Raw genomic sequence first — 1,153,433 nt, 5'->3', positions numbered from 1 at the left:
TATTAGACGTTTTTAAGAAATGATTATTTGCTTTAAAGATGAAGTAATGGAATGGTGTTTATGTTAAAAGAGTCTTTTTATTTTTGGCCATGCCACGTGGCTTGTGGGAATCTTAGTTCCCTGACCAGGAATCGAACCCGGCCCTCGGCAGTGAAAGTGTGGAGTCCTAACCACTGGACCACCAGGGAATTCCTGAGTGCTTTACTTAAAGATACATAATATCTGGAATTTACTTTAAAATAACCCAGGAGCAGAGGTTGGGGAGGAGACAGAGAGGAAGTGTGTGTGTGTGTGTGTGTGTGTGTGTGTGTGTGTGTGTGTGTTGAAGGGGAAAGTAAAGAGGAAACAAGATTAGCCACAATTGATAATTGGTTGCTGAATACTTGGGGGATGACTACACTATTCTCTTTGCTTTTAAGTATGACATCCTCCAGGGACTCCACTTTCTGGATCTCCTGCTAGTGCTTCCTGTTGGCTGAACCCAACTGGAAGTTAGAGGGCCAGGGCACTTGTGATGCAATGCATTTGGATCTGCTTCCGAGAAACAGAGCAAGGTGAAGTGTCAGAGATCCATCTGGGGAGGCAAATTGAAGGATATTCAGCAAAATTCCCTTGGGTAGCATTTTAGAAGTTTATAACGATGTTGAAACTGTGCATGGAATGTAACTTCGCACTTCTTTATACAAGGCAGGACTTCCCTGGGAAAAGAGGAGATGAGGGATCAATAACACCTGACCGACCCAGAGACCTTGCAGGCTCAGGTGCTGAGTTCCAGTAATCCTCCCAGTTGATTCAGTCCTGGAGTCACTTGGCTCATGGTTCGAAGTCCTGAAAAGAATGAGTCCTTCAATTGGACAGCCAAGCCTGGGCTGGTGAAGAATAGAAATCCTGACTTCAAGGCCCACATGGCAGACACAAAATCACGTGCTCACCAAACTGATTTGTTTTTCTCCTGGGCACACAGTAAAGAAAGCTATGCTTTCCAAGCCCCTGGCATCAAGATGTCTAATTCTGGCCAACCAAATGTGGGTAGACGTGATGTGTGCCTTTTCCAGGGCTGGCCCTTAAACTTCTCATGCAACCCTCCACGTTCCCCCATTACACATCAGCTGGCCTGATGCAGGAGAAGAGTTCAAGAGCCCTGGGCACCATTGAGTCACTGGATGCAGGGAGCCTGGCTCCCTGTCTGCTTGCAGGAAAGTCACCCACCCGGACACCTCTGGCATGAATCAGAAAGAGACCTTTGCTGGGTTGAGACTGAGTTTTGGAGGTTGTTTTTACAGTGGCTAGCATACCCAGACTATCACAGCCACCAAAACTGCACACAGTTAGAGAGAAGCAATTTTACAAAAGAAAACCAGGAAGCTATATATATATTTAAAAAGAGAGAAACGAAGTATTGGTCATGTCTTTTTTTTTGCGGTATGCGGGCCTCTCACTGTTGTGGCCTCTCCCGTTGCGGAGCACAGGCTCCGGACGCGCAGGCTCAGCGACCATGGCTCACGGGTCCAGCCGCTCCGTGGCATGTGGGATCTTCCCGGACCGGGGCACAAACCCACGTCCCCTACATCGGCAGGCGGACTCTCAACCACTGCGCCACCAGGGAAGCCCTGGTCATGTCTTTTACCATACAGTAGATAAAATGATCAATATTTCTTTTTCGCCTTCTGGATTTATTGACATGCTTAGCTACCAAGATTATAAAAATATTTTTCTATCTATTTTTAAGGAGTCTGTGTGGTAGACAGCCTCCAAAATGATCCCTGTGATCCCTGCCCCTAGTATTCACACCATGGCATAGTCCCTCCTTCAGTATATCCTAACTTATTCATAAGGAAACTGAGGCCCAGGGAGGGGCGTGGCATGTCCAAGGATACACCATGATAAAGTGTCACAGCCAGGACTAGGATGAAGGTCTTCCCGCATCTCCACTGCTCACTATGGCCAAAGTCAAAGACTGACTGTTCCCATGCATTTGGCAGGTGCAGCAGCTTTTGAGTTCCTGCCATATGCCATGCCAGCCCTGTGAGGATGCAATGGATTAGACCTGGTCCTTGTCTCCAGGCAGTGAAACTGACTGAGGAATAGTAGCACCAACTAAACAGGCACAACACTTGCACATACTTTACCTGTAAGGACTCATTTATTCCTTACAATCCAGCAGGGCCGGTACTATTATTATTCTCCATTTTGTAGATAAACAAACTGAAGCCAGTGAAATTATGTAACTTGCGTGTAGTCTCACAACAGATAATGGGCAAAGCGGGGATGTGAATCTAGGCTGAATAAGCTAGATTCCTGTGGTTGCATGCATACGAGGGGCAAAGGAAGAAGGTGGTGTCTGAGCTGAGCCTGGAAGTGCATTTTGGTAGAGTGGGAAGGGGGGAGGGACAGCAGGAAGGGAAGAACAACGTTAGCCTCAGGCAGATACAGCAACCTAGAGCTGAGTCTCTGTGCCCAAGGATCCCAAAGGCACTGGGCCTGCTTCTCTGACATTCCACCCCCATTTTAACCTTGGCTGTGGAGCGCTGGAGGGCCCTGCCGAGAAGGTGACCCATTGATCACCTTCAACTCCTGCAGTAACCGGCCTCCACCAGCAGGGGGTGGAGCGGAAGAGCCCTTGGCCGGCATCCTCAGTACAGCCAGACCGCCACTGGGTGGCGTTGCGGCTCCTCAAGAAAGGTAAAGGCCCGCCGGGATACTAGCCACAAAAAGAAATGGGAGCAATGCTGGGCCCTCCTGTGCTGGGCAGTGGGGTAACAAGAGGGACAAGAAATAGTTCCTGCCTTCCAGGAGCCCATGGTGAGACAGAGAGACACACGGATAACTAATTAACTGTTCTGACGAGTGGTTCCAACTGAAGGGCCCGAGGGAGGAGGAGGTGTTTGAATGCTGATACAGGATTCCTTGTAGGCCATGCTGGGACAGGATGGCTGTGATGGTGCTGGCTCCCACGGCACAGTGTGCAGACGTGGCGTGAGGGCAGAGGATTCTGCAGGGCGCTTAGGAGGGCAGCTGGTGGCGGGAGGCCTCCGTCAGCACCGGTGCGCCTCTGTGCACAGGAGCCTCAGTGCCACAACCCCGTACGCCCCTCCCCGCCGCGGGGTGCTCTTTACCTCCGTGAAGCACTTAATTCAGGGACATGGAGAGGCCCCTGGTGTTAGGACGACTAGAAAATGCTGGAAACCCCTGGAAGGGATGGAAGACTAGCGGCCTCCTGTCCTCTCGCTTCCTGGCCCTCCTGGAGCTCAGCCTCCAGTCCCAGCTCTGGTGCCACCTTGCTGCAGGACCTGGGCCCAGACGCTGCAGCTCTTGGGGCTCAGTGACTGCATCTGTAAAAGGGGTCTTTCATGTGCACAAATATGTTGAAAATGCAAAATGTTAGTCAGAAGCCACAGGGTGGGGGAAAATAAGTCAAATAGCAGCAGAACAACCCATGTGGTTTCCTGCTGACCTGAAGGTGCTCCCCTTCTTTTGGGAGGTGGGGCAGCTGGGGGCAGCAGACTCCCTGTGCTCACTTCAGGCCTGGCCAGGGCCCACTGGAAAACCAGAATATGTCTTTGTCTTTGGAGCACAATTCATCTCCACAGAGTCTGTAAAATTTGATAGGCCTAGCTTTGCAGCAGGGAAATAAATGGTTTAATATCTGCTAGATATATTTTCATCGTTTTTAAAGATGGAACAAAGATTCTCTGTTTTCAAATTTTCTATTCAGAAGTTAATGCATCATGATGTTGAAACCCACATTCCAAAGGCTGAACTAAAATCGACTTCCTAAAGAGAAACACAAGTGAAGATGGACTGGCAGAGGTTAGTGATTGGAGACTTCAAACCCGTGCATCGCAGGTGGTCAGCGCTGGGGTCGGCAGGCTCTTACCATGCACACCCATCACTTGAAGGGGCCGCCTGTTTTTGGCCCCAATCCTACCACAGGCACAGGAGGGACAGGGTGGGTCGGAGTCTGCAGGCCAGGACCCGGTGTATCATTTCGAGCAGATACTCTGTGCCTCTTTTTGTCATTTACAATTGACGCTGGTGAGAGGTGATAAGGGTGCTTGGAGGTGCCCAGGGTTTTCCAGGGAGGGGGCTCTTCCTCACACTCCTCTCCACCAGTTTCCAGCCCCAGAGCCAGACTTGCCCACCCCAGCTGGGAGCCCAGGTCACCTTTTAGAGACTCCAGAAGAGGCACGGGGGCTTTGCTGCAAGCAACATGTGCATAGGGCTGCACAACCTTTTCATTTAAATAGTGTATTACAGATCAATACAAATTGCAGTTTTCCAAAGTTGCTTTTAATTACACATTTCTGTTGTTCTGCAAAGCAACAGAAAATTTATATATTGTAACTATCTATTTGAGTAATGAGGGGAGGGGAGGAGGATGGCCTGAGGGGAGCTGATGGGGATTAAGGGAGATAAAGCCCTCTGGTCTTGCCCTCTCCTCTGCCTTTGCCTGTTTGCTCCTAAACGTTTACCTTTTAATGTTACAAAGAGTCATGCAGCAAGAAGGTCAAGAAATGCACTTGGCCCAGGCTTTGTGGTACCACACTCTGTAGTCAGATTGTATGTAATTTCATCCCCAAATTGATGAGGAGCTTTCAGGTCAGACCTGACTAGGTGCAGGAATGCTTCAGCACAGAAGCTGGCCTTGGAGGAGGGGCAACTGAGTTTCCAGAGGCATGATGCAACCCCCAGGCACAGATTTTGTTTTCTGCAACTGTGGGAGAGGATTTGGGGAAGCTGGGAATTTATCCTATTCCTCACCTCTTCTGCAGAATGCTTCTAATCCCTTTATGGGGTATCCTTGCACCACTGAGCTCTTTTTATAAATTTTAGATATGTAGATTTAAGCAAGTGATGTTGTGTCTGGTCATTTCATCAGTAAGAGCTTACTGTTGACTTTGTCAGTATCTTGGTGGTGTATTATCCTTAATACATAAAGAGCTCATATAAATCAAATAAAAAATGAGAACCCCAATTGAAACATGGGCAAAAGGGATGAAAAATACAATTCACAAAAGGTTAAAAATTCCCAGTTTTAGATGAAACTGGCCCTCATTTTCTATGACTAGGCGTGTAATTTTATACAGTCTTTCAATTGAGAATAGTTTAAAAATTGTTGAATGTGTATACTCTTTTTTTTTTAATCAGCTAATTTATTTATTTTTATTTTTGGCTGTGTTGGGTCTTCGTTGCTGCACGCAGGCTTTCTCTAGTTGTGGCGAGCGGGGCCTACTCTTCGTTGTGGCATGTGGGCTTCTCATTGTGGTGGCTTCTCTTGTCGCAGAGCACGGGCTCTAGGCACGTGGGTTTCAGTGGTTGTGACACGTGGGCTCAGTAGTTGTGGCTTGCAGGCTCTAGAGCACAGGCTCAGTAGTTGTGGTGCACGGGCTTAGTTGCTCCGCGGCATGTGGGATCTTCCCGGACCAGGGCTCGAACCCGTGTCCCCTGCATTGGCAGGCAGATTCTTAACCACTGTGCCACCAGTGAAGTCCCAATGTGTATACTCTTTGATCAAGCAGCTCCAATTCTAGAAATTCATCCTGTGGAAACCCCTGCCCAACTAAGCAGAGACAGATATACAAGGATTTTCCTTGTAGTACTATTTTCTTTATAGGCAAATTGGAAAAATCATAAAAGTCCATCAAGAGTAGATTGGTTAAAAAAATAAAAGAGTATATTGGTTAAACTATGGTATAAGCACACAATGGAATACCATATAACTATTAAAAAGGATACAGTAGATCCATACCTGTTTTTCTTTCTTTCTTTCTTTTTTTTTAAATTTTTGGCTGTGTTGGGTCTTTGTTGCTGCACACGGGCTTTCTCTTGTTGCGGCGAGCAGGGGCTACTCTTCATTGTGGTGTGCGGGCTTCTCATTGCAGTGGCTTCTCTTGTTGAGGAGCATAGGCTCTAGGCGCTGGCTTCAGTAGTTACAGCACACGGGCTCAGTAGTTGTGGTGCACGGGCTTAGTTGCTCCATGGCATGTGGGATCTTTCCAGACCAGGGCTCGAACCCATGTCCCCTGCATTGGCAGGCAGATTCTTAACTACTGTGCCACCAGGGAAGCCCAGATCCATACCTCTTAATGTATGCCAATAGATCTTCAATATATTGTCAAGTAAAAAAAAAAGCTGATTAAAAACTAGTATGTTCCTGTGAGTTCTTCTATGTAAAAATAGAAATCTATATATACATAGAAAATCTGGAAAGTTATAGAGCACATTAAACTTTTGCAAGTAGCTAGCTTTGGGAAGGATGTAAAATTTCCTATTTCTACTCTTTTGGATGAAAAAAAAAAACCTTTTGTAGTATTTCTTAGTATATGGTCAGTAAAAATAATAGAGTTTCCATCTGGGGAGAAAACAAATATTCCAACACTTTAATCCCTATATCTTTGGATGTTTCATGAGTTATCTGCCTGTTGTGAATGGGTTTGATATGATTTCAAACCCACTTGTTTATGACTGAAGTGAAGTTGTTTTAATCTACTTGTTTATGGCAAAGACCAAAAAAAAGTTGTTTTTAGAGGTAAAATTGTTTTGATATAAGAATGAAGTAGGGAGCCGGAGGAAGATGGCGGAAGAGTAAGACGCGGAGATCACCTTCCTCCCCACAGATACATCAGAAATTCATCTACACGTGGAACAACTCCAACAGAACACCTACTGAACGCTGACAGAAGACCTCAGACCCCCCAAAAGGCAAGAAACTCCCCACATACCTGGGTAGGTCAAAAGAAAAAAAGAATAAACAGAGACAATAGGATATGGACGGGACCTGCACCAGTGGGAGGGAGCCGTGAAGGAGGGAAGGTTTCTACACACTACAAGCCCCTTCGAGGGCGGAGACTGCAGGTGGCGGAGGGGGAAAGCTTCGGAGTAGCGGAGGAGAGCACAGCAACAGGGGTGCGGAGGGCAAAGCAGAGAGATTTTGGCACAGAGGATCGGTGCCCTCAGGCACACACCAGCCCGAGAGGCTTGTCTGCTCGGCCGCCGGGGCGGGCGGGGCTGGGAGCTGAGGCTCGGGTATCGGCTTTCAGTCGGAGCGCAGGGAGAGGTCTGGGGCTGGCCGCAGGAAGAGACCCTGAGGGGGTTAGTGCTAGCCCGGAGGGAGTCCGGGGAGGGGGTCTGGAGCTACCGGAGAGGCAAGAGACTTTTTTCCCTTTTGTTGCCTGGTGCGCGAGGAGAGGGCATTCCCCTCCCTCCCCTCTGCCTGAGTGAGCCAGAGCCCCCGAATCAGCGGCTCCTTTAAACCCGTCCTGTCTGAGTGAAGAACGGACGCCCTCCGGCGACCTACGCGCAGAGGCGGGGCCAGGTCCAAGGCTGAGACCCGGGAGCTGTGAGAGCAGAGACAGGGAAATCTCTCTGTGCAGCCTCCGAGGCAGCGGATTAAAGCTCCACGGTCCATTTGATGTGCCCTGCGTCTGTGGAGTGCATGAATGGACAGCGAATCATCCCAAATTGAGGAAGTGGACCTTGAGGACAAGATTTAAGACTTTCCCCCCCTTTTTTTTTCCTCTTTTTACAACGAATTATCTCAAATTAAGGAGGTGGACTTAGCAAGATTTCAGACTTTTCGCCCTTTTCCTCTTTTTACAACGAATTATCCCAAATCGAGGAGGTGGACTTGGAGAGCAAGATTTTTGATTTTTCCCCCTGCTCTCTTTTTGTGAATGTGTATGTGTAATCTTCTGTGTAAGATTCTCTCTGTATAGCTTTGCTTCCACCATATGTCCCAGGGTTCTTTCGGTCCGTGTTTTTTTTCAATAATTACTTTTTAATTTTAATAACGCTACTATATTTCATACTTTATTCTATTTTACTTTACCTGCTCTTTCTTTTTTTCCTCCCTTCCCTTCCTCCCTCCCTCCCTCCGCTCCTCCTTTCCTTCTTTCTTTTTCTTTCCACCATCCCTCCCTCCCTCCCACCCTTCTTCTTTCCACTTTCTTTTTCTTTCCTTCCTCCCTCCCTCCCTCCCTCCTGTCTTTCTTTCTTTCTTTCCTTCCTCCCTCCCTCCCTCTCTTCTTCCATTCACTCTTCCTTTTGCTTTCATTCCTCCCTCCCTCCCTCCTTTCTTTCCTTTCTTTCCATCCTTCCTCCCTCCCTCCTTTCTTTCTTTCTTCCTTCCTTCCTTCCTTCCTTCCCTTCTTCCTTTCTTTCAATCTCTCTTTCTTTCTTCTACTAATTATTTCTTTCTACTTTTTCTCACTGTTATTCTGAGCCGGGTGGATGAAAGGCTCTTGGTGCTGCAGCCAGGAGTTAGTGCTGTGCCTCTGAAGTGGGAGAGCCAACTTCAGGACACGGGTCCACAAGAGACCTCCCAGCTCCACATAATATCAAGCAGCGAAAATCTCCCAGGGATCTCCATCTCAACACCAGCACCCAGCTTCAGTCAACGACCAGCAAGCTACAGTGCTGGTCACCCTATGCCAAGCAACTAGCAAGGCAGGAACACAACCCCACCCATTAGCAGAGAGGATACCTAAAAACATAATAAGGCCACAGGCACCCCAAAACACACCACCAGACGTGGACCTGTCCACCAGAAAGACAAGATCGAGCTTCAACCACCAGAACACAGGCATTAGTCCCCCCCACCAGGAAGCCTACACAACCTACTGAAACAACCTTAGCCACGGGGGACAGACACCAAAAACAACGGGAACTACGAATCTGCAGCCTGCAAAAAGGAGACCCCAAACACAGTAACATAAGCAAAATGAGAAAGCAGAAAAACACACAGCAGGTGAAGGAGCAAGATAAAAACCTACCAGACCTAACAAATGAAGAGGTAATAGGCAGTCTACCTGAAAAAGAATTCAGAATAATGATAGTAAAGCTGATCCAAGATTCTATTTCCCAGATCCAAAATCTTGGAAATAGAATAGACAATATGCAAGAAACAGTTAACAAGGACCTAGAAGAACTAAAGATGAATCAAGCATCGATTAAAAACACAATAAATGAAATGAAAAATACTCTAGATGGGATCAATAGCAGAATAACTGAGGCAGAAGAACGGATAAGTGAGGTGGAAGATAAAATAGTGGAAATAACTGATGCAGAGAAAAATAAAGAAAAAAGAATGAAAAGAACAGAGGACAGTCTCAGAGACCTCTGGGACAACATTAAACGCACCAACATTCGAATTATAGGGGTTCCAGAAGAAGAAGAGAAAAAGAAAGGGACTGAGAAAATATTTGAAGAGATTATAGTTGAAAACTTCCCTAATATGGGAAAGGAAATAGTTAATCAAGTCCAGGAGGCACAGAGAGTCCCATACAGAATAAATCCAAGAAGAAATACGCCAAGACACATATTAATCAAACTGTCAAAAATTAAACACAAAGAAATCATATTAAAAGCAGCAAGGGAAAAACAACAAATAACACACAAGGGAATCCCCATCAGGTTAACAGCTGATCTCTCAGCAGAAACTCTACAAGCCAGAAGGGAGTGGCAGGACATAATTAAAGTGATGAAGGAGAGAAACCTGCAACCAAGATTACTCTACCCAGCAAGGATCTCATTCAGATTTGATGGAGAAATTAAAACCTTTACAGACAAGCAAAAGCTGAGAGAGTTCAGCACCACCAAACCAGCTTTACAACAAATGCTAAAGGAACTTCTCTAGGCAAGAAACACAACAGAAGGACTATACCTACAATAACGAACCCAAAGCCATTAAGGAAATGGGAATAGGAACATACATATCAATAATTACCTTAAATGTAAATGGACTAAATGCTCCCACCAAAAGACACAGAGTGGCTGAATGGATACAAAAACAAGACCCATATATATGCTGTCTACAAGAGACCCACTTCAGACCTAGAGACACATACAGATTGAAAGTAAGGGGATGGAAAAAGATATTCCATGCAAATGGAAATCAAAAGAAAGCTGGAGTAGCAATTCTTATATCAGACAAAATAGACTTTAAAATAAAGACTATTAGAAGAGACAAAGAAGGACACTACATAACGATAAAGGGATCGATCCAAGAAGAAGATATAACAATTGTAAATATTTATGCACCCAACATAGGAGCACCTCAATACATAAGGCAAATACTAACAGCCATAAAAGGGGAAATCGACAGTAACACAATCATAGTAGGGGACTTTAACACCCCACTTTCACCAATGGACAGATCATCCAAAATGAAAATAAATAAGGAAACACAAGCTTTAAATGATACATTAAACAAGATGGACTTAATTGATATTTATAGGACATTCCACCCAAAAACAACAGAATACACATTTTTCTCAAGTGCTCATGGAACATTCTCCAGGATAGATCATATCTTGGGTCACAAATCAAGCCTTGGTAAATTTAAGAAAATTGAAATTGTATCAAGTATCTTTTCCGACCACAATGCTATGAGACTAGACATCAATTACAGGAAAAGATCTGTAAAAAATACAAACACATGGAGGCTAAACAATACACTACTCAATAATGAAGTGATCACTGAAGAAATCAAAGAGGAAATTAAGAAATACTTAGAAACAAATGACAATGGAGACACGGCGACCCAAAACCTATGGGACGCAGCAAAAGCAGTTCTAAGGGGGAAGTTTATAGCAATACAATCCCACCTTAAGAAACAGGAAACATTTCGAGTAAACAACCTGACCCTGCACCTAAAGCAATTAGAGAAAGAAGAACAAAAAAACCCCAAAGTTAGCAGAAGGAAAGAAATCAGAAAGATCAGATCAGAAATAAATGAAAAAGAAATGAAGGAAACGATAGCAAAGATCAACCAAACTAAAAGCTGGTTCTTTGAGAAGATAAACAAAATTGACAAACCATTAGCCAGACTCATCAAGAAAAGAAGGGAGAAGACTCAAATCAGTAGAATTAGAAATGAAAAAGGAGAAGTAACAACTGACACTGCAGAAATACAAAAGATCATGAGAGATTACTATAAGCAACTCTATTCCAATAAAATGGACAACCTGGAAGAAATGGACAAATTCTTAGAAATGCACAACCTACCAAGACTGACTCAGGAAGAAATAGAAAATATGAATAGACCAATCACAAGCACTGAAATTGAAACTGTGATTAAAAATCTTCCATCAAACAAAAGCCCAGGACCAGATGGCTTCACAGGCGAATTCTATCAAACATTTAGAGAAGAGCTAACACCCATCCTTCTCAAACTCTTCCAAACAATTTCAGAGGAAGGAACACTCCCAAACTCATTCTACGAGGCCACCATCACCTTGATACCAAAACCAGGCAAGGATGTCACAAAGAAAGAAAACTACAGGCCAATATCACTGATGAACATAGATGCAAAAATCCTCAACAAAATACTAGCAAACAGAATCCAACAGCACATTAAAAGGATCATACACCATGATCAAGTGGGGTTTATTCCAGGAATGCAAGGATTCTTCAATATACGCAAATCAATCAACATGATACACCATATTAACAAGTTGAAGGAGAAAAACCATATGATCATCTCAATAGATGCAGAGAAAGCTTTCGACAAAATTCAACACCCATTTATGATAAAAACCCTGCAGAAAGTAGGCATAGAGGGAACTTTCCTCAACATAATAAAGGCCATATATGACAAACCCACAGCCAACATTGTCCTCAATGGTGAAAAACTGAAACCATTTCCACTAAGATCAGGAACAAGACAAGGCTGCCCACTCTCACCACTCTTATTCAACCTAGTTTTGGAAGTTTTAGCCACAGCAATCAGAGAAGAAAAGGAAATAAAAGGAATCCAAATTGGAAAAGAAGAAGTAAAGCTGTCACTGTTTGCAGATGACATGATACTATACATAGAGAATCCTAAAGATGCTACCGAAAAACTACTAGAGCTAATCAATGAATTTGGTAAAGTAGCAGGATACAAAATTAATGCACAGAAATCTCTGGCATTCCTGTACACTAATGATGAAAAATCTGAAAATGAAATCAAGAAAACACTCCCATTTACCATTGCAACAAAAAGAATAAAATATCTAGGAATAAACCTACCTAAGGAGACAAAAGACCTGTATGCAGAAAATTATAAGACACTGATGAAAGAAATTAAAGATGATATAAATAGATGGAGAGATATACCATGCTCCTGGATTGGAAGAATCAATATTGTGAAAATGACTCTACTACCCAAAGCAATCTACAGATTCAATGCAATCCCTATCAAACTACCACTGGCATTTTTCACAGAAGTAGAACAAAAAATTTCAAAATTTGTTTGGAAAAACAAAAGACCCCGAATAGCCAAAGCAATCTTGAGAACGAAAAACGGAGCTGGAGGAATCAGGCTGCCTGACTTCAGACTATACTACAAAGCTACAGTAATTAAGACAGTGTGGTACTGGCATAAAAACAGAAAGATAGATCAGTGGATCAGGATAGAAAGCCCAGAGATAAACCCACGCACATATGGCCAACTTATCTTTGATAAAGGAGGAAGGAATGTACAGTGGAGAAAGGACAGCCTCTTCAATAAGTGGTGCTGGGAAAACTGGACAGGGACATGTAAAAGTATGAGATTAGATCATTCCCTAACACCATACACAAAAATAAGCTCAAAATGGATTAAAGACCTAAATGTAAGGCCAGAAACTATCAAACTCTTAGAGGAAAACATAGGCAGAACACTCTATGACATAAATCACAGCAAGATCCTTTTGGACCCACCTCCTAGAGAAATGGAACTAAAAACAAAGATAAACAAATGGGACCTAATGAAACTTCAAAGCTTTTGCACAGCAAAGGAAACCATAAACAAGACCAAAAGACAACCCTCAGAATGGGAGAAAATATTTGCAAATGAAGCAACTGACAAAGGATTAATCTCCAAAATTTATAAACAGCTCATGCAGCTCAATAGCAAAAAAACAAACAACCCAATCCAAAAATGGGCAGAAGACTTAAATAGGCATTTCTCCAAAGAAGATATACAGACTGCCAACAAACACATGAAAGAATGCTCAACATCATTAATCATTAGAGAAATGCAAATCAAAACTACAATGAGATATCATCTCACACCAGTCAGAATGGCCATCATCAAGAAATCTAGAAACAATAAATGCTGGAGAGGGTGTGGAGAAAAGGGAACACTCTTGCACTGCTGGTGGGAATGTGAATTGGTACAGCCACTATGGAGAACAGTATGGAGGTTCCTTAAAAAACTAAAAATAGAACTACCATATGACCCAGCAATCCCACTACTAGGCATATACCCTGAGAAAACCATAATTCAAAAAGAGACATGTACCAAAATGTTCATTGCAGCTCTATTCACAATAGCCCGGAGCTGGAAACAACCTAAGTGTCCATCATCGGATGAATGGATAAAGAAGATGTGGCACATATATACAATGGAATATTACTCAGCCATAAAAAGAAACGAAACTGAGCTATTTGTAATGAGGTGGATAGACCTAGAGTCTGTCATACAGAGTGAAGTAAGTCAGAAAGAGAAAGACAAATACCGTATGCTAACACATATATATGGAATTAAAAAAAAAAATGTCATGAAGAACCTAGGGGTAAAACGGGAATAAAGACACAGACCTACTTGAGAATGGACTTGAGGATATGGGGAAGGGGAAGGGTAAGCTGTGACAAAGGGAAAGAGAGGCATGGACATATATACACTACCAAACGTAAGGTAGATAGATAGTGGGAAGCAGCCGCAGAGCACAGGGAGATCAGCTCGGTGCTTTGTGACCGCCTGGAGGGGTGGGATGGGGAGGGTGGGAGGGAGGGAGATGCATGAGGGAGGGGATGTGGGAACAGATGTATATGTATGACTGATTCACTTTGTTATAAAGCAGAAACTAATAAAAATAAAAAAAAAAAAAAGAATGAAGTAAGTAGTGTCAGGAAGTCATCATCTGGTCTGTTGTCACTGGTAAGCACTCAGCAGCTCAGCTGCTGAGGGACCCCACTGGGAGCTTATTGATAAGAACATGTGAAGAACTGACCCAGGCATACCCCAGAGATGATATTGCAGGTTCAGTTCCAGACCACTGCAATAAAGCGAGTCATACTTTTTTTTTTGGTTTCCCAGTGCATATGAAAGTTATGTTTACGCTAAACTGTAGTCTATTAAGTGTGCAATAGCATTATATCTTAAAAATGTACATACCTTAACTTAAAAATACTCTATTGCTAAAAAATTCTAATCATCATTTGACAACAAAAGGTTGCCACAAAACTTCAATTTGTGAAAAAATGCAATAAAGTAGAATGCAATAAAATGAGGTATGCCTGTAAATACGGAGTGTTTGTGGGGCTATCTGAGCGTCTGGGCAGGCAGCCCTTTGCTGAACTAAATAGTCTGGGGGACTGTTAGACATTAGCTCCTGTTAGATAAGGGTGAGTCTTTTACTGGCAGTAGGGAAAGCCTCTCAGCAGCTCCTCCAAGGAGGCCATCTTGCCCATCAACAACAGTGCCTTCGTTCCCTAGCAATGTGCTCTAGAAACAAGGGACTTTGACTTTTGTGCTGGCAGCTGGACATCAGCTAGTAGTTGGCTAAGGCGTCTGTCCCCTCCCAGCTTGTATAAAGGTTCACCTCATGCTGAATTTGGACTTTACTCCTTTCCTCTCCCCTTGCCTGGAACAATAGTGTGATTAACCTGTCAGTGGTTTGGGGTATGTTATTTCGTTATTGGCTTATTAAGAGACATTATCCTGTATGCTCTTAGCTTGTGAAATTCCCACAGTGAACCTGCGTTAAATAAATTGCTGTGCACAAATTTTGCCAAAACAAAACACTGCCCCTCACCAGGTCAGGGAGGAGGTCAGTCAGTTCACCTCAGTCTTACAGGTGGGCCCCTTGAACCCCCAGGAGTATAGGGAGCTTGGCCAGGATCACACAGTCAGAAGTGAGTGCTCACTTCTCTTCAACTAGATGTTTCACAAGGAACTTTTTGTTTTTCTTTTTCTGAGAGCCAGCCCCTTTGCCCTGAGGATCTTCCGGCAGTCACCTTGGTATTCTGTATTTTCCTGTAGCAGATGCTAACTTACCTGTACCCTCTTAACTTTATCATTTCATTGTATGCTGGCCTGACTTCTGAATGCTGGCATGTGCACCTAATTGCCTGAGACCATTCTCTAGAGCCCACTCTGCCTTCAAAAACAGTCCAGAAGTAACAGAGGGTTCGTCCCTCCTGGTGGCAGCCCTCTACTTAATCATAGGCAGGAGTTGGTGCATAAACACCCCAGTTCCCTCACTCCTCAGCTGGCAGAACACTGAGCCAGCTGTTCTACACTGACTTCCAGAGTTCCATACCAGACTGACTTCCTGTTGCCCACAACGGTAATTTGCTTGATAACATAGTATATTGATTTCCTTCCCTAACTTACTTTCCCACACCCTTAATGGGGTTTCCAGGGAGCCCTTCCCAAATAAATTACTTTCATTTAAATCCTTATGTCAGAATCTGCTCCTCGGTCTACTCAAACTAAGATGCTCCACTTTGTTAGCAAGTAGGAAATGGGAATCAGCCAGGATGGAGGAGCCAAGGGGTTTGAGGGCAATAATCACTCCTTGATGCCAAGTTAGGGCTCTGGAATAACCTAGAAAAAGGAGAATACCAAAATTCCCTCACAGATCCAGTGTGCTAGGACAGGGTTTGGCCAGCTTTTTCTGTAAAGGGCCAGTAATGAAATATTTTAGTCTTTGTGGACTATATGGTCTATGTTGCAGTTGCCCAGCCCTGCCACTGTGGTATGAAAGCAGTCATAAATTATACAGCAATAAATGAGTACGGCTGTGTTCCAATAACACTTTTTTTGCAAAAAGGCAACAGGCCAGATTTGGCCCACAGGCTGAGTTTCCTGACCCTTGCTCCAGGACAACAAAGAGAGGCTGGGCAATCAGCTGGCCAGAATAGGGCGCTGGGTGGGAGGTGAGACCTGTTCCTGCCTTGGACTCTATGAATCCAGCAGCAGGGCTCTCTGCCTGAGAGTCCCATGGCTATGCTGCCACGTCAGGAAACACTCCTACAGCTCTGTCGACAGTGGGGTACTCAGTGTCTTACTCTCCAAGCTCAGGATAAGCTTTCTGCTTCACTTTTATGCTAATAGGTCACTTTTCCTAATGGGAAGAGTCCTGCCCACTAGAAAAAAAACCCCAGCCCCCCCACCAGAAGGAAAAGCAGCTTAATATTTTAAAAGGCATATAAAATGGTAAATTCAACTGATGTTTCAAATAAGACAGGGAATACAAAACTTGGTTGCACATAATTTACGGAGCAAGAAATGGAGTCTTCTGTTGGAAGCTAAAGACATAATATTGATAGATGACTGTGAGAAAGGTCTTGTTTATGGTACTGAAAAGTACAGAACCAAGTTCACCAAAAGGGAGTTGATCCAAAGATGGGTGATGGCATTAATAAGAAAACTGTTCTAAATAATACAGGTCTCCTGCTCTGATGAATTACATTCTGGAAAACTTGCAAATAAGCTAACAAAACTAGTTGGTTACCATTTCCAGTTTCCAAAAAAGAATTCTCCATAGTGAACTTCCTGCAGACCCAAGATCATATTGTAGACTGAGTTTTTGGAGAGGTTGGTTTGTGAGCTGACCTAAAAGACAGTGAACCCCAGAATGAAGAAGAGACAGTATCAGGCTAACTTCATTTGCTCTTTTGATGGTGTTACTCTGCTGGTGTGTCAGAAAGTGCAGAAGACAGAGGATGTGGTAGAAACATATTTTGATATATTAATCTTTGTGCTTTTCCCTTTTTAATTCCTAGTGCCTTGTGGCCCTCCCCAGACCAATCAGCCAGGCCCGTCTTCCAATCCTGTCTCAATAGAGGTCAATTACTTCAAATGGGCATAGGTATCAAAGAACTCTTTGAGTTCTAAAATAGACTTTTAGAATTTGTGACAAAGACACCACTTTGATAGAAAGGGTTTTAGAATTCCCAAAGCTTTCCATTGCCTTGGATGTCAAAAATAAAGCCCAAAAGAACTCAGGGCATCTAACTTATGCCATAAATAACTGTTTTGGGGAACTGTAGGTAAAATGACAAATTAACCCCACTTCACATATCTGAGATAAAATTTCCACTTCCCTGGGGACAGGCAGGACAAATATGACCTGGCAAAGAGATTAGAAGTGTTCAAGTCAAGGTTACAGGGACATGAATTGCATGGAAAACAAGATTAGAATCAGCGTGAAGAAATGGCCTAGAATGCCTTCCTAGACTTGGAGCGGGGACATCCTTTTTAATTTCAAAGTTCTTCAAAATTCAGAAGTCATAGACTAAAATTCAGTCAATTCGATTACATAAAACCTAGACATTTCTGCATGGAAAAAAAATTAATAACAAAACGAAAACTCTAGAAACAAATTGTCAAAAAAAATGACAGGCTTTCACTTCAGGCTGTAATGGAATAAAAATGACTAGATTTAGCATTCTGCCAAAAGACAAATTAAACAAAAAACTGGACAGAATATGTGAAATTGATCTCAGACATCAAATAACAGGCAACACACACTGTGATACTATTTTTTTTTAATTTATCTATTTTATTTACTTATTTTTGGCTGCATTGGGTCTTCGTTGCTGTGCCCTGGCTTTCTCTAGTTGTGGTAAGTGGCAGCTACTCTTGTTGCAGTGCGTGGGTTTCTCATTGTGGTGGCTTCTCTTGTTGTGGAGCACAGGCTCTAGGCGTGCAGGCTTCAGTAGTTGTGGCACATGGGCTCAGTAGCTGTGGCTCGCAGGCTCTAGAGCACAGCCTCAATAATTGTGGCACATGGCTTAGTTGCTCTGTGGCATGTGAGATCCTCCTGGATCAGGGCTCGAACACGTGTCCCCTGCATTGACAAGCAGATTCTTAACCACTGCGCCACCAGAGATGTCCCACAACTGTGACACTTGAGAGAAAGGAAACAAATGAGTTGAGCCCTATGATCGCCACAGCTTTCTGCCTGGAGATGTATTTCAAACTATAGAGTAAGGAAGAGGAGTCCAAACATAGTCCAACAATCTTGCTTAGATGAAGAGCCAGAGTTCAGGATTATCTGAGGTGGCTGGAAATTGCAGGGCAGAGTTCAGAGAGGAGTGGATTATGTAGAAAAAGAATTCCAGAAATTTCCATAGATACTTCCATGAATCTTTGCTGAATACTAACATGTGAATGTATGGGATAAAACTTCATGAGGCTGGATGGAGACCAACTGGAAAGCTATGAGCTGAATGGTTCCCCAAACTCACAAAAAAATGGAACACATTTGAGTTCTGACCAGCCTGAATAGAGAGATCTAATTGATCACTTGGGGCCCTAAGTGGGCCATGCCTTAGTAAAAAGGCTCAACTATCCCTAGAATTTAGCCCTCTCTAAACACACTTTAATTACACTGTAGAGGAGCCTCAAAAGGATCAAGCTGTTCTCATTGACTATGAGAACAAAGCCCAATATCCCATAGAGGTAGAAAACAAAAATAAGACACACAACAATGTAAAACAATGGTTAAGGTCCAAATTTACTAGACATGGAAGAAGCCAGAAAATGTGATCTATAACTAGGAGAAAAGTCAGTCAATACAAATAGACTCAATGATAGATTTGATAGAACTAGCAAATAAGAATATTAAAACAGCTATTATAGCTATTTCATGTATTTAAAAAAAACATGAACATAATAAGGAGAGGAAGCATGAACACAATAAAGAAAGAGATGAAAGATAGGAAAAAAGGAACAAAATGAAACTCCAGAGGTGAAAAACAATACCTATAATGGGGCTTCCCTGGTGGCGCAGTGGTTGAGAGTCCGCCTGCCGATGCAGGGGACACGGGTTCGTGCCCCAGTCCGGGAAGATTCCACATGCCGCGGAGCGGCTGGGCCCATGAGCCATGGCCGCTGAGCCTGTGCTCCGCAACGGGAGAGGCCACAACAGTAAGAGGCCCGCGTACTGCAAAAAAAAAACAAACAAAAAACCAATACCTATGATAAAAAAAAAATCACTGGATGGGATTAAAAGCATGTTAAACAATGAAGAAAACAATCAGTAAACCTGAAGATACAGGAATAGATTCTATTCAGAATGAAACGACGAGAGAAAAAGAAAGACTTAAAAAAATGAACAGAGTCTAGTGACTTGTAGGACAGTATCCACTGGTCTAACATAGTTCTAATTGGAAACCCAGAAAGAAAGGAGAGATAATAATACAGAAAAAAATATTTGAAGAAATAGTGGTCAAAATGTTTTCCATAGATGATAAATACTATCCAAAAACATCAACAAACACGAAACAGGATGACTACACACACGCACATCACCACCAGCACCAGCACCAGAATCAAGACACGTTATAATCAAATAGCTGAAAGCCAAAATATTATTAACAGAAAATTTTGAAATTAGCCAGAGGAAAAAAGAAACAAAGGGATAAAGATAAAAATTAATGAAAACTTTTCAGAAACTATGTTAAGTCATAAGGCCATGGTACATTTTTAATGTGCTAAAAAAATGGAATACATATGTATCAAATATTGTTTACAAAAGAAGATAAAATAAAAATCTTTCAGACAACAATAACAAAAGCTGAGTAAATTTGTCACCAGTTGTCCTGTACCACAAGAAATATTAAAGGAAGTTCTTTGGATGTAAGGAAAATGAAACACATGGAAACCTTGATCTATAGACAGGAAGGAATGGCACCATAAATGGTTGGGGGTCATGACAAATGCAGAAGTAAAATGTGTGAAAGTGGGTGGAAGAAGGAAAATGGAAGTGTGCTGTTGTAAGATTCTTACAATTTACATTAGGTTATATAGTATTATTTGAAGGTAGACTGTGAAAAGTTAAAGGTGTATATTGTATGTGCTACAGCAACCACTAAAACTAATAAAACAAAGAGGTAGAGCTAGTAAGCCAATAGAAGATGTAAAATGGAAGCATAAAAAATTAATCAAGGGAATTCCCTGGCAGTCCAGTGGTTAGGACTCTGCACTTTCACTGCCAAGGGCCCGGGTTCAATCCCTGGTTTGGGAACTAAGATCCTGCAAGCCACGTGCATGGCAAAAGAAAAAGAAAATCCAAAATAAGCAGTAAAAAAAGAAAGAACAGTTGGCACAAGTAGAAAACAAATAGAAGATAGTAGACTTAAACCCAATCATAACAATAAGTACAATAAATGTACATAGTCTAATACTTTACAATGTGCTGTATACAAGAAACCCACTTTAAACATAAAGACACAGACAAAATAAAGTAAAAGAATGTAGAAAGATATACTATGGAGGCACCAATCATAAGAAAGCTAGAATGGCTAAATTAATATCACACAAAGAATATTACAAGGAATAAAGAGGGACATTACAAAGACATAAAAATACTAAATACGTACATACCCAATAACAAAGTTTCAAAATACATGAAAAAATAAACAGAAAAGCTAAAATAAATGAATAAATCGACAATTATATTTGGAAATACAAACATGCCTCTTTTGGTCATTGATTCAATAAATAGGAAGAAAATCAGTAAGAATGTAGAAAACCTAAAAACATTATCAACAGCTTAATTTAAATTCATAGAACACTCTACTCAATATATAATTTTCACGTGCACATTTATTAAAATATACCAAATGCCATAAAACAAGCCTCAATAATATTAAAAGGATTGAAATTACACAAATACAAAATGAAGCAAAATGAGCAAAAGAAAGACTGAAAAAAGTGAATAGCACTCAGTGAGCTATGTGACAATATCAAGTAGTCTAACATTTGTATGAATGAGATTAAATTAAGAATTAGTAGTTGAATTGAATTAAAAGAGAAATCAGTATTAGAAATGAATCTAGAAAAATCTCCAAATATTTGGAGGTTAAACAACACTTCTAAATAACCATTAATCAAAGAGAAAATCACAAAATACATTGAACTGATCGAAAATGAAGACACGTTTCAAAATTTGTGGGATGAAGCTAAAGCAGTGCTTACAGGGAATATTATAACTTCAAATGTTTATATTTAAAAAGAAGAAAGGGGGGCTTCCCTGGTGGCGCAGTGGTTGAGAGTCCGCCTGCCGATGCAGGGGACATGGGTTCGTGCCCCGGTCTGGGAAGATCCCACATGCCGCGGAGCGGCTAGGCCCGTGAGCCATGGCCGCTGAGCCTGCGCGTCCGGAGCCTGTGCTCCGCAACGGGAGAGGCCACAACAGTGAGAGGCCCGCGTACCGCAAAAAAAAAAAAAAAAAGAAGAAGAAAGGGGCTTCCCTGGTGTCACAGTGGTTAAGAATCCGCCTGCCAATGCAGGAGACATGGGTTCGAGCCCTGGTCTAGGAAGATCCCACATGCTGCAGAGCAACTAAGCCCATGCACAACAACTACTGAGCCTGCACTCTAGAGCCGGTGAACCACAACTACTGAGCCTGTGTGCCACAACTACTGAAGCCCGTGTGTTTAGAACCCTTGCTCCGCAACAAGAGAAGCCACCACAATGAGAAGCCCGTGCACCACAACGAAAAGTAGCCCCACTTGTCGCAACTAGAGAAGGCCTGCACACAGCAACAAAGACCCAACGCAGCCAATAAATAAATAAAGAAAGAAAGAAAGAAAGAAAGAAAGAAAGAAGAAAGGTCTAACATCAAAAATCCAATTTAGTACATTAAGAAGCTAGGAAAACAACAAATTAAACAACAAATTAAATCTAAAATAGGTACATGAAAGGAAAAAATAAAGATAAGGGGCTAATATCCAAAATATATAAAGAACTCATACAACTCAACAGCAAAAAAAAAAAAAGATTCAAACAATCCAATTACAAAATAGAGGAACAGAACAGATATGTTTCCAGAGAAGACATGCAAATGGCCAACAGGTACATGAAAAAGTGCTTGACATCAGCAACCATCAGGGAAATGCAAATCAAAACAATGAAAGGGACTACCCTGGCAGTCCAGTGGTTAAGACTCTGCGCTTCCAATGCAGGGGGCATAGGTTCAATCCCTGGTCAGGGAATTAAGATCCCACATGCCGCATGGTGCAGCCAAAAATAAAAAAATAAAAAACCACAATGAGATATTACTTCACACTTGGTAGAATGGCTGTCATCAAAAACACAAGAGATAGCAAGTGTTGGAGGATGTGGAGTAAAGGAAACACTTGTGCGCTGTTGATGGGAATATAAATTGGTACAGCCAAACAGTATGCTGGTTTCTCAAAATATTAAATATAGGACTACCATATGATTCAGCAATTCTACTTCTGGGTATATACCTAAAGGAAACGAAAACAGAATCTTGAAGAGATATCTGCATTCCCATGTTTATTGCAGCATTATTCACAATAGCCAAGATCCAAAAACAACCTAAGTGTCTGTCAATGGATGAATGGATAAAGAAGATGTGGCACATATGTACAATGGAATATTACTCAGCCATAAAAAGGAACGACATTGAGTTCTCTGTAGTGAGGTGGATGGACCTAGAGCCTGTCATACAGAGTAAAGTAAGTCAGAAAGAGAAAAACAAATACTGTATACTAACACATATATGTGGAATCCAAAAAAAAAAAAAAGGTTCTGAAGAACCTCAGGGCAGGACAGGAATAAAGATGCAGACATAGAGAATGGACTTGAGGACGTGGGGAGGGGGAAGGGTAAGCTGGAACAAAGTGAGAGAGTGGCCTTGACACATATACACTACCAAACGTAAAATAGATAGCTAGTGGGAAGCAGCCGCATAGCACAGGGAGATCAGCTTGGTGCTTTGTGACCACCTAGAGGGGTGGGATATGGAGGGTGGGAGGGAGACGTGAGAGGGAGGGGATATGGGGATATATGTATACGTATAGCTGATTCACTTTGTTATACAGCAGAAACTAACACAACATTGTAAAGCAATTATACTCCAACAAAGATGTTAAAAATAAAAGATGTGGTGTACATATATATATATATGTTTGTATATATATGTATGTACACACACACAATGGAATATTATTCAGCAATGAGAAAGAAGAAAATACTGCCATTTGCAACAATGTGGATAGAACCTGAGGGCATTGTGCTAAGTGAAATAAATCAGACAGTAAAAGACAAATAGTGTGTGATATCATTTATATGTAGGGTCTTAAAAAGCTGAACTCATAGAAACAGAGTAGAATGGTGGTTACCAGGGGCTCAGAGGTGGAAGAAATGTGGAGATGTTGTCAAAGGGTACAAACTTCCAGTTACAGTAAAAGATAAATAAGTTCTGGGGACCTAATGCACAGCATGTCTTGGGATTATAGTTAATAATACTCTGTTATATACTTGAAAGTTGCTAAGAGAGTAAATCTTAAGTGTTCTCACCACAAAAAAGAAATGGTCATTATGTGACATGATGGAGGTGTTAACTAAAGCTGTAGTGTTAATCATTTTGCAGTAGATAAGTGTATTAAATCAACACCTTGTACGTCTTAAACTTACACAATGTTATATGTCAATTATATCATAATACAGCTGGGAAAAAAAATAGGAAAAGAAGAGGAAACTAATCCCAAGGCAAGCAGAAGGAAGGAAATAATATAGATCAAAGCAGAAACTAATGAGATAGAGAATTTTTTTAAAAAATGGAGAGACTCAACAAAACCAAAAATTGGTTCTTTGAAAATATTATCAAAATTGACAAATCTTTAGGTAAAATGAACAAGAAATAGAGAAGACTAAAATTACTAAGATCAAGAATGAAGGAAGAGACATCACTACTAACCTTACAAAAATAAGAAGTATTTTAAGGGAATACTATAAACACTAATACACCTTTTTTCTTTTTTTTTCTGGCCTTGCCACGCAGCTTGCAGGATCTTAGTTTCCTGACCAGGGATTGAACCCGGCAGTGAAAGCACAGAGTCCTAACCACAGGACTGCTAGTGAATTCCCTAATACATATTTAATAGAATAAAGGACAAAACCACACACTCACATGAATAGATGCAGAAAAGCAGTTGACAAAATTGAATGCCCTTTTGTGACAAAAGCACTCAACAAATTAGGAATGGAAGGAGATTTCCTCAAGCTATAAAGGGCATTTATGAAAACCCCACAGGTAACAAACATATTTAATAGTGAAAGACTATTTTTCCCTAAGATCAGAAACAAGAATGTTCTCTCTCCCCACTTATATTCAACATTGTGTTGGAGGTTCTAGCCAGGGTAATTAGGTAACATAAAGAAATGAGTCATTCAGATTGGAAAGGAAGAAATTAAACTATATTTATGTGTAGATGACATGATCTTTTACATAGAAGATCCTAAAAATTGCACTAAAAATGGTAAATAATAAACAAGTTAAGCAAAGTTGCAGGATGTAAAGTCAATATACAAAAATCAATTGTATTTCTATACACTCCTAATGAATAATCTGAAAGGGAAATTAAGAAAATAATCCCGGGACTTCCCATGTGGCCCAGTGGTTAAGAATCTGCATGCCAATGCAGGGGACACAGGTTCGAGTCCTGGTCTGGGAACATCTCACATGCCGCAGAGCAACTAAACCTGTGTGCCACAACTACTGAAACCTGCATGCCTAGAGCCCACGCTCTGCAACAAGAGAAGCCACCGCAATGAGAAGCCTGGGCACTGCAACAAAGACCCAATGCGGCCATAAATAAATAAATAAATATAAATTTATAAAAAAGAAAGAAAGAAAAAGAAAATAATCCCATTTACAGTACCAGCAATAAGAATAAAATATCAGGAATAAATTTCACAGAAGTGCGTGGTTTGTACATGGAGAAGTACAAAACAGTAGTTTAAGGTAATTAATGAAGATCTAAATCAATGGAAAGACATTGCACCCTCATGGATTGGAAGACAATATTAAGATGGCAGTACTCTCCAAATTGTTCTAAAGATTCAAAACAATCTCTATCAAAGTCTCAGTTGCCCCCACTTTTTTGCAGTAATTTAGAAGATGATTCTAAAACTCATATGGAAATGAATGAGACTCAGAATAGCCAAAAAGTCCTGAAAAAGATGAACAAAGTTGGAAGACTTACACTTCTCAATTTTATTTATTTATTTATTTTTAAATAAATGTATTTATTTATGGCTGAGTTGGGTCTTTGTTGTTGCACACGGGCTTTCTCTAGTTGCAGTGAGCGGGGCTACTCTTCGTTGTGGTGCACAGGCTTCTCATTGCGGTGGCTTCTCTTGTTGTGGCTCTAGGCATGCGGGCTTCAGTAGTTGTGGCACACGGGCTCAGTAGTTGTGGCACACGGGCTTAGTTGCTCCGCGGCATGTGGGATCTTCCTGGACCAGGGCTCGAACCTGTGTCCCCTGCATTGGCAGGCGGATTCTTAACCACTGTGCCACCAGGGAAGCCCCACTTCTCAATTTTAAAACTCACTGTGCAGCTACAGGAATCAAGAGAGTGTAGTACTGGCATAAGAATAGCTAGAGAGATAAATAAAGTAGAACTGAGAGTCCAAGAATAAGCCCTTACATTTATGGTCAATTGAGAGACAAGATGCCAAGACAATTCAAAGGGAAAGAATAGTGTTTTCAACAAATGGTGCTGGGACAACTGGATATCCACATGCCATAGTGAACCAGCTCACATCATATGGAAAAAAACTAACTCAGAATGGATCGTATACCTAACTGTTGGAGCTAAAACTATAAACATTTAGAAGAAAACATAGAATGAAATCTTCATGACCTTAAGCTAGGTATGACCCCAGAAGCACAAGAAAACAAAGGGGGGGGGAATAAATTAGACATCATCAAAATTAAACACTTTGGGGATTCAAAGGACACCATCAAGAATGTGAAAAGACAACCATAGAATGGGAGAAGATAATTGCAAATTATATGTCTGATAAAGGACTGATTATATCCAGAATATATAAAGAACTCTTACAACTTAACAATTTTAAAAATCCAATTTAAACTTGAGCGCAATACATTTTTCCAAAAAAAAAAAAGATATACAAATGGCCAATAAGCACATGAAAAGATGCTGAACATTATTAGCCAGTAGGGAAATGCAAATCAAAACCACAGTGAGATACCACTTCGTATCTACTATGATGGGTTTAATTTTTTTTAATGGAAAATGACAAGTGTTGAAAAGAATGTAGAGAACCCTCATACATCACTGATGGAAATGTAAATGGTGCAGCCACTGTGGAAAACAGTTTGGCAGTTCCTCAGAAAGGTAAACACAGAGTTACCATTTGACGTAGCAATTCTACTCCTAAGTATATACTCAAAAGAACTGAAAACATGTTCATACAAAAGCTTGAACATGACTGTTTCATAGCATTGTTCATAACTGTCAAAGGTAGAAACACTCAAATGTCCATCAACTGATGAATGGATAAACAGGTGTCGTATATACCTACAATGGACTTTTTTTTTTTTTTTTTTTTTTTGCGACACCGAGCAGCTTACAGGATCTCAGTTCCCCAGCCAGAGACTGAACCCCAGCCCCAGCAGTGAAAGCCTGGAATCCTAAACACTAGGCTACCAGGGAACTCCCCCTACAACAGACTGTTATTCAGGAATAAAAAGGAGTGAAGTACTGATACATGTTGCAAAGTGGCTAAACATCAAAAACATGATGCTAGATTTTAAAAGCCAGCCACAAAAAGCCACATATTGTATAATTCCATTTATATGACTTTCCTGGAATAGGAAAATCTGAAATAGAGAAAGTAGGTTAGTGATGGCAGGACCTGGGGTGGGGGAATTGGGAGTAACTGGTATTTATTGGTAGCAACTGCATATGGAGTTTATTTTGAAGGATGATAAAAATGTTCAAAAATTTTATAGTATATTCTTTGAATATACTAAAATTACTGAATTGTACACTTAAAGGGTGACATTTATGGTATGTGAATTATATCTTGATAAAGCTATAATTAAAAAATGGGTCGTGGGCTTCCCTGGTGGCGCAGTGGTTGAGAGTCCGCCTGCCGATGCAGGGGACACGGGTTCGTGCCCCGGTCCGGGAAGATCCCACATGCCGTGGAGCGGCTGGGTCTGTGAGCCATGGCCGCTGAGCCTGCGCGTCCGGAGCCTGTGCTCCGCAACGGGAGAGGCCACAGCGGTGAGAGGCCCGCATACCGCAAAAAGAAAAAAAAAAAAAGGGTCGTAAACTAAATATAAAAAGCTAAAATTATGAAACATTTGGAGGAAAACATAAGAGAAAACCTTTGCAACCTTGGGGTAAACAAATACATTTTAGATAGGACACAAAGAGCACAAATCATAAAAGGAAAAATGATTAAATAAATTTCAAAAATGTAAAACTGCTGCTTGAAAGACATCATGAAGAAAATGAAAAAGCAAGCCACAGACTGGGGAAATATCTACAATACACAAAACTGACCAAGGACTTGTTTCCAATATATATAAAGAACTCCTTCAATTAAGGAAAAAGAGAAAAGCCTGGTGAAATAGGAACAAAAACTTCACCATATGAGTTGCCAAAAAACAGAAAAAGATGCTCATTGTCTGTAATCATCAGAGAAATTCATAGTAAAACCATGATCAGATACCACTACACACCCACTAGATCAACTAAAACTAAAAAGACTGGCAAGTATTTATGATTATAAAGATAAACTAGAACTCTCATATATTTCTGGTAGGAGTATGAAATGTTAAAACCAATTAGGAAAACAGTATGGTAGTTTTTTAAAAAAATGAAATGAAACATATTCTTACCATAAGATACAGCAATTGTACTCCCTAGAGAAAGGAAATATATATTTACATAAAGACTTGTACATGAATATTCATAGTAGCCTTATCCATAATAGCCAGAATCTGGAAACAGTATAAATGTCCATCAACAGGTAAATGGATAAAAATGATTGTATATCCATACAGTGGTATACTATGCAGGAAAAGGAAGAAAAAAAAAAGACTGAACTGTTGATACACACAACAACATGGTTAAGTCTCAGAAACAATCTGCTGAGCAAAAGCAGCCAGACAGAAAAGGGTACATACTCTACATTCCATTTATACAAAATATAGGAAAAACAAGTGTATAGTTAGAGAAAGAAGATAACGTTATTTTTTGGATCTGAGAGTGGTACATGTAGATCATCTGGGGATGGGCACAGGGAACATTTAGGGATGATAAAAATATTCTATATCTTGATTGTGGTACTGGTTACATGTTGTGTGTATGTTTTTCTAAGCTCATCAAATTGTACTCAAAATGGGAACATTTTATTATATGTAAATTATGCTTCAATTGAGCTGATTTTTTAAATTTCAAATTGGTTTTTAAAATATATGCAATTCAGGGACTTAAGAATCCGCCTGTCAATGCAGGGGACACAGGTTTGATCCGTGGTCCGGGAAGATCCCACATGCCATGAAGCAACTAAGCCCATGTGCCACAACTACTGAGCCTGCGCTCTAGAGCCCTCAGGCCACAACTACTGAGCCCATGCACCACAACTACTGAAGCCTGCGTGCTCTAGGGCCTGCGTGCTGCAACTACTGAAGCCTGCACGCCTAGAGCCCGTGCTCCGCAACAAGAGAAGCCACCGCATTGAGAAGCCTGCACACCGCAAAAAAGAGTAGCCCCTGCTCACTGCAACTAGAGGAAGCCTGCACGCAGCAACAAAGACCCAACGCAGTGAAAAAATATATGTGTGTGTGTGTGTGTGTGTGTGTGTGTGTGTGTATATATATATGCAATTCAGGGAGTTCCCTGGCAATCCAGTGATTAGGACTCATGCTTTCACTGCTGGGGGCCTGGGGTTTGATCCCTGGTTGGGGAACTAAGATCCTGCAAGCCTCGTAGTGTGGTTAAATATATATACATATATATATATATATATATATATATATGCAATTCAGATCACAAAGGCCAATCTCTCTAATAATAAAGAACTTCTAAAAATCAAGAAGTCAAGGACCAACAATTTATGCAGAACATTTATGTAGAAAAATGTAGAAAGGCATGAATATAGTTTTCAGAAAAAGCAATACAAATATGAAAAAAGGTGTTTAACTTCACTTATAAAAAGAGAATGCAAACATAAACCACAATGGGGTTGCATTCTCACCTATCAGATTGGCAAAAATTCAAAAGACTGACAACACACCCGCTGAGACTGTGGGAAAGCAGTCATGCATGAGACAGTCACATATGTATGCAGCTCATGCATAGCTGGTCCAGATGCAGAATGGCACCTTCCCCAAAGAAGGAAATTTGGCAATAACCACCAAATTACAAATGCACATACATTTTGACCCAGCAATCTCACTTTTGAGAATGTATCTGACAGATATTCCTACATATGGATAAAAAGATGTGTATACAAGTTTACTTACTTATAAGGTAGTTTTTAATAGTAAATATTGGAAACTCCTCAAGTGTCCCTCTGTGGGTTTTTGATTAAGTAAACCATGTTTCATCCATATAGTGGCAGGTGTTGTTAAAAAAGAATAAGTTCTGGGGCTTCCCTGGTGGCGCAGTGGTTGAGAGTCCGCCTGCCGATGCAGAGGACATGGGCTCGTGCCCCAGTCCGGGAGGATCCCACGTGCCGCAGAGCGGCTGGGCCCATGAGCCATGGCCACTGAGCCTGCGCGTCCGGAGCCTGTGCTCCACGACGGGAGAGGCCACAGCGGTGAGAGGCCCTCATACCGCAAAAAAAAAAAAAGAGTAAGTTCTTTATATACTGATATGGAAATTTCTCTAGAAAATATTGTTAAATGAAAAAGCAGGGCACAAAACAGTGTAAATAACGTACTACCTGTTTTTGTAAGAAAGAGAGAAAACTGTGTATAAATAAACTACTTTATTGAGGTGTGATTGACATACAAAAACTGTACATATTTAATGATACAACTTTATGAGTAATATACACTTACCTGTATTTTCTTTTATTTGCATAAATAAACACTGTAAGTATTCACAATAAATGAATAAATGTGGTTCTCTGCAGAAAGCAGATAGGGAGGTAATGGGGTGATGGGGATGTGAGTGCAAGCAACACTTCTAAGCATGAACATTTATGTACTGTTTTTGTATTTGAACCAGGTAAATGTATTACCAATATTTTTAAAAATTTAAGAAAAACCCAGTAAGAATGATATCAGCAAATCTAGGAAGAATGTAATAAAATTATTTTACACATATGCACACACAAGCTCCATCTGCATCCAAGCAAGCATCATTCATTGCCAGCATCAGAGATCATTTTTCAGTTGATTTTTTTTTTTTTTTTGGCCGCACCGCACAGCTTGTGGCATCTTAGTTCCCAGACCAGGGATCCAACCTGGCCCTCGGCAGTGAAGGCGCGGAGTCTTAACCACTGGACCGCCAGGGAATTCCCTGATTTTTCTTTAAATCTTCAGTAACTTTGCTCTGCACTACAGAGTAATATGATGTCTGGGCAGTGATTAGCACAGTGACACGGGAGGCTTGGAAAAATCTAGCTGAAGATGGGTAGAATGGAGCTTTGACTTTCTTTTAAAGCTGCCAAGCATGAACGTATCTATGTCTCTTGGTGGGAGGCAGAGATTATCATTTTCCACTATGGAAGCCATAAGGGCCAGATACCCACTTTTCCAGCTTCCTTTACAAACAGGGCATGGGCACGTACGACACAGGCTTAGTCAATCAGCTGCATCCTCCCTAGAGCCTGAAGTGAGAGCCAGTGGTGTGAAGAATCCTTTCTAGGGTCATCAGCTGCAACAAGGGTACCACCCAGGTCCTGGGACAGTGTAGGTATCCCAGAAACAATGGTAGTAGAGTCCAGGGCTGACAGTGGGTCCAGTGGTGATGTCCCAGATTCCATGTTAACAGACCAAGTAGATGCCGCAGTGGCCTCATTTTGTATCACTGGTTTCGTTTTACAGCATAATATTTGCTGTGGCTCTGACTACATAGCTTCCCTTGGACCTGTTCATTTTCCAGGCCTGGGTCTCCAAGTCTCCCCATATTCATTCTATACATTCCGTTTTCCTTAAATCTGTCAGAGTTGGCTTCTGTTGTTTGCAACTAGTAAACCTGATTCAGGCATCTGGATTTTGTCAGGGTTTCTCTAGATAGAAATCAGAGCAAATAAGGGAACCCACAACCTAACAGGGATCTCCAGGCCTGCACTGCTGGTGGAAAAGAAAAAGAGGCTACAGAAGTCCCCTCAATCTTAAAATTGTGTGTGTGTGTGTGTCTCATAGGACAGCAGTGGGGGTAGGAGTCAGACATGAGAACACAAGAGGCTTTCCTGAGAAGAGTCTGCTGGATCAGGGTCCTGGCTTAAGCTGGAAGGCAAGCTTTGACAGGTACACACGGGTGTTAATTTCAGCCAATTATCATTGGAAGTAAAAGCTTGAGGGTGGGGGTAGAACAGAGAATCTGTGAAAGTGAACTGTCACATAGTTACTGTTTAAGCGTGTATAATTTTTAATAACAACCATGAATTAATATATTGCTCTTGAAATTTAAAAGACAGATGGGGAAAAGGGATTAAGCCGTGAAGGTTTGTGTGATTGCTCCTCTGTATATATCCAACAACACTTCCGTTAGATCTGATTCATTTATTCATTTAATACATATTCACTGAGCAGATAAAAAAGTGAATTAAACATGTGCATCTAGGGCTTCCCTGGTGGCGCAGTGGTTGAGAGTCCGCCTGCTGATGCAGGGGACACGGGTTCGTGCCCCAGTCCGGGAAGATCCCACATGCCGCGGAGCGGCTAGGCCCGTGAGCCATGGCCGCTGAGCCTGCGCGTCCGGAGCCTGTGCTCCACAACGGGAGAGGCCACAACAGTGAGAGGCCTGTGTACCGCAAAAAAACAAAACAAACATGTGCATCTAATTTTATGACTCTGGAAACCCCGATAAAATGACGATAAAGGAATTTATAATTACTTTTTTCTTCCTTTGGATCTATCTTTTTTATTGTGGTAAAATACACATAATATAAATTTTATAATTTTAACTATTCTTACACATACAATTCAGTGGCATTAAGTACATTCCTAATGTTGTTCAACCATCAACACTATCCATTTCATCATTCGAAACAGAAACTCCACACCCATTACAGAGTAACTCCATGTTCTTTCCTCCCTCCAGCCCTGGTGTCTCTGTTCTGTTTTTGGCCTCTATGAATTTGCATATTCTATGTACCTCATAAAATGGCATCGTACAATGTTTGACCTTTTGTGTCTGGCTCATTTAACTTAGCATAATGTTTTCAAGGTTCAACCATGTTGTAGCGTGTGTCAGAATCTCCTTCCTTTTTAAGGCCAAATAATATTCCATTGTATAGATATACCACCTTTTGTTTACTCATTCATCTGTTGATGGACACTTGGGTGTTTCCACCTTTTGGCTGTTGTGAATAATGCTGCTATGAACGTTAGTGTACAGATATGTGTTCAAGTTCCTGCTCTAAGTTCTTTTGGGTATATGCCCAGAAGTGGGATGTCTGGATCATATGGTAATTCTACATTTCACTTTTTGAGGAACTGCCATGCTGTTTTCCACAGTGACTGCGTTGTTTTATATTTCTATCAGCAATGTATGAGGGTTCCAAGTTCTTCACATCCTTACCCACACTTATTTTTCATTTTTAAAAAATCACAGCCATCCCCAAGTGGTATCTCAGTGTGGTATATTGTTTTTTAATGCATAGCCTCACAAAGCCAGGGATGTACACCCAAGCATGCCTGACTGATCTTTCCATTACAAATCCTGGCCCTTCTGAGGCGCAAACACGTTTGTTTTAACAAAGCAGAAGGTTTCCCAACATTGCAGGACTTAGCTTAGACATGCAGTGTTTGGTGCTGATACTATGTATCTCATCTTTAGCCCCATACCCTGGAATCCTGTTTCAGGAACTGTGGGAAAATGAGCCTCAAGAAGGACTAACTTTGATGTATAAAAGTGTCCATGACATTATTCTCTTATAAAAGTAAAAAAAAAAAAACTAGAATAATATAAATGTACAACAGGTCAAATAAGTTACACTGTATCTTTTCAATGAATATTATGCAGTGATTAAAGAATGATAATTATGAAGTCTTTGTTGAACCATTGCACCACTGAAAAACACTTAAGTGGAGAAAATGGTCTATAGCTGTAGTAAAATAATATGAAGTTAAATGAACAAAGACCAGAAAACACACTCCAAAAAAAAGTTGCTATGTTAGGGTGTGGGATTATAGGTGATTTTCTTTTTTAAAAACATCACTCATGTCTTTTATTGCATTTCCAGTAAGAAAAGGGAAGGACAAAGTGAACCAGACACTTCACTGGGTTGGCTGATGAGTGACAACCGAATATCAGGTCTCACCTTCTAAAACTGAGATGCAATTGACATAAAACTTTGTGTAAGTTTAAGGTGTACAGTGTGTTGATTTGATACATTTATATTGCAATACAATTGCCATTTTAGCATTAGCTAACCGTTCATCATGTCACATAAGTATCATTTTTCAAAGTGATGGGAACAGTTAAAACTTTAGTATCAGCAAGTTTGATGTTTATAAAATGGTATTTTATTGTTGTCTATAATCACTGTACTCTGTACATGTTTACGCTATGATATTGTGGTCTATAAACACTGTACAAGTAAGTCTCCAGGACTTACTTATCTACTAGTTGTAAGTATGAACCCTTATATAATAACTCTTCCAATTCCTCTACCCACCAGCCCCTGGTAATCACCATTCCACTCTTTCTTCAAATTTGGTTTTTTAGATTCCACGTGTAAGAGATATCATACCATATTTGTCTTTCTCTGACTGACTTAGCATAATATCCTCAAGGTCCATCCATGTTGTAGCAAGTGACAGGATTTCCTTTTTTCTCATGGCACAATAGTATTCTAATATATATGTGTATATATATATATATATATATATACATATATATATAATACTAATACACATATACATGTATATGTATATATATTTACATATATTAGAATATTATAGAATAAAATATATTAGTATTCTACATATAATAGAATTATGTATATTATGTATTGTTATTACTTTTTATTATGTATTGTTATATATATGTATGCTATCTTCTTTATCCATTCATCCGCTGACAGACACTTAGGTGGTTTCTGTATCTTGGCTGTTGTGAATAATGCTGCAGTGAATGGGGGAGTGCAGATATCTCTTCAACATCAGTTTTCATTTTTGTCAGGCAGCCCATCTCACTATGATTTTGAAATTTATTCTGAATCATCTGCTGGCATTTTTTGCCTAGTTACATCCTTAGATGGGTTCCAAGAAAGGTGTGATTAAAAACATGGTGTCCAAATTCTAGGAGTCCTAGACAAATTTGTCACATTTGGATGCAAACCATCACTAAGGTTTATGGCAGTTGGTTTGACGGGAATATCCTGATCCTCACATTTCCCCATGTATTAAACAACCACTAGATGCTGCTATAGGCTGTGATATGCTTCCCAGACAGGCAGTGTTTGCCTTTCCTCTTTCCTGTGGGGAAATGACAAACATACATTTAAAAATGTTTTGTGTTAGGACACACCTGTATGCATTTTTATGCCAAGTAAAGACCTGCAAATTGGAAGCATAACTTTTTCTACATCTTTTGAGCAGTGAGTTGGAACTAAGGACTATTGAATGTCTTCTCTGGGCCGGGCAGGCACTCTTCATTCATGTTCCATTTAATATCTGCACCACAATACCCCCCATCCACTCCCCACCCCTCTCCACACACCCTGTGCCCCCAGAGGCTGAGCTGTTGAGACAGCATCAGCCAGCTCCTTCCTGTTCTGGCTTCTCCTTGGGTTTGGCCAATGGGGAGCACCCTCAGGACATGGCACACAGAGGAGAGAGCACCTGAGGTGTTTGTTCCCCAGTTTCCACTGGAGAACCCCTACTGGCTGGCTATGCCCAGCCACCAAGGGCCCCACCACCCATAGGGTAGCCCTCTGCACAGCCTCTCTGTCTCCAGTTTTTGTCCTTCAGGCCCACGGGAGATGACAGCCCTATTGTTCCTAGTCCCTAGTCTCTGCTCCCAGAGGACCACACTATCCCTGGTGGTTATTCTACACCTTATTCACACCTTTGTAAATAGTCCCTTTAGTAAACTCTCCTCAAATTACCCCACAGAGTGTGTCATCTGTTTTCTGCCAGGACCCTGACCAATATAATCCCTAAAGAGATAAGGAGTAACTCACCCAAGTTTAAGGGTTCGTAGGTGGCAGAACCACACTGGGAAACAGGTTGGTCTGCATCCTTTGCCAGGCCAGACTACACTCCCAGGAAGGAGCTGACTTGAGGAGTGGGCAAGTTGGGCACCAGGGATGAGGTCCAGCACTGGGCACGGGGAATGGACTCTTCTCCTCCTCCATGCCCTAGGCTGCTGCACGTCCTGAGCCCTTTCCCCCTCTGCATTTCCTGAAGTTGGTGTGTGCCCTCCTCATGATTCAAACACTGCATTGGCCCAGGAAGCCTTTGCTTACAGAGCCCAGAGCAATCTCCCTAATGGTTCCTGTGGTGGTTTTTAATACATGGCCATGAATTCTTGGAGATTCTCACCATCGGGAGTGGAGTCTAATTCCCCTTCCCTTGCATATGCGTTGTCCCTAGTAATTTGCTTCTAACAAATAGAATACAGAAGAAGTGATATGGTGTGACTTCCGAGGCTAGGTCATAAAAGTAGATCAGCTTCTGTCTGCTTGTGTCCTCTTGGGACACTCCTTCATGGCATCTTGCTGTGAGGAGACCTAGGCCACAGGGAAAGGCCACAGGCAGGTGATCCAGCTGAAACCCCAGCTGAGGTTCTAACCATGAGAAAGCCTTTAGGTCCCAGCCGTGGTTTGACTACTACAGGGGAGATACCATCGAGAACTGCTGAGCTGAGCTAGGCGGTGACCAAGAAAAATAAAATAAAATAAAATGATTGCCATTGTTTTAAGTCACTAAGCTTTGGGATGATGTGTGACATGGCAATAAAAAATTTAAAACTCCTTTCTGCATCGGTGTGGTGGAGTCACCAATATTGATTGGAGTGTCCAATGAATTCTGGAAGACTACTCTTCTCTAATCCTTTTAAAAAATCTCCAAATCTCTGATTTTTAGTTTCACTGTGATTGTCTTGGATAACTTCTTGGGGTTAAATGTAGCTGAGTTTTGTTCAGAACAAGTTCATGTTCTAGGACTTGCTTTTTCATCAAGAAATATATTACAGACAACTTCCCAAGTGAGTAATTATAGATATCATGCTTTTTAGAAAGTAGCTTCACAGTAATAAGCTTAGTTTTTAAAGAGTTTTCCCAAGCTAAATATGCCACCAGATAACATCCACCTACTACTGGAGAATTTATTAATTCATTCATTTATACATTCATTCTCTCACTAGCTTATTCAAAAAACCACAAAGTGTTCGCTATATACCTAATGGTAGTTTTGAGAATATCAAGAACTTTTTAGAACACTAACCCTAATTTTATAGAGACCATTTTTTAAAAACTTTTATTTATTTATTTATTTATTTATGGCTGCGTTGGGTCTTCGTTGCTGCGTGCGGGCTTTTCTCTAGTTGCAGCGAGCGGGGGCCACTCTTCCCTGCGGTGCGCGGGCTTCTCATGGCGGTGGCCTCTCCCCCATTGAGGAGCACGGGCTCCAGGCATGTGGGCTTCAGCAGCTGTGGCTCCCGGCCTCTAGAGTGCAGGCTCAGTAGCTATGGCACACGGGCCCGGCTGCTCAGCCACATGTGGGATCCTCCCGGACCAGGGCTCAAACCCGCATCCCCTGCACTGGCAGGCGGACTCCCAACCACTGTGCCACCGGGGAAGGCCTATAGAGACCATTTTTGCTTAAGCTAACCAGAGTTGGTTTTTTATTTTGCCATGAAGAACCCTTAATATAACAGCAATTCATATGAGGTGTGAGGTATAAGCAATAGACTCTCAGGGAAATGGAGAGAATCTGAGTCTGGTATCTTCCTTTATTGGGGTTAAGATAATTGTGGTAGGCAGTGTTTAAGATGGCTCCCAAATATCCCTGCCTCCTGCTAGTCATGCTATTTTGTAATCTGGACCTAGTGACTCGCTTGTAACAAATAGAGTGTGGCAAAATAATGGGATATCACTTCCGAGATCAGGTTACAAAAGACCATGATTTCCATCTTGCTCTATTGCCTTCTATGTTTGCATTCTTTTTTTTTTTAATTGAAATATAGTTGATTTACAGTGTTTCAAGTGTACAGCAAAATGATTCAGTTATACATATACATATATTCTTTTCCAGATTATTTTCCATTATAGCTTAAGATATTGAATATAGTTTCCTGTGCTATACAGTAAATCCTCATTTATTTTACATATAGTAGTGTATATATGTTAATCTCAAACTCATAATTTATGTCTTCACCCCTGCCTTGCTATCCCCTTGGGTTATAACTGTAAGTTTGTTTTCTATATGAGTTTTTTTCTGTTTTGTAAATTAGTTCATTTGTATCATTTTTTAAGATTCCACATATAAGTGATATCATATGATATTTGTCTTTCTCTTTCTGACTTACTTCACTTAGTATGATAGTCTCTAGGTCCACCCATGTTGCTGCAAATGGCATTATTTTATTCTTTTTATGGCTGAGTAATGTTCCATTTATATATATATATATACACCACATTTTCTTTTTCCATTCATCTGTCAGTGGACATTTAGGTTGCTTCCATATCTTAGCTATTGTAAATAGTGCTGCTATGAACATTGGGGTGCATGTACTTTTTTGAATTAAGTGTTTTCATCTTTTCCAGATATATGCCCAGGAGTGGGATTGCTGGATCATATGGTAACTCTATTTTTAGTTTTTTGAGGAGCCTACATACTGTTCTCCATAGTAGCTGCACCAATTTACATTCCTACCATATGTCTGCACTCTTTAGTGAAGCAAACTGACATGTTGGAGAGGTCCAAATGACAAGGAACTGGTGGGGATTTCTGACCAATAGTTCATGAGGAACTGAATCTTCTCAACAACCATGTGAGAGCACTTGGATATGGATCCTTCTCCATCAAGATGAGATCACAGCCTCAACTGATACGTTGATTGCCACCCTGTGAGAGATCTTGACATAGATGATGCATATAGACTGTGCCCAGATTCCTGACCCACACACACTGTGAAATAATAACTGTGTGTTATTTTAAGCCCCTAAATTGCAGAGTAATTTGTTATGTACCAGAGGTAATTAACAGTAATTATTTAGGGATGGGAACTTGCAAGTTATGGCATGTGGTGATGAAATAAGTAATTTAACTATTGCTTAGGGTTGCCTACAATGAAGTATCCATTGAGGCAAGGCTTTGGGGGACTGGATGGCTGACACCAAAAACCAGCATATAGGAAGCAAGAAATTTAAGGGCTATGGGTGATGCCATTGCTTTGAACTCTGCTGCACAATTTAAGGAAAGAGATTGATAAGCACAAGTTCATAAATTCTTGTTCCTCTTCTACTTCTTTTTACTTTTACTTTTCCCTTACCTTGCTGAAAAATTCAATCCTAAAGGCATTAGGTAGGACAGAACAAGGAGGCATTTGTGCCTGGAGTGGAAGGAACTGTGGAGGCACAGAGCGGGTATTGGTATCTGAATTGGTTAAGGAGAGCATTTATATAGGATGGCAGCCTGGCATAGAGAGTCAGAACTTGAGTTGGCTTTGGAGGGCACAGGAGGGTGGCCTAGCATAGGTGTTAGAGCCCAAGAAGGGTGAGTAGGACAGCCCTGCAAAGGAGATGCTCAGTGAGGGTGTCATAGCCTGAGCATGACACTGAAAGTATATTAATTACCTCTTGCTGCATAGGAAATTACCCCCACATTTAGTGCATTAGAACAATAAACTTATACTATCTCACAGTTTCCGTGGGTCAAGCACTGAGACAGGGCACAGCAGGAATGGCTTGTCTCTGTTCTATGACATCTGGAGCCCTGGCTGACAGACTTGACAGGCGGAGAGCTGAAATCATCTGAAGTCTTGGCTGAGGCTGGTGGGATCTGCTTCTAAGGTGGCTCACTTCAGACTTGGAAAGCCAGTGCTAAAGAGTTGGTTTCTCTCCATGTGGGCCTATCCAGATGTGGCGCCCTCCACAGGGCTGTTGAGTGTCTTCACAATACGGCAACTAGCTTCCCGGAGAGCCAGTGATCCCAGAGAGTGAGTCAGGAAGAAGTGATCCTTTTTAAGACCTAGCCTAAAAAGTCATATGGCATCATTTCCTTCATGTTTTATTCATTAGAAGTGAGTCGCTAAATCCAGCCCACAGCTAAGGAATTAGGTTCCACCTTTTGAAGGCAGGAGTATCAGAGAATTCACAGACATATTTTAAAACCACTATAGAAGCCATGGAGGGACAGCCTGGTATGGGGTCTCACAGTCTGAGCAGGGTGAGAAGGGCATACACACAAAGGGGAAGCTGGCCTGGGTTTCCAGAGCCCAAGCAGGGTGAAGAAGACATCCATGTGGAGAGACAGACTGGTGTGGGGAGTTAGAGCCCAACTGTATTTGAGGAAGTCATCTGTGTCTGTGTGGGGGTGGGAGCCGTGGTGGAAGATAGTTTGCATACAGGGGATTGAGCACGTGAGTAAGTGTATTAAGGATAACTGGAGTTTCTCACTGTCAGAAGACTGAGTTACAAATATAGAAAGGGAGAAAAATAACATAAATCCTGTGGTGCTGGAGGTATGAATGTTAACTCATGGTTTTCTAGAGAGATAGATAGATAGATAGATGTGTGTGTGTGTGTGTGTTTCCTATTGCTGTCTAGAAGCCTGGAAGAGGAGAATCCTGATAGCAATGAGCATACCTAGCAACCAGAAATACCATTTTTCCTAAAAAAGAACCAGTGTTCCTTAGAGAAATGGCAGATTCCAGGCTTAAAGCAGGAAATATACAAGATGAGTGCAAAACATCTTTTTGTACCAGAAGGCAAGGATTGCTCAAAGAATGTTGGAGACGTGTCAAAAGGACCTGTGAGCCAGCATGAAGGGGTTCCTGCTGGCCAAATCTGGGACAATTTGAGCCAGTCAAAAGAAATGACATTAAGAAATACAACTCATTAAAATAAAATAGGAAAGCATGAGTCTGTGTGTATTAATAAACAAATTAATTAATTACGAATGGGGTATTTACAGAGTTTCAAAATATCCACAAAATACTTGTTAATTTCAAGGAGAAAAAGGTGACTACAGTGGCAAGGCCCGGCAGACACTTTCTTACTTAAGTGGTCAAAATGACGGTCCAGCAGTTAAGGCTCTGAGCTTCCACTGCAGGGGGCACAGGTTTGAACCCTGGCTGGAGAACTAAGATGCCATGTGCCATGTGGTGAAGCCAAAAAAAAAAACCTGTTAAAAAAAAAAAAGTGGACATCACCAGCAATGTGACAAACCAAAATCATGCACCATCTGATTGGATGAAAATAGAAGGAAACAATATCACTTCAGTGATAACCCAAATCTAATCATGAGGAAATAGCAGACAAATCTAAATTGGGAGCTAAAAAAAATAACTGAACTGTAATCTCCCAAAATATCAAGGATATAAAGGTTAGGGAAAGACTGAAGAACTGTTCCAGAGTGAAGGAGATTAAAAAGACATGAAAACTAAAAGCAATGTACCAGAGGGCAGACAGCAGAAGCAAGAAGAACTACAATCCGGCAGCCTGTGGAACAAAAACCACATTCACAGAAAGATAGACAAGATGAAAAGGCAGAGGGCTATATACCAGATGAAGGAACAAGATAAAACCCCAGAAAAACAACTAAATGAACTGGAGATAGGCAACATTCCAGAAAATGAATTCAGAATAATGGTAGTGAAGATGATCCAGGACCTTGGAAAAAGAATGGAGGCAAAGATCGAGAAGGTGCAAGAAATGTTTAACAAAGACCTAGAAGAATTAAAGAACAAACAAACAGAGATGAACAATAAAATAACTGAAATGAAAACTACACTAGAAGGAATCAATAGCAGAATAACTGAGGCAGAAGAATGGATAAGTGACCTGGAAGACAGAATGGTGGAATTCACTGCTGTGGAACAGAATAAAGAAAAAAGAATGAAAAGAAATGAAGACAGCCTAAGGGACCTCTGGGACAACATTAAACGCAACAACATTCCCATTATAGGGGTCCGAGAAAGAGAAAGGACGAGAGAAAATATTTGAAGAGATTATAGTCGAAAATTTCCTTAACATGGGAAAGGAAATAGCCACCCAAGCCCAGGAAGCTCAGAGAGTCCCATACAGGATAAACCCAAGGAGAAACATGCTGAGACACATAGCAATCAAATTGGCAAAAATTAAAGACAAAGAAAAATTATTAAAAGCAGCAAGGGAAAAATGACAAATACTAGGGAACTCCCATAAGGTTAACAGCTAATTTCTCAGCAGAAACTGTACAAGGCAGAGGGGAGTGGCATGGTATACTTAAAGTGATGAAAAGGAAGAACCTACAATCAAGATTACTCTACCCAGCAAGGATCTCATTCAGATTCAATGGAGAAATCAAAAGTTCTACAGACAAGCAAAAGCTAAGAGAATTCAGCACCACCAAACCAGCTCTACAACAAATGCTAAAGGAACTTCTCTAAGTGGGAAACACAAGAGAAGAAAAGGACCTACAAAAACAAACCCAAAACAATTAAGAAAATGGTCATAGGAACATACATATTGATAATTACCTTAAACATGAATGGATTAAATGCTCCAACCAAAAGACACAGGCTTGCTGAATGGATACAAACACAAGACCCACATATATGCTGTCTACAAGAGACCCACATCAGACCTAGGGACACATTCAGACTGAAAGTGAGGGGATGGAAAAAGATATTCCATGCAAATGGAAATCAAAAGAAAGCTGGAGTAGCAAATACTCATATCAGATAAAATAGACTTTATAATAAAGAATGTTACAAGAGAGAAGGAAGGACACTACATAATGATCAGGGGCTCAATCCAAGAAGAAGATATAACAATTATAAATATATATGCACCCAACATAGGAGCACCTCAATACATAGGGCAACAGTTAACAGCTATAAAAGAGGAAATCAACACTAACACAATAATAGTAGGGGACTTAACACCTCACTTACACCAATGGACAGATCATCCAAACAGAAAATTAATGAGGAAACACAAACTTTAAATGATACAAGAGACCAGATAGATTTAATTGATATTTATAGGACGGTCCATCCAAAAACAGCAGATTACACTTTCTTCTCAAGTACGCATGGAACATTCTCCAGGATAGATCACATCTTGGGTCACAAATCAAGCCTCAGTAGATTTAAGAAAATTGAAATCATATCAAGCATCTTTTCTGACCACAATGCTATGAGATTAGAAATGTATTGCAGGGAAAAAAACATAAAAACCCCAAACACATGGAGGCTAAACAATACATTACTAAATAACCAAGAGATCACTGAAGAAATCAAAGAGGAAATCAAAAAATACCTAGAGACAAATGACAATGAAAACACGATGATCCAAAACCTATGGGATGCAGCAAAAGCAGTTCCAAGAGGGAAGTTTATAGCTATACAAGCCTATCTCAAGAAACAAGAAAAATCTCAGATAAACAATCTAACCTTACACCTAAAAGAAGTAGAGAAAGAAGAACAAACAAAACCCAAAGTTAGCAGAAGGAGAGAAATCATAAAGATCAGGGCAGAAATAAATGAAATGGAAACAAAGAAAACAATAGCAAAGATCAATAAAACTAAAAGCTGGTTCTTTGAGAAGATAAACAAAATTGATAAACCATTAGCCAGACTCATCAAGAAAAAGAGGGAGAGGACTCAAATCAAAAAAATTAGAAATGAAAAAGGAGAAGTTACAACAGACACTGCAGAAATACAAAGCATCCTAAGAGACTACTACAAGCAACTAACTGTATGCCAATAAAATGGACAACCTGGAAGAAATGGACAAATTCTTAGAAAGGTATAACCTTCCAAGACTGAACCAGGAAGAAATAGAAAATATGAACAGGCCAATCACAAGCAGTGAAATTGAAACTGTGATTAAAAATCTTCCAACAGGGCTTCCCTGGTGGCACAGTGGTTGAGAGTCTGCCTGCCGATGCAGGGGACACGGGTTCGTGCCCCGGTCTGGGAAGAACCCGCATGCCGCGGAGCAGCTAGGCCTGTGACCCATGGCCGCTGAGCCTGCGCGTCCAGAGCCTGTGCTCCGCAACAGGAGAGGCCACAACAGTGAGAGGCCTGCGTACCGCAAAAAAAAAAAAAAAAATCTTCCAACAAACAGAAGTCCAGGACCAGATGGCTTCACAGGTGAATTCTATCAAACATTTAGAGAAGAGATAACAACCATCCTTCCTTCTCAAACTCTTCCAAAAATTGCAGAGGAAGGGACACTCCCAAACTCATTCTATGAGGCCACCATCACCCTGATACCAAAACCAGACAAAGATACTACAAAAAAAGAAAATTACAGACCAATATCACTGATGAATATAGATGCAAAAATCCTCAACAAAATACTAGCAAACAGAATCCAACAACACATTAAAAGGATCATACACCATGACCAATTGGGATTTATCCCAGGGATGCAAGGATTCTTCAATATACACAAATCAATCAATATGATACACCATACTAACAAATAGTAGAATAAATAAAATAAGAAGTCCTAGCCACAGCAATCAGAGAAGAAAAAGAAATAAAAGGAATACAAATTGGAAAAGAAGAAGTAGACCTGTCACTGTTTGCAAATGACATGATACTATACATAGAGAATCCTAAAAATGCCACCAGAAAACTACTAGAGCTAATCAATGAATTTGGTAAAGTTGCAGGATACAAAATTAATGCACAGAAATCTCTTGCATTCCTATACACTAATGATGAAAAATCTGAAAGAGAAATTAAGGAAACACTCCCATTTACCACTGCAACAAAAAGAATAAAACACCTAGGAATAAACCTACCTAGGGAGACAAAAGACCTGTATGCAGAAAATTATAAGACACTGATGAAAGAAATTAAAGGTGATACCAACAGATGGAGAGATATACCATGTTCTTGGATTGGAAGAATCAATATTGTGAAAATGACTATGCTACCCAAAGCAATCTACAGATTCAATGCAATCCCTATCAAATTACCAATGGCATTTTTTACAGAGCTAGAACAAAAAAATCTTAAAATTTTTATGGAGACACAAAAGACCCCAAATAGCCAAAGCAGTCTTGAGGGAAAAAAACGGAGCTGGAGGAATCAGACTCCCTGACTTCAGACTATACTACAAAGCTACAGTAATCAAGACAATATGGTACTGGCACAAAAACAGAAACAGATCAATGGAACAAGATAGAAAGCCCAGAGATAAACCCACACACCTATGGTCAACTAATCTATGACAAAGGAGGCAAGGATATACAATGGAGAAAAGACAGTCTCTTCAATAAGTGGTGCTGGGAAAATTGGACAGCTACATGTAAAAGAATGAAATTAGAACACTCCCTAACACCGTACACAAAAATAAACTCAAAATGAAATAGAGACCTAAATGTAAAACCGGACACTATCAAACCCTTAGAGGAAAACATAGGAAGAACACTCTTTGATGTAAATCACAGCAAGATCTTCTTTGATCCACCTCCTAGAGTAATGGAAATAAAGCCAAAAATAAACAAATGGGACCTAGTGAAACTTCAAAGCTTTTGCACAGCAAAGGAAACCATAAACAAGATGAAAAGACAACCCTCAGAATGGGAGAAAATATTTTCAGACGAATCAATGGACAAAGGGTTAATCTCCAAAATATATAAATAGCTCATGCAGCCCAATATTAAAAAAAAAAAAACCCAATCCAAAAGTGGGCAGAAGACCTAAATAGACATTTCTCCAAAGAAGACATACAGATGGCAAAGAAGCACATGAAAAGCTGCTCAACATCACTAATGATTAGAGAAATGCAAATCAAAACTACAGTGAGGTATCACCTCACACCAGTTAGAATGGGCATCATCAGATAATCTACAAACAACAAATGCTGGAGAGGGTGTGGAGAAAAGGAACCCTCTTGCCCTGTTGGTGGGAATGTAAATTGATACAGCCACTATGGAGAACAGTGTGGAGGTTCCTTAAAAATCTAAAAATAGAATTACCATATGGTCCAGCAATCCCACTACTGGGCATATACCCAGAGGAAACTATAATTCAAAAAGACACATGCACCCCAATGTTCATTGCAGCACTATTTACAATAGCCAGGTCACGGAAGCAACCTAAATGCCCATCGACAGACGAATGGATAAAGAAGATGTGGTACATATATACAATGGAATATTACTCAGCCATAAAAAGGAATGAAATTGGGTCATTTGTTGAGATGTGGATGGATCTAGAGACTGTCATACAGAGTAAAGTAAGTCAGAAAGAGAAAAACAAATATCGTATATTAACGCATATATGTGGAACCTAGAAAAATCGTACAGATGAACCGGTTTGCAGGGCAGAAATTGAGACACAGATGTAGAGAACAAACGTATGGACACCAAGGGGGGAAAGCGGTGGGGGGATAGGGATGGTGCTGTGATGAATTGGGAGATTGGGATTGACCTACATACACTGATGTGTATAAAATGGATGATTAATAAGAACCTGCTGTATAAAAAAGTAAAAAATAAAATAAATGAAATACAAGCAGTGTACCAATCTTCAGTGGATCCTATTGTTCTAAAGGATTTTACTAAGACATTTGGCAAACCTTGAATGGGATCTGAGGATTAGATGGTAGTAATATTAATTTCCTGACTTTGATATAGGTTGCTTTTTCATAGGAAATACACCCTAACTTAGTGTTCTATGAAAGAAGTAAGCTCTAATATCCTAAGCACCCATAATGTAGTATGAATTAACTCTCTCCTGAGCATAATGATATGAATTATGTGCAATCCTTGAGAGAACTGGAATAAATAATCACTCAAATCATTTTCTCCTCTTCTGTCATTCAGTTGAGGAACCTTGGTTGAGAAACGCTGCACTTTAATATTATAGGTTGACCATGTCAGCAACTTATTCTCAAATGGTTCTGGGAAAAAAGAAAAGTAATTCTGAGATTGTTTCGAGGTTAAAGGAAAGAAAGAAAATGTCATAATTATTTTTTTGACATTAGACAAGATAAAAACCTTTATTTACAAATATTCTATTCCTTAAAAAATGTATACAGGAAAAGGATTTGGATTAAATATGATAAAATCACAGGAAACAAAGCGAAATTCTGATAAAATCGAGGAGAAATTGATGACAGCCGGAAAATCCAAACCAGTTATAACTGTTACAAGAGGGTCAGGGCAAATAGATTGAGGAAGAAACACCACATCAAATTTCCCTTGAACCCTCTGCCCACTGTTTTTGTTCCATAAGTTAATAGCTAGCTCAGAAATTTCAAGTTTTGTATGGTTTTACTTCTACTCACCTCACATAATGGTGAAGACATTTATTTAATAAAAACAAAGTCAGAGAAAGAGATTGCCTCCATTCAGAGAATACAGTAGGAAAACCACTTGCTCAAAGTGACTGAGAATTCTTTGAGGAATGAAATCATATAACCTGGGATTGTGCTAAAAGAATCTCTCACCTCTTGCAGCCACTGGCTGAGGTAGCCAAAAGTCAGACCCAAAGTTTAAGCAGTAATCTGATAAATTACATGATCAGTTGAATTCACAGCCTCACTGTTTTGTTTTTGTTTTAATTAATTTTATTTATTTATTTATTTTTGGCTGCATTGGGTCTTCGTTGCTGAGTGCGGGCTCTACTCTAGTTGTGGCAAGCAGGGGCTACTATTCGTTGCAGAGCACGGGCTCTAGGAGCATGGGCTTTAGTAGTTGTGGCACGTGGGCTCAGTAGTTGTGGCTCATGGGCTCTAGAGCGCAGGCTCAGTAGTTGTGGTACATGGACTTAGTTGCTCCCCGGCATGTGGGATCATCCCAGACCAGGGCTCGAATGTGTGTCCCTTGCATTGGCAGGCAGGCTCTTAACCACTGTGCCACCAGGGAAGCCCCAGCCTCACTGGTTTTTAGCTGAAAGTCAAGGCAGTGATGAGGATTCTCAAAAGTGCAATGAGGTTCACACTTCTAACCATACTCAGCCTCGTTTGTCTGAAGAGTCACCTTGCTTGAAGACCCGTTAGAGACTCTGGAGCGAGTTACCTGCAAGAAGGCCAATCCCACCTGGTGCTGTATCTAGACCTACTACGAGAACTATGGTTCTCAACCTTGGCTACACATTGGAATCACCTAGAGAGTCTTAGAAAACACTGTCTCTGGCTTTCATGCCTAGAAATTTTGATTTAATTTTTCTGGGGTCCAATTTAATTTGGGTTTTAGCAGCTCCCAGACCTTCTAACTTGCAGCCAAGACTGAGAACTACTGGACTATAGAGATCAGACCCAGCTTGTCCTGAGGTCAGATTGCAACATAAAACACAGGAGCAGCCTTTTATGAAAAAAAATTTCAAGATTTAACTAACTCACATCAGCAGCGTGCATTATTTGAAATTCTTGTGCATGGGAGATTTGTCTTTTCTTTCTCATTTATTTATTTATTCAATCATTTCTATCAGCATGGACTCATGGATATTTATTTTATATTTTGGGTTATCACCAATACTACTTTTATTGATCAAATTGCTCCAGCTTTAGCCATTGGGAGCTCTTTCAATTGACGTCTGTGTCCCCTTAACACTCCCAGAATTGTGAGGCTTTGTTTTTCAGCACTCCCTTACTTTCTGGCCCTATAAGATGCTCCAGGTTTTTCTTGTACATTTGTTACCCCAGTCCTAGAATGAGTCATATCTCCAAGGGACCCTGGTTCCTTTTATTGGAGAATGGTATTTGAAACCAAGAGCTGAGAGCTCTGTGTAATTTTTATATCCTGCTACACTAAAACAAACAAAAACCACAAATTAAACAAACAAACAAACAAAAACCCCTGAGTTCCCAGGGCCAACCTTGGAATCCCTTTCCTGGCTTCCTTTGAGAGTTGGGGTTGGAGGTCGTCCTGACCATCATCTGTTTGGTGACCTTCCTTCAGGTGGGCACCAGCCTGGCTCTGGTGGGCATTGATAAAACTAACAAATGATAGTGTAGTAAGTACTCAAAGAGAGGAAAGTAAAGGTGCATAGAAGGAGAAACTAATGCAGTGGGGTGGAGCTGGAAGAAATTTCAGGCCTTGAGAGTAGCTCAGGATGTGCTGCTTGAGTGCAGACACAGTAGCTGTCATCTTTTAGATCCCATGCTCTTGGTACCCCTAACCTGACCTGCTGCCTGGCCCACAGCAGTCCTCCATCAGCATCCTGCTGATGGTCCCACCCCACTGAGCTCAGAGTAGCCCACAGAGTATTAGCAGAGCCCTCAATGTGGGAAGCCCCAAAGTAGTTCTTCAGCCCTGCTGCTTGTCCTAGGTAGAAGAATCCTGCCAAGTTTCTGAATTTATTCTGTGTGCCGTTTGGGGATTTCTGAACCATCCTTGGTGACGTCTCCACTGAAAGCAGCATTTGGGAGGTTACCTCTAAGGGGAAGTTATCAAAGGGGTCCTCCAGTCAGCTCTGGACTAAGGTGGGTGGAGAGGGAACAGAGAAGAGTGAAGTAAAGGCCCTGTCCCAGGAGTGTGCCAGTCATGGGAACTGAGACAAACCCAATGAAGACAAAGGCTAGGAGGCAGCTGGCTCCAGGTCAGAAGGTTCAGTCAGTTGCTGTGGCAGTTCTGAGGTGATGACCCCTGGCTGCAGTGGAGGGTGGGAGGGGTGGGAGAGTTGCAAGGGGTGGCATTCCTGTAGGCAACTCACTGCTAACAGACACTGAAGCTGAACAGCCCAGGTACCTACTAGGGAATAACAAGTAAGCCATCTTGACAGGAGTAAGGGAATAAGCAGGGAAGTGGAGGCTGGGAAGGTTTTAGAATAGGATTCTTATACCTGGGCCCAGACAAATTTCATGGCCTGGAGACTGAAACTGGGTGCAAAGCTGAGAGATCACGTGCGTTTTTCAGGGCACAGGGCTAACAGAGCTCATAGCATTTTCTCAAAGGTTGAGAGCCACTGTTGCTTCTGGGCAGAGTGAGATAAAACTTGGAAGCTGCCTAGGATTGGACCTTACAGTTTATCAACCCTGCCTGAAGTACAGTGGCCTTAACTCAATGGGGCCTCCTAAAACCCTTTCTGCAGGGGGAAGGGGGACTGGTATTATTGTTTTCCTTTCACTGAAACCGACAACTCATTCCTTTTCTATAATCCCAGGGGTCCTCTTGGAGGTATCTCTGTGATTCCAGAGAAAAGGGTGCACAGCCTGGGGTGAGTACGGGAGACTCTGTGTGCAAACATTCATTCTCCAGGGGAGACAGAGGGAAGCCAAGGCCTGAGGAAGTCCAGGGCGCACACAACTAATTATGACTGCGACTACAACTTTGTGGAATACCTTCGGGGTGGCCCAGGGATTTGGGGGCGGATAAGAGGCCACGGGCTCGGAGGCCTCAGATTTGCTGTGTTGATCAGCTTCGGGAGGACCGAGGAAGCAATGCAGGTGTGAGCGCGGGGGAAAGGGGACAGCGGCAAAACGTGCAGGAACCGTGCATCCAGCAGCAGAGACCCCGGTAGCATGGTGCGTGGCCGGATGGGTACTGCGCGTGGCCTCCGGCGCCCAGGACCCGCTGCAGACCGCGGGTTCACTCCCACACTTCCCTCCTGAGCTGCACAGGCCACACCTCGATGGGACGCTGTGGGCTGGAGGCACGGAGGTGCCGGTGTCCACTTCAACCGGGCTGGCTCAGTGCCAGTCGTTTCTAAGCCCTTTTGGACTCAAAAGCGTCAGATAAGGAGGTCAAAGCCCAGTTGGGGGTGGACGAGAGAATCCTGCCGCCGATAGCCGGTCCCCAGCGTCTCCCGACCACTGTGCGGGTCAGTAGAGCCGGTGCGCTCGGGCGAAGGCTGCTGCCCCACGTTCTTCCGCTCGCGGGAGCCCAAGAACCCGCCTTCGTTCATCATCCCCCATCCGCCCCCCGGGCCACTGCCGAGTAGCCCCGCGTAAGCCGCCGGGCCATCGGTCAGTCCAGGAAGTGCCCGCGAGGTCATCGGTACAACAAAGGCGGCTCCAAGAGGCACCTTCTGTCTTGTAAATACCGGGACGGGTCCCCGGGCACAGTGGAGCCCCGGGAGAGAAACAGCCGGAGGAATCCCACCCCCACTCCGCACCCTTCCCCCACAATTACGGAGCGCATTCATTTGAAATGTTAATGTTTTGAAGCTTCCCTTAGGCCTGGATCTGTCTCCTTGAAAGCAGGCTGCAGCCTCTGGGATTAATAAACAAACCACCATTTGGCTTGGGTGGGAGCCGGGTAAACATTTGTTGGTCTCAAAGAGAGAGGCAGGTGTACTAGGACAAACGCGGGTAAATCATTACACAGTCCCGCCACTCGCTTTAAAAAGACTCCTTTGTGCACAGATTCCAGGAGAGAGAAGTTTTCCCAATCTACAGGCCCTTATTTGCACCCTCCGGGCTGAGGGCCCCAGCCCTGCTGACTTCTGTCCCCCAACCCGCACGGTGGAATCTGGGCCACAGGTAGAGGGCGGGGCGGCGCCGCGCTCGGGCGGAGCCAAGCCCAGGCCCCGCCCAGGTGCTGTCAGGCCAGATCCCCGCCCTCAGCTCCACCGCCAAGGGGCCGCTAGAAATCCGGATGTCTTGGGGTAAGCCCCGACCACCGCGAGGTTCTGTGTCTCTGCCGCAGGCCTGAGCCTAACGCGCCCGGCCTCCGCAGCGGGAGGACACAGAGGGTTGTCACAACGGGTGTTTTTAAAAGACTTGACCTGTGTTTCCCTGCTCACATTCCATAGTTGTCGGGTTATTGCCAAAATAGCATCCTGTCGGATTCTTTGCTCAGCCCAGCTGCTAGCGATGATAATAGTACCCACGAACACTTTGGTAGCGCTGACACTCTGCCAGTCACTGTTCGAATCCCTTCATATGGATTAATTTGTGATGAGATGATTCAAGTCATCGACGTGCTTCTTTCTAGAACAGGTACATCACTTACTCTCCACCCGTCCTCTCGGGATCAGAGCAAATCGGGATGCGCGCATAGGATATGGGGTTCCAGTTGCGCAGGTATGACTCCAAGGGCTCGGGGTTCATATGTGCTGGAGAGAGGCTGTGGAGGTCGCCAGGGCGCCATTGTGGTCCTGGAACGCTGCCAGGCCCCCACAATTCCCCAACTTCAACATTCTTTAATCCATTAAACCCTCCAAGCAGGCGCTGCCTGGCCTTCCAAAAGCTTTTTCCTCAAGCTGGGAAAACCCAACAGAGAAATGATCATTTTTCAACTATGAGAGCCAACAACACTCATACATAATGAAGCAAGTCACATAAAAGAAAGAATTCCTTCCCACTCTCCTGAGAGAGGTCCCTCAGCGCAGAGAATATTGAGTTGCCCAAACTATGGGCCAGGCTGGGGTATGTACAGATTAGGAGGGCTCTCACCCAAGAGCTGGAGTTTGTCACTGGAAGAAATCCCTGCCCAGGTTATTCATAAGCATTTCTTTGAAATCCCAATTCCTGTGTTTCCTCTGTCCCAAGTTGTGGATCCCCTGGGCCAGCTGAGGGACACAGAGAAGGGAGGAGGAACAGCTTAGAGTAGAGGAGCCCGCTCTCTATCTCAGTAATAGCATCTGGGTGCTGTCAGAGGACCCAATGGGCAAGGTGGGAAGAGATTGTATATCACCCGGGTAAGACTAGGCACTGTGGCCCCAAACTGTTGAATAAGCCTGGTCTTGTAGACACCTGTCTGCCCCTCTACCCTTGGTGTTCACAGATTACATATCTCCTAGGGTCTCCTAGATTTGTTTTATCTTGTTGCAAGGACTAGTCCATTCCTGACTCCAACCTGGCCTCTTCCTCTAAATACCCCCAAAGACTCAACCAGATTCTTACTTTTCCAGGCAGGCCTGAACCTCTGGCTTAAAAGGACAGCAAAACAATAGGGTTCCTCTACATGGCCTGATATTAAGGGCCCAGGATAGTACATGCTTCATGCCTGTGACCTTTGGAGAAAGACAGACACCTAAGTAGCTGGGTGATCTTGGGCAAATCATTTATCTTTGACAGCGTCCCTTAAGCTTCCCATCAGCAGAGTGGTTGGATAATAGAACCAAAATCCCTGAAAAGGAGATGTAGGGAAATCTGCATCGTAAACTCAGCACCTGGAAGCCTGCTCACCTGTTTTCTCACATGCTCTCCTGAGGCTCTACTACATGATAGTAGAGACGGTAATGTCACTACCGCACTGTCGTTTGCTCTGCAAGTGAAATACTTGAAACTGAATCACCCTGGCATCCTGGCTTGGGTGAGCAGCAGTCAGAGGGAGATTGGCTTTCAGAGCAGGTGACAACCCAGAGGCCTGCCTCCTGTCACTGTAGCCAGGCAGTCAGCTAACACCACCTCACTGTTGGGATGGATCTTGCTCCCAGCAGCGTATCCCACTGCCTCCTGCCTAGGAGGGGAGCCCAAGCAGATCTTCACTGACATTCAATAGCCTTGTTCTTCCACTGTTTCCATCTCAAGGATATTAATCTCTAGCCTGCCTGTGGCTATCAGAATTCTTTTTCAACACTTCCAATACATACACTCATCACAGCCATTTTCCAGACTTACTAGAAAGAGGCACAAAACTCCAATATGACCAAAACTCCATATGCCTGGTTTTCTGTATCTACTTTTAATTGAGAACTATGGAAACATGGAATAGAGGATGATTGATTTATGTGAGAGGGTATATGATTCATGGTAAGGTTCCACAAGTGAAGAGGGAGAAAGACTTTACAGGCAGAGGGGACTGAATGAGTCTTGCAGTGAAGGCTTGAGGCTCTTGAGTAGTCTGATACAGGTAGAGAGGAGAGGAAGCAGGATGGGAGGTGTGGTCAATGCCACTGCAAATGCCAGTGGATGTGAACTCATTTCTGGTAGACAGTGGGGAGCCACCAAAGATTTTTTTAAAAGAGGTAGATGGTTTGTTACATTCATGTTTTAGAATTATCATTCTGGTGGCTGTGTGTGAATTCATCTTTTTAAATAGACTTTTTATAGAACAGTTTTAGGTTCACAGAAAAATTGAGCATAGAATACAGAGAATTCCCATATACCTCCCTCCCCACCCACCCCCAGTTTACTGTCTTGCATTAGTGTGGTATATTTGTTACAATTAATGAACCAATATTGATACATTGTTAACTAAAGTCCTTAGTTTACATTAGTGTTCACTCTGTGTTTTATAGTTCCATGGGTTTTGACAAGTGCATACTATCATGCACACAGTTACAGTATCATACAGAATCGTTTCACCACCCTAAAAAAATCCCCTGTGCTTCACCTATTCATTACTCCTCCCTTCCTGTAAACCTCTTGGCAATCACTCTATCTCAACTCATCTTGCTTTTCCAAAACATCATATAGTTGGAATCATATGGTATGTGGACTTTTCAGACTGGCTTCTGTCTCTTAGTAATATGCATTTAAGGTTCTTCCATGTCTTTTTGTGGCTTGAGAGCTCATTTCTTTTGGCAAGTCTATTTCTTTTTGGTGGGGGGGCCCACACTGCACGGCTTGTGGTATATAAGTTCCCTGACCAGGGATTGAACCCAGGCCCTTGGCGGCGAAAGAGCCGAGTCCTAACCACTGGACCACCAGGGCATTCCCTGGTAAGTCTATTTTTTTACATTTTCCTTCAATAAATATTTACTGAACTTCTATAGATTCTGTCTATCCAACAGAGATATAATGCAAGGTCACAAATTTACTTTTTCTAGTAGCCACATTAAAAAAGGTAAAAAGGAGATGAAATTAACTTTAATAACATGTTCTACTTAACACAATGTATTCAAAATATTATTATTTCAACATTTTATCAGTATAAAAATTGAGATACTTTATATATATTTTTTTGTACTAAGCCTTGGAAACCCAGTGTTTTGTATTTCCAGAACATCTCAGGTTGGACTAGCCACATTTCCAGTTCTTGGTGGAAACACACAGCTGGACAGTGCAGTACCGTGCTGGATGCTGAGGATGAGCAGGTGGACAAGGTCTCTGACATCATACCGCTGACAGTCTAGTGTGGGAGACAGATAGTAAAGAAGTCAACAAATCATTTTGGAGAGTGATAAGCGTTATTGAGAAAATAATACACCCGTATTATACAGAGACTGGGAGGCAGATTTAGATTGCCTGGGTAGTCGGAAAAGCCTTTCTGAGGCTGAGACCCAAATGAGGAGGCATTAACCATCAATTATCTATTGCCACAATAATGCTGTATAACAAGCCACTTCAAAATTCACAGGCTTACTATAATAGCTAGTTATTATTGCTCATGAGTCTACAAGTCAGCTGGGCAGTTCTTCTGGTTCCAGGTGGGCTCACACATGCATCTGTGAGCAGCTGCAGGTCAGGTGGGTGGCTATGCTGATCCTGGCTGGGCTTGCCTGTTTGGGGTCTGCTGGCTGTTGACTGGTATAGGATGTCCTCAGCTCTTTTCCATGTAGCTTCTCATCCTCCAGCAGGCTAGCCCAGGCCTGTTCTCATGGTGGAGGCAGGGATCCAAGAGAGAATGTGGAAGCATTCAAGGTTTATGAAGGCTCAGGCTCAGAACCATTTATCACTTCTGCCACATTCTTTTGGCAGAAGCAAGTTACAAGGCCAGCCCATATTCTGGGAGGAGTTGCAAAGACACATTGCAAGAGGTGTGTGTACAGGGAGGGATGGAAAATTCAGGCGATTTTGGCAATTCATCTCCCATATTACTTAAAAAGCTTTCAACACCATCAGGAAGTTATAACAATGCTAAACTCGTATGTGCCCAATAAAATATCCTAAAAATATGAAAACAGAAATAGAATTGTAGGGAGAAATTGACAAAATTCCTCTTACAGTGGGAGGTTTCAATACACCTTTTGCAATTACTGGTAGTTCAAGCACACACACAAACAGTAAGTAAAGATATGGAAGAGTTCAACATAATTTATGAGGTATTTAGTTCACAAATATTTTCAGCATGCTTTCTGTGTGTGAGGCACTATTCTAGGTGTGCTGGGCATATAGCAGTGAAAAGTCAACAATGCCTGTCCTCATAGAGTTTATATTCTAGTGGAAGGAAACAAACAGACAAGTTAATATGTAAAACAAACATGATGACCACTATGGTGAAAGACAAGAGGGAAAGGATATGGAGTGTGGGGATAGCAGGGTGAGGGGTTTGACTTAAATAGCATGGTCAGGGTAGACCCTACTGAGGAGACACTGGAGTGAAGACCTGAGAGGTGAAGGCTTGAGTCCTGTGCTTACCTCTAGGACCAGTGGAGGGAACAGCAGTACAAAGACCCTGAGGCAATAGCTGGTTTGGCAGGTTCTAGTAGTAGACAGAGGCATGCTTGGCAAAGTGGGAAGGGATAGGAGTTGTCAGGGGCCAGATCATACAGGGCCTCATAGGCCATGGTAAGGATTTGGGATTTTAGTTCTGGTGATGGGAAGCCCCAGGAGGGTTTTTGTTGAGGGAGAGGGGTATCATAGAGCATTAGGGGTGAGGACCTTGGGGAGAAGAGGGCTATTTCCAGACAAGAGTCAGGTAGCCAGACCTTTAGAGATGACTGGGTACCAATCCTTGTCAGGCAGCCTGTCCCCAGGGAATTTCCCTTGCTGTGTCTTTCAATTACCTAGACAGCAGTTTATTCCCCAAAGGATGTCACTATCTACAGAGAACATGTTCCAATTATCCCAGAAAACAAGGTAATTGGGATTGTAGTAATATTCATTGCCTCAATTCTCAGAATGAAAACCTATCCAAAGCAAGAACAAAAGGTAGCTCCAGAAAGCACTCCCTCCCACTTGGGAAAACCCAGTCATTAACTTATGGAGCCACAGTTTATGTGAAACTGTTGTCAGTTTCAAGTCACTTTCTTTTTATGAATAATCTTACATTAAAAAAGGAAAGAAATGGGGCCATTTATTCAACAAATATTTACTGAGCACCTACTATGTGCCACACACTCTTTTAAGTGCAAGGGATACAGCAGAAAACAAGACCGGCAAAGATCTCTAACCTCATATGGAAGATAAACACGCAAAATATGTGATATGTTGGATGAGAGATAAATGCTCTGAAGAAAAATAAGGGGGGGAATAGTGAACATTTGAGAGTGGGTGTGTTACAACTTAAAATAGGCTAGTCAGGGGGACATTAGTTGAAAAAGTCCTATCAGCCCAATATTCCTCAGAACAGAGAGAAGGGTTGGGGAGTGTCAGAGGTCTAAAGGCAGGGCGGGGCCCACATCTTGTAATACAACCACTACAATGTTAAGGGTATGATTTATAATTTTATTCCACATTCCATGAAAAGGAAAAATTTCCTCTAGCCGATGTGGTAATTTCTGACCTCTAGTTCTTGGAACTGAATTATATAAGTTGTAGTACATTTTACTACACATTATCAGAAAAAGACTGCATAGCTCTTATTTAGCAACTCCAGTTCTGACAGTTCCCATGTCTGGGCTAAAACAAAGGCACAACAATGGCAGAATAGATTCTTCCATTAGTTTTCTTTGTGGGATTTTCTTTTTTCAGCTAGAGTCCATCTGAGTGGAACTCAAGGTAGTGGGGATGCTGTGCTCCTCTAGGCAGCATACAGGGACAGCCTGCAGCATCAAAGGGTACATGCTTGCCTCAGATCCTTTTCAGTTTCTGAAATACATAGGAAATTTAATGGAAAAAAATCAGACATCTGAGAGCTTTGCATAGATGCATTCTAGCAAAGAAAAAAGCACCTAGTGGGTGTGTATGTGCACAGATTCAAATGAAGTGAAGAGAACCAACCTAGGGGGTGGGAATGGGGAATGGGCGGGAGTATAAGCTGAGGGAACTAAGAAAACAAAAGCAATAAAATATAAAAAAAAAACCCAAAAAGCTGCTTGCCCATGTGTTATCCACACTGGAATCCAGTTCACTGACTCTGGTATGGAACTCTGGTATGGGCCATGGCAAGGCAATGGGGTGGAGCCTTCAGAGCACTTGTTAGCCTCAGTAGAACCAGGGAGTTAAAGGGTAAAGTGGTGGTACAGCTTGCAGATCCACAGTCTGAACTTCCTCTAGGAGGGTCCCTGGAGTGGGCAGCCTCTCCTGTCTTTAGTGTGGGACACATGAGGGTAGAGAGCCCTAGCACAGCTCTTTTCAGTATTCATACACCAAGCTTCCACAGATTTAACACACACACAGAATTTATTTTTCAAATCATGTACTGGATTCAAGAAGATCTGAAAGTAATAATGGGTCCTGAATGCTTAAGAAAAAGTTTGATTTCCTTATTAGTTACAACACCTCGAGCAAATGCCAACGTCTCCATTACCTCACTTGTAAAATAAGGATAACAGGTAAAGATGCAAATGAAGACTTCCTCAAGAGCCTGATATCATATCTGATGCATAGTAGGTTCTTAATGTTCTCCCCCATCCTAACAAAAAGAATTAGATTACTGTCAAATGCTATGGGTATACTTTAAAACAGTACTTGTTAACCTTTAACATGTGGACCAATCACCTGGGGGAATCCTGTTCAAGTGCAGATTCTGATTCAGGGGAGTTGGGGAGGAGACAAGGATTCTTGCATTACCCAACAAGCTTCCAGGTTCTGACTATGCTGGGGGTCACTCTTGGAGTAGCAAGAATTTAACATTAAGTTCCATTACTTAACACAACTACCACACAAAAAGCCCTCAAAAGGAGCTCCACGGACTAGCTATTTCTTTAAAAATTTTACTTTTCCACTTCAGCTTCATGCAGAGTCACTGACCCAGCTAAATGCCCAGCACCAGCCAGGCCAGGGCATAATGAGCTTTGTGAGGGCATCATTTGCTCCTGGAGGGTTCACAGCACCCTTTTACAGAAAGATCCTGCAACTGTCTCCCCACCACTTTCAGCTTTTTGACCTTAGCCTTTGCCTCTGATGATAATTACCCCTTAATTAGCACCCACCACCATGTCATCTAAATAATTATAGTAAGTGCAGCTTGCACCTCTGCTGGCAGTCTTCAAACAAACTGATAAAACAAGATCCTATGCCAATTTTTAAAAAGACAAAACTGACCCAAATAAAAGTCACATGCTGTGGAACACGCAGACTCATTACAACTTCCATTAGAATAAGCTACTTGAGTTGGTTTTGAAAAAAAAAAAAATTATATAGTGAAGCCCTAACCCCAATGTGAGGGCATTTGGAGGTAGGGCCTTTGGGAGGTTATTAGTTTATGAGGGTAGAACCACTATATGAAGAGACAAAAATGATCTCTCTCTACCATGTGAAGAAACAGCAAGAAGGCAGCCATCTGCAAGCCAGGAAGAGAGTCCTCACCAGGAAGAGAATCAACCTGCACCTTGATCTTGGACTTCCTAGCCTTCAGAATGTGAGAAATTTCTACTGTTTAAGCCAAAAAAAAAAAAAGAAAAAAAAGTTGGTTTTGATACAATCAAGTATTGATATATTTGGGAAATTGTAAATGTCGGAATGTAAATTTTGCAAGCAGTTGTGCAAAGGTAAAACAATTCAGCCAGACTAAAATCCACTTTAAATTCCTGTTGGGAAAGGCTACAGGATGTCTGAACTATTTTTTCTGTTTGTAGTTGCTCGAATATATTGGAGGAGTTTGGTAACTTCCGGGTGCATTCAAAGCAAATTACCTTTTGTGGAGGAAGAGGCGGGCTTTTCAAATAATGCAATTAGTAGTTTTCTAATTTCCCAAGTGGATCTCCACTCACCGCCCACCTAACAGCAGTGCCATCCGAGCCCAAAGAATCATGTACATCTCTTAGGAGGAACCAATTGTGCTACTCTTAACGTGGTTTTCCCTCCGCAGCCTTAAAAACAAAAAAGGAAAACTAAAACTTTCCGAGTTTCTGAAGAGGTAATACACTGACACGGAAAAAACTTCGAACAGCACAAAATGGTGTATAAAGAAAAATAAATGATCTCCCATCATCTGCCACCTCCCTGTCCTCCCCAGAGGCAATCACGGGTTCATTAAATTTTTTATTATGGAAAATTTCAGATATATAGGTAGAGATATTGGAATGAGCCCGTGTATAACACAGCATCAGCAATGAAAAACACCCCATTGGCTTGTTTTATTCTCCTTCCATCAGTTTTTGTAGGAGTTATTTTAAAATAAACCCCAGACACCGGATCATTTTATCTGTCAAAACTTTTAGTATTTCGTCTTTTTTTTTTTCCTTTCTCTCCTTCACATAACCACATTACTGTCAGCACACCCAACAAGGTTAACGATAATTCCTTAATACCATCCAATATTCTCAGGGGTCACTTTTAACGGGTTCGGGGCGGACAGAGGGAGAAAGAACTACGAAGGTAAGGACCGAGGGGATACAGGTGGCACAATAAAGAGCCGAGCTGACATCGCTCCAGGGCGCGGCCGTGGATCGGTTGCCCAGCTCCCCGGGCCTCCCAGTTCCCGCTGTCATTAACTGCGCAGGGCCAGCACCGGCCAGGACGGGTCGAGGGCCGCACGGAGCCGCGAGCTCCCAGCCTCCCGTCTCCCAGGCGGCGACCCCAGCAGGCCCGGCGCAGCTGTACAACCCACCGTCTCCAGACACCGGCGAGTCCCTGGAGGGGAAACGATTGACACAGCTGCCTGCACTGCGCCCCCGGCCCTCCCCCGTGGCACCTGCGTCTCCCGGCAGGGCCAGCAGCTGGAACTTGCTCCGGAGCCCGGGCCGCCCGGGTCCGCCACAACCTCTCCTCCGGCTGCCAGCTCCCGCGCCGAGCTCTCAGCACCGCGACCTCGCGGGCTCGGACTACAACTCCCGTCGGGCCCCGCGGTCGGCCCAATGGCGGGCGCCGGAGCATGCGGGGCGCGGCGCCTGCGCGGCGGTTTGAGTAAGCAGCCGCGCGATTGGCTGCGGGGTCGGGCGGCCGCGCGGGGCCTGTGGGAAGCGGAGTGACGGAGCGAGCCGCTGTTGGAGGAAGGAGGTGGGGGCCGGGAGCGCAAATGGCGTTGAGATGGTTCAGGGCCCTGTTCAAACTCTAGCGCTGACCATTCACCGACGGAAGCGGCGGCGCAGGAGGCGGCGGCGGCCCATCGGGGGCACGTACCGGGCTCTGGTACCAGCTCCGGCGGCGGCGGCGGCGGTGGCGGCGGCAGCCAGGGAGGCCTAGGCCCGGGCCCGGCCGGCGGCGCTCGAGGCGGGGAGGGAAGTTGCGGTGCCGCCGCTCCTCCCCCCCCTCCACCGGGTTTCCTATTTACCGAGAGCGGAGTCGCGGGTTCTGACGGTGGCGGAGCCCTTTGCCTCTCTTCGCTCACCAGCCGGCCCCGTTCTCCCGCGCGGGGCTCCGGCGCCCGCCCGTGGGCCGTTGGGAGCGGGAGAGGCGGAGGCGGCCCGAGGCTAAAGCACTCGCCAGGCGCCGAGGGTAAGTGAGGTCTCGGGTGGCTGCCTAGGCCCGGAGCTTGCCGAGGGTCGGGGAGGCAGGGGTCCGGGAGGGGGTGATGGAAGTCTCTGTATCTCACCCACCCGGCCTCTGAGGAAGTTGGGCAGGGGAACGATCTGAAGAACTCTTTTCCCCTTTATTCTGAGTTCTTTCTGGGCTACGGCTGATTTAGTTCCCTCCCCAGGCGCGGTCAAGTGCGTTGGTTTCAGGGCGGAATTTTTTTGCCGTCTTTCCTCCGCCCCTGGCCGCCACTGAGGCCTTCCACTGCCCTGGGGATTCGGTGGCAGAAGCTTCCGGGGCGTCGGAAGCAACATCCCTTTCCTGGGAGGTGGGGGTGGGGAGGAGAAAAGTTGCGTGAGCTTCCAGCGGGAGGGGGGCCGCCTCTCCCCGCCACCTCCTTGCGCACCGCCGCCCCCAGGTGAGGATTTCTGGGTGATGAGGTTTGGCTTTTCCGGCTTTCATTCCGTCGTGGAAGCCCCTAAGCCCTTGGAGATCTGAAAGACGCTGAATTTGGTTGGGGGTTAAGTGTGAGGACCTTTTATCCCAGCTTACTTCCCAGAAAATTCGACCTAGCTTTGGGCTGGGGCAAAGGCCCACCGACAGAAAAGACTTACTTGTGGATCATTCTTTCCTTTTTGGTTAGGGTAATCTTTGGAGTTTGAAGCCTGAGCAAGATAGCCTGTGTTCTTGAAGTATACTGAAAATATAATATCACATACGTCTACACACTTGTTTTTGAATTTCTGTGTACTTTACACTCAAGGCTTGGATAATGCCATCACAATAGTTTGTCTAGTGACTTAAAAAAAAAAAAAGACGTGGAAAACTGTAAAGACAGTCAAAGGTAGGGGATATTGTATAATGAACTCCCATGTATTCATCTTTCAGATTCAACAGTTATTAACTCTAAACCAAATTTTTCTCATCTATGCACTTTCCATTCCACACCCCTTAATGTTAGAGAATCACTGACATTATTGCATCAGTATTTCGGTATATATTTGTCAAAGACATGGGGTTTTAAAAAAAAACATAAGCATGATTTTCTTGTAACTTAAAATAATTCACTCCTTAATATCAAATATTCATCTACAGACTTTCAAGTTGTAACAGTGAATGTTTTATGGTTCTCGGACCACTTTTGCCATGAGTTTTTCTGGTATGGGCCTAAAGTAGCCCAAGTCTAGATTTTTGGTTTGGCCTTTAGTCAGCATTTTTAGGTAATTACCGTGTTAGTGTATCCAAAACATTCCAGCTTTGTTGGTGTATGTGTAAATGTAGATCTGTAGATCAGGGCTTTACATCCGAGGGGGAATGAAAAGAAATGACTTATTTTGTGTTTCTTGTAGCTGCCAAATACACTTAGTTTTTTTTAGCTATTCTTAACAAGAAAGACAAGATTTTTTAGTGTAAATCTACAGTAGAAGGGGAAGTAGATTTCCCAAAGGAAAAAGTTTTGTGACATGTTAAAAGGTCTTCAGACAAATTACAAATTATTTTCTCTTAAAGCAGATGTGTATGATGACTAAATTAAGTATTATTTTGTCCAATTAGAATTGGCTTCTAACCGAAATATTAGAGGGGAAATTCCTTTACTGAATATATATATGCACACACACATATATCAAACTGAGTTTATTGGGATTCCCTATAAATTGGGAGAATTTAAGTTGATAAAGGGAAACATAAACTACAGATTAAAACATAGGTCAAAATACCATTCTCATTGTTGTATTGTGTAAGAAATGGATAAGGATTGATAGTGTTTAAGAAGTACTTTAACTTGTTTTAAAAATGTTTGACTCTTGATTTACTGTCCTGAAATTTTTGTCCTAGTACTTAGTATGTAGATAAATCAGATGAATCAATTTATCCTACCTTCAAGCAAAGAGGAAAATAAAGTTACATGTTTCTATTGCTTCTTTTAATAATCCATGGACCAGTCATTGTAATATGCTGGAGTTCACTAGCTCCAGCAAATGAACACAGCACTATGGAGACAAGGAAGGTAGAAGAAATATGGTTTCTTGCACTAAGGGAGATGACCAAGTAAGGAATATTTTTCAAGTCATAGTTCGTATTACATTAGGCCAAAAATCAGGTTTTTAAGGATGGGTTAAAAGCTGCAGGTTCTAATATGTGGGAAAATAGCACCATTCTTCTGACTTTTTCCCCCTTATATGAGTAAGTGCTCTGAAATTTCAAAGAACTATATTTAGTCAATTATTTGACATCTCTAAAATCCTGAAAAAAATTAACATTTTGTGCTTAAGATTTTATATTAAGGGTAATTAGCCTCTTCAGATTATTTTTTATGGTAAAAGTGATATGAGAATAATAAGTAGATTAATTTGAAACTTTTAAAGAAATCAGTGTTCCACTATAAGTTGGTTTTGTGCATGCTGTCTTATAAGTTGGTTAGTTGTTGGCTTTCTTATTCTGAAAGTAGCATATGAATATGTACTCGTAAAAAAGATTAACAGAAGTATGTAGAGTAAAAATGAGCCCCTCTCTTTATACTCCCTCCCCTTATTTATTTAACTGTTTTTAAAGATTTGTACCTTGAATGTGGAAAAGCCATATGGGGAGAAAAGCCATATTTACTTGTTAAATATTGGGTGGTTATATATTTTCTTTTTTTTTTCACAGAGAATATGAAACAGGTGTCAAAATGACATCCAGATTTGGGAAAACATACAGTAGGAAAGGAGGAAATGGCAGTTCAAAGTTTGATGAAGTCTTTTCCAACAAACGGACCACCCTTAGCACAAAGTGGGGAGAGACCACATTTATGGCTAAATTAGGACAGAAGAGGCCTAATTTCAAACCGGATATCCAAGAAATTCCGAAGAAACCTAAGATGGAAGAAGAAGACACTGGAGATCCTTTTGGATTTGACAGTGATGATGAGTCTCTACCAGTTTCTTCAAAGAATTTAGCCCAGGGTAAAGGTTCCTCTTATTCAGAATCTAGTGAAGCTGCTCAGCTGGAAGACGTCACTTCTGTACTTGAAACTAATAGCAAAATTAGTCATGTGATGGGTGAAGACAGTGTTGTATCTGATAAATGCTTACGTTTGGAGGATACTTTGCTTGGGAAAGAAAAGAGCACAAACCGTGTCTTAGACGATGATGCAAGCAGAAGTAGCTGTGCTAAATTAATTACTTCAGGTAAGTTTTGATTTTCTTTATTCTGAGCCAGGAGAGCTTTGTGTAAGCCATTTAGTTAAATGATTTTGATTTAGATTCTGAAATATTACACCTTTTGGGGTTTTTTTCTGCATTAATAATTAATGGGGACCAAAGATAATTTTGTAGAAGAGATTTAAGAAATTAAAGAAACCAATTAGGAGTTGCAATTTTACTTAAGCAACTTGGAAATTAATGTTTCCAGACTGTATTCACGGTACATTTTGGGAGTGATCTTTCATTAATCCTTAACTCCAATTGCAGTAAGAAACATCTCTTTTCGTTGTGTTGGGATTGCACAGCATCTCATTTCTATTACTGTGGAGGATTTGGATGGTTACTGATAATGAAACTGAGATGAGCATTTACCATGAGGATTAAGTTTAGGAGTGTTAGACTTTCTTCCAAAACTAGGAAGATTATGGAAGTATGGAGTGGAAACAAAGAATTGAGCAGGGCTTCCCTGGTGGTGCAGTGGTTAAGAGTCCGCCTGCCGATGCAGGGGACGCGGGTTCGTGCCCCTGTCCGGGAGGATCCCACGTGCCGCGGAGTGGCTGGGCCCGTGAGCCATGGCCGCTGAGCCTGCGCGTCCGGAGCCTGTGCTCCGTGGCGGGAGAAGCCACAACAGTGAGAGGCCCACGTATTGCAAAAAAAAAAAAAAAAAAAGAAAATTGAAATTAGTTTGGAGTCTGGTGTCAGTAGCAACTTGTATTAATAGATTTTCATCCACAAAACCAGTTGTATTTTTAAAATGTTAATTTGTAAACCTGGCATCTAGTGTTTATTCTTAAAACAATGTATTTTATCAGTTGTACCCCTAACTCGTTTTTGTAAAGGATTTAAGACTTACAATAATAAATGATAAAATGCAATTAACTAGAAGACTGAAGAGCTTAGATTGGAGATGGCAAGGGAGACAGCCTGCGTGCCTTATCAGCAATAGGATAAGGATTGCACTGTGGTCTAAAACAAACCTTAGTTCTTGACTTCCTGGCAACATTTAGTAATAATAAAAGGTTACATAGGGACTTCCCTGGCAGTCCAGTGGTTAAGACTCCGTGCTTCCATTGCAGGGGCCTCGGGTTCGATCACTGGTCAGGGAACTAAGATCCCGCATGCTACGCGGCCTTAAAAAAAAAAAAAAAGTTACAGAGAGCTCATATTTTTAAAGGAGGTAAAGACAAAACTTTCCTATTTCTGAATTCTGGAGAGGAATTTGTCCTTTGGGGGCTTACTATAAGGCACCTCAAATACTTTGCCTTGCATAGTTTTACAAGAAATCCTGAACATTTTCCACTCTTTTTCTCACCCTTGGATGAGAGGGTGAGCCAGCTGTTACTGTCATTCCCGTGGTCCTCCTGGTTAATTCTGATTTGGCTCTTCTTAGCCTACATTTCTCTTGAAGCATTGTTCATAAATTAAGGTTAGGTTAAATTTTCATTAGAAAACAGAGCATAAAAGCTGTTTTCCAGATCAGCTCCTAAAAATGTATTCTAATCATAGAACCATTGAGCCAAAATGAACTTTAATTCAGCTTTCCTTGTTTTATAGATGAGACTCAAAAAGTAACAGTCCAAGTTTGGGTAGTGGCAGAATTGGAATGAGATTCATTTATTGATTTTTTTCAAAACGCGCACCTACTCTGTGTCCTCCACCATGCCAGGCTCTGGGAATGCTGTTCCAGTCAGTTATCCAGTGTTCTAGTCCTCAGTATGGGACAGATAGGCTGGAGGAGGGAAGATGAGGCTGGGGAAGTGGTGAAACTGGTCAAGGTGCGCAGACAAAAGCTTCCCCAAGTGCTGTCTTTGTGTGGGGGGGGCATCACTGGCAGGCAGAGGGTATCATCAATAGGATAAATGTTTAGGTACAGGGGGGACAGGAACTTGGAAGTGAAATATTCATAGGTAGCAATTGCTTATATAGTTTTGCTCATGTTACATCTATATATATCCAGAGTGCCATTTGAAGTTGTTCACTGGGAACTGGAAACATAATTTTCTGTAGAAATGAGGTATTAGCTTCCCAGTATAATGTAGCTAAATTGTAGTTCTGTTGCTGATACTGTGGACTGACTGGGAATCCAAACTCCATTATAATGGGTTTGTGAGGGGAAAATATATACTAATATAGAGAAAATAGATGTTCAAGAACATCTTGTTCCTCTTCCTTCTTTCTTCACAAGGCACCCTTAGTAGGAAGGGAATGGTGTAGCACTGTAAATATTTCTTACTTTCTCCTCTCCCTCGCCCATCCAGAGCTGCAGCAACCCTGGTAGCTTGCTGTAGGATAAGAAGGGAACTTTGAAGGAGTGCTTTTAATTCTCATGGTCTTATAATCCAGGTCTCCCTAAGATGTAAAAGTTATTGTTCTTATAAACCCTTTATAAGTTCATGTTTATAAGTGGGTTATAGTTCTGAGAATACTTCTAGACATTATCAACTTCCTTTTTTGCCCGTCTTCTCTAAAATTTGGGCATTTCTCTGTGCCTAGACTCTTTTCTTGCATTATGTCTGTCAGATTGTCATTGCCTTTGCTGTCATTCAGAAAACCTTCTGATTTTAGTTGAAGTTTAGAAATTCAAACCTAAGGTTTTGATAGAAGGAGTCTCTGTAAATCTAGAGTGGTTCCTAAAACCTTTTTTGAATTAGAGATATTTTGAGAATGATAAAATTTTGGACTTCAGATAAAAGTGCTGTACACCTATTTCGGTCTCAGAAATTCTTTGCAGGTCATGTACAGGAAATTTTATGATTATTCTGTTCAAAGTGCACAAGTCAGTTTCTTTGGTATCCTTCCAGAGGAATGTTCCTGCTCATTCATACCATTTTTGCTGCAGAATTATATCACATCAGTGAAAAGGACTTATCCAAGCTCAGACTTATTATATCATATCTTCTGGCATTAAGTTTTAAAGTAGATCTCTTTATGGGGGAGTATGTGGTTAATTTTTAGGTGCTATTAAAATTCTTTGTTTTAAATATTTCATACCAGATAGTGCTTTTTAAGATTGTGGCTTATTTGAAGAGGAAACCCAGAATGAGGTCATGGTAAAATATGATGGTTGCTGTTTTCCAAGTAGGTGCTTGGTGGGTAAGGGAACCAGAAGCAAGATTACAAACTGAATGAGAACTGCAGGGAAGGACTGAGTTGCTAAAACATCCTAACCTTGATTTAAGAAAAAAAACTTTTTAAGTGTGGAACTTTCAGACACACAAAAATAGAATGTTAAAAAGAATGTCATGTACCTGTTTTCTAGCTTCAACAGTTGTCAGTATATGGCAAATCTTGTTCCATCTATTGTACACACATACTCTCTCTGCCTCCTGGATTTCTTTTTTTAAATTTATTTTATTTTATTTATTTATTTTTGGCTACGTTGGGTCTTTGTTGCTGAGCACAGGCTTTCTCTAGTTGGGTGAGTGGGGGCTACTCTTCATTGCGGTGCGTGGGCTTCTCATTGCGGTGGCTTCTCTTGTTGTGGAGCATGGGCTCTAGGTGCGAGGGCTCAGTAGTTGTGGCGCATGGGCTTATTTGCTCCGCGGCATGTGGGATCTTCCCAGACAAGGGCTCCAACCTGTGTACCCTGCATTGGCAGGCAGATTCTTAGCCACTGTGCCACTAGGGAAGTCCCTCTCCTGGGTTATTTTAAAGCAGCTTCAGGATTTGTTATTTTATCTGTAGATACTTTAGTTGCAGTGATCATTAAAGCCAGTGAATCCTCAAACAAGTGTGACACTTAAAAATGACTTTTAGCAGGGCCTAAAACTTTGACCTTTTGAGAGATCTTGGAGTATTCTTATAAAGTTTGGAATCCAGGGCTATGTGCATTAGGGGTAAAAGAAAGCTTCTCTTGCCTTTTATATGCAGCTACTTCTATTTTCCATCTTTGTGCTTTCTGCTACAGGTTTTTAATCTGGGCTCCAGAATAAAGTGTGTAAAGACTTGTATTTCTATTTGGCACACTTTCCTTGCTAGCCAGCTGGGATTCAGTCTACATATCCTGCCAAATATTGAGATAACTATGGCATAGGCTCTTAATTTGCATGACTGTCTTTGTAGCCAATAAAATTTTTTCCATTTGCTTAAAGCTGTACTGAGTATTTGTATAAGTTAGAGGGCTGTTATTGTCAGGAAATTAGCAACTTTGATTTAGAACTGAAGATGGTTTTTAGAAAGGGAAATGAATTGTTCTAGTCCTGAAAGCTTAAAGTAGGCCAGAAACTTGTGACCTGAGAGGAGATTGTCATCTACTCATTGGATAAAGTACAGGTGATTAATAAGGATTACTAAAGAATTCTGCAAGTACAGCATCAGCAAGAGTTATCTGCCTTCATTTAGATATTGAATGTATTTGTCATATAGAATATACTTGTCGTACCTGAAATCAGCTTCTTTTAAGAGAAGAGGATAAGGGACTTCCCTGGTGGTCCAGTGGTTAAGACTCTGCACTTCCACTGCAGGGGGCACGGGTTCGATCCCTGGTTGGGAAACTAAGCTCCTGCAAGTTGCAAAGCTGGCCAAAAAAAGAAAAAAAAAAAAAAAGCAGAGGAGAAGATGCCTGTTGTTACTTTGTGCTAAGACCTTTATATATCAGTTGCTCTTTAATCACAACTATTTAAGGCAGGCTTTATTCCCATTTTAGAGGGGGTAAAGCATAGTTCAGAGAAGTTGAATAACTTGAACTATTAAGTGGAAGATCTGAGAAACGTCCAAAGTGTTCTTTTCGTACAGTGCTGCTGTATTCTGATGTGAGTGAACTTAATTTTATCATATTTAAAGCTTTATATTTAAAATAACAGACTGTCACTATACAATGAGTTTTCTCTTGATGTTGGAAATAACTTTGACAACAAATTACGGATTATTTCTTGCCTCTGTTTAAGTAATTTTCTTTTTAATGAGAATAGAGGCCAAACTACCTATAATACTTACTGAAGAAAGCTGACCTTATTTTTATAGTTAATAGGTATCTTCTGTTTGTTAATTTTTTGTTCTGTATGGAAATTTAACAATATGCAAATTCTGAGAGACACTGTAATTTCAAGTAAATACATTTTGTTTAAAAGTAGAGCTTTAGTTTCTTGTAAAGGAGTTTCTTTGTGAAAGGAGGTTCATTCTCAGGGTTTGAGCAGTAACACAAGTGCAGGTAATCACTAATAAGTTTCTTCTCAGATCCAGGTTGAATACCAGCCATGAGCTGGTACAAGAAAACCGTAAGCATAGTCTCTGTCCTCTAGGGTTGGAACTGTTGACTTCTGCTGGTTATGATAAATAAGTATTTCTAAAACAATGGCAACACATTTTTGTAATGCTTGTTGTTTTTCAGAGCATTTTCAACATGTATTCCATATTCTTAGAATTTAGAACAAGATGATGCACCGTATATTTTTATGGTTCAGCCCCTGACTCTTTAGGAAATAGTCCTCAACTTTTCCAGACCTCTGGTGGTAGAGGAGGATGAATTTTTCATAAGTAGTTGTGGGGATGCCTTCCTTCCAACCATCCAGCTATAATTTCAGTGTCTTCTGTATGCCGGATGTTGGGTGTTTGTCCATGAACAAGATCTTGCTCTTTCACATTCTAGTGGGCAAGATGGATTGAATAAAGAATAAGACAGATTGAATAAAGACAAACATTTTCTGCAGAAAATGACAGAAAAATATAGGATGCTGTGAAATATAGGCTAATTTACTTGGTCTGAGTGAGGCCTGGGGGCAAGACTGATATTTGACTTGAGACCTGCTGGTGCACTGGGAAAGGATAAAAGTGAACCTGCTTGGTGATGTGGGCTATAAGGAAGGAGACATCAAGAATGAATCCCAGGTATCTAATGTGAGCAACTGAGTACGTTGTAGTATCATTCATTGAGATAAGGGGACCTTTATGAGGGGAAGTTCGTGAGTTCAGTTTTGGATACATTGAGTTTAAGTTATTTGTGAGATATGTTCAAGAGGCAGCAGGATCTGATGGTATGGAACTTAGATAAGAAGTCTTGGTTAACGATGATAAATTTGTGACTCAGCATATAAATGTTATTTGAAAGTACAGGATTAGAAGTCATTACAGAGAATGTAAGGAAAAGTACTGAACTGTGAAGAACTTGCAATACTTAATGGATGGAGAGAAGAGGAAGAAAAACTAGATAAGGAAATTGAGTAGGAGAAGCTAGAGTACCTGAAGGAAAATCATGTGAGTGATATTTTATAGAACCCAACAGAAAAGTGTTTCATGAAGGATCTACTGAATTGGAATTCCTGCTGTAAAATCAGTGAAAATGAGGACTGCAAAGCAGGCATTGGATTTTACAGCTTGGATAGAAGTGGTCTGAGCAGTGAGTACACAGCTAGGAAATGGGGTTGGCAAGTGTACACAACTTGTTAAAGATGTTTGAAGGAGAGAAGAAAAGGGGCAGCTAGAGATAAATGAGGGGTTCTGGAAGGTTTGATTACACAAGGGAGCCTTGAAGCATAGGATCCAAAACCCAGGGGGAGAGTGGTCTTAGGAGAAGGGATGCTGCATTTCTTGGCTAGGAGGAAAGGTGGGTGAAAATGTGAGTTTAATGGGAAGATGGAAGATAAGGTAGTTTATGAACAAAAGCTTCTTTTTTTTTCTTTCTTTCCGTAAAGTGGCAAAAGAAGTCATCTCTGTAAGGGAGAAAGAAAAAAGGATGGGTATGTGGTGGTTGGAGGGGAGGAGCAAAGGGTTCAAATAGATGTTGCAGAAAGTGGAAAAGGAGGGAGCTATCTAGGGAGAAAGTAGAATTTCTGGACATTATTGATGCCTTAGTTGAAGTTTGTATCACTGAACACTCATGGTTGCTGATCTCCCCATTGAGTTATGTGTGTTTCCCCCTCATCTTTAGTAGGCCCTATTAGCCAGAACCTACACAAAATACAGAATATTGGATAGAATAATGAGAATTACCCTGGACTGGCATTTTGTCTGAGTAGATATGGAATGAACAGATAGAGAAGAAAGAATTTAGGTTATCAACCAGAGAGCGACTGAAATGATGGACTGTGCAGTTTAAAGTTTACTAACTGGACAGGGTGGGTGGGTAGGAGAAAGAGAAGAGAGGTCAGTATACTGAGAGTCTTATTAAGTAAAAGTCAAGAATAGGATTACTGGAACAAGCAAGTTGGATAGTTGGTAGTGACTAAAATGTGGGTTATCTGATTTTTTAATATTTGAAAGTTGAAGCATTTTAGGACATGACAAGTTCCTGGATGAAACTGTGAACTGGTGGCTCAGATGGAATGTAGAAGACTGTTGATGGGAGAAGATTAAGGAACTGGGAGGTCAGGGGGTTGGAATTTGGTGGAATTCAGGATGATAGCGAAAGTGGCATGGAAGGGTAGATTATAAATCTTCGTGTAAAATCCTTTAATGAAGAATAAGGTTGTTAGGTGACAGATATGAGGAATATTAGAGGGTAACTAGGTGACACAAGCCTCAAAGGAATGGGCTTTTATAAGAGTGGGGAGTAGTAATAGTTTTATAAAGGGCAAGCCATCCTTCTCTGAGATACTAGAGGGCACTGCAGGAGAAGTAGCGTCCTTAGTCAAGTTTCAGTTAGGGCAAGGAAGTGATAGAGGGCATGACCCCCAGGTGTGTGTGCGTTTGCTGGTCACTGAGGCCTGAATACTCTGGACTTAAAAGGTACGGGGAGGTGGGGGTAGTGGGTTGTTGGATTAGGAGATGGGAAAGAAGTACAGGTACATTTTGAGTGTTAGAGTACAGGAGGAGGTCGATGACAAGATGTGTTTGCCTTCTCATATATTTTTCAAGTTTTCATCTTGATTTATCAGTCAAGGTCGCACTTGGAAACATGGCATGCCCCAGTTAGCCTCAAACCAGGAGGGTTTTAGGCTATTTACAAAGGTGTGGGAGGAATGTTAGGGAAAGCCTAGCCTGGGTTAGCTGCAGTGAAGCTATTATCACCCAGTTTCACAGGGGCAAGGGATTAATTGAGCCGTTTAGAGGCCACCTTAAGAAAAGCAGTATCCTTCTTTTGAAGGGACCTCATAAAGAGGGTGCTTGAGGATAAAGTATTTGAACCTAACTCTGCTCCTTCCCTCCTCTGTCTTGAGGCTCCTCATAGATGGAACCCGATGGAAGCCTGAGGGTAAGGAAACTTTGTTACAGGTCAGCCTACCGGGGCTGAGATCAGGGTGGAGAGTAGATCTGGAAGGGCAAGTAGAAGATAACTGGTGCAGTATCTAAAAAAAAAAAAAAAAACTGGAAATGTACACAATTAGGTAATCATTATCAAGATAGAGACTACTTCCCTCTTGTCAAAAGCTCTTTCATGCTCCTTTATGGTGGGTCCCTTCTCCCACCACCAACGCTGGCATCTACTGATCTGTTTTCTGTCCCTGCAGCCTTGTTTTTTCCAAAATTTCATATACCTGAGGTCTAGAGTATGTAGCAGTTTCAATCTGGCTTTTTTCATTTAGCATAATGCTTTTAAGAGTATTCCACGTTGTTGCATTTATCAGGTTTTTTTTTTAACATCTTTATTGGAGTATAATTGCTTTACAATGGTGTGCTAGTTTCTGCTTTATAACAAAGTGAATCAGTTATACATATGTCCCCAGATCTCTTCCCTGTTGCATCTCCCTCCCTCCCACCCTCCCTATCCCACCCCTCTAGGTGGTCACAAAGCACCGAGCTGAGCTCCCTGTGCTATGCGGCTGCTTCCCACTAGCTATCTATTTTAGATTGGTAGTGTATACATGTCCATGCCAAAAATATGGAACGCTTCACGAATTTGTGTGTCATCCTTGTGCAGGGGCCATGCTAATCTTCTGTGTATCGTTCCAATTTTAGTATATGTGCTGCCAAAGCGAGCACTGTATCAGTATTTTTATTGTTGACTAGTATTCCATTGTACGCACCACAGTCCATTCACTAGTTGAAGGACATTTGGGTTTTCAGTTTTTGGCAATTATGAATGAAGTTGCTTACAATTCCATTTGGGTTTTTGTGTAGAGATATGTCCACATTCCTCTTGGGGCAAGTACCTAGGTGTGGATTGCTGGTCACGAAAATACTGAAATGCTTGCAAAGGATATACATTTTCTGCAAAATAATATAATTTCCTGTAAGTATTGGCATTTTAAAATAAAACTGACATGCAATAGGTATCATAGTGATTTCTTTAACTTTTTTATTGTAAAATAAAACACAGCTACAGAAAATCACACAATATAATAAAATATCTAGAAATACATGTTTTGCTTAGTGAATTATTATAAGAGCAACACTGTTGTAACCACCACCCACATCAAGGAACAGAAGAGTGCCAGCCACTCCAGAAGCTCTTCCTTGTGTCCCCTCCTTCACCTCGAAGTAATTGCTATCCTGTCTTTTATTGTAATCACCTTCTTGCTTACAAATACATAAGTATTTGCTGTTCACTTTCATACATTAAAAAAAAAAAAAAGAACAAGTTTTTCTTTAACAGCCAGAAGATTTACAGCACCCTTTATCCTTTTTGAAATTGTATTTCTATCCCACTTCCCCTTTAGAATTTGATCCTAATGAATATGTCTTTTTTTTTTTTGGCTGCTTTGGGTCTTTGTTGCTGCACACGGGCTTTCTCTAGTTGCGGCGAGCGGGGGCTACTCTTCGTTGCGGTGCACAGGCTTCTCCTTGCAGTGGCTTCTCTTGTTGCGGCACACAGGCCCTAGGGTGCACGGGCTTCAGTAGTTGTGGTATGTGGGCTCAGTGGTTGTGGCCGTGGGCTGTAGAGTGCAGGCTCAGTAGTTGTGGCGCACAGGCTTAGTTGCTCTGTGGCATGTGGGATCTTCCCGGACCAGGGCTCGAAGCCGTGTCCCCTGCATTGGCAGGCGGATTCTTAACCACTGCGCCACCAGGGAAGTCCCTGAATATGTTTTTTTTTTTTTTTCTTTTTGTGGTAAGCGGGCCTCTAACTGTTGCGGCCTCTCCTGTTGCGGAGCACAGGCTCCAGACACGCAGGCTCAGCGGCCATGGCTCACGGGCCCAGCCACTCCGCGGCATGTGGGATCTTCCTGGACCGGGGCACAAACCCGTGTCCCCTGCATCGGCAGGCGGACTCTCAACCACTGCACCACCAGGGAAGCCCCCTGAATATGTCTTTTAACGGTCATCTTTTCATAATTCTTTGTACAAAAATATGTGTATAAATTTAAATGTGAACTTTTAAGAATTTTCTGTGATTCTGATGCTTTAAGTATTTAAAAATTCTTCTAGATTAAGTTATTACCACAATTATTAGTGTATAATTGATCAAATGTGATTGCTGTGAGTCTTAAAGGCAAAGTTTATTGGAAATACACCTCTTAATGATATGCGTGGCACCTTTTTTCAATTAGCTCATGTATATGTGGATGAATACTATTGCTGGAATTACGAAGTCTTTGGCATCAACCTATTCCTATTTTTTAATACATGTAAATATTGAGATACCATATTGACAAAAATAAGAATGGAGAGAGTTTTGCTATGGTAGTTTCTATTTGGAAAGCAATAATTGGAACCACCTGACATGCAAAGGATTTGTTACCAAGACATTAGAGTTACTCAGTTATTAAGCACAGAAGCTAATAATGTATCACATTATTTCTTTATAGGTCATGCCAGAGTAGGAGCAGTGTATCATAGATTAGGGGTAGGTGAGGGATATGCCATTATTTGTAACGTGGGAGAAGAATGATTAATCCCAGATGGGTTGGTAGATCAGTTTTTGGACCAGAGTACATGAGGAAGATGGGGATTTAGAAACGAATGTCCCTAAAACTTAATTATGCCTGTATATGTTTTGGAAGGTCTTTGTGTAACTCCAGGGGTCTGTGTATCTAGTTTGAAGAGTTAATTGTCAGGGTGGCCTACTGTTTGAGGATTGGCTTGGGTATGTGGGTGTGGTTCCCTGTTCTTCTGCAAGGGTGGGCAGAGTTAGGCAGCTTGAGCAGGAGGCCACAGGAGCAGACAAGCTTCTTGGTGTGTGGGTGGGCAATGGCAGTGGGCAGTAAGGCTCTCCATGGGCTGTTGTTGATGGGGACTGAGGGGAAGTTGAGTTGACTTGGACTGCTTTGTGTAGTGGGCCCAGCTGAATGCTGCTTTTGAAGTTTTTTTTGGCTGTGCTGTGCAGCATGCAGGATGTTAAGTTCCCTGACTAGGGATCGAACCCATGCCTCCAGTGGTGGAAGTGCAGATTCTTAACCACTGGACCACCAGGGAAGTCCCTGAAGTTGTTTTATATTTACTGTTTTATCTTTAAAATTACATGTGGGCTTTGTGTTTGATAGGTATGCTTTATAAAATATAAAACATTTAAAATTACCACTTGAAATGCTTAACTTTTTAAGTACTTTTTACCTTCCAAATCTTTGAGTAAAACTGATCCACTGAGGATGATGTGCCATGTTTTTCCTGTGAGTTTTTAAGTGCCCTTGATAGATAGCCACATACCTTCATTGACAGTGAAAAATCAATTCCTTTTCACAGAGGCAAGTGCTGTTAACAATTTCTTACATAGACTTTCATAATCTTTAATATGCACAGCATGTAAATCTGTGTATCCTTAAAAACAAACACATAAATGGGAGCATGATATATATCTGTGTATACTGTGTGTGTATAGTGTATTGTGCCTTAAAAAACACAGAAAAATCTTTAAGATGTACACATCAGTATTTATAAATCTACCTTGTTCTTTTTTAGCAGCTTCATGGTTTTCCATTATATGGATGTACCATACTTTAGTCTCTTAGGGGTAGTTTGGCTGTTTCTAGTCATTTGCTATTACAAATAAATGCTACTTGGAACATCATTCTACTTATGTTTTTGAGAGTCATGTTGTCAGTATAGTGGCAGAAGATGTTTCTAGAAGTTGAAACATCTAGAATTGAAAGAGCATATACATTTAAATATTCAATTGGTATTGCCAAATTTCCCACTAACAGTGTGGCTTTTTTTTTCTAGCATATCATTCTGTCTGACTTTGGACTTTGTCTAGCTGAAAGTAGAAAAAAAATGTTTTGTTTATTTTGGGGGTTTAATTTTTTCTGCTTTAGAATATATACATCTTTATGTTTTAAAGTTTTAAATTTAAAAAATCTATCTGCACATGGTACAAAATGATAGTGGTTAAAAGCTTCCCAGCCCCTTTCTCCAGTTGTCCCAGCTCTTCTTGGAGGGATCGACCATTCATAATTTTGTTACCCTTTCTGACATATGCTGTGCACCTACAAGCAATACAAACAGTTACATATATGTGTGTGTATTTAGATCTACAAAATGATAACGTGCTGTTTTGTACCTTTTTCACTTAATATATCTTGGGAATAATTCTATGTCAGTATATGAAAGTTTTCTTTCTGGCCTCCCTCCCTTTTTTAGTTAAAAATACTGCTGCATGGTGTGTCAATTTCTCTATGTTTCATAATTTCATAACTAATTCCTTGTAGATATCAGACCTTTGGGTTGCTTCCAGTGTTTTTGTTTTCTTTAAAAAGTTGCTTTATTTTTCAGACAATAAACACCACTTAACTATGTGGCTGTCAACTGTCTACTAACTGAAATCTACCGTCCCTCATCTGCAGAATGGGATACAGCTTCACATTTCCTTATCTGAAACCTTTGGGGCCAGATTTGTCTTGAAATTGGGATTATTTTGGAATTTAGAAACTGTATGTATTTTACATTAACACCCGTCAGGGGCTAGGCAGCACTCTAATCAAGACAGCTGTTTCTTCAGAAAAAGAAAATACTATCAGTAGCCTCACTTAGGTGAGGTCAGGTTTTTCTTCAAAATGCATTATGAGAAAACTTTGTTTTCAGAGCTTTTTAGATGTTAGAATTGTGGATAAAGGCTTGTGAACTTGTAATAGTACCTACATCAGATGGTTGCTAAGAGATCAAATGAATTAATAGATGGAAAGTATTTAGGACAGTACTGGGCACATATTGAGGGCTTAGTAAGTATATAGTTCAATTGTTTTACTTTCTTTTTCCAGCTTTATTGAAGTATAATTATTATATAACATTGTGTACTCTGATTTTTAATTGTGAATGAAATTGAGTGTCTTTTCATAAGTTATTAATTCATTCTATTTCTTTTTCTATTGATTGCTTTTATGTGTCTCTACCTGCTTTTTCTGCTGGGACGTTCATTAGACTTATCGATGTGTAAGAATTCTTAGTATATTTTTTTTTCATAGAAATCTTTTAAATTAATTAATTAGTTTATTTTTCTCTGCGCTGGGTCATCATTGCTGCGCCCGGGCTTTCTCTAGTTGCGGCGAGAGGGGGCTACTCTTCATTGTGGTGCGTGGGCTTCTCATTGCGGTGACTTCTCTTGTTGCGGAGCACAGGCTCTAGGCATGCGGGCTTCAGTAGTGGCATGCAGGCTTCAGTAGTTGTGGCACACAGGCTCAGTAGTTGTGGCTCGCGGGCTCTAGAGCGCAGGCTCAGTAGTTGTGGTGCACGGGATTAGCTGCCCTGCAGCATGTGGGATCTTCCCGGACCCTCGAACCCTTGTCCCCTGCACTGGCAGGTGGATTCTTAATCACTGCACCACCAGGGAAGCCCTGAATTCTTAGTATATTAAGGAAATCAGCCTTTTGCGTTTCCTTCATGACTGATGATCATTTTTCATGTACTTATTTGGTAACAGTATAGTTTCTTTGGTGACGTCTGCTCACATTTTTTTGCTCAGTTTTAATTGGGTTGTTTATTTTCTCACTGAATTTTGAGAGTTCTTTATTCTGGGTACAAGTATTGTGTCAGACATATTTATTGCAGACATTTTCTCTGACTCTGTGGCTTGTCTTTGCATTGTCTTAACAGTGTTTTTTTGCAGAGCAGAAGTTACTGGTTTTGATGAAGTCCCATTTTATCAAATACTTCTTTTATGACAAGGGAGTACACTCTCCTCCCTAGGCATCCCCTTCATTGGACAGGTCTAGTTGATTTGTTAAAGAAAATATTTATTTATTTATTTATTTTTATTTATATTTTTCTATTTATTTAGCTGCACCGGGTCTTAGTTGTGGCACACAGGATCTACATTACAGCGTGTGGGATCTTTAGTTGCAGCATGCAGGATCTTTTAGTTGCGGCATGCAGGATCTTTTAGTTGTGGCCTGTGGGCTCTTAGTTGAGGCATGCGGGATCTAGTTCCCTGACCAAGGATTGAACCCGGTCCTCCTGCGTTGGGAGCGCAGAGTCTTAACCACTGGACCACCAGGGAAGTCCCTCTAATTGACCTTTAATGCTCATCAGTCCTTTTAGTTTCTATGAATTTGAATGATTTCTACACATTGAATAAGTTTGTTCTCTCTTTGCATGACAGCCACTCAGATTAGAGGCAGCTTGCCATGTAATGGTGGCACATCCCCCCCCACCACACACACACAAATTAAACTTTTCTCGGTACCTCACCTGTATTTCATGGGTCATGGTCTCCAAAGCCACTTCTCTATCATCTGTACAGTCGCCTTAGAAGTCAAAGGTTTTTGTTTAAATTTAGTATTTGGCACATCAGATGATACTCATTGCAATTTGCCCAACACATTAGATTTTAACCTCTTCATCTCATCTAGACCTCTTATATTAATGTGGGTTTAGATGGTTTATCTGCTTTAGTATTTCAATTTTCAGCAGCCACCACTAGAGGTAGTGTAATATGTATTAGAATTTGGTATGGTTCTTTTTATGAGATCTCTTGGTCATTGGTTTAATTGGCAGCCTTTGTCATCATTGGCCTCTCTGGGCTGACTTTTCTTTATCTATATAATGATGGGTTTAGTGAAAAGTGAAAGGAAATATCTTCACTTTCTTCTAAGAAGGGTGAAGGTAGTATATATGCTGTTTGTATATACAGACTAGCATACAGTTATACACGTGTGTGTGTGTATCCAGCTTCAATAAACATCAATTCATAGTCAGTCTTATTTCATTTTTATTACCACCTACTCCCTTTCAACAGTGGATTATTTTGAAGCAAATTCCAGACACTATTTCATACATAAATATAATTCTTTTTTTTTTTTTTTTGCGGTATGCGGGCCTCTCACTGTTGTGGCCTTTCCCGTTGTGGAGCATAAGCTCCGGACGCGCAGGCTCAGCAGCCATGGCTCATGGGCCCAGCCGCTCCGCGGCATGTGGGATCTTCTCGGACCAGGGCACGAATCCGTGTCCCCTGCATCGGCAGGCGGACTCTCAACCACTGCGCCACCAGGGAAGCCCATAAATATAATTCTTTAACAGCTCAGCACTCCAAAAAAAAGATAACTGTAGGATCACTGTTACAGTTTAAGGTACTTAATATGTACCTTTGTTAATTTTTACTTTTTGTTTTTGTTTTTTTGGTTAATTTTTACTTTTAAGGCTTTTGAATAGACTATTTATAGACAATATAAAATTCAAGAGGTATGGAAGACTTTCCCTTTATCCTTCTGTCATCCCTTTCCCTAAGGGCGGCCGTATCTGTAGACCTGCCTCATTCTTTTTAACAGCTATATATAGTATTCAGACATGTGGTTGTATGATAATTTAGTTATTTCTTTATTGATAGGTATTTGTATTGTTTATGAAAGCAGAAACCAGGAAACAATGTTGTAGTGAGTTTCCTTGTTGCTTATGTTATTCATACTCATGGAGAGTTATTTGTAGAGTAAATAAAACAGCTTGCTTCAGGGTTAGTCTGTTTCTTTCATATGTACATTTTTAATTTTAAAAAGTATTACCAAATTGCTCTCTGTAGTGATTGTACTAAGATACACTCCTACAGATATGTAGTTTTATTTATTTTTATTGCTCTGCAGTATTTCTTTGTATTAACAGACCACTATTGATTGTACTGTTAATGGATATTTATATTTCTTTGTTTTGGAATGACGTCATAAGTGTACTTCCCTTATGTTGAACCACGTGGAATTTCTAATACTTGATTATTTTAAAAGTGGAAGTTTCATATGGTTAAGTTTAATAAGTCGTTTAGTGCACATATGCATACATTTCTTTTAGGTAAGTACTTTGAAGTGGAATTTCTGGGTCATAGGATAACTGCTGCGTTTTTTAGCTTTTGTAGGTAATGCCAGAGTGGTTGTTCCCATTTCCATTCTGAGCAGTTGAAGTTGCTTTACCTCCTCCGCAGTACTTGGCATTGTGAATTTTAACTCTTTCGTTGGTTGTTTAGTAGCATCTCATTATGGTTTCAGTTGCTTCTTCCTAATAACCAATGAATGTCAGTGCCTTTTAATATATTTATATTTTATATGTTTATTGAATATCCTTTTTTATCAAGTGACTGGTCAAGTCTCTTGATCATTTTTCTATTTTAAATTTTTATTGGGTGTCTTATTGAGTTGGGGCCTTCTTTACATAGTTGTAATCAACCCCCCACCCTGCCCTGGCCACCCCCCCACACACACACAAACACACACACATACTCCCTCCCTCACTCACTCACTCACTCTCTTTCTCTCTCTTTCTGGTATGGTAGTTCTCTTAAATGGCATTTTTTGGTGTGTGTGTGTGTTTTGTTTTTTGGGTTTTTTTTTTTGCGGTACGCGGGCCTCTCACTGCTGTGGCCTCTCCCGTTGCGGAACACAGGCTCCGGACGCGTAGGCTCAGCAGCCATGGCTCACGGGCCCAGCCGCTCTGCGGCATGTGGGATCCTCCTGGACCGGGGCACGAACCCGTGTCCCCTGCATTGGCAGGCGGACTCTCAACCACTGCGCCACCAGGGAAGCCCTGTGTGTGTGTTTTAATCCTTTCTTTTTTTTCTTTCTGTTTTTTTTTTGGCTGCGCTGAAGCATGCGGGATCTTAGTTCCCTGACCAGGGATTGAATCTGTGTCCCCTGCAGTGGAAGTGTGGAGTCTTAACCACTGGACCTCCAGGGAATTCCCTAAATAGTGGTTTTCTAATGGACATTTAATTTTGATGAAATTTCTTTTGCTTTATGGTTAAAGATAAAAGATGTTCCAGTACATATTATTGAATAATCCTTCCCATAGAGATTTGAAATTCTGCAATTAACATACACTGATTTCCCACAGATATTTTGCTCCTTCTCTTGTCATTTACCAATTAAAAAATGTATTTTGGAGTGTTTGAAAACCTGCTAAAATTATAGATACTCTCCCTGAAAAATGTGTGCACAGGCATTTTTTTCACACAGTGTCACAAGATTTGCAGAACCCATGAAATCATTCATAAATCTCTGATCAAACCTCCCTTCCCACTTTTTAAATACTTCAGAGTTCACTTTACGCATGGAAGCCTTAAATTATCCCACCTGATTATTTTCCTGTATAAAACTATATATACTCATGTTATTGCAAGTACTGATGTGTTTTTATTTTTAAGGGAATCATCTATTTCCTTTCAAAATTAAGAATCTTAAGGGAATAATAGGCATTTAATTAATCTTTAATGTGAGGTTGCTTACTGTTTTTTAGATAAGCAGAATGAGGCTTAGAGAGGAAATTCGACTTGCCAAATTTTTACACATCTAGTTATTGTCTTAGCTGTGTGGTTCAATACCATGTTTCTCAAATTCCACATAGCCTTTATTATGCTAAATTCCCTCCCTTGTGTAATACCGAATATACAAGAGACTCAGTACCTAGCCAGTGATACTAAAATCTAGTGAGATTAAAAAGCATTTATTAAGAATCTTTGCAGATGACACTAGGCTAAGTCTTCTGCTGAAAACTTTCTACTTATCCAATCTTCACCCTTTAGGCTGAGGAAGAACAGTAGGCCTTAGAATGTAGTTTTGGATTCCTTGCTTGAAGCTGATAGACACAGGACCTAAGGGAATATTGATGAACATACAGGTTAAATTCCACTAAGAAATGTCTCACTAAAAGATTATTAAAAATATATTTTATATTGGGGCAGAGTTGTAACAGCTATGATAATTTGCATTTGTGTGATGTTCTGTAACCTGCATATATCCTTAGATACATTATCTTCTTTTATCTGTTCAGCTTGCCCTTGAGACAGATTTTATTAGTTCATTTTTTCAGATGAAGAAACTGTCCCAACTTCTTTTTTTTTTTAATGTTTATTTTATTTTATTTTTGGCTGCGTCAGGTCTTAGTTGCGGCTCGTGGGATCCTCCGTTCTGGCCTGTGGGCTCCTTGTTGTGGTGCATGGGCTCCAGAGTGCATGGGCTCTGTAGTTGTGGTGCGTGGGCTCTCTAGTTTTGGCCTGCGTGCTCAGTAGTTGCGGTGTGCAGGCTTAGTTGCCCCGCAGCATGTGGGATCCTAGTTCCCTGACCAGGGATTGAACCCGAATCCCCTGCATTGGAAGGCGGATTCTTAACCACTGGACCACCAGAGAAGTCCCTGTCCCAAGTTAAGGTGACTTGCCTAAGGTCATTTTAGCCACTAAGTGGCAGAGCTGGCACTCATCCGTTTAACTCCTAAACGGTTATCTTTGCTAGAAATACATTTCTGTTTATATAGCTGGTTTAGATTAAAACAGAGTAAATACTGATATTTATCTTCTCTGTTTAAAGAAAAGAAAAGGTGCGGGGGGCGTACCAGGTTGGACACTTGAGCAAAGATAGATGAGTATGCTTCCTTGCTAAGGTGGTGTGAGTGAGCCTTGTTGGCATACAGAAAAGAGTTTAGCCACCTAAGAACTGGAAATAAAGATTTCCAAGTAGAAATGTTGCAGAAGCCCTAAAAGTGTCTCAATAAAAGCCATTTTAAAAGAAAAAGGAAACAACTCATTTTTATTTCCCTTCCCCACCCTTGATGTTTTGAGATATAAAGTGAGTTTATCTGATAAGGAAGCTGGGATGTTTGAGGAAGGGAAGGAGGGCAGTTGAAAGTAATTGCTATTTTGCATTTTAGGACAAGATAGCCTTTCTTTCTCTTCTGAAGGTATAGTTAAGAATATTTCTTGAAGACCTAAATGATGAAGGACTATAGAAAGCATTTATTTTATTTATCAGAATACTGTTGTGGAAAACTTAGATCGCTTTTCTTGTGCAGAACTCTTTGTTGATTAAATTAGTTTTTATCTGTGCAGTGTATTTCTGAAGTTTAAAAATTATATAATATACTTTAATAATTCATCTGTAGGATTGTTTATGCTATATAATTGAATACATGAATAAATTGTATTTACTAATGACATAACTTTTAGTGACAATACTTCTTTCTCTAAGGCTCTTTATTACTCTTTGCACTTAAATTTATAAGGTATACTCACAACAGAGTTAGATTTACATATGAAAGGCAGCCCATGAGAATAGTAACTGTTAAAAACACAACACATATTCTCTGACTTTAGGGGAAATGGGAGTGGTAAGTAAAACTTGAAGTAGTAATTTTTAAAAACATGGATAATAAAGTTTACTGTGACATAACCTTTTTTTTTTAAGTCAGAAGGATGTTTATTACATAAAACAATTAGAAACAGCTTAAATAACTTTTGTGACATTAAGACAGTAGAATGCTATGTAACTATAAAAGTGGTGTGGTATAACATTTAGCGACATCTCATAGACGTCTGTGTAGCTAGGCATACAAAGCATTCCCATAGGCATTTCTTAGCAAATAATTCCTTTAATAATGCTGGAAAGTAGTATGGGTCAGTGGCTTCCCTTTTGAGCACAGAAGGAAATTGAAGCCCTCAGGAAAACGTCCAAAGTTAAGGGTCTTGCCTGAGCTCTATAGGGCTAGTTGGTTAGGGCAACACAAGTCTCCAAATTCAGCTACTAGTGCTCTTTCCACTTGTTATAAGAGCACTGGTATCATTTCTTCAGGTTTGGTTTTAAACTTGGCTTTGCTTCTGCCCCTTTAAGAAAGTATCAGATGTCAGAGTCAGCTTTTAATTCTTAGCTTTTCAGTATTGTATACTTACTGATTTGGTACTTCTGAGATTATGAACACTATAGTTCCTTGCCTTTGGCTGGGAAATATCCAAGAATAAAACAGGTATACCTATAAATTAGTTGCCTTGTAGAGGTAAGTAAATATAAATTACATTTACACCCATTGGGTAGCATTAAAAATTGTACAGTGAATTCATGTAAAGCATCCCTTTGCTTTTATTTGATGGTTTGTTAATTGAGATTTGTAAATGACTTTTCTTAAATGTAGGTTTTGTTTTGTTTTGTTTTTTGGTAATTTTATTATTTGGCATAAACATTTAACCCGACTTTTTCTACTAACAAGTGCTTGGAGAATTAATTGTAGTACCAGTTTGAATCACATTTCCATCTCATTTAGAAAAATTTAAAAAATATTTCTGATGATAAAATTAAAGACAACAAAAATGAATTCCCCAAGTACATAATTAGTAGGCAATTTAAGATTTACCACTGGCTGATATGGATAAATAGCCACTGTAGCCATGTAACTTAGGCACCAGAGCCACTGTTTAAAAAAAAAAAAAAAAAAGAGCCTTGAAGTTGTATGGCTTTTAGGATTAGAAAAAAGAATGGAAAGCAGAAATAAAGAAACCTGACCCTGGAACAGGTTTCTAGACAGAGCTGGCATGCCATATGGGCAACCCTACCCCAGAGAAATAGACACTGCCAGAATGTTTTCATTAATTGTGTTACATTGTTAAGGTTCTATTAAATAATTTTTAAACATTTTTTAAACATCTTTATTGGAGTATAATTGCTTTACAGTGATTAAACATTTTTATTTGAAAAATCCATAGTATGTCTTAGAAGGTTTGGCTGAGTTATTTATATGTCATTCAGAATTGATCCTGTTGTTTAACACTGCTGAAATCTCTTGAGTTTAGGGTAACAATTTTAAGGGACGTGGATGCCTAGGGAGAGGTCACTGGAAGACATGAGAGCTGTATACTGGAAGGGGAATTATCAGATATGTAAACATTTATTTTTTTCACAATTTAAAATTATTGCAATTATTTCATAATTAATTGTACTATTAATTAACCAAATGTCCCTTTTATTTGTTAACTTTTACATTGCTGTCACTCATATTTTTATCCTTTGACTTATTTTTCATTTTTATAGATAAAGTGGAGAACTTTAGTGAAGAACATGAAAAAAATAGTCACCATATTTACAAAAATGCTGAAGACAGTACTAAGAAACCCAATGCAGAAACTACAGTGGCTTCTGGATACAAAGCTGATGAAATCAAAGAAACAAATGATACTTGGAACTCCCAGCTTGGAAGAAGGTCAGAATCTCCATCAGAAACATCTTCAATCAAGGGATCTGTAAGAACTGGTTTGTATGAATGGGATAATGACTTTGAAGATAGCAGATCAGAAGATTGTATTTTAAGTTTGGATAGTGATCCTCTTTTGGAGATGAAGGATGAGGATTTTAAAAATCGGTTGGAAAATCTAAATGAAGCCATTGAGGAAGACATCATGCAAAGTGTTCTTAGGCCAAGCAACTGTAGGACGTATTGTAGGGCCAATAAAGCAAAATCCTCACAAGGAGCATCAAATTTTGATAAGCTAATGGACGGCACCAGTCAGGGCTTAGCCAAAGCAAACAGTGAATCAAGTAAAGATGGCCTGAATCAGGCAAAGAAAGGCAGTGTAAGTTGTGGGACCAGTTTTAGAGGGACGGTTGGACGGACTAGAGATTATACTGTTTTACATCCATCTTGCTTGTCAGTTTGTAATGTTACCATACAGGATACTATGGAACGCAGCATGGATGAGTTCACTGCATCAACTCCTGCAGATTTGGGAGAAGCTGGCCGGCTAAGAAAAAAAGCAGATATTGCAACGTCTAAGACCACTACTAGATTTCGACCTAGTAATACTAAATCTAAAAAAGATGTTAAACTTGAATTTTTTGGTTTTGAAGATCATGATGAGACAGGAGGTGATGAAGGAGGTTCTGGGAGTTCTAATTACAAAATTAAGTATTTTGGCTTTGATGATCTCAGTGAAAGTGAAGATGATGAAGATGATGACTGTCAAGTGGAAAGAAAGACAAACAAAAAAAGATCTAAAACGGCTCCATCACCCTCCTTGCAGCCTCCTCCAGAAAGCAGTGATAATTCCCAGGACAGTCAGTCTAGTACTAATAATGCAGGTAAGACTTTAAAAAAAACTACAAGTAAACGTGTTTTTCAGGCTTAAGTAACAGCTACTTAGTTTCCTCCTGGATACTCAGTTTTAGCTTGTTACTACATTTAATTTTAATAGGAGTACCTGTTTAGTGCCAAAGATTACCTTATCCAAAGATAACAGCATTTAAATGTTAATAAAGTCCTACCTTGTAAGGAACCAGTTTGTAAATTGGGGAGTCTTTTCATATTTGTATTTTAATTCTACCATTAACACTTGAGAATTTGTGTGTGTGTGTGTGTGTGTGTGTGTGTGTGTGTGTGTTTATAGGGACACTGAACATCTTGATGTTTCAGTTTTGAAAAACTAAATGCAATGGAGACATAAGGATAGATTTTGGTCATTTAGAACTATATTGATATTAGATGGTTGTAATGAGGAAAATATTAGAAAATTAAAGTAAAAAAGCCTAATCAATCAATAAATGTTAAAAAACATTCTAAAGAAATCTTAAATTTATGAAGTTAAGATTAAATCTTAAGAATCATCCTCGTAACTTGACTTAATAAAATTAAAAAGTGCTAGTTAAGTATTTATACACTCTTATCAGTGAAAAATTAATTTGTCCCTTAAGATAGTAGGACCAGTAATGACTTGAAGTCCTTGAGGAGTTGATAGTCTCCACTGAGAGACAAACAAAAGAAATAGGTTAGCTTTGCTATGAGTAAGTCACTGCTTGACAAGGGCTTTGTGAAGTGGATTGACTGTTGAGTGAGGAAGAGTATGTGAAAGCCTCTGGGATACAAGGGCTATATTTATTTGTATTTAACCAAATACAGTTTTCCTATATCAGTTTACTTGTTAAATAGAGCTTTTGTCCTTTTAGGGTCGTAGAACAAGAGTCATTATGGTGAATTAGAACTATCATAGTAGGGACTTCCCCTGGTGGTCCAGTTGGTTAAGAATCCGCCTGCTAATGCAGGGGACGAGCCCTGGTCCATGAAGATCCCACATGCTGTGGAGCAACTAAGCCCGTGTGCCACAACTACTGAGCCTGTGCTCTAGAGCCCGTGGGCCACAACCACTGAAGCCTGTGCGTGTAGAGCCTGTGGTCCGCAAGAAGAGAAACTACCACAGTGAGAAGCCCACGCACAGCAGTTAAGAGTAGCCCCTGCTTGCCGCAACTAGAGAAAGCCCGTGCACAGCAACAAAGACCCAATGCAGCCAAAAATAAATTAAAAAAAAAAAAAAAAAAGACTCCATGCTCCCAATGCAGGGGACCTGGGTTCTGATCCCTGGTCAGGGAACTAGATCCCTCATGCCGCAACTAAGAGCCCACAGGCTGCAACTAAAGATACCATAGTATTCTTACATATAGATTCTCTTATAGAGTGTCTCATACTTGAGGCTACCTACCATTTTGCTTCATTTGGCCTAAAAATAGGTTTGCTAGATTAGAATCGCTAAAACTAGAATTACACAGGAGTAGCCCCTAGGAGCCTGCCTTACTCCCCACTGCAAAAACATAAGAGTATTTTCAGAATTCAACATTGTGTTGAATTGCTTCTGAAGAACTGAAGTTTGCTGCAGCCTTGCTAGTCACTTGAGATATGACTGGGTAGACAGCTTTACATTTGCTTTCTCAGGAAGATGATTAATAATTATGTACTGAAACCTGAGCTCCAGTCCTGCTACAGCCTTCTTAGCTCTTATCCTAACCTTGAGAGCAAGTTATCCTAAATCATTAGGCTCCCTTTGAAAAACGTCATGTTGATACCAAATAATGTTTAAAAATTAGAGACTGTCTGATTGATATATCCAAAGTTGGAATCTGAGTCTTCATACAGTGTATGAAACAGCAAACATTTTTAAGGGTTGGGACAGAGAAAAGTCTTCCTTTTTTTTTGGTTTTTTTTGGTTTTTTTTTGCTGTACGCGGGCCTCTCACTGTTGTGGCCTCTCCTGTTGCGGAGCACAGGCTCCGACGCGCAGGCTCAGCGGCCATGGCTCACGGCATGTGGGATCTTCCCGGACCGGGGCACGAACCCGTGTCCCCTGCATCGGCAGGCGTACTCTCAACCACTGCGCCACCAGGGAAGCCCAAGTCTTCCTATTTTTTTTTTTTTAAATATTTATTTATTTATTTAGGCTGTGCCGGGTCTTAGTTGCCGTACACGGGAACCTCGTTGCCGCGTGCAGGCTCTTTAGTTGCAGCATGCGGGATCTTTAGCTGCGGCATGCAGAATCTTTAGTTGTGGCATGCGAACTCTTAGTTGTGGCATGCACATGGGATCTAGTTCCCTGACCAGGGATCGAACCTGGGCCCCTTGCACTGGGAGCGTGGAGTCTTAGCCATTGGACTACCAGGGAAGTCCCCTTCCTATTTTTTTCTTTTTTGTTTTCGTTTAGGCTAGAAAAGAATATAACCATTTGGAAATTAGTGTAATCCTTTGGTTAGTTTTGTGGGAGTACCACAGACCATGGAACTACATTGTACTAGGTCATTCTGTATCTTTTGCCAAGGATAGCTATACCCTTTTTTGGGTTTTTTAAAAAATGTGGCCTCTTCAGATATAAGCAGGCATTCTTTGAAGGCCAACATGATTCAGTGTACTTAAATTCAAGAAAAATGTTACAGGTACATATCACCTGATTGTGTGTGTGTGTGTGTGTGTGTGTGTGTGTGTTTAAACTAGACCATGCCAGTATTAATGTTGATAGATAACTAGCAGTTATATGAACTTCGAAGAACAAATTATTCTGGAAAAGAATTGATTTTGCCAGTAAAACTGGAGCACATACACAGCAACTAGGTTTCTGATTTTCTTTTAGAGTAGGGGACAAGCAGGGAGTGAGCATGGGAGAATGAGACTTAGTATCATTGGAGTATTTTGTCAACTCTGTGGTGCTTTTATTCCTTTTTTTTTTCTCCCCACAATATGCCTCTTTCTCCTCAAAGTGTTCATAGGTTGTCTGGTAGACAATTTGAAATAATAGAAAGCTAGCTAGTTTTGATTACCGTTTCAGAAAACTTGGATTTTACAGAGGATTTGCCTGGTGTGCCTGAAAGTGTGAAGAAGCCCCCAAATAAACAAGGAGATAAATCAAAGGAAAATACCAGAAAGATTTTTAGTGGCCCCAAACGGGTAAGTAAAGCACTATCAGTGATTTGTATTATTGTCGGAGGGCTCAACTCTTTTTTTATTTAAAAATTACTAACATCATGGCAATTAAATTTTGTCTTTCAAAGGATATATGTAAATTATTTTTTAAAAGCATTGTAACCATTTTTTGAAGTGTGGTAAAACATATATGGTAAAACATATTGCACTTTATTATATGCAAATGTACAATTCAGTGACATTAAATACATTCATAGTGTTGTATAACCGACACCGTTACCTATAACCAAAACTTTTTCATCATCTCTAACAAAAACACTGTACACATTAAACAATAACTCCACCTTGACCTGCCCAGCCTCTGGTAAACACAGTTTTACTTTCTGTCTCTATAAATTTGCCTATTCTAGGTGCCTCATATAAGTGGAGTCACGCAATGTGTGTCTATCTGTGCCTGGCTTATTTCACTAATCTATGTTGTCAAGGTCCCTACCTGTTGTAACATATATCAGAATGTTTCTTTTTTACGGCTGAATACCAAATTTTGTTTATCCATTCATCTGTAGATGGACACTTAGGTGGTTCTCACTTTCTGGCTATTTGAGTCCCTGCTTTCAATTGATTTGGATACTTAAGAGTGGAATTTTGGGGACATATGGTAGGTTTTTGTTTAACTGCCAAAGTGTTTTCCACCTTGACTGCATCATTTTTATATTCATATTAGCAATGCACAAGGTTTCCAATGTTTCTACATCCTCACCAACATTTATTTTCTGAGTTTTTTTTTTTTTGATAATAGCTATCCTAATGTGTGGGAAATGGTATCTCATTGTGGTTTGATTTACATTTTCCTAATTATTGATGTTGAGCATCTTTTCATGTACTTGCTGGACATTTGTATATCTTTTTTTGGAGAAATGTCTATTCAGTGCCCATTTTTGAATCAAGTTGTTTGGTTTTTTATTGTTGAGTTATAGGAGTTCTTTATATATGAATGTCTTATTAGATACATAATTTGCACATAGATGTTCCTATACTGTGAATTGTCTCTACTCTTTCTTGGTAGTATGCTTTAATATCAGTGAAGTCCAGTTTATCTTTTTCTTTTGTTACCTGTGCTTTTGGTGTCGTATCTAAGAAATCATTGTCAAATTGGATGTCATGTACCTTTTCCCTATGTTTTCTTCTAGGTTTTATAGTTTTAGGTTTTGCATTTAGGTCATTGATCCATTTTGAGTTAATTTCTGTATATAGTGTAAGTTAAGGGTGCAACTTCATTCTTATGCATTATATAAGTCATTTTAATATGGTCCAGCATAGGTATTGAGAATAATTTGCTTGACTTTACCTTTTTTTAAAAAGATTCCTTTACTTAAATAGCTTGTATAGTGTTAAACAGTTTTGTTATTGAAAATTGCAGTTAGAAGTTGTTGACATTTTTTGTAGATTGAACTACTTTTAAGCAACTAAAGAATGAGTGTGTCCATATTATCTGGCCTCGTTTTATTTTATTCTTTTACCTCTGTAAACAGCCAGTTAGGAATCTTTTCAGAGTGATTGTGTTATACTTTTGCAGCCCCAGGTGCTCACCCCCCACTGGAAAAAAAAATGCTAATGCTCATTTCAACAGAGCTAACTTGCTCTGGAGCCAGGGGCCAGGGTAGTGTGGTGTAATGGCTATAGCACTTAATGCTTAGGTGAGGTTTTGGTTTATAAAATTGTGTATGGCATGTGTTGATTTCTAGTGTAAAAGTTATACATTTTTTGGTTTCAGGACTACTTCACATTCTTAAAAATTTTATTAAGAATCCCAGAAAGCTTTTGATTATATATGTTATATTTATCAAATTGGAAGTGAAAACATATTTCAAAGATACTTATTGATAATTCACTTAACAGTAACCCTTTACATGTTAATATAACATTTTAGCGAGAATTATTTAAAAAAGTAGTGAGAAGAGTAGCATTGTTGTACATTTTTTGCAAATCTCTTTATAAAGTTTGGCTTAGTAAAAGACAGCTAGATTCTTTGGGATTACCAGATGCAAACTAGTATGTTTAGGATGGATAAACAACAGTATCCTACCATATAGCACAGGGAACTCTATTCAGTATCCTGTGATAAACCATAATGGAAAAGAATATGACAAAGAATATATATAACTGAGTCACTTTGCTGTACAGCAGAAATTAACCTAACATTGTAAATCAACTATACTTCAATAAAATTTTTTTAGAAAAGAGCTAGATTCTTATATCCTCTATATTCAGTATTTTTCATTATGTTGTTTTAGTTGAAAAATATGAAGAGAATCCAGCCTCACATAGATAAGTAGTTGTATTTTAAGTAGTTTTTTCAGATAATTATGGACATTCTTCATTGACATTACACCAAAATTGAAAAAAATGGGAGTTTCTTTCTTTTTAAAGTTTATTTATTTATTTATTTATTTATTTATTGCTGTGTTGGGTCTTAATTGCTGCGCACAGGCTTTCTCTAGTTGCGGCGAGTGGGGGCTGCTCTTTGTCGCGGTGCGTGGGCTTCTTACTGCGATGGCTTCTCTTGTTGCAGAGCATGGGCTCTAGGCGTGCAGGCTTCAGTAGTTGTGGCTTGTGGGCTCTAGAGCGCAGGCTCAGTAGTTGTGGCGCACGGGCTTAGTTGCTCCGCGGCATGTCGGATCTTCCCGGACCAGGGCTCGAACCCGTATCCCCTGCATTGGCAGGCAGATTCTTAACCACTGCGCCACCAGGGAAGCCCTGGGAGTTTTTCTTTTCTTTTTAAATATTTATTTATTTATTTATTTATTTGGTTGTGCTGGGTCTTAGTTGTGGCATGTGAGATCTAGTTCCCCAACCAGGGATCGAACCCAGGCACCCCCTGCATTGGGAGCGCAGAGTCTCACCCACTGGACCACGAGGAAAGTCCCTACCCCAGGAGCTTCTTAAAGATTAGTTGTAACTTGGAGTCTAAAACCATGCCAGTGAACCTTTCATAATGTTGCATTAAAATCTGTTGGTCTGTCTTGCCTTTGAATGGATCTTTTACACATGCATGCTTTGTAACATTATACATTGGTCATTTGGAAAATACTGGTTAGACTGATTTATCTAAAACTTAAAATGGTGACACACTTCATTATACAGTGTCAAAAATATCATTAATATCACTGCCAAACTCATCAGAAAAGTCTTTTAAGTATTGGGAAGCTATCAAGGTCACAGTTCTCCAGAATTTTAGTTTTTGCTTAAAAGTTGAAATTTTTTCATTGGCAGAAAATACTTCAGGGAAAATGACTGGCAATGACAGGCCTACTTTGTTCATTTTTGAGAAAATGTCTGCATAATACCCAAGCCTGTATAAGCATAGTTTGTCAGTCTTTTGAGTAAAGAATGGTGTTCAGAAAAAAAGTGGCTAGTTCAGCTTGAAACTTGAGCCAGTAGTGTTTTTTTGATACAACCACACTTTATATGCAACAGAAGTGTTTTAGGCACACTGGTTTTGTCACATAGACCATTAGTGCACTTAGGGTTACGATTTAATCAGTAATTTTCACTCCTTTATCAAGGGCTTTTTTCTTATGTGAAACTGGCATTTTATTTTTTAGCTATGAAGTATGTAGCAGTGAAGAATATGACTACTTATATACAGTTCACAGCCCCTACCTTGATTCATGCTAAGACACCAACAGCTTTACCCAGCATTGCTTTTGCACCATCCCTACAAATATCAACAAAGTGAAAAAGGCAAACAACATATTATTATTGTGAAAATGGTTTTGTCTTTGTAGACACCCTGGAAGAGTTTCCTGGGTCCTTTAAAGCATTCTACTTTATTTCTCCCACCTCAACTTTTTATTATAAAAAGTTAAAATATACAGAAAATGTAAAAAAGCAATGTGATGAATAACTATATTCCTCTATCTAGATTGATCCCCACCCCCCCACCAAATCATCATAATTACACACAGTCCCCTTCCTCTTCCCCTTTTTCTCTTCTCTTCATATATGTGTGTGTGTGTGTGTGTGTGTGTGTGTGTGTGTGTTATATAACATTTTTTCCTGTCGTATTTGAAAGTAAGTTGTTGAGATAGCATGCATTTCTTAAGAAAAAAGACAATCTCATACCTAACTGTGGTTATATGATTATAATACTTAAGAAAATTAGTAATTCTTTGATATAATCCTGTGTCCAGTCCATATTCAGTTTTCCTCAGCTGTCTCCAAAATGTCTTTTAGTGCTGTTTTTCTCCCCAAACTATAATCATTTACTTGTTATGACTCTTTAATCCTGAGCAGTCCCCTCATCTTTTTAAAATTCCCCATGGCACTAGTTTTTTGTTGTTGCTTTTTTTTGTTTTTTTTTTGTTTTTAAGAGCCCAGGATATCTGTCTTGTAGAATGTTTCACATTCAGATTTTATCTGATTGTTTCCTGATGATGTAAGTTGTTACTCCACTATATTAAAGTAGTATGGTGTCATAGAACACTGGAAGTAAGTCTCTATGTTTGATTAGGCTGAGGTTACACATATTTTGGCAAGAATGCCTCAAAATAATATTGTGTATGTTGCATCACATCGGAAGGTATGTAATACCTGGTTATTCCACTCAAAATTGTTTGACCACCTATTGAAGGTTGTGACCACTGGATCTCCCCAAAATAAAAGTATGTTTTTCCTTTTATAATTTAATTACTAAGCTTCTGGGTGTTACTCTGGCAGCACGTGAATATTCTGTTCCCCTTTATTGTTTTACCTCATCATTTTAGCATCCATTGTGGATCTTTGCCTGCATCAGTTATTACACTGACAGTTACAGAATGGTGAGTTTTCTAATTGCAATTTCTTCTACATTTAATAACTGGAATTTTGTAAAAAGGAGTTTTCTTTCTCCCCATCCCAACCCCGAACTCCTATCGCTATAGACTCAATAATTTTTACTTATTAAATGTATTTATAATAGATTTGGCCAGAGTAAATCATTTCAAGCCATTTCTTGTGTCCTTCTGATATAGACCCATCATCTTTGAGCTTTTCTTTTGCTTTCTGCACAAAAGATGACCCGGACTTATCTTGTGCTTTCAATCATGGACCCATCCAAGGATCCTTGGTTCTTTTTGTGGGGATTAGTACTTAGAAACCCAGAACTAAGTGCTGGGTGTGTTCGTTGCTTCTAGGCTCTTTCACTGGACAGAGCCGTGAAATACATTGAAAAATAAACTGAGTTCATACTGATAGTTTCATTTCAAATTTAACATTTCAGAATTTGGTACTTAGCTTTCTTGCTTTATTCTACAGCACACATTACTTATTAAATTATAACACCAATATTATTATGAACAGTAAATACACTAAGTGAAGTTAAAATTTCTTTCCAGTTCTTTTTGTCTTTAGATTATTTCACTAAGGATGAAGTCATAGTAATGTGTTCAAAAGTTTTGAAGTAATTTTTATCTTGTGTATGTTAATTCAGTATTCAAGTTCATTTGTACTTATTTATGTTCATTTTTTTAAACTTAGTTTTAAACTTAATATTGGATATATTTCTTTCCTACTAACATGACTTAGGAGGCAGCAGTGTACACGTACTTGACCCGATTACAAAGGAATCTCTCCGGCCTAAAGTAAATCAGGTCATGCAACCAAGTAGGCAGAAGACCTATTTACTGTTGATGGATAGTGTCAGAGGAAAATTAAGAAAATCATTATTAATTTATGAAACCGAAAGAGCTATGAGATTGAACTCATTTAAAAGATGTAATATAAGTAAAGCCTGCCTTAAAACAATAGTCCTGATTTAATCCCCAAAGAGGCTTCAGTAAATGTTTTAATTGCCTTTTTAACCTCCTATTGAAAGGTTTGCCCAAAACCCTCTTTAAGTGGAATTGTGTCAGAATTTTTTCACTTAGATACTACTACTATTTAGGTGGATCAGTAAGATTCAAAAATGAGACTTTGGGCTTCCCTGGTGGCGCAGTGGTTGGGAGTCCGCCTGCCGATGCAGGGGACGCGGGTTCGTGCCCCGGTCTGGGAGGATCCCACGTGCTGCGGAGCGGCTGGGCCTGTGGGCCATGGCTGCTGGGCCTGCGCGTCCGGAGCCTGTGCTCCGCAACGGGAGAGGCCGCGGCGGTGAGAGGCCCGCGTACAGCAAAAAAAAAAAAAAAAGAGACTTTGATCCAGAGTGTTATAAGTACTTTAGTAAAAAGTAATAAAAAATGCTTTAGATCCCATGGAAGTTATGTATCCTTATGAAAATATCTAGGTAAAGAATTTAGAAGCCTCCTTCAGGAAGAGAGCAGCAAGAAGTTAAGCAGTATAAAATCCCTAGCTCTTAAAATAAATAGGTCATCCATTTGTCTTCAAGACAGCTAAAAGACTACTTAAGAGTTGTTTAAAAGGAGAGAACCATTGAGAAACAGAAATAGTGGAAATTTAACCTATTGAGTTTTGATGAGTATAAAGGAATACAGGAAATAAATGGGATCAAAGTTTTAAGCATTTATAGATTAACAGAGTGGAAAGAATAGATTTGTTTCATATATGAGAAATTAGGATTCATGTTTTCGATGTAAAAAGGATAAGCTCAGTTCTCCAAGGAGTTTTATGTAGGTTATCCCCCAAATCTCCAGAGAAAAAGGAAAGGCAGGGGTCACTAGGTAGGTGGGCATAGGAAATGTACTCAGCAGTTGTTCCATTTCTCCATTATAATAGAAATACCCTCCTGTAGCTGATAGGTCAGTGGGAGTATCTGGGTCTTCTGCATTCTGATTAAAAGCACTAATGACCTCATTTCTGAGTGGTAGAGAGGTGGCCCACGTCTTGTAGTGGCAAATTTTCCTCCTTATCTATCAGGCTTTCTTAGCTCATGTTTTGGATCGAATAAAGCTGTTGTGGAGGGTAGCCCTGTACATTGGAGGATATTTAACAACATTGCTGACCTCTACCCACCAGATGCTAGTCCTGTTTTCCCCTGCTCCGTGCGCCTCCATTTCAACCAAAAATGTCTTGGACATTACTAAATGTCCTATGGGGGTCAAAATGGGCTCCCCTCTCATTGGGGTATGTGTGTGTATGTATGATTTGAGAGTAAGTTGTAGACTTAATGCTGATTACTCCCAAATACCTTAGTCTTTACTTTCTGAAAACAAGAGTACTCTACTCGATAGCTATAGTATACCCATCAAAACCAGGAAGCTAATAATAACATTGATACAATAATTCAGTCTAATCCACACATCCCATTCAGTTTTACCAATTGTCTCATTAATGGCCTTTATAGCAGAACAAATCACACATTATTCCCCCCTCCCCTGCATCTCCCAAAGAAAGAACCCATGATCCAATCCAGAATCACATGTTGTATTTAGTTGTCACAAGTCTCCACCCTCCTTCAGTCTGGAACATCTGTGTCTTTCCTAGTCTTTCCATGGCTTTGATATCTTTGAAGAGTTAAAATCAGTTATTTGTTGAATGTCCCTCAGTTTGTGCTTGTCTGATGTTTCCTCCCAATTAGATTTAGGTTTTGTGTATTTGGTGGAAATACCTCAGAAGAGGTGCTCTGTTCTTACTGCATCATACCGGGTGGCGCACAATGTCACTTTGTACCATCGCTATTGACGTTAACGATCGCTTGAGGTCTGTCAGGTTCCTCAACTCCTCATCAAACTTTTACCCACTAGTTTTAGCATTGATTTTTGCCTGAATCAATCTTTACTATGATGGTTGTTGAATTTCTTTTTTCTAATTACATCCTGCCTTCTCTAGTTGTTAGTAGTTGGCCTTCTACTGGTAAGGTAGATTTTTTTCCTCTCCTTCATGTATACAAAAGAATATATGTATTTATATATTCATTATGTAGTATATACATTATATATTCATTATATATTCATTTAAGTATTTATAAATTTCTTTATGTCAGTATGAACATGGATTTCTGTTTTATTCAGTCATTTGTTACTGTTATTTATTTAAATGATAGTACTATTATTATTTCGATACTCAGATTTTCTTAGACTTGGCCTGTTCGTGGTTTTTCAAACTGGCTTTTAACATGGCCCACCACTTTGCATTTCCTTACTAATGACACACAGAGATGTTCAAGGCTCATGATGCACATTCCCAGTTGTAGAATCAACCATTCCTCCAAGGACCCCTGTTTTCTTTGAGTGGAGAATAATCTTTAAAAATAAAATTTGGTCACAAAGTATAGTCATTTCTTCTGGGGTGTCATTGCTTCTAGGCCTTCTTTGAGTTAACAGAGCAAGGAAACACGTGAATATATGCATTTTCTTCCTCTCTCCTTCGCCCCCCCCGCCATCACACAGACACATACTTATTTCATATCTATGTATATTTAGAACCATGAGTTCACACTGATACCTCCAATTCTAGTTCAACACCACATGTTTTATTCTAGCCTTCCCACTTTGCACATTTTACTTCTCTTTGCTGACAGCGAGGAATCTGGTTCCCAGTATCCTCAATATATTTACGTATTTGCTCAGTCCTCTTGTATATAGCCAATTTCCTGACCACACAGGCCATCTCCTCAGCTTTAGTGCCACCAGCCAAGAGGTCCCTGTTCCCTCTCTCTATCTTCCCATGTTAGAAAACATTAACTTGGGAGTTCCCTGGTGGTCCAGTGGTTAGGACTCTGCACTTCCATGGCTGGGGTCCCAGGTCCGATCCCTGGTCAGGGAACTAAGATCTCACAAGCTGTGTGGTGCAGCCAAAAAAAAAAAAAAAACGTTAACTTTTTAAGCTTGCTGGCTGTGAGGATTTTCCCCAACACCTCACCAGGTATATAGAGATATAGAGAATTCTGTTCATAACAGAATTGAGGGCTGGCTGCGTGAACACATGTGGCAGAAAGAAGATGAGGTAAAGTAAACTTCTGGTAAGAACATATTTGAAATGATTACTCAGAAAAGTTGTCACTTGCAAGGGAGAAAAGTAAAGATAGAGTTTGAGGGATTAGGTTGAAACATACCTGGTTTTAAGTACCTGTTGTTTCTGTATGTGGTTTTATCATTTGATAATTTTTTTAAAAATAAATATTTATTTATGTTCGGCTGTGTCGGGTCTTCATTGCTGTGCGCGGGCTTTCTCTAGTTGCAGCCAGTGGGGGCTACTCTTTTTTTTTTTTTTTTTTGCGGTACGTGGGCCTCTCACTGTTGTGGCCTCTCCCGTTGCGGAGCACAGGCTCCAGACGCGCAGGCTCAGCGGCCATGGCTCACGGGCCCAGCTGCTCTGCGGCATGTGGGATCTTCCCGGACCGGGGCACGAACCCATGTCCCCTGCATCGGCAGGCAGACTCTCAACCACTGCGCCACCAGGGAAGCCCGGGGGCTACTCTTTGTTGCGGGGCGCGGGTTTCTCATTGTGGTGGCTTCACTTGTTGCAGAGCACAGGCTCTAGGCACACAGGCTTTAGTAGTTGTGGCTCGCGGGCTCTAGAGTGCAGGCTCAGTAGTTGTGGTGCACGGGCCCAGTTGCTCCGCGGTATGTGGGCTCTTCCTGGGCCAGGGCTCGAACTCGTGTCCCCGGCATTGGCAGGCGGATTTTCAACCACTGCGCCACCAGGGAAGTCCTGATCATTTGATAATTTTAATTTTTTTTTTCTTTCAGTGCCATCTTATTTCTGATCACTGGCTACAGTTTCTCTGAATCCCATTATTTGTAGTTGCTGTATATTGGGTTGGCTAAAATGTACGTTCAGTTTTTTTCCATAATGTGGCTCTAGTAGTGCTTAGTTGTCATTAACTTCATTTGAAACAATTTTGTTAGATTGTATGTGACAGCTGTCATATCAGCGTGCATTAAAAAAAAAAAAACACATCAGGGGCTTCCCTGGTGGCGCAGTGGTTGAGAGTCCGCCTGCTGATGCAGGGGACACGGGTTCATGCTCCGGTCTGGGAGGATCCCACATGCTGCAGAGCGGCTAGGCCCGTGAGCCATGGCCGCTGAGCCTGTGCTCCGCAACGGGAGAGGCCACAACAGTGAGAGGCCCACGTACCGCAAAAAAAAAAAAAAAAAAAATCAAAATTGGCGAATTTTTGTGGAGCCATTTTAATATTGAAGATGGAAGAAAACAACATTTTAGGCATATTATGCTTTATTATTTCAAGAAAGGTAAAAACGCAACTGAAGCGCACAAAAAGATTTGTGCAGTGTATGGAGAAGGTGCTGTGACTGATCGAAGGTGTCAAAAGTGGTTTGCAAAGTTTAGTGCTGGAGATTTCTCACTGGACGATGCTCCACGGTCGGGTAGACCAGTTGAAGTTGATAGTGATCAAATTGAGACAGTAATTGAGAACAATCAACGTTATACCACGTGGGAGATAGCCTACATACTCAAAATATCCAAATCAAGCGTTGAAAATAATTTTCACTAGCTTGGTTATGTAATTACTTTGATGTTTGGGTTCCACATAAGTTAACCAAAAAACCCTTCTTGACCATATTTCCACATGCGATTCTCTACTTATTGTAACGAAAACGTTCCATTTGTAAAACAAACTGTGATGGGTGATGAAAAGTGAATACTGTACAATAATGTGGAATGGAAGAGATTGTGGGACAAGCGAACCACCACCAACCACACCAAAGGCTGGTCTTCATCCAAAGAAGGTGATGTTGTGTATACAGTGGGATTGGAAGGGAGTCCTCTATTATGAGCTCCTGCTGGAAAACCAAACGATTAATTCCAACAAGTACTGCTCCCAGTTAGACCAGCTGAAAGCAGCACTGGACGAAAAGCATCCGGAATTAGTCAACAGAAAACGCATAATCTTCCATCAGGATAACACAAGACCGCATGTTTCTTTGATGACCAGACAAAAACTGTTAGAGCTTGGCTGGGAAGTTCTGATTCATCTGCCATATTCACCAGACATTGCACCTTCGGATTTCCATTTATTTTGGTCTTTACAAAATTCTCTTAATGGAAAAAATTTTCAATTCCCTGGAAGACTGTAAAAGGCACCTGGAACAGTTCTTTGCTCAGAAAGATAAAAAGTTTTGGGAAGATGGAATTATGAAATTGCCTGAAGAATGTCAGGAGGTAGTGGAACAAAACAGTGAATACGTTGTTCAATAAAGTTGTTGGGGAAAATGAAAAATGTGTCTTTTATTTTTACTTAAAAACTGAAGGAGCTTTTTGGCCAACCCCGTATGTGCTGATAAGCTTAGATCATTTTTTCTGCCTGCCCTGCTTTTTGTTTGATTTCTAGCTTTCCATTCAGCTGCTGCCAGTTTGTTCTCTTCCTAAGGGATTATCTGTATAATCATCCCAACTAACCTTCAGTGCTTGGAGGGTTATATTTTACTTTGGGCTTTGGCCATCTTATTTTGCCTGTTAAGACTATTTGCTGGGTCATTGATGAAACTAACCATAATGTCAATCTCAGTTTCAGTTCTCAAATATTTATACCTTCACTTTCATCATTTCCCTGTGGTTTAATGCTGGGCCCATTTGGTACTGCCTTTTGTTTGACTCTCAAAGGAACATTCTGGACATTTTTTTCCTCTTCCCTCCTGTCATTCAATATGACATAGGATAGTGGGTTTATGGGCAGTTGAATTAAAACTTGATTATCAGTATAAATCATGGTTATATATTTAGCTGTATTCAAAAGTTAAAATTTTATAAAGCTGCAGTTTTAAAGTTAAGTATAGTTTTTATAGTTTTGTACACTCATTTTTTTGTTGCTTTATAAAATGAGTTTATATATATAGGTTGTCAACTTAAAAACAGAATCTTACAATTGAAGAGATTTTAAAGGACAGGTAGTTCTACCTCTCACCCAAGAACAGATGTCCCTTTATAGTATCCTTCTCCAGCAATTAGAACTCACTCTGATGAAGCAGCTTATTTTTCTGTCAAATTGTTTTACCCATGGTTACCTTTGTTCTGTGTCTGGGGATTCATTGACCATCCTGGGATCCAGTCATCGAGATAGCAGTATGAGATTCACTGTAGTCTCATGGACTAGAAACCTGAGACATAGATAAACGTGAAGCCCGAAAAAAAGAGAGACTCTAGCTATTGGTCTGCTGATGAGGGATGCTGGCCAAAGTGTAAAAGTAAAAAACAGGTTGGTGAGTCAAAGAGTTGTTGAAGCTCAGCGTGTTCTGGCTGAGCCTGGGTATGGAAGAGGGTCAGTTTTAGTTGACTTTTCTTCATCATTGTTTTTACATAATACCTGCATTTCACGGTACTAGGTACTGGGGATATAAAAAGGAGAAAGATAAGTAAGTGTCTTAGAAAGTGAGGTAGAATGTTTTTCCCCCACGGAAACTTTTGAGTAGTCTTAGTATTTCATACTCATTGTGTTTGTTCCAAAGTAGGAGTATCTGTCTTCCTTTTACATAGATAGTATTTAACTTAAACATTGAACCAGGTACTTAAGTCATTGATCTGTATTCTATAAAGATTTAGGAAAGTGTAAGTTATTTTCTTTATGAGATCTAATTCTGGTGTTTTTTTTCTGTAATATTTTATTCTGGAAGGATTTTAATAAGGAATAAAAGCACCATTAATCTTAATTTTCTGTAGTTCAGGTTCCTTTAAAGTTTGAAAGTTCAAAATATTTCACTATAACTTATTTCCCAGAAAATGAAGTTTGAAATGAGAAAATGTAGCCATGGGTTAATCAAGAGCATGGGAACTCAAACAAACATTTGACAGAGGGAGGGAGGGAGGGAGAGAGAGGGAGTGTGTGTGTGTGTATTAGGTTGTTTATAGTTTGGAATTTGGTTTTCTAGTTTGTAGTACATTTTATTTAGAGTTCATTGGGATTCTGACATCCAGAAAACTCTTTGCTGAACTTTCTTTTATTGACAGTCTTATGACTTTATGCTAATGATCATAAATTAACATTAGATGTAAAATATTGGGAGTTTTTTGGGGATGGTGACCATATATTTTTTCACCTTTAAATTCTTAGTGTCTGAGATACAGAAGGTGTTCATAAATGTTTATTTCTAGGATTTTTGGAAGTATCTTTCAGCAAAGAATCTTTATATAGTACTAAATGTTTGGCTTTTTTATGTTTGAAAATTGGTAAACATCAAATTTGGGGAAATTTTAGCCAATATTCTTCAAATAGTTTTTGGCTCTCTGTCCCCCTCTGGGGACTCTTATTATACTTGTCTTGCTTGTATCAGCCTAAAATCAACACGTATAACCTGTAGCCTGACAGAATAAAGCTTATTGACTTATTGCAATAAAGGATACTGCACAGCAGAGAAACCAAGGGGCATCTTACCAAAGAAAAGTTTTTGTAGGATTTTGGGGGAACCTGGGGAGTTTGGGTAAAATTTAAATGAAACAGTGTTTGAGAGGTTCAGGGCAAAGTACTATCTGTGAAGGGAGTTAATTTTTACTTTCTCATACAGTTACTGGGCTGGGTGAACTTGTCCCAGTGTGTGCTGACATTCTTCCCATCTTTTAATTTTTTCAGTCTTGGTTTCATTTGGAGATAGGTTAGATAGTTTCTGTTAACCATTTTCAGGTTCTTCTACAGCATCTAAGCAGCTATTAATCCCATCTCTGAAAGTTTAGTTTGGGTCTATTTTATATCTTTCTTGTCTACTTAACGTACTCAGTTGTTTTCCCTACTTTCTTACATATGTGGAATATAGTTACAGTTATTTTCATTGTCTTTGTCTCCTAATTCTGTCATCTGCCTTGTTTCTGGGTCTGTTCTTACAGTGAACAGAGACAAATTTGGTAGAACCAGATTGAAGGTAAATGAGGAAACTGTGTTAAGAAAAAGTAAGGAATAGATGAGTTGAAGCCAAAATTCAAGCCTATTTGTCTTGATGGATTTCCTGGGGGCCTACCACAGATACAGCTTTGAGCTTCTTAGAAGCCAGGGCAAAGAAGATTATCAGTGGCCCTTTTGCTTTTTAGGAGGGGACATTAAAAACAGAAAACTCTTACTACCCTTGGACCAGGTATGGGTTATGTTCTCATCTTTTTCTGTGCCTCAGCTAAGAAGTATTGCTATTTCATTTGTTATTGATGGGCTATTTAATTAACATTTGATTTAAGAACATAAAAGTAGAATATCTTTATCCCTTCCCATTTTGTAGGATTGCCTGTATTAAACTTGAATTCGTCTTTTTATTACTCTGATTTCTTACTTTCTTTTACTGTTGTCTGAATTTGATTTAGTTGTTTCATGGAAATTAAAATATTAACTGATAGAATGATGATTTATACTTTTCTGAGAGAATTTTAAAAGATTTTTAATATTTTTTATCTGGAAATAATTAAAAAATAGTTTGTACTTGGAAATAATTTCAAAATTACAGAAGAGTTACAAAAATAAAATAGTACAACAAACATTCCTTATGAATATTATCTTAATATTCGCTTTTTCATTCTTTCTCTGTGTTTGTGTGTATATATATTCATACCTATGTATTTTTTCTGAATATTTAAGGGTAAGTTCATATATATTTTATATATATATGTATATTTATATATATATATATATATTTAGCCCTTTACCCTAAATACAGTGTGTACTTCCTAATCAATTACATGTCCACATCACAGTAATCATCTTTAGTAAATTTAATATTGTTCCAGTATTTTTACCTAATCTGTTTTGTCAGTTTTGTCAGTTGACACAGTAATGTCCTTTGTAGCATTTTCTCGTCTCTGCTACAGGATCCAGTCTAGGGTGAGGTATTTCATTTAGCTGTCATTCATTTAGCTGTTTAGCTGTGTCTTTAGTTTCTTTTAACCAGGAACATTTCTGTAGTCTTTCTTCGTCTTTTATGACATTGACATCCCCTGATCCTCCTTTAAAAAAAAAGCTTCTTATTTTGGTTTAATCGAAGTTTCTTCATGATTGTATTCAGGTTATTCATTCTAGGCTGGGATACTGTGTAAGTGATGATGTATTCTTTTCATCATGCCACCTCTGGAGAATGTTAATTATGATCACCCAGTTAAGGGGTTGTCTATTCCTCTGCTGTATAATTATTTTCTTCCCCATGAAACTAAAAAGCAGTCTTTGAAGAGACTATTCAAATACCTTGTTCTTCATACTCTTAGATTTAATATACATGATGATGCTTTCCTGATTCACTGTTTGCTGTGCCGCTTGCAAAATATTCGTTTAGTCAATTCTCCCCATTTATTTATTTATTTTATTTGGTTGTTTTATTTTTCTTTTATCAGTATGGACTCATGAATCCCTGCCTCTTTAATGGTTCAAAATTCATTATTTATTTTGGAGGTACATTTGTCCTGATTTGGCTAGTCTGGCTCTTCTGTCACTGTGACATACCCCCATCATTCTATGGGCATTTTCTTACTTATTGACATAACACAGTTTTCCAGATTCATATTGTACCTGCTCTGCTCCAGCCCTGGAATTAAGCCCATTCTCTGAGAAGTCTCCATTCCCTTTAGTGGAGAATGGTACTAGAGACCAAGATCTGGGCAGTAGATGTGGTCATCACTTCTTGGCCCTTTTAGTAGTAGATGGAGATAGGAAACATTCATGTATATGCATATGGATTCCTGCATATGCACATATCTGTTCTAGAAATCATGAGTTCACACTAACTTCAATATTAGTCCATCCCTACAGGGTTCTTTCTTGCCTTCTGTCTTAACCCTGACTCCCAGCAATATCAACACTTTTACTCAAACCTATAATACATCTAAAATAGTTTGAGAATTGCTTTGTCCATTCCACTACAATAAATAACTCTACTACTGTGTTTAGGATTTATTTGTAATCCTGCACTTGCCCTACCGTACACTGCCACTGACCCAAGGTATAAAGTCAAATACTGTGTTCATAAGTTATTTAGATGAGTTCTGTCTGACTGTCTTTTCTTCCTATCTTCCCTTCATTGTATTTGCTATTCATCTGAATTATGAGTAGGTTTATGTGTTCTGGTTTGCTTTCACTTTTAGGTTTTTTTCCGCTTTCATTCTCATTTATTTAATTTATTTGATTGCATATGCACAACATTAGCATGCTTCCAAAAGTCAGCACTATACAAAAAGGTAAGTTCAATGAATGGTCACTTCATTGAGTGATGTTCTAGCCCATCACTCACCCCTGGTAGGGACTTCTCTGCTTTATCCTTTCTGTATTTCTTTTTATAAAGATAAGCACAAATTTTCTTATTTTCCCCCTTTCTTATATAAAAGGTAGCATCTGTATGTGCACTTTTGTGCTTTGCTTTCTATTTAAATTTTTATTTAGTAATAACTCTTGTAATTGTACCATGTGAGTTCATAGATCTTCCTCAGAATATATATATTTACATTAAAAAAAAAGTTGGCTTTAGATTGTATTTTTCCTTGGTTTTTTCCTTCTTCTCTTAAATGTTCTTTATATCCTTCAAATTGTTTCTTTTAAGGTTATATGTGTGTAGGTTATGTATATACAAATACAGTGTTGGCAAAATCTTATATATTCAGCACATCCCTATCATTATTTAGTCCTAATTTCAATCGTAGCATTTGCCCCAACTACTGTAAAAGAAATCTCAAGTTCGTTTTTAATAGGTAGCTTATTTTTCTGTGGCGTATCAGACCTTGGCTGTTTATCTCTGGACTATTTTCAAGTTGCTGTATTGTCAGGGACCCCTTCCTCTGTGGGTGGTGTCCTACCATCTCTAGAGTATTGAAGAGTACAAATAGTAAGAACGGGAAGGGGAGGCAAAGAACCATCCCTAGAAGGCCAGGACCCAGAAGGTGTACCCTACTTTTGTTCATTCATTGACTAGAACCTAGTCACGTGCCCACACAAGTAGCAAGAGATGTTGGAAAATCAGGGCAAGCATATGTCCAGTTAAATATTCTTAAGAGGAAAACGAAGGGGAGAATGAACATTCTCTATCTACCCATAGGTGTCTCAAGATATTTTCAGCTTCTCTTTTCGTGTTTCTAAATTTGATAAAACATCTCCCTAATACAACTGTTCCATTCTATATTTAGTGATATTTTTAGTTGTAAAACTGATGCTTATTTCAGTTTGGTTTTTCATCATGGCTCATTCTGGTATCTTTTTATTTAACAATTGTTGTGTTGTAGGCTTGGTTGTATTAGTTTTCACAAAGGGCCAAGTATTGGATTTTATGCTTTGTTACCTGGACTTTTTTAGAGCTTATGTTCAGGTTATGCTGTTTCAAGGTGATATTCTGATGTGGCAGTGCTTGCTTTTATAAAGTTTTATAATATTGATATAAATACTTTTGAAGTTAAAACAACTGAGTAGTAGGTGTATTGTTCTTCTTGTGGATAGGAATTGACAGTTTCTTCATAAAAATAGCAGCTGTATCTTTGAAAGGTTTATCTGTAGCACTTAATTGAATCAGGCAGAAAAGAAAGATTTTCAGCTCTACTTCTCCCGTGTACCTTTGAATTATATTCTTTGCATAGTGCTCTATCTTAACGTATTCTAAATGTCGAGTTCTTAGCAGTCCAGACTTTCTTGGTTTTAGTTTAGGGATAGCTGCAGCTTTTCCTCAAATAATTTAATGCCCTGAATATTTAACAAATTATGAAAATTTACTTTAAAGCTTTTTTGGTCATAGTTTAAGACAATTTGAGATTGTCTTATGCTATGTTTGTCAATATGCTTAAAAGAAAGTTCTAAAGAGCTAAAAGGTACCCTAATCTTTGTAAAACTTTCTTCCTCAAATTCCCTCTGCTTCTACTGCCCATCTTTAGGGAAAAAAAAAAACCAATTTTTTTAAAAGACCAAATCCAGATTAATTTTCCCCCTTTTTGAATTGCCACTAAAGTACTGCGCGTGCGCACAAACACACGCAAGCACAGTGTTGCATTGTGGCACTTTGCTTTCTCAGAACTCATTTAGTTTTAGAACGTACTGATTGAATTACTGGTGGGGGTGCAATTCAGTTATGATACCCTTGTGTGGGTAAGGCTGGATTAATTCTAATCGGCTTACTATATTTGTTCTCCTTTAGTACACAGTATACACGGTACTCTTTAAAACTCAGAAATAAGTTTGGTACTGCTAAAAAATTCATATGGCTTAAGAGCGGTTATTCCAATTTTTTTCCCTTTTGAGAGCCAGCTCAATAAAGGATAACATAATACTGTAATTTCTTCTTAGCTTTTCATGAAGGAACTCTTCTTACCTCTGCTTTATAATTGTGCTTTAACAAGCCAATCTGTTAACCACAGCCTTGGCATTATAATTGTAAAAACCAGTTTTTATCCATTGTTTTTGTAGATACTGGATTCTCTGTCATGGATAAATGCTCTGTGGGTCTGTCACTGGCATATTTTTTCCTTAGCTGTAATACAGTGTTACATTTGAGGTTCTCCTTATTTGTCATGCCCCTGGAGAACTGAAAGAAAGGAATAGTATGTTTAAGATTACTAGGACTGAAATGTGCTACAATGATTGCAAATCTTTAGAATGTTAGAGGAGTCTTAAGAGCTTTCTGCTTTTTTTGTTCTAAGTATTCTTCCCATTACATTTCGGAGGAAACAGAATCCACAAATCTTTTAACACAGAAAAGTTAAGGAATCTGGTTAATATGGTGCATCTGCTTTTATTTATTTATTTATTTATTTTGCGGTACGCGGGCCTCTCACTGCTGTGGCCTCTCCCCCTGCGGAGCACAGGCTCCGGACGCGCAGGCCCAGCGGCCATGGCCCACGGGCCCAGCCGCTCCGCGGCATATGGGATCCTCCCGGACCGGGGCACGAACCCGTATCCCCTGCATCGGCAGGCGGACTCTCAACCACTGCGCCACCAGGGAGGCCCCTGCATCTGCTTTTTAAACCAGAAAAAAATTAACAAGAATTAAAGATAAGCCTGGTGGTGTAATCAGAATGACCCAGTTAAAACTTAGCTAGGTTGCTAAATGATAGGAGTGATTTTCATTTTCCATGAAAAGTTGATTGCTATCTGGTATATTTGCAGATATGTACACAGTCACTTTCACTGAGTGACATTATTATGGTGACATAGTAGTGTTGTATTGTTTCCATATACAATTCACTTAGGTGCATGTGGAATTGTTATACCACTTGGAATGATGTGAAGAGATCAGAGTCGGTCAGTGTTGTCATAACTTAATCTCTGCCACCACCACCCCGCCCCATGTGTATGTATTAGCCACATCCAGATGTTATTTTTTATTTTAATTTTTAGATAGTAGGGTGTATCTTCATCTCCTCCTGCTGCCGATAGTAAACTCTATATTAACCTTGTAAAACCTTGAAATAATTAATAGTCGAGGAACAGTTCTCATTAGATTCACTTTCTTTTAGATTAATCATTAGCATTAAAATGGCAAAACCTTGTCAAAACTTTTAAACTAATAGTATTTACTAAGCTGCCTCGTTCAACAGAGTAAACAAAATGTTCATTGAATGTGTCTTTTGAATATAACTTATGCAGTTATTCTGTATACTTTTAAGCTTCAAAGCCTTTTCAAGGTTTTTTTTTTTTTATTGTGGTAGAAAACACAACACGAAGTCTACCCTCTTAGGAACATTTTAAGTGTACAGTATTGTTAACTGTAAGCACAGTATTGTACCACAGATCTCTAGAATTTTTTCATCTTGCATGACTGAAACTCTATACCCATTGAACAGTAACTTACTTCAGTCTCCCTCCAGCCCCTGGCAACCACCATTTCTTTTTTATGAGTTTGACTAGATATCTCATCAGTGGAATCATGCAGTTTTAAAGTCTTTCTGTGACTGGCTTATTTCATTTAGGGTAACATCCTGAAGGTTCATGTTGTAGCATATGATAGGATTTCCTTCTCTTTTATGGCTGAATAATATTCTGTTGTATGGATATGTAACATTTTCTTTATTCATCTGTTGATGGATAGTTAGGTTGTTTCTACCTCTTGGCTGTTGTGAAAAATACTGCATTGAACATGAGAGTGCAAATATTTTTTTGAGATCCTGCTCTTAATTCTTTTGAATAAATACCTGAAAGTGGGATTGCAGGATCATGTGGTAGTTCTACTTTTAATTCTTTGAGGATCCTTCATACTGTTTTCCTAAATGGCTTCATTATTTAAATTCACACCAACACTGCATGAGGGTTCCAATTTCTCTGCATCCTTGCCAACACTTGTTATTTTCTGTTCTTTTGCTAGTGGCCATCCTAATGGGTGCGAGGTGATATTTCATTGTGATTTTGATTTGCATTTCTCTTATGATTAGTGATGTTGATCATCTTTTTGTATACCTATTGGCCATTTCTTCTTTGGGGAAATTTCTGTTCAAGTCCTTTGCCCGTTTTTTAGTCAGGGTTTTTTGTTGTTTTGTTTTTTGTTTTGTTTGTTTTTGCTATTGACTTACAGGAGTTCCTTATATATTTTGGATAATAATCCCTTATCAGATATATGGTTTGCAAATATTTTCTTCCATTCCATAGGTTGCATTTTTCACTCTTGATTGTTTCCTTTGCTGTGCAGAAGCTTTTTATGATGTAGTCCTACCTGTCTATACTTACTTTTCTTGCTTGTGCTTCTTGGCAAGAAGTCATTGCCAAGATGAGTATTATGTATTTTTTCTCCCATGTTTTCTTCTAGGAGTTTTTAGCTCAGGTCTTATGTTTAAGTCTTTAATACATTTTGAGTTGATTTTTGTGTATGGTATAAGATACGGGTCCAGTTTCATTCTTTTGCATGTGGATATGCAGTTTTCTGAGCACCATTTATTGAAGAGACTGTCTCCATTGGTGAAGATCATTTGACCATATATATGCGGATTTATTCCTAGGCGTTCTATTCTGTGCTGTTGGTCTATATATTTGTCTTTATGTCAGTACCCTACTGTTTTGATTACTGTAGCTTTGTAATGTTTTGAAATCAGCAACTGTGGGGCCTTTGGGTTATTTGTTCTTTCTCAAGATTGTTTTGGCTATTCAGGGTCCTTTGGGATTCCATATGAAGTTTAGTTTCATTCTGCCTATTTCTGTAAAAATTATTACTGGGATTTTGACAGGAACTGCATTGAATTTGTAGATCACTTTGGGTAGTATGACCATTTTAAGAGTATTAAGTCATCTAATCCATGAACAAAGGATGTCTTTCCATTTCTTTGTGCCTTTATTTTCAACATTTTGTAGTTGTCAGTGTACAAATCTTTTGCCTCCTTGGTTAAGTTTATTCCTAAGTATTTTATTCTTTTTTGATGTTACTGTGAATGGAATTTTCTTCATTTCCTCTTTTGATTGTTTTTTGTTGGTGTATAAAATGCAAATGAGTTTTGTATCATACAGCTTTTTTTTTTTTTTTTTTTTTTTTTTTTTTTTTGCGGTATGTGGGCCTCTCACTGTTGTGGCCTCTCCCGCCGCGGAGCACAGGCTCCGGACGCGCAGGCTCAGCGGCCATGGCTCACGGGCCCAGCCGCTCCGCGGCATGTGGGATCCTCCCGGACCGGAGCACGAACCTGTGTCCCCTGCATCGGCAGGCGGACTCTCAACCACTGCGCCACCAGGGAAGCCCCATACAGCTTTATTGAATACATTTATTTGTTCTCACAGGGTTTTTTTTTTTTTTGATGGAATCTTTATGGTTTTCTATATACAAGATTATATCTGTGAATAGAGAAAATTTTACTTCTTTCTTTCTGATTTGGATGCCTTTTATTTCTTTTTCTTGCCTAATTACTTTTGCTAGTACGTAGAATCAGTGAGCATCGGCATCCCTGCCTTGTTCCTGATCTTAGAGGAAAAGCTTTCAGTTTTTCACTGTTGAGTCTGATGTTAGCAGCAGGCTTTTAAAATATGACCTCTATGTTGTGGTAATTTCCTTCTGTTCCTGTTGTTGAGTGATTTTTCATGAAAGAGAGTTGAATTTTGTTAAACACTTTTTCTGCACCAATTGAGATGATTATGTGATTTTTGTCCTTTATTCTGTTAAGGCGGTGTATCACATTGGTTGGTTTTCATATGTTGAACCATCCTTACATCCCAGGGATACATCCTACATGGTTATGGTGTATGATCCTTTTAATGTGCTGTTGAATTTAGCTTTCTAGTGTTTTGTTGAGGATTTTTGCCTCTGTATTTATCAGGCATATCAATTACTTTTGAGATGAATTAGAACAGTATATCCCAGTCTACTTTTTATAATAATAATATTTGTTAACAGAGTGTGTTCATGTCAGTTATCCCTTTTATTGCAGTCCTCTGTTATGTGGGTAGACCATATACTCCAATTCTTTTTATGAAGATGCTGAACTCAGAATTGCACATCATCACATAACAATTATTATAACTTGAATTTAAAACTTGTATAGCACATATTGTTTCAGGTACTCTAATATGTGTTTTACATATATTCATTTAATCCTCACAACAACCCTTTAAGTTGGTACTGTTATTAACCCCATTTTACAGATGAGAAAGATGTTTAGTAATAAGCAGTAGTAGAGCTACTATTTGTCTGGACCATCTGGTTCCTGTGTCTCCTTTGTAACTGTTAGGTATATATTGCCACTCACAATTAACTGGAAGGGGGTCTGTTTACTTTATATATATTTTTTGGTATTAATCTTTTAAAAATTTTTATTGGAGTATAGTTGATTTACAGTGTTAGTTTCAAGTGTACAGCAAAGTGAATCAGTTATACATATACATATATCCACTCTTTTTCAGATTCTTTTCCCATATAGGCCATTACAGAGTATTGAGTAGAGTTCCCTGTGCTATCTAGTAGGTCCTTATTAGTTATCTGTTTTATATATAGTAGTGTGTATATGTCAGTCCCAATCTCCAGGGTCTGTTTAATTTAGAATGTTGACCTGACTGTGCTATTTTGTTACCTGTGGAACCAGATAACCTTTTTGTTATCCAAAAGATGGTTTGTTACCTCAAATCAATGCTTTTTAAAAATAAGTAAAGTGCTTAAGCCTTGAGGCACCTATTCCTTTCAAAAGTCTGTTATCTTCCTGAGCTTATGGCTGTGCTTTGGGGATTAGAGGTTGCTTAAATGAGGGATCTAACAGTTAGCAGGCATGTAGATTATATAGATAATGTTTGAGAGAAAAATAGTAAGGAATAGAGCTAGGTTTAAAAATTTATGTTCAGTCTGCTCTGTATGGTTGTGCCTTAGGGGGCCTGATCAAGTCATTGCATGAGTGCATAAACTGCTTTAGATTACTAATGCTGCATTACTTTATGCTAACCTGATATATAAGAATAATACGTTCATATACACAATACAAATGACACTTTCTGCTTTAAGTTTCACAGTAGATTCCTTTTAGCGTTAAAATTTTCTGACAAATTTAATATACGAGTCAGTTTAAACTTTATCTTTTGAAAAACCAGTTCTTTTGGAGCTTACACTGTTGTCTTTGTCACAGCATGGTTATTTTGAAGATAATATTTGTATAAAAAGATAGCTTTGTATGATGCTTAATTCCAATTATGTTACTTCACTGCAGCTAATAAGGGAAGATGTTTAATTTTTTAATGCAGATTTTTGGCCAGTCTTGAAGTATGTTTCTCTTGTACTCTTTATTTTTTTATGTAGTACTGAAAGTATGAAGATCATTAATTAATTACACTCTTAAAAACAAAATATTTCTAATGAGATTATTTATTTGAAGTTTAAAGGACATAATTTAACATCACTTTTGTAAAGGATGGAGAAAATGTCAGTCTGTTTAATCAGTCCCCTTTTGAAAGTGAGGATTTGTTCCTTTTATACAGATTTAATCCTATGGATTTGATCATGCAGGCTCACAGTTATTTATCCTCAATTCTGAAATTCAGAGTGTTAAAACTGAAAGTTTTTTTCGTTAAGTTTATAGTATATTGATTTGGCAGCAAACTAATCTGAACTGGGGTGGGGCAATTTACATCTTTATCCCACCCGGTGTGAATTTTTATACATTTGCATGTATTTTAGTATATAGTACTGCTTTAGATTCCAGTGTGTTATGTAATATGTTATACATACCATATTTACCTTTATAAAACCTGAAAACTTGAATAACAGCACTCATCTGGCCTCACCAGTTTCACTTAAATGAATAAGGACTTTTATCCCTTGTCATAACCTGTCTTATTTTCATTGTTGGAAGAATGTGGGGCATGAATCAGCAGTTATGAGGAATAAAGAACAGGTTGAACTTAACTATATTGATTAGTTAATATAATTATAAGTTAATATAAACCTGGCAAGAGGTTTAATTTCTTTTCTTGGTTGGTAATAATTGTCCAGAACACTGATTGTCGATTTTGTGTCAGAATAGCACTGTGACTCCATGTCTGCCATCGGCATGGGAGCGTGGTGGGAGTATAAGCCAGATATTGTTTATCCTGCTCTGTCTAGGATATATGTTTATGTATTTAAATTACTCTTTATAATTTTTAGTTTTAGTTTTAAAATGAGGTAATTTTATAAGGATGCAAAGTAAGATGGAAACAGTTGATCTTTCTCTCATTTCTCTAGTCTCCTACAAAAGCTGTATATAATGCCAGGCATTGGAATCATCCAGATTCAGAAGAACTACCTGGGCCACCAGTAGTAAAACCTCAGAGTGTCACAGTAAGTGAACTGTACTTTTTAATTTCATGTTTGTGTAATGAATTTTAAATTAAGCAGTTGCTATCTTCATTCATAATTTGAAAGTCTCTGGCTTTTCTGTTTAACAGTTTATTTTCAACTTCCTCACTAAAATTTAGCAGCTTTAGTTTAACTCATTGGAAAAGTAAGGATTGTGGACAGGATAACAGAAATTCTGGTGTTGCTCGGTTATAAATGAAAGGCTTAAAAAATATTGGACTACTTTTTCACTCCTGACATTTTATGGAATTACAGTATTTAGTGTTTAAGGGTAAATTATTTGAAGTTTGTATTAACTGTTAAGAGCTATATTATAAATTACATATTTCAAGTTTGTATTAATGATTAAGAGCTATATTATAAATTATATCCTACATTGATCTTAAAGTGTCTTTGAGTGATTAATTTGTTTTTCAGAGCAGAACTTTTTCCTGCATTCCAGTAATACCTTTCAATTCAAAACACACTTGAAAAAGATTATCAAATTATTTTTTTCAGAATAACTGGTAGGACCATGCATTAATACCTACAGATTAATGGTGACACCTCAGTCATCTGGAGCTATCAAGGAATGGGTTCTTTATAGACAACAACAAAAAATAGGGATAGAGATCATTCTCTAATGTAATGTACAGTTCCCTGTCTTCTTGATATATTAAACTTCTTTCACTAGTATTAAACCATTATTGTGTATATTAGTAATTAGATACCATGCTCTTATTATGGCTTTTTCCCCCTACCCAAAACTATGGACTCCTGTACTTTAAAAATTCTTTTGTCTATCTATTGTAGTTTTCCTGTCTATCCTGAGCTGCTTATCAGTGCTATTTATGTATGTAATGGTGGTTCTTTATTCCTTGTAATGGTCCTGGAGATGGATAACAAATTGTATGAAAAGTAAGGTTAAAAAGAACAGAATAAGTTCCTGAGTGGTTCTTTTGTGAATAAAACACATATGAGTCTTATCTTGTAGTGCATGGAATTTTAAAGTATCCCTTGTGACCTTTCAGAGGCCTCCTCCTTCCTTTGAGGGGGAGAATAGGGGTTTTATTACTCTTAAGCTAAATTTGCCAAGTAGATGAGATGTTACTACTTTTATATATTTATTTAGAACAACTAATTTAATACCTTTATTAATAGGTGAGGCTGTCTTCAAAGGAGCAAAATCAAAAAGATGATGGAGTTTTTAAGGCTCCTGCACCACCACCCAAAGTGATAAAAACTGTGACAATACCTACTCAGCCCTACCAAGATATAGTTACTGCACTGAAATGCAGAAAAGAAGACAAAGAAGTAAGCAGCCATATACAGTTTTACTGCACATGGATAGAATTTCGTATGTAATTTAGCCTTTTAATATCTTGAACACATATCAGTACACTGATACTCAGTTTTGAACCACAAACTTATCTTGTCCTACTACTACCCATGTTTTTAAAACATTTCTTTTGGTTGCCATCTAATAAACTATTTTATACACTTTTAAAAAAAGCATAGCAAGTGCTTTAAATATTTAAATATGCTACTTCATAGTTACAAAAGAGGTGGACATATTTTTTTCTTGGCAGTTGTATACTGTTGTTCAGCACGTGAAGCACTTCAATGATGTGGTGGAATTTGGTGAAAATCAAGAGTTCACTGATGACATTGAGTACTTGTTAAGTGGCTTAAAGAGCACTCAGCCTCTAAACACACGTTGCCTTAGGTAAGATCTTATTTTTATATTTGAAAATTGTGTGCATGCTTTCTCATTAAAATTTTCTAGCTCATTAGAGCCAAACATTTGTGATTTTTGTTATCATAGGTGTAGGTTATAGCCAGTGATGTTAAAATGTGATTGATTTCTTTTAAGGGACTTGATTCTACATGCACAAAGGAAAGTTGGATGATACAGCATTTTAGCACAGCATAGGCTTTAGTTTCCAGATGCTTAAAAGAGTGTTATGCCAAAGAATCTTTTAAGTACTTTTAGCCCCAGATTTTACACATGCAAGTGATAGATTTGATTTAATTTAAGCATGTTTTGATTTGGATCATCTTTTACATACTATAATGGATTGAATATCTTGGTTTGATTGAGTTATCCAGTCATTTGGAATATGTCCAATTAGATATTTATAATCTTTATGGATCAGAAGCATTATGAAAGGTAGCTGAGATTTTTTGCTTTTCATTTAATAGTAGTAGTAATGTAAGGAAAACACTGAAGATGATCATGGGTTATTCATATTTTTTATATAGCATACCTAATCATATCAGTAAATTTTTAATAACTTGTTTTGCCCGTGTTTTTAATATTGTGATCTGCATGGGCAATGCTTTGACACACATACACCCCCACCCCTGAGCGCCCTTTTGCTTATTTTGGTATTACGCAAATAAAAAAACTTCAGCCCCCTTAACCTAGTCTATTTTCTTCTAGTGTTATTAGCTTGGCTACTAAATGTGCCATGCCCAGTTTTCGAATGCACCTGAGAGCACATGGAATGGTAGCAATGGTCTTTAAAACCTTGGATGATTCCCAGCATCATCAGGTATTTAAGTTTCTGGGATTGAGAAGCATTATTTTAGAATTCTAGTTTATTTGGCTACTGAGAAATACTTTCGGGAATTCCCTGGTGGTCCAGTGCTTAGGATGCTGAGCTTCCAATGCCAGGGGCCTGGGTTTGATCCCTGGTCAGGGAACTAAGATCCCACAAGCTGTTTGGCATGACCAAAATAGGAAAAAAAAAAACAACCTTCACTGGATATTCATCTGTAAATATTTCTCATTATGGGTTGAGTTAGTTTTATGTGCTAAATATTTAGAGCTTAATGCCAGAATTTTTGCTTAATAAATCATTTAAGATTATCTTCTCATGACATTTTTCCTCCTTAACTTGTCAGTATATCTTATTAACTGTTGTATAACATACCATACCATACCATACTGGATATTATAGCTAACATACCATGCCATACTGGATATTTAATTCTGTAAGTACTGATTTCCTCAAATCAGAAAGTACTGGAAAAAAAATCTTTTACTAGTTTTTGATAATAATAGCATGAAAAAAAAGTTTTGATATTAATTTTTTTTTAGCATTTTGTCTGGATGTTGAATCCCACTGTGAAAAGGAATCATATCCTCATTTTCATTATGACTTTGACACTTAAAAAAGCATATTTACATATAAAAGTCAGGTTTAATGTTTTCAAAGTTAGAAAAAAATCATTATTAATCAATAGTGATATTTTGAGATGGCTTTATTATATTTTTGTTCAGGGAAATTATGTTCCAAGTGCAGATTAGGTGACATAATCTAATATTGAGTCTTCTGAAACTGAAAGCAGTATACTTAACCTCGAGTGAGGATAACTCCATTACCAAGTTGTAGCAGGTACAAAACAATGAGGGAGAAGAGAACTAAGAATTAATTTGCTTTCTTATGCAGTTATGAGAGGACCAAGGCATTAATGTGTGTTCTTAGGGGCAGTGGATCTCTTAAGGCCTGTACTGTGACATCCTTATTTCCAAAAATATTTTGCTCTGTAAGCATTTAATTAGTCACCTAGTCTGAATTTTGGGGATTCAAAGTTTAAATCTTTAGATAGTTAATTGTGTTTCTGTGCGTTGAAATAAGCATAAGATCAACTATACTTCAATAAAAATAAATACATATGTAGGGGGGAAAAAAGTAAATCTCAAATGTTGGAATATTCGAACATAGACCTCTTTTAATGCTTACCTATATCACCTTCAGTACTTGTAGATTTTATTATAAGCAGAGTGTGCTAACTACCAGATCTGAATGATTTTGAGAGCACATTATATTAATGGTTTTTTAAAAAATACTTGGTTCAACCAGACCTGATAGGTTTATTTTAAAGAAATGAGTCTAAATATGTTTATTTGAGCATCCTAGTTTTATGTATTGACACAAACCCAGCTGTGTAGCTAAGTTTCTGATACAGATTTTAAAACACATTTACATTATTGATTTTGTTTTTTTTATTTTTATTCTTTGGCTGTGTTGGGTCTTCGTTGCTGCGCTTGGGATTTCTCTCGTTGCGGCGAGCGGGGGCTACTCTTCATTGCGGCGCGCGGGCTTCTCATTTGTGGTGGCTTCTCTTGTTGTGGAGCATGGGCTCTAGGCGTGCGGGCTTCAGTAGTTATGCACAGGCTCAGTAGTTGTGGCACACGGGCTTAGTTGCTCTGCGACATGTGGGATCTTCCCAGACCAGGGCTCAAACCCGTGTGCCCCACACTGGCAGGCGGATTCTTAACCACTGCGCCACTAGTGAAGTCCCTACATTATTGATTTTAAATGGAAATTTGACTTTACTATATCATAAAGGACAAAGAGTGAAGTGTATTGTAAAATAGGATTATATAGCTGAAAGAATGTTTTGTAAACTCTTCATTTAGCACAGAATGGCCAAAAACATGTAATTCCACTTAAACGCTTCTAGCTCTGGGGCGTTCATATAAAGAAGGTCTGTAGAAAGGAAAATCTTAAGCAGTGGTGCTTTATTGATGTATTTATTTAATTCACATTTCCCTAGAATATTTTAAGAGGGAGGTTTTCACTGAATAAAACATTTTCAAGGTTTCCAACATGTGAACAAATGTCAAAATAGTCTTGTTTCCTGAAATTGTCACTAATTGCTTACATTAACTTTTTTTTTTTTTTTTTTTTGCGGGGGGTCCGTTGAAGAATCTGTCCCTTTGTACAGCTGCCCTCATGTACATACTGAGTAGAGATCGTTTGAACATGGATCTTGATAGAGCTAGCCTAGATCTAATGATTCGACTTCTAGAACTGGAACAAGATGCTTCTTCAGCTAAGCTGCTGAATGAAAAAGACATGAACAAAATAAAAGAAAAAATTCGAAGGCTCTGTGAAACTGTACACAACAAGCACCTTGATCTAGAAAATATAACGGTGGGTTCCTTCCTTCTATTGTAAAATGAAAATTACTTTCAGAAAGTTTTTAATTTGTCACAGCAGCTATGTGACTTTGGACAAATCATTTAACCTCTTGGTTTACAATTTGGCAAATTCTTCTCAGGTTTAGCTCTGAGCATAATTCTGTTCCCTGCCTGAAATTCCTAAACTTGGCCCATTGGTATTTAGATTTTTTTTCCCAGTAAGTTTTTTTTATTGTGTTTTGCCTAATCCTTTCCTTTTGAAAAAAATATTTTTCCAGTGTAGTTTCTACTACATTTAGGCTATTAGGAACTTGAATTTTTAACCCTCTGTGGGTTTCAGGAATAAAGATTTAAAGGATCTTCAGAAAGAGCCAGTTTCAATGAGCATTCATTTATTCCATAGTATCTTACGATGTCTGATTAACTGCTGCAAGGGACCAAGACTCGGAAGATTCCTGGGCACCTGCCCTTCCGTAGAGCAGTGTCCCTCATACTCAGGGTCATGGCCATGGCTACCCTTATGCTCAATACAACTCCCTAAGTTCAAGATGACTATGTTGCCTTCGGTTGATTTTAGTTCTACTTTCCTCTGGCTTTTTTTAACTTGCAGAATCCCCAAAGACTAGTAGGCCAGTAGAAGATGAATTGGCCTTGTCATTTTGAAAAAATAAGATTATTTATATATACCTGACTTTCAGATATTTCCAACATCCGAACTGTATAAACATTGATTTTTCTACTGCCCACTAAACTGATGACTGAAGACATTTGCCTCAGAAAATTACAGAATGCTTTGTGCTACCCACATATGAACTTAGGGTTATTGCCCTGTTTAGTTAAGGTAGAGTAGGGAATAGATTCAGGTAGAGTGGAGGGTTGAGGGGTAAAGCAAGTTAACATTAAAAAGCAGGATACAAAATTGACACGTATTCAGTACTTTCACTTATTAAAATTAGAAAATAGCTGTTATGCTCAAAGTGTGGCTAAACAATCTTTCTACCTCACCAAACTATTTGTATACTACTTTTAAAATATATTCATAATTTTTATTTACTTTTAACAATTTTACAACATATACTAATTTTTAATGCTATAAAATAAATTTGAGCCTATAATTTTTATTTGCATAATGGAATAAATACAGCTTTTAAAAATTATTATTATTATTTCATCTCCCATATTATTCAACATTTAAATTCTTTCCAGACATTCGCTCTTAAATAACAAGATGGGAAACTTGTTCATTGAGTTTTCTCCATCGTTTGTGGAATTTATTAGGATGGTAAATACCGATAATAACTTTGTTATATTGTGTTAAGTAGTTAACTCACATGATTAAAATCAGAACACACAGTTGCTAATATTAGGATGTCTGCCTCCCCCCACCCCAACCTCAGCTATTCTTGGATATTGTGTTTGTTTTAAATGTTAACAATAGACATTGTTTCATACAGTGACTATCTCCTACACATTAATTTTGTTTGTTTTGTTAATTGCTCAACCTCTTCCTTGAAATACATTGCTTCTCCTGATGTGCCATGGAAAGATACTTTAAAACATTATTATAATATTAAAATATAATTCAAATAACTGAGAGTTGGCAATTGCTGAATAGCATTCTGATTAGTGATTTGGTTGTGCTTTAACTCTTTGAGAACTATTCCAGTTTCAAATAAAATGTTTGAATTGTAGGCTATTTTAAAATACTAGCTTATTATATACTGAATATAGCCTAAAATATCAAACAGTCCTTTTTATGCCTATAGAAACAGTCAAGTCCCTTTTTTGCATAAAATCTTATGAGTCTTTGCTATATTAACATCAAATCTTCCTAAGCAAAGAAAGCCTCATTAAGTCTTCAGTTTCACTTCTGTGACTCATGTGCTAACCTACCTGTGCCGATCTCATTACATTACTCTTTCAGGGACTTAGAATGAGAATTGAGCAAAATTTAATCTGTTTTTGTAGTGTTGAATTCTAGTTATATATTTGTCACCTTGGATATCAACCTTGTTCTTTTTAAAGTATAGAGTAAAATCTATAAGGTACAGAATAAAATCTCTTATAAATCAGTAATAGGAAGATTTTCACTGATAAGGTCTGTTTTTTGCATTTCTGAATATCTAATTTATATTCAGTTCCAAATAGGCCAGGGAGACTTAATGTAAACTTGCATCTTTCAAAGGAAAAAGCTTTGGGAAGATACCCAGGTCTTTTCAGCCTTGTTAATTAAAGCATTTCTTTTGTTACACTAAAGTTCCTTTATTGCAACAGGAACCAAGTTGCCCATTGTTGGGGGGTGGTTTTGTGTTTTTTAAAAGAAATACAATAAAAAGTAAGATTAATAATTAAAGGCAAATAAAGAGAAGGAAAAACCTAAACTGGTTTATAAATATGGCTCTGACTGTTCTATGCTTCCTCTAGTGGTAGTCCTGAATCATTATTTATATATAATTTTGTCATGGTGGCCACATTATTTATATCTAAGCTGCTAACCCTGTAGTATAAAGTTTAAAACTGGTGAATCTGAAATCCTAAAAGTAACAAAGGATTTTTGTTCAGAATAGATAAGAAAATGTATAGAACAACAGGAAAAAGACAAGCAACTTTGCAAGAAAATAAGGAAAGAATATTTGACAGGGGACTTACAGTACAAGAAATACAGTTAACTGATAAATATATGAATACGAGCTCATTTGCTATAATTAGAAAAATGCAAAGCAAAGCAATAAGATACCAGTTTTTACCAACAGACAAAAATTTAGATACCCCCACACCTTGTTCCTAGAGTATTACTTTTTACAGCCTTTGTGGTAAATTAATCCAGTATATTGATTTGCAGTTAAAATACATGTACCCTTCGATTTGCCCTTGAGTCTTTATATGATGGTACCAGTATATATTTTATTGAACTGCCAAGTGATAGACTACTTTAAATAATGGATTTTCTCTGAAAACAACCCAATGGTTAAAAACATTTCTTCAGCTTAAGAATTTAAATTAGTTTAATTTTATTTAAAAAAGGAATTACTGTATTACTGTGGACTGGTAGCATGCAATATGCTTTTAAAAAAAAGCAGTCTCTAGAAGTGTTGCCTCAGAGTTATTGCTAAGAGTCAGTATTCATTAATGGTGCTTTTGATTTTCAGACTGGGCATTTAGCTATGGAGACATTACTGTCCCTTACTTCTAAACGAGCCGGAGACTGGTTTAAAGAAGAACTACGGCTTTTGGGTGGTCTGGATCATATTGTCGATAAAGGTATGATATACACACACGTATAACATTTTTATGTATTATTTGAAGCCTGTGGAAAATATTCTATTTAGATACTTCAAAGAATAATTGCATCAGTTTGAAAAGGTCTGTTCCTTTTAGTAGCATCTTGAAAATCTCTTAACTTTTAAAGGAAAGGCCATTAACAGTTTGATATTGGGGAATTATGGAAATAAAATAATTATAATAAATTAGATTCTCATAAATTGCAGCATCTCACAGTATAAAACTTAGAATAAACAGTGTTCGGAGAGGTTCCAGCATATTCATAGCATGTGTACAGATAGATGGCTTTTAATGTTAGTAAAGGGGGTAAGTATTGAAGTGGTGAGACATGCTAATTTATGTCCATTTCTTTTCTCCTAGTGAAAGAATGTGTGGATCATTTAAGTAAAGATGAGGATGAAGAGAAGCTAGTAGCCTCATTATGGGGAGCAGAGAGATGTTTACGAGTCTTAGAAAGTGTAAGTATGGACAAGTATTTGGAGAAAATTATTTAATCTTAAATGTGACTCTGTATGTGAGACTGTCATAGTTTATATTACATATCCTTAGAGTTTCACTTTTGTTAATCCAAATTGAAATTGTAACTGTAATGCAGTCTATTTGTTCTTTGACTTTTATGAATGACTTAACCCAGTTCAGTGTAGATTAGAATTTATTCTGCCGGTGAATTTAAGGATGCATAGACTGTGTGTGACCAGATTGGATTAGCTAGGTACTTTATGAAACATCTATGGGAAAATAATCTAGTGTGAATGAAAAACTCCTGGCACAGATGAAATTGAAATTGTTCCTTTTCTAGAGTGTCAGGTACATTTGATAAACAGATCTAATTTTTTAAAATTCTAAATGAATCTACTTAAGTAGTTTAAAATATTAGTTTGTTTATTAAGTTAGTGATTGCTCTTTTCTGACATTTAAAGTGCTTGGTAGTTCATTACAGTGAATGTATAGTACAGAATATATTAATTATGAGCAAGCAATTTTAACAGTGGTGTTTAGATTCTGTAATAAAGCTATAGCTCTATTATTTTAAATTTAGAACATGTGGGTTGTTATTCCCTTAGATGACAAGGGCTAATTATGCCTCATCTTTATGTCTTTTAGAGCACTGTGTGTTGTGTGTGAATGAATGAATGTTATGGATTGCCACAAAACTTCAAAATTTTCCCTTTTAGGTAACGGTGCATAATCCAGAGAATCAAAGCTACTTGATAGCATATAAAGATTCACAACTCATTGTTTCATCAGCTAAGTAAGTTTTTCTGAAATGTCATGCTATTTATTTAAAGCATTTGGATTGACTATAAAGGAAGTGCCATTGTATCACCTTCCTCCATAAAGTACTTCTTTCTGTCAAGTTCTGTGAACCAGAAGTGGTGCAGTATAGTACAAAAGTTAGAGGAGTACAGATTCTGAAGCCAGAATAACTTGAGTTTGGATCCCAGCTTCAGAGTTTCAGCCCTATAACCTTGGGCAAGAATACTTACAGGTTCCTCAGAAGGGGGGTAATAATTGTATCTACCTACCCAAGGTTGTTGTTGCAATAAAAAGAATTAGTATATGTTAATGTATCTTAAATTATATATGATATATATTTTAAATGTGTATTTTAAATAATATTTTAATTCTAAAAAATTTTTAAATATCTTTTGTATATTGTATATAATATATATTATATACAATATATATTAAGGAGTTTTTATATATATATAAAGTCTAGAACAATGCTTGGCATATAGTAAACACTAAGCATTAGTCCTTATTTTTATTGTAAATGAAGTTTACTAGCTGCCTTCTACTGTTTATTTATACCTGTTTCCCCAGATCTATATGTAGCTTCCTCCATTTCACACTCTCCACCCAACTTTCTTGACATTAGGCTAATGCTGTCACTCAGTGTGTGTAAAATTTCCAAGTATGTCTCCAGTCCTGGTTCTAGCTTATTACAGCAGCTTCTTCCTAATATGTCTATTTTAGTTTTTGATACCTCTGCCCTGGTACTCTGACCTCTAGCCTCTCCAACATAATACCACAGGGGGTTAACTTTCTGTTTTGTAAAAATAATCCCAAACTCCTAATCTCTGTGATCCCTTGTCTTTGGATGTATGTTCAAAGTCCTTAGTATAGTATCAGAGGTCCACTACAGCCTGACTCAAGTTTATCTGTTTTTTAACTTCTTATTTTGGAGAATTTCAAACAGAGACAAAAGTAGACAATAGTTTGATAAACCCCAATGTACACTTCATGCAGCTTGAATAATCATCAAACATTGGGCCAGTCTTGTTTCCATGTATAACCCTATCCATTCCCCCCTCTACGTTATTTTGGAGCAAATTACAGATTTCATGTAATTTCATCCATAAATACTTGAGCATATAATCTCTAAAAGAGGACTCTAAAAAATATAACCACAATACCATTTTCATCTCTTAAAAATTATTAATTGCGTAATATTATCATAAATCCAGTCAGTATTCAAATTTCCCATAGTCCTAAATTTCTAATAGTCTCTAGTTCCCAATATTGTTTTTTTTCTCTTTAAATTTTGTATCACAGTTAGTATCCTTAAGGCATGTGGTGTTGTTCTCTTACCATGTTTTACCCTCCCTCACCAGAGTATTCTTGCAAGTTAAATCTATTTCTTATTTTTAAAACGTCTCCTGTATACTTCATGACCCCTGACAAATGGACTTCTAAAAGGAGGTTAGGAACCTTTGCGATTAGGAACTTGTGTCAGATGTCTTAGAAGTGGCAGTAGACGTCAGAATTGGATGTTTGTGAAAGACTTTTTGAAACTTTCAGTAGAACCCTGATAAATGCAGGGATAGCATATTGAACGATTAAATGGTATACCCTTACTGTTCTCCCCTCACCTCCCAACAGATTTAGCTCAGTGCTACTTAAGGCAGTTAACAGTAACGGCATGGTAATTCTGGCGAACATCCCCAAACATCTAAACAAATTATTTTAGGTTAGACATGAACACCTTCCTAACTAGAGGATGTGTTTTAAGGAGCAGCTAGAGGGGGATTAGATATAGTACAGTTTTCTTTTAAGGGTTTTGTGTGGTATATAATACATGAAGAATCAACTGACAGAGTCAGCTTACCTCATTCTCTCATAGACTTTTTTAAGTTAATGGACTTAGTGATTTAAAGAGAGTCTTCAGAAATACTAGACCCACTTAAAAATTACATTTCCTTGTTATTTTGGGTAGCATCTTGAGAGTCCTTGGATGTATCTGGTACCCTTGTATGTCTGGAAGGAGACATGTCAGTTAAATGACCTCGTGTTAAAAAAAATGATTCGCTCTGATGTTTATGAAGTATTTAACATCCAGTTGTAGGTAGTATAGTCATAAACTTCTGCATTGACTTTATAATTTTAACTTTGCTTAGAAAAATTTATATTATCAGGTTTTCCCAAAATAAAATTGAGCACCTGGTGTGATATCAGACATGTTTGGTACATGACTGAATAGTTGATACAACTTTTGGGGTAGAAAAAAATTAATTTGGCAGCATTTATGACAGATTTATCTTTTTTCTTTGTGTGTTTTTTTTTTTTCACTCTTTTTTTTTTTTTTTTTTTTTGCGGTACGTGGGCCTCTCACTGTTGTGGCCTCTCCCGTTGCGGAGCACAGGCCCCTGACGCGCAGGCTCAGCGGCCACGGCTCACGGGCCCAGCCGCTCCGCGGCATGTGGGATCTTCCCGGACCGGGGCACGAGCCCATATCCCCTGCATCGGCAGGCGGACTCTCAACCACTGCGCCACCAGGGAAGCCCTCTTTGTGTGTTTTTAAAAATATTTATTTATTAGCTGCATCGGGTTATAGTACTGGCATGAAGGATCTTTAGTTGCAGCATGCATGCGGGATCTAGTTCCCCGACCAGGGATTGAACCTGGGCCCCCTGCATTGGGAGCGTGGAGTCTTACCCACTGGACCACCAGGGTAGTCCTTATGACAGATTTAAAACATTAAGGTCGAAGTAAGTAGAAATTCTTAGTGTAACTATTTTAGTTTAGCATAATAGTCTGTATTTTGTCTTCTCTTTAAGAGCATTACAGCATTGTGAAGAATTGATTAAGCAGTATAACCGTGCTGAGAACAGTATATGCTTACCTGACAGTAAGCCTCTGCCTCACCAGAATGTAACTAATCACGTGGGCAAAGCAGTGGAAGACTGCATGAGAGCCATCATTGGGGTGTTGCTCAATTTAACTAATGATAATGGTAAGTCATATTTTCTACATATATTCTCAATGATAGATTGTATTACATGTTAAAAAAAGTTAATCCCCTTGTTTTTTTACTCTTGTTTATTTATTTTGGCTGTGTTGTGTCTTCGTTGTTGTGCATGGGCTCTCTCTAGTTGCGGTGAGCACGGGCTACACTTGGTTGCAGTGTGTGGGCTTCTCATGTGGTGGCCTCTGTTGTTGTGGAACATGGGCTCCAGGTGCGCGGGCCTCAGTAGCTATGGTGTGTGGGCTCAGCAGTTGTGGCTCGCGGGCTCTAGAGCGCAGGCTCAGCAGTTGTGGCACATGGGCTTAGTTGCTCTGCGGCATGTGGGATCTTCCTGGACCAGGGCTCGAACCCGTGTCCTCTGCATTGGCGGGCAGATTCCCAACCACTGTGCCACCAGGGAAGCCCCTCCCTTGTTTCTTGTCTTGATATAGTGATTTTTAAATTGCCATCATGTAATTCATTTATTCATGTATAGATTTAACTGCTTTTAGGAGTTGATATTTTTAGAACCAGCTTGGTAGCTTGGCTCAGAAATATTATAGTCAACAATGTATTTTAATAAAGGAATAGCTATACTTTTTTTTCAAGATACATGTTTTTAACTTTTAATATTCATGTTAATAAGTATTGGTTGTCATAAAGAATCAGTAACAATTTTCATACTCTTTGCATTCTCCATTTTAGAATGGGGCAGCACCAAAACAGGAGAACAGGATGGCTTGATTGGCACAGCGATGAACTGTGTGCTTCAGGTTCCAAAGTACCTACCTCAGGAGCAGAGATTTGATATTCGAGTGCTGGTGGGTTGAAGTGTGACTGTTTCAGAAATAAGTACTTGATCTATTAAGATGATAAAAACTTCATCTCAGTTTTGGATTTAAGAACCAGTTGTTTAATATGTTGTGGGTTTCAATTGATTCCTTATGAATATACCTCTTATTGTACGAAAGAGAGCTATGAAGGGCCCTGTATAAAAATAAAAAGTATAAGAACTAACAGTGGTGACTTTTAAAAGTGGTGAAATCGTTGTTTGAGAAGATCATATACTGGTTTTTAACCACTTTTAGATGGCAGAGCACTGATTAGTTTTCTGTCTGCCAGTAAGAGTTATGTATATTGTGTTCATTTGCTTTTAATTCTCCCCTGTGGTAACATGCATGTTTTAATTTTTATAGGGTTTAGGTCTACTGATAAATCTAGTGGAGTATAGTGCTCGGAATCGGCACTGTCTTGTCAACATGGAAACATCGTGTTCTTTTGATTCTTCCTTCTGTAGTGGAGAAGGAGATGATAGTTTAAGGATAGCTGGACAAGTTCACGCAGTTCAGGCGTTAGTGCAGGTAAGCAACAATTTAAAACCTAACACTTTCTTCTCTCTCCCCCCTACCTCCCCTCCCCCTTTTTCTAACTCTCACCAGTTCTGTGAGAGGTACACTGGGTTAGAATGTATACCATTACTTCTCTGCTGACTCTTTTCAACTATAATCACTCGTTAGACATTGTTAGCAAAAAGCAGAAACAAGGCATATTTGTTTATGAATCAAAGGTAGATTATTAACAACAAATTAGGAATTAAGTTCTAGCGCTATCCTGGTTCAAGTCCTCTGGCATTTACTTACTGGTCTGATCTGTGCCCAGGACTGTGTGCAACTAAATATTGGGACATACTTTTCAAAGTATAATTTCCTGGCTTAGGAATTGTGTCAGAATATGTGTTTTAAAATTGATGTCTCCAACTCGCTCCACCCCAAAAACCAAACACTCCCTCTCCCCTCGATTTATACTCCCCCCCCCCAAACTGTATGTGGGTTTTTGTTTTTTGACAATGCTGGGCATTACAGTTTTTACTTTTTGCCAGTTCCTAGCTACCTTATTGTAATTTTCTTAAATGACAATTTGCACATGTTCGTAAGTAATAGTGAACCATTCTTTTCATTTTTTCTGAAGCCTTTGCTAACCTTTAATCCCTTTGGCCTTTTTGAAACTAGAAGTGCTTGAACTGTGTCTTGAGGTAATCTTCAACAACTTGGATCTTTTCCTGAGTCATAACTAGAAGCCCATCACTCTCTTTTCAAACATTTTGATCTCAGGACTTCTCTATACTCTTAACAATTATTGGGAACTCCAAAGAACTTCTGTTTACGTGTGCTTTATCTATTGATATTTACTAAATTAGAAATCAAAACAGAAAAGTGTAAAATACAGGCACTCATTCTATTAACCATTGGAGCAATAACATAATCACATAGCATGTAGATTCTGGAACACTCTACCATACAGTCATGAGAGAATGAAAGAAGTCAGTTGACCTTTTAATATTCTTATGAATGCAGTTTTGACTTCACCGACTCCCTGAAAGAATCTTGCGTTCCCCTAGGGATCCTTGAACCCAATTTTAAGAAATACTGCTTTATATAAAGCTTAAATTTTATTTTCTTAAGGGTATTAAAGTTTACATACCACTCTTGTATATACTCAGCAAGTTTTTGAGATCTACTTGGCATTTAGTTTTCAGGTAGTTGTCATCAGTAACTTGGGATTTTCTCCAAATCATATCAGCAAATATATGAAATGCTTTCTGTACATTCAACACTGTATCAGCACAGGGAAGTAAGTGAAGGCAAAAGATTTTAGTGTGTGTTCCCTTTTAGACTTTTCGGTGTATACTTCCATTGACAATTGTATTTCCATTGTTTGTTTTTAATTGAAATATAGTTGATTTAAAACGTTGTGTCAATTTCTGCTGTACAGCAGAGTGACTCAGTTACACATATACATTCTTTTTCATATTCTTTTCCATTATGGTTTATCCCAGAACATTGACTATAGTTCCCTGTCCTGTACAGTAGGACCTTGTTGTCCGTCCATTCTATATGTAATAGTTTGCATCTACTAACCGTAAACTCCCAGTCCATCCCTCCCCCACTCCCTCCCCCTTGGCAACAAGTCTGTTCGCTGTATCTGTGAGTCTGTTTCTGCTTTGTAAATAGGTTCATTTGTGTCATATTTTAGATTCCACATATAAGTGGTATCATATGGTATTTGTTTTTTTCTTTGTGACTTACTTCACTTAGTATGATAATCTCTAGTTGTAAAAAGTATGGAACACTTCACGAATTTGTGTGTCATCCTTGCACACGCGCCATGCTAATCTCTGTATTGTTCCAGTTTTAGTATATGTGCTGCTGAAGTGAGCACTGTACTTGTTTTTTTTTAACATCTTTATTGAAGTATAATTGCTTAACAATGGTGTGTTCGTTTCTGCTTCATAACAAAGTGAATCAGTTATACATATACATACGTTCCCATATCTCTTCCCTCTTGCGTCTCCCTCCTTCCCACCCTCCCTATCCCACCCCTCTAGGTGGTCACAAAGCACTGAGCTGATCTCCCTGTGCTATGCGGATGCTTCCCACTAGCTATCTATTTTACGTTTGGTAGTGTATATATGTCCATGCCACTCTCTCACTTTATCACAGCTTACCCTTCCCCCTCCCCATATCCTCAAGTCCATTCTCTAGTAGGTCTGTGTCTTTATTCCCATTTTGCCCCTAGGTTCTTCATGACATTTTTTTTTTCTTAAATTCCATATATATGTGTTAGTTAGCATACGGTATTTGTCTTTCTCTTTCTGACTTACTTCACTCTGTATGACAGACTGTAGGTCTATCCACCTCACTACAAATAACTCAATTTTGTTTCTTTTTATGGCTGAGTAATATTACATTATATATATGTGCCACATTTTCTTTATCCATTCATCTGTTGACGGACACTTAGGTTGCTTCCATGTCCTGGCTATTGTAAATAGAGCTGCACTGAACATTTTGGTACATGATTCTTTTTGAATTATGGTTTTCTCAGGGTATATGCCCAGTAGTGGGATTGCTGGGTCGTATGGTAGTTCTATGTGTAGTTTTTTAAGGAACCTCCATACTGTTCTCCATAGTGGCTGTATCAATTTACATTCCCACCAACAGTGCAATAGGGTTCCCTTTTCTCCACACCCTGTACTTTTATTGTTAATAATACTAGTTGAGATTCAGTTCTGAGTCTTTCTCTGAAAACTGGCCTTTTACTTTCACTGGTTCTTATTTATTTCTTTAAATTTCTTTTAAAGAAGCTATGTTGCTTTTCCCCAATACTATGTAGCTTTATTCAGTGTCCTTCCTTCCTTCCAGTTAATTTATCCAGGCTGCTTAGGTTTAAAGAATTTTTAACTCTTTTAATTTTAACCTTTAATTTGTAGTTTTTGCTTGAATTTCCTGTCAATATTATCTAAATTAAGGGAAGGAGTTGAGATTTTCATTCTTAAAAACAATGTATGCATCATCAGTAGATAATTCACTTGATTGAACCCCAGTGGCATTTATATTTTTGTTTTGCCTTCAGTTGGATGTAGAGTGAAGGCTTTTATTGATACTTACCCTTTTTACCAAACAACATGCTTCTTAGGGTTAGTGATGTTTAAAAGCAAATAGAGCCTTATATTTGGGTACATACACGTTGGTTGGTGATCCCTTTCAATGATCTTCAAAAATGATGTTTATCAGCTATTCCTTGAGCGAGAGCGAGCAGCACAGTTGGCAGAAAGTAAAACAGATGAATTGATCAAAGATGCTCCCACCACTCAGCATGATAAGAGTGGAGAGTGGCAAGAAACAAGCGGAGAAATACAGTGGGTATCAACTGAAAAGACTGATGGTACAGAAGAGAAACATAAGAAGGAGGAGGACGATGAAGAACTTGACCTCAATAAAGGTATATTTATTTTGACTGGTGTATTAAAAAAAGTAATGTGTTTTTTTTCCTGCAAGACTTTCTTTTAATTCATGTGTTGTCATAATCTTGCTATTTTATGGCCTCTCTAGTTCAGTGCAGACAAGCTTTGCTTTTTCATAGTTCTTCTTCATTGGCTTCCTAGCAGTGAGGAAGCTATATGTGCAGTGTGGGGGAGGTTTCCTTTCCTCCCTGGTTCGTTCTTTACTCATCTCTAAAGAGAAGCAGCCAAATAATATGACCTCTAAAGGTTTTTAGAGTTTTGAAATTTTCCCCTTATTTTAAATTGGGTTGTCTTTTTTGGTTGTTGTTGAGTTGTAAGAATTCTGTGTATTTTAGAGACTTGACTCTTATCAAGTACATGATTTGCAGATAAATTCTGTGAGTTGTCTTCACTTTTTTGATGGTGAAGCTTTAAATTTGATGAAGTCTAACTTAACCTGTTTTTTATGTTGTCACTTGTGGTTTTGGTGTTGTGTCTAAGAAACCATTTCCTAACCCAAGGTCACAAAGATTTAGTCCTGTGTTTTCTTCTGAAAGTTTTATGATTTTAGCTTTTAATTAAGGTCCCTCTTCCACTTGTGTTTTTTTTTGTTAATTTGTGTGGATATCCCATCTTTCTAGCACCATTTTTCGATGTTCAGCAGTTTTGAAGAAAAGATGACAGTTGTTGGTTTCCTGGGGGCGTTTGTTTGTTTTCTTGTGGGCTTTTTTTTGGATGTACTGTTATGGTTTTCTGTTTTAATACTTTCAGCCCTTCAGCATGCTGGCAAACACATGGAGGATTGCATTGTGGCCTCATACACAGCACTACTTCTCGGGTGTCTCTGCCAGGAGAGTCCAGTAAGTTCAGTGTTGTTTTATGTATCTTAAAAGGATTCCATTGTGACCACTTCACATCATTACCTAATTAACTTACTATTTATTTCCCCTCATGCTAAAAACATTTATATATTTGGTGAACTTTAGAAGGTGCATTTCAAAGTAAGAGTATATTGGGTTTGATGAGTAAGTTCCAGATTGATGGAGGAATCGATTTCACATGTCTTTGGTTGAAGTAAAAGAACATCATATAAAACCTGCACTCAACTGACTTAAGGTGGAAAAGTCTAGCCTCAGTGATTCCATCAAGGACTCATAATTTCTATTTTTAAACTCTGCTGTCCTCTGCATATTGTCTTATCTTTTGATAGCTCTCTTCATGGCCCTATGCTGACTCTGGCTATGTGTCTCATCTAGTTAAATAATGTCCAGCAGAAGAATGTGGCCTCTTTGTTTCTTTGTAAGAGCAATGGTTTCTTTTCTCTGGGACCTCTCCACACCCACTGCAAAAAGTAGACTTCCCTTTACCTTGGCCAACATTAGCTCACATGATTTTGTTTGATCTACTCACTGGCCGGGAAAATGGGATTACTATTTGAGATTTAGATCATCATGATTTAACTACGAGAAGCATGTGAGTGTCTACACAGTTGGGCTGGATCAGCACAAAAGTGGACAGTTCTGGCTATTCAGACAGTCTGCTTTAAAATCGGGGACATGTGGAATTTTTTTTTTTAACAGAAAGGCCCAGTAGAAGAGCCAGATTTTACAATAAAAGGGAGGTGTTTTTTTCCCTTACAAGCAGGGGCATTCAGGATGCAAGAAAGAGTGGAGGAGATGTGTTGTATAGTGGGATGGTTAGTTTCTCTTTTCTGAGACTGGAGGATTAGAAGAACATAATTATGATATGAAGGGCTTCTATCAGCCTACCCTTTATTTCCTTATTTTTGCCATTGAGTTTTCTGCATTGCCCTGTATCTGTCTGTCTTAAGTCCTGTGTATTTTTCTGAATCCTTCTTGTTCATCTCTTCCATATTTATATTGTAGACAAGCTCAGATCTAAATGCACAGTAGCCCACTTCGTTGTGGCCCTTGCTGGCACAGCTGCTTTCAGGATCAAGACCAAAGTTCTTACTGTGGCTCTGGAGGCCCTGCAAATCTTTATTCCCTTTCCTGAATCTCTTCAGCTCAGCTCTTTTCCTTATTTCCTTAAAATCCGGAGATTTAAGGACAAATGAGAAACACATACCAGCAAAGGGAAGGAGGAAGACTCCCCCCCCGCCCTCCCATGGGTCTGCTGTTTAAATTGAAAGAGGTTTAGGTATTGTATTTTGTATACACCTGGTTTCAATCATGTTCTTTCTTAAATAATCATTCTTAAAATTAACTTGAGTTATTATCAGATGTGATTTGATTTATTTAGGGCCATCTTTCCCATGTTAATAATTTCCTATTTGTCTATCTCTCTCCTGTCTCTAAAGAGATCATAAGATCCTTAGGTTGTAACAATATTGTGAATTCACAGAGCCCAGGATGTCTTTGTTGCCTTGGGAATCATTATGATTTAACCCCAAAGAGCTAGCTGATGCCACAAAATGTAAAAGAAACTGGTTTGCCCAATGTTTAGGTGGAGGAGAGACAAGAAAGCAGGTGGTTATATGCAGTTAAGTGCTGCTTTATGGTAAAGGACAACATGCTTAGGAAGCCCAGGAGACTCTGGTGTCATTTTTCCATTACCCACTATACATCTTGGTGCATTGCAGTGGTCAGTCTTCTCTCTGGTCTTTCCGTCCTTGCTGCTTTCTTGACACTCTCCATTCCTGAAATCCTGCACACTGCCACCATAGCTGACTTTCTTAAGAGCACATCTGATCATGTAACTCCTCTCTCATCAATCTTTCCTGACTCACCATCATTTAGGGAATGATGACTTTGTTTACTGCTGTAAGACTCCAAACTTAAATGCTTCTCCAATTTTTATTTCTTATTTTAAATTTTATTTTATTGAAGTATAGTTGATCCAATATTAAAATCTGTCATACCCTGTGGGTACTTTTTCTAAATAGGCCATGCCATTTCACACCTTTTCTTTTTATACCTGCTGCACACTATTTAAAAATAAATGCTCAGGGACTTCCCTGGTGGTCCAGTGGTAAAGAATCCGCCTTTCAATGCAGGGGATACAGGTTCGATCCCTGGTCAGGGAACTAAGATCCCACATGCCGTGCAGCACAGCCAAAAAAAATGCTCAGGCTCTCCTTCCTATGCCTCAGCTACTTATTATGTTGTATTCTGTAGTGTGTTGATAGAAAAGGATTTGATTTGGGTTGTTGAGGGCTTTCACTCAAAATCTAGGATCTAATCATTTATCCTGAATGATAGAAGTACACTTTTCTATTGAGCACTCTTCATAGACAACATAGCCACTATTCTTCCCACCCACCACTGTGCTATCATGTCCCTTTCCTAGAAACTGGTTAAAGATGTTATTAAACCCAGCGTTCCTTTACCTCGGCAGTTACCATAGCTATTGCCCTTATAACATACTCTCCACTTTTCCGTATATTGTAAAAATGTAAGTATTTTAAAGATTTTAGCCCCAAGATCTAACTCAGTAGCAGTGAAAGTGGGAAGGAGGGGATTGGTTGCAAATTTCCTAAGAGATAATATGTACTCTTTCCTCCCCTGCCTCCATCAACAAAAATCAAATCGGAAGCTTCCCACTTCCTCCCCATCTTGTGGCCCAAAACTCGGGACAACATTTTTTTTGTATGTGCTTTTTATTATAGGTGAGCCTCCTTAGAAGAGCTATGCTTAAAATGCTTAAAGCATTTTAAAAACATATTGAGATAAAACAGTTTTTTAAGCAGACCATCTATTTTTCTTACAACAAATTGGTTTATATATAGTTTGGCTGCTTCTTGGTAATAATGGAGGGAAACATTTTAATCTTCTCTCCTGGCATTGCGTACATTTTCCTTCTCATAGATATTACATTATCTTTGGAAAGATACAGTTAATTCCTAGCCTACATAGGAACACTAAGAATTTTCTTTGATCTTTTTCTTTGTATTCCTAAGCAGCTTTTTGGATACATTCTAAGTCTGTACTCCTTCCCTCTCCTTACATCTCCACCACCCCTCACCCCCACAACACACACATTCAACAGTGCATTTTGTTATTTCAGGCATCTTTCTGTGCATTTACAAAAGTAAATATGCACACGTTTCTTTGTAGCCTTTGTCAGCTTTACCTTTTTTCCTTTCTTTCTGAGAATGGGATAGAGTAGGGAATGGACACACACACACAGAATTAAGGAGTGTGGAAAAGGAAATCACATAGGTCCTTGAACTACTATCTACAGGGAGTTCAAGGACCTTGTAGAAGTTTGAAATACGGTGTGTGTGCCAAAACCACAACACAGTGCAAGGTTCAAGCTCATGTTTTCTGTCGCCTGATCAATGTTTCCATGTTTCCTCAGATCAATGTGACCACTGTGCGTGAGTATCTGCCAGAAGGGGACTTTTCAATAATGACAGAGATGCTCAAAAAATTCCTGAGCTTCATGAATCTTACTGTAAGTGGCTTCTATTGCAGCTTCTGTGGTTTTAAATATGATACATTAATGACAGTAGAAATACAAATATTTGGCCATAGTGAATAGAAGCAAAAAAATGATTCTCTTTTAATAATTGTGTTCTATTTCTTTAAGATAACTGAATTATTATGGCTAAATATATTGATACTGTATTATCAAAGCCACAATTTAATCTGTTTGTTTTGATTCATAGTGTTTGTTTGGTTTAGTAAAGCTAAAGAATTTAAGCTTTGATTCAATACTTTTGAAAATTTGATAACTATTAATTGTTACTTCCTCCCCCGCCACCCCACCCCTCCCGACCTCCAATCCTCCCCTTTTCAGTGTGCTGTTGGAACCACAGGCCAGAAATCTATCTCTAGAGTGATTGAATACTTGGAACATTGCTAGCTGCTTTACCTTTGCTTCAGGTGCTCGGTAATGCTGGAGCTATTCTTAGACAAAGAAAAGTCACGAAAGAAGTCCTTGAAGATATACCAAGAACATTCATCAGTATCATTCATATGTGGATTTTTAAGGCCACCTGATTTCTTCTTCGTCATGCATTCTGCATTTGCTAAATGACAGTTACTACATCAATCTGCAACTATCAAAAATGAGGGAAAAGGTTCAGGCTGTTAACAGTTCCACACAGTATTTAAACACACTTTGGCAGAATTTATACTCCCCCCTTGTTTTCTTGCTTTTATTCTGGGCAAGTTTTAAGGGGAAAATTTGTGCTGCTGTTAGTGCAACTGCTGTGTATGTTGAGCCACTGTTGTCATGCCAGCCAGGTGCAAAGGCAGCTTAGCTACTGAGGTATCGAATGTTCTGGGGACATTCTAGACAACAGCTTAGTTCCTTTTTCAGGCTCATTTGCTTTTGCTTTTTTGTTGAATGATTCCGATCGTAAATAAAGCTTTTAATAATTTTGTGAATTTTTTTTGTTGTTGTTCCCTGAACTACTGTCTATATTTAAAATTAGATGGAATCCAAAGACACAAGGGATTAATAGTATATTTTTTTATTCTTGATTTGGTTTGGGTTGTCAAAACTATTTTTCACCTTTGAGACCATGACCATATTCATTATCATATCATAATGAGTCATAGCTATAGATGCAAGAAAACAAATAACAGTTTGAGGGAATATAAGATGATGTGCCCTGTTAAAAGGATGAAGCAAAACAGACAAACCCAGGGTAGTTTACCCTTAATGTTAGGGGAGGCTCTTGAAACATGATTAAGTTTTGAGGGAGAACTCTCTAGATATATTTTCTAATGTTCAGTACAGTAAATATAAGTAAGCTAAAACACCAATGTAGAATTCATGTTTCCAGATAACATGTATATTCTTCTATAAGAGTGACAGGATCAAATGCATAAACGCAAAGCCTTAAATTGTTGGTTTAGAGAAGATCCTTTTTTTCATTCAGATTCTTTTAGTTCATAGAACAGTGTGTTGTTTGGAACACAAAACACATTTTATGTATTTAATTTCACAACACTGCAAATTTTTATTATATTATTGTTCAGACCACTGGTTAATACATTTTTTTTTCTTGATCAGGCCTGAATACAGGCTTTCCAGAGATTTTGTTTAATACATTAAAATACCTTTCAGTTCGTTATGTTTCTTCATTGGATTTGTAAAACTTGAAGCCATAAAAATATTAGTTTGGTGTGTATTGGGGAAAATAGCTGAAAGTCTAATTTTTACCCATTTAGACTTTGTTATTTCCTTGTATAAAGTGACAAAATGGGGCTCTTGGATCAGTGCCACCTGTAATGTTTTTTAATGCAGTGGCTGCCTTTTATTGTCTTCCTATTTTTGATAATGCAGATTGTTGGGAAATCTATAAGGAAGTAACTGATTCCAGTCAAATTGTTTTCTTCCTCCTACCCACCCCAAACCCCACCCATCACCTTTTAAGAGCATAGTATGCCAGTGTAACTTGGGAAAGATTGAGGTTGTATTTGCCCTGAGTATAAAAGCTAGCTTAGCAAACTATTTTAAAAGCTTATTGGTAAATGATATCCATAAAATTGAATTAGTTAAATTATTTTAAAATACACTGGTATTTATTACTCATTGGATTTAGGAAGAGATTTTTAGTGTTGATCAGACTGACTTGTGGCAGATGGTAAGAGGTATTATAAAACATTTGGATAAGAACAATCAGGGCGAACTACATTTTTCTGTTACACTGGTAATCATTTGAGAATTGATTTACCTCAGTGTTTAACAGTTTTTTTGTTTTGTTTTGTTTTTTAAATAATAACTAATTGTCAAGCACTGATAGAGATGCAGATTTTGGTGGGGAGTGGTGGGGGAGAAATCACCTCACCAACCGCAGTGCATTTGTGTGTTTTTAACCCTCAGAGAACTCTGCATTTTAGGGTACTTGAGGCTGACTTGCAAATTAACTAAAGTTTTAAAGTAACCTTTTTTTCCATTGTAAATATTTCTGTAAATACTGCCAATTGGAAATTAGAAGGTAGAGTACTTTTTTGAATCCAATCCTATTTTTATTTTATACAGTATTTCTCAGCTGTGATCTTTGGAGCAAAAGCCAACGGCAGGAAAAAAATAGTTTGTACCAGTTTCATGAAGTATGTCTTTGGGTTTTTGTAAATAATTTTAACTCAAATAAAATTGCTACTTTCAATACACATGTTGTCTTTAACATAAATCTATTGAACTATTTTGGAGGAAGTCTCACAAACTTGATATAGCCAACTAATGGGAAACATGATGTGTCACTTAAGTGAGTTTCACACTTTGAATATGCACATAAAAATTTTAACCAATTTTTGTTAAACACTATGTATCTCCCCATGTTTTTAATAATACTCATCTGAATGTAATGTCAACTGAGCAACTCACGTATTAGGGATGGTAGTTTTCTGGTTGAGTAGTCATGCCCTTGGTGTGTTTATTAAGTTGCTTAATCCTTTTGATCCTCAGAATATGACCCAAGACTTCTTTGCGTTTGAGTTTTTAGAGCTGCTTTTTAGTTTTTCAGTTTTCTTCTTAGTTGACAGCCTTTAAGTTTCCTGTATTTACTCAAGTGGGTTCCTCAACCTCTCCTCAGTGCTTTTAACTACAAACCTAGATGAAAGGATCTGTCCTGGAAGTTCCCATCTACTTTCCCCTCTTACCCACATAGAGATAGTATATAACCTGTTTAAGAGTGCAGGCTAAGGATATAGAAAAATCATTAAAAAAATGCATAAATTTTGAATATTAGTGATGTTTATGGGCTTTGAATAAATTCCTGAACTTTTATTCTGTTTACTCAACCAGAAATGGGGGATAGTACTTAACCTCAGTGTTGTGAAGATTAAGATGGTACATGTGAAGCATTCAGTGTTTCAAACAGGTCTTGGTAAACAGTAGCTTTTATCAATTTTGTTTTCACTCCATCAGGAAATCTAAAATGTTGTGAAGAACAATTTTAAACACCTGGGATAATACCTTTTCATATCACTGTGGGTACTAGGTTTGGGTTACTTTAAAGGCAAATGTCTAAAATTGTTGTTTCAAAACATATTATTAATATCTTGGTAGTGACTAATAAAGCAGGGGAAAAATGGAATAAACTTAATCATTAAAATGTTTCAAACAAGATTTTTCCATACATTAGAAGCAAGGACCAGAAGAAATTTACACAATTCACTGTCAGTTAATTGATATCCTGATACTGGATGCATAGATAAATAATTTCATACAGAAAGTCTTTAAACTGAAGAAAAAAATTAATAAATACTGTTGAGTGTTTTGGTCAAACCTCTATTTCCTTAGCTTCTGTTTGCAATTTGAATACTCCAAAGGCCGTGCACTGGCTCAAGGAGCAAAAATAGAAAACCATACCTGTACACCACCTAGATTAAAAGGACCTGTCTGCCAGAGTTGTATAACTGAGACTATGGGTAAATAGAACTATACTGTTACAAGGCTCAGAAATCTTAATGTAAAGTAGTGTAATACTTAGTAGATGGAAGTCAATTAAAGATGCCTGTTACAATGCATAAAGCATCCAGTAAAAAGTAATGCAAAAAGATAACAGCTCGAGCCCCTTACAAGAATCAAAGTCAAACACTGGACAATATTTGATTAACCAAAGGTAGGGAAAGAGTAGCAGTAACAAAAAGCTGATGAGAAAAATAGAAAACACACGTAAGTAAAAAGCAAAAACTGCTTTCCTCCTAAGACAGGAACAAGCCAAGGTTGTTCACTAGATCTAATGGTACCAGTAATTATTTTGAATTATTTTAACACTCCAATTAAATAGCAGAGATTGTCAAATTGAAAAATGAAGAGTCACACAATAAACACAAATATACAAATAATTTCAAAGAAAATGGATATACAAATAGTTTCAAAGAAGATGGATGGGAAAAGATACATTGTGCAAGAATCATAAGAAAATTGGAGTGATTAAAATCAGGCAAAGTAGACTTTTAAGACAAAGGAATATTAAGTCTAAAAAGCATTTCATAATGATTAGGGAAAGGGAAAAATCTGTATCAGTAAGAAATAACAATTATGGCTATGTACCTAGCAATACAACTTTAAAAATGCACAGAAAAAACTGAAAGGGAGTGTCTACTGAAGAAAAACAACCTAAAAGTTGTGAGTTAAGTTTTATTTGGGGACCTTACTGAGGACTATAGCCCGAGAGCTTCTCATATAGCTCTGAGGAACTCCAAAGAGGGTGGAGCCAGAATACATAGGAGTTTTTGCTGAAAAGAACATGTAGTCAAACACTGAAAGATTACTGCTGATCACAAAAACTTCAAGCTAATGGTTTTAGTGATTTTCTGTGTATGGGAAGATGCAAGAGTCGGCTCACTAATCATTCCTTAGATACGTGTCTTAACTACCTAGGGCCAGTATCCAGATCACAGAATCTTAACTGTTTTTCTCCATCCTGAATTCCCCTCAGGGTATGCCTTGGTGGTGGTGGGGAGAGGGAGTATGCAGTGGCTGAGGGCAGACAACATTCTTTTTCCACAGGAGAAATAGATAAAGTCACAGTAACAGTTTGATATTTTAACACCTCTCAGAAATTGATATATTTTACAAATCTGTAAGAAAAGAAGATCTGAATGACAATATCAACTACCTTGACCTAACTGACATTTGTGGGACATTTACACTGAACAGTTTTCCCAATGCATGTGAAACTTTTACCAAGACAGACCACACGATGGTGGTCTCAGTGAATTTCAGATGACTGAAGCCTTGACCACAAGGAATTATATCAGAAGGCAATATAGTACAATATCTAGAACATAATATTTGAAAATTAAATACACTTCTAAATAACAAATCACGAAAACTAGAAAAAAATTTGAACTAAATGACAAAATACAAAAATTTGTTGGATGCAGATAAAGCAGTGTTTAGAGGAAAATTAGCTTGAAGAAGCTAATTACTGGAAGAAGCTAGAAAAAGATGAGCAATTAAACCCAAGTAAGTTGTTGGAGGAAAGAAGTCAAAACAAGAGCAGGATTCAATAAAATAAAAAAGACAAGCAATGGAGAAATTTTACCAAAGCCAAAATTTTGTTTGAAAAGTTAATAGAATTGATAAACACTCAGCAAGACTAATAAAGAAAAAGGAAGTCACAAATTACCAATGCCAGGAATGAAAGATGGAATATCACTATAGATACTGCAGACCTTTAAAAGGATGATAAAGACTTACGAACAACTTAAGCCAGTAAGTTTTACAACTTAAGTGAAATGAGCAAATTCCTTGAAAAACAAAACCAAGGCTGACTCAAGAAATAGGAAACCTGATTTGCCCTCTATCTATAAAAATAATTTTTAAAATCTTCTTACAAATAAAAGTCCCAAGAGAACACTAGTGTACCATAACACATTTAAGGAACAGTATCAATCTTAAATAGACTTATTGAGAAAGCAGAGAATGGAATACTTCTCAAATCACTTTATGGGTCTTACCCATATATCCCTAATACTAAAGGCAGACAATGGAAAAAATAAACAGCAAAGGGAAAAAAAACCTACAGACCAAATTTTATGAATAAAGATGCAAAAGCTTTAACAAAATACTAGAAAATAAAATCCATTATTATATAAAAAGTATAATACATCACAAGTGGGGTTTATCAAAGGAGTACAAGGTTGTTTTAACATGAAAATCAAGATAATAAACCATATTAACAAAATAAAGGACTAAAATAATATGACCATCTCTTTAGATACAGAAAAAGTATTTGACCAAATGCACCCCCCATACATGATTTTAAAACCCCCCAACTCTTGGCAAACTAGAAGTAGATGGGAACCACCTTAATAAAAAGAGCATATAGGAAAAGTACAGTAATATAATGTATAATACTTTACTCCTAATATTGAGAAAAAGGCAGAGATGTCCAATGTCAATACATTTTTTTAAGAAGACTTGGCAAACCTAAAATTCACATGAAAATGCAAAGGACCTAAAGTAGTCAAAATAATCTTGAAGAATAACAAAGGATGTACACTACCAAGTTTCACTATAAAACTACATTAGTCAAAACCATGTGATATTAGCATAAGGGCAAATAGATCAGTATAGCAAAGAGAGCCTAGAAACAGAAGCACATATATTATCACCAACTGACCTGTGGCAGAGGCAGCAAAGCAATTTAATGCAGAAAGTACTTTTTAACAAATGGTTCTGAAACAACTAGATATCCATTTAAAACAAAATCTTGACTCCCCCCCACCTCATACAAACACAAAAATTAATTCTACATGGTTCCTAGATCCAAGTGTAAAAGCTAAAACTATAAAGCTGTGCAAAAGCTTTGAAGTTTCATTAGGTCCCATATGTTTTTGTTTTTATTTCCATTTTTCTAGGAGGTGTGTCAAAAAGGATCTTGCTGTGATTTATGTCATAAGAGTGTTCTGCCTATGTTTTCCTCTAACAGTTTGATAGTTTCTGGCCTTACACTAAGGTCTTTAATCCATTTTGAGCTTATTTTTGTGTATGGTGTTAGGGAGTGATCTAATCTCATACTTTTACATGTACCTGTCCAGTTTCCCCAGCACCACTTATTGAAGAGGCTGTCCTTTCTCCACTGTACATTCCTGTCTCCTTTATCAAAGATAAGGTGACCATATGTGCGTGGGTTTATCTCTGGGCTTTCTATCCTGTTCCATTGATCTATCTTTCTGTTTTTGTGCCAGTACCATACTGTCTTGATTACTGTAGCTTTGTAGTATAGTCTGAAGTCAGGGAGCCTGATTCCTCCAGCTCCATTTTTCGTTCTCAAGATTGCTTTGGCTATTCAGGGTCTTTTGTGTTTCCATACAAATTGTGAAATTTTTTGTTCTAGTTCTGTGAAAAATGCCATTGGTAGTTTGATAGGGATTGCACTGAATCCTGCATCTGTAGAATGAGACTTCAAAGCTTTTACACAGCAAAGGAAACCATAAAAAAGACCAAAAGACAACCCTCAGAATGGGTGAAAATATTTGCAAATGAAGCAACTGACAAAGGATTAATCTCCAAAATTTACAAGCAGCTCATGCAGCTCAATAACAAAAAAACAAACAACCCAATCCAAAAATGGGCAGAAGACCTAAATAGACATTTCTCCAAAGAAGATATACAGACTGCCAACACACACATGAAAGAATGCTCAACATCATTAATCATTAGAGAAATGCAAATCAAAACTACAATGAGATATTATCTCACACCAGTCAGAATGGCCATCATCAAAAAATCTAGAAACAATAAATGCTGGAGAGGGTGTGGAGAAAAGGGAACACTCTTGCACTGCTGGTGGGAATGTGAATTGGTACAGCCACTATGGAGAACGGTATGGAGGTTCCTTAAAAAACTACAAATAGAAGTACCATATGACCCAGCAATCCCACTACTGGGCATATACCCTGAGAAAACCATAATTCAAAAAGAGTCATGTACCAAAATGTTCAGTGCAGCTCTATTTCCAATAGCCAGGAGATGGAAACAACCTAAGTGTCCATCATCGGATGAATGGATAAAGAAGATGTGGCACATATATACAATGGAATATTACTCAGCCATAAAAAGAAACGAAATTGAGCTATTTGTAATGAGGTGGATAGACCTAGAGTCTGTCATACAGAGTGAAGTAAGTCAGAAAGAGAAAGACAAATACCATATGCTAACACATATATATGGAATTTAAGAAAAAAAAAGTCATGAAGAACCTAGGGGTAAGACAGGAATAAAGACACAGACCTACTAAAGAATGGACTTGAGGATATGGGGAGGGGGAAGGGTAAGCTGTGACAAAGTGAGAGAGTGGCATGGACATGTAAAATAGATAGGGGGAAGCTAGGGGGAAGCAGCCGCATAGAACAGGGAGATCAGCTCGGTGCTTTGTGACCACCTAGAAGGGTGGGATAGGGTGGGAGAGAGGGAGACGCAAGAGGGAAGAGATTTGGGAACATATGTATATGTATAACTGATTCACTTTGTTATAAAGCAGAAACTAACACACCATTGTAAAGCAATTATACGCCAATAAAGATGTAAGAAAAAAAAGTAAGACATATCTGTATTGATTAAACCAACAAGCTTAAGCTAGCTTTAATACCAGATATTGACTCAAAATTAAATATTTACTAGATCACATGACCCTAAAGTTCATTCTAGCCAGCTACCTTGATATTTAGAAATATTTAATTTGTAAGTGATTATTTCTAAGTCAAATACAGGTGTTTTTTTTTTAAATAAATAAAGATGTACCACCTACCTATAAAAAAAAAAACTATAAAGCTTTTAGAAGAAAGCATGAAAGAACATCATCATGATTTGGGGATTGGCAAGAATTTTTTTGACAAGATACAGAAATCAATAACCAAAAAATTGATTCATTAAATTTTATTAAAATCAAAAATGCCTGTTCATAAATGTACACCATTAAGAAAATGAAAAGGCAAGTTTTAGACTGGGAGAAAATATTCACAAATCACATGCTTGACGAAGGACTTGTATCCAGAATATAGAAAGAACTACAACTCAAAAAAAAAAAGCAAACAGTCCTATTTTTAAATGAACTTGAATAGGTACTTCACAAAGGATGACGTATGAATTAATAAACACATTTAAAAGCGCTCAACATCATTAGTAATCATGGAAAATGCACGTTTAAATTACGGGATACTACTCTATTCAACAGAACAGCCAAAATTCAACCAAATATAACACTAAATGTTGGCAGAAATGAGCAACTGGAACTTTGTTAATGTTGCTGGTGGGAATGTAAAGTCAACACCACTTCGGAAAAGTTTTGGGATGTGATTGTAAAATTAAAAATACATTTCTCTTTCAACTCTGCATTTCCATTTTGTCCAGGAGAAATGAAAACATTCAACAGAAAAGTTTGTGGAAAAATATTCATAGCCATTTTATTAACAATAGCCAAACACTGGAAACAACACAGACGTCCATCAACAGGCAATGGATAAACAAATTGTGATTTATTTATGCAACAGAATTTAGCAATAAAGAGGAATGACCTACTCTTTCAATCAACAATGTAGATAAACCTCATATTTATAATGCTGAGTGGAAGAAGCCTAACAAAGCTTACATATAGCATGAATCAATTGATACAAATTTGTAGAACTGGCAAAACAAGTCTAAGGTGAAAACATTCACAACAATTCGTTTGGAAGACAATAACAGAAAGTTAAATGAAAAATTCTTTAGAAAGTTTAAAACAAACCTCCTGATAACTTATAGGTTAGAGAAATTATGATGGAAATTTTTCAAAAATTAGAACTAAATGATGACAGAAATAAAATATCAAAAGTCATAAGATGCAGCAAAACAATACTAAGGATAAATGTTCAACCTTAAATGTTTACATTTGAAAAACAGAATGGCTGAAAACTCTAAAGGACAAACTTTCCACTTTAAAGATAGAACAGCAATAGAATAAACCTTTGACAAGTAGAAAGAAGTTAACAGGCACTAGGCTCTGCTGTGCTGCGCCCGGGAGACAGACCCCAGGGCGAAGCAGTTCCAGCTAGAGGAAGAGGATAGCGAGTCTTCACCTCCCCTTTTTTCCCCAACTGACAAAATGAGGCTAAAGGTGCCTGGCTTCCTGACCATGCTTGGGCTAAAGCGCTCCAAGATGGCGGAGGAGTAAGATGTGGAGATCACCTTCCTCCCCACAAATACATCAGAAGTACATCTACAAGTGGAACACCTCCTACAGAACACCTAATGAACGCTCGCAGAAGACCTCTGAACCAGCCTTAGCCACTGGGGGCAGACACCAAAAACAACAGGAACTACAAACCTGCAGCCTGTGAAAAGGAGACCCCAAACAAAGTAAATTAAGCAAAATAAGAAGACACAGAAACACACAGCAGATGAAGGAGCAAGGTAAAAACCCACCAGACCAAACAAATGAAGAGGAAATAGGCAGTCTACCTGAAAAGGAATTCAGAGTAATAACAGTAAAGATGATCCAAAATCTTGGAAGTAGAATGGAGAAAATACAAGAAACGTTTAACAAGGACAAAGAAGAACCAAAGAGCAAACAAACAATGCTGAACAACACAATAAATGAAATTTAAAATTCTCTAGAAAGAAACAATAGCAGAATAACTGAGGCAGAAGAACGGATAAGTGACCTGGAACATAAAATAGTGGAAATAACTACCACAGAGCAGAATAAAGATAAAAGAATGTAAAGGATTGAGGACAGTCTTAGAGACCTCTGGGGCAACATTAAATGCACCAACATTCGAATTATAGGGGTCCCAGAAGAAGAAGAGAGAACGGACTGAGAAAATATTTGAAGAGATTATAGTTGAAAACTTCCCTAATATGGGAAAGGAAATAGTCAATCAAGTCCAGGAAGCACAGAGACTCCCATACAGGATAAATCCAAGGAGAAACATGCCAAGACACATATTAATCAAACTATCAAAAATTAAATGCAAAGGAAAAATAGTAAAAGCAGCAAGGGAAAAGCAACAATTAATATACAAGGGAATCTCCATAAGGTTAACAGCTGATCTTTCAGCAGAAACTCTGCAAGCCAGAAGGGAGTGGCAAGACATATTTAAAGTAATGAAAGGGAAAAATCTACAACCAAGATTACTCTACGCAGCAAGGATCACATTCAGATTCGACAGAGAAATTAAAACTTTTACAGACAAGCAAAAGCTAGGAGAATTCAGCACCACCAAACCAGCTCTACAACAAATGCTAAAGGAACTTCTCTAGGCAGGAAACACAAGAGGAGGAAAACACAATAACAAAACCAAAACAATTAAGAAAGTGGTAATAGGAACATACATATTGATAACTACCTTAAGTGTAAATGGATTAAATGCTCCCACCAAAAGACACAGACTGGCTGAATGGATACAAAAACAAGACCTGTATATATGCTGTCTACAGGACACCTACTTCAGACCTAGGGACACATACAGACTGAAAGTGAGGGGATAGAAAAATATATTCCATGCAAATGGAAATCAAAAGAAAGCTGGAGTAGCAATTCTCATATCAGAAAACATAGACTTTAAAATAAAGACTATTACAAGAGACAAAGAAGGACACTACATAATGATCAAGGGATCAATCCAAGAAGATATAACAACTGTTAAGTATTTATGCACCCATCATAGCAGCACCTCAATACATAAGGCAAATGCTAACAGCCATAGAAAGGGGAATTGACAGTAACACAATCATAGTAGGGGACTTTAACACCCCACTTACACCAATGGACAGAACATCCAAAATGAAAATAAATAAGGAAACACAAGCTTTAAATGATACATTAAACAAGATGGACTTAATTGATATTTATAGGACATTCCATCCAAAAACAGCAGATTACGCTTTCTTCTCAAGTGCTCATGGAACATTCTCCAGGATACATCATATCTTGGGTCACAAATCAAGCCTCGGTAAATTTAAGAAAACTGAAAACATATCAAGTATCTTTTCGACCACAATGCTGTGAGACTAGATATCAATTATAGGACAAAATCTGTAAAAAATACAAACACATGGAGGCTAAACAATACACTACTAAATAACCAAGAGATCACTGAAGAAATCAAAGAGTAAATCAAAAAATACCTAGAAACAAATGACAATGAAAACACGACGACCCAAATCCTATGTGATGTAGCAAAAGCAGTTCTAAGAGGGAAGTTTATAGCAATACAATCCTAACTCAAGAAACAAGAAAGTCAGATAAACAACCTAACCTTACACCTAAAGCAATTAGAGAAAGAACAAAAAAACCTCCAAGTTAGCAGAAGGAAAGAAATCATAAAGATCAGATCAGAAATAAATGAAAAAAGAAACGAAGGGAACAATAGCAAAGATCAATAAAACTAAAAGCTGGTTCTTTGAGAAGATAAACAAAATTGATAAACCATTATCCAGACTCATCAGGAAGAAAAGGCAGAGGATGCAAATCAATAGAATTAGAAATGAAAAGGAGAAGTAACAACTGACACTGCAGAAATACAAAGGATCATGAGAGATTACTATAAGCAACTATATGCCAATAAGACAGACAACCTGGAAGTAACTGAAAAATTCTTAGAAAAGCACAACCTTCCAAGACTGAACCAGGAAAAAATAGAAAATATAAACAGATCAATCACAAGCACTGAAATTGAGACTGATTAAAAATCTTCCAACAAACAAAAGCCCAGGACCAGATGGCTTCACAGGCGAATTCTATCCAACATTTAGAGAAGAGCTAACACCTATCCTTCTCAAACTCTTCCAAAATAGAGCAGAGGGAGGAACACTCCCAAACTCATTCTACGAGGCCACCATCACCCTGATACCAAAACCAGGCAAAGATGTCAGAAAGAAAGAAAACTACAGGCCAGTATCACTGATGAACATAGATGCAAAAATCCTCAACAAAATACTAGCAAACAGAATCCAACAGCACGTTAAAAGGATCATACACCATGATCAAGTGGGGTTTATCTCAGGAATGCAAGGATTCCTCAATATATGCAAATCAATCAATGTGATAAACCATATTAACAAATTGAAGGAGATAAACCATATGATCATCTCAATAGATGGAGAAAAAGCTTTTGACAAAATTCAACTCCCATTTATGATAAAAACCCTGCAGAAAGTAGGCATAGAGGGAACTTACCTCAACATAATAAAGGCCATATATGAGAAACCCACAGCCAACATCCTTCTCAATGGTGAAAAACTGAAACCATTTCTCTAAGATCAGGACCAAGACAAGACTGTCCACTCTCACCACTAATATTCAACATAGTTTTGGAAGTTTAAGCCATAGCAATCAGAGAAGAAAAAGAAATAAAAGGAATCCAAATCGGAAAAGAAGTAAAGCTGTCACTGTTTGCGGATAATATGATACTATACATAGAGAATCCTAAAGATGCTACCAGAAAACTACTAGCACTAATCCATGAATTTGGTAAAAGTAGCAGGATACAAAATTAATGCACAAAATCTCTTTCATTCATATACAAGAATCTTTTACATGAATCTTTTCATGTGACTGTTGGCCATTTGCGTATCTTCATTGGAGAACTGTCTAATGAAATGCTTTGCCTATTTTTGAAACTGGGTTATTTGTTCTTTTTTGTTGTTGTGTTGTAACAGTTCTTTATATATTCTGGATACTAGACCCTAATTGGATATATGATTTGCAAATATTTTTTTTCCATTTTGTGGGCTTTTTACTTTCTTGATAGTTTCTTTTTTAATTTTAGGAAAACATGCATAAAATAAAAGTATCAGTTTAACTATTTTAAAGTGAAAAAAAAAAGTTAATAGAAAAAAATTTTTTAATTGGCCAAAAATAGATTCTTTGAAGAGGGTAACCTAACTTTGGGGATACTGACCAAGAAGGAAGAAATAAAGTACACATTTAAAAATTAAATATAAAAATACAAAAGTATAGAGACAGTGATTTAAAAGACATTAACTGAATGCTCTGAATATATTCTAATGAAATTGATAACTTGAGACATTATCAAATCAGAAAAATTAAGTGAACAAAACACACAAAAAGAAATGAAAAGCAGAAGAGTTTTATAACTTCTTTTTTTTTTTTTTTTTTTTTTTTTTTTTTGTGGTACACAGGCCTCTCACTGTTGTGGCCTCTCCCGTTGCAGAGCACAGGCTCCGGATGTGCAGGCTCAGCGGCCATGGCTCACGGGCCCAGCCGCTCCGCGGCATATGGGATCTTCCCGGACCAGGGCATGAACCCGTGTCCCCTGTATCGGCAGGTGGACTCTCAACCACTGCGCCACCAGGGAAGCCCCAGAGTTTTATAACTTCTAAAGATATCAACATTAAGAAAAAAATTCCATAACATATATAACAGAAAGTTCATGGTTTTGAAAGTTATTTCTGGGCTTCCCTGGTGGCACAGTGGTTGAGAGTCCGCCTGCCGATGCAGGGGACACAGGTTCATGCCCCGGTCCAGGAGGATCCCACATGCCGCAGAGCAGCTGGGCCCGTGAGCCATGGCTGCTGAGCCTGCACGTCCGGAGCCTGTGCTCCATAACGGGAGAGGCCACAACAGTGAGAGGCCCGCGTACCGCAAAAAGAAAAAGAAAAAGAAAGTTATTTCCACTAAATTTTCAAGCAATAAACAATTCTAATTTTACACACATTCTTCTAGAGCATTGAAAAAGAGGAAACTTGCCAAAATACTCGATGAAGTCCATATAACACTGATAACAAAATAAGACAAGGACAACAAGGATAAGGAATTTGCAGGCTTCTCCCACTCAAAACCATAGACACTAAATTCCTTTAAAACATGTTAGCAAATTGAGTCCAGCAATTTATTAAAAAAATACAGAACATGTCCAAGTTGGATCTATCACAGGAAAGCAATGCTAAATTAACATTAGGAAAATCAGTATCTGTAACTCATCACATTAATAAATGACAAAAACCGTGGGATCTTCTCAGTGGATGAACAAAAAGCATTTAATTAAATTCAAATAATATTCAAAGATAAATATTCAAAATAAAGTGAAAGACTAGCTGAAAGAATTATTTTATTTGAAGATTCAATATTAACAAAACAAATTCAAAAATATTCAAAGAAAAAAAGATCTTTTAGCAAGGTAGGAATAGAGGGGAAGTTCCCTGAAACAATCAAAGGTATCTAGTATAAATCTACAGAAATGTATCTAGAAGCATTTTCTTTAAAGTCGGTAACAAAATAAGGATTTCCAATGTCAGTACTTCTATTTAACAGTATTTAGAGGTCCTAGCTATTGTGACAAGTAATTACAGACATAGAAATTGAAAATAAAGCCTGAAACCACTTGCAGCTATGATTGTCTAAAGAAAATCCAAATAAATCCATAGAGAATTTGTTAGAAATAAAAAGATAGTTTAGCCATAGTAGATAAGAATTTAAAAACCCCGAAGAGTTCAAACCAACCATCCTGCTGAAGACAAATTAAAATGCTGGCAAAAAAATTCTTTTAAACCTTTTAAGAAAAGCATTGAAGAACTAACAGGCTAATGAAACACTACTTGGCTTAACAAAGAGTTGAGAAGGAAGAACCCAGCACTCACAATCACTTTTGCCCTGAGGGATTTGCTTGTCCACAGGTAATAACAGTGAAACTTTTTTTAACAATTTATTTTATTCTTGGCTGCGTTGGGTCTTCATTGCTGCACGCGGGGTTTCTCTAGTTGCGGCGAGTGGGGGCTACTCTTCATTGTGGTGCGCGGTCTTCTCATCAGGGTGGCTTTTCTTGTTGCGGAGCACAGGCTCTAAGCTCGTGGGCTTCAGTAGCTGTGGCTCACTGGCTCTAGCACACAGGCTCAGTAGTTGCGGCACACAGGCTTAGTTGCTCCACAGCATGTGGGATCTTCCCGGACCAGGGCTCCGACCTGTGTCCCCTGCATTGGCTGGTGGATTCTTAACCACTGCACCACTAGGGAAGCCCCAACAGTGAAACTTTAAAAAGGATTATGCGTCATAAACATTACATAGGCAAATCTCTGAAATACCATACATCTATGGAAAGAAAGAGATCATTCTTCTACTGACACGATCTCAAAGTCATATTATTAGGGGGATATTTAAGTTGCACAGTAATATGTACAGTGCATCATAATCAGTTAAAGTACGTATTTATATGATATCTAGATATGCTCATGAGTGCGTAGACAGAAAAATTCTGGAAGGCTACTTATCAAACTGATAACAATGATTTTTATGTTGGAAGATGAGGTGAGGGGAGATGTCAAGGTGAACTTTGTTTAATCAGTATCGATTTGGATTTCTTTTAAATAAGAACATATTTATTCATTTCATATGTATTTAAAATAAATTTGAAAGGCCAGAAAATCAAATGAACAGACATAAAGCTGGTATTTTTGCCACTGCTACCTAGTAGCTATCTGCAGAGGATTCTAAATATTGAGCCTAAAAGATGATCTGGTTACATTCAAGAGCATCCCAGCAAACCACCCTCAACTTAGTTAAAATAGTCCTAATAGCTCAGTGGAAACTTGACCTTTGTGGGGGCAAGTTATCATTATTTAGTGCCAGACATAGGCAGTAAATAGAATAAACATGTTACATGCAACTATGAGTCCTTGAGAGGTTAACAGGTACTGTATATTTCAACCAGCATCATATGAATAGCTTAATGCAAAACTGGGAATGATTTTTAGATCTTTTTAATGAATGTCTTGATCCTCTAAAATCTAAAATGTCTTGATCCCTGGAAAAAAGCAAATACTATTGAAAACAGAGTCGATTTCCAAATAATAGTCTGTTTAAGGTATTTAAAGTGTTTTAAAACATCAAGAGCAGAAGTAACTCAAAACAACTCTGTTCAAGGATGTGATGAGAATGGGACCACTATTTGCTGATAAACGATCAAGACTTTGGGAGGGAAAGCAGGCCTGTGAGCAGCAGAAACCTGACCCTCCGATGAAGAGCCAAGTTGAGGATGACACTATAGGGCAGTCGCACTTTTCAGCTTTCAAGTAATACTCCCTGATGGCTGATTTGAAACCTTATAATGCTCTTAAAATATGAAACATCAGAATTTTTACTGGGGCGATTTTTTTCACAACCACCGCCAGAATGTCTGACACACAAAACTTGAGTCGAGCTCTGAAATGGGGATGAACTGAAACAAAGGTTTTTACCTTCCAGTAAAATTGAGCTTTTTACTCCCCTAGTTACAAAACTGTAAAAGCCCGAAGTTTGTATGGTGGTTTTGGGGAGGATGATTGCAATATGAAATAAATGTTGGCACAAATCCTAAGGTAGGTGAAACTTGGATTTTATTTAGAGAGTTTTTTTGTGACTGCTATGGGTCCAACGTGGTACTAGGTGCTTTCACATGTCTCTTCTCTGATATAATCTCTCCGACATCCTGGAAGGGTGAGTGGTATCTGTATTTCATTGAGAAATAAATTGAGGCTCTGGGAGGTCAGGTTGGTTACCTGAGGTCCCACAGGGGGCAGAGTCAGGATTCAAACCCACAACTGCCTGATTCCAAAGGTAAGCACCCACGCTGTCCCACCTGGGGTGACCTCTCATTGTATCCCCTGCAAGGGTCTCTGCATCTTTCTGTTTCATGGGTTTCCCCATCCAGACTGAGTTTATTGAGGGCAGGAAGCACGACTTATTCATGTTTGAATGCTCAGGGTCCTGATGAAACTAGCTTAAAATAACTTTTTATTTTTCTCTCATCCAATTTCTAAAATAAATTCTGATTTCTTACAGCAAAGAAGAAACCAATTAAAGTCCTAAGGAAGAGAGTAATTAGAAGCAGTAGGACTCCAGGAGGGACATAGTTAAAAAAAAAAAACAAAACAGGTTGCTGGATACCTCATTAGTTTGAATGTGCTGAGAAGCAATTTATATGTCAGTTGGCAATTTGGGATGAATTAAAGACAGGTACTTAGAAAACTAAGCAAATTATTAACTTAGAGGTAACCAAAGTTGCACAAGAAAAGAAATGTAATCAAGGTATATTATATATAGCTCATCTGGAAGTAATATTTACACAATTGTTATTATGAATACTGAATATTGATTTCACCAAAACTTGTGATATAGATATGTTGGAAGGGTAAATATGGGGCAGGGGCCATAGGAGAGGGAATCTGAGTCTTCCAGGGTGGCTAGTTGATGAAAACACCAAGAAATAGCAGTACAAGCATATTGTTTAGAAGTAAGGAGGTATGACTTCCCTGGTGGTCCAGTGGCTAAGATTCTGCTCTCCCAATGCAGGGGGCCTGGGTTTGATCCCTGGTTGGGGAACTAGATCTCACATGTATGCCACAACTAAGAGTTCACATGCTGCAACTAAGACCTGGCACAGCCAAATAAATAAATAAATATATTTTTAAAAACTTAAAAAAAAAGAAGTAAGGAAGTAACAGGCAGAAGAAACAGCTGAAAGAGCAGGATGTGGGTACTTCTGGGGAACGGGGATGAGGGTGCGTTGGAGGAAAGCCAAGGGAACGGTTATATTTCATTGTAAGCATCTTCATGGTAAAACTTCTGACTTTTTAAGGTACATACATATATTACTTTGACAGAGATAAAACTTAAATTATAAAGTGAGGGGTAGCTGGGACTGTCTTCAGGGTGGAACCCACGTCCTGAGTTGAACCTTTAGACCATGGAACTGTTTCTGAAGTACTTGAGCGTGAATTCTTGCATGATTAGCCATGTGGAGCATCAAATAATTTTTGGTGACTAAACTGAAGAAACAAAAATAAACATTCAGGGTTTTAGTACTGTAGTTGTCAGTACTCTAGCCATACAGCACATCATGGAAAATAAAACAGTACAAATCGAACATTACTTAAGCACATACTGCTACTCCAACTTTTCTGTTTTCTGTTACTGTCATTCAAGGTGAAAACGTAAGCAGAGTTTTCATGAAAATAATTCACCTACACCGAACGTTCGCTATACCTATGCCAGATGCTGAATAAACCACTTCCTGCCTTTAACCTCTGCATCACTGAAGAGTGTCTGAAACGGTAAGCATGAATTACTGCACAATCTACCATGGCCAGCCAGAAATAGCTTAAGTGGGCTAATATTAAATACGGCATTTATTTTTAGGGTTTTAGGAGTGACAGAGCAAAACCACATTCAAGAGAAACTAAAATGGAATAAAGTAAACCATCTTTTTAAAGCACCTGTTAATTTTCCAATGACTACCTCACCCTGCCTCTCCAACCTAGGATGACATTTTGAGGAACGTTTTAATATAAACTGCTAACCTTTATTGAGCACCTAGGATGTGCCTGGCACAGCCTTCAATATTTAGATACTTCCAGAAGAGCTGATGTTTCAGTTATGGGGTTCTAAGTCTATGCTTGAAGACCTTCTAAAGTGTGAACAAGCTAACTCTTAATTTTCAAGGCAGTATGACTGTAAAAAGCAATGAAAGTTAACTTTAGGGCTTGCTTGGAAGTTAATGAGTTATTTATCATGCAGTGTGTAGATCTCTTACATGCTACATCAAATTAATACAATGATGTTTTAATCAAATCTTCTACATGGTAAAATGACCCGCCAGTGCTGGACCCACTAGGGGTGGGCCACAGGTGTATACAGCTTCATGTGGTAGGAAAATGAACAACTCCCTTGGAAGAGGCAGTGCCGAGTGGGGAGAGCCTACCAGGGCCTGGTTCCATGACAGTCGATAAAGTGGTTGGACATGGCCAGCTGTTTGCAGGGCTGGGCTGCTCCAGTAGTCCCAGTAAAAGCCAACATCTACTGCATATCTACAAGGTGCTACTTATGGTGCTAGGGTCTTGCTGTGCACTCCCTCAGTAATTGTCACACTGGCAGGAACTGCAGCCTGGAGAAGGCCAGGATCACAGTTAGCAGATAAGGGCTAACTCAGTGCTGTAACCCAATTCTCTAAGCCTGTCCTGTACCAGCAATGCTCCCTGTGTCTGCAAGCTCTGAAGGGCAGTTATGTCCTGCTGAGCTCCATGGATGTTTCCTGAAATAATCTGCTGGGTTAGAAGACTGACTGATGTATTTTATCTGTGCAGTATTTGACATTTATTTCTGTTTTGCTCCATCTACATTTTTTACTAATATTTTGGTTTTTTGAAGATGTAGCCTGAATGAGATATCCAGGAAGAAGCTGGGTGTAGTGGGCAACAGAGTCAAGAGAGGAGACTGACTTAATTGTCCACTCATGGGTTCACCCAAAGTAAAGTTTTCTTTTTTCTTTTGTGAAAGAAATAAAATAAAGAATCTTAGTCTCCTAATTACAGAATGGATAATACCTCTGTGTGTTTCCTTAACCAAGATTTCTTAGACACACAGTGGACACCTGATGCTGATGCAAAGCCTAAGGCCCTGGCTTAGCGTGATTTTATGTTTGTTTTAGGGATTGTGGCAGCCATTATGTGAAAGTTTCACAAGACCTCAATGGGAAAGGAGATGATGTATTAAAAGTAATGCCTAATGAGCAGGCATTGTTAAGAAGAGGGAAGCCCTAGTTGAGCCGTTCCAGATGACACCATGTGGAGAAGAAGCCATGCCCACTGAGCCCAGCTCAAATTTCTGACCCACAGAATCATAACTGACAAAAGGACTGTTGTTTTAAGCTACTAAGTTTGAGTGTACTTTGTGACACAGCTATAGCTGACTGAGACAGACCCTATTAGGAACAGCCTAAGTTGGAAAGATTCATAGCCCAAGGTTGAATCCAAGCAAGTTAAACTCAGGAGCATAAAAAGTACACAGAGAAGAGGGTGAAAAGGTGACAGAATGAGGCAGGTACAGAGGGAAACAAACTATGAGGGGGAAGATGAAGCTAGTTCTGTTGCTAAGGGATAAACAAGATGGCCTGATCCTTAGAGGAGAACTTCACACTATGTCTGCACATGGCAGAAGTTCAAAAAGTATTTGTTGAATAAACAAATGAATTCATGGGGCAGTCAGCTTTCCTGTCCTACTTATCGCCATTCCATCAACAAAATACATTCCTCTCAACTGTGTCAGCTGGTTTCTTGTTTATCTTGTGAGCCATATCGTGCCCCTAATAATACTCAGTTTCTTTGCTGTCTTTGCTCACTGTGATTCAAGTGGCTTTCCTCAGGCAAAATGTCAAAGGTTCCAAAATTCTTATACAGGCCATGCTGGGGAGGAGGAACCTGGTTGAAAGAGGACACTAGAAAAAAAAATTTTTAATGGTATGACCTATATAAAGTACACTACACAAATCTTAATTGTACAATGCTATAAAATGTGCATATGTATATACCATGTAACCACCATTCAGATCTAGAACATCCATCATCCCAGAGGTTCCCTCATGCATTTCCTAGGTACCACGAGGTAACCACTACTCTGACTTCTATCATCATAGATTAATTAATCTGTTCTTGAACTTCATACATATGGAAATACACAGCATGTGTGTCTTTGACTCCTTTTGCTCCACATAACATCGAAAATTCATCCATGTTGTATCAGTAATTTGTTTTTATTGTACAAATATACCAACATTTATATACCTTGTTGATGAACATGAAGGTCACTTCCAGTCTGGGGCTATTATGAATAAGGCTGTCATGAACATTTTCCTACATATTTGTGGACATATGCACTCATTTCTCTTGGGTAAATACCTAGGAGTGAAATTGCTGATTCATAGGGTTGAGCATATGTTTAGCTTTAGTAGATAATGTCCAACAGTTTTCTGAAGTGGATAAAATGATTTACTCTCCCTCTGAAAATGAAGCGTGCTCCATATCCTTGTTAGCACTTAATACTGTCAGACTTTTATATTTTAGCTGCCCTGTCTGGTATGTAGTGCTATCTCACTGAGGTTTTAATTTGCATTTTCCACATGAATGATGAGGTTGAGTACTTTTTCAAATGCTTATTGACCATCTGGATGCCTCTTTATGAAGTGTCTGTTCAAATCTTTTGCCCATTTTTTAATTGAGTTGTTTGTCCCTTTCTTATTGATATGTAGGTGTTCTTTTGTCAGATAGATGTGTTGTGAATCTATTCTCCCAGTTGCTGGCTTGCCTATTAGTGATATCTTTTGCTTAACCTAAGTATTTACTTTTAATGAACCAGGACTTATCTTTTTTAAAATATGATGAATATGTAAATTATAATAATAATAAAATGAATACCTGCAAACCCACCCCAAATTTCTGATCTAGAACATAATCCCTACTTTGGAGCAGCTTGCCCTTCAAGTCAACTATTCCCTCCCTGCTACTCCCTCAGAGATAACTCCTGCCTTGAATTTTGTATTTATCATTCACATACTTTTAAAAATAGTGTTACCTAATATGGATGTATCTCTAAACAACATGTTGCTCCACTTGTCTGTTTTTGAGATTTATAAATATAGTCTCTTAGACTGTGTTGTCTTCTTAGGCTTTCTTTTTTCTTCCTACTCACTTTATGTTTCCAAGATTCATCTTTATTTCTGCATGTAGTTGTAGATCATCCATTTTCACAGTTGGATAACATTCTACGTGATTTTTTTCCCCCACAATTTATTTATGCATTAGCCCAACCATGTTGTTCTCAGTATTTTTTTTTTATTTCAAAGAATGCTGTTAGTATCCATCTTGCAAATACCTTCTTGTGCACCTGTGCAAGAGTTTCTCTAGGGTATATACAAAGGAGTGGAATATACAGCTCATAGAATGTGGTCATACTCTGTTTTGCAAAATACTGTCGAATTGTTTTCCAAAGTGGTTGTACCAATTTATACTCCCACCTGCAGTTAAAGGTGCCCCCATTGCTCCATATTTCCCCCAACACTTTGAACTATCAGATTTAAAATTTTTTCTAATTTGGTGGATATAAAATGATATCTCATTGTCATCTTCTGCTTTCTTCATTACTAATAAGCTGGAGTATATTTATGGACCACTGGTCTTTTATCCATTTTTCTATTAGGTTATCATTTCCTTATTGATTGTTATAATTATTTAGTCTCAATGCTGTTCCTTTGTTGGTTATATATGTTGTGAATATTTTCTCCCAGTTTGTGGCTTGACTCTTCACTTTCTTTATAGTGTCTTTTAATAAAGAGAAGTTTTTGATTTTAATGTAGTTGCATTATTAATCTTTTCTTTCATGATTAGAAAAAAATTTTTTTTGGCTGTACCATGTGGCTTGCAGGATCTTAGTTCCCTGACCAGGGATTGAACCTGGGGCTATGGCAGTGAAAGTGCCCAGTCCTAACCACTGGACCACCAGGGGACTCCCAGAATTTTAAAATATTGTTTAGTAAACTATTCTCTACCCAAGTTGATAAAGACATTCATCTGTATTAACTTTTAAAAGTATTAAACATTGCTTTCACATTTAAGTGTTTGATTTGGAATTGATTTTTGTGTTACAAATATCAATTTCATTTTTTCCATATGAATAACAAATTGTTCTAGCTTGATATGTCTTCATTCTCTATTGGTCTTTGTGGTAGGGTGAATAATGGTACCCCAAAGGTGTCCACCTTCCTAATCCTTGGAACCTGAGAATGTGTTACCTTTTATGGCAATAGGGAATTTGCAGGTATTCATTAAGTTAAGGATCTTGAGAATGGGAGATTAACTTGGATTATGTGGGTGAACCCAGTGTAATCAGAAGGATCTTCATAAGAGGGAGGAGTAGACTTAGAGAAATACAAGGACAGAAGCAGAGGTCAGAGATGGAGTTATATATTCTGAAGACAGAGGAAGGGGTCACAAGCCAAGGAATGCAGGCGTCTTTAGAAATTGGAAATTCTTCTCTAGAGCTTCTTTCTAAAAGGAACAAAGCCCCGTGGACACATTTTAGAATTCTGACCTCCAGAATGATGTGATAATCAATCTGTGTTGCTTTAAGCCACGTAGTCTTTGGTAATTTGTTGCAGCAGCCACCGAAAACTAATATAGTCTCCATCATCACCTTTGTCATATATCAAGGTTTCATATTCTCCTGAGGCTTTCTAGGCTCTCTATTCTGCTCCATTAGTCTATTATTAATTACAGTAGCTTTATAATAACAATTGATCCTGGTAAAGCAGGTCCTTCATCCTCCTCCTCCCTATGTCTTGGCTAACTGACTCTTCTTAGGCTTTTGCTTTTCCAGATAAATTTCAGAATCTGCTTGTCAAGTTCCTCTTAAGACCCTATTGTGGCTTTGTTTAGAAATATATTGACTCTATGAATAGTCATTTTGGGAAAAATTAACCTCTTTCAATCTTGAGTTTTCCTAAGAACATAGTATACTCCTGTATTTACTTAGGTCTTTGATGTATTACAAGAGGCTTCAATTTTTTTTCATACTGGTGTTGTACATCTTGTGTAAGATTTTTCCATGGATATCTTGTGGGTTTTTTGTTCCTAATGAAAATACGTTATTTTTAAGATTTTATTCTAACTGCTGTTGAGGTATAGAAGTGTAACTGGTTTTTAGATAAGCTTTTATTAACATAATAGTTTGTCTATAGATTTCTCTGGTTTCTATTAGACAATGATATCACTTGTGTAATGACAGTTTTGTTTCTACCTTTCCATTTTTTATACACTTGCTTTTTCTTCTCTTACTACATTGGCTAGGATCACCAATGTAATATTGAATAGAGGTGGTGATTGTGGTCATTCTTTATATATTTCTAGTTTTAAAGGAACTTTAACATTTTCCCATTGACAATCTCTGATGTAGATTTTTTAAAAGTTATGACCTGGTGTTGAACTGCATCAAATGCTCCCTTTCATATTTTCCTTTCAGTGAGATGCAGCAACGTATTTCAATAAGAATAGACTGTCCCTGCTATTGCTTTTGATTGCTTCTCTTCAGCATTTCTACCAGACATGTCATTCAACTTCTGATCTAATCTGCTTTGCCAAAGCTCAAGAAGGGGCAGCCCTGGGTGACCTCACCCAAGAGTAGATACATGACCCAACACACATGTAGTTCAATGCTGGACAAGTATTCCCATGTCAAGATCCCAAACTGTTCATAACTGTGCAGCACTGGAACTTTCAGGTCACAGAGATAAGAGGTCAGAATTGGTGCCATGGCAACCCTGGGCCACTGCAGAATGAAGCCACAGGGAACAGAAACCTGGAACCGTGGAGAACAGGGTAGAGTCTCAGAAAGGAGAGACAAGGACCACACATAAAAAGAGGAGCCTCCTCTGATCTTAATGCTTCCCAGATCTAAGCCTTGTTCCCATGAGGCCTGGTTCTGCTTCATTTCTGCCCTTATAGAACACATCCCTTTCCCCACTACTTGCAGCCTGAATGGGCTTGTCCACATGATTAAATAAATAAGCCTAACCCATATCTCTTCCATATCAGTCTTTGTGATGCTGGCCTCCACAGCATCTGTCACACTGACCCCTTGCTTTTCCATCTCCACCACCTCATTCAGGTCCTTCTCATGTCCCACTAGGGCTCTTGTGCTGGTGCCAAACCAGTCTCTAGGCTCACCCTTAGGTAAATCATTTCCCCAGCTTCCAGATACATCAGTCTGCAACCTAGCTCTGAAACTGCCTTGCCCAACCTCGCAACTGGCCATGGCTGCCCATCCCCTCTGGAGTCTGAGCATCTCCCCAAGGCATTCAAGGACTCCCATGGTTTGTTTTCATCACCTCTCAAACTTCTCTCTCCTCTCAGCTACAAATGACCTGAACTGATCAGAACTGTACTAACTTTGGGTCTTGGTGTGCTCACACTTTGGTCCCCAGAAGCCTTTGCTCCTGTGCTTTACTCCATCTGCCCTGCCCATGCTCCTTAGGTCTTTGCAGGCTGCACAGAGCAAGGAACCTCTCAGGTCCCTTAGGGATGGACACACGGGGAACTCAGGACACATCTCAGTAGGGGTGACCAGCCCTCAGGAGCATGTGTGCATCAGTCCTCTGCCGGCTGTCCTATGATTCCCATGCCTCATGTGCCATCTGTCACTTCCCCTCCTATGGTTTCCCTGCTCCATCTACTGCCTTCCCTGTGTGTCCTTCCCTCCTGTCAGCACCCGAGGGCAGTGGAGCCGGGCTGACTTGCCCTTCTACCCCCAAGACCAGCTCAAAGCTGACCAGCAGCAGTAAGGAGGGCAGGAGATTGCCCTTGGCGGACTCCAAGTCCAGGGCTCCAGTCCCTGCGTGCATCTCTACACTGGCTAGATTGCAGAGGAAACTGTGTTGCTGACCCCAGCCAGCTGGATGTCCCCTCCACTTAGCTCTCTTCACCCAGGGGTGGAAGCAGAGGCCCCAGGAGGAGCAAGCCTCCCAAGGGCTACCTGGAGAGGAGGCTGATGCTGGCAGGTGCTGACAGCCATTTTAGGCCCCACGCCTGCCTAACCTTGTCCTTGTCTGACCTCTCCTGGGCTCTCGTCAGCACCCTGGGGCCAGCGGCACAGGGCCAGGATTCGCAGGTGTCACCGCGTGGGTAAGTAGGTAGGCAGAGTGACACATCCTGGTGTGGGCACCACCTTCCCAAACCTCGCCCTGCTCTGCTCCTTCCCCTGGGGGCCTTAGGAGGTGCTGGCACCTTGGCCCCCATTCAAACCCATGGCGTCATGCTCCCAGACTTCAGTCAAGGGAAGATCCACCTCTCCCACTCCCCACAGTCCCTAGGGGAGCCCATCAGCTCCAATTTTGACCTCCTCTGTCTCTGTGCCACCATTCTCTCTGGATCAACTGGCCCTTCCTCCAAGCCTGGAAGATGTGGGTGTGGGGGAACTTGGGGGGTGGCGAGGCTGACCCCAACCAGCGCAAACAGCTCCAGAGCCCAAGTCAGGCTGGAGGCTGCCTGAGCGGGTTGCAGGGGAAGTCCGAGAGGTTGGCAACTGCCATCGGCATCAGCCCAATCAAAGGAGCCACCGGGCCAAGAAGAGCTTGGCAGTCAGCCAGCCGCGGGGGGTGGGCCGCCTCCTCCTGGACCAGATTGTTGGCTGGGGCTCAGTGAACTGCACATTTCCACCCTCCTGTGCCTGGCTGCAGGCCAGTTCTCTGGGTGCTCAGGGCCATGTGCCCAGGCCTGCCTGTCCAACCCTGGGGCTTACGTCAACCAGCTGCGGGGCTCAGATCCCCAACGCCCTCCTCACTGTCTGCTCTCCAGTTCTGAGTTGGACTGGAGAGGCCTCTGGGCTTCCCAGGAGTCAGGTCAAAAAACTGCAGTCCTTTACTTGATTCCAGTGTGCCTGCAGCGCCCCCTGCAGTGAGTCTCCAGTACGGGTAGCAGGGAACCCATTTCCTGACTTTGCCTTAACTAGAGATCCCTGGAGCCTTCCTTTTTTCTACCTGACAGAGTCTGCCTCTGTGGGCTGTAGCCTTGGGTGTTGGAGTTAGAAGTTCTTAGTCTGTATCAAATATCCAATGTATAGAAAATGACACAAACAAATGGGAAGCCTAGTGAATTATTATGAAAAGAATAACCTTGTATGGTTCAATATCTTCAAATCAATGTGATATATACCACATTAACAAACTGAAGAATTAAAATCATATGTTCATTTCAATAGATTCAGAAAAAGCTTTTGACAAAATTCAACATCCACTTATGATAAAAACTCTCCAGAAAGTAGGCATAGAGGGAACATACCTAAACATAATAAAAGCCATATATGATAAGCCCACAGCTAATATCATACTCAACAGTAAAAAGCTGAAACCATTTCCTCTGAGATCAGTAACAAGACAAGGATGCCCACTCTTGCCACTTTTTTTCAACATAGTATTAGAAGTCCTAGCCATAGCAATCACACAAGAAAAAGAATTAAAGGAATCTAAAATGGAATGGAAGAAATAAACCTGTTACTGTTTGCAGATGACATGATACTATACATAGAATACCCTAAAGCTGCCACCAAAAAACTACTAGAGCTCATCAATCAATTCAGTAAACTTCCAAGATACAAAATTAATATACAGAAATCTGTTGCATTTCTGTACACTAAGAACAAACTATCAGAGAAATTAAGAGAACAATCCCATTTGCCATCATATCAAAAAGAATAAAATACCTAGGAATAAATATAAGGAGGGAAAAGACCTCTACTCAGAAAACTATAAGACACTGATAAAAAAAAATGAAGACCACAGAAACAGATGGAAAGATATACTGTGTTCTTGGATTGTAAGAATGTAGAATATTGTAAAAATGATCATACTACTCGAGTCAACCTACAGATTCAATCCAATCCCTATCAAAACATCAAAACAGAGAACTAGAACAAATACTTCTAAAATTTATGGAAACAAAGACCCCAAATATCCAAAGCAATCTCAAGAGAGAAGAACAGAAATGGAGGTATCATGCTCCCAGACTTTAGACTATACTACAAAACTATAGTAATCAAAACAGTATGGTACTGGCACAAAAACAGACACATAGATCAATGGAACAGAACAGACTGTCCAGAAATAAACTCATGAATATATGGTCAGTTAATCTACGACAAAAGAGGCAGTGGGAAAACTGGACAGCTACATGTAAAAGAATGATTGGAACGTTTTCCCATACCATATACAAAAATAAACTCAAAATGAATTAAAGACCTAACTGTAAGACTAGAGATCATAAAACTCCTAGAAGAAAGCAGGCAGAACACTCTTTGACATAAATTGTAGCAATTTTTAAAAATTTGTCTCCTAAGGCAAAGGAAACAAAAGCAAAAATAAATGGGAGCTAATTAAACTTAAAGCTTTTGCACAGCAAAGGAAACCATCTACAAAATAAAAAGACAGATTACTGAATTGGAGAAAATATTTGCAAATGATATGACCAATAAGGGGTTAATATCCAACATATATAAACACCTCATACAATTTAAGGTCAAGAAACCAAAAAACCCAATTAAAAAGTACATAGAAGATGTGAATAGACATTTTTCCAAAGAAGACATACAGGTGGTCAACAGGCACATGAAAAGATGTTCAACATTGTTAATCCTCAGAGAAATGCAAATCAAAACCACAGTGAGATCTTACTGCCCACCCGCCAAATGGCTATCATCAAAAGGACAATAAATAACAAATGTTGGCAAGGATATGTAGAAAAAGAAACTCTTGTAGAAAACAAAAACACCAATGTGAAAAGATATATGCATCCCAATGTTTATAGCAGCATTATTTACAATAGCTAAGATATGGAAGCAATCTAAGTGTCCAGCAAGAGATGAATGGGTAAAATATGTATGTAAAAATATAAATATAAATATATATGTAAGTATATATATAATGGAATGCTACTCAGCCATAAAAAAGAATGAAATTTTGCCATTTGCAACAGTATGGATACAGCTGGAAGATATTATGCTTAGTAAAATAAGTCAGACAGAGAAAGACAAATACCGTATGTTATCACTTGTATGTGGGATCTAAAAAAATGAAACAAACGAATGTATATAACAAAACACAAACAGACTCACTCATATAGAGAACAAACTAGCTGTTACTGGGGGGGACGGGGGAGGGACAAGATGGTGAAAAGGATTAAGAGACACAAACTACTATGTATAAAATAAACTATATGTTGTTAGGAATTTTTACATTTATGTTTTTCACTTAATCAAGACCCCAGTTTTGTTGTGGGGATTTGTATGGATGCCAGGGCTAGGGTAAAGCTACCTTTGTCAAATAATTGCAAACTTTCCAACAGCTCAAAATAATCAGCTTTCAGTCCATCTCTAGGTGAACTTGTGACCAACTTTTAAAATTCTTTTAAGAGGGATTCCCTGGTGGTGCAGTGGTTAAGAATACGCCTGCCGATGCAGGAGACATGGGTTCGTGCCCAGGTCCTGGAAGATCCCACATGCCACGGAGCGGCTGGGCCCATGAGCCATGGCAGCTGAGCCTGCACGTCCGGAGCCTGTGCTCCGCAACGGGAGAGGCCACAACAGTGAGAGGACTGTGTGCTGCAAAAAAAAAAAAAAAAAAAAAAAAAAAAAATTCTTTTAAGAAAGTGGTCTGTTTGATGTCTCAGTCCTTTCTAGATTAATTTTAGTCACTTTTGTTTTCCAGAAAATTATCCACATAGCATAACATGTCAGGTATACAGGTATGAAGTTGTTCATTACCTTATTTATAATTCTTTTTTTGGTAGAGTATTCTTTGTCTTATAATAAACTAATTTTTTATTGTCTTGACAGGGTTCATCTATGTCCAAATAGAAACAATACTTTACTTTGCCAAGAACCAGCATTTAGTTGTATCCATCAAGCATGAGGTTTGCTTTCCAATTGTTTTTTTTAGGTTTTCCATATTAAATTTCTCCTCCATTTCCAATGTTTAAAATTTTGCCTCAATTCTTAGGTTGAATGCATGCTTTGTGTAATTTCAATCTTGCTAAATAAAAAGTTCAAGTTTTTAATGAAAAAAAAAAAGAAACACAGCTGCCATAAAGGAAAAAAGAGACCAGAAACAAGGTTATAGTAAGTGATAGGTGGAAGAATATCTTTTACACATAGCTAAGACAAAGAGTTAAAATCAGTTACATACAAAGAATACCACAAATGAAGAAAAAAACAGGAAAACTGATAAACGGTAAAACGAAAAAGTCATATCTGAGGAACTGCAATGCTCACTGAATCTCAAAAGACGTCCCTGACCAAGTAATAAGAAAAAGAGCATTTTTAATGACTTCCAATCATATCACTACTTTTATATAAATATTAAAAAACTGTAACATGCTTTACCTAACATTAAATGTACCTCTTCTCCACAGAGACCAGCAAATACCCTTGAAGAAATGCTAAGCACAGACCTTCTTGTTTCTTTAATAGGAGATGAGCTCTTGATTGGATAATTGCAATAACATGGATTCTCATGGATAGTCATTGTACCCATCAGCTTAGCTTTCTCCCAATTAATCCAATGAGAGAAGAGGCTGGGGGGCTGGGAAAGTTCCTTCAAGGAGAAGCTGGAGAGAAACCCTTGTTATATGGGTGTTAATATCATGTACTTGTGTGAAACACTAGGAAGTCAAAGATCTGTGTTCCCCTGGCTGTTATTGGTAGTAGTTTCTTTTGGCTTCACCTGATGATGGTTTGGTCAAGATGAGGGAAACCTCCTTCTCAGTTACCACCCACTTCATACCAGTGTTTCTCCACTTGCCTAAGCATGAGAATTCCCGGGACCCTTGCTGAAAGCACAATTCTCCTGGTGCTTCATGGAGGACTCAGAAGTGGGACCAGAAGGATGGACTTTCCACAGCACCAGGGACTTCTTACTATCAGCAAAGACCAGGAAACACTGCTAATAATCATTCACTCTGTGCTGCTTTATTCACAGATTCACAGATGTACAAATGAGATACAAAAAACCGCACATATTTAAAGTGCACAGTTCAATGAGTTTTGACATAAATACCCAGAAAAGCATCAGCTTAAAGAAGAGAAAAAAATATACCCATCACCCCCGAAAATTTTCTCATGCCCCTCTGTAATTCACACCTCCCTCCCTCCCATCCCTAGGCAACCACTAATCTGCTTTTTTCCCACTAAAGATAACATTGCAGGGGGCGCCTTCAAGATGGCAGAGGAGTAAGATGTGGAGATCACCTTCCTCCCCACAAATATATCAAAACTACATCTACATGTGGAACAACTCCTACAGAACACCTACTGAATGCTGGCAGAAGACCTCAGACTTCCCAAAAGCCTCAGGAGCAGTAGATTAAAGCTCCACAATCAACTTGATGTACCCTGCATCTGTGGAATACCTGAGTAGCCAACGAATCATCCCAAAGTTGAGGTGGTGGACTTTGGGAGCAACTGTAGACTTGGGGTTTGCTTTCTGCATCTAACTTGTTTCTGGTTTTATGTTTATCTCAGTTTAGTATTTAGAGCTTATTATCATTGGTACATTTGTTTATTTATTTGGTTGCTCTCTTCCTTTTTTAAAAATATATATATATATATTTTTCCTTTTTCTCTTTTTGTGAGTGTGTATGTGTATGCTTCTTTGTGTGATTTTGTCCACATAGCTTTGCTTTTGCCATTTGTTCTAGGGTTCTAACAGTCTTTTTTTTTTTTTTTTAGTATACTTTTTAGTGCTTGTTATCATTCGTGGATTTGTTTTCCAGTTTGGTTGCTCTCTTGTTTTTTTATTTTATTTTTTTGACTACTTTTTAATATTTTTTTCTATTTTAATAACTTAATTTTATTATATTTATTTATATTTTCTTTCTTTCTTTTTTCCTCCCGTTTTTTCTGAGCTGTGTGGCTGACAGGGTCTTGGTGCTCTGGCTGGGTGTCAGGCCTGAGCCTCTGAGGTGGGAGAGCTGGGTTCAGGACACTGGTCCACCAGAGACCTCCCTGCCTCATGTAATATCAAATGGCGAAAGCTCTCCCAGACATCTCCATCTCAATGTTAAGACCCAGCTCCACTCAACAACCAGCAAGCTACAGTGCTGGACACCCTATGCCAAACAACTAGCAAGACAGGAACACAAACCCCACCCATTAGCAGGGAGGCTGCCTCAAATCATAACTTCACAGATACCCCAAAACACACCACCGGAACTGGTCCTGCCCACCAGAAAAACAAGATCCAGTCTCATCCACCAGAGCACAGGCACAAGTCCCCTCCACCAGGAAGCCTACACAACCCACTGAAACAATCTTACGCACTGGGAGCAGACACCAAAAACAAAGGGAACTACAAACCTGCAGCCTGTGAAAGGAGACCCCAAACAAAGTAAATTACGCAAAATGTGAAGACACAGAAACACACAGCAGATGAAGGAGCAAGGTAAAAACCCACCAGACCACACAAATGAAGAAGAAATAGGCAGTCTATCTGAAAAAGAATTCAGAGTAATGATAGTAAAGATGGTCCAAAATCTTGGAAATAGGAAGGACAAAATACAAGAAATGTTTAAAAAGGACCTGGAAGAACTAAAGAGCAAACAAACAATGCTGAACAACACAATAAATGAAAATTGAAATTCTCTAGAAGGAATCAATAGCAGAATAATTGAGGCAGAAGAATGGATAAGTGACCTGGAAGATAAAATAGTGGAAATAATTACCAAAGAGCAGAATAAAGATAACAGAATGAAAAGAATTGAGGACAATCTCAGAGACCTATGGGACAACATTAAACACACCAACATTCGAATTATAGTGGTCCAAAAGAAGAGAGAAAGAAAGGGACTGAGAAAATATTTGAAGAGATTATAGTTGAAAACTTCCCTAATATGGGAAAGGAAATAGTCAATCAAGTCCAGGAAGCACAGAGACTCCCATACAGGATAAATCCAAGGAGAAACACGCCAAGACACATATTAATCAAACTATCAAAAATTAAATACAAAGAAAAAATAGTAAAAGCAGCAAGGGAAAAGCAACAATTAATATACAAGGGAATCTCCATAAGGTTAACAGCTGATCTTTCAGCAGAAACTCTGCAAGCCAGAAGGGAGTGGCAGGACATATTTTAAAGTGATGAAAGGGAAAAACCTACAACCAAGATTACTCAACCCAGCAAGGATCTCATTCAGGTTTGACAGAGAAATTAAAACTTTTACAGGCAAGCAATAGCTAAGAGAATTCAGCACCACCAAACCAGCTCTACAACAAATGCTAAAGGAACTTCTCTAGGCAGGAAACACAAGAGAAGGAAAACACTTACAATAACAAACCCAAAACAATTAAGAAAATGGTAATAGGAACATACATATCGATAACTACCTTAAGTGTAAATGGATTAAATGCTCCAACCAAAGACATAGACTGGCTGAATGGACACAAAAACAAGACCTGTATATATGCTGTCTATAAGACACCCACTTCAGACCTAGGGACACATAGAGACTGAAAGTGAGGGAATAGAAAAAGATATTCCATGCAAATAGAAATCAAAAATAAGCTGGAGTAGCAATTCTCATATCAGAAAATATAGACTTTAAAATAAAGACTATTACAAGAGACAAACAAGGACACTACATAATGATCAAGGGATCAATCTAAGAAGAAGATATAACAATTGTAACTATTTATGCACCCATCATAGCAGCACCTCAATACGTAAGGCAAATGCTAACAGCCATAGAAAGGGAAATTGACAGTAACACAATCATACTAGGGGACTTTAACACCCCACTTTCACCAATGGACAGATCATCCAAAATGAAAATAAATAGGGAAACACAAGCTTTAAATGATACATTAAACAAGGTGGACTTAATTGATATTTATAGGACATTCCATCCAAAAACAGAAGATTACACTTTCTTCTCAAGTGCTCATGGAGCATTCTCCAGGATACATCATATCTTGGGTCACAAATCAAGCCTCGATAAATTTAAGAAAACTGGAATCATATCAAGTATCTTTTCCGACCACAATGCTGTGAGAGTAGATATCAATTACAGGACAAAATCTGTAAAAAATACAAACACATGGAGGCTAAACAATACACTACTAAATAACCAAGAGATCACTGAAGAAATCAAAGAGTAAATCAAAAAATACCTAGAAACAGATGAAAATGAAAACACGATGACCCAAAACCTATGGGATGCAGAAAAAGCATTTCTAAGAGGGAAGTTTATAGCAATACAGTCCTACCTCAACAAACAAGAAACATCTCAAATAAACAACCTAATCTTACACCTAAAGCAATTAGAGAAAGAAGAACAAAAAAACCCCAAAGTTAGCAGAAGGAAAGAAATCATAAAGACTGGATCAGAAATAAATGAAAAAGAAATGAAGGAAATGATAGCAAAGATCAATAAAACTAAAAGCTGGTTCTTTGAGGAGATAAACGAAACTGATAAACCATTAGCCAGACTCATCAAGAAAAAAAGGGAGAAGACTCAAATCAGTAGAATTAGAAATGAAAAAGGAGAAGTAACAACTGACACTGCAGAAATACAAAAGATTGTGAGAGATTACTACAAGCAACAATATGCCAATAAAATGGACAACCTGGAAAAAATGGACAAATTCTTAGAAAAGCACAAACTTCCGAGACTGAACCAGGAAGAAATAGAAAATATAAACAAACCAATCACAAGCACTGAAATTGAGACTCTGATTAAAAATCTTCCAACAAACAAAAGCCCAGGACCAGGGCTTCCCTGGTGGCGCAGTGGTTTAGAGTCAGCCTGCTGATGCAGGGGACACGGGTTCGTGCCCCGGTCTGGGAAGATCCCACATGCCGCAGAGTGGCTGGGCCCGTGAGCCATGGCCGCTGAGCCTGCGCGTCCAGAGCCTGTGCTCCGCAACGGGAGAGGCCACAACAGTGACAGGCCCGTGTACCACAAAATAAATAAATAAATAAATAATAAATACATAAATAAATGCATGCCGAGGACCAGATGGCTTCACAGGCGAATTCTATCAAACATTTAGAGAAGAGCTAACACCTATCCTTCTCAAACTCTTCCAAAATAGAGCAGAGGGAGGAACACTCCCAAACTCATTCTACAAGGCCACCATCACCCTGATACCAAAACCAGACAAAGATGTCAGAAAGAAAGAAAACTACAGGCCAATATCACTGATGAACATAGATGCAAAAATCCTCAACAAAATACTAGCAGACAGAATCCAACAGCCCATTAAAAGTATCATACACAATGATCAAGTGGCGTTTATCCCAGGAATGCAAGGATTCTTCAATATATGCAAATCAATCAATGTGATACACCATATTAACAAATTGAAGGAGATAAACCATATCATCTCAATAGATGGAGACAAAGCTTTTGCCAAAATTCAACACCCATTTATGATAAAAACCCTCCAGAAAGTAGGCACAGAGGGAACTTACCTCAACATCATAAAGGCCATATATGACAAACCCACAGGCAACATCGTTCTCAATGGTGAAAAACTGAAAACATTTCCACTAAGATCAGGAACAAGACAAGGCTGTCCACTCTCACCACTAGTATTCAACATAGTTTTGGAAGTTTAAGCCATAGCAATCAGAGAAGAAACAGAAATAAAAGGAATACAAATCAGAAAAGGAGTAAAGAAAGCTGTCATTGTTTGCAGATGACATGATACTATACATAGAAAATCCTAAAGATGCTACCAGAAAACTACTAGCACTAATCCATGAATTTGGTAAAGTTGCAGGATACAAAATTAATGCACAGAAATCTCTTGTATTCCTATACACTAATGATGAAAACTCTGAAAGAGAAATTAAGGAAACACTCCCATTTACCACTGCAACAAAAAGAATAAAATACCTAGGAATAAACCTACCTAAGGAGACCAAAGACCTGTATGTAGAAAACCATAAGACACTGATGAAAGAAATTAAAGATGATACAAACAGATGGAGAGATATACCATGTTCTTGGATTGGAAGAATCAACATTGTGAAAATGACTATACTACCCAATGCAAGCTACAAATTCAATGTAGTAGATATCAAACTACCAATGGCATTCTTCACAGAACTAGAACAAAAAATTTCACAATTTGTATGGAGACACAAAGGCCCCTGAATAGAGAAAGCAATCTTGAGAAAGAAAAACGGAGCTGGAGGAATCGGGATCCCTGATTTCAGACTACACTACAAAGCTACAGTAATCAAGACAGTATGGTACTAGGACACAAACAGAAATATAGATCAATGGAACATGATAGAAAGCCCAGAGATAAACCCATGCACATATGGTCACCTTATTTTTGATAAAGGAGGCAAGAATATACAATGGAGAAAAGGCAGCCTCTTCAATAAGTGGTGCTGGGAAAACTGGACAGCTACATGTAAAAGAATGAAATTTGAACACTCCCTAACACCATACACAAAAATAAACTCAAAATGGATTAAAGACCTAAATGTAAAGCCAGACACTATCAAACTCTTAGAGGAAAACATAGGCAGAACACAATGACATAAATCACAGCAAGATCCTTTTGACCCACCTCCTAGGGAAATGGAAATAAAAACAAAAATAAACAAAGGGGACTTAATGAAACTTAAAAACTTTTGCCCAGCAAAGGAAACCATAAGCAAGACGAAAAGACAACCCTCAGAATGGGATAAAATATTTTCAAATAAAGCAACTGACAAACGATTAATCTCCAAAATATACGAGCAGCTCATGCAGCTCAATATCAAAAAAGCAACCCAATCCAAAAATGGGCAGAAGACCTAACAGACATGACTCCAAAGAAGATATACAGATTGCCAACAAACACATGAAAGGATGCTCAACATCACTAATCATTAGAGAAATGCAAATCAAAACCACAGGGCTTCCCTGATGGCGCAGTGGTTGAGAATCTGCCTGCTAATGCAGGGGACACAGGTTCGAGCCCTGGTCTGGGAGGATCCCACATGCCGCGGAGCAACTAGGCCCGTGAGCCACAACTACTGAGCCTGCGCATCTAGAGCCTGTGCTCCACAACAAGAGAGGCCGCGATAGTGAGAGGCCCGTGCACCGCGATGAAGAGTGGCCCCTGCTTGCCACAACTAGAGAAAGCCCTCGCACAGAAAAGAAGACCCAACACAGCAAAAATAAATAAATAAATTAATAAACTCCTACCCCCAACATCATCTTTATTTATTTATTTTTTATTTTTTATTTTTTTTTTGCTTTATAACAAATTTAATCAGTTATACATATACGTATGTTCCCATATCCCCTCCCTTTTGCATCTCCCTCCCACCCTCCCTATCCCACCCCCCCAGGCGGTCACAAAGCACCGAGCTGATCTCCCTGTGCTATGCGGCTGCTTCCCACTAGCTATCTACCTTACGTTTGGTAGCGTATATATGTCCATGCCGCTCTTTCACTTTGTCACAGCTTACCCTTCCCCCTCCCCATATCCTCAAGTCCATTCTCTAGTAGGTCTGTGTCTTTATTCCTCTCTTACCCCTAGGTTCTTCATGACATTTTTTTTCTTAAATTCCATATATATGTGTCAGAATACAGTATTTGTCTTTCTCTTTCTGACTTACTTCACTCTGTATGACAGACTCTAGGTCCACCCACATCATTACAAATAGCTCAATTTCGTTTCTTTTTATGGCTGAGTAATATTCCATTGTATATATGTGCCACATCTTCTTTATCCATTCATCCGATGATGGACACTTAGGTTGTTTCCATCTCTGGGCTATTGTAAATAGGGCTGCTATGAACATTTTGGTACATGACTCTTTTTGAATTATGGTTTTCTCAGGGTATATGCCCAGTAGTGGGATTGCTGGGTCATATGGTAGTTCTATTTGTAGTTTTTTAAGGAACCTCCATACCGTTCTCCATAGTGGCTGTACCAATTCACATTCCCACCAGCAGTGCAAGAGTGTTCCCTTTTTTCCACACCCTCTCCAGCATTTGCTGTTTCTAGATTTTTTGATGATGGCCATTCTGACTGGTGTGAGATGATATCTCATTGTAGTTTTGATTTGCATTTCTCTAATGAGTAAAGATGTTGAGCATCCTTTCATGTGTTTGTTGGCAGTCTGTATATCTTCTGTGGAGAAATGTCTACTTAGGTCTTCTGCCCATTTTTGGATTGGGTTGTTTGTTTTTTTGGTATTGAGCTGCATGAGCTGCTTATAAATTTTGGAGATTAATCCTTTGTCAGTTGCTTCATTTGCAAATATTTTCTCCCATTCTGAGGGTTGTCTTTTGGTCTTGTTTATGGTTTCCTTTGCTGTGCAAAAGCTTTTAAGTTTCATTAGGTCCCATGTGTTTATTTTTGTCTTTATTTCCATTTTTCTAGGAGGTGGGTCAAAAAGGATCTTGCTGTGATTTATGTCATAGAGTGTTCTGCCTATGTTTTCCTCTAAGAGTTTGATAGTGTCTGGCCTTACATTTAGGTCTTTAGTCCATTTTGAGCTTATTTTTGTGTATGGTGTTAGGGAGTGAGCTAATCTCATACTTTTACATGTCCCTGTCTAGTTTTCCCAGCACCACTTATTGAAGAGACTGTCCTTTCTCCACTGTACATTCCTGCCTCCTTTATCAAAGATAAGGTGACCATATGTCCGTGGGTTTATCTCTGGGCTTTCTATCCTGTTCCATTGATCTATATTTCTGTTTTTGTGCCAGTACCATACTGTCTTGATTACTGTAGCTTTGTAGTATAGTCTGAAGTCAGGGAGCCTGATTCCTCCAGCTCCATTTTTCGTTCTCAAGATTGCTTTGGCTATTCGGGGTCTTTTGTGTTTCCATACAAATTGTGAAATTTTTTGTTCTAGTTCTGTGAAAAATGCCAGTGGTAGTTTGATAGGGATTGCATTGAATCTGTAGATTGCTTTGGGTAGTAGAGTCATTTTCACAATATTGATTTTTCAAATCCAGGAGCATGGTATATCTCTCCATCTATTTGTATCATCTTTAATTTCTTTCATCAGTGTCATATAATTTTCTGCATACAGGTCTTTTGTCTCCTTAGGTAGGTTTATTCCTAGATATTTTATTCTTTTTGTTGCAATGGTAAATGGGAGTGTTTTCTTGATTTCACTTTCAGATTTCTCATCATTAGTATATAGGAATGCCAGAGCTTTCTGTGCATTAATTTTGTATACAGCTACTTTACCAAATTCATTGATTAGCTCTAGTAGTTTTCTGGTAGCATCTTTAGGATTCTCTATGTATAGTATCATGTCATCTGCAAACAGTGACAGCTTTACTTCTTCTTTTCCAATTTGGATTCCTTTTATTTCCTTTTCTTCTCTGATTGCTGTGGCTAAAACTTCCAAAACTATGTTGAATAAGAGTGGTGAGAGTGGGCAACCTTGTCTTGTTCCTGATCTTAGTGGAAATGGTTTCAGTTTTTCACCATTGAGGACGATGCTGGCTGTGGGTTTGTCATATGTGGCCTTTATTATGTTGAGGAAAGTTCCCTCTATGCCTACTTTCTGCAGGGTTTTTATCATAAATGGGTGTTGAATTTTGTCGAAAGCTTTCTCTGCATCTATTGAGATGATCATATGGTTTTTCTCCTTCAATTTGTTAATATGGTGTATCACGTTGATTGATTTGCGTATATTGAAGAATCCTTGCATTCCTGGAATAAACCCCACTTGATCATGGTGTATGATCCTTTTAATGTGCTGTTGGATTCTGTTTGCTAGTATTTTGTTGAGGATTTTTGCATCTATGTTCATCAGTGATATTGGCCTGTAGTTTTCTTTCTTTGTGACATCCTTGCCTGGTTTTGGTATCAGGGTGATGGTGGCCTCGTAGAATGAGTTTGGGAGTGTTCCTCCCTCTGCTCTATTTTGGAAGAGTTTGAGAAGGATAGGTGTTAGCTCTTCTCTAAATGTTTGATAGAATTCGCCTGTGAAGCCATCTGGTCCTGGGCTTTTGTTTGTTGGAAGATTTTTAATCACCGTTTCAGTTTAAGTGCTTGTGATTGGTCTGTTCATATTTTCTATCTCTTCCTGATTCAGTCTTGGCAGGTTGTGCATTTCTAAGAATTTGTCCATTTCTTCCAGGTTGTCCATTTTATTGGCATAGAGTTGCTTGTAGTAATCTCTCATGATCTTTTGTATTTCTGCAGTGTCAATTGTTACTTCTCCTTTTTCATTTCTAATTCTATTGATTTGAGTCTTCTCCCTTTTTTTCTTGATGAGTCTGGATAATGGTTTATCAATTTTGTTTATCTTCTCAAAGAACCAGCTTTTAGTTTTATTGATCTTTGCTATTGTTTCCTTCATTTCTTTTTCATTTATTTCTGATCTGATTTTTATGATTTCTTTCCTTCTGCTAACTTTGGGGTGTTTTTGTTCTTCTTTCTCTAATTGCTTTACGTGCAAGGTTAGGTTGTTTATTCGAGATGTTTCTTGTTTCTTAAGGTAGGATTGTATTGCTATAAACTTCCCCCTTAGAACTGCTTTTGCTGCGTCCCATAGGTTTTGGGTCGTCGTGTCTCCATTGTCATTTGTTTCTAGGTATTTTTTAATTTCCTCTTTGATTTCTTCAGTGATCACTTCGTTATTAAGTAGAGTATTGTTTAGCGTCCATGTGTTTGTGTTTTTTACTGCTCTTTTCCTGTAATTGATATCTAGTCTCATAGCATTGTGGTCAGAAAAGATACTTGATACAATTTCAATTTTCTTGAATTTACCAAGGCTTGATTTGTGACCCAAGATATGATCTATCCTGGAGAATGTTCCATGAGCACTTGAGAAAAATGTGTATTCTGTTGTTTTTGGATGGAATGTCCTATAAATATCAATTAAGTCCATCTTGTTTAATGTATCATTTAAAGCTTGTGTTTCCTTATTTATTTTCATTTTGAATGATCTGTCCATTGGTGAAAGTGGGGTGTTAAAGTCCCCTACTATGATTGTGTTATTGTCGATTTCTCCTTTTATGGCTGTTAGTATTTGCCTTATGTATTGAGGTGCTCCTATGTTGGGTGCATAAATATTTACAATTGTTATATCTTCTTCTTGGATCGATCCCTTGATCATTATGTAGTGTCCTTCTTTGTCTCTTCTAGTAGTCTTTATTTTAAAGTCTATTTTGTCTGATATGAGAATTGCTACTCCAGCTTTCTTTTGGTTTCCATTTGCATGGAACATCTTTTTCCATCCCCTTACTTTCAGTCTGTATGTGTCTCTAGGTCTGAAGTGGGTCTCTTGTAGACAGCATATATATGGGTCTTGTTCTTGTATCCATTCAGCCAATCTGTGTCTTTTGGTGGGAGAATTTAGTCCATTTACATTTAAGGTAATTATTGATATGTATGTTCCTATTACCATTTTCTTAATTGTTTTGGGTTCGTTATTGTAGGTCTTTTCCTTCTGTTGTGTTTCTTGCCTAGAGAAGTTCCTTTAGCATTTGTTGTAAAGCTGGTTTGGTGGTGCTGAACTCTCTCAGCTTTTGCTTGTCTGTAAAGGTTTTAATTTCTCCATCAAATCTGAATGAGATCCTTGCTGGGTAGAGTAATCTTGGTTGCAGGTTTTCCTCCTTCATCACTTTAATTATGTCCTGCCACTCCCTTCTGTCTTGTAGAGTTTCTGCTGAGAGATCAGCTGTTATCCTGATGGGGATTCCCTTGTGTGTTATTTGTTGTTTTTCCCTTCCTGCTTTTAATATGATTTCTTTGTGTTTAGTTTTTGACAGTTTGATTAATATGTGTCTTGGCGTATTTCTCCTTGGATTTATTCTGTATGGGACTCTCTGTGCCTCCTGGACTTGATTAACTATTTCCTTTCCCATATTAGGGAAGTTTTCCACTATAATCTCTTCAAATATTTTCTCAGTCCCTTTCTTTTTCTCTTCTTCTTCTGGAACCCCTATAATTCAAATGTTGGTGCGTTTAATGTTGTCCCAGAGGTCTCTGAGACTGTCCTCTGTTCTTTTCATTCTTTTTTCTTTATTTTGCTCTGCAGCAGTTATTTCCACTATTTTATCTTCCACCTCACTTATCCGTTCTTCTGCCTCAGTTATTCTGCTATTGATCCCATCTAGAGTATTTTTCATTTCATTTATTGTGTTTTTAATTGATGCTTGGTTCATCTTTAGTTCTTCTAGGTCCTTGTTAAATGTTTCTTGCATTTTGTCTATTCTATTTCCAAGATTTTGGATCTTGGAAATAGAATCTTGGATCATCTTTACCATCATTATTCTGAATTCTTTTTCAGGTAGACTGCCTATTACCTCTTCATTTGTTAGGTCTGGTGGGTTTTTATCTTGCTCCTTCTCCTGCTGTGTGTTTTTCTGTCTTCTCATTTTGCTTATGTTACTGTGTTTGGGGTCTCCTTTTTGCAGGCTGCAGGTTCGTACTTCCCGTTGTTTTTGGTGTCTGTCCCCAGTGGCTAAGGTTGGTTTAGTGGGTTGTGTAGGCTTCCTGGTGGAGGGTACTAGTGCCTGTGTTCTGGTGGATGAGGCTGGATCTTGTCTTTCTGGTGGGCAGGTCCACGTCTGGTGGTGTGTTTTGGGGTGTCTGTGGACTTTTTATGATTTTAGGCAGCCTCTCTGCTAATGGGTGGCATTGTGTTCCTGTCTTGCTAGTTGTTTGGCATAGGGTGTCCAGCACTGTAGGTTGCTCATCGTTGAGTGAAGCTGGGTGCTGGTGTTGAGATGGAGATCTCTGGAAGATTTTCGCCGTTTGATATTATGTGGAGCTGGGAGGTCTCTTGTGGACCAGTGTCCTGAAGTTGGCTCTCCCACCTCAGAGGCACAGTACTGACTCCTGGTTCCTCAATTTGGGATGATTTGTTGTCTATTCATGTATTCCACAGATGCAGGGTACATCAAGTTGATTGTGGAGCTTTAATCCGCTGCTTCTGAGGCTGCTGGGAGAGATTTCCCTTTCTCTTCTGTTCTCACAGCTCCCGGGTCTCAGCTTTGGATTTGGCCCCGCCTCTGCGTGTAGGTCGCCTGAGGGCGCCTGTTCCTCGCTCAGACAGGACAGGGTTAAAGGAGCAGCCGCTTCAGGGACTCTGGCTCACTCAGGCCGGGGGGGAGGGAGGGGCACGGAGTGCGGGGCGAGCCTGCAGCGGCAGAGGCCGGTGTGACGTTGCACCAGCCCGAGGCGCGCCGTGCGTTCTCCCAGGGAAGCCTTCCCTGGATCCCGGGTCCCCGGCAGTGACGGGCTGCACAGGCTCCCGGAAGGGCAGTATGGACAGTGACCTGCGCTCGCACACAGGCTTCTTGGCGGCGGCGGCAGCAGCAGCCCCAGCGTCCCACGCCCATCTCTGGGCTCTGCGCCTTCAGCCGCGGCTTGCGCCCGTCTGTGGAGCTCCTTTAAGTAGTGCTCTTAGGCCCCTCTCCTCGTGCACCAGGAAACCAAGAGGGAAGAAAAAGTCTCTTGCCTCTTCGGCAGGTCCAGACTTTTCCCTGGACTCCGTCCCGGCTAGCTGTGGCGCATTAGCCCCCTTCAGGCTGAGTTCCCGCCGCCAGCCCCAGTCCTCTCCCTGTGCTCTGACCAAAGCCCGAGCCTCAGCTTCCAGCGCCGCCCGCCCCGGCGGGCAAGCAGACAAGCCTCTTGGGCTGGTGAGCGCCGGTCGGCACCGATCCTCTGTGCGGGAATCTCTCCACCCTGCCCTACCCAGGTACATGGGGAGTTTCTTGCCTTTTGGGAGGTCTGAGGTCTTCTGCCAGCGTTCAGTAGGTGTTCTGTAGGAGTTGTTCCACGTGTAGCTGTCAGGGTGTCTGTTTTTTTCTGAGATGTTAGCAGAGATGATGTTCAATGCTCACATCCATTAATCCACTTGGGGTGAAAAATGATGGTATTCTAATTACATCATGTCTTTCTCATATCAGCTGGATTAATTTTATAAAGACACACTTCCCTTCATTGACTATTTGGTCACCCAGTGGAACAGTTTATAGAGGAAAGGCAGGTTAGATGTTTCTTACTTTTCATGTATTTATCCATTATCAAAAGGATGAACTGCTACCCTGTCACTCTCCAAAAATGATATATTAATTTTTAAAAAACATGGTGAAGTTAAGAATTAAAATATATTTGATGGATTTCAATACATTGCAATTATATGCGTTTATGTTCAAACTGTCTCATCGGACTTCCCTGGTGGCACAGTGGTTAAGAATCCACCTGCCAATGCAGGGCCACTGGTTTGAGCCCTGCTCTGGGAAGATCCCACATGCCACGGAGCAACTAAGTCCGTGCGCCACAACTACTGAGCCTGCTCCCGAGAGCCCAGGAGCCACAACTACCGAAGCCTGTGTACCTAGACCCCATGCTCTGCAACAAGAGAAGCCACCGCAATAAGAAGCCAGCACACTGCAATGAAGAGCAGCCCCACTCACTGCAACTAGAGAAAGCCCCCACACAGCAGCCAAAAATAAATAAAATTTATATATATAATATATATATATATAAAGTGTCTCATCTTTCACCAGTTGGAACACCTTCAAGCTAACTCTTAAGTCATTTTGACATGACCCTAGTAGTCTGAATGCTTCTTGATATCTAGCTTAGCAAGATGTTTCAAGCTCATTTTGTATATTTCTTGCCCAGGACTAGAATCAGTCATTTATCTAAGAAGCCTTGGTCTTTTTTAGTAGGAAATAATATTGAATATTAAATACTGAACTTTAGAATGTTAGGAATCCTCCTACTTTCTGGTTTGATCATTGTTTCTAGGTCTTTTCAGTGGGAAGAGCTAGGTATTACATAGAGGAGAAAATACTTTGATAGTTTATACAGATACATCCAATTCAAACTGAGAACTTTAAGGTTTTACTTAACCTCTTCTGTGACATCTGTATCTCCTTTCTTCCACACTGGGAAATCTGGTTCTCAAGGACACAGGAATAACTGAATTAGAATATCTAATTAGTCATTTGTTTCATCTCAACTGATACACACACAAGTTCAGATTAACAATATCCATAATACCATATAAAACACTGATGAAAGAAATTGAAGAAGATAAAACTAAATGGGAAAATATTTTATCCTCATGAATTCGAAGAATTAGGTAAAATGTCCAAATTACCCAAAGCAATCTACAGAGTTAATGCAATCCTTATCAAAATTCCAATGGCATTTTTCACAGGAATAGAATGAACAATCCTAAAATTTGTGCAGAACCACAAAGGACACCCAACAGCCAAAACAAACCTTCTTTTTTAAAAATTAATTAATTAATTAATTAATTATTGGCTGTGTTGGGTCTTCATTGATACCCATGGGCTTTCTCTAGTTGCAGTGAGCAGGGGCTACTTGTTGTTGCAGTGCGCGGGCTTCTCATTGTGGTGGCTTCTCTTGCTGTGGGGCACAGCCTGTAGGGCACGCGCGGGCTATAGCAGTTGTGGCACATGGTCTCTAGAGCACAGGTTCAGTAGTTGTGGCACACGGGCTTAGGTGCTCCACAGCATGTGGGATCTTCCTGGACCAGGGCTCAAACCCGTGTCCCCTGCATTGGCAGGCACATTCTGAACCACTGCACCACCAGGGAAGCCCAGCCAAAGCAATCTTGAGTAGGAAGGACAAAGAGAGAGGCATGACCCTTCCTAACTTCAAACTATATTACAAAACTATAATCATCAAAACAGTATGGTATTGGCATGAAAACAAACACACTGGTGAATGGAACAGAATAGAAAGCCCAGAAATAAACCCATACATATGGTCAGTTAATTTACTACAAATGACTAAGAATATACAATGGGGAAGGACAATCTCTTCAGTAAATGATGATGGGGAAACTGGATAGCCATATATAAAAGGATGAAACTGTATCTTACACCATACACAAAAATTAACTCAAAATGGATTAAAGCCTTGCATGTAAGACCTGAAACTATAAAGCTCCTAGAAAAACACAGGCAGTAAGCTCCTTGACTTCAGTCTTGGTGATGGTTTTTTTTTTTTTGGATCTGACTCCAAAAGCAAAGGAAACAAAGGCAAAAATAAACAAGTGGGATGACATCAAACTAAAAAGCTTCTGCTGGGGCTTCCCTGGCGGCGCAGTGGTTGAGAATCTGCCTGCCAATGCAGGGAACACGGGTTCGAGCCCTGGTCTGGGAAGATCCCACATGCCGTGGAGCAACTGGGCCCGTGAGCCACAACTACTGAGCCTGTGCGTCTGGAGCCTATGCTCCGCAACAAGAGAGGCTGTGATAGTGAGAGGCCTGTGCACCGCGATGAAGAGTGGCCCCCACTCGCTGCAACTAGAGAAAGCCCTCGCACAGAAACGAAGACTGAACACAGCCAAAAATAAATAAATAAATTTATTTTTTTTTAAAAAAGCTTCTGCAAGCCATAGGAAACCATCAACAAAATGAAAAGGCACCCTCTGAATGGGAGAAAATATGTGTAAATCATGTATCTGATAAGCAATTAATATACAAAATATATAAAGAACTCATACACCTCAATAGCAAATAAATGAGCACTCTGATTAAAAAATGGGCAGAAGATCTGAATAAACATTTTTCCAAAGAAGATATACAAGTGGCCATTAGGTACACGAAAAGATGCCCAACGTCACTAATCATCAGGGAAATGCTAATCAAAACCATAATGAGATATCACCTCACACCTAACAGAATGGCTATTATCAAAAAAGACAAGAAATAACAAACGTTGGAGAGGATGTTGAGACAAGGGAACCCTTGTGCACTGTTGGTACGAATATAAATTGGTGCAGCCAGTATGGAAAACAGTATGGGGTTTACTCAAAAAATTAAAAATAGAACTACTACAAGACACAGCAATTACACTTCTGGTACTTATATGAAGAAAAGGAAAACACTAACTTGGAAAAGATATATGCACCCCCACGCTCACTGCAACATTATTTACAACAGCCAAGATATGGAAACAACCTAAGCGTACAATGAGGGATGAAAGGATAAAGAAATTATGGTATAGACAATGGAATATTATTTAGCCAAATGAAAGAATGAAATCTCGCCATATGACAATGTGGAAGGACCTTGAGGACATTATGCTAAGTGAAATAATTCAGGTAGAGAAAGGCAAATACTACAAGATCTCACTTATACGTGCAAAAAGAAATTTCAGGCTCACAGTTACAGAGAACAGATTAGAGTTGCCAGAGGCGGGAAGTGGGTGGGGTGAAATGGGTGGAGGTGAAAAGGTACTAAGTTCCAGTTGTAATAGTAAAAAGTCATGGAGATGTAAGAAAGAGCATGGCGACCATAGTTATTAATACTATACTGCATATTTGAAAGCTGCTAAGAGAGACCTTAAAAGTTCTCATCACAAGGGAAAAGTTTTTGTACCTATGCATGGTGACAGATCTAACCTAGACTTATTGTGGTGATTATTTCACAATATATACAAATAATGAAACACTACGTTGCACATCTGAAACTAACAATGTTATATGTTAACTGTACCTCAAAAAACCCCACTATGATATCCTAGGAAAAATATATCAGAACTAGTTGTGACTTCTGAAAAGAGGCACAACTTTTTTTGCATGCTATTTCAATTCTCTCCTCTCCCTTCCCCATTTTTTGTTTGTATCATATCCACATTCTCAGAACATAAAGCCATTATGAGATAGGCTGGGACCTGGGTCCCTCTACCTGAGCACTTACACTTGCACCTGGACAAACGTCTCCTTGAGCAAGAGAACACACACAAAAAACCTCTAAGGGACTAAAAAGAGTTGCATGCATGTGCAATTATGAACAGTAAGATACAAAAAGGCCACAAACCAACTGCCACTTCTGAAGTGCCAGGAGCAAAAGCAGGGAACTGTGCGTGATGCCTGCACACACCACCACCAAGCGGGTGGGCAGACCACCTAAGCCAGCCCTCTGGCCTGACCCACCAATCCGCGCCCACCATTATCCCATTTAAGGACCAGTCTGCCTTCCTCAGAGAGCAAACAAGGGCACCTGTTACTTGTTTTCGCTCCCTCGTGCTGCAGCATGAGCCTCAATAAAGCCTTGCCTAAATTCCTACTGTGGTGTCTTATCAATTTCTGTTGATTAATGAGTCCAAGGACCCAAATTTGTATCAATTACATACTATAATCTCTTTTTACCCTCCTTTAATCTTAATTTTACAAATAACTAAATATTTTCTGCTCACATGAATCCTTACTACAATGTTTCTAATAACCGTGGTTTCTGAATCTGGTTCTTTAGTAGACTCCTCAAGGAGGGCTCTGGAACACTCTACTGGAACACTGTAATAGAGACAGGATCAGTATTACTGATTTTTCCTTTTGCTTAAGGTTCCAGTATGGCTCAGCATCAGAATGTGAATGATTCTATCTTTAACTAAAAGTTAGGTATTTTGCTCATCAAGGATTTTTGGCATTACATTTTCTTTTTGAAAAAGTTTAGCATTAAACTCTCATTAACTTCCTAATAAATCAAGATTATATCTCATAATCTCTTGATTTAGGAGTTGTCTGGTGTTCCGCAAAATTTTGTACACGAGGCCAGTGCCCTTCCTGTTTCTCCTGGTTCTAGCCCTGAGTTGGAGCTTCTCTGTCTTCTGTTTTTAGGTTCCCATCCCACTTAATTTTGATTCCAGTTGATGTCCACTGTGGGGTCCAGTCCCAATGGGGTCCTGGAACCACAGTGTGAGAATTCAAAGAGTTTCATGTCTTGCCTTAGACCTCTGCCTCACTCGCTGGTGGAGGGAACCAGGTCCCTCCCTGGCTGCTTGGCCGCACGTCCGGGACTGGCTCCTGCACCGCACAACCTCTAGGCTCTGCTGTGGAGCCTCACTGGGTCCCTGCACTGCACATGCGGGGGCCCTCCTGGGAAGGGGGAGGTGCAGGCTCACTCTGCTCCTATACTGAGCATGCGCCAGGCCCTCAGGCGTCCAGCTGCACTGTTGCTTCCTTCAACTTTCCCCGCACTCGTGGTGACGCTGGGCAGGTCTCCTGGCTGTTGTCCACTCACTTGTATTTTGTGGTAACAGGGGGATACCTTGTCAGCTACTCTTGTGAATATTGCCCATGGGTTTTGGTTTTAATATCTTATTGCTCTGTCTGTGTTTACATGGGGATTCTGGTAGATAAGACTATGCTTCCATGAATACTTCCATCTTTCCAGAATTTTGAAATTTATTTTGTTTTAAAAAGGATACTTAAAAAAAATGGGGAAGCAGAATTATTTTTTATGTACAGAAAGCATTTAAGAAATACATTAAAAACAACAACAACAAGAGACTACTGTTTGTTCAAGGCCTAGGTATGTCCTCATTGCTAACAAGGAGGACTGTAACTGCCAGGGATGTGACAGCTCCTGGTCCAGGCAAGGTGTAGACCAGGCAATCCAAACACCCTTGTGCCACAAACACCCTGAAGTGTGATGACCTGGCCAAGATCAGAAGAGAGAACGGGAAAGGCCCTGGGAGTGAGGAGGGAGGCGAAAACCAGGTGCAAGTTTGTGATCCAGTGTTTCCAGCTGCCAGGGTGGGGGTCCTGCTATTGGTCCAGGCAATCACGTGAGTGACTGAGATTTACTGCCTTCTGATGTGAGAGGAGGCAGGGATCAGGGATGGAGACACACACACACACAGAGACACACACAGAGACACACAGACACACACAGAGACATACAGACACACACACACACACTTGCACGCACACAGACACACGCACACACACAAACACAGAAACACACAGACACACACAGTGACACATAAGCAGACACAGAGACACACACACACACAGACACACACACAGAGACAGACAGACAGATATACACACAGAGATATAGACACACACACAGAAACACAGACACTTGCACGCACAGACAGACGCACACAGACACACAAACACAGAGACACACAAACACACAGACACACACACACACTGACACATAAGCAGACACACACACACACACACACACACACAGAGCCAGGTCTGTTGGTGGACTGCCCCTAATAGAAGGTTGACTAGAAAACATTCAACTCATTGAGGAAGCTTTGCTGCCTGGGGCTGTGGGTGAGGAAGAAAGAGAATCCTTGGAGGGGATATTACTAGGCCTGTGCCATGGCCTGAATATTTATGTCCCTCATATTCATATGTTGACATCTTAACTCCTAAGGTGACAATACTAAGGTGAAGGTATTAGGAGGTGGGGCATACGGGAGGTGATTAGGTCAGAAGGCAGAGCCCTCATGAATGGGATGAATGTCCTTGTAAAAGAGGCCTGAGAGAGCCCCCCGCCTCTTCTGACATGTGAGGACACAGCAAAAATATGGCCACCTGTGAACCAGAAAGTGGGCCCTCACCAGACGGGGAATCTGCAGGCACCGTGATCTTGGACTTCCCAGTATCTAAAACTGTGAGAAATAAACTTCTGTTGTTTATATGCCACCCAGTCTATGGTACTTGTTATAGCCATCCAAACGGAATAAGACAGCCTGCGATTCTTGCAGCCAGTGTCTGATTATAAGTGCTGTGGATAGAAGTAAACAGAGGAAGGGGGTGGAGGTGAGGATTGGGGGACGTTTTGCTTCAACTGGGGTGATAAGTGAAGCCTTTCTGTGGGGAAGAAGAGGAAGGAAATGATATTTAAGAAGAATCCTATATGTTCGTCTCCAGAGGGCCTGAAAATGCGTTGGAGAAAACGCAGTATCCTTTTCTGATTAAACACCAAAATAACACTTAACAAAAATGGCCATAAGTAGAAATGTCCTGAACATGATAAAAAGACCATATACATACATTAAAACCCCCAAGCCAGCAAGGATCCACTATCACCAAAACATGCCCTGATCTCACCATGAACAAGAGGCAGCAGACACCACAAATGGGAGGATTAAAACCCCAAAACCTTCATGAAATAGAATAACTTGATTAAACAATTACAGAAATTTCTGTAAATTGGTTAAAGGCCTAAAAAATCGTATTGGAACCATAAGTAAGATACTATGAAAACATAACAGGAAAATTAGAAAAACAAAACAAGATAAAAAAATTTCTAAAACTTAAAACACAGTGCCATGGAAATTAGAACTCTACTGGGTGGATTAGACAGCAGATTAACCAGGGTTGAATAGAGAACCAGTGACCCAGAATGTTACAGGAAATAAAGTGATGGAAAAGAAAAAGAGAGCAAGTACAATGAGGCACATGAGGTATATAGAGAGAATCTAATGTACATGGAATTTTAGGATGAGAAATGGAACGAGTGGTGAAGAGACAGAATTTGAAGTTTTTAGAATTTTGGTAAAGATGGATCTCCAGATTCCAGTCCCGAGCAGGAAAAATAAAAGTAAACTCGAATTTGCCCTACAGTAAAGGACTGTAGAATATTAAAGACAATTGAAGAGATTATCACAGAGGAGGGAAGGCAGACAACAGTGAGACCAAACAGCAGACCAGTCAGCAGTCACAATTAAAGGTGAACACCAGGGAACGACATCTTCAGAGGCCAAGGGAAATGTCACAGAAACGTCTGTACAGATTTCATTCTAAACTAGCACTCAAGAATAAAGCAAAATAAGAACCTTTTCAGATAAAGAAGACTAAGAGAGTTTGCCTCTCTCGGGCTCTCACTGAGAGTGAGGAAGGTGTATTTAAGGAAGAAGTGAGTGAAATCCAGAAGGAAGGAGTGAAGTGTGAGAGACACAGAGGCAGGAGATGGGTGAGTGCAGGTCTAAGTCAGACAGTCATCGAGTGTGTGAAACAACAGTCATGCGTTAGTAAAAACAGTCATCAGGACCAATCAGAGTCATAAACCTCTGTGGTTCAGTGTTGTGTCGTAGCCATCGCCTGCCGCCCTTCCAGGGTTCAGGAAGCCTGAGCTGAGGCTGGGAGTGTGCATATATCTACTGACATGAATAATAATTTATATCTATTCATATAATAAGAACAAGTGCATTTATTCCTGGAATGCAAGAATGCTTCAACCTAGGAAATGCATTAGTGTAATGAACCACATTAATGGAAAGAAGGGAAAAACACAGGATCGCCTCAATTAATGAAGAAAAAGCAGTTGAAAATATTCAACACATTTTCATGATAAAAAACATTCAACAGGACTTCCCTGGTGGCACAGTGGTTGAGAATCCGCCTGCCAATGCAGGGGACATGGGTTTGAGCCCTGGTCTGGGAAGATCCCACATGCCATGGAGCAACAAAGCCCGTGCGCCACAACTGCTGAGCCTGTGCTCTAGAGCCTGCAAGCCACAACTACTGAGCCCAAGTGCCACAAGCCACAACTACTGAGCCCACGTGCCACAACTACTGAAGCCACACACTTCGAGCCTGTGCTCTGCAACAAAGAGAAGCCACTGCAATGAGAAGCCCACGCACCACAATGAAGGGTAGCCCCCGCTCATCGCAACTAGAGAAAGCCCACATGCAGCAGTGAAGACCCAACGTAGCCAAAAATAAATAAATAAATATAAATTTTTTTTTAAAAACCACTCAACACACTAGGTTTGAAGGTAATTACCATGATATAATTAATGCCACATATGTAATACCCACAGCCAACATCGTAGTCAATGGTGAAATTCTGAAAACTTTTCCTCTGACGTCAGGAAGCATGTAAGCATGCTGGGTTTTACCACTTCTAAGCAACATAAAAGTGGTAGTTTTAGCCAGAGCAGTTAGGAAAAACAGGTCAATAAGTACATGAATCAATGCACAGATCACTTACATTCAAATCTGAAAAGGTACTAGCATCATCTCTGTTCACATACGACACGATCTCATATTTAGAAATCCTAAGGATGCCACAAAAATAATGTTATAAATAATAAATAAATTCAGCAAAGTAACAGGATACAAAGTCAACACTGAATATCATCTGCATTTCTATACGCAAATATGAAAGGAAAAAAAAAGGAAATTAAGAAAACGATTCCAGTTATAATTGTGCCAGAAAAAATAAACTAGTTAGTAATTAACTTAACCAACGAGGTGAGGAGTTACACAACTTAACCAAGGAGGTGAAGAGTTACACGATGAAACTTGCCAAACTTTTGGAACGAGCATAAATGACACAAATCCCATTTTCATGGATTGGACAATTTACTGCTAAGATCTCAATATTACCCACTGCAATTTACAATTCCATGCAATCCCTTCAAAACCCAACCCTAAATCAAAAAGCCCCTCCTAAAATACTTTACACCTAATAGACCCCCAAAGAGTCCAACAATTTTGAGCAAGAAAAACAATGTGGGAAAAACAATGCACGCTCCCTGATTTCAAAACTTACTACAAAGCTACAATAATCAAAACAGTTTGGTACTTGGCATAAAGACAGAACTATCGAATCAATGGAATAGACTTCAGAGCCCAGAAACAAGCCCTAATGTATATGGTCAAATAATTTTTGACAAGAGTGGCAGATCATTTAATGGAGGAAAGACAGATTTTTCCACAAAATGTGCTGGGAGAACATGACATCCATGTGCAAGAGGAATGAGGCTGGACCCCTGCAAACACCATTTATAAAAGTTAACTCATAATAAGGTGAGACCTGAAAACACATAATCTATGTCTCTCCCACAATTATTATAAACACTGTTCATTATACTGGCCCTGATGCTCCTTCAGGATATATAGGATTTTAACAAAGTTCCCTGGGAGGAAAGCAGACTCAGTGCTTTGGGGTTAGGAGACAGTGTGGATCTGACCTTAGCTATGCTGAGCAGGAGATCTCCCACTTTGACCAACTCCCACTGAGACCTACTCCCCACTTTTACATTGTCTCCTAGGGCACCAGGGACATTCTCACTGTCTTATGAGCAGACCACTTGCCACCCAAAGATTCATATCACAAAGAAGAGGCAATATGACTGAAAACTCTAAGTTACATAGATTGTCAAAAGATGTTTTACACATATAGATGTTTATGATGGTTGGAGGGAGAAAGGAGGGGACAGGTGGATAGAGATGGGGGGTTGGACAGATAATTTTAAGTGCTTATAATGTGTCACAAGGGACAACTTCCAGTCAGTGGCTCTCATATTTATTACTTGTATTGGATTGTCACTAGTTTCCAAATGAGATTGGAGAATACAGGCGAGTAAATTAATTAAGAAATCCTCCAAGTTTAAAAAACATGTTCTGGCAACATAAATGTCCATCAACAGATGAATGGATAAAGAAGATGTGGCACATATACACAATGGGATATCACTCAGCCATAAAAATGAATGAAATTGAGTTATTTGTAGTGAGGTGGACGGACATAGAATCTGTCATACAGAGTGAAGTCAGAAAGAGAAAAACAAATACCGTATGCTAACGCATATATATGGAATTTAAAAAAGCGGTACTGATGAACCTAGTGGCAGGGCAGGAATTAAAGACACAGACGTAGAGATCGGACTTGAGGGCACAGGGCGGGAAGGGGAAGCTGGGATGAAGTGAGAGAGTAGCATTGACATATATGCACTACCAAATGTAAGATGGATGGCTAGTGGGAAGCAGCCGCATAGCACAGGGAGATCAGCTCGGTGCTCTGTGACCACCTAGAGGGGTGGGAAAGGGAAGGTGGGAGGGAGACGCAAGAGGGAGGGGATATGGGGATATATGTATACGTATAGCTGATTCACTTTGTTGTACAGCAGAAACTAACACAACATTGTAGAGCATTTACACTCCAATAAAGATGTGAAAAAAATAAATAAAACATGTTCTGATGAAGGCTAACTTGGAAAGGACAACTTTTGAATGGGAGCAGTGTGTTTGTCATAAGCAGCTACACACCGCCCTCTGGTGGCCTCATGAGATATGGCACGAGTAATTCAGGGCTCCATGGTTTTGTCAGCAAAAGCAGCCAACTCTCAAACTTACACACTTTCACCATCTTGCCATTAGAGCAAACCAAATTCTGTACGATTCAATGTTTTGGGGGAGCCTTCTAGTGAAAGTCATTGTCTTGACTACGACACAATAGGCCACTTCTCAGGTGCAGTATTTCAGAGAGTGTTGACTGAGCCTGTGTCAGGCCCAGGGACCACAGCAGAGAATAGAGAGGAGGTCGCTGCCTCATGGGACCTGCAGGGAGAAGGTGGGAACGTGCTGGCGTTCACTTGTCTGCATCCCAGCGCTGTGTGTCTGGTGAGGAGAAATTAGTCTATCCAACCAAAGAAGTTTATGGAACTTTTCTGTTTATGTTAACAATAAAACATTGTGGAAAATTGGAAAAGTGTCACTCAACATATTGTATAATTTCATCCAAATTTACATAGAGTTAAAAAAATGGGATTACCTCATATTACCGGTCACTTTTTCACTTAATATGAGTAACTGTTCTGCCCATTTAAAGTTTTAGAATTTATGAATTTAATGGCTGCATGATATTCCTTGTGATACCCTGTATTTAAAGGACCTGCATCTATAGCTCCTGGTATCTTGTTCTTCTCTGCAAGTGGAGTCCAAATTCTATCATCTCCAGGCAGCTTCCAAATCTAGAATCATTCCCTGAACTTCCAGAGCACATTCTCTTTATCCTTGTCTCCTAGGATGGCAGGCCTTCATTCCATGTCATCTCTCCTGTGGATTCAGAGCTTCTCCCAGACGAAGCTGTTGCTCAATTAATTCTCAGTCTGCTCTCCACACAGTGATTGGCGTAGGGCTAATACTCAATAAAGATTTGAAAACACAAGAGATCCAAATGAGTTACTCACTATTGCTGAAGTCATCCTAAAATTAGAAATAAATCTCGGAAAAGAATAGGGGTTATCTTGAGGCAAAAGACTGGTTTATTGTTGGCAAGGTTTGCAATCTGGGGATACGGAGCTTTTGCCAGTAACTGAAAGTAGGTTCCCCGGGGCGTGAATGGAGTGAAGCATTTTTAAAGGCAAAATCTGCGGAATGCACAGTTGGGAGACTTGTAAGGGGGTTGGATGGCCCTTTGCAGTGCAACCACAAGTCCTCGCAGCTGGACCACAGTTTGCGATGCCTGCCTGTCACTTTGACGCTTTTCCAGGTGGGACCCTTAGCAGAATCAGAAATCCTTTGGAGCTTTTGTTTGTGGTTTTCTAAGAACTCAGAGCATGTTACTGAAACCCAGGTCTGTCATGACTGCCTGGCTCTATTTTATTTTGGGTCCCTGTTAGCCACACCAGGTCCATTTTCTATGTTCTTTCCTTAGGCAATTTCTCTCTCTTTTTCTTTTTCTTTTTGCGGTACGCGGGCCTCTCACTGTTGTGGCCTCTCCCGTTGTGGAGCACAGGCTCCAGACGTGCAGGCTCAGAGGCCATGGCTCACGGGCCTAGCCGCTCCGCGGCATGTGGGATCTTCCCGGACTGGGGCACGAACCCGTGTCCCCTGCATCGGCAGGCGGACTCTCAACCACTGTGCCACCAGGGAAGCCCGATTTCTCTCATTTTTAATTTTCCTAAAGAGATATTATTTTACTGTAGCAGTGACAACATTAATCGCCCATGAAAATCCATTCCCCTCCTTGGGGTGCAAAACTGGAAGACTTTCCAGCCTCTTGTGCGGCCACAGGACCATGTCCTTGCCAATGGAGCAGGAGAGGAACTGATGTGTGTCCTTAGGGACGTGGCCCATTATCACCTCCCACATGCATTTCTCCACGTTCTTGCCCCTTCTGCTGATGGATGCAGATGGGGATGACGTCCTAGGGATGGAGGAGGTCCAGGATGGGAGAACTCTGAGCTCCTGATTGACCACATGAAGGAGTGCAGTCCCCCAAAGTGAACACCCACCCAGCACTGTGATATGGGAAATACAGAGGGATACGCTGCTGAAATTTAGGGAGTTTTTTGGTGATTCACCGTAAACTAAACTCCTGAATGTATATTTGAAGAAAACACAAATTTGAAAAGATACATGGCCCCTATGTTCACAGCTGCATTATTTACAATAGGCAAGATAAGATGCAATCAGTGTTCAGCAACAGATGAATGGATAAAATAGATATATTTCTATATAAAAGGGAATACTATTCAGCCATAATAAAGAATGAAATTCTGCCATTTGCAACAACATGGATGGACCTGATGGATACTATGCTTAGGGAAAGAAGTCAGAGAGAAAAAGACAAATGCGGTATGTTATCATTTATATGTGGAATCTAAAAAAATAAATGAATGTATATAACAAAACAGACTCACAGATATAGAGAATAAACTGGTTGTTTTTAGTGGAGAGAGGGAAGTGGGGGACAGGATGCAGTAAAGGATTAAGAGACAGAAACTACTATGTATAAAATGAATAAGCTACGTGTTGTTCGGAATTTTGCATGTTTTAAACTTATGTAAGGCCCTTGAACTGTCATGGGGGTTTTTATGGAGGCTGGGGCTAGGGTAAAGCTACCTTTGTCGAATAAAATAATTGCAACCTTTCCAACAGCTGCAGGGAATCAGCTTTCAGTCCATCTCTAGGTGAACGTGTGACTAACTTTTAAAATTCTTTTAAGAAAGTGGTCTGTTGGGAGTTTCTGTTCTTTCTAGATGGAACTTTGGTTACTTTTGTTTTCCAGAAAATTATGTATATAGTCTAACATGTCAAGTATATAGGTATGAAGTTGTTCATTATCTCTTTTAGAATTTTTTTTGTACACTATTTCTTGTCTTTTTCATAATGAGCTAATTTCTTATTGACTTGACAGAGTTCATTTATTTCCGAATAGAAGAACAATTCTTTTCCAAAAACCAGCCTTAAGTTGTATCCATTAAGCACAGCATTTGCTTTCCAACTGGCTGTTTTACATTATCCATATTAAATTCCTCCTCCATTTCCAATGTTTAAAAGTTTGCTTTCAGTTCCTAGGGTGAATGCATCTTTGTGTAATTTCAATATTGCTATGTAAAGAAAAAAGTTCAAGTTTTTACTGAAAAAAATGAAGCACAGCTGCCATAGAGGAAAAAAAGACACCAGAAATGAGGTTATAGTAAGTGATAAATGGAAGAATATATTTTCAACATAGATAAGAGAAAAAGAGTTAAAATCAATAACATACAGAGAATACCACAAATTAAGAAAAAGAACAGAAAAACTGACAAAGTGCATGACAGAAAACTCACATCTGAGGAACTGCAATGCTCAGTGAATCACAAAAGACATCCCTGACCTTACTGAGTCATAACAAAGAGAGCATTTTTAGTGAGTTCCAATCACACCACTACTTTCATATAAATATTAAAAAATGGTAGCGTGCTTAACCTAGCATTAAATGCATCTTTCACTACAGACAGCAGCAAATACCCTTCAAGATGAAATGCTAAGCACAGGTGTTCGTGTTTCTTTTATAGGAGACAGGATCTTGATTGGATAATTGCAATCACACGGATTCTCATGGAGGCGCCATTTCACCCATCAGCATGGATTTCTCCCAATTAATCCAATGATATAAGATGCTGGGGGCTGAGAGAGCTCCTTCAGGGAGACACTGGTGGCAAACCCTTGTTATACGGTAGATAACCATCAGGTACTTGTGTGAAACTAGGAAATCACAAACTTGTGTTCCCCTGGCTTGTTGTTGGTGGCAGCTTCATTTGGCTTCACCTGATGATGGTTTGGTCAAGATGAGGGAAACCTCCTTCTCAGCTACCACCCACTTCATACCAGTGTTTCCCCACTCCCCTGAGCACGAGAATTCCCGGGGCCCTTATTGAAAGCATAAATCACCTGGTGCTTCATGGAGGACTCAGAAGTGGGACCAGGAGGATGCACTTTCCACAGCACCGGGAGCTTCTTACTATCAACATAACTGGGAAACACTGCTCATAATCATTCGCTCTGTGCTGCTTTATTTACAGCTTCATGGATGTACAAATGAGGTACAAAAACCTGCACATATTTAAAGTGTACAGTTCAGTGAGCTTTGACAAATATATATACCCAGAAAAGCATCAGCCTAATTAAGGTAAAAAACATACCCATTACCCCAAAAGTTTCCTCATGCCCCTCTGTAATTCACACCTCCCTCCCTCCCATCCCCAGGCAACCACTAATCTGCTTTGTTTCCACTAAAGATAGCATTGCATTTTATATAAATGACATCTTTCTGTATCTGGCTGCTTTCAGTCAGCATAAAGATTTTGAGATTTATGTAACAGATAAATAAGTAAGCAAGCAAGCTACAAGGACATATTTTGCAAGACAGGGAATATAGCCAGCATTTTAAATGACTTTAAATGGAGTACAATCTGTAAAGTTTTAAATCACTATGGTTTACACAGGAAAATAGTATAATATTATAAATCAACTATACCTCAAAAAACAAAACAAAAAACCAACCCTTGTAACCACCATCCACGCCAAGAAACTGTAATTTTTCTTCCACTCCAGAATACCCTCCCTGTGCCCCTTCCCAATTTCAACCACCTTCCTACTTCCCAAAGTATTCTCTGTCCTGATTTTTATACTCATTACTCTCCTTGAGTTTCTTTATAGGTTTTATCACCAAAGTGTCCTCTTTAGACCGTGCAGATGAGGCTTGCTCATTTTGTTGATGTCTTTAAAATCTCTTTCAGTCTCTAAGTTCCTTCGGCATCCCTTTCTCTTTCTTACACTGTATCCATGGAAGAACCTGAGCCCTTCCCCCATGGAAGTTTCCAGTTTGTATTTTACAGACTGTGTTCTAGGATGCAGTTCAACACATCATTCTGTTCTCTACATTTCCTGCAGATTTTCAAGTGTATTCAGAGGATTGATCAGACTCAGGATCAAGATTTTGGATGAGACCCCCAGGTATTGATGTGCTCTTTCATCAAGGGACACATAATGTCAGGGTGTCTGTCTTTTTCTGAGATGTTAGCAGAGATGATGTTCAATGCTCACATCCATTAATCCACTTGGGCTGAAAAATGACGGTATTCTAATTACATCATCTCTTTCTCATTTATCAGCTGGATTAATTTTATAAAGACACACTTCCCTTCATCGACTATTTGGTCACCCAGTGAAACAGTTCATGGGGGAAAGGCAGTTTGATGCTTCTTTCTTTTCATGTATTTATCCATTATCAAGAGGATGAATTGCTACCCTGTCATCCTAGACTTATTGTGGTGATTATTTCACAATATATACAAATACTGAATCCTTAGGTTGTACATCTGAAACAAGCAATGTTATACATCAACTATACCTCAAAAAAAAACCCCTATGATATCCTAGGAAAAATATGAGAACCAGTTGTGACTTCTGAAAACAGGCAAAACTTCTTTTTTTGAGTGATATTTCAATTCTCTCCTCTCCCTTCCCCATTTTGTGTTTGTACCATATCCACATTCTCAGAACATAAAGCCATTATGAGATAGGCTGGGACCTGGGTCCCTCTACCTGAGCACTTGCACCTGGACAAACGTCTCCTTGAGCAAGAGAACACAAAAAACCCTCGAAGGGCCTAAAAGGAGCTGCATGCATGTGCAATTATGAACAGTAAGATACAAAAAGGCCACAAACCAACTGCCACTTCTGAGGTGCCAGGAGCAAAAGCAGGGAACTGCGCGTGATGCCTGCACACACCACCACCAAGCGGGTGGGCAGACCACCTAAGCCAGCCCTCTGGCCTGACCCACCGATCCGCGCCCACCATTATCCCATTTAAGGGACCAGCCTGCCTTCGTCAGAGAGCAAACAAGGGCACCTGTTACTTGTTTTCACTCCCTCAGCACAACTCCCAATAAAGTCGTGCCTCAATTCCTCTTGTGGGCGTCTTATCCATTTCTATTGATTAAAGAGGCCAAGGACCCAAAACCGTATCAATTACATAGTATAATCTCTTTATAACCCTCATTTAACCTTAATTCTACAAATAACTATATATTTACTGCACACACTAATCCTTATTGCAATGTCTCTTTAGTTATTTTGGTTTCTGAAGCTGCTTCTTTAGTAGATTCCTCAAGCAGGGCTCTGGAACACTCTACTGAAACAGTGTAATAAAGACAGGATCAGTAACTGATTTTTCCTTTTGCCTCAAGGCTCCAGGATGGTTCAGTGTCAGACTGTTACTAATTCTATCTTTATTTAAAATTTGATATTTTGCTCATCAAGGATTTTTGGCATTAAATTTGCTTTTTGAAAAATTATTGCATTAAAATCTCATTTATCTTGATTTCTGAGTTGTTTGGTGCCCCTGAAATTTTATGCCAAAGGCCAGTGCCCTTCCTGCCTCTAGCCCTGAGTTGGAGCTCCTCTGTCTTCTGTTTTTAGGTTCCCATCCCACTTAGTTTTTTGTGTTTTTTTTTTTTTGCGGTACGCGGGCCTCTCACTGTTGTGGCCTCTCCGGTTGCGGAGCACAGGCTCCGGACGCGCAGGCTCAGCAGCCATGGCTCACGGGCCCAGCCGCTCACGCGGCATGTGGGATCTTCCCGGATCGGGGCACGAACCCGTATCCCCTGCATCGGCAGGCGGACTCTCAACAACTGTGCCACCAGGGAAGCCCCCATTCCACTTAATTTTGATTCCAGTTGATGTCCACTGTGGGGTCCAGTCCCAATGGGGTCCTGGAACCTCAGTGTGAGAATTCAAAGAGTTTCATGTCTTACCTTAGACCTCTGCCTCACTCGCTGGTGGAGGGAACCAGGTCCCTCCCTGGCTGCTCGGCCGCACGTCCGGGACTGGCTCCTGCACCGCACAACCTCTAGGCTCTGCTGTGGAGCCTCACTGGGTCCCTGCACTGCACATGCGGGGGCCCTCCTGGGAAGGGGGAGGTGCAGGCTCACTCTGCTCCTATACTGAGCATGCGCCAGGCCCTCAGGCGTCCAGCTGCACTGTTGCTTCCTTCAACTTTCCCCGCACTCGTGGTGACGCTGGGCAGGTCTCCGGGCTGTTGTCCACCCACTTGTATTTTGTGGTAACAGGGGTATACCTTGTCAGCTACTCTTGTTGTGAATATTGCCCATGGGTTTTGGTTTTAATATCTTATTGCTCTGTCTGTGTTTACGTGGAGATTCTGGTAGATAAGACTATGCTTCCATGAATACTTCCATCTTTCCAGAATTCTGAAATTTATTTTCTTTTAAAAAGGATACTTAAAAAAAAAATGGGGAAGCAGAATTATTTTTTATGTACAGAAAGCATTTAAGAAATACATTAAAAACAACAACAACAAGAGACTACTGTTTGTTCAAGGCCTAGGTATGTCCTCATTGCTAACAAGGAGGACTGTAACTGCCAGGGATGTGACAGCTCCTGGTCCAGGCAAGGTGTAGACCAGGCAATCCAAACACCCTTGTGCCACAAACAGCCATACATGTGATGACCTGGCCAAGATCAGAAGAGAGAACGGGAAAGGCCCTGAGAGTGAGGAGGGAAGGGAAAACCAGGTGCAAGTTTGTGATCCAGCTGCCAGGGTGGGGGTCCTGCTACTGGTCCAGGCAATCACGTGAGTGACTGAGATTTACTGCCTTCTGATGTGAGAGGAGGTAGGGATCAGGGATGGAGACACACACACACAGAGACACATGCACACACACACACAGACACAGAGACACACACAGAGACGCACACACACAAACACAGACACACAGACACACACACAGAGACACAGACAGACATGCACAGACACACACAGAGACAGACAGACACACAGAGACACACTCACACAGACATGCACACACACAGACTTACACACACACACACACAGCCAGGTCTGTTGGTGGATTACCCCTAGTAGAAGTTGACTAGAAAACATTCAACTCATTGAGGAAGCTTTGTTGTCTGGGCTGTGGGTGAGGAAGAAAGAGAACCCCCGGAGGAGATACTACTAGGCCTGTGCTATGGACTGAATATTTATGTCCCCCAACTTCATATGTTGAAATCTTAACCCCTAAGGTGACGATATAAGGAGGTGGGTCCTTTGGGAGGTGATTGGGTCGGAAGGAAGAGCCCAGAGGCCTAAGAGAGCCCCCTCACCTCTTCTGACATGTGAGGACACAGCAAAAATATGGCCACCTGTGAACCAGAAAGTGGGCCCTCACCAGACGGGGAATCTGCAGGCACTTTGATCTTGGACTTCCCAGTATCTAAAACTGTGAGAAATAAACTTCTGTTGTTTATATGCCACCCAGTCTATGGTACTTGTTATAGCCATCCAAACGGAATAAGACAGCCTGCGATTCTTGCAGTCAGTGTCTGATTATAAGTGCTGTGGATAGAAGTAAACAGAGGAAGGGGGTGGAGGTGAGGATTGGGGGACGTTTTGCTTCAACTGGGGTGATAAGTGAAGCCTTTCTGTGGGGAAGAAGAGGAAGGAAATGATATTTAAGAAGAATTCTATATGTTCGTCTCCAGAGGGCCTGAAAATGCGTTGGAGAAAACACAGTATCCTTTTCTGATTAAACACCAAAATAACACTTAACAAAAATGGCCATAAGTAGAAATGTCCTGAACATGATAAAAAGACCATATACATACATTAAAACCCCCAAGCCAGCAAGGATCCACTATCACCAAAACATGCCCTGATCTCACCATGAACAAGAGGCAGCAGACACCACAAATGAGAAGATTAGAACCCCAAAACCTTCATGAAATAGAATAACTTGATTAAACAATTAAACAACAGAAATTTCTGTACATTGGTTAAAGGCCTAAAAAATCGTATTGGGACCATAAATGAATAAGATACTATGAAAACATAACAGGAAAATTAGAAAAACAAAACAAGATAAAAAAATTTCTAAAACTTAAAACACAGTGCCATGGAAATTAGAACTCTACTGGGTGGATTAGACAGCAGATTAACCAGGGTTGAAGAGAGAACCAGTGACCCAGCATGTTACAGGAGATAAAGTGATGGAAAAGAAAAAGAGAGCAAGTACAATGAGGCACATGAGGTATATAGAGAGAATCTAATGTACATGGAATTTTAGGATGAGAAATGGAACGAGTGGTGAAGAGACAGGATTTGAAGTTTTTAGAATTTTGGTAAAGATGGATCTCCAGATTCCAGTCCCGAGCAGGAAAAATAAAAATAAACTCGAACCTTGCCCTACAGTAATGGACTGTAGAATATTAAAGACAATTGAAGAGATTATCACAGAGGAGGGAAGGTAGACAACAGTGAGACCAAACAGCAGACCAGTCAGCAGTCACAATTAAGGGCGAACACAAGGGAACGACGTCTTCAGAGGCCAAGGGAAATGTCACAGAAACGTCTGTACAGATTTCATTCTAAACTAGCACTCAAGAATAAAGCAAAATAAGAACCTTTTCAGATAAAGAAGACTAAGAGAGTTTGCCTCTCTCGGGCTCTCACTGAGAGTGAGGAAGGTGTATTTAAGGAAGAAGTGAGTGAAATCCAGAAGGAAGGAGTGAAGTGTGAGAGACACAGAGGCAGGAGATGGGTGAGTGCAGGTCTAAGTCAGACAGTCATCGAGTGTGTGAAACAACAGTCATGCGTTAGTAAAAACAGTCATCAGGACCAATCAGAGTCATAAACCTCTGTGGTTCAGTGTTGTGTCGTAGCCATCGCCTGCCGCCCTTCCAGGGTTCAGGAAGCCTGAGCTGAGGCTGGGAGTGTGCATATATCTACTGACATGAATAATAATTTATATCTATTCATATAATAAGAACAAGTGCATTTATTCCTGGAATGCAAGAATGCTTCAACCTAGGAAATGCATTAGTGTAATGAACCACATTAATGGAAAGAAGGGAAAAACACAGGATCGCCTCAATTAATGAAGAAAAAGCAGTTGAAAATATTCAACACATTTTCATGATAAAAAACATTCAACAGGACTTCCCTGGTGGCACAGTGGTTGAGAATCCGCCTGCCAATGCAGGGGACATGGGTTTGAGCCCTGGTCTGGGAAGATCCCACATGCCATGGAGCAACAAAGCCCGTGCGCCACAACTGCTGAGCCTGTGCTCTAGAGCCTGCAAGCCACAACTACTGAGCCCAAGTGCCACAAGCCACAACTACTGAGCCCACGTGCCACAACTACTGAAGCCACACACTTCGAGCCTGTGCTCTGCAACAAAGAGAAGCCACTGCAATGAGAAGCCCACGCACCACAATGAAGGGTAGCCCCCGCTCATCGCAACTAGAGAAAGCCCACATGCAGCAGTGAAGACCCAACGTAGCCAAAAATAAATAAATAAATATAAATTTTTTTTTAAAAACCACTCAACACACTAGGTTTGAAGGTAATTACCATGATATAATTAATGCCACATATGTAATACCCACAGCCAACATCGTAGTCAATGGTGAAATTCTGAAAACTTTTCCTCTGACGTCAGGAAGCATGTAAGCATGCTGGGTTTTACCACTTCTAAGCAACATAAAAGTGGTAGTTTTAGCCAGAGCAGTTAGGAAAAACAGGTCAATAAGTACATGAATCAATGCACAGATCACTTACATTCAAATCTGAAAAGGTACTAGCATCATCTCTGTTCACATACGACACGATCTCATATTTAGAAATCCTAAGGATGCCACAAAAATAATGTTATAAATAATAAATAAATTCAGCAAAGTAACAGGATACAAAGTCAACACTGAATATCATCTGCATTTTTATACGCAAATATGAAAGGAAAAAAAAAGGAAATTAAGAAAACGATTCCAGTTATAATTGTGCCAGAAAAAATAAACTAGTTAGTAATTAACTTAACCAACGAGGTGAGGAGTTACACAACTTAACCAAGGAGGTGAAGAGTTACACGATGAAACTTGCCAAACTTTTGGAACGAGCATAAATGACACAAATCCCATTTTCATGGATTGGACAATTTACTGCTAAGATCTCAATATTACCCACTGCAATTTACAATTCCATGCAATCCCTTCAAAACCCAACCCTAAATCAAAAAGCCCCTCCTAAAATACTTTACACCTAATAGACCCCCAAAGAGTCCAACAATTTTGAGCAAGAAAAACAATGTGGGAAAAACAATGCACGCTCCCTGATTTCAAAACTTACTACAAAGCTACAATAATCAAAACAGTTTGGTACTTGGCATAAAGACAGAACTATCGAATCAATGGAATAGACTTCAGAGCCCAGAAACAAGCCCTAATGTATATGGTCAAATAATTTTTGACAAGAGTGGCAGATCATTTAATGGAGGAAAGACAGATTTTTCCACAAAATGTGCTGGGAGAACATGACATCCATGTGCAAGAGGAATGAGGCTGGACCCCTGCAAACACCATTTATAAAAGTTAACTCATAATAAGGTGAGACCTGAAAACACATAATCTATGTCTCTCCCACAATTATTATAAACACTGTTCATTATACTGGCCCTGATGCTCCTTCAGGATATATAGGATTTTAACAAAGTTCCCTGGGAGGAAAGCAGACTCAGTGCTTTGGGGTTAGGAGACAGTGTGGATCTGACCTTAGCTATGCTGAGCAGGAGATCTCCCACTTTGACCAACTCCCACTGAGACCTACTCCCCACTTTTACATTGTCTCCTAGGGCACCAGGGACATTCTCACTGTCTTATGAGCAGACCACTTGCCACCCAAAGATTCATATCACAAAGAAGAGGCAATATGACTGAAAACTCTAAGTTACATAGATTGTCAAAAGATGTTTTACACATATAGATGTTTATGATGGTTGGAGGGAGAAAGGAGGGGACAGGTGGATAGAGATGGGGGGTTGGACAGATAATTTTAAGTGCTTATAATGTGTCACAAGGGACAACTTCCAGTCAGTGGCTCTCATATTTATTACTTGTATTGGATTGTCACTAGTTTCCAAATGAGATTGGAGAATACAGGCGAGTAAATTAATTAAGAAATCCTCCAAGTTTAAAAAACATGTTCTGGCAACATAAATGTCCATCAACAGATGAATGGATAAAGAAGATGTGGCACATATACACAATGGGATATCACTCAGCCATAAAAATGAATGAAATTGAGTTATTTGTAGTGAGGTGGACGGACATAGAATCTGTCATACAGAGTGAAGTCAGAAAGAGAAAAACAAATACCGTATGCTAACGCATATATATGGAATTTAAAAAAGCGGTACTGATGAACCTAGTGGCAGGGCAGGAATTAAAGACACAGACGTAGAGATCGGACTTGAGGGCACAGGGCGGGAAGGGGAAGCTGGGATGAAGTGAGAGAGTAGCATTGACATATATGCACTACCAAATGTAAGATGGATGGCTAGTGGGAAGCAGCCGCATAGCACAGGGAGATCAGCTCGGTGCTCTGTGACCACCTAGAGGGGTGGGAAAGGGAAGGTGGGAGGGAGACGCAAGAGGGAGGGGATATGGGGATATATGTATACGTATAGCTGATTCACTTTGTTGTACAGCAGAAACTAACACAACATTGTAGAGCATTTACACTCCAATAAAGATGTGAAAAAAATAAATAAAACATGTTCTGATGAAGGCTAACTTGGAAAGGACAACTTTTGAATGGGAGCAGTGTGTTTGTCATAAGCAGCTACACACCGCCCTCTGGTGGCCTCATGAGATATGGCACGAGTAATTCAGGGCTCCATGGTTTTGTCAGCAAAAGCAGCCAACTCTCAAACTTACACACTTTCACCATCTTGCCATTAGAGCAAACCAAATTCTGTACGATTCAATGTTTTGGGGGAGCCTTCTAGTGAAAGTCATTGTCTTGACTACGACACAATAGGCCACTTCTCAGGTGCAGTATTTCAGAGAGTGTTGACTGAGCCTGTGTCAGGCCCAGGGACCACAGCAGAGAATAGAGAGGAGGTCGCTGCCTCATGGGACCTGCAGGGAGAAGGTGGGAACGTGCTGGCGTTCACTTGTCTGCATCCCAGCGCTGTGTGTCTGGTGAGGAGAAATTAGTCTATCCAACCAAAGAAGTTTATGGAACTTTTCTGTTTATGTTAACAATAAAACATTGTGGAAAATTGGAAAAGTGTCACTCAACATATTGTATAATTTCATCCAAATTTACATAGAGTTAAAAAAATGGGATTACCTCATATTACCGGTCACTTTTTCACTTAATATGAGTAACTGTTCTGCCCATTTAAAGTTTTAGAATTTATGAATTTAATGGCTGCATGATATTCCTTGTGATACCCTGTATTTAAAGGACCTGCATCTATAGCTCCTGGTATCTTGTTCTTCTCTGCAAGTGGAGTCCAAATTCTATCATCTCCAGGCAGCTTCCAAATCTAGAATCATTCCCTGAACTTCCAGAGCACATTCTCTTTATCCTTGTCTCCTAGGATGGCAGGCCTTCATTCCATGTCATCTCTCCTGTGGATTCAGAGCTTCTCCCAGACGAAGCTGTTGCTCAATTAATTCTCAGTCTGCTCTCCACACAGTGATTGGCGTAGGGCTAATACTCAATAAAGATTTGAAAACACAAGAGATCCAAATGAGTTACTCACTATTGCTGAAGTCATCCTAAAATTAGAAATAAATCTCGGAAAAGAATAGGGGTTATCTTGAGGCAAAAGACTGGTTTATTGTTGGCAAGGTTTGCAATCTGGGGATACGGAGCTTTTGCCAGTAACTGAAAGTAGGTTCCCCGGGGCGTGAATGGAGTGAAGCATTTTTAAAGGCAAAATCTGCGGAATGCACAGTTGGGAGACTTGTAAGGGGGTTGGATGGCCCTTTGCAGTGCAACCACAAGTCCTCGCAGCTGGACCACAGTTTGCGATGCCTGCCTGTCACTTTGACGCTTTTCCAGGTGGGACCCTTAGCAGAATCAGAAATCCTTTGGAGCTTTTGTTTGTGGTTTTCTAAGAACTCAGAGCATGTTACTGAAACCCAGGTCTGTCATGACTGCCTGGCTCTATTTTATTTTGGGTCCCTGTTAGCCACACCAGGTCCATTTTCTATGTTCTTTCCTTAGGCAATTTCTCTCTCTTTTTCTTTTTCTTTTTGCGGTACGCGGGCCTCTCACTGTTGTGGCCTCTCCCGTTGTGGAGCACAGGCTCCAGACGTGCAGGCTCAGAGGCCATGGCTCACGGGCCTAGCCGCTCCGCGGCATGTGGGATCTTCCCGGACTGGGGCACGAACCCGTGTCCCCTGCATCGGCAGGCGGACTCTCAACCACTGTGCCACCAGGGAAGCCCGATTTCTCTCATTTTTAATTTTCCTAAAGAGATATTATTTTACTGTAGCAGTGACAACATTAATCGCCCATGAAAATCCATTCCCCTCCTTGGGGTGCAAAACTGGAAGACTTTCCAGCCTCTTGTGCGGCCACAGGACCATGTCCTTGCCAATGGAGCAGGAGAGGAACTGATGTGTGTCCTTAGGGACGTGGCCCATTATCACCTCCCACATGCATTTCTCCACGTTCTTGCCCCTTCTGCTGATGGATGCAGATGGGGATGACGTCCTAGGGATGGAGGAGGTCCAGGATGGGAGAACTCTGAGCTCCTGATTGACCACATGAAGGAGTGCAGTCCCCCAAAGTGAACACCCACCCAGCACTGTGATATGGGAAATACAGAGGGATACGCTGCTGAAATTTAGGGAGTTTTTTGGTGATTCACCGTAAACTAAACTCCTGAATGTATATTTGAAGAAAACACAAATTTGAAAAGATACATGGCCCCTATGTTCACAGCTGCATTATTTACAATAGGCAAGATAAGATGCAATCAGTGTTCAGCAACAGATGAATGGATAAAATAGATATATTTCTATATAAAAGGGAATACTATTCAGCCATAATAAAGAATGAAATTCTGCCATTTGCAACAACATGGATGGACCTGATGGATACTATGCTTAGGGAAAGAAGTCAGAGAGAAAAAGACAAATGCGGTATGTTATCATTTATATGTGGAATCTAAAAAAATAAATGAATGTATATAACAAAACAGACTCACAGATATAGAGAATAAACTGGTTGTTTTTAGTGGAGAGAGGGAAGTGGGGGACAGGATGCAGTAAAGGATTAAGAGACAGAAACTACTATGTATAAAATGAATAAGCTACGTGTTGTTCGGAATTTTGCATGTTTTAAACTTATGTAAGGCCCTTGAACTGTCATGGGGGTTTTTATGGAGGCTGGGGCTAGGGTAAAGCTACCTTTGTCGAATAAAATAATTGCAACCTTTCCAACAGCTGCAGGGAATCAGCTTTCAGTCCATCTCTAGGTGAACGTGTGACTAACTTTTAAAATTCTTTTAAGAAAGTGGTCTGTTGGGAGTTTCTGTTCTTTCTAGATGGAACTTTGGTTACTTTTGTTTTCCAGAAAATTATGTATATAGTCTAACATGTCAAGTATATAGGTATGAAGTTGTTCATTATCTCTTTTAGAATTTTTTTTGTACACTATTTCTTGTCTTTTTCATAATGAGCTAATTTCTTATTGACTTGACAGAGTTCATTTATTTCCGAATAGAAGAACAATTCTTTTCCAAAAACCAGCCTTAAGTTGTATCCATTAAGCACAGCATTTGCTTTCCAACTGGCTGTTTTACATTATCCATATTAAATTCCTCCTCCATTTCCAATGTTTAAAAGTTTGCTTTCAGTTCCTAGGGTGAATGCATCTTTGTGTAATTTCAATATTGCTATGTAAAGAAAAAAGTTCAAGTTTTTACTGAAAAAAATGAAGCACAGCTGCCATAGAGGAAAAAAAGACACCAGAAATGAGGTTATAGTAAGTGATAAATGGAAGAATATATTTTCAACATAGATAAGAGAAAAAGAGTTAAAATCAATAACATACAGAGAATACCACAAATTAAGAAAAAGAACAGAAAAACTGACAAAGTGCATGACAGAAAACTCACATCTGAGGAACTGCAATGCTCAGTGAATCACAAAAGACATCCCTGACCTTACTGAGTCATAACAAAGAGAGCATTTTTAGTGAGTTCCAATCACACCACTACTTTCATATAAATATTAAAAAATGGTAGCGTGCTTAACCTAGCATTAAATGCATCTTTCACTACAGACAGCAGCAAATACCCTTCAAGATGAAATGCTAAGCACAGGTGTTCGTGTTTCTTTTATAGGAGACAGGATCTTGATTGGATAATTGCAATCACACGGATTCTCATGGAGGCGCCATTTCACCCATCAGCATGGATTTCTCCCAATTAATCCAATGATATAAGATGCTGGGGGCTGAGAGAGCTCCTTCAGGGAGACACTGGTGGCAAACCCTTGTTATACGGTAGATAACCATCAGGTACTTGTGTGAAACTAGGAAATCACAAACTTGTGTTCCCCTGGCTTGTTGTTGGTGGCAGCTTCATTTGGCTTCACCTGATGATGGTTTGGTCAAGATGAGGGAAACCTCCTTCTCAGCTACCACCCACTTCATACCAGTGTTTCCCCACTCCCCTGAGCACGAGAATTCCCGGGGCCCTTATTGAAAGCATAAATCACCTGGTGCTTCATGGAGGACTCAGAAGTGGGACCAGGAGGATGCACTTTCCACAGCACCGGGAGCTTCTTACTATCAACATAACTGGGAAACACTGCTCATAATCATTCGCTCTGTGCTGCTTTATTTACAGCTTCATGGATGTACAAATGAGGTACAAAAACCTGCACATATTTAAAGTGTACAGTTCAGTGAGCTTTGACAAATATATATACCCAGAAAAGCATCAGCCTAATTAAGGTAAAAAACATACCCATTACCCCAAAAGTTTCCTCATGCCCCTCTGTAATTCACACCTCCCTCCCTCCCATCCCCAGGCAACCACTAATCTGCTTTGTTTCCACTAAAGATAGCATTGCATTTTATATAAATGACATCTTTCTGTATCTGGCTGCTTTCAGTCAGCATAAAGATTTTGAGATTTATGTAACAGATAAATAAGTAAGCAAGCAAGCTACAAGGACATATTTTGCAAGACAGGGAATATAGCCAGCATTTTAAATGACTTTAAATGGAGTACAATCTGTAAAGTTTTAAATCACTATGGTTTACACAGGAAAATAGTATAATATTATAAATCAACTATACCTCAAAAAACAAAACAAAAAACCAACCCTTGTAACCACCATCCACGCCAAGAAACTGTAATTTTTCTTCCACTCCAGAATACCCTCCCTGTGCCCCTTCCCAATTTCAACCACCTTCCTACTTCCCAAAGTATTCTCTGTCCTGATTTTTATACTCATTACTCTCCTTGAGTTTCTTTATAGGTTTTATCACCAAAGTGTCCTCTTTAGACCGTGCAGATGAGGCTTGCTCATTTTGTTGATGTCTTTAAAATCTCTTTCAGTCTCTAAGTTCCTTCGGCATCCCTTTCTCTTTCTTACACTGTATCCATGGAAGAACCTGAGCCCTTCCCCCATGGAAGTTTCCAGTTTGTATTTTACAGACTGTGTTCTAGGATGCAGTTCAACACATCATTCTGTTCTCTACATTTCCTGCAGATTTTCAAGTGTATTCAGAGGATTGATCAGACTCAGGATCAAGATTTTGGATGAGACCCCCAGGTATTGATGTGCTCTTTCATCAAGGGACACATAATGTCAGGGTGTCTGTCTTTTTCTGAGATGTTAGCAGAGATGATGTTCAATGCTCACATCCATTAATCCACTTGGGCTGAAAAATGACGGTATTCTAATTACATCATCTCTTTCTCATTTATCAGCTGGATTAATTTTATAAAGACACACTTCCCTTCATCGACTATTTGGTCACCCAGTGAAACAGTTCATGGGGGAAAGGCAGTTTGATGCTTCTTTCTTTTCATGTATTTATCCATTATCAAGAGGATGAATTGCTACCCTGTCATCCTAGACTTATTGTGGTGATTATTTCACAATATATACAAATACTGAATCCTTAGGTTGTACATCTGAAACAAGCAATGTTATACATCAACTATACCTCAAAAAAAACCCCCTATGATATCCTAGGAAAAATATGAGAACCAGTTGTGACTTCTGAAAACAGGCAAAACTTCTTTTTTTGAGTGATATTTCAATTCTCTCCTCTCCCTTCCCCATTTTGTGTTTGTACCATATCCACATTCTCAGAACATAAAGCCATTATGAGATAGGCTGGGACCTGGGTCCCTCTACCTGAGCACTTGCACCTGGACAAACGTCTCCTTGAGCAAGAGAACACAAAAAACCCTCGAAGGGCCTAAAAGGAGCTGCATGCATGTGCAATTATGAACAGTAAGATACAAAAAGGCCACAAACCAACTGCCACTTCTGAGGTGCCAGGAGCAAAAGCAGGGAACTGCGCGTGATGCCTGCACACACCACCACCAAGCGGGTGGGCAGACCACCTAAGCCAGCCCTCTGGCCTGACCCACCGATCCGCGCCCACCATTATCCCATTTAAGGGACCAGCCTGCCTTCGTCAGAGAGCAAACAAGGGCACCTGTTACTTGTTTTCACTCCCTCAGCACAACTCCCAATAAAGTCGTGCCTCAATTCCTCTTGTGGGCGTCTTATCCATTTCTATTGATTAAAGAGGCCAAGGACCCAAAACCGTATCAATTACATAGTATAATCTCTTTATAACCCTCATTTAACCTTAATTCTACAAATAACTATATATTTACTGCACACACTAATCCTTATTGCAATGTCTCTTTAGTTATTTTGGTTTCTGAAGCTGCTTCTTTAGTAGATTCCTCAAGCAGGGCTCTGGAACACTCTACTGAAACAGTGTAATAAAGACAGGATCAGTAACTGATTTTTCCTTTTGCCTCAAGGCTCCAGGATGGTTCAGTGTCAGACTGTTACTAATTCTATCTTTATTTAAAATTTGATATTTTGCTCATCAAGGATTTTTGGCATTAAATTTGCTTTTTGAAAAATTATTGCATTAAAATCTCATTTATCTTGATTTCTGAGTTGTTTGGTGCCCCTGAAATTTTATGCCAAAGGCCAGTGCCCTTCCTGCCTCTAGCCCTGAGTTGGAGCTCCTCTGTCTTCTGTTTTTAGGTTCCCATCCCACTTAGTTTTTTGTGTTTTTTTTTTTTTGCGGTACGCGGGCCTCTCACTGTTGTGGCCTCTCCGGTTGCGGAGCACAGGCTCCGGACGCGCAGGCTCAGCAGCCATGGCTCACGGGCCCAGCCGCTCACGCGGCATGTGGGATCTTCCCGGATCGGGGCACGAACCCGTATCCCCTGCATCGGCAGGCGGACTCTCAACAACTGTGCCACCAGGGAAGCCCCCATTCCACTTAATTTTGATTCCAGTTGATGTCCACTGTGGGGTCCAGTCCCAATGGGGTCCTGGAACCTCAGTGTGAGAATTCAAAGAGTTTCATGTCTTACCTTAGACCTCTGCCTCACTCGCTGGTGGAGGGAACCAGGTCCCTCCCTGGCTGCTCGGCCGCACGTCCGGGACTGGCTCCTGCACCGCACAACCTCTAGGCTCTGCTGTGGAGCCTCACTGGGTCCCTGCACTGCACATGCGGGGGCCCTCCTGGGAAGGGGGAGGTGCAGGCTCACTCTGCTCCTATACTGAGCATGCGCCAGGCCCTCAGGCGTCCAGCTGCACTGTTGCTTCCTTCAACTTTCCCCGCACTCGTGGTGACGCTGGGCAGGTCTCCGGGCTGTTGTCCACCCACTTGTATTTTGTGGTAACAGGGGTATACCTTGTCAGCTACTCTTGTTGTGAATATTGCCCATGGGTTTTGGTTTTAATATCTTATTGCTCTGTCTGTGTTTACGTGGAGATTCTGGTAGATAAGACTATGCTTCCATGAATACTTCCATCTTTCCAGAATTCTGAAATTTATTTTCTTTTAAAAAGGATACTTAAAAAAAAAATGGGGAAGCAGAATTATTTTTTATGTACAGAAAGCATTTAAGAAATACATTAAAAACAACAACAACAAGAGACTACTGTTTGTTCAAGGCCTAGGTATGTCCTCATTGCTAACAAGGAGGACTGTAACTGCCAGGGATGTGACAGCTCCTGGTCCAGGCAAGGTGTAGACCAGGCAATCCAAACACCCTTGTGCCACAAACAGCCATACATGTGATGACCTGGCCAAGATCAGAAGAGAGAACGGGAAAGGCCCTGAGAGTGAGGAGGGAAGGGAAAACCAGGTGCAAGTTTGTGATCCAGCTGCCAGGGTGGGGGTCCTGCTACTGGTCCAGGCAATCACGTGAGTGACTGAGATTTACTGCCTTCTGATGTGAGAGGAGGTAGGGATCAGGGATGGAGACACACACACACAGAGACACATGCACACACACACACAGACACAGAGACACACACAGAGACGCACACACACAAACACAGACACACAGACACACACACAGAGACACAGACAGACATGCACAGACACACACAGAGACAGACAGACACACAGAGACACACTCACACAGACATGCACACACACAGACTTACACACACACACACACAGCCAGGTCTGTTGGTGGATTACCCCTAGTAGAAGTTGACTAGAAAACATTCAACTCATTGAGGAAGCTTTGTTGTCTGGGCTGTGGGTGAGGAAGAAAGAGAACCCCCGGAGGAGATACTACTAGGCCTGTGCTATGGACTGAATATTTATGTCCCCCAACTTCATATGTTGAAATCTTAACCCCTAAGGTGACGATATAAGGAGGTGGGTCCTTTGGGAGGTGATTGGGTCGGAAGGAAGAGCCCAGAGGCCTAAGAGAGCCCCCTCACCTCTTCTGACATGTGAGGACACAGCAAAAATATGGCCACCTGTGAACCAGAAAGTGGGCCCTCACCAGACGGGGAATCTGCAGGCACTTTGATCTTGGACTTCCCAGTATCTAAAACTGTGAGAAATAAACTTCTGTTGTTTATATGCCACCCAGTCTATGGTACTTGTTATAGCCATCCAAACGGAATAAGACAGCCTGCGATTCTTGCAGTCAGTGTCTGATTATAAGTGCTGTGGATAGAAGTAAACAGAGGAAGGGGGTGGAGGTGAGGATTGGGGGACGTTTTGCTTCAACTGGGGTGATAAGTGAAGCCTTTCTGTGGGGAAGAAGAGGAAGGAAATGATATTTAAGAAGAATTCTATATGTTCGTCTCCAGAGGGCCTGAAAATGCGTTGGAGAAAACACAGTATCCTTTTCTGATTAAACACCAAAATAACACTTAACAAAAATGGCCATAAGTAGAAATGTCCTGAACATGATAAAAAGACCATATACATACATTAAAACCCCCAAGCCAGCAAGGATCCACTATCACCAAAACATGCCCTGATCTCACCATGAACAAGAGGCAGCAGACACCACAAATGGGAAGATTAGAACCCCAAAACCTTCATGAAATAGAATAACTTGATTAAACAATTAAACAACAGAAATTTCTGTACATTGGTTAAAGGCCTAAAAAATCGTATTGGAACCATAAATGAATAAGATACTATGAAAACATAACAGGAAAATTAGAAAAACAAAACAAGATAAAAAAATTTCTAAAACTTAAAACACAGTGCCATGGAAATTAGAACTCTACTGGGTGGATTAGACAGCAGATTAACCAGGGTTGAAGAGAGAACCAGTGACCCAGCATGTTACAGGAGATAAAGTGATGGAAAAGAAAAAGAGAGCAAGTACAATGAGGCACATGAGGTATATAGAGAGAATCTAATGTACATGGAATTTTAGGATGAGAAATGGAACGAGTGGTGAAGAGACAGGATTTGAAGTTTTTAGAATTTTGGTAAAGATGGATCTCCAGATTCCAGTCCCGAGCAGGAAAAATAAAAATAAACTCGAACCTTGCCCTACAGTAATGGACTGTAGAATATTAAAGACAATTGAAGAGATTATCACAGAGGAGGGAAGGTAGACAACAGTGAGACCAAACAGCAGACCAGTCAGCAGTCACAATTAAGGGCGAACACAAGGGAACGACGTCTTCAGAGGCCAAGGGAAATGTCACAGAAACGTCTGTACAGATTTCATTCTAAACTAGCACTCAAGAATAAAGCAAAATAAGAACCTTTTCAGATAAAGAAGACTAAGAGAGTTTGCCTCTCTCGGGCTCTCACTGAGAGTGAGGAAGGTGTATTTAAGGAAGAAGTGAGTGAAATCCAGAAGGAAGGAGTGAAGTGTGAGAGACACAGAGGCAGGAGATGGGTGAGTGCAGGTCTAAGTCAGACAGTCATCGAGTGTGTGAAACAACAGTCATGCGTTAGTAAAAACAGTCATCAGGACCAATCAGAGTCATAAACCTCTGTGGTTCAGTGTTGTGTCGTAGCCATCGCCTGCCGCCCTTCCAGGGTTCAGGAAGCCTGAGCTGAGGCTGGGAGCACACATATATCTACTGACATGAATAATAATTTATATCTATTCATATAATAAGAACAAGTGCATTTATTCCTGGAATGCAAGAATGCTTCAACCTAGGAAATGCATTGGTGTAATGAACCACATTAATGGAAAGAAGGGAAAAAACAGCATCATCTGAATGCAGAAAAAGCAGCTGAAAAAATTCAACACACTTCCATGATAAAAAACACTCAACACACTAGGTTTGAAGATAATTACCACCACATAATCAGTGCCATATGTGTAAAACCTGCAGCTATCATAATACTCAATTGTGAAAAACTGAAAACTTTTCCTTTGGCATCAGGAAGCATGTAAGCATGCTGGATTTTCCCACAAAAGAAGCAACATAATAGGGGTAGTTTTAGCCACAGCAGTTAGGAAAGACAGATCAATAAATAAGTGAGTGAAGGAATTAATCACTGACATCCAAAGTTGAAAGGAGGAAGTAGTATTAGCCCTGTTCCCACAGAATGTGATCTCATATGTAGAAATCTTAAGGATGCCACAAAAATGATATTAGAACTAATAAGTGAATTCAGCAAAGTAACAGGATACAAAGTCAACATTAAAAATCATTTGCAATTCTGTATATTAATATGATCAACCTGAAAAGGAAATTAAGAAAACGATTTTATTTGCAATAAAATCAGAAAGAATAAATTACTTAATAATTTACCTGACCAAGGAGGCGAAGACTTTCACAATGAAACTTGCCAAACTTTTGGAAAGAGAGTAAATGACACAAATCCCATTTTCATGGATAGGAAGACTTATCACTGCTAAGATCTCAATATTACCCATTTCAATTTACAATTCCAATGCAACCCCTATCAAAACCCCATTCTAAGTCGAAAACCCCATCCTACACTGAAAACCCCATCCTAAAATTCACTTTACACCAAATAGACCCCTAAACAGTCAAACAATTTTGAGCAAGAAAAATAATGTGGAAGGACACAAACGTCCTAATTTCAAAATTTACTACAAAACTACAATAATCAAAAGAGCTTGGTACTGGCATAAAGACAGAATTATCAATCAATGGAATAGAATTCAGAGCCCAGAAGCAAACCCTCACATATATGGTCAAATGATTTTTGACAAGAGTGGCAAGATCATTCAAGGGGAAAAGACCGACTTTTCCACAAAAGGTGCTGGGAGAATGTGGCATCCATGTGTAGAGGAATGAGGCTGGACCTCTGCAAACACCATTTATAAAAGTTAACTCACAAATGAATCTGAGACATAAAGGTAAGAACTGAAAATACATAACCTTATCTCTCTCCCACATTATTATAACCATTTTTCATTATTCTGGCCATGATGCTTCTTCAGGATATACAGGATTTTAGCAAAGTTCCACAGGGGAAAGCTTACTCAGTGCTTTGGGGCTAGGAGACAGTGTGGAGCCGACCTTGGCTATGCTGAACAGATCTCCCACTTTACCGACTCCCACTGAGACCGACTTCCCACCTTCACATCATCTCCTAGGGATTCGGGGACATTTCCACTGTCTTATGAACAGACCGCTTGCCCCCCAAAGATTCATATCACAAAAAAGAGGCAACATGACTGAAAAATATCTCTAATACGTTACATAGATTGTCAAAAGATGTTTTACACAGATGGATGTTTATAGAGAATGGAGGGAGAGAGGAAGAAACAAAGGACAGAGATAGGGGGTTGGACACACAATTTTACATGTCTTCACGCGTGGTAAGGGACAACTCCCAGTCAGTTGGTCACCTTACATTTGTTATTTGCAGTGGATTTTCATTAACTTCAAAATGAGTTTAAAGAAGAAAAGAAAATGAATATACTTTAAAGAAATCCTGTAACTTTATAAAACATGTTCTGATGAAGGCTAACTTGGAAAGGACCCCTTTTGAATGGGAGCAGTGTGTTTGTCATAAGCACACTGCCCTCTGGTGGCCATATGAGATATGGCATGACTGCTGCAGGGCTCCAAGATTCCATCAGCAAAAGAAACCAACATACAACTTGCAAAATTCACAGTCTTGTTGTTAGAGCAAACCACATTCTGTAAGACTCAAAGTTTTGGGGGAGCCTTCTAGTGAAAGTCATTGTCTTGACTACGACACAATAGGCCACTTCCCAAGTGCAGTATTTCAGAGAGTGTTGACTGAGCCCCTGTGTCAGGCCCAGGGTCCACAGCAGAGAATAGAGAGGAGGTTGCTGCCTCATGGGACCTGCAGGGAGAAGGTGTGCTCCAGCAACCACTTTGTACCAAAAGACAGGCAGCCTTGAGGTTGGACACCAGCTAAAAATGCTGGGGCAGAAAAATATGGGCTGACTACTAAGGTGTGCAGTTGAGGGTCAGTATGAACAGTTTACATTTATGAGAAAGGAAGAAATCTCCCTCTTGCCTGTGCCTGTGGTATTCTGGTTTTTCTGTTATATTAGTGAAATATAGGCATCCAATGATAGTGGGCCCTCCTTGCTAAGGCAGACAACCTGCACTACCCTGAACTCTGTGGGACACCCCGTCCTCAACCCTTCTCCTTGCTCACGAGCTAGACAGCATCTCAAGCTTCCCCAGACTCCAGGTGATCAAGTGATATTTTGGGTTCTTTAGTGAAGATGTTCTCTGGAGGTGAATTTGGAGACTTTGATGGGATGATTCCCGGCCACTTCCTGCAAACCAACACAGAGCCTGTGCTCCTAACCATTATAGTAGAGCCTCAGCCCAGGCAGCCCTTCCCTTTGGTCCTCTGATCTTTGCTTCATCTACTCCAAGTTTAATCAGGGGCTTCAGTCTTTCCTCCTCAAAGGAGAGCTTAGAATTTCCTCCCTGTGAGGACTTTTGTTCTCTGCTTTAGGGGGGCCCCATTTCTGGGCAGAGAAAAGAAAGGTCGCTTACCATGGACTCACTCAATAACTCAGACCGTAGGACTCCCCCGACTTTACTTTTTTTTTAATGGGTACACTATTTTACTGACATTTAAATTTCACCAAAAATGAGCTCAGGTATATGCTGGCCATATGTTCAGATTTTTGAAAGATAAATGGATAATACAGCTTTAAGGGTGCAATGTATTTAACACTGTACAATATACTCAACAGTTAGACAATCTAAGGGGTGGTATAACTATACACTTAGGAGCACAGTTTTGGGACAAGCCCTGGAATTGGAGAAAAAACCTGCCATTCAGGACTGAACACAGGTCCTTGGTTGCTAACAGAATCTCTCCTTGACTTCCAACTTGAGACAAACCGAGGAGTCTGTCAGTATACAAAAACCACTGCATTCAGGACAAAGAGTAACAGGATACATTGGCCAGAGCCAATTCGGATTGTGAGGGGGGCCAGTCTGAAGTGAGTAGGGTTCAGCGTTGCAGCTGAAGTCTAGGGTCTGTAGATTAGAGCAGCCACCTTCTAAAAATCACTGTGGACTTCCCTGGTGGCACAGTGGTTAAGAATCCACCTGCCAATGCAGGGGACAGGGGTTTGAGCCCTCTTCTGGGAAGATCTCAAATGCCGCGGAGCAACTAAGCCTGCGAGTCACAACTACTGAGCCCGCGTGCCACAACTACTGAAGCCCGTGCGCCTAGAGCCTGTGCTCCACAACAAGAGAAGCCACCACAATGAGAAGCCCGAGCACCGCAACGAAGAGTAGCCCCTGCTCGCCATAACTAGAGAAAGCCCATGCGCAACAACGAAGACCCAACGCAAAGATCAATAAATTAATTAAAAAAGAAATTGCTTGTTTCCAAACAAGTTCCTAAGATGCTTTTCCCAAACAGGGCCCCTGACTTGACTTTGATGGACAAGGTGGCCCATAATGCCCCCACCCATTTGTGGTTTTGGGGAAAAGACAGAGCCCCTTCCTGTGCAGAAGCTGAATGGGAGGGATGCCAGCCCTGGGGGCTGGACCAGGGGTGGGCGGTGGATCACTGCTGGAGGAGCTTGAGGGGTGGGTGGGGCCTGTGCTCAGTCCTGAGCTCCCTGGACTGAGACTCTGACTTTCCTGAAGCTTCCTTGAGCACCTGCTGTGTTTTGTTAAAACCTTTTCTCTTCACACAAGCTCCACTCAGAAATTCCCCTGGATCAAACACATCCAAAGTCATGCCTCTTAACTCAGTGGCCACCTTAAAATTTTAACATTTTTTATGTAACCCAGAATCAAACTTTAATCAGTCTCCTCATACATACTTGGCCGGACACAACAGGCCACAAGTTACATGTTACTGATATGAAAAATCAGGGATTGGTAAATCCAGAGATATAAGGAATACTGGGACGCCCCAGCACTGAAGGTGAGGGGAATGAGGAGTGAGTAATACATACAGCATTTCCCTTCGATGAAATGTTCTGGAATAGACATTAGAGGGGGTTATGTAACATTGGGAATGTACTTAGTGCCACTTACATGTACAATTTAAAATAATCAAAGAATTAAATTTTAAGTGAACTTTATATCATAGAATAAACAATTTAGTATCTGTAATAAACCCCCCAAATATTAAAGAAAATGGAATTAGAGGGGAGGGGAAGGAAGGCTCCAGTGCTGCTGTAGGCACTGGGGCAGCTCCTAATTCAGCCCTGAAGGCTCTGCATGTGCTTGTGCTAGGGACTGAGCTGGCAGCAGCTCCAGGGACCTTAAGGGAGGAACTGGCCCTAGCACCTGAGTAACTAGAAGAACTGGGTCTGCTGTGGTCTCTAATCCAGAACTGGAGCTGGATACACCCCGGGGCCACAGCTGGTGCCAAAGCACGATGGGCTCCAGAGCCAGGGGCAGTGCCCTCACTGAGGTGGCTTCAGCTCTGGACTGAGGCTGTTGAGGAAACTGGCTGAAGTTGTAGAGGAAGCACTAGGACAGGTTTCTGTGATGATTCAGGCTCTGAAGATGGGAGGAGAGCTGTTGCTGGAAACTTCTCTGGATCAGGAATTGGAGCCTGTGTAGATGCTTTTTCTCCCTTTTGAGATTAAATGAGAGCTAGGGCATAAGCATGCCCTGGTTGTGGAATTGGAGCTGGCATACTCACGTGATCTTGTCTTTGAACTTAAATGAGGGCTGTGGCTTGAGTTTGCTCTGGCTCTGGAGCTGTAGCGGGCAGCAGAGGTGCAGGTGGCTCTAGGTCTCAAGGTGTTTCCAGGGCTTGTTTTGGAGCCTGTGCTGTAGCTCCAAGAAGAGAAAATATCATCAGTAGGATTGCTTTTCCACAGGCCTCCCAAAGACAAGAAACTTCTCATGGCCAATGAATGAAGTCTCAGTCCAACATGCCACCCCCAGGAAGTCTTCCAGGACTGCAGTCCAGGAGAGTAGTGATCTGAGCCTCCTCATTGCTCCTGGCCCAGTTCTAGCCTCTGAAGCCTCTATTTTGTGTGGCCCAGCCACTCCCCCTCCCCACTGGTTTCCATCACCCACCCTGAGTCCTCCTCACCATCACTCTCTACCTCAGTGGGCTCCGGGTGCTCCAGCTATGCCAGAAGGAGGTGGGCACGGTGCTCTATGTCTGAGCCAGGCATGCTGAGCTCTAGGTAAGCCAATAGCATCTTCAGGCAGGGAAATTCTGGGGGCTGGTGAAAATCCTCACGGTAATGGTGTAGCCAGGGGCCCAGGATGGAGGACACGGCCCTGGGAGTAGTCAGGTGGGCAGCAGAGTCAGAGGCCTGGCCTTTCCTTCCACCTTGCAATGTGTGGGATCCAGGGTTCTGCCAGCTCCTGCCCATCCAGAGACCCTACATCTCTCCGCAGCTCTTTGGGGAATGGAGTCCCTCCGTCTTGAATCAAAGCCCACTCACATTTTCAGTTGGTGCAGGTGTCCGCTGTCCTCATCAGAGTAAGGGGGGATGCATCGGTACCTAGAGGAGGCCAGGAAGGCGTCACATGGACTGTGCTGAGGACACCTGGATGTGATGGCCAGTGTGACAGTGTGACCCCAGGGAGAATGGAAGCTCTGGAGGGAAGGGCTGCTGTCTGCTCGATGCATTAAATGATAGTTGTTCCTAGAAAACTGCCTGCACCTAGTGGGCCTTCCTCTATATTTGAAGAATGAATGAGCTCAATCAGCCTCATCACACACATCTGAGTGTCCTGGGCCCCACTGCTCGCCCCCAGAGATCTCTGTTCTCACTCCAAATTGAATCACACATCAACATTCAAATGGGAAAACAGTTCAGCCAAGGCCACAGGCACAGTGGCAAATAAGGTAGAGGCTCCCTCATGGGGAGATCAATGACAACGTAGCACAACCACAGCCCCTCCGGCAGACCTTTCCATGGGGCCAGGTCCCCAGAAAGGACTTTCCATGAAGGACCCACTTAGTCTCTACAGTCACCCTAGGGGGCTGGTCCTCTCTTTACTCTAGTGTGCAGAGGGGCAAATGAAGCTCAGAGAGGTGTAGTGACATTCCCACATCTCACAGCTAGTAGGTGGCCGAGTCACCAATGTCCCAGGAGGGGCAGAAGGTCCAGCACCTGCTGGGTGGTTGCAAGGGCTCTGTAGGTGCCCAGAAAGACGGGGAGGTCGGAGGGGTTGCTGTCCAGGAAGGCAGGCACCAGGTTGCCCACCATCTTCTCCAGCCTGCCTGCCTGGACACTCCACACCGTGAGAGTCCCATTCCTGTCCCCTGTGGACACATTTCCCCTTGGGGTGGAACGGAGTAGAGACACGAGTCAGAGGAAGCACCACGGACCACCAGGAGGGCTGGGGCTGGAGCTGAGACCAAATCCCCAAGCCTCAGGGACTCGTGACAGGAGATGGGGCAGGAGTGCCCTCAGCAGAATAAAGGTTCTGCAGTCACCAGTAGAATTGGTCGTGGGCAATGATTAAATGTATTAGGATCTCAGGGCAGTTTGTAGCACAGTATTGAGAACTCCTTCCTGTATTAAGTGCATCATCCCTGTGATTGTTATAAAAATATGCCATTCTAGGGATGAGAACACAGAGGCTGATCCCAGGGTGGGAGGGATCAGGATTGTCAGGCAAACAGGGACACCTGGGGATGGAGTTAAAACAGGAAAATCTGTAGAAAAAGGCAGAAACGCCCTTGACTTAACATGAAGTAGATGCTATCAGTCTTTCTGAGATTCCTTCAAATATGTGGACAATGACTTTGCATCTGGACAAAGCAGGGACTGGGCAGTAGGGCACGTGGGAGAGGAGATGGGGTCCAGATTTCTCTGGGAGCAGGGCTCTAGGAGGGAGCCCAGGGGAGGACCAGGGTGGCTCTGGGACCCGGGGCTTCCTGGGTGTGGAGTCTCCTCTCTGGCACTTACCCTGAGCCTGCCCTGGGCTCTGTTGCTGGTGTGGGGCACCCGCCCCTCCTGCAGGGAGATGGAACAGGGGGCTCCATGGACCGGCTCCTGTCCAAGCTCCTGTGTGGAGCCCTGAGAAATCAGTGCCCAGCAGCCAGGCAGAAAGCCCCAGAGCCTTGTCCAGCTGTCTGTGCTGGTTCTCAGACCCACCAGACATCTGCACCCCATACACACACCTACCACTCTGCACAGACCTCCACCAAGGATAGAAAAAAAGCTGACAAGCTGAGGGCCTTGGACTCACATCGGCACCTCAGGAATCCTCTTTCCCCCATGCCAGCCCTGTCCTCGGGTGTGACCATGACAGGACCACCAAGTTACCAAGTGTACACCAACCAGTTCCTGCCCAGGGGGGACCCTCCCATCAAGTCCCCCTTCCTCCACATGGAGATGAAGGGATGTGGACCTGTTCAGGGTGGGCTCCCAGAGGTGGCTGGGCCTGGATTGGCCTGCTCTAGGCCACCTTATGTTACCTTAGGTGACCTCCTGGTAAATGACCAGAGGTGTTGGTTTTGAGGATTGAACCAACGTCTACAGCATCTGAAAAACCTCTCACTCCAGGGTTTCCTGAAGCAGAAGCCCCGGGAAGCCCACAGCAGGAGAACATCTTTCTCTATGAGCTGGGGCTGTCACTAGAAAGTAGGTGCCTGGTTAAAGGCTTCCGAGCTCTGTTGGAGTTTGTTGTCAAGGAAGTGACTTCACTCCCGGGGGCCCCCTTACTTGAGTCCCCTCCCCAGACAATAGCTCTCCACACAGCACTCTGGGTGGCGGAATGTTCACCCTCTTCTCCACACAAGCCCATATCTCACACAGTCACACCTGCAGCCCTCTCCACAGCCCCCGGGGGTGGGGGTCTATGGGCAGCTTTCAGGAGACAGACCTGGGCTCCAGACTCGTCTCCTCATTCGTACCTGTTCTCCATCCTGGATAAGGCATTGTGTCTCTCAAGGCCTATCTGTCTCCCATCTACACTGTGGGAATGATTCTAGCATGTTCTTCTCGAGATGTCCTCAAGTATAAGTGGGAAAAGAACTCAAAAATGTGGGAGTGGGGCTTCCCTGGTGGCGCAGTGGTCGAGAGTCTGCCTGCCGATGCAGGGGACACAGGTTCGTGCCCCGGTCCGGGAAGATCCCACATGCCACGGAGTGGCTGGGTCCGTGAGCCATGGCCGCTGAGCCTGCGCGTCCGGAGCCTGTGCTCCACAACGGGAGAGGCCACAGCAGTGAGAGGCCCGCGTACCGCAAAAAAAAAAAAAAAATGTGGGAGTGGTGTCACATGTAGGCCGTGCCCCCAATCCCTTTTTCCTCCTCTTGTTACCTCCCCCATGTCTGTTCCTCTTCTGATCCCACCCCCATAAGACCTTGTTTAATGTCACTGTGCACATCTATGTGTGTGTGTGTGTGTGCGTGCGCGTGTGCCAGTGCTCACTCTCTGGAGGCCAGAAGAATACTGCCCCCACATAGGGAGAGATGGGCAAGAACTTCCTAAGGTCTTAACGGTTTCTAAGTTCCAGAGTAGACCCGAGGAGAGGGGTTCCAGCCTTGGCCTGGGCCGTGGTAACACTGTGACACAAAGCCATACAGGGAGCAGGACCTGGAGCTGGGATGACAGACCCAGACAGTCTGGCTGCACTGTCCACACTCATCACCACAGTGCTGGCAGCAGAGAGACGGACACCTTCATGGGGCACACAGCTTGGCAGGCTCGGCTTCTCTGGCTGGACACGTAGTGGCCCAGGGACAGACTGGCAGATGAAGGGCTGCCATCACCAGGTAGACCTGACAATCTCATTTGCTGCTGCCTTTATGTTCCTGTCCTTGAATGCCTCTCTCCAAGACTGAGGCTGGCTGGAACATGATATCCAGGCCCAACCCCAGTATAAACAGTCCACTTCACTAGGAACAAGAGAATTTTTAGTTACCTGGAGTTAGAAGATGTTCAGCCTTGCTCAAAATCCCCAGGGAAGCAGTTTCTCCCAGTGATTTCATTAGGAAAGTAGATCAGAGTTGATCTAATCTTATAAGGGTCTAAGTGTTAATTGGCCCCAAACTGCCTTTTGGGACTCTCTTCCCACCCCCTCCCCCATGTCCATGCATCAGCAGCTCCATCTCCCCACCTGCTCAGACCAGAACCCTGGGGCTCTGTCTGCTCCCTCTTTCCTCCTCACCCCCACATGCAGTCAGCTCATCCCCTGTCCCTGGATCCCAACTCCAAAATGCATTATCCCCTCTCTGCATCTCCCTCCCTTCCCCTAGTCCAGGCCTCCGCTGACACTGTCCCTGATTCCTGTTCTTTGCTTCCATTTCCTACTTCCTCTGATTCAAGAGAGGGATCTTTAAAGACAAGTCTGCTCCTGTCATTCTGCTAACAAACAGGAAATCTCTCAGCGGCTATTTGGGGAAAAGCCCCAGTCCTCAGCCAGACCTCACGCCCCTCCTCCTGCCAGCAGCCCACCTTGGATTGTTCCGCTCAGTCCAGCCACACTGGCCTCTGTCTCTTCTTCCAAGAAACTCCTCCCCAGCCTTCAAAAGCCCCAGGCTGGGGCCCCACAGAGCTCTTTACCTGGGTGACTCCCCCTGCAGGTTTTACTTCACAGACTGGAGGTTGCTCCTCCCTGGGCCCTCAGTTCCTCCCCAGTGGTGCTTGCCTTGGTCCCCAGGAGTTGTCAGTCTAGCCTGCTGGGCCCCAGTACTCGCTAGGGGAAGTGGCAGGAGGCTGGGACCCCAGGCAACCTCAGGTGGTTAGCCTGGAGACTCCTACCACCAGCTTGCAGGTGAGCCCAGAGGTCTCTGTCACCCCACGGTGACCCCAGGGGAAGAGGCCCTGCGGAGTTCCCAGAGCCTCTCCCTTCTGGTTTTCCAAGTGGAATTTAGAGAAGGAGAAAGCAAGCCAGAGCCAGGGCGGGGCTTCCCCTTAAAGCCGACGCTGTCAGAGGCTTATCTACCTCCCCTCCCACTAACTCTGTCAGTACTGCAGCCCTGAGGATTGGTGTAGTCCCCAGGGCAGGAGTCGTTACTGGGTGCCAGTCCTGCGGATGTTCAATGCAGCTGGAGGAGTCTGACCTTTGCTTACCAGTCAGAGGGGCCAGAAGAGGATTTGTTTAATTTAATTAATTTTAATTTTAATCTTTAATTGTGATACAATACACATAACGTAAAATTTACCATCTTAACCATTTTTAAGTGAGTATATTTAATGGCATTAAATATACTCACACTGTTGTTCAACCATCCAGCTCCAGAGCTTTAAAAACACGTTGCTATTACTCACAAACGTAGAAAAAAAACTTATGGTTACCAAAGGGGATGGGGGGGTGGGAAGGATAAATTAGGAGTTTGGGATTAATTCATACACACTGCTATATATAAAATAGCTAATCAACAAGGACCTACCTTATAGCACAGGGACTCAATATCTTGTAATAACCTATAATGGAAAATAAACTGAAAAAGATATATATGTATATGTGTAACTGAATCACTGCTGCACACGTGAAACTAACACAACATTGTAAATCAACTATACTCCAATAAAATAAATAAATAAAGACAGAAAAAAGATGCATCTATTATGTTTATTAGTGGTAAGAAATATATAACTTAGCAGGATTTTTAGTTACCTATATATACTAGACTGAAATACTATTTAGATAATTCTATTATGTTTCATATTTATCTACATTAAACAGCATTTTATATGATTAAAAGTAAAAACGTTAAACAAAATTAATTTTTGAATAAATGTTGAGTAAAACAGACATCACAGAACTGTACATTTACCCAGAACTTTAAAATTTTTTGTTTTTGGCTGCACCATACAGCTTGCAGGATCTTAGTTCCCTGACGAGGGATTGAAGCTGGGCCCACAGCAGTGAATGTACTGAGTCTTAACCACTGGACCACCAGGGAATTCCTTACCCAGAACTTTAAAAATCTTCCCTAACTGAAACTCTGTACCTATCCTCCCTCCCCCAGCCCCTGGCAACCACCGTTCTACCTTCCATCCCTATGAATCCAACTACTTTAGGGACCTCATAGGAGAGGAGTCATAGAGTGTTTGTCTTTTTGGGGCTGTTTTATTCATACAGTTTATGCCCTCAGGATTCATCCATGTTGTAGCATATGTCAGAATTTCCTTCCTTTATAAGGCCGAATCATATTCCCTCGTATGTATACACCACATTTTATTTATCTGTTCACCTTTTTTTTTTTGCGGTACATGGGCCTCTCATTGCTGTGGCCTCTCCCATTGCGGAGCACAGGCTCCGGATGTGCAGGCTCAGCGGCCATGGCTCACGGGCCCAGCCGCTCCGCGGCATGTGGGATCCTCCCGGACTGGGGCACGAACCCGTGTCCCCTGCAACGGCAGGCAGACTCTCAACCACTGCGCCACTAGGGAAACCCTATCTGTTCACCTTTTGATGGACACTTGGGTAGCTTCCACCTTTTGGCTATTGCGAATGCTGTGAAGATGCCTATACTAATATCTCTTTAAGATCCTGCTTTCAATTATTTTGGGTATGTACCCGGAAGCAGAATTGCTAGACCACATGTAATTTTTTTAGTCCATATATTGCTAGTTTTTTTGTAAATTGAGGTAGAATTGACATATAACATTATATTAGTTTCAGGTGTACAACATAATGGTTTGATATTTGTGTATATTAAGAGATGATCACAACAATAAATCTAGTTAACACCCATCACCATACGGGTTAGAGAATTTATTTTTGCATGTGTGGTAATACTATTTTTAATTTTTTTGAGAATATGCTATACTGTTTTCCATAGTGGCTGTACCATTTTACGTCCCCACCAGTGGTACACAAAAGTTCCAATTTCTTCACATCTTCGCCAACACTTTTTTTTTTATAATATTTTGATCCTCGTAGGTGTGAGGTTGTACCTCATTATGATTTTGATTTGCATATCCCTAATAACTAAAGACGTTGAGCATCTATTTACATCTTTACTGGGCATTTGTATATCTTCTTTGAAGAAATATCTGTTTAAATCCTTTGCCCATTTTTTTTTTTTTTTAGTTTTTATTTTTATTTATTTATTTATTTTACATCTTTATTGGAGTATAATTGCTTAACAATGGTGTGTTAGTTTCTGCTTTATAACAAAGTGAATCAGTTATACATATACATATGTTCCCATATCCCTTCCCTCTTGCGTCTCCCTCCCTCCCACCCTCCCTATCCCACCCCTCCAGGTGGTCATAAAGCACCGAGCTGATCTCCCTGTGCTATGCGGCTGCTTCCCACTAGCTATCTACCTTAGGCTTGGTAGTGTATATATGTCCATGCCTCTCTTTCGCTTTGTCACAGCTTACCCTTCCCCCTCCCCATATCCTCAAGTTCATTCTCTAGTAGGTCTGTGTCTTTATTCCTGTCCCTTTGCCCATTTTTAAATCCAGTTGTTTGTTTTGTTGTTGTTGAGTTGTAGTAAAGCGTTTTAAGCAGGATGTCATAATTTGACATATGTTTGGGAGAGGACTGTGCTTGAAACTTTTGCAGTAAATCAGGGTGGGAATAGGAGGGCCAGAGCCGTCTGTGGCTGGGAGGACAGACACTGCACACAGGTGTTCTTCACAAAGGCCCACAGGGCTCTTTTCCATCTGGATCTTGGGTTACCTAGGACAAGGATGACACAGGTCATTCCCTTAGATTCTGGAGTCTTCTGAGATTCCAGCCTTTTACACTCCATGGGAAGGCTCAGAGAAGTCCCAGGCCCATGTGAAATCCAGGGCCTCAGTCCTTCCATGTGGCCCAAACAAAGAATGGTTCATAATTGGGTTACAGGACACCTGTCTGCTCTTCTGCAGCTGTGGCTGAGACATGCGGGTTAGCCTCTAGAAATTGCAGAAAGTGAGACCTTGTTGGGGCACTCTGCCACCTCCTAGTTGAGCAAGTTACATAACCTTCTACCTCAGTTTCCTCCTCTGTAAAATGGGGATAATTAGTGTACCTCCCCTATTAAGAAGTGAGTTAGGAGTAAATGAGTTAACAATGTATGCAAAGCATTAGAGCAGTACCTGGCTCATAGTAAATGATGGCCGTTATTGTTATTTTCACTGAGATCTGAATCTCTCTGGCTTCTGACTTCGCTACCGCCCAGCACAGCTTCCCCAACAATCCCCACCCAGGTCAAGGCAACCGTATAGCCCAGAGCCAGGTCCTGTCTCTTGGGGGCCTCATCGCAGTTGCAGCTGGGCCTGTTCCCTGGACGCCGGCAGGGGGCAGCATTGCACCATGGCTGCCCCCGCTCAGGACAGTAGGTCCAGCCTGGGAAGCTTGGCGCTGAGTCCCTGGGTCCATACCCTCTGGTCTGGCATGGTGGGCACGGGAGCAGGGAGGTGGCCCTCTCTCTGCCTGGCCCGGGGCTCCTCCTTCAGGAGGCTCCCAACCCTCGGGGCACTTGTGGCTCTTTCTCTATCCCTGTGCAGCCTGGAGGTACTAGACAATGCTCTTCAGTTGGTGCACAATCTCCGTATCTGTGAAATGGGGTAACAGTGCTGTGTTGCAGGGTTGCAGGGTAAGGGGCAGGAGATGTTTTAACAACCTCCATGATGGCCTTCCTTAAGGAGTAGGCTGGCCTGGGCTGTGGCCTGGCACTTTTCTGGGCTTGTGACCAACTGAGGGAGAGTGTGGCCATGAGGATATGCACGGGGGCGTCTCTGCTCCAGGCTGTGGCTAGCTATGTGGTCCTGAAGACAGGGCTGATCTGGGCATGAGCACACCTCATTCTTGAACCTGCTTGGTGCCTTTGCTTATGCTTCCTGGAATACCTACCCCTTTCTCCTTCTTCTAACTCTGCTTAGGCTTCTCAGAAGTCCTTAACTGCCTTCTAGGTCTCTCTAGGCCTGGCATCAGCTTACCTTGGCTCTTGCCAGCCCCCAAGTGCAGTCCTGTCCCCACCTGTGGCTTCCCAAGTTCCCACCATCAGGCTCTGGGTCTCACATCAGAACATGTGTCTTTCCCACCATGGCCCTTAGCAGGGGACCAGGGGAGTGGCCCAGCTTCCAGTAGAGAAAGGCCCCAGCTCCATGATTCCAGTCCTGGAATCTCAGGGACTCCAGGGGTCTAGCCTTTGGCTTTCCTCCGCCACAATTCCTGGAAGGCCTTGAACACTGGCCAAGGGTACCCCACCTTCACCGTCTGTGTTCACGTACCTCCAGTAGATGATGGCAGATGCAGGCTTCAAGGCCACCCCTCCACCCCCCCATCCCCCCCAGGAGCCTGGGGCCTGAAAAGACCTGCCAAAAAGCTTCAAGCTGGTGGAAGAACAATCTGTGACCCCAGTGATCAGGAATGAATATTAAAACAACTGCGAGACATAACTGGTCATGTACCAGAATGAAAAAACATTAGAAATGAATAATGCCTAATGTTGGTGGAGGTGTAGAGAAACACTGTCATAAATTTCTTGTGGAAATGTTAATTGGTTTTAAAAACTGCTTTGGAAGGCAATTTTGGAAATATGTACTAAGAGATTTAAATTATGCATAACCTTTTAAGGCATTTATCGTAAAAAATAATTGCATAAGTCCTGGAATGCTTGTAAGAGTATTTTTACAGTAGCATTAAAAAATGTCCACCAGCAAGTGACTGGTTAAGTAAAGTATGATAGATGCACGGGAGAGAGCTGTATTCAGCAAAAAATTCAAGGTTTCAGAAAACAATTTCATGGCCAGGGGAAGGGCTCACATTAAAATGTTCCTTCACTCATTAATGAATTCATTGACTTAACTAACATTTATTGAACATCTAGACATGCCAGACATTGTTCTGGATACAGGGAATAAAATCATAATGAGATTACTCTATCCTTCTTGTGGGGCTTATCTTCTATAGGGGGGAGACAGACAATAAACAAGCACTAAAAAATAAAATAATTTCAGGTATGATACTTGGTCTTCTTGTATGTAAAAATTATACCTGAATAGAGAAAAGGACACAAAGAAAAACATTATCATGTCAGCAGTTGTTATTTCAGGTTGGTGGTTATCAGTTAGGATTTGTGTTAAGAATAACTGAAAACTTTACTCCAGTAGTTTAACTAGTTGAGGGCTTAACTGTCTTGTGTGTCCAGGGTTGAAAAAGCCCACCACTGTCATCTGGCAGCTCTGCCATCCTGGGATGAGGCTGTCAGTCTCCTGCTTGGCTTCTCAAGGTCACAAGATGGCAGTCTGTCTTTTGGATCTGCTGTTTACATTCCAGGTCTGAAGGAAGAAAGGGGAAGGGGAAGAGTAATGTCTTTCTCCTTCTGAGGTGCTTGCCTTTTAATTATCCAGGAGCAAAGCTTCAGCCAATGTCATTTGTTCCTTCCCTGTGGTTGCCGTATCAGATGACCACAGATGAGGTGTCTTAAAACAACAGAAATTTATTGTCACGATTCTAGAGGCCAGGAGTCTGAAACCTGGTGGGGCCATGTTCCCTCCAGAGACACTAGAGGAGAACGTGTCCTTGCCTCTTTCACCTTCTGGTGGCTGCTGGCATTTCTTGGCTTGTGGCTGCATCACTCCAATCCCTATCTCCACGGTCACATTGCTTTCTGTCTCTGTGTCCACCTCTGCTTCTCTCTCATAAGGACACGTGATGGAATTCAGGGCTCACCCAGACAATCCAGGACAATCTCCTCATCCTGAGTCCTTAATTTAACCACATCTGAAAAAACATTTTTAAATAACAAGGTCACGGCACTTCCCTGGTGGCGCAGTGGATAAGAATCCGCCTGCCAATCAATGCAGGGGACACGGGTTCGAGCCCTGCTCCAGCTCCACATGCTGCGAAGCAACTAAGCCTGTGCACCACAACTACTGAGCCTGCACTCTTAGCCTGCGAGACAGAACTACTGAGCCCACGTGCCACAGCTACTGAAACCAGTGTGCCTAGAGCCCGTGCTCCACAACAAGAGAAGCCACCGCAATGAGAAGCCCGCGCGCCGCAATGAGGAGTAGCCCCTGCTGGCCGCAAGTAGAGAAAGCCCGCGTGCAGCAACGAAGACCCAATGCAGCCAAAAATAAATAAATGAATAAAATAAATAAATAAGATGCAAGGTTTACTAAAAAAAAAAAACAAGGTCACATTTACAGGTTCTGAGGATTGTGGCATCAATATCTTTGGGGGAACCACCTTTCAGCCTATCATACCCATTAACTGGCCAGGGATTTTGCTGTACTGAGCCTCAGTGATCTCACCTGTAGATTGGGGATGTGAACCCTATTCTAGAGGGTCTTGTACTGATTACCAACCATATGAGCAGGTGACGGGAGGACTGGGCCTCTCTGTGGCTGAGCCCTGCCCCTCCCTCTGATCTCTGAGGGCTGTTGCCATCTCCTAGGGCAGCTTCTCCCTCCAATCCCCTTTTATCATTAATCTCCCCTGGTTCTGGAGACAGTTACAGTGAACCTGGGAGGCAAGCAGACCTTTATCCCCATCTCCAACTGATTCTTTTTCTGGCATTGCTGCTTCTCTGCAGTGAGGTGTGTGCACGGCTGCTGTACCCAGGCCTGGCACTTGGCAAGTTCAGAACATGGGAGTTCCCTTCCTCTCCTGGGGTCTCCCCTCGGGGCTTCTGCTCTCTCCTACTCCCTGTCATGTTTCCCCCCACCAACACGCTGGGTCTCCCTCTCTATTTTCCAGATGAATGTCTGGGAATTTAGGGACCCTGTCCAAGGTTGCCCAGCATATCAGCGATGGATCCAAGGCCTGTGCCATCTCCCTGCCTCATCTGAAGGAGCACTGGGCAGTCCCTCCTCCAAGCCGAGTCCTCAGAAGCATCCCCAGGAGGTAGCACCTTCATCCTTTGGGGTTACAGGGTGCTAAATGCGCCATGACACCCAGACAAAGAAAATCAATCACAATTTCATTTCATCGCCACATAAAAGAAGAGGTTTACAGGCAAGAAAAATTGCTCATGGAAATGGGCGTGTCAATGAGCAGGGTGATCTGATTCGTTAGGGTTTGCTTCTAGCTGGAGGCTTGGGTCTGGGGAAGAGGTTATCTGCCAGATGAGCCAGGGCTCCAGGCAGATGTAGTTCCCCCAATCCCTGCCCCTTGGGCAAGGGGAAGCTTGTCTTTGAGAGGCTACAGGCCCACGCTGGTAAGAGCAGCAGGGCTATACCTGACTTGGGATGGGATGCAGTGGGTGGGTTGAGCCTCTCACATTCATTTCAGAGTGCCTGTGGTGTGCAGCTCCCAGCCCAGTGGGAGGGGTGACACTTGGGTGTCCCGTCACAGATGGAAGCAGGCCAAGTCTGGGGTCCAGTAAGCCTGGGGGCCCCACCTCACCTATGGACACCCGCAGCCCCATCCGGCATGAGTGCAGAGGACATAGGACTGGCACAGAGTGTTGTGTGCAGAGTCAGGATGGGTCAGCCTCCTGTGAGCTCCCTGGTGGCCAGGGACACAAGGGCTTCACCCCTCTGTCTTGACTGTCCATTGTGGATCAGTGGCCCTCTGGCTTCCCTAAGACGGCCACTGAGGACATGCATGTTGACATGTCTCTGGCTGCCCAGGGCCACCTCAGGCCCCTGCTCTGTAGAGAGAGACATGTCTGAAAAGTAGTGAGACTGGCCTCAGCATCTCCCACCAGGACTATTCTGGCAGCTTCCATCCTGGCCCCTCCACATCTTGCTGCTTTCCCCTCTGTGTTCCTTTACATGCATCTGCCTCCATACTTTTCCTCTTGATATTCTCTCTGCTTGGAAAGTGCATCATCTTCCTTAACTCAGCTCAGGGGTTCAACTCGGCCTGTGTAGAGCCCACTGAGGGACCCACTGCAGCAGATGGCAAGGGCAGAGGGGGACCATGTCTTGGGTCTGGAGCCTTGGCAGTGGCTGATGAGGGTGTGGAGGCCTGAGTTTTTCTTTGGAAAAAGGCAGGCTAGGTTTTGGTTCCCTGCTACTTGGTCCTTCCTGGGGAATCAGGAGTTTCCCCAAGTGAAAAAGGCAGAGGCCCAGGGGCTAGGGACAGAAAGGAGAAGCCTCCTCAGGCCTTGTAGTGGGGGACCAGGGATCCCAGCATGCAAACTGGGAAGGGCTTGGACCAGCCCTTGGGCTCAGGAGAGACTGTCAATGCTGAGGTTTTCAAACTTTAGACTCTCAGCAGGAGAACCCTTTCCTTGCACACAATGGACTCGGAGCACACAGGTCAAGCCTGAAGGAAGTGGGGTGGGCCTAGAGCCTTGGAAGCCAGAACTTTCTCTAAAGAACACCCTGGATTCAGGCTGGGGGACACACACCTGGAGAATCACTGCTTTAGGAGGAGGCTGGGACACAGGCTGCCCCGGGATGCCTGGGCCTGAGATGACTGCTCAGGGTCCTTCCTGGGAACCGGGCCATCCCCCCTCTTGCTGTCCTTTGGCGTTTAGTAATGCCTTTGTGCAAACTGCGGCCCGCCTCTTCTGCCCTTCAGAGGGACCTATGGAAGGGAGGGACCTTGCTGAACTCCAAGGGGCCAAGGGGAGTGCTGGACATCAGCATGAGAGCTCCAGATGGGCCTGAGCTGGTGTTTGGTCCTGCCACCCACACTGCCTGGAGAGCCTGGGTCCAGGGACCAGACCTCTGAGGTTCCAGCTTGTTTTTGTGAAGGAAGCAACTTTTCACACTGGTAACTTCTTGGACTATCTTGGTTCTAAGCAGACTGCACACTCCAAACTGGGCCCCAGTTTATGGAACATATAATGGTAAAAAAGAGGGGCCCCTGCCCTGCAAAAATGAGATGCTTCTCTCTAGGAAGGACATGCTGTGTGTGATTTCCTTCCTCCTCATTAGCCTGTGGGGTGTGGTTCCAGCAAACAGAAGCCTCCTCAACAGGGCTGCCAGATGTGGCACCTGCATGTGCCATTGGCAGTGCCCTGGAAAGGGTGTGAAGGCTGGGTGTGGGCAGGGGGCCGGGATGTACTAGTGGGTCCTGCCCTGGAAGCTCCTGCAAGGTGGGTGCAGGGAGGGCACCTTCAGTCTCAATTGCCCAACCCCCAACGTGGAGAAAGCTCAAGACTAAATGAATAGAAAGCCTCGAATAATGGAAAGAGCGATGCAAAAGACTGCTGCCCTGGGAAATTGAAAAGTAAAAACCCATGGGGCTAACCAGAGTAAAAATAAAATAAAAAACATAATAATATAAAAGAAGATCAAATAAAATAAATACAAGCTGAGAAACAGTAAAAATGAGATGAAAGATGTTGGCAAGAAGGGGTAAGGAAGACAAAGTAGAGATGGAAAATGAACATACAACAGAAGGCCAAATGCTGAGACTGAAGGGAAGGATGAAGTAACCAATACATGTTTTTTTTTTTTTCTTTTTTTTTTTTTTCTTAAAGAAAACCCCAGTGGGTTAATAGAGGAAAGTAGCAGTGGGATTTTTTGAGCTCTGATTCTGGCCAACTGTGGGTTCCTTGGAGCCCATGGGTAGGGAGGGCCCAGCCCAGAATTGAAGCTTCAGGGCATTAAGCCTGGCTCCTTCTAAGATGCTGGTTGACCTCTCCCTGGTGGCGGTGGGGGATCGACCCTGGGGCTTGGGTTGCCCTCTTCCTTGTGTTCTCAGGAGAGCTGGTCTTCTGTGCCATGGCCTGCAGAGAATCCTCCAAGTTGGGCCTTGGTGTGTCTTGCCAGTAGCAACCTTCATGCAGGTGTGGGCTGAATTATCTTAGAAATCCCAGGTGGGCCCTATGCTGGCGAGGGAGGAAGGCAATCTTCCATGGTACAGTATCTTGTTTAATCTGGGGGCTTGCTTAAAGGAACATGATTGGAGAGGGGGCATCTCTTCAGGGGCTGGGTAGTGGTAGTTCTACATGGAGTAGACAGCTCCCCACGGAATGTGCCAGGGCAACAGGCTCCTGTGAGGGTCAGGATTCCAGCTGGTGCTTCCTCAGTCCAGTTATTGACTGGGGTGAGAAACAAGATGACAGAGAAAGGAGAGGTCTGCTTTATGGAATGATGAAGCTGTAAGTGACGACAATCGTGACTTCCTAGTGGACCACCATATTCTCTTTGTCTTGACATTTCACCTGCAGGTTTGGTGGCAAACTACTGGCTTCCAGTAGTATTGTAGTTGAGAGTGCTGATGGGCCCAGTTTATCTCTTTGCACCCTCCTTTCCCAAGTGGAAAATGGGAATATCGTCTCCTAGTAAAATTTAGGGTGCTGAGTGCAGTGCCTGCAAATGGTAAATGCTAAATAAATATGGTTATAATTAGTATAACCAAAGATCTCTTTAGAAAAAGCAATCACCTGTGTTGGCTGAACTCTGTGCAAATGAAGGGTTTATTGACCCAGTTTTAATTTCTGTGAATGCATCTTTGTGTAGTGAGGAGCAAACCAAGAGGACTGAGTCTTGGGTGCAGCAACTCAACTGGGGCCTTGGGTAAGTTACTCCTTTCTCTGAGCCTCAGTTTTCCCCTCTGTAAAATGGGTTTGTATCATATGACCCAGAGATTGCTAATCTCTCTTCTCCAGCCAGGTTATTAGAGTCAGGGCGAACTTGTTCATCAAGTAGAGTTGCTTGCCCAGGAGCCTGGATTGGGGGAGGCAGCTTTTACAGCCCCAGAGTTTATCAGGGCCTAAAGGGACTGGGCTGGCTAGGATCAATAAGTAATTAAGGTTTTGATGAATCTGATAAAGCCCCAATAAGGCAATGTCCTTGGAAGCTGGTAATCCCAACTTCAGGTGGCAGAGAGGATTAAAATAGTCTTGCCTAGAGGTAAACAGGCATAGGGCCCCAGTGATCTCTGGGTTTGCCTCCCAGCTCTAGTAGAAATGGGACCTGTGCAGAGTATCCTTCCTGGCCAGCCAAGGTATATCTAGGCCATTCCAGTCTGGTAGGGAAAACTGGCTCGGCTTGGAAGTATAAGAGGATGAGCATTAAGAGATGAGCATCTTGGGATGGTGAAGGACCCCACACTGTCAAAATGGAGGGGAAGGTGGTACCCAGGAGAGGAGCTTCCAGGGGAATGCCAACCTGTGTCATAGCCCTCAGTGCCAAACTAGAGGGACCTCATCATCCAGATTAGAAACTGATAGAACTCTCCCTCAAACTATGTGTGTTTCTAGGTTGACTTAACATTTGGAAGGGGGAATTGAGACTTGTCTCACTGTAATCATGCTGCCACTACCTAGCGTAATAAATATCAAGAAAAACTTCTAACTGGGTTAGAAGTATCACACGTCTACTTTACTAACATACTACAGGGGTCCAAAGAAGTGTGTTTGGGGATCCCTGACCCTGTGGCTCTTGACCTCAGATTTGAGCCCTTACAGGGTGAACATACCACCATCCTTCCCAGGAGGAGACGGTCTCCATAGGAACCAAACTGTTACATAATAAAACCCATTCTTTATTTCCCTTCTTTCTACAACTTTTCAGCCAGTGAATGGTAGAATTTCCAGGGAGTGAGAATGGAGGCATGGGGGGTTTGTAGAGCCCGGGAGGGGTGTGTTTTACAATTCAAGGCCCCTAAGATGGATTTCTTGAGGAAGTGCCTTTGTGTGGGCACCACACCCAGCTGGACAGCCCAGCCTCCTTCAGGCGTGGTCATTCCTCTCCTCTTGCCTATGGTCCCTTCATCCTGGAAGTCACCTTGCCAGCCCATGTGGTTCCCTGCTGTTTCTCCAACCCAGGTTCTCCTCTCCCCTAGGTTCCCCCTGCGGCCCCACCAGCCACTGCAAGGGCTGCCTCACTGTTCTCCAAGCCTGCTCTGTCCCCCTCTGCACAGCCTCCTCCCACACCTTTCCAAACTAAAATTTGCCAGTGACTTCTGTGGCAGGCAGCTTGGGACACACACATACGCGTGCACGTGCGCACACTCACACACACACACACAAAATTCTTTTTTTTTTTTTTTTTTTTTTTGCAGTATGCGGGCCTCTCACTGTTGTGGCCTCTCCCGTTGCGGAGCACAGGCTCCGGACACACAGGCTCAGCGGCCATGGCTCACGGGCCCAGCCGCTCCGCGGCATATGGGATCCTCCCGGACCGGGGCACGAACCCGTATCCCCTGCATCGGCAGGCGGACTCTCAACCACTGCGCCACCAGGGAGGCCCCACAAAATTCTTTTTCTTCCTATCTTGGCTCGCTAACCAGCATTCAATGCCTTGAAGCCTCCCTTCCTTCTCCCTTGGTAACCTCCACTCAGCCTTTAGAACTGTCACCTCCTCCAGGAAACTATCCCCTGGCTCTTCCTCCCAGGCTGGGTCACAGCCCAGAACGCGCCTGTGCATACATAGCTTATTCAGGGTCCTTGCCACATCTTTTAATGATCTGTTTAGGTGTCTGCCTCTCCTCTGAGCGGGGAGTTCCAGGTAAGGTCTGTTGCTGAGTCTCTCTGAATCCCTCACGCCTTGCGCACGGCCCTGATCAAGGCAGGGGCCTTGGGGCGCGGGCCAACGACAGGGCCAAGGGGCGCTCCTGGGCTCGCGGAAGTGGCCCCTTGCACTAGACTCTGCCAGGCGCGCCCGGACCGAGCTTCCGCGGAATCCCGGTCCGGGAAGGCTCAGCTGTCTTCCTGAAATCTTGGGTGTGCCACGTGGAGCCCAGTCTGGAACTTGTTGGCGGGGGGCAGGGTGGCTACGCGTCAGGCCTGCCACTTCCACGCAGGATGCAGCCCAAACAGCTTAACGCTACATCTGGTGGTGGCCGGCCGGAGGCATTCCCGGAGCGGTGGAGAGAGCCCCGCTCTGCGCTGGCCGCGAGGAGCCGGCTCTTCGCCCTGGGCTCGCGCGTAAAGGCTCCGTGCAGAGTCGGAGTCTGAGCACGCCGTCCGCTTAGAAGGCTCCTCACGTCCAGGCGCCGCGGTCACGGATGCGCCGGTTTCCGGCCATGAATTGGGCTTCAGAGTGCGAGCCGCCTGCCCGACTCCCGGCTGAGCCCGGGGCCGCGGGGTGGGGGATGGGCGCCCGCCAATGTCGGTGGGGCCAGCTAGGGTTGGAGCCCGCGGCCGCGGTTCTGCTCCGCGACATTTGGCCGCGGCGGGTCCCTTTTGGCTCCCCTTGCGTCTCGGTGCCTGCTCCGCGACGTTTGGCCGCGGCGGGTCCCTTTTGGCTCCCCTTGCATCTCGGTGCCTGGCTCAGTGCCCCGCCCGGTCTCTCTCCCGGCTACCCCTGGCCCGGCTCCGCGAGGGGCTCTCTGCCCAGGGCGGGGGTCATGGCCCAAGACGCAAGGCGGCTGAGGTCGGCGGGCGCCAGGGGGCTCCGGGAACCCTCGAGGGCAGTCGGAGGCCGACCCTTCTCCATCCTCTGGTCCCTGGCGAACGGGGGGCACGAGGCCCAGGGCCGCCAAGTCTCTGCGCGCCGCAGCCCCGGCCGGTCCCCATCACCCTGCTAGCCTCCGAGCGTCCCTCGGGCTGGAAGCGCTGAGCACCCGGCGCCCCCTCCGAGCCGCGAGCGGGAGAGCGCCGCGCTGCGAGGCAGAGGCTCCGCAGTCACGTGGTCGAGAGGAGGGCGGAGGGGAGGGAGGCGGGCAGGGAGGGGAGGGGAGCGGAGTCGAGGGGGAGGAGGAGGGGAGGGGGCGTCCTCCGCAGTTCGGCTCCTCGCCGGGGCTCAGACACACAGCGAGCCCGGAGACGCCGCGCCGGCCCGGCTGCCGCCGCCTCCGCCGCCTCCGAAGCCTCCCGAGGCGCGGGGAGCGCCGCTGCCGCCGCCGCCGCCGCCGCGGGCCGCCCCCGCCGCGCCGGCCTGGGCTCGGGCCGCCAGCGCCGCCGCAGCCACCAGCGGAGCGGGAGCCCGACCGCGCTGGGCTGGGCTGGACTGAGGCGGGCGCAGGGCGCAGGGGCGGGCGCGCGGGGAAAGACGCACGGGCGGGCTTGGCTCTCCCGGGGAGCGGCCCGGGACTGCACCCGGACCGGCGCCTCCCCGCTCCGCGCTGCCCTCGGCCTCGCCCCGGGCCCGGGCGGATGAGCCGCGCGCCCGGGGGACATGGAAGCGCTGACGCTGTGGCTTCTCCCCTGGATATGCCAGTGCGTGTCGGTGCGGGCCGACTCCATCATCCACATCGGTGAGCGCGGCGGGTGCGGGGCCGAGGCTGGGCGGGGGCCCCAGCGGCGCGGGGGGTGCGCGGCGTCCAAACTTGGCTGTTCCCTGGGCCGAGGGGCTCGGCGGGCGGTGCTCCCCCGAAGGGCCGCTCCGCGCCGCCCCGCGGAGGAGATGTGCACGGGCCGCGCCGCGCTCCCGCGGGCTCCCGCTGCTCCCCGGGGCTCCAATCCCCGCCGCGGAGCCCCGCGGCCTCTGCCGACACTTAGGGCCGCGGCTGCGGGAAATCCGGGGCTAGGCGCAAGTCCAGACCCGCGCCCCTGGCGGGGCCGTCGGCGGGGTAGGGCCAGCCCTTAGGCGCAGTTTAGAGCAGCGGGGGCCGAAGGCGGGCAGGGCCCGGGGTCTCGCCAAGTTGGCAGGGCAGGATTGAAGAGGCCCGACCGGAACCGTGCATGAATGTGGGTGGGTGGGTGTTGTCAGCGTGTGTCTCTGTTTGCGCTTGTGGCTCCGTGTTGGTGTCACTGCGAGAGGACGGTGGGGTGTATGGGGCTATCGGAGCCTGTGTTGGTGCGTGCATGACTGTCAGCCTGTTAGAGTGGACACAGTGTCTGCCTGTTTCTCTGGTGTGTGTCTGTGTACTTGTCTGTATATGTGTGTGTGTGTGTGTGTGTGTGTGTATCTGGCTGTGGCGACAGCAGCCCAATCCTGGACAGTCCCAGAGTTTCCCTTGGCTCAAGTCTTGGGGGCCGGCACATGGTCTGGGTGGTGGGAATCAGGGAAGAAGCCTGGGCCGTGGTGTGGTGTGTGGGGGGGAGTGTGTGTGCGCGCGCTGAGCGGGAAGAGACCGATGGAGGGAGAGAACCGGCAGAGGAGAGAAGACGAGATAGAGAAGAGGAGGAGGGGGCTTGTCGAGTTGGTAGCAGCAGGGGAGAAATCCCAGGAAGTTGGTCCGGGCTGGGGGACTGACAGCGATTGTTTTTGGGGAGCCCGTCTGCAGTCGCTTTTCCGGAAGTTGGGAAAGACCAGCGAGCCCAGAGAGGCTGGGGGGTTGGGAGGTGTGAGAAGGCAGGGATGATGGGACAGGCGAGGCAGGGGTGTGATGGGTGGTCAGGGACTAGGCCTGGGCTTGGTGCGCTGCAGTCCCCCTGCAGGAGTCAGGGGCCGGGACCAAACCTGCTTCCCAATGGTGGTGGAGGTTGGGGGGGGGCGCTTGGGTCTCGTGGTCAGCATTGCGGCTCTGGGTGTAGCATGGAACGGGACCTCCCTCCTCCTGCCCAGCCCCCAGCTCGGGGGATCACTGGGCCCAGCCCTGGGACTGTGGTGACCCTCAGGGCCTGGTGAGGGGGGAGGACTCCGGTGTTGTCCAGGCTGCAGGGCCAGGTTCGGTGAGTCCCACCGATCTCGGCTTCAAGCGCTGAGAGTCGGCCACGGCGGTGCTAAGAGCGCAAAGGGCCAGCCGGTGGCCGCCCCAGAGGAGCTGTTCATGGTTCTAGAAAGCCCTTTCCAGAGCGGCTCCTTCTGGGCTCTTCAGCCCTGCTGGGTTAGAAGGCAAAAGGGTCTAGGGACATCCTCCTACCCCCCCCCCCCCCAACATACACGGCAGGAGAAAAAGTGGGGAGGGATGGAAAGCAGGAGGCAGAGCCCAGGGAGCTAGGCTGTGACTGAGCTGCCTGTTTGCCTGTCATCGGTTATCAAAGGTCCCTGCGTAAAGAAGCCCCCTGGCATAGGAGAGCCACTTTGGACCTGCTTGCTTAGCTCTTTGCAGAGAGTGGTGCGCAGGGCAGAAGGAAGTCATTGTTCCATTTTGGGATTGGGGCTGGGGACACTTGCCTGCAGGGGAACTTTGTGGCTCCTGGGATAGGACTCATGGGGCCATGTCAGGGCATTTAGGTGCTGCCTGAGGTCACAGCAGCTTGGCTCAGTCCATTATGTGGGGCATGTTTGATACATGAGGTGGTTTGGTTGTGAGACACTTGTGTGACCTGGTGGCAGCATGTGCCATGTGCATGTGTAACTCATGTCAACTGTGTTGGAATATTTGGGGGGCGTGTTTCTGTGTTGGGGGACTGAGAAGAGCCTTAAACTATCCTATCAGGCTGAAACTGCAGCCCAGAAGTCCTGCCACCTGGCAACCTGCAGTCCTGCCAGCACCATGACCAGAGGGCCAAGGCTGGGGTAGGGGTGGGGTGGGGAAGAGCCCTCCTCTAGGCCTATAGTCTTGACCCCTCCTCTCCTCCAGGTGCCATCTTCGAGGAGAACGCGGCCAAGGACGACAGGGTGTTCCAGCTGGCCGTATCCGACCTGAGCCTCAACGATGACATCCTGCAGAGTGAGAAGATCACCTACTCCATCAAGGTCATCGAGGCCAACAATCCTTTCCAGGCCGTGCAGGAAGGTGAGTGGCTGGCCGCCATGCCCAGGGCTAACAGGGCGGGGGCCTGCCAGCAGCGCTGGAGCCCTGCAGGGTCGAGAAGGGCTGGGCCACGCAGGGTTCCCTGTGTGCCTGGGCAGTCACGGTGCCGCGCACGGTGCGCGCTCCCTCCCCGGCCCACCAAGGCAGTGGTGCGGGAGTGCCTTGCGCTTCGGGGCTGGAGCGGAGAGCTTGTGAGCCGGGAGCTGGGCTCCTTGCGGGGCGTGTCTCAGGCTTGTGCGGCTCCTTTCCAGCTGGGTGGGCGCGTCTATGAGCCGCGCAGGCGTGTGTGGCTCAGGGCTGTCTGTGTTGTTTGAGTGTGGGTGGGTGTGTCTGCGAGCAGGGTACCTGTGTTGGTGCACCTCCCCTGACCTGGATGGGCCAGTGTCTTCTTCCCTATCAACCGAGGAGCGAGGAGCGTGTGGCGCCCAAGCCCGTGAATGCGCAGCATCTCTCGCCTCGAGGCCCCTCTGTGCCTCGGCTGGCGTTTCTCGGCCGGCCGCGCTCCTCCTCCGGGTTTGGAGGAGCCGTTCTCCCTCGCGGTCCCCGCCGTGGGCGGAGGCGTCCCCGCCCGGGCCGAAGGTGGGCGCTGTTTGACCAGAAAAGCAGCGGAGTTGGGCCAGGCCAGGCTGCAGGGAAATCCTAGCCAGCGCCTGGGCCGCCGTGGTCGGCAAACTCGGCCCGCAGGCAGAGGCAACAAGTGCGAGGCTAAGCGCAGAAGCCCCCCTCTGCTCTTCCCTCCTCTCTCATTCGCTCATCTCCCACTTGGCTTGAGCCTGGGCTCTGGGCCTCAGGTGTCTCTCCCACGATGCCTGCTTCCTCATCAGACTAAGGCTCTCACTTCCCCTGATATCTGCCTGGCCCAGGGCCCCTTTCCTCTCCTTTGCCCCCATATCCATGGTTTCTCCTAGTTCCATACATCCAAGGCTTTGACTCTGAGGCCCTCGCCCAGGAGTATTGAGGACAGAGGCCACAGCTGGTGGCCGGGATTCCTCCCAGGAGGAACAGACAGGACAGTGGGTCGGTGTAGGGAGGAGGTGGTCTGGCTGAGGGCTCCAGGCAAGTTACCCTCCCTCCGCCCCTGGGCCCAGAGCCCTCCTCCGGCTCTAGGTTATATGTTGGCTGCTGGTTTTCTTGTATCTCCAAGGATAGGGTGACTCAGTGAAGGCTCTGGTCAGGGTCCAGAAGGTCAGAACTGGTGCTGGGGAGAACTTGGTGCTGGAAGGAGGTTTTGAGGAGTCTGCTATTCCTGCAGAGGAGGGAGAAGGCCCAGCTCTGCAGCCTGAAAGTCCAAGGATGTCTTGAGGTAGTTGTGAAAACCTGGAGGTCTGGATGTGTTTTGGGGGGGGGGTGGTGAGTGGGGTGAGGCTGGTGTTGTCTGTCAGGGGAGCTGCCACTCCCAGCCCTGGCAGATGTCTGACGTTCATTGAGGTATGAGGGAAGGAATCCCCGTCCTTCTTTGCTCTCTGATCATGTCCTACCTGCAGTCCCTGCCCCCGCATGCCCTGCCCTTGGACTTTTTGTTTTCAGTGTGCCCTCATCACAACTGTTGCATGTGCTTGCGGTGGGCTCTAGCCAGGGGAGGGTGGGACCTCCTTAGGCAGGAATGACCCTAGCTGGGGTGGGGATCTGTGGTGACACAGGCTTTTCCAGTTACATGCCACACTTTTCATGATGCCTCATGCTCCCTTGACACTGTCCCCATACACTTGTCTCTGTGGACATTCATTCTTTGTGCTTGGGAGCTGAAGACACAGCTGGGTAGCACCTATTTCCTGCCCCAGGGAGCTCACAGTGTGATAGGGAAGCCGCCTGTGTTCGCCATGGCAGTTTGGCTCTTCCACCTTCTCTGTTGACATACCTTGTTTCCATCGACTTCCTCTCCACTGTGTTGAGTATTCCATGCTCATTCATTTTGCTCCAAATGATGCCCATTGCCCCCCGCCCCCCTCCAGCAGCAGGTCCCCAGAGACTGAAGGTAATGCTCTTGCCCAGGGTTACAGTCTCAGGCAGGTAACACACATGGGTAACTGGGCAGCTGGGCCTGGAAGAACCTGGAGTGTGGGGTCTGGAGAGGCCATCTCTGTCAAAAGGAGCAGCTGTTCCATAGCTTCAGCTGACTTTACCATTTGGGAATGAAAATCCTAGTGTTATAAATGGACTGATTTTTTTTTTTAAAGAGGAGCCCCAAATCTGGACTTTAATGTAAAACCTGATTTCTAACTGTTCTCGACTAATCAAACAATTTGAACAACACAGTACAAGCCAAATAAAACAGAGCTTTGGGCCATTCAGCCTTCAAGCCCTAATGCAACTGTGTTCTGGAGACACAGGGCTCTACCCAGGGGCCTTTTCTGGGTCTCAGTTTCTCTATTTTTATAATTGGAAGAATGTCTCAGGCTCCAAGCATGGAAGGCTGACACAGTCTTGGAAGGGTGTGAGTGAGTGTGTGCGTACATCCAGAACTAGAGAATTGGAAGCTGATGGCTGAGAGTTGTCCAGGTAGAGGAATACTGATCAGGAATACTGTATCTACCAGGTGGTAGATACAGCTCGGATGGGAAAGGAAAGGACTTCTTGGCTGGGGCGTGGCCAAGGATGAGGGCAAAGGCAGACTGGGGTTCAGTATCCATCATGGACTGGGCGAGCTCCCAATGACAATCCCCCCACCCCCGAGGTGGAACTGGGATTGAAGTGATGCTGCCCCATTTTGGCTTGAGAGGTAGCACCATGCAGGAATAAGAGCTTAGTTCTTGGAGCCCAAGAAACTGGGTTTAAATCTTGCTTGCCTCACGTGCAGTGTGATTTTTGGGAGGGGCCTGGCCCTGTTCTGAGCTTCTGTTCACATATCTGTTGAAAGGCAGTACCTGCCTCCTGGAATAATTGTGAGGATGAAATGAGATGAGACATGTATGAATTGTCTGCAGAAGGCCTGCAGTAGGTGTTCAGTAAACATGAATTCCCTCTCCATTTCTTGACCAACTGTGAATCCATCTCAGCTTCTCCTGAGGCTGTTATTTTCAGCTGTACCATTGCTTAAGCTAGTGAATTCCTTGAGAGCGGACCCTAACTGACCTTTTCATTTTCAGCTTTTTGCTTAACTTTTTCCCTCCTGATTATAAAAGAAATGCTTTGCTACAATGAGTATGAATTAATTTAAAAATGTGAAAAAGGAAAAGGGCAACGCATGCTCATTATATAAAATGTGGAAGGTACAGGAAAGCATCAAGAGACAGAACAAAACCGTTTGGATTCTACCACTGTTCTTTCCTTCTAGTCTTTTTTCGTGCACTGAATTCCATAAGTACTGAGAGTTCCTATTCTGTTCAGTTGTGTGTGTATATATATATATATTTTTTTTCATTTAACATATCATTGGCTTTTTTTGAAATCACTATGAACTATTTGTAAACATTACTGTTAATGGCTGCATATATTTTCAATATCCAAAACAACTTATTTTTAAAAATGCAAACATTTATGTTGAGATATGCTTAAGTATTTAATGAAGAAAACAAGAAACTCTACTTTGGCTTGTTGGTCCTAAGATTTATACCTGCAGTTTCTTCAGGCTGATTTTGTTCCATACAAGCTTCTTACAAGCTACCTTTTGAGGCAGTTGGTCAGTTTATGTAAAAAGATTGGATCACTTTTTAATAAAATATGCATTTGGTGAGGATTTAGCAAATGATAACACAGAAATGGTATTTAAATCTCTAAAAGGTTGTATCTTAGATTTAGTTGGCGAAGTCCATATTAACAATAAGTGTGAAAATTTGTCTTCTAGATAGTAGAAGAGATACTAATTTGTTAAATAAAAAAATTTCATATTGCTTTAAAGTGCCTGCTCAAGGAGAGGATTATATAAATGCATAAATGCATAAAAGAACTGCCTGAACATGAGTCTCTTCTGTTCACAGAATTATCTTTTACTGTAAGTAAAAGACTTGAGTTATTGGTTATGCTGTAGATATATCTGTCACGAGTGGAAAGATAACAATTTAGGGAAGAGGAAGAAAAAAGGAATATATGTGATGCATTATTCCTTTTAGTTACAATAAGCACAGAAGTGTTTTAGGAAGACAAGGTAAAAACCACCCAAGTATAGCTTGGTGTTCACAGAATACAACAATGAAACAATGAAATAAGAGGAAAATAAAGCACAGTGAGCTTGGTGGTGTCCATCTGATGGTCTTGCTCATATTATACTGGTCACTCCTAGGTGGTCACCCTGCCCCTTACACTCTATGACATCTGCTAGACGGTTTCCCTCCCTGAGCTTTGATGCCTCTGGTGTCTTCCTTGATTTCCCTTCAGAATTATAGGTCCCGCTGAGGCTGTATTTTTGCAGCCTCTGCTGGCAGACCCACTGTTCTCCCTGATAACGGCGTTATAGGTCCCTGCCTGGGAGATACTGTCAGCATTTCCCTGGGTGTGATGTTAGAGTCGTTAAAGATGCTTGCAGGCCCACACCATCATTCCCATCCACTCAGCTGCATAATTTTTCTCTTGGTGTTGAAACAAATTTTACCACAACTTTGCTGGTGAAAAATGGGAATGTAGGGAATTCCCTGGCGGTCCAGTGGTTAGGACTTGGCACTTTCACTGCTGAGGGCCCGGGTTCAATTCCTGGTTGGGGAACTAAGATCCCACAAGCTTGTGTGGTGCGACCAGAACAAACAACAAACAAACAACAGCAACAACAGCAAAACGGAAATGTATTATCTTACAGTTCTGCAGGTCAGAAGCCTGATGTGGGTCTCCCTGGGTTAAAATCAAAGTGTTGGCAGTGCTGATTCCTTCTGGAGGCTCTAGGAGAGAATCCATTTTCTTGCCTTTTCAGCTTCCAGAGGCTGCCTGCCTTCCTTAGCTCCTGGCCCCCTTCCTCCATCTTTAAAGCCAGCGATGGTGGGTGGGGTCCTTCTCACAGCAAGTCACTTCTGTCCTCACACCCACTCCTCTGATTCTTCTGTCTCCCTCCTCCCAGGACCCTTGTGATTACATTGGGCCCACTGGGATAAGCCAGGCCTATCTCCCTGTCTTCAAATCAGTTGATTAATCCCATTTGCAACCTTAATTCCATTGCAGCCTTGCTTCTCTTTTTGCCATGTAGCCTAGCATATTCACTGTTCCAGGAATTAGGATGTGCATGTGTTTGTGGGCCATTTTTCTGCTACCGTGTTGGCACACCTGGCAGGTGCCTGTTGTAGACAGTGCACATCGTGACCCTTCCCTTTCTTCCGCTTGGTTGGCTGCACTTTTGCTTGCTGGGTGGCATCCTCTTGTCACTTGGGGCATATGGCCATGTTTCCCTGTCTTTCAGACTCGCTCTGGAGGTGGCACACTGTAAGTCTGCGGGCCTCTACAGACTTCCCTGTTCTCTCCAATGACACACTGACTTCCTTCCTGGGGCCTGCAAGCTGCTTGTGCCTAAGGAGGTTCCTAGAGGAATCTGCTTTGTGAATAGCTAGACTGTAAGTCTGTGCCACCGTGCAGGTCCATGACCTCCATTTCTTCCAGGCCAGGTTCTTCAGACCCCCCTCCTCTCCCTGCCCTCCATCCCGCTCACCTAGAGCACAAGGTGAGGGTCCCTACAAAGGACCCTTTGTAGGTGGGGTCCCTACAAAGGTCAGTCTTTCTCAGCTGACACACAGGGTCTTCTGCCAGTGATGTTTCAAGCCAGAAGATGGCTGTGGCCATGGCTGCAGATGCTGATGGCCGCTCACTAAATTTGGGCTGGGGACAGGGAACCATCTAGTCCCCTCTCTGGATTTCTCACAAGCCTGTGTCTATGTAAAAGAATAAGTGCCATCTTCCCTCAGCTGGACTACCGGGCTTCAGAGCTGTCCTTCATTCTAGGGTCACTCTTGTGTGTCCAAACACACACACGCTCTCTCTTCATAGACTGTACTCCTGCCCTCCCCACATCCTCATATTTAATGGGTTCCAGAGGCTCCCTTTTAGTATCCCTATTGCCGTAGCCTTGCCCCCAGATTGGGAGGTTGGACTTAACTGGCAGTGAACGGATGGGCATCTCATGCCAGGCGTGTGGGTTGGAGGCCATGGGTCTAGTGAGACACTTTTCCTCCTGCTGCCTCCAAGCTGCTGCTATTCCCATTCCTGGTGACATGGGAACTTTAACAACCTTCCTGTCTAGAGCAGCACGTTGGGGCCATTTGGACAGGTTTCTCTTGGAGGATAGCTAAGGCTATCCCTTAACATTGAAAGCCACATCTTGTAAGGGCAGACAGACTCTTTCCAAACTCTTGTAGTTGCCAGGTCAAAAATCCCCTTGCCTTGGCCCCTGTATCAGCCATCTTCTCTCTTTACTTGGCCTTTTCACTACCCAGAGAATTCTGTCACCTAAAAACCTGGAACATCGAGTCTGTACTGCTTGTTTCCAAACCATTTCTAACCCAGTCTGATAACCTGGATATGAATCTTTTTAGACTTGGCCATGCAGGGAAGTGCCTATTTGTTCCTACCCTTTGGTTTTGTTCTGTGGTTCCCTTTGTATCAGTCAGGATAGACTAAGTTATGCCATCATAACAAACACTCTCCAAGTCTAGTGGCTTAACATAACGCAAACTTATCTCCTGCTCATGCTACATGTCAGCTTGGAGCTTGGCTCATCATGGTCACTCAGCTTGAATATTGCTAGTTGCTTGGCCCATCGTGGTCACTCAGCTTGAATATTGCTAGTTGCTGTGCCAGAGGGAAAGAGAGCTCTAGGGGTCTCCGCCTGGATGTGACACATGTCACTTCTACTTATAATTTATTGACCAGAACTAGTCATGTGGTTCCAGCCAGTTGTAAGGGATCCAGGAAGCACAGACATACTATGTGCCTGGAAAGAGAGAGAGAACTGGAAATAGTTGGTGAATGACACCAATATCTACTACTCAGGTCATGTCAAAACAACCCTCCCATTTCCTTGGTGACTCATTAAAACAACAACAAAAACAAAAGAAACAAACAAAAAAACCAAATAGAATTTTAGGTATTGGATCCTGGTTGGACCAAATCCATGGCTCCCATCAGTTCCCCTTTGCCCACTCATTTACTTGTCCCTCTGCTCCAGAAAGCTCCAGGCAGCCCTTTGGTGTAGGGGGACGTCAGGAAGCCTGGGTCTCCAGCCCCGCCAGGCTCTCAGAAGAGAGCCAATCTGTGTCTACCAACCTTGTCCTTTGTGAACTAGGGCCTGGATGGGCCCAGCTCTCCCAAGAAGACTTGGGCTCATTGCTTCCTAAGGAATGAGATGAAGATTGGCTATTGTGGCACCAGCATCAGCGGCCCCACAGCTGGCCTTAAGCAAGTCTGTGTTTCCTGTGGACTCAGCAGGACTCCCTGTGGCCCTGTTTCTTCTACAGACACCCCCTGCCTCCTCCCAGTGCCCTCCTCGCCCCTACCTTCCCCCACAGCAGCAGCTCTCTCTCTTTTGCTAAAGCATTGGGCTGGAGTGGAGACTCATCTCTGCCATGCGCTGGCCTGTGACAGCTCCATTCTCTGGAGTCTGGCCTCTCTGACAGGCATGGGGCCCAGGAAGGCATCTGGGTCTGTGTCCGATATCCCATCAGTTGGGTTCTCCTAAGACCTTCCTTCCAGCCTGTAAACAGCCAGCTTCCTGGCTGATGGCCACAGGTTGGGAGAGAAAGACCCAGGGTTCTCCCTTCCGGGCCTGAAGCACAGGCAGGGTAGCTGGGAGGTGGTTAGATGGCCCTCTTCTATCTGTTTCTGGCCCAGATCTGGGCAGGGCAGGCTCCCAGTGGGTGAAGCCAGGGGCTGTCAGTTGGGGCCCAGGGCAGTCCTTATTCCAGGCTGCACCTCCTCCTCGAGCCAGATCTGGAGTATGTGGCTCTGGCTAGTCCTGTCTGTTTAGTTTACTTCCCTTACATTAGTTCTTCGCCAGACCCACCAGAGGCAGCTAGACACTGTAGCTCCGTCTCTGCCTACCCTGTGCCTGTTCCCAGCCAGAGCTCAGCCTGGCCCTCCCATGCCTCTGCGTGAGATTAGACATGGTGCCTACAAGCTGAATTGGGGGCAGAAGGAGTCTTGTTGATCTCACGCACAGACTGGGGTTCCCATCCCTGCTCTGCTTTCCGAGCAGGCTACCTCAGTTTCCTTGACTGGAAGATGGGAATGACGACACAGAGGACACTGTGATGGTCAGTTGAGGAAATGTACTACAATGCCCAGCCAAGGGCCAAGCACAGAGGTTGGGATGGTTGTTATAGTACCAGCCTGAGTGGTCCCAAGGGGCTCTTGGCCTCCTTCCATTTTCTGACTTGGGCTGGGCGGGCTTTCCCAACCCCTGCCCTATTTAGGGTGGCTTGGAGTTGATCCTGGCCTTGCTGGTGTCCCAGGAGAGCAGGTAGGCAGGTTGCTATCGATGGCATGGTTTACGTGGAGGCTTCCTGGAGCCACCATTGTGGGCTGGGGCTCCGGGAACCTGCAGACCGTCGCTGCACGGAATTGCAATATTTTTTCTTTTCTTTTTTTTTTTTTTTGCGGTACGCGGGCCTCTCACTGCCGTGGCCTCTCCCGTTGCAGAGCATAGGCTCCGGACGCGCAGGCTCAGCGGCCATGGCTCACGGGCCCAGCCGCTCCGCGGCATATGGGATCTTCCTGGACCGGGACACGAACCCGTGTCCCCTGCATCGGCAGGCGGACTCTCAACCACTGCGCCACCAGGGAAGCCCCGGAATTGCAATCTTGCTGCAGCCTTGCTGTTCTGAGTGCACAGAGTGGCCCGAATCCAGCCATCCTGGCCCAGCCCCTGAGCAGCTGGCCATAGTACCCGTAACTTGCTCTTTTTGGTGGAAAGGGGTCAGGCGGGTACGGGTTCAAATCCCAGCTCTGTGACTGATTAGCTGTGTGGTCTTGAGAGGTCACTCATCTTCTCCAAGCCTCAGTTTTAATACCTGTGAAGTGGGCTACCTTGGGGTTGTGGTGATGGATCTAGAGACGTGACTTACACCTGGCAGGAAGGAGGCTGTTGGCATGCAGCAGCCCACTGGGGCACCCAGCAGAGGCACACTGAGGGTGTGGGTGGTGACACACAGTACACTAAGTAGGCATTAGTGTCCTGGCCACCATTTGCTCTGTTCGCCTGTTCACCTGCCAAGGGTACGTGACACCCCTTGGTCTCTGGGCCCTGCCTGGGTGCTACCAAACCCCAGGTCAGGGCAGAGACACGGTCCCTGCTGGCTGGACACCATCCCCACCCCCACCCCTTGGCTGGAGCTCTTGGCTCAGCCTGGCCATGTGCCCGCCCTGATGCGGCCTGAGGCCCTGCAGACTCGGCCTGGGCCTGGCCTGGCAGGCTATCTCCGTGCTCTCCCATTCCCACGCAGCCCCTCCTGCTTGGTACAAAGGCAGAGGCTTTGGGTCTTGCCCTGGCTCTGTTCCTGAACTGGGACTGGGGGCTTTCTTCCATCCTTCTGTCTGAGCACCCAGAGACCTGGGAGGGAGGGAGGGGCCACACTCTGGGCCCTGGTCTGGGCTCGGGGCTCAAAGCTCTGAGACCTGAACTGGGCACTGGGCGAGGCCCCTGCTGCTCGTCTCTGTGGTGTCCGTCTCAGGAGGTCGGGGCCGAGCACTGAGGAGGCCCTGACTTGGCTCGGCCCTTGGACCCTTGCTGCCTGCCCTGTCATGGCTGCAGACATCAGATGCTGCTCCTTCTCAGTCCTGGGTGGTTCCCAGGGCACCTGCTCTCACTCGCCTCTCCCTCCCTCCCTCCCGGGCTCTGGTAGCCCAAACAATCCAGTGGCCTGCCCCCAAGTCCTGTAGGCTGCCAGCCCAAGCCTAGAGCTCTGGGGGAGCATCTCTCCCTGTCACGGGGCCCCAGGCTGGAGCCTCAGCTCAGGGCTGGCTCAGGGCTTTGCCTACATCCTGGATAAAGGCTTCCGAGGGCTAAGGCATGACCCTGCGCGACCCACAGCGCAGAGCTGGGCTGCATAGGGCGCCTATGGCCAGTGTTCCTCAAGGGACAGGCAGGGGGTGGCCATGCCTCTGGGGGAGGGTGGTGTGTCGGGCAGTGCCGAGGAGGGGGGACTGTCCAGCAGCGGGGGTCGGGTCCTCTGGCATGCCCTGGAATCTGGGCCGAGCACCCCTGCCTGTGTGTGTGTGTGTGTGTGTGTGTGTGTGTGTATGTCCGTGTGTGCCAGTATGTGAGTGTGCAGGTGTGTGCATGGGTGTGCGTGTATGTGCACATACACATGTGTATATGAGGAGGCTGTTGCAGATGTCCACGCTGCCTGGGCACGTTTGGCAGAAAAAGCCGCAGTTCCAGCTGCCACTGGGATCCAGCCCAGGAACCTCACTGAGGGAAGGAATGCAGTGAGCTTGGCAGCTGTGGTCTGCTATAGGCTCCTGGTGATGGCCTGTTAAAAAGCAGAGGTGTCTGTCAATACCCAGTGTCTACTGACATGTGCCCAGGGCTGTATGAGCATCATCTCTGGACCACCCCAGGGAGCCCGGGGATTATAGAGAGAGCAGAACGAAGCAGAGGTTGCTTCAGAAATGCGAAGGATTGGTAGCTGAGCCAGCATTCCCCTTGTTCCTTGCCTGTCCTCCCACTATGCACATGACCCTCCCTTTATCTCAGCCTTTGTCCAGTTCTCTCCACCTCTACCACCATTTCCCCAGCCTCAGCCTGGATCCCTGTGCTCACTTACTCACTGTTACCTGCCTCTGCCCTCCTCCCTGCCAGGCCTCTGTCCGTGTAGCAGCCAGAGCTATCAGAAAAATCAATGCAGTCACCTCCTCCTTCTGCTGCAACCCTTCAGTGGCTCCCTGCAGTACTAAGAATACAATCCAGACTCCTTGCTAGAGCCTGCAAGCCCTCAAGTACAACAAGGGCTGAGCTCACTTGCTTCACTGCTGCCACTCCTCTTGACCTCTTTGCTTCAGCCACATTGACTTTCTTCCTGTGTCTCCAACAGTTGAAGCACGCTCCCACCCCAGGGCCTTTGCACATGCTGTTCCCTCCAGCAGGAAGGCTCTTTACATGATAGGCTCCTTCTCAGCCTCAGCTATTCCTCAGATCTCACCTCCTCAGAGAGGCTCTCCTTGGTTCCAAGTAGGGCCCCTCTTATTCTCTATCAAAGCCTTCTTTTCCTTCTTTGCATGCTTCCTTACCTACAATTGTGTTAGTAATTTGTGAGGAGCGTCAGGTCTGTGAGGGCAGGGAAGTGTCTGTCTCATCCATAGCTGAGTTCCCAGAGCCAGGCCTGGTGTGCAGCTGATCATGGGTGCTCAGTAAAAGCCTCTGGATGGATGACAGAACAGATGGACACATGAGACCTCTGCTCTTTGAGGCCCCCTCAAGCTTGTGGTCCTGGCTTCAGGCTCAGAGCCACTGGGAGTCCCATGTCATGTGGGGCCTGGAGGCTTGATGCATTTATAGCAGCCCTGTCCTGCGACCTGAGGCCCACTTATGCCAGCTGTTCCCTCCTGATCAGCTTCTAAATGTGAAGATCTTTCTCCTGGCAAGAAATGCTAGGAGCAAATACCACAGCCTCTCCCTGGCAGTGGCCACTTCCATGGGGGATTCCAAGGCCCAGCACAAAGGGTACAGTCACAGTGGAGGGGTTTCTCACGCTCATGGGCTGGAGCAGGAAATAGTTTTGGAGGACTCGTTTCTGGAAGGCGTTTCCCCGCCTGAGCTGCCCTGGCAGGGGCTCAGGGCCATTGGCCTGTCCATCCGCTCTGAGATGTGCCTGTGCAGATCGGTGTGGGTGGTGAGGGAAGGGAGGCTGCCCAGGGGAAGTAGACATTCCCTCTGGGCTCCAGGTGCTGGCCCTTGGGGGCTGTGTGGGCTGACTGCTGTCTGGGTGTTGGGCATGAGCCAGGACCTGGGTTTCCATCCTCGTCTCTCACCTGGGAATCCTCTGGTGGGCTTGGGAGCCGCACCCCATCATGTGGCCTCAGTCTCCACATGTATGAAATGGGGATGATGTTGTCCTAGCCACTGCCTCTTCCAAAATTGGGCAGGGAAAAGGGCTGGGAGAGGGCGGAGCAGCTGCAGGTGTGGGACCAGTGAGCCTGGCAGCTTGAGCTTGAAGGGGAGGGCACTGCCAACCCTCCCCCAGCACCTCTGCGGGAGCTGGTGAGCAGCGCTCATTTACGAGGATGTAGCCACCACCCCTGACACGTTGGCTTCGGAGGAAGCAGGAGTTAGAACCCTTCCAGTGAGCTGGGGCCGAAGGGGCTTTGAGGCTCTGTAGTTGTTAATGATGGAAACCTCATCAGGAGACGCCTGAGCGTGGCTCAGAGGACCGACTGTGTCAGGCTCCTTAGCTCCTGCCAAGAAAATGGACTTCATGAAAGGGAAGATGGCGGTTCTGTGATGGGTATCAGCACCCACTGATCAGTACTGGCGAGTGCTCCAGGGGAGCTTCTAGGTGGCGGGGTGCAGCTAGATGGGACTGCGTGTGCACTCTGCTCCGACCTGGCCTCTGGGATGCTCTTCAGGAGGCCTCCCCTGACTGCTGTGCTCCCTTAGCTGGGGCGAGGTCTTCTTTACATGCCATCCTGCATGTCTCCCCTTGTGTCTCAGGGGTTACCTGTGAGGCCTGTGAGCTCTGCATCTCAGAACTCCCAGCACATGCAGGGCTGGAGCAAGTGTTTGTTGAGTGGCTGTCTGACTGTACTGATGGCATGTACGCATGTGGGTCTGCAAACACACACGGGAGTGCATGCCTGTGTGTCCTGGCATGCTCCCAGACATACCCCTGCAGACGGACTGAACCCCTCCCTGGGGGAGCCTGTCAGGTGGCCTGCCGGGGGTGTGCCTTGAGGACCCCGCTGGGACTGTGACAAGGTGGCTGAGCCACAGCACTGTGGGGTACGTGGAGAGTTTCTGCCTCTCGTGGCCTGGGAGGAAGTTGTTGCCCCCGGGTGTGTTTGTGGGACTGCTGAGTTGGACCATCTGCAAATACCACCGCCTAGCAGCCTCACATCAGGGAATCCTGCCGAGTGTCTGAAATCATGCTCTGTATTAGTCAGGTGGGTGTCAGGAGTACTCGTACTGGCCTAAGCAAATAGGGATGTTTATCAGGCCGTGTAATGGAAAAGGCCTGATGTTGAGTAACTTCAGGCATGGCTGGATCCAGGGGCCCAAACGGTGTCCTCAGGACACTGCCTCCTTCTCCACACCCTGTCCCTGCCTTCCCCTGGGCAGGCTTCCTTTCCAGGCAGCCCCATCCACTCAGAGCCCCCAGGCTATTGTAGGCTGATGTCTAATCAGCCCAGCCTCCTGGTCCTTCCCCACGGGAAGAGGGGGACTGTTTTTTTTTTTTTGCGGTACGCGGGCCTCTCACTGTTGTGGCCTCTCCCGTTGCGGAGCACAGGCTCCGGACGGGCAGGCTCAGCGGCCATGGCTCACGGGCCCAGCCGCTCCGCGGCATGTGGGATCTTCCCAAACCAGGACACGAACCCGTGTTCCCTGCATCGGCTAGGCGGATTGTCAACCACTGTGCCGCCAGGGAAGCCCGAGGGGGACTGTTTAAGAAGAGTCTCACAGGTGTCCCAGGATTGCTGCTGTTTGGCCTGCCATGGGGACAGGCTCCTCCTGGAATCAGTCCTGGTGCCAGTGGAGCGGGGTGCCCTGATTGGCCAGGCCTGGGGCTGCCCCAGCCCCAAGCTGAGGGTGAAGGGTCAGAGCAGACCTGGGTGGGTGGTGTCGCCCGGAAGTGGGAACAGCTGCTCAGCGTGGGGCTTCTCTGCCCACAGGACACTCGGGACTGGAACTGGGCTGGAAGCCCTGGGGCCACACCTGGTGACAGGACGTTCCCACACAGTGGGCTCCAGGAGACCTCAGACCTGGCTTACTCGAAAGCTCTGTGGGGCGAGCAGTGCTAGGAGGGTGAGAACCAGGCTCGGAGCTCTGTGATGTGCCTGTGGGCGGCGGGAAGCAGACAGGATGGGGGCCAGGCAGGGCCGGAAGGCTTTCTGGGTGAGGGACACTTGTGCTAGCCCAAAGGCCAGGAGGCGCTGAGTGAGGGAAGCCTGTGTTTCAGGCATGGGGCAGGGTGAGCTGAGCTGTGGGTGGCATTTGGGGCAGTGAGGGAAGGGTGGGAGCCAGCCTGGTGGGACAGGGACTGGGGGATGGGAAGGGGGCAGAGGGGCCTGAGCCCTCTCCCCACTGGGTGTCCCGAGGGTTCCTGTGGGCGTGGTGTGACCTGGACCTTCCTTTGCACCCCCAAGTCCCGAAGGGAGGCAGGGCCTGGTCCCCAGGAGGTGGAGCTCACTGCCCTGTGGCCTCCTGCAGGTCCTGTGCGTGCTGTCAAACTCTATTTGCAGGAGGGGACAGGGCAGTGGGTCTTGGCCTTACACACTTGGCCCCCACTTTATATGTAGACACAACCTGTAGCCTTGGCCCCAGACTCAGCCTTTTCCACCCGGGGTGAGGAGGTCTTTCCTATCCCCCCACACACACCTGTTTTGGGCAGGGGTCTCTGTCCCCTTCTTCCACATGGCCCATTTGTGGCCACCCCTGGAGCTCACCCAGGTTCCAAGGGAGGGGAAGGGGTCCTGGGTTGGCAGCCAGAGACCTGGCTTGCCCCAGCAAAGCAGAGGGCCAGCTCTGCTCACCCTTCTGTCCGGTGGGGACACTGTCTCAGGCTACCGCAGACCCTGGGAGGCTGGGCCGGTCATGGCAGAACTAGGAGTGCCAGGAGGGGGCTGCCTTATCGGCAGAGGCTCCCGCATCCTCCTGGGCAGTATCTGCCCCACACTGAACGGCTAATTGAATAGAAACCCTCCACACGCTGTGCGGCAGAGCCCAGGCCCTACCTCATCTCGTTAAGAAGTCCCCTGACAGTCTCATTAGGTGGCTGGCTGCTCAGAGAGGTTTATCTCTGCCATGTGGTGGTCAGGCCCCCGGGGGCTGGACCTGGGATCAGGCCCCCTCCCAGCTGCCCTCCAAACAGGGGCTCAAGCAGAGGTGAGGCTGCTCGACTCTGCTGGCCACCAGCAGTCCTTACTTAATCGGTTATGGTTTGCTGGACTTAATTACTTTAAAATTATTGACTTCAGCCAGAGAAAGCAGACGGGGTGGGGGGTCGAGGAAGAAATGTGAGCCACCCAGACTCCTTCCTCCCTCCCAGTAGGTGAGCTAATGGAGGCGCTCATCACCATCGATTTCTTTCATTTCAGCTCTGGGCGTGCTCCTCCAGTTTAGACCGTGTTCAGAAATGCGCACTTCTGCTCCACTAGGAGGTGTTCCTGGCTGGGCCGTGAACTGTCATTTGGTCCATCCCCCTGTCCCAGGCCCCTTGGTTTTCCCTCCTCAGACACTGAGCTCTGGAGTTCAGTAGAGAGAGGACAAGGAGAGCCAGACGTCACTCACTCTGAGACTGGGGTCTCCAGAAAGAGCCCTCCCTCACATTGGCTGACATGGGGACCACTTCCTTTCCCAACTCGGGAAAGATGCTGCACACACCTAGCAGCTCTGAGCTGAAGTGAAGTAGGCTTATGTTCTCCATAAGGAATATTTCTCTGCAAGGAATATTTCATCTCATCAGTAATGTGAAGCAGTGGATTGGTGGTACGTGTGTGTTCTAGTTCACAGTTTTACAGTAATTTAAAAAAACTCAAGATGTTGGTTTTCTTTCCATTAGTGAGATGGTGGTAGGCAGTAAAGCCCACTGTCTTCTTATAATCAGATTTAAATTGTTTTAATTATACAGCCCATATTCTCCCAGTAACATACCATCTCTGTGAGTTAATGGGCTTTGAAATCTTCTTTTGTTCCATACACTGTAGATACAGATTTTTTTGTACAATGATTTATTTTATATATAGAAATTCAGAAAATTAGCTATGAGGTAGCTTCAGGTGAGTATTGCGTAGTTCTGTTATGTTAGAAGTAGGTAAATAAATGTCTACAGAAGACCCAACCCAAATTCCTGGATGGAATTCTGAGCATCTCCCTGTCTCTGGAACAAGATTTTCAGAGCACAAGTGATGTACAGGGCTATCAGTGGTGCTCTGACAGCAACAGAGAGAACATTCCTATGCTGTATAAATTTCTCTGTTGATTCTTCAGTCAGGATACTGGAAAGGAAATGTTCGTTCATTCATTCATTCATTCGTTCATTCATTCATGAGTGTCTACTGTGGGCTTGGCCCGAAACTTGGGGAAACACAGCAAGGAAGGCCATGATCTTTATCCTTAAAGAGCTGGTGCTTTCCAGAGAAACAAGCATTTATCTACATGACTCTCAAATAAGACCTTTTCAGTAGTCAGCGCTTCTGTGGTTGGCTGGCCAGGCAGGCCTCACAGCTTGCACGGCTCCCTCTCTGTCAATGATCTCTAAATGCTGAGGAGGTGCACAGGGGTCTGACTCAGGTTGCCCCTAGCAAGGGAGTACTGTGGCTCTCTAGGGCTTCCTGGAGGGTGGGCTGGGCCAGGCCAAATCTCCTGTTCTTCAGACCCAGGGCATCCCTCAGCCCTGCCCTCTTCACTCTGTCCTGGGGCCCTGGCCCTGTCTCAGGACCCCCTTGAGTAACTACTAAGGCCCAGTCTTAGGTCAGCCTACATCTCAACTGGGTGAGGCTGCCCTACTCAGGCCAGTGGAGTAGCCAGAAAAGACTCCTGGGTCCTGATGGCCATTGGCTGAGGATCCAGTCGGGAGGGGGGTGGTGGTGGTGTGTGTGTGTGTGTGTGTGCGCGCGCGTGTGCACGTGCGTGCACGTGCGCGTGCGTGCACTGGAGGCAATGGGATTCACCCTTCTTGGTTCCCCTGGCCTGGAGCTGACGCACTACTGGAATCAGCACCTGGGATCATCCGGAATACTGTGTGGCCTTCGTAAGTTGCTGCCCTCTCTGTTCCTGATGCTGGCTGCAGCAGGCAGAGTGTGCAGTGGTGCTCCTACCACAGTCTCAGGGAGATATGCCCTCCAGCGTGAGGGCAGTGAGATCCCTTCCTTCTCTAGCACTTTCTTCTTGTCCCTGCTCCTTGAGTCCACGGGCACTGTGTTTGGAGCCCCGTCAGCTAAGGGTCTCTTAACAGGGCCTTGGGAAAAGACCAGAATCCCCTCAAGGGTTCAGGAGTAAGCAGGATGAGCCAGCTCGGGAGGTCCAGCTGCCTCTCACCCAGCCCAGACCCTCCAAGCTAAGCTCCCCTGTTACAGAATCCCAGAACCATGCCTTCGAAGCCAGACCCAGCTCAGAACTTCAGCCCAGTGCCCCACTCTCTGGGTGGGCAGGGGTGGGGAAGAGTATCCTCCACTGCTGGAGGATCCAACTCCATGGGTGTAAATGCTGGACCCACTTGTTGTGAGATGTGAGTGAGATTTCGTGACACGTGGCTTCTTGCAGTGTGTCTGGTATTTACAGCTGGCGAGGAGTTCTGTACTTCTGGAAACTGTAAGAGAGGGGATGCCTGGGCTGAGGGTGGAATGGGGACTGGGAGCCCTACAGCAGAGAACTGCTCATCCTCACTGGCTTCAGTTTTACCCTGAGCAGGGAATAACGTGTTGGTAGGAGGGGTGCAGTGTGAGTGCCCAGAGTCCTGGCTGCGTGAGGGGATGCAGCTGACACGGGCCATCAGCCACAGGGTTGTCTGTGGTCCTTCTGGCTTGTTTAGTTGGGCAGTGGAGGCCCTGGGGGATCTGCCAGCATGTCGTATTGGGATCTCTGTGTCAGCAGTAGGATTTTCCCTCTGTCCCCAGATCACCTTGCTCCCTTTTTTTCTTGTGTTTGAAGGGCTCATGTTGAAAGATGGACCTGGGGGATCAGGGACAGTTGCTGCAGGAGGTGATGTCTTAAGTCAGGCCTGAAGGATAAGGAGGACTTTGCCAGGGAAGGGATGGGGAGCAGCATGTGCAAAGGCTAAGAGGCAAAAGTAGGGGTGCCCTGGGGGAAGTAAGGGCAGGAGTGTGAGGTGGGCAGTGGGAGCTTGCAGAGCCCGAGGAGCTCAAGAGCGTGGAAGCCCTCCAAGAGTTTACAGGATTGGAGGAGCTGGACTGGATTTGTCAGCTGTAGGGGCTGGATGGGAGAGGCCTGGAGGTGAGGGGAGTGTGGGGGGGTCCACCTATGGTCCTCAGATACGAGGGACCTGAACTAGGCGGGCAGAGAGCTCTGCCTTCCCCTTCCTTCGTGGGCATCCTCCATGCATTCCTCCAGGGCCACCTCCTCCAGGCAGCCCCTCTGGTCTCCAGTCCTCACCCCAGCAGCTCTGCTCTGATGCCCCTGCACGCTCTGGCTGCCTTGAAAGCTCCAGCAGGCAGGGAGTTCTTGGCCACTGTTTTTTCCCCTCCCTCCTCTCCCTCCCTAATTTTTATTTTCATCAAAATTATACATGCAGGGGCTTCCCTGGTGGCACAGTGGTGGAGAGTCTGCCTGCCGATGCAGGGGACACGGGTTCGTGCCCCAGTCCGGGAAGATCCCACATGCCGCGGAGCGGCTGGGCCCGTGAGCCACGGCCGCTGAGCCTGCGCGTCCGGAGCCTGTGCTCCGCAACGGGAGAGGCCACAGCAGTGAGAGGCCCGTGTACCGCAAAAAAAAAAAAAAAAATTATACATGCAGATAGTGGAAAGAGTTGATGACTTCCACAGGGTTAGAAAACCAGTAGCTCCTCCCCCCTGCATTCTTCCCCTCAGTGGCAACCCCTGTTCCCTCTTAGCAGATGTTGGGTGTTTACCTGCACATTTCCCGGGGCACCCTGGATTGCATCCCTTGACTTCTCAGTTTGGAGGCGGGGACTCTTGGGACCTTCCTGGCTCCATTCAGGTCCGACATTTGTGATCAGTAGGTGTGATGTTCATGTGACCACTGGATTCCTGCCTCTTTACTGGCTGGTGAGGCCCCACAGAAACCATGCTCAACAGAACTTCGGGAGGCCCCCCGAAAGGGTTTGCCCTGGGCCAGGACCAGACCAGGGCCCCGGACATCCCATCCCATATTATCTTCACAGTTCCCTGGGGAGGTCAGAGTCGGGAGGGGCCCTCCTGTCATCTTGGAGAAGTGACCATGGAAAGTGCAAGGAGCTGGGAGTCAGAAAGTTCCAGAAGGCTGGCCCAGCTCTCCTGCGTGTGCCTTTCACTTGGCATCTTTTCCTGAACTGCAGTTCCTAATTGTGTGTCAAGGGCTTGCCATGCGTTTGTCTCTGTGCTGGGTTCTGGGGATACAGCAGTGAATGGGAGAGACCTCATGAGTCTGTGTCTTTATTTCTAAGATGGGGACCGCTCGACTTTCCTGGGCTGTTGAGGAATGAGATATAGTAACAGCATGCTCCAAATTGAGTTCTGCACAACTAGTTCTACAAAATGTTGTGGGAGGCACAACATGTGACCCAGCTAGATGCTTCTCTTGGAGACATCACCATGCTCATTGGCATATTTAAGGCTCTGAGAAGTCCTGCAGTCAAGAAGCCCGTTCACTTTTGTGAACTCAGCATTTGCAGGCTCAGTTGAACACGGAACTTTCTTTGGCAGAGCACCCAATAGCATCTTGTGTAATCACTGCTTCGCAAAACCCGTTTTGGAAATGCCAAGGCAGCATATGCAAAGTACCCCACAGAGCGCCCTGCACCTGTGAGGCGTTCAAAAACTGTGAGTCTCTCCCTGCCTTGGTGTCCTGAAGGAGACGCAGGGACCAGGCAAGGCCCAGCTGCCCACAAATCAGTTTGATGGAGCTGACGGTAGCTCACAAACTTAGGTATTAATGGTTATAGTAACAAAAGTCAAAGTGAATTTAATCTTAAAAAGGCAAGGAGTGATTTTCCCCATGCTCTGCCAAAGCAGGACTTCATAAATATTGCAGTGGGGTGTGCTGGATGCTGGGCACTGCTCCTGGCTGGGAAAATCTCTGCCAAGCACCATCCAATGGCAAAGCCACACTCCTGTTCTTGTTAGCAAGACACTCCACTTGACAGATCTACCTAGCAGTGCCTCTGGCTAGCCTGCGGATGGCAGTGGATTTTGCAGGCCTGTGTTCTGGAGACAGCGTCCCTGCAGCCACTGATGTGGGGAGGGACTGAGGGCATGGGAGGCTCTGCAGACCCAGCACCTCCTCAGCCTCCTAGACATGACGTGGGATGAGGGAGCCTCAGTTTACTTCTCTGGAACATGGGGATCATGCTCAGCACTGTGGGTGCCTTGAAGTAGGGACTGCATCTTCCCCACTGTGTCCCCATAACTGAGCACACATGAAAATCAGAATTGGCTTTGGAAGGATGAATGGGAGTTTTTTATACATGTCGTAGGAGAAGGGCATTCTAGGCAGACAGCACTCCATGTACAAAGGCATGGAAGCCTGAAAAAGTCTGACCTGTGACATGAATCATACATCATGTGCAGGGAGTGTGTAAGGACCAAACAAGTGACAGAAAACCCTTCTCACTCGGGTTGGGTAGGGCAGCCTCGGGAATTTGCTTCCTACGCCAGAAGAGACACCAGGAAGGGAAGCATGGTATGTTCAGAGACAGGAGTGAACCCTGCCCCCACCCCGTTCTGGGGAACTGGTTGACTTCCTCCTGACAGCCAGCAGGAGCAATAAATGAGGGAGATGGAACATGTTATTTTAATTATATATTCTCACCGCCTAATTATAATTTTAATTGATATGTGAGCAGGTGCTGTGCTCTTCAGAGCAGTTTAAGGCAGGCGCATTCCCTGGAAAAGGAACACAGGTTGTTCTTTTCATTAGTCAAGCAGATGGATGGTCTAGAAGGGCCAGGAGGGGCCGGATGCCACGAGGCCAAGGGGTGGGGGAAGCAGCTTTTGCCCTGCGTGATGCAGGAGGTGAGGGTCCTGCCCTGGATGGGCTGAACACAACATGAGAAAAGAGGAGTGGAGGGGAGGGAAGGCAGGGGAGGGGAAAGGAGGAGGAGGTGGCTGGCATCCAATGCTATAGTGGATTTATTCATTTTTTTTGTTTTTTGCGGTACGCGGGCCTCTCACTGTTGTGGCCTCTCCCGTTGCGGAGCACAGGCTCTGGACGCGCAGGCTCAGTGGCCATGGCTCACGGGCCCAGCTGCTCCGCGGCATGTGGGATCTTCCCGGACTGGGGCACGAACCCATATCCCCTGCATCGGCAGGCGGACTCTCAACCACTGCGCCACCAGGGAAGCCCTGGATTTATTCATTTATTCCTTCAGTTATACTCTCAACAAACATCTATTGAGAGCTCCCTGCATGGCAGGCTCTGTGCTAGATGCAGGGGATTCTAGAATGACTCCAGTGCAGATTCTCCCCTCAACATGCTCCCAGTCTGGTGGGGGAGGGAGGTTATATGTGGAAACAAATAATTACAGTTCATGGAATAAATGGGAGGTTATCATAGAAGCAGCATAGACTAGGGGGAAAGTTTGCTCTCTAGTGAAGCCACGGAAGGTTTCTGGAGGACACTTTTGTCGGGGTTTTGCAGTGTGAATAGGAGTTGACCAGGTTGTCTAAGGTTAAGGATAGGAGATGTTAGTGGGGCATGGCATTCTAAGCAGAGGCAGGAAGCTGTACGGGATATACAGGGAGTGCCTAGTGGTTTGCTGATCACTGGCATGAGGGAAGATCTGGTAGGAGATGAGGCTGTTGATTTGAGTGGTGAGTGGGTCTCCCAAGGAGAGGAGCCAGAGTCTAGCCTGGTAACAGAGAGGAGATGAGGTGGGTGGTTTGAAGCTGGGGTGATGTAATGAGGTGGTTTGTGCTTCTGGGAGATCATCGTTGTGGAAGGTGTGCTGGAGACGCCAATGATGCAGCCAAGGGGAGAAGTGAGGAGGGATTTCATGAAAGCAAAGGCAGGAACATGGTGGTTGGATTCGGGATATTGGTGTGAGGGAAGGCGAGGATCAGGGTGAAGGCCAAGTCTGGCCTTAGGCCTTCAGGGGAGGCCACACTTGAGATGGACAGTCAGGGAGGAGCAGGGGAAGGCAGTGAGGTCAGTTTTGACCACAGAGTTTGGGGTGCCTGTGGATCCTTCTGGGTGAGACGTCCAGAGGAAAGGGCTGTGCTGGAGGCAGCACTTTGGGATTCAGTGTTGGAAGGCAGGGGAGGAAACCCCAGCAGGGATGAGGCAGGAGCCTGGGAAACAACTTTAAAAATTAAAAAAAATTTAAATCTTTATTTATTATGGTAAGAACACTTAGCATGGGATCTACCCTCAACAGATTTTTAAATGTACAATACAGTGTTGTTAACTACAGGCAAAATGGTGTACAGCAGATCTCTAGAGCTTATTCATCTTGCATAACTGAAACTTTATACCCCCGAACAGCAACTCCCCATTTTCCCTCCCTCCCAGCCCCTGGCAACCACCATTCTGTTCTCTGTTTCTATGAGTTTGCCTGTTTTAGATATTTTATATAAATTGAATTATGCCGTATTGGTCCTTCTGTGACTGGCTTATTTCACCTATCATAATGTCTTCAAGGTTCATCCATGTTGTCACATATTGCAGGATTTCCTTCTTCTTTAAGGCTGAATAGTATTCCATTGTGCAGTTATACCACATTTTATTTATCCATTCATCTATCCACTGATGGATATTTAGATTGCTTTTACATCTTGGCTGTTGTGAATAATGCTGCATTGAACATGGATTTGCTGATTTCTCTTCAAGATTTTGATTTCAGTTCTTTTGGGTAAATATCCAGAAGTGGAATTGCTGGATCATATGGTAGTTATATTTTTAATTGTTTGAGGAAGTGCTATATTGTTTTCTCTAGCAACTGTACCATTTTCATCCCCACTAAAAGTGTACATGGGTTCCTGTTTCTCCATATCCTCACCAACACTTGTCTGGTTTTTTTTTTCGTTTTTTTGCTTTTTTTTTCGATAAGGGCCATCCTGGAAGTTGTGCTATCTCATTGTAGTTTTGATTTGCATTTACCTGATAATTGATGATGCTGAGCATTTTTTCATGTACCTGTTGGCCATTTGTTTGCCTTCTTTGGAGAAATGTCTATTCAAGTCCTATCCTATTTTTGATTGGATTATTAGTGGGTTTTGTTTGTTTGTTTGTTTGCTATTGAGGCACACCGACCAGTGGAACAAAGTAGAGGGTCTAGAAATAAATCCACACATATACAATCAATTGATCTTTGACAGGGGTGCCAAGAATACAGAATGGAGAAAGGATAGTCTCTTCAACAAGTGGTGCTGGGAAAACTGGATACCACATGTAAGAGAATGAAATTGGACCAAGATCTTATGCAAGACACAAAAATCACCAGATCAACTCAAGATGTATTAAAGACTTAGATGAAAGACCTGGAACTATAAGACTCCTAGAAAAAAAATGTAGGGGAAAATCTTCCGACATAGGTCTTGACAACAATTTTATAGATATGACACCAAAAGCACAGGTAACAACAACAACAACAAAATAGACAAGTGGGAGGACATTGAACTAAAAATTTTCTGCACAGCAAAGGAAGCAATCAACACAGTGAAAAGTCACCCTATGGAATGGGAGAAAATATTTGCCAATCATATATCTGATCAGGGGTTAATTTCCAGAATATATACAGACTTTGACTTTTAGGTGGTTTATTAGCGGGAGCTCTTGGGACCCATACCTGGGGAAGGAAAGGATGGGGACAGAGTCAGGCCTGGGCAGGGGGACAAGACAAGGAGTGAGGTCATCCTTAAGGAAGGCCCTGCACATACCCTGGGAACTCTGAAGGTGAGATGCAATGACACTTCAGAGGAGTTTTGACATGGTGTCAGGGGGCTGGGCCCTTCACGCCCTGCGCTGCTCAGCCCCAGGGGGGACAGCTGCTCTAGGAACGGGATGTGACTTGGGAGCAGGGTTTCTCATCAGCTGGGGAAATCCACATCGGGAGCTGACGGCGAAGAGCATCTGAAAGCAGCATCCTAGGGGCCCTTCACTCCCAGAGAGGGGTTTGGGGCACATCCCATTGTCCTTCACATGTGGATTTGAAGGAGAACAGAAGAGGATCCCCAACCCAGCCTCCCAAGGCCCTCATCACCCCTGCTTCTTGTGTCTTCCTGGCCTCTGTTCATCTTGTTTTCTCTTCCTGGAAGGCCTCCCTCTCCTCTCCACGGGCTATTCTTACTCATCCTTCATCCCGGCAGCCTCCCCTCCTGGGGCAGGAAGTCGACCTTGATTCCAGACGGGTAGAGGAGGGCTGTGAAGGAGCCAGTTCAGCCGTGAGGATGGGGAAGGCCAGGGACAGCCAACTCCATGTCCCAGGCTGTCACTGGCTAGCTGTGTGACCTCAGGGAAGTCCCCTCCTCCTTGGGCTCTGGTTTTTCCATCTCTGAAGTGAATGATCTGGACCCAGCATGTTCTGACATTTGCAGGCAGCTCTGGTGTTGCAGGCCTGCCCTGAGCTCCCCCAGCCTCCATCTGATCTGTGCCCTGCAGTCAGTTTCTGTCCGACAAGATAGCCAGTGTCCTAGGCAGTGGACCTGTGTCTGATTCAGCTCTGCCCGCCACAGAGTACCAGTAAGATGCGACAGTGACAGTGGGCCTGATACCCTTCTCTCTGGAGAAGAGGTGGCAGCCTTGCTTTACCTATTTTGTGCCAGGTACATTACAAGCACTAGTGCATTTATTTCTCAGGACAACCTGTCTGCGAGGAAACTGAGACACAGAGGCTCTCAGTATCTGCCCCAGAGCTGGGATGGAAGTGACAGCTGAGTTGGGAACTCAGGTCTGCTGACCCCAAGTTCTGGGCTCTTTCTGTTCTACCTGCTCCCAGGGTCCTAAGGTAACACTGTGGGGAGACTAGAGGTCTCTGTTCCCCTCCAGCCCTGTCTGGCTGGGGCCGCTGGTGGGAATATCCAGCATGGGGTTGCCCTTGGCCTTGCAGCTTCAAATGGTGCTGTGGGCACTTTGCTCACCTCGCTGGGGGTGGGGGGCAGGGGGGCACTGCCACGGCAGCTGAGCTTTGGAGCCACCCACCCTGGCCATCCGTGGAACTGCTCAGGCTTGGATGTGTAGTGACCTACCTGGGAAGGAGGTTGTGTCTGGTGGCTCTAGGTGTGTGTTCCTGCCCCACTCAGGGGTGCCCAGCGTGGGAGCCAGAGGCCAGAATGCCTAGTGGAAATGTGGGGAGAGGTCCGGGCATGGGTTCCCTCTCGGAGGTTGGATTGAGTCCTGTGGCAGTGAGGATCCCCCAGTGATGCACCTGCTAAGCCATCATGTGGCCTGGTTTGCCTTGCAGGAGGCTCCTTCCAGCTTCTGCAGGAAGATCAAGGCCCCAGGTCCTTGCAGTTGAATCTTGAGTTGTCCAAAGTGTGGGCAGGGAGGAGGCTGGAATGCTCCCCTGTAGAGTCCCCAGCAGGGCTCTGTCCCCTAGGTCTCTGCAGCTGGCACCTCCTGGTTCTGCTAGATGGCTGGTCAGGGGTCAGTGGCGTAGTGTAGAGGATGGGCGCAGAAGGTGGCATATGGGTGTTGGAGGTCATTTGGGCCAGTCTCTGATTGCCGGAGGCGGGGGTTCACTCCCCCCTCCCCCTAGCCTGCTCCCATCCTCTGACACGAAGGCAGGGGGTCTCTTGCCCAAAGTCCTTCCCAGGGAAGGTGGCCCACAGGCTCTGTTTCTTCCCTCCTCCTGGTTTTCACTGTGACACGTTGAGGGTACTTGCCCTCCAGCCACGTGGGCTTGTTAGGGGCCGGTGGTCCTTTGAAACCACAGTATGTTCTCTTGCCTCAGAGGGTCCCGGAAGTCCTGACATGGTTGGGGCAGAGACATGGTGGGGGCAAGCCAGGCTCGGCAGCCCTGTGGGGTCTGCAGCGGGCGGTGGGCGCACCATAGACTGGCAGGGCTGGCGAGGGCAGGCAAGCCAGGCGGCCACCTTATCAGTTCCCTTCAGAGGGTGGGAAGGGATCCTGGCATCTGCCTGCACGTGTGGAAGAAGATGCCGGCAGATGTTTGCTGAGGACCTGTACCCCTGCTTCTTCCCCTCAGTTGGGGCTTCCTGGATTTGACCACCTATCCCAGGGAGGCAGGACTTCTGAAGAGGGGCGCTCAGTCCTCGTGGCCTGGAGGTCCCAAGTTTAGTCCCCGAATCCCAGGCCCTCGATGCATTCTCCTACAAGGACCTGGCAGTACAGGGAGGTTCTGGGCCCAACGACAGGTAGCGGGCTGGGGCCAAGGGATGACCTGGCGTCCTGGAGAGGGCTGTAAGCGGAACAAAAGTCCCCAGATCCAGTGATTCTTCGGCTTGCAGGAATGGTGAGTCTGCGGGGCTGGCATGGGCAGCAGGGGTCTTGCCAGGTGCACAGGGTTTGGGGCTCCCTCTTGACCCTGCACGGGTTCTCAGAATATGAGAGAATTATGGGGACTCTGCCCCAGTGGGAGCAGTGGGGCATCAGACATCTGTACATAAAAAGGTTTCCTGAAATTTCTGTTTGTAAAAGTATCACAGAAAAATTAGGACATCCTGAAAAGCACAAGAAAGTAGATAAATGTTGCTAGGAGTGCAACCATGCAGAGAACCATTGTTCACATCTTCCAGCCTCTAGTCTTGCAAACTTCACTCTTCACAAGGTTGAGCTCATACGACTTGCTTGTTTTGTCTTCAACCTCAACACTTCTGTTTCTTTAAAACATTATCCAAAAAAAAAATCTCTCATTATCAAAGATTTAAGAACTAATTATAAGAAAAACTAACTACTTTACTTCTCTGTACAGTAGAAACTAATACCACATTTTAAAACAGCTATACCCCAGTTAAAAAAAAAAAAAAAAGAAAAACTGACTATAGAAGTCCCATTTCCCTCTGTAGAAGGAAAACTGAAATCAGGTTGCTCTGTCCTTCCAGAACTTTCTGTGTTTACATTTATGAATACACAAAATGGAATACAGAGTTTTGCTTTGTGTGTTTTGATTATTGCTGACTGCATGTATTGTATCGCACCTGGCTTATTTTCAATCACCGATATGTCTTGGAGAGCTCGCTACGCTATTTCATATAAGTCCACCACATTTTAAACAGAATCTCACAACATGTTTTCCTGTTAGTAGATGTAGGGTACTTCTGATTTTTCACAATTGCAAACCATACTGTGATTGAAATTCTTATACATGTTTATGAGTATTTATCTAGGTAGATTCCAAGATTGCATGTGTGCTTGGCTGAAGAGCAGGCAGGTTAAAATCTTTTTATTATTATTATTTTTAAAATTTATTTTATTTACTTATTTTTGGCTGCATTGGGTCTTCGTTGCTGCACACGGGCTTTCTCTAGTTGCATCGAGCGGGGGCTACTCTTCATTGCGGTGTGCAGGCCTCACATTGTGGTGGCTTCTGTTGTTGCGGGGCACGGGCTCTATGCGTGGGCCTCAGTAATTGTGGCACGTGGGCTTAGTAGTTGTGGCTTGTGGGCTCTAGAGCACAGGCTCATTAGTTGTGGCGCATGGGCTTAGTTGCTCCGTGGCGTGTGGGACCTTTCCGGACCAGGGCTTGAACCCGTGTCCCCTGCATTGGCAGGTGGACTCCCAACCACTGCGCCACCAGGGAAGCCCAAGGTTAACTTTTTAAAATAGCTTCTGCCAAATTGCCTTCTAGAAAGCTGAATCAATTTGCACTCCCACCAAACAGTTTAAGAAGAGGACCTCCTTCCTCACGTTCCTGCCAACTTGATATTATCAGCCTTTTGATTTTTGCCAATCTGGTGGCTAATAGGCAGTCCCTTCATTGTTACTATAATTTGCATTTTCCTAGTTACTGTGAGTCTTTTTTTTTTTTTTTTTTTTTGCGGTAGGCGGGTCTCTCACTGTTGTGGCCTCTCCCCCTGCGGAGCACAGGCTCCGGAGCACAGGCTCAGCGGCCATGGCTCACGGGCCCAGCCGCTCCGCGGCATGTGGGATCCTCCCAGACCGGGGCACGAACCCGTGTCCCCTGCATCGGCAGGCGGACTCCCAACCACTGCGCCACCAGGGAAGCCCCCTACTGTGAGTCTTTTTATACCACCTACATGACATATGCCATTTTAGCAGATCTGAATTGTTAATAAAAATATTGTCATTTCAATTTATTTATCCAACTGCCTCATTGTAAATGCAATTAATAAAGGCACTCTCCTCTGATACAACACTTGATGAGCGCAATGATGAAACCTTTGAAAGAGCAGTATATGGTGCTCTGGGGCTCAGCACTGCTAATGATTGATTGCTTGGTGTCCACCAATGCGCGTGGCCATTGTTCTCATGTGGATTTGCTTCATGTGTAAGTTTTAAAGATGATTTTGCCAAAGGGTGGGGTCTCTTGCAGTGGACAAAGTAACTGGGTATAGATAACTAGTGTATAACCAGGGTTTCTGTGAGACCCTTGGAATCTCTGAGCACAGGGATTTTAGGCTGCCCTACCTCCATATCTAATTCAAAATAAAACCAGCCCAAACTATAACATAAATATAAGAATGTCCAATAATCATGTTAGTTTTCTCAGGATGACTAACTTTGAAATCAAATTCGTTAAAAAATGTGTTCTTATTTTGGGGCTACCACTCTGCTGGTTGCCTGTTGGGTAATCTGGCATGTGCTTCATTCTTGCCTGTAATTTAACCTGAAATGGCGCATACCTCCTATGTTATGTGCATCCATGGATCTTTCAGCTCACTGATTACTGGAGCCTAGGACTGCCATTTGCTTGGTCCGATAATGCTCCTTCACTGCTCTTCCAATGGTCAGTCATTCTTCTCTTTCTTTTATGCCATTGGGTGACTTTGTGGCCCTGGATTTTCATTTTACTCTCATGGTCTATTTGAACTGCCTTTCATTAATTTTTTCCTCTGATTTCTGAGTTTGCCCATATGGCTCAGACCATTTTACCCTTCTTAAAACTTTCAAACATTTGATTAATTAAATGAATACTTGGAAAATGAATGCAATTCTTATACACAGTCATTAGCTACTTGTCACATGCTGGTGTTAGCAGTTATAAATGAAAAGGTGTGTCTGTCATTGGATGCTTTGAATATATAGATTAACAAAGCGAGAGCTGTCCTCTTTATATACTGATAGTTACCATCCAGGAACATACTGTGTCTCTTCATTTATTCAGAGGCTTTTAATGCTTTTAGTAAAGTTTTACATTTTTCTTCATATAGGTCTTGCACATTTCTTATTAGGTTTATCCCCAGGGATTTTATAGATTTTTTTTTTTTCTAATATGAATGAGCTTTCTTTTGGTTTACATCTTCTAACTGGGAGTGCTGGTATACACAAAAGCTGTTGATTTTTGCATAGTGATCTTATATCCAGGAGTTTTGCTGAACTCTCCTATGAGTTCTAATAGTTTATGAGTTGATTCTCTTGGAGCTTATAGGTTGATTCTCATATTTTCTATAAATCATGCCAAGTTTGTCTCTTCCTTTTCAACATTTATGCTTATTTCTTTTTCAGGTGTTATCACATTGTCTAGAACAATGCTAAATATTGATAGTTATAGAATATCCTAAAATTTCATGATTAAGTATGACTTTTGCTGTAGGTTTCCAGGAGATGTCTTTTATCAGGTTATGGTAGTTCCTTTCAATCCCTAGTTTACTAAGAATTATGAAGGGTTTTTACCAAGAGTAATATTTTGGTCAAAGCTAACAGGTGCCCCAATTAGAATTCATTTCTAAATAGCTTGGAATTTCTGTTGTCATGTTCTCTTCAGCCACAAGTTATAAAAAAGAATATTTTGTTTTCTAAGTAGATAGATTGGGACACTTTCTTTGTATTGTTAATCCCTAATCTGATTGCATAAGACTCAGTTAAGATACAATAAATTTCTTTCTTCTTTTTTTAAATAAACTTATTTTATTTATTTATTTATTTTTGACTGCGTTGGGTCTTCGTTGCTGCAAGTGGGGTTTCTCTAGGTGCGGCGAGCTGGGGCTACTCTTCGTTGCGGTGTGCAGGCTTCTCATTGCGGTGGCTTCTTTTGTTGTAGAGCATGGGCTCTAGGTGCATGGGCTTCAGTAGTTGTGGTACATGGGCTCAGTGGTTGTGGCTCGCAGGCTCTAGAGCGCGGGCTCCCTAGTTGTGGCTCACAGGCTTAGTTGCTCTGAGGCATGTGGGATCTTCCCGGACCAGGGTTCAAACCCATGTCTCCTGCACCGGCAGGTGGATTCTTAACCACTGTGCCACCAGGGAAGTCCAGATACAATAAATTTCTGAATAATTTTCTCCTTTAGGATTTTACTGAGATTTCTACTATGGTGAGCTGGGTGTGCGTGGAAAGGACGGTGCTGTCTCTGTTGGGTACCATGAGAAGTGTGCAGAAGTGGGGATTGAGAGCCGACTCTGGGGCGAGTGCCTGGGCTTGAGTCTCAGCCTACCTCCTACTGGCTGCATAATGGTGGTGTGTCTTTCCAGATTTGTTTATTTTACTAATTTCCTGTATTCTCTCAGGTCTCTCTTTGGAACGCCTTTTAGATGGTGGTTGGAGTTTATCCTCCATTACCTTTACTTGACTTTTATCCTTTTGATCTCTGGGTTTTTGTGCCGCCATCTGGGAGAATTCCTGTCTCTGTTTCCAGGTTGCTAAATTTATCTTCATCAGTTCTGTGCTGCTCTTCAAACCCCTTTTTATACTTTAGCATGAAGTGTTTGGTTCCCAGATCTAGTTCATTCTTCTTTTACGGGTGCAGTAGCCTCTGAGACCCATCACTCTGAAGGTTCTTATTCTAAAGCGTCATTCTGTTTGTCCTAGTATCTCTATGTCCTCAGGTGTTAGTTCTTGTAGTTGATGAGTTTGGTGTGCCTCTTTCGATGCGTAGATCTTCTTAAATGTAGGGGAGTGATTCTGGGTTGTGTACTTATTTGTTTTTGTGTTTGAAATTTCCCGTTGGCATGTCTGTGAGGCCATACCCGTCCCCAGCAATGGCTGGGTCAGGTCCCTGGGCTGCTATGTTGGTGGCACCAGATTCTAGTGTTTGGGGGTGTGGGGTTCCACTTTCCTCTTGGGTGTTGGTGCCACTTTAGAGCTACCTGTCCTTGGGAATCAAGTACTCCTACTCCTTGCTCCTGTGGGCAGGTCACTGCTTGACGTTGTGGGGAAGGGGCACCTACCATCAGCCACCCTTACATTTGATCTGGGGCTTCTGCTGTGTCCTCATTTCCTCGGCTGCCTGCTTGAAGCTGCTGCCTTCATGGCAGCCCTCTCCTGGGCATATTTGGTGCTATTTCCAATCTGAATACATTAGCCTTCCACCATTCAGGGATTCCTCATGATTTCTGCCCTATGAAGAATTCCATTCTTGTTTTCTAGCACTGAAACAGATTTTTAAAAATTTTCATGTCATTTTAAGTGTTTTGTGTTGGGAAGGAGAGGCTGAACGTGTCCTTAGGACAACATTTTGATCCAATCTCTGTTCCTTTTTTGTGGATGACCTTGTTCCAGAAGGACCTTATAATGTTGCACACCTTTCCATATAATTACCATGATACGGTCATCATTTCCCGGTCATTGAAAGTCCCTTGTAATCATCATTTTAATGACTGCATGATATTTCTTCTAGTGGCTATACCTTAAATGACTCACCTATTTCCCTTTTCTTCCCAACATTTTACTATAATAAAAAATGCTGGGCTTCCCTGGTGGCGCAGTGGTTGAGAGTCCACCTGCCGATGCAGGGGACTTGGGTTTGTGCCCCGGTCCGGGAGGATCCCACATGCCGCGGAGCGGCTGGGCCCGTGAGCCATGGCCGCTGAGCCTTCGCGTCCGGAGCCTGTGCTCTGCAATGGTAGAGGCCACAAGAGTGAGAGGCCTGCGTACCGCAAAAAAAAAAAAAAAATGCAGCAATGAACCTCTTATACGTTGTCCACCGTTGGGATTATTTTTCTAAGGGAGAGTCCTAAGAGGATATGTGTGTGTATGTATGATCATGGTGGTGAAATGTACATAACAAGTTTTATCATTTCAACCATCTTTAAGTGTAAAGTTCAGTGGCGTTAAGTACACTCACAGTGTTGTACAACTCTCACCACCATCCATCTCCAGGACTTTTCTTACCATCTGAAACTGCAGCTCCCTACCAGATAAACAACTGCCCATCTCCCACCCCCCCAGCCCCTGGCAGCCACCATTCTACTTTCTGTCTCTATGAATCTGACTACTCTTGGTACCTCATATAAGTGGAGTCATATAAGTGTTTGTCCTTTTGTGGCTGGCTTGTTCACTTAGCATAATGTTTTCAAGCTTCATTCGGGTTGTCAGTGTGTGTTTTAAAATGCCTGTTCTGTCCCCCTTCCTCCCCTTGCCCCACCTCGGCCGCCCAAGTTCGGGAACCCACAGTGCTCTCTCAGGAGGTGGCCTGGGTGTCTCTCCTCTCTCTTCATTCCTGCGCAGAAGGGCTCTTCCCAGAGACTCTGCCATCCTCATTCGCTTAGTGATTCATGTCAGAGCCAGAGCCAAATGAAATGGAATTTCATTCCCAGCAGGGCTTGTCTGGAAGTTTGTGCTCATAAGCTTACTTTACAGTAATCTATACACTGAATTTTCACACTCTGCCTGCTGTGTTTCTCCCACGTCCGCCAGATGCGTTGTGTCAGTGGGCTGAGGGGCCCAGGCCTGAGGGGAGGCCCCAGGATGCTCTGTGCCTGCCGGGTGAGTGGCTAGGTGACAGCGAGGGGTGCAGATGACACATGGAATTGCATTTTTATTATTTCATTACTGCTGGTTCTGTCACCAAGGGAGTGAGGGGGCTGCTGGTACAGCTGCTTCTTATTGCAGTTCATGCTTTAATAGCTGACCCTAGGAGGGAGTTTGGTAGAGTACAAGGGTGCTTGGGGGATGGAGAGGGCCAGAACCTGTAGCACCCTGGGCACCAATCCCAGCAAGTCCTCCTGAGAGCTATCCGCAGCATCTTTGCCACTCTCACTGGTCCTTGTCAGCAAGTTCTGCAGACACCAAGACCCCTCACCTCCCAGATTCACTCAGGGGACCTCTGAGGGAGCTGTTACCATGGAGACACCAAGACCCCCCCCCCCCAGGTTATCTCAGGAGACCTCTGAGGGAGCTGTTACCCTGGCCTTTTTTTTTTTTTTTTTTTTTTTGTGGTACGCAGGCCTCTCACTATTGTGGCCTCTCCTGTTGCCGAGCACAGGCTCCGGACGCGCAAGCTCAGCGGCCACGGCTCACGGGCCCAGCCGCTCCGCGGCATGTGGGATCCTCCCGGACCGGGGCACGAACCCGTGTCCCCTGCATCGGCAGGCGGACTCTCAACCACTGCGCCACCAGGGAAGCCCACCCTGGCCATTTTATAGATGGGTAAATGGAGGCTCGTTGCCCAGTGTCACAGCTCAAGTTTGTTCCTTATGGCAGGTTGGGTGCCTTATCAGTGGGAGGAGGGGAGAGGTGAGGTCTGCTTCCAGAGGTCCACTGGGCCTGGAGAGAGTGGAGTGAATGATGCTGGGCAGGAGTATCCCAGCCACTCTTCCCACGCACTCCTGCTCCTCAGTCCCTGGGGCTGGCCCAGGCCTCCCCTCGGTCAGGCTCCTTATTCCCTCCTGCCCAGTGCAGGGGTTGCCCTGGGGAATGTGCGGGGCAAGCCGGCCAGTTGGTGGTACATGGAGTCTTTGCAGGGTCCTGGAGGCAACAAGCTGGAGCCACAGATTGGATTCCCAGCTCTGCAATCCTTGCTGAGTGACCTGGGATCTAACCTCTCTAAGCTTTGGCTTCTGTTGCTGTGTCACCCTGCGGGTTGTGGTGAGTTTTTGTAAGGCTGATATGTCAGTCTAGTGTCTGTGCCTGTATTCCTGGCATTGCTGTCAGGGTGAGCCTTATAAAACAAAGGCAGATCATGTCGCTCTTCTGCTTATAACCTGCCATGGCTCTCTGTTTCTCTTAGAGTTCAAGCCTATGGGGCCCCTCATGATGGGGGCCCCTCATGGTCGGGTCCCCTATTACCTCTTGGGCCTCATCTCCTCCCTCTCTCCCTGTGTTCCTTTTGCTCCGGCCACGCTGGCCTCCTCCCTGCTCCTTGAGCACCCCAGGCATGGTTCAGCCTCAGGGTCTTTGCACACCCTGAACCCTCTGCCTGGAGTGCTCTTTCTACACCCACATGGCTTCCCCTCCCGCCTTCTCTGAGTATTTGTTCACATGCCCCCTCGATGAGACCTACCCTAACCCCCTATTTTAAATTAAAGCCCATTGCCCAATCGTTCTTTCACTGCTTTTTCCATAGAACACTCATCACCTGTAACCCACTCTGTGTTCCTTATGTACATAACGTACTTGTTTATTTTTTAATACACTTTCTCCTGCTAGAATGCAAACTCCATGAGGATAGGGTTCTAAATCTCTTTGGTTCTCAGATGAATCCCATGTGCCTGGTACATAGTAGCTGCTCAGTTGAATGAATGAATGAGTGAGTGGATGAGAGTGTCCAGCACTTTGTCCTGTCTATGATAGGGTCTCAGGAAGAGCAGTGCTTTCCTCTCCCGCGTTCTCTCCTTCTGCCCATGACCTCAGGCCCGGCACCTTGGCTCAGGTGGGTCCCAGCAGGAGGTGGACAGGCAGGATGCTGGGCCTGGCCTGGTTGGGCTTTCTTGTCCTTCGGCCCCAGCACATCCCTAGGACACCGGAAGTGGGGTTTCCACAGCTGGAGCGGCAGCCACGTGAGGTTTGCCCACTCCGTCAACCTGTGCTGCGCGGCTATGGGCTGGCCCTGGCAGGTGGAGGCCAGAGGGCTGGGAGTAACCTCTGGATCAGAGCACAGAGCTTGACTGGGGACAGCAGGGGCATTTTCCAGCCTTGGCACAGCTGTTGCGTGGCAGCTGTGGTCGTGAGCATGTCTGAGTTCAATGCAGTATGTGGAATAAAAGCCAGAGTGAGACACGATTTCTGGGGTCAGCCTTGTTCCGTTACCAAGAGGGACTTTGGTGGAGAGCATGGGGGCTGGCTACCTAACTCCTGTGCATCCCTTGGGCCCAAAGCCCCTGCCCCCTGCCTCTCTCACCCTGAGGGTCCTACCTGTGCTTGGCTGTGCTGACTTTTAACATGGGGAGAACCAGCCCCCTACACTAGCTCAGGAATAATAGGAGCAGCTGGAAAGAGGGGTCAGAATCTATTAAAAGAATAGTGAAAGGCTGGGCCTCATGGTCTAAGAGAGAGGCCTGGGTCCCTTGCTGCAGGGGAGGCTGGAAGGAGGCTAAGACCACCAGAAAGGTCTGGTGAGTGTCTGTTCAGGGCTCCTCTGCCCTTGGGTTCTTCACCCTTCCCGAGTGGGCACTGGGGCCTACAGCAGTGGAGGCAGAGAGGCCACACTTGGTACCAGCACTCAGGTACTGAGTCATTGCTAGTACTTTCCTGCACTGAGGTGGGCCATGGCTCTTCTCATGCCTCTGAAGAGCAGGCCAGCGGTGGGGTGAGGTGCCACAAGCACCTGGGGCCTTTTCTTTCCACTTGGGTAGCCCAGGCTGGCTTTGCAGACTGTATGAGCCAAACTGACACAACTTGGGTGGTGTCCTTTGGCTTCCTGCTTCCTAAATCAGAGCCAGAGAAGGGGACCCACTTGCCCTCATGACCCAGCCAGGGTCACTGGCTGAGCTCCCCAGGCACAAGGTGCTTGTTGTTTGCAGCCCCCCGACCTCTCTCTCTTTTTTTTTTTTTTGGCGGTACGCGGGCCTCTCACTGTTGTGGCCTCTCCCGTTGCGGAGCACAGGCTCCGGACGGGCAGGCTCAGCGGCCATGGCTCACGGGCCCAGCCGCTCCGCGGCATGTGGGATCTTCCCGGACCGGGGCACGAACCTGTGTTCCCTGCATCGACAGGCGGACTCTCAACTACTGCGCCACCAGGGAAGCACCCCCCGACCTCTCTTTGCCATCCCAGCAGAGGCAGGCTGTGAGAATGCCAGGCGGGTGCTCCCGAGAAAAAACAGCAGCGTGGAGAATCCATTTTCAGAAGGTGAGATGTAATTGTGGGTAATTGAAAACACTGTCAAGATATTTGTCATCATTCTTACAAATGCTTTCGCTTTGGGTCATTCATAACACTTGCAGAAATTCACAGGCCCACAGAGCATTCACTCACTGTGTTCCTCCGCTCCATGGAGTCTGTCTTGTTCAGAGTGGATGTAGGGGTCTGGTGGGTGGGCTGGCCTAGCCAGCAGGAGCATGCAGGCCTGGGTGGGGAAGGTTCTGTGTTCAGGGGTCTGAGCACTGTGGGACAAGGCACCATCTGGTCCTAGCAGTGAGCTGCAAGCCCAGTGTTTAGAATCAGGGGATGAGGCAGAGAACAGAGGGGCAGCTATGCTTACGTGGGCTGAGCCCGGAGGCCCTGAGAAAGGGCCTAGGGTGGGCTGGTGGAAGGCGGGGGTCTGCCTTTTGCATGGAGGTGAGGGGCGGGGACTCCGTTCTCAGGGGATTTAGATGTGTCGTGTTTTTTCACGAGTGGCCCTGGGGCCACCTATATCGGAATCACCAAGGCTGGACTTGTGTACATCTTCCTGCCTCCACCACCCCTGCTGAGTCTCTTGGGGAAAGGCCTGGGGATTTGCATTTCATCATGGATAGTTCTAGTGACTCCTGTGCACTTTGTAGTTGAGAAGCACCGGCTGGGAATAGGTGGTTCCAAACTCCAGCCTGTCCCTGTCTCAGACAAAACTACACCAGACCAAGATGGGGACCTTATCTGGAAGCTGAATGCGTTGGTTTGGGGTTTTTACATTTGTGACTGATGCCCATAAAGATGACCTGGGAGCTGGGAGGGCTGGGGTCCAGGAGCACTCAGGTTTCATGCACTCACTGCAGGGTCCTTCTAGGCTGGGCTCCACATGCCTGTCTTCCACTGGGTCTGGCTCTGCCAAGCCTGGAGGTCTTGCCTAGGCTATTCCAACTTGGCTGGGGGCACTTTTGAAGGGCCTCTGGGTCCAGTGTTGGGGAAAGGCTCTTGCACTTGGTTTCGGGAGTGTGCAGAGCCTCCGAGGCCAAGTTGGGCCTGCCGCATGGGGCCACTGCAGCTCTAGAGACCCCGGAGGGCTGTGCCTTATGACTGGACTTGCTTGCAAAAGTCCAGGCTGCAAAGTCCCTGGCATGAAGCAGCTGGCAGTCCCAGCTTATAGGAGTGTGTGGTGGGGATGGAGAGTGAGTGAAGTGAGATCCTTCCAGAACATTCTGGGGGTACAGAGTCTGTCTGGGGCATCAGGGAAGACTTCCAAGAGTGCAGTGCCTGAAGGCTGTGGGAGGTGTTGGCTGAACAGAGGTTCGCAGTATGGACCAGAGTGGACGGGGTGCCACAGGCTGGGTCTGTGGCCAGTGCTAGCCCCCCATGTTGCATTCTGAGACACACTTGCTTAGTCTTAGGAGAAGAGCAGGGGAATGGAGTTTGGCTGGATGTGTAGATGGGTGGATAATCGTGGTTGGGTGGATGTATAAATGGGTAGATGCATGGGGGCTAGATGGATGAGTGGATGGAATTGATAGATAGGACTTAGAAAGATGGGTGGATGTATGTATGTATGTATGTATGTATGTATGAATGGTTGATTGAGTTTATGGCTGGCTGGGTAGTCAGTGGGAGGATGTGTAGATGGTGGATTGATGGGAATCAGAGTTGGATAAGCAGATGAGTGGATGGATCGGAAGATGGAGTTGGCTGGGTGGCTGGGTGGATTGATGGAGTGTAGATAGCAGTAGGTCGATGAATGGGTGGATGACTGGAGGGAGATAAATAGGGTGATGAAGGAAAAGATGGATAGCTGGGGGTATATGTATAGGTGAGTGGGAGGGTGGGTGGATGAGGGGTAGGGTGAATGGATGCATGGATCTACAGATGAATGGGTTAGTGGGAGTTGCTGGGTAGGAGGTAGATCAGATGGATGATGAGGCTAAGTAATATAATATTAAGCTGCAGCCAGATATGCAGAAATCCAGGTTCCTTGTGGGACTCAAAGAAGCTGAAGGGGTTCTGAGAGAAGCTACTCAGTCTCAGGCCCATTTGGGGAAGCATCCCTGTACTCTGCCCTGGGCCACCAGACCATGTTCCTGCCTTGAGAGTTGCTCTCTGCCCTGTGGCCCCAGCCATCCTTGCCTGGTGGGTGTGGTCATCTGGAATCTGGAGAGACCTGCCTGGGATGCGGCTGTGCCTGGCCTGGGTGACAAGGTGAGAGCTGTGACGTGGAGCCTGGAGGACAAAGGCTGAAGGGAGAGCACGATCTTTGTTTTATGGAATCCCAACCAGGCACTGTGCTAAACGCTGTGTTTACGTTTCCCATTTCATTCTTAGGATGGCTGAGGAGGTATGGGCCTCACAGAGGAGGAGATTGAAGCTGGAGGAGGGTGGGTGACTGGCCCAAGGTCATGCTGTTTGACAGGGGCAGAGCCTGGAGGTCCAGCAGAGGCTGGGGGCTCTGAACTGGAGACGTCACAGCGGGGTCTGGGGCAGAAGGCCAGTCCTGGGAAAGACAGATTGGGTGGAGGGTCCTGACTGTAGGCCCAAGCAGAGGGCAGGTCTCAGCGTTTCCTATGGGATAAATGAACACAAGGGGCTTGGTGACTCAGCAGTGGGGCCCTGGGTCCTCTCTCTGGGCTTCACACCCATGTGGCCTTTCTGTTAAAAAAATTTTTTTTTTAATTTAAAATTTTTTATTGGAGTATAGTTGATTTACAATGTTGTGTTGAGTTTCAGGTGTACAGCAAAGTGAATCAGTTATACATATACATATAACCACTCTTTTTTTTAAAGATTCTTTTCCCATATAGGCCATTACAGAGTATTGAGTAGAGTTCTCTGTGCTATACAGCAGGTTCTTATTAGTTATCTATTTTATATATAGTACTGTGTATATGTCAGTCCCAGTCTCCCAATTTATCTCTCCCCTACCTTATCCCCTGGTAACCATAAGTTTGTTTTCTACATCCGTGATTGTACTTCTGTTTTGTAAATAAGTTCATTTGTACCCTTTTTTTTTTTTTTTTTTTGTGGTATGCGGGCCTCTCACTGTTGTGGCCTCTCCCATTGCCGAGCACAGGCTCCGGATGCGCGCAGGCCCAGCGGCCATGGCTCACGGGCCCAGCCACTCCGCGGCATGTGGGATCTTCCCAGACCAGGGCACGAACCCGTGTCCCCTGCATTGGCAGGCAGACTCTCAACCACTGCGCCGCCAGGGAAGCTCCTGTACCCTTTTTTTAAGCTTATATAAGTGATATCATATGATATTTGTCTTTCTGTGTCTGACACAGTATGACAATCTCTAGGTCCATCTGTGTTGCTGCAAATGGCATTATTTTCTTTTTTATGGCTGAGTAATATTCCATTGTATATGTGTACTACATCTTTATCCATTCCTCTGTTGATTATGTGGCCTTTCTGATGCTCCTGCACGAGGTCTTAGGGGACGGGGCGTGGCTCTGGAATGGCAGCCCTGTATACTGGCTCAGCACAGAGAGTCAGACAGCTGACATACCTATGACAAGTGCTGGGAGAAGGGACTGCCCGAGAGCCAAAGTGGCTTCATAAGAGATAACGGTCTTCAGAGCTACTTCCTCAGGGGTCTTCCCCTGATAAGCTGAAGGTGCTCCCTGCAGCCCAATGACACTTTCATTCCAAGGGCCCTGTGTCATGATTTCCCAGGCCAGCAGGAAGCAACCCCAGAACTACTGAAGTTTCCTTGTCCCTGCCTCTGGGCCAGGTCATGGATTGCTCTGATATCTTCTAGGCAGAGCTGATCCCATCCTGAGGGCTTGGGAGAGCAGATGGCTGCTTGACACAGGAGCCTAAGGGGTGGGAGGAGCCCTGGTCTCAGGGATCTGAGCCACCTGCATGCCACTCACCCTCATCTGGAGCTTCTGACATTAGGACAGGACAACCTTAGCTTATTTTATGGTGGGTTTCAGGCTGGAGGAGTCAGCCCTCATCAGTTCAGACCCTGGGCACCAGTTGAAGCAGCCAACCCCACCTCTTGGTGAAAGAGTCCGGGGGAGGGACAGGGAATGGAGGCTCAGGAGTGAAGGGCAGGAAGCCCCCATGTTTAGGAGGAAGGAGAGAGGACGCTGGACCTGAGCTGGCCTGAGCAAAGAAAGATAACGCAGGAAAAACAGAAAAGTGATGTTAGTGCATTAGGCTAGAGATGGGAGAATGTTTACGGATCATTTAGTTTATGGTTGGTGATAGGTTAGTGGTTAGATTAGCAGGAAGCCAGTCAGCTCGAAAGGAGGGAATTAATTTATGAGATTGCAAAGGGGAAAACTGTTTGCGAGAAGTACAGGGGTTTTGTTGTAATAGCATCAAGTTTAGCAGAAACAACAAGCGTTGGCAGGCCTGGCTGTCCAGCAGGGAGCCAGCCACCAGGAGTGTGGGTCTGTGGGATGGGGATGCGGAGGCAGCAGATGCTCCAGTTGGGGGACATCCCAGCTCTCACCTTCTCCCCAGCCAGGGGATGGCTGTCCTGTCCTGTGAATTTCCTGGGCTTTGGCAGTAAAGTTCTGGAGCTTGGAAACTGGAGTGGGGGGTCAGGATTGGGGGAACCTTGGCTACTGGGCCGGAGGGGAGGGGTCAAGATCCAGGATGCCACCCAGTCCTGGGCCACCATTGCATGCTGTGCCAGGTCATGCTGCACTGCACCTCTAGAGGGGAGACCTCCTGCTATGGAGACCTGGGAAGGGAGGCTCCTGGGTGGCTTTTCCTGCTCCTGTGTCACACTGTGAGATTAGGAGACAGGGAACCTGAACAGGGGATCCCAGAGATTCTCCTCTGTTCATTACATAAACACCCCTTTGCTCAGCTCATGTGCTCAAGAGATGCGTAAGGCTCAAGGGATTGGCTTCCAGTTCCAGCCCCACCACCTACTGGCTGAGTGAGTGGGGCCAGCTGTGGAGCCTCTCAGAACCTCAGTACCCTCATCTGTCAATGTTACAAGGTTGTCCTGAGGATTAGCTGAGAAGATGTGTCTGAGGAGCCTGGCGTGGTGCCTGACTCATGCGTAGTGCTGGGTGATGGCAGCTGTCAGTATAATTCCTGTATTATTAATGGCAGGGGAGTTAAAGAGAGCCTGCCAAGCCCCAGGTTCTTGTGCCCTCACCTCACCGCCCACCCTCAGCCCTGGTCTTTTCCACAGGACATGCTCTTGTGGTAGCAAGGAAAGAGCCCCTGAGTTTGGCATCTTCTTTCCTGGTGTCCTGTCCTACAGAGCTGCTTTGAGGTCCCGTTGCTTCTCCAAATGGGATGCCAAAGTGGGTGGACCACTGTGGATATTATTACTGGGATTCATTTGCACACAGCCTCCTCCCACAGGGGGCGCAGCCCTGGGCACTGTTTGCTGCAGTCTAGGTGAATGGCACCCTGAGGGTGGGGCAGGCAGAAGCCCTGACAGCACGTAACCATTAATAAAGGGCTCAGTCTCCCTAGTCACCCTGTGAGATGTGACCAGTGGTGGCTTGCAGGTGAGGAAATGGGAGGGGAAGAAAGGTGAAGCATCTTGCCCAAGTTGCAGGGCTTGTAAGCGATGGAGCCAAGATATGGACCTTCCTCCCACCACCCTGTCTGTACCATCAGCTCTTCCCATCCTGCTGCCTCCAGGCCCAGCCTAGCCTCTGTGGTCGGAGGTCTAAGGCAGCTCCACCGCCATGGACTGTGGTGAGACTGGACCAAGGCCTCTGCATCCATTGCCAGAGGTAGAAGGAGAGAAATCCCCCTCTGGGGGAGCAGCTTGGAAGGAAAGGAAAGCAATCACTTTCCTTTTGCTGACTAATGAAGGGTAAGCTGCTTCTTGGGAGGTGACGAGTGGGCACTCTTGTCATCAGCTCCAGCAGAGAAAGGGACAGCGTGTTTAGGACGGGACATGGAACAAAAAGTGCATTTCCTCCATTCACTCCTCAGCACCGCCGTGGAAAGTCATTTTTCCAGGTTGGGGCAATTTCTGTTTTGAAAGTGAAATGACTCTGATGTCATCTGGGCTTCACGGAGCTAAACCACCTGGAAACATTAGGAGATAGCTTTGCTTTGTTTTCACCCACATTTAACTTAACAGTAGCCACGGTGGTCTGAACTTTACGAAAGTGTCCGTGTCAGCAGAAAGAGCCTGCACGGTGGCACTCAGCCAGGAGGCACTTTGCTCAGATTACAAGTGCTGGGAAGAAGCCAGCCCCAGGGGAGAAGCTAGGCTCCCCGCTTCTATCCATGTGGGACAGGCACCCTGGGCTGAGTCATTAGGGACCCTCGGAACTGTGGACCCAAGGGTTTCAAAACCAGCTAGTTTAAACAGACTGTGGTGCCGCCAGTGGGTTTTTGCTTTAGCTTCTGAACCCCGAGCTCCGGTTGGAGGGAAGGAGAGACAGGGAGAGAGAGAGAGAGGGAAGGATCATGATACATTTCTTCTCTCTGGTGGCCCAGTGTTCTTAGGAGCCAGGAAGCCCCTGACTCTTCTCTTCTGTTGGGTCGTAAAGATGTGGTCTGGGTATTTGCCTTCCCTGCCTGGGGGTGGGGGGATGGTCCTCTCGGGAACCAGTAACACTCTCAGGCTTCGATGGAGGGACGTTTTGTTATGGGTGTGGGTAGCACCCCATGCATGATATGGTAGAACGTTATGGGAACAAACATGTGGGTGACACTTATCTGCTGTGACTAGGTCTCCCAGCTGCCCCAGGTTTCCCCTATTGCCTGTTGGAAACTGCATGATGCAGTGGAGAGAGGATCTTTCACATCCGACAGTCTGAGTTTGCACTTACAGGCTGTGTGATTTAAAGGACACTTAAACTTTCTGAGCCTTGGTTTCCTCATTTGTAAAGACAGAATAACACTTGCCTAACAGGCTTGGTGGGGGATTGAACAAGATATCAATATGTGATGCCTTGGCTCCCAGGCTGGCACAGAGGAGGTGCTCGGAAAGCGTTAAGCTGTCCCTCCTAAGCCACTTCCTGCTCCTCGTCCTCCTCTGCCCTCACTTCCTCCTCTTCCCCACCTCCTCCGCTCATCTTGACGCATGAGGCTCTTTCAGGATGGATTGGCTGGAAATCTATCATGCTCACCTTCCTGTACCCTCTGCTGTCTGGGCTGGAGAGATCTGAGCTCAGAGATAACACGCTATTACTGTGCAGACCGCTGCACAGTGTTAGCAAAGCTGGCCAAGTTGTAAGTTCCTCCGACTTTGGCTTTTGGGAAGCTCCAAAAATAAATGTGGGGACATTTCAGGCCCCAGCAGACTGGAGTGCACGTGAGTCTCTGGGACAAGATGACAGAAGGGCTTCAGGTGTTTCTGGCTGGGTCTGAGTGGGATCAACTGCCTCTTCTAGGATTTCCAGCCTCTTTGCAGAAACCACAGACCAGGCAGGGGGATGCCTGGAGTCTGGACCTATATATGCCCTTCTCTCCAATGCTCAGACACCTGAGTCCCCTGCCGGAGCACTGCTGGGCTGATACATTAAACTGTGATTGGGGTCCTCAGGACTCAAGCCTCATTGGTGGGGTGGGGCACAGGCTGAGAGCTGATGGAGTCCTGTTCCTACCACTCTGCCCCGCCCGGGGCTAGGAAACACCTATTGCAAATGCTGGCCCTGGAGAGAGTGCTGGGGGATGGGGAGGCGCCAGGTCCAAGTGTATAAAGAACCCTTGTGGTTCTGTCCTGAGCAGAACCTTGGGGTTCAGTCCATTGAGACGTTCGGGGAAAGATTTGGGGCATTGGGCTATATCTGTTAAATCCACTAGTGGCTGTGGGCCTGATTAGAAGGATCTGGGTTTGGGGATGGGGGGAGGAGGGCGTGAGGACTGCCACTATATAGCTCTGGGACAGGGCAGATCCAGCAGGAGAGTAGGGTAGGGGATTTCCGGCTCAGGTGACGACAGGAGCAATCAGAAACCACACAGGTGGTGGAGCTGAGGCTGCTGACCATGGCAGGTGGCCTCAGGTCATCCAGCTTGGACCTGAGGGGCTGGTGATAAGCTTGAACAGACCTGGCTCTGAGTTCTGAGAAGATGGGGGTGGGGAGATAGAGTGGAGTTGGCTCGGTCCTGGATGTGTGCTCATTGCAGGGGTGGGATGGAGGGCAGGGTTTAGAGCTCCAGGGGCTGAACTCATTGAGGCACTGGCTTCCAGGATGCACTGGAGGGGATGGGCTCTCTCCCAGCAAGGGGTCTTTGTAGGAGGAGGAACTTAAGTGTAACCTTTGTGGGCACATTTCATAGCTGTGTTTAAGTACTGAAGCATATTGACTTCACTCCACTTACTGGACTTCCCTTGGGGTGGGGTTCTTTGATGACATTAACCATGGACGCCAGAGGCCGAGCTGCTAGTAATTCGCGACCCTCATAAGAGTGGCCAGGGAAACAAATGCTATCCCCTCCTCTCCAGGTTTCTTTCCAGGTAGAAGATGATGCAGTGTGGACTCCTCCAGTTCTTTACAGTTCTTTGAAACTGTGCCCTTAAGAGACACAACAGGCAGGTACCATTCCCAGAACTCTCCAGAACACAGGCTCAGTTGATTTCTTTTATGGATCAGTTTGGCCTTCACACTTATGGCCCTCCCCCACCTTTTTTTTGGCCACACCACGCTGCTTGCGGGATCTTAGTTCCTGGACCAGGGATTGAACCTGTGCTCCCTGCAGTGGAAGCGCAGAGTCCTAGCCCCTGGACCGCCAGGGAATTCCCTCTGCCCTCTTTCTTTGTCCTTTACTCAATCCCCCTAAAGTCCACCCCAATACCTCACCCAGGGTAGTTTTTACAGCACTAAATGTTGCTGGTTACTTCATTTACTATGACTTTGTTAATTATCATTCATTAGCATGAGGAGGGGGCTCCTTGATGGGTGACTGAGAATAGAGTCTACAGGCTTTAGTCTCAGCTGACCCTTTTTTCACTTTGTCAAATCTAGCTGTGTTTAGGACTCACCTCACTCTGTGGTCTCAAAGAAATGAATGCTCTGAAGCTTCCCCCTTTACCTCCCCTATGTCTTTATAAATCCTAAGTTCTAAGACAGGTTCTCCTAAATCCACTGATTTGCTATACGATCTTCCTATTAACATAAAGTATAGACTATTTCCAAAAATAAATAACCAAATAATTATATATTTAGAAACCCTCTAAGTTTATTTTATATACTTACTACTGAACCTAATACATTCTCCTTTTCCAGCACAGCAGATTTCTCTTTAATCAGTACCACCCTACAGGAGGGTTTATGACTTGTGAAGAGGGACACAAAGTCCCTTGGAGGCTGGGTGCTTTGTGTTCTTATTCCACCAATACATTTGGGCATAGACTCCCCAGCTTGTCAGAATGTACAGAGGCAATAGCCTGTTTGAATCAAATATCTGCATTTTCTGGAGGTGGCTCTGGGGATGCTCCCCAGTGTCAGGGCCTCACCCCAAAGTCTGGTGGGCCTTAGTTCAGGTCTGAGGGTGGAGGGACCCAGGTGGGCCCTTAGAGGTGGGCTCAGTTCATAGGTCCATGAAGCTAAAGATAAGGTGCTTCTAAGGCAAGGTCCAGCTGGAAAGTTAAGTGTCTTGGGAGAGTAGGCAAAGAAAGGTAGGGTGGCAGGAGGTGAGGGCAGAATTGGTACCTGAATTTTGGACAGTAGACTTCACATCAAGGTGGCAGCCAGGTGTGGGGTTAAAGAATGGTGGTTCTTTCCATCCTCGCTTTGATCACAGCACACTCCAGGTCAGGTCAGCACCTTGGACAGCTCCAGGGCAGTGTCATTATCTTAAGCAATTCCGAGGTAGAACTGTTCGACTCCACAGTCCAGTCTGCCATTGGTACCTTGCTGTCTCTCTGGAGCTTTTATTGTTTATTGCATGCTACATATCCTCAGGACTCTGGATCTCTGTGTCAGGGGGCCGCTTGTTTTCTAGCCTGGGAAGTACATCTAGACTAGTGTTTGACCAAACAGTTGGCCACCGTGACCTATCCAAGTTGACACATAAAATTAACCACCAGTTGGGGACAGTGTCATCTGGTGGCCTAGAAATGCTCCTCAAGCCCATGTTTACATCCAAGAGGCTCAGATCTGAGAACACACCACACCCTGACCATGAAAAAAAGGTGGCTTTTTCTTTTCTTCTTCACTGCTTTGTCTGTTGGCTTCTGGAAGCCAGACTCGTGGCAAGGGCAGGAGGGAGAGAATTGAGGGAATTGAGCCCAGACATAGGGGTTTTAACCACCTTAGAGACCCTGTGGTTTCTGAGCCCACGTCACCACAACTTTATATTTGAGAGTTTCCAGATAGCTCCTTTGTTTCTGCCTGGGATTTGGATGTCTCCTTGAAGCAGATAAGAGAGAGCCACATGTGACTAGGAACAGTTTTAAATCAGTGAGAGGAAGTGACTGGGGAAGGAAACCCATGGAAAGAGCCTTCTCCATTGGCCTTGGCTCAGGAGAGCCCTAGAGAAGCTACCAGGGCCCATTAACACTCACAACTCTTGTGGGAGCCAAGGCCAGAGCAGGGGCCAGCTGGGGTCTGGGGCTCTAGCAGGAGGGGGACCCAAGCTGGACCCGCTGGGGTGGAGGACTCATCCATTCTAGTTTTGGAGAAGAAGCTGGGAGCCCAGTTTGCCTAAAGATTTGCTTGAAGAGTCTTGGTGGGATGATCCCTGCAGGCAGTTTCTCGTCTCTGCATTCACATGTCAGGTGGAGTCAGCATTTTCCGTGGCTGGGAGACATCTGAGGAAGGGGAATTTCTAAATGTTGTCAGGTAAATTGGGGCACTGATCACCATATAAATGTCGGTGGGAGGATTTGGGCTGGAACACAAGAGCATGCACTTTTGAAGTCAGAACACTCATTTGTAACCCTGGCTTCCAACCATCTTGTTGCAAGGCCTTTGGAAAGAGGACTGTGACAACTTTTGAGCCTCAGGCTCCTCAACTGTAAATGGGGACAGTGTTGCTTACTTTATAGGATTATTGGGAAGATTAGAGACAAAGTATAGAAAGTGCTCAGTGGGAGTCTCAGCTCTTCCTTCTCAGAGGATCCAAGATGCTGTATGAGTCTCCTTTCTGAAGTCCCTGGGGGAGCCACAGTGGTCTGGCCCTGGGGAAGGACCTCCCTGGAATTCCCAATTCCCATTGTTTCTGGGAGCTGATACCTGGGACTAATGAAGACCTCACCCCCTGCTCTCTACACAGAGGGGCTGAACTGAGCAGCATCTCTGTGCAGAAGTGCTCCCAGCTATGGCAGCACTTCCCCTTCTGCTTCTGCTCTTACAGCCTGTGGAGCCTCTGCTGTGGATGTTAAATATTCTGTTGCTTCCTAGGACAGGAGGGAATTAGGGGTGGGGGATGAGGGCTGAGAATCACATGGTTATAAACTAACAGCTCTTTCTTTTGAGTTTTACACAGTCATAAAGCCGGGATCAATCCTTAGCCATGTTGCTTCCAGTCACTTTAAGAGAAATAAAGAAAGGTTTACAGGGCATATCTCAGGGCAGGCATAGGTCTGCTTCTCTGCTTGCCTCTCAGTACTCCTGACCAGTGACAGGATCTTGAGGAGGGCTTCTTCCAGGGAATGGTGTATTAGTCAGGGTTCTCCTGATAAACGGAACCAATAGGCATGCTTATTTCTCTCTCTCTCTCTCTCTCTCTCTCTGTCTCTCTCTCTCTCTCCCTCTCCACCATCCATCCATCCATCCATCCATCTATCCATCCAAAGCAAGAGCAAGAGTGAGAGAATTACTTATTTCTTTTAAGAAATTGACTCACATGGGGACAGTGTCATCTGTCCAAAATCTGCAGAGTAGGACAGCAGGCTAGAGACCCAGGGGAGAATGTTGCAGACTTGGATCTGAAGGTAGTCTGTAGGCAGAATTCCTTCTTCTTTGGGGGACCTCAGTCTTCCTCTTAAGACCTTCAACTGATTAGATGAGGCCCACCCACATTATGGAGGATAGTCTGCTTTACTCAAAGTCTACTGATTTAAATGTTAATCATTTCTAAAAACACCTTTACACAACATCTGGACTGGTGTGTTTGACAAAGCAGCTGGCTACCATAACGTAGCCATGTTGACACATAAAATTAACTATCACAGATGGGGACGATGCCATCCAGTGACTTTAAAATGCTCCTGTAGCCTATGTTTAAATCCGTGAGTTTCAGAGCTGAGAACACCTTACACCCTGGCCATTGACAAAGTGTGGCTTTTGAGTATACCAGTCTGGGTTCTGACCTCTGCTTCCCATGCTGTTGGCAATGACAGGATACTTTGTCCTTTGAGCCTTAATTTTCTCATCTGCAAAATGGAGACAATAGTTATGTAGTTTGCAGGATTGCTGGCGATTGGTTGAGATCATAGATATGGAAGAGTGTTAGTTTCCTCTCCATTTGTCCTCCTGCCTTTGGGAGCCTCTGTCTACAGCCTTAGCACCTGCCGTGCCTTCTGGACTGGGGGAAGCAGACAGAGGCACAGTTCAGTAGGGCTTAGCATGTGTTTCCTGGGTCCATGTCAGGGACCCATGAGCAAGTGGGATCCTCTTTGAGACCCCAGCTGCAGAGCTGGGGGTAGGGAAGGGCCAGACCTCATGGGGAGCCAAATGTGGCAGCTGAGGGTGAGACACATGGAGCATTTATTCAGGTGTAGGAGTGGAATCCTTTCTGCCGATGTCTTCCTCCTCTTAATCAGGTCCTTGCTCGTGCCCTCCCTTTGTCTTGGTGCATCTTAAACATGCAGCTTCTGGGCTCCCCAGGAAGATCATGTGGTATGACAAGGGGTAGAGTGCATTTTGAAGCTGGTTATGGAAGGGGCAGGTCAAGTAGGTCGTACAGAGAAGTGCAGTGGAGTGAGCTGGGGACTGGACCCTTGAGACCCTCTCAGCACCTCTTCTGAGTGAGGAAAGAGCAGAGAGGGTCACCACCCGGGTCAGGGGTCCCAACAGTCCGCTGAGGGAGAGTGGTGGAGAGACTTGACATTGTGTCTTCTCCTGGCCCAGCCAGTAGGTACACTGTGCGAGCATCCAGCTCGAGGGGGAGGAAGCGTTGGAGATGGGAAAGGGCAGTGTAATGAGAAGTAATGATCTGAGACTAAAAAGGGAAACTGTGTTGGGTCTTTAAAAGGTCAGCAGCTGTGAGGTCAGTTAGGGTGGAGATAACTTGCACAGGCAGGTCTAGGAGGGGGTGTCCAGAAAGGCACCGGTGTGGGTGGGAACAGCTCAGGATGAGCCTCATCCCCACTCCTGCCAGCTTTGGGGTGCCCAGAAGAGAGTTTAGGTGAGGCTCCTCAAATAGCTCCCTGTGGAACCAGATGGGCTGCTGGTGTGTTGGAGAGAACTGAGACTGTCACCGAAATCCACACCCCCGTCCTTACTTACCCAGCTGTGTGATGTGGGGTGATGTGCTGTCCATTAGGCAGCTTAGTTTCCTCATCTGTAAAATGGGGCAAATAAGACCAAACTCATGGGGTGATGTTAAGATAAATGAGGAAAACAAATAGCAACTACTCTTGTGCCCAGTAGGTAGTAGGTGTTGAAGCAATGTGTGTTCTCCCCTCGCCTATCCCTCCTCCACTCACTGCCTACCTGTAGAGCCTAATCCCTGCCAAGTGGAGAAATCACTTCAGCTGACTCCTACCTGAGGAGTACTCTACTTTTTGTTTAGAAAAACTCTTTCATGAAGTAAAAACTTCTTTCGTTTTTTTAAAAAATTTATTTATTTTATTTATTTATTTTTGGCTGCATTGGGTCTTTGTTGCTGTGCACGGGCTTTCTCTAGTTGTGGCGAGCAGGGGCTACTCTTTGTTGTGGTGCGCGGGCTTCTCATTGCAGTGGCTTCTCTTGTTGCGGAGCAGGGGCTCTAGGTGCGTGGGCTTCAGTAGTTGTGGCACATGGGCTCAGTAGTTGTGGCTCGCGGGCTCTAGAGCGCAGGCTCATTAGTTGTGGCGCACGGACTTAGTTGCTCCGCAGCATGTGGGATCTTCCCGGACCAGGGCTCGAACCCGTGTCCCCTGCATTGGCAGGTGGATTCTTAACCACTGCACCACCAGGGAAGCCCCTTCTTTCCTTTCATTTCTAATTTTTATTACACAAATTTTTCATACATACGGAAAAGTAGTAGAATAGTATAATGGCCACTCACATGTCCATCACCTAGATTTAAGTTATTAACATTTTGCTATATATCATCTTCATCTACAATTTTTTCGTGTTGAAATATTTTGAAGTAAATTATAGACATGACATTTCACTCCTAAATACTTAAGTACGTATCCCTAAAAATTTCAGGACATTTTCCTACACAATCACAACACCATTAGTGTGCCTGGCAGAATAATCATAATTTCTTATTATAATCTAACAGTCCATATTCAGATTTCCCTAGTTGTCCCCAAAATATCTCTTACAGCTGATAGGTTGAGGCCAGGATTCAATCGAGGACTGTGTATTGCCATCTGTTGTTATTTCTCCTAAGTTTCTTCTTAGACCATTGCTTGTCAGATTTTCATGTGTGCGCACAAATCACTTGGAGTTCTTGCTAAAATACAGGTTCTGATTTGGGAACTGGAGTGGACCCTGAACTTCTGCATTTCTAACAAACTCTTAAGTGATGCTACTGTTCTTGGTCCGTGGAATACACTCTGAGTAGCCGGGGTCTAGAACAATCCCCCTGTTTCTTTCTTGTGACATTGACTTGTTGTAGAGCATGGGCCATTTGTCCTGTAGAAGGTGTCCTCTACTGGATTTAGCTGGTTGCTTCCTCATAGTGTTATTTAACTTGTTCATCTGCCTCCTGTATTGCCTATAAACTGGATGTTAGGTTTGGAGGTGAGCGTGATCCATGTAAGACCTTGTGGTGAGAATACATTATCGGGGTGCTATATGCTTCATGTTGCATCATATCAAAAGGCACATAAAACATCTTTCAGTGCAATTCATGGTTGGGCATCAAAGGGTCCTTGACCCCTTGGGATTGTAGGTGGATGTTATTAGATGTGAGTGTACACATTTGGGGAGGTGGGTAAAGGTTTCATTAATTGCATCATATTCTCAAAGAAGCGTTAGAAGTTTTCACTCATGAGAGACAACCCACAGAGCTTCCCAAACCCTTGAGGACACGTCAGAACTGTCCCTGGTTCCTCTTTTTTCCCCATCTCCTCATCCGCAGAAATGCCTCTGCAGGGTGAAGATCATCACCTCTGGCTGCAGATGTGTGTCCCGAGGAGGTGTGTTTGTCCCTGTGAAGTGAGTCCCAGGGAGGAACTTGGTCACAGGCACTGCTTTTTGTGTCTGTGACCTGCCCGCTGGGCATGGTCCACACCAGATGCCAGGGCCAGGAGAGAAGTGCAAGGTCAAAGATATGCAGTTGTGCAGAGCGAGGTGGGGCCTTGAACAGAGAAACAAGTGCCGGGCCAGGAGCCAGAATGGTGGGAAGTGGAGTCAGGGCTGACAGGGTGAGTGACTCAGGAGAGAGGTGGTGAATGACGCCCTGAGTCAGCTCATTTCTGGGGGTGTGAGAACAGCCTTGATGGCTTAAGAGGCTCCTTCAGGTACAGAACAACCTAAGACTCCAGAATATATTCACTTGAATCAGAATAGCTGTTATCCAAAGGCTGTGAACAGTTGCTTTGTTTAATAGCACTGAGGCCTTAAGAAGGGGGAAGAGCCTGATGGTAGAAGGGGACCCTGGAGTCAGTTATCAGTGATGATTGTCATCCCTTGGGACCCGTGATGCTGATGGTTCAGGCAAACACAGCTCAGAGGCAAGGCAAGCGGCTGACGTGTTAGCGCTCCCCTTCTGAGGCCTCTTGGGTCCCTGCTGCCCCTTTCCTCAGAAGATTTGGGCTACAAAGTTGGAATGATACTCTGTGTCTGAAGGGCCATCTACTGGACCAGTGAGCCCCTTGAGAAATGGGTCTAAACTGGGTGAGATTTGTACCTACTTCTGTCCTTAAAGAGTCAGCAGAGCTGGAGAGAAAAACACATGTGCGCAGGCTCAGGGGAAAGATAATGCTGTATAATTTTATATCTTCTTTTATACTGTGGCTTAGCCACACATCATTAGCACAACAGGAAAGAAAATGAATGGAAATGAAGGGTGTCACTGGCAGAGATAGATAGATGGGGATGATTGATTTGGGGTTTTTCTTCAGTGCAACCTGAAGCAGAAAGTCGATGAGCCACCCTCAGCCAGAGTCGGCCAGGGCCCGGGCATCAGGGCCTAGCTGGGAGTCGTGGGTCATAGGCCCGTGTGCCTCTGGGCTTATCTGTGACCTGTGGCTTGGTCCCCATGGGGACCTGGCCCAGCTGTTTCTTTTCTGTTCCCGTGAGGGGTTAATTTTACTTTTCAAATAAGGATATATTTTCTTTGCCTTCCTTGGAGCGCGGAAGGAACTTGCAGGGCCTGCAGACATGTGTTAGCTCTGCAGAACGGACTATGCCATGCTCCCTACTCTCATAGGGTTGCTCTTTTTTTTTTTTTTTTTTTTGCGGTACGCGGGCTTCTCACTGCTGTGGCCTCTCCCGTTGCGGAGCAAGGCTCCGGATGCGCAGGCTCAGCGGCCATGGCTCACGGGCCCAGCCGCTCTGCGGCATGTGGGATCTTTCCGGACCGGGGCACGAACCCGCGTCCCCTGCATCGGCAGGCGGACTCTCAACGACTGCGCCACCAGGGAAGCCCAGGATTGCTCATTTTCAGCGACTTCATTAAGATCGCCCAGCTGGTAAATGCGGGAGGTGGAATTTGAACTCACTCTTCCAGCTTCCAAAGCTCCTGCTTTTCCTGCTGCTCCATGATGCTGTGGGTCTGTCTTGTCCTGTCCCTTCCTCCTGGCCCAGGCTTCTGGGGCCCCACTCTGGACTCTCAGCTCATTCTCCGGGTGGAGGTGGGGAGTGGCTGGCTCCACTGGGATGCAGCCCGGAGCCCCAGGGCCGCAGGGGCTCTGCCCCTCCTACCCCTTAGTTACTAGAGCTTCGTTCATATAAGTGTTTGATGGCTCTGGTGGGACCTTGAAGAGGCCAGTCTGTGTGACCCCAAGGGCAGGACCAGGCCAGAAGGTGGAGCCTCTAGAGAATTCCATGTGAGGAAAGGCTGTTTCCAGGTGGGCTTGGGAGGTGTCCCGTCCAGTTTCCTAGGGTTTCTGTATCAAATTACCACAAGCTGCATGGCTTAAAACACCAAAAATGTATTCTTCTTCCAGTTTTGGAGGCTAGAAGTCTGAAATCCAGCTGTGAGCAGGGCCATGCTCCCTCTGAAGGCTCTAGAGAAGAACTCTGCCTTGTCCCTTCCTAGCTTCTGGTGGCTTCCAGCAGTCCTTGGAATTCCATGACTTGTAGGCACATTTTTCCAGCCCCTGTCTCCATCTTCATGAGATCTTCTTCCCTTTGTGTGTCTCTGGGTGTCCCCTCATCTCCTTATAAGGACACCAGGTCTTGTAAGGATTTAGGGCCCACCCTAATCCAGTGGGACCTCATCCTAACTAATTACATTTTTCGATCATCTTATTTCCAATAACAGGTTGCATTCTCATGTTCCGTGGGCAAGATTTTTTGGGGGGGAAACTACCGAACCCACTACATATCCCATCTGAGTGGGTCCAGGCAGAGGCTTGGACAGCCCAGGCAGATGTGAGTTAGTGGTGCCAGCATTTCTCGCCCTCAAGACTGTCCAGCCCATGGCTCTGTCCCATGGTCCAGTTGGGGTGGCCATTGATGCTTGGAGAGTGTCAGAGAGAAGCAGTCTCTTTGAGGCAGGGAGTGTGGTTGGTGGCCTCTGACTGTGCATGGGCCTTGGTGTAAGGGGAAGGGATAAGCCTGGATATTCTGCTGGCTTTCTGCTAAGACCTCACAATCTGCTTTATTTAGCAAAGTGTTATTCTTATTGCTCATGTGGAAAGCCAGTCCCTGTCCTGCAGGGTCCCCTGTGGGACAGACAGGCTGAGTGAGGTTACAGGGCAAAGGCACAACCTTGGGATTTGTTTACATCCTGGGCATCTGTCAGGGCATCTGTAAAGTGGAGGTGATGAGAGTTCCCCCTTACAGGGCTGGATGAGGATGGAGTGGGATAAAGCACAGACACTACCCCACAGTGCCTCAGAAGTGTGAACTGCCCTTCCTTTCCAGCTAATCTGTGAGCTTCTAGAAGGCCAGATGCTGCTCCCTCCTCCTATGTACTTTTCCACGTACCCTGCCCCACCCACCCCACCAAGGTTCGGTAGAAAATGGGAGGCCAGTGATATGTGAAAGATGAGCAAGTCTTTATTGATGTCTGCTCTGTACCTGGTTGGAGCTCAGTGCTGGGACTACAAAGGCAAACTGCACAGAATCACCGCCCTCAAGAGAACCCCCAGGCTAAGCAGGAGCAGGACAAGGATACATTGGCAACTCTGTCCCGAAGGGTTGCGGGTGCTGTGAAGGTGGAGTTTATATGGGGTACTGGGGGGGAGCTGGGGAAGCCTCGTGGACATGTAAGCCATGGAATGAATCCTGAAAGATGTGATTTTTCCAGGGAGGTAAGTGGGGTGTTTCAGGCATCCCGGGAGAAGCACAGCACAAATCTGGGGCACCCACAGAGCCGGGGCAGGCCAGACCTGGGTGGGACCCCGAGAATGGCCAGGGGGCATCAGGACCTCTCAGCCCCAGCACAGGGTTTCTGGAGCTCAGGGGCAAGCGGCAGGTTAGGCTGACCACAGAGCCCAAGAGAGTCTTGTGTCTGAGTTTGAATGTAATATACAAGAATGCTATTATATTGGAATGGAAATAATAGAACCAAACCCCATGGTTCTATTTTCATTTTCTATATTCCCTTCTAGTCCCTGGTCCACAGGCATATTTTTAATCACAGCACAACTACAGTTTTGGTTACAGCTTCCTTCATTATACTGTAAACATTTTTCACTGTAGCTACAGAGTTTTCATAATTATCATTTCAATGGCTGCATAAATTGGCCATTAAGTTAATGTTCTTTAATTTGCTTAAACATCCCCCTTTGTTAGAGGTTGAGATTGTTTAGATTGTTTTCAGTTTTTGAATATTATAAATCATGGAATGTTGACCATCTTTTTTTTTTAACATCTTTATTGGAGTATAATTGCTTTACTAATGGTGTGTTATTAGTTTCTGCTTTATAACAAAGTGAATCAGTTATATACATATATCCCCATATCTCTTCCCTCTTGCATCTCCCTCCCTCCCACCCTCCCTTTGTGACCACCCTCCCTCTAGGTGGTCACAAAGCACCAAGCTGATCTCCCTGTGCTATGCGGCTGCTTCCCACTAGCTATCTATTTTACATTTTGACCATCTTCTTAAAGTAGGCTTTTCCATCTCATGAGTTATTTTCTCAGGGAAAAAAGTGAGATTATTGGATCAAAGAGTGTGTGCATTTTCATGGTACTTGCAGTGGTAATGCCAAGTTGTTTTCAAAAAAGGATCATTTCCCATCAATACGTGAGAAGATGAGTTTGACTATAACTCAAGAAGCATTTGGTGTTGCAGTGACAAACCTTTGTTCTTCTTTGTTGCTATTTTAATAGATGAGAAATGACTTCCCATTTGATTAACAGAAGGATGGAGCCTTTCTCTTCTTGTGTATTTACTAAAGATACCTCTTCGTATGTGGATTTCCTGTTCAGCCCATTCATCTGTTGGCATCTTGAAGTTTTCAGAACGATTTGTGTGAACTCTTTGTATTATAGAGTTATCAACACTCTGCCTGACACATTGCTACACATATTTTTCCTAGACTATTTCTATTTTAGTCATCTTGTTCCTTTCCCACAAAGCTTTTGTACTTTTATATTTTTGAATCTGTTGTTTTTTTTTTTCATTTGTACTTTCTTCTATTAGTATGAAACTAGAGAAATTATCACTCCCTCCAGAGAACAGTTAAATATATCTTGCTAAGTTGTTTTTTTTTTTTTCTTTTCATTTGACTTCTCCGTTTGATTCTCTAATCTCTCCAGAGTGTATTTTTTGGTGTGTGAGATAAAGTGTGTTTCTGAATTAATTACTTTTCCTCAAAATTACCAGTTATCACAGCATAGTTTATCAACCAAGAATTCCTTTCTCCATTGTTTGGTGAGCCCTACTTTGTAATACATTAAATCCTTCGTGCAATTAGGTCTGGATTTTTAAATTCAGATCCACATTTCTATATTTGTGCCAGCTCTATAGTATTTTAAATTATTTTGCTTGATAATATATTTTTATATTTAGTTTCCTCTCATTTTTCCCTTTACGGAATTGTATTTAATGTTCTCATCTGTTTATTTTCAAATGATTTTAGAATAATTTTATTTAATTCCTTGAAGGAATCCTTTTGAGATTTTGATTGGAATCAAATTAAATTTATAAATTAGCTTTGGGGAAAATTGACATCTTTATAACATAAAGTCTTCCCATCTGGGAGCAGTTATTTTCTCTATTTATTCAAGTCAACTTTTACAACTCACAATAAAGTTTGGTAGTTTTCTTAAGTGGGTCATGCATATCTCTAGTTAAATTTACTCCCAAGTAGTTATAACTCTTTGATGCTCCTATGAATGGGTTCTCCTTTTTAACTTTATTTTATATTTATGCCTGGCTAGAATACAGTGATAGAATAATCAATTTTATAAATTATGCTTCTTATTTATTGTATAACCAAGATGGCAATAAAAATTTCAGAATTCATAAAGAAAACAAGGGAGTAACCCACAGTCTCACCATTTTTTTTTTTTTTTTTTTTTTTTTTTGCGGTATGTGGGCCTCTCACTGTTGTGGCCTCTCCCGTTGCAGAGCACAGGCTCCGGACGCACAGGCCCAGCGGCCATGGCTCACGGGCCCAGCCGCTCCGCAGCATGTGGGATCTTCCCAGACCGGGGCACGAACCCGTTTCCCCTGCATTGGCAGGCAGACTCTCAACCACTGCGCCACCAGGGAAGCCCAGTCTCACCATTTTAACAAGCAAATGGTTTAAATTTTTCTGTGGCTCCTTCTAGAACTTATCCACAGACAGATGCTGTGCACAACTGTAACCACAGTGGTCATCTGTTTGGCATCCCGTGGCTTCTCTTATACTATATCATAAGCATTTTCCCTTCATGCTGCAGAGTTTTGCTAAAGATCCCCTTTAATGGTGAGCCATGGGCACTGAATGTTGGTTCTCAGATGTCCTGAGGGGTGTATGGGGGTGAGGGAGACGGCTGTGGCTGTGGCCATGGTGTGGAAGGTGCTGTGATTCACACGGAGCTGGTGGAACAGGCAGTACAGGGAGCTGCCTTGTTCCCAGCAGGGCTTACCAGGGCTAGGCTGATCCCAGCTCCATGAACCTCCATGGAAACAGCAGGAGCAAGGAATCAGAAGCACCCTCTGCAGGAGAAATGGGGAGATGAGTTTGGAATCAACTGATTGAAACGGTCCTCTATAGTCTGGATGAACAGGATACTTGCCAGATCTCTCTGGTTTTGGGGCCAGGTGGGCACAGTGTACATCTCATTGGTATGTCTCCTTCCCTCATCATTTCTCCTCTTAAACGTTTACTGAGTGCCGAGAGAATGCTGTTGGGTGCAAGAGATACAGATGAGCAAGACAAGCTCAGATGTGAGCTACAGTATCACCCCACCCTGCTGCTGCTTCTGATGGAGAAAAATGAACATCCATGCTGACCAGTCTCACTTTAAATCCATGGTGTAAGGGGACACTTACTCCATGTATTGCGTTTCTCCATTCCCTTTGCCTTCTTGTCTCTTTTCATATCACTAACACCTTCCCTCATCTGTGCTGCCCACCCTCCACTAGCAGAAGACTTGCTTCCTCTATATTTCATTGAGAAATAGAAGCCAGTGGAAGAGAACGCTCTCTTCCTCACCACCAAGTTAGCTTTACCACCAGTCTGCGCTCCAGACAATGCTCTGGGTCCCTCCGGACAAGTCCATGTCCTCACCTGAGGCAGCCGTCCCTTTGGGCTGTATGCTTGGTCCCCTCTTGCTCACTCAAGGCTGTCCCAGCAGATCTCCCTTCTCTCCTTTGTTGTTGAGTTTCCTCCTCTGTTGATCTTTTCCACCAGCTTATGCATAGACTGTGCTATCTCCTCCTGCCTTAAAAAATCCCTGGCTTGGCCGCACTCCCTCTCCATTACTGCCCCACTTCCCCGCCTCTTCACAGCACCATCTATGCTCTCTGCTCCAGTGCCTTCCCTCCATTCACTCCTGAATCCACTGCAGTCAGGAGCGAGCCCTCTAGACTCTATCAGAACTGCCCCTCTCAGAGTCCACGTTGCTCCGTCCAGGGATGCAGTCATCTCAGTTCCCCTCTTACCTGACCCATCAGTAGCCTTTGGAACACTGGACGCCACCCCTGCCCACTTTCCACAGGGCTGGAGAGCAGGGGTAGCGGGCTGTTTCCTCCCAGCTCTCTGGCCAGCCTTCCCGGTTCTGTTGCTGGGTCCTTCTCACCTCCCTGACCTCCACTCATTGCCGTGTCCCAGCCTCAGACTTTGAACCTCTTCTCTCTTCCAGTGACACTCCCTTCTCCGGTGATCTTCATCTTTCTCATACCTTTAAATGCCACGTACGTACCAATGACTCCCAAGTACAGCCAGCCACTTTTCTCCACTCCAGACTCATTTGTCCTCTTGGATGGTTTCTCCGATGAGCATGTCTGCAGCCAAGCTCAGTTCTTCAGCCCAAGCAGGCTCCCCGAGTCTTCTTCATCTGCCCATAATTCCAGGTGCTCAGGCCTACATCATGAGGTCCCCTCATTCTCCTCTGTTCCCCTTGCCTGAGCAGCCCATCCTTCCATCTTGCCCCACTTACCACCCTGATGGCTGCTGCTCTGGTCTCAGCCATCACCGTCTCTCACTCAAATTACTGGAACGGTCTCCCTGCCTCTGCCCTTGTTCCTTCAGTCTGTTCTTAATGGCAGCCAGCGTGATGCTGATACAAACAAGTAATATCACATCACTCCGCTGATCAAAACCCCCGATTGCTCCCCATACCACAGTGTAAAATCTCCCATTGTGACTGGGGCTGATGTTCGTGGGAGCTGATTGGTCTTGTCAGACAGTTTGAGGGTTGAGGGTGCTTTGGCCTTCGTGGACTGTGCTTCTCCAGTCAGCCTGGTGGGGTCCATTGGTCTGTCTGTTGACCTTGAGTGACATGGACTTATGAGTCCACCTGTCAAGCTTGTAGTTCTGATAGCAGTGGGCTCCTGGGCCCCAGTGTGATAAGAGCTATGGGGCAGAGCATATTTTTGTTCACCTCTAAGCTGGGGCAGACATAGTGACATGAGGTGTGTGTAAGACCAGTTCCTGCTGCTGAACAGGGGGGCGAGGTTTGCCACTCTCCTGCAGCCATCACCCTGGAGCTTGTCTGGGGCGTCCTGGCACCTGCACTGCCTGCCATTCATGAGGCCAGCATAGCCATCAGTGATGGCTCACGGAAGGACCCTGACAAAGTTATCTGGCGATTTGAGTGCTGCCACCTTGGGGCTTGTAGTGGTAATGGTTGCGGTGAAGCTTGAGAGTCTGATGACCGAGGCGCCATTTTGGGGAGGCTACCAACCAAGATGCTTTTCTCCTAGAATGTACCTGAAGGGCCGGTGTGGGTGTTCAGTAGGACTTCTGGGTCCTCATGAGGGTCTACCTTGTTTCCAATTTCTGACTCAATTCAGGAGCAAGTTTCCAGAGAGAACGGTGATCACGTTCTAGAAACACAGGGCCCCAGAAAAGCCTCCTTTGTGGGGATATGACCCAGGTCTTGGGCCGAACGTTGCTACAGGGAACCTTCCTGATCAAAAATGTACATGAGCACACGCTCTCCAAACGAAAGACACCATTACTGCCCTTAGAGGGTCCTGACTGGATACAATGGGCTGTCTCAAGCTCCTTGAGCATGTTCTCGGTGGGCTGTGCCTGCTCCTTCCAGCTGAGGGGCTTCTTGTCCAGGAGACATTGGGGTCTCTTGGTGTTTGCTGCTGCACTCAGCTCTGGCATAGCGAGCAGGTACATCAGTGGTGAGATTCTGACCTGTAGGGAAGGCAGCCCGTGATCAGAAGTGAGAGTCCTGTCCTCTTGCACACACTCAGGTTCTGCTGTGCACAGCTTGGCATCTGTCAGAGCATCTCTGGGCAGCTGAGAGCACTGCTGTGGGGGTCTTTTTCCCAGGAGGCAATGGTATGACTTAGCAGCCAGCACCTTTGGTGGAGGTAGAACGTAGAAGGGACTGAGGAGCTCTGGAGGGCGGCACTGGGCCTGCATGGAGCGCATGTCAGAGCTGGAAGATGCAACCCTGGCAGTTCTCAGCACGCCCCAGCCGAGGTACTGACCAAGGAGGAGTTCCCTGGAGTCTGCGTGCACATCCTCTATTGATCTGGATCCCAGCCACTTTCTGACTCGGGTGTCTAGGTAACCTCAGAAAATCCCAGGAAAATCCCAGGACAGTAGGAGTCCTGAGCTAAAAACACAGGGCTCAGAATTTAGGTTGATCGCATGAGATCTCATCCAAACTGGGAAACCTCTGAAAGTTGGTGCTATTAATAATTATGCTAAACAACAAGTGCATCGTAGCGGTGTAGGGCAAAGCAGGAGATGTGGTCACCCTGCTGGGGTGCACTTCGTGGAGGGGGATGGCCAGCTCTGTCCTGTGGTCTCTCTGGTGGCCCAGCTGATGGTCAGAGGTCTGCCTGAGTATCACATCCTCAGGATGAGCCTCCTCTCTGTTCTCTTGGGTCCTGGCACAGTGCAGACAGCCCATTTGAACCAGGGGGCTGGGCCGAACGGAAGTATAGTCCTTCATGTGCATTATTTCTCGTTGCAAAAGGCACTTGATAAACCAGTAGCAGGAGCTACCTTTAATTAATTGATAAATTAGTTGGGGCCCCGACACAGTGCTCTGGACTTTTCCTTAGTTATCTCTTGCTTTGAGGTGGGCACCTAATTTTCAGTTAGGGGTGAATTCGTGAACGCTCTGACCCACTCCTTCAGGGATACCTTGGAGAATTTGGTGGCCTTTACAATCCGAGCTTCTCATGTGGCATATCTGCTTCTGTCTGGCCTTGGTTCCTCTCCACCCTCACTGAGCCTCCTTCCCCACTGGGCCTCCTGTGCCCCAGGCATACTGGCTACTTCCATGCCTCCAGGCCTGTCTCGTGCACCTTTCTGCATCTCACCCTCTCATCCTTGAGGGTCCTGTCTATGGATCCTTCCAGTCTTCAGACAGAGTGGTCCCCCTGTCCTTCTCCCTAATTCCCCACTGCACCAGCAGGAGTCAGAGTCATATGTCATGTGTCTACCTCCCCCACCAGCCTGGGGCTCTCCCGAGAGCAGGAAGCATGATCTACAGAAACATGGTTTGACTCAGCAGACACACATGGCTGTTTGTGTCTGTGACCTAGGACCTGGGACCTTGTAGGTGGTAGCCCAAACCAGTGGGTTTCCTGCTGGGGGCAGGGGGGCAGGGTCCTGAGGGCCCTAATTTTTCCCCTGTGGTCCTCTGTGTGGGCACTGATGGCTTCTCACTGACAAGGGAGGGTAGGTAATACTGATGGAGCATTTGTGGGATGCCAGGCCCTGAGTGCAGAGCTTTGTTAATTCCGTCACATGGTGTAGGTACTGCTGTCATCCCTACTTCACAGATGAGGAAAAGAGGTTATAAGTCCGGTGACTCTGTCTTGGTCACGTATCTGGTGTCTGGCAGAGTGGTGATTTCATCCTGCGTCTGATCCGATTCCAGGATCTTAACCATATGCTGAGCTGCTGAGAAGCATTCCCTCCCTGCCCTTTGTGGAGGGCAGTCCTACTGCAAATTCCCACTCCCGATTCCTGTGGCCTCACTCGTGGGAGGGAGCTGGAGCCTTGTGGAGCCCACGGTAGTTTCTCCAAACCGGTGAAAAGGCAGGAGAGGGAAAGATAACCTGGGGAAAGCCGGGAATTTTTTCCCTGATGATAGAGTCTTGGTGGCTGCCTCCATCTCCATCCCTCGCCCATCCAGAGATGGGAGTACACAGGCTGCTCCCCAAGGCATTTTTCCTAGGTCCTTGATGATGGCCAGGTTCCCAGAGTCACTGCCCAGTGGTGGTCCAGGCTCTCCGCTATCCCTGTCTCCTCATCTGTAAAGTGGGGAGATTAAATATGTATTCCCTGGATTGTGGTGAGGATTGAGATTGAGCCTATATACATACATGTATACCTTTATATACCTCTGCCTCTATCTCTACCTGCATATATGTCTAATCTGTACCTATAGCTACACTTACATATATTAATATGTAATGTATATATTAACCTAGATCTACACACCTATACCTACAGCTACACCTACCTATCTCAGACCAGTGTTGGCAGGCAGTGAGTACTGTGCATGTGTTAGCTGACTTGTGATTACTCTTACTGAAGCCAAGTGCTGGGGCCCAGGGCTGGGTCTCTCTGAGGGTCAGGAAACACGCCCGCTTTACGCTGCCCACCCCACGCTGCCCTCTGTCTCCTCCTTGGCCTGCGCGGCCCCCAGGCCTGACCTGATTGTATGCTTCATGTTTCCTGTTTCGCTGACCTGTGCGTCAGGGACTCAGGGCCTGGGCATTTAAACAGCTTGTTTATTAGAAGCGGCCCCTTTCTTTCTGTGTCTGACGTCTCCCTGTGAATCTCCTTTGCGGATCATTAAGAATGTCACATTTGGTTTGGGCGAGTGTGTCACCACAGGGCTTCTCTGTGAGCATCACATACAGGGCGGTCCTGAAGGTGCCACCCAGGAACTCCCTCGCTGGCAGCCTGAGACTGAGTGGGAGATGGTGTCTGGCCCACGCGTCGTCCTGATGGTGGCAGTGCCCTGGCTCTGGGGACGCAGCACCTCACCGGGCTACTGAGTTTGACAGTGCTGGTGCTGGGGGTGGCGTTTGCAGGAGCGCCCTCAACCCTCCTCCGACCTGGGAGGGGCAGAGGCAAAGGTCTCTGACCAGCAGGACAGCCCCTTTCTCGCCTGTCCTCATGTCACCTCACTGTGGGGGGAGAACTGTTGACAGGTGGAGTGTGAGGCCAACGGGGCCCGCGTGGGGCTGGGTGCAGGTAGGGGTGTGCATTACTGTACACTCCAGTGACCCCACTGCTGTTGTCCCTGTTGTGTATCATGATAGTGAGGCCTGAGGGTGGCAAGGCTGTCCCAGGCCACCCTGCCGCTTGGGGCAGAGCCCACCTGAGTGACCACAGGTCCCCTTCGTTCTTCTGAAGCACAGTGCCCACCCAGCCCTGCTGTAGCACCTAACCCCACGCCCCTCTGCTGTGACTCTGCCCTTTCCTCGGACTCTGACCTGGGATGCCAGGAGCCCCCATGTTCTTTTCTCTGATATTTACTGTGGGAATCTGGTTGAGCCCTGGAGGCAAATCTCATAGGACTGTGGGATCGCTCCTATTACTGGATCCCCTGGAGTTTTAACTCTCAGAGTTGCCCACAATGAACCTCTAGTAATTCATCAGCTACAATCCCGATTTTCCTTCCCACCACTGGTTCCCACAGCAGTTTCCACTCACGAGTCTCTGCTCCAGTAAACGGCAGCTACCTATATTCACCTGTCTATCCAGTCTTGGGGGCAGTGATTTTGCCCTGTGTACTCTTCTCTCATGGATCCAGGAAGAGTTGTTAATTTTTCAGTCTGTTATGCTTTTTACTTGTTCTCTTTTTTTTTTGGACAAAGTGATGACTTCCAAGCTTCTTATTTACAGAACAGGAAACTGCAAGTCTCCTCTTTTTAAAACAAATTTTTAAATAGAATCTGAGGTCATTGAATTCACTCTTTTATAAATATATAATGTCCTTCATTGTCTCTTGTAACAGTTTTGACTTAAAGTCTATTTTTTCCTGGTATTAGGATAGTCATTCCAATTTTCCTTCGGTTACTATGTTCAGGGAATAAGTTTTTCCAAGCTTTCACTTCCAACCTACTTATATCTTTGGATTTAAAGTGAATTTTTAATAGACAGCATATAGTTGAATTAATATTTTTAAAAATCCATTCTTCCAGTCTCTACCTTTGATTGGAGAGCTCAACTCATTTATATTTAAAGTAATTATTGTTAAGGCTTGACTTATTCTGCCATTTTGCTATTTGTTTTCTGTATGTCTAATAGCTTTTCCCCCTTATTTCTTTATTACTGCTTTTTTGGGGTATATATTTGATTTTTTTTTTTGGTAGCAAGCCATTTGATTCCTCTTTCATTTCCTTTTGTGTATATTTCTTAGATAGTTCCTTTGTGGTTACCATGAGGATTACATTTAACCTCCTAAATTTATAGCAACGTAGTTTGAATTGATTCTAACTTAAGTTCAATAGCAATTGAAGAGCGCAACTAGGCTCCTGTACAACTACATCACCCTTTATATCATTATCACAAGTCACATCTTTATACATTGTGTGTCCATTAACATAGATATGTAATTTAAAAAATGCATTTGTCTTTTAAATCATTTAGGAAATTTAAAAAATGGACTTAGAATACAATAACAATGACTTCTACATTTGCCCATGTAGTTACCTTTACTGGAGATTATGATTTCTTCATACAGTTTTGAATCACTCTCTAGTGTCCTTTCATTTTAACCCGAAGGACTCCCTTTAGCATTTCTTTTAGGGAAGTTCTAGTGGTAACAATCTCCCTTATCTTTTGTTTATCTGGAAATGTCTTAATTTCACTTTCATTTTTTTATTGTGGTAATATATATATAACATAGAATTTATCGCTTTAACCATATTTAAATGTACATTACAGTGGCATTAAGTATATTCACCTTGTGCAATCACCACCCTCCATCTCCAGAACTTTTTTTTTTTTTTTTTGCGGTGCGCGGGCCTCTCACCGCTGTGGCCTCTCCCGTTGCGGAGCACCGGCTCCGGACGCACAGGCTCAGCGGCCATGGCTCACGGGCCCAGCCGCTGCGCGGCATGTGGGATCCTGCCGGACCCGGGCACGAACCCTCGTCCCCTGCATCAGCAGGTGGACTCTCAACCAGTGCGCCACCAGGGAAGCCCCAGAACTTTTTTTATCTTCCCAAACTGAATCTCTGTACCCACTGAGCAATAACTCCTTATTCTCCTAATCCCCTTCTCCTGGTGATAACCGTTCTGCTTCCCGCTTCTATGAATTTAACTATTCCACACACCTTATATAAGTAGAATCATATAGTATTTGTCCTTTGATGACTGGTTTATTTCATTTAGCATAATCTCTCTCTCTCTTTTTAAAAAATAAATTTATTTATTTATTTATTTTTGGCTGCATTGGGTCTTTGTTGCTGCACGTGGGCTTTTCTCTAGTTGCAGCGAGCGGGGGCTACTCTTCTTTGCGGTGTGCAGGCTTCTCATTGCAGTGGCTTCTCTTGTTGCAGAGCACAGGCTCTAGGCGCGTGGGCTTCAGTAGTTGTGGCTCACGGGCTCTAGAGCGCAGGCTCAGTACTTGTGGCTCATGGGCTTAGTTGCTCCACAGCATGTGGGGTCTTCCTGGACCAGGGCTCGAACCTGTGTCCCCAGCATTGATAGGTGGATTCTCAACCACTGCGCCACCAGGGAAGCCCTATCTCTCACTTTTGAAGGGAAGTTTTGCTGGATGTAGAATTTTTAGTTGAAAGCTTTTTTTTCCCCAGAACTTTAAACATGTCATCCTCACAGCCTTCTGGCCTCCTTCCTTTCTTTTTTTTTTTTTTTTTTTTTGCGGTACGCGGGCCTCTCACTGTTGTGGCCCCTCCCGTTGCGGAGCACAGGCTCCGGACGCGCAGGCTCAGTGGCCATGGCTCACGGGCCCAGCCGCTCCACGGCATGTGGGATCTTCCCAGACCGGGGCACAAACCCGTGTCCCCTGCATCGGCAGGCGGACTCTCAACCACTGCACCACAAGGGAAGCCCTGGCCTCCTTCCTTTCTGATGAGAAACTGGCTGTTAATCTTACTGAGTGTTATGGGTTGAATTGTCACCCACCCCCCCCCTCAAAATTCATATTAAAGGCCTAGCCCGTAGTATCTCAGAATGTGACCTTATTTGGAAGTAGGATCATTGCATGTGTAATTAGTTAAGATGAGATCATTAGGGTGGGCCTTAATCCAATATGACCTCTATTCTGATAAAGAGGAGAAATTGGAACACAGAACTAGACACACATACAGGGAAGACTATATGAAGAGACACAAGGAGAAGACAGCCATATACAAGCTAAGGAGAGAGGCCTGAAACAGATCCTTCCCTCACAGCGCTTGGAAGGGACCAACCTGGTGATAACCATAAATTTCTGTTTTGTAGATATGTTCATTTGTACCATTTTTTTTAGATTCCACATATAAGCAGTATCATATGATATTTGTCTTTCTCTCACTTTCTTCATTCAGTATGACAATCTCTAGGTCCATCCATGTTGCTGCAGATGACATTATTTTGTTCTTTTTTATGGCTGAGTAATATTCCATCGAATATATATACCACATCTTCTTTATCCATTCCTCTGTCGATGGACATTTTGGTTGCTTCCATGTCCTGGCTACTGGGGAAAGGCTGGGGGTAGGGATAAATTGGGAGATTGGGATTGACATATACTCACTACTATATATAAAATAGGTAACTAATAAGGACCTACTGTAAAGCACAGGGAATTCTACTCAATACTCTGTAACAACCTCTATGGGAAAGAATCTAAAAAAGAGTGGATACATGTATATGTATAACTGATTCACTTTGCTGTACAGCTGCAACTAACACAATATGGTAAATCAACTGTACTCCAATAAAAATTAAAAAAAAAAAAGAAAGGACCAGCCTCGATTTCAGACTTCTGTCCTCCAGAACTGTGAGACAATAAATGTCTGTTGTTTAAACCACTCAGTTTATGGTATTCTGTTAACAGCATCTACAGTAAACCAATATATTGGTGATCTCTTGGACATGATTAGTTGCTTCTGTTTTACTGCCTTTAAAATTCTCTCTTTGTCTTTCAGTGGTTCCCACAGATCACTGACTTAGTCAAATTGGGCTGCCATAACAAAATATCATAGACTTCAACAACAGAAATTATTTTCTCACAGTTCTGGAGGTTGGGGAAGTCCAAGATCAAGTTTCCAGCAGATCTGGTTCCTGGTGAGGACTCTCTTCCTAGGTTTCAGGAGGCTGCCTTCTCACTCTGTCCTCACACGGTAGAGAGATAGAGAAAGCTAGTTTTCTGATGTCTCTACTTATAAGGACACTAATTCTAGTGGATGAGGGGTCCACACATATGACCTAATTTAACCTTGCCTGATTTCCTTACTCCAAATACAGTCATACTGGGTGGAAGGGCTTCAACATATGAATTTCGGGGGGACATAATTCAGTCTGTAGTAGTCACTTAGGAGATCATTATTCATTCATAACAGTTTTGAGTTATTGTCTAGTGTCCTTTCATTTCAACCTGAAAGACCCCCTTTAGCATTTCTTATATGGAAGGTCTAGTAGTAACAAACTCCCTCAGCTTTTGTTTATCTAGGAGTGTCTTAATTTCACTTCAATTTTATTTTTTATTGTGGTAATGTGCCATGTTGGAGGGGGATGGGGGAAGGGCAAGTAAAAATGTTACAGTGCTTTTCTACTGGTTTCGAGTTGCCTTTTTTTGTGGTTAAGTGTTCTGTTGCTTGCTGTAAACCTTTGACTGTTTTGCAGATTTCTGACAAAGTTGGTTCTGGCAGTTTATGATGATGATGATGATGATGATGATGATAATGATGATGATAATGATGATGATGATTTTGATGTTTCTATAGAAAGATGAGAGCTTAGAGCTGTCAATTCTGCCATTTTTGTTCCACCTTCATTTTTTTCAAAAGCTAGTTTTGATGGGTATAAAAATCTAGGTTGATAGTTTTTCTTTTTCAGTACCTTAAAGATTTGCTCCACTGTCTTCTCTTTTCCATTGTTTCTGGTAAGAACTTTACTGTCATCTTTATTCTTGTTCCTCTGTACATAATATACCTTATTTCTTAGGCTGCTTTTAAGATTTTCTGTTTATCCTGGTTTTGAACATTATGATGTGTCTTGATGTAGTTTTCTTCTTCATGTTTCTTGTGCTTTGGGATTTCTTAAGTTCCTTGTAACTGTGTGATTATAGTTTTTATAAAATTTGGAAAATTTTCATGAACTATTTCTATAAATTTTTTTTCTTTTCTTATCGCTCTCCTCTCCTCTTCTCCTCTTCTCTCTCTTTTCTGCTCCTCTGGGACCCCAGTCACACATATATTAGACTGCTTGAAGTTGTCCCTCAGCTCAGTAATATTCTTTTCTTTCTTTCCCTTTCTTTTTTCTTTTTCTCTCCTTTCTCCTTCCTCCCTCCCTCCCTCCCTCCCTTCCTTCCTTCCTCCTTCCCTCCTTCCCTCTCTCTCTTCCTCCCTCCCTCCCTTCCCTGCTCCCCTTTCTCCCTCCATCTCTTCTTTTTTCTTTCCTCTTTTTTCTTTAGTTCCTTTTTTAGCTTCTTTTTAAGAAAATTTTTTTATTGAAATATAGTCAATTTACAATGTTGTGTTAGTTTTAGGGGTATAGCAAAGTGCTTCAGTTTATCTATCTATCTATCTATCTATCTATTATCTATCTATTCTTCTTTAGATTCTTTTCCATTATAGGTTATACTAAGATATTGAGTGTAGTTCCCTGTGTTATACAGTAGGTCCTTGTTGGTTACCTATTTTATATATAGTAGTGTGTATATTCTATTCCCAAACGCCTAATTAATCCCTCCTCCTCCCCTTCCCCTTTGGCAACCATAAGTTTGTTTTTGATGTCTGTGAGACTATTTCTGTTTTGTAAGTAAGTTCATTTGTATCATTTTTTTGATTCCACATATAAGTGATTTCATATGATATTTGTCTCTTTCTGACTGACTTACTTCACTTAGTATGATAATCTCTAGGTCCATCTGTGTTGTGGCAAATGGCATTATTTCATTATTTTTTATGGCTGAGTAATATTCCATTGTATACATGTACCACATTTTCTTTATCCATTCATCTGTCTATGGGCATTTAGGTTCCATGTCTTGGCTATTGTAAATAGTGCTGCTATGAACATTGGGGTGCATGTATCTTTTTGAATTATAGTTTTCCCCAGATATATGCCCAGGAGTGGGATTGCTGGGCCATATGGTAACTCTATTTTTAGTTTTTTAAGGAACCTCCATACTATTCTCCATAGTGGCTGCACCAATTTCCATTCCCACCAACAGTGTAGGAGGGTTCCTTTTTCTCCACACCCTCTCCAGCATTTATTTTTTGTAGAGTTTTTGATGATGGCCATTCTGAGCAGTATAAGATAAAACTCTATTTCATTTTCTATACTTTCTTTTACCATGTCTTTTTTTGTAATTTTTTTTAATTTTTGGCTGTGTTGGGTCTTCGTTTCTGTGCAAGGGCTTTCTCTAGTTGCGGCAAGCGGGGGCCACTCTTCATTGCGATGCGTGGACCGCTCACTATTGCGGCCTCTCTTGTTGCAGAGCAAGGCTCCAGACGTGCAGGCTCAGTAGTTGTGGCTCATGGGCCCAGTTGTTCTGCGGCACGTGGGATCTTCCCAGACCAGGGCTCGAGCCCGTGTCCCCTGCATTGGCAGGCATATTCTCAACCACTGCGCCACCAGGGAAGCCCTTTTACCATGTCTTTAAGTTCACTAATCTTTTTTTTCTACTATATCTAATCCAACATTAATGTAATTCATTAAAAACTTTTTTTAAAATTTTTGGCTATGTTGGGTCGTTGTTGCTGCATGTAGGCTTTTTCTAGTTGTGACAAGCGGGGGCTACTCTTTGTTGTAGTGCCTGGGCTTCTCATTGCGGTGGCTTCTCTTGTTGCAGAGCACGGGCTCTAGGTGTGTGGGCTTCGGTAGTTACAGCATGTGGGCTCAGTAATTGTGGCTTGCGGGCTGTAGAGTGCAGGCTCAGTAGTTGTGGCACATGGGCTTAGTTGCTCCACGGCATGTGGGATCTTCCCGGACCAGGGCTCGAGCCCATGTCCCCTGCATTGGCAGGAGGATTCTTAACCACTGTGCCACCAGGGAAGCCCTGTAATTCATTTTTTAATCTCATAAACTGTAGTTTTTCTCTCTAAAAGTCTAATTTGCATCTTATTTTAATTCTTTCATGTCTCTCCTTAACTTTTGAACATTCGGCATGTAAAAATGACTGTTTTAATATCTTTGTTTGCTAATTCTGACATCTGTACCAGTTCTGGTTTGGTTTTGACTGATTGATTTTCTCTGCATATGGTTTGCATTTTTCTGCTCCTTTACATACCTCATGAGTTTTGTTGGATTACATGCATTGTGATGGATATTTTTATGTTCCTAGAAGTATTCTTGAACTTTATTCTGGGGTGCAGTTAAGTTACTTGGAACCAGTTTGATCCTTTTGAGTCTTGCTTTTACATTTGTCAGGCAGGACTACAGCTATTACTGCTAAGGCAGAGCCTTTGTGTGTAATCTCCCCAGCATTTTGTGAATCATGAGGTTTTCTAGTCTGATTGGAAATAGGCACTGTTCTTAGCCCTGTGTAAATGTCAGGCACTAGTCCCTCAAATATTTTTGGATGGTTCTTTTCCTGGTGTTGGAAAATGGAAAAGATTTACTCTGCTAAATACTTAAGTGGGACCTTCTGAAGATTCTGATTTCTCTGTCTGTGTACATCTCTCTACTTTCTGGTACTCTGTCCTGTGAACTCCGGCTGTCTTTGTCTCCCTGAACTCTCAGCTTCAAATCCTTACTTCAGGGCATCTGCTGGACTCTTCTTGTGTGCCCAACCCCTATGTCACCCTGGAAACTCTCTTAGGACAGGAAGATGTCCACAGAGCTCACCTTACTTTAATCTCTCAGGGATCACTGTCCTTTGTTGTCTCATATCCAGTATCTTAAAAACCATTTTTTAATATATTTTACCCCCTTTTTTTGTTTGTTTCAGGAGTGGGGGTAAATCTGGTCCCTGTTCCTCCATCTTGGTCAGAAGCACAAGTCCAAATGTTATTATTTTTAATAGTGATAATTTGGTTTTATTTAATGATCGAGAGAATGGAATGGATAAAGATGTAAGGGATGGTGGAGCGGAGACAATTGTTGGAATGAGGTGGGAAGGGGTGATTTAATTATTTAACTTGCTACTGATCAATACTCTTTGCCAGGCTCCTGTGGGTATTGGGTGGAATAATTTACAGCCCCTGCCTTCTAGAAGCCCATGATCTGAAAAGGTGGGGGAAGTGGTTTATAGTTGTTTTAATCAGGAGATACAGTTGCTGAGACAAAGCAGGTGTTTCATGTTTCCAAACTATGAAGAATTAGGTTCATTTAAAACATGTTTCGTTGACTGCAATTATAAATGCTGTTCCAGGAAGGGCTACAAATCAGGGTAGGTTTGTTCAGCCCTTACAGGAAGAGGATGGTTAGTTTTGTGAAGAGGTTGTGGGAAGGAGCTTGAGATCTGGGGTTAGAAGACCTACATGTGAGCCCCAGGGTCCTCTCCCCTTAGGGAGTATTAGTGCCTGTATGCACAGTAAAATGCAATAATGGGAGGCATCTTGGAGGGTTTTCATGGGGTGCATATGTAAGGTACCCAACATGGAGCCTAGCATCTAGGAGGTGATCAGAAAATGTGGTTCCCGTGTCTTTGTGCAGAATGAGCTTTGCTTTGTGTCTTTGCACAGCGTGACTCTCTGCTGGGCATTTCCTCACGAGTCCCAAGTATCTAGGCATGCCAGAGTCAGACCCTCGCCAGAAAGGAGCTGGGGCGGGGGGCTTTGGTTTGTGGACTGCATTCTGAGAGGTGCAGTTTCTGGCTCTTATGGGACTCCTTGTTCATTAGGAGTCACCCCTGTTATGCCCCTAAATAAGACAAGTCTGAAGGCTTAGAGGGACAGCAGGAAGCAAACGGGAGGTGCCCCTGTCTCCAAGAAGCTGCTGTCCGCCTTCCTCAAAAGTGTCTTCTGTTTGGGACTAAAGGACAGAGAAATCTTCCTTAGATGGGGCCTGAGGAAAGGGCCGTCTGTGGCCAGGGAGGAAGAGAGGAAGGACAGAGGACCAGGAGGGACGTGAGGATGAGGACAAGAAGATACTTAATCAGCAAGGGGTCCGTGGAGGCCCGGGTTCAGGTGCCCCAGAGGAGCCAGAAATGGGACTTCTCAGAATGCTGCCATTTGTCTTTGTGTGTGGGAGGAGGCGTGGGGGGCATAACTTGGAGCATTAGCTGGTGACCTCAGCAAGCCCAGCACACCAGCAACCTGGGGCCACTCTCTGCTCCGTGTGAGTGACAGGTGGTGTTATCTCAGATACAGCCTGTCTCACGGTGGCTGGATGGTACCCGAGCCTTCCCATGCCAGGGCTTAGGGCTCAGCCTGGCTCATCCTGGTCCCTGCCTACCAGGCATCTTCGAGTCAATCAAAAGTACTGGCAGCTGTGAACAATGAAGGACTCCCAAAGTGCTAGGCACTTTACATGCAGTGTTTGTACTCTGGATCCTTTAAGAATGCCCTTGGGGGATAGGTATGGCTGCATCTATTTTATGATAAGGAAAATGGGGTTCACAGAGGTGAAGGGACTTCTCCAAGGTCACAGGTATGTCTTAACTTGGATTTGAACCCAAGTCTATCTGCCTCTAAACCGCAGTCTTTCTATCACGTCCTACAGTTTCTCTTCCTTTTTCGGATTGTCATGTGGTCCTCAAGGGCCTCTGAAACACAGTCGGAGTAGGCGTACCTCAAAAGCCATGCCATGTTAGTGGCGTCCTGCAGAGTCCTGACACCTGTACTTTCTTGGGCAGGTATGGGAAGCATTTGTTCCTTCTCTCCTTGCTTTGTCAGAAAGTGACAGTAACAAGCAGCCTGCCAATCTTGGCGACTTATTTCCTGCTCAGAGCACGTGTCCCTCATAGGCTGGCCCTGGGGCGCTGCTAGCCTGTTGTCAGCTTATTCACTCCAGGAACCAGGCTGGGCAAGAGCCACTTTCCAAACCACTGCTGGCGATATTGGTAGAGAAGCCAGACCAGCTCTGAAACTTCTGCCTGGAATGAACGCATATCACAACTGCTTGTGTTTCATTGGCCAGAGCAGGTCACCTGCCAGGCCTGGCTCAGTGGCACTGGGGAGTGACTGGGCGTTGGTGACAGCAACAGTCTACAGTGGATGCTCTGTGCTGTCCCACTGGGGAATGACGTTCAGGGTCCCCGTGATGCTTTCCTGAGCCGGGGGTGCTCAGGGGAGAAGGGTCCTGCTCCCTGCCTCCAGGAGCTCACTGTCTAGTGGCAAGACAGTCATTACCCCACGAAAGGGATGCCTCTGAGTGAGAGGAACTGTGTGAGACACAGGCGAGCACCGGGCTGTGGGGTACACGGGAGCGGTGATGTGTTCTGCTCAGGGAGAATCGCAGCGGGGGGAACATTTGAACCCTTGGTTCAAAGATAAGAAATCCCTAGCAAGGGGCAAAGAAGGAAGGGGCTCTGCAGTCTGAGGGACAGGGTAGCAAAGGCATGGAGAGAGCATGGGACTGGGTGAAGCCAGTGGCCTGTGTGTTTGGAGCCCAGGGTCCTATGGGGGTTTGGTGGAAAGGGGAAGAGGCTGGCGAGGCTGCAGGGGAGCAGGAATAAGGCTTTCATGGTTTTGCTGTCTCACTGCTGAGCTGTGGTTGTGGAGTTCCGGCTGGAGGGTGTGGTGGGCACTGGGAATGCCCGTCTGGTCCCCCTCCCCACTTGCATCAGCCTAGCCCAGGTTGCTCCAGGCTGTGACAGGGGTCTCAACGCTGCTCCCCTGCTGGCAGCCTCTGCTCTTCACCCTGGGGGGATGAATCGGCTCCATTCTTCAAGAACAAAAGCTCCTGGGTTGCCAGGGAGATGCAGGGGCTGCTGCCTGCACTTCCTGGAGCTGTGGTTTGGTGTCAGGAAGAGATGGGCACAGATCTCCGGAGGCCTGTTCTGAGCAGGGTCGGGCTGCAGCGAGTAGCCTGTCCCCATGTCATCCTTGTTGAATGGGACTCTCTGTGGGTTAGAGCTGAGCAGTGGCTCTGGAGTAGGACAGACCTGTGTTTGAGTATGGCTCTGCCAGTGGATGGCTATCCTCAAATTGTTTGGGGTAATATTACCCAGCTTGTCAGGTGGCTGAGATATTTCATGAGAGAACAGGTGGAAAGCCCTCCATCCATTTATTCAATAAATGCTTCTTGCTGTGCACTGTCCCAGAGTCGGAATCCATGCAGTGACATAAGGCTGACATGGACTGTGCTGGCCAGAGAGCCTGGCTGGCACCATGTAGGCACACGGGGACACTCACTAAGTGGTAGTTACTATTGTTCTTGAGGCCAGTAGCTCTGTGGGGCTAGGAGAGGAGTCCCCTCCAGGTTTGGAGCATTTCTGGGAATTGGGGGGAGGAAGACTACCACTCCCTGGTGTCACAGCCCTGCTAGAAAAGGGATGGGGCTCATGGGAAGGTTCTGTGGACTTCAGCTCTCTCCTGGTTGTGAGTCCCAGGGCACAGTGGGGAGAGGAGGTTTCCTGAGCCAGTGAAAGCTGCTGCAGTTGGCTTTGGAGCTCACCGTGGAGCCACAGTCCAGGGACGAGTGGGCCTTTCCCCATCTCTCTCAGCAGGCCACAAAGCTGGCTGTGGAGAGCTTGGCTGGAAGGCTCCGAGCTGAGCTGACACTCCATCAGAGACCTGGGATCGGGAGCGTGGGGCAAAGGCCCTTCCCTCAGAAAGGATCTGTCTTTCTGTCCCTGCTGCATTAATCCTGCCACCAACTCACACAGGGGCGGGGGAAGCCTTGGGCAAAATTCGGGCAGGACCAGGGGCAGGTGCAGAATCTGGAGTCTCCTCAGCTGCGTGGAAGTGCTGGGAATCTGGGAGGTGCCTTCGGGGACCTGATATGGTGATTTGGGTTGTTGATGGCACACAGGAGTGCCCTGTGTGTGGATTCCCCATGATGGGGTTCGGGGAGTGGGAGGGGTGTGCTTGAGGACCTTTCTGTTGGGGTCATTGGTGCTGTGCATTGCAGGCTTGATGGCAGGTCCTGGAGTCACAGGTGTGTTGGAGAGTGAGTAAGTGATGATGGGCCGACTGGGGAAGATTGTTGATGGTGTGGTGAGGGGTGGAGATCAGCGAGGATGGGGTGGGGACTGTTGGCTGGGGGGTCATCAGTGCCTGTTCCTGAGCTCTGAAGGATCTGTTTCTTGTCTGCGTACCCCAGGGGGCAGCTTGGGGCTTTCCTGGGTAGAGAGGCATCTCGGTGGGCTGGGTCTGGGGGACAAGCAGACGAGGGGCAGGCACAGAAGGGGAGGGGCTGAGCCAGGGCCGTGAGGAGCCAGGGGCTTGGGAGGCTGGGCTGCTGCTCAGCGACTTTGCAGACCCGAAGGGTCATTACTTGCCATTGTCACTGGGGAAAGTTGCAAAATGAAAATTAACTGTCGGAGAAGATTGATTTGTTTGAGGTCTAACCAGGAACAGCCTCTTATTGCTGTAAAATGTTGATTTCCTCTCTCTGCCAACGACAGGTAAGTCTTGGTGGCACTGAAGGAAGACAGACCCCTGATCAGAACCTTACAGAAAACATGGCCTATGGGGCCCAGCTCTCCTCCCTCCATCCTCCAAGGCTGCAGGAGTGGGACTCAGTGTCTGATTTCATTCACAGGGCAAGAACAGATCTGTGGGCCCTCCAGCCACGTGGCAGGGTTGGTGGTAACACTTGGGGCTCTGGATTCAGACACGTCTGGGTTTAAATCCAGGCTGGGCCTCTTAGAAGCTTTGTGCCCTGGGCAAGTCTCAGTGTCCTCATCTGTAGAATGGGAGGGGTGTACCTAATTACGTCTTAGGCTCTAAAGCTCTCAGCACAGTGCCTGGCACAGGTTATTAGGGGTTTGGCCTGGACCTTGCTGAAATGATCAGAAGCCAATGTGATCCAGGACACAGATCACTTTCCCAGTAGCAACATCGGTCAAGTGTGAGCATGAGACTCAGGGCAGGACACAGATCAAAAGGGGGAACAGTCAGGAAAGTAGAGTAGGAGGCTAATGAGGATAATTCTTGAAGATGAGATTGTCCTAGGTAGGAGTGTCAGGAGCTCACATCTACTGGGGGCTGGGCAGGTGAAGGCCCAGGCCAGGCTGGCCACCTGAAGCCCCATTCTGTCCCCATTGTGTGGCCAGGGAGCTTCTCCTTGCTCATGGCACTTTTCTTGCTTAAATGTGGCTTGGAAGACAGGGGCTGGGCAAGTGCAGGTCCTACCTGGTTGGTCCCAGGCCTTGATGGCAGATGGCAACGTTCAGGGGGCTTCCTGGCGGTTAGGAAATAGCCAATCCTCCCTTGGGAGCTTCTGGCTGGCAAAGTGCCGTTGAGCGTAGGTGGAGGGGCTTCCAAGTCTGTGGGCAGAGGAGGAAGGGGCAGTAGTGACCCGGCGGGCGAGCGTGTGGGAGGTCTCTGTGTCGGGCGTCTGTCTGCCCGCATGCCTGCCTCTCTGTTGCTCTGAAGGAGGCAGGGGCTGGGCCTGCAGCTGCCTGGGCAGAGCGGCTCCTGCGTGGGACACAGCTCTTCTCTCTGGTTACAGACTCACCGCTTCGCTCCCCGCCCACCTCGACAGTCAGCGTGGGGCATCGGGCCAAGCTCGCACGAGTGAGAAGATTGTGGAAGTCTCATTCTCCAGGCAGAGCAGCCAGCCCTCTGGGAGGTGTTCAGGGACTGGCCCTGGCGGGGGACAGCCCCTAGAGGGGTGTGGTGAGCTCAGGCTGGGTGTGAGCTTTGCAGCGATGCATCCAAGGAGCCTGTACCCGAAACTGCAGGGTGGTGGTGAGGGCAGTGAAGCTCAGCGGTCACCCAGCCGTGGGTTGGTCTCTAGCCGGTGAGGCAGGGTACAGACTCCAGCCCTGGGGGCAGGGGTGCAGCATTCTAAGGGGCAGACAAGATACAGAGAAGAGAGGCAGACGGTTTCAGAAAGTTTCCAGGCCAAGGAGATGCTGCAGAGACCCAGAGGACGAAAGGAAAGGACAAGAGAAGGACAAATGGGCAAGGGGTTGCCAGCCGCCAGAGTGGGGGAAGGTTGAAGTCTGAGGGTCCCGGGGGTTTATCTGCCGGTGCGGAGTTGGGGGGGAGACTGGCATTGCAGCTGCTGGGGTGGGAGAGGAGGGTGCCCAGCTGGTATCGTTTGTGGGTTAGCCTGACCTGGCATTAGGTAGAGAGGCTGGTGAGAACCTTACTGAAAGTGAGGTGAATGCATCCTGAAGTCACACGTTACAACCAAAAAAGGACCTGGGGGACAAAGGTCTGGATTCTGCTCCCAGCTCTGCCATGAACTTGCTGAGGGCCCTGGACAAGTCCTTTTCCCCCCCTGGCTTTCAGTTTGCTTCTCTTTAAAATGCAAGCCATGGCTTTAAAAAAAAAAAAAAGAAAGAAAAAAAGAAAGGCTTTCAAGCATTTTCAAGCAGTGGGACCCTTAGTTCAAATGAGATGTTCTCGGACCCTCTCTATCCTTAACTGAGTGATGTAGGTGGGGTGGGCGGGGTGGAGGAGCTGGGCGGTACTCTGCTCACCTTCTCTCTTCTTGCAGGACACATTTAGGACCCCGTGGTCTAGCCTATTTCTAAAGCCCTACTTACAAACACTTGCCCTAGATTTTCAAAATTATGTATATTTTAAACCAATTTTTACTGAGCACTTAATATGTGCCAGGCACTGTTCTAAACACTTTACAAATAGTAACTCACTTAATTCTCACAACGACCCTGGGAATGAGGTGGAGAAACTGAGGCACAGAGAGGTGAAGTGACATCTCAAGGTCACCCAGCCAGTGAGTGGCCCAGCCAGGATTCCAACCCAGGCAACGGGGCCCTAGGTTTTCCCACTGTTCCCTGCGGTCTATAGATGATAGTGAAAAGAGGTGGCTTATTCTGCTGGGAGAAAAGCCACCAGCATGTGACTCAGGGCCTGTGGCTGCACACTGGGGCCTCAGACAGACAGTCTCTGGAGAACAGGGGCCTGGATCTGGATGAGCTGGGAGAGGCTGGATCCTGGCTGCTGCCCTCTCCATTTCCCAGCTGGGATCGCCGAGGCCGCAGGGTGTCAAAGGCGAGTTTATAATGGCAGCGATGCGCACATTGGTACCTAAGAAATTGAATGCGGGAGTTTCTCCGCCAGGCACACACTCTAACCACCAAATTTATTTAAGCAGATAAAATGCAGGGGGTGTAATGTCAGATTAATGGATAAATAACTGCTCTGATTTTTGGCAGGATGGCAGGGAGCGGCAGTGAGAAGCCTCATTATGTGCCGCTCTGCCTCGAAGAACAAGCCTCGCGCTGCAACCCCAGCACCGGGGCCCGCGAACAGAGCATTAAATTGTTGGAAATGGCTCCCCTTCACTCGCAGAACAAAGATGTTTTCTCCAGAATAAAGTGACTCCCTCTCTGCGCACTGAGTCCCGGTTTCCCACAAATGCAGCCTATGCTGCTGCTCAGATCCCCACGGGAGGGCAGGAGGCATGGGCTTGGGAATGGGGATCTGGGAATGGGGCTCGTGGGGCGCTTCCTGCTGGGGTGAGGCCACTAGGCCCGGGGGTTTCTGGCCCTTGGGCTGTCTGTTGCCAGGTCTCTGTGGCTTTGGGCGAAAGGAGCCAACCCGCAGTTGTGTGGACAGTGCAGGAGTCTGGAGGAAGGGGGTTGGAAATGAGGGCTCGTAGAGAGGCAGTGTGTGTTGTGCTTATGGCTTTGTGTTTAACGAAGGTCCCTGGGTTTGCGTGTTGCTCACCAGCTGTGCAATCTTTAGGCAAGTTATTTAACCTCTCCGAGCTCTGTTGTTATTAGGGACACGGGGATAACAGCCCCTCCTATGCAAGATAACACACAATGAATGAAGGACCTCGGACAGCGCCAGCCACAGCCAACTTTTGAGGGCGGAGCCATGGGTGCAGTACCATCACGGCTCCGCCTCCTCTTTCTGCAAACTTGATGCCCAAGGGAGGGGGGCGGGGTGTGGGGACCCAGGAGGCTGCTGCGCTGCTGGGCCTTGGCCCTGTGGTATGGATCAGGGGCCTGGGCTGAAGGACCCAAGCTCCTTAGGGTGACTGATGGTACAAAGTCCCCTTCCGACTCCCCGGAGTCTGCCCAGTGCATGGCAGGACCCTGCCTGGGTGGGGCAAGAATCTCAGGAGAGACTTGGCTTTGCCCTGGGGCAAATTTAAATACAGAGATTTTGAGTTGCTGCCCTGGCTGCCCTGGGGTCAGTAGGAACAGGGCTCAGGGAGGCTGCTCAGGCGAAATTAACTGCTTTCTGCTCCAGAAGAGCCCTTTTCACCCTCTCTTTCCTCCTTCTGGATGCCACGTGGGGCAGTGGAAAGGGCACAGGCTTTGAGGCCAGACTCACTGCTGTCACCTCTTAGCTGTGTTACTCTGGGCACATTGCTTTCTCTCTGAGCCTCAGTTTTGCCACCTACGGAGACTGGAACTGTACTTCTAAAGGTTTGGAAAGCTGGTCATGAAACGTGAAGCTCCCAGAACAGTGCCTGGCACATAGTAGGCTCTTTGGGCAGTAATGTTCCGTAACAAATATTTATGAAATGTCTATTCTGTGCCAGGCCCTGGGCTGGTCTCCAGAGATGCAGTGATGAGCACAGCAGCCGTGTTGTGGCCTCTGGGGGTTGAACTGGGGAGCAGGGCTGATCTGATGCTGGTGGCTGCCTGGATGCATGTACGTCCCTATGTGCTACCTGTGTGAACCTGCCCCGGGCCTTCAAGGGTGGGTGGCCTGGAGTTCTGTTGAATCTGGGAGGATCTGGCCTTTCGGGCAGTGAGCTGCCTCTGTCTTGCTCTGCCTTCCCGCTCCTCCTTTGTGCCTTCCCCCTTATTCCCACCTGCTCCATCAGAGCTTTATTTCATCCAGCCCAGAGGTTGGAAAAGGAAAATTCAGAAAGTGCCCTGGCCTGGACATGGTCAGATGAAGCCTGATGCAGGTGCATGGGGCATGGACTCCTGAGGGTTGATGGAGCGTCTCCTGGCAGGTGTCATCAGGTACTCTTCAGGCACTAGGGTCCCAGGTGGGCAGAGTAGAAGTCCCTGTCCTCATGGAGCTTTCTGTCTTCTGAGAAATGACAATTACTGAGCACTTTCCTAATATCAGTTTCAGTGCTAGTGCTTTTCACATCTCATCCTCCCCGTGGAATGGACGGTCTGTGGCCAGCTTTGAACCCCACCCCTTTCCCAGGCAGGCAGATCCTGTGCGGCTTCCCTGTCTCCTAGGGTCCTGCTCGGCCTGTGGAGATAGAGCTCTGGGCTCCGGCGCGGCGGATGGGAACTTGACTCAGTCCTGTTAATTGCAAATCATATAACCTGTCTGAGCCTGATCCCTCATCATAAAAATTGGGATACCGCTCACATCACCTCCCGGGGTGTGAGGAGGAAGCCAGCAAGCACAGAGCTGTTGTGGGGCTTGTCCCACCCACGTGGCTGGGTGTTTCGTTCCCTGGGAAGTGGGCTCCAAGGTCCCAGGCCGTGTCCCAGGGCAGCAGCCACGTCCTCTGAAGCCCCAGCCCCTGCCTTTCCTCTGGTTTTGGAAACACGTGTTTGGGATGGAGCGGGCTGCCTAGGCAGCACTCCATCTCCCACCTGCTGGGTCTTTGTTTAGCTCCAAATTAAAGTGAAAGCAGAAAACAAAACATTTCCTGCATCTAGAGTGAAGGAACTGTCTGTCTTGTCAGCTCCAGAGCTGCCAGTGAGCACAGGCCCTTAATTGTGGAGTCTGGCTGTAGGGGCCTCCTCTGGGGGGCTCGCTTTCCATCCCTGTTCCTGTCTGTTATCATGGTTATCACATTCCCAAGCAGACGCTGGGGAAGCAGGACTTTCTGTTTTCTGGAGGTGTAGCTCCCACCTCTACTCACTCACTTATTCTACTGGCCCAGCTCTTTACAGCCCTTCCTGGCCCCCACCTTGAGCCTTCTGCCATGTCAGCTGGCATTCATGCAGTTCATTTCAGTGTGTCTGTCTGTGTCCCTGCTGAGACTGTGAACTCTGAAGACTTGGCTGGGGTCCAGGCAGAAGTGCACTGCAGGGACCATTAAAGAAGCTCTGTGGAGGAGGGCAGTGGGGCACTTGGCGGGGGAGTACAGGCCTCAGAGGCAGACTCGGCTTCTAAATCTAGGTCTGTCGCTTGCTGTGTGACCTTGGGAAAGTTACCCAACTTCTCTGAGCCTCACTTCCCTCATTTCTAAAATGAGGGTGATGGTGATACCTGTTGGCTGTAAGGATTGTTAAAAAGATTATCACAGGGCTTCCCTGGTGGCACAGTGGTTGGGAGTCTGCCTGCCGATGCAGGGGACGTGGGTTCGTGCCCCGGTCCGGGAGGGTCGCACGTGCCGCGGAGCGGCTGGGCCCGTGGGCCATGGCCGCTGGGCCTGCGCGTCCGGAGCCTGTGCTCCGCAACGGGAGAGGCCGCAGCAGTGAGGGGCCCGCGTACCACAAAAAAAAAAAAAAAAAAAAAAAAAAAGATTATCACAAAGTAATATCCACCGTGTATAGCTTAGTGCCTGGCACATAGTGTTTAGAAATGCTGGCTCTAAAGTGGCAAGAAGCCATGTGGGCACTGCCTGAATTTCCCTGGTGAAGGCAGAGCAGAGAACAAGGCCTAGGAAAGGAAGGGTGGTCGTTGCCCAGATGACAATTCCACCGGGTTCCCACGGGTGGGGGCAGGCTCCATGCCTGGGGCGGGGGCAGACTCATGGCTGTCTTAGGACCACGTGGAAACTGAGTCATACTAACCAAACTCAGGAGTGATTGATTTTGGCTGAATACATGCCAGCGAATTAAGTCACAGGGAGAAACCACTGGCTGGGCTCTCACGTGCTCCTCCAATGAGAAATCCCTGCAGGGAGTCCAGTTTCAGCGGGCTTCTCCGTGAGCCAGGTGATCGGGAGCTTCCCACATCCGTCTCCATGGGGGTGACCCTCCTGGGTGGGTCTCAGCAGGTGTCTTGGTCACCATTTGGAGCCTGCTCTGGAAAGAGGTCAGGACGCGGCCTCTCCCTGCCTCCTCTGCTTCCTGTGCTTTCCTTACTGGCCTCTTTCCATCCTCTCCTTCCTCTTACCTTTGCCCCCTTCTCTCTCTCTTCTTGTCCCCTCCCCCATATGTGCCTCCCTCCCTCCACAGATGTGCACTATTAGAGATGCAATTCCAGCTGGACTCCACGCTTGATTAAGTACGTTTGAAAAAATTAACTTTTTTTCCGCTTTGAAGCGTTCAGATTTTTTCCCTCTTGTTGGTGGTGCCCAAGTTTCCCCTGATTTTCTTTTAAATTAAAATTTTTATGTGTATACTTTTATACATAATTATAGATTTATGTGATTTTCATATTCTTTAATGATTCAGAGACATTTCGTTTTCTGCATGCAGATAGTTTACAGACACAGACGAGGAAGGATGGGCACTAGACTGTCCCCAGTGAACATGGGCACATGCGGATTTATGAGGGAGAAGGGAGAAAAAGACTGCAGAGGTCTGGGACCAGCCAGCCCTGTCTTTACACTTTGGGGATAAACGAGTGAGCTGACAGTTTGCAAAGAGGTCATCCTGGGCTATCTGCCCTGGGCAGGGGGCTGGGCTCATCAAAGGAAGCAAATCCACATCTTATGCATTCTCTTGAGGCTTTGAGGGCATAGCTGTGGAGCACCTGTGACAGACTTGCCCTCGTGGAGTCAGCCCCTGTCAGCACTCACCTGCATGAGACCACTGTGGCACCATTTCCTCATCAGAATATCCCACCCTCTTTTTCTTTGAAATTGACCGCGTAAAGTCATGAAACTTAACATTCCTTTCTGTGTGTAAACTTTTCCTTAGACAGGGTGTGTCTTTTTGATTTTAATCTCAGTTTTTGGTTCAGTTCCAGGAACTCTTTTGTTGGGCTTATGAAGATAGCTACGATCTGTTTCTTATGTCTTCTTTGGGAATCAGAGCTCTTGCCATTGGGTTCTTCCAGCATTTTCTCTTATATTTGTCATCTTCTCCACTTATTCACTCGGTATCCTGGTTATGTGTGGTAGACTGTTGTGTTGTTCAAAATCTCCACTGTGGGAGAATTTATGGGCTCCTCTGATGATGTCGTTCCTGGCCACCTGACTTGCTTGGGCCAATGAAATAGGGGTGAGCATGACATAAGCCTCTTTTGAACAGAAGCTCTAAGAGCCGTCACATGATTTTGGCATGTTTGTTGTTCCCTCTGCCATGAGAGATGGGGGCTGCTCCCTCAGCCTGGATCAAGATGTCACAGAAAGGAGCTGCAGTCAACCTGCAGTACACATGAGGTGTGAGGGGAAAATAACCTTTTGTCAATTTAAGCCACCGAGATTTTGGAGTCGCTTGTTATGACAGCGTATCTTAGCTTAAACTGACTTATACAATACTAATACTAAGATCCCTCCAATGTGTTTTTTGTTTTACTGGTACAATTTTTTGGCAGTACCGATTCTGTTTTTTACTGCTTCCAACAGTGGGTTTATTAGAATCATAGAAATATTACTTTTGTTTTGAACTCTATTATTCAGTTGATGTAATGTATTTTTTTTTCCTCTTTGAAAACAACTGGTAGCGTTTTTCTAAAATCTTCTTGTGCTCAATGTGTGAGTCTATTTTAGGGTTGGCCATGGCTCTGAAATTGTACTGCTTTCTTTTTTTAAAATTGGATCATAGAGATTTGATTTTATTTTTACCTATTTACTCATCTTTGTGTTTTTTCTGTTGTTCCTTCCTGTTTTGCTGAGGGATTTAGTAGACGCTTTCGGGTAGAAAGCTGGGTTGTAAGGCTGGAGGGGGACACCCACCCCAGCACCCTCGTTGGTGGTAGGAAGCGTGTGATTTGAGGCTGGGTCCGTTTTTTTGCTCAGGGCTGTTGGTGCTGCTGCTGTTCTTTTTTTGGTGATTGCAGATGATTTTAATTGGATCAGGTGGAGAAAGTCCTTGGCACTGCTCCCCTGTTCTTTATCTTCCCTGAGATAATCCCTTTAGCTGTCTGGAGCCGGCTCTCATGTCTCCTTCTCACCTGGCCTGCCTCTTCCCGGGCTCTCTCTGGTCCCCTCAGCCATGCCCTGTGGTGAGTTTCTGTGTCCTGTACACTTGGCCTGACTGTCCGCTTCCAAGCCTTCCCCACAGTACCACTGTCCCTAGTGAATTAGAGTCCAGGATGGAACTGAGCTCTCAGTTGACATCTGGCCTATTCCCTCCTTATCCTTGGTGTCGTACTGTTAATTCACCTATCACTAATGTGACGGCCACATTAGTCTGTTGACTTATATTCAGCTTAAAGGTGGCTGAACCCAAGCCTTTCTTCCATAAGCTTCTCACTGAGTTTTCACCTCTTCTTATGCATTTGGCCTTCTAAACTTCCAAGTCTCCATCTGTCTCTGTTTTGCTGAATACGGCCCATTGTTCCATGTGGCTGAGACCATTTTGGATCCCAAACACTTAGATTTGGTATACTAATTATCTCTTCAGTGGGATCAGTAGCAATCAATGTCCTCTGCCAAATCACTCATAAAAATGTTGAATAAAGAGATCTTAGGACAGAGCCCTGAGGCATATCACTAGAGACACTTTGCTGGTTGTTATGAATCATCCTACTTTGGATCTGGTTAATTCAGTCTCTGAATCCACTTGATTGTACTGGCACCCAGCCCACCTCAGAGGACTGTGCAATTTGCTGAAATCCAACCCTACATCAAAGCCTATAGGTATAGATTCTCCAGGTGAAGTCAGTGTCGGGCAAGAAACAGACTACATATTCCCAAGGGTCATTGAGCAGGTTAGATGAAGAGGAACCTAACAGGGATAGGGAAGCAATCAGGGACGAGAGGGGAGCTGCACCATCCCTGGGCCTGAAGGGTCAGGGGCAGGGGCAGGGTTACTGAGCCTGAGAGGAGGATGCAGCAGGCAGAGAGGGGCTGCCCGATGAGAGCTGTGTCCTAGATGTGGGAACACAGCCACTGCAAATCCGGGCCCAGCTCAACTCTCTGATCGCCTGCTGTTGCCTCCCAGCATGTAAAGCCAAGTAGAAACCAGGAAGCAAGGAAGCCCAGGAGTGGAGTCCCTGGAGGCCAGCCTCGCAGGGCACATGGGAAGGTGCATCAGGAGGTGCAAGTAGAATAAGCAGCTCACCAGGTCAGGCTGTGACCATGTACGCTTCTACAACAGTGCCATTTAACCTCCGTCTGGTGCTACTCGCAGTTACTTATTGAAGTCCCAAACAATCTCGTGAATTAAATATTTGTTCAGGGGCTGATCCCCTGGAATGGAGATTGGGCTTGTCTGTCATCACTTGTGGACTCTCTTTGCCAACAAGGTGAATTTAATTGCCGTCATGGGGAGGTGATGATACTTACATAACTTGGCAAATTAAATATTTATGGGAGGGCTTCCCTGGTGGCGCAGTGGTTGAGAGTCCGCTTGCCGGTACAGGGGACACGGGTTTGTGCCCCGGTCCAGGAGGATCCCATATGCCGTGGAGCGGCTGGGCCCGTGAGCCATGGCCGCTGAGCCTGCGCGTCCGGAGTCTGTGCTCTGCAACGGGAGAGGCCACAGCAGTGAGAGGCCCGCGTACAGCAAAAAAAAAAAAAAAAAAAAATCTATGGGAGCTAGCTGGGCCATTCCTGGTGGGAGTCGAGCCCCCCTGCCCTGGCCAGACACAGTGGTCTCAGGCTGCTGAGAAGGGGAAGGAGAGCTGGCAGAGCCCCCAGGGGTGGGAGGGGTTGGATGGGAGGTCATGGAGTTGTCCCTCTACCCAGGACTGTCCTAAGCAAGACAGACAGACACAATTCACACTGACACACTCATGGACTAGGGGAGCTTTGTCACCTTCTGAGGAGCTGGATGGTGTCTGTTCCACGCCTGCTTTTGAAGGAAACGCAGAGGCAGGTTGTGATCTGAATGATCCTTGTTTCCTCTCCGGGAGCTCTGGTTACTGGCTGTCCTGTGCATCCTGGTGGTGTGTAGGATGTAAGGAGCTGAGACTAAGTGTGTGCTGGGGTGGGCAGCCGAGGTGAGGCCCTCGGACTCCTCTCAGGTTGTCCATCCACTGCTGACCCAGCCCAGCACAGGTGAGTGGACACAGCCAGTTCTCTCCAGCTGTGATATCCAGGGCCTCTGCCTGACAGGACCAAACTGAACTCTTATAGGCACAGTGCTGAGGCTACCCCAGGATTCCTAGGGGCGGTCCGGGACCCCTCTGAGGCCCAAGGCTGGCACTGGGCAAGAAAGCTGGTGACAGCAGAAGGAGGGCCTCCTGAGCCATGGGTGCTCGGAGCCCGGCCAGGTGTGCACATGGGCTGCAAGGGAGCTTGGCCAAGGCATCCCAAGTGTGGAGAGGCCAAGGAAGGTGTCCCTGAAGGGGGCATTGACCTAAGCTGTGAGGTATGGAGACAATTTATTCTAATTATTAATTTTAAATTATTGGGAATTTCCTGGTGGTCCAGTGGTTAGGACTTGGTACCTTTCACAGCTGGGGCCCAGGTTCAGTCCCTGGTTGGGGAACTAAGATTCTGCAAGCCATGTAGCAGGGCCAAAAAAAACCCCAAAGTATAAATGCAGTATAATTATATGACAGAATCTTTGAAAAAGAAAGGAAAGAAAAAATATACCTTTACCACACACCCTAACCCAACCAGGGTTGCATTTTGGCTTGCTGTCTTCCAGGCCTTTCTCAAATAATTGCGATTCCTCAGGGAGTGGAGGGCAGGAGCCACAGTGGGGTGACACTCAGGTGAGTGGAGGGCCCACGGAGAGGGAGAGAACTTGGCTACCAAGGGCAGGCTTGGCCTGGGGCTTCGGGGCCAGGCTCGTGCAGGGCTTGTCCACAGTGCGTTCCTATGCGGCCCACCCTGTAAGCCAGATCCTCCCCTGGGCTTCCCATGTCCTTGAGGCTCTCCCCTGTCAACGCAGGTGTCTGTCAGTGAGGTCCTGAGCAGCACCTTGGCAGGCATGGCCAGTGTTAGTCTCTCTGCAGCCCAGGGATCCCTGGTTGGGTTGGTATAGCAGGCTTGGGTCTGGCCGGGACTGCTGCTAGCAACTCTGGTCCCCCTAGAGGGGGGCTGCTGGACATCAGACAGCTGATGGCCAGTCTCAGGTAGTGGGTGCCTCTGCCAGAAGCCCAACTGGGCCTTGTTGGGCTCTTCCAGAGAAGCATACAGGGCCAGAGCGTGACTCCCAGCCCCAGCTGCACGTTAGAATTACCTGGGAGCTTGGAAAATCAGTGACACCGGGGCTCCCGCGTTCTGGGGGTACCACCTGGGTATCAGGGTTTTTGCAGGCTCCCAAGGTGATTCTAAAGAACAGCCACCGTGGTTCTCAAATTTCATGTGCATCAGAATCACCTGGAAATCTTGCTAAAAAACACGAATTGCAGGGCCCGACTTCAAAAGTTTCTGATTCATTAGGTTTGGGTGGGGCCTGAGAATTTACAAGAAATTGAATTCTGACAAGTTTCCAAGGGAGTGCTGATGTTGTTGGTCTGGGGAGTGTGCTTTGAGAACCACTGGCTTAGAGGAAGATGACTGGGGAAAGTTCCGGTACTTCCAGGTGGTAAGGGCAGGTATCTGCTCTCCCAGGGGTGAGGGCAGGGGTTGGCTGCCACACGGAGGTGGTGAGAGAAGATGTTTGTCAAAGATGGTGAGGGAAGAGGTTGGCTGTCACAGGTGCTGAGGGCAAGTGCTGGTTTTTGCTGCCACACCCATAGGTGGTCCGGGAAGGTGATGGCTGCCACAGGTAGCGGAGGAGGGTATTGGCTGGTATCAGGTAGTGAGGAAAGCTCTTGGTTGTCGGTGTAGGTGGTGAAGGAAGGTGCTGGCTCTGACAGGTGGCAAAGGAAGGTATCCGTGTCAGTGAGCGATGAGGAAAGCTGGTGGCTTGCAGCAGAGCTGGTGAGGGAGGCCTTGCTTGTTGCAGGTGGAGAGGGAAGGTTCTGGGCCACCAGGTGGTGAGGAAAGCTGTTGGCGTCACGCACGTGAGATGAGGGAAGCATTGTCAGTTATAGGTGGAGACAGAGGTACTGGCCCTTCTGGTTGGCTGATAGGGGTATCAGCCCCATTTGCCACTGAGGCTGAAGTGGCTTCCATCTCTTAGGTTCCCTTGTCTGTCCTCCCATTCCTGCTTTCCTGTGCCCTTGGACCTGGCCTGTCTGTCCCCCATGCCACAGGGGTCCGAGAAGGCCAGTAGAGTCCGAGGCCTCTTTTAGGGTGGGCGTGTTTCTGGTCCTTGGAGGTGGGGCTGTGAAGGTTGGGCGGGACATGGCAGTGAGTGCAGGCCTCTGTGGTGGGTACGTGCTTTGCACAGAAGCACTCTGGCCATAAATAATGCATCCTCCACAGAAGGATGGTCCCAGGAAGCATAAGTTCCCGGCACACGTTCAGGAGGCACATTTCAATGCAGAAACCACAGGAAGAGCACGTCCTTATCTCTGTCGTTTATCATCATTTTCCGATCAAGAATCACAGCAGCCCATGTCCTGGGGCTCCAGCCTGGTGCCTGTGGGGACAACAGTTTTCCCAAGAGCAGGCTGCCGAGATGCAAGATTTGGAGTCCTGTCCCTGGAGATGTCAACATGCAGATGAGCCATCCTTGGGGGAAAAGACAGAGCTGTCAGCCCGGCAAAGTCTGACATCCCTTGTTTCTATAGCTACAGTAAATGTAATTACCAAAGAGTAACCCTTTGCGGATTTCATTGTAACCTCAGATAGCTAATGACATTTACTGGGTTTCTAGCAATCTGGGACAAAATGCTCATTTTAAATTTAACATGAGTAATGCCATTTTCCATTTTAGTTAAGTACTTTGTGTCATAAAAGAGTTATCTGTACAGAGCCCCCTGTCCTGTCAGTAAACATTATTACACATATTATCACTACTTATTTTCTGGATGGAAGATGTGGTGAAGGCCCAGAGAAACAGTCCTCCTTTACATTTATGACTCTGCTCAGAGACTTAGCAAATTCAGCATGAAACCGTCATGGAGGCACCAATAGTTCACACGTAGCCGGGGGCCCCCTGGAGACAGTAATGTTATCTCAGGGAGCACAAACTATGTAAATACGTCCTTCCGCCGTCTGGCCATGGTAGGTGTCAGATGGTGTCACTTGGCTACCAACACAGATGACGGATGCTTAGTGTCTTTGGTCTAGGAAAATGGAAGTCACCGAATGCCGCTTGTGAGCAGGGAGAAGTGTTTTCTCTTTGTTCCTGGAGATGTAAAGAATTTGCACACCAAATTAGAGTTGGTGCCAAACCACATATTCGTTTGTTCATCCATTTATTCATGCACCTTGTGGATCCATTCACCCAGCCCCATCAATAATCCTGTGTGTGCAGTGTGCTGGGCGTTTTGATGGAGGGGTACCAGGGGTGCTGGGGTGAGAGGAAGCATAGTGGGGGAGGCACCAGAACTGCCCAGCGGGTGTGGGTGTTCCAGGCAGGCCCTCGGGGAAGGTACCACTCAACCAGGGTCTGCGTAGATGTGGTGGAGTTGGGCAGCCTGAGGCTGAAGTAATGAAGCTCTTCTCTGCCAAGTCCGGTGTCTCTGGCTGGAGGGTAGACTGGCGTCTCCCTGCTTCCTCTTGGGCCCATCACTACTTTAGAGGCCTGTGGGATGGAGGGGAGAGCCCCTGTGGGCCTGGGGCTCAGCTGGACCCGGGCTCTACACCTGCTCTGCCACTCAGTAGCAGGGTCACCTCAGGTAAGGCCAGAGCCTCAGTCTCCCCATGTATAAAATGACACTCACATGTACCTCCTAGAGCAGTGGTGAAGAGACATGAAACAACATACCGAGATGCAGGTGCTGCTTCAGGTCTTGCTTGAGGCACCTCGTTTAGGTAAGGAGAGCACCCATCAGGATATTCCCCTGGGAAGTTTGTGTTCACAGAGTTTCCCAGGACAGCCCTTGGTCCAGCTGGACCTAGAGAAGGCCCCGCAGACGCCTGGCCCTGAGACGCCTCCCAGCTGCACAGGTGTGTGGGAGCCATGTGTGTCCGTGCCAGGTATCCATCTCCCTGATCCCTGGTGACACCTTGAGTGACCCTAGAGGCAGCTGGGTGATTGAGGGTGGTTTCACTCCAGCCGCCGGCCCATCCTCGCTCTGACTCTTACAGGCAGTGATTGGCAGACAAATTCCAAAGTGTGAGGCCTTTGGGGGAGGCACTCCTGCGTTGCCCTTCCTGGCAGTGGGTTGAGTAGATTGAGGTGGCGGTGCCCACCCTTGACTGCAGGCCTGAAGCCCACTCCGTCTGGGGCCTGACATTCTGGGGAATTGAGCAGAAGGGTGCAAATCTAGGATTTTCCAGGAACAGCTGGGTAGTGGCCCTGCAAGGCTTGGGGACACCAGCTCCTGGCAGAGGTGAGGGGCCTATGAGCCATAGGTGCAGGGATTGGTCACAGTTATGAGAATGGGTAATTTGACTTAATTTTGTCATATTGTATATAAAAATACACACAGTTTTTAAGGGCTCTTTTTTTTAAAAATTGATGTATAGTTGATTTACAATATTAGCTTCAGGTGTACAACATAGTGATTCAATATTTTTATAGATTATACTCCATTTCAAGTTATAAAATACTGGCTGTCTTCCCTGGGCTGTACAGTATAGCCTTGTCTCTTAGTTATTTTATACATAGTAGTTTCTGCCTCTTAATCCTCTTCTCCTGTCTTGACCCCTTCCCCTTCCCCCTCCCCGCTGGTAACCACTAGTTTGTTCTCTACATCTGTAAAATACATACAATTTTAACATACTTCTTAGGCAAGCCTGCTGAGTGTCGTGATGGGGACCCGAGATACAGCACGCTTGCACGAGGAGCTGGATCTGTAGGGAAAGTCGGAGGCTCGGCACCCTCCTGCCCACTGAGAGCATTGCCCATTGCCCAGAAGACACTCCAGTGCCGAGGCCTCCCCACACCACTCAGCTTCTGGAAGACTGTGCACTGAGAATGTAAGTGTGGAAACAAGGGGGCTGCTCAAAGGCAGCAGCAGGGGAAAGCTTAATGCTGAGGGGATGCTGAAGAGGTCAACTCATCTACCCCTTTGCCTCCGCGTAGGGCTGCCCCAAGTGCCCTGAACAGAGGGAAGTGTGCCATATTCACAGTCTGGTGGAGCCTCTTCTGCGTGGAGGGAATCTTGGCCCTTGGAGACAGTGTCCATACTGGCTCCTACCTTTGCATTTTCTTCATGTGGTGTTCTTGTTGGACCTCTTCATCCATCCATTCGTGCAGTCATTCATTCATCCATTCATCAAACACCAATGAGGCTCTCTATGAGCTGACCCCCGTCCAGTAACTGCAGATTGGAAGGGTCTGTTGTGGGGAGACACACGTATAAGTAAACATGCATAAGAAGACCTGGAGGCCCAGTAATTGGTAGCAGTTGGGGACTTTCTCAAGGAGCGGACGCCTGGGGTAAATCTGAATTTTAAAAAGGCATTAGCTCTGCAAAGCAGTGATTGAGGCATAGGAGTTCCAGGTAGAGGGGACTGCCTGGGCTAAAGCACTGAGGCTCGGAGCAGCTCTCTCCTCCTGGCCGGGGAGGGGTGGATCGGTGTTCAGGCAGTTTCGTCTGATGTCAGAGACTGGAGAGGGTGGGGCGGCATGAATGGGGGGGAGGATCTGAGTCAACTCCAGTGGGGGAGTGGAGGCCTTGAAGGTAGGGTCTGTGGTGACCCCAGCTGGCCCATGGTGGCCAAATGCTGGACCCTTTTCTGCCTCCCAGCCCTAACCCCAGTGCACAGGTCCTGCTGTCAGGAAGGGTCACCCCGGGAACCCCTACCTCCTAAAGAATAGGGGAAGCCTTAGTATGGGACCCTCTCTCCATGTGATGGCATCATGGCAGTCAGAAGAGGAAATATTTGCGGACAGGAGGGTTTCTTGGAGGCCCCTGTGGGCTGCCCTGCCCCAAAGTAAGTGCAGGCCTCAGCCCCCTAGAGGTTTTGGCCCCTCCTGTAGAGAGGGCAGGTGTCAGGGAGGCCATTCTCTCCTGGGAAAGTGAACGTTGGTATGGCTCCATTTCCCTGTGCCTGGAAAGTGCCTGGGCCCATGAGCTTTTGTGCTTTCTCTGACTCCTTCGATCCTGACGACAGCTGGAAGGTGGGGATTGTCACACCCAGAGACAATCTGATTGAGAAACTGATTTATCCCAGGTTATATGACCTGCACAGAAGGTAGAGCTTTCTTCCAAGTCTGCTAATTCCAAACAAAGCTCCTGGGTATTTTTGGTTGATTCATGTAATATTGTTCTTATTGTCTCAGCCACTCCAGGCAGCACCCCCTCCCCTGCCTTCCTCCTCCCAGTTTGGTTCTGCAGATCTGCCTGAATGTGGCCACCTGTCTGGGGTGAGGCCTCAGCACGCAGAGGGGGAGGGGGAGTGAAGGTGGGTGAAGGTGACCGGTCTCTGGCAGAAGCCATCTCATTAGACAGTGCCTTTGCATCTGAAACCACTCCTTCTGTGCTGTCTCCCTGCTTTGCTTGTGGGTCTTGGGGAAGGAGTTTAATAAGCTAGGATGGGGATTCTGTACATTCGGGGGATGTGGGGGGCAGTGGGAGGGGTGAGCACCCCCTCTTATTGGTGGTCCCTGGGTCCAAAGGTTCACTTCTTGGGGTCCAGGTTGAGGCCCAAGCCTCCTCAGCCTCCTGTTCTGCTCAGAGGAGGAGGTCAGCTCTTTCTGGGACCTGCCACCCCTGGCCAGGTTAGCACTGACCTCACCTGGGCTCTGGGCCAATGTCTGTCCACTGCCCAACCACGCCATAGCCTCCAGGGCAGGACTCATTGATTACCCATCTCTAGATTCTGGTGGAATTTGGCTGTCAGGGTGGTCAGAACCACATTCCAGGCCTGCTTGGAGGACCTGGTGACCGATAGACACAGCTACCAACTCACACTCAGTGTTCAGAGGGCTGGTGTGGGATCCACATTGATTCTTTCAGACTCTGCCAGGCCTCCTCGAGGGCGGAGTTCTGCCCCATGCCGTCTCTCCAGCTCATGGCTCGGTGCTCCCTGGGGCCTCTTGGGGCCCAGCTGGTGCTGGTCTCTGTTCTGCCTACTGCCGCTGGTTCCATCACCTCCCCTTGTCGACCTCAGACTCTACCTCCTGCCTCTTCCATCTTGGTTCCCTCCCCCGCTTTGGAGGGACCCCCCCAGGGGGCAGGCCTGGCTGTCGTGGCCCCTTATTGAAGCCCTAGGGCCTCTCTTCCTGGCCTGTTGAAGACAGTGTCCAGCCAGCCCTTTGGATTTGGGGGGCTGGGTGGGGTCTCTTTTTGATTGTTTTTGTTGTTTTTTGATTGTTTGTTTTTTTTGTTTTGATTGTGATTTTTTTTATTGTTTTTGTGATTGTCTTTGTGATTGTTTGAGAGCTTATCTGTTCATCCATCTGTCTGTTTGTCCATACCTGTATTCTTTTTTTTTTTTTTTTTTTAATGATACGCGGGCCTCTCACTGTTGTGGCCTCTCCCGTTGCGGAGCACAGGCTCCGGACATGCAGGCCCAGTGGCCATGGCTCACGGGCCCAGCCGCTCCGCGGCATGTGGGATCTTCCCGGACCGGGGCACGAACCCGCATCCCCTGCATCGGCAGGCGGACTGTCAACCACTGCACCACCAGGGAAGCCCCCATACCTGTATTCTTATACCCTTCTACCCATCCATCTATCCATCCATTCATGCATACATCCACCTACCCTCCCACCCACCGACTCCCTCACTCATCTTCCACTCACTCATCGGTCACTCACTCATCCATCTGTCTGTCTGTCTGTCCATCCGTCCCTCCATCTATGCAGTCATCTAGACAACAAGTATTTATTGACACTCACAGTGTTCTAGGCATAGTGCCAGGGACCCTAAAGTAGACAGGCCTGTCTGCATTGGAGAGGTGAGTCCTCATCTGTGCAGAGGGGCCATCAGTCACCCCCAGGGGCTGTTGTGAGGCCTTATTTAGTGACCCAAGGCTGTCATGGGCTTGGTGAGCTGGGAAAGGACTCTGAACAGGTGGACCCATCACACTGGCTACTGCTGGAGGCCGTGTGAGCTGGGTGTGCAGGGGCAGTCAGGAGCCAGGACTGGCTGGGGGAGGTCCTGGGTGGGGTGCAGCTTTGGTGTGGACCTCGGTGAGGTGGTCTTGGTGAGAACCCCAAGGCCTGGAATAAGCATTTGGGTGGTGTCAGGAAGCTGAGGGGGTGCCCTTGTGCAGGGTGCACGCGGTGGGCAGGGGCCCTAGGCAGTGGTGACCCAGCACCCCTGGGAGGCAGGACAGGCCTGGAGGAGGCAGGGGCAGTGGGCTGGAACGAGGGGTGCTGGGTGGCCGGAGGGAGAAGTCAGCAAAGGGGACTCTGAGCTCTGTGGCCTTGTGTGGCTGGGCAGACCCTCAGGCTCCTCCCAGGGTCACACGTCACTGCCCTGTGAGCTGGCCCACAGGTGGCCGGGTTTGGGGCACTGAGAGTCAGCTGGAGTCATCGTCAGGAACTCCCCTGGTCGTTTCTTCTGGAGGTGGCTGAAGCTCTGACAGGCCAGGGCTTTTCTTACTTTCCAAACACACCATCCCCGGCACCAGAGAGGCCCTGGGAGAGCGAGGAAAGGTGTCCCTACTGGGCCCTTAGGGAGCCCAGATGGGCACGTGGCTTCCCAGGGGTCTTTGGCTCTGCCTGAGTGGCCTTGGTCAGAGGGGGGTGGGAAGCGGCAGGGCCATGAGGAGAGGTGAGGGGAGAGGGTACTCCGCTCCCCCCTCCACCCAGGGCTGACCCTGAGCCAAAGCCAGAGAGGCCTAGGGGTGGGCTGGCTCTAGCTGGGCCTGGCCTCCAGATAGTGGTGCCTTAAGCATACATATTAGCTATGAGTAATGGAGTAAAGTTAATGATAACAGGAATCATGATAATAGTAATAATGAACCTTGGGGATAGTTGACTGTCGGAGGGGAGGGTGGGTGCTGGGATGGGAGCCCCTGCGTTGGCAGCATCCTGATCTCCCAGGACACTAGGCCATGTCGTGGGCTCCCTTGCCCTGAGGGATTTCTGTGCCAACCCCCGGACTGGCAGGTGGGTAACATCTCCCACTCCCTTCCTGGGTGGAGCCAGTCCCCAGGAGCCTGGGAGGGGAGCTTCCAGGTGTGGGGAGCTGGACGTAGGCCCGTTGGTCTGCCAGGATCCCCAGGCCTTGTGCCAGCCCAGGGTCCTAGTGCCTAAGGTACCTGCCATTGCCTTGGGAAGACAAAGGGAGAAATGAAAATGCAGAATCAATGAGACAGGGGTCTAATTCACGTGGGTAGCATCAAACCTCCAATTTTGGGCACCGGTGCTCCCTTTCATTTGGGGTGTTTAAATATTTACCTGAAACGGAGGGGAAAAAATCTTTTGCACTGCAAGGCTATTCTGGCAGCAATGCGCTGAGAAATTCATTAAACCACAGTTAATTAGGGGATGAAAGATATATATATATATAGCTCCTTAGTTTAACCCACATACTTTACATCTCTGAGGATATTCGAGTACTAGCTCAGCCCAGGCTCTGGGAAATGATGTCTTGAACACAGCCTTTCATTGTGGCTGCCTCTGGGCCTGTGGGACTAGGGAGGGGGCCATGGCTGCCCTCTGTCCGTCTGTCCATCCAGGAGTGGGAGAAGGTGCTGTGGGCCTTGCTGCCCTTCCTGTTTCCCTCTGGAGAGTGTGGTGGCCTGGCTGGCTGTGGTCCTGTTACCAGGGATGATAAACGAGGCAGCGCAGCCCCCTTGCAGCCACTCTGCTTAGCATAATGGTGCCGTGTCTGAGCAGATTTTAAGCTGCATCGAATCTCATTCCTACATCAGGGACATTATCCCCGATTTAATCGGTAGCAGTCAGAGAAATCAGGGCTGCAACATCAAATCCCCGTGTCTCTTTGCCAGATGATAGTTCTGGTTCTGGCGCCTGCCTAGGCCTCTGAGAGGCCGGAGGTTGGCTTGGCTCTGCTGAGCCTCGAGCCCGGCCTTGGACATGCAGCTGGCCCCTTGCAGAAGAGCCTGCTCCTCCTCTGGCCAATTTGATGGGATTACTGACTCTGCTGAGGCTTCCCACATAGCCACTGCCTCTTGTGGGGAGCCGGGAGAAGATGGCATTGGTAGAAAGTGGGGTTGGTTTAGAAAAATTCCCTGTCCTGACACCATCCAATGCTCAGCATGATTATGCCCCCAGTTTGGAAACAGAGACACGATGAGGAAGGGAGGAGCTGTGTGTATGTGTGCGCACATGCAGAGCGCTGGCAGTGAGGGAAGGTTGGACTACACATCCTAAAAGACATTGCGGCCCCTGTCCACCCTGGCATGCTAGGGACCATGAGTGAAAGAGTGGCCGTCATCAGGCTCCAGGGTGGGGATCCGACATCTGATAGTGACTAGATGTGGCACTTTCGTAGGCAACTTTCACTTCCACGCCTGGGTTTCCTCATCTGCAAACTGGCAGCAATAATCCCGCTACTTTTGAGAATTAAGGGAGATAATGCAATCGACGCTCTTTCTCCAGGGCCTGGCATAGAGCAATTGCTCAACAAGTGTTAGCTCTTTTCATTATTAGTTTTTGTTACTTTACTTCTCTGAGCCTCAGGTTCCTCATCTGTTAAATGGGGTTAACGTTGCCTGGCTCACAGGGTGGTGTGTAGAGCTGAGTGCCCTCTGGCACCTGGCACACAGTACCCAGCAGGCCCCATGGCATGGGGGCCATGTGGATGCGTGTGGAAGGGTGGGCAGAGGCTGGCAGCGTTCTGTTCCCTGGCCTGTGGTGGGGCTCTGGAGTATCGGAGCCCCTAAAGGGTCTGAGGACACCTGGCCCCATCCCGGCCTCCCCCAATGGAGACCTGCCCCACTGAGCTCTGGCCTGTCGAGCCAGACCTTCTCTTCTTCCTTGGGGGGTAGTGCCCGTTCCTGATGGCACCGCACCTGTGCCAGGTTATCTGCTCTGAACCACAACCTCCACCACAGCAGCAACGGCACGAGTGACAGGTGATGTACACTGTCCCTGGAATTGACATCCCCACCTTTGCTCTGGGAAGTCAGCACCCTTACGAGCTTCGTCATAGAGATGAGGCGCGGGGAGCATGAGCCTGTTCCAAGGCCGTGCCAGTGGCATGCGTGTGCGGGGCTGATGGAGAGGCCATGTCCATGTCCACCAGCTATCAGGGTCAGATCCCCACCCTGCCACTTATCACTGTGACTATGGGCAAGTCACCCGTCTGTTCCTGAGCTCGCTCATCTGTGACCTGGGGTGGCATCACTCGGAGAGGATGGGGTGTAAAGCACTTAAGTGTGTAAAGCACTTAGCCCTGTATTGGGCTTATGAAGAGCTCTGATTATTTATGGGAGGCGGGGCAGTGAGGAGATTTGATCCTGGAGAAGACGTCTTAGAGAGGGGGTCTGGAGCTGGTGCCGAGGTCTGGGGGCTGGCATGGGCCACTTCCGTTACTCGGGAGCCTCCCAGGCTCCAGCCCTGCACTGTGTCAGCTGTCTTACCCATATGGACTTGCAGAAGTGATCCAAGTGAGGCTGAGCCAGGGCCTATAGGGTGAGGCTTCCCATGAGGCACCCCTCCTCTGGCAGGCAGACAGCTCCAGAGTCTGCCATGCTGCCCCGCCCCACCCCTGCCCCCGTTCCCTCCTGGAAGTGGAAGGGTGTCAGGCCTCTGCTTGGCTGACCTGTGGCCTGGCTCCCCGAGGCTCTCAGTGACCATGTAGGGGTGGGGAGGAAGTCTCCTTGTCCCCTCGTGCCCTTCTCAGCATCATATGGAGCCCTTGCCCCGAACATTCCCTGTGTGATCTAAAAAGTAACTGCAGTTCCCTGGACCAGTGCCGTTGTCCTGTCTCCGGGTCCTTGTGCGTGCTGTTCCTTCTGCCTGGGATGCCTGACTCTATTCTTTACTGGTTGAACACAGCTCAGCCTTCAAAGCTTAGTTCCTGCTTTTAGAAACCCCCAACCCCTACCAGGTAGGATCATTGCCTCCATCAGACTCCACTGTGTCTCCAGAATCTGGCACAGGGCTTGGCACATAGTAGATGCTCAACAAAGATTTGTGTAATTGAATCAGTGCACATTATTTCTGCCTGTGTCATGCCTCTGTTGTCTCCATGTGAGCCCTTGACAACAGGGCCCTACCTGAGGGTGGGGGCTGCTTGTTCCCTGTGTCCAGGGGTCTAGCATGGGCATCAGCACCCAGGAAGCACTTCCTGAAGTTCTGTTCCTACCCTCCTGTGGGCTCTGGCCAGGTTGGGTCGGGTTGAGGTGTCTCCTGCACCTTCTCAGGCCCGGCTGGGCCATGTGCCCTGAAGCTCCCTACAGGACATCTGCCTGCTAGTGCTGGTCTCCCCGGGTCAGTGGCCGGGAGTTTGTCCCAGCAAGACTTTGAGTAGGAACTTGCACTTGAACACTCATAACTAATTAATTATATTGTGGAATTGAGATTCATTCCCATTACTCAGTGATGAAAAAATTAAAGATCTATTGATATTGTAATAATTAATTGAACAAAAAGTGGAAATAACTATGCAAACTTTATCTGGGGTTAAGTCAGTGCTATTAACTCCCCGATGGTCAGATAGTGATGAAGAGCCCTGCGTAAGGGGAGTGCGGGCTGGCCAAGGCCTGGGGGCCTTGGTTGTCCATCAGGGAGGGGGTGCAGGTTGATGGTGTTCTGTGTGGCCCTGTTGCCGGAACTTCAGCATCAAACTGGCTGCTGATGTGGATCTGTAAGATACAGTGTCCACTAAGGCTGCAGGACCTCAGGGGCCCGAGGGGCCTGACTTGGCCTGGGAAGTGGTGTTTGGGGGTGCTTAGTGGAAGGAAGAATACCTTCCCTGCCTTTCCCTGTGGTGGGATGCTGCTTTGCTTCTGGCCCTCCTGCCGCTCTGTGCTTTGGGCTCCTTGAGGCTGGTCTGGGGCTCCCATCTTCTCACCTCTGGAGGATGAAGGCCTGGGGAGGGTGAGCCACAGCTTGGTGGCATCCTTGATGCTGTGGCTGGGACGCCAGAATATTCTGGCTGCTGCCTTGCTGGTAGGGAATCCCAAGCGGGCACAGCCCCAGAGCTGGAGGGCGCCATGGAGATTCCCTCCTCGGCTTCTGGGTCTGTGTGCGGCCCCTTGTGGCTGCTCTGACTGTCCACCAGGGAGCACAACCCATAGGCAGGCAGTGGGTCTTTCCTCCTCTGGAGCTAACATCTGCTTCTCGTGGGTCCTGGCTCTGCCCCTGGGGCCCTAGAGCACAGCTGGCGGTCTCTCTGTGAGGAGCTAGGGCCCTGGGGCACATCTTCCCTCCATTCTCGCACACGCAGTCCCTGAGGTCTTGCTCAGAGCCTGCTTCCCATCTTCTCACAGATGTGCTGCCTTCTCTGTTTTTTCCGCTGGGTGCCTCCTGCTCCTCCAGTGTGGGGCTCGGTGCAGGGGGAGAGGGTGCTCAGCTCCCATCCCTCAGAGGGTCCCCAAGCCCCTCTGTGTGCCAGGCATGGTTCTGTGTCCTAGTTGGGGTATATGCTGGGGTGAGGTGGCAGGGGGACAGGATGGAAATCTAGGGATCTGAAGCCAGACAGCCTGGGCTTGCCTCTTCCCAGCTGTGGGCCTCAGGCACGGTGCCACCTCAATCTGAGCCTCAATCTCGTCTGGAAATGGGATATGCAGTTGACCCTTGAACAACACGGGGGTTAGGGGCATTGACCCTCCACACAGTCAGAAATCTGTGTATTATTTATCATCAGCCCTCTGTATCCACATATACAGAGGATTCCTCTGTATCCTCGGTTCTACATCCGCAAATTCAACCAACCCTGGGTCGTGTAGTATTGTAGTACGTATTTATTTGGAACAAACAAACAAACACGTATAAGTGGACCCATGCAGTTCAAACCCATGTCATTCAAGGGTCAACTGTATTAGTTTGCTAGGGCTGCTATAACGAAGTGCCAGAGACTGGGGGGCTTAAACAACAGAAATTTATTGTCTCAGAGTCCCGGGGGCTGGAAGACAGAGATCAAGGTGTCGGCAGGGATGGCTTCTCCTGAGGCCTGTCTCCTTGGCTTGTAGATGGATGTCCCCTTGCTGTGTCCTCACATGGTCTTCCCTCTGTTGTGTGTCTGTGTCCTAATCTCCCCTTCCTACAAGGACACTGATCGTATTGGATTACAGCCCACCCTAAGGATCTCATTGTAACTTAATTTAAAGGCCGTCTCTTCAGATACAATCACACTCTGAGATGCTGGGGGTTAGGACCTCAACCTATGGATTTGGGGGAAACAACTCAGCCCATAATATGGAGTAATGTCACCTCCTGACATGATTGTAGTGAGAGGATGACACAGTGTCCCGACACAGCCCCTGGCACAGAGGGTTTCCCTCTGGTTCTCCCTGGGCTATGGGCTTCTTCAGGGGCCAGGGGGAAGAGTGCAGAAGCAGAAGCAGTGGACTGTGCCATCCTGGCAACACTTGGAAGTAAACATTCTCATGAATGCATCTTGCCAGTCACCATGTCAGCAGAGATGCCCCAGGGGCTCTAGGGTGGCCTGACTCTCCAGAGCGCCATCCCCCCTCCTGCCCTCCCTGGTGACCCTGATAGCCAGGCTGGCCACATGCCCCTCATAGGGTGTGTAACTCTGTCTTGGGCTCCCAGAAAGTGACGTGCACTTTGTCGTTTTCTGTGCTGTGCTCATGCTGTCCCCTCTGCCAGGACTTCTTGTTGTTCTTCCCCAGCTAATATCCCATCACTAGCTCCCTTCCTGGTGCTCACATGGGGTCTTGCCCATTGCCCTGCACTTTGCAAGGACCAGGGCTGGTGCTGCTGAGGGTGGATGGGGTCCTGGAGGGAATATGCAAGGGGATGCCGGCATGGCTGGGCGCTCAAACTGACTGAGGTCCTCCTCTGCACTAGGCCCCTACTGGGCGCTTCAAGCCACAGGCAAAGACTGGACCTTGACATCCAGGGGCATTGGTGATGGTTCCAGTTATTGCAGGCCTAGTGTGTGGCAGGCCTCAGGCTGGGCACTTCATGCACATCACCGCTGCTCTTCACTGCAACATGGCAAGGTGTTATGGCAAAGTTCATTTTGCAGATGAAGACATTGAGAGGTTGAAATACTGCCTAAGAGGAAATACTTGCCAGTCACCTATCTGGTAATGGATTTGCATCCAGAATATATAAAGAACTCTCACCACTCAATAATAAGAAGACAAACCATGCTGGACACAATGGGCAAAAGATTTAAATAGATACCTCACCAAAGAAGGTGTACAGATTGCAAATAAACACACGAAAAGATGCTCATCATTAGTCCTTAAGGAAATATAAATCAAAACACAAGATACACTTCACAAAACACAAGACGGCTACTAGGATGGCTGTGATAAGGACAGACAGTAACAAGTGTTGGGAGGATGTGCAACTGGAACCCTCATATACTGCTGGTGGGAATGTAAAATGGTACAGCTGTTATGGAAAACAGTTTGACAGTTTCTTAAAAAGATGCACATATACTCAACTGTATTATTCAGCAATTCCACCTAGGAATTAGCACAAGTGAAAGCAGAAGTCCATGCAAAGGGCTTCCCTGGTGGCGCAGTGGTTGAGAGTCTGCCTGCCGATGCAGGGGACACAGGTTCGTGCCCCGGTCCGGGAAGATCCCACAGGCCGCGGGGCGTCTGGGCCCATGAACCATGGCCGCTGAGCCTGCGCGTCCAGAGCCTGTGCTCTGCAATGGGAGAGGCCACAACAGTGAGAGGCCCGCGTACCGCAAAAAAAAAAAAAAAAATGTCCATGCAAAAACTTGTACAGGAGCGGTCATAGCAGCATTATTTATGATAGCCCCAAACTGGAAACAGCCCAAATGTCCATCAGCTGGCGAACAGATAAACAAAACTGGGCATATCTATTTCAGTGGAATACAACTCGATAATAAAATGGAATGAAACACTGACACACTACAACATGGATGAACCTCAAAAACATTATTCTAAGTGAAAGAAACCAGGCACAAAAGGCTACATGTTATATGATTCCATTTATGTGAAATTTCTTGAAAAGGGCCAAACTATAGAAATAGAAAGCAGATTCATGGTTGCCTAGGGTTAGAGGTGGAAACAAGGGTTGACTGCAAACAGGCATGAGGGGACTTTCGGGGGTGATGGAAGTGTTCTAAAACTGGATAGTGGTGATGGTTGTACAACTGGTTGCGTTTGCTAAAACTCAAAGAACTGCATGCTTAAAATGGGTGAATAGCATGATATGTAAATTATAGCTTAGTTTAGCTGCTAAAAAGTCTTGCAGAAGACCATACAGCTTGCAAATGGCCATGATAGAATTCAAACCAAGGTCTGCCTTCTTCCGAGCCCCGGCCTCTGGCCCCCACCACCAGGTAGAGGCAGATCAGCCTGGGCAGGAGTTGAGAGCCCTCTGCCCTCAGCACGGTGGGAGCCCCAGGTGAGGTTACAATTACATTTGGCAGTGGGTGGAGAGCTGGGGATTTGGGAAGTGCCTTCTGGAAGGCCCAGATTTTTGGGAAGGGTATGTGTGTGCAAGTGCATGGGGTGGGTGCGGGTCTGGACTTAGGGATAGAAGGCTGAGAGGGCTGGCCCGGCAGCTCCAGGTCCTTTCTGAAAAGTCTATCTGGATGCATGTCCATCTGTGGAGCTGGTTTTCGTCTCCGCCACACCTCCTTCCCTTCGAGGTTTCTCTCCTTCTATTGATTGGGCTGGCCTCAGTGCAGCTGCAAGTAGCGAGCCAGATTTTCCCCGCAGCATGTCGGCTCATTAGGGAAGCCCGGAGCTCCCTGGGTCTCCAGAATGCCCGTTGTATTTTGCTGCTGGGCCAGGAGCGGCTCGACCACGGAGGCTGCTTTCTCATCCTCCCAGTCCCACCATGAGCATCCCAAAGTGGAAAACAGGAAAACAGGCCTGCTGCTTGCTGCCTAAATATTTATGGAATACTGCTGGGGTCAGAGGACAAGAGCGGCAAATGAAATGAAAGATTTACACCCAAATAACAGCCAGGGGAGGGCTTGCTCCACGCCTTGCTTTTTGTGTTGCTTGGAGAAAAGGTTTTTTTCTTTTTTTCCAAGAAACTTAGTTTTTATAGATTTTTGAAGCCAAAGGCATGAAATTTTAATCTATTGCTTCACATTGCATCTTCGTATGTTGTTAGTTACTAAGGAGCTGAAGGTGTGGGCACACTTGGGGATTTTGGAAAAACCAATTCCTTTGCTTGGCTTTCATTCTTATGGTTGCACTGGGGGAGGAGGGCCCATTATATAGTGTGGGAAGTGGCTCTCCGTGTAAGGTAAACTAGGTGGGAGCAGAGGTGCTGGATTGGGAGAGTCTCAATAACCCTGAGAGCCACATACTTCTCTTTCTGGGGCTGCCTCTGATGAAACCCTCCACCTCACACTGGGGAGGGCAAGGGAGGCTGGAGCATCACTTCTGGACCAATTAAGGGCTGGCAGGAAACGGAGGGTACACTCAAAGGGTAATCGGAGCGAGGTTAATGAACTGAGTCTTTACAAAAGTGTGGGCCAGCTGAGATTTGTTGAAGCACCTGGGTCAGTGCTGCCGGGAGATGTCATCTTCCTATGACTGAGGGAGCCAAGAGAGGGGACAGTGGCTAAAGCACGGAGGCAGCCATGGCCAACCCAGCAAGGAGGGAACAGGGGAGAACCCCCCACCTCTCCCTCCCCCTCCGCCCTCTCATTTCCTGCCTGAGTCCCCCTTGGCCAAATCCCAAAGGGAGCTAGAGGACAGGAAGTTCTGGCAATAGCATCCACGGTGGCCAGCCTTCCAGAGCGCAGGAGTGACTTTGCAGGGAGGGGCACACCGTCTCTGCTCAGGCTCCCTGGGAACAGAGCCTGGGATGGGGGTTGGGGCGTGTGGTCTGTTGGGAGAAGCAGGTTAGAGAAAGAGGAAGAGCCAAGCAAGAATGTGGTGTCATCAAAGTCTAGCCTGTCCCCAGCTGGGGACTCTGGGACATAGGGTTGTCCCCTCTGGGGTAAGGAGGAGACCACCTTCTCTACCACCATGACTGTAGGTCACTGGCTGTGAGCTGCCCTCAGGCGGGGAGTGGGCCAGCAGTTCTGGGTAAGGTGGCTCCCTCAGGGGAGGATGATTTGCTGGAGAAGGAGGTCGCTGTGACTCTCGGTCCCCCCAGCGCTGAGCAGGTAGGAGTGACAGCACGATCTACTCAGAGAATGGCGGCCACACCACCACAGCATGACATTGGTCGGCGGGGTGTGGGGATAGATGTCAGTTAGCAAATGCCTCTGGACTACAGAAACCCAGCCCCTTGCTCCCCAGCCATCTCATCTGGGTATTTAATCTGAGTGCCAGTCTTCTCAGTAGCTGCCCCGAGCCTGGAAGAGTTTGGGACAGCAGAGCCAGGGCCCCCTCTGAGGCTGATGGATTTCCCTCTCGAGATGCCCAGGGCTGCTCAGCTCTCACTCGGATACTCCTGCCTGCCACTTCAGTTGGTCTTGCTTCCTGTCCCCCAGGCCACCGACAGAGACTCCAAGGCTTATGCAAAGGTCGGGCTGAAGTGGTCCCTCCCATGAGCCTGAGAAATAATACTGAAGGGTTCCTGCAAGTGAAGAATTTTAGATGAGGATATTTATCAGAGCCGAGCATTAATAATAAATGCTGCATGATTTTGTTTATTAGAGGAGCCCCATACGTGTGGCCGCTTCAACTTTTTAACTCTCTGGAAAGGTTGGAGTTGCGGGCCATGCTGCTGTGGGAAAGTGTCGGGCTAATCAGTTTCCATTCATATGCAAAGCACTCATTTAGATGAGTTAATCAAAATTCAGTCGTTTCTTTAAAAAAATATTTATAGACTTCCCCTCCCCGCAAAGGACTGCGGAGAAGACAGTGAAAAAATACAAATTGCTAATACACTGAAAAGGAAGCCTCACTCTGAACCCTGCTAAGCATTCCCTATTCTTTGAGAAAAACTTAAAAATGGGCATTTGTACTATAGCGTTCTCTACTTCTCTTTTCTAGATTTTCTCCCTCCTCTTATTCCAACTGCTTCTCAGTGTCTCTCTCCTTCAGAGGCTGGCCTGGTTTGTCAGGATGGTGGTGATGGTAGTTGCGGGTGTGGGCAAGACAGCGAGCAGGGGAGGAAGCTGGCCTGTGTTGCCTGGCATTGCTAACGCCCTGGGCTCTTGAAAAATTGAGTTTTGACATCAACTTTGTCCCCATTATAGAGACTGGAAAAGTGAGGCTTATAGAGGTGCCCAGGGAGCGCCAGCTAGAGAACCCTCAGTGTACCAGGGCTTACAGGATTGGAGCTGCTCAGCTTTCCTTTTCTCTTGTCTTCATTATGATGGCCGCTTTGTTACTCTGGGGCCCTTCCTGGCTTCCCAACTGCTGCATTTTTACAGGCTAGGGGAGCTAGGATTCAGGGTTTCCATGAGCCCTTTTTCTGTCTCTTCTTCCCTTCTCTCTAATCCCCAAGTGCAGGGAGGACAGGGCAGCCCAGTCCTCAGGAGGGAGAAAAAATGTCAGTGAGGATGCATGGGAGGGTCGGCAGTACGGGACCCAGCCTCACTCCATCGCCCACCCCACAAGCACTTGTTGAATGTGTTCTGGGGGCCTGCCATGGGGAATCATGGTAACAGAGGGCCTGTTTTCTTGGGGAGACAGACGGGCAAATGCAGATTACTGTGGAGGGCTTTGGCCGAGGAGTAAATGAAGACACTGGGTCTGCAAACGCAGTGAGTGGGCACAGAACAGGTACCAGCTCAACATTAGATGTCGCATGACCCCCATGGCTGGTTTATAATAGCTGCTTACCCTCTGCTACTTCCCCCGATAGCAAGTATTCTTCCCATTTGTCAAGTGGGAAAACTGAGGTCCTTAGAGACACTATGACCCAATTGTGCTCTTCATACAAAGCTTCGGGTGAGGTATTTCTCAGACCGCTACCTGGGAGATGGTCTCTCGGTGGGCGCTTGTGGTGTGAGACAATGGTTGAGCAGTAGGACCCCTGTGCCTGCCGAGGCTCAGCCTGCTCCTGGCTTAGGGCACGGGACTTCACACAGTAGGGCTGGAATTGGGTTACAGGTGGGCTGCTGGTTCAGAAGCCATTGAGCCGGAGCCTCTGTCCTGGTGCAGAATGACTGGTCCCTGCTTCCCAGGCAGAAAGGCTGTGCCCTGAGTACTCGGAGGTGGTGGGGGGAGGTCAAAAGAGCATCTCTGACTTTCCAGGAACCAGCCCTGGATCCCTTTGCTGCCCTCCCAGGAGACACTCTCTTCAGATATTCAGGCAAATTAGCAGGGACTTCAGCAAACCAACCATTTCCAGTTGGAATTTGAAATTGATAGTGGACAATTTTCTGACGTGTGTGTTTCCTGCCTTTTGCAAAATGTGCATCACAGGCCCCTTCTGGAAGCCTGGCTAGGCAGGCAGCGTTTCCTCTGTTCCCAGCCATCACCACAGGTTTCCAGGTTTGCCGAAGCCAGGGTTGTGTTTAGAGACCTTGGAAAGAGCCCAGTGCTTGGCAAAGTCTCAGGGAACCTGGGGTGGCAGCTTGGACAGATGCAGGGCCACCTGGGGCCCATCACTGTCCACACTGCAGGGCAGAGGTGGCAGTGCATCATCCACATACCATCTGTGAAAGAAACCCATCTGCCAGGGCTCCTTCCTGCCAGCCCTGGGCAGGGAGATGAATAGATGGCTTAGATATGACCCTACCTGGAGGAACTCACAGACCAGAGGGGGAGGGAATTCTGGGAATACAGAGGAGGGACCTGGGAGAAATCAGGGAAGACTTCCTGGAGGATGTGTCAGTTGAGCACATTCTTAAAGTATGAGTAGGAGTTTATATTGGCCGGGGAGAGTTCTGCAGATGGAGGTAACAGGGCACACAAAAGTACAAAATCTTGAAAGGTGAGGTTGTTGTGGGAACAGTGAGTGTTTCAGGTGTGGAGATAGAAGGGAATGCATATTTCCTTGTTCTGGGCTTGGTGCTGATGGTGGCTCACTCAGAGTTGACTAGGTGAAGCTGTATGAGCTCTGTCTGCTGCCCTTTTGTTGTATATCATGTGACCAAGTGGCTTCTGGAAGGGGTGAGGCTTCTGGGAGGGGGGGCAGCCTGGCTCCCATGTCTTTACTCTGAACCCTGCACTCTCCTTGCATGACCCTTGGTGTTTTGCGGGGCCTCCCTTCTGCCCCAGGAGGAGGGACATTGGCCATGTTGGCCCCATGCACTGCTGGGACTGAGTGACCGGGGGTACTGTGGAGGCATGGAAGGTATATGGCTGGAAGATTGAGGGGCCAGGGAGCTGGGAAGGAGGGGTCACAAAGTAGAAGGCCCAGAAGAGATCACATGGAAACCCTTTCTGAGCTTCAGATAGTCTTTATTTGGAGGACAGGGAGCCCCTTTCTGGGCCAAGGTAGCCCCTCCCCACATAGCTCTGGGCGGGTAGAGGATATGGAGGGAATGTACCCCTCTTCCTCACTCCCGCGAGTAATGACCAAGATGCCACTGTCATTTTTTGGTGTTGAAGAGACTCCTTATTCAATGCATGAAGCCCTTAAAAGTCCCTGCTCCGGGCACCGACTCTCTAGAGCCATGAACTATCTAGGAGAGTAGCTGAGGCAGAAGGGGACCCACATGTCCATTTCCTGAGGTTGACCCAGCTCCCTTGGAGGTGTATGGTCTCCTGGGATCTCCAAGCTCTGCTCTGCCTGTAGCTCATTGGCACTGTTGTCCCTATTAGACATTGGGGATCCAGGAAGGTGACTTTGCTTTGGTCTTGGCTGAGTAGGCCCAGCCCCTACGATCCCTCAGTTGGGGCTGACACCTGGCGGCTCCGAGTTGCCTAGCCAGGGTGTCAGGTGGAATTAACTGGCAGCAGGGACAGGTGGGTGTTGATTGAGGCCGATTGTTGGGAGGTAGTGGCCCCAGGCCGCACAGAGCTATTTCCAGCCACTCCAGTTGTATCAAGGCGGCTTAATCCTTCTAAGTGCCTTTGTGCTCTGGCAGCATGGAGTGAGGGCAGGGGCCCAAGGCCAGAGCAAGGTCAACCTTCCCCTGGTTGTCTGCATTTCCCTTCACTTCTACTCACCCATCCACCCATCCACCTACTCATTCACCCATTCACCCACCCACCTACCCATCCATCCATCCTTCTGTTGTCATCATTCAGTCACTCATTTCCTCTGTGTTCATTTTTGATCTACCACGTGCCAGGCACCATGCTGGGCCCCAGGATCCTGGCTCACAGTCTCGGGGTGGGGAGAGAGCACCAAGGGCCTGTGATGGAGGGGAGCATGCCCACCATAGGAGCACTGGCTGGCTTTGGGAGATGATCTGTGCTCGAGCTGTGTCTTGGGGACCAACAGGGAATTCACGAGTGGGACTTGGGCTGACGGTCTTCTAGACAGAGGGCCAGCATGGACAAGGGCTCAGAGGCAGGAAGAAGGGCAGCAGGGAGCAGGAAGTCATCTGTGAGATGCAGTGTGAGTGGTGGGGCAGGCGTTGGGGAACGGAGTGGAAAGCTGGATGAGGCTCAGCTCATGAGAGTGTTGGGCCAGGCCTTCTAGGAGCTGGTCCCGTAGGGATGGGAATCCTTGAGGGTCTTAAGCAGGGGAGCGTTTTAGAAAGACGCCTTGGGTGAGAAATGTACCAAAGAGGCAAGACTGGAGGCAGGAAGATGAAAGAAGGACCATGAGCTCTGCTCTCAGGGAGCCCCTGCTCCCTGCCTCTTGTTGCTGGGGCCTCCTTTCTACTCTCCTCGAAGGCTGCATGTTCTGCTACTGTCCATCTGGCTGTGCAGGAGTTCTTAGGGTGGCCCCCGGGGCCTTAGTGCTGGACTTGTGGACTCCCCTAGGTGCCCAGGGCCCATCCTCCATCCCAGAAAAAGGGCCCCGTGAGTGGATCGGTGGCTTCAGCTGCCGTTGTCCTATGACCTCTTTTTCCTGACTGCACCTTCCCCCAATTTCTTTCTCCCCTGGGATCTGTCCCAGGCCTCACCCGAACTGGGAGAGGGACCTGCTGTGGCTACACCCAGGCCCAGGGGATGCACATCCTGGAGACCACCCGCTTCTTCTGGCAGATTTGTGTGCGTCTGGGGCTATTTCCAAGAGCTGCACAAACACTCCAGGTGGCTTCTGCGCCAGGTGTGTGACAGTGCAGAGAAGGAGGAACTGTGGCCCCTGAAGCCTGGGCGGGCAGGGCACATGCATCAAATCTGAGATGATGGCAGGGCTGAAGCCTGGTGATTCTCTGCACTTGTCTCCAGGTGACCTTTGGTTTCTCAGTTTCCTAAGTAGCGCTGCAAGCTGTGGAGCTCGGGGAGGGACTGCATCTGGGTAAGGGGTTGTGGGAGAGGTGAGGTCCCGCTGCTTCTCTGGTGGGGCTTCTCCCTGAGCTCCTGGTAGAGGGCGGGAGAGAAGAGGCTGGGCCAGGACTTGAGGCACCTGCCGGGGTGGCTCCTGCTGTTGCAAACACCCCTGTTCCTCTGGGAGCACACAGGGGGGAAGCTGTGCTGGGTGGGCTCTGTCCGCCGCTCCAGGGAGTGTCAGCTCAGGGAGGTGGCTTTTCCATAGCTTTACATATGAGTGAGGGGTGTGTGCGTGTGTGTGCATGTGTAGTCAGTGTGCTGTGTGTATGATATGTGGTGTGTGGTCTGTGCTGTGTGTGTGATACGTGGTGTGTGTGTACAGAATGGGTGTGTGTGGTGAGTGTCATGTTTTGTGTGTGTGTGTGGTGTGTGTGTTATGTGTGTGTATGTAGTGTGTGTGGTGTGTGTGTGTGTGTGGTGTGTGTGTGTGTGTGTGTGTGTGTGTGTGTGTGTGTGTGTTGTGTCTGGTGGCCAAGGATGGGTGGGTAGGAGCAGACCGGTCCCCTCTTCCCCGGTGTGTGGCTTTGTGCGTCTTCTGGGATACCTGTGGTGGGATTCTTCTCTCTTGTCCTCATCCTCTTCTCTCTCTTCGTGGCTGTGCCCTGTGCCCCATCAGCCCACCTACCCATCTGCAGGTCTTGACATCTTCATCAGGCAGCTGTTAACTGAACCAGGCCTGTGGAATTCCAAAGCTCCCTGTAGTGGGTCCCTGGGGGTCCCAGCTCTATAGAAAGGAGAGGTGACTCCCTGAGTGCTCCCAGCCTGACCCTGGCCACACGCCACCACAGTGTTGCTCTGGATGGTATAACCACATGCAGGTTCATTTACTGAAGGTTCATCTCATGCTGAATGCTCTCAGCCAGTGGGTACTCATAGAACAACCACCTCAGGTAGGGACCAGTTTTGAACTTAAAAAAGGTTCCGCCCTTAAAGAGGTGTGAGACCTCTAAGCCGGGATACCAGTACCTCTTAAGGTGCCTTCCAGACCCCGCTGTATCCAGGCCAACTTCGGGCATCAGTCCACCTTCCCTGAAAAATAATGTGCTCCAAGGAGACTGCGAGTTGCAGTGAGCAATATATAGTCCTCATCTGAGTACGATTATGCTTAAACACTATAAATATTCGTAATCCTCAGCCTGGAGTACTGCTTCCCTTGGTATTACATCCTTTTACAAACCACTTGAGAAGTCAACCGTTTAAGGTAAAAGTGTTCTGCTGCTCTGGGCGGCTGCCTCTCCTGGTGCCACGGCTGCAGAAGTGCGGGAAGTGGATGGAGACCCTGAGCGGTGCTTGCATCTCAGTTCTGTGATGTCCCAGGGCCCTGGCCAAGCCATTGGGCAGTTCAGCTCCCCACTCTGGCCTGTGGGAGGGGCTGGAAATGGCATCCCCCTCCTTCCTCCCCTCCCCTTCTTCTTCACACCTGGGTCCTCAGCTGGAAAACTCCAGCCACAGTTCTGTAGGGCAAAATCAATACTTTCTATAAGAAGTGAGTCCTCAGCACCTCGGCTTGATCTAACTCAACAGTTTCACTCACTCCTTCAATAAACATTCCCCAGGCAGCTGCACCTTGGGGACCCTGGAGTGGCCTCGACACGGTCCCAGACCTCCAACAGCTCACACTTCGGTGTCAGAGACAGAAGGTGATCATTCAGAGTGACAAGTGCCAGGCTGAGCCGAGCTGGGGGTGTGGGTGTGTGTGGGTGGAAGGTCCCAGGGGGCTTCCTGAAGGTGGGCACTCTTGAGCTGAGCTTTGAAGTGGGAGGAGGAGGGGGACACGGAGTTTGGGTGGTGGTGTGACAATGGCCAGTGCTCTGGATGGCTGTGTAGAGGGAGTGAACCCTGGGTGCACTAAAGATGCCAGCTGGTTGCCTCCTCAGGGTGGGTCGGGGCCCCTGGGGCACAATGGAGGTGCAGGGGGTGTGGTGCCACCTGGGGGTGGGGTCTTTGTGAACAGGCAGTGTCTGTTTGCATATCCCCTATATCCCATCATACCCAGTCTCCATGTGGCCCTGTCAGAGCAGAAGCAGCTGTGCTGGGAGGCCCAGGGCAGGGCTGGTGGGGCAGGGTGGCCATGAGTCTGACCGTAGCTGGGGTGGGCTGCAGCGTCCCAGTACCCGCCCCTCCTCGTGCCTTCCTCTGTCCACCCTAGGCTCTGAGGCTTAGGGAGTATCTTCTGGTTAACCGTGTGGGAGTGTGAGTAGCTCTCTAGGAAGGAGGAGGAGTGGGCCGGGTGGGGAGTGATGCCCCTCTCTAGTAGGGCTCTGCCCAGATAGGTGCTGGCACTTATGTTTACTCAGCCTGATGCTGTCGTGGTTTAAATAGATGCAGGAAAGAGATTTGTGAGTCTGTGTATGTTGGGAGTGTTGGGGGGGTCACTGGAGAGGGTGGGAATTCTGGGTTCGGCAGGAGGTGGGAAGGGGAGGAATAGAGCCCACTTAGTGGGACTGAGAGCAGGAAAGTTCTCTTTCTTTCCTTTTATCATTTGACTTTCAACATCAGTCTATCGCCTCCTGGTCCTTGGTCTTCACTTGTATCACTTGGGAGAGTGGGGATAGCAGGATCTGCAAAGTTAGACTTACTTGAGTTCGAACTCAGGCTCTATTGTCTTCCTGCTGTGTGACTTTGGGCAAAGGACTTGCCTCTCTGAGCCTCAGTTTTTTCGTCTGAAAAACACAGTCAATAATTTTTTTAACATCTTTATTGGAGTATAATTGCTTTACAATGGTTTGTTGGTTTCTGCTTTATAACAAAGTGAATCAGCTATACACATACATATGCCCCCATATCTCCTCCCTCTTGCGTCTCCCTCCCTCTAACCCTCCCTATCCCACCCCTCTAGGTGGTCACAGAGCACCGAGCTGATCTCCCTGTGCTATGCGGCTGCTTCCCACTAGCTATCTATTTTACCTTTGGTAGTGTATATGTGTCCATGCCACTCTCTCACCTTGTCACAGCTTACCCTTCCCCCTCCCCATATCCTCAAGTCCATTCTCTAGTAGGTCTGTGTCTTTATTCCCGTCTTACCCCTAGGTTCTTCATGACATTTTTTTTTCTTAGATTCCATATATATGTATTAGCATACGGTATTTGTTTTTCTCCTTCTGGCAGTCAATAATCTTATCTGAGAATTGTCAGGCAGATCAAACGAGATAAGGAAGAAGCTGTCACGAGGAACTTATTTGCTCAATAAGTTAGGTCTCTCCCTTGGCCTGTTCTGCCCACAGTATCACCGTGTCTCTGGGATGAGACGCAGCATGTGGTTGTAGCTTGCTGTCCATGCCACCTCAGCCACATCTTGGAGAGCAGACTCAGGCCTCTGGGGGCTGCCCGCTCGCATGGGCCTATGGGAGGGAGTGCACTTGCCCAAAGGGCCGGGCCGAGCTGCCCTTCAGTGAGGTGTAGGCCCCTGCAGGGAGGAGAGACAGCACTGAGGCAGGCCACGGAGTTCAGGTACCTGCAGAACTGCCTGGAGTCATCCCTGCCAAATCCCGGCGAGGCTCAGTGGCTTGGAGTGAGGCTTGGGCAGCTGCCAGCGCCGCCGTGGGACCTCCTTCTCTGTGCAGAGCGATGTGCATGCATGTTTGCTGGGTGGGGCATTCAGAGGGACCAAGCCCTCAGCCCCCACACCTTCCCCATTCCTCTTCTGGTGTGGACACTGGTGACTGTGTCCTCCTGCCCCGTGTCCCCTTGTCTTCTCCAGGGAAGGTGTCTGGGCAGAAGAGCGATGGCGGCGCTGCCTCCCATGCCTGGGGCAGGGCTGGAGCTGGGTACCACTTCAACCTACCATGCCTTCGAGGTCCAACCATCCACGGGGCACCTCTTTCTCAGCAAGAAAATGCCTTGGGGGAGTGCAAATCACAATAAGCAGCATATTGTGCTATTTTTGTGTGTGTGTGTGGGGGTGATTCTCATTTATTCTCCGAGCCTCCCCACCCTGGTTTGATGCACCACAGTGCCCCTGACCTCCAGTGGCCCTGACTGTCCTGTCTGCCTCCTGTCCCGGCACTCACTGACCCAGGTCCTACCAGGGTGAAGAGCAGGAAGAGTCAGCTGCAGCCTCCTGTCCTCTTGCTGTGTCCTCACTGGGCCACTTCTCCGAAGGCAGGCCTCGCCTGTGCTCAGGAGGGGAGCCTCCAAGGCTCCCTCGTGCTCATGGGGTCAAAACAAAGCCCTTCAGCTGAGCAGGCAAGACGTCCACTGTGAATCCACCTCCTTGTGTCCCCCTCACCACGGGATGAGTGGCCCATTCCTGGCAGATCCACAGAAGCCACGTGTGGGCCTTGGCTCTCACCAGGCCACCAGCCTGGTTGCCCTCTTTCTCTCGGTCCCCCCCTTTTTTTTTTTGCGGTACGCGGGCCTCTCACTGTTGGGGCCTCTCCCGTTGCGGAGCACAGGCTCCGGATGCGCAGGCTCAGCGGCCATGGCTCACGGACCCAGCCACTCCGCGGCATGCGGGATCCTCCCGGACCGGGGCACGAACCCATGTCCCCTGCATCGGCAGGCGGACTCTCAACCACTGCACCACCAGGGAAGCCCCTCTTGGTCCCCTTTTGAATCTATGTTTTGGCCCAGCATCAGCAGCCCTGCCCTTTGTGAAGCCCTTTGCTGCTCCAGGCCACATGACCACCAGCTCACACGCCTCCTGCCTCGCATCCCTCCGTGGACACCGAGCCCTGTCTGGCGCATGCCCCGGGTCCCCCTCCAGATGACGTTTCTGGGACCTGGGGCCAGATGTGCATCATCTCTGTGTTCCCAGCGTGGGCCCCAGCTGGGCACATAGTAGGTGATCAGAGAGATTTGGGATGGGCTCTCGGGGGCAATTTGACTACCTGGTGGGGAGGACCTGGCTCCCAATCGGTCTTCTTGTGGCTAGAAAGGTGCCAATGGGAACACTGACCCCCACCGATCACATTTCTCTTAAGTTCCTCTCTGGTTTGTGAGTTTTGTCGTATTGTTTTTGAATTTTCTCCAAGCATCTGCTACTATGAAAATTTTCATTATCACTGGTAAAGATCCCTTCTCATCCCTGCTGGCTGCAGGAGATTTCTGACTTCTCTCCTGGTCTGCTCCAAAGCACCTGGGAACTGAGATGGGTAATGTCCCTGGACCAGCCGGGCTCTTTCATGCAGGTCTCAGGAGTGGGCCATCAGCAGGGCTGGCCTGAGTGGCCAGGGCCACGCAAACCACAGCCCATGTCCTGAGGGTTTTGCTTTTATTTCATCAGGCTGTAGGGCTGGTCCAGCCTGGAAGGCTGCCTTTGGGGGCCAGGCCAGCACCCGCCCCATCCCCTTTTCTGTTCTTGAGAGACCCTCAGGTGGGGGCCGCTGGGAGCAGGGGCAGCTGTCTCCTCTAGACTCATTCTCTAAAAGTGGCCCCATCTCTACAATTCTGGAGGCTGGGTGTTGTCATGATGGCTGTTAGGATGATGATGAGCTGTTAGAACTCAAGGGCGGGCAGGGCCTTGGGGTGAATGAGCAAAGCAGCTGCAGGCTTTGGCAGGCACCCCAACCCCTCACCAGCGGAGCTGCAGCTGGCACCCTGCTAGGCATGTGCACAGGTGGGCAGAGGCTGGCCTTGGGCACTATATTTTGTTATTGTTTTGTTTAGTTTGTTGATTAAATGCATTTATCATATTTGAAATCACTGTTGCGATCCCATTTTTAAGGTGGGGCCTGGAGAGGGTGTGGCTTGCCCAAAGCCCCATGTAGCTGTAAGAGAAGAGCAGTGATTTGAGTCCAGACAGTTCGGCGCCAAAACCTGTCCTCTTACCACTGTGCTGTTCATCTCTCTACGAGGGAAACAGTGCTTCATTTCTTTCTGTTTTAGCCCCAGAGGGCTGGACAGTGGCCTGCCACCTTCCGCTATATGTCATCGGATGTCCTCTGTGCTAATGTGGCTTTCAGTTTAAAAGAGGCTGGGGGCTTCCCTGGTGGTGCAGTGGTTAAGAATCTGCTTGCCAGGACAGGAATAAAGACGCAGACGTAGAGAATGGACTTGAGGACACGGGGAGGGGGAAGGGTAAGCTGGGGCGAAGTGAGAGTGGCATGGACATATATACACTACCAAACGTAAAATAGATAGCTAGTGGGAAGCAGCCGCATAGCACAGGGAGATCAGCTCAGTGCTTTCTGACCACCTAGAGGGGTGGGATAGTGAGGGTGGGAGGGAGGAGACGCAGAGGGAGGGGGTATGGGGATATATGTATACGTATAGCTGATTCACTTTGTTATACAGCAGCAACTAACACAACATTGTAAAGCAATTATACTCCAATAAAGATGTTAAAAAAAAGTAAATTTTAATTAAAAAAATAAAAGAATCTGCCTGCCAATGCAGGGGACATGGGTTCGAGCCCTGGTCTGGGAAGATCCCACATGCTGCGGAGCAACTAAGCTTGGACGCCACAACTACTGAGCCTGCGCTCTGGAGCCTGCAAGCTGCAACTACTGAGCCCGTGTGCCACAACTACTGAAGCCCACACGCCTAGAGCCTGTGCTCTGCGACAAGAGAAGCCACCGCAATGAGAAGCCCGCGCACTGCAACAAAGAGTAGTCCCCGCTTTCCACAACTAGAGAAAGCCTGCGCGCAGCAACAAAGACCCAGTGCAGCAAAAAATAAATAAATAAAATTAATAAATTTATTTAAAAAATAAAATAAATAAAAGAGGCTGGGAAGGAGTGTGCTAAGTGCTTGATAAGTGAATGAATGATGAATGAATAGATGCTTCCCAAGGGGAAGGAATTAGCATCTTAGAATTGATTCAAGATGTATTTTGTGCCAGAGGCTTCTTTTCATGTCTTCTGTGTAAGGCGGGTGCTGTGACCCATCCCTCCCTGCCCTCCTCCCAGTAAAAAAAATTAGACACTGACGTCTGATGAGTGTCCAGCTCGGGCTGGACGCTAAGTGACAGGATGTGGCTTGGGTTTCAAGATTGCTGCCTCCCGGGAGGAGTATCAGAGGGCTGGATGGACAGAAGTTCACATATAAGAGGCACATCAGGAATCGGTGGGACCACTTTCCTGCCAGCATTCTGTTCACAGTCAGCTGTGGGTTTGGACCAGTAAATGTGGACAGCAGCCTGCTTGGACTTCTTCATGCAAAGACCATGACAAGGATGTGAAGAACACGGCAGGACCTGGGTGGTGTAACCAGCTCCAGCTGCCACCACCACCTCCCTGGTGTTGCCCAGTTTCCTGTCTCGTGCCCTCACCCTAGGTGCCGTGTGATGAGGTCTGTGGGGACCAGTGTACAGAGGAGTGAGGAAGGCGTGAGGGGGCTGCCCCTCGCCTCTTATCTTCCTGGGCATGGCTTCAAAGCATGGGGGCTGGTGACAGCCAGGGAGGCCAGCAGCTAGGTGGGGCAGAGTGAGGAGAGGGGCTGAGCTGTGGAGGGGTGGCCCCGGAAGAGGACTCGGCAGCCCAGATCCCTCATTTGAGGGACATCTGGCAGTTGGCAGTGTTCAGCTCAAGGCTCACATCTGGAGACTGGGTGTGGCTCTCCAGTCATGGAACCAAGGAAGGCAGCAGGATGGACTGGGGGCTCCTCTGGGCCAGTAGAGCCCAAAAGATGGGGGTTTAGGGGTGGTATCCTTCCCTGGAGAGTGGGTTATCCCTGCCCTTTGGGAGGGCTTCAGGCATGGTTCCAACCAGGTGACAGGCCAGGGAGTGGCACAGAGGGCTGGATCCACCTATGCCTGACTTGCCCAGGCTGTTGGAGGGGGACTGAGGTGTGTGTGGGTGTCCCTGTGGATGCTTACCCTAAAGACAGCCCCGTAGGATGGTGACAACCTATGGTCTTCAGGTTTGCCTGGTGATAGCAACCGTCTGGGGCTGCCCAGTGATGGTGGTGGACCAAGGCCAGCATTGTGCTCATCCAGCATTGTCCTATTGTTGCCTGCTCCCCTGAGGCATCTGAGTGTCCATCCCAGCCTGGGTGCTAGGGGCAGAGAGGTCTTTAGGGGGCTCAATCCAGAAGGTGACAGAGACCCCTGAACAAACAGTGACACTGAGCTGTAATCGTGTATGTGGTAGGGACACAGCAGGCGCAAGGCCTGTGCTGTTCTAACTGGGTGAAGAAGGCCTCTGGAGAGGAAGAGTCACTTGAACTGGGTCTGGAATGATGAGGAGGGGACAGCGATGTGAATTTCTAGCAGGGGAGTGCAGGTACAGAGATTTGAGCCTGACATAGCCTGGCCTCAAGGACCCCTGCTTTGCACCTTGGAGCCTGGGAGTTGCCTTCTGGAAGCCTGCTGGCAGCCCAAGCTGCAGGATTAGTGCGAAGTCTTGGAGCTGGAGCTCAGCGCTGGAGCTTGGCAGGATGGGGATGTTTCCGCGCCCTCCACATTTTCCTGGAAGGGGTCATGGCCCAGAGGTGACACTTGTTCCTGCTACACTAATCCCCTGGGCGGGGAGGACCAGAGAGCTGAAGGCCTACAGGTGGGCATCCATGGGTCAGCTTTCAAGCCCCGGATGAAGACTAGGTGCCAAGGCATAGATGTGGGGCTCTGTCCCTTTGGGACGGTCAGTCCTACTGGGAGAGAGGGCATAGGCTGGTGGGGGAGAGAGTGAGATTTGCATACACATATACTCTCTCTCTCTCTCTGACAGAGAGCTGAGACTTAGAAAGTGGGAAACAACAGAGAGAATAAGAGAGATATCAGAGAGAGCTAGAAAAAGTCAGACATGGGTTGAGATACAAAGGGAGAACCTGAAGCCTCATGGTGTCTCTGTTCCCCATCTGAGAGGGCCCATGGGCCCTAGAAGGAGCACCAGGCTGGGGCCTGGTGTCTGGATGGCCTTGGCTTTCCGGAGACAAATGCAGGTGGAGGGAGGGGAGAGGCAGGCATGGAGCTGGCCTTGGGCACCCTGGGGATGCGGGGAGGACTGGGGTCAGGCTCCGTGGTCTGGCCTGTCCATGTATATCCAAACGTGACCTCTGGTTCACTGTGCTCATTTAATCCTCGTAAGAGTCCTAGAGGTGGGGACTGTTCTTAACCCATTTACAAGTGAGGAATTGAGGCTCAGAGAGGTTAAGTGACTTGCTTGAGGGCATACAGCTGTAGCAGTGGGCCTACCTGCCTCCTGGGCCCATGTGCTCAACTTTGAGGTCAGGGGCAGCTCAGGGTTTCAAGTGAGGCTCCCCTGTGACTTCAGGCAATACCCCAACCCCGGGTCTCTGCTCCTATGCCTCCTGTCTAAAATGGGGTAGCAGAACCCACTTCCCTGGGAGGCTGTGGGGCTCAGTGATTAGTTGGATGGGCCCTGAATGGTGCCTGGCCCCTACTATGCCTTTCAAACTCCTACTCATCCTCCAAGACCCATCCCAAATGCCTCTTTCTCTATGGAACTTTTCCTTGACATCTCCTTGCTAGGCAAAATTAATCATTCCTTTGCCCGCAAGATTCTAGCACACTTCTCTTGAGTGTGTATTATTTGACTTTTTGCTGAATTCCTGAGGTTCCCTTAGGAATTCCTAAGAAAAAGGAATGAGTCTCACGGCCTTCTGTATCTCTAGGCACAGGACCTGATACAGCGATGATCAGAGGATTTTGGGTGAAGGAATGAGTAAGTGCAAGCACAGATACACGGTGAGGGGAGCCCAGGAAGAGACGTCTGGCCTCGGGGCCGAGATGCTGCAGGAGGCCCCCCAACCTCCCCCGCCACGCTTGGCTGCTTTTGAGGTTCTCTGAGTCTCCTAGGACTCATCACCGTCCTGATTTAACTTTCACAGTGTAGGCTTCCGGTGAATCCCAGCCTGGGAGCCTGGTGTTCCCTTGGTGGAGCCGTAAAAGTCATTAACGAGGAACCAGAGAGCTATAAATAAGCCAGCGTGATCTTACCCAGTATTCCCTGTGTTTCCAACCTGCAGGAGCAGGGAATCCGTTTTGATTCATTAATTGGTATAAGGATGAGGCCCCAGAGATTGGCATGGAGCCGCCGGCCCTTCCCCACCCTACTGGTTGGCTCCGTCCATCCTGCCTGCACCAGCTGCCCCCCTGCCCTGGGCTGCAGTCCAACATCCAGTGGGACCCTTTGGCCTTGCTCCTGTTCCCCTCCTTGGGCTGGGCTGGCCGCGAGGCCAGAGGGGCGTGGGAGATGCTGCAGGAGAGGCACCCTCCCAGGCGCTGCTGCCTAGGCAAGGCCTTGGGCCCAGCCAGCTTTCCTCTTCACTGTCCCCTTGGTACCCTCTAAGCTCTTGGTGAAACCCGCCTTAGAGTGGAGGGTCAGCTTTAAGAAACTCCCCTTCTCCACATTGTGGGATGTAGCTTCACTCCGGGGAGGACCTGAGCATCTGGGGACCTTGGCAAGTGTGAAAGCTCTGCCTCACCCATGACATATGGACACCAATAGTGCTTGTCTTATGGAGTTGTTAAGAGTATTAAATAGTTTGTTGCTTTGCTGGGCCATGCTGGGGGCTGGGCCAGAGGCTAGGAGGGTGTGCAGTACACAGGTGCTTCTGCTCACGGGCTTATGGTTCAGAGAATGGGACAAAACAGTCCACGATTGCGAACGTCCGTGGGTGGTCTGCAGGCGGAGTACCGTGAGGGAAGGTTGGGCTCATGGAAAATTCAGGGAGTCTCAGTTACCCCCAAAAGTACAGAATGAGGAGAGATAGCCAGACAGAAGTGGGAGGAGTGTGGCAGGCCAAGGGCGAGTATGTGAGGAGACCCACAAGTGGGCAAGAGCTTGGGCATCCGCGTTACTGCACGAAAGCCAGCTGCCTGGAACACAGGGCACGGGTGTGATGGCGCAGGGCCCTGTCGGGGTGTGGACTTTATTTTAAGGCCGACGGGAAGCTAATGCAGGTTTTAAGCAAGGACAGCACAGTCTGGTTGGCATTGTAATCTATGAAGGCAAGTCCACTGCAGTGGACTGAATGGGTGGCATGTGGATCTGGGAGAGGTTGGGTGTGTGGAGGTCCAGTGGGGAGATAGTAGTGGTTTAGACCAAGGTGATGGCATTGGAGATGGAGGAAAGTTGACAGATCCAAGATACATGGTGGAGATAAAACAATCAGGACTTGGTCATGGCTTGGGTGCAGAGGGTCAGGGAGAGAGAAGGTTCAAGAACAACTGGGTGGGTGGGAGTGCCCCTTTATGGAGATTGGGAGACCAAGAGGGACAGGATCACACCCCAGAGAGCTCGGTGTTGACACACCAAGTTAGAGTTGCCAGTGGACTCAGTGTGGGAGACGCCCTGGTTGGGGGTCAGGAGCCCAGCGAGGGCTGTGGGCTGGAGCGATTACAGGAACCGTCCACAGAACCGAGGTGTAACTTTCAAAGGGATGGGTCAGATATGCCAAGGAAGGTTGATGATTCCATAGAGAGGACACAGTGATGGATCTGGGTCTGGGTTTGGGTCTTGGTCTGGGTCTGGGAGACGGCAAGTCACGGGAGCAGCCAGAGCTCGTAAGCAGGGGCCAGCCTGAGATGGGAGAAGCTTTCTTCCTCAGCTTTCAGCACAAACGCAGATAGGTGTGTAGATCTGGTGCTGAGAACTGGGGAGAAGCCCGGAAGGTTTGAGGAGAATGAGCAAGGCAGGTGGGGGAGAAGATGTAAGTGAATATGGCGGGGTGAGGAACCCTGTTGAGGATGGTGACACAGCTTTCCCTCTTTGGGTCCCCACGTTGCTGGGTGCGTGGGTCTCTCTGACTCTCCGCTGTTTGCTCACAGACATGGAGAAGTGGGTGGGCAGGTGGACCCACCACGGTTGACCCTGGGTTGGGGTTTCCCAGCCATCCTATATAAGGAGAGAGAGCAGAGAGAAGCAGTTTGCATCAGAGGGACTGTATCAATAGACAGAAGCCAAACTGAGCAAGGAGTCAGGAGTGAAGGCAGGAGGATGCTGGTGGGAGAGTCACTTAAGCAAAAAGGTCTGTAGGACAAGGTGCTTGTCAAGTTTGTCCCGTGCTCAGGAGGGAGGCGAGGTCTCAGTGACTCTCCCCTTTGGGGACCTTTCAATGGTGAGAGACGATGGGGGTCAGGGTCCTGCTGGGCCCAAACTCTAGCACTCACCTTTGTATGGTGCTGCCACCCGTTTCCCCCCATTTCATGGTTTTGTTTACCTTTTAAATGTCTTAATAAAACATGAAAAATAGTTATTCTCCATAGATCAGTAATTTCCTATGAGTTATGACAATACTAAATTTGGTCAATTATTCATCAGCTATAAAGTATTTATAAATGCTACCTTAATTTAAAGCATTAGCCGCTAGAATTCAAATATTAATAAAGCTGGTGCCAGCTTAAAGGAGGAAAGGAAGGGCACAGATAATGAGGGTGGCTTGGGGGAGGGTGAGTGTTCCTGGCTGTTCACACTGTTGGAGTAGCGAGGTGGTACATGGAGCCCGGATTGTGGGGCAGGCAGAGGGGCTGGAGAGCCTGGGGCTGGCCTGCTGGACCCCGTCGAAGAGAGATCATTACTTCTGGAGGGCAGGGCTGAGCCCAGGGCTGCCCAGAGCCAGCTCTCCCTTCTGCTGCCTGCTGTTACCAGCAGAGCCTTGCCCAGCTTCTCCGACCTGAGGGCACCTCTACCAGGCTGCTCCCACTCAGGTGGAGTGCCATCTCTTGCCTTGTCCATCTGGAGAAGTCCTGTCACTCTTTAAGGGGCTACCCAGAGGCCCGTTAGCACATGAGGTTGAAAGGGTGTGTAACCTCAGAGAAGCAGGGGCTGCATGGGCGATCTCACCTATTTGGGGACCATGTCAGGTCTTCCAGGAGGAACAGGTGTGGATGTGCTCGGGGCACCATGCATTCAGGGCACATGGTGGAGGGAAGGGCTGGGATGGCCGTGGTCAGCATCATTATTAGGTGATAGTACCAGGAATTGTGCGTCTCTTCCAGCACAAGCCTCCTGGGGTATTGCTTCCCCCAGTCTTGACCTGAGAACTTTCCAGAAATGCCCATGGGGATGGAGAAGACTGGGCATGGATCAGTAGTGGTTCCCAGAGTGATCTCCATGTCTGGGGCACCTCTCTTATCTCCAACACCCGCCTGAGGCCCCGAGTGACTTGATGCACCAAGGATTTGCCTTTAGCCGAGGGAGGCCTTGTTCTTGCTTGCTGGCTCCTTCTCTAGGGCCTGCGTTAAGTGTGGAGCTGCCCCAGGAGTTTCCATCCAGGGAAGGGCTGGGTAGAGTCAGCCATGGAATCCTGTCCTCTGTCCTCTGCTGGCCACCATCTCTTCCTGGGACTGGCTGTGGTACCTGGTGGTCTGGTTCTGATGCTCTCACTCACGTACTCACCCTTGGCCTGCCACACTCCTCCCACTTCTGTCTGGCTATCTCTCCTCATTCTGTATTTTGGGGGTAACTGTGACTTCCTGAATTTTCCATGAGCCCAATCTTCCCTCACGGTACTCTGCCTGCAGACCACCCACGGACGTTTGCAATCGTGGACTGTTTTGTCCCATTCTCTGAACCATGAGCCCATGAGCAGAAGCACCTGTGTACTGCACACCCTCCTAGCCTCTGGCCCAGCCCCCAGCATGGCCTAGCAAAGCAACAAACTATTTAATACTCTTAACAACTCCATTAAGACAAGCACTATTGGTGTCCATATGTCATGGGTGAGGCAGATGCCATTCACTCTCTGGCTGTATGACCCGAGCCAAGTGGTCAGCCCTCTCTGTGCTTCAGTTTTCTCACCAGGGGATCAGAAAGCTCACCTGGGGTGAGAATTAGGGAGACCCTGCTTGTCAGTGCTACACCTGGCACATCCTACCCTGAGAGTCCCGTGTCTGGAGAATCCTGGATCAGCAGGACGCTGACATCTCAGGGGAAGCTGGCAGGGATGTGACTGTGGGGCTGTCTGGGAATGCTGGCTGAGCTCCATGGATCCTCTTGCCTGGACCCAGCCCTGAGTCTGAACAGCCTGCTCCTTCCCGATTCCTGGGAATCCATCAAGTGGTCCGGAGACCTCTGTTCTCCTAGGCCACTGAGCTTGGATAAGGGGTCTCGAAGCTGCTCATTACATTCATCTCTGCTTCTTACTTTCGCAGCTGATGAGCCATTCTTGGGGAGCTCATATCAATCCATCAAGCCTGCATTGTTATCATCAAGAGAGAGATCAGCTTTATGACCATAGGATATTGGATACAAAGAATTATAACAAAGGCTGTTATCTTCTAGTGAGCTGCAGAAGCACCTCTAAGCTGGAGACAGAGGTGACTTCTACATTCTTACTATGCATCAGGCAGTGCCAAATGGTTCTTCACATACAAAGACCTTTCAGAGAATATGCACAACAGCTCTATGAAGTGGGTGCCGTCATCTTTCTCTGACAGAAAAAGCACAGAGGCCCAGAGAGGGTGGGCCCCTCACCCGAGGTCCCACAGCATGGACGTGGCAGGGCCTGGATTCAGATCCAAGCCATCGGACGCCAGCACTGGGGCTCGGTGTCTCTTCTACAACTGGGGTGTGAGTTGTGTGATGTCCTGTCCTAGGAGTGAGCACACAACCTTGTTTAAGCTAATAGCTGGTGTGGCTTTGATCTGATGTATTTTGATCTTGTTATTTTTATGTTAGGAGCCTCTAAATAACCATTATTTCAACAGTGCCCCAATTAGCAGGCCATTCACAGTGGATTAGAAATTGACTTGTATCAGGCTTCTCCATTAGTGCCTGGGAGAGGCTTCCAGCCTTAATTACCCACCCTGCTCACCTAGGAGGTCGAGGCCTTGAGGAGCTTCCGTGGTGCTGCAGGTGTCCGTACAGGGGTGGGTCAGGGTGCCCACCTCCACGGGGAGGGTTTGTCAGCAGCAGGAGTGAGGTCGTTCTCTGTTGTAACTGCTATTTCTTGGGATCCTGGGCATGATTTGGGTGGGGACATTGATGGGGAGCTGGGGATGCCCAAGGAGAGGGGCAGGAAACTGACATGTATTAATAGTTAGCATCTTTCTTGTGCATGGCACGGGATTGGCATTTGTGGTCCACGTTCTAAGTCAGTGCTCCCATAACTCTGCTGGGTAGAGGTTCATATCTTCAATTAATAGAAAACGGGGCCTCAGGAAGGAGACATGCCCATGGCCACATGGCCGCCGGCCAGAGGAGCCCAAACTGGAGCTTTGGTCTGTGAGATTCTAGCGCTCCTTCTGCTGCCCTGGTGAGCCCAGGCCCAGCCAAGAAGCTGGTGTCTCTGGCTGCCACCGGGGTTGGGGCAGGGGGACCTGTTCCCTGAGCACGTTCCCACTGCCCAGCCCCTGTGTCTTTGTCCCACTGCACCCCTCACTCACACTGCTCCCCCATCTCTCCTGGTCTAAATCCTTTTCTTCCTTTCAGGCCCTGGTGCTGAGCCCCCATGAGTTCATCCTCTTCTGGGTCCCAGGGAGCTTCCCCTTTCCTTCCTCACAGGCCAAGTTGTGGGGTCTGGCTCCTTGGTGGATCGTAAGCTCCTCAGATGGGGCCTGTGTTCATCCTGCTCTTTGCCCCTCCCCCTCCCCAGTGCTCATTGCAGGGCTTTGTGCTTAGCGGGTGTGCTGAGTGTATGCATGAAACATACAGGAGGGAAGAGACAAATCCATCCATGGTGAGCAGTGGGATGTGTGCCCAAATGGGGAAACTGAGCCTCAGGGAGGTTTAGTGACTTAATAACCCAGCATATGTGAAATGGGGATGGGGCTTGCCATCAGAAGTCAGGAAGTCCCTGAGAGGGAGCCAGGTGGGGTGGACGACAGAGAGCCAAGACCCAGTGATGGTGCAGTGGGTGTCTTGGGCCGGGACCTAAGGGCTGGAGTTCCTGGGCAACTTTACACCCTAGTGATGTACAGTGTGTTTTGTAAGATTACTTTTTTTTTTTTTTTTTTTTTTTTGTGCGGTACGCGGGCCTCTCACTGTTGTGGCCTCTCCCGTTGCGGAGCACAGGCTCTGGACGCAGAGGCTCAGCGGCCATGGCTCACGGGCCCAGCCGCTCCGCGGCATGTGGGATCTTCCCAGACCGGGGCACGAACCCGTGTCCCCTACATCGGCAGGTGGACCCTCAACCACTGCGCCACCAGGGAAGCCCAAGATTACTTTTTAAATGTATAAATGCGGTGTATCAGCATTAAAGAGAATATGTACAAGAGAAGAAAGAAAAATCCATTTATCATCAGAGACCTTGGCTTTTAGTGTTTTCTCTTGCCTTTTTCATAAGCATGCTTTCTACCTAGTTGTAATCCTGGTGAGCGTGAAATGTCGTGCCCTGGTTTTGTCACTTAGTCACCCCTCAGAAGCATTTTTAGACGAGAAGCCATCTTAGTCCAGCCCTTATCGGTTGTGCGGCTTCACATCTTGTTATCTGGAAAATAGACACAGTGATGCCTGCTGTACAGGGATGTCATGAGAATAATGTGAACTCATGTATATAGAGTACTCGACAGAGTTTTTGGCACAGAGAAAATTCTCACAAAATAGTCCCTCCTCCTACATAGCTTCATACTTATCCATTGTTGGAGGATTGTTTTCCTTTTGTAAAGGAATTACCTGTTCACGACATGAAATGTTGGCAAAATATAGAAAAGAAGGAAAACCACGTCTAGACCTCTTCTAAAATGCAGTCACTTTTAACATTCTGCAGTAGTTCCTTCTTATCTTTCTTTCATGCATGTTAAGTTTTATTTAATTGGTATCATAAAATACATACAATTTTGTATTACTTTCACATAACTTTTTTATGACAGGCACTTTCCCATCTTACTGTAGTATCTTCATAAATAGTTTTAAAGGCTGTGTGTGCTTTCAACAAATGGAACACTTTTATGTCACTCACCTCTTTGCATCTTTTAGATCGTTAGCAATAAATATATCAAGAGTCTGGATAAGTATCCTCTGAATGTTTTTGGACCTGAAGCAATTTTTACAGCTTGGATGGATGCCCAAAGTGGAATTATTGACCAGAGGGCATGAAAATGTCAAGGCTTACGGTATTATTGTATCAGTCTTTACTGACTGCTGTGTGCCAGGCACATTGTGTGTCTGGAAAAGGATGGTGAGCAGAATGGGCATGGTGTTTGTCCCCTTGGAGCCTGAGGTGAAGTGGGAGAGAGAGACAGTTATACACACAGTGCAGTGTCATAATAGGGGAAATGTGGGATGCAGATGAAGCACTTGACAAAGGGTCCTTAGTCTGGGGTTGTAGAGTCTGAGTCTTGAAGCGAGAGTGGATGTGAAGGTTCAGGAGGCCACAGGAAATGTGATGGGTTCCAGGGGCCGAAAGGTGGGCCGTGGTCTGTAACAGAGCGGACGGGGGCGTGTGAGGAACCTGAGGCTGCAGGCACTGGGGAGCCTGCAAGACTGCCCCAAGGAGTTTGACTCCGTCCGCAGCAGTCTTGGGAGCCACCAAAGGGCTTTAAACAGTAGCATGACATGATTGGATTTCAATTCAGGAGTGAACTTGGCCGCATGGAGCCTGCATGTGAGGGGCCAGAGCATTTAGGTGGCTGCATGGTCTTCAAGAGAGACTGCAGAGAATCTCTTGTTTAACCACCCCCTCCTCCTGCCTTGTGTTTGGAGGCTGAGGGTTCAGCACGGAGAGTTGTGGGCATTTGAGTTGTCCTCCTGCCGAAGCCCATGAATGTGCAAGGTGAGTGTCCGTGCGTGGGGAGCAGCTGGCCTTTGGTATTTGAAAGCTTGGAGGTGTCTTCCTCTTCCCGCACCTTCCCAGCCTCCCACTGCCTTGCTCCTTAGATTTCCTCTCCCTGGTCTCCGTCTCCTCCTCCCAGCCTGGTCTGAGGCATTACATAAACCCAGGTGCTTTCACCCGAAAGAACCGCATTGTCAAAGTTGTTCAAAAGTCTGCCGCCAGACTCTAGGTCCATCCGATTCACTTTGTTATAAAGCAGAAACTAACACACCATTGTAAAGCAATTATACTCCAATAAAGATGTTAAAGAAAAAAAAAAAAGTCTGCTGTCTGCAGCAGACAGCCTGCTGACATTCACAGGCTGTGTTTTGAAACTGCATCTGCTTTCCCACATTCCTGCCATCACATAAAGCATTATTAATAAGTGTTTGCTTCAAAACTGGTGCAGTGGGTTGCAGTGTTGGGAGGTGCATCTTTCTATTAATTGGCCTGATGTTCCAAAAAGGTCTTAAGTGTGTGGCTAAAAGGGGTTACTGGAACTCATGGTTGCTGGATGACTTCCAAAGGTGATCCCTGAGCGCAGCTACCCTAGAAACAGCTGCTGGCACCTGGTCATGTTCCTTCTGCACACCTGCAGTCAGCGCCCCAGCTGCACGAGCATCTTCCTTTGTTACTGTCAAGTGGCTTTTGAATAATCCTGGGCTTCTGGAACCAAATGCTTCCTCTGGGGTTTGACCTAGTATTTTTATGATATGAATCAAATGGACTTGGCCAGAAGGCCTAGGGTTTCTGGGGGGTTTTGCCTACAATCTGGATCCTCGGGGGTAAGTGTCTCCCTGGCTTTCCGATGTTATTCATTCCCCTAGGCCCCAATCAGTTCAGTTCAGCCAACAATTGTAGAGGACACAGTGTATTCTTGGCCTGTGGCGTGGCCTTGGGAATACATGGATCAACAAAACGAGCTCACAGCTCTTAAGCGGCTCACAGCCCAAGTGGGAAACAGGATGGCTAATTTAGTAGCACTGATGGCTGTCTCAGGCAGATGTGGGTTGTATCCCTGTTCTACTCTCCCCGCTTGAGTAGCCTAGGACAAATGATTTTGCCTCTCCTGACCTCTGTTTTCTCATCTGTTGAATGGACACAAGAACATCTAGCTGGCAGCATCACTAGGGCATCACAGACTGTGCCTGTGAGAGCCTCTGGCCTGGCCTGACATGGGTTCTTGGTCCCTGGAGGGAGGCAGTGTTTCTTGGAACCCTGGGAATGAGCTGCCTGGCATGAGCTGGGCCAGTTGAAGCCAGGGCAGCATCGCCCCCATGCTGACCCCACCCTCTCTCTCCCCTCTCTTTCCAGCCTGTGACCTCATGACCCAGGGGATTTTGGCCTTGGTCACATCCACCGGTTGTGCGTCTGCCAACGCCCTGCAGTCCCTCACAGACGCGATGCACATCCCACACCTCTTTGTCCAGCGCAACCCAGGGGGCTCTCCGCGTACCGCCTGCCATTTGAACCCCAGCCCTGACGGCGAGGCCTACACGCTGGCCTCCAGACCTCCCGTGCGCCTCAATGATGTCATGCTCAGGCTGGTGACAGAGCTGCGCTGGCAGAAGTTTGTCATGTTCTACGACAGCGAGTATGGTGAGTTGGGGGCAGGGGCTGCTCGGGGGCTCTGGTTGGGGCACGGCCAGGCACTGGGACACCTGCGAGCTGGACCATCGCTCGTGGAGGCTGAGCGCTTTGCAGTGGGCTGGGTGTGGACAGCGGTTGGTGGTCTGAGCCAAGTGGGTCTCTGGGTGGTAGGACTGAACCTCGAGCTTTGTGAGTGGGGGAAGAACTCTGAAATCAGATTTGTAGACAGGCGCTAAAGTTGCCTAGCAACAACACCTTATCATGACAGCTGAAGTTGGAATGATCTTAGAGTTTTCAATAAAATATTAATAAACCACTGGCAGGGATCCGAAGGGCTGCACGCAGGCAGTGGTGGAGGCTGGGCAGCATGGGTCCTCCTGGAAGCCTCCTCTGCAAAGTGTTCCCCTCTCACTGGCCACTCTCCCAGCCTTCCCAGCTCCTTGTCTCCCTCTGCCCTGATCTGCCCTCAGTTTCAGGGTTTCTGGCTGGGGCAAAGGTCAGGGGGAGGGACACCCTGAATGTCATGGAGCCAGGTTGGGGTTGTGTGGGTCTGGGGACACTGGGCATGGCTGGTCATGGCTTCTTTGAAGGCCTCCCATATGAAAAGAAAATCATAATTTGCTTGTGAGGAAACTAGAACAGTGGGCTTTGAAGAAATAGCTTTAGGTTTTCTATGACTGCTTTGTGAAAACAGACCATTTCTAGTCCCAAGATAAAATGGTTTCCACCTTATGCATTTTTTTTTTAAAAAAACCTTTTTATTTTGAGTTAATTGAGATTCACATGCAATTACGAGAAACAATTCAGAGATTCTGTGTGCTCCAGCATGTCGCCTGTCATACCATATCACAAGTGGAATTTGACCTTGACACAACCCATGGGCTTTCACCAGTTGACATGCACTTGGGTGTGTGTATTCACTTCTGTGCAATTTTATCACATGTGGATTCGTGTGACCACCACAGTCAGATGCAGAGCAGTTCCCTCACGAGGATCCCCATGCTACCCCTTTATAGCCACAGCCACCCACATTACGTGTCTTTAAAGGGTGTGGGGGACTGGGGAGGGTCAGCAGCTGCATAGCTGGGGCCAGGGTAGAATGGGGTGGACCCTCGAAAGTCCCATTTTTCTCTCTCGGTGAAATAATTCCTTTGCCAAGAATGTAACTAAGAAGAGAAACCAGCATATGTTTGCCTTTGCCTAAATACTCTGCTTCTCTAAGACCAGAATGTTGTCCTCAGCTCTTGAGCAAATATGCTGTTTAGAGTCTTCCAGAAGGAACTGAAAGAGCAGACAGTCACTGTGCTGAAATTAAGATGAGGTGGTGATGGGGAGAAGGGCAGCCGGAGGCTCCAGGCGCTTGAACTGGACTCTGTCCAGGACTTGGCCTCTCCTTCCAACCCCCGCTCAAACCCTGACTCTGGGAAGGAGTTTGAGACCATGTCATAGCACCTCTCAGCAGCCCAGCCTTCCCCTGACAACCCTTTGTGTTGGTGGTTCGACCCCTGACGTTGGGTCTGCTCTGAGGCTGCATCCTGTAGGGAGGTGTGGACACTGCCAGGGCTGAAGGATGCTCTGGTCCAGTGTCTGTAGACTCTTCCCACCTCACTGCTCCTGGTTTCTTTGCTCTCCTTTGGCTCTGACCTATAGAAACGCTTCAAGCCTTGGTTCTTCCTAAGCCCTTAAGGTGGCTTTGGCGGGAAGCTCAGCCATAGGAAGCAGGTATCAGCTCTCCAGCCTACCTATCCCATCTGGGCTCCTGTAATTCTTGAAGACCGAATGACACCTAATGGCACTTGCTCAAATTCTGTGTTTTCTTCTTCGTACATCCCTTACCCCCACTTGGCTCAAGGATCGAGTCCGCAGGGAAGGGCGCCTGATCTCCACCTGTCTGCAGACTCCTCCCTTTCCCATAGAGCTGGTTCCTTGGTTACATGCTCTCACAGACACACGTCTCCTTCCTTCAGCCTGCTCTCAGCTTGTTGCAACACACTCATGAGGGCTAATCCTTGATGAACTGTTACTTCCACCCAGGCTGTAAGCTCCAAGACAGTGGGCCATGTGCTCTTCCCTGCTGTGTCTCTGCTGCTTAGCATGGTGGCTGGCACAGAGTAGGCCCTAATAAATTGTCACTGTGTGAATGAACCAACTTGTTTATGCGGACATGGACTTTTCAAACAATTTTCACACAAGACAAAGGAGAAATGGGGGGAAAGACAAGGGCACTGAATAGTCTGACCTCTGAAGTAGGGGAGGTGAGCTAGGAAACAGATGTTTCATTCTGTAGGCACACTCCTCTGCCCCTCTCCTCTCCCACCCAGACCCTCCAATCAAACCAAAAGGTGTGCCCCTCTTTTCTGACACGGAGACCTTTGCTACCTTTGGTAGGGTTGAAGTGAGTTTTCAACTAAACTGGCCTTTATTAGTAATTCTGTAAAGACACAGGGTACCCAATAGCTTTCCTCTGGTGGACCACCTCAAGCAATTGGTTGAGCCTTGAATGCTGTGTTGGGAAGGATTCTGAGGAAGCATGTAGGCTCAGCAATAAAAGTGCTGTGATTGCTCCATGAAGCATCATGTTGCGGGGACAGGCTGGCAACAGCCTGCCCTGTTTGCAGATTCTGATCTGCAAGGTAGGGGAGAATCAGGCATTTCAGAGCTGCCTTACCCTTGGCTGTCGCTGTCCAAGGTGCTGATCCATTTGGTGTTAGCCTTTCTGGAGGCCAGTGCTCTTTTTTTTTTTTAATATAAATTTATTTTATTTATTTATTTTTGGCTGCATTGGGTTGTTGCTGTGCGCGGGCTTGCTGTAGTTGCGGTGAGCGGGGGCTACTCTTCGTTGCGGTGCGCGAGCTTCTCATTGCAGTGGCTTCTCTTGTTGTGGAGCACGGTCTCTAGGCAGGTGGGCTCAGTAGTTGTGGTGCATGGGCTTAGTTGCTCCATGGCATGTGGGATCTTCCCGGACCAGGGCTTGAACCCATGTCCCCTGCATTGGCAGGCGGATTCTTAACCACTGCGCCACCAGGGAAGCCTGCCAGTGCTCTTTCATTGGGTACTATGCAGAACCTCCTGCCTTTGCCTGCCCTGGTCACTGGCCCCCTGATTTGACAACCTTTGAGGCCGGGTTTCTACCCCAAACATTCTCTATAAAACATTCAGCACTGTTACTTGTTTTGGCCATGCCCCTCAGGCACAGCCCAACCTCTGGCCCATTTTTAACATGTTAGATGAGCCAAGGCGGTAGAAGCCCACAGGCTGTTTGATGCAACCCCAAGAATTCGGGGTGTGGGTGCTCCCTCAGCTTGGCTGACATTGGCCTCTCCGAGGGCCATGGGTGGATTTACATTGCTGATACGCCCAAGACAAATGGTGCCCCCACAACTCCTCAGGGTCCTTCCTCCACCCGACCACTGCAACACTAGCTGCAGTGAGCCCAATTAAAAAGCAAATTGAGTGTAAAGACTTTCATTCCTTCCAAAGTCAAACAGAAGTGGTTTGGGGATATAGCAACTTTTTTTTTTTTTTGATGCTTATCTGCAAGTATCTTTACATATATTATTTGATTAAAGCCATTTACTAGCTCTCTGAGGTGGGATTATTACTGCATTTTACAGATGAGGAGTGTGAGGCTCAGAGAGTTTCGTTATGACTTCGATGCCCATGCACTTAGCCAAGGCACCATCCTATTTCTGTAATCTGGGGCTTACTAGGCTCCAACCTTCTTCTCCTAGCCCCAGCCAGACAGAGTTAATGCCAAGGATGGGGTGTGTGGAATGGACTTGGCATGCCCCAGCTTTGTGCAGTCAGTCACTTGCTAATGAATGTCGTATGTAAGATCCCACTCTTGCAAGGTGAGGACTGATTCTTCCTCATTTGCCCCTCAGCCTCCCTTTAAACACAGGAATGTCCTTCCCTGGGTGGAGCCTGAGGACTGGGCATCTGAGTCAAGAGTCAAGGGTCAGAGAGACAAAAACACGTTCTAAGAGAGAGTTTGGCAGAGTGGTGAGAGAGGAGTTTGTATATTTAAGGTTTACAAAATGCAAGATGTGCCATTTGGTAAAATTCCATCAAAAATACTTGTATGCTTGTTGTGACAGCGAAAGGAAAAACGAAAGAGAAGCTGACATTTGGGAGAGAAAATCTGTAACATTAAAATACCAAAAGTTTGGATTGAACAGAAGAGATAACTCTCTGACTTGCCACTTCAAATTCTGGGATATTCGTGTGTGTCTTGGGGAGGCTGTGCTAGGAGCTGCAGGCACAGTTTCTCCCTGGTGAACGCATCTGGATGAGGGGTGTATTTACGACTGGGATCTTAGAAATCACTGACTCATTCGTTCAACAAATATTCACTGAGTCCCTACCATGTACAACTATTTTGCTAGGTACTCTTTTTACATGAAGAAACAGATGGGTGGAGTATCTTGGTTAAAGTTGCACAGGGCTGGGATGTGAAGTCAGGACCCCAGGGCTCTTTCCTCCACAGCATCTCTGGGGTGTGGTGGTCCCCCTTGGCCTCTGGGCCAGCTTTCAGGCCTGGAATGGGGCTGGGAGCTGGGATTCCACAGAAACAAAAGCTTAAAGCTCTAAATGTGTGGCCATTTCCTATTCGTGCTTGTTTTAAAATTATTTTAAAAAGTTTAAAAGTTACACATGTTTACAATGTATATGTCAAGTTAAAAGAATGGTGATAAAGTGAACTCCCATGAACCCAGACCAGTTTAAAAATGTGTAGGAGCCCTTGTGTGTCCAGCCTGTATCATGTCCTCTCCTACCTAGGGGACATAAACACTATCTTGACTGTGTTCTAACCAGTTGCTTGCTTTTCTTTATAGTTTATCATACAAGTATGGATCCTAAGATACATATTGCTTAGTTTGGCCTCTTTGTAAACCTTAAATATCTGGAGTAACACTTCTGTACACTTTCGTGATTGCTTTCTTTTTTATTCAATTTTAGGTTTTTGAGATCTGTTCATTTGATGCAGATGGGTATATTCGATCATTTTTACTGCTGCAAAAAATATCACCTGATTTATTATCCATTGTGTTACTATGGGCATTTGTTTCCAGGTTTTTGCTATTACAAATAATACTGATAAGATTATTGGTGTTCGTGTGCAAGAATTTTTTAAGGGTCTGTCTCAAAGGAGCAGAATTGCTGGACTATGGGGTATGCATGTTTCACTTTAGTATATCATTCCAAATTGCTTTCCAAAGAATTTCTACCTATTTTCATTGCTCTCTGCAATGTATGAGCGTCCTCAAAGCTCCCCAACTTCACCAACACCTGGTACTGTTTTTACTTTTAAGATTTTCATGTGAAATGGTATCTTGCTGTGATTTTAATTTATATTGCTGTGATAAAAGATGAGGTTGAGAATCTTTTCATATCTTTATGCACTATTTTTGTTTGCTCTTCTAAACACCTGTATGTAGTTTTTAATTTTTGCCTATTTTTAAGACTGAGCCTTTTCTTTTGTAAGTTAGGGATGTTAAATACCTTCTTTCAGTTAGTTGTCTTAATTCACAGAAGTTCTATATTGTATTATTTTCAAATTTATTCTTTTAGACAAGTAGCTCTGTTTCCTGTCTCATTTAAGAGGTCCTTCCCTATCCAAATGGCATAAAGATATTCTCCTGCTGAAACCTCAGTCTCTGCACTGAGAACAAACGTTGTCCTCCTGCCTGGATGTCCATAGCTAGGCCCTGCCCCTGGGTGTGCCTGGATCCCAGTGCTAGACCATCTCTCCCTGCAGCCATGGCCTGACATTCCTCGCTGACACTGCTCTGCTCTGCTCTGGCCACAGAGCCGATCTTATTCTTGGTGGTGATTGCACAGCCTGTGGCATGGTGGCTTGGGAGGGCTTCCAGGAAGAGGTGGCATGTAAGCAAGGGTCTAAAGGACTAGTAGGAGATAGGCAAGCAGAGGGCACTGGGAGAGGAGGGGAGGAAACGTGTCCCAGGCAGAGGGAAAAGCAACTGGAAGGCCTGGGGGCAATGGAGAGGGGAAAGATCATATGGCTGGGTTGTGGGCAGTGGCCATGGGTGAGGCTGGAGCTCTGGGCCCAGCAGGCCTTAGAGGCCTCACTGATGAGCTCAGAGTCCCCAGAAATCCTTGGGAGCCATAGCTCACTACCTCAGGTGGTGCCTTCAGGTCCTATTCTTCACGCCCAGTCCAGAGATCTGAGGATAGACATGGGGTCTCCATCTCCAGAGGGCTCTGGTTCTTAAGTTGCCTGTGTCCGGACTCGTTGGCTGTCTATGAAAGGGAAGAAACTAATGCACAGAGAAGAGTTGTGATCTGACTGAGGACAAATCCCAGACGCAGAGTCCAAGCCAGAGGCAAGGCCTGAACTTCCCAGGTAACCCAGGTGGCCCAGGTATCAGTGAGTAACAGCTCACGTCTCTCCAGCCGTCACTCTGAGCAGGGCACTGTGTAAGTGCCTTAAGTGCTCCAGCTCACATCATCCTTATGGAAACCTTTCCAGGTGGGTATATACTATCCTTGTTTTACACATGAGGAAACTGTGGCTCAGAGAAGTAAAGGGATGTGCTCTAGGTCATATGGCTGGTGAGTAGGGGGGTTGGCCAGGTCTGATTCCCAAAGCCCGGGTATCACAGCTCTGCTCACAGCCTCTTGGTCCTCGTGGCAAAGCTGTGGGGAACAAACACCTCAGGTAGACTCTTCTTAATGCACAAGGATTTATTGTAGCACTGTTGGTAACTGCAGACATTCCAACAACCTTAGTGGTTAAGTATATTATGATACGTATATATAATGGAAAACTATGGTTCTTTATGTATTAAGAAGCCATAGTTCCAACACATGGTACTGTTAGCTCACAATAGCAAAGTGAGAACAGTGGTGGCAGTATTGCTCTGGGTCAAAGCAGGCTCACATGTGTGTGTATCTGAGTACACATACAGTCATAAAGGAGTGCTGTGTTAGGGAGGGAAACACAATGACTTGGGAGGGGGATGGGAGATATATTTTTTACTGCATATTTTAAAATATCTTTTGTTTTGTTTCAAGTACAAAAAATAAGTAAGTAAATAAAAAAGAGTGGAGGTTGCCATCCCTCCCTCCTACTGACTGCCCATGGTGACTTCTCTGAGCTTCTGCTTTCTCACCTAAGGAACAGGGATGGTAATTTCTGAGCTACAGAGTAAAACCCCCAGCAGAGTTCCTGGTACATGGCAAGTGGTCTATATGATAATAACAAATCATGTGTGGGAACCAGGAGTGGCAGTGATCAGTATTCCCTTTCATGGCTGGGTGTGGGCTCAGGGCTTGGTAGAGTCTTGGCAAAAGAGCTTTGGCTGTTTGCCCCTCCTCAGGAATTCTCTTGAGTATAATGGTTAGGAGCAAGGACTCAGGAGCAGTCTGCCTCAGTTGAATCCCGGCTCTGTCTCTATAGCTGTGTGACATTAGAGAAGTCACTCAACCTCTCTGTGCAACAGTTTCCTCATTTGTCAATTGGGGATAAATAATCATTTCCGCCTGGTGTGCTTGATGTGTGGATTAAATGCATTAATACATGCCAAGAGCTTAGCACAGTGCCTAGCACATGCTGAGTACTCAGGAAGATTTCCTTGCTCAGGAACTGCACCCAGTGGTGGCCCCTTTACTGCCCGTTCTCCCTTAGCCTCTGAGCTGATTCATCTCTGCTGTGGCCCAGAACACATCTTAGTTATATTCTTGGTGCTTGTGGAAGGGTCAGCTCTCTCACCTGCAGGGGACACTCCAGGCCTCCCTGGCAGCAGAGCTGAGCTGCTGGACATCCCTGCAGGCTCACTGCATGGTCCCAGGTAGCTCTGGTGAGCCATTGCACCTTCTCAGCTGGACAGCCTGACAGTTTCTCGTGGCAAACATTTGTCAGCTGTTGGTCCTCACCCTTGAGTCCTCCTGACATGAAACTCCCCAGAAGAAAGAGAATTACTGGACAAATGCTATTTTAACCTATGCTTTGTGCCAACGAAATCTCCTTTCTTGCCCCCAGCATAGGAAGTCAGATGACTGAACCGTGATGGTGAGCGTTCTCAAAAAAAAAAAAAAAAAAAAAAAAAGATGGTACTGATGAACCTAGTTGCAGGGCAGGAATAAAGATGTAGACATAGAGAATGGACTTGAGGACATGGAGTGGGAGGGGGAAGCTGGGGTGAAGTGAGAGTAGCATCGACATATATACACTACCGAATGTAAAATAGTTGGCTGGTGGGAAGTAGCAGCATAGTACAGGGAGATCAGGTCGGTGCTTTGCGATGACCTAGAGGGGTGGGATAAGGAGGATGGGAGGCAGACGCAAGAGGGAGGGGATATGGGGATATATGTATATGTATAACTGATTCACTTTGTTATAAAGCAGAAACTAACACACCATTGTAAAGCAATTATACTCCAATAAAGATCTATTAAAAAAATAACACACATCGTATCATTATGGCATTAGTTTAAATTGAAGTAATAAATACTTTTTCCAGATGAAATGAACAAGTGAGTTTAATTGCTAGGACACCTACCAAGAAGTTCCACAATAACTTTACTGGGACGAGTGTTTTGTGTTTGTTCTCCGATCTAATTATAAAGCGACTGTACTTTGGGGCACGTTAATTGTAGCACTTGCTGGAAGATTAAAGTTCAGTAACTCTGAAGTTCCCTCACCCTTCCATCAGATTCCATGGTGCGTCTGAGGACATGAGGAGATGCCTGATGCAGGCGTGGATGAAGGACAGGAAGGCGAGGCTGCCCTGGCCCCCACGGACAGCCCATTGTGTAGCTGGGGCCCAAGGGAGTCGCCACAGCAAGAACTTGGCCTGGCCTACACCTCCCTCTTCCCATGTCGTGCCACAGTGCCCCCTTGGAAGACAAATGTGGCCCTGTCGACATCCCTCTCCTGCAGATCCTGCTTTTCCAGACCTCCGCAGCCCCAGGATACAAGAGGGAACAGGTTTTGTGGTTAAATACTAGAATTCCAGGAAGGGTACCCACAAGATGGGGCCCCAAATATCTGGGAGGACTGTTGGCCCAAGTGGGACCCTGATTGTCCCCGCAGCGCCCAGTGAAATGAAATATTACGTCCTTTTCGTTGTTTCAGTTGAACCATCTCCTACCCTCCCATCGGGGAGAGCAGGGCTCTTTCCTAATAGGATCCACCAATGTCAGGAGAGTTCCTTCATTTTTTGAAATGAACTATGTTGAGGCATAATCGGCATGCAATAAAATACCCTTATTAGACGTGTACTGTTTAATGGGTTTTGACAAATGTGTGCACTAGCATAACCACCATCCTAGTCAAGGTGCAGAACATTGCCAGGTATAGAAATGCCTTTGCGGTGAAGAGAGAACATCATAGCTAACTTCCTTCTGGCCCCAGTCACTTCAGCACTGGCTGGAAAGCCATAGGCCCTGAGAGCCATTCTATATGCCTGGAGCCTGCGTGTAGCATCCTCTGCTCCTAGGAGTGTTCTCAGGGGCCTGGAGTGTCAGTGTGTCTGACCAGAAGACAGGGAAAGCATGGGGAGGAGTGGAAGGCAGGGGAGGGGAGGGGTGGGGGGAGCCAGGGAAGCCCTCTGGCAGCTGTGGCTGGCACTCGGGCTGAAGCCATCTCCAGCTGGGATGAGAGCTCTGACTGTCTGCTCATTGGCCAGAGATGGCTCCTCTTCCCTTGCCAAGCGATGCCTGGCACCTCCTTGAGAGGCGACATTCGGGTGGTTATGAGCACAGACTCAAGCATCAGAAAAGAATGACATTCAAGTCCCTGCTCCATTGCTTACTGCATCCTGGGCAAGCTATGGGTACCCTTCAGAGCCTTGGTTTTCCTGATCTGTAAGATGGGTATCATAGTGCTTCTTTCCTAGGCTGCTGGTGGATCCTGGCCAAGCACATTCTCAGTGCTATAGCAGGGTGAGAGCCTTATGCTTTAAAAGTTTTCCTTTGCTTCTCACAAAGGGAATCTCAGTGGATGCCACCCAGCTCTGAAGAAGCCTTTTTGAAGGCTTGGGAAGTGGGTTTCCTTTCCTGGTTGCTCAGCAGCTGGGCCCTGAGGGAGGGGAGCCATGGATCTTGCTGGTCTAGATGTGTCTAGACAGCATCTATGAGCAGCTTTAGGAACATCCTTCTCCTTGGGAGTCTTGGGAGGCAGAAAGGCTCTGGGAATACCCTAAGATGTTTCCCTGTGAAGTGTTGTGTGGGAACACTTGGGGCACTTCTGCCCCAAAACCTTCCCTCACCACCTCATTAAAAAATGGAACTCCTTTTCCTCTTGATACCCTCTTCCCTCTTCCTTGAATTATTTTTTTCATTGAATTTACCTGCCATTTACTTACTTTTTGATGTTTGTCTTTCCCCAATGAGAATGTGAGTTTTGTGTTTTATTAAGTGACACTGTGTACCCAGCATTTAGAATAGCACCTGGAACATAGTAGGTGCTCAATTAATACTCGATATATGAGTGAATGAATCTATATTTTGGGGTGCTTCATTGCCTATTTATTCTTCCAGGAAGCATTTGTTTCTTTGTATGAGATTCCTAATTACGGCAGTAACATGTGATTTCTCTGGAGTCCAAAGATCAGGCAAAACCTCACCCTCCTCCACTCCCACCAGTGAACTAGTGTGTTCAGGCTGCTGAGTTTCTGTTTACACCTTCCTTCTTGGCCAGTGTGGAGGGAGCACTTGTGTACCCAGGGGAAGGGCCTGATGAGAGTTCAGATGGGCCCAGCCCTTGAGAAAGCTCTCCCCACAGCTTCACAGGAGGAATAAACACAAAATACATGTTTATATCACAGTGTGAGGTTAATAGTGGCCACTGAGGTTTTGTGGGTGAACACGGGGAACTTGGGTTCCGTTCCTGCCTCAGCCTTTTTTCTCACTTATCTCTGGGCCCATTGACAAATCTTTCTCATCTTTGGTTTTCTCATTTTGGCAGTGGGGATAATAAAATGCCTACCTCAGAGGGTTCTTGGGAGGTTGAAATAAAATTAAATGATGGATCTGAGAGCGATTGAGCTCCCTGTGGTACCAGTCCATTTCTTATTTGTCTGACTGCTCTTCAGTACCCAGGACAGCACCGCAAGTGCTGGCCTGTGACTGCAGAGCCCTGAAGCCTAAACTGTGCCCCCCAGCCCCCCTCAACTCTGCTTTGGGAGGCTGTGGGTTCTGAATTAGCTGGGAGCAAGGAGGGCTTCGTCAGGTAGAGGAAGGGGGAGGGAGATCCCAGGTAGGGGAAACCTGTGTGCAAAACATCAGGGTGTAAAATAGCACGGCATGTTCTAGAGGAATGTTTGAAATAAGGTGATGGAAGGTGTCAGTGGGAATGGTGGGCAGGGGCTGCGTCACACAGTCTCAGGAGACCTGGCCGGGAGCATCTGAGTGGTTAATTCATCATGTCTATGGCAGGGTTTCCCCTCTTCTGATGCAAGGTGTGTGTTGTGCCATCAAGGCTTTCCCTTCCGTGGGAACTATCCTGTCTAGTGAGATGCTTAGGAACAGAAGCCTGTTCTCTTTGGTTGTGTCACCCTGGAACGTGACAAGATTGAAGTTGCTTGTACATTGTGTGGCCAGTTCTCCATTGTAAGAAGTCTGGCAGTTTTGACTGGGGGGGCTGCTGCCCACCCCATGTTTCCCACTGGAAGCTCTGAGAGTGGTGACAAGTTCACTTGAAAGCAGAAGATGGAGGGGTCACACTGACATGGCCATGTTCCCTCTAAGTGGCATTATGTCTCTTCTCCAGGCCTCTGTTTATCCAATCCCTTGCTGACCTGGTACCTGTGAGGGCTTGCCTGTTTCTCGCCCCAAGCCTCCTGGTCCAGGGCAGGGGCCTCCACTTGGGCCTGGCATGCTGTCGTGATTTTTGGTTTAATTGTTTTGGCATGCCTTGTTTGCCTGTTTGCTTATTTGTTTATTTCCTGCACACATCTAGAGAGGGTTTGCAGAGTCTTCTGATGAGGCAGCGGCAGTCAGAAAATGAAGACAGGGCCACAGTGGCTGCGCTGGCTGGGAGGCTGGTTAGAGCGCCGTGAGCATGCTCTTCTGGCAGGCAGGATGGGGCAAGGAAGCCGTGGCTTACAGGGCGTCCACGTCCTCCAGAAGGAGGAGGCAGGGCAGCTTGCTCCTCAGAGGGACCAGGCTTCTCCAGCACTTCAGAGAATTCCCCCGGAGGAACCTGGTCTATGCAGGGGCCACGGAAGACAGAGTGTAACAGTAATCCCGGCTCAACTTTAAAGCACATGCAGAGGTGGGTTTTGTTTGACCATCACTCACAGTCCTCTGACTATGGAGGGTGGTCTCAGGCTAGAGCTCGCCATTCCCGGAGAGCGGGTCGGACTGCCCCCACCTGAGCTTCCTTTAGGCTGGTCTTCATGGAGTCTGTGGATTCTTGTTGCCCACTGAGCAAGGCCTCCTGTATCTAATCAGGCCAGTTCCATCGGCCAGACACCCACCGAGTTCCAGGTGCTGTGCTGGGGAATTGGAGGTGAGCGTGGCAGGCATGGCTTTTGTCCCCTTGGCCCCAAGGGTAACTGCCTTCACTGGGGAAGAGGGTCGTGATGGAGGCCGTGCTGTGACGGCCACTGGAGCTGCGGCAGGGAGCTCGGCCTGCCCAGCAGAGCCTGGGAAGGCCTTTGAGAGTGGAGTTCAGTCCTGATGGAGTGAGGAGGGCCGAGCAGAGGGGAGGGCAAGGTGGGCAGATATGGGGGCCCAGGGGTGAGAGAGCTGGAGGAAGTTCTGTCTGGCTGGATCTAGTGTCTGGGGTCAGGGACTGGGACATGGACCTGGCCCAGGTGGTGGAGAGGCTGAGTCTTCTAAAGACAGTGGGGAAACATGGAAGGGTAAATCACTCTGCTTTCTTTGCTTTGTTGATTTTTCTTTGAAATTATTTTTATTGTATAAGTAATAACACAAAATGAAAATGTCTTGTAAAAAAAGGGTAAACAACTTAGGCAGTTAAGGTGAGAACAATAGGTGCCCTTAATGCTCCCTCCCCTGCATTCCTCTCTAGAGCTAACTAAGTAAAGGCCTTGCTTGGGCTCATCACACTTCTCATGTACAGACATTCATGTGCACATACATGGAGCTTTTCAAAAGCGGAAGCTTTTGCTTTGTGCTGTGCTTCTTACTTGAGTTGCTTCGGAGCCTTCACACCATGTCGGTCCCCTTGGTTCTACCTTGTTCTCCTTACCTGCTGTACAGCATTCGGCAGGGTGGGGTTTATGGATCCATTTCCTCATTGGGTGGTTTCTGGTGATTTTGCTCTTACAAGCAATGCTAGAATGCACACCCTTGAAGGCACAGCTCTGTGCACATGCCTAAGTATTTCTCTGGGCTGGATTGCTAGAAAGTAGAGTTGCTGAGTTGCAGTGGGCCCTGTGTTTTCCAGTTAGGAAGCTAGAAAAATAGTGCTAAGGTGCCAGGTACCAAAATAAGGCAGGCAGGAAGAGAAGTATTTTGGAGAACAGACCCTATTCCGGTCCCTGTTTTTTTTTCTTTTTCTTTGTTGGTTTGGAGGAAGATAGTTTCTTGGATGCCATGTTGCTGAGAAAAAGTGTGATTAGGCAGAAAATCAGGGACAAAATCCAAAATCAGAGAAGCCTGTGAGGTGGAGCAGGGGCCCTCTTAGGTCAGCAGCAGCTCTTATGAGAAACTATTTGAGAACTGAGTCAGCTGCAGCTCGGTGGGGGTGGGCAGTGGGGGCGGGTGGTCCTGTGGTGTGTCCTGTTTTGAAGGGGTCATGCCTCACGGGTGGGATGGAGCCAAGCCGACGTGGGTGGTCCCTGGAGGAGCAGCTGACGGGCCTGGGACTGGGGGAAGGGCTGATGTGAGCCAAAGACTCCAGCCTGCTCTAAGTGGTACCAGGACTGGACCTGGACTAAGGGGGAGGTGGTACAGGAAATCAGGAACTTTCCAGCTGTCAGAGCTGGTCTGAGCTAGAAGGGACTGCTTCCATCCCCCAGGGAACCCCCGGGGTCACTGTGGCAGGAAGGGTCCCTGTCCCTTGTCCACCTGGGATGGGGGGAGCATCTTTGGGTGACAAGTCATTATTAACCAAAGGTCCCCATGGAAGATCTCTGCCTCATCTCCCCGGGGCCTACAGGCTAAAGGCCGTTTGGTTGAGCTTCGCTTAGGGACCATAAACAGAGTGATGTGCCCTGCATTGTTTCTCCAAAAGGAAGGGGATAGAACACTTCTTGTGCAGTTACCCTGTGCCAGGCGCCTTCACCATCCTTTTCTCAGTCTGCACAGCAAATCAGCAAGTTTGGCACACGCACACCAGCTAGTCTAGGAAACTGAGGCTGGGAGGGGTTACAGCTGCAGGTGGCAATTTAAGTCTCAAACCCTTACTCTCCTCCCCACTGCTCCAAGCGACAGATGTGTGTGTTCCCCTGGTGTGAGGAGGGAGAGGAGGGCTGGGACAGGTGGCACCCTGAGGGCCCCTGGGTCAGAAGATGCTGTAGTGGGAGGAGGCCCAGGAGGCCTTTTCTGGCTGTCGCACCCTCTCTTCCTCCCCCACCCCTTGCCTCCCATCCTCCAGACCCTCCTGACCACACACCTCCTGGACATGAACACAGCACAGCCTTAGAACTCAGAGGGCTGCTCTGGAGGGTGTACCCTCATTGTGTGGCCTGTATGGACTTTGTTGCTGTAGACCTCCATGGCTCTGTGGCATTGCCACAGATGTAGGTATGAAGGGATGTCACCTGCGGGTCCTTGTGACATGTACTGCAGTCTGCTTGTACACTGGGAATGTCCCACTTTGCTTTTTTCAATTGTGGTAAAATCTATACAACATAAGTTTACCGTTTTAGCCATTTTCAGTGTGCAAATGCAGTGGCATTTAGCACATTCCCATTGCTGTGGAACCATCACCACCATGCGTATTTGGAGCTCTTTTCATTTTGCGAAGCTGGAACTCTGTACCCATTAGATTCTAACTCCCCAGTGCCCCCTGCCCTGGCCCCTGGCCACTACCCTTCTCCCTCCCTCTATGAATTTGACTGCTCTAGGGACCTCACATAAGTGAGATCATACAGTGTTTGTCTTTTTGTGACTGACTTATCTTACAACACAAAGTCTTCAAGGCTCACTCATATCATAGAATGTCTCAGAATTTCGTTCTTTTTTAAGGCTGGATAATATTCCAGTGTATGTCTATACACCACATTTCGTTAATCCATTCATCTGTTGATGGACATTTGGGTTGTTCCCACCTTTTGTCTACTTTGCTTTCTGAGGGTAATGAAAGAAAAGTGTAGTCTCTTGGGAGCCTCTGTGTGTGTGTGTGTGTAGCGTGTATTTACATATAATACCTTTTGGAAGGCGTCCATTCATTCTTCACTGTCACCAAAGTCAGCTTCCTTAAACTCAGAGCCTTGCTTAGAGCCCGGCCATGGCGCCCCTTCTCCTGCGGGAGAAGTTCAAATCCCTTCAGGGAGCCCATGGGCCTCAAGGTCCGTTCCTTGCCCCACTCCTTCTCCAACCTCTTCTCTCATCATTCCCCCAAGACTCTGTAAATCCTGGCTACACAGGATTTATCAGTTGGGGTGCAGTCAGGGAAACACAGTCCACTCCCTGTCCTTCAGGGGAGGGAATTTATCTACTACCAGAGGTGAGACAGGTGACATGGAAGCAACCCAGACTAACAACTTTAGGAAGGCACCAGAACACCCAGGGTTAAAGGGGCAAATGGGAGAGATGGTCCTGGAGCCAGGACCGCCCAGTGGGAACGGGAATCTCCCAGAGAGGCCACCGTGTGGGAGCTGGGAGCATGGAGACGGCACTGAGCTGATGCTTGTTGTTTGACGTGGGTCAGAGGTACAGAAATAAAAAGACCAGAGATCTGGAGGCTTACACACACGTGAGCACACACACATGCAGGCACGCACACACCCCAGGTGCCTGTGGTAATTAAAGTCAGAGGCACAGATGAATGTAGTCTGCTGCCAGCTGTGAATCTTGCTAACAGTCACCAAGAAAGATCAATCAATTTGCTTCCTTCTACGCGGCACAGGATTTCACTGGAGGGCCATGGGCAGCTCAAGGTGAAATCCTCCTGAGGACTTGCAGTTAGCCGGCCTGGGCGGAAGGGCATCAGAGCGAGTGTCAGGTGCGCTCCAGACCTGCAGGATGGTATGGCGCATCAGGGGCACCTTGGTACCTGGAGACAGGAACTGGGGGAGAAGCTTTCCTCCCCAGCGGCCCACCTTGGACCTCCCTTGTGCCTTGGTGACAGTCTCTGTGGTCAGAGGCCCTGGCCACAAAGCCAGGCAGTGGCCGTGGGTGCTGCTCCAGCCTCTCCTGACACGGCAGAGGGCACGGCACCAGCACAGTGAGACTTCTTGGGCCTCCACATCTGCTGTGGGGACGGAGGCAGTGCGGGGTGGGGTGTGTGTGGTGACCTGCAGCCAACGTGCACGGGCTCACGAGAGCCTCTGGGCCACTTCTTCCCAGCTCCGTGTTCAGTGACAGCACTTTAGTAGCTAGAAATTGACCATGTGGGAGTATTTACACCATGAAAATCAGTAAGTGCTACACACCAGGGCTTTTTGACAAACTGATTTTAAAGTTCATAGGGAAATGCAAAGTACCTAAAATAGCCAAAACAACTTTGAAAAGGAAGAATAAACCTGGAGGACTAACTAAATGACCTCAAAACATGAAAAACTATAATAGTCAAGACAATGTGGTTTTGGTGTAAACATAGACAAACAGACTACTGGAACAGAATAGAGAACCCCAAAATAGACCCTGACATGTATAGATGCTTGATTTTCAACAGAGCTGCAAAGGCAAGTCCATGAAGAAAGAAGAGCTGTTTCAACAAATGGTGCTAGAACAAGTAAATATCTATGTGCAAAGACATAATCTTCAATCTATACCTGTACTGTATATAAAACATAAGTAAAAAATGGATCACAGACTGTGAAAAAACTAAAATGATAAAAACATCTATAAAGCACAATAGAAAACTTTTGTGACCTTAGGGTTAGGCAAAGATTTCTTGGGTACAACACCAAAAGCACAATACATAAAAGAAAGAAATTGATAAACTGGATTTAATTAAAATTAAGACCACTTTAAGAATGAAGCTCTGTGAAAGACACTGTTAAGAGAATAAAAAGACAAGCCACAGACTGGGAGAAAATATTTACGAGTTACACTTCTGATAAAGAAATCACATATAGACTAAAAAGAACTCTTAAAACTCAATAATAATGAACACCATAATGAAAAATAGGCAAAGTATTTGAATAGACACTTCACCAAAGAAGATATATGTATGACAGGTAGGCACATGGAAAGATGCTTACTAGTTAGGGATTAGGGAAATTTAAATTAAAACCACAGTGAAAAGCTACTGCCTACTTACTAGAATGGCCAGACAGACAATACAAAGTGTTAGTGAGGTTACAGAACAACTGGGATTCTTTATTTTTATTTTTTTAATTAAGAAATTTAAAAAAATTTATATTGGAGTATATTTGATTAACAATGTTGTGTTAGTTTCTGTGTACAGCAAAGTGATTCAGTTATATGTATACAAGTATCTATTCTTTTCCAAATTCTTTTCCCATTTAGGTTATTACAGAATACTGAGCAGAGTTCCCTGTGCTATTCAGTAGGTCCCTGTTGGTTATCTATTTTAAATATAGTACTGTGTACATGTCAATCCCAAACTCCCAGTATATCCCTCCCCCGACCCTTTTCCCTGGTAACCATAAGTTTGTTCTCTAAGTCTATGAGTGTTTCTGTTTTGTAAATAAGTTCATTTGTATCATTTTTTTTAAAGATTTCACATGTAAGTAATATCATATGATATTTGTCTTTCTCTGTCTGACTTCACCTTGTATGATAAAGGTCTCCAGGTCCATCCATGTGGCTGCAAATTGCATTATTTCATTCTTTTTAACAGCTCAGTAATATTCCATTGTATATATGTACCACATCTTCTTTATCCATTCATCTGTCGATGGACATTTAGGTTGCTTCCATGTCTTGGCTATTGTAAATGCTGCTGGTAGGAATGTAAACTGACACAACCACTATGGAGAACAGTTTGATAGTTTCTTAAATAGTTAAACATACAGCTACCATATTAGCCATTCTACTCCTGGGTATTTACCCAAGAGAAATGAAAGCATATATCCACTCAAAAACATATAGCAACTTCATTTGTAATACCAAAACCAGAAGACAGCTGAAATGTTTGTCAGCAAGTGAATGGATAAACACATTGTGGTATAGATGATAAACACAACTATACAATGGGATACTATTCAGCAATAAAATGGGATCAATCATTGGTACAGTAACAGCATGGATGAATTTCAGAGTAATTAGGTTTAGTGAAAGAAGACAGACAGAAAAGAATACACACCAAATGATTACATTTATATAAAACTCTAGAGCATGCAAATTAATCTATAGTGAGAGAAGCAGTTCAGTGGTTTCCTGGGGACTGGGGTGGGTGGCAGGGGCCACAAAGGACACAAGGAAACTTGGGGGGGTCACGAAATATGTTCGTTATCCTGATTGTGGTGATTGTGGCGATACATATGTTGAAATCATGCACTTCAATATTTGCAATTTATTGCATACCAATTATACCTCCATAAAGCTGTTAAGAATTTCATTGCCTTTTCCAGATACCATGCTGCCTGTCACAGGAGTTCTGTTTCCACGCCAAAGAAACCATCATGCCTGAATTCATTCAAACTTTTCCGTATGGTTTCCAAAGACGTGTTAGTTTGAGAATCCATCTGTGTAACATCTACCACATAAGTGAGTCATGCTGGCTTGCTGGAATTCTGTCACACATGGGATAGAAAGGGTGGAACAGTCAGGACTGTATCAGGGGCCCTGAATGCAATGAGTGATTTCAACCCGTAGTCCTTGAACTGCACTACAAAAGAAGCTAAGTGAATCGTGATCTTCTAGAAGCTGACATCATGGTTTTTAATCTCAGTGTTATAAGTTTCTTCCTTTATCAACTGTCTGCATTAGGGTTGATTAGTAAGTCTCTGGCCTGCTCAGAAGCCATCAGGTAGGGACAGATTAGCATGCCAGTTATGGAACAGTGGTGGGGAGAAGCTGATCAGATGTACTCAGACAGCACGGTAATTAGCATGCCCGAGACACCAGGCTGCCGCGCTGGGGCGGCCTTGGCCAGTCGCACTGTGGAGCAGTTTGTTCCTTTCCACAAAGAAATTCATTAGTGGAGATCAATGGCCTGCAGAGTGGAGGCCCCTTCACCCCTGCCCGCTGCTGCCTCCCATCTTCACGGCCCAGAGGCAGAGGTACACAGGCTAGTTTGCTGGCTGCTCTCCAGGGCTGGTGGGCAGCGTCCTCAGGGCAGGGCTTCTGGGAAGCGCCCGCAGACCCTGGAATTCTGCATGCCCCCACCTTCTCTCCTCACACTCCCAACCAGAAGAGCTGAGCTCTCAGCTCCAGGCTGTCTGCGTCTTTGGAGGTTCATGTGGAATTGATGCCAGGGTCTAGTTCTGGTGGGCGGAGTCTGAAGTTTCTGAGTCAGATTCATAAAGAAGTCCACTTCTTTGTGGTTTGTCCCACGCCTGTTTGCTGATCAGTGGGAGCAAGGACATAGCGGATTCTAAATCTGTTTACTCATCCAGTAGGTGTCTATCATGTGCCGTCTGCATGCCGGGCTCTGTCCTAGGTACTGGGGAACGAAGAGAATGGCAGAGTCAAGATTTCTACCCGCATGGAGCTTATAGTCTAGCATAGGAGACAGAAAGTGAAGAAATAAGGAAGCAAGAAGATAAGTACCAATAAGTGATTAATAATCTTGTTCTTATTTAATGCACAAAATATATATGACTTCCTCTCATTCAGAGGTTCACTTCCTGGGTTCACAGAATCCCTAAGCTTCTTGAAATTCTATGGAAAAATGTGTACGTGTGCGTACACATGTTTCTGCTTTTTCTCTGGGAAAAGTCTGTAGTTTTCACCAAATGCTTAGAGGGTCCATGTTCCAAGGAAGGGTAGACCCATGACTTTAGTTCACCAACCCCCTCATGTCCATGGGTGCAGGTGTCCAGTGCTCAGCCCCTCCTGGGCCCACCGTGACTCTCTCCTCCTTGTCTCTCTAAGTCAGCTCACTTCCAGAGAGGCCTGTGTTCCCTTCTCCCAGCTGGGCTCTGAGCTGTTGCCTCCCTCTCTGGATTCAGGTCTGTGTACACTGGAAGGTGCTTCTTACCCGGCTTCCTGAGTGGCAGAGGTCACTCTGCCCCAGTACTAGGTCTTTCTGCAACCATGAGAACGGGGTCTCCATTTACCATGGGAGGCCCCAGGAGATGCGCCATGTGCAGAAACCTTCACTTTCCTGTCCTGGACCAGAAAGCTGGTCAGGAGCCTGCTGGGTGTCAGGTCTGAGCCTTCAAGATTGTCCTGCCTGTGGCCTGTATGTCTGAGGAAGCCTCAGGGTCTGGGCCTAGCTACCCTCCACACGGCCAGCATCCAAGTGAGGACCCCACGCTGCGCACCCTGATCCTCAGCATTACCTTGGACCCTCCAGGTTAGCCCGCCCTGAGCTTACCTGGTCCCTCAGGGCCTGTGGCCTCTCTGGTCTGGCCCTGGGTTCTCTCCACCCCATCTCAGGAGGGTGCTGGGGGGGCCCTGGGTGCACCTGTTCCTCTTTGTGTCTTAGTCTCAGAGGGCTTTCACCGCCCAATTCCAGGGCCTGTCCTCAGGTGGTAGAGAAGGCTCTGGCAGCTACCTTGTTCCTGCCTGCAGCTCACAAGAAGATGGGGGCCTTTTGTGGATGAGCCCCTGGAGAGTGTGGGGGAGGCTTGGGACTGAGTACGTACACATGGGCTTTCTCCCACAAGGCTCCCCAGTGCCCATACCTTTGCCCCAGCCCAGCTCAGGGCAGGGAGCCCATGGGGCTGGTAACCTTAGTCCCTCGAATCGTCCTTGCCCTTGACCTGATCCCTGCACTCAGCAGACCACAGGTTCTGATTATGTTTGGAACAAGGTCAGAGTCTCAGGGATCCCAGAGTCACTTTCCTAACAGAGAGTAAGACCCTTATACATGCCTAAGCATGGCCCTGGGAAGCATTTGATCATCTGGGGACTCTTGTGTCATTTGTCAGGAAAATGGGCAGAGGGACACCTGCTACTGGACACCTGCTACTGGACACCTGCTATGAGGAGAGGAGTAATTGAGGTGATTCCTGCAGGACCCTGTGGTGTGGTGCTCTCCCACCACGTTCCCTGGGTCTCCTTCCCTTGCACCAGCTGGAGGCTCCCCCTCGCAGGCTTGTTGGCAGGTCATCTCACCCGTAGCCACCACCTGGGACGCCCCTCCTTTTGTTCAGCCCTGCTCTGCCCTGCCCCAGCGTGTCCCACACTCTTGGCTGTGCTTCTGTTTTAGGCCACTGGAGCTCCACTTTCTTTATGGTGCTCCAGGCCTTTAAGCAGGATGATGACCTCTCTGGGAGTCTTTCTGGACCCAGAGCCGGGGACTCTCCCTGCCCACGTGCAGTGGTTTGGATGCAGGTGGATGAGTAATAACGTGAGCCCCTTTCCCCTCTTTGCAGGAAGCTGGCTTTTGGGGGGGAAAGATGGGCTTCCTCGTGGTCACCTGGGGAGGGTGACTTTTCACTGTCAGATGTCTCTTGATTAAGGTGGCTGAAATCCTAGCCAACATTTATTTAGACCTGATTCACTGGTTTGGGCCAGGAGGATCATCTGTGGCTGTCGTGATTGGTGGTTGTGGGACAGGGCAGAATTTGTGTGAGCTGTGGCTCCCTGCTTCATAAAGACATTCCCACAGATGGAAGGACACTGTCCTATGGCCAGTTGGTGCAGTAAGTGGGGGACCCAAGGAGAAAAAGGGGCCTTGGGGTCCCACAAAATCCCATCACCTGTTAGAGCCAGTAAAATCCAAAATTACATTGTGGCTCTCCATTTGCAAATTATGTGACCTTGGACAAGGAAGGGAAACTTTCTGAGCTAGAGTTTCCTCCCTTGAAATCTGGGGGTGGAAGTGACTTCCTGCTTGGGCTGTGGTGAGAATCAGAGGAGGTGACCTGGTGAGGATGCCTGGCATATCATCAAGGGGAGCCTGATTGGATTTGGATAAATAAATGTTCTGCTGGATCTTGGGACAGTGAGGAGAAGGAGGGAGGGGGAGGGGATAGAGCTGCTGGAGGCTGGCAGGTGCCCAGCTTGGTCTGATCGCTGGAACCCCTGTGCTTTCCATCACATCCTTTGCTCAGGCCAGGCTGGGACCCTGGACCACCAGCCTGAGGAGAGTGGGGCTAGAGGAAAGCTTGAAGATCAATCAGGACTCTGCAGTCCTGCCCGCCCAAGGTCAAGGCCCTCAGCTCAAAGTCGCGGAGAAGGTTCTCCCCATCAGAACACTTACGAAGGGTTCCCTGGTCATGACACTGATTTTGAGGGCCTCTGGGATAGATGGTCCCACTCAGAATTAAGCAGGGATGCTAGGGAGGAATGGTCTGCTGAGAAAAAAGTGGAATGGGGGAGGGGGAAGAGAAAACAGAAAGAGAGGCCTAGGAAGGCCTGGCTGTGGCTCCTGTGCTCCAAAGTGTGGACCAACGGGCTGCTTAATTTAAGGAGTCTCTGATTCACCGTGCAAGATCACGGTCCTGAGGAACGAGCCACATGTTGGTCAGCTGGAGGCCGGCATGTGGAAGTGTGGTCTCTCTTGGGTTTGTCCTCTTAGCTGTTGGCTGAAACCCTTCCTGCGACCCAGCACAAACAGCGAAACGGCCCATGGGCATGATTCTGGGGCGTGGATGGGAGCAGCCTGGGTGTCCTCACCAGTAGCCCTGTGCTGATTTGCCAAAAATCAGGCCCATTTGGCCTTAGAGCAACTCACTGAATAGTCTCTTTGCTAAAAGACTGGAGATATTTCCCCAGTTTTGCTTTTACCCCAGTCCTTGCCTCTGCCCTGTATCCTTCTCGCCTGCCTCTTCCTCTGCCTCAGTTTTATGTGCAAATGGGTAGGTGGGGGAGGAGCAAGATAAACAGAAAACTTAGAAAAAAACCCTTAGTAACACCAACTGGTGTTTGAGAGACACGTGATTTTGCGATTTGGCCTCTGGTCAGTTGGCCGCTAGGAGAACTGGTCGCTTGGTGATCTTGTCATTTGGGCAATGGACTGTGGGGATTTGGTTTTTGTGGAGATGACCTGATTTCTGAAGAAAAATATTAGCACAGAGGTCTACAGGAAGCCACAGGCCTCCTCCTTGAAAACTCATCTCACCCGTTATGGCCCTCAAGGCTGTGACTGTGTCTTCAGAGAGGGTAGCTCGGCGCTCTCTTCACAGTGATGGACTGGGCTCCCCCCTCCAATCGCGCACTCTGTCTCTGTCTCTGTCTCTGTCTCTCTCTCCCTCCCTCTCTCTCTCTCTCACACACACACACACACACACACACACACACGCACACACACACACACTTCTGCCTGAAGCCGACAGAGAAATAAGTTGGATGTCAGGCAGGCTTTTCCCAGGGGCTGGCTCAGAAAACAGCCCTAATTGGAGGGAGTAGGGAAAAGACAATGTGCTGTAATTGGTCTAAATAACCCTCCTCGCTGCGTGTTAAAGGCAAATAAGTTTTCCGGGAGCAGACACAGCTATTTCCTCCCGTGGGTTTTCTTCCCTTCTTGGAAGCACTTGCTCCTGGTGGGTGGTGCTCACCTGTCTCCCTTCAGGGCGGGTGGGAGACCCTGGGTGCTGCTGGTCTTTGCTGCTTTAGGAGCAAAGCAGCAAAGTGACATGACAGAAGCCAGGCTGTGTGCCTGGGGCTGTCTCAGGGGTGCAGTGTCTGAACTCACTGTTTCTCCTCCACATCTGGTCCCCTCCTGTCTTGGCTGGTGGCACTGCTGTCACCGGGGGGTGGGGCGGATATTCCCTACTTTCTCACACAGCTCTCAGCCCATTGATCACCCACTCTTCTGAGCAGCCTTGAGTCTACCCTTTCTCCATCCCCCCATTACCGACCTTCATCATGTCTTACCTAGGTTAGTATGATAGTGACCTGTCCAAGGTCCTTCAACCAATATCTCTGCTTCTAATCCACAGTCACCAAAGGGGATTTGAGAACATGAATCTGATCGGTCGAATCCCAGTCTGATAATTTGGGTGGCTCTCTGTTGACTCAGGATCAAGTTCAAGCTTTGCAGCATGGCATCTCAGAATTTTCCTAGCCTGGGCCTTCCTTTGCTCTCCAATATCATCTTTGCTTACTCTCCCATCTTTGCAGTTAATCTTCAGCGACACTGGATTGCTTTAGTTCTCAGAACATGCATGGACTGCTCGTTGCTAGTGACCCCAACTTTATAAGCCTCAGTGCTTTTGCACATGCTGATCTTCCTGTCAGAGAATGCTTTCCTTTCACCTTGTACCCTAGTAAATTTAATAGGCCTTCAGGACCCAGCTCAGAGAACATCTTCTCTGTTCTTCTAGGTAATATTAGAGATATGCTCCCCTGTGCTGTTTCCCTTCATCTCCTTCCTCCTCTTCTTCTCCTTCCCTTTCCCCTTCCCTTCCTTCTCTTCCTCCTCCTCCCCCTCCCCTCCCTTCCCCCTCCCCTCCCTCTCCCCTCCCCCTCCCTCTTCTTCTTTGAATGACTACTATTATGCTTTTATTACTGTGCTGTAGTATTCATTTTTTTCTATATCCTAATGTCCTCCTACCCCCACCTGGGGTGTGGTATTTGAGGGTGGGAACCATGCTTTGCCCACCTCTGTATCCCCAGCATCTGGCCCAGGACTTGGCAATTGCTAGTCCTCAAGAATGGTGGTCCATTCTCCCCAAATGGGCTCATCCACCAAAGTTTATCAAACACTGATGACGTGCCAGGCACAGCTCTAGGCAGTAGGGACATGACAATGAACTTGACCTCATGGAGCTTCCATTCTAGGGGCGAGAGGTGGAAAATAAACAAATACATAAGTAAATGTGTGTGTCAGATGATGCAACCGGGAACCAGCAAGGGAGACCAAGAGGGAGCCGCCAACAAAGTGGGAGAACCAGGAAGAGATGGCGCTCTGGGGGGAGGGTGGGATGAGCCTCATCCACTGGTGCTGGTGGGTCAGGGAAGATGAGGGCTAAGTGCTACCCATTGGATTTCCAGCAGAAAGGCATTTGAGGTCCTTGACAGGAGCTGTTGAAGGGGGATGATGGAGCCAAAGCTGATGAAAGTGGGTTCAAGAGAGAATGGGAAGAGAGAGAGTAGAACCAGAAGGTACAGGCAGCTTTTGATAGAAGTCTCATTATAAAGGGGAACAAAGTCATGGAGGGGTGTTGGTGTCAAGGGAGGGGTGTTTTCATTAAGATGGGAGCCATGGCAGTGTGCTTGTATCCTGATGGAATGCCCCTGCAGAGAGCGTGCCACAAACAAGAGAGAAGGGACAACAGGTCGAGTGATGTCCTTGAGTCGGTGAGAGGGGATGGGATCTGCTGCTCAGGCTGCGTGTGTTATAAGTGAGATGAGCCTCATCTGGCTTCTCCAGCACCATTAACCAGCTGGCCGCTGATGAGCTCAGCACTGGAGAGATCTGCAGGCTGTCCTTTCCCTGCCATTTCTAAGTGTCATGGTCATGACCTCCAGGACTCCCAGCATGCTGTGAGCAGGTACAGGGCAGGGCAGCTCCACAGATGTGGCAGGGTAGCCCTGGTCACAGGACAGTCAGAGCAGCCTGGGGGTGGAGCGGGTAGGGTTGGCAGCAGGTTTGACTATGGTTCACTTAAGAAGAAATGGTGTACACGGTACCCGAGTGGTGGTAGTGTTTGGGGAGGGGCTCATAGATGTCCATGCTGGTGGAGACACTAGCAGAGAGCAGTCTGTGAACCAAGGTCATGGTCACATTCAGGGTACCAGTTCCTATCGAAGAAGGCTGAAGCAGTCAGGCACAAGTCAGAGGCCAAGTTCAGGAGCTGGGCAGCAGTGTGCAGACTAGGATGGAAGTTAGGCAGAGGAGGCCAGGGTGAGCGTCCTGTCCCGGGAAGTGGGGGCAGCATGGGGTCCCCCCAGAGCTCACTTAGCAGCATTGTCTCACCATGTCTACACCAGGTCAGCATGGGGAAGCAAACTCGCAGTCCTTAGTTTTAGTGCCAGGCTCTTGGGTAGATTATTTGTTCATGTGCGCATTCATTCAACAAGTGTTTCTCATGTCTAGTCTGTTCTGCATTGAGGCAGTAATGATTGTTTTCATCTTACAGATGAGGAACTAAGACTCAGGAGAGTTACAGAATGTCCCTAAGATTGCACAGCTAGTTAGTGGCAAAGCACTCAGGCTTCTGCCACTGTGTGATGCTCCACACCAGGACGATGTGCTGGAGAGGTCCAGGTGGGCTGAGGTCCCTTGAATCCCCACAGGGGGCATTCTGGGTCCTGCAGAGTGGTGCGTGTGTGTACATTTGTGTGCATATGTGTGTTGGGGGTGTCAGGTGGCTTCAACCAGGGCAGAGGAGGGTTGCAAAGGCCATTAGCTAGGGAGGGCCTGAGGCAGCATCCCTATCGTGTATCTGCTCTTTGGGTCATGCAAGTCCAAGGTCGGATAAAGGCAGGCAGGCAGGTCTTGTGGGTCATGGAGATTACAGCAGCCCTGCCCTATCCCACCCACCTTGAAGGCCTCTCAGGGGGCTCACCTCGGTTACGAGCCTGCTCTCCAGGCAAAGGCAAGGAGGCAGCTCCTGGGCCAGACCGCGGGCCTGAACTGGGGCACCTTTGTTCTGGTGCAGCATCACTGTGAACTGTGGCCTTGCCTGGCAGCCTCGCTGCCTTTGCTGCTGATGGTCAGAGCACGTGGGGACATTCAGGGAGGTGGGGTTTGTATTCCTCACGGCCGCAGCTCTTTGCTTTCTCTGAGGTTGCGTCTCTCTGGCACAATAGCTGGGGAGTGTTTGGTAGATTGGATGCTGGACTGGTCTTCACAAGACATTGATTGAGCACCTACTCTGGGGAAAACACCATGCTAGAAACCTCTTATTCTCTATGTGATTTCATCCTCAGGGCAGCAGCATCACCTTGTTTTACAGGTGAGGAAACTGAGGCCTGGGAAGTAGCACTGGTGTAGGAACCAGGTCTGCTTGACCCCAAAGCCCGGAAAATTTCCAGAACCTTTGTGGCTGACCATTGAACCATTAGTTCTTATTAGGGTGTCCTGGACTGACATGTCTAAAGTCACTCACGTATTCATTTGTGGACAGAACAAAGACCATCCTTGACAGTTTCAGGCAGTGCAGCGGGTAACAACTGGTCGAAGGGAAAGGGCAGGGTCTGGAAACGCCCCCTGGAGTCTGAGGTGGAGAGAGCAGGAGGCAGAGTGGGGGTGTTTGTGGCAGAGTGAATAGCATGAATCAAGGCCCAGAGTTAAGGGGGTGGGGGTCCTTTGACAGGAAATGGCTCCAGGCACACCCCCCACCCTGGCCCGGCGTGCTTGGCGCCTGTCTCTAGTTTCATCCATATCTAGCAGCTCATTTGTGTATGTGCATACGTGTGCGTGTGCGGGCCTACACGTGTGTATGTGTGGGCAGCAACCAGGGAAGTGTCTGTGCATCTGTTTGTCCATCTATGCTATTGGTGCCTTGATCTGTCCGTCTGTAATTATCATTTGCTTATCTCTGTATCTCCAGAGAAGGTGCTTAATCAATGTGGTTAAGATGGTGTCTAGCTCCATCTCCGTGTCAGGTCATGCTCACGTGTAACAGTGGCAGTGTGGCCACCACTGTCCCTGCTAATAGTTCATTTCTACCTTGGGCAGGGCCCCCTGTCCCCCCTTGTGTCCCCCATCCCCGTACAGGGTACCCCAGGCCCTTACCCTCTGGCCGGGACTCTTTCGAGAGTGCAGGATGGCGGAGGGCTCTCGGGTGGTGGGTCGCTGGGGAGAGGTATTCCATCTTTATGGGCACCTCTGCATCTCTGCCTGTCTCTCCTGGTCCCTCTTTTTTTTTTTTTTCACATCTTTATTGGAGTATAATTGCTTTACAATGGTGTGTTAGTTTCTGCTGTAAAACAAAGTGAATCAGCTGTACGTATACATACATCCCCGTATCCCGTCCCTCTTGAGCCTCCCTCCCACCCTCCTGATCCCACCCCTCCTGGTCCCGCTTTATAGAAAATTTTGTCTGATCCTCTCCCTCTCTCCCCAATTTGCTTTTTTAGTTTTTCTTTTTTAGTTTTTCACTCTGACCTTCCCCTGGGCTGGACCTATCTAGCGTCTCAGAAGTAAAAAATGAAAAACTAGCCCTGAATCTTCTCAAACTTAGGTTGGCATTTCCTTGAGTCTTTTTTTTTTTTTCCTGCTTTGATGAAGGTAGGAGAGTAGAAGAAATGTTCCTTGGGAAGTGAGTGAGTGAGAAAAGGGGGAGAGAAATACATAGAGAACAACCAGATCAGCACTTGGCGACATTTAATCTATATTTACATCTCTATCTACATTTGCATCTACATCTATATCTATATTTACAGCTGAATCTATACATATGTATACACACCCACATACACACATTCACACACATATCTGTCTAGAACTTTTCATGCTTCTCAAAGGTTCTGTGGAACACTGGCTATTTCGGGGGAGAAAAGGAAACAGAGGCACAAAGTATAGACTAAAGTGACTAAAAAGATGCATCAAACAGTTGGCTGTATGTATTGGACTTCATCAGGATCCTGATTTGAAAAATTTGTTTAAAAAAAACTTACATGAGACTCTTGAGAAATTTTAATACTGACTAGATACTGGAAGATATTAAGGGATCCTTCACTTTTTTAGGTGTACTCAGAGTATTGTGTTTATGTTTTCTTTTCTTTTAACCCTTGTCTTATTAGAGATACAATTGAAATGTTTACATGTGAAAAATATGATGTTGGAGATTTTCTTCACAATAATTTGGGGGTGGGTGAGGTATGGTTGATGAGAGTTGAAGCTGAGTCATAGATGCATGGAAGTTCATTCCACTCTTTTATTGAGTGTTTGAAATGTTCCATAATAAAAAGTAAAATAAAATCGTATAATAGTATTCTTTCCCTAGTTATGCAAGGAATATTGTTTGGTTTTTATTTTAGGTTTTATGCTTTAACTTTTCTATAATCTTAGGTGCTGTTGTTACTTGCTGGCTAGAGAGAGGAGCAGATGGCAGGATGAATGGATAAGTGATGAGCAAATATTAATGAGAACAGGAAACTACCAATCGAGTTTCCTGGACAGCTTACTTTTATCCCTGGATACTTCTGCGAAATTACATGCATATAATATAGTCCTATTATTTTTTATAAGGAAATGATTCATACCATGGGATTAAATAGGCCAGTACTTTATGGTAGGTCGTTAATAGAAGCTTAAGTGTGGACTCTGAAGGCAGACTGCCTGGCTCTGCACGTAGTCGTCCTCTGACCTTGGGGAGTCACTCCCCACCTGCAAAATGAGGATAAAGATAGCACCTACTGTATCCCCATGCAACGGAATATTATGCAGCCACAAAAAGGAACGAAGTACTGAAACTTGGATGAGACTTGAAAACATTATGTTAAGTGAAAGAAGACAGTCATGAAAGACCACATGTTGTATGATTCCCTTTATATGAAATTTACAGAGTAGCCAAATCCATAGAGATAGAAAGTGGTTGCCAGGGACTGGGGTGGGGTGTGGGTGAGGGGTATAGGAAATCTCTCAGTCTGTCTGGGCAGTTATAAAAAATACCATAGGTAGGGTGGCTCATAAATAAAAAAACATTAATTTCTCACAGCTCTGGAGGCTGGGAAGTCCAGGATCATGGCACTAGCAGGCTCAGTGTCTGGGGAAGGCCCTTTGCTTTTAAAATATTTTTTATTATTATTAAAAATATTTTTTTAATTTATTATTTTTTAAATTAATTAATTATTATTATTCTTTTTGTGAAGGCCCTTTTCTGGGTTGCAGACTGATGATTTCTGGCTGTGTCCTCATATGATGGAAGTGGGTGGGGAGCTTTATGGTGTTTTTTTTTTGTTTCTTTTTTTTCTTTTTTTTTAATAAGTGCGCTGATCTCATTAGAAGGGCTCCACCCTCATGACCTAAGCACCTCCCAGTACCATCACATTAAGATTTCAACAAAGAATTTTGGGGGACACAGACATTCAGACCATAGCTGGGAGTGACAGCTAATGGACATGAGGTGCCTTTTTGAGATGGGGGAATCTCTTAAAATTAGATTATGATGATGGTTACACCACTCTGAATATAATAAAAACCATTGAATTGCACAGTTAAAATGGATGAACTCTGTGGCATGTAAATTATATCTCAATAAAGCTGTTTGAAAAAAAAACACCCACATCATAGAGTTGAGTTAAGGATGAAATAAAATACCGTGTGTAAAGTATTTAGGAGAGTGCCTGGCATGTCACGCGGGGGTTATAATTCTCGGTGCTTTACTGAAATCATTGAGGGGAGCATTTTCTTGCAGCATGTACTTTCTGAAGTGTTTAATATATATCATGCTATGGAAACTTTGGATGCCAGTGGTTTAGGTAAAATTACAATCTCAAGGTTTTAATGACCATACACTGGCCTGGACTTAAAAGTCTTCTAAAATAGATTATTCATATATCTCCACATTTTGGGTCTTAAAAATGACTCTCTTAAAGAAACTTGAAAAGACTTTGGACAGTCTACACTGTCTACAATGTGACATTTTCCTGCATTGCTGCACTCCCACCCCAATTTAGACTGTCCTCTATTCCTATACCCACGTTTTTCAGGTTTTGAATGCCTGAATCTTGGTACAACTTCACCCTTCAGAGTCGTCCTTCCATTAACAGATATAAAGTTAATTAGTAGCTAACCTAATTGATTCACCATCTCCTAATTTATCTCTCTTCCTTCAATAATTTCTTAATTGACTAAACTGCTGTGAGTGAGACACAGAGAGGCCTGACCCTCAGAAGAGTCTGAGAATTGGCCTTGTTGTTGGAAATTTCCTTTCCTTTCAAGTTCCAGGTTTGCAGACCCAATCCCTGGGCTCAAGGCAGATGGCCTCAGATCTGCCCCAGGCCCCTTCCCTGGGTCATTCCTTGGAGTATGAGGGGAATGCGTAGTATTGCTTTAATTTAAGTTCTTGCTGTCCTGGCAGGGACAAAGCACACTTTCTGTAGTGGTTGCACGTGGAATCACTTGAGAAGTTTAAAAAACTACTGATGTCTGGGTCCTGCCTTCAGATGCTCTGATGTAACTGGTACAGGTTATAGAGATTATTCAAAGCTTCTTGGTGGGGGCTTCCCTGGTGGCGCAGTGGTTGAGAGTCCGCCTGCCGATGCAGGGGACATGGTTTCGTGCCCTGGTCCGGGAAGATCCCACATGCTGCGGAGCGGCTAGGCCCGTGAGCCATGGCCGCTGAGCCTGTGCATCTGAAGCCTGTGCTCCGCAACGGGAGAGGCCACAACAGTGAGAGGCCCGTGTACCGGACAAAAAAAAAGCTTCCTGGTGATTCTAATATGCAGCTTAGGGTGAGAACCACCGCCTCCAAGGGAAGACACACCGAATGGGAGGGCTGAAGGCAGGAAAATCAAGAGTATTTGATTACTGGGGGTAGGAAGTACAGAGGGTAAACATTTCTCTTGTGTGTAGAGGAAAGCCTGTGAGTGAACGTGCTATTTAAAACCATTCGGCATTCTGCTGTAGATAGATGGAGAGCACGGGTCCCGCCGTCCATTCAGCTTTTAGAACGTGGACCAAAATAGCTCCCCTTCTGCTCTGACACATCCTCGGGCAGGACTCTTCCTCCTTTGCCAACCAAATGTGTCGGTTGTTGTCCTCTGGCACTGGGAGCGTGTGTGCCTGTGTGACAACAGCGAGCTTTGCTCAGCTGAGGGCCCTAGGCAGATTGCTTCTCTGTGGTTCGCCTGTCCCTGGGGGAGCAGAGGCTCGTATCCTCCCGGAGATGAGCAGGCGCACCCCAAGGACCCACGGATGATGGGCGGTAGAGCCTGGATCAGGACCACAGCAGGTAGCTCCAGGCTGGGGCGGGAGTGATGGCGGGGGTGACATCTGTAGCTGCAGGGACCCAACCCTGGGGGCCGGGCCAGAGCTGCACAGGCTCCAGGGCTGGCTTGGACATCCTCGTCCCCTCTGGCCCCTTGATTTCCTGGAGTCCTAGGCATGCCCGGAGACTTCCTGGGAGAGGTAGCGTGGTGGGAAAGGCCTGCCTACTGCAAGCCTCTGGCAGTGCTGATTTGGAACTTGCACGGGCCCATCTCCTGCCTGCCCTCACTCCCTGGGCAACAGGACAAAGGAGGTGACTATACCTTGAAGAAGCAGAGTTCTCAGAGCCCCAGGCTGAGTCATATGAATGGCCACTGCCCTGTTTCAGCAGCAAATCTCTTGGGACAAGCCTCCTGCTAGTGGTTCCTCTTGTAGGATTTGGTTCTTTACCTCTAGAATGGGGGCCTTTCCTTGGCTTGGGAGGGCCCATGTTCTGGAAATCCCAGTCTGGATTGCTGCTGGGAAATATCTGGAAGAATTTTATGGCTCCTCTGACTTGCTGGACTCAGGAAGCCTTACCAGTTGCCCTGTTAGCATTCCCTGAGGTCTGTCTTTGGTTCCCACTCCCATTTTCTCCTGGGTGGCTTGCCCTCCACACCTCCGAAATAGAACGAGGCACATGGGGGTGTCCCAGGGGCAGAAGTGTGCTGGAAGTAGCTCTCATTGGCTGGCTTCCTAACTCCATGCTCGGTGAAGTCACTTTGGTAGCTTGAAATTGACCCTGTTGGATGTACCTTCACCAAGGAAATCTGCAAATACTACAACTCAGGGGTTTCTTTATTTATTAACTTACTTTCCAAGAGCTTGTTGTTAAGCCTCTACCAGCAGCCCTGGGGCTGCAGGATGGCTCGACAAGCCCAAGAGTGCTTGTGTTTTTCTCCATCTGTCCAAGCCCAGCATCACTGCATGCCTGGGTACTTGGCTTTCTCACAACAATTATTCCAGAGGTCACTTGCAGCCCTTTTGCTATGACTGAATCCATAGGTCTGACCCAAGCCCTTATTGCCATTGAGTCTAGCTCTTGGCCTGGTCCTGAGTTGGCCTGGATCATTGCATAGAAGCCACCTCCAATGTCACAGCCCATGTCCTGCAGCCTCCCCGAAATGCCTGGATGCCTCAGCAGCCCCATGCATCCATGCAGGGGGCATGGTAGGGTTGGGAGCAAGGGGCGGGCTGGAGCTGTGGGCCTGTGCTCCCCCTTCAGGTTTCACCTCCCTTCCCTGCAGTCCCAGCTGAATTCAGAAAGTCCAATTCACTCTCTCTGGGCCTATGGACTTTGAATGGTGCTGCCTCCCATGTCCCCTCCCTCTGATGTACACCCCAGGTTCTCTGCCCCATTCCTCAGGGGCAGTGGATGGGGTTAGAAGAAGATCTCATAGAGGCCCATGTTTTCATAAATCACGTGTGTGTGTTGGACTATGTGAATAAGTATTTCTGTGTGTCTCTGTGTGTTTTCTCCCTACCAGCAGTGCCTCCTCTGCTGCTCTGCCCTGGATTGGCTGGGGCTGCCTCGGGGCTGGGATAGTTGAGGGAGGGCAGTTGGCTGGGCATTCTCCCATACCTTGCAGGGCGCAGGGGATGCCAACTCAGCAGGTGGAGTGTGAACAGCTGGCTCATTGAGTGCTGGTGATGATCTTGGGGCCAGAGGTGGGGTGTCCTGATCCTTGAGGGCATCCCAGGGCTCAGATGCACCCAAGGGAATAACAGCCTTCAACTGAGGCAGGGCCCACCTGTCTTGGTGCCATGGATGAGGGCAGGGGCAACTCGCTTTATCTAACCTGCATTGTCTCACTAGCTCTGCACACCAGCCTGGTGAGATAGATGTCATCGTGTTCATTGTTCAGAGGTGGAAACTGAGGCTTGGAGTGGTTCAGTCCCTGACCAAGGCCACACAACCCATATGCTAGGGGGAAGGTTTGTCTTGGATTCAAAGGCCTGTTCTCTTTCTCTCCAGTCATGGCACTGTCTGAGGCAAGGAAATGAAGGTCCACCCATGTACAGGCTGACTGTGCCCTTTGGTGCCTCTTGTAGAGTCTGGACCTATTTAGGCTGCCCTCTTGCCTGTGAAGGATTTCAAATCACTGATGCCTATGTCTGCCCCCTCCAGGCAGCCTTCCCTGACTGCTCCCTTCTTTTCCTACCCTCATTACACTCAGTCGGCTTTTGAGCTTGAACTGTGAGCTCAGAAGCTATGGGGCTTGTGTGGCTTCTTGTCACACCTTCCTTCCCTGAGAACCCTGTGGGCCTGGCCTGGCACTTACCTCCAGTCCCAAGTGTTCAGCCCTGATTCTTTCCTTCCCTTGAGGACACTGTCTACTGTCTTATGAGTCTCTCGAGATTCTCAGGCAGGATACCTGGGCCGTAGCTGGCCCAAACCAAGTCTGGTGTCCAGCCAGCCCTCTTTTGTGTCCAGAAGGCAGAGGCTCAGGAATAGGCTTTGGAGGGCTGACCCCTCAGTGGTTGGGAGGCAGAGAAGACATCAGAACTTTAGTTTCCTCATCTGTAAAATGGACAACACCATGGACCCTGCCTGGCCTTGGTGAAGACTAGGTGGGATGGTCCAGGTCCAGCAGGTTGGCCGGAGTTGGAGAATGCCGCAGGGAAGCCCTCCCGCCCGCCACCCCCGGAGATACTTCTCTCTCCCAACAGGACCTTAGGTCCATTTGCCTGGTTCTGAACTCCTTGGAAAGAGCCCGGTGCAGGGATGTGTGTGACCTCTGGGATCTATCCTCTGCACCTCAGAGAGATGCCTGAGTATCTTCCAGAGAGGGAAGGCATTTTCTCTGCAACTGGCTCCATGGTTCCTTCCAGAAGACAGGCACTCTTTCTGGGCAGGGCCTGTACGAAGGCCTTCAGGCTGCCTCTGTGGCCCTTCCTGCCCCCTGCCCATCCCCAGAAAGGCAGGAGCAGGGAGCGTCTGGCCAGATCCCGATTGGCAAGCAGGCTGCCTCCTGCCAGTGGCTGGACGCACTCCCAGTGCCAGGCCCTTTGTTCTTTCTCGTTGGAAACCCCAGATTGGCTACCCAATCAACCATCATTCACATGGTGGGATGACCTTTGGGCTCCCTGACGAGGTGGTGCTGGGGCTTGTGGGGAAAATTGCAGTGCCACAGGGAGGGAGAGGTAGTTTTCTCCTGCTCCACTTGGCTGGGCCTTTTCTGGGCTGGGGGGGTGGGTGCTGTTCACTGAGCCTCCCTGCCAAAAGAGCCCAGCATCCTTGCTGCAGCAGGTGGGTGGAGACACCTGTAGCTTCCCAAACACAGAGGCAGGAAGGTTCTGAGCCTGAGAATTGGGACTTTGGGTTTGGCGCCTGGCTCAGGCTTAACTGGGAGGAGAGGAGATACTGGGCACAGGGCAAAAACCAACCCTGCCACAAACAGCGTGGAAATAGAGACTGCCCAGCAAAAACTCAGGTATGGCTGTGGTAGCCAAAGGAAACTGCATCTTGGTCACAGATAACCTGGTTTGGGGAAGCAAAGATAGAGTAATTTGTTTCTATCTAAACTTTAAATGTCAGCCAAGCCAACTTCTACTCTGGGCCAGCAATTGGGCTGTCCTGCCTGCAGGTCCTGCTTTGACACCTCCCAGTTGTGGGACTGCACTAAGTTACTTGTCCTCTCCAAGCCTCAGTGTTCTCATCTGCAGAATGGGACAGTAATATAGACCTTAAAAGAGTTCTCTTGAGGACTAAGTGAAAAAACATAGTAAAGTACCAGTAAAGCTGGACCTGAGGCTCATTAAATCGTGCTAAGATGATGACAGTGACAAAAAGGACTGCTGAGAGCGACAGATCTCACATTACGGAGGCCGATCTGTGGATCGCATTTACCCCACAGTTAGCTTAGACATAAGGAACCGTGGCACATTTTCCTGTGTCTTCAGCATTCTGCCATTCCCTTTGCTCTAATGTCCAGTCAACAGGATGCGGGCCTCATCTGAATGTGGTGAGGACTGCTGCTCTGCACAGGATTTCTGGGGGTGTGAGCAGGAGGTGAATCTCACCTCCTGAATCCCAAGTCCTGCTGCGTGTCAGTTCCTGCTCATGTGTCACTTCCCGAGACTGCCAGCAACTCACCCCCCACCTGGTCCTGCAGCCGGAACTGCCCCGTGCTCCCTCCTCTGATGTACCCCAATGCAAAGCGGTCTGTGGGACAGACCCACTTAACATTTGGGACTAAAAGAAGGGATGACCCCTCGCCCTGATCTCAACCCTGGCTCTAACACTCATCCCAGACCCAACACTCATCCTAACCCTGGCCCCCAAACGGACCCAAGGCCTAATCCTTAGCCTCAGACGCAGTCTTAATCTTAAACTTAACCAGAGCTCCGTATTGGATCTCCCTCTTTGTAAATTGTTCCAGCCATAGGTAGCCTCCTCAGCCCCTGGGGCTTGATCCTTAGCCCCTGCTGTCACGCTCTATTCTGATGCTCTGCGTCTCCTCTCTTCCCCCAGCCCACTGTCTCCAGGAAGCCAGGAAACAATGCTGCACTCCTGCCCTTGGTCCTGCAGAGCCCAAGTGTTTTCTTTCCCCCTCCTCCGTGGTCTAGCCTGGGCCTGGTCCTTCACGCAGGAGAAGGACTGTTTAGGCATTTCTTCAACGAAGCCTGAGCCCGAGCGTGGCAGCATCCTGCTGCTGCTCTGACATGACCATCCCTCTTTACCTTGTCTCAGTTCTACTTCTTTGTGGCTCTCCTTGCCCTCCCCGTGCCCCTCACGCCCAGGATATAATAAAAGAGAGTAAGAAATGTGCTCTGCGAGCAGACCTCCAGGATCACAGAATTAGTTTTCCTTCTAGTGGGTGTAGCCGGGGCCAAGGGAAACCCTCATGGCTGCTCTATGGCTGTTAGTCCTGCCAGGTGCCCAGGCTGCCATAGTAGGTCAGCTGAGGGCAGCCCCACTGTTGCTGGGCTCCGTGGATTTCCACCACTCCTTTGCTTCTGTCCACTGTTCTTTGCACCTCTCCCTGGCTTTGGATCCCAGGCCTGCCTTCTGGGCTGGGAGCGCGCACAGGCATGCTTTCCCACTGCCCACGCGGCCTCCCCAGTCCGCTGATGTGCAGGAGGAAGTCAGGCCCCCACCATCATCCTCTACCCCTCAGGGCCCCAAGGGAGGGGCTGAGTAGTCGCAGGGTCCAGTGGATTGGAGGAGGCGGCTTCTCTCAGGTCCTTGAGGAAACCAAGCTCCCAGCCTTTGTTCCAGCTCTTCCCTCTGCCCCAATGCTGTTCCTGCATGCGCCCCTCTGGCAAACTCCTCCTCCAAGCCTCAGCTTAGTGATTTCTCTGGAAGCCCTCCCTGACCCTCCTGACAAGCTATATACTTTGCCCTCGTTTAATTGTAACGTCACTATTTCGTTGTGCCATTATCAATTTAATTACACAACAGCCTCTCCACTGTGCTGGGTGAGAGCAGAGACTGTCCTCCCTGCCGGTGTAGAGCAGGCTGCCTGGAACACAGGTGCTACTCAGTGCATATCTGTCCCAAGCTGGGGGGGGTCCAGGGCTGGGCTTCGGCGTGGCTTTCTCTCTTCTGCTCCAGGATGGGGATGGGTCCGCCCAGGCTCTGCTGTGCTGAGTCTCATTCACCCCCAGTTCTGAGCCTCTTCCCTCCTAGTTCCTGGGCTGCTGTTCTAGGTCGCTAGGCTGGAGCCTCCCCCAGATTTTGTCCTTTACAACTCATTGATTTTTCTGCTGACTTTTACAGTACAAATGTCATCGTTAGATAAAATAATTGAAGCAGGTAATCTATTCGCTGAGCTCACAAGGCCCCTCCCGCTCTGCCTGGCCCGGTGTGTCTGCGAAAGCGCTGCTGGGGTTTGCCTCGCCAGCCAGCCCCAACCTGGGCTCCAGGGACTGGGGTCAGCTGGGCTGAGCAGGACCAGTGGTGCAGAGGCCTCTGGCCGAGACCCTCTCCTGTGCACCAGCGCCTTCCAAGGTGGATTCTGTGTGTGATGCAAGGGGACGGGCAAGGCTGTGTGGACAACTGCTCACCAGCCAGATCCGGTGGCCGCTGTCCACCCTCTCTGCTCTGCAGCCTCTCCGGCATTCAGTGGGGACGGTCATACTTCCCTAGAAAGAAAATTACATGAGGCCACAGACAGGTGGCCCGCACTGTCCCTGACACCCAGCAGGGACTCAGCAGGTGTGGCTCCCTCCTCCCTCTCCAGAATGAATCCTGCAGGCGTGGGAGGAGCCAGGTAACCAGCAAACTGTGTAGATGTTATATGTCACTCAAAAACAAAACAGAGTTGGGCGCCCCAGAGAAAAGAGCTTTATCACCAGAACGTAAACCTACCAATCTTTTCTGTCTTCAGGAACTTTCTTTAGGTAAGGCATAGAGTAGCTCAAACCCAATTTCCATTCCCAATTCTGCAAATTCCGTCTTCAGAAATGGAGGGTTTCCTGTATAAGAGAAGGATCCTGGGGGGCCATCTTTTCAAAAGCAGAAAGGCACAGCGTCCGTTTGGATGTGGAGTTGGCCGGCTGTGCGTCAGCGGGCGGGTGAGGGTATTGTGTGAAGCTGTCTGCTCTGCCAGCACATGCAAATGGGTGTTCGGGGGCTGGGGAGGTGGGGGGCTCCCCCTGGGTCCTGGAGGGGGTGAGGATGAGTCTGGGTGATGAAGAGGAAAAGACCTTTGTTTAGATGCTGTTGAGCTATTATGCAGGAAGGCCCTGATGACAGAAGAAAGCTAGGACGGAGCTCTGGGTCCAGGGGGCAGCATCTGGCTCTCTCTGCCTGCCGAGCTGTCCCGGGATTGGGGCCAGCAATGTGCGGAAGCTCTACCCGCTGTGTGAGGGAAGCACGGCATTAGCACCTGCCTGCCTGGGTGTGAGTTCAGATTCTGCTATTCCAGGCTGAGACATGTGGGGCCCATTACTTCACCACGCTGAGCCTCACTTCCCTGGTCTATGAAAGGGTGCCCACCCGTGGGGTGGAGGTGCAGGTTAAGAAGGGTGGAGTAGGAAGGCATGAAGTGCGGGGCCGACAGGTGCTGGCTCGGAGCTGCCCCTCGCCCAGCAGAGGGTGTGCGCTTCCCGGGTGCTTGGCTTCCTGGCAGGGCAGGGGCCTGATGGCCTCGGAGCCCAAGGGCGAGAAGGAGCAGCTGAGGAGATAAAGTCGGCCTCTAGGAGGGAATGGCAGTCTCAGCCACAAAGGCAGACTGAGAAAGTGTGCCGGGAGATACGTGGAGTTGGGGGGCAAGTCAGATCAGGGCTGGGGCTGTGGCTGGAAGCCCAGAGGGAGCCGTGGGGCCTGTGGGCTGACCAGGCATGTCTTAGGAAGGCAGCAATCCCTCCCTCTTAATGCAGAGTCCACCTCCCTCCTAATCCCCATCCACATTCACTCTGGGCAGCCTGGTTGTCCAGAGAGGGCAGACCTCAGACCCATGGGAGTGGAGAGGGAATCCTTCTGCCCCCCTGCCCCCTGCCCCTCACGGAGCAGCCTGGGTCCCCTCTGGGAACTCTGTGAGGTTCGGGCAGACCTGGCTGGCCTGGGATTTCCTGGCTGCCCCTACAGCACCTTTCAGCCTTCATGTCTTAAAGATGCTCTGTTGACACGACAGTTAGCTTTAAGCCAGTGAGGAAGACTTGAGAGGCAGGAACGTAGCATCTAGACTGAAAGGTCAGTGCACTGATGTGAGATATGGACAAGGGGTCTGAGACTTCACATGCTGGCCCATGCCTGCACCCTTGCTGCTGGACCCTGGCTGCCCCTTGGTCACACAATGACTGTCCTGCAGGCTGCATGGACCCAGTCCGAAGGCAGAGGAGGTAGCAGCTGGGGAGGATGCCAGCTCACACCCAGCCAGGTACACCGGCCGGTGTTCCAGGGCCCTTGGAAAAGCCTTCCCCTCAGGAAGCAGGAAGAGACCCTAAACGTGCTGTGCCTGCCAGGACAGTTGAGAGGAACGCCGAGGAGGGTGTGCCGGATGGGCCTGTCCCGCCCAGCCTCGTGGACGCTCCAGTTTTCACGGCCCCCTTGAAGGGGCTGTGGTTGGGAGCTGGCTGACTGCGCTTTTGGTCATAGGGCTGCAGATACACCAGTGTCCCCTCCTGGGTCTGGGAAGGGTGAGGGTCCCCGGGCCTCAGCAGGGACACGGTGTTGAAGGCCCCGTGATTTTACCTTTTTCCTCTCTCGGTTCCTGGCAGTTCCTCACTGTATGGGCACACTCTCTTCCCATTTACTCCCTGGGCCTTGCTGCCCAGGACACAGGGATCCATCTGGATAAATTGCTAACACCAAAACACATCCATTTATTTAATATCTAATATGAATTAGGAGTAAAATTGCACCCCCAAAATACATCTGGTCCCAAGCCCCACTGAGGGTTACGTGTCTTGCTGTCCCCCAGAACAGGCTGGGTTTCAGCCAGCCGTCGTGAGCATTCCTGTGTGATTGCCAGCATTTGGACAGAGTGTGGCAATTGGAAGCTCGTAGAAAATAAAACACACTTGTTTTTCTGCCTTCTTTATTGATTTGGTTTTAGGAGGAAGAAGCTGGATGTAATTTTTGTTTGATTTTCCTCTTGGTTTCCAAATGGATAGAGATGTTCTTATCAATTCCTCCACCCCCAGCCCTCTCCGTGATCCACTTCCTTCATGACCACCATCATCTGCTTGCAAGCCTTGTTGTGTGAGCAAAGCAGCCAGCAGGTCATCGCTGCCTCCTTCGAACCAGGGAGATGTGGCTGAGTTCTGCAGCATATTTGGGAAGGCGAGATCTGACTGATGAAAAGACAAGCCATCCTGGAGACTCCCTCAGGCCCTCACAGCTCTAGCCTCAGTTGCTGAGGTTATTTCCTGGCTTGACATACTCTCCAAGCCTCAGTGTTCTCATCTGTACAATGGGCTTAGGGTATTTCTCCTGGGAACCAGGAGCACTCAGTGGGATGACACATGTCAACCACCTGCCCCACCATCTGGCCCAGAGCGTCCCTTCCTGCAGCTGCCTGTCCTGGCTCAGCTTCTCAGACTGAGTCATTTCTCCAGGTGTCCCAACCCTCTCTTGGGCCACCCACCCCATGAGCCTTCAGAAATCCCAGCATAAAAATCCCCACATTTTCTGAGCCCTCTGAATGTGCTAGGATGTCAGACCAGGGCCCAAAATTTACTCATTTTCCCACTTGATCCTCTTGGGATCAGCTTAGTTTCTCATAACATCTCTTACTCCAAACAGCGTGGCTGATACCAGGTTCTCTGGGTCACTGGGTCAAGGGTGAGGTGGTTTTTGCATGGTTGTGGCTTCTTTCAGGCTTTATAGTCAGCCTGTCTGTCGTTGCTAGCAGTGACAGCTGAGAGGTAGGAGGCCTGGGGCGGATGCACAACTTCCCCGAGAGCCAGCTGGGCTAACACTTCTTTTTTTTGTGTGTGTGGTACGCGGGCCTCTCACTGTTGTGGCCTCTTCCGTTGCGGAGCACAGGCTCTGGACCCACAGGCTCAGCGGCCATGGCTCACGGGCCCAGCCGCTCCGTGGCATGTGGGACCCTCCCGGACCGGGGCACAAACCCATGTCCCCTGCACCGGCAGGCGGACTGTCAACCACTGCGCCACCAGGGAAGCCCTGGGCTAACACTTCTTAACACGAGCTCCCTGGTTCTTGAGTATTGAGAGGAACTTTCAAACAGATGTCGAGAGATCGATGAAGGTTTTTGGCTTCTAAGAATAAGGATGCTTTGAGTCCCCATGTGCTGAGTGTATACTCTGACAGTGGGCTACATCATGATAGGAGAACAGTTTTTGAGCTGGGTTCCCCTAGATTCTATTCCCTGCTTCCCCTACTTATGCCCTGTGCGACCCTGGGCCAGTTACTTCACCTCTCTGAGCCTCAGGCTACTGATCTAAAAAATGAAGGTGCTTGTTCCCACCTAGAAGATTTGTTTTGGGGACATGGTTCCTGGAATATAGTAGACGCTCAGTGCATATGGATGGCTTTTGCTGGGGATTGCTACCCATGAGCTTCTCTCTGCCCAGCACATCTGGAGCAGAGCTGTGGGCAGGCACTCAGGCTGGAGCGTGGTGACCTCTAGCAGGCTGCTGGCTCCAGCCCAGTAAACGTCCTTCCTGTTGGCATGGTTGTGTCATCTGTTGATGTCATTGTTCCTAAAGAGTTACTTGAGAGCAGCCGTGGCCAGGTTGGCCTTCAGCAAACATGACAGCTGGGAGACAGGGGCTAAGTAGGTGGTGTGGACTGAGCTGAGCTGGGAATTCCACATGGTTGAGATGGAATGTGTGCTTTGGACAAGTGCACTCAGCAGGGAGGGAGGACAGGCAGAGTGAACACTCACAGGGCTCCTTCGTCCTCAGCCAGAGACTTTGGCAAGACTGGCCATAGCTCGTACATGATGGTTCCTCTGTATGGAAATCAGAGTCAACCTAGCCCAATCCCCCAGCTTAAAGATTAGTGTCCTGAAGATATGGGGTGGACAAGTGTGCTTTGACCCACAAGATGATGATGATGATGATGATGATAATGGTGACAATGATAGTGGTGATGATGAAGATATGAGTATGATAATGGTGATGGTGGTGATGATGCTGATGAAGGTGTGGGTATGATGATGGTAGTGATGGTGGTGATGATGATGATGAAGGTGTGGGTATGATGATGGTGGTGGTGATGATTGTGGTAGTGATGGTGGTAGTGGTGATGATGGTGGTGATGATGATGAAGATGTGAGTATCATGATGGCGATGGTGATGGTGGTGATGATGATGATGGTGATGTGGCTGTGAGGATGATGGTGGTAAGAGCCAATTCAGTACTTACCACATGTTAAGTCCTGATCTACCTGCTTTGCATGAGTTAATTAATTCTCGCAAGCATCCTGTGAACTTGTTACTATTATTATTTCCATATAGGTGAAGAACTGAGGCAGAGAGAGGTTTAGCAAAGTGTCTGGTGTCAAGGGGTGGAGCTCAATGTTGAACCCTGGCTGACTTAACCCCTTTGGCACCCTGCCTCTCTCCCAAGCATGCCAGGCATGTTTGGGCAAACAAAGCTATGGCCCAACAATGTCTAACAGAAATATAATGTGAACCACATGTATAATTTAAAATTTAGAAAGTAAAGAGATCCAGGTGAAGTTAATTTATTTTATGTAGGTCAATTCATTTATTTAGTCCATTATTATCACTCCAACATATAATTAACATAAAAATTATTAATCACATATTTTCTATTCTTTGTTTTGAACTAAGTCTTTGACATTTGACATCTATTTTATACTTACAGCCTTTCTCAACTGGACTAGCCACGTTTTAAGTGCTCAGTGGCCCTATGTGGCTTGTGGCTAGCACAGGGTCACCCCTCCTCTGTCCTCTCATGGCTCACAGCCTGACTGGGAGACAGATGGCCCTGCTTTCTGCTTTGCATTTGCCACACCAACTCCTCAGCTGTGTCTCCTGGCTCCCGCCACCTCCTTGCCCCATGGCTGTGCAGCACAGCCCTCAATATAGTTTCCCGTCTTTTTCGTACCTCTGTCACTTCACATAGGTGCTTCTTTCCAGGAGTCCTTTTGGGTGGGGCTGGAACTGAATCCTACAGGACAGAAAGACTTTGGAAAGGTCGGGAGTGGGGTGCAGGTGGCAGTAGGGGAGGTCACATCCATGGCTTCTTCAGGGGTCAGGAGGTGGGTGAGTCTGGGTTAGGGAATCTCTGATGTTGGACACAGTAGCTGCCATTTACTGGGCAATATGTCTGACACTGTTCACTAAATTCTCACAATAACCCCACACTGTGGATGTAATTCTCCTTTTTATTTTAGTCAGTGGATTTGCTGGTAGGGAGACTGAGGCACAGACTAATCCAGAGAGGGTTAGAGGCACATCAGCCAATGGATGGTGAAGCCAAGACTGAGGCCCAGGGCTGTTTGATTCCCAAGGCCAAGCTTTATCCTTGGTCCTTGCTCCTTGGCACTCAGACTCAGCTCAGGCCGAGGAATAGGAGTTGTTCTCTGTAGGGACCAGGGAGCCTTGAGTCTTACGAACAGGGGACAAGTCGGGCAGAAGGAAGATTGGTGAGGCTGCATTTTACTTAGCTCAGTGGATAAATGGGGGTGACATGACATGACATGACATCGTAGAAAATCCCAAATGCTCCCTCTTTGGACAGGCTCCTTGGGATAACTGTTACTATTTAGGCTCTTCTGGTCCATGCTTCAGGGGTCACAGCATCCCTCTGGGGCAGACACCTAGCCAGCCTGGGAGTGCAGCTGGGAATCAGAGCAAGAGACGGAGACAGCTGCCCTGATGGTCGGGATGCAGCAGCCCCATGAGCCCCATCAGCAGCAGGCGGTCCTGGGGTGCTACTCTTTTTTTTTTTTTTTTTTTTTGCTGTACGCGGGCCTCTCACTGCCGTGGCCTCTCCCGTCACGGAGCACAGGCTCCGGACGCGCAGGCCCAGCGGCCACGGCCCATGGGCCCAGCCGCTCCACGGCATGTGGGATCCTCCTGGACCAGGGCACGAACCTACGTCCCCTGCATCGGCAGGCAGACTCCCAACCACTGCGCCACCAGGGAAGCCCTGGGGTGCTACTCTTAACAAGTGATAATTGTGGAGAGGATGAAGATGGATGTCTTTATTGACTGCCTGCTATCGACTTGCATTTATACATTGGGCAGATTCCAGCTTATCCTTAGGATAACCTCACTTTCACTCTCTGGACTTTTCCTCTGCTGTCTTCCATGGGGATGAAGTGCCCTAAGAACTTCGGTCACAGGCACATGCCCCCGGCTCTGAGCTGACTATGGGGGACGTTCTGCAGGTGGATACCATCAGCTGTGCTTTAAGGAGATAAAAGGTGGAACATGGCAGGTTGTGGTCCTCTTCCTGAACTGCGACACTGGGTTCCTTGAAGGACCCCCTGTGCATCTGTGCTGTCCCACAGTGGGAGCCTGCACGGTGTGAGGCCCTGTCCTGAGCTGTGCTGAACGCTTCCTCTTTGACAGAGATTTCAGACTCCATAGCCCTTGGCCTCTGTCCTTTTTTCCAGCTCAGCCGGAGAGAAGGCTAAGGGTCTAGGGCTACTGTGTGTGGGCTTCTAGGATTCCCAGCAAGAGGTGGGGTGCGGTACGTAGAATCTGCCCCCATCCTCTCCTCCTTCCTTCCCGCGTCAAGGTCCACAGCCTTACTTCCTAGCAGTGGGGCCCCAAGTGAGTTACTAAATGTCTCTGGGCTTCTATCCATCTCCTTATCTATGAAATTAGGGTGACCGACTACACCTCCTTACAGGGCGTGGCGAGGACTTGGAGCAGATTCGCTCTGGTCCCTCCCATTCGGCAACCAGCATCCATTTGGTTGTTTGGTGTCCATGCTGAACTGCTTGTGTAGATCTTGACCGTGGCCATGATGCAGTGGATAATGAGAGGACCGCTCCCCCTTACCCTGCCCCCAGTACTCATCCTCTCTGCTCCATTCAGGGGCCTTGCCTCTCAGATCAGTTTCTCTGTTTCTTGTTATTTCAGTCTTTCTCTTGCTTCAGTTCCCTCCCGTTCAATTCCCCAATCCCTACAGGGCAAGGAAACCCGGCTCCTTCCCCTGGCATCCTGCCTCTCCTCCAAGCTCCCGTCTTCCCTCGGAGCAGGAGTCTTGAAAGTGGCATCAGTATTTACAGCCCCTACTGCCTCTTCTTCCCTTCTGCCATGGTTGGTTTTATGTGTCACCTTGGCAGAGGCAATAGTACTCAGTTATTCAATCAAACACTAATCTAGGTGTTGCTTTGAAGGTATTTTGTAGATGGAGTTAACATCTGCAGTCAGTTGACCTTAAATAAAGGAGATTAGCCTGGATAATCTGGGTGGGGCTCGTCCAATCAGTGGAAAAAGGCCTAAGACCCAAACTTTCCCTGAGGAAGAAGAAATTCTGCCTCCAAACGGCAGCATCATCTGCCTGAGAGTTTCCAGCCTGCGGCCTGCCCTACCTATTTCAGACTTGCCACCCCCCAACAATCGCATAAGCTAGTTCCTTTATATCTGGCTAAGGTTTATCCCCACCTTTCCCCTTTGTGTCTCCACCTGCATATTGGCTAATTCCCTCAGCCTTGCTTCCTCCATACGGCAAGAAACATGGCAGCTCTCACTGCCTGAGCTTACATGATGTGCTTTGTCGCTAGAGGGCGTAGTAACCCTCTTCTCCTAGTTCCAGCTTTTTTTTTTTTTTTGGCGGTACGCGGGCCTCTCACTGTTGCGGCCTCTCAGCACAGGCTCTGGACGCGCAGGCTCAGCGGCCATGGCTCACGGGCCCAGCCGCTGCACGGCATGTGGGATCTTCCCAGACCGGGGCATGAACCCGTGTCCCCTGCATCACCAGGGAAGCCCCACCAGCTAGAAAAAAAGTCAGGGAGTAGCTCTGTTGGCCTGGCCTGAATCATGTGCCCTCTCCTGAATCCAGTGTGTGGGGAACAGGGGACTCTGGAAGGCAGCCCCACGAGAACTGCAAGATTGGAGTAGGATAAGGAGACATCTCCCGGAACAAGAGCAGGGCTGTTCCCAGAAGAAGAGGGGTGTGCTCGGCAGACGCCAAGCTGGGTATCCACTGCCTCTTTTGTCTTGTTTTCCTCCACATCTTCATGACGGCGAGGCCTTCCCTCTGCTTCCGTAGCATTTACGTGTGCCTCTAATATAGTTCTTAATTTTGCCACTTGACCCAGCGTTTCCAGGTCTGGCTTCTGCCCCAGCCCACTAGCTGTTCCAGGGCACTGCTGATGCTTGTTCATCTCTGTGGCCTCCTGAGCCAGCAGAGTGCCTGGGGCATGGGATGTCCAGTGTATGTACATTTCTTTCCTTTTCCCCTGCTCATATATCATTTTTCTGGTTCCCACTTCCATGCGGGTATTTTCACATCTGCTGCTATTGCTATTAATAAAAATATTGACTGTTTGCTAAGTTCACTCGAAGCACCTTACACTTGCTATCTCGTGGAATCCTGGCATCCATTATGCAAAGGGGGTTTTATTATTATCATCATATAGATGAGGAAATTGCTGCTTAGAAAGATTTGAAGTAACTTGCCCAAGGTCACATGGCTATGAGGGGCTGAGCTGAGTTGATTTCAAACCCAGAGAAGGCTTGTTCCAGACTTGGGCTTGCCCTGCCACAGCATGCTGCCCCTAAGTTTTACTTGGACCATTAGTTAACACCTGGTAACTGCCTGCTATGTGCCAGGCACTGCCCCGGGCCCTGCGGACACAGTGGAAGATAAGACATGAGGACTGATCGATGAAGATGATCATTTCAGGAGGTGAGGAGTATTATGAAGAAAAGGGTAGGGGATGTGGTGTTGACTCACAGGTAGGGGTGGACCGGACCACCCGGCAGCTCAAGGAAGGTCCCTTTGAGGAGGTCACATTTGGATCCATAACACAATGCGCTGAAGGAGGCAGTAAGGTAAAAACTGGGAAGAGCTTTCCAACAGAGGGAACAGTAGGTGTGAAATCCCTGAGGTGGCAGTGAACTTGGAGTGTTCAAAAAGGAGGACGAGGGCTGTGTGGCTGGAGGGTGGGAAGGAGAGGAGAGAAAGAAATTGGGTTGGAGGTCAAGTCAGGGGCTGTGTCATGTGGAGCCTCTTAGGTCCTGACTGAGGAGTTGGGATTTTATGCTGAGCGTGCTGTGAGGCTGGTGGGGTTTTAAGCAAGGCAGAGACATGTCTGCATCATGTTTAGAAAAATCACTGTTGTTTATTTCTGATCTGATCTTTATGATTTCTTTCCTTCTGCTAACTTTGGGGTTTTTTTGTTCTTCCTTCTCTAATTGCTTTAGGTGCAAGGTTAGGTTGTTTATTCGAGATGTTTCCTGTTTCTTAAGGTAGGATTGTATTGCTATAAACTTCCCTCTTAGAACTGCTTTTGCTGCATCCCATAGGTTTTGGGTCGTCGTGTCTCCATTGTCATTTGTTTCTAGGTATTTTTTGATTTCCTCTTTGATTTCTTCACTGATTACTTCATTATTAAGTAGTGTATTGTTTAGCCTCCATGTGTTTGTATTTTTTACAGAACTTTTCCTGTAATTGATATCTAGTCTCATAGCGTTGTGGTCGGAAAAGATACTTGATCAATTTCAATTTTCTTAAATGTACCAAGGCTTGATTTGTGACCCAAGATATGATCTATCCTGGAGAATGTTCCATGAGCACTTGAGAAAAATGTGTATTCTGTTGTTTTTGGATGGAATGTCCTATAAATATCAATTAAGTCCATCTTGTTTAATGTATCATTTAAAGCTTGTGTTTCCTTATTTATTTTCATTTTGGATGATCTGTCCATTGGTGAAAGTGGGGTGTTAAAGTCCCCTACTATGAGTGTGTTCCTGTCGATTTCCCCTTTTATGGCTGTTAGTATTTGCCTTATGTATTGAGGTGCTCCTATGTTGGGTGCATAAATATTTACAGTTGTTATATCTTCTTCTTGTATTGATCCCTTGATCATTAGGTAGTGTCCTTCTTTGTCTCTTCTAATAGTCTTTATTTTAAACTCTGTTTTGTCTGATATGAGAATTGCTACTCCAGCTTTCTTTTGGTTTCCATTTGCATGGAATATCTTTTTCCATCCCCTCACTTTCAGTCTATATGTGTCCCTAGGTCTGAAGTGGGTCTCTTGTAGACAGCATATATATGGGTCTTGTTTTCGTATCCATTCAGCCATTCTGTGTCTTTTGGTGGGAGCATTTAGTCCATTTACATTTAAGGTAATTATCGATATGTGTGTTCCTATTCCCATTTTCTTTTTTTTTTTTGCGGTACGTGGGCCTCTCACTGTTGTGGCTTCTCCCGTTGTGGAGCACAGGCTCTGGACGCGCAGGCTCAGCAGCCATGGCTCACGGGCCTAGCTGCTCCATGGCATGTGGGATCTTCCCGGACCAGGGCACGAACCCATGTCCCCTGCATCGGCAGGCGGACCCTCAACCACTGCGCCACCAGGGAAGCCCCCCATTTTCTTAATTGTTTTGGGTTTGTTGTTGTAGGTCTTTTCCTTCTCTTATGTTTCTTGCCTAGAGAAGATCCTTTAGCATTTGTTGTAAAGCTGGTTTGGTGGTGCTGAACTCTCTCAGGTTTTGCTTGTCTGTAAACGTTTTAATTTCTCCATCAAATCTCAATGAGATCCTTGCTGGGTAGAGTAATCTTGGTTGTAGGTTTTCCTCCCTCATCACTTTATATATGTCCTGCCAGTCCCTTCTGGCTTGCAGAGTTTCTGCTGAAAGATCAGCTGTTAACCTGGTGGGGATTCCCTTGTGTGTTATTTGTTGTTTTTCCCTTGCTGCTTTTAATATGTTCTCTTTGTATTTAATATTTGATAGTTTGATTAATATGTGTCTTGGCGTGTTTCTTCTTAGATTTATCCTGTATGGGACTCTCTGTGCTTCCTGGATTTGATTAACTATTTCCTTTCCCATATTAGGGAAGTTTTCAACTATAATCTCTTCAAATATTTTCTCAGTCCCTTTCTTTTTCTCTTCTTCTTCTGGGACCCCTATAATTCGAATGTTGGTGTGTTCAGTGTTATCCCAGAGGTCTCTGAGACTGTCCTCAGTTCTTTTTATTCTTTTTTCTTTATTCTGCTCTGCAGTAGTTATTTCCACTATTTTATCTTCCAGGTCACTTATCCGTTCTTCTGTCTCAGTTATTATGCTATTTATCCCTTTTAGAGTATTTTTAATTTCATTTATTGTGTTGTTCATTATTGCTTGTTTCTGAATCCAAATCGGAAAAGAAGAAGTAAAGCTGTCACTGTTTGCAGATGACATGATACTATACATAGAGAATCCTAAAGATGCCACCAGAAAACTACTAGAGCTGATCAATGAATTTGGTAAAGTAGCAGGATACAAAATTAATGCACAGAAATCTCTGGCATTCCTATACACTAATGATGAAAAATCTGAAAGAGAAATTAAGGAAACACGCCCATTTACCATTGAAACAAAAAGAATAAAATACCTGGGAATAAACCTACCTAAGGAGACAAAAGACCTGTATGTAGAAAAATATAAGACACTGATGAAAGAAATTAAAGATGATACAAACAGATGGAGAGATAAACCATGTTCTTGGATTGGAAGAATCAACTTTGTGAAAATGACTATACTACCCAAAGCAATCTACAGTTATAGTGCAATTCCTATCAAACTACCAATGGCATTTTTCACAGAACTAGAACAAAAAATTTCACCATTTGTATGGAGACACAAAAGCCCCCGAATAGCCAAAGCAATCTTGAGAACGAAAAACGGAGCTGGAGGAATCAGGCTCCCTGACTTCAGACTACACTACAAAGCTACAGTAATCAAGACAGTATGGTACTGGCACAAAAACAGAAATATAGATCAATGGAACAGGATAGAAAGCCCAGAGATAAACCCACGCACATATGGTCACCTTATCTTTGATAAAGGAGGCAGGAATGTACAGTGGAGAAAGGACAGCCTCTTCAATAAGTGGTGCTGGGAAAACTGGACAGGTACATGTGAAAGTATGAGATTAGAACACTCCTTAACACCATACACAAAAATAGGCTCAAAATGGATTAAAGACCTAAATGTAAGGCCAGAAACTATCAAACTCTTAGAGGAAAACATAGGCAGAACACTCTGTGACATGAATCACAGCAAGATCCTTTTTGACCCACCTCCTAGAGAAATGGAAATAAAAACAAAAATAAACCAATGGGACCTAATGAAACTTCAAAGCTTTTGCACAGCAAAGGAAACCATAAACAGGACCAAAAAACACCCCTCAGAATGGGAGAAAATATTTGCAAATGAAGCAACTGACAAAGGATTCATCTCCAAAATGTACAAGCAGCTCATGCAGCTCAATAACAAGAAAACAAAGAACCCAATCCAAAACTGGGCAGAAGATCTAAATAGACATTTCTCCAAAGAAGATATACAGAGTGCCAAGAAACACATGAAAGAATGCTCAACATCATTAATCATTAGAGAAATGCAAATCAAAACTACAATGAGATACCATCTCACACCAGTCAGAATAGCCATCCTCAAAAAATCTAGAAACAATAAATGCTGGAGAGGGTGTGGAGAAAAGGGAACACTCTTGCACTGCTGGTGGGAATGTGAATTGGTACAGCCACTATGGAGAACAGTATGGAGGTTCCTTAAAAAACTAAAAATAGAACTACCATATGACCCAGCAATCCCACTATTGGGCATATACCCTGAGAAAACCATAATTCAAAAAGAGTCATGTACCACAATGTTCATTGCAGTTCTATTTACAATAGCCAGGAGATGGAAGCAACCTAAGTGTCCATCAACACATGAATGGATAAAGAAGATGTGGCACATATATACAATGGAATATTACTCAGCCATAAAAAGAAATGAAATTGAGTTATTTGTAGTGAGGTGGATGGACCTAGAGTCTGTCATACAGAGTGAAGTAAGTCAGAAAGAGAAAGACAAATACCATATGCTAACACATATATATGGAATCTAAGAGAAAAAAAATGTCATGAAGAACTTAGGGGTAAGCCGGGAACAAAGATACAGACCTACTAGAGCATGGACTTGAGGATATGGGGAGGGGGAAGGGTAAGCTGTGACAAAGTGAGAGAGTGGCATGGACATATATACACTACCAAACGTAAAATAGATTGCTAGCGGGAAGTAGCCGCATGGCACAGGGAGGTCAGCTCGGTGCTTTGTGACCACCTAGAGGGGTGGGATAGGGAGCGTGGGAGGCAGGGAGACGCAAGAGGGAAGAGATATGGGAACATATGTATATGTATAACTGATTCACTTTGTTACAAAGCAGAAACTAACGCACCATTGTAAAGCAATTATACTCCAATAAAGATGTTAAAAAAAAAAAAGAATACAGCAGACAATGAAAAAAAATCAGTGTCTCTTGCCATGTGGTGGGCAGGTTGCAGGAGGGTGAGGGTGGAGGCAGGGGGGCCAGGTAGGCTGTCAGAATTGCCTCTGGTAGAGATGGTGGTGGCATGGACAACAGTGGCAATGGCAGGGAGAGGTTGGGTTTAAAGTCTCTGGTGGATAATAGGTGAAGAGTGAGGAAAAGGGAAGTCTCCAGGAAGACTCCCAGGCTTGGGGCCTGAGCGCTGGAGGGTTGGTGATGTTGTTTATTAGAAAGGGGAGCAAAGCTAATGGGTGGTTGAGAATCAAGAGTTCCTTTTTGCGTGTGTTAAGTTTGAAATGCCTATTTCCGAGTGGCTAGATGAGTCTGGAAATGCTGGCAGAGTCCAGGGTGGTAATGTAATTCAGGTGTGGGTGGTATTTGAAGCCCCAGGACTGGATGATATCATCTAGGGGAGAGAAGAGGCAGCTCGGGACACTGGAGAGAATGGGGTGCTGACTCCCGAGTCCCAGCTAAATGGAGCTCCCCACCCCCATCCCCTGGCAGCTGCTCTCCCCCACGGCTGCAGAAACTGACAGTAACACCGTCATCTGAGATCCCCTTTCTCCCTTTCCTTCTGGGATCCTATGCTGGTCCTGATCTCTGAACTCCTGATTCTGCCTCATCGTAAAGGAGTTGGTAGTTCCGTACGTGCGTGGTGACCTCTAAGTCCTGACTTCCTGGCTTCTAGGAGGAGCGTGAGTTCAGAGTGTGGACTGGACCAGACCCTGGGTGTCTGGGGGCTTGGTCCTACCCATCGGCAGACTTGGTCACTCTTGAATGCTTTGAGCAATCCTCAGTCCCTGGATGTTTCTCTGCCTTCACCTCCTCCCCAGGCCTGCGATCTGTGCAGCGGATCCTCAGACCTTCCTTGAGGGGCACACAGTAGAGCCCCGCCTGAGATTCATGACTTTCCCCCTCCGGCACTCTCCACCCCCCCTCCCACAAGAGAGCCCTGAGGACCATCAACCTGTCCCTCCCTTATGCTGATGCATGTAGTCAGAGGAAAAGGCAGGGGAGTGGGGATGAGGAGGGGGAGCTCTGCCAGAGCTTGATACTTCCACCTGCCTGGGAACACGAGCCAGCCAACAGACAATTGGATCTCTCTTTTCTCCCAGTGACAGGGCTTGCGATGTACTGCCTATATGTCATTCCTAATGGAGTTTTATTGCTGCTCCAGGATGGTAGGGTTAATTCTAAATGATTTCTGGGGTGCTCATTTCCCTCTAAACTGGAAATCACTAGGATCGCGGAGAAAACTCCGACTCAGAATCAGAATCTGCATCTCCAATTGCTCTTGTGAAGTTGGGGGAAAAGGCAGCTGTGGGCTATGAAAGAGCCCTTTTGGTGCCCGGAGCAGAGGCTGCGTGGCTGCTGCTGTGGAGAATGGCAGGCTGGCTGCCCACCCAGAGCCGTGGAGCTCGATAATGTGGGCACTGAGCCGTCGGCTGCCCGCTGGGGCAGCTCAGTCCCAGGGCCACGGTAGGGCGGTCCCCAGCCTTCAGTGCACTGGACAGCCCATGGTGCTGGCCTGGGAGTGGGATACTGGGCAGAGTGTGGGTTTATTTTAACTGTTGGTTTTCCTGGAAGGCAAAGGGGGCTAACAATAATGAGGAGGTTCTGTGTGGCAGCCACGTCCCCATAAAGCAGAGAGGCTAAGGGCAGAGGCTTTGGAATGGTGGCTGTAGCACTTAGCATTCTTGAGTCTCAGTTTTACTATCTGTAAAATGGGGATGATGATAGACCTGCCCTCCTGGGGTTGCTGGGGTGGTAGATGAGATAGGGAGAGTACAGGGCTGGGCACAGGGCATAATGCCGGGTGCACTGCCAGGATGTCCCCCACGGTCGCTGCTCCTGGGGAATGCATGGTGGGCAGAGGCGTGTGCTCCAGGCCAGCCAGCAATGGCAGCCCTGCCAGCCCCTCCTCTCCAGTTGCATGACCCAGCTCCAGTGTGGGCTTCTGCTTCAACCAGGAGGCTCTTCTTGGACATGAACTTCCTCCCCTGGACAAAGAATTGCCTTTCATTAGTTAATTCACACATTTTCCCCATGACGCTTTATTGAGCTGCCATGCTTGGAGGACAGGGTGTGCAACGGTGAATCAGATACTCAGAATCCCTGACCACTGGCCAGAGACACCTGCTGCTGCTGGGATGGGCCCCCTGGGATATTGTGGCTGGCCCAGAGTCAGGCAGGGGTCAGGGGGCCTCCTGGAGACCGGGGCACGGAATATGGTCCTAGGGGCTCGATGTTCTGTTGTTTCACTGCTCTGGGGGCAGCATAGTGGGGTGGAGTCAGGTCTGACTGGGTCAGCCCCTATTACTTGAGTGACTGAAGCTCTCTGGGCTCCGGCTTTCTCATCTGTAAACCAGGAATACTAATACCGCCTTCACAGGCTTGCTGTGAGGAGGTCATGAATTGGAAGCGTGCGGGGCCAGCACGCAGAAGGTGCTCCGTGACTGGTCTTTGCTCCCCTCCTCCGGAGCCCAATGCTCCTGGCAGGGAGGGTGTTTGCCCTTGGGGGGAGGAGCAGGGGTGGCCTTGGCCCTGGCAGCCACGTTTCTGTCACTGTGGCCTGCCCCACTGACACTGATCAAACTGTTAGCCCAGTGGTCCCCATCCTCCTCAGAGCCCTAGAGCAGCCCTGGCATTTCCAGGACCTTCCAGAGGCTGGTGATGGAAGGTGCCACGGTCCAGGCCTCGCTTGTGGCAGGTGCGGGCAGGGGTGGGCGTGTGATGGATCAGCCCGAGGATGGTATTTTTTTTTTTTTTTTTTTTTTTTTGCCGTACGCGGGCCTCTCACTGCTGTGGCCTCTCCCGTTGAGGAGCACAGGCTCCGGATGCGCAGGCTCAGCGACCATGGCTCACGGGGCCCAGCCGCTCCGCGGCATGTGGGATCTTCCCGGACCGAGGCATGAACCCGTGTCCCCTGCATCGGCAGGTGGACTCTCAACCACTGCGCCACCAGGGAAGCCCCTGAGGATGGTATTTTGGAAGGAAAGTTCAACTTATATTTCAGGATAGTACCCTGTCTCCCCTGGCCCCCCACCTGAATCCCATTTGTAATCTGGCCCAAGAGGTTCTGGCGGGAGTTAACTAGCTTTTGACAGATGGGCCGGCAGTTCTGTTAGGCCTGCAGATCCTGGCTCTTAATTAGTATAGGTGCAGGTTTAATTTGGGGGTTTAGCAGGGCTGCACGGGGCCACAGAAGCCCTGGGCCACCTGTGTTTGCTCCCAGAATGGCTGGGCTGCCTGGGCCAGGGCGTCCAGGCATCTCACCCAGACTTGCAGAGCTCTTCGTCTCTGTGGACAACCGACCCCATTATGACTGATCTCTGCCATCGTCTTGCTTTTATTACCAGCGTGAGGTGCCCTCCAGGCGGTGTGGGGAGGCTGCAGCACAGATGCCTTCTGGGGGAGTCAGCTCCCAGGCCCAGGGGAGGGTGGGGGGAGGCGAGGGTGAGCAGAGGGTACGGTTCTGGTCTCCTTCCCGGGCATGGCTGTGGTTTCTGAGCATCTGTGTGACGTTAAGGGAAATGGAACACTGGCGTGTGTGTAAGAGAGGGAGCATTGTGTGTGTCAGTGTGAGTGTGTATGTGACTCGAGTGGCACTGTGTGAGTGTGTTAGTGCGGGTGTGAGTGTGCGTGGCTAAGCATGGGCGCAGGTGTGTGTGTGTGAGAGTGGGGGAGCATGAATGTGTGCAGCATTGTAAGCCCTGGTGTGCTAGTAAGTGTTCAGCACCTGGCTCTCCAGGGAAACAGAAAGCCCTGCTTTATAGTTTTGCTGGTTTCTGGGGTGTAAATACTCCTATGGTGACTGATTTTGAGCGTCATGATATCACTGAATGTGGAGTTGGGAAGGGATGATGCACCATGAAGTGGTATTTCAGATACAACAGACATTAACAGCTCCATGAACATAGATAAGAGTAAAATGTAGCAAAATAATTAGGAAGTGATGAGCTTTGTGTATTTGTTAATTTTGTTTGTAATGTAATTTGTTTAATTATACGTTTATATAAGTTAATTTATAGTGGCTGTGTTTGATAACTGGCTTGCAAAATTCCTGAAAATTTAACCACGGCCTCTCATGAGACGGTACAGGCTGGTTCCAGCACGCTACTGTGTGAGTGAGTGTGTTGGGGGGTGAACGTGAGGGCGAGGGTGCAGGTGAGTGTGAGCGAGTGTGTGTGAAGGTGTGAGTATGAATGTATGAGTGTGAGAATGTGGGCATGGATGTGAGTGTGTGAGCACACGTGTGTGTGAATATGTAAGTGTATGAGTGTGAACTTGTAAGTGTATGCGAGTATGTGTGTGTGCACAAAAATCAATGAGTTGTAAAGGACAAACTCTGGGGGAGGCTCCAGCCCAGCGACCTGGAACAGCAGCCCAGGAACTAGGAGGAAAGAGGCTCAGAAGTGGGGCTGAGTGAGACTCGCAGCATAGCAGAGCCTGGGCGGACCCGTCCCCATCAGCATCCTGGAGCAGAGGTGGAGGAGGAGAGGCACTCCTGTGCTCCCAGCGTAGGCCTGGGGCTGAGTGGCTGAGGCCACTCAGGACTGAGCCCCCGTCCCCCATCCGCCTCCTATATTTCTCTTCTTGGTTCCCCATCCACCAGCCTGGCAAGCATAACCCGGCGTCCCTCATGTTTAATTCCTCCCTCACCTTCTTTCTCTGAGCCGAAGGCCCTCCTCTCCACCTCGGTGCTCCTGCCCGTGTTTGTGCTTGGGCCGTGGCCTTGAGATTTTGATGGCCTATGGCCCTTTGCCCTCCAGGTCACGCCCCTTCTTACAGAACTGCCAAACGGATTTTTCAAAATCAAACCCTTTCTTCCACCCCACGGTGTGTCCATGCTGCCCTCTGTGGTCTGCCCAGACCTGGACTCCAGCCTCATTTACACAACACCCCTGGGAACCCCACTCTGCTGCACCAGAGAGGGTCCTGGCAATGCCATCAGTCCATCCACTGCCTCCGGACTCCAGCTCTGGAGCCTGACGCCCAGCTCCACCACTTCCCCATCACTCCTGAGCAGAGGACTCCTGCCGTCCTTCCACCTGGCACTGCCCACACTTCCCTCTGGGGCTGGCATAGAGAGTCGTTCCTGGGACTAGCGTTTACGCACCTCTCTCTCCACTGTGAGGTCTTCGCAGGGAGTGATCCTCCCCAGCCTGGCCCCCATCTGACACCGGGAGGTGTGAGGCTCCGTGCATGGTGCCTGTGTGCGGGCAGAGCCCGGTCCTTCTGCAGAGGCGGCATTTGGAGGCCCCCGGAGAGGGGCAGTGGCATCTGTGAGCCCCTTGCTGCGCTTCACTCCTGTCTCTGGTTGGCACTGCCTCCTCAAAGGCAAGTTCCAGAGGAAACAAATTAAATCTGAGTAAATATCAGAGAGTAATTATGTAAATTAAATGCATAAGTAGAAGAACATTTGTCATGAGGTCAGCAGAGAGCTGTGAAGACAGAGGTTTCCTGTGTGCCAGGGCTGGGGAGGAGCAGAAGGGGCGGGGCGACGCTGGAGGTGGCATGGAGATGGCGGTGTCACTGGTGAGGCAGGCCCATCGTTCCAAACCCCCCCCCACACTTGGACCGTGGCCCAGGTGCTTGCATCCATCATCCCGCTTGCTCCCTACAATGGTCCTACCGCCTAGGAGGCAGCACCCTGCCCATTTTACAGAGGTGGCAACTGAGGCTCTTCGACTCTCTCCTACCTGGGAGCCAGAGCCCTGCTTTGGAAAGGCCCCCACAGGAGTTGGGCAGCAGCTGCTCGGGCCTCCTGGCTCCGGCTGTGGGGGACACTCAGGCTCACACTGGGGCTCCAGGCTGCCTCCAGAGCGACTGAATTTGCTGCCCCTCGGTCCCTCGGTGGGGTTGTGGCCACAGCCCTGGTCTCAGCTGACCCAAAGGCCATGATGATGCTCTTCCTTCTGCTGCTTTCTGGTCAGTCCCAAGAATGCCACTGTGGCCATCCTCCTCAGGGGCACATCAAGCCCTGTGTCCCTGATGGCCAAATAGAGCCATCAGCAAGTCCCCCAGGTGGGCTGCTGGGTTCCACGAGGCCCTTGATCCTGATGTTCTCTTGGTCTGGAGTACACTTCCCTCTCTTGTCCACTTAGAAAGGCCACTTGGACCCGCAGGCTCCAGCTCCTGGGCTGAGCTCTCTGAAGCTTTTCTGGAGCTCTTTCCTCGCTTGACACTGCCTGGGGAAACAGACTGCTTCCCAGGTACTTCTCGTGGGTCCTCGCACATCTTCAAGCATTGCTTGCGTGTCTGTTTCCATTGAGCTCCTTGTCTGATCCGTCTCTCGAGCCTCCACAATGGTTATGGCACAGTGGGCACCAGACGCTTGCAGAAAGCCTGAGTTGGGGGCCAGTCCCATACCCTTGGCACTGGGAGGTAGGAGGCTGCTGCTGGTCCTGGGGCAGCAAGGATTGGGGTCAGCAGGCGGCATCCCTGGGCACCCCCTGGGGCAGGTCTGAAGATGTGGAACCTGGCCCAGGGTTGCTTCCAAGTCAGCCCAGTTGAGCTGCCGTTTCCGGGAGCATGGGCTTTTCCCTGCAGCGATAATTTACGGAATTAATGAAGATGCTGCATTTCACTGTGTAATGTCAGTTATTAAAACTGATTGCAAATTAACAGCTGGTAATAGCATGCGTCGCATTTCCATCTTCTTGCCATTCCTAAAAGCTAGACTCCAGCATTCAACCAGCATGCTCCGTGGTCTCTGGAGCCCTGTGTGCTTGAGATGACCACTCTGTAGGCCTGGGCAGGGGTCTGGGGGAAACCCTGGCCACCATCAGCAAGTCCCATGCCTTGATGTGACAAAGACCAGAGCCTCTGACAGTATATGGCTCTGGGGTTGAATCAGCTCTGTTCTGAGCCGGGGGCTAATCTGTGAAATAGGCATGATCTGCCCATTCCCTAGAGGTGTGTGAGGCTCAGATGAAGTGTGTGTGACAGGCCCCTGGCTCAGCGTGTGCATGCGGTGGGGGGGCTCTGACCTGCCTCCTTCCCATCCCTTCCCAGGTGCCTTTGGCTGATTGTCGAATGTGGGTAAAGAGCTCTGACTCCAGCATCAGAGCTCTGGATTTGAACCCTAGTCCTGCCTCTAAAGGGCTGGATGACTTTGGGCCAGACATCAGGGTGTCATGGGGACTAAATAAGACAGTATGTGCAAAATGCTTAGCATGGTGCTGGCACCACACCAGGCCTTAATAAGCAAGTGCAGTGAGCATGATTCCATCTTCCTCATCACATGGCATCGTTCCCGCCATGGCACGGAGGGAGGGCATTTGTCTGTGGCATTATCAAAAAGCAAAGTCATCATCTCTGGAGCCCCTTGGAAATTCAAACATGGCTGTTTTGGGTAAACACTTGGAAATTACTTTTTTAGCTTTGCTTCAGGATCTTACTTAAATTAGAAAGAAGTCCAGAAAAACATCCAGAAATTTCTCAACGCATGATTGTGGGTTGTTCCTCTTGCTGGCTGTGTGGTGTTGATGGAGGGACTCAACTTCTCTGGCTTCAGTTTTCTCATCTGTGAAATGGGAAGGTTGTCCCTTCCTCACAGGCTGTGGAGAAGGAGAGAATAAAGGAAGCATCTAAGGATCCAGCAGCTCCAGGAGAGGGAATTCTGGCTCTGGGCCCGCTTGCTGGGCACCAAGGACCGAAAGGCTCAGGGTGGCCTCGTGGGGCCGGTGGTCAGTCTCCTTAAGGACCTCATGCTCAGCCTCCTCCGGGCATGTCGAGTGTGTCCAGTGGGGTCTTGCTTCTTTTCTGAGGGGCCTGTTGGTGCAAGCCTGTTGAGAAATGCCATTCTGATGCCTCATCCTGAAAAGATGGCAACCAAAACTGCAGGACTTTAAGCCAATCCTACAGATCGTGGAGGAAGAATTGCTAAAATCAATACCAAATACCTAGTAGGTGAAATGTGACAGGAGCATCAAACTTTATTTGTGAAAATTCTAAGAATCATTAGTGTATTATGGATTCTTTAAACATATGATCTCTCTCAGCTGATGGAAGGGAATTGCAAATCATAGGGACTATTTATTGCAGTGGGAATAAGGGACCTGCCAGATTAAAAAAAAATATTGAAGGAGCCAGAGATTTGAAACATGAAAGACAGTAGCAGATCAGCACTGCAGAATTTTATCCAAATACTGGAACCCAACTCAGAACAGAAGTTGGTGAAGACTTCTTTTATAAACCTATTTTCATCATAACATGTGTAAAATGCAAATTTTGATCATTATGTAAATTAGTTACTTGGTGTAATTTACTTAATTCAAAGCACTTAATGCAGCATGATATGTTTTTTCCAAAGTGCCAGGGTAGATGTTTATTTTAAATTGTTTTTAATCTTGATATGCCAGCCTGATTATTTAAAATGTTTTTCCCTTGGGTTTGCTTTCTAAATGGAAAGGAACAGAATCTGGGGAGAAGTGAGCATGTTATGATCATGCTATGCCCTCCTTTGCCAGGGCTCCAGGCAGTGGGTGTGAGTAGGGCTCATGCATGGACTCCTGTGTCTGAAATGACATATGTGTGTGCACACACCATGTAAATGTGCTCACAAGGAATTACCCAGACGACCCTTTCTCCTTTACAGAATCTGCTCATGTATAGTTTCGTGGCTTGTTCTGAGACCTGTTTGAACAGAAGGCTCCTGGATATTATTGGCCCCTATTATGGGCAGAAATTTGGTCTCTTTCTCAGAGTTTTCAATGACAGATGTTCCCCTTCCGCCACTTTACAACTTTGGAACTTCCATTATCACAGAAGGGAGAGCCGACCTTTTTAGTCTTCTGTTGTGTCATCCGATTATCAGGATGGCACCTCCCTTCTTGATGAGCCTCTAGGACAAGAGAGATGATTTGTTCATTTGGGAACCTTTTGGGGGCATTTCCAGTGCTGATGAGAAGGTTGGAAGGGAGCTGACAGCCACTGAACATCTATTTTGCACTGTGCTGGCAGTAACGTATGCCACTCAGTGAAGGATCATAGTGCTCCTAGGAGGAAGGTGGAATTAGCTCTGTTTGCAGAAGATATGGGCTCAGAGAAATGGCTGCCCAAGGTCACTGGGCTAGTGAAGGGTGGGATTCGAACCCATGCCTGTGCTTATTCTGTGACCCCCGGGGGAGGGGCGGGCAGTGTGGCCAATGGGGCTACTTCTGTGTGCCCCTCCCTGAGCTGCATCCCAGGTCACCATGCAGAGGATGTTCTATTATTACTTAGGTATGACAAGGCCAGTAGATCAGGAGAGAACTTCCATTGCAAAGATAGTTTGTGACAATTCCCAGGTGGAGGGGGCACACCATGCCTTGGGTGGCCACTGGGGGAAGCACCAGGGTTGATCAGGAGGCAGAGGGAGAAGGGAAACTATGGGCAAGAGCCCTTCAAGTGATTTCTGCAGGAAAGAATGGGTGAGGTGGGGTAAGCAGGCTTAGGAGTGGCTGGTTTGAATAATTTTGGCAGGCTGTGGGGCACAGGGGTGTCTCGAGTTGTCTGCTACCTGGTCCTGGGGTGATTGGAGCGGGTGGATAGTGGCTTAACGTGTGTGAGTCCCGTAGAGGAGGTGGTTGAGGCTTCAGGCCCTGGATTGGTTGGTTTGCATGTGAACGGGGTGCTCTGGGGCGAGTTGTTTACTATCTCTGGGAATTGATTATCCCTATGAGGGGCAGTCCTCCAGGGTCAGCAGAGCTCCAGATGCCATCAGAATACCAAACGTATTGATAAAAGACATGATTACTACAGAGAGCAGGGTTTTTTTTTTTTTTTTTTATTAGTTTCTGCTTTATAACAAAGTGAATCAGTCATACATATACGTCTGTTCCCACATCCCTTCCCTCATGCATCTCCCTCCCTCCCACCCTCCCCATCCCACCCCTCCAGGCGGTCACAAAGCACCGAGCTGATCTCCCTGTGGAGAGCAGGGTTTTTGGGGGGGCGGGGGGAGTTGGGGATGGGAGGTCACTCTGGAGGACTCCCAGGGCCAGCTAGGCAGCTGAGATTGTGACCAGGAGAGGGAGGTCTCCTTCCCAGATGAGAACCTTGTCAAGAAACATAGAACAGTGGCACTGCGCCACCGAAGAAGGTGGGACAGCCCCTGAGGGTCTTCCTGCTCACCTGAAGCCAGCCCCTGCCTGGGCCCTGGTGGGGGGGGCATTTGCTTTGGGGGACCTTGTCATCTCATAACAGGGAGAGGCCTGCATCCTGCTTTACTGAGAGCCGGCTGGATGCGCCACATCTGTGCATTTCTGCTCCTGTCTTTGCTGAACTCCCATGGGCCTGCTTTGTGACCACCTCACTCCCATAGAGATGCCCTTTATCACACCAACATGGATTGATAATGCATCCAAGAAATGTAGTCTGCAAATGGAACACACGCTGGCACATGGGAGGTGCTCAGTGAGTGGCAGGGCGAAGCCACTCTTTGCTTTGGGCTCCGTCTTACGTGCAGGACTGAGAGCTCCTTGAGGACTGGGCTGTGAAGGTTTCCAATTCTGCTGTTCCCAGAGCAGTGCTCAGGAAATATTTGAGGAAGAGGGAGGGAGAAGGGAGGGAGGGAATGCACAGCTGGGCAGCTGAGTTCTAGGAGGTGAGGCACCAAATGGATTTCTGAGCAGAGGGAAGGAGTATCACTTTTGATTGGCAGCAGGTAGGTCTTTGTGATCTCTTTTCTTGGAAATGGTGGCTGCTTCCTCCCCTGCAGACCCAGCCTCCATCACACCCCAGTTCTGTAGCTGTTCCATGAATGACAAGGATGGTGGCATTTGAAGTTGGTGCTGTGGAGGGGAGTGAGCAATTAAGGAGGAGAGGACCCTGGGCAGAGGTCTTGGAAATGAACTCAAATTTGGGTCAACTCTAGCTGGGAAGAAATTCGAACCATGTATTTGGGGGCCAGATAAGAAAGGAGTTAAAAAAAAAAGTCAGTAGAATGAAAGTTGCGTCTCAGCTTTTGGAAAATTTGCCAATAATCCCCAAACACTTCTAACTTTGAACTTCTGTGTGTGAGGTGGCAGCCTTCATACATATACATATATATTATAGATGGTAAAATATTCTTTACAAGTACTCTCAGTGCTTGGACATTTCTTGGAAGTTGAAGATAGTATGGGAAGCAATTTGAAATGTGTTCTTTCATTTCAGTTACTTTTTAGAAAGTATTTTAAATACCCATGACTATATGATTCTTTTTTCAGAAGGAGTAGTGGGATAGTTACAGCTTTCTTGCTTAGTAGGACTGTGCCTCCATCAGATACAGGACAACCTGTGTCCAGGTTGCTGAAATCACCCTGGGCTTCAGGCTGGTTCTTGCTTTGATTCAGTTTGATTCCGCTGACTTTGGCTATCTTTGACTCTGTGCTAGTCACTGAGCCTTGGGCTTGGACAAAGAAATGAGAAAGGCCTAGTTTCTGCTTCCCAGGTCCTTGAGCTATGAAACTTCAGGGAGGCATGAATTCTGACTTCAGGATCTGAGATAGCCTGGGGAGAGGTATGATTTCAGTTGGGTCTGATGGAAAGGTAGGGCTCCATAAATTTCAAATTGGGAGCATGAGTGAGTGTATGGGGTGTGTGTGTGGGGGGGTGTGTGGTGGGGTGTGGGGTGTGTGTGTAGGGGGGTGTCCAGGGAAAGGCAAAGGGGTTTGGGTGCATGGTTTCTGGTGGTTGTGGAGGAAGAAGGTGATGGTGATACAAAAGCAAAAATAAAAAAAGTTGTTAAAAGAGAGAGTCTCTTATGTAGCAGGCTAAGATGTATGGAGTTTATTTATATACAATAATAAAGTCTCTGGAAGGCTTATTGTTTGTTTGTGATTGATGGATTCTTTTGTGAATATTAAGTTCTTGGCAACTTTAAAAGAAATGTGTTATTCATGGAAGGTTTTAGAGGAGGGCTATATCATGAGCAGATATGAACTCTGAAAACATCCTGGCGGAGGAAGGCATTGGCTGGGAGGACCCCGGGGTCAGGGCGACCTCGTAGGAGACTGTGGCAGAAGTCCCAAGGAGGAGATGATGGTGCCTGAACCTGGGAAGGGATCATGGAGATGGACTCATGATGGGATGTTTAGGAGAGGTGGAGAGCCCTTGGCCAGCCTGGGTGTGTGGTGTCGATGTTCTCCAAGCCTGGCTGATGGGTGATGCCAGAGGGAAGCCCAGGAATGTGGGGATGTGAGCGGGAGTGCATGAGGGGAGGGATCAGGAAAGAGGCAGGAGCACATGTGTGTGTCTGGAAGCCCAGGGAGGGGAGAAGGGACTTCAAGGATGAGTGGTCACAGGCTGGGTGCTCCGGAGAACCCATGGAAAATGAAGAGAGAGGAGGGTCTCCGTTTGTTGACGGCTTTGGCAAGAGCTTCAGAGCAGCGTGGTGTGCGTGGCAGTGGGCAGAGAGGTGAGTGCTGGGAAGTGCCAGAGGGTGCCTGGGCCCAGCATTCGGAAGCTGCTCTGTGGAGGGGAGGAGGGATGGGGCAGAGGAGGCCCAGGGCTCGGGCACTGGGGAGGCATGTGCTCACCTCCTCCACTGCTGGTGGTGGGGCCCCAGCTTCCTTCCCTGGCAGCCCCACAGTTCCGGTCCTCCCTATTCCTGGTCCCCGTTGTGGGGTGAGCAAGGTCCTTCTTCATTCGGTATCCCAGATGCCTCATTCTGGAACTTTCCACGTGCTGTTTCTTCGGTCAGGAGTGGTCTTCCCCGCGTGGTTTCCAGGGCTGGCTCCTTCTCACCGATGCTCTTCACAGGGGCCTCTCCCACCCCGACCCTCTGCAGTTTCCTGCAACCCAGTCTCTACTTTCTTCAGCGCTCACACCACTGTTGGAAATTATCTATTGTTTATTTGTTTCCAGTCTCTTCTCCAGCCCCTGAAATGTAAGTCCCGTGCTAGTGGGAACACCGTGGGCTCATTCATTCTTGTTCCCCAGCACCTAGGAGAGGGACCAACACAGAGAAAGCTCTCAGTGAATATTGGAGGGAAGGAGGGATGAATGAATGTCAACAGGATGACTCTGGTATTGCAAAGACTTCTGATGACCAGGTCCAGAGCCCAGAGGGTGGGCCAAGGCAGCTGAGGCCCGTCCTGGGGTGTCGTCACATCAGATTCCTCGCAGGAATGCACTTGCCCTGTTCCCTGAACTGCTTCTTTTCTCTGGGGAGCAGGGTGTCTCTCCCGGGAGCCTCTCCCTGTCATCCCTGTGGGTGGCCGATGCCCTTGTTCATGGTTCGTGTCCCCCGCACCCTCCCCGCTGCCACCTTGGAGAGTTGTGGGCCGTTTGCCTTCTCCTGCCCTTTCTGGGCTGCGGCTGATGTGACGCCCACTGTGGCCCCCTCGTCTCCCTCTCTAGTGGAGGTGGGTCTGCTTGGGGGAGCTGCATCAGCAAAGGTGGACTGGGCTGGCCAGTCTGCACAGAGAGCTCCCAGTGGAAGGGCCTGGGCCAAGGTCCAGAACTCTGTAGGGGACCAAAGGGCTCCTGCTATCCCGAGAGCGGCCCCCTCTCTGTCTTTAGTCTAACTTCTTGGAGAATTCTCCCTTTCTGGGGAGCAGCAGTGGACAGCTGGCTTTCTTGGGGGATGAAGGTAGGGTGGTGTTACAAACTCAGTCTCTTGAGGGAGGAAAGGATTTTCATTGGAGAAGTGGACTTCCTTGGCCCCATTCCTGGGGAACAGCAGGAGGGCGGCAAAGTTAGCTTGTGCTCTTCACTGGTATTCTGCCCCCAGCTCTCCTCAGGTGCAACTGAATAAGACCTTCAGAGGCTGAGAGCTGACCTTTTCAGCCAAGTGGGAGCAGGCGGCTGTAGCCGGGGCCATGGTCCCTCAGGAGCACTGCCTTCAGCCTGCATCACTTGTTCCAGGTGTGGGGAGCCAGCCACTGACAGGGAGCTTAAACTCTCTCTGATGGCTCAGTTCCATCAGGGGCTGCCCGAACAGAAGGCAGAAACGCAGCAGCTGAGCGTGTGCAGGAGCTCTGAGGGCTTGTGTTCTCTGTGTGTGCATGTCCTCGCGCGTCCTTGTGGGTCCCGAGACAGTTGCCACCCCCCATGGTACCTCCTATTCCCTGAGGAAGTGAAACAGTCCTATGGCTTGAGATGGATTTAGGTAGGGGGACCTCAAGGAAGAGACTGAAGGGGACTTCTTCCCCAGCCTGTGAGGACCGGCCATGCTGGTGTGATGCGTGAGGTTCCTGGACCCCTACCAGACTGGTGGACCCATGGGCACACACACAGAGCCACCCTGGAGCTCTCTTTGCGCATGTGCTCACGTAAAGCATGGCTCTGCAGACGTGCCAGTCTCTGCCACTTTAAATACTTGTAATGGCCTTGAAAGGCACCAGAAGTGGAGTGGGAACTGGTAGATGGTGGGTCTCAGAGTGCTGCCTTTATCCCTGTCCCATCAGCTGTGCTCAGATCTGGGTCAGAGCCAAGGCCACGGGCAGTGAGGACATGGGTGTCCAGGCGAAGCGATAGCGCTGCAGAAGCTACCAGTGTCCTCACCCCAGGACTGGCTCGCACTCGGCCCCATGTGGGGAAGCTGTGTGTGTGGGTGACTTTTTAAGATACAGGCCTTGCTCTTTCAGGCATATTAGATATAATGCATCTGATGTACTTGGTTTATCAGTTAGTTATTGCTGAGAAACAAACCATCCCCAAAATTAGTGGCTTAGAACAACAGTCATTTGTGTGTGTGTGTGTGTGTGTGTGTGTGTGTGTGTGTGTGTGTGAGTCTATCAACCAGGAAGTTCTGCTCTGGGCTCACTGGTGTATCTGAATTCAGCTGACATGTAGCCGGCGATGGCTGCCTGGTCCGCCTGATTCTTCTCCACATGTCTGCATCCTTCTGGAGGCTGGTCCAGGGCTGTTCTCACAGTGGTGGCAGGGTCCAGGAGTGGCAGCAGAAATGCACACTTCCTCAAATCTCAGCTTATACCAAGTCACAACGGTCTCATGGGTCAAAGCAGGTCGTGTGGTTAAACCTGTAGTAGGAGCTGGAATGATCTTCAAAGTGACAGGGCAAGAGGCATGGTAATAGGGAGGCCTGAATGCAGCTCATCTCCCATATTTGGGACCATCATTTACACTGCACAAGTTAAAAGACAATTTCTCAGGCAGACCCTGTACTGGCACTTTCTGTGATGATCCATCATATATGATCTATATTTGTGCTGTTCAATATGGTTGCCACCAGCCAGATGCGACCACTGAGTACTTAAAATGTGGCTAGTGTGACTGAGGAACTAAGCGTGTGATTTTATTTAATTTTAATGAGATGAAGTTTAAATTTGAACAGCTACAGGTGGCTAGTGACAGCCCAGATTGAGGGGAAACCATCATGGGCCATTTGGGTGCAAGCTGTTGCATGCCCGGCACGGGAGCGCACTGCTGATTTAGGCATGGGTGTCTGCTTGGTGCTGAGATGTTCTCAAGCTTGCCCTTGGCAGGCGTGAGCTATGCTGTGGTCAGGAGAGGGAGGGGCCAGTGTTGACACCAGCCCTGAGTTTTCCTAGGTGGGGGTCCCCTCCCCCTGCTATACTTCTTCTCCTTGAGCCATCTCTGCCCATTTGCCTGCCATTCCCTCTGATAGGTGAAGAAGCTCTGAAGAACCTCTTCAAATTTTTCTTTCAAGAGGCTTTAAGGCTACAGATCTCTAGGGCCCCAAGCAGGCTGATGGGGACTGCATGGCCTCTCTGGGTATCCAAGGGGTATTGACAACCTGGGGCCTGTGTGTTGGGAGCCCCTAGTGCCAGGGCAGGTGCAAGGCACTGTGTGGTCTTCCATTGGTCACCTTTGGGGGAGCCCTGGGGCTTGGTGCAGAGGGCCCATCCTGCTTCCTGGCACCTTTTCCTGTCTGGATCAGTGGGCAGAGCAGCACTGAGACCTCTGTGCTTTGTCAGGCAGGCAGCTCTGGGTGCATGTTTGTGCTCCAGGGGCCAGGCTGCCGATAGACCAAGCTGGCTGAGGTCATGGCTGGACTTGAACACATGGACTTGAATATCAGTCTCACATTTGCAATCTCTGGAAGGGGCCCAGGGGTCCTCATTTGGGCACTGCTGTGCCCTCGGATGGACCATTAGGATGTAGGCTCTCCGTGCCTCCCAGGTGTAGGCCCCTGAGATGCAAGCAGGTGGTACCTTCAGGAACTGTGATTCCTCACAGTCCTATGAAAATGGTAGTCAGGAACTTTCATCCCCAGTTTACAGATGAAAACACTGAGGCACAAAGTGGATGGGACTCTACTAAGGAACTGTACTAAGTTCTAAGTGTCTGAGTCTACAACAGGTACTCAGACCCTATTCCAGGGCTTCCCCCCATCGTGGGAATAGAGGGACTCTGTGCACATTCCCCCCAGCACCCCAGTTATGACTGTCATGGTGCTCTGGTCTCCCTGGCACCGTGCTTGCTTTTCCATAGCTGCTCTTGTCATATCCAGCTGGGACTAGACTTACTGGTGAGCCAACCTCCCAGCAAAATGGGCAGTGAAGGAACCACGGTAGCAGCTTGCATTCTGCCTGGTACGTGTAGAATTCATGAAATTTGTGGAATGGGCATGAAGTGAAAGTTTGGAAGAGGAACTGGTTGGGAAAAACAATCGGGTTGAATTAACACTGTATCCTTTGAATTTGATTTTGGGTGACTGGTTGGGCCAGGGCATGCCCGGGCAGCCCACGGACATCCCAGGCACTGAGGGAGTACAACGTGTGCGATATGGACTGGCCCAGTGTCCTTTGGAGGGGGTGGCTCAGGTGTGGGGCCTGCCTTTGGGAGTTGGAACACAGATATGGACCAGATGAAGGAAACATCCCAGACTTGAAAAAGTGGCCTGTCCATTGAGACTCTGGGCTGCAAGTGACAGAAATCCAGCTCAAGCTGGCTTAGGCAGGAAAGGGTATCCTTTGGCCCATGAAACTGAAAAATCCAGGAGAAACAGGCTTCATAGGTGGACCCAGAGGCTTAAATGACATCATCGGGACTGTGCCCTACTCTTGGACCTGCTTGCTGGCTCCATTCTTGGGCAGATCTCCTTTAGGAGAGGCCAGATGGCTCATGCAGGGCTGCCGCTGAGAGATTTGGGCCCTGGTTAAAAAACAAAAATTCAGCAGCCCCGGCCATCACAAGAGTAGGTTTGCACTAATTTTTTTTTTTGCGGTACGCGGGCCTCTCCCGTTGCGGAGCATAGGCTCCGGACGCACAGGCTCAGTGGCCACGGCTCACGGGCTCAGTGGCCACGGCTCACGGGCCCAGCCGCTCCGTGGCATGTGGGATCTTCCTGGACCGGGGCACGAACCCGTGTCCCCTGCATTGGCAGGCGGACTCTCAACCACTGCGCCACCAGGGAAGCCCCTGCGCTAATATTTGATGTAGCTGGGCCCCAAGCTCCTTATGGCCTTCTGCTCCCTGGTAATTTATTCCAGTTTTCCATGCTCCCCTCCTGCCCTGGGCTTGCATCCTGACCCCTTGGTGACCACAGGGGAAAGAGCAGACCTCTCTCCCAGGTGCTCCACCAAAGTGTCAGGATGGTGCTCAGTCTAGGACCATCCTGGACCACCTGCTCACCCCTGAACCAGTCAGGATGCAGAGTTCTCGTTGGACTTGGGGTGAGATCACCCCAGCTGGAAAGAGGGTGGAGGAGGAGAGCTCATCCAGGAAAATCAGGTCCCTGGAACAAGACAGAGTCCCAAGCCTCAGGGGGGCTGTGAGGGTGCAGGCTGTTCAGTTATAGGATTGGGGCAGGGCCTGAGGCTGGGCCTGCTCTGACCAGGGCAGTCAGTGGCCTTAGCTCACCACTAAGGGTCAAGGAGTCATAGCCCTGGGGAGCAGAGCCAGGTCGGGGAAACAGGGGTCCAGGGTTAGGGACCACCACCACATGTAGCAACCAGGACAGAACTGCCAGAACCTTCACTCCCATTGGGTGAAAGCAATAGGGAGAGAAAAGGAGCTTATCATGCGGGACACTTGTGGCCACAGGACCTGTTGGATGGCAGGAAGTGCTCCCTATGGTGGGAGAAACTTACCCAGGGGCGGACGCTGCTGAGGGACATTGGAACTAAATACATGTCTTCCAGCCTTTGTTCATTGGACCATGGAGGCAGACTTGAGCCCTTGCTCAACGCCCATATGGGAGGGGGTAGCATTGGAGTTAGATGCCCTCCAAGGTCCCTTCCCGCTTAAAGATGTTTCTCTCCCCCTCTTCTTCTCCACTGCTCAGATATCCGTGGGCTCCAAAGCTTTCTGGACCAGGCCTCGCGGCTGGGCCTTGATGTCTCTTTACAAAAGGTGGACAAGAATGTTAGCCACGTGTTCACCAGCCTCTTCACCACGATGAAGACAGAGGAGCTGAACCGCTACCGGGACACACTGCGCCGCGCCATCCTGCTGCTGAGCCCGCTGGGGGCACACTCCTTCATCAACGAGGTAGGTGGTGGGGCCTGGGGCCCAGGAGCGCTGCCCAGGGCTCCCTGGGGGTGGCTCAGGTGGGCTACAGGCACTGTCTTCTTGGGCATGGCTAAAATGGACGTGGGGATCCCTGGGTGCTGGGTCCACAGCACATACCACAAAGGAGGAGACCCCAGCACAACTTGACTCCTGACTGGTCCCTGACGGGTGACCCAACGCCTGCCCAGATGCTGAGAGGCTGGGGGCGGCTAGTGGGAAACCTGGTTATTACTCACTGCCAGGGATTTTTGCAGCAAAATTGAGGCCGTTGTTTGTTGTTTTTTTCCTTTTAATTTTTATCTCTTTGTTGACAGGTGTAAGCCTCTAGGGATAAAATAAATTTCTAGCTCTCGGCAGAGGTGGGCAGCTCTGCTTTGGGATATGTTAGCACCCGGAGCAGGTTTTGTTTGCATGTCACCAAATGATACTTGGTGTATGTGCTTATTTTTTTGGTGCCTGGGATAATCAATGATTTTTTTCTAAACAACTTCATTAGGGGTCAGACCCACCAGTTTAACAAAGAATCCATGAATTTGGGAACAGAAAACTAGAAGTACTATATGAGCTGATGATGGGTGCGCTCTGGTGGTCTAATGGCAAAGAGGTGACCACCTGGAGTTGGCAGGTCCCTCTCCGGCCTGGGTAGGTTTTGGGGGACAGGCTGTGGGTGTGGTGTGCCTGGCAGCAGCGGTGGACGGAAGGAGTCAGGGGGTGGCTGAATGCTCCTGGTGGTTTTCTTTCCAGCCCCGGGCACTTTGTTGGCCCTCTCTGACTGAATGTAAAATGAAGTGAAAGGCAGAATTATACTAATTCCATTTGATGTCCTTTGCTTGCTTATTCTGCTTTCTTCTCTAATTAATTATTACTCGAAATGCTACCTCATGCATCAGCAGCCAGCACGAAGCCCACTGCTGGAGAACTTAAAATTTGGGAACACTTAATTTGGTGCAGTTGGCCAGCAGCCCTGCCGCTCTGGGCTAATGAGGCCCCGGATCACGCTGGTGGTCAGCCACGCTGTGAGGTCCCGGTGATGCTCGGCATTTTCACCAGAACACATTTCTCTGTATGAAGTCATTCAGGCCAGTAATGGGCAGGCTAGGATTAGCACTAATGTGTCCAAGGCTTTCTCAGAATGTTCCAGCAGTGTCCGTGCCAGTGTCTGCTCATAGGAAAGCTTTTCTCCTTGCTAAAAGGCCGGTGGAGTCTGCTCTGGGGCTGGTGTCTGCTAAGTGTCGCCGGGCCCCTGCCCTCCCCTCTCCTCGCCAATCCCTCGCCTCCTCTCCTTGCTTCCTTTCTGCCCCGCTACTGCTCTGCTGAACGTTGGTTTTGGATGTAAGCAACTTTGGGGTCGAGTCCAGCTCCCCCACTTACTCTGTGTGTGACCTTGGGTCATTTGCCTCACCTCTGTAACCTCAGTGTCTTCACCTGAAAGTAGGGATGGAGGCGGTGATGGACAAATAGCTTCTCGAGAAGCATCCATGCTTGTTCACTGTTCACATTCATCATTTCCCTTCCAGATGAATTCAGCTCTTGCCCTGTTTCTAGGCCCTGCAAAGATTTAACACATAACCAAGACTGGCCTAAAGGTATTATTTCCAAGTGGTTAATTATGCAAATTCCTGCAGTGTTGGATACACTTGGCTTGGCTTTGGCCGGTTGCCTTCTTGATCTCCCAGACCGTGTTTGCAAAGCCTTTGCTTTGCTGGGTGCTGCGGAGCTGGGGTTGCCCCTGGAGTGGCTGCTCTTGTTTTTGGCTGCACCTCGCGCTGCAACCTCTTAGTTCCCCAACAAGGGATCAAACCCGGGCCCCTGGCAGTGGAATCGCAGAGTTCTAACCACTGGACCGCCAGGGAAGTCCCCTGGAGTGGCTGCTCTTAATGTTGGGCAAGAATGACAAGACCCTGGGAGGGGTGGCCAGAGATTGTAGGGGAGGACAGCACCTGGGCTTCATTGCTTCCAGCTCCAGCTTGCTCGGAGTCTTGGTTTCTGGTCCCACGTGCCTGCTATCAGGAGGAGGGAGGGTACCATCATTTCCTGGGTGCCCGCCATGGGCCCGGCCCTCTGTGTGCCTTCTCTAATCCTAACACTTTGAAAATGAGGCAGCCGGAGCTGAAGAAGTTAAATGCCTCGCTTAAGGTCATGCAAGCAGCCACCTGGGGTTTGAACGGGACTCAAGTCCACAATGACCCACTCCAGAGCCCCTCTGTGCCATGTTACAGGCACATATCACCTTATTACGCTTCCCAGATACAGTGTCTTTCACCAGTTGAAGGTTTGTGGCAACCCTCTATTGTCAGATGATGCTTAGTAGTTTTTAGCAATAAAGTATTTTTTAATTAGGATATGTACTTTGTTTTTTTAGACATAATGCTATTGCACACTTAATAGACCACAGTATAGTGTAAACATAACTTTTATATGTACTGGGAAACCAAAAAATTCATGTGACTTGCTTTATTGCACTATTCGCTTTATTGTGGTGGTCTGGAACCAAACTGACGATATCTCTGAGGTCTGCCTGTATGGAAAAGACAAGCATAGGAGTTACTGTACTGGGTAAAACAGGGTCATGCTGGTTTCATGGGGGAAGGTATAATTCAGTTGCCTCTGTCCAGCGTCTGGCAAAGGTTTTTAGGGTGCTTATGCTCAAAGAGTTTTACTGCATCTGTTAAGCGTGGTAGGGGAAGGAGCCTGGATTCTGGAGGTGAACGTGTCCTGTATGGCTGGCTAGCCCAGCAGGTCCTCCAGGAGAGACTTGGAGATGCCAATCCCAGAACAAAACCTTTGTTCACTGCACACAGGCATTGCTTGGGCTTTTTGAGCAGAGAAACCCAACCTCTTCTTTGTTGTGACAAGGACAGAGGATGTTCACAAGGGTGACCCACTGCCAGGACATGTCCTGAATTTTATGAAACACAAAACATTGGTGTGGGGAAGTGAATGGCCTCAGAGCCCCACCGCTACTGATGACATGTAGATATTGTGTCCGATCAGGCCTGGTATGGACAAGTTCCAGTAGGACTGGGTTATGTGGTCCTCCTAGCTGTACCTCCTCCCCTTCCCCACTCAGAAAGCCTGGCTGATGGGAGTGCGGGAGGGAGATAGTTCTGCTTGAATCGTTTACATTTTGCTGCATGTGAATCTGTTGGGAAGGCCGGTGCTTTCGCTGTCGTTAATAACAAATTCTACATGACATGGACATGGCTGTCTGGGACCTGCCAGGCTGTTCATATGCTGTGCTGGGAGGTCCACTCAGTCACTGGGGGTGTGTGGGGGGCTCGGCCTGGGGGCCCATGCACCTCTGGCCTCTCTGTGATCCCACTTTGCAAGGGGCTGCCCTTGCCAGGGGTTGTGGGCTTGGGGAGTCTAGCCTAGATGGTGGGTGAGAAGAGGGGTGTGCCGCAGGCTGAGGCACTGGGGTCTGCTTGGGGGGCCCTGTGGGCTCATATAACGGGCCCCGCCTCAAGCTCCCCTCAGCTTTTATCACTCAGTCTTGAATCCACATTGCCTCCTCTGAGACCTTTTTTATCACAGTGCTAATATTATCACTGCATCAATGCATTATCTTTAAAAGGCTCCCCTTGGGGAGACTGGGCTCAGGGGTGACAGAACTCCCGTCTCCTGGTTCCAGACTTGGGACCCCCCAGGGTGCTGCCCTTGGGGGGCTGTGAGGGCACAGGCCATGGAGGGAAGCCTTGCATGGGCTCGACACTAGGACTCTCGGAGTGAGGGGAGGTGGCACCTTCCAATCACTCCTAATTGGGACTGAGTTGGACTCATCCTATCCTGAGCTGGGCCTTGGTTCTTCTCTGGACCATTGTCTGCCAAGTGGGGATTTAGTGGATGGTGACAGCCATCTATGATGCTATACTCATGTAGCCTGTCAGCCCAAACCAGCCAGGGGAGGTGGGAATGTCAGTGTCCTCTCCTCACTCACTCCAGGGCTGTGGAAGTCCTGAAGTGATCAAGGTGACAGCTGCTGAGAGGGGCCGAGGCCAGGGGTCTTGCTCCTGGCTGGTGGAGCCACCTCCCCTCTGTTCAGGAGTTCCTCTTTCATTTGTCCAGCATTTAATGAGCCCGAGTGCTGTGCTAAGTTCTGTGCCGGGCACTAAGGCTACTGTCTCTGCTCTCTTGGGGCTCCCAGCTTGGTGGGGAAGACGGAGGTGTAAACAAACCCCTTCACCTATAAAAGCAGAGGTGTGGACCAGGTCCTGTGAGAGCACCAAGGATGGAGCCATGTCCTCTGGTCCGGGAGAGATGGGGTGGCCAAAGGGTCAGGGACCCTCCCTGGAGTAGGTGACACTGGGTCTGGGTCTATAGGGATGAGCTTTGATTAACCTCATGGTCAAGGTGGGGCTGGAGACAGGGGTCTGGAGAGCCCTAGGATCTTCAGGGATGTGTGTGGTGAGGTTGCTGCAGTGGGTGTGCAGGGTGGGGAGTGGTGGGGCTGAGGCTGGGATGGCAGCAGGAAGGGGTTCCCTGTTCCGGGCGTGGGGAATCCAAACTTCGGGACTGGTTTGTTCTTGGTTTGTTCTTTTCAGGGTCTTCGAGGTTAATAGTCTACAGTGGCCTCCAAAACCACAGCCCCAGCTGTCGAGGGGTGTGTACGTCTCACTGTTATTTCTTCTCCAGGTCAGGTTTGATGGGGAGCCCTCCAGTCCATAGTCCATTTTGGCCCTGGGCTTCATCTCATCTTCCTGAAGGAGAGTTTATCCATACGTTCATCAGCTGTCCATGTGTCTGTCCATCTGTCTTTCCATCCATCCATTTGTGTGTTCATGCATCAGTCCTTCAGTCCATCCATCCATCCACCCACCCAGTCATCCATGCAGCCAGTACAGATTGGGTGTCTACTATGGACCAGGAACCATATCAAGTACTGGCTGGGAACACAGTGGTGGTGCCTTCTCCTGGGGACCTGCCATGGTGTTGAACATTGTGGCTACACCGTGGCCGTGGTCCTTCTGGGCGCTCGCTGTGGCGGATGAGAGGGGCCGCCCCAGGGCTCTCATCCACCAGAGCCTCCTCTGGGCGTGTGCAGAGAGGGGGGACTCCAGGACTTTGTCCTTTCAGCTCTCATTCGTTATTTCTGTGCTTCTGTCTCTGGCTTGGGCTTCCCTCTTTCCTTTTGTATCCTCTTTATTTCTTTCTCTCCTCTCCCTCCCAGTCTGTTTTGTTTTACTGGAAAAAGTAGAAAAATTAGGCTATTTTAAGCATTTATGGAGAAGAATTGCCACTGCCTGCTGACAGTTCATGAGGCAGACACCGTGCCCTGCCCCCGCCCTGCAGTCCGATCGCCGTCCAGCCCTGTGCAGCCTGTCCCTCCCACGGGAATGTGACCCCCTCAAGGGCAGGGACTGCGTGGTGTCCACTATTTTATCTTCCAAGAGCAGCACAAGTCTTGGCCCACAGTGGCTGTTGAGGGAATGATGAATGGATATTTTATATTTCTTACTTCCAATAGAAAGCTACGTTTTCGTGTATATTCCTCAGTTGCCTTGTTTTGGTTGGTCATCAGGTCCTTGGCCAGCCCATCAGCAAGGGCTTTGGTCTTAAAACTTCTGCTCTTTGGAAGACTTAAGTTTGCTTCAGAACCCTGCCTTTGGCCTGGTCTTGGTTCCTCGGTTAGCAAACGGGGTGAGCTCTTCCTGCGGGTGGCACGTGGTACCACAGGGGGAGAGCAGTGTGCAGGGAGGTGAGTGGGTTGGGAGAGGGCTGGCAATAAGCAGCAGTGCAGGCAGGTGTGGGAGACTGGACACACACACACACACACACACACACACGGACGCACACATGGATACAGGCTGATACAGTGATACCGCCAACCAGCCACATACTCTGGTACAAGCAGACCCTCAGACTAGCACAGCCCAAGAGGCACTGATACACACACATATGCGTGCACACACACACACACACACACTCTCACACACACACACACACCCTGAAAGGCACTGCTGATGGCAGAGCAGTCTGGGGAAGGCATTGCAATGTTGGGAAAGAAATAGCAGCACCGAGTGACAGTTGCAGCTGATGGCTTTTGCCTCTGCAGTTAGAATGATACCAGGGATCTCTTTCTGTACCGAGAAGGATGAGAGAAAGAACAGCAAGGGAGCATCCTGTTCATAGGACAGCTCCCCATTGCTCTGGGAGTGGGGGTCATTGTTCACCCAGGCTGGGGGGAGTAGGTGAATGTGAAGGGACAAAGGTGGACAGGGCCACTTCCAAGCATCCCTCCCCACCCCAACCTGGACTGGCTTCCCAGGCAAGGGGTGTGGCTGGAGGCCAATTTAATCTTTATTAGAAGCACAGCCAGGGTTAACGCCTGGCTCCGAATCAGTTGCTTCTCAGTTTGCTGCAGTGAGTGAGTTTGCTCCTACAATTTGAATATAAAGACTGTGCTTTTAAATACATTCATAGCAAAGGTAAATTAAGTGATTGCAACGTTCTGTTGTCCCACATGATACATGCAAATATTTCTCACTCCAACATGGTAAATCTTCAGCAGATGACTTTATTACTCAGAGCTAGGATAATTCTGTGCCATTTAAGTATCATTTTTCAGAATGTTTAAAATTACTAATTAATTATAGAAGATTAATTTTTAAATGTGGCCCTGCATTTGCATTTAATTATATCCTACTGCTTACGGATTTTAAAGCCTTAGTAGTTTAGCAAAAGTACAACGAGTCTGAGAAATTCTTTTTTTTTCCCTTTAGAAATTCTTAGAAATGAGCTCAGGAGGAAGAGATATTCAGTAGAGTTTGTTCTGGCAGGTTTGGAGCTCTGCGATGCTCAAGGCAGCTGGAATTCGGGGCCTGGCTGAGATGGGGAAGGGAGCAGACAGCTGTCCCCCCAGGGCCTGTGTCCAGGTCACCGTCTCTTTCCTTCTCTGTTCCCACACCCCTCTCATCCTTCTGACCCCTGTGCACCTGTTGCCGAAATCTCGGCTTCTCTGTGCACTGATGCCAAACAGAAATATGGAGACAGAGATTTTGGAGGAAGAGAGAGATGGCTTTATTTTTCTGCCAGGCAGAAGGGAAGACACAGCAGGCTAGCGCCTCAAGAACTGTGCCCCCTACTCCTTTGGGAATCAGAGAAGATTTTATATGTGGGGCTCACAGTCCAGGGTATATGATAAACATCAAAGTAGTGAAGGTCTTGCATTCTTCGTCTTCCTGCATTATTTCAAAACAGTCACAGCTGGCATCAGGCAGCCCAGTAATTGGGTCCGTTTGTCTCAGGGTTATCTGCCGGAGACCTTTTTTTCTGAAATGCAAATGCTACAAGGGGTGATTTGCTACAAGGGAGTGCAGGATGTAATTCACATAGTGTTAAAGAGTAATAGGTTAGCTTTGTGAAGTACAAATCTAGTTACAGATTAGTAACAGTTAAAAAAAAAACAACTAGGAGTGATTAACTCTTTCAGGCCAGGTTATGTTTCTTCTTTAGCCTGTTCACTGTTCCCTTTATTTTCCTTGTTCTCAGGAGAGGGAAAACTTCATTTCAATTTTTGCTGCAGCACACCCTGGGAAAGCCATTGAGGGCTTGCAGGGCACTGCAGCACCCTGGGCATACCTCCATGGCCACCCTCACCGCAGGGCCCACAGCCAGCCCCCACTGTGCTGTGAGCATGTTTGTCTCTCTCCCCATGGAACCTAGGAGCATGTGAGGCCAGGAGCTGGGACTGGGACATATTCATCTTTGTTAATGGCCTTTTTGGAGCCTGTGGATGACGGTTTTCAAAGGGATGGATGCAAGGCTGACTCCCAGGAGCCCTGACTCCTGCCCCAGGCAGATATTCTCTGGACGCTCAGTTACGCAGTGGGCACAGAGGAAACACATTCTTAAGGTTCAGGCCAAGCAGGGGCACCTGAATAAGAGATTGTTTTGAAAGAATGAAATGTTTGGTTTTTAAATTTCAAAGGAGCATCCAAGCCCTCCTCGAGGGAAATGCTTGAATGTGGCTGGACCTTCTGGATTTCGTTTGCTGTTTGAGTGCTGTTTCTATTTCAAGTTGCATTTTGAATCTGCCACACCATTCCTGGTGCTCAGGGAAGCCTTACTCAGCTGTCTGGGAGGCCTGTCTGCTCCTTTCTGGGGTTGAAGAGAGGGATCTTGAACCTGAAGCATGGGCCTGGAGATACCCGGTGTTCTTTTCTTCCTCTGTGGACCATTAAATAGCCAGCAGAATGTCAGTTCCTCCCTGCAGGGGTCTCTGTGGCTTATTAGCAGGTAGCCCCTGGTGCTGGGGAGGCGTCAGGCATGGGAAATAGGCATTTACAAAGGGAAATAGCCTGCAGCAGTGGAATGACTCAATTACCCTTTCTGCTTCTGGATCCCTAAGGGTGTTCAGCTTGGGGAGGCTTCCCCTGAGGTGGTGAATCAGCCCTTTGCTGATTGAAGGTCTGGGTGGGGAGCCCAGTGGGAAAGGAGCAGAATTTCCTCAGCCCTGCGGGAAGCCACGGGAAGGCTAGGGTGTTAAAGAGACGCAGAGTTGAGGCGAGGTGATCCCGTTTGGCGCGCATTCATCTCACAGAAGCTGTCTGTACCGTGCAGCCCATGTCTGGTGCCATCCTCTGCGTGCTATCAAATGGGGCCCTTGCTTGGTGCCATCAGGAACTTGGCCTTGGTCGTCTGCCTTTTGTGTCCAAGCTGCCAGTCGGCTTGGAGCATAGAAGGCCTCTGCATCAGTTAGCTGGTGCAGCGTCACAAACCATCCTCAAACTCAGTGTCGTGAAACAATAATACTCATACTAATGAGTCTCCTGGTCAGCAGACCTGGGTCAGACGTGACTGATCTTGTCTGGGCTTGCTCATTCGTCTGTGGTCAACTGGCCGTTTAGCTGGGGCTGGCTGGTTAGGATGGTGGTGGGCTGGCTGTGAGTTGGGGTGACTGGTGACCAGGCCTCGGGTCTCTCATCACCAGTTATTAGCCCACACTTATTCATTGGGCACCAGCAGAGTTTCAAGAGAGCAAATGTAAGTGCTCAGGGCTGCTCGAGGCCTAGGTTCAGACCTGGTGCATCATGGCTTCTGCCATGATCTCTTGGCCAAAGCAAGCCACGAGCCTGGATTTAAGGGCCAGGCGAAGGAGATGCTGGGGAAATTCCTCTAGGGGGAACTGCAAGGCTACATTGCAAAGGGAGTGGAAACAGTAAAGGATGGTGAGTTTGGATGGGGCCAAAGTGGATGGGGCCACTTCGTAATCTGTCTGCCATTCCCAGATGGGCTTCCTGGGAGGAAGGTCTTTGGATAACAGGGGCCATATGCCTCCTTTCTTGAACTTTGTTTTTGTTTTTTTTTTGACACCTTTATTGGAGTATAATTGCTTTACAGTGGTGTGTTAGTTTCTGCTGTATAACAGTGAATTAGCTATATGAACACATATATCCCCATATCCCCTCCCTCTTATATCTCCCTCCCACCCTCCCTATCCCACCCTTCTAGGTGGTCACAAAGCACCCAGCTGATCTCCCTGTGCTGTGTGGCTGCTTCCCACTAGCTATCTGTTTTACGTTTGGTAGTGTATGTATGTCCATGCCACTCTCTCGCTTCATCCCAGCTTACCCTTCCCCCTCCCTGTGTCCTCAAGTCCATTGTCTACGTCTGCATCTTTATTCCTGTCCTGCCCCTACGTTCTTCAGAACCTTTTTTTTTTTTAGATTCCATATATACGTGTTAGCATATGGTATTTGTTTTTCCCTTTCTGACTTACTTCACTCTGCATGACAGACTCTAGGTCCATCCACCTCACTACAAATAACTCAATTTCGTTTCTTTTTATGGCTGAGTAATATTCCATTGTATATATGTGCCACATCTTCTTTATCCATTCATCTGGCGATGGACACTTAGGTTGCTTCCATGTCCTGGCTATTGTAATTAGTGCTGCAATGAACATTGTGGTACATGACTCCTTTGAATTATGGTTTCCTCAGGGTATATGCCCAGTAGTGGGATTGCTGGGTCGTATGGTAGTTCTATTTTTAGTTTTTTAGGGAATCTCCATAGTGGCTGTATCAATTTACATTCCCACCAACAGTGCAGGAGGGTTTCCTTTTCTCCACACCCTCTCCAGCATTTATTGTTTGTAGACTTTTTATGACGGCCATTCTGACCAGTGTGAGGTGATACCTCATTGTAGTTTTTGTTTTTGTTTTTTTAAATAAATTTATTTATTTATTTTTGGCTGCATTGGGTCTTCGTTGCTGCGTGCGGCCTTTCTCTAGTTGTGGTGAGTGGGGCCTACTCTTCGTTGTGGTGCATGGACTTCTCCTTGCGGTGGCTTCTCTTGTTGTGGAGCACGGGCTCTATGTGCACGGGCTTCTGTAGTTGTGGCACGTGGGCTCAATAGTTGTGGCTTGCGGGCTCAATAGTTGTGGCTCGCGGGCTCTAGAGCGCAGACTCAGTACTTGTGGTGCATGGGCTTAGTTGCCCCATGGCATGTGGGATCTTCTTGGATCAGGGTTCGAACCCGTGTCCCCTGCATTGGCAGGCAGATTCTTAACCACTTCGCCACCAGGGAAGTCCCCTCATTGTAGTTTTGATTTGCATTCCTCTAATGATTAGTGATGTTGAGCATTCTTTCATGTGTTTGCGGGTAATCTGTATGTCTTCTTTGGAGAAATATCTGTTTAGGTCTTCTGCCCATTTTTGGATTGGGTTGTTTGTTTTTTTGATATTCAGCTGCATGAGCTGCTTGTTTATTTTGGAGATTAATTCTTTGTCAGTTGCTTTGTTTGCAAATATTTTCTCCCATTCTGAGGGTTGTATTTTCATCTTGTTTATGGTTTCCTTTGCTGTGCAAAAACTTTTAAATTTCATTAGATCCAGTTTACTTATTTTTGTTTTTATTTCCCTTTCTCTAGGAGGTGGGTCAAAAAGGATCTTGCTGTGATTTATGTCATAGAGTGTTCTGCCTATGTTTTCCTCTAAGAGTTTGATAGTATCTGGCCTTATATTTAGGTCTTTAATCCATTTTGAGTTTATTTTGAGTATGGTGTTAGGGAGTGCTCTAATTTCATTCTTTTACATGTAGCTGTCCAGTCTTCCCAGAACCACTTATTGTGGAGGCTGTCTTTTCTCCATTGTATATTCTTGCCTCCTTTATCAAAAATAAGGTGATCATATGTGTGTGGGTTTATCTCTGGGCTTTTTATCCTGTTTCATTGATATATATTTCTGTTTTTGTGCCAGTCCCATACTGTCTTGATTACTGTAGCTTTGTAGTATTGTCTGAAGTCAGGGAGCCTGATTCCTCCAGCTCCATTTTTCTTTCTCAAGATTGCTTTGGCTATTCGGGGTCTTTTGTGTCTCCATACACATTGTGAAATGTTGTGTTCTAGTTCTGTGAAAAATGCCATTGGTAGTTTGATAGGGATTGCATTGAATCTATAGATTGCTTTGGGTAGTATAGTCATTTTCACAATGTTGATTCTTCCAATCCAAGAACATGGTATATCTCTCCATCTGTTTGTATCATCTTTAATTTCTTTCATCAGTGTCTTATAGTTTTCTGCATACAGGTCTTTTGTCTCCTTAGGTAGGTTTATTCCTAGATATTTTATTCTTTTTGTTGCAATGGTAAATGGAAGTGCTTCCTTAATTTCTCTTTCAGGTTTTTCATCACTAGTGTACAGGAATGCAAGAGATTTCTGTGCATTAATTCTGTATCCTGCAACTTTACCAAATTCATTGATTAGCTCTAGTAGTTTTCTGGTAACATCTTTAGGATTCTCTATGTATAGTATCATGTCATCTGCAAACAGTGGCAATTTTACTTCTTCTTTTCTGATTTGGATTCCTTTCATTTCTTCTTCTTCTCTGATTGCTGTGGCTAAAACTTCCAAAACTATGTTGAATAATAGTGGAAAGAGTGGGCAAACTTGTCTTGTCCCTGATCTTAGTGGAAGTCTTTTCAGTTTTTCACCATTGAGAATGATGTTGGCTGAGGGTTTTTCATATATGGCCTTTATTATGTCAAGGTAAGTTCCCTCTATGCCTACTCTCTGGAGGGTTTTTTATCATAAGTAGTGTTGAATTTTGTTGAAAGCTTTCTCTGCGTCTATTGAGATGATCATATGGTTTTTCTCCTTCAGTTTGTTAATATGGTGTATCACGTTGATTGATTTGCGTATATTGAAGAATCCTTGCATTCCTGGAATAAACCCCACTTGATCATGGTGTATGATCCTTTTAATGTGCTGTTGGATTCTGTTTGCTAGTATTTTGTTGAGGATTTTTGCATCTATGTTCATCAGTGATACTGGCCTGTAGTTTTCTTTTTTTGTGACATCTTTGTCTGGTTTTAGTATCAGGGTGATGGTGGCCTCATAGAATGAGTTTGGGAGTGTTCCTCCCTCTGCTCTATTTTGGAAGAGTTTGAGAAGGATAGGTGTTAGCTCTTCTCTAAATGTTTGATAGAATTCGCCTGTGAAGCCATCTGGTCATGGGCTTTTGTTTGTTGGAAGATTTTTAATCGCAGTTTCAATATCAGTGCTTGTGAATGGTTTGTTTATATTTTCTAGTTCTTCCTGGGCCAGTCTCGGAAGGTTGTGCTTTTCCAAGAAATTGTCCATTTCTTCCAGGTTGTCCATTTTACTGGCATATAGTTGCCTGTAGTAATCTCTTATGATCCTTCGTATTTCTGCAGTGTCAGTTGTTACTTTTCCTTTTTCATTTCTAATTCTGTTGATTTGAGTCTTCTCCCTTTTTTTTTGATGAGTCTGCATAGTGGTTTATCAATTTTGTTTATCTTCTCAAAGAACCAGGTTTTAGTTTTATTGATCTTTGCTATTGTTTCCTTCATTTCTTTTTCATTTATTTCTGATCTGATCTTTGTGATTTCTTTCCTTCTGCTAACTTTGCGGGGTTTTTTTGTTCTTCTTTCTCTAATTGCTTTACGTGTAAGGTTAGGTTGTTTATTTGAGATTTTTATTGTTTCTTGAGGTAGAATTGTATTGCTGTAAAGTTTCCTCTTAGAACTGCTTTTGCTGCATCACATAGGTTTTGGGTCATTGTGTTTTCACTGTCATTAGATTCTAGGTATTTCTTGATTTCCTCTTTGATTTCTTCAGTGATCTCTTGGTTATTTAGTAGCATATTGTTTAGCCTCCATGTGTTTGTATTTTTTACAGTTTTTTTCCTGTAATTGATATGTAGTCTCATAGCGTTGTGGTTGGAAAAGATACCTGATACGATTTCAATTTTCTTAAATTTACCAAGGCTTGATTTGTGACCCAAGATATGATCTATTCTGGAGAATGTTCCATGAGCACTTGAGAAGAAAGTTTTTTCTGTTGTTTTTGGATAGAATGTCCTATAAATATCAATTAAGTCCCTCTTGTTTAATGTGTCATTTAAAGCTTGTGTTTCCTTATTTATTTTCATTTTGGATGATTTGTCCATTGGTAAAAGTGGGGTGTTAAAGATCCTTGCTGGGTAGAGTAATCGTGGTTGTAGGTTTTTCCCTTTCTTCACTTTAAATATGTCCTGCCACTCCCTTCTGGCTTGCAGAGTTTCTGCTGAAAGATCAGCTGTTAACCTGATGGGGATTCCTTTGTGTGTTATTTGTTGTTTTTCCCTTGCTGCTTTTAATATGTTTTCTTTGTATTTAATTTTTGATAGTTTGATTAATATGTGTCTTGGCGTGTTTCTCCTTGGATTTATCCTGTATGGAGCACTCTGTGCTTCCTGGACTTGATTGACTATTTCCTTTTCCATATTAGGGAAGTTTTCAACTATAGTCTCTTCAAATATTTTCTCAGGCCCTTTCTTTTTCTCTTCTTCTTCTGGGACCCCTATAATTTGAATGTTGTTGTGTTTACTGTTGTCTCAGAGGTCTCTGAGACTGTCCTCAATTCTTTTCATTCTTTTTTCCTTATTCTGCTCTCTGGTAGTTATTTCTACTATTTTATCTTCCAGGTTACTTATCCGTTCTTCTGCCTCAGTTATTCTGCTATTGATTCCTTCTAGAGAATTTTTCATTTCATTTATTGTGTTGTTCATCATTGTTTGTTTGCTCTTTAGTTCTTCTAGGTCCTTGTTAAAACCTTTCTTGTATTTTCTCCATTCTCTTTCCAAGATTTTGGATCATCTTTCCTATCATTACTCTGAATTCTTTTTCAGGTAGCCTGCCTATTTTCTCTTCATTTGTTTGGTCTGGTGGGTTTTTACCTTATTCCTTCTTCTGCTGTGTATTTCTCTGTCTTCTCATTTTGCTTAATTTACTGTGTTTGGGGTCTTCTTTCCTCAGGCTGCAGGTTCATAGTTCTCGTTGTTTTTGGTGTCTGCTCCTAGTGGGTTGTGTAGGCTTCCTGGTGGAGGGGACTGTTGCCTGTGTTCTGGTGGATGAGGCTGGATCTTGTTTTTCTGGTGGGCAGGACCACGTCCGGTGGTGTGTTTTGGGGTGTCTGTGAACTTATTATGATTTTAGGCAGCCTCTCTGCTAATGGGTGGGGTTGTGTTCCTGTCTTGCCAGTTGTTTGGCATGGGGTGTCCAGCGCTGGAGCTTGCTGGTTATTGAGTGGAGCTGGGTCTTAGCGTTGAGATGGAGATCTCTGGGAGAGCTCTTGCCGATTGATGTTATGTGGGCCCAGGAGGTCTCTGGTGGACCAATGTCCTGAACTCAGCTCTCCCACCTCAGAGGCTCAGGCCTGACACCCAGCTGGAGCACCAAGATCCTGTCAGCCACACGGCTCAGAAGAAAAGGGAGAAAAGAAAAAGAAAGAAAAAAAATTATTAAAATAGAAAATAAAAAAAATTATTGAAATAAAAAAGTAATAAAAAAACAAAGAAAGAACGGAGCAACCAAACCAATAAACAAATCCACCAATGATATCAAGCACTAAAAAGTATACTAAAAAAGAACAAAAACAAAAGACAAATAATGGACAGATAGAACCCTGGAACAAATGGTAAAAGTAAACCTATACATACAAAATCAAACAAAGAAGCATACACATACACACTCACAAAATGAGGAAAAGGAAAAAAAAAATATATATATATATATAAAGGAAGAGAGCAACCAAATCAATAAACAAATCTACCAGTGATAATAAGTTCTAAATACTAAGCTAAGATAAACATAAAGCCAGAAATAAATTAGACACAGAAAGCAAACCCCAAGTCTATGGTTGCTCCCGAAGTCCATCACCTCAATTTTGGGATGATTCGTTGTTTGTTCAGGTATTCCACAGATGCAGGGTACATCCAGTTGATTGTGTGGATTTAATCCGCTGCTCCTGAGGCTGCTGGGAGAGATTTCCCTTTCTCTTCTTTGTTTGCACAGCTCCCGGGGTTCCTCTTTATATTGGGCCCCGCCTCTGCGTGTAGGTCACCTGAGGGCGTCTGTTCCTTGCCCAGACAGGAGGGGGTTAAAGGAGCAGCTGATTTGGGGGCTTTGGCTCACTCAGGCTGGGGGAAGGGAGGGTTACGGAATGAGGGGTGAGCCTGCGGTGGCACTGGACGGTGTGGCGTTGCAACAGCCTGAGGCGCGCTGTGTGTTCTCCCGGGGAAGTTGTCCCTGGATCACGGGACCCTGGCAGTGGTGGGCTGCACAGGCTCCCGGGAGGGGAGGTGTGGAGAGTTACCTGTGTTTGCACACAGGCTTCTTGGTGGCTGCAGCAGCAGCCTTAGCGTCCCATGCCCATCTCTGGTGTCTGCGCTGGTAGACGCGGCTCACGCCCATCTCTGGAGCTCGTTTAGATGGTGCTCTGAATCCCCTCTCCTTGTGCACCCCGAAGCAATGGTCACTTGCCTCTTAGGCAGTTCCAGACTTTTTCCCAGACTCCTTCCTGGCTAGCTGTGGCGCACTAGCCCCCTTCAGGCTGTGTTCACGCAGCCAACCCCAGTCCTCTCCCTGGGATCTGACCTCTGAAGCTGGAGCCTCAGCTCCCAGCCCCTGCCCACCCCAGCGGGTGAGCAGACAAGCCTCTCGGGCTAGTGAGTGCTGGTCGGCACCGGTCTTCTGTGTGGGAATCTCTCCGCTTTGCCCTCCGCACCCCTGTTGCTGCGCTCTCCTCCATGACTCCGAGGCTTCCCCCGCACGTACCCCTGGTCTCCGCCAGTGAAGGGGCTTCCTAGTGTGTGGAGACTTTTCCTCCTTCACGGCTCCCTCCCACTGGTGCAGGTCCCGTCCCTATTCTTTTGTCTGTTTTTTCTTTTTTCTTTTGCCCTACCCAGGTATGTGGGGAGTTTCTTGCCTTTTGGGAAGTCTGAGGTCTTCTGCCAGTGTTCAGTAGGTGTTCTGTAGGAGTTGTTCCACATGTAGGTGTATTTCTGATGTATTTGTGAGGAGGGAGGTGATCTCCACGTCTTACTCCTCCGCCATCTTGAAGGTCCTCTTGAACTTTGTTTTGACCTTGGTCAACTTTGGGGTGAGAGTGGCAAGGTGGGGGATGTGGAACAGCAGGAGAGATGGAAAATAGGCCTTTATCAAACTTGCTTATTTAGACCTGTGAACTCACCGAATCTCCTCAGCAATGCTGGAAAGGAAGGGCTGTCACAGAGCTCTGGAGCCTGGGGGATTTAGGGATTTGCTTGTGCTCCCACAGGTAGAGTGACAGGGCTGGGATGGGAATTCAGAACTCTTGACTCACAGCCCAGATCTTTTCGACTATATGCCACTGGGAGAAGGAGGAAGCTTGCTGCCTTTGACAGATCAAGGGGAAGCCCATTTTCCTCCTATAATTTGGCAAATGGTGGGCTCGATGATAATTGCCATTGAGGAGCAGGTGGGGTGGGGTTCCAGAAAGTGGACTGGATACCTCTGAGAGTTCATCTGGGGAACGAGGGATCCCTCTCACCCCATCGCGGTCCTGCCTTTGCCAACACACCTGCAGAGAGTGTGAGGGGATGGACAGGCTGCCTGTGCCTCTCCTTGGTAACTGGAAGGGCATTTTCAGGGGACACTCTGGTCACCAGAAAGCCTGAGGGCATTTTACTTGACGCTTCTATAGTGTGGTCAGTGGGATGGGGAAAGAGCAGAGTTCCAAACAGACATGGTCCAGCTTCTGTCCCATTCCTCACCGTGCATCTTTCTGAGCTTTGCTTCCCTATCTGTACAGAGGAGTTAATGATACTTGACTCACAAGGTTACTCTAAGAATTAAGCATAGGGAACATTCTGGGGTGCAGATCTCCCTGTTTCCACCTTCATAGTGCCTAGCACATGGCTAGCACTATTGTGTCAACGGAGAGATGGATGAGTCTTAGAAAATTTAAGGATATGAGGCCCTGAGGCATTGAGAGGAATAAAATCTCTTGTGACTCTGGGCAAGGTCAACATTCCAAATTTTGAAATGTGCTGGTGGTTGACATTAGGAATTCTGATGGAGACCTGCTGCTGGGTCGATTGACTGAAGGAGAGACGTGGGCATGGTTGATGGGCCATTAATAGGTGGGTCTAATACTCATTTCTCAGCTGTTTGCTATGTGGGAGTGGAGTGGCATATCCCTTCCCCTGGTGTGTTACCCGTGAGTCTTCAGTATCTGCACCCATGAGTGATGTCAGGGAGAAAGCAAAGAACAAGGATTGTGGTTCACAGTTGGAGCCCTGGAGATTGGGGAGAAAGGAGGTGCTGGGGGAGACCAGTGTGAAGGTGTGAGAGAAAGAAGCAGATGCAAGTAGAACATCGAAGGAAACATTTACGAGGGGAAACCTGCGTGCATCCCCCAACCCCATATACAAAGCCCCGGTACACTGGCAGGCAGTGAGGGAAGGCGTTGGGTTCCTACCCTGAATCTCTCCATAGGGAGATTCAGGGCTAGAAGCACTTTAATTTCAGTAACAAGAGCCAGGGCAGAAGACCCGAGTGTGTCCCCCTTTTTTCTTCCTTCCTCCCATACCCACCTAGTCCCTTCTTCCCGGAGGAAATCTGAGGCTTTTAGATGCTCAGCTGGGGACACGATGGTGCGTCTTCAGGAGCTAGGGCTGCTGACAGCACAGAGGAAGGGACACTGCCTTTGGAACAAATAGGCACACAGTGAGATCCCAGCCCACAATTGGTGCCATCTTTTTGAGCCTGGTTACTGGTCTGCTAACTGGGATAATAATACCTTCCCCGTGTCTTTGGATGGGGCTTGGCTGAGATTGTAGAGCCAACCTGGGCTATTGGGGTCAAGGGTGGAAGTGTCAGTGGCTCAGAGGAGCAGTGCTTTGAGCAGCCTTTGAGCTCCTTCTGGACTGTCGGGTGGTCAGCCACCATCAAGACAGAGTGGAACCTGCCCCCAGACCCCTCACAGTGGGTGCTTTGGGGGATAAAGGTACAGGCCCCGCCCCCAAAGAGTGGCCAAGCTTAACTGGAGAGAAAATTCACACTCAGGAAGAGCTATGAACGAGAGAATTTGGTGCCCACCGGTGAGCCCCCGACTGGAGAGAGTGCCATGCTGACAGCATGGGGGAAGGCGCTGTGCATCAGCTCTTCTCTTGCGGCTCAGCAGTAATCAAGTGGGTCCATCCAACCCAGGCAACCACAAGAACCACTCTTGGCTAATTCTGTCACGTGCGGACTTTGAAGACAACCAAAGGGTTAGGTAAGAATGGCTAAAGCCACCCTTTGGAATGCCAGCCAGATATAACACAAATCACAAACCTGAATGCCCGTGACCTCCAGGCAGGTATATTAAAGTGTAGAGCAGGTGGGCTGTGAGAAGAGCTGAGAGTGTAGCACCTGTGGGCACCTGGAGGGCACATCATTCCCTGGAGGGGATGGTCAGGCTTCAGTGAGGTTCCCACGTGAAGGCCTGGTGCAGCTGCTGCTTCCTGTGTCTCAACAGGAGGCAGAAATCTGGACTTTACTGTGAAATCTCTTAATTCTTAAATGTCGGCAACTAATTACTAGATTTTTAAGCTCTCCGTTGGCCAACTCTGCCTGTGGCGGGGCTGATAAGACTTTTCAGACTGCTGAGTGGCAATGTCTGACTTATCGCTTATGTACTGTCAACTTCAGCATATTAAAATATGGGCATAGAATGAAGTGAGCCCATTCTCCTTTCCCAGTTCTTTCTCACTAGGAATCAACAATCATCCTTAGCACAGTGTTCCTAAGAGTTCCTGTTTCACTCCTGGATCCTCAAGATACCAAGATCTGTTATTCTTCTTGCCCTTGCCCGTTGGTGTCAGGATGTTGCTGACCTGCCTTAGGATCCTTCTTTGTATTTATTTGCAGGAAGTTCTTGGGCTTATTATCCATCATTGCTCAAAGTCTATGTTAAATGTGAACTAAGTGTGTGGAGGTCAACTCCTTAGACAGAGGTTATCATTGGTGTTGGTTTGGGCCCTAATAGTACTCCACAGTGCTGCTGCTAGTTGCTTATCCTGGGGCTGGCAGTGTCCTGTTCTTGAGTCTGGTAGCTTTCCATGGCCCTGGGTGCTCCTGAGTATGATACCGGGAACTGGTCAATTTCTTAAAAGCCTGGCTGATGTACTTGGTGACTCTCTGAGCATCTACTTCACACAGCTCTTTCTGAGCACTGGGAAGCAACTGAGAGGTGAGGTTGGTCCCTTCCTGCAAGTGAGACATGGTTTAGAAAAACATGAGAAGTGAGCCTACAGCCCAAGTAAATGCCTGAGCCCGGCCTGGACCACGCTCCCCTGGGATGCTGTGCTCTGTATGACTCTGGTGCCTCTCCAGGTCTCAGTTTGCTTGTCTTGAAATGGATTAAATGTTAATCCAGCAGCCAGTATGGATCAGGCCATTCTCTGTACTGGGGACACAGAGGGGCTGAGACAGATATGGTCCCTGACTTCAAAGAGCTCACATTCTAGTGGAGGCAGTGGGCAGACACTAAGCAAATACATGAATAAACCCGAAGTAATTCAGTTAGTGACAACCTCCTTGAAGAAAGATAAGGCAAGGTAAGAAGAGAGTGGATGGTTGGGACACTGTTTTAGTTGCAGTGATGAGGGATGGTGCTGCCAAGGAGGAGGCTTTCGTGGAGCAACCAGAAGGATGTGATGGAGCCCATCAAGCAAGATCTGACTGCAGAGCGATTTCAGCCGTTGGAAAGCATGTGCAAGGGTCCTGAGGCTGGACTGAGCTTGTCACACACTGGAGGATCTGTGAGGAGGAGGGTGTGCCTGGCGCAGGGCGAGCCAGGGGAAGGGTGGTGGGAGGTGAATGTGGGGAGGGATCCACGGTTGGAGCACAAAGCATTGCTTTCTGGGAGGGCACAGGAGCTTGTTTGGGGCTCTCTGCATGGGCCCCTGGTGTGGAAATTAGGCCCCTGCTTTGTGTCTCACCAAGCAAGTTCTCAGCGGGGAGTGCAGCCTCCTGGCAGCCACCACGGCAGCTTCCGTGAGGAGCAAGTAATCAACCTAAAGAGCTTTGCATTTTATTAATGTGTGTGCAAATGGGCCTGACTTGCTGTTCCAAGGACTCTCCTTCTGGAAAGGCCGAGAGGACATGCTCTTTGCAGAAACATCTTTCCTCTATCCTTCACCAGGGAGTTCAAACCCAACCATGACTAACCTTTCCTCAGTCACCTAATGGGAGTCAGGCAGGACTGCTACTGAGCCAGTGCAGGCCTCCCCACCTGTCGGCCTCTGCTGGTTTGCACTTGTGCCAATATGTAAACAAATCTGGGCTGCTGTTGTATGTTTGTGTGCATGTGTATGCATGTGTATGTGTGTGTGTGTGTGTAATGCGGGTCAGTTTGCTCTTGGGTCCCACCTTTATCCACCTGCTTCCCCAAACCCCCTTCCACACCCCACTGGGGCTCTCCATGTGTTCAAACCCCATGGAATCAGTCCCATCAGGGCCATGGCTATAGCCTAGGCATAATAGGAAACCTCAGAGGCAAATAAAAGGTGGGGGAAAAAAGACTTCTCTTTGTGATGGGGAACACTATTTGCACATTTAATTCAGTGGCCAATTTAAAAAAATCATGACTTTTTCTTTCTTTGAGGGGAGGTGTCCTTTCAAATCTGGCTAGTTTTAGCTTCAAAAAGAAGGGAAGTTGTATAATAAGCTAGCTGGGTGCCCGGCTGGGCTCCAGAGCCAGGAAGAGGCTGAGCAGGGAGAATTCTAACCCTGGGACTGTGTGTTCCCTTCCACTTGTCTGGTGTCTCTTCCTCTGAGGATGGAGCCATGCCCAGAATGGCTGCCTGCCCCAGGAAAGGCAAAGCAAATACATCCCGGGCCCATTAATCCCTCTAAGTGAATGTACAGTGAATGGCCCTGCTTCTCCGACATGGTCAGACAGAGAGGCCTTGCCATGTGGCAGGTATGACATGTCCTCAAGTTTGGGGAACACTGGGGACAACAGAAAGAGCAAGGGCTTGGGAGTTACACAGCTGGGCTCACTCTCTGAATCTGGAGTCACTTGTAAAATAGGAAGCTAATCCCTGCTCACCCCCGGGGCTTGGTGAAGTTTAAATGAGACGTGTGGGAAGTGCCCAGCATTGCCTGACCTAGAGCAGGTGATTAGTAAGTGACTGCACCCTGCCCCCTCCCACGACATAGGGTCCCTCAGATCTGGCACTCTGCCCAGACCAGGCTGTTGTCAGCACTCCCATTTTCCAGATGCAGGGACTGAGGCACTGCCGGGTTATATTCGGGGGTCTGGGGTCTCCAGTGGAATATTTCTAAAGCAATTCAGGGTGAAGAGCCATGGAGCCGGCTTGAGGGAAGGAGAGCCAGAGCAGTGAGAATGGGCATGGCCTTTGGAGTTAGTGCATTTAGGGTTAGAATCCCAGCACTGGCCTTATGGCTGGTGGCTGTGGGCAAGTTATAAAACTGCTGTACAACTTTGTCTTCTCATCTCTAGGATGGGGGGTAGTAGCAGAACAACGTCATGAGAATGTGATGAGAGTTTGACAAGACAGTGCATCTGAAGTGCTTAGGATGGTTTCTGGTACATAGTGAAGTGCTCAGTAACTGTCCCCGGTATTACTGTGATAATGGTGGTGATGCTTCTGCTGTTGTTGCTGCTGATAATAGTGATGATGACAATGATGATTAGGGTGAAGATGGTGGTGATGGTGATGATGATAGTTATGATGAAGATGGTGGCGCTGGTGGTGGCGATGATGATCATGGTGATTGTGCAGATGGTAGTGATGATGATGGTGGTAATGATGATGTGGATGACAGTGCAGTTTGTGCTTCCCATCAGAACTACAGTCTTTGGCACCATCTTTGTCTTACTTGTAACATGAGGTCTCAGCTCAGTCATAGAGTACTCAGAGGTTATTTTTTATTTATTTATTTATTTTTTTGCGGTACGCGGGCCTCTCACTGCTATGGCCTCTCCCGTTGCGGAGCACAGTCTCCGGACGCGCAGGCTCAGCGGCCATGGGCGGCATGTGGGATCTTCCCGGACCGGGGCATGAACGCATGTCCCCTGCATCGGCAGGCAGACCCTCAACCACTGCGCCACCAGGGAAGCCCTCAAAGGTGATTTTTATTTCATTTCTGGTTGGTGGGTGGGAGTGAGGTAGGGGCAAGGAGTCCTCGCTGTGTGGGGTTAATGGGACCTGGGAATCCCAGGCCTTGTGATTGTGGGGTATGAGTAAATGTTTCACGGAGTTGTTCAAGCAGGAGCACCAGGACATTGGCGCATCATTCTCTGTCCCACAGTGGGACCGGGACCACTCTGAGAAGCTGAAGCCAATTTTGGCTGCTGGAAGAAGGATCCGAGAACTGTTTGTTCACTGCAGTAGCTCTGATGTTGGACCTTTGTTCTGGTTATCTATTGCTCTGTGATGAACCACCCCGAAACTTCGTGGCTTAAAACAAAAACTATTTTAATTTCTCTCATGTTTTCCTTGGGTCAGAAATTTGGTAATGGCTCAGCTGGGTGATTTTGGATTGGGTCTGTCCTGCTGTTCCAGTCAGACAATGGCTGGATCTGGAAGAGTGAGGGGAAGTAGAAGCTGGAAGCTGGCTGGGCATCTCTCCCTCTTCACATGGTCTCTCTGAATATACTGGTTTGAGCTTCCTCACAGCATGGTGGCCTTAGGGTAGTAGGATTTATTACATGGCTGCTCAGGGCTCTAGTATTTATAAATGTTCCAGCAAGCCAGGAGGGAGCTTGGGCTTGTCTCTTCCCGAGTCAGGGCTGGATCCAGGGAGAGATAGGGGCTAGGGTGGCCCATTGAATCCTGTGTTTGGCTTTTGTGGTGTGAACATTCATGGTCCTAGCATTTGAGAGTAGCCAGAAGTCAGCTGACAGGAGGCAATGTTTTTTGTTAAGGCACAGAATGAAATCACAATCACACTAAGGATGGAGCCAGAAGCCAGGCCTGTGAGTGGCTGGAAGAGAGGGCATGGCAGAGGGTTGGAAGGCCTCACCCCTGGTCTGCAGCAGGTGGGGTATCCCCTCCCTGAGCTGGCTGTACTGTGTCTGCCTTGACATAGCTTCTGAGAGTCCCTCATTCCTCATGGTTGCTCTTACTTCTTGTTATGGAGGTAAGTTGAGGTCACGAAAGGATGTGTGACTTGGGAACCTCCCAAGGGTCCCAGAGAGATCCCTTGAGAAATTCCTCTGTCTAAGGTCCTTGGTTTAGCCAGAGTATGGTGGTCTGTGCCTGCGTGTGTAAGAGATGGGGCCCATCTCAGGGTTAGGGGTGCCAGGAGCTCAGCCTCAAGCCAGGGCAGAGGCACGCTTCCTGGAGGACAGTGGCAGCTGGCAAAGCAGAAGTCCTACTTGGCATCGCTTTCCCCATGGTAAAGGTACCTCTCCTCAGAAACTGGTATTTCCAAGCCCAGTCATCACAGCATTAGAGAATAGTTACATTGAAGGTGATATTTAATATTTATGTCCAAACTGGCAATACCTTGACATTAATTATCCTGCTATAATTAAATCTAGTAACCATTACATTTGCCATATAATGGAATGTGGTTACATAGGACTCTAGCGAGGTTGATGGGTCTCTGAAGCATAGAATCTATAATTTAAAATCCAGGAACAAAAGTCCTGGAATGCTGGCTACGATTTTTTACCCCACCTTTTCCCCTAGTGATTAACTCATTGTTAAATAAACATTTGGTGAAGATGGGCACTAGAAATACATGAGTGAGAGCACTGTGCCCGTCCTCAGTGAAAGTAGGCAATCATCAACAATATAGAATAGATTTAAGTGTAGGTATGATTGGGGTGTCCACCAAAGCCAACATATCCCCCCCCTGGGGCAAAAGTAGGCTTTCTGTAGGAAGCAATGCATGAGTCAGCCTGGGTAAACAGTGGGCAGAGGACATCCCAGGTGACGGATCAGCAAGTACAGGAGATGGGAGGGAAGCACATGGAAGCTGGAGACATAGCTTTTTGGGGAAAGAGCAATAGGCATTTAAAGGAAGAGTGGGAAGCAAGGCTGTGAAAGGACCCCAGATGCAGTGCTGGGGGCTGGAATCAATCCTGAAGATAGGGGAGCCGTTGCAACATGGGTGTGCCTCATCACATCTGTGCTGCTGAAAGCTCTGGGCGGCCTCAGGGAACAGGGTGGATTGGGTGGGGGCCTGGGGCCAGGGAGGAAGGGTGGTGGCAATATTTGGGTGAGCGTTGACATAGCACTGATGAAGGCAGGGATAATTTGGGAAAAGGGAACACTTTTGAGGACTATTTTGGAAGTATAGAACTCAGGATGAGGCTCCAAATCTTTTTTTTTTTTTTTTCTTTTTGTGGTACACGGGCCTCTCACTGTTGTGGCCTCTCCCGTTGCGGAGCACAGGCTCCGGACGCGCAGGCCCAGCTGCCATGGCTCACGGGCCCAGCTGCTCCGCGGCATGTAGGACCTTCCCGGACCGGGACAGGAACCCGTGTCCCCTGCATCGGCAGGCGGACTCTCAACCACTGTGCCACCAGGGAAGCCCGAGGCTCCAATTCTTAAAAATAAACTTTTAATTTTAGAATAGTTTTTGATTTACAGAAAAACAGCTAAGATCGTACAAAGAGTTCTCATATACCCCACACCTAGTTTCCCCTATTATGAGCATCTTCCATTCGTATTGTACCTTTATCACAATTAATGAACCATTACTGATGCATTTTTATTAACTAAAGTCCATGCTTTATTCAGATTTCCTTCTGTGCCTTTTCTGCTCTAGGAACCCATCCAGGACACCACATTGCTTTAGTCATCATTTAGACTCCTCTTGGTTGTGTTAGTTTATCAGACTTTCCTTGCTGTTGATGACCTTAACGATTTTGAGGAGCACTGGCCAGGTATGATGTAGAATGTCCTCCAGTTGGGATTTGTATGATGTTTTCTCATGATTAGACTGGGAGAGGAAGAGTGCCATTCTCATCATCACATCAAAGAATGTGCTATCAATATAAGTGATCACTGTTGATGTTGACCTTGACCACCAGGCTGAGGTCGTGTTTGTCAAGTGTCTTCACCATGAAGTTATTTTTTGTTTCCCTTTTCCTATACTGTCCTTTTTGGAAAGATGCCATAGCGTGCAGCCCACACTTAAGGAGTAGGGGGTTATGCTCCACATCCTCTCGGGGAGCCACAGCCCTGGCCACCTGGTCTGTCTTGCAACTTTCATGCTCTTTACTCTATGAAACAGAGAAGGCCATTCAATTCAACTTATTAATTCAAGTCAAACCCACAAGCACTTTTGCATGTTGACTTTTGCATGTGTGTCAGACTTGGCACTGATCTCCAGAAATTGAAAGATGAGTGAGACACATTCTCAGCCCTTGAGAAGCCCTCTGCTTGTGGGTACCATCCTTCCATAAGCAGTCTCCAGCCTCATGGCTTCTAAGGCAAGCTAAATTTGCTTGAGGTTCCAACCCTGCCCCTTCCAGCCTGTCACCCCTGGGGCTCCTGAGTGCTCTATTGAGGAGAAGGGATGTGGAGCAACATTATTGCTCTTGGGCGTTTGCATGACAGATTCCGGGGGTAGAGGTATTGCAGACATGCCTCAGCCTCAACATTTGAGCCTCAGTGCTTTCCAAATACCTATTTTTCATATCATTATTGTGTTTCTGTGAAATAAAATTTTGTAAGCACTTATCAATTACAGCCAAGAAGGTGACAGCTGCATTGGGTTGATTTTTCTGCCATTTAACCCTAAGGTGTTACAAGATATACACATGTTTTGGCCTCTCAGGGCAACAGCTCGCAGGCTACTTCTGACAGGAGCAGCTGGGATGGGACTGACCCTGTGTAGTGAGGTAGCTGACTCAGCAAGCAAGTTGGATCTTTGCACAGATTCATAGAGTAGCTAAACACCTGGGGCTGGAACCATCCTCCTGAGTTGGAATTCTGGCTCCAGCACTAACTATGGGATCCAAAGTGAATGTTTCACTTTTCTCACCTGCAAAATGCAAGTAATGTTATTACCTACCTCACAGATGGCTGTCAAGATTAAAGGAGTTAATACATGTAAAAAGGTGCCTAGCACAGGGCAGATCTTTACCTAGGAATTATTGACTGTTATCATTTCTCACACAGGCAGGAGAGACTTATGACTTTGTGAGCTAAACAATGGATTTTGGGTTCTCATTTATTTATTTACTCATTCATCTGCTTAAAAAATGTTTTAACATGACCAATAAAATTTATTTAACATATTTACATATATTCACAAATTCTTTCATAGTTGAGTACAAAAATAGACATTTACAGTTTCAGCATTTTCACTGAATGCCTTTCCTTTCTGTGGTGGGCAGGGTAATACACTTTACTATGATATGAATAAGAAGCCAAGTTTCTTTGTGTGACTAATTCTAAATATGGCTAACATAGTAAGTCAGAGTTACTATCACTGGAGGCTAACATGTCATTCATTTGTAATCCACATAAAACTGGTGGTGCCCCATGTCCCAGCCTCTATGTAAAGCCACATTAGAGAAAAAAAAAATAACCAAACAGGAAACATAATGATATGCTTAACAGTTCTTGACTGAATCCTTTGAAGACTGTCTGAAGATCCAGTTCATCACTCACAACACTTCTTAGGATCCTCGTTCTCTTTCTCTCTCCCCCTTTGTCTCTTAAAAGACACCGTCTCCCCAGACTCTGGATATGTCACCTTTCATTGTCCACATGTGCTCTTGCTTCTCTTCCTCACTCCTCCTTCTTTCTGCCCCTATTTTTTTTTTTTCCTGCAAAAGCCCACAAACCAGCCCAGGAAGCCCGAGGAACTGGAGGAGATACAGTGGCTGATACTGGGTCCCTGTTAGTGGACTGGGAGGGAAGAGTATTCTGACATGACTTGTCCTGACACATGGTTATTTGGCAAATCGGCGCTGAGTGCCTCCATGTGAATACCTGTCCCAGGTGATGGGAAGGAGGTGTGGCATGCACACAGAGCTCTGTGCCTGCACAGGGCTGGGAGGAGGGAGCATGTGAATGTACTTTTCTATCAGCTTCCCTCTGAACAGGCATGAGGCTGGATGAAACAATAGGGAACCGAATGTAGTTCCAGTATGGGCTCGACTTGGGGGATTGAAGGGGCCTCAATTTCTCCGGAGACAGGGGAGAAGAAAAGGCAGAATAAGTTGAGAATGTTTCCAACTGGATAGGTCTAAAATGGGGAGGAAGGTGTCTGTCCCATTGGGGGTCAAGGTGTCAAGATTGCAGGTCATGGCATCCTTCAGATCTGAGCTCAACTCTCAGCATCACCTAGACCCACTGTAGGACTGGACCAGAAGCCTGGCTTCCCTGAGCCTTGGTTCCTTATCTGGGGCTGGAAATCATGTCAGCCCCTCCGGGGGGGGACAAGCGATCAGAGTGCAGGTTGTGGTGTTCTATGACTGCCACCTCTTCCTCTTTCACCTCCTCGCCTGTCCACTCTCCAGGCTTGTGTCCCTGGACGAAGGCACAGGCCACAAGCTCAGCCCTGCCAGGAAGGTGCCCATCTCCACATGGTGCTATCTCCACGGAGATAGCCCTGCCTGGAGCCTCCTGCCTTCACCTTAAAGGGAATCAGGCACGTTTTACTCCACTCCATGTCTGGTGGACGTGTGTGCTCCATCTGTCACCATGGCCTTGCCCTGTGCAAGGCACTGGGGGGCTGTGCTGGAGAAAGATACTCTGCCCTTGCTCAGGGGATTATAATCTGGATGGGAGAATAAGACCAAGACAGAAAACACCAAAGTGGATGTTGATGATGGCTGTGGACTCAGGAACTTAGAAGGATGCTCATCTCTTGACTTCATGGGCACAAACAGTGGCCTCTGCTTACACACCTCCAGAGATGGGGAACTCGCCATCTACTGAGGAAACCCATTCTGTTATTGGGCAGTTCAACAGTGAGAAAGCTCCTACTTAATGTTGGGCAAAATCTGTCCCATGGCTTCTCATTAGTCTTAGATCCATGTTCTGGGCCACATAACAATTTTACTCTTTCCCCCATGTCAGTCCCTCAGTTATCTGAAGGTAGTATGTATTCATCTTGTGGTCCTCTTTGTAAGCCAAGCCCCACCAGCTTCCCTACTGGTCTTAAGTCCATCAGTATTTATTGAGCCCTTCCTGTGTGTCAGATGCTCTGCAACTCTGCAAGGAGCTGGGGTGTGGTGGGTAATAAGACAGATGAGGTCCCCACAACTACAGAGCTTACATTCTAGGTGCGAGAGGAAGAGGCAAAAAGCAAGATGATACCACATGATATCTATAAGAAGGAACCCAGAATAGGATGACGTGATATGGAGTGATTGGGGGCCGCTTTCGACTTCTGAGCTAAGACGTGCTTGATGGAATCAGGCCTGTGAGGGCCTTTGCTCTTGTAAGGGAGACCTTTGCCATTGCCGAGGTCCCAAGATGGGAATAAAGGCCGACTGGTTGGAAGAACAGAATGAGAATGGTTGAGTGGCTGGAGCTTAGTGAGAGGAGGGGAGAGAGTGACATGGTGAGGTGAGAGAGGTGGGTGACGGTACACCTCCTGGGCTCTGCGGCCCAGGTGAGGAAGTGGGTTTTATTTTAAGTGTGAAGGGAAGTCATTGGAGGGTTTTTCTAGGACAATAACATGACCTGTTTTCCATTTAGTGATCCCTCTGGCTGCTTTGTGGGGCGAGCCTATAAGAAGGCAAGAGTGGGAGCAGAATGGATATCATTGCCCGTATTGTACTAATAGGACCCTTGAAGATTTGCTTGGACAAGTACTGGACAAATCAGAGGCTAAATGTCTCGTCTCTTGCAAGACTTGGGGTCAGTGAGAACCTCTGAGTCTTGGTTCCTTGAATACCCAACTTATAGGAGTATTTTCTACTCATGTAAAAGTTGTGTCTGTCTTTTGTGTGTGTGTGTGTGGTACGCGGGCCTCTCACTGTTGTGGCCTCTCCTGTTGCAGAGAACAGGCTCCGGATGTGCAGGCCCAGTGGCCATGGCTCACGGGCCTAGCCGCTCCGCGGCATGTGGGATCTTCCCAGACCGGGGCACGAACCTGCGTCCCCTGCATCGGCAGGCGGACTCTCAACCACTGCGCTGCCAGGGAAGCCCTGTGTCTGTCTTTATTTTCCCCCAATTCTGGGTAACCCTGGCCAGTGAGAAGCCTCCACACCTCGGCCAAGGCCCCCAGGCTCTGGGTATGGCCAGCCCTGGGGAGAAGAATGCTCAGACACCTCCACACTCAGCAACCCCCCAAGGCACCTCGTTCTCATGATGTATCATTAGGAAACATATCAGTGGAAATTGGCCTTTCATCTTCATCTGCGTCACTTTTATGTTGCAGAAAAGGCCCATCCTCATTAGAAGGCGAGGAGGAGGTGAGATTTGGAGCTGGAGCTCCTTGGCAGATTCCACCATCACATCCCCCACCCCCGTTCTAACTCAGCCACAGTTGTCATCAGTCTGTATTTCGCTCCTGCTTTCATCCTTCACTTGCTGTTTGTCATTTTTGGAGAAGAATCCTCTCTGTTGGCACATTTGGAAACCTATTTCATTGCCGAGGAGAAGGGAACAATACAGGTTTTCATCTCAGACTAATTATGCCTCCAATACACTGATGCTGAATAAAACCAAGGGGAAGGTAATTGGAAATTTTTGATGTGACATTCACAGCTTTGAGAAAAACAGATGTTTGCTTGAGGAGCTGGGAAGAGAATGCGTATCCCTGAGGCTGGCCAATGAGGTCCATCCCAGGAGGTTGTGGGTGAGAACTGAGCCACCCCTCATCCTATAGACATGGCATGGGGATTCTCTGCGAGCCCATCTGTTCCTTGTTGGCCTGGCCTGTGCTTTGTCCTTACCTGGGCCAACGTGGATGACTCCTGTGTTGTCATCTAAGGCATTCAGTGGCAACTCAGGTCTTCAAACAGAAGGTGTCTGCCTGCAGCCTTGTCTCTGCCACCCACCAGCTGTGGGACTCAGGGCAAGGACTCTAGTTGCTATGATTGTCCATTTCCTCATCCATCAAATGGAGCCAGCACCTCACAGCATCTTACAGGGTTCCCCTGAGAATTCAGTGAGACAGTATCTGTAGTATGCTCAGAACATGGAAGTCCTACAGAAGTTTGCATTTTCTTTCCAAAAAATGGTACCTTCCTGCAGATTAAGGCTATGTCAATTCATGAGTGCTTCTTCTCATCAGTTTGGATTTTTTTTAACCTCCTTAAATAGCATGACTTATTGACCACCTCATCTCTGGTTTCTATTAGCCTGGGAAGCTATGCACACTACATCTACTTCCTTTTGCAAATAAACCCTTTCACCAAATGCAAATAATAGTGGTGAACTGAGGCAATCGAGTGTGTCTTGGGCAAGCCCCTTTATCCCTCTAAGTTGCCTCTTCCCCACATGTCAAACGGGGTAAAAACTGATGGGCCTAATTTACGGGACATGTATATAGGGGGAATGAGAGAGGGGACATTCCCTTCTGGCTAGAAAAGACTCTGGGTCCCAAATGGCCCCAATGATTGGGGCAAAAACACATCGTGCTGCAATTATTCTTGATACATTGCACTCCCCATGCTGGCCAGGAGGAACTCTTGAAGGGCAGAGGCTGGGTGTGGCCAGTTGAATAGTTACCCCCAATTCTTCATCACGCCCTTGCTGTGGCCTCATGGTGGGTGGAGTATACTTTCTCATGCTTTGGCTTGGTTTGGCCATGTGTCTTGCTTTGGCCAACAGCATGTTAGCAGGGGTGACAAGGTGCTAGTTCTGAGCCTGGGTACAAGAGATGTAGGATATTTCCACCTCTCCTCCTGAGTTGCTACCACCTTCACCTTTAAGAATAAGCCCTGGGTAATCCACTAGTCCCAGGGGGATGAGAAACATAACGGTCAGATCAGAGCCACTGAGCTGACTGACCCACAGACCTGCAGTGAGAAAAAGATCTGCCCCAACCAACCCACACATCTGTAAAAATATATCATGGTTGGTTTTAGCCACTGAGTTTTTTTTTTTTTAAAACATCTTTATTGGAGCCACTGAATTTTGGGTGGTTTGTCACATGGCATTATTATGGCAAGAGCTTACTGATACAGTGGGCTGTGTTTGTTTCTGCATTCCCCACATCCAGCATTATGCTTGGTACAGGAGTAGTGGAAGTTTCCATCGCCAGAGGACAACAACTGGACAGTTGCAGTTTACTGAGTAAGCAAATGAATGAATGAATGAATGAAGAATTTTATTTGGTTGTTAAACCTGATTATTAACGTTGATCCTTCATTTAAGTTGATACACATGGACACTCGGAGTCTGAGGGTCTTCTGGGGCTATTGAGGTGCCCACCCCATCTGGCTGACTCTTTCAGAGTCTTGTTCAGATGAAAAGTATGAGTGTCACCTGGGGAGAGGGAGGAGGAATGAGCCATGAGAGCCTGGTCCTGGAATACCTGTCCAACAGTGGCCTGAGGAGAATTGCCTTGAACCCTGGGCTTGTGGGTGGTAGAGACTGGAAGTCCCCCTGGTGCCCTGCCTACCCCTTGTTCTCTCTAGGAATGCTGTCCTCCTTCCCAGTAGCTGGTTGCTCTAGTGGGGTGCTTCAGTAGTCCTGTGACACGCACCGTGACCCACACCATCTTCCCTACTGCCTGGGGCAGTCAGCCCAACCCCAGAGACGGAACCAAGGGCCTTTCCATGTCCCTCTGAAAAGCCCTTTGCAGAGGCCTCCTGGTGGACAGGGAGAGAATTGGGATGGGATGACCCCGGGATGAAAGAAAAACAGGAGTACTTAGTGTTTATTGAGTGCTGACATTGTGCTAGGCTCTTTACATGCCTTTTCTACTTTATATACCAGGAGTGCTATTTTGATTCTCCCTTTTATAACTGAGGACACCGAGGCCTAGTGAGGTGGGGGTAACTTGCTGGAGGTGGATTGTGGAAGTAGGATTTGGATCCCAACCCCCTGGCTCCTGCGTCCCAGCTTTCTAAATGCAGTGGTCTCACCCCGCCTGTACAATAGAGGCATCTAGGGAGCTTTCAGACAGCTTTGAGGCCCAGACCCCACTCTAGATCCATTAGGAGGAAGCTGTAGGGTTGTGACCAGTCAATCAGATGCTTAAAAATCTCCCCAGGTGATATGATGAACATCTGGGTGGGACCATCGTATGATGTCCAGGCCTTACTGCTTGCAGCTGGGACTGAAGGGCCATCTGGCATCGGGACACAGAATAGTGGACGCTGCTGTTCTTCTGTGGAGTTGTGTGTGTGAGGGAGTTGGCATGGCTTGGCCACTGTGACCTCGAGGGTGGCCATGGCCCCTGGGCCTGATGACAGAGGCCCCTACCCTGGGGCAGGTCAGTGGGGCTCTGTGTGTTGGGCACCCAAGCCCTTTGCTGAGAGCTTTGTGAGCCGTGCTCACGCCTGGCAGCACTGGGGTGAGTGCTCATCCCTGAGCATGTAGTTTCTCTTTCTCTTTGCACTTCAATTTGCTCCTTTTTCCCCTCCTTCACTGCTTAGCTGCTAAGCAGAGGCCTTGCTGGAATTTAGAGAATGGCTGTTTTGACTTACAGATGAGGGAAAACACCTTAAAGCAAGATAAACAGGAAGGCAAATACATGTCGTGATAGATATTCAGTCTCTAACCATGGCTGGAAGAGTGTTTGCTTAGAAAAGGGTCAGGAGAAAAGCAGAAGCAAAGGGCAATGAAGGGAAAGTGGAATGAATGTTTGGAATTTTGAACTTGGGCAGGCGTTCAGGGCTTGGGAGAGAAGCAAACTCAGATGATGGTGTGCAGGGAGGGAACGGGCTCCGAGAGGGAAGCGGGCCAGGGTGGGGATGGATGAAAGCCAGCTGAGGCAAGGGCTGCCCTGAAATAACTCAGGGAGACCGAGTGATCAAACACAAAAACTGCCAGACTCACAGTCACCCGTGGGCCCTCTGATGCGTGGGCCTCTTCCAAAAAGTGCTGACGGAATTTTGAAAGTGATCAAAGACCTCCCCTGTTGAACACAGGACAGACAAATCAAAGAATGTGGGAAATCAGAAAGACTAGAAGAAAGGCAAATGAGAAAATGTAAATAATAACTCTGTGGAGAAAAGCAGAGGGCAGTCTGGTACAGGTGGTGGGGTGTGAGGGCTGGCCCTACCCCCTCCACCCCAGGGATTCTGCTCCTAGACAGAGATGGAGCTGGGTTCCCAAATGTCACCCGTGCGTGTGTGTGCATGCAGATGTGTGTATGTGTACACGCCTTTTCTCATGGAAGTTTCCAGTGCCAGAGGACAACAGATGGATAACTGCTCCATTCCAAGCAGGCAGTAATAATAACAGCTAACACTTGCGGAGGCTTACCACAGGAATAGAACTTAAGTCTCCCTCCTCCCATCCCCATTCCTGAAGGCAGGTCCCTCTTCCCATTCTCACACCTGAATGCAAGTCCTTCTTCATAGTCTAACGCCTATTTTGCTTATTTTTCAGGCATTCTGACAATATCAGGATGGCTTTCATAACCTTACTGCCTAGCCCAGTCCCCTTTTTTGTCTTCTGTATTCTTCTCTAACCACATGCACACCTATTTCATAAAGAGTCACTCATATTCTAGAGGCAATTTTGTGTTCTGCTTTTTTTTTTTTGACCTAACATCCTGGCATAAACATTTGCTGTGTTGCTGCAAAGACCTCCTAATGATCATTTTAAATGATTGCATTGAGATAAAGAATTGATGTTCCATAACCTACCTAATGTTTCCTGTTATTGGACATTGTAACTTTTTCCAGTTCTTCAGTCAGTTTTTTTGGACAGTGTTTCATTGAAAATCTTCATGTGTCAGGTTTTATTTTCCTCCTTGGATTGTTGCTGATAGGAAATTTCCAGGGTCAAAAGAGTCAGGGTGGGCTTCCCTGGTGGCGCAGTGGTTGAGAGTCCGCCTGCCGATGCAGGGGACGCGGGTTCGTGCCCCGGTCCGGGAAGATCACACATGCCGCGGAGCAGCTAGGCCCGTGAGTCATGGCCGCTGAGCCTGTGTGTCCGGAGCCTGTGCTCCGCAACAGGAGAGGCCACAACAGTGAGAGGCCCGCATACCGCAAACAAACAAACAAACAAACAAACAAAAATAAAAGAGTCAGGGTGCCAGTCTCCTGAACGGCATTATCTTGGTCTTGGCTACCATACCCTGTGGTGGTATCATCACCCTCCTTTTACAAATGAGAAAACTCGCCTTTCTAGCATCTTCTCACACTGGCTTCCTCTCCCTGGAGTAGCCCCTGCTGCTCTTGTGCCCACTTTGCACACCTCACTAACTCCTATCATCCTTTCCATTTCAGCCCAATCAGTGCTCCTCGGGGCAGCTTTTCCTGGGTGCCCTACCATACCCAGGTCTGTTAGATATGCACATGGCCCCCCGGGCTTTTCCTGCAGAGTGCATGTTTCACTCTGCGGTGATATATCAGTCACGTAATTATTTGACTAATGTCAGTCTTGCCCACTAGATTCTGTTCTGTGCTACAGAGGGTGGTATGGCCACCTTTCCCCCCATAGTGCCAGCCTGGTGCCTGGCATGCAAAACGGTCTTACTAAGTGCTTGCTGAATAGGGAATGAGGGCTCCGTATGCCAAGGACACCACTGGTAAGGGGCAGCTGGCCCCTCGTGCTCTGCTTTCCTTGAAGAAAAATGTTCTCAACATACTCTAGCTGTGTGCCTAAGAAGGGTATATCTCAAGCTTGAGAACAGAGTGCAAACCGCAGGAGGCAAGAACAGTGAACAAATTTGTAATGTTCTTGGAAGACAGCATGGTGTGTGGTGAGGCAAGCAAGGCTGCGGGCGGTAGCAAGGACGTGCTCCTGATCAACTCTGCACTAAGTAACTGTGGGGCCTTGGGCCGAGCCGTCAATACCTCTGGGTCTCAGTTTTCTTACCTGGACAATGGGCACACACTGTGCCCCCCTGGGAAATGACCGTGACTTGGAAGTGACCTTCCCTTCCCTCATTGTCCCCTTGAGCAAATGAAAGCTACCCCAGTGCCCGTATCATTCGGCTTTCTTCCCAGTTATTTGAAGAAGGGTAACACTTTTTGTAAAAACACAGCCCAGGGACTTCCCTGGTGGTCCAGTGACTAAGACTCTGCACTCGCAATGCAGGGGGCCTGGGTTCGATCCCTGGTTGGGGAACTGGATCCCACATGCATGCCGCAGCTGAGGAGTGTGCACGTACAACTAAGGATCCCACATGCCGCAGCGAAGACCCAGCGCAGCCAAAATAAATAAATAAATATTTTAAAAAAACCCAAAAGCCAAAAAATAACATAGCCCATTAAATTCAAAGTGCTCCCCAACTTCCTGGGAAGGAATGCAGTGCTATCGTTATCCAGATGTTAGAGCAGCTGTAAATCAGTATTTTTTTAAAACTCAGGTGTAATTATGTGAATGAATCATGAAGTCAGAAGTGGGTTGTATTGATGTGTCAGGTAAATTCATCTCAGCAGCAAGTGGAGGTGCATGGGGGGCCGGGACTCGCTGCAGCCCTGCCACCGGCTGTAGGTCTTTGCTGGTTTCCCAGTTCTCACCTGTGGCCTTTGCCCTCCTGTCCTCCCTGCCTCATGGCTCTGGACCTGCCTTCCAGTGTGCTGTCTGACCGCCAGCTGCATAAAAAGGCCCAATGCACCTCGTCGGGCTCTGGAGGGTCATGGGAGCAAGGCATCGGGGCTGAATTTCAGCCGAATCTGAGTATGGTGGGAACTTGGGTGCAGGCGTGTGTCTGAAACTGAAGGGGCAGAGTCAGAGCCCCTCTGTTTTGGGGGGCTGGGGTGGGGGACCCCACCTCTGATGGGTCCCATCAGAGGAAGCATGGATGGCTCTTGGCATTAAGTCTGCTGAGGATTCCCTCAGAGGTATGGCATGAGCCGTTCTCTGGTCCTCCCTATCTGCCTGTCTGCTGCCAGCTAAGGCTGAGCCTTGGGCCTTGGGACACATTGCACATGGTGGGCATACCCTTGTCTGGGCTGTCCTTGTAGCAGGGACCTGTACCCTGGGAGGGGACTCCAGGCCCCCAGCCAAGCAAGTGGTTGTGAGCTGTGCCCTCCATAGGTTAAAGGATACAGGTGTGAGAGGCCTCAACACCCTTGCACTTGCTAAGGCCTTCCCCACAGCGCTGAGGAGGTTTGCAGGTGTGGGATGGGCATAGCCTGCAGGTACACCCAGGTTCTGAGCTAGGCTACCTGGTAGCTTTTCAAGAGGACTGAGGTCTTCCTATCTACTGGGCACATTTATACATGAGCACGTTTATTTCTTATAGCTCGAGACATCTTACAGGTGAGGAAGCTGAGGCTTGGGGATTAAGTGACCCACACCAAGTTCACAGCCAGAGAGTGACAGGTTTGGGATTTGAACCCTGGTCTATGTGTCTCCAAGACCCTGCTTTTGTCAACTCTGTGATCTTGAAAAGAGTGAGGCAGGCAGTGGGATGGTGCCTTACCTAGTGGAAGGGGCCCCCACCTACCTCTGCGCAGACTGGGGTGTGCATGTGTGTGTGTGTGTGTGTGTGTGTGTGTAATTGGAATAGACTCTGAGGGCCACACCAGGAGTGGTGCTTACGAGGGAAGGACGGCAGGGGGAGCTGTCCTTCTGACGTTTGAGATGAGCAATTTGTAAAGACGTCTAGAGATGGTGAGTGGGAACACTGAGGGATGTGTCCGTCTAGCATCTGTCATTGGATGGCTAATTTATTTCCCAGTGTGCAGGGCTCGGCTCGACAGTGCTAAGTAATGATTTTCTCTGTCTCAGTGACATGGCTGAGGTAGAAGGAGGTGGCTGTGTACCAGGGTGACTCTGCCCTCTGCTTTGCTACCCTTGGGCTGCAGGGCATATCCTTTCTTAAGAACTTCGTCTGGGCCAGAATGTGAGATACCGTGAAATGAAGGGGTGGGGCCTGTCCCCCCCACCCACCAGAAAGGTGGCGCTTGACCAGCAGTGGGAGCCCCCCACCCTGCCCCTACCTCCCGCTCCTGTCTGCAATGTCATTGCTCATCCACAGGGTCTCCCAGCTCCCGGGGCTGACACTTGCCCTTGGGAGCCCGGACACATGAGCCAGGATGGCAGCCCATGGTTTGGGGGTGTGGTAGAATCTCCTTAGCGGTCAAATTGTGAATCTAGTTGTAGGCCCTGTGTTGATGCCTATGGGTAGGCAGGGAGCTGTGGCCTCTGTCACAGGCTCACACAGAACTACTGAGGGAACCAGAATTCCCCACCTGGGCCCCAAAGGGAATTCAGTGCCAGCTCAGCCCTCTAGTCCCAGAAGGATCCAGGTTGCCGTGGACGACCTCGGGTAGCAGAGTGGCAGCCAACGCCCACACTGCATCTTGCTCAGCCATCCTCCTGCAATGCACAGACTCAGTGGGCTGATGAGTGTGGGGTGTGGTCAGGGCCCCCAGGCCCTACTGTTTGCCTGTCCTCACTTCGTATCCCTGCTCCCCAGCCCTTCCCCAGGCTTCAAATTCTGGTTGTGAACAGCCCAGGGGAAGATCCAGCTCCCTCCCTTGGGGCCGCTTGGCAACTCACCCCTGGGAGGGCCTCTCCTGGAGGGGGCACATTTGTGCTGTCGAAATGGAATTGTGTCTGGAGGACTCCCAACATGCGATTTCTCCTTAGGAGGAGAACTTTTGCTTCCTCCTTTTTTTTTTTTGCGGTATGTGGGCCTCTCACTGTTGTGGCCTCTCCCGTTGCGGAGCACAGGCTCCGGACGCGCAGGCCCAACGGCCATGGCTCACGGGCCCAGCCGCTCCACGGCACGTGGGATTTTCCCAGACCGGGGCACGAACCCGTGTCCCCTGCATCGGCAGGCGGACTCTCAACCACTGCGCCACCAGGGAAGCCCTGCTTCCTCCTTTTGACATAAGGCAAATGGTGTGGTGACGCCAAGCGGCTGGCTGCTGGAACACCAGTCCTGGCTCTGCCGTCTTGATGTGTGGTCATGAGCAAATGTCTTATCCGTTCTAAGCCTGCAGTGTTCTCCTCTGTAAAATGGGCGAAGCAACCCTTCTTTACTTGATCGGGTCAAAAATCTTGGTGTTGTTTTTGATGCTTCTTTGTCTCACACCTCATAATTAACCCATCAACAATTCTGTCAGCTCTCCCTGTGGTGTATCTGGAATCTGATTACTCCTCACCACTGCCACGGCCACCTCCCACCTCCCTGGTCTGTCCCACCATCATTATGACAATAGCCTCATGATTGGCCTTCCTGCTTTTGTCCTTGGCCCCGTGGCCAGAATGATCCTGCTAACATGGCAGCTGATCACGTCATTCCTCTGCTCAGAATCTTCCCATAGCTTCCCATCTTTCCAGGGGAACAGCCAAAGTCCCTACCTTGACCTAAGTCAGGTGAACACACTTCCCCATCTTCATGGAATGGTCCCCATTTATACCTCTTGGCCCAAAAGAATTATTCACTCTCAGAATTGTCCTAGTTTGCTGTATGCCAGTGCTTGTAGTGGCTTTATTCATGATAGCCCAAACTGGAAGCAACCTATATGTCCTTCAGGTGGTGAATGGATAACAAACTGTGGTACATCCATACAATGGAATATTATTCAGCATTGAAAAGGAGCAAAATACTGACACACACAGAAACTTGGGATGATTCTCAAAAGCATATGCTGGGTGAAAGAAGCCAGACTCAAAAGGCCTGATACTCATGATTCCATTTAATGATGCTCTGAAACAGGCCAAAGTACAGGGCAGAAAACTGAGCGGTATTTGCCAGGGCTGCCAGCTGAATTGGCCCTAAGAGGCCAAGGAATTTTTGTGCGTGATGGAACTGCTCTATATCTTCAACAGGGGGTTGGTTACACGATGGTCTAAGATGATCAAACTCAGAATTGTACACTAAATGGAATGTATTTTGCTATATGCAAATGATAGTTCAATTTTAAAAACATGTTCTGGTTTGGATGATAAATTATATGGTCATCCTATTTCTAACGTCTTACGTGACCTAGCCATGCATCATCTCCTTGACCTCGTTTCCTCCTGCCCTCTTTCTTGTTCCCTCCATTGCAGCCACCCAGGCCTCCTTGCTGTCCCTTGAATATTCCCGGTATGATCTCTTCACTTCTTCTCCTCTCTGCCTGGCACAGTTGACACAGTCTTCTCCCCCTTCCTTAGGGTCTTTACCCCAAAGTCTCTCTATCAGTCACCAATATGACCACATCATGTTACATAACAAACAACCCAGCACATTTCACTGGCATTCAGCTTCTCATGCACCCCTGCAGGCTGGCTGGGGTGACTCATCCAGGCTGGGCTGGGTAGGTTTTCTTCCACCTGTGGATTTGCTTCCTGGCATCTTGGCTGGGGCAGAGCTTAGAGGAGCAGCTCTCTATCCTTAAGATGCTCTCCTTTGGCCATGGCCAAAGCATAAGAAGGCAAGTGCCTGTATGTGCATATTTGAAACTTTAGCTTGTGTCATGTCTGTTAACATCCCACTTGCCAAAGCAAGTAGGGCTGTGAATATTACCAGTAATCCAAACTGCCACTGTCACCTTCCCAGGGAAGCCTTCCCTGACCAACCTCCTAAAATTTTAACCACCAGCTAGACATTTGCTATCCCTCCTCTCTGCTTTACTGTTTTCCTAAACACTCATGACCCTGTAACTTAATATACATTTTATTTATTGTTTATTTTCTCTTTTCCTCACTGGAATGTAAGTTGCACCAGAGGAGGGACATGTGTCTGTTTCATTCACTACTGTATCTCCAGCACCTAGAAAAATGCCCAGTACATATTTGCCTCAATGATTGAATGAGGTTATGCTAAGAATGTAGTGAGATGAACTTAGGAGACATGCTTGGAGTACAGTACTGCACACAGGAAGTGCTCAGTAATTGGCGACTCTTATCACTCTGAATGCTGAATGCCTGAATGCTGTTGGGAGAGTCCGGGACTCAGTTATATACATGACTGCAATAATTTGCATGATTGACCTTTGAAGCAAGATCTGTTTGAATTCTGACTTCAGAGATAAGGCGTTGAAGCAGGGAGAGACTGTCACTTGCCCAAAGTCATCTGGTGAACCAGGATCTCTTTAACTGAGAGCTCATGTGGTTTCCTCAGTGCGGCACTGCTTCTGCACCTCCCTTCACGCCAATTTCCACGCTCTGGCGTCTTTCCTTGCACCAGAGTCCCTGTGGAGTCAGAATAACTGACCAGATTAGAGCTCAGTCCCATGAGGGTGCTGAAGGTGGGTCCCAAGCACCCCTCTCAGCAACCCGGGAGTCGGGCACAGCGTGGGGCCTCGGGGACACCAGTGGCTGTTCTGTGCTACCTCCAGCCACTAGTGGCCCCTGTTTGTTGAGACCCCAGAAGGGCAGCCCTCTGCAGACTCTGAAGTGGTCAGACCCTGAGGATGGGTGGCTGGGCCTCTGGGCAGAGATCACAGAAGCACATGTTCAGAAAATACGTAGGCTCCTCCTGCCGAGGGCAGAGACATGGAGGGAGGGCTTGATGGATGGGAGGTGGGAAAATTTTTTTTTTTTTTTTTTTTTTTTTGTGGTACGCGGGCCTCTCACTGTTTTGGCCTCTCCCATTGCGGAGCACAGGCTCTGGACGCGCAGGCTCAGCGGCCATGGCTCACGGGCCCAGCCGCTCTGCGGCATGTGGGATCTTCCCGGACCGGAGCACGAACCCCGTGTCCCCTGCATCGGCAGGTGGACTCTCAACCACTGCGCCACCAGGGAAGCCCGGAGGTGGGAAGATTTATGTGAGTCATTCTGTTTGGTCGGATGACCCCTCGTGGATGACACTGAGCTGAAAGAGCCAGACTGCCCAAACGAGAAAGATGAGAATGTTGAATTTGACCTTGAGTGATGGATTCTGGCTTGGTGAGGGGACAAGGAGTCTGGGTCATGCCCACTCAGTACCTTGTACACGCGTCTGTGAGGCCTTCCATGTGGATTGGCAGTCTGTCTATTTTCCCTGCCAGACTCTGAACTTCTGCATTCCCATGGTGCATTCCCAGGGCCCAGGAGAGTGGCCCCAAAGGCATCAGCCAGTGTTTATGGCATTAATGGTTTATGGAGCAGTTACAGTGAGCCAGGCACTGTGCTCAGCTTTGCACATCTGTCATCTCATCTGCCCCCTCACCTGCCCCTGGAGGAAATCGCTGCTATCATTCCTGGGGCTTGGAGAGGTCTGCCCATTCAAGGCGGTACAGATGGTCAGGGTAGAGCTGGTTTACATACCTGGACTCATAACCTTTGCACTATCTTGCCTCCTGAAATTGAAGGACACATTCTGGTCCCAGCCCTGCTATTTAGTGGTCATGTAGCCCTGGAAATCTAATCACATTGGATCTCTGCTTTCTGCTCTGTAAGATGGGGATTGCAAATCCTATCTGTCCTACAAATAGGACTGTTGTGAAAATCAAACCAGAGCTTGCTTGTGATGAGTGTTCTCTAGATCTAAAATTTCATCACTAGTGTTGTTTCAAGTGGACACCAAAGGCAGTCAACAAATAGGGGAGTCATAGCAGAAGGGTGACAGAGAGGGCTTAGGGAAACTTAAATATGATACTGATCATTCTCAGTGGATAAATGTGCAAAGAACATGATCAAACAAATCACAAGAGGAAATGCCTCTTGTTAACAAACATATGGAAAATCACTAAAACCTCAGCTGTAATCAAAGCAAAGCAAATTAAGACAGGATGCCACTCAATTAAAGAATACCCAGTGCTGGTGAGACTTTGGTAAAATGAACGCTTGCCTTTTCTGCTGTATACTGGTGAAGACTTTCTGGAAGATAATTTAGTAATGAGTATCTGGAACCATAAACATGTTTAAACCCTTTACTTGGTAATTCCATTTCTAGGCATCTCTCCTAAGGGATTATCCTAATTACACAGAAAGCTTTCTGCACAATGTAGTTCGAAACAGCTGAACAAAAAATTGTGACAATCTAAAGAGCCAACGTTAGGAGAGTGGTTAAGGAGACCATGGAGTAGCCAAGTGATCGAGTATCGTTCCATGAATGTTTGCCCACTTGCATGAGATGAACACACAAGCTATGAGGGGAAAAGCAAGCCACAAGATTGTACACATCGTCATGTTATAACTATGTAAGAGGTCCTAGGGATCTTTGCATAGAACTAAATCTGGAAGGAAGTTAAACAGAAACGGTAACTATGATTGTTTGAGGGTGGAATGAATATGGGTGCTTTAAAAATCATAGTTTTAATAGTAAGCATGCACTTCTTTCATATGGGGACAGTAGTCTAGTAACTACATTGACATGGGGGTGTGAGTGGAGACCTGGATGCTGCCGGAATAGAGGTGCCAAGGTCAGCAAAGTTGGGTCAAGAAACTGCTCTCGCATGTAATATTTTCATCTAAATTCATTTTGTTGAAAAGAAAGAGATGGTTTCTGATGATAAGCCATGCTGGAAAATTGCTGCTCGATTGCATTTTCTTCAGATCTGGAATTTTTTGTTTGTTTAGTTTCACATTTAGCTTCTTATCACTTTCTCTTGTTCTTGAAAAGTGCCTTGAATATTTTTCTTCTGCTTACAAACTTAAGAGACAGTTGTATCAACTTCAACCATGATCAATCCCTACATGATTAAAAGTGAACAAGGCTTGTTTCCCACCCTTCAAAGATAATCACCATTAAGGATTCAGTGTGTATCTGCCCATCTTTCTCCACATATATATTGTCATGTAATTATGGTGTGTTCTTTTTTTTTTTAAGGCTGGGTCATAGTATGCATTTACTTGTGTAAATGCAGTCCACCATCGGCAGGTGGACTCTCAACCACTGCGCCACCAGGGAAGCCCTGCTTGTTTTTTTTTAAATTAGCAATATATCTTGGACATTTTTCTATTTCTATAAAGTAGTTGTAGGCCAATGTTCCCTTTCACAAACTGTTGGCAAGAGGGTAAATTGGTAAAAAATATTTAGCAATGTCTATTATAATACAAAATTCTCATCCCTGTTGACTTCACTCCTGAGAATGCTCCCTTCAGAAACACTCTGCTATGGACTGAATGTTTGTATCTGTCACCCGCACCCCATCATGTGTTGAAGTCTTAACCCTAATGTTGTGGTATTTGGAGGTGGGGAGATAATTAGGTTGAGATGAGGTCATGAGGGTGGAGCCCCTTGATGGGATTCGTGTTCTTAGAAGAAGAGGAAGAGATCAGAGCTCCCTCTTTTGCCATGTGAGGGTATAGCAAGAAGGAAGCCCTCTACAAACCGGGAAGAGAGCCCTCATCAGCAACTGAATCTGCTGGCACCTTGATCTTGCACTTCCTAGCCTCCAGAACTAATAAAGAGAAATAAATGTTTGTTGTTTAAGGCACCCAGTCTATGTGATTTTGTTATAGCAGCCTGAACTGATTAAGCCGTACTTCCACAAAGAAAGATCTACCAGACTGTTCATTTGGCACTATTTTTTTTTTGCAGTACTCGGGCCTCTCACTGTTGTGGCCTCTCCCACTGCACAGGCTCTGGACGCGCAGGCTCAGCGGCCATGGCTCACGGGCCCAGCCGCTCCACAGCACGTGGGATCTTCCCGGACTGGGGCACGAACCCATGTCCCCTGCATCGGCAGGTGGACTCTCAACCACTGCGCCACCAGTGAAGCCCTGGCACTGTTTTTTATAGTCTCAAACTGGCCCTTTGATTTCTGGAGCATCAGGACAACTGCTTTTGTGAGCTCCACATCATGGGACAAAGGCTGGTGTGGGTCAGGCAGCCCAGGCTTCCTGGTGGTGGCCATGGGAGGCTGCACAGAGGCTTAGTGGGGTTGAGGCACCATTAACCAGTGAGAGTCCTGGTGTCATTGGGGTGACCAGGGGACACCCAGGCACAAAGCTTAAATCCAGGCACTGCGTTCTTAAAAGGGCTTTAGTAAGTTAGAAGGGACAGAATGTTTGCTGAGAATCCACTGTGTGATGGGTGCTTTGCATTTGCCCTGTTTAAGAGAGCAGACATTGGTATTGGATGGGTCTGGGTTTAGATTCCAGTAAAACCACCTACCAGTGCTGATGGTAATGCTGGGGAGCTCATCACCATCTCTGAGCGTCTGCTTCATCCTCTTATGATGGAGATGTCTGCTTTAGGGTGGTGGAGACCACTGAGTGCAGTACTTGGCCCATAGTAAGTGATCAACAAAGGTTGACATTATCGTTATTGTTGTAATTAAGTAATCCTCATAGCCACTGTGTGAAGCAGACATTATTAGCTCCAGTTTACAGATGGGGAAATAAAGCATTTATACAATTTGCCCAAGGCCCCATAGGCAAATTCAGGTACATGATTGCATTTCTCTAGAGCCTTTGCTCTTTGAACCATGGCCACTTGTATTGTCCCCTGGTAGAAGGGACTGCTTAGTGAGGTGGTGAGCTCCTCTCTGCCACATGTGTCCAAGGAGAGGCCAGCAACCATTCTTTGGGTCTCTTGAATCTAGTGGAAGTTATGAGTAGATCATCATTTTTCAAAGCATGCTTTTTGTAATCAAAAAGGAAGTTGCATGACAATAGATTCCTCTGGCCAATCAAACTATGAAATGTTGGCAGATTGTTTATGGTAGGACTTTTCAGTGCCTTCAGCATGCTAGTGTGCACTACGAATTGTCAAGAAGGGCATGCAAAATGCAATGGTTCCCAAACTAATCTGACCACTGAATACTTTCCCCCAAAATATCTTGTAAACCTAGGGAATGTACCCTGGACAAGAGACTTGCTTGGCACCCTTTCAACTTGGCATGTTCAGAGTCTATGGCTGGCCTAGAAGGTACCTTCCAGAGTGACCCAGCTTCACTGTCATTATCCAGCCAGTGTTTTCATGATCCAGAGCTGTGCTATTGGAACTGGGTGGTTCTGCCATCATCTCCCTTTCATGGTCCCAGCCTCTCAAGGCAGGGTGCTGTGATGGACAGCAAAGGACAGTGGCCATAATGGGATGCCATGGGGCATCGCTGTTGCCATCCGGGTGCCTCACAGAAGTGGTCTTCTGGGAGGATAATCCTGCTCCTGTTCTCTCTTCCTCCAGTGCCATGAGCTACTCAGGCTCAGGAACTGGGCTGCTTGTGTTTGCAGTTTCTGGAACTCATGCAAGTGACCTTTGGAGATGCTGGTTGGCATCCAGAATGCTGGACTTTTCTCTGCCCTCAGCTTTTCTTAAATTAAACTTTTTATTTTGAGATAAGTAGAGATTTACATTACTTGCAGATGTAATGAATAATTCAGAGACCCAATGTAACTTTATCCAGCTTCCCCCAATGGTAAAATCTTGCAAAATTATAATACAATATCACAACCAGGATATTAACGTCAATACAGTCCAGATACAGGACATTTCTGTCACCACAAAGATTCCTCATGTTGCCTTTTATATCTACGTCCAACTCTCTCATACCTCACCCCTCTGGAACCCCTAGCAACCAGTAATCTGTTCTCCATTTCTGTAATTTGTCATTTCAAGAATATTATATAAATGGAATTATACAACATGTAGCCTATGAAATTAACTTTTTTCATTTAATGTGATCCTCTGAAGATTCATCCAGGTTGTAGCATGTATTCATAGTTCATTCCTTTTGTTGTTGAGCAGGATTCCATGACATAATATATCACAGTTTGTTTAATTAGTTGCTCATTGAAAGACATCTGTTTTTAATACATTGCTGGTGAGAATGTTGCTTGACATAAGCCGTGGCAATGATGTTTTGAATCTGACAGCAAAAGTAAAAGCAACAAAAGCAAAAATAAACAAGTGGGAGAACATCAAATGAAAAGCTTCTGCACAGCCAAGGAAACCATCAACAAAATGAAAAGGCAACCTATTGAAAGTATTTGCAAAACCTATATCTGATACGGGACTAATATCCAGAAAATATAAAGAACTAATACAACTCAACGGTAAAAAGAGGAAACAATCCAATTAAAAAATGGGCAGAAGTTCTGAATAGACATTTTTCTAAAGAAGACATACAGATGGTGTGCATGAAAAGATGCTCAACATTATTAATCATCAGGAAAATGCAATTAGATACCACCACACACCTGTTAGAATGGCTGTCATCAAAAAGACAAAAAATAACAAGTGTTGGTGAGTATGTGGAGAAAAGGGAACCCTTGTGAACTGTTGGAATGTAAATTGGTGCAGTCACTATGGAAAACAGTATGGAGGTTTCTAAAAAAATTAAAAACAGTTACCATATGATCCAGCAATTCCACTTTTGAGTATTTATCCAAAGAAAACAAAAACACTAATTCTAAAAGATATATGCACCCACATGTTCATTGCAACATTATTTACGAGAGCTAAGAAATGGAAACACCTGAAGTGTCCATCAGTGGATTAATGGATTAAGCAATTGTGGTATACATACACACACACACACACACACACACACAATGTGATAATATTCAACCATTAAAAGAATGAAATCTTGCCATCTGTGACAATATGGATGGACCTCGAGGGTATTATGCTAAGTGAAATAAGTCAGAGAAAGACAAATACTGTATGACCTCTCTTATATGTAGAATCTAAAATACACACACACAACAAAACAAAATGAAACAACCAAAACCACAAGCTTATAGATACAGAGAACAGATTGGTAGTTGCCAGAGGCGGGGGTGTGGGGTGGGAGAAATGAGTGAAGGGGGTCAAAAGGTAAAAATTAAAAAAAATAATTTAGGAAAAATAGTGGTGGTGGAGAAGAGTTAGCTTGGACTATTAAAGACACACGTTTCCCCCCAGTCTTTGGCTATTAGGAATCATGCTTCTAAAAACATTCATGTGTAGGTTTCTGTGTGAGCATGCTTTTACTTCTCTGGGATAAATATTCAGGAGTGCAATTTCTGGGTCATATAGTAGTTGCATGTTTTGTTTTGTTTTATTTTGAAGAAACTGTTTTCCAGAGTGGCTGTACCATTTTATATTCCCACCAGTGATGCATGAATGACCTAATTTCTACTTGTCTTCATGCATATTTGATGTTGTTACTAATTTTTTTTTTTTACTATTTTTTATTTTAGCTGTTCCAATAGGTGTGTGGTAATAGATCACTGTGGTTTTAACTTGTGTCTCCCTGTGACTAGATGTTAAACATCTTTTCATCTACTTGTTTGCCATCTGTATACCCTCTTCAGTGAAATGTCTCTTTATGTCTTTTGCTCATTTTCTAATGGGATTTTTTTTTTTTTTACTGTTGAGTTTTGTGAGTTCTACATATTCTAGGTAGTGGGCCTTTGACAGATATGTGGTTGGCAAATATTTTCTCCCAGTCTGTAGTATGTCTTTTTATCCTTTTGTTGCTTGAAAGAAACATCCCTGGATCTTTTGCAGAAAGAAAGTATTTTATTTTGATGAAGTCCAATTTATCAATTTTTAATTTTATGGATCATGCTTTTGGTGTCAAGTCTAAGAACTCTTTTCCCACATCTATATCCTGAAGACTTTCTCCTATTTTTTTTCTACAAGTTTTATAGTTTCAGGTTTTACGTTTAAGTCTGTTATCTGTTTGGAGTTAATTGTTGTATTAAGTGTGGGCATTAGTTTGAGGTTATTTATTTATTTATTATTTGTTTGGCCAGTGGATGTCCAATTGCTCTAGCACTATTTGTTAAAAAGACTGTTCTTCCTCCATTAAATTACTTTGCACCTTCGCTAAAGATCCATTTGGTGTATTTGTGTGGGTCTATTTCTGGGTTTTCTATCCTGTTCCATTGATCTGTGTGTTTCTCTCTCTACCAATATCACAGTCTTGATTTCTGTAGCTATATAATGTCTTGAAATTGAGTAGACCAATTCTTCCCACTCTGTTTTTCACGCGCTTCACAATTGTTTTAGCTATTCTACTTCTTTTGCCTTTCCAAATAAATTTTAGATTAATCTTTTCTATATCTAGAGAAAATCTTGCTGGGGTTTTGACAGGAATTATTTAAACCTGTACATCAATTTGGTTACAATTGATATCTTTACTGTGTTGAGTCTCCCAGTCTATAAATGTGCTATGTCTCTCCATTTATTTAGATGTCTTTCCTTTAATTTCTTTCAACAGCGTAGTTTTCTATGTGTAAGTCATATACATGTTTTTCTTTCTTTCATTCTTTTTTATAGATTTACACTTAGATATTTCATTTTTTGGCAATAATAAATAGTATTTTATTTCAGTTTCAGTGACCATATGTTCATTGCTAGTCTATAAAAATAGAATTGATTTTTGTATGTATATCTTATACTGTGTGGCCTTGCTGAACTCATTTATTATTTCTAACCGTTTTTTTCTAGATTCCTTGTGATTTTCTTAACAATGAGGTCATCTGCAAATGGGAGCAGCTTTCTTCCTCTTCTGTCTTTAGACCTTTTATTTCCATTCTTTGCTTTATTGCACTGGCTGAAATTTCCAGTACTATGTTGCATGAGAGTGGTAAGAACAGATATTCTAACTTTGTTCCCTACCAAATGAGGAACAAATGAAAGAGGAAAGCATTCAGTTTTATTTTGCCATTAAGTGTGACGTTAGCAGTAGGTTTTTTGGTAGATGTCCTTTGCCAAGTGAGGAAGTCCCCTCTATTCCTTTTCCGGATAGTTTTTGTCATGAGTGGACATGGAAAGTTTTAAAATACTTTTTCTGCATTGATGGATATGATCAGGTGCTTTTTCTTCTTCAGTCTGTTAATATGGTAGGTTATTAAATTGATTGATTTTCAAATATTGAAACATTCTTGCATCCCTGGAATAAGCCCTACTTTGTCATGTTGTATAATCCTTTTTATATATTACTGGAATCCATCTGCTAGCATTTTGGTAAGGATTTATGCATCTATATGCAGCAGTGATATTAATCTAATGTTTTCTTCTTTTTTACAGTCTTTGTCTGGTTTGGTGTCAAGTAATGATCGCTTCATAAAAGTAATCGAGACAAGTATTTCCTCCTGTTCTATTTTTTGGAAGAGATTGTATAAAATTAGTGTTAATTCATTTTTAAACAATTGATAGAATTCTTCAGTGAAACCATCTGGGTCTGGAGATTTATTTTTGGGGAGTTTTAAAATTATGAATTCAATTTCCTTAATAGTGATAGGGCTATTCAGATTATCTATTTCATAATGGATAAGTTGTGTGGTTTGTGTTTTTTGAGGAATTGATCCATTTCATCTAAGTTGTCAACTTTAGATGTGTAGAGTTGTTCACAATATTCCCTTATTATCCTTTTGTTGTCTGCAGATCTTAGTGATATCCCAGTTTCATTACTGGTATTGGTAATTGTGTCTTTTCTTTTCTTTCTTTGTTGGTCTCACTAGAGTTTTGTCCATTTTATTGATCTTTTCAAAGAGCAAACTTTTTTATTTATCTTTTTGAATTTTTTCTGTTTTCAATCTCATTGACTTTGGGTTTTATCTTTAATATTTTCTTCCTCCTGCTTCTTTTGGGTTTATTTTGCTCTTCTTTTTCTAGATTCTTGAGGTGGGAGCTTAGTTTATTGATTTGAGGCTTTTCCTCTTTTCTACTACGTGCTTTTAGCTTTATAAAATTTCTTCTCATTATTACTTTAGCTGTGTCCCAGCTAAAGTATGTTGTATTTTCATTTTCATTCAGTTAAGTGTATTTTTTGGCAACTTCCTTTTTGACCTACGGACTACTTTGTAGTATGTTGTTTGGTTTCCAAATGTTTAGAGATTTTACTGTTATTAATTTCTAGTTTGATTCTATTGTGGTCAGAGAATGCACTCTGTAATATTTCAATTTTTAAAAATTTGTTGACATTTGTTTTATGGCCCAAGATATGGTCTATCTTGGTATGTGTGCTTTGGGCACTTGAAAAGAATGTGTATTCTCCTGTTGTTGAGTGGAGTGTTTTACAGATATGTATCAGATTCTGTTGGTTGATTGTACTGTTAAGTATTTCTGTATTCTTGCTGATTTTCTACCTAATCATTCTATCAGTTGTTGAGAGATATGCACTGAAGTCTCCAACTATAACTGTGGATTTGAATATTAATCTTTTCAGTTCTATCAGTTTTTCTTTACATATTTTGCAGCTCTGTTGTTTGGTGCATAAACATCAAGAATTGCTATGTCTTCTTGGTGGATTGACTCTTTTATCATTATGTAATGTCCCTTCTGTCTCTGTTGACTTTCTTTACTCTGAAGTCTACTTTATCTGATATTAATATTGTCACTCTTGCTTTCTTTTGATTAATGCTGTCATAATATAGCTTTTTCCATTCTTTCCCTATCAACCTCTGTATTGTTATATTGAAACAATGTTCCTACAACAAAACTGAGTTTGTTTTTGTAGACAGCATATAGGGGCACATGGTTTTTAATCCACTCTGCCAATCTTTCTCTTTCAGTTGTCATATTTAGGCCATTTACATTTAATGTCATTATTGATATATTAAAGCTTAAGTCTGCCATTTAATTTATTTTTTTTTCTGTTTGTTTCTCTATTTCCTTTTTTCTCCCTTCCACTTCATTACTTGAGCATTTTTTAGAATTCCATTTTGATTAATCTGTAGAGGTTTTAAGTGTATCTCTTTGCCTAGCTTTTGAAGTGATTGCTATAAGTATGATTCTCTCTCTTTCTCCACACACACAAAATCTTGTCTCAATATACTGGTGTTGACATTTTACCTGTTCACATGAAGTGTTGAGACCCTACCTCTCTTTTTTAAAAAATTGTTTCCCCACTTATGTAATATAATTTATAATTATCTTACCTTACATGTTTACATACATTTAGAAACACATCAGGCAGTCTTGTAATTTTTTTTCAAGGTTCAACATAATTTATAATGCTTAGTAGAAGAAAGTGTATTATGTTTGCCCATATTTTTGCTTACTGTATTTTCTCCTCCTTTATGATATTCTAATGTACCTTCTTTTATCATTTTCTTTCTGTTCAGAGAACTTCCTTTAGCCACTCTTAGAGTAGGTCTGCTGGCAACAAATTCTCTTAGAGATTCTTTATGTGGGAATATCTTTATATTCCCATAATTCCTGAAAGATATTTTTACTGGCATAGGGTTCTGGGTGACAGGTCTTTTCTTCCAGCACTTGAAATATTTTGTGACACTTCCTTATGGCCTCCACGGTTCTGATGAGACATCTACTCTCATGAAAATTGAGTCTCAACTGTAGTAGGGTGCTGTTTATCTCTTTCTGCCTTAAATAATTTTTTCTTTGTCTTTTGTTTTTAGAAGTTTGACTAAGATGTATCTTGATATGGATTTATTTGGGCTTTTCCTGTTTGGGGTTCACTCAGCTTCTTAAATCTGTAGATTTATGTCTTTTGCCCAATTTGAAAAGTTTTCAGCCATTAATTCTTCAAGTACTTTTTCAGCCCCACCCTCTTTCTCCTCTCCTTCTAGGACTGCGATAACACAAATGTTAGATATATATATAGATATATATATATATATATATATATATATTTTTTTTTTCGGTATGCGGGCCTCTCACTGTTGTGGCCTCTCCCGTTGCGGAGCACAGGCTCCAGACGCGTGGGCTCAGCGGCCATGGCTCACGGGCCCAGCCGCTCCGTGGAATGTGGGATCATCCTGTACTGGGGCACGAACCCATGTCCCCTTCGTCGGCAGGCGGACTCTCAACCACTGCGCCACCAGGGAAGCCCTAGATATATTTTTAATAGTCTCACAAGTCCCTGATGCTCTGTTCCTTTTAATTTTTTTCCAGTCCATTTTCTCTCTGTTGTTTAGATTGGGTAATTTCTATTGTTCTACCTTTCAGTTCACTGACTCTTCCCTTTGTTCCCTCCATTCTGCTGTTGAACCCTTCACTGAGCTTTATTTTCAGTTATTGCATTTTTCAGTTCTCAAATTCTATTTGGTTCTTTGTGATATCTTATATGTCTTTGCTGAGACTTTCTATTTTTTTCCTTTGTTTCAAGTATATTTGCAATTTTCCATTGAAGCATTTTTTTTTAATGATGGCTGCTTTAAATCTTTGCTAGATTGTGCTCATTATTTTCATGATCTCAGTGTTGGATCTATTGCTTGTATTTTTTCATTCCGTTTGAGTTCTTCCTGGATCTTAGTAAGAACAGTGATTTTTCACTTGAATCCTGGACATTTTTGGCTATTATACTATGAGGCTCTGGGTCTTAGGTCAACCTTCTGCTTTCGCTGGTTTCTTCTGACTCTACTCTAGGGAAAAGCTTGCTTTCTCATTACTGCCAAGTGAGAGTAAAGTCCTCATTCTCCTCTTGGCCTCTGTTGACACTGGAGGTGAGCTTGCATGTTATCGCTGGGCAGATGTGGGAGTTTAGGCTCCCCACTAAGGCCTCACTGATCCCTCTCTGGCTGGGAGAAATAGGACAGCCCCATTACTATTCCTCACCTGCAGTAAACCCACAGGGGAAACCTCTTTATCTCTGTGGTGGTGAAAGCCCTGACTCCCCACTGAGCTTCCTGTGACATCACCCAGGTAGGGGAAAGGGAGCCTTGTTACAGCCTGGTGAAGGTGGACCTCTAGGGTCTCCGCTGTGCTTTTGCTGGTCAGAGTGTGGTTGGGAACACACTTTTTTCTGCGGTGTTCGGCTGGAATAGAGTGCCTACTGTCCAGAAGTTCTCTGTCTTTTTAAACTGCCCCTTTCCTGGACCTTTGGCTAGAGAGAGCAGGCTTTGTGTGGTTTTTTTTGGCCTGTGCCTGTTGGTGTTTCTGGGTTGCCAACTATTCAACTCCAAAACTGGAATATATGAGACAGAAAGAAAACCCAGGGATCACATTATCATCACATTCCTTGGGTTCTGAGGTCCCTCGCTGGTCTGCCTTCTCTTCATTGTTCAGATTCTTCTTATGTTTGTTTTGTGTATAATGTTTGGGGATTTTAATTTTACTTAGGAGGAGGAATAAGGGAGAGTCTGTCAATTCCATTTCCCCAGGAGCTGAAGTCTAGACTGTGGCTGCCCTCAACAATCCCCTTTTCGTTGAGCTCCTTTCCAGCGACCCCAAATCTGTGCTGGAGAACCAGAGTCACTGCTTCAGAGCTAGACTTCCAGTGCTCCCCAGGACATGTCTGCTGTTCTTTAAGCAGGGAGATACAAAGTTAGTTAAAGCACAGTTGCTCATTTTTCTGGCATGTTTAACGCTAGAATTCATTTGCATGCTAAACAAGTATATCTGGACTCTAAGAAAAGTATTTAAGGATCTCAAGTGGAGGATATTTATTTAGTTCTGAATCAACAGTTGTGATCTCTCTCTCTCTTTTTTCCCTTTTGTTTGCCTTTTATCTCATTATTGTCTTTTAATTAATTCTTTCCCAGGATGTTCTTTCATTGAGAATTATTAAAGATGTAAGCCTTCCTTTATCAAACCATGGGCTGTGCAATTGTATACACTTTACATTTGGCTCTGGGGAAATTTTAGAATTGCAGGAGAGAAGGTGCTTCATTAATTGGTTGAGCAAGATTGTGCCTTTAATGGAGACAAAGCCACGGAAGCGTTTGTGGGGCTGGAACAGTCCGCGGTTGTTGGTGAGGACACAGGCAGCCACTGTTGGGGGCTCTGCAGACAGTTCCTCCTTCTGCACTGATCACACAACGTGCCCTGCATGAGCCGATGGAGGGCAAAGGGGGTAGGGAGAACCAGCCTCTGCAGGGGCCTGAATGGGAGCTGGCGGCTGTGCTGCAGGCCTGAGCGGACCCTTGAAAACTTGGGCTGCCTTTTCAGGGCAGGGTGTCAGTGGTCCAGGCGGGTGGAGGGAGCTGAGGCAGATGGGGTGGGAGGATGAGCGGTGGAGGAGTGGGGGCTATCTGCCTTGTGCTGTCTGGGCTGGCTGGGCCCTCATCACTGTGATGCTGGGAGGCCCTGTGGACAGGGATCCAGGGGAAGGGTGAGCCCTGAGCTCACCTGCTGTTAATTGACAAATTAGTTAATTAACAAATTGCGCTTACCGGACACTCAGAAAGTGGCCAATGAGAAAAAGAGAAGGAGGGGACCTGGTCTCTCTCTTGTCAGGAATTTACAGTCTGGAGGGGGAAGCAGGAAACACACAGACAGACAGACAGACACATACACACACACACACACACACACACACGCACAGACACTCCCAGACTCACACAGAAGACTCCACCCACCCAGACACACACAGACACATACACCCACTCACACACATACATTCCATCTTCCAAATACAGAGGTGACATAGGAGGCAGGGTGGGGAGGCCCAGACAGGAAGTGCGTGGAGCGTCAGGAGCTTGTGTTGGTTCCAGGCCCCACGCCCTCCATGTCAGTACATTCATTGTTTACCCCTAAGCTATTACTAAGCTAGTCTCTGGAGGCTCAGGTGCCCTGTTCCCCCTGACATACACATGCAAAAAAGCACAGGAACTTAAAACAACGATTGCTCACATGGAGACAGCTCTTGGATTTGCAGTTAGTTCAGCAGACTTTTACTGAAGCTCAGTTGAAGGCCCTATGGAATGTCCTGGTTACAAACATATGAAAAAGACAAGGGCCTTCTCCTCCAAGAGCTCTCAGGCCTGTGGGGTGGAGCCATGTCCAGGCCTAGGGGCACTGGGCTGGTGCCTGGTGAGCACATACACACAGACACATGCATACTATTTCATTTGCTTCTTATGTCCCCCTGAGGGCTCTGCAGGACCCTCAGACAGATGTGGCTTTGAATCCCAGCCCTGTCTCTGTCTCACTGTGTGCCTGGCACTCAGTCTCCATGGGCTTACTTTCCTCATCTGTAAAGTGGGGATGGTAATTCCTATCTCAAAGCCATTTCCTGATCAAATGAGACGATGAGCGCAAAAGTGCCTGGCAGATGATATCCATTCATTCATTTATTCTACAAATATTTTGACTCTTTTTGCCCAGTGCTGACTCTGGGTACCTGGCCAAAAATGTCAGATAAGACCCTGGCCCTCCTGGAACTATATGCTACTAGAAGGAGACAGACAGCACACAAATAAGTGAATAAACAGAGCAGGGGATGTGACAGAGAAAAGCTGGGTGGTCAGGGCAGGCAGGGGGTTACCTTTAACTCCTGGAGAGTGTAGCTCTCATGGGCCCAACCAGCCATCCTCTCCTGACCCTGCTCTAGGGGTGTTTCTACTTGTACTCTTGGTTCCACCGTTTTTTCACACTTGTCTGCCTGCGTCTGCTGGTCCCGTTGTAACTTCTTATCCTTGGGGGGTGCACTGTCTTTTGGGGGCTGGCATGGTGGGGCCTGTGGAATGCGCAGAACAAGGCAGAACCTCACGGGCAGGCAGATGTGGGTGGATCAGAGCACGTTGCAGAGCTGGGTGAGCCCTGAAAGCCCAGCAGGACAAACTGAGGACCCTTGAGGCTCGTTGGCAGCCTGGCTGTCTCCCCAGCTGTCCCTGCAGTGTTCCTACCCTCCCAACCCTGATGCCCTTAGAAGCAGCAAGAGAGGCTTAGCACAGCACTCCTTCCTGAAATGCTCTCCCCTGGAGACTCCCCTTCATTTTTATTTATTTATTTTTTTTAATTGTGGTAAAATATACACAAAATAAAAGTCACTGTTTAAACCATCTTCACGTGCAGTTCAGTGCCAGTTCAGCGCATTATTGTGCAGCCATCACCACCATCCACGTCCAGGACTTTTTAATCTTCCCAAACTGGAACTCTGTACCCATTAAACACAAATTCCCCATCCCACACTCCCTGCAGCCCCTGGAAACCACTGGTCTACTTTCTGTCTCTATGATTTTGACTACTTAAGTACCTCATATAAGTGGAGTCATGCAGTATTTGTCTTTTGAAACTGGCTGATTTTATTTGGTACAATGTCTTCATGGTTCATCCATATTGAAGCCAGTGTCAGAATTTCTCTCTCTTTTTTTTTTTTTTTTGGCGGTATGCGGGCCTCTCACTGTTGTGGCCTCTCCCGTTGCGGAGCACAGGCTCCGGACGCGCAGGCTCAGCGGCCATGGCTCACGGACCCAGCCGCTCCGCGGCATGTGGGATCCTCCCGTACCGGGGCACGAACCCAAGTCCCCTGCATTGGCAGGCGGACTCTCAACCACTGCGCCACCAGGGAAGCCCTCCCTCATTTTTAAGGCTGAATAATATTCCACTGTATGTACCACGTTTTGTTTATCCATTCATCCAGTGAGGGGAATTTGGGTTGCTTCCACCTTTGGGCTTCTGTGAGTAATGCTGCTATGAACGTGGGTATATGTTCTCTTTGAGATCCTGCTTTAAATCCTTCTGGACATATACCCAGAAATGGAATTGCTGGATCATATGGTAATTCTATTTTTAACTTTTTGAGGAACTGCCATACTGTCTTCCACAATGACTGTATAATTTTACATTCCCACTGCAGTGCACACGGGTTCCAATTTCTCTACGTCCTCATCAACATTTATTTTGTTTTTGTTATTTTCTTTTTTTTTTTTTGGCCGCACCGTGTGGCATGTGGGATCTTAGTTCACCAACCAGGGATTGAACCCATGCCCCCTGCATTGGGAGCACAGAGTGTTAACCACTGGACTGCCAGGGATGTCCCTCTTTTTTCAATAGAAGCCAACCTAGTAGTAGGTGTGAGGCCTTTTTATTTTTTAAGGCACAAGTCAGTCATCACCTCTTCCGGGAAGTCTTCCCTGATGCTTCCAGCCTAGCAAGGCACCTAGCCTCTGTGTTCCTTCAGCCCCCTGTACTTCCCTTGATTATCTTGTCTGTGTGCATGACTCCTCCCTAGCTGGTCTGTGAGCAACTAGCAGGAACATGCTGTGAATATTCAGTGCTTGTCTATTCAGTACTTCTCCCCTTTCCCCCTCTTCATCCCACCCCCATCCATGCCAGGGTCTGGCCCTTTGACCCACAGGAGGCACTCAGGACATCTTTGTGGAATGAATGCTCAATACCTAGACCCAGGCTGGCCTCCAGGGTCTAACAGTGGGACTCCAGACTCAGGAGAAGAGCCTGATCCCCTCCCCTGGGGCTGCTGGCCCAAGGACACTGGGAGAGCTTCTCGTGGGTTCTGGCACAATCCTAGAAAGCAGTGCTGTTTTAGAGACTCATAGCTGGAAAAGCAGAAGCACAGCTTAGTGTGAGCTGAGTTGGATTTGGTCTGCATGGGAGTGAGGTGTTGAGTGGAGGTCATTGGTAGTGTTGATCAAGGTGACCTGATTCCTGAAGCTAATGGTGGCAGATTTATCATTCTTCTTCCCAGTGATGAAGATTAACGACATAACTTATATTCCTTGTGATTTACTGACAGCCCCTTCATTTCTCAGAATGGCCAAGAGACTTGGAGCTGAAGGTGGAATGGCCTTTCACTATCACTTGAGAAAGCAGTGTAAGTGGTAGCTGTCCTTATCCCCTGGGGGGCTGTCTGCTTCTGAAATGAGATTTAAGGAGCAGACTTCTTGACAAGAATTGTCCCATTACAGCAAGGAAGGGAATTAGCTGGCAGTAATGAAGCACCCACTGTGCAAACCTTCAGTGCGCTTTACCGCGGCCTCACAAGAGCACACGGGTAGAGATGGGAGCAGAATGACGCCTGCCCTGGGAAGGTGGAGACAGCAGCAGCTCCCCTGCATCTGGGCGGCTCCGGGCCGAGCCCCACCGCAGCCCTGTACGTACCCTTCTCAGAGATGACATCTATCTCCCAGCAAGTAATGCTTAAGAAATGATTCTGCTCGAGAGTATCACGTCCAAGGGAAGAAGAAAATGCTGCCTTACATTCTACGTTCAGGTGGGAGCTGGGCCAGGTGGTATTTCTGTCCATTCACATTCACCCATTCACTCAGCATTGCACAGACTTTCCCGAGCCCCCGCCGTGTGTCTGGCTTTGTGCTGGGAGTGGGGATGGTGACAAGAGGAATAACGTGTCTCCTTCCATCCCCCAGAAGCTCCTATCTAGTGGAGCGGAAAGACAGACAAGCCCTTCCATGGCACAGGCATAAAGGCGGGAATGGAAACAGGATTCCAGAACCGTGAGAGCTCAGACTGCTTCCTTGACTCTCCCTAAGTGTGCTGAGGAAGCACCGCACAGGAGGGGACATGTGAGCTGGGTGTCCAGGATAAAAGTGAAGGAAGAGGGCAGGACAGCGAGCAGAGGGGACGGTGTGTGCAAAGGTAGAGTCATGGCTTGGGAAACCCTGCATGGCAGGAGCAGAGGCCGTGGAGGAGGATAGGGAGAAGAGGCAGGAGAGCCAGGGTGGGCCCGGGTGGCTAAAGGCTTCCTTGTGTGTCGTGTTAGGAGCCTGGTGTTTGTCCTGTAGGCAGCTGGGCACCAGCAGAGGTTGTGAAGAGGGAGCGTGAGTTCCTTGGGTGAGTTTTCTTTGAAGCTGCCTCTGGCAGTCATGTTGAGGATGGAGTCTCACCAGAGGGGGACTCGTGAGAGGCTCTTACAGCGGCCCAGGTGAGAGATGAGAATGGGGGCAGAGGAGAACATTCAAGAAGCATGCTTGCAACCCCATGCTGGGTAAATCCAACTCCCTCTCCCTTCTGCACCTGCAGCTGCACCCGGGCAGTTGGATGTGGTTGGAGGGAAACGCACGACCAGGCTGAAGCTGGCCTCTGTGATCTGGCTGCCCATGGCTGCCCACCTCAGATAGACCCTTCCTGCCACTCCCCCTAGGCCCTTCATTCTCCCACTCTGTAGAAGAATATTTCACAAGTGTCCTCTCTTCAATTTTCCAAAAGTTTTTCTTCTATACTTACTTTTGGCTGACTCCTTTTTCTTTTAAAAAAATTAATAGACTTTACTTTTCGGAGCAGATTTAGATTTACAGAGAAGTTCTGCAGAAAGTATTGTGTTCCATATACCCCTCACTCTCCTTCCCAACTTCCCCTATTAATATCCTGCAGTAATGGGGTACATTTGTTACAACTGATGAGCCACTATTGGTACATTATTATTAACTAAAGTCCATAGGTGACATTGGGGTTCATGCTTGGTGTTGCATATTATGGGTTTGGACAATTGTATAATGATGTGTGTCCATCATTATAGTGTCATACAGAGTAGTCTCACTCACCTAAACATCCTCTCTGCTCTGTCTGTTCATTCCCCGTCTCCTCCCCTAACCCCCGACTGCCACTGATCTATTGTCTTCCTGGTGTCGCCTTTTCCAGGATGTCATATAGTTGGAATCATATGGTATGTAGCCTTTTCAGATTGGCTTCTTTCACTTAATAATATGCATTTAATGTTTCTCCATGTCTTTTCGTGGTTTGATAGCTCATATCTCTTTAGTGCTGAATAATATTCCATTGTCTGGATGTACTACAGCTTATTTATCCATTCACCTACTGAAAGACATCTTGATTGCTTCCACATTTTGGCAGTTGTCAGCAAAGCTGTGATAAACATCGTGACCTTGCTTTTTAAATCACTGAGGAAACAGGAGCGATGAGGACAGAGCTGATCTGTGGACCAGGGCTGCGCCCACCAGCCTCCATCACTGGTACCCAGGAGCCCTGGCCTCTGTCCTGATGCTGTGTGTGAACACTGTGGGGTTCTGATAAAGGCGACCCCTTTCCTTGGAAACTGGAAACCATTCCCTGTCACCTACTCAAGAGTGGAACTCTTGCATCCTTAGTGTCTCCTTTTTTTTTTCTTGTTCCCAATACTTTATTCAGTTTTACAAGCATTTTAAAAAATTAAAAAAAATTTTTTTATTGGAGTATAGTTGATTTACAGTGTTGTGTTAGTTTCAGGTGTACAGCAAAGTGATTTAGTTTTGCATATATGTATCTATTCTTTTTCAGATTCTTTTCCCATTTAGGTTTAATGTCTCCTTTAAAACAGATCATATTCACTAGTTCTCGAATACTCTATAATTTAATTTTCCCCATCTTTGCATAACCCTCTCTTCACCCACCATTCATCTCCCGCCTCATTTCTCTGCTCCCCTTTATGCAGAAACTCTTCAAAATAATCAGCTGTACTTGCTATCTGCACTTCATGTTCCCCACATTCTCTCGCAGAGCCCCCTGGGGCAGGCGCTGGCAGTGATTGGTCCACACTCCTCAGACCCTCCTATTTCAGTGGGATCTGCCTCCATCTGCCTCTCTGTGCCCAGGGTTTTTTTCTGGAACCTCAAAGGCCATGCTCTGCTTTCACTCATAGCAGGCAGGAAGTGCCGGGGAATTAGCACACCTGGGAACAGCCCTCCACTGAAGATGGATGGGAGTTGGTGTATAGATACCCTGTCCCCTGTTCCACAGGTGGCATGATCCCAAGGCCCACGCTGTGTTCAGGCGTTCCCTGCAGGAGGAAGCTCCAGCCGTTATGTGGAAGCTTCCTGATAACCCCATTATTGGCTGCCTTCCCTTCCCTGTATCACTTCCTACTCCCTGCCGGTTTCCTCTGTGCCTCCCAAACTAACCCCTTGCATTTGAGTCCTTGTCTCAAGAGTTTGCTTCTGGGGACCCAGACTCAGATACTTTCCAATCAGGTGATGCCCACCATCCCAGCACTGCTCCTATATGGTCACCAGTGACCTCCATGGGCCCAAGCCCAGCTCGTTCCCTGGGCTTCATCTGACCCCACTTCTCACAGTCTCTGGCCCTGCCAATCACTACCTTGTACTCAGAACACTTCCTCACTTGGACCTTGGGACACTGTTCCCTTTTGGGTTTACTTTTTACTGGCCAGTCCTTTCATACTCCTTTGCTTCTCATCTTCCTGCCCCCAGCACCCACTTCCAGGGAGATTGGCCAAAATATACAGAAACGAAATAACACACACTTCAAACAGAGCAGGAGTTAATTTTCTCGATGAGTTTTAAGTTGAGGGGAGAGGTGACCGTTTATGGAGGGCCCAATATGTGCCGGGCACTTTGCATCATTAAGTCATCTGATCCTGACACCAACCCGTGATGGTGGTGCCCTATATTGCCATATACAGAGGAGGAAAGAGAGGCTCAGACAGATTGAACAGAGGCTTGGTCAAGGCCGGGCCCCCAGGGGTGGTGCTGGGATTCAGACTCTGGGCTGTCCCACTCCTTCCCCTTTGAGGAAATAGATGTGGCCTGAGAGACAGCTGTGCATAAAGTGGACCCTGATTTCTGTCCCATCTTCTTTCTCCCTCACTTCCTGGTCTCATGACTGCCTTTATTCCCTCCAGCCCAGTGTCCCGAGCCCTTGATTTGGCTGAGCCGTGGAATAAGCCCCAGAGAAAAACGGATGATTAAATCATCAATAGTGCGGAGCCCCAGCCAATCGCAGGAGGCCCTTGCTACCCGCCGTCTGGAGCATTCAGCCTCCCTCAGAGAGAGTGAGGCTGACTTAGAAATTACTTTTCAGAACTGTGTTCAAAGGGTAATCAGCCCCCATCCAGGCCATTTGCTGAGTGATTCACCAGGCGCGCCAGTCAGTCCCTGTGATTGGGTCCAAGTCATTGAGGCTGATAATGGGGTTTCCCGGAAGTGACGGGGTCCATGTCCCCCCATTCACTTATCTGAAACGTGTGCTGTGACCCGGTGAGGGAGCACGGCGCACTGAGTACGAAGCAGAAGTCCCTCGTGCCATGTGAAGGGAACCACAACTGCTGGTCTGTCACTCCGTTTCCTGGGGCTGTGGTACCCTGGGGGCAACTCTGCCTTGGGAGTGGTCGGTCGCCTGTTGGGCCCCCCTGGAGGTGGCCCTGAGTCCGTACAGCTCCTGACACAGAGCCTGGTCCAGGCAGGCTTCCAGGCATGTGTGTATCAGTGAGGAATGCCTTGCAGGCTCCCCTCACTGCCACCGATGCTGGGGGGCTGGGAGAAGGCTAATGGTGCCGAGGATCTAGCTGCAAAGCCCTGGGAGCAGGGGTGGTGGGTGGGGCACTTGGGCTCTGTGGAGAAGGCTAGGTTAGGCGTGTGTCTGCCGCTCCTGAGCCCTCGTGCGTGCGTAGCTCCGGAGCCCTCGTGTGCGTGCGCGGCTCCGGAGCCCTCGCGTGCGTGCGCGGCTCCGGAGCCCTCGTGCGCGTGCGCGGCCCCCGAGCCCTCGTGCGTGCGTGGCTCCCGAGCCCTCGTGTGCATGCGCGGCTCCGGAGCCCTCGTGCGTGCGCAGCTCCCGAGCCCTTGTGCGCGTGCGCGGCTCCCATCGCCCAGTTGGCCCGGGTCCCTGAGTCATGCCCGCGGCTCCGTGAATAGTGGGAAGGGATGCGGTTGTTTGCAGAGCCACCTGCTCTCACATCGATCCCGTGTCTTATTCCTTGTTCAGGGGAGATGGAGGACAAGAGACAACGCTTTAAGGAACATAAAGACTTTTGAAAAGAGAGTGAGTCCCTGATTTACAGGATAAGGAGAAGAGGGAGGGAGGGAGAGGGAAGCAGAGCCAGGAGAGGGTGCGTGGAGAAGCTGCTGCAGCCGCAGGGAGCACCCGCTCCACCTCCCGACTGTGCCCAGGGCGGCCAGCTGCTGACCGTCCGCGAGAGGACGTTTCTGATTTACAGATTTTACACTTCAGTTTTTTTGCAGTGAAGAAGCAGCTGTGCATTTTAGCAGGAAACTAGAAGGAGGCAAGAAGCCCAGGCAGGAAAGAATCCACGTGTGACCTATTAAATTCGTTTCAGGGCTTTGCTAAGCATATCCTTGGAGTCATCTGCCTCCTGGTCTTTGGAAAACATAAGCAGCGTGATCGCAACCCTTTCCTAGCTGCAAAGTTGAAAATCAAGGCCTGTTGCATTTCCTCGGAGATGGCCTGTGGGTGCTCAGGGTCAGGCCTGCCAAGGGAGAGGTGAGTGCCTGCCCTGGCACTGCCAGGTTCCTCTTTAATCTGTGTCTTAGGGAACCCTAGGGCATTAAAGCCACCAGGCTTGCTGTGGGTCAGGATTTTGGCTCCTGTAAGCCCCCTGGGCAGCCTCAGAGGGACCTTCCTGGTCAGCTTAGGAACCGAAGTTCCTGGGGCTTGCCTTGCAGGCCAGGCCAAGTGGGCCATTGTCCTTGTAACTTAATGTCCATGCAGAGGTGTGTGGGGTCTGAAGCCGAGGTTTCTTCCCATCCGTGATTTGTCTGCTTACCATCCATTCATTCACCAGCCTCCCAACCTGACATCTATCTCCCAGTATACATCCTCAGAGGGCCATAGGAGCTCCCAATCTATAGGTGGAGACAGCTCAGCCCCTGGCCACATCAGGGTGGGGACAGACTCCTTCATCCTTAACCGACACAAATCACCAATCCTAGTCACACAGTACATGCTTTAATGGAGGTCTGTGCAGATGGAGACATGGAGACAGAAAATAGAGGATGTGATTCTGTCTGCAGGGAGCAGGGAACGATTCATGGAGGGGGAGTCTCAAGTAGCCCCAGATCACGAGTTCCAGATGGGACAGAGGTGAGATGAAGTTTTTTTTTAAATTCCATGTTTTCGTCTACCCAATACCAAAGCCATAGTATTTGGAAACATCCAGCTAACTCGTGGAATTTCCCCTGCTTATCCAGATGTGTGGCTTTGTGAGTCTGGAGCATAAGGAATAAACACAGAGTAACAGCCCATTCATATTTGCCATTTGTAACTTACTAGTAATGGAAAAATCTTTGCTTGTTGAGGGGTTTAGGAGGAGACATTAACACCCCCAGAGATTTCAGTAAGTGAAATAAATTGTGAATAAAATGATTAGCAAAATAGAGACTCTGTACACATCCAAGCAGAATCATACATGTGCTCATCGTGTAACCTTTCTTTCCATCTCACCTCCATTCCGTAGATACAAGGTGTGCTGTACAGGAATCTGTACATTTCGCAGGATGCAGTAGTGTGGGTGAAGTGAAAGCAAGTAGGTCACTTGCTCCCCTCTACTAGCAAAGCAGTGAACATATCTTCTTGGTGTAGACTGACATCTGAGACCATGAAAAAATATGGGATAGAAGGATGAAAACACATGAACACAAATACACAGTAGTAAGGTAAGAAACTCACTGTGTTGGTCAGATCTGAGCTGCTCTGTGTTAGGTGTGGCTCCTCATGTGGTTGGGTTTTATTTCTTGACTCAGCTTGAGAACTGATATCTGTTTGTCATCCTAAAAGATATGTATTGGTCTTATTTCTTATATTTTATTTTATATTTTTGTTTTCTTGCTGTTTCTTCGGATTTTATATTTTGATATGTGGTTTGGGCTTCCATAGGTGGTTATTTCCCTTAGGAGTTTGGAATGACTACATCTTATTTTACTTCTATTAGTGTTTTACTTCTATAGGTCTTTAATGACCTATGCTATTTTTAAAACATATGTATATTTCCTGTAAGGACAGACATGCATTTCTTTACTCAATAGAAATAGAGAGAGAGAGAGAGAGAGAGAGAGGCTATTGATTCCTCTGGATACCATGAGGAAATACCTGTTACTGTCTGAGAAAAAAAAATCTACTGGCCTGAAACATGGCCAGGCATTGTCTTGCCTGTGAGTCTTCTTTTAGCAACTTAGATGTTACACATTGCAGAAGGTTCTCCTGGCATCGGGCCCTTGGTTAGTGATAAATCTTCGTTTGCCGTTTTCATCTTAGTCTGAGTTGTCATAGATTTTTTGGAGGGAAGTTGGCTGAGATATGGATTGTTGCAGACACTGTCTTAAACTTGAAAGTCTAAAATAGAAAACTTAGCTTGTCACTTCCCTGCGTACAACCCTTCCACAGTTCTCCAGTGTCCCAGAGTCATGTCCTGATCCTTTAGCCCCTGCGGGGTCCACAGAGAGCTGCCAACCGTTCCTCTTCCCGCTGCCCCCATTCCTCTTCCCTTCCCTGCCAGCAGCACCAAATGACCCGTAGCCCTGTCCTCCTCACTGCCCTCTGCATTCCACCCCCTCTTGCCTCACTGTTCCTTCATGTCCTTCACCCTTCACTCAGGTGCTGTCTCCTCCAGGTTGCCGTCCTGAGCACCTGTCCCACTGGCTGGGGAGGCTCCCCTCATGGAAATCTGGGCTTCCCCCTCTTCACCAGCTACCATCTTATACTAACATTCTGGATCATTTAGGAATAGCTCCGTCTCTCCAAGTAGACTATGAACTCCTCAAGGGTAGGGTCCTTGCCCCACCTGCCCACCACCTCCCTAAGCACACAGGTAGCTCAGAACCCAGCACATTCTAGGTGCTCAGAAAATGTTTGTCATAACCTGTAAAAAGAATGGTGTCAGTCTTTGTTTAGTCGAAAGCAAGACATACGAATTTAATGGAACGGGGTAAACTAGAGTAAGGAAATGACTTGGATTTGAAGAAAAGCGTTGCTTTTCAAGGCCGTTGTCTGAGTTACCATTTCTGGAGCACCTTGCTCACCGTTACCAAACACCTGAGAGAGTATCGTGGACCCCGTTTCATGCACGAGGGACCTGAGCCTCAGTAAGTTGCTGAGTTGCCACAGCCTGGCTGGGAGAGCAGGGCCCTGAGTCCATGAGCCACCAGCTACTGCATTTGAAATCTGGGCACTTATGCCAGGCAGGCCTTCTGAGCCACACTAGAACTCCACTTATCATTTCTGGACAATGGGCCAGTGGCTCTGCTCTCTCAGGGAGGATCTTGCTCAGGACAGGCTGGGCCTGGGCCAGCTGTGCCTGCATGGGCCTGTGGGGAAGATACTCCACTTGAGTTTATTCCTAAGCGGTTCTTCTTGTGCACATGTCAAAATCAGGCCAAGCGATCTCAGACATTCACACAAGTTGACTCAATATGTGAAGTAGATAAACTGAGGGCCACACACCTAGAGGCCACCTTGGGTTTTCAACTTCGCCTGCAACCTCCCAGCTTAGAATGGAGGGGCAAGGGGCAGAAATTGGTCCCTGGGGATGCTGATGCCTGGGTGATGCTTTAGGTGAACAGGGAGGGGCATGTGGTGGTTCTCAGCCCTTCCCAGACACTTCCTTCATTATGGGGTCCCCTCTATTAACCTGAGAGCTCTTCCAAGGTAAGAACAAAATCTGATCAATTCTCTTCATTTCTATATTATCAGTGCCTCGTTCAGGGCCTGGCACAGTCCATGAATGTCTGATGAGCCATCACTCAGTGCACAAATGAGTGGGTGGGTAGAGGCATGGGGGCAGGAAGGGGTCATGTCACCGGAGTTGCCCTTCTTCCTTGCTGCTCTGGGGGTTCTGAGAAGGCTGATGGAAACTTCTCAAGGTCCACTGTGGAGAAAAGGGAGCTTGAGCATCTTTTGGGATTTCCTTTACCTTGTTCCCGTCCAGACACCGATGGGGGTGAGGGCTCCTGGCGAGGGTTTTTGGCGGACTGTGGGAGCAGGTAGGATGGGGAGCCTGGCCAGACCAGAGTCTGAAACAATGACCCTAATTGGAACAGGAGACTCCAAGGGCTGTGCTGGGAGGAACAGCTTCCCTCATGAAAGATGTGGGTCTGGAGGGAGACTCTGGTGGAGGTGGGGCCGGGTAAGGCGTGTGGACCATGAAGTGCAGCTCTGCTCCCGCCAGGGGTTCGTGTTTGTTTTCTGCTGCTCCGGGAGACGCTGGCACTGACCACCCCCACCCTCTCCACCCCAGTGCTTTCTTCCAAGCCTGGATGCCTGTTACTCCTCTGGTTAGCCCAGCCAAGAGAGGATTATTGAGCATCCCCAAACTTATCTGAACTCTGAGGGGAAATAATGAGGAGATAAGCATGGGGTGCATCTGGTGTTCCTTGTGGATTTCCATTCCACAAACCTTCTGAAAGAGGGTCCCTCTAGCTCCAAAGCTGAGAGCAGATATCATATCAAACCCCACAGCGACTTAGGCGTTTCCTCTTGGGTGTCCCTGTTTCTCCATGTTCCAGAGCAAGTGGTTCACTCCTCTTATCCATCCAGTGCCCTCATTGCTCCATCAGATCTCAGGTGAGGTGTCGAGGAGTGCTCTGGCCAACAGGAAATGAAGACGCTGCGGGGCTTGCTTGCTTCATAATTTCCTGGGTATTTTTCCCACTGAAAATGGGAAATGAGAGTTTGGTCCAACTGATGAAACCTTTTGGCTGTTGAGGATGTCAGGGAGGGAAGTGCTCTCACTTGTAGCACTCTCAAAGGCCAGGCTTTGTGGTCTGGAGCAGTACCTGCTCCCCAAAAGCTAGGGCCTACTTAGAATTCTGCCCATATCTAGGCTGAGTGTACTCGGCAGCCATGACTGTGTCTACAGCGGCAGGCATGGCTGCAAACCTGGCCACGTGGGTGGAGCCACTTCCTGCCTGTAGCTCTCATTTGGGAGCCACAAGTACATAAACACGTACACACTCCAGCCTTTGCCCCTTCCCTGGTCCTCCACTACCCAAACTTCCCCAGTTGTGCACATACACTCCCCCTCGCCACGGCATCCTCAGGAAATTGTTAGATCAAATCAAGCCAGAGGCAAAACGGCTGCAGACCACATTGGAGTTTCTGACTGTGGCCATGGGAACCAGGACTTGCTGGACACTAGGGAGGGGGTCTGTGGATGCAGAAAGGTGACACGGTGAGAAAGAGGCTTCCCTCAACACCTGACTCCTGCTGCCTAGCAGCTCTGTGATCACTGGGACAGTAATTAATACCTTACAGGGGTGGCATCGCACTGTTGGCTTGGAGTTAGGCTCCCTGCCTTCTTAGGAATGACAGTATCCTTGGGGGTGGCACCATCTGAACAGGTTACCTCTCCAGAGATGCTCATCACAGAGCATGCTTTAATTTAGCTGGAGTGTGTGTGACCGTATCAGAAGGCACTGTCGCTGGCAGGAGCCTTCTTTACCTCTGTGGAAATTGTGAGCTCCTGTAGGCTGGAGCCCAAAGGAACATTTGTCTCAATCTATTGGCCAGTGAAATAGACATCCTAAATTAAAATGTAGAATATGCTTTACACCTGGGAAGCAGAGAGGTGGCAAGCGATTAGTTTCTTGCCAAACAATAGTGTAGGCCCTGCTGGGGGTGACAGGAGCTTACAGAGTGGTGATGTGAGCCCCTGAGCTCAGTGTGGGGAGGTTTTCTTTCTTCCTGCTGGTCTGTGAGCTTTCAGCCTTATGTATCTTTTCAGATCTCTATCTTTATTAAGCTCTGTTCCCTCTCCTTCTGACGCCACATGTGGTAAACAGGGGGAAGCAATATGGTGTCATGGAAACAGACTTGCTTTGTTTTCAGCATCAACCAGTCCGGGGTCACAGCTTGCCTTTGCCATTTAGGCTTCGTGTGACCTTGGCCAAGTCACCTTCCCATTCAGAGCCTCCGTTTTCTTACCTGTGAATGGTGCCGTGATTCCGTACCTCACACGTTTACTGAGGAAAGTTAGTGAAACAGTGTGGAAATGTCTAATAGTGCCCTGCACTTAACGGTGCTCAAACATTAGTAGCTCTCACCCATCTTCTTTCCTCCTGCTTAAGTCTGGTTCCTTGGAAGCAGAGCTTGGCATTGCACGGGGGATGTATCGCGGGGCAGCTCTCAGGTGAGGTCCTTCAGGGTGTGAAGGAAGCAGGATAGGGCAGGGGAGGAAGCTCGGTAAAGCTGACGTCTGGCCTCAGCCTGATCCCAAAAGGAGTGGGAATTGTACCACGAGGTTATACCAACTTGAGGCAAAAGGGCTGGACTTGGGTGTCCCATCACAGTCATTTATTGGCTGGCTGAAGGCCACCTGCAGAGGGGGGAGGTGACCTCCCAGGCATTTCTGGGTGAGGCAGAGTCCGCATGCACAGCCACTGGGTGCACCAGCTGGTGGAAGGGATCTGGGTGGGGGAACCAGCAACGCCTACTACATTCCCCTTGACCATTTTGAAACCTCTCATCTCAAGAGTTTTTATACCAGCTACAAAGGTAAGTATGTTGGAGAAAGTTTTGACTCCATTCCTACATGCCTGATACCTAAAGGTTATCCGGGGCAGGAGGGATGTGTGTCAACTTCTCCAGCCTTTTGGGGTGCGGTCTATGAAGCACTTCCTGCCCACTCTGTCCCTGGGCACTGAACTCAGGCTTGACGCCACAGGGCAAGCCCTACCTGCCGGGCAGCTCTAAGGCATGGGAGATGCTTCCTGCTGCTGACTTGGGATCACTCCCAAATTGAGAAGCTCCCCAGGCTTAACTGGCCAACCCTCCAGCGTGTGTGCAGCTCAGCGGCTCTGTGCTGCCGGGGCGCCTCTAATCAGCATTTGCTAAGGTTTATTAACACCTTCTCAAGTGCTAGGGACGGCTCAGTGTATATACTCCCTCGTCTGTGGCGTTATCTCACTCTGGGAAATTCGAAGACATTAGATGTGGAGCCATCCTGCATGGCTCATTAGCTGTTCAGAGCATGCATGGTTTGAGGGCCATCGGGGAAATCCATCAGCTCCATGTGAATATTAAAAGAAAGGTGATTGATAGGTTACCTCTGCAGCACCAGGGGCACCTGGGCAGGGGTGACAGCTCACAGAGAGCCCCAGGCCCTGCTTGTACCTATGGGGGGCTTGTGCCTAAGGGCAGCCCCCGTGGGGTCTGGGCTGTGGCTCAGGGTGTTTGCCATCTGAGCCCATTGCCACTCTGCAGTCACGCCAACGCACGTGTCCTTAAAGGAGTGGAGGTGGCCTCATGACAGGAAAGAACACGCAGAGCTTCCTGAGTTAAGCAAACTTGGATTTGACCTCAGCTCTGCCACTTACAAGTGGTGAAGTTGAGTGTGTTCCTCAGTCTCCTCTTTTAGAAAATGGGGATAAATCCATTATCCATTATCCTTTCAGGGATGATAAGTATAACCCCTCTTGGCATACAGCCTATTGGAAAGTTCCAGACACATATTAGCTGCTCAACTATTACTAACAATTTTCATCATTGCCATTGGATTCTCGGCTTGGGTTTGAGCTTTTGAGAGGCCTGTGGCCCCTCTGGGCACGTCTTTACATCAGAGCTCCCCATGGAGGAACATCTCTGAAATCTTCTCTCCAGGAGGGGGCTGCAGGGTTGAGGGGTTTGATGAATAACTTTTCTTCCAAATCTTACATTTCAGTCAACTTAGCCTCCTGCTGTGTGTGGGAAATTGCACCATCTTAGTATTTCTCTCCCCCCTCTTTAATCTGTCTTTTCAGAATGTTCTGTCAATTAGAAAATGCTTGTCAGTGAAGTGACTATTCGGGAAAACAACCTACATGACTTCTCCAGCACTTGAAGAATTTAAAATAATGGGAGGGGATTAACTTGCAGGGGAAGGCATTGTTAGGAAGGAGGGCTGCTATTCAGAACTGCCTCCTAGTCTGTACGGTTTCATTAATAACACCTTTCATTCTATAGCCCCTCGCATCTAGAAGGATCTTGAGTGATTAACAGATGCTGTGAATAGGAATTACTTCATCTCTGCTGAAATATTGCTTCTCCTGGAGCTGCCAGCATTTGATGCTTGACATCCTTGTCATGTCAGAGGAGGGCTGAGGCTGCCTCACGGTCACTCTTGCTTCAACGAATTAGGGGGACATAAGTGATCACCAAGTGAGTTGCTTCAGTGCTGTAGAAGCCCCTGAGTCCCTACCTGGGGACTTGGCTCTGTGCTAGGTGCTGGGGAGGGAGGGATCAAAAATAGCCCTTGCTCAGGAGGATCTCAGTGGGTACGAAGACAGACAGGTAAACAGCCCGGGGCCACAGGGCAGGGGAGTGCATGCAACAGAAGGGTAATGAGTGTGGTCAGGAGCTGGCACAGGACTGAACTTTGCTGGAACTGAGGATAGAAGGATGGAGGCGGGGGGTAGAGAAGGCTGGCCGGCTGCTTGGGTGAGATCCCACAGTGCTAGAGCAGAGAGTCTCACATTTGAGCGGTCATCAGAATCTCCCAGAAGGCTTGGTAGTACACAGATTTCTGGGCCCCATCCCTGGTGTTTCTGATTTAGTAGGTCTAGGATGAGGCCCTAGAATTGGCATTTCTAACAAGTTTCCAGGTAATGCTGATGCTGCTGGGCCAAGGAGCACGCTTTGAGAACCACTGTGCTGGAGCATCTAATGCAGGAATTGCAGTCCTAGATAGATGCCTACAGAGGCCAGCAGGGGAGGCTGGGTGGTGGCACCGGCCGAGAAGCATGTACCCCATGAAAAGAAAACAGCTACTACTCAGCCACAGCCTGTGGTTGCTGTTTGGGAATGTGGGATGCATGTTACTAGGTTCTCTGCTTCGTCTGGAAAGACTGGGAATCTCAAAAAATTTTTTATATCAAATGTCTTTATTTTTATAAGGCCACATTGGTCTGAGAAAACACATCTGCTGCCTTCATGTGGCCAGGGAGTTTTTAGTTTGTGATCTTTCTTTTTAAAGAATGAATAGGAATTTGTCAGGTGGCTGGAGAGGGAAAGGACTTTTCATGCAAAGGGAACCAACCTCATGTGCATAATGCTCAGAAGCACAAAACACCCTGCGTGGAGAAGTGCAAAGCCTTCTAATTGGCTAGAGCATAGAGTGGACGCCCCTGGATGGGGAGGGGGGAGGTGAAGGAGTTGATGAGAAGCAGGCAGGGAAGGTTTTGATTTGGTCTCTGGCCCCAACCTGGCCACATTTGCTTGCTGACCTCGGTTCTTCTGTGTCCCAGGATAGACTGGTACGCATTACAGCTGGCCCAGCAGGCTGAGGTGGGAACTGTGGACTCAGTGACCACATGCAGAGCTCTGATGCCTCACTCGGTGCCATGCTTCCCGTCCAGGCCGGGAGGAGGGGCTGTGGGTTATGGTGGTGCCGCTCCTTGGCGAGGAGCCCTCTGTCCCTAACTTCTCAGGAAAGGAGCCTGGGGACCTTCCTTCCATTGAGGTCTTGAGAAGGTCTTTGCGTCAGACAGACCCAGGCTGGGGTCTCACATGTACCACTTGCTGTGTGACTTTGGACGCATTGCTAGAACTTTCTCAGACTTGGTTCCTCAGCTGTAAAATGGGGAAAATCACTGTGACCATTAATGAAATTATTTTTAATGTAAATGTGCCAGTAGATTATTTTTATAAATTATGTGCTTTTTAGAAGATTGTACATTATCATGGCAGAAAAAATATAAACATGTAGCTAGGCATAAAGAAAAAAAACAAAAATAAAATTACCCAACTTCCTACTACCTTGAAAATAAACATCATTAACCTTTTGATATTAACATCTGATATCTACTAGACCAGGCTTAACAAACTCTTTCTTTTTTTTTTTTTTTTTTTTTCAATTTCTTAAATATATTTAACGTTGAAGAGAGATCACACTTCTAGAACATTCCAATCGATGCACATTAACACAAATTATAATCATTCTATTTCATTCTTAATTTTCTAGCTTTCTAAAAGATGTGCACCACGAAATCAGACAGTAGAATGATATTTGCCATAACGGCATTCTCCTTGAGATGGCAAATCAAAACACTTGTATAAAATGGTATGAGATGGAATGTGAGAGGTTAAAATCCAGTGTTAAGCCAGAGAGATCAGCTGAATGGTGGACATTCTTCTGCAGTGCCCTACCAAAACTCCTATCTCATTCAAGCCTCTAAGCAAGTCCAAACAAGCCTGCATACTTAGCATGAACACTTCTTAAGTTCAGCGAAGGAAAGACATCTAATTTCACCTTTGCTGCAAGGTCACCTTAAGTCATTTTAGAAAGCTGGAGGCATATCCCAATAATGCTACTTCTATTTCTTTTTTTTTTTTTTTTACATTTTTTTTATTAGTTTCTGCTTTATAACAAAGTGAATCAGTCATACATATACATCTGTTCCCACATCCCTTCCCTCATGCATCTCCCTCCCTCCCACCCTCCCCATCCCACCCCTCCAGGCGGTCACAAAGCACCGAGCTGATCTCCCTGTGCTCTGCGGCTGCTTCCCACTATCTATCTACCTTACGTTTGGTAGTGTATATATGTCCATGCCTCTCTTTCGTTTTGTCACAGCTTACCCTTCCCCCTCCCCATATCCTCAAGTCCATTCTCAAATAGGTCTGTGTCTTTATTCCCGTTTTACCCCTAGGTCCTTCATGACATTTTTTAAAAATTCCATATATATGTGTTAGCATACGGTATTTGTCTTTCTCTTTCTGACTTACTTCACTCTGTATGACAGACTCTAGGTCTATCCACCTCATTACAAATAGCTCAGTTTCATTTCTTTTTATGGCTGAGTAATATTCCATTGTATATATGTGCCACATCTTCTTTACCCATTCATCCGATGATGGAAACTTAGGTTGTTTCCAGCTCCGGGCTATTGTGAATAGAGCTGCAATGAACATTTTGGTACATGTCTCTTTTTGAATTATGGTTTTCTCAGGGTATATGCCTAGTAGTGGGATTGCTGGATCATATGGTAGTTCTATTTTTAGTTTTTTAAGGAACCTCCATAGTGGCTGTACCAATTCACATTCCCACCAGCAGTGCAAGAGTGTTCCCTTTTCTCCACACCCTCTCCAGCATTTATTGTTTCTAGATTTCTTGATGATGGCCATTCTGACTGGTGTGAGATGATATCTCATTGTAGTTTTGATTTGCATTTCTCTAATGATTTATGATGTTGAGCATTCTTTCATGTGTTTGTTGGCAGTCTGTATATCTTCTTTGGAGAAATGCCTATTTAAGCCTTCTGCCCATTTTTGGATTGGGTTGTTTGTTTTTTTGCTATTGAGCTGCATGAGCTGTTTATAAATTTTGGAGATTAATCCTTTGTCAGTTGCTTCATTTGCAAATATTTTCTCCCATTCTGAGGGTTGTCTTTTGGTCTTGTTTATGGTTTACTTTGCTGTGCAAAAGCTTTGAAGTTTCATTAGGTCCCATTTGTTTATTTTTGTTTTTATTTCCATTTCTCTAGGAGGTGGGTCAAAAAGGATCTTGCTGTGATTTATGTCATAGAGTGTTCTGCCTATGTTTCCTCTAAGAGTTTGATAGTTTCTGGCCTTACATTTAGGTCTTTAATCCATTTTGAGCTTATTTTTGTGTATGGTGTTAGGGAATGATCTAATCTCATACTTTTACATGTCCCTGTCCAGTTTTCCCAGCACCACTTATTGAAGAGGCTGTCCTTTCTCCACTGTACATTCCTGCCTCCTTTATCAAAGATAAGTTGACCATATGTGCATGGGTTTATCTCTGGGCCTTCTATCCTGTTCCATTGATCTACCTTTCTGTTTTTGTGCCAGTACCACACTGTCTTGATTACTGTAGCTTTGTAGTATAGTCTGAAGTCAGGGAGCCTGATTCCTCCAGCTCCGTTTTTCGTTCTCAAGATTGCTTTGGCTATTCGGGGTCTTTTGTTTCTCCAAACAAATTTTGAAATTTTTTGTTCTAGTTCTGTGAAAAATGCCAGTGGTAGTTTGATAGGGATTGCATTGAATCTGTAGATTGCTTTGGGTAGTAGAGTCATTTTCACAATATTGATTCTTCCAATCCAGGAGCATGGTATATCTCTCCATCTATTTGTATCATCTTTAATTTCTTTCATCAGTGTCTTATAATTTTCTGCATACAGGTCTTTTGTCTCCTTAGGTAGGTTTATTCCTAGATATTTTATTCTTTTTGTTGCAGTGGTAAATGGGAGTGTTTTCTTAATTTCATTTTCAGATTTTTCATCATTAGTGTACAGGAATGCCAGAGATTTCTGTGCATTAATTTTGTATCCTGCTACTTTACCAAATTCATTGATTAGCTCTAGTAGTTTTCTGGTAGCATCTTTAGGATTCTCTATGTATAGTATCATGTCATCTGCAAACAGTGACAGCTTTACTTCTTCTTTTCCAATTTGGATTCCTTTTATTTCCTTTTCTTCTCTGATTGCTGTGGCTAAAACTTCCAAAACTAAGTTGAGTAAGAGTGGTGAGAGTGGGCAGCCTTGTCTTGTTCCTGATCTTAGTGGAAATGGTTTCAGTTTTTCACCATTGAGGACAATGTTGGCTGTGGGTTTGTCATATATGGCCTTTATTATGTTGAGGAAAGTTCCCTCTATGCCTACTTTCTGCAGGGTTTTTATCATAAATGGGTGTTGAATTTTGTCGAAAGCTTTCTCTGCATCTATTGAGATGATCATATGGTTTTTCTCCTTCAACTTGTTAATATGGTGTATCACATTGATTGATTTGCGTATATTGAAGAATCCTTGCATTCCTGGAATAAACCCCACTTGATCATGGTGTATGATCCTTTTAATGTGCTGTTGGATTCTGTTTGCTAGTATTTTGTTGAGGATTTTTGCATCTATGTTCATCAGTGATATTGGCCTGTAGTTTTCTTTCTTTGTGACATCCTTGCCTGGTTTTGGTATCAAGGTGATGGTGGCCTCGTAGAATGAGTTTGGGAGTGTTCCTTCCTCTGATATTGTTTGGAAGAGTTTGAGAAAGATGGGTGTTAGCTCTTCTCTAAATGTTTGATAGAATTCGCCTGTGAAGCCATCTGGTCCTGGGCTTTTGTTTGATGGAAGGTTTTTAATCACAGTTTCAATTTCAGTGCTTGTGATTGGTCTATTCATATTTTCTATTTCTTCCTGATTCAGTCTTGGCAGGTCGTGCATTTCTAAGAATTTGTCCATTTCTTCCAGGTTGTCCATTTTATTGGCATAGAGTTGCTTGTAGTAATCTCTCATGATCTTCTGTATTTCTGCAGTGTCAGTTGTTACTTCTCCTTTTTCATTTCTAATTCTATTGATTTGAGTCTTCTCCCTTTTTTTCTTGATGAGTCTGGCTAATGGTTTATCAATTTTGTTTATGTTCTCAAAGAACCAGCTTTTAGTTTTATTGATCTTTGCTATCGTTTCCTTCATTTCTTTTTCATTTATTTCTGATCTGATGTTTATGATTTCTTTCCTTCTGCTAGCTTTGGGGGTTTTTTTGTTCTTCTTTCTCTAATTGCTTTAGGTGCAGGGTCAGGTTGTTTACTCGAGATGTTTCCTGTTTCTTAAGGTGGGATTGTATTGCTATAAACTTCCCCCTTAGAACTGCTTTTGCTGTGTCCCATAGGTTTTGGGTTGTCGTGTCTCCATTGTCATTTGTTTCTAGGTATTTTTTAATTTCCTCTTTGATTTCTTCAGTGATCACTTCGTTATTGAGTAGTGTATTGTTTAGCCTCCATGTGTTTGTATTTTTTACAGATCTTTTCCTGTAATTGATGTCTAGTCTCATAGCATTGTGGTCGGAAAAGATACTTGATACAATTTCAATTTTCTTAAATTTACCAAGGCTTGATTTGTGACCCAAGATATGATCTATCCTGGAGAATGTTCCATGAGCACTTGAGAAAAATGTGTATTCTGTTGTTTTTGGATGGAATGTCCTATAAATATCAATTAAGTCCATCTTGTTTAATGTATCATTTAAAGCTTGTGTTTCCTTATTGATTTTCATTTTGGATGATCTGTTCATTGGTGAAAGTGGGGTGTTAAAGTCTCCTACTATGAGTGTGTTCCTGTCGATTTCCCCTTTTATGGCTGTTAGTATTTGCCTTATGTATTGAGGTGCTCCTAGGTTGGGTGCATAAATATTTACAATTGTTATATCTTCTTCTTGGATCGATCCCTTTATCATTATGTAGTGTCCTTCTTTGTCTCTTCTAATAGTCTTTATTTTAAAGTCTATTTTGTCTGAGATAAGAATTGCTACTCCAGCTTTCTTTTGATTTCCATTTGCATGGAATATCTTTTTCCATCCCCTTACTTTCAATCTGTATGTGTCTCTAGGTCTGAAGTGGGTCTCTTGAAGACAGCATATATATGGGTCTTGTTTTTGTATCCATTCAGCCAATCTGTGTCTTTTGGTGGGAGCATTTAGTCCATTTACATTTAAGGTAATTATTGATATGTATGTTCCTATAACAAACTCTTTCTTAAAGGGCCACATAGTAAATATTGTTGCAGCACATATGGTCTCTGTCAAAACTATTCAACTTTACCCTTGTAGCCTGTAAGTAGCCACAGAAAATTCATAAATAAATGAATGTGGGTTGTTTTCTAATAAAACTTTATTTATAAAACCAGGCCCACAAATTGTAGTTTGCTGACCCCTGTTCTAGATTTTACTCTATGCAAACTATACCCTATATTTTAGAATCATGGAATGGTTAATACTTTTTCTTTTTTAATCTGATCAGTTCACAATATAGCATGGAAGTCTTATACATATATACTCATTTATATTTTCATTTCTAAGACCTACAAGGTATTTCTTACCATAGAGGACTGGATAAATAAATTATTGGACACTTGTATTTGATTTAACAAGTCTAGTACTGTTGGATGTTTTTCCAATTCATTTTTATGAAAACATGATACTGAGGATAAGCTGTATATTACATCGTTGCACACTTGTCCAGTTTTGCAAGGTGGCACCTTGGAATCCAACACTGTTTGTTTCTTTTTTTTTTTTAACATCTTTATTGGAGTATAATTGCTTTATAATGGTGTGTTAGTTTCTGCTTTATAACAAAGTGAATGAGTTATACATATACGTATGTTCCCATATCTCTTTGCTCTTTCGTCTCCCTCCCTCCCACCCTCCCTGTCCCACCCCTCTAGGTGGTCACAAACCACCTAGCTGATCTCCCTGTGCTATGTGGCTGCTTCCCACTAGCTATCTATTTTACGTTTGGTAGTGTATATTTGTCCATCCCACTCTCTCACTTCGTCACAGCTTACCCTTTCCCCTCCCCGTATCATCAAGTCCATGCTCTAGTAGGTCTGTATCTTTATTCCTGTCTTACCCCTAGGTTCTTCATGACATTTTTTTTTCTTAGATTCCATATATATATGTGTTAGTATACGGTATTTGTTTTTCTCCTTCTGACGTACTTCACTCTGTATGACAGTCTCTAGGTCTATCCACCTCACTGCAAATAACTCAATTTCGTTTCTTTTTATGGCTGAGTAATATTCCATTGTATATATGTGCCACATCTTCTTTATCCATTCATCCGATGATGGAAACTTAGGTTGCTTCCATATCCTGGCTAGTGTAAATAGAGCTGCAGTGAACATTGTGGTACGTGACTCTTTTTGAATTATGGTTTTCTCAGGGTATATGCCCAGTAGTGGGATTGCTGGGTCATATGGTATTTCTATGTGTATTTTTTTAAGGAACCTCCATACTGTTCTCCATAGTGGCTGTACCAATTCACATTCCCACCAACAGTGCAAGAGTGTTCCCTTTTCTCCACACCCTCTCCAGCATTTATTGTTTCTAGATTTTTTAGATGATGGCCATTCTGACTGGTGTGAGATGATATCTCATTGTAGTTTTGATTTGCGTTTCTCTAATGATGAATGATGTTGAGCATTCTTTCATGTGTTTGTTGGCAATCTGTATATCTTCTTTGGAGAAATGTCTGTTTAGGTCTTCTGCCCATTTTTGGATTGGGTTGTTTGTTTTTTTGTTATTGAGCTGCATGGGCTGCTTATAAATTTTGGAGATGAATCCTTTGTCAGTTGCTTCATTTGCAAATATTTTCTCCCATTCTGAGGGTTGTCCTTTGGTCTTGTTTATGGTTTCCTTTGCTGTGCAAAAGCTTTGAAGTTTCATTAGGTCCCATTTGTTTATTTTTGTTTTTATTTCCATTTCTCTAGGAGGTGGATCAAAAAGGATCTTGCTGTGATTTATGTCATAGAGTGTTCTGCCTATGTTTTCCTCTAAGAGTTTTATGGTGCCTGGCCTTACATTTAGGTCTTTAATCCATTTTGAGCTTATTTTTGTGTATGGTATTAGGGAGTGTTCTAATTTCGTACTTTTACATGTACCTGCCCAGTTTTCCCAGCACCACTTATTAAAGAGGCTGTCCTTCTCCATTGTATATTCTTGCCTCTACCAAAGATAAGGTGACCATATGTGCGTGGGTTTATCTCTGGGCTTTCTATCCTGTTCCATTGATTTTTATTTCTGTTTTTGTGCCAGTACCATACTGTCTTGATTACTATAGCTTTGTAGTATAGTCTGAAGTCAGGGAGCCTGATTCCTCCAGCTCCGTTTTTCGTTCTCAACATTCCTTTGGCTATTCGGGGTCTTTTGTGTTTCCATACAAATTGTGAAATTTTTTGTTCTAGTTCTGTGAAAAATGCCAGTGGTAGTTTGATAGGGATTGCATTGAATCTGTAGATTGCTTTGGGTAGTATATTCATTTTCACAATGTTGATTCTTCCAATCCAAGAACATGCTATATCTCTCCATATGTTTGTATCATCTTTAATTTCTTTCATCAGTGTCTTATAATTTTCTGCATACAGGTCTTTTGTCTCCTTAGGTGGGTTTATTCCTAGATATTTTATTCTTTTTGTTGCAATGGTAAATGGGAGTGTTTTTGACAAAATTCAATACCCATTTATGATAAAAACCCTGCAGAAAGTAGGCATAGAGGGAACTTTCCTCAACTTAATAAGGGCCATATATGACAAACCCACAGCCAACATCGTCCTCGATGTTGAAAAACTGAAACCATTTCCACTAAGATCAGGAAAAAGACAAGGTTGCCCACTCTCATCGCTGGTATTCAATGTAGTTTTGGAAGTTCTAGCCACAGCAATCAGAGAAGAAAAAGAAATTAAAGGAATCCAAATCGGAAAAGAAGAAGTAAAGCTGTCACTGTTTGCAGATGACATGATACTATACATAGAGAATCCTAAAGATGCTACCAGAAAACTACTAGAGCTAATCAATGAATTTGGTAAAGTAGCAGGATACAAAATTAATGCACAGAAATCTCTGGCATTCTTACACACTAATGATGAAAAATCTGAAAGTGAAACATGTCCAGTTTTGAAATAACCTCTTTAGAGTCTGGGCACCATAGATCTTCAGGAAGCGTTTGTTGGTCCCTGTGGTCTTTCTCAGGTTCCTGTCATGGTGTTTCACATCCACCTCTGTGTTCTCCGTTATCTAGTTCATCCAGGGGCTGGGTGGCTCAGGTGAAAAGCACAACAAAACTTCATCCTCCCTGAACTCGAATGTTAATAGCCTCTCATTGTACAGATGGAGGAACTAGAGAGAAAAGTTGACTAGCTCACTGCAGCATGTGGAAGAGCCAGGGTTGTGGCTCCGCCTGCTGGAAGCTCTCCCTGATACCGTGATGCTATAGGGAAGGGAGGGCGATCATCTTCTACTTGAGGAATGGGAGCCCTTAGGGACAGATTCTGGAGGAGGGGCCTTGGCTGAGCCTGAGGGGTGGCAGCAATACCAGGTTTTAAATGCAGCGCTGATGGCACTTTGAAGGTGGCATGAGGGACAGAAGCAGGCGGGGACCATGGGAGGCTCGGAGGTCATAGATGATGGTCATGAGGGGCCTGAGGGGATCAGTGACCATCTAGAATGACAGTGGAAGGCTTTGCCCTCCTTGCTAAGTGGCAGGGGGCCCTGTCGGCATCTGATGAACCCCTGGCTGGGCTTTGAGGAATATGAATCTGGCAACAGGAGCTGGACAGATTGGAGGAGGAGAGCCAGCTGGCAGGGCCACCATTTAGAAGGCTGGTGTCAAATGTGAGGTGGCTGCTTTCAGGACAGAAAGGAAGTCCCCAACAGAAGCGATCCTGGGATGGGGTGTCCTTCCTGCAGAAGGGAACAGGGAAAGGGAAGAGTCAGAGGCATCACCTGGGCTTCTTGCCTGGGGGATGCTTAGCCTGGCCCTGCTGCTGAATGGACCTAACTCATGGGGGAAGTGGTTGTTAGTGTCTGGTTCTCATGAGCTGCCTTTGGGACCTGTACATAGTGCAGATGCCCCCAGGCATTAAAAATGGAGAGTCCCAAACTGGCGGGCCGTGAATGAGGCCCTTAGAGTCCACTTTCAGGAGGGGGCGTGGAGAGGAGGGAGCAGCGGGCACTAGGATGACCCAGTACCACACAGGCCAGGGGGCATGAAGCCACAGGAAGGATGGTGCCGGCATCAGGGGAGATGGGGGCCCCTGCAGAGTGGGGGGCTTCTCTGCCCTTCCCTCGGGGGCTTTGGGAAGGGTGCAGTTCTGAGTCCTCTGACCTCCTGGTGGCTGGAGGTGACTGCTCAGCTCACTCCCTTCCCAGCTCTTAGCAGGTAGCTGTGCAGAGGGCTTTGGCATCTGTAAAGGAAGGAGCTGCCAGTGGATGGGGGACAGATTCGCATGTCAGCCCATGGAGAACCCAAGGAACTGAAGGGGCTGCTGGACGTGGGGCAGTTGCCTGTGACCTGGAGGCTGGGGGTCTTGAACCTGGTCTGGGTGCCATGCTCTCGGGTGGTGGTAGGGGGATGGAAACCACAGCGGGGGGTTCTGCTCACCCTGAACTCCTGAGCCAAAACAGGAAGGCGGGTTGCTGAGGCCAGGGCCCTGCTGTGGTGGTGAGTCTGACACCTAGGGACATGAGAAGCATTTAGGCGACAAGATTTCAGAGTCGGGCGGGTCCAGCTGCAGTCCTGGTTTGCCCTTTTGCCTGCGTTCATGAGCCAGTCAGCCTCCAGGGCCTCTCCAGATCTGATCCCTCATCAATAAAACAGGGATACGTTATATACAAAGTTTGGGTACGTGTATGGAGTGCTCTGGCTGGCGGGGTCAGGCCATTTCTATCTGGCGGGTAGAATTGGGCAAGCTTCCACTCTGCCCCCTGTAGCTAGTTCCCATAAACACTGGAATACAAAATAGCTCCCCAAAGAAAGTGCTTTTTGCATTTTCCCGGGGGAAGATCCTATATTTAGGGGAGAGGGTCAACTTGAAGTTGAACATATAAACTCTTTGGGAGGTAGATGAAAGAGTCAGATGTCTATTTATAGCACTGGATTTATTAGTTTAGTGACACGTACATATTTAAACTCACATGTTACGTAAAATAGTGTGATAATTTGGAAATAACTGCTTTCTTCCCTCTCTTGCATTTCATGGAGGAATTTTATTCAAGGCCTCTTCTTTGGCAGCCGTGCTTCTTTCATTGCCTGAGCCACGATAGGCAGCGACTAACCTAGTTTTCAGGGCACAAAATCTCCACTTCCATCGGAGTTGTTTGAGGTCCAGTATTTTGTGGATCTGTATGAAATGCTGTCACTGGAGACTCTATCCCAAGCCACCTGCACTTATTTGCATAATATTAGGGGAGTGTTTTTTCCTTTTGTTCTGTAGGTATATTCATGCTCTCCGCAGTGTGACTACTCATGGTATTGCTTTTTAAAGTGATTTGTAAAAGGCTCATTTAGAATAACATCCCCAGCTTGCAATTCTAAGGTCATACGCAGGAATAATTATTAAATAGGTGTTAAATAGCTTTGCCTCCTTTTTTAACAGTTCCGTCAGGAAACCTCTCATAAGCATCCAAAACTAGCATTGATTGAGGTCATTTCTGGCTAATGTCTTCTCCCCAGATGGTACTTTGTTGGTTAAAATAAAGTCAATGAGAGAGTGCCCTTTAATAGGAGAGGGTTTGTCAGGGATTTGAGTGTAAGTACACTCACTCTTTTTTTGTAGGATGATTTTGGTAAAAATTACCCTTGCTGTTTACTTGGTCCTAAAGAGTAGCTGTGGCTCTATAGCTGTTTGTTGAACTGAATGAATGAATGAATCTAAGGATTTCATAAGTGAAACCCTTGCATATGGCACAATGCCTGAAGAATAGGAGGTGCTCAGGAAAGGCCAGTTCTTTTCCTTCTTGTCAGACTCCCACTGCATCTTTCCCACCTCTCTTTTAGGGTGTGACCAGCAGGTCTCTCTCACCCGTGATGTTGTCAGGTCCCCTAGAAGCGGAGCCCCTTGACATTATCCTGCACAATGGGACTCAGGACCTGGATGGCCACACCTGCCTCCTCTGCCTGCCTTATCTCAGACCACGCCTGCCTTCAGCATCCACCCATCCACGTGGTCCTGATCCTCCCAGCAAAGGGCTTTGCACATGCTGTTCCCTCTGCTGTGCATGCTTTCCCCCTGCCCGTGCCTTCTCCTCATTAACTCCTACATCCGTCTCTGTCCTTTTCTCAGGGAGGTGTCCTTGGCCTCTAGATGAGGTTAGTCCCCTCACACCCCATGTTATGCTCTCCTAGAGCCGAGTACCTTTCCTTCCCAGGCTGTAATTGAACATGCATTTGGGTGGTTGGTTGATTGATGCATGTCTCCTCCCCTGGATTATAACCTCCTCAAGGGCAGGGACCTCATCTGCCTTCACAGCTGTGTTCCCAGTGCTCAGCGTGGTACCAGACACACAGCAGGTGCTCACGACAGCATTGGCTGGGCATTGGACTGAGGGTGTGGTGCTTGCAGATTAAGAAGTTTGATGGAGGAGAAGTGCTAGTCATAAAATCTTGACTTGCTTTCTGGGTCTTGAACACCCTCTGGCAGACGTTGGTTTCTGTCTTTTTTTTTTTTTTTTTTTTTGCAGTACGTGGGCCTCTCACTGTTGTGGCCTCTCCCGTTGCGGAGCACAGGCTCTGGACATGCAGGCTCAGCAGCCACGGCTCACAGGCCCAGCCGGTCCGCGGCATGTGGGATCTTCCCAGACTGGGGCACGAACCCGTGTCCCCTGCATCGGCAGGCGGACTCTCAACCACTGCGCCACCAGGGAAGCCCTGGTTTCTGTCATTTTGCATAAATATGATGGGCTCAGGAAATTGAGGCAGGTGGGTGCTTGGAGCCTCCAGCTGTGGGTCATGGTCTCCATACAAGGTGCCACTTCTTCCTTTGGAGGGAATGAGTTGGACCTTTCAGTATAATCAGCCAATTTTGCTATTACATGTAGCCACCGGTAGGGCCTGAGACTTACCTAAGAAGATTCTTGTCCTGGAGGAGCTGAAATTGTGTGCTAATGGGAAACCAGTGGTAGTGCAACAGGGAGGTTGGACCCAATAACTCCCATATCTGCGTGGCTAGAACCTGAGACTGGAGTCACCACAAATCAAGTAGAAAACCAAGCAGCAATGAGCTGGTTCCTCGCTTTCTCTTACCTGTCCTGCCATGCACACAGGTGAGCATCCAGCCTCTCCTTCTCCCTTCCTCCCTCCCCCATCCCCACCAGCCATCTAGTCCAGGGATCTCCTGTACACACCCTGAGGCTTCCTCCCTCCCTCCGTCCCTTTTTCCTTTCTTCCTTCCTACCTTCCCTCCTTTCTTCCTTCTTTCCCTATCTCCCCCACTCCTAGATCAATTCTTCCTGGTTTCAATCCCTAAATAAACTGACTTGTACTCACATTTTTGTCCCAGGATCTGTGTCTGGGGACACCCAACCTAAGACACCATGGATCCTCCATTCCCCAGAGCAAAACTCCCAGTTAGAATTTTTGCAATCCTCATTTATCTATCCATTCAGTCAACAGATATTTGTTGTGTGTATACCGTGTTCCTGGCACTGTTAGATATTGAGCATACAAGTGTAAGCAAAAGCAGACACGATTTCTACTCTCATGGGGTTTACTGACTAGTGGGCAAGACAGATGTTAACTGAAAAATTACGTCAACAGGAATATAACTTCAAGATGCATTAAAGTACTGTGAAAGGGATGTGGTTCTATGAGAGAGTAAATCTGAGGACGCTGACCTAAACTAAAGGGCCAAGGAAGACTCCCCTGATGAACTGACCCTTGAGATGATACCTAAACTCGGGGGAAGCAGCGTGTGTGCCAAGGCCTGTGTGGGTGGGATGTGGCTCGGGGCTGAAGGAAAGCCGGGGTGCCTGGAGCCCAGTGAGGGAGGGCAAGAGTGAACAGGCAAAAAGGCTGATGAAGAGGGCGAGGGCAAGCCTGCAGGATCTTGTAGACCATATGGAGGGCTATAATCTTCACTGAAGAAAAAAGGGAAGCCATGGCTTGCTTTTCAGCAGTATAGCAACAGTAAGTAGGGTGGGGATCTCAGCCATCTTGTTGGCCACTGCAGAAGAAGGTGAGCTCAGATGCTGGAGAGCATGGCACGTCTAGGAGGTACCACAGAAGACAGAGTTCTCATCTGCTTCATTCCTGACTTGAATCCTAGATGACTTCTGGGCAACCTCCAGAGAAGTGATCATGGGAAAGAGCTTCTTGAAGGCCCAGTTCAAAGGTCCTGTCCTCTGAAAAGCTTTCTTTAAGGCCTTCCTGTCCTCTCTCCCTCCAGACCAGAATCAGTTATCTTCTCTGCACTCCTGCAACTGTATAAACCTCTGTAGGACACCCACTACTTGACTGAGGCTTCCTCGAGGGCCACAACCATGCCGTGTTCATCAGAGGTCCCCAGAGCCCCAGGGACTGCAGCCCTTTGCCTGTGTACTGAAAGAACTCCATCTTCCCTAAGAGTTTCACCACAACCTAAAGGCTGGGGCAGTGCTCCAGCTCCAAGGGAAGCACACAGCGTCCTTCATGCTTTGTGGCATCTGAAATGAGGCTCTGTCTTTGCATAGCAGATGGGCCCCAAGCCCTAGGGGCTCCTGATTGCTGTGTGGTGTGCAAGCTCTTAGAAGTAGCTGCCTGGCCACCATATGCATGGCAACAGCCAGACCTCCTCCATAAGCTATAGCCTCTGCTACAAGATCCTTGTGTGGCCTTGGAGAAGCTCTAAGGATGACCTAGGGGCTCCTACATGGGCATACACTGCTGTTGCCTTTATGATGCTGGTGGGCTGAAGCAGCCTCATGTCCGCTAGGAACCCAGGCCCTACCATCTGCCCATGCTGTGTTGGCTGTGTGGCTTAGCAGGCTGATTTGTGGAGAAGGGCTTGGGGAAGGGGGAAGATGAGATAGGAATTCATAAGCAGCTCCTAGGAGTTTTGGTTCCTGGAACTCAAGACTGGGACCCTTGGGGCACTGGGGTAGGGAGCAAGAAGAGACTTGCCAAAGGACAACCCTTTCTTGCTCTTATTATGTTTGGAGAGACAGAGCAGCCCTGTGGGGACCGATGAGCACTTCCCTGGGGGCTAGGAGACATTTACTCCAGTCTTTTCTTTGCCATTATATATAGTCCGACCTTGGACAATTCATTTGGATCATCTGGTTTTCAGCAGCATCATCTATGTCACCGGGGAGTTGGAGTTAAAGCCCTCCAGGTCTGTTTCCAGCTTTGGTATTCCATGTGCCTCAACATTTAGGATTCCAGGATGGCTCAGGACAGAGGGCAGCCCAATGGATGTGGCTGATGAATTCCCTGGAAGCAGAGTCCATCTGCTCTGGTCACAGCCGCGAGGCTGGGTAGGAAGCCATGAACTGTTTTTCAAGGGCACAGGCTTTGGGTTCTCACTCTGTTACCTACTAGCTGTGAGATCTTGCCTTAATCTCCTCTGGCTGCCATAACAAATTGGGGCTTAAACAACAGAAATTAATTTTCTCACGGTTCTGGAAGCTGCAAGTCCTATGTCAGGGTGCAAGCATGGTTGGATTCTAGCGAAAGCCCTCTTTCTGCCTTGCAGGCAGCCACCTTCTCGCTGTGTGCTCTCATGGCAGAGGAAGAGTGAGGAGAGAGAGAGAGAGGGGAGAGAGAAAGAGAGCGCAAGAGAGTGAGCTCTATTATTTCTTCTCATAAAGGCAATAATCCCATTAGACTAGGGCCCTGCCCTCATGACATCATCTCATGCTAATTACCTTCCAAAGACCCCAGTTCCAAATAGCAGCACAGCGGGGGTAAGGGTTTCAACATGAGTTCAGGGCCGGGATGGGGGTGGGTACATATTCAGTCTATGACAGGAAAGTTTCTCCTTTCTCAGGTTGAGCTTGGCAACCACAGTACTACTCGCCCGCTTCCAGTTAATATATTGCCATAGCAATTCAGTATAGCAAACTGTCCCCAAACTTAGCAGTTAAAAATGACAACCATATAGTATTTCTCTTGAATCTACAGGTCTCCCGGGTGGTTTTGCTGATCTGGGCCTGGCTTGGCCGATCTTGGATCACTTATGTCTGTGGTCAGGTGCAGGGTTGGCTGGCTTAGGGTGGCTTTGGTTGGGATGGCTCTTCTCCAAGTGGTCTCTCATCCTCCAGGAGGAGGTTCTTGTTCTTGTTCCCAGGCTTGTTCTCATGAAAGTGGCTGGATTGCAAGAAAATGAGTGTGTAAGGACTCTGGAGGCCTAGGCTTAGAATTGCCACAGTATCATCTCTGTTGCACATCTTTGGCTGAAAGTCAAAATATCTGCCCCAAATCAAGTGATGAAATATAGACTCCACATCTTGATGGGAGAAGTCACGTGACACAGAGCGTAGATACAGGAAGGAGTGGAGAAGTGGGACCATTTTTACAGCGAGTCTCCCAGACTACTTCAGAGCCTTGCTGTTAGGTTTAAATGAAATTGTTTATGTTATTGCAGTGCCTGGTAAACAGTGAAAACATGATAAATGATGACTGCTATTATATTATTATTAGACTGATGACGTTTCAGAACTAGATACAGGTCAGCCACTTTATGCAGCCAGGGACCAAAGTGAGTACTTCAGCCTTTGCAGGGCATGCTGCTCCCTCCTTCACACTCATAAGGAAAAAGCTGTGGATAAGTGAGGGGCCCTCACCTTCAAGAAGAGTCAGTGGGACGCTGGCCTTAACCTACTTTTAGAGTTGGGGAAAGACCAACCCAACTCTGAACCTCCAGCATCAAGTCGTCTCTGATGGCAGATGCAGCTCAGTATATTCTCAAAGACCAACCCACACTGTGCTCCGGCACCTGCTGAAGTGAGTGAGGGGCTCTGACCCCCTTCTTTGGTATGTCTCTGCTTCTCAGGTGCCCACTCTGGTTTCACCTTTCTACCTGCCCCCCCCCACACACACACCATTTCTCTCTCTAGCAGACAGACAAGCCCACACTCTGCCTCCCCGTGAGTCCTGTTGAATCGCACCTCTGGGCCTTCACTCATGCTGTCATCTGCCTGGGATAAAAGCTTTTCAGACTCACGACCTGAGTTTTGAGAAGACATTTCTCGGGTATTGAGAGTTGAGTGGTTTCTTGGTGCTTGGACTAGGTGTCAGGACAGAGCTTCGTGGGCTAGTATTCCTGTGTCTTTTCATCTGCTAAGTTAAATCTTAGGCAGAAGGCCTATTTGTAAAACGTGAAAAAGTGGAGCTGCTCTAAGTGTGTGTTTGAATATGTGTGTGGGTAGGGATGGGAGGGCCAGAGTGTGGAGCAGAGGCTCAAACCCTGCCTGCCCTCTGCAGCCCCTGAGGAGAGCTTTTGGATTTCACCATAGTGTAATTTAAAAATTGTTAGAGTAGAGAAGCTAGATAAGTGATGTCCATTAGGGTGGTGCTCTTGGGTATCAATCAACTATGCTGGGGTTTTTCTTTTTCTTCCTTTTTAATAACTTTTATTGTTTTTTTATTACACAAGTAATACTTACTCATTGTAGAAAAATTAGAAAATATTAATATGCAAAAAGAATAGAAGTCATCCATAATCCCAGTCCTAGAGATAACTGCAATGAATATTTTAGTGTATATCTTTGCCAGCAGAGAGTAAACATCTTTTGGTATCATTAAATATTCTGCGGCATAAATTTGGTGCCTGCTTGGCATTCCGTTTTATGGGAGGCCGTGATTTATTTAATGAATCATCTATTGTCGAACATTTGCTTGTGAGGTACAGCTTTGTACCAAAGTCTTTGAGCACGTTTTTAGTGATTTCCTTAAAAGAGAGTTCTAAATGTACAGTTGCTGGGGACAAAGGGCATTTATTGCTCATGAAAATGTTGTTGTTTTTTTTTTTTTAAATGTTGAGCCTTCTTTTAATTTATTTATTTTTATTTTTGGCTATGTTGGGTCCTCGTTTCTGTGCAAGGGCTTTCTCCAGTTGCGGCAAGCGGGGACCACTCTTCATCGCTGTGCGCGGGCCTCACACTGTCGTGGCCTCTCCCGCTGCGGAGCACAGGCTCCAGACGCGCAGGCTCAGCAGTTGTGGCTCACGGGCCTAGTTGCTCCGCGGCATGTGGGATCCTCCCGGACCAGCGCTCGAACCCGTGTCCCCTGCATTAGCAGGCAGACTCTCAACCACCTCGCCACCAGGGAAGCCCCATGAAAATGTTTTGAACTATGAAATTTGTATGAATGTTTGCATACATATGAGTTTTATATAATGTATATGATTATAATAGCCCCCCTTTTCCATGGGGGATACATTCCAAGATCCCCAGTGGATGCCTGAAGCCACAGATAGTACTGAATCCTGAATATACTATATTTTTACCTATAGATCCACACTTATGATAAAGTTTAATTTATAAATTAGGCACAGTAAGAGATTAACAACTAATGGTAAAATAGAACGATTGTGGGCTTCCCTGGTGGCGCAGTGGTTGGGAGTCCGCCTGCCGATGCGGGGGACGCGGGTTCGTGCCCCGATCTGGGAGGGTCCCACGTGCCGCGGAGCGGCTGGGCCCGTGGGCCATGGCCGCTGGGCCTGTGCGTCTGGAGCCTGTGCTCCGCAACGGGAGAGGCCGCGGCAGTGAGAGGCCCGCGCACCCGCCCCCCCCTCGAAAAAATAGAATGATTGTAACAATATACTGCAACAGAAGTTATGTGAATGTGCTCTCTCTCTCTCAGCATATCTTATTGTACACAGTTAATGCCTTTTCCATCCTAATCAAGCCCTTATCATGCACTGTGGCTATAACTTTTGTAGTTTGAGTTGTGACAGCAAAACTAGCATGAACTTCTTTTTCCTTCTTCCCAGTTTCATGGATGGAAGATTGATTCTTACTGTAGACCTTAGTAAACTCAGCATATGGTTTTTTTTCTTATTAAGTTGAGACCTTTTACCTTTTCACTTAAAGGAAACAATTTATGGCTTCTCTTTGGCAAATCTGAATTGCCTGCATCACTACTCTTGCATTTTGGGGCCATTATTAAGTAAAATAAGGGTGACTTGAACACAAACACTATGATAGTGTGATGATCTGATAATGGAGGTGGCTAGTAAGTGACTAACAGGGCGATATGCTGGACAAAGGGATGATTCATGTCTCCCGCAGGATGGTGGGACATTGTGATGCCACTCAGAATGACATACAATTTAAAACTTATGAATTGGGACTTCCCTGGTGGCGCAGTGGTTAAGAATCCGCCTGCTAATGCAGAGGAAGCAGGTTCGATCATGGTCCGGGAAGATCCCACATGTCACGGAGCAACTAAGCCTGTGTGCCACAGCTACTGAGCCTTCACTCTAGAGCCCACAGACCACAACTACTGAAGCCCGCGTGCCTAGAGCCCATGCTCCGCAATGAGAACCCACAGCAATGAGAAGCCCGCGCACCGCAACGAAGAGTAGCCCCCACTCGCCGCAACTAGACAGAAAGCCCACATGCAACAACGAAGACCCAATGCAGCCAATAAATAAATAAATAAAAATAAATAAAATTACTTAAAAAATAAAACCTATGAATTATTTATTTCTGGAATTTTCCATTTAATAATTCTGGGCCGTGGTTGACCACAGGGAACTGAAACCTTGGAAACTGAAACCAAGGATAAGAGGGAACTACTGAAGTTCAAAGACGTTAGGTTGCTTATTTCTTATGCATTATTCCTTCACAATCCCAAATATTTGCCCTTGGCACTTGCATTTTAGTCCTACAGAGTCTTGCTCATTTCCTTTCCTATCATTCTTCTCTTTTACGTCTTCTATCTCTGTAGTTCTGGAGTTTCACTTTATTTTTGTGGTCTCTGTGATCTATTCCACTAGCATTTATCTTCTGAAAAAAATTAACATATTTATTTAATTTTTTAATAGACAATACATTCCCATGACTCAAAAACTAGGGGTAAAAAGGTGTAGAGAGAAAATTCTCCTAAGTCCCATTCAGTTCCATTCCTTCCCAGTCCCTCAGATAAACACATTATTCGTTTTGGGGGATCCTTCTAGATTTTCATTAAGAACTATAAGCAGATATAACTATAAATTCACATTTCCCCACCTCTTTATGCAAACGGGGACATACTCTGTATACCTATTCTGCCCTTTAGTTTTTTCACTTGGTAACACATCTTAGAGATATTTCTGTAGTAGTATATTAAGAATTTTCTCATCTTTTTCCCAGCTGCACAGTATTTTATTGTATGAATGTGCCATTACCTATTTAACCAGCTTCCTAATGAGAGCATTTGGGCTCTATCCAATCTTTTGCTGTGAAAAACAGTGCTGCAAAGAATAATGTTGTAATTAGGTCAGTTTGCATTTTTCTAAGTATCAGATAAAGTTCTAAAAGTGGAATTGCAGAGTAAAAGGATTTTTGCACTTGTAATTTTGATAGCTATTGCAAAATTCCCTTCCAAAAGGGTTGTGCCGATTTATACTCCCACGAGCAAGGTATAAACGTGCCTGCTTTCCCATAGTTTTGTCAACAGAATACGTTATCAGACTTCCGGATTGTTGCCAATTGAATAGGCAAAAATAGTATGAGAGAATAGTTTTAATTTGCATTTCTCTTGTGAGTGAGATTAAGCATCTTCTCACATGCTCAGGAGTTATCTGTATTTCATATTCTGTTAATCATGTGCTTTGCTTATTTTTCTATTGGTTTCTGGGAGCTCTTTATAATTAGGGATTTTATCCCTTGATCTTTGCATGAGTTGAAAATACTGAACCCAGTTTGTTGTTGTTTCTTTGCTTTTTTTCATGAAGAAGTTTTTGATTTATATGGAGTAAACTTATCGATCTTTTATGGCTTCTGAAATTTAGTTCACAACAAAATATACCCCAATACAAAATTGTAAAGGATTTTCTCCATTTTTCTTAGAAGTTCTATTATAGTTCCATTTTGAACATTTAAATCTAAGATCCATTTAGAATTTTGCTTGGTATGGAGTCTCAATACCATTCATTGAAACATTTATCTTTTCCTCATTGATTTGCAATGCCAAATTTATAATATAAATTTATATATTTTTTATAAATTTAATATACTAAAATCCTGCATATATTTGAGTCTATTTCTAGAATTTCTGTTATGTTTCACTGATCTTTCTGATGACCTTTCACATGTTTGTACCAAACTATTTTAATTATTGATGTTATCTAATAAGTACATTTTCATACCTGGGAGGATTAGGTCTCTCTAAACCGCCTACTATTCTTTAACTTTAGTTATTTTTTTCCATAGCTCTCCTCTTTGTTCATTTTTCCTTTTGAACTTTAAAATCAGCTTGTTCAGTACCAGAAAAACAACCTATGACATTTATTTGTTATTGCTTTAAATTTATAAATTAACTTAGGGAGAATCCAAATCTTTGTGATGTTGAATCCTACTCAAGAAAAGATATGTAAGTTCTAAATTAATTTTACCAGTTGAGAATTTCTGTTCTTCATGTAAAAAAATTTTTGAGTAAACTTTATTATCTAGTGAAATATAGTTGGTGTACAATATTATGTTAGTTTCAGGTGTAGAACATAGTGACTTGACATTTAAATACATTATGAAATGATCACCACTATAAGTCTAGTAACCATATGTCCCCATTTAAAGTTATTACAATATTATTGACCATATCCCTTATGCTGTATATTACATCTGTATTTATATTTTATAGCTGGAAGTTTGTACCTCTTAATCCCTTTCTCCTATTTCATCCAACTCTGTACCCCCTCCCCTCTGCTAGCACCCATTTGGTCTCTGTATCTATGAGTCTGTTTTCATTTCGGTTTGTTTGTTCATTTGTTTTGTTTTTTAGATTCCACACATAAGTGAGATCACATGATATTTGTCTTTCTCTGTCTGACTTATTTCACTTAGTGTAACACCCTCCAGGTCTATTCATGTTGTCGCAAGTGGCAAGATTTCTTTTTTTCTTTATGGCTGAGTAATATTCCAGTGTGTGTGTGTGTGTGTGCGCGCGCGCATGTGTATGTGTGTGTATGTATGCCATTTCTTCCTTATCCAGTCATCTATTGATGGACACTTAGCTTGCTTCTATGTCTTGGCTATTGTAGATAATGCTGCAGTGAATGTGGGGGTGCATGTATATTTCAAATTGGTCATTCGGTTTTTTGGGGTAAATACCCAGAAGGGGAATTGCTGGATCATAAGGTATTTCTATTTTTAATTTTTTAAGGAAACTGCCAATGCATACTGTTTTCCATAATGGCTGCACCAATTTACAATGCCACCAGCAGTGCACAAGTGTTCCCTTTTCTGCACATCCTTGCCAATACTTACTTATTGTCTTTTTGATGATAGCTATCTGTGCTTAATTTTTAAAAGCTTAAGTAAATAATCAGAAATACAGACTTATAAAGTGTCACTACCAACCTGTCACCCCTCACAAATTTATTGACTTGGTTTTCCAGTGATCCTTGGATATGTGTCATTTGTGGAAGCACACCTGGCTTTCTTGCGAGAATGCATCCAGATTTTCATGTGTGCAGAGCCTGTCATTTCCCTACTGCCTGCCACGTTTTGGCAGAATTGGACAAGCAGACAGTTTGAGATTGAGTTCTGGCCAGTGCTCAACACACATGCCCTTGCTCCGTGGGAAGAGTAGGAAGAGATTCTCCCTTTTAAAAACCAGCCATGTAGGGGGCAACGTGGACATTCTATGTAATGTAAGGGGTGACATGGACATTCCATTACAGAAAAACTGGCAACAGTATGATGGGCTTGAGGGGGTTACAAGGAGAAGGGGATGTTGAGCCGTGGGCAGGGCCCAAACATGTCTCAAGAAGAGTGTTGAAATTTCTTAAGGGTTTGGACAAGTTAAGACTCGTGGGATGGAGTCTGATCCCAGTGGTAGTCAAAGCCAAACAATGCGGCCATACCCACCAACAGGCCCAGTGGTTTGGAAAAATGCATGACTTCTGGGACTACCCTGATTCTCATGGGTCCCCACTGCTACTAAATGGCTGGATTGTCTTAGTGCCAGTGGGAAGCAACCTCTGCCTTGTTCAGGGACCAAATATGTGTGTCGTTTTTTTCTTTTTAATTAAATTAATTAATTAATTAATTTTGTCTGCGTTTGATCTTCATTGCTGCGCGCGGCCTTTCTCTAGTTGCAGCAAGCAGGGGCGGTACGCAGGCTTCTCATTGCTGTGGTTTTTCTTTGTTGCGGAGCATGGGCTCTAGGGACATGGGCTTCAGTAGTTGTGGCTTGTGGGCTCTAGAGCACAGGCTCAGTAGTTGTGACGCACGGGCTTAGTTGCTCCGTGGCATGTGGAATCTTCCTGGACCAGGGCTCAAACCCGTGTCCCCTGCATTAGCAGGTGAATTCTTAACTACTGCGCCACCAGGGAAGTCCCTGTCATTGGTTTTTAATACCACACTTGCTTTGCATCTTCTGGTTTAGTCCCTCACCTTTACTATTAGACCAGGCTTTTCCTGGGCCACACAATAGCCCTTCTCCCACAGTCTTCTTTATTCAGGAATAATGTCTTTATGAAGGAAATTTTATAGGTCAAAAATATCTATGTTGCTAGAATGTTGGGTCAGATCGAACAGAATAAAATTTGATGTGAATCAGTGCAATGTATAAGAGACTGCCTCTCTATCCCAATGATCCAATCGAAGTCAGTGGGTGAGGGTGGGGGTAGGATGGGGGTGGGGAGGTGAAGCTGTGACCGCTGAATGAGGGGCTGCTGTGTGGTTGTGATACTCCCAGGACCTGTTGTCAACACACTGAGTTTACATCTCAGCTCTGCTGTTTACTAGCTAATGGCTTTTGGACCAAGTTGCTTAACTTCCCTGAACCTCGGTGCCCCATCTGGAAAATGGGGACAGTGGTAATGCCAAGTTCATGGAAGGACTGAGAATAAGGCAACATATATAAGATGTCTGGCACAAGGCTTGATATATAGAAGAGCTTTTTTTTTTTTCCATTTTCAATTCTCACACTAATTTTGTGGGAGAAGTGAGTTACTATTTCCATTTTACTGAGGAGGAAACTGAGCCTCAGAAAAGAGAAGGAATAAAAGATGCATACCCAAGTCTGCAGGGCTCTAAAGCTTGTGAACTTTTTACGTGTCCTGCAGAATTCCGTATTATTATTATTATTATTATTGACATTACAAACTAGGTCAATCTTCAGTGTGATGTGTCAGGAATAAAAAGCTAACGTGGCTTTAGGCCACATGGAGCCGCACAGTTTGCAGCTCTCCTCCCACCCCACCTCCCAGATGGCATTTCTACACGCAACCACTCACCCAGACTTTTCCATCAGGAGGGGAGAGGCCATTAGCATCAGCCAGAAGCTCTGCCATGGATGCCAGGCATTGAGTTTTGAGCCCATGCCACTGGCCTAGCCTCACTTTTCCCTGATGTGGTTTTATTTCCAAGTCTTATTATGTGCTTCTGCCTCTGGGACAGGAGGATCCCAGCTGGCATCCCCTGGCAGTCTCTCTAACTTAGAATATTAGGTTGCAGTGGTTGGGGTTTCTATACCTTCTCCCTTGGAGGCTCCTGTAAGGCTTTGCAAAGCTCCAAAGGAGGTGATTGTGTTAATAGACTCAGAATCCCAGGCAATAGCTGCCTGTTGCCCTACTTTTGCCTAAGACGGGCACTCAAGTGATCCTTCAGAGGTCGAAGAAGTCAGTGTTTCTATTTAAAAATATATATGTGTGTGTGTGTGTGTGTGTATATGGCAGTCTGCTTAATATGCCTAAGAACTTGAAATGCATGCAAATTAGAGCCCTTAACTGGTGACCTTTGATCCTGGAGCCTCGGAATAGTTTATCTTCCGCACTAGGCATTTGGAGTTTGTTTCCAAAAGTGAGGAAAACCTACACATGTGTTCATTTGTCTGCCAGGATGATAAGCTTGAGGTCAGGGCCAAGAGAGCAAAAAGCAGGAACTGATAAAGGGCATGCAGCCCTGCATTGCCACATGGGGTGTTTCCAGTGAGGACGAAGCAGCCATTATTTTCCTCCTGGGAAGCTCCGGTCAGCCTGAGAACAAAAATCCAGATGCCCGCATCAGCATAGTTAATGCCTGAGTTCTTGCTAGCCTCTAAGAAAGGAAGTCCAGTATTACAGTGAGGTCCCTTGCTTGTGGTTTTGTGGCTGTTTTTATCTGATTGCACATGTAATTCCATTTCCCAGTCTTGATTAAAAGTCATTTTTCTCTCTGGAAACCACGTCGGCAGTGCCTCTGCTGTACCACGAGGGCATCCAGGTGGCTCGTGTGTGGATGAAAGGCCGCCAGGACTTGGCTAATCCAGGATCATGGTGAAAACCACCTCCAGCAATCACGGCTGTGGTCTCCTTAACCCAGAGCTTCTTTGATTGCCTCAGTCCTTAAAGTTTACTTCATCACAGTTTAAAGGCAAGGAGAGGGGCAGGGTTAGGAACTCTGTTTAGACTGGGTAATATAGCGGTGCTACCCGCCTCCCCCAAAGTCCTAATTAACCATGAAATTGTACACCTGGCCCTGGTAGTAACGAGTCCCTTAACATCTCCATTCACGGGGGTAACTGCGTCATTTCTCAGGGCTGCTGCCATGTCCCAGGAAAGGGCCAGCACTATTAATCACCTAATGCAGAATAAGTGATTTTCGGCTTATGTTTTAATAATACGTGCCTGGCTTGGGTCCGTGTACTCAGGCCTTGGCTCTGCTCTGCGCTTGTGGATTACTGTTCAGTCTACAGCCATAATCCCTTCTTCCATCAGGACCCAGGTAGCTCAGGAGGCTGAGTTGTTTAGACGAGTGGGTTTCCTGCTGGGGAGTCATCTTTGATGATGAATTCAGGTTTGGTATTTTTAATCATTGAGGGTGAGGCTTCAGTGAGCTGAATGAAAACTAATTAGTTTTGAATATGAGCAGCTAATTAGTTTTAAGGCAGTCCTTTGTCCTGGTGCTCAGAGTACATGGTAGTGAGCAGTGGGGAAGTTTTGCAACCACTGTTCCAGTGGCCCATCTTGAGTTTGAGTGGGGATAGGACATACCCTTTGCCACCAAACCTATAGACCTGGGTGGCGTCCCCACTTGACCGCTTGCTGACCACATGGGCCTCAGCAGTGATTTGACCTCACTGAGGCTCCATGTCTTCTTTGTGCAATGGGCTTAATGATTTGCAGCATGATTGCAGGGATTCAATGCATTTACATATGTAAAGAGCCTGCATACACGAGATCAGTAATTGGGAGTTATATGGAGGTAGTAATCGTCCAGAAATGAACACCCAGCTTTTTCTTCCTTGACAGTATCACTTGTCAAGATAAGCCCTCCTTCCTCCTCTGCTGGCATGGGGCGAGCAATCCAGATGGATCAGGGTGAGTTTAGGGTTTAACTATTATGTATGATCTTTATCAGACCAACTCTTTGGGGGATTAAACTTTGAGAAGAGAATGAAGAAGTTCTTAACTGTCTACCTGATGTGGTCATGTTGACTATAACCCAGAACTCACTGGCCACTCTGTGCCTTGAGACCAAGGTGAAATCACCCTGAAACCCCTGCCCAAGTCCATGGCCAGTGGAAGTCCGGAGCTCACCCAGAGATCGTGGTGTATCTCCAAAGGTTTTCCAGTCTGCAGGCTTCCTTTTCTCTGAGCCAGCTGCTGCCCTGCACCACATATTCCTGGTGGGAACCTTAGCCCTCTTCTGATTCCAACAACAACCGGAACAACCCTCCCACCAGTCAACAGTCATCACACTAATCAGTCATGAGATTGGTAGACTTTCCTTAAGACTTGCTGGGGGTGAGGAGGCAGAGATGGTCAGCCGTCACTTGGTACCTAGCCTTCCTTCTGCCATCTTGCTCTCTCTTCTCTCCCTCCCTCCATCTCTGCCTCTTGTCTTTTCCCTCCAAGATTGTCCCAGGCGCCCCACATGCTTCTCCTCCTATACAGCTTTACTCCCCTTCATCTGAAGCTTGGGGCCAGTCAACACGAATGTTTATTGGGCAACTGCTATGTGCCAGACTCTCCTCTCAACACTGGGAAAAAGGACTTACAAGTACTTGCTTTCATGAAATCTACAGTCTAATAGAAATTATTTCAGCATAGATAACATTTACTGAGTTATCTGACTTCTCTCGTGCCAGCTACTGTTCTAGGAGCTTTATTTGTATTAACTCACTAACACCCAGTGTGGTAGATCCTGTTCTTATCTATTGGGAATTCCTTTGTGGACCTGATAATAGCACCTCTGTGACATGATTAGTAGGTTTTCTTTTATTGAATAAGGTTTTCTATGGGAGGTAAGGTCTCGGGACCCCGGGGGAAACTGGGTGGGCTGTCATACACTCTCGGTGAATATGCAGTAGAGAGAAGGAGGATGGAAAGGTAGAGTTGCTTGTGTGGATGTCTAGTTCTTCATTTCTAAGCAAATCATGTGTCTTCTGTAGATCAGCCATGTTTCAGGCCTTCCTGGCTCTTCAGGAGGACCGGCAATTAAAATACATCCAGAGTTAACACTCGTTGGCATGTCAGAAATGGTTAGGCCAGTGCAGGTTTCTAAGTTTATGTGCTGTGATTATTGAGTAGGGGAAGGAGGCAGGCTGTGTGGATGTTTGCCTGAAATTTGAAAATTAAACATCGGATGCACTGGAATGCCATTCATCCCTTCACCCCTTCGTTCAGCAAACATTTCTGTGGCACATACTACGAGCCTGGCACTTGCCAAGGAGCTGGGGTTGAGAATTTAACACAGCATCGTTCAGCTCTTGACCTTGACAACCTTACTATCTAAAGCAGTGTTTGTGTACTGGAGTCTGATAAAACAGCTGATATTTCTTTAGTGGTCTATTGAGGAGATGTAAACTGGTATAGTATAATAATACACTACTTGCTTTCTTCATATAGAATACATGTTGTACATGATGATTGTTAAGTCTTTCAATAATCATATTAAATATTTTATTTTCATTTTCTGTCGTCATGCATTAATTCTCTGAAATTTAGAATCTCATAGGCTCATAGCACATGGGATAATTTACCTTGTTGGTAAAGATCCAGCTATTAAAAGTTCCAGAAAGTACAAGTTTTTATAGATTGGTGAAATTCAGTGTCGGAGCTGAGGTTTGGGGGATCAGAAGTGGAGGATGAGAAGAAATTGTTTTTGGAAGAGTGGTCAAAAATCTGGTAGTCGGGTTATTTACGATGCAGTGTACAGTTTCAGAGGGCGTTTGATTGAATTCAGCCGAGCTGTGAATTTGCCAGAGATCAAATTGAAGCTCCAGCTGGATGCAGAGCCGAGGTAGGTCACCCATAGCCTGCAGCCGGGCCACCTGCACCCTTTCCTGTGCCTCCAGGCCTGTCCAGCCGGTAATGAGGGCAGGGGTCAGCAGGCTGTGGGCAAGAGGCCTGCAGGAGAGACTTTAGGACACACGCCCAGGGGAGGCTTTGGGCTTCCTGACATCCTCAGTGCCCAGTCCCAACCCCCAGCTGTCAGGAAGTTCTTCCTTACGCTGATTTAATTCCGTTGGAATGGAGAGGGAGAGGTTTACTTGTTTCTGGTCTTGATTCTTTAATAGTCCGATGGAGTGCAGAAATGGGTGCTTAGAGAGGAGAGAGTCTGAGAGCTCTGCTGGGTTCCAGGGATGGGGGGCTCAGGGCTGAGGGAGGGCACTTCCTGGTTGGGAGTTTCAGGTATGTTTGTGTGTGGGAAGAGGGTGTGTAACGCTGCTCCTGCTGGTAGAATAGACTTTTTTTTTTTTTTGCGGTACGCGGGCCTCTCACTGTTGTGGCCTCTCCCATTGCGGAGCACAGGCTCAGCGGCCATGGCTCACGGGCCCAGCCACTCCGCGGCATGTGGGATCTTTCCAGACCGGGGCACGAACCCGTGTCCCCTGCCATCGGCAGGCAGACTCTCAACCACTGCACCACCAGGGAAGCCCTAGAATAGACATTTTGATGGCCTCTTGTGAAGTCTTTTCTCTGGCATCTTGGGCTTTCTGAGCTGCTCAGAGATGAAGAGGAAGAGGAAGATGCTCAGAGTGCAGCTTGGATGGTGCAGGAATGGCAGGACCACCTCCTGCTCCTGGCAGATTTCCACTGAGTTCTTTGGAAGCAGCCCTGTAGAACTTGACTTTGCCATTAGCCTGCTGCTCCAGTGTTGGCAGCATCTCCAGCTTTGAAAGTACCTCCTGGAGGTACTTTCAAACCTCCAGGCTCCTAGAAGCTTCTTGGACCACTGACCAGACCTTCCAGCTGTGCAGGGACCTCTGCTCACCTGTTGGTCCTGGGGGCCAGGGCAGCCGGGGCTTTATCTCTCCAGGTCAGGTCCCTCTTCCCTCTCCAACTTCCTTCAGGCACTGCTGGCCCCAGTCTGCAGAGGGAACTCTGTTTCTTAGGGAGGCTCCCACTCTTCTGGAAGCTGTGTGGGTTATGAATGTGGTGTCTGGGAGCCCAGAGGCCTGACTGCCAGGCCAGGCTGACCTCCTCTGGGGGAGGAAAGACTCCAGGCACACGAACTAGCCTCCTCTCTGTCCTGAGGGTTTGGAAACAGTCATCTGGAAGGAAGGGGTTAGGACTAGGCCGGCCGCTGTGCTGACGTAGCCCTTTGTAGGATGGTCTGGAGCCCTCGCGAGCCCCCCTGGTACCCTCACAGTCTCCCCATCGCATGGCCGGGCTGTTTGAGGAGCTGGTGGGTCTGGTCCTGTCTCCTGGCCGAGACTGCTCAGAGGGGCTGCCACTGGACAAGATGGTTGGCGTTGCTTGGTCCCCTTGGATAGGTCCCCAGGATGTGGCTGGAATCAGAGGGGAGGGTTCAGCTACCCAGGTGGGAGGGCCTGACAGGTCAGTCCCCCTGTGGCAGGCAGTGGGAGGCCAGGTATCTGTGGTGAGGGACGGCGTGTTAGCACTTCCAGTGAAAAGTGGTGGAAACCAAATTAGGGGTTCACCGGGGCTCCAGCAGGCAGCTCCGCCCTCAAGCTTCCTGAAGACAACAAAGCTTGTGTGACTCTTTGAGAAAGGCAGGCTGCTTCAGGTGGGTCCTGTGGCTGGCCTCACCAGGGAAGAAAGCAAACTGTCAGTTCCCCCTCTTCCACCCTATTTCAGGATGCCAGCCCATAAATAGCACTGGCCAGGGAGGTTTCTAAATAAGGTCAGCCTCTTTCCCACAGGTCACGAGACAGGGTGTGGCTCGTAGCCTTGCACCTCAAAGGCCCGTGTGTTTCTCTCTGAGCCCCTGGTGGTGGTAATGGTGAAGGCAGATGAGGGTTCTGCTCTGTGGCTGTGGTGTTTGCAAGACTTCAGGCCATGCAGGAGGCCTCCACAGGGGCTCGAGGCCTTGCCCCACCACTGACACCCCAGGTTAGTTTGTTTGTTGGAGTAGATTTCAGTGGCTCTGCCCTAAACACCGCTGGTCTGAAGTGTTCTAGGAGGTCTCCGTGCAAACGAAGTGATGCCCCTTCCTCTGTGATCCAGGGGTGGTTGGCACCCCGGCACCAACGAGCAGGCACACCACAGATCACACAGGCAGGGAGCAAGAAAGAGGCAGGGTGAGAAGGAACAAGAGTGAAAGGAGCCAAGTAAGAGAGGAGGTGGCAGAGCGAGGCCGAACCGCAGAGGGCGTGGGCTGTGAGCGGCATCTGGATCCCTCCCCGGTGGGTGCGTCCCCACCACGCACTGCAGAAGGCTTGGGTCCTGCAGCCCAGAGACCACCTTGGACCTGCTCTTTCAAAGCGTTCAGGTCCAGCAACAGTTGACACCCCACCGAAGTAGGATGGATACTCAGTGCTTCTAGAATGCATTGCATTCAGTGGAGAAAAGACTCAGCCTTTGCCCTCCAGGGGCTCACAGTCCACTGGGGGAGACCAACAAATTAGCAGATAATTACCACTCTGAGTACAAGTCTCTTTCTGACACACGTTCCGGCTTCCAGGGGCTAATTATTCACACTTGACTCTTCTGTGAGTTCTGGACCATGGAGAGACATACGTAAGAGTCAGATAGGGATTAAAATATCTGTTTTACTGCTGAATTAAGACCTGTTTTGGAGCTGAAGTCAAAATGGGTTTTCTGCTATTTCTCCTCAAGTGCATCTGTTGAGCCTTACGCATGGAGACGGTCTACAGATCTGACCATTCAGGCACCTGTCCCGGGCCTCGGTCTTCACCCTTCTACTCACTCTTGCCGGCCACTAGAGATATGTGAGCCAGTGGGTGTCAGACTCTTGCCCTGTCCTCAAGCAGGTAGCACCTTCACCTTCCTAAAGGGAGGAGCCTGTGAAAGGTGAGAGGAAGAACGGTAGCATTTTCTTCTGCATTGAAAGGATGACATTTCTTCATTAGCATCTGGGATAAAACATGGGGAAAGAGTAAGCTGTTCCTCATAATGACTTATTAGCATTGAGTGGAAAAACTCAGAAAAGGGTTTTGAAGGGTTAAGAGGAGCTGTCCAAGGTAGTCCAACTGGGGTGGGGAAGAGAATTTTGAATGGAAGGAACTGCATGTGTAAAGACAGCATAGGGTCTATCGTATCTTCTAGAACTGCCAGGGTTGAGGGTAGGGTTTAGGGGAACAGGGAAAGATGGCCAGAGGGAGGTTGGGAGGGGGGAGTGACAAGGTCAGTTTTGCATTGTGAACTCCCTTTCTAGTTGTGTAAAGGAGGGAAGAAATGGAAGGTGTTAAGATTGAAGAAAAGTGGGACACTTAGCTAGGGGACAATGGAATAGTCTTGGCAGAAGATGATGAGGACCTAAGGGAAGGAGGTGATGGTAGACAGGAAGTAGGGGTGGGTTTCAGAATTTTTGTTTAGAAAACAAAATGTATGGGATTTGCTGATTGCTCGGTTTGTCATCACAAGGATAACATTGGCTTAGAGTGGGATCGGGGGTTACAGATTTAGCCTGTTGAAGAGAGGATAAGGGCTGTTGCGAGGTGACTCTCTATTCCAAGAACTAGGAAATAATAGCAATAAGACCATCCTCTGAGAGTTATCACTTTAGCCAACACAGATAGATCTGCATAGACGTGCACAGAAAGCATGGAATGGCTCCCTTAAAGAGAGAGGAATGGCTTCTGTGTCAGGACAGAACGGGATATTCAGAAGCACTGAGAAGTGGAGGTTGGTCCCCCCAGAAGCAAAGGCAAAGGGGAGTTGGCCATGTCCATCTAACCACAGCACAAGTGGGGTAGGGGGACCCCTGTACCTGCGAGGGGCGTGGTTTCACTGGCAGTGTCATCACCAGTGTGAGCACAGTACCTGAAAGCTAATGGACTTGCGGGCTTAGCGGCAAGACGGTCAGCTCTGCAGGTGATGGTGCATTTGGCTAACTCCACTTGTCCCATTAGTTACCTGCTGCTTCTGATCCAGCAGCCCAGGAGATTTGCCTCCAGAAAAAAGAATGCACCCTGTCTCATGGGTGCAAGATTTCAATCCCAGGCTCAGTTTCGCTGGTGTTGTGCTAGACCAGCTTGTACCTGCTCGTGAGAGCTGATGGTGTACATCTCTTCCCAGCTCTGCTGTGTTCAGTGACATCATGTGGATAGCTTGACATTGGTCGTGGTGGGAGTATTTACAGCATGGCACAGCCTGCAAGGCAGCGCCTCCCCCTCTTCCCCCCCACCGCCTGAGAGCTGGCCGTGAAACACCCACCAGCACACCACTGGTTAGAGCTCTCCCTGCCATTCATTCATTGGCCTTTTGGTGTGTAAATCCATTTCAGTGAGCTTGGTGATTCCTCAGAGAGAAACAGTTTCTGAGTTTCCGAACAAATAAGGCTGAGAACACGCCCTGGACTATCCCTGGAGGAAAGGATGAGGCATCTAGGCCACCAGCCTGAAAGGCTTCCCAAGACAGTACCCTCTTGAAACCTTCCAGTGGAAGTGCATCTTGCAATAATAGTGACAACTTTTATTGACCTCTTCCTACGGACCAGGCCCTGGTCCAAGCATTTGGCATGAAGTCACATATCAGCCCTCACAGTAACCTTGCAAGGTAGGTAGTAGTATTATAACCGTATCCATTTCTGGATGAGAAACCTGCCTAACACCATGGTATGGCTAATAGATGGCCAAGTCAGGATTCCAGCCCCTCAGTCTGATGCCCTTGATCATTACGCTCCTGAGGCCCAGTGTCTCTCCCTTCACACCACCTCAAGTAATTAATTGTTAATAACTCTTTTCCAGAGGCCAGATCTTGGCTGTTGACAGCCTTTGTTCCCCCTCCAGGGAAAGAAGTAAATCTTTGCAAACACTTTTGTGGTTCAAAGCTTGGATGGTGGGTTTGATGATATTTCTAAACGCCTTGAGCCCCTTGTTCCATCCCAGGAAGTGGTGTCAAAAGGACACCTTTAGAATTCACTCTGATTGCACAAGTACTTTTAATAATACATCTGTAATTTGTGACATAGATTTCCTAAGCACAATATAGTAAGCGATGCTTCAGGGAACACACTGTGCTGCTGTACTAATTAATTTGTCAAGTTGTCGCTAATTATAAAATGTAGTGTTGCTGATTTTGATTTGTAATGTAGCCTACATTGTTTGAACCATTAAACAGGAAGTGGCAGAGCATGGGGAAGCAGAGGGTTCCCTCCAGGCTACAGGAGCCCTGGGCCTGGTGTCTGGGTTACCTACATCGTGAGTGTGGGTTCCAGCCATCCTCACTGCCCCTGTAAGGCCAGAGGTCCTCCTGGACTCCAAGCTCCTCCAGGCTGTTCCTCTCCCACCAAGCGGACAGCAGAGGGCCCCCTGCTGGTCAGCTGCTGGATACTCCCACCTGGTTGTGGTATTTTAAGAAGGGCTCTCACAAGGGGAATTCCCTGGTGGTCCAGTGGTTAGGACTCCATGCTTTCACTGCTGAGGGCGTGGGTTCGATCCCTGGTCGGGGAACTAAGATCCCCGCGAGCCGCGCCGCACAGCCAAAAAATTTAAAAAAAAGGGCTCACGAGGTTGGACCAAAGCCCTTGGTTCCCAAGACCCCTGGGACTGGCAGGCCAGACAGGATCACTTTCCGTCTGCTGGCCACAGGAGTGTCAGGAGAACTGGCTCTGGATCCCTCGCTAGGCTTTCTTGGGGCTGGAGGTGACAGGGATGTGGTCAGAGTGCTGGTAGCCCCTTTCCAAGACTTCTGGGGCCAGAGTTCCTTGGGAGATTCATCACCAAAGTGCAGGATTGGGTCTTTGGGTTGAATCCTTAGAAGCTTGATTTTGTCAGCATGTTTAGAGGGACTCCCTTCCCAGGACAAGCTCACACCAAGGAAAATTCCAGCTCAGGAAAGCCCTGTGTGACCCCAGGCCAGACTGCCTGGGAATGCACACCTCCTGCCTGCCCAGGGAGCCCTGTCTCACAGTGGGAACATCACTGGTCTGGGACCTCACCCAGGATCCACCTGCCCCAGGCCTGGCGGGCTCAAGTAGGGGGCCCTGGGTACCCTTTCCCTGATAGCACTTGCATGGGTGCTCTCAACTTCTGCCTCTTGGCTCTTCCCTCCCCGGGTTCCAGGCTGATCACCTCCCCTTTCTTTTCTTTTCTTTGCTTTTTTCTTTCTTTCTTTTTTTTGTTTTAAAAAGAAACTTTTTCTTTAACCTTTTTTTTGGCCACCACACGGCTCGTGGGACTAGAGTTCCCCGACCGGGGATTGAATGCGGGCCCTCGGCAGTGAGAGCCTGGAGTCCTAACCACTGGGCTACCAGGGAAGTCCCACCCTTCCTTTTACCCAAACTAATTATAATATATTTGGCGAGGTGTCCCCACAGCCTTGCCCTTTGGGGTCACACCCAGGGCCACTTGGGGTGGAATGTGGGAGGCTTCCCAAAGCTTCAGCCTGAGGCTTCCACTCCATGTGTCTGATGATATCAGTTTTCTGATATTTCCTTATATTTTGCCAGCCCATGTTATTCTATCAAAACCACTGCTATTTTCATTGGAGTGTGTATCTCAGCTTATAAATATCTACTTATTAATATTTATATATTTATGTTACATTGTAAGCTTATTTATTTATTTATTTATTTATGCTCACTGTCTCCCTCCCAGACTGTATCTGTTTTGCTCATTAGGGCACGCCTGGTGCCTAGCCCAAGGCCTAGCACCTAGTGCGTGCTCAATAAAATAGTTGTTTTACACACAGGAAGTTCAGCCCTGAGAGGGGACCCCCGGGACACCTCATCGACCTACTGGACTCTGGACACCCCACTCGGAACACTTGCCTGGGCCCCGAGGGCATTCACATGGGGCTGGGTCCTGCATAGCACACTCCCCCCCTCAGTGCTTTCGTAGTCAGGAGGGTACCTGATGAAATTTAAAGGCTGCAAATTTAAAATAGGCGGGGACCCTTTTTGGGGCAGCATACAATTAATCAACCTTCGGAACTCAATCCTGCAGGACATCATTGAAGCAAATAATTCAGCATGACTAGGGAGGGGATCAGAAACCTCTATGAATAAGAATAGCATCTGTTAACAGGGAGCTTCCCTTTCCACAGAAATCCATCCCAGGGCTGTTAGGTAAAATCTCACCACCAGCTGTGATGGCGGGATAGTAGGCCTATTAGAAGAAAGTAGGTAAAATAAAAGGGGCTGGTGAGAGGGTGGGTATAGCCGCTGCCCTTTGATTGGCCAGGGAGAGAGGCCCTGGCCCAAGACAGCCCAACTTCCAAAGGCTCTTGCACAAATAACCATATTCCTGAGGGCTAGAACCTAGGCTCAGTAAAGTCCCCTCTGATTCCATCCATGCATCCATCCATCCTCCCACTTGCCCATCTGTCCTTACATCCAGGCACAATATGGGGATACAAATGTGAAAAGGTAGACAGACAGGATCCTTGACTCAGAAACTCACGTTCAGTAAGGGAGGCCAAAGAGAATACAGACAATCGCAAAACTGCATAATGAGTGGGATTACCGGGGACCTTCCAGATGCTTTGGGAGCCCAGGGGAGAACTCCTTACCAGGAAGTGAAACTTCAGCCATTTCCTGGGAAGCAGTGTGTTATTGTGGGAAGAATGTTTGCGCTGGAACTTGTCAGAAATGGATTTTAATCCTGGCTCTGCCATTTACAATTTGAGTGACTGTGGGCAAGTTATCGGGCCTCTCGGAGCCTTTATTTTCCTCACCTTTAAAATGAAGACGGTGATATCCGGCATAATTCTGTGAGGAGTCAGTGAGATGGGGTCTGTGAAGCGCTTAGTAGAATGCCTACCATTAGTAGCTGGGCAGTAAATTTTAGTGTCCTTTTCTCTGTCCTGTGCAAAGCCTCCCTTAATTCATTAATTCATTATAAAATACAGATTCTGTTTAAAGATATTTATATATCCCATATTTTACACATACACACTCACACACATCCATAGAATTTAAAACTCTCAGTTCAGCATTAAAGTGTTTCCTTTTCCTGGGTGACTCAAAAGGACATCTGCTACCTTGATGTCATTAGCTGTGTTAGCACACGTTTAAGTACCTCATGAAAAAAAATCAAATATTAACACACATAGCAGGAGCCTTGGGCTTTCTATTTGATTACTCTGAAGGGTAAGCTTACTTAATATAAGCAAATTTATAATTCTAAAGTTGTAAATTTGAATAGCACTGTTCCCTGAAAACTTTCTTCCCATGAATCCAAATGTAGACATAAAATCCGTATTTTCTATAGGAGAGACACCAGACTAAATGGGGGTGAGGTGATACAGAGCGATATCAAAGTCAGCGGGAATGCTGTTAGCACATATTAACTGGAGCCAAGATGATGGGAATTTTGGAACGTGTTGCTCTGAAAGGAGATGATTACCATTTCCATCTCGCGGTACCTCCAGCAAGCCATGGGGCAGAGCTAACATTCTTGCTTGTCCGGTGGCTAGTCCAGCCTGGAGACCTGGGCCCTGATAGAGAGAGCTCAGTGGGGGCGTGAGGAACCCATCAACCTGGAGCCGTGGGAAGGAAGCAGTAATGTCTACCTGTCCGGGTGCTGCTCCAGACTGTCTTAGGGTCCACGCTTCTGTAGGGTAAGGCTGTGGTCCTTTTACAAAAGCTTCAGGAGATTTCTACAGAGGCCTAGATTGGGTCTTTTAAAGTGAAGTCCAATTCTCATCTCATCTGCACCTAATTTCTAGCCTGGCTTGGCTCTCTGCTTTCTTCCCCACCCATGGACAGTACAGAGGCTGAAACATCATTCATATTAATGGGCCTCCCATTGTCTGCTGTTCTAGTTTTCTCTCTCCTTCTGAGGAGCCTGCCAAGCAGGGCACCATGTGCTCATGGACCCTCAGTAAATGTTTGATGATGATAATTAGATCATGGGCAATTTGTTACCATAACATTTATTTTTCACATTTTTCTTAGAAATGGTATCTGTCTTCAGCTCTGCTTGACTCAGGACAGCGATTTCAATTTCTACGAAGAATGTGGCCCAGAGAGGCAATTCATTGTTGAACAAAGAGCAAAGGTTTTAGAGCCTCGCAGCCTGGGCATACATTCTGGCTTTTCCACTTTCTAGCTGGATGAATTTAGCCCAGCTTGAATTTCTGGCCTTGAATTTCCATTACTGGTAAAGATGCCAATATCTAAAGGCAATTCTGATTCCATAACTTTGTTGAGGGTTTAAAATTCCCTCCCTCCCTCCATCCCTCATTCCCTCCTCTTCCCTCCCTCCTATAAATATTTAATAAGCACCTACTACATGCCAGCCAGTGAGATACGGTGGTGAACCAGACCAAGCCCCATTTATCATGAAGCTTACATTATAGTGAAGTGAGACAGGTAACAATCAGATAACCACATAAATATAAACTACATCTGGTAAGGATACGTAGGATGAAGGAAAATAAAGATGCATAAGGAGGAAAGAGAAGGGTGAGGGTTCTACTACAGAGTGGAGGGGAAGGGAGGCCTTTCGGATGTGGGGTCATTTGAGCAGAGGTTCAAAGGAGGTGGGAGAGTGAGGCTCTGGGATGTTGGGGGAAGAGCCTTCAAGCAGAGAGAACTGTAAGTGCAAAGACTGAGCAGGGGTCTTTGGCATGCTCAAGAACTGGACGCAGTTGAGTGTGGAGCTGTGGTCAGAGAAGCAGCATGGCAACAGGTCAGGTAGGGCCTTGTGAGCTTGGTAAGGAAATTGGATTTTACTTCATGATGGAAGCCGTTGGAGGGTTTTGAGCAGATCCGTTGTGAAGAACAGACCGTAGCGGGACAGAGGAGTTAGGGAAGCCTTGTAGTGCATGCCTGAAACAGTCCAGGCAGGAGGTGTAAGGGGCTTTGACGAGGGGGCAGAAGTGGGGAACTTGGAAAGTGGTCTGATTCTGGGGTGTATTTTGAAGGCAGATTGTCAGCATTTGCCGATAGTGTGGCTATGAGTGTTGAGAGGAATAGGAATCAAGGATGGGCCCATCGATTTTGGTTTGAGCAGCAAGAATGGAGTGGCCGTCTCCTGGGGTGTGGAGGACTGCAGAAGAGTGGATATGGGAGGATGTGAAAACCAGGAGTTTGGTTTTGGACACGCTAAATTTGAGGTGCACCTTGGGCATCCATTCGGAGGTTTCGAGGAGGCAGTTAGGTCTGCCACACTGGGGTTGGAGGGAAGTCAGGGCTGCAGGTACAGCCTTGACACCATCACACAGACTCAAAAAACCAGGACACCAGATGAGACCCACAGGTGAGGGAGGGAGTGAAGGTTGAGAAGAGAAGAGGTCTGAGGACTGGTCCCAGGAGGACTGTTTGTAGGGACTGAAGATGGGAGCCTAAAGCAGCAGCTTTCCTGCCTCTCATCGCCAAGAATTCACATGATTTTTGGACCTTTGACTCTGCCAGTTTGGAAGTCTCCTACTCAAAGACCTGGGACACTTTCTAAAAAGTGTGGATGTTTTGCTTATGATGAGGCAAACATTATTTAGTTACAGAGCTGTCATGTGAGTGGATAACACCCCCTTTCCGTAGCCCCTGAATTCCTTCTACCAGACAAGGGATGCCCCAGGACCCTGGGCACTGGCTGAGGGCTGGTGCCAAGGGGAGCCCTGGCTTTTCTGATTGCCTTCTCTCTGGTAAGTACTAAGTATCACTCACTCCCCTTCCCTGGATTCAAGCCCAGCTCTTCCATGTGAATATGCAAACGAATAGTTAAAGATAACAATATCTAAAGACAATTCTCACAGTTCCTAGGACAGACAACAGCTGTCCATTTTTGCTGGCAGGGCTGTGAAGGCCAGTTCAGCAGACTGGCTCGCCTTCAGTCAGACAGTAACTTAGGACACACCAGACACCTGGGCTTTGAGTCCCTTGGTGCAGGATCCCAATTCCATAACCTTGCTGAGTGTATAAAATTTCATTACCTTCCCAAAATGATGGGGGTAGAGTTGCCCCCAAACCCAGCATACAAGGATGGGAGCTTTGTTTATTCCTAGAAAGGCAGTGGTACTTAGTTTGATGGGGCAGGAAGCAAACGGATGCCATCGGAGACAAGCAGGAGCACGCTAAGACAGCCCAGTGTTTATAGCTATACCATCAACGAAGCATTGCCGAGTCACACAGGGGGCACCTGGGGGCTGAATGATCATCACTCAGCCTCTCATTGGCTGTGTAATTTGAGACAAGTCATTGCATCTCTTTGAGCTTGAATTTTCTCATCCATGTGACAGGGGACAGTTAACTCCTACCTCAAAGGGTGGTTGTGAGGATCAAGTCAGATAAAGTAGATAAAAGAGCCAGCATAGAGCCTGGTACGAACTCGGCACTCACCCAATGTTTATTCTCTTTCCTCGTCTGTCTGCAGCCAACAAGAAATTCATGCTGATAATAGTTAATGGTGAACAGTTTCTGTAATGACTATTGTAATAACGTGAGGGTGGATTTTCCATCAATAAATCAATTAGGAAACCTGAGCTGAGAGAACACAAGGTGGTGCCTGATATGTAGGCAAAAGAAGGTGTGTATGAATGGGAAAACCATCAGATGCTGGCTCTACCAGGAGAAATACTGGTCTTCAAGGGACATTGGGAGGAGCAGGTCCAGACTCCTTAAGGATGATATGATGATCTGAGTTAATGAACACAGCACCCTGAAATTGAAGTACTGTTGTCCCCATCCTTTAAAATCAGATAAGGGTTTATAGCAGCACTATTCATAATAGGCAAAAAGTGGAAACGCCCAGAATGTCCGTCAGCTGTTGAATGGATAAATAGAACATGATTTGTCCACACAGTGGGATATTATTCAGCCATAAAAAGGAGTGAAGTACTGATAGATGCTACAACTTGGATGAAACTGGAAAACATGCTAGGTGAAAGAAACCAGACATAAAATGACAAATATGATTTGTTGTATGACTCCATTTATATGCAGTGTCCAGAAAAGGCAAATTCGTGGAGACAGAAAGCAGTTTAGTGGTTGCCAGGGCTGGGGGAAGGGAGACATGGAGAGTGATTGCTGATAGGTACAGGATTTCCTCTTGTGGTGATAAAAATATTCTGAAATTAGATAGAAGTGATAGTTGCCAGACATTGTGAATGTACTGAATGTCATTTACTTGTGCACTTCAATGTGGCCAAATGGCTAATTTTGTTATGTGTATTTTACCTCAGTAAAAAAATAATCAGATAAGGGAAGCTGGGGTTTTACCCCAAAAGCTCTCCAGGCAGGCTGCTACCACTGCATGGAGCTCTTTTTTTCCTGTCTCCCACTGCCCCTCTGTGGGCCAGACACAGCCCAGAACATGTTAAGACATGAGCTCCATAGCAGCTCCATGAGGCTGGAGGCATTAGTCTTCCTGCTTGTGGACCAGGAGTGTGGGGTTGGGAAAGTGTCATTCATTTTATCAAATCACAGAACCAGCCTGTGCTGACCTGTCATTCAGATGCTGGCTGTGTCCATCTCCACGTTAGGGCTGGACTTGCCACCACGAGCACGAACCTCTTGTCAACCATCATAGTCATTGCCATTTATTAAGCACCGACTGTGTGTCGGGCTCCGTGCTAGGTCTGGGCTGCTTTCTCACCATCTGGGTTAGGCTTCTGGGTCCCCTGTACTTAGCACAGCGTATGATCTCTGGCAGAGGGTAGAAACTGAGGGTGTGTCTGATAAATAAATGTCAGGTTTTTGTCCTAGAGGCTGGTGACTTGGTGGTAGACTGCAGACTGGATTGGGAGGATGATGTCCTTTTTGACAACCATTAGTATGAGTGATTTCAACAAAAGCAAGCCTGACTCCTAACTTCTCCGAAGTAAAGCTTCTCGACACCCTTATCCTCCTTTTCCCTGAGACTTGGCAGCCACAGTGCATCAAGCAGTTGAAAATCATTTCTGTGTTCAGAAATGGACAATTCAATATTGTAAAGTTTACAAATTAACAAACTGTTGAAGGATCAGTGCACTTCAAGTGGCGGCAAAGCGAGCGTTTCGGCTTTTGTAAGAGCAATGTGTGTCTGTGTGTATATCAGCTATTACCCATTGAATACAAGCATCTGTCTACAACCCGCCATCTATATGCAAATAGCTTGTGGTGTGGTGCATATATCCCCCACAAACGGTGTGAAAGCAATATAGATGTGGCGCGTATGCTAATTTGAGCTGATTGTTGTCAGTACTCTGGGCTTAGATGGGTTTGTGATGGGTGTGTCAGCAACACATTCGCAAGCCTGGGAGTGTCAGGGGAGAGCTGGGTAGCAGTGTGGCCTGGGGCGGGGTGCTGGCTGCCTGCCTCGGGCAGCAGAGGGCTAGACCTTGAGGCAGAAGGCTTAGATACATGTTCCCCAGGCCAGGGGCTTGGCTTTCAGTTTGGCAAACCTGAAATTCAGTTATTTTGGGGCCCTAGGGAGTGAATGGGCCAGAGGCACGGTTCCAGTTTAACTGCAGTGGGGAGACTGGGCTATTCGTAGTTAGGAACCCAGTGTCGGCTGGCTAGGAGATTCACCTTGGCTGAGTAGCATGGGCTACCCTTGCTGACACGGTACAGAGCACAGGCATCGAATTCTGCTCTGCGTTCAAAATCCAACCCTGCCACTTCCGGGCTGTGTGTGGGACCTCGGGGGGAGATGCTTACCCTCTCTAAGGGTCTGTTTCCTCTGTAAAATGAGGAGAGATCGGATCCTCTCTCAGGGTTGTGGTGGGGACCAAATGAATACCATGTGGAAAGAAGTTAGCATGTATGATTAGCGCCCGGTTGTCGGGTCCCATGACTGTGACTCTGACTGCAAGGGAGCCACAAGGGGGAAGCTGAATCTAATGAGAAGATCTCTTGGTCTCCTTATCAGAGCCAGTGACCCAGTGGCATCGTCAGTGAGCAATGCGTTGGGATCCAGCTATCTCCCCTTTAGGGCTGGCTCCACAATCACACGGCCCAGACACAGGGGAACCACTATAATCCCTATTTTTGAGGACCTACTCTGTGCCAGGCACTAACTGCTTTATACGCATTTCATGACCTGTTCCCTCCCGAATGGAGAGGTGGTCCCATGACTATTCCCAGCCTATAGCTGAGGGAGCTGCAGCTCAGCAAGTGGAACTGTGTGGCCAGGTCACAGGGCTGATCAGAGGGAGCTGGGATTTGAGTCCAGCCCTGTCCAGGTCCAGAGTACACTGCTCTGTGGCCGTCTCCTTCCTTCAGGGCAGCCGTTCTCCAAATAGTGCTGGCCACGTGGGGGATGCATTTCTGCATCTTGAGCCCTTCGCATCACATGCTCTGTGTTTAAGGCAATTTCAAGCCGCTGGTGCTGTTTCCGGTTTCTGCTCGTTGGAATTGGTGTTGCAGACTCCCCAGGCCTGCTTTCCTGGACTTATCCTGGCATAAAGACCCCTGGGTATCAGGTGATATCTTAGGATGCCTGGGCTCATGTACTGTTTGGGTGCTTTCCTTGTTTACGTCTTGGCAGGTGGGGCTGAGGATCTTTGTCCTTCCATCGGCTCCCTGCTCTGGGGAACCGGTAGCCCCCTGCATGCTGGTTCTAGCAGTGAGTGATGAGGCAGGGCTGGGTACTAGGAGAGGAAGCCACCGGGGGCAGGAGGGAGATGCGCTCTGGCTCAACAGGACACTCTGAGGCCACTGGGAAGCAGCATGGCGGCCACAAGGACATCTGGGCTGCAGCCAGCCAGAGAAACGGGGCTCAGAACGGGGGACAGCATTTACTGGGAGGAGCCCTGCACCTGGCTCAGATGTGCTCACCTTGCGGATTCCTGGTTCCTGCCACCTCGTGCTGAGGTTTCTTGCAGCGCCTTCTTATAGAACATGGTGTACCACTTAGAGCATCGCACAGGTAAATTTAGCCAAGCGTATTTTGGGCCAATTGAAGTCGTAGGCATGCTCCCTGGGGGAAAAATAGATCTTCTCTCACTTGATGCGTGACACATGAGCGCGACGGAGAGGCCCGTGCACCCCATCCTGCACACAGTGGTCTCGCTGCCTGGGGGCCCCGGGCTGGCTACCTCATTATCCTGCTTCTCTTCGTCGCTTCGGAGGTGTGTAAATGGGTCGTTCCCACCAGACAGCTGGGTGATCGTAGAAAAGGGGTGGCAAAGAGGGAGCAGGAAGGTGATTCTGCAGGATGCTAACCAGGTCTAGTCTCTGCCCACCAATCTGGGAGCTGGGTGGTCTCGTCCCAGGTTACCCAGTCTAGCGGTTGCTTTGCCTCCCATGGCTTGTGGGCTGTCGGAGTGTGGACACCCACCTCCTTCTCACCATCCTCTGTTGGAGGGTGGGGGCCCTCGGCAGGGTAATCTGACAGCTTTTATACCATCTGCACCCTCTGGAGACATAAATGGCTGGCCTCAGTTCATAGGGGTCATGGAGGATAAATGAAGTGGAAAAAGAGGAAGGCATTAATTCAGCACAGTTAATACGTACATGCTTGTTATGTGCTAGGCATTCAGATGTGGTTGTGATTATTACTTTTTTGTCTGTGAACTTGTGTGTCTTTTGCTGTAGCCTAAGTAAAAGCTGGTGAGGTCCTTGTCATGTGCAGCACAGGGGTGGGAGGGGACTAACTTGGGTCATGTATAGGGTTGATGTAATTGAACGTAGGGAGATAGGAGACAGACGAGTCATAAGACAGAGGCTGGGGTGAGGTCTCTGCTTCTTGTGTGGCTGTGTACGTTGTACGTGACTCACGGAGACTAAGAAGGCAGAAGGAAGAACGTGTTTGGCCAGGGCGAGATGGTGAGCCCAGCCTTGGGCACTTGGGGTGTGCAGGGTTGGTGCGATACTGGCCTGCAGGGGTTTTCAGTAAGCAGATGGCACTAAAGAAATGGTGTTCAAGAGGGGGCCCTGGCTGGGTGTCCTGGGTGTCCTGGGTCTCTAGGTGGTGGTAGCAGCAGCAGCAGAATGGAGCAGGTCGTTTAGAGAGATAGTCTAGGAGGAAAGCGGACTCAGGGGCAGAGCCAGAATAGATGGGCTGGGCAGAGGCAGTGAGAGGTCAAGGGCACCCTTGCAAAACAAGATCATCACAGCGCTTAGCTTGCGGGGTTGTGAGAGTTCAGTGAGGTGATACAGGCTGGAGTGTTTACCGCAGAGTGCCGGGCACTGAATTGGCAGGCCAGGCAGCCATTGGCATGGCTCCTGTGGGTTTCGGTGTAGCTATTGTTCTGCTTCGATTGGTTTCTCCAGCCTTCCTTCGGGCACACTTTTCACCCTTGGTCAGGTGTTAGTGGGTGGGGAGCTGGGACCCTTGACCACGTCCCTCAGGGCAGGGGAGACCCTGAAACACAGTAGGAGGTGGCAGTGCAAGGGGATAAGGGGATCAGCCCAGGGCTGGATGGGAGGTCGGGAGAGCTGGAGTCGGTCTGCCCAGGGGGCAGTGGTTAAAATCTATGGGCCCCCTCACCATGGGACCCTGCTTTGGATCCTCATCTCTTAACCATCTTGCAGGTCTTGGAAAAGGCGTTAGCCAGACCACTCATTCCCCAGTAGACTAGTGGCCTTGAGCTAACCATTCAAGGAGACTTTGGGGAAAAAAAGAACTTCAGAGCTGCCCTTGCTTTTCTACCTTTAATTGACTTCGGCATCATGGGGGATAATGGCCATCGTGGGCCAAAGCCAGCACCAGATGAACTGTGGGACTCCCCCACCTTGCCCCATGGTCCTGCCCTGGCCAACACAGGAGCCACCAGCCGCATGTGGCTGTTCAGCATGTGAAATGTGGCAGTGTGACTGAGGACCTGGATTTTTAATAATATTTAATTTTAATTAACTTAAATTTTAAACACCGACACCAATTCAAGCATTAGAAAAATTTTAAGTGTGTTAGGAACAACTCGATTACGTGAATCTACTTTTCTAAAGGTACATTTTATGAAATCTAAATTTGGATCAAGTATTTCTGATGAAAATTTAACACTGAGATGTGCTGTAAATGTAAAAGACACACCAGTCGAAGACTTAGTATGACTGTAAAATACCCTATTAATAATTTTTATAATGATTACATGTTGAAAGGATAATATTTTGGATATATTGGGCTAAATAAAATCTGCTATTAAAATTAATTTCACCTGCTTCTTTTGAAGACGGCTGCTAGAAAACTAGAAAATCAGGGAGACCAGTCTCATCCTCTGGTCTGAGAAGCCCATGGCTCTGGGCTTCACTTAGAGAATATGCCATGGGGGTGAATGGGAAAGTTTTGCAGGTTTGAAACAGACATCAACTATAATTTAAACTATGGACTTTGGGTGCTAATGATGTGTCAGTGCAGGCTCATGTTGTAGCAGGTGGACCACTAGGGTAGGGGATGTTGATAATGGGGGAGGCCATGCATGCATAGGGGCAGGCGGTCGGTGGGAACTCTGCTTTCTGCTCAATTTTGCTGTGAACCTAAAACTTCTCTAAAAAATAAAGTCTATTGAAAAATTTAGGCAGAAGAGTAAGGAAAACGAACAACGAACAGAAGAACACAACAAGACATCTCAGAGTGCCATCAGTGTTTTTTGGGGAAAGAAATTTGCTCAGTGAATCCCTCCTTATCAGGGAAGGCACCTGCTCATCAAAGCATCTCATCATCAGAGCATCCTCATTGAGGCTGCCCATCACACAGCACAAGGCAGAGCTGCAGGCAGAAGCCGCCTGCCCATCAAGGAGTCTCTCCTGAGATTCTCACTAGGAAACCCAGAGAGGCCCAGAAAGAAAGAAAATGGCTTTTCTTAATTTGGCTGGCCTCTATTTTGGACATCAAGGCCTCAAATCAAACCCCGCGATTACAGGTGGATTCCATCCAAGCTTTGATCATGGACATGTTCTTCGAATTGTAGAGCAGCTTTCAGACACTTTGATCCTCCTCCCAGGCAGGCTGGTCCAGGGTTAAGTTAAGCATGTTTGAGAATCAGAAGGTGAAAACACCTTGCAAAGTGGTTCCTGGGAGTTCCCTTGGGGCTGCTAATATTCAATTTTCCCATATCTGTGTGTTCGTCTATGAAAATTTGCCAGTCTTTAGGATTTTTGCACTTTCTGTTTGCCCATTTATACTTCAGTAAACATAATTTCTTTAACGAAAGGCCCCAGAGTTAGCTGTCCCTGTCACCAAACCCATGAGAAGCCAGCAGGATGCTGCTCCCAGAGTGGATCAGAGTGGCCTCCCCATGGAGGCCTGGCTGCCTTGCTGGCTTTGCACGCTGGGGGCCTATAGTGCTGGCTGAAGTGACGTGATGCTTTAGGACTGTACAAATGGGGGGGATGGAGTTGATGATGGATGACAAAGCACTTCCTACTCTTTTTCCTGCATCTGTTACTTCCTCTGACCCATAGTCACCTTCACAGACTTGACTTCATTTTAATAGGCTGGAAACAGAGGCTTAGAAAAGTCAAGACACTTCAACAGGGTCACTGGGCAGAGATTTGAATTCACTTTATCTCAGTTCCCCTGGGTCCCACAGGCTGCACCCAGGACCACCCAGATTCCCTGCGGGCTGGAGCCGAGTGGTGGGTGGGCTGCTTTTCTCGAGCTGGGCTAGTCTGTCAGCCTGTCAGTGGCCGGGAGCCATCTTGTCAGTCACAGGGGCTCGGAGCGGCCAGCTCAGCTTTTGTTCCTCTCCTGTGCGGGCTCTGTCCTGCCTCCTGTCTGGCACTTTACAAATGAGCGAGGGGTTTCCCCGCCTTCTGCCATCTAAAGTCAACCAATTTTTCTCCCACATTGGAACAAGTTTGCTCGTAAGTGGATCTGTGCTGTCTCCCCTCTGCCAGTGCATTGCTAGCCCTCGGAGGTGAGTGGGCAGAATACAAAATGAGCGCCCTTGATGTTACACCTGAGACATGTTTGTGTTATAAATGGGTGCAAATTGAATTTGGTTTTAGGTGATGTATGATGTCTGTCACGTTTTCCCCTGTGATAGGACAGCTAGAAGAGAGCTAATTTATTTGGAGCTGGGCATTTCCAAGCCTCTGGTGGGTTTGGGATCACTGTTTCCCTCTGTAATCACTAGGATGGAGTCGGCAGTGCTGGATAGTGGGGGCTTGTCAGTGAGTGGGTCACCGCCACTCGGGTGCTGTGCTTGGGCCCCTGACCCTCGGCATCCCTGCCCAGCATGGCCTGTGGCCCTGACCAGATAGATGTACCTCTGCCCTCTTTTGGCCCTGGCTTGCAGTCAGACAGATCTCTATTTGAACCCGGATCTACTTATCAGCTACCACAGGAGGGTGTGGCTCGTGCTAGTACCTTCGTGCACCCGGAGGTTTCTGGGAGGAGCAAGTGAACAATCTGAAAAGGGCCTGGCCAGGGTGTTCCATCCATGTGGACGGTAAGAGACCCCGGGATGGAGTAAGCAGATTGGAGTGGGGTTGGGGTCCTGGGAAAGAAAAGGGGAAGCATCTTGTGCTCTGAAGTCCTCTAGGAGCCCGAGGTTGCTGCCTTCTCCATGATGGGGATGGTGGGGTTCCTGGGGTTCGGGTTAGGGGGCTGAGGCCTTGGGGGGCTTGCTATTTTGGTGCCTGTGGAAGCGCTGTCACATCAAGGGGACTTGTGTCTGTGCAGAGGGCAGCTGGGATGCAGGGGCGAGGCAGGGCTTGCCATGGTCAGCACTGGGGTGGAGGTGTGCCGGGGTGCCCAGACACCTCTGCAGGGCAGAAGCCAAGTCGGGTCTGAATGTGTCCCAGGTGGGCTTCGGGGGCGCATCCAGGCCTTTGGCTCAAGCTGCCCGTGTCCCTCCCTCTGCACCGTCACAGGAGTGAGAAGGCTCCACCTTCATCACAGACACCTTCCTGTCTGAAAAGAGCCACCATGTCCTTCATTGTCCTTACGGTCTGGCATCCAGTATTAGGTGTCGTGATCATGCATCCTGATTTGGGGTTTGCAAACTCCTCACTCTGCATCTGGAGTATCTTTTGGAAGAGGGCCAATGAGGGCTGGGTGTGCATGTTCTCTTGGGGTTTCCCGAGGGCAGAAACTATCTGGTTGCCTCCTGAGGAAGGCGAGGACAGCTTGTGTGGATGGTGTCGGAACCCTGGGTCTGTGGCTGGTGGAAACAGTGGAACACGTACTAGCCTTTGACAGGGCTGGGAGACGGGGCTGCCCCTCTCAGTGACAGGCCAGTCTTGGCGGTGTGTCTGTGGCCCAGCATTCTGGCTGGCTGTCCAGAGCTGGTGGGCTCCACGGGCTCGGAAGGTATAGCCTCTGTCACCCAGCAGCTCCGGAAGACGGAGGCTCGGCCCAGATGGAGGCGTGGGCACCTGCAGGCACATGCCATGTACCAAAGCCAGCTGTTTGTGCTTGGCTTCGGAGCTGTAATAAAGAACCTAGACTTGTTGGAGTGAGAGACGGGTTGTCATGCTGTGCTGAGAATGCTGCACCTGTAACTGGATACGGTTCCCCCAGACGTTTTGGCACGGGATGCCGTCTGTTTTGTAGTGCTGGCTGCTTCTCACAGGCCTGTCTTATCTCTTTGCACAGAGTTGTGGGAAGCCAGAGAGTGAGTCGCTGCCTCGCTCGCATCCACCACGGGTGCTCACAGAACTCTGACCAAGCTGGGTCATCCTTGGTGTGTTTCAGGCAGAGGTTTCTGATGCCAGGGTTTGGTTATGGCTCGTGGCGTAAAGGAGCTCATGAGAAGTGTGTGTCCCCATGGCTGAGGGGGATGGCCATCCACTGAGTGGATGGGAGCAGCACACCTAAATATGGTATCTATTGGGAATTCCCTGGTGGTCTAGTGGTTAGGACTCTGTGCCTTCACTGCCGAGGGCCCGGGTTTGATCCCTGGTTGGGGAACTAAGATCCCACAAGCCGTGAGGTGCGGCCAAAAATAAATAAATAAATAAATAAATAAAATATGGTATCTATTGCCTCTAAAATACGAAGATGTCCACCTTGTGTTGTGCCTCTTTATTAATGACATGTTATACAAGGAGCAGCATCTTGTTCTTTATTTTCTAGAGCATATTCTTAAAGAACCCAGAACATTGGAACTCCAAAAAACTTGACCAAGTTTGGCAAGTTCCTATACTATTATAGAAGTTATTTTCTACCATGTATATGTGTGTCTTACTAAGGCACTTGGCACCTGCTGATTTATGCTCTCCATGTCTTACCAGCATGAAGTCATCAATGTATTAGACTAGGATAATGTTCTATTAGATGGTCAGATAGTCAAATTCTTATAGACTATATAACTCAGAGACAGAAAGTTGATATGGCCCTCGGGTAGGACAGTGAAGGTTTATTACTGTACCTACTGGAGAAAGCTAATTGTTTCTAGTGGTTTTTTTGTTTGTTGGGATAGAGGAAAAAAATACCGGCAGATCAATAACTGTGGACCAGTTGCTAGGGTCTATACTGATTTGATCCAATAAAGAGACCATATCGGGAGGAGCAGACACAATTGGAGTCACCACTTGATTAAGTTGATGATAATCCACTGTCACTCCTTATGACTCATTATCTTTTGCATCTGTCAACCTAGAAAGTTACAGGGGGTGTGATTGGAATCTTCTGCTTTGCACCTTTCAAATATTTAATGATGATGCTAATTTCTCTGATTTCCTTGGGGATGTTGCAGTGGTTTTGTTTTCTTATTTCAGCAGGGAGAGGGAAATGGTTTCCACTTTGCTCTTTCTGCCTTATTAGCCCTTAGTCGATTTTCAGACAGTCAGGAAATTTATCATGTTGCTGAAGCTGTCTAGTCCAAACATTCACTCAGGAAATGGTCTGGGGTCCCTTAGACGTTCTATAAGGCTGACTTGGGTCAAAACCCGATTTTTTGTTTGACTTCCATTAGCCCCCACTCTGACTGATAGGCCCCAGCAATGTTCCAGGTTTCTAGGAATTAGGAATAGCCAAGATTCAGCATTCGATAATACCCAGTAGGTCATGGAATTTCCTTTCCTCCAGTGCAAAGTTATCCTGATAAATAGTTTTAGGTCTCTTTAAGAAAGGTCAAGAAGGGGCTTCCCTGGTGGCGCAGTGGTTGAGAGTCCGCCTGCCGATGCAGGGGACGCGGGTTCGTGCCCCGGTCTGGGAAGATGGACCCGTGAGCCATGGCCGCTGGGCCTGCGCGTCCGGAGCCTGTGCTCCGCAATGGGAGAGGCCACAACAGTGAGAGGCCCGCGTACCGCAAAAAAAAACAAAAAAAAGAAAGGCCAAGAAGAATATTCACAATACTTAATTGTGATGCTCCAGGAAGAGTTCAGGTCCTCCTCTCATTTAAAGAGTACAGGGTCCATTCTCTACATCTGCATCTTTATTCCTGTCCTGCCCCTATGTTCTTCAGAACCATTTTTTTTTTAAGATTCCATATATATGTGTTAGCATATGGTATTTGTTTTTCTCTTTCTGACTTACTTCAATCTGTATGACAGACTCTAGGTCCATGCACCTCACTACAAATAACTCAATTTCATTTCTTTTTATGGCTGAGTAATGTTCCATTGCATATATGTACCACAACTTGAGGACACGGGGAGGGCGAAGGGTAAGCTGGGACAAAGTGAGAGAGTTGCATGGACGTATATACACTAGCAAACGTAAAATAGATAGCTAGTGGGAAGCAGCCGCATAGCACAGGGAGATCAGCTCAGTGCTTTGTGACCACCTAGAGGGGTGGGATAGGGAGGGTGGGAGGGAGACGCAAGAGGGAGGAGACATGGGGGTATAGGTATACATATAGCTGATTCACTTTTTTATACAGCAGAAACTATAACACAACATAGTAAACCAATTATACTCCAATAAAGACGTTAAGAAAAAAAACAACACACACACACACACAAAGACATATGCACTATTCATTGCTAAAAACCATAATAAAATAAATGGTTTACTTGTCCCATGGGGGGAACAAAAAGAGTACAAGGTCATTCAAGGGGCTCAGGGTTTGGACATTGGATGAAAACAGTCTGTGTCTTCATTTTTATGGCTTAAATAAGGCCTCTTTTTCCCCCCAGTTATACAGATTAAGTAAGATCTTGGTGGATCACCTGTCTACTTTTGTTTTGGGGACCTCAGAGTCAATTAATCACAGTCAGCTCTCCCTGTGGGTAAAAACATTCCAATGATAATCTGGTCCTACTGCTTCTTCCAGTCACCAGGCTCACCTTCCCTCTGGTGTTTGGATGCTGCCACTTGGCCTCTGCTCATCTCTGTTAAAATCAGGCATCCAATTTCAAGACTGCATTTGAACCAGAACTTTATAGCTTATAGACGTCAGGCACTGAAATGTTTAGACACAATGCTGGTGCTCTCTTCAACTTCGTATTTATCAGCACTTGGTGAAGGGCGTGGCGTGGCTTTTGGGAGTGTGCTTAAGGGTAAGCAGAGGGAGATAACATAAAGGGATGTCGGTATTCTATGGTCTTTGGGCTACTTCATCTACATTATGCCAAAGAAGTTCTGGCATCTCAACTTCATTTAGAATAGATCATTGTTGAGTTTAGATTCCTGTTAAATAGCTGAGCAAACAAGGCTTCCCTGGTGTCGCAGTGGTTACGAATCCGCCTGCCAGTGCAGGAGACACGGGTTCAAGCCCTGGTCCGGGAAGATCCCACATGCTGCGGAGCAACTAAGCCCATGTGCCACAACTACTGAGCCTGTGCTCTGGAGCCCGGGAGCCACAACTACTGAGTCCACGTGCCACAACTACTGAAGCACATGTGCCTAGAGCCCGTGCTCCGCAGCAAGGGGAGCCACCGCGATGAGAAGCCCGCGCACCACAACGAATAGTAGCCCCTGCTCGCCGTAACTAGAGAAAGCCCACGCACAGCAATGAAGACCCAACACAGCCAAAAGTAAATAAATTTATATAAAAAAAATAGCTGAGCAAACAATTAGAACCATTCCCAGCTGCTTGAGTTAGGACACTGAACGAAGTCTGGTGAGTGCCTCCATATCAATGAACTCAGTCTGGTTTGAGATTATGTTTCTCTCTCCTTGGTCTAACCCTCTTGGAGTCTGGTCCATACCTATACATCCATTCCTGCTGTAAATTACCTAAGTCCTGATATATTTGTGTGTGATCAAGGCGTCTTCTCCCACGCTTGACTTTGTAATTGTCTTCCAAGAGATGCTGGGATAATACTCTAGTTATAGATATAGAGACAGTGATGTGTGTGTGTGTGTGTGTGTGTGTGTGCGTGCGCATGCACGTACACATGTGTTGTGTTTTGGAGTTGTTAGAACATGATGAAAATGAGCTCCTTGTTTCAAAGTAGAAGCTGAAATCAAAGGAGTTTTGGGTCTTCAAATAAAGGAGGGTTGTGCTAATAGGGAAGGGAGGAGAAGCTGTTTCAGCCAATACAGGACGCTGAGTGGGTCGGGGGTAAGGGCCCATTGAGTTGTCTTAAAGTCCCCCATTAATATTCATTTCAATTATCAGCTCCCTGTTTGTTCCCAGTCAATGCCCCCACTTCACCATAAGACACTTGGTGAGATTTTTTAAAATAAATTTTATTTATTTATTTATTTTCAGCTGCATTGGGTCGTCGTTGCTGCGTGCGGGCTTTCTCTAGTTTCGGCGAGTGGGGGCTACTCTTCGTTGCGGTGCGCGGGCTTCTCATTGCGGTGGCTTCTCTTGTTGTGGAGCACGGGCTCTAGGCGCATGGGCTTCAGTAGTTGTGGTGCACGGGCTTAGTTGCTCCGCGGCATGTGGAATCTTCCCGGACCAGGGCTCGAACCCGTGTCCCCTGCATTGGTAGGTGGATTCTTAACTACTGCGCCACCAGGGAAGCCCCTTGGTGAGATTTTATTTTTTTTTATTTTTTAAATTAATTAATTAATTAGTTTATTTTTGCCTACCTTGGGTGTTTGTTGCTGCATGTGGGCTTTCTCTGGTTGCGGCTAGGGGGGGCTACTCTTCGTTGAGGCGCGTGGGTTTCTCATTGCAGTGGCTTCTCTTGTTGCCAAGCGCGGGCTCTAGGCTTGTGGGCTTCAGTAGTTGCAGCATGCAGGCTTCAGTAGTTGTGGCTCGCGGGCTGTAGAGCGCAGGCTCAGTAGTTGTGGCACATGGGCTTAGCTGCTCCACAGCATGTGGGATCTTCCTGGACCAGGGCTCGAACCCGTGTCCCATGCATTGGCAGGCGGACTCCTAACCACTGCACCACCAGGGAAGCCCCTCCTTGGTGAGATTTTAAATGCAACTAATATAATTCAGCACGTATAGGGCCTAAAGTTCAGAGATCTGCGTTTTTCTTTCTCTTTCTTTCATTTATACGGTACAGTTAGTAACTGCCCCTCTGCCTCACTCCATTGTCATTTATCCCTTTATGCCTTTCATACTGCTCTTTGGGATTTTAGCCTTAGTTCTCCAAAGTCTTGCCTTCTGTCTAGCCATCCAACAAATATTTAATAAGCATCTATTATCTACTAGGTATTATTCTAGGTGTTAGGATATAGTGGAGGAAAAAAAAAACAGAAAAATCCCTGACCTCACAGAGTTCCCAGTCTAGCAGACATTTTATTTTAGATGATCACATGTGATAAATTGATGAGTTATTTCATCATTGCCAAGTATTGGCTTCAGCGTCTCATCCCTGAATCCCAACAAGATTTTTATTACTTTAGCTCACAATAGGGCCAGAATATCAGTCCCAGATATCTCTCATTGTTTCTTATTGCAATAGACTATTGACTTGTCTTCACATATTCACTTTGAACACCTCTAATCTTCATCCAGAGTGATTATTTTTCAAAAAAAAAATGCAGAGGTAGTCTCCTGCACCTACCCGTTCTTACCCCAGATTCCTTTTAAGATTTCCATCAAATTTAAGGTTAAGACCAGAGTCTTAAATGTGACCTTCATGGTCCATCTACCACCTAATTTTGCACGCATTTCCTCTGCCTGTTGGCTCCTCCACTCAAACACGTACACGTGCGTGTACACACACACACACACACGGGTACTTCCTTTTCATTTTGCATACATCGAGTTAAACTTCACTTCCTAACCCCACTCCCACCCCTGCCAACATGATCTGGTCCCTCAGCACCTTGCCTGCCCTTCATAGCCCTTGGTTCAGATTGTAGTCAAGCTTACAGTTTTATGACTATCTGATGAAGGGTGTCTCCCTTGACAACAAGTGGGCCCAAAGAAAGCAGATGCCATGTTTGTGTTTGTTTACTGCCACATTCCTAGTGCGCAGCATGCTGTCTGGCATGTAGCAGTATTCAGTGATATTCGTCTAATGAATGAACAGCATCGTGTTACCCATTCTAATGACTACTCAGTCTCTAAGTGCCACAATAGGGATGGTAGTAATACTATTGTCACTTGGGTAATAGGCCCTTCAAGGCCTCCAGGGGCAATCAGGGATGGCTCCCTACAGGAAAGTTTAAGCCATGAAATGAACTGAGTTTGTTTCTAAGTGGGTGTTTGACAGTAGCCTGGGTCTTTTTGTTTTGGATCTTACTCTGCCTGATATACAAACCTGAATGAGGTAATTGTTGGTTTTAATTCACTATCTGGAGTCAAGGAAGTGGAAAGAGGTAGTAGCATTTTTGTCTCGGTCTTTAGACACCATTGAGACACAGGTTTTCGGCCTTGTAACCTCCCTGTTCATTCATCTGCTAATAATTATGACCCAGCTTTTGGGGGTTATCCCCTTTTTGTTGCTTCTGGTGTTTGAAACAGAGAATTAAGGCAGATTACAGACCACAGCTTAGGTTGGGTTAGGAAACTTCTGGGTAATGTGTCCATGTCCCTGGTTCTTCAAAATTCTTTAGGAACGTGAGAAAGCCTTTTCAGGGGAGGAGCATAAGCAATGTTTGGGAAACTGGAATCTAACAACAGCCTTTTCCATTGTTCCAACTATATTTACCTACCTTCTTGGCAACGAGGTTACCTCTTTTATCATTGCTGGTTCATTTGTCCAATAAACTCCTGATTATCCATCTTTAGCAGTGTGGCCTGGCTTTATCTCAGGTAATTGGTTCCAGCAGACAGACTGATTTAGAAGCCATTTCCTTCCCAAATTCTGTAGCTTGATGTTCCTGTTAACTTTTATCATCAGGACTATAGAATTCTCTTTTTGCTCTGCCTGGATGCATGTGTAAATAAAAATGGCTGTAGCTAAGCCCCCATCCTCTGCCACTTAAATCCCAATTTATCTCACTCTGGGATGCTGGTGTAGATATTTCATTTACGGCATTGGCTTGAGGAATGTCAGGAAGGACTTGTTAAAAAAATTCTTCCGCCATAAACGTTTATGCCCTTTGCAAGGATGAGATCATAGCATTTGTCTGACCAGGGAAGATAGGTGTCCTTTCAAAGATTTTTTTTCCCACTTTTTTCATTTATATTTTAGACCACAGAGTTGGATTATTAATTGTAATCCCTGGTTTATGACATATTCTCATTATTACTACGTGTAGTCAGAATTAGTTATGTATTAGCATTTTGAGTACTATATAATATTACAATGGGATGCTGTTGTGAATGGTGTCTCCTTTTTAATCCATTCTCCTGTTGATGGGCATTAGGCAGGATGCCAAGATTTTGCTATTATGAACTGTGCTGCTGTGGACATTCTTATGCATGTTACCTGCTATACATGTGCAAGTTTCTCCTGGAGTGGCATTGTTGAATTGTCGGGGACTGAATGTTCAATTTTACAAGAAAATTACAAATTATTTTCTAATTGACTGTATCAATTTATCCTCCTACCAGCAACGTATAGAGATGTCTTGATCCACATACTCTGCAACAGGCAGAGGCTTCTTAATCTGTGTTGACAGGATGTGTGTAAAACCGTATTTTATTATGGTCTTCATTTGCATTTCCTGATCACAAAGGAGAGTAAGAATCTTACAGCTTTATTGTTCGCAGGAATTTCCTTTTCTGTGAACTGCTCATTTATGTCTTTTGCTCATTTTTCTATTGGTTTTGAAGATTCTTACTGATTTGTATTTCTTTATATGTTATTGATATATTAGTCCATTGTTATAATCATTACAAATATTATTTTCTTATTTGGCTTTTTTATGTTCTTGAAAGTTTCCATTGATAAACAGGAGTTCTAAATTTGGATATAGTCAAAATTTATCACCCATTTATTTTCTATGGTTTTTTTTTTTGAGGGGGTTTAAGAAATCCTTTTCTATCCCTAGATCAGAAATTTACCGATATAAAAGTATTAAAGTTGGCTGTTGTCATTAAGTTCTTAATCCAACTACAGTTAATTTTTATGTTTGAATTGAGTTAGGGATTGAAATTCACTTATTTTCCCAAGTGGATACCATATTTTCTAACTCCATCTGTTGAATAGTCTCTCATGTGTCCTGAGGGACCTGACCTGCCATGTGTGTCATCTAGAACATTTCCATATACGTATAATATCTGTTTCAGGGCTTTGTATTCTCTTCTGGTTAATATATCTACTACTGCAGTAGTACCACAATGTTGTAATTGCTATAACTTCATAATAATTCTTGATATCTGGTAAGACGAGCCTCTCATCAGTCTTCTTTCTCACAAGTGTGTTGGCTATTCTTTATTCTTTCATGTAAATTTTAGAATCAGCCTGTTGGGGTCCATAAAAATCCTGTTGGACCCTTGAGTCGAATTGCATTAAATATGCAGATAAATTGGAAAAGATTTTACATCTACATAATACTATATATTCCTTTCCATAAGGATGGTATGGGTCTTCATTTATTTAGGGTTTTCTTAGATCAGACAGGACCTTGTATTCCAATATTTCTCTTGCTTGCTGTCGTGGAAGCCCTCATCATCTGTTTCTCCATAGCATAACATGAGCTATGGCCCATAATTATACATTCCTGTATATTGTCTTAATTCAGTGTCTGCTCAGTTACTCTTAGGTTCCCTAGCATTTACCCCATTTGTGTTTGATTGCTGGCAGAGCCAAGGTGCACCCACTATCTTGGCCCTTGCCATATGCTTTAGGGAAAGATGTGAGATTTGAACATAAAAGTACTTTGTCCCTTGCCTGATGGGAGCTGTTGGGAAGTTCTTTAGCTTTTCTGAGCCTCAGTTTTCTTCCCATACAATGGGATTAACAATAGCTACCTTGGAGTATGATGTTCTGATAATTAGTGGCTTCTTGTGGTTCTTTCTCTCAAGACTCCAAACAGGAGGGAACAGGAGTAACCCAGACAGGCCTTGTTCCATCTGCCCATCAGCAGTCGCCATAGGGCAAGAGCTGGAGGGAAGGTGTATTAGTCAGGGAAACAGCACCAATGGGAGAGAGATATATCTATATATCTATATCTATATATCTATCATCTGTATATATATATGGGGGAGAGAGAAAGAGAGGAAGATTTTAAGGAGGAATTGGTTCACACAGTTATGGGGGGCTGGCAAGTCTAAAATCTTCAGGGTGGGCTGGCAGGCTGGAGTCCCAGGGATGAACTGATGTTGCAGATGATGTCCAAAGGCAGCCTGCTGGCAGAATTCTCTCTTGCTGAGGTAGGTCAGCCTTTCATTCTGTCCAGGCCTTCAACTGATTGGATGAGGCCCATCCACATTATTGGAGGGCAGTCTGCCTTACTCAGAGTCCATTGATTTAAATGTAAATCTCATCCAAAAACATCCTCACAGAAACATCCAGGAGAATGTCTGATCAAAATATCTGGCCACTGTGGCCCAGCCAGGTTGAAACAAAATGAACCATCACACAGGGGCTTTGGAAATCTCTTTCTTGTAGCACTTCTCCCTCTTCTTCTGTAATTACATTATTTGAACATACATAAACATCAGGAAGATTTGCAGTGTGCCTCCACGTCCATTCCACAGAGATAGGATTCTAGAGTGGTTAGGAGCACAGATATGGATCCACATGGCCTGGGTTTGGATCCTGGGTGGGTAACCTGAGGCATCCTCTCAGTGCATCAGTTTCCCCATTGGGAAATGGGGGTAAATAGTACATTTCCCTCACGGAGTTGTAGTGAGGGTTAAATGATGTAATGTATGCAAAGCATAGGTCAGTGCCTGACACCTGGCCATTTTTATCACTCACCTTTAGAGTTAATAAATTTAAACATTATGATATGATATGTTTCCGCCAAATAGTTAAATGAAAAATACTATATATAGTTAAAATCTCCTTTGTTTCTCTCTGCAAGTTCTTTTCCCTTTCTCCTTCATTGAAGGCAGCATTGTCCTAAGTGTAGCATTTGATTTGGCAGTTATTTTTTTTCTACATTTTAACTACATATCCATTAGCAAGAGATAGCAGTGTTTTCTGTGTTTCAAATGATGGAATATGGTATCATAGAGTACATAATATTCTGTAACTTGCCTTATTTTTACTCAGCAGTATGTCGTTGGGATCTAATAATTCTGAATATATACAGAATTGTCTCATTTTAATGATGATTAGCTTCCTTGTATGAATAGCTTACCTTCTTGTGCCTGTACTGCTGCATGTTGGGGAGTTTCTAATGTTTTGATGTCACAAACAGTGCTGTGATGGACGGAGCCTATGGCTCTCTTTGTGCCCTTGTGATAGACTGCAGGGTAGGGCAGGCATGTTGGAGGATCCCTGGGTATTGACAAATGCTGGCTAATGCTTGGTTGATATTGTCAGGCTTTAAAGTCTTTGCCTGTCAGATGGCTTTATCTTTTTTTATATTAAAAAAATTTTTTAACATCTTTATTGGAGTAAAATTGCTATACAGTGGTGTGTTAGTTTCTGCTTTATAACATAGTGAATCAGCTATACATATACATATATCCCCATATCTCCTCCCTCTTGCGTCTCCCTCCCACCCTCCTTATCCCACCCCTCTAGGTGGTCACAAAGCATTGAGCTGATCTCCCTGTGCTGTGCTATGCGGCTGCTTCCCACTAGCTATCTATTTCACATTTGGTAGTATATATAAGTCCATGCCACTCTCTCACTTCGTCCCAGCTTACCATTCCCCCTCCCTCTCGCCTCAAGTCCATTCTCTATGTCTGCATCTTTATTCCTGTCCTGCCCTTAGGTTCTTTTTTTTTTTTTTTTTTTTTTTTGCGGTACACGGGCCTCTCACTGTTGTGGCCTCTCCCCTTGCGGAGCACAGGCTCCGCACGCGCAGGCTCAGCGGCCATGGCTCATGGGCCCAGCCGCTCCGCGGCATGTGGGATCCTCCCGGACCGGGGCACGAACCTGTGTCCCCTGCATCAGCAGGCGGACTCTCAACCACTGCGCCACCAGGGAAGCCCCTGCCCTTAGGTTCTTCATATCCTTTTTTTTTTTTTTAGATTCCATATATATGTGTTAGAATATAGTATTTGTTTTTCTCTTTCTGACTTACTTCACTCTGTATGACAGACTCTAGGTCCATCCACCTCACTACAAATAACTCAATTTCATTTCTTTTTATGGCTGAGTAATATTCCATTGTATACATGTGCCACATCTTCTTTATTCATTCATCTGTCGATGGACACTTAGGTTGCTTTCATGTCCTGGCTATTGTAAATAGAGCTGCAATGAACATTGTGGTATATGACTCTTTTTGAATTACAGTTTTCTCAGGGTATATGCCCAGCAGTGGGATTGCTGGGTCGTATGGTAGTTCTATTTTTAGTTTTATAAGGAACCTCCATACTGTTCTCCGTAGTGGCTTTATCAATTTCCATTCCCACCAACAGTGCAAGAGGGTTCCCTTTTCTCCACACCCTCTCCAGCATTTACTATTTGTAGATTTTTTGATGATGGCCATTCTGACTGGTGTGAGGTGATACCTCATTGTAGTTTTGATTTGCGTTTCTCTAATGATTAGTGATGTTAGTGATGTTGAGCATTCTTTCATATGTTTGTTGGCAATCTGTATATCTTCTTTGGAGAAATGTCTATTTAGGTCTTCTGCCCATTTTTGGATTGGGTTGTTTGTTTCTTTGATATTGAGCTGCATGAGCTGCTTGTAAATTTTGGAGATTAATCCTTTGTCAGTTGCTTCGTTTGCAACTATTTTCTCCCATTCTGTGGGTTGTGTTTTCGTCTTGCTTATGGTTTCCTTTGCTGTGCAAAAGCTTTTGTTTCATTAAGTCCCATGTGTTTATTTTTGTTTTTATTTCCCTTTCTCTAGGAAGTGGGTCAAAAAGCATCTTGCTGTGATTTATGTCATAGAGTGTTCCGCCTATGTTCTCCTCTAAGAGTTTTATGGTGCCTGGCCTTACATTTAGATCTTTAATCCATTTTGAGTTTATTTTTGTGTATGGTGTTACGGAGTGTTCTAATTTCATTCTTTTACATGTAGCTGTCCAGTTTTCCCAGCACCACTTATTGAAGAGGCTGTCTTTTCTCCATTGTATATTCTTGCCTCCTTTATCAAAGATAAGGTGACCATATGTGTGTGGGTTTATCTCTGGGATTTCTATCCTGTTCCATTGATCTATATTTCTGTTTTTGTGCCAGTACCAGACTGTCTTGGTTACTGTAGCTTTGTAGTATAGTCTGAAATCAGGGAGCCTGATTCCTCCAGCTCTCTTTTTCTTTCTCAAGATTGCTTTGGCTATTCGGGGTCTTTTGTGTTTCCATACAAATTGTGAAATTTTTTGTTCTAGTTCTTTGAAAAATGCCATTGGTAGTTTGATAGGGATTGCATTGGATCTGTAGATTGCTTTGGGTAGTAGAGTCATTTTCTCAATGTTGATTCTTCCAATCCAAGAACATGGTATATCTCTCCATCTGTTTGTATCATCTTTAATTTCTTTCATCAGTGTCTTATAGTTTTCTGTCAGATGGCTTTAAGTGGTATCTTGTTATCATGTACAGCTCCCTGTTTGCCAATGTTTGAATATGTTTTCAGATACTCATTGGCTATTGGTTTCCAAAGCTTTATAAAAAGAAAGCCACCTTCACATTTGGTGTCTGTGAGGGCAGCTTCCCTCGTGTACCTGGGCATGATGAAGATTGGGAAGGTTGCCAGGCCCATTTGGGGCTCCATGAGCCACCTGCTCTGTGTCCTGTTGGCTGCTGGTGGCACTGGTAGCTTTGAGAAGCCAACTGAGCTCTTAGGAGTCCAGAGCAGTTGGGCTCCCCTGATTAGTGACTGAAGTGATATTCTAAGTGGGGCACAAGTACCAGAGAATTAAAAATACTTCTTGTTTTTGAATAAGAAGCTGACAGGTTCTCAGGACAGCAGGGCTATATCTGGATGAGCATCTGTTGGCTGCCTCTTGGGGTCTCCCAGCCAGCTGATATGCTAAGGGCTCCCCATTCTTCCAGCTCCCTGGCTTCCTAGGAGCAAGTCTCGAGTAGTTGAAGGCTCAGGGAGGACAGGTGCCCTGTGGCTCTCTACCATCACTTAACTCCACTGCCTGACACAGCACTTGGCATATTGTAGTTGTGCACTTGCATTTGCTAAATGAGTGTGTAAGGTGTCTCTGGTTGCCCTGGAGGTTCTGGGCTGCATTAAGCAGAGGAGATAGAGGGAGGAGAAGAAATCTTTGTCCATATGGGTTTGCCATGGACATGGTGAAATGAATTAAACTAGTTGGAGGGCAGTCACCCCTCACTCTCCAGAAGAATTAGAGGCAGCCCCTAGATCCCAAGGAACCTTGTGCTAACCCCATGAGAGCATTTAAAACTGAATTTTTATCAGTTTTATGGCTCTGCCCTATTTGTCTTTGTACCCCAGCACAATACATGGGGTGTGGAAGATAGTATGTGCTCAGTGAATATTTACTGAGTGAATAAATGAACCAATGGAGGAAGATATAATGATCCTTGCCAACCGTGGTTTTGAAATGCCACTTTTGTTTCTGTATACTAAAAATGTTAAATTTCACAGTCTTTTAATGTATGCATAATTCAACATAGTCCCTTTAAACAAAAGAACACAGCAATAAATATGACTCCTTTCTCCTAAAACGTGTAGCTGAGTCTGGGGGATTATGAGGGGAGTGAGATTTGTTTATACCCCTCCCAGACCCAGTAACTACCATGATAATTTTGTGAAAAGTTCAGACGGTTAAACAAGAATTTTGCTGAGACTTGGGAAGTCGAAACACAGGAGAAATGCAAGTGCAAAAAAAAAAAAATCATTAAATTTTACATCTGTGAGAGCTGGTTTGAAAACTTTAAATAGTGGTGCAGCCTGCATTATATAAAAACATACAACTCAAGGGGAGGCTGTTTTTCCCAGGAACTCAGAAAGGCGGTTTAAGATAAGGAGAACAGAGACTTAATGCCAATGAACTTCTTTAGAATCAATTGCTATTAGTACATCAAACAAACTAATGCCAGTGCTATTACTGTACCTTCCATTTCCTATATTCTATGAAATCTTGATATTATGGGTTAAATTGTATCCTGCCAAAATGTATGTTGAAGTCCTAATTCCCCATACCTGTCAATGTGACCTTATTTGGAAATAGGGTCTTTCCAAATGTGATCAAATTAAAATAAAGTCTAATTAGGGCGGGCCCTAATCCAATATAACTGGATTATTCATAAGAAGGGGGAGATTCAGACACAGACACACACAGAGAGGAAAATGTCATATGATGACACACAGAAAGAAGACGGCCATGTGAAGATGGAGGCAAAGAGTAGAGTGATGTGGCCACAAGCCAAAGAACGCATGGGGCTACCAGAAACTGGAAGAGGCATGGCAGGATCCTTCCTTGAAGGCATGGCCTCCGAGAGAGAGCATGGCCCTGTCAACACCTTGATTTTGGACTTCTAGCCTCCAGAACTGTGAGAGAATATATTTATTTTAAACCAGTCAGTTTGTGCTTACTGTTACAGCAGCCCTAGCAAACTAATATATTTGAGGTAGCTGCAGTTTCAACAATCAAGCCAGTTGTCAGATGTATATCCGACATAAGGGAACTTTCTAGATGGTTGGATGCTAAGCTGTACGGAAGAATCACAGACATCACTGAAGCTGAATTTCTGCATGTGTTAACACATGCCCTTCCATTGCAAGGCCAAATTTCTTTAGAAAACCTCTTCGGACACTGTGTACAGGCAAGTTTGAGGACCAGTGCTATAAGAGCTCACCAAATTCAGGGGAAAGTGGCTGAACAGTTCTCCAGGCTCAGGAGGGGGCCCACATCTGCTCCTTTAATGCCTGCATTATCCTTCTGTGTCTTCTGGTTTCCAATATGTTTTTTGTTTTGTTCTAAGTGTTTAACTTAAGAAGCTTTCACCCAAGACCTTGGAGACTGATTGGGGGCTGCCCCAGAGTCCCATCTAGTTAGTGTCGTTGTGTTGTTGTTTGTTTTGTTTTTGTTTACAGTTCTCTGAATATTAACGTGTAGAGATTTGTGACGTCACAACAGTTCCATCAAAAACTCCTCCATGCCACTCCTTTATAGTCCCACCATTTCTCCACCCCGAACACCCGATCTGTTCTCCATCATGATCATTTTATAATTTTAAGACTGTTCTTTAAATGGAATGAGTTGGTAATGTGGCCTTTTGAGACTGACTTCTTTCACTGAGAATAATGCCTTTGGGATTCATCCATGTGTGCACAAATAGCTTGCTCATTTTATTGCAGAGTAGGATTTTACTGGATATACCATGGTGTATTTATCCATTCATCTGCTGGAGGACATATTTTTTTTCCAGTTTTAGGTGATTATGAATAGTGCTGTTAAAAACATTTGTGTACATGCTTTTGTGTGAAGATTTTATTACTCTAGGGTAAACACCCAGGAGTGAGTTTGCTGGGGCATCTGGTTAGTGCATATTTAACTTATTAAAACTGCCAAACTTTTCCAGAATGGCTGATCCATTTTGAGTTAACGTTTGTATAGTTGTGAGGCTTAGTACAAGTTTTTTTGTTTGTTTGTTTGTTTGTTTTTTGGTATATGAATGTCTAGTTGTTGCAACAATATTTGTTGAAAAGACTATCCTTTAAGCATTGAATTGCTTTTGCACCATTAAAATCAATTTGCCATATTTGTTTGGGTCTATTTCAGGTCTCTTTATTCCACTGATCTATTTGTCTGCCCTTTCACCAATATGTTGTCTTGATCACTATAGTTCTTAAAATTGGATAGAGTGATTCTTTCAACTTCTTTTTAAAAATTGTTTTAGCTATTCTAATTCCTTTGCCATTCAATTTACATTTTAGAAACCACTTCTTTATATTTTAAAAATCCTCCTGGGATTTTGATCAGAATTACCTTAAATCTATAGACCAATTTGGGGGAGAACTGATATTATTGCTATGTTGAGTCTTCCAATCTGTGAACATGGTTTGTTCTTCCATTTAGTTAGGTCTGTGATTTCCTCTCTCCATATTTTGTACAGGTGCTTCACAATTTATGTTAGCTTTATAACTAATTTCTTATTTTGGAGCTACTGTAAATAGAACTTTTAAAATTTTGTTTTCAACTCTACATGGCTAGTATATCGAAATACAATTGATTTTTGGGGGTGGACCTTGTACTCTGCAACCTTGATAAACTTAATTTTTGATTCTAGAAATTGTTCCATAGATAAATTAGGACTTCCTATACATAAACAATCTTGTTGGTTGTGAATAGGTCAGTTTTATTTCTTCCTTTCCAATCAATGTGCTTTAATTTATTTTCCTTACTTTATTGTACTGGCTGTGACTTCTAATACAATGTATAATAGGAATGCTGAAAGTGGTCATCTTTGCCTTTTCTTGATTTTAGGGGGAAAGTTTCAGTCTTTCAATATGAAGAATAATTTACTTTTAAATAATGAATTAGGCTTGCATTTCTGAGATAGCTTTCACATGGTCACATTTATTATTCTTTTTATATATATTGCTAGATTCAATTTGATAATATTTAATAGTTTCTTGAAGATTTTTGTGTCTATGTTCATGAGAAATATTGATCTGCAGGTTTTTTTTTTTAATTTCTGCACTGTTTTTGGCTTTGGTAAGTGCTGATATTATAAAAGAGTAGGGAATATAACTTTCTCTTCTATTTTCTGGAAAAGATGGGGCAGAAATGGTTTTATTTTTTCATTAAATGTTCAGTAGAATTGTCCAGTAAGATCATGTAGGACTGCAGTTTTCTTTTTTGAAGGCTTTTAACTATTCATTAAATTTATTTAGTACTTATAGTACTGTTCAGGTTATTGATTGCATTTTGCATGAATTGTGGTATTTCTGTTTTTCAGTGAGTTGGTCTGTGCCATCTAAACTGCTGAATTTATGTGTGTAGAGTTATTTATCATATTCCTTTATTTTCCTTTAAATATCTGTGGAGTCTGTAGTGTTGGCTCCTCTTATGTTCCTGACATTGGTAAGTTATGTATTCTCTCTGTTTTCTTTGTTAGTCTTTCTAAAGGTTTATCAGTTTTGTTATCTTTTCAAAGAACCAGTTTTGGTTCCATTTATTTTATCTGTTGTTTTTATATTTTCAATTTATTTGATTTCCCATCTTCTTATTTCTTTCCTTATGCTTGCTTTGGGCTTAATATGCTCTTCTTTTTCAAGTCTCTTTTGATGAAAACTTAGATTATTGCTTTGAGTTCTTTCTTCTTTTATAATATAAGTATTTCAATACTACAATACTTTACTCTAAGTACTACTTTACTTGCATCTCACAAATTGTAAAATGCTGTACTTTCAGTTTTGTTTTCTTGAAAATATTTTCTGATTTTCTTTAGATTTTCTCTTTGACCCATGGATTATTTATAAGTGTGTTTTCAAGTGTTTGGAGATTTTCTTGTTATTTTTCTGTTACTGAATTCTAGTTTAATTCCATTATGACCAGAAAGCCTACTTTTTATGATTCAATTATTTAAAACTTTTAAAGATTTGTTTTGTGATACAGTGTATAGTCATTTATAGGGAATGTTCCATGTGTACTTGATAATAAAGTATATTCTGATGTAGTTGTGTGAAGTGGTCTATAAATGTCAACAAGATCTAGTAGGCTGATGGTGTTGTCTAGTTCTTCTATATCTTTGCTGATTTTCTGTCTACTAATCATATCAATTACTGAGAAAGTTGTGTTGGAGTCTCTATAATTATGAATTTATTTCTCATTTTAATTCCTCCAGGTTTTCTTCTTTGTATTTACATTTCTGTTCTGTATATTTGTTATGTATATATGAATATATAATTTTTTATATAACAATTTAAGATTGTTATATTTTCTTGGGAAACTGACCCTTTTGTTATTATCCATAGTAATTTTCTTTGCTCTTATATCTCCTTTGATATTAATATATCTGCTCCAAGTTTCTTTTGATTAGTGTTTGCACGATATGTTTTCTACACTTTTATCTTTAATCTACCTATGACATTATATTTGAAGTGAGTGTTTTGTAGGTAGCACATAATTACTTTGTGTGTTTTTAAAAAATCATTCTGACCATCTGTCTTTTGATTGGTATGTTTAGGGTACTTACATTTAGTGCATTTGTTGATATGTTTAGATTTAGGTCTTCTGTTTTCTTATTTGTTTTCTGTTTCATTCCTCTGTTTTTATTCCTCTGTTTCTTCTTTTTTGCCTTCTTTTGGATTATTTAAACTTTTTTTGTGTGTTTCTTTTGGGTATATGTATTGTGATTTTGATTATATTCCTTTGATTATCTTTTGTAATAATTTCCTTGGAGACAATATATGTATCCTTAGTTTTTCACAGTGTACTTTGAATCAGTATTTTACCACTTCAAGTGAATATATAAATCTTACCACAATTCAGTTCCTTTTTCTGTCCCCAATTTATGTTTTAGTTGTCTTATATATTATATCTATGTACATCAAAACCCCCACTGGACTATGTTTTGGTTTTTCCTTTTAGCCATCAAACATATTTTAGAGAACTCAAGAGGAGAATAGTCTCTTGTTTACATGGGTTTAACTGCCTTCAAGATTTCTTTTTTTTAATTAATTGATTTTATTTATTTATTTATTTTTGGCTGCTTTGGGTCTTTGTTGCTGCATGTGCAGGCTTTCTTTAGTTGTGGCGAGTGGGGGCTACTCTTTGTTGCGGTGGCTTCTCTTGCTGCAGAGCACGGGCTCTAGGCATGCAGGCTTCAGTAGTTGCAGCATGTGGGCTCAGTAGTTGTGGCTTGCAGGCTCTAGAGTGCAGGCTCAGTAGTTGTGGCGCATGGGCTTAGGTGCTCCGTGGCATGTGGGATCTTCCTGGACAAGGGCTCGAACCTATGTCCCCTGCATTGGCAGGCGGATTCTTAACCACTGCACCACCAGGGAAGTCCTGCCTTCAAGATTTTTATTTTATCTCTAGTTTTTAGCAGTTTGATTATGATGCATCTTAACATACATTTCTTTAGGTTTATCGTGTTTTGGATTAGTTGAACTTCTTGGATCTATAGGTTTTTGTCTTTCAACAAATTTGGCAAGTTTTCAGTGATTATTTCTTCAAATGTTATTTTTTCTTTCTCTCATTTTGAGACTCTCATAAATACGCAAAATATGTTTTTGTTTCACAGATCCCTAAGGATCTTTTTATTTTTAAAAATTCTTATTTCTTTCTCTTGTTCTAATTGTATAATTTCTATTGATATGTCTTCAAGTTTATTGACTCTTTCCTCTGTATTTTCATTCTGTTATTCAACTGATCCAATGAGTTTTTTTTAAGTTATTGTATATTTTAGCTTAACATTTCTATTTGGTTTGTCTTTCTTTATCTCTTCTGTTTCTTTACTGAGACTTCTAATTTTCCCATTTATTTTCAGGGTATTCATGATTGCTTGTTGGAACATTTTTGAGAACAGTTTTTAAAAATAGCCTTTGTAAGAAAATTCCAACATCTGTTATCTTGGGGTAGATGTCTGTTGATTTTCTTTTCCCTTGTGAGTTGAGATTTTGCTCATTCTTTTTATTGTGAGTATTTTTGGTTTTTATCTTGGATATTTTGAATATTATGTTATAAGACTCTTGGTCTCATTTACATCCTATGGAGGATGTTGATATTTTGTTTTAGCAGATTTGGTTAAAGCCACAAGTTCTAGTGTCTTCCCTGTAGACTGTTCCCAATGTCAGTTCAGTTTTCAAAGCTTTGCACCATGTGTGCTCCCCCACAGTGGCCAGTCTGGAACTTAGGTGGTAATCTGCCTTTAAATTCTGTTCTCAGAGTTTTTTATATCCTGATTAGGATCCTATCCATGCATGAGCAGCTCAGGAGTGAGCCCAGGAGTTCATAAACAACTTGATAGGGCTGTTTTCCTGAGCTGCTCTCTTTCTGTGACATCACCAGTATTTTCCTGTTCCTGCGGGTTCCCCTTTGGAAAGGTCTCTCAGCCAGATAGATGTGACCTTTGTGATCTTGACTTGCTGCATACTTTCATTGCTGTACCTACCTCTAGGGTCAAGTGGTAAGAGGAACAGAGGATTAAAATCTTGGTAAATTTAAAGCCAGTTTTGTGGTGTTTCAAATTCTTGTCCTCTTCCCTTATCTGCCTATGATTATTTACTCTTCAGATTCCTGCAATAGCTGGTCCATGCATCTGGCCAGGTTTTATGGCTACATTCAAGGGGAGAATCATAGTGGGGTATGATTGCTCCATCATGTCCCATCAGTGCTTCATCACCAGGTATGTGCTAACTCAGGTGGAGAATGTTTTTTCCCTTCTGTAATTTTTATGGAGCCCTTTAAGTAGGGTTTGCAAGCTTCCCTCACACCTGTTTAAGGCTGGAGACCCTTAAACAGTGTAGCCATGGTGGGAAGGTCCCTGAAAACTGAGACAGAGCCAACAGATGGGGTGAGACAATCCAGCTGCTTGCTAGTTGGGGACTGCTCTGCTAGATGGATGCTCTTAGGACACTTGCTCTATCTAGAAACAGAATACAGGATAGCCGACAGATGGCACATCAAAGAGTTGGCTCTTGATACCATAGAATTACTTTGTTCCTAGATGATGCCTCTACATTGAGTTGTTGTAAGTGAAGCTTCAGTTTCCCATGGACACAGTGTTATTTTCTATGGGTACAGGATTCTACTTCTGGAAAATCACTTTGTAATGTAAAACCCCCAAGTTTAACATGAAATAAATGAAAAGAATATAAAGCACAAATATGTGCCTTTGAAAACATTTATGGTAACTTTGTGAAACCAGACAGGGTCTGTAAAGGTTAATTTTACATTTGCATCTGTTTTAGCCAGTCCTGGGTTGGGCTAGCAGAAATGTTTAAAAATGTAAGACTAGTGGCATTTGGACTGAAGATACCATTTTCTCTTCTTAATAAACCTCACACATGAAGTGCTTTTTATTGCTCCAAAAACCTTTAAACTGCATTCAAAAGTAGGGGACTTGTCAGTAGAAGGCTCTCTCTTTAAAACCAAAGGCTGCCTTTCCTAATCCTGCCTGGGCAGCTGAAGATAAGGTTCCAGCCATGGTTCCTAGACTGTAGGGTGACCATCAGGGTGACCTCAGCATTCGGTCCACTGTCACAACTGCACACAAGTGTGCAGAGCATCCAGTGGTTCACCAGTAAATGAAGAGCATGCCTGGTGCTCTGGCCAGGACAGACTTCTATTTCTCCATCCCAGAGTCTCCCATTATCTCTTGGATTTAGTCGGTTTTATAGTTACACAGAAGTGGGCAGCTGGGGCTCTGTGTGGTCCTCAGCCTCTGATTCTAGGTGTGTGATTCAAGGGCAGGGATGTCTGGTGCAGAGATTGCAGTTATTGACAGTTATTGGCTGGACTTCAGGCCATTTCAATCCTAGTCAACTTCCGCCACTGGAAACCACCCTGCCTTACCTCTGCCTTCTCACAGACGCTGTCACCACAATCCTCACGCCTACCCCGGCAGAGCAGGCTGCCATGCTGTGGGTCACTGCATAGCATCTGTAAGCCCAGATGGAGCATCTGTTTCTTGACTGGAGGAGCTATTAGGGGGCATTGGGTCGAGCCCCTTTCTGGGTCCAGTTTGCTCATATTTCTTTCCTATTGTTTGTTGTGTTTGAAAAATTGAAACAGCTTTCAGCCCCTGCCCCGGTACATGTCTGATTAGCTGATTGATCACGGGGGATGGCTCAGCAGGGCCAGAGTCCAACGTGATTAAAAGATGTGGTGTCCATCTCTATGGCAGGGGCACCTGCTCTGTATATAAGCTGGTCTCTTGATGGGGCAGATGCCTGACAGAGCTTGGAGCAGGACTCCTATGGGCGGGCTGCCATACAAGGACACATCATCTGCAACAGCAGAAGGGGGTGCCTGCCTTTGACTTTGGGCAAGACTCATTACTCTCCAAGTCACAATTCCATCATCTATAAAATGAGTACATAATGTAATTTGCTTTATAATTTTGTCATGAGGATTAAATAAGACAATGCATGGAAAAGCAATTAGCCACAAGTCTGCTGCAGTAAATCTAAATGATGCTCTTCTTCTATTACTTACAAGTTGTAGGACCTGGTGTGGTACCTAATTTCTCTGAACCTTTCCCTCAGGTGTAAATTGGGAGCAGTAATATTTTCTCTGCAGATTGTGGGAGGATTAATGGGACACAAATAACTTCTTCTGGGACCAGTGGGTTTCCAGTATTAATTGCTTCCCCAGTACTCCTTGATTAATATACATGTCGATGCTTTGGAAACGTTTTCTAATATATAAAGAAAGACTTGTGTGCAGAGAATAGCCAAGTGAGGTAGTGTCCTGGGATTAACCGCACCATCTACTAGAGAATTAGAGACCTCAGCTCTAGAACTGAGTCCCTTCCCCGCTACGCATCTGTCAACTACCGTCAACCCTGCTTACCTCAGTCAAAGCTGCCCCAGAACCTGCACAGCCTCCGCCTGCTATCACTTCCTCTCTCCATCTGTAACTGCTGCCCTGGGGCCAGCAAACCCTCTGACCTCCTTTTCTTTTCTTTTCTTACTTACCTTGGTTCATACCTGGTTGTCCTCTTGGGACAACCTGTCGAGTTGAAGGTCTTATTCCCCTTACATTCCATGCTTCCTAGGAGGTGTCTTCCTTATTTCACATCAACACCTGCAAGCCATTTCTTTTCTTTCTTCCGCCAACACCCAGCTCTTTCTAACTCACGCCACTGCCTCCACCACCCTCTCCCTATCCTCATGTTCAGCTCACTCCCCTTTCCTACCATTCACTGAACCCTCTGGCTCTCTCTCCATCCCAAATCTGGCTCATTCCTAATGACTTTCACATCTTGGCCTTTTATTTCCTTAATCTCTTTATCTCCATCTTCTCCCCTTACCTGAGCCTTCTGCTTTCATGGATGTACCACTCTAGACACAGCCACTAATGATAACCACACCGTATCTGAAATCACAGCCTTGATATACTATTCTCCAACCAGTTCTTCCACTGAAATATTCTTCGACCTTAGTGAGACCTCCAGCCCCACATTTTTTTTTTTTTTTTTACAAAGCCCTTGTCTTCATATCTTCTGCGTTAAGCTTCAGAATTTTGTTCTAGAGTAATCCCTCCCTTGCCTGCCCAATTTCTTTGATCCCTTTCCTTTGGGATATTCTTCAGGCAAAACTCCCAACAGGAGCTGAGCCTGGCCACCACCTTGGCATCCTGCACAGAAGAACTGAGTGTTGCTGTAGAGAGTCACAGAACTAGGCAGCTGGTTTTGCTTTGCAGTATTCATCACAAATCAGTTTTTGCTCTTCCTCCCCAAACCCATATTTCATACTTTGTCTTCTGTCCTCAAACCCCCATCCTCCTCCTTTCCTACTTCTCAGCCATTGGTTGGGAGGCCCCTCATTTCCTATCTCCAAATTTATAGGCCCACCTGCATCTGCACCCTTTGGCTCATGACCCCACCTTGTCACTCTAGAGGACGTAAGTGTCCCTTCACCTTGCAAAAGCCGCTTCCTCCCCTGGGCTCCGGATCCACCCCCTTTCCCCTCACTAGGATTTTGCATTTCCCGTTTGCGCATCTCTCTCCAGCATTATCAAATGCTGTCTCTCCGGGCGCTCATCGCTGACCCCCTAGAAACTTGTTTTAGAATCTTCCGAGAAAAAAAACCCACGAAATTTTCCACACTCCCTTTTAGTGACTTTCCTGTTTCTCTCATCTCCATTTTCTCTCTGTTTGTCTACTTTCAACCCACTGCAGTGTGACACTCTGCCTGCCCTGAAACTACCTTTGTCATGACCGACAGTTTTCATATTTCCAATCCAGAGCTTGTTCCCATTTCCCGGCCCCCTCTGTAACGTTTGACAGGGTTGAGGCTGGGAGGGAGGGAGGCGAGGTGGAGAGGGAGGCAGGTAAAGCCTCCTGTGAGTAAGGTAAGGCTGAGAGGGAGCGCCTGATCCTCGGGAGTGGGCCTTTAAAAGATGGGGACAGTGACTCCATTCGGGGTGGGCTTTAATTAGAAAGACCACTCTGGCTGCTGGTCTGGAGATCTGGCAGGCTGGGGACAATTCTGAGGTCTGAGCATTGAGTGGCTGCCATGTCCTCTACCGGAGTGTACCCCTGCTCTCCCAAGACAGACCTGGATGGGAGAAACAGTTAGGGTGGGACAGGGAGAGAAGTTCTGGCCCACTCTGGAGCTCAGGCTGGCAGTCCTCACCTAGGAATAAGCACCCGTGGCTGGGAGATGCCGCCGTGCTGGCATGGAGCTGCTCTGGGCCAGGGTACTGAGCAGGGGAGTGGGCAGAATCCTGGCTCCGTTGAAACTGAGCAAATGGGACTGTTGTTCGCTTTCCCACTCACATGAGAGCTGAGAGAGAAGAAGGCTTTACCTGTGTTGTCCTTTGCTGTATCTTCAGTACTAGAGTGATTCTTTGGTCTTCGTGCTCAGCAAACACTTGTTGAATATATGAAGTGTGGCTGGCAGGTGGAGTGTATTGATATTGCAGGTGGGATTTGGCAGTGATGCCAAGCTTTTCCACATGCTGTATCTCCCCAGTGCTCCCCCAGCTGAACCCCCTGTCATGCCTGTCTCTGCAGCTAATGCTATTTTCCCAGCAGAATGCACAGGCAAATGCCTTGGACAGCAACCTGTATTATTATTATTTTTCTCTTAGACTGACTGCTTCGGTGCCCACCAAGGGCCCTCCCCATCTCATTTGGAAATATTCTGGGCTTGCTCTCTGCAGGCGATTGCCTTTAAGACCACGGCAGTCTGAGACAATTTCATTACCTTTAAGGTTGTTCTCTATTAAATTGGGGCTACCTCAAATATGGGAGCCTGACTTATGATGGACTTCTTAGCATACATTTAGGTATCCAACCAATCTATCTGTGAGTTCAAAAACACCTGGGAGGCATGCAAAGCTTTTCTTCTGGTCGTGCTTAGTGTTTCATAATTTCATTAAATGAATGATTTATTGAGCACCTTGAATGCAGCAGACACTGTGCTGGGCATTTAGCCTCCAACATATGGTTCTATTTCCATTCTGTCCCTGTGAGGTGGGTATTATTATTTTTGTTCTCTGGGGGAGTGAATGACGGCTTTGAGAGAGAAAACCATTTGTTCAGAATTTGTCAGGATTTGTACCAAGAGACCAGACCTTGACCTTTTCCCTTGGTGAACCTGACAGCGGGTGAGACAGGCGGACGGCAAGTGACTTGTCCTACTTTTGCCTCTCCCCGTGGGCCAGGCAGCCAGGTCTGGGAGATCAGGTGGGGCTGTGTCTGGAGATGGGACCTCCTCCAGGCACTGGTTTAGGTCCTGCAGATAGAAAGATGGATGGAATGGAGGAGCACGGTGGGGACAGGCACAAACACCTGCTCAACCAGGTGGGGACTGTGGAGGTAGCATTTCAGGGGCTCCACAGGCACTGAGCAGCTGTCCCGGGACCCTGGGAATGTTGGTTCTGTGCTGAGAGTGGCTCCTACAGGGAGGGCCACCCCATGGGCTCCCTGTACCATGCAATGAGCCCTACCTCTGACCTCTGAATGCCATACTCTAGGTACATACACGGAGGTTACTTATATTTTATTGATGGAATACAGACATTTTCCTCTTGGTTACAGGAGGGGAGACTGAAGTAGGCAGGGATTTACTGTTACTCTTTGCATCAGGAGATAGAGTTATATAATGGAAAGTGCCCTGCACTTTAAATCAGAAAGCCCTGGATTCACACATGAGCTCTGCCACTTGCTTGGTGACCTTGGGCAAGTCCACGAAACCTCTCTGAGTCTCAGCTTTCTCACTTGCAGCTTGGGATAGAAATATCTATTGCTAGCGTAAGGATTAAATGGTTTGTACCAGTGGTTCTCAACTCAAGATGATTGTGTCCTCCAGGGGGCATTTGGCAATGTCTGCAGACGTTTTTGGTTGTCTCAACGAGGGGGATGGAGGGCTGTGGCATCTAGTGGATAGAGCCCCGGGATGCTGCTCAATGTTTTACATTGCAGAGGCCAACCCCCCACCACGAAGCATGATCCAGCCCAGAATGTCAGTAGAGCTGAGTTTGAGAAACCCTGGTGTGAAGGATGAAGCTTCACCTAGTGCTTAGCACCCAGGAGGGTGTGAATTAAGGTGAACTGAATTCAATTCAGGGTGTTAAGAGCAGGAGACCTCTTTGCTGGGACTCCTGTCAGGCACCCGGATGCTCCATGTCTGGCCTCTGGGACCCCAGGCAGGGGTGCTATGAGTGGGGGGTATTCTTTGTCAGGGAGCATGAGGGGTCCTGAGCCTGTTGCTGATGGAGGACACTTCCCTTCCCCTTTCTGGGTGTCACTTTCACTGCCTGTAACGTCGTAAGTCTGACGCCTTCTGAGGGCCATCTGGCTCTGATGTGCTTCCTGGGCTCTGGCCTGGACCAGGGCTTTTGCGAGCTTTTCACAGGGGATCTGCCGCACACCCCCAGCCCCCAGCTGTGGGTCCTGGACCCAGTTCATCCCTGCTGCCTGCAGCTGCTAGAGATGAAGCACAGCAGTTGGGAGAGCATGCTTTTCCCCAGGACCCCTCAGCATGGGGCTTTGTTCTTGGTGTAAGGAGCTCATGCCTTGGCCCCGGGCAGCCAGGTGGTAGATAGATATTAGATCCCTGCAGGTTTGGGCTTCAAGGAGCAACTCAGGCTGGGCTGGGTGTGGTGAGTCCACAGGAAGGAAGAGAACCCTTGTGTCTCTTCCTTGTTCCACGTTGACTCGTCCCAGATCTTTTGTGGCCACCGGGCCGGGAAGCCAGGAACAAAGGGTATCTGATAGGAGCCTTGTGGCAGAGTTGCTGGCAGCAAACACATAACGAGATTAGCGGGGCAGCAGGAGGCCAGAGGATGTGCTAGGGCTTCTGTCTGTGGTCAGGGAGAGGTGATGAGGATGCTGAAATGTCATGGAGGCAGGTGGTGAGGAGGGCTGGATTCAGGCAACTTTCCTGAAATCCCATGGCCAGATGGTGGCGGTCGGCTATGGAGGAGAGAGCCTGACCCCAGTGTCAAGAGGAGAAGGGAGGGGAGGAGAAGTGACAGGTGTGGGGAGAAGCTCAGTTTGGGCAGGCTGAGGGTTACGAGTCCTGGGGCCACGGGAGAGAACAGTGTTGTGCAGTGCAGGATGGAGAGAAGGAGCTCTCTTCTCTCAGCAGGTCCCAAGGCCATGGCCTCAATGACGAGTCTTGGTCCTCCCCCACCACCCCCATAGATGGGGACTCGGCCGGGAAAGCAATGGAGCATGGCCTTGAGGAGGAGCTGATCACTACTGTGGAGATTCCGTGGGGCCTTTCTTGGCCCGTCCAGTCCCTGCTGACAATCCACAGGGTCCAGAGGCCCGTTCCAGTCTGACAACCCAGGATGTGACCTACTGGCCCAGGAGAAGTTGGGCAACTGGGACCCCTTGGTCATTTTTCTTTTTTTAACATCTTTATTGGAGTATAATTGCTTTACAATGGTGTGTTAGTTTCTACTATATAACAAACTGAATCAGCTATACGTATACATATATCCCCATCTCCCCTCCCTCTTGCATCTTCCTCCCACCCTCCCTTCCCTATCCAACTCCTCTAGGTGGACACAAAACACCAAGCTGATCTCCCTGTGCTATGTGGCTGCTTCCCACTAGCTATCTATTTTACATTTGGTAGTGTATATATGTCCATGCCTCTCTCTCACATCGTCCCAACTTACCCTTCCTTCTCCCTGTGTCCCCAGGTCCATTCTCTACATCTGCGTCTTTATTCCTGTCCTGCCCCTAGGTTCTTCAGAACTTTCTTTTTTTTTTAGATTCCGTATGTATGTATCTGCATATGGTATTTTTCTCCTTCTGACTTACTTCATTCTGTATGACAGTCTCTAGGTCCATCCACCTCACTACAAATAACTCAGTTTTGTTTCTTTTTATGGCTGAGTAATATTCCATTGTATACATGTGCCACATCTTCTTTATCCATTCATCTGTTGATGGACACTTAGGTTGCTTCCATATCCTGGCTATTGTAAATAGTGCTGCAATGAACATTGTGGTACATGACTCCTTTGAATTATGGTTTTCTCAGGGTATATGCCCAGTAGTGGGATTGCTGGATCATATGGTAGTTCTATTTTTAGTTTTTTAAGGAACCTCCATACTGTTCTGCATAGTGGCTGTATCAATTTCCATTCCCACCAACAGTGCGGGAGGGTTCCCTTTTCTCCACACCCTCTCCAGCATTTATTGTTTGTAGATTTTTTGATGATGGCCGTTCTGATCAGTGTGAGGTGATACCTCACTGTAGTTTCGATTTGCATTTCTCTAATGATTAGTGATGTTGAGCATTCTTTCATGTGTTTGTTGGCAATCTATATGTCTTCTTTGGAGAAATGTCTATTTAGGTCTTCTGCCCATTTTTGGATTGGGTTGTTTGTTTTTCTGATATTGAGCTGCATGAGCTGCTTGTATATTTTGGAAATTAATCCTTTGTCAGTTGCTTCGTTTTCAACTATTTTCTCCCATTCTGAGGGTTGTGTTTTCGTCTTGCTTATGGTTTCCCTTGCTGTGCAAAAGCTTTTTTAAGTTTCGTTAAGACCCATGTGTTTATTTTTATTTCCCTTTCTCTAGGAGGTGGGTCAAAAAGGATCTTGCTGTGATTTATGTCATAGAGTGTTCCGCCTATGTTTTCCTCTAAGCGTTTTATAGTGTCTGGCCTTACATTTACATCTTGAATCCATTTTGAGTTCATTTTTGTCTATGGTGTTACGGAGTGTTCTAATTTCATTCTTTTACATGTAGCTGTCCAGTTTTCCCAGCACCACTTATTGAAGAGGCTGTCTTTTCTCCATTGTATATTCTTGCCTCCTTTATCAAAGATAAGGTGACCATATGTGTGTGGGTTTATCTCTGAGCTTTCTATCCTGTTCCATTGATCTATATTTCTGTTTTTGTGCCAGTACCACACTGCCTTGGTTACTGTAGCTTTGTAGTATAGTCTGAAGTCAGGGAGCCTGATTCCTCCAGCTCCATTTTTCGTTCTCAAGATTGCTTTGGCTATTCGGGGTCTTTTGTGTTTCCATACAAATTGTGAAATTTTTTGTTCTAGTTCTGTGAAAAATGCCATTGGTAGTTTGATAGGGATTGCATTGAATCTGTAGAGTGCTTTGGGTAGTATATTCATTTTCACAATGTTGATTCTTCCAATCCAAGAACATGGTATATCTCTCCATCTGTTTGTATCATCTTTAATTTCTTTCATCAGTGTCTTATAATTTTCTGCATACAGGTCTTTTGTCTCCCTAGGTAGGTTTATACCTAGGTATTTTATTCTTTTTGTTGCAATGGTAAATAGGAGTATTTCCTTAATTTCTCTTTCAGATTTTTCATCATTAGTCTATATAGGAATGCCAGAGATTTCTGTGCATTAATTTTGTATCCTGCTACTTTACCACATTCATTGATTAGTCCTAGTAGTTTTCTGGTAGCATCTTTAGGATTCTCGATATATAGTATCATGTCATCTGCAAACAGTGACTGTTTTACTTCATATTTTCCAGTTGGAATTCCTTTTATTTCTTTTGCTTCTCTGATTGCTGTGGCTAAAACTTCCAAAACTATGTTGAATAATAGTGATGAGAGTGGGCAACCTTGTCTTGTCCCTGATCTTAGTGGAAATGGTTTCAAGTTTTTCACCATTGAGAAAGATGTTGGCTGTGGGTTTTTGTTGATGTAGTTTCCCTCTATGCCTGCTTTCTGGAGGGTTTTTATCATAAATGGCTGTTGAATTTTGTTGAAAGCTTTTTCTGCATCTGTTGAGATGATCATATGGTTTTTATCCTTTAATTTGTTAATATGGTTTATCACATTGATTGATTGAGTATATTGAAGAATGCTTGCATTCCTGGGATAAACCCCACTTGAACATGATGTATGATCCTTTTAATGTGCTGTTGGATTCTGTTTGCTAGTATTTTGTTGAGGATTTTTGCATCTATGTTCATCAGTGATACTGGCCTGTAGTTTTCTTTTTTTGTGACATCTTTGTTTGGTTTTGGTATCAGGGTGATGGTGGCCTCATAGAATGAGTTTGGGAGTGTTCCTCCCTCTGCTATGTTTTGGAAGTGTTTGAGAAGGATAGGTGTTAGCTCTTCTGTAAATGTTTGATAGAATTCGCCTGTGAAGCCATCTGGTCGTGGGCTTTTGTTTGTTGGAAGACTTTTAATCACAGTCTCAATTTCAGTGCTTGTGATTGGTCTGTTTATATTTTCTGTTTCTTCCTGGTTCAGTCTCTGAAGGTTGTGCATTTCTAAGAATTTGTCCATTTCTTCCAGGGTGTCCATTTTATTGGCATATAGTTGCTTGCGGTTATCTGTCATGATCCTTTGTATTTCTGCAGTGTTGGTTGTTACTTCTCCTTTTTCATTTCTAATTCTGTTGATTTGAGTCTTCTCCCTTTTTTTCTTGATGAGTCTGGCTAATGGTTTATCAATTTTGTTTATCTTCTCAAAGAACCATCTTTTAGTTTTATTGATCTTTGAATCATTTCCTTCATTTGTTTTTCATTTATTTCTGATCTGATCTTTATGATTTCTTTCCTTCTGCTAGCTTTGCGGTTTTTTTGTTCTCCTTTCTCTAATTGCTTTAGGTGTAAGGTTAGGTTGTTTATTTGAGATATTTCTTGTTTCTTGAGGTAGGATTTTATTGCTATAAACTTCCCTCTTAGAACTGCTTTTGCTTCATCCCACAGGTTTTGGGTCGCCATGTTTTCATTGTCATTTGTTTCTAGGTATGTTTTGATTTCCTCTTTGATTTCTTCAGTGATCTCTTGGTTATTTACTAGTGTATTGTTTAGCCTCCATGTGTTTGTATTTTTTACAGTTTTTTTTCCCATAATTGATAGCTAGTCTCATTGCGTTGTGGTCGGAAAAGATACTTGATACGAGTTCAATTTTCTTAAATTTACCAAAGCTTGATTTGTGACCCAGGATATGATCTGTCCTGGAGAATGTTCCATGAGCATTTGAGAAGAAAGTGTATTCTGTTGTTTTTGGATGGAATGTCCTATAAATATCAATTACGTCCATCTTGTTTAATATATCATTTAAAGCTTGTGTTTCCTTATTTATTTTCATTTTGGATGATCTGTCCATTGGTGAAAGTGGGGTGTTAAAGTCCCCTACTATTATTGCCTTACTCTCTATTTCCCCTTTTATGGCTTTTAGCATTTGCCTTATGTATTGAGGTGTTTGGTGCATAAATATTTACAACTGTTATATCTTCTTCTTGGATCGATCCCTTAATCATGATGTACTGTCCTTCTTTTTCTCTTATAATAGTCTTTATTTTAAAGTCTATTTTGTCTGATATGAGAATTGCTACTGCAGCTTTCTTTTGATTTCCATTTGCATGGAATATCTTTTTCCATTCCCTCACTTTGATTCTGTATGTGTCCCTAGGTCTGAAGTGGATCTCTTGTAGACAGTATATACATGGGTCTTGTTTTTGTATCCATTCATCCAGTCTGTGTCTTTTGGTTAGTGCATTTAAGCCATTTACATTTAAGGTAATTATCAATACGTATGTTCCTATTACCATTTTCTAATTGTTTTGGGTTTGTTGTTGTAGGTCTTTTCCTTCTCTTGTGTTTCCTGCCTAGAGAAGTTCCTTTAGCACTTGTTGTAAAGCTGGTTTGGTGGTGCTGAATTCTCTTAGCTTTTGCTTGTCGGTAAACGTTTTAATTTCTCCATCGAATCTGAATGAGATCCTTGCTGGGTAGAGTAATCTTGGTTGTAGGTTTTTCCCTTTCATCACTTTAAATATGTCCTGCCACACCCTTCTGGCTTGCAGAGTTTCTGCTGGAAAATCAGCTGTCAACCTTATGGGATTCCCTTATATGTTATTTGTTGTTTTTCCCTTGCTGCTTTTAGTATTTTTTCTTTGTATTTAATTTTTCGATAGTTTGATTAATATGTGTCTTGGTGTGTTTCTCCTTGGATATTTCCTGTATGGGACTGTCTGCGCTTCCTGGTCTTGGTTGACTCTTTCCTTTCCCATATTAGGGAAGTTTTCAACTATAGTCTCTTCAAATATTTTCTCAGTCCCTTTCTTTTTCTCTTCTTCTTCTGGGACCCCTATAATTCGAATGTCGCTGTGTTTAATGTTGTCCCAGAGGTCTCTGAGACTGTCCTCAATTCCTTTCATTCTTTTTTCTTTATTCTGCTCTGTGGTCGTTATTTCCTCTATTTTATCTTCCAGGTTACTTATCCGTTCTTCTGCCTCAGTTATTCTGCTATTGATTCCTTCTAGAGAATTTTTCATTTCATTTATTGTGTTGTTCATCATTGTTTGTTTGCTCTTTAGTTCTTCTAGGTCTTTGTTAAACCTTTCTTGTATTGTCTCCATTCTATTTCTAAGATTTTGGATCATCTTTACCATCATTACTCTGAATTCTTTTTCAGGTAGCCTGCCTATTTCCTCTTCATTTGTTTGGTCTGGTGGGTTTTTACCTTACTCCTTCACCTGCTGTGTATTTCTCTGTCTTCTCATTTTGCTTCATTTACTGTGTTTGTGGTCTCCTTTTCACAGGTTGCAGGTTTGTAGTTCCTGTTGTTTTTGGTGTCTGCGCTCAGTAGGTAAGGTTGGTTCAGTGGGTTGTGTAGGCTTCCTGGTGCAGGGGACTGGCACCTGTTTTCTGGTGATTGAGGCTGGATCTTGTCTTTCTGGTGGGCAGGACCATGTCCGGTGGTGTGTTTTGGGGTGTCTGTGAACTTATTATGATTTCAGGCAGCCTGTCTGCTAATGAGTGGGGTTGTGTTCCTGTCTTACTAGTTATTTGGCATGGAGTGTCCAGTACTGGAGTTTGCTTGACATTGAGTGGAGCTGGGTCTTAGCATTGAGATGGAGATCTCTGGGAGAGCTCTTGCCGAGTGATATTACGTGGGGCCGGGAGGTCTCTGGTGGACCAGTGTCCTGAACTTGCATCTCCCACACTCCCGGCCTGACACCTGGGTGGAGCACCAATACCCTGTCAGCCACAGGGCTCAGAAGAAAAGAGAGGAAAAAAAAAGAATGAAAGAAAAAAAAATAAAGTCATTAAAATAAAAAATTTAAAAAATTATTAAAATAAAAAAATAAAAAGTAATAAAAAAGAAGAGAGCAACCAAACCAATAAACAAATCCACCAATGATATCAAGCATTGAAAACTATTCTAAAGGGCTTCCCTGGTGGCGCAGTGATTAAGAATCCTCCTGCCAATGCAGGGGACACTGGTTTGGGCCCTGGTCCGGGAAGATCCCACGTGCCGCGGAGGAACTAAGCCTGTGTGCTACAAGTACTGAGCCTGCCCTCTAGAGCCTACCAGCCACAACTACTGAGCCCGTGTGCCACAACTATTGAAGCCACCTGCCTAGAGCCTGTGCTCTGCAACAAGAGAAGCCACGGCAGTGAGAAGCCTGCTCTCTGCAACAGAGTAGCCCCCACTCATCGCAACTAGAGAAAGCCCGCACCCAGCAACAAAGACCCAACTCAGCCATAAATAAATAAATAAATAAATAAATTTATAAAACAAAAAACCAAACAAAAAAACTATACTGAAAACAAAAAAAGAAAACAGACAGATAGAACCCTAGGACAAATGGTAAAAACAAACCTATACAGACAAAATCACACAAAGAAGCATACATGTACACTCTCACAAAAAGAGAAAAAGGGAAAAAAATACATATATAAAGGAACAGTGCAACCAAATCAGCAAACAAATCTGCCAATTATAATAAGCTCTAAATACTAAACTAAGATAAACATAAAACCAGAAACAAATTAGACACAGAAAGCAAACCCCAAGTCTACAGTTGCTCCCAAAACCTGCCACCTCAATTTTGGGGTGATTCGTTGTCTATTCAGGTATTCCACAGATGCAGGGCTCATCAAATTGATTGTGGAGATTTAATCCACTGCTCCTGAGGCTGCTGGGAGAAATTTCCCTTTCTCTTCTTTGTTCACACAGCTCCTGGGGTTCCGCTTTGGATTTGGTCCAGCCTCTGCATGTAGGTCGCCCTCTGGCCTCTTTTGGGAAGTCTGAGGTCTTCTGCCGGCATTCAGTAGGTGTTCTGTAGGAGTTGTTCCACATGTGTTTTTGATGTATTTGTGGGGAGAAAGGTGATCTCCACGTCTTACTCCTCCACCATCTTGAAGGTCCCCTCTCCTTGGTCATTTTGGAAGCAGGTTCCATTCAAGGCTTCATATCCTGTCTGTCAGCACAGAGGGGAACAGATTCTCTGTTCTCTAAAATGGAATAATTATTTCTGCCCTGTCCATCTCATAGGGCAGCTGCGAAAATTAGCTGGGCTCCTCTCTGAGGCTGGGCAGTACTGTGAACTCAGGAGTCACCGCAGGGCACAGTCTCACCCAGTGAGCTTTCATACACACCCTGCTCCCATCTTCCCGTCCCTGCCTTCTGCATGTGGCTCCCCCAGCCTTCCTGGTTAGAACTGGGTCCTACCCCAGGCCCAGGGTCAACCAGCACGTTGGGGAGAGACCCCATTTCCCACTTATCAGCTCAACAGAAGTTGTCCAGTCACACTCACTGGTGGGGGCACAAGAGGGGCTGCCTACCAGCTCCCCTGGAGGCCTGCATCCAGGTCAGGGCCAGCATCTGCTCCCACTTGGGTAGCTCCCTGCCTCTCTGGGGGCCACCAGTCTCTGGAGTTCCGTATTGTTTCCAGGCCCCAAACTGGCTAATTGGATCAACAGCAGAGGGCCTTGAGATAACGTCACATGTGTTTCTAAAGTGTTTTTAGGGAGCCATAAAACTGGAAGGTTGTTTGTTTGTTTGTTTTTTTTGCGGTACGCGGGCCTCTCACCATTGTGGCCTCTCCCATTGCGGAGCACAGGCCCTGGATGCGCAGGCTCAGTGGCCATGGCTCACGGGCCCAGCCGCTCCACGGCATGTGGGATCCTCCCGGACTGGGCCACGAACCCGTGTCCCCTGCACTGGCAGGCGGACTCTCAACCACTGTGCCACCAGGGAAGCCCAGGTTGTTTTTTTATAATGGTTTTTTAGGTCCTGATTTAAGAGATTTTTTGAGTTTTCCTGTGTTTTGCCCATGGGTTGCTCTTGCTGAGAAACTTGGGCCTCCCCTGAGGGAGTACCTTTTCCAGCTGTAACAGCCACTGTGGGGAAACGTTCTCCCCCCAGAATAGAGATGATAGTGGAGGAAGAACGAAAGTCCTGATAAGAGGCAGGCACTGTGCAAAGCCCTTTACATATGTTATCTCATTACGTTCTTACTCGGAACCCATGTGATCCTGGGGTTGTCCAGAGGCAGATTCTGAGGCTTGGAGAAGCCCCGCAAACTTGTCTCAAATCAGACATCTGTCAAGGGCTGGGCTCACCAGGAGTCTCCTCCCCTGCCAAGAACACTGCCTGGGCCACCCTCGTTCCTACCTAATTAACCACAGCTGCAGGACTCCTCACCTTTGACCTCTAGAGACAAATTTCCATAGAGTACCCGGAATGACCCTCGTAAAGATAACTCAGATTATTTTTGCTCAAAATGCTTTCGGTGGTTTTTCTCACTTAGAATAAGATCCAAAGTCCTGTTCATCACCTCAAAGGCCCTCATGAAATGGCTGTTGCTCCCTCTGGCCTCATATCCAGCATCTATCCCGTGTCACCTGGTACCTCCTTTTTGGTCCTCAAACATGTCAAGCAGGCTCCCCTCTCAGGACCTTGGCACTGGCTACCGCCTCTAACTGGATCCCTTTTCCCCCTAGATAGCCTCAGGTTCACCTCCTTAACCTTGCTGGCCCCTCTGCACGATGCTGCCTCATCAGAGAGGCTGCCTCTGACCACCATGTCCAAAACAGCGTCCTCCCCGCTCCCCTCTGGCCCTTCTCCTGCTTCACTCCATAGTATTTGTCATGCCCTGACATTATATCATATGCTAGTTTGGTGCTACGTTGATTGTCTCTCTCCTGCCAGGCTGCGACAAAAGGGTCTATGTCTGTCTTGCCCCTATCATACCCTCCTCCGTACCTGCAGTGGCAGCTGTCACACAGTTGGGACTCTGTGTGTTTGGTGAATGAAGCACTCCTTGAACAAATACCAGGATCAAAGGGGCAGTGGGATGGGGAAACACAAAAAGTGACAGTAAAGGAAGAGAAGGCCAGGTCTTTTAGACAGCACTTCCAAATGTGCACATCTGGGCATAAGGCCACCAGCCTGCCAGAGACCCCAGGCAAGGAGGCAGAGCTTAAAGGACCTTTGGCACCATTTCAAGGAGACCGACATGAAGTCCTTTGCCAAGGTTCCTAGTGGCTGCCGTGCTCCCATTTAAGGCTGGACAGGCAATGAAGCCCTTGTGCAGTTAGCGGCGTTGGCAGCCAGGTGCTGCCAGGTTCCCTTCTACAAAGGCTAATAATCCTCAAGGGCTTTTCCCTGGAGTGACTGCAATCCATGGCCATCGCCTGTACATTTCCACACATACAATAGAGCAAAATCAAACAGGTCTTGCCTTTTCAGCTGTGCGTCTGACCGAAGGTTGTACTTGCAGAGATGAGGGTGTGGAGTGACCACATTCATCTCATTTGGCTACTGGTGGGCATTTCTTCCAGGGGTTGGACTGGAACCTGCAGCCTATTGGTCAGTTCTCAATACTCTGTGCTCGTTGGCTGTGGTTGAACTGAGATTTATCCTCATACAGCTCTTTGTCCCACAGCCTTAGTGGGAGCCAGTGGCCCCTTTACACTGGGGCTCCCCAAGCTACAAGTCACCCTGGTGGAAGGGAGAGACAGCTGTCATTGCCTGGGTGCCTGTAGTGGCCAGCATCCAGCAAGGCATTTGTGATTTCCAGAGTCCTCGCTGTGAAATGGGCTTCAGTATTCCCTCACATTTTGCAGAGAAGGGAGGGGTCCAGAGAAGCCATGTGACTTTCCCAAGTTCCTGCCCCCATAAGTAGCAGAAGCAGGATCAGATGCCTCATTTGGGAACTCCAGATCCAAGGTTCAATTCACTACAACGTGTTCAGAAGGCAGATCCCTCTTTTGACCCTGCCTGGGGCACGGCCAGCACTCTTGCCTGTTTTCATTATTGCTCTCTTATCAGCCTTTAGCCCCATAACTTCTGGGTGGGAACATGAGGGTATTTCTGTGGAGAAGGAGCAGGGAGGTCTCTCTGCTGGCCAGGAAACACCCAGAGGTGAGATGCAGAAGGAAGAAATCAGTACTGCCCTGGATAATCCCCAGCCTGGGGAGCCAGTGGAGCTTTGTGGTTGAGAACTCAGCATCAGGAGTCAGATTGCGTTCGCTGTGTGACCTTGGACGGTCATTTCCGGTCTCAGAAATTCAGCTTCCTCATCTATTATATGGAAATAAAAGTTTTCTTTGTATCTAAAGCTTCTAGTGCAGTGCCTTAAGCCTAGAAAGGATTTAACAAGCATTCACAAAAAGAGAGAAAGTAATCCAGGATAATAACATTTAGATGAATCACTGTCACACTTCGTCTTCACTTAACAAATATGGAACCGCCACCATGTGATGGGCAGTGTTCTAGGTGCTGGTGGGGGGGGTTGGGGGGGTTTCAGTGGGAGCAGAACAGACTTGATGTTGTTGTACTGGGGGCTGTGGTCTGATACAGGAGACCCTGGAGGGAAAATTTCCGAGCTGGGATCTGGCGGTTGAGAGGAACTTAATTGTGAGTCCCAGGTAGGGAAGGTCGGAAGGGGAGTGTGTTTCAGGACCCAGGGTGGTATTTGGGAAGTAATAAGGATGGAATGGCTTTGGTCTCTCTTCTGAAACTAATGGGCAGCTTTCTGAGGGCTCTTAAACAGTGACTGCTGTTATCAGATTTGTGTTTGATTGAAAAGTCATTCTGGCTGCTGTGTGGAGCCCGGATGGGGGCGACAATTGTGGATGAGTGAAGACCAGCCAGGAGGCTCTTGATGTTGTTTTGGCAATGGATGAAGGTGGCTTGGAGCAGCAGTGGATAGACCTGGAACCTGGCAGGGGGCCAGTTCTCTGCTTGGCCTTCTGACCCTTCCTGATCCCTGTGGACCAGCCCTTGTCACAGACCATACCTGTCTGGGCTATAGCCTTCTGTTATGGATTGAATCCCCACCCACACCAAAAAAAGATCTGTTGGAGTCTTAACCCCAGTATGTCAGCATGTGAGCTTATTTGGAAATAGGGTATTTATAGATGATGAAGTTAAGACAAGGTCATTAGGGTGGGCCCTGATCCCATATGACTGGTGTCCTTATAAAAAGGAGACGTTTGGACACAGAGGCAGACAGAGGGAAGATTATGTGAAGATACAGGGAGAAGACATCCATCTATAAGCCAAGGAGAGAGTCCTGGAACAGATTTTTCCCTCACAGCTCTCAGAATGAAGGTAACCCTGCTGACACCTTTATCTTGGACTTCTGGCCTCTAGAACTGTGAGAGAATAAGTTTCTGTTGTTTAAGCCACCCGGTCTATGGTAGGTTGTTACACAGCTCTGACAGGCTAATAGACCCTTGTCTCTTCATATAGAAATTTGGGGCCCTTTGAAACATCAGCACACCTGGGTCCCACTCTTGGCGACACAGATGTGTGGTGGTGGAGAGGGCTCTCCAGGTGATGCTGATGAACATTCTGGGATGTGGAGAGAGACGGATGCAGAGCCTAAGTCTCACACAGGTCTCCCTCTGTGCATTTTCACCTTTGGTCCTCAGTTCTATCCTTGGGGGCAGCCGGACCACCACAAAGCTCTGCACTAGGCCTTCATTATGTCCCCAGACTTAGAGTTGCCTACGCAAAAGTGGCAGCTTTTGTCAAGGGTCTTACAGGCAACAAAGCAGTATGGAATGCCACAGTGTCTGTGGCTGACACTGTTACTGGTGTATAGTAGAAAGAAGCTGGATATGGGAGTCAGAGGATGCAAGTGTCACAGACTGACTTGAACTTGGACGAGACACTTAAAGATTCTGAGTCCCAGTTTCTTTATCTGTGAGGTAGAACCATGTCCTTGCAGAGTCACGGTGAAGATGCAGGGAAGATGTGCATAACAAGGCCGCCACATACAGCTGGGCAGGTTGTGTCCTGCACAGGGTGGCTAGGGGGTGAATCAGAGCTGGACTTGGTCAGCACGTTGCTCACCACCGCTTCCACGCTGGATCATGTTTTTCTTGGCCCCTGCGAGCTGGGGTGACCCCGTACGTCAAGGGTCTTATCGCGTTCCCAGCATGTAGTCGATGCCCAGTGAGCATTTGCTTTTTCCCTTGAAGAAATTGCCCATTACACCATTTGGAGGGATATTTTTCAGAATTCAGTGAGCATTTGCTTCCTCCTCCCTGGCATCATGATCCGTGTAACTGAATGTATTTCCTTTTTTTGTTCTCACTGCCAAGAGGGTCAAGACTATTAATGCTTATGCTTGCACGATTGTATTCTCCCTTTCCCTCATTCTAATTTATTATGCTTTATTTATGTTGTACCAGTTGATTAAATACATTCTTTACGATAAGCCATCCCAGTTCCTTTCGAGAAAATGTTCGTAAGTAGGTGCAACGCGTTTTTAGACTTTGGCCAGCACATCTTGTGACCGTTCTGGGTCCTTCAGTCTGGCAGACGGTCAGAGGCGAATAGAGCAGCCCTGGCAGCTGCATGGTGTTGAGCCTGAAGCCCAAGGATGTGTCTTCAGGGATATTTCTTTGATCACAGAGTGAGTGGGATAGATGCTGCGTGGCCTGGGAAAATGCCCATCCCTGCATCACTTGTTGGTGGCTTTACTTTATATGGAGAGCAAGAACTACAAGGATAACCTCAGCTACTTGGGGAGTCCTGGAAGGTTAGCAAGATGCTTTCAGAGAGCTGAATGAGTTCCCTGGCCCTTTGGGCCTTCTGGTCCAACCTGACATGGGTACCCTCATGTGGGCCCTGAAATGGCTGACTGTTATCATACCTGCTCACCCTCCAGTGCATTGATTGGATGGGCCAGGTGTCTTCCCAGGCTCCTGGGCATGGTCCATGATGGCATACTGCGGTCCGAACCTTGGCACTCTGTATAAATATAGGTTGGGATTTCACTTTCGGTGGAGGGTCTTTATCGAATTGTGGGTATTTGCCACATGTATGTTGGCCCGGCATTTCTGCATGGGAACTGGGACTTGTGATCTAATCCAGGGAAGTGAAGGAGGCCCCTTGATGGCATTGGGTCCTGAGGGGGCAGCCTTGAGTGTGTACCGGCAAGAGGGTGAGTGTCTAGGCTCAGCAGGTGCACATGATCTGCTCCCTTTATGTTGCTAGAAATGTTCTACAGCTATATTTATTCCCTTGTTTTCCAGATGTTTCTCTCCTCAGAGTTGAAAACTTACTGCCTCTGGGCAGCTCAGAAATGTGTTTGGGTGGCTGGCATAGTGGTTTTTGCAATACGCATTGGGGTGCCTTTAGGTGGGGTGTGCATCCTTGGGGCCAGCCCTCGGGGTCATGGGCTCCTCCCTGCCTGTTCCTCTCCCTCCTCCCTGTATGACCCACCTGGGACGGAGTCTGTGCTCCCTCCAGCATCTGCAGTTTGACCACAATAGGCTGTAGGATGCAAGAAAAATATTTACTGAATCTCTACCACGTACCAGTCACAGTTCTAAGCATTAAAAAATACTCTAGTCTTCTTCAAATTATATCACACCTACTGTGTAGACGCTAACCGCCTTTTCAGTGGAGGAGGCTGGACCCCGCGTCAGATGTGTAAGCAGAGTGTGTTCCAGGATCTCTGCATCACTGGTTGCTATGCAGACTTCGTGGGTTTCATGTCTCCCCTGGGAACTGGGCTTTGTCAGAGGGAAAAGACTACTTTGGAATCCATGGGCGTAGAAATACGACCTCCCTCAGTGCCTTCCATATGGACCAGGGGAAGGAGGATGGTTCCTTTGATGATTTCAGATCATTGATGGTTGCAGAGCATACAGATCAGTCCCGTTATGGGTGGAGCAAATCTGTGGCAATGTGTTATATTTTCCTGGGTCCTCAGTAACTCTGTGTTTCTGTTTTTGCCTGTCATCTGGGGCTTTTGAAGACCGTCAGGCCTGAAGGTAGACATTTGCAAAAAATGTACACAGAGATTAGGAGATACAGGCTCTGGCTGAGAGAGAAGCTGCTGTTTCTCCTCAGGCTGCTGTAGGGACAGGAGGGCTGTGTTTCCCGGGTGTCACCTGGGATGTGAGCACTCCACCTGTTGGTTGCACACGCATGGGAGTGTCTGAGGCAGCAAGGGGCTAGCTGTGTGGGTCAGGTTTTATAAGACAAGGAAGCAGTAGTTTGTCCCACTGGTGAGTTTTGGGAGGAGCCAGAATCTGGAACCTTCCTTCAAGGTCAGTAGGAGCTGCTCAGGGGCCTGCCTTCTCTGCAGAGAACCAGGCACGAGTCACGTGAGCAATAGCACAGACTGCCTTCACCCAGTCTGGAGACATCCCCCTTCCTGGGGCAGTGATTCTAAACAGTTGACTGCGAGCCACTCTGGCAATCGTGCTGTACTGATGGAACACAGTCCCGAGTCATGATTAACGGGGATCAAAGTGCTCAGCAGAACACAACCTTAAAGACAGATTAATTGCTGCAGGAAATGATCACAGTTTGATCTCTGGTCATTTTATTTTAAGTTGAAAATAGAACAAAAACCCAATAATCAAATTAGAGAAATAAATACTTTTACATTAATGAGGAAAAAAAAGGAAGAGAATAACACAAATATGTTAGGATTCTAAGAAAGAGATGACACAAACACAGAGGCATTAGCGGCTATTAGACAGCATTTGCTTAACTCAGCAGTCAGCTGACAAGTAAACAGAGGCAAAGAGGGCCCCTGAGCCTTAGGTGAGCTCTCTCAAGGCTTCCTAGCACATATGGCACACCATTTTGGATAGATAGATTTTGGAAGAATAGTAAAGAAAAGACATATAAATATGTTAACTTTTCATGTAGGTGAAATATATTTTATAGGGGAAAAAATCACTATTGTCTTTTTTTGGGAGCACAGATTCACCTAGTTATTCGAAAAGGTGGTCTATGAGAGAGCTTGGCCATGTGCACTGATTTTCTTGATCACCTGTTGGGTGATCTCCTGCCTTGGGGGAGCTTGGTTGAAGGAGGGCTACTTGGAGACCCACTGACCACAAGTTTGGACCAAGAAAAGTCAGTCCCTGCAATGTCGAGTTCCCGCTTTAGCCAACTACTGACTGGCCCCAGCTCATCATTCACAGTGAAACCAGTTGGCATCCTCTGTTTGAAAATTCTAGGCTGACCCCTAAGCTGATCCCAGTCACCCACTAGCATCTGCTAGGTCTCATTGAGCACCATATAGCTTTTTGACAACTTTAGTTCCCATAGGACAGAGAATCCAATGAAGACAATTGCTACCTTGCCCCTACATGTGGATGATATAGAGGAACTTTTTGGTAAAGTAGAAGAGAAAAGAAACTTGTGACAAGCTGCCCAGATGACCCTTTAGTTTTTTGTGTTTTTTTTGCGGTACGCGGGCCTCTCACTGTTGCGGCCTCTCAGCACAGGCTCCGGATGCACAGGCTCAGCGGCCATGGCTCATGAGCCCAGCTGCTCCGTGGCATGTGGGATCTTCCCAGACCGGGGCACGAACCCATGTTCCCTGCATCGGCAGGCGGTCTCTCAACCACTGCGCCACCAGGGAAGCCCGACCCTTTAGTTTTTGAAGCCAGGAAGGGAAGGCTGGGCAAGCACATGGTCACCCTACACCCTGATAAGGGAGATTTCAGAAGGCCCAAAGAAATCCCAGTGTTTTTGTCTAAACAAAGGAAGATGGCTCTTCGGGCTACAGAGACTGAATTGAACGTGGACAAATAATTGTGAAAGTCCCTAGAGGAGACAGGGAAGATTAGGATAGACCAACAAAGCCATATCCAGAGACTTTGGACAAATTCATACTTAGGACAAGGACACAGAATGGGAGTGGAGATACTGAAGGCTGCATATTCAGATTTATACAAGGCTCTCAATCATCCCTTGTAAAGAAAATGGAGAAACACAGACTTCTGAGCAGGACAGTTAGGTGGATATGTTGACTTTAAACGCAGGTACCCAGAGGTTATTGATTCACTGATTTCTGTCAATCGAAAGAGGGCTTCAGGATTGTCCTGTCCCCCTGGACTCATCCACCACCTGTGAAGAGCAGTGGCACAGTGATTGAACATGCAAATTATAGCAAGTCAACAGGGAAAGTTATTTCATCAGCACCGCACAAGCCAGCCAGGTAATATATGGGAACCTACTTAGTGTAGCGCTCTCAGAATTTATTTACTCGATAGATGATGATTCTAAATACCTCCAATGACTGGAACAGTGTGTCAAAGATAACAGGATGAAATCTGATATGGAAAAATGGAACGTCTCCACCTGGGTTCAAAAGATCAACTGCAGTATCTGCTCTAGAATTAAAAACAATCATAATATTTGGCATTTATTGTGCTCTTATTCCTCATCAAGCGCAATGCTGGTGGTTTTCAGACATTATTCCATTTATTCCTCATGGCAGCCCCATGAGATGAGCAAGGTTTTACAAAAGAAGGAAACTGAGACTGGGGCTTTAAGTGAACTTCCCTAGGTCATATGGTGTGGTGGACTAGATTATTATACAACAAATATTCATTCCCTTTCCTAAATATTCATTGATACGTTTAGTTCCATGTACCATTGATGCTGGACCTGGCCACAGATTTGCTTTGGCCAGTGACGTACGGGCAAATGTGAGTGTGCAAGTTATGAGCCTAGGCCTTCAGTGGCAAGGCATGTTTCCACCTGTCCCTCTGCTTCTGACCACATGCAGATGAGAACATGCCCCAGGTGCTAACTGCCCTCCTGCCTGGATTCAAGAATGAGACACACAGAGCAGGGCCATCCAGCTGACCTAGAAACCTGCCAGTGTGAGAAATATGTCCTCAATGTTGTGTGCTGCTGAGCTAGATTTTATGGTTGTCACTTAGCAGCACTGACTGATTATATCTATATCTATATCTATATCTGTTTGTAACCAAGCTGGGATTCAAACCTAGACAATATGACTCCAGAGCCCATGTTCTTTGGTATTTCACCATATTTCATTGAAAGAAATAGGGAAGAATAATCAAGGAGACTTATTGTATTCCTGGATGGAGTCTTTGGCTAAATATAAAAAAGCCTATTCTCAATTTATAATTATAGTTCAATCTCTATCAAAATCCCAATCAATTTTCTTATTGGACTTTTACAAAATCATTAGAAAATTACTCTGGAAGGAGAAAGATGGTTAATAAAAAATACTCAGGGAATAGGAAATAATGAAGAGGACCAGTATTAACAGATTTTAGGACATATAAACCAATAACAACTAAATCAGAGAGATACCAGTGCAACACAGAGATTTACAGCTGAAAAAGATTCTATTATATAAAGTAATTTATGTAACCAATAAAGGAGAAATCAAACACCATGGAGAAAGGAAGGATTGTTTAATAAAAGATGTTGACAGAATTTATTAGTTATTAGGGAAAAAATAGCCACACACCTCATAGTGAGCCAAAAATAAATAATAGTCCTATTAAGGAATTAAATATTTTTTAAATCATGGAAAACTAGCGAAAAATAGACCACAAGATTTTTCAGATAATTAAAAAAAATTTTTTTTTTTTGTGGTACGCGGGCCTCTCACTGTTGTGGCCTCTCCCGTTGCAGAGCACAGGCTCCGGACGCGCAGGCTCAGCAGCCATGGCTCACAGGCCCAGCCACTCCGCGGCATGTGGGATCTTCCCGGACCGGGGCACGAACCCATGTCCCCTGCATTGGCAGGCGGACTCTCAACCACTGCGCCACCAGGGAAGCCCAATTTTTTAAATTTTAAATGGTACACCTGGAATTAATACAATATTGTAAATCAACTATACTTCAATTAAAAAAAGTAAATAGATATAACTTTATAGCAATTATAGACAAAAAAGAAAGAAATGATGGAAGGAATAGCTTTTGTTACAAATATGACAAGATGGAAATATTTACCTTGCCTCATTCAAATTAATGAGACAAAAAGTAGACTCCTGTTTTAAAAGTGGACAAAAGACATGCGTGAACACTAACATCAGAAGAGATAAAGTTCAGTTCACTCAAAAGATGTTTATTGAGCTCCTTCACTGAGCCTGACCCTGTGCTAAATACCAGAATTTCAAAAACTAACATGGCAAAAACAGACAACTACTGGAGTACTCATATAATTGCAAAATGAGACAAAATCCATGAAATCATCTAATATCAACTGTATTTGATTAAAAGTTATAATACTCCTGCCAAGATAGTGATAAAACTGTTATCTTTATACATTTTTGGTGACCATGCCCATTAGGAACCATTTTGCAAAACATACCTAGAATCATACATTTGACCCAGTGATCTCACTTCTAAGAATTCTGCCTAAAAGTATAATTTAAATGAGACAGACGAATATATAAGGATTTTATTGCAGTGTTATTTATCACACTGAAAAATTGGAAACAACCTAAAAGTTCAGTGCAGAGACTAGCTAAGTAAATTATGGGTGTAGCCACACAATAGACTATTCTGCAGCCAATAAAGATGATAAAGACGATGGGAAATATTTATGATATAACAGTATGTTTATTAAAAGAATAGCCAAATTGTATCTAATGAGGTGATTATAACTGCATAAAAATTGAATATATAAGTGGACAGGAACTGGAGGGCCCTAGAACTTGATGATTCATGAGACGGCAAGCCTAGGGGAAAATTTCCTCTTTCCATCTGCATTTGATTTTCATTAGGGTTGTTACAATTTGCAGTAACAAGTGATAATAATAACACTAAAACATTTTTAAACATGCATAAGGACAGAATGAGAACAATAGGTCCTAGCTGTGCATGGGAAAAAAGAGAGTCAGGAATTTTAGTTGACTGAAAATTCACTATGAGCCATTAATATTTTAGGGCAGTAAAAAATGCTCAGGAAGTCCTCGGCTGCTTTTATTGAGACAACAGCATGAGACCTACAGGACATGGGGACATAGACGTGATGTGTGCTGGGGCAGACTCAGGCTGGAGTTCTGGGTGCAGTTTTTTTTAATATAAGTTTTATTTTATTTTGCTATTATTCAGTCTATTTTAATTTTATCTTTGATGATGTGATTAAATTTCTTTAAATCATGGTTTGGTAAAGTGCATAAAAATGTTAATTTTAACTGTAGAGCTTGGTTTAATTGTACATATGTACACTTTTATGTAACTACCACCCAGATCAAGATATAGAACATAATTGTATTCCAGAAGGTTCCATGGTGCTCTAGTCTCAGTCAGTTCTCATCTGTTTCTCACCGGGAGGTTACCGCTGATTTTTATCACCATCAGTTAGTTTTCTCTGAACTTCATATAAATGGAATCATACAGGGAATACTCTTGTTATGTCTGGTTTCTGTCATGCAACCTAATGTCTTAGAGATTTTCCCATGTTGTTAGGTCTTCCATGGGTTTGTTGCTGTGTAGTGTTCCATTGTATGCATGTATCACAATTTATTTATCCATTCCCCAGTTGATGGACATATGTATTATTTCTAATTTTGTGGTAGTATGAATGCATCCACTGTTAATGTTCCTGTCCATGCTTTTGGTGGTGTCCATTGGTGTCCATTTCTCTCATACATATGTATAGGAATGGAATTGCAGGATTATAAAGTACGTCCATATTTAGCTTTAGAAGATACAGCCAAACATTTTCTTAAAGTGATTGTAGCATTTTTCACTCCCACCAGCAAGGTATGAAAGTTTCAGATATTTGCTTTCTCACTGACTCTTAGTCTTTTTAATTTTAGGTCTACTGAAGGGAATGCAGTGGTGTGTCACTGTGGTTTTAATTTTTATTTCCCCAATGACTAAATATATTGAGCATCTTTTCACATTCTTACTGACCATTTGGATATCCTCTGTTGTAAAGGACCTGATCAGCTCTTTTGTACTTTTCCAATGGGTTGTTGGTCTTTGTCCTTTTGATTTGTAGAATTATTTAAAATATGTATTCTGAATGAGTCCTTTTTTTGGTTATATTTTGGATATTATTAGATATATTATTTACAAATATCTCCTCCCGGTAAGCTGCCTTTTCATTTGTTGATAGTTTCCTTTGCTGTGCGAAAGTTTTCAGTTTGAGTAGTCCCATTTGTTTATTTTTTATTTTGTTTCCTCGAGGAGACATATTTAAAAAAATATTGCTAAGACTGATGTCAAAGAGTGTTTTATTCTTGGAGCTCTTTGCTGTCAGGTCTTCCATGTAAATCTTTAATCCATTTTGAGTTTATTTTTTTATACGGCGTGAGAAAGTAGTCCAGAGAAAGTAGTCCACATGTAACTATCCAGTTTCCCAGCACCATTTACTGAAAAGGCTGTCTTTTCCCCCTTGTATATTCTTGCCTCCTTTGTCATAGATTAATTTCTCATATAAGTGTGGGTATTTTGACAGGGATTGCATTGATTCTGTATATTGTCTTGGGTAGTATGGTCATTTTAACAATATTAATTCTTCCAATCCATGAGCACAGTATATTGTTCCATTTGTTTGTGTCATCTCCTATTTCTTTCATCAGTATCTTACAGTTTTCTGAGTACAGATCTTTTACTGCCTTAGATTTATTCCCAAGTATTTTATTCTTTTTGATGTAATTGTACATGGGATTGTTTTCTTAATTTCACTTTCTGATAGTTCATCGTTGGTGTATAGAAATGCAACAGAATTCTATGTATTAATTTTGCATCTTTACTGAATTTATTTATTAATTCTAATAGTCTTTTCTGGTGTCTATATATATATTATATATATAGAACTATTATATATATATATATGTGTGTGTGTGTGTGTGTGTGTGTGTGTGTGTATGTATGTAGTTTCATGCCATTTGGAAACAGTGACAGTTTTACTTCTTCCTTTCCAATTTGGATTCCTTTTATTTCTTGTGTGTGTGTGTGTCTGACTTGCTATGGCTAGGACTTCCAATACTATGCTGACTAAAAGCAGGGAGAGTGTGTATTCTTGTCTCGTTCTTGATCTTAAAGGACATGCTTTCGTCTTTTAACCATTGAGTATGATGTTGGCTGTAAGTTTGTCATATATGGCCTCAACATAATGTATGGCCTCAACATAATAAAATGTTGAGGGATTTTCCATCTATAGCCACTTTATTGAGATTTTTTGTCATAAATGGATATGGAATTTGTCAAAAGCTTCTCCTGCATCTGTTGAGGTGATAATATGATTTTTACTCTTCAGTATGTTAATGTGGTATATCACATTGATTGATTTGTGGATATTGAATCATCCTTGCATCCCTGGGATAAATCCCACTTGATCATGGTATGATCCTTTGAATGTATTGTTGAATACATAAGTGGTTGATAACTAACTTTACTGAATGTTTGCCTTTACCAATGAGATTTTTTTTCATAATTTTTTTTTTTTTTCGGTACGCAGGCCTCTCACTGCTGTGGCCTCTCCTGTCGCGGAGCACAGGCTCCGGACACACAGGCCCAGTGGCCATGGCTCACGGACCCAGCTGCTCCGTGGCACGCGGGATCCCCCCCAGACCAGGGCACGAACCCATGTCCCCTGCATCGGCAGGCGGACTCAACCACCGCGCCACCAGGGAAGCCCTTTTTTCATAATTTTTATATATCTAGTTGTGGTCTTTTCTTTTTCACTCGGGGAGTTCCTTAAACATTTTATGTTAAGCCAGTTTAATGGTGCTAAACAGTTTTAGCCTTTGCTTTTCTGTAAAACTCTATTTCTCCTTCAAATCTGAATGATAGCCTTGCTGGGTAGAGACTTTTTATTGTAGGTTTTTTCCTTTTATCACTTTGAATACATTGTGCCACTCCCTTCTGGCCTGCAAAGTTTCTGCTGAAAAGCCAGCTTAATCTTACGGGAGTTCCCTTGCACACAACTAGCTGCTTTTCCATTCCTGCTTTTATGAGTCTCTCTTTAATTTTTGCCATTTTAATTATAATGTGTCTTGGTGTGGACCTCTTTCAATTCATTTTATTTGGGACTCTCTGTGCTTCCTGGACCTGGGTGTCTGTTTCCTTTCCCAGTTTAGGGAAGTTTTCATCTATTATGTATTTTTTTAGATATATTTTTTTTTGCCTCTTTCTCTCTCTCCTTTTGTTTTGGGACCCCTGTAATGAAAATGTTAGTACCCTTGATGTTGTCCCAGAAGTTTCTTAAACTTTCCTCATTAAAAAATTGTTTTATTTTTTCTCTTCAGCTTGGGTGATTTCCACTACTCTGTCTGCCAGTTCACTGATATGTTCCTCTGTATCATCTAATTTACTTTTGATTCCTTCTAGTGTATTTTTTCTTCATCTCTGTTTGATTCTTCTTCATATTTTCTAACTCTTTGTTAAACTTGTCACTATGTTCATTCATTCTTCTCCCGAGTTCATTGAGCATCTTTATAATCATTACCTTGAACTCTTTATCAGGTAGATTGCTTGTCTCCACTTCGCTTAGTTCTTCTTCTGGGGATTTGTCTTGTTCCTTCATTTGGAACATATTCCTCTGTCTCCTCATTTTGCCTAATTCTCAGTGTTGATTTTTATGTATTAGGTAGGTCAGTTACATTTTCTGATCTTGAAGAAGTGGCCTTATGTAGGAGATTTCCGTGGGGCCCAGCAGCTCACCCCCATCTGGTCACCAGAGCTATATGCTCTAGGAATGCCCCCTATGTGGGCTGTGTGGGCCCTTCTTTTATGGCAGAGTCAACAACAGTGGGTGCACTGGTAGGTGGGACTGGCCCCTGGCCAGTTTGGCTCCTAGGCCCTGCCTTGTGCAGTGGCTACTGGCCTGCTGATGGATGAGGCTGGGTCTCAGCATGGCTGGCTGTGCAGCCTGGGGGGTCCCAGGGCTGGTACCAGCCTGATGGTGGGTGGGCTCAAGTCCCCATGTGGCTGGCTGCTCAGTTCACTAGTGGGCAGGTAAGCCCCCAGCACTAACAGGCTAGAGGGAAGACTCCGAAATGGCATTTGCCAGCACTAGCATCCTCATGGTAGAAGGATTTCCAAGAAATGGCTGCTACCAGCATCTCTTTCCCCAGGGGGAGTTCCAGGTGCCTCCTGTCTCTCCAGAGGCTCTCCAGGATCATCAAGTGCGTCTAACAGAGTCGCCTTTCAAATTACTGCCTCTGCACTGAGACTTGGAGCGTGTGAGATTTTGTTTGCATCTTTTAAGAGTGGAGTCTCTGTTTCCTACAGCTCTTTATCTCTCCTATATGTCAGTCCCACTGGCCTTCAAAGCCAGACATTCTTGGGGTTCACCTCCTGGTGCTCCACACTGGGGAGCCTGATGTGGGCCTTGGACTCTTGCTCTTTGGGGGGAACCTCTTCCATAGTGATTATCTTCCCACTTGTGGGTCACCACCTGGGGTTGTGGGTCTTGACTGTACCACATCTTCACCCCTCCTACCTGTCTCCCTGTGGTTCCTTCTTAGTATCTTTAGATGTGGAAAATCTCTGCTCATCCTCAGGTCCTTCTCATAGATAGTTGCTGTGTAAATAGTTGTAATTTTGGTGTGCCTATGGGGAGGAAGTGAGTTCAGGGACTGCCACCTTGACCACACCTCTATCTTTGAATCTAAAGTTTGTTTCTTGTAGACTGCATCTGGTTGGATCTTTTCAAAGATTTGTATATGCTGATCTCTACCTTTTATTGGAATTGTTTAAGATATTTACATTTAATATAATTACTGATAAAGTATAATTTTCATCTTTCATTTTGCCATTTGTTTTCTATATGCCTTATGTATTTATCCCTCTATTCTTCCTAATGACAATGTGCATTAATAGATATTTTCTAGTGTAACCTCTTTATTCTCTTGTTTGTATCTTTTATTATATTTTTGAGTTACTTTCTTAGTGGTTGCCCTGGGGATTACAATTAATATCCTAACTTAAAACAATCTAGTTCAGATTAATAGTAGCTCAATTTTAATATTATACAAAACTTTACTCCAGTATAGCTGTTTCCTCCTCCTCCTTTTTTACTATTATTGCCATATAAATTGTGCAGAGAAGTGATGGCCAGTACATGGACTAAAGCTGTGACAGTGGACAAGAGAAGGAAGGGGTGGAGTGGGGAGAAAATTCAACAGTGGTATCCATGGGGCTTAGGACCCAGTTGCATGTGGAGGAAAAAGTCAGAAGAATCATTTTGTGTCTGGAAGATGTAGCTCATTCCACATGAAGAATGCCACGGACTCTAGGCTTCAACTGCCTTTAGAAACACGTTCCAGGATCCACGATACATTTGCAGCAGGAGAAATGAATAGAGGAGGAGCAATTCCTAGCTCGGGTAAGCTCAAGTATCAGCAGCACAGACCATTTTTCCAGACTCTCCTGGCTGGGTTGGAAGGCTGACACAGAACCTATTTTTTATCCCCAGTGGAGTACTTAGCACAGTATTTTAAAATTATCTGCTTATGTGCCTATTTTTCTTATAAACTGTGAATACCTCAAGATTAGGAACTAATTTTGTACTCATCATTTTGTTGCTAGCTTGTCCCAGAGTAGGGGCTTCACAATTTGTGCATTGAACTGAATTTGGGTGTAGGGGATTGGGAGGAAAAGGGAATCTGGCAGGTTATTACTGAGTGGTTCCATCAATTCCTAAATCCCTCTCTAAGTTCAGGACCTCCCAAGCCTGAGCAGTGTGTTCAGTGTCCTCTGTCCTCACCACAAAGAGCTTAGAGTTCATAGACTGTGGTGCTGGTGCCCAGTGATCAGTGTGTCCAGATAAAGCAGCATCATAAATACATATTGAGCAAGGAACTTCAGCCTCCCAATTCAAGATGGCCAGTTCTGACTTGGCCATTCCTCAACTTGCATCTGCCAATCCTTGTTCTGTTTAGCTGCTGAAGTCAGGTGAGACTTTGGCCCCTCTCCCAGCTTCTATTGACTCTTTTCTCCCAGGCGCTTGTGAGGTCCCCATGCTGACCTGGGAGGGGGATGGGTTCACTGATCTTGGGCTCCCATGCTTGTTACCAGGTGCTTAGCAGAACTGTGGCCACCCTCTGGGACTGGGCCCTTTCATACTAACTAGGCATGAGGTTGACATAGCCCTCCTCAGTGTTTGAGACACCCAGCCTCCCTAGAGTCAGGGTGACCCCTGATGCACAATGGTTTCTCCAGAGCCGCCATCTTGCCTTCCGGGATCCCTGCTCAGAGCTCCCTGTGTGCCTGGAGGTCCAGACTGTACTGGGAGCAACACTGCAATGGTATATTCTTCCCTTTCTCCTCATTTGGGGAGCTGATTTGGCTCAGGGCAATACAACTTCCCTGGGCATCAACTTTGAGTGGAGCTTTTGAATAATCATGGAGTTTTGCCTTGCGTTCAGCAGTGCCACTTTGCTAAGCTGGGGCTTTTTTCCGCTTTTAGAGACAGGCAGTTTCAGGTTGTCTCCTAAGTGGAAAAGCAAAGTGGAAACTTGGAGAGAAACCTGTAGGGAGGAGGATCCATGCCCAGCCTCCAAGATCCTAAGCAGCTTTGTAGCCAAAGAAGTAAGGAACACAGGGGAAGGAAGGAAGGGAGGGAAGATGGGAGGGAGGAAAGATGGAGGGAGGAAAGATGGAAGGAAGAAAGGAAAGTGTAACCCATAGGTCCTGAGGCTTTGCAACCCTGCTTCCTATTACCTCAGAGCCCCAGTGATGAATGCCCCCTTACCTGGTCTGGCTCTCACTGTGCTCATCGTACAAGGTCACTGTGGGTGCTACTGGTGGGTCTGTTCATAGCTTTTTGAGACTGACAGATACGTGAGTACTGGCTCAGCACAGCTGATGAGTCTGGTGGTACCGGCTGGGGGGCCATGCAGGAGGGTGAGGCGAGCCAAATGCCGCATGACAATAGGGACTTATACTTGGGGAAAATTTAGTGTTTTGAAAGCACTTTCATATACATTATCTCGTTCTACCCTCAGAGCAATGCTGTGAATGTATTATTACCACTGCTCTTTTCAGAGGAGAAAATCTGGGCTTAGAATGACCCTGCCACTCAACCAAGGCGGGCACCACTCCTGAGATGCATGAGACCCAGCTCTGGAGCCCTCACTCCCAGGACCAGGACAACCACATAGGAGAGCTGTGTGCCAGCCTGTGTGTTCAAGGTGAAAGATCCCACCAGGGGGACCTCCCTCCGTCAGTCCTCAGGGAGAAGGCAAGGGCTGGTAGCGAACTCTGCAGAAGCCCCTTCTCCCTCCCCAAGCCATCAGGCTTAGTGTTCTTCTCAAAAGATTGAAGGAAGTGTTTTCCCTGAGAGAGGTCAGTGCTCAAAATTGTGCATCCAAGTGGAGAAATCAGTGTTCCAATCGAGTGAGGCAGGCATGTGATTAACCCAGGCTCCATTCATTTATTCATTCATGCAGTTGTTCATCACACATGTACCAGCAAATGGTAATGCCAGGCGTGAGGAAAGCTTCTCGGGTGGGGGTCAGGAGGAGAGACCCCCAGGTAGATAAAATGGAGCTCTGCCTTTGAGCCCTTGGCTGGTAGAGCATATGGTGCTCTCTCTACCTCAGTGTGGCCAGTGCCGTGTGGACACATGTCACTGCGCACTGGAGGGACAGAGAGGAGTTCAGACTTGAGGGCTAGAGAAGCCTTCAGCACGGAGCGCCCTCCAGACCTGGTTGGGAATTCCCATCCCACTGTGATACCGTCACCTTTTCCAGCCTGCAAGTCCCACGTGAACACCTCTTCACCTGTCTGGGGGCAGAGTGCTACTCAAACTTTCCTCTGGGAATGGAAGGTGCTGCAGTCACTTCAGAAGCTAGTCTGTCCCTTTCTTATAAAGTTATGTGTAAATTTACCTTCTGCGCCTACTATTTGGTGCCTAAATATTTACCTGGAAGAAAAGAAGATATATTCCCACACAGAGACTTGGATGTGAATGTTTAGAAGAGCTTTAATCTTAATAGAAAAAACTGGAAATAATCCAAGTGCCCATCAGCAGGTGAATAGATAAAGAAATTATGATGTATTCAGGTAATAAAAAACTGAGCAGTAATAAAAGAAAACAGCCTATTGATAACTGCAGAGACAAAGATGAACCTCAAAAACATTATGCTGAGCAACAGATATCAGATTTTAAAAAGAGTACCATATGTATGATTGCATGTATATGAATCCCTAGAAAAGACTAATCTGAGCCATGGTGATATAAAGCAGGTCAGTGGTTTCCTGGGATGAAGTGGGGTGGGAGATTGGCTAGGCAGGGCAGAGGGAACTTTCCAGGGTGATGAATAGGTGCTACATCATGATTATAGTGGTGGATGCACTCGTCAACTCATTGACCCACATACCTCAAAGCAGATTCTGTTAGAGCATCGGGCTGTGTCCTGGAGGCCGACTTCCTGCTGTGCCATGTCTTACCCCTTTCATCTGCCAGATCATGGGGAGGCCTAGAGCTTCTCAGGGGAGGGTATAGTGTGGCCAGTATAGTGAAGAGGTGTTAGAGGGGTATTGTATTAAGATGCTCCAGAGACACAGACCAATAAGAGATATATATATATATATATATATATGTATTACATATACCTATAATATATATATAAAGAGATATATTATGAGGAATTGGCTCACACAATCACACAATTATGGAAGCTGAGATGTCCCAAGATCTGCAGTCAGTCAGCTGGAGACCCAGGAGAGCCAGTGGTGTAATTCCAGTCTGAGTCCAAAGGCCTGAGACCCAGGAGGAACTGATGTGTAAGTTCTAGTCTGAGAGTCAACAGGCTGGAAACCCAAGGAAAGCTGATGTTTCCATTGGAATCTGAAGGCAGCTGATGTCCTAGCTCAACAGTTGGGCAGGAGGAGTTCCCTCTTATTCAGTCTTGTTGTTCTATCCAGGTCTTCAACTGATTGGATGAGGCCCACCCACAGTATGGAGGGCAATCTGCTTTACTCAGTCTACTGATTCAAATGTTAATCTCATCCAGAAACACCCTCACAAACACATCTAGAATAATGTTTGACCAAATGTCTAGGCACCCCATGGCCCAGTCAAGTTGACACATAAAATTAACATCACAGGGGTCACCAAGGGGCTTTGGAGCATCAGACAGATGCGGTATTACTTAGTGTATGCACACAGGCTCAGTGTACCAGAATCTGATTTGCTCTTCTGGGCACACATGCTTTCCATGCCACCACTTCTCAATCCATGTTTAGAATCACTGCTGCACTACTGAATAAAGCCAGTATCTTCTACAGAACCTTAGCCACCATGAGGTAGGCGTGATATTACATGAATAATTGGGCTGTGGAAAACAAGAGAGTGAGGCTTAGTGCATTCATTCATTTATTCATTCAGTGCCTAACACAACACAGATTTAATGAGTTCCCGCTTCTAAGTACCAGATGCTAAATGCTGGTGACATTTGTGGGAGCACACATAAGACCAAACTTGGTCCCAGTGCTTTCGAAGATTGTGCTCCATTGAGAGAGACCTTTGCCAATAAGTAGTTGCCCAAGGAAGTAAAATGTAGACTGCAACAATGTCCATGAAGGAGCTGTGTGGGATCCCAGAGCAGCCCTGGGTGACCTGACTCAGCGGGGTATCAGGTGGGATTTCCAGAAGACGATGGCCCCAGGTCTGTGAGGTTTACCTTTGTTGTCTACTTTCTGGGTTCTGCCATCACCAACCTAACTAGCTAGCACATTTCCTGACCTCCCTTAGAAGTACTTTCACACGTTTCATTCTCATTTTAACTAAAAGTAGCTGAATTTGGGGAAAGGTCCCTGCTTCCAGCTGGTCTCACTGTGGCAGATGACAGCTGGGGTTGCAGAAGCGCCTCTTACTGGTAGGTTCATTTGATGAGCCAGACAAGACATCCCAAGTCTTGCTGCCTTTCCATTAACCCCTTGTCTCCCAAGCTCTGGGGAAGGGTTAACTTGGGAAGCATGGCTTACCTTTAGGATGAATGCAGGGAGAGAGTCTGCACAGAAGACTTGGGGTCTTGCCAGGCCAACCCTGGCTGGGAGCCAGGATGTCCAAGGCAGGGTGTTATCCTGCCACGAGGGCTCTGGGTGTTAGGACATCCTTATCTTTTTTTTTTTTTTTCACCAGAAAAATTTTTAATGAAGATGTGGAAAATAATATGTCCATAGGATGCTTTGCAAAGCTCTAATATATTCTTGAGAATCTCTGGACTACATGCATGCCCAAGGCCGTGAACATGTCCAGGGCTGTGTGATACCCAGGGAAGACTTGAGAAAGCCTAAACTCTCACCTCTTGCTAACCTTGAGGCTCTGTGCAAGCAGGAAGTAAAGGCTAAGGCAGAGTTGTAAACTGCCTGCCTGAACATTAAAAAGCATGCCCCAATACATGGAGCCTCTCAATAAAGCCTGGGAAACTTATTGGTTCTAGGCATTTAAGGAATTTCTATACAAACAAAAAAAATGGATAACTAATAAGAACCTGATATATAAAAAATAAATAAAATAAAAATTTTTTAAAAAAGGAATTTCTGTACAGACATCAGCTGACCACTAATCTAATCAAACAAAACTGCAGTGGCCACAGTGAAAAACAATACAGACTTACAGAATTAATTCAGGAAACCCACTAAAAAGCAAAAGGCAACAAAAGCAAACAGTAAGAACAGCAAACCCTGGAGTGGACGTAAATTTGATTTCCAGAGTTGCCACATGATTTCAAAGGGACATCCTTATCTTCATTTTCACTGGAGGTATATTCACACTTTCCTCCTTCCCACAGCTGTCTGATTTCCTTTTGGAGAGATGACTCTTGCCTCTGTTTATAGTCTGGGGAGATTTTCCCACTAAACAGGATGCCAAAGAGACCTAATATTTCTTCTCCCTCCCTAGTACAACCAGAGGGAACACCACGATCTAATGTGGCCAGTGACATACTTTCTTGTGGAGCTTTGGAAATTTGAGGACCAAAGGCCCAGCTAGAGTTCATTCATCTGGGGGCATGGGACTAAGGGACAGTCTGGTTACAACGTTCCTGCTCTAAGGTTGTTTCTGTAATTTATTCTCCAACCCCCTGGAGCTGTCTTATATCCCAGCTTCATTTTCCAGCTTTTGGCAGTGATTCTGTGAACTCGCAGACTCCTTCCAATAATTGCTTAACTTTAATTAGAATTAAATTCTGTTGCTTGCACTAAAAAAACCCAGTGGTGGTGGTAGCTTCCTGGACCCACTTCAAATTGATGCTTTTCATCCCTACCTCATTCCTGCACTGATCTCATCAATATGAGGTAGGGCATTTTCAATTCAGCTCAGTTGGCCTCTTTTAATTAGAGTTTGTAGAATGCTGGGCTCCAAAGGGGCTGTTCTTGTGCTACTACTGAATGTTTGGGAAGCTTATGGTAATCAGACCACACACATGAGCACAAATCAGGCTAAGATGGTCCCTAGGGGTCAAAACTGCATTTAATCCCCACCTGTTCCCATTTGAAAAGAGAAATCCTGAACATGTATTTTATACTTTCTTAATATATGACATTCTGTAATGTACTGAACTTGCAAACATCTTCCTGAACTTTCAAAGGAATAGCCATCGGCAGCTCAAGAGTATCCAGAGAAGAGTGTTGGGGAAGTTTGGGCTAGAAGGAGCTTGCTGGAGTAGGAATTGTTCTGGAAAGGAGTTGGCATAGCCAACTAAAGGGTCAGGTGGTCAGTGGTACCCAGTTGTAAGGCCCTTCGTCTGGACCTCTGGAGCCCAGGATTTGCCAGGTAGGCACAGACCATTTGAGGCAGTAGTGTATGATCTGATTTGGGAAATTATTTTGGTTAAAATGAAAATAAGAAATAATATGTGGATAATGGAACATGGGCATATAGGATGTTGAAGGGAGAAAGTACAAGATCTCTTGCTGACTAGGGAGGCTGCTTAGTAGCTTGAGCATCATGGATCCTGAGTAACCATATCTGGACTATAGGCCTCCACTTTGAGGGGCAGAATTGAGACTCTGCCAGGGCGCCTGGAGGTGACTCAAGCCAGTCACACTCACAAGAAACTGTCGCTCATGTCAGATCCCAATTCTGTTACTATACTGTGAATTAGACAGGGCCGGGGAGCCCGCAATGGCTGGTATCAGGCCAGCAGGCCCTCTTGTGGAATCTGAGCTGGAGGAGCTTCTGTGGGCGTCTGGCAGCATATGGGTGTTGGGGAGTGAGAAGGAGAGGTGCCCACTGTAGCACTCAGGGACAGGCCGGCTGCACTGTCCACCGTGCCTTTGGCAGACAGGGGCAAAATGTTGGGCACATAAGATGCTCAGTAGAGACAGACTGAGTGAATGAATGAATCATGGTGTCCTGAAGCCTCCACTTGTGTGTTGATAGAAACCTGTCTGACCCACTGGACCCTCTTCATAGCTGGCTAGAGCTTTCTTTGTTTCTTATCCCAAACAAGACTGGAGGCCTGGAAGCATTTTTCTGTCTTTCACTCTGCCCTGTGTCTTTCAGTAGAGCAATACCTTTAATGAGTTCCTGTTCCCAGGCCCTGCTGTTCCTGCTTTGACTGCAGAGACTGTCCTAGGCAGGGGGCCAGGTAGGGAGCCTGTCAGACCCTTCTCCACAGATTTCACCAGTTTTACTCCTAAAAGAGACCTTTGCATGAAGGTTCTCGGTACTTACTCCTATGGCTAGAGGTTTGCCACCTTGGTGCTGACCTCTAGTCCCTGGGGGCTGGGACTCTGGGGCAAGGTCAGAAAAGCTACTGTTGCCCCAGTTCCCGCTGAGTGAGCACCATCCAAGGGACAGGGAGATGGAGTCTCTCCTTCAAGTCCCAGCAGCTCATCATCTGAAACTGTGAGTCACTGAGTGGGCATCAGTGGTCCTCTTCACTCCATCACATGCATGCTCTGCCCAGGGAATGGGGCCAAGCTGACATGCATGTGCCAGAATATTTAATATTCTTGGACCTGTGGACTCCAATCCTTTACACCTATTTCAGAGCAGGTACTAGAAAGGAGAAAAACTAATGTTTGACAAGCGCCTGCAATGGGTTTGACACTTTACATCCATGACCTCATTAAGTTTCATAGCAACACGGTGGGGAACTGTGGCTCAGAGAGATTAAGTGATTTATTCTAGATCACATGATTAGTAAGTGTTTGAGTTCACACGACTTCAATACTTGTTAATGTAATTTATTATCTTGATCTGCATTTAGGGGGTTTAACACAGTTCAGCAAGCTTGTGAGGACCTGGGAAGCTGGTGTAGGGACACATATCACCCAATTTTGTTATTTTCTGCTTATACTAGAGCACACAGTTTATCAGAGGAACCACATGTACAGTAATGTCAATTGGGGGAAAGCTTTTTCAAATATATCAAAGGTTAACTATCTGTATTTCATGAATTAATTCCTTTTAAAATAAAAGATAAAGATTTTTTGCATGCCTAGAGTACTGCTAAAAGGGTCATTTTTATTTCCTATATTTACGACTTAAATTTTCATGTAGATTTAATTTCGGAAGATTTCCCATTACTGTAAGTTACTCTCAGTTCATTAAATAGGTAGGGCACAGGATAAGGAGAGATGACGTTTATACTTGTTTGATGCAATAATTGGCTGCCATTGATTTGCAGTGGAAGTGCAGTTCTTTCTGTTAGAGTTTATATTTAATTGAACATCTCACCCTCTCTTGTTGTCACCCACCTATTCTGAGAGTGCCATCCGATTACGGTCTTCTTTAATGGCATTTCATGGCATGGTTTTCTGGGGCCAGGGTTTCCCACTGGCTCCCCTTCTTTCCTCCATTTTGTGCACTTCTTAATTTCAGGTCAGTTTCAGCTACTCCCTGTAGTTTGTGGAGCAGCCATAGCCTCTCCTTCTATCTGACTTGGTTGTGAAGTGCCAAATTCCAAGGTTCAGAAGGATTTGTTATTTGGAACTTATTTTGCCCTCTTTTGTAAATTAACTTTCTTCCCCGCAAAGACAGCCAAAGCACCACAGTGATTTTCTACCACAGAGAGGTAATGAGGCTTAGGGGAAATGGTTTAATAGGAAAACATTGTTCCACAGTGAGAATTAGGAACTCTGGGCGGAGATGAAGCCGATGAATATAAATCAGAAAGTGTGATGTCTCTGTGTGAAGGTTTCTGTGAGTGTGCATGTGCTGGTTATGCCTGTGCCTTCATGCATACTGCCAGTGGACCTGAAAGAGAGACTGTGAAGCTATTAAACGCTTAACCCGTCAGGGACTGAAGCAGAGGAGGAGGGGTGCTTGATAGAGCTTAATGTTGGGAAGCCCGGAGTATCCCAGAGCCCATGGATTCTGCACACGGAGGACGCCTTTTTAGTTATATTAGTCGGGAAGTTTCCTCTCATGAAATATCCTAGAAACTATACAATTCTCCCAAGGTGATAGTCCAGATCAGTGGAGGAAAAAAATGCATACCAGGGAGCCCACAGAACTGAGTCAGTTTGCGAGGCCCTCTTCCCAGGGTTTTCTTTGTTTTGTTTTGTTGGTGGTAGAAGACTTTTTTTTTCTCTTTTTTGGAGAGGAAGGTGAGTTTGGAGGAAAACAAATCTTAAAAAACAGGTTTTTGTATAGATACTGAAGGCATTGCAGGAATATTGGGATTGATTTCTAAGTGCCCATTTCATCAAAGATGAATTGGGGAATTTAGATGAGTTGGCAATTTACTTGAGTGGAGAGATTTAAAAAACATTGAAGAGGATCATTAAAAAAAAAAAAAAGATTTTCAAATTTCTGTGTCTAGATTTTCCTCTGGATTGAGCTAAAAAAAAATATGCCATTTTTGTTGTTCTCTGAATAGTTTTGGCCTGTTCTAGAAGTTTGCTTCTTTATGCTATGTTCACAGGTTTGTGTCATAACATTTATTCCTCCTTGTTGAGTAAAAATTATTAATCCATGCAGTCGCTCCCTCATTCCTTCATTCATACAACCCCCTTCTGTTTGTTTTTAGAGTGCCGGGAAGGTACTACACTACAGGAGATAGAAGGGAGAATTGACATACATCTGGCTTTTAAGAGATTTGTTGGGATATTGGGATGTTACCTCAGATTGGATTTCTTAGAAGCAGAGCCTGGCCGGGAGAGTCGTGAGCACTTTATTTATTGAAGAAGGGAGACGCTCGGAAAGGAGTGAGGAACTTGGGGTAGAGGAAAGTGTGGAGCTACTCAAGAGTGTGGTTTCAGGAGAAATCGAGCTTCAGCCTGACTCTCGAGCATGAATGGTGCTTCAGAGTGTTGTTGCCCTGAGGTGAGAGGGCCATCTTTTGTTCTTCAGCACATTAGCTATGGGATGGGGATATATGGCCCTGTGGGTAACTCCCAGGCACGCCTGGGCTTCAGTAGCTCTAGGGACATTGTGAGAGCGTTAGCCCAGCACCTGTAGCCTCTGGGGCAGGGTCATAGCTGCTGGACCACTAAAAGGGATCCTGGTGTGCTTCTAGGTGGGGCACCAATGGTGTCTGCTGCAGCTGTGTAAACAGTCTTAAATCAAGATAGACAAATAATAAATGTTACTAGAAGGTTTATATAACATGCAATTGGAGTTGGAAGGTATAGAGGGTACCTTGACCTGGGAGCATCTGGGAAGACTGCATCACAGAACTAGTATGTGAAACAAATCTGGAGAGATTGGAACTTTTGAGCATGCGTAGGGAACGGTCATTTGGTTGTATGTGACAGAAGCCCAGCTCAAGTTAGTATAAGCAGAAAGGCAAACATGGAGCATGTGAGTGGACTTAATTAAGAGGTCTAAAGGGCACACGTTCAGAACTCTCTCTGCACACTGGCTCTGCCTGTCCTATTATATGCCTGCTGATCTAAATTGATCCTGTCACATTCATTTATTCATTCAACAAATATGCAGGCACTATGTGCCAGAGGGGAACCCCTGCCCTTATGGAGCTCAGAGGCCAGTTTTCCTCCATCGTGGGTGGGAGGCAGGCTGGCAGCCTCAGCCCACATTTTAATGGCTTCCGATCCCAAGGCAGATAGAGGCTGAGTCTGTCCCCACGTTCATCTATCACCTCTCTTAGAAAGGCTGGGTTTGGCCTGGCCTGGGTTGTGTTCCTATCGTCTGGGCTCTGTGAACAGGAGGATGTAAACCTGCCATGGCCAGGTATGAAGTGGGGTCTTGTGAGTGGTATCCAACCGGAACCAGACGCCATCATATTGGGACCATTTCCAAATAGAATGGGGGTGCCAACAGGTACCCAAACTCCAGGTGTCCACTGTGTATACTCCGGGCCCAGGGTACGGGTCAGGCCGTCGCTACCACGGGAGGGGACTCCTGAGTGGTGGTGCCATGGGAGTGTAGGGTATGTAGAGGGGAGTGCTGCAAGTCAGGCTGGGACTAGATTTGGGAGGACTCTGGACTTTAGACTTTCTTCTGTAAACCACAGAGGACTAGAAGGCCTGACTTGATCAAAAACAGGTTTAAGATGATCACTCTAGTGGGAGCTTTGTATTGGACATAAGGTTTATGGGATTTGGGAACAGATTGAATTAGAGGATGAATCAAAGGTAACTACAAAGCTATGCTTCTGATTTTAAATATTTTGTTGTCTCCTAGGCCTTTGAGATATTCTCTCCTTCTGCTCCTTGCCAGGATTACTTATTATAGTCTGGTCAACTTTGGATTCTGAGAACCTCCCACATCTGTAGCTGTATCATTTTTAAGAATCTTAGTCTTGCTTTTCTCTGGGTATTTTACAATGTCTCTGGCCAAAGGCTGGGATACATTTCATTTGCGATTCTATAGAGCTTGACCCTCCCTGGCTGCCCTGCTATTAAAATGACAGGGCCACGTTTTCTCAATGTTCTTGCCACTCCTATTACCTGAGCCACTTCTCCTTAGGTCCGGCATATACGCCATCTTGTCCATTGCTTCCTCTTCCCTCTGAGTCAGGCTACTGTCACTTCCGGGTATGCTGCTCAAGCAGTTACCTTAGAGGATCTATCTCTTCTGTGTTTTGTCTGCTCCCTATTTCTGTGAGTAGACAATTAAGTTTATTGATCACTAACTTATAATATTTCCCTTACGTCCTGTTAGTGAGGAGCAACTCCTGCTAGGCGTCCTTACCTACCAGGTATCTATCCACTTGTTTGTCCATCCGTCCATCCATCCATCCATCCATCAGTCCTTCCATCAGTCCATCTGTCCTTCCATCTTTATATACATCCATCTCGCTCTCTCTGTTTCTCTCCCTCCCCACCTCCATCTATAGACACACACACATGTCAGGTAAACTACTAGACATTTTTGTTCATATAATTTCACTCATTAATATACACTGATTTAATGCATACACCTCCCTATAAAGCAGATATTATCTCCAATTAAAACGAGGGCACTGCATTTCAGGGAGGTGAAATAATCCATCCCAAAACACAGAGTTTGTCTTTGGAGGTGCCAGGATAGTAGCTCAGAGGGCTTGTTGTAAAGATTATGCTCATCAGAGCACAAACAATGTGGCGGCCCCATCTATAATAGCAAGAAACTGAAAACACGGTAAGTGAAAATCAATAAGGGACTGGATAAGTCATTTAAGGTTCATCCATAAAATGGAATATGATGCAGCTTTTCGAAAGAATGAATTAGACCTGTATACACAAAGGGTAGAAAAATGTCCATTATCTATTGCTTCATGAAAAAAAGAAGCAAATTATACAGTATTATGTATAATATGATCCTATTTCCATTAGCATCATCTCTCTATTTTTATATATGCGTAGAAAGAGTCTGGAAAGCTGCCCAAAAGTATGCAGCTATCAGCAGTTACTTCTGGGAAATGAGATTGGGGGATAGAGAGGAATTTTCAATGAAAACTTTTCTGAAATTTTTATAAACCTTATTATTTTAATAATAGTTACTTTCATCATAAATATTTTAAAGCCTGTTTAAAACTACCACACCCTGATACCAAGGAAAGACTGGTATCTCTCTCTCTCCCTCCCAAGCATCTCTTCTGTTCTCACAGTGAAGGCTTTTCCTTTGTCCTTTATGCCCAGGTTTAGCTATGGTGTCCACATGGTTTCACTCCTTTCCAGTTTGTGTATTTCTGTATGGGCTTAAAGTTTCTTTCTGTATACCTTTTCCTTATTATAAAAATAATAACAAAAGATGTAAATTAAGACAACAATAAAATACCATACTATCTTTCAGAATGGTCAGGTTATTTTGGGGCAGGGTTATTATGTTTACATTTCTTTTTGTCCTTAAAATACATTTTTATTTAATTTAAAAAAATGTATATACTTCCAAGCATTCAGAATGTCAAGACAGTTGAAACTTTTAAAAAATTATAAAAATAATTTATTCAGTTCACAGAACAATGATTTAATATAAGCTGTATATCAAAAGCAAAACTACCAACCCATATATAATTTGTATTATACACGACCTGCTTTAAACTTCCATGCCAATTTACAGCCCCATACAGTACCATACAAGGTTAATGGCTATTGCAAATCTCACTGAAGTACAGGGTTATCTTAATAGTAGCTTTACTGTACAAAAAATGATCTTATGTATCCTTGTGATTTCAATAGTCATTTTTTTTTTAAACAAGTGAGATGTATATTGGGTAGTTTATTCCTTTCGAGGAAAAACTTCACTAGAATCAACTAATGCATTAACTTATCTTCAGCTACCTCCTCCGCATCTTTCTCTTCTGGGCCTTTCTCTTTTTATCCTTGACAAAGGATATCTTTATCTCTTTTTTTAAAAATAAACTCTATTTTGGAATAATTTTTGATTGTTCAACGTAGTACAGAGAGTTTTCATATATCCCCTCACCCAGTTTCCCCTAATGTTAACAATCTCCTTTCATCAAATCTTACTTTATTATAGTACATTTGTCAAGACTAAGAAACTAACCTTGGTGCATTACCATTAATGAAACCCCGGACTTTATTTGGATTTCACCAATTTTTCCACTGATGTCCCTTTCCTGCTCCAGGAGTCCATCCAGGGTACCACACTGTAATTAGGACAACTTCCTTTCTTCCTATGCCAGACTCTCCTTTAACCCAGTAAAGCAATGTCATTTTCAACTTTTTTCCGGCTTAGCTGACTTCTAATACAGGTGCTCATCATCCTTAGCATTATTTAACATTCTCCCAGTTCTTTTACAGCATTTCCTAGATGCTCTCCCTTGATGTCTGGGCGATAGGCAGAACAAACAAGAACAGGTCGAAGGAGGCTATTTGGTGCATTGGGATTCTTGAACCTCTTTTCTTTCCCTTCAGAGGGAAATAAGGCTTCCATAACAAGGCTTGTATACTTTTGTCATGTCTTCAAGTTTCCCTCTCTCCTTTGGAGATACGGTGGGCCTCTTGCGTGCTAAGCATTCTTGAGAAAATTCTGTGAAGCTGACTGGTCCTGCTTTTTGTGTCCTTTCCTGTGGCACAGCATCCCATAGAAATGTCACAAGGCTTTCCATGCAGGACTGCTCTGTGGTGGCCTGGGGGCAAACCACAACCCCCCAGGACAGGGACTGGGTCTTCTACAGGAGTCTGTGACCACAGCTTTACTCACAAAACCAGCCAACGAGCCGGTAATCGCTCTACATATATATTTTAAATTATATTTTATCTGAATTACCTAAGTTACAAATGGCCATCAGATCAAGTAAAACAATGTAAAGAAGCATAAATCAGTGATTCCTCCTCCACCCTATGCCACCCTCCGATCCCAGCCTGCTGAACTAACCCCTGTTCATAGCCTGGAGTGTATCCTTGCACATCTCTGTATAATGTACAACATGCATAGGGGGTACTTATCTCAAACCACAAATTCAGAAGTGAAAAGAATGTAACTTTTTTTTTTAAACATCTTTATTGGAGTATAATTGCTTTATAATGGTGTGTTAGTTTCTGCTTTATAACAAAGTGAATCAGTTATACATACACATATGTTCCCATATCTCTTCCCTCTTGCGTCTCCCTCCCTCCTACCCTCCCTATCCCACCCCTCTAGGTGGTCACAAAGCACCGAGCTGATCTCCCTGTGCTATGCTGCTGCTTCCCACTAGCTATCTATTTTATGTTTGGTAGTGTATATATGTCCATGCCACTCTCTCACTTTGTCCCAGCTTACCCTTCCCCCTTCCCGTATCCTCAAGTCCGTTCTCTAGTAGGTCTGTGTCTTTATTCCCGTCTTACCCCTAGGTTCTTCATGACTTTTTTTTTTTCTTAAATTCCATATATATGTGTTAGCATATGGTATTTGTCTTTCTCTTTCTGACTTACTTCACTCTGTATGACAGACTCTAGGTCTGTCCACCTCATTACAAATAGCTCAATTTCGTTTCTTTTTATGGCTGAGTAATAGTCCATTGTATATATGTGCCACATCTTCTTTATCCATTCATCCGATGATGGACACTTAGGTTAAAACAATGTAACTTTTGATGTCTGTGGGTGAACTTAATGTTTACCTTAAGCTTCCCTTTCTGCCTGGGGGTGGAGAAAGCAGTCATAGCCATGATGAATTTCCTCTCTTCCCTCCTCGTGGAGGAGTCTCTCTGATTGGTGGTGGAAATAGTGGTGATTGATGGTGGGGACTGCTCTGGTCCAGGGTCATCATCTGCCTCCCTTCTTCTGAGCTATACACTATTCCTTCTTGAATTTACTGGCTGTCATCTCTCCTGCTCTATTTGCATTTCCACGTCTTTAGTTTTTGGCACTTGTACTGTGTCTTTCTCATCAGCACCTATGATTGCCCTCGTCCAAGACTCTCAGGTCACCAGGCAGCTCTAAGCATCACTCTGGGGAGTGTGACCAGGGTTCCGTCAGGGGCCCCACATCCTTCTTCCTAGATGCCTGGGGACACTAGGCTTCTTGGCATCATAGCCTCCCAACAAAATGGAAGACCAGCTCCTCTTCATTCAGGACCACCCAAGACTGTCTGGGGGTTCCCTCAACAACCACTCCTGAGACCTGGCCTTGGGCTGGGGGCCAGGGCCTAGGGAGCGAAGACACCACAGCTTTCAGAGACCCTATTGACTCTATTCTCGAGTGCCTCATGCTCTTGCTAATTGCCCTAGCAATGTGTTTTTACCTCCTTGTGACATAGAAGGTGTTTTTCCAAATGGCTTATTTAGGGCAGTCATCTCCAGAGTGGGTTGCACAATTGATCCCCTGGGTTATGAGAGGAAAATATGAAAACGTCTGTTTCTCTCTCTCTTTTTTTTTAATCAAAAAGGAAAAGAACTAAGCTTTCCTTAATATGTGATACGAGTTGGCACTTGGGCCGACTGGAGTGGACAATGAGAAGTGTCTGGAGTGGGGACCACTCCTGTCTGTCTATCTTCAGGGTATCACAGCACATCCCATGTAATGTGCCATGGGTACCATTAGCTGATTGCTTTGATAAAAACAAGACTTTTAAACGGTAGATTCTTTACAGTACTTTATAATGAAATGGGGAGACATTTTGAAATCTTTTTTACGACCCAGAGCTTCACTGATGATTTCATGGCAAAGTGCTTAAAAGACTCGTTGAAATAGGTGTTAAGATACCTTTTCTTTCATAGAAAGACAGACATTCAAGTTTACCGACCTTTGTTTGAGATGACAATATTAGTCAAATGCTACCTGGCAGGTATTTTTTAGAAACTAAACATATTTATTTTGTTCCTTCAATGGAAGGTAGTGTTTAACAATTCATGAGAAAGCAATTGCTTTTTGAAAGGAAGGCTTGCTCTTGGAAGGCATTTTGAAAATGAATGTTTGGAAATATTTCTATTATTTTGCTGTTGTTGCCGCAAACAGCATATGTCACCCACAAATAGTAATTAACCCCCTAAAAACATGGAATTACATTACATTCTGAAGCCTTTGCAGGAAGCACTGACTAACATCTTTGGGTGGATGAAAATGTTCCAGTGAACTTTTGAACATATTCTTTGATTGAGAAACCAAAGCCACCAAAGATGAACTTCTTTAATTTGGACCCATGAAATTCTGAAATTCACCTCTTTCAGCTACAGTTACCATTAAAATCAATCATTGAAATAAATGGAAACTGGAACCAGGTCTTTGAATTACTGTATCATACAGGGTTAAACCAAGATTGTTTTAAAAAAAGCATTTCCAGTTACTCTGCTGTCACTAAAAATTGTTTATGATTGAGGATATATATTTTTAGTCATAGCAAAAAGATTTTGTGCTCAATGAATTGTATACAGTAATATCACTGATTACAAATAGTTTATATCCTCTTTTGGCTCTCCCCTTTATAGTTATATATTTTATATGTTTTATACTCTATAGTAATTTATGTACATAAATTTCAAGTAGCTAAGTACATATATAATGGGGTACCTGTTTCAAAGGTTTTACTGATAGGTGTACACAGGACGTTTAGGGGTTATGGTTTAGACAAAGACCTCAGAATTTGAGACTCAAAGCCATGAATTAACTGGTGTTTCTATAATCTGCTATGGCATGTGTTATTTCCGTGTCTTTAGGAGGGCCACTGGATAAATGGAATTAGTGATATGAAAACATGTCAATATTATTCTGCTAAAATACATGTACATACATCTTTTATTTTAGAAAAATAGGATTATATTATATACATTATAAGTTGCTGTAAAAATTCAACAGTAAATCAAATTAATTCCTCCATATTAGTAGATATATCTCTAATTCATTCCTTTAATATTTATATGATAGTCCATAATATGCATGGACTACATTTTATTAAGCATTTTCCTTTTGAGAAGTATACATGTTTTCTCAGGGTTTCTTTTCTTTTCTTCTTTCTGTCCTATCTCTTTTTCCTTTTCCCTTTCCTTCCTTTCTTCTTTCCTTATTTCTTTGGTGATTTCTCCTCCATCCCCACCAATCCAGACAATGCTCCAATAAATATCTTTTTACATTTTTAAATTTCTGTAAGATAAAACCCCCCAAAATGGTCAAAGGTATATGTATTTTCATTTTTAATAGGTATTTTCACATTACTGTTCAAATAAGTTTGCAGCAATTTATACTCTTGTCAGCAGTGAATGAAAGTATTTATGTCTTCACATCCTTGCCTGACCGGTTATCATTTTTCTTCATTTTTGTCAAGTTGATGGGTAAAAAATGATGTTTTGTTTAAATTTGCTGCTTGTGAGTCTGAACATGTTTTTATTTATTAGCTGTTTCTGTTACCTTTTGTTGTATAACAAACCAACCCAAAACTTAATGGTCTAAAGCAGAGGTCCCCAACCTTTTTGGCACCAGGGACCAGTTTCGTGAGGACAGTTTTTCCGTGGACTGGGGTGTGGGGGGACGGTTCAGGCGGTAACACAAGTGATGGGGAGCTATGGGGAGCGGCAGATGCAGCTTTGCACGCTTGCCCGCCGCTTACCTCCTGCTGCGAGGCCCAGTTCCTAATAGGTATGCGGCCCAGGGGTTGGGGACCCCTGGTCTAAAGCAACAGCTGTTTATCTAGCTTATGATTCTGGGGGTCAGCAATTTGGGCTGGGTTCAACTGCGATATTCTGTTACTAGTCTTGCTTCAGCTCCCTCATGGGTCTGTGGTTAGCTACTGATCAGTTAAGTGGCTCTGATGCATGGTAGTTGGCTGGCTGTTGGCTAGGGTGAGGGAGGTGAGTGGGCCATGTGTCTGTCATCATTTACCAGGCTAGCCTGGACCTGTTCACAGGGTGGTTGTCACAAGGTTCCTCAGAGCAGCAAGACAGGGCAAGCCCGAATATCAAGCACTTTTCTTTGCTTGCATTATATTTGTTAATTTTCCACTGGCCAAAGCAAGGCACACGGCCAATCCAGACTGGGGTGTGGGGTGGAGAATTAGACTCCACCTCCCAATGTAAAGGGGAAATTGTGTGGCCATTGTTTGCAATCTACCTTTCCAGTTTCTTCTCTGCGTTGCTTTTTGCAATTTTTGCCCTCTTTTTTTTCTTATCAATTCTAAAGGAGATCCTTGTTTTGTGACATTAACCAGTTTCTTGTCATATGCTTATAAATATATTTTCTAATCTTTCATTTATCTCTTGGCTTTGTTTGTGGTATCTTTTACTGTATTAAAAACTGTCTTTCTTAAGAAGTTCTTCCTCATTCTAAGGTGAGGTAATACTCATGTTTCTGGTATTTCGTACCACTTGGTTTAGCCATTTTTTTTCTTTCCTATTTAGAGCTTTAGTCTGTCTAGTGTATCGTTTTGTATATGGTATATGTCTTAGATATCTTTAACTTATCCTGATTTATTAAGTATTTTTTATTACACTTATTTATTAAATAAAGTATCATTTTTACATGGAATTGAATTTTTAACCTATAATATTCCCATATATATTTTGCTGGTGGGAGGTTATTTAGCAATATCCTTTGACATAAAAAAATTGGCCTCTAGGAGTTTATCCTCCAGGAATAGTTTATCAATTGAACAAAAGATATGAATAAGCATGCGCATTGCAGCATTATAATAGTGAAAAATTGGGTAGTACTCTCTTTTTGAAACAGAGGATTAGATAACCAAATAGGACAATAGACTATCACTCAACTGTTACAAAGACTGTATTAGCTCGATAACTCCAAGATGTATTGCTCAGTGAATAAAAGAACACCATGGAAGTATGTGTTGTCTGATCCCACTGTGATACTGTTATTACATTATGTATCTCACACACCCAAAGACACAAATACAGTAAGTTAATATTTTAAGACATTCACAGATGTGTTTTTCTGTTATTTCTATGCCAAGCCCACTGACCCCTCCAACTTCAGGCAGCAATTAGGTCCTTTCTTGCTCCTGCTGTAAGAAAGGAATAGTCATGCTAGTACAGAACATGAGGCCACAGACCCGAAGTTAGATTCCAGCTTTGGGATTTTAAAATAGACTTTCAGACTCCACGATAGAGATCCTGTTTAGAAGTGAAGACTTGTGTAGTCTCCAGGCTGAGGCAAAGGATTCCCAATGGATTCAGATTTATGTCATACCCCTCAGATACCCAAGCACGCTGTCCAACTCACACAGAGGAGTTAAAGGTCACAGATCGCACCGGCCCCTGAGAGGAGAGAATCTGAGCAGAGGTTGATCTCGGAGCATGGGGGGGCGGTGAGGGACGTCTGAGAGGGACTCTTTGTCTTCGGGGCTCTCCCTGGGTGAAGAAGGTTGGTGATCTGAGACCACACCAGAGCTCAGTGGGGGTGGTGGCCCTCAAAATGTCCCCAGAGCCAGGTTGCTGCAGCATTAGAAGACTAGAAATTTCTCTCAGAGCCTGAGAGAGAGCCTGAGAAAGCCCCTCCCAGGGATGAGTGGAAGAGCATCCAGAAGTTTTCCATGTGGCCCCTTGAGAGGGGTTTTGAGAAATGGAGAGCACAGAGCTGTTAGACCAGAAGAGGGCTCCCAGTTGAGAAGGGGGTGCCCCAAGTGTTTGACATGGTTGGTAAGTAGATTTGGGAAACTTGACCTCTTAGAGTCTGTCACCTGGGGTACATCCTGCAGACCAAGGCCAGGCAAAAAGTCTATCTCGACTAGTTACACTAACAACATTGGATGATAAGCACCAGACACTCCCACACACCTGGATACCTTGTCAGCCCCCCAGAATGAAAGTGCAAGTCCAGGGAGGAGAACAGGTAGGTAAGTGAAATCCACCGAGAGAACCCTTATTTGCCTGAGCTTACTCTCCATTGCTTAAAATGAAGTTTCTGCCACTAGGTGGAATGGGGACTCGAAACAAAATTCAGTGACAGAAAACTAAAGCTGCCCTCTTTTGCACACCTAAATTTGTGGCCTGTGAAATGCATGCCCTGTACTTATGTATTTAGATATGCATAAAAAAATATCTGGAAGGACTCATAACAAGCTATTCCCAGTGGTAACAAAGTTTAATTTCCTATACTGAATATGGATCACTTTTGCAATAAAAATGCAAATCCAGAAAAATATTTCAAAGTATGTCATGTTGGTTGTGGGCAATTTGGAAAATGTGAAGAGTATATTTAAAAATTAAATCATCTGAATTCCCACCATGAAAATAACCATCATTAATATTTTTATATATTTTCTTTCATATGTATATGTGCAGATAGATTCAAACTATATATATTCTTTTTACAAAGTCAGAATTGTATCGGTATTTGTCATCTACTTTTTTCCTTTTAACGTTGTTAATGAACATTTCCCCATGCTATTAAATACTCTTTGAAAACACACTTTAAAAGGTGCATGCTCTGTGAGGTATACTATAATTTATATATACATATATAATAATTTCTAAATACAAATTATATATGTATGTATATTTATAATTTCTAAATACAAATGAGAAGCTGAGGGTCAGAAAGGTTAATTAACTTACCCAAGGACACCCAGCTAGCATATGGTACACTTGGGATTTGAACCTATACCTTTCTGATTATTAAGACCCAACAGTCCTCCCAAGGTTAGAAGAACACATGAATAAATGTCATAGGTTGATGTAACGTACCTGACATGTGTGGGTCCTTAATAAATTTTTTCTCTACCTGCCCTGCCTTGCCTTCCTCAGGCAGGGCAATTCTTATTCGCTACCAGGGTTCCTGCCTCTGTCAGTCTTAGTTTATAACCACCCTTCCACAGAAGCTCTCGTTGCTAGAGCTGCTATTTCCGAAGCTCTTCCCTTTGGTACCTGAGCCTCTGCCTTGATCTGCTGTCCTTGGTTCTGGCTGGTGCCCTTCTCCAACCCTCCAGCCCGGCTCTGGCTCTGTCTCCTCCACTGGCGCCATGTTTTTACCATGGACCTGCCGTGCTTTGTGTCCAGGTCATCCAGAAGTATAACAGAACCCTTCACAGAGGACAAGATCTAAACAGTTCAGGCAGCCAAAGTTCTCCCAGTGCCCCTTTAAATTTAAAGCGATCAATGAGTTATTGTGGAAGCAGTAACTGGGTTTCAGCTGGGTAAAGTCTAGGGTCTATAAAATTCGGATAAATCATTTCAGATATATATATATATAATATATATATATATAATATATATATATAATATATATATATCACCCAGACATCAGTAGAAATGAATGCTTCTCCAATTTCTTTTTTTGGAAATCACATCAGTGTGTCTGTACCCCAGAATCTGCATTCGTTATTCATTCCAATAGCTTTTGAGAGCACTGCAGATGGCATGGTGCCAAGGACTCTTGGGGTCCATTCCTAAGATCACTCCTAAGAGAAGAGCCTAAGCTAAGCAAGACTGGCCCTCTCTTGATGATTTATTAGACTTGGGTTGGAAAACCCAAATTCCTCCTTGATTCAGGCAGATAATGTAAACGAGGGCAGAGGGTGGAGAAAGACAATCAGGAGTGGTAGGGACTGGGCAAACTGGAAAGGGTGTGTCCCACAGAAAGGCTTTCAAATTCAATTAAGAAATTATCATGTGGGCCAAAGTCCTCTGACAGTTTGCTACCCTATCCGAGAGGTGGTATGGTAGGCAGAATAATGCCTCCCCCCAAGTCCATATCCTAACCCCTGGAACCTGTGAATATATTAAGTTACATGGCAAAGGAGAATTAAGGTTGTAGATGGAATTAAGGTTGCTAATCAGCTGACTTTATAATAGGGAGATTATCCTGTATTATCCAGGTGGGTTGATGTAATCACAATGGTCCTTAAAACTGTACAGGGAGACAGAAGAGTCAGAGGAAGATGTGATTACTGAAGAAAAGCACAGGAAGATGTAATGTTGCTGATTTTGAAGATGGAGGAAGGTACCGCAAGCCAAGGAATGAAAGCAGCTTCTGGAAGTTGGAAAGGGCAAGGGAATGGGTTCTATCCTGGAGTCTCCAGAAGGGAATACAGCCCTGCTGACACCTTGATTTTAGACCAGTGAGACCCATATTAGACTTCTAATCTATAGAACTCCACTATAATACATTTGTGTTGTTTGAGCTGCTAAATTTGGGGTAATTTGTTGCAGCATCGATAGAGAAGTAACACAATCGGTATCTTTTCTGTGAACCAATAAGAGGGAAATCTCAGTCTGCATCATGGGGCCCAACAAGACCTCCTTGGGTAGGGTGAGGTGGGAAGGCATAGACTTGACTTAGTTGCTGACTCAGGTGAGGATTATGGTTCCCTGAAGCAGTTCAGGGGAGTTGACTGAGAGGTGATTCTACAGACCAGGTGCCAGGTGGAACTGGGGCTGAGCAATGACCATCTGTAGAGGGTTGGCTGGAGGGCACAGCCATTGGTAAGGCCCAGCTTTCCAGGGGGCCACACCTGTCACTGTCCATTCTTCAAATAACCAGCCCTTGGCAGATTTGAATAAGTGTGCTCAAATATCTTTGATTAATTTTTGTTTTTTGAGGAAATTAATTTTAAAAAGGGATTTTACATAATGTATTTCTGTGTGATTTCTTTGGGTCCAGTATGAGAGATTATTTTATTGCTGGCATTAGCATGCTTTAATTTTTTAAAGCTTTTTGCGTCCAGGGTTAAGTGACTATCTTCAGTGTCCAGCTAGGGGCTAACAGAACTGGTTTCTGGCCGATTTCCTATCTGTTGCTCTGTCATTATAGGCGATGTGTCATAGAGGACTGGGTTGTTGACAATTGTTTGGCTTTCTCAATTCTGCTGATTAGAATTAGAGAGGCTTTTGTACCTTTTCAGTATGTTTACTCACTATCCCTGAGGTGAAATCCTGGCTATGTTGTATCGTGGTGTATTACCATATGTTTGAGCCTCATTTTTCTCATCTGTATAATAGACATAATGATAGAAACTACCCACAGAGTTGCTGTCAGCATTCCAGGAGTTAAGCCATATAAAATTCTGAGCACATCACGTAGTGCATAGTAAGTGCTCAAATAAAAATAACGGTTTATCTCATTGTTATTATAAACTTGAATGATAATATGAACAACTGGAGAATGCTGTATTGAGGGTCAAGGCAAGCGTAAAGGATGGAGTTTAATCCCACTGGAGCGTTTAGATGCTGGTGATCCAATAGTGGGGTCATGGGTGTGGCTGGAAGCTCCCCTTCAGTATTCAGCCCTAATTATAGATACATGTGTCCATATATCTTCCTCCTTAATTTATGTGGACTTTCCTGGAGAACTGGTCCTAGGGAGCCAGTCTTTCCCATCTAATCTCTTCTGTCAAGAGCTTTGGGATTGTCATTGGAATGGAGGCATTCAGACCTCCTGAAAGAACTCTGCTGATTAATTTATTAAGTTTAAAAGCTTGTCAAATTGAGGGCGGATAGCTAACAAATCTGCTATGAGGAGTCTAGATGTTTATAAATCATGGTGTCCTTATCTGGATGATGTGGGAAAAAGAAATTTCTTTTTTTTTAATTGAAGTATAGTTGATTTACAATGTTGTGTTAGTTTCAGGTGTACAGCAAAGTGATTCAATTATACACATACACAAACACACACACACACTCTTTTTCAGATTCTTTTCCATTATAGGTTATTATAAGATATTGAATATAGTTCCCTGTGCTCTACAGTAGGTACTTGTTGTTTATCTATTTTATATATGGTGGTGTGTATCTGTAAATCCCAAACTCCTAATTTTTCCCTTCCCACCCCAAGCAGAAAGTTCTTGAGGGCAATATCTTTCTGATATTTAATGTCAACTGTGTCAAGTGTTAGACTAAATCAGAGTTTCTCACCTTAGGTACTAACACTTTGGGCTGGATAATTCTTCGTGGTGGGGGATTTCTCTGTGTATTGTAGGATGTCTAGCAGCATGATTTCTACCCACTAGATGCCAGTAGTACCCGCTCTCCGAGTTGTGACAACCAAAAGTCTCCTGATATTCCCAAATGTTCCTGTGGATGGGGGGGCTACATTGCCTCTGGTTGAGAACCACTGGGCTAGGAAATGGGGTTACAAACATTAATGAGACTCAGCCCTTGCCGTAGAAGCTCTCACAGTTTAGAGAGGAGACCCCCATGAACAATGGGCCATGACAATGCAGTCAGGTTAATCCCTGGGCTGAAGGTGGGGGAGATAAGCAGGACAAAGGTGAATGAGGGGGGTGGGCAGTGCCCCTCCCCACAGCTGCTTTGTTATATACAAAGACCAAGGAGACTTTTCTTGTGAATACAGGTGAGTATTTTAAATATCAGTTTTGGTTTCCTGATGCCACAGGGGCCAGTCAGAGGGTACTGCTCTTTGACCCTACAGCAGATGACCCCTTACCACACTCTCCATTTTGACTTTGTGGTCTGTTGGACAGTTTTCACTTCTTATCGTTCGTAGTCTGTCTCTAGCATTCTTATTCTTCTCTCAAAGTGCTAAGGCTTGCTCAGGCCCCTTCCAGAATAATTAAGTCAGAATTGTGAAGGGTGGAGCCTAGACACAGAATTTTTTTAAGCTTCTCATCAGGTTGAGAACCATTGGTCTCAAGTAGAGAGAGGAGACTGAAGGAGGGTTTGTGCAAAGCAGAGCAGGATGTGGGCTTGCTGTGTCTCTCGAAATGAGACCCACTCTCCAGGGCTGGGCTGGTTCACATCAGTAAAGTTGGGGAATGGCCACTTCTAGAAAACCAAATCTTTGTTTTAATTTATAAGATTAAACTCCGTTGATTGGAAAAACAAATGTGAATTAAAATTAACTTATTAAACCAATCTTTAAAACTAGTACCAGAAGAGATCTTATGAATGTCATTTTAAAGCACACTGTCTTTTAAATAAATACTTTAAATTGAACATCAAAATAGCTCAATAAAAATATTGAATGTCAGCTTTTTCTTTCAAACTAGAGTCAAGTTCTTCTCTTGAATGGATTCTACAAGCTAGTTTTCAAAAGATTTAGTTTTCCTTAACATAAACTCAGAAATAAGGAGTGATCAGTATCCAATTCAGATCATTTCAGTTGTATTTAGTTCAGTGCAGCTCACTTCAGTTTAACAGACCTTTGTGGAACCTCTTATGTGTCCAGGACAATCCTAGCAGGCGGGAAGCAGATGAGTGAGGAACAGTCTCTAAGAAACATACACATAAGATGCAAGCTACATACACTATGAGTTTGGTCTGGTCACCCATCCATCTACCGAGTGCCAGACCAGGAAGTATGTCGAATAGGTAAGGGATCTGAACATTTCTGAATGGGTAAAATAGAAGACAGCTGGGTTTAGCACTGCCATGGAGAGGGATGGAATGTTCTTCCTATAGGGGTTGCATGAGGACCATACAAGCTGTGGTCAAAGGGAGGACATGGAAGAAACTTGACCAGGGTCCAAGTATCATGGGAGCCAAATCAGCCAGGCAGGACCACCAGGACCTCACCTAGTCAGGAAACCACCCACCAACCCTGCCAGCAAGACCAGCACATGGAGTGAAGGAGCAGACCAGACCAGACCAGACCAGGCCAGACCAGACCAGGCCAGGCCAGGCCAGACCAGACCAGACAAGACCAGAACAGCTGGGTCAGAGGAGAGTGCTCTATACCACGAGGTCATGAAACCTGTCCATGGGAAAAAGGAACAGGAGCAAGGGGAGGATATCGGGAAGACAGAGCATCCACCAAGGAGACCAACGAAACCTAAAGGGACTAGGACACAGTGTATGGACAGGTCTGTTTTCCTGGTGCCCGAGGGTGGGGATGGAGACTTGTGAAGAACGTTCTGGAAAATAAAGAGGCTATGTTATCTTTGCACACCTGAGTAAAAGGAGGAGTAAAATCGCAACTCAGCTTTATATCATGTCAGCTGTTCAGATCTGTTGTTTGTTGTCACTGATTCATTTAAGCAATATTTATCCAGTGAGTGTTGTATTCTAAGACTGAGCATCTGTCTGGTAGCTCCTAGGGCCAGGATATGCATTAGGCACTGAGACTGAGACAGTAAGATATTCACAGTCCTCACCCTCACAGAGACTGTAGTCTAGCATGGAGAGAGCAAGTGACGATGAGATAACCTTTGTAAATTGCCTGCTGTATGTCAGATGCTGTATGTCAGATGCATCATAGCAATGCTTGTATGTACATAATGCTTCATAGCAACGTCACTTTGTGGTTGGGGATAAAAAAGCATCGGTCATGCCAAGACAGAGCATGAGAGTTAGGGTGGATTCGGGCATGCACAGAGACACAGACACACACGCCGACACATGCATATTCTGAAAGATGCAGTGCACCTCCCTTCACTGGAGTTAGCTCAAATGCCTCTCGGCATCTGGCCCTGATGCTTGGAGTTCCCAAAGAACATGTCTTCAGAGCTTTCTTGAAGTCCTGGAGGGGGTCATGCCTGGAGAAGTGTGAAGCACAACTCTTTCTGTTCTGAGAGGACCCATCGCCCAAGTGGCAGATGGGGGCTGTTTTGACCCTTTCATATTTGACTGCAGATCTGTACTCATCCGTTCTAGGTTTAAAGGGACACTCAGGGTTTGAAGAAAATAATGGGGAATCGTAGGTATCAATGAGTTGGGGAGTAGGGTGGCTGTGAGTGTCAAGCAAGCCTACTCAGCTGTTTTCCGTATGCTGCACTGTGTCACAGTAGTATTGATAACTAAAATCTAGTTAAAAAACAATATAAAACCCTCCATCCATTAAAACAAAGTTACAATGTTAAGAGCCAAATAACCAGGGGAAATGGGACCTTTAGGCCAGAAAACCTAGGCTAAGGGAAGCTTTTAATATTGACCTCAGTTCTGAGCTTCGTGGTAGGCGAGGCAACAACAGGACCTGACAGAATGCATAGCCTTCAATGCTGACTACAAAGAACAACACCAATCCATTGGGAGAGAGGCTTCTACTTCTTATTTTTTTAGTTTAGTTCTTTGGGAGACATTTATCACATGCGTCTCTAGATAAGGGACATAGAACAGCATAATGGATAGTGTCTTTGCTCGCAGTTTTACAAACAATGCAAATGTGATTCATATGGCTGCTTCTTATATCATCCTTGGCTGAAAGCCAAAGGCATAAACAATGTGATATTCCAGTTCAGTGCAGATTTTTCTGTGGAAAGCCAAAATGATATCACCCAGACTCAGCTTCCTAGGGATTTGACTTGGCACAAGGAAGAGCTTAAAAGCTTTGGAAGAATTTAAAAGTGGTGTTTCTTAGGTTGTCTTGCTGGCTCGCTTCTGCTTCCTTTTTAAGATGTAGCTCCAGCATCATCTGTTCCGAGAAACTTTCCCTGACTCCTTGAGGTTGAGTTAGGTGCCCTTCAATATGCTCCCCTAATGCCCAGTGCATCCTTCCCCTCCATAGCGCCCCCACCTCATTATACCTGGTTATGTGTCTGTGTTGAAGATGGTGGGATCCTGAAAGGTGGGCATGACCTCAGTTATGTTCATATTCCCAGCTCACACAGTGGCTTTGGCACCTAACAGGCCTTTGTGGGTATTTATCAGGCATGCCCAAACTCAGAGCAGTTCTTGGTGTAGGAGATGTAGTGTACAGAATGGTTAAAGTCTGGGCTTTGGCACCAGATTGCTGGGTTCGGATTTGGGCCTCTACTACTGTCTAGCTCTGCTACCTTGGACAAGTTAAAGAAACACTCTGTGCTTCAGTTTACTCATCTATAATATGGGGCTGATAATAGTACCTACGTCGTAGGATTGCTGAGGGAATTAAGGGAGTCGATACATGGAACATACTTAGTACAGTCCCTGGTGCATCGATATTGCTTTGTTTGTAATTGGCCATGATGAATAGCGTCTAGTGTCCCAGCAGCTCTTGGCCAGTGTTAGTAGGCAGATGTGCTGAGTTGTGGTCCGTCCATACTGGGCCTGGCAGACGGCCACTTTTTGGTCACTCTAAAGCAGCTCTTGGGCACGTGGGGATCCAGGCTGACACTCTGCCCCATGCATCCTTCTCAGAGCTCCCTGTGCTCCCACAATGGGGCAGGTTTGGGGAAGGATATTTGTGATTCCAAGGTCAGAACTCCATCTCTGAGGCTCTCCAGCCTTCTTCCGGGGCTTCTCACCCTGCCTCGGTTTCCTTTGGGAAGCGACTGAGGGGTCTTTGGCCGCCAACAGACTTGGGATCCTCTCCTGGCTCAGTCTTTTATTTCCTGTGTGAACTAGGGTGGGTCACGTGACATCAACTGTCTCACCTTTAATAATAGGGATGATGGTACCGCCAGGGGGGACGGCTGTTGTAAGGATCCAGTGAGGTCATCTATGTACAGCGCTTGGCCAGGACCCAGCATGTGATTGGCACACACTCAGTGTTAGATGCAGTTCCTCTAGGCTTTGGGAAAAGTGATGTCTACACCCAACCTTTTTCTCCATGACATGAACTCACTTTAGAATTCATCTTTGTGAAAATAACCAGAAAGACTGGGGAAGGCTTAAAGTTCCAAGGTGGCTTTATCTGAACCACGGTCCCCAGGACTTAGTTGTGGGCAGAGACCAGTGTTCGCCAACCAGATCCTGGAGTTACAGGAGCCTCTGCACAACCCCTTCCCACCAGGCCCTCCTGCAACAGGTAGGCTGCCTAGCACTCGGGCCCAGGCCTGGCCAGTGACCGCAGCCAGCCTCAGTGGCCTCCCATCTGCCTGTGTATATCCAGGCCAGGATGGGCTTCTCAGTGCCCTGTTTACACTAACTGCATTTTCTGCTCTAAAAGACGCACAAATTTTTACTAGAAAAGGATTCAGAAAAAAAAAAAGAAATACTTTTCATCATACTTGTGCAGAAAGTGATGTGTGAAGTGGTTTTTTCTGAGAAGAACATAGGATTTTGTTAATGTAAATATAACGTACTGTGTACTAGAGACAGAAAAGAAGCCCTAAGTTTAGGCTTTGCAGAAATCTTAGCCCCAGGGGGAAACATATGTACACCCCGAAATGTGCATGGTGCAGGGGCCACACATGTGAATCTAGACTCTCAGAGGTATTGCCCAGACTCTAGCTTGGACCCATCCCTGGCCTGGTGGTACATCCTTTCAGTTGAACGTGCTCCAGGTGAGCGACTATCTCTGCTGTGGTTTTCTTGTGTTTTCTGTCTCTGTCAGTAGAGGTCCTTCAAGCCACTATTTTGGGGCATACTGTGGGCACTTTGAACTCAGAGCCATTTGTCTGTATCCTTATTGTTATTTTTGAGGACAGGGGCATGTTTTGCACTCTGTTGCCTTCACCGTTTTGCTCATCTTCGCTCTTCCTACCTACGGCTTCTTTCTTGCTTTGAGTCTGTCGGAACCTTCTCACCTTTCCAGCCCAGTCCCTCCAAGGAGCCTTTCCCATGTCTGCTCTCACATCTCCCTGTCAGAGGCCCCTCGAGACAGCTCATCCATCTACAGGCTGCATGCACATCTGTTCTTCATACCTGTCTTCCCAACAGAACTGGTCTGATTGGGGTAGAGACATCGTCCATGGCTTCCCTTATTGCCTTCAGCGTCAAGGACATGCCTAGGAAACCCTCAGCCTGGATTTATGTTGAAGGAGTCCAGATTCCTGAATTCTACAGATTCTTAAGTCTTTCATTCCTCTAGAGAGATGTGTTGATAAAAGTGAGCCAGTATGTTTGAACTATTCCTTTGAACAGGCTATTATAAATCCCCAGATCTCACACACATCCGATTGATATCATGTCATTCCTGAGGTTGCTGATGGTCTCCTTACCTTGGGTTGCCTGATGTATGGTTATTTAAATGGGCTGTGGAATGAAGTTGTTGGATAAGAATCTGACATCCTTCCCCTCTAGGAGTGATAAACAGAGCATGAGCCCAAAATGTGCTTGTGGGTTTGATCAAGAATTCTCTATGGGGCTTCCCTGGTGGCGCAGTGGTTAAGAGTCCGCCTGCCGATGCAGGGGACACGGGTTCGTGCCCCGGTCTGGGAAGATCCCACATGCTGCAGAGCGGCTGGGCCCGTGAGCCATGGCGCTGAGCCTGCGCGTCCGGAGCCTGTGCTCCGCAAGGGGAGAGGCCACAGCAGTGAGAGGCCCGCCTACCGCAAAAAAAAAAAAAAAAAAAAAAAAAAAAAAAAAGAATTCTCTATGAAATTGTACCTTTTCAGTTGCATGATCGTCCAAAGAACACACTGCCCCAAACAGCCTCCAGGGGCTGCAGATAAGAGCAGAGAAGAGAGCTGTCCCTCTCTCATCCCAAAGTCTGGGTAGGCAGTCTTACCCTCCCAAAGCTTATGAAAGTAAGTTCTTCATGAGAAGTTTTGGAGTTTGGGTTCTCAGCTAGCTTTCCAGCTAACTGCAGAAAAAAGATGTTCCTTTTCATTCTCGTTTTGCCTGCAACTTGCCCTTTTTCATCAGCCCTGGCACAGGCCATGCTCATCCCTACTGTGCCCTCCTACAACCTTCTTGGATCAGTGTGCTCAGTTGCCAACAACAAAAACTTACTCTAGTTATCTCGAGCATAAAATGAACCTACTAACCTCTGACTGACTTCAGTTTTATTGATTTCTGATTGATGAGACAATTCTGATTTGTTGCCCATGTTTAAATGCCTCTTTCCCTCAAACTATTTTAAAATGACAGTAAAGTTAAATGTTAAAAACCCATAAGGTCACAGACTACATGGGAGGAGACAACAGTTGGTGAGATCTTGGGGCTAGTTTTTGGAAAGTAGAGAGTGGGTGGAGGAAGGGTAACTGATTCAGCTGAGGTAAGGATGTTACAACCTCAGTGCCTGGTGATAAAGATGCTCATGGGAAGTGAGTTGGTTCCACCTGCTTGAGAGCCTTAGAACCCAGAGACCCCAGAAAGCAGGATGAGGCAGGTGGCAGAAACCAGCAGAAATTAAGCAGAGATTTGCATGGAGAGTAGTAGGACCTTTACTTCTTTTCCTGATTTCAGAATGCCAGCAGCTGGAAGATACCCTTCAGGCAGGTTATTGGAAGAATCTTTTCTGGAGAACCTGAACTGGAGAAAAGACCTCCAGGAGCTGAAATTGTGGAGGAGAGAGGTGTCTTCCAATGCAAAAGCAAGGAAGCCCACCAATCCATCCATCCACAAGCCACATTCATGCCCTTCAGTGAGCTTTTGAATGCCCCACTTAATTTTTTTAATTGATGTATAGTTGATTTACAATGTTGTGTTAATTTCTCCTGTACAGCATAGTAATTCAGTTATACATATATATATACATTCTTTTTTAATATTCTTTTCCATTATGGTTTATCAAAGCTATTGAATATAGTTCTCTGTGCTGTACAGTAGAACCTTGTTGTTTATCCATTCTTTACATAAAAGCTTACATCTGCTAACCCCAACCTCTCACTCCATCCCTCCCCCAACCCCCGCCTCCTTGGCAACAACCAGTCTGTTCTCTATGCCCGTGATTCTGTTTCTGTTTCATAGATAGGTTCATTTGTGTCATATTTTAGATTCCACATGTAAGTGATATCATATGGTATTTGTCTTTCTCTTTCTTACTTATACTTCATTTAGTATGATAATCTCTAGTTGCATCCATGATGTTGCAGATGCCCCACTTTAAACATGAAAGAACAACCAGGGATTATTATGCATCTGAGGAACGTCTCTTATATGAAAGAGAGAGTATAAAACCAATATGAAAAAGGAATCCAGGGCCAAACTTAGTTTGGGGAACAGAAGAAAACATCAAAAACCATATCACTGATAATCTTAAAGAGATTAAAAATATTTTTTGCTTAAGACATGAACAGGATACTATGTAGAAGAACAGAGAGCACAAAATAGCAACTGAAGGCAAAAAAATTAAGTGAATTTTTAAAAGTCCAATAGAAGTATTAGAGTTGAGGAAAGTAAGATCAAAAGTAAAGAAGTGTAAAATTGGAGAGTAAACTTGACAAAAATGAATGGTTTACTCTAGAAAGTTCAATATTCTAACAGAAATCCTAGAGAAAGAACAGATAAAAATGGAGACAAGGCACATATCAAAGAAATAGACAAGAAAATGTTTTGGAACAAAAGGAATGTGTCTTCAGACTAAAAAGTCCTATCAACCATTTATCTCTTAGCCAAAATAAAGGAAAAGAACACCCACATCAAGGTACTTCAATGGCAAGTTTCAGAGCACCAGGGAGAGAGAAGAAGGGATGCAGAGAGAGAGAGAGAGAGTGAGAGGGAGAAAGAAGAAAAGGAGGAGGAGGAGGGGAAGAGGAAGATGGGCAGGTGACATAAAGGGCACATGAATCAGAATGACATCGGGATGCTTAGGAGTAATAATGGATGCAAGAAGATACTGGAGAAGCACTATTTTTGTGGATGAGTTAGTACTACCCTATTATGTGTAAGTGAAACAGTCAATCAGTGTGATAGAAAAAATTTTTAAAGAAATTTCTGTACATGCATAGACTCAAAAATTTACAGCCCATGCACCTTTTCTTAGGAAGATGCTGTAGGATGAGCTTCAGAAAAAGAAAATAAAAACCAAAAAGATAGAAGTAAGTAATAACAAGTATAGAGAATCCAGCCAGAAGAACAGATAGGAAAGTCTCAGGGAAGTCTCTGGTCATCCAGCTGGAGAGCAGGGGTCCATACAGGAGCAGGGGAGAGAGGGCTCTGAGAGGCTGTCTCTGGGGTGAAAGGGAACTGAGCGATGCTTTTGTATGGCTGAGCATTTGGACAAATATATTATAGAACTTGTATAAATACAAATAAAAGTAATTGCTAATGCAAGAAAAGCAGAAGTTGTATAACCAAGAAAATACTATAATCACAGTCTACTACTTGGCTTCGTAGGGAACAGTGTTTTCATAATATTGTCTCACAGTTCTGGAGGCTTGAAGTCCAAGATTAAGGTGTCAGCAGGGTTGGTTTCTCCTGAGGCCTCCCTTCCTGGATTGTAGATGGTTGCCTTCTTTCTTTGTCCTCACATGGCCTTTTCTCTGTGAGCTTGCATCCCTCATGTTTCTTATTGTTATAAGGACACCAGTCAAATTGGATTAGGCCCATCTTAATGGCCTCATTTTTTTTTTTTTTTTTTGCGGTACGCGGGCCTCTCATTGCTGTGGCCTCTCCCGCTGCGGAGCACAGGCTCCGGACGCGCAGGCTCAGCGGTCATGGCTCACGGGCCCAGCCGCTCCGCGGCATGTGGGATCCTCCCGGACCGGGGCACGAACCCGTGTCCCCTGCATCGGCAGGCGGACTCGCAACCACTGCGCCACCAGGGAAGTCCAATGGCCTCATTTTAACTTAACTCTTTAAAGACCTTGCCTCTAAATACAATTACATTCTGAGGTCCTGGGGATTGGGGCTTCCACATATGAATATGGAGGGCCACAATTCAGCCCATAACATTCCGAGGACATTTCTGTTAGTGTCCTTTTGTGATTCTTCAAGGTAGAGATATAAATACAGTATATCTCAAACTTTCTCAGCATAGACTTTTTTTGTTTACAGGAGAACTTAGCATCTCCTAAGCCTTTTCCATTCCATAGAACACAATCTGGAAGCTCCCAATTCACAGGGTAAAAGCCAGGCTCCACTGCGTAGCATAAGGCCCTGCTGATTGGGACCTGGCAGTATTTCAGTCCATAACTCATGCTTCATGCTACTGACCCTTACACCCCTAATTTTAAGCCACAGCATAACCAACAGTGAGGATGGTTCACACACACATTTAACTCCAGGTGATAGGTACTTGGGCCAGACAATGCCATGACTGCCTCACCAACAGGCCCTGGGCACAGAGAAGCTTGACATAGTGAGAAAGAACCTGCTGGAAAGAATGGGTGTGTGGTCTCAAGGGCTTCTCCACATGGCCAGTCTGACCTCTCAGGAATGCAGATCTGACCATGCATATACCATCCTAACTTGCAAGGCAAGAAGAGGTTCTGGTCTGGCCATTTGGATAGCGCAGTGGCGTGACAGGGCAGGGTAGGGTGCATGGCATTCCAGGGCTGGGCAGGTGGGTGATGGGTTAGTCAATACACTCAGGGAAGAAAATGAAGCTTTAATTGAGGACCACCGTGGAAAAACATTGATTAATAAAGGTTAGAGGATCGGCTACAGGGTTCTTTATACAAATTATATTTTCTGTACTATATCCATAAGCTAAGAAATCTCCATGGCTAATTTTGATTATAATTGATTTTTGCCTCATCTAATAACCTTAGAACCAAATCCTTATTCATAAGATGTGAAGATGTGACTCAACCACCATTCTTTTTTTTTTTTTTTTTTTTTTTTTTTTCTTTTTTGCGGTACGCGGGCCCCTCACTGTTGTGGCCTCTCCCGGTGCAGAGCACAGGCTCCGGACACACAGGCTCAGCGGCCATGGCTCACGGGCCCAGCCGCTCCGCGGCATGTGGGATTTTCCCGGACCGGGGCACGAACCTGTGTCCCCTGCATTGTTAGGCGGACCCTCAACCACTGCGCCACCAGGGAAGCCCTCAACCACCATTCTTAACAAACCGAATGCCCCTTTTCACCTCCAGGCTTATACATGCTGTCTCCTTAGACTGGAAGACCCTCCCATCCCACCACTACCCACCCCCAGCAGGGGGCTTCTACTTGCCAGGCAAGAGTTGGTATCTGGTTCCTGATTCACTGAAAGCCTCTCTATCACTGCACTTTCTCCCTTGGTCTAGTGGAATTCTCTCTCTTTGTGGCTTTGTCTCTCCCAGTCAGCTGGATTTATTCAAGGATGGGGCCCAAGACTGCCTCATCTCCATGTGCAGTATCCTTCTTAGCACCCGGCACCTAGTAGGAGCCCAGGACGTGCTTGCTAAATGGGTGGGTGTGTTCTGCTGTTGTCTCCCTCCCACCTGCTCATGGATTTTCCTGAGGGTGACACCTGCTTCTTTGACTTTTCCATCTCATTAATCCATGAAGTGGACAAGTCAGAGAATCCTGCTATCCTCCCTGGGGCCTCCATCATGTCTTGCTCTTTCCTCAGGAGGCCTATGGGGTGGGTCCCTTTCTAGCCTGAAGCCTCTTGCTTTGTGCTGATGGCCCTTCCCCTGGGCCCTGTACTGCCAGCCGGACCCTAGCCAGCACTTGGCCCTTCCCTGGGCCATGGCCAACTGGTACCAGGGAGGACAGAGTCAAGATGCATCACGCCCACACTGAATGACCACCAGGGGAGGGGCTAAGCCCCTCATGAGCTTCCCTGTCCTTGGAGTCTGGTGGGACAGATGGCTAGTCCAGACATGGGGACAGGCTGTCTCGTGCCATCATGATTTGAGCTGTACCCTTGGGCTCTCCCACCTGGGCACAGATGATGCTATTCCTGTCTGTGACTCCAAAGAGCTGACCACATAGTTATATACTAGTTTGTAAGCTTCACTTTCTTTTTCTATTAATAGGGGATCATAAATGATCACCTTCCATGATTGTTGCAAGAATTAGCGGCAATGTAGATTGAGGTTTACATTTTAGAATAAGCACCTTGGAGGCCATATGAAAAATCATGGAAAGACAAGTGTGGATTTGAGGCAAGAATTTTCGAGAGCTACAATAATGACTGTGCTGGGCATTTTTGTTTGTTGATTCATTAATATTAATTCTTTTTATTTGTGCCCCATTTCCCCCCACAAAGTGAATGAAGTACAATTATTTATGTGTGTGTGTGTGTATATTTGTGTATGCACACACCCACAGGAATAGGAATGTTTGGAGAGCTTAAAGTTTAAAATTGCCCTGGGGGTCAAGGTCATGCCTAATACCAAGATCAGTAGATGAAACCAGTGGGGTGCCTCAGATCAAGGCAGGTTGCAGGATGTGATTAGTGGTAAATTCATTGTTTTTTCCACTCCAGGTACTGAGCTTGGAAGCCTTGTGTTCAGAGAGTTTTTTTCCTCCAAATGATGCCACCCCATGGGTAGGGCCTTTCCAGGTCCTCTGTGCAGGCAGTAGAGGTGGAGGGTGGGGCAGGTGGGCCACGCCCCCGAGGGTGAAGCACAGGAGTATTTGGCTTCTACATCTACTCTGCAGCACAATGCAGAGTGACAGTGGCTTTACTGTTGGGCTCAGAGGACTTTGCGTAAAAACTAAGCTCCTGGCCATGCCCAGGTCTGGGCCCCAACTGTACAGAGGCTTTGTATTTGGTGAGAATTTATATTGTGGATTCCTTCTCCCTCTTTCCTTTTCACTGAGTTTGCCACATCCTTTCTTCCTTACTCCCCAAGACCTCGGAGCCCCACCCATGGACTCTGAATCATTTTCAGGGGATCCAGAGTCCAAGTGAGCCCCAAGGTGAGCAGCCGTTTATACTCCAGCTCCCCAGCCCCCTGTCCCCACCCCAGCACAGAGTGTCTCCCTGGCTTTCCTGTGTCACAAATCAGTGACTTGTTTCCTGACAATTCCTGAGCCAGGGAACTCCTCCCCAGCACCCAGAGAAAGAAGTGGTTCTTGTCTCCAGAACTGAAAAGGAGAGATTTTTCTTCCTATTTCATTGTCCCTAAAAGTCAGGCTCATAAAAAAGAACACAAATTACACCCAACAGCTCTTATCAGCTTGGTAAAGAATTGCTACTTTCAACATTATTGCCTTAAAAAGAATTCAAACGCTTCCATCTTTTAAAAACAATTTAGGTTGAGGAAAGGAATTAGATACGTGTGCAGAAACGGCTTGCCTGGCACAATTTGAAGGGGTCGCGGTATTAACCTTGAACGATGATGCTTTAATTGAGCAGCAGAGACAGGGTTGTTGTTTTCCCAGTGGACGTCCTGCTGTGGGCCTCGGTCTCTGGGGCTGACAGCCACACGTGGGGGGCAGGCCTCTGAGGCATTATGTGACCCAGTGGCACTAGGAGGGACTTTTCTGCCCCAAACGGTCCCCACCCCCTCCTTCAGCAGCATCTGATGCTGTGGGTCCCCAGAGCCAGTCTTTGGATGCTCACAGCACCGGCTCAAGCTCCAGTATGAACGTGCAAATACCCGTGGGAGGGAGAAAAAAACATTTCTAATCAGTTTTAGACTTTTATTTGCTTATATCTGAAAATCGCTTGAAGCTGGAGCTGGACAGCAGAGTGTATGAGAAATGGTTCAATGTAGCCACCTGCCACCCAAGAGCAGTGTCCCCTGCCCCCTCGGGGACCACGTGGTGAGACTGTTCACAGCTCACTGCAGAGACTGGCGGCTGCTCTCACCAAACCAGAGCAGGTGCAAATAAGCTCAGAAGCCATTTGTTCTACTGTACACCCCAGTCTCCCAAAATGATTGTGTGGTAGCCTCCATGTGGCCAAGGTCTGGGTATACCTTTCTGTTCCATCAGAGAAGATTGACAGAAAAGCTGGCTCCCATTCCCTCCCATCAGAACAGCTTGGGTGTCTGTGAGAGTGAGAACATAGAGGGCCTTATTTGGCTTCTCTGCCTTCCAGGTGGCAGGGAAATTATGGACCATTGATTAAAATCCAAGTATCCATCAGTTTCTACTCATCGGCACTGCCTGGCTTCACTTCTCGAAGTTGATCTTATTAAACCGATCGTGCCTGCGAGCAGACCCCATTTCATTTTTCTGCTGATATTAACGCTTCCTCATAAATTGTCCACATGTAGCATATTCTCACTTTTTATTACAGTCAGTTGCACTGTACAGCCATGGAACCTGTCTCTGTTTCATCCGAAGGATCCACAAATGATCTGTAATGAATCTTCATCCCCCAGAGGCTGTGAGCTGGCCCTTCTGCCCTCTGTACAAAGTGGGAAGGTGGTTTGGAAGAGCTGTTTATCTCAAACTTGGTAAACAGTGGGGACTGAGGGCAGCGAGGTCTCATGATTGACTAGAAATTGTTTAGATCCATCAGATTTTTACATGTACTTAGTCAGTTATGCTTTCTTTTTTTTCCCAATAGCAACATAATAGTTTTTCTGAGATCAAAGCAAGTGTAAGAAACAAATCTCATGAACAACACTCTTTCTCAGGTGTGATGGTAATATCTTTTTAAATGCCATCAATGGACCAAACTAGTCCAGAACTTATTGTGTTGCTAAGCAGGATAGATGGGAACTTTCATCAGGAGGTTCAGAACTCAGCACAGGACTTCCCTGGTGGCGCAGTGTCTAGGAATCCGTCTGCCAATGCAGGGGACACCGGTTTGAGCCCTAGTCCGGGAAGATCCCACATGTCGCGGAGCAACTAAGCCCATGCGCCACAACTACTGAAGCCTGCACACCTAGAGCCCGTGCTCTGCAACAAGAGAAGACACCACAGTGAGGGGACTGCACACCGCAACGAAGAGTAGCCCCTGCTCAGACAACTAGAGAAAGCCCGTGAGCCCGTGAGCAGCAATGAAGACCCACACAGCCAAAAAAAAAAAAAAAAAAAAAGAACTTGGCACAAATAAAGAAACGATTACATTTCCACAAAAAAGCTCTAAAATTTGATCATGCTGGCATCAGCTTCTAAAGGTTACAATGTCTCGCATTTATCCACCTTTCACATTCACTCCACTTCATTCTCAGGTTCTCACAGATGTGTAGTAAAAGGATGCTACTCTCAAATACAGGCAGGACTTACTTTGCACAACACAGTGTTAACTGGAAATTAAGTGTGTATCGATGCTGTGGGAAGCGAGGACACAGGCCCCTCATGCGTGGGTTTCCATTGGTTCAGTACCTACTGTGCAGAGTGATGGCTGCCTGTATGTCAGTATCCCTTTGCATTGTTCTGGGCTTCCTATTTATGCCCCTGACCTTCCTCATACTGAGCACCAGGGAAATATGCAGGCATGTGAACCCACCATTCATTTCTTCCATAGACATCTTCTGAAGTTCACTGTCTGCCAGGGTTGCATGGTAACTGCACCAGACCTCGGCCTGTAAGGAGCTCACCTCTTGGTGATGGACTGGAAGCTGCTCTCCATATACAGAAACCCTTTGGCAACCAGAGGACCATCTGACCCAGGGGTTCTGGGGAGGGGTGGTGGCAGGAAACTCCAGAATCCAGTACCTGACTTTACAGAAGTCCCTGTGGCTCCACACGCCAAGCCTCACTGCTGTCTGCATCATCTTCCAGCTCAATTCTTGGTTTTTCATTAAACATCCACAAAAAGTGCCAAGAATGAGTTTGTCTTTGTTTGGTCCCTGAGTCAGCATGATACACTCAAAAGTGCCTGGGATGTGGCATCTGAAAGGCTTGATTATGCTGCCTCGGTTGCACTGACTTGCTGGGAGACTTTGGGTAAGTTTCCCCATCTGTAGGCTCAGAACCCCTGTCAGTGGGCTGTTGTGAGACTCAGGGAGATTTCATGTGCAGAGGGCTTAGCTCCGGGTCAGGTGGCAGAGTTGTTCAGTGAGTGTCAGTGATTGGACCCAGCCTGCAAGCAACCCTCACCTCCATCCAGCCTCTTCCAGCCAGAGTGTTCCCTGAACTCTCAGGCCACAGGCTCAGGTCTCTCTCAGCAAAAACACCCTCTTATTGTCCCAGAGTTATGTCTGGAAGCTATGCAAGATTACTTCTGCCACACCTTCCCCAGATGGCCTTGTGTAGCTGGGGTGATTTCCTTGTCTCCACCATCCTCCAGCAAACTCCCCTTCTGTCCCCCGACACACACACATGTGCTCAGGTGGCTGAATTTCCTGCTCCCACCAAGGGTGAGGGCCCTGGGCTTCAAAGAAGCTCTAGCAGAACGATGGGTGAGGTGGGAACAGAAACCTCACACTTGGTCAGGAGGTGCCATCTATTGGGAAGGGTCTGGGAGAGGAAACTGGAAAAGAGACCCACATAGGGCCCAAGATTCCCCAATAAGCTCTAGGAGTAAGGATGGAGCCAGAAGTAGGAGCCATGGGAGACTGGGGGAGATCCTTAAGGCAGTTTTCTGGTGAAAGGAAGGCTCCAAGAGGTTCTAGAGAAAAGGCTGGAGTACAGAGGGCCAGAAAGTGTCTGAGCCAGAAGTTCAGGCCCTTTTCCCAAGAAGGCAGCCCCTGGGAAGCATGGTGTGGCCTGACCTAGTGATAACTGCCCTTTATGGGGGTTCCTCATGGTGGTTCTGGGCATATCTTTTGAAACTCAGGCCTCATGGTAACTGCTTTGCTGATTTCCTTATAAATGGGCTCCTGAAATTGTCCATAGTCTCGCCATCAGCTACTCCCCTTCCTTGCAAATCGGGGGCATTGCACTCCCTCGTGCTTCAGAGGGGTGACATTGCACAGAGAGAATTGTTCCTAAATAGCATGTTGTTGCAAAGGCAGCAGTGGGTCTTTAAAGTTAGCTCAGTATCTTTCCTGGGAAAATGCCAGGCCCTGGGCTCCATGGGGGGAATGTTCTGAAATGTTAAGAGTTGGGGGTTATGTTCTGAAATGTTAGAGTTGGGGTTTTAAAAAGATGCTAGTCGTTGACAAGCTTTCATTATCTCAGGCTCACAGTGTCGGTGGGGGTGGGGGTGGGGGTGGGGGTGGAGGATGCTGGATAAGTGGCCAACAATTAACACGTACATGAATAGTCAGTGGCATTTGCACTTTGTAAAATAAATCCTCAGCGATGTTGCTGGAAGGCTTTCACGTGGAGGTTTTTTCCACTCCATTTACTATTCCTTGAGGCCAAGATCAAGTGAAACAGCCTCAGACTTGAGAACGGCAAGTGGTACAATGGTCTCATACTTAGGAGGATAAGTTAACCTGGGAAGGAAGGCACTGCGGCTAGTAAGGGCGTTTTCTTAGATATGAAAAAAAGATCATTTCGTTTCCATAGTCAGAGGGCCAGGCTCAAAGGCTCATACATTTGCTCTGACTGTTGTCCAGGCCTTTTAGGGAGCCGCATTATCAAGGGAAAAGAACATAGGCTTTGCGGACAGATGGACCTGAGTTCAAATCCAGTCTCTACTAACAGAGGGGCTTGTGCAAGATCCGAGTCTAGATCTAGATCCTAGTTCCTCGGCTGTGAAATGGGGATGAGAACCTACCTGGCTCCTTAGGGTGTTGTGAACCAAGCGAGACCTGTGTCTTGTCAAGTGGATGGGTTGTGTTGAAGTATCTGGCTGGTGCTTGTTAAAAGCAGGCTCTTGTCGCCCTTGGAAATGGCTGCAACTTGGTTCTGCATGAAAGACTGAGAACACAGAGGAAAGGGAACAGGCTGGAGACGCTTCCTCTGATCCCTCAGAACTCCTGTCTTCTCTGCTTCCATCCAGATGTTTGCATATTAGCACTGATCCTCACTTCCACGTGGTCCCAGCCCCTTCCAGGCGAGCTACCCCACACATCCCATTCCTGGCAGTGCTAGGGGCTGCTGTCATTTTGGGAGCCAGGAGCTGGGGTTTGGTCTGCCTCTACTTCCCTATGGAAACTGTGGGATCAAGGTGGCTGGGTGTCCAGGACAGCATCTAAATGTCCCCTGGCACCTGGCAAGCCTGCAGGGATGGTGTGTCCTGCATCACTTATACTCTGGCTCCATAGATGCAACTGGCCATAGGAAAAGGCACCCTGAGGTTCGGACAGGGGCTGCTGCTCACGGACGAAGGGACACATTCCCTCCTCCAGCTGTGGGTGTGGGAAGAACAGCTGCCTTCCGCTTCCTTTAACGGGTCTACCTATGACAGTGCACTTACCTCTCAAAAGCGTGGTATGTGGGTGTCAGAACAAGGGCAGGTGTCCGGTTCTGCCTCTGCAAGTGATGTCCCTTCCCACTGGCTGTCTCTGTCCACCATCCCAGCTCTTAGCCTGGGCTACATGCCACCTGAAGCATTTTGGGTCTCCTATTCAAAAGGGGCTAAAACAGGAGTCAGTATGATTCTTTAGAAGTTCCTACCTCCTCAGTTCTTCTTCTAAAGTTCTCCACTTGCCACTCTATTGAGGGACCCCAGGAGTCAGGCCTTTGGGTTCTGATGGTCTGGCCTAGCCTTTCAGGGCCTCACAGCAATGACCTAAGCAGGGCTGCCTGTGCTGTGCCGAGGCATTGCACCACTGCGGGCATCCCTTGGGTTCATTGAGACCTAGTTTCCAGGGTCTGTGCGGAGCTCCTGAAGTTGCTCAGGACTCTACCACCTGCCACTGTGTTATTTAGTGGGGAGTTTCACAGCCATGGTGCCCCGTTCCAGGAGAGAAGCCCTATTACAGGAAGCCAGCCTCCCTACCTGCAGTGAGCAAGTGACCAGGAGCCCAGCTGGAGCAGAAGGCCAGCTCCATGCCCTGCCTACCCGTGGAATGAAGGGCCTGCCCTTATTTGTCTAGTTGGTCCAGCACTCCTCTGCAGATGCCAGCGGTGTTTTGCAGTGGTAAACCCGCAGCGTGGCTGGGATGAGCAGAGGCCCCACTGTGCTGCCCTGAAGGGTCTATAGACTCATAGAGGAGGCAGTGCTGACCATACCTGCGTGTTTGTCATTGGTTTGTTGGCTCCACAGCGGCATGGACGAGACTCCCGGCTCACACCCATATGCAGGAGAGTTAGGGCGGCTGCTGTGTGTGTCTGGTGCCGTCTGTTGACTGAAAGAAGGAACACATGAGAGATTACCCACTTCTACACATTCAAAAGAGACCATCGAAGGACAACCAGGCAGGAGATGTGAGTGGAAGGAGTAGGGAGGGCCTTCGTGTTCACTGATCATCCATAGTGAGCTTCTTTCTGGGCTGGAAGCTTCACCCGTAATTTCATTTAATTCTCACAGTAACTTTAAGATAGGAGGTGTTTGTCTCAGGTTGGGTCCCCCGAAGCAGACGTTGAGGCAAGAGTGTGTGTGCCAATGATTTAGTAAGAAGTGTTCCCAGGGGAATTAAAAAGAAAAACCTGGCTAGGGAGTGGGAACGTGGAACAGGGAAGTGAAAGCAGCCAGCGAGAGTGCATGAGCGAGGTCGCGTGGGCTAGCCCCGCAGAGGGGATCCGGAAACAGCTGAGCTCACGCTCTAAGCAGTCCCCATCAGGGAACGGGGCGGCTGGGGTTTGGATATATGGCACCCTCAGTCCTTGGTGAGGGTGTACATTTTCCAGAGTGCCAAGGAAGTTTCGGACAGCTGGCCACAGTGCCTGCCATTGGCAATGAACGCATACGGGGAGCCACTGGGCTCCGAATTCCTAATGGGATTTGAGGGGGACCAGGGCAGAGGGTCAATAGTACTGCTGGCCTCCGAACACCCTGTATACGTGGGACTGCCGCTCGGAGAGGTGGAATAGCTCACCCAGGAGCCCTCAGCTAAGCAGAGGCAGACCTGGGATTCGACCGTCCTGTGCTTGCCTGCCCCCTCCTTACCTTGCTGGCTCTGAGATGAAAGGGAGGTCTTGGGGGCCTCCACCTGCCTCAGACATGGCTGGGGAGGAACAGGGAAAGGATAGCACTTAGAAGGGGACACGTCCACTGGGCTGGGAACATTTAGGGCTCTGCCCACGGAGCTGGCAGCTCTCCAGCCATCGGGGGGAGGGGTGGTCTTGCTAAATCTGCAGTCGCTTCTCCTCACCGTCTATCTCAGCTTCTGTGGGAGTTGCACCCTCTGGAAAAGGCTGTAGCCAAGTGCTGTTTATCTCCGTGTGGGGAAAAGAGGCTTAACAAATTAGCTAATTGCTAACTGGTGAGGGGGAAAGTAGGCCAGGAAAGTTGGCCAGTTGTCCTGTGGGGTTTTCTGATCAATTCTTTCCATCATTATCTTCCACGCATGAGGATGAGACCAGGTGGCAAGATGCCTTAATGTAGCCAGGGCTCCCACCTGCTTCCTGGGATGTCCTGAAAACTGAGGTCCTCTGCACTGCTGGCTCCTGCAGGGACACTGGAGGACCTCTCACCTGTACAGGTGCACCTATACCTTCAGATTCACAGAACTATACATTCTGGAGTAGAGCTCTCAGCCCCAGAAGCTCAGAGTCAGGGAGCTCTGAAACAACACAGCACGTCAGGCACATGACAATTCCCAGTGAGTTAGGAATCCAAGGAGTGCGGCCCAGGATCTGCATTCTTAAAAGCTCCCTAGGAGGTTCTTACATGCAGCCAGACTTGAGACTCACGGCTGCAGAATGCCAGTGCATGATGGTGTGTTACCCCTCACCTGTGGTCAACCTCCATGTTGATACTTACATACCATATATGGCCCTGCTATCTGCCTTCCATGCAGGCATTTCCACAATGAGATCTTGTTGCTCCTGCGGCAACCCATTCCATCTTGAACTCCTTGGAAAGTCAGGAACTTCTCTTCTATATTGAGTTGATATCTGCTCCCCTGAGTACAGGAGCCTTTGGTGCTAAGTCAACTCTCAGAGGCTGCAAAGAGCAATTCCAGCCTCTCTTGCTCACCTGCACTGTCCCTGGTGACTGTAACTGGCCATCAGTTTTCACTGTCCCATTCTATGACCGCTTCCAGTCTGGAGTGCCCCCTATCATGCAGGGTGGCCAGTAGTCAACCCCCCAAGGGGTAGCACAGACCCCCAGCCCGCTGGGTTACTGGAGCAGGGAGGCTCCTTACCACTCTGTGACTCATCTGTTAAGAAGAATGGATCAGATCTCTGCGTACTGAAGAGGAAAGATATTTTTGATACACTAAGTCAAAAATGATGGTTGTAACCTGATGTGTATTTCATGATCCCATTTTAATAAAAACATCTGTCTGATAAGTGTTTGTAGATACATACATGCAGGTGTGACTGAAAACTTCTGGAAGGGGCCATTTGGAACAATCTCTGGGGGATGAATTTGGAGGGATACATGGGGTGTTTTCACTACTTTAGTGCATTAAAAAATGGGGCAGGTTTATGGGATAATTTTGAACATTTTAATTTTTCTGTATTTTTGCAAATAAAAAGAGTGACAAAAATTACATTTAAAAATACCAGAAAAAGTAAAAATAAAAGAGGACTACAATCTGAGCTCTCTCCCAGGTTCGTAGATGGCCTGGAACAGTGCCTGGCACTCAGCAGTATTTGGCTCGTGCTAACTGTGAGTATTTTTACAGGACAGGCTTGAAAACTATCAGTTCCTCCTCTTTTTCAGTCTGTTGGATTTCCAATTAAAAAAGGAAAGAGCACTCATGAAAACATATGAGAAACAAAATAAGTAACTGGGTCCTATCTGCTTCGCCCTCCTATACTTCATTCATATCTTCAACAACAGTATTCATTTGTATATTGAACACCTACTATGTGCTGGTTATAGTGTAAGGTTTTGAGACACAAATGTGACAGCCACAGATGTGGCCCCTGACCTCATGGAGACCCCCAACTTGGTGAAGGAGATAGATAATAAAAAATAAATAAGCTGATAATTATTCAAGTACAGACACGGCAAGTGCAATAAAGAAATAGAACAAAATGCTCTAAGAGAGAATGACGGGGATCGGGGTCGCTGACCTGGAGCAAAAAAGAGCCAGTTCTAGGGTCCTTGATGGGTTCTTTAGAGCTCAAGGCAGCTCAGAGCCCCAGCTGTGAGCTGCCATCTTCCTGGGTGTTGTTTAGCTAGGCTGGACAAGCTGCTGTAAGTCCCTTGTTCCAGATTCCTGATTCTGTAGCCTCAGGCAGTAATGAGACATTCCCCCCGTGAGCACCCCTCCAGAAAGGTGTTTGCAGGCATTCTGCAAGAGGAGAGATGGGAGGATGTCCCCGCCCATGGCCCTGTGATGCCTACTGGAACTGGACTGGCGCATGAGAGCTCCGAAGAACAGCAGGAAATCAGATATCCGTGTTCAAATGATGCATCTTGTAGCTAAGGCAGCCAGAGCTGGCCCCAGGGGGACGGCGTGTTTTGTGCGGAAAAAATTTTCCAGAAACAATGTTTATCAGACTCCGTCTCGGCAGTCATCCTGTGCATCTGCCAGCTTCTGGCTTGCTTCTGGTCATGTTTTTTCTCTCTCTCTCTCTCTCTGCAGGCCGTGGAGACCAACCTGGCTTCCAAGGACAGCCACTGGGTCTTTGTGAATGAGGTAAGAGCCCCAGAATGGTGAGGGGCGTGGCCTGCACTGAGCCCCTGCCCCTTGGGAAAGTGCAGAGTGATCCTTGGTGCTGGAATAGATTCCAGGGCTCCACCGTGCAAGACAACAGGTGAGAGAGGTAGACAGAACTTGCCAAGATACTCAGCCGGAGCAGGTGGAAACCAGGGGAAGAGTGGAGATCTGAGTCCAGGAGGAAGTCAAGAGTCAATGAGAAGTGGTGTCAGGCATTAGATGTACAGGGTGAGAGGAGGTCGCCAGTCAGGGGTCAGAGACCGGAGAGATGAGGGCGGGTTAGAAAATGGGGTGCAGAGGGGGTGCGCAAAGGAATGCAGAGGGGATGGAGGCTGCATTTCCTGCAGGAGGTTGAAGGTATGTGTGTTATGTGCCTCTGTGTGAGGGTGTGTATATAAGAGTTCATGGGTGTGAGTGTGTAACTATATATTTGTGAGAGTGTGGATGTGTGTGCATAAGTGTATGTGTGCATGTCAGTATGTGTATGAGTATATGTGTATGTGTATAGGTGTGTGTGTGTATGTGTATGTGTGTGCACACCCCCCATGCAGCTGGTCAGGGCACGGTTCAGTGGAACCATTTAAAGGGGGTAAATGGGAAATCTCTCCCATGACTGGCCATTCCACTCGTTTGGGTCCTGGGAGGAATGGGCACACCAAGGTTTCACTGCAGCCTGGTCTGCTCTCCACCAATTACACCGTAACTTGTCCTGGACACCTCCACGCTGCAGACATTACACGGGAGTGGCCTGTGATGCCATGCCCTCTGCCCGCACATCCATTCAGGAAGCACCCACCAGGGCAGCCTGGTGACCCTAGCCAGCTGTTAACAGCTGACTATAGAAAGTGCTTCCTGGCACAGGCTTTCATCAGCCCTGTGGCCTTCCGTTGCTCCTAAATTAACTGATTGATTTCTAATGGCCACATACTAGAAGATGCAAGGTTTATTGTGCAGGTAATTTATGCTTTTATGATGTGTGTTTCTTCATCGGCTCAGTGCTACTATGGCTGAAAGAGCTTGGGGTGGCTGATTTTATAATTTTTCAGGTAGTATCTGATAGTAACTGCTTGCAAGGCCCACTTTTCGAGGTTTGTCCATAAATTCAAATCTTATTAGCGCCATGTCTACACGGGCCAGTGGGAGACATGCGAGGTAACTGTCCCTTTCCCTTGGGTTGCGGATGGTTGTGCTGGTGATTAGGAGAAGGGACATGACAGCCGCCTCCCCTTTCTTCAGAGCCTGACAGAGTCCCCCATGGTCCCTGGGAAGTTTGATCCTCTGCGCTTTGCCATCGTCTTTATAGGTTTCTTTTGTTTTGGGGGAAGGATGCATTCTATGTACCACTTAAGGCAAACATCTAGTGCTGGCTTTATTTTAGGGCGGCTCCTCCAAATTGGATAGCCAGTGTTTCTCTATTGCCAGTCTTCAAAAAGTGCTCTATTTTTACATTTCTAACTTATTTCCTTTTTCCTCCCCTACATCCCGACCCACTCCCAGGGCCCTCTTGTCTGTCCTTCTTATTCCCTTTCGAGGGCTGGGGTTAACACTAGCCAATGTGAAGTGCCCCCAGAGCATTGCTGGGGCAGCTGGAACCCAGGACTTAATGCCACTGGGAGGCATCAGGTGTGGGCCCACCTGTCAGAGTCACACTGGAACAGCCTCACCCAAGAGGATGGCTGTGTTCCACCCCAGTCATCAGTGCACTGCACTGTGAGCTGGGACACCAGTCATGTGACTGTCCCTGGGATAAATGTGTCCTCCAGAAGTGACCTCTCTCTTTCTTGGTTTCCTTTTCTATGGGGAGGCCAAGCACTTGTCAGGGCATCTTGTGTTTGTTAACATCCTTATCCTCATCAACAACCCTGTATGTCAGTTATTACCGTCCTCATTTTGCAGATGGGAAAAGGGAGGCTCAAGAGGTTAAATCACTTGCTCAAGGTCATACAGCTATTGAGTGGTGCATCTGGGATTCTGTATGATGACTGTCTGGTTCCAGAGCCCTTTCCACCAAAGGACACCATCATGCATGTGGCCCTGACAGCGATCCTTAACCTGTGGTCAGGGTCTAATTCAGTAAGGTCAGTCAGTAGGGCTCAGGTATGCATACTGACAGGGACACTCTTGGGCTGGCCTTGGTGTCAGCTCGTGGACATTCCTGAAGCCTGTGATCTAAAGGTGGGTCCTTTTGTAAAGCTTTGACCCTTAGACCCCAGTGTGGCCTCTGGTTAATGGCTAAGATGTTCTCTAAATTGACTTATCCTTAGGAGCTAGGCATATTCAGAACTGCTGTGTCCTATTACAGCATGGCCCCATTGGGAACAAGTCCTGTTATTCTTATGACAGTTAGATTTCCAGGCTTTATTCAAAGAGCCACAGACAAATATTTTCCCAGTTGCTTTTCCATTTATCATATGTGATGGCTAGGAAACAATAAAATAGGAAAAAAAGAGGAGCAGGCATTTGGTAGCTCCAACATGGTCTCCAGAATCCAGCATCTACACCGGGGCCCCATCTTCCCTCTTCCTGAGCTGCTCCCCACTTCTCTGGAGGAAGTTCAGTCCATCAGATGAGCTCAGGTCTGTGCCTCTTCCTACCACGTTTTTCTCCAAGGCGGTCCTCCGGCTCCACCCCCTGCTTCCCTCATTCCTTACAAGCTCTGTCCTCCAGTTTCTCTCTCGGTATTTGACTTTCTTAATATATTTTCCTGTATTCAAGATAAACATTCAAGGGCACATATTTTTGTTTGCTTTCTTCATGCAGTGGTTTTCTTAATATATCTACCCCTTCACCGGTGAATATTGGTGTTGCATGTTACAAGCCTGTTTTATTTGGAGAAGGGGTAATTGGATACAGAGAAAGGTTGGTGAGTATGTGAGCCTCACTGACAAGTTCTACAGGTCTCTGGGCTCCACTGTGGGGACACTGGCAAGCAGGTGTGCTTTGGGGTGTAAACTCTATTTTTATTGATTGATTAAATTACACGTTAGTTTGGAGGAGGATGGGGACTTCAAAAGAACGTGTGGAAAGCAAATTTGAACATTAGTCAAGGTGGCCACTAGGCCATGAGTCCCTTGAGGATGTGGTCAGAATCCAGCTCACCACTGAACCCCCAATACCCCATGCAAAGAGCAGATTCTTAAAAAGGTTTGGTTGAAGGCAAGTCAATGTACTTAGGATAGGGTAGAACAAGTTGCTTTGAATAGTACTTCCCAGCCAGCCTCCGAGAAAAGACAAAGGCACCAATTAAGATGGGAGGCTCAGGGATGGAGGGGACAGCTCTGGGTCATTCATCGGAAGCTACCAGTTCAGGACCAGTCAGACTTGACTTTGGCTCCCAGAACCTCTTTATCAGCTGGTCTGGAGAGCTTCCTGTCCACGTGGCTCTGACCCAGGGATGCACAGGTGTCCTCGGTGCTGGGTGGAGTCAGGACGCAGTGGAGAATGCCCTCCCTGAGAGGCTCTGTGTCCAGGCAGGACGCATCTGCCTCATAGCCTGGCCTCTTGGGAACTTTTTGGAGGAAATTCTTTTATGGAATATGTCTATCTCTCCAGCCTCTTCCAGAACCATCTGTGAAGGGGACTTGAAACACTCCATTTGTTACTGGACAGCTCTCATGGTTAGACTAGTTCCCCCAGACATAGAAACAAAAGCAAGCTTTGATGGAAATGGTTCAAGAAATGCAGAAGCACATGCATAACCCTTGCACTTAGGTTTTGTCAGCAGGTGATGCTCTGAGCTGTGTTCTGTGGCTCAGCAGGGGCCCAGGGGGAGGTGGGCTCTAGGAGGGAGGAGTCACATCCGGCAGGCCCTCACTCCCTGCCTCCTTGCCAGCCTATCTCCATGACCCCCACATCCCATATCTTTGTTCTCTGAGCTCCCGACCCACGGATCCAGATGCCTTCTGGACTCAGCCACTTGGAAGGCTCATGACCACCTCCAGCTCAGTGCGTCTCTCTCTGAAATCATGATCCTCCCCCTAACCTGCTTCTCACCCAGTGCTCCAGTCCCAGGAACCGGTGTCTCCATCCTATTTGTTGGCTCCCTAGCCAATGGAGAAAAGCCCACGTCCTGCTCCCTTCCTCAGAACCTGCTCCAGGATGACCCCATCACACCTTTCCAGGCCTTTTTACTTCTTACCCTCTGCCCACTCTCCCATGGCTCATCCATGCAAGCAGTGGGTGACTTGTTGTTTCCTCTATTTATTTTCCTCTCCTAGCTCTGGACCTTTGCTAGGATTTTCCTTTATTCCTGGAATGCCTGTCTCTGACTATCAAGGACTTACCTTTCCTGCAAGACTTTGCTAAACGTTGCCTGTGCCAAAAGGTCTTCCTGGATTTCCCAGTAGGGTTATTCCTTCTCCTGGCGTCCTGTACTCCTCACCCCAGTTATGCTGTGTTGGGGCCTTGATGCAGGTGCCTGGCTTCCCGAACAGCCTATAAGTGAGGGCTGGACCTCCTTTCTGTCAAGCTCCCTAGAGCCCCCAGCATGAGGGGCTCACACACAGAGGAGGTGCTGGGTTAAGCCTCCTGCTCTGCATCTGCCTCCTGCTTCCTCACCTTGACTCTGCTTGTTTAATTGCCTACATGTAGAGGAAGAGGCATTTATAACCTCCCAATCCTTCAGGAACTCAGAAAGCTGTGATTCTGCTTCATGAGCTACCGCTGTCAGCACCTCATGTTCCATTGCATCTCCTTTTCCTGTGCCTGCATTTCAAGTCCTGTGGGGTACAAGCTCTTCCTCTCAGGCACACAGGCTCCCCTGTGCCCTGGATAGGCCATTGGCAGGTGATGGAGCAGCCAGGGAGGAGGGCAGGGGAAGCACTGGCCAGGCTTGCTGCAGCAGTCTCCACACTGGGCTCGGGGGAACACGTGTTCTGCTAATTCGTAGGTGCTTTGTGGAAAAAGGATTCTGTGATCAAAGAGGAAGGATAAGCTAAACAGCAAGAAACAGTTGTCTCCTGCAGGCATCTTCCATCTCTGATGCATACTGTGCTTTCCAAGGATGAAGTGGTGCACTCTGGCTGCCACATGCATTTGTGTTTCAAACACACTCATGTGCTTTTTCTCTCGGCATCTGCTCACCTGTATGCTGGAATAGGTCTTTGGCAGGTGGTGGGCTGCCAGGGTCCATAACATAGAGTTCAGATTCCTCCACGTGGTCTATGAGGCTGTTCATGAGCTGACTTCAGAGCCCTCTCTGGTCTCAGTTCCTGCCATTGCTTGTCATCTAGAGCTGCTGTGCCTGTATCGTAAGACATCTCTGCCACCCCAAGCGCAGGGTCATCCCAGTGTCTGGACCTCTTCATAGCCCCCTCTGCCCAGAGTGTTCTCCTGTTGTTGCCCCTCAGGCCCTGGCCCCCACCTTATCACCTTCACTGGTTTGCCACCAACAAACATTCCATAAGGACCCTCTGGGTACAGACCTTGGCCTGCCCCACAGGAGACCACTCCCGTCAACAGTCCAGAGAACATCACTCTAGACTTTCAAACCATCTCTACCCCCAAACACACAGTGAGTTAAAGCAAATGAAAATGAGATTAGGCTACACATGCATAATGTAGGGGAGAGAAATGCTAATATACTAATCGAAGAAAACAAGAATAAATAGACCATGATTTGCATGCTGAATCAAATAGCTTTAAGAAATCTCTATTTGTGGCACAGAGGAAGAGAGGGAGGGTAAAGATTTAATTTTTTTTCTTCCTTTCATTTTGAAGATTCCAATTCTGTTCAGATATTAAGTCCCTGTACCATTTACCATCTGCAAATTTCATTTAGCAACACTCCAAAACAATTATGTTTATTGTAATCGATTCACTTGTTTCTCTCCCCAGCCCCACTGAGGAGTCCTTGAGGACAGGGACCACATCTTAGCCAGTGCTGTAGCCCACTGAGAACCCAGAATGAAGAATAGGAGCTGCTGTTTATCAGGCATTAGATGCAGCCAGGCACTGTTTTTGAGCATCACTTTTCAAGTCTATTTTTTACTTAAAAATTAACCACTTTATTGAGGTTTAATTCGCATACAATAAACACACATATTTAAATGTACGATTTTTCTTTGCCATATGTATACACCTGTGAAAATGTAACCACAATGAAGTTGGTGAACATATACATCACCACAACAGTGTCTTTATGCCCCTTTGTAATACCCACCCCTGTCCTACCTTCCCCACTCCCCAGGTAGTGTGTTTCTGGCTCTACGGATTATTTGTATTTTCTAGAGTTTTATGTAAGTGGAATCACAGAGTACATACTCTTCTTTTCTTCTATTTTGCTATGGCTGTTTCCCTTCAGATAATTATTTTGAGATTTACCCATATTGCAATATACAACAATAGTTCTTTTAATTGATGAGGCATGTTCAGTTGTATGACCTACACCACAATTTGAACATACATTTACCCCTTCCTGGGCATTTGGGTTGTTCGAGATTTTTGGTGATTACAAATAAGGCTGCTATGAACCTTCATATACAAGTCGTTGTATGTACAAAAGCTTTCATTTTTCTTGGGTACACATTTACAAGTGGAATTGCAATGTTGCATGGCAGATGTACGTTGAATTCTTTAAGAAACTTCCGGGTTATAAGAGAATTCCAGTTGTTCCACATCTTCTTCAGTACCTGGTTTGATCAGGGTTTTTGATATTAGCCACTGTAGTGGTGTCTAATGGCACCTCATTATGGCTGTAGTTTTCATTTCCCTAATGACTAACGATACTAAGCATCTTTCCAGGTGTTTATTTGCCATCTATATCTATAGCTTCCTGGTGGGGGGGGAGCTGAAATCATTGATTTGAGAACTTTATTTTTCTTTACTGCTTTAAACTTCCTTTTAAGTGATTTAATGGCATCTCCTAAATTTTGATATGCTCTATTTTCATTGTTATTCAGTTCAAAATACTTTCTATATTACCTTTTGATTTCTTCTTTTTTTTTACATCTTTATTGGAGTATAATTAATTTACAATGGTGGGTTAGTTTCTGCTTTATAACAAAGTGAACCAGTTATACATATACATATGTTCCCATATCTCTTCCCTCTTGCGTCTCCCTTACTCCCACCCTCCCTATCCCACCCCTCTAGGTGGTCACAAAGCACCGAGCTGATCTCCCTGTGCTATGCTGCTGCTTCCCACTAGCTATATATTTTACGTTTGGTAGTGTATATATGTCCATGCCACTCTCTCGCTTTGTCACAGCTTACCCTTCCCCCTCCCCATATCCTCAAGTCCATTCTCTAGTAGGTCTGTGTCTTTATTCCTGTCTCACCCCTAGGTTCTTCATGATATTTTTCTTTTTCTTAAATTCCATATATATGTGTTAGCATACAGTATTTGTCTTTCTCATTCTGACTCACTTCACTCTGTATGATAGACCCTATGTCCATCCACCTCACTACAAATAACTCAATTTCGTTTCTTTTTATGGCTGAGTAATATTCCATTGTATATATGTGCCACTTCTTCTTTATCCATTCATCCGATGATGGACACTTAGGTTGTTTCCATCTCCTGGCTATTGGAAATAGAGCTACAATGAACATTTTGGTACATGACTCTTTTTGAATTATGGTTTTCTCAGGGTATATGCCTAGTAGTGGGATTGCTGGGTCATATGGTAGTTCTATTTTTAGTTTTTTAAGGAACCTCCATACTGTTCTCCATAGTGGCTGTACCAATTCACATTCCCACCAGCAGTGCAAGAGTGTTCCCTTTTCTCCACACCCTCTCCAGCATTTATTGTTTCTAGATTTCTTGATGATGGCCATTCTGACCGGTGTGAGATGATATCTCATTGTAGTTTTGATTTGCATTTCTCTAATGATTAATGATGTTGAGCATTCTTTCATGTGTTTGTTGGCAATCTGTATATCTTCTTTGGAGAAATGTCTATTTAGGTCTTCTGCCCACTTTTGGATTGGGGTTTTTTTTTTTGTTATTGAGCTGCATGGGCTGCTTGTAAATTTTGGAGATTAATCCTTTGTCGGTTGCTTCATTTGCAAATATTTTCTCCCATTCTGAGGGTTGTCTTTTGGTCTTGTTTATGGTTTCCTTTGCTGTGCAAAAGCTTTTAAGTTTCATTAGGTCCCATTTGTTTATTTTTGTTTTTATTTCCCTTTCTCTAGGAGGTGGGTCAAAAAGGATCTTGCTGTGATTTATGTCATAGAGTGTTCTGCCTATGTTTTCCTCTAAGAGTTTGATAGTTTCTGGCCTTACATTTAGGTCTTTAATCCATTTTGAGTTTATTTTTGTGTATGATGTTAGGGAGTGATCTAATCTCATACTTTTACATATACCAGTCCAGTTTTCCCAGCACCACTTATTGAAGAGGCTGTCCTTTCTCCACTGTACATTGCTGCCTCCTTTATCAAAGATAAGGTGACCATATGTGCGTGGGTTTATCTCTGGGCTTTCTATCCTGTCGCATTGATCTCTATTTCTGTTTTTGTGCCAGTACCATACTGTCTTGATTACTGTAGCTTTGTAGTATAGTCTGAAGTCAGGGAGCCTGATTCCTCCAGCTCCATTTTTCGTTCTCAAGATTGCTTTGGCTATTCGGTGATTTCTTCCTTGACCCATGGGTTGTTTAGATGTGTGTTATAATAGTCTCTAAATATTTGAAGATTTTTCAGCGATCTTTCTCTTATGGATTTTTAATTTAGCTCCATTGTCGTCAGGGACCATAGTTGAATTACTTGAATTCTTTTTTTTTTTTTTCTTCTTTTTTTTGCGGTATGCGGGCCTCTCACTGTTGTGGCCTCTCCCGTTGTGGAGCACAGGCTCCGGATGTGCAGGCTCAGTGACTGTGGCTCACGGGCCTAGCCACTCTGCAGCATGTGGGATCTTCCCGGATCGGGACACGAACCCGTGTCCCCTGCATCGGCAGGTGAACTCTCAACCACTGCGCCACCAGGGAAGCCCAGTTGAATTCTTGAATATTACTTGAATCCTCCTAAATTTATTGAGACTTATTTGATAATCCAATATATTGTCTTTGCTGATATAAATATATATATATTTTGTACACTTGCAAAGGATGTGTAATCTGTTGTTGTGAGGAATATTCTATAAATGGCAATTGGGTCAGTTTTGTTGATAGTGCTGTTTATGTCGTCCGTATTGTTGATTATATTTTGTCTATTTGTTCTATCAATTATTAAGAGTGGGGTATCAAAATATTCAACTTTACTTTTGAGTTTGCCTACTTCTCCTTGCAGTTTTATCAGTTGTTGCTTAATATATTTTGAAGCTTTGTTACAAGAGGCATAAATGTTTAAGATTTTTATGTCCTGTTGATTAATTGATCTGTTATCATTATGGAATGACCTTCTTTGTCCCTCTGCTCTGAAATATACTTTATCTGATATTACTGAAGCTACTGGAGATTTATTTTGATTAGTGTTAGCCTAATATAGTTTTTTCCATTCCTTTCCTTTTAACTTATTTGTTTCTTTAAAGTATGTTTCTTGAAGGCCCTACCTACTTGGATCTTGCTATTTTATTCATTAGGACACTGCGGGGGGGGGGGTTAAAAATTTTTTTAACATCTTTATTGGAGTATAATTGCTTTATAATTGTGCGTTAGTTTCTCCTTTATAACAAAGTGAATCTGTTATACATATGTCCCCAGTTCTCTTGACACTACGTTTTAATTAAAGTGCTTTGATAATTTAATATGAATATTGATATGGTTGGGAGAGGGTGGAGTCCTGGAAGCCAAATTAAGAAATTATTTCAAAGAGGAGGGAGAGCTCATTGGTGTCAGATGCTGCTGCCTTGAGGATGTGGTGACCCTGGGGGTGAATGTTGGGAAAGGGTTGGAGGACAAGTTTCTAGGTACTTCAACTTATATCATTCCATTTTACAGATAAGGAAGCAGAGGCTCAGAGAAATGGATTGACTTTTCAATATCACTTAGTAAGTGGCAGAATCAGGATTTGAACTTAGGTGTGAATGATTCCAAATTTAAGAAATATATTCCCTGGACTTCCCTGGTGGCACATTGGTTAAGAATCTGCCTGCCCGGGAGGTGGCTGTGGCTCACCGTGGGACCAAGGACACTGGCAGCAGAAGTTCTGGGAAGTACGCCTTGGCGTAAGCCCTCCCAGAGTCTGCCATTAGCCCCACCAAAGATCCCAGGTAGGCTCCAGTGTTGGGTTGCCTCAGGCCAAACAGCCAACAGGGAGGGAACCAGCCCCACCCATCAGCAGTCAAACGGATTAAAGTTTTATTAAGTTCTGCCCACCAGAGCAACAGTCAGCTCTACCCACCACCAGGCCCTCCCATCAGAAAACTTGCACAAGCCTCTTAGATAGCCTCATCCACCAGAAGGCAGACAGCAGAAGCAAGAACTGCAATCCTGCAGCCTGTGAAACGAAAACCACATTCACAGAAAGACAGACAAGATGAAAAGGCAGAGGGCTATGTACCAGATGAAGGAACAAGATAAAACCCCAGAAAAACAACTAAATGAAGTGGAGATAGGCAACCTTCCAGAAAAAGAATTCAGAATAATGATAGTGAAGATGATCCAGGACCTCGGAAAAAGAATGGAGGGAAAGATCAAGAAGACGAAAGAAATGTATAACAAAGACCTAGAAGAATTAAAGAACAAACAAACAGAGATGAACAATGCAATAACTTAAATGAAAAGTACACTAGAAGGAATCAATAGCAGAATTACTGAGGCAGAAGAACGGATAAGTGACCTGTAAGACAGAATGGTGGAATTCACTGCTATGGAACAGAATAAATTAAAAAGAATGAAAAGAAATGAAGACAGCCTAAGAGACCTCTGGAACAACATTAAATGCAACAACATTCGCATTATAGGGGTCCCAGAAGGAGAAGAGAGAGAGAAAGGACCCAAGAAAATATTTGAAGAGATTATAGTTGAAAACTTCCCTAACATGGGAAAGGAAATAGCCACCCAGGTCCAGGAAGCGCAGTGAGTCCCATACAGGATACACCCAAGGAGAAACATGCCGAGACACATAGTAATCAAACTGGCAAAAGTTAAAGACAAAGAAAAATTACTGAAAGCAGCAAGGGAAAAACAACGAATGACATACAAGGGAACTCCCATAAGGTTAACAGCTGATTTCTCAGCAGAAACTATACAAGCCAGAGGGAGTGGCATGATATACTTAAAGTGATGAAAGGGAAGAACCTACAACCAAGATTACTCTACCCGGCAGGGATCTCATTCAGATTCGATGGAGAAGTCAAAAGCTTTACAGACAAGCAAAAGCTAAGAGAATTCAACACCACCAAACCAGCTCTACAACAAATGCTAAAGGAATTTCTCTAAGTGGAAAACACAAGAGAAGAAAATGACCCACAAAAACAAACCCAGAACAACTAAGAAAATGGTCATAGGAACATACATATTGATAATTACCTTAAACGGGAATGGATTAAATGCTCCAACCAAAAGACACAGGCTTGCTGAATGGATACAAAAGCAAGACCCATATATATGCTGTCTACAAGAGACCCACTTCAGACCTAGGGACACATACAGATGGAAAGTGAGGGGATGGAAAAAGATATTCCATGCAAATGGAAATCAAAAGAAAGCTGGAGTAGCAATACTCATATCAGATAAAATAGACTTTAAAATAAAGAATGTTACAAGAGAGAAGGAAGGACACTACATAATGATCAAGGGATCAATCCAAGAAGAAGATAGAACAACTATAAATATATATGCACCAAACATAGGAGCACCTCAATATATAAGGCAACTGCTAACAGCTATAAAAGAGGAAATCAACAGTAACACAATAATAGTGGGGGACTTTGACACCTCACTTACACCAATGGACAGATCATCCAAAATGAAAATAAATAAGGAAACAGAAGCTTTAAATGACACAATAGACCAGATAGCTTTAATTGATATTTATAGGACATTCCATCCAAAAACAGCTGATTACACTTTCTTCTCAAGTGTGCATGGAACATTCTCCAGGATAGATCACATCTTGGGTCACAAATCAAGCCTCAGTAAATTTAAGAAAATTGAAATCATATCAAGCAACTTTTCTGACCACAACACTATGAGATTAGAAATGAATTACAGGGAAAAAAACGTAAAGAACACAAACACATGGAGGCTAAACAATACATTACTAAATAAACAAGAGATCACTGGAGAAATCAAAGAGGAAATCAAAAAATACCTAGAGACAAATGACAATGAAAACATGACGATCCAAAACCTATGGGCTGCAGCAAAAGCAGTTCTAAGAGGGAAGTTTATAGCTATACAAGCCTACCTCAAGAAGCAAGAAAAATCTCAAGTAAACAATCTAACCTTACACCTAAAGGAACTAGAGAAAGAAGAACAAGCAAAACCCAAAGTTAGCAGAAGGAAAGAAATAAAGAACAGAGCAGAAATAAATGAAATAGAAACAAAGAAAACAATAGCAAAGATCAATAAAACTAAAAGCTGGTTTTTTGAGAAGATAAACAAAATTGATAAACCTTTAGCCAGACTCATCAAGAAAAAGAGGGAGAGGATTCAAATCAATAAAATTAGAAACGAAAACGGAGAAGTTACAACAGACATCATAGAAATACAAAGCATCCTAAGAGACTACTATAAGCAACTCTATGCCAATAAAATAGACAACCTGGAAGAAATGGAGAAATTCTTAGAATGGTATAAACTTCCAGGACTGAACCTGGAAGAAATAGAAGATATGAACAGACCAATCGCAAGTAATGAATTGAAACTATGATTAACAATCTTCCAACAAACAAAAGTCCAGGACCAGATGGCGTCACAGGTGAATTCTATCAAATATTTAGAGAAGAGCTAACACCCATCCTTCTCAAACTCTTCCAAAAAATTGCAGAGGAAGGAACACTCCGAAACACATTCTGCGAGGCCACCATCATGCTGATATCAAAACCAGGAAAAGATACCACAAAAAAAGAAAATTACAGACCAATATCACTGATGAATATAGATGCAAAAATCCTCAACAAAATACTAGCAAACAAAATCCAACAACACATTAAAAGGATCAGACACCATGATCAAGTGGGATTTATCCCAGGGATGCAAGGATTCTTCAATATATGCAAATCAATCAATGTGATACACCATACTAACAAATTGAAGGAGAAAAACCATATGATCATCTCAATAGATGCATAAAAAGCTTTTTACTAATTCAACATCCATTTATGATAAAAACTATCCAGAAAGTGGGCATAGAGGGAACCTACCTCTACAATAATAAAGGCCATATACCACAAACCCACAGCAAACATCATTCTCAATGGTGAAAAACTGAAAGCATTTTCTCTAAGATCAGGAACAAGACAAGGATGTCCACTCTCACTACTGTTATTCAACATAGTTTTGGAAGTCGTAGCCACGGCAATCAGAGAAGAAAAAGAAATAATAGGAATACAAATTGGAAAAGAAGAAGTAAAAATGTCACTTTTTGCAGATGACATGATACTATATATAAAGAATCCTAAAGATGCTACCAGAAAACTACTGGAGCTAATCAATAAATTTGGTAAAGTTGCAGGATACAAAATTAATGCACAGAAATCTCTTGCATTCATATACACTAATGATGAAAAATCTGAAACAGAAATTAAGGAAACACTCCCATTTACCATTGCAACAAAAAGAATAAAATATCTAGGTATAAACCTACCTAGAGAGACAAAAGACCTGTATGCAGAAAAGTGTAAGACACTGATGAAAGAAATTACAGATGATACCAGCAGATGGAGAGATATACCATGTTCTTGGATTGGAAAATCAATACTGTGAAAATGCCTATACTACCCAAAGCAATCTACAGATTCAATGCAATCCCTATCAAATTACCAATGACATTTTTTTACAGAACTAGAACAAAAAATCTTAAAATTTGTATGGAGACACAAGAGACCCCTAATAGCCAAAGCAGTCTTGAGGGAAAAAAACAGAGCTGGAGGAATCAGACTCCCTGACTTCAGACTATACTACAAAGCTACAGTAATCAAGACAATATGGTACTGGCACAAAATCAGAAATATAGATCAATGCAACAAGATAGAAAGCCTAGAGATAAACGCACGCATCTGTGGTCTACTAATCTATGACAAAGGAAGCAAGGATATACAATGGAGAAAAGACAGTCTCTTTAATAAATGGTGCTGGGAAAACTGGACATCTACATTTAAAAGAATGAAATTAGGACACTCCCTAACACCATACACAAAAATAAACTCAAAATGGATTCAAGACCTAAATGTAAGACTGGACACTAAAACTCTTAGAGGATAACATAGGGAGAACACTCTTTGATATAAATCACAGCAAGATCTTTTTTGATCCACCTCCTAGAGTAATGGAAATAAAAACAAAAATAAACAAATGGGACCTAATGAAACTTCAAAGCTTTTGCACAGCAAAGGAAACCATAAATAAGACGAAAAACAACCCTCAGAATAGGAGAAAATATTTGCAAATGAATCAACAGACAAAGGATTAATCTCCAAAATATATAAACAGCTCGTGCAGCTCAATATTAAAAAAACAACCCAATCCAAAAATGGGCAGAAGACCTAAATAGACATTTCTCCAAAGAAGACATACAGATGGCCAAGAAGCACATGAAAAGCTGCTCAACATCATTAATCATTAGAGAAATACAAATCAAAACTACAATGAGGTATCTCCTCACACCAGTTAGAATGGGCATCATCAGAAAATCTACAAACAACAAATGCTGGAGTGGGTGTGGTGAAAAGGGAACTCTCTTGCACTGTTGGTGGGAATGTAAATTGATACAGCCACTATGGAGAACAGTATGGAGCTTCCTTAAAAAACTAAAAATAGAATTACCATATGATCCAGCAGTCCCACTACTGGGCATACACCCTGAGAAAACCATAATTCAAAAAGACACATGCGGGGTTCCCTGGTGGCGCAGTGGTTGAGAGTCCGCCTGCCGATGCAGGGGACACGGGTTCGTGCCCCGGTCCGGGAAGATCCCACATGCTGCGGAGTGGCTGGGCCCGTGAGCCATGGCCGCTGAGCCTACGTGTCTGGAGCCTGTGGTCTGCAACGGGAGAGGCCACAGTAGTGAGAGGCCTGCGTACCGCAAAAAAAAAAAAAAAAAAAAAAAAAAGACACATGCACTGCAGTGTTCATTTCAGCACTGTTTACTATAGCCAGGTCATGGAAACAACCTAAATTCCCATCGACAGACAAATGGATAAAGAAGAAGTGGTATATATATACAATAGAATATTACTCAGCCATACAAAGGAACGAAATTGGGTCATTTGTTGAGACGTGGATGGATCTAGAGACTGTCACACAGAGTGATGTAAGTCAGAAAGAGAAAAGTAAATATCGTATATTAACGCGTATACGTGGAACCTAAAAAAATGGTACAAATGAACTGGTTTGCAGGGCAGAAGTTGAGACACAGATGTAGAGAACAAACGTATGGACACCAAGTGGGGAATGCCGTGGGGGTTGGGGTTGCTGGTGTGATGAACTGGGCGATTGGGACTGACATGTATACGCTGATGTGTGTAAAACTGATGACTAATAATAACGTGCTGTATAAAAAGTAAATAAAATGAAATTCAAAAATTAAAACAAAAACCAAATAATTAAAAGAAAAAGAATCCGCCTGCCGGGCTTCCCTGGTGGCGCAGTGGTTGGGAGTCCGCCTGCCGATGTAGGGGATGCGGGTTCGTGCCCCGGTCTGGGAGGATCCCACATGCCGCGGAGCGGCTGGGCCTGTGAGCCATGGCCGCTGAGCCTGCGCGTCCGGAGCCTGTGCTCCGCAATGGGAGAGGCCACAACAGTGAGAGGCCCGCATACCGCAAAAAAAAAAAAAAAAAAATCCGCCTGCCAATGCAGGGGACACAGGTTCAAGCCCTGGTCTGGGAAGATACCACATGCCACAGAGCAACTAAGCCCATGTGCCACAACTACTGAGTCTGTGCTCCAGAGCCCGCGAGCCACAACTAGTGAAGCCCACATGCCTAGAACCCGTCCTCCGCAACAAGAGAAGCCACTGCAACAAAGAGTAGCTCCCCCTCACTGCAACTAGAGAAAGCCCGTGAGCAGCAACGAAGACCCAAAGCAGCCAAAAATAAAAACATAAATAAATAGATAAATAAATTTATATAAAGAAAATAAATATATTCCCTATGCCACACTGCCCCTCTCTCACCTTTCCTCTTCACACTCAGCACTAATTGAATGCTAAATACATGACTGAATTCCAGCAATATTTGACTTTTTAAAAATAATCTGGAAGTAAATGTAATCTTGTGTGGAAAGGCTTATTATAAAATTTTTATTATTTATTATTAAATTTCTTCCCTTTATGTTATTTTCCATATCAGCTACTTATTTTTAAAGTTTCCTATGGGACTTCCCTGGTGGTGGTTAAGAATCTGCCTGCCAATGCAGGGGACGCGGGTTCGAGCCCTGGTCCGGGAAGATCCCACATGCCGCAGAGCACCTGTGCACCACAACTACTGAGCCTGCACTGTAGAGCCCGTGAGCCACAGCTACTGAGCCTGCATGCCACGACTACTGAAACCCGTGCGCCTAGAACCCCTGCTCCGCAACAAGAGAAGCCACTGCAGTGGGAAGCCCGCGCACCACAACGAAGAGTAGCCCCCTCTCTCCGCAACTAGAGAAAGCCCACACGCAGCAACGAAGACCCAATTTAGCTAAAAAAAATTTTTTTCATTAAAATAAATTTAAAAAATAAAATAAAATTTCCTATGGAAAAGGTGAAAGAATCCTGGAAAAGCCCACGCAAATATAATCCATGTCACATGAGTAGTATCTGAAAGGAACAAACCATGTTTACTAGAAATGTACTTCCGTTTGTTAATCAGAATGTATCTATTTTCCTTTCTCAGCCCAAAAGGAATCTATGAGAGTTAACACTTATGGTTATAGGTAGATGAAGAAATTTTTGTTGTGTAATATCATTCTTCAGCCCTTTTCAAAGCCCCATGTGGGGGTACTTGGGGCTACACAGATAGTGCCTTTGGAGAACAGTGTTGAGAAAGCAGCGAGGTACCATTGTGTTTTAGATCAGCCTTTGGGAACACACCATGGATAGGATTTGACTCCAGTGCTGACCACTTGTTTGACTTTGGGCAAATTGTTTTGCTTCCTTCCTTGAACTTTATTCTCCTCATGTACTCAGTAGGGTTTGTGATAAACACCTCATGGGAAATTTATGAAGACTAAATGAGATAACTCACCAGAAATGACCCTTCACAGGGTCTGGCATAGAGCAGGAACTCTTAAAAGATAGCTCTTCTTTTTTTTTTTTTTTTGCAGTACGTGGGCCTCTCACTGCTGTGGCCTCTTCCGTCGTGGAGCACAGGCTCCAGACGTGCAGGCCCAGCGGCCACAGCCCACGGGCCCAGCCGCTCCTCGGCATGTGGGAACTTCCCGGACCGGGGCACAAACCCGTGACCCCTGCATCGGCAGGCGGACTCTCAACCACTGCGCCACCAGGGAAGCCCGATAGCTCTTCTTATTAACAATCAACTAATGTTCTATGGGCAAGTTTGTTTTTGGAACTTAATCAAGGAAGCATCCAGATTTAAGGACTTGATAACAGGTCAGTGCATGTCATTATGAGGAGTGCAGGGGGTTGGTGACATAGCTTAATTCATCTCCTGGATGAACTTGAATTGCAGCATTTATAACTGTGTTTTAGCTTGCTGGGGCTCTAGTTCTCCCTATCTCTGTCTTTCAAACTCCTATGCATCCTTTAAGACTCAGATCAAATTACCCTCTCCCTACTTTGCAGTACCTATTGATTCCTTCCATAAACTTTCCTTCTTCCAATACCCTAGAGAACTCAGGCTGTGATTCTTCAGTAGTCCTGAACTTCTTCCTCTGTGTCCCATTTCCCTTCCTGGATCTGTAACTCTTGACCATCTATCATTCATTTAGCATCCATGTACCAAACACCTATGAGGCACTGTGGGTGCTTATGAGAATTAGAGAGATATGCTCCTCACCCTCAGAGAGCTTATATTATCCTGGGTAGGAAATGTGTGCCTGGATTACTAAACTACAGCTAGGCAATGATTCTAGGAGCCACTCCAGATCCTCTGCAATTTGCAAGCAAGTTAACTCCCTGCAGACAGAATGGCTCAACCAGACCCCATTGCTGTGGAATCAGACTCCATGTTTTAGACGTGAGTCAATTGTTTCTAACAAGTATATTGTTATTTTGCAGAGTTTTGACAGAAGAATGCTTGGGAAAGGGAGTGCTGACACTTAGGGAGTTATAAAAATGGCTTTAATTACCACTTGCATTAAATATATCTGAAAACTAAAGGTTAGCGTCTCTACCTTTCTGCATTCCTATCCATCTCTCTTCCCACAAATGGATTCTGGTGGATTCAGATGAACTCGTTGCTTGTGCCAGAAAGACCCTATAATCTGTGCCTTCTACCCTGTTATTACACCTCCTTTGCCAGGCTGGATAATCATCAGGCATCACACAGAGAAGTGAGAAGCAAGCGTGTGTGTACACACACACACACACACACACACACACACACACATATGCAAAGACAGGGCTGCTGCTTTCATGTGCAGCTCCTGTAGGAGCTCCCAGGGAGAGTCCTTTCAAAACTGGAACATGAAAGCAGAAATGGAGGCAGGAGAAAATTCAAGCCACCAGAGCTTCTTGTGAGGTGTCTTAAATTATGTGTGAGGGCTCATAGAGACAGTAGACTCAGCTTTGGTTCTTTTTACCGCTGTCTCAAACCAGAGGGTACGTGCACTGAGGCAGCCTGTGTCTTAGAGCTGGTTGAAGAATCCAAAGTGAGTATTGTGCAGTTTCAGAAAGGGGAGGGAACCCTTTAATTGTCAGTGATCAGAGCTGTGACGTAGTTTCCTGCAGCCTTGGAGACTGGCTTGTCAGTTACCATGGCAATGAGAGACTGAGGACCAGATGCTGCCTCCATCGTGTCTGGCAGTACTCCTGGCCAGGTGTAGAGTTGGCCTCCTGGTCAAGAATTGCTGAGGATCCCACCTTGTGAGGCCAAGGAGTTCTAAACAACCTCCTCCCTACCCTCAGATCTCTGCTTGTTTGCTGTGGGGCATTGCAAAAACAGTGAGCCAGGTGGTTTGTCCTCAGAAGCAAGGAGACTCGCATTGTTGAGTACCTACTGTGTGCCAGGCCCTGCTTTGGATGCTTTATAGACAAAACAAATGACATCTGCCCATGAAATCCCATTTAAAGAGATTGCAAGAAATTTGAAGCCATTATAAAAGGATAGCTTCCTCCTTGTCCTCAGGAAGTTGTGTAAAGGTCCCTGGGTTTTACACTGTCAAGGTCAATCATAGAAAGATCTCCGTGGACACTCGGAGAACTTGGAAGTCCCAGTTCACTTGCTTAGGGATGGTGATTTTTTTTCTGAGCCTGAGACACCCCATGCTTGGGACCGAGCCTTCCTAAATGGCCACCAGCCATTTCTCTCTGATATCTCACCCTGCGACTAATGTGGATCAGGGATGGGTAGACCACAAGCCTTTCTTCTGTCACCTCTATATCTACTGGAAGCTTCCTGGCTAAGGCTACTTTGACCACCTCCACTCTCCGAGCCACAGAGGGCTTTCCAGCCAGCCATTATTGTCAGTTCACCTGTACTGAAAGAAAATATCTCGGGAGGAAGAACAGCACAAACTTCCTAGAGCATAAGGTATTGCTGACCTCTGTGTGGGTATGTGTGGTGCATGGCGGAGAGGGGGTACAGGGGTAGAAGGAAAGTGCAGAAAAATTGTTCTAATTCTTTCTGATTCTTCTACAATAGTAAAACAAAATACCCAAAAAAATCAATGTACAAAATCAATAAAATTAGCTTTTCTAACAGCCTTATATATGTAGCTTATTTTGCCAAATTGAGGTTTTCCTGTTTGGTTCAGTGTTATGTCCTACTGTTTTAAATTAATAATATATCATTAACATTTTATCAGCTCAGTAAATAGCATTTGGGATAATATTTAATAGGCTTGCAGTAGTCTGTCACTTGGAGGAATCATAATTTATGTAAATCTTCACCGTTTTTGGAAACGTAGGTTAGTTAATGCTATTGCAAATAATACTGTGATCAACATCATTATACCTAGATCTGCGGATGTCTCTCTGATTTCTTATGATAGTAAAAATATTGCTTCAGGGTATGGGAGCTCCCAAAGAGCTGAGCTCCTTTTTTCAGAGTGCCTGTCTCATCCCACCCTTATTATGTCTTGTGAACGTGAATATAACCTACATAAACAAATATATATTGTTTTTTCATTTTTACCAATATTTTGGATGAAAATATGCCTTGTTTTAATTTGCATTTCCTTGCTTATTCGTCAAGTCAAACACTTTGAACATTTATTGGTTGGTCACGCCTGTTTCTAATTTTGTGACTTGGTTGCTTCCGTCCTTTGTGCAAATGTTTGTCTTTTGTTATATGACTGGATCTTTACAACAACCCTCTAAGAAATACATTGTTAAGACCAGAGTACAGATAATAAAATCGAGGCTCTGAAAAGGTCTAAGGTATAAAGACAAGCTGGAATTTTGAGCTCAAGTTGATCTCATTTCAAAGCCTGTGTTATTTCCACATAGTACTGCTTTTGAGCCAGCCCAGCCCTACCTTAATGGGAGATACATTATTGATTTATGCCTTTTAAGGGTCAAAATTTCTGCACCAAAGCAAGTAAATATTCCAGTTATTCTATTGGATTAGATTATTTAAGTATCTGCATCAAAACATGGTTTTGCAACTTAAATAGAATTTTCTATTAACCTTGTTTAATGAACTGAAAAGTCATGAAACTTTGCCTAATTTTCATCCAATAGAAGGGAATGATCAGGGTCAAAAGGCCAATGGAAAAACAACATTAAGTAGCTTTTATGATTAAACCGAAAAAATCCTGCTTGTTCAAGGCTCTGGCTCTATTCTGTGGGTGTCTTTGATGACCCTCCTGTGAAACCCCTCCAAGAAGACTTTCAGGGAAAGGGTGGGCACCCTCCTTCCTCTTACACACAGTGGAAGCATATCCAAATTCTCTCTTCCCCTCAAAGAAGTGTTCCTCACTAAATCCTCTTTCCTTCAATTTTGACTCTTCTGGACTTTTTATATCTTCCTTGTGGGTGAAAATGTTTGGAGTTAAGAAATTGATTCTCAGTCATTTCCCTTGGCCCATCTGCATATGCACCAGGCACTTCACTGTGGAATTTCATATCATTAAAGCTTGGTGCCTCCAAGGGAAATTCCAGTTTAGCCTAATGGGTCAGTTTAATATAAAATGCCATTTCCTCCCCCAAATATTGGCTTCAGGAAGAAGGGCTCTATCATCCATTAGATTTTTGTATCTCAGCTCACATGACACAGCCCTGGGAGGGGTGCATACCCCAGGTGAGAAGCAGTCACAGCAACTAGGACCGGAAAGTGTGGTGACAACAGGACATGAAATTATGGACAGTCATCTACTCCAGTGACTTGGAGTAGAAGGTGGCCATATGTGAGGGTGGGTGTGAAGAGATTCTGCTGCATCTCTTGCTACAAGGACTTTGGATTTTACTCTGAGTGAGCTGAGGAGCCATTGGGACATTTTGAGCTGACGAGTCATGTGATCTGAATTATGCTTTAGAAGGCCCACCCTGACTTCTGTGTTGAAAATACACTGGAGGGGGGGGGGTGAAAAAAAGTTTAAAAATTAAGGCCTTTAATTAGAGATGATGGTGGCTTGGTCTGGGGTGATATGAGCATAGGAGGTGAGACGTGCTCAGATTTTGAAGGTGGGGCTGACAGATACTGCTGACCAAACTGATGTACAAAGAGGGCAAATGACTAGCCCAAGAGCAAGCTCCTGGCAAGCATTTAAAGCCGGGAAAGGGAGATGGATATTTTAGGGTGTGAGTGAGGTGACTGGTAGTTTATGTAGGGTGCTCTGGCTTTGAACCCAGGCATTCTAGCTCACTTGCTCATACTCTTATTATTTTGAAAAATTTTTGAAGTATAATTGACATTAAAAATACTGCATAATTTGATGAGTTACAATTTCGAGTTTTGACATATTTACTTGTAAAACTATCACCACAGTCATGATAATGCACATTTATATTACCCATAAGAGTTTCTTCATGCCCCTCTGTAGTAAATTTCTCTCTCCACCTGATCTCAGGCAACCTCTAATCTGTTTTGTCACTATAGATTACTTTGCATTTTCCAGAATTTTATATCAATGGATTAATAAAATACAGATTATTCTTTTTTTTTCCAGCTTATTTCACGTGGCCCAGTGATTTTGAGATTCATTTATACTGTTGTGTATATTGATGGTTAATGTTAGTATATGGTGTGAGGTAAGGGTTGAGTTCAATTATTTTATTTTATTTTATTTTTACCCATGGATATTTAATTGCTTCTGCACCATTTGTTGGAAATAGTATCCTTTCCCCTTTGAATCCTTTGCTGAAAATCAATTGGCCTTCAGAATTTGGGTCTTCTCCTGGACTCTTTATTCTGTTCAATTGGCCTTTATGTTCATCTTCACACCATTGCTACCCTGTCTTCATACTGCAGCTTTATAGTTAATCCTGAAATCAAGTGGAATAAGTTCTCCACCTTTTTCTTTTTGAAAAATGTGCTTGCACCCTTTTAGATCCTCCACATTTTCACAGGGCTGGGACTAGGGTGAGGCAAATGAGGCACAAAATTCAAGGAGGAACTCACTCTCAAGTGTGTGCATATATCTCAGCCTAGTTCTGGCCTGCATTTCCACACACATTTTATTTTATTTCTAAAAAATTTTTATTGGCGTATAGTTGATTTCCAATGTTGTGTTAGTTTCAGGTGTACAGCAAAATGAATCAGTTATACATATACATATATCCACTCTTTTTCAGTTTCTTTTTCCCATATAGGCCATTACAGAGGACTGGGTAGAGTTCCCTGTGCTATACAGTAGGTCCTTATTAGTTATCTGTTTTATGTTTAGTAGTGTATATATGTCAATCCAAACCTCCCAATTTATCCCTCCCTCCTCTTTACCTGGTAACCATAAGTTTGTTTTCTACATCTGTAACTTTATTTCTGCTTTGTGGATTAGTTCATTTGTACCCTTTTTTTAGATTCCACATATAAGTGGTATCATATATTTGTCTTTCTCTGTCTGACTTACTTTACTTAGTATGACAGTATTACTCAGCCATAGAAAAGAATGAAATAATGCCATTTGTAGCAACATGGATGGACCTAGAGGTTGTCCACATACATTTTAGAATTAACTTGCCAGTTTCTAGAAAAAGACATACAGAATCTTAATTTCAATTGTGTTGAATCTAAAGATACTTTGAGGGACAGTTAAGATCCTCACAATATTAAGTCTTCTGATCCATGAACAAGGTATATTTTAAAAAATTTATTATATCCTTCTGAGTTATTTTTAGCAATGTTTTGAAGTGTTAAGTTTACAAAATCTTGTTGTTAAATTCATCCTTACATATCTAATCTAATATTTTGATACAGTTGTAGATGATACTGCTTTTTCAATTTAAATTTGCAATTGTTTGTTGCTATCATGCAGAAAATACAATTGATTTCTGAATACTAACCTTGTATCCCACAACCTTTCTGAACTCACTTAGTTCTAGTGGCATTCTTTTGTAGATTTCCTGAGATTTTCTATATAAACAATCACGCCATCTGTGAATAAAGACAGCTTATACTTCTCCCTTTCCAATCTGGGTCTCCTTTATTTCTTTTTCTTGCTCTGTTGTACTGGCTAGAACCTCCAGTACAATACTGAATAGACTTAATAAGAGTGGATATCTTTGTCTTTTTCCTGACCTTAGGGGAAAATATTCATCTTTTCACCATTAATTATGATGTTAGATGCATGTTGATCATAGATACCCTTGATTAAGTTAAAGAAGTTTTACTTTTATTCCTGAGGGTTTTAAAAATAATTGGAAGTTGGATTTTGTCAAATGCTTTTTGTGCATCTATTGAAATAATCACATTCTTTTTCTTTTCTTTTTCTTTTTTAAAATTCTGTGAATACAGAGAACTAAGGAGATTCCTTTTCAAATGTGAAACCAACCTCACAGGACTAGAATAAACCTCACTTGATCTTGATGCTTTTGGGGTTTTTTTTTTTTGAATTGTTGGATTTAAAGTTAGCTGAAGTATTTTAGCTAAAGTAGTAGCTAAGATAGTTTAAAGAAGTTTTGTATCTTGTTCACAAGGGATGTTAGTGTGTAGTTTTCTTGTCTTGTAAATCTTTTGTCTGGTTTTGTTATCAGGGTACCACCAGCCTCCTGGATGGGGTGTGTTTACTTATCTTCAATTTTTTTGAAAGGGTTTTGTAGAATTGATATCATATCTTCTTTAAATATATTTTAATTCAAAACATATTTTGAATTATTTCTTATATTTTTTTCTGTCCCCCCATTTCTCTCTTCTTCATGGACTTAAATGACGTGTATATTAAGTTACTTGAAGTTGTTCCGCTGCTCATTATTAGTGCTCTGTTGATTCTTTCCAGTCTTTTTTTTTTTTTCTTCCTATGATTCATTTTAGAGGCTTTTTGTTTCCACACTTTCAAGTTCATTTATTTTTCTTCTACAGTTCTAATGTCCTGTTGATTTCATCTAGAGTACTTTTTATCTCAGACACTGCTTTTTTATTTGTAGAAATTCAGTTTGTGTCTTTTATTTTTCTCCCTATCATGCACAAATTTTCCTCTGTCTTCTGGAACATATGGTGTGTATTTATAATATTTACAATTTCTGTTTTAATGTCCTGTTCTACTAATTCTACCATCTGTATTATTTCTGGGTCTGTTTCTATTGACTGATTTTTCTCCTCATTATGGGTTGTATGTTCCTGTTTCTTTTCATGCCTAGTAATTTTTGAGTAGATACCAGACTTTGTAAATTTTACATGGTTTGTTGCTTGAATCCTTTTTATTCCTTTAAATACTTCTTTTCCCCCCTGGGACTCAGTTAAGTTACTTTGGAACATTTTGATTTTTTAAGACTTGCTTTGAAGCTTTGTTAAGCAGGACAAAACCAGTCCTTAGTCTGTTGCCATTTGACCCATTTTTGAGGACTGTTAAACCCCATCCGTTCAGGTGGTCCTTTCCCTGGTAGTTTCCTCATGCACATATGCTAATCAGTACTCAGCTCAAGACTCAAAGGGAACTTTCTACACATTTCTAGAGGACTTTTTCTGTGTAGCTCTCTCTTCTCTGGAATTCTGCTTCCTTGGCCTTCTCAAACCCCAAACTCTCTCTTCCACTCATGGAGACCATCAGGTTCTGCCTAGGTTTCCCCTTCCTCTGTGGCAAGCTGGAAAGTCTGTTGGAGCAATAAACTCAGGATTATTTCATTTATTTCTTTTTTCTTGAGTATCACTGTTCAGCTATGCCTGTTGTTCCACGTCTGAGAACTATTGTTTCATATGTTTTGTTTGTTTTTTAGTTATTTAAGGTGAGAAGTAAGTTCAACCTGTATTAACCCATCAAGGTCAGCATCTACACACTTAACTACCATGCTGTATATCTCTAGTCTTCTGAATTTATATTCTCAGATTTTTACACCTGGGTCTATGCAGTTGGATCCAGTATAGATGTAAGGGCTTTGATATGTTAAATACAGGCCTATAAACTTCAGAGCCATCCATTCCAGGGCTCTGTGCCATGCAATTTTATTTTAAAATCATCTTTGGAATTTGTTTCTGGTAATATTTCTGAATTTTAAATTATAAATGCAATTAAAAATTATAATTTTCTGTCAGCTCCTTGGGGTTAAAAAAAACCACGAGGTGTTAATATGAAACATAAGGTCTCATTTCCTATTGGTAGGGATAGTTGTACACAAATAAAAGTAGATTTAAATATTCTTCTGAGGTGAACAAATAGATATTGCAAACAGAATAATTAAAGTGGTTTGTAGCAAGCTAGCAAATGAATGCTGTGAAAGATCAGCCGCTATTATATTTATTTTTTTTTCTTTTTGAATATCTGCCTGGGGAGTAAGCTGCAAATTGAAGCCTCAACCAGCTTTTAAAAGTTTAACAACAGAATGAAAGCATTGGCTTTGTGTTATAGAGATAGTTACTTAGGTCAGAGCTTTAAAAGTTAAAATTTTTGAGGTCCTCATTTTTTGTGTGTGTGGAATTCTGAAGAACTCCTTCCCTCCATCCCTCCCTTTCTCTCTCTTCTTCCCTCCCTCTTTTCTTCTCTCTTCTTCCTCCCTCATTCCTTTCCTTCCTTCCTTCATAAGTATTTGCTAGGCTTGGTGCTCAGCACTAGGAAGGCAGCAGAATATGAGAGATCTATGCCCTGTCCTGGAGGAGCAAGTTCTGGTTCCAGCTCCAGCAAAGATGCAGTGATAGACAAACACCTGCAGTTTCCTCCAGTGCAGGGAACACTGAGAATTCATAGTGCCCCAGATCTGGATCAGAGTTGTGGGTACACAACAAAGGATCAGAGGATCTGAATAAATGGAGTTTCTTTATGTGGCTCTTGAGACCCCCTTTCCGGAGTGAATTCTGTGCTGCTCTGCTGGAGGCATAGGATTGCATGAAGGGCCACTTCTCTGCCTGTGACTGAAGAGTCCTGTTACATGGAAACCTTCTACTCAGACTCTGCCCCGAGTTATTGAACTGGGCAGACTTTGATTTCTCCTGCTCTCCAAATGGCAGACCCAACTATTTTTAGCCTGTCCCTACAGTTATTTTAGTGCTTTTAATGCCCAGGTCCAGACCTACAGAAATATACATTTCAGGTCCAACTTAGAGCATATTTCAAGAATATCACATCTGAAAAAGAGAGGGTAAGGTTAGCAAACGCTGAACCACTTCTGGGAATTGTTTTGACTTACCTTAGATGTTCTAAGTTCACTGGAATTAAGGGAAACTGTATGAGTAGAGGTGGGTGACATGGGGTTGTAAGAATTCAGAACTTGCAAGGTTGGAGGAAGCAGGAAGGCTGAAGAAGATGGAGGGAAAAGAGCGGGGGAGGATGAAGAGGGAGAGACAGAGGAGACACTGGAAATAGCAGAGGAGAAAGTGAAAATCAGAGACAGGAAGGAAAGAAGAGGAGAGAAAGGGTGGATGACTCTCACCGATAGCCCACTCAAGCTGTCATCCGTAAAAAACCAGCCAATCAGAGGAGCTTTAGGGACTGTCCCCAGTAAACGCTGGGGACATGTGTGTGTCCCCTGGCTTATTGGAGGGCAGATATTCACCTTGTACTCATGGCCAAATAAAATAGAATAAAATGTGATGAAACAAAAACTCAATTAAATGAAATAGAATAAAAGAGCCACTAAACGTGCAAAGCTCTGGGCAAATTTAACCTTCTCAGGCAAGACGGAAGATTCTCTTGGTAAACGAGCAGGCCTGGGGAGGGTTTCCCAGAACTTCACAGAGAGCCTGAGGGGACATCCGTCCAGCCCTCTGGCCACAGGCAGCTGCAGGTCTTTAGGGAACAAGTTCAGCTGCTTATTGCTGGCTGGTCTGACTGGACCATTCATGGGAATGGGCTGTAATGGAGGAGGCGGGGTGGGGGAGAGCCCTGCCACCTGTACCCCTCGTCAACCCGAGTATAAAGGGGCAGGAAGAGTGTGGGCTTGTGATCAGAAACTGTTTGTGCCATTTATAAAAATAAAAGAAGCCATACAAATTTTCAGTCAGTGGGCCATTTTAAAGAAAATGATGGAGTGGCTGAGTCCAGGGAGCCAAGTATATGCTGGGGTCTCTTGGAGATGCAGAGCAGGAAAGAACTCAAAGCAAATTGGGGTGGTCAGCTATGGGCTCCTTTAGGGGTGAAGAAGAGGCTGCAGGAGCGATGGGGTGACAGAAAGGGCAGGAAAAGGGCTGCTCTGGCTTGCTTGGAGGCCAGGCTGATGCGGGTCTTCTGTTGGCCTTCTAAGGTTGTAGAAAGAGCTTTAGTTTTTGAGTTAGAAGGATAAGCGGTACTTGCTGCAAAACTTTGTGCTAGGAGTGTTGGATCCCATTGGATTAAAGTCACTGAATTAAGTCAAAAACCCTGAGAAGTACTGTTATCCCATGTACTGATGACACTCAAAGAAATTAAGTGCCTTGTCCAAGTTACAAAGCCAGGAAGAGGAGAAGCCATGGACGGAACCCAAACCCATCTGATTCCAGATCCTACAGCCTCTTCACTTCACTGTATAGTATCTTAGACCAGAGCTTCTCAAACATAACATGCCTATGAATCACCTGGGGCTGGTGTCAAAATGCAGATTCTGGTTAGACAGGTCTGGGAGGAGTCTGAGAGTCTGCATTTCTAACAAGCTGGCAGTGATGCTGATTCTTTTGGTCCATGGGCCACACTTGGAGGAGCAAAGGGGATCCTCTATGGCAATTTTGTATATACTATGTAAAATAGGGAGACTCATGCATGCCCCCTTGAGTTCTTAGCGGACAAATAATGAGACACGATATGTCTCTGATCAAAACAACCTCTCAGAAAGTGCCCTTCTTCTCTGCCTTCTGTCCTGGAAGTGGAACCAGCACAAGCTTTGGCAGCTTCTTCTTGCCCTCTCTTCCTCACCAGGATATCTTTGTCTCCTTGGAGCCTTAACTTGCCTTTCCTTAAGCGCTCCATAGGGACCCGAATACAGCAGGCATTCTGAAAAGCCTGTTGACTTCCCTGGGAGTAATTCTTTCATCACAGCTTTATTGAATCCTCCTCCTATTTTCTCAACTTCTCTCAAGCCAGCCTTGTCTGTGAAGTTTCTCTACAATCATCAACTTTAAATTACTGACACCATCTTTTTTCTGAGGAAAATAAACTTTATTATTTTTCCAGAGATGGAATAATGCTGGTATCACAGATGTTTGATAGATCTAGGTCTTTCTAAGGAATAAAAGGAAATGACTAATAATGTGATTGCACAGCCCTATGCAAGTTTAGAACTCTAAATAAATATTTAGTAATAGCTTCCCCTGATATCAGAAGGTTCAGAAATTTTACTGAAGTCTTAAAGATCAGACAAAAACTTATTTGGGTATGAGGTTCGCATCTCGTTTGCCAAGATGTATATTTAGAAAAAGGAGATCCTTATCATTTTGATTGCTATTTCGAAGATTTCTCCTCATTATAAAAATTTATCCTCTTCGCTATTCAGACTCGAAGTGAGACTTCTGTAGTGATTCTCCCTCTGTTTTAAATAAAATATTTTTAAGAAGTTTAAAAGATACAGAGCACGATATAACAAACACCTACATGTCCACCATTCAAATTTTGTATTATTTGAGATCTTAATTTTTAAGAAATTGACCATTTCAGATAGATTTGGAGTCTGTTCTATACCCACTTACCTTGGAGTCTGTTCTGTACCCACTTACAGGTCCCATTAAATTCTGTACCAGACAGATTGATGTTGACTATAAATTACAGAAAAATCTGAATCTAATTTCCTTAAGTGGACCGAGATTTTATTATCTCACCTTAGAGAAGGCTCAGAGATATGTCATATGGTTACAGGGAAGAATGATTCAGAGGCTGAGTGATACCCTCAGGACCCCTGTTTGGTCTGTGGTCCTTAGTGTGCTGGGCCTGCCCTCACATGGAATCTCCCTGTGATTCAAACCTCCAGAGGCAGAAAGTTGCTGTCTCTTCCAGGGCTTCTTAATACTGAGCAAACCTCATAATCCCTCAAAGAGAACCCCCCTCACATCTCAACCATCAGAAATGGAGTCATGTACCCTCCCTAAAACTGCTGAAAGTAGTAGGACCACGCAGGTTGGCTCAGACCAAGCAGGATGTACCTCTGGTTCTGGGCACAGGGGGTCACCCCGACTTGGAATCCCATGGTGGAGGGCAGGGCACCTGTTCACATGAGAGCTGTGCCATCACAGAAGAAGAGGGGCGAGACGGTCAGGAAGGCAGCAGATCTGTTTGTTGCCCAGTGGCAACCGCTCTTCTGAGGTCAGTGCGTGTCCTTCACAGTTACATTTGTATTGTCCTATTACATACATTTCTACTGTTTGATCTATCATTCTGTAACTTGCTCTTCATCGTCTTCCTTTCTTTTTCTGTTTTCCTTAGCTCTGTTATCTACAGCTGTACAGGTAATAACGTAGTACTGTAGATTTATTCAGTCTTTTTTATTCCTGCATAGTAGCTCACCATACAAATTCCATTGCTTCTTGGATTCTATTTTTGTTGTCTTCGTTGTTGATTTTACATCAGAGGCCTGAATGGAAGTGAGGAAGAAACAGCTAAGTCTGACAGATACTGAAACTCCTCTGTCTCCAAATTATTCTGTCAGTGTTGCCATCATCGTTTATATTCTCACAGTTGGCATCAAGGAAGACTTTAAAAACCCTTACTAGCTTCCATATCAGTTGTTCATCACCTTTTTGGAGTCAAAGGCTTCTTTGGAAACCTATGGGCTTTTCTCCACAGGAAAATGCACACGTACTTGTATACTTTACGTTTAGGCGGAAAGGTGGGCCCCCCCGAAGCCAGCCAGAGACACTGGCTGAAGACACATGTTACCTCTGAATGGTGACTATCGGATCCCATTCTGTTCCTTTCTGTGCTCTTTAAGGACAATTTTGGTTTTGATCAGTGAATTAAGTGTGTCCTGTCTGGGAGGTTGTGAGGATTGGATTTTCTTTAGAATTTTTCTAATTTTTCTTCAGTTTTAGCTCTTTGTAAGTGGAGATTTGTAGAGGTTTCCTAATAATTTAGTTGAGGTAAAATAAAGATCACCTAAGCTTCAGTGTGTATTCTCAGTACAAATTTAGAGACAGTAAATATTTTTATTATTCAGTGCATGATGCAAGTCTCACATTTTATTGTTTTCATAGAAATCTTTCTTTAGGTGTGCTACAAGACACAAAAGAGTCTTTTTTCCCCCCTGATGACTGGCGAGAAGGATGTAATGTTACTGGGAACGTCATCCCTGTTTTCTTCTCTACTTGTTTTAGTTGTTACAATATTTTTGTTACCAAACTGCATATAATTCTTCTACTGAAAAAGAAGCTAGTTCCAGCAGTAGTTTGCTATCTCTCTGTTTTAATTCCACAATCAATATGTGCTCCATTTCCTACACTTTACCATCTTTAAAGATGATCCATTTGGAACCACTTTAGTCCAAGACAGCATCATCTCTCACAAAGATAATCTCTTGAGTGAGCAGTATTGAGAGAGGATTTATAGTGGAGCCTTCTAGATTGCAGGAGAGGAAGGTAACAGAAATTCATGGGGGATATTTCTGGAGCAACAGAAAATAAGGTGGAACCTGCCAAATATTTACCTTCTTCCACCTATAATAGTGAGATGATTCAAGAATACAACTGGGATTTAACCAAATGGAAAAGGTTGCACATGCTTCTGTTGGGCCCCTCAGAACTAGGCCTCCTTTTAATATTAATGACAGTGAACTTTGGAGAAGGCAGGCAAATGAAGCAAATGTAAATTGTAGCATAAGAACTGAGGTTTAGTCAATCACACAGCCAAGACACATAGAGAGGGATTTGGGAGATGGATAGTTATTCCAAGAAAAAGGCAGGGTCATGCCTTAAAGAATTAAAATTCTATATACAAGGTTGAGTAGTATGTCTTTACAGAAGAATAATTAGCTTGAGTGACACTCCCAAAAGGAAAAGAACTAAAAAAGGTGGAAGTAATGTATTTTAAAAATAGTTTAAAATAGGTCACTGAACAGTCAAGAATAATGTCCACAAGAGCCAAATATAAAGTGAAAACGGAAACTCTGGGAAATAGTTGAGCTTCAAATTAGGTTTTGCCTTAAATCTATTGGTCACGCTGTGGAGACCTTGAGCTTTTGTTCTTCTGGCTGTGTGGGACATAGAACACATGAGGTCCAGTGTAAGGACCAAGCAAATGAGAGATTTCCACATAAAGCTGGAGACTTACATCCTCACTATAAGGGTTGGTGAGAAACAAACCCACTGTGCAGAAGGGAATAGGAAGGGAAATTTCCTGCCTTGACTTGGCGTTGCCTAGAGGAGGGATATTTTCTTGAGAAGTGATAACTCTCATGCAGGCTTGTGATCCAACTCATACCACCTGTGGTGCCTAACAAAGCACAAAGGAAAATCTCATGTTAAGTTATGTGGTTATAGATTGGGAGTGATCCTAGCTAGGTGATAGAAGCAAGCATAAATATTTTCCGAAGTAATGGCAATTGCGTCAAACTTCAGAGAATTCCTAAGGAAGTTCTAGGAGAATAAGATTGCATGTGAGAAAGAAAGGGAGGGAGGGAGGGAGGGAGGGAGGGAAGAAGGAAGGAAGGAAGGAAGGAAGGAAGGAAGGAAGGAAGGAAGGAAGGAAGGAAGGAAGGAAGGAAGGAAAGAAAAACGGAAGGAGGGAGGGTGAGAGAGAAAGAAAAGCCATCATGAGTGAAATCCCAGGAGGAAAAAAAAAGGGGGACAGCTTCATCAGATCTGAAGTGACTTTAGATATTAGAATTATCTGACATAGAATATGAAATAAGTATGCTTAGATATGTTTCAAAAGTAAAGAGAAAATATGAGCAAGGAATAAAAACACATTTTGAAAAGAAGCAGAATTTAAAAAGAAACAGAGCTTCAGGAAATTAAAAGCCTAATAATTGAAGCTAAAAAAAAAAAAATCAAAGTGGACACATACAGAGAAAGAATTAGTGAAGTGGAAAATACGAAGAGATTATTTGGGATGTAGCCCAGAGAAACAAAGAGGTGGAAAATATGAAAGAGAGGTTAATAACCATAAAAGATAGAATAAGATCTAACATACTGTTGGTTGGATTTCCAGAAGGAAATAGGAGATGACAGGGAAAAGTAACATTAAAGGATATTATGGTTTAGACCTCTCTAGAATTATTGAAAGAAACTAAACCCCAGATCTAGGAAGCCCAAGGATCAGGAGCAGAATAAAAATAAGAAATCCACACCCATAGTCTGATTGCAGAACATCAGAGACTATAAAATGTCTGAAGAGCATCCAGAGAGAAAACACAGGTCATCTTCAAAGGAATGACAGTTAAACTGATTCCTAATAACTGGAGGTTGTGGCCTGAATAATGGTCCACAAAGATATCCAGGGCCTAGTCCCTGGAAACTGTGAGTGTCACCTTATATGGCAGAAGAGATTTTGTAACATGATTAAGTTAACAGTCTTGAAATGGGGAGATTACCTTGGGTTATCCAAGTGTACCCTAAATACAACCCCAGGTGTCCTTTTAAGAGGGAGGCAAAGGGATATTTAACTATACAGAAGAAGAGAAGTCAATGTGACCAGGGAGGAAGAGATTGGAGTGATGTGGCTACAAGCAAAGAAGTGCTGGCAACCACGAGAAACTGTAAGAGGCAAGGAACAGATTCTCCCCTAGAGCCTCTGGAAGGAGTATATCCTTGCCAACATTCTGATATCAGCCCAGTGAGACTGATTTTTGGACTTCTGGCCTGTGGAACTGTGACAGAATAAAATGCTTTTGTTCCAGGCCACTAAGTTTGTGTTAATATGTTATTGCAACCATAGGAAAATAATACACTGGACAAAAATAGAAGCAAGAATACAGTGTAATATTATCTTCGCTGTGCTATGAAAAATAGCATTCAACTTAGAATTTTCTATGTTAAGAATGAGCTAAACAAAAGATATTTTCCAATAAACAGAAACTAAGTTTATCACCAGCAAACCCACATTAAAGGAAATCCTAAATGATATACTTCAGGGGGAGAAAAATGATCTCAGATGTAAGGTTTGAGGTCCACAGAAGAATGTTTAACAAATATATTGATAAATATTGGTTAAGTAGATAAATGTTAACTCTATAAAACAATGGAAATTATGTGTGTAAGAGGGCACAAAGAAAGATAGAATTAAAATACTAGATATCATTATCACATTAGTTGAAACGATGGTGATTAGAGATAAAGATTGAAGAAGAGAGTAAAAAATATTGATTAATTTTATACTTTTACGCATATTAAAATATCTGTGATATCCAATGAGATAATAATGGATAATATAACTTCTAAAAGAGGGTAAGAAAATGAAAATAGGAAAAAATCATTCCAAGAGGAAGCTAAAAAGAAGGAAGAAAAAAGAAATGGTAAAATATGTAAATAATATGATAAAATTAATCCATATATGTATGTAGTCATAATCCAATATAAATGGATTAAGATTTCTACTCAAATGTCTAGGATGGATATAAAAAATCGAGTATATTTTGCTTACAGGAGTCCCACCTAAAATGTGAGACAGAGGAAGACTGACAGCAAAGTAATGAGAAAAAAGCAGGCAGCTTCTAACCAAAATAAAACTGGTGTAGATATGTTAATAACGGTAGACTATAAGGCAAGGTGCATTGCTAGAAATACAAAGGATATCTAAATAATGATAAAAGGTTCCGTTGAGCAAGGGGTTGTAATTCTAAACTTACATGTAATTAATAAAAGACAATATGGATTTTGAAAATATAGACTGAATACAAAGAGAAATAGAAAAATTCCTCATCTAATGGACCTAAAAACAGACCATTGAAATCAACAACAATTGGACAGTGAACATGCATGAAACATTCATGCAAACTGTCACGAAATGAGGCTCAATACATTTTAAAGGATTTGTATCACATGGTCCACATTCTTGGGTTACAATGCATTTAAAGTTAAATCAATATGAAGATTACTAAAAAAAAAAGACCTCATGTTTGGAAAATTTTGGGAAAAAAATCTCTAGTAAACTACTCATGGGTCGAAAATAAATCAAAAAGGAATTTTAGAAATAATGATACAATTAATATATGTGATAACTTCTGGGACACAACCAAAGCAATGTTTGGGTGTAGATATATAGTCTTAAATACTTCATTAGGAAAGCCAAAGCTTTCCTAAGCGTCACATGAATAAATGTTTGAAAAATAACCACTTAATAAATCCAAAGAAAATAGAAAAATAACAGTAATAAAGATGAGTAGACATAAATGAAATAGAAAACCAACACATAAAAGAGTATCAGTTAAGCCAAAACTTACTTTTTAAAGAGAATTCATAAAATACACAAACTTCTAGGATCAAAGTAAGAGAGAAGACACAAATACAGATGATTAGAAATGGATGATGGCACACAACTTTAGATGCACTGGAGAGAATAGAAGAAGTAGAGTGACATTGTGAACAACTTAGGCCATTAATTGGAAAATTTGGACAACATGGCTGAATTTTTAGAGATAAGTGACTTAGGGCAAGGAAGACAAAACAAGCAACATTCCTATCAAAATAAGGAAATTTAATTAGTAATAAAAATCTTTCTACAAAGAAAACACCAGTTTAGGGCTTCCCTGGTGGTGCAGTGGTTGGGAGTCCGCCTGCCGATGCAGGGGACACGGGCTCGTGCCCCGGTCCGGGAAGATCCCACATGCCGCGGAGCGGCTGGGCCCGTGAGCCATGGCCGCTGAGCCTGCGCGTCCGGAGCCTGTGCTCCGCAACGGGAGAGGCCACAGCAGTGAGAGGCCCGGGTACCGCAAAAAAAAAAAAAAAAAAGAAAACACCAGTTTAGATGAATTTATAGGCTAGTTCTACCTAACATTCTGGAAGCTGGAGAAGATATTTGCAGCATGTGACAAAAGCTTAATATCCAGAACTAAAAAAAAAAAGTCCCACAAATCAATATGCAAGATATCCAACCCAGGAAATTGGACAAAAACACAGATACAAGAAAGGAAACACAAATGATTCATGAATGTATGAAAGATATTTAACTCTACTAAGAATTAGGGAAGTGGAAATTAAAGTCCGGTGATGTACCAGTTCATTCTCACCAGATTGGCAAATATTAGGAAGTCATAGGATATTAGGAGCAGGGAACGATGCAGAACAACAGGAACTCTCTTCACCACACACAGTTATAAGTGGATACAAATCACTTTGGAAATTTGGTATTACCTAGTAAACTTGAACATGTACATATTCTCCCATGGAGGAATTCTAATTCTAGGTATATAGAGAAATTCTTAAAAGTGTGCACCAAGACACACAGGCAGGAAAAATGTACATAGAAGCTTTGTTCCTAATAGCAAAGAAGCAAAAACATTCAAATAGTAATCACAATAGGGTGAATACATTGTGGCAGAATCACACAGTACAATAGTACAGCTGTGAACATGAATAAACCAGAGCTGCATCCATCACCATGAATAGATCACAAAAACTTAATGTTAAACCCAGTGGGTTTTAGACGTTGGTGAGTACTGGAATTGTCTGGAGAGCCAGTGGAGACACAGAAGCCTTCCTTGTGGAAATGGAACTGGACTGTACCTCTGTAATTTTGCCAATTCCCCAGGTGATCCTGATACACAACAAAGTTTGAGAACCACTGTGTTAAAACACAGTTGTAAGAGGCATGCAGACTGTTTAGCTTACACAAAGGTGAACAAAACGTACAAGACTAAGATATATATTTTTTAGGTTACATACGTAAGTTATAGCAAGACAAAGGCAGCTCCTGGTGAGGAGGAAACAGTAAGCATTTGGGGAGGAGGCATCCAACCAAGATGCAGGTTATTTTTTGATGGGAGGTACACTGAAATCATTTTATTATCCATACTTTATGTAATGTTTGTGCATTAAGATATATTTCACAAGGCAAACTTAAAAAGTAATCAAATAAGCAAGATTTATTTTGAGCCTGTGCCCTTCAGCACTTCAGTCAGCTTCTGGGTATGATGTATTACTGTTTCATTGCTGCCTTGATGACTTTGGTGAGGTCAGTGGAGATCACACAGTATATACACATTGTCTTGTTTCTTCTGCTCATCAGCAGCACTGTCTGGAAGGAATGTTCAACTGGGGCAGAGGGGAAGTTTGTTCTCCATGTGGGTTGTGTCAATAGGCTGCTTGCATTGCCCTCTGCACCCTTAGGAAGGCCTGGAGTTTGGTCCTGTTCACAGTGGTCCAGAGGCTGACCTGGTGTGCAGCCTAGAGGCAGTGCCTGCCTGACAGTAGCAAGCAGAGTGGGAGCAGATACCTGTGTGCAGCCCAGTGGTACTGAAGGGACATGGTAGGGCCAACAGGACAGAAGAGGGCCTGGCATGAAGCTGCCGGAACTGATTGATGATGCAGGCTTGGAAGTCTCCAAGGGAAGGATACATTCCTAGGAGAAGAAGTGACCCTTTTTCTTGCCTCCAAGCAATCCAGGGGAGTTGCTTCCATGGATTCTTAGAATGTGATTGCAGCTATCTCTGTACTAGATACTAAGGATAGGCCCAGAAGTGTGGGGAGGTGGGTAGGAATACTTTGGCAGACAAGATTATGTGCTTCGACCCCGAGTGAGTGGGTGAGAACTGGGCCACGGGAGATGGGAGGTCTGCAGAAATCCAGCTGATCCATACTCTGAGGAAGGCTTATAGCAGCTAATGGGTTGGAAGAAGCTGTACCAAGTTCTCATCTCTGTCCTGGGTAGGCAGAATTGAAAAGGAATAGTCTGGAGATCAGGGCTACTTGGGACAGGGACCCAGCCCCCTTGATTAGGTCCTGGCTGCCCTGGCTTCTTTAGCTACTCACACCAGGGGCTGCTGCATGTGGCCAGGGAAGGTGAGGGTTACACCTATTAGAAAGGTACTGTGTTCCCCCATCGCCAGGTCCCCTACAATTTCCAGGGCTCTTCTTGGGGCGCAGTAGGGAGGGTTCAGTGCCACTGACTCTCCCATCGGGAAGTTGAGGGTGCAGGAGAGGTTTAATAAAAGAACTTCTATGGTGACCTCTGCTATGAAGAGTGAGCGAGAAAAACAAAAGGTTTGTAACATATCCATTTCCTTTCCAAGGTGTGCTGGCTTTGATAAACCCCCGTATGCATAATTCAAATTACATTCTTCATGACCTCATGATTTTTCTAGGTAAAAAAAAAACACAAAAAACCCTCTCCCCCACCGCAAAGGCCTCTATATTCCTTCTCCAAGTAAAGCTGACCACTCCACTCATTGCTCTTTCTTATAGTTCTACTTACTATTAGGTCAGAATATGATTTTTCTCATCCTCCTATCCTATGCTTGAGGCAAGGCCTCCATTAGCAGGACAGCTAAGAGCAGAGCACAAACGTCCAGGCTCAGCTACATTCTCTGCTTCGTTTCCTGAAGCCCAACTGGCTCCTGAGCCCGTCTCACTTGGTGGTCCTATATGAACATTCTGCGATTTCCTCACCATTGATTGTCCGTTGGTCCCAATCCAACAAGATCATTGTCCCTTAAACAGACTCTTGTCTGAAATACAAAGTTTAAGTGGCTTAAACCCAGATTCAATAGGTAATAGCACTTTAATTCTTTTGAAATGCCTGCAGTTCTGCATACTTGGGAACCACTGATCATTCTAAAAGGATGCAATTCTTAATTTCTTCCTTTCTCCCAGATCTAGCATATGGCTACAACTGACCAGTCTACACATTCATATTGAGTACCTAGGACATTCCTGAAATACTTTGTTTACTCTTATACCCTTAAACATGTTATGTTCTTGTTTAAGTGATTTTGAAACTCCTGATCATTCATTTCTAACCTCATTAGGTCCATTTATACCATCTCATTGTCTCAACTCTAGACTGTCACCTGCAAGGAGGAAGACTTAAGACCAATTTTAAAACACAGTTATTCACAGTTAAAATCTTGACTTGCAACCAACACTGATGGAGTCACTTCTTAGAACCAGGGCTTTCTTAACCTGACTCTCTCCCACCACCAAAACCCTTGGTAAATGTCCATTTCTTGTAGTTCCTGTGTTGATCTCAGACATGGAGCTGTTTTGTTCCTCTCTAATCCTCGCTCCATACAGCAGCCAGAGATTTTTTAAAATGTAAATCTGATTGTGGCGTGTTGGTGCATAAAGTCTTTCAAGGGCTTCTCATTGTCTCTAGAGAGGATGATTTAGCGAGATTTACTGAACCCCACACCCACATCTGGCCCAGGACACAGATCTCACGCTGCCTTTGACCATCCCTCCCCCCTGCCCCCTCCCTAGGTTGGAGGGGCACCCCGCTGCCTGTACCGGAATAGGGTACCACAGGGTGCCACCTGTTGCCCACATCTTCAGGAGCACGGCCAACAACTCAGCTCTGCACTGCCCTTCCCCCTCCCCCCCTACCTGCAAGCACTTTGCCAAACAAGGTCATCCTTCAGGTTCAGCTTCAGCACTAATTCCTCACACAGGCCTCATCCTGGAAAGAGCTCCCCTTAGCATGCTCCCTTTGCTATTTCTATGCGTGAGCGTGCTCATTTTCAATAGGATAATAATAGGATCTTCCTCATAGAATTCCTAGGGTTGTTGTGAGTACCAACTGAGAAAATGTGTGTAAAGAGCTTAGCAAATGGTCTCATGTGGAAGCACGATGGGTTTCCTTTGCCCCTAGATTTCCATTTCCATATGACATCACTCAGCATATTTCATCCTATGATGAGACCTTGAGTTTTATCAGATGGGATTAAGCCTGACTCATTCACTGCTACATGCCCAGTGCTCAACACAGAACAAATCACAGAGGAGCTGTTGGGTAGATTTTGTGCAGTGAATGAGTGGACATATTTTTTAAATTTGTATGCACATCTTTAAAAAAATCTAATTATTAAAGAATTAGGGGAAACTCATTGCATTTTGGTCAGCTGTGCCAGAGAAAACCAGTTTTCCTTGTCTAAATCAGGTAGATGACTCCCAACAGGAAATTTAGCCTTTAATTCCAGCTAGTGCCTGTTGTGACATTTGACAGCACTGGTTCTTTTTGAGTTTGACTCCGTGGAAGCCAGTGCATTGGTGGTTTAGCTGCAGATACCTTTTCCTGTCCTTCAGGGAAGGTGTTGAGTAATCCTGTTTGCATTTTAGGGTAAGCAAGTATTATTTGTAAATAAGCAACAAATGAATTCTTTGACCTTGGGCCCAAACTCATAACCCCTTTGGCATCAGCTATTTAGGCTGTAGACCTAGACAACTACTGGTGAATCCTTTGCAGAGATCATGAGTTCACGAGTCAATGGTAAACATTTCTGGTTATCTTCCCAGGAAATCAGTGACCCAGAGATCCTGGATCTGGTCCACAGTGCCCTTGGCAGGATGACCGTGGTCCGGCAGATCTTCCCATCTGCAAAGGACAGCCAGAAATGCATGAGGAACAACCACCGCATCTCTTCCCTGCTCTGCGACCCCCAGGAAGGCTACCTCCAAATGCTGCAGGTCAGTGCTTGCCTCCCAAGCTCCCTCCAGGAGGGAGTCTCACTTGCACACTTGGCCTGTCATGGTCAACGACATGCCTCAGCTCTGACTGAGTGCTCTTGCTCACCAACTTTAATAACCAGAACTCTGTCATTTGCTGAAATTGAAACCAGTCAACTGGGCAGTGCCTCTAAGCACATTAGCAGGCAGTTATGGCCATTGTCAGCAGACAGGACATATGAGCTCACTGGGTGCCTCTAATATTTAAAAGTTGCATGCTTAGGGAGTAAGGAGAGTCCTGTCTCTTAGGCTTCTGTGATGACTGTTTTGTGGGGCATGATTTCATCTGGCAGGACTGGGGGTAGAGCCTTCCTGCAGGGAGTCATCATTCTGAACCTGTTTTAAGTTCTTCCGTGTAGAAAGTCAATAATATGGAAATAACTGGGAACTGTCCCAGTTCATCTTCTGAATGCTGAGGCTTAGGTCAACCAGAACATGCTGGATTCCCAGCTGAGCAGGGAGGGGCAAAAGGGTAGGAGCATCACTTGCCCACCTGTTCCATTCCTTCCAAGATGAGAAGTACAGTGTGTATGGTTAGTTATTCTGCCACTCTCTTGACATAGGTGCAATCAGGGTTAGCTCCTCTTGGGCCTGGGAGGAGGATGTGGAGCTGTGCACCTGTTGTGAGAGGTGGTTTTCTCCCTGGATGTTTGGGGGTAACAGTGAAGCACTGTGGAGACTGTCTTTTGGTAGCCCGGCATCTGCATCTCTACTAGGAATATAGCACCCAAGAAAACTTTCATTTGACGCTTGGAAATTTCTCCCAGTTGGGTTTGTGAAAAGTGCTCAGAAGTTTGTGCATGGGATACGCTTGCCACTCAGCATTTGAAACTAGTTACACCTTCTTTACTTAGCCAGGCGTAAGGACTGTAGGGCAGAAATGGGCTGTATCTGCCACCTGAGTATCAGTGCCACCCCAGAACATCTTGGTATCATCTAATCAGGGGGCACATGTTTTGCGGAGGGGGGTTATTAGAATCTCTAGGGTAGGCTGGGTACATGTGTGATTTGCCAAGGTACCAAATCCAGTCTATAATCTTATATGTTGGGGGGGGGTGCGGGGAGAGGAAACACGCTCCAGCAGGCGGCAAACACTAGAAATATGTTCTTGGTTGATAGGGAAACACAGAAGACACTGAGATTTTAGCTGGAGTAACTCCCTCTTCCCCAAAGTCCATGGCTCCGGGGAGCCATCACAAGGTCTGGGGTCTTTCTAAGGTGGTGAAGGGTTGACCGAGAGAGTGGACCAAAGACCTCCACAGGGCCATGGACTTGAGAGCCCTGGGCATATGAGCCAGACGTGGAAGGTGCTTAATGCAAGGATTTGTGTTTTTGGATCCTGCCGTGACCTGTTCCGCCTTCCTCTCTTCTGGAGTTTGGAAGAAGAGGTGAGGGGCTCTCATGGTGCCTCTGTATTTACCACCGCACTCTCCGTGTGGATGCAAGTGCAGTGCGACCATGTGGCCCAGGCAGTGTGTGCTCATCCCCACCCGGGGCAGGACAGGGAGGTGCCGGCCACTCTCTGTGGGGGCCAGACCCCAGGAGGGCCTCACTCCTAGGAAGGTCTCCCCAGGTTCTCTCTCCTCAAAGGGCTTCGTCCTCCTCCAAACGTACACCAGCCCTGCTGCGCCCTGCCCCGTATCCCCCATCCATTTTTCCTCAGTTCTTGCTTTACCATACTGCACTCCTTCTACTCCAGGAGAAAGGAGGGCTGCTTCCCGTTACACCAGCACGTGCTGCCCTGATGGGGTGGAGGGAGAGGAGAAAGTACTTCCTGTCTAGGTCTTGATTACTCATTTTGCCCTGGGCAAAAGGCTTAGGTGAGCTCTTCGGTTGCACATCAATCACACTGGATACAAAGAATCTGTCCTGGAGGCCAAGAGAGAAAAGGAGATTGATGGTAGTATCGAGGAATGCAGTAGAGGGCTTTCTGAAATGACACACACCCATTAGGAGGATGAACAAAGCCATGGCTCTGAGGTGGGTGGCTAGTCATCATCAAGTGAGGTCAGTGCAATATTGAACCTAGAATCCTGGCCACCCTACCTCTCTTTGTTCCTTCTGAGACCCAGGCACTACATAAAGTGCAAGATTTAAGAGTGACATCATAGAGATCTTGTAGCAGTAGTAGCAGCAGTAGTAACAGTAGCAGCAGTAGCAGTAATAGTATCAGAAGTCACAGTAGCAACCGTAGTACCTGTAGTAGTGTTAGTAATAGTAGTGGTAGCAGTAGTAGTGATAGCGGCAGTAGTAGTAATAGTAGCGGTAGCGGTAGTAGTAGTAGTAATAGTAGCAGTAGCAGTAGCAATAGTAGCAGAAGCAGAAGCAGCACTGGCAATAGTAGAAGTAGTAGCAACAGCAGCAACAGCACAGGAGCCAGCTTGCTTGGGTTCAAATTCCAGTAACTCTAGTTACTAACTGTTTATTATTATTTATTTGTCATTCTGTGCCTTAGTTTCCTTCTGTGTAAACTGGGGATTAGAACACTACCTACCCCTCAGAGGCATAATGAAAATTAAAGGGGAGAACATATAGAAAGCAATTTGAACAAGGCTGAGCTATTAACAGTACCGCTGTGGAGGAGGGAGCCAGGTGTGTTCAGGGTTTCCACGGAAAGGCTGAACATGGCCTCGTTATTTTTTGTATGATGTAGTCCGCTCCCTTCTTGAGCATGCTCTTGGAAAGCCTCACAGTGGGTGGGAGAGCACTTCCCACCTGTCCAGCCCCTGATCACCGGCATCCAGCACCACTTACTGTCTGCATCAGTCACACAGGAACTCAGTCATCGCTGCCTTGTGAGGGAGAGGAGAGGCCTTGTCTTTGCGACCCGCTTAGCTTTTCAGACAAGACCCTGCTCCTTGGAGACCCTCGATAAGGACTGATGGGGTGGATCTGTTAAGAATGCAGGTCTTAACATAAGTTAAACTGTCTCTAGAAGCCTCTTTATAGATCCATAAATAAAATACGTTATTAAAGCAATCTATCTCCATTCATTGCATCTCCTTCCTTGTGTGGGCTACGATGAGAGGCAAACGTGGATTTATTTACTCATCCTACCCAACAACCATCTGGGCAGATTCATCTCACTTACAAGCCATTCCCTTCAAGTTTCCTCAGTAGCTATTACCACTTCTTTCTTTCTTAATGACGGTGTAGAAGGCAAACTAATTTCTACTAGCCTCTAGCTGTGAGATTTATGGAGAAGATTCTAACATGTTTAGCACAACCAACTGAAGGAAAAGAAAACAAAACAGCATTGATGTCATGGATTATTAACTTTGTCTTGGTGAAATTAATGAAAATCCTTTTGGAAATGGAACCCTCAAGTCCATCTTTAGTTCCTCCCCCAGATGGCTGCTCTTGGGATGATAATTCTGGATTAGAAGTTTTCAAGTGGACCATCAAAAACAGGGCATTTTTACAGGACCATTCATCTCTCCGCTTCTGTACTGAGCTGGCCTCAGAAGTTCCATCTTCCTCTATTAGGCCTGTGGTCAGGGCTTTCTGTGCTCCAGAGCCAACCAGGCACTGTTATAGCAAATGATTTTGGTTCCTATTTAGTAAAGAGCACGTCTTTTGGAAGAAAAGTACTTAAATAAGTGGCTTCTAGTGGCTCCAAAAGTATTGCCTTTGCCAGTGTGCAGTGCTGTTGTTTATTTTTCCCTACAAAGCACTGTCTTATTTGGGTGTTTCTGATTCTTGTTTTCTCGACAAGTTAGTTTAGGGCCTGTCTTACTCAGCTAATAATAAAAGTGACAACCAGACCTTAAGGACCCCTGAGACTTTGCTCGGATTTCATGGGTAGCCTTGGTCAGAGATGCATCTTTAGCATCCTTGGTCTCCAGAACTGCATTGCCTGGTGACTTCAGGGCTATAATTGACCTAACAGACACACTGTCACATTGTTACCCCATTTCTATTCAAATGTGTTTCCAAGGCGGGACAGGCGAATGAGAGAAGCTGTGTTGTCTGGTCACTGTGAAGCCTGATCCTTGAATTAGGCTGCAGGGGCTAATGTGGTGTTATTATAAAATGCTCCCTCAGGTTGGAATTTCTCTTCTTTGTGCATTTTAAAATTGTGGAATGGCTTGATAGATGGAATCACTCCTTCCTCGCTCAATCCATTAAAGCATTTCACCCCACCCCTTACATCCCTGTTTCTGTAAGGCTTTCTGGACTCTTCCCTAGCTTACAAGTTTTTTGTCAACCTGCCTGTAGAATTCTTTCCTCTGGAGCAACACAGCTCCTCACAGAGCTACCTTGAACTTCATGTCACTTTCTCTGGTTTTCTTGACCGTAAAGACCCAGGTGGAACATGTAGGGACCAGACTGGGGAAGCGTGATCATCGATGCCTTTGTCAGGGCCAGTTGAACAGGTGGTCTGCTTGGGTGCAGCTGGTTGCAGTTCTGGCCACTGGAGGCCAGAGAGCCTTGGGTATAGCAAATGCTCCTCCACAACTCTCCCCCATCCCCCCTCCTCGGATTCAACATGAGCAGAGATCCCCATCCCCTTGGCTCTCTGCCACCATCGGCTCCCTCCTCAGGCCTGGCCGTGGCGCCCTCTCTCAGGACGGGCGGGCTGGCAGCAGGTTGGCAGAGAGCTCTCGCCTGGAGATGGATTTCTCAAGCTGTGACATCTGGGCATCAGCTTGTCCTCCCAGCTGGACCCTCTGCCGGCTGCTTGTCTGACTTCGCTGGACGGCTAGAGCCTGTCTGAGGGTCTGGTCAGAGGTCAGTTCCTGCTGTTTGCCTCTGAGGTCTCCCTGCACTTTGATTGATTAATTACTTTGCTTGATTAATGACAGAGGCAAGAGAAAACTGGGCTCTTTAGAAGCCTGGAGGAAATGCAGCCTTTCTTAATGAACACGTTTCCCGCATTTTTAGCTTTGGTGTTGGGTGGATAATGGCCTGGTGGCGAGATGCAGCTGGCCCATGTGGCTGTGACCCTGGCGTGCCATTCATCTTCCTTTGCCTTCCAGGATGATTTGTACCTTGATAATGCGGATGCACAACAGTTCCCTGGGCCCCTGGAGTGCAAGGGAGGCAAGGCTGGAGCACCCTGATATGACTTGCCTCAATTCTCAGATTTACTGTGGAGAAACGTGCACAGAGCACTGGGAAGGCAGACAGCCAGTGACCTAGCAGGGCCGTCATCCTCCAGGGCCTCTCCCTTCCAGCCTGACGGGGGTGGGCATAGGTCTCAGGCCGCTGAGGTCCAGATAGGATTGGACGCGTACAGGTCTCCTGAAGAGCTCAGCACATTTCACAGGGGGCTTCTATTTTCATTACTCCTGGCCCTAATCCTGCCGCTAGGGACTCAGTAAGGAAGTAAACAAATCATCTGAGCTTCTGATGGGGCTGCCTCTACCCCACCCAGTACCGATCCAGATGGGAAATCAATGTCTTTCCTGGTTTCAACAAGACAACAAATCCAAGTCTCGGAGATGGTGTCACATACGGTGGAGGTTGAGGTGGGACTTGCACATTGCAGCTGCACAAACAGCCTCTAAGTTTCGAAGTCTTCCCAGAGAAGGCTTGTGTGCTTCTCCACAGCCCCACCCCCTCCACCCAGGGCCTCATCCTTTCTCCACATCTTGCTAGCTTCCCTTTCCCTATCCACCCTCTCTTTTCTCCCTCTGGGTCTTGACTCCAAAGTAAATTCTCCTCATTTTCTCATGAAGATCAATTTAACAATTTTACTGGTAGCCTTTGTTCCTGCTGACACAGGTATTTTCCTAAATAAAATATAGTTACTGATGTAATGGGGATTCTGGGTGTTAACTGTTCAAAAAAATGTAATCTTTCCATCCTTGGTCCTCTGGCTTCATGTGATTGGTCTTTAATTATCCAGCAGCCAGGAATGTCTGCCTGGGTTTCTCAACAGCTGAAATCCCAGTCAAGAGCTCATGGCTGAATTCTCTCTTCCATTTCCTGCAGATGTGAGGACCTTTCTCTTTTTTTTTTCTTTTTTTTAACATCTTTATTGGAGTATAATTGCTTTACAATGGTGTGTTAGTTTCTGCTTTATAACAAAGTCAGTCAGTTATACACACACATATGTTCCCATAACTCTTCCCTCTTGCGTCTCCCTCCCTCCCACCCTCCCTATCCCACCCCTCTAGGTGGTCACAAAGCACCGAGCTCATCTCCCTGTGCTATGTGGCTGCTTCCCACTAGCTATCTATTTTACAGTTGGTAGTGTATATATGTCCATGCCCTCTCTCACTTTGTCACAGCTTACCCTTCCCCCTTCCCGTATCCTCAAGTCCATTCTCTAGTAGGTCTGTGTCTTTATTCCCGTCTTACCCCTACGTTCTTCATGACCTTTTTTTTTTTTCTTAGACTCCATATATATGTGTTAGCGTACGGTATTTGTTCTTCTGTTTCTGACTTACTTCACTCTCTATGACAGACTCTAGGTCCATCCACCTCACTACAGATATCTCAACTTTGTTTCTTTTTATGGCTGAGTAATATTCCATTGTATATATGTGCCACATCTTCTTTATCCATTCATCCGATGATGGACACTTAGGTTGCTTCCATGTCCTGGCTATTGTAAATAGAGCTGCAATGAACATTTTGGTACATGACTCTTTTTGAATTATGGTTTTCTCAGGGTATATGCCCAGTAGTGGGATTGCTGGGTCATATGGTAGTTCTATTTGTAGTGTTTTTTTTGTTGTTTTTTGGGGTTTTTTTTTGCGGTACGCGGGCCTCTCACTGCTGTGGCCTCTCCCGTTGCGGAGCACAGGCTCTGGACGCGCAGGCTCAGCGTCCATGGCTCAGGGGCCCAGCCGCTCCGCGGCATGTGGGATTTTCCCAGACCGGGACACAAACCTGTGTCCCCTGCATCGGCAGGCGGACTCTCAACCACTGCGCCACCAGGGAAGCCCCTATTTGTAGTTTTTTAAGGAACCTCCATACTGTTCTCCATACTGGCTGTATCAATTTACATTCCCACCGACAGTGCAAGAGTATTCCCTTTTCTCCACACCCTCTCCAGCATTTATTGTTTCTAGATTTTTTGATGATGGCCATTCTGACAGATGTGAGATGATATCTCATTGTAGTTTGGATTTGCATTTCTCTAATGATTAATGATGTTGAGCATTCTTTCATGTGTTTGTTGGCAATCTGTATATCTTCTTTGAAGAAATGTCTATTTAGGTCTTCTGCCCATTTTTGGATTGGGTTGTTTGTTTTTTTGTTTTTGAGCTGCATGAGCTGCTTGTAAATTTTGGAGATTAATCCTTTGTCAGTTGCTTCATTTGCAAATATTTTCTCCCATTCTGAGGGTTGTCTTTTGGTCTTGTTTATGGTTTCCTTTGCTGTGCAAAAGCTTTTAAGTTTCATTAGGTCCCATTTGTTTATTTTTGTTTTTATTTCCTTTTCTCTAGGAGGTGGGTCAAAAAGGATCTTGCTGTGATTTATGTCATAGAGTGTTCTGCCTATGTTTTCCTCTAAGAGTTTGATAGTGTCTGGCCTTACATTTAGGTCTTTAATCCATTTTGAGTTTATGTTAGGGAGTGTTCTAATTTCATACCTTTACATGTACCTGTCCAGTTTTCCCAGCACCACTTACTGAAGAGGCTGTCTTTTCCCCACTGTATACTCCTGCCTCCTTTATCAAAGATAAGGTGAGCATATGTGCGTGGGTTTATCTCTGGGCTTTCTATCCTGTTCCATTGATCTATATTTCTGTTTATGTGCCAGTACCATACTGTCTTGATTACTGTAGCTTTGTAGTATAGTCTGAAGTAAGGGAGCCTGATTCCTCCAGCTCCATTGTTCGTTCTCAAGATTGCTTTGGCTATTCGGGGTCTTTTGTGTTTCCATAGAAATTGTGAAATTTTTTGTTCTAGTTCTGTGAAAAATGCCAGTGGTAGTTGGATAGGGGTTGCATTGAATCTGTAGATTGCTTTGGGTAGTAGAGTCATTTTCACAATGTTGATTCTTCCAAAGCAAGAACATGGTATATCTCTCCATCTATTTGTATCATCTTTAATTTCTTTCATCAGTGTCTTATAATTTTCTGCATACAGGACTTTTGTCTCCTTAGGTAGGTTTATTCCTAGCTATTTTATTCTTTTTGTTGCAATGGTAAATGGGAGTGTTTTCTTAATTTCACTTTCAGATTTTTCATCATTAGTGTATAGGAATGCCAGAGATTTCTGTGCATTAATTTTGTATCCTGCTACTTTACCACATTCATTGATTAGCTCTAATAGTTTTCTGGTAGCATCTTTAGGATTCTCTATGTAGAGTATCATGTCATCTGCAAACAGTGACAGCTTTACTTCTTCTTTTCCGATTTGGATTCCTTTTATTTCTTTTTCTTCTCTGATTGCTGTGGCTAAAACTTCCAAAACTATGTTGAGTAATAGTGGTGAGAGTAGGCAACCTTGTCTTTTTCCTGATCTTAGTGCAAATGGTTTCAGTTTTTCATCATTGAGGATGATGTTGGCTGTGGGTTTGTCATATATGGCCTTTATTATGTTGAGGAAAGTTCCCTCTATGCCTACTTTCTGCAGAGTATTTATCATAAATGGGTGTTGAATTTTGTCAAATGCTTTCTCTGCATCTGTTGAGATCATATGGTTTTTCCCCTTCAATTTGTTAATATGGTGTATCACGTTGATTGATTTGCATATATTGAAGAATCCTTGCATTCCTGGAATAAACCCCACTTGATCATGGTGTATGATCCTTTTAATGTGCTGTTGGATTGTGTTTGCTAGTATTTTGTTGAGGATTTTTGCATCTATGTTCATCAGTGATATTGGCCTGTAGTTTTCTTTCTTTGTGACATCCTTTTCTGGTTTTGGTATCAGGGTGATGGTGGCCTCGTAGAATGAGTTTGGGAGTATTCCTCCCTCTGCTATATTTTGGAAGAGTTTGAGAAGGATAGGTGTTAGCTCTTCTGTAAATGTTTGATAGAATTCGCCTGTGAAGCCATCTGGTCCTGGGCTTTTTTTTGTTGGAAGTTTGTTTTTTTTTTTTTGCGGTACGTGGGCCTCTCACTGTTGTGGCCTCTCCCGTTGCGGAGCACAGGCTCCAGACGCGCAGGCTCAGCGGCCATGGCTCACGGGCCTAGCTGCTCCGCGGCATGTGGGATCTTCCCAGACCGGGGCACGAACCAGTGTCCCCTGCATTGGCAGGTGGACTCTCAACCACTGCTCCACCAGGGAAGCCCTGTTGGAAGATTTTAAATCACAGTTTCAATTTCAGTGCTTGTGATTGGCCTGTTCATATTTTCTATTTCTTCCTGGTTCAGTCTTGGCAAGTTGTGCATTTCTAAGAATTTGTCCATTTCTTCCAGGTTGTCCATTTCGTTGGCATAGAGTTGATTGTAGTAATCTCTCATGATCCTTTGTATTTCTGCAGTGTCAGTTGTTACTTCTCCTTTTTCATTTCTAATTCTATTGATATGAGTCTTCTCCCTTTTTTTCTTGATGAGTCTGGCTTATGGTTTATCAATTTTGTTTATCTTCTCAAAGAACCAGCTTTTAGTTTTATTGATCTTTGCTATCGTTTCCTTCATTTCTTTTTCATTTATTTCTGATCTGATCTTTATTATTTCCGATCCGACCGAAGCCCGAGCCTCAGCTCCCAGCCCCGCCCACTCCGGCAGGTGAGCAGACAAGCCTCTTGGGCTGGTGAGTGCCGGTTGGCACCGGTCCTCTGTGCGGGAATCTCTCCGCTTTGCCCTCCACACCCCTGTTGCTGTGCTCTCCTCCGCGGCTCCTAAGCTGCCCTCCTCCGCCCCCCGTAGTCTCCGCCTGCGAAGGGGCTTCCTAGTGTGTGGAAACCTTTCCTCCTTCACAGCTCCCTCCCACTGGTGCAGGTTCCGTCCCTATTCTTTTGTCTCTGTTTATTCTTTTTTCTTTTGCCCTGCCCAGGTACATGGGGAGTTTCTTGCCTTTTGGGAGGTCTGAGGTCTTCTGCCAGCATTCAGTAGGTGTTCTATAGGAGCAGTTCCACGTGTAGATGTCTTTCTGATGTATCTGTGGGGAGGAAGGTGATCTCCGCGTCTTACTCTTCCACCATCTTCCTCAACTCTCGATGACCTGCCTCTTATGTAGGTATTGACTTTGGAAATGCAAGCCTTGCCAGGATGCCCCCATCTCATGGGAGCACATAACCCAGATTCTGACTACACATAGACAGTTCCACATGGAATATACCCATGTGGAGGTCCTGTTCCCTTTCCCAGGGTGGCTTCTGTCCTCCATCACTCCTATTCTAAGAGGCATCCTCTTTCCAAACATTTTGACATCTGTTTACATCGGTGTTTTTTCCTAAGAGCAGATTTAAAACTATTCATTCAACATCCATTAATTCCACAAACATCCCTTAAGCACTTATTATGGGCCAGTTCTTATGTTAGACATTTCACAAATGTTGTCTCTCCGAATTCTCACAAAATCCGAATAACTTGAGAATTTTAATCTCCATTTAGTAGCACGTTCCAGTTATGAAGAATGGCATATGCAAAGGCCAAGAAGCCAAAGAGAGCAGGGGCTGAATTCAGTGTCTGAAGCAAGGGGTGAGAGGCAAGAAGTGTTTGGAAATCAGTCATCAAGGAGGGCAGCTGCAGGGCACCGAGGCTTGGGGTGCAGCCCTTGAAGATGTGACAGGGCAGGATGTGCATCTGAGAACGACAACTCGGTGCAGGGTGGAATTGGAGGGCCTGGGCTGGGAGACGAGGTAACCATGGGTTACCATCGCCCCAGGGAGAAATGAGGGCACCTGAGCTATGGGGTGGCCATGAGAAGTGACCATGTAGAGAGGATTTAGGAAGCTTCCCTAGGGGTGAAACCCCTAAGCCTGGGCAGGGGACGGGCAGCTGGTGACAGTGTGCAGGGCATGGCACCTCCCACAGGTACTGGGCTGCAGCTGCCCCTAGTCACATCCTGCCTGCCTTCTCCTCTCCCCTGTACACCTGGGTGGTCTTGCTGCAGGACTGGCTGTGCCCCAGGCTCCCGTGGCTGAGCCAGCCCTGCAGTGCAAATGTCAGGCCTTTGAAGTGGGCCAAGCCACTTCCCTTTCAGGAACCTGGGTCAGGGTATTGTAGAGGCCCTCACTCTGGGCCTTCCTGTATTGGCAGCTTTTATAGAACACCCCGGGAGCAGAGAAGTGGCCTTTTCCTCAAAGGGCAGCTCTGCAACACTTCAGAACATGCAGACCCGAAAGGCCCGGATCAGGCCCAGGGGGCTGTGGCAGTCGTGACCTTGCTGCCGGGCTAGGAGGAAGCCAGGGACATGCACCCAGGTGAGCAGATTTCAGGCAGCGCTGCGATGTGAGACTCAGGGCTGATCCTTGCTCAGTCTTTTGACCCAGAAGCTACAGAAGCCAGATATGACTCCTGCTTGCCCTTGAAAAGCTTGCGGACCAAGGGACGTTGGAGGAGAGGGTGAGTGGTGGTAGAAGATAGAAACTGCTTTTCACGATAGTCCCCACACTTCTGTGTGCAAGACCCACACTGGGCCCCAGCCGCCAGCGATACCCCTGGACAAGCTCTCAGCTCATCCACATTGAAGTCAGGAGCCTGCTTGGGTCCTTCATTTCCCCTTCCATTCCTTTCTGTCCCTGTTACCCCCAAAACAGAAATGCCTGCAAAGAGCTCAGGATGGTACTAGGCACCCAGGGTTATCACCATCTGCATTTCACAGGGCGGGTAAATCAGGGCTGCCCCACTGCACCTCTCCAGGGCCACTCACTGATCACACTGTATTTTATTGTCATCAAGATAAGGCTAGAGCTTTCAATGACTTGTTCAGCATCACCTCGCAAGTAAGTTCAAGAGGAGATTTAGTTCACCCATACAGTGAGCATTTATCAAGCATGTGCTATATCCATGTGCTGCTGTCCACTCTGGGGATTCAGCAGTGAGTGGAGCTGGCCCAGGTTGTGATGAATCCGAAGCTCTTGCTCATCCTCCCAGGGCCCCAGCTAAGCTCCCCACATGGTAGCGTAAGAGTTGTACTGTATGACAGCAAAAGGGGACCCTAGCATGCATCTCTAGGGTGGCTAACTGAACCAGCTGGGCCCCTTGCAGCTGTGTACCCACTTAGAATGGGGTCACAGGCTCCCAGGAAAGCCTCTCCCAGCTCTGGCTCTTGTCTTCCTCTGACTTTACTCCATCTGGCATCTCTGACCTGGTCCCAGATCTTTTGCTGTGCATCTGGGTCTTTCCTCTGCCATGCCCTTGGCCTCGACACTTGGCCTCTCTTTAGCTTCTCAAGTCTGCTCTTACCTGAAATGCTTTTTTACAGTCTTTTGTCACTTTAGTGCTGCAGTGTTCCTAGGCCAGCCAGAGCCCAGGGCTTCTGCCAGCAGAGGGATGAGGTGACAGTGTCTGCCCTGCTTGTCTGTCTTTTGCTAGTGAACTCTGTGCTGGACCTCATCTGAGATGTGAGGGAGAGAGGCAAGGACTCTTTCAGGCCAGGGCCCCTTCTCTGACCCTGTGACCTGTAGCTCCAGCTCGGGCTGTTTGCCCCTCGAGACCAGCAGTGAGTGAGGGTCCATGCAGCTGAGAGCCTCTGTCCTTCTACACTTCTCTTGGCTCAGGGACCTGGCTTGACCAAGCCGGGACACTGGGACACTGGTCTTCACCCACCCACCATGAGGAAAGGCTTGTCTTATGTTTGTCAGGACCTGGAGGAAGCCCCAAGCGGAGGCTGCCTTTTTACTATATGTTCTTGATCTTTTCCCCTAAAAGTCCCTTCTCTGGACAACCAGACTGTGAGGGTAGCATCCCTCCCTTTGTATACCCACCAGTGCACCTGGCAAGTCACCTAAGTGAGAATGCTGAGGTTGGTGGAGCCACAGATCTGTACTGGAGTGTTAGCTTCTGCCAAGGCAGGGAGAGGTATTGAGACAGCACCTTACAAGCGAAGGGGCAGGAGTGAGTGGAGAGATGGAAACAACTCCAAGTTGACTCAAGAAGGCTCAAGCAGACATTCTGAGCAAGCTATAAACGAGAACCAGATTTTTGTTTAAACAAAGGAGGTACCCTCTCAAGTCAGAGTTGGAAGCAGAAAATCTCTTTTTCTTGCTATTTTGTATGTTTTCTCTTTTTGTGAACCAAGATCAATGTGTACATTCTTAGCAGAGATCCATCCATCCATCCATCCACCCATCTTCCCCACTCACCCCCACATACCCATCCATCCAGACTCATCCACCCATCCAGCATGCATCCATCCATCAAACATGCATTAAGCACCAACCGTGTGTCTTGGTTGGTGCTGAGTTCTAGAGATAGTGAAAATATATAGACCTGGAAGAGAGCATTGCTCAAACCTGTTCTTCCTTTGGCCTTTCTGAGTCACATCCTGTTTTTTCCTCTTCATGACAGGCCTTTCTGCATTCATACATTTGTATCATATGAATCACTTATGTAATTAAGTACTTTCATTTATTGTGACTAGAAGTGCTGGAGGGAAAAAAGGAAATTCCACTGGGCGCTAGTCTGGGCCACTGCAGGGGAGGTGTTGCCCCGTGTGTGTGTGAATGCACGTATAGGCAGGGATGTGGGTCAAAGGGTCCCAGCTGGTTGAATAGCATTGGCTGTGAGTGGTTGGCCGGGAGATCCACAAACATCTTGAGAAGAGAAATCTTCACATCATCAAGGACTCTCAGCTCTGAGTTATCCTTTTGGAAGAAATAAAATAAAAAATAAGACCAAGCCAACTCTAAGTGGCTTACATGCTCTTAGAACACGTCCATTATCGGTTTGTATTTCAGAGGGGAGGTACACATGTCAGAAATAATTTTGCAGTGGTAGAGGCTCCTGAGAGCTGGGGGCTGACAAGAGCAGGGAGTGGGTTTGTCTTTCTCATCAAGGCAATGATCCCCCAGGGTTCAAGGAGTGGGAGACAGTGTTCTGTCCTGTCTGTTCCCTGCAGGACAGGGGGTGAATTCCCGGTGGTGGGAGTGATTTCTCTCTGCTGTCAGGTAAGCGCCTGTGTAGTGCAGGACCCTGAAAAAGGTCACTAGGCACTGACATGCCTGCTTCCCTGTGGCCTGAGGACCTTGTTTAAATCAGCAGTGGTCGGTCACACCAGGCGTGCTCCTTTCCATCTTCCACCTACCAAATGGGGAGACGTCAGACATTCAGGCCTTAGTGACATGCATCCCTGTGCCCACTGCAAGGACACCAGTTGAGGGTGGATAGGACAGGGCTGTGCAGGAATGGTCAGGCACAGGGACATCCATGGAGGAAGAGGTCAGCTCTGCTCAGACATGTCACGGCAGAGATGACCCCCGGAGGTTAGCATGAGTTGGGGAAAGGGCACAATGGAGCAGGTGTGTGCGATTCCCTGGACCAGCTCCTTTGGGCCACCTCTGGTTTCAGTTGCAGAGGACCGTTACTAACACCCAAGTTCCTGTCTGGGCCTCTGCTTTGCGGGTATCCCATCTAAGTCTTGTGAGGAAGGGAATTGCAGGCCGAGAACAAGATATGGAGGTGTTGAGAGTGTGAGGGGTGTACTGGGGAGCAGTGGGAGGTGGCTGGAATTCTTCCCACAGCCCAAGGATCCTATTTGATCTTCCCAGGAGTCCTGTGAGGCCAACATATTCTCCTATGTATATCCGGCGATTTTGTTTTTCTGAAATATTTTTAGCAGACACCTCGCTGCTGAGGTGTGCAGAGAATCACCCCCTTGACCCACTTTGGCTAACGGTTGTTTGTGCAGCAGTTACCCGTGAGGGGTCACAGACCTGACCGAGGATGGGTGTTACTTCCCCCCGCCACTTCATGCTCCGTGACAACTCCTTGGAGGAGCAGGGTGGGGTGCGGTGGTGGTAACCTCAGGAAGCGGGGCTGCCCTCCTCCCCACCAAGGGCTCTTGTGACCACTGGAGTCCAGGCTCATGCCCATCCGGGTCTTAATCATGGTCATGAGGGTGGCCCAGACCTGTCCCACCCCTGCATCTCACCACTGTGGTGCTGCTCTTCTCACTGTTACTACAAACTTTCCCTTACTACCGTGCTCTCGAGAGTTCTGAGAGGGACTGTGTCTCCTCTAAGATCCAGCTCTACTGTGGACAGCTAAGCAAAGGAGTAATTCTCAGAGGCTCATGGTTGCATATTCCAAATGCGTCCCCTAGCCAGCAGTGATGTCACTGTAGTGCAGGCTCCGTGGCCTCCAGAATCTCACACGAGCTGCCGGTGTCCCTCAGGCCACCATCTGCCCTAGGCCTGTCCAGGGACCAGAGTGGTCTTTCTAAGGCACAGATCTGATTTCAGGCACAGATCCTAAAGCCACCTATGTTGTTCCTCTTTAGCGTGGCCCACAAGGTCATGGTCCCTGCCTCCATACTGTCCCCTTGATGCAGACAACTTGAACTGTTTTCAGTCCCTCTAACCCAGGGGTCAGCCAGCTGTGGCCCACTGTCTATTTTCTAAATAAACTTTTCTTGGCATATCCTCTGTGTCTGTACCATTTGGAACAGCTTTCCTGCTAGAACAGCATGGTTGAGCAGTTGCAAAAGAGACCGATAAGGCCCACAAAGTCTAAAATCTTTACTATCTCGTCCTTTGCCGAAAATGCTGGTGGAACCTGCTCCACCTGACCCAGCTTCTCTGCACCTCCGTGCCTCTTCAGATGTGGTGCCCTGCCTACAATGCTGCCCACCCTTTATCCTAATCCTTCTAGACTGAGCTTTATGCCCGTCCTTCCCTCCATCCTTTGTTACCTGAGTGTGATGCCCCCTCCACAGTCTTACATAGAGCTGTGTCCAAGCCTCAGTCATGGCTCTGATCGCACTGGTTCTGTTGATGTACAGATCCACCTCCCACTCTAGTTCCTGAAGCAGGGCCAGGTCTAATTCTACTCAGGACTCCAGCACCTGGCTGGGTGCTTGGATGACCAACTGGAAGTCGAAAGATCATAGCCTAGGTATTGGGCCCCACCTCTCAGTGTCAGCATCGTGGGTCACTCTAGTCCTCTGCTGGTTTCTCCCTGTCCCTGGAAATGCACCAATGGAAAGGGTTTCACCATCTTTGTCTTTGCAGATCTCTAACCTCTACCTATACGACAGTGTCCTGATGTTGGCCAACGCCTTCCACAGGAAGCTGGAGGATCGGAAGTGGCACAGCATGGCAAGCCTCAACTGCATCCGCAAGTCCACCAAGCCATGGAATGGAGGGAGGTCCATGCTGGACACAATCAAAAAGGTGTGTGCAAGGGGCACCCCTCCAGGCCAAGGCCAAAGACAAGCCCCTTCTCACACCCCCACTCTCTTCCCGCTCCAGGAGGCTGAGCTCTTTCTGTGGTCACCCAGCCAGGTCCCTCCCAGGCCTCTCCCCTTGCCACTCTTCCTGTCCCGGCATCTGAGGGCTGGTTAGCTGGGGTTCATGGATACGTGTTATTATTATCTTCATTTTATATAAGGAGATTAGTATCGGAGAGGTTATGTAACTTGCCCAAGATCACAAGTAAGTAAAAAAATGGAGGCAACCAGCTTGCTCATGCCTGCCAGATACCCCACTCTGCAGGCTGCCACTGTCCCCAGGAGAGTTTGTCTCAGTTGGCAGTGCACGTGCTACTCAGCAGGACCTCACCTTGTGTGTGTGTGTGCATGTGTGTGTGCATCCCCGTGCATACATCGGCATACCTATGACTTGGTGGATTTTGTGTCACACCTTAGCATGTAGGACATCATGTGTCCTATATGCTCAAGTGTGACAGTAAATCCATCAAAAGACTGGATCTGAAGTGAACTGGGTAATCCACAGAAGACGTGTTAGAGTGAATTGGCTTTAAGAGGCTTCGAAAAGACATTTAGGGAAATCTATGGTTTCAGGAGTCTTAGTCACAGTAAATTCTGCATGGTTTCCATAGCAGTGAATGGAGTCTGATGTTGGTTTGAATCTGCTGCCGCCCAAGCCCGAGCGGGGGCCTCTTTGGGGCCAGCTCATTCTCCGGGACTCTCCCCACTTACAGTCTGTGGGAGATCAAAGCTGGATGTGACCCCCCACCCCAGGCTTGAAGAAAGAAAAGGGCTCAGCACAGGCTCACTCAGCCCCTCTGCCACCTGCTACTCCAGAGGCCACAGAGCGACCAGAGAGAGGCGCAGGGCTGGCACGCCCCTACATCCAGTGTGTGCCAGACACCACGCTTTGTACACATTTTCTCCTTCGGCCCTTGCAGGCTCTGTGATGTGGTCTAATGAGCTCCAGGCCGAAGCTGGGAGATGGGAGATGACTTGCCCGAGGTGGCAAAGCCAGACTTGAGCTGGGTTTTAGCCCCCAGTGCTCACGCCCGCTGCCCTGCCACTTCCCGCCACCTGTGTGAGATGGCTCTCGCTGACCTTGGCCTTCCCTCTTGGCTCAGGCTAAGGTGAGCCCCTAGAGCAGGCTGCAGTGAAAGACTGTAAGCTCCAGGAGGGTGGGGACAAAAGCTGCCCCTCTCCAATCTCAGGGCTGGCACGGTGTGTGGCATAAAGCAGATGCTCTAATCACATCAACGGCATGAATGATGGGGACAAGCCTAGGAACTTCCCTTGTGACCAAGGGCCTAGGACGTGTTGGTCCTGCTCCGAGGCCCCAGGACTGCCAGCACCTCTTGCCTTATTACAGTGCATCCATTGTTTCCCAGACGTTGGCGACCACTTCCTTTTTCTTCCTTGCCTTTGGGGTTCCATCCCCTACCCGTCCACGTTTGCCCTACCCTCTCATGGTTTTTCCTTCTCTCTCACAGGGCCACATCACTGGTCTCACAGGGGTGATGGAGTTTCGGGAAGACAGCTCGAACCCCTACGTGCAGTTTGAAATCCTGGGCACGACCTACAGCGAGACCTTTGGCAAAGACATGCGGAAGGTAAGCCTCGGGGCGCTCACCTCCTGCTTTTCCTACTGCCATGTGTTGGGCCTGTGTTCCAAGCAGATGTTAACCGGCACGAAAGTCCCCTCTCCAGTCTTTCTCTTCAGATGCTGCTGTTGATGCTGGTGTTCGTGGGACATGGTGGGGAGGAGGCTCCAAGGGGTTTCGGACAGAAAGTGCCACTAATTCAGCTCTGAGTACAGCAGGGGCGTCTGGTGCCAGTGGGTCCTGCTTGGGCCTGGAGGACCAGCCTTGTGGTCCTGGACAAGGCCAGAAGGGGCAATGTGTTTTCCTGGAGTCGCTGAAATCAGCCCAACGTTGGGGACAGGTGTGACTGTTACTAAGGCAGGAGGCAGAGGTTACGGCCAGAGAGTGTCCCCGATCCAAGAGTGAGGCAAAGCCATGGCCAGAAAATGAGCTCCGCGGAGCATGAGAAGCAGGCAGTGCAGGCGCCCACTGGAGACACAAGTGAGAGACAGGTGAGCTGCAGAGTTCAGGGTGGGCTTTGACTTGCTTTTATTTGGTGCTGATGCAAGTGGCAGGCCTGGGGACTCTTTTCAGTGATACTTTGTCTCTTCCTCCCTCACCCCATGGGGGGCATTTTCAGAATTGAGGTCTGGCGAGGTGGCCTTTACCCAGAGTTGGAACTCCCCAAGTTGAAGGGGAGGCCTGTGAAGTCAAGAGTCGAATAAGGTGTTAGGACCAAGAGGTCAGTGTGGCAAGCAAGGGGATGGAACAGTTATCCAGCAGGGGACCTCAGATGTGGTGCTTATGAGCCGGTGTGGAGCCAATAGCGGGGGTGCAGGTAAGGGCAGTTGCTGGCTCTCCAGGGATGCTCTCCCACAAGTGGCCTGCACAGGAAGACCACGTGCTTGTTGGAGCCAGAGATGGGAGCACCCATGATGTAAAGGAGTCCCAGGGCTCCGTCTAATCAGGAAAGCACTAAAGCATGAGCTGGTTGGCATAGACTCAGGCAGAGGCTCCTGCAGTCTCTCTCTCTCCCTCTCTCTCTCTCTCTCTCTCTCATACATACACACACACACACACACACACACACACACACACTTCTATACATTTGAGGGGGAGACATCTCTACTCATGATAGTGCGCTGGAGATGAAGGGCATGGTGAGTTCTCAGCAGGTGGGATAAACCTCTAATAGAGAGCCCTCTAGCCTGGCCTCTAGCATTGGCTGGGGGCGGCAGAGGGGCAGGAAGGGGTTACATGATGTTGGGGTACTGAGAATCTGGATGAAGGCATTCTCTGGCTGTGCTTTTTGAGGACCAGATGGAAGGATGCATGTGTGAAGTCGTGGAGGGTGTGAGAGCTGGAAAGCACGGGGGGAGCACTCATCAGTTAGAACATGGGGAGGAGGCCTGGCTTGCTAGGGAGAGGCTGGGTTGGCTGGGGGGTCCATTTGTGATGTGGGGATGGTGGACTTTCAGCCCGTTCTGTGACAGAAAGTATAGTCATGAGTTGGTCAAATAATAAGAAGTTCAGTAACTGGTTGTGAGACAATGGTGACACCCAAGCTTTGATGACATTTGGGAGCTTGGAAGATAGTTTGTGGCATCAGAAAGGGGGTTAATGACTATGGTGTGAAACCTTGGGAAGCCAGGGTGCGGCCTGCAATGTCAAGGGTGTCAGAAATGACCTGTGATGTCTGTTAGGGATGCCCAAAGCTGTGAGGTTTGGTGGGTGGGAGCCTGGGGATGGGTGGTCAGCATTGGTCTGGGTCATTCATGGCTGCAATAGAAACTGGCTTGTGTTGGGACTCCCACCTGGCCAGGGGAAACCAGGACCAGGGAGCCCTTTCAGTCAATCTGGTATGAAAGGAGCTGCCTGCCTCAGTGACCATTCATGTTTGCCACAGTACTTGCCTTCATCCCCAAGTCTTCCTCTGAGGTCCTAGAAAATCAGGCCCTGCCTGCTGGCTCCTTTGCTACCCCCCACCCACTTTCTTTTAGCTCAGCTCTAACCCCAAGGTCCCCCCACTGGGTGGGAATGTTGGCTGTAGGGCTCCCTGCCTCATCTTAGGCAGCTGACTGGGGTCATGCTGGCCACTCCAGGTGCCTGAGAGAGGGGAGGTGCTGTGTCCTCCACTTCCCGTTTCAGGTGTCTGGGCCCTCCGTGTTGCCATGGCAACGCTCCTCCAATACCCTGAAGCCAATGGGAGCTTGAATCTCCCGGTATAAGGAGCTGCTGAGCAGGAGGTCTGAATGTGATTGAGTTGGAAGGGAAGCTGATTTTCAAGTGGGCTTTATTTTTAAATGTAATCTTTTGTCATTTTAAAATTTGCCCTTAATAACTGCATATCCCAGTTGTTATCTGTCTGCCTGGCAGCTTATCTCTGTTAAGGAGAAGTTATCTGGAAAGCAGGGAATGGGATTTACCATAGCAAATGTTTGCTATTCAGGCCCAGGGTGCCTTAAAGCAAAGCCTGTGGGGGTTCAGGATGAAGCAAGGAGAGCGCATTGGGACAGAGTGGCACGGGTCTAGGAGAGCATTTAACGGCAGAGCTGAGCTGTGGTTCCTGGTGGAAGATGGGGCTGGGAGGGGTAGGGCTGGGAAATTGGGGTAACCTAAAAATAAAGTTGAGGGTGGGCAGCAGATGTGATGGTAGGGTTAGGGTTCAGAGACACACAAAAGGCAGTGCAAAGATCAGTCATCCTTAGGAGGCAGGGGCAGCTCTGAGGAGGGCCCCTCATCTGCATCTCTCTGTGGATAGAGGAGCCAACTGGACTGACGGCAGGGTGCTCTCATGGTGGAGCCGTGTCGGGGTCCCTGAAAAGATGATAGGTATCAGTATATGAATATATCGTCTATCTATCTATATTGAAAAACAACAACAGTAAATAAACACGGACACAAAAACAAAAACCAAGTAGTTTCTTTAAGATTTAAATCTAGAGGAATTGTTTACATTAAGGAGCAAATGGATGTTTTCTTAAAGTGAACACCCTGGAGGGAACTCTCGGGGAGGGTGAGTCACCCAGACATTTTAGATTAAGTGGTATCAAGAGGCTGTAGATTACTCAGCCCCTCCAGAGGATGGAAGGAGTGGGTGATCGCCTTGCACTGCAGGGTGCTGGACAAATACTTATTAAATTATCTCATCCAGGAAGCGCCTTCTTGTTGAGGGAGTGTGGGATGGCAAAATCAAAGGTCTATGTCACCCTCTTGCTGTGTAACTCCAGGCAAAATATTAATCATCTTTGTGTTCCCCTTGGAGCTGTCTGGCATGGGTGATTACCAAGCAACCCCGCCAGGGGCAGGCTTTGCTGGAAAGTCTTGTCCAGCTCCCACAGGACTTGGCTTAATATTTGTCCTGGGGACTCGTGCTTGTTCCTATTGGAGCCCTACACTTTTCTCTTTGGCTTTCTCTTTGTTCAGATGGAAGTCTCCAAAGGAGGATCCCATGGGTTCGTCCTTGCAGATGTCCTCAGCTCATGACATGAGCTGGAATGGGATTGGTGGAGACCACCTGTAGGAAAGTTTCCAAAGGTGGGGGCAGGGAAAGTTGTTTAAAGCACAGGACAAGAGGGAGCCAAGGAGGGACCACCGAGCACCTACTGTGGACAAAGATGCATCACAGTACGTTGTCTCCCTGACTTGGGGGCCTTTGTGATGCTCCTGGCTCTGCTCTCCTGAGCTTTTGCAGCCACTTCCTTTTTTTGAATTTTCATGTTCTCAGATGGAAGGTGCAAACAATAGGAACCTCGTGGTCAGCCAGAGTAATGATCCTCATGCAGCACTTGGCAGTGAGCGCTCTCCCGTGTGGCCTGGGCCATCAGCTTCAGGCGGCTGGAGCTATACACCTTCTCTGAGTATCTACCCCAGATCCCACAAGAGCAGAGAGGCACAGCGAGGCTTAGAGCATGGCTTTCTGCCTGCAGGTGCCCTGGATAGGCAGCTCCTCTCCACACCTGTGTGCCAAAGCCTGAGGCGAGAGACAGGAACAGGGCTCTGCATGGTGGGCAGTGCCCATCCCCCCTTCCATGCCTGGGGGCAGATTCCACTCCTTATAAAGACCAAGAGCTGAGAGGGAGCTGGGGGCTTCACCTCTGATGAGACTTTGTTTTCAGGACTGTTTTGATATTATGAATGGAAGAAGGAAAACATGGTTATTGTCTTCTCCACAAGCATGACTTGCCTGGAATGTAACGTGAGCCACAGCCCAGCAGAAACATTCTTCCATGACATGATTGCTGAGGATGTCTGCCCTTCCCTGTCCTAAAGATTCCATTGTGGGGGAATCATTCCTTTCCACTAACGAGGTTCCCTGGTACAGTGAAACTCTGGCAAAATTGTCAGATGCCTGAAGGCCCTTTGAACCTCATTTCCCATGGGCACCATCCACCTAATTCACTAGCTCAGTGGAGGTTAGCCTGTCTCCTTGGGCAGAAGGGTGGGGAAGTGGGCGGGAAGCATCTGGAAAGCCTGTGAAGCTGCTTTATGCGTTGACATTCCAGGACAAAGGACACCCTGGTGTGATGAGAGAGAGAAAGGGACTATTCTATGCTCCTTTCCATAGAGTAGAATTGAGTTAGGACCAAGAGACTAAGAAAGGATTTAGCCCAGTGGTTTTCCAACTTTTCTCTAGTCCTAGAAAATCTGTTGCAGCAGTACCTTACTGTAACCCAAATATATTAAACCGTCATGGAAGCGGACTTGCCGTGGTTACGATGGTGGGGAATTGGGGCAGGGGGTCTCGAGCTTCACCCGAACGGTCTCCCTGGTCCCCAGCCTCTCCATGGAGTTCTGTGCAGCTCCAGTTGGGAAACTGAGGCCCAGTGCCTGGAGAGACTCAGTTAGGTGGTACCAATAAGCAGGTGGCTGCGCTGGGGCTGGAAGCCAGGTTTCCTGGGGTGGGGGTAGGGGGATGTGTGGCAAAGGGCCTGGAACATCGTTTCTGAATTTAGGATGATGCAGTTCTGTGACTCCCTCACTCCCCTCAGCCTGTTTTCTGCTGCCGCCCACCTCACTCCCCCGGGCAGCGTTAGAGCCCCATAGTCCCTTCCCATTGCTCTAGAGCCTGCTAACGTGAAGTTCCACCAGTTACTATGGCTCAGCCTCCCTGTTCCAGCAGTTACCCAGGGAGATGGGATGCCTTCCTTCTCCTTTACTAGTTCAGGACGTTTCTTCTGTCTTCTCTGTCAATTTTGATTTCTTCATAAAAGCTGGCTTTGGACAGGAATCAAATGCCTCTCTTGATGTCATGGCCCCAGCAGGGCCTTGTGGCTGCTGTGAAAATAATTCACAGAGTAATAATTGCTCATCATGGAGTGATTGTCATGCTATAGGACCCCAGCCCTCCCCGGGCTTGGAAGTACATCATTAACATTCTTACCCAGGTCTGCTGCACTGTGTTACAAATTGTCCCACAGTCTCAGGGTCCAGGAGCTCTAATCAGTGAGGCCAGGAGGAAAGGGTATCAGCCAGCGGACAAGAGAGCTCTGGTAATGAAGCAGGAGCTGCCTCTTAGAGCCCAGGTGGGATCCTTTACCTGGTGGCTCCCGCCGCAGTGCCAGGAGCCTCGCAGTGGGTTCAGTAATGGGGAAGGAGCGGTGGGCAGTGAGCAGTGGTGGGGCTGGGAGGAGGCAGCCTGAGAATTGTGCAGTGTCTCTATTTAGCTGCTCTGATAGAGACTCCGGCCATGCACAGGGAGTCACAGAAGAGAAATAAACTTCAGTCTCTTCGTGGATTAGCATTCCTGCAGCGTATTTCCCAAGTAAAATGTCAACCCTTCCAAACCCTTGTGCGGAACCACTTTGGATAGAGCTGAGACCCAAAACAAACACTGCTGCTTCATCTGAGTAAAGGGATAAGGAAAAGATACGATTAAATATTTCATTTTAAGTGACATCTCTTCGTTTTGAAGATAGCATTGATACATGCTCATTTAGGGTAGAATGTTTAGAAAATACAAATAAATGAAAAAAAGAATATAAAAGTCAGCTATAATCTCTGAACCAAGAAATAGATACTGTTAGCATTTCTGGTGCATTTTACTTATTGTTATTTTTTTCTTTTTCCCATCACCCTGCACATAGAGATAGTAATATGTATGCTTATCAAATTGCTATTTATTGTACATAAATTTTACATCCTGACTTCTCCACTTAATTCTGTCTTGGGAGTATTTTCTCACTTCTTTAACTATTCTTTACAACTATTTTTAATGGAAACACATTACTCAACTTATAGGGAGCCATAGTTAATTTTATCTTTCCATATGATGTATCTTTAGGCATTTTCACTGTATTATTATAGAATAGTATTGTGACAGATATCCAAAATACATGTACTTTTATTACATCTATATTTCTTTAACTTTTTTTAGTAAGTGGAATTACCAAGCCACAGAAAATAATTTTAGGTTCTTGATGTACTTGATACGTACATATTTTCAAATTGATTATAGAAAGATTTAATAATTTATACATCCATCAGTAATATATGGAAGTCTCTGTTATATCCTATACTCAAAAATTGAGTGATATATTAAACATTTTTGCTAATTTGGTAACAGTATGAAAAAATGCTACTAAATTTGCATTTTTAGGAGATTGTACATTTAAAAATGTGATCGTTGGTCATATATATTTCACATTTTGTAAATTATACCTCAGGTCCTTTGCTTTTTTATATCAGGAATGAAATTTTTCTTGTCAACTCATATAACCTGTCTTTCAGAAGGGAATTGATAGTTATTTGTGTCAAATATGTTGTTCCCATATATCCTTTGCTTGCTTGCTTGCTTATTTATTTATTTATTTATTTATGGCTGCATTGGGTCTTTGTTGCTGCACACGGGCTTTCTCTAGTTGCAGCGAGCGAGGGTGCCCAACTCTTTGTTGTGGTGCGCGGGCTTCTCATTGCAGTGGCTTCTCTTGTAGCAGAGCACAGGCTCTAGGTGCGCGGGCCTCAGTAATTGTGGCTCGTGGGCTCTACAGCATAGGCTTAGTAGTTGTGGTGCACAGGCTTTGTTGCTCCGTGGCATGTGGGATCTTCCCGGACCAGGGCTCGAACCCGTGCCCCCTGCATTGGCAGGCGGATTCTTAACCACTGCGCCACCAGGGAAGTCCCTATCCTTTGCTTTTGAATTAAGAAAATATTTTCACATAGAGACATTTAAAAATGTGTGTGTTTATATTTTTTTGGAAAGCCATACCCAGTTTGCAGAGTAGATACTCTTCATCCATACTTTCTTCTAGTATTTTTATGGTTTGATTTTATTTCAATGAAATCTGCCATCTACTTGGGATTAGATTTGGGGTAAATTGTGAGGTTATGACCTATCTTTTACATTTTTCAGTACTGGCTCCTTCTGTCATTTATCCAGTAATCCTTCCTTTCCCCCATGGACTTGAATGTCATATTTATCATATGTTCTACTAAATTTTATGTATTTCCTCAGTGATTTTTTAAAAATTCTAAGACTCTTTTCTCTCTTTTCTTCCTCTGCTTAAATGTAATTCATCTTTGTATATTATTAGAATGTACTTGTCTGCAAGTAACAATGCTCACTTTGAGTGGCTTAAAAAATAAGGAAGACTTATTATCTCACATGAAAAGAGGTCTGGAGCTAGGGTGGCTCCAGGGTTGGCCACTTCAGACAATCAGTGCCCAGATCAAAGGCTCTGGTTGTTCTCATCTTTCTTCTTGGCTCTCCACAGGGCGGAGTCTGAGCTCTCATAGTTTTAGGATGTCTGTGGCAGTTCCAAGTGCCATACCCAGAAGGACAGCAGCACAGGGAAGAAGAGGGTATTATTTTCTGTTTTTCCTTTTTATAAGTGGGGAGAACTTTCCCAGGAGTTGGCCCTGGCTTTCTGTTTTTATATAATGGTTGTTTTGCTTTTTTGTTATTGCAGTTGAAGTTTTCCACCTAGATGCATATGTGACCGTGACCAATAGTTTCTCTCTCAGATGCTTGTGTTCAACGTGTAGTACGGTTTTACTCCCTTCATGATGTGGATGAGGAATTGCTCATCCTTTTGCCCTTGTATGTACAGAGCTCTTGAAAGCTGGAAAAAAATTCAACTGTAAAATTACCTGGGCTAGATGTTGGTCTTGGAGCTATTACTTCAATATCTTGAAAATTTTCTTTTCTGGTTCCTACATTTCCTCGAGTCATTTTTAGTAAGCTGCTGTACAGAAAATCTTAGAAAACACTGGCATTTTCAAATGTTTCATTAAAGCTCGATATAGTGTTTGCAGATAATTTTAAAATATCTACCTGTTGAAATATCTTTCTCTTCATTGATACTATTGTGTTTTTGTGTTGTCTTCCTTTATTTCTTGATTAGACTTGACCAAAGTTTTTTAAATTGATTTCTTCAAAGAACTAGTTCTGATTTATTTAATCAATTTTGTTGCATTTTATGTTACTCTAATTAATTTGTTTGTTTTTCCTTTGTCTCCCTGCTGCTAGTATTCATTTCATCGTTAATTTTTAAACTTATGATATGAAGTGTTAGATAATTTATTTTTATTCTTTCAAGTTTTGGAATGTTCTTATTTTATTCTGAATATAGTTGTGGCTGAATCCTAGTGGTTTTTCTAATGTAAACTGAAGTGTAACACTCATATAGAAAAGTGTCTAAATCATGAGTAAATTACAGTGAATTTTCTGAACACACCCATGCAATCAACACCTACAACAAGAAACAGAACATCACCAGTGTCCCCAGAGGGCTCCCTCATGCCCCCTTCTGGTCATTACACTCATGAGCGGAAACACTACTGACGTCTAACGCACTTATTCTGACCTCTTTTGTAACAGCCTTCTTTTGCTTAACATCATGTTTGTGAGATTCACTATTATTATCATCATCGTATATAGTTTTAGTTCATTCATTTTATTGTGTTTTAAAATATAGGTTTTATTATTCAGGTATGGTGAGGCCAGCAGGTCAGGAGATCCCTGCTGTTGAAAAGATAGTTTGTTACAATTCCTAAGAGAAGGAGGCACACCACACCATACAGGGCCACATGGGGACGCACCAGGCTCAGTCAGGAGGAAGAAGCAGCAGGGTAAAATGTGAACAAGAGCCTTTATTGTGGTTTGTAGGAAGGAATGAGCAGAAAAGATAGACTTGGCTATTTTGGGCCCTTTGCATTTTCTTATAAATTTAGGATTTCGACTGAAATTGCATGGACTCTAGATCAATTTAGGGAGAATTAACATCTTACTAATATTCATATTCAGTAATCCAACTCATGAACATAGTATCCCCTGAATTTACTTAGGTCTTTAATTTCTCTCAAGAGAGCTTTTTAGCTTTCACTGTAGAGATTATGAATAACCTTTGTTTAATTTTTGCCCCCAGATATTGACATTTATGATAATATATATAGTATATATTAAATTTATTTTTCTACTTGTTCATTGTGTGTATATAGAAATATAGTTGGTTTGTATATGAAACTTGTTTCTAGTGAACTCTAGTTATTGATTTATTCTAATAGTTTGCCTGAAGATTCTTTAAGATTTTCTATACATACAATCATATCACCTATGAAAAATGAGAGTTCTTTTTCTCCTTAAATTTTTATGCCCTTTATTCCTTTCTCTTTACTTATTGCACTACTTAGGGTCATTAATTTAGGTTGAATAGATGTGATGATAGTGGGTATCCTTATCTTGTTCTTAACCTCAGAGGATAACTTTTTATAATGCACCATTTTGAAAAAGATATTTATTTTATTTATTTGGCTGCGTCGGGTCTTAGTTGCTGCACGTGTGTTCTTCGTTGCGGCTTCTCTCTAGTAGTGGTGCGTGGGCTCCAGAGCATTTGGGCTTAGTAGCCCCGCTGCATGTGGTATCTTAGTTCCCTGACCAGGGATTGAACCCGCGTCTCCTGCATTGGAAGGTGGCTTCTTTTTTTTTTTTTTTTAATTAATTAATTAATTTTTATTTTTGGCTGCATTGGGTCTTCGTTGCTGCACATGGGCTTTCTTTAGTTGTGGCGAGCAGGGGCTACTCTTCATTGCGGTGCGTGGGCTTCTAATTGCAGTGGCTTCTCGTTGCAGAGCATGGGTTCTAGGCGCAGGGGCTTCAGTAGTTGTGGCACGTGGGCTCAATAGTTGTGGCTCGCGGGCTCTAGAGCACAGGCACAGTAGTTGTGGTGCACAGGCTTAGTTGCTTCGCAGCATGTGGGATCTTCCTGGAACAGGGCACGAACCCATGTCCCCTGCATTGGCAGGTGGATTCTTAACCACTGCGCCACCAGGGAAGTCCCGGGAAGGCAGATTCTTAACCACTGGACTACCAGGGAAGTCCCAATGTGCTTGGTAAGTGTTCTTTTTTCAGACTGAGAAAATTCCCTTGAACTTCTAGTTTGCTAACAGCTTTGTCAAAAGGGGTATTAGTGGGCTTCCCTGGTGGCGCAGTGGTTGGGAGTCCGCCTGCCGATGCAGGGGACGCGGGTTCGTGCCCCGGTCTGGGAAGATCCCACGTGCCGCGGAGCGGCTGGGCCCGTGAGCCATGGCCACTGAGCCTGTGCTCCGGAGCCTGTGCTCCGCAAGGGGAGAGGCCACAACAGTGAGAGGCCCGCCTACCGCAAAAAAAAAAAAAAAAAAAAAAAAAAAAAAAAAAAGGGGTATTAGTGAAAGGCATTTTTACATTTAGTCAAAGACTCTTTTACATCTCTTGAGATAATTATATAACTTATATTTTCACTTTTTACTCTTAATGCAGTAAATTGCATTGATTTATCTTTTTCCTTTTTGATGCTAGCTTATTAATTCTCTTTTTAACATTAATACTATACCTTGCTGTTTTGAATATTATTATTTTACAATATGCTCCAGTATTTGGAAAGGTTGTTACCTCCTAATTTCTCTTCCTTTTCGTAATATTCTTTTTTTAAGTTAAACTTTTATTTTGAGATTAATGTAGATCCACATTCAGTTGTAATAAATAATACAGAGAGATCCCAAGATCCAATATACCCTTTATTGTTTCTTCCAATGGTAGACATTGATCCAGTGCATGAATCTGACTCACTTTCAGATTTCCTCAGTTTCATTTGTGTGTGGGGGGGGTGTGTGTGTCGGGGGGGGGCTGCTCTGGGTATTACAATATACATATGCAGCTTATCAGTCTATCAGTCAACACTTTACCACTTCGAGTGACATACGGAAATCTTACTTCCATTTGGGTCTCTTTACTTTCTTCACTTTTAAATTTCATTGTCTTGAGTATCAGTGTTATAATTTCTGTTTCAGTCATCAAATATGATATATAAAAAACTCATGAGGAGCTCAATCTATTGTATATTCTCATATTTCTACTCTTTCTGTTGTTATTATTTCTGATGCTCCAAGAATCCTTTTACCATTTCTTTTCTGTTTAATAAACTTCCTTTAGCTAATATTTAAGGATCAGTCTGTTAGCCACAAATTCTTTTCATTTTCCTTCATCTGGTAATGCCTTTATTTCTTTTTCATTCCTGAAAGATAGTTTTGCCAAATACAGAATTTGTGGTTGAGAATTCTTTTCTTTCAGCACTGGAAAAGTCTTGTGCCATTTCTACTGCCCTCCATGGTTTCAGATTAGGAATCTGCTGTCATTTAATTTGGTTGTGTTCTGGCTAGTTTCTCTCTGTGTGCTTTCAAGATTTTTTTTCCTGGGTTTGTTTTTCAGAAGTTGTATTATGATGTATTGTGTTATGGATTTCTTTGAATTTACCCTGTTTGGGGTTCCTAGATTCTTGCATCTCAAAGTTTAAGTCTTTCACTGAATTTGATAAATTGTCGGCCATTATTTATCTGAATACTCTTTCATCCCCACACTCTTTCTCCTCTCTTTCTGGTATTCCAATGAAATTAATGTTAGATATTTTATTATTATTCCACAGGGCCCTGAGGCCTTATTCATTTTTTTTCAGTCTCATGTTACGTAAATTTTATTGTTCTATTTGCCAGTTTACTGATTCTATCCTCTGTCCTTTAAACTCTAAAACAATCCCATCCAATGAGTTTTTTATTTTTGTTAATTTGCAGTTCCATAATTTCCATTTAGTCCTATTTTATACTTTCTCTTTGCTGAGATTTTCTATTTTTTCATTTGTTTCAAGAGAATTTGTAATTGCTTGTTGAAGCATTTTTATAATGAAATTAAAATCCTTATCAGATAATTCTAACATCTGATTGTCTTGGTCTTTGCATCAGTTGATTGTCTTTTTTTTTCTAAATCTGAGTTGTAATTTTCCTGGTTCTTGGTATGATGAGTAATTTTTTTTTAATAAATTTATTTATTTTGGCCTTTCTCACCTTCTGAGATGGCCCACACTCTGTCTGTGGAGTGTGTTTCTCTATAAATAAATCCACTTGTTACCTATCACTTTGTCTCTCACTGAATTCCTTCTGCAATGAGACATCAAGAAGCTGAGCTTCATTAAGTCCTGAAACCAGGTGCTGACCCTTTATTCCCAACTTACAGCTAGACCAACTCCCACTCATCGTCAACACCACTGGGGACGTCTTCTATGCCATTTCTTTTTGAGAACTTTTTGGGTATTAACACCTGTTTGGGAGACTACCCTGGAACGGATAGCATCTAAAATCATACTGAAACCCCCACCAGGTGGGAGAAGTTAATTGTTTGCTGCCCACAAGCACGTAGACCCCAGACCAGTTGGAACCAGAAGGCTGATGATGCTAACTCCTGCTTACCTCCCCACCAGCCAGTCAGAAGAACGTCCACCAGCTGATCATGCCTTTCTCTTTGAACCATTACTATAAAACTCCTCACTACCCCCTCCAGGTTGGGACACACAGTTTTGAGAGCATGGGCCCGCTGTGACCCCCTTTGCCTGGCAAAGCAATAAAGCTATTCTTTTCTACTTCACCCCCCCCCCAAATTTTTTTTTTTATTATTATTATTTTATTTTTGTCTGTGTTGGGTCTTCGTTGCTGTGCTCAGGCTTTCTCTAGTTGCGGAGAGCAGGGGCTACTCTTTGTTGCAGTGCTTGGCCTTATCGTTGCGGTGGCTTCTGTTGTTGCGGAGCACGGGCTCTAGGGTGCATGGGCTTCAGTAGTTGCAGCACGCGAGCTCAGTAGTTGTGGCTTGCAAGCTCTAGAGTGCAGGCTCAGTAGTTGTGGCACACGGGCTTAGTTGCTCCGCAGCATGTGGGATCTCCCTGGACCAGGGCTTGAACCCCTGTCCCTTGCACTGGCAAGCAGATTCTTAACCACTGCGCCTCCAGGGAAGCCTGAGTAATTTTTATTATATACTGAACCTCATGGTAATTATCTTAGGAGACTGTGTTGTATTTAAGTCTTTTGTTTTAGTAGGGATTTATCCTGTTTAGTTTAAGCATACATGTCTGGCCTATTGTTGTCTACTGTGCTTACAATGACTACTTAATTTTAAGAGCTGGTGCTATTTTGTGCTGCTGATTTGGTCTGCTTGGTTTACCTGGTGCCATTGGGCTCCTATAGCTCCCTCTTCATGCTTCCTGAGGAAGGTGAAGGGGTTTCTCCAGGATGGACCCCACCTGGTACCTCTGGTTGAAGGAAGAGAATCTCTGGCCTGTGAAGATGAGGAGCACTTCCCAGGCTGGGCACCTGAGGCCAGACCACCCTGCCTTTGGGGAATGGAGAGCACTTCCCTGGCTGAGTCCAGGTTGTGGCAGGATGCACCTTGCTAAGGCCACCTGGTAGCTCTCGGTGATGGAGGGCATTCTCAGGCCTATGGAGAAAAGGAGGCTTCATGTACTGAGCACTTGCCATGGTGGAATCTCCCTTGTTGGTCCTGCCAAGCTGCCTCAGTGTCTCTTGGTAGGGGAACAGAGTCTTTTGCCCACAGCAACGAAAGGAATGCCTGGGCTATATGCGTGTGGTGAGACCCCCTTCTAGTGCTGCGCAGCTGCCTGGTGTCTTTTGGTGGATCAGGCTGGTGCTCAGGCTGGTGCAAAAGGAGAGTAGTTTCTAGAGCGGGCCATTTGTTGTCAGACAGGTTCTTGATGGATCTCCCTTTCCAGTGTTCTTGGGCTGGACTGGCTGGGCAAGAATGAGCCTACATGGGCCACCTTCTGTTGCTAGATTGTAGTTCCCAGTTCAAGGCTTTGCTTTCTTCTGTTGGTTGGGGACCATAGGGCACTCTATCACTCTGCTGTTCCTCCAGTCCTGGGTTCTTTGACCAGTTTGCCCCCTTTCTATCTTTCGAAGTTCTCCTTTGGTTGCCTCTTGCATTATTTGCAGGGTGTATAGTTGTACTTAACAGGGAGGAGGAGGGAGAAATGAGTCTGCACCATCTTGTTCAGAAACTTGCACTTTGATTTTTGAAAGTTAAGCAATTTTTCATTGCTCAGATAAGCCCTGCTAGGTCATAATTCCTTATCCTTTTTGTATATCACCACATTTAATCTGCTAATATTTTGTTGATAATTTCTTTAAGTTCATGGAGAGTTTGTAATTATCCTGTGTGATAATGTCCTTGTTAGGTTTTAGTATCAAGATTATCAAGGGCTGAGGTTCTTAAAATGAGATAGAAAGTGTTTGCCTTGTTTCTGTCTCTGGAAGAACTTGTGACATGGGTGTAACTTCATTCTTAAATGTTTGGGAGATTCCACTAGTGAAGCAAACTCATGTTGACCACGCATACACATGCAATGAGCATATTTAGATTTTATATTATTTCTTGAGTCAGTTTTGTTAAGTTGTGATTTTTAAGGCATCTCTCCACTTACATTGTGTGAGATATGTTGAAGGATCTGGCTTGTATTATCTTCCTCTGATGATTGTAATCTTTCCCTCACTCTTAAAATAGAATTCTTACTCGTAGGACACAGCTTCCTGGGGTCTCAGTTGAAAGTGATTGATATTCATCAAGATGTTTACAGTTTGCTGAGCCTAAAGTTTAACATAGCTCCAGCATCCTGAGACTCTGAAATACCTGCTTATTTATCCATCCTCCTAGCAGGTCAATCACATCCTCGTAGATTCTTTGCGGGCTGGATACATATCCTAGGAGACATGCAAGAAGATGCATGCAATTCTGGCAGAGATATTTTGTACTTTTTCACTGCAGCTCTTCCTCTCTCAACATGCTTCACAAATTTGTCTCACCTTGGTATCACAAACTGTTCCCTCCACCTACTGAGACTGCTAACCCGTGCTTTTGTTTGATATATATGCAAAACGGATTGAAAAATGTCTTTAGGTAAGAAGATCTAGTGCGACTATTGGGTTCTTCTCATGTTTTTTTCATTATCTCAAATGTAGTCATGTACTGGTTGATATATAAAGGCCTGGAAACAGTTATTCTATACATTTTAATAGGTTTTATAGTTATTTATCATGGTACGTTCCCTTATTTTTATGATTCTATCCCATATTTATTTACATGCCACACTCTTCCTGTTCGAAGCATTGTTTAGTTTAAATGGTTTTGAACTTTAAATAAGGATACCATGTTGTAAATATTCTCCTGGGACTAAATTTTAAATTCAACATTATGTTAATAACATTTATTCTGTGTAACAAAGTTGTTTAATTTTCATGGGTGTATAATATTTTATTTTCTGAGTATATGATTTATCTATTTCCCTGGACTTGGACACGATTTATTTACAGGTTTTTATTATTATTATTATAAACATTACTGTCATTAACACTATTTGACTTATACAGGTGCTCATGTACAAGAGTTTCTCTTGACTATGTACAGAGATGGAATTGCTGGGTTGTGAATAATCAATTTAAAAATCAACATATAGCATCATTTTGTTTTCCAGAGTAGTTATATTAACTCATGCCCCCAGTGATATGTGTGATATTCCACTGATCCATGTCTTCTTTACCCCTTACTGTATTTTGGACTTCTTATCTTTGCCAGTCAAGAAAACGATCTTGATTTGCATATCCTTGATCACTATGAAAATTGAATTTTCTTCACATGTTAATTTAGCCTACATTTTTCCTGATAATGTTTACTTCTTTTGCTCATTTTTTGCTCTCTTTATCATTGATTATTGAATAATTTCTCTCTTTCTCATTGATTAATAAGAGTTCTTCATGTGTTCCTGGAGGTTATAACTTTTTGGTTTTAAGTCATGCAGTTATCTTCATGATTTGTATCATGTTTTATTCCTCCATCTCTTTAAGGTGTCTTTCAAATAATACTTAATTCTAATAAAGCAAGATTTATCTCTCTTTACTTTTAAAATTAGTACTTTTTGTGTCAATCCAAGGTAAAAATATTTTCTTTTATTTTCTAGCAAAAGCTTTAAAAAAAAACTTTGCTGAGATATAATTTACAAGTAATAGAGTGCACCCATTTAACAGCACAATTGGATGAGTAATGTTAAATGTATTCAGATAATCACCAATCTATTTAAGGGATAGAATATTTCCATGAGTCCTCAAAATTCTCCCATGCCCCTTGGAATTCAGTGCCCCCCTCCACTGTATACAAATGATGACCTGATATCTGTCACTATAGATTAGTTTTATCTATTCTGGCACATTAAAATGCATAGTCATCTTGTATATCAACTTTCTTTTACTTAGCCTAATGTTTTTGAGTTTTTCTATGTTGTTCTGTGTATGAGTGGTTTGTTTCTTTTTATTAATGAATTGTATTTTATTTATTATATGAATATAAGCACAATTTTATGGACATTTAGGTTCTTTCCAATTTTGGATCATGAATAAAGCTACTAAGAACATTCATATACCATTCCTTACGTGATATGGACTTATGCTTTCATTTCTCTTGAGTAAATTTCTAAGGGCATGGCGAGTGTGTGTCTAGCTTTACAGGAAATTGATAAACTGTTCTCCAAATCATCTGTACCATTTTGCAATACCACCAGCAATGTATGAAAGTTCTAGTTGCCCCACATTCTTGCCAACACGTTGTGTGTATTAAATTTTTGTCATCCTAGTGGGTGCGTAGTGGTATCTCTTTGTGTTTTCAAATTTCTCTTCTCTAATGACTAGTGAATGACGTTGAGTACCATTTTGTATGTGTATTTGCAAGTCCTAGTATGTTCTTTTCTGAAATGTCTATTCCAATCTTTTTCCCATTTAAAACATTGGGTTGTGTTTTTTCTTTTATTGAGTTGTATGATTTCTTTAATATTCTAGATATCAATTATTTGTTGGATATATTATTATTAATATTTTCTCCCAGTCCATGGTTTGCCTTTTTATTTCCTTAATGGTGTCTTTCAAAGGTTTTAAGCATTTAATGTTTATGACATCCAATTTATCAAAAATTATTTTATGGTCAGTGCCTTTTGTTTCCTATATATATAAAAAAATCTCTGCCTACCACAAAGTTACAAATATTGTCTCCCATGTTTCCTTCTAGAAGTTTTGTAGTTTTAGGTTTTGGTTTTCAAGATCCATTTTGAATTATTATTTTACATATGGTATGAGGTAGGCATCAAGGTTATTATTTATTTACATGATATCTAATTGTTGAAATCGCTGCCCTAATGAATTACTTTGGGATTTTTTGTTGAAAATCAATTGAGCATGTGTACATGGATCTGTTTTCTGGGCTCTGTTTCATTTTTTTATTCATCTATTTTTATGCTAATACAAATCTTTATTACTGAAACTTTATAGTAAAACTGGAAATCAGGTAATGTAAATTCTCCACCTCTGTTTTTCTTGGTGAAAATTACTTTGTCTGTTTTAGATCTTTTAAATTTTTAGAGTCATATAATTTCTTTCAAATCAGATTGTCAATTTCACAAAATACCTGCTGGGATATTTTTGAGGATTGTTGATTTTTTGACCAATATGGGGTTTATTAGACAATATGTTGGTCAATGACCGATCCCTATACCAATACTGAACTATTATAATAATAATATATTATAATATAATTATAATATATAACAATAAATATATGAAATATACTATCTGTTAAGTTGGGTTCCCTCTCCCAATTCTTCTTTAGAAATGGCTTAGCTATTCTTAGTTTTTTATTCTTCCAAGTTCCTTGGGAAATATTGCTAATATTTTGATTAGCATTTCTTTGCTTATATAGATAAGTTTGGGAAAATTGATATCTTTACCATATTATGTCTGTCTTTCCTTGTTCTTGAGTTAACTGTTCACTTTTTTTAGTTCTTTAATGACTTTCAGTAATTGTTATAATTTTCTCAATATGGATCTTTAACATATTTTGTTAGCTTTATCTGCTATGTTGTTGTAAACGTTCTTTAAAGATATTTTTTAAATTATTTGGTGTACATACAATTGACTATATTAAATAGATTTTTTAATAATTCATTTTGCTAAATTGATCTCTTATAGCTAAAGATTTTTCTCAAGATCATTTTTGTTTATTTTAGGTACACATAAATATGTAATCTAAAAATAATGACTCATTTTCTCCTTTAAAATCTTTAGGTCTCTTTTTACCTTTCTCTTAGTGTATACACTAGAACCTCTAGTATCATGTTGAATAGATTTGGTAATGATGAGCATCCTTTTATCTTTCTGATTTTAAAGTAATTGCTTTACTATTTCCCCATTTAGGATTATGTCAGTTAAATGTACTTTGTAGTTACCTTTCATCAGATTGAAGAACTTTCCTCCTATTCTTATTATATCATGATTTTCATCATGAATAGATTTGAGTATTAGGAAAAGCTCTTTCTGCCTCTGTGAGGTGAAGATGGGTTTTCTTTGTTAATGTGTTTAATCTAGTTTATATGCTTTTGTATTTAGTTCAGAATTTGTTTTAGGTATTTTCATCTGAATATTTTGCATCTATATTTATGAATGAAATGGTCCAGTAAAATTTCCTGCTTGTACTATTTTTGTTTCTTTTGGGATCAAAATTAGAATGGGTCATGAGTTGAGTTAGGGCCTGCTCCTTCTTCTTATAATTTCTAAAAGGACATTTCTTTATAAATTTACTAGAAATTGCTTGTAAAGCTGTCAAGAACTTATTTGTGGAAAAATTTAACTACTGTTTTATTTATTTTTTATTTTTTATTGGAGCATAGTTGATTAACAATGTTGTGTTACTTTCAGGTGTACAGCATAGTGATTCAGTTATACATGTATCTATTCTTTTTCAAATCCTTTTCCCATTTGGGTTATTACAGAATATTAAGCAGAGTTCCCTGTGCTATACAGTAGGTCCTTGTTGGTTATCTATTTTAAATATAGTAGTGTGTATGAACTTATGGTAACCAGAGGGGAAGAATAGGGGGGAGGGATAGATTGGGAGTTAGGGATTGACATGTGTACAAACTACTGCTTTAAAATTTCTTTAAAAGCTATAGGAATTTTTGTGTTTTATTTCTTAAGCCATTTATATATTAGTTTTAACCAATATGTTTTTTAACTTTTAAAAGTTACTAGCATAAAGGAATTACTAATATTCTCTTATTTTTTAATCTCTGCTTTATTGGTAATTATGTCACTTTTTCATTCATAATATTTGTTTGTACCTTCTCTCTCTCTTTCTTTTTCTGGAAAAATCAATAATCCCAGAAGCCTATTTTGTTATTCTTTCTTTAAAAAAATTCACTTTTATCTCTGTTTGATTCTATCTGTTCGAAGAAGCCCAGACTTTGTAACCAGATCCTGGCTGCAGCAGTTGCTGGCCATGTGATCTTGTGTAAATCATTTAAACTGTTTGTCTTTTGGTTTGCACCTTTGCCTATATGGTATGGTTGTTATGATGACTAGATGAGTTACTAATTATAAAACACTTAAAGCAGTGCCTGGCAAATAGGTACATATAAATAATTTTTTTTTTTTTTTTTTTTTTTTTTTTTGCGGTGCACGGGCCTCACCCCGTTGTGGGCTCTCCCGTTGCGGAGCACAGCCTCCGGACGTGCAGGCTCAGCAGCCATGGCTCACAGGCCTAGCTGCTCCATGGCATGTGGGATCTTCCCGGACCAGGGCACAAACCCGCGTCCCCTGCATCGGCAGGCGGACTCTCAACCACTGCGCCACCAGGGAAGCCCTATAAGTAATTTTTTAGTTAATAAATATTTTGTTCACTTCTGTTCTTATCTTTATTATCTCCTTTCTTATATGTTTTTGGAATTATTATTATCCTCTTTCTAAATTTTTAGGTCTTGCTGCTCTTCTAATATAAGGATTAGAAGATATAAGTATTCCACAAATTACCACTTTTGCCACATTCTATAAACTTTGCTATGTGGTGGTTGTATTATTAATTAATTAATTTACTTCTAGGTGGTTTTGAACTATCCACTATGAATTTTTCTATGATCTCTGAGTTATGTAGAATTAATTCATTTTTCTTTCATACACAGGAATCCCTTATTTATCTTTTTGTTATTAACCTGTTAACTTTTGGTCAAGAACATAGTTTATTCATCTTTAGTATGTAATCAGTTGTCCAGTGCATAATTATATGTTCATTAAATCGTGTTGTTCACATCTTCTGTATCTTTGGCGATTGTGTGCTTGACCAATGATTAAGAAAGCTGCTCAGATATAATTACTACATTGCTAGAGTTTTACATTTCTCTTTGCAATTCTATATGTTTGCTTTATACATTGTGAGGCTGATTATTACATACATATATGTTTAGACATATAATAACCTTTTGATTCAACTCTTTGACATTCTTAGTGACTCTCTATATTCTTTATACTTTTTGCCTTAATGTTTACCTTATCTTGTCGCTATTGTTTTAAAAAATTTTTATTAACATAATTTCACACATTTTTTCTCACCCTTTTACTTTTAACCTCTCTGTGTCCTTAGAGCACAATTTGTAAATAACACACAGCAGATTTTCCCCAAATCATTGTTTTTAAACTGGGAATACTATTTACAGTGATAAGAAATTTGAATTTTTCTATGATTTGAAGATTTGATTTAAATTATCCAACTTTTTCTTCATTTTAAAAAGTTTTTTTTTTTTCCTTTTTCAAATGATAAGAAATGTAGCTGCTCTGTACTATTAACATCTACCATCACCCACATCATCTTGCTGTTTCTAGACTTTTCATTTTGGTTAGTTATGGATCTACTTTGTCTTCTCTTTCTGAGGGTGCTTTTAGTCTTTTAAAGACAAAAGGAAACTTTACAGGTAATTTTTTTCACCCCTGCTTCATGAATCTCCTACAACATCTGCTAGATATGTTCCTTTTTTTATTTGAGTACTTTCTCATGAAGTCTTTTTAAAATGGGACTTTGTATGACAAGCCGAATGAGACCTTGAATGTCTGACAATTATTTTATGACATTGGAAAGGCAATTTGGCTGGATATAAAATTCCAGGTCTAATGTACCTTTGCTTGAAACACCTTAAAAAAATATTACTCCACTGTCTCGTGAATCTGGTGTTGCTATTAAGAGTCTGATGTCAAATGATTGTGATGGGTTATTGGCTCTTTCTCTCAGGAAATAGCTTGAATTTTTTCTTTGTTTAGGATATTTTACAATTTCATTATAATATCAATTCTTACATTTTCTTATTTCCCTGTGTTTCATCCTGTGGCACTTTCAATCCAAGTTCATTCATCTTCTTGAAGTCTTGGAAAATTTATCTATAGAGTTACCTCATTTATTTTCTCCTCTGCCATGCCTCACCCACAGACTGCTTTTTGTCTCTTTCTTCCTTCATAATCCTCCTCTGCTTTTCTATGGTACCCAGTGTGGTCCAGGGATGTTTCTACTACTATCCAATACCTTGCATTTTTGTGTTCCAAACAAGGGAACTTAGTATTGCTTCTTGATATTCTATCTACTTTTGAGAGGAAAGTGACAGGTTGGCATTTAATTATCAGAAATCCAAAAATTGGAGTTAACACATATAAACTATGTGCTTAAATTATTTCAGTGTTCAGCATCATTGCCTTTTTAGCATGATTTGACTATCTTGGTTTCTGAACTCTGTTATTTTTTTCAGGTGGCTGGATTTTATATTCATGCTATTTTTCCAATCTGCTGGATTATATATTTATGCAGTTATTCCAAGTATGCCACTTTTTATTAATTTCTGGACCTTTATATCCAGCAATGCCATTCTTAACCTGGAATCCACTTTTCTTGTGTTATTACATAAGCTGGAGACATTTACTCCTTTTTCTCTGTTTTTAGTGTAAGAAAGGAAAAATCCGAAATAATCTGATTTTAGTCAACATCACTTTTTTTCTGTAAGAATTTGTTGTAATATGTACTCTTTGTTCAATTAAAATATCTATTTTACCAGAAAATGTTTAGATTTATTTGAAATAATTTTGTTTCAAGTACTGTAGTTTCCTTTGATTTACAATTGATTCTTCTAAAATTCAAAAAATATACCTTCATTTGTATCTTCATTTGGTTCTTTTAAAGTTTTTGTGTATTTGCAGATTTGTATTTTCTAAGAATCTTCTGTAATTCTGGCCTTGCTCCCCATCCTTGGTCCTCTCCATAGGTTTCACCCCTTGCCATTGCTATTTCTGTCATTGCCCTCACATAGCCAGGGAAAGGAGGCATCATCTCACCAATTCAATCTTCTCTTTGTCCATTCCAATGTAGACTTGAATATTGGGATTAGAAGTTTGGTTCTATTGGCAACCCTTCTTTCCTTAACTCACCAACTGCCTCTTAAGCTCCGCTTATTATTTTTCTGTCTCTTCCTGTGACTTCGATCTTAGTCTGTTTTCTTTTAGTTCTTTGTAAGTTTCATTTTTAAAAAAAAGGAAGAAATGTCCTCTGAATTATTTTGCAGGTTGTGTTGTTTACCACATTGTACGTTGTTTTATCTATGGTCACTTTCTCTGGCACTCTAAATATATTACCCGGTGAGCAACTTCAATCCCTGCTGTAGGACTAAGCTTCTTTCTAAATCTGTCTCAGCCCAGTGTACTTTGCTGGGGGGGGACTCATTTCCCAGAATTCAGTGTGTCCTTGCCTGTCCCCATACTTCTCCACTTCTTGGTCTGTAGTTCTCTGGAAACTGTTTTTCCTGAATGGATTTAGAACATTTTCTGAAAATATGTTTCAAGGAACAGTAGTTCTTCCAAATGTGTATTAGACATTAAGTGAAAAATAAAATTATTCAAATACATTTAAGAAATAGTGAAACAAAACCATAAAGGATTCTTTACTGAATGGCCTCTCTAAGGCTTTGATGGCTCTGTAGCTCCTTGTGATGGGGCTAGATGAGGCTCTTTGTGATACATTTTATAAGACTAATGTTCTGCAGATCACCTTTCAAGAACCTTTGCTGTCATATGTTTGGGAAGATGGGAAATTTGTCTAGCTGCCTAAGAGCAGGAACCACATGCTCATGGAGTTACTGTGCACTCTTCAGGTTAGCTTATACCCTGGGTGCCAATCTCAAGAGCAAGCAAGGAAGGGAAGGGTGATGTTAGAATATCTGCCTATGCCATTTTAGAAGGGCCAGGCTGTTCTGTCTTTCACCAGAAAACATAGGTAGTTGTATTTCTCAATTCATATCCATCAACCTTATATTCAATAGAAATTCCCCCAATATTTACAATAGGATGATTGCCAAATTGTCCTCATCTTTTTTTCTTTGATTTAAAAAAAACCATTTCTCTGTATTCATAAATATTTTAGTTAGAATTTGGGGAAATGTGCCATCTGCTATTTTAAACCAGAGACTTAGGTAAGTAGTGCAAGAGGTTGGTAAATAATCCACATTGAATTTGCTATCTCTTTAGGGGCAGAGAAAACAATCATTTGGAAGCAAGCCAGCTTTACACTTCTCCGTGAGCCTTTGACCTCAAGGGCATGACTATGTTGTCTCATGATGACAGCAGGCAAATGCACGGTCTTACCTCTGGCTCAGCTGCCTTGCCTAGCACATGGCTCTATTGGCACCCAGTGGCGAGTACTGGCTGTACCCCAGGCACTTGTTTAGAAGTAAAACTTTGAACTTGCCACTTCTTAATCCCCATCAAAGGTAGCTTGAGAGAAACAATACTTTTAGTAGATTACCTGAAAGCTATTCAATCCGTCAATCCTTTGGACACTCTAAGGTTTATAATCCGTTAATGCTGGCATCAGACGAGCTTCCCCTACTGAGAATTGCTTTCCTCCATGGAGACCCATTTCATCCAATATTTTTGGTGTTATGTCATTGGGTGTCATGGAGAGACATGGTTAGAAATACACTTATGAAACTAATTATTGACTTTATTATGAGCCTGATCTTGAAAACGTTTGCTGCCTGAAATGTTTTCTCTATAAGCACTGATGCACAGAGATTCAGTCTCAGCGATAGAAAAAGCATGCTTGTTCTTGTCCTATGATATTATAAATCATGTAAATGATTAGGTTACTGATCATATTAAGTAGCTAAAATGATGGGTGACAGAGCTGATATTTAAATCATGAGAGAAATTGGTTCAAGATGGTGGAGTAGAAGGATGTGCTGTCACTCCCTCTTGTAAGAGCACCGGAATCACAACTAACTGCTGAACAATCATTGACAGGAAGACACTGGAACTCACTGAAAAAGATACCCCACATCCAAAGACAAAGGAGAAGCCGCAGTGAGATGGTAGGAGGGGTGCAATCACAGTAAAATCAAATCTCATAACTGCTGGGTGGATGATTCACAAACTGGAGAACAATTATACTACAGAAGTTCACCCGCTGGAGTGAAGATTCTGAGCCCCACGTCAGGCTTCTCAACCTGGGGGTCTGGCAACGAGAGGAGGAATTCCCAGAGAATCAGACTTTGAAGGCTAGTGGAATTTGATTTCAGGAATTTGACAGGACTGGGGGAGGCGGAGACTCCAGTCTTGGAGGGCACACAGGAAGTAGTTTGTGCATTAAGAGCCAGGGGAAGGAGCAGTGGCCCATAGGAGACTGAACCAGAGCTATCTGCTAGTGTTGGAGGGTCTCCTGCACAGTTGGGGGATGGCTGTGGCTCACCGCGGGGACAGGACACTGGCAGCAGAAGTTCTGGGAAGTACTTCTTGGCGTGAGCCCTCCTGGAGTCCACCATTAGGCACGCCAAAGAGCCAGGTAGGCTCTAGCACTCAGTTGCCTCTGGCCAAACAACCAACAGGGAGGGAACCCAGCCCCACCCATTAGCAGACAAGCAGATTAAAGTTTTGCTGAGCTCTGCCCACCAGAGCAACATCCAGCTCTACCCACCCCCAGTTCCTACCATCAGGAAACTTACGTAAGCCTCTTAGATAGCCTCATCCACCAGCGGGCAGACAGCAGAAGCAAGAAGAACTACAATCCTGCAGCCAATGGAATGAAAACCACATTCACAGAAAGATAGACAAAATGAACAGGCAGAGGACTATGTACCAGATGAAGGAACAAGATGAAATCCCCAAAAAACAACTAAATGAAGTGGAGATAGGCAATCTTCCAGAAAAAGAATTCAGAATAATGACAGTGAAGATGATCCAGGACCTCGGAAAAAGAATGGAGGCAAAGATCGAGAAGATTCAAGAAATGTTTAACGAAGACCTAGAAGAATTAAAGGACAAACACCAAGAAGACTTAAAGAACAAACAGAGATGAACAATACAATAACTGAAATGAAAAATACACTAGAAGGAATCAATAGCAGAATAACTGAGGCAGAAGAACAGATAAGTGACCTGGAAGACAGAATGGTGGAATTCACTGCTGTGGAACAGAATAAAGAAAAAAGAATGAAAAGAAATGAAGACAGCCTAAGAGACCTCTGGGACAACATTAAATGCACCAACATTCACATTATAGGGATCCCAGAAGGAGAAGAGAGAGAGAAAGGACCCGAGAAAATATTTGAAGAGATTATAGTTGAAAACTTCCCTAACATGGGAAAGAAAATAGTACCCAAGTCCAGCAAGCTCAGAGTCCCAGGCAGGATAAACCCAAGGAGAAGCACACCAAGACACATAGTAATCAAATTGACAAAAATTAAAGACAAAGAAAAATTATTAAAAGCAGCAAGGGAAGAATAACGAATGACATACAAGGGAACTCCCATAAGGTTAACAGCTGATTTCTCAGCAGAAACTCTACAGGCCAGAAGGGAGTGGCATGATATATTTAAAGTGATGAAAGCGAAGAACCTACAACCAAGATTACTCTACCCAGTAAGGGTCTCATTCAGATTCAACGGAGAAATCAAAAGCTTTACAGACAAGCAAAAGCTAAGAGAATTCAGCACCACCAAACCAGCTCTACAACAAACGATAAAGGAACTTCTCTAAGTGGGAAACACAGGAGAAGAAAAGGACCTACAAAAACAAACCCAAAACAATTAAGAAAATGGTCATAGGAACATACATATCGATAATCACCTTAAATATGGATGGATTAAATGCTCCAACCAAAAGACACAGGCTTGCTGAATGGATACAAAAACAAGACCCATCTATATGCTATCTACAGTAGACCCACTTCAGACACATACAGACTGAAAGTGTGGAGATGGAAAAAGATATTCCATGCAAATGGAAATCAAAAGAAAGCTGGAGTAGCAATACTTACATCAGGTAAAATAGACTTTAAAATAAAGAATGTTACAAGAGACAAGGAAGGACACTACATAATGATCAAGGGATCAATCCAAGAAGAAGATAGAACAATTATAAATATATATGCACCCAATGTAGGAGCACCTCAATACATAAGGCAAATACTAACAGCTATAAAAGAGGGTATTGACAATGACACAATAATAGTAGGGGACTTTAACACCTCACTTACACCAATGGACAGATCATCCAGACAGAAAACTAATAAGGAAACACAAGCTTTAAATGACACAATAGACCAGATAGATTTAATTGATATTTATAGGACATTCCCTCTGAAAACAGCAGATTACACTTTCTTCTCAAGTGCACATGGAACATTCTCCAGGATAGATCACATCGTGGGCCACAAATCAAGCCTCGGTAAATTTAAGAAAATTGAAATCGTATCAAGCAACTTTTCTGACCACAACACTATGAGATTAGAAATGAATTACAGGGAAAAAAATACGTAAAAAACACAAACACATGGAGGATAAACAATACATTATTAAACAACCAAGAGATCACTGAGGAAATCAAAGAGGAAATCAAAAAATACCTAGAGACAAATGACAATGAAAACACGTTGATCCAAAACCTATGGGATGCAGCAAAAAGCGTTTTTGTTTTGTTTTGTTTTTTTGCAGTACGCGGGCCTCTCACTGTTGTGGCCTCTCCCGTTGCGGAGCACAGGCTCCGGACGCACAGGCTCAGTGGCCATGGCTCACAGGCCCAGCCGCTCCGCGGCATGTGGGATCTTCCTGGACCGGGGCACGAACCTGTGTCCCCTCCATCAGCAGGCGGACTCCCAACCACTGCGCCACCAGGGAAGCCCAGCAAAAGCCTTTTTAAGAGGGAAATTTATAGCAATACAGTCCTACCTCAAAAAACAAGAAAAATCTCAAATAAACAATTTAACCTATCACCTAAAGGAACTAGAGAGAGAAGACCAAACAAAACCCAAAGTTAGTAGAAGGAAAGAAATTATAAAGATCAGAGCAGAAATAAATGAAATAGAAACAAAGAAAACAATAGCAAAGATCAATAAAACTAAAAGCTGGTTCTTTGAGAAGATAAACAAAATTGATAAACCTTTAGTGAGACTCATCAAGAAAAAGAGGGAGAGGACTCAATAAAATTAGAAGTGAAAAAGTAAAAGTTACAATGGACACTGTAGAAATACAGAGCATCCTAAGAGACTGCTACAAGCCACTCTATGCCAATAAAATGGACAACCTGGAAGAAATGGACAAATTCTTAGAAAGGTATAATCTTCCAAGACAGAACCAGGAAGAAATGGAAAATATGAACAGACCAATCACAAGTAATGAAATTGAAACGGTGATTTAAAATCTTCCAACAAACAAAAAAGTCCAGGACCAGATGGCGTCACAGGTGAATTCTATCAAACATTTAGAGAAGAGCTAACACCCATCCTTTTCAAACTCTTCCAAAAAATTGCAGAGGAAGATTCCCAACTCATTCTACGAGGCCACCATCACCCTGATACCAAAACAAGACAAAGATACTACAAAAAAAAAATTACAAGCCAATATAACTGATGAATATAGATGCAAAAATCCTCAACAAAATACTAGCAAACAGAATCCAACAACACATTAAAAGGATCATACACCATGATTAAGTGGGATTTATCCCAGGGCTGCAAGGATTCTTCAATATACACAAATCAATCCATATGATACACCATATGAACAAATTGAAGAAGAAAATCCATATAATCATCTCAATAGATGCAGAAAAAGCTTTTGACAAAATTCAACACCGATTTAGGATAAAAACTCTCCATAGTGTAGGCATAGAGGGACCCTACCTCAACATAATAAAGGCCATAGATGACAGACACCCAGCAAACATCATTCTCAATGGTGAAAAGCTGAAAGCATTTCCTCTAAGATCAGGAACAAGACAAGGAAGTCCAGTCTTGCCACTATTATTCAACATAGTTTTGGAAGTCCTAGCCATGGCAATCAGAGAAGAAAAAGAAAGAAAAGGAATACAAATTGGGGAAGAAGAAGTAAAGCTGTCACTGTTTGCAGATGACATGATACTATACATAGAGAATCCTAAAGATGCCACCAGAAAACTACTAGAGCTAGTCAGTAAATTCAGTACAGTTTCAGGATACAAAATTAATGCACAGAAATCTCTTGCATTCCCATACACTAACAACGAAAGATCAGAAAGAGAAATTAAGGAAAAAATCCCATTCACCATTGCAACAAAAAGAATAAAATACATAGGAATAAACATACCTAAGGAGGTAGAAGACCTGTACTCAGAAAACTATAAAACACTGATGAAAGAAATCAAAGATGACACAAACAGTTGGAGAGATATACCATGTTCTTGGACTGGAAGAATCAGTATTTCGAAAATGACTATACTACCCAAAGCAATCTACAGATTCAATGCAATCCCTATCCAATTACCAATGGCATTTTTTACATAACCAGAACAAAAAAATCTTAAAATTTGTATGGAGACACAAAAGACCCCGAATAGCCAGAGCAATCTTGATGGAAAAAAACGGAGCTGGAGGCATCAGACTCCCTGACTTTAGACTATACTGCAAAGCTACAGTAATCAAGAGTATATGGTACTGGCCCAAAAACAGAAATATAGATCAATGGAACAGGATAGAAAGTCCAGCGATAAACCCACGCACCCATGGTCAACTAATATATGACAAAGAAGGCAAGGATATACAATGGAGAAAAGGCAGTCTCTTCAAAAAGTGGTGCTGGGAAAACTGGACATCTGCTTGTAAAAGAATGAAATCAGAACACTCCCTAACACCATACACAAAAATAAACTCAAAATGGATTCAAGACCTAAATGTAAGACTGACACTATAAAACTCTTAGAGGAAAACATAGGAAGAACAGTCTTTGACATAAATCACAGCAAGATATTTTTTGATCCACCTCCTAGAGTAATGGAAATAAAAACAAAAATAAACAAATGGGACCTAATGAAACTTAAAAGCTTTTTCACAGCAAAGGAAACTAAAGAAGACGAAAAGACAACCCTCAGAATGGGAGAAAATATTTGCAAATGAATCAATGGACAAATGATTAATCTCCAAAATATATACACAGCTCATGCAGCTCAGTATTAAAAAAAAACAACCCAATTCAAAAATGGGCAGAAGAGCTAAATAGACATTTCTCCAAAGAAGACATACAGATGGCCATGAAGCACATGAAAAGCTGCTCAACATCACTAATTATTAGAGAAATGCAAATCAAAACTACGATGAGGTATACCTCACACCAGTTAGAACGGGCATCATTAGAAAATCTACAAACAACAATGCTGGAGAGGGTGTGGAGAAAAGGGAACCCTGCACTATTGGTGGGAATGTAAATTGATACAGCCACTATGGAGAACAGTATGGAGGTTCCTTAAAAAACTAAAAATAGGGGCTTCCCTGGTGGCGCGGTTGTTGAGAGTCCACCTGCCGATGCAGGGGAGACGGGTTCGTGCCCCAGTCCGGGAGGACCCCACATGCCGCGGAGCGGCTGGGCCCATGGGCCATGGCCTCTGAGCCTGCGCGTCCGGAGCCTGTGCTCCGCAACGGGAGAGGCCACAACAGTGAGAGGCCCGCGTACCGCAAAAAAAATAAAAAAATAAAAAAATAAAACTAAAAATAGAATTACTATATGATCCAGCAATCCCACTCCTGGCCATATACCCAGAGAAAACCACAATTCAAAAAGCCACATGCACCATAATGTTCATTGCAGCACTTTTTACAATAGCCAGGTCATGGAAGGAACCTAAATGCCCATCGACAGGCGAATGGATAAAGAAGATGTGGTACATATATACAATGGCATATTTCTCAGCCATCAAAAGGAATGAAATTGGGTCATTTGTAGAGACGTGGCTGGACCTAGAGACTGTCATACAGAGTGAAGTAAGTTAGAAAGAGAAAAACAAATATCGTATATTAACACATATATGTGGAATCTAGAATAATGGTACAGATAAACTGGTTTGCAAAGCAGAAAGAGAGACACAGATGTAGGACAAAAACGTATGGACACCAACGGGGGAAAGTTGGGGGGCGTGGTGGTGGTGAGATGAATTGGGAGATTGGGATTTATATATGTTCATATAAAAAAATCATTATGGCAGGCTGGTAAAGCCTAACAAAATAACCTCATCAGGGGAAAATCTACAGCCTTCTTTGGGTAAAAACAATCAATTGAAACACCTGCCCTTACTGCAAGATTAATTTCGCTTTTCCAAAAGTGTGTTGGGAACAACCATATTTCTGGGAGATGCTTCCCAGAGGAAGAGCCCTGAGGAATACCAAGTATGGGAAACGCTGTATGTCAAATATATCTTATGATCATTCACAACACATATTAGCATAGTAAAAGTTTGTAGTAAAGAAATGTTTAATTTTTGTTGTTGCCATTTTTCTTCCAATGTTCATTGACCAGAGGACTTTTCATGTTGTTATTGTTGATGTTAGTCCTCACAGGACCTCGTACTATTTAAGGAGTTCTCGATAGAATTCACTTTAGAAAATGCTCGGTTAAGTCATTTAACCTAAAAGGCCAGTGCATTTTTCCTCATACTATTGGCTGTCCCCCACTATCATAGCACTTTTATTTTTTCATATACTCTTCATTATTTTCCTGGAACTTTTTCTTTACAATAGTAGCAATAGCTACCATTTATGGGGTGTCTGGACACTTTATACAGTGTATATATTTAATAAAAAGAAGCATACCAAGCATGCTGAAAGGTGGGGCCTTGCATCGTCGAGGTTGGAGGACCTCATATGACAGCTGGTAGTCCAAGAGCAGGACCTGACTCCTTCATTCACATCTTGACTGACCTTCTTCCAGGCCTGTGCTAGATTCTGTGAATAAAGTTACAAATAAGATATAGACATTGTCTCCAAGGGCTTAACATCCAGAGTGGTGACAGACAAGTGAACACACGGGGCCCAGCATATGACAGTAGCTGGTGTAAGGGACTCCAGAAGAGGAATTGCTTAGTCTTGGTTCATGATTGAGGGGCAGTCACCTGAGCTGCTGGATGGACAGGAGCTGCCAGGTGGGTGGCAGGCTAAGGATTTCCAGCAGGGAAGCCAGGCCACGTCTCCACAGTGTGTGGCCCAAAGATTTGTGTAAGGAACTGCCAGTAGTTGCTTCTGCTTGAGGCAGTGAGTGTAGTGTAGCCAGATCCTAGAACCTCTGGGGAGAGGAAGATGGAAGATGGTCCTGGAGAGATTGCCAAGGCCCATCCTCAGGTGCTGAACTTACAGCAAGTGGGTACCTATGCAAGAAACACTGGCATCTAACATCTGGCACTTGCCAGACATTTAATCTTGAGAAAGCTACTTAGAGACTTGATAAAGGCCTTTTTTTCTTCACTTGTTAAATGGGGATAGAAGTGGAGCTTAAAGGCTTAAATGAGATACCGTAGGCTTTGCCTGACACATCCTCTGAGTTCCATATAGGTTACACGTTCTAGAGTAGCTAGCTATCCATTATGAACATCCCTACTGAGAAATGTGGGGTTTGTCCAAGGGCACTGGGGAACCATCGAAGGATATTAAAAGGGGTGATGGCATAGTTAGGTTTCTTTTTAGAAGGATAATTCCATGTGGTGAGGGGCTGGAAGGAAGAGAGATTGGAGGCATGAAGGATGGTGAGGAGGCCATTGAAATAGTTTAGGAGAGAGATGTTGAGAGTATGGACCAAGGCTCTGGCAGGGAGGCTTGGAAAGGATTGAAGGACTCAAAAGAATTGTAGGAAAGAGATGGGATTTGAGGGCTGCTTAGGTGGACTAGGTACCATTGATAATTGAGGCCTTGCCTTCTAAAAGCACATATGACCCTTGAAGTGGTCCTAGGACAGTATGTCATATAGAGGTATGAGGGTGTGCTCTGTATCATTCTGGAAGGGAGAGATTATAGGGAGACAGCTTGCAACAAAAGTAAGTTTCTAACAGAGCTGTCAGAAGACATCATGGGCTGCTTTGTGAGGTAGTGAGTGCCCCATCCCTGGGGGTATTCAAGCAGAGTCCAGACTCCAGATACTATGGAGGGGGTTTCTGTTGTCAGTGGGATTTTTGACTAGCTGAGCTCCATGGTTCCTTCCCATTCTAGGTTTCTGAGCCTCTTCCAGATTCTGAGGTATTCAGTTGTTCCTGAAACCGTAGTCCTAAAGATGGGGACAGATTTAAGACCATACCACACAAATGACATGAAGCACAGTGCTTTCTTTTCTGTCGTGATCAGTGCGTATTTGGATCCAGACTGTATCAGGTCCTGTGGGTGCTTGGTGGCTTGATGGCCTTGGAACCTAGGATGGGATGCACGTACTCCATTTTTGGGACCCCAGTCTCAGTGCATGTTGAAGACCAAAACTGGGTATGTTGAGCTTCCTGTCTGCATCTCCCTAGAGATATGGATACAGATTTCCTCCATTGTAGACTCAGCGTATGAGGCATATTATCCATTAACAAATGTTTTGTTTGAAGGTGATAAAAAGAAAGAACCACGTTGACAGTCCTGGAGATTGTGGGACTTCTCTGTGGCTGGGCCTCCAGAGACCTGGACATCTTGACCCACCATTGTCCATGGCTAGTTCTCTTACTTGCCCGGTGCTTGCCTCGGGTGGGACAGGTGTGCCAGAGCCCTGAAGCAGGCATCTGACTAAATCAGACATTTTGCGTCATCCTCTCTGCTGTCTTTCTGATAAGGTGAGGGCCTCCATCACCCTCTGCTTTGCTGCTCCGCTGTCTCACGAGCCGTGCGCTCTGGTATAGTTTTGTTGGAAGGGGAATCAGACCCAGGATCCCTGTGGCTCACCCTGTAGTATAGAACTCCAGGGTGTTATTTCCATTGTTCCATTGGGGTATCAAGGAGGGCTTCAACTTACGGGGAAGAAGACAACCTCCTTTGAGAAAGCCTGGAATGTCCCTGCCTTTGAACTTGCCCTGTGAATCTGGGTGCTCAGACAGAGCTGCAGCTGTTGCTTTATTCAGTCTGTTCTGTGAGAATGGCAGAGGGAGACCAGGGGCCTGAGGCCTTCCACAACGCTCAGCTTGGATCGTGAGCTGGATTCCAGAGTCATAAACCTTGCATCCTGCCAGAGAACAAATCATTTCAGTAAGAAAGAGAATTCTGGCTTCCAGTGTCTGATGACTGATTATGAAGTACAGCCAAGAGGAAAAATCATTTAAAAAATATTGAAAGGCACCTCACCAGGGCTCCCTCCGCTGGTGGAAATATCAATACAAGATTCATTTGAGGCCCTGAGTCCTGTGGCATCATCCAGAAACAGGGACAATGCTGTATGCATTTCTGAAGTGACAGCTACAGCTTGTTTCTTCTGCTGCTGCCGCTGCCGTCCTCAGGGACTTCACAGAACAAGATGGCTCTCTGGTGGCACTGATAGCGGGGACATGATGGTCCAGCGGGGTGGGCAACGGTTCCAGGGCGGCTGAAGTCCCAGGCCAGTGGAAGGAGGATTTGGGGAAGGCCCTGCTCCACGACTTGGCAGGGGGTGGACAGAGAACTTTAGTTACGCCCTGGCCTGTAAACGCGCTTCTCTCTGAGCTGCTCTTCTGCCCGGCAGCACCTTTGCTGCCCAGGCTTCAGGGACTCGGCTGCTCCCCTCCACCTACTGCTGCCGCCCTCCCCCTCACTGAACAGCTGGACCCTCCCCTCTAGCCCTCCCGCTGAGCCCCCAGACAGGGTCTCCTGGCTTCTCTTTCCTCAGCTCCACTGTTTGTTCTTTATCTCCGTTTGTTGTTTTATAATCTCCTCTTTGAACTCTCATCTCTCATACTAGCTTTCTTTTTCCTTAGAGAGACCATGTTATCTGTAATTTCTTTGAGACTGGGGAGAATGTTTGCCTGAACTCTTCATGTTTCTTTTTTTTTCTCTCCCTGAGAGATAATTCCTTGGAATGGATTTTACATTTTCTTTATCTGCTCTTCCTGGTGATCCTTTCTTCCCCATGCCTGCTTCTCCCTCTCTTAATCCATTTCGGGGGAAATTCTGCTCATACGTTCATTATTTGCTTCCTTTCTTGTTGTTACCCATCTTTCAGGACCACTAGCTCCCTGTTAAAATACGCTTGGGGAAGAATTGGGGCTGGGGGCAATCCTGGACCTCCATCCAATTCAGTGATGTTCTCATGGAGTCCTGGGGACCCTCTCCATGAGACAGTTCTCACTTTGTCCTGGGTGTCTGTCTCTCTGTAATTCTCAGGATTCAAAATGTGAAGGGGCTTTCTGAAAATCACCTTAAGGTCCGCATTATCCTCGTTATGGCTTGGGGGGGTTCTGCCCTCAGCTCCTTCACTTCACCTCTTCTTGGGTCATCTCTCCTGGCTGGGGTCTGGCTGGAAACCGTCGCATGACCTTTCTCTTGTTCGGTCCCCTGCTGTGTTTGGGGGCTGAGCTGGTCTGTTCTGCGACCTCACTCGCTTCTTCCATGGGCTCCCTGCCACACTCGTCTGGGGACACTTGTGTGCTGCTCATCAGCATCCATCTCCCGACTCAGGTATCACTCCCAAGCAGGTGTGCTCTGACCACTGTGGTTTGGAGTCTCAGGGGGTGAAGGTCCCTTATTGTCTTTGAGAAAGTCAGGATTAGAAGGGGAGCTGATTAAGGGGGACAATAGAGTGTGTCACCCCCATTCCCTCAGGAAGACCAGGAGCCCGTGAGTTTCTCATCTCTGCTTCCCACAGTGACAGGATGTGGCTGGCATCTTGGAAAGCTTCCCTAACAGGAGAGCAGGAGCTGGGACACAGAGGACTCTGTAGAGCCCCTGATGAGGGCTTCTTCTGGGCAGTGGGTGAGGGTAGAAATTACGGGGTTGAAGAGGAGAAATTACAAGTTGGATGTCCCTATAACAACAAGGTACCTGACTCTTTTATTTATTTTTATTTTTTGACTTAATCAATTAATTAATTAATATTTATTTTTGGCTGTGTCGGGTCTTCGTTGCCGAACGCGGGCTTTTCACTAGTTGAGACGAGCGGGGGCTACTCTTCGTTGCGGTGTGCGGGCTTCTCATTGTCGTGGCTTCTCTTGTGGAGCACGGGCCCTAGGCGTGCAGGCTTCAGTAGTTGTGGCATGCGGGCTCAGTAGTTGTGGCTCACGGGCTCTAGAGCTCAGGCTCAGGAGTTGTGGCACACACGCTTAGTTGCTCTGCGGCATGTGGGATCTTCCCAGACCAGGGCTCGAACCTGTGTCCCTTGCATTGGCAGGCAGATTCTTTTTTTTTTTTTTTTTTTTTTGCGGTACGCGGGCCTCTCACCGTAGCGGCCTCTCCCGTTGCGGAGCACAGGCTCCAGACGCGCAGGCTCAGCGGCCATGGCTCACGGGCCCAGCCGCTCCGCGGTACGCGGGATCCTCCCAGACCGGGGCACGAACCTGCGTCCCCTGCATCGGCAGGCGGACTCCCAACCACTGCGCCACCAGGGAAGCCCGGCAGGCAGATTCTTAACCACTGTGCCACCAGGGAAGCCCTACCTGACTCTTTCAAAGCCTGGTGTCTATCGGCAGCCACCTCTGTCCTTTACCTCTGGATGGCTACTTATCAAGCAGGATGGTATCCATCCCCAGGTATGCCTGACCAAGCCAGAAAGCAGGTTGGACCAAGGGCCTCCCCCGCCAGGTACCTCCTGATCTGACCCAGGATAGGGTCAGGTGCAAAGCCAGTGACCCCAGTGTGTCCTAGTCGCCTGTCCTGATGGGGCTTGAACCCTCCCTACATCATCCCATCTGTTGCCCCACCTCTGCCCACCTAGCCCATTCCCTATGGCAGAGCTTCCTTTCTACCCAGCTCTGAATCCCCGCTGTGATTTCTCTGTCCCACCATCTCCTCACAGATGTAGACCTTGTTTGTTTCTTGCCAATTTCCCTTTTTCAAGGCCCCTGGGTATAGAGCCAGGTCCCCTGAGGACAATTGCCTAGTGACAAACTGCTAGTGCTTGGCGGACTGAGTGTCATCTCATTTAATCATCTTCTGCTCAATCTATATTTATTGAGTTCCTGGTATCTGCCAGTTATGGGCTTTGGTGCCAGGGAAATGACAGGGGACAAAAGGAGACAGCCTTGCCCTCTCTCCAGTGTGGTGGCCGGCCCTTACCCCATCCAGCAGACATTTTCAGTGATGCTCTGAGTGCCGTGATTGGGGGAGGCCAGGGTGTTACAGGAGAACACGTAGCAGTGGTCCCAGCCCGGCTAGGGGGTGGGGGCAGCAGCAAGAAAAGCTTCCGGACAAAGTAACATCTAAGCTGAAGTCTGAAGCAGGGTCAGGTTAAGGAGTGGAAAAGGGAGAGGGCTCCCTGCAGATGGAGGAGCAGCTGTGAACGCCCTGCGGCATGAGAAAGGTGGGTGCTGCCGTCAAAGAATTGGCTCTTCAGGGTGGGTGAAGCGGGAGAGAGCAGGGGCCAAATCACTCAGACCCTCAGCCTGCACTTGTGTGTTCAGAATGTATTCTGAGGGTACTGGGAAGGTTTGCATTTTGTGAGATCATTCTGCCACGGTGTGGGGATGTTTAGGACCGGCTGAGGCTGGAGCCTGGGGCATCACTACACCTCTGCTCTGTACCTCTTTCACCCTGACCACGAGGCCCCAGAATTGTGCGGGTGGCTTGGGGATCGTCCACTTTATGGACAGGTCTGAGGTCAGCTCCATCTCTCTGCTCTGTTCTGAACCTTGAGTGTCTGCTGCTTTAATTGTGGCAAAGAGCAGGTAAGGCCGAGCCTAGAACACAGCATCTGAAGACCACCCGTGCAAGAGAAAGGGCTTGGAGATACCAGGGACCATACGTTATCCCAGACCCTGCACCAGGAGCTCTGCAAAATCCCCTTTCCACCCTCAGAGATGCTCTTTGTCCAAAACCCCCATTTCCCATAAGTTCAAGCTGAGGCCCAGGAAGAGATGTGACTATTGATCATTCCTCTGGATTCAAGGGGCTGCCCATGTCCGGCGTGCTGACAGTCCCTCCATGGAAGGTCCAGCGTCTTCCCCAGGCCTCTGAGCTGCTCTCAGCTTGTACTTGGGCTGCGGGGCTCCATGGATTGGCAGCTCAGGCAGGTGTCTCCATCCCAGAGCCAGCCCTGTGATTTCTGCTTACACAGTCAGAATCCAGCAATTCGAAAATAGATCACAAATAGACACGTGGATGACCTAAATCCAAGTGGAGTGGGGCACCCTGGGGGAAGATGGAACTTACTTATTTATTTATATTTATTTATTTATATCTATTTATTTATATCCTGCCTCATTCCAAAAAGGGACTAGTTGCAGTTTACAGAAATACTTAATGTACAACTGAAGTTTTTTTTTTTCCCCCTAATCAAGAAATTGGGGAAATCAGGCCAAAGAGAAAAATGAGGGCAGGGGTGTAAGCTGAAGACAGTGGAAAGATGAGTTTATGAATTGCATGTACCCACTCTGCTTCACCGCCCCCCCCGACCCCGCCCCTGCATTCTCTAGCCCAGTTCTGTTTTCCACAGGAGTCCTGACTTGGGCTGAGGCCTCTAAAGCAGCCAAAGCCCTCCAGGCTCCTGTGGTTGGTGCTCAGTGACTCATTTGCTAAGAATGTGATCAGTTGCTAGAGGTCAGCTCCAGATGCTCCTTCTGTGCCTGGGAGCCTCCTACTGGCCACAGTGAAGAAGGAAACAAGTCCTGGTCAAAGTGCCAGGCTGCCCTAAGGCAAAGACAAATCAGGTACCCCAGGAGAAGATGAGGCTTCCCAGATACTCAGAACTGAAGAAATCTTCCAGTAGGTGATTTATATTTAGATACAAATAGTGTTTGCATTTCAACAGAGAATAAATTCACGTGATCAGTCAACAAGTCCTTACTGACCTTACCGGGGGCCAGCCACTGTGCTCGGTGCTTGAGAGGGGACATCAGGGAGACACACCATAGAAAGAACACGTAGTAATTGAAGGTCCTGGTGAGTTCTAAGAAGGGAACGGGAGGGGTTCTGAAGGGGAAATAGGCGGTGCTGTTGGTAGGGCTATGTTCTGTAGAGTTCTTTCTGAGGAGGTAATACACAAATTGAAACCTGAACGTTGAGAGGGAGAAAGCCACCTAAAGAGCCAGGGAGAGGAGAGGAAAGGACAAAGACGCCAAGGTGAGACAAACCGTAGAGAATTCTAGGGATTGAGGGAAGTTAGTGCCGCTTAGAAGATCTTTGACTTCACAGTTCGTGTCTCTACCCTAGGGCTCCCAGGGCCTCAGCCTGAGAACCTGACTCTGACATTAGTCCAGGTGAAAGTCTGGGCTTTCTTGGAGGCAGGAGCGGCTCTGGAGGTTTCAACAGTTTTGCCTCTTAAAGTAAAGGGAGCTTATCAGGCCTGGGTGGACCCTGGGTTAGGGCAGCTAGGTTTCAGTGGGGGACTTCATCTTCTGTGGTCAGGATTGACTTTATCTGCTGAGAGGGTGGAGGAGCTGGTATAGGAGCCTGCATGGCTGAGGGGGACTTTGAGGATGTGGTGATAAGGATTGTGATACAGGACCAAGGGCAGGAAACCAGGCGTCCTCCAAGAGGTGCCCTCATACTCCAGGGATCAGGTGGTTCCTCCAAGAAGTGCCCATGGCTAGTAGTTTTCAACTCATGATCTCTCTGAGGATTTCATGGTAAGAAAAGGCACGCAGGGACCCTCTAGTCATTGCCTCAGCTTACCCATTACTGGGGAACACCTGGTCCTCAAGACAGAGGAGGGGGTATGGGGGCAAACTCAGCAGTATATTTAGGACCTGAAGGAAAGTGACCTTGCCTGGCTGTCCCCACCAGTGAAATCTGATCATGAGCATTACATGGTACAGAAGGACCCAGATCAGACTTACCCTACTTTCATCTTATCAGATATTGGCTCTAAAAGAGACCAGTAGGGATGTTGGGAGGATGTGGAGGGTATATAGAGAGGCCACCTTGGGTGGGACCTGCCTCCATGGGAAGCAGAGTCCCAAGATTTTCCACTGAGTGGTTATCCTTCTGAGGTTCTGTATCACTACAGTTACTTCTGGGTCAGATTGTGAGAGTGGGAAATGGGAGTGAGAGCTTGATTGTTGGGGTGATATAGCCAAATTGCCAATACTCTTCGTTTATGGATACATCTGCACTTTGGTTTTCTATCCAGAGGGCAGGGGCCAACAGGCAAACTGTGGAGCCTGGAAACAAAATCTGGCCTGGTAGCAACTTGCAGATTTTCAGAAAAGCATTTCATTTAGATTCAGTTTTTCTTGGTGAATGTAAGGAACAGAGATAATCTAGCAGCTGAAGCCAAGCTGTACAGGCCCTCATGTCAAGCCTTGGGGTTTCAGCTCTTGCAGGAGTGACTGTAAGGTAAGAGGAGACCATTTGGAATCATGAATCCGCTAGCTTACTTACATTGACCAAGACTGTATCTCCGGGGGGATAATAAGCCAGCCACAGGTAGGGTTTTCCAGTGCTTCCAGGCCTCCTTCCTGACTTGCTGGGCCCACGTCCTTGTCTAGCAGTGCACTAAGCACCTGCCTCTTCTGGCCAGATTCACGGCACCCCCTACCCCCGACCATATTCCATAAGGAAAGTTTCCCCCCACAGAGAAGGAGTAAATCAAGGAAGTAAAAAAAGGCTGGCAAGCTTCTAGGCATCAATACTTTCTTATTTTTTTCATTCATTCATCAACTCTTAATTGGTGTCTACCGTGTGTCAGACACTCTGCTAAGGGGTAATTAAAAGGCAAAATAACTTTTTTTTTTTCATGAAGTTTACGGCCTCCTGAGGGTGACCGATGAGTAAGCAGATACTTAAGATGTGACAAGTATTTTGCAGGGAAATAGGAGATGAAAGCAGAGAGTGTAATGAAGAGCCAACCCTGGGGAATGATTTTGGACTGGATTCTGTGAGCCGCAGGGACCCTTCTTAGATCCAGGAGCGGAAGTGCCTGCATAGGAAGAAACTTTAGTGGGGACTGCCTGGCTGCATGGGCCCCCGGCGGACGGGCATCAACTGGACAGAGCATCAGAGAAGAGCAGGGCTGTGGCAGTAACACACCTACTGAGACTGGCTGAGGGATGGTCTGGTCTGGGAGATGGTAAAGGTCCAGCTGGTGGGGCAGCGCCCTTGGCTGGGCATGTGCCTGGCTCCATCCATGGTTCAGACAAATGTGTGGCCCTGGGTGTCCAGGTAGTGGTAGGTGTCACTGAAGCTGGGAAGGCTCTGGGAAGGGAAATGGGGTTGTTTGGGCAAGAGATGTCCCTGACTTCAGCTCCCAGTTATCCCACTCCAGGATTCAAAATAGGGCCGTAATTACATTAGGAGAGATGAGCGAGAGGGAGGGGGGCCTAGGCACTGGAGGCTAGCACTGATGTGGGTACCCAGTCCATGGACAAGCCAAGAGCTGCTCTGGTGGTAACCTTACCCATGGGACCTTTTATGAATGGGGTCCAGGTAGACAGCAGAGCCGTGACTCAGGGCAATGCACATTTCATGGCCAAGGCAGTTGTAGGCTAAGTCCTTCTACCAAGGTCAGCATTGTTCAGTTGTAGGGGCCAGGCTGGGCATGAGGATAGGAACACCAGCAGGTCCAGTGGGGGCCGGAAGTGGCCATGACAGGGGAAGGAGCAGTCACATTGACCAGGCCCTCCTCCTTGCCAGGCAGAGTCTGTCCTGGATGCTCTATGTCTGTGATCTTACTACAGCGTTATATGAATGGGAGTGGTCTCTTCATCCCCCAAGGAGGACAGCGAGGCTCCAAGAGAGTCTAAGTCACTTGCTAGTATCCTGGCCATCCTTGGTAGATGCTGTGCTCCAGGCAGGCCTGTGTGGCCCCGATGGCAGAAGGCCGACCAGAGCTGGGAGGTAGAGGGGAAAGTCTTTCCGTAGCAGGAGGATTCAGTCCCCGAGTCCCGGACCACAGTGGGAAGCCCAGCCATATGACTCCGCCCCTCATACGGGCAGTGGGGTTGTCTGGTTGTGACCCCCCAGGCAAGCTGGCGAGAGGCTTTGTTCTCTAATGGCTGGTTTAGTTCCAAGGTTGAAACCTTCTCCCTCCCACCGCCCCTCCTCAGCCGCCCTGCCCCTTGCAGCCTGGGCCCCGGGAGGCCTAAGTGACATCCAACGCTCACAGCAGGTTCATCGCCCTCTGCACAAATCTCCCTCATGTCAGCCGGGTCCTGGTGGGGGTGGGGGGGCGTGCTTATCTAATCAGCCCATTCCCCCTCTATAATTACTGTAATCTATAACAATAATTACAGTCCATTTTATTTTAGTGCCACTTATCTAAAGGTGGAGGTGCACTGCTGAGATCGCCATTAGAAATAAGCCCCTGGGTGAGGCGGCAGGCTGGGGAGGGCTTTGGGGGAGGGTGCCGCCTCACACCGTGGCCACCGCCTTTGCGGGTTACTGCCCCCAGGCCGCCCCGGGACGTCCCCACCTTCCCCTGGAGTCCCGCATGTCTTCTGGTGGGTGGGCCATTCAGCCATTGGGAAAGAGGCGTGATGGTCAGGTCAACCTCAGGTGGACTGACTCCGCAGGGAGGGGGTCGTCTTGGACCTGAGAGCTAGAGTGACCACCGGCTACAGTGCCCAGGAGGTGGCCACTGCATTCTGGTTGCAGAATCCTTTAAGGATGAGGATGACAGCCCCTACACGCAGTTTCTCAAGTGCCTAATGGGATGTTTGGCACATGGTAGGTGCCGAATGAGTGTTCGGCAAATGATGTAAAAAGCAGCATTAAAAACAAATATTGTGTCATTTAGGCTGGCCGTTGATCTAGGCAGCTTTCTATCTGGGAGTCGGGACTCACTGCCTCTGTAATCTGGGAAAGATGATTGCTTGGGGGAATAATTTATGAAAAAAAGCATTTCATTTTGCATAGCATGATGTATGTAGTTGGGCTAGAGGTTGTGAGTGTGTGCGTGTGATGTGAATGTGATGTGTTGCATGTGTATGTGCACCCTGTTTGATGTACTTTGTGACCATTTTTCCTTTTCCTTCTATTGAAGGGGAGCTAATCTGTCTTCAGCCTTACCCCAAGCCAGACACATTTCCTGATTTGATTCCAGGGTTTGGAAGTCTTGGGGATGGTGGTGGTCGTTGTGGTAGAAAGTTGGGTACAAACCATTTATTACTGGGGGCTTTGTCATAATGTCCAATGGGGTTCACTTGCTGAAGCACCAGACACCATCAGGAACACAGGAAAAGGAAGTCACCATCCCTGTCCCTGGGGACCAGTGGAGATAGCTTCATTCATTTCAGCCCACAGGCCTCAGACTCTGGAGGTCATGCTTCTGTCAATATGTACAAATGGCTGAGTTTTCATCCACATTATGGTGGTAACTGCAACCCCCCTGCTCTGGACATCTCAGAGGAGCTCGCTTCCTCCCAGTTACCGTCTTTCTCATCGCTCTCCTGCCTCCAGGGAATTCATCTCCTCATCATTTTATCTCCGCCTGTGAGTCTCTTTCCTCGGTGTTGCTCTGAACCACTGTGGATCCAAGCTCTTTTCCTTTGATTTACAGAAGTGACCCCAACACGGGGCTGTTGCAGTAGCAGAGTTTCAGTGAGGGATTAGGGGTTTTCAGAGACCAGCATAAGGCATTCCTTCCCTGAATATTTAGCCCCTGAGTTTAAAAGCCTCTGAACTGCGCTCAAGTTTATTTCTCATTCATATAAAATCCACAAGGAGTGTGTGTGTGTGTGTGTGTGTGTGTGTATGTGTGTGTGTGTGTGTGTGTGAGGGGGTCTACTCTTCCCAGTCGTGTGCTGTGCCCCAGACTGAGTGACTGATTCCAAAGCAATGCTAGGTGAAATGATCCCATCTGCAGGGGAGAGCATGGGGGGCCTCCTTGGAGAATCATTGCCAGGCTTAGAAGTGGCCGGCCTGTGTCACATCTCATTGAACAGAACTCCATCACACGGCCAGGCTGAAATGGAAGGGAGGCTGGAAATACAGTCCAACTGTGGGCTGAGAGAGAGAAGAAAGAGAATCCGGTTACCATCCACAGTACACTGCCACAGTTAGCCCGTACAGTGTTTCATCTTGCTCCCCTCACGTGGAACATACACACTCCATCCTCAAAGGAGACAACCCCCAAATCTGGTCCAGCCTCTGGATCTGGTCCAAAGGCCATGGGTTCTGGATTCTATCAGCTTATGAAGAGGTTCTTTGTGGTTCTGCCGCTTAGGAGCTAAAACAAGCAAAGCAATACCTCTGGTTGTCTGCTTCGCTCTCCCAAAACCACATCATACACGGTCCTGGAATCGGGACAGGATAAGTGAGAGTAAACACGCCCACTCAGGAGAAAAAAGAAAGGGAGAAACGCAGCAGTCATTCAAAGCGATGCAGAATTCCTAGAAAGCCCTGGTGAGCTCTTCTTCCTTGGCAGTGGACAAAGTTCCCTGAGCAGAGACCAGTTCTACTCTCTGGGGGAAACTTCCTTGACCCATGTCCTCTGTGGCTCCTGATTCCCTCTCTAGAGGTTGCTCTTTACCCATCAGCCTTTGTGGCCACATCTGAGGTGGGTGCTGTGGAGTATGTGTATAGGTTTATGGGCTTGAGGATTGACTTATATAGTCAAAGCTCTTGTTTGATATATGTTTATACATATAGTAATAGATAAGCATGAATCCAGCTATTGGGACGAGAATCAAAAATTATTTCACATACAGCTGACATGCTTTTATCATCTTGAACTGGAAGATTCCTGGTCAGACAGTAAGCCCTCCAAAATAATTATTCCAAGAGAAGGTCCACATTTCTTCAGCCTTCCTAAAATTTATGTTATTATCTTTGCTAGATGTCACCCAGATCTTTTTCACCTGTAGCAGATGTTACTGAAGTTTTGACAGGATGGAAGGCAGTCGTATCCCAGCCCCACACAGGAAGCCGCACAGAAATTGAACATCGCATGTGTACGTTCTTAAAAGGCCCTCGGCCCCCCTGATGCTGGGGTGTCCCTGATCTCAACTAGCCCCTTACACACACACACACACAATGTGGTTTCCTAGGTGCGTCCTGGTGTGGCTATCCTTTCTCAAATCCTGCTGTTCACTGCGTGCTCTTGGGAGGTTTTATTCTGGCTCAAACAAGTGTCTGGTGGCAATGGCTTTATGTTTTTTCAGAGTAAAATGATTCTGGCCATGCTAGATGAAAGGAAACATTGGATCAGTCCCTGACTGCCCATTTGTCCATGTTTCGAAGCAGATTCACAGCAGTCTTCTGAGGTGATTCTTGACCCTGCCAGGAGTAATTCTCAGCTCACCTCATGACACAGGTGGGATGCATTCCTATCAGGATCCGTAGATTCTCCAAAAGATGTCACCTCTCCCTGGCTCTGTTTCCTACTAAGTCTCAGAGGTCCCTACTCAACTGGCAAACAGAGAGCTGCATCCCTGGAGTTTGCTGGGTAGTTCCAGACAGTCCCAAGCTCACCATAGCTCTTTCTGTCTATAATTCAGCTTCAAGAAACCCCATTCAGCGAGGATTACATGAAGAACAAGAGGCCTCACCTCTCTTCTTGATAGAATACATTGTAAAGTCAGTCTACATGTCTAACTTGTCTACAGTCTACATGCCTAACACGCTGAAATGCCCAGCCCTCCCAGCATCCTCTGCAGAACTGCTTTGAGTACCTTGCACTTTGCTACCTAAGAAACAGGGTCTGGGAAGCTTCTAGCTGCATTCATTGTAAGGATACTGCTAATGAGGTTGTCAGTCACTTTGTTTTACACAGCCTGGGTTTATGATCCCCCAGAAGATAGTCTTTTCTGATTATAATGCCAAGAACCTTTGTAATCCCAGAGAGCACTTCGTTTGCAAGTATCTTTTGGAGGTGAGGGATTTGGTCACTAACAGTGCTTCTGTCCTCCTGCTGGCTCCTAGGAGGCTGACAGCAAAAGAGAGGGTCACCAGTTGGAGATATGGAGAACATCGTTGATTTCTAGTTAGGTCTGGCTCCAGTTTATTTCCATCCTCATTTATTTCCTTCCTTCTTTTGATCTTATGTCAGTATACACTATTTTATTGCAATGAATTTTTTAAGGTGCCCAAAATCCCTTATGGAAGGAGGATTGGACATGCACACACAAACACACTGACGTTTACATGAATCATTTCTAGAGTAGGTCCCGAGGCCAATGCAATCCATCGTCCTTGACTTCCCTAACTCCACTGCAGCTATCGTGGCCTCCTTGCTGCTCTCTATGCCTACCAGGCACGCACCTACCCCAGGGCCTTTGCACTTGCCGTTCTCTCAGCCTGGAATGCTCTTCTCCATGATATTCACTTGGCTTATTTCGTCTTCAAATCTTTCAGATGTTCACTCAAATATCTCCTTTTCAGTGAGGCTTTTTTGGGTCCCCTTTGCTTAAAATTTTAAGCCTCCCTATCCCTCTTCCCTTATAAACATTTGTGTTAGTCCACTAGGGCTCTCCATGAATATATATATATATATATATATATATATGAATTGGCTTACATGATTAGGGAGGCTGACGAAGTCTCAAGATCTGCAGGGTGAGTGGCCAGCTGGAGACCCAGGAGAGCTGATTGGTGTGGTTCCAGTCCAAAGGCTGGCAGGTGAAGACCCAGGAAGAGCCAATGTTTTATTTTGATCTCGAAAGCAGGAAAAAAGCTGACCTCCCAGTCTGAAGGTTGTTAGCAGGAGGACTTCTCTCCTACTTGGGGAGGGTCAGGTCAGCCTTTTTATTCGAGTCAAGCCTTCAGTTGATGAGGCCCACCCACATTGGGGAGGACAATCTGCTTCACTCAGTCTCTAGATTTAAATGTAAACCTCATCTAAAACACTGCCACAGAAACCCCCAGAATAATTGACCAAATATCCGGCCACCCTGTTGCCCAGTCAAGTTGACACATAAAATTAACTGTCACATTATATAGCACATTCTTTATTTTGACTTGTTTTGCTTTTTGTCTGTCTCTCTCCACTAAACTATAGTATACAGGAAAGCTGTGATTTGTGCTTGTTTTGGTTACTGCTGGGTCCCCAAGGTTTAGCACAGGGCCTGGCATGCTCAATCAACATTTGTCGAATGAATGACGAAATTCTGTCTTCAAGCTGTCAATAGACAATAATACTGTCCGTCCCACAGACTCCTTGTGAAAGACATTGATTGTCAATAATTCGAGCACTTCCTGACATAATATCTTATGATATAGATTCAGACTGCTGTGTGTGTATGCGTGTGTGTGTGTGTGTATGGGTATGCGTGTGCGTGTGTGTATGTGTGGTTCTGGTCTGAAGATTAATTGTTGTGTCGGAATTAATATTGTTGCTGTCATTATCATTTTGTGCTAACTGTTGTGGCTCCCAGACCTGGCTGGCTTTTAGGGATGTCAGCTTAGGAATGTCATGAAATTCTTAAAAGAATATTAATTTGGATTCATTATAATTAAACTTTTATTTGTGCCTTGAGGAAGATTAATTTTGAGACAAAGGACTAACAAAAGAGGTCAAACCAATGCTAAACTATTGAGAATTCCTGGCCTCCTTAATAACCAGCAAGGTCTAGAAGACCTTGTCAGGGCTTAGTGACTAATTAAGATCATGGCTTCCAAGACCAGATATTTTAGAGTTCAAATCCAGGCCCAACCAGTTACTGACTGTGTGAAAACTACTTTGAACTAGTTTTTAATGCACAATAAATCTCTATTTCTTTGCTGGAAAATGGAGACAATGGTATTTACTTTACAGACTTATTAAATAAATCCTTTGTGTATAATGCCTACCACAAGGCCAGGCATGTAGTAGATGTTCATTAAATACAGGTTTTACTCAAGAGGCTTAAAGGACCGAATTAGCATTCCCTGAGCCAACCCTCTGGCTAGAAAGTGAAGCTTAGTAACCTGCCTGTTAACTATGTCACACCATTTTCACATCTGAACTACATGTTTATACTGGTCGAACACCACTCTCTTATAGCTTATGTCATCAATTTTACAAAATTTATTCCACATTTCACAAAAGCAAAGATTCTTCATTTGTCAGAGATACACTATAAAAACATAACGGTATGGATTTGAGAGGACAAAGAATTAACTTCTGGTGGTGCCAGAAGTGCTTACGTGGCACAGTGGAAGCATAAAGAGGTATCTCAATATTTGAAGGGAAATGTTCTTTCCCAAATGATATTATGGCTCGGGAGTCCAGGGGACTTAACTTTAGTTTCTTTCTAGCAGAGGAAAAATCATCCTTGATTTGATATTGATTTTTTAAATTTGGGTTCTGCTGCCTTCACACTTAATCTGAGAGCAGAGCTTCAAATGCTGACTCTTAATCCTTGGAGCACCCATGTTTTCCTCTTGCCTTCTGGTTGGGGAGCCAGAAAGAGTCTCCTGCTACTCTGCAGGGATTGGGGGAAACACTTCCTGTGATACAGAGAATCATTCACTTCCCTTTCCCCCTGGGTTTCTGAGCACACCTGTGGAACCACCTGCTGGGCCAAGCAGGGCTTCCATGTCTCTTGATAAGACCACATACTCTGGAAATCATCACAGCAACCAATCTTTATTAAGCACTTAACTACATGCCAGAAATTATTGGAAGCACTTTATATCTGATAACTAATATAATCCTCATAATACCTCTATGACTTAGGAACTGAAGCTGGCCTCCAGTTTATAAAACAGAGGCACAAGGAGGTATAACTCAGCCACAATCACAGCTTAGAAGGGGTGAAAATAGGGCCTGACCCAGAGGGTCTGCCTCCAGACTGGGTGTTGGGGAAGTCGGCTCATGAGTGTCATTGATATAGCTAATTTCACATCGGGCTTGCCGTGTGCCAGGCACCTTGCGCATATCACCTCTCTGTCCTGCCAGCTACCCTCTAGGAGGGATTGTGGTCCACATTTTACCAGTGGGGGAACTGAGGTTGATGGAGGTTGAGTAATGTGCTCAAGATCCCATGAATAGTAGCTGGGAGAGACAGGACCTTGGCCCGATGGTGTAGGGTGAGAAGCAGGCTCGCATCCTCTCTGTAACCACAGTGCTCACCGGTTCTCCCCCCTCAAGCCCTCCCCCACGACCTCCTCCAAGCACACCTTGGTTTGTGGGTCTGTGGGGATCTGTTGGCCGTTGAAGGTCAGTGTGTTCCAGAATCCCAGCTGCTGGTGGCCTTGGCTTTGAATCCATTTGGGCTGCAGCGCCCAAGGGAGCAAAGCAGTGAGTGGACAGGGGTCTAGCAGACCCTCCTTTCTTATATAGAAGATTTGCTCTGAAACCCTCGGGCTGGGTACAGGTGATGGGCCTGCACTGTCCTCCCAACTCTGTGCAGTGACACAAAGTAGAGCTGCTTTACTCCTTTTGTTCCATCCAGTCCTGACCTGGCACCACCTGAGTTGTAACAGAGCACACCATCTGGGCTCATGCCTGTGGAAAGTAGATAAAATGAGAATATGTCCAAGGCTGCCCCTGGCCCCAGTCAGCTCTCCCTTCCTGGTCCCCGCAGGCATCTTTCCATCACCCACAGGCTCTAGCCAACCAGGTCCCGATGCAAAGGACCACGGAAGCCGCACACCATTTCTTCATTTCACTTTCCTGTTTCTCTTTCCATCCTCAGCTCAGCGGCTGCCTTGCCAGTGTCTGTTGTATGAGATTAGCTGCTATTATTGACTGCTCTCTCAGGGGCAGACGGAGAGCAGAACATGCCTGGAAGGGGTAGTTAGGACCTCTTTAGACGATGTAATTAACCTCGTCACATTTCTGCTTGTAGAGTGGATAACGCTGTCAAACGCTGTCCGATCTTTTCTGGTATTCAGCATGTTTTAATTAAAACAGAAAAGCAGGGGCTGTGCACGGAGAGGAGCAGTTGAGCCTGTGTTTTTTTTTTGTTTTTTGTTTTGGATTTGCCAAGCAGTTTATCATCCCGTCGGGCTCCATCCTTCTGAAACATCTGGGAGTGGTGTCTGCTGGGAGCACTGGGCTTGGCACAGAGTAGGGGCTTAGTAAGCGGTGCCTGAGCTGAGGGGCAGTGATGAAACTCTGGCAGGAGAACTGAAGAGGCTCCCACTGGGGGAAGAGAGATTTCACGTCCCCAAGGCAGGTTTTAGATTTTTCTGACAGGGTAAGGCAGGGAAATAAAAACCGAGTCTTGCTTCCGTTTGATGTGTTTCCCGTGCTTGCCTGGAGGCCTTCATAGAGCGAGAAACACCTACAAATGAGACAAGGCGTCCCCGGGCCAGGGCCTTTCTAGGTGCACATTTCCCTCACATGAAAGGCATGCCAGCTTTGCCACCCAACTTTCCTTCCATGTGACCAGCAGCTTGGTCACCTGAACAACAGGAAGAAAGAGCGGTATTGTACTTCCCTGAAAATATTTTGAAAAATGACAACATAAGAATGTTTCTGTTTAAATAGGCAGCTCCCTCTCAGACTTCTCAGGTGCTTTTTTCTCCTTTGCATCCCTTTAAATACTGTTATTTCCTGGGGATATTGTACTGCTTCACACTCTCCCCAGTCACGGCCCAGCTTTGAGGAACTTGCGTTTTCTTCATCTCCAGCTCAGGAGTCCTTCTAAAGTTCATTGCTGAGGTCTTCCTTTCTGCTGGGAATGTTTGGTTTCTTACTGGCAGTTAAAATCCAAAACGTCAGTCTGGCACATGTGGCATGCTTGTCCCCATGCCCTGAAATGATCTCTTATGGGTCCTTCCCATCCACTAGAAAGCTGAGCTTCCTGAGGTCAGGAATTGCATCTTTTGTGTTCATGGCAGTATCCCAAGGGCCCATAGCGGAGAAGAGAAGCACGATACATTTTTTTCTGTATTTACGGTTCTTGACAAGCTGGCCCTGGAGTAACGTTGCCGGCTGTCATCCTCTGCCCGCTCACCTTGGCTCCCCTTGGTGCCTGCATCCTTCGTCCCTGAAACACCTGCTCATCACCGCATCCCTCCACGCCCTGCTTCCTGTCCATAAGCCTCACTGGGTTTCCCTCCCGCCTCACAGGATGGAAAGGTGTGTTGGATGTGGGCTCATCCCACGAGCCTGGGATCTCGGCTTTTCCAGCACCCCCAGGACCCCTTCTGCCAGGGCTGGTGCTCCCTGTGCTCTCTGGTAACCTGTAGTGCTTGCTTGTTTGTGTGGGAGGATCCAAGTGTGACAGCCTGAGTTGAGGTTCTGGCCATCATGCTTGGTAGAAGACCTCCATCTGGCGGTCTGGCCTCCGGGAGTCATCTCACCTCCTGTCACTTCCTTTCAGCCACTTGGTGCCGTAAGTCATGCCCGTGCTCTGCATAGGTGACCTTAGCTCTGCCCCAGCCAGGACCACAGCATTGTCTTGTAAAGGTGTGTTTCTATTTTCGTCATCAGTGAAGGGGGGGAGGGGGCGGCCTTTCTTATTTATTTATTTATTAACCTTTTGTATTTTATCTTCTATCAATTCTCTGTTCCATGACCTTCATTGAGGCAATCATGGAACTGACCTAAGCCTCACTTTTCTTATTTGTAAAACAAGAGGGAGGGAGACGCAAGAGGGAAGAGATATGGGAACATATGTATATGTATAAGTGATTCACTTTGTTATAAAGCAGAAACTAACACACCACTGTAAGGCAATTATACTCCAATAAAGATGTAAAAAAAAAAAAAAAAAACAGGACAGCTTTGAGGATTCATTGTATTGCATACACACATGTTAAGTGCTCATTCTTGGGCCTATGGCATCCAGGTCTGCTTGCTAACTTTCTATAGCTTCTCTCAGAGCAACAGAGGCCTTACCCACCATCTCCTCCAGCATGCAAGGCCCAGGGGTATTGAGTAATTTGGCAGGATCATGGAGGGGGTCAGTGCCAAGGTCAGGATGCACACCCAAGGCTCTCAGCTCACAGCTAACTGGCCACCTCACTAATGATGCCACCAACAGAGAGTATTTGGCTGTTTTTCTGATGGTATAGAACTCAGGCAATATCATTTTTAAAGTTCATCACGTAAGAATTTTTTTAATTTATGAATTAATTATGTAATAATTCACGTGATTCAAAAAAAACTTTTTAAGTATTAAAAGAGTATAGAGTGAAAATTCTCCTCTCCACCCTCCGTTCCCCCTCTTTGACAAGTAACGTGGCTTCTGTGTTTACTTCTCATTTCCTTCCTGCCTGAATAGATACCTAATGTTGTTAGTTTCTTGCCTATCATTTTTTTCCCCATTGAGAATGTTTGTTTTATTTAGTTATTTTTTAAAATTTATTTATTATTTATTTTTGGTTGCATTGGGTCTTTGTTGCTGCACACGGGCTTTCTCTAGCTGCGGCGAGCGGGGGTTAACTCTTCGCTGCGGTGTGCGGGCTTCTCATTGCGGTGGCTTCTCTTGTTGCGGAGCACGGGCTCTAGGCGCGTGGGCTTCAGTAGTTGTGGCTCGTGGGCTTAGTAGTTGTGGTTCGCAGGCTTTAGAGCATTGCCTATCATTTTTTGAACCACATACAAACAAATAAGAATATATAGACCTTAACCCCTTCCTTTATTCACTGATATTCTTTTAGTTAATAATTCAGAAAGTACTTCATGATTCATTTTTTACGGGTGCATAACTACAGGTTTTTTATTTGTTTACAACTGCAATACTTTCCTGTGAGTGAATGGAGCATGATTTATTTTACTAGTACCCAGTTGAGGGACATTTAAGCTATTTCTAATCTTTTGCTATTGAAAACCTCATTGAATGAATAACACTGAACGTATATTAATTCACAAGTGTGTGAGAATAGCTTTTAAGATAAATAGCTAGAAATAGGACTTCTGATTAAAAGGATGTGTATGTGTGTAATATTGCTAAATATTTGCCAGGTTGCACTCCATAGGGGTCATGTCAGTTTCTACAACCACCAACCATATATGGAGGTACCAATTTCCTATAGTCTTGTTAGGACTGTGTCTTACCAAACTTTGCTATACTTGCCAATATGATAGGTAAAAAATTGTAACAGAATAATTGGTATTTACATTTATATTATGCTGCATGAGGCTATGTATCTTTCTAAATGTTTTAGATCCACTTGTTTTTCCTTCCTTGTTAGCTACTATTCATATAACTTCTCCATGTTAAAAATTGGGTTGTTGATGTGTCTCTTTCTTGTTGATTTGTAGGTGTTTTTATACATCAGGGAGATTATTACCCTTTATGCTGTGCACTGCCAATATTTCCTCTAGAATATTGTTATTTTTTTACTTTACTTATTATCATTATATTGTCATCATTATTGTTTTCTACCACATGGAAGGTGTTTATGTAGTCCATTTACCATTTTTTTTCCTTTTATGGACCCTAGATTTTTAAATAATTTTTCCATGTTTTCTTCTAGTATTTTTTATAGTTTCAATTTGATCCCTTTGAAGCTATGATCCTTTTGGAATTCATCTTCGTGTGTTGTGTGCCTTGTGTGAAGAATGGATCCCACTTAATAATTTTTTCAGATCGTCACCTAGTTGTTCCAACACCACTTATTGAATAATTCACACTTTCTGTACTTTCTCAGGGTTTGGTTAAGGGCAAAACATCCTCAACTCTCATTGGCTTTAATGGATTTTAGCCTAGGATTTCCTAGAAAGGTGATAAATCTCTTTTTCAAGGTCCCTGGTGTATGTATTTCCTGTTCTGTTTGGGATTACTATGTACTTCTTAACTCTTGTCACCTGCTTTCCAAGCCTTAACAAAAGGATTCTTTTCCTACAAAACGCAACTCAAGGCCCAATGTGTCTGATGTACTTTCACGGTGGTTACAACTACAGCACCAGCCATAGCCATCTGCAAGCAGAGAGTTCTCAACAAGTACCTCATGGCTTGCTAATTTCTCCCAAATGATTCTGCCTCTGCACAGGCTGGGTGCCGCCAGCCAAAAGAAATATTGACAGGTGGTATAGAGGCTACATTTGGGAAGTAAAAACATAAGGGTGGAAGAAAATATCAGCTGTCAAGCATATGAAGAGATAACTAAAGAAATGCTTATGCCCTTCCCCTGAATTCCACCTTGATCCCTTTCCATCTCCCTCACTCAACAATTCTTGCCAATGGGATGATTAACCACAAGCTGAAAACTCCAGCAAAATGTAACTGACTCAGGACTTCTGGGTCCTGTTTGTCTCTGTATGCATTTCTATATAAAGTTGATTTCCCCATATAAAAATAAGCCTGTTCATTGTTTATAGATATGCTTTTAAACTTATTTGAATTTTTAATGAATCTGATTCAATAAAGAATTTGAAGCAGCTAAACAAACCAAAAAAGATAAGAAAAGATAACTGGTGGAATTTGATAATGAAGGGCAAAAAGGCCATAAAGCTAGGGTGTTGGGGATGATGGTGAGAAAGGAAGATGGGCTCATAGAAGTGTGACTTATATGAGTTGGTACAGTTGCTACATTGCACACATTATTTGGCTCAATATTTCCTAGCAGGCAAAGCAAAAAAGGGGAATATTAGTTACAACCTTTACAATAAGATAAAGAGCTGCCCATGAGAAGTCCAACTTCTGATACCAAGTCCTGGGGCCTTGTTCTCCAAAAGATCCAAATGCTCTCTGGGATTGCCAATCATGTATGTGAATTTGATTACAGAGGAAACAGGGGCATAGATGGGTCTTTACGCTGTGAAGGAGAAGATCCTTCACTTCTGGTTAGCTTTGTAGGCAGGTTGGATCCAGGTTTTGTGAGACAGGAAGTGTATGCAATTTCAGAGCATTTTTTAAGGAAAAGAATATGAAATTGTGAATATAAAACCAGACATGAAAGTGAATATATATTTACTGAGAATATAAATCATAACACAAATCATCAAAAAAACATGAAAAAGATGACAAATACAACAAATCACACACACACACACACACACACACACACATACACATAAACTGCCTGGTACATGGTCTATAAACATTTCCTCTGTCTTTTTTTGACTACTGTTTGACCCTCTCTTCATATGACCATCCTTTAAATTTAATTTTCTATGGTGAGAATAGAAAGATAATTAAATCTCTCCTCTAGTATGGTTGATTGAAAGGTTTTTTAATTGAGTTAGAAAAGTTTTATGCAGATTCTCATCATTGTTAAGGTCTTATAAATTTAAGACTATTGTCAAATTTGGGTTTACACATGTGAGTTGTAAGATTTGGAAGATTTTTCCATGGCTAGCTTCTGACTTGGTTTATTTCAAACCCTGTTTCTCCTCCACTGCCACAATACTTCCGGTGCCAGGGGCTGCAGGATGTATATTGCCATGACACGACCTCACCTGTGCACCTTGGTGGCATGAGGCCAGGTGAGTTGGCACACAGGGTGGCTTAAAGAAATCCTGGATTGCCCCCTGGGAGAGCTGGCAATAGGTTAACTACGCCCAGAAGTAGCCTTAGACCACGAAAATGTGTCCCACTAAACTCAAACCAGACATACTAAAATTTAGCTTCCCCAAGTTTCTACCAGCTGCTCCAACAGTAGTAGACATAAGAGAACGTGTGGCTAAAGGGAATTGGAGTGAAACAGTGGTCTTAATTGATTTCAGTTAAGTATTGTACTTTTGCAAATTTTACAGAGGGGCATGGGAACACATAACTAGGGCCCCTCCTTAGCAATTTGACCAATTTGCTAGAGCAACAGAAGGTCCCTGGGGCCTAAATGATCCCTTTTAGTTAAATCTCCCTCTGCATGCAGAACACCACGGGGTAACCATGATCATTTCTCATGCCTTCTGGAGGGTTTTACATATGGGATTTGGAGGCAAACACCAGGTCCCACTTTATTGCGGTGTGACCAAGCGCTAGTTGTTTAACGTCTCTGAGCCTCAGTTTCATCAGGTTGAGAATTGAGATCATCATAATAATACTACGAACGTATGAGATTGTTTTAAGTGAGATATATTTCAATTGTTTTGTACAGCACCTGGAACATCATAAGCTCTAAATAAATACCAGGTATAAAGGTACACTGGACATCCTCAAAAAGACCATCTAACCACTTGCTTTGTCCTCTTTGGGACCAAATCCTTGCTGTATTTGTACTATACAGTCTGATGACCCTTCGTATTTTAGAATTATAAGTCTCACCTTCAGACAAGTAGTATTTTGAATTAAGTGATTCTGATTTTTGTTTTCAATTTTCCTCTTCTCTTCTCCTTGAGTTGTGCTTGGGTTCAACATTAACCAGAGGTATAAGCTACAATGAGAGAAAACTCTAGCTGCTTCTTGTGAGTGGAGCGAGGGTGCTGACCTAGCATAGGTGGGGGAGGACTCACTCGAGGACACAGGTTTGCTAACCTAGTTGGACTAGATTCAGAACCGAGTTGGAGTAGATGCGGGAATAAAGTCTATATGTGTTTTCCAGTGTTCCCGCATAGCACAGGTTGCACATTCATCCGCCTCTGTCTACCCATCATGTCCTGGGCTGTAGCTTGCTCTGGACCATATGGTGTCTACGGATTACCTACGTAAATCCTAAGGATTTCTCCGGGTGTGGAGAAAGTCAGGTGGCCGACTTTCTCCACACCCGGAAGGCTGACTCTTAAGGGGACCAGGGAACCCTTCTTTACCTCTGCCTGCTCTCACTGTCTCTATAGGGTCTCGCGAAGGGCTTGTGATCCTGCCAAAAATTGCCGTGTAGGGCCAGGCAGAAGGCCTGCATTTATTTCTGAGGCTGTGTGGTGGGTGGGTTTGGCAGATATCCCCCTACCAAAAATGGCTGTCATTGGGGCACTCTGTGATGCCCTTTTAGAACCATCACTTTGCAGGGCAGTGCCCAGCACTGTAGAAAGACAGTGCATCTCTCTGATTATTAAACATGCCACCCCTTGGTCCAGGAAGGATTTCTTGAGCATTTAAGGGTCACCACCCCTTACCCTTCATGGAAGGGCCCACCGTTTCAGAGACTTATTGTCCTACTCGTGAACAAACTGGATTTCTGTGGGCAGAAAACATATTTATTTAACTTCTATTGTGAACAAATGTGGAAGCATCCAACCATCTCCAGAGGTCTTCTCTGTGGCCTCCTCTGTAATTTATGTATGATTTAATCTTCAAATGCAGTCTCACAGAGACTTTGCTGGATTTTCCTCATCTGCCTCCCCACACAGAGATGAAATTATTCCCCGAGCATCTTAGATCGCGAAATGCTACCTTTTGGAAATGAAAAAGATAATACTGTTTATGTATGAGTATGAGAGAATTACTTTACTTGTCTGCAGTAACACTGATTAAACTGAAATGTCAGAGCTAATGTTATAGTTAATAAATGTTATACATATTCAAATCTGTCTAAATACTGAAGACTCTAACTAATGCAGAGGATGCTGTTTAAAATGGCAGGAATACCCAAATCTCCTTGTGATTGCCATTTTTGCTATCCATTTCCAGTAAATAAGGTAAAAATGTGTGTTATAAATGAGACCCATGTTTGTGATATCTGTGGGTGGTGTTTACTTAACCAGATAAATAGGTACTTTTATGAGAAATCAACCTAGCATTTGGGAAATGTTGTATGAGATAAGTTGCACTATGTAAATCAGAAGGTGATGGGGTAGGGGTGCGTTGTCAGGGCATAATGGGAAAATGGAGTGTCAGGCATTAGTCCACCAGGGGGCCTTCAGTGAGAGGGAAGGCAAGTGGGCATCCCCAGGTCTTCCCCTCACACAGTCTTGCAAAGGTTTATCGTGGCTGCTTCTCTTCTTCATAAGAGAAAATATAGCCAAGAACTGTCATCTCAGTGGGCATCCTTGACCAGGTGGCCATAGCATCCTTTTTTTTCAAGGAGTGGGACAGGCCACATGGTGGGGTCGGCACACAGAGGAGAGGGGCTTAATGGCTGCAGCGGGGGGTGGGCCGGGGAGGGGACAGCTGGCGTGGAGTCACTGATGACAGGGACCAAGATTCTAGTGTCCCCCTCCTGTCATCCCGAAAGTCGTCTTGATTTTTGAAGAAGGACAGCACCTCTTGCTCGGGCCACAGAAGGTCTTTGCCAGTTTGCTGTCCACCTACCCCCTCTCCCCAGGTACTCTGTGTTCTGCTGTGGTTTCCAAGTTTCCAGAAAGAGCATGAGATTTCTAGCCCCATAGATACATGGTAGTTGCAAATCTAGCCCTGCCCCGTGCTAGCTGTGTGACTTTAGTCTAGGTTTAAACGCTGAGGCTGCTCAGGGGCCTCATGTGTTGAAGCGGGGGTAGAGAAGCCGTCTCCTGGGATCATTCTGCTTAATCAGCGAGCTAAGATTTTATCAGGCACCTGGCACATCACCTGGTTCATAGCAGGCACTCAGTCCTCCCACTGGCTCCAACCTGACTGCCATGCATTTTTACAACATCAGGACTGGGGGTTCCCTTTTCCTCCCCACTACCCTCTCTCTGTCCTGGCGAAGCCCCAGTCACCTTTTTGGGTCAGCAGGAAGGGAGCAAGTGGTCTATTCCCTCTCCCTGGCCCGTGGAGTAGTCCAGGGCTTAGCTAGAGAGAGGAAGCTGATTGAGGCACAGTCCCTGCATCAGGGCAGATCCGGGAGGGCCTTGCAGTGGAGTGTCTGTGACAGTGCAGCCAGCATCCGCGGACAGGTAGCTCATCATCCTAGGAGAATTCTAATTTGGCAGGATTTTACCAGTAAATGACTGCAACAAAGAAAGGATATATTAAAATGTGCATTAGGGATTGTGGTTACTATAAATTACATTCTTTGAAATCTCATTTAGATCCAGGAAACAGACTGCATAAGGAAGGCTCTGAGGATTAATACTTTTGGAACAATGGAGTGTCGGTGATCATTTGGAAAAGTAATTATGTCAAATTTAATTATCACGCACGTGCATTTTGTGGCATCACCATGCACACCCACAGGACAGTGGGGAAAAGACTGCCACAGCACGGGCTCTTGATTGAGGAACGTGGTGCAGAATTATACATGTTGTAATTGAGTGTCGCTTAATATGAGGCTTGATGGATACAGAGATGGTGGGTGGAGCGAAAGGGAGGGGGCGTTTGGCCCACTCAGCAGATGTTTGAGATATTTGGAAAGGCTTTTCAATGTTTTCAACATATTGGAGAGGAACAAACTACATTTCAAGTAGGCCGATAAAAATGTTTCCCCGTCTTTAAGCATTTCTTTTCTTCTCTGTTCTTGTGGCAGCCTCACCTCTTCTGAATCGCAGAATTCAGCTTGAAACATTCAAGTGAGCTGCTGAAGGGGACTTTGAAAGGGTGTGTGTGTTTGGGGGAGTATATGGGGGTGGCACAAAGAGTGTCTGGTGGACAGATGGACCAGGGCAATGTGGATCCCAAGGATTTCAGAGTTTGTGATATTAGAGGCTGACCTATTGGGGACCCACATCAGGATTATCTGTCTCCTGGCCCCCATCCTACCTTCCTCCCTTTGGCTGGCTAACACCTACCCTTTAGAACGTATGGTCACTGCCTCGCTTTAACAGGGCTTCCCTAAAGACAGATATCATATGATATCACTTATCTGTGGAATCTAAAAAATTATATAAGTGAATTTATTTACAAAACAGAAACAGACTCACAGACATAGAGAACAAACTTATGGTCACCAAAGGGAAAGCAGGGGAGGAATAAATTAGGAGTATGGATTTAAGAGATACAAAATACTACATATAAAACAGATAAACAACAAGGATTTACCGTATAGCACAAGGAACTATATTCAATATCTTGTAATAACCTATAATGGAAAGAATTGAAAAAAGGACATAAATATAACTGAATCACTTTGCTGTACACCTGAAACTAACACAATATTGTTAATCAACTATACTTCAATAAAAAAAAAAAGAGAGGCTCCCCTGATGACCCTGGGTTGGGTTGGGTGCCACGCACTTACTTGCACGGGACAACAACATCAACATATATGCTGATTTATGTGCCTGTTACCCGTGTACACTGTGGGCACCCACTGTGAGAGCAGGGACCACATCCTTTGTTCAGCCCTGGCTCCCCTGTCCCCAGCACAGCACCTGCAAAGAAAGGGCTCAGTAAATATTTGTTTGAATGTATGATCAAAAACTGCAAAGAACAGGAGTCAATTCTTCATCTCCACACATCCCTAACTGCTGAAGCCTAAACAAGCTGTCCTCAAAGACGCTTGGTTTGGGGGTGTGATCTATAACCCTCTGGAGATAAAACCATTAGTGTTTGAAACATGGACTTCCACTTGATGCAGGACCGGGAGCTAACAGGTTGGCTTCTTGGGGGTCAACGAGGATTATAAAGCTGGTCTCGGGCATCTTTGAGAGGACAAACTGAAAGAGTGTATAGTAGGTGCCTGGAGGTTGGCAAGCCCCCTGTCCTTCTAGGATATGCATAAAAAGTTACTTTTCATTCATTCATCTGACCTCAGAGTCTCTTTATCTATTGAAGATTTGGCCAAGATTTCATTAAGGACCCAAAAGGCAGGAGCTTCAACTCCAGGTTAGAGGCGTTATTGTTGTATTTTCAATGCTGTGGGCCCAAAGCCACAGCTCATGGGTGTCAGTGGTCAGTGGGCAAATCTGCCCATGTTGAAGAAAGACCTTCTGCCTGTGCTTTCAGCTGAGAGCATCACTGCCACAGGTGGAGTTTGATGGCCTTCCTGGGGCTTGGTATCCATAAGATGCAGCTTTCCCTGCCCGGGAAGATCAGTAACCCTCAAATTGCTACTGCCAAGCAGAATGGCTACCACACAGGAAATCCAGGCATAACTTCATGGAGCTCTTAGGAGAGATAAAATGGGGAAATTGGGGAGGTTGTGCTTGAGAAACCATAGAGAATATTGCAAATACAAACTTACTGTTGACCTCTGTCTCCCTAGCTAATACGATGAGTGTGCCCAGCCTCAACTGCTCTTCCAAGATGTGGGCAGGCTTAAAGATAAAGGCATGCAAGGCGCCTATGGCTTGTTGAGTTAATTCTGTTTTCCTGGCAGCAAATGAATGAGGCAAACCGAAAACTGGCAAGGGGAGTGAACAAAATTGTTTTGAAATTGGCTGGTATGCTGGGCAGAGTACTAATAAGTACCTTATCTCATATAATTCCATCTGCTTTTCCCAACTCTCCGTTTATAGATGAGTTGCCCAACTCATGCAATTAATAACAACAACAATAATATTAATAATAACAATACCTGAAATCTTTTGAGCACTTGCCATATATAGGCATTTCATAAAGCTGAACCATGTAAAATGGCCATCTGTGTAGGTAAAAAACAACGGAAAGTCAACACTTTCCATGTATCTTATTTGTGACTGAACTAACTTAAGTCAGGCCATGTGACTCCAGGTTTCCTATTGTGACACTACCTCCTAAGGAGGTAAGCTACAGGGCTCCTGCCAAAACGGATGTCAGAAAGCCATGTTATATATTCATAGCAACAACAGTTGTTACTATCAAGGGTCCCACCGAGATGGCTTAGGCCTGGGAATCGGAGGAGATAGGCATGTTGTGAGGCAAGCAAGCAAGTTCCCATGCACCTTGCTTTGGGGACCATTTCTTTCTTTTTTTTTTTTTTAACATCTTTATTGGAGTATAATTGTGTGTTAGTTTCTGCTGAATAACAAAGTGAATCAGCTATACATATACATATATCCCCATATACCCTCCCTCCCACCCTCCCTATCCCACCCCTCTAGGTGGTCACAAAGCACCAAGCTGATCTCCCTGTGCTGTGCGGCTGCTCCCCACTAGCTATCTGTTTTACATTTGGTAGTGTATATACGTCCATGCCACTCTCTCACTTCGTCCCAGCTTACCCTCTCCCCTCCCCATGTTTGGGGACCATTTCTTTCTTGTGCTCTTTACCTGCATGGCAGGGTACCCTCAGAGGGGGAAGATGCTTTTGCTGTATTAAGTTTAAAATGTCATCCCTAGTTAGCTAGGATTGCAGGCTGGGGTGATGCAGCACCAGGGCTGGGGACTTAGCTTTATAGACATAGAATTGAAGGGAAAAATACATTTTCCAAACTCATTTAAAAATCGTTTCCCTTGGAAATTAAAACCATTAAATGTACATCATTATGCAGATCAGTATTCATGCTTTAAAGAAACATGATTTTGCCTTCATTTAATTTGTTTCTCCAAGACCTAATTATGGATTGTATAAAAAAATATTATTTTTCTATCCCTGTGCACATCGCCTTTTACCACCCAGGAGGACAGTTCTCTCTGGTTAAGGAGGGTCGTTTCTATGCAGTGATTAATCAAGGAAAAGCTAGGGAGACGTATTCCAAGAGAGAGTTGGTTGTTCATGAAGATGAAGAAACACAAGTGCTCTCCTTTGGAGGAAGACAGAGTGATGGGGGTTGGCTTGTCTGGGGCTCCAGGTCTTTTGCCAAGAGCAGATGCCTTCAGCTGTTTGACCAGGTCCTGGGGACGTAAGGACGCAGCAGGCTAAGGGCTGGTCCAGGAACCGGCAGCAAATCCCATCAGAGTGGGCTGCCTGGCAGAGAGCAGCAGGGTGGCAGAAGCATGAATAGCACTCGGTGACCTTGACTACCATTCAAGGATGAGGTAGAAGACAGTGGCTCTGTAGAAGTCACTTTGCACACTGGGAAGTGCTGATGCTACTGACTTGATCCAAGGAAAGGCTCAGAGATTGGAGTGGGCTTGGATTAGTATTATAAAAGCAGCAAGCCCTTGGGCCTCCCTGGTGGCGCAGTGGTTGGGAGTCCGCCTGCCGATGCAGGGGATGCGGGTTCGTGCCCCGGTCCGGGAGGATCCCATGTGCCGCGGAGCGGCTGGGCCCGTGAGCCATGGCCGCTGAGCCTGCGCGTCCGGAGCCTGTGCTCCACAACGGGAGAGGCCACAACAGTGAGAGGCCCGCGTACCGCGAAAAAAAAAAAAAAGCAGCAAGCCCTCTACAACGTGTACTATGTGTCAGGCAGTTTCGTGTTGTTAAACTCTAGTGTTTAACTTCAGTGTTGCTCAGTGTTGTTAAAGGGTGTCTTAAAAACTTCACAAACACCCACTTGTCTAATCCTCCCAACAATTCTAGAGGCAAGTGCTGTGATTATCTACATTTTATAGAGGAGGACGTTGAGGTGCATAGGGGTAAAGTAGCTTGTCCTGGGTCACACTGCCAGTGACAGGGGTACTCCAGCAGTTTGGCTGTATTCCTTCGCTTTGGTCACTCCATTCTCCCACCTCAGTACGAGCAGGTCACTCATGACTCAGCCAGTGCCATAGATTGACACATGCGCTTAATCCTCTCAATAGGCTTATGAGGGAGAGGGCGCTGTGGTGAGCTGTGATTCTGGTGGTCCTCAATGAATCACACTTCCAGGTATTCACACCCTTTTGTAATCTCCTCCCTTTGAACCTGGGCTGGCCTATGACTTGCTTTAATCAATAGGATGTGGCAGAACTGACACTGGGACCATTCTGGGTCTCAATCTTATGACACCCGTTGGCCTTTATTTTATGCTCTGGCAGAAGCCAGCTACCATGTAAGACATCTGACTACCCTGAAGCCACCATCCTCAGCAATGAGAAGAAGCTATGTGGAGGGAAACTGAGGCCCCAGCCAGTAGCCCCTGCTGAGATCCCAGCTGATAGCCCCAGCACCTTGCCAGCCAGATGAGCAAAGCCATCCTGGAAGTAGACCCTGCTGCCCCTCTGAGCTTCCCTGACTGATGCCACGTGGAGCAGAGACGAGCTAATGCTGAACTCTATGCAAATTGCAAAGGTGTGAGCAAAGAAATGATTGAAAATGCTTTTTATCTTAAGCTACTAAGTTTTGCAATTGTTTGATAATGCAGCAAAACATGATTGAAACACCTACTCACTTCACTGATCAAAAATGTGAGGTACAAAGAGGCTGTAGAACATGCCCAAAATGATACAGCTAGGAGGTAGCAGATGCAAAATTAATCAAGGAGTATGAGTGCAGAGATGCACTCTATTCCCCACTCCCTATGTGCTATTCTCTGCTCCCTCTGTTGGTACATGTTCAAGGATGTACTAAAGGGAATGGTGTTATAAGTGAGCCCCCGCCTACTGGGCCTTCTTGGTCTGGTTGGAGCTTCCATTCTGCCTTTAGAATACCTCCCAGCCTAGGGGTATGCTACAGACTTTACTGAACTCCAAAAACGTAGTAGACACTTTTTAGCAGCCTTATCATGCAGTCTTACCACAGTTAAATGGTGGTCCCCAGCTTGCAGATAGGAAAACTGAGGCTTGGAGATCTCATTTGCTCAGGTTAACACAGTATGTTTGGAGTGCAGCTAGAATTTGAACCTGGTCCAGCTCCACCTCTTGCACCCACTAGTCAGTGTCCCCAGCAGGTGCTGCCACACCTTCAAGCTGTTGCTGAACTCTGTCTAAATTCAGCTCCCTCCCCCGCTCCCTCCTTCAACATCAAGGTCAGCCACTACCCCGGAGATGCTTTGAAAGTTTGTAAGACAACCCAGGCTTGGTAGCCCCTCCTCACTCCCCTGATCAGAGACCATTATGTTTGTTTTTCTGGGCACACCAACTCCCCCAGAAGACAGATGGGAGGATTTCCTTTGTTCATGGTGGGCATCGGCTCCTCTCTGCATCCTGGACACTGTCCTCGGCACAGCAGTACCATGGCCAGCTTGCTTTCTTGTGGCTCTTTTGGGATGAGGTTCTGGCTGGGCCATGGGCAAGTGTCTCCTTCTCACCCACAGAGAATGAGCAGGGAGGCATTCCTAAGTGAGGGCTGGCGCTTCCCAGGGAGAGGGGGCAGCAGAGCCTTGATAGGGAGGTAGAAGTTTCTGCTGAATAGGTGAGCCCTGAGCCCCCGGGCTCTCCTCTGTGGGGTCAGTATGTTTTTCACATCTTAGGTCTTGCACGTAGCTCAGGGCACATTCCAACAGCTAGATCCCTGTGTACAAGTAGCCAGCAGACTATGAGCATATTTGATCAAGTAGTGCAGCCACCTGCCCTTAAAGCTTGAAAACGACTCCCTGCCTCTCTTTCCCGTTGTACTTGGGGTTGGTAATGGTGCCTACCTCATTAGGTTGTCATGAGGACTGGAGGAGCTCATATTTGTACAGTGCTCAGAGCAGTGCCTGGCATAACCTATATAGTTGTTGATTTAATCAATAAAGAAACAATGGCTACCTCAGTGTACAGGACAGATGGACACATGGCTGGATGCCCATATATACATGTAGGTAGGGGATGAGAGAGGGATGGAGAGAGCGGGAGAGAGATCACCATGGTGAGGGTCGTTTTGGAGCTTCTTCCACTAGTGTCCAGTGCATGGCAGGGTCTCAGTAAGTCCTTGTAGCAGTGGAAGGGCTCTGAGAGGTCAGGATGCTACCCCTCATTTTAAGAGGAGGTGACTGATGCCCAGGACCAGGGGAGAGACCTGTGTAAGTTTGTATCAGACCTTTCCTGTCCATGTCACCAGGTACTGGGTCCTGGGAGGGGCCCGGGTGTCGGGGTCCCCATCCTGTGTGTTTTCAGGTCTGTTTTGCCTTCTGGGCTCCCTGCACAGGTGTCCCTGAGCAGACGTGCCACGTCAGAGCTGAGAAGTGAGAACAGCACAGTCCTCTGCTCTGTTAGGTTCTCTCACGGTGGCAGATCCCTGCGTTCTGCATGTGTGCTCCTTGGCACTTGCCTCTGTTGCTTCTCCTTCCAGACAGAGAGTCTCTTGCTCTACCCTGGGAATCTGGGCTGGCCAGTGTCATGCTTTGACCAATAGGATGTGGCAGAAGTGATGTTGCAGAAGTTCCAGAACCTCAGGAAGCCACTCAGCTTTTACTTTGCACACTTGGATGCTCATTGTAGCTGTTTCCGGCCACTTGGTTTTGGGGTAGTGTGTTTTGGTACAACAGATCATTGAAACACCTGCCAAGGTCAGACCAGGCTTGGAGCCCTGGGCCCCTTTCTAGCTGCCCCTCTACCCACAGATGAAGTAAAACTAGATTGTGTTTGGAAAAGGGTGACTCAGAAGCATGCTTCATCAGGAACGGTAGGAGGGGAGCTGTTGAGAGGAAAGACTAAAAACCCCCCAGGCGGCCCATTAGGCTGCTTCAAACACCAGGAAGCCTGTCCTGTGCTAGAGATGAGACTGATCCAAAAACATCCCAAATGCTTTAAGAAAAATCATAACAATGATAAAAAATAAGAACTTCCAATAAGCCAGTCATTTTACATGCAGCCTACCCTGATCCTGTAAATAACTCTTTAAGGTAAGAATTCATTATTTTGCAGGTGGAGAAACAGAATCAAAGAGGTTAAGTTACTTGCCCAAGATCGCAGTGTCTAAAGGGGAGACACTAGAATTTGAGCCTATGTTCGACTCCCAAGATGGACCTCTCTCCAGTATGCCTTGCTGTCTCTTTCTTGGCCTACTGGATGGAACTCGAGGAAAGGAGACATCTTTTGGGGGAAGGGGCAGTCTCTGGGCATGGCATGCTCTCTTTCACCTCTACTATGTTGCATATGCGCTTCCTTTAACCAGCAATGACCCTTCTGTTCTTTGTTTGAAGGAATCCTATTCACCCTTTAATATCATATCTCACTCTCTTTGTCATAGGTTTCCCTAGGCTTCGAGGCTCAGAGGGCCATTCTTCCCTCTGTCTTTCCACAGGGCATTCTACAAACCCTCTCATATGTAACCCATGATTTTAGTTACTTTCTGTCATTGTTCCTTTCTCCCTTCTAGATCATAAATTTCTCTGAGACGGATGAGATGGGGCTATACCTCATCCATCTTTGTGACCCCTGCCTGTCAGGTTCTGGCATATGACAGGCTCCAATAAATGTTTATTTAGTTAATGGATATATTGATGAGTCAATAGAAGAAATAACTCAGTGAATTGCCCATATTTTGAAAATGACACCTGGGATAGAAGTGGGCCCCTTCCCCTCCATCGGTTGAGTGCCTAAGTAGTCACTAGGCTGCTGTTATGTGGATTCTGACATCATATGGGGATTTCACTAGATGAGTGATCTCATGAGTGAAATGGGCCATCGGGTGACAGAGGATAAAATTAGAACTTTTTTTTATAGGTTTTTATTTCCTAAAACTTAAGAAGGAAATGAAGCTTTACAGTATTTACGACATAGATTGGCAATGGTGCTTTTAGGGGAGTGGTTCTGCCATGATGCTCTGACAGCCTTGCGTGTATCCAGAAGGGCCATGTAGGCAAAGGCTTGAACTGCAGCTACTGTGAGTCTTGGTGAAACACCTTGTGATCCTCCTGGAACCTGAGAGGAGAGGAGGCCTGTGAGGAGTTCGCTATTGTCATCTCCCATCCCCTCCCTATTTCTCCTGGGGGGCTGTCCTGAGGCAGTTTCTCATTGCTGCTCAGGTTCTGATGAGTTGGGAAGCTTTCTGAATACAGAGTATAGCTGTGGGCTAGAAAACTGCTTAGCTGAATCTCGAATTGGCTCCATAGCAACGGGATATCCCACCATTTGCGTTACAGTCGTCTAGACCCTTTTGTTTCAGTGCTGTCATTTTTGTTGTGTGGTAAAAGGACCCAGGAAGCTAGTACATTTGGCCACTTTTCCTTTCTCTGTCTATATGAGTAATAAACTGTCTGAATCTAAAAGTGGCTTGTTGTAGCTTTACCATCCGAATCGTTCAGGCTTTGGTCCTGGCCTTACCTGTGTGCCTGACAGCGCCCTCACTCTGTCTGCGTGTCACCTATGACAGAGCTTCTCAACTGTCTGCAAGGAAGGACCATGTATTTTTATTTTCAACCTGCCACTAACCAATATTTTCATGAAGTACCATAAAATGAGTTTCTAAAAAGATAAAATGAAATAAAAGACCTACAAACATAAGTCTCTCCCTCTTTGTTGAATTAGACTACACAGGGTGATCTGTCAAATTGCTAGATGTGTTTATACACTTATTTTTGATTTCTCTGCTTATCTCATTGAGGACTAGAAATAGTTTGAGGGCTGGCATTGGTCCACGGATCACACTCTAAGCAGTACTGATGTGTGGAATGTGGGGTACCCCAAGGGAAAAGTAGGGATTTTAGAACACAGATGGTTGCCCAGAATGCCCAAGTTTTAATTGGATTTCAATAAATTATAATGTATTATCATTCATATCTGCCTGTTAAGGGATTTATAGATAATATTGAGTTTTAAGTAAAATGATCCTTAGAGAATGGGGGGAAATGGCTTAAAAAGTTACCTATTAATAATTTTCAGATTGAAGGTAATACAAATAAGGTAAACAACATGAAAACAGCAAAGTGGACATTTCTCCATATTTTAGTGTGAGCTCCTTGTCAGCCATATTATAAGATAAAAAACAATGGCAACATGTACTGATGTTGTAGGAAACTGGTTAAAAAAATTCCAACTTATCAGTAGAATTATTTAAGATACCAAATTAAATTTATAGTGGTTAATAATGAACCTTTCCTTAAGTGTATATTGGATCTTGAAATATTCCCTAATGAAAATATGATCTACCAAGTCTGGCAGGACATTTAACGATAATTGGTTGCATCTGCATCTCCACTTGTAAAATTCTACTTTACCTATTTTTTATAATATATGCAGTATGTTAGTATATATGTATATTTTTCATAAATAAGCATACACATATTGTCTTGGGGCTTAACATTCTTTCACTGAAGGAGTAATGCCCAGGAAATGTGGAGACCATGGTGCGAGATCACCTCCAAGGCCTTCCCAGCCTTGGAGAAGGTGGCCAGACGTGTCTCCACATATTACCCTCCAAGTGTGGGTCAAGATTTCTGGTCTTTCTCCAGCTGGAGTGTGTCTCCAAGAACATGAGCTCAGGGCTGGTCCCGGGATGTGTTTCACAACAATTCTAACTCATAAAGGGCCTGAGGGCTGGGATTGTGTGTGCTTTGGTCTTGTACCAATTACAAGGATCATGAAGATAGGCTCAAGGGGCACATTGACTCTTTCTACAGTTTGTCTATTCCAAGCTTCATTAAAGAATGTGGATTAAAGAAAGGCCATTTTGGGAAGGCTGATGTGGCTCTGTCCTGGCCAGAATAGGCTGATTAGCATAAATAGGGGGATGATGGCTTTCAGCTGGTCACTGGCATGGACATACCCCTGGGCTTCTCTGCCAGGGAACACTGAGCTTTCTTGTGTAAAAAAGCACAGCTTAATTTCAAATTACAGTTTATTTTTCTCATTATAAAAGGAAGGCAAGCTCATTATAGAAAGTTTTTTAAATGCACTGAATTCTAAAGAAAATAATTTCATTACTTAAAAGGAATCGTTATTAAGTTTTGTACCTATCTATCTATCTATCTATCAGGTACTATAGATCCCCATACTGTATACCATATACATGGTGTATATTTTCATATATACACATATATAACAATAAGAATATATTTATCATATATCTTTCCTGTTTCCTTATAAAATCATGTAATCTTGATTCCCTGCCTTTGACCTGTACTGACCCCCAAAACCACAAACTGAACAAGTAAAGACCTGTGGACTCCCTGCTGTGATGGGACCACCTTGGTGGGAGTGACAGAAGATCTGGTGTTTTCAAGCTTTGGCAGCAGTTCATTGTTATTTTGACTGTGACATTGTCTCTTCTTAATGTCACCTTTTGTTTCCTGCACATACTCTTCCCAAATTCTTCCCCAGACCTACCCCAAAGCAGAGCATCTTAGAGTCAACCCTGCTGTTCCCTAATACTGCTTACTTCATTTGCATGTGACTTGGCCCATTTATAATACCATTGCCAAGAGAAGGAGGCCTGTAACCAGGGCAACCAAAAGAGGTGCCTTTGCAATTCAGACTTAAACAGACTTTCTGCTCCATTTAGTTGGATTCTGATCCACTCTTGACTCCCTTCTCTCTTGAGATTGTAAGAGTGTAAACACCCAGAATCTGCCTTCATCCCGTGTGCTTTTCTCCAGGGCCTCTCCTCAACCCACGGGCACAATACATTCTATTTCTACTGACTAAACAGTTCTTCAGCGGTTACAAGAGTCCCCTTCTGATTTTCACTACCCAACATTTAGGGTCATGGTATTTTCTAATGTTATTACCATTCTAATAATATTTTTTAGCACTGCGTTATATTATATCTGGGGGTGGACCATAACTACTTAACAATTCTCATGTAATTGGATTTTAAAGTGTCCTTTTTTGTTTGTTTTCACCATTGTATTTAATTATCTGATGATCATCTATGTGAATGACTTTTTTTGTCATTAATGCATAGAGCTCCTTCCCTATGAAAATCCCCTAGAATTGAAATGACTGGTCAAGAGGTATATTTGTTAAGCTCTTGAGGCAGACTGTCAAGTAACTTCCACAGAGTATCAATTTACCCTGTATTATGATGGTGCTCATTTCACTGTATCATCAACTAAGTATTTTACTTTTTAAAAATATTTTTATAAGCAAGAAATAGTATATCACTACAACTTTGTCTTTTTATGTTATTAGATGAAACATATTTCCATGCTTGTTAGCTAATACTTGGAAGTATTTGTTTTTATTTTTTCCGTATGATTACTGGTTTTCTTTCTTTTCAGTTTTTACAAGTGTTTTATGATGCAAGGCTTTCTGTCAATGAGGCTGGGGCATAAGCCCTGTTTTTGACACTAGAGTATCACACCTTTCAACCAATGATGACAGGTGATCAGATGCTTAAATTCTTACCTGATAATGAGTCAGAAGAGTCTTGTGCTTCTGAGCATAGCTGAGTCTTCCCTGAATTTGGAGTGAGGGAACATATCATATGATCTTATATTAGGATTCTTCCAGATCCACACTCTAGTCATTTGTCTGCACTGGGATAGATGTTTCTGTTGGAATTCAACTAACTATAAAAATAGGCATGCATATCTGCATTATTGGATATAATGATAGTATTAATCATTAGCTTTTATTGAGTGCCTGCTCGGTGCCAGGCATTTTAATAAGTGCTGAGGGCACTGCTGAAAATGTGTCAAAAGTATTCTGTCCTCATGTAGCTTATATTCTAGTGAGGGAAGAGAGACTATACCTTTATAAAATTTTTAGCAATTACATAATAAAATAAGTTGGATAATTTTATATGGTCACATATACTATTCAGAAATGAAATAGGAAAATAGATAGAGAGGGACTCAGCAGGGGAATCTGCTGAGATTGACAAGGAATCTCTTTAGAGAAAATGAGGACCGACTGAAAATGATGCAAAGAAGCCAACTCAGAATAGTTCTACAGTAAAAATGTTTCTAGAAGAGGAAGATGTACAAAGGCTCTAAACTAGGAATAGTTGTAGAATGTTTGAGAAGGAGAAAGAAGACCAGTATGGCTGTTTTAAGCAACTAGGAGGAAGTGATAGGGTGTTATTAGAGAAGTAATAAGGATCAGATCATGGAGAATGGCGTAGGTCGTGCTTAGGATTTTGGATCTTATTTTAATTGGGAGCTAAGGGAGCATTTCAGATAAAGGAGTGATATGAAATCATTGATGTTTCTGAAATGTCACTCTGCCTGCTATGTGAAGGATGGACTATGGTCAGGATAAGCTAGACTGTGCTGTTGTCAGAGGCTTAATACAAGTTTATTTTTTGTTCACACAGAGTGAGATGCTTAAGCAAAGACTTTGGAGTCATCTTTGATTTCCCCTCCCACATAAAAGCCATATGCTAGTCATAAGGCCATGTGCCTGAGTTCTAATAAATGGGAATGTTTGCAAAAGGGATTCTTACTTTTGGTCCAGAGTGCATAAGAGTTTGTATGCTTTCCTTTTCATCTCTTCTTTGTGTCATGGAGGTCACATGTTGATAGAGGTTATCACAGGATAGATGTTGCCTGGATCCCTGAATCACTGCATGGAGAAGATATTCTCCATGGGCTCACATTAGTAGCATCTTGATTAGGACCTGTTACTGCTTCCTGGGAATGAGTCTATCTGATCAGTCCTCTGAGTTCTCAATTCTGCCTTCTGATTCATCCTTACTTTTCCATAAAAATATATACTCTGTTTTAAGCTTAATAGTTTTCTCATCTGCTTCCTGCCCATAGAAGTTTAGAGGTCTAAAAGGCTCTTTCCATTTTGCATCTTCTATGTCCCATTTATTCTGTGCTTCTATGTCCCCTGGCTGTGCTTCTGCCATTGCAATTCTTTAAAAAGTTGTGCGGGTGTTTTATAAAGTTTATTGGTTGTTTCACTATATTAGATGAAAACCATGCCTACAAATTTATTTGAGATAGGTTCTTTTCTACCTCAACTTCCCTAACAGTTTGCTATGGAGTTTTAGAAACTTTATTGTTTACCACAGAGGGCCTGTGATACACGCCTTTCAGATTGCAGAAAATGCCATTTGTTTCTCTGAAAAGTCTATAAGACACTACCTTAAGCATTTCTGAGATCTTAAGGAAGGGTTTTACTGTTGCACCCTTGACCTCATGGGTCCATATTTTCCAGGTAACCTATGAGATTTCTTTGCATCAAGGACTTCTTTTATTTTGAGATTTTCTGCTAGAAGAGACTCGGGTTGAGAAATAGTTTTTATTTTTGAATCCAACAAATCATGGCTTCTAGATATTTTCTCTAAATTTTGCTTGAAAACAAAATCCCTTCTTTAGTCCATCTATGAACTATCTATGTGTCTATGTTTACATTATGATATACAGATAAGAAAAAAGACACTTCAAATTCTGCCTGACATTCTCTTAGCCAAATCTATCTGTTTATTAAGTAGATTGCTATTTTCCATATTACTGCAGGTGACAGTTTTGCTTAATTTTCTGCCATTATATAACAAGGGTACTCTTTGTTCTAGCTCCCAGTAATACTGGGCTGGCCAAAAAGTTCATTCATGTTTTTCATAACATCTTATGGAAAAACCCAAACGAACTTTTTGGTCAACCCAGTATTTTTCCTCACCTTCCTTTAAACTCTCACAACCAGTCTCCTTAAGGCTCATTTTGCTTCTACTAAAAGCCTCCTTAAGGTCCTTTTAGATTCCTCCTGCTACACAGTCCCAAAGCCAATTCCACATATTTTATATTTTCCTTATAGTAATGCCACCATACTTCCAGGTACCAAATGCTATTTGAGATATTACTGCTGCATAACAAATGTTCCCAAATTTGCTATTTTAGACAATAATATTATTATATCTCATGTATTCTGCACGTCAGAAATTTGATCAGGGCTTGGTTTGGTGATTCTTTTGACATTAACTGAGATCGCTTGCTGGTACTCAGCTGCCTGACGGGCTGCTCTTAAGGGCCTAAGATGGACTCATTCACATGTCTAGTGCTTCGGCAGAGGTGGCTGGAAGACCGGATTCATCTGGGACTGTTGACTAGAATACCTGCATGTGATTATTCCAGCATGGTAGTCTCAGGGCTGCTGAACTTTTTGCACGGCAGCAGGCTTCTCCTAGATAAGAGGTTCTAAATGGGAGGTGATTCTGTCCCCGGGGGGAATATTTGGCAATGTCTGGAGATATTTCTGCTGGTCATCTTGGGGGAGGGGATGCTACTGGCATCTAGTTGATAGAGGTCAGGGATGCTGCTAAACATCCTACAATGCACAGGACAGACACCCCACCCTCTGCAACAAAGAACTATCTGGCCTCAAATGTCAATGTTGTTGATGTTGAAAATCCCTTTCCTAGAGCGAGCATCCTAAGAGTCAAGCAGAAGTTTCTGACCTAGACTCAAAGACATGCAGCATCAGATTCAGACCAGATTTTAAGAGAGAAGGGAATTAAACGTCACTTCTTGATAGGGGGTGGTGAAGTCATATTATAGAAGAGAATGTGGGATGGGAAACATTGTCACATCCATCTTTAGAAAATATAGCCTGCTGCAGGAACTGTCGGGGAAATCTGAATGTGATCCATGCCATGAAAAAGGGGCAAGCAGAATGCTTTAAGGATGCAGGAGGATCTGCCACTTCTGGTTGGAGGGATAAAATGGGATTTCTGGAAAACATGACAGTTAAACAACTTTTTAAAATGACAAATTAAACCTTGAAAGAAGTGTAGTGTTTTGAAAAGTTCAGCTGGAGAGGCAAACATTTTAGGTGGAAAGAACAATAGAAAGAAAAACGGAGTTGGAAGAATCAGGCTCCCTGACTTCAAACTATACCACAAAGCCACAGTAATCAAGACAGTATGGTGCTGGCACAAAAACAGAAATATAGATCAATGCTACAAGATAGAATGCCCAGAGATAAACCCATGCACCTATGGGCACCTGATTTACGACAAAGGCAAGAACATACAATGGAGAAAAGACAGCCTCTTCAATAAGTGGTGCTGGGAAAACTGGACAGCTACATGTAAAAGAATGAAATTAGAACACTGTCTAACACCATACACAAAAATAAACTGCAAATGGATTAAAGAATTAAATGTAAGACCAGACACTATAAAACTCTTAGAGGAAAACATAGGAAGAAACACTCTGACATAAACTACAGCAAGATCTTTTTTGACCCATCTCCTAGAGTAATGGAAATAAAAACAAAAATAAACAAATGGGACTTAATTAAACTTAAAAGCTTTTTCACAGCAAAGGAAACCATAAACAAGACAAAAAAGCCCTCAGAATGGGAGAAAATATTTGCAAATGAAACAGACAAAGGATTAATCTCCAAAATATAAAAACAGCTCATGGAGCTCAATATCAAAAAACAAACGATCCAGTTAAAAAATGGGTGGAAGACCTAAATAGACATTTCACCAAGGCAGACATACAGATAGCCAAGAGGCACATGAAAAGATGCTTAACATCACTAATTATTAGAGAAATGGAAATCAAAACTACAGTGAGGTATCACCTCATGCCAGTTAGAATGGCCATTATCAAAAAATCTAGAAACAATAAATGCTGGAAAGGGTGTGGTAAAAAGGGAACCCTCCTGCACTGTTGGTGGGAATGTAGATTGATACAACCACTATGGAAAACAGTATGAAGATTCTTTAAAAAAATGAAAAATAGAACTACCATATGACCCAGCAATCCCACTACTGGACATATACCCTGAGAAAACCATATTTCAAAAAGAGACATGGGGCTTCCCTGGTGGCACAGTGGTTGAGAGTCCGCCTGCCGATGCAGGGGACACGGGTTCGTGCCCTGGGCCGGGAAGATCCCACATGCCGCGGAGTGGCTAGACCCATTGAGCCATGGCTGCTGAGCCTGCACGTCCAGAGCCTGTGCTCCACAACGGGAGAGGCCACAACAGTGAGAGGCCCGCGTACCGCAAAAAAAAAAGAAGAGAGACATGTACCACAGTGTTCATTGCAGTACTATTTACAATAACCAGGACATGGAAGCAACCTAAGTGTCCATCGACAGATGAATGGATAAATAAGATGTGGCACACATATACTATGGACTATTACCCAGCCATAAAAAAAAAATGAAATTGAGTTATTTGTAGTGAGGTGGATGGACCTAGAGTCTGTCATACAGAGTGAAGAAAGTCAGAAAGAGAAAAACAAATAATGTATGCTAACCCATATATATGGAATCTAAAAAAAAAATGGTACTGATGAACCTAGTTGCTGGGCAGGAATAAAGTGGTAGACATAGATAATGGACTTGAGGACATGGGGTGGGAGGGTGAAGCTGGGGCGAAGTGAGAGTAGCATCGACATATATACACTACCGAATGTAAAATAGTTAGCTAGTGGGAAGCAGCAGCATAGCACAGGGAGATCAGCTCAGTGCTTTGCGATGACTTAGAGAGGTGAGATGGGGGGATGGGAGGGAGGCTCAAGAGGGAGGGGATATGGGGACATGTGTATGCATATGGCTGATTCACTTTGTTGTGCAACAGAAACTAACACAGTATGGTGAAGCAATTGTACTCCAATAAAGATCTATTAAAAATTTTTTTAAAGATATTAACTATTAAGGATCTGCAGACTATGGGTTTTGGATCAAATCTAGCTTGTCATTTATTTTGTAAGTTAAATTTATCGGAATCAAGCCACACACACTCAATGAGTAGCTGACCCCAGAGACCATATGACCCAAGGAGCCTAAAATATGTACTGCCTGGTCCTTTATGGAAAACTTTGCTGACCCCTTGGACTAGTTCATTGATTTATTTGCTTATTCAACAAATACTTATTAAGTGCCTGCTGTATGCTAGAAATGTATCAGAGGTTGGGTATCGGATGGTGAGCTAATCAGAAAAACAGTGGAACAGATAGAAACAAAAAAAAATTTGTCATGGAGGTTGGTTTTAACAATTACAATATTTGAGAGCTATAAAGAAAATAACAAAGTTCTGAACTTAAGAATATTGAGTACTTAGGAAGAGTGAGCTTGACTTTATCAAGAGGATAAAGGTAAGACCTGCCAGATGAGAAAGAGCCAAACATGAAATGTGAAGGACAGAGATAAGAATTATCAGGAAAGTAAAGAGTGTATACAAAGTTCCCAAGGCAGGAAATATCTTGGCTTGAGAGAGTAATTGAAAGGCGATGCATTTTGGTGGAACTTAGTAAGCAAGATGGAAAGCATGGCAGGGGCTGAGGTAGAAGGGCAGGCCTGGGGCAGGTCTTGGAAAGTCTTATAAGCCATGAAAAGGATGCATGCCTTTAAATCCAAGTTTAACAGAAAATCACTTGAGAATTTTAAGAGAGTGAAATAAAACAATTTTTATTGAAAAAGGAAAGGAAAGGGACTTCCCTGGTGGCACAGTGGATAAGACTCCACGTTTCCATTGGAGGGGGCCAGGTTTGATCCCTGGTCAGGGAACTAGATCCCACATGCATGCTGCAACTAAGAGTTTGCATGCCACAACTAAGGAGCCCTCCTGCCGCAGCTAAGACCCGATGCAACCAAATAAATAATATTTTTTTTAAAAAAAAGGAAAGGAAAGACAATTCTGGCTGCTGAGTGGGGATTAGATAGCAAGTGGATAAGAGGCATTGAGAGATAGGTAAAGCAGCTCATAAAGATTCTAGGCCAGAAATCATGGTGGCATGATCGAGAAATATGCTTCTCAAATTTTTCTGTGCCCACACGTGACCTGGGAATCTTGTTAAAATGCAGACAGTGACTCAAGAGACATGGGATAGAGCCAAGATTCTTTGATTTAAACAGATTTCCAGGAAATGTGATGTCTTGGTCCACAGACCACACTTTGTGCAATGAGAGTCTAGAGGTAAAGACATAAAAAGTGGGTTTTTTTTAAATGCCTTTTGAATCATTCATTTTACCAACATTTTCCCATGACTAGAAGTATTAAAAGTAAGTATACAAAACAAAATCATGCAAAAGAGAAAATCCAGCCCAGGCACTCTCAACCATTATAAATAAATCAGAAGTGAGTGAGAAAGCCGTTTACAGAGCTTCAGATATGGGACGTATCCTGGGGGTTAGAGTTTGAGAAAAACATGAAATTTCAGCACAGTTAATGAGAAAGTGCCCAGGGGATGATAAATTTTATTAATTTTTCTAATAAAATTTTATTGAGAGAATCAAAATGAAGAAAAGAGAGTCCCTGCTTTTAGAGATAGAGTATATTTGTGAATAATAGACATGCAATTTTAATATATCATGAAAAGCATTTCCACAGGATCAAGGCTGGCATGCTAGGGATTGGGATCACCAACGGGAGACGTACTCTTGGTGAAAGGTGCAAGGAAGCATCTCTAGAATGATCTTCAAAGGATGACTCAGAGTCAGTAAACAAAGGACAAGGAGAGTGTAAAATGAAATAAGCATAAAAAAATTGGATCATACTATATATAATGTTATGTAATCTATTTTTTCTCCCACACAAACCCACAAACCAAGGAACCATTTGAAAGTAAAACTGCCCTTATGTTCTTCCTAAACATTTATAAAGATGAATTCAATTCTTCTAGATAGATAAATGATTTCTTGGCCACTTGATATCCATCTAGCTCTAACTAGTTCAGGCACAATTACATGAGTGTCCTAACACCGCTCATCATGTTATTTTGGGAATCCTCCCCTCTTACCATCCTTGCCAAAAGGTCATAGTTGGGTCACATGACAGGTTAGTGCCACTAGCCCACCTCTCTAGCACATGGCTCCACCCTTTCCAAACCATTATCAAGATGTGCATGTGTGTATAAAACAAGTCAGGGTTATTTAGATGCAATTATCTGCAATAAATTCACTGGTTTAGGTGTACAGTGTGGTCAGCTCTGGCAAATGTAAATGGTAGTATAATCACAAGTACACTCAAAATATAGAACACTTCCATTACCCCCAAATAGCCTTCCTTTTACTTTGCATTTGATACCCTCCTCCCATTCCTGGCTGCAGGCCACCACTGCTCTATCTTCAGGACCTAGGATAATGCCTTTTCAAATAAGTCATATAAATGGGATCATAAAGTCTGTGGTCTTTTGTGTCTGGCTTCATTCCCTTGGTGTAATGTTTTTGAGCTTTATCCGTGCTGTTGCCTGTGTCTGTAGCTTGTTGCTTTTTATTGCTGAGTAGTATTCCATTGTATAAGTGTACCCCACTTTGTTTATCCATTCACCAGTCACCATGGTTGACATGTGAGTGTTTCCACTTTGGGGCTGTTATGAATAAAGCTTCTATGAACAGCCACATCCTGATCTTTGTGTTGGACTTATTTTATATTTTCCTTACATAAATAACTAGAAGTGGAATTGTTGGAAGGAATGCTCAGTGTATGTTTAACTTTCTAGGAAATTGCCAAACTGTCTTCCAGGTGGCTGCACCTTTTGCATTCCAGATCCTCATCAGCACTCAGTAACATCAACCTTTGATTCTAGTCATTCTAGTGAGGTATAGTGGATGTCCATGTGGTCTTGTTTTGCATTTCCATGATGACTCATGATGTTGAGTTTTCATATGCATATTTTCCATTCATATATATTTTTTGGAAAAATAAGTTCTTTCTCTATTTCTAAAAATTGAGTTGTTTGCCTTCCTGTAATTGAGTTGTAAGGTTTCTTCACATATGTCAGACACAAGTCCTATGTCGGATATACAGTATCTGATATTGTCCCATAACTTCTGGATGCTCTGTTATTTTTCTTTCTTGTACTCCACCCAGTGGAGGCTTGGTGGAAAGAGCTGATGAGTGTGTGTGGCCCCCCCTTGGGGCCTCCCTTGAGTCTGGGCTCCCAGGGAGCCTCACTGTCATGCTGGCCTACACATGGCCTTTAAGAATTTCGTAAAATTTCAGTTTTTTTCTTCTTATCCACTCATATAACTACCACCTCTTTTGTCCCATTTTCTGCCAAAGATGAAATATTTCTTATGTGCTGTCTCTCCTTGGAGGGACTTCTCATCCTTTGACATTCAGTTCACTAGAGGGTCTTAGGACCACAGGTTTCTCAGAGGATAATTTTTAAAGTATAGTTCTGTTGATGCTCTGACTTTTTGTTTATTTGTTTGTTTGTTACAATGAGAACAACATCATCTTGCTTTCTGTATCTTAAGCAGAAATGGAACTGCCTCCATTCTCCCTGTGAATGTGATGGAAGAATTTCATTGCTGGCACCACTAGAGTCAGTCATTGTGGGCCCAGGGAGCCCTCTGTGCTCCCAGAGGGCTCCCTGGGCCCACACTTTCAGAGAGGAGAGGCTAGAGTTTGGGCCTGTCTGTGGCCCCCATCATGAATGACCTGGTTGCCAGGATCAAGGGCACTTCTAGTTTTCCTCGTCCTCCTCTGTAATACCACTGGGGGAGTATCTTTCTCTCATCCTTGCTAAAGGTTTTTCATGAAGCCCCCATATGTGATATCTCTCCAGCCTATTTCACTTTTCTTTCACTTTCTAAGGGCTCTTCCCTTTGGACATTTAACCTAAGTTCTGCTGGGGCTTGTTTTCAGAAAGTACAACTTTCACCAAATGCTTAATTCCCTGTGCAAATGCTCCTGGGCTGAGAGTTTCAGTTGTCCCATGTCTCAGAGTGAGTCCCCTCCCCTCTCCTATAGAGCACATCTGGAGCCTCAAGAGTGGTCCTGGCCCCTTTCTCCGTAGATATATCTAATCTGACGGTCATCTCCTGTGGTTCATACTCTACAAGGCCTGCCCTTAGTAACCCTGATATACTGGAATTCCCAGAATGAATTCTCAAAGTAGGCCTTCCTTCAGGAACCCTGGCTACAAATATTAATATCCTATCCTCAGATGCTTGCACTCTGCTTCCAAGATGCCCTGTTTGTGTCTAAGCATGTTGTCCTTGCATTTAATCAAAGTTTAAAATGTGCATCTCCTGACTGAAATCAGTGCTGGCTGAATCCCCCAGTGCACGCTGATTCAAGATGCGGGTTCCCCCTTCACCCCACCCCCACCCAAGGCTCTGATTTTTTTGAAACATACACCAGACAGTTTTGTTTTCCAATAAAAATGGACCAAGGAATAAAAGCTAATAGAGGGCTTATTATTTCAGAAAATCCCATGTACTGACATGATGATAAACCCATGTGCCCTCATACTGAATCCTGTATGCCAGCCGAAGATGTCTGCACTCGGCTGATGGCAATCACTGGTCAGTGAGGATACAGCTCAGATGGAGCTCCAACTATGGCTGTTAGATCTGACTGGCGTGGTAATAAAAACTTCACTTCCAGCCTCCAGTGCTCTCTTGAGGAACAAGCTTACCAGCAAAGTATTGCTCACTCAGTTGCGAAATGTGACGATAGAGGTTATTGGTCTATTGTCTTGTTGGATATAGCTAAGTATAAGATTTGGGGGTAAGCAAACCTACCTTCCTTCTTCCCTTCCTCTTTCCTCCCAAGGAATTGGCAAGGCTCAATGTATGAATCTGGTCATATTCTGGGCTGCACAGCAGTTGGATTGCCTCTTCTCTCCTTCCCTGCTCCTCCCCCGCCATGAAAAGAGAACCAGCACTTTATGACACCTCTATAATTAGACGACAGACCACAAAGCCCAATCTTCCAAAGGAGGTCTGTCCCATTTAGGGTTAATAGTCCTGTATTTAATAAGGACAGGCCACAAAGTCCCAAACCCCTACATCTCACAACTCAAACGCAAACATGAAGAACCCCGTGACTGACTCAGGAAATGTTTTCCTGAGACCAATGGTTTATGAAATTTATTCTCCAGTTGGCTGATTTCTAGAACAGTTGTTTGTCATCATCAGATTTTGAAACCATTTATCCCCTTTCAAGTGATGATTGTGCTGTAACCTCTGGCTCCATCCACGCTTCCGGTCTGGGTAGAGCAGATCTTGGCAATGAATGAAAATCATAGCTGTCTTATCAAATAGCAGCAGTTCTCATTTTGTTTAACAGTGCTGGAAATTAGTTTTTCAGGCACTGATCTTGACAGGTCAGCTGTCAAAAGTGGGTTTCTGTGGCCATAAATTCATTGATCCCATAAACAAAATTCTGTCTGGAAAATACAAGAGGAAGTCAGACTGGATGCACTTATGTACAAATGAAATGGCCTGCAGCTGTATGACTAAGTGTCAGGACTTCTTTGGGTGAAAGGTTTTTCTGGCTTCCCATTTATCAAGCCTATCAGCCTCATTTGGCTTTTATTATCTGAAATTTTTTCTCCAGCATTCCGATCCGGGAGCCCCAGCTGTCCTCAGGAGGGAGGCAGAACACAGTCTCTCCTAATCTTGATGGGCAGCAAGTTTGGGAATCCACTTAAAGGCTTTATTTTATTTTTTAAAAATTCCACTTCAGTCTTTTAAACAAAAGATTTTGTTTGAAAAGGATTGTGACTTTCTCTGCTCTGGTCTTACATATTGGGTGCTCAGAGGGATGGCCTCACTCAAATGAAGGTTTACCACTCTGGTCTTCAGATTTGGACAAGAGCCAAGGCTTTGTGGAAATAGGGAGATTCACTCAGCCTAGGGCACTTGGCTTCAGGCTGATGTGAGGGAATAATACACTTTCCTGCCCAACTCGAAGGCTCCCAGATCCTGGAACATGGTTACTTTGATGTGTTTGAAGACAGAATTTTGGTTTCTCTTTGAAGTATTTTTTCTTTCTTTGTTAGAGTACAGGATGCCTGAAGGCCAGGGAGAGAGAAGTGAGTATTGAAAAACAATAAACTAAAAAACCTTTAAGCCCTAAGTACTTTCAGACAAAAGAAATAGGAATAATAATAACAGCTCGAAGGAATTTTTTTTCTTTCTCTCATGAAGTTGCACTTTGATTTAAATGACTTTGCCTTAGGATGGTCTGAATAGTAACTAATAAGATTTGATGCCACCCGCCCTTCTTCCTTAGTGGAGGAAGACTGCCTGTCTTCATGGAGCTGGGCCCCAGGAGGGGCCACTGCCCTGTCTCCAAACCCAAACAGGCTCATGGGGCCCTACACAGTCTTGGAGGTGTCTTAGAATGTGAGATGCTGTCCTGGAAGACCTTGCAATGTGCCTCTTCTAGGAGATGGGCACGTCGGCCATAGCTCCTTGCAACTAGAGAACTGATGTATTCAGTATTAAGTTCTGACTCTTAGACTGGTCTTGACCTACCGATAGATAATTTGACTCTGCTTCCTTCCATTCAGCCCTCAATCATACAAGTGCATGTGACAGGATTTTGCTTTATCACCCGTGCTAGCTATTTTTATCAAAAGCGTATTTTCCTTTTTGTGAAAGTAATGACAAACCTGTTAAAAACATAGGAAAGCATAAAAAAGTAATCATGGTTATTCATAATTCTACCCCCAAGATAAATCTAAATATTACATTTATACACATTTCCTCCCGTTTTAACCACTGCCTTTAAAAAAAGACATAATTAAGGTCGCATTGTACACACCTTTTAATATCTCGATTCTTTACTTTGTGATTATTATTGAAGTTATTTTATTACATGTTATTTCAAAACTGTTTTCTCCTTTGAACAGCCCCTCAACATGGTAGGCAGGGAAGGTATTTTTATTCCATTTTATAGATAGGAAAATCGAATCTCAGTGAAGTTAAATTTATTCAGAAATATTTGTTGCCTCTTGTGGTTTAAGTACTGTGCTGTAAAGTGTGCTTAGGTCACTCAGGTAAGTGGTGGAAACACACCTAGAACATAGATATATTGGCTCATAAACATATGCTAATTTTTTTAAGGATATATATATATATATATATATTTTTTTTTTTTTTTTTTTTTTTTTTTTTGCGGTACGTGAGCCTCCCACTGTTGTGGCCTCTCCCGCTGCAGAGCACAGGCTCCGGACGCGCAGGCTCAGTGGCCATGGCTCACGGGCCCAGCCGCTCCGCGGCATGTGGGATCTTCCCGGACCGGGGCACGAACCCGCGTCCCCTGCATCGGCAGGCGGACTCTCAACCACTGCGCCACCAGGGAAGCCCAGCATATGCTAATTTAATACCTCCAAGTTCCCAAACTATACCAGTAATAGGGAGCTGATCGTCTAGAGGAGTAATGGCATTCAAGGCACGGTTAGAAACTCTGAGATGGGAATAAGAAAGGCAAGGTCCCATCCAAGTGCCCAAGGCTCTAGACAGTTTATAAAGACAGGGTTTGGATCCCAGGGAACAGGGGTAAGAAACCCAAATAGCACAGCGGAATCACAGAGTTAGGTCTAGAGTGGAAGACACTGAAGATCATTTCTACTGCAGCTTTGTATCAATGGTGGAGATTGAACTAAACATTTCATTGGTTGGGAGGAATGTATCATACTAATCATACCAATGTAACATCTTAACAACAGGGGAAACTGGGTGTGGGGTATATGGACGGTCTCTGCATAACCCCTGCGACTTTTCTGTGAATCTAAAACTACCCTAAAGTAAGAGCTAATTTTTTTGAGAAATTGAGTAAGAGTTTTTTACCAGACCCAGCCAGAGAGAAATGGCATTCCAGGGAGAAGAAACTGGATGTAGAGTCAGGAGGGAACACCATGCGCTTGAGAAAGGTGAGGAATTTGGTGGGGTTGGAGTGAACTGAAGCTGACAGTCAAGGTTGGGTCTCGATCAGGAAGGCCTTTTCATTTAGGCCAAGTTTAAAAGTGTTAGCCTTTATTCTTTAAGAAATAGGAAGTAATTAGAAATTTTTAATTAACATAGTTTGTATTTGAGTTTATGATAAACATCAGCACAATGGAGGAGGGCTGTTAAGAGAGAGAGGTTGGGGTAACAGTGGGGAGACTGTTGCAGTACTTTGGGGCAGAGGCGCTGCTGCCTTGAGCCAGGCAGTGGGCTAGAAGCAGAGGATGGTGAGGACAGGGATGGGGAGGCAGAGCATTTCTCACAACTGAGCTAAAACCCTAGAAGGACAGGGCTTTATCCCAACTGTTTTTCCTGCTTCCATTCCCATGACTGATTACAATCCCAATAGAAAGACAGGTAAAGCCGGTTGATCAATGCCAAGCAGAGCCTCATTCCAGGTGCTCATCCAAACCAGGGCAGCACAAAGTCGAGATGCCCCTTCACCAGTGCCAAGGAGGTTGGGCAGCAGGTGTTATGAATTCAAGTCCTGGTACAGAGCAGAATATCCAGTCCCTGGAGCTGACATGTCATCTTTGCTTCCATTATGACTCTGTAAGTCATTGAGGTAGTAAAGGGGACCTTCATAACACCACCCAACCCAGGGGGTATGGCAGATCACACATAGAGTTAAGCAGCCCTGATGCCTGGGCTAAACAGTTATGGGGATGAGATGCAGGCTGCCCAGATACACACGATGAGTCCCCCGAGTCTGATATCGAAGGGTCCAAAGAATGCAGGGAGTCAACACCTTGACTCCGTTTGTCTGAGTTTGTCTTTTCCCTTTGACCAGCATTTGAATCCGGCTGCAGGAATTGATCCCGAGTCCCAGGGCTATTTCCTGAGACCCCATAGGGAAATAGCCATGAAGTTTTCTTCTCACTATACCAGTTCCAAGAGTGTGGCATCTTTGATGTCCTTGAACAGGACTTTGGATAGATCTTAACTTTGTTCTTCACTGCAGTGCCCCTCAAATGAATGAGTGGTGGCTGTGGGGAGTTCCCAGAGTATGTGACTGTGCTCTTAACTAAGTGATTTATTCATCACTTCCAGGCATCCTATTATCTAGGGTGAAGTGGGTTTTAGCTTGTATCATGTTGGAAGTGATGGCAGGAGGTTCCAGGTTCCTTTAAACTGGTTCTAGAACCACATATCTCATTCTGATGTTCCTGCTTTAGGCCTCAGGGTTCTAGTATCTTCCAGGTAGAGGGCCCCACAGATTCTGGAACTGTGGCCTCATAGTCAAGGCTCAGGGTCCGTAAGCGGCACTATTGGTGGCTCCTTTGGGGCACCTGGTGGCACTTTTCCACAGAGGGGTAATTCTTTTGCTCAGCCTAACTAGGGGTCTTGTGGGTTTTCCCTGACGAAGGGTAGGTGCTACTGTGACAGTCTGAATTTTAACCCCTTGGTACTGAACTGATGGTCCATGGATCAGCAACAGCAGCACATGGGAGTTTGTTAGGAATAATCTCAGATCCCAGAATCAGAAAGTGCATGCAGAATCCCTGGGTGATTTGTCTGCATATTAGGGTTTGAAGATCACTGCTTTCATCTGTAGCAGTGGTTCACAATCCTGGCTGTGCATTAGAATCACCTGGGGAGCTAAACGATCCATATCCAGTCCGCTACTGACCAGTTAAATCAGACTCTCGGGCAGGGGGGCAGGCTTTAGTTGGTTTTAAAAGCCCTCTTAAGAGATTCTAATGTGCGGCTACATCAGAGGCCCAGTGACCTAGAAGAGCAGCGGTTTTCAACGAGGATCGCTGGGGAAGCATTAACACTCCTCATGTCCAAGTGCTGAGACCCTAACTATGTTGGCTTTAGATGGGGCCAATATCTGTATCTTTTTACATCTCACCAATTAATGATTGAGATTCACTGATCTGACAAAGGGTTCATCGTTGTTGCTCAGGCCCTGCAGGGATGCAGGGAAGGGAAGCAGTCCCAAGAGCATGTGTCTCCAGTTGTTTCTGAGCCAGGATAGGGTCTCCTTGACCATCTTAGATGGTCTTAAATGCATTTATTGGACAGATCCTGCAGGCTCAGGAGGATATGGCAGACCCAGAGCACATGTATTCTTAGCCTCTACCTGCCTATGAGGGAAAATTATGAAGTTTGCACTACAGTGAAGACAGTGAGCTCTTGGTCCTGTTTGCAACTGGCATCAGGGTGTAAGACAACTGTAAACTTGGGTCTTTGTTACCTGTTTCACTTTTGATCTCATCCTGCTCTGGTGATGGAAGCAGTGATCTCAAGGACCTTCTGGCCTGGGCAAGTCAAAGGAGTATTAAAGAAAGAGGGCACTTTGTGCGAGACACATTGACATGGCCTCAGTAGGTGGACAATAAAATTGGACATAAATGTTCATTCCAGAAACAAGTTCCTACCAATTGGTTTCATTTCAAGGATGAGGCAAGTCCTCAAGATCCAGATGAGCTGCCGGAGGAAGTGGAGCTCTATGTGTCACACCTTTATTCTTTCTAAGCTTGTAAGATGCCTCTAGCTCTCTGGGAAACTCCTAGGGCTGTTATCCACCTATCTGCCTGATTCAGGAGCCCAGTTTAGGAGTCAATTCCTAAGGTTTGCACAGGTGCCCATTCTGTCCCTCACACTCTCTTTTTCCTTCACAGCTGGCGACGTGGGACTCGGAGAAGGGCCTGAATGGCAGCCTGCAGGAGAGGCCCATGGGCAGTCGCCTCCAAGGACTGACTCTCAAAGTGGTGACTGTCTTGGTAGGATCATGGGCATATGGGGGAGGTCTGCCATTCAGGCTTTGAGTCAGAGGCTTCTCTCTGTTTGGCTTGATGCTGGGTTTAGAGAGAAGGGGATCTTAAGTAGTGGCTTGAGCTTTCATAAGGCCTTTCACTCAAACAATTTTATGAATAGTGAAGGAAGAGTGAGACTGGAGATTCTGCCCCAAGCCTCTGAGACGTTCCATGGGAGGTCACTGGACTGCTCTAGAGAAGGAAAACTAATCCAGATCCAGTGCTGAGCTCCAGAGCGGGCATAACAACTCTACTTGTTCTTGGATGTAAATGATCTTGACCTACTGGTGGTCCTTAGGAGAGCTTTGCTGGTAGCTAGAGTCCCCAGAAGGATGTTGGGAGGACATCCGTCCAGACCCCAATACCACTGATGGGCCCATGTGACACAAAGTTCATAATGAAGACCATTTGTTGCAATTTCTCTGCATGGTTGTCCTGGAATCAGAGACTTTTACATATTTCAGATACCTTAGAAGCATCTTCCTTTCCATTTCTTTCTTCATCTCTTTAGAACTGTAGGAGACATTTTAGATTTATCTCTTATTAGCTGGTCAGACATGGTCCAAACATTCCCCTCTGTCCCAGCAGCACTGGCGTCTCTTGGCTCTAGAAGTCTTTGGCAGCCGCGTTTCCGCATTCCCCATATGCCCACCAGGAATAAACATTATACTTTATTTCCCCCAAAAATTAAATTAATGAGATGTAGTCTCTGGGGCTGTTGTCAAAAGGCTCCTTCTTGTTCAGTTTCACAGGGTGGTGGTGGGGAAGCCTGAGGTGTTTTCCAGATGATCACGTGCCCTACAAGAGCACATGTGACACAGCACAAAATGTGTGAATGTGCACATGGCCTGGCTTTGGACTTTCAGACCATGGGGTTTAATACTATCCTGTCCTTGACGTGCAGTATGGCCTTGTCCTGTGATTCAGCATCCATTTTCTAGTACAATCTGATAGATGTATTACTGTCTTCCCTCAATCCAGTATCACAGAGCTCTGTTGTCACTTAATATCCTGGATGAGAGGTATCCACATTTCTTATGTGGGTCCTGAAGAATCATGGCATTTCCAAAGGACAGAGTCCTCAATGCTGTAAATGAAGGAATGAAAACAAGCCATGCTCTTCTGGGAGATGGGGCTCTGGGCCGAGTCTGAGATGACACAGGACAAATAAATCTGTTCCTCCATCAGTATGCTGGTTGGAGGTATTTTCCTGTGCCCTGTATCCTGAGTGTCCACAAACTGCTTTAGAAAAGGGCAGAGAGGTTCAGACTCCAGGCCTAAATTGGCTAAATACAATGCACATGTCCACAAACGTTCTGAAATTATGGTTCATCGGATTGGTCTCTCTAATAATACCCTGGAAAGATGTGTGTTAATGAACCTGTGATTTAGTTGAAGAACATTCATTTTGTTGTCCTCAGGAAGAGCCTTTTGTGATGGTGGCTGAGAACATCCTTGGACAGCCCAAGCGCTACAAAGGGTTCTCCATCGATGTCCTGGATGCACTGGCCAAGGCTCTGGGCTTCAAATACGAGATTTACCAGGCCCCCGATGGCAGGTACGGTCACCAGCTCCATAACACCTCCTGGAACGGGATGATCGGGGAGCTCATCAGCAAGGTAGGTCCCAAACGCAGGTCCATGGGGAGGGATACGCCAGTCTGCCTCTGGGGTGATGTCTAAATTGGGCCCATTATGAAGTTGGAACCATGGGACCAGCTAGACAGACCACAGTTACCACTCTCCACGCACTAAGAACCTCTTTTCCTCCACCCCCCTCCTCCCTGCTATACCCATTTTTGCTCTTTTATTTTCTAATTCCCTGGCACTTTGTGTTTTCCTTCTGTGCCCATTGCTCTCATTCCTTTGAAACGTGTCCACTGTGCCTGTTCTGTAATCCACACTTCATGAAATCCACTCCCACATTTGGGCTGCAGTAGGAACCCAATTCTCGCGAGGGGTGGTTCGGGGGGGACTGGTGCATGCTTATTCTCTTCTTCAAGGCCCACAAGTGGGCGTGTATATCGTGTGTGTCCACATGCATGTGTGTAGGTGAATGAGTGTGTGGGTGTGTCTGCATTGCTACGTATAAGTGATACGGCATTCCCCAGCTCCTCAGATTAATTTCAAATCATTAATCTTCCTCCTTCCTGTAGAACCTGGGTCCTCATTTAGATTCATGGCGTGAGGCCAATTTGCTGTGTCCCCATCCTTGACCCTTCCGTCTTGTGACCTCTAGGTCATTTCCTGACAACCATTTACATTGGTGGATCTGCTCAAGCCCTCCCGCTCCAGTATTACTGTTGCCATCAATCTTGATGTTTCTGACATCCCTACGGAGCACCCTGGGCTTCGAGTGCTTTGACCCCCTTCACCTCCAGTGACCTTTGAGGACCTGCCCCCATGCATCCTGTTAGCGTCTTGCATGTCACCGTCACTGTCCCAATCCATGACTAAATCCTGTCGTCCTTCTGACTCTTTCTGGCCTTTGTTCCTAAAACACAGGTCATCTGCTTTATAACCCATGAATGCAGACACGAGGCTAGTATTCTCTCCGGTTTCTCCTAAGCTTAAAAAACAAACAAACAAACAAAACACACACAACAACTTTATTGTGGAAAAAGTGATATATCAAATTCACCCATTTCAGATGTATCATTCAGTGATTTCTAGGAAATCTAGTGAATTGTGCAGTCTTCACCATATCTAGTTTTACAGTACTTCCATCACCCCAATGAGATCCCTCATATTCACTTACAGTTAATTCCATTCTCAACCCCAGCCGGAGGCAACCTTTAATCTACTTTCTAGCTCTATAGATTTGCTTTTGCAAACATTTACTGTAAACGGAGTCATACCATATGTGGTCTTTTGTGTCTGGCCCTTTTCACTTGGCACATGTATTTGAGGTTCATTCTTCTCTAAGATTGCTGTGCCCTTCTGATACTGCATCCTTTCCTGGTGCATCCTCTGTGGTCATCCAGATAAACCCCTGTTCCCTTCATCCTGTATGATTCTCCTAAATTATTCTTGATTTCTTGTTACATTGAAACCCTGACCTGGTTCTATTATCTACCCTCTGACTCTGACATCCAGCTTGCTGTATGCAGTTAGAGGAGAAAATCACAAATTTGTCCAGATGGATGTATGAACAATGTGTGGCCTCCCAACTCAACTGGGCCTTCAGGACAGTTCCTTAACATGTCCTTTATTGGGCCCCTTGGCTACGTTCCTTAGAGACTGTTTCAAAACTTTATCTTTCTCCTCAAGCAACCTAATAATCTTCTATCTTAAATTAGAAAACAAAGTGCTCTTATTTTAGGGAAAGAAATGGAGACATCTGGGCATGAGATTCTACTTCAACTTCCTATGAAGTTCATATCTGCAGACACGTGCCCTCGCCTCCAGTTTCGGGGTAGGGGGAGTGTTTTCCCTCCTGTTACAGCTCACCCCTCCACCAGCATCACGAGTCAACTCTCTTGTTGCGCCTCTGGACCTGGTTTCATAAATTAGTTTCCCTCCATCCTATGTTGTTAACCTATCCTCATCCCCTAGATTTCTTTCTCTGTCATTAAATATGCTCCAGACTTAAACAAAACAAAACCAAAACAGACAAACAAATAAACCAGAAAACCTCCCTGGATCATGGGTTTCTGAGAAGAGAAGCAAGAACCAGAGATGCAAATGTGGCAAGTCTGAGATCTCTGACACGGCCACCTCCACCATTTTTTCTCTTTACTCTAGATATGTTGTTGGATTTCACAGTTTAGAAGTCAGTATATTTGCCCATCTAGCCCGCATATTGGACCTGATAAAATCCTTCTATATAGTTTTCCCCAATTTGAATATGTAGTTTGGATCAGCTGTCACAACTGGTCATTCTAAAATAAACCTAGTTCTGACGATGCCTCCTACTTGAGAGACCCCAGAGCCAAGATAGAGATGATCACTGTACATTTTAATGCTCTTATGTTAACATCCACCTAGGCATAAGGATCCTAGTCTCCACCAGTCTTGGCAGCTTTAACCTCACAATCTAGTTCCATCTTAATGGGGTCTTGGGTGCCCGACTAGCTCAGTTAGTAGAGCATGAGACTATTAATGGGTCTTTGTCTATTTTTTAAAGGCATTTTAAATTTATTTATTTTATTTATTTATTTTTGGCTGCTTTGGATCTTTGTTGCTGCTCGTGGGCTTTGTCTAGTTGTGCGAGCGGGGGCTACTCTTTGTTGTGGTGCACGGGCTTCTCATTGTGGTGGCTTCTCTTGTTGCAGAGCACGGACTCTAGGCACCTGGGCTTCAGGAGTTGTGGCTTGCGGGCTCTAAAGCACAGGCTCAGTAGTTGTGGCACATAGGCTTAGTTGCTCCGTGGCATGTGGGATCTTCCCGGACCAGGGCTCAAACCCGTGTCCCCTGCATTGGCAGGCAGATTCTTAACCACTGCGCCACCAGGGAAGCCCTCTTTGTCTATTTTTAAATTAAGCTCATCTTGGAAAGCAAAAGTCTTGGGAGGTACTTTTGAGGTCTCAGCACAGGATGCCCAGAGAGCCCCTTCACAGCATGGCTTTACTAAAGGACAAAGCAGCCCATATGTCTGAGAAGCCATGAGTTAAGGCAGGCAGAAGATCAAAGGAAGTGGATGACCCCTTTTTTCTTGGAGAATGTTATTCTCTGACATAGAGTCTGCATATAAAACAATCTAGGCCTGATACACTAATGAGATTCAAGGTAGTTGTATACTCACCATATAACTTCTAAAGTATTTTAGAAAAGAGAGATACCTGTGTGGGCTAATGGCATTTGGAGAGGTTTGACGGAAAAATGGAGTGTCCCTGTGGCCTTGAAGTATAGCAAGGATGTAGATAAGGCCAGAAGAAGATAGAAGGGAGTTGGGGCGGGGATGGGGGTGGGTGGTAAGAGGGAAATACCAGCAAAAGAAAGGAGATAGTTCACTAAGGAGACTGTTAAGAAAGTGAAGAAAAACTGTAATTCACACAAGAATGAAGATGGTTATAGACTCTTTCCTCCAGAAGTGGTTTCCAGGAGTTTTTAGGGTTTGGGAGAGAAATTTGTAAGGTGAAAGAGGTAATAACAGACACCTTAGTGCTGGATTTTCCTTACAACATTCAAAGTCATGAGGTGTCAACTCTCGAATCCGTTTCCTCTGAACTGAACAACCCAAAGGGCAGAGGACAGGCCTTGACCCAGGGTAGAACCTAGTGGTAAACTGAGGACTGCTGTCTGATGAGATGGGTTTGCCTTTCAGAGAGCGGACCTAGCCATCTCCGCCATCACCATCACCCCGGAGAGGGAGAGCGTGGTGGACTTCAGCAAGCGGTACATGGACTACTCGGTGGGCATCCTCATCAAGAAGCCCGAGGAGAAAATCAGCATCTTCTCCCTTTTTGCTCCTTTTGATTTTGCCGTGTGGGCCTGCATTGCAGCAGCCATCCCTGTGGTTGGCGTGCTGATATTTGTGTTGAACCGGATACAGGCCGTGAGGGCTCAGAGTGCTGCCCAGCCCCGGCCATCTGCTTCTGCCACCTTAAACAGTGCCATCTGGATCGTCTACGGAGCCTTCGTACAGCAAGGTACCCTCCTGGTTTCTCAATGTTGGAAGAGCCCCAGGGGCTTGGAGGAACGCATTTTGCCAAAGTCATTTTAAATGCAATTTTATTTAATCTCTAAGGTAGTCCTAATATCATGCTGCTCCCAGTTTCTCTGAGTAATACCAGATAGGAACTAAATGAAATGACAACACGGAACTTAACTTCAAGTCCTGATTTTCCACTTTAGATAAAATTAACCTCGGAGTTCTGCTTTGCACTTCCCTTGCCTCCCACATTAGATTGATTGTTATGCAGACAGGGTTGTCAGAAACTCTATCTTGTTTAAATTTGAAGTCTTAATGGGATAAAAAATCAAAATTGTTTTGCAATCATCTAAGCGGTACTCCAGCCATTCTTGAGATATAAAGTCTCCTGTCTCTGAGAAGTCTGGATAGCACTTGGGGAGTTACAGGATTGTGCAGTTTTGACTGGAAACAACAAATTGCAAATTTCCTAATGTGAGTCCTAGCCTTATTTGCACCATGGCAAATGTATGTATCACTTGCTTGAGAGGTTATATAAGAATAGTCAGTGAGGAGTTTTCTTCTGCTACCACCTAAGGGAACAAGGAGAAACAATTGGCCTCAAAGAGGCAGCTTCTGACTACAAGTCACACGCAGTGATTTCTGAAAATCATAGGAAAAATAAAGGTCATCTAGTGAGGGCTGAGTAATAATAAAAGTGATATGGTGCATCTCATTTCTTAAAAGAAAGCCAGGAAATTCTCCAGGTAGGAGGTAATTTTACATTTACAGAATTCCTGAGACTGTTCCATGTGAATTTAAAATGGAAAGGGACATTACATAGGGTTGCAGCCCTGAAAGTTCTCAACACAGTGAGGTAGAATCTTCTAACTAGAAGATTTTGATATTCAGAACTCTACTGTTGGCATTTTGACAAACATCCTGTCACTAAAAATGCCAATCCTAGCTTTTCCGTATTTTGTGGTCTGCCATCCCTTTCCAAGATTGGTGGTCCTAGCACTTTTTCCCCAGAATTGTCAGAGCCCACCATAACCAGCCGGCAGTCACTTTCCTGATCCCCAGCTCACCACCAGGGGTGGTTCCCTATGCCTGGCCGCAGGGCAGAGAATTTCTCTGGAGATGCAAGCAAGAGCAGAAGCCCAGGACCAATCCCCTTTGCGTGCCTCCTGCAGGTGGTGAATCCTCAGCGAACTCCATGGCCATGCGAATCGTGATGGGCAGTTGGTGGCTCTTCACCCTCATTGTGTGCTCCTCCTACACAGCCAATCTTGCTGCCTTCCTCACAGTGTCCAGGATGGATAACCCCATAAGGTAAGATCCATTACTCCTTCCAGAAGGCTGTAAAGAGAGGATGCAAACCTAGCCAGGGCAGCCTGGTGTCAAGGATGCAGAGAAGGACTTAGATTCCAGATCTGCAATTCGATGACAGTAATCTTTAATGCATGAGGAGCATCACTCCTGTTGTATTTTATTTCATGCACAATTAAATAATGTATAAATTCATTAAATATTTCTTTGAACATTTAAATTCTGCTTATAAGACTAATAAATCAAAACATTAAAAATTAACAAATTAAAAGTCCTCAGACTTTCAATATTGATTACAAACTTATCTAATCAAAAGTTTTAAACATTTAATTAAAATTAATTAAAACCACAAGTCTAATATATTTTTCCAATCTTCAAATATCTAAAAATTATTTTTAAAAACATGCCAGTTATCACAGTGATTAGAAAATTTATGTCACTTACAGTTACAAAATTGTAAAATTATTGAAACCAAGGACTAAAAATGTTTCATTTTAACCAAAATGTTAAAAATATGGCATAAAAGAATTAGTTCAACATAGTGAAATAACTTGGAAATGCCTTTGCTTTATAGTCAGATTCTCACATACTGTGTGAATTACAAAAGAGCTTGGACAAAGTGAATGTCTGTTGGATATGTCATCGCTGAACTGACCAAAGGCAAAGATCTAGTCCATACTTCCTTGGGTGCAATACCCTCTTCAGTATCACCTCTTACTTGATCCCTGATTATGGTTTTCTGTGTCCCTGCCTTCAGTAATTTCTCCTTTAATTCATCATACTTACTATCATCATATTGATTCTTTTGATCCATAGCCCTATAATCAAGTCATCCATACTCAACCAGCTTCTATAGCTCCCAACTGCCTATTTGAAAGAGGTCAGATTCTTGATTAGGATTCAAAATTCAGAATGACATTATCTAGTCTTTATTTTAATTGACATTTTATTGAGATAATTAGAGATTCACATGCAATTATCATTAGTAATGCAGAGAGATCTCAAAATATCTTTTAACAAGTTTGCCCCAATGGTAACATTTTGCAAAACCAGGATATTAATGTTGATACAATTGACTGATTCTATTCAGATTTCTCATTTGTACTTGCCCTCATTTCTATGTGTGTGTGTGTGTGTGTGCATTTGATTCTACACAATCTTATCGTATGTGTAGATTTGTATTGTTCTTTTATAACCACACTCACCTCCTTTGCACTTCTTCCCCTCCAGTCCTGTTCTTAACACCTGGAAAACACTAATGTGTGCTCCATCTCTAAAATTTTGTTGTTTCAAATATGTTAAATAAATTGAATCACACTTTGGGGATTGACTTTTTCTTTCAGTATAATTCTCTGGAGATTCATTCAAATTGTTATGTGTATTAATAGTTCATTGCTTCTTTTTGCTTGGTAGAAGCCAATATAGCACAGTTTATTTAACAATCCACCTATTGAAGGACATCTGGGTTGTTTCCAGTTTTGGGCAATTATGAATAAAGCCACTGTGAACATTTGTGCGTAGGTTTGTGTGAACATGTTTTTATTAATATGTGATACATACCCAGGAATGTAATTGCTGCATCTGTGGTAATAGCATGTTGTTTTATTAAAAAAGAATCAAACTGCTTTCTAGTGACTGTACCATTTTACATTACTAGTAATGTAGGAATGATCCAGTTTCTTTGCCTCTTTGCCAATATTTAGTGTTGTCACTGTTTTTTATTTTACTATTCTGATAGGCATGGTGAGATAGCGCATTGTGGTTTTGTGTTTCCCTAACGACTAATTATATTGAATACCTTTTCATGTGCTTATTTCTATCTGTGTATTCTCTTTGGTGAAATACCTTTTCATGTGTTCTGCCCATTTTCTCACTGGATTGTTAATGTTGAGTTTTGAAAGTTCTTTATATATTTTAGACACTGGTTTCTTGCCAGATGTGTGGTTTGCAAATATTTTCCCCCACTCTGAAGTTTGTTTTATCAACCTCTTATCAAGGTCTTTCACAAAGAAGAGTTTTTAATTCTTATGAGGTCTAATTTATAAATTTATTCTATTGTGGATCATGCTTTCGGTATCAAGTCTAACTCTTTGCCTAGCCCTAGACCCTGAAGAGAATCTGGGATTGTTTGTTTGTTTGTTTGCTTGTTTTTCTAAAAGTTTTTTAGTTTTACATTTTACATTTTGGTCCACAATCAGTTTTGAGTTAATTTTTGTATAAGGTGTGAAGTTTGAGTTCTCTCTTTTTTTTTTTTTTTTGGCTACGGATGTCCAATTGCTATAGCACCACTTATTAATTTAATTACTATTTAAGTTTGTCCGAAATCAGTTGAACATATTTATGTGGGTCTATTTCTGGGTTCTCTATTCATTCCATTGATCTATGTGCTGATTCCTTTGCCAATAGCACACTGTCTTGATTACTGTGGCTGCAGAGTAAGCCTTAATACTGAGCATAGTGATTCCTCCCATTTTATTGTTCTTTGTCAAGATTGTTTTAACTATTCTGGGGCCTGCATTTCCCATACAAATTTTAGAATAAGTTTGTCTATGGCTATATAAAAAAATTCTGTGGTTTTGATAGGAATTGCATTAATTATAGTTATAATTGCTTTAAGCCAAAAGATCATGATTTGCTGAGAATATTTATCATGAGTGGGTACTGGATTTTGCCAAATGCTTTTTTGACATTACTTGCCATAATTATATGCTTTTTCTTCTTTAACTTATTAATATGGTAGATTAAATTGATTGTTTTTTCAAATGTATATCTTGAATGAATCTCACTTTGTCATGGTCTATGATTCTTTTCATATATTGTTGAATTCTGTTTGCTGATATTCTGGTTGAGGATTTTTGCATCTAAACTTAGAAGAAATATTGGTTTGTACTTTTATTTGTAGCGTCTTTGTCTGGTTTTGATATCAGGGTACCACTGGCCTCATAAAGTGATTTAGGAAATCATCTTCTATTTTTTGGAAGAGATTATGTAAAATTGCTGTTAATTCATCTTTAAGTGTTTGGCATTATTCTCCAGGGAAACCATCCAGGCATGGAGATTTCATATTTTTGGAGCTTTTAAATTGTGAATTAAATTTTTCATAGCTATAGGGCAATTCATATTGTCTATTTCATCAAGTCTAGTTGGTTTATAGTGTTGTTCATGTTTTCATTTACTTGTTGATCTTCTGCCTTGTTCTATCAATTACTGAAAGTGGGATATTGAAGTCTCCAACTATTTTTGTAGACCTGCCTCTTTCTCCCTTCAATTTTATCAGTTTCTCTTCATTTGTTACATGTGTATATGTTTATAATTATAATTGTTATATATTCTTATTGATGGCTGTTTTATCATTATATAATGTTCTTTGTTTCTCATAAAATTTTTGTCTTTTTCTGATCATTAGCATAGCCACTTCAGTTCTCTTTTGATTATTGTTTGTACAGAATATTTTTTCTATCCTTTTATATCATTTCAATCTATCTGTCTCTATCTAAAGCGAGTAGCTTCTACACAGCAAATAGTTGAATTGTGGTTTTTAATTCAATCTACCAATGTCTACATTTTAATCAGAAAGTTTAATCCGTTTATATTTAATGTAATTAGTGATAAAGAAGACTTCACTTCTGCCATTTTGCTATTCATTTTATATATGTCTTACATCTTTTTTGTTGTTCATTTTCTCCATTACTGCCTATTTTGTGTTAAGTAGATATGTTTTGCATACCATTTTAATTACCTTATTGTTTCTTTTACTATATATTTTTTGAGTTATATTCTTAGTGGTTAGCCTAGGCATTACAATTAATATCTTAGTTTATAGCAATTTAACTTGGATTAATACTACCTTATTTTAATAGTGTACAAAAACTTTGCTCCTATATTATTCTGGTCCACTGCACCCCTGCCCCAACAACTTATTTTTGAAGCTGTCTGATCCCTTCCTTTTTAGGAGATAATTAGCTCTTTTTCCAATTTATTCAATGGATAGTCTTCTAAAGTTAGTTTTTAAATTGTTATTTTTTGGTATTTTACTTACTGAATAAACTTCGCTTTTTTTAAAAAACAAATTTACCTAGATATTAGAATATATTATTAAAATGCATGTTTGTTGTTTTTTTTTTTTGTTTTTAAAATTGTGGTAAAATATACATAACATAAATTTTATCATTTTAATCATTTTAAGTGTACAATTCAGTGTCATTAAGTATAATCACAGTGTTCTGCAAATATCACTACTATCTCTAGATCACATCATCTTGCAAATATATATACAATATTCTTTATTCCCCTCTTCCCCAAACCCTGGAAACCACCATTCTATTTTCTGTCTCTATAAATTTGACTCTCTAGGTACCTCATATAAGTGAAATAATACAGTTTTTGTCTTTTTATGACTGGTTTATTTCACTTAGCATGTCTTCAAGGTTCACCATTTTGTCATTGTGTCAGAATTTCCTTGCTTTTTAAGGATGAATAACATTTCATTGTATGTATATGCCACATTTTATTGATCTATTCATCTGTCCAGGAACATGGGTTGCTTCCATCTTTTGGCTATTATTTAATAATGCTGCTATAAATATAGGCATAAAAATAGCTGTTCAAGTCCCTGCTTTCAATATTTTTGTGTATATAGTCAGAAGTGGAATTGCTGGATCATATGGAAATTTTATGTTTAATAATTTTGAGGAACTACCTTACCATATTCCACAGTAGCTGCACCATTTCAAATTCCCACCAGCAAGACATAAGGATTCCAGTTTCTTTAAATCCTCACCAACGCTTGTTTTTGTTTGGGCTTTTTGTTTTTATTTTTGTAATAGCTATCCTAATGGGTATGAAGTGATCTCATTTTGGTTTTGATTTGCATTTCCCTCATGATTAGAGATGTTGAGCATATTTTCATGTGTTTATTTTCCATTTGCATACCTTCTTTATAGAAATTTCTATTCAAGTCCTTTGCCCACTTTTTTTTTTTTTTTTTTTTGCGTTACGCGGGCTTCTCACTGCTGTGGCCTCTCCCATTGCGGAGCACAGGCTCCTGGATGCGCAGGCTCAGCGGCCATGGCGCACGGACCCAGCCGCTCCGCGGCACGTGGGATCCTCCCAGACCGGGGCACGAACCCGCGTCCCCTGCATCGGCAGGCGGACTCTCAACCACTGCGCCACCAGGGAAGCCCAACCCACTTTTAATTGAATTGTTTTTGTTTGTTTCTTACTGATTTATAGGAGATTTTTATATTCTGGATATTAATCCCTTATGAGATATGTGATTTGCAAAAACTTTCTCCCATTCCATGGGTTGCCTTTTCTTTCTGTTGATAGTGTCCTTGGATGCAGAATTTTTTTTTTTTTAATTTTGATGAAGTCCAAATTATCTGTTTCTTTGTTGTTGTCATTGCCTTTGCTTTTGTTGTCATAACTAAGAAATCTTGACACCATTGTTGAAAACCATTTGACCACTTATGGGACAGTATTTCTGTGTTGTCTATTCTATTCCATTTGTTTGTATGTCTGTCATCATGCCAGTTCCTCACTGTTTTGATTACTGTGGCTTGTAGTACATTTTAAATTCAGAAGTTTGAGATCTCCAACTTTGTTCTTTATCAAGATTGTTTTGGCTATTTGGCGTCCCTTGAGATTCATATGAATTTTAGGGTGGATTTTTCTATTTCTGCAGAAAACATCATTGGAATTTTGATAGAGGTTGCATTGAATTTATAGGTTGCTTTAGGTAGTATTGACATCATAACAATATTAAGTCTTCCAATCCATGAATACAGGATTCATTCCATTTATTTGTGTTTTAAATTTTTTTTCCAAAATTTTTAGTTTTTGGTGTACATGCCTTTTGCCTTTTTGTTATTTTTCTTCAGTATTTTATTCTTTTTGATATTATTGTAATTGGAATTGTTTTTGTAATTTCCCTTTCAGACTGTTCATTGTGAATGTATAGAAATGCAGCTGGGTTTTGTGCATTGATTTTTGTATCCTGAAACATTGCTTAATTAATTTGTTAGTTCTAATAGTTTTGTGTGTGTGTTTTTGCATATGTGTCTGTCTAATTTTAGCATTTTCTACATATAAGGTCATGTTGTCTGACAACAGAGATACTTTTACTTCTTCCTTTCCAGTTTATTTCCAGTTATTTCTTTTTATTACCTAATTGTCTAACTATGATTTCTAGTACTATGTTGAGTACTACATGGTAAAAGAAGATATTCTTGTCTTGTTCCTAATTTTAGAGAAAATTCTTTCAGTCTTTCACCATTGAGTATGATGTTAGCTTTGGGTTTCTCAACCATTGTTACATTATGGTTGTTTCCTTTTATTCCTAGCCTGTTGAGTTTTTATTATGAAAGGGTGCTGGATTTTTTCAAATGCTTTTTCTGCATTGAGATGATAATGTGGTTTATATCTTCGTTCTGTTAATGTGCTATATTACATTGATAAAATTTTTTATGTTGAACCATTCTTGCATTCCAGGAATAAATCCTTCTTGGTCATGGTACATAATCCTTTTAATATGCTGTTGAACTCAGTTTGCAAGTATTTCACTGAGAAGTTTTGCATCAACATTCATTAGGAATATTGGTTTGTAGTTTTCTTTTTTTGTAGTGTCTTTTTTGGACTTTAGTATCAAGGTAATGCTGGCCTTGTAAAATGAATTAGGAAGTATTCCCTCCTCTTGAATTTTTTTGGTAAGAGTTTGATGAAGATTGGTGTTTCTTCTCCTTTTTTAAAATTATTTATTTATTTATTTGGCTGCATTGGGTCTTCTTTGTTGCGCGTGGGCTTTCTCTAGTTGCAGAGAGCGGGGGCTACTCTGTGTTGCAGTGCGCAGACTTCTCATTGCGGTGGCTTCTCTTGTTGTGGAGCACAGCACACTGGCTTCAGTAGTTGTGGCTCATGGGCTCTAGAGCACAGGCTCAGTAGTTGTGGCGCACGGGCTTATTAGTTGCTCCATGGCATGTGGGATCTTCTCAGGGATCGAACCCTTGTCCCCTGCATTGGCAGGTGGATTCTTAACCACTGAGCCACCAGGAAAGTCCTGGTGTTTATTCTTCTTTAAATTGTAGAATTCCACAGTGAAGCTATCTGGTCCTGGGCTTTTCTGATTAGATCCTGATTAGATCTCCTTACTAGTTATAGGTCTATTCAGATATTCTGTTTCTTCATGGTTCAGTCTTAGTAGGTTGTGCTTTTCTAGAAATTTGTCCATTTTTTTCTAGATAGACTATCTAATTTGTTGAAATACAGTTGACAGGTATTACGATATAAATACATTTGTTCTTACTGCTATCATGTTTACATGATTTTTATGCATTCTTAACTATTTTCATAAAGTTTAACATTCAGTTGCCATTGTTATTACTGTGTTTCTCCCACCACCTTCCCCCCACTAGAAATTAAGCATCTTCTTTTAACCTCCAGTGGTTTCCTTTAGGCTTAAATTTGCATGCACTGCTATTTCTCTTTCAGAATCAAGAGTGAAACCATATATTCATATCTCTGCCTATGTAAGAAGATAGTGGAATAGCTTTTTTTCCTCTTCTCCCACCTACTCAATCATATTTTTGGTTGATAGATCTGAGATTTTAGACTCAGTTTACTCTGATTTTTTTCTTTTGTTATGTTTTTAAATCTTCTACGGTTTCTCTAAGATACATATTTGGCATTTGCATTCTTTTGTTTTATCTCATCCATATTTATAGTCATTATTTGGACTGAATTCTGTGTTCAAAAGGTTTCAATGCTTGTTGAATACCTCTTTATTCTGTGATTTAGCCATCATTCATTTCTTTATTTTAATGCATTTTTATTCAACTAGAATAGTTCTTTGAGCAATATATCTAGTAAGAGTGGTATATTTTCTGGGACAGCATATCTGTGAATCTTTTTCTGTTGTATTTACACATGAATTAAACTTATCTGGGTGTAATATTCTTGTGTCACAGCTTCTCCCCTTACTGTTCTATAGAAGTTGCTCCATTGCCTGAGCAAGGGAACAAATTCTATAGAATTTGTTCCCTTGCTCTTCTTGTGTGTAATGCTACAGAGAAGCATAAATATACCCCATTCACCTCCTCTTTCTCCTCTCCTCTTTCTTTACCTCTCTTCTCCTTCTTACTCTGTTCTCTGTTCTTCCCTCTTTCTCTCCCCCCCGTTTCCATCATCTTCCCCTTCCTCCTTCCCTTTCCCTTCTCTTCCTCCTCTCCCTCCTATGCTTTCTGTCCTTCCTCTTCCTCCCTCTTCCTCCCTCCCATTCCTCTTTCTCCATATCCACATGAAAACCTGCATGTGAATTTTTTATAGCAGTTTTCCTAAATTGTCAAAATGTGGCAACAACTAAGATGTCCTTAAAGAGGTAAAGTATAAATAAACTGGAGTACATCCAGGTAATGGAATATTATTCAGTGCTAAAAAGAAAGGAACTATCAAGCCATGGAAAAACATGGAGGAACCTTAAATACATATTGATAAGTGAAAGCCTTATGATAAATAAATGTATGTGTATATATATATATATATTTACAAATTTTATAATCTATAGATTTATTTTATATATGTATATAAAGAGAGAGAGAGACCTATGTATGTAAATTTTAAGATACCTTTGTGGATAAAATGGGAAAAAATATGAGCAGGGCAGCGCTAGGTATGTATTAGGCCAAATAAAGCCAACTTAACATATTTTTAATTGATCATGCTATTGTTGTTATATCTAAGAAGTCATGGCCAAACCCAAGGTGGATCAATTGCTCTTTGCAAACTGAACTTAAAGGCCTTTTACACATGGATCATCATCAATTTGGATTTGAAGATTCCATTTTTAAAATTAACTTATGGATAAAGACATTGAACAGGAATCATAAACAGTTGGATGTGACCTGAATTTACCTCCCAAGTTTATGGGGTTTTTTGGTAGCATAGTGTTTTAAATATTTAAATTTGAATGACTTTGGTGGTGCTAGCACTCTTCAGGTTGCCTCTGGTCCCACCATCCTCTGTTTTATTACAGCTGCTAGCTTCACACTTTCACATACTCACCTTTCAACATCAAGTCATTCAAGTTAGTGCCCTGTGACATAGAAGACCTGGATGACTCTTTGTGAGCTAGCAAGTCTTACACATCTGTGCTATTCAAAGTGTGGCACACAGACCAACATTGCTGGCATAAATCCCAGGCCTTATCTCAGATCTCATGAATCAGAGTTTATATCTAAGTAGGTCTCCAAATGATTTTTATTCACATTAAAGTTTGAAAAGCACTGCCTCCAATTAGACAAAAATGACCTATGAAATTCTAATAGCCTGAAGCAATTGGCTTCAGCTAACAAATGCATTTTAATAGAGCTATACATCAGTTCCTGCCTTCAGGGCACCACAAACTGGAAAAGAAAGATGGTGCTTATTAATGGTACCAAGAAAAGGAATGTGGGACTTACTCTGCATGCCATGATGGAATAACAGTTATCTGACTAGACCTCCCATCGTTAACAACTATAAAACTGGAAAACTATGCTGTTTACAAGCATTTTAAACATAAAGGCACAGGTAGATTGAGAAAGAAGGGAAAAGATATACCATGCAAATAATAAGCATAAGAAAGCTTGTGAGGCATCTCAACATTAGACAAAGTAGAATTTATGCCATAGAGTATTACAAGGGGTAAAGGGGGACCTTACATAATGATAAAAGAAACAATTTCACCAAAAAGGCAATTCTAAATATGTTTGTACTTTATAACGAAGCATCAAAGTTTATGATATAAGATTTGACAAATCTAATGGGAGAAATAGAAAAATCTAATATAGTCAAAATTTTAATTTCATTCTCTCAGAAATTGACATAACAAGTAAGCAAAAGACTAACAAGGCTATAGAAGATCTAAAAAATGCTGTCAACCAACTTGATGTAATTGACATTTATAGGACACTACACCCAACAATTGCAGAATACACATTCTTTTCAAGTATGCATCCACCAAGATGCATCATTCATTGGGCCATAGAGTTAAATCTCAATCAAGTTCAAAAGAATAAAATCTTACCAAGTATGTTCTATCACTATAATTGAGTTAAAGTAGAAAGCAAAAAAAAAAAAAAATCTAGAAAATTCCCAGTGAAATTTAAATAACATAATTCTAAACCTATGGGTCAAAGAAAAAAAATCATAAAAGAAATATAAAAATTATTTCTAAGTAAGCAATAATGAAAACACAATATATCAAAATTTGTGGAATGCAGGTAACATAATGCTTAACGCAAAGTTTATAGCTTTAAATGCCTATATAAGGGACAGAAAATGCTTAAATTTGAGATTCTTAGTTTCCCTCTCAGAAAAGATAAAAAAGAAAAGAAGAACAGGCTAAACTCAAAGTAATTTTAAAGAAAGACATAGATTATGTATAACAACATAGAAAATTAGCAAAGTCAAAAGTTGGTTGTTTGATAAGTTTAATAAAGTTAATAAACCCCAAACAAGAATAATCAAGAAAAATGAGAGAAAACTGAAATTATTAATATCACGAATGAAAGTGGGAATTTCAGTATAGATCTTTTAGACATTAAATGAATAATAAGACAATATTATGCACAACGTTATGCCAGTAAATTCAACAACTTAAATGAAATGGATACATTTCTTTAAAAACACATCTTATAAAAACTGATTTAAAAAGAGACAGAAAATCTGAATATTAATTATCTATTAAGTATATTGGATTTGTAAGCCTCACTACAAATGAAATTCCAGGCCCAGATGGCATCGCTGGTGAGTTCTAGCCAACACGCAAATAAATGACACTAATCGTAAACGTTTTCAGAAAATAGAGGAGAAAATGTTTTTTAATTCATTTAATGAAACTGACATAATTCTGATACCAAAAACCAAAAAAGATATTACAAGAAAAGAAAATCACTGCCCAATATCTCCCATGAACTTAGGTATAAACATACTCAACAAAATGGTAGGAGATTGAATCTAGCAATATATAAACAGTATAATACATCATATTCCAGTGTAGTCTTATCCCTGGGAAACAAGCTCGTTTCAGTATTTGAGAACCAATTAATGTGATTCACCACATTAACAAAATAAAGGACAAAATTCACATGATCATCTCAAATGATACAGAAAAGCATCTGACAAAATTAACCACCCATTCATGATTAATAAATAAATACATAAAAGGAAACTTCCACACCCTGATAACAGCACAGAGAACTGACTACTAACAACATACTAGTGATGCTTTTTCCCCAACATCATATTGTGGGTCCTTGTCTGATCAACAAGCAATAAAAGAAATGAAAGGTGTACGGACTTGAGAGGGAGAAGTAACACTGTTTTCTGATGACATGATTAGCTTTGTGAAAAATCCTAAAAGTCTTCTAATAAAATTAAATCTAATAAATAAATCTTCATAGGCTGCCAGAAACAAAGTCCCTATACAAAAATCAATTGTATTTTAACATACTAATAACCAACAACTGGAAAACAAATTTTAAAAAATTATAATAGTACCAAAAGTATAAATTCTTAGGAATACTTTTTTTTTTAAATGTATAAGTTATACCTTTAGCAGAAAATTTAGTGGAAAATGTCACCAAGAGAAGATCTAAATAAATGGAGAGATATCCAATATTCATGGATTGGAATACTCAATATGTTGAGATGGCAAATCGTCCTAACTGAGCTATAGAGTCAATGCAATCCCCATTAAAATCCCAGCAGACTTTTAAAAAATAGAACTGGAAAAGATTATATATATATTCAAAGGCTCTAGAATGGGGAACAGAATTTTGAAAAAGAACAAAGTTGGAAGACCAGCACTACTTGATTTCAAGATTTTCTACAAAGCTGTAGGGGCATTCTGCATGCCCTCTGTCTAACTGTATTTAATCTCATTTCTCAGTGCTCTTGCTTCCCTGGCTATGTTCCTCAAAGATCACAGTTAGTTTTCTGCTCTGTGGCCTTCACTAAGCTAGTTATTTTTGGAACACTCTTCTATGCTTTTGACCCAGCCAACACTGACTCATTTCTCAAGTCTACTCAAATGTCACCTCCTCACAGTGGCCTTCTTGGATATTCCTCAATTTAAATCACCCTTTTCTATTTTTCTCCTTCATATACTTTAGTACTTTTCTTTCTTAGTAATTGTCACATGAGTTTATGTGTTTACTTTTTGTTATAATGCATCCATCCTTCTAGATAATAAACTCCGTGGATCCAGGAACTGAATTTATTTGTCCTCCATTGTATAACCAATGCTTAGCACAATGCCTGTCACAGCTCAGCTGCCATAACAAAATACCATAGACTGGATGGCTTAAACAATAGGAATTTATTTCTCATAGTTCTGGGGGCGGGGAAGTCCCAAATCCCGGTGCCAGCAGATTTGGTTCTTGGTGAGAGTCCTCTTCCTGGCTTGCAGGTGGCCTCCTTCTCTCTGCTGGGTCCTCACATGGTGGAGAGAGAGGGAGCACTGGTCTTTCTTCTTCTTCTTATAAGGTCACTGATCCCATCATGGGGGGCTCCACCCTCAAGACCTTATCTAAACCTCATTACCTCCCAAAGGCTCACCTCGAAATACCATCACATCGGAGGTAAGGGCTTCAACTTGTGACTTTGGGGAGGGCTGGGTGGGATACAACATTCAGTCCATACCGCTCACTATGTATGCCCAATATATGTTAAATGGATACATTAAGTTTTGAAGGAAGACTTGTTCTTTTTGGTTCATATATAGAAAATGAGGAACTTTGGGTAGAACAATTCAAGATATAGAGTTTAGCTCAACAACAAAAAGTCCCTTCCTGGCGTCAGACCTGTCTGAAGTTTAGTAAATGACCTTGAGAGGTGATGAGCTGCATATCCCTAGAAGTGTGTCTGCAATAGCTGGGAATCAGGAATGTCACTCTTAAACTCTGAAGTCATGTATTCTGTACTCCTTGTTTTTCGGGTCACACTCCATTTATAGATCTGTATGCAAAGAAGGAGTTGGCTTTGCTTTTTGTTTGTTTTTCTCTGTTTATTTATTTTTATCTTGAGGGCAAAGTCTTCTATTGGGTATACGTGTTGGTTTCCTGCTGGGCAAAGTGTTGCTAGAACACCTTTTTCTAAAGGTCACATTGGAGATTTTCCACATTTTTTGATTTTTTTAAATCATCCTTTTTATTCCTCTATTGCTCCTGTATTCATGGATCCATTAGAATCACATGAAATGCAGCTTGCAGTCTGTGTACTGTTTCACATTGGAATCATGAGATTCATGAATTGAAAAGCCCCAGATTTTTATGGCTGTGATAAATCATCCATAGGCACAAACTGGCTGTAGAATTTGTATTCAGGCTCAGGCTTATGAATGCACAATATATGAGCAAAATTGATATAATTCAGGAAAGCTGGGTTCATAAGGGGCAAACAGGTTGTGCCACTCCTGTGATGGGATGCATGCCCGCTTCTCTCCTGTCACATCTAGAGCTACATTATCATGCTGTGAAAGAAATGTGAAAGGCTTGGAACCCAGTCCTCTGAAGCAGATGTTGGGATACTAAGGAAGTGTACAGATAGGGCTTCCTCAGGCTTACTGTGTAGACTGTTCAAGAAGATGATCCTTCTCTATGGCTAATTTAAAGTGGCATGCCCAAGGTGCTGGGAGACCTCGAACTGGTATTTCTCACACCTTCTATTTTTTCTAAAAAAATAGACTAGTTTTTTGAATGGCTTTAGGTTTACAGGAAAATTGAGTGGAAAGTATGGAGAGTTTCCATTTACCCACCCCGCTAATTTCCCCTATTATTAATATTTTGCAGTAATGTGGTGCATTTGATGAGCTGACATTGTTACATGATTATTAACTGAAGGTCATAGTTTACCTAGGGCTCATTCATGTATTGTGCATTACATAGATTTTGATAAATGTATAACAATGCGTATCCAGTAGCATAGTAGCATACAAAACAGCTTTACTGTACTAAAAATTCCTTGTTCTCTATTCATCCTATCCTCTTCCTTTCTGAATATTATTTTTAACTAAGCAGAAACTGGGGTCATTCTAAAAACCTACCTGTTCCATACTCTCCAGACTATTCTGTAAATAGATCGTATCCATTCTACCTCCTAAATCTCTCAAATAGGTGTCATTTATGTATTCTTTCTGCCATATCCAGGTCCTGACTGCCATATCCAGGTCCTGATGACCGCTTAGTTTATTACAGCAGCCTTCTGAGTTTCTTTTTTCTTTCTTGAAGAACTCCTTCAAACCTTTCTCTGTATAGCCAGCAGAAACATCTTTGTAAAATAAATTCTGATCAAGTCAGTTCCTTGCTTTTCAATTTCCAGTGGTTCCCCATACATTTCAGGTTAACAATTCAGCTTCTTTAGCACAGAATCTTCACTTGACCTTAGCCATCCTTCCAGTCTCAACTTTATAACTACATGTATATTCCGTTTTGCCCCAAATTGCTAAGTCATGGTGGGTATCTCGACATACGTACTTCCAGTACTTAGCTAGTGTAAGAGTTGAACTTTTTTAAGATGCAGGTTTTTTTTTTTAATTCTGTATGGTTTTCCTTCCCTTATTTTTTTTCCATATAGAACTTCTTAAATTGAATTTTAACTGTTGATTTGTTCTCTTTGTGTTTTTATCATCAGACTTATTAAATTGAATTATTACTGTTCAATTATAAGTTATCTCCTTTAGTAGACCATGAGCTCATTGAGGGTAGAAAGAGTCATATTAGGATTCTCCACCCTAAGTAAAGGGCTTTGTACTTAGCTAGAACTTAGTAGGGTTGGACAGGTGCATGAATGAATGGAAAAGAGAACTTGACAGACTCAGGTAACCTAGAGTCAGTAGGAAAATAAATAATAACAGAAATGAGCATTTGAAAGCTGGAGGAAGAAATTGGTTGAATGTAGAGAGAAAGTAGCAAAAATGGGGCTGCTGGTGAAACCAGGGAGAAGAACATCTGTTGCTGAGAATGAGCTCCTCATTGGGCTTGTATAGTATCATGTGGGACATTTGGGTACCAGTGAGGCTATATCAAGTGCTACTGAGAGCGAGAGGGATACAGTGACAATTTGAAGTGAGACCACCCAGTGTACAATGGGACCCTGACTCCAGTATCCTCTGAAGTGGAAATGAAGTAGTTTCAATGAGTTGGTCATTGCTCTTGGTGTTCAGTGACTACGGAACCATCCATCTTCCAGCCAACCGGGGTGTTCTTGGTGTTCAGTAACTGTCTTCTAACAAGCCCAGGTCAAGTGTCTTGGAAAACAACCAGCATATTTATGGCAAATCTGGGGCCATGTGGATCTGTTCCCATTTTAATTATTATTAGAAAGAAAATAATGTGTTGATAATGCAAGTAATGAGAAGTTTTGGGGAAAGAGAAACCGTCTTATTGAAATTTATTATAATAGACCTGAAATAGAAAAAGAGCTGGGCATAACTTGGCAGTTATCTCAGATTACAAGAAATTTCAGAAGGGAAGGTCTTTAAGTAATAAAATGGTAGTTGTCTAATCACAAATGATCCCAGTGAGGAAGGGACAGCAAGCCGATGCCCAGGGCATCTCCCATGGGGTCAGACGGCTAAAAGACAAGTACAGAAGTTGAGAGATAGTGCACAGGGTAATAAAACAAAACAGGCACATCTACTTGAAAACACATGAGACTTCCCTGGTGGTGCAGTCGTTAAGAATCCACCTGCCACTGCAGGGGACATGGGTTTGATCCCTGGTCCGGGAAGATCCCACATGCTGTGGAGCACCTACGCCTGTGCGCCATAACTAAAGAGCCTGCACTCTAGAGCCCGCGAGCCACAGTTACTGAGCCCGTGAGCCACAACTACTAAAGCCCGTGCTCCACAACAAGAGACGCCACTGCAATGAGAAGCCCACGCACTGCAACAAAGAGTAGCCCCCACTTGCTGCAACTAGAGAAAGCCCGCATGCAGCAACGAAGACCCAACACAGCCAAAAATAAATAAGTTAAATAAATAAATTTAAAAAAAAGAGAAAGAAAACACATGCAGGTAGGACCAAGTTACAGAATTGGCTTAAATTGGGAAAAAATGCTGAAGAAAACAAATGTAAAGTTTAGGCAGAATTAATTTCTAAACTCTAGTTTTGATTTTAAAACTGTCACAAGGAAAGAGAATGCCAGTGCTTAAGGAATACTGGGTGGTATGAATGGATGATAAAGTGAAGCAGAATCACTGCTGCAATATAAAAATCATGGGATTCGAACATTGTGCTAGCATAGTGGCTTGCTGTCTGTGTGATTTTAGATGGTCACTTCATGGATCAGAGCCTTAGCTTTCTCATCTCGAAAATAGACACAAACCTACCAGTTCAATGGTGTGTTATGTCAGGTAATTAAATTGAACTTTATAAGATCCAGCCTGGTGTTGGCATTCAGTTGGTCCTCAATAAATAAATAAATCATTTTTCCCTGATGCCTTTTAAATCTTGCTTCCATATTCAGTTGGATAACCATCCAAAGACATTAGAAAATTGCAGATATATATGCAAGTGCACTGCTTATAATATTTAAAAATGAGAATAGTGTCAGATTATTGATGATGTTTAAATATCTAACCTTTTGAAAAGCAGTTGAATTTTTTATTTGATATGCTAGTGAATTTGATGTGCAATCATGGCAAAATTTATGAATGATTTAACTGAAAACAGATTTGTAAATACTTAGAAACGAAAAGGTGATTCCTAGGAGGTGGTACCAGTTCCCCAAGAACAAATCATATTGGGTTAGGCTAACCTCTTTCAATTCGTTTTTGTTTGTTTCTGATAGGCTTATTAGACTGGCAAATTAGAATAATGGTATAAACATATTATATATTGATTTAAGCAATACATTTGATGCTCTTACATAGTAATCTTGTGAATAAGAGAGAAACTGTGGTTTATAGTTAAATAGATTTGTAATTGGTTTAAAAAAATGTCCCAAACCATTAATTAAATAATATTTAATTTAACTTGGCAGATGCTTGCCTAGTCGAGAGGCATAAAGTTCTGACCTTGGAACCACTGTGTGAAATAATCATCAAAGTCTTAACATTAAGATATCAAAGACATACTGATCAATTTCCCAGATGATATAAAATTTCAAGGACATATAATATGTTTTATACAAAGTTGATTATTAAAAATACATATTCATTAAAGACAAATGCACAAATCAAAGTACAAAAATACAAGACCGCATATTTCAATATATACTTATTTATTGCAGATTTAATTTATGGCCAGTTCAAATAGGTATGGTTTATTAAAATCTTTCTCTTTAAGATAATTTTGAAAGGTAGAGTATTGTTCCTGCTGATTATTTTTTTGGAAAATCATTTTATATACGGTTTTCCTATGTTTAGGTTCTTAATGTCAATTTAACCCTTGATTGGTTGATGTTCTTAGTGTCAATTTAACTCTTGATCGGTTGATGTTTTTGGTAGGTGTTTTAACAACAGACTCTAGGCATTTTCTTTTCAAAACTCCTTCATTTCTGCAGATATGTTTCATTTCTGGTTCTTTAGATATGAAGGCTAACTCAGTGGATCCAAGTTTATATTCTCTAGCATGTAGATTCCACATGAGATGAGTGACCAGCTTTATTTTTCTTCCTTTGGATCTGTCCTGCTTTCCATTCTTAAGCTTGAATTGTAGGGTAATTTTTTTTTTTAGATGAAATACTTCAAAGGTAATTTTTTTTTTTTAGGTGTTGGGGTTAGGAGTTTATTAATTAATTAATTTATTTTTGCTGTGTTGGGTCTTTGTCTCTGTGCGAGGGCTTTCTCTAGTTGTGGCAAGCGGGGGCCGCTCTTCATCGCGGTGCGTGGGCCTCTCACTGTCGCGTCCTCTCTTGTTGCAGAGCACAGGCTCCAGATGCGCAGGCTCGGTAGTTGTGGTTCACGGGCCTAGTTGCTCCGCGGCATGTGGGATCCTTCCAGACCAGGGCTGGAACCCGTGTCCCCTGCATTAGCAGGCAGATTCTCAACCACTGCGCCACCAGGGAAGCCTCTGTAGGGTATTTTTGACAGATTTTTGTTAGTATGTGTACAAGTAGGTTTCTTTTCATTGGTTTCCCTTTGAATGTGATAAACTCTTTCAACTTTCCTTCTCCTATATTTTGTTTTTTTGTTGTATTTGAGGATTTTTTTTAAAGTACAACTTTGGCTATTACTTCTACTCTACTTTCTACGTGTATCTTAGCAACTACTCTATTCTGAGGGTGGTGCTCTGGTCTTTTGCCTCTGCAACTATCATCAATTTATTTTATTTTCATTTTCCTTCCATTTCTTTATTCTTTTACTCTGGATTCAGAGCCAACTTTTGAAGTGTGTCATTCATGCAATTTATTCTGTGTTCTCTACTGTCAACATGGATTTTATCTGAGCAATTACAGTTTTTCACTTGCAATTCTTTATTTTATAAACCATTTTCCTTTACATCTCATCCTGTTGACTTTTCACCTCCAGCTGTTTTCTTCTTAGGCTTTCTGTACCAGTTCCAGAAATGTTTGCAAAGGAACAGCACATTTTCTATTTTAGAGAGTTGTTAAGTTTTGAGTGATCATGTGACATTTTATCCTTTCTATGATTATTTTACTAGGAAGTTGGGAGACTAGTGTGTGCTAGCTAGAAACCATTTTCAGCAGAAACATCTTAGTATGGTTAATATGTTGACTGATAGAATCAAGACTCTAAATGGTATCAACAACATGGAACAAAGTGCTGAAACCAGCAAGCTGGATAAATGAAATCTGACAGGCCACCTAAAAATAATCAGCCACTTATATACAGGACACTCTAGGGGATGCCTGACTGGGTGTATTTCCAGGCTTACACATTCAGCTCACTGCTCTGCTCACTCTCCTGACCTTCACAGCCAATCTCATCCATCCTGCAGGCTTCAATTACCACCAAATGCGGAAGATGTGACATCTGTGGCCCTGGTCCAGGCCAGGCATTTAAAGTCAACTTGTTCAACCCTGAGCTCATTAGCTCAGCCCCCAAACTATCCCACCAACATTATTCATTAGTTGAAGAGCATCACCATCCACCAAGTCACTCAGTCATCCTTAACCCAGTCTGTCCCCATTTCCCACAGGAAATCATTTGCCACCTATAGATTGTCTGCCTCATTATTATTTCTCAACATCTTCCCCTCTTCACTGTACTGTTAGAGAAGGGGCTCACAAACCTGGATGTCTTCCTCCCAGCCTTTGGAAGTGTTTAAACCCATCTTTTCTGCTTTTCTTTCATCCATTTCCTTCTGACCATCCTTTTAAAAGACAAATTTGATCATGTTATTTCCCATTTCCACCGCGCTCCAAGAAAGAGTCTATTAGTGATTTTCTGCTATATATAAGCTCTTCCAGAAAGCACCGAAGGAAAGAACATTATCCTTGCCTGCCTTTGAAGCCTCACCCTTCTCCATTTCTCCTCACACACGTTTTAATCAAAAGTTGTCTCCTTTCTGTCCTTTTGCATTTTTTTTCCATCATGGAATGTTAGCCCTCATAATTCATATAATAATTCAAATTCATAATTTTCTATTTGAGAATCTACTCAAGTACTCCATCCTCTGTGAATCCTTCTGTGATCTACCAGACTCTGAACAATCCTATTTTTCTATGCTTTCCCAGGACTTTATACATATCAATATTAATGGCCAACTCCCTCTATTGAAATTGTATCATTACTATACTGTATTTCCTACACAGTATTTAAATGTTTAATATTTAAATATTTTAGTATTTAAATATTCCTGTATTTTTGAATACAGTCATTTCACTGTCAGTGAACCAGTCTTTTTCAAGTTAGTTTCCCCCACTACCCAACACACATTCCATCCTTCTGTTCTTTGTGACACTTTACTCTTCCAGGTCTGATTAAAGTCTGTTCTTCCTTGAATTGTTCTTGAACTTTTCCAATTCAGTTGATATTCCTTTCTTTAAAATTCCTTGTCACGCTGTCCTCTTCTGGCATGTGGTACTTCATTGTCATTGCTTCATGAGTCTTAAAATAATAGTGGTTGTATTCTTTTTTATAAATATTTCTTATTCTTACCATAAAAATTCAAGTAAAAAATACTAACAGTCACCAAAATTCAGCCCCTTCCCCCTAAAATAATCAATATTTCCATTTGGAGAAAATAATTTTAGGTGTCTGCCTCTGCATACTTATGGATATAGAGAGGTAATCTAGGAAACAATGGGATCATATGATCAAATTTATTTTTAGTGAAATCGTTACATTTTTACATTTATTTTTTCTTGACTTTGAAGAAAAATGAAAAAAGTAGAACTAAAGATACTGCTGAAATTTGATAAATATTTATTTATAGCAGGAAATATTAGTTCCTAAATTATTCTTTGTAGTTATAAAATCATATCTGAAAAACTGAAGGAATCCAAATACTTTATAACCACCTGCTTCAATTATTTGAATCTCTACTATGGAAAAAAGAGAAATACCATACACAGATATTCTCCCCATTTCCCTGAGCATTACTTTCATTTTTTTTTACTAGTTATTGTATTTATATGCATGGTAAAAAATCATGACATTTGCATTCCTTTTCTGTAACAACCGTAACACAGAATTTACAAATATTATTTCTATAAGTACATGAATTCAGGGTTTGCTCAATATTTGTATTTGTAGCATAGTTCACATCTCATTAGTTATCTTGGGTTTTGTACAAAACATTTAAATTGTTAAAAAAATTAAAAATAATATAACAAAGACTTTTGCCCCACCACCCACATGTAGCAAATGTTACTTAATCAATTTGCTTCAAATTATGTTTTTGAAATAAAATCTTATTGACACAGCTGAACACACATTTGAACCTATTCCCAGTTTCATTACCTTTTATTCTACCCAGAGGCATTTTCTGACATGAATTCAGAGTGTGTTGAGTTTACATATATATAAATAAAATTTTACTCTATATAATATTCATCTAAAAATAAAATACAGGATTATTTAATATATTTACTATCTCTTTTAATAGCTTAATATATTTATATCTATATGTTTAAAATATTCAGTGTAATATTTTTAATACCTTCAAATGTATATAGGTAGTATTGTAGCATATAATCTATATACAGTAGAAGGTCTTCTATGTATTGCACTTTACAATCAATATTTTTTTTAATTAATTTATTTTTGGCTGCATTGGGTCTTTGTTGCTGCGTGCAGGCTTTCTCTAGTTGTGGTGTGCGGGCCTCTCATTGCGGTGGCTTCTCTTGTTGTGGAGCACGGGCTCTAGGCGCACCAGCTTCGCTAGTTGTGGCTTGTGGGCTCAGTAGTTGTGGCACATGGGCTTAGTTGCTCCGTGGCATGTGGGACCTTCCCCGACCAGGGATCGAACCCGTTTTCCCCTGGCAAGTGGATTCTTAACCACTGCACCACCAGGAAAATCCCTACAGTCAATATTTTATACATAAAGGTCTAGTCCATTTATTTAGATACTATATAGTGAAGTATATTTTAATTATACAAGCATGTATATTTACTTATCTCCCTACTGACATTGGATTATTTCCAATATTTTGCCAGTATTGACAGCCCTGCCTTGTGCATTTTTATATGTGTTTTGTGAACACATGGATATGTTTCTTGGGATATAGATCTTGAACTAGAATTTCTGGCTTATTGGTACAGGCCTGTTTGATTTTATTAGATATTGTCAAATTGCTCTCTAATGTGGTTTTGCAAGTTTGCATTCTCAATAACTGTGAAAGAAAATACCATTGTTTGTCAATGTTCTGAATATTTGATGATTTCACACTTTTCACTTTTGAAGATCTTATAAGTCTGACATGATATTTTATGACTATATTAATTTGCAGTTTCCTGATTACAAGTGAGGCTAAGCATTTTTTCATAAGTTTATTTCCACTCAAGCTTATTTTTTTGCACATTTCCTTTTCATACTTCTTGCTTTTGCTTTTATTCAATTGGATTATTAGTTTTATTCTTACTAAGCTTACATTTATCTGTTATGTGTATACAACTATTTTCTTCCTGTCTGGGCTTATGTTTTATTTTTTTTTACAGTATCTTTTGTGAAGAAGATTTTAATATTAACATAGTCAACTTTATCAGTTATCCCTTTAGGGTTTGTTCTGTTTGTGTGTTATTTTAATATATCATACCTAACTCCAAGTCATATAATTTGTATTAAACATTGTACAACATTGATTTTTCACATATAGATTTTTTTATTCATCCTGAATTTGTTTTTGAGAATATCATTTAACCCATGTGAATAAACAATTTTTACAGCACCATTTATTGAAAAAACCCATGCTTTACCCTGTGATTCTTTTAAATAAACATTTTATTTTAGAATAGTTGATATTTACAGAAAAGTTGAGCAAATAGTACAGAGAATTTCTGTATACTTCTCACCCAGTTTCACCTGTGGTAACATCTCATATTATGATGGTATATTTGTCATGACTAAAATCCAGCATTTACTATTACTATTTAAATTACTATTAACTAAATGCCACAGTTTGTTTGGATTTCCCCAGTTTTCCCCAGTGTCGTTTGTCTTTTCCGGGATTCCATCCAGGATCCCATGTTGCACTTATTTATCATGTCTCCTTAGTCTGTGACTGTTATTCAGACTCTCCTTGTTTTTCATGACCTTGGCAGTTTTTGAGGAGTGTTGTATTATTGTATAACAGATAATTTGTAGAATGTTCCTCAGTTGGGGTTTGCTTGCTTTTTTTTTTTTTTTCCCCTGTGGGTTTTTGTGAGGAAGACCATAAAGAAGAAATGTCCTTCTTATGACATCATATCAGGTTTACATTCTATGGACATTATTCATGACTGGTGATGTTAGTCTTGTTCACCTGGCCAAGGTAGTGTTTGCCAGGTTTCTCTAATGTGAAGTTACATTTTCATCTTTTCTGTACTCTGTCCTTGAGAAGCGAGTCATTAAGCACAGCCCACACTCAGGGTTAAGGGGATAAGTTCCACTTTCTGGAGGAGTGAATATCTACATAAGCTATTTGGAGTTTTTCTCTAAGGGAAATTTATCCCTTCTCTCCCTATTTATTTATTTATTCAGTTATTAATTTATATTAGTGTGGACTCATGAATATTTTATGCTTCAAATGCTAATCCAATACTATTGCATTTATTCTGTTACTCAAATTATTTTAGCTTTTGGCCATTATTTTAGCTTTGGCCATTGGGAGCTGTTTTGGGTTGGCTCCTGTGGCATACCCCCATTCTTTTATATTTTAGCACTTCTTTGCTTTCTGACACTACCGGATTTTTCACAATCATCTTTTCCACGATATCCTGCCCCAGCCCTATAATCAGCCATTTATCCAAGGAGCCTGGCTTCTTTTGTTTAAGAATGGTATTGGAATCTAACATGAAGGTTCTAGCTGTGCTCATTGCTACTGGGGCATCACTGCTTCTAGACCGTCTCAGAGGTTAGAGCTAGGAAATTATCTATCTGTCTATCTATCTATCTATCATCTATCTATCTGTTCACTAACCCATGTGTCTATAATTGTTTATCTGTTCATCTGTATCTTTACTAAGTTACACATGAATTCATAGTGTTGTCTCTGCTTCTAATTCAGTGTCACATGTTACATTCTAGTTTTCTCCCTTTGCTTCTCTGTAATTTCCCTCTCCAACAGTCAGAAACCTGGGTCCCACTATCTATCATTCATTTACTTATTTTTTCAATCCCAGTGAATACATGAACCGGTTTCAGAATTGATCTCATTATTCCACGAGAGACAAATTTACCAACTAGAACACAGCATTTATGAACACTACCTTTTGTCCTTAGCCTTACACCTTTCAGTAAAACATTGTTTGCCAGAGTTACTGGGTAAGCTTATTCTTCCCCATACCTTTCAGAGGTTATGTGATACATTTGTATTACAGTTAGATTCCTGTATCACAATTTATATAATTTATATTCTACCACTCTTTCTCCTATAAAGTGCTGTGGGTTTTGACAAGCGCCACTGTTGCCAATGCCTCTTTTATCACATAAACAGGTTTTGTATGTCCCTGAGACCCTGTCTGGGCTTTCTTTCTCTTTGAACGGTCTATTTGTCTGCCCCTATGCACTGTATACTTTTGTAATTGCCACACTCATCTTTGTTTTTCTTCCCCAGAACTGCCTTAAAGCATAATTCTTTCAAAACATTTTAAAATAAGCTTCTTATATTTCCCCAAAACAAAATTATAATATATTTCTAGATAATTGGCCCCTTTTTGGCATGAGTCTTTCTATTCATGAGCATAGTATATCTCTCTTTCCATTTATTATTTATTTATTTTAATTTTTTCTTCAGTATTGGATATTCCAACTCATTTAAATGGTAGTCTCTCCATTTATATAAATATTCTTTCTTTCAATTTAATTTCTCTCAATAATGTTTTTGTGACAAAGACATAAACACCTTTTGTTAGATTTATTACTTGGTATTTGAAATTTTGATGCCATTTAAAATGGTATCTTATAATTTTTAACTTTATCTTGAATATTTATGTTGCTAATAGGTAGAAAAATAATTTATTTAGTTTATTTTAAATGTAACTGCTTTTCAGAGCAGTCATAATTCTAGTAATTTAACTATAGAGTCTTTTAGAATTTCTATGTACACAATCATATCATTTGTGAAAAATCAGGATTTTGTTTATTTGTTCAATTCCTTAGAGTTTCATTCTCCTTTCATTTAATGCACTAAATAGGACCTCCAACATAATGTTGAATAAAAACAATGTTAGTGGATGCTGTGGACTGAAATGTGTCTCCCCCAAATTCATATGTTGAAGCCCTAACCTCCAATTTGACTGTATCTGGAGATAGGGTCTCTAAGAGTTAGTAGGATAAATGAGATCATAAGGATGGGGCTCTAATCCAATAGGACTGTGGCCTTATAAGAAGAGGAAGAGAGATTTCTCTCTCTCTCTATCTCTCTGACATGTGAGGACACAGTGAGAAGGTGGCCGTCCGCAAGCCAGAGGAGATCTCTCAGCAGAACCTGACCATGCTGGCACCCTGATCTTGGACCTCCAGCCTCCAGAATTGTGAGAAAATACATTTCTGTTTTTCAAACCATCCAGTCTGTGGTATTTTGTTTCGGTAGTCTGAGCTGACTAATACAGATGTTGGTGCTAAAGTGGGGTGCTACTGTAACAGATACCTAAACGTGTGGAAGCAGCTTTGGAACTGGTAATGGATAGAGACTGGAGGGTTTTAAGGTGTGTGCTAGTAATATGAATTTTGAGGGAAACTCTGGTGAGGTCTCTGATGGAAATAGGATCATGTTACTGGAAACTGTAAGAAGTACAATCCTTGCTATAAAGTGGCAAAGAACTTGACTATATTCTAGTGTTTTGTGGAAGGTAGAAGTCGCAGACAAGGAAATTAGATATTTAGCTGAGGAGATTTCTAAGTGTCAAAGGAGCAGCTTGTTTTCTCCTGACTCATTACGGTAAAAGGTGAAAGGAGAGATGAACTGAAGGAGGAATTGTTAAGCAAAGAGGAACCAGAAGTTGAATAGTTGGGAAATTCTCAGCCTATCCATATTGCAAAAAATGAGAAATCGTGTTCTGAAGAGAACACTAATGGTTTGGCTGAACAGCCATTTAATAAAGAGCAATCATTTACTAAAGAGAACCCAGGTGTGCCTCGTGGACTTAATCAGCCATCTCTGCAAAATCCGGGAGTAGAGAGGGATTAACACCAACAAAGACATTTCCAGTTTGAACTAAAGGAGTCAGAGAAAGTGGGATGGAGGGCAGGAAGTCACTTGAACCTTTGGATTCGATAGACCTGGACCATAGATTTATTTAGCTGTGAACATATGCTATTCTTCAAGAAAAGGAAGAATTTCCAGGAAGGTGATTCAGATATCTTCAGGGCTGCCACTCCCACCATAGGCCCAGGGACAAATTTGGTTTTGCCCTGATTTCAAAGGGTGGGGCCCACCTCTCTGGTTTCAGTGAGTTAAGATCACTCTGCCCAGTGCCTCAGGGGTAGAGCTGCCCTCTCCAGAGAGCCTCATGTGGCAGGAGCCAAGGAAGGGGAGTGGCCCTACAGAGCCTTGAGGGTGGCAACCCAGCGGAAGGCAGGGTATTTGACCAAAGAGGATAATTCTCCAGCCTTAAGATCTAATGGAATTTACCTTAGCTAGGTTTTGAACTTGTTTGGGACCTGTCATGCCTTACTTCCTTCCAGTTTCTCCCTTTAGAATAGGAGTGTCTATCCTATGCCTGTCCTACCATTTATATTTTGGAAACACATAACGTGTCCGATTTCATAGATTCACAGCTGGAGACAAATTTTGCCTCAGGATGAATTGTATCTCAATTATCACATCTGATTTAGATATTTAGATGAGACTTTGGGCTTTAGAATTGATGTTGAAGTGAGTTAAGACTTTGGGGGCTACTGGGATGGAATCAATGTATTTGGACTGCAATAAGGACATGATTTTGGCAGGCCGGGGATGGAGTGCTATGGACTGAATTGTCCCACCCAAGAACTCAACCATGATCTCAGACTTCCAGCCTCCCAAACTGTGAGAAAACATATTTCTGTTGTTTAAACCACCAGTTTTTGTTATTTTGTTATGGCAGCCTGAGCTCACTAATACTACTCATCTTGTTTCTTGTCTCAAAAGGGAAGCTTTCAGTATTTTGCCATTTAGAATGATGTTTGATATGTTTTCCAGGTAACTATGATTAAGAAATTCCTTCATTCTTATGAAGCTGAGAGTTTTTGTTTTTTCTTAAGATGAATGGATATTACATTTTTATTAAATGCTTTTTCTACATCTATGAAGATGACCATAGGGTTTTTTGTCTGCTTTATTATGTTAACATGGTAAATTACATTGATATTTCTAATGCTAAACCAACTTTGCATTTCTAAAAGAAACCCAATTAAGTTACAATGTTTATCTTTTAAAATATATATTGCTGTATTCATTTTCCTGATATTTTATTTAGGATTTTTACATCTATATTTGTGATTAAGTTTGGCCTCTAATTTCCATTGTCCTACTATCTTTGTCAGATTTTGTTGTGAAAGTTATGCTAGTTTCATCAGTTGGGTTAGGGGTATGAGTATCTGTCAGGTTAATCTGTGCTATATTGTGATAACAGTTAAATGCCAAAGTGCCTTAATACAATTCATTTTGGATGCATTATAGTCTAGAATAGTTCAGGAGACTCCTTTTGGCATGGAGATGATTAAAGGTCCAAAATCTGGGCATACTCTAAGGCTCTCATCTTAAATGTGTGGTTCCTTAGGTTTCCATGGAAGGGGAAAGAGTATATAGGCTCAGGTTTTATGGTCTGGTCTAGAATTTTTATATATAATTTATGTCCATATGCCATTAATTTGAATCTAGCACGTGGCCCCAGTCTAACTGCCAGGAAGGCTAGAAAATGTAGTTTTCCATTGTGTCCAGTAAGAGGAAATAGATTTAATGAGCATTTAGACACTTGATTACAGGAAGAAACTTTCATTGGCTATTATCTGCAAGAGTCTGTTGAAGACTGGAAATATCTATTTCTTCAGTATTTCGTAGCACACTAGTGAAGCTAACTGGGCCAAGAATTTTCAATGCAGAAAGGTTTCAAAATATGGGTTTAGTTTCTCTAATACTTGTAGGACTATTTAAGTTTTTAATTTTTTCTCCTGTCAGATTTTACTAGACATCTTCAGTGCTGTGTTTCAAGCATTTGTTCATGACCAATGACCATAAAAAGCTGGAATCCCAAGGATTACATGGCAATTTTCTGCTGCTCGTAAGGAGGAAAGGAGGAAAGATGTTTGCTTTAGAGTAGATATCATGGCTTTGTATGGTTCACAGCACCATGTCTCAGATTACCAGTCCTCAGGACACTTCCTATGCCCCATGTCAAGTCTTCACTAAGGGCTCTAAAACAATATTGTGACGATTCGTTCATACTTTCTTTGTCAGATCAAAAATTCCTCTCTTAAGGTCTAGAGATCACCTCTCCAATCAGATTTGTATATTGTTATTGAGAGAGACTTGGAGCTCACCCTGTCTACTCTGGCACTCACACATCCCTAAAAACATCTCTGTAAGAAGCTCATTTTCACTTTTGTCCAGTGAAATTTTGTTTCCCTATTTTCCTTCTGCATGTCTACAACAAGCCTCTAGAATTTTCTATAAAGTGAGGTCTCTGATGTTGAGTAGGTTTCAGGCAGAGATAAACGGGATCTCTGTTGGAATTGCTGTTTATTTGGGAGTGGTCGTGAGCTGGATGTGAGGGCTACTAGTCCGACATGTTGCCATAGGAACTGAGTATCACTTAAGTACTGATTATAAGAAGAGGTTGCTTTACCAGACTGGTTGAGGCAAACTGAGAAATGAAACAGAAATTAATCATGAAGAAAAACGTAGGATGTTCTTCATATCCTTGGAAATTGAGAAATGACCACAACTGAAAAGTTGTCTAGCCTTGAGCCATCTTCCCTGGAGACGGATGCCAAAAGGAGGCTCTTGTGCATTTGAAGAGAATTCTCAGAACAGGCAAGCTTGTGATTCTTTCCAGGTGCCTACATTCCATGAGCTTGGCCACACCCCGGGCACTCCACCCAGTCAAGTCTATGCTGCTGAGGGCATGCAGGCAGGCTCAGTGCATGCTCAGCCTCTGTTGGGGGTGCCTGAGGTCTCAGTCTTCTCTCCATACCCCAATTGGAAGTCGTAGTTGTTTCCTTTTTCACCTAGCAGAGAAGTCTGTCTTTATTTACAGGGAGAGAGTGGCACATGGAATTAACACTTTTTGTGTGTGTGTGTGTGAGCCACAAGCGGTGGTATGCTGGAGTCGACTCAGTCATAGTTTGGTGACATCATGTTTTTAGCTTGAAATTGGCCATGGTGGGAGTATCATACCCTAGAAATCGGGGCGCTCTACAATTCAGGCATTTTTATTTTTTTTTATTTATTTACTTGCTTATTTTTTCAGAGCCTGTTGTTGGACATTCATTCTACCGACCATAGTCCATAAATGCTGTACAACCACTATGTTCTGAACCCTCTAGTAAATGTGTTATAAACATAATGTCATTATGTCTCATAATCTCATTATCATCCCAACTCTCTGGGAGGTGGGTGCCATATTATTCCCATTTCACTGAAGAGGAAATAGAGGATCTGGGAAATTAAGAGCCTTGCCCACTGTTACCTGACAGCTCATGAAAGCTCTGTGGTCCTGAGCTTCCTCCCATAGCCTTCTTATATTGACTCATTACCATTTCCCCACATCTTCAAGGCCTTGGTTGGGACCCTTGTCTCTTGCTACAGAGAAGCCTGCTGGTTCTGAGAAGGTAAGTCTGTCTTTCCTGTCCTCATCATCCAGGACCTGTTGCTCTCTACTGCTGCTTTCACGTAAAAAATACTCCAGGCCATGATAAGAGAGGGGATGGGATGCTCTCGCCGTGTTTGCTAGTGTGTAAGCTCTTCCAGGAAGTACACTGAGAGGGTGCTTTTGAATGAATTGCCTGGGGAACCCTGACATTCATTCAACTCTAGTTGAGCATCAGCTCTGCCTAAACACTGTGCTGACAATGTGTGGGCAGAGTGGGGGCATATGCTGTCGTCCCTGGAAAGGACCCTTCATTAGAGACATTGCTGTTTGACATGGGAAATAAGAGAGAAGCAGAAATGCCAGCAGAACAACCCAGAGCGATGTGTCAGATGCGTGGGCCAAAGGCACTGTGGAGGAAATAATTATTTTCAGCTGAGGTGGCAGGAAAGGAGCTGGGTTGTGAAGGAGGTGTAAGATTTAGAAAGTGATGGTGAGCGGGGCATTCCAGGTAAAGAGGCAATGCATGTTGGGTAAAAGCAGAGGTGGGAATTTAGAGAGTATTCTGGGGAAGCATCAGGTTGGAGTGAAAGGAGCAAAGCTGTGGAGGCTGTCAGACAAGGGCCTGAGTCCTTGCTCTGGAAATTAATAAACCTTGCGCAACTTAACTTTTCTGGTTCTAGTTTTCTTTCTTTTTCCTTTTTCCAGAAATAAATGAAAATACTAATATCTGCTTTATGAGGGTTGTTCGGATTTTTTTTTTTTTTTTAAGAAGCTAATACATTTGGAAGTGTTGGATGCACTGCTGGACCCCAAGGAGGTATCCAGATAATTCCTTAAGTGCTCCTTTTCTCTCTTCTTGGGTTCAGATTAGGTGGAGAACGGAGCTCATAGGGGAGCCAGGGGAATAAACTTGGACCTGAGGTTGGGCCAGGTTCTTGGATGGAGGGCCCTGTACATGAGATCAAGAATTTTTACAGTTAATGACTTGGAGAAAGGGTTTCAATCAGGAGTCAGCCATGATCATGGTGACACATTTGGGAGATGCGTTTGTGTGAACATATTGGAGAGGGAAGTTGTGAGTTCCTGGGCTAAGGAAGGGATGAGGGTATTATCTCCAGGGGGCAGCTCTAGTGGAAGAAGCACCAGTGGAAGAAGATACAGCAGAGGGTGACTGGCAGAACGTGCATGCTGGTGGGACGTGGCCTGAAGAGGAGGGTGAAAGGTATTAAGCTTGGCCTTTCTGGAGCTTCCTGCTGCCTAGTTTCCTTGTCATACTCTGCACCGTTCCCTCACTCCGCGCACACTTACTCTCACAGTGACCCTGCAATATTATTGGGAGTTCCAGGACCTCTGTGGCATGGCCAGAGGACCAGGCTTGGGCAGAGAAAGGAGGGACGGGTTGGTGGTGTAGACCAGCATGTGGCCTGATGTGGTCAAGGTTAGGGCAGATGCAGTAGAACCCAGGCTGCCCTCCCAGAGCCACGTGACTCCTTCTATAACCACCCACACTGACCCACTACCCCCTCCCTAGGCCATCACCATCACTGCCTGCTCAACACCCTCATGCTACTCCTTACAGGGAGTGGGGCTGCCTCAGTGACAGGGACTGGAGTATGTTAATATCACCGTAGTGACTCCAGCAGGTGGATTGCCTTTGTATCCTGAAATTAATTTAGGGACGCTTGCTGCCTTGTTAGATTCTCTTTCATTTTCTTTTCAGCTAGCTGTCATTTCTCTGGAAACATTTTTGCGTCACGCACTTCCCTACCCCCACCAGTGACACATTTCCCCAGCAGACTGGGGGCTTCCTGGCTCTGCATCCCCTGTTCTGCATCCTTCTCCTTCTGCCTGGAGGAGTCTGCTCTCCTGCTTCTCCAGGGAACTTATGTCTCTATCTGCCCCTGAAGACTCAGTTCAGTTGTTACCTCCTCCAGGAGGCCTTCCCAGATCCCCCTAGGATGGGTTGAGGAACAGCTGGAAATGTATACCTACTGGTCTGAGACAAGTAAAGACTGCGAAACCCAGAGCTTTCAGAGCTCCCTGCCAGGAAATGCACTCATCATTGTGGACGTTAACGAATTCTCAGTGGAGATACTGTAGATTGTATAACCAGGAGGGCATGGACAGACCTTGGACAGGAGTTGCGTGTGGGTGTGGCCAAGGAGGAGGAGGGAGGTCTGTGGTTAGGGAGGTGCAGGGGACGCCCGAGGAGCTGGACTGGCATGGTGTTCCAAGGAGCAAGCATTGTGGGGATGCGGCAGGGGAGGGGAGGCGGTTGGTCCGGGGTTGATTTCAGAATCCCGTGGGCAGGGGGTTGAAACTATGCCCCCATCACCACTGAGAATCGCTGCCATGGCAGTTAGGCCTCGTGCCACCAGGAAGATGTCCTGTTTCTAGATGTGATGGGGCACGAGAGACTAGAACAAACGCTGGGTTAAATGACAAATTAGGTCATCAGCACTCTTTGAGAGCCTGTTTTCTCTTATGGCAGGTGTAGATTACCTATAATGATGCATCTTAACATATAGGGTGGGACTTAGCTGAGTATAACTCCCTCTCCTTTATCCATAGATAGAGAAATTTAGTTGCATGCTAAGGGTGTAATTTAAATTTCAAGGAGTATAAACCAAACTTGAAGAAGTGAGGATATATTGTTACTGAGAATTTTAACAGTAAGAGGCAAGGGAGAGAAGGCTGTAGCTTGCAGAGGTGATGGTGTAGGGTTGGGGTCGGGAGAGGAACTGTCCAGGGAGATTTGGATGTTGTAGTTATTGTTTTCAGATAAGGCAGACCTGGTTGTGCTTCTAGAATGAGAGTAAGCAGGGGTGAGAGAAAGAGAGACTGATCAGGGGTCTAGTCTCTAAGAAGACTGGAGAAAATGAGATTAAATGTGAGATTCAGGTGGACAAAGGAACCAGAGTATAAAGATGCAAAGACCATTTGAGGTGACGAGACCTCTCCACAGACACAACCTGTTGAAGAAGCTCATGTTTGGGTATTGATCCTTCTAGAAGTCCACTCTTCCCAGTTTACAATTTCTGCTCTTAGGGCTTGAGAAAGGGCAAAAGGGAAGCCTGGGGCCGTAATTGTCTTTGAACATGTTTGAAGGAGGCTGGTGGAGAAGTAGAAATGAGTACATTATGTCCATTCTTTGATCTTTCCCTTCAGGACATCAATAAGAAAAAATGCTTCTCTGCTGAATCATCCAAGTTGAGGTTTCCTCCTGGGGTGGATTGGCACCCAACAGGGCCCTGAACCTCCTGCCCCACTGAGGCCTCAATTGAAAGGGTCATTAGTGACAACCCCACTCTTGCCAGGAAGCCCATCCCAGGCCTTGCCTCAGCTCTGGCCAATTTAAAGTTGGGGGGCAGGGGGCTGGTGTTGGAGAAACAGGGTTCTTGGCCTCTGAGTGCCATGTAACTAAAGAATGAGAAAGAGCATGCTGCCTGCACATCTCCTATTTTAAAGCCCTTCTATAGACTCCAGTGTGGTGTTTTTGGTGTCTGAGGGGGCTCTGGCACCATCACTCTTTGGAGTATTGTATTTTTTGTGTGTATCTCAAGATGCAGCTCTATGAGCTCACTTCTCTCTAATCTCACCAATCTGCAAAATGCGTCATGTCCTTTTTTATTTTTATTTTTTAATTTTTTATTATTATTATTTTTTTTTGCGGTACGCAGGCCTCTCACTGTTGTGGCCTCTCCTGTTGCGGAGCACAGGCTCCGGACGTGCAGGCTCAGCGGCCATGGCTCACGGGCCTAGCTGCTCGGCGGCATGTGGGATCCTCCCGGACCGGGGCATGAACCCGTGTCCCCTGCATCAGCAGGCGGACTCTCAACCACTGCACCACCAGGGAAGCTCTCCTTTTTTTAATTTTTAGTTGAAGTATAGTTGATTTACAGTGTTGTTTTAATTACTGCTGTACAGGAAAATGATTCAGTTATACATATACACACACACACACACACACACACACACATATATATTCTTTTTTTAACTATTTTTTTCCATTATAGTTTATCATAAGATATTGAATATAGTTCTCTGTGCTGTACAGTAGGACCTTACTGTTCATTCATAACCCATCATCACTCATGCTATTCCTACTCCCTGAAATGTTCTTGCAGATTATTTACCTCCAACATTCTACTTTTCATTCATGGCTCAGCTCATAAACATTACTTCCTAGGGGAGACTCAGGTTCAGACTCAAAACTCCATTCTCTCCAGGGAAGGCCCTATCCAACTCGGATACCAGAAAAATATTGAGAGTAGAACCGTGGTGGGTGGAAATCACCTTGACTTTAGTATTCAACTGATATAGGTTGGTATCTTCTCAGCTCTGTTTCCTTGGGCTATTAGCTAGAAAAATGAATTCCTTCTCCATAAGCCTGTTGAAAAGGTTAATAGAGATCACCATACGGATGCACCTAGCACATGGTAGGTCCTCCATTGGGATTACCGCCTCTCTTTTCTTTCCCTCTTTTTAAATCCCCGATTCTTGAGGCACTCAGGAACATACTGATCTCTGATCCCCATTTTCCCGCCACCTCCAAGTCACAAGGGTGACTCAGGCAATCAGACCCTCTTCCTCCCACTAGCTAACCACTTTGTGCTGGGAAGACTGGCTGCCTGGGAAGTCTTGGTCTGCCTGCAGCCATCACACCTGACCTTGGTCTTAATTAAAACTTACCTGCCCTAGTCCCACTTGATCTCTTGTCCTGTTGAACATTTTGGCTTATGAGAATTTGTTCTAGAAATAGCTTCCAGGCTTAACAGCAAGTGACCCTGACTGTTTTGGGCGGGGTGGGTCAGAAAGTCCTGCTCTGAGATGATCAAAGTCACCCAGTCCAAAATCATCAGCACAGCTTGGAATGTGCAGTCCAAACATGGGGGCTGAAGAATTGGTTTTTCAGCTTGTCTGCAGCCAGCAGCCACTGTGGATCAGGTTTTCTCTCGGGCCTTATTTATTTTATTCCTTCCCCAGACAGAAAAATGATGGTTCTGATGGTTCTGGCTGCCATTAACTACTGGCAGACTCAGTGACTAATTGTGCTTGAATCTGGTGAGCAAGTGAAATTAATTGTCCTTGCAGAGCCTGGCTCCTGAGGACTTAGGGGAGAGCGGAAATGCAGGTGTGCAGAGAGCCAGCCGTATGAAAATATGGAGTTTTATCAATCAAGTCAGACCTCCAGGATTTAATGGGCGCTTACGACGTTCTCAGTTCTGTGCCTCATAGCTTTCCGTAACTCGGAAGTATGTGCCTCTCAGCTTCCATCTGCCAGCCTGGGGCTGGGAGAGGCTTGCTGGAGTCTGCATCTTCCTTATGATGTATTTGACCCCAAAGCTCCAGGCCTCTTGCCCCTAGTTGGGATCCCTACAAACAGAGCCTGTGCCGAGGAACCTCCCACAAATGTTTTAGGGGATCGGGTGTGAGAGGGGAGAATCTCAAGAGAAGCAGAGCGAGAGAAATAGAGTCAGGTAGGGAAAATTTGCTAAGAAAGGATGCGATATCAGCCGGAAACTAGCTCCAAGACTGATCCTACAAGAGCTCTGGTAGGAGCGGCCCCACAGAGATGGTCCTATCCTCAGGCAAAAGGGCTGGCCTTTTTCAGCCCCACATCAGTCAGTTTTGGGCTGTGAGCTGCGCCCTGCAGAGGAGATAGGAGGGGGTAATCTGTAGGGGAGGGAGCTCCCCTCCGTGGAGGGCAAAGCCCCTTTGCCATTAGCATCCAACACTCACAGGAGGGGTGGGTACATCCTTGCAAAAAGGGATCTAGGCAGGGTACCAGCCGTATCCCCTGCAGGTCTGGCAGACCTCCCTTCCATGAGCAGGGACTCAGATTATACCTGTGTTCTTTGCTGCTATGAAAACCCTCCTTCTTAGCTGTCCCTCCTGCCCTGCCTCTCCCCATGTGGTTTTTCACTAAAAAGGCTGTGCAGGAGGCAGAATTTGCCAACTGCTCTTTGACCTAAGCCCAGGCTTCTGAACTTGGGGCCTAGCTGTGGACCTTCGCTTCCTAATCGTCACTTCCCCTGCAGTTCCCAGCCCTCTTGGGCTGCCTGGAATGCTCACAGTTCCTGCCTGTGGTCCCCTGACACAGACTCCATTCCTGGCCTCTGACTTTGCCTCACAGGTCAAGAACCAGTCCTGTCTGTCTCATGCACACCTGAAGCTGACACATTCAGTTTTGCCTTTGCGGGTTAGTGTCATACCAGGCTGTACAGCGTTTTTATACTAGGGGCCCTGCTGGACGGTGAGAGGACATTATTCTTCTTATCCCTGAAGTTTGAATGCTGGCTTCATTGTGTTTATGACCTCCCTCTGTTTGGGAGAGATAAAGATGGAAAGAGAGATGGGGCTGATTTTCCACCACATAAACACATTTTAATTAACTTGCTTTGTCATTTTCTCAGACATCTCCCTTAAGGATCTTGAGCCATAGTCTGCAGGACCGGGTCAGGGAGCCCCTAAATGACATACGTACAATGTGATTCCTCAAAGCAGCCTTCCCCGCGAGTAGTTGTCATGTGTCCCTGCTCTAAGGTCGAGCTCCTTCTGCATTATTTTGCCCCAGGTTGAGTTCTTCATTGTCCCCGAACTGGGGAGAAACTGGGGTGGAGGGGAAGGGTTGGAGGAGGAGGGCATTTACATTCCAGACTGTCCATGCTGGTCAGTTGCTAGCCCTAATGTACCTCATCACTCCCTCCTCGCCAGGCTCTCATGTATGTGCTGCCCCAGGGTAGACACTGACACTAGATCCTTTCTGGACCCTCTCATTGTGAATAATTGCTGAAAACTTTCCCTGAGATAGTTTTCCTAAGAGGAAATGACACAATTTTCCTAAGAGAAAATGACACAAAACAGCAGCATTGAGCCTGATGGACGGTCTCTTACCTTCTCTCAAACAGCTGTAAAGCCATTGATAGAGCATTGAACATGAACCCAGAAATGAGCTTTAAAAGATAATTTTCAGTAAACTCCAATGGAATATATCAGTTTAGGCAGAACGATTCTCTACATGTCTGAGTTCAAACTCCATGAATAGAGTTTGTCTCTACATTTATCCCCTCTTGGGATGAAGGATCTAGTGTGTCTTTGGTTACGATTTACATTAATAATGAATGAGCTTCTTACGGCTGTGTCATGGTAGGTAATCCATTTGTCTCTACTGTGGATGGATTTATGTGGCACTTGAAAAAATCTACATTGTCATCTCCTAACTTCTCTTGTGATAACTGGTGTAGTAAAAAGGATAGATGATAGGGTTCCATACAGTACCAGCTCTGTGATTTGGAATAACCCTTAACCACTCAGAATCCTGTTTCCTCATTTTTAAAATGAGGAAAAATTAACTGCAGTTAATTTTATAGGATAGTCATCTTGATCAATCAGTGTGCTAATTCCTGGAGTATTATAAAATGTTTTATGAGATATAATGTATAAGCTTTTATAACCCATCAATCTGTGGAATAGGACTTTTATAATTTGTATTTCTTGAACTTTGAGCTGTGCAGCAGAATATGCTAAAGCTGTTCTCTTTTATTTGATTTCTACTTAATATCCATTTCCTGGGTACCTGGTCTGTGGGAGGCTTTCCAAGGGACATCTAGAATCAAATGGAGAAAGATGCTGATTTTTTCCTCTAGCTAGATATGGGGGGAGAACAGACTAGCCCACAGTTTGGTAATTCTTGGGCAAATGAGCCAGAGAAGAGGTGCAGAGAAAAGGGCCAACTCACACATCCAGTGTGGAAGCGTTCGTGGAAGGGTTCATGGAAGGGAGCAGAAAGGAAATCTCATCAAGTAGGACAGGTAGGGATGTGGGAAAGAAGAGTAACAATTTTTAGCATAAGCCAGATTTTAAAAATGGATTTATAGATTAAGAAGCAAGATCTGAGAGGAATTTGTAGCTGGAATCAAGCAGTGAGAGATTGGGATAGTGGAGGCCTGTGACAAGAATACTACAAAAACTGGGTGACTGGGAAAGAAACTGAACTAAAAGGGTAGCAGCAGGAATGAAAAAAAAGAGGGATGGCAATAGAATTCTATTGGTTAAATATGGCAAATGGAGAAAAAGAAAGGATTAGTAAATAGTCCTAAGACTTTGTGTTTAGGGGATTAAATGATGACAGTGTCCTCAGAGGAAATAGAGAAGTCAAGAGGAAGAGCTGGTTTTGGAAGAAGTTTGACTGATGGAGTTCTCAGAGTGGAAGGGCCATATTTTGGCATCATGGAGGCACTTGCTATAACCCCATGAGAGTAAGAGGGCTTGAGGGGTAAGGGAGAAACAGCAAACAATCTGTAAGTGGGTGAGATGAGGCAGAGGAAATGGAGGAGGTGACAGAGGATTTGCAATCAGAGATGAAAGAGAAAGGGTAAAATGGCATTATCAACATGGATGTCCAGGGATGTGGCAGTTTCCAGGAAGTGATGGTCTACTGATCCGGCGAGATGGGAGACCTCATTGACTGATGGGTGAGAGCAGGGGATTCACTTGTGCTCTCAGTTGTCCTCAGTTTTGCCTTTAGACCCCAAAAGACTATATCTTTGTGTTATTTTGTGCTTAGGTCCTTAACTTCTGATATTGTTTTTGACTCTTTTCCTGAGGTGTCATCCTTAATCATCTCCCTTTCTCAAGGAGCAGAGTTTCTTCAGTTCATCTCAAGATGGAAATACAAGGGCTTGTAAAGGGGAAAAGAAAGTCCCGAATGCTCTGTTTCTGATACAAGTCTCAATTCTGACTCAGCATTTGATTCCCATTTTGGAACCTTCTGGTCTTTGGATAGTCTATACACCAACATTTCCAAAAGTGAATTCATAGTAACTTTATTTTCCTAACATTGAAAAAGCTGGGCTAAATAAAGTTAACAGTTTTCTTTTAGAGGACTTCTCAGAGTCTTCACTATGTTATTATGCATCATAAGTCTCCAGGAGGGAGCCACAGTGTTCAGCATTTCCCAAATGGATTTTACTAATGAACTTTGTTTTTTTAAAAAATTGAAAATATTTATTTCCTAAAAAAAAGATGAAAAAGAGAATATGATTAGCTAACTTGATAAAAATATTTTCATCACATTTTTACAGGAAACAAAATCCATTTTTTTATGACACCATTTTGCCAGTATCTCTCACTGTAAGCCAAATCACAGCAGAATATGTTCTAGGAGGTGGGAGTCTGCAGTCCTGTCTTAGACAGCTTGATCTAAGGATGGGTAAAATCAGGACCCACGAAGCAGGGCTGAGGTAGGATGCCATGACGGGTAAGGCTGGGTGGTCAAACTGGAGATGCAGGAAGAAGCCTGGGATGGAAAATGGGTTGGGAGCCATACCAGAGGGGTAGGGGAGTGGAGGGAGAGTGAAGCTAGAGGCTCAGGAAGGTGTGAGCATGGTTGTATGTGGATGTGTTTTGTTTTTTATATTCTGCAGCTGACTTGTCCACATTGGAAATCATTTGCCTTTCATGTCTTTCCACACGTTCCCTAGAGAAGCACTGGGAGTCTTCTCAGAACCCCAGTTCCCTCCTCTGTGAGATAGCACTGACATCCCAAAAGTTCTGTGATTGTGGAAAGAGATGCCATCAGCAAAGGGCTCTGCACAGTGCCTGGCACATAGTGGTCCTCCATCAATAGACTTCCCTCCATCCTCCACTTCTACTCACCCCACCCTCCCACCTAGAGCCGTAGGAGAAGACCATGTCCTGGCTTCAGGTTATGGCCATGAAATACCCCTTGGCGAGGGACATGGAGTCGAACTTGGTTAGGGCCTCATGCTTGCTCAGGCCTGGAGTGGGGAATCCTGTGATTAGCGCTGTGTGATCCTCTGGGGGAATCAAGGGGATTCCTAACTTGGATGATGCTTTCCAAACACCCGACTTCATCAGTGCAAAGCCTCTGTGGTTTCCCATGTGTCCTCTGGGTCACTGCGTTTCCCTCTGGCCTCCCGAGCTCTGGACCCCTTAGAGCACACTCGCATTGTCATGACTTGGCTTCTGGACTCACAGGAAGAGTCCTGAGCAGTTGAGAAGGCATTGACCAGTGCAACTTGGATGTGCCCCATTGAGTGTGAATATTGGTGGCCTTTCTTAGGAGCCTTGTCTTACTCTGCTGCTGAAACGTAGGATAAGGTCTACCTTAAAGCAGTGGCAGGTTTTATAGCAGCCCCTCAGGCACTGTGCGAAGTCTACTGCATAGGGTTCTGGGAGTCCAGGCAAATTCAACAGCTGTGTGTCCTTGGAAGAGGGTCCTTACTGGGCCTCACTTTCTTCTTCTATAAAATGCAGGGATTTTACAAGATTTCTAAAGTTCCTTCTCATTCCAACAGTTTGCAAGCCTATCAACAACTTAGCTGCTACCCTGGTGTGACACAGTAGCAGAACACCTCGGAAGTGGCTTCTCTTGACCCAGCCCACTAAGCAAAGCAGGCTTCAGATTAGGGTCAAGAAAAGACACGTTTTCTTCCCTCCACCGCAGAGCTCCACGTTGGGAGGACACACATCAGCTCGCACACACCCACTCAGAGATGGCCACACAGGTACACGCGCACACACATACGCACGCACATCAGAGCCATGTACTCTGTTGCTCACACCCGGAAGGGAAGGGAATCTGATCTCTTTGTGCATTGCCTGCCTTCTTCTACTCCCCTCTCTGCTTTTGGCTGAGAAGGGCAGGGCTGTTGGTGCATTTCCCTCCTTAGGATTCCTCCTAGCACCTCTGTGTCAGAACATTCCTGACTCCTGCATCTGACAAGCTGTGGGATGTGCACATGTGCCTGATGCCCTCACGTGGCTAATGTGCTTTATATCATAATAACAGTGGTCAAAACATACAGTATCTTGGCATGGGCTTTTCCTTTGAACATGGGGAGAACTCAGCTGGTGAGATGTGTGTGATCGTTGGGGAGCTCGCCTTTGCCTGTTGCTCGGGGGACTGTGGGGATGGTGGGTGCTCTCCCAGTGAGAGCACTGGCTCAGCCTGAATGGATGGAGAGGTGGGGAAGGAGGAGGTGCCATTTCTTGTAGGGGAGGGAAGCCAAGTCAGACAGTGGAGCCAGGAGCCGAGGGGAGCAGAGGGACCCAGGAGCAGGAACCATGATCGGGGCTTGCAGTGACGACACGCACTGCAGCAGGACAGTCTGGAGTCATCCACTCACCAGATCTTTATTGATTACCTGCTATGTTCCAGGCACTGTGCTCAGTTCTGGGACCTACTGGGGAAGAAGGCAGACCTACAGAATGTTCTCATGGAGCTTAAAGCATGGAAGGAATGCAGGCTAGGGAGCCATGCTGCCTGAACTCACACCTGGGACCCAATATTTAATGGAGGCATGACTCTGGGTAACTTAGTTAACCTTCTGGGCCCCAGACTCCCCTTCTGTAAATTGAGAACAATAATAGGCCCTACCTGAAAAGGTTGTTCTGCAGATACTCAGAACAGTGCTCCGTACATAGTAAGCACTCAATAATCTTCTCTTATTTGCCTTTCTTCTTCTTCTTTTTTAAAATAAAAGCTTATTAGGGGAACAAGCAAGATAATATGAGATATATAATACAAGACTTTGGTTAAAGAAGAAGTGTTGCACATCAGGATGCCTGCCCCTGTAACGTGGGAATCACAGAAGGATGCCAGGGGTGAAATCTACTCTACTTTCCTGCTCTTAATGAGACTAAGCTCAGTCTGTCTGCTCCTCTCTGCTTCTGCTTAGTTCTCATCTCCTTACAGCCCAGTGAACGTTCTCTGTATTTTCCTGCACTAGGGCAGCACTGCTGTTGGAGGAGGAGGGAAATCTGAGAAAGACAGAGGCGGTCAACTTGAACATGCCTGTTGGGATATGACAGATGGGAGGAAGGCTGAAGTGAGGAAGCAGGACAGCCCAGGTCCTGGCTCCAGGGCCTGGGTGGCTGGTGATGCCTGACCTGATGTGAAGTGTACAGGGGAGGAGCAGTTGGGACCAGATACGTTTTAGATGCTCATGGATGTCCAGCTGGAGATGCCCAACAGGTAATTATAGTAAGGGAGCTCAGGATGAGGTGAGGTCACATCTCCTGTAGTATCTGAAATCAGGGCATACAGCACCGGCGACTATTAAAACTGATTTACTGACTACAGTGAAATTGACCTAAATAATGCAATGCAAACGTGGAGTCTCTAAAATCATCCACCATCTCCTCATGCCTTACAAGTTAATCCCAACTAAATCTCATACTTGTCCATGGAGAGTTGCTAGTACCTGCCCCTCCCTGGGGAGAAGAGCTTCCCTGGCTGGGAAGTCCAAGTCCCAGTGTAGCCTCTGCTGCTGGGAGCGGAAACAGCAGGCCATGGTCTTGCAGAGGGAAGCTCTGACCCTGGAGGGATGTCCCATCAGAAGGACTATCCCAGGACTGGTCCCCTGGACAAAGCCTTCTCATTGTACCCTGGCCTCTGAAACCTCCTGTTTGATCAGAACAGTGCAGGGCGGTGATTTTAATCAAACATGGTCTTGAATTCTGCTGAGCCGTTGACTAGCCATACTGGGCCTCAGTTTCCTCATCCAAAATGACACCACTCTGTGTCAGTGTATTGTGAAAATCGAGCACATAATAACTATCCATTAAATATGAGCTACTCCCCAGGCCATATCAAGGGATGTTTACAAGAGTGATGGCCTAGTTCTCTACAAAAGAGGTGGGATATCAGATAGTCACTCTTGGTCTAGTTTCTTTGTCTGGTTTCGGGAGCTATTTGGGAGAACCAGAGCCGTGACCTCCAGGGGTGAGCTGTGTGCACTCCTCTCCCCCCGCCCCTCGGTGGAATTATGCTGATCTTGCCTGGCAACGTGCCTCTCTTCCTGAGCCAGCCTGGAGATGCATATTTATGTATTTCCAGTCACACCCCCAGAGCTCAGATTTTCCTGTCCTTGGTGTCACTTTAATTAATACACTCCCGTGTGCTGGGTGACAAAATTAGGTTGCAAGGGTGGCAGGCGTTTATATCATGAAGGGAGAGGAAAAGGTGTTTTGCATCATTTTCCTTCTTGAACTCCGTTATTAATCTTTGCAATCAATACGCCTTTATTTTTGGCTCCAGGAGGTGGTAGGGTAGAATCAGACTGTCAAGCCATTTAAGGCCACATCTGCGTAAGTAATAGAGATGGTTTGTTACTTTCACTCCAGGTAAGGTCATGTATCCCTAGCTAGATGTGCCAGGGCCAAGCTCTGTGATTCTTATGCCAACTTTATGATATGTTTGATTTAGGTAAAGTGCCTGGAACCTGCTGGGATGAAGTTGTTATTAAACACCATCTGTAGTTTTCACTTTAATTAATATCATAAGAACTAGGATCTCATGCTTTCATTACCATGTTAACCCTTTACAACCATGGGAAGAAGCAGGGGAAGGTAGGAGTGTGGACTAGATGGCTCTTTAGAGACCTTTGGATCTGTATGTTGACATCCTTCATCCTGAGCCCCAGGGCTTTGAGTGCATGTCTTGGGCTGGTCACTGCCCAGGTATGACCCTGGGGCTGCTGGAGTTTTCTTGTATGGAAAGGAAACTGGAGTGTATAATAGAGGAGTCTACTGAAATATCAGTCATACCTATTTCCCTGACTCTGTAAGGGAATATACTTCAGCAACAACACTAATAATAATTGGAATGACAGCATCGATGCATATCATTTACTGGAGAAAGAGGGAGTTATACAGTAATGTGCTAGAAGTTGCCTAAGTGCTTTACATAAATGTTATCATTTGTTTGTTACCATATTGAACTGTTATTGCAGATGAGGAAACCGAGGCAGAAAACCAGTTCACACAACTGGTATGTAGCAGGGCCTGGGTTCAAATGTAAGCTTGTTTGAACCAAAGCCAATGCTCTTCACTGGCATACAGCACTTAATAAGATATTCATGCTGAAAAGCTGAAAGGAAAGTCTCCAAGTTGAGAGAGGACCTATTGTGCCCTCCTGAGTTTCATTTCCTTTGGGGAAATGAAACCTCAGGTTCTATTATCTCTGCCACCACCATCTCCAAGGTACCCATGGCTACAGCTTCAAGCTCGGCTCTCAGTAAAGAGACAGAACTCATCCCTTGGGTCCCCAAGCACAGCTAAGGTTGGCTGGGACTTTGAAATGCTTCCTCAGCCCATGCAGGATGATAAAACATGAATACCTTCAGACATTACAAGAAATTAAAAAACTGAAAACATAGATTGTGAGTCGAAGTGTAGCCTCAAAGTAATCCTCTAATTCCAAGAGAAGAGCATTTTGGGGTCAGACACCGCTAAGAAATCTTTGCTCACACCCCTACTGGCTGCAGGACCACATAAGTCACCTATATCATATGCTTTGGCTTCCTCATAGGAAAAATTAAATGTTCATATTTAGCTGTCTTGGGTTACATGAGGATTTGACAGGTGCCTGACACATAGTAGGTGTTCTTTACACAGTATGATTCTTCTTGCTGAAGGCTCTTACATGTGAGCTCTCAGGCTGTGATCTTTGACTCCCTGCTAGGAGCTCCTTACTGAGACCTGACTTCTGTGTTCCTGTTCTACTGCACATCAAGGGCAAGTGACTATTGCAGAGCTTCCAGAAGAGAAGAAAAGGAGAGAAAAACATGGCTGAGGCAACAGAGATGTGTGCTTATACATCCTTCATCCACTCAATCAAATGGAAGTGCACTGTCTACTTAGTGACTCTTGTGATCTGGGTATAAAGATCCAGGAACAGCCTGGCCCTGGTGCTCCAGGTTCTGAATCCCAGGAGACACGGGAGGTGGCTGTGGATGTGGGTGGCCTGTGAACATGGCAGGAGGGGGACATTTGAGGCAGAGCCTTGATTTTGGCAGACACAGTATTCTGGATGAGTGGCAGACACAGGGCACCCCCCATCTTTGAACAACACAGTCCTTTGAAGGTTCCCATGGAATGCTCATTTCTCTTGAAGATGACAGCCAGCATCTTCCTAAAATTTACCATCAACCCTCCCTGCTACATCGAGGAAGGGGTTGGCTTTGCTTTGGGTTTGTGGCTGGTTTTTGTGCATTTTTCTTTCATCCCTAGGCACCGTGGGGACAATATTATGCTGCTAAGAGTCAGGGAAGCCCACAGAGACCTGAGCAGATGCCTTTGAAGGTGGTTAATTTGCTTTGCCCCATTAGGTGGGTTGTGGCCACAGCCTTGGTGTGACTTGGAGACAAGCTCCTGAGACCCCTGCTTCTGGGGAGGTGGCTGCCAGCTTCCCATAGGGGCAAGTCTCCTGGCATCTGGAAAAACTGGATTTTTTTTGTGTGTGTGTGTGGTACGCGGGCTTCTCACTGCTGTGGCCTCTCCCGTTGCGGAGCACAGGCTCCGGATGCGCAGGCTCAGCGGCCATGGCGCACGGACCCAGCCGCTCCGCGGCATGTGGGATCTTCCCAAACCGGGGCACGAACCCGTGTCCCCTGCATCGGCAGGCGGACTCTCAACCACTGCACCACCAGGGAAGCCCAAAAACTGGATTTTAATTGCTAGAAGCCTGTTCTTTGTGGGGTCCTCCCCTGGGTAGCTCTGAGCCCTGACAGACACTGAAAAATGAGATTCCAGTTTTCAGAGAAAACAGTCCATGGTGCTGCTGCTTTGTCAGAAGAGAGAATCCTAAATAAGATGAGGTTTTGAGTTCCAGCCCAGGCCATAGACTCATGAGATATCATGGTGCGGGGAGATCTAAGAAAGCATCTTGTCCAGGGGTTTCAGTCACGAATGTTTACAGGGCTGGGTAGAGAGTGTCCATGAGGGTCTAAGAGCACTGGACCTTGTGATGACCCAGAAATCACATGCCCACGTTAAAAGCATTCAAATTTAACACAAACACTACGCTGGACCAATCCAGCCACTCCTGGACCTGTCCTGAGGACTGGCAGTTTATAACCATGACACAGCCTAGTTTTCTCATTGAATAGATAGGGAAACTGAAGCAACCATTGATCAAGTGTGTCCCAGGGTCCAGCACTATTCTCAGGGCTTTTCCTGAATTCACTCAATCTTGTGAGTAGCCCTGTTGTATAGATGAGGAAACCGAGGCACAGAGAGGTTGAACATCTTATCCAAGGCCATAGAGCTAGCAGTGTAGTGTGATACTCAAAACCACAGTCTGACTCCAGCACTGGAGCCCTGGACCCCTGCCCTGCACTGTCACCCCAGGACGGGTGCCCCTCAGAGCAGGGAGGTGCCGTGTTCTCTCGGCAGAGCCCAGAACCCAGGTCCCAGACCTCCCAGACTCACCAAACTAGCCCATGTTGCTTCCCTAACTTGCTCCTGTTTCTCAGGAGGTACCACGTCAAGGTGTAGAGCCAGGCTTTGCAGCCAGAACAGACAGATGTACATGCTCAGCCTTAGTGCTGATGCTACATGGTCTTGGGTAAGTTGGCGTAAGTCTCTAATTCTTGCAGAAATTAGTTCGCCTCACAGGGTCCTGAGACTGAGGACAGTGATAACTTCTATCCAGAGCTATTACAAGGGTCCAGTAATAAAAGAGGAGATCGCACAAGGAAGGCTTGCATATATTTGGATGCCCCCACTAAGTGCCAGAATCCTTCTCTTTGTCCACCAGGCTGCAGAAACTTTTCCAGAAATTTCTCTGGGGTGCTTTATCTAGTGTTCCACGGCTAGGTGTTTTGCTCCCATCAGACAGTCTCCTGTTGGACACTGCAGAGTTGTCCTGAGTGTTTTGCCCAAACCCTAAGAAGTTAATGGGATGAATAATTATCTTAGAGAACAAAAAGCAGGACCATGTGTAGCTCTGCCAGCATCCCGGTGCTGCAGCTGTAGGCAGTGTTCCTATGCTTGGGCACAGGCAGCTTCCGACGGTGCCTGCCTGGGGAGTGAAGCAGACAGCCTCTGTCACTAGCCAGAGAGAGTGTCAGATCAAGGCCGTTTGGCTGGTGGGACTTCTGGGGTGGTGTGGCTGGCACCTGGCATTGCTAGTGGTGCTAGAAGAGCCTTTTGTCCAAGGGAAAACCAGCTGTAACTGAATGGTCCACAGCAGGGACATCACCCCCAGTTGGAGATGGTTTGGGAAGACCTCTCAGGCATCTCAGAGATACAGGCCTGGGAAAGCTTGAGATCAGACAGACCAGCAAGCTCAACCTGGCCCTGGCATGGGACTAGCCCTAAAAACGTCATCATTTCCTCATCTAGGAAGGAGTCGAATAACTTGTCACGAAGTGTGTTTCCGTAGATGAAATGAGCTGACCCTCATGTGGCACCTGGCACAAAGTAGGGCCCCCTCCATCCCTGAACCAAGCAAGACTCATCAGTATCAGAACATACCTCTGTCCTCCCAACTCCCTTCCCTAACCTCTCCATCGGCATCCATATCCTTGTTAAGTGATTATTCTGCAGACTGATTCAGAATGCCTAGCATCTTGTAGCTTCACGTTTAATTACAGCTGGGTTTGTATTGTTCAATAACAGACTCAACATATGCTAGTATTTTCTCTCCAGCTTCCCCACATGGCAAGGGCCTGAGTCTCTGATTTCTTGTGCAAGGAGTGCTAACTGCCCAGGCCCATAAACACACTCAAGTGGGCAAGATGTGTCATGTGCTATGATCCCTGCACTAGATGCTTTGGTTGGTTTCCCCGTCATACAAATCTGTCTCGTATGAGGTCACCATTCCGCTACCGAAGAACCTATAGCCGCTCGTTTATTTTAACATTTGTCATAGCAAATGACATCCCTTAATCTGAGTGTCCCAGCCCTCCAGCCATAGCCCTCTCCCTCTTTCCTCTCTTCTTTCTGCCTTGGAGTCCTTCCATGCACACACATACATGCACACACCCAGGCCCTGAACACATGTGCACAGGCGTGCATACACACTCACGTGCAAGCACGTGGGCTCACTGTGACTCCTCAGCCCTGCCTTCTAAAACACGTGTGATAGCTTTCTGCAGTACCTTCCCTACTGCCCATTGTACAGGACGTGCCCACCTGCTCATCTCCCACATGCTTGGACCCTGTAATTGTCCAGGGAACACCATCATTTTTGCTTTTCCATCCCTTATACTAGCCTATAAGTATTTTATGAATAATTATTTCCTCAATCCTATCCTTAGTGCTTCTTGGTTACTTACCATTTCTGCTCCCTTGTAGTAAACCATTAGTAGTTCCCAGGAGGTTTTGCTCTCAAGACATCCATGGTTTGAAAATACTATCACCTTTGCACAGAACATCTTTTATTCCCCCTCCAATGTCAATTTCCGCTTTCTCCTTAAGTCTCAGCTTAAGCCCTGCCTTTCCTGCTAACCCTGTCTCCTTTTTCGCACCCTCAATCTCTCATCTGCCAAGCTGGGATAGGTTCAACATCGTGTTCTAATGACTCTGAGCTTATTTCTAGCAATATATTCTGCACGATATTTTTGATCGTCTGCTTACTTGTTAATCCTCCACACTTAGCTACGGGCTGCCTAACATCACTGTAGGATGGTGATAGAATGTGTGGGTTTTTGGATCAAGCCAGTCCTGAGTGGGGAGATGGCTCTTCTACTTGCTGCTTCTGTGGCCTTCCATAGCTGCTTGATCTCCTTGAGCCTTGATTTCTTCATCTGTAAAAGTGAGGGATAATAATAACTTCATGAAATTATGGCCAAGGTTAAATGAAGCAATACCAATGAAGTCTTAGCACAGTGTCTGGAAGTTAGCATTATTATAGCTTTCTTCTAGCATATCAAGTGACTGCATGCCGGGGAAGCTGACATAATAGAGGGGCTCAGTCAGACATCTGGAAAGAAGGAGCAGAGGGAGGGGAAGAGGGTGAAAACAAAAGCCAACAGGGAGGGAGGAGACTCAGGCTGTTTCTCCGGAGCACAGAGGATGCAGGCTGTGCCAGGAGACAGTGAAGGCACCTTTACACCCTCCCGGAGGGCTGCTGCTACGATTTGCATTTCAGTCACATTTATGACAGCCTCATAATGGATTAAGAGCCCTAACACTGATATATTAAAGGTTAATGGTGCATCCTGCTTTTGTATGGATTTGTGGCAGCAAATATTTGTGGGTGCGGAGAGCTGGGAGCCAGTCGTGTTCTTGGCATGGTGGTATTGCCGCCTGGTGGCGCTGTTTGGGTGGGGCTCCCACCGAGTAGGAGGGGCATGGGAGCTAGGGAGGCGGACAGCAGCTGCTGGGGATTCAAACCCAGAAGGAGACTCTCAGCCAGTGCTGATTTCCATCAGATCCATAAGGAAGCTTGATCCTGAAGCTTCCAGACCCTGAGAAGGAAGCCCATGGAGAACCCAGCCTGATCCCTGGGCTTCTTGGTGATTTGTTCCTGTCCTGGCTCTGACCATGTAGCTCTGTGCTGCACCTCCTGGCCCAAGGCTACAACTCTTCCATTCAAACTCCCCAAGCCATCAGTATGCTTGCTTCTCTGCAGATGACCGGCCCACACTTGTCCTGAAAGGACACTGGTCAACCCAAGACCTTTCCAATAGAATATCAAACCTAGATAATGGGAAAGTGGGAAAAAGGCTAATTCGTTAATGCATTATTCATGCACATAATAACCCATGTTTATTAGAGCATTTACTATGTGCCAGGCACTGTTGTAGGTAGGGGGGGATATTACCACAATTCGGCTGGAACTTCCCTGGTTTTAGCACTGAGAGTCCTGTATCCCAGGAAACCTCTCTGTCCTGTGCAAACTAGGATGATTGGTCATGCAGGTGTAGGCACTGGTGACACTGCAATAAACCAGACAAGTCCCATTCTAGGGGGAGAACTGCCATGAAACAGCCTGTTATGTATTTCTTTGTTTTTATCATATAATTTAAAGAGGGTGGTATTTTGTAGAGGGTTGTCAACAAAGGTCTCGTGGAGAAGGTGACATTTGATGTTCCCAAAGCACTGAGGGAATGAGCCAATTAGAGATGTGAGGGAAGAGTATATCACGTGGAGAAAAACAGCTGCAGAACCCCCAAGGCAGGAAGGCAGAGCAGCCAGTGTGGTGAGAGCAGAGGTATTGGGTCCAGATTGTGTGTGACCTTTCAGGCCATGTGAGGATTGGGGGTGTTTCTTGGAGAGGTGAGAAGCAATTGGAGGGTTTCTAGCAATGAGGTCACATGATCTGACTTAGATTTTGAAAGGATACCCTACTTATCCCCCAAGTAACAGACTATAGAGTTAAAGGTGGAAACAAGAAAACCACTGGGGAGATGATCTCAATATCCAGGTAAGACACAGAGTGGTTCATCGTGAACGTGATGAGAAGCAATGTGATTCTGCATCTATCTTGATGGCAGAAGATATCAAACATGCTGAGATTGTATGTAAAATATGCAAGAGAGAGGAATCAGTAGTGACCCCATGGCTTTTGGCTACAGCATGTCAAAAATAGAGCAACATTTGACTGAGATGGATGAACTAAAAATAGAGCAGTTTTGGTGGTAGGTGTGGGGGTTTGTGGTTCAAGAACTTGGATTTGAACATGATTGGTGTAGGGACCTAATAGCCATCCAAATGGAGATGTCAGGGGGCAGCTGCCTAAAGTCAGTGGGGTGGATCAGGGCTGGGTTGGTCCACTGGAGTCATCTGTGTATAGATGTATCTACAGCCAATTGACTTGACCAGATCGTGGTGAAGGGGGGTCACCAGAGAAGAAAAGGAATCTGTGGATTGAACCCAGGACACCCCAAGATTCAGAGTCTGCAAAGAGAACAAGAACTAGAAAGGAGATAGATAAGGAGGTGCCTGCAAGGTGGGAGAACTAAGAAACGGTGCTGTCCCAGCAGCCAAGTGAGGGAAGGACAGATTGATCAAGTTTGTCAAATAAATGCTGGTGGGTGGGAGTAAAGTGAAGACCGGGAATGGGCCACTGTGTCTGAGAGATCATTAATGACCTTGACAGAAGCAGCTTCAGTTGAGTGGTGAGATGAAAGCTTAAGCTAGGTTCATGAGAAATGGGAAGGGAGTAATGGAGGCAGTGACTACAGACAGCTCCCTAGAAGAACTGGAGAGTGGTTGGAGGAGGATGGGAACTCAAAGCAGGATTTTTTTTTTAAAGGTAGAAGATGTATGTGTTTGTATGCTGATGGAAATGACCTACAGAGAGAAGCAGTTTCATGATGTGGGAGATAAAGATGACAACTGGAAGGACAGTGTACTTGAGAAAGCAAGAAAGTCTGGGATCCAGGAGACAAACAGAGTTAGAAATAAATAGGAGCAAAGACAGAGCCAGTGTTTTGAAAAGCAGGCATTTGATGGTTTTTGAAAAGGAATTTCTTTATAGAGAGGCAAATTTCTCTACTGATTGCTTCTACTCTCTTAGGAAATTGGAAATAGGGTCCTTGTCTGAGAGTCATCTAAGAGAGTGAGAGGGTGAATTGAACAGGAGAATTTAGATTGCCAGGCAGCATTAGGGGTCCCTTGAGGTTAGTGGTCATGATTCTAAAGTTAGGCCCATCACTGTGCTAGTCTCCAGTTTGGATTTTCTGCAGCCATATTCAGCTGTAAACACAGAGTTGTTTTTAAACTAGATTTGATTCTTCCAGAAAGCATGAACTCAGCACACACTGTCTGTCAGACCACATGAGGGGTGACAGGGATCCAGAGATGTACACAGAATCCAGCCCTGAGGGAACCCACTGTCAAGCATCTCAATAGCCACATGAAGTCCAGGAGGTAGGATAGGCTTAGGATAGACTAAGCAGGGAGCACATAGAGGGGGCCTGGGCCCAGGGGGGAATCCACTCTTTCTACTGGAGATGACAGCTGAGCTGATTGCTGGAAGGAGGGTGGGTTTTAGTCACATGAAGGCAGGGAACTGCATGGGGAACAGACAGTGAGCCTCAGTGAAGGCTCAGAGGCCTAAGAGAGCAGGACATCCACCAGGCTAACACCCGAGAGCAGGGTAGTCTGAGAAGAGGCTGGAGGAGGTAAAACCGGAGTGCAGAAGTCTCCATGGGCTGAGCACCCTTTGCCAATGGTATTGGAGGTCCCCGGATTAGACCCAGTGAAAGATGTGGATATTCAACCTCTGCCACGTGCCATGGCCTGGGCTCGGTACCTGGCCCAGAGTTATCTGGACTGACTGAGGTGATCCTTCAGCACCTATTACTGAGCACCTATTACTATTAGCACCTATTACTGATCCTTCAGCACCTATTACTGAGCCTTGCTTACTTCCAGGGTCTAGACTGCATTTAGCAAATCACAAACATGTGACGCATATGCCCTTCTTTCAGAAACTCATGTCTAGCCACCCCCATCTGCTTTGGCAGCCAAGGGCACCTGAGCTGGGCTGAATCCAAGCAGAAAATGTGCAAGTAAGGGAAACTCCAGCCTGCTTTGGTGAGGGAACCTTCGTCCTGATGGGCCCTGGATGCTCAGGATGGCTCAGTCCCCTTGGGGTTAATACGGGCATGTTTGTCTTGCTCCAGGGACGGAAGAGGCGACTATCACAGCCCCTTGGAGCCCTCTCCCTGCAGTCAGCGGGGCACGAGTGTAATGGGGCAGGAGAGAGGCCTCTTTCTTCCAAGCGGATCTTGGCTGCAGGGGCGGTTGATGGAAGGGGTGGACGTGGAGGTGACAGAATAGCACAGAGCTAAATTCCCAAGGCCCAGAACTGACACTTGGGCAGCAGAAGGATTTGTTAAATCATTCAGATCACACTTGTGTTTACAACATAATAAAAAGTGCAAATTTTACAGAAATACATTTATACAAAGTGGAAGTCTCACTACTGTTCAGTGCACTTTCCTCCTGTTTTTGTCCCTATATTTACATACATTTATTAATGGTTACTCTTTATAAGAATGGAAATATACTACATACAAATGCATTGAGGTTTTTTTTTTTTTTCCTTAGCGTACTTTGGGGATCTTTGAATTTCAGTAATCAAAGAAATGGGATTTGGAGGGAAAAGAATGTGGAGGGAAGATTGGGGGAGGGAGTGAGCACACATCAGCTGGGTACCCGGTACCCACCGGGCCCTCTGTGACTGGCACGTGGGGCACACTTGTGAAGAAGGGCTTCCTGGCCTCCTGTGTCCTACAAAGAGGCATTTTCCTGCCACGTGACCCTCATCCTGGTGGGTCACTAAGTGTCCTCATACAGTGTTAACCTGACAGTTTCCTGAGCTGGGATTCTGATCTGCAGTCATTCAGATGACAGCCTGTGGATACAAAAGAGCCCCGTGTAATATCCAGCATCGCCTGCCCCAGCCTCCCGGGGGGGTCCCTGGTCCATGTTAAGGGGGCCATTCCAGGGGAGAGAGGCTGATGAGCTTCGAGCCTGCCGGCCTCTGCTCCTTGGAAGGCAAGTGTCTCCAGGTCTGAGCCCTGCCCTCTGCAGTCTCGACTCTCACCTCCTCCCAGACCAGGTCAAGAAAAAGTGGTGAAGAAACACACGCCTTCAATGTCAGCTCCAATGGCTAAAATACCCCCCTGCATACTTCATATAATCACTTCCTCCATCATTTTCTGTAACCCTTACTTTGCTTTATTACTCTTTGTAGCACTTTTCATCACTGGAAACATGACATCGTCAGTCGGCCGACTACATCCCCACAGGCCGCATCTGGCCAGCAGCCTATTTTCCTGCAGCCTGCAAGCTAAGATTGTTTTTCTTTTTTTGAAACATTTTACAATGTTCGAAAAAAAAAAAAACACAAAACACAAAATCAAGGAATATGCAACAGAGTGGTATGTGGCCCTTATTGCCTATGTACATGCTCTCTGTTCCTTCCCAGAAAATTTGCTGACCCCAGCATTTTGTAATTATTGGTTCTTTTGTTTGTTGCTCATATGTTTGTTTCTCTCTCCCACCTCCATCATGCAAACTCCACAAGAGTGGGAACTTTGCATTGCTCATATCCTTAGACCTAGAATGGTGCTTGACAGAAGCAGATGCTCGGGAAATAGGATTTTTTTTTCATTGGATAAAGAAAAGAATGAAGACCCTGAGATGACTTTCAGGGCCCAAGGTTGAGAAGCATCTTGGAGTGTCTCAGCCTTCACCTGAGGTCCTGTTCGCCTTGAAGAACCCAGGTCTGGGGTGGAGAGAATGGGAAATGTGGAGGAGCCCTGGGTTGGAGCCACTGCATGGGAGAAGGATTAGAGAGACTGGAAGCACAGGGGGAGCCCTGGGAAGAAGCTCAGGAAAGGCAGGGAAATGGGCAGCTCTGGCACCCAAACGTCCCGGAAGGAGGCTGTGGAAACCTGACCAGGCAATCCCAACTGATTGGCACAGCACCATTCTTGTCGAGTCAGACACGAGAGAGAAAAGTGAGGGGGCTTCCTTGGTGGCTCAGTGGTTAGGAATCCACCTGCCAATGCAGGGGACACGGGTTCAAACCCTGGTCTGGGAAGATCCCACATGCCACAGAAGCAACTAAGCCCATGTGCCACAACTACTGAGCCCACAAGCCACAACTAGTGAAGCCGGTGTGCCTAGAGCCTGTGCTCTGCAACAGGAGAAGCCACCGCAATGAGAAGCCCGCACACTGCAACACAGAGTAGCCCCCGCTTGCCGCAGCTAGAGAAAGCCCACGCGCAGCAATGAAGACCCAACTCAGCCAAAAATAAATAAATAAAATTAATTAATTAATAAAAAAAAAGAAAAGTGAGGCTGCCAGAATGATAGTAAAGGCATCTGTGGGCTGTAGTTACGACAGCTTCAGATTACAAGGATGAGCATCCCCACCTGCCTGTAAACTTTTGGGGTACTCCACTATTTCCTTTTCTCTCACTCTTTCTTTTTTTCTTTTTGGCCGCATCGTAACATGTGTGATCTTAGTTCCCTGACCAGGGATGGAAGCCGTGCTCCCTGCAGTGGAAGCACAGAGTCCTAACCACTGGCCCACCAGGGAATTCCCATTCCTTTTCTCCTTAAGCAAGAATAACAGGGCTTTGGGATTTAGATTTATCAGACCCGTGATGACAGCAACCTCACAGTTGTTGAAATCTGTTTTACATGTACTGTATATTGATTCTCCTCTTGTTGCAAGTGTATTTATCTTCATTGCCAATGTAAGTATTTCTGTAACATGCAAAGATGTATTTATACATTCTGTGTTATCGATTTTTCTCATGCTGCAAACAAATTTATCTCTTTGTTAATGAAAATGTACCTGGGAAATAGTAAGATTGACTTATGGAGAAAGGTACGGGGAGGGAGGGAGGTGGTGCCAGGCTGGGTGGACTGTCCTTGGCCACAGCTGAAGGAGACATTGTGGGACTTCCAGGAGGTGCCTGTTTTAATTGGAGGAAACTGCTCTCAGAGGCAAGGGATGCTTACAGAGTTCTTCTGTGAGACAGTCTGATGTGCTCACAGGAGTCAGCTATGCTTTCAGCTAGGGAAGATCCCAAAAATCAGCCATCCAGGCCAGGAGATGCAGAGAAGCAGCTCTTGTTGGTCCCAAACCCAGTTTCAATAGGGTTCAATTGAATAAAAGATACTGGCTCAGTGGAAAGCATGGAAGAGAGGCTAAGCTTTGCCATGGGAGGATTGTAACACTCGTCGTTACTAAAAGGTGAAGTAAGGAGATAGGCAGCCGAGCACAGAGCTGGGTGTCAGCTGCTAAGTGTGCATGCCTGCACAGGACACTTGATTAGTCAGTCCAGACCCAGGCAGGCTTCCTTTTCTAGAAATCCTTTCTTTAGCTCTGACCAACAGGCTAGGTACTTCTCCTGTGTGCTTCCAGGACCCCTCATGCAGAACTCTGCTTTAGTCCCTCTCACATTGTTTAGTTACTGTTGCTTTACTTCTCTGACCACTCATCATCCATCACTATGAACCCCTTGATAAGGCCCACCATCCATTCCTTGCCTATGTGCCTCTGTGCCTTACCTAGTACCAACTAACTAACTAACTAGCTAGCTAGCTGACCGTGGATGAGACACCTGGTTGGATGACTTCAGCCAGTTGCATCATGCATGATTTTGGTTTATAGAGACACCACCTGTGACAGGAAGATCTCCTCCGTCTCTGTGGTGAGGGTGCTTGGACACTTGCTAACAGTTGTTGCTGAAGAGACTATTTTGGGAAACATGCTAAATTAAGTGTGCTGCTAGTGCAGCCTTCTCCAGGCTAAGCCTCCCTTGCTTGTTTGGATGAGTGTCTTATCTGATGTGAACATCTGTCTTCTGCTGACTGATGGCTTGGAGCCTGGATGGCTGGCTGTTCTTTATTCCTCCTTCCATGTCCCTTCCAAAACTGAGCACTCGGACAAGAGGATGAGTGCCCCAGGGAGATGACAGCTTTGGTCCATGAGTCATCGGGCCCTCCCGCCAGATTCCAAAGAGCCTTAGATTTAGTCACTCTGAAATATGATGGTAGTACTTACTGTGTGTTAATGAGCTTGGAGACCTTCCTTGAAAGAGGCAATGTGCATTTAAGATGGGAAAGATCCTTCTACACAGACGCATGGCTACAGGAGCTGATGGATGGAGGCCAGGGGGCTGGCACAGCAAAGATGGTGGTGGTGTTTTGGGATGGGAACAATGACCTCTAAGGGGACAGAAATGGACATGAAGTCATTAACATTTGGGCTGCCTGCTTGCATTCCAGAGATGCTCCCTGAGCCTCTGGCCAGGAGCTCCGTTGTGAATAAATACCAAGAGGAGAGAGGAAATCTACATTTCAAACATGGGGATGAAACAGTAGTGCTGAACTCCTTGGCAGTTACACATTCATTCCAGACTCAGGGAAACTGCAGTAATTTAGAGCAGTTCAGTACTTAGACTCAACTGTGTAATTCATCCTGATGTTTCCCATTCATCAAAACCTTGTGTTTGTTTGTATTACCATGAGAAAAATAAAAAATGCGGGGAAAAAAAAGATCCCTCTTCCTTTCATTACAGGCAGATTACGACAGAGTTACAACCCTTGGGGCCCTTTAAGCAAAGGAACATCTTGCTTCAATTAGATATAAATAATGAACAATAATTAGAAAGATTTCTTCATCAAATTTGTTATTTTGTGTTTTCTTTCATCTGTAATGTATTGAAACGAATACTGAGCTCTCTTTCTGGGCCATGTAGCAGGGCCTGAAGGAATTCCATGGAGTGTGTCTCCAAAACAGGAGGAAGCATCCATTGCTGGTTCCTCTGTGTGCAGGCTGTGTAGGCTGGCAACTGCCCTGGATCTAGTGCTGAGGGTGCAGATACTGGGCTACTTTGGCTCCATCTGCTGAGGACCCAGCCATATAATAATAGCACAGAAGTATTGCTACTAGTTATTGGGCACTGAATTTACATCATTCACTGCTCTAAGAGTTGATATCACCTCATTTCATCTTCACAGCAGCCTCTGCTACAGGCTCTGCTTCTAGCCCTAATTTTTAAACATTTGGGAACTGAGGCACAGAGAGGTCAGCTAACTTGCCCAGGCCCATAGTGTTAGTGCTGGTGGAGCTGAGAGGCAAGGCAGGTAGTTGGGCTCCAGAGCCCCTGCTTTACCCATTCTGCTGTGCTGCTTCCTGCAATCACAGTGAGATCTTCCTGCCATAGAAGCCATGCAGGGTATAGAGATGGTCAGGGAGGCGGGGGATGGCGATGTCTTCCCAGAAAGGCGGCAGCTGGAACTTCAGGGTGTTTGCAGAAGTGTATCAGGTGGATGAGTAAGATAAAGGGATTCCAGGAAGAGAGAGCTCCATGGTTTGGTGCCATAAATGGGGACTGTGTGGGCTTTCTCGTTTCAGCCTTGACCTTGGGGTCCTGTGGATGCAGGAGCAACAGGGGAAGATGAGATCAGAAGATGGAGGGTTGTGTAGATCAGGTGGAAATGACTGGATCTCTTTGTGGGAACGGTGACTCAGTGAGAGGTGGGGATGATAATTCTGGTTGATTAAAAGGAGAGACAGATTCCCAGAAGGGAAATAAATAAAGAAGGATCAGGTTGGAGCCTGGAGAGAGAGGCTGGCTCACCACTGAGCTCTTTGTTTTTTGCAGTTCTGATCTCTCAGCACACAGAGTCAGGTACTGCTCATCTCGGGACAAGTGAAAACTTTATGCCAGTTGGTCCTTCCTGATGTGACTCTTCCTTCTACCCCAAGGAAGGCACTGTTCCTCTGCCCCCAGCTCAGACATCTGCTCCTGGCCAGCTGGTGGACCTACCTGATGTGCCCCCTCCCTGCATCATGCACCTGGCCTGAGCTACTTGCTTCTCTTCCATGTACAACAGACTGAGGCTCTCAGAAGTGCTTTGTTTTATCTTCATCACCTTTTGAATAATTGTCAACATTTCGAAGTCAAGAGGTTTCATGTACAAACCCAGATTTCTTTCGTTTTTTCTTTCTTTTTTTTTTTTTTTTGTGGTACGCGGGCCTCTCACTGTTGTGGCCTCTCCTGTTGTGGAGCACAGGCTCCGGACGTGCAGGCTCAGCGGCCATGGCTCACGGGCCCAGCCGCTCCGCGGCATTTGGGATCTTCCCGGACTGGGGCACGAACCCGTGTCCCCTGCATCGACAGGCGGACTCTCAACCACTGCACCACCAGGGAAGCCCCAGATTTCTTTCTTTATTAAAAAACAAACTGGGCGGAGATTCTTAAAAGACAACAATTGGGTGGAACTCCAGAACAGCTGCAAGCTTTGGAGGGAACATGCCTCTTCACTGACACACCTCTGAGTGTGTGTCTGCCCCACGCCACCTCTGAGTGTCAGACACCAGTCACCATCATCAGTCTTGCCAACGTGTTTCTCTTTCCTGTGCTTTTGCAGGAATTTGAGTTGAAGACCTTAAGTGTACAGCCTCCCATGCTGCCCTGACTCTTTCGTATTGTGACTGTCTGTCTGTATGTTTCTACAGCTAGACTCTAAGCTCCTTGAGGGCAGGAAACATGTCTTTCTCATTCTTTTGTCCTTCAGGCTCAGCACAGAACCTGGTTTTAGGTGTTCAGTGACATTATTGAATTAATCTACACTGAGGAAACGTAACTGGGATAGAATGAGGCCCTGGCAAGTGGTGCTCCAGACTGAGGGACTCATACTGCTGGGGGTTGGCAGTGAAGGATGTGGACAGTGGCCACAGCCAGGCTCCGACCTCAGGAGGGCCTTGTAGCCCATGTGCGTCCCTGCAAGTTGCAACATGTACCCATGTTTCATGGCCATTTTGTATTTCAGGACATTCCAGGACCTGTCCAAACAAGTGGAGATGTCTTACGGCACCGTCCGGGATTCTGCTGTGTACGAGTACTTCCGAGCCAAGGGCACCAACCCTCTAGAGCAAGACAGCACATTTGCTGAGCTCTGGCGGACCATCAGCAAGAATGGAGGGGCTGACAACTGTGTGTCCAGCCCTTCAGAAGGCATCAGGAAGGTAGGCGAGAGCTGGCCACCTGGGCATGTGTGTGCTGTGATGGGGCCATGGGGACTGTCATCCTTGGGGTAGGAGATACCTTCCCAGAGGCATCTCCTTTGAGTATCCCTGTCACCGGCAAGGCGATCCATGTTAGCAGCCTAGATAGACACTTCTCATAAGCATGTGGGTATCAGGTAAAGAGGCACACATTCTTTAGGTAGATGCCCATTTTTGGCCGGAGAAGCAAAGGGGCTGGTCCTTATGGCCTTTCTAAGTTTCCAGAGGGTCAGGGAAGAGCAGACAGGTTAAGCCCAAGACATGGACCTCCCTCCTCCTGGACTCAGAGGATGGTGGCGCAGAGGGGTCTCCCCATCGCAGGTGAGAACACTCGGCAAAAGCAGACGCAGAAGACCAGGTGAGAGGTAGAGGGCGTAGGGAGACAGGGTTCAGGGAAGGGTGGGCACACTGCAAGATCTAGCTGTGGAGCAGAGGTGTGCTTGGGAGATGGTGGTAAGGACAGCAAGCCCGTGATGGAGGCTGAACGGGAGGAGGAAGGGCCGAAAAAGGTTAATACATTCTTCAGCAGTGGGTTAGACTTTGCTCATTTATTACAGTGAATTTCCGCAGTGACCCGAATTAATCATTATCCCATTATACAGATGAGAATCAGAGCCGTGGGTCACACTTCTCGTTAATTTTGATGCCTGGGGTTCCAGACTGAGGGGTTTGGTATTTATCTGCCACATGCTGCAGAACCCTTGAAGGTCCATGAGGAGGAAGGTGGTGGGATGAAGGCAGGTGTCATCAGGATGTTGCTGGTGGTGGCACCTTCTTCCCAGTGACCCTCACATGCAGAGCCTACTATCTCGGTCATTAGTGAGTGATGCAAGAAAGATGTGCACCGTGGCCAGCACTACTGCCTCTCTGGGTAGACCAGCTGTCCAGCCTGTCTCACTCAGCGTCTCTTCCCTTCTGTTCCCTCTTCAACCTACCCCACCACCTCTGCGGAACCTTCAAACACATGCATATACACATACATGCACCCACCCGTCCAGCCTGCCTCAGTGTGTCCTACCTTTCCCTACCCATCAATTCTACCTCTGCGGAACCTTCTTACAGGCTCTCACACAAGGTCACTCATGCACACGCTCCCACTACTCACACACACTAATGCACACACATATTCATGTACACACATACCTGTGTTCTACATCCCCAGCCACTTGGCCATCCCTTAGCCTTACTGCAGAGGGCAGTGGATATAAGGGGGCAGTCTGCAGAAAGCTTAGGGGCCACTAGGGCCCGCCACCTTGCCCTTCATGATGAGAAGAGTCCTCAACAGTTTGCCAGCCCCTCTCAGGAGAGCCCCAAATGGGTCCAAGGAGGGAGGCAGAGCCTGAGTCCTGCTTCAGAAGCCACAGGCCCTGGCCCCTGAAGGCAGTGCTTTGTGTGGCGTGGGAGCCCCCCGGGGCACATGTGCTCACACGGCAGTTAGCTTGGGGTGGCTTCTCCCTTTCATTTAGCGAAGTTGAGCAGCAGAGAGTGTCTGGGCTCTGGGGCCTGGCACGTTTGGGTGTGAATCCCAGTCCCACAGCTCACCAATGACCTAAAATTGAGCACACCACTCTTCCTGTCGGGAACCTCTCAGTGTTGAGAGAGGCCTGGGCAACGTCCTGTTTCGGGTTCCCTTTAGACACTTAAAACATTTAAAAGTACACGTTATGGTAGATTTGGAATGTTTATATTTAACCAAGTGATATCTTGACAAAAATAATAGAATGCAACATAAATGTGCTATTCCCATGCTCACAAGGTTTATTAAAACCTCTTACGTCCTCGTGCACAGAGAAATACGGCGCTCTCACCTTGAGCTGCTGGGTCTTGTTTCATCCCTGACAGTGGATCTTTGTGGCTGTAGGTGACCTCATTTGGAGATAATGAACACAAAGTTGATTTAAGACCTTTTATGAATATAAGGCTTGGGCCAAATGGCCTTGGAGTTTCCCTTCTCTGATTTCCTTGTCTCTCACAGAGAGCCAATACTCCCATCCAAACTGGATGCTTATGAAGATTCATTGCAACAAGGCTACAAAAAGAACTTATAAAAGAAAAGATAGCAGCTTTTGATTTTATCAAACTTCTATTCATTACAAGGCACTTGAAAGAAAATAAAAAGGCAAGTCACACACTACAAGTGGATATTTACAGTGCATACAATCAATATAGGATTAATATCCTATATAGATGTTATATGAAGAACTTTTACAAATTAATAAGAAAAGCTCAAACAATTTAATAGAAAACTGGGCTAAAGACTTGTACAGGACTTTCACAGAAGAGGTACCACATACGGCCGATAATCATATGAAGAGATGTTCAAAGTCATTAGTGTTTCCAGAAAAGGAAAATCAAGACCATAAAGATATATCACTCACTTTACCTCAATTAGACTTGCCCCAAATGAGAGGTGGTAGAAAGGATGGGAGTAACGGGGGGTTAATTGCTGGTGGTAGTGTACTCAGTACAGTCACTTTGGAAATGAGTTTGTCATTCTAGTAGAAAATGGAACATTTGCATACCCTATGACTCAGCAATTCCACTCCTATACATCCACCCAAAACAAACTTCTGCAGCACCTCATAGATAAGAAAGACCATGGTAGCATTGCTTATAGAGCCAGGACCCTGGAAACAATCCAAATGAGCATTAACAAGTTAAAAAATAAGACCTGCAATGAAATGAATGAACCACAGCTTCATGTAATAGTATGGATGAATCTTAGCTGAATAATATTGAGTAAAAAAAAGAGCATTAAAGGCAATTTCATATAGGTCAACTAATAGAAAATAACATTCAACATAACATCCTTTTAAACACAGGCATACACACATCCAAGGTAATGATAAAATATAAGACTCAGGGTAGAGGTTACTGCAGATGGGAGAGACGGAGCAAGAGGAAGGAGAGAAGCATATTGTTGGCTCTAAGTCAGGGTCCATGTTAGCTTTATAGTCACAGTCTTTCCTTTTTGTTCTTTTTTTTTTAATTTCTCATTAAAATAAATAATTAATAAGTTAATTTTAAAAGAGGGCCATTCCTAGACAAAAGGACGGGTGTCCTGAACCAAGGGTTGTTCTTTGCACCTACCTGCTCTTTCAAATAAATAATTCCAGGCCAGCCAGGCAGAGTTTGATTTAATACCTTTAAGACACACCAGCCTCTTCTCTCCTTGTGGGCGCCCAGGTGCAGGCCTACTCCTGGTGTTCCTCAAGAAGGCCAATGCCACCAATAATGCCCTCTGGAGCATGGTAAATCTGGAAATGAGTCGTTAGAGAGATATCTCCCCATCATCCCGTTTACTCCTAGTCCATAGTTGGCACCTTAGAAATCATCACCCTCTGGTGATATTTAGGATCTTACACATGAATAAAACAATGTTAAAAAAATACGTGGTGGGGCTTCCCTGGTCGCGCAGTGGTTGAGAGTCCGCCTGCTGATGCAGGGGACGCGGGTTCGTGCCCCAGTCCGGGAAGATCCCACATGCCGTGGAGCGGTTGGGCCCGTGAGCCATGGCCGCTGAGCCTGCGCGTCCGGAGCCTGTGCTCCGCAACAGGAGGGGCCACAGTGGTGAGAGGCCCACCTACCGCAAAAAAAAATACGTGGTGGGGGCTTTCCCGGTGGCGCAGTTGTTGAGAGTCCACCTGCCGATGCAGGGGACGCGGGTTCGTGCCCCAGTCCGGGAAGATCCCACATGCTGTGGAGCGGCTGGGCCCGTGAGCCATGGCCGCTGAGCCTGCGCGTGCGGAGCCTGTGCTCCGCAACGGGAGAGGCCACAACAGCGATAGGCCCACGTACCACAAAAAAAAAAAAAGTGGTGGAAGATGCAAATAAGGCGTTCTTTATAAATGCCTAAAGCTTCATGGTACAGAATCTAATCTTTTTCCAGTACAGAGGATGTGTTGCTTTTATGACACATTCATTTTATAAACCCCAAGCCAGCTTTGGGGTCACAAATCTCCCTCTTGCACTTGGATCTTTAAGAAAAAAAGCTGACTGTCAGCATTAGGCAGATGTTAAGGGTGTTATAACTAGTGTCATATAAGTGAGTTTATAGTACCATCAGAAAGTGGAGTGCACTACATTTTTTACTGCAAGGAGAGCTCAGATTCCACCCTCAAACCTTCCTTCTGCATGTGCCTGTTTGGGTGGCTACCGTACTTACATGCTTATCTGAAACTCTTCCTGTCCCCTGCCCCCTATGGAACTGCTCCCCACCCACCAGGTTTTGACTTCAAATACCTTATGAATCCCCAGCCCGAAGCACACCAGACTGGGGACGGCTGTGCCCTGAGTGAGGGCCATATCCTGAAACCAGAAACTGTAAGGAAAAATCCAGCATATTGGGAAATATGGACATGATCTTGATATTCAGGGAGGAGGGGCTTCTCTGAATCCCAGACAGAACCCGCGTGGGTACAATGCAGGCAGCCTGGCAAAGGTGAGGACTGGATGCCCCCAAGGGATATCAGAGGAAACTGCTTTAGCAAGAGGAGGATGCTCCAACTTCTAATTTCCAGTTACTCTTTGGTGACCCTGGCTCCATTTCCAGAGAGTGCTTGGTAGTGGAACAATGTCTAATTGCTGCTAAAGTCAAGGAGCTTGGTGTTGGAAGTAACCTCAGAGAGCTGCTATTATTTTTTTTCCTTGGGAGTGCTGCAGCTTTTAATGACCTGAAACCAATTTAGGTGGGAAATTGCTTAGCAAGAGGTGATCACTTTTGCACAGTATCAGAACCAGAGAAAGGAATTATGTCATAGTTGCCCCCACTGCTGTGATCTGCTCCTACATGCCAGCCATCACTCAGATAAGGAGGGAGCAGCCCTTCCTGGGCCCTGGAGAAGAAAGCAGAAAGGGATTTGGAAGCGGAGGGAAGTTTATTTATTTATTAAAAGCCCACAGTGTGCAGTTTTTAGAGCAAACCTGCCTGGTGCCCAGTAATTCTCAATAAATACTGAATTGTCCCTGAATGAATCATCTGTTTGTTGTCTGACTGAGCAGAGACACATAAATCAGGGGTGTAGTTGGTGCCATCAGTGAGTAGGTTACCCTCTGTGAATTCCTTGTTGGGAGGGATGAGGTAAATAGCTTTATAGTCCCTTGTCTCTTGATACCCGCCTCTTAGGAAAGAGGTCCTGCTAGCCCTTGGAGAGTAGAGAGAGGCTGCCTTCATTTCTCTCAGCCACCTGTACTTGTCAGGCCTGAGGCAGACTAGAGCAAGGGTCCACAAACTATGGTCCATGGGCTAAATCTGGCCCACCACCTGCTTTTACAAATAAAGTTTTATTGGAACACACACTCGGTCATTTACATACTGTCTGTGGCTGCTTTTCTGCTACTTCAGTAGAGTTGAGTAGTTGTGGCAGAGACCATGTGGTCTCCAAAGCCTAAAATATTTCTTACCTGGCCCTTTGTAGAAAAAGTTTTGAGGATCCGTAGCCCAGAGCCATGGGTGCTCCAGGGATACTGCCCATTGGTCAATGCCATCTGATAACTTATAGACATATCCAGTAGCTTATCATCTAAGCTCTATAAAACTACCTACTAGAGTATATAAGCACATCTAGCAGGTAGTTCCTCCTCTGGCTTTATGTCATCTAATAGCACGTCAGCACATGCAGGGATACATCATCTAGCTCTATGCCATTACCTAAGTTCCGTACCATCTAGTAGCATACAGGCTTTGTCCTTTCTTGTTCTCTTCAGGCCTACCTCTGATGGCCCACAGTCTTTGCCCTCACTACACTGGGACCCAGCCTCACTCCTGACCTGGCCTAATTCCCCCCTGAAATCTACTGAGCAGTCACTATGTACCAGGCACTCTGCCAAATGATCTGCATATATTGTTCTATTCATCCTAAACGGAACTACTTGGTTATTATTGTCTCCATCATGTAGAAATGGGACTGACCCTCAGGGAGATTAAGTGGCTTGTTTAAGGTCACATGGACGTGAGTAAGCCATGGCACAGTCATGTCTCACTTCAACCTTGCCTCTTCCCGTGGGGTTACATCCCCATTTCTATACCCAATGTGTCTGCACCCCCTTGCATACTGTTTACTTGTGCTTCTATTCCTCTTCCTCTTTTACACCAAAGTAGCAAGATTTATGCCTGGCTCCCATGTTTAAAAGCCTTAGCTCTCTTTCCATGTGACATAGCAAAGGTTATTTAAGTCTGTGATTTTATCTTTCGATTTCCCAATTATTAAAAGTATCAATTAGAGAAACTCAGATGCAGAATTGAGCTGACAAGTGGTTCGAATTTCTATGATAATAACTTTGTCACATGGAATCTGACTTTAATGTTGTTGGGAAGACTTTTTAAATTTTTCTTTAGCTTGATCAACTCTATGAAGTAACATCTAGCATAACCCAATTTCTGTGCAGTGTCAGGACTAACCCAGGCTGCCAATTTATTAAGTCTTTCCATAAATCAAACCTAATATTTAATAACATTATCAAATAGAATACAGTTTAATAGTTTAAATGTCAATCTTCACAGCTCATTGGACTCTTTGAATAAATAGAGAAGTAGCTTGTTTCAGACCCTGTGGCTGGAGATAGTATTTTTCAGATGGAAGTCACTTCGCAGGCAAGCAGTTGTAACAGAAGGTTGTTTTTTCCACTCAGTAAATATCGCTGAGGTCATAAAGTGTGAATGCAAATGCAGGAAGAAAACGGGCCCACAAATCTTATTTATTTCCACACTGATCTAATGCTTGCCCTGGCGCCGGATTGAGTGTGGGTATCACCAGTCGGCACCTGCCTTCATTCCTTGCCCTGGCTCTCTGCTCTGTGACAAGGGACACTCTCATTGTACACACTCCCTGCTGAGTGCCAGGAACCATACCTTGTGGCAGAAAAGGTGGTCCCCAGAAGGAGTAAAGTCTTCCATGGGAGGATCAGGAACTCTCATGCCCCACAGTGCCCTCCATTTGGAGGGAGCAAAGTGAGGAAGCATCCTGCTTCCATGGCATACTGGAAGTCCTTACTGAGGAGTGGGGAGGGGCTTACATGGGATGGCACTCCTTTATATCCTGGGGATGCTAGGTTCAGTGATCCAGAAGGTTTGGTCAAGTTGATGAAAGGGATCCTTTGATGCAGGTCTGACTCCCCCAGAAAAAGGACTGGTACAAACTAGGCAGCCCTGTGCAGTGGAAACCAACAATGCTGTTCTCTGTAGCAGCAGTGGGCTTTGTAGGCATGCTCCAAGATACATATTTTGTCCTTTTTCTGCTGCTAAGTCAGTGCACACTGGGGATTCTACATGGCTTCTTCCTTCTCAGACACTCACAGATGTTGGATAATCATTCATCTCTATTCTTTTTTTTTTTTTTTTTTTTTTTTTTGGCCACACTGAGCGGCTTGTGGGATCTTTCTTAGTTCTGATCAGGGATTGAACCTGGGTCCTTGACAATGAAAGTGTCGAGTCCTAATCACTGGGCCACCAGACAATTCCCCATTCATCTTTATACTTTTATTCTTGCTCAAAAGGCACTATATCCTTTTAAAAAAAATTTATTGGAGTATAGTTGATTTACAGTGTTGTGTTAGTTTCAGATGTACAGCAAAGTGAATCATATACATATAGGTATATCCACTTTTTTATAGATTCTTTTCCCATATAGGCCATTACAGAGTATTGCGTAGAGTCTCTATGCTATACAGTAAGTCCTTATTAGTTATCTATTTTATATATAGTGGTATGTATATGTCAATCCCAGTCTCCCAATTTATCCCTCCCCCAATCTTACCCCCAGTAACCATAACTTTGTTTTCTACATCTGTAACTCTGTTTCTGTTTTGTAGATAAGTTCACTCGTACCCTTTTTTTTTAGATGCCACATATAAGTGATGCCATATGATATTTGTCTTTCTCTGTCTGACTTACTTCACTCAGTATGACAATCTCTAGATCCATCCATGTTGCTGCAAATAGCATTATTTCATTCTGTTTTAAGGCTGAGTAATATTCCGTTGTATATATGTACCACATCTTCTTTATCCATTCCTCTGTTGATGGACATTTAGGTTGCTTCCTTGTCCTAGCTATTGTAAATAGTCAAAAGGCACTATATCCTTTTTGCAAGTTGGATGGTCTCTTCTCTTTATTCCTTCATTTATTCACTTATTCATCCATTCAATAAATGTAATTTGAATAGCTTCCTCCTAAGAGCTTAGATATGTGAATTTAAGTTCCACTTTCAATCAGATTTAATCTGTGGCTTTGGTCAAGAGAATTCACATCTCTGAGCTATCTGTGAGACTGAGACAAGCCTGCCCAGATGAGTTGAGTTTACCAGTGCAAAAATGGAAAGTGTCCAGTGCGGACTGCAGTACAAGGTTGACATTGAGTAGATGTCAGCAAAATGCCTTAGCACCTACTATATATTAGGAAAAGAACATAATAAAAATATAAAGGCAAATAACAGTTAGTCTTTTATGAGGTATAGTTGACAAACAATAAAATGCACTTATATTAAATGTTTATGTCATGGGTTTAGACTATTATGTACAACTGTGTAATCACCACCCAAAAGAAGATAGAGTCATCCCTCAGTATCTGAGGGGGATTGGTTCCAGGACACCACAGATACCAAAATCCATGGATACTCAAATTCCTTATATAAAATGGTGGAGTATTTGCATATAACCTATAAGCATCCTTCTGTGTACTTTAAATAATCATCGATCATTATAAAATTACTTACAATACCTGATACAATGTAAATGCTATGCAAATAGTTGTAAATACAATGTAAATGCTACGCAAATCAGTGCCAGCATGCACGCAACAAATTCAGGTTTTTCTGTTTGGAATTTTCTGGAATTGTTTTTTATATTTTTCATCCACAGTTGGTTGAATTCTCGGTGCAGAACGCACAGATACAGAGGGCCAACTGTGTAGAACATTTCCATCACCTTGAAAAGTTCTCTCATGTCACTTTCTAGAAACGTCTCTCCCTAACCTCAGAAGCGACCACATATGAATTTCTGGTACCACAGATTAAATTTACTGTTCTTGGAATTCATATAAGTTGAATAATATAAAATATGTATATTTGTGTTTAGTTTCTTTCACCCAACAAATATCTATGAGATTTAACCATGAAGCTGTAGATAACAGTACTGAGTTCTTTCTTCTTTTTTTTTCCTTTGAGTAGTATTCCATTATATTAACAAACCTTAATTTGTTTATCCATTCTCCAGTTGACATACATTTCACTTGTTGCCAATTTAGAGCTATTATGAATAAGGCAGTATGATCATTTTTGTACAAAATTTTGTGGATCTATGTTTCCTTTTCTCTTTGCTGAATACAATAGAGTGAATTTTCTGGGTCATAGGGCAGATGTATGTTTACCTCTGTAAAAAACCTCCTGACGACCTCCAATGTGATTATTCTATTTTACAATCCCACTAGTGATATCCTACTTATGTGCTTATAAGTTCCAGTTGCTGGACATCCTAACCAACATTTAGTGTTGTCAGCTTTTGGGACAGTAAACAATTAAGTGGCTGTGAGGTTATCTCATTGTTTTAATTTGCATTCCTTTGGTGGCTAATAATGTCCAGCACTTTAATGTGCTTATTGGGCATCCATGTTGCTTCCTTGGAGAGGGGTGTGCTCAAGTCCTTTTTAAATTTTTACTGGGCACTCCGTCTTTTCATTGTTGATTTAGATGAGTTTTTAAAAATATATTCTGGATATAAGTCCTTGATCAAATATAAGTGCTCCAGATATAATTCCCAGTCTGTAATTTGCCCATTCATTTTCTTAATGATGTCTTGTGGAGAGTAGAAAATTTTAATTTTGATAAAGCCCCATATATCAATTTTTCTTTTCTTTTGCAGTTAATAATTCTTGTGTCCTAAGAAAGTTTTGCCTACCTCAAAGTTCCCAGTTTTCTTCTAGAAGTTTTACATTTATGTCTACATTGCATTCTCAAATTAGTTTTTGTATATGGAATAAAGAAGTAGTCCAGATTCACTTTTTTTCCCCATGTGTCTATCCAATTGACCTAGCACCATTTATTTAAAAGACTTGTATTTAATTAACAAATGACTAGGTGCTTTGATTGAAAATCAACTGGACATATATGTGTTGGTCTGTTTCTGGATTCTCTATTCCATTCCATTGATCTATATATCTATTCTTATGCCAATAAAAAAGTTTTGATCACTACAGCTTTATAATAATTCCTTAAATCAGGTAGGGCTTTCAACTTTGTTCTTCTCTTACAAGATTATTTGGTCAATTCTAGAACTTTTTCACTTCTGTTTAAATTTTATAATCATCTTGTCAGTTTCCTCAAGAAAGCTTGAGATTTTGATAGCTATTACATTGAATCTATAGATCATTTGGAGGAAAACTGATATCTTTACACTATTGAGTTTTTTAATACATGAACATAGTTTTTCCTTTTAAAACATCAACTTTTGATATTATTGATTTTCTCGATTGTTGTTATATCTTATTGATTTCAGCTTTTTTGGTTTTTTTCTTACTTCTATTTACTTTGGTTTCAATTTGCTCTTACCTCTTCTTGCTTCTTAATGTTGAAACTTAGATCATTGATTTTACTCCTGTTTTATTTCCTAATATAAGTATTTAAAGCTATACATTTCCCTCTAAGCACTGTTTTAGCTGAATTCCATGAATTTTTATATGTTGTGCTTTCATTATCATCAGCTCAAAATATAAAGCATCGGACTCAGTCTTTTTCTTCAGGTATCCCTATTGAGTTCTGGAGGACAACAAATGGCTGTGATTTAGTGTGGAAAAGGGTATGAGAACAGAAATTGGGGATTTATTCTGCTTAGTGAAGTTGAGGAAAGCTTCCGAAGGTAGTCCTGTCATGTACCTACATTTTACAATCCAAATGCCTCAATTCCTTTTCAGTTTTGAAGATACAAATGTGAGAATGTGAGAGAAAACTGATAAGCAGGAAATAAAATACACAGAAAAATAAGGGAAACCAGAGAGGCAGAAAAGACAGTGGAATGCCATGTGAACAAAACTTCATTTTTATTTCTACTAAATGTATAGTTTCCTTGTAGGAGAATGACGGCAGTGGTATTTTCCCTGTTTAACAATTGCTGTCTACAGAACCTCTTCTCTGGGTCTCAGGCTGAGTTCTGGCTGTCTTGACCCTGTAATATACCTGAGCCTTCTTCACATGCTTTAAATCTGTGGTCCAACCCAACTCCAAGGGCACTCAGGTTAAATAGCCCCCAATCCATGACAACATTTAAAATAAGAGGTTTTGAGAGGAAATCTTAGGTTATACATTTATAATTTAAATGTGTATGTCATTTAAATAAATATATGTCACCATTTTTAAAAGTTTAGACTATTTCTAAAAATAAGCAGAAAAGAACCAGTTACACATATTTTTTTCACCGCCTAAATAAGGCTCTAGGAATTCTTGTGGGTATTTCTGGGGAGTCTTTTTTGAATCTCTGCAAATGTTTTACATAATTATGATGTTAGAGAAAATATGTTTTATCCTGTACTTTTCTAACACTGTTGTAAAACTTTAAAAATCATTTTAGTGGCTACTTAATATTTATCAAATAGATGTAAAATTAAACATTTCCTTCTTGATTGTCATTTGGGTCGATTCCAATTTTTCACAAATACAAATAACATTATAATGAACATCTTCGTGCCTCATGGTTTTTCAGTTACTATATTTATTTCTTCAGGTCAGATTCTCAAAAGTAGAAATATGGTGTCAGAAAAGAATATAAACATTTAAAGCTCTCAACAAAATATTCCTGAGTACTGCCAAAAGCAGGGCTTTGAATAAATTACATTGTATCTTTGGGATCAAAAGAATACTCAGGCTTCAGTGTTATTTTTTGTTTTTGTTTTTTCATTAAATCCTTGTGGATTTATCTTTAGTAGGAAAAGCCTTTTAATAAATTGGTATTTTTCTACTTTTCTCAAATCCTTTATAGTGATTTTTAAAATTTTCTTTCTCTTTCTCTTTATATAAGTACATATGAATTTTGACTTTATTTTGCTTTATTATTCTGGGGACTGGAGTGGAGAGGAAATCTCTCTCTTTTCAACTCACTTTTTCCTTGGCCTACATTAGGCAAAATTCGTGAATTTTGGCAGTTTGAGGAAACTGAATAAGATCATGGTTAGACACCTACCTTTGTTTAATAATAAAATTGATGCACCTAACAACCCCTTCCTCAAATGTGTGTTTATGCAATGATTTGATGTTTGAAATATATGGGTTTTTTATTCATTCATTCTTTCATTAGTCAACTCATTTACTTGTGGTGAGCTCAGTTAATATGTAAGAGTGGGCTTGATACTTTCCTGATAAAATTGAGTTAGACTTGGTGTAAGGTCAAAGTGAAGATGAAGGCTGGTTTGGGACAGATGTTATTTCAAAAATAAAAGATTTGTGTTACTTTGCCCAGAGTTTTCCTTCCTTCCTTTGGGGCCTTGCATCAATGTTTGGACAATCAGGAGGTTAATTTAATTGCAATGTCTACTGTTAGAGAGCCCTCGGATGGATCAGGGGTGAGGATAAGTTTCTCCCGTGCATTAATTAGCTCAACTGTGCTTCTACACAACTCGTTTATTAATTAGGAAACTAGAGTTTAAGGAGGGCAAGGGACTTGCTGAAAATCAAGCTTGAGTCAGTATCGGACCCAGGGTTTGAACTCAGTATTTTTCTCACTCCAGCACCGGTGTCATTACCTGGTGACACTGTGCAAAAATGGAAGAGATGCATGATCAAAATGAAGCCTCAGCTCCTGCTGCCACTTACCTAGTGTTTTCATCGCAGGAAACCTGAGCAGTTCCTTCCCCTCTCCTCACCTTTATACACCTGGGTACGTGCTGCTTGGAAAGCCTTCCTTTTCTTTGTTGGCCAGGATGATTCTTGATTATCTCTCCAGCCTCAGCAGAAGCGTTCACTCTTCCTGACCCCCTGCTGGAGCTTCTCATTTCTCAGGGCAGGGCCAGGGGCTCCCTTAACACCCTATGCATCCCAGAGTGCAGATTCATCAGATGTCACCCCCATCCTCAGTGCCCTGCTCTGTCACATCCTGACTAGACTCTGAGCCTCCATAGGGTTGGGCCTGTCTCTTATTCATTTGTTTGTCCCCAGGGCCTAGAGCAGAGGTAGGCACAGGGCAATGAACATGGACATCCAAAACCTTTTATCCTTTCAAAAATCAAACAAAATAAATGTTCAGTGAGTAAGAAATGAGAGTATTCAGAAATGCATCCATGTGCATCTTTCTTCAAGAAGAATGAGCAGGATTGCTGGAATCTAGTTGCAGAGGGGGCAAGAAGGGATGAGGAAGGGCAGGGAGGGCCGGGGGGTTAGTCAGTCTCCTGGAGCAGGTTCCATGCAGTTGACTACATTGGCCCCTTCATAATGCCCTACAGCTTAATTTTGTTTGATGATGATTGGTTTGGGATAATACAGTGCTAAGGTCAAGGAAAGCCCCCACTGTGCCTCCCTTATTAAATTACTTTGCTTCGGGTTTTGAGCATTGCCAAGCAAATCTTGTTATGAATTCTTCAATTACTTTCTTTTGCGATTTTTATAATTTGGCAGAGTAAGCTTTGGAATCAAACCAATGTCTGTGCCATCATGCTAACTTTGATTCTTTTTTTTTTTTTTATTAACATCTTTATTGGAGTATAATTGCTTTACAATGGTGTGTTAGTTTCTGCTTTATAACAAAGTGAATCAGTTATACATACACATATGTTCCCATATCTCTTCCCTCTTGCGTCTCCCTCCCTCCCACTCTCCCTATCCCACTCCTCTAGGTGGTCACAAAGCACCGAGCTGATCTCCCTGTGCTATGTGGCTGCTTCCCACTAGCTATCTATTTTACGTTTGGGAGTGTATATATGTCCATGCCACTCTCTCACTTTGTCACAGCTTACCCTTCCCCCTCCCCATATCGTCAAGTCCATTCTCTAGTAGGTCTGTGTCTTTATTCCCATCTTACCCCTGGGTTCTTCATGACCTTTTTTTTTTTTCCTTAAAATCCATATATATGTCTTAGCGTACGGTATTTGTTTTTCTCTTTCTGACTCCTCATTAGAAGTGTGGGAGGACGTTCACTTCCTTTAAATCTGATTTTATTCTTCATTTCCTCTGCCCCATAATTTGCTTTTTACCCAAGTCTGATACACTTCCCCTTAGTGCTGTCTATAATTGTGGGCTGATTCCATTCTGTTTGTTCCACTGAGTATTATGGCTTTGGGTTTTATGACTTAAGTTTTTGTATTTTGAACTGAATTGTTTTGTTCTTTGATTACATTAAAATCAAGAAGCAGTAGCTGGTGAGAACAATTTTGATTTTTTGTGTCAGTCAGATCATTGGCAGTTTTTGTTTAGCTTATTTTTATTTCCATTTTGTTGGTACAATGTTGTTTGTCCAGGAGCAACAAGCAGGGAGAAAGAGGGGAAGGAAAATAACATTTATTAAGAAATTATTATGCGTGCTATTGTGTTCATACACTTTATCTTTACCATTGAGGGCATTTTGTGATATTTCCATTATGAAAATAAGGAATGTAAAACTCAGAGTGGTTAAACAATTTGCCTGAAGATTATCGCACTCTTTCTACCATCCATGTGTTTATTATTATTACTATCACCATCATTGTCATTGTCATCATCGATAAGAAAATATTTGTGACTGACAAGGGATTAAGATCCAAAATATACAAACAGCTCATAGAACTCAGTATTTAAAAAACAACCAAATCAAAAAATGGGCAGAAGATCTAAATAGACATTTTTCCAAAGAAGACATGCAGATGGCCAATAGGCACATGAAAAGATGCTTAACATTGCTAATTATTAGAGAAATGCTAATCAGAACAATGAGATATCACCTCACAGCTGTCAAAATGGCCATCATCAAAAAGTCTACAAGTGAGAAATATTGAAGAGGATGAAGAGAAAAAGGAACCCTTGAACACTGTTGGTGGGAATGTAAATTGGTGCAGTCACTATGGAAAACAGTATGCATGTTTCTTAAAAACTAAAATTGGCACTACCATATGATCCAGAAATTGCACCCCTGAGTATATACCCAGAAAAAAACTAAAACTCTAAGTTGAAAAGATGCATGCACCCCAGTGTTCATAGCAGCAGTATTTACACTAGTCAAGACATGGAATCAACCTGAGTGCCCATCAACAGATGACTGTTTAAGACGATGTGAGATATATATATATATATATATATATATATATATATATATATATATATATATATATAATGGAATATTACTTAGCTATAAAAAAAGAATGAAATATTGCCACTTGTAGCAACACGGAGGGACCTAGAGAATATTACGCTTAGTGAAATAAGTCAGACAAGTACTGTATGATATCACTTATATGTGGTATGTAAAAAACAATACAAATGAATGTATATACAAAACAGAAACAGAGTCACAGACATAAACAAACATATGGTTGCCAAAGGGGAGAGGGAGTCAGTGAGGGACAAATTAAGAGTATGGGATTAACAGATACAAACTACTATACATAAAATACATAAGCAGCAAGGATTTACTGTATAGCACAGGGAATTATACCCAATATCTTGTAGTAACCTATAGTGGAATATAATCTTCAAAAACCAAACAAAAAACCAAATCACTATGCTGTACACCCAAAACTAACATGATATTGCAAATCAACTATACCTCAATTTTAAAAACAACAACAAAAAAACCTATTTGGGTATAAGTAGTTGTTTCCACTGGGATGGGAACCTCTAATAAAGAGTCCCTTTACTCTCCAACATAGAGGTATTAAGATTGGCTTTGAACCCTACATTTAAAATTTTTACCGTGTGTGTGTGTAAAACACACACAAACAGGTGGACAAAGGCAGAGAAGCAGAGAGAGAGAGATGAGAGGTGGATTAACTCAAATCAGGAAGAGTAATAAGAACAGTAAGAGCTCAGAAAAGCATGCCTCCTAAGGGTCAGATAAAGGAAACAGGAATGGTAGGAGCCTGGTAAAGGAAATGCTCAGCAGTGAAATTTGATATTTCTGATATTTTAAGAATCTTCATATTGAAAGGTTTTGAACGTATCCATGCAGCTCGGATCTCAGTTGGTTGTGTCGGGAAGTGATGAGCAGGCATCACTACCCTTTCTAGTGAGTGTTCAGCATCCCTGGACCATGAGGTGGGCTTCTCTCAGGGCCGTGACCCTGCAGGCCCCTCTAGTGGCGCATCTTTCAGATTCTTTGACTTTACAGAGCTGTACATCCTGACAGGTAGAGTTCAGAACTTGTTCTGTGAGGGATGGGAGTCCATCTGGATCAGGACATGACCTCTTTTGTGGCTCCTCAAAGAGTGAAAGGCTATTGTGAGAGCCCTTTCTCTCTCTCTCAAGGCTGACATTTTAGCAAAGGCCATAAAGGAAATCCTTAGCTACAAATGGGATTAGAAAATGAGGCTCTTCAACATAAGCCCCACAGGGATGGTCTCTGAACACATTAAGGGATAGTCTTTAATATGAATCGTGATCACATGCAACTTTACTGCTTCTTTCTCTTTCCTGCGTAGTCCAGGTTGCCAGTTTCCAACAACCCTTTATGGCTAAAGAAACACTGAGAGGATCTGGCTGCAGATGGCAAAGCTACACTGGCCTCAGGGTGTAGTTTCGTGAGTCTCACTTGAATTTTGTCTCAATGGAGTCCAGTGCTCAGTTAAGGCCACATAGTGTAGTGACTAAAGTGTGGGATTTGAGTTAACAAGAACTGGGTTTGAGAAACAGACTCACAGACTTAGAGAATTAACTTATGGTTACTGGCAGGGGGGGGCAGGAGCAGGGGGAGGGATAGTTAGGGAGTTTGGGATTGACATGCTATATTTAAAATGGATAACCAAAAAGCACCTACTATATAGCACAGAGAACTCTGCTCAATATTATGTAACAACCTAAATGGGAAAAGAATTTGAAAAAAAATAGATACATGTACATGTATAACTGAATCACTTTGATCTACACCTGAAACTAACACAACATTGTTAATCAACTCCAATATAAAATAAAAAGTTAAAAAGAATTGGGTTTGATTCTTGTACCCATCTTGTGCTAGAGGTGAGATCTTGGGCAAGGCTGATTCACTTTGTTGTACAACAGAAACTAACACAGCATTGTGAAGCAATTATACTCCGGTAAAGATGTATTAAAAAAAAAAAACTTACTCCTAAACAAAGTTATCTCATCTGAAAAATAGGAATAATAATACCGGGTCTTCTCAGATTTATTGTAAAGAGTAGAGGTGATGTGAATGGATGAGTGCAATGCCTTGTAGAGTGTATTTTAACACAGTAGTTCTCCAGGGGTGGTCTTTGGACCAGTAGCATCAGCATCATCCAGGAACATGTTAGAAATGAAACTTGTGGGCCCTACTTTAGACCTAATGAATCAGAAGCTGGAGGAGGGAAGTTGGGGAGAGGTTAATCATCTGTATTTGATGATTATGCCCTCCAGGGGTTTCTCATTCCCTCTCAAGTTTGAGAACATATGCTTGCTTGAATGAATAGTGCTTATTGGTATGATTGTTGTTTTAATAGTATCAGTATTTGACTTATTCCTGAATCTTAGGAAGTGACTCTTAGCCAGAGACCAAAGGTAACCATTGATACTATCCATGAAATCAGGCTCTAGAGGAGAGCACAGAGTGGAAAAGAGTGGAAGGCAGACTTAGAGGGGCAAACAGGACATAGCCAGCCCAGCTTGCTTTGATTCAAGTCCTCAGGCTTTTCAGATTCTAGTATTCAGCCCTTCAGTTCTGCATTCATCACTTTATACATATTTATTCAGCACCAACTGTATGCCAGACATCATGCTAGGGTGGTGAAAAGGACACGCATGGCCAAGGGGCTCACATCCTTCCGTGTGTGCGCGGGCGTGTGTGTGTGTATGTGTGCACGCACGTGTGCACGCGTGCTGGGAGTATCTGCGAAGCCCTATCCCTGTGCTTCTTCATGGAATGTTTGACCACATGGATGCCTGTCCTCTGTGATTCCTGGGTTCATGTATTCTTAGGTTGTTTCCCTTTCCTACATGGGTATTTCTCATTCTGTATTCTTGTCCCTTCCTAATCTATCTTGTATATAAGCAAACCAAATTACCCTTTTTTTAGATCATTCTTAATCTTTCCCATGGAATAACTCAGATTAGATTGTTGTTTATCGTGGTCTTTGGACAATTTAAAGTTTTGACAAATCATTGAAAATCAATGTGTCCCTTTGCCCTGCTGAGAAGGTTGTGGCCCCTAGCTTTGCTGACGGTATACAGTTTCAGACTTTTGAGGAAGGAGCCATTGATTCTTCCAAATTAGGGCTTTTCTTTTTTCCATTGTACCAAACCAGCTTCTTCTCCCTTGGAGATGTGAGACAGCTTCTCCCACTGAGACAATACTTGGTTCACTAAATAAGATTCTTTCTCCCCAGAGTACCAGAGGCTCTAAAAGGGAAAGCAGCTATGAAGCCTCCATAACGTCAGGTGCTGGAGGCAGACATCATTAGCAAAGCTTATCCAGAATCTGGCAGTGTGATAACAGCCAGCTGCTCAGGGAGCTCTGTGTGGCTCTTCGGGGCTACTGATGTTGAACTTTTGATGTGGGAGAAGGAAAGGTCATTTGCAGTCAAGGAGACCTGGGGAGACATTCAAGCTCTGCTGGAATAGCTGCTTCTGGTATCTTGGGCAAAGTCCTTTTTGCGTCTCCATTTCCTTGGAAAATGGACACAGTTTGTACTGTGGAAGTTCAGCCTGCACTTTCTAATAGGAGAATGGATGGGAAAGCACCAAGTAGAGTGACATTCAGGAAGAAGATGTAAAGTGACTTTCCTTTAATGTTTGTTTTCAATAGCCCTGGTCTCAGCCCTATGCTATTCCCTCCTCCATTTGCTGCCCTGACTCAAGATCCTAGAGCCGCAATACTCTTTTCCTTCCTAAACCTACTCTGAAGAGAAGATCAGAAATTCATGGACAGAGAGGTCTCTGTCATTGAATTCCAACTTTGGCACACATCAGGGGCACCTGGAGAGATTATTAAGACAGACTGTTGTGCTCCACTCCCAGGGTCTTCTTTTCACTGGGTCTGGAATAGAGCCTGAGAATTTATATTTCTCCAGTGATGCTGAGGCTGCTGGTCTAGGGAGGGAACATTCTTTGAGAACAACTGGTCTATATTATAAACTTGGTATAATATCGAGCTGGGGAATGCCAGACAGAGAAGAAGGAACTTGTGTTGGGTCCTCACTGTGTGCCAGGCACAGTGCATTGTGTCCTGTAATTTCATCCTCAAGCCCCAAGTCTATATAGGTTCACTTCAAGCCCCAAGTCTGTAGGTTCACCAGAGAGCTGGAATGTGGCAGTGTGTCTGTCTTCATTCAGAATCCTGCTCTTTTCACTACACTGTGCTCTGTGAAGGAGGCTGAATCACTAAAACTACCCTCTTGGGCAGCTGCAGTCACAGAAGAAATGCTTGCTGAGTTGCAGAAAACATGGGGGCACAGGAGACTGAAAGAAACCAGCAGAAGTCACCCATGATGGCATCACCCAAAGATAGAATTTGGTACTTGGTTTTGATTCTTCATAAAGTTCTTGCATAATAATTTTTAAAAGATATCACAGTGTAAATACTCTCTTGTAACAGGTTCTTTTTCGCTAAACAATATAATACTGGTTATCATTTATTTAGTGCTCACCACACGCCAGGCAAAACCCCAAGCATATTGCATTTACTGAGGGATTTAATCATCATCAGAACTCTCTGAAGTATGGACCATTTTACACCCAGGGGAACTGAGATTCAGAGATGTTAAGCATCTTGTCGGCACTCACACAGCCAGCAAGCAGTGGAGCTGGGATTCGTATCTATACGGTTGGCGTCCAGAACCCAGGCTGGCTCTTCTTCATCATGGACAGTTGTTTCCCTTAGCAGGGAATGCTCTTTTCAAACACCATAGTAGCGGTGACATAATATTCCATCATCTAATACATCATTTACCTAGCTGATTCTCAATTGTCGAGCATTTAGATGGTTTCCAATTCTTGCTCGTTTAAACAATATTGCCCTGAGAATCTTTGTACAAACATCTTCTCTGAAAGGGAATAATTCCTTAGAATGAATTCCTAAGGGTAGAATTGCTACATATGCACATTTTAAAAACATTTGATTCTCCCCAACAAATTGCCATTCCAGAAATATCATGCCAGCACACACTCCTACCAGCAGACTGTAGAATTGTCCTTTTCTCCAGATAGTCTGGGTCTTACTGTTGCATCTTTTTGATTTGGCGTAGTGCATAATAATGTATCACTGTAGCCAGGATTCAGGATACCTGTGGTGATGTGTGGCCATTTTGTGAACATGAGCGTAGGAGCTAAGATTTGGGATGCTGAGCTCTGCTTTGTTGGGGTAAAGGGTGGATGCAAGGAGAGACAGTGAGCGTGTCACTGGATGGTTAATGCCCATGAGGCTGCATCAGGTTTCCAAGGTGTCCCTGATACCCTAACATCCCCATCCACAGACAGCACAGGCCCCTGTGTCCTCCCTCTCCCCGCATTTCAGCTGTTCCACGAACCACCTCTGTAAAGCTGGAGGAGGACAGTCACTGGAGCCAAAGAAACCTATGCTCTCCCCTCTGCCTCATGAAGGGAGGGCTGGGGAAACTGCTATGGTGCCCTTACCCTCTGAGCACTTCCCAGGGGAATGCTGTTGGTGATAGAACCCATGGGAATGGCAATGACTGTCTTTCTCCAGATTGACCTGGCTCCACTATTCACCATCTGGGTTTATTTGGGACAAGTCACTTTATTTTTCTGAGTCTCAGTTTCTTCATCTGTAAAATGGGATTAATATTCAACCCCTCAGAATTATACCATGGATAGAAAAGGAATCATGTGTCTGACAACCCAGCATCCAGCAGGTACTTCACACCTACCCTGTACCTGGCAATGCAGACACCTGATTTCCTTTAGCACTTCTTTTCTGATAGTATTTGTGTTTGATGTTTGTAGTACCTGCATTCTTGTTTGGGGGATAGCGTGGTTGCTTGTCCCTTTCCAAAAGCAGTTAGGATGGAGTAGAAGAGCATTATGAAGTTCTTGCCTCCAAGGCTGTTGTCTTGGAAAGTTTGTGCTCCAAGTGAGTTCTGGGAAGGGCCATATCAGTGGTCCAATGAAGGGCAATGCAATCTCATTTTATTACCAGTGTGGAGCAACAGCGATGAGCCATCCAATATCCCAGCTCACTTGTGACTCTGTTTATGGTGCCCAGCCTTCCTCTAGCAAAGTAGGCTGATCATGTTCCCCCAAATGTTAGGGAGGATGCTCTAAGCACCGGGGTCAGACAGCCCCGTGGTCTCAGTCCATTTCCATTTGTAGCAGTACACCAGTGTGTCGGTGGACTTGGGAGGAAGTGGACTGCAGGGATGGGCTTGGATTCTGTTTGCTAAGATGCTTCCTGGGAGACAAACTAGAAGTGGTCTGTCTACCTGCTGCTGTCCTGGCATCCTGAGATGCCAACTGGACATTTTCTTTGACATTTTATGCGATGTCAAAGCTGTTCTTTCCTCCTTTCCCCAGAGTCCTCACATCTCTTCTTTTATGTGTGAACCAAATGCCTTTTCTTTTCTTTCTTTTTTTTTTTTAAGGAAAAGGAGAGAGTGAAATGAAGCCACATATTTAGATGCAGGCCAGGGATGTAAGGGAGACTTTCCCAGGTGTTTGAGTAGTGTCAGGGAGCCAGTGCCCTGGGAAACCGGAGAGCTCTGACAGACCTGTGTGCTCCGTGATGGTCAAAAGCGCCTTTGGGAGCCAAGAGTACACAAGGCAATGGAGATTGAATCTGGTACAGAGATCGGATCTGGTACCTGTGTAGTGTGTGATAGCATAGATTGTGTAACAAGATTAAAGGAAATATTTTAATCAACTTGTCCTAAGAATCATCACTAATCCCACTCCATTATGTAATATTCCTGTTCATCTTTTGGCATATTACATTTCACATGTATACAGAACAGTAATAATAGTGTATCCACCCCATTGTTTTCTACTAATTTACATATATAATATGTATATATTTCTATGTGTATATACATATATATAAAATATGTATATATACATTTCTATGTTTCTGCATAGTCTTTATAATTACTATTGGTTGCATAAAACCATATCGTATTAGTGAACCATAATTTATTAAATTATTTCCCTAAATTAAATATTTAAACTGTCCCATGCTTACTTTATAGTCAACATTAGATTTTAAATGCCTGTCATGTCATTAAGATACATAGATACGTTTGGTTTACTTTTTAGGTTAAATTCTTAATTTGCTAGGGCAAAGGATATGAGCAGTTTTAGATGTTCGTGTTATGGATGCTGCGTTACTTTCTGAAGTGTTGTGTCATTCTGTGATGCCTGTGGCCACGAAGGATCACACCCACTTTGTCACAACCTCACTAAGACTGGATACGATCAATTAAAAACAATCAAACTGTGGAAGTAGGAAATTATATTCCTAGGCTATGTTAACTGTCAAACCTCCACTGTCTTAGATGAGCTAAAAATGCCTTCATAGCTCCTGGAAGTATCTTGGGCTGGACTCCCAGGACCCCAGAGCCAGCTCTGAAGGGCTCTCTGGGTCACTGTGCCCACCTTCTGCATAGAGCCTTCTGCATAGAGCCAAAGGCTTGGGGAAGGTCTGACTGAATCTACCAGCCTTGTCTCCAGCCTAACTTTCCAACAGCCGCATTCCAAGGCATAGTAAGTCAATGATTAGAAGTTAGGAATACATTTAATACTATAAATGGGCCAGCCAGATCAAGGTAATTTAACTCATTAAAGAGGTGAAATCCAGTATTTGTTCTTGTTTTGTTTTAATGCAGAACACCAATCTATGGTACCACTTTCATCTTTTAGACTTTATGAAATAAACGTCAATAATCTATTTGTAAACAGCTCGCTGCCTATTGCTTCTGATCTCACATAACATCCTCCTTAACTCCCCTCAGCCCCCTGGGAAGTAGGGAAAGGACAGGACTGGGAGACATAAGAAAGGATGAGTTGGTATGAACAGTGGCAAAATAGCCACTCTAGAGCTCTGTTGTGCCATTTAGCCAAAGCATCCCCAGTTTCCTGCAGGAAGGTGTCTGGTTCACCCTTCTTTCTCTGTGAGGAGCAGCCAGTGGCACACAGTTGAGAAGAGGCTAGATTCCTGCCAATAGTCTGTCTTCCCAAGAGACTGAAAAACAATCCTCAGCAGAAAGGAGTAGTTAATATAAATAGGAAATGACAGATGTCCCAAAGTGTGCGAGATCTCTGGCATAGAGTTGAGGGGGTGGAGGGTAGAGGGAGAGGCGTAGAAATGCCTTCTCAATGGAAGTAGAGACGAGGCAAGGGGCTGAGATACAGAGGAAGGAGCTGAACCAAGAGCAGAATGGGAGAGATGCTCAGACTCAAGAAAGGCAGAGGATGAGCCTATGACAGGAGGGGAGAGAAAGAGAGGAAATTCTTGGATCTCTTGGAGGCACATTTTTGATGTATCTGGCATCCCCCACATATGGAGAAGCCAGAACTTTTGGATAGGCAGCACAGAATAAGAAGGTGGACACATAATTGTTAGGGGCTGCATGGAAAATTGGTTCTGATCCTATAAGGAAGAGTTATAACTGTGGATAGGTTATGGGGCGTTCATTCTGCCTGGAGCAAGAAGAGGGCCTCTATAGAGGGGGTATAGCCATGGTGGATGGCATGTTTGGGCTTCTGATACTGGCATCCGAAGTGTTCCTGAGAATATGGTCCTACCTAAGAAGCTTTCTGTCTCATACAGGGGCTGCGACATACCAGGAAGATTGGGGAGACATCTGTAACGTCCAGGAAGTTGTGCTGGAAACTGATGAGCTTGGGAAGCCCAGGGAAGGTTTTGGTGGTGCATTTTACTCAGCATGAGGCTAAGAGAAGAGGGCCCAGGAAGCTGTGGGATGCTGAGGAAGTGAGGAAGGGATGTTGGGGATGGAGAGTATTTTATAAGGCTAGAGCTCCATTGCAGTTGCAGTTTCTGAGTTAGCCCACATGTAAGAGGTGGCATATCAGCCAGCCTCTCCAGGTCTTCCCTGTTCTGGCATCATCAGGTAGATTAGGGGCCAGCCACATGCTTCTTGAAGCAGACATAAGATAGGGAGATTGAGTGTCTGGGGTCATTCAGCAACTCTAGAAGGAGAACTTCTATTTTCTCCTCTTTTCCTGACTGCCTTCCTGGTTAGCAGGGATTTGCAGCTGAGACATTGCCAGCGTGCCTTCCATATGTTTTCTGCCATCTCAGCTTAGGCAGTGGGACTATAAATGCAGCTTCCTTCATGGATCTGTGCTCACCTGTCACTTAGCCCAAACTGGAGCCACAGATGCCTGTGGCTTGACAGATCCAACTGCCCCATTAAAATGGCCATGCCAGGCTTTTGTCAGAGCCGGTTTCCACTCGAGGTGGGCCAGCTTATTTCTTTCTCCTTCTTGGAACATCACTTGAAATGTAGGAACGAACTTGATCTTAATTCTTTCTTCAACATGACATGCCCTTTTGAAATTGTGCAAATAACAGTGTCTGATTGTCATGTTGAATTGCAAGCACGGGTATGAAATGCTCCAGAGTCGGACAGAAGCCAAATATTAGGTCATAAGTCAACATTTTGCTGAGAAACTCGGTTACTAAGAGGTGGAAAATTTATATCTTTTCATGAGAAAACGTGTTTGCCAGCAGGAAAAAATTTCAAAGACTGTTATCTTCCCATGTGGAGGGAGAGAGATGAGCGTAATTTTGCAACCTGGGTCAACGCCCTTTAGGGACTCCTGAAATTGACTTGGCCAAGGAAAGAAGCCCTGAGGTAATATTTGGATTGTTCCCGGAGGTGAATGTCAATGGGTGGTATGGTCTAAGTCATTTCTTACAAGGTCGTGAGGTAAAATTGTGTGAATGGCTAGGAGCAGTCTATTCCTGGCAGGGGGAGGCCATGCTCTACCCACAAATCCTTCGGATGGAAAACTCCTGATGAGAAAATAAGCCAGCTTGGCCCATGGGCACCTAGGGTCCCAAAAGAAGCAATATCGTGATGAGCTTCATCTAAGCAGTTATGGCATTCTCTGGAGATTCTCAGTGGACACAAAGACAACTGAATAAAGGCAGGAAAAGGGAATAACACCCCTGCTGACAGTGCCACAAAGCTTGTAGCTTGCCAGCTTGGCCTGTTGTTACCTGTGATGTTTCAGCCCTGCCACTGCCCCAGACTGGGGTCCTCCAGCATCTAGTGTGAGCTGTGGTAGGAGAGAAGAAAGCATGAGGTGTCTGTATGTTCACTAGAGAATTAAAACCAGGCTCTTGGCTGCATTAAGAACATCATGCTCTATTTTAAGCTGGCCGAGTGACAATGTCTAGTTTGCATCTTCTTCCAAAAATAAAAGCAGCTCACATTACTTCTGAGTGCCTAAACTCCAGGCCAAGTCAGGATTATGGCTCAGGATAGAACTGAATGTCTGCTATGGATGGGTGTGATGGAGTGAGACTGCAGCTGTGGCCACAGGCAAATTCTGATGGAATAATTTGCCACCATTGCATGGATATAGAAACACTGACACCAGAAACCTCCTCCATGTAGATGCATGTGCGTGTGTTTGTGCACATGTGTGCATCTATGTGTGTGCATATAAATGTGTGTATGCTTATGTATGTGCATGTGTGTTTGTGTGTGCACACTCTTGTGTGGGCAGTGACAGGGAAGTGGCAGAATCCTGGTTTGGCACCATAACAGTCAGGACCCTGTCCTTAACAGCTTCTTCCCCAGGCATAGCAAGTTCATGACTTAGATATTAAGTCGCAGCCACTCAGGGGCACTGATCCTAGGGCCGTCTCCCATGTTCGCCTTAAGCAGGGCTCAGTCAAGGTCTAAGTAGAAATATTAAATGGATACTATTATGCATCCCCCTAAATCTCCGGTCAGAAAATCTCAATTCCCTGGTGTCAGACTTCTGCACTCTCCAGGGTGAGCTCACTGCTCTGAGAAACAGGTCCATGCCACGGTGACCAGGAGGCTAGCTCAGAGGCCACGTATGCTCATCTTGCCCACCTCTCTGTGAGATGCGCAGCACTGGGGCCTCCTAGACGCATCATCACGTCCTTCTATGTCTAACCACAGTGAGTGGCATCCACCAGGGGTGGAATCTGCAGACCAGAAAATAGGAGAGTTTGCTGTGCTGGCTCGTTGGGCAGGAGGACCATTTAGAAGGGTCCCTCATATCCCACCACTGAGAGGCCTCTCTGCTCGAAAATAATACGGGAGGCCAGGTCTGCCTGACTTCATGGTGATTTTGGTGTTTCAGGCAAAGAAGGGGAACTACGCCTTTCTGTGGGATGTGGCCGTGGTGGAGTACGCAGCCCTGACAGATGACGACTGCTCCGTGACTGTCACTGGCAACAGCGTTAGCAGCAAGGGCTATGGGATCGCCCTGCAGCACGGCAGCCCCTACAGGGACCTCTTCTCTCAGAGGTAGGCTCGGTCAGTGAGAACATGCTGGCAGCCCCCGTGCTCCAGTTGGGGTTTAACCAGCCTTCAGGAGATGAGAGCCAACACAAACGTTTTCCTCAGTGCCGACTATGTACCAGTACATGCTGCTCTCCACCCCTGTCCCCAACTAGTCCTGTGCCAGGTCCTGGGATAAAAAAGAGGAAGTATGTGTAACCTTCCCATGAAGGTGCATAGTCTCAGTGGGAGCTGTGATGTGAGTAGGCGATGTCAGCACAGGGCAGTCGGTGAGACAGAGAGGATATTCTGGGGGTGGAGGAGGACAAAGGAGGGCATCTGACCAGACCCAGAAGACCAGGGAGGACTTCCCAGAGGAGGTGACACCTGAGGCCTGAAGGTAGAGTAGGAGTTAGCCAGACGGGCCTAGTAATTTAAAATTAAAGATTAACTGGATCTGGCAAGGGCCCAATAATAACTTCTTAAGATAAATGCAGGGTGGGAAGAGTCAGTGTGGAGACGTGAAAAACTGGGGCCAGAGAAGCAGATTGGCTCCATATTCACCTGCACAGGGGCTGAGGGAGCAGATGCTACCCGCTGGGGCCGGACAGGGACCTGGCCCTCACTGCCCACCTCCTCCCCATCTTTTCCGGATCAGCTCCTGGTAATTAATACCAGCGATGGGGCGTGTTGGGGGAGAGTGTGGGGGAAAACACTGTGTAGACAGGAGTGTTCTGGCCTAAGCAAAGACACGTGGACCCTGTCCACCAGAAATGAACTTGATCTTCTCTGGACTCCTGGGCATGACTGAGTTTCCAAGTGCTCAGTCTGGACACCTGGTCGGCCTCCTTGACAAAGATAATCTCTCATCATCCCACCCCCATTTCTCGCTTCCCCACAGGAACTTACCTTAGTCCTTGACCAGGTTACCTGGCCTCACAGAGAGGATGGAGGTGAACAGCATGGGTGAGCTCAGTGGCCTTTTCCCAGCAGCCAGCCTGCTAACAGGGGCTCTTGTCCCCAAGGATGTCTAAGCCCACCACTCACACATGTCTGTGGGGTGACATCCTGGTGGGTGAAGGAGCAGAACTAGAGCTCTGCCTTGGTCCACCAAAATCCAAACTGTGGCAGAAGTGTCCAGGTGAAAAGGCCGGCATGGCGCTGAGGCTTAGGGGCAGCGCCCTGTTACCTGATGAACACATGCTTTCCAGCACGGAGGAGCATCCACTTGGAGGGGTGAGAATTGTTAAAGATCATTCGTTTCACATCCTGAAGCTCAGAGAGGGTAATGTGTGCTGAGGGCAGCTCAGCCAGCTACTGGCAGAGTTGGGAGGAGAAGGCAGGTCCCCTGAGCCCCAGTGCTGTGCCCATGTTGCTACCGGATCTCTGAGCCCTACCACCTCCCTCCTCCCACCTCCCAGGTGTTGATTGGGCTCTTCTGATCACGAGCACCTGAGCCTAAACCCCATCAGGGAGAGGCCTAGGGGGAGGGCCTGCAACCCATTCATTCAGTGGCTTGTTTGCGAAACTGGGAAAAGGGGTAGAACTAATTAGTTCAATGAGGCTTTGGGTTTTCTGTAGAATTTAATCAAGTATACATTCCATGCCTCCCTTTGCTCCCTGGAGCAGAGACAGATGACACAAGAGAAGGAGGAGTAGTGATTTATCAATTGCTCGGATTAAAGGCATGAAGGAGGGATGGCTTCTCTCCAGGGTATATAAGACAGTGGTGTTCTTGAGGTTTACCCTACTTGGTTCTCTGAGACAGGATGCTCAGGGCATTCCCCAGGCCATCAACCTGTGAGCACCTCTCTCACAGGTTGGTAACAGATGGTAAGGGAGCTTGTGGGACCAACGCAACAGCAGCAGCACCACCAAGACAGCTAATGTGCCCCAACACAGTGCTCACAGAAGCACAGGGTCCCCAGTGTGGAAAGCTTAGGGTCCCCGTGCACTCAAACTGCTCAGAGATCCCCTGAAAGTCTGCTGAAGTGAACACTGACACACTGGAGAGAGGAGAGAGCCTGGTTCTTGGCTGGATCTTTCAACGAACATGAATGAAAGTGGCTAGTCCAGTTTCTGTGTTATTCTGGCAGGAAGTGATTAATTACCCTTTGCTTTCATCAGAAGGCCACATGCTCTATGACTGTAAGTAAATGTCCCCAGTAGGCTGTGCTGGCCTCCTGAAGTATTGTCATTGGTGTCTATGTTTTAGCCTTTCCTGGGCTGGAAGCGTCCCCACCTCCCCTACCTGGACACATGGGTACCTACTTGGGGGGAACACTCAAGGCTTCAGGTTTCCAACTTTCTGCCGCCAGCGGTTCTTTAAGAGGCTCCATTATATGATGCATGCAGAACTGTGGGCTGCCCCTAACTGGGTCATGCCTGAGAGGAGGAAGGGGGCAGGTCCAGGAAGCAATGCCCCATGCCATTGACAGAAAAAGAATCCTGTGTAAATAGCAGATCCCAGTCTTATCTGGAACTGCTGTAGCCTTCCTTCCCTGAGTCCCACGGACTCAAGTTATTTCCTTGAATACAGATATGTTCCCTTGTTTTGGCAGAGGACTGGGTCTTTAGGCTACAACTTCTGTGTGTGGGGGGGACTGCGGTTGAGTGTCATAGCCCTTTTATGGACCATGGCATGCAGAGTAGGCATTCAGCAAATGTTTAACAACTTAATAGCCATTTATAGAGCACCTACTATGTAGCAGCCTCCACGACTATTGACTAAAGGAAAGCACCTGCAATTATATCTGTCTGGAAAATAGAACAACTGGCTTCAGGAAGTGGCTATCATCGTTCTGGCTTAGTCATAGGCAGGAGTAGAGATTATTATGGTGTGCATTAGTTTAGCCTCATTCCAGGAGTCATTTTGTGCCCGTGACTTGTTTTATTTTTCCTCTGTTGCTTACATATTTAAATTTTCTTTTGGATTGGCTTGTTTGGTTTTATATTATTCTGTGTTTTCCTATAAATTGCCTTACATTCTTCCTGGAATAATATTGGGCATAAAAATGCATACAGTTACAAGGAGCGGGAAGAAGGGAAGCGTCAGCAAAATGAAGCCTCCTGCAGCTACTGAGCGCAAGAGTGGGAATCCGGCCCAATGGCCCCGCTCTTGTTGGAGTCTCACCATCCCCGAGGCTGGAGCTGACTCTCAGAGAGGGGGCTGACTGCACTTAGCAGCTTGGTGTTCTGGAGAGAGCATGGCCTCCCGGGTCAGCGTGACCCAGCTCTGAAGAGCAGCTATGCCACTTGCTAATTGCAACTGGTGGCAAGCCATCTAGATTCTGAGCCTCAGGTCTTCCATCTGTAAACATAAGAACTACTTTGCAGGCTACTGTGAGGTTAAAACAACGTAAAATGGTCAGTCCCTACTGTGTCCTCAATCAAAGGCAGCTTGTGTCAATATTGGATGGATAGGGCTGCTGGTCAATATGGCACCAGAGTATGGTGCCATACTGAGCAGCTTTATGGAGCTTTTCATGCTTGCTAGCTCTCGAGCTGAGTGGTCCCATGTGTTCCCGCTTTTCATTTGGTTGTAATAATTCTGTGAGGTAGGTGCTTTTGTTACCGACCTGGGTCCTTGGACTCTTGAATCAATAGAAATTGATAAGAGGCCAGACAAGGAATTCAGGCAAGGCTTTACTGGGACTCGTGCTATAGCAGGAGGGAGCAAAAACAAGACAAAGGTCCCTTGCTCACTCCCCAAGGGTGGGGAGGGGGGCAAGCTTGTACCTTAAATGGGGTAAGGGTGGGGGCGGATGGGTGGGTCTGGCTAGAGGGCTGGCTTAGGTGGTGTGCCCACCCCCGTGGTGGTGCTGTGTGCAGGGATCGTGTGCAGTACCCTGCTTTTGCTCCCTGAAACTTAGAAGCAGCAGTTGGTTTGTGGCCCTTTTGTATCTTACTCTTCATAATTGCCCGGACTGCACATACATGCAGTTATTTTCAGTTCGTTACAGTTTCTTTGTGTTCTGTTGCTCCAGCAGACATTTGTCCAGGTACAAGTGCAAGCACTCCGGTAAAGGGTCTCAGGTCCCAGCCTCTCTCACTTTTGTTATGATCTCAGATTTTACTGATACAAAAGCTAAAGTTGAGAGGTTTCCTAACATGGCTAGTGTGATGGCAGAGTCTGGGTTTGACTGGTGTCCATCAGAGCAGAATCTGTGGCAATAAATAAAAAACTCTGCTGCTTCTCCATGGTGAGCCAGTAACCCAACCACGAGTCCTCTTGAAGGCCCTGAGGTCCTGCATACCTAGCCCTGGGCTTCTCGTAACTGCGAGGAGGCCCAGCCTACTCAGAACTGCCAGTAGACATGTACATAACGGCCACTCAGCATGAGCCCGTGGACGTACAGACATGCAGCTTCCCTAACATGTCCAGAGCCACTTGGAGGTAGTGGGACCCTGCAGCTGTCCAGTTAATCATGGCATGTGCCACAGAAGAGACCTATAGCATACTAAGTGCGACCTCAAATGCCTGTGTAAATCGTGCCTTTATCTCAATGACCAAGCTGAATTCTAAGTCTTTTGTGCTGACTTGTGCCCTGGCCACTTAGCCGACATTATCTCATTATCTCACCACAGCCATTTTAGTTCAGGTTAGTTTTCATGATTCAGTTCATACATTCGTACATTATCCATGCAACAAATATCCATTGATGGCTCAAGTTGTGCCGGCCACTGTGCTTGCTCAGGGGAAGCCATGGAGATCCAAAGGATCTACTCAGCTAGCGGTAATCATGGGTCAATCTTGCAATGATGAGGAGGCCAAGCTTAGTAGGGTCAAGTCACTTGTCCGAGGACACCCAGCTGGGATTGGTGCGGATTCTTTGCACAGAGCCAGGCTGTACCCAGCCGGCGAGGTGCCACACTACGCTGGCCCCTAGATGCTGACAGGGCAGGGCACCCCCTCTGGACTGTCTCCCTCCCTCTCCACAGTAACAGCCCATGATTGTTACTGAGCTCAGCTTCAGCCTGTGGTCACAGCTGGCCTGCAATGCAGGTCCAGGGCAGAGTCTGCTCAAGTGGCCAGTTGGCCATGAGCTTCTCCTGACCATCAAGAACCACTGCTCTTGAACTGTGCATACCCAGAGGGCTCAGAGAGGCCACCGTGGGTGTTTTCAACTGAACAGATGACCATGGACCAGGCCAAAAGAGTCCAGCCTCCACAAATAAAAAAGCTGCGGTGTGAGGAGCCCGGGGGCCGCCAGCTACCACGGGTTCCCTGTCCAGACCCCTGGATTACAGAAAGGGTCCATGAAATACTACAACAAAGGATAACTGCCATCCAGACACCGACCTGGGGAATACAGGAGCAGGGGGGGTTGCCCCACCTCTGTGAGCAGGATAAACGCCAGGCTCCCTCTCATACCTTCTCAGAGCCCACATTCTTGGCTCTGCCTGTTTCATTCACTTCAACTCACGTCCACATCCTCCTCCTCCTCCTCCTCCTCACCCACCATCTACAGCCTCACTTGCCACATTTTAGCTTCTCATACACTCACCCTAGACAAGACTTTCAACCATGGTTCTAGTCTCAGGAAGGCTCTTCCTCTTCCTTGTGGAATGCCGTCCTTGCCAACCACAAAATGACCTTGGCAAGAAATGTCACCTCTCTGTGCCTCAATATCCTTCTCTATAAAAATGGGACCATGGAAGTAGCCTTCTCAAAGGGTTGACATGAGAATTAAACACTGTCAAGCACTTAGGCGATTTCCTGGCACACAGGTGTGCTAAACCCCTGTGAGCTATTTTATGCTTACCTTTCACCTCCTTGATGAGGCCTCCCCTCACGCTCCAGTCCAGGCCACCCTCCCAGTGGGTGCCTTTCTTAGCACTTCTACTTTCATTTCGTTGTATTGATCACAGCTTCTGACTCCACGTTGATTGCTCTAATTGTTTCAGTGTCTGGGTAGGTATCTCTAGACCAGCACTCCCCAACCTTTCTGGCATCAGGGACCAGTTTCATGGAAGACAAGTTTTCCATGGACCAGGGTCGGCAGGGATGGTTTCGGGATGATTCAAGTGCATTACTTATTGTGCACTTTATTTCTATTATTATTACATTGTAATATATAATGAAATAATTACACGACTCATCATAATGCTGACAGGAGGCGGAGCTCAGGCAGTAATGCGAGCGATGGGGAGCGGCAGTAAATACAGATGAAGCTTCACTCACTCACCCGCCACTAACCTCCTGTGTGGGGGCGGGTTCCTAACAGGCCACAGACCACTACCGGTCCATGGCCCAGGAGTTGGGGACCCCTGCTCTGGACCATTCTCTCAGCAGTGTTGAACATCATACTTGGCACAGTGCAGATGCTCCTCAAATCAATGAATGAATGAATGATTTGATGAATCCTAGTGGGAGAGACTTAGGATATAGTTATTGACATTTGAAAGAAAGCCTTTCTGTGGGTCCACAGTCTGAGTGATTGCATCATGCATTTCTGTATTTCCTGATTGTATCCTCAGAGCTTGCCCTAGGATCCCATGTCAAGGGTCCTTATGTGCTTTGCTGTTAGACTTCATCCATGGGCAGTGGGACAGGGTGGGAGAGGACATCAAGGCTTTGAGGAGGAAAGTGACAAACTCTGAGGAGTGTTTTGAGAAGGGTGCTTTGCCTGCAGAGTGGAGAATGGATTGGGAGGGAAAAGCTGAGGCAGAGAGCCACTATGATGGTTCAGCATGGTCTGTGGAGGGGCCGGCATGGTGGGGAAGGGGCCAGGGCCCCCATGGCTGTGTCAGTGAGGCCAGGGCTGTGGCTCATGTGGATTGTATCTTGCAGGATCCTGGAGCTTCAAGACACTGGGGACCTGGATGTGCTCAAGCAGAAGTGGTGGCCGCACACGGGCCGCTGCGACCTGACCAGCCATGCCAGCGCCCAGGCGGATGGCAAGTCCCTCAAGCTGCACAGCTTCGCCGGGGTCTTCTGCATCTTGGCCATTGGCCTCCTCCTTGCCTGCCTGGTGGCCGCCCTGGAGTTATGGTGGAACAGCAACCGGTGCCACCAGGAGACCCCCAAAGAGGTCCGTGCCCTGGGCCCTACTTCTCCTTTCTGCAGTCTAGAGGCAGGAGAGTCCCACTGGGCCACTCGGCGGGCGGTTTTCTTCCAGTTAGTATCTACCCAAGCCACTTGTCTGGAGACAGCAATGTTTTATAGGGGGGATGGTATCATTGTTTTATTTTGCCTTGAGAGCCAGATAACAAATGTAAGGAATGTTTTCACGCTTGAGCAAGTGCCAAGGCGCCAGCAATGGCCACTAAAGTCGTGTATTTATCTATAGAGCGGGTACAGCATGAACAGCGCCTTCCCTACCCTGCCCCGCCCATGTGCCTCCACCCTGACCTGGAGAGACCAGCTGTAGGGTAAGAGAGGAAACCGCATTCCTTCCTGGTTCTCTTTGGTTCGTCAAGGGTGATGGGCCCTGCTTTCCCAGCATGGGAGGGAGGACCGGCCCCTGCCCCCCATCATCCATTCTCCCTCTCTTCCTCCTCCTTGCAGGGCCCAGCCTTGCCCACGTCCTTCCAGGCACACCCAGCACAGGGACCACTGTGGCTCTGTTCTGACTCTAGGTTCTGGGCACATTTCCTTCCCCGTGGGTACCAACTACAAGCTGATTCTGCCCTCCACACTTCCTGCTCTTTGGGTTTTGCTCATCTTCAAGATCGATTTTTTTTTTCTTGTCTGTAGAGTCTTCATGAAGTTCTCCTGGAGCCAGTACCTCTAGGGAAGGGTGGCGAGGAGCGTCATTTGGTAATGATGCTCTCCTGGTCGAAACCTGCACACAGGCACTGTAGCACAAGCCCAGCCACTCCACTGTAGGGCTGTCACTACCTGATACATATACCTCAGCTAATTCTTGAATCATAGCTCCACTTAAAGATTATGTTGATAGGGCTTCCCTGGTGGCGCAGTGGTTGGGAGTCCACCTGCTGATGCAGGGGATGTGGGATCGTGCCCCAGTCTGGGACGATCCCACATGCCGCAGAGCGGCTGGGCCCGTGGGCCATGGCTGCTGGGCCTGTGCGTCCGGAGCCTGTGCTCCGCAACGGGAGAGGCCACAAAGGTGAGAGGCCCGCATACCACATAAAAAAAAAAAAAAAAAAAAAAGATTATGTTGATACAAATGGGTAAATTTCAAACAAGAAGCATTAAAGTAACCAGAACCAACATTCAAAGAGGCAGCATCACCATGGCCACCATCTCTGCAGCCTAGAAAGGCGGGCTGACCACAGCCCCATACATCAGTCTGTAACAGAGCCCCTGACATGACTGGGAGTGAGGACGGACCCTCCATTCATACCAGGCAGTGAGCTCTCTGTCATCACGCTTAGATTTTGCTGGAAAGAGCTTGCTGTTTGACTCAGCATGTCTGAAATGTTCTGAGGACCTCCATCTTCCTCTCATGCTATCTGTATACCTTCATGTAAGGCCATGCAAGGCCAGAGTCTCCCACAGACTCAGGGGTCTCCTGTCACCCCTGGGCCATATGAGAGGAGGAAGGAAGACATTTGAGGAAAACCCACTGACAGGAACAGTTAATGGCCCTGTCCCAAGCTTCTTTTTTATTTTTTTTTAACATCTTTATTGGAGTATAATTGCTTTACAATGGTGTGTTAGTTTCTGCTTTATAACAAAGTGAATCAGTTGTACATATACATATGTCCCCATATCTCTTCCCTCTTGCATCTCCCTCCCTCCCACCCTCCCTATCCCACCCCTCTAGGTGGTCACAGAGCACCGAGCTGATCTCCCTGTGCTATGCGGCTGCTTCCCACTAGCTATCTGTTTTACGTTTGGTAGTGTATATATGTCCATACCACTCTCTCACTTTATCCCAGCTTACCCTTCCCCCTCCCCATATGCTCAAGTCCATTCTCTAGTTGGTCTACATCTTTATTCACGTCTTGCTCCTAGGTTCTTCTGACCATTTTTTTTTCTTTTTTCTTTTTTTTTAGATTCCACATATATGTGTTAATCTACGATATTTGTTTTTCTCTTTCTGACTTACTTCACTCTGTATGACAGTCTCTAGGTCCACCTCACTACAAATAACTCAGTTTCGTTCCTTTTTATGGTTGAGTAATATTCCATTGTATATATATGCCACATCTTCTTTATCCATTCATCTGTCTGTGGACACTTAGGTTGCTTCCGTGTCCTGGCTATTGTAAATAGAACTGCAATGAACATTTTGGTACATGACTCTTTTTGAATTATGGTTTTCTCAGGGTGTATGCCCAGTAGTGGGATTGCTGGGTCACATGGTAGTGCTATTTTTAGTTTTTTAAGGAACCTCCATACTCTTCTTCTTAGTGGCTGTATCAATTTACATTCCCACCAACAGTGCAAGAGGGTTCCCTTTTCTCCACACCCTCTCCAGCATTTATGGTTTGTAGGTTTTTTGATGGTGGCCATTCTGACTGGTGTGAGATGATATCTCATTGTAGTTTTGATGTGCATTTCTCTAATGATTAATGATGTTGAGGATTCTTTCATGTGTTTGTTGGCAGTCCGTATATCTTCTTTGGAGAAATGTCTACTTAGGTCTTCTGCCCATTTTTGGATTGGGTTGTTTGTTTTTTTGATATTGAGCTTCATGAGTTGCTTATATGTTTTGGAGATTAATCATTTGTCAGTTGCTTCATTTGCCAGTATTTTCTCCCATTCTGAGGACTGTCTTTTGGTCTTGTTTATGGTTTCCTTTGCTGTGCAAAAGCTTTTAAGTTTCATTACGTCCCATTTGTTTATTTTTGTTTTTATTTCCATTTCTCTAGGAGGTGCGTCTTGCTGTGATTTATGCCATAAAGTGTTCTGCCTGTTTTCCTCCAAGAGGTTGATGGTGTCTGGCCTTACATTTAGGTCTTTAATCCATTTTGAGTTTATTTTTGTGTATGGTGTTAGGGAGTGTTCTAATTTCATTCTTTTACATGGAGCTGTCCAGTTTTCCCAGCACCACTTATTGAAGAGGCTGTCTTTTCTCCACTGTATATTCTTGCATCCTTTATCAAAGATAAGGTGGCCATATGTGCGTGGGTTTATCTCTGGGCTTTCTATCCTGTTCCTTTGATCTATATTTCTGTTTTTGTGCCAGTACCATACTGTCTTGATTACTGTAGCTTTGTAGTATAGTCTGAAGTCAGGGAGCCTGATTCCTCCAGCTCTGTTTTTCTTTCTCATGATTGCCAAGCTTCTTTTGCTACTGGAAAATCTTCAATGAAGTTTACAGCAAATGTCCCTCTATACAAATGTCCCTTTCATTAGGGGAAGAGGACAGCTTTTCCAGCTGGGTGAGCATTGCACTGTCATGGAGGCACCATTCTGGGCTGCTGTGAGCAGTGTGGAGACCAGGGGACACAGGCTCAGACCCAGAGTGTCCCTTGTGGGTCCATCCTTGTTGCTTCCAGTCATTGTCTCATCACATCCCCTGGTTCAGTATCTAGCACCAGGTCCAGCCTGGACAGCCCGGAATGAATTGTCAAAGGGGCTATGTATGTGTGTGAGAGAGGTGGGGGGGGATCACTGGAGAGACATAGAAGACAGAGGCAAAAAGAGAGAAAGACCACGAGACCAAGCGATGAGCTCCTTGAGAGGAACAGCTCCCTTCTTGCCTGGAAAGCCTCCTAGCTTCCTTTTTGGCTTCTACATAAGCCCAGGATCTCAGTCACAAGAGAATGAAATACAGTATTCCTGCTTAGAAGATGTGGAACTTTCTGCCCGGGGATGCCAGCCTGCTTCTGGATAGGAATGAGAGTTGATGTAGAGGCGGGTTGAATAAAACACAGTAGCTGCCTTTCCTCCAGCCCTTTTGGGTGTTATACGGTAAAAGGAAGAACTGTTCCATCTTTTTCCTGTTTTTATAGGTTTCTGCTTTTCAAATGAAATTTCTCCCTTCCTTTCCTCATTTCTTTAGTAAGTATGCCTGTAAGAACATAGTTCCTGTCCTTAGGGGGCTTAGCTCTACATGGGCAGACATGGCAGAGAGGTCAGCCAAGCAGTCTCTGTCATCCATTGATCAGGGCCACCCTGGAATGAGCCACAGTTTCCATCAAGGGCTCAGGGGCACCCAGCCCAGCTGGGGCATGGTGGGGTCACAGAGGGTAGGGATACTGGTTAGTGAAGAGTTCCTGGGGCTTGGGCTTGTTGGAACTGAGTGTTGAAGGATTGGTGCTAATCCTCGAGCTGGAGGAGATTGGAGCTTGCTTTGGGGCAGGATGACCAGCACAGGGTAGACAAAGTCATCACACCTCCTGGAGCTCTGGGGCATCAGCAAGGAGATGGGAGTAGAGGAGGCTGGAGTGCAAAGCAGGGACTTGCTCTGAAGGACTTAGATGCCAGGCCAAGGGGTTTATACCTCATCACATAGGGAATAGGAGCCAGGAAAGGGGTTGAAACAACAGATTTTAGAAGCATATATTGAAAACCTTTGACAAATATTGATGGTATTTAATCCAGAACCGCTTTGTATTACTGGTTGCCTGTATTTTATGGAGCAGCATTTGCAATTAGGTGAGAGTGTCTGCTTGAGCTGAGAATGCTTCATTTTGGGGCTTTGGCTGTATTTCTTAAGAGCCAGAAACCTGTCTTTGGGTGGAGTCCTAAGTCGTATTTAACAGCTTATGCTGCGACATCTTCAGAGTTTAGACACCTACTTCGGGAAGAGTAGTAATGTGCATTCAACCTCTTAATATTCATGTGGATTTGAGGTCATATTTTTTCTAAGGAATCAGACGATTATGTAGTTACCCAATGTAGGTGCGTGCATCCTGCTCCGCAGTTGCAGTAAAGAGCCACCCTCTAGATTTATGGGGAAAGTTGAGCCATTGCTTTGAGAATAAAATATTCATGGAATAAAGATGAAAACTGCACAAACGGGAGATGACATGAGAAGTGAGGGATGAATCATTTGTCACTAGGCTGGAAGCTTGGAATTCTTGTTGCTTCCTGCCTTGCCTGCCCTCCCCCAGTCTCTGCTTCCTCTGTCAGGGTCTGACAGAGGCCAGGGTGGCCAGGCAGCAGTGGTGAGGCAGCAGCCAAGCCCCTCTGTTCTGGCCAGTGGTCCAGCTTCTGTCTGCAAAGGCCCACAACACACTCCTGTGCTCCATGGGAGATTTGTTGCTAAGGACACTCCCCTCAAATGTACACCTTTCCCTGCCTCCATCCTCCAGTGCTTCTTCAACTCCATGTAGAGACTTTCTCTCCTGCACCTTTGCCCTATTCATTTATGCTAACTCCACAGTGTCACTCTGAGGTTCAACAAGGGATGGTGTGTAAATTGCCTTAAGTAGCAGCTGACCCATGGGAAAGCTCTTGTTGAATAGTGGCCAAGGGGCTGCTCCCTCCCAAGGACCTTGTGATGGGCAGAAAGGGCTGCAGGAAGAGGAGTCACACCTTCTCTGCCAGGAAAACTACATGTTATCTTCTTTTCTTAAAATGTAAAATATTTATTATTTCAGAGTTTGGGTCGGAAATGGAAGCATAGTTTAGCTGGGTCTTCTGTCTCAAGGTCTCTCACAAGGATGTAATCAAGTTATTGACCAGGGCTGGGGGCTCATCTGAAGGCTATACTGGGGACAGATCCACTTCCAAGCTCACTCACATGGTTGTTTTTGTGGTCAGGATTCAGTTCCTTATGGGCCATTGGGCTGAAGGCCTCATGTCCTCACTGGCTGTTGGCCAGAGGCCATCATTGACATCTTTGCACATGGGCCTCTCCATAGGCCAGCTCACAACGTGGCAGCTGGTCTGGTCATTGTCATTGTCATAGTCATCACCACCACTACTGTTATTGCATCTCAGATGGGGAGAGATTAAGAAGCCTTCCCAAGGGGGCTTCCCTGGTGGCACAGTGGTTGAGAGTCCGCCTGCCAATGCAGGGGATACAGGTTCGTGCCCCGGTCTGGGAAGATCCCACATGCCACAGAGCGGCTAGGACTGTGAGCCATGGCCGCCGAGCCTGCGCGTCCGGAGCCTGTGCTCTGCAACGGGAGAGGCCACAACAGTGAGAGGCCCGCGTACCGCAAAAAAAAAAAAAAAAAAAAAAAAAGAAGCCTTCCCAAACCAGGCCTGGAATCTGCCTCTGCAGCACTGTTAGAAATATGGATTCTCAAGCCCCACCCCATGGATTCAGAGTTGAACCTGGGCCTTTTTTTGTTTTTTCCAAGGCCCCCACATGACTCTCAGGTTCCCATGTTATCTTCTTAACTCTCCTGATTCTCTTCAATAACATTTGAGGAAGGTATCCCTATCCCTGGAGAAATGGGACTCAGAAATAGCAGCGGCAGAACTGGGAGAGGAATGATGTGTCTGCCACTGGGCCTTACATCAGGAGTGTGCAGGAGCAGGGGTTCCTACTTAGCCTTTCCAGATGGTTTGAGGATGAAGAGTGTAGACCAGTGATCCTTTCCCTGAGCCAGGATCCTGGCTCCTAGCTAGGCATTTACATCCTCTGAACCCCAGAGGGGTTAGGATTAGGGTTAGTCCTAACCAGAGGTGTTCAGAGATTCTGCTGAAAACGGATCCTGGCCCAGTGGCTACACTGCTGTTATCAGATCCCTGGGCATGAGGGTAAAGACAGTGAGTGTGTGTTGCAGCCCTTCACTCATGGCCTTTCAGTAAGAAGGCACTGAACATTTACCGTACACCAGCGTGTAGCTCAAAACCAGCTCAGACGTCACCCCACTCTGTAAAACCTCCCTTGCCCGTCTCCACGGGCCTTCTTACCTCCCTGTGTAAACACTCAGGATTGAGTGTTGGGTGGAATTCCAAATTGCCACTAATGGTTTACCTGCCTATCTCTGCTTTGAGTCTGTTGGCTCTTCTCCACCTCTGCATTCCTATCACTTTGCTCAGTTTCTGGAACAGTGGGACCTCTTATTAAGGGGTGATGAATACAAACTATTGAGCACCTTCTGTGTGCCAGGGACCAAGATGGACGCTTCACGAAGAACATTAGCTCCTCTTGTAGTAGGAGCTCAAAAGTGTTTATCGAATGAATGAACCAGTCTAGGATCCTATAAAGAAAATGTTATTAATGTTAAATTGTTGTGGAACTATTGCAGCTGGATCAATGGCTTTCAATTCTGGCTGCACATCAGAGGTGATGCATTCTGGAGCTTTTTAGAAATACAGATGCTTGGGCTCCATTCCCCAAAGGGTCATATTAGGCAGATCTGGACAACTGTAATTTCTAGAAGCTCCCCATGTGCTTCTGATATCCTGTCAAGGATGAAAACCAGTGGTCTACACCATCATGCCAAGGGGAAAATGAGTGGAAAAGAGCTCAGGTTTTGGAACTGGGTAAACACAGGCTCTCATCCTGGTGCTCCACTTACCATAGAATTGTGTAACCGTGAGCAAGTCTCTCCACCCCATGTGTACCTGCTGCTACCATGTAGGAGGTAGGAGGTGTCTGTTACCTCCCTCCTTTCCTTGTCTGCCCCTACAAAATCTGAAAATAAGCTCATCAGAACTCTTTCTCTAATGTTCTGAAATACTGCCCATCTCATCCCCTGAGACCACTTCATTGGCTTAAAGTTCAGCTTCTTTGCTCATACCCGGCTGTTTCTCTAAGATCCCCAACCCAGCCCTTTGGGTTGGAGCAATTCTTCGGGGCAACACTTTAGAAGATCATGTTGATGGTGTTTCTCCCAGCCAGTTGGGTATTATTTACTACCTGGTTGGTCTGCGGTAATAGAAGATCACCTCCTACAACCATTCCATCATGTGGGAAGTCCCTCATTCCATTTTGTTCCTGCCTAACTTAAAGTAGGAGCCATTGGACTCCAAACAAAGTCAGTTCTAATGAGTCCCACCTGGAACCGGCTCTTGCAAAGATGATAGTTTAGTTAATTACCATTTTCCAGTACAGTGTTTTATTTCCATGTTGGTGAACAGAGGCTCAGTTACAGAACTTGATCTCTCTGCAAGACAGTAGCTGGGAGAGGGTCTCCAGTAACCTTTGTTGGTGCATATGTTGTCATGTTTAATATGAGGTAACAAACACAGAACTGGAATTCAGCCGGATTCATGGATAAATGCCATCAATGAATTTTATGTCATATTCAGGGCCGTTTAACTAGGTCAGTTACTTACAGTAAATTAATGAATGCAGCAGCAAGCTTCCAAGTCTTTTTCCACAGCTGTCATTACCTGGTTGAACACTGAAACCTTGATATAATGAGGATGTAAACTGATGTAATGCACATAAAAAAGTCCATTATTTGAATTTGCATAACATAATAGAATGCCCCATTTTGTCTAAAATATAGATAGTTATTCAAATCATTCCTGCCTCTTTCCTTGAGCAGGTGGATTATGTCTGCCTCCTACTTCCTTGGACAGGGAGCCACCAGAAATGACTTGATGTGTGCTCAATCTGATCCAAGAAGACAGTGTTTCCAGAGTTTCCAAAGAAGGTGGTTTTTTCCAATCCTCTGCACTTCAGCTCTGGCCCCCTAAACAGACACCTAATGGGACATATTGGGAGACTCAGAAATGGGCTGCCTGTGTTTTTCAGAGAGGATAAGGAGGTATTTGGCTTAGTTCTACTCATTTTCTTGTGCAGTTAAACAACCAATATAGGAAGCTCATGATGGCATCCTCTTTTCCCCAGGTTTGATTTTCTGTTGGATCGACCAGCAGTAATAGATTTTGAATAGAATGCGGTCCCACTGGTGTGGAGAGGATGGGTTTCTTGACTGCCATTTGGAGTAGGAAGGTCTCCTTGGAAAGTTTGTTCAATGGGTATGGACATTTTCTATGTGTCCCAATGAGGAGAGGTTACAGGCTAATGAATAACCTCAGTGGAAGATGAGACCCACTGCACAGCTTTGCAGCCCTTCTTGGAAGTGATTCATTTGTCCTTAATTGGAGGCAAGAAAAAATATGGATTTAAAAATGCTATTTATTCAAGAAAAAGATCAGAGAGAGGCCTTCCAGGCAGAGGAGAGCAGGCAGCCATCTCGGGAAAAGACTGCACTTAAGAAAGCCATATTAGATTTGTTCAAGATGGCAGAGTAGAAGGACGTGCTCTCACTCCCTCTTGTGAGAACACGGAATCACAACTAACTACTGAACAATCATTGACAGGAAGACGCTGGAACTCACCAAAAAAGATATCCCACATCCAAAGACAAAGGAGAAGCTGCAATGAGATGGTATGAGGGGCACAATCACAATAAAATCAAATCCCATAACCACTGGGTGGGTGACTCACAAACTGGACAACAATTATACCACAGAAGTCCACCCACTAGAGTGAAGATTCTGAGCCCCACGTCAGTCTTCCCATGCTAGGGGTCCAGCAACGGGAGTAGGAATTCCCAGAGAATCCGATTTTGAAGGCTTGTAGGATTTCATGGCAGGAATTCAACAGGACTAGGGGAAACAGAGACTCCACTCTTGGAGGGCACACATAAAGTAGTGTGTGCATCAGGACCCAGGGGAAGGAGCAGTGACCCCACGGGAGACTGAACCAGACCTATCTGCTAGTGTTAGAGGGTCTCCTGCAGAGGTGGGGGGGTGGCTGTGGCTCACCACGGGGACGAGGACACTGGCAACTGAAGTTCTGGGAAGTACTCCTTAGCGTGAGCCCACCTGGAGGCTGCCATTAGCCACACCAAAGAGCTGGGTAGGCTCCAGTGCTAGGTTGCCTCTGGCCAAACAACCAACAAGGAGGGAACCCAGCCCCACCCATTAGCAGACAAGCAGATTAAAGTTTTACTGAGCTCTGCCCACCAGAGCAACACCCACCTCTACCCATCCCCAGTTCATCCCATCAGGAAGCTTGCACAAGCCTCTTAGATAGCCTCATCTACCAGAGGGCAGACAGCAGAAGCAAGAAGAACTATAGTCCTGCAGCCTGTGGAACGAAAACCACATTCATCAAAAGATAGACAAAATGAAAAGGCAGAGGACTATGTACCAGAGGAAGGAACAAGATGAAACCCCCGAAAAACAACTAAATGAATTGGAGATAGGCAACCTTCCAGAAAAAGAATTCAGAATAATGATAGTGAAGATGATACAGGACCTCGGAAAAGAATTGAGGCAAAGATCGAGATGATGCAAGAATTATTTAACAAAGACCTAGAAGAATTAAAGAAAAAACAAACAGAGATGAACAGTCCAATAACTGAAATAAAAAATACACTAAAAGGAAACAACAGCAGAATAATGGAGGCAGAAGAACAGAGAGGTGACCTGGAAGACAGAATGGTGGAATTCACTGCCATGGAACAGAATAAAAAACAATGAAAAGAAATGAAGACAGTCTAAGAGACCTCTGGGACAACATTAAGTGCACCAACATTCTCATTATAGGAGTCCCAGAAGGAGAAGAGAGAGAGAGAGGACATGAGAAAATACTTGAAGAGATTATAGTCGAAAACTTCCCTAACATGGGGAAGGAAATAGCCACCCAAGTCCACGAAGTAATCAAATCAAGTAATCAAATTGACAGAAATTAAAGACAAAGAAAAATTATTAAAAGCAAGAAGGGAAAAATGACAACATACATGGGAACTCCCATAAGGTTAACAGCTGATTTCTCAGCAGAAACTCTACAAGCCAGAAGGGAGTGGCATGATATACTTAAAGTGATGAAAGGGAAGAACCTACAATCAAGATTACTCTACCTGGCAAGGATCTCATTCAGACTCGATGGAGAAATCAAAAGCTTTACAGACAAGCAAAAGCTAAGAGAATTCAGCACCACCAAACCAGCTCTACAACAAATGCTAAAGGAACTTCTCTAAGTGGGAAACACAGGAGAAGAAAAGGACCTACAAAAACAAACCCAAAACAATTAGAAAATGGTAATAGGAACATGCATATCGATAATCACCTTAAATGTGAATGGATTAAATGCTCCAACCAAAAGACACAGCATTGTTGAATGAATACAAAAACAAGACCCATCTATAGGCTGTCTACAAGAGACCCACTTCAGACCTAGGGACACATTCAGACTGAAAGTGAAGGGATGGAAAAAGATATTCCATGAAAATGGAAATCAAAAGAAAGCTGGAGTAGCAATACTCATATCAAATAAAATAGACTTTAAAATAAAGAATGTTACAAGAGACAAGAAAGGACACTACATAATGATAAAGGGATCAATCCAAGGAGAAGATATAACAATTTAAATATATATGCACCCAAAATAGGAGCACCTCAATACCTAAGGGAAATGCTAACAGCTATCAAACAGGAAATTGACAGTAACACAGTAATTGTGAGGGACTCTAACACCTTACTTACACCAATGGACAGAACATCCAGACAGAAAATTAACCTAACACAAGCTTTAAATGACACAATAGACCAGATAGATTTAATTGATATTTATAGGACAATCCATCCAAAAACAGCAGATTACACTTTCTTCTCAAGTGCACATGGAACATTCTCCAGGATTCACATCTTGGGTCACAAATCAAGCCTCGGTAAATTTAAGACAACTGAAATCATATCAAGCATCTTTTCTGACCACAACTCTGTGAGATTAGAAATCAATTACAGGAAAAAAAAACATAAAAGACACAAAAACATGGAGTCTAAACAATACGTTACTAAATAACCAAGAGGTCACTGAAGAAATCAAAGAGGAAATCAAAAAATACCTAGAGACAAATAACAATGAAAACACAACGATCCAAAACCTATGGGATGCAGAAAAAGCAGTTCTAAGAGGGAAGTTTATAGCAATACAAGCCTACCTCAAGGAACAAGAAAAATCTCAAACAATCTAACCTTACACCTAAAGGAACTAGAGAAAGAACAAACAAAACCCAAAGTTAGCAGAAGGGAAGAAATAAAGATCACAGCAGAAATAAATGAAATAGAAACAAAACAATAGCAAAAATCAATAAAACTAAAAGCTGGTTCTTTGAGAAGATAAAATTGGTAAACCTTTAGCTGGACTCATCAAGAAAAAGAGGGAGAAGACTCAAATCAATAAAATTAGAAATGAAAATGGAGAAATTACAACGGACACCACAGAAATACAAAGGATCCTAAGAGATTACTACAAGCAACTCTATGCCAATAAAATGGACAACCTGGAAGAAATGGACAGATTCTTAGAAAGGTATAACCTTCCAAGACTGAACCAGGAAAAAATAGAAAATATGAGGAGACTAATCACAAATAATGCAATTGAAACTGTGATTAAAAAGTTTCCAACAAACAAAAGTCCAGGACCAGATGGTGTCACAGGTGAATTCTTTCAAACAATTAGAGAAGAGCTAACACCAATACTTCTCAAACTCTTCCAAAAACTTGCAGGGGAAGGAACACTCCCAAACTCATTCTATGAAGCCACCATCACCCTGATACCAAAACCAGACAAAGACTCTAAAATAAAAGAAAATTACAGACTGATATCACTGATGAATGTAGATGCAAAGATCCTCAACAAAATACTAGCAAACAGAATCCAACAGCACATTAAAAGGATTATACACCATCATTTAGTGGGATTTATCCCAGGGATGCAAGGATTCTTCAATATACGCAAATCAATCAGTGTGATACACCATATGAACAAACTGAAGAATAAAAACCATATGATCATCTCAATAGATGCAGAGAAAGCTTTTGACAAAATTCAACACCTATTTATGATAAAAACTCTTCAGAGTGTAGGCATAGAGGGAATCTACCTCAACATAATAAAGGCCATAGACGACAAACCCACAGCAAACATCATTGTCAATGGTGAAAAACTGAAAGCATTTCCCCTTACATCAGGAAAAAGACAAGGATGTCCACTCTCGCCACTATTATTCAACATAGTTTTGGAAGTCCTAGCCATGGCAATCAGAGAAGAAAAAGAAATAAAAGGAATACAAATTGGAAAAGAAGAAGTAAAACTGTCACTGTTTGCAGATGACATGATACTATGGATAGAGAATCCTAAAGATGCTACCAGAAAACTACTAGAGCTAATCAATGAATGTGGTAAAGTTGCAGGATACAAAATTAATGCACAGAAATCTCTTACATTCCTATACACTAATGATGAAAAATCTGAAAGAGAAATTAAGGAAACACTCCCATTTACCTCTGCAACAAAAAGAATAAAATACCTAGGAATAAACCTACCTAAGGAGACTGAAGACCTGTATGCAGAAAACTATAAGACACTGTTGAAAGAAATTAAAGATGATACCAACAGATGGAGAGATACATCATGTTCTTGGATTGGAAGAATCAATATTGTGAAAATGGCTACACTACCCAAAGCAATCTACAGATTCGATGCAATCCCTATCAAATTACCAATGGCATTTTTTACTGAACTAGAACAAAAAATCTTAAAATTTGCATGGAGACACAAAAGACCCCGAATAGCCAAAGCAGTCTTGAGGGTAAAAAAACGGGGCTGGAGGAATCAGACTCCCTGACTTCAGACTATACTACAAAGCTACAGTAATCAAGACAATATGGTACTGGCACAAAAAGAGAAATATAGATCAATGGAACAGGATAGAAAGCCCAGAGGTAAACCCACGCACCTATGGTCAACTCATGTATGACAAAGGAGGCAAGGATATACAATGGAGAAAAGACAGCCTCTTCAATAAGTGGTGCTGGGAAAACTGGACAGCTACATGTAAAAGAATGAAATTAGAACACTCCCTAACACCATACACAAAAATAAACTCAAAATGGATTAAAAACCTAAATGTAAGACCGCACACTATAAAACTCTTAGAGGAAAACATAGGAAGAACAGTCTCTGACATAAATCACAGCAAGATCTTTTTTGATCCACTTCCTAGAGGAATGGAAATAAAAACAAAAATAAACAAATGGGACCTAATGAAACCTAAAATCTTTTGCAAAGCAAAGGAAACTACAAATAAGACGAAAAGACAACACTCAGAATGGGAAAAAATATTTGCAAACGAATCAACGGACAAACGATTAATCTCCAAAATATATAAACAGCTCATGCAGCTCAATATTAAAAAATCCAACAGCCCAATCCAAAAATGGGAAGAACACCTAAATAGACATTTCTCCAAAGAAGACATACAGATGGCCAAGAGGCACATGAAAAGCTGCTCAACATCACTAATTATTAGAGAAATACAAATCAAAACTACAATGAGATATCACCTCACACCAGTTAGAATGGGCATCATCAGAAAATCTACAAACAGCAGATGCTGGAGAAGGTGTGGAGAAAAGGGAACCCTCTTGCACTGTTGGTGGGAATGTAAATTGATACAGCCACTATGGAGAACAGTATGGAGGTTCCTTAAAACACTAAAAATAGAATTATCATATGACCCAGCAATCCCACTCCTGGGCATATACCCAGAGAAAACCACAATTCAAAAAGCCACATGCACCATAATATTCATTGCAGCACTATTTACAGTAGCCAGGTCATGGCAGCAACCTAAATGTCCATCGACAGACGAATAGATAAAATGTGGTACATGTATACAATGGAATATTAGCCTAAAAAGGAACGAAATTGGGTCATTTGTAGAGACGTGGATGGACCTAGAGACTGTCATGCAGAGTGAAGTAAGTCAGAAAGAGAAAAACAAATATCATATATTAACTCATATATGTGGAATCTAGAAAAATGGTACCAATGAACTGGTTTGCAAGGCAGAAATAGAGACACAGATGTAGAGAACTAACATATGGACACCAAGGGGGGAAAGTGGCGGTGGGGTGGTGGGGTGATGAATTGGGAGATTGGAATTTACATATATACACTAATATGTATAAAATAGTTAACTAATAACCTGCTGTATAAAAAATTACAATAATTTTTTAAATGACATAGTGAATGATACAATAAAAATAAAAAAAGAAACCCATCTTAGAAAGGCCTCAGGAGTCGGGTATGCAACATTAGGGAAATATTTTTCAATCTTATCAATAGCAGCAAATATTATTAACATTGTTAAATATTTGTACAATTATCACAACATTTACTTTTATATTCACCATCTTCCCTGATCTTTACCCGGCTCCTAGGAAGCAGATTTTAGTACAACTGCCATGTTATAGGGGAGAGAATGGAGGCCCAGATAGATTGTGTGTCTTAGCAGAATCCAGACTCAAATCTCAACCTTTGGCTCCAAATTTCATCCTCCTTCTTCTCCACTTCATGTCAAGTGCTAATAATAAGTGGAAAAAAAGATGTTTTAAAAAACCACACAAAATAAATGCTATTTATTCAAGTTCTTTCCTCCAAAAATCTGCACTCTAGGGTATCGGATTGTCTCCACATCCACACTCTGGGCTGGTCTTTATTCTAGATGCTTTGATATTACCTGGTCAACCCCTCCGAGCTGTGATAATTATGCTAGATTATTATATAATTATGCCTGTGCCCTATCACTTTTATAATACTGCCCCCAAGCCTCCTCTCCCTTGTCCTTCACTGGTGAAGGATTTCATCAAAAAGGTGACCTCTTTTGCTCCCATTTCTCCAGAAGATTTTGGTTGGTTGGTCTTCCCACAAAGCTTTCCTTATGTCTTGTTTCCCTGGCATTAGGTAAGAGAGCTCCTTTCACTTTGCTCCCACTCTCAACTCTCTGTCTCCCTCTGGCCTTCTTTGGCAGGAAGTTCTCATTCTCTACCTGTCTACCCCCAAATCATGGGAGCATCTGAACACTTGTCCTGGCCAAGTGTTCCGTTGACTATGAAAAAGGGGGCCAAGCCCTCTCCTTTAACTGCCAGAATCCAGAGTGAACACAGCTGGGACCAAGACACTCACCTCCCGCTCCAAATTAGTCTACTCTTAAACTACTTATTTCTATCCTCAAAAGGATTCTTACAGCCCTGAAAAGAAAACAGAAAGGAGAAAAAGGCAAGATTATGCAACTAACTAGTTCTTCCAGTGATCCCAGGACCACTCACTTGGTCATCAGTTTTCCTTTAGGCTAAGGGCTCTGCCAGCCCTTGGCTTGTCCATTCTTCGAGCTTGGCTGGCTGCAAAGAGAAGGGAAGTTTATATTCTTAAGCTCCAAAAGTGTCTGACCAGACAGGGTCTGGTACCTGTCTTCTGCCCTTCATGTATTTTGAAATGAAAATAGCCCATAGATACAAATATTTACCAACACAGCCGTGGCACTGACTTTGGCTGACACACATGAAACAGTGCATCAGAAGCTTATCAGGAGCTCACAGCAGCCATGAGAAGGCTGGAGAAGCATGCTGGGTGATGGGCAGAAGTCAAGGCTTGTTTGGAGGGCTGGGAGGCAAAATCCAGGAGGTGGTCACAGAGTAGAAAGTTTCTTGAAGCACTACCGCTGTCGTGGATGGACCGTCAACCATCTTCTGTCTCTTTATCTCTGTTCAGGATTCAGATCCAGTTCTCTTGTCCTTACCTGGGTCATGGTCCTGCCTTTTGGCTACAGGTAGGCAGGGCACTGCCAAACTTATCTAGTGGGGAAAAAGTGATTCCCTCAAGGAAAATAAATCATGGTCTTCTTGGGAAGGGAGAATTGATGCTTGATAGCAGTAAAACAGCCAGTGCCTAATATAACAGTTGAACAACTATTAAAAATAGTTCAATATTCAAGAATAGAAACACAGCATATAAATGATACATGGAAAAGAGCAAGGTTGCACAGAGCTGGATCAACCATGCTGTAATTTAGTTAAGAAGAGAACTTGGATTTAGTTTGGTAAACATTTTACAGACTGTTGAAGGAGTCAGTGAAAGACATTGTATGCACCATGTTTAGTCTAAGTAAAGGCCTGGTACTCTCTAGCCACTTGCCCCAATTTCACCCACCATACTTGCCACCCAGAGGTGTCCCTAACTTGGAGCTAGTCTCCCAGCAATGGTGAGCTGAGCTCTGCTGAGCTTTGGCTTCAGATCACTGGAAGCTTGGCTCTGCCCATGGGGCCATGTCAACGATTTCTGATGTGGCTTCCATTATGAAATGACCCACTTCCCATAGTGCCTTCCACCCTCAAACCAGTTGGATTTCTTATCCTCAGGTTTCCTCTTGGCCTCAAAGGAGTTCCTCATTGTTGTATGAGTATTGTCAGTCTTCTTGTTCTGGGAAGGGTTCTGGGGAAGATAGCAGGTGTCCCGCCAGAAGCCAAGCCCTGTGTGCTAGTCATGAACTCAACAAAGTTGTGGAGAGAGCAGTGGTCCTGCCTTCTCCATGCCAGGGAGCATGGAGCTCCCTGCATTGGGAGCATGGAGTGGTCTGCAGAGACAGCTTCCTTGCCTGAGAAAGGCTGGGATGAGACTTAATGGGATGAAACTTAACCAACCCCACATACTCTCCTATGAGAGGGGAGCTCACTCCAGGTATTTAGGGTTGCCTCTTCCTGGGGAATATCCTCTCCCACTAGCCTTAGAGGAGCCCAAAGCAGCCACTGGAATGGCCCTTGGATATGTGTGTCTCCTCCTTTTTTCTTTTGAAACAACCCTACCAGGTGGACAGGAGACAGGTTTCTCTCTCTGCTATATGGATGTTGACATTAGACAGCCTGTGATGCTCTGTCTTGCAGCAGAGCTTTGACTTGGTATTGCTCATGCAGTTTGACAACAGGGAAGCACAGGCAGTGGGAATAACCTTGCCTGGCACATCCGCACTAATACTCCTGAAAATAGGACTGCAACTTCTAACACCTCACTGAGGGGCTGGCATGGCTCTTCCATGGACACCTGGGTTTGTACCCCAGGTCACTGGGGAGAAACTGAGGAAGTAGATTACATGGTCTTTTTTCTTCAAAAAGCTTTCAAGTAGTTTGGCTTCTTTGATTTATTCTGACACTGTAGACAAAATATCAGTGATATTTGTTCTGCTTCTTTTCTTAAGCAAATAGATAATTGAACAAACAAAACAACTTCCTTGACGCCGTGCACCGTGAGGAGAGTCAGGTGTGTGAGGGTCGCCTATCTCGGCAGCCTCAAACTCTCATGATACTGGAAAAGTCAGCTGACCCCTGGGAAGTCTCTTCCCTCATCATCCCACCCCCCATCCTTATCCAGGACCCCAGCCCCATGAGACTCCAGACGGGGACATGCCCCCTCCCTGGCATCTCTGGAGATTTTGAATGCTCCAGGCTTCCTGTGCTGCCTGTGCCGTTCACTGGGGTTATGAATCTGGGAGGCCATTGACCTTCCTGAACCCAAGCCTCCTTTTGCATAGGGTGGGGTTGATCCCCCCAGGTCTTTTGAACATTATGAGCACTAAATGGCAAATCCATGGGGCACGTTAGGAGCTCAAGGACCATTCCCTTTTATTCCCATGGGACTCCTGCTGTTTCTGCCAGTTGTTCAAAGCATCTTCTCCCAAGGCTTGCTTCTGGGTGTGACAGTTGTTCTAAACAGAGTGCGGGCGGGGGTTGGGGGCAGGTGGCAGATGCTGCCAAGTCCTGCTTGCTGGGTCTTTGCTACCTGGGGGCAGTGTCCCAGGCTACTTGTACCCCAGGTAACAGGGCTGGCCATGCAGTTAAGGGGAGGTGGGAGAGAAATGGGGGCATGCTCACCCAGTGCCCAGCAGGCTGAACAGGCCTGGGGTCTCCAGCCTCCCAGAGTTTTCAGAAAGCCAGTCGGGGCACCTGTTAGGGCTTCGCCTGACCCTCCTGTGCTTTCCCTGCAGGACAAAGAAGTGAATCTGGAGCAGGTCCATCGGCGCATGAACAGTCTAATGGATGAAGACATTGCTCACAAGCAGATTTCCCCAGCGTCTATTGAGCTCTCGGCCCTGGAGATGGGGGGCTTGGCTCCCAGCCAGGCCTTGGAGCCAGCGCGGGAGTATCAGAACACGCAGCTCTCGGTCAGCACCTTCTTGCCTGAGCAAAGCAGCCACGGCACCAGCCGGACACTCTCGTCAGGGCCCAGCAGCAACCTGCCTCTGCCACTGAGCAGTTCGGCCACCATGCCCTCCATGCAGTGCAAACACAGGTCGCCCAACGGGGGGCTGTTCCGCCAGAGCCCCGTGAAGACCCCCATCCCCATGTCCTTCCAGCCCGTGCCTGGAGGCGTCCTTCCGGAGGCCTTGGACACCTCCCACGGCACCTCCATCTGATCGCGCCGCCTGCCCTCCTGCCCACCCATCCACCCACCCGACCAGCAGAGCTTTTTAATACCAGAAAACAACAACACAAGCCACACACACACGTGCACACACACAGAGACTCTTTCATTTTTCTTGTATATATGTGTAAATAATGACAGAATGGAGTGGGGTAAAAGTGTATTTTGAATATTCCCAATTTTCGAAGTCAGTAAAAAAAAAAAAACCACAAAAACTGTATGAATGACTTTGTAAATTTTGTTCTATATGAATAAAAAGGCAAATTACTTGTGATCATTCTGAAGTGCCAAAGAAGCCCCCTGTTCCTGGGCCTTTCTGAGGGCGAGGGCAGGAGGGGCGATCAGATAAGGATGCCCCCTGCTGGCGGAGAGAGGAAGGTGAGCAGCCGGTCCCTTTAGAGGAGCCCCAGTTGCTGCTTGCTGCCCTGTCCCATGGTTTCCTGCCATGTTCCTCCGCTCCTGGTCCTTGGTTCCCCTTAGTCCTCTCGGGTAGATAAAGGGTGAGCCTCAAGTCAGTGCTGATCCGACCCCTGGGTCCCTGTGCTGTAGGGTGATCAACTGTGCCAGTCAGCCTGGGACTGAGGAGGCTCCCGGGACACAGAACAGTCCTATTGGTCACCCTACTGCATGTCACAGTGTGCTGTGGACCCAAGAGAAGCATCAGGCCAATGCAACCAACTCTGAGGCCGACATGCTCTAGGGTTATCCTGTTGGCCTTGTTTTTTACTTTCTTTTCCTAATTGGAAGAATCAACAAGTGATGGAATCTGGGAGAAGGAGGGTAGGTCCCATCATTTCCTCTGGAGACTGGGCAGAGGTGGGCTTGGCCTTGTCTGTTGGGATAGGGAGATGCGAGGTGTGATGTGTGGATCAGGTGAGGTGGGGGGATGAGAAGCCAGGTAGGGGGAGGATATTCCCTTGGATGTGAGATCCGTGGTTTCAGGTAAAAGGATCCTGTTGGAGGAGTGGAGAGAGGTACCCCAGGTGAGCAGACTAGTGCTCTAGGTGATGGGAGTGCCCAGAGTAGATCAAAGGGGTCATGTTGGTTCAGGTAAGAGGAAGCCTTAGCTCTGAGAGAAAGAACAGCGTAACTTTGTGTGATGTGGAGACAAGTAATTCCCAGCCCCCAGGGAAGTAGCCCCAAAAGTAAAAGAATGTCTCTGGGTCTTAAACACTGCAGGCAGTCTGCCAAACAGGGCCGGAGCCCAGCATGAGCCCTCATACCCTGCTTTGCCACCTTCTCCAGACCAGAAACCCTCAAGCTGTGATGTAGCCCATAGCAGGGGCCCTCCTGGCTGATGGTGTCATATAGTCTCTGAGATCCACAGGCCTATCCTTGAGCTGGTAAACCTGCTAGGAAACTCTGTTTCTGAAGCCGAAGACAACCTGACAGCCCTGCCTCCTTCCATTGCCCTTTCTGGGGCAATTAAACTATAGAACCAGAGAAGGAAAAAACAAAAACAAAGCAAAACACTAGGGGCAGAGTAATTCGAGTACTGTGAGCTGTACCTTCAAGCTCTTCTTCTGAAGACGAAGGTGATTCTGCTTTCCTGACCTGCCAGAATGTGAACGCAGCCTACATCTGGCACCAAAAAGGGTGGGGCTCCCTCTCCCAGCAGCAATCAGGGGGCTGAGAGCTCGGATCTGTGGTCGTGGAGAAATACAAAGTCCTATTGATTGCCTCTCCAATAGCACTGTGGAGTTACTCCAGAGATGTATTTATGAGGGTGATAACTAGCTTGGGATTGATTTCTTTCCCAAAGTCCTGCATGACATGATTGAGCAGTAGGAGAGGCTGCATCACACTGGGGAGGAGAGTGTTTATAATTATGTTATTTATCTGTGGATTCTGAGAATGGCCTGATATTCATGCTACCAAGGAGATCCACTGACATTTCTCCAATCACAGCGTGTGGAGCCCAGACCTGGGTGCACGCAGATGGGGAAGCTTAGGTGGGCAATGGTTACCCTGAGGGAGGACGGGCTTCATTTTCTTTCCATCAGCACTTTGAGGGGTCCTGCCCTGGATGGTCAAGTTTTCATATATATTTCTCTATTTTTTTAATCAAATTCTGGTCTCACTGCCTTATCTCACACCCAAGTCTGGTTTTTTTTTGTTTTTTTGTTTTTTTGTTTTTTTTTTCTCCCTGAAATGACCTGTCTTCTGGGGTATACCATGGGTATTTTCTTGGACAGTTTGCTTTGAATGGGTGTCAGGGAGAGGTGAGAGATTGTGTGTGTGTGTGTGTGTGTGTGTGTGTGAGAGAGAGAGAGAGAGAGAGAGAGAGAGGATGAGAGCAAGTGGATCTTTGAGGGAAAGGTATTTTGCTGATAAAAAAATATTAACACCTCATGGTGTTATTCTTTGCCATGTTTATGTTATTTTTTTAAATTTCCTATCCTTGGCATGAGGGGAAATGATTGATATTCAGCAAATTCTCTAGAAAAAAATTCTTCCCAACTCAGATTTCTGTGTCAGCTCAGAATGTATCTTTTTTTTCACGCTTTGCTCTTTGGATTTATAACTCTGTTTAGACTATTCCATACATTTTAGGTATATTTTGTGCCTTCAGACACTGCAAATAATAATCAGCATTTGGATTAAAGTTGTTTAATAATAAAACTTGACTTTGCTCCCTATCCTCTTCTTCTGTGGGGGAAGAAATGCTATCTGCTTGTTCCTGGGCAGCAGCTGGATTCTGTCCCATTGGCGTGGACTGTTGTGAGTGCAACTTCGTAGGCCAAGTGGGTCTCAGGCACGCCTAGGGGTGGAGGCATGCCCTCCTCACCCAGTGTGTATACAGAGCACCCTCACACCGACTGGGGAGCAATGTGAGAGCAGGCTGAGAAGTCATCCTAATCTTTGGTTAACCTAACAGCTTCCTGTGATATGTGACTTCTTGGAAAACTCCTTGGAGAAAATTCAGCCACACTCCATAGGGAAGTGTTCCCACGGCCTTGTGGAATGAACATCCTTTTAAGAGTTGGGTGGCTTTGTTTCTTCTCTCATCTCTACATCCACTCTGACCTTGGAGAAGTTGCTTCCTTGTGCTTTGGCCTTCGGGCTAAGGGTCTGTCATTCTTTGAGGACCCACAGCTTGGCTTCTCAATACTTGGCCCTCAGAGGGTCTGTGGGTACCATTTTCCAGTGAACATCCATACGCCCAGTCATCTCTACGGCCCCAGGATCACCAGCCTGGGCCCTGGACCTCCAGATTCATATGCTCTCCAGACCTATCTTTTGCATCACAAGGTTCCCCTCTGACTTTTAGGCTTTTGCAGGAGAAACAGCTCCACTGCCAGCCTTGGGCCAAAGAGGACTGACCTGAGGAGTTTGGTCTTCATGATCAAGTTTTCAACTTTTAGGCACTGAAAGGAGCCCGTCTGGCCCTTGCCCTTCTGTCCCCGCACCAATGAGAGGCTTCTCCAGTGTTGGGGGCGGGCTCCAAAGGCTGGGGGCAGGGAGGCAGAGAACCCTCAGGCATTCCTCGGTCATCTGGACAGACAGATGGATCTGGACAGGAATCCCAAAGGGTTCTATTTTCTTAAGAAAAAGCTGCCCAGTTCCTAAATTCTAGATCCTTCTAAATCTTGCCAAGGTGAAATGAATTCCATACTTAATCTTGTCTTTTCAAGCGCTGAAAGAAGACAAAGGACACATAAAGGAAGAAAAGGCCACTGACCCTAAAGGCCATGATCACATGGAAGGAATATTCCGTTCCTCTGGTCTATGCCTTCTCATTTTATCATCATAGGGGTGGGCAAGGTCCCATGGAGAACCTGGGTCTCTGTGTGACAGTATGCTTCCAAGACTAAGGGGTTACTTACTCACGGGCCTCTGCCTTCATTGCAGGAAACTTTCTAGAGAAACTCACCTTTCACTCCCACGGGTGAGCGCTCATGAATTAGCATCTATGTCTTAACAAAAGCTTTGTTTTGCTCTCCTAGCTTTGGCAACACAAGATTAGATAAGATTTCAAAATATTTTAACTGACCTTCCCTGGTTATGAACACAATAAAAGAGACAGAATTTCTGTTCCTAATGTGACATGTTTTACATCTAAAATATTATTTATTATTTTATTTCATACCATTAGTTGCTTTTAATAAATGAAATTATGCTGGATCCTTATTACTCTTACCCTTCATACCAGGAAACTTCAGACAGGTAACAATTTCCTGTGCCAATAATTTTAATTATTGTCTTTTTTTCCCTCCCATTGGTATAGAGTCAGAGGGATTATTTATGAGAGAAGTGCACACGTTCCAGATAAATCAGGTGAGCTAATAGTCAACTCCTACAAGGGAGGAAGGGACAATTGTCAATGATATCAGACCCTCCCTCTAGCTTTCATTTTCTGACCTCTGATATTGGGTGCTGAGCTCCAGAGAAAGGAGAGGGTCTCTCCACAGCAAGAAAAAAACCTCCTGCTACAGAAATTTGCAATGGTCAATGGCCAGGATCTAGAAGAGGGAGCACCAGGGTGAGCCATCAAATGTGTCTCTGGGAGGGCTCAGTTGCTGGCAGATTCAAGCATACAGTTGCTAGGGACAACCAGGTATCCAAGCTCAGAGAGAAACAAAATAGCCACCAACACACTGAGACTTACCAACAAACACAATAAGGGTACACAGGCACATGTACACATATACACATGCTCATGCATGGACACTGGGGTCCATGGCACACACTCACCATTGCAGGCGCAGGCATATAGAGTTTAAAAGCACACAGCAATGCACTTAGGTGATGGAAGCAGGTCCTGCTCCTCAGATCTAGGAAACAGAGTCCAGGGAAGAAAGGCTATTTCAGAGCTTTTCTGCCCAGTGCGCAGTCTCAATGCAACCATCAGCCAAGTGGTGTTCTGCAATCAGCCACTGTGGAGGGAGACGCATTTCCTGCAAAGTGGCTTCTCTCTGGCCAGGTGGCCCAGTGTGCAGTGAACTGTAGCCAAACCATTATTCTGAAATCCTTCAGATTTTCAACCCAAATCCTTGAAATATGCAAAGAAATCTCAAGCATTCTCCAAGGCATCTAACTGTTTCCATATAAGAATAGACATGAGGTATAGGCAGACCTCAGAGATACTGCAGGTTTGGTTCCAGACCACTGCAATAAAGTGAATATCACAATAAAACAAGTCACACGAATTTCCCATTGCATATAAAAGTTATGTTTACACTATATTGTAGTCTACTAAATGTACAATAGCATTATGTCTAAGAAAACAATGTACATACCTTAATTAAAAATACTTTATTGCTAAAAAATGCTAACCATCATCTGAGCCTTCAGGGAGTCATAACATCAAAGTGCAATAGTGACATCAAAGATCACTGATCACAGATCACTCTAACAGATACAATAATGATGACAAAATTTGAAATATTGTGAGAATTACCAAAATGTGACACAAAGATGCAAAGTAAGCAAATGCTGTTGGGAAAATGGTGCCAACAGACGTGTTTGACACAGGGATGCCACAAACTTTTAATTTATAGCCAATGCAATATCTGCAAAGTGCAATAAAGTTAAGTGAAATACAATAAAATGAGGTCTGCCTGTATAGTGTTCCAGGGACTGTACTCTACCCTTTGCATACAAATGCCTTTTCATTCTCAGATCAGCGCTGCAAAGTAAAAATTATTATCCAAAATTTGTGGAAAGGGAAGGTGAGACTCAAAAAGGCATGGTCCCCAAGCTGGTAAGTGATAGTGCTGGGCTGCCTATTTCCTCGTCTGTCTGAGTCTCGAGCACACGTTTCTGCCAGCGCAGCTGGCTCTCCCTCGGTAGGGAGCACACCCACTGTCTCTCAGCCGCTGGACCCATGCTGGCCTTCTCTGTCCCAAGGTATGGGGGAGCCGGCCCCACAAGGTCCCTCAGCTTCTGCATCTGCTGCTTCCTCTCCAGTGGCCTCAGGTGTGTTGGTGAGTATCTGCTTTTGCACCCCTGCTGTGGACGTGGCTAGCCTGGGCTAACAGAGTTATTCCTACCCACAGAGTCTAGGCCAGGTACCTGCTCCTTTAAAGAGCCCTTAACCAGGCAGGGAATCAGAGTCTGCCAGATTCACTCAGAAGATGGGCTGCTTCCCGAGGGTATCTCTTCTCCCCAAAGCCCCTCCTTCTACAGAAAGCAAACTGTATACCAGGCCAAGGGAAGCTCCAGGGCTGACTTGTACTCTAAAGCACTTTAGGATTCTCCCCAGAGCAGGAATTCCTCCCCTGAAGTCCCTGGATAGATCTCAGAGGTGCCTGACAACCTTCTAAAAACTGTTTGTCAAATGGTTGAGTTACTTTGTGTGTGTGTGCATGCTTTTCAGAAACAAGGTCCATATCTTCTAGGATGTTCTTAAAAATTATCTTATAAAAACTCTAAGACACTGCCTGTAAGAGATGGAATTCAGGCAAGCCCTTATGTCCCACTCTCCCAATGCCAGTGTTTAGGTGTGATGGCAAGTTGGTACCCATCTGAGGGGGGAAAGAATTACAGAACTGTAGCCAGAGGAAAAAGTGTGGGAAATCCACTGTGTCTAGGACCCTTGGGACTTTAACCCAGAGGCTGAGAAGTCCCACGGGCAGGGCACACTAGAAACTGCAGGATGCAGGGGCCATGGGACGATGCTGATGCTGTAATCCTGGTGCACAGGAAGGTGGTCCAGACAAGGCAAAGGAACAGCTATTGAAACTGGCCAAGTGTGGGCTGGAATCCTACTTCTGGCACGTATTGGTTGTGACATCTTGAGTACAGTGGGTTTTTTGTTGTTGTTGTTGCTGTTTTTTACTTCTTTGAGTCTCGCTGCTTTATTCATATATTGATGATGATAATATCTGTCTCATTGTCTTTTGTGAGAATTCCATAGTTGGTAATCATATGGATAGCTGGAAGGTTTTGAGTGTTTGCTATGTGCCAAAGCTTTCTCTGTATCATCTCATTTGTTCCTGTTATTATCGTGCATTGTAGCTACCGAGGAAAATGACGCTCAGAGTTCAGTGACTTGCTTACCTGGTGGAGCAGGGATGTGACATCCAGGCAATCTGAGTGCAGAGCCCATGCTTTTACTCATGATCAAGTATTAACACTTTACATTGAAACTGTTAGCACAGGGCCTGGGACATATCAACATGTATTTGCCTATGCCTGGCTCCTTGGGGGATGGAACAGGGAGAAGGGATCAGTGTCCCTTAGACCTCAAGCTAGGCAACTGCTGAGTGTCACTAAAATAAGCAAGACCAGGATTTTCATTTTGTTTCTGGACTTTTCAGCTCTGTGATCCTCGATTTAAGGTGAGGAGACTAAAGGTGTAGAGCTGTCTGTGACCTAAGACAGCTAGAATGAAGTTTTTCCAGTTCATAAGCTCCCCTCTTCTGATACCCGAGTCTCCTGTCGAACCTATGCAGAGACTGACAAGCAGGGCCATGTTTACCTTTGCTTCATGGAGGTCAAATTACTTTCTTCTGCATTAAGGTAGAGCCAAATGAACCTCTATGGAAGGCAGCATGGCTTAACACTCATATAAGTACAACCTGAGGATCAAACGGATCTGGCTTAAATTCTGGTCTTTGTCACTCACCAGATGAGTATCCCTGGTCCCATCACTATCATCTCCAAGGCCCTGTAGTGTCCTTTCACCTGTAAAATGGGTCCTGAGTCCTGATCGGTTGTGAGGATCAGTGATAAAGCATCTGCACAAATAAAGTCTCATAAATGGCAGCTCTTGGGGTGATTTGCATACCTACATCATCCCACTTCTCGGTGGGAACTGCTCAGCCTCAGAGCTAAGCCAAGCATCTCATTCATAGTGTTCACATATGGAACACTTCCTTTCAGCTTGGGCAGCAGGCAAAGTTGCCTTCCAGGTCAAAGAAAAGCAACATTTCCATTTTTACCCCTAGAACTGGGACACTTGCCCTGTGCCCCAGCCCTGTCCCACTGGGAGCTGACAGTGGCTGCAGCCTTCACCTGTTCCCGAGACCCGCTCAGGTAATAATTCTGATGGTTCCCAGAAAGCAAATGAAAAGCAGCCTGGCTCACCTAGAGTGGCATGAATTGATTGGGAGCTGTTCAGTCAGTGCCCTGACTTCTATATGTGCTCATAATGAAATGCAGATGAGAGAAGAAGCAGGCTCTAGCGAGGACCAGCCTCCAAAGCTGTAGAGGCACTGAGTCCTGGGGAATGTATTTTCAGGGGTGAGGTTCATAGTCACATATTCCATAAAACCCCAGACCTTCAGGGGCTTCCTGGGGTGATGGCTCTTTTCTTCTGAGGTAGGACCTAACTCCCTTGTGTCTTATGAAAAAAATAGATGCATGAGTATGTGTACTGAGATCATTTTACATTTACTCTGTCTGTACCTACTTTTCAGTTTCTGCCACTACCTTAGGTGTGAAGCTCACAGTGGATGAATCTTCTTTGATCAGCATCTGGACAAGCTATGTTACCTCAGGTAGAAGGTGCCTCTCAACAGAGGAGGCAGTGAATTGCAATCAGAAAGGCATGTTTTTGAAGTCAAATTCTGCTATTTTCTTGCTATATGACCATGAGTAAGTCACTTAACCCCCCTGAGTATCAGCTTCCACATCTGTGAAATCTATACACTGAGGGCAGCAATCCCATCTCAAAGGATGAAATAATAAAACTTGGAATAAAACATCTAGTACCAGCGTGATTGGCTAGCACATAGCAAGTACTTAATCAGTGATGAACGTCGTTAGTGTAGGCAATATGGTCACAAAGGGCTCAACTGACTACAAGGGCACAGTTTGAAAATATACTTTTTAAAAAAATTATAAAATACACCAGAAAAGTGCACAAATCATAAGTGTACAGCTTGATTCATTTTTAACAAGGTGAGCACTCTTGTGTAGCCACCGGCCAAAACAGGAATAGAACATTGCCACCTTCCCAATGGACACCTCTGGAACCCCAAAGGTAACCATGCCTCCCAGTTCTATAGCCACTGATTAATTTCATATATTTTTGAAATATGTACAGATAGAATCAATTATCCTTTTTTTGGCCTGGCTTTTTTTTTTTTTCCATTCAACATTGGCTTTAGAGATTTCTCTACATTTCTATGTGAAGTTCATTTTCATTGCTCTAGAGGATTTAATTATCTGACTATCACAATTTATGCAGTCTACTGTTGATAAACTTTTGGTTTGTTTTCATTTGATATTATTACAAATAGTGTCCCTATGAACATTTTTTTGTTCATGATTTTAGGCAAATTTATGTATGCCTTTCTGTTGGAGTGCTGGTTCAAAGATATTCATCAGTTGGACTTTATGTAGATACTGCTAAAAAGTTTTCAGAAACAGTTGTGCTGATTTCTGCACTTTACCTGTGATGTTTGAGAGTTGCAAGTATTGTAAATCCTCACCAACACTAGTACTTTCAGATATTTTAATTGCAGTCATTCTAGTGGGAATGTAGTATAACAAACTGTGGATTTCATTTGCATATTCCTGTTGACTAATGAGACTGAGCCTTTACATATGTTTGTCTGAATATCTGCTTTTGTGAAATGCCTCTCTTCTTCCACACTGTGACTTGCCTTTTCACTCTCTTTCTGGTATCTTTTGTTGAACGGAAGTTCTTAATTTAAATGTAGGTTCATGTATCAACTTTTCTCTTACCCTCAGTGCTCAACCTGTCCTGTTTCTGAAAGCTTTACCTAACCCAGGCCAGGGACGGTTTGGTTTTCACATTTACATCTACAATCCTCCTGGACTTAACTTTCAAGAAATGTATTTTAAATGTTTTAAAATACATTTTTGAAAACACAGATATTTGATTATTCCAGCACCACGCATTGGAAAAAATCCCGTTGCCATCACTACTGCAGTGTCACGTTTATCATAAATCAAGTGAGCTTGTATGTGTTGGCCTGTCTTCATATTCTGTTCTGATGGCCTATCTGTCCATTTTCTCTAAGATCACACTGCCTTGATTACTGCAGCCTTGTAATCAGCTGTGGTATCTGGTAATTTAAGTCAGTCCTTTGCATTTACACATCAATTTTAGAATCACTATCCTATTTTCCACAAAATTCCTCTTAACATTTTGATTGAAACTGCATTGAATCCAGAAATAAATCTGGGGACAATTGACACCTCTCCATTCCTTACTTTCAAAATTTTCTGTGTGCTTATATTTAAGGTGTGACATCTGTAAGCAGATTAAAGTTCTGTGTAAATGTGTGTGTGTGTGTGGGGGGGTGTCTGTGTTTAATTTGGTATATTTCTTAAAATCTTTAATTGTAGTAATTAGTGCATTTGCATTCAATGTACTTGCTGATTCATTTGGGTTAGATCTACAATCTTATTTATTTATTTATTTATTTTTCTATTTGTCCCTCTTGTTCTATGTTAATTATCTTCTTTTTTGGCCTACTTTGTAGTCAAAATAATGCTTTGTCATTCAATATCTTTGTCTCTGCTAGCATGTTGGTTATACATTCTTATATCCTCTAAATTCTTAAAGGAATTACCCTAAAGATATAAATATGTATTTTTACCATGTCCAAGACAAAGTCAGCACCTTAGAACACTTTAAATCAATTTATTATTTTATTTCCCACCTTGTATTATTTTAATTCTACATATGTTTTTGACAAGGGCCAGGAGAGGTGGTAAACATTTACCAAACAGAAGAACGTGCAGGGCACCATGTTCTTCTGGGGATGGAGAGATGCATAGAAATTCCTACAGAGATATCAAAGTATACTGTGGTAAGACTAAAATGAGGATGACCTCACATCCTCATCTGCCAGAGACTGTCCCAGTTTATGCTTATTGCTCTAACAGAGTTACTAATACACTTCAATTAGAGAGGTAAATTATGTCGTCACTCTAGCTATCATGGATGTGGGGATGCTGAGTTCTTTGTGGCTGGGAACTGGGAACTGGTGGAGGGCCTGGAAGAGGAAGTCAGGGATAAGCTCTGAAGGGCCAAAGCAGTTTGCACTTCTGATAAAGTGCCTCCCAGGTAATGAGGAGCCGCCAGGGAACTTAAGCAATTAAAAGTCAACCCTGGGGGTGCTGACTTTTTCCTAAGGCTCTCTCTAGCAGTGGATGAAGTGGTAGGATGGGAACAAAAGGTAGCAGGATCCTGAGGAGGTGCTGGCCATAGTTCAGAGAGTGAGAACAGGATTCTGAGCTGAGGCAGCAGCAGGGGAGGATGGAAAGGACAGAGATGGATTTGAGAAACATTACCCTTCATTTCTTATTACTGTTGCACCTGTTCAGTGACACCTGTACCCTGAATAAACCCAACCACCTGTTTTCTCTATTCCTACACCCAGACAGTGGAGCACAGGTGACGTAAGCTGCACAGCAGAGCAGATCACTGTCCTTATAAATTCATGATCACCAGTCTCAAGGAGACCTGAAAATTCTACTAGGACCATCTGACCAATTCAATCTCATTTTCCCCAGAAACTGTTCACATTTTAGAAATGCATGGTTTGTGACCACCTAGAGGGGTGGGATAGGGAGGGTGGGAGGGAGGGAGACGCGAGAGGGAAGAGATATGGGAACATATGTATATGTATAACTGATTCACTTTGTTATAAAGCAGAAACTAACACACCATTGTAAAGCAATTATACTCCAATAAAGATGTTAAAAAAAAAGAAATGCATGAACATGCCTCCTCTCCCCTCACTCAACATTTTAAAAATTAAGCTTAAAAATTTTTTTGTATAATTATAGACTATGTAGTTGTTAGAAATAATACAAAGAGATCCAATGACCCTTTAGTCAGTTTCCTCTAATGGTGACATGTTGCAAAACTATAGTACAATATCACACCCAGGATATGGACATCAGTACAGCCAAAATAGAACACATTTTCACCATCACAGGACTCTTCATATTGTTCTTGAAGAGAACAACAGCCACAGCTATTGGTAACTGGTAGGCTGGGCTGTATCTAGGGGCATGTCCCAAGGTGGCCAGGCCAGAAAGTCTTTAGGCAGCCTGTCAGCTGATGGCTAGCCACATCCACTTTCCTATGCCTCTTCTTAGCTCCTGGCAACCACTAATCTTTTCTCCATTTCCACAATTTTGTCATTTCAAGAATGTTACATATGTGGAATAATGCAGTATGTAACTTTTGGGAATTGGCTTTTATCACTCAGCATAATTCTCTAGAGATTCTTCCAAGTTGTTTTGTGTATTAATATTTGATACATTTTATTGCTGAGTTCATGACTCAGCAATGGATATACCACTGTTATTTTAACTATTCACCCATTGAAGGACATCTGAGTGCTCCCAGTTTTTGCCTGTTACAAATAAACCTGCTAGGCAGACACACATGTACAGATTTTAATGTGAACCTAAGTATTCATTTTTATGGGATAAAAATCCAGGAGTGCAATTGCTGGGTTGCAGTTGCTATGATAGCTATATGTTGGGTTTATAAGAAACTGCCATCTGTATGGGCATTCTTTCTTTGTTCCTGGTTTATTTTTTTACCATTAAGTATAATGTTAGGTGTAGATTATTTTGGTAGATGTTCTTTATCAAGTGGGAAAAGTTTCTATCCCTGTTTTCCTGAGTGTTTTTGTATTTTTATGTATGTGATGGGTTAGTTATGTTTCTTGACCTTCAAGAAGTGGCCTTCTGTAGGAGATGTCCTATGCGTCCTAGCAGCCCATTCACTCTCGTCACCTGAGCTATATGCTCTAGGGATTCCCCCTAAGAGGGCTGAGGGCGGCCTTCTGTTGTGACAGACTGACTATGCTGGTGGTCTGGTAGGCTTGCGTGGCCCCTAGTCCGGTTGGTTGCTAGGTCCTACCTTGTGGGGATGCTGCCGGCTGCTGGTTAGTGGAGCCTGGTCGTGAGGGGGCTGACTGCAGAACGCCAGGGAGCCCCGGGGATTGAGCTGGCTCACGGCTGGGTGGAGTGGGGATGCAAAAAACTTTGCGGCTGTTGCCCGCCCACTGGTGGGCGGAGCTGACTCTTGGCCCTCTGGTAGGCTGGGCTGTACCTAGGGGCGTGTCCCAAGGTGGCCAGGCCAGAAAGTCTTTAGGCAGCCCGTCAGCTGATGGCTAGGGCTGTGTCCCTGCCCAGTTAGTTGTTTGGCCTGAGGTGTCCCGGCACTGGCACTTACAGGCTGTTCGGTGGCGCCAGGTGTTAGCGCTAATGAGCTAAAGGGAGGAGCCCACGAAAGTGCAGCCAGCACCGGCTTAAACGCGGAAGAATGTTTGCAAGTATGGCTGCCGCCAGCGTCTTTGTCTCCAGCGTGAGCCACCCCCTCTTTCTCCTGGGAGACTCTCCTGGACCAGCAGGTAGGTCCAGCCCAGGCGCCTATCAAACTACTGCTTTTGTCCTGGGTTCTGGTGCACGTGAGGTTTTGTGTGTGCCCTTTAAGAATGAAGTCTCTGTTTACACCCGTTTATCTCCCCCAACGCCGGCCCCTGTGGGACTCCCAACATTAAGCCCCGCTGGCCTTCAAAGCCAAATGCTCTGGGGGCTCGTCTTGACGGTGCAGGACTCCCAGGCTGGGGAGCCCAACGTGGGGCTCAGAATTCTCATTCCTGTGGGAGAACCTCTGCACTATAATTATTCTCCAGTTCGTGGGTCGCCCGCCTGGGGGATATGGGACTTGATTATATCTGGAGTCCACCCTTCCTGCTGGTCTCATTGTGGGTCCTTTGTGTCTTTAGTTATAAAAGATCTTTTCTGGTAGATTCTGGTCTTTTTCATTGATGTCTGTTTTGCAGATAGTTGTGGTTATGTTACGGGGCCCTTTCCAGATTCTTTGACAGCAACATCGTAGAAATAAAATAAATACCACTTCCACAAGACTCTTAGGCAAGCAAAGCATTTTACTAAAAGAGGTAGCAGATGCACAAAAGAGAAGGCAGAAAAAAAAAAGTGCCAGCTCCCCAGGTAGAAGGGGCAAGTTGCTTTTATAACTAGAGGGGGAGGGTTTGTGTCATGATCACTGATAATTACCCGAAATCCTCACACTCTGTGATCAGCAGCAGGTGGCTCCATGTTGGCTGCCAGGAATAGGGAGCATTTCTATGAGCAGAAAGAAATGCATGAAAAGTTTCTGCAAGAAAGCACAGGAGCAGATAAGGTTAAAATTTATAGTTGAACCTGTCTCTTGGCAACTAAGTATACTTGTTAGTGTAGCAGAGATAAAGTTAATCTTTTATTCCTGCAAGCATGGTTTTTGTCTCTGGGACTCAGGCCCTCAAGGCCTTTGCTGTTTAGCTTGCAAGGCCTGTTTTGCCCAAGGCTATTCCCCTTTTCCAAAATGGTTGTGCTCCTGTCTTCCTGTCTCAATTTTGGTGTGTTCCTGGAAGGAGGTGAGCTAGGATCTTTCTACCATCTTGGCCAGTCTCCTTCCTGAGTTGTTTTGTCATGGGTGTTGAATTTAACCAAATGCTTTTTCTGCCTTGACTCATATGGGTGCATGATATTTTTTTCCCCTTTAACTATTTAATATGGTAGATTGCATTGATTAATTTTCAAATACTGATCTATCCTTAAATCCCAGGAAAAACCTCACTCGTAATAGTATAATTCTTTCTATACATTGTTGAATTTTATATACTAATGTATTTTTAAGGATTTTGTATCTATCTTTAAGGGATAAATATACCTGTAGGTTTTTGTTTTTTGGTTTTTGTTTTGATTCTGTCTCTGTTTTGTCTTGGTATCAGGTAACAGTAGCTTCATAAAATGAATTAGTACTGCTTTCTGGGAGTGATTGTGTACAATGGGTATTAATTCATCTTAAATATTTGATAGAATTCATCAGTGAAATCTTCTGGGTCTGCATTTTTGGGGGGTGATAGTTAAATTAAAAAATCAATTTCAGGACTTCCCTGGTGGCGCAGTGGTTAAGAATCTGCCTGCCAATGCAGGGGACACAAGTTCGAGCCCTGGTCCCACATACCATGGTGCAGCTAAGCCCGTGTGCCACAACTACTGAGCCTGTGCTCTAGAGCCTGCAAGCCACACTACTGAGCCTACGTGCCACAGCTACTGAAGCCCACGCACCTAGAGCCTGTGCTCTGCAACAAGAGAAGCCACCGCAATGAGAAGCTCACACACTGCAACCAACAGTAGCCCCCGCTCGCCGCAACTAGAGAAAGCCTGCACACAGCAACGAAGACACAAGGCAGCCAAAAAAAAGAAAAAAAATTCAATTTCATTAATTGTCCGTTAAAATTATGTTTCATATTGGATGAATTGTAATAATTTTTGCTTTTTGAGGAATTGATCCATTACACCGAAGTTGTCAAATGTTTTGTAGAGTTATTTATATTATTCCCTTTTTATCCTTTTGAAGTTGACAGGGTCTGTAGTGATATCTTTGGTTTTATTCCTGATATTGGTAATCTGTGTCTTTTCATTTTTGTCAGTGTTGCTAGAGATTTATCAGTTTTATTGATCCTCTCAAAGAACCAGATCTTGGTTTCATTGATTATCTGTTTTTCTGTATGCAATGTTATTTATTTCTGTTATTTTCTTTGTGGTTTCCTTCCTGTTGATTGTTGTGGGTTTTTTTTTTTTTTAAGGATTATTTATTTATTTATTTATTTTTGGCTGTTTTGGGTCTTCATTTTGTGAGAGGGCTTTCTCTAGTTGCGGCAAGCGGGGGCCACTCTTCATCGCGGTGCACGGGCCTTTCACTATCGCGGCCTCCCTTGCTGTGGGGCACAGGCTCCAGACGCGCAGGCTCAGTAGTTGTGGCTCACGGGCCTAGTTGCTCCGTGGCATGTGGGATCTTCCCAGACCAGGGCACGAACCCGTGTCCCCTCCATTGGCAGGCAGATTCTCAACCACTGCGCCACCAGGGAAGCCCTGTTGTGGGGGGGTTTTTCCCCCTCTGGGTTCTTGAGGTGGAGACATATTGTTTTGAGACTTTTCCTCTTTCTAGTGCATGTATTTAGTGTTAATTTTTTTCTCTTAGCACTGCTTCCTCTGTGTCTGTCAAATTTTGATTTTCCAATTCAATGAATTTTAAAAAAATTTTACTAGAGATTTTCTCTTGGATCTTTGGTTTATTTAGAAGTATATTATTTAATTTCAAAGTGTTTGGAAATTTTCTTGTTATATTTACGTTATTGATTTCTAGTTTGACTCCATTGTAGTCAAAGAACACACTCTGTATGGTTTCAGTTTTTAAAAATGTGTCGAAGATTATTTTATAGCCCAAGATATTTTTATGGTCTATCTTGACATATGTTTTACAAGAACTTGAAAATAATGTGCATTCTGCTGTTGTTGGGGGAGGTGTTCTATACATGTTGATTAAATCTTGTTGATTGACCATGTTTTTAGGTTCTTCCATTTCCTTGCTGATTTTTTTGTTTAGTTGTTGTACTGATTGTGGAGAGGGGCATATTAGAGTCTACAACTATAATTGTGGATTTGTCTGTTTTTCCTTTCAATTCTTTCAGTTTTTCTTCACATATGTTGCAGCTCTATTTTTTTGTGAATACACATATACCTTTAGGATTTCTATGACTTCCTGGTGGATTGATTCTTTCTAAATCATATTATGTCCCTGTCTGTCTCTGGTAATAAATTTCTTTGCTCTGAATCTACTTTATCTGATATTAATATATGCACACCTACTTTCCTTTGATTAATGTATACATGATATAACTTTTCCATTCTTTTACCCTCAACTTGCCTATATCATTATTTTTGTAGCTTAAAAAAAATAAACAGCATATAATTGGGTTATATTTTAAAATCTACTCTGCAAGTATTTGTCCTTTATTATAATTATACATTTGCTAGGGCTTAAGTCCGTCATTTCTTTTTCTCTTTCTTCTCTCTCTCTTTTCCATTTCTTTGTTTCCTTTTACTTTTTCCTGCTTTCCTATGGATTATGGGAGCTTTTTTCAAGTTACAATTCCATTTTTATACAGCATTTTTTTGGTTAATTTTTTAAATTTAATTTTATTTATTTTTTTATAAAGCAGGTTCTTATTAGTCATCCATTTTATACACATCAGTGTAGACATATCAATCCCAATCTCCCGGTTCATCACACCACTACCACCATCCGCCACTGCTTTCCCCCCTTGGGTCCATACATTTGTTCTCAACACCTGTGTCTCAATTTCTGCCCTGCAAAATGGTTCATCTGTACCATTTTTCTAGGTTCCATATTAATGCATTAATATGCGATATTTGTTTTTCTCTTTCTGACTTACTTCACTCTGTATGACACTCTCTAGATCCATCCACGTCTCTACAGATGAACCAATTTCATTCCCTTTTATGACACAGTAATATTCCTTTGTATATATGTACCACATCTTCTTTATCCATTTATCTGTCGATGGGCATTTAGGTTGCTTGCATGACCTGGCTATTGTAAATAGTGCTGCAATGAACATTGGGGTGCATGTGTCTTTTTGAATTATGGTTTTCTCTGGATATATGCCCAGTAGTGGGATTGCTGGGTCATATGGTAATTCTAACTTTAGTTTTTTAAGGAACCTCCATACTGTTCTCCATAGTGGCTGTATCAATTTACATTCCCGCCAACAATGCAAGTAGGTTCCCTTTTCTGCACACCCTCTCCAGCATTTGTGGTTTGTAGATTTTCTGATGATGCCCATTCTAACTGGTGTGAGGTGATACCTCATTGTAGTTTAGATTTGCATTTCTCTAATAATTAGTGATGTTGAGCAGCTTTTCATGTGCTTCTTGGCCATCTGTATGTGCTTTTTGGAGAAATGTCTATTTAGGTCTTCTGAACACTTTTGGATTGGGTTGTTTGTTTTTTTAATATTGAGCTGCATGAGCTGTTTATATATTTTGGAGATTAATCATTTGTCCGCTGATTCGTTTGCAAATATTTTTTCCCATTCTGAGGGTTGTCTTTTCGTCTTGTTTGTAGTTTCCTTTGCTTTGCAAAAGCTTTTAAGTTTTATTAGGTCCCATTTGTTTATTTTTGTTTTTATTTCCATTCCTCTAGGAGGTGGATCAGAAAAGATCTTGCTGTGATATATGTAAAGAGTGTTGTTCCTATGTTTTCCTCTGAAAGTTTTATAGTGTGCGGTCTTACATTTAGGTCTCTAATCCATTTTGAGTTTATTTTTGTGTATGGTATTAGGGAGTGTTCTAAGTTCATTCTTTTACATGTAGCTGTCCAGTTTTCCCAATACCACTTATTATTTTTCTTTTTTATTATTGTCAAACTGGAAACTTTAATTTTCCGTTTTTTTTTTTTTACCTCTTAATTGGAGTATAATTGCTTTATAATGGTGTGCTAGTTTTTGCTTTATAACAAAGTGAATCAGTTATACATATACATATGTTCCCACCTCTCTTCCCTCTTGTGTCTCCCTCCCTCCCACCCTCCCTATCCCACCCCTCTAGGTGGTCACAAAGCACCGAGCTGATCTCCCTGTGCTATGCGGCTGCTTCCCACTAGCTACCTATTTTACATTTGGTAGTGTATATATGTCCATGCCACTCTCTCGCTTTGTCACAGCTTACCCTTCACCCTCCGCATATCCTCAAGTCCACGCTCTAGTAGGTCTGTGTCTTTATTCCTGTCTTACCCCTAGGTTCTTCATGACATTTTTTTCCCTTAAATTCCATATATATGTGTTAGCATACGGTATTTGTCTTTCTCTTTCTGACTTACTTCACTCTGTATGACAGACTCTAGGTCCATCCACCTCACTACAAATAACTCAATTTCGTTTCTTTTTATGGCTGAGTAATATTCCGTTGTATATATGTGCCACATCTTCTTTATCCATTCATCTGATGATGGACTCTTAGGTTGTTTCCATCTCCTGGCTATTGTAAATAGAGCTGCAATGAACATTTTGGTACATGACTCTTTTTGAATTATGGTTTTCTCAGGGTATATGCCCACTAGTGGGATTGCTGGGTCATATGGTAGTTCTATTTGTAGTTTTTAAGGAACCTCCATACTGTTCTCCATAGTGGCTGTACCAATTCACATTCCCACCAGCAGTGCAAGAGTGTTCCCTTTTCTCCACACCCTCTCCAGCATTTATTGTTTCTAGATTTTTTGATGATTTCCATTCTGACAGGTGTGAGATGATATCTCATTGTAGTTTTGATTTGCATTTCTCTAATGGTTAATGATGTTGAGCATTCTTTCATCTGTTTGTTGGCAGTCTGTATATCTTCTTTGGAGAAATGTCTCTTTAGGTCTTCTGCCCATTTTTGGATTGGGTTGTTTGTTTTTTTGTTATTGAGCTGCGTGAGCAGCACCACTTATTGAAGAGGCTGTCTTTTCTCCATGGTATATCCTTGCCTCCTTTGTCATACATGAGTTGACCATAGGTGTGTGGGTTTACCTCTGGGCTTTCTGTCCTGTTCCATTGATCTATATTTCTCTTTTTGTGCCAGTACCATATTGTTTTGAATACTGTAGCTTTGTAGTATAGTCTGAAGTCAGGGAGTCTGATTCCTCCAGTCCGTTTTTTTCCTTTCAAGACTGCTTTGGCTATTCGGGGTCTTTTGTGTCTCCATACAAATTTTAAGATTTTTTGTTCTAGTTCAGTAAAAAATGCCATTGGTAATTTGATAGGGATTGCATCGAATCTGTAGATTGCTTTGGGTAGTATAGTCATTTTCACAATATTGATTCTTCCAGTAAAAGAACATGATGTATCTCTCCATCTGTTGGTATCATCTTTAATTTCTTTCATCAGTGTCTGATAGTTTTCTTCATACAGGTCTTTTGTCTCCCTAGGTAGGTTTACTCCTAGGTATTTTATTCTTTTTGTTGCAGAGGTAAATGGGAGTGCTTCCTTAATTTCTCTTTCAGATTTTTCATCATTAGTGTATAGGAATGCCAGAGATTTCTGTGCATAAATTTTGTATCCTGCAATTTTACCACATTCATTGTTTAGCTCTAGTAGTTTTCTGGTGGCATCTTTAGGATTCTCTATGTATAGTATCATGTCATCTGCAAACAGTGACAGTTTTACTTCTTCTTTTCCAATTTGTATTCTTTTTATTTCTTTTTCTTCTCTCATTGCCATGGCTAGGATTTCCAAAAGTATGTTGAATAATAGTGGTGAGGGTTGACATCCTTGTTCCTGATCTTAGAAGAAATGCTTTCAGTTTTTTACCATTGACAGTGATGTTTGCTGTGGGTTTGTCGTATATGGCCTTTATTATGTTGATGTAGATTCCCTCTATGCCTACACTCTGGAGAGTTTTTATCATAAATTGGTGTTGAATTTTGTCAAAAGCTTTTTCTGCATCTATTGAGATGATCATATGGTTTTTCTCCTTCAATTTGTTCATCTGGTGTATCAAACTGATTGATTTGCATATATTGAAGAATCCTTGCATCCCTGGGATAAAGCCCACTTGATCATGGTGTATGATCCTTTTAATGTGTTGTTGGATTCTGTTTGCTAGTATTTTGTTGAGGATTTTTGAATCTATATTCACCAGTGATATTGGTCTGTAATTTTCTTTTTTTTGTAGTATCTATGTCTGGTTTTGGTATCACAGTGATGGGGGCCTCATAGAATGTGTTTGGGATTGTTCCTTCTTCTGCAATTTTTTGGAAGAGTTTGGGAAGGATGGGTGTTCGCTCTTCTCTAAATGTTGGATAGAATTCACCTGTGACGCCATCTGGTCCTGGACTTTTGTTTGTTGGAAACTTTTTAATCACAGTTTCAATTTCATTATTTGTGATTAGTCTCCTCATATTTTCTATTTATTCCTGGTTCAGTCTTGGAAGTTTCTACCTTTCTAAGAATTTGTCCATTTCTTCCAGGTTGTCCATTTTATTGGCATAGAGTTGCTTGTAGTAGTCTCTTAGTATGCTTTGTATTTCTGCAGTGTCTGTTGTAAGTTCTCCATTTTCATTTCTAATTTTATGGATTTGAGTCCTCTCCCTCTTTTTCTTGATTAGTCTGCCTAATGGTTTATCAATTTTGTTTGTCTTCTCAAAGAACCAGCTTTTAGTTTTATTGCTCTTTGCTATGGTTTTCTTTGTTTGTATTTCATTTATTTCCACTCTGATCTTTATGATTTCTTTCCTTCTGCTGACTTTGGGTTTTGTTTGTTCTTCTTTCTCTAGTTCCTATAGGTGTAAGGTTAGATTGTTTATTTGAGATTTTTCTTGTTTCTTGAGGTAGGCTTGTATAGCCATAATCTTCCCTCTTAGAACTGCTTTTGCTGCATCCCATAGGTTTTGGATCGTCATGTTTTCCTTGACATTTGTCTCTAGGTGTTTTTTGATTTCTTCAGTGATCTCTTGGTTATTTAGTAACATATTATTTAGCCTCCATGTTTTTTTTTTTTTTTTTTTACTTTTTTTTCCCTGTAATTGATTTCTAATCTCATAGCATTGTGGTCAGAAAAGATGCTTGATATGATTTCAGGTTTCTTAAATTTACTGAGGCTTGATTTGTGCCCCAAGATGTGATCTATCCTGGAGAATGTTCTGTGCACACTTGAGAAGAAAGTGTAATGTGCTGTTTTTGGATGGAATGTCCTATAAATATCAGTTGAGTCTATCTGGTCTATTGTGTCATTTAAAGCTTGTGTTTCCTTATTAATTTTCTGTTTGGATGATCTGTCCATTGGTGTAAGTGAGGTGTTAAAGTCCCCCACTATAAAAGTGTTACTGTCAATTTCCTCTTTTACAGCTTTTAGCAGTTGCCTTATGTATTGAGATGCTCCTGTGTTGGGTGCTTATATATTTATAATTGTCATATCTCCTTCTTGGATTGATCCCTTGATCATTACGTAGTGTCCTTCCTTGTGACTTGTAACATTCTTTACTTTAAAGTCTATTTTATCTGATATGAGTATCAGCTTTCTTTTGATTTCCAGCTTTCTTTTGATTTCCATTTGCATGGAATATCTTTTTCAATCCCGTCACTTTCAGTCTGAATGTGTCCCTAGGTCTGAAGTGGGTCTCTTGTAGACAGCGTGTATATGGGTCTTGTTTTTGTATCCATTCAGCAAGCCTGTGTCTTTTGGTTGGAGCATTTAATCTATTCACATTTAAGGTGATTATCAATATGTATGTTCCTATGACCATTTTCTTAATTGTTTTGGGTTTGTTTTTGTAGGTCCTTCTCTTCTCTTGTGTTTCCCATTTAGAGAAGTTCCTTTAGCATTTGTTGTAGAGCTGGTTTGGTGGTGCTGAATTCTCTTAGCTTTTGCTTGTCTGTAAAGCTTTTGATTTCTCCATCGAGTCTGAATGAGATTCTTGCTGGGTAGAGTAATCTTGGTTGTAGGTTCTTTCCTTTCATCACTTTAAGTATATCATGCCTCTCCCTTCTGGCTTGTAGAGTTTCTGCTGAGAAATCAGCTGTTAACCTTATGGGAATTCCCTTGTATATTATTTGTTGTTTTTCCCTTGCTGCTTTCAATAATTTTTCTTTGTCTTTAATTTTTGCCAATTTGATTACTCTGTGTTTCGGCATGTTTCTCCTCGGGTTTATCCTGTATGGGACTCTCTGCACTTCCTGGACTTGGGTGGCTATTTTCTTTCTCATATTAAGGAAGTTTTCAACTATAATCTCTTCAAATATTTTCTTGGGTCCTTTCTCTCTCTCTTCTCCTTCTGGGACCCATATAATGCGAATGTTGTTGTGTTTGATGTTGTCCCAGAGGTCTCTTAGGCTGTTTTCATTTCTTTTCATTCTTTTTTCTTTATTCTGTTCTGCAGCATTGAATTACACCATTCTGTCTTCCAGGTCACTTATCCGTTCTTCTGCCTCTGTTATTCTGGTATTGATTCCTTCTAGTGTATTTTTCATATCAGTTATTGTATTGTTCATCTCTGTTTGGTTGTTCTTTAATTCTTCTAGATGGTTGTTAAACATTTCTTGCATCTTCTTGGTCTTTGCCTCCATTCTTTTTCTGGGGTCCTGGATCATCTTCACTATCATTATTCTGAATTCTCTTTCTGGAAGGTTGCCTATCTCCACTTTATTTAGTTGTTTTTCTGGGGTTTTACCTTGTTCCTTCATCTGGTACATAGCCCTCTGCCTTTTCATCTTGTCTATCTTTCTGTGAATGTGGTTTTTGTTCCACAGGCTGCAGGATTATAGTTCTTCTTGCTTCTGCTGTCTGCCCTCTGGTGGATGAGGCTATCTAAGAGGCTTGTGCAATTTTCCGAATGGGAGGGACTGGTGGTGGGTAGAGCTGGCTGTTGCTTTGGTGGGCATAGCTCAGTAAAACTTTAATCCAGTTGTCTGTTGATGGGTGGGGCTGGGTTCCCTTCCTGTTGGTTGTTTGGCCTGAGGCACCCAACCCTGGAGCCTACCCGGGCTCTTTGGTGGGGCTAATGGCAGACTCTGGGAGGGCTCAGGCCAAGGAGTACTTCCCAGAACTTCTGCTGCCAGTGTCCTTGTCCACTCGGTGAGACACAGCCACCCCCTGCCTCTGCAGGAAACCCTCCAACACTAGCAGGTAGGTCTGGTTCAGTCTCCTGTGGGGTCACTGCTCCTTCTTCTGGGTCCTGATGAGCACACTACTTTGCGTGTGCCTTTTAAGAGTGGAGTCTGTGTTTCCCCCAGTCCTGTCGAAGTCCTGCAATCAAATCCCGCTAGCCTTCAAAGTCTGATTCTCTAAGAATACCTCCTCCCGTTGCTGGACTCCCAGATTGGGAAGCCTGACGTGGGGTTCAGAGCCTTCACTCCAGTGGGTGGCCTTCTGTGGTATAAGTGTTCTCCAGTTTGCGAGTCACCCACCCAGCAGTTGTGGGATTTGATTTTATTGTGATTGCACCCCTCCTACCATGTCATTGTGGCTTCTCCTTTGTCTTTGGATGTGGGGTATCTTTTTTCGTGAGTTCCAGTGTATTCCTGTCGATGATTGTCCAGCAGTTAGTTGTGATTCTGGTGTTCTTGCAAGAGGGAGTGAGAGCACCTCCTTGTACTCCACCATCTTGAACCAATCTCCTATATATCATTTTTGAGTGCATTTCTTTGCATAGTTTTCTTTTTTTTTCTTTATTTTTCTTTTTTTATTATTAGTTTCTGCTTTATAACAAAGTGAATCAGTCATACATATACATCTGTTCCCACATCCCTTCCCTCATGCATCTCCCTCCCTCCCACGCTCCCCATCCCACCCCTCCAGGCGGTCACAAAGCACCGAGCTGATCTCCCTGTGCTCTGCGGCTGCTTCCCACTATCTACCTTACGTTTGGTAGTGTATATATGTCCATGCCTCTCTTTCGCTTTGTCACAGCTTACCCTTCCCCCTCCCCCTCCCCATATCCTCAAGTCCATTCTCAAGTAGGTCTGTGTCTTTATTCCCGTTTTACCCCTAGGTTCTTCATGACTTTTTTAAAAAATTCCATATATATGTGTTAGCATATGGTATTTGTCTTTCTCTTTCTGACTTACTTCACTCTGTATGACAGACTCTAGGTCTATCCACCTCATTACAAATAGCTCAGTTTCGTTTCTTTTTATGGCTGAGTAATATTCCATTGTATATATGTGCCACATCTTCTTTATCCATTCATCCGATGATGGACACTTAGGTTGTTTCCATCTCCTGGCTATTGTGAATAGAGCTGCAATGAACATTTTGGTACATGTCTCTTTTTGAATTATGGTTTTCTCAGGGTATATGCCTAGTAGTGGGATTGCTGGGTCATATGGTAGTTCTATTTGTAGTTTTTTAAGGAACCTCCATACTGTTCTCCATGGTGGCTGTACCAATTCACATTCCCACCAGCAGTGCAAGAGTGTTCCCTTTTCTCCACACCCTCTCCAGCATTTATTGTTTCTAGATTTCTTGATGCTGGCCATTCTGACTGGTGTGAGATGATATCTCATTGTAGTTTTGATTTGCATTTCTCTAATGATTAATGATGTTGAGCATTCTTTCATGTGTTTGTTGGCAGTCTGTATATCTTCTTTGGAGAAATGCCTATTTAAGTCTTCTGCCCATTTTTGGATTGGGTTGTTTGTTTTTTTGCTATTGAGCTGCATGAGCTGCTTATAAATTTTGGAGATGAATCCATTGTCAGTTGCTTCATTTGCAAATATTTTCTCCCATTCTGAGGGTTGTCTTTTGGTCTTGTCTATGGTTTCCTTTGCTGTGCAAAAGCTTTGAAGTTTCATTAGGTCCCATTTGTTTATCTTTGTTTTTAGTTCCATTTCTCTAGGAGGTGGGTCCAAAAGGATCTTGCTGTGATTTATGTCATAGAGTGTTCTGCCTATGTTTTCCTCTAAGAGTTTGATAGTTTCTGGCCTTACATTTAGGTCTTTAATCCATTTTGAGCTTATTTTTGTGTATGGTGTCAGGGAATGATCTAATCTCATACTTTTACATGTCCCTGTCCATTTTTCCCAGCACCACTTATTGAAGAGGCTGTCCTTTCTCCACTGTACATTCCTGCCTCCTTTATCAAAGATAAGTTGACCATATATGCGTGGGTTTATCTCTGGGCTTTCTATCCTGTTCCACTGATCTATCTTTCTGTTTTTGTGCCAGTACCACACTGTCTTGATTACTGTAGCTTTGTAGTATAGTCTGAAGTCAGGGAGCCTGATTCCTCCAGCTCCGTTTTTCGTTCTCAAGATTGCTTTGGCTATTCAGGGTCTTTTGTGTTTCCAAACAAATTGTGAAATTTTTTGTTCTAGTTCTGTGAAAAATGCCAGTGGTAGTTTGATAGGGATTGCATTGGATCTGTAGATTGCTTTGGGTAGTAGAGTCATTTTCACAATATTGATTTTTCCAATCCAGGAGCATGGTATATCTCTCCATCTATTTGTATCATCTTTAATTTCTTTCATCAGTGTCTTATAATTTTCTGCATACAGGTCTTTTGTCTCCTTAGGTAGGTTTATTCCTAGATATTTTATTCTTTTTGTTGCAATGGTAAATGGGAGTGTTTTCTTGATTTCATTTTCAGATTTTTCATCATTAGTGTACAGGAATGCCAGAGATTTCTGTGCATTAATTTTGTATCCTGCTACTTTACCAAATTCATTGATTAGCTCTAGTAGTTTTCTGGTAGCATCTTTAGGATTCTCTACGTATAGTATCATGTCATCTGCAAACAGTGACAGCTTTACTTCTTCTTTTCAAATTTGGATTCCTTTTATTTCCTTTTCTTCTCTGATTGCTGTGGCTAAAACTTCCAAAACTAGGTTGAATAAGAGTGGTGAGAGTGGGCAGCCTTGTCTTGTTTCTGATCTTAGTAGAAATGGTTTCAGTTTTTCACCATTGAGGATGATGTCGGCTGTGGGTTTGTCATATATGGCCTTTATTATGTTGAGGAGAGTTCCCTCTATGCCTACTTTCTGCAGGGTTTTTATCATAAATGGGTGTTGAATTTTGTCGAAAGCTTTCTCTGCATCTATTGAGATGATCATATGGTTTTTCTCCTTCAGCTTGTTAATATGGTGTATCACATTGATTGATTTGCGTATATTGAAGAATCCTTGCATTCCTGGAATAAACCCCACTTGATCATGGTGTATGATCCTTTTAATGTGCTGTTGGATTCTGTTTGCTAGTATTTTGTTGAGAATTTTTGCATCTATGTTCATCAGTGATATTGGCCTGTAGTTTTCTTTCTTTGTGACATCCTTGCCTGGTTTTGGTATCAAGGTGATGGTGGCCTCGTAGAGTGAGTTTGGGAGTGTTCCTTCCTCTGATATTGTTTGGAAGAGTTTGAGAAGGATGGGTGTTAGCTCTTCTCTAAATGTTTGATAGAATTCACGTGTGAAGCCATCTGGTCCTGGGCTTTTGTTTGTTGGAAGATTTTTAATCACAGTTTCAATTTCAGTGCTTGTGATTGGTCTATTCATATTTTCTATTTCTTCCTGAGTCAGTCTTGGCAGGTTGTGCATTTCTAAGAATTTGTCCATTTCTTCCAGGTTGTCCATTTTATTGGCATAGAGTTGCTTGTAGTAATCTCTCATGATCTTTTGTATTTCTGCAGTGTCAGTTGTTACTTCTCCTTTTTCATTTCTAATTCTATTGATTTGAGTCTTCTCCCTTTTTTTCTTGATGAGTCTGGCTAATGGTTTGTCTATTTTGTTTATCTTCTCAAAGAACCAGCTTTTAGTTTTATTGATCTTTGCTATCGTTTCCTTCATTTCTTTTTCATTTATTTCTGATCTGATCTTTATGATTTGTTTCCTTCTGCTATCTTTGGGGTTTTTTTGTTCTTCTTTCTCTAATTGCTTTAGGTGCAGGGTCAGGTTGTTTACTCGAAATGTTTCCTGTTTCTTAAGGTGGGATTGTATTGCTATAAACTTCCCCCTTATAAATGCTTTTGCTGCATCCCATAGGTTTTGGTTCGTCGTGTCTCCATTGTCATTTGTTTCTAGGTATTTTTTTATTTCCCCTTTGATTTCTTCAGTGATCACTTCGTTATTGAGTAGTGTATTGTTTAGCCTCCATGTGTTTGTATTTTTTACAGATCTTTTCCTGTAATTGATGTCTAGTCTCATAGCATTGTGGTCGGAAAAGATACTTGATACAATTTCAATTTTCTTAAATTTACCAATACTTGATTTGTGACCCAAGATATGATCTATCCTGGAGAATGTTCCATGAGCACTTCAGAAAAATGTGTATTCTGTTGTTTTTGGATGGAATGTCCCATAAATATCAATTAAGTCCATCTTGTTTAATGTATCATTTAAAGCTTGTGTTTCCTTATTGATTTTCATTTTGGATGATCTGTCCATTGGTGAAAGTGGGGCGTTAAAGTCCCCTACTATGATTGTGTTACTGTCGATTTCCCCTTTTATGGCTGTTAGTATTTGCCTTATGTATTGAGGTGCTGCTATGTTGGGTGCATAAATATTTACAATTGTTATATCTTCTTCTTGTATTGATCCCTTTATCATTATGTAGTGTCCTTCTTTGTCTCTTCTAATAGTCTTTATTTTAAAGTCTATTTTGTCTGAGATAAGAATTGCTACTCCAGCTTTCTTTTGATTTCCATTTGCATGGAATATCTTTTTCCATCCCCTTACTTTCAATCTGTATGTGTCTCTAGGTCTGAAGTGGGTCTCTTGTAGACAGCATATATATGGGTCTTGTTTTTGTATCCATTCAGCCATTCTGTGTCTTTTGGTGGGAGCATTTAGTCCATTTACATTTAAGGTAATTAGTGATATGTATGTTCCTATTCCCATTTCCTTAATTGTTTTGGATTCGTTATTGCAGGTATATTCCTTCTGTTGTGTTTCTTGACTAGAGCAGTTCCTTTAGCATTTGTTGTAAAGCTGGTTTGGTGGTGCTGAAGTCTCTCAGCTTTTGCTTGTCTGTAAACGTTTTAATTTCTCCATCAAATCTGAATGAGATCCTTGCTGGGTAGAGTAATCTTGGTTGCAGGTTTCTCTCCTTCATCACTTTTAATTATGTCCTGCCACTCCCTTCTGGCTTGTAGAGTTTCTGCTGAGAGATCAGCTGTTAACTTGATGGGGATTCCCTTGTGTGTTATTTGTTGTTTGTCCCTTGCTGCTTTTAATATGTGTTCTTTGTGTTTAATTTTTGACAGTTTGATTAATATGTGTCTTGGCATATTTCTCCTTGGATTTATTCTGAATGGGACTCTCTGTGCCTCCTGGACTTGATTAACTATTTCCTTTCCCATATTAGGGAAGTTTTCAACTATAATCTCTTCAAATATTTTCTCAGTCCCTTTCTTTTTCTCTTCTTCTTCTGGAACCCCTATAATTCGAATGTTGGTGCGTTTAATGTTGTCCCAGAGGTCTCTGAGACTGTCCTCTGTTCTTTTCATTCCTTTTTCTTTATTTTGCTCTGCATCAGTTATTTCCACTATTTTATCTTCCACCTCACTTATCCGTTCTTCTGCCTCAGTTATTCTGCTATTGATCCCATCTAGAGTATTTTTCATTTCATTTGTTGTGTTTTTAATCGATGCTTGATTCATCTTTAGTTCTTGTAGGTCCTTGTTAACTGTTTCTTGCATTTTGTCTATTCTATTTCCAAGATTTTGGATCTTGGAAATAGAATCTTGGATCATCTTTACTATCATTATTCTGAATTCTTTTTCAGGTAGACTGCCTATTACCTCTTCATTTGTTAGGTCTGGTAGGTTTTTATCTTGCTCCTTCACCTGCTGTGTGTTTTTCTGTCTTCTCATTTTGCTTATGTTACTGTGTTTGGGGTCTTCTTTTTGCAGGCTGCAGATTCGTAGTTCCCGTTGTTTTTGGTGTCTGTCCGCAGTGGCTAAGGTTGTTTCAGTAGGTTGTGTAGGCTTCCTGGTGGAGGGGACTAGTGCCTGTGTTCTGGTGGTTGAGGCTCGATCTTGTCTTTCTGGTGGACAGGTCCACGTCTGGTGGTGTGTTTTGGGGTGCCTGTGGCCTTATTATGTTTTTAGGCAGCCTCTCTGCTAATGGGTGGAGTTGTGTTCCTGCCTTGCTAGTTGCTTGGCATAGGGTGACCCACGCTGTAGCTTGCTGGTCGTTGACTGAAGCTGGGTGCTAGTGTTGAGATGGAGATCTCTGGGAGATTTTCGCTGCTTGATATTATGTGGAGCTGGGAGGTCTCTTGTGGACCCGTGTCCTGAAGTTGGCTCTCCCACTTCAGAGGCACAGCAGTGACTCCTGGCTGCAGCACCAAGAGCCTTTCATCTACCCGGCTCAGAATAAAAGGGAGAAAAAGTAGAAAGAAAGAATTAGTAGAAGAAAGAAAGAGAGAGAGAAAGAAAGGAAGAAGGAAAGGAAGGAAGGAAGAAAGAAAGAAAGAAAGGAGGGAGGGAGGGAGGAAGGACAGAAAGAAAGAAGAAAGGAGGGAGGGAGGGAGGAATGAAAGAAAAAGGAAGAGTGAATGGAAGAAGGGAGGGAGGGAGGAAGGAAAGAAAGAAAGACAGGAGGGAGGGAGGGAGGAAGGAAAGAAAAAGAGTGAAAGGAAGAAGGGTGGGAGGGAGGAAGGAAAGAAAGACATACAGGAGGGAGGGAGGGAGGGAGGAAGGAAAGAAAAAGAAAGAGTGAAAGGAAGAAGGGAGGGAGGGAGGAAGGAAGGAAAGACAGACAGGAGGGAGGGAGGGAGGAAGGAAAGAAAAAGAAAGATTGAAAGGAAGAAGGGAGGGAGGGAGGAAGGAAAGAAAGAGAAAGAAGGAAAGGAGGGGCGGAGGGAGGGAGGGAGGAAGGGAAGATAGGAAAAAAAGAAAGAGCAGGTAAAGTAAAATAGAATAAAGTATGAAATATAGTAGCGTTATTAAAATTAAAAAGTAATTATTGAAAAAAAAAACGGACAGATAGAACCCTGGGACATATGGTGCAAGCAAAGCTATACAGAGAGAATCTTACACAGAAGAATACACATACACATTCAGAAAAAGAGAGCAGGGGGAAAAATCAAAAATCTTGCTTTCCAAGTCCACCTCCTCAATTTGGGATAATTCGTTGTAAAAAGAGGAAAAGGGGGGAAAGTCTTAAATCTTGTCCTCAAAGTCCGCTTCCTCAATTTGGGATGATTCGCTGTCCATTCATGCACTCCACAGACGCAGGGCACATCAAGTGGACCGTGGAGCTTTAATCCGCTGCCTCCGAGGCTGCACAGAGAAATTTCCCTGTTTCTGCTCTCACAACTCCCGGGTCTCAGCCTTGGACCTGGCCCCGCCTCTGCGCGTAGGTCGCCGGAGGGCGTCCGTTCTTCGCTCAGACAGGACGGGTTTAAAGGAGCCGCTGATTCGGGGGCTCTGGCTCACTCAGGCAGAGGGGAGGGAGGGGCGCGCAGTGTGGGGCGGGCCTGCGGCGGGAGAGGCCGGCGTGACGTTGCACCAGCCCGAGGCGCTCCGTGCGCTTTCCCGGGAAAGCCGTTCCCGGGTCCCGGGACCCCGGCAGTGGCGGGGTGCACAGGCACCCCGGAAGGCGGGGCGGACAGTGACCCGCGCTCGCACACAGGCCCCGCGGCGGTGGCAGCAGCAGCCCCAGCGTCCCACGCCCGTCTCCGGGGTCCGCGCCTTTAGCCGCGGCTCGCGCCCGTCTCCGGCGCTTCCCCAAGCAGCCCTCTTAATGCCCTCTCCTCGCGCACCAGGAAACAAAAGGGAAGAAAAAGTCTCTTGCCTCTTCGGCAGCTCCAGACCCTTTCCCCGGACTCCCTCCGGGCTAGCCGTGGTGCACTAACCCCTTCAGGCTCTCTTCCTCCATAGTTTTCTTAATGGTTGCTGCAGGTATTATATTACATGCACGTAATATCACTGTCTATTGGTATTGTCCTTTTATCAACTAGAATGAAATGTTACTATAACCTTACATCCCTTTCCATTCTTTTACTTTTCCTGTTTATACTATAATTACCTTAAATATTTTCTTTCCATACATTTAGAACCACATCAGACTGTTATAACTGCTTCATCCGTTAGTAAACTCAAGAGAAGAAGGGAAGTCTATTGCCAATATTTGGGCTTACGTGTTCTTGCTTCCTTCCTTATGTCCTGGGATTCCTCCTTTTATTATCTTCTTTCTGTTTAGAGAACTTCCTTAGTCATTCTTTCAGGATAAATCTGTTGATGAAAAATTCTCTTAGTTTTATTTTATCTGAAACTGTCCCAATTTTGTCCCCTTTCCTGAAGGATATTTTTGCTGAATATGTGGCCTTTTGGCCTCCATGGTTTCTGATGAGAAGCTCACTGTTATCCCAATTGGTTTTCCTTTCTAGGTAAGGTGATCTTGGTCTCTTGCTAATTCCAATATATTTTCTTTGTCTTTAGTTTTCATATGTTTGACTATGGTGTGTCTTTATCTGGATTTCTTTGGTTTACCCTGTTTGAAATTCAGTCAGCTTCTCGAACCTATAGGTTTATGTCTTTTGTGAAATTTGGAAAGTTTTTAGCCATTATTTCTTCAAGTACTATTTCAATCCTGTCTTTTCTTCTCTCTTCTGGGACTCCGGTGACATGAATGTCATATATTTTTATGATGTCCCGCTGGTCCTTGAGGCTCTGTTCATTTTTATTGCAGTCTATTTTCTTTCCTTTGTTGAGATTGGGTAATTGTTATTTTTCTATCTTTATGTCCATTGATTTCCTCTGATCCCTACTTTCTGCTCTTTAGGCCACCATTGAGGCTTCTTTGCTTGTTTGTTTCTTTACCTTTGTTATTGTATTTCTCAGCTCTAAAATTTCCATTTGGTTTTTAGTTATATCTTCTATTTCTTTGTTGAGATTTTCTATTTCTTGGCTGAAACTTTCTTTTTTTTTCATTTTAAAAAGTTAATTTCAAGCTCAGTGCTAATAGCTCATTGAAGCATTTTTTAATGATTCTGGCTTTAAAACCTTTGTCAGATAATTCTAACATCTCTGTCTTCTCAGTGTTGGCACCTATTGATCATCTTATTCCATACAGTTTCCTGGTTCTTGGTATAATGCATGCTTTTCAATGGAAATCTAGACATTCGGTGTATTATGCTCTAAAGCTCTGGTTTTTATTTAAACCTTTTGCTTTAGCTGGCTTCCTCTCACTGATACTGCTCTGGTAGGAGAAGGTATAGGCACTGCCTGGCTACTTTCATATAGGAGTAGAAATTCACGTTCAGCACTTGGCCTCCAATGACATCTGACATTGGAGGACTGTGTTACTTTTGGGTGGAGGTGGAAGTTTCAGCTTCACTGACACCATGGTGGGGGTTGCCTCATTACTGTTGGGCAGTCCTGAAAGTCCTGACTCTCTATCAGGTCTCGTTGAATACCTCTCAGTTATTAGGGAGAAGGGTAACATTTTTCTTTTGTTCCCTACTTGGCCTTTTCTGTTAGCACCCCGGTAGGAGGAGAGGTGCTTTGTTACAATCTGACAACGGTAGAAGTCTAGAGTCCCCACTTTGCTTTTGTTGGCATGGGTAGAGGTGGAGCCACAATTTTTTTCTGTGTTTCATAATAGTGGAGCAGTTATTGTCCATAGTTTTCTGTCTTGATAGACTATCCACTTCCTGGTCCTTTGCTTAGAGGAGCAGTGTTTTACTGAAGCTGTTTCTGTCTGTGCCTATTAGTGTTCCCAGGTTGCCTGCTCCTTCAGCTCCATGGCTGGGATATATGAGACAAAATAGAAAACCCAGGGAACTCACTGCCCCCAATCTCACCCCCTTTTTTTTACTGCTATAATAGAGAAGCTTTCCCATCTGGGAGCTAAGGCGAAACCTCCTACTGAATGCTAGATCCCATCCACTCCTGCTTCCCTAGGAGCATTAAAATGTAGATTGTCTTTCCTTTCCCTTTTACATAGATTCCTCCTGTGACTAGATTTTTCTGCTCGCTTTTAATTGTGCACAAGTTGTGTCTTGGTCTCACATTCTCTCTGGCTCCCCTCTTCTTTCTTTGAATTTCTCAAAAGAAAATGTCCTTATTTTTCTATCTCCTATCTACCATTCAACCATTCCAATGTGGGTTTTGTTCCCATAATTGCACCTCCAAGTGGCTCTACTGTATATCATGCTTCTTGAACTCTTAGCACCTTTTGGCTCTGAAAGTCACTTTCTGCCCTTAGCTTCTGTGAGGCAGCACTCTCCTGGTTTTTCTCTTCTCTTGCCATTTCTCTGTTTTCTGAGCTCATTCTCTTCTACCCTACCAGTAAATGCTATTCTCAGAGCTGAGTCACATGCTCTCTTCTCAGATCTTTCAAGATTTCTCCCCAGATCATCTACCAAGACAGAAAACTACCCTGGGCATTTTCATTTATACCATGACTTCAGTTATTATCTTTACAAGATAGCTCACACATTTATATCCACCCTTATCTCTCCTCTGAGCTTCATACTTGTGTGGTCTCTCTTGGAAGGCTGAAAGTCTCTGCAAGCCAATATGTCCCGAAATGAAATCAAGATCTCCTTAGCAATCCTCCATACTCTTAATCCTCTTCCCTGTTCTTTGAGTCAGTGAATGGTACCATGATCCATCCAATTATAAAAGTCAGAAAACTATATAGGAATCTTTTTCTTTATCTTCCATATTCTGTACATCACTGTGTACTGTTGATTTTACCTCCCAAATAACTCACAAACATATCTTGTCTGCAGTCCCACTGCCCTCACACTGATCTGAGACACCATCACATCTCTCCTGTCATGGCTATTGCCATAGCTCCGTAAACATTCCCAGTGTCTACTCTTGTTCCTTGTCAAGCTGGTTGCCACACAGTAGCTGGAGTAGTTTTTTTCAAAATTTAAATTAGATTCCCTGTCTTTCTTTGTCTCTCTCTGTCTCTCTGTATCTCTCTCACACACACACATATACACTTCATGCCCAAAATCTGTAGATGCCTCCATTGCCTTGCCAGTACTCGTAGAACAGAAACATGATTTAGTTACGTAGTCTAAAGCTCTGTTTGGTCAGCTTCTCCTCTAACCTTCAGTCTCATTTTGTACTATTTTCTCCCAGTTTCTGCTTCAGCCACGCTGGCCTTTCAGTAACAAGGTTGCGCCATGGTGCTTCTGCCCCAGGGGATTTGCCTGCGTGTCTCTGCCTGAGTCCATTTATCCTCTTCTATTCAACTCTTTATCTTTTTCTCTTCCTTCACTTCCTGGCTCAGTCATCATTTCCTGAATCATCTTTGCAGTGTTTTATTTATTTGATGCTTAAAGTATTTATGCCCAGACCCCTCCGTTAGATTTTCAGATGCATGAAGGCAGAGACTGTCATTTATTGCTTATCCTTATATCCCCTGTGTAGCCCAATACCTCACAGAGTCACGGTGTTACACAAAATATAGGATGTCCCTGGAGTCATGCATTGCTATAGCTGGAATTATTTACTTCACACACAAAGGATTTAAAATAAATACTGTAGGATGAATGAATGAGATTAAATCAATGAGACTTAATATTGAATTGGGCATATGTATGGGAGTAACTGATAAAAAAAGTAAATTGTCATTCTTAAGTTTTGACCTTAAGCAATATGATTAATGTTAATGCCATTAACAAAAATGGGGATCACAAAAGCAATTTTAGGAGGAGGAAGTTGGGTTTACTCTTTGACATTTAATTTTTGCTATATAAGTGCAGATCTCCAGTGTTCAGTTGAGGTCTGGACTTGGGAAATTGGTTTTGGAATCATAAGCTTATAGATGGTATTTGTAGTCATATGTGTAGATAAAATCTATTCAGTGGAGGGGGGGAACTGGCTCACCCTAAGATTACAAATGTGTTCTCACAGAAGTCACAGAAGGAGGAAGTTTCAGAAGGAGGGTGTGATAAACACTATTAGAAGGTGCACATTTCAATTAAGATGAGGAACTGAGTGGAGATTATAGATTTAGTCTTTCCAGAGTGGCCACGGGAAGATGGCAGGGGACTTGGGAGTGAGCGGAATGATTGATGATAAACATAAAGACACAGCGGACACTTGATGGCAAGGCATGATCCACGGAGAGTTTTGACAAAGTGGGGTCCTGCAGAAAACCAGGATATTTGAAATCTGAGGGACAGGTAGGGGACAGAAATAGGGCAAGTAAGGGGATTTCAGAGCAAAGATGAAGGAGTTCATGCTTAATGATCTCAGTTTTCTCAGTGACACAGACCACTTACTCCTCAGCAGAGAAAGTGAGGGCAGGAGCCCAGTGGAGTGCCTGGTGATGAAGACAAGACTGAGGGTCATCGCTGCGGGGAACAGGAAAGGGAGTCAGCACGAGCGGGATAAAGGATTTGGAGTGAGGCAGGAAGCTCAAGACAGCTGAGCTCATACATGTGTACTCCATTCAAGTCAGTGGCGCTCCGCATCCCCAGGCCAGCCAAGGGAAAAACAGGTGGTTGTACTAATCCAGGTCTGGACATCACCAGAGTCAGTGCTGAGGAAGATTAAGGGATCAGGGGAGTGGAGGAAGTTGGAAAGACTTGTAGTCATGTAGCTGAAATGACTGACAACAGCAAGGAGGTTGATAGGGAAGGAAGTGAAGCTGGACTGAGGTTGATGGGCTGGAAAGATACAGCAGGATTCTGAGACTGGAATTCTCCATGAGGCTTAAGTTAGGGCAGTTCTGCTGAGTCAGATGAAGAGAGAAACTGTAGTCAGACACTGAAAGATTAAATTAGAGATTGCAGCAAAGAAGCAGTGTGAAACCGATAAAAGTATATACTTTGATGGTAGACACACCTGTGCATAAATCTTGTCTCTTAGATATTAATTGTGTGAACTTACAACTCAATTGCTTAATCTGTAAAATAGAGATAATGATAGTTCCTACGTCAAAAGCTTCTAGCAGGAATTAAACGTGCTAATGCATGTGAAGCACTTAGCACAGTGTAGACCATGGTAGGCCTTCTAGAAGTAGGTGGATATTTGTATTCTTAACTTTATGATGATCATGATGTGACCTCAGGGTGTGGTGTGACTGTGAGTGGCTGAAGATGTGCAGAGGGGCAGAATTTCGGAGTGGAAAAGACTTGAGACCAGGGTATAAGAAGGGTGAATAACAATATTCTTGCTTTGTCTCCATTACCAACAGGGTTGCCACAGCTGTAGGCTGGAGTTGGTGCTCTTGGCTTCCCCCGCCTCACACAAGGCACTTTGCAAAGGCAGCCCAAGACTCAACCCAGTTGGGACCTTGCAACCGGAAATATGTGTGCAGACAAGTTCAGCTTTGTTTGCTTGTAGTCATTCCGTGTATATCACAGTGTTTGATTTGCATTAAAAGGATGCCCAGGTTTTAGTAATGAGACCTTTTTGATTGCTTGGTTTCTGCACATAAAATTGGTTCTGAGTCAGCCAAATATGCTCATAATTAGGAGACAAACAGCAGAGGCCAGTTGTTAGCATTTTCTTTTGCTTATTTAAATAGTCATCTTGTTTGGAGTCAAGCCATATTGATTCCAAGAAAGCTTTATTCAATTAGTGCCCATGTGTGCATTCAGCACTGTTTAGTCAGTGAGGACTCGGGTGGGCTTGGGAGTGACCCTGGTTACTTCCCAGAAGTGTTTGGTTACCACGTGTCCTGCATAGAAGATGGAGAGAATCTGGCTCCTGCAAGATGGCACTTACGTGCTGCCTCTGCAGACACAGACCAGGTCAGGATCTTCAGGGTCTTATAGTCCTGTGGGTGATCCATTAAAGCCCACAAGTCTGGGTGCTCAACACAGGCTGAAAGACCTGGGGAAGATAAACTATGATTCCTAGCTTAAGAGAAGAAAAGAAGCTAGTAGTTAATAAGTGCTTACTGTGTGCCAGATACTGTTCTAAGTGCCATTAGTGATAGCTAATCATATAATTATTACTCCATCTTACAGCAAGGAGAACCAGACTCAAAGAATTAAGTGCCTTGTCTAAGATCACACAAAGTGGTGAAACTGGGATATAAATGCAGGTGTTATGAGATCTAAGGCTCACATACTTCATGAACTGTTAGTGTTTTTGTCTTTTGTTTTGTTTCCCTTTGTGTATATATGTATTTAAAAAAAATTTTCAGGGCTTACTGGGAAATTTAAGCAAATTACATAAAGGACTGTGCATTTGTAGCTTGCAAGACCAAATACAGGGGGAATATCCAGGACCAAGGTGAGATATTTTGGCAAGTTAGAGCAGGGCACTGGGTATCCAGGGGCCCAAGGCCTATTGGGAAGGTGATGATGAGAATTACTGGGGCTAAAGGGTACCTATAATGCCCAAAAGAAACCTCCTGGCAAAGTTTCAAGAAGATCAGAGATCAAGGTATGTTCATTTTGAGTCTGATTGGAGATTACCAAAATGCAGGGATGATATCCATCTTTCTCTTTGGCTTAAACAACTTAAAATTAAGTGAGAAGAGAGATGAGGATAAAGAAGACACAAGGATGGTATCAGGATGTAGTATATCAGGGTCCCAGAGGTTCTGGCAGAAGAAGGATTTCATTAGGATAACTGGTAGAGTCAAAGTGATATTTCCTCAGCAGGAAAAAAGTAAATACAACAGAAATGGCAGTTAAGTCCAGGAGTGGGGATTTAGGGTGCTTAACCAACCAGTTTCCCTAGACCTGTCTTCATTTTTCATTGAAAACCCTACTTCTAGGAAATCCCTGTGTCTGGAGTGAATAGGGAATGAGTCATCAAGGCAGATTCCAGGAGAGGCTCAGGAAAAGCATCAGGAAGGTTGGTAGGGCAGCTAAGTTCTTGTCACTGTAATCAATTATCTCTCTCAACCTCAGTGTCCTTAAATATAAAGTAGGGAGAGGGATTCCTCTTGTGTGTGGTTACTGTGAGACCTGGGCTATAATGAGCATTAGAGAAAAAGGGACAAGGAACTAAAATCATGGAGCATTCTCTCTGAACCCATGCTGGAACTACAATGTCTCCTTTAATGCTCATTTGTAATATTATTATTGTTTTCTTTGTCTTATAGATAAGAAAAAAATGAATTAATGAGGCACTAAGTCCCTTGTCCCAAGTTATATGACTGGAATGAGTAGAGTTACATTTGAGAACCAGACAGTAGAGATGGGGTTATAGATACAACTGAAAGAATTTCCTCGCCAGTGGGGTTTGTGAAAAATCCAGGGTTAGGAACCCCACTGCCCCAGTGAGGCCCTTCTACTGAGAAGAATGCCTGGGAATGATGTTATTCTGACTTGAAGTGTCTGAGGTACAGGGTGCTGGATGGTTCTCAAAAGAGCTGACCTTTTTGACCTGAAACTATTTTTTAAGAAGAAAAATAACCACTCCTCTGAATTTCTATTAAGGAGAGAGTTGGCCATTCCAAGCAAATAAGGCAGAGATAAAATGAAATAGGATCTGTTGCGGTCTACCCAAGAGTGCTTGTTTGGGATTATTTCTTCTTGGCTTGAAAGAAGATAATCAGCTCAGAAAAGAAAAGATGCCTTTGGGTATGAAATCTGTTTTTACAGTAGATGGTTGGTAAGCATTTAATCAGGTGGAGAGACACACCTTAATCCTCTGCAAACCCAGAAGCTGACATGTCTCCATTGGAAATTAATTATTTCTGACTTAATTAATACGGAAAGGCCCTTTCCAGAATCAGCTCCATGGGAGACCCCTGAGTAATGGCTCTTGGAACTTCATGGAGGCCTGGAGCTGCCATCTTCCTCTGATAAAGGAAACTCCAGTCAGACTGGCCTCATACCTAGCACTCTCACATTACAGAGGACATTTCAGAAGGACAAATGACCTGGCAGATGTAGATCTTTGAAATGATAATTTTCTAATTCTTGTTCATTAGCTTTCAGTTTCTGCAGAGATGTTTCTAAAGGGGGGGTGTGTGCAAAAATGACAACTAATCAGTGTAGAATTTGAAAACCACAAATTTTCAACCTCTAATGTAAAAATTTATTCAAGCAAGTATTACCAATTGATGCAAAAACCTTTGGGTGAATTTTTTTGGGGGGAAAAAGAAATTCACACCGCAACAAATATCACTGCCCAGTCCCTTACCAATTATTAAAGGTGTAGGTGTATAATGCAGTATTATATTACATAGATATGACCAAAAAAGTTGCAAAGGACAAGAAAAAAATGAAACTATACTATAGGAAGATTCATATATTTATGGTAAAGTGGTATAATATTAACTTTTAAAGATTCTTAATGTAATTCCTAGAACAATCACTAAATGGAATACAAAGACGTATAGCTAAAACACTAATAGAGACATTAAAATCAATTACTAAAAAAAAGAAAAAGATTTAAACAAAAAAACAGGAAAAGAATAATAGAAGATCAAAAAAAGACAGGGTAAAGTGAAAACAAATGAAATAATATAGCATGTCGATAACAGTGGGTACACTGTTTTACATTCGCACCAGCAACATATGAGGGTTCCAATTTCTTCACAACCTCACTAACACGTATTTCCCATTTTTTTGATAATAGCCATCCAAATGGGTTTGAGGTGGTATCTCACTGTGTTTTGATTTGCATTTCCTTAATGATTAGTGATGTTGAGCATCTTTCCATGTGCTTTTGCTGGCCGTTTGTGTATCTTTGGAGAACTGTCTGTTCAAGTCCTCTGCCCATTTTTGAATTGGGTTGTTTGTTTTTTTGTTGTTGTTGAATTGAAGGAGTTCTTTATATATTCTGGATATTAAGCTCTTAGATACATGATTTGCACATATCTTCTCCCTGATTGTCGTTATTGTTGCCTAAAAATAATTTGATGAAATTTAAAACCCATTCATGTTGTGAAATCTCAGAAAACTAGAAATAGAAAAAAAATTCCTCAATATGAAAAAAGTCATGAAAAACTACACCTAACAGTATACTCAACAATAAAATATTATACATTGTCATCCTGTGATTTAGATCAAGGCAAAGATGTCTGATCTTATCATTTCTATTTAGCATTGTACTGGCAGTCCCAGCCAGCACAATAAGGCAAGAAGTAAAAAATAAAAGGCATAAATACTTGGTAAAATAAAAAAGTTAAATTATCTGTGTTCATAGACAACATGATTTTTACATTAAAAAATCCAGAGAGATCTATAAAAAACCCACCTTAGACAGTAATTAATTTAGTAAGATAGCAGGACACCTGAGCAATATACAAAAACAATTTGATTTCTACATCATAGCAGCAAATAATTAGAAAATGGTGTATGGAATAAAGATAAAAGATAATTTATTTAAAAGTAACAGATATAATGAAAGTCATGCACTAAAAAATTTAATGCATAGCTGAAAGAAATTAAAGAAGGCCTAAATACATGGCAAGATATAATATGTTTATGAATTAGAAGTCTCCACATTTTGTGATGTCAATTTTTCCAAATTGATCTGTAAGCTTAAGGTAATTCTAATCATAATCTCAGCTGGTGTTTTGTAGAAATTTAGAAGCTGATTCTACAGCCACAAAAATCTTGAAAAATATGAGCAAATATAGAGGAATTAAACTTTATGATTTCAAGACAATATAAAACTACATTTATCAAGATAGTGAGTTTTTGGCATAAGGGTAGACACATGGATCAATGGAAGGGAACAGAGAGTCCAGAAACAGACCTAAACTATTAATATTTTAGAGGTGATATTTTAACTTTTTAAATAATTTTTTTTGAAGTATAACTGATAAATAAAATTGTAAGATATTTAAAGTGTATAACATGATGTTTTGATATACTTAGAAATTGTGAAAGGATCCCCGCAATGAATTAATTAACACTTCCACTCCCTCACATATTTACCTGTTGTTGTTGTTAACACTTAAGTTCTACTCACTTTGTAAATTTCAGTTATACAATACAGTGTTATCAATGTAGTCACCATATTATACATTAGATCTTCAGACCTCATTCATCTTATAACTGAAAGTTGTACCCTTTAACCAAGCTCTCCTTATTTCCCCCACCTCCAGCCACTTCCAACCACTTTTCTACTCTCTGCTTCTATGAATTTGACTTTTTTTTTAATACATGAAGAGCACTAACAACTTAATGAAAAAAAGAGTAGAAAAATTGGACAGAAACATCACAAAAATGATATCAGAATGATTAATGAAGTGATGCAAGAGCACTGAACATCTTAGCCCTTTCCTCCCTCCCTCTCTTCCTCCCTCCCCCTCACTCACCTCACTTGCACTGTTGAAGCAAGTTGCAGTGCTATAAGCTCCCCTTTGGAGAGACCAGTGTGGTCAGGAACTGAAGTCCAATAGCTAATACTAAAGAACTGAGAGGTCCTTGGTCCAACAACCTGCTAAGAACTGAATCTTGGCCACAGCCACATGAGTGAGCTTGAATCATATCCTTTTGCAGTAGCACTTTGAGAGGGTTATAGTCCCAGCCACACCTTGATTGCATTCCAGCTGAGCTGTGTCTAGATTCCTAACCTACAAAAATTGTGAGATAATAAAGGTTTGTTACTTTGAGCTGCTAAGTTTTGTGGCAATTTTTACACAGCAATAGATACCTATTACAGTGACTTTATCAAAAATCAAATAATTTATTGGCTCCATTTCTGGACTTTCTAATCTATTGATCTGTTTGTCTATCTTTACCCCCAGAACACACTCCGATGATTTCTGTGGTTTTCAAATTAGGTATTGCAAATCCTCCAACTTTCTCAGGGTTGTTTTAGTTATTCTAGGTCCTTTGTTTTCTGCATTGATTTTAGAATAATATTATCAATTTCTAAAGTAAGTAGATAAATAAATAAATAATGAAAGACTTATGTGACTTTGATTGGGATTGCATTGAATCTATATCATTTGGAAAGAACTGACATCTTAACTAAGTTGAGTTTTCTAGTATATGAATATGATAGATACCTTTATTGTCTATCTTTATACCTTTCTATCTCTTTTTTTGGTCTTTAATTACTTTCTGCCATATTTTGTAGTTTTTAGTATAAAAGACCAGCATATTATTTGTTAATTTCCTCCTAAATATGTTTATGATATTTTTGGTGGTATTGCATTACTGTTGTATAAATTTTACTTGTCAATTTTGATTTGCTAGTATTAGAATTATATTTAGTTTTTGTATATTTAATTCTTGCTTCTAGTAGTTTTTTTAGTAGATTCTATAGGGGTTTCTACATATACAATAATTATCTGAAAATGATAACAGGTAACAATTTTACCTCTTTTCCAATCTTTATTTTCCTTTTCCCCTAACCTCCCTCCCTCCCTCCCTTCCTTCCTTCCTTCCTTTATTCTTTACTAGTTTGGACTTCCAGTATAATGTTGAATATAAATTAGGAGCAGATATTTTTGCCTTCTTCCTGATCTTGGTAGAAAGGCATTCAGTATTTCACAGTTAAGCATGGTGTTAGCAATAGTGGGTTCTTTTTCTTCATTGTATAAATGTATTTTATCAGAATGAGGAATTTCTCTTCTGTTCTTGGTTTCCTGAGAGTTATTATCATGACAAAGTGGTAAATTCAATCAAATGCTTTACTGTATTTACTGAGGTGATCATTTCTTTTTCTCATTATTCTGTTGATGTGGTAAATTACATTGCTTGACTTTCACATGTTAAAACAGCCTTGCATTCCTGAGATAAATTCCTTTTGATGATTTATTATCCTTTTATCGACTGCTGGAATAGATATGCTAATATTTTATTAAGTATTTTGTGTCCATGTTCATGAGGAATACTGATCTGTAACTGTTTTCCTTCTAGTGTTTTTGTAAGATATTTATATCAGTATTATGTCAGTTTAATGAAATGCGTAAGAAATTGCCCCTTTCTCCTGTATATTCTAAAAAGTTTGTGTAGAATTTGCATTATCTCTCTTAATGTTTCATTGAATTGTTATGAAGTCATGTGGACTTGGAATTTTCTTTGTGGAATGATTTTTTTATTATAAATTTCATTTTTAGTAGATATTGTGACTTTTAGATTTTCTATTTCTGCTTCTGTTAACCTTAAGTTCTACTTTTCAAGGGTTTGTTCTTTTAAGCTATGTTAAAGAATTTATTGTCAAAGTTCTTCATACTATTCCCTTATTATCACTTTTTTTAATTTATTTTTTCAACATCTTTATTGGAGTATAATTGCTTTACATTGTTGTGTTAGTTGCTGCTGTATGACAAAGTGAATCAGCTATACGTATACATATATCCCCTTATCCCCTCCCTCTTGCGTCTCCCTCTCACCCTCCCTATCCCACCCTTCTAGGTGGTCACAAAGCACCAAGCTGATCTCCCTGTGCTATGCAGCTGCTTCCCACTAGCTATCTATTTTACATTTGGTAGTGTATGTATGTCAGTGCCACTCTCTCACTTCATCCCAGCTTACCCTTGCCCCTCCCCGTGTCCTCAAGTCTTTATTCCTGTCCTGCCCCTGGGTTCTTCAAAACCATTTCTTGTTTTTTAGATTCCATATATATATATCACTTTAATGTTAATAGATCTATAATGATGTTCTCTCTTTCATTCCTGATGTTGGCAATTTGTGTTTTCTTTTTACCTTAACCAATCTTGTTAGATTTTGATTAATTTTATTACTGTTTTCAAAGTACTGACATCAATTTTTTTGTATTTGTCATTTTTCTATTTTATTGACTACTGATATTCGTTTTTCCTTCTGCTTATTTTTGGTGTAATTTGATCTTTTTTAGCTTCTTAAGGTAGAAGCTAAGGTAATTGGTTTCAGCCTTTCCTTCTTTTCTAATATAATCATTTAAAGCTATTTAATGCTGTCTAAGCACCTCTTTAGCCATAACCCACACATTTAGATATGTTGGGTTTTCATTATCACTCACTTCAAAATGCTTTTTAATTTTTTTCTGATTTTTTCTTTGACTCATGAATTATTCAAAGCGGTATTACTAAATTGCCAAATATTTGGGGATTTTCTGGATATCCTAATGATGTTGTTTTCTAATTTAAAATATTTTTAGCCAGATAATATGCTCTGCATGATTCCACTGTTTCACATTAATCAAAACTTGTCTTATGACCTAGAATATTGGTCTCTCTTGGTGACTCTTCCACATGCCACTGAAAATAATAAGTATACTGTGGTTTTGAGGGGAGGTGTTCTATAAATGCCAGTTAGGTCAAGTTGTGTGATAGCATTTTTCAAATCTTGTCTTTTACCAGTTTTTGTGTACTTACTCTATCAGTTACTGAGAGAGGAATGTATAAATACCCAACTGTAATTTCCCTCAGCTCTCCTGCTCTGCCCTCAGCTGTCCAGGGTTTGTAGCAAACCCAGTTTGCCTTGATTCATCAGTTCCCTTCCTGCCTCTGCTTTTGGAGGGTATTTGCCTTGCACTTGGAGGAGGGTCCATGCACCTCACTGGGATCTCTCTCAGCTCTTACCCTGCATCCAGCCTTTCACATGGTACTCCTGAGCATTCAGTGAAGATCCATGGGAAAGAGTTGGTGGGTGAAGACTTTGTAGCTGAGGTAGCTCAGAATTTCAGATTGTAATGCAAACCCACTCAGGGCCATGGCAAGTGTATTAAAAGTGTATGTTCTCCTAAACCTCATCCATGATGGATTTTTCCTCTTCACAGTTCTCCATGAGCCATCAGTTTCTTTTATCCTATAATGTGTTTATCCTTTTCTGGAATTTAGTGCATTTGCATTCTGAAGTTTCTGATGGGATTTTTTTTTTTTTTTTTTTTTTTTTGCGGTACGAGCGCCTCTCACTGTTGTGGCCTCTCCCATCGTGGAGCACAGGCTCTGGACACGCAGGCTCAGCGGCCATGGCTCATGGGCCCAGCCGCTCTGCGGCATGTGGGATCTTCCTGGACTGGGGCATGAACCTGCGTCCCCTGCATCGGCAGGCGGACGCTCAGCCACTGTGCCACCAGGGAAGCCCTGATGGGATTTTTTAAAGCTATAATTTGATTGCATAACCAGCTTGTTTTGGTTGGTAGAATAAGAACAATGATTTCTTGCAAGTTTCTAATACTAACAGGAGGAGTAAGTCTGTTTCCGTTGATTTTTCATTTTGGGGATTACTTTTTCAAGTCTATTTTTAAATATGGAAAACATTTACTTGGTTCAAAACCAAAAGCATATAAAAAGTATGATGTGAGAATTTTTGTTTTAATTATTTTCTCCTTTTAAAATTAACAGTTGTACTTTGCTTCTTGTTTATTTTTTCAGTGTTTCTTTTTCAAATATAAGCAAGTGTGTGTATGTGTGTATCTAGATAGGTTAGATAATATAAGTATATAGATCTTAATTTCCCATCCTTTCTTACACAAAAGGTAGCATTCTAAAAACTGTTCTGTACTTTGTTGGATTGTAAACTTAAAAAAATTTAAAGTTGACTATAATACAGAAAAGTATAAAAATGGTAAGAATATAGCCTAGTGATTAATTATAAATGAATCCATTTGTGTGATCACTGCCTTATCCAAGAAATAAAATGTAAATAGAAACCCCTAAGAATCCCTCATGTCCCCTCTCAATTATTATATTCTTTTTCTCCTGGAATATAACCACTATCCAGGTTTTTACCATCACTGGTAAGTCATGCAGGCTTTTGAAATTTTATAGGTGAAATCATACAGACCTTCTTTTGTGTCTGGGTTATCTACTCAATGATATATTTGTAAGAGTCAACAATAGTTTTTTATGTAAAGCCTTAGTTCATTCATTTTTATGGCTGAATAATATTCCATTGTATGATTAGCATGCACTTTATTTTGCTGTTCTATTTTTCACTATATTTGCTATTGGAAATTATATTTGTAATTTAGATATCATCTAGAAATAATTACAGCTTTATTTCTTACTTTTTGATCCTTATACATGTGTTTTCTTTCCCTTGTCCTACAATGTTGAAAAGAAGGAGTAAGAGGGAACATATTAGTTGCTAAATATCATAAGGTTTTTATTTTTTGAGGATTAAGGCAAAGTTTTATATTCTATTTGCTAGTAGTTTTTAATTTTTGTCATCAGTAGAGCTTGAATTTTATCAAATGATACCTAGGCATCTATTGAAATAATGTTTTTCTCCTTTGTTCTGGTAGTGAGTCGTATTACATTGATTGATTTTTGAATGATAAACCAACCACATTTTATATTATCATTTTTATGTATTGCTGTGTGTTTTTGCAAATATTATCATTTAAAAGTTTCATTTAAGTAGGATTGTCCAGTACTTTTCCTTTCTTATAATGTCTTCACTTTGTTTTAAAACCAAGTTAATTCTGTTTTCATAAAATGAAATGGTGGATGCTCCCTCTTTTTCCATTTTCTGGAAAGATTTCTATAAGCTTGGTGTTATTCTACCCTACAAGTTTACCAGACTTTCCCTATGAAGTAATTTGGGACTACCATTTCATTTGTGAGGAGTTCTTTTTGTTTTAAAAAAGGATACAATTTTTCTTGATAGAAAAGGACTATTTTTATTTTCTCTTATTCCTATGTCAATTTTAGTGAATTATGATTTTTCTAAGATTTGTTTATTTCATCTAAATTATAAAATTTATTATCAAAAAATTGATCATAATACCTTTAATTTTAAATGTGATATCCTCCTCTTCCTTCCTGATTTTGGGAATTTTTTCTTTCTTTTTTTTCTTCATTAGTATTTTTTTAATCAGTTTTTTACTCTTTAAAGAACTAGTTTTTGTTTTCGTTAGTCCTTTCTGTTATATTTTTGTTTTCTCTTTAATTTGTCTCTTTTCTTAGCATATTGATTTTCTTCATATATTTCCTTTGTGCTTCCTTTTTGGACTTAATCTGATTTTTGCTGTCTTCTGACTCTCCCTCATGGTGGATCATTCTCTTATTTTATGTAAGCACATCTTCAGGAGAGACTGTTTTGTCTATAGACATCTTTTTTTTTTAAATAAATTCTTAAAAAATATATTTTAGTTTTTGGCTGTGTTTGGTCTTTGTTGCTGCACTCGAGCTTTTCTCTCTAGTTGTGGCAAGCAGGGGCTACTCTTCACTGCGGTGCATGGGCTTCTCATTACAGTGGCTTCTCTTGTGGAGCATGGGCTCTAGGCATGCGGGCTTCAGCAGCTGCAGCATGGGGACTCAGTAGTGGCACACGGGCTCAGTTGCTCCACAGCATGTGGGATCTTTCTGGACCAGGGATTGAACCCATGTCCCCTGCATTGGCAGGTGGATTCTTAACTACTGTGCCACCGGGGAAGTCCCTAAACATTTTTCTTATACACCCAAATTGTATAATAGTTAATCTGGATTGCTTTTCATTTAGTTTTGCCAGACAGCCTAAGAGTTTTCAACAGCTGGAAACTACATTTTACTTTTGTTTTTCTCATTTGTGAATTATCATCCTGAGTAGAGAAAATTTTGACTTTATTTCCACACATGAAATAAACTTATGAATTAAATTTCCATGGGAGACCTAGAAGACATTTTTACCCACCCAAAGTCCTAGACAGAAGCTGTCATTTCCTAGGGTTCTGGGGGCTGGGGGGTGGGGGCAGTGCAGGCGTTCTCTTCATCCTATCAACCAGGTACAATCCTCCCATGATTCTGATTCTGAACCGGGCCTCACTGGCCCTCCTTGACTCACTTGGGCCCAAAGCGAAGTGATCTGTTTCTGAGACAGCACTGAGATGCCAAATCTTCCCTCTGAAGCCTCAATCTGTCATGTTATGGCTTCTGCAGTGACATCTATAGGGCTTATTATTCTGCTTAATTTTATACATTGTTTTTGGGTTTTCTTTTCGTTTAAATTTTGGAATAGATAGATACTCCATTGGGATAGAGATGCCTGCTAACTCTTTTCATCATCTTGCCTAACTTGATTCTAGGTGAGCTTTATAAAAGTTAGACTGGAATCTGATTAATCTGTATGTTTCAAATGAGGTGGTGGAGGTGGCAGTATAAGTGGGGAGAATATAGAAATGTAAGAATGCATTTGGAAGGCCAGGAAAAGAGACGAAATGGATGGACTGTGTAACATGCATATTATTCTGCTTGCAAGATAGCCAGCGTAGAAAAACATCACTCCCAAGTCATCTTAGATATCAAACAAGTCTTGGTGAAGAATTGCCTGTGGAATTAAGCAAAAATAAATCAGAACACAAAGGTTATACTTCTTCAGAATGCAAATATATATGAGATTTGAGGTTGAAAATAATTCTACAATGAGAAATAAAATTAAGTCCATAAGTATGTATTGGGTTTTAGTGAATTTGGCATCACTCACCCCTAATTTAGAGTGTTCCAAAGTTTGCAATTAAGAGCTACAATTGAAGAATGCCTGAACACAAGCTTATTAGTAGAGAGTTACAAAAGCTCAACAAAAACCACCTAAATTATAGACCTTGACTGTTCACAGGGCTTCCTCAATTTTGGCAAATCAATGTTTTTAAAGGCTGAGTGTGTTGTTGGGGAAGAGATGGTGTATTTATTGCTCACTGTATTTAGTTATATCAATCTTTTAATGTGTCTCAGACTCAGAGATGTGCATGACTTGAACTTCACATTCAATCATCCAGTAAAAAAAAACCATTTCAGTTTTTTTTTTTTTTTTTTTAATGGTACATGGGCCTCTCACTGTTGTGGCCTCTCCCGTCGCGGAGCACAGGCTCCGGATGCGCAGGCTCAGCAGCCATGGCTCACGGGCCCAGCCGCTCCGCGGCATGTGGGATCCTCCCGGACTGGGGCACGAACCCGTGTCCCCTGCATCGGCAGGCGGACTGTCAACCACTGCGCCACCAGGGAAGCCCCCCTTTCAGTTTTTGTTTTTGCTTTTACTGTATTTTTTTTAAAGCAGTTTTAGATTCACAGCGAAATTGAGAGGAGGTTACGGAGATTTCCCCTTAGAGCTCTTGCCCACACACATTCGTGGTCTTCCTCATTATCAACATCCGTCACCAGAGTGGTGCATTTGTTATAACTGATGAACCTACACTGGCGCATCATAGTCACCCGAAGTCCATAGTTGACAACACTCTTGGTGTTGTACATTTTATGGGTTTGGACAAATGGACAGTGGTATGTATCATGCAGAGTATTTTCACTGCCCTAAAAATTCTCTGTTCTCTGCCTGTTTATCCCTCCCTTTCCCTGGGCAACCACTGGTCTTTTTTCTGTCTCCATAGTTTTGCCTTTTCTAAGATATCATATACTTGGAATCATACAGTATGTAGCCTTTCCTGATGACTTTGTTCATTTAGTAATATGCATTTAAGTTTTTACTTTACCCATCCCTAACTTCATTTCTTTTTCTCAACACTTGTCATAATGTGTGAAATCTACATGTTTGGGGGGTATATATTCATTCTGAAAAATGATAAGATTGTAATAGATAATGTTGGTAGCCTGCTGCATTCCTTAACTGCCATGAATGTTGACTTATAACATTCCCAGTTGCCCCTTTTCTGGAGAATTGTCCTTAGCTAAAATTCCTTAGAATTTTAAATGTAATGTTTTATTTCGTAAGCTGAGTAGCAGGTATATGGTATGGGCTTTTTGTTATATTGTGCATATATCTGTATGCCCAAAAACTTTCTTGATAAAAAAGAAAAATGTATTTAATGCTGTTTCCTATGTATTTAAGTTTACATATATAGCACATGCACACCAACATTGCTTTGTTTTATACTTTTTTCCCTCCGGATTTGTTTTATGTTGTTCTTAATACTACCTGTGTTGCTCTATGCAGATCTTCAGTGTTTCTGAATGCTGCAGTGCAGTCCAGTATTTATCCCTCACATTTTGCTTTCATTCTTCTAGCAGTGGCTGCCTTCCACCATTTTACCTGTCCTCTTGTAGACCTATGCTGGAGTTTTCTTCATGTATTGCTGGATCATAGAATGTGCACATATGCAATTTCACTAAGTATACCCAGATAGCTCTCAATCAGATAGATCCAAATAACATCTCATTTTACACTTCTACCAGAAGTGGATGAGGGATTCTGTTTTTCTACCATCTTCTACTAGGATGTCATCAGATAACAAAATCTACAGCATCCTTTGTTGAACAAGAATTCTTAAATGTGATGTAGCAAAATTAATTCATTCTTACCTCAAAATTTATGCTTTTTTTTTTCTTTGTATCTGATTTAGGAAGTTCATTGTGACACCAAGATTACAAAAATATTCTGGGCTGAAGAATGGTGGTTCTAAAGGTTCTATCAGGGGAGTGCAGCTGCTTGAATGCTCTTGGTCAGAGAACTGTTCTCCTCTATCTGAGAAAGTGATCCTTCTCAACCACAGGGGCAGTTTCAGGAGGAATGCCCATGGGGGTTTGAGGGAGAGGACTGCATTTAGACACCCAGAGCACATGTGTCGTCTGGACAATCAATGGAGACCCAGCTGTTCCAAATAGGACATTCTTATGTATGAGTTAGGAGACTTGAAAGCAAGACAACTCAGCCACACCGGACTAGCCTTTCCCTTTCTGCACCTCAGGATTCTCATGTGTAAATATGGAGAGGATGGCCAATAACATCTCCATTATCTCCTTAAACAGTTCATGTAGAATGAATATATATATATATATATATATATATATATATATATATATATATATAACCAATTTAAAATTTCATCATTTCAGAGCTATAGGAGTCAAGCTTGGTGATAGTTTTTCATGTGCCCTAGAACAAGCCATTTATAAATCAAGGTCATCTTAGATTCTAGTTGGGACCATATTAAACTCTTTACCAAGAGTATTACTTTAGCTTAACTGCCATATATATGTATATATATAAATTGTCAAACCTTGGTGATTTACTGGAATAGAAACAAATTTCTCACTCAGGTAAAGTCCATTTGAGGGATTCTGGTTGGCAGGCTTTCCAGGCCATCACTTAAGAACCCAGGATTCTTCCATCTTGTGGTTCTTCCCTTTTTGAGGTTCTTGAAGTTCTTTCTGGTCACCTTCCAGACAGGAAGAGAGAACAGAGTTCACTGTGGGAGGATATTTTGAGACTAAGCATTGAAGTGGCACACAGCACTGCATTCTCTGTGCTGGAACTTGATCCCATGGCTACAGTAACAGAGAGAGAGGCTAAGAAATCCAGTTTGGGCATGTGCCATGAAGAAGACATAACTTTCGGGGAACACAGAGAAATCTCTGCCACAGCAGCACTCCCTGTCAGGCATCTGCAGAACACACATTAGTTTTGTTTTAATTATAGAAGCAATGTAACAACATTAAAAACAGTGTTTCAAAACTAGGGAGGAATTACCCATAATCCTATGCCAGGAACAAAATACCTGTTAGTATTTCTGCAACTTTACATAGCCGGGACCTTAGAGGGCATGTACATGAGTAGTCCTCCCTCCCTTCCGTCCTTCTTGATTTTCTAACTTCCTTCTTTAAACATTTCTTGTTTTGTTTTGTTTAACCCTGTCTACAGGGTTAGACATCAAGAACACAGAGATCAGTAAGACACAAAATTTTGGGAATTCCCTGATGGCCCAGTGGTTAGGACTGCACTTCCACTGCAGGGAGCACAGGTTCGATCCCTGATCCCTGGTTGGGGAACTAAGTTCCCACAAGCCGCATGGCACAGCAAAAAGAAAAAAAAAAAACAAAAACACAGAATTTTAAATTTGTCCTCAAGAAGTTCCACTAGCTTGAGATCAGGCAAGTAACCAACCATTATAACATAGCATGACTAGGGATGTGATAGAAATAAATGTGGAGTATTGTGGCAGCACTTATCCCAGAAACAGATATCTAGAGAAGGTGGTATCTTAACTGAGTAATAAAGGATAAATAGAAGCTAGTGTGGTAATAAAGAGTTCCAGAGCATTCCATGGAGTGGGGCGAGTGAGTGGGGGCACCATTCTCCAAGGCCTGGAGACATGAGATAGAACAGTGAGCTCTGGGAAGTTCACATAGTTCAAGTTGATTGGAAAGTTGAGTGTGAACAGGAAGTGGTGAGAGCTGAATCAGGATGGGGTCAAATTGTGGAAGATTGTCAGTTCTGCTAAGGAGACAAATTTTAGTTTAAACACAAGAGGAGTCATTGAAGTATTTTAAGCAGAAGAATGATTTAATTAAAACCTTGCTTGAGAAAGATAACTCTGGTTGCTATATAAAAAAAAGACACCAGAGGTGGACAAAACTGAAGGCAAGAGACAAGTTAAAGGACTAGATGTATAATTCATATGAGATATGATGGTGGGTTTACTTACATTGTGATTGACATTGGAGAAAAATATATAGCATTCAAGAGATATTTAGGTGGTAAAACCAACAGGGTTTAGGAACTGATTGGATATGAGCAGTTAAAGAGAGGAATATGTTAGGGATGACCCAGAATTCAGACTTGGCTGATTGGATGGAAAATTAAGACAGAGACTACTGGAAAAGAGAGGATAATGAATTCAGTTTTTATTTTAATTTTGTGACACTTTTGGAAATATAAGTAGAGGAGACTGGTAGGAGGTTGATTGATTATAAAACTGAAATTCAGAAAAGAGAATTACACTGGAGTTAAGATTCCTAATTGAATGTATAGGAATAAAAGAGGTTGTCCAGGGACCACATATTGAGTATGAAGACCATCATTTAGGTGAAAGATAAAAGAATAAAAGTTGACAACAGAGGTTATAAAGGAGCAAGCAAACAAACAGAAATGAGCAATAGAATAAGAGTATTAAATCAGAGAAACCAACGGAAGAAAATTTTAAGTGCTGAGAAGAGATCAAGGAAAATAAAGATAAAAAGTGCCCATTAGATTTTTTTAAATTAGTTTCTGCTTTATAACAAAGTGAATCAGTCATGCATATACATCTGTTCCCACATCCCTTCCCTCCTGCATCTCCCTCCCTCCCACCCTCCCCATCCCACCCCTCCAGGTGGTCACAAAGCACCAAGCCGATCTCCCTGTGCTATGTGGCTGCTTCCCACTATCTATCTACCTTACGTTTGGTACTGTATATATGTCCATGCCTTTCTTTCACTTTGACACAGCTTACACTTCCTCCTCCCCATATCCTCAAGTCCATTCTCAAGTAGGTCTGTGTCTTTCTTCCTGTTTTACCCCTAGGTTCTTCATGACATTTTTTTTTCTTAAATTCCATATATATGTGTTAGCATACGGTATTTGTCTTTCTCTTTCTGACTAACTTCACTCTGTATGACAGACTCTAGGTCTATCTATTACAAATAGCTCAGTTTCGTTTCTTTTTATGGCTGAGTAATATTCCATTGTATATATGTGCCACATCTTCTTTATCCATTCATCCGATGATGGACACTTAGGTTGTTTCCATCTCCGGGCTATTGTGAATAGAGCTGCAATGAACATTTTGGTACATGTCTCTTTTTGAATTATGGTTTTCTCAGGGTATATGCCCAGTAGTGGGATTGCTGGGTCATATGGTAGTTCTATTTTTACTTTTTTAAGGAACCTCCATACTGTTCTCCATAGTGGCTGTACCAATTCACATTCCCACCAGCAGTGCGAGAGTGTTCCCTTTTCTCCACACCCTCTCCAGCATTTATTGTTTCTAGATTTCTTGATGCTGGCCATTCTGACTGGTGTGAGATGATATCTCATTGTAGTTTTGATTTGCATTTCTCTAATGATTAATGATGTTGAGCATTCTTTCATGTGTTTGTTGGCAGTCTGTATATCTTCTTTGGAGAAATGCCTATTTAAGTCTTCTGCCCATTTTTGGATTGGGTTGTTTGTTTTTTTGCTATTGAGCTGCATGAGCTACTTATAAATTTTGGAGATGAATCCTTTGTCAGTTGCTTCCTTTGCAAATATTTTCTCCCATTCTGAGGGTTGTCTTTTGGTCTTGTTTATGGTTTACTTTGCTGTGCAAAAGCTTTGAAGTTTCATTAGGTCCCATTTGTTTATCTTTGTTTTTATTTCCATTTCTCTAGGAGGTGGGTCCAAAAGGATCTTGCTGTGATTTATGTCATAGAGTGTTCTGCCTATGTTTTCCTCTAAGAGTTTGATAGTGTCTGGCCTTACATTTAGGTCTTTAATCCATTTTGAGCTTATTTTTGTGTATGGTGTCAGGGAATGATCTAATCTCATACTTTTACATGTCCCTGTCCATTTTTCCCAGCACCACTTATTGAAGAGGCTGTCCTTACTCCACTGTACATTCCTGCCTCCTTTATCAAAGATAAGTTGACCATATGTGCATGGGTTTATCTCTGGGCTTCCTATCCCGTTCCATTGATCTATCTTTCTGTTTTTGTGCGAGTACCACACTGTCTGATTACTGTAGCTTTGTAATATAGTCTGAAGTCAGGGAGCCTGATTCCTCCAGCTCCATTTTTCGTTTTCAAGATTTCTTTGGCTATTCAGGGTCTTTTGTGTTTCCAAACAAATTTTGAAATTTTTTGTTCTACTTCTGTGAAGAACGCCAGTGGTAGTTTGATAGGGATTGCATTGAATCTGTAGATTGCTTTGGGTAGTAGAGCCATTTTCACATTATTGATTCTTCCAATCCAGGAGCATGGTATATCTCTCCATCTATTTGTATCATCTTTAATTTCTTTCATCAGTGTCTTATAATTTTCTACATACAGGTCTTTTGTCTCCTTAGGTAGGTTTATTCCTAGATATTTTATTCTTTTTGTTGCAATGGTAAATGGGAATGTTTTCTTGATTTCACTTTCAGATTTTTCATCATTAGTGTACAGGAATGCCAGAGATTTCTGTGCATTAATTTTGTATCCTGCTACTTTACCAAATTCATTGATTAGCTCTAGTAGTTTTTCGGTAGCATCTTTAGGATTCTCTATGTATAGTATCATGTCATCTGCAAACAGTGACAGCTTTACTTCTTCTTTTCCAACTTGGATTCCTTTTATTTCCTTTTCTTCTCTGATTGCTGTGGCTAAGACTTCCAAAACTAGGTTGAATAAGAGTGGTGAGAGTGGGCAGCCTTGTCTTGTTCCTGATCTTAGTGGAAATGGTTTCAGTTTTTCACCATTGAGGACAATGTTGGCTGTGGGTTTGTCATATATGGCCTTTATTATGTTGAGGAGAGTTCCCTCTATGCCTACTTTCTGCAGGGTTTTTATCATAAATGGGTGTTGAATTTTGTCGAAAGCTTTCTCTGCATCTATTGAGATGATCATATGGTTTTTCTTCTTCAGTTTGTTTATATGGTGTATCACATTGATTGATTTGCGTATATTGAAGAATCCTTGCATTCCTGGAATAAACCCCACTTGATCATGGTGTATGATCCTTTTAATGTGCTGTTGGATTCTGTTTGCTAGTATTTTGTTGAGGATTTTTGCATCTATGTTCATCAGTGATATTGGCCTGTAGTTTTCTTTCTTTGTGACATCCTTGCCTGGTTTTGGTATCAAGGTGATGGTGGCCTCATAGAATGAGTTTGGGAGTCTTCCTCCCTCTGGTATATTTTGGAAGAGTTTGAGAAGGATAGGTGTTAGCTCTTCTCTAAATGTTTGATAGAATTCACCTGTGAAGCCATCTGGTGCTGGGCTTTTGTTTGTTGGAAGATTTTTAATCATAGTTTCAATTTCAGTGCTTGTGATTCGTCTATTCATATTTTCTATTTCTTCCTGATTCAGTCTCAGAAGGTTGTGCATTTCTAAGAATTTGTCCATTTCTTCCAGGTTGTCCATTTTATTGGCATAGAGTTGCTTGTAGTAATCTCTCATGATCTTTTGTATTTCTGCAGTGTCAGTTGTTACTTCTCCTTTTTCATTTCTAATTCTATTGATTTGAGTCTTCTCCCTTTCTTTCTTGATGAGTCTGGCTAATGATTTATCAATTTTGTTTATCTTCTCAAAGAACCAGCTTTTAGTTTTATTGACCTTTGCTATCGTTTCCTTCATTTCTTTTTCATTTATTTCTGATCTGATCTTTATGATTTCTTTCCTTCTGCTAACTTTGAGGGTTTTTTGTTCTTCTTTCTCTAATTGCTTTAGGTGCAGGGTCAGGTTGTTTACTCGAGAAGTTTCCTGTTTCTTAAGGTGGGATTGTATTGCTGTAAACTTCCCCCTTAGAACTGCTTTTGCTGCGTCCCATAGGTTTTGGGTCGTCGTGTCTCCATTGTCATTTGTTTCTAGGTATTTTTTTATTTCCTCTTTGATTTCTTCAGTGATCACTTCGTTATTGAGTAGTGTATTGTTTAGCCTCCTTGTGTTTGTATTTTTTACAGATCTTTTCCTGTAATTGATGTCTAGTCTTATAGCATTGTGGTCGGAAAAGATACTTGATACAATTTCAATTTTCTTAAATTTACCAAGGCTTGATTTGTGACCCAAGATATGATCTATCCTGGAGAATGTTCCATGAGCACTTGAGAAAAGTGTGTATTCTGTTGTTTTTGGATGGAATGTCCTATAAATATCAATTAAGTCCATCTTGTTTAATGTATCATTTAAAGCTTGTGCTTCCTTATTGATTTTCATTTTGGATGATCTGTCCATTGGTGAAAGTGGGGTGTTAAAGTCCTCTACTATGAGTGTGTTACTGTCGATTTCCCCTTTTATGGCTGCCAATATTTGCCTTATGTATTGAGGTGCTCCTATGTTGGGTGCATAAATGTTTACAATTGTTATATCTTCTTCTTGGATCGATCCCTTTATCATTATGTAGTGTCCTTCTTTGTCTCTTCTAATAGTCTTTATTTTAAAGTCTATTTTGTCTGAGATAAGAATTGCTACTCCAGCTTTCTTTTGATTTCCATTTGCATGGAATATCTTTTTCCATCCCCTTACTTTCAATCTGTATGTGTCTCTAGGTCTGAAGTGGATCTCTTGTGGACAGCATATATATGGGTCTTGTTTTTGTATCCATTCAGCCATTCTGTGTCTTTTGGTGGGAGCATTTAGTCCATTTACATTTAAGGTAATTATTGATATGTATGTTCCTATTCCCATTTCCTTAATTGTTTTGGATTCGTTATTGTAGGTATTTTCCTTCTGTTGTGTTTCTTGCCTAGAGAAGTTCCTTTAGCATTTGTTGTAAAGCTGGTTTGGTGGTGCTGAACTCTCTCAGCTTTTGCTTGTCTGTAAAGGTTTTAATTTCTCCATCAAATCTGAATGAGATCCTTGCTGGGTAGAGTAATCTTGGTTGCAGGTTTTCCTCCTTCATCACTTTACTTATGTCTTGCCACTCCCTTCTGGCTTGTAGAGTTTCTGCTGAGAGATCAGCTGTTAACCTGATGGGGATTCCCTTGTGTGTTACTTGTTGTTTTTCCCTTGCTGCTTTTAGTATGATTTCTTTGTGTTTAATTTTTGACAGTTTGATTAATATGTGTCTTGGCGTATTTCTCCTTGGATTTATTCTGTATGGGACTCTCTGTGCCTCCTGGACTTGATTAACTATTTCCTTTCCTATATTAGGGAAGTTTTCAACTATAATCTCTTCAAATATTTTCTCAGTCCCTTTCTTTTTCTCTTCTTCTTCTGGAACCCCTATAATTCGAATATTGGTGCGTTTAATGTTGTCCCAGAGGTCTCTGAGACTGTCCTCTGTTCTTTTCATTCTTTTTTCTTTATTTTGCTCTGCATCAGTTATCTCCACTATTTTATCTTCCATGTCACTTATCCGTTCTTCTGCCTCAGTTATTCTGCTATTGATCCCATCTAGAGTGTTTTTCATTTCATTTGTTGTGTTTTTAATCGATGCTTGATTCATGTTTAGTTCTTGTAGGTCCTTGTTAACTGTTTCTTGCATTTTGTCTATTCTATTTCCAAGATTTTGGATCTTGGAAATAGAATCTTGGATCATCTTTACTATCATTATTCTGAATTCTTTTTCAGGTAGACTGCCTATTACCTCTTCATTTGTTAGGTCTGGTAGGTTTTTATCTTGCTCCTTCACCTGCTGTGTGTTTTTCTGTCTTCTCATTTTGCTTATGTTACTGTGTTTGGGGTCTTCTTTTTGCAGGCTGCAGATTCGTAGTTCCCGTTGTTTTTGGTGTCTGTCCGCAGTGGCTAAGGTTGTTTCAGTAGGTTGTGTAGGCTTCCTGGTGGGGGGGACTAGTGTGTTCTGTGTTCTGTGTTCTGGTGGTTGAGGCTCGATCTTGTCTTTCTGGTGGACAGGTCCACGTCTGGTGGTGTGTTTTGGGGTGCCTGTGGCCTTATTATGTTTTTAGGCAGCCTCTCTGCTAATGGGTGGGGTTGTGTTCCTGCCTTGCTAGTTGCTTGGCATAGGGTGACCCACGCTGTCGCTTGCTGGTCGTTGACTGAAGCTGGGTGCTGGTGTTGAGATGGAGATCTCTGGGAGATTTTCGCTGCTTGATATTATGTGGAGCTGGGAGGTCTCTTGTGGACCCGTGTCCTGAAGTTGGCTCTCCCACTTCAGAGGCACAGCACTGAGTCCTGGCTGCAGTACCAAGAGCCTTTCGTCTACCCAGCTCAGAATAAAAGGGAGAAAAAGTTGAAAGAAAGAATTAGTAGAAGGAAGAAAGAGAGAGAGAAAGAAAGGAAGAAGGAAAGAAAGGAAGGAAGAAAGAAAGAAAGGAGGGAGGGAGGGAGGAAGGACAGAAAGAAAGAAAGGAGGGAGGGAGGAAGGAAAGAAAAAGAAAGAGTGAATGGAAGAAGGGAGGGAGGGGGGAGGAAGGAAAGAAAGAAAGAAAAGCAGGAGGGAGGGAGGGAGGAAGGAAAGAAAAAGAAAGTGGAAAGAAGAAGGGTGGGAGGGAGGGAGGAAGGAAAGATAAAGAAAGAGTGAAAGGAAGAAGGGAGGGATGGAGGGAGGAAGGAAAGAGAGAAAGAAAGACAGACAGGAGGGAGGGAGGAAGGAAAGAAAAAGTGAAAGGAAGAAGGGAGGAAGGGAGGGAGGTCGGAAATAAAGAAAAACAGGAGGGAGGGAGGGAGGGAGGAAGGAAAGAAAAAGAAAGAGTGATAGAAAGAAGGGAGGGAGGGAGGAAGGAAAGAAAGACAGGAGGGAGGGAGGGAGGAAGCATGGAAAGAAAGAAAGAAAGGAGGGAGGGAGGGCGGAAGGAAAGAAAGAGTGAAAAGAAGAAGGGGGAAGGGAGGGAGGAAGGAAAGAAAGAAAGAAAGACGGGAGGGAGGGAGGGAGGAAGGACGAAAAGAAAGAAAGAAAGGAGGGAGGGAGGAAGGAAAGAAAAAGAAAGTGAAAGAAAGAAAGGAGGGAGGGAGGAAGGAAAGAAAAAGAAAGTGAAAGGAAGAAGGGAGGGAGGGAGGGAGGAAGTAAAAGAAAGGGGTGGAGGGAGGGAGGAAGGGAAAGTAGGAAAAATAGAAAGAGAAGATAAAGTAAAATAGAATAAAGTATAAAATATAGTAGCATTATTAAAAATAAAAAAGTAATTATTGAAAAACAAAAAACAAAAAAACGGACCGATAGAACCCTGGGACCTATGGTGGAAGCAAAGCTATACAGAGAAAATCTCACACAGAAGCATACACATACACATTCACAAAAAGAGAACAGGGGGAAAAATCGAAAATCTTGCTCTCAAAGTCCACCTCCTTAATTTGGGATAATTCGTTGTAAAAAGAGGAAAGGGGGAAAAAATCTTACATCTTGTCCTCAAAGTCCACCTCCTCAATTTGGGATGATTCGCTGTCCATTCATGCACTCCACAGACGCAGGGCACATCAAGCGGACCATGGAGCTTTAATCCGCTGCCTCCGAGGCTGCACAGAGAAATTTACCTGTCTCTTCTCTGCTCTCACAGCTCCCGGGTCTCAGTCTTGGACCGGGCCCCGCCTCTGCGCGTAGGTCGCCGGAGGGCGTCCGTTCTTCGCTCAGACAGGACGGGTTTAAAGGAGCCGCTGATTCGGGGGCTCTGGCTCACTCAGGCCGAGGGGAGGGAGGGGCACTCAGTGCGGGGCGGGCCTGCAGTGGCAGAGGCCGGCGTGACGTTGCACCAGCCCGAGGCGCTCCTTGCTCTTTCCCGGGGAAGCTGTCCCTGGGTTCCGGGACCCCGGCAGTGGTGGGCTGCACAGGCTCCTCGGAAGGGGGGGTGGACAGTGACCTGCACTCGCACATAGGCCTTGTGGCGGCGGCAGCAGCAGCCCTAGCGTCCCACGCCCGTCTCCGGGGTCCGCGCCTTTAGCCGCGGCTCACGCCCGTCTCTGGAGCTTCTTTAAGCAGCGCTCTTAATGCCCTCTCCTCGCGCACCAGGAAACAAAACGGAAGAAAAAGTCTCTTGCCTCTTCAGCAGCTCCAGACTTTTTCCCCGGACTCCCTCCGGCCCAGCCGTGGCGCACTAGGCCCTTCAGGCTGTGTTCACGCCGCCAACCCCAGTCCTCTCCCTGCGCTCCGACCGAAGCCCGAGCCTCAGCTCCCAGCAACGCCCGCCCCGGTGGCCGAGCAGACAAGCCTCTCGGGCTGGTGTGTGCCTGAGGGCACCGATCCTCTGTGCGGGAATCTCTCCGCTTTGCCCTCCACACCCCTGTTGCTGTGCTCTCCTCCGCTACTCCGAAGCTTTCCCCCTCCACCACCCGCAGTCTCCGCCCGCGAAGGGGCTTCTAGTGTGTGGAAACCTTTCCTCCTTCACGGCTCCCTCCCGCTGGTGCAGGTCCCGTCCCTATCCTTTTGTCTCTGTTTATTCTTTTTTCTTTTGCCCTACCCAGGTATTTGGGGAGTTTCTTGCCTTTTGGGGGGTCTGAGGTCTTCTGTCAGCGTTCAGTAGGTGTTCTGTAGGAGTTGTTCCACGTGTAGATGAATTTCTGATGTATCTGTGGGGAGGAAGGTGATCTCCGCGTCCTACTCTTCCGCCATCTTCCTGCCTTCCTCGCCCATTAGATTTGGCATCCAAACAGTTCATTAATACCTTTTTCAGTACATTATTTTATGGAAAAGAATCAGATGACTTGAATTGAGAAGTGAGTGAAAAGTGAGGAATTATCTCAATGACAGTCAATGGTTCTCAATAAGAAGAGAGAACAGGATAGAAGCTCTAATGTTTATCTGAACAGGATTTTTTTTTTTTTTTCAAAACTGGAAAAGATTTGATAAAGTGTAAATGCTTTTGGGAGAAATCTTGTAGAAAGGGATACTTTGAAAATAATTCAATGATAACAGAGAGAGGATTAATTAATAGGATGAGGTCCCCAGGAGGAAAGAGCAGACCTGGAGGATAAGGCTTCCATTTTAATAGGCAGAAAGAAAGGACAATGATTTTGGGTGAGGCTACATTTATCAGTTGAGTAGTGGGAATTTCTGGTAGATCTCATGTGCTGACTCCTAATGCATTTTTAGTGAAATGCCAACTGCTGAGGGAAAGCAGGGTGGTAGAGTCAGATATTTAAGAAAAGTGGAGAAGGTTTAAAATTACCGTTATGGAAGAAGAACTCACACACACAAATATAACATTAATACTGAGTAGTGCTGGGAACTTCCTTGAAATCAGAGATGCTACAATGACCACCCCCCCAAGAGTATGCTTCGGGAGTTTTCTCCAGCAGTGTTCAGTGTCCTATGTCCGGAGGTGAAGAAGGAAAGTAGTTGAATGGTCTCACAGTAGCCAGGTGGGTTTGGCAAAAGGACAAGAGAGACAAAGATAATGGCAAGGAAGTGGAGAAAATTATCAGCCAGAAAATCTAAGCTATGAAAAATGGAAAAAAGCTCCAGAGGACTGGAGAGTCTCACAAGATGGAGATTAATTGACACTAATTAATTGAGTGAAAGAAAAGGAAGAATAAATGCTAGTACTCTGAGTAGATGTTTAATTTCTAAGTCCATGAGGCTCTAAATAAATATTTGTTGAATGATGACTGAGCAGATTTGCCTATAGGCACATATAAACTTTCCCCTGTTGTTGTACACCTAGGTTGCTTTTATTTTCAGTTTTTAAAATGATCAATACAGTAAAATAGATTTTTTTCTTCCAGTGTTCAGTTTTGTGACTTTTTAGCTAATGGAGTATATTTTTTAGAGCAGTTTGAGCTTTTCAGAAAAGTTGAGCAGGTATTACAAAGAGTTCCCATATACTACCTTTCTACCCCATATTCTGTACACAGTTATTAACAACTTATATTAATGTGGTACATTTGTTATAATTGATGAACCCATATTGATACATTATTATTGACTAAATCCTATAGTTTACATTAAGACTCACTCTGTGTTGTACAGTTCTATAGGTTTTGACCAATATCAATATCATATTTCCACTATCCACAGTAAGCACCAAATGAATATTTGCTCTTATTGCATTGTTAGTTTGGGAGGTAAATAACTATTCTTTTTTTAATAGACTTTTGTGGGGTTTTTTGTTTCTTTTTAACAGGAGAAAACCAAACAAGTTTAATAACATGTGCAGCTCCTGTATACATGGGAGAGACCCAGGAAAACTGAGTAACTCCTAGACTTTATTTTTAGGGTAGTTTTAGGTTCACAGCAAAATCGAGAGGAAGTTCCCATATACCCCCTGCCCCTGTACATGCACAACCTCCCCTTCTATCAACACCTTGCACCAGAGTGGTAGTTTGTTACAATCAATCAATCTCCATTGACACATCATAATCACCCAAAGGTCATAGTTTTCTTTATAGTTGACGTTTGGTGTTGGGTTTTAACTAATGTGTAATGACATATATCCACCATTGTATTATCATACAGAATATCTTCACTGTCCTAAACATCCCCTTCCCTCTACCTATTCATCCCCCCTTATTTCCCCTCAATCCCTGTAAACCATTGATCTTATTAGTCACTATAGTTTTGCCAGTTCAGAACGTCATATAGCTGGAATTATATAGCTGGCCCTTTCAGACAGATTTCTTTCACTTAGTAATGTGTATTTAAGGTTCCTTCATGTCTTTTTGTGGCTTGATAGCTCATTTCTTTTCAGTGCTAAATAATATTCCATTATCTGGATGTAGCAGTTTATTTATCCATTCACCTACTGAAGGACATTTTGGTTGCTTCCAAGGCTTGGCAGTTATGAAATTACTATGTAGGTTTTTGTGTGGACCTGCAAGAAGAGATGTTTCTGGATTGTATGGTAAGACTGTGTTTAGCTTTGGAAGATACTGCTAGACTGTTCTTCCAAAGCAGCTGTACCATTTTGCATTTCCACAAGCAATGATTGAGAGTTCCTCTTGCGCTGAGTCTTCACTAGCTTATGATGTTGTCAGTGTTCTGGATGTTAACTATTCTAATTGGTGTGTAGTGTTTTATCACTGTTATTTTAATTGCCATTACCTAATGATATATGATGTGTTACATCTTTTCATATGACTATTTGCCATTTGATTATCTTCTTTGGTGAGATGTTTGTTTGGACCCTTTACCCATTTTTTTTTTTTTTTTGCGGTACGCGGGCCTCTCACTGTTGTGGCCTCTCCCGTTGTGGAGCACAGGCTCTGGACGCGCAGGCTCAGCGGCCATGGCTCACGGGCCCAGCTGCTCCGCATCATGTGGTATCTTCCCGGACCAGGGCATGAACCCGTGTCCCCTGCATCGGCAGGCGGACTCTCAACCACTGCGCCACCAGGGAAGCCCCCCTTTACCCATTTTAATTGAGCTGTATGTTTTCTTATTTTTGAGTTTTAAGAGCTCTTCATATATTTTGGATAGTAGGGCTTTATCAGATATGCATTTGGCAACTATTTTGTCCCAGTCTGTGGCTTGTTTTTTCATTCTCTTAAAAGTGTATTTCTTAGGGTAGATGTTTTTCGTTTTAATGAAGTCCAGCTTATCAATTTTTTCTTCCATGGAGTGTGCTTTCGTACTGTATTACAAAGTCAGTGCCAAACCCAAGGACACCTAGATTTTCTCCCATGTTAACTTCTAGAAGTTTTATAATTTTGCATTTATATTTGAATCTATAGTCCATTTTCAGTTAAATTTTGTGAAAAGTGTAAGGTCTGTGTCAAGATAAATTTTTTTTGTATGTGGATGTCCTGTTGTTCCATCAACATTTGTTGAAAAGACTATCTTTTCCCCATTAAATTTCCTTTGCTCCTTTGTCAAAGTTTGTTAGGCTCTATTTGTGTAGGTCAACTTCTGGGGTCTCTATTCCGTTCCGTTGATTTATTTGTCTGGTCTTTTGCCAATACCACACTGTCCTGATTAATGTCGTTTCTGTGAATTTTAATACATGTATAGATTTATGTAACAACCACAATAATCAGCATATGGAACAATTTCGTCACTCAAAAAAAAAAAAGAACTTCCTTATGTTTTCTCTTTATCCTCATATTTCCTACCCACTCACAACCTTGGGCAACCACTAATCTGTTTTCCAACACAGTAGTTTTGCCTTTTTGTGAATGTCAAATAAATGAAACCATGTGATATATAACCTTTTGAGATTGGCTTCTATCAGTCAGCATAATGCTTTTGGAGAATCATCATTTTTTTAATTAGTATTAATGGTTGTTCCTTATTATGGCTGAAGGATGTTTCATGGTGTGGATGTAGCACCACTTGCTTATTCATTCCCTATTTGAGAGATATTTGGGTTATTTTCAGTGTTTGGTGATTAAGAGTAAAGCTGCTATAAATATCCATGTACAGGTTTTGTGTACTTGAACATACGTTTTCACTTCTTTAGGTTCAATGTCTAGAAGTGAAATTGCTGGGCCGTAATAAGTACATGATTAACTCTAGAAGAAACTACTGACCAGTTTTCTATAGTGGCTGCATAATTTTATATTCCCACCAGAAATGTATGAGAGATCCATCTGTTCCACTCCTTCTCCAGCACTTGGTATCATCAGAAATTTTTAGTTAAGAAGAAATTTTAGTTAAGACATTCAATAGATGGCAGTTTTGTTGCATCATGATTTTAATTTGCATTCACTAGCTAATCATGTTGAATACCTTTTCATGTGATTATTTGCCATCCATACATCTTTGGTGAAGTGTCTGTCAACGTATTTTGCCTATTTAAAAAAAATGTGTTATTTATTTTCTCGCAGTGTGTTTTGAAAGTTCTTGATTATTATGGGTAGAAGTCCTTTGTCAGATATATGATTTTTAAACATATTTCCCCAATCGGTAGCTTGCTTTTTCATTCTTCTGGTAGTGCCTTGTGCAGAGCAAAAGTTGTTAAATTTGATGGTTCAATTTATCAAAAATATATAATTTTTATGTCTCAGGTTTTTGGTATCATGTCTGAGAATTCTAATTCTTTGTATAGCCCTAGGTTACGAAGATTTTCTCCTAAAATATTTATAGTTTTGCATTATATATTTAGATGTATAAGCAATTCTGAATTAATTTTTGTATAAGATATGAGATGTAGGTTAAGGTCTATTTTTTTGTCTATGTATATCAGATTGTTCTAACACCATTTGTTGAAAAAGGCTGTCTTTTCTCTCTTCAGTTACTTTTGCAGCTTTGTCAAATATCAATTGGCCATATTTGTGAGGGTCTATTTCTAGGCACTCTATTCTGTTTCACTGATGTATGTGTTTATTCCTTCACCAATAACACAATGTCTTGATTACTATAGACTTATAGAAAGTCTTAAATTTGGACAGTGTGATTTCTCCAAACGTTTTATACTTGATCAAAATTGTTATATCTATTCAAGTTTCTTTACCTTTTTATATAAATTTTAGAATCAGCTTGTCTAAATCTACAATATGTTTTGCTGAAATTTTGGTCAGTATTACATTCATTTACAGATCAAGTTGGGAAGAATTAATGTCTTTACTATGTTGAATCTTCTAATCTGTAAACATGTGTCTTAGTCAGTTGGGCTACTATAATAAACATACCATAGACTGAGTGGCTTAAACAAAAAAGTTTTATTTCTCATAGTGCTGGAAGCTGGGAAATCCAAGATTAAGGTATTGGCAGATCCAGTGTCAGATGATAGCCCATTTCCTGGCTGGTAATTAGCTATCTTCTTGCTCTATCCCTACAAGGCTGAGTGAGAGGTCATATAACTCATACTTCTTATAAAGGCACTAATCCCATTTATGAGGGCTCCACCTCCATGACCTTATTACCTCCCAAAGGTCCCACCTTCAAATATCACATTGGGAATACCTCCATTTATTTAGGTCTTTGCTAATTTCTTTCATCAGTGATTTGTAGTTTTTGGTATATAAATCCTATACTTGATTTTTAAAAAATATTTATACCAAAGTATCTCATTATTTTCTTAGAACTATTATAAATGGTATTGATTTAATTTCTGCTTAGAAAAAGAATTGATTATTCTTATGTCCTGCAAACTTGCTAAACTTATTATAATTTCTAGAAGGATTTATGTTTGGTTTTTTTAAATTTTTTATCCTCTCGGATTTTCTAGGTGGACAGTCAGTCATCTGTGAATAGAAACAGTTTTATTTCTTCATTTCTAGTCTATTTCTTAAAATAATTTCTGTTTCTTGCTTGTTGCACTGGCTAAAACTTCCAATACTAAGCTGAATAGAAGTAATGAGAATGACATCCTTATCTTTCCCAATCTTAAGAAGAAAGCATTCAGTCTTTCACTAGTAAGTATGATATTAGCTGTATGATTTTTGTTCTTGTTTTTGTTTTTTTGATGCCCTTTATCATGTTAAGGAAGTTCCTTTATAGTCCTAGGTTTTATCATGAATGGGTATTGAATTTTGTCACATTCTTTTCCTTCATCAATTGATCTGTTAATTTACTTTTTCTTCTTTGGACTTTGAATATGGTAGATCACATTGATTGTTTTTAAAATATCAAAACAGCCTTATTCTCTTGGGATAAATCTCACTTGGTTGCAGTGTTGACTGTGAATATATCACTTCATGTAGTTTGGTATTATTTTGTTATGATTTTTGCGATTTTTCATGAAGGATATTGGTCTGTAGTTTTCCTTTTTCCTACAATCTTTTGGCACAGGGTGATGAAAGTTTCATAAAGTGACTTCAGATATGTTTTCTTCTATTATCTGAGAGACATTGTATACAATTGGTGTTATTTCTTTAAATATCTGATATGATTCACCTGTGAAACCATCTGGGCTTGGGGATTTCTTTTTCAGAAGATGTTTAAACCAAAAATTTCATTTCTTTAATATTTATAAGACTTTATTTATTTCATCTTGTGTGAATTTGGGTAAAGTTTTCAAAGAACTACACCATTTCACATAAATTGTGGATTAGATTGCATAGAGTTGGGCAGAATATTCATGTATTATCCTTTTAATATCTATAGTATCTTTAGTGAAATTTCTTCTTTTATTTCTGCAATTGGCAATTTGGGTCTTCTCTCTTTTTGCTTTATCAGTCTGATAGAGATTTATCAGTTGTATTCTTCTTTTTAAAGAACCGACATTTGATTACATTGATTTTTATTTTTTGGCTTTTAATTTTATTGAAGTTTACTCTTTATTATCTTGTTCCTTATGCTGTTTTAGGTTTTTATTTCATTTTTCTTTTTCTCAGTTCTTAACTTAGAATCATGAATTATTGACTTGAGACCTTATTTTCTAATAAAAGCATTTTTTGCTATGAATATCACTGCATGCACTGCTTAAACTGCACCCCACAACTCTTAATATCTTTGTATTTTTATTTTCTTTAAGTTCAAAATTTTTTCTAATTTACTTCAGGACTTCTCTTTGACCCACAGATTATTTAGAAGTGTGCTGTTTGATATCCAGGTGTTTGAGGATTTTCCAGTTATCTGTTATTGATTTCTAATTTAATTCCATTAAGATCTGGGAACATAATTTGCAGGATTTAATTATTTTAAATTTGTTAAAGTTTGTTTTATGACCAGAATATTGACAATCTTGGTGAATGATCCATGTGGATGTTACAAGAATGTACATTCTACTGTTGTTGGGTGGAGTGTTCTATAAACACCAATTAGATCAGTTGGTTGATGGTTTTTTTCACTTCCTCAATATCCTTGTTAATAGTCTGTCTACTACTTCTAACCATTACTGAGTGATGTATGTTGAATTCTCTAAATATAATTGTGAATGTTTTTATTTCTCCTTTAATTTCTGTCAGTTTTTGCATATTGAAGCTCTGTTCCTATGTACATATGCATGTAGGATTGTTATTTCTTTTTTTGTGAATTGAACAATTGATTAATATGCAATGATTCTCTTAATCCCTGGTAATTTTCTGTGCTCTGAAATCTTCTTTGTCTGATATTAATATAGCCACTTCAGCTCTCTTTGGATTAACCTTTGCATGGGACATAATTGCCCATCCTTTTATTTTTAATTTACTTATTTTGTTACATTTGAAGTGAGTTTGTTGTAGAGAGCATATAATTGGGTTATTTTTTTAAATTGGAGTATAGCTGATGTACAGTATTATATGTTACAGGTGTACAATATATGGATTCACAATTTTAAGGGTTATAGTCCATTTATAGTTATTATAAAATATTGACTGTATTCCCTGTGTTGTACAATATATCCTTGTAGCTTATTTCATACATAATAGTTTGTATCTCTTTATCCCCTACTCCTATATTGCCCCTCCCCCTTCTGTCTCCCTACTGGTAACCACTAGTTTGTTATCTATATATATGTCTGCTTCTTTTCTGTTATATGCACTTTTGTTGTATTTTTTCCATTCCATATATGTGATATCATACAGTATATGTCTTTCCCTGTCTGACTTATTTTACTTAGCATAATGTACTCCAAGTCCATCCATGTTGCTGCAAATGGCAAAACAAACAAACAAAAAAAACTATTGATATTTTCATGTAATTGCTGTGTTTAGACCAGTGCATGTAGTACAATTATTGATAGTTTTAGATTTAGGTCTAATATTTTGTTGCCTGTGTTTTGACTGTTTCCTCTATTTTTTCATTTCTGTTTCTCCCTTCTTGCCTTCACTGGGTGAATTTTACATTTTTATCACATTTTAACTTATCTATTTACATAGATTATTAGTGGCTGTTCTCACAGTCACAATACACATACTTTATCTTTCATAGACTCCTAATAATTTTACCTCATCAAGTAGAATTTAGAAATTTATCATCATATAGGTTCTTTTAGTCTCCCTCTTTTATTTTATAGTTGTCTTACATATTACAATTCACATTAAAAACCTCATCACACAATGATATATATATTTTTTATTTTCAACAACTGAATATATTTTAAAAATTGAGAAGAAAAGAATAGTCTATCACATCCCCCAAGTTATTTACCATTTCTGTGGCTCTTCCTTCATTCTTTTTTTTTTTTTTTTTTTTTGGTACGCGGGCCTCTCACTGTCGTGGCCTCTCCCGTTGCGGAGCACAGGCTCCGGACATGCAGGCTCAGTGGCCATGGCTCACGGGCCCAGCCACTTCGCGGCATGTGAGATCCTCCCGGACCGGGGCACGAATCCGTGTCCCCTGCATTGGCAGGCGGACTCTCAACCACTGTGCCACCAGGGAAGCCCTCTTACTTCATTCTTGATGTTCCAAGTTTCCTTCTGATATCAGTTCCCTTTTGTCTGAAAAACTTTGGTCCACAATTCCTTGTGTGCAAATCTGCTAACAACAAATTGTTTTAATTTTCTTTCATGAGGGAATGTCTTTATTTCATTTTGTATCCAGAGGATATTTTCACTGTCTACAGAATTCTTGGTCAATAGATCTTTCCTTCATCAGTTTAAAAATGTTGTGGCGTTGCTTTCTGGCCTTCATGCTTTCTGATGGGAGATCTGTAGTCATTCAAAATCAATTTCTTTAAAGGTAATGTGTTGGTTTTCTCTGATGCTTTTATAATTTTCTGTTTGTTTTTCATTTTTAGCAGTTTGATTATGATGTGTTTGAGTATGGAGTTGTTTGGGTTTTCCCTGGTTAAGTTTCATTGATGTTGGCTCCATAGGTTTATGTCTTTTGATGAAATTGGAAAGTTTTCAGCCATTTCTTCTTCAAATACTTTTTTCAAATTGTACTTTTTCTTCTCCATTTGTAGAATTCCAATAACATAAATGTTAAATATTGTGTAACTGTCACACAGTTCCCTGGGTTTCTGTTTATTTTTTTGCATCTTTTTTTCTCTTTGTTGTTGCTATTGAGACTCTCCAGTGAGTTTTTAAGTTTGGTTATTATATTTTTCAGTTCTAAAATTTCTATTTGTTTCTTCTTTATATATTCTATTTCTTTGCTGACTTTCTATTTTTCCATTTTTTGGAATATTTATTTTTGCTTCTTGGACCATTTCATAATAGCTGCTGAATCGTTCTTATCAGGTAGTTCTGCATCAGTGTCATATTGGCATTTGTACCTGTTAATTATCTTTTACATGCAAATTGAGAGTTTCCTGGTTTTTCAGAAGAGAAGTAACTTTGGATTGTTTCCTGGTATTTTGACTATTATGTCATGTACTTCTTCTAGGGAAAATGTTGGTATTGTTCTTTTAGTAGTCAATTGACCTGGATAGCTTCAGACTACAAGTTTCAGCTTGCCTTCTGTGAACTGTGAATCTCAGTTCAGTGTTCAGTGTCTTGCAGTACCACTCAGATTTACCCCAGATATGTGCCACCCTGCAGTCAGTCTGGGGCCTAGACAATGATCTATGTGTTATTTCAGTTCTCTAAATGTTTTGTGTGCTCAGTAGAATCAGATCCACGTGTGTGTGGCTTGAAGACTAGTTCTTAAACAACTTAATACGGTTGTTTTCTCAGTATATATCAATACTTCCTTTTCACAGTCTCCAAGGTACAATATATCCATTTTTAACAGATTCCAAAGGGCCCCTGGCACTCTTCTTTTTTGTCCTCCAGACAAAGTGCTGTGGCTTAATTTGCCCCACACTCCCCTGAACTTCTAAGACTGCAGCTATGTCTTGGGTCAAGTGGAAGGAGAACATGAAAAAAAAAACGGTGATTCACTTCACACTCTTAGGACCCCAACCCCACTGACTGGAGAAGCCTTTGCAACTATCACTGTGTTACTGCTTAGGGGCTGGGCATGAGATGCCAGAGAAAGAAAATAAACAAACAAATAAAAACAAAACCTGGGAATTTCCACATTCTCTTGAGATTTCAGAGTTCCCTTTCCAGCTCCAGAGCCAGAACTTGGGGCCTGGAGGTCTCTCTGAGCTGATGGTCACCTTTAGGTTTTGGTTTGAATTAAATTCAGGCCAAAGGATACTGGAGGAAAAGGCATGTAAACTCACCACCAATTTGATGGTCTTTGGAATTCTGGTATTCTTTCCTGATCCACTTGCTACTACTTACTTTTCAGAGTCCTAAAACAGTTCCTCCAGGTATAGTGGTCACAGCAGTGGGAGAGACACAGGAAGTACGGTTACTCCACATAAAAGAACAGAAGCTGCAAAAATAATACAGAGAGTTTCTGCATGTGCTTCACCCAATGTTAACATTTTACATAACCTAGTGCTTTCCCCAGCGATAACATTTTACATATCATAGTGCATTTCAAAACCAGGACATTGGCAGTGGCATGATACTGTCAATTAAACTACAGACCTTATTTGGTTTTCATCAGGTGTTTGTTGTTGTTGTTTTTGGTGGTGGTGTATAGTACTATGAAATTTCAACACGTGTATGAACTTGTGTTACCACCACCACAATGAAGATACGGAACTCTTCCATCACTACAAAGAAACTCTTTCACGCTACCTCTGAAGAGTCATACCCCGCCTCAACCCTAACCTGGGCAACCACTGATTTGCTCTCCATCACTATAATCTTTGGTCATTTCAAGGTTATTTTATAAATGGAAACATGCAGTATATCCATCAGCTTTTAACAGAATTCAGTCTTTGGCACTGTGTGTTTTGCTGCTATTACGCATTCAGACATCCAGCAATATTCCTTTACTGGGACAAAAACTATGAAATAGTGGTGCCTCCCCTCAAGTCCCTCTAACAAGTACAGGAATTTAAAAAGAAGGAATTATAGCCCAGGATATATATAGTGACTAGGGTCTGTTAAAGGACCAAACACACCATTATTGCTCATGTCTGAGCACCCAACTCCTGGCCTTCAGGAGTCGGAATGAAACCAGCTTCCCCGGACATAAAACATCTGAGTCATTGTCTCAGGTCACAAGGGATGACAAGGGATCAGTGCATGCCTTCTCCCTAACCCCAGGTGGCCCGCTCTGCCTTCATGTGACTGTGAGAGCTGGAGAAAGGTGGGCTAGCATGCCCCAGGGAAGCTGTGCACAGAAAGGCACATTTAAACACACCTATTATCCCTGCGGCTTTGTCAACAAAATATTTCAACTCCTGATGAATCTCTCTGTGTTCCTAGATTTATTTTTAAGCACAGCACAACAGATTGTTTCTTTGTTTGCTTTTCTATTTGCTCATGGTCGTTACTTTCTCCTGAACAGTTCATCACAGTGGCAGTCATACAGTAAACATCTGGCAGTATATTGTTATTTATTATGTATTGAGTGCCATAAAGGCTAATAAAGCTTACCTGGTGTCTATGATGATACCAGCCATTGGCTGCAGAGCTTACTGCCGCACTCGGGCACTTACTGGGGAGCTTGAGCTGGAGGCTCAACGATGGGGCAGGCAGTTCTGGGAGCAATCTATTACTCCTGCTTCCTCCTGGCAGTATAAAGAGATGCAGAGCTCAAGAAGCTCCATGCAGTCAGGTCACAAAGAAGGATGTGGATAGAGCATGAAATCTTGATGTGGATTGAACAAGCGAAGGTGGTGGTGCCTGTAATAGCATGGATGGCTTGACTCCTTCAGTTCTGAAAACCCTGATTCTCATATCTTCTGAAATGAGATTCTATAGTTGTGAGAGAGGATGGGGAATGAGAAAGGGAGGGTCGAGCTAACTCATATTTATTGATTATCTCTGTAACCAACACTGATCTAAGCACTGGGGTATAGAGGACTGGAACTCAGTGTGTTACAGAAAAGACAATAGATGAATATATAAATGCATAATGTAGTGTCTAAGAAGGAGACTAAAGTTGGGTAAGGAGATGAAACATAAAGAGATGGATATTTTTAATGGATTGGTCAGAGAAGTGTGTCCTGAAGATGTGGCCTTTGTGCAGAGACCTTGATGAACTGAAAAGGGGAGCCGTGTAAATACCTGGGGAAGAGCACTGAGTAAGAGAGAACAGTACATGCAAAGGCCCTGAGTTGGGGCACACTTAGCAAGTGGAGGGTCAAGTGAGAGCTCCTTTTGCTGTGTTGTTCTTCACTCTATCAGGGAAGAGCCCAGGTTGGCTGCACTGGCCGCTTTCTCCAAGCTCACGAGCCTGGGGCACTCAGTTCAGTTACTTTCAAATACTGCCTGTTTAGGTCAACAAGGAACAGAGGAGGAGGAGCTGCGTGAGGCCAGTCCTGCCTTGCAGGCTTGCCCCTCATCCTCATGGTGACTGGGGAGTGGAGCTCCATCAGGGTTTTCTCACCTCCCTCATGGGACACACTCCAGTCTCAGGAGGACAGCTGTGTTCCCTCCTTGGGTGCAGGAGGCTTTTTTCTCTCTTCTTCTTGTGCTAGATTCAAGACAGAATTCTACAACCGATCCCCCATCTTTCACTTAACATCTGCAAATTCCAATCAGCCAAGAAAATTTTGTCAAATTTACATATTGAAGTTTGTTTATGAACCAATTCTCTCATTGCCTCTGCTTTACCAGCCTACTTGATGCCTCTCTGGCGTTTCAGGCACGCCTCTTTATTTTCCCCTGGATGAAAATAAGGTATAATTTAGAAATCCTTCAAGTTTATTTTTCACTTTTGACTGCAACCCGGGCCTGAAAAATTTTTGTTCTCCATTTTTATTATCTATCAATCTTTCTAATGAAATTAATGGAGATAGAGGCAGTTAGATGCCTGTGCTCAAATCACTGTCTTACCCCAAATCCTATGTTAGACCAAATTTTATATATTTTGAATAATATGGAGCTCATATATCCCTTAGATAAACCTACTTGCTGTCACGAGGTTAAGTCTTCCTGTTTTAATTCCATCATCTTTCCAGAGCAGGCTCAGATGAAGTCCAGAGTTTCCAGGAGACAATAGAGCACTTCTCATGCATAACAGGGACAGTGCCTTGGCTGTAACTCTCAATCTGTCCAAACTCTGTCACACGATCACATGATTTCCAGCACTTGACACATGTCTATCAGAAACAGAACTTAAGAAATTAACCCCATTTACAGTTGCATCAAAAAGAATAAAATACCTAAGAATACATTTAACCAAGGAGGTGAAAGACCTATAATCTGAAAAATATAAGAAATTGTTGAAAAAAATTGAAGACAACACAAATAAATAGAAAGTATTTCATGCTAGTGGACTGGAATAATGAATATTGTTAAAATGTCCAGTTAGTACCCAAAGCAAGCTACAGATTCAATGCAGTCCCTATCAAAATACCAATGGGGTCTTTCACAGAACTGGAAAAAGATAATTCTAAAATTTGTATGGAAGCATAGAAGATCCCAAATAACAAAGACAATCTTAACAAAGAAGAGCAAAGCTGGAGGTATCATGCCCCCTGATTTCAAACTATACTACAAAACTATAGTAATCACAACTGTATGGTACTGGTACAAAAACTGTATGGTACTGGTACAAAAACACCTAGTTTTGATTAAGAATTTTCTTATCAGTCTTTTCCATATCTGTTAACTCTAGTCCTGGTTTTGTTAATCTAATAATTGATGGACAAACATTGAGTACCTACTGCAATCAAAGGGTATTGCCAGGCATTAGATGTATACTCTAGCACCTCAAAGAATCTAGTTAAATCATCAGGCTCAAAAGGATTATTCTTTCTAACACAAGGACACTTTGAGTTTATGTATATTCCTCCTCAGTCTTAGCCACATGCTTCAGAACTTGGGTTTGGTTCCATCTCAGAAGCTTCAATTTTTCAATGATGTTAGCTTCAGAAAATTGTCAAGCAATCTCTGTTTTGATTTGACTTCTTACTCTGCCAGTGATACTGTGCTCACTTCTATTCAGTCTCCCAGTCTTTCTTGTCACGTGATGTGAGGTATCCCCTTCAAGAACATTCAAGAGAAGACAAAAGAGGAAATAGAGTGGGAAACCTTTTTTTCTGTAGAGGTGTACCTGTGGTGGGCAGAATTCTAGATAAACACTCAAGATTCTACACCCTAGTCCTGGAACCTGTGAACATGAAGAGATATTATTCCCGTGGCTGTGTTATCTTATATAGCACACTTGACCAGGAAAAGGGAAGATTATTTGGGTGGAGCTAATCTAATCGCATGAGCCCCTAAAGCACAGAAGAGAACACAGAAAGAAAATGCAGAGCTAGAAGAGCGAGAAGGACTGATGCACCACTGCTAATATGAAGATAGAGAGGATCATGTGAGATGCAGAGGAATCTAGGTGGTTTCTGGGAGCAGAGAGCACCTGTTACTGACAGCCAGGATGGAATTTGGCTGACAACCTAAATGAACTTGGGAGTGGAATCTTTCCAGAACCTCCAAAAAAGGCCCCAGCTAGGTCACACCTCCCTTTTGCTTTGTGAGAACCAGAATTTAGAACCTGGAAGAGACCTCCCTGACTTCTGACCTCTAGAAGTGTGAGCTAATAAAAAACTTTTGTTTTATGCTGCTAATCTATGGTAATTTATTACAACAGCAATGGAAGGCTAATACCTACTCCTTCATGTGTAATTAAATTCTAAACAGAAGAGATAAATGGAGTTACTGAATATCCTACTCTCAAAAACTAAATTAGAAGGTGAACTCATTTGCTCTATAAAAGAATTCTTTATATTACAAAAGGATTTAGAGGTCCCTTTAAGTAGCACTTATTTAAGTGTTTGTTTACAGATCATTACTTGCTTAGCAGAGGAAGAAACTAAAAGCTGAAGTTTTCCAAGCTATTGGAAGCTGATTCCAAGCTATTGCTGATTAAGTAGCAATCAAAAATGAAGATAAAGAATGAGATTATAATAATAAAAATGGACATTTACACAAGCATTTCAAATATTTTCATTTTACATTTACATAAATGAAAGCAAAAATTCCAGGATCTCCAGTTCTCTCCAGGACACCTGCCCTTCTTATTTAAGTCGTATTTAGTGCAAGCAAGAAACTGTGCATCTCCACAGACCTTAGAAGTACAAAGAGAAACAAGGAATTTTTGCCCTTGGGTCCTTTGCTCCAAACTATTTTGCCACGTACTTCTTTCTAACACTGAAATTTAGAACCGAGGAGCAGGGATCTCGATTCTGGGGAAAGGAAAAAGGGAAGCTTTGTCAGGCTCCCACTCCCAGGGACCGGTGGTAAGAGAAAAAAAAATTCAATGACACTTGTTCAAGATGATAGGGCAGACTTTACTGAGGATGATTGCCATGGAACAACTCGAATGGGGTTTTGCAGCAGCAGGAGAGAGACTGGGCTCAACTCTGAAAACAGATGGGCAGGTGGTAATTTATAGCCAAGGAACAGGGTGGGGTTACTGGATGGAAAATTACTAAGAAGAAACATCAGGAGTAAAGGAGGTTCTGGTTAAACTGATCTAATAGGATTTTTGCGGAAGGCAGGCTAGAGTAATCAGACATTACCAGGGGGATGGATGATGCAGGATGAAGAACTTGGTCCAATATCCAGGATGAGGGTGATCAGATATAAAGGATGGGGGAATTCTTGCTAAACTGACTTAGCAGGGTTCTTGCTAAAACTGGATTTTACAAGGAAGTGCGTACATGGACCCAAGAGAAGGTTTAGGAACCTGAATAAAGTTTGGTCAACCAAAGAATCTTTGTCACTGGGCCAGGCCCATTTGACTTATATTATCTCATTCAATTCTGCAGGGTATACAGTTTTGCTCCCATGTTTTGGGTAAATAAACCAAGGTTCCAAGAGGAAAACCAGTTAGTGCAACCTTACAAACATTTAAATAAAGGACAGACTCAGTTTGGTTCCCAAGCCTCTGCCATTTTTATTTTAAAAAGCTGCCTCTTGGGCTTCCCTGGTGGCGCAGTGGTTGAGAGTCCACCTGCCGATGCAGGGGACATGGGTTCATGCCCTGGTCCGGGAAGATCCCACATGCCGCGGAGCGGCTTGGCCCATGAGCCATGGCTGCTGAGCCTGTGCGTCCGTAGCCTGTGCTCCGCAACGGGAGAGACCACAACAGTGAGAGGCCCGCGTACAAAAAAAAAAAAAAAACAAAACTGCCTCTCCAGACATTTGCAGAAGTGGACAGATGATTAAGAGAAGTTACAAAATCAACACTAGGGCAATATCAATTCTATCAACACTAGGGCAATATCAATTCTATCTTTGTAACAGCGACCTTAGGACTCTGACCAGGTAGCAACAAATTCAACATTTTGACTAAAAGTTTCCTAAGTACTTAGACACTTCCTCCTCCTATATATATTTTATATATATATATATATATATAATATATATAATCTCAACAAAATTGCGGTTAGTCCTAATAATTTTCACAGTTATCTTTAAAGGACCTATGGTGGAACTAGGGGCCATTCATTGCCAGGATATCTTATTGCCCTGAACTCAAATTTTACCTTCAGGACGCTAAAGGTTTTAAAAGTTATCGAAACCAAGTAAGCATTCCTTTACTTTCACCATAATTACAGCTTGGTGAATGCTGTGGTAGTTCATCATATAAGCTCAGTGTTACTAAATACTTCACCTGGTATAAAGTAGGCATCTTATAAGTATTTCTTAAATTACTAATATTGGTCTCTAGCTAACTCTGGCTCTTTCTCATAACCCCCATGAGTTATGTGAAGCAGTCAGTCATATACTCACCCACTCTCTGACTCATTAAATCATTAAGACTCTTATGATCAGGTTTGTCACATTTATATTCATTTTCCTCACTCTCTTGAGTGATTTTTTTTTAGTTCAAATAAGAGTTCAGCATTTATTGAATGATTTCTATGTAGCAAATAAATTCCCCAAAACTGTTTACTAATTTTGGTACTTTTATGCAAAATGATCTATGTGGTGGTAGTAGAATCCTGAACATAACTGCAAACCACTAATTCATTCATTCAACATATGTCTGCTTAGTGCCAGCTGTTTGTCACACACTGGAATGAAGATACAGAGATGATTGACAAGTCTTCTGTCTTTTACAGAGCTCCCAATATATGTGAGAGAGAAAGAAGAAATTATTAATTACAAGAAAAAAAATAAGTACTTCTTTGTTGGCAAGATTCAAAGGAAAATGCAAACACAGAGCTCTAAGAGACCTAACATGGGTGGGAGAAGGGGGTAAAGAGATGATGAAAGGCTTTCTAGAGGAGAGAAAAAATGAGGGGGATGTGAAAAATGAGTAGGACTCAGCCAGGTGGATAAGGAAAGAAATGAAGGATGAAGCATATGTTTTGAGAGTGATATTCTAAGGGATATATTGAGAAACTCCGACATGGCTGACTGATGTGTAGAAACGAAGCGTGAGAAGGAGTTGGGAAGGTCAGCCTAATTCCCTTGTACTTCTGGCTGGGCTTACACATGGGCTGAGCAGATAACCATGGTGTCTGACAAGGTCCTGGCTGAGAAGCAAAGCTGACAGATGCCTGGCTTCTGCTTGAAGTGGAAAACCGTCCCTGTAAGGTGAGACTGAGCTTATATGAAACCATCCACTGGCTGAAATGACAGTCCAGAAGGATGTGATGGGGAGCACTGGGGCCATCTTCATGCATGTGACTTTGGGAGTAGGTGTTCCTGGGTCAACTGCCATTGCCAGGAAGCCCAGGAGGCCCAACTGAGATAAAAATAAAAGCAGGATGGGGCCTGAAATAGTCCAGCCAAAGGTCCAAAGAGAGTGGAGAAGTACCAGACAAACGCCTGCACCACAGCTCCTGATGCACCGTTCGGCTCCTCTGGACCTCTCTGACCTCAGTAGAAATCTAACCGTTTTTTTTCCTCTTTGAGACATGGTGGGATCCTGACCTAAGTGCTGGGGGTGGACATTTGGGAGAGATAATGCCCAGTGTTGGGGATGGACAAACCTTGCCTGCACAATGGTTTCAGAGAAAGAAACCTGAATCCTTTTTAGCAGAACATCTAATTTCCAGTTTTCCGTGTTCTACACCACTCCCTTTTATGCCTGATTCATTAACACGTTCATTCTCCTTCCCTGACCCTCTAGGTACTTGAGTTTAAGACCTATGAGAAAACAGATAATGAAACTCTAGGAGACACCAGGCCAGCTTGGGGATGACCAAATAACAATGATCAGAGGGGGAGCAGTAAGAGGGGTGTGATGGAGGCCCAGAGAAAGCGTGGTTGTTTGCAGCGAGAGGAAGGTGTGAACCCAAGTGCAATGTCAGAGGAAGATCGGGAAAGATGCATGTTTGTAGTATCCCTTGGGTGTAGCACTGGGCAAAACCAAACTGGGTCCCATCTGGTCCCTGTGGCATTGTCAGGAACTTGGAATTTTAAGAACCAAGTTTATTAGAGTCCATTTGCTTCATTATTGACTTCTCTGCCAGGCTTCTGATTAATACAATTGAAATCATATTCATATTGTCAAGAACCAAGTCTAAAGGGAGAACACTAGTTATCCCTTTCCCCGAGTTTTCATCCCTACTTCCTGACACCCATCTTCATATCCACCCCCCTAGCTTATCTTTGTCCACTTTTCCCAACTTGGGCCAGTTCTGTTCTTACTTTTAAGCTCAAATCCCCCTTCTAAGGACATCTTCCTGATGCTTTTCTTCAAGGCTGAATTGATTTGAACCATTTCTGAAAGCTTTTCCTGTGTCAGTTTCCCTGTCTAAGGCAGTTGGCCACTTTGCTTGAGAGCTGATGAGGCCTGTGTAATGCCTAGACATTTCCTTCTGCCTCATTCAAGGGCATCAAGGCAGAGCCTCCTAACATTTGAAAATGGAAAAAAAAATTTTGCAAGGATTACTCACCAGCAGCCTCAGGGATGAGTGGATTGTTGGGTAATGGTGCCAGGGATGTAAGAGGGTGGATTCACTGAAACTCCCTTCACTCTCCTAATAAGGGAATCTTTTCTTCTCCCTGAGTGGGAAGGAACTGGGAACAGTGAGGGAAGCTGTGAGTCTATGGAACCTTGATTCCACTCTGTTGGCTCCTACCCTCCTTGTTCTCTCTGTGAGCTCAGGCCCCAGTAATCCAAACTCTCCAATAACCCTATAACTGCCTTTTTTCCCAGTAATCATTTCACAGTTGGCTCTCTGGATAAGAATGCTTCCTAACATCTGTAAAAATAATTCCTCTTCACATCTGCCTAAGAATCTCTTACATCTGTAGCAGCCTTGAGTATTCATTATCTCATTTGATCCTTATAACCGTCATGTATAATCATAATGATGATGATAAAAATTATTTAATACTTAATTGTTCTAGGCAGTATCCTAGAAGTTTTGTGCTGCCCAATTCAATACTCTCAAACCCTATCATGGAGAGATTTTATTATTCCCATTTTTCAGAGATAGAAACTGAAATGTAAATATCCTTTAGTCAGAAGCATCAAGCTTTTTAAGGCCATGCTACTTTTTGGTTACAAAACTGTGAAGGGTAGCAAAATATACCACCCCAAAATAAGTCACCTTGGCATTCTGAACTGAAGGCAGTTGAGAAGAAGCAGACATAAGAAAAGCTCTCTGCATTTCCCCTATTTGCCTAAAAGCAGGTCATACATTTGTAAAGGTGTTCCCACTCCACCAGAAAGGACAGAAGTTAATCAAGAGGGATAACTCTAGACCCTTATCAGCCCAGAGACAGGACCAGAGGAATCTAGATCATAAACCTTGCTTAAACTAGCCCTTAACTACCATTAGTTTCCCCACGTGTTTGCTTTTCCATAATTTGCCAACCCTAGAAGCTCAAAGTCCTTTTTTTTTTTTTGTCATGTCACTTCTCTAAAAATTTATTGTTCTTTTGTTAAGGTGCCATATAAGCTCAGGTTCTAACCAACCCTTTGAGTTACTCATCTCTAGGTATTCTCATGTGTATGGGCGATGCACATGTTGATAAACTTCTGTTTTTCTCTTGTTATTCTGTCTTTTGGCAGTCTGATTTATAGGGTGCCAGCCAATGAACCTAAGATGGATAGAGGGAAATGCTTTTTTTCCTACCCTGAGGCAGGTACCAAAGATCAGGTATCCCAGCTCATGATCTTGTGCTTATTTGGTTACACCAGGTTGCTATAAACATATGTTATAGACAGCACTTCTCAAAATTTATTGTGCACAGAATCACCTGGCGATCTTGTTAAAACGCAGATTCCTATTCAGTAGGTCTGGGGTGAGGCCGGAAATTTGCATTTCTGACGAGCTCCTGGACAAATGCTGATAGTGCTGATCCAGGGACTACACTTTGAGTAGCAAGGTATTAGGAGATTGGACATAGGGCCCCAGTCTTCATTTCCCTTTTTGAGATAACAACCACTTTCAAAAGAGGATTTTTTGCCACCTGATCCTCATCTTGTTTGCTCTGACAACCATGCAAACAATGGCTTTGCATAAGCAGCTGAGCTGGCCCTGTGAAAGGAAAAGAGCAGTTACTGGAGAACCTAAGAGAATCTGCATTATGGGACATTAGATCCTCTTCCTGGGAGCTGGGGAAGGCATTGGTAATAGAGAAAAAAGCCAGGGCCTTTTGTCTCAAAAGCAGCGTTACTTGGTATGGAAGAAGGGTGGGATGAGGCAGGGGAGTAGGTGCATTTTTTATTCCACACGATGCATTTTTTCCCCTCAGATTATCAAAGCATTGTATATCTTTTACAAATCATTTACAAGATACTTAAAATAACAAAAGAACTGTTTAACTCACTCAGAGCTCAAAATCTAGCAATAACCACTATTTACAATTTTTATGTATTTACAATGAGTTTTTAAGCTAGATGAAGATATCAACTGGCAGATAAAACAGTTGAGCTCACACTGCATTTTCAGATTTATGTGTTGCAATTGGTTGAAAATTTTGTGAGAAGTATCTCCCTATGTTACTAGGGCTTCTTTGTAAACATTGTTTTTGATGGTTGCATGATTTTCCATTGTTTGTTCCCATCATAATTTCCTGACCTATTCTCAGATTTCTGTTCTTTCTAAGTTATTTTCAAGTATTCACTCTTAGGATCAATGTTGGAATAAATCTTGGTTTACATTTTCTGTGATTTCCTTATAATAAATTCCTAGGAGTGAAATTACTAGAGCAATGGTTTTAGCCATTTTTAAGACTTTGGTTACATATTGCCAAACCGCCTTCCAGAAATGCTGTTTTCTGGAAAGAAAGTTTTACAGGTGTCTTCTTCAAGGCATGGCCCTGGATCAGGACACTGAGCCCATCTTCAGAGCCTTCCTCCTCTGGGAAGTTCAAGCCGTGTCCCTGTTATTTGCTTCGCAATTGTTTTCCCAGGCTTTCCTCCCTCTCATTATCAGAAAAGTAGCAGTGGAGGACCAATTTGGTTCTAAATGCACTTTTACTAATTGCACCGTATGTTACACATTTGGGTCACGGTGCTTTGGTTTCTGTTTGTGTGTCTTCGGGGAAGGAAATGGAAAGAAGCCAACAGAGGAAGGAACCAGTGATGTGGGAAGCCCAGCCCTTGGTGCCTCCAGCTGCCCTCTCCATCCCGGTAGGTCATGAGATATGCAGAAGGTGGACTGGGTACAAAGACCCACCCAAGTTTGCCTTTTTGGTCCATTTTAATTATCTGGCAATTTAATTGTAGTTAAGTTGAGCTGAAATTAAATTGTGACTTAGTTGTGGGTTCTTCCCCACCCCCAAGGTTGTGTTTTGTTGTTCAAAGTCACATGTCTTGGGACAAATTTCCTTGCGGAAGTTGTGAGAATAGCATGGGCTATATAGGAGGCAGAATCCTGTATCACCTGGTAGCAACTTGTATAATCCTGGCATTACCATTTTGGAGCAGAGCCTTGTTTATATTGGGCATGAGGCAGGGCATAATGCTGAGGACCCCAGGCAGCCCATGGTCTGCAAGGAGGAAGGACACATGTGGGAAAGGTCATGGGCACAGTGATATTAACAGTCAACACAGAGCTGAGTGAGGGAAAGGTTTGGGGATAGGAATGAGTCCCAAGCCTGCAGGATAGGATCCAAGTGGTGGAAAGAAGATCCTGAAGCACAAATCTGATAAGTCTGCAGTTTGATCTGAACCTGGCCTCCGATGGAGCCCAGCCCCTAGACTAAGCATTAATCTTAGTCACAAACTGGACTTGTCCCCAGGCTCACTAAGGCCTGACCCAACCGCCATGTGAATTCGGACTCGGGCACAGAATTAAGCTGTAACCTGGCAAGTGTCTGAGCCTTAGCCCCAACCAAGAACAATTCTGTTTATCCGTTCAAATAATGTTTACTCAATGCTTACAGATTTCAGGTCATTCTCTGACCTTGAAGCCTCTTCACCTTTTCTCATTATTAGTGTGAAATTGAATGAGATAATACGTGTACCAGGTTAGTGCAATTCCTGCACACATCTGTTACCATGACCTACCCTCACCACAGCCTGAGCCCTACCAATCCCCCTCACTGTTGGGAGGACAGTAGTCTTCTTAGGATGCAAAGAGGGGCTCTTGTAAGGCTTTCCAGCAGTTCTTTTGAAGGCTTGCCTCCGTTGGTCTTACATGCACAGTTTTCTGGGTCTAATAGCTGAACATTCTGTGTGGGTCTCCTTGCTTGCTCTGGTCCCCAGCCCACCTCCCTGCTTCTTCACAGTCTCACTCTTCCTACACTCCTGTCAATGGAAACACTCCAAGAGGAAAAGATTTCTGGATGACGTCTTTCCTTCTTTAACTCCTCTTCACACACAAAGCTATTTCTTTTCAGCTCCACCGTTCTGAGTATACGAAGGATGGCTGGAGTTTAGATGGCTGTTCTTTTGCCTCTTCCAAAGGCAGTGATGTTCTCTATCTTAATTTGGGCTGTTATAACAAAAGAGCACAGATGCACAACTCATAAACAACAGAAATTTATTTCTCACAGTTCTGGAGACTGGGAAGTCCAAGAGCAAGGTACCAGCAGGTTCTACCAAATATATTTACAGTATCTGGTTAGAACCCACTTCCTGGTTCATAAATAGCCATCTTCTCACTGTATCTTCATATGGCAGAAGGGGCAAGAGAGCTCTTTGGGGTCTCTTTTGTAAGGGCACTAATTCCATTTATGAGGGTCCCACCCTCGTGACTTAATCACCTCCAAAAGGCTCCACCTCCTAATACCAACTCATTGAGAGTTAGAATTTCAACATATGAGTTTGGGGGGACACAAACATTCAGTCCATAACACTCTCCATTGATGTTGGACAGAACTCTGTATCCCCAACCTGGGGCAGAATGTGGGTGGAGGTTGCCACCTGCAAATGACTCCAAATGATCATTCCTGATTCATTCATGATTCAGCCGTTGCTAGGCTTCTAGTGGTATGTGAGGAGGGCCTGTGACATTGTTGGCCTGGCTTCCTCCTTCAGATGTAAGTACCTGGGCATTCTGAACATCTTTGCTCTTTGTGATGTCTGCCATTCTGAGACACTTCTAGTGGGGACCAACCCCACAGTGCATGGGCATTGCCCAATAACTCAAAGGTGACTCTGAATTCTGAATAAGCTCTCAGTCATCCAATCTCACTGGAATTGTGCCTGCAAAACTGTTCATCTCTCTTGGAGACTTGAGGGATAGCAGGTATTTGTGAATTCTTTTCTACTTTATAGAGGATTGGGCCAGCAGAATCCACCAGAATGGGGCTGCTTTTTGGTTAGCAACAGACCCACCCAGATTCCTAGAGATCACCCATTGGGAGGAAGGGGTTGTTGCCTTCCTTATACAAAGAAATGGAAAGGTCATTTCACTTGATCCTTAATATAGTTTTTAAAGTCAGTACAATTATCCCCATTCGCCTGTTGTAGAGATTGAAGCTTGGAGATGTTAAGGAACCTGCAAACTCACACAGTTATTGACCCAAGTGGGACTGGAAGGGACAATTTCAGCATTCAAATGATCACGCTCTAGTACAGAGAAAACCACAAATCAGTTTTGTGGGGCACAAGAATGAACTTCCATTTGTATCTTTTTGTGGTATATTTTAACTGTTCCTTTGTTCCTTCTGAGATGTTTAGAACTTGAGAGTAAGAGGGGATCTCACAGACCCCCAGGTCAATATTCATGCTTCATAGATTGGGTCAGGCTGCTCAAGTGAGAAGCAGATTACCAGCAGGAGGGATTTTCCAGGGTAGAGTTTTCGATGAAAGAAAGAAAGAGAGAGAGAGGGTGGGGGGGAGAGAGAGAGAGAGAGAGAGAGAGGTGGGGGGGAGGGAGGGGGGAGGGAGGGAGAATGGGAGGGAGGGAGAAAGAGAGAGAGAGAGAAAGAAAGAGGAAGGAAAGAAAGAGAAAGAGAGGGAGGGAGGAAGGAAGGAAGAAAGAAAGAAAAGGAAGGAAGGAGAAAGAAAGAAAGAGGGAAAGAAAGAAAGTGAGCACAAGTTTTATGGTAGACCATACATATGTTTCTTAACATCTTTCAAACTTCTTTGTTTCCTTATTTGTAAAATGGGAGTAATACTTGCCATCCAGGGCTATGGAAAGAATTAAATGAAAGTGCATTTCTGAAACATTTGTCACTGTGCCATACAAGTTTAAAGAATAAAATGTTCCAACATGCAGAGTGACTCTAAAATCTAAAAAGCTGGGAACCCAGATCGGTCCTTCTCTCCTCTGCCTCCCCTTCTCCACCAGCCTTTCTTTACCTGCCTCTTTCTTGCTGCCCCCTTTCTTGGAGCTCTGCTGCAGCCCACCTGCTCTTCACTCCCCACAACCTCCCACCCACAAGCACACATTGTTCAGGTTCAACCTCTAGACTCCCCCTCCTTTGCACTACTTTCTGCTTGTCCAAACTGTTGCCAGGTTCAGTGAACACTCGTTTAACCAGTTCAATGCCCATGGATCTTTGCCTTCTTTATGCCTCACTAATGGGTCTAAACAGGACTTGATCTATTCCAGCAGTTTGGGAGCTGTTTTATTCGAGGGGTTGTAAGACCATCAAGGGAAGAGTTTTCATTCCCAGCACAGCTGAGTGCAGGCTTCAGTTCATGAGAGTAACACTAGGCATGCCCTGACCATAATGGTCTAGAAAAGTGCGTAGAATATGGACGAGAAAGGGAGGGAGAGGTTTAGCATCTTCTGCTGTTGCTCTTCTTCCTGTTGCTCTTCCCACTCCCTGACATACACACTAACTCACGCTCTCTGTCACACACACACACACACACACACACACACACACACACACACACACACACACACACACACACACACACACACACACACACACACACACACACACACACACACACACACACACACACACACACACACACACACACCCCCCCCTACCTTAGCAAAACAGAGCGCAGGGCTGGATCCATTTCACCACAGAAAAGCCTGTGACTTTTCTTTTAATCCCCTTCTTGGGAACCTCATCTGCTATGAACTTTAGTTTTGCCCAGTGACCTAATTTATCTAAACAGTTCAGCATGATTCTGTCATCATGAGGCAACTCAGACACCTGGAGTAATTGCCGAGCGCTCTGACTTCTGATGGAAAGGCCCTTCGTCAGCCACAAGAGGTTTGCATGGTGAAGGAGGGGGGAACAAAGAAACAGACCCACTGAGGTGTGGTTCTCCTCATGTTGGAGGACTGAGAGAAAATCTGAGCCTAAACACTTTCCAGAAACTTCCACAAGCCTTGCTTTAAAGCCAAGCCTATCCGAAAACTATACCTGTAAAATCTGACAGAGCACATTTAATTTCCCCAACTTGGAACAGTCTCTCATTTGCTCCCAACTCAGAGCAAAATCAGATTACCTCTGATGTGATTTCTTTCCCAGTTTCATGGATCATAGGTGTAGGTTATTTTAAGAACTGCTACAAAAGAAGAAAGGGAAAGGAATTCAATATAATAACACTAGTAACATGATCGAACGAACGGGTCTGTGCAAACTTCTTCTACCGGCCCCTCCTCCTTCCCTTCTTCCCATGCATCCTCCCCTCCTTGCTTTCCTGAACAAAATTAATTGATCCACAAGCCACAGACTAGGTACTGAGGACAAGGAGGTGAGCAAGGACAATACCCTCACCTAGTTCACAGGCCAGTTGGCAGAGGGAATGGCATAGAAGGGACCCAGTTTCTGATCAGGACTCTGCCAATGACTGCATTTTCTTCTCTGTGCAATTCCCCAGTGTTTCCTCTGTAATTACTGCTAGCTTCAGATTCAGTGACATCAGAAAGGTGAAACCTGGATGGAAAGGGCTTCAAGCAAGAGTGAAGAGGTTGCAGCAGACAGGATTATAGCCAATTCTGAATTTTAAGATTCTTCAGGCTTCATTCCTTTTTTGCAATGTTTGTTTTTTTGTAGACTTTCTTGTTATACACAAAATAAAATCTCATTGCAGAAGCATTAAAAAAAAGATAATAGCTCACATTTACTAAGCTCCTACTTCGTTGCTAGGCCCTGAGCAAAGTGCTTTATGTGAATTACACACCTCATTGCTACTGAGACTTAGAGGGGTTGAATTACTGAGCTGGCGGAACAAGTTAGTGACAAACCAGGATTCTAATCAGGGTATGTTGACTTTGGAGTGCAGCACCTTGACTACTAAACTATCCTGCCAAGAAAAGAAGGGGCCAGTTAATTCCCTTGTAAAGTCATTCTGGTTAATACGCTTCCTTCTTGCTAATATTCACAACTCTTTTTTTTTACTCCAATTGCTTTGGGTTCCTCATCCAGATTGATACTCAATACGATTAACAAAGAAAATCAAAACCATGATGAAATATCACCTCACGCCTGCTAGAATGGCTGTCATCAAAAAAACAAGAGATAATAAATTCTAGCGAGGACATGGAGAAAAGGGAACCCTTGTGCACTCTTGGTGGGAATGTAAACTGGTACAACCAATATGGAAACAGAAAACAGTATGGAGATTCCTCAAATAATTAAAAAATAGAACTACCATATGATCCAGCAACTCCAGTTCTGGGAATATATCCATAGGAAACCAAATCACTCTGTCAAAGAGATATCTGCAACCCCATGTTCATAGCAGAATTATCTATAATAGCTAAGACATAGAAACAACATAAGTGTCCATCAGTGGATGAATGGAAAAAGAAAATGTTCTATCTATCTATCTATCTATCTATCTGTCTATCTATGAAAGAAAGAAATCCTGCCATTTGTGATAACACAGATGGACCCTGAGGGCATTATGCCAAGTGAAATAAGTCAGGCAGAGAAAGACAATTGCTGTATAATTGACTAATATGTGGAATCTAAAAAACCAACCAACCAAACAAAAAACACCAACAACAAACCCATAGAAAGTCATAGAAAAAGAGAACAGATTTGTGGTTACCAGAGGCAGGGGTTGGAGGTGGTAGACTTGGATGTAGGCAATCAAAAGTTACAAACTTCTGGGCTTCCCTGGTGGTGCACTGGTTGAGAGTCCGCCTGCCGATGCAGGGGACACGGGTTCGTGCCCCGGTCCGGGAAGATCCCACATGCCGCGGAGCGGGTAGGCCCGTGAGCCATGGCCGCTAAGCCTGCGCATCCGGAGCCTGTGCTCCACAACGGGAGAGGCCACAACAGTGAGAGGCCTGCATACCGCAAAAAAAAAAAGAAAAAAGAAAAGTCAAACTTCTAGTTGTAAGATAAACAAGCACTAGGGTTGTAATGTACACATTATGATATGCATGGAAGTGGTTTTTCTTGTATTTATCCTGCTTGTAGTTCATTGAGGTTCTTGTACCTGTAAGTCAATGTTTTTCATCACATTTTATAACTTTTCAGTTATTACATTTCACATCATAGGCAAACTACTGGAGACCAAGATAAAAATACAGGCTTGAAAGCATCCATTGAAAAAAGATGTGTTGTGTACATGGGAACAAAGATGAGACTGACCACTGACTTCTTATCAGGAAGACAGAAGACCAGAATGCAATGGAATGACCTCTTTATAGTGCTGGGGTCTTGGTGTCAGGGTCGGTCCACAGGAAGGCTATATAAACTAAAAACAACTTTCAAAAGTTAGAGTTTAATACAGAAATCTTATGGTAGAACAAAAGGTGAGAGAATTTGTTGCCAATATGCCCACAATAGAAGAAATCCTAAATAATATCCTGAAGCCAAAAAGGAAATGATGTCAGAGAGAAACTCAGATATCTAGGAAGTAAAGAAAGGCAATGGAAAATAAACACTTAAACATAAAAGACATTTTTTTCCTCCTAATAATTTCTATAAATATTAACTGATTTTAAAATAGAACAAGTAACACCATAAAGTAGAATTTATCATGTATTTAGAAAAACACCATGACACTACAGAAGGGGATTTTATACATAAAATAATACTGTGTTTTAGTTATTCTGTTTGAAAGATGCTAAGTGGGAGGTGTGAAGAGTGAAGTGGAACATTGTAACGTCAGTAGTGGATCCCTCAGGTGTGACGTGGTACAATATTAACCTAACTAGATTGAAAGTGAAAAATACAGCTAGTTAGATCTGGAGCAACTGCTAACAAAATAACAAAAGATGTCTTGCTAAGAAGTTAATAGAGGAAATAAAAGAGATTTTTATTTATTTTAATTTGGCCGTGCTGCGCAGCATGTGAGATCTTAGTTCCCCAACCAGGGATTGAACCCATGGCCCCTGCATTGGAAGTGCAGAGTCTTAACCACTGGACTGCCAGGGAAGTCCCAAAAGAGATTCTTGTATATGAGTAATCCCCTCAACACCCCCCAACGAGAAAAAAAGGCAAGAAAAGCACAAAAGAAGAACAAAACCAGAAGACACAAATGGAAAAAAATTAGATTATTCCTCTTGCCAAGTGGAAAACAAATAGCAAGATTGTAGACTTCAACCAACCACAGGAATAGTCACATAGAAGAGTGTAAAAGGACTAAACACTAATTAAAAGTCAGAGCTTTTCAACTGAAAAAAAGCAAGATCCAACCCTATGCTCCTTACAGGAGACACAAAGAAATTCTAGCCTTACGTGGTTTCACCAAGGAATGCTAGCAAATATTCGAGGGAGAAAGCAGTCCAGTCTCATACAACCCTTACAGAAAATAGAGGGGGAGGAGATGTTGCCTACCTCATTTTATAAATCCAGCATTGTCCAGATTCCCAAACCAGACACATCTATTGAAATAGAAAACAACAGACAAATACCTTCATGAACCTAGATACAAAACTTAAAATATTAGTCAGTTGCATCTGTCGTTGGGCCCTCTTTCTCATTCCCAATGTTGATGAGTTTTCTCTTTTAGTCCTTAGTTAAATTTATCAGAATGTTGTTTGTTTTATTGACATATACAAGAGCCTGTAAAGGTGTTAATTTTAATTTATGTCTTATTTTAATATAATTTCAGCTTTTAGATTGTATTGAGTCAGTGTGTCTCGATTGTAATATTATGGTTTTTTCCCCACACCGATTTCCTATGGTCATTTAGAAAGATAGTAGAGTACAAAATATATACATCTGGCAAATAAACTTTATTTACTGTATTATTCAGTTTCCCTGAAACCAATTTATTCTTGTTTATTTGATCTGTAAAAGATTTAGAGAAATGGATTAGTTTCCCAACTTGATGATAGTTCCATGAATTTCCCCTCATATTATAGCGGTTGTTATATTTACATTGATGCAGTGTTATTGCCCATAAACATTTCATGGCAGATCTATTGAGAGCATTTATCACTATTGACAATGCTATTAATACTAAATATACTTCCAGCTTATCTTTAAATATCCAGTTCAGGAAGCACCTCCTCTAAGTCTTGCCCTGGTCCTCCAGGCTCATTTTTCTACACCCCACCCCCAGCCCCTGGGGCTTAATTCTTTATTAATATGGTGCTTTGTGTGGTGTTCTTCCTCATTAGATTGTGAGCTCCATGAGAATGGAGTTCATGCCTTATTTCCTTTTAAGCTGCAAGTTTTAGCATAGTTCCTAGATTGGGGATGGAGCTGGGTAAACGTTCATTGAATTGGATTCAAAGAAAAGTGACCAAAAAAAAAAAATAGGTATTTAGAAATAGTCATCATAGGCATTGGAGGATGTGCTGGATGTGAAGTCAGATAATGGGAAGAATTTGAAAACAAACAGAGAAACAGAAGGAAGATGCAGCCAGCTTAGAAACTGCCCTCACCACTCCAGCCCCATCTTACCTCCAGCTCCCTTCCCAAATCCTTCTCATCGCCCACCCTCCATTCAGCATGTGTCGGCTGCCAGTCCCCACTGCCCCCCAAACCCCTGCACATTCTTCCCTCACCTTTGGCCCTGGAGCAAAGCAGGTCAGCTGGCATGCTGTTTGTATGGCAAGTCTCTGGGATAAAAATACTGTGTTTTGACAGCTTGGTAGTGTGAAATCATTCTTTACAAGGCACGTCTGTGTGGGCTGCCTTACCTGGGAAGAGGATAACAAGGCAGTAACTGGGATGCTCTGTAGAGACAGGGATGGGCTGTGGGAGAAATGAGTGTTTCTCTTTCAGTGTCAGATATCAGGCACACGTAGCTCAGGGAATGCTCTTGGATGAGACAAGCCTGGGACTGGAGAGAAGCGACATGGCACCTTCAGCCCCAGTGCTTCACCTGCTTCTGACCTGTTGATTCCTAAAGGCCCCTGAACTGCAGCTTCAGCTGGGGGTCAGTAGAAAGGGAGACAGTTCAAACTGCTCAACCCATTCCTATTCATCTCCACCACTGCTCAGTCTTTGCACCTGGGGAGGAGGGCGGGGAGGGGATCTGACCAAAGAGACCATTTGCAAGTCCTGAAAGTAGTATTGTGTGCTTTACACTTTGGCCTCTGCACCTGCTATTCCCTCAACCCAGAATGCCCACAGCCCTCATCCTCTGCACCTCTTGCAATTCTATACATCTTTCAGGAAGCCACTCAAATATCAACTCCTCTAGGAAGCCTTTCTTTGTTTCTAAGGAGTACTGATAACATCCTTCTGTGTGCTTCTAATATAGCCTGGTCATTTAGCCATCATAAAAATTTAAGGGATAGATAGTAATGGATATTTTTATTAAGATATCTCTTTCTCTTACTAGTCTGTGGGATCCTTTCTGTTAGGGCAAGATTTTATTCATCCCTTGCATTCTCAGTACCTAGTGGTTGGTACCTAGTAATACTCAATAAAGGTTCCAAATTTATTGGAATTGAGGGGGTACATGGATTAATTCACTGATAACTGGAGGGAAGAATGCTTTACATTCGAGGACTGGCATTTCTGGAAATGTATTTGGTATTTATGATTTCTAAAACTTTGCCCATATAGGTTCCCACTGTCTAAAAAGTCTCATTCCTTACTTTTCTTCTTCTTTTTTTTTTTAAAGAATCTTGTGCACTCGACTGAAAGGAACTCCAGCTCACCTTAACCACTAAAGCAACATTGTCTACAGGCCTTGGATCCCAAAAGATACGGGGTCACATTTCTGTTCTATTACTAGAGTCTTGGTCTTGGTCTTGGTCATAACTTTTTGAGCCAATTTATTCATCTGGTAAAATATAGATATTAACTCCTACTTCTTTTGGCATAACTGACTGCCTGTGGATTTTTTTATTCTAATAATTTTTGTATGAAATCTAGTCTCTGATTTATGGTGTTCCTGACCTTCCCAGAATGTCGTGGAGATTAAATGAGATGACATAGATGACAGATCAGAATGGCATTGGGAGTTCATGCTGTGAACCTCCCTTTTGCTTTAAACACATCAGTGATGGATGAGCTGTGCTCACAAACAAGAGGAGCCTCTCAGGGGCCCAGAGCATAACTGAAGCCCTCTGTGGTGAGCAGAGCTGTAGTCACAGGCCTGCTGAGCAATACGTCTGGAAGCAAGCAGAAGCAGCCTGGAGTGAGTGTGACATCTGGGGCTAATGGGAACCAAATGTACTCTGCATGGGGTGAGGGTCCTGAGCCAGCACATTGCATGAGGCAAAGGCAAGCACAGCGTTCTTTCACCTGGTAAGGAAGGCTGAAAAAGATACTATGGGCCCTGTCCTGAGGTGTGGTGTATCTAAGCTGTGCATGCCTTGGCTGAAGAAAGATTTTTAAAGTTCACTTAGAATTTGCCCTCCCTTGCTAACATAGTGCTGGACCTGTGATTTGCAGTATCAGTCCAGGATGGAGCCCCAAGCCACCAATATAAAATCTGCTTATGGACTGGATGATGCAGGGACCATATGGATAAAATCATGAAGCCACTAGATTGCAAGGAGTGAGTTTAGAGAGAAGACATATAAAACACCAAACAAAGAAAACAGCCTCTCAGGATGAGTCTACAAAGGGCAACTCCAGGCAGCCTGAAAGGAGATGGTAATCCCTTTTTCTTCAGTGGTCCTATCAATTTCTACTTTTTCATATGTGTGTGTGTGTGTGTGTGTGTGTGTGTGTGTGTGTGTATGTAATCATGTTTTCCTTCTAGACAGTGTGCTCTGGAGGCCAGTGGCTTTCTCTAAGTCTTCACTCCTCCCTGCAGGGGTACAGGCCAGGGCAAACAGTGGAAGCTCTGTTTGCCATTGGCAGAACTCTGTGTATGCCAGATGCTGTGACTTTGTAGTGGAATCACTGCAAAGAGCACAGTGGGTGTGATCAATGTCTGTGTGAAAGGGAGTTTGAAATTCTTTTTGTTGAACCATTTGTGAAGACTGGGTAGTTGCTCTGGGGGATTTTCCTATTTCTTAGCACTAATAACATTCTCTAAAACACAACTTCAGTGCACAGGAATCCTTCTGGCCATGGATGTAGCTTCCATCATAGAGTGGGAGAGTCCCAGGCCAACCGCCTCCCGAGTTCCAGGCTCATCAAGTGTATTTCATCTTTCTGGCTGCCCAGTACTATTTAGTGTTATTCTCTCTGCTGCTTTTTCAGATCTTACTTTTTTCCCCCCATCTATTTCACATGCTTGGGTTGGCTGCTGCTCACTCAATAGTATGAGGAAGCCAGTTGCCTTCAAAACAGTAGAATAGTTTCCTTTTTTTTTTCCCCTCCCAAGTGTTTAATTTGATATTTTTGGTGAATTTCATATCATTTGGTAGCACTCCATCAGCGCATACCCTGGGGCTACAGTTTGTCTTTAAATGAAACTAACTTTGCTTCTGAAATTCTCTCCATTAGTTATTGCTGTTTTGATCCTCCTCTGTCTGCCCACATCCGTTCTTCAGCTTCTCCCTTTTTCACCTCTAGCTCCTCATCACTCTCTCTTTGTTCTTAAGTGCCTAGATTTCAAGAGGAAGGGGCCTGTGTCTTGCCAAGGCAGTCCTCTCACTGCCATTACTAATCAAGCCAACTCCCACCTTTGTTTAAATGTCAGGAGCCAGCAGTGGCACTGTATTCACACCCTCATGTGAACTCACAATATTCTCATGTAATTGTAAGTCAAGATCCGGGCAAATAAGGCAAGCCACTACAGAGTGATTGTTTCTACACTCAACTCTAGACCTACCTGACTCCAAAGTCCATGCTTTCTTCCCCCCAGTGTGATGACCCCTCTCTCTGACCACAGCGCACTGTGCTCAGCCTTCTCTGTTTTATCATGTCATGCACCATGCTTCTTTCTGGTGTTGCCAATCTATTCGGCTTAGAGTGTCTGTCATAGTTTTAGAGAGGGGGCTGAATCTTCTGGCTGGCCTTAAATACTCACCATTGCTCCTTTCGTTGTTGGCAGTCTGCTACAGCCCTGACAGAGTTACCGAAATTACAACCCTGGATTTTTCTTCAGTCCTCCTCCTACTCTTGAAAACTTTTCTCCTCTGTCCATGGTTCTGCTTCTTCCTAATCCTGCTTCCATGCCCTCACATTTCTTCCTTTCTGGACTCTGGTCAGGGAATAGGTCTGAAAGCAAACAGATGTTAGACTAGCACAGCCTATTTTTCTGCTACTCAACATTCATTCTCAACTTCTGCCCTTATTTAACTTGCATACAGCAGCAACTTCATGAGACAGAAGGGGCAACACAATGTCCTGTTATTCACTGTACCCATCTGAAAGTCTCACATCTCCAGTGATCTACCATCTTCCCTTTTACTTCTAGATATGGCTTCTGGTGTTCTGTGAACTGAAATGTAAATGTAAGCACGACATATAACACTCAACTTAATAGAAAAATGGAAAACTAAAAATGAAATATATAAATGTATATATATGTATGTGTATATATGTATATGGTTGACCCTTGAACAATGGGGATTTGAACTGCATGGGTCCACTTGGATTTTCTTCAATAAGTATATTGGAAATTTTTTTGGAGATTTGTGACAAACTGAAAAAACTCACAGATGAACTGGGTAGCCTAAAAATACTGAAAAAATTAAGAAAAAAGTTAGGTATGTCCTGAATGCATAAACTATATGTAGATATTAGTCTATTTTTACCACTTACTACCATAAAATATACACAAATCTATTATAAAAAGTTAAAATATACCAAAACTTGTGCATACAAACACTTACAGACCATACGTGGTGCCATTTGCAGTTGAGGGATATGTAAACAAATGTAAAGATGCAGCATTAACTCATAACTGCATAAAATTAACTGTAGTAATACTGTCCTACTGTAGTAATCTCATAGCCACCTCCTGTTGCTGTTGCTGTGAGCTTAAGTGTTGTGAGTATCCGCTTAAAACACTGTGTGATGCTAATTATCTTTGAGTGAGCAGTTTGTCTCTCCAGTAAATTGTGTGTCATAATAAAAACTGATCTCTTGCAGTTCTTTTGTATTTTTCATCATGTTTAGTGTAATACCATAAACCTTGAATAACACCATGGGACCCATACGAAGTGCCACTAGTGATGCTAGAAGTGCTCCCAAGAAGCAAAGTCATGACATTACAAGAAAAAGTTGAATTGCTTAATGTGCACCATAGATTGAGGTCTGCAGCTGAGGTTGCCCACCATTTCAAGATAAATGAATCCAGCAAAAGGACCACTGTAAAAAGAGAAAAGGAAATTAGTGAAGCTGTCACTGCAGCTACACCTTGCACTTTTTGTGAAATACCTTTTTATCTCATACTGAAAATGCAGCTTTTACGTGGGTGCAGGATTTCTGTAATAAATGCATACCTTTAGACTCTAATACGATTCAAGAAAAATCAAAGTCATATAACAGCTTCAAGCAAGAGGAAGGTAAGGGATCTAAAGCTAGGGAATTTAATGCCAGCAAAGGATGCTTTGATAATTGCTGAAGAGGTTTAACTTAAAAAATGTCAAGATTACAGGAGAAGCAGCTTCTGCTGACCAGGAGGCAGGAGACGAGTTCCCAGATGCCTTTAAGAAAATTACTGAGGAGAAAAGATATCTGCCTGAACAGGTTTTTAATGCAGACCAATGTGCCCTATTCTGGAAAAAAAAAATGCCACAAAGGCTATTATCAGTAAGGAAGAGAAGCAGGTACCAAGATTTAAGGCAGGAAGGGATAGACTAAACCCATTGTTTTGTGCAAATGCTGTCGGGTTTATAATCAGGACTACCTTTATCTATAAAGCTGCTAACCCTCGAGCCTTGAAGGGAAAAGATAAACACCAGCTGCCACCCTTGGTTGTACAACAAGAAGGCCTGGACAACAAGAACCCTTTTTCTGGATTGGTTTTATGGATAATTTGTCCCTGAAGTCAGGAAGTATCTTGTCAGTAAGGGACTGCTTTTTATAGTTCTTTTGGTACTGAACAATGCCTCTGGTCACCCAGAGCTCCATGAATTCAACACTGAAGGTGTCAGTGTGGCCTACTTGCCCCCAAACACAATGTCTCTAATTCAGCCTTCAGATAAGGGGGTCATAAGGACCTTTTAGGCTCATATACATAGTACTGTATGGGAAGGATTGTCAACTGTATAAAAGAGAACCTTGGTAGAGAGAACATTGTGAAAGTCTGGAAGGATTACACCAATGAAGGTGCCATCATTGTTACAGAAAAAGCCACGAAAGCCATGAAGCCTGAAACAATAAATTTCTGATGGAGAAAACTGTGTCCAGAAGTTGTACATGACTTCACAGGATTAACTACTGAGCCAATCAAGGAAATCATGAAAGAGATTGTGGATATGCCAAAAAGAGTAGGGGAGAGGAGAAGGGTTTTAAGATATGGATCTTGGAGAAATTCAAAAGCTAATAGACACCACACCAGAGGAATTAACAGAAGACAGCTTGATGGGGATGAGTGCTTCTGAACCAGTGCCAGATGATGAGGAAGATGTAGAAGAAGCAGTGCCAGAAAACAAACTGACATTAGATAATCTGGCAGAAGCCGTTCCGACTATTAAAGACGTTTCTTTTGGCTTCTTTTAGGACACGAACCCTTCTATGATGTGGGCATTGAAACTAAAGCAAATGGTGGAATAAGGATTGGCACCATATAGAAACATTTTTGAAGAAATAAGAAAGCAAAAATAGTCAGACAGAAATGACCGTATATTTCCATAAAGTTACACCAAGTGTGCCTGCCTCGCCCGCCTCCCTTACACCTCCTCCACCTCTTCCACTTCTGCTGCCCCTGACACAGCACGACCAGCCCCTCCTCCTCCTCCTGCTCAGCCTACTTAGCATGAAAACGATGAGGATGAAGACCTTTATGATGAACCACTTCTACTTAATGAATAGTAAATAACCATCTTGCCATCCAGTTACTAAAGATATCTGTCGTGCATGTGTATGAGCTTCTTCATGTGAAAATCTAATAACTGTATGGCAAGAACATGCCTGTGAATTTTGAGTTGGCACAAACATTTCTACCAGAAAGAGTGTTCCACATTTGCTTGGTAGCTGGTTCCATGGGCAGGGTTGGAATTACCAGAAGGAACATGCAGAAAGAATGGAAGAGACTCAAAAATAGTCTCAGGAGACCAACATATCTCAGGGGCAGGCAAGAGCAAAGACCTGAGAATGGAGACCAGTACAGAACAGAAAAACAGCAGCAAGAAGATGGTATTTTGTTTATCATAATTACTCAAGAGAGAGAAAGATGGTAAGAAGGTCAAGGACTTGAACTTGTAGGAGTCTGAGATGTAAATACTCTATTTGGTATTGGGGAGGTCAGTTTCAGTAAGTGGTAGAAATGAAAGATAGATTGTATTTGTTGAGCAGCAATCATGAGATAAAGAAGTCTGATCTTTAAAAAAAGATAGCAGGGCTTCCCTGGTGGCGCAGTGGTTGAGAGTCCGCCTGCCGATGCAGGGGACACGGGTTCGTGCCCCGGTCTGGGAAGATCCCACATGCCGCAGAGCGGCTAGGCCTGTGAGCCATGGCCACTGAGCCTGTGCTCCGGAGCCTGTGCTCTGCAAGGGGAGAAGCCACAACAGTGAGAGGCCCACCTACCGCAAAAAAAAAAAAAAAAAAAAAAAAAAAAAAGATAGCATTTCTGGCTGAATTTTGCATTCTCAATAATCCCATGTGGAGAATCTGGCACATGACAGATGTTTAGTATTATCCTCATTGCTCCCTTGGAGTCTGGGTCTCTCTGCCTCCTCTAGGGATCTGCTGTGGGCACTCCTCCTAGGATCTACTGTGCCTCCTAAGTGTGCTTGACAGGTACCCTTGTGAGCTCTTGGTATTAAGCTCTCAGCCCCAGTTCTGTGATGGCTGACCTCAGCCTGCTCACTAGTGAGGGTTTGTTGCTTATTATCCCAGAGAGGAGACAGAGGGCATTGCAACATACATAGGTTTTGCTTAGATAATTTCACAGAGTGATGACCATTCATTATAAGTGCAAATGTCAGAATAAAGGAAACACGCTGTTTAACAGTTACAGTTTTAAGAGATGGTGTTGTCAATCATGATCTCTCACTGGGCAAAAACATTTTTAATTAGCTGGTTTGAGAAAACAATCAACTGGAAGATGTTGTTCTAAAGCTGATGAACAAGAGTTGGATGCTATCTAGATTATTCATTTTTTGTCTGTGATGCTGACCACCTGATCAGCACAACCCACTATTCTCTGCCACCATTTTACATCCCGATGTTCTGTCTCTTCTGGAGTGAAAATGGTTCCTTAGCCATGAATGACTGCCACCTAACCTCAGCATTTAATCTCTCCTCTCACTGAAAATAGGTTGTGGTTTCCTTGGGTCTTCTCCTCTGGCTCCACTCCCCTATGTCCCTTTGAGTCTTTTAGGAGCATGTCTTTGAAATAAAGAATTGTACCAGAGTAAGCATTATGTGCCTTCTCTTTCAAAGAAAAAGAGTCTAAAACACATTGTCTCTCTGCTCTATGCTAAGCACTTCCACAAATTTTATCTAATTTAATCTTTACCACAACTCAATGGAGTATGTTTTATTATCCCATCTTAGAGCTAAAGAAATTGAGTCTCAGATTAGTGACTTGCTTATGATGACATATCCATTTGCCAGTAAAACCATAGTTTATAAAGAAGTCTGTCTTACCCAGTGCATTGCATTCTGTAGTGCATATTAAATCCATGTGATAACTTAGCACCTTATAGCACTTGATATTCCCTCTACCTTGAATGCTCTTCTCCTGTGGCTGGATTCTTCTTTTTGCTCAGATGTAAGCTTAGATATTGTCTCCACATAGGGCCTCTCATGACCACTCTATCCTCCAGCACTTTCTTTCACAATATGGCCATTATCAGTACTTGTCATTTTATTATTTATTTGGGGTCTTTATTGTTTGTCTTCTCCTTCTAGAATGAAAATTCTGTAATAATAGACCTCTTGTCTTTCCTAGTCAACACCATATCCGATCTCCATAACAGTGTCTGGTACATCCTAGCCACTCAATAATTTATTGATTAATGAATAAATAAATAAATTGATTATGGATTAAATGAATGAATAAATGATTGAGTAGAAATTTATCTTTTTCATCAACTATACTTTTTAACCTTTAAGTTTTGCTCTATAATATAAATTATAAACCAGTAGTTCTAAAAAGGAATGAAACATTATTTTCAAATTGAATTGGGCTTAGTTGATATAGAATAATATACACAAGTTCAATTAGAGAAAGAAGAACAAAAAAACCCCAAAGTTAGCAGAAGAAATCATAAAGATCAGATCAGAAATAAGTGAAAAAGAAATGAATGAAACAATAGCAAAGATCAATAAAACTAAAAGCTTGTTCTTTGAGGAGATAAACAAAATTGATAAACCATTAGCCAGACTCACCAAGAAAAAAAGGGTGAAGACTCAAATCAATAGAATTAGAAATTAAAAAGGAGAAGTAACAACTGACACTGCAGAAATACAAAGGATCATGACAGATTACTACAAGCAACTATATGCCAGTGAAATGGACAACTTGGAAGAAATGGACAGATTCTTAGAAAAGCACAACTTTCTGAGACTGAACCAGGAAGAAATAGAAAATATGAACAGACCAATCACAAGCACTGAAATTGAGACTGTGATTAAAAATCTTCCAACAAACAAAAGCCCAGGACCAGATGGCTTCACAGGTGAATTCTATCAAACATTTAGAGAAGAGCTAACACCTATCCTTCTCAAACTCTTCCAAAACATAGCAGAAGGAGGAACACTCCCAAACTCATTCTACAAGGCCACCATCACCCTGATACCAAAACCAGACAAAGATGTCACAGAAAAAGAAAACTACAGGCCAATATTACTGATGAACATAGATGCAAAAATTCTCAACAGAATACTAGCAAACAGAATCCAACAGCACATTAAAAGGATCATACAGCATGATCAAGTGGGCTTTATCCCAGGAATGCAAGGATTCTTCAATATACGTAAATCAATCAATGTGATACACCATGTTAACAAACTGAAGGATCAAAACCATATGATCATCTCAATAGATGCAGAGAAAGCTTTCGACAAAATTCAACACCCATTTATGATAAAAACCCTCCAGAAAGTAGGCATAGAGGGAACTTACCTCAATATAATAAAGGCCATATATGACAAACCCACAGACAACATCGTTCTCAATGGTGAAAAACTGAAACCATTTCCTCTAAGATCAGGAACAAGACAAGGTTGTCCACTCTCACCACTATTATTCAACATAGTTTTGGAAGTTTTAGCCACAGCAATCAGAGAAGAAAAAGAAATAAAAGGAATCCAAATTGAGAAGAAGAAGTAAAGCTGTCACTGTTTGCAGATAACATGTACACAAGTTCAATAAATAAAGACCAGTAGAAAAAAAAGAGCACTGATGGGGATGTAAGGGGACTCGGGTTCTATTGTTAATTTAGCAATGCCTGGCTACATGATTCAAATCAGTAACTTTTGTGGAATAAAAATTTCCTTTCTTGCTTGCTTTAAAAAAATCTAAATGTATGTGTAAATATTTCCCTAGTTTTCTAAGGCAAAGTCCCAGTTAACATTCAGGGATATGGGCACTTGGAAAGTGTTTCCCAAAAAGAGTGATTGCTTGTGATTGCAGAGTATGAAAAAGTACACATCAGTTTACACTCCTGGGTGTCTGGATATTTTAGTTTCATATTACTATTGTAATAAATTACCACAAACTTAATGACTTAAAACAGCACAGACCTATTCTTTTACTTTTCTGGAAGTCAGACGTCCTAAGTGGGTCATTTTCCATGTAAGATCATATTCACAAGTTTGGGAACTGGTTTGAGGGCCTCTTTGAGACTCCATTATTCTACCTACCTCAAATTTTAGGTCTTTCTCCCATGGCCTTCAAAGCTACACGTGACCAAGCCTTCATGTCTCCTACCATGTTTTGCATTGTTTTCCCTTTCTTGTACTACATTCTACTACATCTTTCAACTTCCCATAGTCTTTTCCAACATGGGATATTTGCACACATTCTTACCTATACTTGGATTTCCCCCCCTCTTCTTACCTATCCACTTATTTCCTTAAATATTTCATTCCTTTGTATGTTCCCATTCTTGTCATTATGCCTTCGAGTTATTTTATATCTTTTTCTTTCTCTCTCTCTCTCTCTTTTTTTTTTTTTTTTTGCCTCCCCAGTAGAAAGTTAGCCCGTGAAAAGAGGACCTGTGTTTGCTTTATACCTCCAGTGCCTTGAATAATGCTTACTACAGGGCAAGCAGTCAACAGATACCTGTTAAATAAGTGAACCAACAAATGGCTTGGAGTCCTTTTAAAGGCTTTGGTATTTATTTTAATAGTGGAGAAAATTTTACAGAGAGTAAGATTGGGATTGGTTTGACATGATCTTTTTATATTTTAAAAATATTAACTTGGCTGTTGTGTATAGAATGATTCTAAGGAAAACAAGAATGAATGCATGGATACATGAAGGCTGGTGCACATAATAATTGATGCCCCCTTGACTTAGTGGTGATGAAGATGGAGAGAAACATTGATGACAGGGAGAAACAGGTGTAAAGAATGACAATTGGGTTTCTTCTTTATGCAACTGAATGTTTATGCCATTCCCTGAGACAGGGAACAATGGAAGAGATTGCTTATTGGCAGGGAAGCTTGTAAGTTTAAAATTGAAGATACTGAGTCTGAGATATGTTAGGGACATCCAAGTGGAGAAATCAAGTAGGAGATTGTTATACCTGGGGTGACCACATGTGTTCTATTTTGCTTCAGACAGTCTGTTTTGCTTTTTGCCAGTTATTCCAGTGTTATAATCCACAGTACCTTCTTTCACTTTCAAAACTGGTTCTTTACTTAGATCTTTTACATCAGAACTTGGTTAGTATCAGCAAATTTTGTAGTCTTCTGCATCTAGATTTAATTTAAATATTGGGAAAAGATATTACTGCTTAAAGAGAGAAGATAAAGTGAGAAAAGAAAGGGATCAAGGAACAAGGCTTTAAAAGTTTCAATGATGACATTGAGAATGTTGAACCTACAAAGGAGATAGAGAAAATATGTCTAGTTTTACAGAAGACAAGGGAAGAGACAAAACATTTCTATATTTCTATGTAAAACATATCAAATGCCTCTAAGTTGATAGTCTTTTTTTTTTTTTTTTTTTAGATGTAGGGGGTAGGAGTTTATTAATTAATTTATTTATTTTTGCTGTATTGGGTCTTTGTTTCTGTGTGAGGGCTTTCTCTAGTTTTGGCAAGCGGGGGCCACTCTTCATCGCAGTGTGTGGGCCTCTCACTATTGCGGCCTCTCTTGTTGCGGAGCACAGGCTCCAGATGTGCAGGCTCAGTAGTTGTGGCTCACGGGCCTAGTTGCTCCGCGGCATGTGGGATCCTCCCAGACCAGGGCTCGAACCCGTGTCCCCTGCATTAGCAGGCAGATTCTCAACCACTGCACCACCAGGGAAGCCCAAAGTTGATAGTCTTGATATGATTTAAGGTCAATAAGCAATATTAACATGTTTGATTCTAAGACCCCCATTATCTTTTCCTAAGTAACCCTCTCCAGACAATGCTACGATATGATTGAAAGAGAGGAATCAGAGCATGGGAAAAAGGAGAGAGAAGGCAGGGAGGGAACAATGTTGATCTAAGCCTGAGCCAGGAAGGATATCTGCTCATTCTGTTTGGTGAAGCAAATTGTGAGGAAGTTTGGAGAGGTGTGAATTTAAAGCTGAAAAGACTTCAAATCATCTTCTAGAGTTGCTATTCACAGCACATGGTGTCATGAACCCAACAGAGCCTCTATAAATGTTTGTTCATGGAGAAAGTAATTTATTTGCCTAGCTCTTATATTAAGTCTTAGTTTTCACACCCACTGTGGTAGGCAGAATAATGGACCCTCAGAGATGCCCAGGAACTAATTCCCATACCTTACATAGAAAATGGAACCTTGTATATGTGATTAAGTTAAGCATCTTGAGATGGGAAGATTATCTTGGATTATCTGGATGGGCCCATTATGTTCACAAGAGTCTTTATAAGAGGGAATGTCAGTGTTGAAAAGAGATTTGAATAGTCTACTGGATTTGAAAATGGAGGAAAGAACCAGAAGCCAAGGGATGCAAGTGATACCTAAAAGCTGGAAAAGACAGAAGCAAATTCTCCCCTAGAGCCTCCAGAAGGAATATAGCTTGGCCAACACCTTGATTTAGCCCAGCCAATTTGGGGCAAAAGGAGAAATCATGAAGTATTTCTAAGTTTATGATTTGAGTAACTGGAGGAGTATTCTATTTATTGAAAGAGGGAAATCTCGAGGAAGAGTGAATTTAAGAGGGAAAATGGGGACTTCTGTTTTAGGTATGTAATATTTGAGATTCCCACTAGACCATCAAATGGAGCTGTTGAGTGGGCAGTTGGATGTATAAGTCCAGAGTTCAAGAAATCGGTTAGGTCTGAGATATCTAGTTAGAGACATTTCATAATGCTAACAGCTTAATTATCAATTTCAATATACATGCTCCTGATAACAGAGCTTTGAATTTCATGCAAAGATTGACAGAAGTCCAAAGAGAAATAGACTAATCTAAATCTAATCTAGAAATTTAACACTCTTCTCTCAGTAATTGATAAAAGACAAAGTAAGGATATAAAATATTTGAATAAAATGATTAGCAAATTTGACAGAATAGGTTATATATAGAACATTGCACCCAACAAACACAGAATAAACAATATTTTTTCAAGTATACATGGAACATTTACCAACATTGACCACATGCTGGGTGGTAAAGGGAATTTCAACAAATTTCAAAGGATTGAAATTCTACATAGTAGGCTCACTGAACACAGTGATATTAAGCTAGAACTCAATAACAAAAAGATAACCAGGAAATTCCCATTTGTCTAAAAATTAAGGAGCACTGTTCTAAATACCCATGTATCAAGATAAATACTGAATAAAATTGGAAAATATTTGAACTGAATAATAGTGAAAATTTTTATCAAAATTTTTGAAATGTAAGCAATCTTAGAGCAAAATCTATAACCTTAAATGTGAATATAATAAAAGAATAAAAGCTGAAAAATTAGTGACCTAAGCATGTATCTCAGAAAGTTAGAAAAAGTAAAATAAATTAAACTCAGGTAAAACTTAGAGAAGGAAACCATAAAGATATAAAAACAGAAAATAAATGAAATTGAAAACATGCAGGGAGGGGATAAAATGTAAAAGTTGTTCCTTGACAAGAATAATAAAATTGTTAAGGCCCTGACAAGAAAAAAAGAAAGAGGACTCAAATATTCATTCTTAGGAATGAAAAGGAAATATCAGTATAGATGCTAAGGACACAAGATAGATAGTGAAATTATGTGATGAATGGCACTTTGACAATAAATTTGAAAATGTAGACTAAAGAAATATCTAGAAAAAGAAAATACTAAAATTGATGAAATGAGAAGATTGAAGAGTAAGTGTTAAAGAAGTTGAATCTGGAATTTAAAATTTTCCAGCAAAGTATATACCCAGATGACATATCCTTGGTAGATTCTGCCAATATTTAGGAAAAAGTAATGGTGAAAATTGAAAGTTTTCTTTCTGAGAATTGGAAAATACAGCATTTTCCCTCAGAGTAGGAACATAAAGATCACTACTCTCTTCATTTTGTGTGACCAGAATAACCTTAATATCACAATCTGACAAGTGCATTATGTAAATGAAAAATAGAGGACAATCTCACTCCTGAAGATAGAGCCAGAAAGCCTAACACATTTTTGCAAACAGAGCCCATTATACATATACATAGTACAATTATATATATAGTATAAAGTATAAATATATAGTATAAAGTATATATATAATTATATATATAATAATTATATATATATATATATGTATATAGTGTAAAGCTTCATGACCATGTTAGATTAATTTTTGGTGGAATGATTGGTTTAAATGTTAAACAAATTAAATAATGTGATTTACCACTGGAACAAAATAAGGAAAAACAATTATATTACCATTGCAAAAGATGCAAAGATGTTGATAAAATTTAACATCCATTCATCTTTGATGTCTTTAGCAACCAAGGAATAAAAGGGAATTGCCTTGATCTGATAAAGAATATCTGTAAAGGATTTTGTTGCAAATATCATATATAATGCAGTATGATATTTTATAAATTATACAAGTACACCACAAAAATGGTAAACGGCCCAGATTCATACCTACTCATAAATAGTCACTTGTTTTAAAAGGAAGAATTACAAAGCAGTAGGAATAGAAATACAGCAAATAATAAATGATGCTGAGTCAGTTGGATATCCAAGTGGACAAAAATGAAATTTGACTCCTATCTTGTAGCTAACACAAAAATAAATTTCAAGGGGGCTGTAAATATGGATTTTCAAAGTCTATGTGGATTGCAAAACACTGAAACTTCTAGAAGATAGTATATGAAAATATGCTCATGATCTTGGTTTAGGAAAAGCTTTCTGAATGACATAAAATATATGTAAATGTAGAGGGAAAAATTGAAAAATGAAACTATTAAAGTTAAGCACTTTTGTTTAAAAAAGACTATTAAATAAGGGAAAAAAAACAAGCTACAGAGTGCAAGAAGATATTTTAGGCCCACATAACCAATAAAACCATGTATACAGAATCTATAACTATTTCATTAAGAAAAAATAATAGACTACCCAATAGAAAAATGGGCAAGAGAACTGAACAAACATTTTACCAAAATGTCCAATTGGCCATTAATATAATATTTATAAAAGTGCTCAACTTTTTGATAGTAATCAGAAAATGTAATAATTTTAATCACAATTTAATACAACATTCCTCTCACCAGAACAACTAAGAGAAAAAGAAAAAAAAAGACTAATATTTCTGTGCTGACAAATATGATGAGGACAAAAAAAAAAAAGACCTCTCATAGACTACTAGTGGGAGTGTAAGTTGGTGTAAGTGTTTTGGAAAACACTATTAGTGAATTATCTATGCAAGCTGAAGATATATAAAGCCTGTGATCTCTCACTTCTACATCTATTGGTATGTACCAATAGACATGTACAAGTACAAGGATGCTCATAGCAGCATTATTCACAAGAGCCCCAAACTGTAAACAGTCCAATTATTAAAAATAGAATGGATAAAGAGGCATGTTCATATAATGGAAGACTTTTTAACAATGAAAATGTATAAATTGCTTTGTGCAATATGACTCTCACAAACGTGATGTTGATCCAAAGAAACTAGATCCAAATTACTTCACACCATATGGTTATAAGATTAAAACATCAGGCAAGATAAAGTATAGCATTTAAGGATGCAAGCATAGGTGGTAAAATTACAATGCAGAATTAAAAGATACTTAAGTAAAATTAAGAATAGTTAACTTTGGAGTTTAGAGAAGAATCGGGAAGAGCAAATGAGGGGGCTCTTAAGGTGCTGACACTGTTCTATTGTTCTTTTATTGACCAGTGTGGCAATTCATTGGTTTCTGTCTTTTTGTAAATGTGTGTTATATTTACTAATTTAAAAATTGCACATCTGTGTGTGTGTGAGAGAGAGATTGAGAAAGAGGTGAGAAACTGCTTATGAAGACAACTTTATAAAGAATTTTTTCTATAAAAAGAAAAAGAGAAGCATCATGGCAGATGCTAGGGAATGTGAGTATCAATGCAGTTGATTTTTAAGATAGAAGATATTACAGTACGTTTGCATACTAGTGATAATCCTGCAGAAGGGAAAGGGACATCAGTGAGGTTGAACCCAGAGAAAGTGACAAAACATGACACCCTTGAAGGTGGTGGGAGTGAGCTGCAGAACATGAATGAAGGGATCAGCCTTGAAAAGAAAGAGCTCCTCAGAAAAGGGTCTTGAAGGAGGTTGAGATGAGTGTAAGTGCAGCAAGGTTTGCAGATATGAGTCTTAAAAAACCATCTCTTCCTTAGTGAGCTGTGGACCTCAGCATCCCCAGAGGCTCACCTCAGCCTCGGCAGCTTTCTTTCCATTCCTGCAGAAGATCCTTCCTACCTCGTGTGCACCTCTGCACATGCTGTCTGCTGCATAGAATGATTCTACCCTTGGCCCCTTCCACCTGGTTAATGCCTGCACATCCCGTAAATCGCAGCTGAGCCACCAGGCATGCAGGAAAGCTTGAGCTGACTCTCCAGTACACACTCGCAGCTCCCAGGACAAACTTCTCTCACAGCACACATCCCTGTTGTGACTTCATATTCATTTAATGTAAGCTGTCCTCCCACAAAACAGTATGTGCCATGTATTCAGGGATTGTTTCTTCTTTAGACCCACCCCTGCCACAGTGCCTAACATCTTGTAGGTGCCATTTTTTAAATGCATGAAACCATGAATAAATGAAGGTCATGCAAAATATTCTTAGAAATATCACTTGAAGAAGTCAGAATTTGTTCACAAGAAATGTTATTAGCAATAATGTTTCTGCTCACTGATCAAACACTTTAATATATTTACCTAATAAATAATATTTTCCTTTAGACAGCCATTCATTAATAAACATGTATTCAGTAAGGATGTAATGGGAACGGTCACAGAAACAATTCAGGTTTCATGTAGGTAAAACTGTTCTGTGGGAACAGCCCCTGGCTTTGGAGTTTATAGTTTGAATTTTAATTCTAGCTCTTTTTCCTACATTTTTTTTGCATTGGGTAAATCCCCTAAATTCTTTGAGCCTTTGTCTCCTTAATAGTAAAATAGGACTCCTCATGCAGCTTTTACATTATTTCTGTAAAGATGGCATATGGTAACCTATGTAAACACTCATATGATGCCTGGTGCAGTGCAGTGTCCTGCCTTTGGTTCATATCTAGGTGGAGAAATGAGGCAGGAAGGTTATGCCTTGAGTCAGATTCTAAACATTAATGGGGACGGGGGACTGATGCTGAAGGAGGTCTTGAGTTGATCCTCAGATCCTTAGATAAATAGAGTGTCACAGCTGGAAGGAACTTAAAATTTATGTAGTCAGAATGCCTTCTCTACAGGTGAGTTCTCTACAGTCCTGAGAGAGGAAGGGCTACCACAGGTCGATGGCTTCATCTTGGAGCAGAGGGCAGCCTGTATCTTAGAGACGGCACACTTTTTCCTCCCTTCCTGTAGGAGCTCTCGGCTGGGGTGCTAACAGGCAAGTTATTTTGTGCCAGGAGTTGCATAAAGAAAGACTCAAAGCAGTGCCCAGCCTTGGTCTTGCCATTGTGTTGGCCTCCTGTGTTGCTTCCCTCCTTGCAAGGCACTTTGTGTCAGCAGGAATGTGAGGCAAGTTGTGAAATTCAATTAATTCTACAGCCAGCCCACATGCCTCCTTCCAGGGCTGGCCCAGCTGGGACTAGGCAGCATTACCAGCTTAAAGAAGGGAGGTTTTCTGATGCCCCACCCCTTCCCTTCTCCCAGCTCTTTCTTAGGTCTTCCCCCACTCTCCCCATTCTATCTTTGACAAAAGACAAAGCTGATCTATGGGGATGTGTTTCTATATTAAAATACTGTTGCAGACCTAAATTTGATTTGGAATCTCTGAAAGCTTGAATTATGGAATTGCTTCTGTTGAAGTTGGGAGGGAGTGACTAAGAGACTCTCTCCATCTCTCTGGAGTTCTAACAGAACAGAAGCAAAAAGCATGAATATCTATATGACTAATGTGTTTCCAGGATGCACCTGTAAACCTTATATATAGAGGTTCCAGTTAATTAAAACCAAAATAAGGGCACCAGTTTTCTCTGCTATGAAGGAGGAGGGTGTGAGGGGCAGAGACACGCCTGGTTTCAGTGCATGAGATGAGAAAACAATTAATGCCCATATAATAGACCCAGGTATCAGGAAGTGAGAGCAGGGGTGATATGATTCAAGTATTGCAGCCAGTTCAGTGCTCCCTCTAAGCCAGTGAGTGTCCTGGACTCTAATTGCATACAGAAAGAAAATTCAAGAGTGCAGAGAAGAGCCAAAAGTATTTACTCCAGTATTTTCTCCTTCTGGGGAGTTAAATAAAGTTCCCCTTTCTGTGGACAAAGTGAACACAGGGAAATACTGTATCTCTTCTAACATTTTCCACAATATTAACCTTGATATATTGGATGTGGAGTCTACAGTCTGTCAGGACTGTAGTTGTCATTTTTGAGGCTGGAGGTCTATGACTTTTCAGAGCAGGCCTGTCTTTCCTTTCTTGAGGTCACTCTTGATTAGAGGTGGAAGCTCAGATCAGCTCCTCCACCCAGGAGACTCTGAAATGGATTAGAATGGGCAGCTCATTAAATTAAATTTTAAGGTCAAGTTTTGCCCTTGGCAAATGGTTTACCCACGATTCTGTTTCCTGTCCCACATTAAGTCCAGACATGTTGCCCAACAGTGAACACCAAGGAAGGTGCAACACAGTGCACATTGCTAGCACCTCCAAAGTTGAGTTATCCATTTTTAAACCTGTTATTCTCCACATTTGTGAACAGCTCACATGATCACGTAAGAATCACAGTGTCTGCCCCACGCACCAAGACTTCGAAAACACAAGGAAGTTTCTCATATTTCCAGTATTTTTTTTTCCTGGACCACAGTACAGAGTTTAATTTAGAGTCATACTGCTGTTGTAAATCAAAGATTAGAATGGGGGCCTAATGCTCTCCAGAGGCTTGTAGATAAAGTAGAAAATGGGGGTGGGTGGAAGGATAAATATTCTTGGTGTAAGCATCACCAGAATGTCAATCCTTCTAGTGAGTCTGTTCCAATTGTGTGGTGTATGTATGATACATGAACCTCCCTGCAATGGGAGAAATCTCCCAACAAGAGTTTAATTGTGAGATTATGAATGAGAGTTTCCTTATCCTGAAAAACAATCAGCTCTTCATACTTTTCTTTCCAAGTAAGCATTGAAGAGATTGCTCATTTTGAAATATTTAGAAAGTTGTTGTGGTGGCACCCTACATCAATCTTCAGGTCTAATTTGAGACTTCCTGCTTCCCCTCACTGACTACCACCCACATTTAAAATCGCTTTACTTGCTATTTCCCTTTTGTTCCTGGCATCAGAATGGAGACTGTCTTGTGGTCCCTTTTTTCTTGGTAACAAGCAAATCCAGTTTCGTAAGACAGAAACTCCTCTGGCATGTTTCATTTCCTTATATTCCTCATAGTCCCAAATGTTTGTTGTTATATCTATAATTCTTTGTCTCAAATAAGACCTTAAAGAATTTTTGCCAAGTCTTTTAAATTCCACATGAAATTCTGAGTTTTTATTTGTGAAGCCCAGTTTGAGAAATACTGTTCAGCACAATGAAGGAACATGGGTTCCCACAGTGGCTGCTGTATGGATGGCTCTCAGTTTCCATCAAAGGCAGCACAAGTGCACCTGCCCAGCAAATGAGAAAATTTCATTTATTCACAAATACTATCAGGTATCTATCAAGCGTCAGGCACTATTGTAGATGCTGAAGATATATCAGTGAAAATACAGCCGAAATAGCTTGCCTTCACAGAGGTTACATTCCAGCGAAAGGAGACAGAAAATACCCCAAACAAACAAGTAAACACATATAGTATGTTGAAGTGTGAAAAGTACTATGAGGGAAAATAAAGAAAAATTAAAATGGCTAGAGGTTGCTAGGTGGTAGCGGATTGCCTTTTTAAATGCAGTTTGAGGGGGAATTCCCTGGCAGTCCAGTGGTTAGGACTCAGCTCCTTCACTGCCATGGGCCGGGGTTTGATCCCTGGTCGGGGAACTAAGATCCTCACGGCCAAAAAAAATAAAATAAAAATCATCATAATAAATGTAGTTTGAAAGGATATTAATGAGAAAGTGACATTTGACATTTGAGAACAAATTTGCCTAATATCAGACGTCTTGAATGTGTGCATGCACACAAACACACTCAGACACACACACACTCTAGGTAGGTAGGAGAGGGAGATACAATTCTAATATTATCAAAAGGTATAGCCCGAGGATCTGGATCAATTTGGAAACAGTGGTATCAGAGCTGCACATCTTGTGGTAATATCTAGAAGGAAAAGCCAGAAGCAAAGTTGTTACAACCTGAGACTGGTAGGACAGTTGCAAAAGTGACCCTAAGGCTATAATTAAGTGGTAAATATAGATTAAATTGGCAGGATGAACCTAACCACTAGGTAAAAGTAAATCATGGAGTGGAATAAGAGGGTTATAGAAGATAAGGAAAATTTCAGTAAGCATATATTAAACATTTATGGTGTCTGAATGTATATTTTACAATGATAACTCACTTCATACACTAACAGCTTTAGGAGAAGCATAGGTTTACCCCCATTTGGCAGTTGAGGAAAATGAGACACAGAATGGTTAAGTGACATGTTCACTTGTTCCACAATAAACTTTGTATAGTTTTCTTCTCTAGTCCAGTATGTAATTGAAGACCTTGCAGTGAATCTTCATTCTGCTTTAATATGGAATAGTTCCTGAGGTTTTCTTCATGTTTGTTGACCTTGATGTTTTTGAAGAGTCCATGCCCATTGTAGAATGCCTATCAGTTTGTGTTTGTTGGATGTCTCCTTGTGGTTATTTTCATATTCCTGTTTTTGTTGTTTGGAAATAATAGAACAGGAGTGTTGTATTCTCTTCAATGTAGCAAATCAAGAATCACATAATTCCTCATATCCTCAGTATTAGTGATATTAACTTTGATCGCTTGGTAATATAGTGTTTACCAGGCTTCTCCACTGTGAAATTACTATTTTCCCCTCTTATAATAAATAATTTGTGGGGAGGGCTTCCCTGGTGGTGCAGTGGTTGAGAGTCCGCCTGCCGATGCAGGGGACACGGGTTCGTGCCCTGGTCCGGGAAGATCGCACATGCCGCGGAGTGGCTGGGCCCATGAGCCACGGCCGCTGAGCCTGCGCGTCCGGAGCCTGTGCTCTGCCAACGGGAGAGGCCACAACAGTGAGAGGCCCGCATACTGCAAAAAAAAAAAGATAATAATAATAATAATAATTTGTGGGGAGATACTTTGAGACCATATAAATATACTTTTCCCCATTAAGTGTTAAATCACTGGTTTAGGATCAATGAAGATTTTCTAACTTTATCATCCCTCTATAGTTAGTTGGCATGCTCCTGTAAGGAAGAGTTCCCATTCTCCCATATTTATTCATTTATTCATTTATTTAGTTATATTAGTATGCCTCATGATTTCTTACTCCATTTAAATATTTGGTGCTCAATTTGTCTGACAATTGGCTAATAGGAGCCCTTCAGGCTGGCTCTTATGACCTTTTAATACATCCATGAAAAAGGGAACATTACTATGAAAGAGGGGACATTATTAACAACCTTACAGAAAAAAGGGATTGTAAAGAAACTATTGTATGCCAACAAATTAGATAACCTAGGTGAAGTAGACAAATTCCCAGAAAGACACAAATGATCAAAATTGATTCAAGACAAAATAGACAATCTAAATAGATTAAAAATAAGAGATTGAATTAGAAATCAAAAAAATTCACCACAAAGAAAAGCCTAGGACCACATGGCTTCACTGGTGAATTTTATCAAACATTTAAAGATGAATTAATACCAGTTTTTCACAAACTCTTCATAAAAATAGAAGAGGAAGTTACACTTCCTAACTTCTTATATGAGGCCAGCATTGCCCTGAGAGCAAAATCATAAAATATATACAAGAAAACAAAGTAAAGAATACTATCCCTTACAAATATGTAAAAATCCTCTTTAAAAATACTAGCAAACTGAATCCAGCAGCATATTAAAAAGGATTGTACACCATGACCAAATGGCATTTAACCCAGAAAATTCAAGGTTGGTTCAAATACGCAAATAAATCAATGTAATACACCATACTAATAGAATGAAAGTGAAAAAACACAAGCTCATCTCAAAAGAAGCATAAAAAGCATTTGAAAAAATGCAACACCCTTCCATCATAAAAACATATAGCAAACTAGGAACAGAAGGGAATTAACTCCACCTGATAAAAGTTATTTGTGAAAAACCAATGGTGAACATCACACTTAATAGTGAAAGACTGAAAGCTCTCCTTGTGAAATCACGAGCAAGCAAGGATGTTCTTGCTACTTCTGTTCATCATTATATTAACGGTTCTAGCAAGGTTAAATAAATGGCATCCGAATTGGAAAGGAAGAAGTAAAACTATCTTTGTTGATGAAATGGTCTTAAATGTAGAAACCTCTAAACAATCAATGAAAAATGCCTATTAGAACTAATAAACAAGTTCAGCAAAATTGTAGGATAGAAAGTCAATACATAAATATCAGTTGTATTCCTATATGGTAGGAAATAACAATCCAAAAATGAAATTAAGAAAGCAATTCCATTTACAAGAGTATCACAAATATTAAATAATAGGATTAAATTTAACAAAGAAGAGTAAAACTAGTACACTTAAAACTACAAAATATTGAGAATTCCCTGGCGGTCCAGTGGTTAGGACTCCATGCTTTCACTGACATGGGCCTGGTTTCGATCCCTGGTCAGGGAACTAAGATCCGGAAAGCCCCATGGCACTGCCAAGAAAAAAAAATATTACAAAATATTGCCACCTCCCCCCCCCCACAAAAAAAATGAAAAAGACTTAAATAAATGGAAAGGCATCCTTTGTTCATAGATTAGAAGATTTAATATCATTAAAATGGAAATACTCCTCAAATTTATCTAGAGTCAGTATCATCCCTATCAACATTCCAACTGCCTCTCTTTGCAGAAATTAACAAGATGACCCTAAAATTCATATGGAAATGCAAGAGACCAGAATAGTCAAAATAATCTTGACCGTGGTGAGCAAAGTTGGAAGACTCATATTTCTGAATTTCAAAACTTACTACGAATCTATGGTAATCAAGTCTCTCTGGTGATACTAATACAAAGATAGACATGTAGACCCATGGAATAGAATTTGGAGTCCATAAATAATCACATATATTAGTGGTCAATTGATTTTCAATAAGGCTGCCAAGACAATTTAATGGGGAAAAGGACAGTTGTTTGTTTTGTTTTTAACAAATGATGCTGGGCCAACTCAATAACTGCACGCAAAAGAATAAAGTTGGACTACTACCTTACACCATATAAAAAAGTAACTTGAAATGGATCAAAGACCAAAATATAAAAGCTAAACATATAAAATTCTTACAAGTAAACAGGTATAACTCTTCGCAGTCTTGGATTAGGCAATTGTTCTTAGATATGACACTCAAAGCATGAGTGACAAGAGAACAAATATATATATTGGACTTCATTAAAATTAAAAACCTTTTTGAATGAAAGGATAGTATCAAGAAAGTGAAAAGACAACCCCCAAATGGGAGAAAATATTGGGAAATCATAATAAGATAAGGGTTAGATAAGATAAGGATTTAATATCTAGAATATATAAAGAACTTTTACGATTCAACAAAAAGTAAATATCCCAATTAAAAAATGGACAAGGATCTGAATAAATATTTCTCTAAAGAAGATATACAAATGGCCAATAAGTACCTGAAAAGATTCTTGACATCATTAGTTACCAGGAAAATGCAAATCAAAATCACTATAAGATGCCATTTCACAACCCCTCTTATGGTTTTTATATAGTCAATATAAAAGTGCACTTATTTTACCTACATATTTTCTTTTTCATTACTCTGCATTTGTTTCGGCACCTCTCTTCCCTCCTGGATCATTTTTTTTAATCTGCCAAAATGATTTTCTTTAATCTTGTTTTTAAAGATTTCTTAGAGACATATTTTTAGTTTTTATTTTTCTCAGAATATTTTTATTTTACCTTCTTTATTAGTGAGTACTTTTTCTGAGTATAGACTTTTAGTTTGACCATTGTTTTCCTTCATTTCTTTGAATATAACATATCATTGCTTTCTGAATACTGCTGTTTCTGTGAGTCATATTATTCAAACAAAATGAGATATAGAATACAATATTTATGTATGTAACAAAACACAAAAACCTACATTTTCATTGTCATGTAAAAATATTTTATCTCTTTTAATAAATAAAGGAGAGTCCCTGGGTTTGCATTTTCTAAATTAATATTTATTCATAATTGATGTTATACTTTTATCTATGAAGACTAATTTCAAGTAGATGAACTGTGAGGGTTCGTAATCTTAGGTTTGGAAATTACTCAGGGAATAATTGGCCCTTCCTATTGACTCATAAGTGACAGAAATCCTGCCGAAGATACCCTGAGATCCCTCTTGAGTATCAAGAGGTACTTGGTATGGTGACTATAGCTCAGGCACACCACTGGTTGAAAGAAAAACTCAGATTCTTCATTGAACACAGGCAGAGCAAATGAAAAGAAGGTAGGCAGTATGCCCTTAAGGAGTTTGTAGTTTAATGTAAACAACAGTTTCATTAGAGAGAGGGATGCAACAGAAAATAAATAGTGTAGTACTGTTGAAAAACAAATAGATTATCTTCCCGAGCTTGCAGGTAGATAGTGGGTCCAGAAAGCTTCCTGAAGATCTTGACCATCCAAGTTGTCTTATGTGAAATCTTAAAAATAGCCAACCGTCCTGCCTCATGTCCACGCTACTCTTTATTCTGTCGTAAAACACAAGCTTTTCCTTAACCCCATGTTATTTTAGAGTTCCTCTGTTTCCAAAATCCACCTTTGCACTGTTGTCCTTCCTCAAACTCTGGGGCCTTTAAGATCTCATTAAATGTTAAATCAGCACATGCCATCATCATTCTGACTGAATCTTCCCTCTACCCGATAAAACTAAGATTCCATATCCCCTATAGACACTGATTTCTGGTAATCCTTTTTAGCAGATGCTTATTTTAAAGTAGGAAGTCAGCTTCTTCATCCTTTTCCTCCTAGGCACCTCTTCTAACTATCACTCTACACTCACTTAAACCCGGCCTCTCATTTACAGCAGGGGTTAAATGTGCACAACAAACAGTCAGATGGCCTGGAAGAAAATTCTGCTGTACTGCTTACTGAAAGTTTATTTGACCTTTCAGTGCTCATTTGTAAACTGGGGAGAAGAGCAGTATATCCCCCATAGGGACATTTTGAGGATTAAGTTAATATTATATATGTATTAGTTCCTGGCTCACAGAAAATGCTTAATAAATGTTAGCAGTTATAATGGTTATTGTTTGAGGCTTATGATGCCCAGCAATAAAACTTTCCCCTGCCCTCTTTTCACCATCTGCTTAGTCACTTACACAATTTGAGTGACTTGGCCACCTGATCCACAGTCTTTGCTTTACCCTAATACCTGCTTTCCCTCCTGGTCACATGCAGAAATAGCCATCTGACATCTTTGCACCTGGGATCTTCCCATTTCTGGATCTTACTACTCTCTGAACTTAAACTTCTATGCCTTCTGTAATTTAGGCCCTTCATTTAATCTTTCAGTTTGTTAAGACAACAGATCTTTGCTTTTCTATATTCTCCCATATCAATTCACCTTTTTTTATATAGAGCATTCTGGCCAATACCCTCATCTCCTTTCTCCCTCTGTCCCTAAATGATTCCATGAGGCTGGATAAATACAAACATCTGCCTTCATTTATCTTGCTTTGGGACTATTGAATATTACTAGTGAACATTAGACAAACCTGAAATTTGGTGCTACTTTAGGTACATGATGACCATTGTCTATAGGGGCATTAGTATTTCCTGATAACCTTTCAAAATTGTCCTGTTTTATCCTATTTCTATTTTTCTTTCCATTCCCATTTAAGAATATAACTATTTAGAGAAATTTTCCTTAATACCAAGCTAGTTGGATGTTCCTCCTCCATGCTATTATAGTATCCTCGTTTATCTCTATCACAGCTCACATCAAACTGGGTGGTAATTTCTTCCTTAATTATCTCAATCTACCACTAGACTGTGAGCTCCTTAAGGACAGTGTACTAGGTTGAATAGTGTTATCTCAAAATTCATATACATTTGGATCCTCAGAACGTGACTTATTTGGAAATAGTCTTTGCAGATATAACTGGTTAGCTTAAGATGAGGTCATATTGGATTAGGATGGACTCAAAATCTAAAAACTGGTATCCTTATAAGAAAACCATATAAAGACACATAGAGGGCTTCCCTGGTGGCACAGTGGTTGAGAGTCCACCTGCCGATGCAGGGGACACGGGTTCATGCCCCGATCCGGGAGGATCACACATGCTGCGGAGCGGCTGGGCCCGTGAGCCATGGCCGCTGAGCCTGTGCATCCGGAGCCTGTGCTCAGCAGCGGGAGAGGCCACAGCAGTGAGAGGCCCGCATACTGCAAAAAAAAAAAAAAGACACACAGAGCAGAAGACTCTATGATGACATAGGTAGAAACTAAAGTGATGAATTTGCAAGTCAAGGAATGCCAAGGAGTGCCAACAACAACCAGATTCTAGGAGAGGGGCATGGAACAGGTTTCCTTCAGAGCCTCAGGAAGGAACCAACAGTGCTTATATCCTAATTTTGAATTTCTGACTTCCAGAACTGTGAGATAATAAATTTCTATTGCTTAAGCAAATCCTGAAGACTACGAAACTAGTACAAACTGGGACAATATCGTTGATATCCATACATTTAGCTTCTACCTCGGAGCATGGCACAAGGTGGGTTCTTAGGAAATGATTGTTGAAGGAATGATCAAAGCAAAAGGGAGATCTTACATGCAAGCTTGGTACTAGGACTAAGATTGACTAGTCTAGCTTGTTGAGTATAAGGCAGATTGAGCCCCAAACATTAGATTAAAAAGAGCACTTGGCAGCCCTGCTTGTGGCCCTCTGCTTAAGGAGACTTTGGGAGATGAGAGAGAGAAACTTTCCTGATTTTTGTATCCTAATCTAGTTGGGTGGATTCATATATACGGACCGAAGAGATGGAGCATCAGACCAGGAAACTGGAAAGTAATATGGCCAATGCCTGACGTTGGTGGAAGACCAGAGTTTGAGCTTCAAACCAAGTGTTAGGAGGGGAGAGTAGAAGGGTTATCACCAATGGAGAACAGGGATCCAGCATAAGGGAGAGCAGAGAAGTTTGCTAATTCTTAGCCACAAGGTGAATATATTTCAACACACATAAAACAATCATGTCAGGAAAACATAGGAAGAGACAAGAAAGAATTTGTGACTGGTGTTCCCAGAATTCTATAACTGGAGAAACACTCTATGCTTCTATTAAGGCCTTAGCCTTCATAAAATTGAACGCCAATTGTGATTCAATTACCTAGACCCAGGGGCCTGGGGAGCTTGCAGAGTGAATGAGAATTCACTTCTAGGCACCCAGAAAAGCTTAGCCTCTCTAATTCAGATGAGAATTTGGCTAAAAACACTTAGCTCTTCTTGCCTTGAGAGCCAAACACAACCATCCTATTTTACTAGCAAATGTTATTAAAGGGAAGCATTTGTTTGGAACTGCTAGCCAGTCATTTTTCTGCTCTTTTTGTTTGCTTCATCTTTTTTTTTTTTTTTTTTTTTTTTTTTGCAGTACGCGGGCCTCTCACTGTTGTGGCCTCTCCCATTGCGGAGCACAGGCTCCGGACGCGCAGGCTCAGCGGCCATGGCTCACGGGCCCAGCCGCTCCGTGGCATGTGGGATCTTCCCTGACCGGGGCACGAACCCGTGTCCCCTGCATCGGCAGGCGGACTCTCAACCACTGCGCCACCAGGGAAGCCCTGCTTCATCTTTTTACAAATGCATCCCTGAGCTAGAAACCATTCTTGTTTTCCTTTTGCTAGAATCCTAAATCCAAACAAATAAAAGATGCTCTTTGGCATAATGAAACATGAAGCCATCTCAGTAATTAGTGCAGCCCATGGATTCAAGCAAAACAAGAGGACTGCTAGTCTGGAACCTGGAAGTCTTGTTGAAGACAATACCATCCAAGAATCTGCCGTTTTCTAGTTTGAGGATCAGTGGCAGGAGAAACCCATCATAATTTCCCTTTGAGCCTTTGAAAATCCCATCTGGGAGTTGTGATTCATTCACATCACTGCCTCATCTGTTGGCAGATTGGGCTCAGGAGTCTCCTCACTGCTGATATGCCACTGTTGAGGCACAGATTTGGCAAGCCAAGCAAAGAGAAAGTCAGGAATTGAGGTTGGTTTGCCACAGGCAGGCTGAAATATGGAAGGGATCAGAGAGAGCAACTGAAAAAAACCTAGGGATATAAGGAAGGGAAGGAAGTTAGTGGAATTCAAGCTGCTGGATAGTGGCAGCTCCCATGTTTCTGGAAACAAGGGACTTAGGGGCATCAATATGAATGCAAAGGAAATTAAGGATAGCAGAGAACTGTAATGAAGCTGTAAAAATATAGTTAGATTGCAAAACTAAGAGCAGCAGGGCTATGTTCTTACAATGTGCTATATACACTGCTATAAGTGCTTTACGTATACTGACTCATTTGATTGTCAAAGGCTGGGACTGTTACTTTCATTTATAGATGAGGAAGTTGAAGCAAGGTCACATAGTTAGAAAGTGGCACTTAGGTTGTTTCCATCTCTGGGCTATTGTAAATAGAGCTGCAGTGAACATTTTGGTGCATGTCTCTTTTTGAATTATGGTTTTCTCAGGGTATATGCCCGGTAGTGGGATTGCTGGGTCATATGGTAGTTCTATTTGTAGTTTTTTAAGGAACCTCCATACTGTTCTCCATAGTGGCTGTATTAATTTACATTCCCACCAACAGTGGGAATTTATTGTTTCTAGATTTTTTGATGATGGCCATTCTGACCGGTATGAGATGATATAGATCAATGGAACAGGATAGAAAGCCCAGAGATAAACCTACACACATATGGTCACCTTATCTTTGATAAAGGAGGCAAGAATATACAGTGGAGAAAAGACAGCCTCTTCACTAAGTGGTGCTGGGAAAACTGGACAGGTACATGTAAAAGTAGGAAATTAGAACACTCCTTAACACCATACACAAAAATAAACTCAAAATGGATTAAAGACCTAAATGTAAGGCCAGACACTATCAGGCTCTTAGAGGAAAACATAGGCAGAACACTCTATGACATAAATCACAGCAAGATCCTTTTTGACCCACCTCTAGAGAAATGGAAATAAAAACAAAAATAAACAAATGGCACCTAATGAAACTTAAAAGCTTTTGCACAGCAAAGGAAACCATAAACAAGACCAAAAGACAACTCTCAGAATGGGAGAAAATATTTGCAAATGAAGCAACTGACAAAGGATTAATCTCCAAGATTTACAAGCAGCTCATGCAGCTCAATAACAAAAAAACAAACAACCCAATCCAAAAATGGGCAGAAGACCGAAATAGACATTTCTCCAAAGAAGATAAACAGATTACCAACAAACACATGAAAGAATGCTCAACATCATTAATCATTAGGGAAATGCACATCAAATTCTTTTGAGTGTTTCACCAAATGTAGATACTGTAAAACCAGAGACCATTTCAATTTCATTCTTCTCTGGCATTGAATATCAATTTACTGAAATAAAAATAGGAGCTCTATCAAAAGCTTCTTCCCATAGTTGAGATATTTGAAAGAGTAATTACAGAATTTAAAAATTAAATCTTCAACATCATTTGAATTCTCTTTGTTTAATTTGTTCACTTTTGCAGGATTAAATTTAAGTGCCTTCCTGTTTGCAAGCTTTGCTTTCAAGTCTCAATTTGCTGAAAGCACAAAGGCTGGATTTTTTTGGTACCCCATTTTTTGAGTATACTGATTAAAGATTTACAGCTGATTTTTAATAAAATGCATTGTAGATTTAGAAAATTCATTTTAAAATGATTAATACCGTTGTAGGGCATTTTAGTCAATTTACAAAGTAGTTCTTCAAAAGCTGAAGCATTTCTAAAATTTGACTGATGTTAAGTAACAGTGAAAGCATGTGTCAGCATGCTGAATTTTTGTAGTCAACATTTTTATCACAGTGATTCTGTAATTCAGTTACTTTGTGTATCTTGACTATAGTTTATGTATTTTGATTACAGTTTTTACAGAAATATTTGTTTCATTGTACAACTTTGAGTTTCTGTCTACTGTCCTTTCATTTCAAACTGAAGGGCTTTTTTAGTGTGTCATGTAGGGTGGATCTTTCCTCAGCTTTGATTTATCTGGGAATGCCTTAATTTCTCCTTCATTTTTGAAAGATCATTTTGCCAGATTAGAATTCTTGGTTTTAAGTTTTGCCTTTCTTTCAGTTCTTTGAATATGCCATCCTGCTGGCATCTATGTTTTCTTTTGTAAAATGGGTTATTATTCTTATTAAGGATTTCTTGTACATGGTAAATTGTTTTTCTCTTGTTGTTTTCAAGATTCCTTTTGTCTTGTCTTTTGACAATTTGATGACAGTTGTCTCAGTGTGGATCTATTTGAATTTGTTCTACTTAGACATCATGAAGCTTTGTGCGTTTGTAAATTAATATTTTTCATCAAATTTGGAAGGCTTTTGGCTATGATTTTTTTCAAATATTTGTTCTCCTCCTTTCTTTCTCTCTTTTATTTCTGGGACTCCCTTAATACGTAACCTGGTCCTTTTGATGGTGCCCCACAGATTCCTTAAGTTCTCTTATTTATTCTATTTTCTTTCTGCTCCTCAGACTGGTTAAAATCAATTACAGGTTCATTGATTCTTTTTTTTTTTTTTTTCCTGTCTGCTAAAATCTACTGTTCAACTCCTCTAATGAAATTTTTACTTCAGTTTTTGTACTTTCCGACTCCAGAATTTCCATTTGGTTCCTTTATCCGTACATAGTTTCCTTAGCTTTTCGATAATATTTAAGACAGTCACTTTAAAATGACTTTTCTTTTTCCTAGTAAGTCCAATCTGAACTTCCTCTGGGATGGCTTCTGTCAATTTATTTATTTATTTTCTTTGAATGGGGCATCCTTTACTGTTTCTTTTTATCTCTGTGATTTTTTTTTGTTGTTGAAAACTGAACATTTAAGTATTTTATATTAAATAATATTATAATGTGGTAACATTGGAAATCAGATTCTCTTTCTTTTCTACGGTTTTCTATTTTTGATTGTTGGAGGCTGCAAGTATCCATTTGTTTAATGACTTTTCCAGACTATTTTTGCACAAACTATATTCTGTGTTGTGTGTGGTCCCTGAAGTCTTTGTTTCTTTAGCTTCTGTCAGTGTTTTGACAGAAATTTTCTCAAATGCCAGAAACTACAAATAAAACAAAAATGACAAAACAAAACCACTTCTCCTAGACTTTCTGGATTGGTTCTGTGTTGGGCCACTCCTTCAACACTTAGTCAAACTGCTTTCACTGAGCATAAAGATCAGCCAGTGGTGGAAGTTTAGGGTCTTCTCAGGTATTTTCTGAGCATGCATCCAGTCATGCATATGTTGCTTTTGAATGTCTTAATTTTCTAAAGGAATTCCCTCTCCAGCTTTTCCTCCAAGATTTAGGTGATCTATTGTGTGTCTAAACTGTAATCTTTTGCCCCAGGTCCTGAAAAAATCAAGTGAGTTGAATGAAGTAATTCAAATTTCCATGGCATTTACCTGTTTTGTGTTGACACTTTTCTTTAAACTCATGTTTTCAACCTAAGAGGAATAAAAAAAAAGTTTTTTATTCCTGATTTATAGATGGTTCTGATAATGTGCCCATATCAGCCAGTTTTTATCACCCCAATCAGGAGTAGCCATAAATTACGGTGGGGAAAATATATTCTCTCATTGGGCAAATCCTTGGCCATTGACTTTGTTTTCTCACTTTGAAAGAAGAAATAGTCAGAGGTATAGATGTACACTGCTTCATGGGCAATGGCTAATGTTATATCTATTGGTTAGAAATTTGGAATGACAAGATTTGAGGATTAGTGACAAGGAGTCTGGAAAAGACGTGCAGGTGTGCCTTGTTTTGTTGGGCATCACATTGTGCTTTGCAGATATTGCGTTTTTTACAAATTAAACTTTTATGGCAACCCTGCATTGTCAGATGATGGCTAACTTTTTTTTTAACAATAGGTTATTTCTTAGTTAAGGTGTGTTTGGTTTTTTAGACAAAATGCTATTGCACGCATAATACATTACAGGAGAGTGTAAACATGACTTTTACATGCACTGGGAAAACAGAAAATCTGTGTAACTTGCTTTATTGTGATATTTACTTTATTGCAGTGGTCTGGAACCAAACCCCCAGTATCTTCAAGGTACCCTTGATGATCTATCTATCTCAAAATGGAGGATATTTGTTTTCTTTGTGTGAATGTACACCAAAGGTAATCCTTTGTAGAGGGGTCTGTTAATAATCAGGGTGACAAAATTACAAAATCGTGGCTGTAGTTGACCAATTTCATCAGTCAGTAAAGTACTTGTTCACAGGACTCAAGAATAAAGTAACCAGAGTAGCAGGGATGAAAGATTATATGTGGGCTAAGCAATGTAGGTTTCCCCTGACCAAAACTTACTTATCCATCTTTTATTTTATGTGTCTACCTGCCAATGATAGAGACCAATATTGAGCTTCCAATACAACCACATTCTACAGGGGAATCAGTTGTCTACCTAGTGGTGGGTTAATTTCAGTGACCTCCTCCATGATGAATAGGCTTTCTATCATGAATGTGTTTGTACTCAGTAGAAAGTCTCTTGCTTTAGATATGGACTTGCCTTAATATCCTAATATATTTGCCAGCATCACCATCCATAGATTTATGGAATGCCTTATTCACTAACATTTTATCCCAAACAATATTGCCTCTTGTCAAGGAACTATTTCTATCCTGTCTTCCAAAGTGGTTTTATCAATATATGCTCCTGTTGAAAGTAGGTGAGAATCTCCATCGATATACATCCTCATCAACACTGGCTATTGTTCAGCTCCATTTATGGGTAAACAGTTTGTCATTTTCTGGTGAAACTGAAAGTGAGAATACCTGATAGCTTAGCAAATCATTTCAGCAATATATACTCTAAAATACTCGAGAAAGTTTATGCTAAGATACATATACAAATGTTCGTATCAGTATCATTCATGATAACAAATAAATGGAAACAATCTATATGTACATCAACAGTAGAACAGATAAATAAATATTGGCTTATTCACACAGTACAGTACTGGGAAGCAATGAAAATAAATGAATTAGAGTTATAGGTTTCAGTGTGAATAAATCTCAAAAACATAATATTAAGTCAAAACTGAAGAATATACACTTTATGATTCTATGTGTATAAAGTTCAAGAAGAGACATTCTCTCTATGTATATATTTTAGCAAGTGTTAGAATCTATAAAAAAGAGAAAGGGAATAGTTAACACAAAATTTAAGGGAGTGTTTTCCTGTGGGAGGTTGATGAAATGGATTAGGGCCCATATGGACTTCTATGATACTGTAAAACTCTATTTGTTTTTTTTTTTTAACATCTTTATTGGAGTATAATTGCTTTACAGTGTTGTGTTAGTTTCTGCTCTATAACAACGTGAATCAGCTATATGCATATGCACAGCCCCATATCCCCTCCCTCTTGCACCTCCCTCCCACACTCCTATCCCACCCCTCTAGGTGGTCACAAAGCACCAAACTGATCTCCCTGTGCTATGCAGCTACTTCCCACTAGCTATCTATTTTACATTTCGTAGTGTAGATATGTCCGTGCCACTCTCTCACTTAAATTTACCAAAGCTTGATTTGTGACCCCAGATATGATCTATCCTGGAAATGTTTCATGAGCACTTGAGAAGAAAGTGTATTCTGTTGTTTTTGGATGGAATGTCCTATAAATGTCAATTAAGTCCCTCTTATTTAATGTGTCATTTAAAGCTTGTGTTTCCTTATTTATTTTCATTTTGCATGATCTGTCCATTGGTGAAAGTGGGGTGTTAAACTCCCCTACTATTATTATGTTACTGTTGGTTTCCCCTTTTATGACTGTTAGCATTTGCCTTATGTATTGAGGTGCTCCTATGTTGGGTGCATAAATATTTACAATTGTTATATCTTCTTCTTGGATTGATCCCTTGATCATTATGTAGTATCCTTCCTTGTCTCTTGTAATAGTCTTTATTTTAAAGTCTATTTTATCTGATATGAGTATTGCTACTCCAGCTTTCTTTTGGTTTCCATTTGCATGGAATATCTTTTTCCATCCCCTCACTTTCAGTCTGTATGTGTCCCTAGGTCTGAAGTGGGTTTCTTGTAGACAGCATATGTACAGGTCTTGTACAAGCTTTGTGGCATGGTAAAAAAAAAAGAAAAGAAAAAAGGAAGAAAGAAAGAAAAAAAGGAGCAGTACAATATCAAAGAATAAAAAACAAAATAAAATTAGAAAGATAAAAAATATATTAGGAAAAATAAAACTATAATTGAAACAACTGCAGCAAGGTAAAATAAAACCACAACAGAAAAATGAAAAAAAAAGGGGGGAGGGGGGACCAAGCCAAAAGGAGAGACCACTAACAAAGTCTAAAGAATAAAATAAAGGTAGAAAAATAGAAGATTTATTAGGAAAAATAAAAATAGAAAAGTATCAACAACAGTGAATCCACAAGGTAAAACAAAACCCCAATCTAAAGGAGGAAAGAAGAAAAGAGAAAAACCCCCACAAAAAACAAAGAACAAACAAAACCCTTGGCTATGTGGGCAAAGTTTAGGGAGAGGTGGAACTTAGGCAGGGGCGGGGTTTAGGGTGGGGCGGGATCTAGGTGGGTGGGGGGGTGACGTTTGAGTGTGGGGCAGGGCCTCTGCTTAGGACCTGCACAGAAAGGGAGAGGCAGCACGTGGAAACGAGGGCCTCTGGAGTGTGGAGTTCTGGAGTTTGGAGGTAGGGCCCAGAGTGAGGGTGTGTGGGTGGGGTTTAGGCTCCGCTGGTTGGAGGGGGTCTCCGAGTGTAAAGTTGGGGCCGTGAGTGTGGGTGTAGGGGCGGGGCTTGGGCTGTGCAGAATGAGGGAGGCTCCGAGGGCAGAGGATTAGGCCCAGGAGCCCAACAGGCTTCCCGGTGCCTAAGTGGACAGGGAAAGCACTGGCCCTGTTCTCTTCCGTTCCTTCATGCCCCTCCCCCACCATCTCCCCCAGGGTCTCCCCCGTCCTTGCTGGACCCCTGACCGTGGGTGGCTGCCACTGGGTGTAGGAACTCCTCCCCTCCCCCAGCCACCCCTCAGGGGTGCCGGTTCCGGAGGTCCGGCCTTCACTTTTGCTCCCCCTTCACTCCCTCCCACTCCTTCAGGACCCGCGTGCCTGGAGGGGGTCTCAGTGGGCAGAGGATCAGGCCCGGGATCTCAACAGGTTCCTGGGGGTCCAGGTGGGCAAGGGAAACCTGACCACGCTCCCTTTTGATCCTCTGCCCTCCCAGTCGTTCCCCAATTTCCCCCTTCAGGCCTGGGATCCCTTCCCCTCCCCCAGCCACCCCTCAGGGGTGCCAGTCCCCTCCGGCCTCCACTTCTCTTCCCCCTTCACGCCCACGCCCCATGTCCTACCTGGTCTCTGGGGGTTCCCCCTCTGTCCCCTTAGGTGTCCGTGGTCCCCCACCAGTGCCTGGTAGGTGCCCTAGTTGTGAGGAGACGTGAATTCCACGCCCTCCTAGTACGCCATCTTGACTCCCTCCTCCTATGTGTTTCTTTTTTTTTTTTTCCTATGTGTTTCTTGAGTGGTAGGTATATACATCATCATTTTATTGTTTTCTTTAAACCATATTTACCAAAGACTACATCTGTGTTGACCAAACCTTTTCCTCTTCCTGGGTACATAGGAACACAGCAATTCTTAGCCCTTTGCCATTAGGGAATCCCATGGCATCAATTTTAGCCAATGAAATGTGAGTGATGCACATCACTTCCAGTCTGAGGCAGAGAAAGATACCACATGGTCTTTCTGGTACTGTCTTCTCCTGTTATGTTGGCTTCATGTTGAGGCAGAGACTGCTTAGACCTCTTGAGTCTTAGATGTCTTCCTGCTGTGAGGGGGTGCCCTGGAGAATCTCTGGACCTGCAGTGGACTTTGTGTGAGTGAGAACTATAGTTTATGTGCTAAGCTACTGAGATGTAGGTGTTTGTTACTGCAGCATAAACTAGGCTTTCCTATCGAATGCAACATACTTACATGATTTCTTTATTTATTCTTGAGCATATAATAAATTTCCCAATATAAAAACTAAGCTCATGTTTTGGAACCAAATATGGAGAGAGAAGTTGTGCGGGGCAGGATCACTTACAGTTCCATTCTATAGTCGGTATGCTCCTTATTCAAATAACTTACCTTCCTGGAGCCTCAGTTGCTTCATTTAAAAAATTGAATAAAGTAACTACCTTACAGGGTTGTCTGGGCATTACGTGGGATCATGTGTGTTATTGGCGTAGTGAAATGCCAAGGACATAGTGGATATTAAAAGAATAATATTAATTTTAATTAATTAAGGAAGTAAGAGAAGATATAAAATAGGGAAAAGGCCCTTGGTTTCTTAAATGAAGATATTGTAGTCTCTTGACTTAGCTAAAACTGAAAGAAATGGAGGCAGAAAGAACTGAAACAAATATCAGTCAAAGGGAGAAGCCAAGTAAACCTCAGGTAGGCTGGTTAGGATTTTCCATCTTCCCCTCTATGATCTGGTTAATGCAGTATTGAGAAAATGTGAGGGTCATCACAAGTGTGATTTTGCGTCATGATTATCATCCCCAAATCGAGTGCTAAGAAATTAATTGTGACTTAGGACCAGACTGTCAGCATTATCTCCCTTCTGAGATCTTTGTGGTTAGAGCTGTGATTAGTGGGCTTCAGGGTAGGTTTAGCCACTGATCTGTCCTGGGTCATTCAGTCCTCAGTCACCGATAAGGTCTCATCTTTCTCTCTGTGTACTGTCCTGGACAACTTTTCCCTTTCCTCACTTCAGCTCCCACCCCCCAGGGTCCTAGCGGCTTTGCAAAGAGCTAGGATTTCTAGACCAGTGGTTTTCAAAGTTGAACAGGCCTAAGAATCATCTGGAAGGCTTGTTAAAACACAGCTTGGCTTCTCCCTCAGGACTTTGAACCCATTAGGTTATACTGGGTCCCAAGAATTTGCATTTTGAACAAATTCTCCAGTGACTCTGATGCTGTAGGCCTTGGAACCCCACTGTGAGAACAGCTGCCTAAGAGCATCTCCTGATGTTCTCTGATGCTCAGAAAGTTGGGGAAAGCAGGAGCCCCAGGCATGTTAGAGGACGAGATTCTCCATAAGCAACAGTAGCTTAGTTATATCTTTCTCTGGGTTTTGTGGTCTGGGGCTAGATGTCTGCCCTCATAAGTCAGAAGTCACCCCAGCATCTACTTTGACCTCTTTCAGGTGACTTAGCTAAACAGCAGAGTGATGGAAGAAATCAGGGAAGAGGAGTGAAGCTGGACTCCTTGAAATGGACTTTTTCATGATAAAATTTGTTATTCTGTGTATTTCTCAGAAGCTATCATTGCAGACTGCTTGTGGGAGTGACCCTTTTTAGGAAAGGGGAGAAGGAAGTTCTGGACACCCTGTGGGACCCTCCCAGCTCTAATTTCTCTCATTGTAATGAACACTGAAGGGTACTGGGATCAGCTTTTTACCCAAGGGCCTGCATGGTTCTGTAGGAATCCTTTTCCACTGTGGCTCATTTGGTCTGTGGGGAGAGGATGGATGCTGGTGGCAGACTTGCTGACAGTAAGCCAAATTCAGGCTGGCCTCACATCATCTGATTCCCAAGGGAACCATGTGCCCTCCTTCTTCCCCAAGGTCGCACGAGGAACAGCCAGGGCTGATGGCCACCCCCACTTACAGCCCTTCAGGGCAGGCTCAGTGGAAGAATGTGATTCCATTAAAACACAGCCGTCCCCCTGGGACAACTGAAGGAGACAATAATAATCTTTAGATCCAACCCTGAAGTTTAAAGAAATTACTGAGAATAAAAACATGTCGGCACATTGTGCAAAAAAGCTAGACTGAGTCCAAGCTAGTTAGAGAAGCTGGAATGAAGAGGAAAACTAAGATTTCTTGAGCACTTTCTAAGTATCTGGTGATTTAAATATGTTCTCTAATTGCACATTCAGGGAAATTCTGGAAACTAGAATTTATCATCTTAATTATATGAGGAAGTAAACTGGGGTCAGAGAGAGTAATTGATTTGCTGAAGTTTGGTGAGCAGCTGAGCATCGCTATAAAGCCCAAACTGGCCTGGCTGCGCAGCCATGTCTGTGACCACATGACCCTGCTTTTCAAAATGTTAGCCCTCATTTGGACCAGAATTAAGCTGGCCACCAGGAAACAAAATACCTATACACACTGAGCCTGTGTCTTTAACTTTCTATGGAGTATCCACACATTTGCCAAACTCCACACTTTGGCCGTGGTGCAAATGGAATATTCCACTTGTGTTATCCTTGAAGATGGAGGAAAGGGGCCATGACCCAAAGAATGTTGGCAGGAAGATGGCGTAGAAAGTAGTGAGAGGAATTGGATGAAGTCATTGATGACTGAAGAACTACAGTGCTGGTGAGATGTGTAAGGAAGACGCTTGAACTTCTTCAGGAGTATGTGTAGCCAGGTCATGCTGTTTTCTGAAGAACCAGAGAAGAGAGTTACCAGAGACCTGCCTTGTATGGAGAGCTACGCTACAGAAGTACCCGCAGTGAGGTTCAGGGAGACCGCAGTTAGAAATGAACTGTTGGGACCTGATTAATTGTGGTAGGCATCTTCATATCCAGTGCTGAGGTGGGCACCTGAGCCTACATATCAGAGACATTAACTCTTGAAATTAAGTCACTTCCCCCCATAGCTCCCGGAGTTAGTAATTCTGTCCCTAATCTCTACTTCTGTGTTACATTTATTGAGATATCCCTGGCTAATGTGTTTGGTGATTAATGTTGATGGTAGGCTTTGTGATCTCCCCTCAGAGCCAGTTTTAGGGGTTAGCTTGTCTTTGTCAGCGATGTACAAGTACACTTGTTTCTCCAGTGGCTATTGGAGAGCATAATCATTATTATGATTGCATAATCATAACCATTATTAGTTTACCGAGATGGTGAAAATGGGTGAAAATAATTCCTCTGTCAAGTAGATAAAGTAGTTACATAGCATGATATTTTATTTTCTATAAATACAGTGTTGTATGTTGAAATCTGTAAAGTGATTTCCACTTTGTATAAATTGAAAATATGGAATTTTAGTGAAATAACACTAGCTAACACTTACTGAGCACTCACTGTATGCCAGGCATTCTTTTAAGCACTTTACACGTATTATTTCGCTTAATTCTTAAGTGAAAATAAATAACCATAGGAGGTAGGTATTAGTTGTCTCCTTGCCATTTTAGAGGTGAGCAAGTTGAGATACTTGAGGCTAAGTCATTTGCTCCAGGTCACACAGCTGGTGAGTGACACAGTTGGTGAGTGACAGCTGGTGAGTTCTGAATGTAAGTCCTCTGGCTCCAAGTCTGTGCTTTGGATCACTGTGCTGTGTTCTGTCCCTAGTAAAGATTTTAGCTCATGTGTTGTTAGTTTTTCTTTTCATTTTGCTTCCTTTTGTAATATTTTCTAGATGTGGGCTAGGAGTTGTACAGAGAAGATTTGCTAATTCTAGGACCTTTGGAAACCATGGATTTATCCATCTTCTGTTGCTGTTATTTGGCAAGCAAACACTATATGCTTGTTTATATCAGTAGGTGTCAACCAGGAATGATTTTGCCCCCCAGGGGACATTTGCTGATGTCTGGAGACAGACATCTTTAGTTGTCATAAGTCAGGAGACATGCTCCTGGCACCTAGTGGTCAGAGGCCGGGATGCTGCTGAAACATTTATGAGGCACAGGACAGCCTTCCGCAACAAAGAATTGTTCAGCCCAAAATGTCAATAGCGTCAACTCTGGCCTATAGAATAAGTGACTGATGATCTTGTAATGCCATTCTGATCTCTAATGGGCAAAGTCACATTAGTAATGTAGAAATGATTACTTTTGATGTTTGTTTGATAATTGATTTCCCCAAATTAATGCATGTTTGTATAAGGGACATAAACACCAACCATAACTTAAATATTGAAGTTCCCTTAAAGTAAACTGGGAATTATAGCCCAATGAGGGAGAGCTGAGGAAGTTTAAAGGGAGGCCATGTAATGCCTGAGGATACAATACTCTAAGTATTTGTTGGATTACCTTCTGAATTACACAATTAGATTTCATTTTTTGTGTTGTGTTAACTTGTCAAATGTATAAACATTTAAAATATCCTGTATTTTTTAAAACCGTGTTTTGGTATTTTTTTAATTAAAAATTTCATACTGAGAAAAAAAAAAAAAAAAAAAAAAGAATGTTGGCAGTTTCTACCAGTTGGAAAAGGCAAGGAAATGCATTCTCCTCTAGAGCCTCCCGAGGGAACATAACCCTACCAGCTTCTTGATTTTGGCCCTATGAGACTTATTTCAGACTTCTGACCTCCAGAAGTGTAAAATAATAATTTTGTATTATTTTAATCTACTAAGTTTGAGGGAATTTTTTCTAGCAGCAATAGGAAACTAATATATTCTCATTCCCAAAGCAAGGAACAGTGAACTGGATCCAGAGAGATGAGTGAACTCCAAACTGAGAAGGGCTTGGTCCTCCAGGCAACTTTACCGTTTAATCCAGGGACATTTATCCCTTCCCTCTGCTTTTATCTCAGAGTATTTCAGCATCTAGCAAAAGACACATCTAAAACCCTGGTGACTTAGTTCTAAACCAGTTTCACTACTAGAGCCCTCCTTCCTCACTTCTCCCTCAACATTCACCATTGTATTCATCGGGCAATCCAAAGAACCATTCCCAAACCAGAGCTACTTTATGCCAGACTTCTCAAACCCTTAACTGGCCCCAGACTACAACCTCTTGTCTCACTTTTCACTCCTTTTAAAAACCCATCACCTTGTGATTTCTCAGATCAGATCATTCTTCCAGATATCAAATGTAGCATCTCAATTTGGATGTCCTGTAGCAACTTAATTTTATAACTGAAATATACCCCCCCCAATAACCCTGCTCTATCTTGATGAATGGCATAAACATCTTTCTAGAAAGACAGTCGAGAAATTATAGAGATGTATTTGGTTTCTCCTTCTCCACCCCAACTTGATGTCTAGGTGCCAGTGTGCTTTGATGCTGACCTCATAAGGATTTTTTGCAGTTGCCCCTTCCTCCCCCTCCCACTGTCTATGTTATTTTCCCTCTTTACTGTTTTCTGTTTGACCAACCTCCTGCATCCAGTCTTGGTGTCCTCCAATCTGTCCTACACCCAAGTTACCTAGTGGGGTTGGTGCCCCAGCACATCTCAGACCGAGCAAGTCAGTGCCTTCTCAAACACTCCCCTCACATAGATAATAATTTTTTTCTTTGTTTGGCATTCTCAAATCTTCCCAATTTGTCACTAGTCTACATTTTTTTTTAACTGGAAGATTTTTATTTTTCACAGTAGTTTCAAATCAGTCTATGATGTCAGATATTTTTTTAATGTTGATTTTTAAAAACTTTATTTATTTATTTATTTATGGCTGCGTTGGGTCTTTGTTGCAGTGCGTGGGCTTCTCATTGCAGTGGCTTCTTTTGTTGCAGAGCAGGGGCTCTAGGCGCGCGGGCTCAGTAGTTGTGGCACGCAGGCTCAGTAGTTGTGGCTTGCAGGCTCTAGAGTGCAGGCTCAGTAGTTGTGGCATATGGGCTTAGTTGCTCCGCAGCATGTGGGATCTTCCCAGACCAGGGCTCGAACCCGTGTCCCCTGCATTGGCAGGCAGATTCTTAACCACTGAACCACCAGGAAAGCCCCTTAATGCTGATTTTTTAAAACTTTTAATTTCATATTGGAGTATAGCCGATTAACAATGTTGTGATAGTTTCAGGTAAACAGCAAAGCGATTCAGCCATACATATGCATGTATCCATTCTCCTCCAAACTTCCCTCCCATCCAGGCTGCCACATAACACTGAGCAGAGTTCCCTGTGCTATACAGTAGGTCATCACTGGTTATCCATTTTATATATAGCAGTGGCACTAGTCTACTTTTTCATATGAATCTTACCACATTTCCCTCCCGGAGTACTGTGCATTGCACTCTTCCTGGCAATTCCCCAATCCTTAAATGCACCTTTATTCCTCTTTTTTTTTTTTTTATTGGAGTATAGTTGCTTTACAATGCTGTGTTAGTTTCTGCTGTACAACGAAGCGAATCAGCTATATGTATACATATATCCCATCCCTTTTGGACCTCCCTCCCACTCCCCCCACATCCCACCCATCTAGGTCATCTTTGTTCACACTGCCCCCTGAATGCTATGACCTTCTCCCTATTGCTTTCCCTTTCTTCCAGACCTACAGGAAATATTAACATTTTTGCAAACCCTTATGAGATTTCCTTACCTATCTTCTTAATTAATATCCCTCTCTCCCATTTCCCAGTATTGAATATGGTAGTGGAGCTCCTGTTGAAATGAGAATTGAATTCATGTGGTATAATTTTATGTTTTGTCATCCTTAAAGTTTGTAGCCACATCTTTCATTTGAAAGAGTATTAGGGACACCAGGTTGAGTAGTCATTTATTACGGTCTCTCTCTACCTCTCCCCAGCTTCCTATCTGGGATTAAGTGTCCATCCTTAGGGCTCCTTTGCTTTCAAATGTAGGTCCAGTCTTTGGGAAATGTGCTGGGAGGCTTCTGTTTGTCCTTCTAACTCTGCTTCCCATGCTTCTCTACCCTGCTCTGTGTCCCCAGAGGCTGAACTGTGTGGATTCCATTGATGAGGTCCTTTGCTGACTGTTTTTAGGTTGAATTTGTCCAGTGGGGAGCCCAGGAGGAGACTGGAGAAGAAGAGAGATGTTTATTCTGGCTGCTCCTTCTGGTGGCCCCATGGCAGGCTGGCTGGATCCTTGATCAAAGGTCATGGTTCCTTTCAAGCACACTCCCTCCCACTTTACTGTTTCAGCCCTATGGGAGGTAAAGGTTCATCCTGCTGTTACAAACCACATAGGATAGCACAGTATCCTTTGTTTCACTTTCCTAAACCCTGCCTACATTTTTGCAAATAATCCTGTTAACTAAGCCCTCCTGAAACTATCTAATTTGAGTGTGCCATCTCTTTTCTACCAGGACTCTGACAGTGCAGTTGTCCACTATTCTTTGAGTTCCTGCTCTTTCTTCTCCAGATCCATCCACAGGACCCAGCCTATAGACTCCAGCAAACATTTGTGATGGGAAGGGAGTATGGACTATGTCCAAGCACTTTCTGATGCCATAGAATGCTGCAATTATGGTAATGCAGGTGTCACTGTGGTCATTCTTATGAACTTCTGGGACAAGAGTCACTAAGCATCTCTGGGTCTCCATAGTGCTCAGCACATGGTGATTGCTTTGGAAAGGAAGGTAGAATGGTGTTCTCATTAGGTGATGCAGCTCTCTTTCAATTGGCTGATGTATGACATGGGACAGACGACGGTCAATGCACAGACCAGTAAAAGCTCAGCTCTCCATCCTCAGAATCCCCCCAGGTTGGTCAGAAGTCCTTTAACGGAAGATTTTAAACAGATGCAAAATATTAAGCATGTTACAGCTGTTGCTATGCTGGGTGTCATTCAAAAGATGTTTTTGTGATATTTGGGAAGAGATCCAGGAACAATCAAATCAAACATAGATGCCATTGACAAATCACCTTTCCCTGTAAGGGCCTCATGGGAAATGTGTGCAGAGAATAAAGTTAGGCAAAGCAGCACTTTATTCTGAACACAGTTCAGCCACAATCACTGTGAATAAGTGCAGAATGCTTGTCTGTACTTAAGGAGATTTCTTGACCTTGGGCAGGTCCTCTGCTTTGACCTCCTCCACCTGAAAACCTAAATGTATCTCAGAACTTTATTCCACAGTCCTGGAAATCTTACCCATGCTGGAAGAAAGAGAGGAATGCCAGAGATGGGAAGCATTGTCCCAGGAGACAAATGCCAGGGAAGGTGGGAGTGGGGGTGGGGTGAAGAGAGGCAAACTCCTTCAGGGCCACCGAGAAGCTAATAGAGGTCCAAGATACTTCTATATTTGAGGCTCCTGCTATATTAAGAACACGAAGAAATTAAAAAGAGTTTCATAAAAATGTTTCTTTAAAACAAATTAATGTTTTAACAAAAATAAAGCAAATTTAAAATTGCACAGTATGGTTTCAGAATTCTAAAAACCACATGCATGTAGAGGATCTCACAGGCTGCTGGTCCAGGAAAGAACACACATTTACAGTTGTACGATGGTTGTCTCCTTCCTTCACTCCGTCAAGTTAGCTCTATGACTGCTGGTGTAATGGTATTTGAATATAATATGAAACCCCTGTATCATTTGAAGCCCCTGTATCTTTTGAGGCATTAAATAAATGGTGCTCCTGTATCATCAGCCTTATGATGCGCTCAGAGCTGTCCTAACTTTGTCCCTTATTGCAGTGTGGCACAGAAGATGACGTTTGTCTTTGGTTGGGTTGACATAGTAAAGTACTACAGACTGGGTGGTTTAATCAACAGAAATTTAGCTTCTCACGGTGCTGGAAACCAGAAGTCCAAGATCAAGGCATTGGCAGGATTTGTTTCTTCTTCGGTCTCTCTCCTTGGCTTATAGACATTGGTCTTCTCTCCGTGTTCTCACATGGTTTTCTCTCTGTGCGCATCTTTGTCCAAATTTCCTCCTCTTAAAAGGACACTAGTCATATTGGATTAGAGCCCACCCATATGACTTTAACTTAATCAGCTCTTAAAGACTCTATCTCTATATAGAGGCACATTCTGAGGTCCTGAGGGTTGGGATTCAATTTTAGGGGGACACAGTTCGACCCATAACAACATCCCAAACTGATACTGTATCTACGAATTTGCAACCCTTAACGCAGCATTAAACTTCATGTATCAGTAATGCCTGTCCAATGGGAGGTTCAGATGTGATCTCCCACCTGACCCACTGAAGAAGGAGGAACAGAGAGCAGGAAGGGGATCCTCAGCTTCTGCTCCTGAAAGCAACAGAAGTCTTGTGATGATCGTCAGCACATCTTCACTTACTATCAGGAAGCAGCATAGCTGAACCAGGACTCGTCTGGCCTGGGATTTCTCTGAGCAGGGATTCCATTACTGACATCTCTGGAACTGGCCACATCTTGTCATTGTCATGCATTTGAGCAATTTGAGTTTCTCTGGTGTTCAACACACAGGCAACATTTTTGTTGGTTTGTTTTATGAAAGATACTATTTGCCCTTCCTTCAGTTCCTTTAGGGCTTCCTCAATACTTCCACCCACTGTGGGCTGTCAGCTGAGAGACAGGGAGAAGCCAGCGCTGACAGAGACCTGGCTGTCCCCTCCTTTTTTGTCTGCCCAGTGCTCTTGGAGCTTGCCGAAAACTGTGACCGCTTCCCCAGGCAGCAGAAGCCTTGCAGGCACCCTCCTGGGAAGGTTTCACAGAGAGAGAGAGAGAGAGAGGGAGAGGGAGAGGGGGAGGGAAGACAGGCGGGGTGGGCTGTCCTTTCTTCAGTGCATTCAGCTCAGGCACTGGTCCGTTTTTCTGCTGCAGTGAAGCTCTGCTAATGCAAAAGGAATACATTCAGCCCAGAGTGCCCTGGAGAGCGGTGGGGATAATAATGCCACTATTCATTATTTTAAAACAAACACAATTTGGAGTGTGGATCTCTCTGGAAGTGTGAAATTGGTTCCGCTTAAGGAACAACTGGCAAAGGAAGAGCATGTGACCAGCCCAAGGACTAGGAATTCCACCTGGGGCCAGCAGTGCAGTCTCTCTGAGTCCAGGACAGCTCTGCTGACTCAGCTGCAGCTGCATGTAATGCAGGAGTACAAGAAGAGATATTTAACATGTATTGAGCGCCTACTGGATGCTCTATATGCTCTATTACACAACTACTGTGTAAGATGAATATTTTGCCCCCATTTTCTATAGGAAGAGACTCAACATCTCAGAGAAATTAAGACATTTGCCCAAGGTCACATAGCTCAGCCTTGGCAGGGAGGAATTTAATCCAGATTGACTTGACTTCAAAGCCATGTTCTGTCCACAGTACCTTAGGGATAACACCTGAACTACCTGAACTGTGAGACAAGGCCTTCTAGACTTCTCCCAGAGCCAAGAAGTGGTGTGAGAAGGGAAGATATACAAAAAGGAAGAAGCCCTTCTTGTCATGCTCAAGGCTGGATCTCCCTTCCAGCCTGGCTGAGCGTAGGCACCAGAAACATGTATGACTTTGGTAGGTTATTTGCCAGTTCTGCCCCCAACTCCTCATCTGTGAAATGGGGATTTGAATGGGATGAAAGCTCTGCTTTTGGGGTTTCCTGTGCTAAAATCTTATGCCAGCAAGAGATCATTACTCCCTGATCCATCCAGGCACTTGCAGGTTCCAAAAGGACCCGCAATGAGTTAGGAGCCCATGCTAGAACTTCAAGGCCCAAAGATTCCTTTAAGGAGAGGACAGACGTTCATGTGAGCTAGTTGGGGGCGGCCTGAATGGACCTGGTGAGTTGGTGTGGTCATTCCCCGAGGTCCAACCCCTCTGTACCACTTATATGAAAGAATCACTGTGATGAGGTGGGAAAAGCAAGGAATCAGAAAACTCTGGGTCCAAATCCTGTCATAGTGTGGTCCATCCTCTGCAACCTGCTCAACTGCTTGGAGCCTAAGTTCCCTCGTCTGTAAATTGGGGAAAATAATGCAACCTTGCAGCTAAAGGAACAATTGAGTGAATACCGGGTGTGAAGCAGCTGGCCCAGTGGCTGGCCCAGTGTTGGTGTCCTTTGCCCTTCTTTACTTCACGTGCCTTCAATAGAAAGATTCCTCCTCTGAGAGGTGATTCACAGGCTCTAGATCTCATTGGGCCCAGTGAATCTGTAATGGCTGTGACTCTTTAAGATATTTAGGGTCATAGGCCCTTTTGAGACAACATGAAATTTGTGAAATTTTTTCCTAGAAAAGAATCACATTGAGCCCTAAATGTTAGCTCACACTTTTAGGCATTCCTTCCCTGGAATCTCAGCCATGCACTCCAGGTGGCATCCTTGCTGTCGTAGAAGGGAGGGGTCTGGAAGGATCCATGTGTCCTCTGTCATATCTTTCGAGAATCCATGGAGCTGCCTGCGATTCAGTTCACAGGAAACAGGAAAATCTGTCCCAGATCCTGGGAAGACAATGAGAGAGGAAGTTGAAGGCCAAGTGTGTTGCCCGCAGGCCTTTCCTAATTGCTTTTCTTGTGCTTGCATGTGAATGTGCACTTGTTAATCTGTGCTTCCTGAGCCACGGTCCTAGCACCTCCTCTCTGATCTGTGACACCAGCAGGAGCATAATTAGTGAGGAAGAACAAAGGCTCTGGGGCACCTGGACTGGGCTCTGACCTCACCAGGTGTTGAGACCTGGCTGTTTTCATGTCGCTTCCCGGAGCACACTGAAGGCCGCCGGTTGCTCCTCTCCAGAACACTCCCTGGTCTATTGAGGTGGCCGTACTTCTCTATTCTCAGTTACCCTGTGCAGTTACAATCATCTGTCCTCAGGCACTTTGCTCACACCAAAGCCAGAGACGCCCATCTTCTGAGATCAATGCTCTTTTATTTATGACCTAACAGGAGAACAGAATAGACCGCTGTGCTTTAATGAGAAAAGAGTCCCTTGGTTCCCAGCCAGCCCCACGCACGTGAACCTGCAGTCCAGGCAGCCGCAGGGGCAGCGGTGGCAGAAGCATCTTTTTTCTTTTTTTTGCGGTAGGTGGGCCTCTCACTGTTGTGGCCTCTCCCGCTGCGGAGCATAGGCTCTGGACGCGCAGGCTCCGCGGCCATGGCTCACAGGCCCAGCCGCTCCGCGGCATGTGGGATCTTCCCGGACCGGGACACGAACCCGTGTCCCCTGCATCAGCAGGCGGACTCTCAACCACTGCGCCACCAGGGAAGCCCGGCAGCAACATCTTTGAATGCAGGGGACGGCCGGCCGTCACTGGCTTGCTCGTAGTACCATCCCCTGGGAGGGGGTGCCTGAAATTTGGCATCATTATCTGGCTCTTTCCCCACCCCAGCCAGAAGCTCTGTTCCTGGGCCACCCTTGATGACACTAATAGATTCTGACCAATAAATTATGGAACTCCTACACACACACACACACACACACACACACACACACACACACACACACGGCCCTGTTTTTGTGTGTCCTTATCCCATGCACACAGGATTTGGATAACAATAGTTTTCATCTTCCCAGTGGCCACACACTGCCCCCCACCCACATTCTGAACAAGCCCCTGTTCCTGTAGGCTTCTCCATCTCATTTGCCTGTTGTATTTTATCTGTAGAGCTTACCATTTGCTGAACTTCTATTATTTATTTATGTTTCTACCTGTTGAGGATCCACCTCTCCCACTAATGGGCAAGTCCATGAGAGCAGGGCCCTCATCCCTTGTTCATGTTCTATCCCCAGGGCAAGGAGTAAGCACACAAAACCTGTTCTGTTGAATTAGTTCTGTTGAATCAAGTGTTTGTGGTATAGGCAGTGATATATTATATGGATTCAAAACTTTCCCCTGTGTCTTGTTTTGCCAGGGATTTTATCCCTCTGAAAAAGAAAGATTCGGAAGCTTTGCAGACCCAGGGCTGTGGTTAGTTGTATCTCTAAGATAATCCGTGATGCCACGGGAGTGGACTGCACATTACAATCGCTGTGGAGGTTTGTGCTGTTGTTTTGGCTGAGGTGTGTCTGAGTACCTAGATCTTGTCTCTGATACCTACTTGCTCCTCCTGATTTTTTAACTCAATTTCACTCATGCGTGTGCAATTTCTGGTTTCCTAGGAATGGCCTTCTCTGCCATATTGCAAATTCCGATTTCCAACCATTGCTGTGCAACCTGCTAACTAATCATGATCGTCACAGCCTCAAGGGCTGGTATGCCAGTGTGGGGTCACTGACAGGAGGCTGGAGCAAGATCATCTCCTTCCTAAACTTGTGGTGTATGAAGCCATGGAGGTTCGTGATGCTTTGTGGCCAATTACCACGAGAAGCTGGGATGATTGGTCTTCTGAGCATAGGGGGTCTACAGTGGTGATAATGATGATGATGGTGGTTTAACTATGTTAAACACTTACACTTTTATGGGGACTCTGCTAAGTGATCTATACGTCATTGCATCTAGCAATCACAACAGCTTAATAATGTAGGTCTCATTATCCCTACTTTTCAGATGAGGAAACTGAGGCCCAAAGAAGTTAAATAACTAGGGCTTGAGTGTGACTCTGAAGCCCATACCTTTGGCCACCATGTTCTGTGGCTTTTGTTCCAGTGAGGTAGGGAGAACAGACAGCAGGGTGCATGCCTGAGTGTGGAGAGGCTGGTTGGGATGTTTCCACAGTGGAGAAGTCTTAGGACATGCATCACAGCCTGCTTTTGGCTAAACCACCAAATTTGGTCACTTGGGTATGGATTTGGTTCCTGATTTGTCCTTCCATTGGTGTCACCTTGATCAAGTCACATTCTCTCTTAGCCCCGCAGATCCATAATCTTTTTACTTTTTTTATTTTATTAGTTTCTGCTTTATAACAAGGTGAATCAGTCATACATATACATCTGTTCCCACATCCCTTCCCTCTTGCGTCTCCCTCCCTCCCACCCTCCCTATCCCACCCCTCCAGGCGGTCACAAAGCACCGAGCTGATCTCCCTGTGCTATGAGGCTGCTTCCCACTATCTATCTACCTTACGTTTGGTACTGTATATATGCCCATGCCTCTCTTTCGCTTTGTCACAGCTTACCCTTCCCCCTCCCCATATCTTCAAGTCCATTCTCGAGTAGGTCTGTGTCTTTATTCCTGTCTTACCCCTAGGTTCTTCATGACATTTTTTTTTTTAGATTCCATATATATGTGTTAGCATATGGTATTTGTCTTTCTCTTTCTGACTTACTTCACTCTGTGTGACAGACTCTAGGTCTATCCACCTCATTACAAATAGCTAAGTTTCGTTTCTTTTTATGGCTGAGTAATATTCCATTGTATATATGTGCCACGTCTTCTTTATCCATTCATCCGATGATGGACACTTAGGTTGTTTCCATCTCCGGGCTATTGTGAATACAGCTGCAGTGAACATTTTGGTACATGTCTCTTCTTGAATTATGGTTTTCTCAGGGTATATTCCCAGTAGTGGGATTGCTGGGTCATATGGTAGTTCTATTTTTAGTTTTTTAAGGAACCTCCATACTGTTCTCCATAGTGGCTGTACCAATTCACATTCCCACCAGCAGTGCAAGAGTGTTCCCTTTTCTCCACACCCTCTCCAGCATTTATTGTTTCTAGATTTCTTGATGCTGACCATTCTGACTGGTGTGAGATGATATCTCATTGTAGTTTTGATTTGCATTTCTCTAATGATTAATGATGTTGAGCATTCTTTCATGTGTTTGTTGGCAGTCGGTATATCTTCTTTGGAGAAATGCCTATTTAAGTCTTCTGCCCATTTTTGGATTGGGTTGTTTGTTTTTTTGCTATTGAGCTGCATGAGCTGCTTATAAATTTTGGAGATGAATCCTTTGTCAGTTGCTTCATTTGCAAATATTTTCTCCCATTCTGAGGGTTGTCTTTTGGTCTTGTTTATGGTTTCCTTTGCTGTGCAAAAGCTTTGAAGTTTCATTAGGTCCCATTTGTTTATCTTTGTTTTTATTTCCATTTCTCTAGGAGGTGGGTCCAAAAGGATCTTGCTGTGATTTATGTCATAGAGTGTTCTGCCTGTGTTTTCCTCTAAGAGTTTGATAGTTTCTGGCCTTACATTTAGGTCTTTAATCCATTTTGAGCTTATTTTTGTGTATGGTGTTAGGGAATGATCTAACCTCATAATTTTAAATTTCCCTGTCCAGTTTTCCCAGCACCACTTATTGAAGAGGCTGTCCTTTCTCCACCGTACATTCCTGCCTCCTTTATCAAAGATAAGTTGACCATATGTGTGTGGGTTTATCTCTGGAGTTTCTATCCTGTTTTATTGATCTATCTTTCTGTTTTTGTGCCAGTACCACACTGTCTTGATTACTGTAGCTTTGTAGTATAGTCTGAAGTCAGGAAGCCTGATTCCTCCAGCTCCGTTTTTTGTTCTCAAGATTGCTTTGGCTATTCAGGGTCTTTTGTTTTTCCAAACAAATTTTGAAATTTTTTGTTCCAGTTCTGTGAAAAATGCCAGTGGTAGTTTGATAGGGATTGCATTGGATCTGTAGATTGCTTTGGGTAGTAGAGTCATTTTCACAATATTGATTCTTCCAATCCAGGAGCATGCTATATCTCTCCATCTGTTTGTATCATCTTTAATTTCTTTCATCAGTGTCTTATAATTTTCTGCATACAGGTCTTTTGTCTCCTTAGGTAGGTTTATTCCTAGATATTTTATTCTTTTTGTTGCAGCGGTGAATGGGAGTGTTTTCTTGATTTCATTTTCAGATTTTTCATCATTAGTGTACAAGAATGCCAGAGATTTCTGTGCATTAATTTTGTATCCTGCTACTTTACCAAATTCATTGATTAGCTCTAGTAGTTTTCTGGTAGCATCTTTCGGATTCTCTATGTATAGTATCATGTCATCTGCAAACAGTGACAGTTTCACTACTTCTTTTCCAATTTGTGTTCCTTTTATTTCTTTTTCCTCTCTGATTGCCGTGGCTAGGACTTCCAAAACTATGTTGAATAAGAGTGGTGAGAGTGGACATCCTTGTCTTGTTCATGATCTTAGAGGAAATGCTTTCAGTTTTTCACCATTGAGGATGATGTTTGCTGGGGGTTTGTCATATATGGCCTTTATTATGTTGAGGTAGGTTCCCTCTGTGCCCACTTTCTGGACAGTTTTTATCATAAATAGGTATTGAATTTTGTCAAAAGCTTTTTCTGCATCTATTGAGATGATCATATGGTTTTTCTTCTTCAGTTTGTTAATATGGTGTATAACATTGATTGATTTGCGTACATTGAAGAATCCTTGCATTCCTGGAATAAACCCCACTTGATCATGGTGTATGATCCTTTTAATGTGCTGCTGGATTCTGTTTGCTAGTATTTTGTTGAGGAGTTTTGCATCTATGTTCATCAGTGGTATTGGCCTGTAGTTTTCTTTCTTTGTGACATCCTTGCCTGGTTTTGGTATCAAGGTGATGGTGGCCTCGTAGAATGAGTTTGGGAGTGCTCCTACCTGTGCTATATTTTGGAAGAGTTTGAGAAGGATAGGTATTAGCTCTTCTCTAAATGTTTGATAGAATTCGCCTGTGAAGCCATCTGGTCCTGGGCTTTTGTTTGTTGGAAGATTTTTAATCACAGTTTCAATTTCAGTGCTTGTGATTGGTCTATTCATATTTTCTATTTCTTCCTGATTCAGTCTTGGCACGTTGTGCATTTCTAAGAATTTGTCCATTTCTTCCAGGTTGTCCATTTTCTTGGCATAGAGTTGCTTGTAGTAATCTCTCATGATCTTTTGTATTTCTGCAGTGTCAGTTGTTACTTCTCCTTTTTCATTTCTAATTCTATTGATTTGAGTCTTCTCCCTTTTTTTCTTGATGAGTCTGGCTAATGGTTTATCAATTTTGTTTATCTTCTCAAAGAACCAGCTTTTAGTTTTATTGATCTGTGCTATCGTTTCCTTCATTTCTTTTTCATTTATTTCTGATCTGATCCTTATGATATCTTTCCTTCCGCTAACTTTGGGGGTTTTTTGTTCTTCTTTCTCTAATTGCTTTAGGTGCAGGGTCAGGTTGTTTACTCCAGATGTTTCCTGTTTCTTAAGGTGGGATTGTATTGCTATAAACTTCCCCCTTAGAACTGCTTTTGCTGCGTCCCATAGGTTTTGGGTCGTCGTGTCTCCATTGTCATTTTTTTCTAGGTATTTTTTTATTTCCTCTTTGATTTCTTCAGTGATCACTTCGTTATTGAGTAGTGTATTGTTTAGCCTCCATGTGTTTGTATTTTTTACAGATCTTTTCCTGTAATTGATGTCTAGTCTCATAGCATTGTGGTCGGAAAAGATACTGGATACAATTTCAATTTTCTTAAATTTACCAAGGCTTGATTTGTGACCCAAGATATGATCTATCCTGGAGAATGTTCCATGAGCACTTGAGAAAAATGTGTATTCTGTTGTTTTTGGATGGAATGTCCTAAAAATATCAATTAAGTCCATCTTGTTTAATGTATCATTTAAAGCTTGTGTTTCCTTATTTATTTTCATTTTGGATGATCTGTCCATTGGTGAAAGTGGGGTGTTAAAGTCCCCTACTATGAGTGTGTTACTGTCGATTTCCCCTTTTATGGCTGTTAGTATTTGCCTTATGTATTGAGGTGCTCCTATCCTGGGTGCATAAATATTAACAATTGTTATATCTTCTTCTTGGATCGATCCCTTGATCATTATGTAGTGTCCTTCTTTGTCTCTTCTAATAGTCTTTATTTTAAAGTCTATTTTGTCTGAGATAAGAATTGCTACTCCAGCTTTCTTTTGATTTCCATTTGCATGGAATATCTTTTTCCATCCCCTTACTTTCAATCTGTATGTGTGTCTAGGTCTGAAGTGGGTCTCTTGTAGACAGCATATATATGGATCTTGTTTTTGTATCCATTCAGCCATTCTGTGTCTTTTGGTGGGAGCATTTAGTCCATTTACATTTAAGATAATTATTGATATGTATGTTCCTATTCCCATTTCCTTAATTGTTTGGGGTTCGTTATTGTAGGTATTTTCCTTCTGTTGTGTTTCTTGCCTAGAAAGTTCCTTTACCATTTGTTGTAAAGCTGGTTTGGTGGTGCTGAACTCTCTCAGCTTTTGCTTGTCTGTAAACGTTTTAATTTCTCCATCAAATCTGAATGAGATCCTTGCTGGGTAGAGTAATCTTGGTTGCAGGTTTCTCTCCTTCATCACTTTAATTATGTCCTGCCACTCCCTTCTGGCTTGTAGAGTTTCTGCTGAGAGATCAGCTGTTAACCTGATGGGGATTCCCTTGTGTGTTATTTGTTGTTTTTCCCTTGCTGCTTTTAATATGATTTCTTTGTGTTTAATTTTTGACAGTGTGATTAATATGTGTCTTGGCATATTTCTCCTTGGATTTATTCTGTATGGGACTCTCTGTGCCTCCTGGACTTGATTAACTATTTCCTTTCCCATATTAGGGAAATTTTCAACTATAATCTCTTCAAATATTTTCTCAGTCCCTTTCTTTTTCTCTTCTTCTGGAACCCCTATAATTCGAATATTGGTGCGTTTAATGTTGTCCCAGAGGTCTCTGAGACTGTCCTCTGTTCTTTTCATTCTTTTTTCTTTATTTTGCTCTGCATCAGTTATTTCCACTATTTTATCTTCCACCTCACTTATCCGTTCTTCTGCCTCAGTTATTCTGCTACTGATCCCATCTAGACTATCTTTAATTTCATTTATTGTGTTTTTAATCGATGCTTGATTCATCTTTAGTTCTTCTAGGTCCTTGTTAACTGTTTCTTGCATTTTGTCTATTCTATTTCCAAGATTTTGGATCTTGGAAATAGAATCTTGGATCATCTTTACTCTCATTATTCTGAATTCTTTTTCAGGTAGACTGCCTATGACCTCTTCATTTGTTAGGTCTGGTAGGTTTTTTATCTTGCCTCTTCACCTGCTGTGTGTTTTTCTGTCTTCTCATTTTGCTTATCTTACTGTGTTTGGGGTCTCCTTTTTGCAGGCTGCTGATTCGTAGTTCCCGTTGTTTTTGGTGTCTGTCCCCAGTGGCTAAGGTTGTTTCAGTAGGTTGTGTAGGCTTCCTGGTGGGGGGGACTAGTGCCTGTGTTCTGGTGGTTGAGGCTCGATCTTGTCTTTCTGGTGGACAGGTCCACGTCTGGTGGTGTGTTTTGGGGTGCCTGTGGCCTTATTATGTTTTTAGGCAGCCTCCCCGCTAATGGGTCGGGTTGTGTTCCTGTCTTGCTAGTTGCTTGGCTTAAGGTGACCAGCACTGTAGCTTGCTGTTAGTTGACTGAAGCTGGGTGCTGGTGTTGAGATGGAGATCTCTGGGAGATTTTCGCCGCTTGGTATTATGTGGAGCTGGGAGGTCTCTTGTGGACCCGTGTCCTGAAGTTGGCTCTTCCACTTCAGAGGCACAGCACTGACTCCTGGCTGCAGCACCAAGAGCCTTTCATCTACCCGGCTCAGAATAAAAGGGAGAAAAAGTAGAAAGAAAGAATTAGTAGAAGAAAGAAAGAAAGGAAGAAGGAAAGAAAGGAAGGAAGGAAGAAAGAAAGCAGGGAGGGAGGAAGGAAAGAAAGAAAGGAAGAAAGAAAAAAAGAAAGAAAGGAAGGAAGGAAGAAAGAAAGCAGGGAGGGAGGAAGGAAAGAAAGAAAGGAAGAAAGAAAAAAGAAAGAAAGAAAGAAAGGAGGAAAGAAAGGAGGGAGGGAGGGAGGAAGGAAAGAAAGAGAAAGAAAGGAGGGGCGGAGGGAGGGAGGGAGGAAGGGAAGGTAGGAAAAAAGAGTAGATAAAGTAAAATAGAATAAAGTGTAAAATATAGTAGCGTTATTAAAATTAAAAAATAATTATTGAAAAAAAAACGGACAGATAGAACCCTGGGACCTATGGTGGAAGCAAAGCTGTACAGAGAAAATCTCACACAGAAGCATACACATACACATTCACAAAAAGAGAACAGGGGGAAAAAAATCGAAAATATTGCTCTCAAAGTCCACCTCCTCAATTTGGGATAATTTGTTGTAAAAAGAGGAAAAGGGGAAAAAGTCTGAAATCTTGCTCTCAAAGTCCACCTCCTTAATTTGGGATAATTCGTTGTAAAAAGAGGAAAAGGGGAAAAAAATCTTACATCTTGTCCTCAAAGTCCACCTCCTCAATTTGGGATGATTTGCTGTCCATTCATGCACTCCACAGACGCAGGGCACATCAAGCGGACCGTGGAGCTTTAATCCGCTGCCTCCGAGGCTGCACAGAGAGATATATCTGTCTCTTCTCTGCTCTCACAGCTCCCGGGTCTCAGCCTTGGACCTGGCCCCGCCTTTGCGCGTAGGTCGCTGGAGGGCGTCCGTTCTTCGCTCAGACAGGACGGGTTTAAAGGAGCCGCTGATTCGGGGGCTCTGGCTCACTCAGGCCGAGGGGAGGGAGGGGCACGCAGTGCGGGGCGGGCCTGCGGCGGCAGAGGCCGGCGTGACGTTGCACCAGCCCGAGGCGCTCCGTGCGCTTTCTCGGGGAAGCCGTCCCTGGGTCCCGGGACCCCGGCAGTGGCGGGCTGCACAGGCTCCCCAGAAGTGGGGGTGGACAGTGACCTGCGCTCGCACACAGGCCTTGTGGCGGCGGCAGCAGCAGCCCCAGCGTCCCACGCCCGTCTCCGGGGTCCGCGCCTTTATCCGCGGCTCGCGCCCGTCTCTGGAGCTTCTTTAAGCAGCGCTCTTAATGCCCTCTCCTTGCGCACCAGGAAACAAAACGGAAGAAAAAGTCTCTTGCCTCTTTGGCAGGTCCAGACTTTTTTCTGGACTCCCTCCGGGCTAGCCGTGGTGCACTAACCCCTTCACGCTCTCTTCCTGCCGCCAGCCCCAGTCCTCTCCCTGCGCTCCGACTGAAACCCGATACCCGAGCCTCAGCTCCCAGCCCCCCCCGCCCCAGCGGCCGAGCAGACAAGCCTCTCGGGCTGGTGTGTGCCTGAGGGCACTGATCCTCTGTGCGGGAATCTCTCCGCTTTGCCCTCCACACCCCTGTTGCTGTGCTCTCCTCCGCTACTCCGAAGCTTTCCCCCTCCGCCACCCGCAGTCTCCGCCCGCGAAGGGGCTTCTAGTGTGTGGAAACCTTTCCTCCTTCACGGCTCCCTCCCACTGGTGCAGGTCCCGTCCCTATCCTTTTGTCTCTGTTTATTCTTTTTTCTTTTGCCCTACCCAGGTATTTGGGGAGTTTCTTGCCTTTTGGGGGGTCTGAGGTCTTCTGTCAGCGTTCAGTAGGTGTTCTGTAGGAGTTGTTCCACGTGTAGATGAATTTCTGATGTATCTGTGGGGAGGAAGGTGGTCTCCGCGTGTTACTCTTCCACCATCTTCCTCCCTCTCAGATCCATAATCTTGAATAAAGAATAACAGCCTCCGTCTCAAGGTTGTAGCAGGCTTTAAATAAGATAGTCACTTAAGAGAGAGAGTCAGTTGGCATTTTCTCTAATTGAAAATGTTCTGAGTCAGCAAAAAAGGGAGCATGTGAAACTCCCTGGGCACTTCCCTTCCCCGCCTGCCCCAGACAGAATCCTCCATCCAGTCCTGGCTGATGGAGAGCAGGTGGTCCTCTCTGCCAGGCCCAGCACAGGCATTAACACTCACCTTGTGGGATGAGGCCCTACAGTTCAGATGTGGGGTGCTGATGGGACAGATGCTGGCTGATGGGGCACACCACTGCCATGGAAGCTTGTGTTTTATTGTAAACATGGAAGATGCAGGGACTAGATTCTCTTGATGTCCACCACTTTCCTTAACTGAGGTCTAAGGATGAGCTCATATGGGGCATCTCTGATATCTGAATTGCATACACATAGTTTGAGAAGTTTTATATCCATTTTTTTTCCTGAGGTAAGGATCCAAAACATTCACCAGTTCCTCAAGGAGCTCTGTGATCCAGAAAAATTAAAGGAATGTAAATCCTAGATGACAATCCATGACATGGAGGGAGCAGCTTGGTACCTGGCCACACAGTAGGCTCCAATAAACATCTCCTAAAAGGAGAGGGGGCGGGGAGGTGTGCGGGAACCTCCTCAGGCTCTGATGTTTTCTCTTTCTGGAAATATCTGTGCTAGAATCGGCATCAAAAGAAATTGGGGAGGGGGTGGGGGTCAGGAAGAATGAACAAAGTTGCCATGGGTTTGTCTTTGCTGCATCCTTTGGATCAGCCCTTTGCCTCTATAATCCCATTGGAGTTTCACGGATAACCTCTAAAGGGTGATGAAGTTAGCTGCATTTTACATTGACGGGAACAAGCCCAGAGATGCTAGGCGACTCTTCCAAGGCAAACCAGCTAAGTGTACAGTTAGGATTTTAAACTCAAATATGCCCGACTCTCATGTTAGAACTTTTGAAAAGAGAAGTGAGAATATAGAAGAATAGTCATCATCAGTAGAGGCTGCCCCCCAAATTTAACAAAAATAAAGATTATGATAGACTCAGGGACTAACATCACCATCTTTGGTAATATAGAAAAAATAGTTTTTTTTTTTCCCCTAAAGGATTAGAGACATGTTTCCATCTTTCCTTCCTTCTTTTCAACTTGACTTATTTTCTTCCTTCTTTTCTCTTTCCTTCCCTCCCTTTCTCCCTCTTTTCCTTCCTTCCTTCCTTCCTCCCTCCCTCCCTCCCTTCCTTCCTTCCTCCCTCCCTCCCTCCCTCCCTTCCTTCCTTCCTCCCTCCCTCCCTCCCTTCCTTCCTTTCATCTCTCCTCCTTTCTTTTTTCCCCCACAAATGTTTCCTGAGCCTTTCTTATGTGAAATACAGAGTACAGGGCATTGAGGGTCATACAGACCTGAAAACATGCCCAATGCCTTCCCGCCCTAGAGAAAATCTTAAACTACTAGGGTACTAATATCTAACCCAATATGCCCAAAGAAAAACTACCTAGGAAACAAAAATTCTAGGTGAAAATTTAGGAGAATAATTGTAGAATTGTTGGATGGAGGCACATTTTAGAGAAGAAAACTCAAACTATATATTAAAAATATGCATACTATATATAGCAAAATACATAATGCATTACTTAGGTCTCTTTCAATTGCAAGTGAAAGAATACAAGTAAAACTAGCTTAAGTTAAAACTACCTTAACAAATACGAAAGCTAGGATAGTTGCATAGACGATCACCATTCTTTTAAGTTAAAAGAAAATTTAGAAGCATTCAGAGGTGGAAATACAGATTGTACATGACATTAATAATTAATTTCCTGACTATATCAGAAATTCCCACATTTTGATACACTGCCTAGCTGGATAATATCTGAATGAGTTTAGGTACAAGGAGACACACAATTGCTGACGGAACTGTAAACTGCTTTAACTTTCTAGGAAAGTCATATCAGGGTATTAAGTGCAATTGACAATAACTATATATTTTGACCTTCTGGAAGTTGATAATACAAACATATATGTACAAGGATGTTTATCACAGCAGTGTTTAAAGTATCCAATGCACAAAAAAGCTTGAAGATACAACAATCGAAATATCTACCAGAAGGGGGATGGTTGAATAAGCAGCAGAACATTCTTACTATGAAATTTTATGCTGCTGTTAAAAAGGAAGAATGAGGTACATGTATGTGGGATGGCTGTGATGGATTACTACATGTAAAAAAATCAAGGTGCAGAACCGTGTGTATAGTATCCTTACACTTTTGTAAAACAATATAGATGAAAAATAGCATTTGTACATGCATATATATATCTTCATACTATCAGAGAGAAAGTTGAGAAAGAATGCACACAGAGCCACTGTTAACGCTGATTAATTCAATTTAGTGGGAGTGGGAGGTGGGGAGAAGTTGTAATACCAATATTTTTATTTTTATAACTTTGCATTTTTAAATGTGTTGGAACTACTATGTGTTATGTTTTTATTTAGGAAAGCAACTTACACAAGGAGAGCATAGAAAGTCAAATATGGAGGTAAAATTCAGCATACTCCTTTACATTAAGGAGTAGATGGTTAGCTGAGGCCAGGCATAGGAAGACTTGGCCTTTTACAGAACTCAGTGTGGCATGGGTATTCCATTATCAGGGTGCTGCATTGACTCAGGACACATCTCAGAGACAGGAAAGGTGACTGACTATCCATAGATGGTAGGGGTGGGGAGACATGTGTAAGAGACCCTCACATTTCACAACCTCGTAACATTAAGGAGAAATGAGAAAACTGATGATTTGCAGCTTGTAATGTGATTGAAAAGATTCCAGTTTTAATTGTAATTGGTCAAAAATATGTATGTTTTTATCTTTGTTGTAACTCAGCATAATTCCTTTTTGTTGTCCACTGCAGACCATCCTTTGTAGAGCAATTTATTTATATTCTTCAGTTTCAGCAAGTCCCTAGTTCACCTTCAGCAGCTGCAACAAGTTGGGTCACGAGGTACATCGTTTTAAAAAAACATGAGACTCTCGCTGAAGTGAGAAGACTTGGGGAAAATTTTTCAAAGTACAAATTAGATGGAGGACATGGGTCCTAGATGGTTGTATTGGTGCCAAAGGACAAGTTAGTTTTCTCAGAGGCTCCTGAGCAGCATAATAAAGGCTGTTTCACAGGCTTCCAGTTGATAGGAGCTGTTTGATTTCAAACCCTGCCTGTCTTATATGCAACTGGATCATTAACCTTAAAAATGTCAACTTGTTCATGTTAATGTGAAGTGAGTTACAAGCCAAGGGACCCTGCAGAAGCAGCAGGTATTATGGACGTGCACATAATGTTCCATCTTCATGTTTATTCAGGCCAGAAGCCAGAGAGGGGCAGCGCAGGGAGTAACCCACAGTTTGTCCCTGTCAGACCTGCTGTGTCCAGTGGGAGAAAAGAAGGAAGGCAGGGTTGGGAGGGGCAGGACTGGTACTGGAGTGAAAAATCCATGGGACAGGCTGAAGCCAAAGGCTGACCACAAGCACAGACCCGGGGAGGAGCCCAGAAACAAGGTTCTACTGGCAGGAACAGGGTGGCTGCATCAGAAGGGCTGCACAGGGGGAGGTGGATGGAAATGTGCCTGCAGCCCAGCCTTTTCCCCACAGTTCTCTGGGCCAGACCCTCTGTCCCTTTGGTCAAGGACCCACAGTCCTCCCAACCTGGGAAAAGCAGGCTGCACCTGGGGGTCCCAGGTTCTTCCCTGAAACTTGGTATAGAGTTCATGGCCAGTAATTGACCATATTAGTTTGCTAGGGCTGCCATAACAAAGTACCACAGACTGAGTGGCTTAAAAACCAGAAATTAATTTTCTCACAGTTCTGGAGGCTAGAAGTGAGATCAAGGTGTCAGCGGGGTTGGTTTCTTCTGAGGCCTCTCTCCATGTTTGTGGATAGCTGTTTTCTCCCTGAGTCCTCACATGGTCTTCCCTCAGTGTGTATCTGTGTCCTAACATCCTCTTCTCTAAGGATACTCTTCATATTGGCATAGGGCTCGCCCATATGACCTCATTTTAACTTAACTCTTTAAAAAGCTACATTCTGAAGTGCTAGGGTTTAGGACTTCAACATCTGAATTTGGTGGGCGGGGCACAATTCAGCCCATAACATTGCCTCTTCCCATTTTTTTCCCCTCAAATAAAACCAAGTGCCCAGTTAGAAATGTGTAAGTGTGTATGTAGGAATGCGAAATGATCCTTCTCCTCCTTAATGATACTTTATTTCTTCTAGTTTTCAACACTATGCATAGTCAGCCCCCTGAGCTGTGTACCTCCAAGGAACATGACAGTTATATCCCTCAGAGGGAAAAGGTATCTCCAAGCCTGTCCACATTGTACAGCTTTGAAGCCAACGCTCATCACTGCCCCCTGAGCTAGGCAGAAGCACTGCCTCCTTAAAGAGGGCTTGAGGTCAGGATCTGTCTCGAGATCTGATTTGGATCATCCGCCCTTTCAGTCTGCTCATACCCTAGAGATGCCTGCATCATTTATGAGATACTCTAAGGCTGGCCCTTCACCAGGCCCTTTATAGGGCTTAGCTCACTGACATTGTCTGACCCCTTCTAACTCTCTGTCACCATAGGTATATGTGCATATTTGCATGTTGATTATTACATACCACGATTACACACCTGCTACCAGGTATTCTAAGTGTTTTGCAGATGTTAAGTCGTTTAATCTTCACAATAACCCTAGGAAGCAAGGGTCTTTATTATGCACATTTCTATAGTTGAAGAGACTGAGGCTTCAGTCTGAGGTCAAACACCCAGCCAGTGGTGGAGCCTGCACCTGAAACCAGGTATTCCAGAGCATATCTATTCTTCACACAGCCTTGTGAGGGAGTATTTACTTTTACATCTTGCAAATGAGGAAAGATATTTATAGCTGTTAAGACCCAGGGGTTTCTAATTCTAAAACCATTTTTCTTTCCACTGTGCCAGCCTGTTTGCTTGGATACTGTCTGTTCCCCAGAGCCTAGGCTGATCCTCCCTCCTGTCACACATCCCTCAGAAACACCGAGAACCAAACACAGTTACTTCACATCAATATTGCAGAGTGTAGAGTGCCATCAGGTCCCTTTGGGAAAATGGAGAAAGCACAGGCTTTAGTCAAGTAAAACTTGCTTCAAACCTCATGTCTCCCAATTTCCAGCTCTGTGGTCTTAGCCAAGTTACTTAACTTCTCTGAGTCTCATAAAAGTGAGGATAATATAACTGGGTAACAGTGCATCTTAAATGCTCAGCAGATGGTAGTTAACCCACTCACCCTGTCCCCAGTGAATAGTATGGTAATGTGGCTCTGCAGCAACATGACTTTGCAGTTCTCCCCATCAAGAGATCACTCCCCATCATTCCCTTCCCTACCCTGGATTCTGAGCTGGCCTTGGGGCTTGTTTTGGCCAAAAGAAAGTGACAGAAGTGATGGTGTGTCAGTTGCAAGTCTCAGGAGGCCTTGTATGCTTCCACTTTGTCTCATGGACTCTTACTGCCCCCGTGAGAGCAAGCCTGGACTAACCAGCTGGAAGATGAAAAACCACATGGTGCAGGACAGAGTCATCACAGCTGAGGCCATCCTAGACTGGCAAGTCTCAGCCAGCTGGCCGGCTGACCACAGATGCATGAACAAGCCCAGCTGAGATCAGCTAACCACCCTGCCATCCTGTTGACTCCTGAGAAGTAAGACACAGTTGTCATTTAAATTACTGATTTTGGTGTGATTTGTTATGCAGCAATTGCTGACTGATACAGCCAGATATTCATAGTATCAGTACTTTCTAGAAAAGCCTCAAAAACATGCTCAAATTTACCCAGAGAAGCATCCCCTCTCTTGTATGTACTCACGTACACACTTATATTCTCCCCATGTGTTCGTAAGAGAAGATCTATGCAGCCTACTGTATGATGATTCTAACAACAAATGAGTGGTAAACCTTTGTTTCCATGGGCTCCAATAAATAGTATTTGCACATGCTTCTCATTTTCCTTGTGTCAGAATTGGCATAGGGAGCTGGGATCTTTTTATGAGGCCTTTAGAGTTTGATTTTAGCAAAGAGGCTGGCACTTCTTTTGGCGAAGAGAACACAATTCAAATGACATTAAAGCGTTAGGGAAGGGGTCCACTTTCTCCCAAACTGGTCAATCCAACAGGGCCCAAGGGCCATGGTCATGGTTCTGTGTCCTTGTTGTGCCTTCTGTTCCATGGCTATAGCCAAAGCACTAGGGTACTTGCCTGGATGGCCAAGGCACATCCCAAGTTCCTATAACAACTAGTGGCCTCACATGAGCCTGCAGGGCTTGTAGCACTTATCAGGCCTAATGTAATTATTGTGTGTATGTGCATGTGTGTACCTGTGGGTATGTATATGTGCCCTTCTCCCACATTGTATTACACAGCAGTTAAATTAAAAATGGCTGTCTTTTATGGAGTCCTAAGTATTTATAATAGATCCTTTCTATCCCAGTTGAAAGATGAATCAGGAATTCCCACAAAAGCTGCTTGACGCCAGAGAGCCCAACAGTCCCAGCTATAGTAAGCACAGTTCCCTTGTATACTTTGATTCCAGGACAGTGTCAACACAGCCCCCTAGTGATTAAGTGAATCTGAATTCATGGTCTATAAAGAACGCCTTCATCACCTTCCCCTCTACTTCCTCAAACAAAATGTTCATTTCTTAGAGTCCAGCACAATTGTTAGGAGCCATGGATGGGTTCAGATTTCGGCTCCAGCACTTTCTACCTGAGTGATCTTGCATAAGCCCTTTAACACTGATGAGCCTCAGGATGCTCACATGTAAGTAAAATACCCCATAATATTTATAGTGTCCTGATGAGGAAGTACACACAGGTAGTTAAATGAGATGGTGCATGTATGATGCTTAGAGCACTGCCTGTCATAGAGTAAGCACTAAATATGTAGCCCCTACTGTCCATTTATACTTCCATTTAAATCACACTTTCAGAGCAGCAGTAATTTGCCAGCTGCAAAATATGCAGAGATACTGGGATGGACGAGACCTGGCTCCTCCATGAAAGGCTCACCTAGCTGTAAGGGAGAAATGAGGGTAAACAGTGCACTATGATATACAGGGAGGCAGTTGTTCTGCAGATGAGAACGTAGGTCTGAAGGAGCTCAGGGGAAGAAGCATCTAATTCCTTCTTGGTCCAGGGAACTGGGGAGAAGTCGCAGAGAAGGTGATATTTGGGTTGCACTTAGAAGGATGAGGGGGAATTTGACAGCTGAAAAGGTCAGTTATTCCAGGCAGAGGGAAAGGCCTGTGGGAAGGCCCACACACGCAGGGCCTGTGTTTTGATCTGGGGAACGTGGAGAAGTTCACGTGGAGGCTCTCGGGAGGGAAGTGCCGGGGGATGGAGCTATAAAGGAGAGTCCCAGAACTCTTCAAGAGGGTCTGGTTTCCTTCAATTGCCTGTGCAAGAGGGAGAGAACTAATGTTATTTCGGATGTTGGGAGCAGAATTCCACTCGGAGAGAATATGCTTGTTTAAAAAGAAGCTTTAATGGGTCTTTTGAATATGATTGGAGGCCCTGTGGGGATTGTTGGAGTGGGTTGGGGTACATCAAGGAGAGGGAACTGTGGAGCAGAGGGATTTCAGGAAGTGTGGATGGAAGAGATGAACAAGAAGCGGGAGGGGAGATGCAGGGCAGGGCAGAACCAGCAGAGAGGGTGAGGGGGAAGGGAGCACGGAGCTGCCGGGGAGATGGTGGAAGGTGAGGAGGAGGTTTCAAGGCTGCTGAGAAGAGAAGAGGACAAGCTGTCTGTCACTGGAGCTGTCTGTCACTCGCTTTTAGGCTGCTGGCTGTGCAGTGCTGTCATGCCTCTTCAGGAAAAGTGGCTGCACCGCCAAACAGCCTGCACAAACGGTGTTTGTGAGAAATGAAGGAACAGGGACTGAGTTCCAAGTTGAGGTCAGCCCAAGGCAGGAATAAGAGGTAAGGTATCAAAACAGAGTACAAATTAGGTGACGTAAACACAGAAGCCTCCGGGAAGTCACAAAAATGTGGAGGCAGTATTAAGCTGCAGAACTTTTGAAACTATTTTATTTATATATTATAGAACAGAGAGACACTGGCTGTCACTTGCGTTCACACGTATGTCGTATGTCACCCATGATCTTTGCAGGCATGAGGTCTTTTTTGAATACAGCATGCAGCTATTGCATCTTCAGGAGAAATGAGGAGGGTAGATTTTGAGAATATTTTAAATTTGGGATCCTTAACTATATATTTAATTTTCATAGCCATTTTTCTTGCTTAGTGATATGAGGGCGTCTTGACCTTTCAAGTTTATCTACAGCCTCTTATTCACTAAGCCCATGAAATACATGGTACCAGAGCACAGGGCTGCCAAGACCTTACGTGTCTCCACTAACAGCAGGAGAGAATGCGAGAAATGTTCTAAAACTCTTAGTGCCTCAGAAATGACTGCGTGGTTTTTTTGTTTGTTTGTTTGTTTTTTATTTGGGCATCACTGACTAGTAAGGGACAGAAACCCACTCCAAATATCAGGAACAAAAGGGGGGCTCTTCTGGAAGGAAATTACAGTTAACTCAAGGAACCCAAGGCAAGGCATGGAGCCAGGAACAAGCACAGAACTGGGAAGTCAGGTGGTCTCTTGATTCTGTTTCTTCCAGCTGCATTTTGTCTTTCTTTCCTCCATCCCAGCGTGCATGGGATCCCCAGCCTTGCCCTAGATAACCTGGGGACGGGTTCTCCAGTCAAATGTTCCCCAGAGGCTGGCGCCTCTCACCTTAGTTCAGATTCCCAGGAGCCCGAATCTAGTTTGTCCCTGTGGATCGGCTGCCGCTTTGGGAATCTCCCTCCCTTCCGATCATCTGTACCTGGGAGTGGAGGCAGGTGGCAGGGAAGTGGATTCTCACATTTGAAATGGACTAGTTTCAAAGAAGTCAGATTAATAGGAAAACACCCTCCTGTCTGTTGGGCAGAACTGCTGCCATTTAGAGCATCTCCTCCACAAGGAGAGGACACTGGCTTTTAGAGTACCACGTCTGCACGGCCTCATGCCAGACACTCTGCCCTTATCTCACTTTCTCCTATCAGCCACTTTGGGTAGGAGATGTGGTGGTCCCCATTTTACAATTAGTGACTTGCCTGGAACCTCATAACCACTTTAGGGTGGGAATCACAGTTTAACCTGAAGGCTTAGCCCCTTTCTTCATGAATAGTAGCAAGCTGACAGGGCTACTCTGTCACCAGAGCTCATTCCTTGGCATCCCAGGCCCTCCTAACCCTGGCTCTGCAGGCCTCCAGATGTGCTGGAGGAGTCGGGGTGGCTTTGCCAAGGGAGCTGGCCCTACACCTGTTTCCTGCTTTTTCTGTTACAGTAGCAGCACTTAAAAGGGCCAAGGGGCCATAGGTGGACGATCATCCTGTGAAGACTGCTTGGTGAAGGAAGGGCTTTGAGAAAGAGAAATTATCAGAGGTGGTTTTGTTTACATGGGCATGTAGGGGAAGCCTATCTGCATGCAGTTGTTAAGGGCTCTCTGTACACAGAGACCCCTGTGCAGGGGATGCCTTTCACAGACACATGCATGCACATACACACATACACACACACAAACCCCTACACAACATGCATGGAGATTATATATATCACACACACATGCATCGGGTACACTGCATCTACAGTATGTCAGACCAGGGATTTAAGATGTAATCCCAACTTCACCTCTTGCTGCCTCTGTGATACTGGACAAATCTTTCTATATCTTTGATGTTCACTTTCTGCTTCAGTAAAATGAAAATAATTATAGACTTTCAATGGTGATGTGAAAATAAACTGAGATAATATATGCAAAAAACTAAGTGCCCACCACATATTTAGCCATGTATAAATTTAAACAAAATATAAGTTATTATTCAACTATATGTACCTAGACCCATGTGCACATATGCTCATTCATATGCATGCATACTTGTATTTCTGTACACATACATCTTTATATATATACAAGAACATATAATCATAAATACCAACATGCACAATGATTTTATACACATCCATGGATAGTACTAACGTTTATAACCATTCACATACACATGTATGTTTATATGTAAACATACACATGTGTAAGCATACATCAACTTATTCTTAGACACACCCACAACATTAGACATATATGTATATACATCTAATACATACATAGCACACACATATATAGAAATTATATATGTGTGTGTGTATATATATAAATATATATTACACATTTTATATAGTAAGAATTCACCTCTAATACTTAAACAAGTCAGGATAGTTCATAGCTCTGAAATTATCCCTCTGGTCTGCTGATCTTATTGCCTCACATATGACGAAATACTTCTGTTGCTTCCTTTGGGGAAAAAACACCTAGACTGCGGACATGCACTCTGTGATCTTCATTAGCCTGTTGGTGGTGGAGAAGGTCATCACTCCACATCAGGCGTGGAGGAGAGACATCCACTTCCCAGGCTGGGGAGAGGAGCCAGTCTGCATTTGGAGCACCACCAGCCAACCATGAGATGGGCTTTTCTCATACAGAAGTCCTGTCTTCGGTGCTGGCTCACAGAAGGCTGGGCCTGGTCAGTACAAGGTGTCTTTATTCCCTCAGTGACATGCTCATAGGTGAGCTGCCAGAGAGCTGCACTTTGTATTCCTGAGCATGTGTGTGCAGTGGGAGTGCTGTGTGCAGGGCACCAACGTCCTCTCAATCTATCTGCACAGTCCCAGAGTCCTTGGGAAATTGAATTTGTGTTCAGTGGCTCTGGGGCTGGAGCACAGGCAGTAATCAGCACTGCCTACTGCTGCCTAGGCATCTGGGGGCCTCACACCCAGGTCCCCAGTCTGCTTGGGACTTGTGGGTTTGTACATCTCACTTTGGGGAAGACACCCAAACCTAAGGGACTGGAGATGCAGGCAAAGCTCCATGGAGAAGTACCTCAGGCCGCCTCATTTATATGGTCTCACTTCCATTTGTAAATTATGAAAGGCATGAAGAAGGAAGACTTTGATCCATCAAATTTATGGATTCAATAACTGCTGCCATTTCAGACAGCAGGGATCCCTGCAGATTATTTCTCCGTGTAGGCTTAGGTAGCACAGAGAGAGAGAGAGAGAGACAAATGCTAAATATTCTGCTGTATTTATGAAATGTCAAATGTGCTTTCCAGGGTAATTACATGAATACTGAATAGACTCACTGAAATTTACAACCTTGCAACTGAGTATTTGGGGATGCTTCTTGCCAGCAGCCTCTGTGTAGATAGGACAACAGCTGTGGCACAAAAGACCCAAATGGAATGGAATCCATCCTGCCCTCACTGCTCAGCTTGCTTTGCCATTGCAGCTGGATGACTTGGCCTGACTTCATAAATATTGACCATCCAAGAAGTACATGTCAGACCCAGTTGACATCGTAAGCATAAAGAGGGGACAGAGTTGACATTAAATATCCCATGACAATTCTCAAAAAAAAAAGTCATTTTATGACAATTGTCCCCAGATCTGATGGAATAGCATATAGCATATCAGAACCCAGGACTCTTCTATGGAGAGATGAATCATTCCTTTGCTGGTTTCTCCAAAATCTTGGCATCTTCTTTGAGAAGAACATTCTAGATTCTGGCGGGCAAACAGCCTCGGCATTAACTGAGGCAAAATCCCGTAGACTTTCCCACTTGCAGACCTAAAGTCCTATTAATATGTGGGGGGTGGGTTGTAGTTCCCTTTTTCATCAGATTTCAGTTAAATCAATGTGATAGTCTTACGGGCCATTCTCACCTCCTCTTTCTCTTTAACCACTGATAACCTTGCTGTCATAGATAAGACTGCTCTAATCTCAGAAATGTCTCTTGAAGCTCTGACTTGCTTGGCCACTGTTTTTTCCCAGGCCACCCCACCTCCCCGAGATTATTTGAATAGCATCCTGTTGGTCTCCCTGCCTCTAGTTCATCCTTCACTTGACTCCCAGAGTGAAGTATTATTTAGGATATCATAACTATATGTACTTTACAGACATGTCACCCACTATTTCCCCTAGGCCCTGTGCTATAGCTCTTCATTGTCACTCACTGCTTCCTCCGCCCCCATATTCTTCTCATACCTCTGTGCCTTCGTAGATGCTGCCTCTACTGCCTAGAGGCCCTTTGTCCTTTTCTCCACCCAACACATTCCTAACTACCTCTGAAAGTCTAGCTCAAATGCTAAAGGTATATATTCTCTTTCAGATTCTTTTCCATTATAGGTTATTACAGGATACTGAGTATAGTTCCCTGTGCTATAGAGTAGGTCCTTATTAGTTATCTATTTTATATATAGTAGTGTGTATATGTTAATCCCAAACTCCCAGTTTATCCCTTCCCACCCTTTCCCCTTTGGTAACCGTAAGTTTGTTTTCTGTGTCTGTGAGTCTGTTTTGTAAATAAATTCATTTGTATCCTTTTTTTAGGTTCCACATATAAGTGATATCATATATTTTTCTTTCTCTGTCTGACTTACTTCACTGAGTATGATAATCTCTAGGTCCATCCATGTAGCTGCAAATGGCATTATTTCATTCTTTTTTACGGATGAGTAATATTCCATTGTATAGATGTACCACATCTTCTTTATCCATTCATCTGTTGATGGACACTTAGGTTGCTTCTGTGTCTTGGCTATTGTACATAGTGCTGCTACGAACATTGGGTGCAGGTATTTTTTCGAATTAGAGTTTTCGTCTTTTCCAGATATATGCCCAGGAATGGGATTGCTGGGCCATACGTTAGTTCTCATTTTAGTTTTTTAAGAAACCTCCATAGTGTTCTCCACAGTGGCTGAACCAATTTACATTCCCACTGACAGTGTAGGAGGGTTCCCTTTTCTCCACACCCAGTTCACATAGTGAAATATTTGCATGGCCATGCAAGGTGAGTGTTGTGTCTGTATTCTGCCTTGACCTTCCCAAGGGACAGAAACCTTCGCTGCCATCACCCTGAAATGCCCCGTCCTTCCCTGGATCTCCCGTTTTCTCTTCTCTACCCGTATCTCCCTTCCTTGCAGCCCTCCCTGTCTGGTGCTCCGTCTCCCATGGCCCTGACACACTATCCCTCCGGTTCATGCCAGCAGTTCTTTCTCGTCTTCAGGTCCTCTTATGGCCTGTAAGTTCCAGAGCCTCAGAATTTAGTCTGCTAAGTTTCTGTCCGTGGCAGGGAGAGAATGGTCTCTTGTCTCAGTTCTGTTGACTCTGACTGAGCTCTGGACAGGAAATTTGGTAGTGGTCGGGGGACTTCTAAGCCCACAGCATGGGCTGTGCCTGAAAATATTATATTTTTTATGAGAGTAAATTGTATTCTGAAGACCATCTAGCCTCATCTTTGTCCTAAATGCTGTAGAAAGGGTAACAGTGGCCTTATGATGCTAAGGGTGTTGTTTCCTTCTCTTTACTCTAAATGTCATTTAAAATTTTTTAAATAATCTGGCATTAATAGATAGTGAAGTTACCAGGCTCAACATGTTGCTGTCAAATTATTGGTAGGGGAAAGAGAACAGCCCTGATTTCCAAACCCAAGCCCTCCCCAGCACTTTTCTAGGGCAGTGGATGGTGGACTAAACCTTTCTCATTGTGAATCAGACAGTCATTGACCTTAAGGTTATTGGCTGGCCCTTACTGTGCATTTCAAGCAGATTAATAGACAAAGTCAAGATTCCTGCACAGAAGGTTCTGGCAGATACAATGAATCCAGATTGCACTCTCAGAAATGTGTAGACTATGAACAATGGGCTGAGGCCAAAGAAAAGCAGAGAAATATCTGCATCCAGCAACTGAGATTCATGCTGGGCATCGTGGAGTGTGGCTGGGCTTCCAGATGGCAACGCAGGCTACTGTACACCCCATGTCTCTAGTGCCCTGTGCAGTAAACTTTCTTGACAATAATTAATAAATGAATGGATACATTGATTAAAGCCTAGGGCCCTATTTTCCCTATCCCAGGGTGGTTACTTTTAGAAAAATACTGTGGTAACCAAGGGTAGTTTAAAAACTTATGATCTTTTGACAAAAATCTTTCAGCCTTTGAATTGAAACAGTATAATTCAATCTATGAGCATTCTGCTAGGAATCTCACTTTCAGAGACTGAATTTGTCCAGGAAAATCTGGGGGAACAACTGACTACAAGGTACCTTGGAACGGCACTTCTCAAACTTTAATGTGCACTGGGATCACGTTGGAGAGCTGGTTGAAATGCACATTCTGGTTCAGTAGGACTGAGAAGAGGCATGAGATTCTGCATTTTTAATAAGCTCTTAGGGGATACTGATGCTGAAGCTGCTGGTCCCTGGACCACACTTTAAGTAGCAAGGCTTTAGAGGTAACTTGTTATAGGACTCTCAGTAAGGTAGGGATAGAGGAGGGGGGTAGAGCTTACCTCCCCTCCTCGAGGATACTTGGTGACGTCTGGGAATTTTTTGATTGTCTTAACTAGAGAGATGCTACTACTGTCATATCATGGTAGAGGCCAGGGATGCCACTAAACATCTTACAAGGCACAGACTGTTCCCACACAAAGCATTGTCTGGCCCAAAATGTCAGCAGTGCTGAGGTTTAGAAATTCTGCTCTAGGGGAAAAAAACACAGATTTGCAGTCTGGTTTACTTGAGGTCCACCCATGACCATTCCACTTAATTGCTGCAACCATTACAATACTCTCTGAGTGTCAGTTCTTTGGAGAACTACCTAACTAGGATCAGCAGAAGGCCTGGATATGCAGTAAATGTTCAATAATATTTGTTATCAATTAAAAGAAGGTCAAAGAACTGTCTTTCCTTGTAGACCTATAGAAAAGCAATGACCATAATTGAGTACCTATTATTGTATAAATCAATAATTTGAATATTTCAGAGATGCTTCAGATTATACAGGCAAACCCTGGACATAGACTGTCTGTTGAATCTGTAATATTAGATTTCTAAGATAAAATGGTCCTTCAGTCCCCATTGTTGGGCAGGTATTGACAGCAGCTGTTCTCACAAAGTAACGAGTTAAAATGGCCGGTCGATTGAGAAAGTTGGGTACTGTGCCTTGACCATCCCAAGGGCAACAGTGTTTTCTCATCTCAGAGGCACCCGGCTTTGACTTGCAAAAGCATGAGTATGCAGAATCCCACTTCTGGTGATTTCAGAGGCTTTCCTTGGTTTTCCTCTTAGAACTGGAGCAAAGCTAACCCAGTAGGGAAGTCCTAGCAGGGGTGATGGGGCAGGAGCAGGCTGATGCTCTTGTTCTTGTTCTTGTTCTTGTTCTTGGCACTGGTGTACGTGCACTTCAGGCAACATCTGAGGCTTAATCTTTCCATGTGTCTCAGAAAGCTTTTCCTATGTTCTTCCCCTCCCACACCCACCCTGCAACTCCTCTGCCCATCACATAAGCAGATGAACACAAACACACACAGACGGTCCCCCGCAACACACACACACTGCCCCATCTATGTCTCAACAGATGAGCCTTTCTGCTGCCTGCCTGTAAAAAGAAAAACAAGCAGATGGCACAGCTGGAAAAAAAATGTCTGTGCTTTAGAGGGTCAGTAAAGCTCTTTATCATCCCAGCAGGAATGGGCAAGGACCCGGCAGGACACCGGGGTGATAAGAAGAATGTTAAGCATCTGTCTGACGTGTTGGTGGAGCATTCAGGAATCATCTCCAGGTCTCGCTCTTGCCAAGTATTTTGCATAATAGCCCTGGGACCCAGAGGTTGCCTTTCCTTGGTTCCCCTATCACTTACCATGCTGCTCAGCAGCCTGTCTGCCTGCCTGTAGAATTTCATGAAAAGTTACTCTAAAAGTTTCTTATATTTGCCTGGATGGAGACAATTATTAGATCAATTCATATGAATAGATAATTCATATCTATTAGAGTAGATAGATCAGGGATTTGGGACTGAATATGCTAGGAGGACTACAGGATTTGTGCATAGTTCTACTCATGGCTATAATTTATTATGAGGAAAGGAAACTAAGCACACTCAGCAAAGGGAAGATGCACAAAAGGCAAGGTCTGGGGGAGACCAGCCTCAAGCTTATAGAGTCCTTGCCCATTGGAATCAAACAGGATACACTTCATCCCCCAAGCAACATGTGTGAAGAGTTGCCAACCAGGGAAGCTCATTAGAGACTTAGTAAAGAGTATTTTTTACTGATCACATAGGCAGGCTCTGCCTGGATTGTACCCAAATTCCAGATGCCCAGAAGAAAAGCAGCTGTTCAGCACACACCACACTGTTCACACAAACAGCTTAGGCACAGTGAGCCACTCTTACCCGGTTATGGTGGGAACTTTCCTGAAATCTAAGTTCCCAGACACTGGTCAAGGTCCCACCTTGCAAACAGGCCTTTTCAGGGATCACAGTGGAGACCTGTGATGTTAACTGTTTCTGCACAGTCATGGGCACTGTGCTGGTTCCTCTCGCTGTCCTCCCTGGGGCAATTGGCAACTCAGTGGGAGTCCAGACTCCAGAGCTGTGACAAGGTGCATTGGGGCCCCCATTCCTCCCACAAAGGCAGAGACAGCTGGTTCTCAGCCACTCTGCCTGGAGACTTCGAAGATGCAGGTCCTGTGGGAGAGGACCATGATTCCCAGGGATAACAGGTTATGCCAAAACAAAGACAGTCTCTTCTCAGAACCTTCTCTGTCTGTAAGATCAGCTGCTCCATTTTCTTCTTTGAATTAGGAACACTCAGGGTTTTATTCTTGGAAGTCAAAGGATCTTTTTGAAGAATGGCATGTAAGATTTTTTTTTTTCTTTTTGGCTTGAAAGCTTGCAGGAGTCTTTCTTTATCTTTGAAGTTGAAAGCTTTTCCCTCCTCCCCCTAGGATATGCCTTGGCATATTTTCTTATTATTAACTTTGTCCAGCATGTGATGCTCCCTCTCCATTTCTTACCTCAGATCTTTTTAGTATTTTCTTGGCAGTTCTACAAAGTTTTCTTCTATTAGATCTGCAATTATTGATATTCATCCTTGGTAATACTGACAATTTGGGGGCTAGATTTCCATGTTCTGTCTTGTCATTCATTTTCTAACTCACTCATTTATTTAGTCAGGAATTCGTTCATTTACTCAATAAACAGTCCTAAACATCCATGCCCACTAGGGGCTCTACCAGATGCTAGAGATTCAGAGATAACTATCTTATTTTGGGCTGCTATAACAAATTACCATAGACTGGGTGGCGTAAGCAACAAACATTATTTCTCACAGTTCTGGAGACTGGAACATCCAAGGTTAAGGAATCAGCAGTTCCTGTGTCTGGTGAGGGCCCACTTCCTGGTTTGCAGATGGCCATCTGCTCCTTGTAACCTCACATGGTGGAGAGCAGAGCTAGCTAGCTCTCTGGTCTCCTCTTATACTGACACTAATCTCATTCATGAGGGCCCCACCCTCATAATCTACTTACCTCCCAAGGGTCCCACTTCCAAATACCATCACATTTAGAGTTTCCACATAGGAATTTTGTTGGGACACAAACATTCAGTCCATTACAATAACTAAGGTTATTGTTGGTGTTTAGGATCTTAATAGTGAAAACACATGTGCACAAATCCCCAGAACAACAGGGCTTTAATGGAGGCCTGCCTACCATACTAGGGAACACGAAGGATCTTTAGAGTGATGAGGGGCTTGTCTGTGAACTATTTTTCTTAAGTTTATCTTTTATGCCAGCATTGGGTTCTCTGTGAAGCCACTTTCTAATTATTTCAATCTCATTTTTATTTGGTTGGTTGCATTGCCCGTGCATTCACATTTTGTTGACAAGTGCCAGGATTTTGTACTTTGTGTGATGTGCTGATCTTCATCCTTCCCTAGTGGTCTTAAGGAGCTGCTTGAAAGCTTGTTCCCAGCCTGCATGGGTCTAGTCCTAAAAGAGAAGTCAGTGAGTGGGAGAAGATGCATTTTTTTCTTTCTCCTACACCTCAGGGCTGACAGTGCCTCACCTTGACACAGATGCAGAAAGTAGCAGGTGGAAGCTTGAGTGCTTTCACTCTCCTGTCTAGTGTAGCTGGAAGCATAGGGTACTTCCCAGGACTGGGGCTGGAGAGATGGTTCTGGAAGCCTCAAGGAGAAAGCCCCAGAGACATCATCACTGTCTGGCTGCACTGGGAACTCTACTCAGATCACAGATGGATGAGGGGTGGGAGCTGCTTCTGACACCTGCCCCAGGGGCTCAGGTGTTTTTAGATGGTCTCCTAGACTGTCAGTGGTAGCACAGACCAGGTACAGGAGCAGGTTTAACTACAACGATGAGGCATGGTTGGGCACAGAGACAGTCCTCTGATGCTGTGGGAGCAGCGCAGATGAAAGGAGAATGTCATGTGCCTTCCATTCCTGGGAGCCCTTGTTACTCCCTGTAATTGCTGCCACTACTGCTGTTGCTATTGAAAACTCCTTGAATTAGATGATTTAACAGTAATAATGATGAGCATTAGGGGGAATAGATTCCTTGTTTTTCATCTTTTTCTGCCATCTCTTCGGAATTCTTTCACCAGTTTATCTTCAAATAGAGGTAATTGAAAATTAATTTTTGTCATAAAAAATAAAAACCCTCTTAACGTAATTGGAGCCTCCAGAGAGGGTCTTCTTAGTCAAAAAAGCAATCCTTCCCAATTACTGCTTTCCGGTGCTCTTTAGTGGGGTATTTCAAGAGATCTAGGTAGAGAAAGAGATGAACTGCCCTCTATTGAGTACTTAAGTGAGTATTAGGTACTGGGATCAAGTCTCTACTTGTGTTACTTTATTTGGTCCATAAAACAAACTGACAAATAATAGTATCCCCATCTGGCAGATGACAAGACTGAAGTAGAGGTGAGGTTGAGAGATCTATGCTTGAATGAGGTTTAGGAGCTTCATTGGTTTCTAATCCACTATTCCTAGAAACATACTCAGCTCTCAAAGGTTAACATACCTCTCACCTGCACAGATGACACAGTGTCCATTTGCTTTACCTGGTTTTGGGTCAAGGCCCTTTACCGTTAGGGCTTGGTGGGTCATTTAGGGGCAAGGAAGTAAGAGCCTTCACACACACCCATCCTCCCAAATCAAAGCTCCTTCACTGGCTATTCCATCCTCATCCTGGAACTGGATTGCAGGCAGGCTGGGTTTAGGATGTTCCTCTGTCATTAAGGCTTGTCATAAGTTGTCATTATTCCTTAACTTCTATTGTCATTACTTACTTGGAACTGTTTTTTACACTTTCAGGTGCATTACCAGTCCATTTTTCTTCCTAAAAGGATCTTTAAAGCAGGCATCCCACTACTTGCACAGATGATGGTGGCTGGACTATACAGCCATGCCCTAGAGGGGACTGGCTCTAGGAAGTAGGAGACTCAGTATGTGCTCATGCCTCTTGGATTACACAGATATCAAGTAAATGGGGGAACTGTTTATTTGTTTCAAGGGTGATTAAAGTATTTGGGGTCATATTAGGAAAAGGGTCAAAAAGTTGAGAAAAGAAATTCCAAGCCAGGCTCTGGGGTGCATAGAAGTGGTGAGCATGCCCCCCCTGTTGTTGGAGGCAGACTGGAGGCTCCAGTGGGGGGAGCTCTGATTCCCCTGGGGTACATTTGCAGCTCCATCAAAGGATGCTTCTTTTTCCAGTACCCGTGGCCTAACATGGGTGGGAAACCTCACTGTACACACGGTTGTGAGATCTGTCAACTCAAGACATTGTTTGCTACTTGGGGGGAAGGCAACATCTTTGCTGGGGCCAGCTCTGAATATTTCACTTAGGGTCTTTCATCCATGAATTTGCCATGTGGACTCTCCCAGTCACAGTGTGCCCTGTGGATGAGAAGATTTTTGTCCCAAACTGTCATGATCATAGAAGGGCATCCATGATATGCCAAAGCCAAATCCATATTTCTAGTTTTCTCGCTTATTTCTCATTTTGTTTTCCTTTTCTCTTTTCATTTACTAATGTATTTATTCATTTTTCTGCCTGATAGGGGTAAGGAGAGATGAGATGGCACTAGACAAAAAGTGTCTTTAGAGGACTAGTGAAGCCTCAGTCACATGGTTTGAGTCATTCATTCATCCAAGAGTTCACAAGCAGGACCACCTGTTTGCACTAAATGTCATAACATAGCATTTGTTCTTCACCTTCTTAATTTTTTTTAATGTTACAAATTGATTTTAGCTCCTGATATCAGCAGTAGGCAGCCTCCTCCTTTGCAGTGTGTTTATGATTACCTTGACACTAATATATGGGTCCCAAATTAAGAAACCATAGGCTGGATACACTCCAGTGTCTCTTCCAGCTCTTAGTTCCTATGATTCCTTTTTAATTTTAATTATGCAGATATAAATAATGAGATTGCTAAGCAGGGAGTTAAAAAAAAAAAGCACTCCTCTCCATCCCTACATTCGTATTCAACTCTAAAAACCCAACCTCTTCAATTTTACTCTAAAAGTGGCCAGCTCCAATACATGAAATTTAAAATGTGGATTTAACAACAGTGAGGCAGAAACTGGCCAAGGTCTCTGCTGGGAGAGGCCTCAGGAGAAGCAAGACTCACACCTATGCAAAGCGGCCGTAGGGGTGGGAGCCTACCCCGTAGGGGTGGAACGTGCTGAGAGCTGTTCTCTCAGCAATCACAGCCCCTTCCACTCGGAGTCAAGTGCCCCATATTAGGTGTGTAGGCATCAAAAGGCAATGAAACCCTAATTAAGGAGCTGCTGCTTTTTTCAAGTAGAGCCACACAGGCCGGGCGTGCTGCCATTTCAGCCCTAATTCAGACCATTCATCTGGAGGGGAGCAAGTCGGGAAAGTCTCCATTCCCAGTCCCAACATGCCCTAATTGGACCCTCTCCTCCTCTCTCACTTGAGCTTATTGAGATGAGCCTGCCAAGCCTGGTACTTGGGAAAGTACCCGAGGCCTATGGAGGCGCTGTTGGGACAGGTGAGCTGAACATCTAGGGCCTCTTCATTGAGGAGCCCACGTGCATGTTCACACCAACGAACAAGTCTGAGGGAAAACAAAAAGAAGAAAAGATTTCCCCTTCAAACCAATTGATTCTTCAGCAGCAACAGGAAAATTGAAGCTGAAATGTTGACGGAACTCCAGCTCATGAAAGGCTCCAGTGAAGGCTCTGGGGAAGATAGGAGACACCTGCTAATGAGAAGAGCTTTTTTTTTTTTTTTTTTTTTTAAACCATTGCAAGTCTTAGTTTTTTTATTATTTTTTTAAAAAAAAGGCACCCGTAGAATGACAGTTTCCAAAACTGGAGGGAAGATAGAAACAGCGGAGGTTTTATAGAGACAGCATCTCTTGCTGAGACAAACTGTCAAATTTTTCATTATATCCATTTCAAGGCAGGCATTTATTAGCTTTCTAGTGACTATATATCTCCTGTAATGTTCTTACTGTGGTTTGCCTCTTAATTACCTGTAGAATTTGCATTTAAACTGAGTTAAAGTTACTCTTCGGCTTCACACAGCTGTTTCCATGGTAACCAAAGGGGTCTCCTGGTGGCTGGCTGGCCTGGAATGTCTGCTTCAGCTGGCCTAGAAGCATCTCCCCCTCATTGTTGATCCGTCTCCTTCACTTCACAGATGAAAGTGAATGAAAACATCAAAGGATCCACTGACCCCTGTCGGATTTCTCTAGAAACTACTATCAGCAGCAAGATTTCCCTTTTTTGATGAGCCTTTCAGGATTGGGGCCTGGGGTTGATTTCTCCCTGTGTAGTCCACTCGGATTGTCCCCTCAGCTTCAGATACATCAATTGACTGGGCCTGATGTCCAGGCCCCTCTGTTGACCCAGAGACTTAGCACAGGTTCCGAGCCCAGGCTCCTCCTTGCCTGGAGAGCATGGGTGGAACTTCTTCCTGATGGGGAGCAGCATGACCCGACATAAGCATTGTTATTAAAGACAGTCGTAGCAGGAGGTCATGACAACAGATGCAAAGTGCACTGAGCTAGTAATCAAGAGCACCTGGAGTCCAGGCCTGGCTCCTGCAGTCTTGGACAAAGCTTGTTTAGTCCTCCAAAGCTAAATCAGAGATGAAAGGAAGATGTATGTGTGCTGAGTGATTTTCCTTGATCCCACTGGCACTGAAAGCAAATGTTTCTAAGGTTACTTTTTCCCCTCAAAGAGAAATGGATTAAAAACAAACAAAGGTGCAGTATAACAATTTTTTGGGGGGGGTGGGGAACGACTTGTGATATGGCCCTGCACAGACCACAAGGGAAGAAACACAGACCTCTGACCCATCCCATGGTGTGGCCTCAGACTCGGGAAGCAAGGAGGCAAGAAGGGAACTGCACAGCAATCTGTGCAACTCTTGCCCTCAGCTCTCTGAAAAAGCTAAGCAGAGATTATGCTCACACCTTCAAGAGCCCAGCTACTAATGTTCCCCCTTAATCTTCTCTGTTGACCAGTCCTGGGGTTGGGCTGAGAAAAGGCATAGATCTAGGTCTGCCATGTGATCTGTTATGTACCATCTCATAATGGAAGAAGCGACTCAACTGGGAGTAGTGGTGGTAAAAAGACTCGCACATCACATGGACAATAGTAAGTGGCCAAAAGCCAGGATTCTAGGTAGTTCTACTTGCTTATCCTGGGAGCCAACATTCCATTGCAACCAAATTTCAGAAGATTAAAATGTGGCAGATGTCAGTCATTGTTTCTCCATATTTAGTAAAGTCCTTCAAAAAATCTCCTTTGTTGCATCAGAACACTTAATCTGGTTTGTCTTCAAGATTGGCCATGATTGAACCTGTAACTATATTGCCTTTTACTGGACATTTTTGTTTTCTCCTCTCCCTGGATGCTGCAGTAAACTTACTTCAACTGCCTGTATTTCAAATTCATCAGTGATTTAGACTGAATGTCTATGGCACATGGGAGTTCAGCACAATTCCCTGGTGACCCCCTGGCTGAATTCCTGAAAGGGAATGAGCTCCCTGTACTTGTCTTGGTCTGTTTCCATGGGTCCTGAGTGGACCCCAGAATGGTGTGTATCTGTATGATGTGTGTCTGCTAAGGTGGTAATTTTGAAGACAAAACTTTCATCAACTGGGATTTAGAAAAAGGCCTGTCTAGAAAGCACTTCAGCAGATAACCGAGCAGGGAAAAGTTTGGGGACACCCCTCCCCGCCCCACCCCAGGTAGGCATGGAGGCTGCAAGTTGAGCAACATCAGACTTAGGAATTGAGCCACTGCAAACTTGTCCCTGCTACTCCCAGTCTTCTCTCCATGTATACTTGAATATAAAGCTTTCACTAGGGGTTTCTGCCTCCTAAGCTTTAGCCTTCAGTGTTCTTATGCCGGAGCTTAATGGTTTCCATTTTGGTTTCTTCTCTAAGATATTCAAAACAAATGTAACCTTACTGAAGACTGAGAGACACAGAGGCTAATGTCCTGCAATTTATTTTTTTCTCATGAGATCACTTAACCCTCTAGCCTGTGTAGGTGTATAGCCTAATTCCCAGGATATAAGTGAGCTTGAATGGTTCACATCTGCATGATATGAGTAGACAACTTTCCATCAGGTGATGGAGGGGTTCCCATGATCTTCCAGTGATACAGCCAATACTATATTAGGGGTTATCCCTTTCAACAGTCTACTTCTAATTCTAGTTACTTCATTAGTTATTTCTCTTTCTGTTGCAATTAAGAGAAATCCAATCTAAAATATCTTACATTTTAAATAGATGGGAAGCAATAGTACATATAGCTGAAAATACCAGAGAAGAGATGACTTAGGATGGCTGAATCTGTGAGATCATTCAAAACACATATCTCATCTCCCAGCTCTGTTTTCCTTGTATTACCTCCACACTCAGGTAGGCTCTCCATTTGAGGTGGCAAGATGATAGTCATAGTTCTGAGCTTATAGAGTATCAACCTCCCAGAAACAACAGAAGGAAGAAGGGGAGGGTCTCTTTCTCACTGAAAGTTTTGGATGCACTGTTCTTTGGGTCAAGTCAGGTTATATGTCCATACTTGATCCGGTCATTATGACCTAGGATATAAACAGCAGTGATTGGTTTAGGCTTGGTCCCTCTATCTCTGGTGGATGGACTGGGAACAATCCCACCTAAACTACATGAAAGAGAAAAATCTGCATGCTACAACAAGAGATATAATTACTCCAATTTCATTTCTTTATGTCACTGTTGTGAAAAAAGAATTATTTTCCTTATGCGAATTTGGCAACTGATGCCAAGTGTAGTAATATTATGATACTATACAACTAATAGATCATGATTTGAGTCCTTGTCTTTCTGATTCCATATTCCATGTTTTGGACTAAATTCTCTTGCTCAGTTTTCCTCGTGGCTACATTATGGAGATTGGACTCAGAAAATTTAGAGTTTGATTTCTCAAAATATACTAATTTTAATATTCTGAATCTTGTATAATGACGATGATGGTGGTGATGATGGTGATGATGATGATAGTGATTTTGTTAATTGGTATCATATTTTGTTAATTGGTATAAATTTCTAAATATGTTCCATCGATTATTTTCTCACTTGCTGATGATTTAAGCAAGTATTTATGCCCCCATATCTTTGAAGCTAAGAGGAAAGTAGACAATTCCCATAGTCACCCAGTTAGTGAAATGGAGAGCCAGGATTAGAAACTGGATCTCCTTTCTTTTATTTCAGAGTCCTTTCAACCACCTCCAATTCTTTGTTTTTATGATTTCTTTTCTTTTGCGAAGGACAGGCCCCCTGAGGAAAAGGGTGAAACCCTAAGGATCCATATAGCAGATTCTTTATTGGTCCTGAGGGGAAAAGCCAAGTGAAATGGTCTAGAAGTAAGTAGATGAACATCTATGAAGGTTTGAAAACCAGCATCACCCCCCAAACCACATTTGCTACCATAGTGAGAACTCTGGGTCCACCAGAAATCTCTGTTGGCCCTAAAGTGTTTTTGCTTTTCTGAAGGATTTTTATAATACTATGAGGATGATGAGCTCTTAGCTTCTCCCCTTGTTCATGCGACACCTCTATTTTTGCAGTTCCCCATTGATTCACAGCTTAGGGGGAGGATGTGCCAGTCTAAGTGGTCTGATCCTAAGACCACTAGGATTTTAGGATCTAGGATTGGCTATGTTTACTAGTGAGCAAGGTCAGTGATGCCCAGGTATCGAAGGTGGAGCCATGTGGAAGTCTGCCCTGGCTGTACATAGCAAGGGAGGAAGCTGTCTTCAGGGAATTTAAAAACAATACTAAAATTGACTGAAAGTTGATCTGGTTTTTATGACCGCTGTGTTCCCAAACTCAATGTCAGTGACAAAATCCTTCTCCCCAGAGGGGTAACTGCTCCCACCACCACACCCTTTATATACCCCTGCAGGTAGGACAAATAGAGGCCAGGGGGAGTGGAATAGAAATTTCCAATACTTAGCATTTATTGCAGCTGAAACCCCACTCTCCTCCCCGCTTCCGGCCCCTCCTGAGCTTGCCCACAGATGCAAAGAAATTGCTACTGATCTATCACTGCAAACTGTCTGCGCTCCCTTTGGGCTGTTGGCCTCTCCCAAGCAACTCCCAGCCAAAAAGAGCTCAGCAGTGGGATCCCCCGGGGCAGCATGATGACCCAGACTGTAAATGTGGTTATTGCTACTGCAGCACTGGAAAGGGAGAAAGAGAGCAACAGTGAGAATAAGATAGTGACTCTGAGTTGGGTACTGGGTGGTGGGGGGCAGTGGTTTGAGACAGGCAGAGAGAGGGAGTGAGTGAGTGTGGATGCGAATGGCTATAGCATTGGGAATAAGAGAAAAAGAGAGAGAGGGAGAGAGAGAGGCTGTGAGCTCACCCTGTCGTCCAGCTCTCACCCCTGGATCGACTGTGGCTTTACCTTTCTGTCCTTTGCTTTTCTCAGCAGCCAGTCCTTACTTGGGTCACTACTTAAAATTCCTAACCCTATTCAGTTTTAGAGAAGTATTAACTTGCTTAGGAGAGAAAGCAGGGAATGTGTTGAAGGCTGCAAAATGTCTCTGGCCCTTTGAACCTTGGAGTGCTTTGCTGGGCTTTATCTGTCCGCAGTAAACCTTTATTTTTCATAAAATGTCCTCAGCACCGCGCCCTGTGACAATGCTCCTTTCTTCCAATGTATGCACAGTGGCATGAGGATAGCATCCCCAGATATACCCAGAAGCTGTGTCTGCATCCTGAGCTCTTTTGGCAGAGGGCAGGGGAACTTGCAAGGCCTCACACTCCATCTTGGCAGATGAGGAGATGGGTACTAGGCTAAGAGGGGAGATACAGGGACAGGCATCTAGATTGAGGCTCTAGGAGGCTTGCTTTCTGGGGCCTCTGTGCTCCTTTATCTGACATTGGGTCATCATTTTCCTGAGCTTTGGGGGTCATCTCTGCAGGACATCTTTAGAAACATTTGCTGGGCCTCTTAGATCTCCAGGCCAGAATGTATTTTCTGAAATACCCACCTGTGTCTAAAGATCACTCCTGTCACGGTCCCTGTCCAGGGTTAGATCTGAGAGGAATCCCTAGGTGTTCCTGTGATTGCAGAGATGGGCATTTTCTCTGCAACATCAGTCCATGTCTCTAAGGCTGTAGACATGACACACCTCTGTAGAAAGTTCTGTTTTTGCTTCTGTGACCCCTGTGGATCTGTCAAGTGTCTGCCTGTGGTTCTGGGGTCCCTGCATCTTCCATGGAACGGCCTTCCGAGCCACTGTGATCCTTGGACTGGTGTCTCCTGGGAAACGTCTTTCCTTGCCTCTGTGACTGTGGTGGATTTCTACCCTGGAACACCTGCATATGCCAGTCGTTTTTTAGGATTTCTCGGGGAATCATGGTACCCTGCAGTAGGGGAGGAGCATTGCCTGGCACTAGAGCTGTCAGTTCAGTCTGGAAGGACCCTGGGCAAGCCCTGCAGGGAGAAGATGCTCAGTCACCCTTGTCAGCCAGGTGCCCTAGTCCATCCTTGGTGTAGAAATAAGGGGCTGCCTTGCCTGCAGAGAATTTAGAAACACTACTGAAACTTTCTAAATATTAATCTGCTTTATATCTGTATTAGTTTGCTAGAGCTGCCATAGCAAATACCACAGATTGGGTGGCTTGAACAACAGAAAGTTATTTTCTCACAGTTCTAGAGGCTGGAGGTCCAAGATCAAGGTGTTGACTGGGTTGGTTGGTCTGATGCCTCGCCCCCTTGGTTTGTAGATGGTATCTTCTTGCTGTGTTCTCACATGGTCTTTCCTCTGTGTGCATGCATCCCTGGGGTCTCCTTTGTGTGTCCACGTTTCCTCTTATAAGGACACCAGTAAGGTTGAACTAGGGCCCCACTCTAAACTTTTCATTTTAACTTAATTACCCCTTTAAAGGTCCTATCTCCACATATAGTCATATTCCAAGGTGCTGTGGGTTAGGACTTCAACATATGAACTTTGAGGGGAGAGTTCATGGTAGAGTTCATGTCTCCAACCCCTGTGTTTACTTCATACACCTTCATTTAAATGACTGATTAGAAATGAAAGGTAATGTTAGAGACAAACAGAATTCAATTTACTTCAGTTGGAGTGTGTGTTTAAATTTTAAAACAGTGAAACAAATGATTATTTTATTCTTATCTCCAGAAATTCATAATTAATTGACATTCAATATAAAATTTTCACTGTATGTTTTTTAAAATTTCTGGTCATTATTATCGTATGCTTAATACTGAAAATAACTTAGTAAAGAGGATGAGGATGCTTTAAAAAAAAAAAAGTCCGTGCATGATGATCTTTAGCTCCAGGAATGCAGTTAACATTGGGGATTTAGAGGGAAAAGGTGAGGGGAGAGCCCACAGGTGTGTACAGGTTAAAATGCAGGCATCCAATAACTAGGGCCTAGGCAGGAAACCTGGGACTCCATCCTCAGGTCCTACCCTTCCCATGCGCGTGTGTGCACACACACACACGCATGCACACCACATGCACACATACACATGCATACATTGTGGTGGATGGTATCCTAGCACTGGGACCAAGACAAACGTCCACTTCCATGAGGCCAGGCATAGGGCCCTGCAAAGGGGCTCCATTCTGCCCAGAATCATGGTGGTGAAGCAGATGACCTCTCAGAGTGCGAGGTCCCGTACAGAGACTCAGGGCCAGCCTCTGGGTTCGAGGACTCTAGGGACTGTCAACTCCCTTTTGCTCCTCAATGTAGCCAAATATTCCCTAGCCTTCTGCTGCCAGCTGCAAAGTTCTCTGCCCAGCATGGGATACACAAACCATGGGGACAGGTCTTTGCCCTTGGGGAACTCAGTGTGTTGGAGGAATCGAAAATGTAAACAGATAAAATTCACCGGGTACCAAATTTCCCCCCTCTGGCCAGGAGAGAGGGGGAGAATGTTGGTTTTAACAGAGAGCTTCTGTCAGCCAGTATGCAATTCCAAACTCTGGAGAGCAAATACCGCTGAGTGTCTAGTTGGGAGTCATATCCACCAAGTCCAAACAATCCCCCAGATCCGACGGGCCAAAGCTGATGTTGGGAACGAGATACTCCAAATACTGGAAAGAGGGTGGAGAGTTAGGGAGTGGAACTCCAGGGAGATGACGGAGGAGCTGTGCACATTGCAGAGCAATCTTGTGCAAGGCTGGGGGGGCATGATGTTCCTTTATTGGTTGGTGGCTGATTTTTCTGTGCAAGTGCTAGTGTGTCTGGGAGAAAGCCCGCTATCCGCACTGGTCCAGGACAAAGTGAGTTGGGCATACAAGGAGGACTGGGAAGATACCTAAGAGAGCAGCCGGAAGCTTCCCATGGGGGTGGTTCTTGAAATGAGCCCTAAGCATGACAAGAATTTTAATTTGGTTCAAGAACAGGGAGAAGTCTATGCATATTACAAGAAGAAGCAAGCATTCAGAAAAGTAACATGGTCACATGTGGCAGCCTGGCAGAGAAATTCAAACATTCCTGGTGTAATTAACGTGGGGGTAAGTGCCCATGATGAAACTGGAAATGTGAAGCTGGGGCTGACCTGGCCCTCAGGGCACCTTCCCTGCTTCCTGCTGAAGAAGGAGTCAGGCCATCAGCATTGAATCTCTGTCTTCTAGGTCAGTCCTCAGGGAGGGAGACTTGGTGCCCTGCCATCTGACTGCCCCGGGAATTAGGACAGAACAGCTCCTGCAGGTGGAGAGCTGGGGAGCTCAGTGGGAGGAAGCCAGGCAGGACTGGCAAGTGTCTCTAATCACCCAGGTGGGGCGTATCCAGCTTGTTAAAATGCAGGTTGAATTAAGCTCAAAGCTTTATCTCCTTTCTGTCCTCTGATCCTGGGTTAACTTTCCTCAATTACTGCAAGAGATAAGAAAAAGCCCAAATGAGAGAGAAGCAGGAGGAGGCCAGCACCTCTTTGCCTTAGTAAGAAGGAAGTGTGAGGGGAAGTGGATTCACTCCTGAGCAAATTAAAATCAACCAGTTGGCCAAACTCAAGGATATGCTCATTATGTCTGCTTGAGACAGGAATTCTCAGGAACCAGAGCATTTACCAACGACCTCAAGAGATCAGGTAGGTCACCCCTGCCTACTGAAAACTTCCATTTAAATTTGAGACCTTTAAAAAAATTTTTTTTTCTTATTATTCAAAAAATGTATGCATTGTAGAACCTTTGGGAAATAGAAAAAAATTTAAATAATCCACATACCTTACTCAGCAATACCAATGTTAAGATTTTGGTTTAAATCTTTCCAATCTTTTTACACACACACACACACACACACACACACCCCATCTCCCCCAACCCCCACACACCCATACATACTCATTTAGTACTTCTTGTTTGACCATTATAATGGAATGGTACCATTTAGAAATCTGATTAGTAGCATTAATTAATAACTCATACATAAAGCAGATATTAACACCTCCTTTGTACAGGCCCCTTCTTAGGCCTGGGGATGCAGTGGCATCAACAGTTTCCATTCCCTTCTGGAGCTGACAGTGTGTAGAAGGATACAGCATCCCATAAACACAAGATTAGACCTCATGATCAAGTATTCTGATGGGAACGAGGTGATGGCACAGAGCCTAGCAGGATGGGAGCGGGGCTTCTGGAGCCAGGTGATCTGACACCTGAGAGCTGTTTGAGAATGGGACAGCCAGAAGAGTGTTCCAGGTGGAGGAGTACATGGTCAAGCTGGAGGGGGAGACCAGGGCCTTGTGAGCCACGGGAGGATTTTAATTTAAATATAGCTGAAAGCCACAAATGGATTTAAAGCAAGAGAGTTTATTATATAATCTTATAAATCATTTTAAGACATGGCTGCTGTGTGGAGAACATAGTGAAGGGGCACATCAGAAGCAGAGACTGGTAACTAGGAAGCTATTGCAGTGGTGCAGGCAACATGCCACAGTAGCTTGGCCTGGCTCGGTACCATCAGAGATGGAGAAAAGTACATGCCTCTGAGAGATACTTTGGGAGTGGATCTACTCTCTATGCTACTGACTTGGATGTGAGTGGTCAGTTATATCCTCAAGGTTTCTAAAAGGATATGATAGTTACTAATGTGGATCAGGTTGGGAGAAGACTACATTTGAGTCACTTTCTTTTCAGGGAGGTGAGTATGGAAAAGGCAAGAGATCCATTTTGGGCATTCGTTATTATTTGAGATGCCATGAAACACCCAAGTGAAGGTCTTAAGTAGTCAGTTAGATCTGTTCATCTGGAGAGGAGAGGTCTAGACTGGGGATATGAAGGTAGAATATTGCTATCAAACCAGCCTTGGCATTGGTGTTGGAGTATAGGGTATGTATACAAAAGATCAGCAGGGACCCTGGAAGAATTTCTACAGTTGGTAAGAGAAGGAAAAGTCAATGAAGAGGCAGAGAAAGGAGAGGCTGGTGGGGTCAGGATGGAAGGCAGTATGAAGGCGTGGTTTCATAGAGGCAGAGAGAGGAGAGGGTCTTCCTTTCCCATAACTAAATATTCTAAACCTTAACTTAAAATCTGTACAGTATCTTACTGAATAGGTATACCATAAATTTTTGAAATGCATGTGCTTTCACGCTGCTCATTCAGATGGAGGCCAGGGCATTTCTTGATGCCTGGGTTTGTCATCAGTGCTGCTCACAGATACTTCTCTTTCTAGGCACACATAGAATGGCACCTCTGGACCCTTGAGGTTGGGCAGGGCCATATGGCCACCTCTGGCCAGTGAGTTTTGAGTAGGTGGGCTATATATCAGCTTGGCTGGAGTATTTAATCTTCAGATTGAGAACAGTGATTTATCTTCCTCTGACAAGCAGCTGGCCACATTCAAGATGGTAGCTGCTCGGTCTGCCTGGGTCTCTGAATAACTGAAATGAGCAGAGTTCTCCAAATAACCCTTGACAGGTATATATAAAAAATAGATATAAACTTTTGCTGTTTGAAGCATTTGCGGTTTGGAGGTTGTTTGTTACTGTAGCATGTCCTAGCCTGTTCAGACCGATTAACTTTTTCCTTTTCTGCTTCTTTATTCCCTTGAGGTTTGGTCACCTCAACCTCAACTTTATCAACCTCTGCTCCATGCCATGTCCCTCTTGGCCTCTTTGCTCTCTGTGTTCTGGGGAACTTTGTCTAGCATGTGGCTGAGGGTGGAGCCATGTTCTGCCCCCACATGCCTTTTTTTTTTTTTTTTCTTTTTCCTTATGATGCCGTGTGTCCTCGCAGGATTAGGGTTTTTAAAGCTTTAAAAGGATCTAATAACCTTTCTCTGAGGTTTCACTGGGGAGGGCCAGGGAATAAAAAATACCATCAAGAAAAGCAGTAACACACCATTTAATATATTAAAATGTTGTTCCAGCTCAGGTACATCATACTGGGCACCTATAAACCACTTTATTAAACTGTGCTTTTGCGTGGTACCATTTGATTAAGTTGAAGGACACCATAAGGAATAGCTCTGTGAAATGTATTATTGTGAGTTCTGTCAGAATGTTGCTGAGGACTGTTGATTTTATCACATGTTGTCTCTGTGTGAAGATACTCAGGAGAAATTCTGAACTTAGAATGGTTGAAAGTGTGAGCAATTATTTTGTTTTTATATTGTAGATACTATGTGCTATACAAATAATTAGACGTGAATCCATCCATCCATCTACCTATCATTAATCAATGAAGCAATCCTCAGTGTGCATATAGTAAAGCAAAACCTAGTGATAGGATTGGACTTGCTATTCCTGTTCTACAGTCTTTGGAGCACTGGATTGTTCTCTGAGCCAGGGCTGGCAGGCCTTCAATTTTCCATCTTAGGAGGAAGGGCTATGTCCAACTTCACCTTGAGCCTGTGTCTTGGTTTAAAAGGATCAATAGAGGCTGTTACAGCTGAGGCTCAGGATACGACTGCCTCTTATTAAGAGAGATGAGTTAACTGTGGAATTGTCTCAGGAAATCCAACATCATTTAGATGCATCAGGAGTCTAGCTCCGATAAGAGTGACGCAAACTCAGAGCTTCTAAGATCCTCTTCTTTAACTCCAGCATCAACTTTTCTGGGTGTGGTGGCTTTGTAACAAGGTGTCAGCTTGGCTAGGCTGAACTACACTTCCCCTTTCCTCTGTGTTTTTGGTCTGAGTAAACCACAGGGAGATGCTTAGATGTGGAGGCAGAAAGGAAGCAGCGGACATCCTGAAGCTCACAGACATGGCTGCTGATCAGCCGACTCACCTTGTGGGCGTGAGGCTGCAGCTGGGCCTTCAACTGCTTCACCTTCCCCTGGAGCTTCCTTCTGCTTCTCTGACTCCTGGGCCAGGTGTGTATTTAGTTCTGTAACAAAGGGCCCTGGCTTTGGCAGGACATGCACACATCTGTAGTTCTACTGCTCCGGTTGAGAAGTGCACTGGATGGATCCACATAGCACATGATAAGGAGTCTGCAGTAAGTGCCTCTTCCAAATCCTTCTTGGGCAGCTCAGTTCCCAGAATGCTCTATTTCTGCCAGTGTGATGTTCCGAACATGATGTTTCTTTTCTGACTCATGGCCTTGTCTGCTAGTGAACAGATCTGCTTACACCTGTTAATTCACCAAATAGGTGCTGAACATCTAATATCTAATGTATCTCAGTCATTTATCAGGTTCTGGGGCTACAGAGATGAATGATGCTGGTAGAGATAGTCTACAGATAGCTATTAAAATGTGGTGGTGGGGTAACAAAGAGACATAAATTTTCATGATGGGAAATGGGAAAGAATGACTACTACTTCCCTGAGATCAGGGAGGACTTCACAGAGAGATAAGCAATGGCCTTAACTGACAAGCTCATCAGACATGAGTATTCTTTGAAACAAACAAACAAACAAACAAATCTAACAGTGCAAGACAACCCTGTTAAATGAAGTGGGGTCCACAGGAGGAATAGTGGGGGGTAAGATAAGAGAAGATGCTAATTCTCTTTGGTACATGTGGATTATCAGATGCCAGTAGGGCAGCCAGATAAAAGACGTCCAGGAGAATGTTGTCTAATCCAGGTCTTCAGAGAGATCTGGGCTAGAGGTGTAGATTTGGAAGTTTTCAGCACAAAGGTAGGAGTTGCAGTCAGAAGCAAGGACCTCAATCCAAGGACAAACAACTTTCCTCAACCTGTGTCTCTGCTCACTGCAGCAGGAACCACAGACAAAGTGACTGCAGGTCCTTACTCATGGCTCAAAGGCTCCATGATTTTCCTGTTCATCCAGGCTTTGACTCCCCAATTCCAGACTCAGTTAGCTTGACATCTTGGTTTATGCTTCTCATCCTATCCATGTGAAGATCACGTGGGATCACTCACTAGGAACGTGCCCTAGACTCCATGCTCCGCACCTGTCGTGAAGTAGCAGGAAGTCCAGTCCACATTCCTAGGATCTGGCCTGGGTGAATCTCCTGTGCTCCGTCCCATCTTGAATCCATTCATACGTCTTATTGATACTACCTCCAAAACATACCTCTGCTGCTCTAGGCATCATTGCTACTACTCTGGTCTAAACCACCATGTTTCACTGGGACCATGGCCTCCTCACCATCTCCTTGCTTTCATACATGAGCCCCCATAACACACACCCTTCACAGCAATGAGAGTGATTGATCCCTTTAGAAAATGAATCTGGGAGTTCCCTGGCGGTCCAGTAGTTAGGACTTGGTGCTTTCATTGTCATGGTCAGCGTTCAGTAATCCCTGGTCAGGAAACAAAGATCCCACAAGCTGCGTGGTGCAACCCAGAAAAAAAAAAAAAAAAGAATCTGATCATTCCCCTTCCCTGCTCAGAACCATTTAGTGGTTTCCATTACACTCAATATAAATCCAGTTCTTTACCTTGGCAGGGAAGGCCTTGCATGATATGTCCCCTGACCTCATGTTGAAGGTCATCATGTGTCAGTCTCATCCTGGAGCAGTACATGCTGCTGCAACACTGGTCCTTTTTCTGTTCCTGGAACATGATAAACCTTCCTCAGCTCAGGCCATCACGTTTGTTGATGGCCCTACATACAATCTCTTCTCCTAGCTCTTTTAAAGGCTTCTTTCATTCTTCAAATCTCAGCTTAAATATATCTTCCTCAGACAAGTTGTTCCCTTGACCCCCAATCCAAAGGAACCCCACCACATTCACCCAGTTACATGCTAGCCATTGCCATGCTTATGTCCACCAAACGCATGACCAGTGAATACCTTATTCATTCAGGTGTTTTTTTGCTGATCTGCTGTGCTCCACACTCTACTGTGAGTGTGTGTGTATGTGTGTGTGTGTGTGTGTGTGTGTGTATATAGCAGAGTAACTTCCCCACATCTGAAGATGATTTGATCTGATAGTTTATGAGCATAGGAGGAGGGCTAATGTCCTAGAAAATAATATGTTCTTATCCTTTTGTCTTCTACTATTTTCATTCCACTTTATTTCATATTCATTCCAGGTTGGAGATAGTCCTAATATTTCTTATTTGGAAAGGCAACATAGTGTTTCTTCATGTTGAGATTTATCAAGCTCTCCATTTGCTTGGTAATTGGATTATTTACCAGTTTTTTTTTCTATTTTCAATTGTATTTCTATGAGTATATAAATTTTTGTTTATTGTATCCAGGATAATTTCTTTGGGATATAAACACAGAAGTAGAATTTCTGGGTCAAAACTCTGAACGATTTTAGAAGTCTTATTACATAGCAACAGATTTCTCCTTAGAAAGATGGAACCAATTTGCTGTGCCCAAAGCAATGTACAACTGTGCCTGGTTCCCCATAGTCTTGTCAGAATTGACTTTAAACTTTTTTTTATCACTTGAACCTTGTTTTGCTAATTTAGGCATGTTGGGAGGCAACCATAGAAAATTGCACAAGGGAAAAATCACATGGTAGAGTCACTATGTTCTAGCGTGAAGCACTCAACTTCTGCAATTCTAGAAACTTGATTTTATCAGAGCCTGTATCTTTTAGAATGCTTTCAGCAACAGAAAACAGAAAAAAAAAATTCAAACTGGCTAATATCATGAAGCAGATTTATTGGCAGGTAACTGCTCTGTTCATTAGAACCGTGGCTCATATCTCTTCCATTCTCTTGGATTTGCTTTCCTCTTGGTGTCCACTTGATATTGGAGGGAAACTTGCTAACGCAATTCCAAGCCTCGCTTCTGCATATGACAACACCCAGCTAAGGAATGAAACAATTTCTCATGACTCTTTTTACCACTGAGGAAGCTTTTCAAAACTAACTCCTCTCGGGCTTCCCTGGTGGCGCAGTGGTTGAGAGTCCGCCTGCCGATGCAGGGGATGCGGGTTCGTGCCCCGGTTTGGGAAGATCCCACATGCCGCGGAGCGGCTAGGCCCGTGAGCCGTGGCCGCTGAGCCTGCGCGTCCGGAGCCTGTGCTCCTCAATGGGAGAGGCCACAACAGTGAGAGGCCCGCATACTGCAAAAAAAAAAAAAAAAAAAAAAAAAAAAAAACTAACTCCTCTCCCCTCCCAGATACATCCCCTGTGTCTCATTGTACTGAAGTGGGTCCCTTGCTTGTTTCTGAACTAATTACTATGTGCCAGCAATACATGTGCGTATTATTTTAGGCTTGCATTCCTATACTTCTCCCACACAGTCCATGCAAGGGGCAGATATATGGTGAGTAGCAAATTAGACCCAAGCCCCTGGAGCAGGGCTCGGAATGAGGTGTCCGGAAAAGGAGAACACGAATAAAAACAGAATGATTAGGAGAGGGGAATAGATGCTGGGTAAACAATTTCCAACAAAATACTAGAATATAATCACACTCAATTAACCAAACTCACAGAGACAGAGATACCAATGGATTACTATTTACAATGAGAAACAGCACTGCCAAGGGGACAATGCTATGTTAAATACCTAAAGCATTTTCTCCCTGCAAGCTAACTGCATGTAAAGCAAAAAGTCCACTTAAAAAATGGAGCAATAAAACAAGTCTGGGTATTCTTCATGGCCTGTATCATCAAGCTTTGGGGGCTTATCTTACCATCTCCCGTACTGGTCAGAGACTCCAAGGGGGCCAGGAAGTTGTGGACTCTTGACCAGGATGTTCCTTTCTTACGAGCAGTGCCTGGACACTCCTGAGTTCTCTGATAAAATCCAAGGTGAGGATCGCCTATCCAGTAACCTAACTCTCATAAAGCCAAACACAATGGAAATTCATAGGTTTCAGCTTTGAAAGTCATTGAATTTAGATTATCTGAATTAAATATTGTGTCCAGGTTACTTTTTATGTTCTCTGAAACTCATTCTCAGAGGTTGATTGAACCACACTTTAGGAAGTATATTATGCCCTCTTCATGTCCTATCTACCCGTTTCCTTGCTTGCTCGGCTTGAGCGGCTGGGATCTCTTCCTGTTCTTCATCCACTGGAAGCAGACTGTCACCACTGGGAATTTTCATCTACTGCCTCTGCCTGGAATACTTCTCTTCCACACACACATATTTCAATGGCTCCTTTTCTCATTTTGTTCAATTCTGTTCTCACATATCTCTTTATAAGTGAGACTTTCACAGACAATCCTATTTAAATAATATCCCATCTCTCTTGCTCCGCTTCAGTTTTCTACATTGTTCTTATCACAATCTGACGTAGCTGTTGTTTATCTTTCATCTCTTTGCTCTGAGGATCTTGTCTGTTTGGTTCACTGCTGTAACTCTAGCACCTAGAAGGATAACTGACACATACTAGATTCTCAACAAACACCTATTCAACCACACGGTTTGGACATGAATTTGTTTTCTTTTGTATGCCTCTTTGTTACAAAAGTGTGTTTGTGTGAACAAATTCAGTATCAATTTAGGCCATTTTAGTAGAATCTATTTTATGCATCCAAGATTTATTTTTTTCTAAACTGCTTTGGCAATTTTGGGGACTATATTGAATCCATAGATTGATTTGGGTAGAATCACCATATTCACAATTATTTAGCTCTCCTTTAAATTCTATCAGCAATGTTTATAGTTTTCAGTGTACAAGAAATTGTTCATTTTTTCCTATGGATTTTTATTCTTTATAATGCAGCTGTAAATAGGATTTTTTTAAAATTTAAAATTCAAATTGTCCATTGTTAATATATAAATACACTTGTTTTTTATATATGAACCAATGATCTCCCTCATCTGTTTCTCCTTGAGTCAGTTTTTTAAAAAATTTTTTGGTTTCTGCTCTGTTAGATTCTTTTTTAAAAAAATTTAATTAATAGGCATTAATTAATTAATTTTTGGCTGCACTGGGTCTTTGTTGCTGCACGTGGGCTTTTCTCTAGTTGCGGCGAGCGGGGGCTACTCCTCGTTGCGGTGCGCGGGCTTCTCATTGCCGTGGCTTCTCTGGTTGCGGAGCATGCGGTCTAGGTGCCTTGAGTCAGTTTTGATAATTTATGTCAATTTTTATTTCATCTAAGTTGTCTAATTTGTTGATATGGTAATTTATAATGTTCCCTTTAAAAAACTTTAAAAGTTTGATTGGTGGTGTTAGTTTTTCTTTTAGTCCTGATTTTTGATAATTTGTCTCCTCTCTCCTTTTAGTTTGGCCATTTAGGTAAAGGCTTATCCATTTTATTTATATTTTCAAAGAAAGAACTTTTGGCTTTACGGATATTCTTCTTTGCTTTTCTGTATTTTATTTCATTGATTTTCCATATAATATATTATTTCCTTTCTTCTGCTTTCTTTGTATTTATTTTTTGCCTATTTCTCTAGTTTCATAAGGCTGAAGTTTAGGTCAATAATTTGAGACCTTCCTTCTTTCTAATACAGGTGTTTAAAGCCATAAATGTCCCTTTAAGCACTGCTTTAGCTGTATCTCACTGATCCAAACATGTTGTATTTTCATTATCATTCAGTTAAATATATTTACCGATTGTTCTCTTTTGTTTTGTTTGATCAATAGGATATTTAGAAGTGTGCTGTTTAATTTCCCTCCAGACTGGGCTTCCCTATAAACTAAACAGTGTTTTAGTGTTGATGAGCAGTGTTTTTTAAAATAACAATGAAGTCAAATTTATCAATTTCATTAGGTGTTATTACTTTCTGTAACCTAAGGATACTCATATATCACAAGTAGATTCTCTTGTGTTTTCCATGAAAATATACTCAGTGTGAACTTTTACATTTAGATCTATGACCTAACTTAACTGGGTGCCTTTGGTCTATTTCATTGATCTACTTGTCAATTCTTATGTCAGAACTACATTGTCACAAATATTTTAACTTAGTGATATTCAGCTTTTCCACTCTTGACATTTTGGACTGGATAATTTTTCATTGCTTTGGGCTGTCTTGTGCATTGTAGAATGCTTAGGTGCATCCTTGTGTTCTAAACACAAAATGCTGATAGCACCCTCCTCCAAGTTGTGGCATTTCTTATAGTTTGGGGACAAAGGATTTTCTTAATTTTCCTTTATCCAAAAATGTATTTATTTTTCACTCTCTCTTAAAGATATATAGAATTAAGGATACAGAATTCTGGATTGAGATTATTTTTCTCTCATTAATTTGAAGATGTGTTTTCACTGTCTTCTGAACTCTGTAGTTTTTGATAAGAAGGCAGTGATAATTCAAATCATTATACCTCTGAATGCTGTGTTTTTTCCCTTGTTGCCTTTAAGATTTTCTCTTTCTGTCTGTCTCTCTCTTTTTTGTTTTTGTTTCAGCATGCTAACTGATGTTCTTAGGAGTGTGTGTGTGTGTGTGTGTGTGTGTGTGTGTGTGTGTTTTAAACCTGCTTGGAATTCAAAGAGCTTTTTAATTTGTGAATTTGTAATGTCATGTTTTGGTAATCCCACAGAAATGGTCTGGAATCCCCACCCACCAAAAAAATTGGTACAAATGTCAAACCTGATAACACCAAACACACACACCAAGAAAGTATGTAAAGATTTATTACTCACATAATGAAGATTTATGGCGAGAGCGAGGTGGGTTTCCCAAGCAGGTCCATAATGGACTGAGAGAGCAGAGAAAGGAGATTGGCTTAGGGTTTTTATGGTGGTTAGGAATTAGGACCAGGATGAGTGTTGCTGCCTGTAAGCCAGAGCTGCATGGTATGAACTTCCCACTGGTTCAAACTGAAGCTACATCTGGGCTTTCTTATTTGCTTTCCCAGATGTGAGGCAGAAAGAGAAAAGGAGGAGTGATGCTTAAAAGCAATCAGCAATCAAACATCAAAAATGGAGTCAGACTCTTTATTACATGTGACCCAAATTGGAAGACATTTCAGAAACTAGATCTTCATTTTTTTCCCCTCCAGTGACACACTCTCTCTCTCTCTCTTCTGAGTTTGATATCAACAAATTAATTTTTATCATTTTCTTTTAAATTATTTCTTCATATTGGCTTCTTTCATTTAAAATAATGCTTTTGAGAGATATTCATGTGATTGCAAGTCATTAGTCCATTCCTTTTTATTATATGGATATGCCACAATGTGTTTATGCACCTACCACTTGAATGGAAATTTGAGTTATTTCCAGTTTGGGGTTTTTTAAAAATTAATTAATTAATTAATTATTTTGGCTGCATTGGGTCTTCGTTGCTGTGCACAGGCTTTTCTCTAGTTGAGGCAAGCAGGGGCTACACTTCGTTGTGGTGCATGGGCTTCTCTTTGCGGTGGCTTCTCTTGTTGCAGAGCATGGGCTCTAGGCTCACAGGCTTCAGTAGTTATGGCTCACGGGCTTCAGTAGCTGTGGCTCACAGGCTCTAGAGCACAGGCTCAGTAGTTGTGGTGCACAGGCTTAGTTGCTCTGCAGCATGTGGGATCTTCCTGGACCAGGGATCGAACCCCTGTCCCCTGCATTGGCAGGCAGATTCTTAACCACTGCACTACCAGGGAAGTCCCCAGCTTGGGGTTATTTTTGATAAACCTTCTATAAACTTTTGCCTGCAAGCTTTTGTGTGGACACAAGTTTTCTTTCATTTTGGATAAATACCTGGAAGTAGAATTCCTGAGTCCACTATTATAAGTGCATATTTAACTTTATAAGAACTTCTCAACTTGTATTTCCATTAGCAGCATATGAGAGTGTCAGTTACTCCAGATATCAACAACATGTGGTATTGTGATTCTTTTTCAGTTCAGCATTTTTAGTGACTGTGTAGTAGCAGTGTCTCATTGTGGTCATAATTTGAATATTCCTAATTTTTTTTTCTGTTAATGGTATCTTGGGTCTAATTGAACTATATTATGTATTTGAGCTTAGTAAATTTAATTGACCATATGAAGGATATATAATACATAGGGAGCAAAGCACACTGGATATGGCACCAGATGACATGGCATTTGCATCCCAGTTCTGCAATATCTTAACTGTGTTGCCTAGAGCAAAGTCAGTTTTTTTTTTTTTGCTTTATTATTTATTTATTTATTACTTTTATTAGTCATCCATTTTATACACATCAGTGTATACATGTCAATCCCAATCTCCCAATTCATCATACCACCACACCCACCGCCCACCGCTTTCCCCTCTTGGTGTCCATTCGTTTTTTCTCTACTTCTGTGTCTCAATTTCTGCTCTGCAAACTGGTTCATCTGTATCATTTTCTAGGTTCCACATATATGTGTTAATGTATGATGTTTGTTTTTCTTTTTCTGACTTCCTTCACTCTGTATGACAGTCTCTAGATCCATCCATGGCTCTACAAATGACCCAATTTCGTTCATTTTTATGGCTGAGTAATATTCCATTGTATATATGTACCACATCTTCTTTATCCATTCGTCTGTCGATGGGCATTTAGGTTGCTTCCATGACCTGGCTATTGTAAATAGTGCTGCAGTGAACATTGGGGTGCATGTGTCTTTTTGAATTATGGTTTTCTCTGGGTATATGCCCAGTAGTGGGATTGCTGGGTCATATGGTAATTCTACTGGTAGTTCTTTAAGGAACCTCCATAATGTTCCATACTGGCTGTATCAATTTACATTCCCATCAACAGTGCAAGAGGGTTGCCTTTTCTCCATACCCTCTCCAGCATTTGTTGTTTGTAGATTTTCTGATGATGCCCATTCTAACTGGTGTGAAGTGATACCTCACTGCAGTTTTGATTTGCATTTCTCTAATAATTATTGATGTTGAGCAGCTTTTCATGTGCTTCTTGGCCATCTGTATGTCTTCTTTGGAGAAATGTCTGTTTAGGTCTTCTGCCCATTTTTGGATTGGGTTGTTTGTTTCTGTAATGTTGAGCTGCATGAGGTGTTTATATATTTTGGAGATTAATCCTTTGTCCGTTGATTTGTTTGCAAATATTTTCTCCCATTCTGAGGGTTGTCTTTTCATCTTGTTTATAGTTTCTTTTGCTGTGCAAAAGCTTTTAACTTTCATTAGGTCTAATTTGTTTATTTTTGTTTTTATTTCTATTACTCTAGGAGGTGAATCAAAAAAGATCTTGCTGTGATTTATGTCAAAGAGTGTTCTCCCTATGTTTTCCTCTAAGAGTTTTATAGTGCCCGATCTTACATTTAGGTCTCGAATCCATTTTGAGTTTATTTTTGTGTATGGTGTTAGGGAGTTTTCTGATTTCATTCTTTTACATGTAGCTGTCCAGTTTTCCCAGTACCACTTATTGAAGAGACTATCTTTTCTCCATTGTATATCCTTGCCTCCTTTGTCATAGATTAGCTGACCATAGGTGTGTGGGCTTATCTCTGGGCTTTCTATCCTGTTCCATTGATCTATATTTCTCTTTTTCTGCCAGTACCATATTGCCTTGATTACTGTAGCTTTGTAGTAGAGTCTAAAGTCAGGGAGTCTCATTCCTCCAGCTCTATTTTTTCCCTCAAGACTGCTTTGGCTATTCGGGGTCTTTTGTGTCTCCATGCAAATTTTCAGATTTTTGTTCTAGTTCTGTAAAAACTGCCATTGGTAATTTGATAGGGATTGCATTGAATTTGGAGATTCCTTTCAGTAGTATAACCATTTTCACAATATTGATTCTTCTAATTCAAGAAAATGGTATATCTCTCCATCTGTTGGTATCATCTTTAATTTCTTTCATCAGTGTTTTATAGTTTTCTGCACATAGGTCTTTTGTCTCCCTAAGTAGTTTTATTCCTATGTATTTTACTCTTTTTGTTGCAATGGTAAATGGGAGTGTTTCCTTAAATTCTCTTTCAGATTTTTCATCACTAGTGTATAGGAATGCAAGAGATTTCTGTGCATTACTTTAGTATCCTGCAACTTTACCAAATTCATTGTTAGCTCTAGTAGTTTTCTGGTGGCATCTTTAGGATTCTCTATGTGTAGTATCATGTCATCTGCAAACAGTGACAGTTTTACTTCTTCTTTTCCAATTTGTATTCCTTTTATTTCTTTTTCTTCTCTGATTGCCATGGCTAGGACTTCCAAAACTATGTTGAATAATAGGGGTGAGAGTGGACATCCTTGTCTTGTTCCTGATCTTAGTGGAAATGCTTTCAGTTTTTCACCATTGAGAATGATGTTTGCTGTGGGTTTGTCATATATGGCCCTTATTATGTTGATGTAGGTTCCCTCTATGCCCACTTTCTGGAGAGTTTTTATCATAAATGGGTGTTGAATTTTGTAAAAAGCTTTTTCTGCATCTATTGAGATGATCATATGGTTTTTATTCTTCAATTTGTTAATATGGTGTATCACATTGATTGATTTGCATATATTGAAGAATCCTTGCATCTCTGGGATAAATCCCACTTGATCATGGTGTATGATCCTTTTAATGTGTTGTTGGATTCTGTTTGCTAGTATTCTGTTGAGAATTTTTGCATCTATGTTCATCGGTGATATTGGTCTGTAATTTTTTTTTGTAGTACCTTTGTCTGGTTTTGGTATCAGGGTGATGGTGGCCTCATAGAATGAGTTTGGGAGGTTCCTTCCTCTGAAATTTTTGGAAGAGTTTGAGAAGGATGGGTGTTATCTCTTCTCTAAATGTTTGATAGAATTCACCTGTGAAGCCATCTGGTCCTGGACTTTTCTTTGTTGGAAGATTTTTAATCAGTTTCAATTTCATTACATGTGATTGGTCTGTTCATATTTTCTGTTTCTTCCTGGTTCAGTCTTGGAAGCTTATACCTTTCTAAGAATCTGTCCATTTCTTCCAGGTTGTCCATTTTATTGGCATAGAGTTGCTTTTAGTAGTCTCTTAGGATGCTTTGTATTTCTGCGGTGTCTGTTGTAACTTCTCCTTTTTCATTTCTAATTTTATTGATTTGAGTTGTCTCTCTCTTTTTCTTGATGAGTCTGGCTAATTGTTTATCAATTTTGTTTATCTTCTCAAAGAACCAGCTTTTACTTTTATGGATTTTTGCTATTGTTTTCTTTGTTTAGAACCAGCTTTTACTTTTATTGATTTTTGCTATTGTTTTCTTTGTTTCTATTTCATTTATTTCTGCTCTGATCTTTATAATTTCTTTCCTTCTGCTAACTTTGGGTTTTGTTTGTTCTTTTTTCTCTTTAGGTGTAAGGTTAGATTGTTTATTTGAGATTTTTCTTGTTTCTTGAGGTCGTCTTGTATTGCTATAAACTTCACTCTTAGAACTGCTTTTGCTGCATCCCATAGGGTTTGGGTCGTGTCTCCATTGTCATTTGTTTCTAGGTATATTTTGATTTCCTCTTTGATTTCTTCAGTGATCTCTTGGTTATTTAGTAACGTAGTGCTTAGCCTCCATATGTTTGTGTTTTTTACGTTTTTTTCCCCTGTAATTGATTTCTAATCTCATAGAGTTGTGGTCAGAAAAGATGCTTGATATGATTTCAATTTTCTTAAATTTACTGAGGCTTGATTTGTGACCCGAGATGTGATCTATCCTGGAGAATGTTCTGTGCACACTGGAGAAGAAAGTGTAATCTGCTGTGTTTGGATGGAATGTCCTAAAAATATCAATTAAAGCTGTCTGGTCTAGAGTGTCATTTAAAGCTTGTGTTTCCTTGTTAATTTTCTGTTTGGATGATCTGTCCATTAGTGTAAGTGAGGTGTTAAAGTCCCCCACTATTACTGTGTTACTGTCGATTTCCTCTTTTATAGCTGTTAGCAGTTGCCTTATGTATTGAGGTGCTTCTATGTTGGGTGCATATATATTTATAATTGTTATATCTTCTTCTCGGATTGATCCGTTGATCATTACGTAGTGTCCTTCCTTGTCTCTTGTAACATTCTTTATTTTAAAGTCTATTTTATCTGACATGAGTATTGCTACTCCAGTTTTCTTTTGATTTCCATTTGCATGGAATATCTTTTTCCATCCCCTCACTTTCAGTCTGAATGTGTCTCTAGGTCTGAAGTGGGTCTCTTGTAGACAGCGTATATATGGGTCTTATTTTTGTATCCATTCAGCAAGCCTGTGTCTTTTGGTTGGAGCATTTAATCCATTCATGTTTAAGGTAATTATTGATATATATGTTCCTATTGCCATTTTGTTAATTGTTTGGGGTTTGTTTTTGTAGGTCCTTTTCTTCTCTTGTGTTTCCCACTTAGAGAAGTTCCTTTAGCATTTGTTGTAAAGCTGGTTTGGTGGTGCTGAATTCTCTTGGCTTTTGCTTGTTTGTAAAGCTTTTGAATTCTCCATCAAGTCTGAATGAGATCCTTGCTGGGTAGAGTAATCTTGGTTGTAGGTTCTTTCATCACTTTAAGTAAATTATGCCACTCCCTTCTGGCTTGTAGAGTTTCTGCTGAAAAATCAGCTGTTAACCTTATGGGAGTTTCCTTGTATGTTATTTGTCATTTTCCCTTTCTGCTTTCAATACTTTGTCTTTAATTTTTGCCAATTTGATTACTCTGTGTCTCTGTGTGTTTCTCCTTGGGTTTATCCTGTATGGGACTCTCTGCACTTTCTGGACTTGGGTGGCTATTTCCTTTCCCATGTTAGGGAAGTTTTTGACTATAATCTCTTCGAGTATTTTTTTGGGTCCTTTCTCTCTCTCTTCTCCTTCTGAGACCCCTATTATGCGAATGTTGTTGCATTTGGTGTTGCCCCAGAGGTCTCTTAGGCTGTCTTCATTTCTTTTCATTATTTTTTCTTTATTCTGTTCCATAGCATTGAATTCCACCATTCTGTCTTCCAGGTCACTTATCTGTTCTTCTGCCTCTGTTATTCTGCTGTTGATTCCTTCTAGTGTCTTTTTCATATCAGTTATTGTATTGTTCATCTCTGTTTGTTTGTTCTTTAATTCTTCTAGATCATTGTTAAACATTTCTTGCATCTTCTCAATCTTTGCCTCCATTCTTTTTCTGGGGTCCTGGATCATCTCCACTATCATTATTCTGAATTCTTTTTCTAGAAGGTTGCCTATCTCCACTTCATTTAGTTGTTTTTCTGGGGTTTTATCTTGTTCCTTCATCTGGTACATAGCCCTCTGCCTTTTCATCTTGTCTATCTTTCTGTGAATGTGGTTTTTTGTTCTGCAGAGTGCAGGATTGTTGTTGTCCTTGCTTCTGCTGTCTGCCCTCTGGTGGATGAGGCTCTTCCTAATGTTTAATGACACTTAATCAGTTCTCTTGCTTATTTACTATTCATATATCTTCTTTGGTAAAATTTCTGTTAGTATCTTTGTCCTGATTTTTTAAATTCTTCCTTTTATATTTGCTTGTTTTATTTAGATTTAAATATTCTTTATATATTCTGGATAAAGATATTTGTGTTACTAATACCTTCTCCTAATTTATCTGACTAGTAGTGGCTTGAGAGGCAAAGGAAATTCAGGTCACAAAATTTTCTCCCATTTTTTCTTCCAAAATGTATATAGGTGTAGTGTTTACACCTATATTTTAGTGACCTACATCAGGCAACAATTTCTTAGATAAGACACAAAAACATGAATCTTAAAAAAAGGAAAAAAATACAATAGGCTTCTCTTTATAAATAACTTAAGGTAGATGACAGTGGAGAAAAATCTTTAAAGAACTGAAAAAACAAACAAATAAACAAACATCAACCTAGAATTCCATGCCCAATAAGATAGTCTGCATTGATGAAGGTACAATAAAGATTTTTGGGGGGCATAAAGAAGCTGAAAGAATTTATGAGTAGCAGACCTACAGTATAAGAAATATTAAAGGAAGTCCTTCGGACAGAAGGAAAAAATTATATAAGATGGAAATCAGATCTACATAAAATAATGAATACCACTGGAAATGGTCAAATATATGGATAAACATAAAACAATTTTCTTTTATAAAAATCTCTTGGGCTTCCCTGGTGGCGCAGTGGTTGGGAGTCCGCCTGCCGATGCAGGGGACACAGGTTCGTGCCCCGGTCCGGGAGGATCCCACATGCCGCGGAGCGGCTGGGCCCATGAGCCATGGCCGCTGGGCCTGCGCGTCCGGAGCCTGTGCTCCACAGCGGGAGGGGCCGCAACAGTGAGAGGCCCGTGTACCGCAAAAAAAAAAAAATCTCTTTATAAGATAATTGACTATTTAAAGCAAAGCAATGTGTTGTGTAGTTTATAACGTGTAGAAGTAGAATGTATGATGACAATAGCAGAAAGGCCAGCAGAGGGAAAATAGAAGTGGACTGCATAAGGTTCTTACACAACATGTGAAGAGCTATAATGTTACTTGCAGGTGGATTGTGCTAAGTTAAAGATGCATGTTGTAAACCCCAAAACAACCAGTAAAAACACAAAATAAATAGCTAATAAGCCAATTAAAGAAATGAAATAAAGTCATAAAATCTATTATGTCTGAACATTGGCATATACATACAAAACTCAGAATTGGGATTTTTACATGTTCAGAAATTTTCCAAATATATAAGTTCAATGGGTGTAGAGCAAATGTGTTAAAATTACAAAGTGAAATATTAGTGTGTAGGGACTGCTGATTGACTTCAACAATTGTGGAAATATTCAATATAAAAGTCCAATTTCTGCAAAAACTAACCCCTATTTGGAATGAAAAATGATACTATGATTAAGTATGCACAGCCGATGATGACATTTTCATTTAGATTCATGAATCTTTGTGAGCCGTCTTTTTCAGATACTATAGCTATTAATCCAAGAATCAAAATGAACTAAACTTAGAACCAGACTTTTGAATTTCTATATCACCAAGAGTGAAATAAATATTATTCAAAAATAATGATGCATATTCAAACACATTGTCACTATTAAAACTTTATATTAATGAGAATATTTACTGTGTGAAAATCTTTTTGTATATTTAATATACAAAATAAATATTAAAATGTAAACATTGATTATTTCATCTTTATCTCATTGTTTTAATTAAAATTTTATACCATCTAATGTAATATCTATTTACAAATTTTACAATTACAATTTATTCTGTTATTTATTGTAATAATTATGTTTACATATGATAGATATATATTATAAAATACATGTGAAATATAACATACATATTACTAATTGTAGGAGTTATTATGATGTAATATTAATTATTTGGAGAGTAAAACAAATAAGCATAATGAGGTTTCAATGAATGGGAGGTTCAGTTCTAAAAGCCTAGTCTTGTCTGTTCTGAGAGACAATGCAAATGGATGGACAAGCAAAAACTTCCAGAAAGAAACTTGCATAGGTTGAGATCGTTTTAGCTGTTTCTAACTATGAGAAAGTGCCTTTTCATGTCTTTAATTCAGAAAGTGCCTTTAATTCACACCTTTTAGCCTCATTTTCCCCTTTTATGAAAAGGAGCATGTATTAATACCTACCTCAATAAGTTGTTGAAAGGATTAAATAATTTGGTAAAATAATTAACATTTGTAATTAGCATATGTAAATGAATTCAAATAGTGCATGAGACACATTAGTGTTTACAACTATGATTAGTGTTACTGCTACCATTAATTATTGCTAAAATTTATATAGCCTTTTTAATAAGTGCTAAGGCCTATTTTAACATACTTTACATATGTTAACTCTCTTAACCCTCATTAAAAAAACAAGGTGGACTGAAACCATTTCCACTAAGATCAGGAACAAGACAAGGCTGCCCACTCTCACCACTCTTATTCAACATAGTTTTGGAAGTTTTAGCCACAGCAATCAGAGAAGAAAAGGAAATAAAAGGAATCCAAATTGGAAAAGAAGAAGTAAAGCTGTCACTGTTTGCAGATGACATGATACTATACATAGAGAATCCTAAAGATGCTACCGAAAAACTACTAGAGCTAATCAATGAATTTGGTAAAGTAGCAGGATACAAAATTAATGCACAGAAATCTCTGGCATTCCTGTACACTAATGATGAAAAATCTGAAAATGAAATCAAGAAAACACTCCCATTTACCATTGCAACAAAAAGAATAAAATATCTAGGAATAAACCTACCTAAGGAGACAAAAGACCTGTATGCAGAAAATTATAAGACACTGATGAAAGAAATTAAAGATGATATAAATAGATGGAGAGATATACCATGCTCCTGGATTGGAAGAATCAATAATGTGAAAATGACTCTACTACCCAAAGCAATCTACAGATTCAATGCAATCCCTATCAAACTACCACTGGCATTTTTCACAGAAGTAGAACAAAAAATTTCAAAATTTGTTTGGAAAAACAAAAGACCCCGAATAGCCAAAGCAATCTTGAGAACGAAAAACGGAGCTGGAGGAATCAGGCTGCCTGACTTCAGACTATACTACAAAGCTACAGTAATTAAGACAGTGTGGTACTGGCATAAAAACAGAAAGATAGATCAGTGGATCAGGATAGAAAGCCCAGAGATAAACCCACGCACATATGGCCAACTTATCTTTGATAAAGGAGGCAGGAATGTACAGTGGAGAAAGGACAGCCTCTTCAATAAGTGGTGCTGGGAAAACTGGACAGGTACATGTAAAAGTATGAGATTAGATCATTCCCTAACACCATACACAAAAATAAGCTCAAAATGGATTAAAGACCTAAATGTAAGGCCAGAAACTATCAAACTCTTAGAGGAAAACATAGGTAGAACACTCTATGACATAAATCACAGCAAGATCCTTTTGGACCCACCTCCTAGAGAAATGGAACTAAAAACAAAGATAAACAAATGGGACCTAATGAAACTTCAAAGCTTTTGCACAGCAAAGGAAACCATAAACAAGACCAAAAGACAACCCTCAGAATGGGAGAAAATATTTGCAAATGAAGCAACTGACAAAGGATTCATCTCCAAAATTTATAAGCAGCTCATGCAGCTCAATAGCAAAAAAACAAACAACCCAATCCAAAAATGGGCAGAAGACTTAAATAGGCATTTCTCCAAAGAAGATATACAGACTGCCAACAAACACATGAAAGAATGCTCAACATCATTAATCATTAGAGAAATGCAAATCAAAACTACAATGAGATATCATCTCACACCAGTCAGAATGGCCATCATCAAGAAATCTAGAAACAATAAATGCTGGAGAGGGTGTGGAGAAAAGGGAACACTCTTGCACTGCTGGTGGGAATGTGAATTGGTACAGCCACTATGGAGAACAGTATGGAGGTTCCTTAAAAAACTAAAAATAGAACTACCATATGACCCAGCAATCCCACTACTAGGCATATACCCTGAGAAAACCATAATTCAAAAAGAGACATGTACCAAAATGTTCATTGCAGCTCTATTCACAATAGCCCGGAGCTGGAAACAACCTAAGTGTCCATCATCGGATGAATGGATAAAGAAGATGTGGCACATATATACAATGGAATATTACTCAGCCATAAAAAGAAACGAAACTGAGCTATTTGTAATGAGGTGGATAGACCTAGAGTCTGTCATACAGAGTGAAGTAAGTCAGAAAGAGAAAGACAAATACCGTATGCTAACACATATATATGGAATTAAAAAAAAAAAATGTTATGAAGAACCTACGGGTAAAACGGGAATAAAGACACAGACCTACTTGAGAATGGACTTGAGGATATGGGGAAGGGGAAGGGTAAGCTGTGACAAAGGGAAAGAGAGGCATGGACATATATACACTACCAAACGTAAGGTAGATAGATAGCGGGAAGCAGCCGCAGAGCACAGGGAGATCAGCTCGGTGCTTTGTGACCGCCTGGAGGGGTGGGATGGGGAGGGTGGGAGGGAGGGAGATGCATGAGGGAGGGGATGTGGGAACAGATGTATATGTATGACTGATTCACTTTGTTATAAAGCAGAAACTAATAAAAAAAAAAAAACAAGGTTGATATGCATGAGGTATTAGTCCTACTTTAGAGATGAACAAACTGGCATACACGGAGTTAAATTTTATTATTATAGTGTGTGTGTTTTAAAGTACCCTTCTATTTGGAGAATAAGTAAGTTTTTTTTCATGGTAGATAAATAAGGCATTAGGTTGGTTAAGATAAGCTTGAAAAAAAGTCTTTTTTAAAGATTTTAAAAAACTTATTTATTTTTGGCTGCATAGTGTCTTCATTGCTGCACTCGGACTTTCTCTAGTTGCGGCGAGTGGGGGCTATTCTTCATTTCAGTGCGTGGGCTTCTCATTGCGGTGGCTTCTCTTGTTGCAGAGCAGGGGCTTTAGGCGCACAGGCTTCAGTTATTGTGGTGCGTGGGCTTCAGTAGTTGTGGCACACGGGCTCAGTAGTTGTGGCTCGCAGTCTCTAGAGCACAGGCTCAGTAGTTGTGGCACATGGGCTTAGTTGCTCTGCGGCATGTGGGATCTTCCCTGACCAGGGATCAAATCCGTGTTCCCTGCATTGGCAGGTGGATTCTTAACCACTGTGCCACCAGGGAAGTCCGAAAAAAATAGTTTTGCATGGATTGTCATAAGTTAGATTAGAATATAATGTTGGGTTTTTTTTGCCCTTAACATCATATTTGACAGTCACACTTGCTTCTTAAAAACAAGTGAGCAAATTAGCTCTAATCTTTTAAATCTACTTTGAAATGGTTTAATATAGGAAATATTTGGTCTTTGATATCAAAAAATAAATCCAAAATAAATTAAGGCCAGCTGGTGTGTGTGTGTGTAGTAACACAACTAATTATGACATGATCTGAGAAACCTTTCTTTGATCTCAATGATGGAAAAATATAATCACTCTATACATATAAGCAACATACAAATGAAGATATTCAAGACACCTTTGGGTATACTATGTGGCTGATTATTTTGATTCCTATTAGCTGTTAATAATTAGTGTTTCTCTAGCCAAGGATTTATTGAAGGCATAGATCCACTGGGTCAATGGTCTATGACCTTCATTGTTAGAAACAAAGCAGCAGAAGCCTACGTTCTCTTTTCAGTTAGCATTTATTGCACACCTACTTTTGTGCCTGGCACTGTGATAAATGTTGGGCAGCTAGCAACGGGAGGTATCAAAATTCTTGAGCAATTCACAATAAGTGAGAGAGCATTGCAAGAAGATAATGACAATACACAGTTAAAGGTGTTAGAATAGCTAGAGATATGGGAATACAGTTATGGATTCAAGAAGGTCTCCATAAAGGAGACTGTATTTCAATTGCATTCTCCAGATAAATTTTTTTTTCCCTCATATGAACTAGGCATTCAACACAGCAGGAGTTAAAAGAAGTCAGATTGTGAAAGAGTAGGGCATGCATAGAAACAGCTAGTTCAGAGTAACTGGAGCTAGTTGTTGTTACGGTGAAGATGGACAAGCTGGGGTTTGTTCATAAATTGTTTAGCTTTTATCCTATAGAATACAGGAATCCAATTAAGGTAATTTCCATAATCAGATTGTTCTTTGGGTCAAAAAGAAAGATATGTTGAAGCCTATCCTGTGCCAGGCACTACACAAGACCCTGGAGACACAGTAGTGAAGAAAGTAGAAATGTTTTCTGCCCTTGGGGTGCTTACAGGGTACTGAGCAGGTGCCCAGGTACTGTGGTCCTATGTCCTGACAATAGATGTTGAGGATCACTGAGATATTTTGGAGGTAGACTCAAGAGTATTTAGCAGACAAGTAAATGTTGCAAGTGAAGGAAAGGGAGGAATGGAAGATTTCTGGTTGGGAGGTGAATCGGATAGTGACATTACTGAGACTTACAGGAGAAGAATCTGGGGTAGGGAGGAAGATGCCAGTTCAGTCTTTGACATGGGTGTGAAACTCTTTAAGTATGACTGAACACACACTGAAGGTAATTAAAAAATACTTATCAGTAAGGTGTCAGTTAAAATATCTCCTCAAAGAGAGCTTCTCTGACCACCTTAGCCAAAGAAGATGCTCTCCCTAACCACTTTCTACTCCATTACCCCAATTTATTTTCTTAACTCTTTTCCCTATCTAGAATTATCTTATCTCCCTATTTGTTCATTTTCTGTTTTCCTGAACTAGAAGGTGAACCGCATGAGGGCAGAAAAATGGTCTGTTCTGTTTTTATTCACCACTTTATAGTGGACATAAGAGAGAGCTCAGGTTAAATTGGAAATCACTGGTGTTTAAACTCCAGGTGAGTGTGACAAGATACAAACAAATGAATCAATATGTGATTTCAGATTGCTGTGCTTTTGAAACAGAAAGAAGGCCGATATGGTGTAAGTGTCGTGAATAGTGTCTTAATGGTATAGGATGAAGCTCGAAGAATAGAAAGGGACGGGTTATGAAGGGTCATAGTCAGGAGTATAGATTTTATTCTAAGTATAAGTGATGCTTCACAAACATGGTTTCATCTTCAAGGGCAAAGCTAGAGACCAGATATTCATCATGCCTGGCTAGACTTCCCAGTGGTCCCTTAAAAACTCTCCCAGTGGGAATCACTAACACCACCTTTAAATTTAATGTGACTCAAAACCCACCCACTTGGGAACACTTTTCAGCAGAATTAATTCTAATTGTCCCTTGATCTCCCACTGCCTGTTTTACAAATCCAAGTTCCCTTCTTTAATGTCTACTTTCAACACTGCTTTGCTCCAGTCTGTCATATCCTCCTGATTTCCTCTTCACTCTCTGCTCTGTGATTATGGGTAAAATCTGTCATGGGTATCCTTCTCTCTTCCTCCATATATGGCTTGGGTCACAAAATATAAATTAAAATATGATCCATTTATTTTCCTTTTCTAACCTTCATAGACAGTTGAGGAATGTGCCATATCTAGTATCTTGCTCAAGAGTCCTCTCCAAGGCATGACACTTCTACAGTTCTTCAAACTTCTGGGAAATAGCAAAAATAGGAAGCATGAAAAGGTAAACTGAGCTCTTCAACCCAGATTGATCCCTTGACCCAAAGCCAAATGTTATTTAAAATTTGTACAGGATTTCACAATTAAAGGTAACACTTGGCTGCAATTTCCCAACAGTCAGCATTCAATTTAGCGTATCTTGGCTTTTTGTTTACCCTATTTGGCTTCTTGTACAGTCTTCATATTTACTATATTTTTTAATTAAAGGAAACTTGCAGAATTTCAGTCCTGTCTATTCGGTTGTTCTTCATGGAGTTGTGCCTTTTGAGAGAAATCTTTTCATTTTAAGAGCTCCATTCTGAGAAATTCCTTAATGGAGTAGCACTTCCAGTAAGATCAAGAGTCAGTAGATGCAAGCGAATTGCTGCCGAACTCAGGCTTTCTTGTGGCTGGGTTACTCTGAACCATGCATTGTTCCTATTATTCTGTAGAATCTTTGCTGGAATGTTATGTTCATTGATTTCTCAAGGCAAGTGGTGGAGCTCAGTGAAATTCCTTTCTAAAAAGATAAGTGTACAACAGGAGAACTTGGATAATTTTACACTGCTTTCTTCTCCCTTCTGACTTCTACCTCCCTCTAAGGAAGAAGGATATGGAAAATAGAAAACATGGAATGGTGGATAAAAAATGGGATAACAGAAAAGAAGGAAAGGGGAAAAGTCTAATGGAGAGAAAGATAATGGGGAAGAGAGACATGAGAGGGAGAAGCTGAAGGAGGGACGATACATAGGATATATTGTTGGTGGAAGGAGGGAGGATATAAGAAGGTAGGTTTATTCCTAGGTATTTTGTTCTTTTTGATGCAATGGTAAATGGGATCATTCCCTTAATTTCTCTTTCTGACAGTTCGTTGTTTTTTAGTGTATGGAAATGCAACAGATTTCTGTATATTAAGTTTTTTTTTTTTTTGCGGTACACGGGCCTCTCACTGTTGTAGCCTCTCCCATTGCGGAGCACAGGCTCCAGACGCACAGGCTCAGCGGCCATGGTACACGGGCCTAGCCGCTCCGTGGCGTGTGGGATCTTCCCAGACTGGGGTACGAACCCGTGTCCCCTGCATTGGCAGGCAGACTCTCAACCACTGTGCCACCAGGGAAGCCCATGTATATTAAGTTTTTTTCCTGCAACTTTACTGAATTCATTGATGAGCTCTGGTAGTTTTCTGGTGGCATCTTCAGGATTTTCAATGTATAGTATCATGTCATCTGCAAACAGTGACAGTTTTACTTCTTCCTTTCCAATTTGGAGTCCTTTTATTTATTTATTTATTTTCTGATTTCTGTGACTAGGACTTCCAAAACTAGGTTAAAGAAAAGTGGTGAGAGTGGGCATCCTTATATTATTGTTCCTGATCTTAGAGGAAATGCTTTCAGCTTTTCATCATTGAGTATGTTAGCTGTGGGTTTGTTATATTTGGCCTTTATTATGTTGATGTATGTTCCCTCTATGCTGACTTTCTGGAGAGTTTTTATCAGCAATGGATGTTGAATTTTATCAGAATTTTCATTTTTGTGAAGGTGGGGGTAAAGAGAAGTAGTATTGAGTGAACAAAATCTTTTATTAGAACTATATAATCATTATTTAACCATTGATATATTAATTGATAAAACAAGGCAAGTTAATATTTGAGAGGGTAATATTTAAGGTAATTTAAAATTATATATTCAAAATTAATGGGGATGTTGGAAGAGCAAATGGTGTAAGGCAGGAAAAATAAGGAAAGGATAATGAACACATAACAACAACAAATAGCAGACAGTTTAATAAACAGAAAATACAAATTAGAATGGAATAAATAAGACCACATATGTTAGCCAGCACAATAAACACGAATGAATTGATATCCTCTGTCATGATGTTGACTTTCACAGTATTACACATAAATACACATACACATGCACACTTTGATATTTTAAAGTAGTATGCTCAATGAAAGCTACCAAGGAAAAATTTGAAATTAAATACTCTAGCAAAGATACATCAAACCAGTGTAATACAATGAAAGTAGCCAAGGCTAAATGTAAAGCTAAACACATCATACAGGAAGAAAAAAGGTTTTATGTGTAAACAATTATGAAAATATATTTCTTTATGAAAAAGCAAAATGGAAACCAAGTACATAAAGTAAATACTGTAGAAGATAGACTTGATAATATGAAATAACAGAGGAAGATATTAATAAAATTTTATCAGGATGAAAAAAACTGATAAGTAGACTATATATGTACATAGATAAAGAAGGTTTAGATAATGAAATAAAAGATTTGATTTGATGGATTTATACAAAGATAATTTTCTTATATAGGCTTTATGTTGTTTTGCATTTACAAAATTAAATACTATTCAAAATTTTAAAAAGTTGAGACCTTATTAGCCTCCTTCATTGCTCATAAATTTGTAAAAACTGTCAAACTTAAAATTAAATAAAAATTAACTAAGATACTTCTCAAATAATCTCTGAAGCAAAAAGAATATCATAAGTGAAATTAAAACTTTATGAAAAGGAGAAAACCACACACTAAAATATATATCATACAACACATTTACCTATAGGAAATTTATAATGTCATTTTTTATTATTAATAAAATAAAAAATACATTGAGTATTGCCTACAAAATACAGGAAAAATTAAACAATTTAAAACATTAAACAAGATTAAGAACAAAAATTTAAGGAATAGAAAGCAACTAAATGGTGAGAGAGAACAATTAACAAAAATCCCTTTTCCTCCAAGAATAGTAAAATAAATAAATTCCCAACAAGGTAGTCAATTTAGGAGAAAAAGAGAGGCTAGAACAATAAAAAACATTAGGAATGACAAGGGTGGTATAAGCCCAAATACAAACAAATTAGAAGATTTATTTTATTTATTTTTTGACTGTTAATAAAAATACCTTTATTATACAGAAAAACATAAATTATGAAGCAAAACTACCAAACAGAAGACTACAGTCAAATGACTGACATATTTTTTTATTAGTTTCTGCTTTATAACAAAGTGAATCAGTTATACGTATACATCTGTTCCCATATCCCTTCCCTCTTTGTCTCCCTCCCTCCCACCCTCCCTATCCCACCCCTCCAGTTGGTCACAAAGAACCGAGCTGATCTCCCTGTGCTATGCAGCTGCTTCCCACTAGCACTCTACCTTACGTTAGGTAGTGTATATATGTCCATGCCTCTCTCTCGCTTTGTCACAGCTTACCCTTCCCTCTCCCCACATCCACAAGTCCGTTCTCAAGTAAGACTGTGTCTTTCTTCCTGTTTTACCCGTAGGCTCTTCATGACATTTTTCCCCTTAAATTCCATATATATGTGTTAGCATATGGTATTTGTGTTTCTCTTTCTGACTTACTTCACTCCGTATGACAGACTCTAGGTCCATCCACCTCATTACAAATAGCTCAATTTCGTTTCTTTTTATGGATGAGTAATATTCCATTGTATATCTGTGCCACATCTTCTTTATCCATTCATCCGATGATGGACACTTAGGTTGTTTCCGTCTTCGGGCTATTGTAAATAGAGCTGCAATGAACATTTTGGTACATGTCTCTTTTTGAATTATGGTTTTCTCAGGGTATATGCCTAGTAGTGGGATTGCTGGGTCATATGGTAGTTCTATTTGTAGTTTTTTTAAGGAACCTCCATACTGTTCTCCATAGTGGCTGTACCAATTCACATTCCCACCCGCAGTGCAAGAGTGTTCCCTTTTCTCCACACCCTCTCCAGCATTTATTGTTTCTAGATTTTTTGATGATGGCCATTCTGACTGGTGTGAGATGATATCTCAATGTAGTTTTGATTTGTATTCCTCTAATGATTAATGATGTTGAGCATTCTTTCATCTGTTTGTTGGCAGTCTGTATATCTTCCTTGGAGAAATGTCTATTTAGGTCTTCTGCCCATTTTTGGATTGGGTTGTTTGTTTTTTTGCTATTGAGCTGCATGAGCTGTTTATAAATTTTGGAGATTAATCCTTTGTCAGTTGCTTCCTTTGCAAATATTTTCTCCCATTCCGAGGGTTGTCCTTGGGTCTTGTGTATGCTTTCCTTTGCTGTGCAAAACCTTTGAAGTTTCATTAGGTCCCATTTGTTTATTTTTGTTTTTATTTCCATTTCTCTAGGAGGTAGGTCAAAAAGGATCTTGCTGTGATTTATGTCATAGAGTGTTCTGCCTATGTTTTCCTCTAAGAGTTTGATAGTTTCTGGCCTTAGATTTAGGTCTTTAATCCATTTTGAGCTTAATTTTGTGTATGGTGTTAAGGAGTGATCTAATCTCATACTTTTACATGTACCTGTCCAGTTTTCCCAGCACCACTTATTGAAGAGGCTGTCTTTTCTCCACCATACATTCCTGCCTCCTTTATCAAAGATAAGGTGACCATATGTGCCTGGGTTTATCTCTGGACTTTCTATCCTGTTCCATTGATCTATCTTTCTGTTTTTGTGCCAGTACCATACTGTCTTGATTACTGTAGATTTGTAGTATAGTCTGAAGTCAGGGCGCCTGATTCCTCCAGCTCTGTTTTTCATTCTCAAGATTGATTTGGGTATTCGGGGTCTTTTGTGTTTCCATACAAATTGTGAAATTTTTTGTTCTAGTTCTGTGAAAAATGCCAGTGGTAGTTTGATAGGGATTGCATTGAATCTGTAGATTGCTTTGTGTAGTAGAGTCATTTTCACAATGTTGATTCTTCCAATCCAGGAACATGGTATATCTCTCCATCTATTTGTATCATCTTTAATTTCTTTCATCAGTGTCTTATAATTTTCTGCATACAGGTCTTTGGTCTCCTTAGGTAGGTTTATTCCTAGATATTTTATTCTTTTTGTTGCAATGGTAAATGGGAGTATTTTCTTGATTTCACTTTCAGATTTTTCATCATTAGTGTACAGGAATGCCAGAGATTTCTGTGCATTAATTTTGTATCCTGCTACTTTACCAAATTCATTGATTAGCTCTAGTAGTTTTCTGGTAGCATCTTTAGGATTCTCTATGTATACTATCATGTCATCTGCAAACAGTGACAGCTTTACTTCTTTTCTAATCTGGATTCCTTTTATTTCCTTTTATCTCTGATTGCTGTGGCTAAAACTTCCAAAACTATGTTGAATAAGAGTGGTGAGAGTGGACAACCTTGTCTTGTTCCTGATCTTAGTGGAAATGCTTTCAGTTTTTCACCATTGAGGACAATGTTGGCTGTGGGTTTGTCATATATGGCCTTTATTATGTTGAGGAAAGTTCCCTCTATGCCTACTTTCTGCAGGATTTTTATCATAAATGGGTGTTGAGTTTTGTCAAAAGCTTTCTCTGCATCTATTGAGATGATCATATGGTTTTTCTCCTTCAATTTGTTAATATGGTGTATCATGTTGATTGATTTGCGTACATTGAAGAATCCTTGCATTCTTGGAATAAACCCCACTTGATCATGGTGTATGATACTTTTAATAAGCTGTTGGATTCTGTTTGCTAGTATTTTGTTGAGGAGTTTTGCATCTATGTTCATCAGTGATATTGGCCTGTAGTTTTCTTTCTTTGTGACATCCTTTTCTGGTTTTGGTATCAGGGTGATTGTGGCCACGTAGAATGAGTTTGGGAGTGTTCCTCCCTCTGCTATATTTTGGAAGAGTTTGAGAAGGATAGGTGTTAGCTCTTCTCTAAATGTTTGATAGAATTAACCTGTGAAGCCATCTGGTCCTGGGCTTTTGTTTGTTGGAAGATTTTTAATCAGTTTCAATTTCAGTGCTTGTGATTGGTCTGTTCATATTTTCTATTTCTTCCTGATTCAGCCTTGGCAGGTTGTGCATTTCTAAGAATTTGTCCATTTCTTCCAGGTTGTCCATTTTATTGGCATAGAGTTGCTTCTAGTAATCTCTCATGATCTTTTGTATTTCTGCAGTGTCAGTTGTTACTTCTCCTTTTTCATTTCTAATTCTATTGATTTGAGTCTTCTCCCTTTTTTTCTTGATGAGTCTGGCTAATGGTTTATCAATTTTGTTTATCTTCTCAAAGAACCAGCTTTTAGTTTTAGTGATCTTTGCTATCGTTTCCTTCATTTCTTTTTCATTTATTTCTGACTTGATTTTTATGATTTCTTTCCTTCTGCTAACTTTGGGCGTTTTTTGTGCTTCTTTGTCTAATGGCTTTAGGTGCAAGGTCAGGTTGTTTACTCGAGAAGTTTCCTATTTCTTAAGGTGGTATTGTATTGCTATAAACTTCTCTCTTAGAACTGCTTTTGCTGCATCCCATAGGTTTGGGGTCGTCGTGTCTCCATTGTCATTTGTTTCTAGGTATTTTTTGATTTCCCCTTTGATTTCTTCAGTGATCACTTCGTTATTAAGTAGTGTATTGTTTAGCCTCCATGTGTTTGTATTTTTTACAGATATTTTCCTGTAATTGATATCTAGTCTCATAGCATTGTGTTTTGAAAAGATACTTGATACAATTTCAATTTTCTTAAATTTACCTAGGCTTGATTTGTGACCCAATATATGATCTATCCTGGAGAATGTTGCATGAGCACTTCAGAAAAATGTGTATTCTCTTGTTTTTGGATGGAATGTCCTATAAATATCTATTAAGTGCATCTTGTTTAATGTATCATTTAAAGCTTGTGTTTCCTTATTTATTTTCATTTTGGATGATCTGTCCATTGGTGAAAGTGGGATGTTAAAGTAACCTACTATGGATGTGTTCCTGTCGATTTCCCCTTTTATGGCTGCTAGTATTTGCCTTATGTATTGAGGTGCTCCTATGTTGGGTGCATAAATATTTACAATTGTTTTATCTTCTTCTTGGATCGATCCCTTGATCATTATGTAGTGTCCTTCTTTGTCTCTTCTAATAGTCTTTGTTTTAAAGTCTGTTTTGTCTGATACGAGAATTGCTACTCCAGCTTTCTTTTGATTTCCATTTGCATGGAATATCTTTTTCCATCCACGTACTTTCAGTCTGTATGTGTCTCTAGGTGTGAAGTGGGTCTCTTGTAGACAGCATATATATGGGTCTTGTTTTTGTATCCATTCAGCCAGTGTGTGTCTTTTGGTGGGAGCATTTAGTCCATTTACATTTAAGGTAATTATCGATATGTATATTCCTATTCCCATTTTCTTAATTGTTTTGGGTTCGTTATTGTAGGTCTTTTCCTTCTCTTGTGTTTCTTGCCTAGAGAAGTTCCTTCAACATTTGTTGTAAAGCTGGTTTGGTGGTGCTGAACTCTCTCAGCTTTTGCTTGTCTGTAAAGCTTTTAATTTCTCCATCAAATCTGAATGAGATCCTTGCTGGGTAGAGTAATCCTGGTTGCAGGTTTTTCTCCTTCATCACTTTAAATATGTCCTACCAGTCCCTTCTGGCTTGCAGAGTTTCTGCTGAAAGATCAGCTGTTAACCTTATGGCGATCCCCTTGTGTGTTAATTGTTGTTTTTCCCTTGCTGCTTTTAATATGTGTTCTTTGTGTTTAATTTTTGACAGTTTGATTAATATGTGTCTTGGGATAGTTCTCCTTGGATTTATTCTGTATGGGACTCTCTGTGCCTCCTGGACTTGATTACCTATTTCCTTTCCCATATTAGGTAAGTTTTCAACTATATCTCTTCAAATATTTTCTCAGTCCCTTTCTTTTTCTCTTCTTCTTCTGGAACTCCTATAATTTGAATATTGGTGAATTTAATTTTGTCCCAGAGGTCTCTGAGACTGTCCTCAGTTCTCTTCATTCTTTTTTCTTTATTCTGCTCTGCAGCAGTTATTTCCACTATTTTATCTTCCACCTCACTTATCCGTTCTTCTGCCTCAGTTATTCTGCTATTGATCCCATCTAGAGCTTTTTTTTTTTTTTTTTTTTTTTTTTTTTTTTGCGTTACGCGGGCCTCTCACGGTTGTGGCCTCTCCCATTGCGGAGCACAGGCTCCGGATGCGCAGGCTCAGCGGCCATGGCTCACGGGCCCAGCCGCTCCGCCGCATGTGGGATACTCCCGGACTGGGGCACGAACCCGTGTCCCCTGAATCGGCAGGTGGACTCTCAACCACTGCGCCACCAGGGAAGCCCCCCATGTAGAGCATTTTTAATTTCATTTATTGTGTTGCTCGTCATTGCTTCTTTCATCTTCAGTTCTTCTAGGTCCTTGTTAACTGTTTCTTGCATTTTGTCTATTCTATTTCCAAGATTTTGGATCATCTTTACTATCATTATTCTGAATTCTTTTTCAGGTAGACTGCCTATTTCCTCTTCATTTGTTAGGTCTGGTGGGTTTTTATCTTGCTCCTTCACCTGCTGTGTGTTCTTCTGTCTTCTCATTTTGCTTATCTTACTGTGTTTGGGGTCTCCTGTTTGCAGGCTGCAGGTTCGTAGTTCCCGTTGTTTTTGGTGTCTGTCCCCAGTGGCTAATGTTGGTTCAGTGGGTTGTGTAGGCTTCCTTGTGGAGGGGACTAGTGCCTGTGTTCTGGTGGATGAGGCTGGATCTTGTCTTTCTGGTGGGCAGGTCCACGTCTGGTCATGTGTTTTGGGGTGTCTGTGGACTTATTATGATTTTAGGTAGCTTCTCTGCTAATGGGTGGGTTTGTGTTCCTGTCTTGCTAGTTGTTTGGCATAGGGTGTCCAGCACTGTAGCTTGCTGGTCGTTGAGTGAAGCTGGGTGCTGGTGTTGAGATGGAGATCTCGGGAGATTTTCGCTGTTTGAGATTATGTGTACCTGGTAGGTGTCTTGTGGACCAGTGTCCTGAAGTTGTCTCTCCCACCTCAGAGGCACAGCATTGACTCCTGGATGCAGCACCAAGAGCCTTTCATCCACACGGTCAATTTGGGATGATTCGTTGTCTATTCATGTATTCCACAGATGCAGGGCACATCAAGTTGATTGATGAGCTTTAATCTGCTGCTTCTGAGGCTGCTGGGAGAGATTTCCCTTTCTCTTCTTTATTTTCACATCACCCGGGTCTCAGCTTAGGATTTGGCCCCGCCTCTGTGTGTAGATCACTGGAGGGCGTCTGTTCTTCGCTAAGACAGGACGGGGTTAAAGGAGCACCCGCTTCGGGGGCTCTGGTTCACTCAGGCCGGGGGGAGGGAGGGGCACAGAGTGTGGGGTGAGCCTGTGGCGGCAGAGGCTGGCGTGTCGTTACACCAGCCCGAGACGTGCCGTGGGCTCTACCGATGAAGCCGTCCCTGGATCCTGGGACCCCGGCAGTGGCAGGCTGCACAGGCTTCCTTGAAAGGGGGCGTGGAAAGTGACCTGTGCTCTCACACAGGCCTCTTGGTGGCGGCAGCTGCAGCCCCAGCATCCCACGCCCGTCTCTGGGGTCCACGCTGATAGCCACGGCTCGGGCCTGTCTCTGGAGCTCCTTTAAGCAGCGCTCTTAATCCCCTCTCCTCGCGCACCAGGAAACAAAGAAGGAAGAAAAAGTCTCTTGCCTCTTCAGCAGCTCCCCACTTTTTCCCAGAATCCCTCTCGGCTAGCTGTGGTGCACTAACCACTTCAGGCTGTGTTCACGCCGCCAACCCCAGTCTTCTCCCTGCGCTCTGACCGAAGCCCAAGCCTCAGCCCCCAGCCCCGCCCGCCCCGGCAGCCGAGCAGACAAGCCTCTCGGGCTGGTGAGTGTCGGTCGGCACTGATCCTCTGTGCGGGAATTTCTCTGCTTTGCCCTCCACACCCCTGTGGCTGTGCTCTCCTCCGCTAGTCCGAAGCTTTCCCCCTCCGCCACCCACAGTCTTCGTCTGCGAAGGGGCTTCCTAGTGTGTGATAACCTTTCCTCCTTCACGGCTCCCTCCCACTGTGCAGGTCCTATCCCTATCCTTTTGTCTCTGTTTTTTCTTTTTTCTTTTGCCCTACCCAGGTACGTGGGGAGTTTCTTGCCTTTTGGGAGGTCTGAGGTCTTCTGCCAGCGTTCAGTAGGTGTTCTGTAGGACTTGTTCCACATGTAGATGAATTTCTGGTGTGCCTGTGGGGAGGGAGGTGATCTCTGCGTCTTACTCTTCCGCCATCTTCCCAGTAATCCTATAAAGGAATCTTCGACGGACATTCTTGAATATTCTGGGAGTACGTCAGACTAATAAATATTTAACTAAGATTCTTTCTTCCCCATCCCACTCCACCCCCAAAATTAAAGCCTTTCAAGTGTCCCTATGTTTCTGATTAGATGAACATTATTCGAATATTATTTTACCTTTGATTTTAGTAACTGACCACTCACTCACTGTGAATTTGGTCCTGCCCTGGATCCTGAGACACCACTGAGTCAAATCCACTTGTAAATTCTGGTTATTCCTCAGTCAGTCTTACAAGGATTCCCTTTCTCCACCTGACATTTAAAGTTTGGGATTTCCTAGGACTCTGTTGTCAGACTTATCCCCTCCCTGTCACCTCTCTGGTGAAGGGTGATGAGATAAACCACCAACAGATGAGTATCTTGACTATGACAGTGTGTTTCATCTATCTCCAAATATTTACATCCTTGAAGTTCTCTTTCCAGTCTGGGCCTGGCACATGCTCAAGGCAGAAAGCTGGAATCCCCCCTCTTACTTTTCATATCCTATTATTTATAAGTTGTAAAATTCTACTTCCTGAGAATCTCTTTAATCCACTCTTTGAGCTCCATTTTGCAGACCTTTGTTTTTTCCTACTTTGAAGTTTGAAAGATTCTCCTATTTTCCTAATTTCTGGGCTAGCCCCTTTCTGGGGCACTTTGGACCTTCTCTGTTTATAACACTTCAATATCTGTAGGCTAAGCACCTTGGAAGGCCACAAAGGTCCCTTGTGATTGGGCTTTTGTCCACATTTTCAGCCTCACCTCCTCCCACTCCAAGATTCTGACAGATTTGCTCTGAGAAACTATTTACAGTTCACCAAGTCACCTCTTTCTCTCAGGTGTCTGTGCCATTGTACAGATTGTTCCATCCATCTGAAGTGCCTTTGGCCTCTTTGTCTATTGTGAGACACCTATGTATCCTTCAGGTGACACTCCTGTGTTTGGTAGTCTCCATGGTTCCATTCCCATAGTGTGTTTTTGCAGACCCTTTTTTTTTAATGACAGCCATCACATATTTCAGTGGTTCTCAGTAACCTGAATGCTTTATTATTAGAGTTTGAACTCTTTGAGCATGGAAATCTTTTTTTTTTAATTATTAAGTAACACCATGAATATGACAGTCAGGTAAAAATGGATAATTTCCTAGCAAAAAAGAAATTTTCATATTTTGAGATGGCAGGATGAGCTTTATGCCACCCCCTTATCCCACCCCCACCATAAATGGCTTCACATGGTAGAGAATATTAGATGAAAAACCAACTAAACCAAACCTAACAAGAACAGCAGCAGTAACACCTCAACAACAAAAAAGTGGAAAAGAAATACAGTAAATCCCAAAAGCCACTGAAAGCATAAAAGGTTATTTTTGGTAGAAAGTAAACAAATACGTGTACACATAAAACTGTTACTCTTATATTAAAAAAGAAAAAAAAGGAAAGAAAGAAACCACCAGCAAAAGCAGGCACAAAAGAAGATTGCTAAAATTGTGAAGGTGTTTCTAGACTCTCTCCAAGCCTGATAATGGATGATTCTGGGAATAGAAGGGGCTCCAGTGTCCCTACACAGACAGTATAATTAGCAACACCCAGCTACACCAGCTTTTTGACATCCATGCAATCCATTTGTCCTGTGCAGCATACGCAAAGCCACAAATCAGCCTCACTAGGGGCAGGAGCAGTGAGTTTGGGCACTGATGTCAACATGGTGGGGCTATCCCAGAAATCAACAGGAAGATGTGGTACATCCCAGCTCTCCCCTAGGAACACTACATAGACTCACAAGTGCCCCCATCAATCCACGTAACTCTCAAATACAAAAATACATTCAGAAATACAATCAATCACCAACTAGTTAAGAAAAATCTGTACCATGTTTGACAAAAACCACATTCAACCAATGAAAAACCTCATATCCAGTAGAGAAAATAAAAGGATATGTGGGGTTATTTTTCTTTTTGAAAAAGGAATTTAAAAGGTTGTTGGGAGGAGGGTGATATAGATATGGATTAATGCTAGCAAGGTTTTGTTTGACAAATATACTTTCAGTACATGTGTTAACACCTTAGGGGAAAAACTTGAAAAATGGAAATAGAATTAATAATTTGCAGGTCATTAGAGGAAGAGAAACAACAAAAAGTCCTTGGAGAAAATGTAATAAAGACATACACAAAAATCCAAAAAGTGGGAGGAAGGAGTAATTAGAACTCAGAATAAATATAAATTGCTGAAAGGATGGAGAATGCCCAAATATGTGAATAATCATTACCAAGATGACTGAATAGAATTTATGTAGTAGAAACAGATTTTTAAATGCCAACAAAATAAAGCAAGCAGGACGAAGCAGAATTCAAGATGAAAAGATTTAAAAGCATAAAAAATATTTTTTTCATTCTGATAAAAGGAATAATCCACCATGAAATTATTATATTCAATAATATTTATGTACCCAGAAAAATTGCTTGAAATATATAAAAGAAATATGATGAGCCATGGAGGACAAATTGACAAAGCCAAAAACCTAGTGAGAGAGTTTATTACACCTCTCTCAAAAATGACAGAATAGATAAGTAGATCAAAGTAAGTGTAAGTACACTGAATAATAAAATGTTTGAACAAACAGAATTTGAATTCAACAGAAATTGCACATTGTTTTGTGAATTTGAAGAATAAAATAAATTTATTTGAGCAAATAAGTAGGTTACTTTGAATTTCACAAAACTGTGCTTTTTAAAAAACACAAATAAAACATTCACAAATATTGATTATGAACTAGGACCCAAAGGAAATCTCAACAAATTACGAGAAGCTGATATAATGCAATCTATATTCATTAAACAAAACACAATAGAGGGAGACACTCCGCCAGGCACCAGCGACCCGAGGCGTGAGAGACCAGTGCGGAAGCCCTGAACTGCTCTTGCAGCTGCAGCCATGAGTCAGTGCTGTGCCTCTGAGGTGGGAGAGCCAACTTCAGGACACTGGTCCACAAGACACCTACCAGGTACACATAATCTCAAACAGCGAAAATCTCCCGAGATCTCCATCTCAACACCAGCACCCAGCTTCACTCAACGACCAGCAAGCTACAGTGCTGGACACCCTATGCCAAACAACTAGCAAGACAGGAACACAAACCCACCCATTAGCAGAGAAGCTACCTAAAATCATAATAAGTCCACAGACACCCCAAAACACATGACCAGACGTGGACCTGCCCACCAGAAAGACAAGATCCAGCCTCATCCACCAGAACACAGGCACTAGTCCCCTCCACAAGGAAGCCTACACAACCCACTGAACCAACATTAGCCACTGGGGACAGACACCAAAAACAACGGGAACTACGAACCTGCAGCCTGCAAACAGGAGACCCCAAACACAGTAAGATAAGCAAAATGAGAAGACAGAAGAACACACAGCAGGTGAAGGAGCAAGATAAAAACCCACCAGACCTAACAAATGAAGAGGAAATAGGCAGTCTACCTGAAAAAGAATTCAGAATAATGATAGTAAAGATGATCCAAAATCTTGGAAATAGAATAGACAAAATGCAAGAAACAGTTAACAAGGACCTAGAAGAACTGAAGATGAAACAAGCAATGAGGAACAACACAATAAATGAAATTAAAGATACTCTAGATGGGATCAATAGCAGAATAACTGAGGCAGAAGAACAGATAAGTGACGTGGAAGATAAAATAGTGGAAATAACTACTGCAGAGCAGAATAAAGAAAAAAGAATGAAAAGAACTGAGGACAGTCTCAGAGACCAACGGGACAACATTAAATGCACCAACGTTCGAATTATAGGGGTTCCAGAAGAGGAAGAGAAAAAGAAAGGGACTGAGAAAATATTTGAAGAGATTATAGTTGAAAACTTCCCTAATATGGGAAAGGAAATAGTTAAGCAAGTGCAGGAAGCACAGAGAGTCCCATACAGGATAAATCCAAGGAGAAATATGCCAAGACACATATTAATCAAACTGTCAAAAATTAAACACAAAGAACACATATTAAAAGCAGCAAGGGACAAACAACAAATAACACACAAGGGAATCCCCATAAGGTTAACAGCTGATCTTTCAGCAGAAACTCTGCACAGCAGAAGGGACTGGCAGGACATATTTAAAGCGATGAAGGAGAAAAACCCGCAAACAAGACTACTCTACCCAGCAAGGATCTCATTCACATTTGATGGAGAAATGAACACCTTTGCACACAAGCAAAAGCTGAGAGAGTTCAGCACCACCAAACCAGCTTTACAACAAATGCTAAAGGAACTTCTCTAGGCAAGAAACAGAAGAGAATAGGCCTACAATAATGAACCCAAAACAATTAAGAAAATGGGAATAGGAATATACATATCGATAACTACCTTAAATGTAAATGGATTAAATGCTTCCACCAAAAGACACAGATTGGCTGAATGGATACAAAAACATAACCCATGTATATGCTGTCTACAAGAGACCCACTTCAGACCTAGAGATACATACAGACTGAAAGTAAGTGGACGGAAAAAGATATTCATTCCATGCAAATGGAAACCAAAAGAAAGCTGGAGTATCAATCCTCATATCAGACAAAATAGATTTTAAAACAAAGACTATTAGAAGAGACAAAGAAGGACACTACATAATGATCAAGAGATGGATCCAAGAAGAAGATATAACAATTGTAAATATTTATGCACCCAACATAGGAGCACCTCAATACATAAGGCAAATACTAACAGCCATAAAAGGGGAAATCGACAGGAACACATTCATAGTAGGGGACTTTAACACCCCACTTTCACCAATGGACAGATCATCCAAGTTTTAAATGATACATTTAAACACAAGCTTTAGATGATACATTAAACAAGATGCACTTAATTGATATTTATAGGACATTCCATCCAAAAACAAGAGAATACACATTTTTCTGAAGTGCTCATGCAACATTCTCCAGGATAGATCATATCTTGGGTCACAAATCAACCCTTGGAAATTTAAGAAAATTGAAATTGTATCAAGTATCTTTTCCAACCACAACGCTATGAGACTAGATATCAATTACAGGAAAGGATCTGTAAAAAATAAAAACACATGGAGGCTAAACAATACACTACTTAATAACGAAGTGATCACTGAAGAAATCAAAGGGGAAATCAAAAATACCTAGAAACAAATGACAGTGGAGACACGATGACCCAAAACCTATGGGATGCAGCAAAAGCAGCTCTAAGAGGGAAGATTATTGCAATCCAATTCCACATTAAGAAACAGGAAACTTCTCGAGTAAACAACCTGACCTTGCACCTAAAGCCATTAGACAAAGAAGCACAAAAAAACCCCAAAGTTAGCAGAAGGAAAGAAATCATAAAAATCAGATCAGAAATAAATGAAAAAGAAATGAAGGAAACGATAGCAAAGATCAATAAAACTAAAAGCTGGTTCTTTTAGAAGATAAACAAAATTGATAAACCATTAGCCACACTCATCAAGAAAAAAAGGGAGAAGACTCAAATCAATAGAATTAGAAATGAAAAAGGAGAAGTAACAACTGACACTGCAGAAATACAAAAGATCATGAGAGATTACTACAAGCAACTCTATGCCAATAAAATGGACAACCTGGAAGAAATGGACAAATTCTTAGAAATGCACAACGTGCGAAGACTGAATCAGGAAGAAATAGAATATATGAACAGACCAATCACAGGCACTGAAATTGAAACTGTGATAAAAAATCTTCCAACAAACAAAAGCCCAGGACCAGATGGCTTCACAGGTTAATTCTATCAAACATTTAGAGAAGAGCTAACACCTATCCTTCTTAAACTCTTCCAAAATAGAGCAGAGGGAGGAACACTCCCAAACTCATTCTACGAGGCCACCATCATCCTGATACCAAAACCAGAAAAGGATGTCACAAAGAAAGAAAACTACAGGCCAGTATCACTGATGAACATAGATGCAAAAATCCTCACCAAAATACTAGCAAACAGAATCCAGCAACACATTAAAAGAATAATACAGCATGATCAAGTGGGGTTTATTCCCGGAATGCAAGGATTCTTCAATATACGCAAATCAATCAACGTGATACACCATATTAACAAATTGAAGGAGAAAAACCATATGATCATCTCAATAGATGCAGAGAAAGCTTTCGACAAAACTCAACACCCATTTATGATAAAAACCCTGCAGAAAGTAGGCATAGAGGGAACTCTCCTCAATATAATAAAGGCCATATATGACAAACCCACAGTGGACATCATCCTCAATGGTGAAAAACTGAAAGCATTTCCACTAAGATCATGAACAAGACAAGGTTGCCCACTCTCACCACTCTTATTCAACATAGTTTTGGAAGTTTTAGCCACAGCAATCAGAGATAAAAGGAAATAAAAGGAATCCAGATTGTAAAAGAAGAAGTAAAGTTGTCACTGTTTACAGATGACATGATACTATACATAGAGAATCCTAAAGATGCTACCAGAAAACTACTAGAGCTAATCAATGAATTTGGTAAAGTAGCAGGATACAAAATTAATGCACAGAAATCTCTGGCATTCCTATACACTAATAATGAAAAATCTGAAAGTGAAATCAAGGAAACACTCCCATTTACCATTGCAACAAAAAGAATAAAATATCTAGGAATAAACCTACCTAAGGAGACCAAAGACCTGTATGCAGAAAATTATAAGACACTGATGAAAGAAATTAAAGATGATACAAATAGATGGAGAGATATACCATGTTCCTGGATTGGAAGAATCAACATTGTGCAAATGACTCTACTATCCAAAGCAATCTACAGATTCAGTGCAATCTCTATCAAACTACCACTGGCATTTTTCAGAGAACTAGAACAAAAAAATTCAAAATTTGTATGGAAACACAAAAGACCCCGAATACCCAAAGCAATATTGAGAACGAAAAACGGAGCTGGAGGAATAGGCTCCCTGACTTCAGACTATACTACAAATCTACAGTAATCAAGACAGTATGGTACTGGCACAAAAACAGAAAGATAGATCAATGGAACAGGATAGAAAGCCCAGAGATAAACCCACGCATATATGGCCAACTTATCTTTGATAAAGGAGGCAGGAATGTACAGTGGAGAAAGGACAGCCTCTTCAATAAGTGGTGTTGGGAAATCTGGACAGGTACATGTAAAAGTATGAGATTAGATCACTCCCTAACACCATACACAAAATTAAGCTCAAAATGGATTAAAGACCTAAATGTAAGGCCAGAAACTATCAAACTCTTAGAGGAAAACACAGGCAGAACACTCTATGACAGAAATCACAGCAAGATCCTTTTTGACCTACCTCCTAGAGAAATGGAAATAAAAACAAAAATAAACAAATGGGGCCTAATGAAACTTCAAAGCTTTTGCACAGCAAAGGAAAGCATACACAAGACCAAAAGACAACCCTCAGAATGGAAGAAAATATTTGCAAATGAAGCAACTGACAAAGGCTTAATCTCCAAAATTTATAAGCAACTCATGCAGCTCAATAACAAAAAAACAAATAACCCAATTCAAAAATGGGCAGAAGACCTAAATATACATTTCTCCAAAGAAGATATACAGACTGCCAACAAACACATGAAAGAATGCTCACCATCATTAATTATTAGAGAAATGCAAATCAAAACTACAATGAGATATCATCTCGTACCAGTCCGAATGGCCATCATCAAAAAAATCTAGAAACAATAAATGCTGGAGAGGGTGTGGAGAAAAGGGAACAGTCTTGCACTGCTGGTGGGAATGTGAATTGGTACAGCCACTATGGAGAACAGTATGGAGGTTCCTTAAAAAACTACAAATAGAACTACCATATGACCCAGCAATCCCACTACTGGGCATATACCCTGAGAAAACCATAATTCAAAAAGAGTCATGTATCAAAATGTTCATTGCAGCTGTGTTTACAATAGCCCGGAGATGGAAAATACCTAAGTGTCCATCATCGGATGAATGGATAAAGAAGATGTGGCACATATATACAATGGAATATTACTCAGCCATAAAAAGAAATGAAATTGAGCTATTTGTAATGAGGTGGAGGGACCTAGAGTCTGTCATACAGAGTGAAGTAAGTCAGAAAGAGAAAGACAAATACCGTATGCTAACACATATATATGGAATTTAAGAAAAAAAAATGTCATGAAGAACCTAGGGATAAGACAGGAATAAAGACACAGCCCGGGCTTCCCTGGTGGTGCAGTGGTTGAGAGTCTGCCTGCCGATGCAGGGGACACGGGTTCGTGCCCCGGTCCGGGAGGATCCCACATGCCGCGGAGCAGCTGGGCCTGTGAGCCATGGCCGCTGAGACTCCGCGTCCGGAGCCTGTGCTCCACAGCGGGAGAGGCCGCAGTGCTGAGAGGCCCGCATACCGCAAAAAAAAAAAAAAAAAAAGACACAGACCTAGTAGAGAATGGACTTGAGGATATGGGGAGGGGCAAGGGTAAGCTGTGACAAAGCGAGAGAGTGGCATGGACATACATACACTACCAAACGTAAAATAGATAGCTAGTGGGAAGTAGCCACATTGCACAGGGAGATCTGCTCGGTGCTTTGTGACCACCTAGAGGGATGGGATAGGGAGGGTGGGAGGGAGAGAGACGCAAGATGGAAGAGATATGTATATGACGCAAGAGGGAAGAGATATGTATATGTATAACTGATTCACTTTGTTATAAAGCAGAAACTAACACACCATTGCAAAGCAATTATACTCCAATAAAGAGGTAAAAAAAAACACAATTAAGAATTAACAAAATAGCAGCGAATGATTGCACTCACTGAAAAGTAAGACATATGCATACATAAAACCCACAGTTTATAGAGAACAATTGAGTTAGAGAAAATGTAAAGTTAGAAATTACTATTCAAAACTTATAGCAAAGGCAACACCTAGATATTTTTTAAAAAACACTAAACATTGAATAATGTATAGCCTTAAAATAAAGTATTAGAAAAATAAGACATTTTTGAAACAAAGTGAACTTTTAATTTAAAAACTAGACTAGGCCAGTCCAGTGATTAAAAATAGAAGCAGAAATAATAAATTAATAAACAGTCAAAATGATACAAAAAGTAAAACATGGAATGAACCAAAATCCCAGGGAAGTTGTAATTATATTAATATTTATAATATTAATACATAATACTTATGAAATTTATATCAATGTGTTTGAATTAGGAAATCAATGTGTGTTATTTCTTAGTGTCCTGACATTCAGGGAAGTGACTCTGTTACATAATCCTTGGCATAAATTGACTCCTTTATAGTAGATAATCCGAACCATCTGAATAATCCTACGTTCAGAGAAGACCAGAGAAAGTGTCGAGCGCCATTCACCTGCTGAAAATGCCAAACAATCAGACGCAAGGCAAGACTACATGGGGAGCATTGGGCAGGGTGATAAATTGCCTTTCATACAGCCCAAAATAGTCTTATCCCATTTACAACTTGAAGAGCCCTCGGCAGGTACAGGGAGCTCTGCCAGGAAGCAGATACTCTAAAACAGCGACCTTGAATCTTGGCTGGCTGATAATGGACCACAAAGAATTGACACAATCCAACTGCTTGCTGGAAGATACATGGTTTCCTTCAGCAGACAGTGAAAGATGAAATAGATTGGTTTAAAAAAAAAAAACCACCAAAGAGCATTGGGCTTATTGATTTTTATAAACAAGACCCTTTGGGTGCCCTATGAGTAGAAAGATGCTATGAAAATCTGTCTTCTTGGAATAAAAATAGAGACATATAAATTAAAGATGCTTTACTTCTGAAATACATGCTAAAGTAGAAGTAGAGTTAACTACTACTGGACCTTTTCCTTTCTTTTTTATTTTTTTAATCAAAAAGAAGTTTGCTTAGCTTTTTCTTTCTAAAGAAGTAGAGAGCAATGCAGTAAAGCCTCTCCAGATCTTTGATCTACACAGAGATTAAAAGCTGGATTGAAGCTAGATCCTTCACAGGGGTTCCACCCTCATCCAGCCTCACTCTTAACCAGAAAAACTCGTATTCATTATATAAGTTTTAACTTAAATGGACATTTTTTTGTAGTTTTCTGGGTATTTAAAATATTCTCCACTTCTGAGTTCATAAACTTTTTTTCATTTCTCCTTTATATCATTTCCTAGATTCTATGTCTGTTTACCAACCCACCACCCCCCAACCCCCAACTCAAGGAAGCAAAGCAAAGCCACAGTGTGCTTCCAAAGGTGAAAAATCAAATCTGATTTTTGTTTCTAGGACCAGGGAGGAAGAGAACAAAGAAAGGAGGGAGAGGGGTCATGAAGCTAAATTTTAGCGAGTGATTACACTACAAAAGGTATTAGCTAGATTATTTCACCTTTTATTGCATTTAATTCACTCACCAACCTTGATATATTGACACTGATAATATCAGATCATATGCATATGAAGTCTACAAAATTTAAGGACTTTGGCAAAGGTCACAAACCTGGTTAATGTTATACCCTTCATCTAATTCCAAAGTGTATGCTCTCTTTGCTACTATACAATAATGTCAACTTTAAAAGCAAAATAAGTTGCCTGCAATATTGTCATTCCCTACAAGAGATGAGCCTCTAAAATGTACAGTGAACCTTTCAATTGCCAGTAACCATGAGAAAAGTCAGAGCAGGTGTTATGGTACCTTTTGATAATGGTGTTTATTTAAGTAAAAGTAAAACAGACTTGATTTTGAAACACAGTTGAGAATATATAGGGAAAGATTTCCTGGGGATGAATAAAGTTGTCAAGGAAGTCACACAATTCAACTGTCAGAGTATGAATCCATTTAAGGCATTTCTAGATCAGATTTGCTATCCAAAGTTATAGGAACCTCACTCTCTCTGGCAGGATATCGATTAATTTGCCAACTCAATAGCCTCCAAATAATGATAAAGCTTTATGCACATGTAATTTTTTCTGTCTATAATAAGATTTGGACTACTCAGTTTTAATTATATATTTGGTTTCTACCTATTATTAAATATATGTACATATTATATATATACATAGCTGTACATGTATGTATTTATATACATATATTATATATACACACACACATATAGAGAGAGATCATTTTGTTTCAAACAACATTAAGTGATTGTAACTAGTTTAAGTATGAATGGAAACTTTTGGAATTATATTCTGTTGTCTCATGGAATCCAAAAAAGTAGTGAATCAAACATCATGTAGGTAAGCTACAGCTATCTAACCCAGAGTCTTTGATATCAGGAGTTCACCAAATTTCTGTCCAACTGTTAATATAAATATGATTCAGCTCACAATCTGATCAGCTCATCATGGATGTGGTGCCCAGTTCTTAACCAATCAGAACTGCCTGATGGTGCCAAGTAATATAATATAGACATGGCTGATGGGGATGGGAGAGAGTCCCCACTGTTTCAGGAATAGTTACCAGAGAAGAGGGACTCATAAACCTGGATGATATATCCCTTTATCAAACTTTTGATGAAAGCATTCTTCAAACTTTATTTTTACGTTCTTAGTACAATATGTTACACATTCAAAGTTAAGCCTGATTAAGCATTCAGTAAGGATTTTGACCAAATTAGAATTTTTATTCTACTTAATTGGGCCTACCTGGTTTAAGAATTGTTATAATAATGACATGGTATATGAAGAATACAAAATGATGTATTCAGAATGACTAAGCCCATAATCTATAGTAACAACCGCCCATTTTGCATTTCCCAAAGATGGCTACACCAATTTATATTCCGTTCCACACACTCCTCTTAAAGTGCAATATTGATACCCTTGCATTAGCTGGTTTAGTCTATCTTCCTTTCCATTGAACCTGGGTAGAACTTTCTGACTAGCACAACTAATACAATTGTAGACAGATGTGACATTGCATGACAATCAAGGACAGGTTGTAAAAGGCAAAACAGTTTCTGTCTGGCCCCCTCTCTCTCTTGGGATGCTTGTTCTGTGGGAAGCCAGTCACCATGCCATGAGAAAACTCAGACTAGCCCATGTTGAGAGACTACATGGAGAGAAGCTGAGGCCCCAGCTGACAGCCAAAATCCTATGCCAGACTTAAGAGTGAGCAAGCCTATAGTATAACCCAGCTTGCCGGCCTTGAGTTGCCCAGCTGAGAGAGTGGAGGCGGGATTTGTTGAGCCCTGCACAGATTGCAGATTCATGCCCCGATTGAATGTTATTGTTCTAAGTCTCTAAGTTTGGGGTTGGTTTGTTATGCAGCACTAGCTAACTGGTACACATATTGGGACCTGGATGTTGTATGCTGCCATAAACAAAACCTAAAACTATGATAGTAGCTTTGTGACTAAGTGATTAGACGGTATTTGGAAGAACCTACAAAAGCATAATGGCCCTTTTAGAGGCTACTGGTGAAGACTTAAAGAAAATACTCTTGAAAACTGAAGGAAAGGGGATCCTTTAACTAGTTTCAGGAAGTTTAGCAACACTGTTATATGTTATAATGTGGAAAGTAAAAAATGTACCTAATGAACTGTATGGTCTCACTAGAGAGATTTCCAGGCAAAGGATTAAAGGTGTTATCTGGCTTCTTTTATCTGCCTATAATAAAATGCAAAAGAGAGAGGCAAGCTGAAGAAATAACTATTAAATATAAAGGGACCAGGGCCTACTGGGTTTAAAAATCCAGCTCTCTCTCATTCTCAGTTTCTTAGCTCCAAAATTAAAAAAAAAAAAAAAAAAAGCTTCAGAGCAATGATAAAATCCAGGGTGGGACTAAATTATGCCTTATAAAGTCCTCAGAAAGATATAAGGTAGTGTCTTAGAGAGTCATTCAATCAGAGTAGGCATGACTTAAAGAATCTTTCCATTAAACAAAAGACCCTATAAGGGCCATACCACACAGCTGACTTAAAAAGTCTAAAGTAGGAAAAAAAACAACAACAACTGTTCTTGAACAGGTTTGTGGATGTGGCTCTTTGTCTATTAGAGAGGATCATAGATTGATTCATAACAGATTCACAAAGTGTAAAAAGAATTCTGTCACTTTGGACTGAAAGAGATAAAGATAATACAGAATGAAAATAGACCTTTGGATATTCAAATTACCTCTGTCAGAATGTACTCTGGGTAAACTACACAGATACAAACACCCGTCACTTCTCATGGAAAAAAGGATGATTTAGAGGGAAAAAGCAGTGGGTCAGAGGGTGGAAAAGAGAATCATGGAGAATCATGGCAGTAGGACAGGGTTCTAATTTGGTAACTGATATCATTGTCCAACTGGATTTCAGAATTGGAGCAGTTACTACTGTGTGCCTCCCTTTTTCTCTTCTTTGAACAGGAAGCTCCAGAACAGTTAACGGATGCCTGCTCTACCACTATATGCTGGGTGTGTAAAGGGCATATAACTTGCCTTTTTAGCTCACAGATCTTCAGATCTAAAAAAATTTAACTTGAAGAGCTGTTCTTGAGAAATTTCACCTGAGGAGCCTCATTGGCAAAACTATACAGTATCTGGATGCTAAGAACCTGAATTTGAAACGATGTCTTACTGAGATGATGCTTGCGGGTCTTGGGGAAGAGAAATGAGTGTATTTTGGATATGAGAGAGGTGGAATTATGGAAGCCAGAGAATGAGCTGTGGTAGATGATATTTTTCGAAGATGGAAGCACTAATATTTATCTGATCCCACATATTTTTCTTACAGTGTGGCGCTGACACTCCTCCATCAGGAGCCGAGTTTCATAACTGCCTTAATTAACTTTTTGGCCAACCTAAGAGAATGCAGTAGAAGTAATACTATGACTTCCCAGGCTAGGTCACAAACAGCAATGTGACTCTGACTTGGTCTTCTCTTTGTTTTCTCTTCTCTGTTCTTGCTCTCTCTCTCCCTCTCTCTGAATCTCTCTCCCTCTGGATTTCTCTCCCTCTCTGAATATCTTTCTCTCTCTTTGAATCTCCTTCTCCCTCTGAATTTCTCTTTCTCTCTGGGACACTCACTCTCTGGGCAAGGCAGACACTGTTCTGTGAGAAAGTCCAAACTAGCCTCTGTTGACAGACCACATGGAGAGGAAACTGAGCTGAAGCCTTCACCAAACCAGACATACAAAGATGTTTATAGCCCTTAGCCTTGGAGCTACTTCAAGGTGGTGCTTGTAGGATCCAAACTTTCCCAAGCTCTACTCCAACTGTAGATTTATGGGCAAAATAAGTGTTATTCTTTTAGGGGGTATTAGTTGTGAAGCACTAAATAACTGAAACAAAAGCTATGTATGTTGGGATATTTACATTCCGAACCTTTGAAATCAATATGCCCCAATTTTTCCAAATGTGGTGAAAAACACCATATATGACCCTTCATATATGCCAAAACATAGTGGTTCTAATCTCCCATCTGCTCAAGCAGAGGCTTATTCTTCTTCAAACCCACATCTTGGTCTTCTGCATTCTATGCTTAAAAAGAAGACATGTGTTCATGTGCACACACGCATATGCACACACATGCAACCGTTCTCCCCTGTCTGTACAATTCAAATCACCTCCATCCAAAACACAACAAATCCTTTCACTCAGGAAATTTACTCTCCAGAGATGCATCTCACTTGTATCTACTTATAGGTACAATCCTCAGGTACCAGCTTCATCTTCACTACGAAACAGGTGTTAACTCCTAATCAGAGTAACTAATGAAAAATACTGTTTCATCTGGATTCATCTTCTTCTATGTAATGGAGATGTCCTTTGGGGCCGTGTGTTGGAATTTTTTTTCACTGAACTGCTCAGCTTTGCTTCAAGTTTGTTTTTTGTTTTGTAAGTGTAAAGTTCTTTATTTGCTTATGTTAAACATTATTTTTGAATTGAAAATTCATGTTTTACATCTAAGAAATCAAAGATTTTTATAAGCGACATCATTCTCCAAATTTAACAAATCCTTTCTTAAAGTCCAATAAATAATGAAATTATTTAAATTAGAAATTTTTTCATGTTTCTAGGTGAACATTCCTGATCAGCATATAATGAGTATCACACGTCTATCAAGAAAATAAACCTTTATGAGTTGCTGCTTTATATTTTTTCTAGTCTTTATCCTTCAGTTCTTAATCTTTGCTCAAACTTCAGCCTTTTTGTTTTCTAGACATGCCCACAATACTTGGCTCTCCTACCACATGCAGTATAACTTGCTGGTGTCTTGCTCATCTGTTAATGGCTGGATGAAACAGCAACTCTGTCTCCTTAAACTGAGAGCATTATCTCTGTGTGGTCTCTGGCATCATCAGCATTCTGCTGAAGCTTTGGAATAAAAGTAGTGCTTTACAGTAACATTAGTAGAGAGAGGCTTATATGAAAACACATCCCCACTGTGCAGAACACTGGGGTCTTTTGCATTCTACCGTTGAATGACTCTCCAAAAGCCACCGCTCAAGGGCTTCACTGGTTAATTGTTTTATACCCATTGTCATGGTAGGTTTCATGTGCAAGTATCTTTGTCATATCAAAGTATTCATTATATTTTTTACCTTTTTTTCAGTTAAAATTAATGTATATCATAGTTGCTATATGGTTTTTGAAAACATAATTTTAACAGTTGTATGTAACTGTCAATTTAGTGAATCAACTGTGACTTACTCAACCGTTCCACTATTACAGAAACACTACATTGCTTTCCTATCTTCCACTAGTATGAGTACTACATATGTGGGAGTCTATTTAATGTAATAATTTTCCCCAAATAGTGGACAATTTATTTAATCCTGTCAAGAACTAAAAAACTATGCTTCCTAACACAATATTGTCATTTTTATTCCTTGATGTTTTCTTTTCTCATTTTCACTGTCACCTTCATTATACAAAACACTTTTCTTACGCTTCCTAGGATCAGATATTTACCTTATTCATATTTTGCCAGTTGCATAAATGAAAAAAGAACTGGTTGCCTTAATGAGCATTTCTTTGATTACTGGCAAAGATGAACTTTTTTTTCATGTCTTTGCTTATAATATTTACTAGTTTCTGTTTCTATTACAAATTGTTTGGTTTTTTGTGCTCATTACCTTTGCTAAAAGTCCTAGAACCTGTTCCCTATAAGGTCAGAGTTGGAAGCCAGGATTGCCAGGCCCTGGACAAGTCGTAGCATTTCTTTTTCATCTACAAACCTCAGAGATACAAGGAATCTTAATTTTTTTTGAAGGGTTTAAATTTCTTTTTTTTTTTTTAACATCTTTATTGGAGTATAATCGCTTTACAATGGTGTGTTAGTTTCTGCTGTATAACAAAGTGAATCAGCTCTTCGTATACATATACCCCCATGTCTCCTCCCTCTTGCGTCTCCCTTCCACCCTCCCTATCCCACCCCTCTAGGTGGTCACAAAGCACTGAGCTGATCTCCCTGTGCTATGCGGCTGCTTCCTACTAGCTATTTTACATTTGGTAGTGTATATATGTCCGTGCCACTCTCTCACTTCATCCCAGCTTACCCTTCCCCCTCCCCGTATCCTCAAGTCCATTCTCTACATCTCTGTCTTTATTCCTGTCCTACCCCTAGGTTTTTCAGAACCTTTTTTTTTTTTTAAGATTCCATATATATGTGTTAGCATACGGTATTTGTTTTTCTCTTTCTGACTTCACTCTGTATGACAGACTTTAGGTCCATCCACCTCACTACAAATAACGCAATTTCGTTTCTTTTTATGGCTGAGTAATCTTTTTTTTTTTTTTTTTTGCGGTTAGGCGGGCCTCTCACTGTTGTGGCCTCTCCCCTTGCGGAGCACAGGCTCCGGAGCACAGGCTCAGTGGCCATGGCTCACGGGCCCAGCCGCTCCGCGGCATGTGGGATCCTCCCAGACCGGGGCACGAACCCGTGTCCCCTGCATCGGCAGGCGGACTCTCAACCACTGCGCCACCAGGGAAGCCCAGGCTGAGTAATCTTAATAGACATAAGAACTAAAACTGGAAATTAGTGGAAATTCAAGAAATGATTCTTGATAACAATATTATTATTTTTGTTGCTGTTGTTACATAAGTGATTTGATTATCCAGAGAGTATTAAAAGAACGTTGATGGCAGGAATTGTCTTCATTTGATTCTTAATATTTATGGAATCACTTTTATTATTTTCACACTTATCATCTTGAATATTGGTTCTTAGTATATACCACTTATTAGAAAGAATTTTGTATTTTAACAAGGCTTTTTGGTTTCTATTGAGATGAATTTTATTTTGCTTTCTTTTTTGATTTGGCCAATTGATTTGATGTTTTGTTACAGTAAAGTTCTTAATATTTGCATTTAAAAGAGTAATCCTTATTTGGTCATGTTTTAGTGAGCCACTAACTTCCATTAAGAAAGAATTGAGGATTTCCAAAACTATATTCATTGATTTATAGTTGTATGTTTTTATTATCCTGGTATTTTTTGATATCAGAGTCATATTTCCCTTATAAATTTTGCTTCATTTCTTCTGGGTTTTAGATCATTTTCTTTGTGTAGACATTTTCTGCTGCTGAATATTTATAAAAACTAACTTTAATAATCAGCAAGACCTGAGGCTTCACTTGGGTCACTTTTTAACAAATTTATGAGCTACTTTTCATATTATGTATTTATTCAGTTTTTCGACTTCATTTTGTAATGACTTTTTTTTTTTTTTTTTTTTTTTTTTTGTGGTATGCGGGCCTCTCACTGTTGTGGCCTCTCCCGTTGCGGAGCACAGGCTCCGGATGCGCAGGCTCAGCAGCCATGGCTCACGGGCCCAGCCGCTCCGCGGCATATGGGATCCTCCCAGACCGGGGCACGAACCCGTATCCCCTGCATCGGCAGGCGGACTCTCAACCACTGCGCCACCAGGGAGGCCCTGTAATGACTTTTGTAATTTGAATTTTTAATATTCTATGAGAAATATCTGCTACATAAAATTTCAGATAAATCAATATATGCTATTTGTTGTATGTTATTATAAGTTAAACATCTCTTCTGAATTCCTGTTACATCTCCTTTCCTCTTTCTCTCTTTATTTGTACATGTTTTTTTCCTTTTTTATTTGTTTTGTTGTATGTTTATTTTTCAAAACAATATTGTTGTCTTCTAATCCATTTTAACCTTTTAGTATTCATTATTTTAAAAAAACTTATTTATTTTTTGTTCTAAATTCCCAATGCATGACATTTTCCTTATTTAACATTATTATTAAAATTTTACATCTGTAAACTCACCTATTTTTGCACTTTTGCTAAAACATATAATTCAAATACGGTGCTTTTACAAATTTCATTTATTTAAGCTGTATTTATTTCAAACTCTGTGCTAGGCCATTACTAAGCATTCATGATATAATTATTACTATGATATTTTTCTTGCCACTTGGAGCTTATAGGAGTGAAAAAGAAATTAGTAAATAAGGACTTATAAAACATCATGGTAGGAGAGGGGGAAGATGGCGGAAGAGGAAGACGCGGAGATCACCTTCCTCCCCACAGATACATCAGAAATACATCTACATGAGAAACAACTCCTACCGAACACCACTGAAGGCTGGCAGATGACCTCAGACCTCCCAAAAGGCAAGAAACTCCCCACGTACCTGGGTAGAGCAAAAGAAAAAAGAATAAACAGAGACAAAAGAATAGGGACAGGACCTGCACCAGTGGGAGGGAGCTGTGAAGGAGGAAAGGTTTCCACACACTAGGAAGCCCCTTCACGAGCGGAGACTGCGGGTGATGGAGGGGGGAAGCTTCGGAGCCACGGAGGAGAGCACAGCAACAGGGGTGCGGAGGGCAAAGCAGAGAGATTCCCGCACAGAGGATCGGTGCCGACCAGCACTCACCAGCCCGAGAGGCTTCTCTGCTCACCCGCTGGGGCAGGCGGTGCTGCGAGCTGAGGCTTGGGCTTTGGTCGGAGTGCAGGGAGAGGACTGGGGTTGGCAGCGTGAACACAGCCTGCAGGGGGTTAGTGTGCCACGGCTAGCCATGAGGCAGTCCAGGGAAAAGTCTGGACCTGCCAGAGAGGCAAGAGACTTTTTCTTCCCTCTTTGTTTCCTGGTGCGAGAGGAGAGGGGATTAAGAGTGCTTAAAGGAGCTCCAGAGACGGGCACGAGCCACGGCTAACAGCGTGAACCCCAGAGACGTGCATGAGACGCTAAGGTTGCTGCTGCCGCCACCAAGAAGCCTGTGTGCGAGCATAGGTCACTATCCACACCCCCCTTCCGGGGAGACTGTGCAGCCCGCTACTGCCAGGGTCCCGGGATCCAGGGACAACTTCCCCGGGAGAACGCATGGCGCGCCGCAGTCTGGTGCAACTTCACGCTGGCCTCTGCTGCCGCAGGCTCGCCCTGCATTCATACCCCTCCCTCCCCCCAGCCTGAGTGAGCCAGAGTCCCCAAAGCAGCTGCTCCTTTAACCCCGTCCTGTCTGAGCAAAGAACAGACACCCTCTGGCGACCTACATGCAGAGGCGGGGCCAAATCCAAAGCTGAGCCCTGGGAGCTGTGAGAACAAAGAAGAGAAAGGGCAATCTCTCCCAGCAGCCTCAGAAGCAGCAGAATAAAGCTCCACAATCAACTTGATGTACCCCGCACCTTTGGAATACCTGAATAGAAAATGAATCATCCCAAATTGAGGAGGTGGACTTTGAGAGCAAGATTTATGATTTTTTCCCCTATTCCTCTTTTTGTGAGTGTGTATGTGTATGCTTCTGTGTGAGATTTTGTCTGTATAGCTTTGAGTCCACCATTTGTCCTAGGGTTCTATCCGTCCTTTTTTTTTTTTTTTCTCAATAATTATTTTAATAACTTTATTTTATTTTATCTTACTTTATTTTATTTTATCCTCTTTCTTTCTCTCTTTCTTTCTACTTTTCCTCCCTTTTATTCTGAGGCATGTGGATGAAAGGCCCTTGGTGCTCTAGCCAGGAGTCAGGGCTGTACCTCTGAGGTGGGCGAGCCAACTTCAGGACACTGGTCCACAAGAGAACTCCCAGTTCCACGTAATATCAAATGGCGAAAATCTCCCAGAGATCTCCATCTCAACATCAACACCCAGCTTCACTAAACGACTAGCAAGCTACAATGCTGGACACCCTATGCCAAACAACTAGCAAGACAGGATCACAACCCACCCATTAACAGAGAGGCTGCCTAAAATCATGATACGTCCACAGACACCCCCAAACACACGACCAGATGTGGACCTGCCTACCAGAAAGACAAGATCCAGCCTCATCCACCAGAAAACAGGCACTAGTCCCCTCCACCAGGAAGTCTACACAACCCACTGAACCAATTTTAGCCACTGGGGACAGACACCAAAAACAACGGGAACTACGAACCTGCAGCCTGCAAAAAGGAGACCCCAAAAACAGTAAGATAAGAAAAATGAGAAGACACAAAAACACACAGCAGGTGAAGGAACAAGATAAAAACCCACCATGGGAGGGAGGGAGATGCATGAGGGAAGGGATATGGGAACAGATGTATATGTATGACTGATTCACTTTGTTATAAAGCAGAAACTAATTAAAAAAAAAAAACCCACCAAACCTAACAAATGAAGAGGAAATAGGCAGTCTACCTGAAAAAGAATTCAGAATATTGATAGTAAAGATGATCCAAAATCTTGGAAATAGAATAGACAAAATGCAAGAAACATTTAACAAGGACCTAGAAGAACTAAAGAAGAAACAAGCAATGATGAACAACACAATAAATGAAATTAAAAATACTCTAGATGGGATCAATAGCAGAATAACTGAGGCAGAACGGATAAGTGATGTGGAAGATAAATTAGTGGAAATAACTACTGCAGAGCAGAGTAAAGAAAAAAGAATGAAAAGAACTGAGGACAGTCTCAGAGACCTCTGGGACAACATTAAACACACCAACATTCGAATTATAGGGGTTCCACAAGAAGAAGAGAAAAAAGAAAGGGACTGAGAAAATACTTGAAGAGATTACAGTTGAAAACTTCCCTAATATGGGAAAGGAAATAGTTAATGAAGTCCAGGAAGCACTGAGAGTCCCATACAGGATAAATCCAAAGAGAAACACACCAAGACACATATTAATCAAACTGTCAAAAATTAAATACAAAGAAAACATATTAAAAGCATCAGGGAAAAACAAAAAATAACACCCAAGGGAATCCCCATAAGGTTAACAGCTGAACTTTCAGCAGAAACTCTGCAAGCCACAAGGAACTGGCAGGACATATTTAAAATGATGAAGGAGAAAAACTGCCACCAAGATTACTCTACCCAGCAAGGATCTCATTCAGATTTGATGGAGAAATTAAAACGTTTACAGACAAGCAAAAGCTGAGAGAGTTCAGCACCACCAAACCAGCTTTACAACAAATGCTAAAGGAACTTCTCTAGGCAAGAAACACAAGAGAAGGAAAAGACCTACAATAACGAACCCAAAACAATTAAGAAAATGGGAATAGGAACATACATATCGATAATTACCTTAAATGTAAATGGACTAAATGCTCCCACCAAAAGACACACATTGGCTGAATGTATACAAAAACAAGACCCATATATATGCTGTCTACAAGAGACCCACTTCAGACCTAGAGACACATACAGACTGAAAGTAAGGGGATGGAAAAAGATATTCCATGCAAATAAAAACCAAAAGAAAGCTGGAGTAGCAATTCTCATATCAGACAAAATAGAGTTTAAAATAAAGACTTAGAAGAGACAAAGAAGGACACTACATAATGATCAAGGGATCGATCCAAGAAGAAGATAAAACAATTGTAAATATTTATGCACCCAACATAGGAGCACCTCAATACATAAGGCAAATACTAGCAGCCATAAAAGGGGAAATTGACAGGAACATATTCATAATAGGGGACTTTAACACCCCACATTCACCAATGGACAGATCATCCAAAATGAAAATAAATAGGGAAACACAAGCTTTAAATGATACATTAAACAAGATGGACTTAATTGATATTTATAGGACATTCCATCCAAAAACAACACAATACACATTTTTCTCAAGTGCTCATGGGACATTCTCCAGGATAGATCATATCTTGGGTCACAAATAAAGCCTTGGTAAATTTAAGAAAATTGAAATTGTATCCAGTATCTTTTCCGACCACCACCTAGATATCAATTACAGAAAAAGATCTATAAAAAATACAAACACATGGAGGCTAAACAATACACTACTTAATAATGAAGTGATCACTGAAGAAATCAAAGGGGAAATCAAAAAATACCTAGAAACAAATGACAATGGAGACACGACGATCCAAAACCTATGGGATGCAGCAAAAGCAGTTCTAAGAGGGAAGAATATAGCAATACAATCCCACCTTAAGAAACAGGAAACTTCTCGAGTAAACAACCTGACCTTGCACCTAAAGCCATTAGAGAAAGAAGCACAAAACCCCCCAAAGTTAGCAGAAGGAAAGAAATCATAAAAATCAGATCAGAAATAAATGAAAAAGAAATGAAGGAAATGATAGCAAAGATCAATAAAACCAAAAGCTGGTTCTTTGAGAAGATAAACTAAATTGATAAACCATTAGCCAGACTCATCAAGAAAAAAAGGGAGAAGACTCAAATCAATACAATTAGAAATGAAAAAGGAGAAGCAACAACTGACACTGCAGAAATACAAAAGATCATGAGAGATTACTACAAGCAACTCTATGCCAATAAAATGCACAACCTTGAAGAAATGAACAAATTCTTAGAAGTGCACAACCTGCCAAGACTGAATCAGGAAGAAATAGAAAATACGAACAGACCAGTCACAAGCACTGAAATTGAAACTGTGATTAAAAATCTTCCAATAAACAAAAGTCCAGGAACAGATGGCTTCACAGGCAAATTCTATCAAACATTTAGAGAAGAGATAACACCTATCCTTCTTAAACTCCTCCAAAATATAGCAGAGGGAGGAACACTCCCAAACTCATTCTACGAGGCCAACATCACCCTGATACCAAAACCAGACAAAGATGTCACAAAAAAAGAAAACGACAGGCCAATATCACTGATGAACATAAATGCAAAAATCCTCATCAAAATAGTAGCAAACAGAATCCAACAGCACATTAAAAGGATCATACAGCATGATCAAGTGGGGTTTATTCTAGGAATGCAAGGATTCTTCAATATACGCAAATCAATCAATGTGATACACCATATTAACAAATTGAAGGAGAAAAACCATATGATCATCTCAATAGATGCAGAGAAAGCTTTTGACAAAACTCAACACCCATTTATGATAAAAACCCTGCAAAAAGTAGTCATAGAGGGAACTTACCTCAACATAATAAAGGCCAAAAATGACAAACCGACAGCCAGCATCATCCTCAATGGTGAAAAAATGAAAGCATTTCCACTAAGATCAGGAGCAAGACAGGGTTGCCCACTCTCACCACTCTTATTCAACCTAGTTTTGGAAGTTTTAGCCACAGCAATCAGAGAGGAAAAGGAAACAAAAGGAATCCAAATCGGAAAAGAAGTAGTAAAGCTGTCACTGTTTGCAGATGACATGATAATATACATCGAGAATCCTAAAGATGCCACCAGAAAACTACTAGAGCTAATCAATGACTTTGGTAAAGTAGCAGATAAAAAATTAATGCACAGAAATCTCTTGCATTCCTATACACTAATGATGAAAAATCTGAAAGTGAAATCAAGAAAACAGTCCCATTTACCATTGCAACAAAAAGAATAAAATATCTAGGAATAAACCTACCTAAGGAGACAAAAGACCTGTATGCAGAAAATTATAAGACACTGATGAAAGAAATTAAAGATGATACCAACAGATGGAGAGATATACCATATTCTTGGATTGGAAGAAGCAACATTGTGAAAATGACTCTACTACCCAAAGCAATCTACAGATTCAATGCAATCCCTATCAAACTACCACTGGCATTTTTCACAGAACTAGAACAAAAAATTTCACAATTTGTATGGAAACACAAAAGACCCCGAATAGCCAAAGCAATCTTGGAACGAAAAATGGAGCTGGAGGAATCAGGCTCCCTGACTTCAGACTATACTACAAAGCTACAGTAATCAAGACAGTATGGTACTGGCACAAAAACAGAAAGATAGATCAATGGAACAGGCTAGGAAGGCCAAAGATAAACTCACGCAAATATGGTCACCTTATCTTTGATAACGGAGGCA

The 1,153,433-nt window shown here is 43.8% G+C and overlaps 2 protein-coding genes across 3 annotated transcripts; both read left to right on the top strand.

Moving 5' to 3' along the window:
- Window positions 1–63,118: 63,118 nt before the first annotated feature.
- WAPL (WAPL cohesin release factor) lies at window positions 63,119–135,908 on the top strand (the record flags this gene model as incomplete). 2 transcript variants are annotated; one of them, XM_079716731.1, is made up of 18 exons in its annotated part: window positions 63,119–63,632; window positions 84,656–85,699; window positions 88,701–88,819; window positions 113,239–113,334; window positions 114,493–114,645; window positions 114,921–115,057; window positions 115,775–115,886; window positions 118,050–118,277; window positions 121,414–121,525; window positions 121,907–122,004; window positions 122,722–122,798; window positions 125,605–125,780; window positions 126,477–126,592; window positions 126,968–127,132; window positions 130,346–130,553; window positions 131,326–131,414; window positions 134,875–134,970; window positions 135,316–135,908. In XM_079716731.1, 18 exons carry the CDS (start codon window positions 63,134–63,136, stop codon window positions 135,379–135,381), a joined length of 3,591 nt encoding a protein of 1,196 aa, XP_079572857.1. In that variant the 3' UTR covers window positions 135,382–135,908. The 2 variants fall into 2 exon arrangements, with proteins under 2 accessions (XP_079572857.1, XP_079572858.1); XM_079716732.1 differs by having other exon boundaries at window positions 63,134–63,632; window positions 88,719–88,819.
- A 100,734-nt stretch (window positions 135,909–236,642) lies between these two features.
- On the top strand, window positions 236,643–916,914 carry GRID1 (glutamate ionotropic receptor delta type subunit 1; the record flags this gene model as incomplete). Its single annotated transcript, XM_079706722.1, has 16 exons — window positions 236,643–236,721; window positions 238,936–239,091; window positions 367,072–367,356; window positions 437,401–437,606; window positions 654,532–654,585; window positions 694,676–694,846; window positions 710,909–711,070; window positions 712,596–712,715; window positions 798,613–798,714; window positions 800,169–800,366; window positions 804,013–804,337; window positions 805,512–805,650; window positions 864,092–864,287; window positions 890,735–890,901; window positions 897,668–897,908; window positions 916,486–916,914. 16 exons carry the CDS (start codon window positions 236,643–236,645, stop codon window positions 916,912–916,914), a joined length of 3,030 nt encoding a protein of 1,009 aa, XP_079562848.1.
- Window positions 916,915–1,153,433: the final 236,519 nt, after the last annotated feature.

The sequence above is a fragment of the Hyperoodon ampullatus genome, assembly GCF_949752795.1.
Source record: "Hyperoodon ampullatus genome assembly, chromosome: 1".
Taxonomy (NCBI): Eukaryota; Metazoa; Chordata; class Mammalia; order Artiodactyla; family Ziphiidae; genus Hyperoodon; species Hyperoodon ampullatus.
Note: the sequence above shows the minus strand (reverse complement) of the source record. Positions and strands in the feature narration are given on the sequence as shown.